Consider the following 1,153,433-nt stretch of genomic DNA (forward strand, 5'->3'; position numbering starts at 1 on the left):
TAAATTTCTAGAAGACTGACCCCGAGTGAGTTCAATAAACACCATTATACATGGATCATAAGCATCGCGACGAACTCTAGTAAATATTTTTATGAGGTAAATTTCTAGAAGAAAGAACCCTGGGTGAGTTCAAAATCTAGATAAATGTGGTGGGCTCAACAAACGTTTTAAAATGAACTGGGGAAGCCTACGTCTGTAAAACACACGACTGAGACGGTCACTTCGGAGGTCCCGGCTGAGCGCTGCGAGACAGCGGTCGCGGTCACGCGGGGTCGGCAGCCAGCGACGCCTCAGAGGCCGCCCCGGGGGCGGGCGCGCTGGGTCACGTGGGCGGCGGCGCCCCGCCCCGCCCCGTCACGCGGAGCGCCACGCGGCCACCGGTTTCCCTCACCGGCTCAGTATCCTCACGCGGGGGCGCTGCGGCCGGGTCTCGCGGAGGTGGGGCTGGGAGTCGGGGAAGGTAAGTTCTATTCCCGCCGCGGGGTTGGGCGGCCGCGCGCGGGGCGGGGCTCGCGAGACTCGCCGCTTCCGGCCGGGCGGCGGGCCCGGGGCTCGGGCTTCCGGCGGCGGCGGAGACCGGGAGTGGGTTCGCGGTTGCCCTGCTGACTCTCCTCCCGGCTCTTGTGAGCGCTGCGGCCCCGCCGCCCTAGACGCTGCTCTCCTTATCCGTGAACCCCCAGCGCAGGCTTCCGCCCGGGCGCTGTGAGCCCATCGAGCTCGTTCACCGTCAAGGCTGCTCCTCACTCCCGACCTGCAGCTTCCGTTCAGTTCAGTTCAGTTGCTCAGTCGTGTCCGACTCTGTGCGACTCCATGGACTGCAGCATGCCAGGCCTCCCTGTACATCACCAACTCCCAGAGTTTACTCAAACTCATGTCCACCGCTTTGGTGATGCCATCCAACCATCTCATCCTCTGGCATCCGCTTCGCCCGCCTTCAATCGTTCCAGCATCAGGGTCTTTTCAAATGAGTCAGTTCTTTGCATCAGGTGGCCAAAGTACTGGAGTTTCAGCTTCAGTATCACTCCTTCCAATGAATATTCAGGACTGATTTCCTTTAGGATGGACTGGTTGGATGTCCTTGCAGTCCAAGGGACTCTCAAGAGTCTTCTCCAACACCACAGTTCAAAAGCATCAATTCTGTGCTCAGCTTTCTTTATAGTTCAGCTCTGACATCCATACATGACTACAGGAAAAACCATAGCCTTGACTAGACGGACCTTTGTTGGCAAAGTAATATCTCTGCATTTTAACAGCTGCCTCCCTGGGCCGTTTTTTAACAAGTTTTCCTGGCATTGGGCTTCCCTCATAGCTCAGTTGGTAAAGAATCCGCCTGCAATGCAGGAGACCCTGGTTCCTATTCCTGGGTTGGGAAGATCCCCTGGAGAAGGGATAGGCTACCCACTCCAGTATTCTTGGGCTTCCCTGGTGGTTCAGTGGGTAACGAATCCGTCCACAATGCGGGAGACTTGGGTTCGATCCCTGGTTTGGGAAGATCCCCTGGAGAAGGGAAAGACTCCCACTCCAGTATTCTGGCCTGAAGAATTCCAAAATGTCGGACAGGACTGAGCGACTTTTACTCTTCTTAGCATTATTGCTTTGAAACGTATAAAACCTGCCCCATAGTTGCCACAGCCCCAGCTGTGGATAGCCGTCTTGGGTATCCGTCTCCTGAAGTCTGCAGGCAGAATGATCACCCACGTCTTGACAGCCATGTTCTGGTTGTCTCTGGTTCTTGAGCTTGGTGTTGACAACTGCAGGTTGTCTTGACTCAAACGTTTAACACAGCTTGAAGTCCTTGCTCACAAGCTATCAGAGCTGGGGGGACCCTTCAGAGAGGACCGCCACAATGAGTTTACCATGCCCAGGACCCACCCTGGACACTTGACTATCCTGAGACTTCTGTCCCTCACCACCACCCTCATGCAGGACTTTGTTATAGCCACACACACTGCAGCGCAGTGAAATTAGGTGACTTCTTACAAGTCACACAGAGCCGGGGTTCAAACCCAGGTGAGCACACTTGCTACTCTAAGGCCTATAATGTCACAGATGACAGTTGTGGATTCCAGGACTGGCTGCTCAACTTTTAAATTATTAGGGAAGATGGTGACTGCAGCCCTGAAATTAAAAGACTCTTGCTCCTTGGAAGAAAAGCTATGACCAACCTAGACAGCATATTAAAAAGCAGAGATATTACTTTGCCAACAAAGGTCCGTCTAGTCAAGGCTATTGGTTTTTTCAGTAGTCATGTATGGATGTGAGAATTGGACTATAAAGAAAGCTGAGCGCCAAAGAATTGATGATCTTGAACTGTGGTGTTGGAGAAGACTCTTGAGAGTCCTTTGGACTGCAAGGACATCCAACCAGTCCATCCTAAAGGAAATCAGTCCTGAATATTTATTGGAAGGAGTGATACTGAAGCTGAAACTCCAATACTTTGGCCACCTGATGCAAAGAACTGACTCATTTGAAAAGACCCTGATGCTGGGAAAGATTGAAGGCAGGAAGAGAAGGGGAGGACAGAGGATGAGATGGTTGGATGGCATCACCAAAGCGGTGGACATGAGTTTGAGTAAACTCCAGGAGTTGGTGATGGACAGGGAGGCCTGGCATGCTGCAGTCCATGGGGTTGCAGAGTTGGACATGACTGAGCGACTGAACTGAACTGATTCTGTTTTAAACATTCGTTGACACAAGTCTTGCGCATTGGCTTTCCTAAATTTAAAAAAATCAGGACCATCATCTAAGGATATGTATATGTGGTATATACACACAAATATCTTTGCTAAAAGGTTTTGTACCTTCAAGATAGTTTATATTCATGCCACCTATTTTGATAAATCCATGGATGCTACTTAGATAAAATGGTAAGATTTATATATCAGTGTTCACAAAGTTTAGACATAAGATCTCAGTTTGAATCTTCACTGTGATTTGGTGAGTTTGGGCAAGCTTTTGTTAAAGTCTTTTACCCTTAGTTTCCTCATCTGGAAAAGAGGCATTTTTTCTGAGGATTAATGAATTCATATATACAGATTTCAAGCAGTTGGCACTCACTGAAGGGTAGCTAGTTTTATCTATTGTTATTCTGCCAGACAAAGAAATCTAAAGCTATGGCATTTCTCATCTCTGAACCTAAAGCAAAGGTGTCACCTTGGAGCTTTGCATTCTGATAAGCATAGGCCAAGTCCCCAGACTCAGTAAAAGCAACTTTGTAATTTTGTGCTCAAGAATAAGAAGAAATTCCTTTAATTTCATGTTTCTTTTGTCCCCACCGTCTTATAGAAACTTAAGTTATGCTGAAAAGATTCCCTATGCTGGAAAGGTATCTAATAGAGACAGAGGATTCATTTAGCTAATTAGTAATTTTATGTGGTGTTAGCTCCTTTAGAAACCTAATTTTAGGTATAGTCCAAAAAATATTTCTTGAAGAGAACTGTGGAACAAAATGGCTCAACATTTCTTTAAGCAGTTTTCTTCTAGCTCCCATACTGAGAAATGCAGTTTAATTTTTCATTTTCTTATTTTAAGAGTCTACTATCTTAAAGTTGACTCAACACAGAGGAAATGTGTAGGAGTATATGAATAGTGCATCAAAGTAACAGTAATTAAGGTGAACACAGTGACTTGTATTGCTGTCTGAATGGACCGTGATATTCACATTATTTAATTAAGAATAATATGGGTGTTAATTATTGTCACCAGATATCATAAATAGTACCACCTATGATGCTTAGAGGGAATAATTATTTGAAGTATGAGATAATACTTTTCTAAGCAAAATGCAAAACTGATCATATTTCTCTGAAACCTTTATCATTTAGCCCCAGCTTTCTCTGCTCATTTCTTATCAGCCCATGCAAAGTTCCCTACAATTTTCCTTGGTTGGGGGGGGAAACCCTGCAAAGTCTCTAAGAGACTGAAATGAGAAAGGATAGTGTTTGGTTCTCATTTATTTGGAAGTTCAATAGAATTTAATTAACTACTGATGCTAATCCATATCTCATGTGTTTTGGTACTTGCTTGAGTTATGTATTTCTTTTCTATTTGTTGCCTGGAAAAAGAAAAGTAAGAGGACTGTAGGTTTATTTCTTCCTCTATGGCAAGTCTTGAAATAAGCTGTACAAAAATTTCAAATAGTCCATTCATGATCTGTTTACATCTACATTCTCTGAGGACAGAAAGTACCATTTTATCCCTTTTCTTGGATTTAGGATCATTTGTTACATAAAGTAGGATACCGCTTAAATTTGGGGGAAAAAATAATTTTAAATATGAGTAAATGTAATACATTGATAAACACTTAAAATTTGTGTTTATTATCCCCTTGCTTTTCTTTGTAAATTTTCCCTATGTACATTTATCCACGAATAATACATTGTTTTGTTTTGCCTCTTTTGACACTTTATAAAAATAGAACCATACTCTGAATTCTTAAAACCTTGTTTAAAGTTACATTTTTGAATAATCCAACTTGACATAGCCATACATTTTTCACTGCTACACAGCATCGTTGAATGAGTATAAAAATCATCCGGTCTACTGTTGATAGATTTGACTTGTTTCCTATCTTTTGTTGTTATAACCATTCTTGTGCATTTTTCCTGGTGTACCTGTGCACACTTCTATGGAATATATCTCAAGTGGGATTACTAGGTCATGAATGTGTTCAGCTTTGCTAGGTAATGCTAGATTGTTGTACCTCTAATTAATGTCATCACTAACTGTTGCTCCACATCCTTGCCAATACTTGTTACTTTTTGCCAGTCTGGTGGATGGAAAATAGTATCCTATTTTGACTTTGCTTTATATTTCTTTTACATTTTCCTACTAATTAGGTTGAGCATCTTTACATGTGATTTCTGGCTATTCAGACTTCTTCATCTGTGAAATGTTGAAATGTTTGTGTCTTTTGCCCATTTTTATAATGGTCATTTGCCTTTTCTTACTTGTTTATAGGAATACTTCATGTTTTAGGAATCAATCCTTTGTTAGTTATATGTGTTGCATATTCCATATTTTTCTTTTTCTTCAGCTTATTCCCCCCCCTTCTCTTTTCAATTCATCTGTCTGTCCCCATTTTTCTTATCATTATTGCCCTTCTGTTCTGTCACAAAATGTGATAATGACTGCACATGCAGCAGAGGTAAATGTTACCATCTGAGCAGTTTGTATACTTTGGGCACCTGCCAAAATCAAGTAAAACCAGAGAATTGTTTAGAAATGTTGCAATCCAGCCTCTGGTCAAGCATGGCTAATCCAGAAAGTCTAAATATTGGATGTTCTTCAGAAATCGTATTAGACGTCATTCCCTATTGACACTCCCACTCCAAGTGATTCTGTTGAATTCTGTAGTTTGAAAACTTCCAAATTTATCTCTGTAGTGAGTCTCAACGCATCTCATATATCTGACTTTTGACTTGATATCTCTTGAGTGCCTCAGACTCACTCTGTACAGAATTTAACTAGTTCCTGATTTTTCCTTTCTTTCAAAATATCATTCCTTTCTCAGTCTGCCCAATCACAATCACAAACCACATAGTTGCACAAACCTAAACAGGTACCTAGGAGCTAAATGGCAACCCACTCCAGTATTTTTGCCCTGAGAATCCCAAGGACGGAGGAACCTGGCGGGCTGCGGTCCATGGGGTCAAGAGTTGGAAATGACTGAAGTGACTTGGAACATCCTTCTTTATTTCTTTTCTGTAGCTCCTTCATTCCAGTTCATCAGCCCAAATTGAGTTTGTGCCTCACTCAATCTTCTTACTGGGGCGAGGCAGGAACTTTGAATTCAATGTATAAAGGAAAGCACTACCCTAATCGAGTTTAGGAAATTACAGAGATGTCAGATTTGTACCCTGAAGTTTGCATTGTTAACCGTTGCTCTTATTATTAGGAGATAAAGGAAACAAATATAGAAATTCTTGGCAAAGCAGGATATATAGTTTTACTTAGAAACTATCATAGAAAAAATAAAAATACCAACATAAGGGAGGCCCTCAGGAAAACCCTCTACATGCGGCCTGAACCCCTGACAATGATATATCTTGATGTTTCTTTCTTATATGAGATTAACAGACCATGGCTATGTTCTTGAAGTATACAGAGGTCCCTTTGAAAGGGTTGCTTTCAAAGAAATAGGCTGAATATCTGTGCTAAGAAAAAAAAAATTTAGAATAACTTACAGATTCTCTAAAATTTATATACTTCTATAAATTGAAGAGAAAGTCACTGCTTTGAATGCCCAAGACAGAAGAAAGTAATGACAATATGTGAATTAAGAAAATTAAAGGCATCCATTCACACTTCTCCGTTCTACTAGAATATGGTTATCTGATTGATCTGTACGAGCTGGCTGTCTACACCAGGCAAAACCAACTTAGCCACCTTTTAACCAAGAGGTTCAAGACTATTCAGACTGTCAAAGAATCCTGTTGTTCATTCGTTAAGTCGTGTCCGACTCTGTGACCAGGCATGCCAGGCTTCTCTGTCCACCACTATCTCCCAGAGTTTGTGCAACTCATGTCCATTGAGTCAGTGATAACATCCAACCATTTCATCCTCTGTCGCCCCCTTCTCCTTTTGCCCTCAATTTCCCCCAGTATCAGGGTCTTTACCAGTGAGTCAGCTCTTCGCATCAGGTGGCCAAAGTATTGGAGCTTCATCTTCAGCATCTGTCCTTCCAGTGAATATTCAGGGTATTTCCTTTAGGATTGACTGTTTTCCTTGCTGTCCAAGGGATTCTCAAGAGTCTTCTCCAGCATCACAGTTCAAAAGCATCAATTCTTTGGTGCTCAGCCTTCTTTATGGGCCAACTCTCACATTGATACAAGACTTCTGGAAAGACCATAGCTTTGACTATATGGACCTTTGTTAGCAAAGTGATGTCTCTGCTTTAAAACACTGTCTAGGCTTGACATAGCTTTTCTTCCAAGGAGCAAGTGTCTTTTCATTTTGTGGTTGCAGTCACCATCCACATTGATTTTGGAGCCCAAGAAAATGAAATCTGACACTGTTTCCACATTTTCCCCATCTATTTGCCATGAAGTGATAGGACCAGATACCACGATCTTAGTTTTTTGAATGTTGAGTTTTAAGCCAGCTTTTTTACTTTCCTATTTCACCTTCATCAAGAAGCTCTTTAGTTCCTCTTCACTTTCTGCCATTAAAGTGGTATCATCTGCCTATCTGAGGTTATTGTTATTTCTTGATTCCAGCTTGTGCTTCATCTAGCCCGGCATTTCACATGATGTACTGTGCATATACATCATGTATATGTATGCCCAGGGAAGGGGGACTCCCCCGGTGGCTCAGACGGTAAAAGCGTCTGTCTACAACGCAGAAGACCTGGGTTCGATCCCTGGGTCAGGAAGATCCCCTGGAGAAGGAAATGGCAGCCCACTCCAGGACTCTTGCCTGGAAAATCCCATGGACGGAGGAGTGTGGTAGGCTACAGTCCATGGAGTCGCAAAGAGTTGGACACAACTGAGCGACTTCACTTCACTTCACTCTGCATATGTTAAATAAGCAGGGTGACAATATACAGCCTTGACGTATCCCTTTCCCAATTTGTAACCAGTCCATTGTTCCATGTCTGGTTCTTACTGTTGCTTCTTGTCCTGCATACAGGTTCCTTAGGAGGCAGGTCAGGTGGTCTGATATTCCCACCTCTTTAAGAATATTCCACAGTTTGTTGTGATCCACACAGTCAAAGGCTTTAGCATAGTCAATGAAGCAGATGTTTTTTGGAATTCCCTAGCTTTTGATCTCTTGTTCCTCTGCCTTTTCTAAATCCATCTTGTACATCTGGAAATTCTCAGTTCATGTACTGCTAAAGCCTAGCTTGAAGGATTTTGACCAAAATCTTGCTGGCGTGGAAATGAGTGTCATTGTATGGTAATTTGAACATTCTTTGGCACTGCTTTTCTTTGGGATTAGAATGAAAACTGACCTTTTTCAGTTCTGTGGCCACTGCTGAGTTTTCCAAATTTGCTGGCATAATGAGTGCAGCACTTTAACAGCATTATGGTTTAAGATTTGAAGTAGCTTAGCTGGAATTTTGTCACCTCCACTAGCTTTGTTTGTAGTGATGCTTCCTAAGGCCCACTTGACTTCAGTGTTCAGAATGTCTGGCTCTAGGGGAGTGACCACATCATCGTGGTTATCTGGGTCATTAAGAGCTTTTTTGTACAGTTCTTTTGTATTCTTGCCACCTCTTCTTAATCTTTTCTGCTTCTGTTAGACCCTTGCTGAAGAATCCTACCTTCAACAAAAGCTAAAAACAACACTGGTAATATGCAGGTGTTGTTCACCATTGAATCTGAGAGGGAATACAAGGGTAGTGAGACTTTAGTGTCTGTCAGGAGTTCTGAAATGTCTACCTTAGGCAATGAAGTGAATCAAATACAAGTCCAGTCTAAAAGTGGTCTGCTGCTGCTGCTGCTAAGTCGCTTCAGTCGTGTCCGACTCTGTGCGACCCCATAGACGGCAGCCCACCAGGCTCCCCCGTCCCTGGGATTCTCCAGGCAAGAACACTGGAGTGGGTTGCCATTTCCTTCTCCAATGCGTGAAAGTGAAAAGTGAAAGTGAAGTCGCTCAGTCATGTCCGACTCTTAGTCCGCAACCTACCAGGCTCCTCCATCCATGGGATTTTCCAGGCAAGAGTACTGGAGTGGGGTGCCATTGCCTTCTCCGCTAAAAGTGGTCAGTCCTCCCTAATTTTGGCAAGCTTTAAGAATTCTAACTTACAATCATGACTGACTATAATCCATTATTTTTAAAAGTGCCTCCATCAGTCTCAGGGAAATCAAACTTCTCTTATGATTATCGCTATGAGTTAAGTGCAATGAAACTAGTGAAGACCACTTGCAATTTTTTTTCTTTCTTGTTTTTGTTTGTGGTTTTGTTGTTGTTCCACTAGCATGGATCCTGATGACTCTGAACAAGATCCTGAAACAAAGGTGCAATATGCTTCTGTCTATGTGGGTAGAGAAGAAGACATTAAAAGATCTGAAAGAATAACAGCTGTTGTCCATGACAGAGAAGTGGTCATTTTCTACCACAAAGGAGAATTTCATGCCATGGATATTCGCTGTTACCGTAAGATTTTATTTTTCATTTGTAAACCTTGTATTTACTTACTGTCCAGAAAGCTATTAAAAGTTCAGTTTTTGAGTGACCAGATGTATGTTCAATTTCTTTGCAGACTCAGGAGGACCTTTACATTTGGGAGAAATAGAGGTATGTAAATCTGTTTTCAACAAGTTCAGATGTTTCCTATTTATATTCCTACTATATTTACTGTCTCTATTCACAAATAATTTATATTTGGGTCTGAACTATATTTTCATGCTTTGAGTATAATTACCAATATTCTAGGAATTCACAACACTAACAACAAAAAGAAAACCATTTTACAGGTAAAGATGAGAAATATACATGTCTTCTGACCTAGCAAATATACTTTGAAAGATATACCCTGCATATTATTGTACAAAAGTATATATATATATGCTTACATATGTGCATATACTTCCTAAGTATATGCACATATGTAACTATATATACACTTAAACATTTGTTAAGTATATACTTAAGAAGTTCATTGTGGTATTATTCATTGTAATGGAAAAGTGAAGGAAATTTAAATGTGTAACAAGAGGAAACAGTTTAAATTAGGACTCCCCACGCTGTGGAATAGTGTGCTCGGTCATGTCCGACTGTTTGTGAGCCCATGGGCTGTAGCCCACCAGGCTCCTCTGTCCATGGGGATTCTCCAGGCACAAATACTGGAGTGGGCTACTATGCCCTCCTCCAGGGGATCTTCCCGACCCAAGGATTGAACCAGGCTCTCCCACATTGTAGGCAGATTCTTTACCGTCTGAGCCACCAGGGAAGCCTGTGGAATAGTATACAGCCAGTAAGTTAATGAGGCGTGAACGTCAACAGTATATTTTTGAGTGGAAAAAAGCAAGTCAAAGAATAATAGGTCTAAAGAGGTCCCATTTTTAAAAAAATTATATTTACTTTTTATAATTCTACATAATTTGAATTTTTCCAATGTGTATATATTACTTTTATGATATAATAAAAATATCCATATATATATTTTAAGAAAGAAAGAACACTTTGAAGGCTTAACTGAGGCAGGATGGGGGCACTGTTTTACTTCCTTGCATTCCCAAAAACTAGCTGCCTGATTTCTTTTCTATCTCATGAAACTGATCTCTCTCTCCCTTCCCTGTGTCTGTCTCTGACTAGCACAAAGTACATGCTTAAATTCAGTGTTCCACTCTCTATACAACTCATATCTACCTACTTCCACACCTGTCCTCATGTTAAAAGATGTGTGTTTAAATTATGAACATGAACTTATGAATCATGAAAATGTTTGCTGACAGTTCTGGCCGGGGAGGTGGTATAGAACAGCACTTCTGCACTTCTTGTGTGGAGATAAAAATGTCAGCATCTGGATGATAGAGTGGAAGAACTTCCCTCAGTTTCAGACCATCGTGAGAGCTATAAAACCTTGCTGCTCAAAGTGTGGTTCACAGACCAACAACATTGGTGACACCTGGGAGTGTCTTGGAAATGCAAATATTGCATCCTGTTCTGGGACTCCTGAACTTAAACAAGATCATGAGTAAAGCCCAGGTCCTTTAAAATTTTAGAAGCACTGCTTTAGGACAGCTAAAAGTTTGAAATGAACTACTTTGGATCATAAATTGCTCTTTAGTTAACATATACACTTATGCCTTTAGTAACCTCTCTTGAAATTATATCTGAGACTTACCATTCTTCCACCAGCTAGTGAAGATTCATTTAGAAGCACTTGAAGCCCTTGCCCCATTTCTGTCATGGAAGTAACATTAATATCTAACAGATAACAGCATCCTGGGGTCACATGGGATAGCTGCCTGGGCTGGTTATCTTCTGATAGAGCTCTAACACACTGGGTTTCTTATCAACTGCAGAAGAACTTGATGACTGCTAAGATTATGTTCTGCCTTATACTGAATAATTTGTAAATGGGAGGAAAAAAGAGAAGCCTGTTTTGCAGCCTGGTTCTTCTGCAGTAAATTCTGTTCTGAATCTGAGATTTATTGTCAACATTGGAAATGTCATATTATAAAATCAATTATTTCTTTCCCCAGGAATTTGATGGACGAGCATGTATAGTTTGCCCCTGGCATAAGTACAAAATTACTTTGGAAACAGGAGAAGGACTGTATCAGTCTATAAATCCTAAAGACCCATCAGCAAAACCCATGTGGTGCTCCAAAGGAATAAAGCAAAGGATTCACACAGTGACAGTGGACAATGGGAATATTTATGTGACTCTTTCTAATGAGCCTTTTAAGTGTGACTCTGACTTTTATGCCACTGGAATCTTCAAAGTAATTCCAAGTTCCTTCTGATAAAATTTCATGGCAATGAAAAATGTTGTGTATGTTTTGAAAGTATTTTTAGAATAACCTTGCTGAGTACCAAAGATGACTAACTTTTTCCAACACAAGCACATTTATCATCTTTAACAGTCATATTTATGAAAGGTTCAAAAGTACATGTACTTAGTATGATGTAAGGATCATTATCGGGATCTATAGAATACGTTTCAGCCAATCCTCTGGATTGATTGGAACCTTAAGGTTATAGGTTTGAAATGTGCATTTGAAGAAGGATAAAAATAATTTGGAGTAACCAGAGTGAAGAAAAGGTTAAAAAAAAAAAAGATTAGATCTACTAAGAAAAATTTAGGGGGAAAATCCCTACTTGATATAGTAGACTTTATCATGGAAAAATTTTAATGTATACGAAGTGAAGAGAATAATAAACTCCCAGCACCCACCTTCAACAGTTACCAGCATTCTTCTACTCTTGTTTCATTTCTGCATGAGTTCACCACCCCACCTATTGATGGTTATTACAATTTTTTTTAAGGTAAAATGTAAACACATTGAAATACTTAAGTTTTAACTATTCAGTTTTTCCAAATAGATAGCAGACCTTTTACACTTGAAAAATACTTCCCAGAATGGGATCAGTGTACATGCTGAATTTAAAAATAGGAAACAACTTGCCTGACATTGAAACCAATAAACTTTAGCTCAGTTTCTCTCAGGTCATGGTACACAGTTTGAAAGTAAGGAAGAGACAGTTGCTGCTAGCCATGAGAGATGTGACATCTGCTCAGTGAGCCAAAGGGCTCTGAATGCCAAATGAGATTTCTAAATAACATTTTTTAAGGAATTTTTATTTGTATAGAACTTTGCACATGTATGTACAACCAAGTGTCATATAAATGTCACAGAGAGAAGAGATACAGGGGTGTTCCTCAGAGTCTTTTCTTCTGAGTTCGTAGGCAGATGTTAAGTTAGTTCACCCTGCTTTTTCCATGCCAGTTATTTATGGCCATCACTTTTCTGGTTGCCTCGTGCCCACGCTGTACTATAAATCTCTGGGTACTGATCATCTAAAACTCAGTAGCACATAGTAGAATATAAGGATAAGTGGGACCAGAAAGAACTATGAGGAACAGACTATGAATTCAGAATGAAAAAAGCTTTTTGTCAACAGTGGAACTTAGTCTCAAACCACAGTAATCTTCTTAGTGACACAGGGCTGAATTAAGGCTTAGTATTCTAACAGTTGGATCCTTTCTCTTGGCTATTGTAAAAGTAGTAAGTGAATAAAATAGGTATCATTAAGGCTGTGCTTACAGAGCCTTTTGCTATATATTATATTTTTTCTGATATATTGCTCCATGCTACCCATATTCCAACACTTGCTTTCCTTAGACTACTACTGAGCCAGGCCTGTGTTTTTTATAAACACTGTTAACAGCAGCAGTTACCCACGAGGTACAGAAAATGTACCATCTCTGGAATGGGTGCCTCCCCGTCTATTATATCAGGCACTGATCCTCCAATGACTTAACACATGTCCAGAATTTAAAATGCATGGAAGAAACCAAAGTACCTCCAGCAGGCAAAAACCATGACCCTGGTCTGTGGGACCAATCACAGAAGCATTTTTTTCCTGAGGATCCAGTGGCAACAATGAGTAATGTGGACTTGGATTTTAATTTGTTCCTCTAGATGGGGAAATAAAAATGTCATGTCATTCTCAAATACAGACATCTCATCAGATTTGTAAACAATATAAATTTACATCTATGAATTTCAAGTTCTTCATAACTTTATAGATGAGTTTTAAAAATAACCAATAATAGGAAAACTCAAACTATGCAGCCTGTAGATAGAAAATATATATATCCTTTTATTATCTCTGAAACAGATATGTAGCATTTTAGTAGGGAGGGTTTTTTTCCCTCCCAGATAAATAATTGGAAGGATACTCTAAACAAGACTTTAATACAAACATAAATGTACTATAAACATGTCCATATTATAAACCAGCACATAGAGTCTAACTCACCAAAGGGTACATTTTCTTGTTCATTAAAAAATATCACAGTCAACATTGATTCATTTTATTTTCTCTACCATATACATACTTGAGAATGACATTTTAGCAATAGTCCGTCCCCCACCCCCATTTTGTTTCAAAGCAGAGCAGTCAGAACATAAAAACTAGTTTCCTAGTTATGTCATTAGATAATGCTTAAGCTCTGTTCAGTGATATTTAAGTTCAGATTTGTTCATTCATTCATTCCAGTTGATTGGTCAAACACAGAATGTAAAACCTGAATCTTATTACTCAACTTATTAGCAGGAAGTTTGGGGTGATCGGAAATACTGTCTGGCTTCTCTGGTAATGACCTATAAGGTTTTGCTTTGATTTCACCTTCGGGAAACAGAGGCTCAGAAAGCACAGGCTCCGAAAAGGCATTTCTAAAATTTTCACTCTCCTCTCTGTTTTGCCTTATGGATTCTTCTTCTTGGAAAATTTTCATTATCTTCTCCAGCACAGCATTAACACAGACTGTCTAATAATTTTAAAAAAGGTAAGGTTTCTTTATTATTGGAGTATAATTGCTTTATACTACTAAACTTAATAGATAAAATCCAATAATGCAATAAAACATTTAACATAAAATCATTGATCTGTATATTCTAACAAAGAGGTGCTTTCCTTCAGCTTCCTCTGGCACATGATAAACGTGAAGAGGCTGATTCCTAATTATAAATATACCATAATCTAGAAGGAAAATTAAAACATAGTATGCTTTAATAAAAATATGCTTCACATCTCTAATTCATGTTTTACATCTTTATTCTCTAATTAAATGAAACATTCCTTTATTCTCCTGACTTAATTAAACATTTTCTGAGAGATGGAATTTATCCTCAAACATGTTAATATCTCAAAGTAGGTTTTCTGTTTTTACTTTTTTCCCATATAGACTTTGCTTATACCAATTATCTTCCATTGGAAGGGCATAAATATTTTGGTAAGAATTTAGTAAATTAATGAATCAACAATTTCTAAACAAACTTGTGATCCACTTTCCCTCAAAAATGCCATTCGCTACTTTAAGAGTGTCAAAACACAGATTTAAAAATATAACTTCAAAAATTGAGAATCACCAAGAGCTGTATCTGTTAAACCTATAAGTTTACTGATGGAGATGATGATGCCAAGCATTTAAGGCAAGCAACAAGAATAATAAAATCTATAAATACAAGACCACCTAAACTAGCTTCTTTTACCAAAGCGATGATGCCTTCAAGGTGACATAACAGGCGACAAATGCTCAATGTTCCTAAAGAGAGGAACAGGAAGGAGGGCAGGCCTCGGCTTGAACAGCCCTTTCCTCCTGACCTCCTGCCTCCTCTTTTCTTTGCCTGTCTTCCACCTCAGAATGGGGACACCAGATGCTTCCCTTCACTTCCCGGCGTTACTGTCTGGCAATGTGACCCCTCTGGCCAACGTAATAAAATTTGTCTGCTGGGGAGGAAGATGGGAAGGATTTGGAGGAAAGTGTTTCCTCCTTTTTATATAGAAGAAAGACTCTGTCTTTTGCCTCTACTTTCTCCTCCTTGCTTTGGACACTGATACGGATGTAAGGTATGAGCATAAGGTAGCAAACCTAAGAACCAAAACCAACCAACAGGATAGTGGGAGAGAAAGATGGAGAGGCCCTGGGTTTGTGATGACACTCTAGATCCACTATACAAACCCAGGAACTGCCTGACTCTGGACTTCTAATTAAGTGAGATAGTTAAATATCTGTATTGATTAAGGTACTATCGGGTATCTTTTTTGTTACTTGTATCTGAGTACACCCAAGTCTAGAGTTATAAATCTTGAAGTCCATCACTTCCAGCTACAGACAGCTTTAACCATTTATCACAACTATGATCATTTTCTATGTACGCCATGCTACAAAAAGAAGGTTGGGAAGCCCTATCCTATTTGATGGATTTCTTCTTCCCTCACTTATAACATTTTATCTGTGCCCACCCTAACCAATTCTGTCCAAGTCTCAGAAAATGAAAGATCTTGATCAAGGTCAGTATTTCTCCATCTTTGCTTGTAACCTAACCCTACCTATCAATTTGTCTATCAATTATTGCCTGCCTCTTCAACCTCTCATTCTTGACTAGCTCCTCCCCTGCAACCTGTAACATACTAAAGTATCTTCTATCCTGAAATTTAAGAATTTAAAATCCCTGTGGCCCTGTTTCCCTCTTGACTACTACACACTCTTTTCTTGATCAAACCAGGACATACATCCATGGTTTCCATTTTATCATCTCCTTTTCACTCAGGAAAACTCAGAACCCAGGGCCTCTGCTAAAGTAGTTCTCAAGATGATTAATTCCAACATCTTTACTACTAGATCTAATGGACACTTTTCAGATCTTCATTTTACTTGAGTTTTTCTGCTTGTATGTGACTCTTAACCACTCACAACTTCCTGAGACTCTAATTCCTTGACAGCGTTTCTCCTGATTCTCTTCCTGCTTTTCTTATTATTGGTCCTCTGTCTCCTTCATGGATTTCTTCTTAGCTTATCTTAAACAGAAAGTGTTCTTCACATTTCTGCCAACGTTCTACTCTTTTCACTTGGCATGGTTCTACCCTCAGGGCATTAACTTCCAACATAGATGTTATTTGCTTTTAAAACCATAATTCTAGCCCTGACCTCTCCTAGGACTTGGATGAATGTATCACCAATTATCAGAGGTCACCAAAAAAATTGTTTCTTAGGTTATAGCATAAGTCATATAGGATGATTTCAAAAGCCTTTGAAAAATTCAAGTAATTGTGGTTTTAATCTAGTTTGTTTTAGTTTCACCATAGCCATTTCATCCCACTCATTTTCTGCAGTATATTTGCATCAATCTTGTATGAGATTCACATTTAAGATACTGAACATTTCTCAAAATTTTAAAACATTTGCAAAATATTTGATAAATTCAAAGTTTTTAAAAATTGTAAATATGTTTAAAATGAGTTCTTTTACACTTTTTTTTTCTAAGTTGTCTTGGCTATTCTTTACTTTTGGCATTTCCTTGTAAATTTTAGAATAAACTAGTCAATATACACATACACACCTGCTCAAATTTTAATTGGGATTGCACTGAATCTGTGGATTATTAGGAAAATTTAACCTTTATTCTTGTCTCTTTCAATATGATCAAAAAAATAAATAGGTAAACGACCTCTAACAAGCCATAAATTTATTAACAGAAAGAAGATCTAAATAAATAGAGAAATATACCACGTTCATAGATTGGAAGGAGAACCTATTTTACCAGTTATGAAGACTTAATGTAAAGTGCCAGTAAATAATACAGTGTTGAATTGGTGTAAGAATAGACAGATCAGTTGACTAGAATAAAGAGAATGTAAACAGACCTACATATATAAGGACATTTAATTTATCTTAGAAAAGGTGTTCTGGGGCAATAGGAAAGAGGTTTACTTTTTTCCCTGATAAATTGAGTTGGATCAGCTGGGCGTCCCTGATAGCTCAGTTGGTAAGGAATCCACCTGCAATGCAGGAGACCTGGGTTCAATCCCTGGGTTGGGAGGATACCCTGGAGGAGGGCATGGCAACCCACTCCAGAAATTCTTGCCTGGAGAATCCCTATGGACAGAGGAGCCTAGCGGGCTGCAGTCCATGAGGTTGCAGAGAGTCAGACACAACTGAGCAAGTAAGCACAGCACAGCACAATGAGATGCCCACAGAGGGAAAACCTGACCCTTGCCTCATACCAACTCCAGATGTGTTATAACTCTAAAAGTGAAAGGCAAAATAACAAAGCTCCTAGGATATATCAGAGGGAGTAGGTTCATGACTAGGCTGTAAGTCAAGATTCCCTAATTAAGACATAAAAAGCACTTAATATAAAGAAGATTAATAAATGAGACTGCATTAAAATTAAGAACTTCTGTTTTAACAGACACTCCTAAAAATGAAAGGCTAGTCACAGAGTAAAATAAATCTGCCCAGATTCAACTGAAAAAAGGGCTTGTTCCAAAAATACAGTTAAAAGTACAAATTGATAATAAACCAATGGACAACTCCAAGTAGGAAAATGAGAAGAGACTAACAGAAATTAACAAAAGAGGATATCCATTAATGTATAAAAATGGTATTCAGTCTTAATAATAAAATGCAAATTAAAAACAATATGATAGTACTACATACCCACAAAAATGGCTATAAAAGAAAAGATTGATAATACCAAATGTTAGTGATGATACAGAGCAACTGGGATTCATAATCTGCTAGAATGAACTGTTAAAACATTTTGGAAAACTTTGGCAATATTTACTAGAGACGAACATATGCAAAGTCTTACCGTCCAGACATTTCATCCAAACATATGTACAAGAACATTCACAGCAACCTATTCACAATAGCCAAAGTTCTAACTAATCTAAATATTCAACAATAGAATAGATAGTTGTATATTTAATCAATGGAATACTATATACAGCAGTGACCGTCAACAAGCTCCTGCTATAGGCAACAAATGAATCTCACAATGATAATGTTGAGCAATACAAGACCTACAAAAGAACATAGTATACGATTTCATTTATATACAAGTCAAAACTGACTATGCCATTAGAAGTCAAAATAGTGCTTGCCTTTACAGAAGAGGTTAGTGATCATAAGGAGGCAAGAAAGAGGCTTCTAGAATGATAGTATAATGTTTTGTTTCTTGATCCATATGATACATCAATTAATAGATTTTCTGATAATTCATCAAGCTGTGTACTTTTCTTTTTGTATGTTGTAATTTTTTTCAATTAAAGGTAAATGTAAATGGCAATGAATTAAAGGAAATAACTTTATAATTTATAAACGTCTGTATATTTTTGTCATACTTTTTAATGAACACTTTTGTAATTCAAAAAACAAAAGCTGAACTTTAACCAACCACAGCACAATGGCAGAAACAAAACACCTGTAACCTAATGAAAGCAAAACCAAAATGTTTTGACCAAAATAGTAATAAATTTTTTAAAAAGTAAAATAAGTTTTATTACTTAAGCAACTTAGTTTTTGGTGGATTGACCTGGCTCCTTAGAAATGTAATTTTTAATGTAAAATTATTTTGTGTAATAAGAGAATAATATCTTGGTTTAAGAACAGACTATACAGTATTTCTTTACATAAAATAATTATATTTCCAGATTCTAATTATTTTCTTAACTTACCAAATAAATGAGTGCCGTATATGAAGCGCACATTATGCTAGTTAAAGCAGTCTTTGCTGGGAAAGAAATGATTTCAAACAAAGATCCCTTTCTGACCTGAAAAAACAAATGAGTTTTCTTATTAAAAAATTTTCAATGTTACAATGTTAAATCTTATAATGTTATTGTAAAATGAGAATTCAAATATTGATAGTCATCTACTTTAGATCTGAGTTTTCTCACACCTTGAAAATATAATGTCTTCCTCCTTTACAAAAAGACACTTTCTTTTGCTAATTAAAACCTATGACAAATCTATTGAAAAAAAAAAAAAATCTCCCATTTCCAAAATCTGAGTTTTGGCTTTTGACATTTACCAAGTGTGCTCACTAGGGGGTGCTGCTGTGCTTATTAGAAAAACGGTCTTTGTTGAAATTCATGGAGTCATCCTTCACTAAATTATTCACCTCTTCAATTAAGCAAACAGCAATGAAAATACTGGGCATTTCCTGGAGATTAATGACCTGCCTGGAAATGTTAATCATGAGACTGCTGAAGGCCAGCATTAATCTTAGATGATCATTAAGCTTCAGCAAATACTTTGCGCTCATATCCAGCATGCTTTTTGAAATGTACATGTTTACACTAATAAAGAATTTGTCTCTCAGATTTTTCTTGCTTCTAGAATGTGTCCCTGCCTCACCACAATATATTCAGTTTAAGGGAACTGTAACTCTTATACTAGGCCACCTCTGTGGCTTTGAGCTATAAGGATATGAAATGATGACAGTAGGAAGAACATTCCCTTCCCCTTTAAAAGGGAAGGGGCAGTTAGTCATACTTCTCTGAAGAGCCAAGTCACTCAGAGGCTTCAAAAACTCTCAAAAGGTATAGGATGTAAATATAAAATCATGTAAATGCACAATGAAGTGAAGTGGCTCAGTCATGTTCAACTCTTTGCAACCCCATGAACTGTATGTAGCCTGCTAGGCTCCTCCGCCCATGGCATTTTCCAGGCAAGAATACCATAAAATTGCACACAAATGAGAATGGTATATATATATATATATATGATCATTAAAAGGTTCAGTTCAGTTCAGTCGCTCAGTCGTGTCTGACTCTTTGCGACCCCATGGACTGCAGCACGCCAGGCCTCCCTCTCCATCACCAACTCCTGGAGTTTACTCAAAGTCATGTCCATTGAGTCAGTGATGCCATCCAACCATCTCATCCTCTGTCGTCCCCTTCTCCTCCCGGCTTCAATCTTTCCCAGCATCAGGGTCTTTTCCAATGAGTTGGTTCTTCGCATCAGGTGGCCCAAGTATTGGAGTTTCAGCTTCAACATCAGTCCTTCCAATGAACATTCAGGACTGATCTCCTTTAGATGGACTGGTTGGATTAAAAGGTTACAACATTGAAAAACTGAAACAATGGTAGCAGAACGGCTAGGTGAATTATGGGTATCCACCCAGCAGTAACGCTGCAGCCTTTTAAATGGTGCCTCTGAAGAGCACGTGGCAGCATTTCATTGAGCGGACACTTTATGGCGCTGTATACCAGGTCCTGCTCTAAGTGCTTACTGTACTCAGGTTTGGCTCACTGCTGTCCTACGAAGGACAAAGGTGTCCATCACAATCTCCCTTCTCCTCTCAAGCGATGTATGGAAAGCTGAAGCCAATAATACTATCTAGCATAGTAGCTGAGAGATGGTGGAGTGAAGAGGGAAAAGGGAGGGGGGTTTTCCTTCTTACCCCCACCCTTCAGGCCGTACGAGCTCCTACACACGGTGGGCAGTTTTAGCCCACTCTCTCCATATGTCAGTCTGGAAAACTTCCCAGACTTCCTGGCTTCTGGGAAGCGCTGCCAGGAAATGAAGCTGCTGCTACTCTTTCACTCTTACTGAAAGACTCAGATTGATAGCATGCCTTTGAATCCCACTATCAGGCTAAAGGAGACAAACTCTGTAAGTAGGGAGCAGATGTCAGGAAGGAAATCAGATACACGTCAACAGAATGCCTCGTAGTAGAGTAAAATATTCATGAGTTTGTGAATATATGGATGTAATGGAAGGTCCAATAATTGGTAGGTCATATACAATAAAAATAAAAATGGGGTGTGCATGCAAGGAAAATTACTGTTTCTGTTTCACTGCATCTTTCTTTTTCAGATTTTTGTCCTTCACCTAAAAGTAATTAAAATGGATTAGTTTAGAAATAAATGTGTATTTGATATATGTTATGCTTCTGAATGATGAATCTATATATTGGCTGGGGGTAACTTTTTCACCATTTTAATGCTTTTAATAAATATTTGCTGTTACTATAATAAATCACCCCTGTAAAAATACATATCCTACAAAATTTATGTGGCTACTGGCTAAGTAGCCATTTTTCCATTTTATGACTCACTTGCAATACATGTTTTTCATATTATAAACCACACTGTTTCATTTTTGGTTTGCTATGGGCAGGAATAGTATACGGCAAAAACTGAGATAAACAAACTGGAGAAATTTGGGAAAAGGGAGGCTTTGTCTAGACTGTCTTGGCTGGTTTCAAAAATTTTATCTTAACCTTGTTACATGATTTTTATTTCATTTGCATTTAAAAGTATTGTGATATCACTATTATATCCATATATTTCCTTTTTGAATTTGGTAATATTAACATATAAGATACATGGATATTTCAACAAGTAAAAACATTTCAGTTTTAAATTTCTACCACATAATTTCCTGTTCTACTTCTCCCATATAATTTTGACTGCCTTGTCTCATGGAAGAAGTATCTATATTCATCTTATTTTCACGAACAATGAGATAAATCACACAAAAAAGCAGACTATAAGCAGCTTAGAAAATAGAGATATACTTACAGATAACCTGAAGGTTGGAGAATTACCAGGTCCAACTTAATCTATATTGTCCAAAACCATCTTGATAAAATATCAAAGGAGTTATAGGGGAAACTCTTTCTCAGTGATTCACAAATAAGGTTGGAAGAAATACTGCTTTTACAGGTCCAGAAAAAAATGTTTCCTTTTTAAGTTTGGAAAAGCTACTTGATCATGAATTTGCTTAGCAACCCACAATACTCATGAATGCAGGGAAGACTCCTAGCAATCCACAGGAAAGAAAGCTTTCTGACTTTGTTTATCCCAGTATTGGGGCTTCCCAGATAGCTCAGTGGTAAAGAATCCACCTGCAATGTAAGAGATGGAGTCAGTCTCTGGGTTAGGAAGATCCCCTGGAGAAGGAAATGGCAACCCACTCCAGTATTCTTGCCTGGAAAATCCCATGGACAGAGGAGACTGGTGGGCTACAGTCCATGGGGTTGTGAAAGAATGGAACACGACTTAATGATTAAACAACAGCGCGCCAGTATTAACAGCCTGTGGAGCATTACCCTTGAATGAGCTCTTAATTTGGGTGGTCCTATAAAAGCTCAAATGTCTCACCCTCTTGGCCAACCTGCCAAAGTATGTCTTCAAGATTCCAATACTTCTGCTTTCTAGGAATTGTCCTTTTCCCCCCGCCGAGTCTTGAATTACACCACCCAAGATAGACTCATGGCAAGCCCTTCAAGGAAGTAAAGAAGTTCTCGCTATTTGTGAGGTTTACAGACCCCAAACTGGAGTCTACCTTGGAGGGTTGAGGGCGAGGAAGAAACTTTACTTAGGTAAGCCTCTGTGATTCTTCATCTTGAAAACTCCCCTGGGGTCCACTTATGCCACAGGCACTCCTGAGGCTAAGAGTTTAGTTTACCCATCTCTTGACTACACCACTCCAGAGAATGTGTCCAAAGTAGAAGCAAACACCTCTAAAGTCACTATACAGAAGATTCTATCATAGACAGAGCTTCTGGTCCTGTGGCCCTGCGCTGGGATGCCAAAGTCAGCAACTGTGTCTGGGAGCTGCCGTGTCTTGGCTGAAGTCATCATCCAAGCTGACTATATAGGTCACTGCAGCCTAGAGCAGGCGCAGGCTTCACTCGGACAGGCAGCTTCCAAGGCTAAGCAGATACAGCGTTCTGTAAGTATTGCTGCTGGGGATACTGAAAATCCCCAAGAAATTCTCAGTTTTCCGTTCCTAAGGCCCCCTGTAGAAGAAGCAGGCATATCACTAACCTCAGCCCTGCACAACAGGGAACGGTTCGGGGACCCACAGAGCCAGGTGCCAAGGAAGTCTCTCAACAAGATGGCCAGCTGGACAGGCTGGACCCCAGCTCTCTACACTTCACTCCTTTTTATTTTCACACACCACAGAGTTCCATCTTGACACAGGCAGTCTGACCATTCTTGAAGGAATTCAGGCTGGAGTCCACTCTGGGTAAGCTGAACTCTGTGATATGCCATTGACCTCTCGGCACGGTCTGGTTCCATGGATACATTCCACTCACAGACCAACCCGCTGACCTCCACCACACCTCACACGTTACTCTGCTGCTCCTTGGATTCTCCAGGCCACTAAACTTCACTCCTCACGCTTCTACGTCTATCCTCACTGAGACTTTCAGATTTGATGTATGTTTTCTTCCTTGCTACAACTTCGGTTCCTTTCAGTGGCAATTCTGAATTTCCGCCCTAGCTAATACACATTACTCTAGAAAAGCTTCCTCCTCACTCCTAACCCTCAAGGACCCCAGCAGCTCTGACCTGGGACTGTTCCCACTTGTCTCACTTCAGCCATGTGGAACCACTTACAGTTCCTACGTAAGTCATGCGCTTGCCTCAGCTTCTTAATATACATTGTCCTCTTCCGCAAACGATTCTCCTACTTCTTCACTGGGATAATTTCCCTTCCTAGGCTCAGATCCAGTATCATCTTCTAGGGAGACTACACCGACTACTCTTAGGAATTATCTCCCCCTTGTTGTTGCTTCCATAGTCCACTTCGCACACTTTCATCATGCACTCAGTACACCCAGTAGTCACGGCTTACTTGCTCACCATCCCTATAGTCCACAGGACATTTATGAATCCATATTAAAAAGCAGAGACATTACTTTGCCAACAAAGGTCCGTCTAGTCAAGGCTATGGTTTTTCCAGTGGTCATGTATGGATGTGAGAGTTGGACTGTAAAGAAAGCTGAGTGCCAAAGAAATGATGCTTTTGAACTGTGGTGTTGGAGAAGACTCTTGAGAGTCCCTTGGACTGCAAGGAGATCCAACCAGTCCATCCTGAAGGGGATCAGTCCTGGGTGTTCATTGGAAGGACTGAGGTTGAAGCTAAAACTCCAATACTTTGGCCACCTCATGTGAAGAACTGACTCACTTGAAAAGACCCTGATGCTGGGAAAGATTGAGGGCAGGAGAAGAAGGGGATGACAGAGGATGAGATGGTTGGATGGCGTCACTGACTCAATGCACATGAGTTTGGGTAAACTCCAGGAGTTGGTGATGGACAGGGAGGCCTGGCATGCCACAGTCCATGGGGTCGCAGAGTCGGACACGGCTGAGCTACTGAACTGAACTGAACAGAACTGAGTACCCACACTCGTGATTTTACATGCCATGGTTTCAGTAAATTTGCATTAAGTGAGTGAAAAAGGGTAGAATTACATTTCACTTCCAAAAAGAAAGTTAACCATCTTATAATCTGTAAAAGATATTAAGAAGTAAACCTGAAGGACATCTGGTTCCAGCAATGTGGCAGACTGAGCCAGTGGGGAACCTCTCACCAAAAAACAAGAACAAAAACAAAAAACAAAACAAAACAAAAATCCTATAAATTCTATATAAATAAAAATCCAAAAATGTAATACCAGACTGAGTTTACAGAACATGGAAGAGGAGGAGGAAGGAAGGGATAAATCGTCCCATGTCAGGAACTAAAAGCCAAGCAGTAAGTGTGTGATCTTATGTCTCAGGAATGGGGATGTTACTGGATCCTGAAATAAGGACTGAGGGCTTGAGTTTTAATAAACAGAATGAAGATGAGACTTGGATGCACATGAGGTGAGGTCAGGCCTTTGTAGAGCTGCAATGGGGGACTAGAAAAACTGCACCCGCCAGACCAAAAAGGTGAGAAAGCAGGTCCCCACCAGGGACTGACCCCTCCAGAGCACAAGCAAAATTCTCTAGAGAAACTGTTGTATCCCCAAGGCCAGAAGGTATTTCTATTTTTAAAAAAGTCTTACTGAAGAAAAATTTTCAATTGAAACAAAATGATGAGTAGACACAACATAGATCACAATAGACAGAAAGATTAGCAATCCCCCTAAATCTCAAAGAATAATCTTTAAAAAGATCATAAATAATATGTTTAAATTAAAGTGGTTATTAAAAAGAAATCATTCTATAAAAGGATGCTTTTTAAAAAGTAGAAATTTGGGGGAGACACCAAATATTATAGAACTTCTAGAAATGATAAATATAATGTTTGAAACTTAAAAATACATTTAATAAGTAAAAGAGCATATTAGAGCTGGAGAGAGTTGGTTAACTGGAAGACAAATCAGAGGAAATTATTCAGATGTATCAAAAAGAGATAAAGGATAATACAAGAAAGGTAAATGGACATAAAGACTAACATGAGAAGATTCAAAAGTGTGTTTAGTAGGCGTTCTGGAATGAGATTAGAGAAAATGAGGCGGCAATATTTGAAGACATAATGGCTGAAAGTTTTCCAGAATTGAAGAAATTATCCTCAGATTAAAGAATCACAAAGGCTTCCAAGACTGTGTGGGCACGTGCTAAATTGCTTCAGTTGTGTCCGGCTCTTTGTGGCCCCGTGGACTGTAGCCCATCAGGCTCTTCTGTCCATGGGATTCTCCAGGCAAGAATACTGGAGGGGGTTGCCATGCTCTTCTCCAGGGGCTCTTCCCGACTAAGGGATCGAACGCATGTCTCCTACACTGGCAGGCGGGTTCTTTACCACTAGCGCCACCTGGGAAGCATTTTGATAACAGCTAATAAAACTGAAGCTGTTCATCCCTCATGACGCAGCAGTCCTGCAGAAACGTCTCAACGTACGGGCATGGACTCAGTTACAAGCGTGTTCACTGAAGCACTGTTGGCAATGTAAAATATTTGGAAACTAAATTGTCCATCTGTCCAGTAATAGATAAACTGTGGATTCTTTTTTCTTGTGATGGAATACCACAAACAGGTTAAAATAATAAGCCATAGTACCATAGCTGTGGGCTTCCTAGGTAGTTCTAGTGGTAGCACCTGCCAATGCAGGAGACGCAGGAGACGCAAGTTAAATTCCTAGGTGGGGAAGAGGAGGAAATGGCAACCTCCTCCAATATTCTTGCCTGAAAAACTCCATAGACAGAGGAGCCTGGCAGGCTACATACTGTCCACGGGGCTGTAAAGAGTCAGACATGACTGAGCGACCGAGCTCACACACACTCAGTTCTTTGGTCTCCCCAGGTGGCTCAGTGGCAAAGGATCCATTCCATATCGTTCTCTTTACTGGATAGAAGGAAACCTCAATTCCACTGGAAACAGAAATTATTTTTCTGTCATTGAATTCTCATGAGTATTGGGAGACAATTCTCCATGAATGTCTCTCATTCCTGTACAGATTGGGCCTTCTGGGCAAAGGATATGGTTGAATAGCAAACAACTTTGGCAGCTAGAGAAGGTATGTTCCTTTGGAAAGATCTAGAGATGTACTTCTCAAGACATGATGCAGGGCACTAAAGAGAAAGCCTTTTCCTTCTGCTCCAGAGACATATGCTTCTCTCTCTCTCTCTCTCTCTCTCTCTCTCAGCAGATGAGCCAGCATTCTTATAAAAAGATGAGTCTCTTGATTTCAAGGTTCCTCTCCATGATGGAGATATGGCATACTAACTCATTACCCAGTAAATAGAGTAAAATCTCAGCTTCTTCATAGTTTAACTTAGCAAAGAGGAGGAGAAAAGACTCTGAATAACAATAATGGACAGTGTCTTTAAACATTATTTCATAATAAATACAGAAATATTCTGCAAAGAACAGTTCTTATGTCAACTCTGTAGGAACTGTGGGTCTAGCAATGCAAGCAAAGAGCAAGGCAAAACATTAGATTCAGAAAGATATTTCAGTGGGAATTTAATACAGTTCAGCTATGTTTTTTTCCGAGGATCTAAAGACACAGGAATAAGCCTTATAGTGCTTAGAAATCTGATGGTTAACAAAACAGAAACCGTTTTTTACTTTCTCAAGCTTCTGATATTATAAAGGAGCCTTTTATAAATGCTGTTTCAGGCAATTCATAGTTGAAATATCTGATGCTTTCTGGAAATGTCAAAAATCTTTGATTGAAGAGATATTCCTATATAATATTTTGTTTATTTTAGCCATTCATCATCCATTTTCTCATCTCAAAACAACGCATTTTTGTTTGAGGGTTCATTCTTTCCCCATCCCTAAGTGGCATTGTCTGAATGGGGCTGCAACCCCTACTCTAGGAATGAAGCAGTAGTCAATTCCTAGACCAGTCAATGTACCCCATTTCCTTGGTTTAGAGGAAAGTCAATCTCCAAAAGTGCACCTCAGGACTTAGCCAGGAATGTTGGATCAAGGACTCTTATTCTTTTCTGCTGTAATTGAAGCTGGAAGGATGTAGTCCCTGAGAACAACTGCAAATCATCTTGTGACCATGACAAGAAAGTCAGTCTAAGAATGGAGTCAACATAGAGAGATCTGAACCAAGAGATGAGTCAAAGAAAGAAAGAGGATCCTGAAGGTATTGTGTACTATATCCAGCTATGCCTGAAAGCTTCTCAACTCTGGGTTGTTTGACTCCAAGAACTAATACATATCCTTTCTGGCTTAACTCGCATTTTAACAAAGGAATGTTCTGAATAATGCCCAGATTGAAAAACTCAGAGTTGTGTGCCATAAAGTTTAGAAAAAAAGAAGCTGGTCTAGAAAAACTTAGAGCTTTTTTGTCCTTAATATAATACTGCTGCTAAGTCACTTCAGTCGTGTCCGACTCTGTGCGACCCCATCCCTGGGATTCTCCAGGCAAGAACACTGGAGTGGGTTGCCATTTCCTTCTCCAATGCATAAAAGTGAAACGTGAAAGTGAAGTCGCTCAGTCATGTCTGACTCTTCGCGACCCCATGGACTGCAGCCTACCAGGCTCCTCCGTCCGTGGGATTTTTGAGGCAAGAGTACTGGAGTGGGGTGCCATTGCCTTCTCTGCCTTAATATAATAGAGCCTCAATAAAACAACACAGAACATGGAATTTGAAACAGACCTGAACATTGACACGTCTATCAAAATGAATTTATAGCTAAATATACTCATTATATCAAACCAAGATTATATTGGAGACATAATAAAGTTATAGGGACAAGGACACAAGGCACTGTCATTTTTAAGGCTTGTTGTAGAATTTCTTTTAGGTTTGACATAAGTGGTAATTTGCATGCTTATAGGGGACGACAGAGGATGAGATGGTTGGATGGCATCACTGACTCAATGGACATGCTGCTGCTGCTGCTACATCGCTTCAGTCGTGTCTGACTCTGTGCGACCCCATAGACAGCAGCCCACAATGGACATGAGTTTGGGTAAACTCCAGGAGTTGGTGATGGACAGGGAGGCCTGGTGTACTCTGGTCCATGGGGTCACAAAGAGTCGGACACGACCGAGCGACTGAAATGAACTGAACTGATTTAGGTTGAACCATTTGAAATCAAAAGTTTCATTTAGTTCAATCAAATAACAAGGGAGAAAAAAGTCTGCATTACTTCCTATTTCAGATTTATTTAAACCAGACAATATACCACACTGAAAAAAAGGCCCATACATTCATTTCTCTTAGCCAACTGTTTTACATCTAGGATAGTCAAATGTGCTACATTTTCATTTTTCATACTGTCCAATTTCAGGATATTTCCTACAAAAAGACCCACATCCTGAGCAAATGCAATGTTCACTTACCTGTATGTTATACAGGGGTTGTCTTGGTGCATTAACTTCCTTGAGCAAACGATGAGATACGGCCCTTAACTCTAAAAGTCGGCAAGCAAGCTGAGGTTGCAGAAGCTTGGCAACTGATTTGGAGGATCTGGAAATGCTGTTTAATCCTTGAATTAATGTTCCTCGGTTGATCTTGGCTAAAGCAATAGCCATTCTGATTTTGGATGGTTTTTGCATGGGTTCTCTTTTCTGGAAAAGAAGTCTTTGAAAAGTGACTGATGTGTGATTCTCCAGTAATTATTTATTCATTAAAAAAATGTTTAAATTTGAAATATAGTTGATGTACAATAGTATGGTAGTCTTGGGTGTGCTACATAATTTGACATTTGCAAACAGTATGAAACAAACACCACAGTAAGTCTAGTAACCATCTGTCCCCATACAAAGTTATTACAATATTATTGATCATATTCCTTGTGCTGTATATTGCATCCTCACTACTTATTGTATAACTGGAGATCTGTACCTCTTAATCACCTTCATTAATTTCACTAACACTGCTCCCTTCCTTCATTCCACCCCAAACCCCCCACAACCACCCACTTGTTTCCAGTACATTTTAAAAATCATCTTTAGGTAGAGACAAGTGCCATATAACTGTACATTGTGCCTGATACTAAGAGTCCAGTAATCATCTCCTACCCTCCATACAACTCATGGATCCCATCCATGTATTTAAATATTTTTATGGATATATGATTTTTTTCCTTAGGATGTGAAAGTGAAAGTAACTCAGTCATGTCCGATGTTGGGACCCCATGGACTGTAGCCCTCCAGGCTCCTCTGTCCATGGGATTCTCCAGGCAAGAATACTGGAGTGGGTTGCCATTTCCAGAATTAACTTATGAGCCTAAAGACAAAAACTTTTCATTTTGTCTCTGGATTTATCTGTTTTTGCATTTTTAAAAAAGAGCTCTTTCAAAAGTAAACAATTCTTATTCAAATATCATTCAATGTTTGAATTTTTCAAACAACCCTTATTCAAAACTCTTACAAATATTTTCCCAGCTTACTTTAAAATTTCAAATGATAAAATATAGCATATATACATAATGCACAATTTACTTGAAAAATTTTTTTTACTAGTTAAGGTGCAGAGCAAAGGAATGATGTTAATGAGCCCAGGTTCTTCCATCTTCCCATACACAGTAAAGCACTAAATTTGTTAACTTGAGATGTCTGGTTTTCTTTGTTTTTAAGTTAAATGAAAAGATCTTTAATTCTACAGTGATTTACAACTTATGGTATCATATAATCCCATAGTAACTCCTTTTCAATCTGTTAACCTTATGTTGCCCCTCCCCTTTCCTTCTCCCCACTGGTAACCACTAGTTTGCTCCCTATATCTGTGAATCTGGTTCTTTCTTGTTTTATCCACTAGTTTGTTATATTTTTTTAGATTTCACATATAAGTGATAAGAACAGTATTTGTCTCTGTCTGACTTATTTCACTTAGTCAAATGCCCTCCAAGTCCATCCCTATTACTGCAAATGGCAAAATTTCATTCTTTTTTAATGGCCAAATAGTATTCCATTGTGTAACACATCTCCTTTATCCATTCATCAATTGATGGACACTTAGGTTGCTTCCATATCTTGGCAATTGTAAATAATGCCGCTATCAACACTGAGGTACAGGCATCTTTTTGAATTAGTGTTTTTTACTTTTTGGATATATACTCAGGAGTTTAATTGCTGGGTCATATGGTAGTTCTATTTTTAGTTTTTGAGAAATTGCTATATTGTTTTCCACAATGGCTGCACCAGTTTACATTCCCAACAGTGTAGGAGGGTTCCTATTTCTCCACACCCTCAGCAACATTATTTGTGTTCTTTTTGATGACAGCCATCCTGACAGGTGTGAGGTGATATCTCATTGTTGTTTTAATTTGTATTTCCCTGATGATTAGTAACGATGAACATCTTTTCATGTGCCTGATAGCAATCTGCATTTCCTCTTTAGGAAAACGTCTGTTCAGTTCTTTGCCAATTTTTAAAATCAAATTGTTGACTTTTTAAATGTTAAATTTCATGAACTATTTATATATGTTGGATATTACCCCTTATCAGTCACATCATCTACAAGTATCTTTTCCCATTCAGTAGGTTGTCTTTTCCTTTTATCAATAGTTTCCTTTGCTGTGCAAAAGCTTTTAAGTTTACTTAGGTCCCATTTGTTTATTTTTGCTTTTGTTCCCTTTGCTTTAGGAGATGGATCCAAAAAACTATTGCTGTAAATTATGTCAGCATGTTCTGCCTATGTTTTCCTCTAGGAATTTTATAGTGCATAGATATCCAAAAGCACTCTTGCATTTGGGTATCTAATCCATTTTGAGTTTATTTTTATACATGGTGTTAGAGAACACTAATTTCATTCTTATATAAGTAGCTGTCCAGTTTTCCTAGCACTGCTTATTGAAGAGACTATCTTTTCTCCGCTGTATATTCTTGCCTCCTTTGTCATAGATTAGTTAACCTTAAGTGTGTGGGTTTATTTCTAGGCTCTCTATTCTGTTCCATTGACCTATGTGTCCCACTGACCTGTGTGTCCCACTGACCTACGTGTCCCACTGACCTATGAGTCCCATTGAACTATGTGTCCCACTGACCTATGTGTCCCACTGACCTATGTGTCCCATTGACCTGTGTGTCTGTTTTTGTGCCAGGACCATACAGTTTTGGCTATTATAGGTTTGTAGTCCAGTCTGAAGCCAGAGAGCATGATTCCTCCTGTTTGTTCTTCTTTCTCAGGAGTGTTGTGGCTATTTGGGGTCTTTTGTGTTTCCATGTGTTTTAAAATTATTTGTTCTAGTTCTGTGAAAAAAAAATTCCATTGGTATTTTGATAGGGATTATGTTGAATCTGTGTGTTGCCTTAGTAGTATGATCATTTTTAATAATATTAATTCTTCCAATCCAAGAATATGGTATATCTCTCCATTTGTCTGTGTGTTCAATTTCTTTCATTAGTGTCTTATAGTTTTCCAAGTACAGGTCTTTTACTTCCATAGGTAGGTTTATTCCTAGGTATTTTATTCTTTTTGATGCAATGGTAACTGGGATTGTTTCTTTAACTTCTGTTTCTGATGGTCTATTGTTAGTGTATGGAAATGCAGCAGATTTTTAAATATTAATTTTGTATCCTGCAGCTTTACTGAACTCATTGATGAGCTCGAGTAGTTTTCTGGTAGCATCTTTAGGATTCTCTGTGTATAATATCATGTCAACTGCAAACAGTGACAGCTTTACTTCTTCCTTTCCAATTTGGATTCCTTTAATTTTTTTTTTTTCTTCTTCTCTGATACCTGTGGCTAGAGTGGTGAGAGTCAATGGACATCCTTGTATATAATATACAGCATACATACATAATACAAAATGTATGATTTAAATTTTAATGTTAAAATATAGTACACATACACTATGCATTGTACAGTTAAAAAAAAAAAAAAAACAAAAGCCCTATGTACTAAACAAGCTCACAATACTTTCAGTTCTCTTCTGAAAACCTCAAATCTTCTATGAACATTCTGACAGAAAACACTTCTGGCATTTCTAAAACACATGACATGTAGCTCTCTGTTCTAGCAGAAAGTGAACCACAGGGAAAATACTTACAGTGTGGTTAGACTGCATTCCAGGCAACAGACAAGTATAATTTCCATTATTCATTTAAGTAATTTTATGAGCTATTCTGGCTTTTCAGTATATAACTTGGAGGAAAGAGTTGGTTAATAACAAAAAGAAGCAACTTTGAATCTCATTTATTTGTTGAGTCCAAATATCTAAGTTCAAAACATCTTTTGGATTTTTTGACCTACAATAAACATCATGTTTGTTTCAGGGCTAACATGATGTATCTTTATTTTAAATGCCTCAACTTTTATCCTGCAGTCATAATTTTATTGGTGCTGCTTTTGTCATCAAATTTCAGTACTTCTCTTACTCTTCAGCATTTGCCATTGGAGATAACCAGAAGCAGTTCTAGCCTGTTAATGAAGATGTATTTCTGCGACATCTGGTGTCCTACTGTGGCTTAGCCTATTAACTTTTCCGAAAAGTCCCATTAGCCCACCTGTGGTCTCAATCCTCCTAGTCAACAGAACAGTAGAGGATGGGCTAAGCTGTGGGCTGCTAGAGCTGCTATAATTCCAAGCCTCTTCAGAGCGCAGCAATCCTGACAAGCAGTTAGATGGTAGGGAGAACAAGCGCAACGAATACACAGGTGCAATCACTTGGTATTATCTAAGCTGGCTGCAAGCACACCTTGCACAGAAACCACATGGTCTGCAGCATTCAAAGTTCCTGCACAGATTCAATCTCTTGTGACCTTACGCTCTGCTGCACTGACTCTTCCTCCCAACTCCTCCTTGAGGCAGAGCAGCTGGAAAAAGTTTGGTTTTACTTCCAATTACAATTTACAGTTGTCCCTCGGCATCCCATGTGGACTAGTTAGTTCTAGGACCCCCAAGCATCTCAAAATCCGTGGATGCTTAAGTCCTTTATATAAAATGGCACAGTATTTGCATATAACCTAGGCACATCCTCCTTTATACTTTAAATCATCTCTAGATTACTTATAAAACCTCATGCAATGTGTTATGTAAATAGTTGTCTGCAATCAGCAAACTTAAGTTTTGCTTCTTGGAACTTACTGGAATTTTTTTTCCTGAATATTTTCAATCAGAGGTTTGTTGAATCCCTGGCACTGAGAGCTGACTGTACTGTTTTCTCTCTTTATAATTTATAATCAGAGGGTGAGGGCCATATTGCCAGGTCAAACAGAAATGGGACATGTGCAGTCCCACCATTACTGAAACCTTGTCTATGTGGTCATTAGTGTTTTAGGGACCTTCATTTTTTCAGCTGCAAAATATTAACATTCTGTAGTTTCCCTGTCCTTATTTTGTCAGTTCCTTTACAAAATCTTGGTGATCTGTATTGGCCTGGATTCACCGACTTTGCATGTGTATTTTGATTAACCAATCTTGATGCATTCTTCCAAACATTACACTAGATTGATCCATTCAACTTTCTCCTCTTTTACAAAATTGTCTAAGTTTTTATCTCTGTAGAAAAAGAAGCCTATTTGTAATTGATAATCTACTAATCAAAACTCTCCTGTAAGGTTCATAAAATTTGTGTTGACCAAAAATACAGCATTTATTACAAACAATATTTTTAAAAATTCAAGTGTGCATTATAGTAAAGCTTTATTGCACTTTTGGTTATCTTTCTCAGTTTAGTCTCCTCCTGAGTTCATGGCATTTTCCAATAGACCCAGTCTCTTCCCAATTAATATCATCTTTGTTTCCTTTAATGCTTAAATGGTTACAATTTGATGACTCCGCTTCCATTTTAAAATGCCTAAGGAAGGCATTTTGATACTTGCCTAGATAACTGAAAGAATTATTACTTTTAACAACAAAATGTTTCTGATCCCTTTTATTTTCCCTGCCACAAAACATGGAATCAATTAGTTCCCAAGAAGACCATCATTGCTTTTAAGAACAGTATTAGAAACCAAATCTGGGCACAGGAGTGCATGTTGAGTGGTTCTTCATGGCTCTGAGAATACAAAGTTGACAGAAGAGAAAAGGCTACTTATATTTCTTAAAATGCAGAAGGAGACATTCTTTAAAAAAAAAAAAGTCACCAGTTTATGCTGATGGTTCCAATTCACTCTTACTTTCAGTGAGTTACTTTTTAAATTAGCTCTAGCAGAAAATTTTAAATAAAAGGTCCTTCCTCATTGAAGTACCAACTTTTCCTTTTTGTTTGCTATCAAGGAAATGGCACCCCATTCCAGTACTCTTGCCTGGAAAATCCCATGGACAGAGGAGTCTGGTAGGCTACAGTCCATGGGGTCAAAAAGAGTCAGATATGACTGAACGACTTCACTTTCTTTTCACTTTTATGCTATGTAGGTTTTTTTTTTTACCAAACCACATGTGTAAATTTAAATGTTGAACCCAAATTAAGAAGTCCTCATTTCTGTTCTTTTCTTTTTAAAATTTTTTGACCCTCGGCCTAAACATCCTGGAATCTGTTGCAAAGTATGCACATTCAGATGATTCTTCTTGTCATCATCGTCTGAGCATACCACCAAATGTCAGAAAAGAAAGTCCAACTCCCAACCACCACCAACATCCTCAGAGATAAACAAAGGGACTTAAAGACCCTTTACCAAAGAAACTCAGCATCAGTTAGATTGATTTAAGAATCCTGCTCCAGATTGCACTTTTTGAGCTCCATTCTTTGAATACACATCCTGCTTTCCTCTTTTCTTTTTTCCAGAGTGGTGCCCATTTTTCTGTCATCAGCAGTTTTAATGCTGAACTCCAATTTTTAGTAACACCCGCTTTTTACTACCCTACATCTCTGAAACCAGTCTGTCAGCAAATCTTATTCAATTCTTTCTCTGAATAGTCCCAGAATTTGACCACTTCTCACCAGCCCCAGTACCAACAACTCATTCTATTAATGTTCACATGCCACTATCATCTTTTCTCCAGACTTGAAAATTAGCCTCCTCAATGGACTCCCTGCTTCCACCCTCACCTACTTTCTTTCTGTTCCTCAACACATCAGCCAGAGAGACACAATTAAAACTTACATCAGACCTGATCTTGCTTTTCTATCCAAGCATTTCAGTGGCCTGATACACTCAGTGCACGCGCCCAAGTACCTACAACGGTCTACAAAGACTGCCTTTCCTTCATCTCCCTGGCCTCATCATCTTTTTCTCTCCCTTGCCCTCTTTCATTACTTGTTGAACTTGTTAATGGCCCCCATCTCAGGGACTGTGAACTAACGATGCCATTCTACTCCTTAGGGACACCAAGGTTTGCTCCCTCACTTCCTTCAAGTCTCAATTCAAGAATCACTTTTTCACTAAGACCCCCTTGGTCACCCTACCTTACCCATCAACTGCTCTCCCATCCCACCCTTACACTTCATACCCCTTCTCGGCTATGCTTTCTTCTCCTTAAGATCTACTATTAACATAGTATGTAGTTTATTTTCCTTGTTTACGATTCTTATACTTGACTAGGATGTAAGTTTGGGGGTGTATTATTTTAGGATGTAAGTTTTATGGCAGCAGTGTTTTATATCCATTTGGCTCTCTGATCCTTTGCCAGTGCCTGGAATAGTGACTGTCAAACAGTAGATGCTCTGTAAATATATTTATTCAAATGAATGAATGAAAAATATAACATGTTAATGTTGAGAAACATTGGGAAAATAAAGCAAATATTAAGTAAGAAACCATCTAGGAATTTTTCAGTACACAATGTGCCTTGCAACTTTCCCAATAATGATAGTGCCCAACCCAAAAAAAAAAAAACTTCATCAAGTACAAAAATACAACTGAATTACAGACACTCTAGCTACAGTTCTACTCTCATTATACTTAGAAACCCCAATATATACCAATACAAGCAATTTCCAGACATCACTGGTATATCCCCAGAATAACTGTGCCCCACGGGGTTAAAAAGCCCACTCTGAAGATGTACCCCATAGGGTTGACAGAAACTGGTGACTAACAATTCCTGAGCTAGTCTTACAGAAGAGCAGGGAAGTACTTGTTTTTTGTTTTTTTTTTTAAAGACAAAACAAAACAAAACACCCTCTGCTTCATTGATCTGCCTTCACTGATCAAGCTTGCCTTAACTGTTTCTGCAAATTGTGTACCTTCCAAGTGTCACATGGCTTAGACAAATATATCACAAGACTCCTTTAACTGACCCCTAGAGATAACACCTCTGACATATGGCTTGCTAGTAATGACTGCTTCAGGAACATAGCTAATCTTTCCCAATTCAAACTAGTCAAGATCACATGGCCATTCAACTAGGCCTGCTCGGGTATTCAATGGGTAACTTTCTGACATCAGGCGGCCACAAGCTGCACCCTCAGATCAGGCTAACACCAATATTTTCTCAACAGGCATCCCGTGAAGAAGCATGTAACTCTGATATGCCTACAGAGAGCAGACATTACCTCACCTTTTTCCTGCCTCCAAACACCTTCACCTGCACCTCTGACTACCCTATACTCTTCACCATATACACCCCCTTGGCTTTGGGGAGATGGATCTGAGATGTGTTCTGTCTCCTCACTTGGCAGTCTTATGAATAAACCCCTTCTCTGCTGCAAATTTCAGCATCTCAGCATTAGGCTTGCTGCACAATGGGCAAAGAAAACTGGTTTGGTCACACCAGCACTTTTTACACCACATGTTTAAAAAAAAAAAAAGAAAGCATGGAGTTCAGAAAAATGTATCTACAGATGTAAAAATCCAGTTTTTGCATGGATTCTAATGTGCTCTGTCTGTGCTCTTTCTCAATTTTGTAGTACACAGTTAAGTGCAAGATAATCACAAAAAAGGTGGTTATGTAACTACTTTTCATAAGTAAATTTGACCTTATTTACCATAAAAAATTTATCCAAGTAAAGATTATTTGAACTAAAAAATTTTAATTCCCTAATTATAGCTGCATTTTTTATTTGTTCAAACTTAAAAGTTTAGTATTTTAAAGTCCTCATATAGAAATCACTTGCAATTTGCAAGTGTAAACCTTAAAAACTTACTTTTTACTAAAAGATGTGGATACTGAAGGTTTTGGGGTCTGGCCTAGTTGGAAGGGAGGGAGTGGACAATACAAGACCTCAGAGGCCAGAACCTCAAGCCAGAATTCTAAAATTAACTTTCCCCAGTCCTGGCCAGAGGAGGGTGGAAACAATGTCCTTAAAAATCTTTTGTCATGAAGGACTATTTAATAACCATTATTCTGGGTATATTCTTCTATAAAAACTCTACCATCACTTTCATCAAATCTTTTTTTTTTTTTTTTAACCCCAGGCCAGCAACATGACTTTTTCCTAAATAGGTGCCTAAAATTAAAAAAAAGAAAAAAAAATTTTAAATATTAATCACAAAACTTAGAGATTTAAAATACAATCCAATTACTAAAGCCCTCTAAGTAGTCCTAAAATCAGTCCTTTCAGGATGTTTGGGAACTATAGACAATGCTAGAAATAAAATCTGCAACACTTACAATCTGACTTTTAACAATAATCTAGTTAAGGACATAATATTAGCCTTGTTTCCTGGATAATTTATTTTTGAAGAGCAAATAACTTCAATGTGCTACAATATCCCCTAACTACTCAGGTAGTTAGGTAGAAAAAGAATAATGGTAGAAAAATGGTAAAAAGAAATGGTAGAAAAATGGTAAAAGAAAAATGGTGGAAAAAGAATAATGTGCTTTGAAAATCAGAAATAAAATACTTTAACTATGTTCATATTCTTCTTTGCAAAGGTGGGATGTGGTTCTTATAAGGAAATGGCTTCAGTGAGTTGGAAATAGGAACTTCGAGTTCTTTGGGGATCAGAATATCAATCTATTTCACCATAAAGCATATTTATGGCTCCAGTGATAATGAGGCTATGCAGAGTGTAGGAAGAAATGAAGGAAACTTTAAAGAAAATTGCAGCATTAATTAAATAAAACCCAGTTTCTCTAATGTTGGCAACTGTGGGAGAAGCACACTTTGGAAGGACAATAGGATTTTCCAGGCCTAGGCGTCCTTGACTTTACCTTGAAGTTTTCTCAATAATTACTGCCACTACTGTGCTGACCATAACCATTTTATCTCCTAGACCAAGCAGCTCTTTCCTCAATAATCCAGAGCATGGCCAAGAAAAGTCTCTCATGTTTCAAAATAATTTATACCAAGACTACGGGAATACAAATAAAAGGAAGCAATTTGTTACTAGGACTAAAATATAGAATTCCAAAGTCTGATTTGCCCACTAGAGCCTTAAGACTTATTCTACCCTACTTAGCCAACCACCATCTAGATGCTGTCTTACCACTGTGCATCCAGATAACTTATATTTCAGTATCACTCCTTCTAAAAGTTAAGACCTAAGGGTGATGCCATTTATTCAAATTTACTTGACATTCTGGAAATATGCTATAACATTTCATACTTTTTTGGCATGACAGTACTTCCATTGGGATATTTTCCCCTGTTCCTACGCACTTACCTTATCCCTTTCTTCACCTTGAAAACTCCTATTCATCCTTTGAGACCCAGTTTAAGCATCTTTCCTCCATGAAGTCTTCTCTGACTGCAGTATGAAGTCATTCCTTCCTCTAAATTGTATACACCTCGTACCATATATCATTGCAACTACTTGTTTATAATTCTGTATCCATTAGACTAAGCTCACTGACTGAAGGAATGCTGTCTTGTGTATCTCGGTATTCCTTCTTCCAGATCCAGGCAAAGTATTTATTAAATGTCTAATGCCAGCTGTCTGAATGAATGGTTAAATGTAGCTCTAACACCTCTCCTTTGGAATGAAATATACAGACTTTGTGATTACTTTGTTACTCAGTGCACTCTTTTGTTTACTTCCAGGAGTTACGTTCCTCATGTTGACATTGCCAAAAGCCTGATTTCTGGATAAGCAGGTTGTTACTGGACCATATAACTTTACAACATATTCTATTCTGACTGCGGCCAAATGACTGAAACCATTCATCCAGTAAGAGTTGTGTACTTTTGAGTAAATTAGGTTACATGTGTCCCCTAAACAAATGTTACCTTTTCCTGACCAAATGTCTTTATGATTCTCTACCTAGCTCCTTCCACTCCCATATCTTATCTTAAACCTTTTTTGGAACAGATGTTTAAAACATATGCATATATACTTTGTTGAAATTGATATCACTATTTTCTTGCCACATTAGAACACACACTCATGCCATAGTTACCTCTCCAGTGATATAATTTTTATCAGTCATATTTCTTTACTTACTTAATTACCACAGACTTTAGTCAAAGTATATCTAGGTATTTTTCTGATTTTTACATTAAGCAAATCTTAAGTAAACTAGGTTGCAACTGTAGCTATGAAAATGTTCTAGATTTCCAATCTAATGGTATAGTGATTGTCCTTAAACTTAATTCATCAACCTACCTCACTTCCTTACCCACAATCTTTCTGCTTTACATAGACTCCTTCCAATGAGTCAGAGTTGAAGTGGTGTTTTTCTGAGGTAAAAGGAATGTTTTTCTGAGTTTCAAATACTGATCTCATAATCGCAAATTCAATAACTGGTATGATACTAAAAATACAATATACATTTTACAGTTCTTTTCAAAGTTATAAAATCACATTACCTGATTAGACTGTGATAATCTGAGGATGGTAGGGAATTCATCTTTAAACTCATCTATAAGGTCCATGATTACTTTCTGGATCCCCTCAACTAAGACAAAAAGAAGTTAGGGGGTAAAAATATGCTTAACTAAAAATGTCCTAGACAAATTCAAAAGAACACGGAACGCTGGGTCCACCTTGGGGATTTAACTCCCAGTTTCCATACCCCCATCCCCTTCACAAGAATAGTGTGCATACTTCTTCCAGAAAAGTTCTTCAACACCTGCCCACATATCCACCCAACAGGTTTGATTGGCATGTTGAGTTCCTAGTTCATGGCAAGCTTGCAGGCCTGGGCACTGCCCGTCCTCCTCTACCATTTGTGAGGGGTGACAGTAACCTTTCCACTCAGGGAAGCAAGCGAGGGCAGAACCTGCAGTTCCAGAGAATTCTTTGTTACTGCACAATGGGTCTCTAGAAACTTGCTATAGAATCCTCTGATATCACTCTGGGCCTAAGAGGAGGAAGAGTGTGTTTGGAGCCACAAGGGGAGGAGAAATGAGATTAAAAAATGAAGCACACTAAGGAGTTCTGCAATAGGAATTGAATTTTGTCTCAACTTCTGTAGTGATACTTCAGTTATTGGATCATCTGAGACCCTTTGGAAAGAGTTGGCATACGCTTTAAAAGAAATGCTTTACCTTTGATGCCAAGCGGAAAAGAAACACCAGCAGTTAACTCAGAAAGAGACTTATGCACAAGCTGTTTTTCCTTCACCCAAATGAGGATCACTAGGTCAGGCCAAGGCAAAATCATGAAGTCTTTGGTTTGCCTTCTTTAAAATCTCACCTTTTTGTTTTCTTCATCCTTGTCCCTTGAGTACTTTCTCACTTCAGACGACCATTATTTTCCCCTTGTCAAAGCTGTGGAAAGAACTGCATGTCATGCTCACTTGATTATATTGTGGGCTTCCCAGAGGGAACCAGTGGTAAAGAACCTGCCTGCCACTGAAGGTCTACTTAAAGAGACACGGGTTTGATCCCTGAGTTGGGAAGATCCCCTGGAGGAGGGCATGGCGACCCACTCCAGGATTCTTGCCTGGAGAATCCCAGGGACAGAGAAACCTGGCAGGTTACAGTCCACAGGGTTGCAAAGAGGTTACATTTTAGTGTTAATAAGCTAGTTGGTCAACTCAAATCCATTTTAATTTGAAGCCTTTATATTTAACTGTAGCTAGATGGATTTCTTCAGCAAGCATAAAACTGGCTGCTGGAGGTCTGTGTAAGGGAACTACCAGGAAAAGAGAAATGATCATCATAGGATCCTTCTAGCTTGTGATGCCTGCCAGATCCCCAGGTTTCACCCAGTCCTCAGTCCTCACCTGCCTGAGAACACTCTCCATCACAGCGAAACCACCTCTCTGCCCTTGAACAGCACCTGTTTCCCTCCATCATAAAGCTGATGTAAAGAGAACTATACCCTTACCACTTGGAAAGTGAAATCTACTGCCAGAAAGAAAATATTATTAGACAGTGATAAACACACGAACTGGGAGTCTACACGAAAATGAAACCCTTTATTTGTACTACTAAGATACCTGGCTATCAGAGTTACCAGAGTAACACCCGTTAGGACCTCTCTTGGTCATCTGTGTTCTCCACGCCCATCAACTCCCAAATTCTTTTTTCCATCTACCATCCTCAATGTCCGAGCCCCCAATTGTTTCACCTAGTTTTCTTTTCATCCATTCTCCCCTCCTAGGCATCCTGTACAATTTTAAAAAATCTATAGGAAAACATATCATGTTAATATTTCCCATACTGCAGGCTTACCTGACTCTGTTGTTAGTTATGCTAATGAAATTCTTTTCATCTTTTCTCTCTTAATGGCCTTCTCCCTGCAAAGGAAGTGATGGAAAAAGACAGGGTGATAAGTTAAAAAAAAAAAAATCCCATCTTCCTTTGCTTACATTTGTGACCATACCTGATAATATTTATTATTTGGGGCTTTATTTAATATTTTATGCCTGTATCCTTACATATACTACATTATTATAGACAGTATTAGGTGAAATAATGTCAGTGGCTATGTTTAGTTATTTGTTGTTATTTACAACTCATGATTGAGTATTCCATACTTAAAAATTTGAATTACAATTTTGAGGTAGCTTGTATGTAAACAGGATGCTTGTAAATTGAATTATTTGAAATGTACTAAGGGAACTTTTAAAGTATAATAACTCACCCTAGATAAATCCTCCTGTAAGGTAAAGAATCATCTTTTTTTAGAGTGACTACAAATGTTTAACTTTTAGTCTAACAATATCCTCTTTTTTATTGGAATATAGTTGCTTTACACTGCTGTGTCAGTTTCTGCTATACAACAAATTGAATCAGCTATATGTATGTGTATATATCCCTTTTTTTGGATTTCCTTTCCATTTAGGTCACCACAGAACAACGAGTAGATTTCTCTGTGCTATACAGTGGGCTCTAATTAATTATTTTACACATAGTAGTATATATATGTCAATCTTGGTCTCCCAAATCATCCCATCACCACCCCCTTCCCTCATACAATGTCTGTGTCTTTATCTCTGTGTCTCTATTTCTGCTTTGCAAATAAGACCATCTATACCATTTTTCTAGATTCTACATGTATGTGTTAATATTATGATATCTGTTTTTATCTCTCTGACTTACTTCACTCTGTAAGACAGTCTCTAGGCCCATCCACATCTCTGAAAATGAGACAATTTCATTCCTTTTTATGGCTGAGTAATTTAATATGCCATTGTATATCTGTACCACATCTTCTTTATTGATTCCTCTGTCGATGGACATTTAGGTTGCGTCCATGTCCTGGCTATTATAAACAGTGCTGCAATAAACACTGGAACTCAGGTATTGTTTTGAATTATGGTTTTCTCTGGGTATATGCCAGTCGTGGGATTTCTGGATCACATGTAGTTCTAGTAGTTCTAGTTCTACTTTTTAAAGGAACTTCCATATTGTTCTCCATGTTGGCTATGTCACTGTCAGTTTACATCCCCACCAGTAACCATCTTTTTAACATGAAAAATAAATACCTGCTAATATCTTGTAAGTACAGATTTTCAAAGGTATTTCTCTCTCTCTCTCTCTCTCTACACACACACACACACACACACACATTTTGCTTCTCCTTTAAAATGGTTTAATAACTATATTCTACAACTCCAGTTGAGTACCATTAATATGAAGTAGACCTGGAGAGCCTGAAGGAAGTCTTCAGATAGTTATAGTAAAATGACAGACCACACAGAGGACAGAATTAGCAACAATAGTATTGCCATGCAGCTTAGGAACTTCTGAGGTTGGTTAGATGATAGGAAACTGGGAAGGCCAGATTTCCTGTTGTCTGTTTCCTACATCACAATATAAACTTCATGAGCTCAGGGTCTTTGGTTGGCTCAAGTTAATATTCCCAATACTTAGATAATGCTTTTACAGTTTTACACACATATGTCCTTAATGGGGCTTCTCTGATGGCTTAGCAGGTAAAGAATCCTCCTGCAATTTCTAACATGTCTTGGGCAGGATGAAAATTTTAATCATTAACAAAGTCTGTGTTAATGATTGATTGCGTGAGGGGGAGGTGGAATCTTCCAGAGGGACTGAGGGGCAGCGGCTTACTGTGAAGGACGCAGGCCATGGAGTTTGAGCCTTTTGGAAGACTGAAATCATGGGGTCCAGAAACTGATGCCTAGTTCCATTTCACTGGTGTCAAGAAATATTTCAACTCTTACACTCTCACAGGGAGAATGAATTGTGTGCTGGCCACATACAGAGGTATTGCTTTGATATTCTTAGACTTCAAGTTAAGCTCTAAAAAAACTCCAGCTGCAAAAGCAACATAAACAGATTGTGAACAGTCCATTATCTGTTAAGTTCCCACGCTTGAAGAAGCTAATGTGAACTCACCATGTGATACTCCATTTGTATAATAAATTATGAAACTGGAAAAAAAAAAGTCTGTGTGTGTCTGTGTGAGTCACTCAGTTGTGTCTGACTCTTTGCGACCCCAGGGACTATAATAGTCTGCAAGGCTCCTCTGCCCATGGAATTCTCCAGGCACATATACTGAGGTGGGTTGCCTTTCCCTTCTCCAGGGGATCTTCCCAATCCAGGGATTGAACCCAGGTCTCCTGCACTGCAGGTGGATTCCTTACCCTCTGAGCCACCAGGAAGCCCTACCAAAGTCTTCATAGAGTCAATTAACTGAAATGTCAATGCAAAACACTTAAGATACATTACGTACAAACAATAATGTTTATTAAACACCGTGGGAAGAAAATGTGTTTTCTCCATGTACAAAGTACTACATTTTAACTGAGTTTCCCTTGATAGTGACATAACCTAAATAATTAACTGAATTAATTCAAGATGAGCTCTATAAGGAAATAGGTACACTGAGATCACTTGTCTTTGATTTTCCTTTATACTTTTTTTTGCTAAATAATACTGAGTAGATTAACTGCAGTCTATTATTCTATATATATGAGAATAGAAAATAAAAGTGTACAAGTTCATGGATTTAGTACTGATAAATACATATGTAAGTGAAAACATACAATGCAGTAAAGATGGAAAGACTATATATGTAAGTTTTTTCAAATATTTACTTCTAAAAAGTAAGCCCCAACTAAAAATTGAAAACAAATTGGAAAAAATTAGTTGCATATCAGATTGGTTACAAGACCTACAGATGATTTCAGTGGCTTTATATTTTTAATTGAAGTAGAGTTGATTTTCAGTATTGCCGTTATAGAGCAAAGTGATTCATAAGTGTGTATGTGTGTGTCCATGTTCTTTTTTCAGATTATTTTCCATTATAGGCTGTTACAAGATATTGAATATAGCTCCCTGTGCTATACAGTAGACCCTTGTTTTTATTTATTGGGTTGACCAGAAAGGTCATACTGGTACAGAAAAGCCTGAACGAACTTTCTGACCAACTCCATATTTTATATATAGTAGTATGTATTTGTTAATCCTAAATTCCTAATTCATCCCTCCCCTTCCTTTCCTCTTTGGTAACCGTATGTTTGTTTTTTATGTCTGTGAATCTATTTCTAAATAAGTTCATTTGTATTAATATCATATTTTAAGATTCCATATATGTGTTATTGCAATATGTCTTTCTGTCTGATTTACTTCACTTAGTATGATAATCTCTAGGTCCCTCCATGTTGTTTCAAATGGCATCATTTCATTCTTTTTGATGGCTGAGAAATATCCCTTTTTTTTGCTTGTGGAAAGACTGTTTTCATATTGGAGTGGGCTGCCATTCCCTTCTCCAAGGGATCTTTCCAACCCAGGGATTGAACCTGAGTCTCTTGCCTCTGTTGCACTGCAGGTAGATTCTTTACCATCTGAGCCACCAGGGAAGCCCTTTTCATATATTATACTCTGATAAAGAACTTAAATGGACTTATATATAAGTTAATATAAAATGATACCTCTGGTATTGACAAGTTTGAACTTGTACTCCTTAGGAACAACCATAACCCTTGAAATGATTGCATTAATGACTTCCTGTCCTCAGTCCATTGGAAGCTTTTGTTTATAGGAATTCATAGGGCTCATTTTTGTTTTCTTGAAATGCCATGTAGTTATAAATTAGTTGTAGACATCAGGTGCTTCTGATGAACTGAAAATCTGACTTTTGGGAAACTTCACAGGTTTCTTTATCTATCATGTAGGTGATTATATATGGATACATTAAAAAAAATAAGACTGGGATTTTTTTTTCCTTTCAACTTGAAATATTATCCCTGTATATTGCATGAATGAGAGATTTCCCCATATTTCCATCAGAGTAATATACTTGCTTTAATTCTTAAGCATGAGTGAACATGATACAAAAATATATGCTGACTTACTTGTGAAGAATGCATTTAAAGCTATTTTAAATGTATTTTAATTTGTGAGACTTTACTTATTAGGAAATTGGTTATTATACTTAATGCTCTAATCTGATGGTAAAGGTATTCTTAAGAATTTGCAAGTAGTTTAGATTTTCAAAACAGAATGGGAGAGAACACTGTATAACCATCCTGCTGCTCCTTCAGTGCAGTACAGTAAAACTCTGAAATTTAAAAAAAAAAAAAAAAGGAACAGAATCGACAAGATCATCATAAACTCATGATTTTTAAAAATACCTTTTTTCTAGCAGTACAGTTAGAAACACTGCCCCTCAGTAGAAAAGAGCACATCTAACACCCAGATCCTAGGCTTTAAAATACCACCCCCCCTTCTACTAGGAACCAGGACTCCTTGAAGAAATAGCTGATAGCAGTCTGCAGCAGCAGAAATATACGATGAAGCAGGGAGATCTCAGGCCAGAAAGGAAGAAAGCTTTTTGAAGATTAATGGGGCCCTACGAGGAGGACACAGAAGCCAGCTTGAAGGAACTACGAAGGCCTCCGCCGTCATTACCTGGGCTTTACAGGGGAGGACTCGGGCCATGTGAACGCTCAGTACTGCACTAACTGTAATATCAAGAAATCGTGAACAACCCAAACATCCATCCTTCAACTACAAAATTAATAAGTAAATCATAGCAGTTACATTATGGTTACTCTATAGCAGTAAACCTGAATGAATTTAGTACATGCAACATCATGAATGAATGAATAGCAATAATGCAGTAATTTTGAATGAGAAAAGCAAGATCCAGAAAAAAAAAAAAAAGTCAAGCATGATTCCATTTATATGAAGTTCAAAACCACTCAAAACCAAGCAATGTATTAGGAGTACACATATGCATGGTAAAACTATAGAGAAAAGACCAAGGGAAGCATAAACATAAAATTCAGGATAGTGCTTACGACCTCTGAGGAGGGAATGAAGAGATGGGACTGCACAAGGACATACAAGGACTTTGAAGGTAATGAATGTATTTGTTCTAAAACTTAATCATGTGTGCAGGTATCAAAGTATTACAATCTTTATCTCTTGCAGCAATTTATAAATGTATCTTCTCAATATTTAATAAAAACAATGAAAGAAAATAACCTGATGAACAAATTGCTGTAACAACTTTGGTAAAAAATTATCATTAAGGTTATTCCAGTAACAATGGTAAGGGTATGTCTTTCAGTCATTAAATATTAAATAAACAACTATTATGTGATGGCACAGTGAATAAAATAGGTGAAAACAGTTGCTCTACTGGAACTCACATCCAGTGGAACAGAATCAAACAATTTGCTATTTTCTATGGACCAAAAAAAGCCATTTCTTTCATTAGTAACTTGCTCAGATTTTGAAGTGAATGTTTCACAACTGTATTCTATATAACACTTGAAAAAACTAACTACATATGAGATAAAATATTCTTCTGATTGAAAAGATCTTATTTTAACCTGAGAAAAGTTATGTTATAAATCTATGTTTTAGACTGAAATCTTTTCTTACAGCTCCCTCATCAAATCTGTAGACATAATTGCAAATAAGAGTTTTTGAGCAGCTATGCATCTTCTGATAGACATCTTCACCTTGGAAATAGGCAACCTAAAATTGAAACCTTTCAGGAAAAGCAATATTAAACACATTTGAGTATCCACAGTCCACATATTTTTACAGCCTTCGGTTAGAGTCTCAGATTCATCTACTTCATGTTGTAATGTCTGCCAGACATGACTAAAAATACAGATTTTGTATTTTGGCCCCTTTCCCTGTAGTCACAGAATGTACAGCTTAATTGCCTAGATGCTTAAGCAGATCTCCTTGGTCAAAGCAATAACATTCAAACAAGATAAAAAAGAAAAAAATGGTCATTCCATGTAATTCAACATAGGTATAAAAAAGAAAACTGTCCCGCGCTAAAAATTAAACACTAAAGGATGCATTCCACTCTTTCTTTGATCCAACACATCTACAGCAAGTTGATGACATTTGTTTAGAGCTGAGCCCAGACAAGATATAATTCACCATGTGCAAATTTATCTGAATTTGCTATGAGACAACACTGGTGTCCAGTCAGCACCAGCTAATCCTCTTAAGTAAGTTAAAAGTATAATAAATTGCCTATAATCCTAAACTATGAAGGCTATAGACAATAATTATAATAACAATACCCTTTATTTTAAAATGAAGTCCCCTCGACCAATGACTTAAATTGCATCTGCCCAGTTTGTAGTTGGTGGCTTCCCTGATAGCTCAGCTGATAAAGGATCTGCCTGCAATGCAGGAGACCCGGGTTTGATTCCTCAGTTGGGAAGATCCGCTGGAGAAGGGATAGGCTACCCACTCCAGTATTCTTGGCCTTTCCTTGTGGCTCAGCTGGGAAAAAAATCTGTCTGCAATGCGGGAGGCCTGGGTTTGATCCCTGGGTTGGGAAGATCCCCTGGAGAAGGAAATGGCAACCCATTGCGGTATTCTTGCCTGGAGAATCCCTTGGACAGAGGAGCCTGGTGGGCTACAGCCCATGGGGTCACAAGAGTCAGACGTGACTTAGTGACTAAACCATCACCATCAGTTTGTAGTTAGTACTCAATTTTCACACAAACAAGTTGATAAAACCCCAAACTAAACATATCTAAAATGCATTATCTAGGCAGTTAAAAGATTGGAAAAGCAAGCTTTGTTTTTCTTTTAAAGGATGTAGTAAAGCCAGATTATTTCTTCAGATTCTATTTAAAGATAGAAAACAGAATGATTTTGTGGGCCATGCATAAGTTCTACTATGTCTATCTGTGTGTGCGCTCAACTGCTCATTTGCATCAGACTCTTTGCGACCCCATATAATGTAACCCCATATAATGTCCATGGAATTTTTCAGGCAAGGACACTGGAGTGGGTTGCCATTTCCTACTCCAGGGAATCTTCCCAAGCCAAAATTGAACCTGCATCTCTGACATCTCCTGCATTTGGCAGGCGGATTCTGTAGCACCTTGATGAATCAAGCTCTGAGGAATTTAAAAAGTATCCCCACCAAGGAAGTGGCAGATCAAAGACCCTTGTCTAAATTCTGTTTTCAATATTTTGAATTCTCTCGTCCAACATATTGCCTCTCTTAGTTGGAGTGAGTGACTTTCAAGAGCAGAAAGAAAAAGGAGACAATAACAATAGGAGAAATACTCTAAGATGGTCTAAAGTGAAAAGTGAAAGTGAAGTCGCTCAATCATGTCCGACTCTTTGTGACCCCATGGACTGTAGCCTACCAGGTTCCTCTGTCCGTGGGATTTTCCAGGCAAGAATACTGGAGTGGGTTGCCATTTCCTTCTTCAGAGGATCTTCCCAACCCAGGGATCGAACCTGGGTCTCCCGCATTGCTGGCAGACGCTTTACCGTCTGAGCCACCAGGGAAGTCCAAGATGGTCTAAGAAGTTTAGAAGAAGATTCATATGATCGGAAATTCTATTATGGACAGCTTTCACCTTTTCAATCAAAATCTGAGTGCCCACTGTATACCAGGGACCTGGGACACAAAAATGAACATGAAAAGTCCTTGTTGCAGGTAATATAAAACAGTTTCAAAGACAATTACAATAAAATATTATAAAAGCAGTAACACAAAGTGCTCTATGAAAGCAAGAGAAAGGGTGTCAACTCTGAGAGGCCAAAGTCTGAAAACCTTTTGTTTGGTAAACACATCAGACGCTGTGCAAGAAACTGGGGGCAGTGCTAAGTAAAACAGGTGGGATCGCTGCTCTCACAGAGCTTGTATTACAGTAGGAGAAGACACAGCAAATGAATGTCATCCCATGTAGTAAGAATATACTATACTGTACTATAGCAAGTGAAACTGAACCATGTATAAACTGAGAAGACTAGGCCACTACTTTATGGAATGTCAAGGAAGCATGCCTGTGAGACAGTGAAGAACAACTAAGTCAAGGGCATATGCCCCTTCATATAGTTATTGCTTCATCTCTGGGGCAAAATCAGTAAGTTGTTTTTTATTTTTTTTAAACTCAGCACCTTTATTCTGTAGGGCTTCCCTGATAGCTCAGTTGGTAAAGAATCAGCCTGCAATGCAGGAGACCCCAGTTCAGTCTCTGGGCCTGGAAGATCCCCTGCAGAACGGATATGCTACCCACTCCAGTATTCTTGGGCTTCCCTGGTGGCTCAGCTGGGAAAGAATCTGCCTGCAATGCGGGAGACTTGGGTTCGATCCCTGGGTTGGGAAGATCCCCTGCAGCAGGGAAAGTCTACCCACTCCAGTATTCTGGCCTGGAGAATTCCATGGACTGTACAGTTCATGGGGTCGCAAAGAGTTGGACACGCCTGAGCAACTTTTTCACTTTAACCTTTATTCTGCAGAGAGTTTACCTTCAGGCTCACGGTGTAATTCTCCGTAACTCACACTGTCTTGGGTCAGTTTCCATCCTTGCCCAGTATGAGGAAGAAAGATCCCTTTCTCTCTTCATCATCGACATGACCGCTCTCGGCGAGTCGCGGGCCTGCGCCCACCGTGCTGAGCGCTGTCCTCACCTGGACCAGCTCTCCCGGAAGGGCAGGCTCCACATGGGGCTGCGTGGCTCCAGGTGCCCCTCGACCACCTGCAGGTCAGGTGCCCGGTGGAGGCCGCCCACCCACCTGGGCGTGCAGACACTACCGTGGCAGCCCTTTGGAGCCCTCATTGGCCTCCTGGCCACAGCCTTCGCTTCTACCACAGCCTGGCTGCAAAGGGGCAGCCCAATATCTGCCTGCACCCCCTTCCACACGTAAGTGATGGGAGACCTGAGGGCTGATTCCTGCAGCACGTGCCACAACGTGTGATGTCCACGCATTGGAGCAAAGCCAGGCCTGGGATGAGGAAACCTGGGACAGAGTCCAGTCGCCAGCCTCCAGGAGGTTCTAGAACCCCTGGAGTTGGGAGTTCCAGTCCTCAGGGCCTGTGCAAAGGTAGGCTGCCCACAGCCAGATATGGCACAGGCATCTAGCAGAGGTTGTCTTGGCCTCTCCTCCAAGACCTTATTCCTCCCCCAACTTTGCATGCCCTTGGAGGCATCCCAGAGGACTGCTCTTCTGCCTAAAATCCCAGACACTCAGGCCCAGGTAGGTGTTTGGACCTACCGGTCAAGAAGAGCAAATGGTGCTGAATGTGCTTGACTTCACTTGTGATGAAAACTGCAGGCCCAAGGGATAGGGGTCCTGCCAGACAGACATCATTTCAAAGAAAAGGGACGATGGTTTTTAGGGAGGAAGCCTAGCAACAGTATCAGAAGAAAGTTAATCCCCAAAGCTAACACCTTTTCAAATTTTGTCAACTCAGTAAAACCTTTATTTTTCAGATTTCTTTACCCTCAATCCATTCCCCCACCTAAAGTATCGAGTTTTTTGTTAAATCACACCAATAGCAACTTTGGAAAAATCACAAAAAATAATGTGCTATGATGTGGTGTGAAGATGGGAATCCTAAGATTAAAAGTCAAGAGACCCTGGGATATTAGTGTCAGGCCTGATCTGACCACCTGTAGGAACTACCGTCACTTAATCCCTCAGCTCAAATTTATTAATCAGCAAAGTGAGGGAGTTGAAATAGAGATCTTCAAAACTTTGTGACTGTCTGACCTTAGCAACTGTCCTACATTATCACTGATAGTCATTACATATTTTGGTAACTGTAATTGCCCCAGGATCAAAGCCAAAAATTAAGGCACTTGGTGAAGGGAAATCAGGCGTGCTGCAGTCCACAGGGTTGCAAAGAGTAGGACACGACTGAGCGACTGAACTGACTGAGACCTCCCCGTCCTTCGCTACTTCCCAGAGTTTGCTCAAACTCATGTCCATTGGGTCAGTGATGCCATCCAACCATCTCATCCTCCGTTGCCCCCTTCTCCTCCCACCTTCAATCTTTCCCAGCATCAGGGTCTTTTCCAGTGAGTCAGCTCTTGGTATCAAGTGGCCAAAGTATTGGAGCTTTAGCTTCAGTCCTTCCAATGAATATTCAGTGTTGATTTCCTTTAGGATGGACTGGTTTGATCTCCTTGCAGCCCATGGGACTCTCAAGAGTCTTCTCCAACACCACAGTTCAAAAGCATCAGTTCTCTGGTGCTTAGCTTTCTTTATAGTCCAACTCTCACATCCATACACGACTACTGGAAAAACCAGAGCTCTGACTGACTGTACTGACCTATGTCAGTAAAGTGATGTCTCTACTTTTTAACATGCTGTCCTACGTTTGTCATAGCTTTTCTTCCAAGGAGCAAGCGTCTTTGAATTTCATGGCTGTAGTCACCATCTGCAGTGATTCTGGAGCCCAAGAAAATAAAGTCTGTCACAGTTTCCATTGTTTCCCCATCAATTTGCCATGAAGTGATGGGATGCCACAATCTTAGGTTTTTGAATGTTGAGTTTTAAGCCAGCTTTTTCAATCTCCTCTTTCACCTTCATCAAGAGGCTCTTTAGTTCCTCTTTCCTTTCTGTCATAAGGGTGGTATCATCTGATCACCCTCCATAATATTGGTGAGCCTCATCCAATGAATCGAAGGCCTTAATAGAACAAAGACTGGCTTCCCCTAAGAAGGAAGTCTGCTGGCAAACGACCTTTAGACTTGATATACACTCTTCCCTAGGTCTCTAGTCTGCTGGCCTAACCTGCAGGTTTTGTATTTATCAAACCTCCACAATTACATGATCCAATTCCTTAAACCTCTCTTTTATATATAGTATTTTTTGTATGTACACACACACACTTACATATCCCATTGTCTCTCTTTCTCTGGCTAACCCCAGTGACTGAAACCAGCCCAGTGAGCCCTTGGAGAGATGCTGTAGGAGAAGCCAGGGAAGGAATATATCCTTTCTCATCCTACTACCTCTGATCTCCCCATTGACTATATGCAACTAAAAGGCAGAAAGGAAAAGGAACCTATGGATACAGTTTACACAAGCTAGGTTTCCAGCATACAGAGCAGGGTGGAGATGAGAGACAAGCAGGCCTTGGGCAAAGAAAGAGTTAAACTCATTTAAAAAAAAAAAGCTTAGAAAGCATTACCATAAAATTCAGAAAAGTAGTCACCTTCTGAAGCATGAGAAGGTAAGGATCCAGAAGGGATACATGGGTTGGGGGTATTTCCTTATTAGAATGTTGACTAAATGAGTGTTTGTCTTATAGTTATCCATTAAACTATACATCTATGCTTTGTACTTTTTATATATTTCATAATTTAAAAGTTTAAAGAAGAAAACAACATTTAGCCATAAGAACTTTTATAATATATGAATTCTAATAGTCACAGTCATTTTCCAGGTAAGCAAGTTCGTAGCACTTAAAACGAGTCTCTTTAAAATACCAGAAAATTTACTACAGACAGTATACAAGTCCTGACAAGTTAGAGAACTAAGTATCTCAGAACTCAAAACATTTTTTAAAAAGTTGCTTCCAGCCAGAGGGGGAGGAAAGAATAGTACCTGGAGACTTGGACATGTTTATTCACACGTGCTGAGAGTAAAGAACAGTAGAGAGGTAAATGGTGAAGACAGGAGAAGAAAGGGATGCAGAGACAGAGCAGCTCCCTGCAGGGTCAAAAGGGGAAGCCCATCGGGCACCACCAGAGCAACTAGCCTTGAGTAAGATGAAGGATATTTACTGCACTGGGACTGAAGGAAAAAGAAGAGGATGTATGTGGTTGCAAGTGAGTTTGTCAGCTTAGCAGTGGGAAGCTGAGACAGTTCCCCACCTGGTGCTTCCTTCTTCTCCCTGATGAAGAGGTGGTGGGCAGTGAGAAGGCTTGGATCACTTTGGAAAACAGCAGCATCAACTACGTTTGCGAGGCGGTACCGAATGCCGATTGAAGAATGCAGACCATGAATTGGTAGCACCATTAATCTGCAAAGTTTTGTGGTTTTCTATAGTAAAATTTAGCAACCCAGAGATAGCAACAGGAGAAAGAGAGAAGTGGGAGTTCAGTTTCTCTTGGGTCTCAGAGAACAGAAATTCTTCAGGAGGATGGAGAAGTAATGGTCTGGTTCTCCTCCTCCACTCAGACTGGAATTCCACAAGGTAAACCGAAAACTTTCAGTACAAAGCTAAGTATGGGCAAACCTAGATGATCGGGATAAGGTATAGTTGGGCCGGTAGTAAGAATATCAGGAAACGGGGCATGTTGGGTTAAACTGGCTATAAAGTTTTTAAGAAGAATTTGCCTGAGAAATGCCCTTCTATTGAGTAGTGGGTGGTGATGGGGTCCAGACTGGCTCTAGAAGACTCCATGTTTTTAGGTCACTCCTTGATGTGAGGATCTAGAAGTAGAAAATACAGGTGCATTATACACAGTTGTCTGCATACCTGTTTAGCAGGTTATCAAGTTCCTTTGAAGTATTTCTTAAGAAGCATACTTAGAAGGTGCCTGTGAATGTGGTGCCTTTGAGAAATCCATGATTCTCAAGAGCTGACTCACTGGAAAGACCTTGATGCTGGGAAAGATTGAAAGTAGGAGGAGAGGAGGGGGACACAGAATGAGATGGTCAGATGGCATCACCGACTCAGTGGACATGAAGTTGGGCAAACTCTGAGATGGTGAGGGACAGGGCAGCCTGGTGTGCTGCACCCACAGGGTCACAAAGAGTTGGACACGACTGAGCGACTGAACAACAACAAAATTGTGAATGGCTACTGGATAATCTTCGCAGCTAATCCCATCATGCAGACAGCTATCAGCCCTTCGGGCTTCCCTGGTGGCTCAGAAGGTAAAGAATCTGCCTGCAATGCAGGAGACCTGAATTCAACCCCTGGGTCGGGAAGATCCTGGAGGAGGGCATGGCAACCCACTCCAGAATTCTTGCCTGGAGAATCCCATGGACAGAGGAGCCTGGCAGGCTACAGTCCATGGGGTCACAGAGTCAGACATGACTGAGCAACTAACACTTTTACTTTCAAAGGGCTGAACCTGTCAATCAGAAGATAAAACTTTAGGGAACTGATCAAGGCATACATTCACTTACTGAAGTTTGCTCTGGAAAATAATGTCTCCATACACAATTTAATGCTGCCATAATTCTAATTAAAATGTAAACTCCTTGGAATCAAAAGGTCCTATACCTTAGGTGCTTTATCAATGTCTGTTGAACTGAGAAGGTGACGAAGGGCTTCCCTTGTAGACGTACCTAAAGGGAAAAGAAAATGCTGGCCACATATCCTAGATTTCCAGGCCCGTTGAGAGTTAACCTTGTGATTGTAAATGAATAAATAGTTTACACTGGCCTCTTGTGCACTGGGTTAGCACAACCTTCAGCCCTTGCGTATGATCAACTCTGGACACCCTGACAAAATAAAAGTTCTGGGCTTGCAAAAACCAAGGAATGAGCCCTGGAAAATGTGACTCGACTGAGGCAATGTCATCCTGAGACCAGCTTGAGCAGCCCAGCTGGCCTCTCCCTGTGACATTTCTAGCATGGTGGTTTAGAACAGTGACTCTATTTAAATCAATCTGTCCTCCTACCATAAAAAAATCTTTGAGATCATGGTGGAGTCATTAGCAAAATATTGTTGTAATCATCGTTAATGCAAGAGGACTGAGTAATTTATTAGAAATCACAGTGAGTTAATAAAAAGCACTGGCTGAAATATGCCTCCTAATTCTAGAGTCCAGCCCGGGGAGTTACGAATTGTGTACAGTTTGTGACTGTTCATGGGTAGCGACCTAGTAACAGACTGTTCCATTTCAAGGCTACAGCTAGTGAGTACTAAAACACCTGTAATGAAACAAAACAAACTCTGCTTTTGTGTCTGTTTTGTATTTTTTATATTATGTGATACTTCACTGCTTCTTGCATTATGCCAAGGTTGCACATTTCTGAGTGTCTCATTCTTTTTGTTCATAGAGCCATTAACCTTTCTCACAACTCTGAAGAGTTCAACATAATGACCCATAAAAACAAGATCTTTTCCAATGTGGTAAACATTCCAATTACAACTACTGATTATTCTTTTGTTTCTATTGACCCACAGAAATATAGTTTCTTAACTAATCAGTTCAAAAAAATTGAACTGCTTTCTAGATTTCACTAGAGTTTTCTTGCCCCTCAGAATTTCATAAATTCTCTTTAAATTTCATAAATTCTCCTTAAGTCATAATGTAAAAGGCCTATCCTTTCATTTTACCTGGTGCCAAGTAATTTAACTATTACCTTTATATTAAATCAACAACAATATACTATGGTTTAAGGACACCGTTTGAGAAGACAAAAAAAAAGCTTATGGTGGGCAACTTCTGCCGTTACCTGGGTGGCACGTTAGGCATTGGGAATGTTAGGGCTTTACTCTACCTCTCATTTCGGGGATATTCAGTGGAAAATTTGAGAGGCTCTGCTTGCCACTGGGATTCATCCAGAACTGACTTTGCTTTTAGCTTCCCCGATTTATCACTTCACGGAGGAGGGTTTGAATGCCATTTAATGTAGATTGAATTGCCTGGCCTCACTCTAGTCTTAACTGGGAAGGAGCCTATAACTAGAAGATCTTGAGGAAGCACATGAAACAAGCCCCTTCATTAGCAGAAACTGTATTTGCCCTGTAGGAGTTGGGCACTTATTGGTTGAAAAGGGGGTTGGATCTGGCTACAGCGGGGGTGGGGTGCGGGCCAAACTGGTACTACAGCTGGAGAGACGATAATAATCACCCAAGTCCAGACGCTTTACTTTAAAGGTGAGAGGAGACAATACCCATCGACAATAGTTCTCCAGTCCCAGATTTAGACTTTTTAAATGGAAAGGGCTCTAAAAAACGAGTGTGGAGAGCAATGCTAGTAAAAATGTGTCCACAGGGATCTCTGGAAAAAGTGACAGAAGCAGGACAAAAAGGAAGAGAAAATAACACCGTTCAGATAAGCTGAATGATCTGTTATAATGCCAAAAGGACTATTCCCCAAGAATACAAGTTGGTGACTTAATAGTTAATGGTATCAGTAGGGCTTGCCTCAGAAAAAAAAATCACTAAGAAAATTTCAATAGTTGTTCACTGTAAAAAGTGTTTAACTGTAGACAGGGTCACAGACGCAAAAGTGGAAAGTAAAAAGCAAGTTTCTAGAGAAAATAAGGATCAGCAGTACTGCATGAAGGTAGAAGTCATGTTAAGCAGCTTGTGATAGCTGTTGAATGAAATAGGAGAACACGTGAAAGCATGCTTGTGAAATGCTCCCATCAGGACGATGCCTAGTGGATGGCCTTGGCAGGGATGCAGGTACCTGAACAGGTCAAATAAAAGGCGTATAAGAGATGCGGAAGGCTTAGGGGTTTACCACTGGAAACTGCGTAACTTCTATTACAGTTAAAACTGGAAACAGATGATAGGAATATTGAAAACAATCTATTTTTTAAATATATTTCAGTTCTGCAAAAAGGAGGGCTAGCAACAAAATATTATACCATTCAAATTTAATATCCTATATTTCTGTAGGTCTACACATGGAAAACTTCACAAGATATTATGCATAAATTACACAATTAATATGCTTGATTATGATATTTACAAATATTTTTTCCCAGGGCCAAATAACAGCAGGCATAGTAAAGGCCAAAAACCCAGGTTTCTTTGAAGTTCAAACCTTTGAAAAGTGCTGGTAACAAAGAGGCAATCCTGATTCCAAGGAATCTATGTTCTGGCATTTTTAAAGCAACATTTTAACTGAAAAACAGAACAATTGTTTGAAAAACATGATTGGGCACAATAACACAGGTGAATAGATATGTTCAAACAAACACACAAATGAACATCTTAGACCTTTTCTGAAAGAGCTTACAGTAGTTGGCTCCGTACATGGTACAGATTCTCACTTCAGCTTCTGCAAACAGAATGAATGATATTGCAGCCGTGTAGTTTAGAAGAGATCCACAAATTTAGAAGAAAACTGCTGACTGTTTCTCTGAGAAGAGTTTCCCAGGTAATAAAAAGAGGAACATAAACTTTTCTCAAGACTGAGTGTATGGTTACTGACTCTGCTACCTGACTTTGCTTGCATTACTTATGTGAAGTACTGCAAGCTCTGGTGGTTTTAAAAAAAAAAAAAAGAAAAAGCTAATCTTGAATTCTGTGATTTTTCTGTAAATTTGCAAACGTTTATCTTTCATTAGATTAGTTAGTACAATACAAATACATTTTTCACTGGGCTGATTTCTAGGCAAGTAGGTCTGCGGTTTATCTGTGTTACCTTCTCCTATCTCCCCCTTACTTCCTCTCTCACAGCCGCCCTTGCAGCAGCAGCTAGCCCAGCGTCCTGTTCTGCTTCCTGGCAGACCAGGACTCCACTGTGATATTCTAAGCTTCCCCTCTAAGACACAGCCTCAGACGCCAGACCAGTAGTCTCCAAACTTTTTGACTGAGCACCCTATCGTAAGAATTTTGAGTACACCCCCAGTATCTTTATAAATGACAAGCATGTTACTGTTAATATATCGTGACCACAGTAAAACACATTGAAATAGAAAATTTTCAATAGATAACGATGAAGTAAATCACATAAAAAATCTTTTTAATGTATTACTAATAATACAAAATATACTTTTCTCTAGAATGTTACTGCCAACAAATCTTTTATGGAGAATAACAATTGAATATGCTTCATGAAAAAACTAAGATCATGACATCTGTTCCCATCACTTGATGGCAGCTGGAAGGGGAAAAAGTGACAGGTTATATTTTCTTGGGCTCCAAAATCACTGCGGATAGTGACTGCAGCCATGAAATTCAAAGATGCTTGCTCCTTGGAAGGAAAGCCATGACAAACCTAGACAGCATATTAAAAAGCAGAGACATCACTTTGCCAACAAAGGGCAGGGAAGTCAAAGCTCTGGTTTTTCTAGTAGTCATGTATGGATGTGAGAGTTGGACCATAAAGAAGGCTGAACACTGCAGAATTGATGCTTTGAACTGTGGTGTTGGAGAAGACTCTTGAGAGTCCTGTGGACTGCAAGGAGATCAAACCAGCCCATCCTAAAGGAAATCAACCCTGAATATTCATTGGAAGGACTGATGCTGAAGCTCCAATATTCTGGCCATCTGATGCAAAGACCCGATACATTGGAAAAGACCCTGATGCTGGGAAAGATTGAAAGCAAAAGGAAAAGAGACCAACAGAGGATGAGATGGTTAGATAGCATCACTGACTCAATGGACAAGAATTTGAGCAAACTCTGGGAATCAGAAGAGGACAGAGGAGCCTGGCATGCTGCAGTCCATGAGGTCAGTAACAGTCGGACACAACTTAGCGACTGAACATCATTATCTTTTAAATCTTGGTTCAACATTTTGTGATACAGCAACATAGATGTCTGCTTTTATGTTCAGTTTATTTAAAGGCTCTCTGAAAAGAGCTCAACAAGATATGGGAATTTAAATGGAAGAAGTGCTCCATTAGCTGGGTTGCTAAGTCATACTTATATACTCCAAGAGACAGTGAAGGACAGGGAAGCCTTGCGTGCTGTAGTTCATGGGGTCCAAAGAGTTGGACATGACTTAGCAATTGAACAACAACACCAATTTATTTTTCAGTCTTATCATTTATTATGCAAAGATTTTGGTTAAATCTGATGGATACATTTCCATCTTACCTAATGTTATTCAAATGGTTTTAAAAAACCTATAAGATGACCAGAGTTTTTATAGGTTACATGCATTTTCAATCACAAAACACATAGTGGGTGAGGGATTGCTAACTGGAGCTAGTTATCTAAGTTTGAATCACAGCTCCTGGATTCTCACTATTTTACTTGAGAGCCAAGTAAATTAGCCTCTCTAAGCTACAATTTTCTCTCCTGTAAATTAGGATAGTAATAGTAATAGAACCTACTCGATAGGGTTATTCAAAAATTTAAAAAGTCAGTATTTATAAAGCACTTAATATTATCTGGCATATGACGTGACATGTGTGTGTACTTAGTCATGTCCGACTCTTTGCAACCCAGTGGGCTGCAGCCCACCAGGCTCCTCTGTCCCTGGAATTTTTCAGGCAAGAATAACTGGAGTCGGTTGCTATTTCCTCCTCCAGGCAATCTTGCCTACCCAGGGATCGAACCCACATCTCCTGTATCTTCTGCATTGGCAGGTGAATCTTTTGCCACTGAGCCACCGGGGAAGCCCCCCTGTCTGGCATATCCTAAGTGTTACTTAAGCATATTAAGAAATACAGGGAGAATTCTCATGACCTGCAGCTGCTGCTAAGTCACTTCAATCGTGTCCGACTCTGTGCGACCCCATAGACGGCAGCCCACCAGGCTCCCCTGTCCCTGAGATTCTCCAGGCAAGAACACTGGAGTGGGTTGCCATTTCCTTCTCCAACGCATGAAAGTGAAAAGTGAAAGTGAAGTTGCTCAGTCGCGTCCGAGTCCTGGCGACCCCACAGACTGCAGCCCACCAGGCTCCTCCGTCCATGGGTGTGTAATACTAAAAACCACTTTTAAAATCAGTTGGGCACTATCTACCAAAATTAGACATACACTTACCCTGTGATCTAGCATATCCACCAAGATACTATATTTTAAAACAAGAGTAGTCTTTGCTGGCTTTGCTTGACAGTTCAGTTCAGTTCAGTCGCTCAGTCGTGTCTGACTCTTTGCAGCCCCACAAACTGCAGCACACCAGGCTTCCCTGTCCGTCACCAACTTCCGGAGTTTGCTCAAACTCATGTCCATCGAGTTGGTGATGCCATCTAACCATCTCATCCTCTGCCATTCCCTTCTCCTCCTGCCTTCAATCTTTCCCAGCACCAGGGTCTTTTCCAAGGAGTCAGTTCTTTGCATCAGGCTTTGATTGGAATAGGTCAAAACTAGAAATAACCCACACGTGCATCTAAAATGAAATGGATAGGTAAATAGTAATTTATATATCCACTGGATACTATTCAGCAATAAAAAGGAATAATAGGGACAAACCACAGCTACAACAACATAAATAAATCTTACAAATGAAGATGAGCAAAAGAACCAAGACACAAAAAAGTATATAAAGTGTATAGAGTGTATAGAATATATAGAGTGTATAGAGTATATAGAGTGTATATATAAGACTCAACTTATATAAAATTCATAGACAAGAAAAAACAGAATATCAGCTTAGGAATGCCCATATAGATAGTAAAACTGTAAGGAAAAATAAACAAATAGTCATCACAAAAATCAGGCTCACGATTCTAAGAAAAAGAACTGTAACTGAGTAGGGGCAGCTGTGAGTGGGGGGCAGTGTGTGTGTGTGGGTGCACCCTTGCATAACTGCTGATAACGCTCCATTTTCTGGACCGGGAGATTGCTCAGGAATGCTTACTTTATAATTATTTATTAACTACATGCATCAGTATTATGCACTTTTCTGTGTGTGTTATATTTCACAGTGAAGAAGTATTTTTAAAAACTGCTATACAAGTTTTGTTTTCACAAAATTAACCTTAGTTTCTGGCTCCAGCTTCTTTGCTGGGAAAACTGCTTATGAGAAATACCTCAAATGAATTCCATGTGGTTGCTCTCACTGTAAGCTTGGAATCCTTCCTTCCTTTAAACATTTTTTTTAAAGTCTAAGTAACTCATTCACTTACAGAAGTTGTGCATAAAATAAAGTTTGTTTTCTTAAAGTCAATTGTTGAAAATAACATCGTAAGTTGTATTAGAGAAAGAATATCTTCTCTACTGTAGCTTTCCTTTAGTGGCTCAGAGAATTGTCATTTTAAAATGTATTTCATTACTGAAATACAACCTAGTAAATACCACACTGAAACAGAATCTATTCAACACCATAACATGAGACATATTGAAAACATCTGTTCTTTTCGTTTAACACTATAGTAAACTTCCCACATTGCGTAACATGCTCCAATACTTGTGTCTTTAGGTCTTTAGCAATGTTTTATATTCATATTCTCAAGGTATTTGCTATCAAAGGAACGCAGTTTTTCCCCCCATTTGTGTTCCATGTGTTTCTGGGAATAACACTTATCTTCACAAGAAGAAAACTATTTTCCCAACGGTATGTTGCTTTTTGACTTTTTATTTTTAAGGAAGCTCAGAAAAGACTTCATAGCATTTATAATTGGTGAATTTTCTTTAAAGTATTGCTTGAATTGTTCATTCCTTAAACATTTTAGAAATATCATTCTTTATCTTCAAGTTTGAATGTTCAGTTTTTAAGTGATTAGCTAATTGTGATAGGGCTTCCCTGTTGGCTCAGCTGGCAAAGAATCCACCTGCAATGCAGGAGACCCCAGTTGGATTCCTGGGTCGGGAAGATCCGCTGGAGAAGGAATAGGCTACCCACTCCAGTATTCTTGGGCTTCCCTGGTGGATCAGGCAGTAAAGAATCCTACAACGGGGAAACCTGGGTGCGATCCTTGGGTTGGGAAGATCTCCTGAGAAGGGAATGGCTACCCACTCCAGTATTCTGGCCTGGAGAATTCCATGGACAGAGGACCCCATGGCTACAGTCCATGGGGTCACACAGAGTCAGACATGACTGAGTGACTTTCACTTTTACTCAGAACATTATCTATTAACTGTAATGCATCCTCCAGGTGAAGATGTTAGCCAAAGTAACTATAAATCCATACCTAAAACAGTTTTTTTAAAATTTACTTTTAATTGGAGAATAATTCCTCTATAGTGCTATGTTGGCTTCTGCTGTACAATGTGAATCAGCAAACATATGCCCCCTCCCTCCAACCCACCCCCAGGTTGTCAGAGCACCAGGCCGAGCTCCCTGTGATAAACAGCAGCTCCCCACTGCCTGTCTATTTCACACAGGATAGCGTATCTATGTCAAGGCTACTCTCTCAGTTCGTCTTACCCTCTTCCTCCTCTGCTGTGTCCACAAGTCCATTCTCTAAGTCTGTTAAAACAGTTGTTAACGATTACTGCCAACCGAATGTCAGTCTGACTAGTCATTAGTTTTTCACCTTGCAGTGTGACTCCCAAAGAGTGCCCGAAATGTCAGCTCAGTCCATTGTGTTTGCCTGTTCTTGCATTATTAACATTGCCTCCATTGATCCATGCTGTAATGGTTTACTTAAATATCATCTATAAATCCATTTAGTCAGATACAGAAACTGCAACATGTGGCAATATGTTCAACCTATACATATGTATATCTAGGGCTGATTCATATTGTTGTTTGGCAGAAACCAACACAGTTCTGTAAAGCATTTATCCTTCAACTAAAAAACAATTTTAAAAAAGTGAGGAAAGGAGAGGGTCCTCCCCTCTCACTGTGTGCTGTGATGCTCCCACCCTCTCCCCAGAACACCCGGAATGCCCGCCCACCTTGGGATCAAATCGGGGTGCCACCACCAATCCTGATTAAATATCAGCAGAGCTTACTTTCTTTCCTTTTTTTTGGGGGGGGAGAGTAAAAAATAAATGTCTGAAGATAAAAATTCAAATACCTTTTCAGGAATTTCAGGGGTTGATGTCGGCTGCCCACTTTGGAGATGCATCTTACATTCATATGCGGTTATATGTTATCTCAGGATAAGAACATCTATCTGAATGAATATGAAATGATGGCATGCCAGCCAGGAAACAAAAACATACTGTTAAGGCTGTAGATCCTTCCTTGTGTGTTATGCAGTGACCTTGAGGTTGGAGGACATAAGATAGTCCAATTTGTTACACCCTGGGAAAAGTAAAAACAAACAAACCCTTAATGCTACTAATGAGGGAAACTACAAATATATAAAACAAATAAAAATTGTACATAAAAGAGAAATGATTATTTAAAAGGTAGTCTTTAAGATAGTTATGAAAAAAAAATCTTTAAGATATCAGGAAATGGACCATTAGTGATATTGTGTGCCTAGCTCCTGTAATAATTGACCCCAAAATGTCTGGTTTAATTCAATAAAGGTCTGTCTTCTCACTCATATCAGTACACTGCATGCGGTGAGGAGGCTCTGCTGTAACTAATCATTCAGAGACGCAGGTTGCTTCCAAGCTGCAGATTAAGCACATTCAAACACATGGCTTCAAGGTTGACCTGGCTTCATCCAGTTGGTAGATGGCCAGATGAAAAAAAATGGAGATGGTACACTTCTTAACTGCTCAGGAGGGATCATATTCCTTCCACTAGTGAGAACTAATCTCATGGCCATATCTACATGCAAAAACTCTGGGAAATGTCCTTTATCTATGGGGCCTGGAAGAGAAAATGGGTTTGGTGAGCATCCAGCTAGTCTTTGTCAAATAAACAGAGTTGGTCTAGAGATTCCAAGGTTATAACTTGAGTATCACCAAGTCTGACTTTGGAAATCTCTTGGGAAGCCTCTACCACCCTCACTTCTGCCTGCTGTAATGAAGGCGTCAGAAGACCAGCACTAATTTTAGCTCTTGCTGTTCCCTGAATAAGCCATGATCATCCACATCTCTCCATCTTTGCATGTGATTTTCAAATAAGGTCTGTCCGTTGTTTCCAGTATTTCTTACCTCCCCTTCCTGCCAAGCTAGCAGGCTTCTCCTCCTCTTCTAAGACCTAAGACAGCGGTTACTTCCTCCATGCACTTCTCTCTGATGACAGAGAAGGTACAGGTCTCTTCTTAATGTTGACTGAACTTTATCCTTGTCCTTTGTTCCCACCTCTATTACTGAATGCATAAGCCTGCATGATAGTTTTTAATGAACAAGTACATTTTCAAAAGGATCAGATGCATCAATATTCACAACATAGTGACCATTAATAATAGATTTAGCTTCTCAAGGATAAGGACTGGGTCTTATGTATCTTAATATCTCCCGTGCGTACCAGTGCTGGCCTGGCTTACATACTCAATAACGGAGGAAAAACTGAACGCTGTCTGCCACTTCCCAGCAACTTCCCAGCTTCGCAACCCTTCCTGCCAGTTTCCAGCAACTCTAACTCTCTTTCTGTCTCGAGGTAAAATGCATTAAACACAACACTGACCATTGCCACCATTTAAAAATGCACAGTACTATGCACCTTGTTTGCAACAGTTCTTTTCACATTTTCATCTTACAAAACAGAAACTCTATATTCATTGAACTCCAAATTTTCCTCTCCCAAAAGCCCCTTTAAAACTAGCATTCTGCTTTCTAAGAGTCTGACTACCTGAGATATCTCATGTAAGTGGAATAATGCAGTCTTTGTCTTTCTATGACTAGCTTATTGCCCTCAAGATTCATTCATGTTGTAACATGTGACAGGATTTCCCTCTTTTCTTAGATAGAATATTTCTTTCTATGTATATACCACCTTTTCCATATCCATTCAACCATTCCAGTGTCTTTGTTTTGGACTTGGGGTTACTGGTGGTGATTGATGACCCATGAGAAAAGGTGATCTTGTACTCTTTTGGGGTGCTTCTAGAGACTAAAACAGAAACTACACTGGGTGCAAAGGGAAATAAGATTTTTAAACATCAGTGACTTACATAAAGAATGCCCCCCATTATACCCTATCTGAGCACGAGAAACTATTAAACTCCTTTCAGCTGAGCAACCGGGGCCCACAATAAAAAGCTGCTCACATTCCAAACGCCTCTCACCCTGGGGTTTTTTCACTACCCTACTCAGCACCGCCTGTTTCATAGCCTCAAAATAGCTCTGTTGAGAAAAGAAACAGCAACATTTTAAAGTAGGGCAAAATAAATAAAGGGATAAACAAGAACTCTTTCAACACGGAGCACTTGCAAGAATTTTCATGTTTATGGAGAGGCAGAGCCCCAGAGTAAACTCTAGCTCCTCTTCGAATCCAGTGGATTCCAGTGTTCACTTGCATCGAGGCGGTTTGAGGCCCTTTGGGGACACTCACAGCCTTTAGTTCAGGGCGTTATCATGAAAGAATCTAAAGTATCCTTGCATTAGCATGATCGTTATTTTTTCAGCTGGTCTGAGGAGCTATTATTAACCATGTAGCCATAACGCGTACCGAAAACCTCCCCACGTAAGCTCGCATTTGATCTGTAAACACGTTAAGCAACCTCACGCATAACGACTTCCTACAGTCATCACAATCAGAACCTAAACACTTAACAACAACAACAAAAATCCTCCGGCTTTTGGTCAAAAAAGATGCCAAATATAGCTTTAAGTAGTAAATAATCCTCCCGAGAAGCGACGTTCGCGAATTAATTGGTGCGTGAACAAAGAACCCTTTCTGCACCACGATGAATGTTGCCTTTCTTTTTTTTCTCCCAAGTATGATTGTAGAAAACAGCTGTACTACATGCTGACAAATGAACAAGCGGCAGACTTGGTAAAAACACTTTTGGTCAAGGCCAAGAAGGGGGGGAGAAAAAAAAAAAAAAATCGGGCTGCTGGAGCGGCCAGGGGGCTGGATTCCCTGGCTTCCCTTACCTTTTTTTCTTTTTTTTTTCCCCGAGTCTTTAGGGAGCAGGGGCCGCAACCGCCCCATCACCACCCCCCGCCCCTTTCCCCGGCTCGGCTCCGGTTACAGCCTTTCGAGTTGAGCAAACTTGCTGCAGGCGGATTGGTGACCGGGAGCTCTCGGGCCGGGGCGTCGTATTTATTAATTTATATTCCGCGGCGCCCCGCGCTGCCCGTTCCTTTGTATCCGGCCCGCCGCCGCCGCCGCCGCCGCCCGGGCTCGGGGGGGAGCCTCAGCGGGGAGCGAGGGCCCCGCGTCCGCCCGAGGACACCCCCCTCTCCAAGGCCGGCACGTGCGGCTGCCGCCCGGCCCGCAGAGGGGGCGGAGGCCCGGCTTCTCCCCCACCCGCCGCCGAGCCAGAAGCAGCAGGCGCGGCGGCGGGCCGCCTGGCCGGGGGAGCGCGGCGCCCGGCGAGTCTCCGCGGCGGCGGCGGCGGGGGCCCGGGAGCGGGAGCGGCGGGTCCCCCCCGCCCCGGGATGCGCCCCGCCACTTCCTGACTGGCTGGCGGCGCGCACGCGGCCCCCGGAGCTCGCTCGCCCGCCCGCTCTGCGTCGGCCGCGCGGCGCTGGAGGCGCGCGAGGAGGGGGAGACGCGGCCGGGGATGAGCTGATTGCTGGGGGGCGCGCGTGGTGGTGGTGGGAGGGCGGAGCCCACGCCGCCGCCTGGCCCCCCGGAGGCCGCGAAGAGCCGACCTTTCTCCGCGTCGCCGCCCGGCCCCGGGGGACTGGAGACCATGTACGTACGCGTCGCGGGCCCGCTCTGGTCTCCAGCCCCGGCGCGTGCCGTGCGCCCCACCCCGGGCCCGGGGGGCTCTCGCGCGCCCGTCCTCGCCGCGCGCTGCCCCCCGCGCCCACGAAGGCGCGCCCCGCGCTCACCACGCGCCTCTTCTCCCCCCCGGTCTCGGCCGCCTTAGGTCCATTCACATCGTGGCGCTGGGGAACGAGGGGGACGCGTTCCACCAGGACAGCCGGCCGTCGGGGCTCATCCGCGCCTACCTGGGGAGAAGCCCGCTGGTCTCCGGGGACGAGAGCAGCTTGTTGCTGAGCGCGAGCGGCGCGGCCGCGCGGCCCGTCTTCACCGAGTATCAGGCCAGCGCGTTTGGGAACGTCAAGCTGGTGGTCCACGACTGTCCCGTCTGGGTAAGGGGGCTGACGGAGCTTTCCTTTCCTTTTTCCCCCCGCCCCCCCCCCCCCCCCCCCACTTTCATGACTGTCAACGTCCAGGTCACCTGGGGAGAGTTTTCTTTTTTTAAAAAACATTTTGGGGAAAGTCTTTGATCCTTCGTTTCAGGGGGCAGGGGCCAGCCTAATCAAAGAACACTCTTAGAAGGCAAAAAAAAAAAAAAAAAAGCCCCAGTGAGGATGTGAAGCACTTAGGCGAGCGTTTCACGATTGTGGGTTGTCTCTTGTTTAAGACAGCTGACCCTTAAATGTCCCAACCCCAAGGGACAGGGGTCACTAAGTTTCACCAGCAGAGAGCAGTGTGTGTTTTTTTTTTTTTTTTTTTTTCATGCTTACCCTGTGTGGGTGATATAGTAATATGAGTGTTCTAAAAATAAAGATCTATGAAAGCTCGACAGAGCCAAGATACATTTCACTGGGGGCCAGCTCAGAAATAGGACCCCCTGGAAAGGAGGGGGAAAGTTAGAGACTGAGAATTAATTTTAAACGACTCGTTTATAGCACTTTGAAAAAAAATTTTTAATTAGTTTTTAATTTTAATAGTGCAGATGTTCTTGATATATTTAGCCATTTCTTTTTTATGACCCCTAAATCAGAAATATTGCTGATACTATCTTGGGACTTGAAAAAAGCTTTAAAATTTGCAATGATTAGAAGAAATTGTAATGAAGTTGATAAATGCTAGTCTAATTCTGGAGTGGTAAAATAAGAAAGAAATCTACACCCTGATGGTATATAAATGTTTTTGAGTACACAGTAGCATCAAGAATGTTTTCATGTAACCTTATTTCAAAGTTTCTGAGTCTTTACTAGTGTAGAATCGACATTGCAGCTAAGTGTTATATTTTATAACAAGAAAGTTTAAGGTCTGAAAAGAATACAAGTTATCTTTATGTGAGATATACATTTAAACCACAGTTTAAGAAAAGTGAACTGGGGACTATAAGCTACTGATACACCTTTCCAAAGAAATGTATAAAATGTCCGTAAAAACATTTCTTATGCGGATTTCCATGTTACAGAAAGAAAAGATCACTTGTCCAAATAAATTTTCAGCTAAAAAGTAAATTTATGTTAGTAGACTAAAATAAATGAAAAACAGGCTTTTTCAGTCTAACAGGGAGGCTATTAAACTCCTAATTACAACATTGATGATACTGATCATAAGAAGCATGGGCAGAGAACTGGCTGGAGTCCATGCAAGCGAATGAAACCCTTCTTCCCCTTTGATCATTTCATTGTGAAAAATCTTACAATCCAAAAACTTACTGAGTCTACACTCAGCTGAACAAATATTGAGTGAATAGAGTAAATAAATGTAGGGGAAATAAAATAAGCTGAATTAGGATGTTAGGATAACCTTTCCTGTTTATTTTTTGTTTTTTGAGCAGTTAACTCCTGTTGATGTTATTATTAATAATTTAACAAAAAGCAGTACTTGTGATCCCATGGATTGTAGTGAATGAAATCTTCCAAATCAGTTAAAATTAACCTTTGTCGTCTAGGTTTTTGATTATTATGTTTTATTATTCTGATCACTTTTGTTTGGTTAGACTCTGGCCCTTTTTAAGGCATTGAGTTTGTATGTAACCAGGCACAGTTTTCTGGGTTATAATGGTCTTCAGGCATTGTAGAATGTGTTTGTAGAGCTACTGTTTATAAGATGCTTTCCTTCTGTAGGTGGTAAGTAAAAGCCCATTGGAGGTATGATAGTTGATTGTATTCATCAGCTGGTATTTGACATGTACTGAATCAGAATATTAAACACAGCAAAGCAGATAGAGCACAAGTTTTGCTATCAAAAGGAGCTGGTTTCAGATCTGCACCTTGCTACTTAGTGGCTGTGTTCCTGGGTAAAGACACTCATCTTCTTTTGTCCTTATTTTCCCTGTGTGTAAAATAAACATAATAATCACCCCTCCACCGCCCCCCCCCCCCCAACACTGGGCCATGCCAAAGAGTAAATGAGAGAATAGTGTAAAGTTATTAGCATCCAGACTGGCATGTAGTAAATACTTAATAAGTGGTAGCTATGATAATAATAAAGTATCACGACTTTAATAGGCATGTATTGCTTACACTAAGCAAAAGTAAAGTTTTCCTACGTATCACTGGAGATTTACACACAAATACACACAGGCAGCCTGTTAGTCCTTAGCATTAATAGATGCTGTGTCGCAGCCCCACAACCAAGTAGAATGAAATTGTTGTTTCACTGTGAAAATTCAGATTCTTTTTAAAAGATGAGTTCCATTCCCCAAATGTGGCTCCAAGCCTCGTGTTGCATAACTACCCTGAGGAAATCCTGGAACTGATTTATTTATGTTAGTAGACTAGGAGAACTTGATTTCCTTCATATTTCTAGAAATCAGTGGGACATTTTCTCTTTGAGATAATTTGAAGAAATGTAGCGTTGTTTCCTTGGAGTTAGAATGGCATAGTTGTACTCCTCTTTCCTAGTTTTCTTCTGTAGGTCTACTGCGCTACTCTGGATCTTTGCCATTTATACTTGGCACTTTAAATAAATGAGCTTCAAATTCATTTTATGTAGCTTATTATTAATAATATGTCTCTCAAGTCCACATTTTTAAAACAATTTTATTATTTCATTTCTAGATCTTTTCCTGTTTACCAGGAATATTCCATAAAAAGCAATGAGGTAATATATGCACACATTTCTTGTGCAGGGTTTGAAGCTCTGATTTGTATTAAAAAATAAAATTAGTTATAGTCTTTATATCCTCAATACCACAGAGTTAATGAAGCCAAAACCCATTTCCTCATAATATTTTCCCTTAAATGTCTCCTTTTTCCTTCTACACCTCTCCAGCATTCTGGAGTTTGGAACCGTTTGGAATGCAAAGAGCAGTTACTTTTGATTTGTTCTCTCAGAGTTAAGTGGCTGCTTGATTTTGCTCCCACTTCTTTCGTTTGTTCGTCCTACTCATCTGACTTTGTCCTCTTTCTTTACTGTACTTACATACCCTGTTGTACTTAGACACTTTGAGCTTGAATACTATACCAGATACAGCTGGAACTGAAGGGGTTTTGTGGTTTGGGATTTGGAAATTAGCATAGAGATCTTCTGGGAAGCTTTCACATTTTCTTGATCTGTGTCCCATTCTGCTTTTCCCTCTTCTGACATCCTCCACTATGTTCAAAGTTTTGCCTTTGCTGTTTGTAGCCCCATAGTTGGCCTCTTTTTCTGTTTTGTTTTGTTTTTTCTTTTTTCTCTTTTCTTTTTTTTTCTTCTGTTTTGTTTTAAAATCTTCCTCTAAAAACGCTGTGTCCGTCCCACTTTGAGTAAGGTATTCATATCTAAAAATCCTGTCATTCGTATTACTCAGAGTATACTTTTGGAAATGGGCAGGTTGTGAGGGTGTAGGGAATTGGGAGAGGCTTGGCCAGGACATGGGGGTGTACTGGTTAGAAGAAACTCTGCAAAAGGGCATTGCCGTGACCCTTCTCCAGAATTTTCTAGCAGAATAAAAGCTCTGTCGCAATTGATTGAAACCCTGTTTTGAACACTCATACTTCGAAGTGCAAACTTTCATAGGCCAACAGTTTTTTGGACTTGTGAGCCACATCTAGCTATTTTCTTAATCTAGCTTTATTACATCCTAAGAATACATACCAAAGGCCACAGGAAAGGACAAATAATGATTAATAGTTAACCAGAATGGAAGAAGGAGGCCACTTATGCATATTTAGCAATGGTTTTAAGGTACATACAAGTATTTTTCTTATACCACTGTTCACGCAATAACTTTGAAAAATTATTTTTAAAATATCAGAGTGCAAAGTTTTATCCTTAAAAACTTTATAAATTACTTTTGACCTTTATTCTAAATATAAGTGTTATTAATGTGCATGCTCCATCCCTCAGTCTTTGGGACCCCATGGACTGAAGCCCACCAGGCTCTGTCCATCAGATTTCCCAGACAAGAATACTGGAGCAAGTTGCCATTTCCTCCCCCAGGGCATCTTTCCAACCCGGGAATCAAACTGATGTCTCCTGTGTTGTGCTGGTGGATTTCAAAACTGGAAAGGTTTAACCTGAATTTTTAATTGATAGGAGGAAAATATATGAATTGCAAGTATATTCCTTACCATGTTAACATCTTAAAATACACACCATTTTTTAAGAAAACATACCCTCTCCCTGCCCCATTCTCCTCCCTTAAACCACTATATATATGTAGAACGGTCCAAAGAATGGATTAAGTCGAGAGATATATATGAAATTTGCATATATATAAAAAATACATGGAGCTCCACGGCATTCACAGTAATTATAATCCAAAACACTGAACAATCCTGCACTAACTGGGTCACAGAAAATCCTCTGAATCTTCCTTATTCACACTGATGCGCTAGTATCTAAAATGCAGTGTTACATTTTTGAAACTATAGGTGATAAGGCTATGGCATAATTTTAAAACAAAGTGCTTATTTTTGAGTCCAGGTGTTGAAAGAGGTTTCTTATTTCATCAGAGTCTCAGGGATCCTCTAGGTTCTGTTTTACCACTACAAAGCTCTCCAGGCTAAATGAATATAAAAAAATTTGAAGAGTTGATTGACTTCAAACATTTTAAATTTCTTGTAGTTACTTTTTAAAAGATAAATTTTTATCTATCTTTCATTTTTGTTCTTTTTGTTGATAATTTTTTTTAATGAATTAAAAAAATAAAATGTAGCAAAAAAATTAAACTAATATATTACAGTTTATTTCATGATGAATTTGAAGATAGGCAGACTAAAGATTGCTCTTTACATTTTGGTTTAGGACATTTTTGACAGTGATTGGTATACCTCTCGAAATCTAATTGGAGGTGCGGACATCATTGTGATCAAATACAATGTAAACGACAAGTTTTCATTCCATGAAGTGAAGGATAATTATATTCCAGTGATAAAAAGAGCATTAAATTCAGTTCCAGTAATCATTGCTGCTGTTGGTACAAGACAAAATGGTAAGTAGTTTTCTTTTATCTGAGAGTGCAGGTACCATGATAGTTTTGAAAAGCATTACGTTTATTGACGATTGGTAATATTTTTTTTTTTTGAAAGCAAAATGATTGGGTTCAAATTGCCAGCTGTCATCTCTTCATCATTGGCTATGATTATGAGACGTCAAACATAAGTGTCACAAACTACTGTGATTCTCATGGGTACAAGGTTTTCTTTTAAACTGTTCTACAGAAGTGAAGTATCAGTATCAGTTCAGTCGCTCAGTCCTGTCCGACTCTGTGACCCCATGGACTGCAGCACGCCAGGCCTCCCTGTCCATCACCAACTCCTGGAGCTTGCTCAAACTCATGTCCATCGAGTCAGTGATACCATCCAACCATCTCATCCTCTGTCGTCCCCTTCTCCTCCTGCCCCCAATCCCTCCCAGCATCAGGGTCTTTTCCAATGAGTCAGTTCTTTGCATCAGGTGGCCAAAGTATTGGAGTTTCAGCTTCAGCATCAGTCCTTCCAGTGAACACCCAGGACTGATCTCTTTTAAGGTGGACTGGTTAGATCTCCTTGCAGTCCAAGGGACCCTCAAGAGTCTTCTCCAACACCACAGTTCAAAAGCATCAATTCTTCTGCACTCAGCTTTCTTTATAGTCCAACTCTCACCATGATACATGACTACTGGAAAAACCATAGCCTTGACTAGACAGACCTTTGTTGGCAAAGTAATGTCTCTGCTTTTTAATATGCTGTCTAGGTTGGTCATAGCTTTTCTTCCAAGGAGCAAGCGTCTTTTAATTTCATGGCTGCAGTCACCATCTACAGTGACTTTGGAGCCCCCCAAAAATAAAGACAGTCACTGTTTCCCCTGTTTCCCCATCTACTTGCTGTGAAGTGATGGGACCAGATGACATGATCTTAGTTTTCTGAAGTGAAGGAAGTCAGTCATTGTGTTCTTTTTTGATATGGGAGAGTTATTGGGCTGATGCTGAGCCCTGGAAAACTGTTTTTGACAATCTACGGGACTATCGGTTGGGAAAGATAAATTGTCCCCATAAGGATGTGGGGTTGAGAGCTGAGTTCTTAGGTAGGTGTGCAGTGAATGAGCTGAATGCTTTGACAGCCCCACCTCCAGAGTATCGTTGACTCCACAGCTGGTGGGTGGTTTTGGTTCAGTCGGTTTCAGTAGTTGCTGCTCTGCATACTGTTGTCAGATTATCTCAGGGTCAACTCAGAATTCTCTTTGAATTGATGGTGTTTTCTAGCTCGTAAGGATTATTTCCTCAGTAAAACTGTCTTTAAAATTCTGTTTTTATTCGTTTTTTCCTTCCTTTTTATTGAAGTATAGCAAAATAAAGGACATTAGACTTCACTAATTTTAGAGCACAGTTCAATACATTTTTACATGTGTGTGCCTCTATGCAGCCATCTCCTACAGATCAAGATATATAGAACTTCTCCTCATTCCAGAAGCCTCTCATGCCCCTACCCACTTAATAACACCCCTCTCCAGAGGTAGCTGCTATTCTGACTTCTAACATCATAAGTTAGTTTTACCTGTTCCTGACCCTCATACTAATGGAATTATGCAATATGCAGTGTCTTATGTTTGACTGATTTCAGTTAGTGTGATACTTTTGAGATTCATGCATGCAAAACTCATCTGTAATTTGTTCCTTTTATTGCTGTGTATTGTCCCATTGTATGAGTACACCAGGGTTTATCTCTGCATTCTTTTGATGATGCTTAGGTAGATGATGCTTAGCAGGATTTTGGGGTCACACGGTAGATGTTTGTTTAGCATTAGTAGATGTGAATAAAGCAGGCTTGACCCTTCTTTCACCCCATGTCCCCTCTACTTCCCTAACTTTCTTTTTATTGCTGGTCACGGTTCTTAAACGAGTCATCCACACTTCCTGAGTCTGCTTCCTGACTTCCCATTCATTCTTGAGTCCACTATAGTCTGACTTGACTTTTGCAATGATGCTGGGTTTGTTTTCACTCAGGGCTGCCAATTACATGCCTGTCGCCCAATTTAATTGGCGTTTTAATAACAATCTTCCCTTTGAAGTTATTCAAACACATCTCTCTCTCCACTCAGCAAAAGCTACTTTTTCTTTTCCTGGTTGTTGTAATTCTCTGTCTTATTTCCTGGCCCCCTGAGCCTCCCTCACACACATGCACCGAGTCAGTACATCCTGTAGCTGTTGCCCAGGGTCCCATCCTTTTTCTTCACCTCTTCTTGCTGTTTCCTCTGACCTGAACCTGCTAATCTGTTGTCCTCACTTCCCCTGCAGCAACACGGTGCTTACCCAGTCTCTTTCTCTGGCTCCAGTCTCTCTCCTGACCCATGTCTCCACAAATACCTTCCTCTTTCTACTGAGTTCCCCAATCTTTTTTTTTAATTTATTTTTTTAGTTGAAGGATAATTGCTTTACAGAATTTTTCTGTTCCCTGTCAAACCTCAACATGAATCAGCCATAGGGATACATATATCCCCTCCCTTTTGAACCTTCCTCCCCTCTCCCTCCCCACCCCACGCCTCTAGGTTGATACAGAGTCTCTGTTTGAGTTTCCTGAGACAGCAAATTCCCATTGGTTATCTATTTTACATATGGTAGTGTAAGTTCCCATGTTACTCTTTCCATACATCTCACCCTCTCCTCCCCTCTCCCCATGTCCATAAATCTATCCTCTATGTCTGTTTCTCCATTGTTGCCCTGTAAGTAAATTCTTCAGTACCATTTTGCTAGATTCCATATAAATGTGTTAGAATATGGTATTTATGTTTCTCTTTCTGACTCACTTCACTCTGTATAATAGGTTCCAGGTTCATCCACCTCATCAGAACTGACTCAGGTGTGTTCCTTTCTATGGCTGAGTAATATTCCATTGTGTATATGTACCACAACTTCTTTATCCATTCATCTGTTGATGGACATCTAGGTTGCTTCCATGTTCTAGCTATTGTAAAGAGTGCTGCAGTGAACAAAGGGATACCTGTGTGTTTTTCAATTTTGGTTTCCTCAGGGTATATGCCTAGGAGTGGGATTGCTGGGTCATATGGTGGTTTTATTCCTAGTTTTTTAAGGAATCTCCATACCATCTTCCATAGTGGCTGTATCAATTTACATTCCCACCAACAGTGCAAGAGCATTCCCTTTTATCCACACCCTCTGCAGCATTTATTGTTCGTAGACTTTGTTGGTGGCAGTTCTGACCGGTGTGAGATGATACCTCATTGTAGTTGTGATTTGCATTTCTCTAATAATGAGCAATGTTGAGCATCTTTTCATGTGTTTATTAGCCATCTGTATGTCTTCTTTGGAGAAATGTCTGTTTAGGTCTTTTCCCCACGTTTTGATTGGATTGTTTGTTTTTCTGGCATTGAGTCGTATGAGCTGCTTGTATATTTTGGAAATTAATCTTTTGTCAGTTGTTTCATTTGCTATTATTTTCCCCCATTCTGAGGATTGTCTTTTCACCTTGCTTATAGTTTCATTTGTTGTGCAAAAGATTTTAGGTTAAATCAGGTCCCACTTGTTTACTTTTGTTTTTATTTCCGTTACTCTAGGAGGTGAGTCATAGAGGATCTTGCTTTGATTTATGTCATCGAGTGTTCTGCCTATGTTTTCCTCTGAGAGTTTTATAGTTTCTGATCTTACATTTAGGTCTTTGATCCATTTTGAGTTTATCTTTGTGTTAAGATAAGTGTTAAGAAGTGTTCTAATTTCATTCTGAATTCCCCCAGTCTTGATAAATGATGCCAAACCTATCTGTTCACCCACACTAGAATCATCCAAGCAGTCTTTCTTTCCTGTTCTGCACATCCAGTTGACTCGGAAGCTGTTTTGATTTATATTTTAAATAAACCTCAAACTCATCATCTTTACTGAATTTCAGATCCTAGTGATTTAATTATCTGTCAGAGTGACTTTCTTTTTGGCCTAGACGGGCAGTTCCAAATTTTGTAGGATTTGAGATCTGTACAATTTTGTAGAGGTTCTTTGTAAGAAAGAAAAAAACTACAAAATAGCAGACATACATGTATACAAATGAATCTTTACTTAGAATGTGAAAAGAAAGCAAAATAAATTATAACTCCAAAAGAACTATCAAACACCCCAGACATTAAAAAAAAATTTGTTTAAAAACCTGACACTTCTCTAACTTTCCTTATATTTTTTTTGGCTGCAGATTCTTTGATCAAGTCTTCACATGATGGCCACTTTCTGAGATTTTCTGTAGAGCAAAAGGAATGATAATTGGGCTTTTTTTTTGATGTTGGCACAACAGTTTGTGTTGTGTTTGTCTCTCAGCTCTGCCTCTTTGTGTCCTGATGCTGGACTAGTCTGCACTGGGGGTGGAAGAAGCATTCCTGGAGGCCGTTCATGTACCGAGACAGCTCGCAAACACTTACAAGGAAGTGACTACAGACCGCAAATAGTATCTCACTAAACCTAAATTTAAATTCCTCTTTAGCGGCATCCTAAAAATGTCCACAGCTATTCCAAAGCTGCCTGATGCAAGGTGACGTGAGTTAGATTGCAAAGAGGCTGGTGTCTTCACCAGGCATAGTCAGACTGTCTCATTTTGCATATTTTACAAAAGTGTATGTCATGTGAAAGAACCCAAGGCCCAGGTTTCTTCCATGACTTTGGAAACAAGCCATAAGGAAGGGCTTTGAAGCTTAGGCTTGCTGGTTAATCAGCCTCTGGTCAATTTTTCCTGCTTGGCTTTTTTCTGAAATAGATTCTCTCAGAATAACCATCCTAGAATATGTCAGATCATAATACTCAACTCTTTCAATCTTCTAGAAACTTTCATCTTTTTTTTTTTCTATTTGCAAAATTTCAAACCTAAGAACTTGACAAGAATAGGACAGTAAGCTCCAGAAATTATAAACATATACTTTTTTTGTTTGTTTGAACCATTTGATGGTAAACTGTAAACATTATGGAATTTCTTCAATCCTGATTAATTTAGGATGTCTTATCTAAGAACAGAACCATTTTCCTATTAAGCACAGTACAATCATCACTCAAGAAACATGCTATTACTTGTTTACATTATTATTTAAAGTATAACCCATATTCACATTTTTCCATGTATTCTAAAGCTCTTTTTCTTTTTTTTTAAATTCAGTATGAAATTAAGGACTGTGTGTTGCATTTAGTTATGTCTCCCTGGTCTCTTAATTCAGAACAGTTCCCAGTTTCCTAGCTGTTTTTTTTGGAGGGGGGCGGGAGGGGTATCTTTCATGACACTGACATTATTAATAAGAATCCAAACCCATTATTTTGCAGGATCCCTTCAGTTGTGATCACTGGGGTTGCAAAATAGTGATTTCCTATCATTCCTTCTTCATTTATTAGTTGGCACGCTACTGTAAGTAGAGTGGGGCTTCCCTTGTGGCTCAGCTGGTAAAAAAAAAATCTGCCCGCAATGTGGGAGACCTGGGTCAATCGCTGGGTTGGGAAGATGCCCTGGAGAAGGGAAAGGCTACCTACACTCCAGTATTCTGGCCTGGAAAATTCCATGGACTGTATAGTCCACGCGGTCGCAAAGAGTCGAACACGAGTGAGTGGCTTTCACGATCATTATCACTACTGTGGGTGGAGCTCTCCCTTTTCTCTGCTTCTGCATCTTTCTTTGAAATCATTGTGAAAACTTCATGGGTTGGTTATTTAAATTCAATGTTTGAGAATCTGATCTTCTCATTATGCTTTCTGATACTCCAGGTACCCCACATTTGCATCTTCATGCTCACTGTGGTTTATTCTTGGGTCCTTCCTCCTCCTGGTATAGAAGGATGTGCAGGCTGATCTTGGATCTGACCTGCCCCAGGCCACTCGGGTGCCCTTGGGATGCTCCTCACTCCGCTTCCTGAAGCAGTGAGCACTTCCATGTCGCTGCAGGGTGTGAGGCGCCCCCATCCTTGGAGCCTCCAGGTTCCTCTTGGGTCCTGTGATTGCTACCTGCATCCTCTCAGGGACCCCTAGTTTATGTCCCTAAAAGAGTCTCTCCTCTAATTTTTCAGTGTTGCCATAGATTCACCTCCCTTCTTCTCTTCTCTCCCCACCCCCCTTCTTCCCTTCCATCCCACTCCCTATTTCATGATTTCTGTGGTTTGGCAGGAAGAAGAGATTGCAGTGTGGGCTTAGCTTGTCCTCTTGAAAGTGGAAGTGACGGGTTCCTTTTCTCACACTCAGGCCTCCGCATGCACCGTGTTGTACCCCATAGAGTACCCCTCTGCACAGCTCCTGTCTTGTCCGCATGCTGAATTTGTCCTTAGCCTGGAAATCGTTCCCTCTTCTTCAAGCCCCTCCGCGCCCCCCCTGCCCAGTCCTCCAGGCAGAGTTAATTTCTCCTCTGTTCCTATGGTGGCTTCATACACCTTTATTTCGGTACTTATTATAATGGTCTGCAGTTGTGTCTGCCTGGGCTCGGTTGACAATGAGGTTGAGTTATCTGTGTATCTTTATTACCCTGCTATTTGAGGGGTGGTGGCCAAAAAGCATTTGTTCAACACGTGAATGAACGGCGTTATGAATGATGTATACAGACGTGAAAAATCATTTTCACTAACAGGGTGAAATTAATTTGCCAAGTGAGATGCGATCGCAAGGTAATTGCAAAGCCAAATCTGGCTCTTCAGCTCAAGGACACAGATAGTTCCTCCTTCCTGGAATATTTCTCCCTCCTGTAATCCCTTGCAGTCCAGTGAAACTGCTGGGTGTTCTGTAACTCTCTCTCCAGCTGCTTTAAGAACAAGTTCAGCAAGCACAGTCAGTCTCATCTCTTTGCTTTGTTATACGTGTTTTGACAAGCTTGACTGTGTGTGTGTCTTCGTCGTACTTGGCTCTGAATAAATTTTTGGCTTTTATTAAATATTGAATTTGTCTTTAAAGTAGAAAATTTTTTTTCCAAACTTGGCAAAGGTGTATTCATAGCCTTAAGCTCCTGAAAGCAGGCATCCTGTCTTGTCTTTTTGAAGCTCTGACAGAGCCTAATACATTGCTAGGCTGGAATACCTAAAAGGATGTCTAATGCTCTCAAGCACTGACAACACTGTAAGCATCATCCTGCTGCTGCTGCTAAGTCGCGTCCGACTCTGTGCGACCCCATAGATGGCGGCCCAACAGGCTCCTCTGTCCCTGGGATTCTCCAGGCAAGAATACTGGAGTGGGTTGCCATTTCCTTCTCCAGGGCATGAAAGTGAAAAATGAAAGTGAAGTTGCTCAGTCATTTCCGACTCTTAGCGACCCCATGGACTGCAGCCTACCAGGTTCCTCCGTCCATGAGATTTTCCAGGCAAGAGCACTGGAGTGGGGTGCCATTGCCTTCTCCAAGCATCCCTATCGGTTCTCAGAGTGACTCTTTTGAAAGAGACGCCATTCATCTTAATTCCAGAGTTACATTGTGTTTACTTTGGAAAAAAATTAGACATTTTGTGATAATACCTTGAAAGATAATATATAAGGGGAGAAAAAAGACTACAGGGTTAACTGGAAATGTAACACAGATTCCCAGAGTTCTAGGACTCTTGAGGAAGGCTCAATAGGAGTGAGTCCTGAAGAAGGCACTGAAATTTAAAATTATTTGGGGTCTCCTGATTGTTGCTGATGAAATGCTAAATGTTGGTTTATTTAATTCATAAACATTCTGTGGATTCTCCTGCCTAATATGTAATGGTTAGACATTTTTTCCTTTTGGGTGCAAGTGAACAAAAAGCAATGTCTTCCCTGGCATAGAGGAGATGTAATGATTGGACATAAGGAGACACTTTCTAGATTAGTAAGATGCTTGTGGCTACACATGACGGAAAACCCCGCTCAACTGGGTTAGACCTGACACTAGCTGGATTTTTCCCTCAAACCAAGATTGTTTCCTTGCAATTATTTTACATTTTGCTTGCTAATTTTTCACTCAAAGTGGTACTGATTTTATTTTTGTCCCAAAATAATGTTTAATAAGATGATCTGCCTACTCACCCCATTCCATCAACATAAGGAGAGCTTTGTAGACATGAGAAGATCTCTGTCTTCAGAGTCAAAGGCCCTGTTTATGACAGCTTTGTAAAGAATGTGAAATGCCAGTGTGTTCTTTTTCAAGATAGGCTAACTTGTGTATGATAACTTTATTTGCTCTGAAGCTAATATGATCTTAGAAAAAAATAAATGCAAAAACTCAGACTAGACTTATTATTTATTGTGTACTTTAGCGAAATCAAGCTTCATTTTTAAATCATGGCATTTTTATGCAAACTAAATTTTTATCTTATCTTTTGATGGCTCTTTATCAGGTGTAGCAAGTAACAGTTTTATTATTGTTTCTCTATCTCTAAGACCCAAGGAGGCTTAGACATGTCATAACCTCTCTGAGCTTCAGTTTCCTCCTCTGCAAAATGAGGATGTGAATGCATGGTTTCTGAGCTCAGAATGCTTTCAGTGAATTGAAATTATCTAATTCTTAGGTGTATGTGTGCACATGGGTATTACATATGCACATGGCACTGAATATGCTTGGTATGCATGCCATGTGTTCATATAGATGCTCCGTCTCTGCGCGGTTCATCGGTAGGACTTTTGTTGAGTATGCTGTGGGGATGGGGGAGCAGCCTAAATGCCCTGACAGGGCCACTGTACTTTGAGTTACCAGGTCTTTTGGCCCCTGGGGGTCACAGCTGAGTCCCTTTCCAGGCATTACCCTCTGCTGATACAAGCTGCTTGCCCGAGGTTTTGCTTCCTCCACAGGGCAGCCCTCCTCTACTTACTGGCTGATTTAGGGGTACAGAAACCCAGGTTTGTGTGGGGAACCCCTCTCAAGGGCCGTCTAAGCTCCAGAGTCTCCTTTCCGGGAACTGAAGTGTCTGTTGCAACAACAGTGCAGTTCAAGTTCTTTCTCTCGGGGCGCAGCTTCTTGCTCCCCTGGGAAGATCTGCTTCCAAGATCACCCCCAGAGAGCCGCCTCCTCACAGACGGTCTGCATGTCAGAGTCTGTTTCCCGGGGAAGCCAGTCTACAACAACGTGATTTCCTGGAAATGGGCTTGGCTGCTTTTTGAACAATGATGTATCTGAAGTGTAGCGTGAAACAGAGCAAAGCTGGCCGGCAAATATGGGGTTGAATGTACACATTTAGCCTTATTAAGGCAGGGTCTTTACAGGCAGGTTGGTTTACCACCTTCCCAGCCATAGGTCTGTCTGTGATTCTTGGCGCAGTTCACATTGTGAGTAATTACTTTTTATGCTTTCAGTTTTTACTTTTTTGATCTTGGAGCAAAAGATGAAAAGTGATTGAATTTGGTCACTGCAGTTGAATAGAGTTCAGTCATTGAAATGTCTGGATTAATAGGAATGTACTTCATATGAAATTTGCCATGACTGACAATTTTGCAGCTTTGGAGATTGAGGTCAAATTGAGCATTCTGTTTAAGTAAAAGATGCATTCAAACTTAGTGAATATATTCAAAGTTTATTACAACAACAACAAAAAATGCCAGCCCATTGTTTTTCATGGTTGAAGTTGTGTAAGAGGAAGCAGGCCTGGCATTTTAGTTACTGTAATAGCCTTGGTAGTATTCATTCACTTATTAAAAATTCATCTATTTTATTAGATCTTATTCATTGTTCTTCCATTTAAAGCTTATTTATTTTAGGGACCTTGCTGTTACCATTGACACTTCTCATTCAGAGTCTAGTGGATAGTGGCTATATGAAGTGGCCCCTAACTGTGATTCTGGTGTGAGCTCTTAATGTGGTGTTTAATGTCCAGGTTGTCTGTGCACATTTTTGTGTGTCTGTTTATTCAAAACCCCGTGTTCGTCATGTTCGTTTTCTCAGAAGAATTACCCTGCACATGCCCCCTGTGCACCTCAGACAGAGGGAGCTGCGTCAGTACGACGGAAGGGATCCAACTCGCTAAAGAGCTGGGGGCCACCTACCTTGAGCTGCACAGCCTCGATGACTTCTACATAGGAAAGTACTTCGGAGGAGTGGTAAGTGGGAATCCCAGTCACGGAAATCAGTCATCTGTCAGGTTGGTTCTTCAGCTGTTTCTTAGAACCACAATTAGAACTTGAGTTTTAAAATCAAGAATAGTTTTAATCTTGTGAAATGGTGGTGGTGGTTGTCCCTGCTTCCACTTTCCCCCCTTCTGTTTGCCGTGAAGTGGAAACAGTGACAGACTTTGTTTTCTTGGGCCCCAGAATCACTGTGGACAGTGACTGCAGCCACGAAATTCAAAGATGCTTGGTTCTTGGGTGGACTTCCTTGATAGCTCAGTTGGTAAAGAATCCACCTGCAATGCAGGAGACCCCAGTTCAATTCCTGGGTCGGGAAGATCCCCTGGAGAAGGGAAAGGCTACCCACTCCAGTACTGTTGGGCTTCCCTTGTGGCTCAGCTGGTAAAGAATCCACCTGCAATGCGAAGACCTGGATTCGACCCCTGAGTTGGGAAGATCCCCTGGAGAAGGGAAAGGCTACCCACTCTGGTATTCTGGCCTGGAGAATTCCATGGATTATAGTCCATGGGGTCACAAAGAGTTGGATGTGACTGAACAATTTTCACTTCACTTGGTTATTATAAGAAAAGCTATGACAAACCTAGGCAGTGTATTAAAAAATGGAGACATCACTTTGTCAACAAAGGTCTGTATAGTCAAAGCTGTGGCTTTTCCAGTAGTCATGTGTGGGTGTGAGACTTGGACCAAAAGAAGGCAGAGTGCTGAAGAATTGGTGCTTTCAAACTCTGGTGCTGGAGAAAACTCTTGAGAGTCCCTTGAACTGCAAGGCAATCAAATGAATCAATCCTGAAGGAAATCAACTCTGAATATTCATTGGAAGGACTGATGCTGAAGCTCCACCCCTTTGGCCACCTGATGTGAAGAGCCAACTCATTGGAGAAGACCCTAATGCTGGGAAAGGTTGAAGGCAAGAGGAGAAGGGTGTGGCAGAGGATGAGATGGTTGGATAGCATCACTGACTTAATGGACATGTGCTTGATCAAACTCTGGGGGATACTGGAGGACAAGGGAGCCTGGTGTGCCGCAGTCCATGGGTTTGCAAAGAGTCGGACATGACTGAGCGCCTAACTGAACTGAAAGGGAAAAGGATAGTTTGGCTTTTTTTGTTGGAGAAGATGGAGCGCTTGGCGTCTTTGGGCTCATGGTTCCCTTTCCAGGTTCCTGACCCTGAGATTTTCAGGATCACTCTTCCCATTTCCCAGCTCCCACATTCGCTTCTTTTCCCTCATTGTTTCTCTGTGTTCCTAACAGCTAGTGTTGGAGGCATGATGACAATCAAAGGAGTGGTCAGAGTCCGGAGAAAAGCTTTGTGGTTTCCTTTTGCCTTAACTCAAGACTCAATGAGAATATGAAAATAAGGTCAGAATGGTCTCCTTTAGACCCTTGAATAGTAAAATATAACAGGGACCTTGAGTGTAAGAAACAGTGGTATTTGCAAGATTATGGATGGAGTGTTAATGTCAGAGTGAAAGGTGCATTTCACTATTAATATCTTGTGTTTAGCAGTCAGGGAGGAAGAGCAGTGCAGTGGTACCCTCAGACCTGGCCAAGGGCAGCCTGTGCCCTTGAGCTCTGGAAAGCCTCCTCTGGTTGCACCCCTCCCCACAGGGCATGGGGAGGTGCCCACTGCAGCTCGTAGCTCCCCTCCTGACCTGCACCATCCGTGTGGTAGCCGCTAGGCACATGTGGCTATTTATATTTAAATTAATTTAGAAATAATGCAGGAGACTTCCAGTTCAAGATGGCGGAGTAGAAGGACATGCTGTCAACTCCTCTCATGAGAGCACTAGCTGCTGAACGACCATCGACAGGTGGACGCTGGAACCTACCAGAAAGTGATGCCCCACATCCAGAGACAAAGAAGAAGCCACAGCGAGATGGTAGGAGGGGCACAATCACCATGAAGTCAAATCCCATACCCGCTGGGTGGGTGACCCACAAACCGGAGAACAGTTAATACCAAAGAAGTTCTCCAACTGTTGTGAAGGTTTGGAACCCTGTGTTGGGCTTCTCAGCCTACGGACCTGACAAAGGGACTGGGAATCCCCAGGGAATCTGACCCTGAAGCCCAGTGGGATTGGATTACAAGGCTTCCACAGGGCTGGGGGAGATGGAGACTCCAGACTTGGAGGGCACAAACAAAACCTTGCATGCACCAATCAAGACTCAGAGGAAAGGAGCAGTGACTCCACAGGAAACTAAACCAAAATGACCTGCTAGTGTTGGAGGGTCTCCTATGGAGGCATGGGCCAGCAGGGGCTCATCATGGGGGTGGGGAGACTGGCAGCAGCTGTCTGGGAAGGCCCCCTTTGGTGTAAACACCCTTGGAGGTCACCATTAACCAGACCATGGAGTCTGTAGACTAGCCTGTAGTGCTGGGTTAGAAAGTGAAGTCGCTCAGTCATGTCCGACTCTTTGCGACCCCGTGGACTGTAGCCTACCAGGCTCCTCTGTCCATGGGATTTTCCAGGCAAGAATACTGGAGTGGGTTGCCGTTTCCTTCCCCAGGAGATCTTCCTGACCCAGGGATTTAACCCGGGTATCCCACATTGTAGGCAGACGCTTTACCATCTGAGCCACCAAGGAAGTCAGGGCCGGGTTGCCTCAGACCAAAAATCTACCAGGGAGGGAGCACAACCCCACCCGTCAGCAGATAATTGGATTAAAGCTTTTACTGAGCAAGGTCCTGCCCACCAGAGCAAGACCCAGTTTTTCCCATCACCAGTCCCTCCCATCAGAAAGCTTACACAAGCCTCATAGCCTCCTCCATCAAAAAGGGCAGACAGAAGAAGCAAGAAGAACCACAGTCTCCCATCGACTAATACAAAACCACATTACAGAAAATTATCAGCATGAAAAAGCAGAAAGTTATGTCCCAGATGAAGGGACAAGGTAAAACCCCAGAAAAACAACTAAATGAGGTAGAGATAGGCAACCTTCCAGAAAAAAGAATTCAGAATAAAGACAGTGAATTTGATTCAGGATCTTGGAAAAGGAATGGAGACAAAGATTGAGAAGATGCAAGAAATATTTCCTAAAGATCTATAAGAACTAAAGAACAAACAGAGATGAATAATACTCTAGAAGGAATCCAGAGCAGAATAACAGGCAGAAGCACAGATAAATTACCTGGAGGGCAGAATGGTGGAAATCACTGCCGCAGAACAGAGTATAGAAAAAAGAATGGAAGGAAATGAGGACAGTCTCAGACCTCTGGGACAGCATTAAACACACCAGTATTCACATTGTAGGGGTCCCAGAAGGAGAAGAGAGAGAGGACCTGGGAAAATGTTTGAAGAGATAATAACTGAAAACTTCCCTAACATGGGAAAGAAAATGGTCAGCCAAGTCCAGGAAGCACAGTGTGCCCCAAACAGGATGAACCCAAGGAAGAACACACTTGAGACATAGTAATCAAACTGACAAAAGTTAAAGATAAAAATTAAAAGCAACCAGGGAAGAATGACAAATAACATGCAACAGAACTCCCATCAGGCTATCAGCTGATTTCTCAACAGAAACTACAAGCCAGAAGGGAATGGCATGACATATTTAAAGTGATGAAAGGGAAGAACCTACAACCAAAAATACTCTACCCAGCAAGACTGTCCTTCAGATTTGATGGAGAAATCAAAAGCTTTCCAGATAAGCAAAAGTTAAAAGAATTCAGCACCGCCAAACCAGCTTTACAACAATTGCCAAGGGAACTTCTCTAAGCAGAAAACGAGAGAGGAAAAGCCCAGTGCTCTGCTGAGCCGCTCAGTCGTGTCCGACTCTTTGCAACCCCACGGACTGTGGCCCACTAGGCTTCTCTGTCCTTGGGGATTCTCTAGGCCAGAATACTGGAGTGGGTTGCCATGCCCTCCTGCAGGGAATCTTCCCACCCCAGGGATCAAACCCAGGTCTCCTGAGTTGCAGGCGGATTCTTAACTGTCTGAGCCACCAGGGAAGCCCAGGAAAATCTTTACCTATAGAAAATAAATCCAGAACAATTAAGAAAGCAGTAATAGAATCATAAATATTAATAATTAGCTTAAATGTAAATGGATTAACTGCATCAACCAAAAGACATAGACCAGCTGAGCAGATGAAACCTCGGGCATGTATGCACTTCCACTTACCACATCACTCTCCTTGACCCCCCAGGTTGTATGTAATTATTTGATATTGATAGTCTAATCATGCTCCCCATGGCGTGCAATTGTAATTGTCTTCTATTCTTTGTCTGGTTATTGATTGTGAAAACTGATAAACCAATTTTACTATTGTGATTGTGTAACTATTACTACATAGTTAACATAGAGCACTGCGTTCTGTGCTGTGACCATGCTCCAAAGCCCAGCATCCCGAGTCCTCTGGCCAGCTGGCGCTGAGTCTGTTTGCCCAGTCTGTTCCAGCCTCTTCCCTGGGTCCATCTACCTGAAGGTGGTTCACAGCTCTGATAATGCATACCCCGAGGCCTGAGAGGTGACCGAGGCGTGGCTGGATATTAGTAGGGGAGGGGAGAGTGGCTGGACCTCGGTTGTGTAGGTGTGGATGTCTGCCTGCATGCACCAGCGCCCGCAGGTAGGGGAGTGGGAGGTGGGCAGGCGGAGAGGAGAAGGGTGGTCTTGGGTCCCAGGAGTCAGGGGCCAGCTCTCTGTGCTGCAGGAAACTCTGAGGAGTCTCAGAATTTAAATCTGAACCAGGCCTTCCAGTTTAAATGATGACATACTAGGCAAAGCAGGAGGATAGAATATATTTTATGTAGCAGTTTATTTTCTTGATTTGCAGCATTTAAATATTTAGGTAGGTGGTATGTGGACCTCCTTTTGTACTTCTGCCCCAGGCATCACATGCCCAGAGCTGTGTAAGTGTGTGTGGTTAAGATTTTTAATTTATGAAATGATGGATGCATTTCAAAGTAATTTGTTCAGGAAAAAAAGTAGAGCACATGTGAACTTTCTGAATTGTTGTGAGCATATGTGACACAAAGCTAGAGATCTGTCTTGGTTTGAATTTTTCTAGTGTTGGTTGTTATAGTTGCCTGTGAGATGGTTATTGACAGTCACATGGATGTACTACTTGGCATTCTTGATTATTCAAGAGAAAGTGCAGTTTTTTCCTTGAATGATAGTTTATGTTTAGACAAGACACAGACTGTTCTACCTGATAGATTTTTTTAAAAAATAAAAAAAATTGAAAAGCACTGGCTAAGGCATACATGTAGATGGTACTGGCAGCTGTGATTTGGGGTCCAAATAATCATGTCAGATACATAATTCTGTCAGAGCTTTAATTAACATTTGATTCTTGTTTTAGTTGGAATATTTCATGATCCAAGCCTTAAATCAGAAGACAAGTGAAAAAATGAAGAGAAGGAAGATGAGCAACTCGTTTCATGGAATTAGACCACCTCAGCTTGAACAGCCAGGTGCATTTATTAGCCCGTGTCTAAACATTCCGTTGATATTTATTGTAAATCATTTCAAAAGCCTGGGGGCAATTGTTTTCACATTTGAGTGTGTCCAGGACTCACCTGGCATTCTGATTCAGTGAATCTGGGATGGAGTCTGAATCTGATTTTTAAATAAGCCTCCCAGATGATTCTGAAGCAGGTGGCACCTGGATCACATTTTGAGGACTATTGTCTTAAAAACTTGAACCTACAGATCCTTGTAAGAATGGTGTGTGTGGTAGAGAGCTGCTCTAAATTACAGTCCAGTGAGAAATAACCAGATATGATGCATGAACCTTGCATGGATCCGGGCTCCATAAAAACATCTAAAAGATGTTCTTGGGACAATTGGGTAAAATTTCATTATGGATGGGAAATTAGATGATACTATGGAATTACTGTTGATTTTCTTACATATGATAATAGTATTGTGTTTAGTAGAAGAAAGTCCTTGTTCTTAGGAGATAAATATGAATTATGAGTAAATATGAAAGTATTTAGAACTGAAGTATCCTGATGATTACAACTTACTTTTAAATGGTTTGTGAGTGAAGGAGAGAGGGAGAGAGAAAATTTAGAGATAAGACCAAGAAGGAAAGTGTTAATAATTAGAGAATTTAAGGGCAAGATATATGTGTGCTTATTGTATCATTCTTTGAACTTTTTAGCTGTTTGAAAATGTTCATGATATAGGGTTAGAAGAAAAAAATTAAAAATAAATTATATCAACTTACCAGAATTTATTGGATAATTTTGTAATAGCAGTGGTAAAATAGTACTCTGTTCAGATCAAGTAATTATGGATATTGTTTGTACTTGATAAGCATTTGGTGAATGAATGAATGACTGTACATGAACAAGCCAAGAGAGTGTAATTTTGTATGGGAAGTCAGTTCCAAAAATGTGGCAACACAGACTGTAAATTTGGCTTTGAGCTTTGTGATGTGCAGGGTGAAAGGGGTGAGGTGGTCTGTTATGTAGCAAACCCTGGGGCCTTAATTACTTCCTGGATGCAAAGATGAGTGGTGAATAGCCAAGTCAATGATACCATGCATAATTTCTTAGTTCTTGTTAACCAAGAAGAGAAAACATACCAGTTGCTCAGACAAGGCAAAATTCTTCAGGTCGTTTAGCACTACGACCTGCGGGTCTTCATTTGGGGCCACCAGGTGAGATGGTGGGCAGGTGCGCTCCTCCCATGGGAGAGCTGGGGCATACTGCTGATCGTAACTCAGGGTCCACACAAACCCGGTCGGCATGCACGTTTGTTCTGGTGCTGACTTCGGAAGACCGATCCCGGGCTTTGGGGCACACGGTTTCTATAAACTGTTCTCAGACTGTCCGGGTCTATAGGGTGCCTCTGGTGATGGAGAGAAGAGGATGGATAGGGTACAGGGCAGAAGGAGCCTGGCCCCCAGCTTCTTGTTGTCCAGTTTGTAGACTGGAGTTTTGCTTTAGAATAAAGAATTATTTTTATTCCTGAAGAAGGCTGAATTGTACTGAATTGTACTGAATTGAACTGTACAATTGGGTGATTGTATATCCTTCAGACAAACCTTCACAGGTCACGTTTTCCTGGGCATAGCTTTAGATGAAAATTAGCAGACCGTTCACATTTAGAGTCTATGATGAGGACCTGGGCTGTGGTTCTCTGGGCCGATGTTCTAAATTGATGGAGGCTACTCTAATTTTGTTAGTGATCAAGCTAGAGAATGGAAGGTTGCATCCCCTTGTGGAAATCATGGAGCCTGGCCAGCAATCCCCCTGACGTGTGCCGAGAGGAAGAAGCTGGTGGTGGGGCGGCATAGTGTTTTACTAGAAGGGAAAGACAAACTTTTAGCATCAGAATGAAATGGTCAAGATGGTTTTAAACCATCGAGTCCAAGACTGAACCCTGGCTTTTGAGAGGCTGCAGTTTTAACAATTCATTCCTCTTGTCTTCAGTCATTCCGGGAGGAAAACAACTTTAGATGTGAGGTTGGACTCTTCAGAACTCCCTTAGAAATTTCTTTGTGTTTTTTATCAGGTGAAGAATGATGACAGCCAACATACTTAAAATCCAGTATTTGGAGAAATGTTTCATGTGGGGGCGCACATAGCGAGAAATGCTCTTTGTGGCATTGGTACATGTTTCATTTGTACCATAAAAAGTAAATACAGTATTTCTGTGTATCTGTGTCATTTCTGGATAGTTTATAATGAGAGGAAGCTATAGAAAAGGTGCTGTTTATCTGGGTCCAAAAAAGCCAAATATTGGCAACTTCCTATGGTTCAACCTAATAATGTTAAAAGAAAAATTGTCTTGTTGTGTTTAAACCTGAAGGGATGGGGGTCTGTAGACCTAAAGAGCGGTTTGTTCTTATTTTCTGTCCTGAAACAGAGAAAATGCCCGTCCTGAAGGCTGAAGCGTCGCACTATAACGCCGACTTGAACAACCTGCTGCTCTGCTGCCAGTGTGTGGACGTGGTGTTTCACGGCCCAGACCTGGAGGCGGTGGCTGAGGCCCACAAGATCGTCCTCTGCGCCGTCAGCCATGTCTTCATGCTGCTCTTCAGCGTGAAGAGCCCCGCCGACATCCAGGATTCCAGCATCATCCAGACCACCCAGGATCTCTTCACTATAAACAGAGACCCTGCGTTTCCAGGTGCTAGCCAGGAGTCTCCGGGCAACCCACCCTTACGAGTCATCGTGAAAGACGCCTTCTTCTGTTCTTGCTTAGCGGACATCCTGCGCTTCATTTATTCAGGTACCTTGTCAGATGGTTCTGGTGCAGCCTCATACGCTTCTGAAATGAAGTATGCCCATGGTCTTCGTGTGTACCGGTTGGTTTTATCCTTCTCTTCTTCATACTATCTGAGGTGATGATTGTAAATGAAATAATATTTGCTTTATCCACAGGAATTGGTCCAAGCTTCCTCTCTCCTTACAAGTCTTGCCTTGGTTTTACATCTGCCTGTAGAGAGAATAACCTCTTTTCCTATTGAGCGAGTATGTTAGTATTTAAGTGTTAGTCACTCAGTTGTGTCCAACTCTTTGCGATCTCATGGACTGTAGCCCTCCAGGCTTCTCTGTCCATGGAATTCTCCAGGCAAGAATAATGGAGGGGGTAGCCATTCCCTTCTCCAGAGGATCTTCCTGACCTAGGGATTGAACCTGGGTCTTCTGCATTGATTCCTTACCGTCTGAGCCACTAGGGAAGCCGTTATATTTAAAAGAATATTCAAAATTCATTTTGAATATTCAGTATTCAAGAATTCATTGGTTCAACTTTAAAGAAATAAAAATCTTCAAATATATATGAAAATAAGTGTCTTTACTTATTCTTATTTGACTCAGATTTTGGAGGTAATTGAAGGGAGAAATTACCATGATCATTGCACTCAGTTTAGCATCTAGAAACAGTATCTAAAGTTAGTTCAGACTGATATCTAATTAACTTTGTGACTATTTCAAACTACTTTATTTACTTCTGTGCCCTTATCTTTATAAGATTCAGCTTATCAATTGCGTTTCTTCTTATCCTTTTAAAAGCTCAGTATAGCACATATATTCTAAAGATCAGACTTTTTAATTTGAGTTATTTTAACAGGGTGACTTCCTGAGTAACTCAACTGGTAAAGAATCCACCTGCAATGCAGGAGTCCTGGGTTCAATCCCTAGGTTGGGAAGATTCCCTGGAGGAGGGCATGGCCACCCACTCCAGTATTCTTGCCTGGAGAATCCCTATGGACAGAGGAGCCTGGGGGGCTACAGTCCATGGGGTCACAAATAATCAGACACGACTGAGTACCTGAGCACAGCATTTTAGCAGATAAATTGGATACTCACATTTAAGTGTCCTATTTAAGAACAGAAAAGAATGGATGTAAAGTGATTTTTAAAGTAAGCATCTAAGTACACATTTTCTGAAGATTTCTCTCTTCTTTAATTTTCTTTTTCTGCCTGGAACCATGTGCTGATGAATTATTAGGTTAAGATTGCTAATTCTCTGGAACGTGTCTGGAGAAACATTTATAATCTGTTTTTCGACTTTAGAATTGCAGACTGATGAAATGTTTGCAAGTAGAGAAAAAGTATGACTTAGCATCAGAGATTTGCGTAGCCTTCCGTTCAAATGATTGATGATAAGATTTTTCTTTTTCTCATTGGAGTTGTGTTTAGTTTTGCAAGTTAAGAAGTTAATGGTTGTGAAAAATACAGTTGTAGCATGCAGATTTAAGTGGATTGAAAATACATGTATTGGAGTTGAATGTGGTGATATAAATCTTAAATCCATTAAGTGAATATTTGCTTGGACTATTGCACCCCTACAGAGCATACCAGCATAGTCAGTGCCTTCGGTATGGCAGCCTGTCTGTAAGGGTAGGCTGAACTAATGAGTAGACTCTAGGAGCTGTGAATCATTATGTGAACAAATCAGATAAGCTAGAGACTTCATTTAGTACAACAGATTTTTATGTTTAAACTTAGAATCTCACAGCTCAGAATTAGGACTAATTTTGAAAAGCCAAAATGTTTACACGTTCGAAGAAAAAAAATGTCTTTAATGATATGTCAGAGAACCATGATGGAAGTGTTTGTTTTTTTTTTTTTTTTCAATGAGTCTGCTGTTGAAGTCATGAATTATTCAGCGTGTTTCCCACAGTATCCATTAAATACTTTCAAAAGCACATGAACACTTTGAGGTCAGTTCTGTCCTCTTTAATATGGTAGCAATAAAATAACTAAAAGTATGTCCAGTGACAGAACCTGCTTATTTTTCTCCTAGGGAGTAATTTTTTTTTAAACTGTAAAATTCATACATGCAGATGGAAAAAGGGGGGAGAGAAAAGAAGAAAGTTCTCACTCCCTAGTACCCTTCCCCAGAGTTGACTACCTATTATAAGTCGTTCATGTATTCACACTCTAATGCTTTCTGAGAGAAATGAATATGTTGAGAAACTTGCACTAATGCAAATGTAACCTTTGGTGACTGCTTTTTTCTGGGAACCACAGGTAGTGTCCATGGGTGGAGCATGGAGTGGGAGGTGATGGCTGGAAGGAGATGAGGCTGGCAGGGCCCGCGGTTCTGAGAAGCTGTTCTAGAGCTTTATGCATGATCAAACTGGGCTTTGGAAAGATCCTCTCTAGTGATGGTGGGAAGGTGGAAGAGCAGGCAAGACAGGAATGCAGTCAGGAGGCACTGTTATTCTGGAGCTCAGCCTAAGGACGGCCAACATTCTAAAAATAGGTGGTTGGTCTTGCAGCCTCTCTATCACCTGTATCAGTACTCTTCAAACCTTAAAGTACCTGCCAGTCACCTGGTGACCTTGTTAATACACAGATTCTGATTTGGTGGGCCCTGGTGGGGCATCAGTTCAGTTCAGTTGCTCAGTCACGTCCGACTCTTTGCGACCCCATGGATTGCAGCACACCAGGCCTCCCTGTCCATCACCAACTCCTGGACCTTGCTCAAACTCATGTCCATTGAGTCGATCATGCTGTCCAACTATCTCATCCTCTGTGGTCCCCTTCTCCTCCTGCCTTCAATCTTTCCCAGCACTGGGGTCTTTTCCAGTGAGTCACTTCTTCAAATCAGGTGCCCAAAGTATTAGAGCTTCAGCTTCAGCATCAGTCCTTCCAATGAACATTTAGAACTGATTTCTTTTAGGATTGACTGGTTTGATCTCCTTGCTGTCCAAGGGACTCTCAAGAGCCTTCTCCAACACCACAATTCAGAAGAATCAATTCTTTGGTGCTGAGCTTTCTTTATGGTCCAACTCTCACATCTGTATGTGACTACTGGGAAAACCACAGCTTTGACTAGACGGACCTTTGTCGGTAAAGTAATGTCTCTGCTTTTTAATATGCTGTCTAGGTTGGTCATAGCTTTTATTCCAGGGAGCAAGCTGAATTTCATGACTGCAGTAACCATCCACCGTGATTGTGGAGCCCAGGAAAATAAAGTCTGTCACTGTTTCCACTTTTTCCCCATCTATTTGCCATCTGGGACCAGATGCCATGATCTTAGTTTTTTGAATGTTGAGTTTTAGGCCAAGTTTTTCACTCTTCTCTTTCACTTTCATCCAGAGGCTCTTTAATTTTTCTTCACTTTCTGCCATCAGGGTGGTGTCATCTGCGTATCTGAGGTTATTGATATTTCTCCCTGCAGTCTTGCTTCTAGCTTGTGCTTCATCCAGTCCAGCGTTTCACATGATGTGCTCTACATATAAGTCAAATTAGCAGGGTGACAATATACAGCCTTGACATACTCCTTTCCCTATTTAGAACCAGTTTGCTGTTCCATGTCTGGTTCTAACTGTTTCTTCTTGACCTGCATAGAGATTTCTCAGGAGGCAGGTCAGGTGGTCTGGTATTTCCGTCTCTTTAAGAATTTTCCACAGATTGTTGTAATCCACACAGTCAAAGGCTTTAGTGTAGTCAGTGAAGCAGAAGTAGATGTTTTTCTGGAACTCTCTTGCTTTTTCGGTGATCCAACAGATGTTGGCAGTTTGATCTCTGGTACCTCTGCCTATTCTAAATCCAGCTTGAACATCTGGAAGTTCTTGGTTCATGTACTGTTGAAGTCTGGCTTGGAGAATTTTGAGCATTACTTTGCTAGCGTGTGAGATGAGTGCAATTGTGTGGTAATTTGAACATTCTTAGGCATTGCCTTTCTTTGGGATTGGAATGAAAAGTGACCTTTTCCAGTCCTGTGGCCACTGCTGAGTGTTCCAAATTTGCTGGCATATTGAGTGCAGCACTTTCACAGCATCATCTTTGAGGATTTGAAATAGCTCAACTGGAATTCCATCACCTCCACTAGCTCTGTTTGTAGTGATATTTCCTAAGGCCCACTTGAGTTTGCATTCCAGGATGTCTGGCTCTAGGTGAGTGATCACACCATCGTGGTTATCTGGTAAGACCTTTTTTGTATAGTTCTTCTGTGTGTTCTTGCCACCTCTTCTTAATATCTTCTGCTTCTGTTAGGTCCATACCATTTCTGTCCTTTATTGAGCCCATCTTTGCTGGAATGTTCTCTTGGTATGTCTAATTTTCTTGAAGAGATCTCTAGTCTTTCCCATTCTACTATTTTCCCTCTATTTCTTTGCACTGATCACTGAGGAAGGCTTTCTTATCTCTCCTTGCTGTTCTTTGGAACTCTGCGTTCAGGTGGGTGTATCTTTCCTTTTCTCCTTTGCCTTTCGCTTCTCTTCTTTTCTCAGCTTTTGTAAGGCCTCCTCAGACAGCCCTTTTGCCTTTTTTGCATTTCTTCTTCTCGGGGATGGTTTTGATCACCGCCTCCTGGACAGGGTGACAAGCGTCCGTCCGTCGTTCTTGGCGGGCGCTCTGTCTGTCAGCTCTGATCCCCTGAATGCATGAGGGTCTGCACTGCCGGTGGTCTCCAGGCAGTGCCGACGCTTTGTACCACAGGCTGCTGCAGCACCTGCTCTGGGAAGAAGTGGGACCACCAGCCACAGCCAGGGGCTGAGGGCCCGGAATTCCACCCCGAGGCCCTGAAGAGGAGCCCAGTGATTGGTGTGAGGGCACGGGATCAGAGTGGGACGCCTGCCAGGCTGACTGATACAGCACAGCGCTCTCTGGAGCGGGGGCTGTCCATGCGTTCTTGCACCCCCTGCCTGAAGTTGAGGAAAGTCCATGCTTCGTGGTTGGGTGGAAACCAAGTGAGCCTGGCAACGGTGACTAGAAGCCAGAGGTGCGTGATGACGGGGAGCTTGCTGAGCTGCAAACCCCCCACCAGTTCAGGGCCTGGACTTCCTAGTCTGACACTTAGCTGTTGCCTTTCTGCTCTGAACTTTGTTTGCATGTGACTCAGTCAAGAGGTAGAGCCAGGTACACACTGGCCACAGGCCACTGACCTGGGGCTGCAGGGAGACCTGGATGTGGGTTGAGGTAAAAGGAAAATAAATGCTGCAGCAGGTGCCTAATAATTATTCTTTAATTATTTACTCGGTATAACCTCAGACTCAGGCAAAAGTGATACTGTTCACTGTGTTTAAAAAGACTACCATCCCAGCAAAATACAATTAATTGAGAAGAAAAATCAACCAGATTCCCGATCTCAAATGTCTAAACGTTTTCTGATGTTTTGTTTTTGCCCTTTGATCTTTTCCTGGTGCATAGGTTGCTTATTTAAAAAAATATTTTTTAATTAAAGCAAACTAAAATTTGAAACCTAATTTTTTATTTTCCTCAGAAACTTAAAGAGGCTGGGCTTGTGTATTTTCTGTTTGTTTGTCTTATTGTTGTCAAACATCTAACAACTTTTGAACAGAGCACAAGTCTTAAGACCCAGTTTCGCACTGGTTTCCTCCTTGCAGCCCAGGCCTTGCTGCGGGTCGTGTTGGGAACCGTGGAAGACAGGAGCTGGTTGTGCTCACGTCATTTGGACCGGGAGGTAGAGGTAGAACCCGTGACAGGGTGTGCCCTGGAATGTTTGCCCTGAGCAAACATGGGCTGAAAAACCCTATTAAACCTGTCTCCTCCTTTAAAAAAAAAAAAAAAAAAAATGAACCAAATGACAGAAAATGTCTCCATTCTTTTTAAAATTAAAAAAAATTTTTTTTTATAATTTTCTTTTAACCTTTAGGAATTTGAAATGTTGTAGATATCGTGTCTACCATGGACATTTGAGTTGTGTATTTAGAAAGGGCCTTTTAATACTCTGGTTAACACTTTACCCCTGTAATGAAGGCCTCTGTTCATTTTCATATTCAAATTTCTGAGCAGACACAGTGAAAGTGCATATGTTAATCTCCTCTTGGATAGCTGCTAACATTGCATAATGTCTGAGTACTTCATGACCACCACTGATATTGCGTGTGCATGTTCAGTGGTGCCCGACTCTTTGCGACCCCATGAACTGGAGCCCGCCAGGCTCCTCTGTCCATGGGATTTTCCAGGCAAGAATACTGGAGTGGGCTGCCATTTCTTTCCCCAGGGGATCTTCCCTACCCAGGGATCAAACCCATGTCTCTTGGGTTTTCTTCATTGGCAGGTGGATTCTTTACCACTGAAAGAGGAATAATCTGAAAAGTGAGGCCAGCAGTTTCCTGGTCTTGAGGAGTAATCCTTAAATGGCATACAATTGTAACATTCTTACAATACTCTGTACAGCCTTTATGCTGGCAAATTCCTGAGTCACAGGATCTCAGATGGATAGCAATTGAAATCTTTGTAAGAGCATCAAGAATTTAACCTTGAGCTCTTCCTGCCACAGATGGCCCTTAGAATTTCACATCACTTATTGAAATGCTGCCAGGATAAATGAATATGTGGAAATGAGCGTAGTATTCTCCAGCTCTTGAAATTATTCTGTGATGTGCTCTTTTCTGCAATGCGTAAAAGAACAGTTGAATACACATAGGTAGATCATGCTCTCTCAGACTAAGTAAATAAGTGCTCTAAGAAGTTAAAGAAGATCACAGTCAGTTACGTAGGGTGACATCTAGAGCTCTGCTGGAACATACAGTACCATGCCTATTGTTAGCAGTAGTGTATTGAGCACTTAACAGTATGTTGAGAAAATGGAACACATGTTAAATGTTATTGGGGCTTCCCTGGTTGCTCAGACTGTAAAGAATCTGCCTGAATGCGGAAGACCTGGGTTTGATCTCTGGATCGGAAAGATCCTCTGGAGAAGGGAATGGCTACCCACTCCAGTATTCTTGCCTGGAGAATCCCATGGGCAGAGGAGACTGGTGGGCTTCAGTCCATGGGGTCACAAAAGAGTCAGACATAGCTTAGTGCCTAATACTAAATGTTATTACCACAAAAGAAGAAAAAAAATCTCAGTCTGATTATTGCTTTATGAGGACCTAAGTGTCAAAGATGATTTGATTAGCATTTCTAATTATGAAAAGAAGCCAGTCATTAGAGTGCCCTTATAACTTAAACTTGCTCTTCTTTTCAGTTATTGGATCTTTCTGTGTCTGTTCTCCAGCAGATTGATATCCTGTAGGGATTTACCTGTTGCTAATCTTAATACACTTAGATTTGATGCATGTTTTCTTTCTGATACTCTTCTGAATGGAGATACCATGTAGGTGTTCTTCAGTTAATGTAACTTTACTTTTAAGAAACAATCCCTGTGCTCTCCTTTAACATGCGTGAGTATCGGTCACAACTACTTCCATGTGCTGTTTGCTGCGTGTCACCGACCCTGGGTTTTGATAGTGGATGAAATACCTAAAGGAAGAGCAATAGTCATCAGTACTCAACGGACACTAGAATTTCCTGGAGGCTTTTAAAATTGATGTCTGGGCCCCATCTCTGTCTGGGGATGGGACCTTCTCCACTGGTATTTTATAAAAGATCTTCCAGGTAAATGTAATACATAGCTAGGGGTGAGAATCACTGGCATAGAGTGAATTTTCTTGAACTGAGGTCCCTTGGCTTCTAAGGGATCCTTCTCTTTTATGTAGACTTCAATGGCTATGCGTGCATGGGAAATTTTCTGGAGCAGTGATCCAGAGAAATCATCAGATTGTGAAAAGAGTACGTGACTTGGAGTTAAAAATCACTCGTTAAGGAAGAGGAAAACAAAAAGCATGGGCTTGTTCTAGACTGTACGCCTTGGGGAATTTGAGGAGGGAGAAGAGCTAACAGTGAAGTCAAAGAAAGAGTGATGAAAGGTAAGAAGAGGCAGGGGTGCCCTGGAGCTAGCTAGCGCTGACGTAAGAGAGACAGTGTGAGACGTGTGAGAGACAGTGGTATTTACCTATTCCTAGGGATGTGTTCCGGAGAAGGCAATGGCACCCCACTCCAGTACACTTGCCTGGAAAATCCCATGGACGGAGGAGCCTGGTAGGCTGCAGTCCATGGGGTCGCTAAGAGTCGGACATGACTGAGTGACTTCACTTTCCTGTTTCACTTTCATGCATTGGAGAAGGAAATGGCAACCCACTCCAGTGTTCTTGCCTGGAGAATCCCAGGGACGGGGGAGCCTGGTGGGCTGCCGTCTATGGGGTCACACAGAGTCAGACACGACTGAAGCGACTTCGCAGCGGCAGCAAGGGTGTGTTCTGTGTTGTTGTATTGAACTTGGCCATGTTGGGAGCATGTACCCCACAGAGTAGCAAATGCCTCCTTCCCCGACCCCTCTCCCAGGATACACTGTAGTAGTCATGAAGGGCAGGTAAGAAGAAGTTGAAGACAGGCAGGGATGCCAGGTGCTGCAGGGCTTAGCTGTAAAGAGGCCTGAGAGCAACTGGACTGCCAATCTGATTCTAAAAGATTAGTTTTGGATCTCCTTGGTACAGCCTGGCGGCAATTGCCTAATCTCACTGGTTCAGTAAATGTTCATTCTGTGCCCTGTCCACTCCCCAGTATTCATGAAGGCACCTGGCAAAGTTCTGGCTACCTGAAGGGAAATACCAGAAGAGAAAGATCAAGAGCAAACAGAAAAGGATCTCACGTTACCCAGAGAAATAAATCAGCTAAATTCATGCCAGTCGTTAATGGCGAAGATAGAACTGGAACCTGGGTCTCCCAGCTGTGCCTACCCACTCTGTATCTTTTTGAGTTGCATTTTTAGGATTTAGGACTGTCTATAACGGAGAAGGCAATGGCACCCCACTCCAGTACTCTTGCCTGGAAAATCCCATGGACGGAGGAGCCTGGTGGGCTGCAGTCCATGGGTCGCTAAGAGTTGGACACGACTGAGCGACTTCACTTTCACTTTTCACTTTGATGCATTGGAGAAGGAAATGGCAACCCACTCCAGTGTTCTTGCCTGGAGGATCCCAGGGCTGGGGGAGCCTGGTGGGCTGCCGTCTATAGGGTTGCATAGAGTTGGACACGACTGAATCGACTAAGCAGCATAAGGGATGGGATGGATGGGGGTAGTCTCTATAGAAATGTACTGTGGAAACTTAGCAGCATTGATAGTAAGATTCACTTGATGCAGAAAAGGCCAATAGGGAGTAGGAAGGCTGGGTAGGAGACTGCTGTAGGCTAAAGAGAGAAGTGTTTGGGGGAAGGGGAGACGTTTTGCTGATCCTGGAATGGGAGACTTGTAAGACACAGAGGAAAGGGGGCCGATAGGAGTGAAGTGAACCGAGGAAGAGATGGCTTAAAAGTGGGTTGGTGTGAAAAGGGAGAGAGGGACTGGATGGGGTGATTTTTTTTTTTTTTTTTTTTAAATGTCACAGTTGTGTAGTTCTCCGGAATATTATCCAGCTCTCGTCTTCCGGTTGGTTCTGTAAGCACTGGCTATGGAACATCCTCATCTGACCCTGAGAGTGCGTGAAATCTTCTGAATGCATTCTGTTCCTTTGCGGATGGTAGTCACTGCCCTTCATGACTGGCATCATGGAATCCAGCCTTAGAAGGGACCAAATCCGCCTCTTACTCAGAGCAAGTAAATAAGTCGAGTGTTGGACCTCTTGTGATGGGAACTCGTGTCCTAGCTGCTGCTGTTATCATTAGCTGATCACCTGTTATAAAGAGCTGGCAGCTGTTCAGAAAGAAGACTCTAGCTTTTGAGCAATAACTTAGGTGAAGGCAGACTTTTTTTTTTAATGTGAAGGCTGTTTAAATGTTTTAGTATAATTACAGGAATATATGTTTGATAAATAAAAAGTAAAAGAAAATTTTAAAAAAGGAACATTGATACCCAGTAAAATATTTATCTTTCTTCCTGCTTTAACAAAAAATTCAATATATATTGATTTGTTTACAGGTGCCTTCCAGTGGGAAGAGTTAGAAGAAGATATCAGGAAGAAATTGAAAGATTCTGGAGATGTTTCAAATGTAATAGAGAAAGTTAAATGCATTTTAAAAACACCAGGAAAGGTAAATTAGTTTATTGTAAGTTACTTTAACTTTCTCTGAGTTTTAACTGCTATACTGAAGTGAATATACTAGGGCGTCATGAGGAAAGTCGATAATGTATTTTTTTTCCTTAAGTATACTTTTTGCTGTTTAAATGTTTTAAATATAAACACATGATTTCTTGCTATCTCTGATTTTAATTCATGTAAGAATTCAAATATGTATGCGTCATGTCTTTAAAATGTTGGTTTGTGAATTCTGTTCCCTGAGACGTTCCCCTGGGACACTGGGAATATGCAGTCTATGTTAAGAATGAAGGCTGTTGAATTTGCCTGGTTATAGTCAGGCTTATTGGAGACAATGCTTTCTCACTGCTCGCAGTTTCATTCCAAACAGTTTTCAAGGGCATGGCAGTTTCAGTGTGCGTCTTTTTCAAGAGTTTGGAGAAATCTCCTTGACTAGGTGGACAGCTGAGGATTTGTTTCTCATCCAGTATAGAGTTAAATGCATATGTTAGGTTCAAAGATTATGGTCATAAACTACTGCACATGAAAACTCTAGTAACTGAGATTTTGCAGTCTATGAGAGCCTTAAGAGTAAATTTATTCACTTTCAAGATGACTACATTATACAATTTAGCCAGAATCTTATTTCAGATTCTGTGATAAGCAAATCGACTACATTAGATAAAAAGATAAGTTGTGTGCAGTGCTTAGCAGAATAGAGGTTTATGTTAAATGTAAGAAAAATGATTATTTCTTTAATTTTTTATACAGATGACTGCCAATGCTATAACCTAAGTTTATTAACATTTTAAGTTAATGTTTCAAAACTGCACTAAGTTTTTATAAAGATTCCCAACTATTCTTTAAATTAAAAAATGAATTCTTTTTAAACAAAATATGGGATTAAGAGATAAGGCCATCCTTATCTTGTTTTAATAGCACATTGAAGCAGGTATACAGAAGCTGGCCACTTGTGCCGGTGTATGGCAGGGTGGTAGCTCTTACAGTCTAATTCAGCTAAATAATGCTTTTGTAGAAATGTGCATTGTAGACTTGCACTCTGCTTTTCAAAAGTTCTCTAGATGAACTTGCTCACAGACCAATGAAAATACACATATTCTCTTCAAACTTCTGCCCTCGCATTTTTTTTTCCCCCAAATTCAAGGAATAGTTGGCTTGGTGGCCTAATAGTTAGAATTCTGGCCTTTCATTGCTGTGGCCTGAGTTCAATCCCTGGTCAGGGAATTAAGATCCTGTAAGCCATGTGGTATGGCCCAAAGGGGGGAAAAAAAATCAAGGCATAGGTGATAGGAAATCTGTTATACAGATTCATAATCTTTATCTATTGATACCTAGAATATGTCTACATGTATTCATGGTGTACAAATTCATAACCTTTACCTAAATGGTTAGGACAGAAGTGTTGCCTGTTGTTCTAAACCTGAGCTTTTCCTTGGGTTGGATTCTGAAGTTATTCCTTTGAGTGGCAAGAATAAAGCAACTTTTTCATTGGGAAGGGAAAGCTGGGTCCTGTGTTATTCTGTGGGATTGAACTGAACTCTTCCTTTGCATGGGAGGACACAAGAGTTCTATGCTTTCTTCATGAGCTTTCCTGGGGGTCTCTCTTCTTTGAGTATTGGGATTCAGGAAATAGCCATTTAAATTGTGTCTGCCGCAAATTACCTGTGGCTTTGAGTAAGTCTTCTCAGGGCTTTCTCTAAAATGAGGGATAAACTAGGCATCATTTAATCAGTTTATCAGGCGTAGTTTATAGGATTTACTGAATCCTAACCATTCGGCCACGAAGAACTTCCATCTATGCCTAGTTTATCTCTAGACTGATTTCTGAAGCCCTCAGATTCTGACGATGATTTTTGACTGGTCCTCTCCTTTATGTCCCCCAAGTCCTCACCCCTAGCTCCTTCAATGTGTATGAAAGTATATTGTTTATGAGAACTTAGATTATAGGAGCAGGGTTTGTATAATCCTATTTTGATCATCTGTTTTGCTCATGGATATTATCCTAGAGTGTATGTTGTTCTTTGAGAGGAAGGATAAATTTTTTTCCCTTCTCGCCAAACCTTTTAACTTCCCACCCTAGTAGATTAACTCAGAGTGGGGAGTAGGTGTCTTTTATTCTTATTGCTAACGTTGTACGCCTGGTTATATTTCTTGGAGATAAAGCTTTCTGAATTTCCTGTCTGACTGAGCAGAGGGTCAAGAGTTCTGACCTGGCCAGAGGTTCTGAGAGTCAGCCAGGGTACTGGGTGATGGAGGAAGGGAGAGGGGCTGGCCCTCATTTCCTGGGGTTCTTTCCTTTAGAAAGGGTTGTCTGAAGGATCACAGAAGGGATGCACAGAGCACCAGATCCTGAGTGGGGAGCAGAGAAAGGCTGGAGACCCCCAGCCTTCTTCACTGTTCACTGGAGGCTCCAGCTAGGAGTTCAGAGAGGACAGATTGGTGTGGTCATGGGACAGGGTTTCTAGAGCTCCAGATGAGAGATGCAGGCAGTCTTTGATAGATTCCAGCCATCACGACTGTGGGCAGGAGAGCTATTTAGGATTATAAGGTTGTAGATCAAGATGCATTAGTCCCTCACTCCCAGGTGTATTAACGTTGCATCTTGTGAGCAGTAGAACTTGATGTGACAGGTGAAAAATATGTGTTTTCTTAATTGCAAATTAAATTTTGTGTATATATTTTCTTAACTCGAGAATAGACAAGCAGGTTGCATACGAAAGCATGTTTTACTAGGCGTTCACATGAGGTTGCACTACTGTTGTCTGTTTCCCAGGTAACGAAGGTCCAGGGGGGTTCAGGACCCACAGCGTCTCAGTCGTAGAGTTTTCACTTAGCCGGATCCCTCACTGCTGTGAGCGCTGTGTAATGCAGTGTTGCTCATTGACAGGTAGCAGATGCAGTTCTCTAGGGTAGGTTTCCACGAAAGCTGTGACCGGAGATGCCATAGAGGAGGTAATCATTGCTCCTTTAGACAGCAGAGATTTCCGCGTTCTCTAGGCAAATTATCAAAACATATTGTATAATTTTTCCTCTCGTGTTTTTATTTCTCCTTATAGTTTAATTGCCTAAGGAACTGCAAAACCTATCAAGCCAGAAAACCTCTGTGGTTTTATAACACTTCCCTCAAGTTTTTCCTTAATAAACCAATGCTTGCTGATGTTGTCTTCGAAATACAAGGTATAGTTCAGTTTTTACAAAGTTCATCATTCATGTTAATTTCTTGTTTTAACTTTCTATTTCAGCTTCGAGTATTTTGGGTGAAACAATGACTATTCTCTATTGTAGGATGTAGATTAATAGTACTTGAATTTCTACAATTTCTACAAAATTTCATTTTCTAGGAAATGAAATATTTTATTAAAATAAGAAAATTTATATTTTCCTTAGTTTGTTGTTATTGTTGTTACCCAGTGCTTTGTTAACCTTTAGGGACTGGCAGGGGATAGAGTGATGTTACAAATCACCCACTTGTATATTTTGTTTGTGTATTTCTTTAAGATTGTAGTTTTTGAATCATCTGAAACTAGCCCCCTCAGCATTTTACATTACGTCTAGTTTATGTTTTCAGCTCTTTTCCTTTTTAATTGAGCAAAAGGAACTACTCTCGCTGAGGGTCATGCCTGGCTTACATCAGGCGTCTGTAGTTATCACTACATTTACTTCTTAATGACCCTCAGTGCTATTGCTGGTTTTTAGCTCTGTTGGAAAGTAACGCTACCTAATTTTAATAAAGATGAGCTCTTTTAATGCCCATTATTGTTATTCGCTTGGCTACTTTGTCACTTTAGTAGATTGAAAGCCTAGTCTTAGAAGTGAATTGTGAAATACCTTTAATTAGGCAAGAAGGATAGAAGGAGTTGTTTCAAATGAATGAAGTACACCTTTAAAGTGAGCTGTTACTAAAAGGAAGATTTAATTTAATTTTATGGTAGAAATAAAATTGGCAGCTAACAGTACCTTACTTTTTAAAAATGTTTACCAGAAAGATTTGTTTTGCTTTTTACTCTGGTCACTTGCCAAGACAAACAATGAATTGGGAACTTTCCAAGGTGCCTTTGGGTAAGCGGCTGTTAGTAGCTGCAGTGTGAGTGTGGGCTACTGAGAATGGGACAGTCAGTGACCTTGAAATTATGTAAAATGGGATTCAGAGAAAAGAAGGCCAACAGTTGACCAAATTTCCTTATAATTTGCATAGGAGGCACTGATACCAATTATTTTACACTATTACTTTGCAATATTATTTTAATAATATTATATATTACTTTGCAATATTATTTTAAAACAATATTTTTAAATATTAAATAATAGTGTAAAATATTATTTTAATATTTTACACTATTATTTTAGTGTAACCTGTTGAAAAGAGTTTCATGAGGAATATGCAATGCATGAAAATATATGTTACACTGAGAGAAAATGAGAGCAGGGATAGAGAACCCTCTCAGGCTCCTGTGCTCCCACCTACCTGCCGTTGGCAGGCACCTGCTTGCACCCCCACCGTGGCAGCGGCTGGACCTGCGAGAGCCCCCTGTAATGCCTGTGCGGATACCACGTGGCAGCTGCTCCAATGCCCTTTGTAGCCTCCTCGGCTCAGCACCCAAGGCCTCCACGGAGAGGAGCAGGAATGGGTGAAAGCAGGGTCCAGCAGCACCTCTGCTACCCGCTGGCCGAGAGGCCGCTTAGGTCTGAGGAGTGTGGGGCGGGCAGCTTCCAGAGCCACGGTCGCTGCTCTGGGGGAGGGTCTGCAGCCCCAGCTCCAGCCTTGGCTTTGCTTCCCAGCCAGTGTGTGTCCTTGGGCTGGTCCCCCACACGTCTGCCCGGAGTCTCCTCATTTGCAGAGTGAAGACCGTGAGTCACGTCGATTCTAAAAGGTCCTTTCTAGTGATAAGCTTGATGAGACGGTAGTGACAGACCAGGTCAGGGTTTTGCTTGGAAGCATTTTTACTATTTAATAGGTTTGGCTATGTTACTTTGCTTTTTCGGATCCTCTGTTTCCTCACCTGTAAAATGAGGATACTAGTTTCTACCTGGGAGAGGGCTGAGTGGTCATGAGGATGGAGATGATATATTCTATATATATATATTATTCTATATATATATATTATATTCTATATAATATAGAAAGGTATATTTAGAGGCCTGATGGGCAAACCACACTGCGTTTTTCTGTGCTGAATCCAGGGCTGCAGCAAATACTTTTTAAAAAATATTCAGATATCACTGACAACTGACTGGAGTTGACATAAGCTAAAAAACTACAATTGAAATAGTCATCAAATGTACACTTATACAAATATATAAATGTATACAATGTGTATATAAGTTTATATCTTTATCCATTAAATAAAACTAGTTATGGTAAACTTTTGGATCTGATGTAGAAAGATATGTTTTCTTTTGACATTTGAATCTGTGCCTTATGAAAAATAAGCTACATTCTGTCTTGTTTACTTAGTACATATTCTGAACCTCTCTTGAGCTAGACAAGTTTCCTGTTTTCAGAATAAAACAAAAGAATGATTCTAAAAATTTCATTTTCGAAACTTGGCAAGTAGTGTGAAGAACATATGAAAAATGTAGTATTTTAGTATGTAATGAAAGCAAGGATCCTTGATAATGTGTGCCAAGTTACTAGAAACTGGGCTTTCAAATATTGTTTCACTCTTAAAACTCTTTTCCTTAAAAAAAAAACAGTAACAACAATTTAATACTACAAAGGAAAGTTACTTTAGGTCTTGATGTTTTCAAAGGACATATTCATCTGTTAACTAGAAAACTGATTTTTTTTTTTTTTTTTTTTAGAAAACTGATTTTTTTCCCCCTAGTGATTCTTCAGCTCTATCCTCTTGCTGTTGTGTAAATAATCACTATGTTATTTTCATTTAGCATGTTTTATTCTTTGCTTATATATATGTGTGTGTATATATATATATATATACAGTGTTTAGAAATGTGGCTGAACTGAGGTATTGTGTTACAGTCTCACAGTAGAACAATTTATAACACCAGGACAGTAGTTTGAAAGGGTGAGAAACAAATGGGTATTTTCTTGATTGGAGGGGTTCTATTGAAGTAGGCCTTAAAAATGCTTGAAGGCACTGAATGTTCTGTTCTTGGTTTTGTAATTCCATTGTAATCACAGTATCAACAGGAAATTTCTGTTCAAGTTTCAAGGTTACCCATCAAGTTTCTTTCCCATCTACTACTATCTACTAGGTATTTTTTTTTTCCCCAATCTTAAATTCCTCTGCTTAACCCAAATTGTAGTTTGTTTAAGCCATACTCCTATTTTTTTTTTCTTTTTTCATGGTTCCTTATTTAAGATTTTAGAATCTTCAAGTTGGAAGTCAAATCGCATTGCCTATTTGAATTCGTTGTTAATTGCTGTGTACAAATACATCCAGCACACTTTGGTTGTGGAAGCTGGTCACCCCCCACCGATGAACACTGTAACATTGAGGGCAGGCGACCGAAAGGCAGAGAGGCAGAGAGGGGGTCAGGAAGGGAGGCTGCCTGCTGGTAGGTGTGAGGACCTGGCAGGAGAACTCCTGAGACTTCTCCCTGCACCCACAGGAGGTGGGTCTGTGTGGGTGACGGTGTCAGGCAGTGAGTGCAGAACTGAGGCTGGTGTACGTTGCGTGTGGATCCTGAGGGGTTACTGGCTTCGGAGAAAGTCACTAGGCTTATGTGAGACTTTTTTCCTCTTTTTTTCTGAGCCAGAAGATATTGTGCTTGGATATTAAAGAGCATGAAGAACCCAGTAATTGTAAATATTTTGGAGAAGAATATATGCCCCTGACAAGTATGAGATTTGGGGGCTGCCGGATGCAGACTTGTGGTCTGGCTCATAGAGTTACTTTCTGGAAGGGGAGAGGTTTGGCGTCTCCACACAGATGTAAAGAACAGACTTTTGGACTCTGTGGGAGAAGGCGAGGGTGGGATGATTTGAGAGAATAGTACTGAAATGTGTATATTATCATATGTGAAACAGATGACCAGTCCAAGTTCGATGCGTGAGACAGGGCCGGTGCACGGGGATGACCCAGAGGGATGGGATGGGGAGGGAGGTGGGAGAGGGGTTCAGGATGGGGGAAACATGTTCACCCATGGCTGATTCATGTCAATGCATGGCAAAAACCAGCACAATATTGTAAAGTAATCAGCCTCCAATTAAAATAAATTAATTAATTTAATCATGCAAACAACAAAAAAATAATAAAAGTGTGGCATCTCCAAAGCAAGGTAGCTCCGTGTTTCTCATCTTTGTACGTCCAATACCAAACGTGGTGGCTGTCCCGTGGCAGATGCTTGCTGGTGATCTGTTAATCTGATTTAGACTGAGCTGAAGGCTGGCTGTAGGAGGTGGGAATGGTGAGCCCCAGGCTACCTGAGTCCCATCTGCCACAGCCATGGTCCCTTGACGTGGTAGTTGGAGGGCTTAGCAAGTTCCACTGGAGAGTCTGATCAGTTTCATGTGCTTCAGTGAAAGTGAAGTTGCTCAGTTGGTGTCCGACTCTTTGCGACCTCATGGCCTGTAGCCTGCACCAGGCTTCTCCATCCATGGGATTTTCTAGCAAGAGTACCGGAGTGGGTTGCCATTTCCTTCTCCAGGGGATCTTCCTGACCCAGGAAGCAAACCTAGGTCTCCCACCTTGTAGGCAGACACTTTACCCTCTGAGCCACCAGGGAAGATATAGGCTGAGGGGCCTTTAAAATGTAAAGCAGCCCTGGCCCTCCCACAAGCAGGTATTATTCATCTGGGAAGGGGAGGTTCCCTGTGGAGGTACTGTGACAGGGAGGAAGCAGGGGACTAGGTCATCCATCGTCCTCTGAATTTTCCATGAAGTCTGAAATGTTGCCTTTGGCTCCACAAGAATTTCCCTTGCCATTCTTGCTATGATCTATGAACTGCTGAGGCTAAGCATGATTTATTTTCCTGTTTCTGATACACGGAAGCCTGGCCAAGACTGTACTGTGAGTAATGGCTGTGTTTCCTTGGGAGGGCACATGGGCAGGGGTGGGTAGTGGTATTTCAAGCCAATTGTAGAGGAATGGATGTTTCTTATAAAAACATGTAGCAAAATATTTCATTTCAGTGTTTCTAGCTTCAGGAAATAAAAACTAAGTACCAAATAATTGCCTGACTTGCAAATTGTTGGTTTCAAAGTCAACTTTTGAACTCTCTGAATTTTTCAATTTATTTAAAAAACTAAAAAGTCTCTGAACTTTAATGCTGGTTATCACCCCCAGATCTGGTTTCTGAATGTCAGCTTCGCTGTGCCTAATGAAGTACAATTCTGATTAGGAGGAAAATTGCTAGAAGAGTAACTCGGCAGGCTTATGTCTCTTAGCCTCGTCTCCCTGTTGAACCTCACAGGTACGACGGTGCCGGCCCACAGGGCCATCCTGGTGGCCCGGTGTGAAGTGATGGCAGCCATGTTTAACGGGAATTACATGGAAGCAAAGAGTGTTCTGATTCCAGTTTATGGTGTTTCCAAAGAGACTTTCTTGTCATTCTTGGAATATCTGTACACAGACTCCTGTTGCCCAGGTGAGCCATTGTATACATGTTAGATGATGATGTTGTTCAGTCGCTAGGTCATGTCCGACTCTTTGCGACTCCGTGGACTGTAGCACGCCAGGCTTCTCTGTCCTCTACTATCTCCGAGCCTTTGCTCAGATTCATGCCCACTGAGTCAATGATACTATTTAACCAACTCATCCTCTACCGCCCTTTTCTCCTTTTGCCTTCAGTCTTTCCCACCATCAGTGTTGGGCTTCCATCGTGGCCCAGTGGTAAATAATCTTCCTGACAATGCAGGAGACAGGGGTTCCATCCCTGGGTCGGGAAGATCCCCTGGAGAAGGAAATTGGCAACCCACTCTAGTATTCTTGCCTGGAGAATCCCATGGACAGAGGAGCCCGGGGGTTGGGGTGGGGGGCTACACTCCATGGGGTCGCAAAAGAGTCAGACGCAAGAACTAAACAACAAAAACATGTTAAATAGAATCTCATAATTCTTTCTTTCCTGATAATCCATTTTGAGACATTGCTTTCTATGAAACCTCTTTTCATTTAAGGTTTGTGGGAGCTGACATCGTGGAATGTGCCAAGTAGGTGGAGGTGATGTTGGGGCAACAGAGAATTTTTATAGTCAGTTCAAGTGGAAGAGTGGTGATTGGGTGCCTCTTGTGGGCCCTCAGACCCAGGAATAAGTTCACGTGTCTCTGCAGCACCAGCAGCACGCTGATCACTGCAGACCTCCTGAAGTGGAGGTGTCTCATAGTACTCAGGGGCCACTCCACTGCCGCAGGTTAGGGCGGAGAGCTCCCTAGAACACTGTCCTTTCATGAGGAAAATAGGGTTGGGCAGCCGCTTTTATGGCTCTGACTTCCAATTGAGGCCCTTTTAAGAAATTTCAATATTCTGAGATTCCTGTGGTTATCACTCTAGCCCAGAGGATGGCCTTTTTCCAACTTTTAATACTAAAAAGTCTGACTTTTTTCTGACTTCTAGAATCATACTCTCCTAAAGCTGACTTATCCACAAACTTTTCTTCAGTGGTTTAGAATGCCCAGTGGACTGTAGGATTTATTTCCCTCTTCACCGGCTGGTGACTGAGAACTGTCCGTGGCAGCTGCAGAGTGGACCAGATTTTGCAGGTTCCCTGGACCTGGAGGCACTTTGGAGAAACTGCAGAATCCTTGCCACAGCCCCGGAGCCTTGGGATGCAGGCATAGGAGCCCCTTTTAACTAGTTTTTATCCTTTGACCACCAGGTGGCTCCCACTGCAGATTCAACCAGAATAAGCCCCGGTGTGTAGTCCAGGAGCCTGAGACCTTGGTTACAAGGACCGGGCCAGGCACCCTTGCCAATATAAAAAGAAGATACACCTTTCAGACCATACCTCTCTTCAGGCTTACTGCTTTAATTTTACATTCGGAAGTGTTTATTATTGAAATGTCCTAAGTTTTAAATAAGTCATGAGCCCTCTAGTGAAAAGTTTTGAAATTCCAGGACAGAAAATTCTTTTTTTAATTGAATCAGTTCTGGTCTTGCAGCTGTCTATAGAATGTTTTGGAGCCAGTTACGGTTATTACTATTAGTGTTAGAGACTGGCTTATCATTGCTTTCTAGTAAAAATGAAAGCATTGATTCTCATCAAAATGTCTGTTACTGGGTATTTTATTATTTTGGTATTGGAAAAATTGTATATTAAATATTTGACTGGATTTGGAATAATAAGGAAATTTGTTTTCTCAGTCACCCTCTCACTAGAGTAATTGAAGCTTTGGATTTTAAGTTTTATCTTACTAATAAAAAAAAAATGTTCAGAAAAGCAGCAATAACTAAGACAAAATACTTTAAAAATGGTAAAAGGTGAAGTGTGGGGGACAAATGAGTCAAAATGAATAAACAGAAAGTTAACCTGGATACTGGAATATTTGCACTGGGAAACTGCAGAAAGAAAAGTAATCTATTTATTTTGATAAATATTTATCATACATACTATTCTTGGTTCCTTGCTACATTTAAAGAAGGACAAAAAAGAATTACATGAAAAAAATCATTCAACTTACAGAGAAGCGTTTTTTAAAAAAATAAAAAAACTAATAAAAAAACGTGGGTGACTGCCAGGGGTTTAGGGAAGGGGGAAATTTTAGTGCTTAATGGGTACAAAGTATCAGTTGAGGAAGAAGAAAGAAGTTTTGGAGAAGGGAAGTGGTGGTGGTTACTCACCAGTGTGAATATACTTCATGCCACTAAACTTTGCACTTAAAATTTAACGTTCTGTTTACACTTAAAACTTTTTGTTACGTTTATTTTACCACAATAAAACCCAAACAAACCTGGGGACTTAAGCCAGAAGAAAAATTGCAAGGATTTAGTACAGCTAACAGACAGAGTTACCCTGTAGCCCTGGAGTTGATTATTAAGGGCAACGGTAGAATCTCTTTCTCTGGAGAATTAAAAACAACAGAGTCACTTCTGGGTCTGAAGGCTTGAAAGAATTCCCTTTAAAATGGAGTCATCCTTTGGATTGCTGACTCGCCCTTCAAGGCTTTTTCTAGGCATTCTCTCCGACACTGGATGGTACCGTCAGCATTTTCTCGCTTTTGCTGTGGTTCTGGGGCTGGGTCGGAAAGGAGGCGGTGTCACTGCCCACTCTCTCTCCCTCCCTGGCCTCAGCTGGCATTTTCCAGGCCATGTGCCTCCTGATCTGCGCGGAGATGTACCAGGTGTCCCGACTGCAGCACATATGTGAGCTCTTCATCATCACCCAGCTGCAGAGCATGCCGAGCCGGGAGCTGGCGTCCATGAACCTCGACATAGTCGACCTGCTCAAAAAAGCCAAGGTAATTGGCCCCTACGTTTCTGGTTGGTTGATTTTTCAAAAAAAAAAAATTACAAAAATTATATTACTTTAAACATTTTTTTTTTGTTTGTTTCTCAAGAGTTGCACTACCCTTAAGAACTAATGAAAATTAATGAAAAAAAAAAAATTTGGAGAAGGAAATGGCAGCCCACTCCAGTACTCTCGCCTGGAAAATCCCATGGATGGAGGAGCCTGGTAGGCTACAGTCCATGGGGTTGCAAAGAGCCGGACACAACTGAGCAACTTCACTTTCACCTTTTCACTAATGAAAATTAGTTTGGAAATTTGGCTGCATGAGTTAAATGTGCCCTGACAACACATCTGCAGATAATTTTGGAGCATAGTGTTTTTTGAGCAATCCTTTTCTAAGGAGATAGTGGCCAATATGAAATTTTCCCGACTGAATGGTGGTCCTTGTTAGCGTCAGTCGTGTGTGATGTTGTATTGTTCCATATAGGCAGTAGAGAAAATAGAACTTACCTTGAATTTCCCTCAAATGATCCCATCTTAGGATTCCTGAGAGAAAAATGGAGTCGTCGTTTAGATTGCTGACTCACTCCTTCAAGGCTTTTTCTAGGCATTCTCTTTGACACTGGGTGATTCATGTATACTGAGAAGAGTCGTACATATTGATAAGAGATGGTTAGGCTGAACTCATTTATTTATTCGTTCGTTCATTCATTCTTTCATACAACCATTCACTTCATGAGCACGCTTTAAAGTTCTAGTTGTTTGTCGGTGGTGTTGATGAACTTCATTGGTTCCTTCAAACATCTTTTGTGAAATGTCTCAATGTATGAGGAGTTACTGTAGTATTCCATTGCCTGCCCTAAGACAGCCATCAGGGCACAGTGATTGATTCTGAACTCACATCAAGGTGAACCTTCTAAGTGTTTTTCTCACAAGAATGTATTTGGTCCATCATTACAGATGATCAGGACTTTGTGAAATGTTATCTGGCCTATAGCATATTGGTTGTCCCTATCATCTTTGACATCCAGAATTAGGAAAATATGACAAGTTTGTCTTCATCCAAGTTGCTAAGATAGAGCCACATAAGGGGGCAAAGGACTGACTCTGTGAGAGCTAAAAGCTTACCTCCATGCTCTGTGTCTTAGTCACTCAGTTGTGTCCAACTCTTTGTGACCCCATGGACCACAGTCCACCAGCCTCTTCTGTCTGGATTTCTCCAGGCAAGGACACTGGAGTGGGTTGCCATTCCTTCTCCAACCTCCATGCTGAGATGAATTCATTAATCCCTGTGTCCATTTCTGGGAATGGAAGGGAAATTCAGTTAAAGCATCTAGGTCTTCTATTATCTCCATAGCTATTTTTCATTTCTGTCATAATCAAGTCTTCAGATCAGATGTGTTTAATATTAGAGAAAAAAACAAATTTTAAAAAAGAGAGTAACCTTTATCTCTCTTTGAAATATAATTACATTGAGCTTGGGATTAATATCTGTTCTCTAGATTTCGGTTAAAAATTCTTTTTTATTCTTTCTAGCATTTTCACATTCATTTTTGATGTATCATTTTCATACATTCTAACAAGTTCTTCATACTTTTAAAAAAATGTGCATAAGCTTTGTTTTTCTTATCTTGTAGTACCCTTTTACATAGTTCATGCAAAAGAAAACTTTCTGCTTGGTTGCATTGATTTCTTTAAGTGCCACACACACACACACACACACACACACACACGGTTCCTTATGAGAATCATTTATGACTGTATTGTCAGAAATTCTTCCTGACCTGGTTTCCCTGAATGTGCAGTTTCTGACTGTGTAAGTAGTATCCTTATTTTTCCCCTTGAATTTTTAAAGTCTAAGACACCAGCTCTTCTTTAATTTTACTGTTTCTGAAGACTTTTCTGTTTGCTAGCATTAAGCCTGCATTTGCTCGTTTTCCTTTAGTCTGTTCCTGGCAGTCCCTAATTTGCCAATATGAATCTCAGAAACAGGATCAATTTTATTCCCAGTTCTCTTTGAAGTTCGTAGGTTGAAGTTCAGCTTTGCCAGCCAGTTCATCTGTTGGTCAGACTTTGGTTGACCTTTCCCTCATTGCTTCTTTGACTTCTGTCTTTTGGCACAATTAGACTTAGTGGCTCTCTGAATAATTGAAGTTTCCAATCCCTCTATCATCTCTGCTGGTTTTGTATTGTATATCAGGAAAGTGTCATTCACATTTAAAAAAAATTTTAATAGAGGAAGGGGTCACAAAGAGTTTTAGGCAGGAGATGATTACTTATTTTTAAAACGTATTTGTTTTTCTTGGCTGCATCTGGTCTCAGTTGTAGCTTGTGGGGTCTAGTTCTCTGACCAGGGATTGAATCCGGGCCCCATGTATTGGGAATGTGGAGTCTTAGCCACTGGACCACCAGGGAAGTCCCACATCATTCACAGTTTTGGTACAGATAAGAAGTTTTGGTATTCTCTCACTTCTGCTGGAACTTTCCTCTAACCTCTCTTAGCTCTTTACCATGATTCCTTTAGATTCATATATTTCCTTCAATTTGGAATCTTAACATGCAACAAAGTTTCCCCCCCCCAACCCTTAGTCAGATCAGTTCCTTTGGATCGAGGTAGAAATGCTCTATTCCTCCTCCCCTTTAACCCTTATCTTGACTGACTTTGGTGATTCCTATGAAGTCCTATTTACTCTCACATTAAAGTGTTAAGTTTAATTCTTACTTATGATCTGTGCATTGATATTTGACTTCTTCAAGCCACCAGTTTTGTTTCTGACAATTTCCTTGTATATTTGGGGTGGGGTGGGGGGGGGACTTTCTCCATCATTACTATTCTTCACAGGGCTGTTAAATGCTGTAGCATTTGCTTTATGGTATTTTTTTAAATGTCTTTAAAAATTCCATTATTTATTTCAGTTTAAACTGTCCTCTTGAGTCAGCACATATTCTTCCCCAAATGTAGTTTTTCCAGTGGGATGCATTTCATTTCTCGCCAAGAGCCCATAACTGTAAAATCTTAAATCTTATTCAAACATAAAATTCTGCCCTTGAACCATGTTTTTTATAGCCAGCTATTCATTTCTGTGATCTCCCTCTATCTTGAAGTCACAGCCTATAGACAGTGTTCTAATCAGCAAAAACATAAAGTGAAAAAAGATTGTTAAAATGTGATACAGTATTAGATGAACTATAAAGTCTCTTATAATTCAAAAATTCCAATTTTGTATAATTAAAATCAGGGCTTCCCTGGTGGCTCTGCAGTAAAGATTCCACCTGTCAATGCAGGAGACACGGATTCAATATCTGGGTCAGCAAGATCTCCTGGAGGAAAAAATGGCAACCCGTTCTTGCCCAGAAAATCCCATGGGTAGAGGAGCCTAGCAGGCTATAGTCCATGGGGTCGCAAAGAGTTGGACTCAACTTAGCAACTGAACAAAATAATTAAAATCAGAGGGACGTTTGAATTTACATGTTAAAATATTCCCACATTATGACTTAAAAAGAGCGATACTTGAGTTTCTTCCTTAAGATTTGAGATTACAAATCTGTTTTCTGTGTAATATTACTTATTGCTTACATGGGTTTCCCTGATGGCTCAGACTGTAAGGAGTCTGCCTGCAATGCAGGAGACCCAGGTTTGATCTCTGGGTTGGAAAGATCTCCTAGAAAAGAGAAGCTCCCTTCAGTTCAGTTCAGTTCAGTCTCTCAGTTGTGTCCAACTCTTTGCGACCCCATGAACCGCAGCACGCCAGGCCTCCCTGTCCATCACCAACTGTCTGAGTCTACCCAAACCCATGTCAGGACACTCAAAAATAGTATATAAACAGGAATACTGGAGTGGGTAGCCATTCTCTTCTCTTTAAGAAAGTTGGGGCTTCCCTGATAGCTCAGTTGGTAAAGAATTCACCTGCAATTCAGGATAAGCCCGGGTTGATTCCTGGCTTGGGAAGATCTGCTGGAGAAGGGATAGGCTACCCACTGCAGTATTCTTGGGCTTCCCTTGTGCCTCAGCTGGTAAAGAATCTGCCTGCAACGTGGGAGACCTGGGTTTGATCCCTGGGTTGGGAAGATCCCCTGGAGAAGGGAAAGGCTACCCACCCCAGTATTCTGGCCTGGAGAATTCCATGGACTATAGTCCATAGGGTCGCAAAGAGTCAGACACAACAGCAAATTTCACTTAAGAGAGCTATTAATATATTTTGCCCAAGTCAGTCAGTTCAGTCACTCAGTCACATCCAACTCTTTGTGACCCTACGGACTGCAGTACGCCAGGCCTCCCTGTCCATCACCAGCTCCTGGAGTTTACTCAAACTCATGCCCATTGAATCAGTGATGCCATCCAACCATCTCATCCTCTTTCGTCCCCTTCTCCGCCTGCCTTCAATCTTTGCCAGCATCAGGGTCTTTTCAAATGAGTCAGTTCTTTGCATCAGGTGGCCAAAGTATTGGAGTTTCAGTTTCAGCATCAGTCCTTCCAATGAACATTCAGGACTGATTTCCTTTAGGATGGACTGGCTGGATCTCCTTGCAAACTGAAGGAGTTTCTAGCCTAAAGGTAGAAACAACCTAAATGTTTATCAACAGGTAAGTGAATTAAGCAGATGTGATACGTGCAGTGAAATATTACTCAGCCTTAAAAAGGAGTGAGGTTTGTATATATTGTGACGTGTGTGTGTGTGTGTGTGTGTGTGTGCACACTCAGTCGCTCAGTCATGTCTGACTCTTTGCGATCTCATGGACGGTAGCCCACCAGGCTCCTCTGTCGATGGAATTTTCCAGGCAAGAATACTACAGTGGGTTGCCATTTCCTCCTCTAGGGGATCTTCCCAACCCAGGAATCAAACCTGGGTCTCTTGCATCTCCTATACTGACAGGCCAGTAGTGTCACCTGGGAAACCTGTGTGTGTGTGTGTGTGTGTATGTGTGTGTGTGTGTGAATTGGAGTATAGTTGCTTTGCAGTGATGTGCTAGCTTCTGCTATACGACAGTGTGAATCAGCTATATGTGTATATATCTCTCTTTGCCTCTTGAGCCTCCGTCCCACCCACACCTCACCCCACCTAGGTCATCACAGAGCACCGAGCTGAGCTTCCCGTGGTACATAGCAGCTTCCCACCAGCTATCTATTTTACACATGGTAGCGTGTCTGTGTGAGTCCTAATCTCCCAATTCATCTCAACCTCCTCTTCTCCCATGTGTCCATGTCTGTTCTCCACATCTTCAACTTTATTCCTTCCGTGCAAATAGCTTCATCAGTACCATTTTTCTAGATTCCATATATATGCATTAATGTATGATGTTTGATTTTTTTCTCTAACTTACTTCACTGTGTATGACAGACTAGATTCATCCATATCATTGCCAATGACCCAGTTTTGTTCCTTAAAAAGTAATGAAGTTTTAGCTCGGGCCTGGTGCACTGGGAAGATCCAGAGGAGTCGGGTGGAGAGGGAGCTGGGAGGGAGGATCAGGATGGGGAATACATGTAACTCCATGGCTGATTCGTGTCAATGTATGACAAGACCCACTGAAATGTTGTGAAGTGATTAGCCTCCAACTAATAAAAAATAATAATAATAATAATAATTTAAAAAAAAGTAATGAAGTTTTAATGCATGCTACAATGTGGATGAACCTCAGGGACCTTATGCTAAGTAGAATAAATCAGGCAGAAAAAAAGACAAACAGTACATAATTTTGTATAACCTATATGAGCTACCTGGAATAGCCAAACTCATAGAAAATAGAATAGTGATTACCAGAGACTAGGGGTAGGAGAAAAGGAGAGTTATTGTTTAACAAGTACAGAGTTTCCGTTTGGGATCAGAAAAAATTTCTGAAAATAGATAGTGGTGATGGTTGCACAGTGATGTGAATATATGTAATGCCAACAAATTGTACACTTAAAGGTGGTTAAAATGGTAAGTTTCATGTGACGTATATTTTACCACAGTGATACTGAAAGAACTAGACTCGTGTTCCAAAGTTGCCTGTCAGCAGGTTATACTGTAATCTGAATTGCATGATTGGACGGATTAGTCATGGGTTGGAGGTGTCAAGGTGATGATGTCATGGCCAAGTTTCTGAGTTTCCCTTTTATCAGCTGTTGGAACTCAGGATGATAAATGTGCTAGAAATCCTGCTTAGTGCAACGTACATGCAAGTTATAAGCAGCTATTCATCCATAACCTCACAGAAATACTTACATGTTGAAACCCATACCCTTAGATCAATGACATCTCCTCTTCAGAATATTCTTTGGTTTTCTCTGCAGGTAAATTTGTTGAGATATGGCCAAGTGTATGCCTTTGTTAACCCTAATCATCTCTCTGCTACACAGATATTAGTTCGTGAAGGCCTTGACCTTAGATGAAAAGCTTAAATGAAAATCCTCAAGAATCTCCAGTAGACTTTGTTACCCACAGATGTAGTCATGCATCTGCCTAAAAGCCTTTAAGCTCCTGTGGCCACCGTAACTGTTTCTTCGTTTGATCTGGTTTCTTCGTTGATGTGATTTTATTATGATTTGTTAATAAGGCTCCCTTTTCCTGCCTGCTGTCAGATGGGCTGAAGGCTGCATCGTGCACAGACACACTAAACGTGGAATCGGGCCCTCTGTGAGTCCTCCTCCATCATCATGTTGATGTCATTATGCACAGTGTTGTTTCACTTTGCATTCTTCTTGCAGTTTCACCACTCTGATTGTCTCTCAACCTGGCTGCTTCATTTCATCGCCACTAACTACCTCATCTTCAGTCAAAAGCCTGAATTTCAGGATCTTTCAGGTAGATCGCTAATTAATGTTTTTGGGGAAAAATGGTACTCTGTTTTCTTAGATTTGAGACATAATTTGTAGGAATAGCAGTTTTTAAAAAATAAGTCAGTGTGAGACATTCCTTTTAAGTATGCAGTGTGGTAATTGAGGATACTTACAGTAACCTGTGTTTCATAAGAAGCTAGACCTGTGTTGCATAAGACATTTTCTAATGCTGGTTTCATAGCTCCCATCCATTTTTAAGTGCTTTTTGTGTGTGTGTGAATTAGATAAAGTGGCCTCCCATGATATTTGCTTGTGATAAATGAGATTTGGTTTTAACCATTTAAGTCAGAAGCAACATTTAAATAGTTCGGCTTTTTAAGTTCTCTTCTTATAAAGAAAAATTCCTCCCAACTTGTACTGGTTATCTCCCATCTTTGTATTCATCCATCATATTATTTGGCAATAACAAGTTTTTACTGATCAAAGAGCGTTGCAGAATTTACTGAGCAAAGAGTATACTTAATGTGATCTTTTAAAGTCAATTATAGAGATGAAAAACAATCAAATGGTGAGCTTCTGAGTGCTGCATAAGAGCAAAGAAAATGAAAATAGAAGAGTCATCAAGGTAGTCAGTTTAGACACAGTGGTTCGCTCATGTTATTGCCTAAAAGAGAGTCAAGGAACAATCAAGTTATTGATAAAAAGGAGAAGGTAAAGATCTCCCAGTCAAGTAGTTTCAAAGGCTAAGCAGAGAAACCTCCCTAGCAGTGGCCAAAGGTCTTGGGAGGTGGGCGAGAGTGGGGTGGGCGGCAGAGGGGAGGGAGGGAGGGGGAGGGGCCAGAGCTTGTTGTTGAGCTCCTGCCAGCCACCTTCATCCAGAGTACTTCCCTTTTACCTGCGGAGATCTTAGAATTCTATGTAAAAGTTGGCTTGTAAGAGAGCATCTGATGCTAGCGGAGGTGGACCTCTCTTGTTTTCATTCGCCTATTCATTGCATAGTTAGGGAAACCAAGAAACACAGTCAGTTTTGGGCAGATGTCTTTAGCCAGTCAGCACACATTGGGTGCCTGTTGGGAGCCTCTTTCCATAGAATGTGCAAGAACCAGAATTCATTCTTGAACATGAGGCGTACATCCCCTTACTGTTAGTAGGGGGCATTCTTACACAGTTATTCTTTAATCAGGCGATTAAAAATGAAATAAATGGACATTTTGATTTTAGGGCCACCTTCATTATGCCACCTTAAGTCACCTTCATTCGTGAAAGACAAGATAATTTTCCGATTACTGTTCTGTGTAGATGTGTGATACGCGTGTGCTTCCTAGGTGGCGCTAGCAGTAAAGAACATGCCTGCCAAAGCAGGAGACTTAATAAGAGATGTGGGTTCAATCCCTGGGTCGGGAAGATCCCCTGGAGGAGGGCATGGCAACCCACTCCAGCATTCTTGGCTGGAGAATCCCATGGACAGAGGAGCCTGGTGGGCTACAGTCCATGGGTCACAAAGAGTTGGACACAACTGACTGACTGAGCATGCACGCACAGGATACCCATGGAGTACTGTTGCAACCTAGGGAGAAAGATGTTCTCTGAGTCCTTTGAGTTATTCATTTTTATTTCATTTTATTACTTATACAATTGCCTATTAAGCATGTTATGACCACCTGGCATAGTGAGAAGCAGGACTCTAGGGTGTAATTTGAGAAGGCAGGGTAAGAAAATGAGACTATGTCAGTGACTATCTCATGTTCCTTTGGTGGAAATAAAAATAGTATCCTGAGTGCTCTGATTCAGTGGTGCCTGTTCACATCCAGGACCTGTTGTGATATGTCCTCTTGGGCAGAGGAAAAAAAAAAGCCCCTGTGTATAAGGGAGAAGTTGATGGCTAATATCAGCAGTCACAAATTGACAAGTCTGTGGGTTGAATATAACTTGCCCAGGGATCTTATTTCGATCACATGGTATTATAAATTCTTTTAGTGTCAACATTTAAACATTGTAACGTGTCACATTTTTAAGAATTGAAATTTCTGGCTTCTTTTGAAAAGTTGGAAGATCTGGTGCTTCTGGGCCCATCTTCCGAGCTGGCAACACCCTGAAACGGAGCATTACCGCACATGTGCCCGACACAGTGCCACAGTCTCCTCTTCCCAGATGCCTGACTCTTGGCCTATTTCACGTGGGCCCTTGAGATTGAAAGGCTTCATGTCACAGTCCCTTTACAGCTTACTTAAAGAATGGCTCATTTTCAATTATCAGATTATTTTTGGAATTATAAGAAATGTTTTCCCTTAACTGGGGATTTTTCTTCATTAGAGGTGTTTAGAAATTGAAAAGTGAGACTGGAAAAGACCTTGTGTTAATGCTGCCGCCGACACATCATAACTCAGTGAAAGAGCTCATTAAATACTAGGTGTATTTTACATACCAGATTCATATGAAAGCAAACAGCAATGCACAGGAATATGTTGCTCTTGGCACTTATGGATTCATTATTCTGTTTAATTTATCTCAGTATTATGTTTTATATTGTAACAGGTTTTTTGGTCTTGTTTTGATTTTTGCTGGCTACCAGAGCTCATCTACAATAAATTTTTTCTCTCTTTTCTTTAATGTTAACTGGGGGAGCAGTCTTAAATGTACAATTGATTTCCCTGAGCAGCTAGGCCCCGCAGCCTGGATCAGGACCTTGCTAATCCAAATTACAATAGATGGGATCAAACAGTAGATGGAGAAGTGGAAACTGGCATAGCAGAAGGAAACCTCAATGCCCACAGAAGGGAATACTAATGAGAAACAAGCTGATCCAGCCAGCAGCATACTGTAAAGCCTTAAAAATTCGTGGGACCTGGTATTTCAGAAAGCAGAATGAGATTTGGGGCTGAAAGCCACAGAGCTAGTTGAATGCTTCTGCTGCACTCTGTCCCACCCAGGCAGGGAGCTGCTCCCTCTCCATCACAAGAATTGGGGGTGTATTCCTGGAAAAGTTAAGCCACAAAAGCTAGAGAATCATAAGCTCAGAGTATGGCTGAGATTGGGGCAAGGAGCTGGACTGAAAACACAGGGATGGTGTGAAAGTGCACATATTATGCAGGAAGCCTCCAGCCTCCTGCCCATCTCCAGCTTCTAGAGTTTTGGCAGCCAGGTGTTTGACTCCCACCTTGACTCTTCACCAGGCAGCAAGTCCTGCCCATGCCCCAAAGATTTCCAAACAGCTTTCTAGCATTTCACTTTTAAATATGAAGAGGTTAACTGAGGATCAATTGGTATTTGAGGCACTGTCCAATGGGAAAGATGAATACCAAAGCAAAATGAAGAAAAACGGAAGAGAAGGAATTTATAGGAACAAAGAGTAGAAGGAAATCTTAAAAAAAAAAAAAAAAAAAAACCCTGTAATTAATATCCGCAAAGAATAAGAGATACATGTTTGTAAAGATAGAATGTTATAAAAGGGAAACAGCATTCATAGAGACCGGGTGTAGAATAATGGTTGCTGAGATGTGGGGGAGAGGGGACAAGGCGATGATGTTTGATGGGTGTAGAGTTTTAGTTTTGCAGGATGAAGAGTTCTGGAGATTGGTTGACAACCATGTGAATGTACATAACACGACTGAACTGTACACTTTAAAATAGTTTAGATGGTAAATTTTATATTACATGTATTTTAGCATAAAATGATAAAAGAATAAGAAGTTGCTCTTGAAAATTAGGATAGCAAAAAAAAAACTGTAACAGAACAACCAAACAACTAAATAAATAAATGAGTAGAAAGATCAAGGTAAGGAAATCTCCTAGAAAGTAGGACAAAAAGAGGAAAAAAAGGTTTAAAAAAAAAAGTTGGAGGCTTAGTGCAGGAGTGCAGTATCTGAGTGATAGAAGTTAATACAGGAAGAAAGAAAAAAACACTGAGGAGGAAATTATCAAAGACATAATACAAGAAGTTACCCCATTACTGAAGGAACTGAATCAGCATATTAAAAGGCTCAGCTTAATGAATGAACAAGGTCCATCATTGGATATGCAGGAACACCTACTTATAAATAGGAAAATGTAAATATTTGTAGAATAAAAAAACCCCGCAGATGACTTATCAGCGACTGTGAATCTGAATGGTAGTAGGAAGCAATGGGGTACTGTCTTCAACATACTGAGGGACGATTTCATACCAGACCAGATGATCTGTTCAGTGTAAGATGCCTCATCACAAACAAGGTCTCAGAAATACTTCTTATGCTTGCCCCCCTTTCAGGAAGCTAATAAAAGTTGTGCTTCACCAAAACTAGAGAAAACAGAGTGAAAGACTTGAAGTCTAGGAGCAGAAGGGAAAAAGAATGGGAGGACTTTAGAGTTTGGAAGGCAGAGTTAGCGACAAAGAAAACTAATTAGATGAAAACCACAACGTCCTTTATCTCCGAGAAAAAGAAGTCTTACTTGGGGGAAAAAAAGAAAAAAGGATGTAATCAAATACTACTTGATGAAGCAGTGACATGATGTATATAATTGTAAGTGACAGGACAGCGTGAATCCTGATGAGTGATTGAGAGGAGGGGAGGAAGTATACAGCAGAGCTTGGGTCTCATCTGTTACACAGGAAACCAATACTTAATATTGAAAGTTGATCCCATATAAAATATATTCAATTAATACTCTTTTTCTAAAACTTTTAGTGGAAGAACGCAGTTTTGTTGAAAAGCACAGATGGCCATCGACTATGTACTTGAAGCAGCTTGCGGAATACAGGAAGTATATTCACTCCCGGAAGTGTCGTTGCTTAGTAATGTAACCTGGAGTTTCTATATCCATGCATTTTTTTTCTTGTAATTATGAAGAATGGGGTACTTCTGGGTTCCAGGAAAATTCTTGCGACCGAAACAAATATGGGAGTTTGAAAAGACCACCATTCAGCTTAACGTGCTTATTAGATCTTGTTGGAAAAAACTATCATTGTGATCTTACAAGGGAACAAAATATACTGTAGGTTAAAATGAAGACTTCACCCTAGCATATAAAGCTGTGTACAGCTACTTTTTCCTTTAAGATTCCTTATTGGTTTAGTGATATGAATATCCTTTCCATTTAAGAAATGTTCAAATTTTTTAAAAATCATGTAGTATTAATGCAGAAGTTTCATCATCTGATTAATTGCTCTGTTAAAATAAGGGCCATTTAAAGACCCAGTATGACTGTTTCTATAATGAGAAATCTAGAAGACTGATTAAACTGAGATCTTAGAAATTTTCCTGGGATTTTAAACATGAAATGCCACTTCATTCCAAATCAAGTGACAATGTTCGAACCATAATGAAAAAAAAAATCTGTTTTTTAATCTGAACAACCCACCTGATCCACCTTGCCTCTCCTCCATGGTTCTTATTAGCCAGGAAATCTGTATAGGGCTGGCTTTGTGGCCATGTAGCCTCTGTGCTCACACAGGGCCCCCTGCTTAGAAGGGCACCATGCTTGATCCACTGCCCTGCGATCACCGTCTTAAAATTCATGATGTTTGAAGGAGGGCCCTGCATTTTCACTCTCTACTGGGCCCCCCCAGATTATGCATATCTCCTTGCAGGGTATGTTGTCTTGCTCAGAATGTTATCTTCTCTGAAAGCAGAAAAGAGGCACTGACATCAAGCAAAAAGAAGGAAGCTTGCCGAGGAAAGAGATCGCGTGGGGTTTCTCCCACGAGGAAGTCTGTACCACCCAGGGCCTCGCTCCTCTGCCACCTCAACTGGCAAGTGAGAAATGCGTCGTGTTGGTTTCACTTTGAGACACTCAGAGTCCTGGCTTCACACAGATAAATACTTTCCTGATCACTCTGTAAGACCAGGATGTTGGTAAAAGTGACTGGCCGGTGTGACTTTAATATGCATTTATGAAAATGCTCGTAGGAAAAGATGCTTTCTAGAGAATCTGCAATCAAAGGCTCAAGAATTTTCTTTCTTTTAGTATATTTACTAACATTAAGATGTCAATGGCTTGAACTGTGTGAATTCTGTCTGTGAACTGAAAGGGTATTTAATGAAGAATAACATGAATCTTGTCCTTCAGGATTTTATCTAGTAAGTTCAAAGAAAGGATATAAATCAAGACTTGTTGCATGGAAAGAAAAAGGTGCTAAGAGGACAGAATTATAGTTTCTTTTGAATCACATGTCAGCAGGAACAATTACATCAGAAGCTTAGAAGCTGAGAGATGGAAAACCAGATTACTATTTATTGTTAGCATCCTTTTCATCTGTAATAAGGTATTGGAATATATTTTTATTTTAATTTCCAGTGACTTAAGAATATGCATAGTTTTTGCCCACCTATTCTAAGGTTTGTTTAAACAGTTTTATGCCATAGATTAGAAACAATACTATACAGTTAGTCCTTGAATGTTTGCCAACAACTGTCAGAATAAAACAGTAAAAATCCCCTACAAATATCTTACAAGAAGCCTTATTTTAATTGGATTGTGTTGATAAAGATTACTGGAATGCATTTTTAATTTTTGTATTTAATTCATTTGAATTAATCAACTCTCCCACTTGACAAGGATTAATTAGCATTGTAAAGAATAAATACTGAAGTAGATTTTTTAGTAATTCATTCACATTTAAGGCCTTTTGAAATGTAATGATAGCCTTTTGCTTTTCATAAGCATATCCTTACCCCTACATTAATTACAGCATTATGTCTAAGTAACTTTTAAGCTAGGACATTGAAAAATATAAGTGCTAAAGTAAAATATTTCCTTGAAAATACTATTGAACACTTCAGTAGACTGTAGATAGTTTCTAGGTTGTTGGCCCTAAGTGGAGGTTGGCTTTGGGAGCTGCAGCTCCGTTGGCATTGAGCATGTAGTTTTTATTATGAAAGTTCTTTGCCTCCTGCGAGTGAGTCAGACACACAGATGTCACAGCTCTCCTGTGCTAGTCAGAACAGCAATCAAGTTAGTGTTTAAACCTAGACTCTGCAACACCTTTGGATTAACTCGATTTAAAATAACAAGAGGTTTTTAAAAAAGCAAAAACAAAAAACGTACAAACTCTCTTGGAAAATGAGTGCTCTTTTAGAGTTTTTCTAATTGAAAGATTATTTCTAGGTGAATGTATGCTTTCTGCTGATCTCTGCTTCAATATATTTATCAGTCATTTTATTTAGAGAAGATACTGTATTGTATCAATAGAACTAAGGCCTTTTCTTTTGGGGCCAGATTCTCACCTTATATAACCCTTTATATACTTCTGACCACTCTGTGTTCACATTGTAGGAGAGTAGGCGTATAATGTAGAAGGTTTCGGTAACCTACCTGAAATTCACCCTGTCTAATCCAGCACGGTGGTTTCCTGTTGGGCCGAAGCAGAAAACTGAAGAACTAGGTAAATTTGACTTTCTGGACAGCTGAACTTCTCAACTGTAATTTTAAAAACTACACTACACTGATACAGCTAATCAGACAAAGATGTCCTCATGTATTTTATTTAATTTAAATAATCTGTTTAATTCTGTCTTGAATAATTTTGCAAAGAAGGGTATGTGTGTATTTTAATATAGCCTGACCTGAATTTATATGTTTTTAGTTTTAGTATTTAACACTTTTGTAACAAATAAACCTTTTTTTTAAAACAAGCTTCACACAGTGTTGTGTAGTTATTTTCACTTTGGATGTGAATTGCCGAAGTAAATTTGGGAATCCTGCCTTGTATTTCTCAAGCATAATTGTTTTTGAAAACCATTATGTGCAAAATATTTAGAATGTTGATATGTTAGCTGTGATGAGATAAAGAAATTTATATTATCTTTAACAACTGGTAGAATTTCTCTTAAGAATATCTTATTTCTTTTTAAAAAATGCTTTGATAATTATGTAGCATAGAAATGAGCACTTATGTGTTATTTTTGGGGGCAAGACTTTTGAGAAACAGAGGCAACTGCACATAATAGCAGGTTAAGAATTTGGGTCTTTCCAGCAAAATGAAAAGGCACCCTGCTGACTGGGAGAAAATATTTGCAAGTTCTATATCTGATAAAGGGTTAGCATCCAAAATATGTGAGGAACTCATATAACTCAATAGCAAAAAAAAAAAAAAACAACAACAAAACAAAATAAGCCAATTAAAAAGTATGCAGAGGATCTGAATAGACCTTTTTTCAAAGAAGACATACAGAAAGCAGGCAGGTACATGAAGAGATGCTCAGGATCATCAATTTTCAAAGAAATGCCAATCAGAATCACAATGAGGTATCACCTCACACCTGTCAGAATGGCTGTCATCAAAAGGACAGGAAATAACTGTCGGTGAGGATGTGGGGAAACATTGAGCACTGTTGGTAGAGATGTAAACTGACGCAGCTACTATGGGGAACAGTGTGGAGGCTTCACAAAAACTAAAAGTGAGCTACCATGCGATCCAGCATTTCCACTCCTGGGTGTTTATCTGAAGGAAATGAAAATACTAACACAAGAGGATTTCTGCATTCTCGTGTTCATCGCAGCATTGCAATATTCAGGATATGGGAATAACCTCAGTATCCATCAGTGGGTGAAGGGATAAAGAAAACATGCCATATATATGTGTGTGCACATACAATGGAACACGATTTGGCCATGAAATATAAAATCTTACTATTTGTGACAACATGAATGGACCTTGAGGACATTGTGCTGAGTGAAATAAGTCAGAGAAAGACAAATGCCATATGATCTCACATATGTATTGCTGTTGTTCAGTTGCTAAGCCGTGTTCTACTCTTTGTGACCCATGAACTACAGCACACCAGGCTTCCCGGTCCTTCACTATCCCCTAGAGTTTGCTTAAACTCATGCCCACTGAGTTGGTGATGCCATCCAGCCATCTCATCCTCTGTCGTCCCCTTCTCCTCCTGCCTTCAGTCTTTCCCAGCATCAGGGTCTTTTCTAACGAGTCAGCTCTTCGCATCAGGTGGCCAAAGTATTGGAGTTTCAGCTTCAGCATCAGTCCTTCCAATGAATATTCAGGGTTGATTTCCTTTAGAATCGACTGGTCTGATCTCCTTGCAGTCCAAGGAACTCTCAGGAGCCTTCTCCAGCACCACTGTTTGAAAGCATCAATTTTTCAGTTCTCAGCCTTTTCTATTGTCCAGCTCTCACATCCATACATGACTACTGGAAAAACCATAGCTTTGACTGTCCTGACATTTGTTGGCAAAGTGATGTCTGTGCTTTTTAATATGCTAAGTTTGTCATAGCTTTTCTTCCAAGAAGCAAGTGTGTTAACGGCTGTAGTCACTATCTGCAGGGATTTTAGAGCCCAAGAAAAGAAAATCTGTCAGCGTTTCCACTTTTTCCCCATCTATTTGCCATGAAGTGATGGGACCAGATGCCATGATCTTAGTTTTTTGAATGTTGAGTTTTAAGCCAGGCTTTTCACTCTCCTCTTTCACTTTCAGCAAGAAGCTCTTTAGTTCCTCTTCACTTTCTGCCATTAGAATGGTATCATCTGCATATCTGAGGTTATTGGTATTTCTCCTGTCAGTCTCGATTCCAGCTTGTGATTCATCCAGCCTGGCATTTCACATGATGTACTCTGTGTAAAATGTAAGTAAGCAGGGTGACCATATGCAGCCTTGATGTACTCCTTTCCCAATTTTGAACCAGTCTATTGTTCCATGTCTGGTTCTAACTGTTGCTTCTTGTCCTGAATACAGGTTTCTCAGGAGACAGGTAAGGTAGTCTGGTATTCCAGTCTCTTTAAGAATTTTCCATAATTTGTCGTGATCCACACAGTCAAAGGCTTTGGCGTAGTCAGTAAAGCAGAAATAAATGTTTTTTTTAATTCTCTAGCTTTTTCTATGTTCCAACAGATGTTGGAAATTTGATCTCTCATTTTTTCTGCTTTTTCTAAATCCAGCTTGTACATCTGAGAGTTCTGAGTTCACATGCTGTTGAAGTCTACCTTGAAGGGTTTTGAGTATTACCTTGCTTGCATGTGCAATGAGCGCAATTGTATATGTATATGAAATATTAAACTAAAAAGGCCTCAAAAACTGAGCATATAGATTTAGAGAATATATTGGTAGTTGCCAGAGGCAGGGGGTAAGGGAAGTGTGAAATGGGTGAAGAAGTCAAAAGTTATAAACTTCCAGTTATAAAATAGGTGGTGAGACTATAATGTACTGCATGGCATCTATAGTTAATAGTACCATGTTGTGTGTTTGAAAGTTGCTAAGAGAATAATACTAAAAGTTTTCATCACAGGGGAAAAAATTTGTAACTAAGTGGTGATGGATGTTAACTACTCATTGTGGTGATCAGTTTGCAATATATGCAAATATCAAATCATGATGTTGTATACCTAAAATGAATATAATGTTGTATGTCAATTATATCTCAGTTTTTAAAAATTGGAAGTTTCCAGGGTTGAGGAGCACAGGTAGGAGGAGGCAAGAGACCAGGTAGGAGGAGGCGAGAGACCAGGCAGCCACAACATGAGATGGAATGTGCACTATATATTACAGCCCCTCCCTAGAATGTTCCCAAGCTGCCAGTTAAGTCTCCTGAACCCATAAAGATCTCCCACAGTTCCATTAGAATTATATTCCTAACTCAAATCTAACCTGGGAACAAACCCTTCTAGAAGACTCCCAGTGCCTGTTGAAGAACCTCCACAATCCTCACCGCCAGCAGCGTCTTTCATGACCTAGCCCCAGCTTTTCTGCCTTGACAAGTAGAACTTCCATCCAGACTGTCTGTGTGCTTACTTGCACACCTCACACTCTCCCTTGGCTTGGGTTGGGTTACCATTTCCTGTCTACTTTGCAAGCTCCAGCGTATGGTGTAGTGGAGGTCATCATGCTCAGTCATGTCTGACTCTTTGCGACCCCATGGACCATAGCCCGTCAGGCTCCTATATCCATGGAATTTTCCAGGCAAGAATACTGCAGTGGGTTGCCTTTTCCTACACCAGGGGATCTTCCTGACCCAGGGATTGAAACTGTATCTCTTGCTTTTCCAGAATCAGAAGCCCCTATATCCTGTAGAGTCCCACGTAAATGATATCTCTCCCTTACTTTCCATGCCTCTTCCAGGAAGAAGTAATTCCATCTTCATGTATCTTTTCTTAGTTCTTTCTTTATGCCCTTCTTATGGCAGTTGAGCTTCCCTGATATCTCAGTTGGTAAAGAATCCACCTGCAATGCAGGAGACCCCAGTTCGATTCCTAGGTTGGGAAGATCTGTTGGAGAAGGGATATGCTACCCACTCCAGTATTCTGGCCTGGAGAATTCCATGGACTGTATAGTCCATGAGATCGCAAAGAGTTGGACACAAATGAGCAACTTTCACTCCACTTCACTCTGGCAGTTACTGCGTTTTAGGTGTTAACATCTTAGTGGTCTGCATTTGGCTACAGCTTGAGAGCTGGGACCATGTCTTGGTTTACGGGGAGGCGATGAACAGATAAAATGGAAGAGTGGTAAGGGATAGATCATTGAGGGGATACAGAACCTGTGCAAAGTGACCCTTGGAAACATCTCTGGGAGTCCCCACTGGAGGTTAGCAGTGAGTCGGGCTGTGGGGACAGAAAGGTTCCTATTGTGCATACTGAAGGAGAAACAGCTCCAGTGTTACACATAATGTTTGTCTGAAATGCTTCTTTAACTGCATGCAAATAATTTCCTGGCACGTGCTGACCATGTTCTAAAAGTCTTTGTTGTCCTGCTCTACTATTGCAGCTTACTGTTATGATCAGATTAGTATGAGAGTGTATGAAATCCTCTTACACGTTCAGAGCAAGGAGCTCTCTTATTTACTCCTTTTTAAGAAAATAGCATGCAATTTAGTGGACACAATATATTCCCTACTTTAAAAAAGTGAAAAGGAGATGGGAACTCAACCCCTCTTCCTCTGTGGAAATTTGGACTGGAAGATCAGCAGGAGACTTTTTTTTTTTTTAAAGAACAAAATTAATTTGTCTTTCAGTGTAGGAGGCTAGAAATCCAAATTTAAGGTGTCCACAAGGCTGTGTTCTCTCTGAAGACTCTAGGGAGGCTTCTTCCCTGCTCCTTCCTGATTTCGGGCAGCTGTTGGCAGTCGCGGGTATTCCTTGGCTTATTGATAGAATAGCATCAGACTGTTCCTCCAGCTTCACACACCCGTCTCCCTCCATGTGTGTCTTTGTCCAAGTATCTCTTGTAGAAGAACACCAAAGTCAGAGCCCACCCTAACAGGAGGACCTCATCTTAACTTGATTACATCTGTAAGACCCTATTTCCAAGTAAGATCACATTCTCAGGGAGAGGATTAAGACTTGCATATAGCTTCTTGGTGGGCATGACTCAACTTCAACACCTTCTCTAGCACAGTCAGTGCTTTTTGCCCTGATTTATCCTCGTCTGTATTGAGGGTGTAAACTTTTGCATATGTGTAAGCCAGTATGGTGTTACAATCGTTTTACTTTTAATCTTTCTGATTTAGATTTATCATGTATACTCAGCCCTGCTTGGCTTTTGCTTTGTAATAGAGACTGAGACTCTTCTCTTTCAATAAGTATATGCCATTTATATTAAAAATGTGTGATTCTAGCTTCACATTATGCTTTTTCTTATTGCTTTATTTTTTCTCTAAAGTTTTGTATACATATTTGTTTTATGTGGGTTGGGTAGCTGACTATATCTTGGAAGCTTTCTATGCTGTTTTGGAATATATTAGTGTTTTATTTTACACGTATAAGATTTTTAATGCTTGATATTTTATTTTGGAAACACTAGGGACAATGATGATTTAGCTCTGATTCCTTTTCTCCAACACCAGCTTAGTAGGTACTGGTGTAAGTATTATTTCTTCTAATGCTTACTTTACACCTTAAACTATATTCAGTCCCAACTGTTTGAATTATCAGAATATAAATGAGACTTTTAGAGTTCTGATCATAAAAGCTGAAATAACCAATATTCTTGCACAACCATCTAGCTCTTTTCCCAACTTTGATTAGTTTTATTGTTTCTTTGTTGTCATTGATTCATATTATAGACCAGAAATGTGATTCCAAGAGTTGTTTCTTCCATAGTTTTCAGGTTAAACCAATTTTAGACTCACTTCTCTCCTTCCATTACAGTGTCTCTGTTCAACTTGTGTGCAACTGAGGTTTATCTTTTAACAGTTTCTTCAAGGTGCATATATAGGAAATACATTTTTGTAATCCTTATATGGTCATAGGTACCCACTGTTGCCTTTCTGGGCTTCCCTGGTGGCTCAGCTGGTAAGGAATCCGCCTGCAATGCGGAGACCTGGGTTCGGTGCCTGAGTTGGGAAGATCCCCTGGAGAAGGGAATGGCTACCCACTCCAGTTTTCTGGCCTGGAGAATTCCGTGGACTGTATAGTCCATGGGGTCGCAAAGAGTCAGACACGACTGAGCGACTTTGACTTCATTGCCTTTCTAGTTCAACAATCTGTCTGGGTATAACATTTTGTTCACACTTTTATTTCCTGGAGGCTTTTGAATTTATCCCTCCACTGCTTTCTCAAGAGAGATATATATATTGTTGTGAACCTTAAAGCCAGCCTGATATTTCTCCCTTATAAGTTATTTGACCTTTTTGCTGAAATTCCTAAAGAATTATATTCTGTTTTTTTCAAGGTCCATGCTGTTCTTACTTTGCATGACATAAGCAGATAAGTTTTCTGCGTATTTTCTGGCACTGATAGTATGGAAGGTAAATAGGAACTAGCTGTATCTCTCAGCTCCATTCAGTAAGCTGAAATGACTTCTTTGATTTGAAAAGTTCGTTAATGAATTTTAGATCTGGAATCTTCTTTTAAAATTCTTTTTATTTTTAATTGGAGGATAATTGCTTTAGAGTGTTGTGTTGGTTTCTGCCACGCGTGCGTGCTAAGTCACTTCCGTCATGTCCGACTCTTTGCGGCTCCTCTGTCCTCATCTCCAGCTTTGCAGGCGGATTCTTTACCACTGAGCCACCAGGGAAGCCCCGGGTTTCTGCCGTACAAGAGTGCAAATCAGCTGTGAGTGTGCGTACGTCCTCTCCCTCATAAACCTTCCTCCCACCCCTGGAGCTTGTCACAGAGCACTGGCTGTGCTTCCTGTGTTACACAGCCGCTTCCTACTGGCTTTCTGTTTTACATTTGATGATATATATGTTTCAGCGATCTCAGTTCATCCTACCTGCTCCTTCCCCCATTGTGTCCACAAGTCCATTCTCCATGGCTGCATCTCTCTTCCTCCCCTGCAAATAGTTTCATCAGTACCATTTTTCTAGATTCCATATGTATGTGTTAATATATGAATTCATTTTTCTGACTTCACTCTGTTTAACAGGCCCTAGGTTCATCCACCTCACTAGCACTGACTCAAATTTGTTCCTTTTCTTGGCTCAGTAATATTCCATTGTATATATGTACCACAACTTCTTTATCCATCCGTCTGTCAACAGGCATCTAGGTTGCTTCTGTGTCCTAGCTGTTATAAATAGTGCTGCAAGGCACATTGGGTTTATTTATGTGAGTACAAACAAATGAAAATGCGTGTTCTCATTTTTCTCCCTGTGGTCAACAGAATAATGCTTCCCACCAACATCCACATCCTAATCCCCAAAACCTATGAATGTTACCTTTCATGGCAAAAGGGATTTTGCAGGTGTGATTGAGGTAAGGTTCTGGTTCAGGAAAGGTTATCCTGAGTGGTCCATTGTGATCCCAAGGACTCTTATAAGAGGGAGGCAGTACGGTAAGAGGAGAGGAGGCAATGTGGGGATGCTCTCATCCCTGTCTTCGGAGGGTAGCATTTCGGAGGAAGTAGCACCTGGAAGAGGGAATGGCAACCCACTCCAGTATTCTTGCCTGGAGAATCCCCCTGGACAGAGGAGCCTGGTGGGCTATAGTCTGTTGGGTCGCAAAGAGTCAGACACGACAGTGACTGACCACTCTTTGAAGACAGAGGGAAGGGGTCATTAGTCAAAGGAGAAGAACTGCCTCTAAAGCTGGAAAAAGCAAGGAACGGATGAAAACCCTACTTCTATGCATCGGCACTGAGTTAAATCTTGGAGACAGAGTTCTCATATTACTTTGCCAGCCAAAGGGGCACACAGCAGGCTATATCCTTGAATATGTGTGTCCCAACCTGAAAGTGTGGGTGTTGTGAAAGTGAAAAGTTTAAGTCGCTCAGTCATGTCTAACTCTTTGCGACCCCATGAACTATCCAGTCCATGGAATTCTCCAGGCCAGAATACTGGACTGGGTCGCCTTCCCTTCTCCAGGGGATCTTCCCAACCCTGGGATCGAACCCAGGTCTCCCACATTGCAGGCAGATTCTTTACCAGCTGAGCTACCAGGGAAGCCCAAGAATACTGGAGTGGGCAGCCTGTCCCTTCTCCAGGGGATCTTCCTGACCCAGGAATTCAACTGGGGTCTCCTGCATTGCAGGTGGATCGTTATCAACCAAGTCTTATAATCAAGGGCCGGGTTTCTTTTAAGGGTCAGGGTGCTTGCAGGGCCTACATTCCTTCAGTCCGGAGATCATCTGGCATCAGATGCTCTCTTGGTCTGTGGTTCTGGAGGTTATTGAACTGTGATCTTCCTCCTGGAATGAAGAATGCTTCATCTAGAAGTTAATGTCTTCCATATGTTGGGGGTTTTAGTTCTGCACTGGAGCTCAGATTGGTTCATGTATGTTCCTTGAGGGGGAACCAGGACCCTGCCCTGAAGCTGCACTGCTGTTTCTTGTCTGTTCCTCTCTGTCTCTTCACCCCCTCCCATTTGAACTTGCCCTTTAGAACTCAGGTAAGGTCTTGGCCTTGAAGCACAAGGTGAACTCAAGATTGCCAGGAGAAATATCAATAACCTCAGATAAGCAGATGACACCACCCTTATGGCAGAAAGTAAACAAGAAATAAAGAGCCTCTTGATGAAAGTAAAAAAGGAGAGTGAAAAAGTTGGCTTAAAGCTCAACATTCAGAAAACTAAGATCATGGCATCTGGTCCCATCCCTTCATGGCAAATAGATGGAGAAACAGTAGAAACAGTGGCAGACTTTATATTTTGGGGCTCCAAAATCACTCCACATGGTGACTGCAGCCATGAAATTAAAGGATGCTTACTCCTTGGAAGAAAAGTTATGACCAACCTAGATAGCATATTAAAAAGCAGAGACATTACTTTGCCAACAAAGGTCTGTCTAGTCAAGGCTATGGTTTTTCCAGTGGTCATGTATGGATGTGAGAGTTGGACTGTAGAGATTGCTGAGCACCGAAAAGTTAATGCTTTTGAATTGTGGTGTTGGAGAAGACTCTCAAGAGTCTCCTGGACTGCAAGGAGATCCAACCAGTCCATCCTAATGGAAATCAGTCCTGAATGTTCATTGGAAGGACTGATGTTGAAGCTGAAACTCCAGTATTTGGCCACCTGATTTGAAGAGCTGGCTCATTGGAAAAGACCCTGATGATGGGAAAGATTGAAGGCGGGAGGAGAAGGGGATGACAGAGGATGAGATGGTTGGATGGCATCACCGACTCAATGGACATGAGTTTGAGTAAACTCCAGGAGTTGGTGATGGACAGGGAGGCCTGGTATACTGCAGTCCATGGGGTTGCAAAGAGTCGGACACGACTGAGCAACTGAACTGAACTGAAGGTCTTGGAGGGGCTTCCCTGGTGGCTCAGTGGTAAAGAATCTGCCTCCCAATGTAGGAGACTGGAGTTTGATCCTTAGGTAGGGATGATCCCTTAGAGGAGGAAGTGGCAACCCACTTCAGTATTATTGCCTGAGAAATCTCATACCACTTAGTGACCGAGCCTGCGTGAAGGTCATGGAGGCTGAATGAAGCCTGTTTCCTGCAAACAAGAAATGGGGGACATAGATAGACTGTGCCCTGGAGCCCAACATGGTTCCTGCTTGGTTTCAGAGCCAGATTCTCCCTTCAGAGCCTACAGAATGAACCATCCCTGCTGACATCCTAACTTTAGCCCAGTCAGACTGATTTTAGACTTCTTACCCCAAACTGTAAGACAATAAATTTGTATTGTTTTAACACCATGAAGTTTATGATCATTTGTTAAAACAGTAAAAGGAAACAAATATACCCATTACTCATATAAAGATGACATGAATTATTATATATTCCTTACTCTCAATCCATTTAAGGAGGATTGAATGGGTCTTAATGCCTTTAATGTAGGAATTCATTAAACCAGTTGTTGTCAAGCTGTAGTTATCATCAAGTCACCTGAAAAGCTTTTCTTTTTTCAATTTTTTAAGAGTTAAAAAAAAGCTGGCCACACCCTGCAGCACGTGGGACCTTAGTTCACTGACCAGGGATCAAACCTACACCCCTTACATTGGAAGGTGGGGTCTTAAGCACTGGACTGCCAGGGATGTCCCCTAAAAGACTGTTGGAATTCTGGGCCCCAGTTCTGGAGTTCTGATCTTTTAGATTTTGTTTGGGCCTTGAGAATTTACATTTAAAACAAGTGCCTGGTTGATTCTGATGCTACTGATCCATAGAACAGGCTTTGAGAACCCACTGTAGAGTTCTGTATCTCTTGGGTCTGAAGCATCCAGCTTCTCCAGGGCTCCCCCTTCCCTCCTCCATTAGTTTGACTTGACTTCTAGACCCATGTCAGTCCTCTGTCTTCTTGAAAGTTCTTCTGGCTTTTCTGCCTTCCCTTTACTTTGATAGTTCTGCTTTACAAGTTCAGTTCAGTTCAGTCACTCAGTCGTGTCTGACTCTTTACGACCCCATGGACTGCAGCATGCCAGGCCTCCCTGTCCATCACCAACTCCTGGAATTTGCTCAAACTTATGTCCATTGAGTTCGTGATACCATCCAACCATCTCATCCTCTGTCATCCCCTTCTCCACCTGCCTTCAATCTTTCCCAGCATCAGGGTCTTTTCCGGTGAGTCAGTTCTTTGCATCAGGTGGCCAAAGTATTTCGAGCTTCAGCTTCAATATCAGTCCTTCCAATGAATATTCAGGACTGATTTCCTTTAGGATGGACTGGTTGGATCTCCTTGCAGTCCAGGGAACTCTCAAGAGTCTTCTCCAACACCACAGTTCAAAAGCATCCATTCTAAGGTGCTTAGCTTTCTTTATAGTCCGACTCTTACATCCATATATGACTACTGGAAAAACCATAGCTTTGACTAGATGGATTTTTGTTGGTAAAGTAACAAAATGTCTATGCTTTTTAATATGCGGTCTAGGTTGGTCATAGCATTTCTTCCAAGGAGCAAGCATCTTTTAATTTCTTGGCTGCAGCCACCATCTGCAGTGATTTTGGAGCCCAGAAAAATAAAGTCAGCCACTGTTTCCACTGTTTCCCCATCTATTTCCCATGAAGTAATGGGACCAGATGCCATGATCTCCGTTTTCTGCATGTTGAGTTTTAAGCCAACTTTTTCACTCTCCTCTTTGACTTTCATCAAGAGGCTTTTTAGTTCTTTGCCTTTCTGCCATAAGGGTGGTGTCATCTGCATATCTGAGGTTATTGATATTTTTCCTGGCAATCTTGATTCTAGCTTGTGCTTTATCCAGCCTGACATTTCTCATGACGTACTCTGCATATAAGTTAAATAAGCATGGTGACAATATGCAGCCTTGACGTACTCCTTTTCCTATTTGGATCCAGTCTGTTGTTCCATGTCCAGTTCTGACTGTTGCTTCTTGACCTGCATATAGATTTCTCAGGAGACAGGTCAGGTGGTCTGGTATTCCCATCTCTTTAAGAATTTTCCACAGTTTGCTGTGATCCACACAGTCAAAGGCTTTGGCATAGTCAGTAAAGCAGAGTAGATGTTTTTCTGGAACTCTCGTGCTTTTTCGATGATCCAACGGATGTTGGCAATTTGATCTCTGGCTTCACAAGAGTTTGACCAAAAGAGCAGAGTTCCCCCTGAGGCTTGGACCTGTCTCCCAGGATGATTCTGCTTGGGGGAGCGATGATGGGAGGAGAGGGTACAGGAGGTGTGGGCTGGACTCAGACAGTAAGCCTACAGTCCTCACCTTGCACGGCCATTGACCTTCCAATCTCCTGTCATGCTCAGGGTTTCTTTAGGTTTATCCTGCGTGTGTGCTGAGTTGCTCAGTCGTGTCTGACTCTTTGTGACCCCGTGGACTATAGCCCTCCAGGCTCCTCTGTCCATGGAATTTCCCAGGCAAGAATACTGGAGTGGGTTGCCATGCCCTCCTCCAGGGCATCTTCCTGACCAAGTGATTGAACCAAAGTCTCTGGCGGCTCCTGCATTGATATATGGATTCTTTACCACTCAGCCACCTGGGAGGCTGGCTTGTTCAGACGCTCAGTCGTGTCTGACTCTTGCGACCCCACGGACTACATAGCCTGCCAGACTTGTCTATCTGTGGAATTTCCCAGGCAAGAATGCTGGAGCGGTTTCCTCTTCCAGGGGATCTTCCCAGCCCAGGGATCGAACCCACATCTCTTACATCTTCATTGGCAGGCTTATCCTGAGTGCTGGTCATTTACCTTATTATCCAACAGATGACACAAGGCTGTGAATCCTCAATGAATTAATGTAAAATTCTGAAAGACTTAGAAAACAGCGTTATATGCACTTTTAAACAGAAAATCTGAGTTCATCAATCTTTTCTGTTAGTAATGACAGATTTTACTACTTTCTCAAAATATACTTTTTTTCCTGAAAATCTCCTACCTTTTTGTTTTCTTCTGATTTGAAAAAATTTATTCAGCTTCCCTATTAAAAACTGGAAACAATATTGGAACACATCGTAAGTAATCATTTTTAAACTGGAGACACTTGTAGGGCAAAGTTTGGTTAAACCAGTTTTGTGAGTCCAGAGCATTCCTTTTATAGGTAGCAGATAACCACTGTCTCCTTGCATAGGCTTGCTTCCAACTTCTGAGTGCTTTTCAGTCCTTTCCCCTGAAAGCAAGTATCTTGTTTTTGCCTGTAATTTTAGTAAGTTTCAGGCTATCAAAAAATAACTACGAATTCCTCAGTTGCGGTTTTCATAAAATTAGAGTTTATGTAGACTCTCTTTTCCTAGAAATCTCATGTCTGATTCTCTCCCCAGGGTCATCTGGGTTCCCAAATGCATCATTTTTCTTGGGTCTTATGTCCCCTGGGTTGGAAGAGGAGTAAGGTTGTTTTTCTGAATTGATAGTGACTTTCTCTGAGGAATGAATCGCCTCATATTAAATTAGGACATTTTGGTCTATGATAACTATGTGCCAAAATCCTCAAATGGCCATGGATAAAACCCCTGGTAATGGGGTAGCAAGGCAAAGTCCAATGTTGCAATGCTCAGGTAAGGTTTAAATGCTTTCCTTGACTAGATGGAAAGAAAATTCTGGGATAATTTCCTTGGCAAGACTCAGATTTAAAGAGATCACTTAAAGTAGGTACTATCGAGCATTGCCTGGGCATTTTCCAAAGCTGCACACTCATCCACTACCACCAACACTTTCTCTTATATTCCTCACTGTTTTTAATGGATATGGTCAGAAAGGCTGATCTAGTATAGGACATTAGTAGGCATCTGACTGCTTGTATCTTACTTCATATTTATGTGTCTTTTAGCACCATTTCCAAAACATGATGGTTGTTTCAGAAGTGTGTGTTGAATGTAATGGGACACAGTTGATGGAGAACCCAGCAGTTACTGGTCTCCAGGTTGACAGCATTGACTGCTATGGCCCATTTCTGCTTAGGGACCAGAGGTTTGACCCCAGTGGGGGACACAGAGGTCACTCAGAAAAGAAGAATGAGGCTCCAGCCTCAAGCAACTTGAAGCGCAGGGCCTCCAGGGAGGGGCAAGGGTAGAAGGATGGGAGACACCCCAGAAGTAACCTTGGAGACTTTGGGGCTCGTGTTCTGTGGGCAGAGGTATAATCGAGTGCAATTTCTGTTACCACTGTTTATGTGAACGCCGTAAGCTGGTGAGGCCTGGGGAAATTGAAGTGTTGTTATTTCATCATTACTGTTTATTGCCCTTTTGCTAAGTGCCAGGCATTTTGCATATGTCATTTCCTTTTAGAGGAGAAAATAATGTAGCCCGGAAAAGTCGTCTGGCGGGGTGACTACACATGAGGGACGGAGTCAGAGTGCCCAAGCAGGCCCGGATCGCAGCTCCACCTCCTGCTCTGTGACTTCGGACAGGTGAGCTGGGGGATTTCTCTGGATTTTGTCTGCTCATTTATAAAGTGGAGCTAAGGGATGTGGCGACCTCATGGTTTCATTGGGAGGAGCAAATGAGGTCACGCATGTATGGTGCGGAAACTGGAGTCTTGCGCGGGCTAGCACCCTCTAGTGATTAGCACTGTCACGCTGACCCAGATCCTGGGGGCCCAGTGCTGTCAGGATCTCCAGCTCTAACAGAAGCACAGCGAGGGATGGCCTAAGGCCACGCAGTTAATAAGTGACCAAACTGGCTGAACTCACACCTGACTGCAAAGCCTACATGCTCTACCAAGTAGCAAACAGCCTCCATAAGCATCCTAAGAAAAATGTCAAATCATCCAGCTAAGGCAGGAATTGGTGCTCCCTTTAAATAACACTGCTGGCTCTGTGTGATATGGGAAGGCAAATGGAGACTGTACATGTCCCCGGCTCCAAGGTCAAGGAGTCATCAAGGTCATCCCTCCTCCCCCACCTGCATCTCCACCCTCCTCCTAGGAAACTTTTCCAAGGTCTAATCTGATCATGATTCTTCAAAGGTTATGATGAATTAATACACCACACTTGTGGTTAATGTTTGAAGCAAAGAGTCTGCCTGCAATACAGTAGACCTGGGTTTGATCTCTGGGTCAGGAAGATCCCCTGGAGAAGGGCATGGCCACCCACTCCAGTATACTTGTCTGGAGAATCCCATGGACAGAGGAGCCCGGCGGGCTACAGTCCATGGGGTCACAGAAAGTCAGACACGACTGAGCAACTAATACTCACCCCCTGAGACGGATGACTGGAAAGCAAGCAGCATATCCTGATATGAGGTGTCAGAAAGAAAGGTAGCTGGTTTCAGGGTTCAGTCAGCCCCAATAGCTGGGGAATGAGATTTCTTTGATAGTTCTCTCTTTTTTTTAATCGATTTTAAATTAATTAGTTAATTTAGTTATTTTTAATTCTTATAGGAAGAACCCAAGCTGCAGAGCTTTGCTTAGCCACAGGCACACAGCTAGAAAATAGCCTAACCAGGATTTTAATTCCATCCTTGTGGCTTCTACACCAGGCAGATGTATACTTAGAGCGGCAAGTACCCGACTGGTCTTGGGCCAGTTCCTGTAGGAACTGAACAATCTCTTGTTAAATAGTACAACTCAAATGGGTGAATTACATAAGCTGTAAAGTATGCCTAAGTTATTTTTCAAAGAAAGAAGAAACAAGAGACCGGAAAAAGGAATAGAAGAAGGAAAGGATGGAGGGAAGGAGGAAGGAAAAAACATGAACAGCTGGCAAAATGTTTTCTACCTGGTTCAATAACCACTGTACACCAGTGACATGGGTTCAGTGAAAGTCAGCAGAACTGGATGAAAATGGGAAGTTTGTTTCTGAGTAAATGCGTCAGTTCAGTTCAGTTCAGTCACTCAGTCCTGTCCGACTCTTTGCAACCTTATGGACTGCAGCATGTCAGGCCTCCCTGTCCTTCACTTTCTCTCAGAGTTTGCTCAAACTCTTGTCCATTGAGTCGGTGATGCCATCCAACCATCTCATCCTCTGTCGTCCCCTTCTCCTGTCCTCAATCTTTCCCAGCATCAGGGTCTTTTCCAAGGAGTCAGCTCTTCTCATCATGTGGCCAAAGTATTGGAATTTCAGCATCAACATCAGTCCTTCCAATGAACACCCAGGACTGATTTCCTTTAGGATGGACTGGTTGGATCTCCTTGCAGTCCAAGAGACTCTCAAGAGTCTTCTCCAACACCACAGTTCAAAAGCATCCATTCTTCGGCACTCAGCTTTCTTCACAGTCCAACTCTCACATCCATGCATGACCACTAGAAAAACCATAGCCTTGACTAGACGGACCTTTGTTGACAAAGTAATGTCTCTGCTTTTTAATATGCTCTCTAGGTTGGTCATAGCTTTTTTTCCAAGGAGTAAGCGTCTTTTCAATTCCTGGCTGCAGGCACCATCTGCAGTGATTTTGGAGTCCCAAAATATAAAATCTGTCACTGTTTCCACTGTTTCCCCATCTATTTGCCATGAAGTGATGGGACCATGCTTGGCCCTCATGAACGTCTTGTGACCCATGTCCCCTGCTCCCTCCCCACCCCCACCGCCACTTATACCCACAGCCTAGCCCTATGACGATACGTGATGAACAAATATAAACACTTTTGTGTGTATGTTTGCTTTTGGTAAAGGCATGCTTGCTGCAGCCTACAAAGTTGTACAGTCGGAGGACTGTCTGAAAGAATGCTCTGTTAAGGATGCCATTCACACAGTTGCTGATGCCCAGGGCTGTGTAGTTTACTAACTAACACAACACAGATACTGCTCTAGCACCTCTGGAATGGCTAAAGAGTTAGACTGCGCCAGGGCCTGGTCACACTCACCTTCCCACCAGGTGTAACCAATTTCCCCATCATCCCTTAAAGCTGGAGGCGCCCCCTCCGGGAGGCTGTTTCCCTGCTATCCATCCTTTGTCTTCCTCTCCCTGTATCTGAGCAAAGGGAGAGACATGAAAGTTTGTGTGTGTGTGAGGTTTGGTGAGTTTAAGAGCAGAGTTGTTCTTGTTCTGATAGACTTTTCTTTAGAGTCGTGTTAGCTTCACAACAAAATTGAGAGGAAGGTACAGAGATTTCTCATATACCTGCTGCTTCCACACGTATGTAACCTCCCCCAATATTAACATCTATCGCCTCTACAGAATAATACACTGTTCATCATCAATTGATGAACCTACCTGGTTGCATCAGTCACCCAGAGTTGGCAGTTTACGCTAGGGGTCCCACTCTAGGGGTTTGGATAAATGTATAACGACATGTATCCTACAGAATAGTTTCACTTTCCTAAAAATCCTCTGTGCTCTGCCTGTTCATCCTGCCTATTCCTACCCTCTGGCAACCGCTGGTATTTCTACTGTCTCCGTAGTTTTCCTTTTTCTGGAATGTCAGAGCTGGAATCACACAGTATGTAGCCTTTTCAGATTGGCTTCTTGTACTTAGTATTATGTTTTGAAGGTGCCTCCATGTCTTCCAGGGCTTAATAGCTCATTTATTGTTTTTCTTCCCTCTGAAGAACTCTGAAGAACTGAAGATCAGTCCTGGGTGTTCCATTGATAGGACTGATGTTGAAGCTGAAACCCCAATACTTTGGCCACCTGATGTGAAGAGCTGACTCATTGGAAAAGACCCTGATGCTGGGAAAGATTGAGGGTGGGAGGAGAAGGGGACGACAGAGGATGAGATGGTTGGATGGAATCACCAACTCAATGGACATGGGTTTGGGTGGACTCCAGGAGTTGGTGATGGACAGGGAGGCCTGGCGTGCATGCTGTGGTTCATGGGGTCGCAAAGAGTCAGACACGACTGAGTGACTGAATTGAACTGAAGAACTTTTAACATTTCTTGCAAGTAGGTATGCTGACAACAAATTCCTTCGGTTTTAGTTTGCCCGAGAAAGTCATTTCTTCCTCACTTTTGAAGGGTAATTTCTCAGTGTACAGAATTCTAGCTTGGTGAGGATTTTCTCTCAACACTGTAACTATTTCAGTCTACTCACTTCTTACCGGCATGGTTTCTGAGGAGAAGTCCGATGTAATTTTTATTTTTGCTCTTCTATAAGTAGGGTATTTATTTTTTTCTGTAGCTCCATCAAGATTCTTTATCTTTTATTTTCTGTAATTTGAAAATGACTAGTCTAGGTGTGGGCACTTTCCAGGTGACACTAGAGATAAAGAACCCCCCGTTAATGCAGGAGATGTGAGATGTGGGTTTGATCCCTGGGTTAGAAAGATCCCCTGGAGGAGGGCATGGCAACCCACTCCAGTATTCTTGCCTGGAGAATCCCATGGACAGAGGAGTCTGGCAGGCGTCAGTCCACGGGGTCGCAAAGAGTTGGACATGACTGAGTAACTGAGCGTGCACACAGGTAGCTTATAAAAACAGATATCTATCTCCCATGGCATCTGGAACATTCAAGATCAAGATGTCGGCTTGGTTGCTTGAGGAGCCTCTTCCTGGTTCATCGCCAGCAGCTTCTCACTGTGTCCTCAACGTGATGGAAGGGAGTCCTGTGGGACCACTTTTATAGGAGCCTGACCCCCTAATTCACTAACTCACCCTCATGACATAATCACCTCTCACAGGCCCCGCCTTCTAACCCTGTCACGTTGGGTGTACGGATTCTAACGTGAATTTGTGGGGGACACAAACACCCAGACCACACATAGCCCATTGTCTCATAAACTCATGAGCCCGTCAGAGGCATTCTTCATTTCTGTCGCAGTGGTTTTGGTCTCTAGCACTTCTTTTTTGGTTCTTTTTAGAATTTCCATCTCTTCGCTTACATTGCCCATTTGTTCTTTCATGCAGTTTACTTTATCCGTAGGAGTCTTTAGCATGTTCCTCATGGCTGTTTTAAATTCCCAGTCCGATCCTTGCAACAGCCCTGCCTATTGCCTCTCTGTCTCATCCAGCTGTGGTGTTTGCCTTTTAATATACCTATATATTTTTTTCTTTTTTACAAGAAGATTTATTTATCTGTTTTTGGCCTCAATGGGTCTTCATGGCTGCGTGCAGGATCGCTCTGGTTGAGGTGCTCGGGCTCCTCATTGTGGGGGCTTCCCTTGTTGCGGAGCACAGGCTGTAGGCACGGGGGCTTCAGTAGCTGTGACTTGTGGCTCAGCTGTTGCAGCGCCAGGCTCTGGAGAGGTGCTATGGCCCAGGGGCTTCGTTGCTCCACGGCACGTGGGATGTTTCCTCTACCAGGGATCACACTGCTGTCCCTGGCATTGCAAGGCAGATTCTTAGCCCCTGGACCACCTGGGAAGCCCCAGTGTTTTCTTTCCCTTTGACCACGTTGCCTGGTGTACGGGATCTCAGTTTCTCTGACCAGGGATTGGACCTGTGCCCCTTGCATTGGGAACTCAGAGTGCTAACCACTGTACCCCCAGAGAAATCTCATTTGTCATTTTTTTTTCCTGATCGCCAGAGATGATGTACTGGATAACAGCTCTAAACAGGCAATTTAGTCACGTGGAGGTCAGATGTGTGGAGGGCCAGGAGCCTCTTGTATTCTTGCGATTAGGCCTCTTGTTAGTGAGCCTGTGGGTGTCACTTGTGCTTCCCGAGCCCACGCCCTCGGTGGGGGCCTGTCTAAGCAGAGTAGGATGGCGTGATGGAGTTGGGAATTTTCCTTTTCCTGTGGGAGGCCAGAGGGGTTTGGAGTTGGGGTTTTTCTCTTCCCCCGGGTCAGTTAGGCTCTGATAAAGCCCCAGCCTGTTAGGCCCTAGTTAGATAGTTAACTCTTGAGAACAGACCTTGTTAAGAAACACAGAATGCCCTGGTGTGTTTCCAAATAACTCCGTCTCCCCTCCTCCAATGTAAAGCATGGGGGTTTTTTCCTCCAGCATTCACTGTGAGAACCTGGTTAGAACTCCAGGTGGTAAAACTCACAAGTGTGGGCCCCTAATGACTGGGTCCCCCCGGAGTTTTTAGCTGTGAGCGTCATCCACGCGGAGCCTCAAGCCAGCCATTGAGCACGGCTCAGGCTCCCCGCCTGCAGCGCCAATTCTCATGTCAGTTGAGATTCTCTGTATGTGCCTGTCGGTCTCTCCAGTGTGGGGGCACCTTGCTTCTCTTACGGGTCTAAGAGGAGTTATTGATTTCTCAGTTATTTAATTTTCACTTTTTGATAGGATGGAGGAGCAACTTCCAAGCTTCTTAGATTCCAGATCAGGAACTGGCAGTCCTCAGGAGCATACATTTTAAAAGTCGATCAGATAAACGCCTGGGACTCTCAACACGAGTGCACTACCTGCAGGTCAGAACACTGTGTAGCCCAGCATTTGCCAAACGCATTTGACCATAAAGGCCCTTTCTTCATGTACCGTTTATCAGCCTGCCCTGGAACCAGTGTTCTGAGGAGCCTGCTTGGAGGAACACCGAGCTCAGATGCAGTCCTTGCTGGAGAAACAGCAAGCCGTTTCTCGAGGCTGTGGCTCAGTGCCCAGACCCCAGGGAGGCCCTCCCTCGGTCCTTCCATGAAACCAGGAAACAGTCCCCTTTGCAGCGAAAGGCACAGCCATGGGAGTGGGTCCCCCGATGCCTGCTGGGCTTGAGTCCTGGCTCTGCTGAGGGTCCCTGGGCAGCTTAGCTTCTCTGTGCTTTAGTTTTCCCGTCTGTAGGATGGAAGTGACGCTGATAATAGCTGGCTTATTGGGCTGCTCTGAGGCCCACGTGAATGAAAACACGCTCGAAACTCAGAAAGTGCTTGGCAGTATGTGTGCAGCCAGGTCTTTCCAAGCTCCTTCCATCAGTGTACCCCGCAGACTCCCACATTCACCTGTTTCAACCAATGGGGACACTACATGGCCTCTTTAAAAATGTCTAGGAATCGTGGGATAAAACCCATGCCTAGGTGTTAACCATTATGTGATACTACCTCTACACTGAAAGTTGTTTCTAAAAGTAGCTCAGTCAGTAAAGAATCTGCCTGCAATGCAGGAGACCTGGGTTCAATTCCTGGGTTGGGAAGACCCCCTGGGGGAGGGCACGGCAACCCACTCCAGTATTCTTGCCTGGAGAATCCCATGGACAGAGGAGCCTGGTGGCCTACAGTCCATGGGGTCGCAAGAGTCAGACACGACTGAGTGACTAAACCACCACCCACCACCACCTCTACACGAGCTATTCTCTACGTTTTGGTCTGTACAAATAGAAAGACAGAAGGGCCACTGTCAGCCCTCTCTTTGGTACAAGGAAGAAGTCTCCAACATTGCCAAACTTGTACCCCCTCTTTTTTTTGACATTAAAAACATGGGATGGGCCACAGCCTCTCCAGATGTAGTCAGATGTGGTCATTGTACTTTAACCATCGACTGAGACAACAGTAATAATCAAAAGCTGCTGTGAATGTTAGGGTGCTTTTTTTAAAATGTTTTGAATAGATAATTCTATATACATGCAGTGATTCTTCAAATGAATTTACATTTTATCCCTGCTGCTGCTGGCATCTGAGGAAATAGACCAGGAAAACCGTTGAACTGGGTAAATGCATTGTTCCTCTTTGTTAAAATATTAGAAAATATAGGTGTGGTGAAACACACCACGGCACCTCTTTATGTATCTCCACAGTAAATCAGAATATCTGTGTGTCTTCTCTGACCTTCTCAGTAACCCTGAGCTCCTGCCCCAGGCTCTGCAGGGTCCACTTTCCTGTAGTCAAAACACAGTCAGTGGAGAAAAGGTTCCTTTTACTAAAGACCGTCCTGTTAGTGAGAAACGCTTATCCCCCAGTCCCCAGATTCTTATAAAGGAGGTATGTTCTGTCTCCTGCCAGCTCCGGATGTGTAAGGGAGTGCTTCGCATCTGTTGACCCATCCCTCATTTGGACGACAGGAATTTCTCAGGTTAAGAACAGTTTTCAACCATGGGGCTGCACCTGAATGCAAGGGGTTTGGGGTAAATTGGCCTCAAAATTGGACCAAGAAGAGGGGTGAGAGAGGGACAGATTGGGAGCTAAAGAGTAACAGATGCACCCTGTATGTATATTGGGTGGATAAATAGCAAGGTCTGCTGTGTAATAGCACAGGGAACCCTATTCAATAATCCTGTGAAAAATCAGAATGGAAAAGAATATGAAAAAGAATATGTATATACATGTAAAAAAGGAATAGAATCAGACTATTAAAAAAAAAAAAACAACAGTGGCCTGAAACCACATTGCACATTGCTGCCTGCCTCGGGCTTCCTGGATGAAGAGGAGAAACAGGGCTCCTCTGGGACCACCCACGTTCCCCTCTTTCTGGAGGCAGCCTGAGATCCATCCTTTCCTCCCCTACCCGCTCTGGTGCTCCCCAGTCATCCAACGACTGTGTTTGTGATTGGGCTTTTCCAGGCAGTGAGCTCCGGGCGCTCAGAGTCAGCTTTACACCCACTCTTGCCACACGCGGGGGTTCGTTCTAGGTGTTGGGGGGCAGCCTCCAGCCTGGGCTTCAGCTGAGCTCTCCCGTTTGGTCTTCCCTGGAGTTGTAGGTCCTCCATTCCTAGAGTGGGTCTTCGGGTCCCCGTGGTCTGACCAGGGTTAGAACCCAGGGCAGATTGGAGTCGAGATCGTCCGGCCTCAGCCCTCAGGATGCCTTGGAAGAATCATCAGAAAAGGCAGTACAGAATCCACACCATCCCACCCTAAAGACAACTTGTAGTTTCGGTACCCATTATTACAAGTTTCACAGGCACGTGAGAGAAAAGTCAGAAGCAGCTACTCTGCTGTCTCCTGAGATAGCTCAGCTGCAGGGTCCAGAGGTTCCAGCCCAGCGGGTGGGAAGGAAGACCCCAAAGGAGCAGGAAGAACCACAAGGACTAAGACCCCAGGTGCAGCAGGTGAGGCTCCAGACGGATCACACAAAGTTCTGCTTTCACTGGCTCTCCTTTATGCCTTCAGCCCGCTGCCCCCTTCGACTCTGCACAGCTGGCCAGAAAAGTCACCTGGGGACAGGAACTACAAATGGTGTGTAAATATAGACCCATGTTTAAATATCACTGTGCTTAAAGGGACCAGGCCAGAATTCTCTTTCACGAATTAGTAAGATTAAATTCTGCCCCTTCAAATGTCCAATGTACTTAATAAAAAAAATCACTATTAATGTAACAAAAAGATTTGAATTAAAATATCTCATGAGCACCAAGTCTTTAAAATATTTCCCAGGACCCAGGAAAAACTGTTATGGTACAGTGATTTAGGGAGCGTGGCTTTCTCTTACAAACAAATGTCATGATGGTGGCCTAGTCATACCCACTGGGGATATAAATAGTGTGAGCTGGGCCACACCGATTCCCCCTGGCTGTTGTTTGTCCATCAGGACCGTCTTTGGACAACCCCGAATTGGGAAGAATGTCTGTTGGGTGTCCCAGCCCAGGGGCCAGGCTGGAAGGGGCAGGCTGAAGGCAGTTATTAAAGTGAGACACGTGTAGGAGATTGAATCACTTGATTTTCAAAGGAAACCAAAGTTGTAGAGCTTTGGCTGTGGATATTTTGCCTGGATACTCTTGTTTTCCCTGCCAACCTCTTGTGCCAACTTCTTGATGCTTTTTGGATGATAGTTCTTTCTCTTCCTGCGTATCACTCAGAATTACTCCGCAAGGAACAGACAGAAAATAGATGATTACATGAGAGTCTGCACACTGGTTGGGGGCTGCCAAATCCCTTTTCCCTGCTTGGCAGTGGGAACCTGGTGGCAAGGCCCACCCCCGAGCTGAGAAACTGGAGAAATTGAACAGCTGAAAAGAGAAACGTCCAGGAGCTGACCGTGGGGTCACCTGCATCTCATCAGTCACTCATTCATTCATTCAACCGCCTAACATACTCACCAAGTGCCTGCCACATGCGCACAGTCTTAGATGCTGTAGCTACAGCAGCGAATAATTAGACACAAGTAAGCGGCTTGCAGGTTAGCAGTAAAGACAGACAGTATGTAAAATAGCCAAATCATATGACATGTTAGGTGATGAATGCTATAGGAAAAAAAAAACAAAACAACACAGAAGTGGGATAGAGAATGCCAAGTGAAATTTTAAATAGGGTGATGGGGAGGACGTGCTGAGAAGGTGACATTTAAAAGGCTCTGTGGTGAAACCTACCAGATGACAAGCCCAGTTCCTGCAACAAATCTGCCAGCCTGGTTTTGGCCTCATACTTAAGTGTTTACACACAGCTCGGTCACAGATGTTCAATGCAGAACATTGGAAGGTCTTCCAGTGTCAGCAGAAACAGAACCCAGGAACTCATAGCAAATGCTGGAATTGGAAGACCACTTTTTAAAAGGCCCTAACTAGAATTAATATTCTATGCGAGAGAAAAGACTGCATCCAGAGAACAAGAATAAGAAAAACAGTTATAAAGGAAACAACTGAGAACAAGGAAAAAAATCTTCTCTTGTGAAATAAGGAAAAAATCACAGTTGGAAAAAAAATTCAGTGAAAGTATTTTTAGAACTCTCAATAAACTCAGCAAGTACCGGGCATTTACAAAGCAAAAAAAAAAAAAAAAAAAATTCTAGAAGGGAAAAAATGGAACACTCAGGCAATATTGAAGAGCTATTAAAAGTTAAAAGCATTATCAGAAATGAAAAATTTGGTAGGGAAATAAGGAGATAAAAATAAGTAAGTCCTTCAAAACAAAAAAGTAGAAAATAGGAGAGAATATATAGCAGAAATTAGACGACAAGTCTAGGAACGCCAGTATCCAGTTGCTAGGCATTCCAGAAAGGACACAAATAAAATGGATGGAAGGAAAGCATCCATAAAATAGCCCAATGATAGTTCCAAAGGCCCTTCAAACCTCCAAGAAGCCCTTAAAATGTATGAAAAGAGGCCCTCCCAAGACACATCACCATGATATTTCAAAGGGAGGATTTTGCAAGTTTCCAGAATGTAAAACAAGGAGACCAAACAGGTTAACCACAAAGGATCAAGGATCAGGATGGCTTCAGACTTCTTACCAGCATCACTGAAAGCAAAAGACCATGAGCAGTGTCTTTAGACTTCCAGAAGATGACTTCCAACCAGAAGCTCCATCCAGGTGAACTATTAGTCAGTGAAAGTGTTAGCTGCTATCGTGTCCGACTCTTTGCGACCCCTTGGACTGTAGCTCACCAGACTCCTCTGTCCATGGGATTCTCCAGGCAAGAACACTGGAGTGAGTTGCCTTTTCCTTCTCCAGCGGATCATCCTGATCCAGGGATTGAACCCGGGTCGTACTGGAGCTTCCCCGGTGGCTCAGACAGTAAAGCATCTGCCTGCAATGTGGGAAACCCGGGTTTGATCCCTGGGTCAGGAAGATCCCCTGGAGAAGGAAATGGCAACCCTCTCCAGTACCCTTGCCTGGAAAATCCCACGGACAGAGGAACCTGGTAGGCTACAGTCCATGGGGTCACAAAAGAGTCAGACACGACTGAGCAACTTCACTTTCCTTTTTTGCCTCCTACATTGTAGGCAGATTCTTTATCATCTGAGCCACCAGGGAATATCAATCAAATAAAAACACTTTCAGACAAGCAAGGTTTCAAAAAGTTTACTTCCCATCCTCTCTTTTTTAAGACCAAAGAAGGATATATGGTCCTCCAAAATGAAAAAGAATATTGATAGCTTACAGTGAATGATATTGGATTCGTGATCTCCAAAGAAGAAGCTTTAGCTTTGGGACCAGGAACCAGACTTGATCACTCAAGAGCTTTTGTGTAGCAGAGTTTTATTAAAGTGAAAAGGTGACAGAGAAAGTTTCTGACATGGACATCAGAAGGGGAATGGAGAGTGCCCCCCTTGCTAGTCTTAGAAAGGGAGTTATGTACTTTTTCAGTTGGTTATTACAGTAAATCAAAAGAATGTCTTAAGGTTGTAAAGGTCTTACCAGACCCTCTCCCATAATATATATTTTAAGGTGACAGGATTAGTCAGAAGGTTCTCAAGAAGGAAAAACTTGTCCTCAAGCAGGATACATTGTTACCATATAATCATTGGTACAGAGTTTAAGAGAAAATATATCCTTGAGCAAGAAGAGTTGTTTTGTTGTGCAGTCATCAGCTCTGGGCTTAAAGAAAAAAGGTTTGTCCTTTCCTCCTCCTTGAGAATTCCAGACCCCTATCTCCTCCTCGAGAGCCCCAGACCCTTCTCCTCCTTGGGAACCCCAGACTTCTTATCAAACTACCTAGGACTTGTCTCTCTCACTATGAAAAAGAGAAAGATACAATTCAGTAATTTCCCTTCATATTCATTCTCCCCCTTCTTTCATTTTTTTTTTTTTAGCGTTTATTTATTCAGAAAAACTTTTTTATCGGAGTTTAGTTGATTTATAGCATTGTATTAGTTTTAAGTGTACGGCAAAGTGATTCATTTATATACATACATATATATATATTCTTTTTCAGATTCTTTTCCATTCTAGGTTATTATAAGATATTGCATACAGATTCTTCTGCTATACAGTAGTTCCTTGTTGTTTATGTATTGTATGCATAGTAGAGTGTATCTGTTAAACTTAAACTCCTAATTTTGTTGGAGCGTAGACCTCCCTGAGTTTTAGTTGGGCGAGGGGCTTCCCAGTGGGGACACCATTGCCTCGCGTCACCCACAGCTAAGTGGGGCCAGAGACCAAGTGCCGGGTAATGGGATGTGAGAAAAGTGCTGCGTGCATGCCGGGTGGATCCTGACTTCACAGAGCAAAGCCACCTGCCTGCCTCTGAACTGTTAGGAGAGAAAAGAAGCTTCTGTTGGAACGTGATATCTTTGTTAGGCAGTTTAGCTGCGACAGATATCTGTGGGCTGCAGCAAACAGGAGCTCCAGCTCCGGGTGGAGAGCAGTGGAATCCCAGGATGACAGTGAAGGGGGATCCCAGGAGAGCTCTGTTTGGACTTGGATGGCAACCAGTCCGAACTGGAGCACTGGAAGTTCCCGTGTTGAGAGCTTCTGCTGTTGTCTTTTTTTTTTGAACTTGAGGACAGAGTGCTTAAATGAGCCTGAGTACATCCTTATCTGAAATTTGCCTTGTGCTGACATTTCTGTCCTCCAGGCCACACCCTGGTGGAGGGGGTGTGGGCTTGCCACACGCCTGTGGATGTGGTGAGCTCGAAACTGCTCCTGGAAGCTGGAGGTGGGCCCTGGAAGCAGAAGGTGCAGAACCCCCCATTTCCATGACAGATTTCTGGGGGATGCCCAGTACTGTACATAATCCCCGACCACCGGGTGCCTGGGGTTTCCAAGGACTCATTTGGGACCACCCCTCTGGCAAGCTCCCAGGAAACAGAAGCCAGCCTATGACTCAGAGCCTCTGTTCAGCTTATCTTCTCCTGGGGCCCTTCATCTGATACCCCGTTCCTTACCCAGCAAGGTTGGTGTTTGCTAACTGCTTTTCAAAACTTAAATGTGTTGCTGAGGGGTATTCTGCAGAGTACAACCATGACGCATCGGAATTGCTCTCAGAGAAGCAGAAGTGAGCAGTAGTTTGAAGTGAGATCTTAGTTCCCTGCCCAGGAATTGAACCTTAGGGAACCTAGATGAAAACCAGGAATTCTACCTGCTAGTCCACCGGGGGCTGGGGGCTAGAAGCAGAATTCCATGGCTCCTTGCCCACATTTCTCAGGAGGGCAAAAACTGTAAAAACAGATCCAGGGTTTATTATTAGAGTCATAGTACAGCCAAGTGGGAGGGCACATAGAGAAACAGCTTGTTTAGACAGAAGAAAGACAAAGACACCAGCCTGGAGAGAAAGAGTGTGAGCATCTCCCCAGTGAGGAGAAGCACAGTAAAGAGGCAGGTAAATCACCCATGTGGGGCAGTTCTTCTGGGTCTTTCTTTACTTCTGGCCCGTTGTCTGGTTTCTTTTTCCACGCCTGACCTGCTCTAGAACCCGCCCCCACATGCGTGTGCAGCTTTTTTCCAAGAGGGATCCCAGCCCAGAGGCCTATGGGAAGCCTTGACATCACCTCTTCTGGGTGATGCCCCCTCTTTCTTGACCCCCAAAGGTCCTTTCTGTGTGTGTTCATTGTCTCTCTTGTCCCAAGGGTAGGAAAAATATGACCTCTGGATCTTTTACTCAAACAGAGTTTAGCCCCTCTCTGTTCCTGCCATCACTGTTACCTTTAAGCGTCCTCAGGAGCCAAAGCTTGGCTATTTACCTTGTTTCTGTTGTTATTCCTATCTCAAAGTACAAACAGGAGGCTAGGTGTAAATATCTAACCTGGAGCCCACCTGTCTCCTATCTCAAGAGATGCAGATTGGAGTCTAGTTATAGGTGTCCAGCCTGAAGCCCGTCTTTTTCTCACCCCCCGACCCCAGAAGTGTCAGCTGGAGGCCAGTTGTAAATGCCTGGTCTGGGGCCCATCTGTCTCCTGGGTAGAATGACTACAACAAAAATGAACTAGAGGGGATTTCCCTGATGGTCCAGTGGCTGAGAATCTGCCTTGCAATGCAGGAGACGCATGTTCGATCCCTGGTCAGGGAACTAAGAGGCCACATGCCACGGAGCTACTGAGATGGGGAGCCACAAACAGTGACCCCCCCCCCCAGTTGTGGATAAAGAAGATAAACCAGGAAGAAGATGCCTCATGCCGCAACTAAGAGCCAGGGCAGCCAAATAAGTCTAAAAAAATAACTAGAGATCATCTCAGTGAGGGGAGGAAGGGGCCACTTTGGGAAGGGGCACATGGGTCTTGTAATTTATCAGTACCTTGGAAGCACGCTGTGATATAGGTGCTCTATTTCTTAACTTAGGAGGCAGACACATGGGTGTTTATTTACCTAGCGCTTCCCAGGTGGTGCAGTGGTAAAGAATCTGCCTGCCAGTGCAGAAGACACAGGAGATTTGAGTTTGATCCCTGGCTCGGGAAGACCCCCTGGAGGAGGAAATGGCAACCCACTCCAGTATTCTTGCCTGGAAAATCCCATGGACAGAGGAGCCTGGTGGGTGACGGTCAGTGGGGTCACAAAGAGTCGGATATGACTGCGCACACACACATGCATTGTATATATTCTTATATATCTAATACATTTTATGATATTTCTAAATAGCTTAAATACCTATGAAAACGAAAAATGTGTGCAGGACTGGGGCTTGGGAGGGGTGGAGTAGTGTTTTAGTGTTGTTTGACATTTTAAACCACATACGTGTGTTGTTTTGATAAAATAGACCCTCTGTGCTAGAGCCTGGGCATATGAAGATGTTTACGTAGAGGCTCTTGCCTTCGATTATTTCTGAATCTGGCGGGAGACCAATAGGGATGATTACAATGTAGCCTGATGAGAGTTGCAACATATGCAGGGCACTTTAGGATTACAGAAGGGGGCGCAGTGACTTTTTAAGTCACGAGGCAGTGAGGTGAGAGGGTAGGTCTAGAGGGGAGAGTGTAAACCGAGCCTTGAAGGCTGGGTCTGAAAGACAAGCAAAGGAGAAGGAAGGGAATCCCGGGAGGGACATGATGAGCAGGGGCACAGAGATGGGAAAGGAAGAGCAGGCAAGGGGTCGGGACGTGACCGGGGACTGAGTTTGCACACTGCTCTTTGCACGCTGCACAGCCTCGGGGGGTGCATTCATAGTGTGGTGTGTGACCTCCGGGTCATCCACAGCCGTCTGGTTGAAGGGAGGGGTTAGGGTCCCTAAGGGAAGGGAGAGGAAGCCCAAGGTGCAAGAGTATTAGGAGAGAAATGGGAAAATGGAATGTGGTATGAAAAAGACTATTATTGAATCCTAAACATTATTCAGTAGGCTCGTGTTAACATGAAAATCATGAAATTTACAAAAATCACACCAACAGTGTATACTCAGTGAAAGACAATAACATGTGCCTTTATTTATAATGGCAGGGGGGACGGATGTGAAAAAAAAAAAACACCTGAAATTGCTTTATTTTGCATTTATGACACTCCTTAAAGTCTTGAGAACAAAGAATTGGTCAAAAATCACTGTGTGATCCATGGGTACTTCTTTAATAGAGAAGAAATTAACCATTCATACTTGCATCTACAGAAAGAGATTAACTTAATATTGCAATTGTAGAATCCTTCACAATAAGGAAATCTTAAGTTCTTATGGAGGGGGAAAAGGGGGAGAAACAGAAAATCATCTAGAACAGTGTTTCCCAAATTTGGCTATTTTCACAGACATACTTTTTGGGGGAGGAGGATACAGGTTTTCTATGTAACATTTAAATGTTTGTTTTCCTTCTGTGTGTCATCTAAACAATACACACTTGTTCAGGATTCCCTGGACACCATCTGACCTAACAGTGTTGCCGTATGATCACCGCACCTACATTTAGACCTTTGATCCCTGTAGCAGAAAGCGAAGGCCAACCGTGCTTAACTTTTTACGTGGTTTCTCTCAGATTGAGAGACAGAACAGAGAGAACTGTCAAACATTTCCTGTGAGATCTGTGAGTTGTCAGGGTTCAGGGCAGAGGTTCACAGCAGTGACTCTCGAAGCCGGAAGGGGTGGGGTGGGTGGGGTGGAGATGGTGGCCTGGGAAGACACCTTTTGAAAAAGCACATTCAGAATGCCTGTTGATTTCATAATACAAATTCTAGAAAGTCAGACTCAAGAAAATAATTTTCAGGCAGTAGTAGAAAACCAACTCTAGCTTCATGCTTGGGTGCCTGAGATACACTTGGTTGAGAAACACTGGCGTTAGAGGTAGAGGCATCCCAGCTTGAAGAGAACACTTGGTAAGAACATGTGCCAAAGAGAAGGACCATCTTTTGGGTCAATGAGTGAATCCTAAGCATATCTTGTCATGGTCCCTGGGAACCCAAAGGGCCAATCCACAAGAAACCTGAGACATCCATCAGACTGCTCAGACCTGTTATTTTGGGCAAGTTGGTCCCTTTTTAATACTGAGTCAAAAGAAGCTGTTGACTTCCCTCCCCTTTTATTGAGGTTAACATATTTTAGAATTTTAAGTAAACAGGTGCTGTAACTGGGTACAGTCGCCCCAGGTCCATTCTCCAGGAACTGTCATTATCTGCAATGCCATCCTGTCCCCAAGGGGGATATCAGCCTGGGTCTGCTCTGCTAGGAAGAAAAAAATACAAAGATTTGGATCTCCTTAGAAACAGCAATTCCCCTCATTTCTCTTTCATTATTAGAACACTGACTCTTGCTATTTAAACACAATCGGTTACAGATGGTCTTGAAGTGCAAGTTGCCAGTGGAATACTAAGAGCATAATATGCTAAAGGACAATGCAGCTAAAGAGATCTGGCAAATATGGGGGACTCTAATACCCACCACAACCTACAGGTTGTGGGGGGATGGTATTTCCCACCTTCCCCAGAAAGGCACACGTTTTCTTTCATTCTTAATCTAAACCTGAACTGTTAAAAAGTGTATCAAATAGGAGACATTCGGCACCGCACAGGGTGAGGCCAGAAAGCTAACCCAGACAGACACAGTCTGTTTACTTGCTGGGATAAAGTTGTAGAACTGTAATTCAAGATTTGTAAAGCTGACTGTTTGCTTTGAAAGGGATTCGGTTGTGCTTTTCAGACCTTGTGTTTTCACTTCTGTGGCTATTCTGAGTAACCCCTGCAAATTCTGTACTCATTGCTCAGGGGTTAATTATTAATTAGTGGGCAATAAATACCCTTCAAAGAACATTTTAATTTGAACATCTGAAGTTTCTCCTTTGGCTTAAAAAACAGTCTTTCCACAGATGAGTCAGTGGAATTGGCCTGGTTCGAAGCCCTCTTGCTCCAACAAGAGCTGCAGGGAGGGGAACCTGTCAGATCCCAAAGGGATCTTGATTCCTTTCTGAAGAATCCATCACCCTGTGGTTTTCCATCCAGTCAAAGATCTCCTTTAGGTTACAACTTAAGAAAACTTAAAAACTTAAAACTTAAAAACTTAAAAAAAGTCATTTGGGAAGCCAATTGAATTGCATTGGCTTTGCAGGGTGAACACAGGTACAGCAAAAATTACCTTGGTTTCACATTGCACTTAGGCGGTTTCAGGCTGTTTCCCATGGCCTGTGAGCTCCGGCCGCTGCCCACATTTGCTACTGTTAATACCTTCCCTTCTCACTGCCCTTCACTCAGTCTGCTCTTGCTTGCTTTGGGTTCCTTGAATATTCCATACTTGTCACCTCAGGACCTTTCTACTTTCTATTCCTTCTGCCTGAAAAGCTCTTCTGCCTAGCATTATATGGTTGTCTCCTTCTTGTCAATCAGGTCTTGACTCAGCCAGCCCCTCGGAAAAAGGCCTTTCCTCCCCACGTTAGCTCAGGTTGCCCCCTACCCCCCTGCCATGTTCTATCAGATTATTCACTTGTTTCAGGCATTATTTAACTTGTTTTTGATCCGTCTCCCTCTCTAGAATATAAGTTCCATGTTATCTTTTGTTCACCTCTGTATTTCCAATGTCTGGTACAGTGTCTGGCCCATAGTAAATGCTAAATAAATATTTGTTAAACGAAGGTTGAGTGAAAAGCTTTCCTCCCATTGATGCACTTAATCTGTTTGTAAAAGGGAAACTGGTACATGAGATCACAGTTCCCCAAATCACCCCCAAATCACTCTTTGCCTATCTTGGGTGCCTTCCTAGATTGTAATAAAACGTGGTAGTAGAATTCCACCATCTCTCAGTGTCCTGGCCCAGAGTCTCACCTGTCACTCACCTCTAATTATTGCAGAGCTCCAATTTGCTTTAGCCGTGTCAACAGTTCCCCTGTCTCATGCATATTTACTAGGTCAGTGCATCCACCTATGCACTCTTGACCGATGAAGACGCGAGGTACCTAAGAAAGAAAACCAACCAGAACTCCCTTTAGGGAACTTCATCATTAGGTTAGACGCTTTTATCATTCTCTGAATATTCCCCATGGTCTGAAGCTTTTCAAATCACTTTACAACCTTCTCGTGTATACTCTTTCAAGTCAGAACTTTATGAGAAGCATAACATAATTCACTCAAGAAGGCTTTTAAACCAAGATGCTTTTCAAATGGAATGTTCTGTGTGTGTGAGATTGTCTAACTTGTCAAAGTGATTTAAAAATTTCACTCTGCAGGAACACCTTTCCAGGAACGGGTTTTGGTTGGCTGCAGCCAGACCACCCTGATTGAACTCTGGTTTCTCTGCAGCTGGGACCACACGTGCACCCTTAAACTGAACCATGGCAACCGGAAGGAGTTTGTTAAATGCAGCTGGACAAGTATTTCCATCAGTTCTGTCCCTGACTTTTAGGCTCAAAGTTTATCAGAGTCGTCTCTCTCTCGGGAGCTCTGCCCCCAGCTAGGGAAGAGATGATGGTGTCGGAATCGCCTTCTTTGAAATGCCTGGCCCATCATAGGCTGTTGAAGTGCCATAGCTCTGGGAGCAAAGGCATGCATCTGCTTTGGTTTTGTAGCTGGCATGGGTGGGTCACCCAGGGCCCGTCGGACTGACACAGTCACTCTTCCCGCTGAGTGCATTCATCTCCAGTCAAGCTCAGGCTCCCTCCCTGCTGCTAGGTAAGGTGCATTCCAGGATTCCAGGGGGGCTCTTGGAGTCCTTTCACTGTGGCTCCGACAAGTTCCAGGCCAAGGGTGTTGCAGAAAGGCTGACTGGCAGTGAAGAAACAAGCGCAGTACAGACTCCCTGAGGGGCCAGGAGCAAGCGAGTCCTCCCCCAGAACACTAGGAACATACTAGAAGGGGCAGGAGAGGTTAAGAATATTTTCAGAGCTTTTGCTTTTACTCTGAAGGCAGTTACTCAGGTACATTTTTTTATTGAGGTATAGTTGATGTCCAGTACAAGTTTCAGGTATACAATATGGTGATTCACAATTTTTATAGATTATATTCCACTTATAGTTACTATATAATACTGGCTATACTCTCTATATGGTAGAATATATCCCTGTAGCTTACTTTGTACATAATAGTTTAGACCTCTTAATCTCCTACCCATGCATTGCCTCTCCATCTCTCTCCTCATTAATAACCACTAATTTGTTCTCTGTATCTGTGAGTTTGTTTCTTTTTTGCTATATTCACTCATTTGTGGTGGTTTTATTAGATTCCACATATAAGTGATATCATGCAGTACTTGTCTGTCTCTGACTTGTTTCACTAGGCATAATGCCCTGAGTCCATCCACATTGTTGCGAAGGGCACACTTTCATTCTTTGTTATGACTGAGTGGTATTCCACTGGTATACACACACCCTGTCTTCTTTATCCATTCATCTGTTCATGGACACAGGTGACTTCCGTATCTTGGAAATGGTAAATAATGCTGCTATGAACATTGGGGTGCATGTTCAGATGATTTTTTTTTTTTTTTTTTTTAAGGAAGAGAGTTGAGAAAAAAGGGCTGAAATATTTCAGATAAGTCCTTACTATATTTCTATTAAAAAGGGGATCTGGGTGGAAGTAAGCTTTACAAATTAAGGCCCCCGGTTGAAAGAATCCTGCATTGCATTGCCATGGCTACTTCCTGTGTCCAGTGAGAAAGCCTGGCCGTCCACCCCCCGCCCCGCACGCCTGTGTGGGAGTTTTGCATGTGGAAGCACCATCAAGGCCACACTTTTTTTTTTTTTTTTTAAATCTTAACCAGCTGAAAGAATTTGCAGAAAGATGAGCTCAGAAACCTAAAGTTTTCCCCCTGGATCCTGGCCATTATTTTAGAGAAAATATAGCTCTTCCAGATTGTTGGGGGCCTTTTGGCTTCTGTCTCCCCAGGAACAGTTGGCTGTGGTCAGTTGCAATGGTAAAGAATCCTAATGGAATTCTAATATAATTATAACACAGGGCTCCTTCTGTGGAAAGCATTGCCTAGAGTAGTAAAACTCATCTGAGCTTCAAATAAGGAAGCTTTCATTCTTTTTTTAATTTTTTTAAGGGCTTTTTTTTTTTTTAATGTGAACCGTCTTTAAAGTCTTTTTTGAGTTTGTTACAATATTGCTTCTGTTTTATGTTTTGGTTTTTTGGAGAGGAAGCATGTGGGATCTAGGCACCTGAGATCTTAGCTACTCTACCAGGCATCGGACCCACACCCCCTGCATTGAAAGGCAAAGTCCCAACCATTGGACTGCCAGGGAAGTGCCATGGAAGGGATGTGTTCATTCTTGAACTTCTATTACTTTCAAAAAGAACTGAGTGATTGTCACTCCTGTTGGTTGCCCCATCTCCACCTTAGACCAGGGGGTCTGGGTTATGTTATTTGGAGAGAAGCCCCTGAGGAGGAAAGAGTCCTCCCCTTAGACAGCAGTTCTCAGACCTGAACCATGCATCAGAACCGTGGTGGGCTTGTTAAAACATAGAATTCTTACTCTTCCCCACCCCACATTTATGATACAGGAGATCTGGGCAGGGGCTCAAGAATGTGCATTCTGACAAGTTCCCAGGTGACTCTCAAGGAGCATGTTTGCAAACCACAGGTTGGCACAGAGTGGTTCCTTCCTCCTGGGGTAACTAACTGAGGCTTTGGAAACCCACAGCTGCAAAGGCAGGCCCTGAAACATCAGATCAGATCAGATCACCTGGGCTGTCCCCAGGGCGGAGTTCTCTGCCTGCCACCTGGCACACAAGCTGCGTGTGAGAGCTGAGAGCTGGAGGCCCCATTGCCCTTACACCCCCTCCTCTGGGCTGGGGAACAGTGAAGACCACAGCAAAGCCGATGAAAGGTCCAACAAAGGTCCGTCTAGTCAAGGCTATGGTTTTTCCAATGGTCATGTATGGATGTGAGAGTTTGACTATAAAGAACGCTTTTAAACTGTGGTGTTGGAGAAGACTCTTGAGAGTCCCTTGGACTGCAAGGAGATCCAACCAGTCCATCCTAAAGGAAATCAGTCCTGAATATTCATTGGAAGGACTGATGTTGAAGCTGAAACTCCAATACTTTGGCCACCTGATGTGAAAAACTGACTCATTTTAAAAGACCCTGATGCTGGAAAGATTGAAGGCGGGAGGAGAAGGGGATGACAGAGGGTGATATGGTTGGATGGCATCAACAACTCAATGGACATGAGTTTGAGTAAACTCCGGGAGTTGGTGATGGACAAGGAGGCCTGGCGTGCTGCAGTCCATGGGGTCACAAAGAGTCGGACATGACTGAGTGACTGAACTGAACTGAAAGCCCGTCGGTTACCAGCTCCCTCAAAGGAAGCTGAACTTGCAGGCTCCACTAGACAGTGTGGGCGGCTGTGGTGACAAAACAGGAAGCTGTTGATGCAGCTGAGAAGGAAGAGAAGGCTCGTGCTCTGTGCCCTCCCCTCCTGGCCCACCCCCTTCTGCGGAGGAACTTGAGTCTGTTACATTAAAGAAGTAGGGGACTGCCACCAGAAAAGTAAGCTTGGGAGTTCTGGGGCCCTCCTCCTCCGGGAGTTTTCTCCAGCCCCAGCCTCAGCTGACGTGGCATCTTCTGTTCTCTCTACTAAGTCGCTTCAGTCGTGTCTGACTCTGTGCGACCCCGTGGACTGTAGCCCGCCAGGCTCCGCTGTCCATGGGATTCTCCAGGCAAGAGTGCTGGAGTGGGTTGCCATTTCCTTCTCTAGGGGACCTTCCTGACCCAGGGCTCGAACTCGCGCCTCTTACGTGTCCTGCATTTGCAGGCGGGTTCTTGACCACTAGTGCCACCGTGTTGTTCAGAGGCTGCTACTCAGCTGATTGCCAGCCCTCTGCACCTCCTGGGCTGCTCCCGGGTATGGTTCCTTTCTCACCGGAACTGGTGCTGTAACCCCCAGAGGTCCCTAGCTTCGGTCCTCATCCTGGCCTTCCCACAGCCTCTCTCCCCGCAGCCACTGGACTGACCCTTTCAAAATCAAGTCAGGCAGGATTGCTCCTCTGCTCCAAACCCTTCAGCGGCATCTCATCTACATGCCTGGTCCGTGTGTGATGGCTTGAAAGGCCCTGCCTACCTATTCCTCATGATCTCAGAACACACCCGCTCCTAACTCACAATGTTCCACCCACTCAGGCCTCCTTGCCAGGCAGACTTCTACCCCAGGACCTTAGCACTTGCTGTTCCCACTGCCTGGAATGTCCTACACCTGCACTTCTGCATGCCTTGCTCCCTCAGTCCCTTTAGAGACCTCTGCAAAACCAGTGAGACCCTGCGGGCTCCATTTAAAACTGTACCTTGCTCCCTACTGCCTACCTCCGTTTCCTACCTGGCTTCTCCATACCATGCATCACTTACCACCTTCTAACATACTCCTTTATCTATGGCATTTACTAGAATGTAAGTTCCACAAAGGCAGGAACTTACATTTTTTGTTTGCTCTGTTCATGGCAGTATTTCCAGTGTTCAGAAAAGTGCCTAGAACAGTAGGTGCTTAAAAATATTTGTTGTATTCAGCAAAAGTATCCTTCAAAAGCAAAGGTGAAAAACGTTCGCACACAAAAATGAAGCAAATTTGTTGCCCAAAGTTCTGCCTTGTGAGGAATGTTCAAAGGCATCCTTCAGAGAGAAGGAAAATGGCAGAGGTCAGGAAACTTGGATTTATATAAAGAAAGAACGTATTTTGGGAAGAATAAGTGAAAGCACTGATCTGGGAACTGTGGCTGCAGTGAAACCAAAATCAGTGTCTCCAAGTTGGTGGCCTGATTGAAGTCCTGTGTTTCTGCCATCAATCAAGTCCCCCTGGGCTGCTGTTGTTTGCAGAGCACCTCAGGCACAGCAAGATAGCGACCCTTCTTAAGGTTTCCAGTCTCTGAATAGAAAGCCTTCACTGGTAAGGATGGTGAAGTTATATGTCTTTAAAAGATTTGTTCTCCCCTTGGAGGAATGTCAGGACTTGAGAACCTTTGAAAGGTATCTTGAAAAATTCAAAAACAAACTTTGAAAGATCACTAGAAGAAAAAGTGTTAGCTTTACAATGCATTGGGGGTGAAAAAAAAGTTGTTGAATGGTTGTGTGAAGAGGTTTGTTTTTCCTGCTAGAGGATAGGCGCTGCTGGTTGAAAGGTGTGGCTCCCAAACCTTGTTGCAAATTGGAGTTACCTTTTTGGTTTTTCGATGGGAGATACATTCTATTTTGACTTCCAGATATTTTGAGGTGTAACTGACAAATCTGTGTGTATTTAAGGTGTACAATGGCAGGGTCTGATACACAGATACACTGAAAAGATTATTGCAGTCAAGTTAATTTACATAGCCATCACCTCACAGCTACTATTTGCACGTGTGTGTGGTGAGAACACTTAAGTTGTAATCATAGCAAACTGCAAGCCTACATTTCACCCCCAGCACTTACTCCTCTTACAGCTCCACGTTTGTATTCATGTCCTAGGGATCTTTAAAACTACTGATGCCTGTCTGCCCCCTCTCCTGTGGGATTTAATTGGCATGGGGTCTGACTGGGGCATTGGGAGTTTTGTTTTTTTTTAAGTTCCCCAGGTGATTCTGACTTCCCTTGTAGCACACACAGTTGGTAAAGAATCTGCCTGCAATGCAGGAGACCTGGGTTTGATCCCTGGGACAGGAAGATCCCCTGGAGAAGGGAATGGCAACCCACTCCAGTATTCTGGCCTGGAGAATCCCATGGACAGAGGAGCCTGGCGGGCTACAGTCCATGGGGTCGCAGCAGTCTGACACGACTTAGCAACTGAACCACCACCACAGGTGATTCTAATGTGCAGCAGCACTTGGGAACTGCCGGCCCCACGGGGTCCCTCACAGCGGGGGCCAAAGCTGTGCCCACACTGCCCTTTCCCGCTTAGGACCCAGGCAGCCTGTGTAGCTGGTGGTCCAGCCAGGCAACAAGAGGCCCTCTCGTTCTCTGCTGTAGGATCTCCCTAAGACCAAGGGTCCTCAGCTCCCAGTGGGGGCCCTGGAAGCAGTAGGGTTTTGCCTCCCTCTGTACCAGAATGCTGATTTCTGATTGGAGCAGTGGGGATAAATGACCTCCCAGGCTTCCCCTTGAGAACCCAGGAAAAAACACCATCAAATTCAAACTAAACCTCAACTAGGACATGTGTGTCTGCAAACACTGTATCCTAGAATGTGCATCCCGAAAGGGAGCTGGTGGGACATGATCTGCCCCCACGCTCCCACCCCAGCACCTGCGCTGATCTGGTGGCCTGGCTGGCTGGCCATTGCACCAGAAGCCCTGGGCGCTAAGAAAGAGGAAGTCCTTTCACACAGAGGAGAGAGGGCGTTAGGGGTCCCCGCTGTCTACTCAAAGCAAAAGGGCTGTGGAGGTCACCTCCTCTGGTCTGGTGTTGCAGCCAAGGGGTATCCTGAGGGTCACAGGTGGGGTGACTTGCCAGGATCACACAGCAAGCCACTGTGAGAGCCTGTCCGGAACTCTGGCCTCTGACCTCCATAACTCGACAGGCCTGGAAATATCCCGTCATTTAGGTCAAGGAGCCACAAGGAGCCATTAGGTTTTTTTTTCCCCCAGTGGGAGGAATGAGATAAGATACGGAAGAAGGAGCAAATTTAAGGTTGAAGAGAGCCCAGAGGAAAAGACTGAAGCACAGCAAATGCCACTGGGCCCTGTGAACCCGGAGGAAAGAGTGCTGTGGGTTCTTGCACAACAGCAGACACGGAGGGCTCACCCGTGGCCCCTCCACCCGTCCTTCCACCGCCCAGCCCTGCACGCTCAGGCTGTCCGTGCTGAAAACAAAGACTGCAGAGAGATCCTCGGCGGCGGCGATTCCAGGACACAGCTGCCGGCCGGCCCGCCCGCCCTGACGCCCAGCACGGGTCAGCTGCGCGCCCGTGTCCCGTCCCGTGGGCCGAGGTCCGCTGCCCATTCAAGGAAGCGGTTCTTGTCTCAGGCGCCCTCCCCCACACCCGCTCAGAGCGACGGAGCCCTAGTGGTGTCCCCGAGGAAGGCACGGGCCACCCCAGTCACAGACAAAGGCATCTGGGAGCCTTCCCCTCCCCCCGCCCCCGGTCCCCCCAGCCTTTGAGCAGGAGAGCCCAGGCTTACCGTTCTGGCTCCGGTGAGCTGCTGCAAGTAATCCTGAATCTCACTGGTGTCACCGGCGGCTGTGATATCAACAAATTCCAAAAGCCCTTGTTTGAAGGGCAGTTGGCTGAGAAGCTCCTGAGTCTTTCTGCAGTAGGGGCAGGTGGGCTTGATGAACACGACCACCTTCCCAGGCTGGATCTTGCTGTCGACGAAAGCTTGAGCCATGCTGCCTCCCTCCGGGAGGGACACCTTAACTGCAGGTAGAGCTCGGGAGTAAAAGCCGTGGCCGACCAGCTGGCTCTCTTTTAAAGGAACCTCCCTGGAGGAGGAGTTTGCCCCCACGGCGTGCTCGATATTTAAAGGGCCAGCCCTGAAAGTCATTTCAGTTTGGAGCAATGCACCAGCTAGAGCTTTGGAGCATGAACTGCTACATCGCGGGGTGTCATTGTCCCCAGCTCTTTCAGGGGCGCCACTCTGGAGAAGAAAACAGAGCCAGCTCACTCTCTGGAGAGTTTGAAGCGTGCAGACCAGCTCCAGGGAGGGAGCCTGAGCAGGCAGGCAGGCAGGCACCTCTTAGAGTCAGTTCTTATTGTCTCTCAGGGCTTCCCTGTAGCTCAGTCGGTAAAGAAACCGCTTGCAATGTGGGAGACCTGGGTTCTATCCCTGGGTTGGTCCAGATACCCTGGAGAAGGGAAAAGTGAAGGGAAAGGCTACCCACTCTAGTATTCTGCCCTGGAGAATTCTATGGCCTGCATACTCTATGGGGTCACAAAGAGTCGGACAGGACTGAGCCACTTTCACTTCACTTATTGTCTCTCAGAGACACAGTTTCTAAAAATACACACAAACAGCATTATTCAAGAAGCAGAATACACTGAAATCTATTTAGAAGTGAAAATCAGATTATGACTTTGCATCTAGTCTTGCCTGCCCTGTTTGTTGGCACTGTTTGATGGAATTGCTCCCCCAGCTTCAAACATCTGGAGATTGCACAGAAGAATCTGGCCCTGCGGCCTCTCCCTGAAAAGTCAGGTCACCTTCAAGAGAGGCAGCAGCTGGAGCTGGGGCGAGGTTGTCCTTGGAGGGGGCAGAAGCTGGCTCCTGGCTGGCTCACGCTCTTCATCCATAAGCTTTTGAGTTTGTGATCCTCGAACAGCAGTTTGGCGTGGAAGTGAATTCTAGCACAAACCCTAATTTCAAACTGCAGATCCAGTGAGGGTCTTTTTCTCTGTTTGATCCCTTTGTTGTCACTGTTTGTGAGTCTGAGTGGTGTTCAGTTCAGTCGCTCAGTCATGTCCGACTCTTTGTGACCACATGGACTGCAGCACGCCAGGCCTCCCTGTCCATCACCAAGTCCCGGAGTTTACTCAAACTCATGTCCATCAAGTCAGTGATGCCATCCAACCATCTCATCCTCTGTCGTCCCCTTCTCCTCCTGCCTTCAATCTTTCCCAGCATCAGGGTCTTTTCCAATGAGTCAGCTCTTCGCATCAGGTGGCCAAAGTACTGAAGCTTCAGCTTCAACATCAGTCCTTCCAATGAACACCCAGGACTGATTTCCTTTAGGATGGACTGGTTGGATCTCCTTGCAGTCCAAGGGACTCTCAAGACTCTTCTCCAACACCACAGTTCAAAAGCATCCATTCTTTGGTGCTCAGCTTCTTTAGAGTCCAACTCTCACATCCATACATGAGTACTGGAAAAACCATAGCCTTGACTAGACGGACCTTTGTTGGCAAAGTAATGTCTCTGCTTTTTAATATGCTGTCTAAGTTGGTCATAACTTTTCTGCCAAGGAGGAAGTGTCTTTTAATTTCATGGCTGCAATCACCATCTGCAGTGATTTTGAAGCCCCCAAAAGTAAAGTCTGTCACTGTTTCCATTGTTTCCCCATCTACTTGCCATGAAGTGATGGGACCAGATGCCAGCTGTTGTCACTGCGATTCTGAGTGGTGTAATAACTCCCTTGTTTCACATTCACCTGAGGACCTGCTGCTCTGTCCTGTGGGGCCCACGCTCCTGAGTGGGGTGAGTAATGCCCTTTGTTCTAGGGCCAGTCCTGACCCCTCTGTGTGCGGTAAGTTAAATAAACAAAACAGGGACAACCACCTCCTCTAGAAGTGGACTCTCCTTTTCCCCCATGAAGTTTTACACGGAAACTCGGGCTGCAGGTCAGACCTGTACACTCAGTGATTGTCACGTAGCGTGACTGAGAGAAGGAAAGAAAACTGACTCCTGGAAGCAGCTCTCATTATTCCTAAAATTACGTGGCCAAACAGAAACCCAGACTCTGAGTCACAGAGAGGGACTCTAAGTGACGTCTCTGTCACTGGAAAGAATGTGCTACAGGCATGCGGGCTGAGGCGACTGGTTCTCGTCAGGCTTGGGACTTCCCAGCCCACAGCTTCGTTCTCTCTGGAGTAAGCTCCCAGCAGAGTCCTTGTCATCTGCCTCCATCTCCTTCTTTTCACTTGGACTCCTGCGGCCAGGCCCCTGGCTGAAGCCCAGGGTCTCCTCAGGGCTCACCTGCCCGAGGGTCCTCAGCTCACCTTGCACCCCATGTTTCCCTCAGACCCGCTCTCCTCTCCACGTCTGGGGTCACCTCTGTCTGTCCTGCTGGCTCCTTCTCCTCAGCACCCCGTGTTTCCCTCAGACCCGCTCTCCTCTGCGCGTCTGGGGTCACCTCTCTCTGTCCTGCTGGCTCCGTCTCCTCAGCCTGTGACTCTGGGCAAGTTGCTCCCTTGTTTCAAACCACCACCTTCTGTCTCTTTAAACCTTCCAGCCCTCTCCCCTAACAGCCAGCTATTGTAGTACTTGCTGTTATGTTTGCCATCTGGACTTCACCCACCTGCCACCCTCTCCTCTCCTCGATGCAATCTGACCTCCTTATCAACTGTTCTGCTGAAACGCCTTTGGCCAACATCGATCCTGACCGCCAAGTTGCTAAATCACCTTGTAGCCAGGTGTCCTGCCTGGGACCATCCCAGAAGTGTGGGTGTCGAGTTTTTTGGTAAACTGGTGGAGTGAAACTCCCAAAGGATCTGTTTGTGTAGGGTTCCTGGGGGTGTTGGGTCCCTGGGGCAGAAATCAGGGTGCAGGGAGGTGGTGGTGGGCCTGTGTTGTCTGCTCTAGAGCTCAGGCCCAGGACGGAGAGCCACAGGACACAGATGGAAAAGGCCTTTTCATGAGACGTGGAACACAGATGGCACAGAAGGGGCTTCTCCACTTGGCAGACAGTGCTGTGGCTTCGCCTCAGGGAGGAATTCAGAGCATAGCATACTCTATTGCCTTGTCATGAGAGTTTGTAGCTTTGGCACATGGGGAGATGGAATCCATGGATCTTGGGAACAGTTCAGGGCAGGGAGCCACCACGAGAGCTGCCATCCCCAAGTGCCGTGGACATCAAGATGGGGTGTGTGGGGAACAGACACGAGGACTCTCGGTGGGCTTGTGCGCGACATACCTAGGCACTCCCAGAAACGCTGCGAAGCTTGGACTTCTTTCAAGGGAGTGGAGATGCTGCTCTGCAGATAGTTGGCAGTGAGCTAGTGATACATGTGAAATATGAAATACGGGCTGCTACTATTAATGTGATCTCATTTGTACCGCAGGCTGACAAGGGTGGGGACAGTTTGGCCCACAAATGAGCGTTTCTCAGGCTCTTTTGCTTACTTGCCACTTTGCAGGATTTGACTCTGTAGATCACTCCCTGTCACGCCTGTCTCCCTTCCCCGCCAGCTCCCTTCTTCCTAATATCACATGCAACTTGATCTCTCTTTTCTTCCTGTATCCCTGGGTATTCTGTCTCAGCTTCTGCCTCAGGAATTTTGCCTACATGTGCGGTATATCCTGGGGCTTGCCCTGCTTTTCACTCTGTGTACACCCTCTGTGGAAGATTTCATCTGCATGCATGGCTCCAGCTATCACCTTTTTGTTGACAAGTTCCACGTTTACTTTTCTCATTGGGAACTCTTTCCTGATCCTCAGGAATGGATCGTTCATTGCCTGCCGAGAAGACCCACCTGGGGTTCCTCAGCATCTCAGCTTCAGTGTGACCAAGATGGAAGCCACCCTTCCCTCTTCCAAATACCTGCTCATCCTCCCGGGGTACCGTCATCTGCCTGCAGGGCAGAAACCTGGGAGGCGTCTTGACCATGGCTTCCTCACCTGCCCCCTGCTTTTGGTTTTGCAGAGTCACCAAACTCTAACAGCGAAGCCGGATCTGAGCCGTTGCCACGCTTCCACTGCTCGCACTTTCATTGCTTTGAACTTGCTCCTCTCTCGGTCCAGAGTGACCCTGACCTGTCTTTCTTTCTGCGTGGCCGACTTCTCTGGTCCAGCACTATCCAGATCATGTGTAGAGCCCTCTGGGAAGACCCCTGAACACAGCTGTCTTTTCCCCACTGGGTTGAGTGCCTTTCGGCTGAGTTCACACAACTTCCCATACCCTGACTCATGCCACTTCATTGTTCTTTTTTTTTTTACTCCTTTTCTGTCATCTACAGTGAGCTTCTTGAGATCAGGGAAGGGGCTTTCATCCCCATGTTACCAGAGCCCAGATGCACACTGGTCCTTATCCACCCACCAGGGCACCCACCCTGCTGTTGTTTAGTCGCTCAGTCGTGTCCGACTCTTTGCGACCCCATGGACTGCAGCACACCAGGCCTCCCTGTCCTTCACTATCTCTCAGAGTTTGTTCAAGCTCATGTCCATTGAGTCGGTGATGCCATCCAACCACCTCATCCTCTCTCGTCCCCTTCTCCTCCTGCCTTCAATCTTTCCCAGCATCAGGGTCTTTTCCAAGGAGTCAGCTCCTCGCATCAGGTGGCCAGAGTATTGAAGCTTCAGCTTCAACATCAGTCCTTCCAATAAATATTCAGAACTGATTTCCTTTAGGACGGACTGGTTGGATCTCCTTGCAGTCCAAGGGACTCTCAAGAGTCTTCTTCAACACCACAGTTCAAAAGCATCAATTCTTCGGTGCTCAGCCTTCTTTATGGTTCAACTCTTACATCCGTACGTGACTACTGGAAAAACCATAACTTTGACTGTCCTGACCTTTATCAGCAAAATTATGTCTCTACTTTTTAGTATGCTATCTAGGTTTGTCATAGCTTTTCTTCCAAGGAGCAAGCATGTTTTTATTTCATGCCTGCAATCACTGTCTGCAGTGATTTTGGAGCCTAGGAAAATAAAGTCTGTACTGTTTCCATTGTTTCCCCATCTATTTGCCATGAAATGATGGCACCGGATGCTGTAATCTTAGTTTTTTAAATGTTGAGTTTTAAACCAGCTTTTTCACTCTCCTACAAACATTTATTAATCAGCTACTCTGGGCCAGACACAAAGATCCCATGCAGCCCAAGCCCTTAGGACTTTTAGCCTTGTGGTGGAGGGGAGGGCAGGGGTACAGACATAGTAAATAAACCCAGTGTTAAGAGTATTCTACATGGTATAATAGAAGTCTGTATGGGCATCAGGGTAACCAAAAGAGAGTGGTTATTCTTGCCTGGAGGGTGCTTAGGGAAAGGTTGACGAAGATGAGTTAGGCTGAATCTCGAGAGAGATGCTTTTGAGTCTTCAGGGTAGGGACGTGCACTTCTGGCAGAGGGAACAGGAAATGCCAGGACGACACAGAGGGCTCTTGATGTTGAGTATAGTCATGTGTGGATAGAGCATTAGGGGTTTGAGGTGGGGAGTGGGGAGAGAGACAGCTGGAGAGCATGCGGATCGTTGGGTGTCTTTTACCAAGCTGAAGAGTGAGGACTTTACATAGAGGAGTGAGGAGCCTAACGGATGTATTTCAAGCAATGTAGATTTGCAGTTCAGTGTTCGATGAGATCAGCATATTGTGATATCTCTCTCGTAACACACTGAGTGGCGAAACTTTGACCACAGAAGGAGTGGTAGGGCTGCTTTGAAGCAGACAAACCTTTAGAATCCTTCAAGGCTCACCCTGGGATCCGTCCTGGCTTCCACAAGGCTTGGAGTTTGCAGGGGGGCAGCTCAGCAGGTGATGAGCTGTCAGTGTTCTGAGCTGCCCTCAAGACTTCCTAGACTCATCACGGCTGCACTTGGCCCTGTCTGTCTGTCTGTCTGCAGCTGTAAGGGTTCGGCTGAATGAGCCACGTTGCCAGCAGCGCTTTCCAACCTCAGACTTGTGAAGATCCCGGTTGGTGGCTGTGCCCATTTTCAGAGTCTGATCTTGTCTGATGCTCTTTCTCTCTCTGGATCTCTCAAGATCTGACCGCAGAGGACCAGTGTGACTCTCATTGTACACCCTTACTCCCATTTGACCACAGAGGATTCTGGCTGTCTCTTACTGTGGTCCTTTTCATACTGTTCATGGGGTTCTCAAGGCAAGGATACTGAAGTAGTTTGCCATTCCCTTCTCCAGTGGAGCACATTTTGTCAGAACTCTCCACCATGACCCGTCCATCTTGGGTGGCCCTACATGGCATGGCTCATAGTTTCACTGAGTTAGACAAGGCTGTGGTCCATGTGATCAGTTTGGTTAGTTTTCTGTGATTGTGGTTTTCATTCTGTCTGCCCTCTGATGGAGAAGGATAAGAAGCTTACAGAAGCTTCCTGATGGGAGAGACTGACCTAGGGGAAAACTAGGTCTTGTTCTGATGGGCGGGGCCATGTTCAGTAAACCTTTAATCCAATTTTCTGTTGATGGGCGAGGCGGGTTCCCTCCCTGTTGCTTGACCCGAGGCCAAATTATGGTGGAGGTAGTGAAGATGATGGTGACCTCCTTTGAAAGGTCCATGCAGTCTGTGCTACCCTCAGTGCCCCCGACCTTGCAGCAGGCCACTGTGGAAAGCCAGAGCTGGGGATGAGGAAGGGCAAATACTGCCCTCTTATCCACAATGTGAGCAGCTAAGAGACATTTGCCTTTCTTCCTTGTTGACCCTCCCAGTCCCCAGTCTTGAAAAAGGCGGGGGGGTGGGGGGGTGCGGAGATACCATTGAGCTGATCATAGTGCTGGGCTTGTGTGGTGGGCTTGGAGCTGATATGAGATTGGAATTATAAACTAGAGTAACTAAAGGTGAACAAAATCTGTTCATCTTCTTCCCACCCTGTAGAGAAGGGAGATTGGACAGAGCACCGTAATAACTCATAATCAGTGAAAAATAAAAACACTCCAGGTTAGCTTCCTGCAGCTTCGTATATTTAAATATATAGAGACTCTCTCTCAGTCATGTCTGACTCTTTGTGACCCCCATGGACTGTAGCCCACCAGGCTCCTCTGTCCATGGGGCTTTTCCAGGCCAGAATACTGGATTGGGTTGCCATTTCCTCCTCCAGACTATCTCTGGGCTTCTCAGGTAGCAGGATGGTAAAGAATCAGCCTGCTAATGAAGCAGATGCAGGAGATGTGGGTTCAATCCCTGGGACGGGAAGATTCCCCTAGAGAAAGAAATGGCAACCTACTCCAGTATTCTCAGCTGGAGAATCCCGTGGACAGAGGAGCCTGGTGGGCTGCAGTCCACAGGGTCACAGAGTCAGATGTGACTGAGCTGGCATGCGCAGGGTGTCTCTAGAGGGACGCACCAGAAATGGGGAGCAGAGACTGACTTTGGGGTGAAGTGGACTTGGGACTGAATGCGGGTCAGGGATGAGAGGAAACCTGCTTCCTATGTACCCTTTGCAGTGTTTTTTTTTTTTTTTGTCTGCTTGTTACTGTGTGAGTATATTACACAGAATTGGCAGAAGGCACGCCCAGAGCAGTCAGAGAAGAGTGGTGGAAGAAGTGGCAACGGGACCCTTAGATCTCAGAAAAGTTGGCCTGTTTCACCTCTTTAAGGGATCAGGTTCACAGAGGTGCAAACGCCAAATTCCTTTCTGCCCTAGCAGGGACAGGGTGCAGGGCTGGTGGAGGCTACTCTGCACCCAGCCTGTTCCTGAGAAGCAGAAGAGGCGAGGATGAGCCTGCATGCTCACCCACAAGCCACGTGCTGGAAGCCGGGGACAGAAGAGGGACTGCAGGGCTCAAGCCCTCCATCTGCGCGTCCTGCACCTGGAGCAATCTCTCACCCACACCCTGGATCATGAGGACATTCCCGAAGGCTTGGAACCTGACCTCGGTCTTCTACTTAAATGGATCTCCTGCAAGTGCTTGTCCAGAAAATCTCACCATGTGCAATGATGAGTCAACAAGAAGGAGCCAGCACGAGATCTGTGTACAGACAATGCAAGAGGAAAAGCCTGGAAGCCGGAAGAGAGGCAGTGTCCACACATTACAAAGAGTACGTATGAGGATTCTGCTCATGATATTGTTGGTGGAAGCATCAACCACCACCCTAAATCCTGAGAACAACCCAAACACTCATGAGCTGTTGTTGAGTTGCTAAGTCATCTCTGACTCATTGCAACCTCATGGACTGTATGTAGCCAGGCTCCTCTGCCCATGGGATGTCCCAGCAGGAATACTGGAAAGAAAGTGAAAGTGTTAGTCACTCAATCATGTGTGACTCTTTGTGACCCCCTAGACTGTAGCCCTCCAGAGTCCTCTGTGCATGGGATTCTCCAGGCAAGAATACTGGAGTTAAAAAAAAAAAAAAAAAGAATACTGGAATGGGTTTTGAATTTCCTTCTCCAGGGGATCTTCCCAACCTAGGGATCAAACCTGCATCTCCTGCATTGCAGGTGGATTCTTTACCACTGAGCCACCGGGAGAACTTGAGAATGACCCAAACACATAAATAAGGAAGTAATTACACAAATCATGATAATCTACATAGCTAACTTGAAAGCTTTAAAAATAGCAAGTTATATATGTGTTCCTAAAAAAGGTCTTCAAGATATATAATTTTAAGTGATTTAAATAGGCAATAAGACAACATGTTGCAAAATTCTAATAATACAGATTGGTGTTAGTATACAGTAAAAGAAGAGTTGTTCCTTCACCCTGATGTCCCAGCTGCTAAGATCCTCTCACCAGGAGCAGCCACTGTTCCCAGATACTTGTGCCTGGATATCTTAATGAACTTTTTAAAAAACTAAGGTCAGAACAGCATGTGATTCTATTTGCATAAAATTTTAAAGTATATATGTGTGTGTGTGTGTGTGTATATAAAATATATCATATATGTAATGTATAATATGTATATATATACATACACACTGGAGAAGGAAATGGCAACCCACTCCAGTATTCTTGCCTGGAGAATCCCATGGACAGAGGAGCCTGGTGGGCTACAGTCCATGAGGTCACAAAGAGTCAGGCACGACTAAGTGACTAACACACACACACACAATACAGTATAAAAGCAATATATATTGTTTTTCTGAAAAGCAACTCAGGGCCCTATTAATCAATCAATCAATTAATTTCTACAGTCATCTTTAGTGACATGACCAGCAGTCAGATGAGGGTTTGGTAACCTGATCAAGTCGGTAGTATTTTATTTTGAAAACATTTTAAATTATAAGACACATTCTCCCTGTAAGAGTTTCAAACAATATAAAATTATCTGAAGTCACAGTGATCACTATTCAGGTGGCCATTTGAGGCCGACCTGGCAGAAAAAGTAGGATGCCGGCCAAGAACCGGCAAGGACTGGTGGCACTCGAGGCCCCAGGCAGAAGTGCTGTGGTAAAGCCGCGGGAGGGGGTGTCTAAGTTGGCCCGGCGGCACGGGCCTCCTGGAGTGCAGTTCGGTCTCACGCTGCACGGGGCTGACCTCTATGAACAGGCTAGAGTGGGAATGATGGGCATGACTTCGGAGTTAGGACTTCCAGGACACTGCGCTTCTGCCTTGCTTTCTCCTGGATCCGTCGCTGTGCCTACAGCCTCGCTGTGAGCCCCACTCAGGTTCCACGTACCAGTCCGGGAGGCATAGACCTGGTGGTCCAGTTCGCAGCCATGGACTGAGCCGTCTCGGGGGGCGCGTCCTGCAGTCCAGCTTCAGGTAGCCGCGGCCTCAGCCAGCACCTCGGCTGCAGCCTCATGAAGGCCTGGGCCAGCCAACTGTCCGTGGACTCCTCACCCTCACATGCTGCCTGGGAATAATAAATGCCTGCGATTGCAGGCAGATACGTTTGGGGGCGATTTGCAGTGCTGCGATGGAGATCTGGTAAGCAGGCCGAGGCACCCGGGGCTCATCCCGCAGGCAGCAGGGGGACTTGATGGCTTCTCCGGCACTGTTTGAAGGTGGGGGTAGGCCTTCTGCTCACGGGCTCCCTCAGGGTCAACAGGGTCAACGTAGGGTGTGATCAGCTTTCAGCCTAAAGGTCTTCAGAGCTGACTTGTGGGAAGGGGCGGGATGGTTTGGGGCATGTATGTGTGTGTGTGTTTGTGTGTGTACAATATTCAGGTATGTTAATCAGCATTGACCCCGTATGCCTTCCACAAAGGAAAACAAGAGCCTGATGTCTATGCACTTTGCCCCCAGTGTGACTATGAATCCTACTTTAGTTATGAGATCTTTTCAGTTTTTTTTTTTTTCCTTAATAGATTTCTTTTTAAGAGTAGTTTTAAGTTTACCAAAAAAAATTGAGAGGAAAGTGCAGAGATTTACCATATAACCCCTGCTCCCGCACATACAGAGCCTCCTCCATTATCACCATGCCCCCCCCAAAGTTTGTTATGTTTGTTACAACCAATGAACCTACACTGACACATGATTATCACCCCAAAGCTCGTAGTTAACATTAGGGTTCTCTCTTGGTGTTGTGGGCTTCCCTGGGTAGCTCAGCTGGTAAAGAATCTGTCTGCAATGCGGGACCCCGGTTCCATTCCTGGGTCGGGAAGATCCTCTGGAGAAGAGACAGGCTACCTACCCTTGGGTTATACATTCTACAAGGTTGAACAAATGTAGAATGACATGTATCTATCCTTCAGAGTCGTCTCACTGCTCTCAGAATCCTCAGTGCTCTGCTTCTTCATTCCTCTCTCCCAAGTAGGAGCTTTTTATTCCATGTTATGCCTTCTTCCCTGAATCTTTACTCTCTGCATGTATCACTTCTGTTTCAGTTCAGTTCAGTTGCTCAGTTGTGCCTGACTCTGTGACCCCATGGACTGCAGCACGCCAGGCCTCCCTGCCCATCATCAACTCCCAGAGTTTACTCAAGCTCATGTCCATCGAGTCGGTGATGCCATCCAACCATCTCATCCTCTGTCATCCCCTTCTCCTCCTGCCTTCAATCTTTCCCAGCATCAGGGTCTTTTCCAATGAGTTAGCTCTTCGCATCAGGTGGCCAAAGTATTGGAGTTTCAGCTTCAGCAGCAGTCCTTCCAATGAACACTCAGGACTGATTTCCTTTAGGATGGACTGGTTGGATCTCCTTGCAGTCCAAGGGACTCTCAAGACTCTTCTCCAACACCACAGTTCAAAAGCATCCATTCTTCAGTGCTCAGCTTTCTTTAGAGTCCAACTCTCACATCCATATATGACTACTGGAAAAACCATAGCCTTGACAAGATGGACCTTTGATGGCAAAGTAATGTGTCTGCTTTTTAATATGCTGTCTAGGTTGGTCATAACTTTTCTTCCAAAGAGTAAGCATTTTTTAATTTCATGGCTGCAGTCACCATCTGCATAAAAGTTATGCATTTTTATGTTTAATTTGTTACTTATTTAAAGTAGTATTGGGCATTAAGGAGTGGAGAAAAGCAGTATAGAATAAGTTTAAAGAGCTTTGGCAGGACAGAGGGAAGTGAGGAAGACAGAGTAATAGCTTAAGGAAACAGCAGGGGAGAGAAAAAGTATCTTTAATGAGAAAAAGTATATTTTATGATGGAGCATTGAGTACTTTTTTTTTTTGAACAGTAAGTCGCCGATTGAAGGAGGAATATATAGTGAGAGAGCAGACAGAGCTGAGGGTAGGGGACAGAGAACCAGGGGGAAGGGCACATCTTTCGGGGAGTGCTGGTGCTGGGGGCCAAGTCTGGGGGGTGGTTCTGAGGCTGGGGGGCGGGAGCAAGACAGGGGGCAGCTGTGAGAAGCCCAAGGGAGACTCCAGGCTCCAGCCGACACATGGCTGGAACAGCAGACCGTGGGCTCCAGGCTGGAGAGGAGGCAAGTGACGCCAGGAGAAGATGGTGAAAGAACAGAGTGGGGAGGGGTTGATGTCAAAATGGAGATGAAAAACTGGTTCAGTGGCAGGGATCAAAAAACAGTAATTTTTTTTTTTTTTAAAGTTATGCTCAGTAACAGGAAAGTCAGGCTCATCAGCAAGTATTATGGATGCTTGACTGCATGACTAAATGGGAGCAGCAATGTCAGAAATACTGAACCGAGCTATAAAAGCTTTAAAAAAGCAGTTTCAAGCCTTTTCTTGGGAAACACAGCTTTCCTCTGGTTAACATCACACTACAGGTAACCTCGGTCTGTTTGGCCAAGGAGGCAGCACTAGAGGAAAACCATCAGAAGCCAATTAGCTGCCAATGCATCAACACATTCATCTCTTCAGATCACCAGGTGTGCGACGCCTGCCTCTCACAGAGGTGGGAGCTCAATTTATGCACAGCTGGCTCTGAGGAAAATTCCTTACATGTGAGCTGAGATGCTAAAGGAAATGAATCACTCAGGGACGTGGCACCTTGAATGGGAAAAGGCAGCTTGTCCCACCTGGAGACAGGCGCTGGGCACATGTATATGGACCTGTTAATTTGAAATGACTTGTCCAAAGTGCTTAAGGTAAGACTAAAAGAAGCTGAAACTGGAAGACAAAGACGTAAGCTGACAGAAACTATTGGACAGCATTCCCAGAGTGTCAGGAGATGAACTGTGAGATGCCAGCATCTTAGCCATTCCTCGTTCTGGAAGCTTCCTTTCCATTTCTTTCTATGCAGCCTCCTTTCATGATTCCTCCATAGGTATGGAGTTCCTTTCAAGATAGAAAAATGTTCTTCAATGGACTTCTGATTAATAAATTTCCATCCAAATGCTGGAAGAGGATGCCGTTGTTCATAATAAAATTATATCTGTCTACCCCTCTGTGCTAAGGTTTCTAGGGTCTAAAAATTAAAGTGCAAGAACTTCCCTGGTGCTCCAGTGGCTAAGACTCTGCCTTCCAACACATGGGGTGTGAGTTCAATCCTTGGTTGGAGAACAAAGATCCCACATGCCACACGATATGGCCAAAAATGAAAACAAATGAGTAAAACTTGTTAAAAATCAAAGTGCACAACCATGTCTACTAGGACAATCTCCTTTGTTTTTCTTTTCACCTGTGGTGCTGTGCTATGCTAACTCACCTCAGTCCTGTCTGACTCTTTGCGACCCCGTGGACTGTAGCCCACCAGGCTCCTCTGTCCATGGGATTCTCCAGGCAAGAATAGTGGAGTGGATTGCCATGCCTTCCTCCAGGGGATCTTCCTGACCCAGGGATCAAACCCAGATCTCCTGCATTGCAGGTGGATTCTTTACCGTCTGAGCCACCTGGGAAGCCCTTTTCCTGTGGTGGTTTTATTTATTATTATGTTTAAGCTAGTGATAACCTAGCCTGGCAGAAAGATTACCTCAGGAATGTGATATAATACAACTGTTTGCACTGAAGCCTTAGACCTTACTATTCCCTAAGCGGGTGGGAGTGTCCCCCCACCCCACCCCAAAGTATAACTATGATTCCTCTACTGCCTCTTACAGTAAATAGGAACATATTGCACTGCACTGAAGGTATATTTTATAATTATTGTTAGCATTACTGAGCTTTCCATAATGGTGGCTCTACAGATTTAAGTGCTTTAAAAACATGAGTAGATTTTTTTATGAAACCAAACATTAACACTAGCAAACTGACACCCAACTTTCGATTGATCTGTCCCACCTGTAAGACATGAATGAGATGTTTCATGTAGTGAATACATATGAACACATTATGCTGACCAAGAGGGATGTTTGCAGACAGCTCCAGTAGCCTCTGTGGCAGCAGTGGTTATATTTTCACGCGTGTGCAGGCACTGTTCTTAGGCACTGTGTCAGTTGTCCAGTCGTGCCCGACTCTGCGACCCCGTGGACTGTATAGCCTGCCAGGCTCCGCTGTCTGTGGAATTCTCCAGGCCAGAATATTGGAGTGCGTTGCCATTTCCTTCTCCAGGGTATGAAACCAAAGTTTTGCATCATTTCTACAGCTCTTTCAAAGGCATCAGTTTCAGCAGCATGCTTGGATGTCACTCAGACTTCCACAGTGATATCCGAAACCATGAGCCACTTACTCTGCCTTCCAAGGTTGTCAGCGGCAAGTCTCCTTTGTATGAAAATAAAAATGTAGGGTATGAGATTCTGCTATATGTGTGTATTTATATTATATATCTGCATATGAATGAGATAGATCTTTATATCCTAACACGAGTGATTTCCCAATGAAAAACACTTCAAATTTTAAAAGTTACAAAGTAATACCTAAATCTTAAATCTTAATATCTAAATCTAAGTCCACGTGTGCATGGACCCATATCCTGTTTGTGGTGTAACTATCCAGAAAGAAGCCTGGAAAACTACAGCAAGCTGTGGCTGGTGTGGCCTCTGAGCGGGAGAGTTGAGGGAACCGTGTTGGTTTTCAGCTTTGCTCTGTAGACTTCTGTATTGTTGGAAACTGGTACAGTAAGGATGTATTCATGTAAGAAGAAAAAAAAGAGGGACTTCCCTGGTGGTCCAGTGGCTGAGACTCCATGCTCCCAATGAGGGGGCCTGTCTGGGCTCCATTCCTGGTCAGGGAACTAGATCCCACATGCCACAACTGCGAGAGCCGGCATGACCAAATAAATAAACAAAAATAAATATATATTTTTTAAAAAACCAAAAAGGCCAACAATGAAAATGATGTCATCAACTCTTGATGCTCTGCTGGGAAATGAGAGAATCAGAGGGTGGTGACCCAGACGTGACACATCCCCGTGACCAAGCATAGCTTCGCTGGGAGCTGCCCGACAGATGGACATGAGAGACAGAGGGGACAGAGCCTGGCAGGCCCAGGCCCCCCACTTATGCAGGCCTGGGGGCCACCAGAGGGCTGAGGGCAGACTGAGCTTGAAGGTTCATCTCAAAGGGCATGACCTGTCAGCAGCTCCAGGGCGGCGGGAAGGTGAGAGGCCTTTTTAAGGTCGCTGGGGAGTAATCTCTCAACACTTCTCAGAAGATGCAATTGTACGGCTTCCCCTTTGGCCTTCGAGTTACTAAAACACGGAAGTGTCTGTGGAGAAGACGGACCATCCCCCTGCGACTGGCCACGTCTGGGTGCTCCGGCCGGAGGCGGCCCCATGACTGGGATGTGGGCCAACGCGTAGGGACAGGTGGTCTCCTTATGATGGAAACAGTGGGTGATCAAAAACCAAGGGGATTTTCTGAGAATGAAGCTGTCACCCTGAAGGAAGGCGCGTGGGAATCTCAGCTCAGGGACCCAGACTTCGAGGCCCTCCTTTTGCTCATGGGAGCATTGCCTGATGGTAACGGGATTCCTGAGACCCTCAGGCACCCAGCATGCTGAGAACGGGGGCACCTCACGAGGCACCTCATGGCACCTCAGTCATCTGAACCCCGCCCTCCCACCAGATTTCAGGGAAAAGGTGTTTTCCCCAGCACGAATGTTAGAAATAACTGATGCAGAAGATGCCCATTAAGGAGGCCAGAGAGGCACCTAACTTCAGGACCAAGCCTGTCCATTTACGATAGGAGTGACAGGGCCACCGTGAGTGATATCTCTGTTCTCAAGCGAGCTCACTCGCCTGGAGCCCTTGCTAGGGCTTCAGAGCTCTGGGAGTCACCTGCCCGTTGTCTTGGGGTCAGGAAAGTGGTGTTGAGCTCCCAGCTAGTGAGACGGGCGATGGAAGGGCAGAGAGATGAGGGGCTTGTCTCCGTCTGTGGATGAAGGATGTACATCCAGGCCCTGCCCACTAGGGATAGGAGCTTACAGCGAGGCCATGGAAACTCTGGACCCCTAACCTGCAGCTTCCCCAAAGCCTGCTGTGGCCTTGTTCTCCTGTATTGCCTCTGGTTACCTGGGCAAAGGGCCTCAGCGGTTACTGGTAGTGCCAGCTGACCCCCTCTCTAATGCCCAATGAAGGGTGACTGGGAGCTCTACCTCCAACATCCAGGATGCCACAAGGGAGACTCAGGAGGAGGAAGGCTGCCAACTCAAGAAGGGGGCCTTGGCATCTCTGTGTGTTGGTCGGGAGACTGTGTGGAGCATGAAGACTCCGACAACATACAGAGTGGTTCATCTGAGGACCCACGATGGAGAGATGGAGATTGGGGCTGGGAAACCATCTCATGGCCCTGGGGGTGGGGGATGTAAAGCCTGGGTTTGTATGTGATGAGTTTTCAACCTGTCTGCACAGGAGATGTACCTGGCAGCTTTAAAAATATATGTCTGAATTCCAGCCCCCAGACCTGCTGAATCAGAATCCCTGGGGTTCATGCTCCCACCAAAGACATTCCTTCCTTTGTCCTTTTTCTTGTGGAAGGTTGGAGGGATTTGGAGTTGGGTCCCCCCCCACCCCACCCCGGGAAAGGTAGGCTCTGATAAAACCCCAGCATGTTAGGCCCTAGATAGATAGTTAACTCTTGAGAACCGACCTTGTTAAGAAGAATGGAATGCCCTGGAGTCTTTCTGGGGAAGCTTACCTCTCCTGTGAGGGGCTATTCTACTGAAAAGTACTCTCCTATGACATTAAATCCATGAAACCGGGTCTCCGTTATGCTGGCTAAGAAGTGCCCTTGCCTCCCTTTGGAAATATTCCCATGTACACTTAGGAACTATTTTCCCTTAAAAAGCACAAAGATTGTGCTTACTTCAGCAATGCAAATGTACTAAAATTGGAACAAGACAGGGAAGATTAGCATAGCCCCTGCTCAAGGATGACAGGCAAATTTGTGAAGCATTAGGTATCTTTTTTAGCTTCTTTTGTAGCCCACTTTTCCTTCATGTTTTGCTCCAGAGAAGCCAAACCAAATAAAATATAATATCAAGGTCCTTTTTTGAAAAAGCTCAGAGATGTGTTGAGAGGAGGGTGTAGCAGACTTGCAGGTTGATGATTCCTGTGTGGCGTTTTCCCCTGCGCCCCTCTCGGGAACAACGCTCAGGCTGTTGTGTTCTGAGTCCCCAGACCCCCTTGCCTCGCATGGAGAAGTGGCCGGTGTCCAACTGGTTTCTGTTTTAGAATGCAGACATTAGCTTTGAAATAGAAGGAGGCATTGGAGAGAGGGACAGCTGGGACTGGGCTTTGAGGGCAGGAAGTGGGTGTGGCCTGGCCCCCTGGCCGGGTTGGGTGGGGCCTCGGTAGTAGGGACCCCTGTTGCCTCTGCCCTCAGCATCTCGAGCTGTGACACACCCCAGCTGAGTCGGGTGAAGGGGGCTGTGGACACCTGGGGGTGAGGACCTGGGGGCCCGGCTCCTGGCTTTTAAACTTTTTCTTTTATATTAGGGTTTAGCCGATTAACAGTGCGGTGATCGTTTCAGGTGAAGAGCAAAGGAACTCAGCTTATCCATGTACATGTATCCATGGACTCTTGAGAGTCCCTTGGACTGCCAGGAGATCCAACTAGTCCATCCTAAAGGAAATCAGTCCTGAATATTCATTGGAAGGACTGATGTGGAAACTCCAACACTTTGGCCACCTGATGCAAAGAACTGACTCATTGGAAAAGACCCTGATGCTGGGAAAGATTGAGGGCAGGAGAAGGGGATGACAGAGGATGAAATAGTTGGATGGCATCATCGACTCAATGGACATGAGTCTGAGTAAACTCTGGGAGTTGGTGATGGACCGGGAAACCTGGCGTGCTGCAGTCTGTGGGATTGCAAAGAGTCGGACACAACTGAGCAACTGAACTGAACTGAATTCTCGCCCAAACTTCCTTCCCATCCAGGCTGCCACATAACATTGAGCAGAGTCCCCTGGGCTATACAGAAGGCCCTTGTTGGTTATCCACGTTAGATATAGCAGTGTGCAGATTTGTGGGATCCTTGCGCTATAGGGTGATGGAGTGATTCCCACCACACACAGCTTTGTTGGTAGATCATTGAGGAAGGGTGTTTCACCCAGTGGCTTTAAAGGAGGGGGTAGGATTGACGTTTGGTGCATGGGTAAGGAAGAATGGTGCCTGAGCAGGTCCAGCAGAGCGGGAGGTGCGATGGGGAGGTCGGCAGAGGAGCACCCCGCAGCGAGTTAAAGAGGGACGTGGGGGCCGGAAACCTCTGCGGTTTGCTGTGGGGTGTGGATTCGGAGTCCTCCGCCGCCGCCTCCAGAACACCTTGAGTGAAGCCGCAGCTGATTCCTGATGCTTCTGGGAGGCTGACTTCTCCCCCTCCTTCCTCTTAGATGTGTTATTTATTTCTTTTGGCCCTGCTGGGTTTTCATTACTGCGTGGGCTTGTTCTCTAGTTTCGCAAAGCGGGGGTTGCTCTGTCGTTGCAGTGTGTGGGCTTGTCCTCGTGGTGGCTTCTCTTGCTGCAGCCAGCGGCCTGAGGTCTGCTGGGCGTCAGTGGTTGTGGCTCCCCGGCTCTCGAGAGCACAGGCTCAATAGCTTAGTTGCTCTGCAGCTTGTGGGATTCTTCCCTGACCAGGGATCAAACCGGTGTCTCCGGCGCTGGCAGGCAGATCCTTTACCACTGAGCCACCAGGGAAGCCCTTAGAAATGTTTTAAAGTAACTCTGGGTCACTGTTCCCGAAGGTCTTACAAAGAGACACTTCCTTTTGTTCCTGGCCTCAAGTTCCTCTCTCTGAATGCAGCCACAGTTCCCTGGTTCCCGGGTTCTAGTTGGTGGAGATGGTTGTGTATGTATTTTCTCTGAAACAGTAGCATATCTTCTCTGGAAGTTCTGCCCTTGCTGTGGTCACAGAACCATTTATCCAGAGTGTATGGAGCCTCAAGGCATCTTTATAATGCTACTTTGTATTCCATTTTATGAGTGGACTGTGATACATTTAACCAGTTTCCTGGGTTTGGGGTTTGGGGTTGGTTCAATCTAGCAGGACTGCTACAATGAGTCTTTGTCACATGAGTGCATTCTTTCAGAGAACTCAGGGCACTCAGAGTGATCCAGAGCCCACAGTGCTGCATAGACAGCCACAGGGGACTCAGAGGAGAGAAGTCAGAGGACCAAGAGAAATTAAGTGCCAGGGAATGTTAATATTGGAGAACCTCGGGGCTTCTCCCCGCTGGGAATTGGAGATTCAAGGGATCCGGGAATTCCCTGGTGACGCTAGTGGTAAAGAACGCACCCGCCAATGCAGAAGACATAAGAGATGTAGGTTCGATCCCTGGGTCAGGAAGATTCCCTGGAGGAGGGCACAGCAACCCATTCCAGTATTCTTGTCTGGAGAATCTCATGGACAAAGGAACTTGGTGGGCTACAGTCCCTAGGGTCACAAAGAGTCATATGACTGAGCAAGTTAGCACACACACCTACAAAGATCTGAGGGCTGATCATTCAGTTTCTCCCTTCTCTGAATCCCAGGGATCCCTTGACTGCCCTGCTCTATAACGTGCCTGCAGTGGGGTCTTGAGAAGGAAATCTCACCTTTACAGTCCCCCTACTACTTATTCATAGGCCCTCCAGAAAGTCTGATTTCATTGAATCTCTTATTATTATTGGGGAACAAAAGTATTACATCTCCTTCACTGTTGCTGTTTTTCTTCCCCTGAATCTTCCAGTGGAGAGCTGCAGTCCTGGCAGACACCTTCCATTTATTTCTGGGGATCAACAGAGGGTGTTTCACGTGCACTTAGTAATAAGCCCTTTCAGCAGCTGCTTGATGTCCCTGGTACTGTTCACCTTCCTCCTGACGCTGGCTCCATCTCTTTTGGGTCCCGCTGCTGTTTCGCTGGGCTGAGCAGGGTTCCATGCTTTGGACATCACTTCTGACATTACTTCTGCCAGCTCTGTGCTGTGAGCGTTGCTCATGGGCTGTGAGTCCCTGCCATGTCACCACGCTCCTACACAGGCAGGTGCAGGAATTGTTCACGTTTGGGTGCAGCCTCATCTTCCACAACTGGCTCCGTGTTCAAGGATTATGAAACCCGGTACCTCACCCCTTCATGACCTAAAAAAGCAAATGGAAATTCCCCTGGGAGGAAGAAGTAGGGGTGGCTGTTGTGTAGACACCTGCCGAGTCTCTTAATAGTTGAACATTAAGGGGAGCAGTCAGCTGACGCCACCTTAATGGACTTAATGGATGATGCAACTCAATGGGCTGGAAGGGCCTCAGTCTGACACAGTAATGCACCTAGCCATTGTTACTCATCCTTGATAATTCCATCCATTGTGCAGGGGAAAAAAATTAGTTAGGAAGAAAGGTTTACCTCAAAGAAAGGAGAAAGAGAATTATGCAATCTTTCCTTCTCACCCAGTGGAGTTCTGTGGCAAACCAGCAGAGACACCAGGACCCGGTTCGGTTGTGTCCTGCTGGAATTTTCCAGCATGCCATAAGGACCAGAAGGCACTCTGATTGGTCGGAGTTTGTGCCATCTGAGATGTTAAATATTTTAAATAGGTCTGGGCATGTATTCTGAAAACCCTATTCAATATTACACAATAATTTTATATATGAAAAATGAAAAAGGGAGGATTTCTTTTGTGAGTCAAACGACAGTAACTGACTTTTGGCAAGATCCTTTGGTGGGCAACATGGGAAAATGCAAAAGGTGGAACGGAGGGAAGGGACCAGCGGGGACCAAACCAGAACTTGGGGCAGTGGTCGTGAGAATTTTTTACTTGTCTGAAGAGCACATGGGTGAGGAAATGTTTGAGAAACATTCAACTTCATAAAAGAGAGGTGATGGAGGTAATTCGGGTTAGGTACCAGTTGGGGTAATGCATGAAGAAAATCTATTATAGCCTCCCCTGTATATGCTGGCTGCGAGCATGCATCGTTAGGCATCAAGCCTGAAGGCACTCAGGCCTGTGGTCATTGGAAGGCCAGTGGCTGCCTGTGTCCCTGTGGGGGCCTGAGTATTCTTCCAGCATGCCGCTGTTTGTTCTTGTCATTCTCTGCCTTGGGCCTCCAAGCTGGGAAAGGACTTCCTGAAGCAGAGGTCCACGGGGACCAGTGTGTAGAGGTTGAAAGCAGCGGTTCAGGGTCAGGACGACCTACTTCCAAATCTGTCAGCAGCCGCTGAGACCAGGTGGATTCAGGCAAGTGACTTCACGTCTGCAGCTCCAAGTTTCCTCTCTGCCGGATGGTGTTAGATGGGGTGGTGTTGGAATCACCCTCAGAAGGGAGATGAGGATCACATGAGATGTTTATCCCGCAGTATTTTCCACGGTGCCTGGCCCAGATAAGTGTTCTCATGGTAAGTGGTAGCTGCTACTGCTAATACACAGGAGCGGGAGAGGTACTACAAGTCTGACTTCAAGCCGGAAAGAGGAGGCAAGAAATGGCAGGAAGGCTCAGGAAAAGGGGATGACCTTTTGGAACCGGGAAAGGGTGGTGACCAGGAATAAAGACCGTAAGAAAACTGTCAGACTTCCGAATTTTGAAGTTTTCCCAGTCCTCAGTTCTAATGAAGAATAAAATCTTTTCCTGGTTTTCAAGAACGTCAGAGGTAGCTAGAAAGACAAGTCTGCCCTCTGTCCTAGGCTGGGCCAAACTTGGGAGCAGAGAAACTTTCAGGAAAAAGACAGGAAAATGAAAAGGCTGGTATCCCAGGGGCTGCAGGAATGCAGAAAAAATAGCTGATAACCAGACAAGACTCAAAATATGGCCCCAGGGGCTTGGCCAGACTCTGGTGCTTCCTGATACAGTGACTCCTAGAAGCCAGTTTACCCAGGAACACTCCCTGCCTGTGCTGGGTCCAAGTTTGTCGCTTACTCGAAATAAACATTTACTTCATGAACATATCAGTGAACAGGCAAGCTAGCTTTGTGAGCAGTCTCTGTTATTTAACTGCCCTCCAGCCCACCAGAAGCATCCTGTGTGCACTATCTGATGAACACAGACAGCGGCAGAGGAGAGCTGGGCCGATGAAGAGAGTACACAGCTGTGGTTTCTGCCAGAGCAACATCCCTTCTTCCAGCAAACATTCTGTCTTCTCCTTTTGGGGAACCACCCCACTCCCTACACTTGAATTGGGTTTCATCCTTTAAGACTCAGTTCTAGCAGGAGGTGACCTCTGCTAAATCCTTCATCCCAGTGCGGGATGGTCACGTGACACAACTAACCAATCAGAACCAAGCCATTACATTCAAGGAGGGACACATGATCCAATCCAAGACAAAGAGATGCAACTCCTGGTACCTGGTGTATTGGGACACAGGTTCTCTTTTCCTAGAAGGCTGTAAGTCTGTATGCCTGCAACTGTTGGCATTTTGCCTTCCCCCTGGGAGAGCCCAAGTGAAGATGGAGTTGGTCAGAATAAAGTGGGCCCTTTGCTGTCCTGAAACTATTATGTGTGGCGCATGCTCAGTTGCTCAAATGTGTCCGACTGTTTGGGACCCTGTGAACTGTAGCCCGCCAGGCTCCTCTGTTCATAGGATTTTCCAGGGGGTTGCCATTTCCTTTAACTGATGATTCAGTTACTTTGCTGGTTCTAGGGATGTGTTTTGGGGTTTAGTTGGTATTGTGCGTTGCATCTGAGGTTCCATGTCTTTGTTTCTGGAAAGAGAAAAAACTTATCTCCTACTTGATCCCGAGAGGCAAAATACAAACTGTCTTTAGTTTTCCGAGGTTTGACAAACGTGCTTTTCTAACCTGTGGGTCAGATGCGTTGCGGTCCTTTCTGGTTCCCGCACGGACACTCTGTCTTCCTTTCTGCAGTGTCTGGAGTGTCCCCCACCGCTTGTGGCTCTGGGAGGGTCCCCAGTGAGCTTCAGTCCCCTCACCTGTAGAATGAGCAGCTTGGACTAGATCAGTGGTTCCAAGCTAGAGAAAAAAGCAGGGGGTTGCTTTGTTCAAAGCTTGTACAGAACCCTACCAGCTGGAGCTGCTGGGGCTGGGGTGGGAGTGGGGTGCTGGGGCTCCTCCTTTCCTGGCCTCCGGGGTGGCTCTTGGGGTGCCTCCGCCAGCCCCTAGGGCTCTGAAAGAAAGTGGAAGTGAAGTCTCTCAATTGTGTCTGACTCACGACCCCATGGACTGTAGCCCACCAAGCTTCTCCGTCCATGGGATTCTCCAGGCAAGAATACTGGAGTGGGTTGCTATTTCCTTCTCCAGGGATCTTCCCAACCCAGGGATGAAACCCGGGTCTCCTGCATTGCAGGCAGATTCTTTACTGTCTGGGCCACCAGGGAAGCCCAGGACTCTAAGGGGCCAATAACATGCCCACGTGTCCACCAAGGCCCTGTATGCACTGTGCTTAGTTGCTCAGTCGTGTCTGACTCTTGCGACCCCGTGGATTTGCAGCCCACCAGGCTCCTCTGTCCACAGGAATTTTCCAGGCAAAAATACTGGAGTGGGTTGCCATGCCCTCCTCCTCACCAAGGCCTGATCCCTTGCAGACATTTCAGCTCTCTTCATTCCAAGTGCCACCTCTGTCATGAAACCTTTTCAGCACCCTGGCCCACACACATTGCTTCTTGTTTTGCAGCCCCGTCACATTTGTGGGTATATCACACACTCTGGCCTGTGTTTTTAAACTGGCCTAGGTATGGAGATCTTGTTTTCTTTTGAGGCTGGTGTGTCTCTGTCTTGCTTTTGGGAAGGGACTCAGTACTTACTTGGGAAGCTGAATGTCACTGAAGGAACTCCAGGACATGGGGACAGAAGCTTTGCTCCTAGACTGTGGCAGTCTGCCCTCATCACAGGGCGCATGCCTGGGCAGAGCAGAGCTTCAGCAGACCTAAGTCCCCCCCCCCCCCGCCCCCCCCCCCCCCCCCCCCCCCCCGCGCCCCAAGGGATTCCCTCATAGCTCAGTCGGTAAAAGCATCTGCCTGCAATGCAGGAGACCTGGGTTCGATCGCTGGGTCATGAAGTTCCCCTGGAGAAGGGAATGGCAACTCCACTCCAGAATCCTTGCCTGGAGAATCCCATGGATGGAGGAGCCTGGCGGACTATGGTCCACAGGGTTGCAAAGAGTCGGACACGACTGAGCGACAATGCACACACACGCACAAGGCCACATACGGGCCCTCCGTCTCTAGACCTCGCCCCAGTGCACGCATCGGCTGGCTGTGCTGGTCGGAAGGTCTAGAGGAGATCTGTGTGGGCTGGGTCGTGGCCGCACCCTTCAGCATCACTGGGCCCCTGAAGTAGGGCCATAAGTCACTTCCCACCCCCCACGCCCACCCCGTGTTGGCGTGGCCATTTCCTTATCACTGCTTTCCCAAATAGAGCGGTGGGCGGTTGTCAGCCTCACTCTGGGGTTCTCTGTAACCTGAGCAACATCCTTCATGCAATGTGACTTCATTTCCTATGGCCTTGCCCTGTATCTTGCCTAACCTGGGACAGGGCCGTTGAAACCGTTTCCGAGGCTCACAGAGACATTGTGGTTGGAGCACCACCTAGTGGCCGCAAAGCATAGTGCTTGTGAGGAGTCCTCGGAAAGAGTGGGTGGGGAGATTAAAGAGCACTCTATTTGATCTCCACAATTTCATTGAAAATATCCCTTAAGGCAAAATTATCCTGAATGTAATTTTTAGCCTTTTTAAAATGATTCCAAAGACATGTCTGCATCACCATAATGAATACTTATGTGAAAGTCGCTCAGTCGTGTCCGACTCTTTGCGACCCCATGGACTATACAGTCCATGGAATTCTCCGGGCCAGAATACTGGAGTGGGTAGCTGTTCCCTTCTCCAGAGTAATCTTCCCAACCCAGGGACTGGACCCAGGTTTCCCACACTGCAGGCGGATTCTTTACCAGCTGAACCACCAGGCACTAGTGGTACTTATTATTATGGGTTCTGTTCAGTTCAGTTCAGTTCAGTCACTCAGTCGTGTCTGGCTCTTTGCGACCCCATGAGTCGCAGCACGCCAGGCCTCCCTGTCCATCACCAACTCCCGGAGTTTACTCAAACCCATGTCCATCGAGTCGGAGATTTATAGGTAGAGTACTGTAAATATACAAGACTGGGAAAAATCTGTGTAAAGTTTAACATCCCATTTAAGTTCCTATTTAAAAATATTTGGTACATCCAGAAATAATATACCATGTAACGATTAAAAAAGTAGGTTGCTATATAGGAACTGGCTAAGAGATGTTATGCAGAGTACATCATGAGAAACACTGGGCTGGAAGAAGCACAAGCTGGAATCAAGATTGCTGAGAGAAATATCAGTAACCTCAGATATGCAGATGACACCACCCTTATGGCAGAGAGTGAAGAGGCTAAAAAGCCTCTTGATGAAAGTGAAAGAGGAGAGTGAAAAAGTTGGCTTAAAAGCTCAACATTCAGAAAACTAAGATCATGGCATCTGGTCCCATCACTTCATGGGAAATAGATGGGAAACAGTTGAAACAGTGTCAGACTTTTTTTTTTTTTTTTTGGCTCCAAAATCACTGCAGATGGTGATTGCATCCATGAAATTAAAAGACGCTTACTCCTTGGAAGGAAAGTTATGACCAACCTAGACAGCACATCAAAAAGCAGAGACATTACTTTGCCAACAATGTCCATCCAGTCAAGGCTATGGTTTTTCCAGTGGTCATGTATGGATGTGAGAGTTGGACTGTGAAGAAAGCTGAGTGCTGAAAAATTGATGCTTTTGAACTGTGGTGACTCTTGAGAGTCCCTTGGACTGCAAGGAGATCCAACCAGTCCATCCTAGAGGAGATCAGTCCTGGGTGTTCATTGGAAGGACTGATGCTGAAGCTGAAACTCCAATACTTTGGCCACCTCATGTGAAGAGTTGACTCATTGGAAAAGACCCTGATGCTGGGAGGGATTGGGGGCAGGAGGAGAAGGGGACAACAGAGGATGTGATGGCTGGATGGCATCACTGACTCGATGGACATGAGTTTGAGTAGACTCCGGGAGTTGGTGATGGACAGGGAGGCCTGGCATGCTGAGATTCATGGGGTCGCAAAGAGTCGGACATGACTGAGCGAATGAACTGAACTGAACTGAAGAGATATTAAAAGAAAGAGGTAGGTTATAGAACAGTATCAAAAGAATGCTGCAATTTTTCTGAGAAACACATTAGAAAATATGCATATAAACTTGGTCTGCACAGGACTTTTATTAGCAAAGGGAGAGACTGAATCATTCATCTCCATAGAGCAAGGGATACTTGCTTTTTCCAGCCACAAGATGTTCTCAGGTGACTTAGAACCTAGCAAAGTGTCTGAGGATCCATCCTTGTTAACGTGCAGGAGTCCTTTCGGGGACCCCACTGAAACCAGTAAGTAAATGCTGCTCTTCCAGGGACCCACAGCCTAAGGACCAATCTTAGTGCTATGAGAACCCATGGTGTTTTTAAGACTGTCGCAGAGAGACACCAAGGCATTAGAAGAGTCTAACTGACCCAACGGTGACCCAAGGGCAGCGCACATTCGCTCCATCACACTATCCTCTGAAAGTGGTCGAGATCAAATCTCATATCTGAGGTCAACCATTGTATTGATAATGGGAAACTTTTATGCCTCAAAGGCCAAGCAGCTCCTGGACGGACAGCCATCTGTGGGGACGGACAGCTGGCTTCAAGTACGTAATCGGGAATTAAAGGAAATCCTGCCCTGAAATGGCCACGATGGGGTTCTTTTGACCCCGCAAAGCTGACTTTTGTGTGCACAAAATCAGCTGAGAGCAATTTCTTATCGAGTCTGTCAGTCAGCCTCCTGGATCCCTGCCTGCAGGGTCTGCTGGAAGCAAGAGTGGTAAGAATTTTTCTCTTTTCTAAAATTAGATAAGCCAGAGAAAGTATTTGTAGAGCTTAGTTCCTTTGGATCCTTGGGCTTGAAAAGTCTTCTGTGCTCAGTCCCTCAGCCGTGTCCGACTCTTTCTGACCTTTTAGTCCACCAGACTCCTCTGTCCATGGGGTTCTCCAGGCAAGAATACTGGAGTGGGGTGCCATTCCCTTCTCCAGGGGATCTTCTCAACACAGGGATCAAACCTGCATCTCTTGCTGTCTCCTGCAGGTGGATAAAACTCTTGTCTTAAAATACTGTACCTATTTTAAGTGGAATGCAGAAGACCCTAAAGTCTTCAAAATTCCAAATTAGCCTTATCGAAAGATCTGTTCTAGAAGGCTAATGAAAGATTAATGATATGAAAAGTACCTAAAACAAACAAAAGCTTAAGACTGATGTACTGATCTCGGATGGCCTGCTTGAAGCAGGCTTTCAGTTCCCTGCCAGAGATTGAAGTCGGTCAGTGAGAGCATCAAATCTGAGCCGCTAGACCAGGGTGGGGTCAGGGACAAGGCCCTGGCCCTTTGGTTTTGCAGAAAACGAATTCCTACAAAGACGAAAGTAGTGAAACAGGTGAAGTGACTATTGGGAGGAAAAACTACAGTACGTGTGGGTAGAACACAAGCCAACTCAGAGAAAGACAGCTGTGCCCTCATGGTAGTTTAAATCACTTCTACGGGGCATTTCTTCCGGGTCTCCTTTGGCCTGTCATTTTGATTTGCCTGGTTCAGAGTCCGTATCTGGTATGTCTCCAGAGTCTCCCATGTGGGCATGCGTCCCTTCGTCAAGATGGGTTCTCCTGAAGAGGCTGTGGGTGGTTAGCATGCTGAGCATCACTCCCCTTTTGACCTCCAAGAAGCACCTGTAGTCAGGGAGATTTCCTGACTTTGAGAAGGAGAACTATGGAGTGGCTTATCTTCAGTCTGCGCAGGGCTCAGCCGCCCTGCTGTTTGCCCTGGGGCCCCATCTATCTCCTGCCTCATAACTATCTATCTATTCCTCTCTATCCTTCATTTGAGTGCTCATTCTAGTAATTCTCTGAGTTGCCTGTCCACCCTGGACAGATTATTAAATGATTGCTTTAGAAACGGGACCGCTTGAGGCTACAGGCAGAACCCTTCAGATCAAAGGCCAAGCTGAGGGCCATAATTAAAGAATTTTTTAAACCCAGGGAGGATCCTCAAAAGTTTTTGTAAATGGATTACCCAGATGAGAGGCTAACTGAACTCATAAATTTAGCTGATATTCTGAGTCTGATAGAAATTTTTTTTTTTTTTTTTGGCCTTCTCCTCCTGAGCTAAATGAGGAAAAGAAAAACATTCCAACATAGTTGAATTAGTATGTCAGTCCTTTGATATCATTAAGGTGGCCACCCAGTTTTTTGAGGAATGAAAAACAGCTGTCCTTGCTTTACAACTCTTGTCTTTTCAGAACTAGAAGTGTGACTGGAAAACAGTTGGAAGCCTACCAATCCTTTTACCACTCCCCAAACCTTCGCTGTTTATCTTAAAAGGCCTTTAAATATTGAGAAAGGTCAATAGAGTCATCAGCATTAAGTGTGACACTTGTTGTTGTTATTTTGTTGCTTTTTAGTTGCTAGGTTGTGTCTGATTCTTTGCAACCCTATGGATGGTAGCCCACCAGGCTCCTCTGTGGGGTTTTTCAGGCAAGAATACTGGAGTGGGTTGCCATGTCCATCCAGGGGCTCTTCCCGACCCAGGGATCAAACCTGTATCTCTTGGGTCTCCTGCATTGACAGGCAGGTTCTTTACCACTAGCACCAACTTTGGGTTTTGTCTGCAATATTAGTGGTTTTAATCTGTGTTTTACAGATATAAGGACACCTTTCTCCTCAAGCTCACTATGACTGACAGCAGGTTGGTAAATTATAACTTTGTAAGTAAAATGGAACCACTTCTCTTTTCTCTCTACTGGATCCTTCCAGAAATTGGAAACCCTTAGGTTTCCAGCAGTCTCATCAGGAAGGTAAATGAGAAAGGCTGCCTCCTAGCAGATGGAATTCAGTGAGACCTCAAGAAGAGAGGAATCCACCCTAAGCTAAGAGATACTGCAAGTGACTCTGATGGCAAGTCCTTGTTGTGGCCTTCCTGGCTTGAGAGGCATTTTATTTTATTTTATTTTATTTATTTATTTTTTTTGAGAGGCATTTTAAAAGTTCAGTTTGAGATTCTGTATAAAAAGTTCTAGCATAGCCAACTTCAAAGAGCCTGTATGATCAATTACGCTTATGTAAATGATCAGGCCAAGTTTATTGAAATCGGACTTATTTTGCAAATAAATTAGTCTTAACTTGGCTATATTTGTTAGAAATTAGCTTTATTCTAGAGGGGGAGATTATATTCAGTGGACATTAAGTTGCAGTGTTATTGTTTTTTGAGAGTTTTTTTTTTTTTTTTTTGGTGTGTGTGTTTACTGCCTTAGATTCATTTCTCAGACAGCTCCTTGTTGCTCTGTTACATTATTATAAAGTTTGTTTCTGAAGCTGAACACAATAATCCTATCTTTGGGGGATGATTAGATGCCCCGTGACTGCAACCAGAAGATTATGCGTGATCACAGCTATGCCCTGTTCCTCCTTGACTGCAGGGCACCGTTCACTTTCGAAGGGGCGAAGGTAACAGCCTCCAAAGGGTTTGAAGATACTGGAAAGGGCTCGATGGCGAACACTTCATTTCCATTTGGAAAATGTTCCTTGTGTGGAATTTTAAAGGGAGGAAGTAAGGCAAGGCTGAGGGCAGAAATGTAAAGGAAAGCTTTCTGGAACAGCGGCCCTTGCCTGGGAGAGATGACAACTGAGGATGTTTTCTCACTGTTGGCCCTGACCAGTTGAAGCTGATCAAGGACCATGAACTCGGGGAGACCCTGCCCCACCAGACTCTCACTGGTCCTAACTGAAGAGTCTTCCTTAGCAGTGAGGAATGAGGTTTGTTTCAGCCAACTGTGTTTATGTTTGTTTCCTTTTTTATTGCAGTCTAGCTGATTTACAATGTTGTGTTAATCACTTCTATTCAGCAACGGGATTCAGTTATACATACGTGTGTTGGTTTAGTCACCAAAGTCATGTCCAACTCTTGCGACCCCATGGACTGTAAACTCTCCAGGCTTCTCCGCCCATGGGATTTTCCAGGCAGGAATACTGGAGTGGGTTGCCATGTCCTTCTCCAGGGGATCCTCCTGACCCAGGGATTGGACCCTGGTCTCCTGCAATGTAGGCAGATTCTTTACCGACTTAGCTACCAGGGAAGCCCCTATACATACACATACATTCTTCTTACAATATATTCTTCTATATTATGATTTGTCACAGGATATTGAATGTAGTCCCCTGTGTTATACAGTAGGACTTTACCGTTTATCCGTTCTGTTTATAATGGTTTACATCTGCTAACCCCAACCTCCCACTCCAGCCCTCCCCGATTCCCTCCCCTTGGCAACTACAGTCTCTTCTCTTTGTCTCTCATTCTGTTTCAGATACATTTATGTCATGCTTTAGATTCCACAGATAAGGGATATCATATGATATTTATCTTTCTCTGTCTGACTTACATCAGTTAGTATAATCTCTAGTTGCATCCATGTTGCTGTAAATGGCATGATTTCGTTCTTTTTTTATGGCTGAGTAGTATTCCATTGTATACATGTCCCGTATCTTCTTTAGGCATTCCTCTGTCGATGGACATTTAGGTTGTTTCTGTGTCTTTAGCCAACTGTGTTTAGGCCTGTGGATTCATTCTGTCCTCTCCAGAGAGATCCAGAGTACTGGATCTCAATCCTTCGTTAGCAATAACCTCATGAAACCTGCTCCTGGCCAGCACTTTTCCCCTCTCAGTGAGCTACTTCCTTACCAGCTTGTGTTCCTTTGTTTGACAAGTCAGTAGACTTAGCTTTTTATTTTCATCTATTCATCTATCCACTCCTTCATGCATTTTCCATCCATCTCTTTGCTTATTATTTCTTTTTTAGCTCTGGTGGTCTTCATTTTATTTGCTGACAGGCATAAATAAATTAGTATATGTAAAGCACTGATAAGTGATAGCTATTATTATCTTTTTCACTCACTAGTATCTTGTGTATATAAGAACAGTGAGTCATTGAAACATTTTAGTTCTATGTCTTTGGAAGTATACATGAATGAGAGTCCTTGACCTCAGGTGACAGGAGGTTTCGAACCCAAGTTTGTAAGTGACCATATGGTGTTCAGGAATGCCTCATCTGGTGTCTAGAAAGAAGCCTGGGAATATTCTGAGCCTTTTCAGAGAGAGAGAGGCTGATAGATTCAGATCCAAATTCCGGGTCAAACACTGATGTTTGAAAGACTACTCACTGTGATTCTAACTTAAGGGACTTTCAAAAATTGTAACTCTGAACTCTTTAAGAAAACAGGTTAAAAGGTAGTATGTTGGTGTATGCATATCTGGAAGGCCTGTTTCTACAGCTCAGCCTGTGTGCACACATGCCCACATGCACACAGCCTTGATCTTACACCATAGACCCCAGCACAGGACACAAGGGTGGGCCCTTGGTACCAAGGAAATGACTGTGTGTCTCAGAGCAAAGAGATCTGAGAACACTCCTCAGTAAGTTGCAGAGAACAGGCCTGTTTTCCCTTGGACCTGCCGATCTGTGTCCCCAGAAGCTCTCTGTCCTGCCTCTGATGGCCTCGTCTGTCACTGCTGCAGTGGTAGCGGGCAGTCCAGGGCTTCCTGGTGAAGGCCAGCCCAGAGCTCACCCCGTTCTCCCTCCTGCTTGCCTGGGCTGTCGTGGCTCACATTTGAACTGGCCAGTGAAGGAAGGTCATGGGCAATTTTGAACCAGCTGCCAAGTGCTACAGAAAGTTTAACCACAGAAAAATGGGGGGTGGGAAACCTCTGAGGTCAGGACCCTAGATACCACTTCCCTGCTTCTGCAGGTGTGGTGGGGGGGGACCACTGGGGACAGAGTTGACAGTAGGGGCACTCGGACAGAGGCCGCAGTCCAAGCCATCACAAGCTGGGAACCAGCTCTGCTTCACGTGTGGGCTCCTCTTCCAATCATCCCTTTCACTGGAATGAATTATTCACTTGCAGTCTCTACTTGTGCCAGTTGTCCGGCTGGCGTAGCCGCAGCTCCTCTCCCCAGACCAACCCTGAAGAGCCCACAGAAGCAGGAAGGAAGCGTGGGTTCTAGGTGATAACAGCAGACCACTCTCCCCTGGTGTGCTGCTTCCGGAGAGCAGTGCCTCGAGCTCTCATGGTACCATCAAGAGGATGTTCGAGTGCCCTTTCCTTCCCGCCTGTGATGCCTCCAAGGGACCCCAAAGGCCCCTGGTCCACTTGCTTTCTGGTGAGCCCCATCCGTGCTGCTCTGGGGCCTTGTGGGTCATGCCAGGAGGTGCACACAGGCCCTGCCCGTGTTGTGGTGGTGGAGGCGTGGGGTGCACACTCTCCTGAGAGGGGCCCGTGACTGGTCCACCAGTAGCTGTTAGTGCTGTATGCGTGGGAGGGAAGGCCCTTCACCCCAGCCCATTCCTGGTGTCACAGCTTTTTCTTAACATCTCTTTGGTGCATACACACACAGACACACACACACACACACAGAGCCATTGCCCCCAAGGCATCCCCCTAGTTCAGGAAGGACTGGCTCTTCCTGGTTACAAAACCAGGTTGTATCAAACTCTTCTAATACTCTCAGATGTCAGAAGTCATTTATGGACTAGTTTGCCAAGAATTAGGAACTCAGCTAAAGAGTTTTCCTGGCATAACCATCTCCAATTCTCAAACCAACTCTAATGCTGCAACTTCTACATGGTAGAGTCAGTGCTTCTTGTTAAATTTCACAGCATCCTGGGATCTTGCTTTGTATCAGCACCCATCCCTCTCTGCTCATTGAAGGTATTTAATAGATGCTTCTCAAGATACCCACACAGGCTACTTAAGAAGAGATTTCAGTTTACCGTCACCCACCCAGTTATTCCTTGAAGGCTTGGATTCTTTTCTCTCATAGTTGTTGCTTTAATCTGCTGCCTTCTACTGAACCATGAGACAGCAAATATTCAGCCTACAAGGCTGAAAGAATCGAAGGCCTTATCTAAAGGTGCAAAATGGATTAAGTTTCTACTGGGAAAAGACAGCTACACAACAGACCATTTTGTGCAGACACAGTCTCTGCCTCAGAGAACAGTCACTCAGACAAGATTTTTAAACTGTACCTTTGTTTTACCTGATTGACAAAATGACGCATAAATACAGACAAAATGAGAATGTGGGAAATTTGAAAAGTAAGAACAGAAAAGCAGTTAGACATAATCTCATCATCCAAAGATAGTACTATTAACATTTTATTTCCTTCTGAGTATTTATTTTCACTTAACAAAAGCAACAGGTTTCATTTCTTAAAGGATAGTTTTCACAGCAAAATTGAGCAGGGACTTCCCTGCTGGTCCAGTGGTTTTGACATCACCTTTCAATGCAGAGGGTGCAGGTTCGATCCCTGGTGGGGAAGCTAAGATCCCACATGCCTCTTGGAAAAAAAAAAACAAAAAACCTGAAACATTAAAAAAAAAAAAAGGTAATATTGTAACAAATTCAATAAAGACTTTAAAAATGGGCCACATCCAAAAAAATCTTAAATAAATTGAGCTGATAGTAAAAATATTTTCCATATGTCCTCCTTTCATGCCCTCAACTCTCCCTGTTATTAACATCTGCATTAGTTGGCACAGTTGTTGCCACTGATGAAGCAATATTGTTATTAACTAAAGTCCAGCAGGTGCACTAAGGTTCACTCTCCTGAGTTCCAGCTCCATGGGTTTTGACGCGTGCCTGGATCACGCATCCGCCCAGACAGCCTACACCGATCAGGCTCCCCACTTCCCTCTATCTTGTCAGATCCAAGCAGCACGCGCTTTAGCAAGCAGCTGCTGTTCTCTGCTTTTTGTGTCGGAGTCTAACAAGACCCCTTGACCTTGTTTGCCCTCTGCCTCTCCTTGTCGATAAACTCATAGACACCGCAGGTTGCATCAGCCTATACTTAGCCAATCCCCTGCGTTCATATTGTGGATGGTTTTCGCCCTTATATGGAATATTTAAAAATCAGTTCGTGGCAACAGCTTTCCGTGATCGCGATAACGTCCAGGAACAGTTGAGGAAGACGCAGTGCCGTGTGGCGTCCCCCAGCACCTCCCTGGAAAAGGTGGGGTTTTCTTTTTTGGTCTGAGGGCTTGAGGCCGGTGCTGAGTGCTAGTCTCCGCGTGGCCACCTGCTCCGCAGCGGGGGATGGGCCTCCCTGGAGTCCGGGGGGAGGAGGGGGGACCCCCCCCCCCTCCCCGAGTCCCAGCTTCCTTGCTCCTCCAGGGAGGACCGCGCTTCAACATCACTGCCCTCTCACTCCCATCCATTCCCGCCCCTCGGAGCCTTTAGACGGAAACCCGGCACTGTTTTCTTTTGCTTTTCGGACTGGTTGGCCTCCTGGGGCAGTGAGCACTGGCCTTGGTGGAAGTGGACTAGGGCCGTGTGGATGGCTTTAAGGCACGCGTCACCCAGCTCACCCGGCCACGCCAGACTACCTTCCGGAAACGGCAAACTACGAGCGCTTTTGACGCTTTCTGACTGTGATGTTGGAGAAGACTCTTGAGAGTCCCTTGGACTGCAAGGAGATCCAACCAGTCCATCCTAAAGGAAATCAGTCCTGCATATTCATTGGAAAGACTGATGTTGAAGCTGACATTCCAATACTTTGGCCACCTGATGGGAAGAACTGACTCTTTGGAAAAGACCCTGATGCTGGGAAAGATTGAAGGCAGGAGGAGAAGGAGATGACAGAGGATGAGATGGTTGGATGGCATCACCAAAGCAATGGACATGAGTTTGAGTAAGCTCTGGGAGTTGGTGATGGACAGGGAGGCCTGGCATGCTGCAGTCCATGGGGTCACAAAGTCGGACACGACTGAGTGACTGAACTGAACTGAACTGATGGAACTCTGTCCAGAAAGTTTTCACCCGAAGGTGAAGACTGGCAACATCTCTTTGCCTGTTTGCATGTAAGTGCACATCAGAATTGACGAGAAGAATAGCACTTTGTTGTGGTGGTGGTGGTGGAATTGTTAGAACCGTAAAACTCTGCCTCTGCAGAGCCTGGCCTTCTGTACGGGTCGTGTTAGCTTGGAGCTCAGCGCAGCGGGGTCGCTGTGGCCACAACACAGGGCCGAGGGGGAATCTCTGAAGTCTTCAGAGCTGGCACTGCCAGAGGTGGTTCCTTGCGTCTGTTCCAGGTACCACAGCTGGTTTGTGGCAGAACCGGACGCTGCATCCAGGCCAGCAGTGTCCACATCCCCCATGCAGGTATGCTGAAGCCTCTTTAAGAACAGGCCAGGCAGCCCTTCAGCCCGAGTAGACCCCTTTCAGAGATGCCTCTGCGAGCCTGATCCCTTGTCTGGGGGTCACCTCATGGGAACCAAGAGCCCCACTGAGAGGCCTTGTCTGATTTTCCGCCCAGAGTCCAGTCTGTCCCCTGACCTCTGGCCCAGAACTATTTATTCCAACCATTCCTAGCCTGTTGCCCCTGCTCAAAACAAAGCAAACGAAAGGTTAGCTGAAGCCCTCAAGGCCTGCTCAGGGGGGTCAGAGAAAATGAGTGCTGTGGTCATGTGGTTGGTGAGTCATTTTTGCCCCTGAAACAAACACTAAAATAGACTCCAGTGCAGGGCCTAGGAGGGCTTTGAGAGCTGAGAGGCAGCAGATGTTAGAAATGTAGTCTTTGGGCCAGAGACACGTAGGTTTGAATCTGGTTTTGACTCCTCTGAGCTGTGTAAACTTAGGCAGACCCCTCAACCTCTCTGGGCCTTAGTTTGCTGTTTAGTTGCTGAGTCGTGCCTGACTCTTTTGTGACCCCATGGACTGTAGCCCGCCAGCCTCCTCTGTCCATGGGATTTTTCAGGCAAGGATACTGGAGTGAGTTGCCTTTTCCTCCTCCGGAGGATCTTCCCGACCCAGGGATCAAACCCGCGTCTCCTGCGTTGCAGGTGGATTCTTTACCACGGAGCCACCTGGGAAGTCCCAAACAGGGCTGATGACAGTGCATATCTTATACAGCGGTGGTGAGGATTACATGAAAACAAACAACAACAACAAACCCCACAAAGGTAAAGTACTTAGCTGCTGCCTGGCCTCAGTAAGCTCTTGTATGCATGCTAAGTCGTCTCAGTCACGTCCAGCTCTTTGCGATCCTATGGACTATATAGCCCGCCAGGCTTCTCTGTCCATGGGATTCTCCAGGCAAGAATACTGGAGAGGGTTGCTGTGCCCTCCTCCAGGGCATCTTCGCAACACAGGGATCAAACCTGCATCTCAGGCCACCACTAGTGCCACCTGGGAAGCCCAGGTAAACTCTTCAGTTCAGTTCAGTTTAGTTCAGTCGCTCAGTCGTGTCTGACTCTTTGCAACCCCATGGACTGCAGCACCCCAGGCCTCCCTGTCCATCACCAACTCCTGGAGTTTACTCAAACTCATGTCCATTGAGTCGGTGATGCCATCCAACCATCCTCTGTCATCCTCTTCTCCTCCTGCCCTCAACTTTCCCAGCATCAGGGTCTTTTCAAATGAGTCAGTTCTTCACATCAGGTGGCCAAGATATTGGAGTTTCAGCTTCAATATCAGTCCTTCCAATGAACATTCAGGACTGATTTCCTTTAGGATGGACTGGTTGGATCTCCTTGCAGTCCAAGGGACTCTCAAGAGTCTTCTCCAACACCACAGTTCAAAAGCATCAGTTCTTCAATACTCAGCTTTCTTTAGAGTCCAATTCTCACATCCATACATGAGTACTGGAAAAACCATAGCCTTGACTAGACGGACCTTTGTTGGCAAAGTAATGTCTCTGCTTTTTAATATTCTGTCTAGGTTGGTCATAACTTTTCTTCCAAGGAGTAAGTGTCTTTTTATATCAAGGCTGCAGTCACCATCTGCACCATCTTTTGAGCCCAAAAAAACAAAGGCTGTCACTGTTTCCACTGTTTTCCCATCTATTTCCCATGAAGTGATGGGACCAGATGCCATGATCTTAGTTTTCTGAATGTTGAGCTTTAAGCCAACTATTTCACTCTCCTCTTTCACTTTCATCATGAGGCTCTTTAGTTCTTCTTCACTTTCTGCCATAAGGGTGGTGTCATCTGCATATCTGAGGTTATTGATATTTCTCCCGGCAATCTTGATTCCAGCTTGTGCTTCCTCCAACCCAGCATTTCTCACGATGTACTCTGCATATAAGTTAAATAGGCAGGGTGACAATATACAGCCTTGACGTACTCCTTTTCCTATTTGGAACCAGTCTGTTGTTCCATGTCTAGTTCTAACTGTTGCTTCCTGACCTGCATACAGATTTCTTAACAGGCAGGTCAGGTGTTCTGGTATTTCCATCTCTTTCACAATTTCCCACAGTTTATTGTGATCCAAATAGTCAAAGGCTTTGGCATAGTCAGTAAAGCAGAAATAGATGTTTTTCTGGAACTCTCTTGCTTTTTCAATGATCCAATGGATGTTGGCAATTTGATCTCTGGTTCCTCTGCCTTTTCTAAAACCAGCTTGAACATCTGGAATTTCACGGTTCATGTATTGCTGAAGCCTGGCTTGGAGAATTTTGAGCATTATTTTACTAGCATGTGAGATGAGTGCAATTGTGCAGTAGTTTGAGCATTCTTTGGGATTGCTTTTCTTAGGGATTGGAATGAAAACTGACCTTTTCCAGTCCTGTGGCCACTGCTGAGTTTTCCAAATTTGTTGGCATATCGAGTGCAGCACTTTCACAGCATCATCTTTTGAATTTGAAATAGCTCAACTGGAATTCCCTCACTTCCACTAGCTTTGTTCATAGTGATGTTTCCTAAGGCCCACTTGACTTCACACTCCAGGATGTCTGGCTCTAGGTGAGTGATCACACCATCATGATTATCTGGGTCGTAAAGTTTTTTTTTGTACAGTTTTCTATGTATTCTTGCCACCTCTTCTTAATATCTTCTGCTTCTGTTAGGTCCATACCATTTCTGTCCTTTATTGAGCCCATCTTTGCATGGAATGTTCTCTTGGTATGTCTAATTTTCTTGAAGAGATCTCTAGTCTTTCCCATTCTATTGTTCTATTATTCTAAAGTAAGCTCTTAAGATACTGTAATTTTTATTATTCAATCACGAGGAAAATCCCGAAGCATCAGTATGTTGGGTCACTTGTGTCCCTTACACAGTCTGTGAACGCTGCTGCCAAAGCAGCAGCACCCTTCATCCGACATCTTTGCCTTGTTTTTCAGGCCTCCTGCTTCCACAAAACCTCCCCGGATTTAGTTCCGTAACCTCTTAGGCAAGAAAAGATTCCTATGAGTGTCACATATATGAGCAGAACCCCAAAGAGCCAGGAAGCTTCTGGCAAAACCCGGCACAGTCTGTAAGTTTCCTGTGAGTTTCCCAGCACCCGCCACCTGGAAGCCCCTGAGCTGTGACTGCAGACTGCTCCCTCCCGCAGCCGGCGGCGGTTGACTTCATCTCGCAGTCAGCCCTTGATCTGCTCCACGCTGACAGCCCGTCCTGACCCGCTTGGGGATTGGGACAAGCCTTTGTTTCCATGTGGGCGAAGTCTTTGGAAAAGGGGAAAGCTCCTTGGTGAGCCTTCATCCTCAGACGTGGTTAGGTTATGAGTAATTCTAGTAGCAGAGCCAGGGAGCTGGCAGTTCTTAGGTTGAGACTGTTACCAATTGTCCAGAGTAGTGGGAGAGGAACGGGGATACTTGATGCAAAAGCCTCTGTCAGCTGGGGAGCTGCTTACCAACCCAGCAAGGCATATGATGATGTCCACTCTGGGAGGTCAGTGCAGACACTCCTGAAGTTGCAGCCTCGCTGTATTCCTGCACACACGTGCACGTGTGCGCGCACACACACACACACACACACACACACACCAGCTGCATGCTATGGTGAGGAAAGGGGGGTGCGTGGCCTCAAGGATTGGTTTGGATAAAGGGTGCCCATTCCTGCTAGTGTTTCTTTTCTCTTTGCCGAGTGGACTGTAGCCCGCCAGGCTTCTCCGTCCATGGGATTCTCCAGGCAAGAATAACTGGACTTGGTGAGGAAAGGGTTGGGGGGGTGTCATGTGGCCTTGAGGATTGGTTTGGATAAAGGATGCATATTTCTGCTAATGTTTTTGTTCTTTTTGCAGAGTGGACTGGATCCCGCCAGGCTCCTCTGCCCATCGGATTCTCCAGGCAAGAATAACTGGAGTTGGTGAGGAAAGGGGGGGTTGTGTGGCCTTGAGGATTGGTTTGGATAAAGGATGCATATTTCTGCTAGTGTTTTTGTTCTTTTTGCAGAGTGGACTGGATCCCGCCAGGTTCCTCTGCCCATTGGATTCTCCAGGCAAGAATAACGAGTTGGTGAGGAAAGGGGGGGTCGTGTGGTCTTGAGCATGGTTTGGATAAAGGGTGCATATTTCCGTTTTTGTTCTCTTTTTTTGTTCTCTTTTCAGAATAGACCGTAGCCTGCCAGGCTCCTCCGTCCCTGGGACTCTCCCGGGAAGAACACTGGAGCGGGCTGCTGGGCCACCTCGGCGGTCCCCGGCAGGAGGCTCTGGGGGCCGCGGTCAACTCGAGCCCGCCGCGCCGTCGCCGGCGTCCGGCAGGGGGCGCTGCGCCCCGGCCCGCCGGCCCTCTCTCCCCCGCCGAGGCCGCCGCGACGCCGGCCAGTCGGGCCGCGGGTCCGCGCGCGCACGTCCTCGGGCGGCCGCCGTGGCCAACGCGCACGGTGACACGCCGGCTGGACGAGGCCCTTTGTCAGAAGCCGCGGGGACCTGGCGTTTCCGCACGACGGGAAAAACAAAGGGCTTCTGCCTGCCTGGCCGGGGTTGACGTTGGCTCACCCTCTAACCCCCGGGCGTTTGCAGGCAGAATGAGTTCGTGCGAGACCGCAGGACCTTGCCATGAGTCACTCACTTTCTGTAAATCCGAGTCAACAGCATACTTCCCCTCACTTTGGGCCATTGCTTGAAGTTTTAGGTCACCGGGTGCTGTTGGTGTTAACAAGAGACTCGAATATTTCGTAAGCCTTTTTTTTTTTAAAGGCAAAACCAACTTGGGGGCAGATTTGCAGTTGGAGAGTTTTGGTCGCTCTTAGCTCCCCAAATAGGTTGGCCTTATATGTTATTTACGTGTTTCAGAAGTGTGCCATGTAAAAATTCAAGGGAAAGTTGCAAAATGTTTTCTGGCAGGAGGCCCAGGAGAGGTTATTCAGGGAGATAAGGATGACTGGATCAGGCGTGGGAGCAAGACTCGTAGGTGAGGAAACCGGCCCAGAGCTGCTGCTGCTTTTTTTTTTTACACCTAGAAAAAAAAAATGTAGACACCTGGAGTTGATCTGTTCTGAGGATTATGGGCAAATTTTGATATTCTGGGAAACAGACAAGATGGGATTAAAAGTAAAGAGACAAGCAAGAGGCCTGGGAGGGTTCGGAAGGGTTTGAGCCAGTGGACAAGGAGCCTGAATAATACCTTGGAGCCTGAATAATACCATCAGGTGGAGCACCTGAAGAGGATTAACTTGGAAGGCGTTGGAGGCTCGGGGAAAGCTTTTCATTGGCCTCTGGCCTGGAATCCACTGTACATCAGGGAGCGTCCCTGGGCCGTGCAAACGTGTTTCCCTTGCCAGCCTCCTCTTTACCACATTTAGGGGGAAATACATCCCCAAGAGAGTATGAGGTGGCACTAGTGATTAAGAATCTGCTTGCCAATGCAGGAGATGTGGGTTCGATCCTTCGGTCCGGAAGATCCTCTGGAGGAGGAAATGGCAACCCACTCCGGTATTCTTGCCTGGATAATTCCACGGACAGGGGAGCCTGGCAGGCTACAGTCCATACGGCTGCAGAGAGTTGGATGTGACTAAGCACACATATCCCCAAGAAGTTCCCTGCACCCTCATTCCTAACTTTTAGCTAATTGCCACCCACCCCACCTCCCCCGACTTTTTTCTATTGATATCCAATCCCCTTTCTCACCTCGTGAAATCTCAAATCTGATTGTCTCCTGAGAGTTCTCCTACAGAAATCTCTGTGCCTGGTGAAATTTTTGTGCTTTTTTTTTTGTTTTTGTATGTATTATTATTATTTTTAAAATCCTTTTATGGTTTTATTGAGATAAAGGATCTTTGGGGACCAGAGAAGGTAGGAAACAGTTTGTGGTCTTTCCTAAGCTCCCTGTTCCTTCCAGGCCTCACGGTGGTGGGGTCTCCAGCTGCGCTGCTGACCTCTTGCTTTGGTGGGATTAGGGTCAGGGGCTGATGGGAGGGATGTGAGGACACACGCGGAGCATCTTTAGACACAAGGATCTGGACGTGTCTGGTAAGTGAGCAAACAAAGAAATAACCCCAGATAATTAGAAAACCAAGTCCAGCAGAGTTTAGCCTCAACCAACTAAACTCACCCCCAAACCCATCCCTCGAGGCACACGGGAAGAGTGATGCTCCTGTGTGTAATATATTCTCATGAATGTATGCAACCTTATGAGCAATTCTTGGCTTGTAATATGAATTCTACCCTTTTCTTCTTCGCTCAGAGAAGCATACCGGGATTGAAGAAAATGAAAGGATTTGCATTCTTTCTGAGTGTGTGTGTATGTGAATTTTATATATGTATTTTATGTGAGAGGGGGGGAAAAGTGCCCACTGACACTTGGCTAAGTAATAGGTTGTAATTGATCCCAGTACATCAGGGCAGTAGAGAACAGTAAGGCCACATACACATATGTACATGCACACACACAGGTTGTCTATTCTGAGTAATTTTGGAAATGGGGAAACGGAAATTCCTAGAGAACTTAAGTGAACCTCTCGAGACTGTAGTATGTCAGAGGTGCAACTGAGTCTTCCAGTTCGTGCCTTTAAACTTCTGTCTTTTGTCCTTTGTGAGGTGCCTGGGGATGACCAGGTGCCTGTCTGATTCGTGCCGCATTCCGTTTTCAGAGGAGCTGAGATCAGGTGCCCCCTACCAGTCCATCCTAAAGGAAATCAGTCCTGAATATTCACTGGAAGGACTGATGCTGAAGCTGAAGCTCCAATACTTTGGCCACCTGATGCGAATAACCGACTCATTTGAAAAGACCCTGATGCTGGGAAAGATTGAGGGCAGGAGGAGAAGGGAACGACAGAGGATGAGATGGTTGGAAGATGGCATCACCGACTCAATGGACATGAGTTTGAGTAAGCTCCAGGAGTTGGTGATGGACAGGGAGGCCTGGCAGTGCTGCAGTTCATGGGATCGCGAAGAGTCGGACATGACTGAGTGACTGAACTGAACTGAACTGAACTGACAATTCGAGAAGGCTTGCGAGGACCACCATTCCCCAGCGTGCTGGTGAGTATTCCTCTCAGGAAGATGGCGCCTGAGAAACCTGGCATTTGTGAAGTATGTGGGCCGGTGTATTGCTCAATCTTCTCAGGTTGACAGCTTTGGTTTTCTGTAATTTGAGAGGAGTGTAGCATGTCAGCTCGGCTTTTATCATGCACCCCTCTTCTCTTCCTGAGGGTTATTGGAGATTTCCTGGCGGTATTTTTAGTGTCTGAGCCGCTATGGTTGCTCAGGTGTCTGGGGCCATGGTTTAGCGACTTGCACAGATGCACCTGACAGAACTGATGACTGCTGAGTGGAAAGCCCAGGAACTGTCCGACAGCTCGCCCAAGTTTTCTGATAACTGACCTTCCAGAATTACAGGGTTTCATTAGCTACCCATCTTCAGGCTGAATCAGAAAAAAAAAAAAAAAAGGATATATTTTGGGGTAAAGCAAAGGGGATGGATGCAGCGAACATTCACACACCATTTTTTGCCGTGGTCCCCTCTCCCTGTCTTTTTTTTTTTTTTTTTCATGCTGGCTGGACTTCCCCAAGCCTTGCGTCTGTGGGCAAGGCTGCCTGGGGAAACAGCTGAGTCACAGCTTTGCTGCTTCTCTATAATTACAAATTTTATCACCTCATCTGACATAGAAAGGGTGTTGGTTGGAAATGAAATACACATTAGGAATAAGCTGTTTAGAAACAGCAGGAAAAAAAAAAAGCCTTTCATAATATGAAGGCTATTTTTTTAAGAGTCTGGAGCTAAGGTTATGATGAGACAGAGGAGTCATCTCCCTTTCCTATCCCTACAATCATGGCGCCCAGAACATTAAAATCAATAACACCGTACTTTTTCCATTCTACCAACTCATCTCCTGGTTATTTTGCTTCATGTCCTTAGCACATGGGTCCGGCTAACACACCATACCAGCCGCCACCCACCCACCATCTCTTCTCCCATCTTCTTTGCTGTCCTGTCACTCAAAACTCTTCAAGATCACCTTCACTATGAAATCTTCTTGTCCCCCCCCCCCCAAGTAGATACTCCTTCACACTGTATTATTTTGCTCTAGGAACTTAAAAAACACTGTCCTTGGGACACTTCTCTGAGTTCATCACATCTCCAAAAGGTTTGTCATTGTTGTTTAGTCTCTGAGTCGTGTTTGACTCTTTGTGACCCCATGGACTGTAGCCCCCAAGGCTCCTCTGTTCATGGGGATTGTCTAGGCAAGAATACTGGAGTGGGTTGCCTTGCCCTCCTCCAGGGGACCTTCCCAATCCAGGGATGGAACCTGTGTCTCTTGTATCTCCTGCACTGGAAGGCAGATTCTTTACCACTAGCGGCACCAGTGAAGTACCTTTTTATTCTCCTTGTGGTTCTTCCTTCCACGGGGTAGTCTTCAGTATGATCTGATCTCAGATCTCCCTCGTTTCCAACTTAGATCAACCAGGTGCCCTCCCAGCCAAGCTAAGAACAAGGCCCCCTTCCCACATGTGAACCATCCCCAGTATAGCCAGGGCCTGCCAACTAGTGACGTTTCCTCTTCCTGCTCTGCCCAAATGTGACCTTGCCGATACCATCTCCTATTAGACGACCGATCCGGATGTTTCTGTTGCCTGGTTGCTATTTTGCCACATGCTTCCTGGACAGGTTTCCAGGTAACCTTAATGGCTGTGCTTCTGGGGAAGGAGGAGTAGAAAATAACTCACCTCTCCAGTAAGTGGCTTTCAAAATATAACAGCATTTAAAAGCTTTTAAAGAGCAGCTCTCTCCTTCCGGCCGCCTGGGCCCTGTTTGCTATGTGATAGGAGCCCCTGTAAGGCTCTCTGCTTGGCAACCTCCGACTCGGACAGAAGGCAGATTTAAAGGCCGGGGGATTGATTTTTCTCTGGAGGGCTTTTCCATGAGGGGCGTGGGAGGGGAGTCTTTAGGGAAGCGGTGGTCAGTGATTTGCCTCTCCGTCTGCCGTGTGAGGCTGAACACACTCTTTGTGTCCACAAGCCAACCCCAAACCACAGAGAGGGGCAGTTTGTCCTGGAGAGGCTGAGACAACCGGGACCCGGAGGGTAAGAGGCTGGGGCCATCATCGCCGCTCCTCCCACTCGCATTTCCATCCAAAACTTGCAGGGGAGACGTCCCCGAAATGGCTTGGTGTTTTGCTTTGATGTGGCCACCATGTGGCCGTGCAGGCTTACTGTGGTGCGGCTGGTCCCGTGGCTCAAACATGGCCTGACTGTCCACTTTTGGAAACTGGGAGGCGTTTTGGCCTCTGCCGGGGCTTGAGTTTCCCGTCCCTGGAGCCTTGAGCAAGACTCTCATGTTTACCAAATCCTAGCCTCGTGGTTTCCTCCCATCAGGGCCAGGGGAGGAGAAGTAGGCACATCATATCAACTCGACTTGCAACTTCCGTCCCTTCCTCTCTGCCCAGCATGAAGTTACCAGGGGGAGGCTAGGTAGAGGTGGGGTGTCGGGGCTGAGGGGATGGATTGGTCGTGTGAGCTCTGAAAATACCATCTGGAAATCCTCACTGCAAATCACATCACTAGATTTTCTGTATGTAGTTTTTATTTTTTTTTCAAAAGTGAAAGAAAGGGAAAAATGAAAGTGAAGTCACTCAGTCGTGTCCGACTCTTTTCGACTCTATGGACTGTAGCCCACTAGCCTCCTCAGTCCATGCAATTCTCCAGGCAAGAATACTGGAGTGGGCTGCCATTTCCTTCTCCAGGGGATCTTCCCGACCCACAGATCAAACCCGGGTCTCCTGCATTGCAGGCAGACACTTTACTGTCTGAGCCATGGGGAAGCCCAAACTATTTTTTAATTCAAATTAAAAACCTACACTAGTTTTTAAGTGCTCCGGACAATGTAGTGGATTTTTTGTTGTTGTTTAGGAAGTGCTGTTCTGAGTCCTCTCAAAGAGGTACAGTCTCCACCTGGTTTATTTTCTGTGCAAACTTATATATTGACATACCATATCCAAGTGTTCTAAAATCAAATGCTCACAAGTATTTGACAATATCTAATAGCTGCTAAATCAAGCCCAAATCTCCAGATTTATTTCATCCTTTGGTGTTGCCTTGAGCAGAGAACTACTTAAGAACAGCAGCTGCTGCCCATCAAGTTCACGCTCATGGATACAGAGGTGGTGGGTTTTTCCACTTTGGTGTGTGAACTGCTTTTCAAGGTTTTGAGAGAGCTTGGTTACATAGCATCTCCTAGGTCTTAAAATTAAAAAGAAAAAATCAATGTCCATTTTATGTATTGGGTCTTGGGGGACCTAATTAAAATATGCCCATAAGTCTTTCAGGAGACAGGAGAGGTAAGAGTCATGTACTGTTTTACATGTGTGAAGAGATAGCCTGGTTTATGTTGGTGTTCATCAACTCCTTGAAAATAAATTGCAAACCACCACTGCTAAAATATCATTTGACTTTAAAGACTGAATGTACTGCAGTTTCCTTGGGTTGTTGGCATGGAAAGGTGGAACCAGAGGAGCTAAATAGTTCATCTTAAGGCAGATTGAGGCTCAACAAGTCCCTGTCTCCAGCAGGATCAACTCCCTGGGTCACATCAACTTTGGGTGGAAGATTCACTGGGGGGTGAAAACCAGTCTGTCAGACGTTAGAGAACAGGGCATGATGATGACTGTGGAGTTCCCACAAACCAAAGATATTAAGATTCATTCTCCCCTAGCATATATAATTCAAAGCAAAGCCTGTGCAAAGCTACAACATAAATATAAAAGAGTCTCCTATGGTAACTTCCTGATTGATTAAAATATTTTGAATTTTTACTTGCTCTTTGGATCGCTCCCATCCCAAGCACGTGTTCAGTCTTCCTGTTAAGCTACCTTGGCATACCTGGCAAGGTGGGAAGAGGCAGCTATGGAGATGGTCATTTGAGGGAACATAGGTGCGTGGAGAGAGCAGGGTCCCGGTCCAGTCCAGGGCAAACAGAGGAAAGAGAAGACCTGGCGTGGCTCTGGAGTGGGTGGGTTTCAAAATGTATAGATCAGGTCCTTGAAGATCCCGAGTCCTGGGAACTCGGTGTGTGATCTGCACACATTCATTTTCTGGCTGGGAGGCTGGAGGCAAACAGACAGCTCATTAGGAAAATAACCGCAGAGCTAAATATAATGGAGGAAGTAGGCAGCGGGTCCCAGACAGATGAGCATGGCTCACCGTCCTTCATGGCAGAGCAGAGACCAACGTGTCCGCCCCTCAAAGGTCAGTCGTCGAGGGCTTTGTCAGACCGGGAAGGGAAAGGAGTTTTTTCAAAGGGCCTTTTGTGGAACACACACAGCTCTGGCCCCTGAGAATCAAATAAAGATCTGGAAAGCTGTGTAGCAACCGCTTGTATGCACGATGCTTAGAAACCAGTCCAGGGCCTACCATCCTTCTTCATTCCCCAACCCCACCCTTTTCTTTTTCTGAGCACTAAGATCTTCCTGTCGTTGGGAAAGAGATCACACACACACACAAACAAACCAGATTAAAAATCACCCAAAGCTGAAGTTATTCCCTTAGTTTCGAATAAAATCAAAGACTGTCACAATATTTTTGTTAGCGCTTATTCAGAAAACTCTATAGGAAGTATATTTTACAAACTTGAGACATTATTATTATTTGTGTCATAAATCAGACTGTTTAGTGGGTAATGCGATATGTTTCAGCCTATATATTGAAATAAACCAAACCTAGGAATAGATTAGCAATAAACTTGTTAAAAAATTGAAATATAACAGAAAGTAGAGTCTCAATTGTTTTTGACCACTAGTTTCTTTTGTTAGATCCTATCTTCTATGTATATTACTGTTTCTTTCTTTTGCTTAGCGTGGTCAAGAATTCTTCTCTGTCCTTTTCTGTCTTCAAGGAGTGTTATAAACATTAGGAACCTTCTCTCTCAAGAAGATCTGATATTTGTGCCTCTATTTACAGTTTTACCCTCCTCCCCCACAGTATCATTTAGTTTTCATCCAGCACACAGTTCTTGTTTATTTTGTTTATTTAGTTTTCCTAGATCTGCACCCTCAAGGGCTCTGGGCTCTTCAGATTTTGTGTTACGAGAAGAAGCCCACGCCCCAAGGGCAGAAAGGTTAGGTTCCTCTGCTGGCTGGGGTCCTGCTTTCTAGTCTGGGGCCTATGGCTGATCCTTCAGATTTTCTGAGATTTATCTTTTGTAACTGTTTACAAAGTTGTTTTGGACATCGAACAAAATAATGACTACAAAAGCTCTACTCAGATGCAAATTATGTATTATTAGTAAAGTTTCTATTTTATTCCAAGACACAGGAACGGTGGTAGTCATTCATTTGGTATTTCTTTTATTCCTGTCCCTCATTTTACATGTTTTCCTCTTCTATTCCTGTCCCTGGTTCTCTTCAAATTTAATGAGCTAAAAATGATGTCATCATTATTGAGTCATGACGCTGAGTCAGGCGTTGAGAATATGAATCAGCTGAAATTAAGGGAAGAGTCATCTCAAGTCCAGTAGGACCTAACACTACAGAGTCAACTTCTGTTGAAGACAGAGAACTGTCTTTCATTGTTAAGTTCTAAGTGAAACCACAAGTCAGAGTAATAAGCTAGAGCTTCTAGGGCAAAGAACTGGGGAGCTCAATAGGCAATGAATAAAGAGTCAGAGGAATTGAAAAACTGCAGAGGGCAGTTTTGAACCTGTAGGCCTAGTAACCTATAATCATCCTTGAAGACAGGAATATCATCATCTCAGCAAGCTGAATAAAGGCGTCCAACCAGTGAATCAAGGCTGTAGTTATGCAATGGCTTGCCTTGCAGTTCCAAAGCTTGCTGACAATAGGTTCTTTTTCTCTCCACCCTTTCATTGAAGTTTCTTGACCCAAGAGGGCTGAACGCCTGGTAGGAGCCCATGCCTAAATCAGATTCCTTAAGCACTGGTTATTATCACCCACCATGTTCCAGTTATGATTGATGTATTTATAAGTCAGCAATTCAAGTTTGTCGAGTGCAAAACTCTAGTGCACAGGCTCAATCTTTGATTTTAAGCCAGAGCCCCTTTGGAAGTCTGGTAGGGCCTCTGGATCACTTCTCAGAATGATTCTTAAAAATATAAAACAGAATTCATAGGATCCTAAGGAAACTAATTATATTGAAGAAGTGATAAAGTAACACAGATGCTTAGTACATGAAGTAAGATGTATTGGTGAGTTTAGTAAGTGTTGTACTTTCAAAGTAGTGATGAACGTCAATGATATTTCAAGATATTGACAACAGTGGATGGTGACTGTAACTCTTATGGTTTGTTACTTATCTTCATAATTGAAAGAAATACTAAATTTCAGTGACAGGTTAGTGAAAATAAATGAGTCTTTTCCTGATCCAAATATATAGATCCCTGGAATAGCATATAGACGCCCCATTGGATGTCTGTGGACCCAAGGTAAGCACTCCCACTGGAGTGGCCTCTTTACCTCTGGCCCAAAGGACAGGCCCGTGGACTAAGATGAATAGCATTACTTGTATCTTCTTGGTGTATCTGTGTATAAACCCAGCTTTCACAGCTCTTCTCCAAATGGCATTCATCTGTTTAATGGCAAGAAGGAAGGGTAAAATGCATTTGGAAACGAGAGGCAAAGTGTACTTGCTTTGTGCTTTTGCTCAAGTGAGCAGGTATCCATACAACAGGTAGTCAGGATTTTAGCGTACGTGTCAAAATAAACTTCTGGAATCATCTTGACTTTAGGTGAGGGTTTCCAGGGCCTTCAGAGAATCCAAGAAGGCTCGTACAAAAGTGGGCTTAACAGCAAGATCAAGAAAAGCTCAGGCCCACACTGGTGTGACGTGAGTGGGAGCAGGAAGAGGCAAGGAGTGTTTGGGCTCGGATGTTGGAATAAGCCCAGGCTGGGCAGAGTTTAGTACAGTTTCAGGCCCGGGAGCTGGGGTAGCTGCAGAGTGTGGGCCAAACAAGGTGTTTTTTTACCAGTTTCACAGTGAACACATTTTTCAGTCACTCCCCAATTTGAGTAGAAACAGAAACAAAACCCACTATTTCAGTTTGGGGGGAACAAGTTTTATTTTAGAGGCTTAAAGAAGCAAAGAATGTACTAATGTCCACACCTATCTTGATATAGAATGTGCACTCCAGGAAGCAAGAGGATTAAAAGAGCTTAGAAGTAATATGCTTTAACCTTTCAGTGACATAGATTTTTATTTTGGCATTTTTTCTTTTTTTTTTAAAGGAGAGGCTGTTGCTACAGTGTTTTTCTTTTAATGTGTACAACGTTTGCAGTAAATTGTACTGGCATGAGCCAGATTTTATACACATACATGTGTTAGGTGTGTATGTGTGTTTGTATGTAGGTAAGTCTAGTTTTATTTTTGTACATGTTGTTGTCTGTTACCTGGATAAAGAAGCATTTTGAAAATAGAGGGAGAGTGAATCAAAGGGCCGATATTTTACCTGCATGCTCATTTACTTACTTCTTTGTTCCCGAGTCACAGGCACAGTATTTCCAAATAAATGTCCGAGGGAGCGATGCCTGCCCTGATAAAGGTTGCATCAAAACTGGATGAGGTAACTGCTACAAATAGGAAAAAGGGACTTCAAGCAGTATGTTCGATTAAGAAATGAAGACATGAGGCCATGACTCAGAGAACAGGCCACTCATGTCTCAGGCCACTCAGAGAACAACACATTGACTTATGACAATACCCACGTTTCTGAAGCGCATGTCGTCTGACCGGTGGACAGTCCTCAGGCTGACGGAGGAACTGCTGGTGTATCTGGCAGATGGGCAGATGGGTTGGCTGAAGGTGGAGATCTGGGAGCAGCTGCTGCTCCTTGTAAGCAGTGGGAACGCTGAGGGGGCAAGGGGCAGCTTTCCAGCCTAGCCTCACAGGTATCTGTTCCCTTTGCTCGGGGGCACATCCTTCACGGCAGCCTGAAGCTGCCCCGGTGCGTCCGCAGACTTCCTTTTGGTTTCTGTGTTTTCTGAGCAGCAGCGTCGTCTCCCTTCAGCCCCAGCTCAGAAATTCTCAGGCCACGCTAGTGCCGTTCTCTGCACTCGTGTGTGGTGACCTGGCCCACAGAGTCCTCTCCATTTTCCATCCCCTTTCCCAGAAGGATGATGGTGGAAGTCCCAGCCATGGTTCTATCCAGGGATGTGATCTCAGAATTTAACTATAGGAAAAATACCACCTTGAATTTTCCCCAGAACTCGTCTTTGCAGGGTTTTAAATGGAATTGTGAAACACTTGGGGGTCCTTTGTGCTCAAGAAAAAAAAAATGTGTTCCCTGCTTTTCTTTATAGAAGCCATTTCCTTCCCGGAATTTTTTTTTTTTTTTTAAACCAAAACAAAACATTGCACACCGCGTTCTGGGAGCTGCAGGAGGATTAAGAGTGACCTTTAGCTGAGGAACCAGGCAGCACAACTACAGAAGATTCTGACCTATTTTCTTTTTATGTGTATAATATTGCACCTCTGTGGAAAACACTGGCAAGGTTCTAAGCCAGCCTCAAGCAGATGCTAAATATTCTCAGAGAGATGACCTTGAAGTGGTAGAGAAATTGTCTAAGTACACACCAGGGTAAACCCAGTTCAAATCTGTTACAGGCATCTCCCTCTCAAAGGAGGGGTTAGGATTTCTGTTTAAAAGACAGGATATAAGATAAAGTGTACATTATGCTAATACCATTTCCTTATACCAGCTTTATATTACTTGACAGCTGGTGGCTCAGACCAGGTAAAGAATCTGCCTGAAATGCAGGAAATCCAGGTTGGATCCCTGGGGCAGGAAGATCCCCTGGAAAAGGGAATGGCTACCCACTCCAGTATTCTTGCCTGGAGAATTCCATAGACAGAGGAGCCTGGTGGGTTATAGTCCATTGGGTTGCAAAGAGTCAGACATGACTGAGTGACTAACACTTTTAGAGGTAAGGTTCATAGAGCAGTGATATAGTTGAGTTATACAATTACATAACAGCTGTAATAAACACAGGTTGATAAGGACACTTATCTTTTAAAAAAAAAATGTTCCTTTGTGTTAAATAGTTAATACAACAGAACAAATATGGCAATCAAAGGATGAAGCATGATAAACAAGTAGAGTTAATTCAGAAAGAAACATTTATGAAATAGCTACTACAAGCTGGGCACTGTGTAGGGACTTTGGCCTGCATTATTCCACTTGATTCTGACAACAGACCGGAAATATTAAGTATTTGAACAAACAGAATACAGATGGTCAGAGAGGAGTGATTTCATTGAGGGCATAAAGTAACTGTACCATTGGAGAGGTGAGCCCATATCTGTATTGAAGAGCCCACTGTCTTGTCATCCTAACCCCGTACCTCAGGTTACATAAGGATAAATGTGGTTCATCATTTCTTCTCTTTCCTTTTAACTTTTATCATGGCTTCAGAGGGCATGGTCACACTCTCCATAGTGCCTTTAAAAAAAAAAATTTCATCTATTTGGGTGCGCTGGGTCTTAGTTGTAGCACGCAGGAGTTTTTTAGTTGTGGTGTGCGAACTCTTAGTTGCGGCATGTGGGACCCGGTTCCCTGACCAAGGGTCAAACCCAGGCCCCCTGCACTGGGAGTGTGGAGTCTTAGCCACCGGACCATCAGGGAAGTCCCTCCGTAGTGGCTTTCATCATCATTATCACCATCATAATAATGGTGACCATTCACTGACCCCATTTAATGCCCTTAATTAATACTGTTGTTGCTTAGTGATATCTCATCTTACCCATGTTATACTATATGTTTCTTGAAAGTTGATCTGGAGTCTTGCTCATTTTTATATCTTAAGCAGCCTGTTACATACTGTTCTGCATCTTATATCTACTCAATAAAAATTTTTGAATGGAACTAATGCAAAATGCTCATAATCCTGGAAGACAAAGTTAAGAGTTTGAAAAAAATAATGTTCTAGCTAAAGAATGGTAAAGTTATATATTCTTTACCCTCTTCCATGAAACCTACAAAAGGGATGAAATGTAAAAGGATGAAATTTTGATTAAAAAAAGTCCATTTGCAATGAAACTGGGATATAGCCAAAATCTCAAACTCACATTATCTGCCAAAATTAGTGAGTCAGGACTGAGTCAAGGGAGGCTGTAGAGAGCGGAGACGCACCTTCTGGGCTCCAGTCAGGATTCAGATTCCTCTCAGAGCTGGAAGGGATCCAGGTGCTGCTCTTTTCCTCAGAGCAAGGACTGAAGGTGGGGTTGGGATACAAGAAAAATATACCCTTGGTGGGGGGGTGGGGTGGGGAGTTGTTCTTCATAGTACAGAAAAGAGGATGGTGAGGCAGATGGAAAGAGCTATTGGGCAAGACATATTTCTTTCCCCCTCAATAGAATTCCTATTTAGGAGGCGAAGAAAAGAGGATGAATCAGTGGTAATGTCAGCCAGTTTTGCAGTGGTTGATGAGAGTCCAGCAAGGAACTACAAATAGATGTAAACAACCAAACAAAAGATTCAAGGGCCACAGTCTCTCATGATCCTTCCTGACACTGGGCTTAGGTGACCCCCTTAGGAGGGAGGTCACAGAATATGGTGACTGTGGCCAAACTACTCTTGAGTCTGTTGAATCAGACCCAGTGTGAAACCTGCAGCTGCCCTAGGTAATCCACGACTCCTCTCCATATTCACCCTCCTCTCCAGGCTTGACAGAACAGCATTCCCTTCAGAGCAAAGTCCGTGTTTCCATGCAGACTGAGGCATACTAGTAAGACCAAGAGCGAATTTAAAAAGGAAGCAAAAAGGAGGAAAGAAACTCAACGATCAGAATGCAGATGAAGGCTGCTGTTCAAGAGAATTATCCCAGTGAACCACAGAATCTCAGATGCATATTTATCTCTACTCCAAAAGAAATAAAAGAAAAACACGTCTTTCAAAAACAATTTGAGAATAAAAAAGAGATCAAAGAAGAATAAGCAGAAGTAAGTTCAGAAAACTAAGATCATGGCCTCTGGTCCCATCACTTCATGGCAAATATATGGGGAAACAGTGGAAACAGTGACAGACTTTATTTTTGGGGGGCTCCAAAGTTACTGCAGATGGTGACTGCAACCATGAAATTAAAAGATGCTTGCTCCTTGGAAGAAAAGCTATGACCAACCTAGACAGCATATTAAAAAGCAGAGACATTACTTTGCCAACAAAGGTCCGTCTAGTCAAAGCTGTGGTTTTTCTAGTGGTCTTGTATGGAGTTGGACTATAAAGAAAGCTGAGCACCAAAGAATTGATGCTTTTGAACTGTGGTGTTGGAGAAGACTCTTGAGAGTCCCTTGGACATCAAGGAGATCCAACCAGTCCATCCTAAAGGAAATCAGTCCTGAATGTTCATTGGAAGGACTGATGCTGAAGCTAAAACTCCAATACTTTGGCCACCTGATGTGAAGAACTGATTCATTTGAAAAGACCCTGATGCTGGGAAAGATTGAAGGCAGGAGAAGAAAGGGATGACAGAGGATGAGATGGTTGGATGGCATCACTGACTCGATAGACATGAGTGTGAGTAAACTCCAGGAGTTGGTGATGGACAGGGAGGCCTGGTGTGCTGCAGTCCATGGGGTTGCAAAGAGTCAGACACAACTGAGCAACTAAACTGAATTGAAAGTAAGTTAAGAGTTATGAAAGAAATTGAAGATAATAAAAACATCCTAGAAATGAGAACCACATTAGAACAGATGTTGAAAACATTCAGCAGTGCAGAGGTCAGACTAGAGAGAATAAAATAGCTTTTACAGGATTAAAAAGAAAAACACCCAAATAAATGAAATTAAGTAGAAGGAAGATGGCAGTTATTAAAGATAGCCAACAGCCAGTCAGCATCTGGGGTAGTGGTATCCCTGAAGTAGAGAACAGAACAAATGCAGCAGGAAATAAAAATGCCAAAAATAAAGACAACTCCACTGATACAAAGTATGATCTGGTTCTGCCAATGAAGAGATTTCAGAGGGAAAAAAAGCTGACAACAAAATAATCAGCATAATGACAGAGTGAGTCAAGCTACTGAAATCTAAGGACAAGGTAAGAATTCCTAGGCATCTAGGCAGAAAAATCAAATTTCCTACAAGGAGGGAAAGAGTAGGCTGACCTCAGATTTATCGACAGAGATACTCAATGATAGAGAAAAGTGGACCACACAATCTGGTTAGCCACAAGATGGAATCAAAATTAAGTCTCAGGAAGGTGTAGTGTTAGAGGACTGAGATCGAGTCTTAAATCCATTTAGTAGAGCTAAACCAGATGCATGCAAAATTATGGTTGAAGAACAGAATTTAATAACTATTTTAAATGCTAAACATATAAAATAAACATACAATGCAGTATATTATATGATGTAATAGCCCAAAATTGTCAGTAGGGAAATTAGCATTTTTCTTCTCTCCTTATTCACAGCATCCAAGGTTGCTGAAATCGAGAAACAAAACACCCCTGATCATTTTTAGAAATTGATGCACAATATTTAAAAGTTTTACATTTGTAAATTATTTCTGAACATCTTGTAAACAGTCTTTGTACTTTATGGCTTTCTCATGCTTTAAGAGGATTTAGTGAAGGGGGCAAAGTCGAGTTTTGTCAGGAGGGATACTGACCAGTTGAAAAGAGAATTTACCTGGCTATTGTTGGTGATGGTTTTAGTTTTTCACTACCAGGAATATGAATCTCAACCAGGAGTGATTAAATTATAAAATTGTGATAAAACAGTGGAATACCATGCAACTGTTAAAAAGAATGAAAGACTTCAACAGGGACTAACTAACATGGAATGATGTTCAAGTTATGTTGTTAAGTGAAAAAAAAATTAAGTTGCAGGCCTACAGTTTGATATCCTATTTGAACATAAGGAAAAACTGTGCATGAATTTGCAGCTCCTTTCAGGGCTTAAAGTAGGGCAGGGAGAACAGGGGTCTTCTATTTTGTACTTTATTTACTAGGTGCTGTTTGAAATTTTTGCAAGAGTATAAATAACTTTTTTTTTTCTCAACAAAAGAAAAGATAAAGGACAAATTGATTTTTTGTTGAATGACCAATCATGGTCAGTGAGTTAGAAAGCTATCTGGTGAAACTGATTTGCTTGGAAGTGTCCCTTAAGATTGTGTTTCCACTTAGGTGGGCACTTGGTCTGATGGAGTGTACCTCCACCTCTGGGCAGAATACAGGTGGAGGGGATGGTTGAGACAGTGGAGGAAGCTGGGGGGCACCATCAGTGATTATGAAATGGCCTGAACTCAAGGGTGGTGTTAACAGAACAGAAGGCTGGGTTTCAGAGAGCAGACTGAGGCATTTGCCTGGTTGAAGGGGCCCAGGCAATGGAAAAATAGATGGCCAGAGCTCAGCTAGGGAAATGGATATCTTTTATGGCTTTCTCATGCTTTATGGCTTTCTCATGCTTTAAAAGGATTTAGTGAAGGGGGCAAAGTCGAGCTGGGGGGCACCATCAGTGATTATGGAATGGCCTGAACTCAAGGGTGGTGTTACTTCAGTACTCTTAGAGGAAAAACAATTCCAAGGAGACCTGGGGCTCCTGTGTCACCAGATCAATTTGGGGGGTCAGCACCAAGTCTGGGAGGGCAAGGAACACTGGCAGGAAGCAGGGGGCAGTAGGGGTGTCAGCTGGGAAAGGCAAGAGTTGAGTTCTTGTCCTAGACATGATGTCACCTGGCCCTCTGGCCTGTTCTTAGTGGGGTGTCCCACTTTATGCTTTAAAGGGTTTAAGGGGAGGACCCATCGAGGACACCTGCAAAAGATCCTGGACAAGACACAGAGCGTTGTCTGTTGCAAAGTGGGCTTTAAGCAAATAGCCCCCTCGCCTCCCAGCTTTACCTCATTTCATTTCCAGAAGTGCCTTTTTCAGCTTCCCTGACCTTTTGGGATCTCTCTCTCTCTCCACTCTTGTTTAGTACCCTGCTTGCCCACCAATTGCCTTGTTAGAGTCACACCACAGATGCTTTCCCTGACTGCTGACAACAGAGAGAATGGCCTGGCAGTTTTGGTAGTACGGATGTAATTTCTTCTTTTCCGCAGAGAAACTGCCTCTGGCTGATCGGGCTCTGTCATCATGCCCAAGACTTCTTGCCGTTACCCCAGAAGCCTCCCCCAGAGGCGGCACCTGCCAACCTTGGCTCCATGTATGCTTGTTCTGCACCAGCCTCCAGCCTCAGGGGAGACAGTGGGCTCCCCGATTCCTGGGAAAGGCGGTCACTGTTCCTTCCCAGCCCACACCTTCCCCTATGAAAGCTCATGGACCGGTTGGGGAGCCACTGGCCACTCAACCGATGTCTCTCAACTTTGGAAACTTTTCTCAGAACTTAGTAGAAGCAGGAGGAGGCCACCTCAGATGCCTCTGAGAGGCAATAACCTCCAGTGGCTGCACCTCAGGGGATAACCATGTCCAGGCCTCTCTGGGTGTCATCTGCCCAGAATCACTTAGCGCAGGCAAAGCTGCAATGGAGAGAACCAAGTTCAGCAACAGAAAGCTCAGTTCAGTTCAGTCGCTCAGCCGTGTCCGACTCTTTGTGACCCCATGGTCTGCAGCACACCAGGCTTCCCTGTCCACCACCAACTCCTGGAGCTTGCTCAAACTCATGTCCATTGAGTTGTTGATGCCATCCAGCCATCTCATCTTCTGTCATCCCCTTCTCCTCCTGCCTTCAATCTTTCCCAGCACCAGGGTCTTTTCAAATGAGTCAGGTCTTTGCATCAGGTGGCCAAAGTATTGGAGTTTCAGCTTCCATATCAGTCCTTCCAATGAACACCCAGGATTGATCTCCTTTAGGATGGACAGGTTGGATCTCCTTGCAGTCCAAGGGACTCTCAAGAGTCTTTTCCAACACCACAGTTCAAAAGCATCAATTCTTTGGCACTCAGCTTTCTTTATAGTCCAGCTCTCATATCTCATATCTATACGTGACTACTGGAAAAACCATAGCCTTGACTAGATGGACCTTTGTTGGCAAAATAATGCTCTGCTTTTTAATATGCTGTCTAGGTTGGTCATAGCTTTTCTTCCAAGGAGCAAGTCTTTTAATTTCATGGCTGCAGTCACCATCTGCAGTGATTTTGGAGCCCCCCAAAATAAAATCTGTCACTGTTTCCACTGTTTCCCCATCTATTTGCCATGAAGTGATGGGACCAGATGCCATGATCTTAGTTTTCTGAATGTTGAAATTTAAGCTAACATTCAGAAAATGTTGGCTTAAAACAAGAACTTTCAATAACCTCAGATATGCATATGACACCACCCTTATGGCAGAAAGTGAAGAACTGAAGAGCCTGTTGTTGAAAGTGAAAGAGGAGGGTGAAATAGTTGGCTTAAAACTCAACATTCAGCAGCAGGAAAGCAAGACCCTAAATGGCGGCGCTTGTTTATAAGAAGCAGTTTTCATGAACATGCAATCCAGGGCCTTTTGGATATGTTCTCTCTTCCTGGTACATTCTCTTCCTCATCCTTAACGCCAGTTCCCCAGAAGGCCTTGCCCCCTTCCCTCACTGCCCCATGTCCCCTTATTCCTCACTCTCAGAGATACCCTTTTATTTTGCAGCCTTTACCACAATTGGAATGAAATAATTTGTGTAGTTTGCATTTGTCCTGTTCAGTGGTAGCTTCCCACCGTGCCCAGGTGCACATAACTGTCTGTTGGATGAACGCATGAGTTCTGTGGTGGAGGAGCTCCTGTGTGTATATAATACGGTTTAACACAGGACTAGTTCTGACAGCGTGGGATGAAGTCACAAGATGATAGATGGCATCTAACCCCATGGCATAAAGCAAGGTGCTGGGCTTGCAGAGGAGGTTATCAGAAAACCCAGTTTTGTTCCCCATAGCTCCTGGCCCCTCACTGGCAGAAAGGGTTGATGCTGAGAAGTTGGTTGACATGGGAAATCAGAGGCTTTTTGTGAAGAGTTGAGAGTGTGCTTCCCCTCCCTACGGGCTGAGAGTGGCTTCGTGGAGACCACTTAGATGTTGGCAACGATACAGAGAAAAGGGAACCTGGTACACTGTTGGTGGGAATGCAAATTACTGTCGCCACTATGGAAAACAGTGTGGAAGTTCCTTAAAAAATTATGAATAGAACTACCATATGACCCAGCAACCCCACTTCTGGATGTTTGCCCAAAGGGATGGAAATTATTAAACAGTTCACCGAGATACCTGCACTCCCATGTTCATTGCAACACATTCGTGATAGCTGAGATAGGGAAACAACCTGAATGTTCACAGATGAATGAATGGGTAAGGAAAATGTGGTGTACACACACAGTGGAATATTAGTCGGCCTTAAAAAAGAAGTCTTTCCATTTGTGAGAATGTGAATGGACCTGGAAGACATGCTAAATGAAACCAGTCAGACAGAGGAAGACAGATCCTTTGTTTTCTCACTAGTATGTAGAATCTACGACAGTCAGACTCATAGAGGCAGAGCAGAATGGTGGTTGCCAGGGCCTGGGATGGGGGTGGAGGTGGAGAGGTGATGGTCAGAGGCAACATGGCTTTGGCAATGCAAGAAAAGTTCTGAGATCCAATACACAGCATAGTGCCTATTGCTAACGGTACTGTATTATATTCTTAAATTTTGCTAAGAGGGCAGATACCATGTTAGGTATTCCTATTCCATGCATGCACACACACAAATGACTATAATAAAGGGGGCAAGAGGAGACTTTGGGAGGTGATGGATGTGTTTGCGGCCTTGATGGCTTCACCAGTGTTTACACTTATCCTCAAACTTGCAGAGTTGTACACATTAAATATATACAGCTTTTTACATGTAATTGCACTCCAGTAAAGTTAAAAAGAAAACTTGATTTGTGACTCTGCAAGCCTAGGGCACACAGGGGGGTGGATGTATGTCTGAAAACCCCCCCGGACCTACAGCAGAGGGGAGCTATGCGTTTGGAAGTCCCTGCCCTTGTGAGGGTTGCAGGGCCCGAAGTGCTGATCTGTGTGTGTGGCTGGGCTGGGAGGGTGATGAGAGGCCAAACACCGCACCTCTAGGTGGCATGTCGGTGTGGCTCTTCCGAAAGGGGCTCTAAGCTGCTAACTTCCTGCCTGAAGGCGTGGGCAGGGGCTGTGCTCCTGGAGGGCTGGCGGAGGAGATGCTCCGAGAGCACCCGGCGAGGCTGGAGGGCCTTGCGGGGTGCTGTCCCAGGCCCCTGGGCCTGGCTCTGACAGTGCCTAGAACAAGCCAAGGACAAATAGGTTTTGCCCTTAGACCTCCTCCCTGCCCTCTGCTTCTTCAACCCTGGGCGAGGGGCGGGAACTGAGAGGTGGGAGGAGGGGGAAGGATGGCGAGAAGCATTTGGCTTCCCCCCTAAAGCAGGCATGAGCTAGCAGAGGGAGAAGCGTTCATGTTAAATGCATTGCAGAATTTTGGCTGTGATAGCAGACTGGACTTTCTAGTTACCAACATGAAACCCTCGCTGAAGGTGACCCCAGGGCGTCTCGTCTAAGATGCGCTGTGCTAGAGGACTTAGATCTGCCAGAGCTTTCATCTCTGGGGACGGAGAAACAACCGTGAAAGTGGGTACATGGGACCGGCCCACCAGTCCCTCTAGTTGGAGGCAACAATCTCTTACATCATCCTGAATACACCATGGTACATAACCTTATATAACCATCCTTACGTAACCATTTCAGCCTTACATAACCAGGGTAGCTAACCAAGGTAGATGCTGTCCTAACTCACCGGGGATGACGGAAGGAATATGCAGGACTGTAGGCGGGTTGCCCTGGGCGAGATGGGTAAATGTCAAGAACCAGGATTTGGCCCTGGCAGATAGGGACTCTACGTGCCACGCTGCTGTCTATACCACAAGGAACTTGAACTTCTGGAGTCTGTGCACCTTGCTCGTCGGTTTGGAACTTGTATCGGTAAGCCGAGACGTTCTTTCATCAAAGAGATAGGACGTGCAGGTTGGCAGAAAGGAGGAGCCACGCTAGATCACTGGGATGAGAGCAGTGAGTTAGGGAAGAGCAGGTGGGTGGTGATAATTGGCTGCGGCGGCATAAAGCCTGTCAACAGGGGCAGGAGGGGAAGGGAAAGTGGGGGGAGAGGGGAGGCGCTTTGCCAGCGGTCCCCAGTGGCCCCTTACTCTGTTCTCAGCTGCAGAGTCGGTAGCTCAGGTGGCTGAGAGAGCCCTGGAGACCCTCTTGGCAACCCCTTTGACAAGTCTGCCTTAAATTGAACTCTGTTCCTTGAGAGGGGAAGGGCAAGTCTGCAGGCCTGAGAGAGTCATTTTCGCAGGAGCCTTTTCCCCAAAGCCTCGTAACTGAAATGAACCATGTCAACCCCCTCTGGTAACTAGCTGATGAGAAGCACTTAGACTTGTACACAAGGCTCTTTTTAAAAACTCTCCCCGATGAAAACACGTGGAAAAGAAAATTAATAGAGAGGGTTAAAAGTGAAGCTTTAGTTTGGAATACATGCATCCGCACCGCATCTGAGTGACTGGTAGTCAGGATGTGAAGAGAAGCTAATGTGGTGCTTTGGAAAGGTTCACCGAGAAAGCTTATTTTGCAGGGCACTCAGGAGCAGAGACTTTGACATGCTCTAGGTTATGTTTCTCTACCACAGGGGCTTAGTCACTGTTACGCAAAAGTCTAAGAGGGTTTTCAGTTCTGGCTGGCTACTGGTTTGTCAGGCACATTGCTATAAGGCCCCACCCACCCACCCACCCCAGGTCGAAATAAAAGATGGAAAGAAATAATTAGAAAATAAGTGTTAGTCGCTTCAGTCATGTCTGACTCTTTGCGACCCCGTGGACTGTAGCCCGCCAGGCTTCTCTGCCCATGTCATTTTCCCAGCAAGAATACTGGACTGGGTTGCCACTCCCTTCTCCAGGGGATCTTCCTGACCCAGGGCTTGAACCCACGTCTCCTGCGTCTCCTGCATTGCCAGGCAGGTTCTTTACTGTCTGAGTCGCCAGGGAAGCAATTAGAAAATAAACAGCAAAGAAGAAAAAAAAAAATACAGAAAACTTATTAGCGGCTGAGCACAGCTCTAGATATAAGTCATCACAACCCTCTGAGGCAGGTACTGTTCCGCTCAGGGCGGGAAGCTGAGGCTGGCCGGCTTTGCAGGCTGGCCCGTGCTCTGCTGGACTCCAAGCCCTGGACGGCAGGTTCTGTGGGCTCTTGTTTGGCACTTTCCCCTCCTCCCTGTCTTCCCGTCACTTCCCAGCACGGGATGCTGGGCAGTTCTCGGCTCCTCCCCAGGAAGACTGTGAGCTCCCAGGGTCTCCTGCTCTGGCGGCTGCCAGTTAAAATCTTCATCATCTTCAAAATGAAGATGGTTGTTTGTTCTAGATGCTGTTGGCAGGCTCGGTTAGCTCTGTCCTTACAGGAATCCCAAAGTCCTTTCATGACCCTCAAAATGTCTACTGCTTGGAAAGTTATGTTAGTGCCAGGCATTAAAAAGGCCAATAAAAAGCACATGTCAAATTTCAGGAAACATCAGTCTAGAGATGCTCAGACTGCCGCCCTCTCCCTGAGGAGTGGGAGAAAAGCTATTGAAATTTGGAAGTGAAGCCAGAACCTGCCAGTTATGATAAACAGTAAAGGTAACTTTCTAAACCATTTCATTTTATGTTCCAAACCAGTATAGGCCATTGAGATGTTCTTATTCCAGAGATGACCAGAGGTATGAATGCAAGTGTTGGAAACAGCTCTACCCTTTGAAGGCGTCCAGTTCATTAATCATGGCAAAGGGGTTCCCAAACTAAAATCAGTCTGCTATCAGCAACTCATTCCTAAATCATGACTTTGGGACGATATAGTGGCAAGGCACACAAACCTGAATGATACAGCAGGCTTTTGCCGCAATCCAAGTCCCCTGGCCACATGAATTTTAAATGACATATATGAATAGCCTGCCTCATTCATTCTTGCAGTTAATTTCTGTTGAGGACCTTCTACATGCCAGGCACCAGGCTGGGAGCTGGAGACACACCCGTGAACAAGGCAGTCTCTACTCATGGAACTTGTTTAATTAATAACACAGTTCAGTTCAGCTCAGTTGCTCAGTCATGTCTATTTGTGACCCCATGGACTGCAGCATGCCAGGCCTCCCTGTCCATCACCAACTCCCAGAGCTTACTCAAAACTCTTGTCCATCACGTCGGTGATGCCATTCAACCGTCTCATCCTCTGTCGTCCCCTTCTCCTCCCACCTTCAATCTTTCGCAGCATCAGGGTCTTTTCCAATGAGTCAGCTCTTCACATCAGGTGGCCAAAGTATTGGTTTCAGCTTCAGCATCAGTCTTTCCAATGAATATTCAGGACTGATTTCCTTTAGGATGGACTGGCTGGATCTCCTTGCAGTCCAAAGGACTCTCAAGAGTCTTCTCCAACACCACAGTTCAAAAGCATCAATTCATCAGCGCTCAGCTTTCTTTATAGTTCAACTCTCCCATCCATATATGACCACTGGAAAAACTATAGCTTTCACTAGGCGGACCTTTGTTGGCAAAGTAATGTCTCTGCTTATTAATACGCTGTCTAGGTTGGTCACAGCTCTTCTTCCAAGGAGCAAGCATCTTTTAATTTCATGGCTGCAGTCACCATCTGCAGTGATTTTGGAGCCCCCCAAAATCAAGTCTCTGTTTCATAATTGTGATAAATGTTACAAAGGAGAAGTATAAGATGAAAGAGAACATATACCAGGGTGACCCAAGTTAGTCTGAGAAGTCAGAGAATGCATCCTGGGGGAAGTGATGTTTAAGGGGCGACCCATGGACAGAGGAGCCTGGCGGGCTGCAGTCCACGGGGTCTCGAAGAGTCGGACACGACGGAGCGACTGTGCGCGTGCACACACATGCACTTAAGGGTGAGGAGGACGTAGCTAAGTGAGGGAGCGGGGGTGGAGGTGGGAGTGCGTAATGGACCCCAAGTACTAAGTAAAGGCTCGGATGCGGGTGTCAGGGGTTCCTGGAGCACTGAAGGCAGGCCGGTGTGCCTGGCATAGAGCAGATGAGACTGCTAGGTCACGTGGCCTCTTTACACCACAGTGGATTCTTTCCTGGAGTCCATGAAGTATAGGAAAGTGGTCAGCCTTTTTTTTTTTTTTTTTTAAAGCCCCAACTTTCCAGTTCAAACCTGGTGACCAATTACGTGGGCTCAATCTTTAGCAAGAACTCTCCTTTATTTCACAGAACAGATAAGGAATTCTTACCGCTCATCTCCAGATGCCCAAATTGTCCCAAGTATCTAATTTACAGTAAGACAAACCAGCGTGGACGCTCCCATGGAATTAACTAGGCAAGAGGTGTCAATAATAACATCTCCCCCATCGCACGGCAGATTCACCTGACCCCAACTTGAGAATTAGGCAATCACAAAATATCAGAGCCACCTGGTGCCGCGGCCCACCTCCCGCCCCAGTCTCAGGAAGGTAAAACCAGTGGGGCAGGTCCATGGAGGTCGTCATTTACTAAAACCTCAAACGCTCCATCTTGAAACCTTAAGCGTCTCTCAACCTTTGTCCCCTTTGCAATCAGAACAGACTCATCTAGTCTAGAAAAATAATACTTAAACTCTCCCCTGTTGCATTCGGCAGACTGCTGGTTTTCAGAACTCCCAAGTGCTTTGCAAACAATAACTAAGCCTCTTCCATACCCTGGTAAGAAGGCATATTTTCACTCTATAGCTGAGGAAAGAAGTTGAACTCCAAGACAAGTACAATGTCCAATGTCCAGTGGGGAGGCAGGGCTGTTGAAGTAATTATAACAATGGGAACCTCATGCCTCCCTGAGGCTCCTCGTAAACCAACCAGAATCATAGCTGGCAGGGACCATTCTGGGTGTTTAACATTAGTGCTCAGTGGACGCTTGCTTGCCTTCCTCCTCCATCTCCTTCAGAAAACCTGTAGAAACTGCACGTTAAGGCTACAACTAGAAGGTTCTTATGTCTGATTCATCCTGGATTCCCCTTGGAGCTGGAGCCTGTTATGTCTCTGAGAGAGCCTTTTAATACGAAGAGAAAATGATGTGATTCTAAGATGGTAGCCCTGTTTGTTCCTTCTGCCTGCACTGCCCCCAGTCTCTTTCCGAGAGCCCACTGTGAAGATGGTTCACATCCGAAAATAAAGAAAACACATTTCCTCAAAAAGTATTTGGCCTTCTTTCAAATTTATCATTTCTGACAGAATTAACTCCCTGAGAATCACCCATTAGGTATCAATCCAACATGCACATTCTAGTCTCCTTTGAGTTAAGAGTCTAGCCTGGGGGTGTTGCTGGAATTGTCACTTTCTGACAGTGACCCTACCCTAACTAGGTATTGACATACAGGGGGCAGTATGGAAATATGGGTAAGAACACAGATTCTGGAGTCAGGCACCGTGGTTTACTAGCTGTGTCTCTCAAGACGCTTACAGGCAAGTGTCTTAATTTCTCTATAAGCCTCGGTTTGTTCTTGCTGCTTAGTTGCTAAGTCCTGTCTGACTCTTTTGCGACCCCATGGACCGTAGCCCGCCAGGCTCCTCTGTCCATGGGACTCTCCAGGCAAGAATACTGGAGTGGATTGCCATGTCCTCCTCCAGGGGATCTTCCCGACCCAGGGATGGAAGCCCGCTGTCTCCTGCATTGCAGGCGGATTCTTTACCACTGAGCCACCTGGGAAACCCAAAGCCTCGGTTTCCTTGCCTGTAAAATAGGGATAGCAGGATTGTGGGGAGGAGAACTGGGACAATACATACAAAGTGAATAAGCAACAGAAGATCCTCCATAAAAGGTAACTGTTAATATTGCCCTCCTAGTAGATGCTGCCTTTGGAGGGCATGTCCTCCACATGTAAAACAGGCGGCAGGGGCTCCTGAACCACATACCCTGTGTTCCCACTTCCTAGAGTCACCAACAAGTAATGCCTTTGTCCCAGGAAGATCAATTACCTTTTCTTTTTTATTTTTTTAAAGACAGAATTAAGAGCTTTGAAATGAGACAAAGGGAAAACGAGCACCAGAATTGCAAAGTTGACATTTTTATTGAACTGAAATTGGTGTAGAACAACAGGGGCCACCACAGCTGCTGAGCTCAGAACAACGGAAGAGTCCCTGTGACATCTTACCTTCCTAAAACGGTTTGGGTGGAACAACCGAAAACAGCGTAGATATATATGTATATATTTTTTAACACTTCAACATATTGAAATGAGCCTCATAGCCTTGTTCAGTTTTCAGGTTACAGAGGACACGGATAACATCTTCTGTTGCCTTCACTTAGTTGTGTCAGTTAATATCTTTTCCCAAGAGGTTCGTCTCAAAGCTGGCTGTTGATTTTTTCCCCATCAGGTCCACAAGAGAAGGATTTAGTAACACTTAGGCAAGGGATACACTCTAAGAGCCTTAAAAGTAGTAAAGGCAAAAACCACACATACGTGACTCACACTCACAGGGCCAGCAAGACCAGGAAACTGGCTGGAGAGTTTCAGTCAAGTTCCAGAAGCAAAGAACGCGCTAGTGGGAGGGGCAAGGCAACCAAGCAGAGGGTGGGAACTGATGGACCGTTTGTGTCTAAACCTCATTTCAACACCTTGTTTCAAACATGAAAATATGCACTTGTTTGACAGAGTAAGGTGAAATATTTTAAGGGAAAAGAAAACTCCTATAAAGGTTAAAAGATCAGTCAGAGACGAAGGAAGGTTAATACTGGATTTTTATAATCAATGCACGCAGCAATGATATCAACTGATGACACCAATTACTTCTGTGAGAGCAAGTTCTGAACATTCATCTCTACTGAGAGTTGAAAGTTAACCCCTCAAGTATTCCACGGGGAAATAAATAACCAACAAGGCAGGAAGTGAAATCCTCACATAAAACAAAAAAAAACACATCTAGTTGATGCTATTTTTGGTTTGTATTAAATCAGCTGCTCATTCATTCTGGAGTTAATTTATGGGTGTTGGTAAAAATCTTCAAGAGTGCTTCAAATTATTTTAGGTGAAATGTGATGAACAAATAATAACTCATTGTCTCATCTTGACAATGCTATTTTACACTTAACTATTTCTCTAAAAACAAAACAAAATTGAACCAAAACTAAACCTAAATAAATTCTACCAGAGTAACTACGTGGCCACCCATTCCTGCAGCAATTATTTGAGAGAATCTAAAAATCTTGCAGTAGGAGATGAAGGATGATTATAAATATAAATATTTTAATAGGCCCATGCCTATCTTTAAAAGAGATGCAGTCTCAGGTAACAGCAGATTCAGAGATTTACAACTCTCAAATTTGCAACAGACAGACAGATACACGTTTTGCAAGGATCTGCCCAATGTACACAACAAACATCTAAATTAAGGCTTTTATAGGTAGGTGGTCAAGTCTGTGGGCGTGCAATCCTGGATTTTCAGAAAGCATCTCCAGCTTCCATTGTTACCCAATTTGTAAACCAGAAGACGTGCTGATGGAGGTGGGTAGGAGCTCCAAGGGCCAACAATTAGCCAGCCAACCGGAAGGTTTGCCTTATTTGTAAACAAGTTCTAAAGTAAGAACTGGCAGTGAAACAATTGAGGGTGCCTCAAATGATGTTGAGAGGAAAAATGATTTGCACCTGCTGAGAGATGGGCTTTAAAAAAAAAAACAAACAGCTGAATTTCAGTTCAAGATCTTGAGATTTAGAGACCTAAATGTTTACAGTCGCTTCCAAGCCAAAGGTTCTCACACTTGAGCTTGCAGAAGTCACTTGGAGGATACTTATGAAAATGTGGCTATCTCCCCATCTTCGGAGATTCTAATTTGGGGGATGCAAGTGGCCCGAGCACCTTGCTTTTGAAAAACACCATTCATAGCAAGTAGCAGCACATGGTCTTTGATTAAAAGGCCACGGTGTCTAAGAAATGACTCCTATGAGGTCATTACCTATGGAAGAATCCCTCAGGAGACTCCACCACAATGATGTGAGGACCAAGTTTATCCCCAGTTAAGTTTCTTTTCCTATTTTTTTTTTTCCAACTGAAAGTTTGATATCAATGAACACAATGATTGTACCAATTCTGAGGTAAAAGGAAGAGCACCAGGGAACTCAATGCTTAAAAAAAAAAAAAAAAAAAAAAAAAAAAATCAAATTCCCTAGGAGGTCCATGCTATGTAGAAATCAAATTTCTGTGGTAATGTATTAGAGTTATAGTGCACAGGGCCTTGTTTTAGTCTTTGTATAGTGTACTTTTACCATATTATTTACTCTTTCCTGTTAATGTTTTGGAACTCCAAAGACAAAATTCCATCTACATGCTCTCTCAGGTTTTTTTGGATACCAGCATTTTCTGGTTTACAACGATACACAACGAAGTTATATATTTATTTTTTTGGATGCTGGAGACAAACATCTTTATTAAAGATACCACCAATATTTTGGCAAACATTTCAAAACATATTTGTAAACATAATGCTTCCCTTTTAAACTGGCAGCACTTTGAAAAACAATACGATAAGACAACACAACTTGTATCAACATTAGTTCAAAATCCTTATATTTTTGACCACATAACTTATGTTCCCACATGATAAAACAAATGATAGTTTAAATCAACGTCAACAGATAAACTCCATGAAATGAAAGTTTGTGCTGTTTGATGAATCACAGTATGTTATGGTTAAATATATCCGCTCTGTTTTATATTCCTGGCATCCAGGATGAAAAAAAAAAAAATCTTTAAATATACATTTCATGTAGGTAATAGCTTCTTTGCATATCTCTCTTCAAAAAATACTTTATAGCAGTATATAAATAGGTTACCTACACGTTTCATGTTATAATTTTGCCCCAAAACTATAGATCTGTTTCATTTTCATAACATCAATTTTGCCCAACATTAATAAAGCTGACAAACTGTTGAAATGGAAATGCTTTTTGTCTTCCATGATAGAAGTAGCGATTTGACAGAAAAAAAAAACCTACAGTAACACTCGTCAGTTGTTTCACCTGAGCGTTTGGCCTACTGAGGGTAGCAGCTTTTTCCTCCACGCACGCTCACATCCACACCACCTCTGCACGCACACAGGTCGAGCACACGCGTTCAGACGCTGGTAGGCCACAGTGTGCTTCCCACTGCTCTAATCAGATGGGAGGCAGTGTAGCTGATGAGTAACCACACTAGATACACAACTAGCAAACACCTTAAGGCAACCATTGCAATGGGGGGTTAACTTGCAGGGCGAATTTACTGCTCTAGATCAAGTCAGCCTGTATTACAAGTGTGTGTATAGATCTATACACGTACTCACACACCTTTCTATTTCTTAACCCTCCAAAACAATGTTTTAACTTTTTTTTTTGTATTTTGTGCAAATTTCTAAATGTTCTACCATTTAAGGCAAAGAGTTCGCATTAAGAAAGGTCAGAAAATAGGCTTATGTTTATCCAAAAGCATTTCACCTTGCATGTTACTGCTTTTTTTTTTTTTTTTTAACATACGTAACTTTGAAGTGTGGACACTGGATCCCCAATATCTTAAATAAAAAAAAAAAATCATTTCTAATGACAAACACAGTTTTTAAGGAAAAAAGTTTGATTTGAAGTACAGACACTGGATCCCCAATATCTAAAAAAAATTATTTCTATTGACAAACACAAGTCTTAAAGGGGAAGAAAGGACCAGAAAAAGCAGCTTCAAAAATGCAAGGAAGCAAAGTAAATGGGAAAACAAGAAAAAAAAAAAAAAGATAACTCAAGTTTACTAATACTGAAACTTTCAACAGGCAAAGTTTCATTTTTTAGAATTTTGAGAGCAACTCATTTGGAATTTTAAATAAATAAGCTTAAGTTTATTCACATCTTCTGGTCCAAGCAGAGCTCTAGTGCCATGACTCTGCTTGCTGTTGGTCAAATTCACCTATTAGTCTCTTGATGTGAGCTAGCTTGTTATGAAGATACTCGCATCTGTATTTTTCTTCGTGGTAATTGGGACTAGACTGTGGATGGAAAAAAAACAACACAGGAATAAGACTATGGAATTCATAACACTTTCTCAATGAGGTCAGAAAACTAAGTGATGATACCTACCTGCTTTATCTTCTGATATTCTTGTAAGACTTCTTCATGAACATTCTAGAAAATTAATAATTAGAAATCAGAAGAGAACTTTTTTATTTGTGGTATAAACAGATAACTCACAGTTGGCAAGGGTGTGGGAAATATTAATGATGGAAGGTAATTTGGTACAGTCTTAAAGGAAGGCAGTTTAGCAATTGCCATTAAGATTGCAAATGCAAAGCTGACTCAGTACTTATACTTCTTTGAGATTACTTGTACCTGAATGAAATGACACATGCTCAGTGCTACTTGCTGCAGTGCTGTTTGTAAAGCAGAAGAAAGCAAACACAGTCTAAACGTCCACTAGTCCACACAAAGGAATACTAAGAGGCCATTAAAAATGAGGTAAGTGCCGTATGCGCTTACAGAAAAACATTCTCTAAGATACATGTTGTTTAGTGAAAAGAGCAAAGTACGAACAGTTTTATGTAGTTTGGTATCAGTTGTTTATAACGGAGAAACATAATATTATATTCTGAGAATTTTTAATGAAATCAGATAATGGAATAAAATACCTCAACTTACTGGAACATAAGACAATGGTGCATCTTATCGATGATGACATCTTAGGTTCAATTAAACATGGTATATTTGTGAACTTACTTGTGTATATCTTACAATCACACAGCCTTCTGAAAGAATACACTGGGAACTGGTAACACTGATTTCCTCCAGGGAGGAGAACTGAGTTGCAAGGGAAGAGCTAACCCTTCTGTACCATATGACCTGATATACTATGGATCTGACCAGTTTCCAAATGCTTACGTTTGTTCTGCACAGCTCTAATCATCTCACTCTATGGATGGGATTTTGAGTATTTTCAGGCAAGTAAGTAACCTTCCCAAGGTCACACAAATAGAGTAGAGGTAGGAACCAAATGCAAGCCGCCTGGCTCTGGAGCTTGCTCCTAACAACTAAGCAATTCTTAGAATTACATTTTACTTTATATATAATTGTGGTACCCTAGTAAATAACTATAGAGGGAAAAAAAAACAACTCCTCCTAACCACTATATCACTAACTTCTTGCACTCCCAACCACCTACTCCTCTGGCAAAGTCTTCCATAACTTTAGGCAGCTTGTTTAAAAGATGAAGGCCCACTAATAGAAGACACAGTGAATCTCTAGGGCTTCCTTGGTGGCTCAGCTGGTAAAGAATTTGCCTGCGGGAGACCTGGGTTCGATCCCTGGGTTGGGAAGATCCCCTGAAGAAGGGAAAGGATACCCACTCCAGTATTCTGGCCTGGAGAATTCCATAGACTTTAGAGTCCACGGGGTTGCAAAGAGTTGGACACAACTGAGTGACTTTCGCTTTCAGGGCATAGATGCTTTTCCTCGTGTAGGTTCCTGCTGGAACAACAGTGGACTGCGATGGAGACACCACTTGTGGCCGTGAAATGTGACAAAGTTATCTATCCTATACAAGGAGGGGAACTCCCATTTACACCAGTGCTTTGGCTGAGAGCTCTAAGAACACTGTGGAGACAGGTCAGGCTTCTCCTGCCGTGTGTCAGCTGTAGTAACATACCACTTAAGGTAGACACATGAGAGCGGATTAACACCTGCTAACAGATGTCAGTAGCTGCAGTAGCTGGGAGCACCACGCTTTTCATCACTTAAACCCCAAACCAGAGTGGTCTTAGGCTCCCTTTAATATTCTATGCCAGGCTGAGGTTTAAAATAAATAAATTTACTCAAAATAGTAATTTTGGGAAATAGCATCAGATAAGAACTATAGTCTGAGTTGAGTAGGTAACGCAGTCAAATATTTTGATGAATCCCAAATCCAGCCTTTTGTTTTTTCCTATTTAGTCATCTGTATTTTTCTTAGTACACTACATGTTATGTCACAGGAAGTATATAAGTATATATTACACATTTTATACATATTATGTAAAAATAGTGATTTTTTTTTTTTACATTGGCGGAAATAGAGGCTCATCATGTTACTTATTTTTAAGAACTATTTCAAATATTTATTTTCTTAGCTAATTCTAAGTCAAGGCCAAAAGCTGCAGAGAGGTTGGTCTGTGAAAGGACCTGTTCTAAAGGCTAGTAGGATGTCTGGGGATGGGCAGGGTAGAGAGGAAGAAGGTAAAATATGAAAGTCAGTCCATCTAGGAGCACATGTGTTTACCTGATACTCTTTTGAGCCTGGAGAAAGGCGCTTTCGCTGTGCATCCAGTTTGATAAATCTTCTAGCCACAGTCTCCATCCTGGCATGCAAGGCCCTATATTCATCATACTCAGCGTTGAAGTCATCCTTATAATTCTGGCGTTGCTCGTAGGAGACGATGGCAATATATTTTCTAATAAGACAAAAGGTAAATGGAGAGGAGCTGTAGGACAAATATGATGCACAATATTTAAGCCAAATATTTGGAAACCACATCTGTGCGTTGTTCCCCTAGGTTGAGTCCCACTCTACCACTGCTTGCGGCCTGCCATTCCTTCAAAGACCTTCCAGGTGAAATTATCCCACAGCAGAGTTTTAAAACCTCGGTGAAGGAGAATAAATGTGGAGGCGGGGGGGAAAGAGGAAAACCATGGTGGCAATGGAATGAAAGTGCAACTAGAAGTCAACACTTACACAGACGTAGCTTACCCACCTTTCTGTACCTGAAATAACTGACTGCCACGTTAGCGGCAGGGGCCAGCCCGTCTGTTAAGAGTCACGCGGAGACAGGAGGGCTGGTGGGGCACTGTGAGACCAGGAGAATGTCACACAGTCACCAAGGGCTGAAGGCAGAGCTCTCTCTAGACCTGCTGCTTTATGAGAGGGAGTCTCTGTCTTTCGGCCTCTCACACCTGCTGCCAGCAAGGTGCCTCAGGCTGTTCCCCTGCCTCTCCTCCCATTTCTGACAAGGCAAACATAAAATACAAAAGGGGGATTGTTTTACCATTAAAAAAAATGAGAGACTAGGAAAGATAAAAAGGGGGGAAAAAGGAACAATTCTCTAGCTCTTTTCAAACATTCACTGTCATACTGTAACATAACAAACATTACTGTAACAGAAAGCCAGTTTTATACTGTTAGTTTATTTTCTTAATAGAAAGGCTACAAATGTTTTACCTCAGGGTGTGAGTATCTCTAGGGACCTAGACAGTGAAGGTCATCTTCCCAGTGTCAGTCTGTCAGTGGTGCTAAGTAAATCCAACAGAATTTTAATATTAAAGTTAATATCATTTGTGGATCTGGGTCTTTGCAATCTGTGCTCCTGTCATGGGATGCAAAATTCCCTTGATTTTTTGAGATAAAAACTGAGATTTTGAAGCAGTTTCAGGCAGGAGCTTCAGGGTGCCCTGGGGGTACACATCTATTCTTTATTGAAGAAGATTTTGGGAGTTCAGTCCTCTCCAGAATAGTTTTAGACAATCTTACCAGTTTTGTTGAAAATGCAAAATAGCACAGATGTCTATTTGCAAACATGAGAAAAGTGATGCAGTGAGCAACCTTAATGTCCTCATTAATATTTTTATTTATGCTGAGTTAGACCGTGTGGAGGTTTAATTTTCTAAGTGTAATTGACACAGTGGTAGTACGCTGATTTAAAGCTAGCCCTGCTAGTGTACTTGCTATAAAAGGAACCTCACAGCCAAGCAGGGAAGCTGTCCTCTCTAGAAAGGTTCCTGGGGATAAGCATTCACAAGCAAAATGGCTTAGCTGAATCTCAGGTTCCATTTGTTATATAAAACATTTATCCCACTTTCTTCAAAATCACACCTGAGGCCACACCCTCCTTATTTAATTACTCCCTCAGGGAAAAGAGTACCAAAGTGGCCAACAGTTGTGTTGCTATTATAGAAGATTATTTGGTTATACTGACATTTTAATGAAAAGTATTTTGATATTTTTAATAAATACTGTTATGATTCTGCAGTTGGTTCTTAATGTAGTGATGGAATAAAATGTTAAATACTTTGGATAAGTCACAGCCATAATCTTATTAAGAAATGTTCATATTATTAAAAAATTAGGACTGTTGTGGTTCAGTATGAATTATTCAGAGGCTGGTCATTAAAGGTTTTATAGGATGTCCTTTTGGTTTTCTTAAGAAACAGGTTTAAGTTCTATATTTTTAGTGATTTTTCTGAAATTTCATGCTTTATCACTATTTTAAGAAAATCTGCAATATTTATATAAGATAGCTTTTGTTAAAATAAACTGATTTTGCTTAACTAAATTAAGCAGTCATGGAGGTTATGTATTTTCATGATTTTTAAGAGCTAGAAAATGACAAACATACAGAAATGCATTGAGGCAGATGCAGCAACCATCTGTAGATCAGTAAATTAAAAACAAGTTATTAAGTACAGGATTAATTGTTAAGTTGACAAAACATAGCAACACTGAATACATGAGGGAAAGGTGAGAATTACTTTTGAGTCTCTCCGCATGATTTTGTCCTATGTAACAAATATTCGGCAGTATTACTATTATATAAGAGGAATTCAAAATCCATGGAAAGAGAATGAGAGCACAGGACTGCAGCTGTTATTTGAGGGGCCACCTTTTGGAGAGGTGACCCACATCAGTGGAACCAGGCACTGTCCCCCATCCATCCCTGACCTGGCTAACTCAGTGGCAGCAGCTTTCCCAGCCACCAGCACCACCAGCTCTTGCCAACACAGACTTTTAAGATGAGAGAGTACTCAGCATGGTTTCTTGGATTCCTTTTAGTTAAGAGATGATAACCGGCATTATCATTCCATGCTGTATCATTTCCAAATAAGTATAGCTTTCACCACTACTGTTAAGCAAAGTAACACATTTTTAGTGTAAAATGTTTTCTACTCTGGAAATGAACATTTCATGGGACACAGAGCACTAAACCGCATAGTTTAACTTTGTACACCATGAGATTGCTACTGATAAAGAAAAAATGTTCGTACAGCCCAGGTTCCATTTTCCAGTCTACATGTAAGCTATCTGTTAATTTTCTAAGCTACTGGTGGGTAAATCTGTGTGTCCTTTCACTCTCCATTTTTCTAGGCTCTTGCAACTTAATTATTTTCTTCTTACAAAAGCCTTTGAGTCTGTAAAAAAAAAAAAAAGCTAGAATTATGTGTCCAAGTTATAATTTCTGTGATGACCAGTTGTAAGAAAGTCACCAGCTTAGCATTTAGCAACTTGTTGTCACAACAAGAAAAATTTTACTGCTCTCTCCTCTTAATTTGATGGCATAGCTTTATTTAAATCAAAAGCCATCTATCTCTACTTTGTATTAACTGCAGAGGCTTAAGCACTTTATCAGTAATAAACTGTCCCTTTGGGGGGGTCCCAAATGAATGCCTGTGTACTGACAGACTGTCAGCTTTGAAGAGTGAGATCCCTGAAATCTTCCATAATCAAACGCTTGGCCTGGCCTCAGAACAAAGGACAGGCCTCTCTATACTTCAAGGCCACCGAGCAGAGCTCAGGGTAGGGGCAGGCACAACCTGTTGAAGCTGACAAGAGTGGACTGGGGACAAGCAGGCTTAAAGGCAGCCTTTCAGTTGCAGGGGTGGCTCCAGGACTCTATTTCTGGAACGCCTTACTTTTCTGATTTGCAAATTATGGGAAAAGAATTTGCATACTTTCTAAAATTAAACAGTTCTCCCCCATCGGCAGACATCTGAACTTACATCAAATAATCTGGGAGTTCAATTGTTGAAGAAGGCTCTGTGGAGGCAGTGCAATCCTCTTTAACTCCTGCAAAGAAAAAAATATATATATATATATATTTTTTCAAGCGTTCACCAAACAGTATGGTTACAAAATGCCTATAATTTTAAAATAGATCAGAAACATCTGGAACACTTTTCCTCAAATTCTATTCTTCCATCTCAATAAGCAACAGTGAGCAAGGAATACAATTGAGCACGAACAATAGAGGCCCTATGACCAGCGCCAGCAGAACCGACGCCAGGCATTGAAAGCACCCTGGCTACTGCAGTGTCTGCACAATAAAGGAATTCCATCTTAACCCAAGGTCAATCTTCTATTCTTTCAATAACAGTTGTGGCATCTGCCCAGCAATTCAAAGACTGTGGTGGCAGATGCAGCAAGACAATGGGAGATACAAACTTTATATCAACATCTATTTTTCGTAGGATTCAAACAAGGCAGATGAGATAATGAAGTCAGGTAGCAGACTGCTTCAATCACTGTATTTTTGCTGCTATTCTTTTTGTATGCAGACAGCACAATTGGGCAGGAAGTCTCCCCATCAGTTTTAAGTAATTTAAAATGTTATTAGTGAACAATTTACACTCCTCTAATCTCTAACCCTCATAGTCATACATTGCTTTTTTCTTAAAAGGCCAAAATAGATAGATAAATAAAGTGCCAGTCACTCAGAACTATGCTGTGAATCCCTCAGTATTCCATTTGTTTGAATGTACCACTTCCAGAGGGTATGTTTAGACTTTTTATTAGGTAATTTTTTTATCATTCAAAGTAGAATTAAACTAGTAACTCAAACCCAAGGCCTGCCTGCTGGCAAAACATACATGTTCAATATTAAACAAGAGTGAGTATTTAATAATTTCTTGGTTTAATATTTTAAAGGACAAAGCACACTAAACAAATTATGCAGACTTTGTGGACTTACTGTGTGTGCATATCTGATTCAGGCTTAGGTAAAAGCTTGTTTTTACAACAGCCTGAGTCTTAAAGGAAAAGGCATTGAGTGCTTGCCACCTGGCTTCTCCTTTGCCACAGACACCAGATAAATTCCAATGGGTGCAGAACATGTGGGTCTGAATCGGTCCTCAGTTTATGATAATCTGGCTAGGCCATCCTCAGTGAAGGATTTAGAGTCTGCTGCTCTTGGCTTCCAAGTGGGAAAATAGTCAAACCCTGCTGTAGGACTCAATGTTCTGGGATCCAGTCCTCCCAGCAGACGCCTCTGACTCAGGATTACCTTCTGATGGTGGAAGTATGGAGTGGAGCATACCCAGGAATCTGGCTGACTGAGCACAAAGTTTCACTATTCTCTCTTTTCTTGATCCAGCAAATTCAAGTATGATAGTGTTTGAGGGAAAAAGCTTACAGCTTACTCTTGGGCTGCTATATACTACCATGCTGATCTAAATATTTCAACAGCTATGCTTTGATGAGCAATATACTCAACCCACGTCAGTAAAGGCAATGAATCATACTATCCCCATAATCAAAGCTTTTCTCCTATTGTTAAAACTGTCAGTTAAATCTAAGTACCATATGCTTTCAGTATTATGGACGAATCACATAAAGATAAAATTCCTTAAAGTCTAATCACTGAAGGACATTTTCTTTTATTTATTTATTTATTTATTTTATTTTATTTTTTTTTGGGCACGCGCTCCCGCCGGAGAGCCCGCCCCGCGAAGGGCGCGCGCCTGAAGGACATTTTCTAAAGTTGTATTTTTCTGGGGAATTTTACCTTAGTTATGCTGGGTTTAAAACTAGTAGTAGTCCTAAATGATAAGCATGGATCTTTTCTATGCTGGTATGTGAGACATTACATTTTAAATATATGGAGTAAGAGAAATCTAATTGTGTCATTAGGTTTTAAAGATCGCTACACCTTAGATAAGCAGTCTTTCTACCGACTAGCTGTTCTTCAGAAATAAAGCATTAGGCTTCTTTGGTCTCTATATATTTGACTTTTAAAGCTTCCAGAAACTTGAAATGGTTAAATTTATTAATAACAACTGATGTTAGTTTACTCAAACAATATTCTCAAAATTAGGGTGGAAAAAAAAAAGAAAAAAAAAAACCCAAAACCCCCAAATCTATCAAGCTAGTCACCAACAGCCTTGCACAAGACAAACTGCTTTCACTCTGAATGAAGATGATGCTACAGATCTGCATATGTAATTTTACCTCATCTGTTTTATAAAGAATTTGACATTTCCCCTGTGCTATTATTAATTAAAGCAGGGTTGACCCTGTTTTTTGGCAAAGAAGGAAATGAGTATTTTTATTGCTAATTGTGTGTCTGGTTAAATCAGCTCAAGAATGGCATATACTAGGTCATGTTGAGGTTGCACAACACTGTGACAGCTCTGGAGAAGAGCGACAGCGTCCACCTCCTTCTCAAAGGGGGTCCCTGGAGGACCCAAGGCCATTTTCAGATGTCACCATCTTATTAACAAATACAGAACACCACGGTTAATAGTTGGCTAAGAAGAGACAGAAAATGACTGCTGTAAAATAGAAGAGAAAGAAACTTGCTCCAAAGGACAATACTAAGATTAATAACTAAACAGCAGGTCATTTGATAACAAAAGCATTACTAATTCTAAACAGCACCCTCTCACACTCAGCATAGCCCCCTCTTCCTGTTCATTTAACCCACTGAGTTGGGTTTTTACAAATGCAAAATACCTTCATTGGAATCCGGATTGGAGTCGTTCAGCTTGGCAATTTCCTCTTCTCTTTTAAGGTCCTCTTCCTTTTCCTCAATCATCTCAACGTCGTGATTTTTTATTTGGTCCTTTTCCTTGTGTTTTTTAGACTTCTTCTTGGACTTTTTGTGAGACGAATGGTTTTCTTCCATAGGCTTTGGACACTTTAGTAGAACTGAACCAGGGGGTAAGGTTTCCAGAGAAGTCCTAGAGGTATATTTGTCTTGCTGGTCCTCATAGATACTACCATCTTGACTAAAACTGTCAACAGGTAGGTCTTGAGTTCCCCGGCCTTCTGGAGTGCTAGGGGAATTGGAGTTAGAATTTACAGTCTGAGGTGGGTTGGAGACAGGCAGGTGGGTTGAAGGCAGCGGTGGAGGAGTAGGGATGGCAGCGGCTGCAGGGGGCGGCGGGAGGCCTGCAGCGGATTTTTCACTGGTGGGATTCAAATGGCCATTTAATGTTGGCGGCACTCTATTTGTCAGGTGAGATATTCGAGCCTTTTTATTCATTAAAGGATCAATGAAATCTGAATCCAAAAGCCGTTTCTAGTGGTGGTGGTGAGGGGGAACAGAGAAGAAAAAAAAGTAAATGAGCCAGTTTGCACTAAAATGTAATACATCTGTCACTCGTTACCATATGAACTGAGTAATTTTATTCATACTTAAATTTATAACCAATTTAAATTTATCACCAGCATCGTGTTAACTATTCTGAGCTTAAGCCACAACCTACAATAAGTTTTCATGTCTAGTGTAAAAAAACCAGAATCTGGAAAATATGGTTCTTTTTTTTTTTTTTTTAATATATTCATTTTTTTGGCTGCACTAGGTCTTAGTTGGGGCATGTGGGATCTAGTTCCCTGACTAGTGATCAAACCTGGACCCCTTGCATTGGGAGCATGGAGACTTAGCCACTGGAACACCAGGGAAGGCCCCCTAACATGTTTCTTGAAGAAATAAATCAGATTATACTTTCTGATCATGCAATCCCACCCTCAGTTCCTTGAGAGACTGCTGCTGCTGCTGCTGCTAAGTCGCTTCAGTCGTGTCCAACCCTATGCGACCCCATAGACGGCAGCCCACCAGACTCCTCTCTCCCTGGGATTCTCCAGGCAAGAATACTGGAGTGGATTGCCATTTCCTTCTCCAATGCATGAGAATGAAAAGTGAAAGTGAAGTTGCTCAGTCGTGTCCGACTCTTCGAGACCCCGTGGACTGTAGCCTACCAGGCTCCTCCGTCCTGGGATTTTCCAGGCAAGAGCACTGGAGTGGGTTGCCATTTCCTTCTCCACTTGAGAGACTAGGCCAATTTATGTGGGTTATATCACTCAGGAAGTGTATTAAATAGAGGTGGCCTCCTCCTCCTGCTGGCCATGGCTGACCTACTTATATTCAGTGAGAACCTCCTCTGAATATAACCAACCGTTATTGGTTGTCAGAATCAACAGGGGTAGGAACTGGGCAACAAGCCTACACTTACTTGATCTCTTTGAATGTGCTAAGATGCTCCAGTTATGAGTATTTTGGCTGTTACTTATTATTTCCCCTGTCTTAAGATGGGAACAACCAGCACCTTCAAAATAGTTTCTCTATAAATCTCTATCATTGCTGAAATACTATCCACTTCCTCCCCGGCCCCCCCTCTTAAACATATCTCTTCACTGGATTAGAAGACAAATCTTAACAACTGGTCCATAAAAATAATATGGAATTTCTGTTTCAAAAAATTACAAAAAAAAAAATTATGCTAATATCAGCCTAATCCAGCAACAACAATAACAGTATTTAAAATGAAAAGGGAAGTAGAGAGTTGATCAGCACATCTGTCCCATCTCCCTAAGCCTGGGGAGGGGGTCCAGGGACAGGAGCACTGTCTGCAGCACTGGGGGAGACAGGCTGGTCTCACCTCTAGTCCCAGAGACCTGAGTGGGTTCAAGGTGGTCTGAGAAGCAGGCGGGCTTGAACTCTTACGCTGCTCAGGATCTCCACACCTTCTTCCAACTGAATCTTTTGGGGGAAACTCTAAGCTGGAATGGAGTCTAACTGGAATAGTCTGATTGGGATCTAGTCAAAAAGTGCTTTAAGAAAACATATATGGAAATGGCAGAACTTTTTATTTGCTTGTTTTAAAAACATTTTTCCCTGGGAATAGTTTGCTAGAATATGCTTCAGATAAATTTAAATATATTCAATTTTCTCTATAATCTAAGACTGGGTATGGGACTGAATAAATATTGTCTTCTAGTTAGTGATTAAATGGAAAAGTAGATAATCTCAAAATGTAAACTTTAAGAACCAAATAGACATTAAGTACTTTGATGACAAGTAGTGCTATATAGTGGCGAAGAGTTCTGGGTTGGGAGCTGGGATCTGAATTCGAGAGTGAGCTCTGTCTGAGCTAGTCACAACTAGCTATGTGACTTTGGGTAGGGAGGCTATATAGCTTTTCTGGGTCTCATTTCTCTTACGTGTAAATCAGACAACCTGAAAAAAATGGTACCTAAAGTCCATTTCAGGGCTATGATTATATAAGTTTATGCAATACCTGAGGAGAAGATGCAGTGTCTCTACTAGAACATACAGGAGATTCTGAACGGCTGGTGCTGGCAGCATTCTGAGATGGGTTTAATTTTCTGTAAAGCACACACATGTCCCAGTTAGGGAGACAGTTTTCAAATGCTCATGATAGAAAGCTTACCCTTGCTTCTTTTTTTCCATCTCAACCCTAAACTAACAATGACTAAAATAATTACTTATTTGCATCATTTTTAAAGGCAGGAAAAAAAAAAAAAAGAACTTACCTTGAGAGCACTGACTCTAATGACCGTCTGTCTATTTCATTGTATCCAGGCCAGTCTCTTTGAAGCTCTTTAAAAACATAATCCTTTAAGGTGTATGAGAGGTCCTTAGGATTCAGATTGGCTACCTGGAACATGGTGTGAAAACAGAACATGAGATCTTTTTGCGATTTCCTAGCCTAAGGCAATCTTTTGGATTTATACTGAAAATAACTATACCAAATGGCTCCAAAGGGACTGCTAGCTTTGCATATACCAGATCTCAATAAATACTATTTGACTTCATTTGGGTAATTAAATAAAACTTTATATGCATATTTAAATTTTGTTTTTTTCCTGGATGGCTACTGTTTTTGTTAAATAGTAATTACACCATTATGCAAAAGTGGGAGGAAGGTTTTTTTTTTTAAATAATTTTTTTTTCCTAGTCAAAGGAATCCAAAACAGTTTTCTTAACAACTTCATTATTTACTTCTGGCTATAACTCCATTGGGGCTTTCCAGGTGGCTCAGTGGTAAAGAATCCACCTGCCAATGCAGGAGATGCAGTTTCATCCCTAGGTTGGAAAAATCCCCTGGAGAAGGGAATGGCAACCCACTCCAGAATTCTTGCCTGGAAATCCCATGGACAGAGGAGCCTGGCAGGCTATAGTCTGTGGGGTTGCAAAAGACTTAGGACTTAGCAACCATACAACATTATCTCCATTACTTTTGAGTCACCATACAAGTCCTTGACTACTTGTATTAAGTAGAAATCAAACAGTGCCCATATGCTGGTTTACAAAACTTTCCCTTCAGTAATCAACAGAAATTATCTTCATAAATAGTATCAGTTCTGATGATCTTGTGTGCCATCTTCTTGGCTTGCTAAGCTTGCTCCTTATAGCTGCCAGTTCTCCTGAAGAACCACTTTTTCAAAGTCCTTGAAATTCCCCAAAACCCAATAAATGGAAACAGAAACCAAAACAACCCCCAAATTACTGTTATTAGTCAGCCAGCTTATTTGCAAGCATAATCTCTTCTTATCCCTTAACTACAGTTCCTTGTGTGTCCAGGCCCAGGCTCCATTAACAACATAAAAGTATGGATTCAGGGGCTGAACCGAGTCATTTCCAAGGCTGGCAGAGAGGTATTCTTTCATTTTTCTATTGGAATGATCTTTTTTAATAACTTTACTTCTTTCTGTGTCTTTTACAAGTGCTATAAATTATAATAGATACTTTATGCTTTTCTCACAGCTCAGCTGAATACTAACAATGTTGATATACAGTAGAAAATAGGTTTCTCTTAAAATTTAAAAATAAATTAAAATGAGATACAACCAGATTTCTCAAAGTGAAATAAATACAACGATCTTACAATCTACATTCTGCTAGGTCCTAATTTATAACTCTAGCTTCAACTGCCCTCTGGCCCAGAACCTTACATGTAACTACCTACTGAATATCCATCTCCATTTGGGTATGTCTAACAGACATCTTCCAAAGAGAGGGCGTGTAAGACAGGATTCCTGATTCCTCTGCATACAGGTGTTCCTTTTCCTTCGCTCCCCATCTTAATCAGTGGCTCAATATCCATTCAGTTGCCCCATTTTGTTGCTCTGGGGCAAAGTCCAGGAACTGGCATTTTTAAAAAAGCTCCCTAAGGGATTCTAATCTGCAGCTAGGATGAGACTATGCTCTAGATTCTATCATAGTCAGCAGTAATGGCACTCATGTCTCACTTGCTCAGGAAGTACACCTACATTTAAAAATCATATCCATAAGCATGATCACAAGACCACTGACACACATCAATAGCAGCCTCTGTGTGAACTGCCTCTGCCATCTTTTTGCCCTCTCATCCTCTAACCTAGGAGGTAATTTACAACCTTTCTGTAGTTCAGTCACAAATTATTTGGTGACTTATAACATGAACCTCCCTCCTTCTCCAAATAAAAAACTGAACACACGTAACTATACCTTCATCCTCATTCATTCTTTCATTCTGTCTCTTGAGCTCTTAAAACTGCTATGTGACAGATGGACTTAAATTAAGTGTTTTCAAAAAGCACTCAAATGACTTAATAAGATGGTTGAGATTGCTCAATATATCTTGGGGACTGATTAACCCAGAACTGAAGACTATGATTTTACTCTTTCATGACATTTAGTATCATGACATGAATATAAGAGAAAATAGATGAAAAAAATAGACTTAAAAATGTTATTCCTTGAATAATAGATGGAAACCTGAGGGTTTATTTTTTAAAGATGAAATTTAAGAACTTTAAAAAATGTTACTGCTTTAGAAAAAAAGAAAGCAGACTGTGATTTATAGTGAATTTTGAATGCTAACCAACATTTGTGACCCAAAGTCATTCTGAAAAATACAGGAAGTTACAGCCTGAAGAACTGTTGTTACAGCCTGAAGTTACTGTTTAACAAAAGTAATGACCTACATTTATACGTAAGCTTGTTATTTTATGGTAACTGATCAGAGCTAATACTTAACACAGTCATATCCTTTAATGAAGATAGGTGACTGATTTCAGCATATCCAATGGTAGAAAAAGGCAGAGTATTACAGACAGAAAGAGCATGCAGGGTAGGACATTCAAAATTATTTAGAGGGTAAAAATATTCTAGCTTATACCAACCAAAGACCAATAAAACACACTGTATAACTTCATCTACAGAAACCAGTAAAAATTATGGCAACAGTTTAGTACATTCAGTACTAAAAGCAGACGGCAAAAACTTCTTTTTTTTTAATGGACTTTCAAGCAAAATTTGTTTAATCCAAATGAAGATAATGACTTGAAACTTTTTTAATCATTCAGAAGCCTCTAACTTATAAAACCTAGTGTAACTTTCCACATTTCAGTTAGTTTTTCATTAAATGTTTAAACCAAGATGAATTTAAGTTAATGTTCATATACCATTGACCAAAACGATCCTGAAATTTCTCTAACTCAGTAGCAATGATAACAACAATAACCAGCCTTCTTAAATGAACTCCCCAGCACGACGGCGGGCAGACCAAGCTCTCTCCAGCCCTCCCCACCTGCTGCAGAACGGCTCCGAGGGAGTTCTTGTCTTTCTGATTGACACCGTCTTTCTGCAGCCGGGCCAGCAGCTCAGGTTTCTTATAGGCCTTCAGTGCCAGCAAGTGAATCACCCTGTCCCGATACGGCCGTTGAGAGACACTGTTGCTGCCGTGTGTCTTGCGAATCGTATTTGCAGGGTTCATGGGTGTTGACCTTTTCCTCTCAGGCACTGCATCTGAAACAGCTTGAGGAGCTTTCCGAATTTGCACTCTTTTCCCTAAAGTCCAGCAGAAATGACATTGTTAACACATTTGCAGGTAGTAATATCATGAGCATCTCAATTTCCACAACTCTGATTTAGGTACCTTTTCATTTCTGGAAGACTTCATATTTCAGCCTTTGTTTTATAGAAAGATATGCAAACTGAAAGCATTCTGAATAAATGGCCTAAAATATGGACTTGGAATTTTCTGATAGAATCATTCACTGGAATAAATAAAACTTATAGAAACATTTTGGCCACTTAGCTACACATGGATAATAACTAGTGACACACTGGACATTTTAAGGCTGTAGGCATTTGATGTTAGGTGGAAATAATTTCCATGCTCACCTGTGCTACTTACAGAACTCAAACCTACATATTGTATGTTGTTTCTTTGACAGTTATGAATTCAATGAACATGTTAAATGTGGAAAATATCTGTCTCACTAACGACATACTCTCAACTGAGCTCAGTCATTAGCTTAATTTCACAGATTCAGAAGCCACGAAAAGGAGAGGCAGTCGTAATTTGGGGTCAACCTTCACCAGGGTATTCATGAGTGATATTGCTTTTCAACAGACCACAACAAACTCTGAGTCAAAAAACAAACAAAACCCACCAACCAACCCACCCAGTCTCAGCAGGCCAGACAATGAGATCCCTCCTCTGTGGTGCTGAGACTACCCAGGTGAGTTAGAGGAGTGGAAGCGTTAAGAGGAGGCCCTCACCCCAGGTCTGCACAGGCCAGGGCTATGCACACAATCAACTCACTGTTTGCTTAAACTTGACAGTGACAAGTGTTTGGCAAGCGGCTGCTTCTAGAAAATACTGTGGGCTATGTGGATTCTATGTGTGGGTGAAGCCATCAGGATGTGGCTGGTCACTGACAATAGCTGGTGACCATTCCTTGCAGAAGAAACAGAAATGAAAATGAAACTGGACTGACCCTCACTTTACGATTTCTGAGGTGAAATCTCAGAGTTCATTACAAAAGCTTCCGACTCTGTGCCCTTGGGTTAAGGAGAAGGAAGAACCGCTAACGACACAATGTGGGGCAACCGCACTAGGCACAGCACTAGCAGTCAGAAAGGCCGGGGAGTGAGGGCAGTCTCTGCTGTGCTGTGAGCTCTGCGGGCAGGCACGCCACTGAACCCGAGTCCTGTCCATGCTGCGTCCTCAAGGCCTGGCCAAAGGGGCTGTTTACTGGATGTAATCCTACCTAAGGGAGAAAGAACGATCTCATTGGCTCTTACATTTCTTTATAATCTGGACATAACCAATTGTAAATATCAGATCAAAATACTGACCAACAAAGGAACCGACATTAAAGGGGCACTGCCCAGTGATAAGGAGAAGGCAATGGCACCCCACTCCAGTGTTCTTGCCTGGAAAATCCCATGGACGGAGGAGCCTGGTGGGCTGCAGTCCATGGGGTTGGGAAGTCGGACACGACCGAAGCAACTTAGCAGCAGCAGCCCAGTGATAAGAGAAGCTATTAAATTAGGGTACAATTAGAGTTTTAGAGGTGGATTTAGATCTGTTTTCTGTATTTTTCTTCAGAGATTGTTAGATCAGTGTCAGATGTGAAGGGAACTAATATTTACCTTGCACCAATTACAGGACGAGGGTGGGGCACTGTGCTAAGACATACAGTGTCACAGTTAACCTGATGAGGTAGGCCTTGGTCCCATCTCACAGATGAGAGAAGTACAGTTTCAGTGGGATAAGCTCAAAGAGTACAGTGCTCATTTAGTATTTGGAAGTTTCTGTGATTAATACCCAAGGTTTCCTACTTGTACTTCTTTTATTGAAAAGGTTTTACGAACAAATGCCCAATGTCTGTTCTTGATTCATGTTGGGCTGCCAGCTGCCTGTAGACAAAGCTATGGCTGCTTTGTCAATCAGATTTTGATGGCTCACAAAGTGAACTGACCAGCAGAGTATCACAGTGAACGACAGCAAGAGAACAAGCAGATGGCAGAAGAGCAGAACCGAGGGGGCCTGTCCTGTGTTTTCCCACATGACCAGGCTGCCAGCGTCTGCAGATACATTGAAATATCTAATATGGCAACTGCAAACCTTCCAATCCACCACTTCTCAGTTGCAACAGTCTTAGCAAATAGCACTATTCCTTGAAATTTTAATAGGAATTTGTGGAAAGAAAGAATAAAGGTCATGAAAGTTTAGGAAATGATATAAATTCCACACTCCCCTCCCTCTTGAAACCTGCTGAACTTCCACTTCCCCAAACCAAGCTGACTGTGGATCCCTTTCCCACACTCTCTGGGGAGGGGGAGGGCAGAGAATGGTTTTTAGCTAACTCACACATACCATGACTGGTGATTTAGAATGAATTCAGGCCGGCAAGGAAGGTAAATACAAATTAAAACAAAAACAGGACTATCACTGTGTCACAGGCTGCCCGACCTCTTCTGTAGGTCTGACCAACCCCTGGTTCCCGGTCTCAGGAGAGCCCCCAAGGTCTCCTGAGTTCACCCCACCCTCCCTGGCGTGGACAGAGGGCAGCCAAATAAGGCAGGCTCACTCTGCCCTTAAGAGGGGTCTAAGTATGATGTCTGGCAAGAAATTAGGATCTGGTTAGGGATACGACTGCCTTGGAGTCTCAGCTGGGATGGGATGCTAGACTATCATAGTCCGTGAGTCTCCTATGCTTAGAACACCCACTTCACCTTTACCTCATTTTAAATAGCCAGTTGCAGGGTAACCCATTTCTTTCAAATGATGAAAGAAGAATGGAGCCACACTGGGCCATGGGTTTTACACAAAAATCACTGGTTCCCCGCCTCCCCATCAATTTGTGCCAATTCAACCAGGAAGAAGTCCTCTGATTTGAGGGAAGACAGGCTACAGATGAAGAAAACATCAGTATTGTATGTAAGCAGTTATAGAATTGAGATGCTAAAGTTAAAAAAGAAAAAAAAATAAAATAGAGCAGGAAAAGGTCAGGTTCAAAGTGGGCAGAAGAAAGGCTTTATTTTTATTTTCTTACATTTGCCTCAGAAAAGCCCTTTTAATAAAGCCCACGGGAGAAACTAATTCTCTTCCCAAACCCAACTGCTAATCAATTCCCTGGGCTCCTTATATAAACAGCAGCAGCAGGTCCGACAGAGTTGGGTAATCTGGGACTAAATCTGAACCATTTTGTTTCCTAACAAGGAGTCCACTTTGAGCTTCTCCATTTAATACGCTGGTGATAGTACTTATCCCTTTAATGACTTTGAGTAAACAATCTGAAAGGAAGGTGTTAAAACAGACCGCAGGAAGGAGAGCAGGGATGGCAGCTGTCTTCTGCAGTTGTTTTTCTGTTCTGTGGAACCTAACCAGAAACCCTGGCAACACTGACCTGAGGCTTTAATAAAAACACTGGCAGGACCTTGACAGTGGTGTGACACTGTCATGGTTAAATACATAATCTTCTGCTGTGGAAACCATTTCCACTACTTAGCATTTAGGATCACTTCTTCAAAAGGTTTACTATTAAAACATAAGTAAACATCAGTCACAGAATGCTGGAATGACAAAGGACCTTAAACGCTAACCTAAGTTCAAAACCCTTTACTTAGTATTTGAGAAAATTAAGGTCTCCATGTTAAATGATTTTGTCCAAGGTCAATCAAACAGGTACTAACATCAAAAACAAGGAGGATGGGGGCAGAAGTTGGAAAGACTGGAAAAAGGATCTTAGGAATTACATTGGTTGGGTTATTTAATATTCCTAAATAAACAGCATGCTTACAAATTTATGATTCAATAAATTTCCAGAATTTAGATAGGAGTCAGTGAGCCGACGTAAAATCCAGGTAAACGAGAGGTGATAAGTGTTTTGTTTTAAACAAAGGGGAAGGATCATAACAATACAACAGTGCTCATCATTGATATAAATGGCATGACTACAACTGGACATATTACTGATGACATGATAACCATGTTTTCTAGGTTAAAGCTTCTCCTGTTCCTTTCTAGGCAAATAGACTTTTCTTTTTTCTCTCCAACCCATTGGAGGGTCATAGAAGCTCACGTTCCTGGTTGCCGAGGCCAGCTGAACCCTAGGAACTCAGCCTTCCTTTCCTGAAGCTGGGCTTGTGCCCTAAGTCAACTGTCAGAGGCCTGGCATGATGCCATCACAACCCACAGTGACACCAGCGTTATTTCTATTTGTCTTCTACCCGGCTGACACTATTAAAACAAACCTTGTTCTACAGGGGCTTCTGAGCTGGCAGAGGTCAACTTCTGTTATCATCTCATAAGACAAATTCATTTATGAACTAAAGAGGTTATCTCCTATTGTCTTATGGAAAAAACCGCAACTCGTTAATGAGGCCAAACTCCTGGTTTTTGCTATTTGCTGATACCAACAGCTTCATGTGTGAAATGGAGAGGCAATGATTACCCACCTCATAGGGTGATTGTGAGCTTTAGATGACTACGTGTACAGTGCTAACCAGTCCCTTGTGCATCAGAAGCACTCATTAAGTGCTGAGTAATGTTAGTACTGAAGGGTGATGGACAAGCATTTTAAAGAGCTGAGTGAGTCAGTTTTGAGATACTGGAAAAAGCAGGAGGATACAAACCACGCTGCCTGGAAGGAAAGGCACATGCTAAGGGCCTGGTACTGGATAGAATTAAAAAGATGAAAACACGCCATAATAAAACAAATACAGCATAGCCAAGCTGGAGTCTTCTGCTCTACTATACAAAGAACTGATCAGTCATTTTTTCTGGATCAGTCTTTTCTTAAGGGTAGCGTGTGCAGTTTTGAGTTCTGAGGTGAAGGACTGGAGGCAGTCCAGAGGAGAGCAATAAGAATAATTAAAGGGTTGGGATGCAGGCCATATTAAGAAAAGTTAAAAGGAGCCGGGGTTATTTGACCCAGAGAATAAAGGGCTGAGAAGGTTAATGACAAGACTGAAGACCAGAGAAGACTGTGCTGTGATGGGGTAGCCCAGGGCGCTGAGGAGAAGGCTAACAGAGCACTGGGTTGGCAGAGATCACCGCCGGGGGCACGTATGTGTTCTCATCTTCACAGGGCAGAGATGAAATCCCGTTCAGAAGTTTAGATAACCTCAAATTCCATGTGGTCACTCTAAAAAATGTATATAAATTATTGGTAGTGCCAATAAGAAACCTGCAAGTTTCAAAAGTCCCATACCATTAGGGCAAGTATGGTCTGGGTGATTCGGGGTGTTGAAAAGTCTGTTGTGTAAGCTGTGAATGAACTGTACCAACCCTACAAAACAAACAAAAACACATGAACACAGGGTACACCCAAGGATCTTTCACTGGAAAAGTACAGTGATCACTGCCAATTTTCAAGTTTTAGAGTAAATCAAGGTGAAGGTTTTCAACTAGTTATACTGGGAAGAAAAAATAATCATTCTGATGGCTTCAGTCTTCTATTCCTTTGTTAAATACACCAGTTTACCTCATGTTTTATAAATTGGTAGTGTTGGACAGAGTTAAAAAACACTCTCAAAGCAATAGGGGCAGTAAATTCATAGCTTGCACTTAAATTTAAGTGTAGCAGATCCTGCACATTTTAGAAACAACAAGATTTAGCTTACTAAAGTTAATTAGGTTACTTGTGAGAAAAAAGAAAGGAGGTTGGAAGTTGTTACCTTATCAGGTAGGAAAGAGAAGATGAAAAATCTCATTGCTTGTAACTTACTGGGCAGGGAACTGGGCCCTGTGGGTACAAATACCTGGGGAAGCCATGAATTGTTGTTAAACCAAACTAAATGTATCTAAGCTAAGCACCAAGTCCCAGGAGCACTGGCTCTGTTCCAAAGAAATACTTATTACGGATACTAGTGGAGCTTCTCAAAGCTGAATGCATTCTAACTGGGGCAGCAATGGGCAAATACAGAAGTAGAATTATACCAAACCGTAGAAAGATGTTGATTAAGGGATTTGGTTATTCAAGAGACTTTTTGTGAGCATTTATGTTTTCAAATGATTATCCTTTCATCATTTACTATACAGTGACTTGTGTTATTAAACTAGCCAAGGCCTCGTAGAGCTTATCCTCACTCTGGGTAATTCTATTACTATTGTTAATAGTCTCGTAAAGGAGAGACTCATTTGGTTGGTCTGGTCTTCCCTTTGACCTGAGGGATACTTGAGTGAGCTGATGATAAAAATGATAGGAGTGGGGCAGTCTCTTAATTAATGAAGAGATGAGGATTCATAATTGAGATGATAATCACAACTGAGGTACCAAAGAAGTATTATACTAACTAATGCTTTATTATAAACACATTTTATACTTTTGTAATAAAAATTCCTGTGCAAAGATCCTTTGACTCTAATAGAAAACTCTAAGTTCTACTAATAGAATTTACTACAAAAAAATCACTCCACACAAGTGCAAAATAAGAACCATACTGTCCACCACTGAAATTACATCAGCCAGTGACAAACACAGTGGTACCACTATCACAATCTCACATAATAAAGTAACTTAACCAGATCCCCAGTATTGTAAAGCAATAATAAATAGCCAATAGAAGATTTGGGATTTATAAAAGAAGTAAAACTTCCATCTATTCCATCAGCAGTATGAAGAGGACAAATGACTTTTGACCATGTTTTTCAAAATATTCTCAGTACTAATTTCTGTGTTTTCATTAAGTTAATATTACCAATATTTACCTATAGTGATCTTGAATTATTCCAATCGATCAGCGAGAAGGAGAAATATATCTATACCAACCTACATACGGTCCACCGGGTTTGATAACTTTTGTGCTTCGGTTGCGGGACTCCTCCTCTGCCTGGGTCATTCTTTCTCGGGTCATCTGATACGAGTCATTTGTTGCACACACTGTAATTTTATCTTGTATAAATCCCAGGCAATTGAGCTGGGAGGCTCCAGAGCTGTCAGGTAAGATGGTGGCTTGTTAGAGATGTCCCACATTTTGCACAATAAAGGCAAGCAGGAATTGTATAATCCTATAATCAGCAGCTTTAATAATAACTTTAAAATTCAAAATAACTAATATTAATCATTTTAAAATGTAAAGCTTATTAAACTTTTAAGTTTCTTTTCTTCATTTCATATCATGTTTTTTTTTTTGGTTTTTTTTCTTTCCTGGATAGAATGGGTGACATGAACTTTCAGAGACTAAATCTATGAAATTTTGGAAAAAAACAAAATGAAACAAAACAGTATTTGGAGTGAAGACCAGGGTCCTGATGGGCACTAAAGTTCTACTTTCATTTGTGAAAGTATTATCTATTACTGATGTGAGCAATGTTAAAAGCTTACTTTTAATGGAACCATAATGTGTATGCTTCAGCACTGACTAGCTGAAACAGATCCACCATAATAATTCCTTTTATTTTTAATAAGATTAATTTCAAGGCAAGAATACTGCCAAATATCATAGTTTGTTACTATTCACCAAAATAACCTAAACATTTGTAACTTTGTATTTACATTTATTTTTTATGTTGTTAAATGTCTGTAAGATAATCTGTTGATATAGCAAATATGAAAAAAAAAAAAAAAAAAACCAGACAACAGATTTTTGCAGAAATACTTTAAAAAAAGAAACCTTTTGGTTAAACAATCACAAATACTAATGCTGGCCAGGAAGACAGCTCTGAATTCAAAGTATCATGCTGTATTAGGGGATCATGGTAACAGTTATGCTAGTATTTTAAAAAGAAATTACTATGGCCTTAGACTAGAATATAGAAATAATGAAAATGTCACTATAGCCCTGATATTCTATTTCTAAACTGGAAGTAGCTTTGTTATGATGCTACGAAATAAGGGTTGACAAAATTTTTGTAAATTGCTAATAACTGTCTATACAAATTCTATTTTTAAAAAATCAGTTCATTCATCTCATGAATATTTATTGGACAGAGACTGCATGCTAGGCAGTGTGTGAGGTACACAGGCTATGACCAAGACTGACAGAAGTGGTCCCTCCTTTGAGGAGTTCTCTAATGAGTGACAAGGATGAACACACTGGAAATTAGGAGGCAGAGTGACAAATGACAGGGGGCAGGGACCCCCAGGAAGGTACTTCACGTGGACTTGTGCACAAGGCGAAGGCTTCCTAAAGGAAGTGGTGCCCAAGCTGATCTAGAGGGATGACTAGAGAAAAGTGGGGACAGAAGTGTTCTAGAGGGATAACCAACGCGTGCCACCTCTCCTAGGGGGAGCTAGGAGAAGGTTTTCAGTTTGACCAAAGAGAGGTGGCAAGGATAATTAACGAGACGAGACTGAAAAAGGTACAAGAAGTACATGACACAGGGCTCTGGAGGTCACAGTATGGATTTTGGACTTTATCCCAATAGGAGACTGAAAACAAGGGAGAGAAAACATCTCATTTATACTGTAGAAAAGTCGATCAGGATGAACAACAGATTGAAAGGAAGGGGGCACTCTTGTGAAAGCTGGAAACCAGTCAGGAGGCTACTGAAGGATTACAGACAAGAAGAGATGGCTTGAGCCAGGGTAAGGGCAGTGTGAATGCAGAACAGTAAATAGATTTCAGAGAGGCAGGAGGCAGCATTGGCGGGATTTAGTCAGTGATTAGCCACGGGGGGTGGGTGGGGTGGAGTGGGGGTGTTCAAGAGTGTGCCCAGGTTACTGGGTGTTACTGGAATACTGGGAGAGAGAAAAATAAGTTCAGTGCGGGACATGGTGACTTGAAGTAAGGAGCAGTCTCAGGAGGGAATGGACTGTGAATAGCGCTAATATTTAAAATAATCAATAGGAAGACGAAAAGAAGACCACGAGAGACTGCAAAGGTACAGCCAGAGAGGTGGAGGGGCATCAGAAGAGCAGTGTGTCATGGAAGTCATGGGAATATGCTTGAAGAATCAGGGTGGTCCACAGGGTGAAATGCCGGCACCAAGTCCAGAATAATCAGTAAGCAGCCGCTGGGTTCATGGGGCAAGGAGGTAAAGGCTCTCTTTGGGGAGCATAATCCAGTGGAATGGTGGGGACTGAACTAGACTTTGGGCCCCAAAATGCAAGGAAGGTGGGTTTTTTGTTTTTATTTTCTTTTTTAATGAGGCCGACTTGAGCTGAAAAACCAATGAAAGAGGAGGGTAAGGAAGTGGGGAAAAGAGAGAGGATGAGTAGGAAGAAAAGATTGCAATAGAGAAGACTGCAGTATAAAGGTCTGGTGGCAGGAAGCTTGAATTTCAGCATCTCCCCTTATTAATTACTAAGCAATTTCCATAGTGAGAATAAGCTGAACCTATTGCCAATCATGATGAAATTACAGTTTACACCATCCAAGGTCAAGAAACAGATGTTTACATGAAAACAGAATAGGGCTGTCAACACTGTGGGCAAGAAGACATTCCCCACATTCTCTACTCATCCCTTTTGAACTCAGTTGCCTTAAAAGTTGAAATACTGTGACACATGTGTACAAATGTTCCTATAGTCTTTCTCTAGCCTAGCTTGCTGTTTTCCACACTTGAATATGCATTACTGATAGAGCTGTATTATATATTTTCACTAGGATGCTGAATGGGCAGAGTTAAGAAATTTTTAAAAGGTAATTTTTGACTGGGAGAGTTCTTGCATCTTACATATAAGAAAAGTGAGGCCCAAGGAGATTTTAAAAGAAAGATAAGAAAGGAGACTAGTTAATATGTATTCTTGGAAGATCTATTTGTGGAGTCAGCCAACCCTTTTAAGATGGGGAAATGGGTATAAGAGAACCCCTGCCCTTGAAGAACTTGCACAGCTATAGGAGAGACAAGATCCATGGAAAACCAAAATCAAATTGAATACAAAACGTGCAGCCAGATCATGCAAAGTTATCCTTGCCAGGCTGTGAACTGAAAGTTTGAGTGCTTGTTTTTATAATGGCAAATTTCAATGTATATTCTTACCACACTTGGATCATACTAATGGAGTTGTGACAATTTTCTCACAGTAACAGTTTCTTTTCTGTTTGGCCCATCATGGATAGTTTTGTAAAGTGACCTTAAATCCTTCTCCAAACAAGCAAGGTAGAAATAAACACACAGGGTATTTATGAGGTTAGGGAGAAACCATATTACCTATGATGACAGGCCTGGTTTTGAAGAGGGAATTAAGTTCCTCAGTAAAATTCTAATTTTGGACACAGTTCAATTTGATGTTGAAATGTTCTCTAGAAAAAAATAATTTGCTGAAGACAAGTATTAAAGGTGATGGCACAATTAGAAACTGGTGTGCCCTGTGGTCTGTAAAGAATGCTGGGGTGGGAGTTAGGAGAACTCAGTTCTCATTCAGCCCAGTCACTAACCAGCTATGTAACATGGATAAGTCACCTGTGAAGTGACAGGGTGGAAGTACACAGTCACCAAGGACCCTTTTACTTGGGGATGCTATAATCTAACACAGTCCTGATCCGCAGACCTTTCTGCAATTTCAAACGTCCTGTGTATGTGCTGTCCACCACGAGAGCCATGAGCCATGTGGTTATTTAGCCTGTAATATGTGGTTAGTATGAGTGAAGGACTAACTTTTATTTCACTTTTGTCATCTGAAATGTAAATAGCCACAGGTAGCCAGTGGCTACCACAGTAAAACAGTGCAGAAAAGTCTATATAACCTGGAACACAGGCGACTTATACCAAAAGGAGTAAGTTTGGGGGAAGGCAATTTTTAGAAAGCAAAATTAACATATACTCAGGGAAAATGGCAGGTTAAGATAAAGCAAAAAGTTATTTAGTCGCCTTAATTGGACGGAGAAACTCAGAGCGCTTTCAGTGCAGTGTCTTTTTTGTATCTCTGCCTCCTGAGCCCACTGGGAACACAGTTCTCTCTTCCCCTCTTCCCCACACAGCGCGCATGCACGGCTTCAAGTGCTACAGGGGAGATACAGGGATGGACAGCCCTGGGGAACCTTGGGCCAATGTCAGTATTTCTCAGGGGGCTGGGGGCTCTAAGGACTTGTCTTTATCCACAGCAGAACAAACTCTCCCTACTCAAGGGGCCCATTCTTTAATCAGAAACAACCACAGCAAAGAAGAGTGAAACAAGCAGCTCGTTGTTTACAGAGGACCTAAGCAGATAAGAGTTCCACGGGTACCCTGGGCTATGGGTGTGTGTTCTTGTCTTCCTCTCTCCTTTATTTTCCCCTTAAAATCAAAAGGGACTGTCTCCTGGGGTTAATTTCTAGTTTCCATTCTGCTGCAGAATAAAGATTTTTAAAAATCTATCTTACAACACGCCTTGCACAGGGAAGGAGGAAGGGCATATATAAGACACGTGTGTTTTCCTCTTTTATCCATGAGTGTGAGCCTTGAGGTTACCACCACGGTGGTCCCTAAGCTGTCTGGCACCAGGGACCAGTTTCGTGAAGTTTTCCCACAGACCGGGGGTGCGGGTTGGGAGTGGGTGTGGGGATGGCTTTGTGATGATTCAAGCACATTACACTTATTGTGCATTTTATTTCTAATCTAATGCCACTGGCTGATCTGACCAGAGGTACCCGGTCGTGGCCTGGAGGTTGGGGACCCCTGTAACTATAAAGTACTCTTACTTATATTCAGTGATTAAGAACTTAAAAACCCCTGAAACTTGTCTTTAATTTAAAATAAAATAAACCAGGTTTTATAGGTAAAAAATCTATACCTTAAAAATTCTTCGAAGGCAAGAATCTTAAATTTTTTGTGATTGCATCCCACAGTGACAAATATAATTTCTACCACATAGTATGTGCTCACTATTTCTCAAATAAATAAGCGAGCTCTGCAATTCAAGTCAATAAATATTTAAAGAATGACTACTATGTGTTTTATTGTTTAATTTAAGAAACAAAAAAAAACCCTCAAAGAAAAATTACTTTCCCTTCAGCATACCTTGAAACACACTTACCTGGAGAAAGTTTGCTGGATGCAGTCAAAGCTGCCCTGAGGGTTGTCTTTACCCACATTTGACAAATAGAAGTTAAAGGTATGCACTTCGTTGAGGGGATCATTTTTAGGGATTTTGACAAGCTAAAAGGGGGACAAAGAGAGAAACACCTCAAATTATAAATGTGCTATAGAATGATCTGATGACTGACCTTACTGTTTTTCAAATGACATTCATTTTTTACCCAAGCCCTCTTGAGCACTTACATTTATACCGTTTAAATTACTGAATCATTTAAGGAATCTGATAAGCACGCCTATAACTTACCACACTCTGATTTCAATTTTCTGCTCTAAAGTGTCAGTAATTATGTCAGCTCAGTAATTAGTCTATAAGAGGAACCCTCTTCTTTTCACAGTAGAAATTGCTTACATCTCACATGGAAGAGTTATCAGTGAACTTGCTGAAAAGCTCCTCCTCTTCTGAGACGCAAAGGTTCTGCCTGTGTCTTTGTGACCCCCTGCTAAATAGCTTCTAGATATTTAGATGGTCTCTGAGACAGAGTCTATATCTGAATCCTTTGCTGTCTTATTACATACACATTTCATTTTAATTCTTACTTCTTGGAGTACTACTTTTGAAGAGTAACTAGCAGCATAAATAAGGTGAATACCGTAATTACATTCACAGCACAACGCAGCTGGGTGTTTCTCCCTCCTCGTGTTTACAGAACAAGGTCAGCAGCCCACAGAGGTGACTCTGCAGGCCCCCCAAGGCCGAGCCCTAGGCAACACTCTGGAACAAGTGGATGTCTCCTATGCTCTTGGCTCAAGGCCTGGCTCCTTTCCTAGAGAGCGGTCCCAGAAGCAAAGGGACAGGACTGCTCTCGATTATTGAGCCCCTGTACCTGGCGTGTTTTCCTGGCACATAGTGAGGGCTTAATAAATACCTGTGAATACAGGAACTGGAGATTTCTGTCTTTCAACTATACCACTCTTCCCAGCTCCCAAGGCCTTTCTTCCCTTGGGTGTACAGGGGCCACCATGGTGTTAGGTGGTGCTTACAAATGGGTTTTGTTGGAAAGAATGTAAAATGTGACTTCCTGCTCTCCAAACTCCATATACCTACTCTTGGCAATTTAGTAGACAGGCAAGGAGGGAGAAAGTGTTTTCTAATTCTTTCTTCTCCCCCAAATCTTCCCTTTCCATCAAGGGAAGAATAAGACTCTGAGCTAACTGGCTGCTATGTATATATCCTCATTAAGGTCTAGGACAGCAGGTAGACAGGGAATGAAGGTGTGAACGCTTGAATGACATCCCTTCCTCAGCCATGACTCACTTAACTTCCACTCACCGTCCCCCTCAACCCTCCGTGCAGATCTGCAGAACCTGGTTGGGGAGATTTTCCACAGTGGTGGAGAACTGATTTCCAGGCCAGGTTCTGGCTTCAGTTTAGGCCTAAGGTCTTCCTTCCTATAGGGTTCTGGTCTGGGACTGCAGAAGTACTTTACCCATCAGAGTATGGAAGATTGTCCCTTTTGGGAGATTCTAAATTGCATTTTTAAAAAGCAGAATCATACAGTTTTTTTTTTTTCTATTTTGCAGGAGTGATTAGAGTTTGTACTCAAATTCTAGAGTTTGTACTCAAATTGTACAAATGTTCAGTATTCTTTCACAGAAAACTTTTAATTACTGGCGTCCTTAAGCTCATACATCTACTAAACAGAGCATGGCTTTTCCTTTCTTATCATCTTAACTGTGATTCTTCTTAAGTAACATTTATACTTCTTAAGGTGAAAAATTATCTTCCTATACATTTTCTTCCCCATTTTTAAGCACACATATACACAGAAAGTCTTTGTGTAAACTTGGAGGGTTTAATAACAGAAATACCTTGAATGAATTAATTGCTGTGCACACCACTCAAAGCATTAGGGTCTGGCCTGATGGTGGGCATAGAAAGCTTTCTTATTCTTTAAAAGAATATCAAATAGAAAAAAAAAAAAATAGCTATTGTCATTAAAAAAATATGATAATAGGAAAGGATCAGGTTTAAAAGAAACAAAGTTAAAAAAATACACAACCCATGTTATGAACCCATTAAAGTTTTTGGAAGCTTGTACGCCACAGGGATCAGGAGAGCAGTTTTTGCCAAGGGGCAGTTTCGCCACCGCCCCCCACCACCCCAGGGGGCACTAGGTGTGGGAGGTTGCTACTGGCATCTTTTCATGCCAGGGACATCGCCCAACACGTTACAGTGCGCAGGATGGCCCCCACAACAATGAATTACACAGTCTCTAATACGTTAGTAAGGCTGAAGTTGAGAAGTTATGGATCACAGACAGATGTAGGTTAGTCTCTTAGAAAAGAAAAGAATTCTTGACTTCATTGACTTTTGATAATTAATGAGGAATTAAAGGGGAAAATGGTATCTTTAAAGAAATAAAAGTACCCCTTTAAAAAAAAAAAGGAGGTAACACCATGGAGAATGACAGCAGGACTTCTCAAAGCTCCCTCCTACCTGCTGCCCCTGCCTATGGTGTGTACGGGAGCAGTGCGCACACGGGGGCAGAGGCAGGTGTCAGGGCAGATCATGTTTCTGATGGGCATCCTGGGTACATATCATGCTATTTTTCTCCAGCTGAGGAGCTGGGGTGGAGTTGGAGGTTAAGGAATGATGAGTACCACAGAGTTCCCACAACTGAGTTTCTACATCCCTTTTCCCTGGTGGCTTTCAGAGCAGAACAATGCAGATGGTACATGTGTGCTAAGTTGCTCAGTCATGTCTGACTCTGTGTGACCCCATGAACTGTAGTGTGCCAGGCTCCTCTGTCCATGGGATTCTCCAGGCAATCTGGAGAACCCTCTTCTCCAAGGGCATGGCAAGATGGCACAGCCTGACCTAATCTCAGGCTTTTCTTATAAAATATCTGAGAGCAAGATGCCAACCATGCAATCTTCTTATCTTTAAAATTTTCAAGTCTACACTGTACAGTCTATAGATTTAGTATATCTTATTTCCTGAAGGAGATGGTACAAATCAGATATAAATTTTCTGTGCATCAATATCTGAATATATTAGGAATGAAAGGTATGTACAAAGAGTACTTATGTTTATACCTGGTAAATGTGCCTAACAGTTTGGCTTCTTGGGCAAAGGCTTAATGGAAAGAGCAGGTTGTGTATGACAATTAGAGCAGGCAGGAGGGGCGACAGAGTGGGGCACGTCAGAACTAAACTATGGGGGCCTCAGAGTGGACCAGAGCCCGTGGGACTGGTCCAGCTAAAATGGGATCAGAGTCCTTGTCTGATCCAGGGCCATTTCAGAGACTAGACTTCAGAGGAACTTGGGGATACTCATCACTTCTGTCTCTAATATACGGAACCTACTCCATAGCTTGTCTAGATAGTGAAGAAGGAGTCGGTCTTTTCTTCCAGAATGATTATGAAGCATTTTCTTATAAACTGGCCTTTGGGTTACGGACTATGACTAGGGGGAGATGAAAATGACTGTTATTGTTGCGCCTAGGATTGGCTTTTGAAGACAGGGCTAATCACCATGGGAAAAGAAGAAATTCCAAGGTCTGTTTAGAAACAATTTTGGAAGAGCATCCCTTTGTATGATAGGGACTTCTCAATTTTAATTATATTATTTTGAGCTTTTCCTACAAGTCAGTGGGAAAACTTTTAGAACTTTAGGGACCCATGGTCTACTTGAAAATTTTTAGCTAATGCCTTAAGAGTGAAATGTTATTTTAAAAGTATCAAAGACTATGATTCCAAACAGTTTCTCATTCACAATGAAGAATATAAAAATACACTACCGTGTTCTGGGCAAGCTGAAAAGTAGATTTTAATTTTCATTCCAAATATGAGAGGCTGAAAATCAAAGGCTTAGGACCACAATCCACAACCCTCCTCCCAAACTTCAGGCTGTCTTTGATAAAAAGCTATGAAGACAAAGTTTTAGGAAACTTTCAGACATTTATAATTAACATAAACACTGTATACCAAGATGTGTAAGTCAAAGCTTCTAATTACTCTGAGACACAAGTTCAGGCATGTGGCACTGGAATACTGTCTGAAAGGTCATTTCAACATCAAGTCACAGACCTCCGTTTTACATAAGGATATAAGGGCAGAAGCTCAGTATGTGTACTGCTGCAAATTTCTCATACGGGCATGCTAGTATCTGCTTAAAAACCACTGGTACTTTTATTGCAGAGGTTTTTCTCTGGACTGAGGTACACACTAGATTAAAAATAGAACCAGCAAGGTGTTTTTTCCCCCCATTTATTTAATACAAATGCTTTGTTCTGTTGTGGGTATTACAAATTATTTAGGTTTACATAAGCTTTTATTTGGCAGCAGTTCTATAACTTTTATCAGCCTTTTCTACTAAGGTAGCTGCAAACGCTCAGAGAGATGTTCATGACCCAGCAATACCACAGCTTGATTATGACAACTCTTGGTCCTTAAAGCAGACCTGCTGGCAGGGCCTTGAAGATGATTTAGTTGAATGGCTTCATCTTACAGATCCGGAGCAGAGAGAAGCTAAGTGACTTGCTCAAGGTTACATCTCTATTTAAAATTGTAACCCCTGTACCCCTGACTGCCTGACCCTGGCTCGATGTTTGTCTAAAGTACTTAGTACCTGCACTACTTAATTTTGCTTATTGTCTTTCTCCCCTGGCTAGGCCTTCTAATCCTTAGAAGGTCACCGGCTTTTGTCTGGTTTGTTCCAGGTATTGCCAGCATCTTGAATAGTATGTAGCAAAAAGCAGTCACTCCATATGTATTTGCTAGATGAATAAAAATGGTGATTAAAGCCTCAGTCATGGCGAGAACTGAAGTATCTGCTTTCTTCCCACCAATATTATAAAGGATGTTGAAATTTCCTTATATTAAAAAGGTTCTATCCTGAAATAAATTTGGGAAATGCCAGCTTAAACAAAATCATTTACTTTAAACTAGGTCCTTTCACTCTGAATAGCTATTTCCCAGTTTTTATGACCTCAGAACCCACTTCCCTCCATCCCTATAGTATCTTAGGAGGTCAGCTTGTCTCTTAATATTATTGGGACTAAAATAGCTATTATTTTACTACATATAAACTATATATCTTAGTTTGGATACAAAAAATGCTACAAACATTTAAACATTAGAATTCTCTGTTGTTCTCAACTCCTTTCCTGACTTTTAATGATTCTGTAATTTCCTAATAATCTGGAAAATTCAGTTTAGCTAGAGAAATGTATTTGCATGGTACCAGTAAGGTTCCAGAGTTTAGGGGCAGAATAAACCTAGAATCAGAACAGAAAATAGAAACCTCAACCTGAAAGCCACAAAGTCCTATTTTTCAAACTAGAGCTGCAGTTATAACTTTAGGCCTAACATTATGCATTTAGGGAAGAAAAAAAGGCTTCTCAGATCAGTCCAGATGTAGAAACCAATGCTGAGGTGGGGGTGGGGGAGTAGGGAGGGGATCTTTCACTGGCAGTAGAAAAAGTTTAGGTATTAGAGAAATCAGTAAGAGATGAATGTTCCCACTGACAAGGAATGACAGGGAGTGGAGTGGATCCCACACATATTATAAACATCTGAAATGTCCACATGATTGAGGTTTTACTGAGAGTAGTACAAAATGCTAAATTTATCTGCACAAAGGGAAATGTTGGCAGTTATTCAAAAAAAACTCAGGCCATATACCAATTAATATGAATAATTCAGGACAAAGTAAGGCCATTTATTTCCTTGCATTCTTCCTCTGTAGCAAGATGTACAGTATTAAAGAAAAAGTAAAAGTATAATAGCCTTTTCTATTCTCCTTCATATAGTTCCTTAAATCCAGTATTAGGACTTAAAAAAATCTCGATGGAAGGGTACAGTAGGTCAGTACTAATTTTCTTAGTGCTATTACTTCCATGGAATATAGTCTTTAAATAAAAAAACCATTGCTTTGAAACTATATTCTCACCCCTAATATATTATTTTAAATTTATGGCTGTTTTTGGGGAAAACATCATTGATGACAACATATCAAAAATTAATTTCAATTGGTTACAAGTAAGCAATACCATCTACAAGAGTAAAGTGCTAATTTTTGACAGTCAAATACACCCACGTTGCTGTATCACTGAAACTGAAAAAAAACTACCTTGAGTAATTTTTAGCTCTCTTAATAAGGTTTCTCTTTAATATGAAACCAGCCTTCTAAATGTTGGTCTACCCAGTAAGATGACACTGACTGATTTGTTCATTTATTTCACTTATTCCACAAGTATTAACTGACGGCCTACTGTGTTAGGCACTACTCTAGGTTTCCGTGACATATTAATGAATAAAACCACAACCATCCCTGCCATTGTGGCACCTATGTACAGAAATTCAGAAGAGATAATGAGGACTTCGACTAGGAGATGGGGAGAAGTAGAGGGATTCAAGATATAATTTGTAGGTAGAGATGGCAGGATTCCTAGACATACCGTGAAGAAAGAAAGAAAGGAATATCAAGGTTGATGCCAAGGCATTTTCCCCTGGAAGAATAGAGTTGTTGGAGAGAATGTGTGTGTGTACACACATATACATATATACACGTATGTGTATATATACTCATATGTATATGTATATATTTATGCTTGTATATTTATTCTTGGATATGATGATGAGTACCTTAATGTAAATCAGCTAAGCACATGAAAATACAGTTGACCAATGCTGGTTTCACCAGCTAAAAAGGGGCTTCAAAATGGGTTTTGTTATGACTCATTTTGTAGCTTCATGGCCAAAAATTATTGAGAAAGGCCCAGGTGGTTGGGTGTAGTTGGTTGGTAGCTGGGTATTTCCAGGAAAAAGGGGGAAGGTCAGTTAGTGGCAGGGGTAAGATGCAAATAGCAGATATTAGAGAACCAGGGAAAAGGATACAGACTATGGGGTGTGAGGGAACAGAAAAGCTGTATTTAAAAATGACTGCAAAATTGCTAAATGCCATAATAGCTTTTAGAAGAAAAGTGACAGAACCACCAAGAGAATCTAAGTTTGTTCAAATTTCATAGCTGGGCTAATCCATATGTCTCTCTTTGGTGGCAAAAACTAAAACTTTGTGTTCAGTTCCATAATCATTATCCTAAAATTGCTTTTCATTTTATTAACCATTCCCTTCTGAAATTTAAATATATTCCACAGCATCAATGCTTTTTTAGAAAAGAATTCTCATCCTATTCCTAAGTCCGCCAACCCTGTCACATTATCTATCTCCTATTAATAAACTACCATTTATCTATTTTACTGAGGTTATTGGCATCTTGGGGAGTCAACTTTGACTCTTCTTTCTCCCATACCACCCTACATCCCTCAGCATCCAGATACACAAGGCTTACTGCTTTTACTTCCCAAATTCTCTCTCAAATGTATGTTCTTGTGTCCTTCCTCTGTTTTGGCTCAATATCACCTGCTTGGACATCTTGTGACGGGGCCTCCACTTTTTGTCTTCTCTTGATCCCATCCTCTAATGATTCGGCTGCCAAAATTAGTTTCATAAAATGCCAGCGTGACCATGTCAATCCTAAGCATCATAATTTCTGTATGGTTTCTACTACTGATCTATGTAGAATGTAAACTCCTGAACAGGAAGGACACTTGTGGTTCCTTCCCAACAGACCTGGGCCTCACTCTCCACCTTGTACTTGATGTCCCCATTTCTGTCTTGACCTGTGCTAACTTACCCTTTATTTAACCCTCAGCCCAGAAGCCTTTCCTTCCCCAGTGAAAACAGGTTCCCTTTTCTGTCCCCACAGCCTCTTGGGCTCACCTCTCCTTCTGCCCTCACTGTAGTGCGTGCTGAGCACTTCTTCATGTCTTCCTTCCTATTAGACCAAGAGTCTTTTGGGGGGCAAGGACCATGGTCTTACTTTCACACATACTGGAACATAATAGATACCTAATAAATATTTGTTGGATCCATCTGAAGAAACTTAGAACTAGATTAAATGCACTCTGAAGAAGACTTTTGCCAGGAATACTAAAAAATAAGATCTATATCTGAAATAGATGACTTAAAAGAGTCAGTGGAAAACCAGAGCAGGCAAAAATAAATAGCAGAATGAAAGGAAGAAACAAAACAGACAGCAAACAGCAGGCACTGTGTGGTACGAACGTCAGGATGAAAAAGTTTCTTACCTCTTTGTGTTATGTTTAGCCCCCAAGCTGAGGTCAAGTGGTTGCCTGAGTTTGTGGAACTTAAATTTATAATATACATTTTTCTTTTTTAAAAAAATTATCTCCATCTTTATTAAAATATTCACATGATACTCTGGCCTTATGAAATTCCATTTGAAAATATGATCTAGCATCTTTAAGGCCACTTTGCATTTTAAAGGACTTAGGGAAACCACACTAAATAATTCTAAACGTAGCAATTCTCCTGGTCAAGTAGGAAGCAGAATTGTGTTTTTAAAAAAAGTGGCTTGTTTCTCAGAAACAAAGGCCAAACCTGATTTCTACAAGGAAAAACAATCTTTGATATGAATGTCATTTTCCAAATTCATTGCTAATCTTCTCTCCTTGTTCTCCTGAAGTCTTGAAGAAAGCTTTCTGTAATATGCCAGGAGGCACTGCTGGTAAAACGTGGGTGAAACAGAAGTCATGTATGGCAGTCAGCAATGGTTGTGTAAATCTGGGGGGAGACGGGTACTTGACAGATGTGAACACCTGAGATTAAAACAAGTCGCTAAAAGTGGCCCAGGCTCTAGATTTTGCAAAACACATGATTTCTTTCCAGCTCACTCAATGTTGCTGTGAAAACTTATCAGTTCAATAACATAAGTGGTATTTAAGTCTGAAAAATATTTCCATATAGATTTTAAAAGAAATTCAATTCTTAATTTTCTGTTTTTCAACATCAACATATTTAAAAACAAATTTAAGCTACAGAATGCTTTTTTCAAAAGAAATCTTGTGAGGAAACCCACCATGTACTACAAATAGAGCCACTCTGATTGAGGAAAGGGTGACGATGAACTGGGACTGCTGAGGCAGCCACGTTGGTAATATCACAGAACCCGGGCGGGCTCTGGGGACCAAGGACACAAATCCAGGCTCTCTGCTAAGGGAAGAGAAACAGCAACAAGACGTGTAATACTTGGGGGATATTTTATTAATTACACTTTAGTCACATCTTAAATGACAGTTACAAAAGACTGTGTGCAAGTATGATCTCTTATATGATCTCTTATATTCCCATCCATTTCTCGATGGGAATTAGAAGCAAAGATTTGAAGGATACCAGAGGTAAGAAATAGTGTCCTTCTGCCTTATTCCCTTTCCTTTTTAAAATGCTTCTTTACTATTGGGTCTCTTTGTATTTCCAGTTCTAAGATGGATAAAATTCAATGGTTTGAGAAGAGGAAACCTGAGCACTTCTCCTTCACACACAGATGACAAGGGAACAGGGCAAGCAGACCACATCTAGTATGCTAGATTACATATGCTAGAATCTGGTGCAACGATGCCCAGTTTCCAATGTGCCTCTGGAATCTACCATCTGTGTTAACTTGGGCAAGCAACTTAACCTCATGAATTCTCAGTTTCCTCTGGGTAACGATATTATTCACCTCATAAGGCTGTTGGAGTTCAAAGAGATAACTTCATCTAAGGGGCTTGATAAAATGTCCAACACACAGCATATGCCCCAGAGTGTTCTGATGACGTAAAGACAGTATTGGAGAGCTCCCACTCTGATTTTGGCCTGTTCAATTCATGTGCACACACGTCTCCTTCAGCAACAGTGATGTGTTTGACTTTTAAAGTAATTAAAAAATGGTAATGGACTGATAACAGGTACCCTGTGGATAATCAAAAGTTGATAATACTTATTCTGAATTCTTGGTATTTGCAAAAGTAAGGGGCTAGAAACCTTCAGGGTCAAAATTTAAGTGTTAGCTTAAATAAAAGCCAAAGAAGCTATCTGGGAAAACAAACAACCCAAAAGACTAGCAATATTTCTAACTGTTCCAAACTCAACATACACAGAGATAAGGTATAAGAATGAATCAGCCACAACAGGTGTCCATGAAAGGCTGAAAAATTACAAATGCCTGCAATTACTCTAGAAGGGTATTATTCTAGAAGGGTAGCAAACACTGCTTCCCAAGTGCCCTATCCATTAAAACATAAAATAAAAAGCTGCCTTCAGAACCCCAGATACTAGCTACAGGGCACTGAAGAAACGAAACCGAATTAAGTGGGGTTTTTTTTGGGTGTGTCAAAACTATATAGGTAGTCCTAAAAAATGAATAAAATTTATTTTAATTTTTAAAGGTCTCTTTCTAAACATCTACCTTGAAAATATAGTCCTAAGGTACCGTCCATTTCATAAAATTTATTTCTATTCAGTTTTCATAAATCAAATTCACTTGCTAAAATTTCTTTCAAGCCTTCAAGAAGTAAAACTATTTCTGATTTTACATGTATAAAGCTACTGATATGCACAGTGCATCAAGAACTAAATTAAAAACTGCAATTCTGATTTCTGAGAGACTTGGCAGGTCATGTAAATATGAGGGCCTGTCAAGTCTCTTAGATCAATTGATTTATTATTATAAGAAATACAGGACTAAAATGATTCATTTCTAAGGATGGTATGCCTGGGCCATTGGTAAAGCCATCAAAGCTATCCCTTCAAATAGAGAAAGATATGTTGGCAAAGAAAGACCTAAGATATTTTACATATGGACAACTAAGGTAATTACTGTATTTTAGCAATTCATATCATAAAACTGTTGGTTATATTCTAGATGGTTATTTGATTCTGCTAGGAGGCAGACAACACAGGTCCCTCTACAATAAAGAAATTATATGAGGTAGCAAAACATTTTATCCTCTTGACAATAATTCACTGCATTGCCCCTTAGAAAAGATAACCATATCAGTAGGCTTCAGGAGACATTTGGCTTCTTATGACTCAATTGCCTTATACATTTTTGGAAAAAAATAGATTTTTTTTTTTAAACAGAATCTGAAATTGTAAAGTTTAAGACTTTATCCAAAATTAATCATGGATTCACAGTTATCTTATTTTTCAAATTCTCAAAGGAAGGAACAGAACACTATCTTCCTGAAAAAGTAAAACAAAACACCAAGCATCCTTGGTAGAAACTTCTCTTTACAGCCAAATACAAAACATTTAAACAGCTATGGAAATATGTCAGCATCATCCTATTGTTTGGTGGAAATGGAACACCTCAAGTTCTGTTCCTCCTTCCAAATCTGTGAAAACTGATTTTAATGAATTACCAATATAAATAGATTAAGAGAAAACTAAAAAAGCATTCTGGTTATTATTAAGGAAGAATTTCTTAGCGTTGATTAGTAGAGTACTACTACATTCATAAATATGGCTATACCTTATATTCTCACTCTTAAAATAACTTAGTGATTATTAGACACTGTAAACTTTTTAAGTTCTATAAAAGATTGCCCCTTTCCTATGGCTGCTTAATTAAGTTCTAACCCTTTAATATTGTGGGCCCAATTTAGTTACCTTTAATAGGTTCTCTATTGCATTCTGAGTTTTAGTGCCCGAAGTTCCCTAAGAATCTTATCTTTTGAAATTCAGCTGACTACTGCTTTTCATCCCCATAATCTATTCTTTCTAGAGTGGAGTCATTGCCAGGACTCTTCACAACACCACTGTTCCAAAATGTCTGCTGTTAATTCAGAAAGGAGAGTGGCCTCCGTCCCATGCTCTTGATAACACCAGCCACCCCCCCGCCTTTACCTTCCTTCCCCTGGGGAGAAAGATCACAGAAGGGAGAAAACTTTCTTTCTCAGCTGATAGATGACAAAGCAGCTTGTTAAGTAGTTGACTAGAAAGATATTTAGCTGGTGTCTAGGTACAGATAACTTCCAAACATGCTTTCTCTTTTCCTTGTCAACTTTTTTTTAAACCTTGAATATTCAGGCTTTCTCCTAGATTCCTGACATATTTAAGCTCAGCATCTCTAAACATTTATTTTATGCTTATAGAAAAATTAGGAAATATAGATAAACACATCTATCTCATTAGAAAAGCAATTAGTAAAGCAATGACATTTTGGTGTACAGCATTTCATATTTTTTGTAGCTTTATATTTGTGTTTGTATACTTTTTTTAAACCTTCCTAGGTGGCTGAGCAGTAAAGAATCTGCCTGCCAATGCAGAAGAGGCAGGAGACGCGGGTTCGATCCTTGGGTCAGGAAGATCCCCTGGAGAAGGGAATGGCAATCCACTCCATTATTCTTGCCTGGAGAATCCCATGGACAGAGGAGCCTGGTGGGCTATAGTCCAGAGGGTCACAAAGAGTGGGATAAAACTGAGCACACACATAGCACATTTATTTTTTAAGTTAGTATAATGATATATATGACATCTTATTATTAATTAGGAAGAAGAAATGATAACTTCAAAAGCTTCTAACCTAAATTCATGGACAGACAGCCTTGCCATTTATCAGTTATATATTCTCTTATACCCATCAGGAAAGTATTACAGCTCTTTAGATAGAATAACATGACTACATTTAACCTTTAACCTTTGCTACTTAATAATTTTTTCTTGCTACTGTTAACAAGATCATTTTTATACTGAAATTCCTAATTGTTAGTGCTTAGAGAGGCTAGTGATGTTTAAAAATTGTATTTATCACTTAGTGGGCATTTTCCATGTGCCAAAAACTTTGCTAAGTATGAACATTATAAGACTTTGACCTATGTGTTTTGACTTTAGTTTGGAGACATGGTTAAAGAAATGGTGTAACAAACAATAAGAATTTCAAAATCTGCACTCATATACATACCTTCCCACTAGCTATCATACATGAGCTTTCTTTGCTCCTATCTAAAACCAGTCTCTCCTCTGAGCAAGTAGACACTATCTCTCCAACTACTTAAGGGCACTGCTCCAGCAAGTCTTCCTCTTTTGTGTATCAACTTTTGCTTTCTATTGGGTGAGGCCCATCAGTTTACAAATGTTCCGCTATTTCTCCCATTTTAAAAGAAACTTCTCTTCATTCCACTCTACTACGTTTAAGCCAGTGGCTTTTAAAGTTATTTCTGAACTGACCATGTTACTAAAGGAAATCCTGTATAAGTTTTTATAGTTTTTCACTTGGTTTATCTGCAGATGCAAATTTGTTCCCTTTTATCTATTATCCATAGCTTTTAATTAAATAGTTAATTTTCTTTTCCATTATATTAATGAGCATTCTTCAAAATATATTAAGTTCTAGAGATGAGAGTGGCCATGTGTATTTTATTGTTGTTGTTCAGTAATGTGCTGGTTATTAGCTTGATAGTTTTCATCATGTTAAGAAAGAATTCTTCTATTACCACTTAAAGTTTTAATCTAGATTTAATATTGAATTCTTATCAAATGCCACCTTGGCATCTACTGAAATATGTTCTGGTTTTTCTCTTTTAATCCATGCAGATGACAAAATCAAAGATATGTATTTACATTACTATATTTAAAGTTAATGATAATGAGAACTTTATGTAACATTTGTTTCTACAGAATCAATACAGCTTGATAGTTATGAAGCTTGACGACACAATAAAACCCATGGATTCACTGCCCAACATAAGAGAACATTAGCAATAATGTATCTACCCATGTGTTCCTCTCCTATCCCTTCTGCCTGTTTTTCTCTATCAGAGGTAACAACTATTCTAACTTTCGTGATTACCATTCCTTTACTGTTTTTAATGATTTGATCACATGTGTACCTACACAATACAGTTTGATTTGCCTGTTATTAAACTCTATACATGTGGTGTCACACCACATGTAGTTCTTCTGCCCACTTAGAGAATGTTCTCGGCTGTACTGCACAGAGCTCTCAGCCACTGCTTCTCACTTGTATACTCTTCTATCATCAGCACGCCACGGTTTCTATTATCCTGTCATTGTTCGTAACTGGTGTGAACAAAATTTGGCAAAAGGAGCTTCAAATTTCATAAATGTTAAGAATTAAAAGTATCAACACTCGTAAGTGTTCATAACTAAATCAGTTTGCCTAACAATTGAAAAAAAAGTAACTCTTTTAATAGACCTTAATAACAGAATTCCACCTATTAATACATCTTTTTTTCCTTCTCACTACTGGACTGTCAAGTATAATTAAGCCCTATAAAAACATCTTTTGGAACTGTTTCTCTAAAAACCCGTTTCTTCCAAATCCCCCAATACCAATGTCTTCTGGACAAATCCATCTTGACAGAATGAGGTACAGAGTTATTATCTGAACACCTCATGGACAGCACGTCCTGAACCAAACACTCCATGACTCCTGCCTCAGTCTGTTCTTTCATCTATTTTAGATCTTGAATAATAGCCTCACCATTCAAACAAATGCTCATCATAAATATGACATCATCCTTGACACCTCCCTTTCCTTCCTTGCCATATATAAGCAATATACGTTAAGGTAGCTACTGGATAAACAAACTAAAATGCATATCTGATCACATGACTCCCTGGCTAAAATTTCTAAAATTAAAAAAAAAAAAGGAAATAATAATTTCTTGTAGTGTTTTTTAAACTATAGACCGTGACCCACTGGAAAGTTATGACATAATTTTAGTAAGCTGTGACCAGGATTCTTTTAAATTGAAATCGAATAGAACATGTCAGAATATATTGGTAAAGGATAAATAACGTTCTGTGAAACTTTTTTTAGCTGTTTGAATGTGTGCACCTATATTTGTAAAGGATCACAAAGCAAAATGTTTTTCCTTACTGTGACTTGTTACTAAATGTGCTGAAAGCATCTACTATAGTAGTTTTCTCCTATTGGGGAGATTGGTGGTCCCCTTCAGAAAATGATGAAAGTTATGAACCTTGTCCAAAAAAGAGAATGTACGCATACCTACGTATGTGCATATTCTTTTCCTATTCTTAATCACAGTGAACCTAGCTATTATAAGGAAATCTAGGGGGGGATATTTTTAAAAGCCAAATTTCCAGACCTCATCATTGACCCTTAGAGAGATTTTATAGATAAGAAGCACTGATATCCAAGGTGAAATTCAAGCTCCGTAAGACGGTGGGAATATTTGCCACACCTCCCTACCTCTCTGAGCCCTCCCTGACTCTCTTCCTGGTTGGGGAAGAGAAACAACAAATGTTTCTCTGAATGTGAGAGTAAAATGCTCACTGAACATTTATTATAGGCAGGCAAGGCAGTTTAGTGATGAAAACAGGCTCTGGAATCAGATGCTTAGACTGTGTGTAGGTTCCCTCACTCACTAATGGTGTGAGCTTTACCAAGCGGTTTAAATTTAGAGCCAGAGTTAACACACCTGCAGGATACGAGTATGTGCTTCACGGCATCCTAGCCGGGACGAAATGAAAATAACACGTGTAAAGTGCTTAGAATAGGGGTCTTAGCACATAATAAATATTCAATAAATTTTAGTTATAAAACTACTGAAAAAAAAAAACCCTGGAGTCTATAAGCAAAATAATGGATGACTATGCATTTATGCTAAATATACTACAAATTATAAGAGTAGTTAAGAGAAATTTTGAAAATTCCTAGTCTGGTAAGGGCAAATTCATTAGCCTCAAAGCATTTATATATGTCTTTAAATCAGTAAAATTCTTTTCTTCTAAACTTGTTCTCAAAGCAAATTACTTTTATAAGTTAAAAATTTTAGCCTAAAAATAAGTTTGAGAACATTTTAATTTCATACTCTTGTTCCTTCCAGTTTAAATCACAATTCAAGAATGGTTATAAATATTTACCTTTCCTATAAATTCTCCAGATTATCTAACATACGGAGCTAATAAGCAAACTTGTCAAGGGTGAGGTCAGGAAAGAAAACTTTCGAAAAGATTCTAGTTAGTTAAACCTTATTGCAGAATACAGCAACTCTCTAAATACTTCTACTGCATTGCTGCGGTTAATTGGATCTAAGATACCAGCCCAACTGGACGACTCTCCATGATTTTATGTACCCCTGCATAATATAAAATGCTGACAAATTAGGACACACCACTAAGATGCTGTTGATAATGAGATGCATTTTTTAATTCCAAAGATATTAAAGGTTAAGAACTGCCTTGCAATCAGTGATATATAGTAATTTTGTTGCTGTGTTAAACATTGTTTGAAATAAGATCTATGGCTTCCGCATATTCTGCTAAATTGTTTTTCCTGCTTTAATTTTGGCTTTTCTTTTTAATAGAGCGAGTTCTTATAAGGATAAGGCCTTGCACATAGTAAGAGGTCAAAAGAGATTTAAATACTGCTTGTGGTTCAAATTTAGGGGTGAATTAGCTATAAGAACTGTAGGTGTTATAGGATGGTTAAAGATGATTACTTTTCAAGCTTAAATAAGTGAGTGCTGTTAAAGTGACTATGTCTGTAACATAGACAACTGAATTTCACAAGTTTCAGTTTTTGGTGGGAAACGAAACAAAAAGGCAAAGCCATCAGTGGCAGATTTTATTGACAAACGGGGTGTCAGTAACAAGAGCTGGCACTTCAAGGTCCACACCGCCTAGCGTGGTGCCTGGTACACAGCAAATATTCACAAAAGCTTGCTGAATGAAGGCTGGAAGCTTAACTAACTGCTAAGAATGCCATTTATGGTATTGGTTGCAAGTTCAGATTTCAATCATAGTTCCAATAGATGCTTTCCAAAGTGACTTCAATTTGATGAAGGACAGAGCTGGGTGGCTTAGTTTTCAGCTCCTTTGTGATCTTTGATATATACCAAAGTGAATATTTCTTTCGAATTGGGCAATTTATTACTGTATTAACACCTTAGTAAATTAACATATGGTTGCAGTGTGTGTGCTCAGTCACGTCTGACTCTGCAACCCCAGGCTCCTCTGTCCATGGAATTTTCCAGGCAAGAATACTGGAGTGGGTTGCCATTTCCTACTCCAGTGGATCTTCCAGATCCAGGGATAGAACCCAAATTTCCTGTGTCTCTTGCATTAGGATTCTTTACCACTGAGCCACCCGGGAAGCCCAAAGTGTGGTTAATGAGGTATAATTCAATACAGACATCAAAATGTTATCTACACATTTAACCACTGTAATATTAAAAAAAAAAAATTAAACCAGAACTGCCATTACAAAAGGATTTAATTTTAATGTTAAAATCAAATCTTTGTAGTATTAATTACATTCAGAGCTGAATGTGTAAGGGTAAGCTGTTAGTCAGCAACCTTTGAGCAGACTGACTAAACACAACTGTTGGCAAAACCAGTGGAATAGCCAAACCAAAAACAGCAAGGGAAAGCAGACGGCAGGCATATCATCGAAGAAGGAATGGCAGTGCTGGGGATTTATTTTTATCTTTGCTGCTGTTTCAAGCAGATAGTTATCTTTGCTTCCCGGGTATCAAGTAGATTAGAGAAGGGTAGTCTGCGGGAAGTATTTGCAGGTGGGTTGAAACTGCCTACTAATTTCAAATACTGTATAATTTAGTTTTTCAAAACCAATCTTCTCTCCAGCCCCCCAAAAGGAAAACAAGTAATTAACAAAGTATTTCTGAATGCTTTGCTAAGTTTGGAAGAAAAAAAAAAAAAATCCAACTCTGTTCTTTAGAGTTAATGGCTCTACTGCAAAAATTCTAACACCATTCAAGCCTTTTAAATTAGCAGTTCAACGCAGATTTCAAAGGTCACTGTACCTTTTTGGAAGGCACACATTTAAAACCTGTTTGGCTGGCTTTTTGTTGCTCCTTCTTGATAAAGTGTGTGTGACTCAGTATTTTATAGGAAACATGACATGGTGGTACGTACAGAAAATATTTTTAAAATTTTCAGTCATCTTAAGGTTAATTTCTAAATTACACATGCAGCTTCTACTTTCTAAAGCCTCTGGGACTGCTGAGTCTGAAGCAAGCAATTAAATTAGAGAGAAGTTTGGAACAACATTCTCATAACAAATACTGAGTTAAAACTGAAGTCTGGAATCCTATTTACTGTGACAAAGTTAAACATTTTTCTCACCGCCCTGGGACAATCATTCCCTGCACAGGCGTCCCTGTGCCACACGCAAGCCCACTCTGCAAGGCTGCCTCAGGCCAGCAGATGTGGCCATTATTTGCTGTGGAAAACCTTACCATTTCAGATTCTATCTGAATTATAAACATACCTCTTTGTGTATGAGGGTGTACACAGATTTTAATAGACCTGGAATTTTACAAACCTATTTTCAGGGTACAGTATTTTGTTTTTTCTGAAACCTTTGCTTTAAGGTGCTGGTTCATACCAATCAGAAATACATAAGCCTTGTTCCTGAGAGTCCCTTGTTTCTACAGAGGTCTGAGAGGAGGTTCTGGATTAAGTCCTACATTATTAATTCTTTCCTGAGTATTAGTCTGTATGTGTTTGTCACGGGTTCCCTGAGGGCAAGGCCTGTGTCTTACCCATCCCTGTATCTCTGCACACTAAGCACTTAAGCAAAGTACTTGGCACCACTAAGGACTAAAAGAATGTGTGTGCAATGAGTAAGAGACAAATGGAACAATAAAGTTATTAGTACACCCACTGACTCGGCACCTGTTTATAGTTTATTGAATAATTATGTTAGTAGATAACTGCATCAGTAACAACTGCCATTACTTGAAAATACTGAGTTAACTTGCTTCCAGCACCTCTCCTTTGAGAGCTGTGCAATGTAGGGAGAATTCCCCCTGGCAGTGTAAAGACCTAGGCAGTACAGCTGTCTCCTTCAGCTGTGTGTCTTTAGATAAGAAATTTTTAACAAACATAAAAATACACAGTAATTAGTTTTTAAACTTTACTGGAACACACAGTTTTGGAAAATTTTCATCTACCACATTTTCAGTATCTAGTTAAAATATGAGATAGAACTACCTGATTTGGATAAAGCTTGCTCAACAATAAGGATGCAGCTTTTGGAAACTGTGTGCGTTATACCAATACACTCCTCTGAATGTCGCAACTTGAACACTTCAGTACTGTAGTGAATCTTACCAGCTTCTTTTTCCATCAATTAGAAAAGCTACCTTTTCTGTCTTTTCTACAAAAATGCATAATTCTATGCATTTACTAGGCAACAGTAAACCTTTAGTTATGATAATCCTAGGTATGGATTAGAACCGTGAGGATAATTGGTTGAGCCATACTCTTAAAAATCAACAAGGTATTTCAGGCTGATTTATTCAGCTCCTGATATTCATGAGTTTTAAAAACAGTCAACTGCTCCTAACAGTTATTTTGTCTCTTCAGAATTCATCAAATGCCTTCAATGACCATTCAATTTCCTGAGTACTCTCTTCCACAGAGGGGAAAGGGTGAGATGAAGTGTGAAAGACACAAGTTACATTTTTTATGCTGCCCAACTATGATGATAAAAATCCAGGTAATCAATGATTCTCAGAATTTTCCTCTTTAAGAGCATATTGCTATATTTTGTTTAATGGTCCAGTCTGCATTTTCTTTTTTTTTAGAAGAAAACTTCACTCTAAGAGAACATGTTCAGGCACAAAAGTAAATATGCTTAAAAGCAACCTGCCAAGACCCAAATTCTGACTTTCTAACAGAAGGCGGAAAATCCTATAATTAGTAACAAGAAAGGGCATAACCATGCAGTGCTTAGTATCAGGGAAAGAGGACATAATCTTGACACTAAATGTTCACTTTTAAAATGATGCATTGGCAACATTTCATTTCTATTTCAAATATGTCTACACAGGACACTGTCATCATAGTTAATTTACATTTTCAATCACATTTGATGTAAAGACTGTACATTTGTTAAATTTGCCCCATTCTTTCTAGGAAAACTTTCAAAGCGTCTGAAACCCTGTATTAGAAGACAACTAAAATTTTTCATTAAGAAAAACCCTTTTGTGGGCAATCCAAGTTAAAACCTTCTAATTTTGAGTCCTAAACATTTTCCACATAGGAAAACTCTCTAAGGATACTTTAGAGAGTTTTTAAAGCAATCAGCACCGGCAATGTTAAATTACCATGGCTCTCAAGAAAAACAGAGGAACGCTGTACAGAAGACCCTCACATTTGTGGCTCAGCATCCTCCCTGTGGGCTGTGCCAACCCACTCCCTCCCCTGCAATGACTCTTTGTTTTTACCCAGTCCCAAAGGGATGGGGAGGGCTCTGCAAAGAGAAGGGGGGAGGGGAGGCTGGAATGCAGCTGCAGGCTCTGAAACAATGCTGAGTCCATATATTTTGTTCCCAGTTAGAATAATAAAAAGGGGACTGCGGTGGGGGGTGGGGGACGGAGAAGACAGAGCCCAGAATGCCAAGGTAGGACCCAGTGTCCTCCAGCTCGCCTTCTGCGGCACTCCCTCTCCCCACGCTCCCAGCCTTCCAACTCCAACAACCATTCATTTGGTTAAAAGCTTATCTGTTAAAATTCAAATGCCCATTAAGATTTAAACCCATCAGTTATTTATACCTAAATTACTTTTATCAGTGAACTCCTCTCAGACAATAGGGTAGGAAGAGAGAAGGGAGCTTGCAAAGATAAACTGGGGAAGCCTAGAATACTAGGAAAGTTTGGGGGAGGTGGGTAGCAGATTTCAGAAAAGGAGGGCCGAAGTTTCAAATAGAAACTGCCTGCTTTGTAATGGTGCCTAGGGCCTGGAGGTAACAGGTATGCCATACAAGCCATATTCCTTCTGAGACTGCTAAAACCTACATTTCTGAATCAAGAGCTTGGAAGCCTGCACATATTGGTTCCTCATTATTCAGTTTAACCTAGTCCCTCCTAAGAAAATATCCTTCACTTGCATTTCCCTGGCCTCCACTTCCCAAGTGGGAGAATTATGGGAAGAGGGAAGAAGCAGACACCAAACAAGCTGTCAGCTGCTAGGGAGAGAAAGACCTCCTCTTCAAACCCTCCTCTTCTCCCCTGAGTACTGTCCTCTCTACCCAGGTAACCCTTCACTGAAATGGGCAGCCCGGGCGAGCTTAGGAATCCCTGCCTCTAGAACATCCACTCAGATGTTATTGATGCCACTGAAATTTGTAAGAAAATTCAAGAAGCCTTAAGTGAACAACCAAAACTAATACCTCAAGACAGAATCAGCATGCAGTAAAGATCATCTAAAAAGCTATAAAACAAAATTCAGAAGAACAATTGTTCCCATTAGGATCCCATTCATGAACACTCAGTTACTGGGGGAGAAAAAAAGAGGACTTCATTATAAAGCTGAAGCAAACCTCTAACATCCACACACAAACATCTCCTTCAAGTTAGCATTTCACAAGATTTAGAAGTACTCTTAGTTGGTGCTGAATGATACAATTAATCTCTTGATTCCTGAAGTGTTATCAAGTTATGAAGTTTAAAAAGATTGTACTTATACACATTGAATTTCTGCATTTTGTGACATAAAAATTCTCAAGCATATAGATTTATAATAAGCAGGAATAGGATCTTCCCCCCTCAGGTTGCCTTTTCACTACAGCTCTAAAATACATTTACAGATAGTCCAAATCTCCACACTATGGATAGTATTAGAGACAAATTTAGAAATGCATGTTAATTTAAGTGAAGGAATGATTGAGTCTACCATTTTATTAATATTAAATAGTAATAATAGTAATTATGAAATAATATTGACACTACTCCTGTGAAGTTTATCATCTATTACAAATACAAAATTCATAGGTCCATTTTATTAGGGGTTATCACTTATTACACTTTCAAGTGCAGCAATGGAACAGACAATACTTTGTTTATTCTGTGTACTGGAAAAACTCAATTTTCTATATATACATTTTATTTCTTAGTATGTACAATCAAAGAAATAAAGTCTATAGACAACAAAAGTTTGTTCATATTAACAATAATCACAGTCATAACTTGCCTAAAATTAATGATTCTTTTCAGTTGCTTAATTGTGGTAAATAAAATATAATCTCTTAACACTATGATGTATGTTACAGTTCAAAAAAAGGTTAAAAGATCAAATAGCTATGACTTGGAAATAACAACTCTCAACATCTGTATCTGAATTACTTTTGAAATAAATCAAGAAGATAACTCAAGTCTTAAAAGTATCATAAATTTTCATTTAGTCACAAAGTTCACAAAATATGATCAACATTAATATATTAAGAGGCACAGGTGAAAACAAATTTTAAGATTTAAATATAATACTGTGTAAGATTAGATTTTTTGCTAAATTAGAGTACTCACCCCTTGGAGCCCTTGGAATTGAATTGAAGGTCGAAAAGGAATTAAATTCTATTAAAAGAAACATAAGAAACAAACAGATCAAACTTGGTTACTGGACACATAACTAAACGTTTAAACTTTAAGTCTATGCACCTGATCAGTGCCATAGTCTGTGAAAATCCTTCCATTACATACTTGGGTTTATATGTCATTATATTAAGATGTCTTGATAAATGACACCGCACTACCATTGACAGCACAACTGAGGGATCTTCTGGCAGTGTAGCTCATCAGATCTTTGAAAATGACTAACATGATTTGGCAAAAAATGATTAGTGTACTAATTCAATTTTACATTAAAAAAAATATTCTTGCTTAGTTTCTTGATATATTTTTTTAAAGAGGTGGAGGAAAGCTAGAGATAATTAAAGGAACCTTGCAAAACCTTAACAGGATGCTAGTATAAAATTAAAACATTTGAGGATGAACTGTGGTTTCCATTTTCTCACATTTTTAAAAAATTAAATTTATTTAAAATTGAAGGATAATTGCTTTACAGTGTTGTGTTGGTTTCTGCCAGACACCGACTCGAATCAGCCATAGGCACACCTCTGCCCCCGCCCTCCCAGCTCCCTCCCCATCCCACCCTCTGGGCTGTTTGATACAGAGCTCTGGTTTGAGTTCATACAGCAAATTCCTATTGTCTACTTTCCACATGGTAATGTAGGTTTTCAGTTACTCTGTCCATGTATCCCACCCTCTCCTTCCTTCATTTTCTCACACTTTACCAGAGATGAGTGTTTAGTTGAGGGTCAAACAAGTAGCCAGTTCCATCATAAGCTTTTCATCAGGCGAATATAATTTCTAGAACAATGTTTTATTATGAGCTTTGTCCTCTTCCTAAATTTTTATATTTTCTCATAGAGCTATGTATTTAAAAGAAAAGCTGTAATTGTAAATATCTACCATAGTCTCAGGTATAATTTCCTGTACCCAAAATCACCAGTATGGGACTGGTTTACTACTATGGGAATGCTCTCCCAAACTGGTAACAGAAATTCATGGGGAAATCAGATTTGGATAACATTTTAATAGTAACACATCAGCTATTTTTCATACCCTCATATCCAAATTCAATGCACAAAAACAAAAGCAGTGGTTTCTGGTCTCAACTCTACCTTAAAGAAGAATACAGAGGCACCCATGTGCCCCTCCCTTGCCACTCCACATTAACCACTGCTATCAGTTACGTCCCCAAACTGCAGATTGAAGTTTAGTGATCAGTATCACAGTAAACCAGAGAGAAATAAGGAAAGGATAAGTACTTTAAAAGATAGATCATTGGAATATAAAATCAAGTGGTAGCATTAACCGTCCTGTTATTATTTATAAAAATAGATAAACATCTTGGAGAAAACATAGTAGACACTATTACCATTGTTCTACCACCATAAAGATAATTTAACTTTAGACTTATTAGCAGGATCAAAGTACTACTGGTTGACCAAGTTTATTTCTTGGTGTGGGAGATAATTTTTTGTAGTGATTCATTCTAATTCATGGCCTTTTATGAAAATATAAAATACAGATTAATGCTAATTTGAATTTCCTTAGAGGGAGAAAGCCTCACCCAAACGTACATTTCACAGCTAATCCTCTACCAGAAGTAATGGCAGCTTGCCTGCAGAAGCCCTGGGGAGGCTCCCTTCACCTGGGGAAGTAGGTGGTCCTCCAGTTTAGGCAACAGAGGTCCCGGTTCTAGATCTCAGAATACTTCAATCAGCCCCACCTCCTGCTCTCTCTTCAAATCCCAAACCCTAAACATTTCTTCTGAGGCTGAAGACACTTTCCTCCCTGACTCCTTGAAGGAAGGTTATCTTCAGCTCACCACTTGAATTTGAACTTCTTTATCAAGTTCATCAATTCTTCTTGGTCAAACAAATGCTAACTTTCCTCAGCTTTCAAACTGCTCACTTCTCCACTGGATATCACAGCTACCTTACACTTGGAGACGCCTGTCCTCCTAGCTCTCTGATCATGCCTTTTATTTCAAAAGCTAGGGCCCTCACTTACTTTCCTCTTGCTACATCTACTCTGTCCTGGAGGCTCACCCTGTCTGTCTGGTGATGACTCTGAATCTCTTCAGGATTCCTCAACTTGGCATTCCTCCAAAACTTGCAACTTAGCACTTGCCTAGGATATTTGCACCACAAACTCTCAGACAGTAAAACTGGCAAACACTAAACTGCCCCTATGGAGAAGGAAATGGCAGCCCACTCCAGTGTTCTTGCCTGGAGAATCCCAGGAACAGCAGAGCCTGGTGGGCTGCCGTCTAAGGGGTCGCACAGAGTCGGACACGACTGAAGTGACTTAGCAGCAGCAGCAGCAGCAAACTACCCCTAGGGCTTCCCTGGTGGCTCAGTGGTAAAGAATCTGCCTGCCAAGCCGTCCAGGAGATGCTGGTTGGGTCCCTGGGACGGGAAGATCCCCTGGAGGAGAAGATGGCAACCCACTCCAGTATTCTTGCCTGGGAAATCCAATGGACAGAGGAGCCTGGTGGGCTACAGTCTGCAAGGTTGCAAGAGAGTTGGACAGACTGAGCGACTAAACTACAACAAACTGCCGCTGCCCCTCACCAAACTGGCACCTCTTTCCTACTTTCCGGCCAGGGTGCTTCTTTGTGGTTCTCCAGACTCACAACCGTAAATTTAACCTAAGAGTCTCTTTTCCTTCTCCTCTCACCACATTTACTTAGGCATTCACACACTACTAGAATCCCAGAATTCCAAATCCAGAGATAATCCAGTTGCTACCCACCTACCTCCCGCTATATAACCACAATGGGCCATGTGTCCCATTAATAACTAAGCTGGGACCATAATCTAGGACTCAATCTTCCTGTTTTGCCATACTCCTTTTTTCCTACTATCTTGGGCTCCACACACATCTGCTATGGCAGATCCAAAAGTTTGGGGGCTTGCTCCTTTATGCATAGAATTCACTTTTTAGTTAAAGAACATTTGAAAATAATTAAATATTAGGTTAACTGCTGCTGGGAGGTGCAGTAAGGATTCTCAAAAAGGAGAAAAACACGGGTTAGAAGAGATACTAGAAAAGAGAAAAGGCTCATGGAAAAGATGGATCTTTTTTTTTTTTTTTTTTTTTTTAGCAATTCTGAAAAAACAAACTCCAAGGAAAAGGAGTGCCCTAAGCAAAAGAGCAAGGAGACAGGAATGGGTGGTGTGCGGATGGAGGGCAGGTCTCTGGGTGTGTGCAGCGTCCTTTCACATGTGAAACAGGACATAAGAACGAGAACTGGACCTAGTGATCCCTGGCTAATCTCTTCTTAACCTCAAAATGTGTCTTCAGTTTTAACTTCTATCCACTACTGCATAAATAGGACAGTAATTGAAATTTCCAACCTCAGAATTTCAAAAGGTTTATCACCCTGTGAACTAGCCCTACCCTAATTCCCTCCATTACTCCTTTAGGGATGGCCTTTAAGTCTTGCCTTTGACAGGATAAATGATTGGAGGCTCTTCTGATTTTTGGAATAAGAAAGTGAGTTCCTAAAAGAAATTGCTTCAGGGAAAGCAGCTCTTTCAGTCATGTGTAAGAAAGATAGACAGGGAGGAATCGCTAGGGAAAAGGATTAGATATCAGCTCCAGGGGATGTTTTATTTAGGAACACTCTGGTGATAAAGGCTTAAATTAGTATGACTTCATTTGGAGCCAACAGGAGATGGTGGAATGAGCAGACATTCCCGAGAAAGGATAAAATTGTGCTGAAGGTCTGAGTATCTCTCTCTCTCTCTCTCACACACACACACACACACACACACACACGAAGTAAAGGTGGCTCAGGGCTCTCAATCATCATTTGGGGCCAACCTGCCCCAGGCTCTGGAGGAGGAAATGACAGTCCAGTATTCTCACCTGAAGAATCCCATGGACAGAGGAACCTGGAAGGCAGCAGTCCATGGGGTGGCAAAGAGTCAGACACGGCTAAGCAACTGAGCATGCATACACACGCATGCCCCAGACACCCTCAAATTAAGCTCAGTTTCTACTTTGAAAGTTCCTAGGCTGCTTCCAGGCCCCTATTACCCAGCACCTAAACAAAGGCCTTCCTCCCCTCCAGTCAGTCGGTTCAGTCGTCAGTCGTGTCCGACTCTTTGCGACCCCATGCACTGCAGCACGCCAGGCCTCCCTGTCCATCACCAACTTCCAGAGTTTACTCAAATCCATGTACGAGTCAGTGATGCCATCCAACCATCTCATCCTCTGTCGTCCCCTTCTCCTCCTGTCTTCAATCTTTTCCAGCATCAGGGTCTTTTCCAATGAGTCAGTTCTTCCCATCAGGTGACCGAAGTGTTGGAGTTTCAGCTTCAGCATCAGTCCTTCCAATCAACATTCAGGACTGATTTCCTTTAGGATGGACTGGTTGGATCTCCTTGCAGTCCAAGGGACTCTCATGAGTCTTCTCCAACACCACAGTTCAAAAGCATCGATTCTTCCCTTCCTTCAGTTCCTTCCAAATGTTCCTCATTCAAATAGCTAGCAGAAGCTTTCTCAGATACCACTTTGCAGTGGGTTCTATCAAAGCAAAACAAACTCCTCACACAGAAAGCAGATGCTCCAACTACAGGACAAACCAGTCTCATCTTTCATTTCCCAAATGTGGCTCAGCACTGTTAACATTTTTCAGTCTCTTTGTTTTGTAAACAATTTCCTCTCTATTTCTACTTCCTAACTGTTCCTTCAACCTGGCATAACTCCCCTAACACTACTTTGCCAATCCACATTAATCACTTAACATTCAAGTTTAAGATTAATTTCCTCAGCTAGGCTTTCCTTTGCCTGAATCAGGAATCAAAGACTCAGGTAAGTGTGAAAGAGACAGGATGTAAAGCAACAAGGAGTGGTGAATACCTGGGGGATGAATGCCCAACTGAGAAAGGACTCACATTTTAAAATGTTAAACATTTCCTCACCAAACAAAATACTACTGCCACCATTTTACTCACGCTGAACTACACCCACTTTAACTACCACTAGCTATTGTTTCTCCAGATGCTTGTGTCTGTGGTACCATGACACTGAGGGGTATTTTTGCATAAGTTGTCTTACTCCTGGTTGTTATGTTACAGAAGAGTCTAACACATATTTAACTTACAAGTACTTATATGCATTATGCTAAAAAATGTATTATAACATCATGTTGGCTATGGTCTCTTTATATGTGCAGTATCCAACTATACACATCATTTACTTTACTACTTGGGGTTGTATAGCACAAACACCACCACTATGCTGGACATCAACTTTGAACTTTCAAGAGTAATTTTGACATTACCCAACCTTTTGCCTGATGACTTGCATTCAGAACCTTACCTCCTGATATGCTTAGAGTTCTAGCTGTATTACTTGAAGCCTCAACAAAAATGACAACTTGTTCTTGTTTACATACTTTTGTAATGTACAGAGCATTTTTATACCCATAGCCTCAACTGAGGCCTTCTAAAACCAGCTGTGGGCGGGAGGAAGGCATCATCACCTCCTGTTTCAGAGGGAGATAAGTGAGTCTCCAACAGGCAGAGTTCATTGCTTGAGATCACCCAGCCACTGGTTGGCAGAGCTGGACCTCAAATCCTGCTTTCTGAATCGCAAATACGGAACCCTTTCCTTCTCTTGCCTCTGTAATAGGTTCTCTCCCTGCCCTGAACATGTAAAGGCACTTAAATGCTCCTTCAGCTCTTCTGGCACTTTGTTTCCAAGGAAAATGAATTTCATAAAATCACTGCAATTTTCAAGGCTCCATTTCTAACTAAATAAAAACTTTAAAAAAATTAGTTTTTTCTTTTTTCTCCCTTGTAAGGACCATGCATAGTAAAGGAGCATATATAAATATTGTGTTAACATTTTTTATTGAAAAAATAAAACCCTCATCCATGGAGTAGTTGTGGGTGTTTATCTAAACATAATAAACTGGGATTACTGTTACTGATAAACTCTTTTAAGATATCTAACAAGCTAGAAGAGAAAAATATATGAGAGCCTTAAATCCATTATTAATTTTAATCCCAATTTTAGACAAGAAGATGTTAGGTACTATAGTTCTTGAATTTTTTCTTTTTTTTTTTTATAGCAACGAGAGACAGCTAGAATGCTATACCACTTTTTATGCATCTGACTACCGTGTTAATAGCAAAGGGACCAGGAATAAGTTCTAAAAGTCAATACCATTATATGTCTCAAGCACATTCCTTTTTCATCTAAATCTTTTTAGCCTAATTTTAACTACACAAACATAACCTCAACTCACTGTATATTTTAAAATGCAATCCAGTTTTAAAAGATAAAGTAATTACAGGTGGCCAAATATGATATGGCATGTTTTACAGTGATGTTTAACTTACTAAGTACATTTCCATTACAAATGGAATTTCAGCAGGACTTCAACTTTTGATTTTTAGCTTTAATTAAATATTTGCAGCAAGTAGCTCTTTTGAAAATCAAGTAACTCTATAGTTTAACTGAATAGTAGTTGAGTTATAAATAAGATAGTGATCTGGTCTCTTCGTCCAGCCAAGAAACACAATGCAGACTGGTACTGACTAGGGTAACCCCTTTTGATAAAAAAATGCTTCAACCACCTGATAAAGGTGATGCTTTGTAGTCAAAAGATTCTGTTCAACTCTTATTTGGTTCACTGCTTTTAGAGTTCCTTGAATTAACCCTCTTATTTATTTCTCAGGGAATGCAGGGCATTCTTAAGCTTAGAATAAAAGTGTAGACAATACTAAAATGCTCAAAAGTTTAGTTATGTTCTTGAAAACTGCCATTATAATAAGCCAACTACTGCAACAAAAACTGCTCTATGACTAAAGAAATCTATGTCCACTTATTCCCAGGGACTATTCCTCGCAATATATCAGGACTGTAAAAGTAATATGTAATTTACTAAGTAATTTTACTATGCAATCTTAATTGTACTGAGTAATTTTAATTTCTTCTTTAAAATTTTAATTTATTTTTGGCTGTGCTGGGTCTTTGTTGTCACATTCAGGTTGTGGTGAGTAGGGGCTCTTCTCTAGTTGTGGTGTAAGGCCCTAGTTCCTCTGGGCCTGTAGGATCTTCCCAGACCAGGGATTGAACCCATGTCCCCTGTATTGGCAGGTGGATCTTAATCAGTGGACCACCAGGGCAGTCCCAGTAATTTAAATTCCTGATAGGATTCTTTCAGAGAAGAAGAGAAGGGGCAAGGCTCTGGTTTCTTTGGGGATTAAATAAAAAGAGAGTAGGGAATCCCTGGTTGCTCAGTGGTAAAGAATCCACCTGAGATGCAGGAGACATGGGTTTGATCCCTGGGTCCAGAAGATCCCCTGGAGAAGAAAATGGCAACCTATCCCAGTATTTTTGCCTGGGAAATCCCAGGGACAGAGGAGCCTGGTGGGCTACAGTCCATGGAGTCGCAAGAGTCAGACCAACTTAGTGATTAAACCACCACCACAAGAAGAGAGTTATTCTATAAAAGTTGTTACAAACATCTCTTGATTGTTTACATATTGCTCATCCCTCAGGACAAATTAAATCTATGGTTACTTTTACTTTATCAACCACTTTTGGTTTTGTCAACATACAACCATAAGAAATAGACTTCTGGCCTAGAAAAGAGTGATTTCTCTAAGAAACACATTATAGAGGTCTAACTTTATTCTCTAAGGTTAGAGATATACTTGAAATACCTTCAGTTTCCCTTCTGCACCCATCATGGAGCTTTGACTCAAGTTACTTCTTGGATTATTTAAAATTAACCAATAGGTATTTATTAAATACTTTGCTTTTTATCTGAGTACCCAAGCCATATTGTAAGTCATGGTAGAGACAGTGCAAAAAGAAAAAATTCCAAAGTCAAATATAACTTTGGAACTTTGTCAAAACCAGAAAACTTTCTATAAACGGTTATGCACCAGGTGACTGCTTTAAGTGAGATTGTTTTAGGAAATGATTATAGCTACCTAGTTACTATTTATTGAATGCTTAAAATGTGTCAGGCCAGTGTAATCATTTTTACTATCACCTCTGGGAGTTCTCAGAATACCCTTGTTGGGTAGATACTATTATCTGCACTTCTCAAGAAAACCCTGTGAAATCGCATAAGGTTGCACAGCTTTAAAAAGTGACTTGGAGCTCAGACTCTGGCCTGTGTCACTTTAAGAACTGTGCTCTTGCCCACTGCTCTAGACAAGTTAGGTTCTCCAACTCCTCCTTAACAACAGTTACATAAAACGTGAAATATCTGAAAGCTAGAGAATTAAGAACTGATAGGAATAACTAGCTTTTGGGGGGAAGCACTGTTTTGGTTTTGCACTACAGCTTAAGGAAAATATCTGGTGGCACCTGAATTTGTTTTCACTTATGCAAGTAAATAGTAAAAAGTATTTATGACTTATCCTGGGATATGATTTGTTTAAGATACATCTTTCTTTCCTAAAGAGGTACTATACTATTTCAAGAACTTGCGGTAATAATCCTTTAATTTAAGAAGTCATTTAATTCTGCTCTTCAAATCGTCACCTGATAGAATAACCAAAGACTATTCAATAATTATAATTTTAACCGTGGTAATAAAAAAGAAAAATTCTAGGTAGGGAAAGAAGAGGAAGGGAAAAAAAAAAAAAAAAAAGATGGAGCTAAAGCAGAAAATCCCTGGAGAGGAAAATGGCAACCCACTCCAGTATTCTTGCCTGGAAAAGTTCCATGCACAGAGGAGGCTGGTAGGCTGCAGTACATGGGTGCAAAGAGTCAGACATGACTTAGTGGCTAACAAAAGCAGAATATAGCACAGGAAATCAGACAGTTAATCCTGAAATAAAATATATTCAGCTCTTGTCAAAGGTGGTAATATGTTTAGAATGATAGTATGAATGTGAAATTTCAGGATAATCCAAAGCTATCTTTTACTAAATGCCCCCACCACCACCCTGGACCCAAAGAGAAAGAGAGAATCAGAGTTTCACAAAAGCTGGTATTTTGCTTTCCCAGTCAACCCAACTTTACACATAGGAGAAACTCGTTCTCTGCAGTTTTGGAAGAACCGTATTAAAGAGCATATGGAATAAAGAATAATTTTTTTCTAGCCATTACAGCATGGAAAAGAATGAAACATAAAGGAGAGTATCAAAAGGGCAATGAGAAGTAAAAAACCCTGATCTATTTAACACAATCCTTGTTTTTAAAGAGTTTCTGGAAAACTGTAGCTCTCTGATGTAGGCCAAAGTGAAAAAAAAAATTGTCTAAAATGTTACTATTTCATACAACTATTTAAAGGAACATGGAAAGCAAAAATCCAAACTGAACAACTGCCTGAAGAGTTAGTTACTGTGAACCAGACCTTATAACAATATTTGAAGCATAATATCCCATCTTTTTTCAAAGAGAGAACTTAAGGTAGACTTTATAACTGTGTAAATAAACTTATACATCAAATCTGACTATAAATACAAATAAAGATTTGTTCCTTGTGATCCTGATCTCTAGTAAGGTATAAGGAGAAGCAGTAAAATAAACTTGTATTAGAAGATGGGTATTATTTTTAAAATACTAGAAATTTATAAAATGAAGCATCTACAACAAAGGGAGCTATTAGAAACCTTGAAACTTGGAGACGACATGATCACACTTAAGTGTTTTAAAAAGGTCACTCTGGCTGCTGCACAGTGAATGGACTCCTGGAGGAAGAGTGGAAGCTTGGAGGCTAGCTGGAAGTCCATGGCACTGGTCCTCAAGAGAGATGAGGTTGGCTGGGTGTAGACTGGTGGTGATGGATGAGGTTAGATTTCATTTGAAGAATGACAGAACTTACTGTAAGGATCAATTAAGTCAAGAAAAGAGGAGATAAATCAAGGTAAACCAGTCAATTACTAGGCAACTGGGAACAAGTGCTGCCATGTACTGAAATGGGGAACAGTCACAAAGATGTAGGTCTGAGGAATGAAATCGAGAACTGTGTCTGGGACTGTTCCGTTTGAGATAACCTCTTACAATTTGATAAAGAGACGAGATGTTGAAAATTGGTGCCTGGAAACAGAGGAAGGTTGGAGCTGGAGATAAACATTTGGAGGTCATTAACATACAGATGACATTTAAATCCTCAGGACTAGACAAGCTCCCCTAGGGAAGTGAAGAGAGGAAGGAACTAGGATCTCCAACTTCCACAGGCCAGTCCAGCAGAGGCTCGTCAGCAGAGGAGACTGAGAATGGGCAGGGCAGTGGGAGGAAAACCAGGAAAGTGTTTCTAACAGGAAAGAGCAGTCAACTGGATGGCGTGATACCCAGGTAAGACAGAAACGGAGAGATTTGACACTGGATTTGACAACAAAGGACCTAGTCAGGTGCAATCTCAGGGATGTGACAGACAAAACCCAAGTGGAGTGGGCTGGGCAGGGGATAGGAGATGAGAAAGGCAACACTACTTCTCAGATCCATTCACAACTAATCTTTCTCTCTTTAGGTGTCCCCTTGCACACAGACTTTATTGCACTTTTTAATTTAATTTTAATGTCTGCTTGTGACTACTAAGACATGAGTACTTTCTTAAGGCAGGGACCATCACTGACTTATCCAGTGCCTAGTTCTATGCCTGCACATGTCAGAAGATAAACATTGGCTAAATGAATATTTGATAGTTCTAGAAATAATTCCTACTCCTACCTCTTAGTCTTTTATTAAAGAAAAACATTTTTTTCAACTGAGTTTTAACCACATGGATGTGTTTTCTGGTTATCTGAGGCATCATAGTTTCAGCAATGAAAACCAAAAGCCATGATACTAAGTAAATGTCTTTTTAAAAAATATGCTAACACTTAAGTTTACAGGTAAGCATCCTGTAAGATCCTAAAGTATCTCAGAGAATCTTATTAGAAAATTCAAGCCTAGTTCCTTCCTTGTACCAGCTCTCTGTTCATGAGAAAAGTCTTCTAGCCAAGGTTATCTCTATGGACCATGAACCAAATGATCATAACTAGTGTATGACAATGTATATGTATAACAAAAGCTTCATGTACTCATGATTATTTTTTAGTTTGTTTTTCACAAACTGTCAAACAAAAAGAATCAAAAACATTGAAACAGAAATGAAAGTAATCTGGAAGTAAAAACACTGACCCTTTCAAGGCCTTTAGGAATCATTTTAAAATGATGTTTGAAATGTAAATCCAGGAACATTATAGAGTTACTTAATGTTTCAATAATTACTTGGGACAGAAACCACGGAAGGTCTGATCTTCATGTAAAAATCAAATTCAATTTTCATATTATCTGTACTCTATGACAGTCTTAAGTGAAATTTATAGAAGGTTATTGAATAAAGGGAGCCTACAAAAATACAAACAAAAATTTAAAATACCTGTTCAGAACCAAAATTTCTTCTACCCAGTAATTTCAACTTCCCCCAAAACATCACCAATCCCCAAAATTTCCACCCAAATGGAAAAGTTTGAAACGTGTAAATAGTATGGCATTGTTCTAGTCTAGACTTAGACCCAAATATACTTCTCAGATATAGAACAGCTAATCAAACCTAAGTCTCCTCATCACCAAACAAAGGACTGAGTGAAGAATATGGTACTTTCTCTCCCTCACCCTATCCTACCCTCCCACTGCTTCCAATTTCTCTACTAAGGGTACCCTCCTAGTGCTGATGGCTAGAAATTTCAATTCAACCCTGTTCTTATAAAACCTGGTGTTACATCCCATAGATTCTATTCCTCTATAGTATCTTGTCTCCCACTGTATTCCTAGTTTACATTCCACTCCTCTGATCTTGACCATGTACTTCTTCCTAACTTGTCTACTTCCTTCCAGATGCATCTTACATTGATCATGCACAGAGTCCAGAATAATCCTAAAGCATTAGCTCAATCACCTCAACTTTCTAATCAGTGTCTCCCCAGTTTTGACAGAGTAAACTCCAATCTGCTCCAGTCTCCCTTTCCTCTCTTAAATCCAGTTATATTTTCTGCCAAACATGAGGGTAAAGGACCAGGGTCTTCCTTGCAATTCTCAAAGCCTGATTTAGCTTTTCCACTTCTGCCCCTTCCTTGCCTGTCCTTCTGAAGATGTGATTCCCTCATCTAGTCTCTGCCTGTTAAAGCCCTTTAAGATCCAAAGCTGCTGTTTAGACCAATAACATATAGGAACCCCAACAAGAAAGAAACTTATGTTATCTGTCTAACAACCTAGTTATTAAACTAGTAGCCAAATGCTCTGACTACTGAGTTCCATTCAAGGTGCTAATTTGATTCATGAATCTTTAAGGAGCATATACATGTGTGCTAAGTTGCTTCAGTTGTGTCCAACTCTGTGCAACCCTATGGATTGTAGCCCACCAGGCTCCTCTGTCCATGGGATTCTCCAGGTAACAATCCTGGGGTGGACTGCCATGCCCTCCTCCAGGGGATCTTCCTGACCCAGGGATCGAACGCGCATCTATTATGTCTCCTGCATTGGCAGGTGGGTTCTTTATCACTAGCACGACCTAGGAAACCCTTAAGGGGCATACAGTCTAATTAATGAGATTCCCTCTTCTTATATCCTATATTAAACTGCTAGCTGTGAAATCCCAGGTTTGGCCTTTGCAGGCAAAGTATTAGTGGAGGCCCTTAAACCAGTTTTTCCTAAAGATTTAACACGGCCATCAAGAGCCATAAGGCCACAACCAAAATTGTAGATAGGCAGATAAACCGAAAGGAGGGGAGGGGAGAGAGGGAAAGAAAAGAAAGCAATTTTCATGGTAAATCTGACCTGATTTTTCTATGCCATGTTTTTTCAGCTTAAATTTAGCTGTAGAGACAGTCATTAATTTACTGTATCCTACTCCAGACCTGCTTTTCTAGATTTCTGCATTAACTCATGGGAAACATCCTATGGAGCTGAGATATGCAGGCAAGTCAAATGTGCTGCGAGCATACACATGCTGTCTTCTCTATTCTAAAACTCTACTCATCTTACACAAAGAAATGCCCATTTCATCACATTTTAGGGACATCTTCTTCAATACTCCAAATACATTTGACCCAAACTGGCAAATACTTGGCCTGAACTCTGATGCTAGGCTCCTGATCCTCTCTGTAGTCACTGCAAATTGTTAAAAATGACCCAGCACAGGTTCCATAGTTTTTTGGTTTTTTTTTTTTTTTTTCAAAAAACAAGTGCAAATAGAAAGGTTGGATCTGGTGATTGTCCTTGATAAGCTTTCCTGTAAATCATTCCAAGAATTTTACACCCCTTTCCTTTTAAATTCTCTTCTTGAACACATTCCAATCCTTCACATATGTTCTTTCTTTCTCAATTCTGGTGTCAAGGTTCCCTGTCTATCCCTTCAGGCAATCTGGCCACTGCTTTTCACTAGGAGGAGCACCCTTTTTTGCACTGAACACCTGATCATCTGAATAAACTTTTCACTTATTGCAAAATGGGGCACAGATTTGACTTTACTTGATACAAAGCTTTTTCAGATCAAGTTCAGCCTCAAGATGGGTTTAAGTTAAAGTCAGTAAGATTAACCTATTTAAATTAAAATTGGCTATATGAAAAAACTGCAACAGAAGGACTCTGCTAAGGCAAACCTCATTGTTTCACTTAGTAAACATGTCAGCACAGTGGCAGCTCTGTGCTGGCAGGTCTGGATGCTTGAGTGGTACCCTTAAGAACAGGTCCTTCTGTATTTATTAACAGCAGATTATTGAACACATACGTACACATCCAGAATTGTTTGAGGGCAGGCACAAAAAAGGAAGAGACAGGAAAAAGTAAGGCATGTGTCTTTTTGTGCCTTAAACCACGACGGATCAAACGCCAATACCTTTACTTGGTAAAAAGAAAGGAGGGGAGAGGATATCTCCTACCCCATGACCTGTGGGATGAGTGATTTCATAAGATCACGGAACACATTAAAGGGAACTATGATGAAGGACAGTAACTTCAGAGGTTTAAATAAGACTTTATGCTTTGATTAGAAATAACAGAATCTGATAATACTGAATGAGACTGAATTCCTCATACAAAACTAAATATAAGTGTATTTGTACACATTTTCAAAACACTATCATTTTCCTAGAAGACACTCATCAAAGCAGGAAAATTTATTTAAAGCCAATAACTGGATTTGACAAGAGAATGCATTAACAGAACCCTTAAAGCATCTCCTTTCTCATGCTCAGGCACAGAGAATGAATGGCTCCTGCCTAGAGATGCATCTATGCAAGACTTTTGTGTAACAGTTGGACAAACATGATAGTATTATTTGAGCCACCACCTTTGAAACTTTGAGTAAACATTAAAAAAAAAAAAAAAAAAAAAACAGGCTCAGCAATGGCAGATTCTGAAAACAATATTTTGATAAGGTTTTTGTTACTGCAAAATGACTTACTCAAATGTCAAAATAAAGCCAGCTACACATTACTGAAGGAATTGGCTAAAATAAGCTTTAGAATTTTAGGGTTTGATTTAAAACACTTTTAAGATATATCTGGGAGAAATATGTAATTATAGTAACATATAAAATGTATTTAAATGTATAGGGATTTAAATTAAATCATTTAAAATGTATAGGGATTATATAGACCATAAATTCAGACATGAATTAGAATGCCTATAAAGTTGTAATATGTGATTTTGTTTAGTAACTTGTAACTTCATTCAAAATAACTATGGGGGGAAAAAGTAGCTTTGCAATATATACTGAATATCTGTATCAGTATTTTGAGTTCATTCTGCAAACCATGAAAATAACTTTCCAATTAATACTTTTTTGTATATAATCAACTGGAAACTGTTTCTGTATGCAAACTGAGTGAAAAACAACTTCTAGGAGATATTTACTCCAACTATAACTCCCATTCCTGAACTCACAATGTCTCTATCCCCCACCCTAATCTCTGTTTAAAAGGTTCCCAAATAGCATTTTTCATTTCTTCTCTAAAAATAGAAAACTTGAGTAATGAAGGTCAATTAGGTTTGTTTGTCTTGAAACAGTGAGGAATTGTTTCCAATTAAAGATTCTGTTTCCATGGACTCTAATAATTTCAGATACTTGCCCAATTACATCTAGAGAACTTCTGTATTTAGCCTAAGTCATAGTTTCCTAAAATTCCTAAATGTACCTCCCTGAAGTCTTAGGTCAAGTAGGTTAATTTAGGAAAATCCAATGGACAAAATAATCTGGATAAAAATAACTCTGATGCTTAATTTAGGAAATTAACCTCTTGAAGTTTCTGGGTCTTAGAAAGTCATCACAAGAGGAGGAATAACAGTCATAACCTTGCATAGGTCAACACTTGGGAGGCCACTTGTCAAGCATCAAGCACCTTCCTATCAAGTACAGGAATGGTAGGGAAAGTTTCACATGAGAGGTTAAAGCTATCCTGCCCCTCCTCCCCAGGAGAGAACAGAATTCCAAATGCAGCTACAATTTAAAGTAAGGAGCCCTACTTTGATAAGGGTGGAAAGTGTAACAGACCAAGTATGTATCATTCTCCTGGAGGATAAAAGCTGGGCCATCTGCCTACTGCTGGCAACTTTACTGTGATGGGGGAGCCCCCGTCCGCCTGAGTCAGGAGGAGGGGCCCTGTGGGAGGTTTGGCTAAACACACCATTTTTCAGCTGTCAGAAGTTCCCAGTCTTACCCCGATTCCTGCTTTTCCAAGTCCCTTAAAGTGTTTCCGTGGCCAGAGTGACAGTGAGGCCTGGGGATGGAACTGGTTAAGTCAGAAACGAGGCTGGGACCAACCATAACCGTCAGATCAGCTTATTTCTTCCTCCTCTCCCTGCATATTACCACTTTTACTACCAGCCTTCCAGAAGAAAACGCACCCAAGGACTACACTCAGAAAGGTAGAAGGGCTTGGAAAAGTCTTCTCCGGTTCCCTTCTCTGCCTCTGTACAGACTGACCAGACCTCTTAATTTGCATACACAGAGATGGAAACAGACAGTAATGATATTCATAGGCAACAGAAGTAGTCAGGAGTAAGGAAAGCCATTGACTTTGGTACCTTTGCCTATAAAGTGAACATAAATAATCAAGAACTAAGCAGTGGGCTGGAAGAATTTTTGATCTGCTATTTCTTAAGACAAAGGCATATAAATGTGGGGGCTTTTGGACTCAAAGCATTCTAAACTTTAATCCCAAGCATGAAGCGCTAAGGTGTGGGAGGCATAAACCAGGGGAGGAAAACAAATAGCACTCTCTTCTTGGGTGCCAGCAGCCATGCAGGTCAGGGCTCGCTGGGGGCTCCTGTCGCCTCAGCCTCCCTGGGGAGCACCCCTTCCCTGGGTGGCCTCCTCACCCACCCGCTTCTTCCCTCTGATCCAGCGTCTGTCAGTCTTGCTGTAATCAGCTGTACGGTTTGCCAGTTGTCCTCCAAGATGGCTGGCTGAACCACTGCCCCCAGAGATGCCTCCCCACCCCTGTGTGTCAGTTATCTGCTCCCTGGGTCTGTTTCTGACTGCAGGTTGGCCTCCTCCGGCTGACTCCTTCCTCTCCGGTTTCTGAGCGTTTTCTCCTCTTTACATACCCTGACCTACCTTCTTCCCTCTTGTCATTCCTTCCACGCCCTCCCCTAGGAACAGAGACAGACTTATCTCTCCATCTTGCAGGGCTGAGTTTCTCTCCACTGTCTGCCCGCCTATCTGGCTTCCCGCACTCGGGGCCTCGCACTCCATGCTGGCGCTGCTCTCTCCCCTGCAGATGCACCTGTCTGCGAGTAGCTACTGACACAAGCAGTTTTTCTTTATTTCCTCCCCTTCCTACTGCTGAGTATACACCGACTTCCCAGTTATACCTGAGACCTTTTTCCCCCCCTGAGATTTCACAGGTGTGTGCAAGGCTTCTCCTTGTGCACGCCCTCCTCCCTCCACTCCCCGGTCTGAGGGTTTTTCACCTGTAGTCTCTGGTGGGTAACACACATGCCCTGGAATGTACATTCATGCGCCTACTCAATCTGTGAGTACCATCTGCAGGCATGTCCCTGAGTGTCTCCTGCTGTTTACACGTACACTGTTAGGGGAGTTCAGGCACTTCTCAAGCGGTGCACAGCCGCGTGCCTCCCACTGCGTGCAGCCTTAGGTATGGGGGCGCCTCTGAAGGTTAAGTCTCCCTTGGCCCAGGTTCACACCTCTCCTGCTGTTTCGCTTACGGCTCTGGGCCTTCCTTCGAAGCATTTAAAGTGCCTGGCACTAGTGGGAGCTCAACAAATGTTAATTCCTTTCTCCACTTTTATCTGAACAACTGTGTGTGTCCGGGTGTCCTCCCGGCCTCTGCGCCTGCTTTATGAGATCAGTTAATCGGTGCGCGTTTCCTTGGCATGGGCTCGGCTCTTCGTCGGGATGCCCTGCGGGTTCTCTCCTCCACGGATGTCTCTCTTCTCGGAGCGACTGTTAACCGGTCTCTCAGATGATCTATGCCTTCCCTTTCACGATGCGTCCACTCTGCCTCCCTCACCCACACACGGTACTGCATGGCCATAAACGGCGTCCCCAGGCACTCCGCTTGCTGCGTCCCTTGGCAGTGCCTTCCACCCTCTCTCTCACTTTTTTGTTTTAAAACCTGCAAACGCGTTCCTTGGTTTTTCCTCCAATCGCCGAATCTGTGAGCCTTCGCTGTGCTCGAGTTGTGTGTGTGTGTGTCTGTGTCCACGGGTCTCTCTCCGGAAGGCGGAGCGGGGTGCGACACCCGAGTCTGCCCAGAATGCAGTGTAACCACCTCCCCCAAGCCCCGCACCCCGATCCCGGTCTCTCTCTAGGTCAATGAGTCCGCCCCAGCCGCGAGCGACGCGTCTTTGGGGGATGAGGAGCCACAGAGAATCCTCCTCTCTCGGGGACCGAGGTCCTTGCTCCCGGGTGAGCTCTGTGTGTGTGTGTGTGTGTGTGTGCCTCCCCGGTTCTCTGGGAACGCGAAGCGACCCTGTGCCCGAGTCCCTCGAAGTGTAAGGTGTGCCCCCTTCCGCCCGCGGACGCGGAGCGCCCGTGTCAGCCTCTGCGAGTACACGGTGGGCACCCACCCCACCCACGCCTCCACGCCCCGTACGCGACCGCCCGTGTGCCCCCAAGTCCCTGCGGGTAAGTGTGTGTCCCACCTTCACACGCGGAGCGCCTGGGTGCCGGTCTCTCCGCGGCTCTACGGTTAGGACTCCCCCCCTCACCCCACCAAAAGCGGACGGCTAGTGCCAGCCGGTCCTCTCCGTTCTGTATCTGGACGCTGCCCTCCCCCCATCCACCCCCAAACGTCGTGGGGGCAGAGAAGCCATTTCACTCGTCTCTTCCCTGGTTGCCTCTCTCCCTCAGCGGGACCGAAAAGGCTAGAAAAGCCCCGCGGGCGCCGTCGGAAAGTCCCCGCGACTCAGGGGCTGCGGCGGCCTCGGCCCCGCCGCCAGGGGCCGCCCGCCCGCCCGCTCGCCTCCCCCGGCCACACGCCCCGGCGCCCGGCCGGCCCCGGACGGTGGCGGCCGTCAGCCACCCTCGCCCGGCCCTGCCCGGCCCCACCGCGGCGCGCGCGGACGGCAGCCGAGGCGAGTCACCGCTCCGCCGGCCCTGAGCCAGGTGCCGCCAGGTCGGACACGGGGCGGCGCGGCCGGGGACGCCCTCTCCCCTCTGTCCGAGCCCGGGCCGGCTCAGCCGCCCGGCCTCACCTTGTGGCTCTGGTAGGTCTCGAGCGCGCGGATCGCCGTCTCGGTGAGCTTCACATGCAGTACAGTGATGTGGTCCTGTCCCAGCCGCCCGCACGACAGCCCGTAACGCTGCTCCTCCCGCAGGCCCGCCGCCGCCGCCGCCGCCCCCCCCGCCGCCATCTTAAACTCCCCGGGGTGCCGCCGCCGACGCCGCTCGGGCTTCAGCCTCCACTGCGGCCGCGGCTGCTCGGGCGTCTGCAGCCGCCGCCACAGCTACGGCCATCCCGCTGCTGACGTACTGTCATATACTGCGCGCAGGCCAGACCTCCGGCGGCCACGGCCGCCGCCCGCCCCGCCCCCCGGCCTCGCGCCCCGCCCCGGGCTCGTCTCATTGGCCCCCGGGGCTCCTTAGGACCGCCCTTATTGGCCGCCTCCCACTCTCACGGGGGCGGAGCTCAAAGTCGCTGGAGTTAAGCTCCCGGGACGGGACGTCCGAGAGGTGAGAGGCTGACGTCGAGGTGACGCGCCAACTTAATCACACCTGACGTCACGCCTGGTGGGCTTGCCTCACTGGCGGCCATTGGCCAGGCTGGTTTGGGGGTGTTTGTGGGGGAGTCTCCTGCTAGTTTAGGGTGTCCAGGTTGCCTGGTCTATTCCCTGGAGTCCGAGCCCCGCCCCTTGAGGGGTACAGAGAGCTGGGAGTGTAGGGGGGGAGACTCTCTTCCTGTGCTGGTGGTCCTTGGAGAGGGAGATTCCCAACCCCAAATTGGTGGCCAAGTAAGGACTTCGTTCCCCGACGGCTGCTTTACCCTGTGGAGTAGGATGTGTGCGTATGAGGGAAGGTCGCAGTCACTTGTGGAGAGTCGCTCCTCAGAACTCGTCGCTTTGATGAGCGGCTGGAACTGGGGAGAAGGACGCTCTTCTTCATCATTTCGCCCGAAATTTGAAATTAGCGAATTGGCCCCCGGCTTTGAAGAATTCCGCTAGATTGTGTGAAGCCTCTTAACGAACGTGAAACTAGCTTAGGAACCGGTGCCTGACGCTTTGGTGCTGTGGGCACAGCAGAAAACGGAAATTGAAGGGTTTTCCCACGCCGTGCCGGGTTGCCATCCCGGAGAGAGAAATGTATTCCGTTCCTTTGGAGTTCTCCAAAATAGGCGCAGGGTTATGTATAAATTATGCATGCACGCATGGGACTTGGGGCGGCAGTTAGGGTTTTCCTTTCGAAGGGCAGTAGGAGAGTTTAAGTGGCCTTCACTTATATTAAGAGACACAGCGACATCATGCCCCGGTTTAGTCTGGGTTCTGTCCGTTTCATTTGACAGGGAGGTGTTTGAGCTGTTGCTGCTAAGTGGAGGAGACTGGCGTGTGAGGGGGTGAGGAGGCTGGGCGCACTTTCCGTTCCTCGCGACGCTCCGTGTGTGGGCGTGGCTAAGGGAAGACGCCTTATCCCGAGCGCTCTTCAGCGCTGCGTGTGGATCGACTGGACAGGCTTCCCGTCAGACGATGAGTTAACCGGGGATCAGCGACGCCAGATATTAAAAAAGCAAGCTAGTCAAAGGCTTGAAACTACTGCAAGGTCTTTTTTTTTTTTAATTACTTAAAAAAATTTTGAGGCCCTTTTTTGTTTCCCTCAGATTATAAAACTCCGTTGCGTTTGACAGGGATTTCCCCAGAAAAAAAAATGTATAGGCATTTAATCAGTGTTTCCCATACTTTAAAATTGGATAGTGCCATTATTTTTTTCCAGACAGGCCCAAGGGGGAGTTTTCCATGATTCACCTCCCGCTTTTAATCAATCCTCTACCGTTCATGCACACTACCTCTTGTTTCAGACCCTTGAGCCTTACAGATGACAGAACAGATTACAGATTCGTCCTGTAAACAAATTACTGAACGAATCCTTCTTCCATAGAATATGGGTTAAGTGGAAACGCCTGTATTAAGTGTTGTTACCAGGAAAGCATTTTTGAAATGGACTTAATTTCAATCCACTAGATTCTGCTAGCTGTTAAGACATGATTAACACTTGTTAATCTAGTTTACTAGTGTTTAACTATCTTAAATTCATTAAATAAGCCAGGCAATCACAAAATAATTTAAAAAGTAATTTCATACTTGAATTATTCTTTTCTCCTGTTGGCTTTACTTTAATAGGGAAGGACTGACCACATATCCAAAGCTTTAATTATTTGGGGGTGGGGGTGGGGGAGACTGACCAGAACAAGTAAAACCTGTATACCATTCCTTTTTTGGTGAAGGTGGGTAAATCCCCGCCCACATGGCATCTTAACTTGGCCTCCTCTTACTCAGAACTTCTGATGACATCCATAGGGTGGGGAAGGAGCTAGGGTGGTTTTCACTGTAGTTTTTAAATGTCTGACCTGCAGGCACTTAATAGAAATTGATTTTTTTTTTCTTAGTTGTGATAAGAAAAAATTTTTCATGCTGTATTTTAGTGAGTAACCTAATCTTTAAGCGAGTACTACAGTATATTATTGTAGTGAGTTAATGTTTGTATTTTCTCCCTTTGGAGCATTTCAACTGTGGAAGGAAGCAATGACCATGTGTTAATACAAAGTAATAGGGTAATCCAGTTATGTGTTTCTTCACTGCAAAGTACACATTATGCCTGCCTGAATCAGTTGGGCAAGTTGTGATGCTGATAAGGGTAATTCTTTCTCAGGGGGCTGATGAAAGTAGCTCTTTGGGAAGTTTGCCATTTAATAGTTATTCTCAGTTTTTAGTTATTACTCAGTTTCATTGACAAACAATTACTGAATGGTAAATAAATGTAAAATGCTGTGGAATATTTAAAAATTAAACAGGATAGTCTCTTATTTAAAGGGATTTTCTGTTTGAATATGGGGAAGGAACCAACAAACTCAAAGCAAAAAGATTAGAGAATTAGTAAGTGCTAAATTTGAGTGGTAGAGTTTATGAGCTTAAACTTCAAAGAAAGAGTCTGGAGAAGTTTTGTAGAGGTGTAGACCTTGAACATTTTTTGTGGTTTTAGTAGATTCTAGATAAGTAGAGCTGGTATAGATGGGGAGGGGCCAGTTAAAAGTGATCTTAATGATGATTCTAGCTAAACTCATTCATTTTATGAATGAGGAGGCTGAGACACCATTAATTTAAAAGCAAGCTGCCTAATCTATTACAACTAGGAGAGGCAGAGTCTGCATCAACTCTTTTAGTGTTGTTCTAGTCACTATTTACACTGAGGTAGCTATTGTTTAGACTTAATAACTGAGAAGAAACCTCTTATATGATAATTCACTGCAGAAAAAGGGTTAAAAGGAAGTGACCTGGTTCTGGACCTGCTCTATCTCTCATGTCTAGTGTGCATTGCAGGCAGAGGTTGTGTGAACATTAAGGCCACCACTGGCCTTCAAGTGCTGGGTCACCCCTCTTTCTGAGTTGCCATGTATTTAATGACAGTTTCTCACTTCTCCTTTGAAACTGAAGTCACCAATTCAGGTGCCTTCAGGGACCATTAGGTACCCAAATAAGCCAGACAGTATGCCATAGGTACTGAAGGTGCTGGACCGTGGTGAGTTATAGGTGATTAAAAGGCTCAGTGACTTTCTCGTCTAGCTGTTTGCTGCTAGGGGCCTGCAGGGGCCCAATGTTGTCTGATGTGGTAATTTTTCAAGAAAAACTGTAAATTAATCATTTTTACATGAGCTTTCTATTTATTGGCACCTAACATTTTGTGGACATTAAAGTCACTTGACCTGAGTTAGCTCACAGCTTTCTAGTTTTCAATCTCTGCTGTAATGCTTTTCAGTGCGGAAAGGCCTTTCTGTCTTGTATTGATACATGTCTTAGTACTTTTGAGAGTTATTTCTTAAAGCCACTTATAGAATAGTTCCTACTAATGTGTTAATCCAATTTGAAGACATTAGTAGGAACTATTCAAAAATGGGCTCCTAAGTCACTGCAGATGGTGACTGTAGCCATGAAATTAAAAGACGCTTGCTCTTTGGAAGAAAAGCTGTGATTAACCCAGATAGCGTATTAAAAAGCAGAGACATTGTTGACAAAGGTCGTCTAGTCAAAGCTATGATTTTTCCAGTAGTCCAGTATGGAGGTGAGAGTTGGACCATAAAGAAGGCTGAGGGCCAATGAATTGATGCTTTTGAGCTGTGGTGTTGGAGATAACTCTTGAGAGTCCCTTAGACTGCAAGGAGATCAAACCAGTCAATCCTAAAGGAAATTGGTCCTGAATATTCATTGGAAGGACTGATGCTGAAACTGAAGCTTCAATACTTTGGTCACCTGATATGAAGAGCCAGCTCATTAGAAACCTTGATGCTGGGAAAGATTGAAGGCAGGAGGAGAAGGGGACAATAGAGGATGAGATGGTTGGATGACATCACTGACTCAATGGACGTGAGTTTCAGCAAGCTCTGGGAGATGGTGAAGGACAGGGAAGCCTGGCATGCTGCAATCCTTGGGGTCTAAAAGAGTTGCACATGACTGAGCGACTGAACAACAACAGTATCTTAATACAAGGCAGTAATTTCTATTATGAAAAGAGAACACAGAACCTTACAGAGTTATAGCTGAGCTCTCTGGAGGACTATCCAGATGGGAATTCTTTCCCCTTGGAATTCTCTCTTCCTTATGCCTCTTTGCCTACCATTGGGTTTAATCCCAGATCATTGCACTGCTCTTCCTTCAAGACTTTACCCAGTCCTCTGCAAAAATCTCCTCCTTTCCTTGGACACAACTGAAGTAGTAGTTTTATGGTTGTACAGGAACTTCACCAAATGTTTGTAGCGAATAAGGGTGCAGTACCTACAGGAGGCACATAAATATTTTTTGCCTAAACACAGATTTTCTCTTACCTTGGATGTGGGGTATCTCTTTATGGCTGCTCCAGCAAAGCGCAAGGCAAATTTGGCCTTGGAGTACGGAATGAAGCAGGGCAAAGGCTAATAGAGTTTTGCCAAGAGAACGCATTGGTCATAGCAAACACCCTCTTCCAACAACACGAGAGAAAACTCTACACATGGACATCACCAGATGGTTAACACCGAAATCAGATTGATTATATTCTTTGCAGCCAAAGATGGAGAAGCTCTGTACAGTCAGCAAAAACAAGACCAGGAGCTGACTGTGGCTCAGATCATGAACTCCTTATTGCCAAATTCAGACTTAAACTGAAGAAAGTAGGGAAAACCACTAGACCATTCAGGTATGACCTAAATCAAATCCCTGATGACTATACAGTGGACGTGAGAAATAGATTTAAGGGACAGAGTGCCTGATGAACTGTGGACAGAGGTTCATGACATTGTACAGGAGACAGGGATCAAGATCATCCCCATGGAAAAGAAATGCAAAAAAGGCAAAATGGTTGTCTGAGGAGGACTTACAAATAGCTGTGAAAAGAAGAGAAGCGAAAAGCATAGGAGAAAGGGAAAGATATTCCCATTTGAATGCAGAGTTCCAAAGAATAGCAAGGAGAGATAAGAAAGCCTTCCTCAGCAATCAATGCAAAGAAATAGAAGAAAACAACAGAATGGGAAAGACTAGAGATCTCTTCAAGAAAATTAGAGATACCAAGGGAACATTTCATGCAAAGATGAGTTCGATAAAGGACAGAAATGGTATGGACCTAACAGAAGCAGAAGATATTAAGAAGAGGTGGCAAGAATACACAGAAGAACTATACGAAAAAGATCTTCACGACCCAGATAATCACGGTGGTGTGATTGCTCACCTAGAGCCAGACATCCTGGATTGTGAAGTCAAGTGGGCCTTAGAAAGCATCGCTACGAACAAAGCTCGTGGAGGTGATGGAATTCCAGTTGAGCTATTTCAAATCCTGAAAGATGATGCTGTGATAGTGCTGCACTCAATATGCCAGCAAATTTAGAAAACTCAGCAGTGGCCACAGGACTGGAAAAGGTCAGTTTTCATTCCAATCCCAAAGAGAGGCAATCCCAAAGAATGCTCAAACTACCACACAATTGCATTCATCTCACACACTAGTAAAGTAATGCTTAAAATTCTCCAAGACATGCTTCAGCAATACATGAACTGTGAACTTCCAGATGTTTAAGCTGGTTTTAGAAAAGGCAGAGGAACCAGAGATCAAATTGCCAACATCTGTTGGATCATCGAAAAAGCAAGAGAGTTCCAGAAAAACATCTATTTCTGCTTTATTGACTGTGCCAAAGCCTTTGACTGTGTGGATCACAATAAACTGTGGAAAATTCTGAAAGAGATGGGCATCCCAGACCACCTGACCTGCCTCTTGAGAAACCTATATGCAGGTCAGGAAGCAACAGTTAGAACTGGACATGGAACAACAGACTGGTTCCAAATAGGAAAAGCAGTACGTCAAGGCTGTATCTTGTCACCCTGCTTATTTAACTTATATGCAGAATACATCATGAGAAACACTGGGCTGGAAGAAGCACAAGCTGGAATCAAGATTTCTGGGAGAAATATCAATAACCTCAGATATGCAGATGACACCACCCTTATGGCAGAAAGTGAAGAGGAACTAAAAAGCCTCTTGATGAACATGAAAGAGGAGAGTGAAAAAGTTGGCTTAAAGCTCAACATTCAGAAAACTAAGATCATGGCATGTGGTCCCATCACTTCATGGGAAATAGATGGGAAACAGTGGAAACAGTGTCAGACTTCATTTCTTTGGGCTCCAAAATCACTGCAGATGGTGATTGCAGCCATGAAATTAAAAGACGCTTACTCCTTGGAAGGAAAGTTACGACCAACCTAGATAGCATATTAAAAAGCAGAGACATTACTTGGCCAACAAAGTCTGTCTAGTCAAGGCTATGGTTTTTCCAGTGGTCATGTATGGATGTGAGAGTTGGACTGTGAAGAAAGCTGAGTGCTGAAAAATTGATGCTTTTGAACTGTGGTGACTCTTGAGAGTCCCTTGGACTGCAAGGAGATCCAACCAGTCCATCCTAGAGGAGATCAGTCCTGGGTGTTCATTGGAAGGACTGATGCTAAAGCTGAAACTCCAATACTTTGGCCACCTCCTGCGAAGAGTTGACTCACTGGAAAAGACCCTGATGCTGGGAGGAATTGGGGGCAGGAGAAGAAGGGGACGACAGAGGATGAGATGGCTGGATGGCATCACCGACTTGATGGACATGAGTTTGAGTAAACTCTGGGAGTTGGTGATGGACAGGGAGGCCTGGCGTGCTGCGATTCATGGGGTCACAGAGTCAGACACGACTGAGCAACCGAACTGAACTGAAACACAGATTTTAAACTGAACAGTTGTTTGGTCGTGTGTGATTATTTTTTACTCCATCTCATTCAAGTGTACCTGGAGAAGGAAATGGCAACCCACTCCAGTATTATTGCCTAGAGAATTCCATGGACAGACGCTATAGTCCATGGGGTCACAAAGAGTTGGACTGAGCGACTAACACTTAGTCAAGTGTAAAAAATCTCACAAGGCATTATTTATCATCATCATCATTATTGCTAAATCTGGCTCTAAGCCCCCCTCCCCCCCCCATCTCACCATGTAATAGAACAATAAATCTACAGGTCTTATAAAGGTTCCAGAGTATATGGGGAGGGCTCTTTGGTCTATGTCCATTGATGCTTGTATAATCCATTAGAAGCTCAAGAATTTCCCTTTAGGATGGGTTTGAGTTTGGGTACAATCTGGATGGGAGGAACAAGGGGCTACAAATTAAAACTGGGTTTACATAGCAAGAATACTGTTTTTTCTTTAGATTGTGTGTTTATATGACTGTTTGCATTGAAGGTAGCATTGATAAGAAGCTATCCCAGCTCCGGGGCTTCCCTGATGGCTCAGCAGTGAAGAATCCACCTGCTAATGCAGAAGACATGGGTTCCATCCCTGGGTCAGAAAGAACCCTGGAGAAGGAAATGGCAATTCACTCCAGTATTCTTGATTGGAAAATTCCACGGACAGAGGAGCCTGGCAGATTATAGTCCATGGGGTCGCAAAAGACTCGGCAGGACTTAGAACTAAACAACAAAGCAAATTCCAGCTCTAGACTACTATCAATACAGTCTCTTAGTCTCCAGAATTCTTTCCTCCTCCTTGGACCCTCTGGTTCTTTTAAAAAATTGTAATCTGGGAGTAAGAAAAGTATACCCCTCTCCCCAACCCCTTCCAGCCTTCTTCCCTCCAGTTCAGATACTTTCTTCCTCTCAGTGGTGCTGTGTAGAAGGTGAGGTGGGTGGACACTCTCTCTCATTCTCTCAGGTACAAGGGAAACACTACTCTAGCTTCCTAAGACAGGGATACCAGTCCTGATGGACACCTTTCTGGGCTTCTCTCCCTCTTTGTCCCTTGCCATTCCTCACTTGAAGAGCAGTCTCTAGGAAGTTGTATGTACTTTGAAAGCAAAATGGTTTAATTCTCCTGCACACGAAGAAGACCATTTCCTTCTGTATTGACTGAAAGAAATGTGTTGTCCACAGAATTGCACAATATAGTGAGCAAAATTTCCCTTTCTCCCACATGATAGTTGGTTCTGTGGCTTTTTAGCATAGTGCAAAGTGCCCTGAAAGGTGTCAGATGAGCTTGAGAATGAGAAAGGTGGTTAAGATTGACCTCACAACTCTGTTTCCTTGCTATTTTGTACTGAAAGGGAGCACATGTATTTCTGAAGAAACAGGAAGACTAGAGGGGGCAAAATGCCAGTTCAGCTTTTCACTTTAAAACATGGTAATAGTGGACCAAATGCCATCAATATCAAGAACGGTATTGATAGTTAATAATAGCTGAATTCCTGATGGGACTTTGCATTTTAAAATCGGTTAAGTTCTATTATCTCTTTGAATTTTCTCTCTGTACTCTTTGAGGTAGTCATTGTTTTATATGCATTTTACCTTTAAGTGATACACAGAGAGGCTGTGTGTCACTCAATTGGTAAGTGATAGACCTTGGCCAGAACGTAAGATTTCCTTTTACAAATCTAGTACTTCTTTGAACATGCCTCTAATGTCTGAGGAATTATACTGAATGTGTCAGGTTTTCACAGTAATTTCACTAAAATGAAATGGTTCTACTTTGGGGGGCAGCTTGGGAGTTGGTTTTGTTGATCTTGAAAGAAAGACTTAAGTCATTTGAATTACCTGTTCCACACAAGCACCAAATAGTCTATTAAATAGTTAGAAGGTAAATAAAATGATCCACTCAGCTTTGGTTTATTATAGCTAGCATACTGACTTTAGTGAGATTTATGAAAGGTAGTAATAATTGTATTTTTTATGTATGGCATAATTTGTGATATATTAGAACTCTTGGTATATCAAATATGTGCCCAAGTGCCCATATGAAGGTGCTCATCTTGGGAGTTCCCTAGTGGTCCGGTTGTTAGGACTGTGGGCTTTCACTGCCAAGGGTGTAGGTTCAGTCCCTGGTCAGGGAACTAAGAAGATCCTGCAAGCTGTACAACAAGGCCAAAAAGGAAAAAAAAAGGAAAGAAGAAAATGCTCATCTCATACTTTTAATTTATAAGGATTTACAGTTGTCATATCTTTGCTTTTATTGCATGTTGTTCATATCCAACATGTAATAAATGATTTATTTGATAAGAGATTTATTTATTTATTTGATAAGTGATTTATTTGATCACGAGTCTCTGGTCAAAAGCACGATCCCCAAAGGCAAAATACCACTCTCTTTATAACATGGTTTTCAGAACATATTATGGCAAAAAGTAGAAAAAAATATGTATCACTCATATGAACATAGAAGCTTTTCTGTTTCTGCTTAGAGAATTAGAATTGTAATTGCCCTGATCCCATTTTTTTTTCAGTCATCAATTTATTCAAGTATCATGTTTATCATGTTTTGATCTGTTATGGCCTACTATTTGGGAGCTTTTGCTGTTGCTTTGGATTTTGGAAACTTAAGAACCAACGTGACCCTTACAGGATAGAATATTTATAGAATTAGAAACAGGGTAGTTTAGTAAGATGTAAGATAACGAGGATAAGGGATTTTAGATGAGAAGCACCATTCAGGCACTAATTCAGTGGTGTAGGAGTTGTAGATTGTTGGAACATATTCAGCTCAGGGTGTTGCGAAAAGCTTCATGGAAAAGTTAGCATTGAAACATCAAAGGCTTGGAGCTGTGATAATGGGCATATTGAAATATTCTAAACTTAGGTATCTTATAAGCAGCGGTTTGCTATCACAGTGTGTTTGGGGGAAAAGAGAGTAATCTGGTTTAACTGCTATAAGGGACACATGAAGATGCTTGTGACAGAGCCAAAAAGACGAGCTGGGGACAGATTATTAAGAGAGCTTTCAGTAATGGGTTAAGGAGTTTGGACTTTTATCTGTGAGCAATAGGGAACCTTTGGAGGCTTCTGACCAGGAAGTGGCATAATTAAATCACAAGTTAGGACTCTTCAGGTGATAGCAGTATGAGTAATGAATTGGAGTGAAGGGATACTGGAAAAAGGAAGTCGAATTAAGAGACAAAAATAATAAGCCTGGGGCAGCGGGGTGAATTGGGAGGTTGAGATTGACATATATACACTACTCTGTATAAATAGATAGCTAATGAGAACCTGCCATACAGCTCAGAGAGCCCCACTCAACGCTCTGTGGTGACCTAAATGGGAAGGAAGTCTAAGAAAGGGGGGATGTATGTATATGCATAACTGATGCACTTCTGCTGTACAGTGGAAACTAACAACCTTGTAAAGCATCTCTACTCTAATAAAAATTAATTAAAAATAAAAATGAGAGCCTGTGTCAGGGTATTGATAATGTGAATAGAGAAAAGGAGGAGGCTATGAAAGGCTCTGCAAGGTAGAGTTGACTGATTTGACAGTTTTATTTGGCTAAGAGAGGTAAGTAAGCATGAGGAGCCACAAATAACTACTAGCTTCAGGTTTGGCTTACTATATGATAGTATTGATATGAAAATAAATAAGAAAATCAGAAGAAGCTGGTTTAGGTTAGAAATAGTGGTAGGAGGTGTGTGTGTGAATGTTTGGCAGTAATTTGCAAATGTGGGTCTAAGGCCTCAGAGTCAATTCCGTTGAGATAATAGTAGAAGTCATGGGATTGGATGAGTTTTGTGAGAGAGATTATGAGGAAAGAGGAGAAAGGGAAGATCAGGAAATATTCGCAAACCATGCCCCACTGTAAGGGCTGCAAACCTCCTTCATTTAGAAGCATGGCAATGATGGGTCACACTATTGACAGGGGCATCTTATGTCTGAGGTGTGTGTGTGTGTGCGTCCTTCTGTATGTTTCCAAGATTTCCCAAAGAGTAACATCATGCTCAGTCACTTGCATACAAATATCTGTTTTGAAATGGAGAGAAAGGGTAGAATTAACAGCTGCCTCTTGGGCATTGCACTTATTCACTGTATACCTCATCCATTGGGTATGTTATGACAGAAAGCAGGTATTAAAGGCTATAATGCAGGAGCCTGTAGGCACTCTGATCAGAAGCAAAGAGGGAACAAGAGATTACTGGGGAGAAAGCGAGCAGGAAGCCCAAGGATCAGAGGAGGCTCTATGTGATATGGGAGTTCAGAATAGGGTACTGTCAGTGTCAGTGGAGGCCTCCCTGGTGGCTCTGTGGTAAAGAATCTGCCTGCTAACGCAGGAGACACAGGTTCGATCCCTGGGATTCTTGCCTGGGAAATCCCATGGACAGAGGAGCCCGGTGGGTTACAGTCCATGGGGTCTCAAAAGGGTCGAACACAACTAAGTGACTAAACAACTATCTGTGGCAATAATAAATACTGTGAAGCTTAAGTGATTATTTGTTAAAAAAAAAAAGTAAAAAGCATGTAAGAAGAAGAGGTTGTCGTACTACTAGTAGTCACATATTTATCGAATAAAGTTTCCCAGCTGTGCATTGATTATTGTCCATCCTGAATAGATCAAAATTTCAGTTCAATTGTAGGAAATAATGTACACAAGGAAAAGGAAAGGAATACATTTGTCTCCAAGGACTGATATTGTTGTACAGTACTTAAAGTGGTAATGCCCTCCTTAAATTGTTATAGCACATTAATTTTAACAGTGACTAATGAACAGAAATGTGTCTGTAATCTGTAGCCTGACTTTGGAGGCAGGGCCATCACTGAGAATAAGGAAACTTGCTGTCTGCTTCTGACTCTTTACCTCTTGATTCTTTTATCTTTGCCTTGAATAAATTACTTCTTGTGTAAAATTGTTTTAGGTAATTTAAATACTCCAGTTATTTCAATTGTGATAGTTCTCTTCCATATTTCTTGACTGAGCCAACATAAAAAATATTAAAAGCATAAAGTATGATTTGATTTACTTGCGAAAGAGTATTAGCCTCATATTGCAATATAAATGTATCAAAATCAATATGTTTTACACCTTAAGCTCACACAATTTTGTATATCATTTATATCTCAATTTAAAAAATTATTAGTTTCTAATAGGGATATTCACATTTCTCAACAACAACAACAATCCGGAATGTTAATGATCAATTGTAATTCTGGCCCATGGTGAAAAATTTGTCCTGGAGTCAGCAAATTGTATTAAAACTTCAGTAGTATCAAAAACCAAGCCGTATGATTTAGCTTTGAAAATGTTGGCATTTCTTGTATTCTGCATGGAGCAAGAGGTCTGTCCTATGTAGATTTTAATTGATGAGTATCTTTGCTTCATTTTTAGTTTATGGAATCTTAAAAAGAATATATGTTTCTGTCTTGTGGTTTTAAAAATAACCTATTTTTAACATACTAACTCTAAGCATATCAGTTTGAATAGATTAATTGAATTTTATTTTCGACTGTTTTCCAAAACAGAACATAACATTGGAAGTTTACTTTAAAAATAGAAAATTTGAAGGCATTTTTTTGGTTTGCAACCATGATTACAGAAGATTTACTGTAAACTATTAGTGTCAGCTCAAAACAAGCTCTTTAAAGTTGATTTTTAATTTACATACAGTAAAATTTACTTTTAGTTTTATACATTTGACAGACAGAATAGTTCTATCACTTCCAACAAACTCGCTCATGCTGTTCCTTTGTAGTCAGACTCTTTTCCCTTCCCTCTTAACCCCTGGCAACTGTTGGTTAGTTCTCTGTCCCTACAGTTTTGCTTTTTCAGAATGTCACATAAATGGAATCATGCAGTATGTTGCCTTTTTGGTCAGGCTTCTTTCACTTAGCATAATAATGCATTTGAGATTCATCCATGTTGTTGAATGTATCTATAGTTAGATCTTTTTTGTTGCTGAACAGTGTTTCATTATGGAAGCATCATAGTTTGGTTATCAGTTGAAGGATATTTGCATTCTAATTTTTGGTAATTCTGAAGAAAACTGCTATAAGCATTCATAAGTGGTATTTTTGTGAACATGAGTTTTATCTCTCTTTGACAAGTACCTAAGAGTGAGATTAACTGCATATAGTAAGTATATATTTATTAATAACTTTAAACTGTTAAACTAGTTTCCAAAGTAGCTATCTCATTTCCATTTCTCTTTTTTGAGAGTTTGGGTTTCTCTATGTACTTACCAACACCTTGTATTGTCAACTTTGTTTCTTGTTTTTCATTTTAGTCATTCTAGAGGATGAATAGTAGTGTCTTCTTATGGTTTTAATTTGAATTTCCTGAATGACTAATGATGTAGGGGGCCTTTTCATATTTGTTATTCTCATATATTCTTCTTTGAAGGATCTTTTCAGATCTTTTGTCAGTTTTTAAAATTGGATTATTTGTCTTCATATTGTTAAGGTTTGAAAATTCTTTGTGTAATCTGGATACAAGTTCTTTGTCAGGTATGTGATTTGCAAATATTTCCCCCTAGTCTCTAGCTTGTTTTTTAATTCTCTTATTAAAGTATCTTTTGCAGAGCAAAAAGCATCATTTTGTAGAGCAAAGAAGGTTTTTAATTTTGATGAGGTCCAATTTATCAGTTTTTAAAAAAGATATAGTGTTTTTGGTGTTAAATCTAATAACTCTGCCTATCTCAAAGTCACAAAAATTCTCCATATGTTTCCCCTACATTTAAGTCTGTGGCCCATTTTGACTTAATTTTTGTAAAAGATGTAAGATAAGTGTCTCGATTTATTTTTTTTCCACGTAATACACCATTTGTTAAAAAGATGGTCTTTTCTCCACTGCATTGCCTTTGCACCTATGTCAGAAATCAGTTGGCCACAGAATTTATGTGAGTCTATTTCTGGACTCTTTTCTTTACTGATCTATGTGTCTATCCTTTCACCAGTACCATATATTGTCATGATTATTGTAGATTTATAGAATTAACTTTAGACATCTCTGCTAGGAAGAAACAAATTATAGCATTCTGGTCAATTTCCTTTAAACTCTTATTATTAAGCAAATGAATTATTTCTCAACAATTTCAATGTCTTCTATCTTTATTCAGTTTATATATTGATATAAATTCAGAACGGGCTGTAGCCATACTTCTTATATCCCATACCTGGATAGAAAAAGGTCTCCATGGACTGTGGCATTTAACTCAAGTTTTCTCTGCATCACAATTGTTAATTGCTCAGTCATGTCTGACTCTTTGTGACCCCATGACCTATATCCTGCCAGGTTCCTCTGTCCATGGGATTCTCCAGGCAAGAATACTGGAGTGGGTTGCCATGCCTTCCTCCAGGGGATCTTCCCGACCCAGGGAGTCAAACCCCCCGTCTCCCATATTGCAGGCAGATTCTTTACCATCTGAGCCAAAAGGGAAGACCTCTGCATCACAGTCCAAATGCAAAAATTTGCAAAACAAGCTAACAAAAAAAACCCATTGCTAAGTTACTACTTACAAAAGTTCCCTAGATGGGCTTCCCCTCCTCTCACAGGCCCCCCCACCGCCCAGGCTGAGTTGCCTGGACAGTGACACCTGACCACCCCTTGAACCAGCTTCCTGTCTGGTGGAGTGGAAGCCAGCTGTTATGATTCATACCATTTAAGATTTCTGCCTTTTGCGAAGTGACGCTGATAGAGCCATGCTGAATGGTGTCTGATTGGGAGAATTTGCTTTATGAACGGGGCTTGATTTCCAGTGCCTAAGCAGTAGAACTTCTTTTTTTTTGGCCAGGTACATTTCAATTTCTAGTTTCTGTGTGAGCTCAGCTAGATAAATGTTTTCATCAAGTGTTTGTACTTGCTGTTATTTCTCCCTGAAAAACAAACAAACATGGAAACTTCTGTAAAAAAGGTTCTTTCCTGTTACTGAGTCTTTAATAGTTTTATTTTTCAGGTTTCTGATATTTTCCAAAAGGCAAAAAATTCTCTGCCTATGATAGACAGGATTACATTTTGGATTTGGTGAAATAATTCTCTTATGCCTGAGGGGATAGTGTCATGTATCTTGAAGGCACAGTCTTTCTTTTAGGCTCCTGAAGCCAATTTCTTCCTGAGTTTCTTGGTTCCTTTGTTGAAATTTTTGTCATTTTGTTAGCTCAGTTAGACTTATTAATGGGGCTTCCCAGGTGTGCGCTAGTGGTAAAGAACCCGCCTGACAGTGCAGGTCACATGTTAGACACGGCAGTTGGATCCCTGGGTCAGGAAGATCCCCTGGAGAAGGGAATGGCTACCCACTCCAGTATTCTTGCCTGGAGAATTCCATAGACCAAGGAGCCTGGTGGGCTACAGTTCATAGGGTCACACAGAGTTGGACATGACTTAGCAGCTTAGCACGGCAGCAGACATATTGCAGTTCAGTTCAGTTCAGTCGCTCAGTCCTGTCCGACTCTTTGTGACCCCATGGACTGCAGCACACCAGGCCTCCCTGTCCATCACCAACTCCTGGAGCTTACTCAGACTCATGTCCATCGAGTTGGTGATGCCATCCAACCATCTCATCCTCCATTGTTCCCTTCTCCTCCCACCTTCACTCTTTCCCAACAACAGGGTCTTTTCCAATGAGTCAGTTCTTTGCATCAGGTGGCCAAAGTATTGGAGCTTCAGCTTCAGCATCAGTTCTTCCAATGAATATTCAGGACTTATTGATATTATTCAAAAGCAGAATATTTGTTGGGAGGTCAAAGAGTTTTGCTACCATAGGGACAAACTTTTGTGCCATTCAGTCAGTGAATTCGGTGAAAAGAACAATACAATAAACAAACTAAAAATATCATCAAGGGAAAATTGCACAGGTTTTTATACGACAGCTCAAATTAACACGTCCTTACTTTAGAGAAATGGAGAGAGTGTGATGGTGAAGGAGAAAAACTGATGCAGTTTGGGTCATAGCAATCATGATACCAGTCTAGAGGTGGGGAGGGAGCCTGTTTGCAACAGCCTTTCACAGGATGGGCCAGATTTCTATAGCGATGCTGGTGGCATCTCAGCCACATGCTGAATCATGCCTCTAAATATGAGAAAGTCAAATTGTGACTGGAATTTTTCTAACACTAGGAATGCTGATTTCCTGTAGTTTATTAAAGCTGTGCTAAACCTTCAACATTTTATAACATACAGTAGTAACAAGTGATATTTTAGCTTTGGTTTGGTGATACCCAAACCAAGGCAGAAGTTCTCAAACTTTGAGGTATATAAGGATCCCCTGGGGAGCTTGTTAAAATATAGGTCCCTAGACTCCAGCCCTGAAGGGTTGAATTTAGTAGGCATGAGGAGTGGCCAAGAATCTGCATTTTAACCACAGCCTTACTTTGTTTGGCACCCTGAGTCATCTCTGAAGAAGTTACAAAATTCTCCTAACAAAAACAAAAGAAATAAAAGAAAAAGAAAAAAAAAAAAATTCTCCTAACAAAGACTACTGTCCCTCAACTGAATTTTTAAAATACTTTTTCACTTAGAACAGATAGGTGTTATGAAACCTAATGATTGAGCTTTAGAGTTCCAAAGCTGTTAACGATAACTAGTTTAGATTCCCTACATATGAACTAAGATATAACATGCCATGAGAAGCATACAGAAGCTTAAGTTAGATTTCTTTCAATTAGAAGTTATTAGTTACACAATTTCCATTTCTAGGTCATCTGTGCATCCATAAATGGTATTAGATAAGAGAGATAGACCAGGCATAGATACTTAGGGAATTTCACTAGGTTCTTTATAATCATTTATTGCCTACTGTGCCCTTAATGATGTTACTTAGGATCCCATTAAGTTAGCTGTGAATGTAGTAATTGGTCCCTGGACAATAGCCAGAGGGTGTTAAATCCACCCCATTCTGGTCATGTTGGAGACAAGATAGAAATTGTTGCCTATAATCCTTTCTGGGGACAGGGCTGCCTGTGCTTCACAGAAGATTTCTTAAAATGCACCAGGAGTCCCTAGAGAGTCTTCCTTTAAATGCAGGCTTATGACCTACTTTTAAAAGTAGTTTGAAAATCCAATCAAACACACACAATCAAAATTGAGATTCTCCACCAGGTATTCTGTAGACCTAGCACTGCCTCCTTTATCCATCTGCTTACACCAACAGCCTGAATATATTTTGTTTAGAGTTTTCCCCTCTCTTTTTTGACATTTAGGTAATGTGGAGAATTTCTAGTTTCTGGATTCAAAGCAACTGCGCAAATGAGTATGATGTGATGTAAATTGATTCTTCCCATATGTAACAAAGGGAAAGGAATCAGATTGGCTGACTCGGTGTTCAAATTCAGACAAAGTTCTGAATTAGAATTAGAACACCAAGCAAGAGGTTCTTTCTCCTTCCTTGGAAGCTATGTGCTTGTGGTTTATGTAGTATATTAAGAAATTTTTCTAACTTTGGCAAACAAAACTTTGATAAGGCAAACAGATGCATAGAATCTTCCAAATTTGAAAGATATTTTAGAGAATATCCAATCCCATCTCTAATCTTTGAATCTCATCTTGCTTCTACTTTAACTCTCCCACTTAACTGGCAGTTTCTTAAGGGAGAAGTTTCTATTTTGTTGTTCAGTTGCTCAGTCGTGTCCGACTGTTTGCGATCCCACAGACTGCAGCACACCAGGCTTCCCTGTCCTTTACCATCTCCCAGAGCTTGCTGAAACTCATGTCCATTGAGCTGGTGATGCCATCCAACCATCTTGTCCTCTGTCATCCCCTTCTCCTCCCTCTTGCCTTCAATCCTTCCCATCATCAGGGTCTTTACCAATGAGTTGGCTCTTTGCATGAGGTGGCCAGAGGATTAGAGCTTCAGCCTCAGAATCAGTCCTTCCAATGAATATTCAGGACTGATCTCCTTTAGGATTGACTGGTTTGATCTCCTTGCAGTCCAAGGGACTCTCAAGAGTCTTCTCCAACACCACAGTTCAAAAGCATCAATTCTTCAGCCCTCAGCCTTCTTTATGGTCCAACTCTCACATCCATACTGGACTACTGGAAAAACCATAGCTTTGACTAGACAGACCTTTGTCAACAAAGTAACCTCTCTGCTTTTTAATATGCTGTCTATGTTGGTCAGCTTTTCTTCCAAGGAGCAAGCATCTTTTAATTTCATGGCTGTAGTCATCATCTGCAGTGATTTTGGAGCCCAAGAAAAGAAAGTCTGTCACTGTTTCCATTGTTTCCTCATCTATTTGCCCTGAAGTGATGGCCCTGGATGCCATGATCTTAGTTTTTTATTCACTATGAGATTATATGAATAATCAAGTTTAGCTTCTTGAAGAAGGCTTCATTCGGCACAGTTGGCCTAAGTAAATATTTTTGAGTTTGATCACTGAGTTGGCCTCTTTTTCTCCTTCCCTGTTTTCCAGTTGCATAGATTTGACTGCTGCATTTCTTCAGTTCGGATCCCTGGCCTGTCACTTACTAGTTGTTTGATCCTGGGCAAGTTACTTAACCTCTCTCTGCTTTAGTTTTCCTTTCTCTACAATTGCATTCAATAAATGATAGCATTATCCTGGTCACCACCAGCCAGACTAGCTCCCTTAATTTTTACTGTTTTAGGGTGTCTTTTATGAGATTTCTGTCATCACCTTGATTTTACTGGTTCTTTTAGCTCTCCCTCAAATCAGTCTGCATTTTCCACACTTATTCATTTCTGACTGTATCTTCTGGGTATATATATTCTGGGTAAGAATGACATGGCAGTCCTCCAGTCTCTGGGAAGATAGCTTGAAGGGTTGTGAAACTGCATAGCATAAGGCAGGCTGTGGTGCAGTCTGCCAATGTCCTGGATGCTTACTTCAGTTTACCTCATTAAACCTCAATTCCTCAGAAGTAAAATGGAGATGATGAGAAATAGTACCTATGTTATGAGGTATAGTGTTAAATGATTATGTAAAAGCACTCAGAATGGTGATTAGTATATAGATCACTGTGGCTAAGCGCCACTCCAAGAGTATGATTTAATTGATCTGAGTTTAGATTCAGGTGTCTGTATATTTAAAAAAAAACTCTAGGTGACTCTAAATGAGTACTGAGAACCACCGAATTGGCTTTTTCTCAAAGTCTTCATTAGCAGTGTTACCACCTTAAATGCTTATGCTTCTCATCCTTCCATTTTATTAAGTCCTATCTAGAAAATACTGTGGAAAGACAGAAGTTATTTGAAAGCTGTTGAAAGTGGGACAAATTAATAGTTACAATGATTTAGTATGTACATACTGAATTGTGGTAGGTTCCCAATAATTCTAAGACAAGCAGTTTTTCAATTGAAAATATAATAAGGAGTTTTCAGGCTGCCTCAACTCACTCTCCTCCAATATAATATGGAAATCACTGGTTTAAAAAAACAAGCTTGATGATTTGGTTAACAAAGTCAGGATATGTATGCTCATGTAGAGTGGAGGAGTTAATTAATTGAGTGTTTGGAGTCTGATAAGTTGTAATGAATTGGGTTATCAGGTTGTGACTTAATTGGGCTGTTGAATGAATTAGCACCCCTTAAATGTGAGAAATTCACACTTAGCTTTATCACTCCTGTTAGTGAACTGGTGGCTGTATCCAAAAGACCAAAGTACCTCTCTGAAAAAAAAGAAGTCCAAGTTGGTCCTATCAAAGAATAATGAGTATCAGAGGCATTGGGGCCCTACCATGTAATGTTGCCAATGTCCCCTATAATATTCACTGCAGACAAACTGGGAAAATACAGAGGAAACAGTAAGAAGAAAACTAAAATCACCTGTTTTCCATACCCTAAAACAACATTTCTAAGAACTTGCTACGAGACAATGAAGAATAAATGTGTGTTATTTCTGAATATCACTTTTTTATTCATAAATATTAATAGAGTATGGGTAAGAGTTGAAAAAGGCGAGGACTTAAGTTTATTTTTAGTGAAAGCTCTGCTGGTCTGGGACAGGCATGCCTATCACACGCCTCGCCCTGAGATGTCTCAGGAGCTATGCAAGCCTTCCATCTGTGTTTGGACCCCTGCTGGGTCTGGAGGCCAGTAGCAATAGCTGGGGGAGTCCTGGGGGGGTCAGGGTGAGGGGTTCTGAAGTGCCAGGGCAGCTGAGAGCCCATCCCAGTGAGGCAGGGCAATGGGCTTGTTGGTAAGCTGAGGCTCCAAGCTCCTAGTGCGTGTGCTGTGGTCTCACAGGACTTCACTAACAAAAGACAAAGGCGAAGGTAAAATTATTAAGAATTTCAAGACAGAGTATTAAATCTCATGGGGTAGGAGGGTCTTCTGAGTCAGTACCCTATGTAACTAAACTGGCTGCACACCAGTGAAGCAGACCCAGGCCTCTGAAATAACCTATCTGACATTGAAAGGAAGAAACTTTTTTGAAAGAGTGAGAAATACTTGAATATTACTTTTGTTTCTTGTACGGCAGTGCTTTTAAACTTTAGTGTCCAAAGAAATCATCTGAGGTTCTTGTTAAAATGCAGATTCTAATTTAGTAGGTCTAGGGTAGGGCCTGAGATTCTGTATTTCTACCAAGATCCCAGCTGATGCCAAAGCTGGTCTGAGAACCACTCTTTCACCCTCCCCACCCCCACCATTAAAACATTTTATCTGAAAAGTACTATAGACTCACAAAAAGTTGCAAAAATCACTCATAGGCTCCTATGTAACTGTCACTCAACTTCTAATGATGACAGCTTGTAAGTGATACAATAGGTAATAAGATTGTAATACAATATCAAAACCAGGTAATTGATATTGTATAATAGTATTCACTATACTACAGACTTGGTTCCATTTTCATCATTTTTTACTGGCATACATTTGAGAGTGTGTGTGCATGTGTGTATGAGATGCAGTTTCATTCCATGCATATGTTTGTGTACCTGCCACTGTAATCAAGATATGGAACTGTTCTCACAAGAGAGAGAAACTTCTTCATGCTACCCCTTAAATCATGCCCCCAAAGATGTATACAATACATTGGAGATTCTCAATAACTCATATAATAATGATGCCTATTCTTTTCTTAAGGTGAGAATTGTCTCTAGAATGCAGCAGACCACGAGGTGGCAGTTCCAAGTGCACTGGAGCAATGAGGTAAGATGAAACTAAGGGTGAAAACATAACACTGGCCATTGGAGAGAAATACAGCATCCCTTGTGCTAGTGTTAATACCATCCACTCAGTCTGGACCAAAGTCAAATGCAAATTTGGGAGAATTGTTTTACTTAAAGGAGCCATGATGAAAATAAGAACCCGACACCCTGTAGAGCTCCAGGACTTAGTATAGAAGTTGAAGTATAGAAATTGACAAATATCAATTGATAATGATGAAGTAAGACATTTGTCATCATAATGTTCAGAGGACTTGCTAATTGCCTTATCTGTGCATCAGACAACTTCCAATTTTACACAAAAGATAAAGCTTGTCACCCAAGAAATACCCTGTAAAAAGGCAATATATGTCAGAACTTTGGTAAATATGACTCATAATTATCAGCCATCCCGAGAGACTATGCCTGCTTCTCTTTGTATGTTGGTGGTATAGGCTAGTGGCTAAGCATGTTACTCTTACCTGCTGTGTGACCTTGGCTAATTGACTTAACATTTCTGTGCCCCAGTTTCCTTATCTGTAAACTGAAGGTGATTGATTAGAGGGCCTAACTCAGGGTTTTTGCAAGGGTGAAGCCCTTAGAACAGTGCCTTACAGAGTGTAAATGCTCAGTTTCAATTAATATTTTATCATTATTAGGACTGGGCTAACCTTGAATGCCATCTCCCAGTAATTGCCCCTAAATTTTGCTTCTTTATATCAAAACTCTTAATATCAGTAACTTTTACATTGAACATACATAGATTTTTAAGGACAGATGTTCTTTTAAATAAAACCATTCACTGTGCAGACTAATGTTAAGCACATAGGCTCTGGGTTCAAGACCCAACCCTTACTAATTACAGACTAATTGTACAGCTTGGGCAAGGAAATTCCCTAAGTCATAGTTTCCTTAGCTGTAGTCAGGGGGTTAGTAAATAGTACATTAAACTTGTTGTAATGGTTAAATGAAATAATTCATGTGAGGTTCTTGACACATAATTAGCACTTTATTGCTATTACCTGATTTTGTCGTTGTTCAGTCACTCAGTCATGTCTGACTCTTTGTGACCCCTTGGACTGCAGCATGCCAGGCTTCCGTGTCCTTCACCATCTCCCAGAGCTTGCTCGAACTCATGTCCATTGAGTCGGTGATGCCATCCAACCATCTTGTCCTCTGTTGTCCTCTTCTCCTCCTGCCTTCAATTTTTCCCAGCATCAGGGTCTTTTCCAGTGAGTTGGCTGTTCGAATCGGGTGGCCAAAGGATTGGAACTTTAGCTTCAGCATCAGTCAGTAATAGCTCACGAAGTTCCAGGGGTACTTGGGAGAAGGGACATTGAACCAAGTATAAAAGAGCACTTCTCCAGCCCAGTGACCAGTCACATCTGAGGACAGAGGATTTGGAGCAAGCACCTAACGGTGTAGATTCCCAGGTGCTGCAGAAACTATGAATTGCCACCCCGCACATCTCCATCCTCTTCTTCCTGTTAGTAATTGAACCCTACCACTTGCCAGTGAAGAGGACACATGACCAGTAGAACCAAAGCCACGTATTCCCAGCATGCTTTGTAACTAGCCGTGGCCATATTTCTTCTGGCAATGGAATGTGCACCACTTGTGCACTTCCTGACAAATGGCTTTCCCTCTACTTGTCTTTCCCTTCCCTTTGCTGAAGATGTGATAGCCCATGGACATGGTCAGGGACCAGCTTCTGCCATGCCTCATAGACTAGCAGAGCAACAAGACAGCATTGATTTGTTTTGGAGTAGAGCTGCCTTCTCTATGTTGGCCAGCCCGTGCTGTTCTGAACTGTTAAATGAGAAGGAAGTAAATGCCTATCTTGTTGGTGCCACTATATTTTGTAGTCTTGGTTACAGTAGTTTAGACTGTATCCTAATTAATTTATCAAGACCATCTCCAAAGATGCTGAATGCTAGGAAATGTGCATTTTAATAAGATCCTCCAGTAACTGTGATACTAGCAATTTAGGACTATACTTTGAAAAACTCTATGCCAGTGTGCTCAAAAGATGTCTCTTTGCTTCTAAGCAAAATCTGTTTTGAGAGGCAATCTAGGATTTAGAAGATAGGATCATTCCTTGTTAAAATTTTATTGTATTGCAACTGAATTTGTTCAAGAATTCTGAAATAATTAACATGGCACTTCATTTCATTTTACATTAACAGTATGATTACTTTTTGAGTGAAAGTAATTGATTTATGAAAACGAATGCCCAAGATGCTCTTTATAATGTTATTCATAATGGCCAAAAAGAATGAAAATAATTTTATATTAGGCCATTTGTTCAATTCTATATCATGGAATTAAAAGGATGAAGTAATTCTCTATATATTGACTAAGATTCCCAAAATATATTAAGCTAAAAATAAATAAATATTGCAAATAAAAGAAGCAAGACAGAAAAGAATACATATGGTATGACTTCATTTGCTTAAAAATCAAAAAATAAAAGTTATAGTTCCTTAATGATGTGTGCTTGGGTGGTAAAATGAAAAAGAAAAGCAAGGAATTGATTACTGTACAAGTCTGGATAGTGGAAGGCTTTGAAATGGATGGTGAGAGAGGGTAGTGATTAGGAGTTGGTAAAGAGGGCTTCTAAGAAGCTGGCAATGTTTTACTTTTCAGTCTGGGTGGTAATCTCAAGGGGATTCCCTTTGTCATTTTGGATACTTATCTATATATATATATTGATTTCACAAATAAGTACCCTATTTTATATATATATATATATATATAAACACATTAAACATATATATATATATTCTATATATATTCATATGAATGTTGGGCATATGTATGTGTGTGTGGGTATATATGTATCTGTATTCTTGTGTAGTCATAGAAAATTTCACAGAGAGAGCACACACACAAAAAGTACTGAGGGCACATTTTATTACCTTTGGGTAGAGGGAATGTGGAATAGGGAAAATTTCACTTTGCATTTTATGGTTTGCTTTTTACCATAATTTTCATTTTCTCCAGAATCATGTGTTACTTTGTTTTAAGATCCTCCCTCAAATATTCTATGTGAATATGATTATTCTAGTTTTATATGCTTCTGTGTTATTTGAATTTTCCTCATAATCATGTGTTAATTTAAAATACTTTCTCAAAATTTGCAAATGTATATACATCTCTGTATACGTGTTTATATATGCTTGGAGAATTCTGGCATAAAATTCTGTAAGTGGTTACCTGTGAGTGGTCCACCTGGGAATAATGCATCAAGAGAGAGTAGAACTTTCATCTTTTACTTTCTATACTTCTGACTTGTTTGAATATCTTCTTTTACAATGGATATGTACTATTTTTAAATTTATAGCACACACTCAAAGTTGTAATATAGTGTATTTCAGCATATTTTGTTTTATAGGCAGAATAGACTTGGAGAGATAAGAAGGATTCTGTTTAAAAATGTGTCTGATTTGGGGGTGGGGTGGGAGTGGGGGAAGGCTTTTCAGTAGCAAAAGATACCCAGGAATACAAAATTATACCATTACCCCAATACGTAAATTCCAGAGCCTCTAATAATGGGTTACTCTGATGGAATCTTTGAAATTAAACCACCATGATAGGAATCCTCAAAACCAAGCACAGGTCCTGGCCTATGAAAGGTAATCAAGAGTTATTTGTTGAGTTTATTAAAAAACAGTACAATGATTAAGTGATATTTCACTTACTAAACTTTCATTGCTTGGTAATGCTATATGCTTTGTAATATGTTAAATTTTTTTTTTTTGTGTGTGAGCAGATTGAGAGGTGGAGAACATTATTGATAGGATACAAGTGAGTGATTTAATCTGCTTTTAAAAGCTTGGGATACTTTTCAAATGGTTAATTAACAATGATATTATATCCTAATCATTCTATGTAGCTCGGGATAAATGATCTAAAATTCAATAGGAATGACTCAGCGAGACAAGAAAAATTCACTTGAATGCTAGATGTGTTATAGGAAAACAGCACTGATATTAATCAAAACTCTGATACAGAAACTCTATGAGTAGTCTAAATAGATTCAGCACTTAGTTGTTGGTACTTAGATATTGCTAATAAATGATAATCAACAATAATGTTTTGTTGACAACAGAGTCAATCAAGTATAGAGATGCAGAAGTGAGCTACACACTGAAGTAGAGCTTTTCTTCAGATAATGTCTGGCACTGATACAAAACTTTGCTGCTTAAAACACTAGCAATTATTCACATGTGGCTCCTGAACACTTGAAATGTAGCTAATCTGAATGATTTTTTTTTATCAAATACACACTAGATTTTGAAGACTTAGTTTGAAAAATAGAATATAAACTATTACTGTTAAATTTTAATGTTTAATGTTGATTACAGGAAGCCTGGTGGCTCAGTGGTAAAGAATCCTCTTGCCAGTGCAAGACACCTGGGTTCAGTCCCTGGGTCTGGAAGATCACCTGGAGAAGGAAATGGCAACCCACTCCAGTTTTCTTGCCTGGAAAATCCCACGCACATAGGTGCCTGGCGAGCTAAAGTCCATGGCGTTGCAAAAGAGTGGGACATGACTTAGTGACTAAACAACAAACAACAACAAAACAAATGTTGATTGCATGTTGAGATGATAATATTTTGACTATGTTGGGATGAAAATATTATAATTGCCTTCACCTTCTTTTTTTATTTTCTAAATATGGTTATTAAAAAGTTTAAAATTATGAATGTGGCTCACATTTGTAGTTGTGTTTTTTTATTAGACAGCGCTAGTACAGGAAGATTTGAATTCAGAGTGAACCAAGAACCAGCATTCTCACCTTCCTTACTTTTCAGACAAGGAAAAACTTTGCTGAAAGGCACAAAAATGGTTGGAAGAAGTGAGCAGCAGGGCTTCCATCTTTTGATTCTCTGTCTCCTGTTTTCTAGCTTACACAACCAGCCCCTAATAGAAAATATGAGGCCAGGGAAGCAAAGTTATGCACACTGGACACAGTGTTTCTTTAACATTTTAAGAGCTAGACAATGATTTTTTAAAAAAATTTTAGGAATTTTTAATGCTTCTCTTGTGGCTCAGCTGGTAAAGAATCTGCCTGCATTGTGGAAGACCTGGGTTCAGTCTCTGAATTAGGAAGATCCACTGGAGAAGGGAAAGGCTACCCATTCCAGTATTCTGGTCTGGAGAATTCCATGGACTGTATATCCATGGGGTTGCAAAGAGTCACAACTGAGCGACTTTCACTTTCAGGGATTTTTAATAGGATTAAGAACAGAAAAAGGTTAGAAGATTTTAACATTTTATTTTATATACCTCTGTGTTCTTTTTAAGCCTTGGGCATATATTACTATTATAAGAAATGGCGGGGGGTTGTGGGGGAAGGCCTGGGGTGAGGACAGGGAGTGAAGTAGACAGATAAGATTAAAAAAAAACCTTGGCTTGTAATTACAGTCTGGAGATGTTTGAAATGACTTTTTCCTATCATTATCTTCCTTCACATCTCTAACATCCTTAGCTAATTCTTTCTGCTCTCTTTGGGGTGTTTTGCTTTTTACATTACTAAAGCAAAATCTACTGGTCCTAATTTTTGAATCTGCAGCTGTAGCTCAAAAAACCCTGTTTTCTTTATTTTTGTAAGCAGCAGGCCAAAAGAATGGTTGGTAATTTTGCTTCAAGAGAATTCAAGTCCTGCTTTCTAAAAGGCACTTGCCAACAGTCTAGATGTTTCTATTTGAAGCCATTTGCTACAATAATCCTTGAGATTTTTTGCTTCTGGCTTTCAGGGCTGTTACTTCTAAAGGCAGATTCTTAGAACACAAGTTCATTTAGCTGCAGAATATACCCAGCCTCCTTATTGGCGCAGCTGTGCTGAGTTCCTAAATAGAGAGATGATTTCCATAGTGCATTTTATAGCACATACCATTGCTGAGGATAATCTAAATCACAAATTATTTTTATTGGTATTTATTTATTGTAAGAGAGAGAGGCATACTTGGCTAGTCTGAAAGGTAATGTTGACAGCAGCATTTTCTAATTTTGTGGCAATTTCCTTCTCATTGTTGACTTTCTCTTCAACCCCCAGAGCTTGATTTAGTTAGTGGTCTCCCAACCTAGGATAAGGATAAATACAGGTTTCCAGTGCTTATCTGGACTCTTGGAATACATGAGTATGGTATAAATTCCTCTGCTTAACTTTTGGTCAGTATTCTCATTTTTTCTTCTTATTTTATCATATTCAAGCCTTTACAACTCCTGAAACAAAAAATACAAGCATACCTAAGAGATAGCACAGGTTTGTTTCCAGATGACAGCAATGAGAGGCTTCCCAGTAGCTCTAGTGGTGAAGAACTGGCCTGCCAATGCAGGAGAGATAAGAGTCATGAGTTTGATCCCTGGGTGGGGAAGATCCCCTGGGGGAGGGCATGGCTACCCACTCCAGTATTCTTGGCTGGAGAATCCCACAGACAGAGGAGCCTGGTGGGCTGCAGTCCATAGGGCTGCAAAGAGTTGGACATGACTCAAGTGACTTAGCATGCATGTATGACCACAATGCAATAGAGGGAGTCACATGAATTTTTTGGTTTCCCAGAGCATATAAACACTATGTTTACACTATATTGTAGGTTAAGTATACAGTAGCATTATATCTAAAAAAAAACAACAACAAGGTAGATACTTTAGTTTTAAAATTCTGTATCACTAAAAAAAAAAAAAATATTAGCTATCATCTGAGCCTTCAGCAAGTTGTAATCTTTTTGCTGGTGGAGGGTCTTGCCTTGAGATTGATTGTTGTTCACTCGCTTAATCATGTCCCGACTCTTTGAGACCCTATGGACTGTTGCCCGCCAGGGTCCTCTGTCCATGGGATTCTCCAGGCAAGAATACTGGAGTAGGTTGCCATTTCCTTCTCCAGGGGATCTTCCCAACCCAGGGATCAAACAAACAGGTCTCCTGCGTCTCCTTCATTGGCAGGCAGATTCTTTACCACTGAGCCATCTGGGAAGATGATGTCAGTCTTAAAATAAGACAGTGCTGAATTTTGCCACATTGATTGACTTCCTTTCACGAATGAGTTCTCGATAGCATGCAATGCTGTTTGATAGCTTTTTACCCACCACTTTACCTTTTGAAAAAGTACAACTTTTTCAGAATTGGAGTTAATCCTCTTTTTTTTTCCAGATAAAATATTATAGGTTTATTTAAAACTTAATTCTCACCTTGAGTATGCAAAATACAAACTCCACAAAATGTTCATTTTTTTACTTTGTAGTTTACAAATATACAAAATAGAAGTTTGCTCAAATTTATATTACATATTTATTAAGGCAAGGAGCTATATAGAAAAAAACATTTGTTCTGCTTAAGGCATACATGGGAATAAACCATTGTACAAATTATTGCACATCTGAAACCACAATACATAACAGACTATATAAAAGATTAAAGTAAACCAGGTGTATTTATCTGACTTAGGTCATAAATGTAGATCGGAAGACAAAAACAGATTTTCCTTGTCAAAGTAAGCAGCAGTTTGAGAACTTGGGGCCTCATTTGGTACCTTTCGAACCAAGACTTACCAAGAACCATCGTTTAGGCTATTAAACACCATTTTCTGTACCTGAATTTCTTCCTCTTCTTCTAAGATCGTCATAATGACTCTTAGAAGGCAAACAGAATACAATGCGATCTTTATGCTTATATTGCATCAGAACAATTGAAGGGGTTCTAGTCTTCCCTCCCCCCAACTTTCAGATCTAATTTATACCCTGATATCCACAACTTCCAGTCACCCCCTTGACGTTTTGTAAGTCCAGAAATATATATATACAAGTTGGATTTAGAATTGGAACGCTAGAAGATCCAGTCACAGACCCCATCTGTTTTTTTGTTTTGTTTTTTTGAGTTTGTCTTTTGGTTTCCTGTGTCCTGATTATCCATTCACAAGTTTACTCCTTGGGAACTTCACCATGACTGTAGTGCTTTCTAGCTGGGTTCCTCCCCTCACCAGGAAGACAGTGTGAAAGGCAAAAAAGACTGAATTCTCTTCTGGCAGTGCGGGTCACAGCCACTGTTTGGGGATTTAAAAGTGCCTCTTCGTGTGTAAGGGAGGTGGTCCAACCTGGAGAATGCCCGGTCGCGCTTCCGGCACTGCCCGGGGTGTCTGCCATAGTGCCTGGTCAGTTCATCTGAGCGGGCAAACTTCCACCCTCGGCCATCCCAGTCACAGTGGGAAGGTTTCGCACCTGTGTGCACCTGTGTGGGGTGCGCAGGTGTGCCTTGAGATGAGAACTCTCCCTGCAGGGTTAGCAGCAGCCTGCGTAATCACAGGCGTGAGAGGCCGTCCTTTTCCGGGCCACGACCTCCTCCTCCTCTTTGGCTTGGGCTCCTCCGGCCTGCACGAACCGGCCTGCACGAACCGGCTGGCACGAGCGCTTGGTCATGGCGCGGTGGGACGTGCGTCTGCATCTGGTCCGGCAGGCAGGCAGGGAGGGTGGTTGGGCCCAGGGTGGGGATGGAAGCCTGGGGGGAGCGGCAGGGCAGGATGACAGTCCCGGCTGCTCAGCAGTTCCTCGGGACCAGGGTCGGGGTAGCCCTGCTGGGGAGCTGCCGCCCCAGGGGAAAGTCGTGCGCAGGCAGCCGGTGGTCACTGCTGAGCGGAGGTCCAGTGCCCAAGCGGGGCTCGAGGGGCCGACCGACGGTGCACGAGGAGACAGCCTCCCGCTTGATCTTCGGGCACACGCGCGGCGGCCCGCCTCTGTAGGGCCCACCACCACCAAGTGGCTGCCGTCCGGGCCGCCTGTGCGAACACCGATGACCGACGGGCTGCCGTACTGGCTGCCAGGGGCACTCAGGCGCCTTCAACACGAACGTGCCCACCAGTCCACCACCTGGCGGTGGCGGAATGCACACCGGGTCCAATTCGGGCCACGGAAGCTCGGCCAGGAAGCCGCTGGAGGGGCTCACGTCACTGATGTCCTCCAGGTTGACGGGAGCCGTCGGAGGGGGTGCAAACTCCCGGCTGCTGAGGAAGCTGCCGCCCACGCCGCCTGGCACGGCTGCGCCCGGGTCGCCCCCGGCCCGGATGGGTCGCTGAGGCTGCAGGTGGAGGGTGCGCTGACGGGGCCGCTACTCCACCGGGAGAGCAAGGATGAGGCTGATGCCTACAAGGACGCCGTGGCGGTCACGGGCTCCTGATGCGACAGCGAGCTAGAGAGGATAAGGTCCAGGTCCAGGAGACCACTGAACTCCCCCGCCTCCCTCGGGGCAGGAGGGCCGAGCTGCGGCTGCAGACTCCACCACTCTCCAGGTCGGTGGTCGCGGCCGGGGTGGCCGGGAAGCACCGGGGAAGCTGCTTCATGTAGGGGAGCTCCTTCTGCCAGCGGTCATTCGGAGCACCTCGTCCTTCCCGCCGGGCCGGATGCGAACGTGGGGAGGAACGCGAGCGGTGCCTCGCTGGCGGCCACATCGGACTCGCCAGGTGGCTCATTAACGTGGGGGCCCAAAAGGTCTTTGGGAGTCCGACGCGGTAGGAATATCCGAACCCCAAAGTCAATGAAGAGGAAAAAATTTAGAAACGAAGCCAAAACCAAACCGCAAACTGCCCGAGATCCTTCTTCTTTAGATTAAATACAAAAGGGAGATGCCTTCCACATAAGGCCCCTCTTTTGGATGCTCACAGACTCTTAGATTGAAGGTTTTGGTTGACTTCCGTCTAAGTAGATCTCTCACACGTTCATTATAAATTTCTAAGTAGCTGACTTCAGTTCGAAAAGACGCCTCATCCCGTATGGTGGTTTCGTTTATCTGACTGAAGAGCCCTTCGCAAATCGGGGGTATTAAGCCAGAATTGCCAGAGTCTCCCATCATAGTGTATGACTTTCCTGATCTGGTTTGCCCGTATGCAAAGACACAAGCATTATAACCTTCGAATGCAGACTTCACGACATCTGTGCCAAGGGTTTTGAAAACCATTTCTTGAGAAACATAATCTGGACTTCTATATCAGCAGAATAAAAAGAAAAGTCATAGGTGAAGGTCTTGGTCCGTTCTCTTCCTGAGTCCCCAGTCCCTCCTTCTGGTATCTTTAAGTTTGTGATGGTCGTTTTGCTTTTCTCCATTTGAATAATGAATTTGGCTTCCAAGTCCTTTTCCCTGCAATTCATGGGCCGGACCCTCATGGCCACCTTGACCGAGGCCATTGCTCATGCCGGCCGGCCGCGTGTGCTCCTGGAGTTAATCCTCTTAAACCATGCCTGTTTTTTTATGAGCTAAGTTTAGGTAATATTCTAAATTCTTTGCTGTCCTTTCAACAGTTTTCTTGACATCTTCTGCTTACTTACTTCTTACTTACTTACTACTTACTTACTTAGTCCTTCTACTACAGGACTTACTTCTACCACAGAATCTACCTCTATCAGAGTAGAATACATCTCAAGAAGCCACTTTCTTGGGGAAGTTCCCTGGTGGCCTAGTGGTTAGGATTCAGTGCTTTAACTATAGAAGCCTCATTCCATCCCTGGTGGGGGAACCATCCCACGTGCTGCACAGTGTGGCCAAAGTAGAAAAAGAAGAGAGAGAGAAAGTAAGCACTTTCCTTGCTCATCCAGAAAAAGCAACTACTCATTTGTTCAAGTTTTTTCCTGAGATTGCAACAGTTCAGTCATATATTCAGTCTCCAATTGTAATCTTAATTTCTTACTGTTTTCACCACCTCTACAGTTACTTTCTTCTGGAGAAGGAAATGGCAACCCACTCCAGTACTCTTGCTTGGAAAATCCCATGGACGGAGGAGCCTGGTGGGCTGCAGTTGATGGGGTTGCGAAGAGTCGGACATGACTGAGCGACTTCACTTTCACTTTTCACTTTCAGGTATTGGAGAAGGAAATAGCAATCCATTCCAGTGTTCTTGCCTGGAGAATCCCAGGGACGGGGGAGCTTGGTGGGCTGCCGTCTATGGGGTCGCACAGAGTCGGACATGACTGAAGTGACTTGGCATAGCATACAGTTACTTTCTACATTGAAGTCTTGAACCCCTCAAAATCATTTATGGAGGTTGGAGTCAACTTCTTCCAAACTCCTGTTAAGTTGATATTTTGACTTTAGCTATGAGTTACAAATGTTCTTAATGGCATCTAGAATGTGAATCCATTAATGTTTTTAGCTAGTTTTTCTGGATAATTTGCTAGAGCATCTGCATTAGCACTTGCTGTTTCACCTTGCACTTTGATGTCATGGAGACGGCTTCTCTTCTTTTAAACCTCATGAACCAACCTCTCTAGCCTGAAAATTTTCTCCAACAGCTTCCTCACCTCTCACAGCCTTCACAGAATTAAAGAGAGTTGGGGCTTTGCTGTGGATTAGTTTGACTTAAGGGAATGTTGTGTCTGGCTTGATCTTCTATCCAGACCACTAAAGCTGTCTCCATATCAGCAATAAGTGTGTTTTGCTCTCTTATCACTTGTGTGTTCATTGGAGTAGCATTTTTAATTTCCTTCAAGAACTTTTCCTTTTCATTTACAACTTGGCTGACTGTTTTATGCAAGAGGCCTAACTTTCAGCCTATCACAGCTTTCAACATGCCTTCCTCCCTGAGCTTAATCATTTCTAGCTTTTGATTTAAAGTGAGAAATATTCATCTCTTCCTTTCCTTTGAACACTCAGAGGCCATTGTATGGTTATTAATCAGCCTCATTTCAATATTGTTGTGTCTCAGGAAGTTGAGAGGCTTGAGGACAGGGAGAGAGGTTGGGGAACTTTGGGTCAGTGGAGAAGTCAGAACACACACAGCATTATCAGTTAGGTTTGCCTTTTTGAATAGGCATGGTTTATGATGCCCCCAAACAATTACAGCAGTAACATCAAAGAGCACTGATCATAGGTCACCAAAACAATTGCAATAGTAGTGAAAAGGTTTGAAATATTGTGAGAATTACCAAAATGTGACAGAGACGTAGAGTGATTACATGATGTTGGGAAAATGTTTGCCAATATACTTGTGTGACAGTTACCACAAACCTCCGATTTCTAAAAAATACAGTTGCCTGCATACTACCATAAGAGGAGAAATGCCTGTAACCCTGCCCTGGAGACTGACGTCATCTTCTCCACCTACTTTTGTGAGTCACGTGTAAAGGTTCTGAAGGGACTTTTTAATTTCCTTTTTTAAAAAGTTATTTACCAAACACATATTCGGATATCTGAACCCATCCAGAAGCGGAGTAATCTGTCTCTTGAATTGCAAAGCCTGCTTCATTCATTTCATAGTCGTAATTTTAAGCACATACTATGGGCCAAAGGTAAAATTATGTCTGTTAAACATAACATTGACTTTCATCACATGGCGAGGAAAAAATTTTTGTAGCTATTAATATGTTTGGTGGTCATTTTGTAATATATGCAAATATTGAATCATGTTATAATGTTCTTTGTCAATTTTACCTCAAAACAACAACACAAAAAGTATCTGAGAGAGTGAAAAATACTGCATAGAAGCCCTTGGATCACTCCTGAGGACTTTGGATCAGTGGAAAGAGGGGATAAGAGAAGGTGACGCTGATGAATCTGGAAGAGCCAGACATTCCCACCACTAGAAATAGTCAAATGTCACACACTCCTAGCCTTTGCTGCCTTGGGCTTCTCAGTTGCTCCTTAGGATTTTAAATCCCTTAGTTGAGCTTTCCTGTCCTTTGCTTATTTGCTGTCCCCAGAGAACTATTTACATATAAACTCATACTTGGGTCCTTGTCTCAGCTCCATCAAAACACCAGCTATGTGACCTCACCCTAGCTCAGAGCAACTGCTCTTAGTCATTTACTTTGACCTGCAGAAGGAAGGAGTGGGACTCTTTTTAGCATTAAACTGTTGACCATGTTTAAGAGAAGAGATAGAGGTAGAATTTCATCGCAGCTTCCTTTTGGAAATGGTTGTCTCCTACTAGGAGGCCTTGGTCACACTGGTGGTGTTGCATAGTGGAAATTTCAGAGGTATGCATGTGCCTGAACACTGCCTCTAATTAAATAACAATTACTGCGTTATGGAACTTCAGTTCAGTCAGTTCAGTCGCTCAGTCGTGTCCAACTCTTTTAACCCCGTGGACTGCAGCATGCCAGGCTTCCCTGTCCATTACCAACTCCCGGAGCCTGCTCAAACTCATGTCCATCAAGTCGGTGATACCATCCAACCATCTCATCCTCTGTTGTCCCCTTCTCCTCCCACCTTCAATCTTTACCAGCATCAGGGTCTTTTTCAATAAGTCAGCTCTTCGCATCAGGTAGCCAAAGTATTAGAGCTTCAGCTTCAGCATCAGTCCTTCCAGTGAACACCAGGGCTGATTTCCTTTAGGATTGACTGGTTGGATCTCCTTGCAGTCCAAGGGACTCTCAAGCGTCTCCTCCAACACCACAATTCAGACGTATCAGTTCTTTAGTGCTCAGCTTTCTTTATGGTCCAACTCTCAAATCCATATGTGACCACTGGAAAAACCATAGCTTTGACTAGATGGACCTTTGTTGACAAAGTAATGTCTCTGCTTTTTAATGTGCTGTCTAGGTTGGTCATAGCTTTTCTTTCAAGGAGCAAGTGTCTTTTAATTTCATGGCTGCAGTCACCATCTGCTGTGATTTTGGAACCCAAGAAAAGAAATTCTCTCACTGTTTCCATTGTTTCCTCATCTACTTGCCATGAAGTGATGGGACCAGATGCCATGATCTTTGAATGTTGATCTCAGCTTTTTCACCGTCCTCTTTCACCTTCATCAAGAGGCTCCTCAGTTCCTCTTCGCTTTCTGCCATAAGGGTGCTGTCATGGAACTTGGGGGTGAGTATTTCTGAAAAGCACACCAGCTGATAGATAGCCAGTGTTGGGAACCATTGGTAGTGAAAGCATCAGGCATTGAGAGGGACAGACATGGGTATAAAATCCAGAATTTACCACTTACTAGTTGTAAAGCCATGAGCGAGTCATTTTTTTCTCTCTTAGCTTCAATTTCCTTTCTGAAAAATGGGGACAAAATTGGACCTCCCTCAATGTAGTTTTGTAGCACATAGTAGATACTCAGTGAATGGTAGTTACTGAGATGAGTCTAGAGCTATTCTGTCCAAATGATAGTCATTAGCTGTATGTGATGGTTTAAAATGAGAAAGTTAAAAAGTTTGTTCCCAAGTCGCAGTAGCCACATTTCAAGTGCTCAGCAGACACCTGTGGCTAGTGGTTGCTGTATCAGACTAGGATGTTTAATGTCCTGTCCTTCATCCCTGAAAGTCCCTTAGATGGAAGATGATAGCCTACAGGGTCTGCTTCACTAAGAGCTACGTTTACTTGAGAGAATTCATTTTTAATTCTGTTCTGGAAAACCCACTACATTTGTTTCTGTTGGGTAAGCAGCAGGCCTTTTGGCTTGAGCAGAGATGTGAGGGAAATCCATGAGCCAGCTCTTCTGTGAAGACTTTTTCTCTTATTCCTATATACCTGTATATGAGTTTACCTAGAAGTGAACAAACAAGTGGGAGAAGATCTAATCGATTGTCAAATAAGAATCTCTCTTTCCTCCCTACCCCAAAGGCTCTGAGGCCACATTTAGCATTTAGTCCATTTTTTGAATTAGAATATTACTTTTTCCTCCCCTATTTTTAAGCACCACGGATACTATTAGTGAAGCTGTGTGTGTGTGTGTGTGTGTGTGTGTGTGCGCATTCATACATGTGTGTTACGGAAGAGAAAGGGACCAAGGGGGAAGAGTTAGCACTGGTAAGAGATGTCACTAAATATCAGTCAGTGGGAAAAGAAAGGCCACAGATAGGATGTGTTTTATGATTTTATTATCAGTCATGTTTATTTCGGGCTTCCCTCGTGGCTCAGTGGTGAAGAATCTGCCTGCCAATTCAAGAGACACAGGTTGGATCCCTGGATCAGGAAGATCCCCTGGAGAATGATATGGCAACCCATTCCCGTATTGTTGCCTGGAAAATCCCACAGACAGAAGGAACCAGGAGGACTACAGTCCATGGTGCAGCAAGAGTCTGACCTGATTTAGCAACTAAAGAACAATAACAATGTTTCTTTCAGGTATTTTGTTATCTCTTCCATTCTAAAAATTCTGTGGTGTCATTTTGATTTGCCCACATGGATAACAGTCACAGACTCTGAAGGCAGACCTCATGAGTCCAAACCATGCTCCAGTATTTAACCATTGAATGACCTCAAATCTCGGTTTCTCCATTTACAAAATGAATATAAATTCATCTGCACGTCATAGGATTATTTCAAGGATTAAAGGAAAGAATACGTGTAAAATTCTTAGTATCCAGTGTCTAACACTGGATAGATGCTGCTGCTGCTGCTGCGTTGCTTCAGTCGTGTCCGACTCTGTGCGACCCCATAGACGGCAGCCCACCGGGCTCCGCCGGCCCTGGGATTCTCCAGGCAAGAACACTGGAGTGGGTTGCCATTGCCTTCTCCAGGATAGATGTTCAATGAATTAAAAAAATTATTTAGAGAAAAGAAGGATATTTTATTGTCAGTAAGCAAATGATATGATGCTTTTAACTTCAACGAGTTTAAAATGTATCTTTCTCAACAGGAGTTTTAAAAGGTGATGCTCTCAGCCCTTAGTCTTATCTTCTAGAATGAGTAGGCCTCTTTGTTTCTCAAAGAACATTTATAGTTTCTGTGTTACATAAATGTTCTACTTGTTCCACTGGCACAAAGACAGAAATATAGATCAATGGAACAGAATAGAAAGCCCAGAGATAAATCCACGAACCTATGGACACCTTATCTTCGACAAAGGAGGCAAGGATATACAATGGAAAAAAGACAACCTCTTTAACAAGTGGTGCTGGGAAAACTGGTCAACCACTTGTAAAAGAATGAAACTAGAACACTTTCTAACACCATACACTGTACTTGTTTAGTTAAGCACAGGCCTAGCAGCTTGGGGAGTGTCAAAGTCTGAAGAGCAAATGAGTTGTTGATTTGAGCTTCTGTGTGTTAAAAATTGCTAATAAAACCAAGCAGTCTTACAAACAAGTGAAGTAGTGGTTCTTGAAGAAAAAGGGACCACAATCTATCTCTTAAATTCACTTTGTATTTGTTTTGTCTTCCTGCAATGATGTTTTTGTTGGCAAAGTTACTTTATTATTTTTTTAAATCTGAAAACATGGCATGTCTTTTGGGTTTTTTATTACTTAGATATTTCACACTCTTTGGTTTTGTTATGCAGTGTGACATACTTTAAAAACTAACTCCCCAGGAAGTGGAAAGTGTTATCATTTATTTTTAGTAAGGAAGCTGTATTGGTTCTTATAGCTGCTTTCCCAGCTGAAATAATATTGCAGATTGGTGCTATTTGAATACTGTTAATTGCTTAAAGTTCTTAAACTAAGCTTGATTAGCTAGAATCCAAACAGTAAACCCAAGAGACCAGACTTTTGATAAGATGAACATGCTGCTAACCTTATATATTCCCTTTGGATTATCTTCCAATGGTATGAAATGTTACACTAAAAATGTTTTTTATATTGAGAAAGACTTTAGGAAAAATTATTTGGGGTATTTGAAACCAAGTTAAAGGTTGTTATATCCAAATTAATAGATAATTATTGGTAATTTTGGCCTTATATCATTTAGTTCATGAGAGTTTATTTTAACAGTAAAAGTGAACCAGTTCATAACAGAAAGTCCTCATTTATAAAATCACATTATGCCCTATCATTTCTATTAGGGCCACTACAAACAAACAGGAGTAACTTGAACAAGGGAATAATAAATAAAGCTTTTAATAAATAAAAAAATAAGGCTTTTAATAATAAATAAATAAAATAAATAAAAAATAAATAATAAATAAAATAAATAATAAATAAATACAATAATAAAGTTTTTAATAAATAAAATGTAGTGCATGCTCTTTTTTAGGCATCTTAAATCTCAAAACTAAAAAGCTTTTTAGGGTAAAACTCCACTTTTATTCAGCATTTAATATAATCATTGCAAAAAAAAAACCCACTAAAATTTCTTCCATTTCCCAGCTTCTAGGGCATCTATATTAAAATTAACCTTGCTTGAGGTGTTTTATATAATAACTTTTAAACTGTTTTATGTAAATATTGTTCATGTGAACTATGCCATTCCCTTAACCATAGAAATGGAGCCTGGGACACAACAAAAATGACCAGTATGTAGTATCATATCCAACGAGTCAGAATACAATCTGACTATACAATAGAGTGCTAACAACATACTTTGTGTACTTAGACAAATATTTTAACTCTCTGTGACATCTATTGATAAGGAAATTTTCTTATCAATGAAGTCCAGGAGGTCAGTTAGTTTTCTAAAGTTCTTTCCAGCCCAGAAATTTAATAATAAGGTAAATTTTTATAAAATTAAAATGGTTTTATTGTTTTCTTGCCTCACTATTAAACAATAGCAGGTAGGAAAATGAAGAAGTAAACAACTCTAGTCTCACTAGCCACCAATAAGATGATGGCATATTAACTTCTAGTCTTCTGTACTTAAAAAATAAAGTTGAACTCGTACATCATATACAAATACTTAATATTATAATTGGGCTTCCCAGGTGGCTCAGTGGTAAAGAATCCACCTGCCAACTTGGGAGACACAGGCAACATTGGGTTTGATTCTTGGGTGGGGAAGATCCCCTGGATAAGAAAATGGCAACCCACTCCAGTATTCATGCCTGGAAAATCCCATGGATGCAGGAACTTGGCAGACTACAGTCCATGGGGTTGAGAAGAGTCGGACACAACTTAGCGACTAAACAACCCCACCACCAACAGCAATATTATAATACTAAAAGCTTTTCATAAAATCATGTTTATTTATTTAATTAATATATTTATTTTTGAAGTATAGTTGATTTGTTGTTGTTGTTGTTGTTAGTTGCTAAGTCCTACTCTCCTGTGACCCCATGGACTGTAGCCTGTCAGAGTCCTCTGTCCATGGGATTTCCCAGGCGAGAATACTAGAATGGGTTACCATTTCCTTCTCCAAGGGATATTCTGGACCCAGGAATCGAACCCATGTCTTCTGCATTGCAGGTGGATTCTTTACTGCTGAACCACCAGGGAAGCCTGATAGTTGATTTACAATATTGTATTAATGTCAAGTGTATAGACTAGTGATTCAGTATTTTTAACACATTACACTCCATTAAATGTTATTACAAGATAATGGTTATCATTCCCTGTGCTATCTAATATATCCTGTTTTTTAATCTATTTTACACATATTACTTTTTATACTTTAATTCCATACCCCTAATTTGCACCAGCCCCTTTCTCTCTCTACTGTAGCCACTTATTTGTTCTCCATGCCTCTTACTCTGGTTTTGTTCTGCATATACATTGATTATCATTTAGATTCCACATAGAAGTTATACTATATACTATCTGTCTTTCTCTGTCTGACTTATTTTCTTAAGCATAGTGTTCTCTAGGTCAATCCACACTGAGACAAATGGCAAAATTTCATTCTTTTTTATGACTAATATTCCATTGTTTGTTTATGTACCACATCTTTTCTCTATTGTATATTTTTTCCTCCTTTGTTGTAGAATAATTGCATAAACATCTTTTTTAAATGGCTGTGTGAATAGAATTCTTTTCCTTTTGCACATTTAAGTAGTATTTTCTTTACATTATAAAAAAGTGCCATAGTAAAAATATTTGATTAAAGGGTAATTCTTCTCTCTGACTCTATTTAGCATTGTTTTCATTGGATAGAGTGTCAGAAGTGGAATTAATAGGTCAAGATAATAATTTTAATGCTCTTCGCTGGTGGCTCAGACTGTAAAGCGTCTGCCTACAGTACTGGAGATCCGGGTTCAATCCCTGGGTTGGGAAGATCTCCTGGAGAAGGAAATGGCAACCCACTCAAGTATTCTTGCCTGGAAAATCCCATGGGCGGAGGAGCCTTGTAGGCTACAGTCCATGCGGTCGCAAAGAGTCGGACATGACTGAGCAACTTCACTTTCACTTTCACTTGTGCATTTGTGTTCCAAAAGTGTTAACGGAATGTATTCTCATTTAAAATCTATTACTCTACAGACTTATGCCCATTTTGCCACAATGTGGACAACATTGAACAATTTTGTCAAGATTTGAATGTAATTCTCCCATGTTTGATCTTTTAGGATTTGAAATTTTAACCATATATAAAGTCATCAATTTCATGTAGTCAAATTCACTGACTCACAGAAAAAGTCTGTTTCCATTCAAACTGTGTATTCATTGTTGATGAATTTTAACATTGCAGGTTGGCTCAGCACAGATAGTAGTTATGATTCTATTTTAAGGGTATTTTAAGGATAATAATATAAATTTGTCTGTCTACTTTTCCCTGACCACCTTTAAAAGTATTGAGGCAGTATTAGGTTCTGTTTTCAGTAATGGCTGAGTTAGAACTTACTGAAGTGACGTTACCCAGATAACAACTGTACACTCTGAATGTGAGTACACAGCTTATGAGTGCACAATGAATACACGACTGTACACAACTGAACATGTGAATAATGATAATAACAATAATAATAATGTCACTCCTTGAAGGCACAGGGTAGTGAACTGAAATACATGCTTAGAGGAGGTGAGGGAAATTAAAGAAGACCTAAATAAGTAAAGAGATAAACAATGTTTATGGGTTGAAAAACTCCATGTTATTAACATCACAATTTTCCCCATATTGACATGTGGAATCATTGGAATCCCAATCAGTGTCAAACAGGCTTTTGAAAACAAACTTGACTTCAAGGTTAACATCATTAACGATGCTGTGTAGATAGTAGGTCTCCCCTGATATTATGTGATGAGAAGTGTGATGCCAGGCATTAGTCTGGCATGATCCCAGTCTAATTATGAGAAAAACATTAAATAACCAAATTTGGGGGACATTTTACAGAATACCTGACCAGTACTCCTCAAGACTGTTAAGATCATATGTGAAAAACAAAGAAAGTCTGGGAAGAGAGAGGGGAAACATGATGACTAAAAGCAATGTGGTATTCTAGATTGGATCCTGAGACAGAAAGAGGATATTCATTAAAAAACCAATGAAATTAAAGTCTTTAGTTAATAGCAATGTACCAGTGTTGGTTTTTTAGCTTTAACAGACGTACCGCAATCAACCCTGAATGTTCATTGGAAGGACTGATGCTGAAGCTCCAATAATTTGGTCACCTGATGTGAAGAGCCAACTCACTGGCAAAGACCCTGATTCTGGGAAAGATTGAGGGCAGGAGGAGAAGTGGGCAACAGAGGATGAGATAGTTGGATGGCATCATCGACTCAATGGACATGAGTTTGAGAAAGCTCTGGGAGGTGGTGAAGGACAAGGAAGCCTGGCATGCTGCAGTCCATGACGTGGCAAAGAGTCAGACATGACTGACTGAACAACAACATCTGGAAACAGAAACTGAGTGAGGGATAAATGGAAGCACTCCATAATATCCTTGCAACTTTTTGCAAATCTGTAATTATTCAAAAACAGAAAGTTTATTAAGGAAAAAAAGAAATGGACAAGCTTGTTCTAAGATGTGTGGAAAGGTAAAGGACCTAGCTGCAACAATTTTGAAAAAGAAGAATGAGGTAATTAGACTACCTAATTTCGTGATTTATTTTAAAACTACATACTCAAGACTGTGTGTTATTGGCATAAGGCTAGAAATATGGAAATGGAATGTAATAGAGAGCTCAGTAATAGATCTCCATTTATAAGATCAAATGAGTTTTGAATAATGTCCCAAAATAGTGCGATGGGGGTAAGGATAGTCTTTTTAACAAATGGTGCTAAAACAGTGGGGCTTCCCAGGTGGCAGCAATGATAAAGAGTCTGCCTGCCAGTGCAGGAGACGAAAGAGACAAAGGTTCAGTCTCTGGGTTGGGAAGATCTCCTGGAGGAGGAAGAAATGGCAACCCAATGGCTAGAACAATTGAATATCTGGAAAAAAGGAATTTTGATTCTTACATCAACCTTACACAGGAATTGACATGAATTGTAAACCTAAGTGTAGGAACTAAAGCTATAAGACTTCTAAAAAAAAAAATAGTTGTGACGTTGGGTTAAGCCAGTGGTTCTCAACCATGGGCAACTTGTCCTTCAAGGGACATTTGGCAAAGTCTAGAGACATTTTTGATTGTCACAATTGGTGGGGGATCCTGCTATTGGTATTTAATGAGAAGAGGTCAGACCAGTTAATAAATGTCCTACGGTGTACAAGACCACCTATGCAACAAAGAATTATCTGGTCCAAAATGTCAGTAGTACAGAGGTGGGAAAAGCTTGGATTAATCAAAGAGTTCTCAAATCACAAAAAAATCTGAATCATGAGAGGAAGCATTTTACAAAGTTGACTTTGTGAAAATTGAAGACTTTTGTTCCATGAATGACACAGTTAAGAAAATGAAAAGGCATCACAGACTGGTTGGAGGTATTTGCAAAATATATATCTGACAAAATGCTTGAGTTTAGAAGATATAAAAAATTCTTATAATCAATAATAAGAAAACAAGCAACTTATTATAGAAATAGGCAAAGAATTTGAATAGATACTTCAAAAAAGAATTTAAGAGTATGACCAATAAGCCCCTGAAAAGATACTCAGCATCACTGGTCAGCAGGGAAATGCATATTACTACAAACTTGGTGGAATGGCTAAAATTTAATAGCCTGCCAACATGAAGTGTTGATAAAGATGTGGAGTAACTAGAACTCTTTCATACATTGCTGGTGGGATTGCAAAATGGCTCACCTGCTTTGGAAAAGAACTTGACTTGTCTTATACAACGTGTGTGAACTTACCATAGGACTCAGCAGTGCTACCTCCTGAGTGTTTACCCATGAGAAATGAGAACACATATCCATACAAAAACTTGTATATGAGTGTTTGTCACCACGGTATTCGTGATAGTCTCAAATGAAACAATCCACTTGTCCATCAACTGGTTAATGGATAAACAAGTTGTGGTATAACCATACCATGAAATTCTATTTGGCAATTAAAAATGTAATGAAATATTGATACACAACAACATGAATGCATTTCAAAAATCTTATGCTAAGTAAAAGAAGTCACATAATTACCTTCTGTGTGATCCCACTCATTTGAAATTCTAGAAGGGATAAAAACTATAATGACAGAAAGTAGATCAGTAGTTGCCTGAGGGTTGGTGTCAAGGGAAGCGATCAGCTGCAGAGAGGAAATTTTTTAGAGTGCTGGAAATGAGACAGGCTGGGCTTGGGACCTGGGACTCCTTGCTGCACTGCTTGCACCTGGGTGGATGTCTGCTGGAACAACAAAGTACAAAGAAAGTATAAGGAACCTAAAAAAGAAAACAAACAAACAAAAAACAACAAAAAACAAAACAAAATGAAAACTGTGTGCATGCACAGTTGGGGCAAATTATGGACAGCAGGATACAAAAAGACCAAAACAATCCAAATGCCACTTCTGAAGAGTCGGTAGCAAAAACAGACTGTCAAGAGCAAAAACACATGCCGTCTGTGCTCAACGCCAGCAAAGGGATGGGTAAACCACCTAAGCCACCCCTCTAGCTAAGCACCCAGACACACTCCACATAAGGAATCAGCTTGCACGCACCTCAGGAAGCAAACAAGGGAAACTGTTACTTGTTTTCACTCCCCACTGCAACAGTAGGGGCCCCAATAAAGCCGTTCCTGAATTTCTTGTCTGGCCTCTTATCAATTTCTATTGATTGGGGAAGGCCAAGAACCCTGATCAGTATCAGAAATATTCTATAATTTGATTGTAGTGACAATCCATAACTGATTATATACAATTGTGAAAACTGATCAAACTGTACATTTAAAGGGACTGAACTTTAGATTAAATTTAACCTATGGAAATATAAATTGAAAAAAGATAACTTGAGACTTTAGACAATAACACTATTAAGAGACTATCAACCAAATAATAAAGGAAAAATTTAATTATATCAAAAAAACAGCTAATGGTAATTATTGCAGTTGAGCAGTAAATTTAGCTTCAAGGTTCCTGGTCGATAATAAAAAAATAAAAACTGCATGTGCTATATACTTTTCATTATATGTCATAAATGGAAGGGTACTTGCCTTCAGAAGACAACACATTTTTACAAGTAGGAGAGTAATTTTCTGTGAGAATCTTCACTTAAGAAGGTTAAGTACCACAATGGGTAATATTTTCTAAAGGATTTTAAAAAGTTAGAAATATTCTTCATGCGGTTGACTTTTATAATGACCATGAAGAAACCATTTTTTTTTTTTTCTTTCTTTTTCTGGAAACAGAAATAAAGTACATAGCTTCCCATTGTTCTACCCCTCGGACCACCTTTTTGGTTGTCAGTAACCTGACCGAGACAATTGAGATGAGCTCAAGAACAAAGGAGGTGTGGTTTAAGTGCATGGAGAAGGAGTGAGGTAGGAGCTAAAAATGAAGCCTTGTAGGTGTTGATGATTTTTTAAGAATAGAACACCCACCCCGGTGGAACTCATCCCATCCCACATAGGTTTTTATATGCTTAAATGTTTGGACAAGCATTGTGTTGAATTTTATATCACAAGCAGAAAAAAACAAGTTCCATTGATAAGTATCAGTAGTTACCAGCTGCTTCTATAGAACTGTAATATGAATCACGTACAATGTTTTAATTTGAGCTGATCTGCAGCCTGATCAGCCTACCAAGTTATCTTCAAGTTATAACCTCAGATAATTATATTAGTTGACCTGTTGAATGATTTGGTATTTTCCATCTGAATGCTGCTAAAATTTGTAAGTGGAATATGAATATCTGGGTCTTGGCATGCATATTGGATTATTAATTTCTGAAGTAACTGATCAACAGACTCAATTATGTCTTGTGATCTTAGACTGTTAACAGAGGGGAGGATTTTTGCATTACTTTTTACTGTGCCAGTTCAATTGGCTTAGGTATGATTAAGGGAGAAGGGGCTTTGGCAATAGCTATATTAAGTCCCTTTGGGGGCTAGAATATCTGCTATGAAGTGCTCATCCCTTCCTACTGCAAACACTTCTGCAATGGACTGAGTGTTTATGTCTCCAAAATTCATACATTGAAATGCTAATCCCCAAGGTGATAGTGTTGCCAGGTGAGGCTTGTGGCAGATGATGAGGGTGGAGTCCACTTGAGTGGGATTGTTGCCCTTATGACAGAGACCACAGAGAGATCACTCAGCTGTGTGAGGATGCAGGGAAAAGGCAATCTAGGAACCAAGAAGTGGGCCCTCACTAGATGCCAAATCTGCTGGGCTCTTCCTGTTGGGCATAGCATCCAGAGCTGTGAAAAATACAGTGTATCTGTTGTCAGTAAATCACCCAGTTTATATTTTCATTATAGCAATCAGAACAGATGAAGACCACCTCTTACATTCTATGCAGGACCCAGAACTGGACAATAAGAGTACAGCATACCCCTGGTGACAGTAAGAAACAGTATAGCAGAGTGGCTAAGACCTTAGGTTCTGGAGTTAGGCGTATGGTATTCAGAGCAGCTTAAAATCTCTTTACCATCCATTCACTCCATGATGATAGTTCCCTTCATCATGAATTTCACTTTCCCAAGGTAGCATAAAAACAAAACCATAAAGCTACATTTCATGTTCTCCCCTGTAGCTAGTGTCTAGATACATGGCTTGAAGGATACCAGTTTGCTGCATCCAGGAAGACCTTGACTCAGAAGTGAGCTAAAGGAGGATACAGGCTAGTTCCAAAGTATCTTTCTGCTGGTTCCAGAGTGAATGGCAGAAGCCAACTGTTTTTAGGATCAGCAGTGGCAACAACAGCTTGATTTATCCAATAAATAAATGTGTGTGATGCTTAGAAAATCACAACTCAGACAAAGCTTCAAAAGTGGCTGACCCAGCTTAAAGGTCTGGCTGTAAGACCTAACTCAGGTGTTTCCTCTATGATACTTTTCCTGACTCTGGTGGATCAATGTCATCCTCCTTTGTGTCCTCTTTTAACGGTGATCATTATTTTCATGATATTGATAATTTTATACTGGTTTTCTTTGGAGACTCTTTATTCTAGAAGCTTATATGTAAACCTTATCAGCATTGAGAATATTATATACAAGGGGACTCTGACACATAATTGGCAATAAATCTAATGGAGACGTCTTTTATTCTGCTATGTTGTATTTGTTTATGATGCAGATCTCTCTAGGAGCACAAACGTCAATGTAAGTAAAAATTCCCAGTAGAACTTGTTATAGTGTATATTCCTGGACCTTTCTCACAGAGATTCTGATTCATTTTGGCTGAGGAGGGCCCAGGAATCCGCATTTAAATAGCCCTTCAGGTTATTCTGAGTGCAAGTGGTCCACTGGCCATACTCTAATAAACACTGAACTATACTTGAACTTCTTACACATCTTTCATCCTTATTTATTTCACTCATCATTGTTAGCCCAGTTCAGTTCACTTCAGTCACTCAGTCGTGTCTGACTCTTTGCGACCCCATGAACCACAGCACGCCAGACCTCCCTGTCCAACACCAATAGCTGGAGTCTACCCAAACCCATGTCCATTGAGTTGGTGATGCCATCCAACCATCTCATCCTCGGTCATCCCCTTCTCCTCCTGCCCTCAATCTTTCCCAGCATCAGGGTCTTTTCCAATGAGTCAGCTCTTCGCATCAGGTAGCCAAAGTATTGGAGTTTCAGCTTCAACATCAGTCAGTGCCTGGTATATGGTATGTACTACATTTTCATTGTTCAGTTGCTAAGTTGTATCTGTCTCTTTATAACCCCACGGACTGACTACAGCACTCCAGGCTTCCCTGACCTTCACTGTCTCCTGGAGTTTGCTCAAATTCATGTGCCTTGAGTTGATGATGCAATCTAACCACCTCATCCTCTGCCAGCCTCTTCTCCTTTTGCCTTCGGTCTTTCCCATTATCATGGTCTTTTCCGATGAGTTGCCTCTTCGCATCAGGTGGCCAAAGTATTGGAGCTTCAGCTTTAGCATCAGTCCTTCCAATGAATATTCAGTGTTGACTTCCTTTAGGATTGACTGGTTTGATCTCCTTGCTGTCCAAGGGACTCTCGAGAACCTTCTCCAGCATCACAATTCAAAAGCATCAATTCTTTGGTGTTCGCCCTTCTTTATGGTCCAACTCTCACTTTCGTACATGACTACTGGAAAAATCATAGCTTTGACTACATGGACCTTTGTTGGCAAAGCAATGTCATTGCTTTTAAAGATACTGTCTAGGTTTGTCATAGTTTTCCTTCCAAGAAGCAAGCATCTTTAAATTTCATGGCTGCAGTCAATGTTCTCAGTGATTTTGGAGCCCAAGAAAATAAACTCTGTCACTGTTTCTACTTTTCCCCCCCTTTGCCATGAAATGATGGAACCAGATGCCATGACCTTAGTTTCTTGAATGTTGAGTTTTAAGTCAGCTTTTCACTCTCTTCTTTCACCTTCATCAAGAATCTCTTTAGTTCCTCTTCACTTTCTGCCATTAAAGTGGTATTATCTGCATATCTGAGGTTGTTAATATTTCTCCTGGCAATCTTGATTCCAGTTTGCGATTCACCCAGCCTGGCATTTTGCATGATGTACTCTGCATATAAGTTAAATAAGCAGGTTGACAATATACAGCTTTGATGTACTCCTTTCCCAGTTTTGAACTGGTCCATTTTTCCATGTAAGGTTCTAACTTGCTTCTTCACCTGCATACAGATTTCTCAGGAGACAAGTAAGATGGTTTGGTATTCCCATCTCTTTAAGAATTTTCCAGTTTGTTGTAATTCACACAGTCGAAGGCTTTTGTGTAGTCAATGGAGCAAAAGTAGATGTTTTTCTGGAATTCTCTTGCTTTCTTTATGACCCAACAAATGTTGGTGATTTGATCTCTGGTTCCTCTGCCTTTTCTATATCCAGCTTGTACGTCTGGAAGCTCTCAGTTCACATACTGCTGAAGCATAACTTGAAGGATTTTGAACATAACTACTAGTATGCAAAATGAGTGCAATTGTGTGGTAGTATCAACATTCTTTGGTGTTGCCCTTCTTTGGGATTGGAATGAAAACTGACTTTTTCCAGTCCTGTAGCCACTGCTGATTTTTCCAAATTTGCTGCCATATTCAGTGCAGCACTTTCACAGCATTATCTTTTAGGATTTGAAATAAATCAGCTAGAATTCCATCACCTCCACTAACTTTGTTTGTAGTAATACTTCCTAAGCCCCACTTGACTTCACATGCCAAGATGTCTGCTCTAAGTGAGTGACCACACCATCATGGTTATCTGGATCATTAAGACCTTATTTGTATAGTTCGGTGTATTCATGCCACCTCTTCTTAATCTCTTCTGCCTCTGTTAGGTCCATACCATTTCTATCCTTTATTGTGTCCATCTTTACATGAAATGTACCCTTGATATCTCCAACATCAAGGTACATATTATAAGTATGTACTATAAGTATTTGCTTAATGACTGAATTTGTTCATTGCATGATAAATGGTAAAGGACAGAAATATTAAAAACAGTGACACTTTAGCTATTTTCTTCAAAAAGCTGAGAATAATTTGGAACCAAGGAAGCAAATAATATTCTTCCATACTGTGATTCAGCAGCTTCTCTAAGGGTCAAACTTCTGTTTTGGTGGGTTTCCTATGAAAACTAGGATTCATTTTCCATGCATGATCAAACATAAGATACTACATACTGACTTTTGAATCACATTTATTGGGGGAAAGTGTACCCTTCTGGCCTGTTTATCACACTAACAAAGGTGTCTTTTTCCAGAGCATTAATGTTTGTCTTCTGGCAGGACTTCCCCTTCTAGCCCTCCCCTTTCTGACACCATGTCTTGGTGACAGGAGAGCTGAAGTTTGCGAAGAACATTATTTTTGAAATAGTACCTTCTAAGACACAATTATGTATTGAAGATGAGATAACAACCATAGGGCTCAAACGAAAGCCCAGTTATTTGCTTTTTGCCTGAGTTTGAGTAGTTAGTATGGAACAGAGCCAACAGCAAGTGAACATGGTTTGGCAAGAAAAGAGAAGGATCAGGAGCAAAGATCTGTTGTTCACAGCACTCAGAGGAAGTGTACTGAGCCACTGGGCTGGCCAAAGAGGGCTGGTACTGCTCACCTCCAGGTGTGGAAGTTCTGACTTCCATGCAGAGTCTTGTTATGATGACATCTCTTGCAGAAAGATTTTCTCAGTTTTCTCCCATCTGCATCCAGAAGGATCTTCCCATGCTCCGAACCTCTATCTCATGGTTGTTTGTGTGAATCCTGTTTTTTTTTTTCCTGTAGAACTGTTAGCATTCTGAGGGCCAGGAACCTGTACTGAATAAGGCTCTATAAAAATGTGAATGAGCCATTGGTAAAGGGTACTTGTTTCTCTGTGAGTTGAAGGACTGGGACAAGTGTGTTAAAATATAAGTGTGTTAACATGTATTAAGAGGTTTTGAGAGAGTTTTGGTGGGGCTTGGGGAAAGGTGAGAATCTTAAAGATCAGGAGAATAGAGAGCTTCTATAATTGGTGCTGTATCCATTTAATGGAATACTAAAGGACAATAAAGAGAAGAATCTTTCCAGTGGGTATAAATGGACCAGTGATCCAATCACTTGTATTTTTCAAAGACAACATAGTGAAATACATTTTATATATCATAAAATTTGTCCATTTCAAGTGTACAATTCAGTGATTATTAATAACTTTAGCAAATGGCATAACCATTGCAATAAATCTGTTTTAAAACTGTTTCATCCTTCCAACAAGATCCATTATGCTCATTTACAATTATCTCCATCCCTAGGCCCAGGCAACTACTAATCTGTTTTATGTCTACAAGGTTGATTTTTCCAGACATTTCATATCAATAGAATCCTACAACAATATATGATTTCTTGTATCTGGCTTCTTTCTCTCTGCCTAATGTTTTTGAGTTTCTCCGTAAGGTACCTTGTGTTGGTAGTTCCTTCGTTTATCATGTTGACTAGGATTCCATCATATGGATACACACATTTCGTATATCTAGTCACCTGTTGATTGACCTTCAGCTTGTTTTCAGTTTAGGGCTCCTATGAATAATTCTCCTGTGAGCTTTTCTCTGCTAGGCTTGGTATAGATATATTTTTGTTGTTGTTGTTGTTGTGTAGATATATAGGAGTAGAATTGCTTGTTCTTCTGCTTAGCTTTAACAGACTGCTAAACTGTTTTTTATAGTAGCTACCTGATTTTATATTCCCAGTAACAATGTATGAGGGGGGTCTCATTTTTCCACACCTCACCAACATTTGTTATTGTCTGCCTTATTTATTACAACTATTCTAGTGAGTGTGAAATGATATCTCATACTTGTTTTAATTTGCATTTCCCCAATGACTAAAGATGTCGAACTTCTTTTCATATCTTTATTAACCATTATCTATTTTCATATCTTCTTTCATGAAATATCAGCTCATGCATTTTGCAAATTTTTAAGGGGGTCATTTGTCTTTTTATTATTGAGTTGTAGGAATTCTTTATATATTTTGGGTGTAAATCCTTCATCATATATGTTTTCACAAGGATTTTCTCACAGTCTGTAGCTATTCTTTATATTTTCTTAATAATGTCTTTTGTAATGCAACACTTTTTAAGTTTGATGAGGTCCAATTTATCAGTGTTTTTGGTGCCTATCTGAAAAAAATCTTTGCATAATTTAATACCTCAGAGATTTTCTCCTATATATTTTTTTCCTATTTAGCTCTTATATTTGTCTATGATCCATCTGAGTTAATTTTTCATTTATGGTGTGAGGTGAGGGTCTAAGTTCATCACCTTTCATGTGATATTCAGTTGTTCTCACTTGTCTTGGAAACTGACATCTATGAATGCGTGGCTCTGGGGTAGGCACTGGTGATACAAAAATGAATGATACGATTTCCAACTTCAGGTATAGCCTTGAGAGGTATATCTCCGTAACCAAAGTACATAAAACAGAGGGGACACCAACTCAAGATTTGGTGACTTCAAGAATAATGACTCTGAGGTAAAATCAAGTGGGTGGTTTTGGTATCCTCAGGAAAAAGACGTATACATATTAGTTTAGTCTAGTGTAATGGTTTCAGCTTGTTAGGTGTCTTAACACGCTCGTTTGTCACCATGTGTTTTAAGGTATATCTATAAAATCTTATAATTAATAAAAATTCACATACTGATGTTTGCTAATGATCATTAAAACAAAACAAAACAAAGCACTTGACATGCTCAAGTCGGGGCTATAGTGATATCTTAGAATTGACCACACATCAGTCTATGCCCTGAGAACATCTCTCCTAGGTACACATTATTTAAAAATAGCTGAAAACTCTCCTTTAGTGGATGAACATTATGGATCTGGGGTTCCCATTATTGGCTTTGTGTTCTTGGAACGTTGCTTGACATCCCAGACCCTCAGTTCTTCTTCCATTATAAGACAGCAGCTCATTTCTAGCGCCTTTTCATTGGAATGCTCTACTTGTTCACTCAGCCAACACTTACTTAAGACACCCTGTGCTAGAGTCTGTGAGGCCATATCCCACAAAGGTAAGACAAAGATGTCAGATGGACAGGGATGTGAGAACAAGTCATTAAATGATTATATTGCACATTTATTGCTAGTTCTGTGATTCCCTGGGTCTAGAACTGCATACCTCTTTTGATTGAGGGATTAACTGAGGAGAATGAAGCAAGAGGGAAAATGACCCAAGGATCAGCTTACAGAATGCGCTCTGCAGGACAGAATTCACGCATCAGATAAGTGACAGGAATTCCTGCCTATACAGTTGCAACCAGACTTTGGATAATGACATTTTTTTTTTTCCCCACATTGCAAGAAAAAGACAGATTGTCTTTCAGATTCTGAGTCACATGCTCTAATACATTTTATGGGCTTTCTTTTTTAATGTGGCACTTTCAGACTTGAACCTAAATAACCTAATAGTCTTTCATGTAGCGTACAGACACCGAGTCTATGACTTCTGAAGCTTTTCAGACTGGGGGAGCCTGTCCTTCTTTGTTTTGAGTTCTCCGCCTGATTTCCCCCTCTTTATCTCCACACACTTCATTTTCTCTTCTTGAAAACAGACAGTGTGGGGCTGCTATATGTGAGTAGTAGAAGTCTTTGCAAGGTTATAAGAAAATTAAGCTAACATTACATTCATGTAACTTTATAATCTTTATTTGGCGGATGTACCATTTAGGAGCAAGTGTGTTCAACTAAAGTACTTATATATACTTTAGTTATGCACTGCATTTGGAAAAGGCCTTGCCTTGGTCTGTTAGTCAGGTTGCTTTGTTATGAGTGACAGAAATCCAACTCAAATGAACTCAAGCAAAAAGAGAATTCATTGCCTCTTTTAACCAGAAGGGGCTTCTCAGGTGGCGCTAATGATAAAGAACTCACTTGCCAATGCAGGAGACATAAGAGATGTGTGTTCAGTCCCTGGGTCGGGAAGATCCTGTGGAGGAGGAAATGGCAATCCACTCCAGTATTCTTGCCTGGAAGATTCCATGGACCAAGGAGCCTGGCGGGCTGCTCCGTGGGGCTGCAAAGAGTTGGACGTGACTGAGCGACTGAGCACTTTAACCAGAAAGTTCAGGTGTAGAACTGACCACAGCACAGCTCCGTGTAAGGCCTCAGCAGAATCCCCAGCATTAGTCTCAGACAGGTTCTGTGTGTGCGGTTGTTAAAGACGGCCATTGGCACTGCCAGACGTACTTGGTCTGTATAAGCTGAGATCAGAGGGAGAGACATCTCGTGTGCTGGGATTTCATCAGGGGACTCTGACTGCTCCTGTTTGAGTCTTATGTTCACCCTTTGCACCAATCTCTGCGAACAGCAGAAGATGGTTTAAAGATTTCCTGGCCCAGGAGCTGTCCCAGCTCATGAAGCCAGAGCCGAGTAAGACCCTCTGATAGACAAACTCTCCAGATCCACATGGGGTAAAAGAGGAGGAGCAAGTGCCTAATGGATGCCAGGCAGACACAAACAACAGATGTCCACGGCATTTGGTAAGGTGTTATTAAACACTTTTAAGTGAAAGGAGCACTGGGTTTTATTTGCTACAAAAATGCAAAGCTGCTATTAATAATGTTGCTCCATTTATTTACTTTTGAAAGCATCTCAGATATTCTAGGGATCTATTTAACTTATTCCTTCTTTATCTTTCTTATGGTAATGTAATACCTTTTCCCTGAATTAACATTCAGTGTCAATTCTCAATATCACTTTTTGAATTTTATCAAGTTTTTATAAATATTCTCATTATGATTGCTTGCACAGACTATTTATTTCACGATAAAAATGACAAGTGTCCTAGTTAAGAGAGATCATTTAAAAAGTAGTTCCTCTTTGATAACCTAAGTGTGTTGATGGTGTTTGTTTATGTAGAGTTATAATTTTTTTTATGAAATTTGTCTCAAATTCTTGCTGAAGACTAGAAGACAGTTTTTAAGTGATCACAGTTTTAAGCTTCAGGTAAACCATATTTTCCTTGTATAGAACATTTTAAATTCTCAGATCTTGGTCTTGATAGACTTTCTGATAGGGGAAAATTCCAAAACACATATGAAGAAGAGAATTACATTCAGGCGTTTTAAATAGCAAGTCCAAATACAGTAATTTTTTTTCATACTCGTAAATTAGGACAGCTCCAGCTTTTAAAATAGAGTAAGAAGAAAGGGTGGCATACGCACAGAACAAACCAGCATTTAAATATAGCACATTTAAAATTCTTTGCATATCAAAGACAAGTAATGAAATGTAAGTTGGTTTTGGCTTTAAAAAACATGATGGATGTTGGCTGGTTATGCCAAGTTGCTGTCTTCTAGAGCTTGGCATGGGGTCTGTGTCATAGGAAGAAAGAAGAGGTGAGATCATTACAAAAAGACCCTGCTATATTGTTATCATTAAATCTCGATGGACTATTTCCAGTGTAGATAGATTATATACAGGATTCCTATGCACGTGGTTAATTTTAGCAAGAACATATCTTGTTCCCTCAATCTACTGGTCATAAAATTAGAAGCATTATGTGATAGAGGGGCTTGTTCTTAGGAAATACATGCTAAAGTATTTAGTAGTGAAGGGCATGATGTCCCCAGCTTGCTCTCAAATGGTTTACAACAATAATAACATGATGTTCTACTAGCTAAATGTTTAATAATTTATTTAATCAGTCCTTGTTGTTGTTCAGTCTGTAAGTCATGTCTGACTCTTTGCATCCCCACAGACTGCAGCATGCCAGGCTTCGCTATTCTTCACTATCTCCCAGAGTTTGCTCAAACTCATGTCCATTGAATCAGTGATGCCACCTAACCTTCTCATCCTCTGTCGTCCCTTTCTCCTCCTGCCCTCAATGTTTCCCAGAATCCAGGTCTTTTTCAATGAGTCAGCTCTTCGCATCAAGTGGCCAAAGTTTTGGTGCTTCAGCTTTAGCATCACTCCCTCCAGTGAATATTCAGGACTGATTTCCTTAAAATTGACTGGTTTGGTCTCTTTGCTGTCCAAGGGACTCTCAAGAGTCTTCTCCAGCACCACAGTTTGAAAGCATCAATTTTTTGTTTCTCAGCCTTCTTTATGGTCCAACTCTCACTTCTGTACATGATTACTGGAAAAACCATAACTTTCTCTATACAGACCTTTGTCAGCAAAGTGATGTGTCTACTTTTTAATATGCTGTCTAGGTTTGTCATAGCTTTTCTTTCAAGGAGCAAGCATCTTTTAATTTTGTGGCTGCAGTCACCTTCCGCAGTGATTTTTGGAGCCCACGAAAGTAAAATCTGTCATTGTTTCCACGTTTTTCCCATTTATTTGCCCTGAAGTGATGGGATCAGATGCCATGATCTTATTTTCTTGCATGTTGAGTTTTAAACCAGCTTTTTCACTCTCCTCTTTCATCCTCATCAAGAGGCTCTTTATTTCCTCTTCACTCTCAGCCATTAGAGTGGTATCATCTGCATATCTGAGGTTATTGATATTTCTCCTGGCAATCTTGACTCCAGCTTGTAATTCATCCAGTCCAACATTTTTCATGATGTACTCTGCATAAAATTAAATAAGCACGGTGACAATATACAGCCTTGATATACTCCTTTCCCAATTTTGAACCAGTCCATTGTTCCATGTCCAGTTGTAACTGTTGCTTCTTAACCTGCATACAGGTTTCTCAGGAGACAGGTAAGGTGGCCTGATATTCCCATCTCTTTCAGAATTTTCCACAGTTTGTTGTGATTCACATAGTCAAAGGCTTTAGCCTAGTCAAGGAAGCAGAATTAGATGTTTTTCTGGAATTCCCTTGCTTTCTCTATGATGTTGGCAATTTGATCTCTGGTTCCTCTGCCTTTTCTCAGTCCAGCTTGTACATCTGGAAGGTCTCAGTTCACATACTGCTGAAGCCTAGCTTGAAGAATTTTGAGTATTACCTTGCTAGCATGTGAAACGAGTGCAATTGTGCAGTAGTTTGAACATTCTTTGGTATTGCTTTTCCTTGGGATTGGAATAAAAACTGACCTTTTCCTGTTCTGTGACCACTGCTGAGTTTTCCAAATTTGCTGGCATATTGAGTGCAACGCTTTAACAGCATTGTCTTTTAGGATTTGAAATAGATAAGCCAGAATTCCATCACCTCCACTAACTTTGTTTATGGTAATGGTTCCAAAGGCCCACTTGAGTTCACAGTCCTGGATGTTTGGCTCTCGGTGAATGACCACATCACTGTGGTTATCCCCATCATTAATACCTTATTAAATAGTTCTTCTGTGTATTCTTGCCACTGCTTCTTAATCTCTTCTGCTTCTGTTATGTCCTTGCTGTTTCTGTCCTTTATTTTACCCATTCTTGCATGAAATGTTCCCTTGTTTTCTCCAATTTTCTTGAAGAGATTTCTAGTCTTTCCCATTCTGTGGCTAATTACATGTGAAGGTGAATGAGAACGCTGGATAACTTCAGCTCCGGTGACTGGGTTTTCTTCAAATAGCTCTAATATTTGACTTGAAATACTATACATTCTGAAATTTTAGACCATATTCCAAAGACAATATACATGCTATTAGAGTGAATAATTGATTTGACTATGCACTTAAAATACTACCTCAAATGACTTCTGATAAAATATGGGGATGGTGTCATTAACAGAAAAGAGATTTCAACACAATTTTATAAGATAGAAAGCAGAGATCAAGATGCTGGAATATGAATCTTCCATTTCAACAGGTCCACTGGGTGCCTAGCACAGTGAATGAAAATAGTCCCTTATAAAGAAAGTCCTCATAAAATTTTAGCACCCTAGGATTGTCTTTTATATTTTGTCCTACCTCCTTTCGAAGACAATGGGCTGCTTTTCTGGGTGCCTGATGTCCTCTGCTAGTGATCAGAAGTTGTTTTGTGTAGTTTGCTCTGTGTTCAAATGTTCTTTCGATGAATTTGTGGGGGAGAAAGTGGTCTCCCCGTCCTATTCCTCCACCATCTGGGCTCCTCTCCCTAGCATCCTAGGATTAAAGAGAAAATGCTGGAAGACCACAGCATGTATTATATGAAATAAAATGGCATATTACATCTTAGCAAAAATTTTGGAAGATAGAAAACTTGTCACTAGAAGTCTGAGAAAAATTGGTTTTCACCTTAGAATTCTGTGCTCAGTTAAGCAATCAGTTGTGAGAGTAAAGACAATTTTGCTGCTGCTGCTGCTGCTAAGTCACTTCAGTCGTGTCCAACTCTGTGTGATCCCACAGATGGCAGCCCACCAGGCTCCCCGATCCCTGGGATTCTCCAGGCAAGAACACTGGAGTAGGTTGCCATTTCCTTCTCCAATGTGTGAAAGTGAAGTTGCTCAGTCGTGTCCGACTCTTAGTGACCCCATGGACTGCAGCCCACCAGGCTCCTCCATCCATGGGATTTTCCAGGCAAGAGTACTCGAGTAGGGTGCCATTGCCTTCTCTGAAAGACAATTTTAGATAAGTTAAAAAAAAAAAGAAAAGCTCCCTTGAGCCTTTTCTTAGGAAGATCTATTCCAGCAAAAATAAGGTCACAACCCAAGAAAGATAAAGTCTCAAGGTCCAAGGAACAGGGGATTCCTACACAGGAGACTGGTGAAGGAAGTCTCAACTCTGGCATCAGACCTAGAGTCACCAATTGCAGACTGGAGCAAGATGGTAGGAGTTCCTTAATGGAAATGGGGAAGAGATGAAATGGATGGATTATCTGGTAACCCTAGATTGCTCGGAAAATAATGTTGATAGGTCTGTGATAAATCTGATGAAGCATTTGGAAAAAAAAATCAGAATTTCTAATATTGATGAGCTAAGAAATTTTAGTATGAATAGGTTACTTAGAAGCTCAAAGGTTAAAAAACTAGAAGAAATAGCAATATAGATGAAAGTATTATTCATGGGGAAGAATAGAGTAAGTGCTGATAAATTTGATTATCTGCTTTTTAGTACCATTTGATTATGTTATCATGTATATCAGTTATATTGATTAAGGATCAAGTGGAAATAAAAGTAGTTCAAACTAAAATAAACCATTGAAAGATGTTAATAGTGGAAACTGGATGTGGGATATATGGGAACTCTGTCTTCACATTTTTTCTATCTCAATCTATTTTGAAAAATAAAGTCTCAATAAATTTAATTGGAGAAACAAGAAAGATGAAAGAAAGAAAAGAGTACAATATAATATGTACTATGTCACATATTATATATAGTATAATAAAATTAATGAGTATCCAGGTATACAGAAAATAAAATTAATTTTATGATTGATTTTTCAGAATAAACAATTGAGATAAAATATTGTGTTATTTTTAATAAATATTGCTTGTACATGAATGTCTTATATTTTGAGTTATCCAATATCACCAGTCTATTCTTCTACGTGGAAACATATATTTTAAATAATGAATGAATATCTGTGTTTAGACTAGCATTTTTACATCAGTGGATTGCTATAGATTTGGATTACAATTATTTAAGTTCACTTCTCTCCTATTTAATCATCCTAAGTCACTAAGAACAGACCACTTTGGAAGTTATGTAGGACTAGCTGAGGGTGGGGAGTGTAATGGAAATGGGGAAGACCACATCTTCCCCATTTCCCCATCTTCCCCATGAGCTAGACCACATCTTCAAAATATTGTGCTTTTGTTGAGCATTTTGCTCCCCTGTTCATTTCCATCTTTTTGGCTAAATGGTAGACTGATTCTATAGAAATTAATCAATTTATTTGCTGATCTATCGGTAGAATGGGGCTTAGAAATCAAGCCTTCTGATGCCAGGAGCAGGAGTGTCCCGGGGCAACAAAGATATGTGGTGTTCACTGTTGCTGTCATCAAGACAGGCACTAAACTTGGAGGCCTGAACTCTAGGACAGGGAGAGTGACTTTGAAGCAAAACCATGGTGAGCATGCAGTGCTGGGATTGGGCCTTCTAGCAAGTTTAAAGGCAGGTTTACTTTTTCTTTTTTATAATTTTCTATATTTTTAAAACCCCTTTCTATATGTTGAGAACTCGACATCGCAGGAAACTCCTCTCATACATTGTTTTCTCTCTGTAGATCTAGCAAATGAAAATGACAGCCCTGCAATAGCTAAATATCTAAGCTTTAAAAACATTTTAAAAGCCCTAATTGACATAATAACCTGTAATTTTCTTCTCTATTTTGGCATTACCCATTTTATATCTTGTACTTCCAGTTTCCCTCAATCACATAATTATCAGATATTCTTGTGGATTGTAAAAGGTGGTTTTGGTGTCATATTCTTCAATTAATTGACCAGTTTGCTTCCATTTTCTATAATATGTTGTTACTTCAGCTTCCTGCCTGTGGGACATAGTTTATTTAGTTAGTTCCCTTTCAGGCTTTTTTCTTTTGATTTGTTTACTTGTATACTAGTTCTTGGTCCAAGTGAGAAATCTTACAGGTGCTACAAAGAATGTTTTTCTCATTGTATATGCACATTAAGCTTCGTTAAGAATAATGCTATTTCTGGGTGCAAGACTGAATTGACTGTTCTGTTGATTTTTATTGTGTGACTAGTAACTATATTTCATCCTGTTGGTCATTCCTTGACTTTTGAACTTGTGATTTATTTCAGGCAGAGAGCAATGAAAGATAGGTCCAAGTATTTCTCTAAAATCACTGGGTCAGAGGTTAAAGTCCATACAGAGGAAAACAATGCTAAGAGGTAGGCAGAGGGAGAGCCCTCAGAGGGTAATTGTTTGTTTACTTGGAGCCATGTGTATCTGAATCTATGCTGGACTTTTTGATCATGTGAGCCAATACATTTCCTCTCTTGTCTTAGGTCTGTTTTAACTGGATCTTTATTAATTATGACTGAAAGAGTGCTAAGTAGCATGATTACTAAGTTCACAAACAGTAAGAACATGAAGAAATAGAGATAGAGAAATAGAGACAGAGATAGAGAATAGAGATAGATGACAGAGTCAAAATCCAGAAAGATCTTGGCTAAAAGGAAGAGTAGCAACTCATAAAACTAAAGTGTAATAGTGATAAATGTAAAGTCCCATACTTCAACTCATCAACTGGGCAAAACAAGGATGAGGCTGAACATGGATATAGTTACCTTTATAAAAAAAATTATTGATTTTAGGGAACTCTCAGGTCAGTCACAATTATTAATGTGATGAATCTGCCAAGAACACGTTGCCTTCTCTTCCATTAACCTGTTTATCTATCCTGTGTCCATGCCGTGCTGTACCATACTGTCTTGATTACTGTAGCTGTGTGGCGAGTCTCAAAAATCAGCTGTATCCCTCCCAACTTTGTTCTTCTAAATTGTTGGCTTTTCTATGTCCTTTGCATGCATGTGTGCATGCTCAGTCGCTTCAGTTGTATCTGACTCTTTGCGACCCTATGGACTGTAGTGACCCTGTGGATTGTAGCCCGCGAGGTTCCTCCGTCCATGGGATTCTTCAGGCAAAAATTCTGGAGTGAGTTGCCTTGCCCTCCTCTAGGGGATCCTCCCGACCTGGAGATCGAACCCATGTCTCCTGCATTGCGGGCAGATTCTTTACCCTCTGAGCCACCTGGGAAGCACATGTCTTTTGCATTTTGATATAAATGAAATATTGTGAGTTTCCTTAACTTAAAATGAATTTTGTAAGAGTTGCTTAAGTTTTAGAGCTGATGGGTCTTGGAGTTATGAATTGTTTTTTAAATGCCATTTGACACTTTAGTTGGTTAAAAAAAAATCTGTTATTTTTTAAGAGTACGATGGGAAAATAAGTATTGAAATAGTCCAGGTCTTTATAAACCTAGAATGCATGTTATATTTATGGAGTAACATAAGATACTGCTAACAGTGTTTTGCTCTGGTGCAGGGGGAGGGTAGAATTGGTGTCTGGTAAAAAAAAAAAGCATCTTTTGTATACCCTTGAAATCTTTTAAATTAAAAAAATCTAATAACAAATTTCAAAATAAATATATAATATACATTATTACTCATGTATGTTTGAGATTTATCTCTAAGTCAGAATTCCTTTGTATGCCTGGAGTCTGTCCATATTGTGACTGTGGATGCTGTGTGTAGTTATGTCCTTGGTGTTTGCCCTCTTTATTCCCTCAGTCAGCCAGTCATCTCAACTTTAAGGAAACTTAACTCAATCAACCTCTTATGCATCTTTGATGTACCTCCTAAACTTATTATGACTGTTCTTTATTCCCAATAAACAGTTATGCTTTAGGGCTTACAGGTCTTTTTAGGTACTTCCTGTTGCTGTTCAGCTTATCTTACAGTTTATTGCGTATTCCAACTTTTATTTATCCTGGCATCAGCTGCCTCATCCGTGAAAAGTGTTGGGTGAAGTGTGGTCCAAAGTTCCTTCTCTTCCTGTGAGTTCCTAAGTCTGCCTTCCGTTTCATTCCATTCCATTTGTGATCCAGATAGACAGCAATGACAGAATCTTCAAGACAAAATGTCACTAAATGTCACAGAGTTCAAGCTTGAGAGAAGTTAGGACACTCTTTGCTACTCCTTAGGCCTGTGTTTCACAGTTCTCGCTTTAGAATGATCAGGATGTTCCTAGTTCCCAGCAGGTGTGATGTATTGAACCATGGGCCCCTCCCTGCAGCCACACTCCTGTCATGACTTCGATGTGGCTGGAGGGCACGTCCTCAACACTTGGCTTGCTTGTCTGATGGCATGGGATCAGCAGCTGTGCCATTTTTCAGCGTTGGACTTAAGAGGTCTTACACACTTCCAGCAGTCATCTTATGCTTCTATTTCTGCTGGTTCAAGGAAAATGAGAGTCACGGGGGAGCAGACTCACCGGTCCGAGTGAGAAGCAGGGCTACCCTAGGCACTGAAGCCTGAAGAGGAATCTCTCAGTTGAGCCTAGGTTGGATCAGCTGAGTCCCAGCTGACCTGTAAATCTTCAAGAGTAAATAACTATTATGTCTTGGCATGATCTGTGATAGCATTTTTGTGACAACTGATACAACAGAGGCAACATTGAATTACTTCTATAAACATGTATTTTTTTTTTTTTTTTTAATTTATTTCTTTATTGAAGGATAATTGTTTTACAGAATTTTGTTGTTTTCTGTCAAACCTCTACATGAATCAGCCATAGGTATACATATATCCTTTATCCTTTGAAACTCCCTCCCACCTCCCCATCCCACTGCTCTAGGTTGATACAGAGCCTTTGTTTGAGTTTCCTGAGCCATACAGCAAATTTCCATTGGCTATCTAGTTTACATATGTGTCATTTCTGAAGAGGTGGATAACCTAAACATGTATTTTTATTTTATTTATTTTTAAAATTTGATTAATTAGTTTGTCTACTTTTAGCTGTGCTGGGTCTTCTGGGCCGGCTTTCTCTAGTTGCAGGAAGCGGGGACTACTCTGTAGTTGTGGTGGGCAGGCTTCTCATTGCAGTCGTTTCTCTTGTTGCGGAGCCCGAGCCCTAGGGCTCCAACGCCTCAGCAGTTGCAGCACACAGGCCTAGCTTCCCCATAGTGTATGGGATCTTCCCGGATCAGGGGTCACATTTGTGTCCCTTTGGCAGGTGGACTCCCAACCACTGGATCACGAGGGATGTTCCAAAATGTATTTTTAAAATAGGAAACACATCCACACAATTCAAAAGTAAAAATATAAAAAGGTATACAGTAAAATGTTTGCTCCAAGCCCTGTTCTTCACCCCCCTGGGTCCCATCAATGTCCTGTCACCACAAATTGCCCATTTTATTTGTTTCTTTTGTATCCTTCTAAAGTTTCTTTATCTAAATACCAATAGACATGAGTTTATAGTCTTGGCCCCCATCCTCATCTTTTTTACATTGTTTTATGCTTTTCTTTTTTCATTAATATACTTTCAATATATTTACATATCAATATACAGAGAGCTTCCATATTCCTTTTTATAGCTACATTGTACATATCTTGAGCATGCTGTATGTTTAATTCCAGAGCACTACAATAAATCAGATATTGCAATAAAGTGAATCACATGAACTTTTTGGTTCCCAGAGCATATAAAATTTCTGTTTACACTGTATTATAGTCTATTAACTGTTCCATGTCTAACAAAACAAGGCATATACCTTAATTTAAAAACACTATATTGCTAAAAAAAATGCTAACAAGCATCTGAGCCTTTAGTGAGTTATAATATTTTTGCTGGTGGAGTCTTCCACCAGTTATAATATTTTTGCTGGTGGAATCAATATTCCCAATATTGATTAATCATCATCAATATTGATGATTGCTGACTGATCAGGGTGGTAATTGCCAAAGGTTGGAGTGTCTGTGACAATTTCTTAAAATAAGACTATATAATAATAAGAGAAGATCATATATAATAAGAGAAGTTCACCACGTTGACTGATGCTGTTTCATGAGCAATTGCTGTTTGATAGCATTTTACCCACAGTAGAACTTTTTCCAAATTAGAGTCAGTCCTCTCAAACTCTGCTGCTCCTTTATCAACAAGATTCATGTAATATTCCAAAACCTTTGTTGTCATTGCAACAATTTTCACAACATCTTCTTCTACCAGGAGTAGAATCCATCTCAAGAAACCACTTTCTTTGCTCATTAATAAGAATCAACTCCTCATTTGTTTGTTTTTTTCATGAGATTGTCAGTCACATCATTAGGATCTACTCCTAATCCTAGTTTTTGTATTATTTTCACCACATCTGTAGTTACTTCCTCCACTGAAGTCTTGAGCCCCTCAAAATCATTCATGGAATCAATCAATCAATCTTCTCTTCCAGACTCCTATTAGTGTTCATGTTTTGACTTTTCCCATGAATTACAAGTTTTCTTAATGGCATCTAGAATGGTAAATGCTTTCCATAAGGGTTTCAGTTTACTTTGCCCAGATTCATCAGAGGAATCACTGTCTATGGTAACTGAAGCTTTATAAAATGCTCTTAAAAATAAGACTCGAAAGTCAAAATGACTTCTTGACCTATGGGCTACAGAATGGATGTTGTATTAGTAGGCATGAAGACAACATGAATTTCATTGTACATCTCTATCACAGTTCTTGAATGACCAGATGCCAATGAGCAGTGATATTTTGAAAGAGATTTTTTTTTCTGAGTAGTAGTTCTCATCAATAGGCATAAAATATTCAGTAAAACATGTTGTCAACAGATGTACTTTCATCCAAGCTCTATTGTTCCATTTATAGAAAGTAGATTTAGCATAATTCCTAAAGGCCCTAGAATTTTTGGAAAGGTCAGTGAATACTGGCTTCAACTTCAAGTCACCAGCTGCCTCAGCCCCTAACAAGAGAGTCCTCGGAAACCTTAAAGCCAGGCTTTGACTTTTCCTCTCTTTGAAAGTCCCATCAGACATCTTTTTCCAATAGAAGGGTGTTTTGTCTACACTGAAAATCTGTTGTGTAGTGTAGTCACCATCCTTAACATTCTTAGCTAAATATTCTGGATAACTTGCTGCAACTTCTACATCAGCATTTGCTACTTCACCTTGCACTTTGATGTTATGGAGAAAGCTTCTTTTTTTAAACCTCCTGAGCCAGCCCCTGCTAGCTTGAAACTTTTCTTCAGCAGCTTTCTCACCTCTTGCAGCCTTCATAGAATTGAAGTGAGTAAAGGCCTCACTTTGAATTATGGCTTGGCTTAAGTGAAGGTTGTGGCCGGTTTGATCTTCTGTCCCGACCACTAAAGCTTTTTCCATATCAGCAATAAGTCTGTTTTGCTCTCTTATCGTTTGTGTGTTCACTGAAGTAGCACTTGTCATTTCCTTCAAGACCTTTTCCTTTGCATTCACAGCTTAGTCCTTTGGTACAACAGGCCTAGATTTCAGCTTATCTCCGCTTTCAAAACGTGCTTTCTTTACTGAGCTTAATCATTTCTAGCTTTTGATTTAAAGTGAGACTCTAGTGTGACTCTTCCTTTCTCTTGAACACTTGGAGGCCGTTGTATGGTTATTAATTAGCCTAATTTCAGTATCATTGTGTCTCGGGGAATAAGGAGGCCAGAGGAGAGTGAGACCTGCCTGTTGGTGGAGCAATCAGAGCACACACATTTGTCCATTAAATTTGCTGTCTTATATGGGTGTGATCTGTGGCACCCCACTCCTCCCCCCAGTTTACGGAAGTAACATCAAAGATCACTGATCACAAATCACCATAAATAATAAAACAATAATTTAGAAGTTTGGAATATTGCAAAAATTACTAAAATGTGACACTGAAGCATGAATGAGCAAATGCTTGTTGGAAAAATGGTGCCAATAGACTTGCCTTACGCGAGGTTGCCACAAACCTTCAATTTTTAAAAAATATACCTGTGAAGCACAGTACAAAGAGGTGTGCCTTATTTATAGGATGGATAAACAAGAAGGTCCTACTGTATAACACAGGGAACTATATTCTGTATCTCGTGATAAACCGTAATGGAAAATAATATATATATATATATATATACATATAACTAAGTCACTTTGCTGCACTTAGAAATTAAATACAACATTGTAAATCAACTATACTTCAATAAAATAAAACAAGGGAGAGGTGTGCCTGTATACCATAGTAAAGAGAATCCTCTTGTTGGTCCCTTGCTTTGTTTTCTGTCTTTGACTGCAGTGCAAGTATATGTATATTATAAATTCTCGGGAAAAAAGATATATGCAAATGGAATTTTGACAGTTACTACCAATTGTCCTTCATAGTGGAACAAATAAAAATTTAATTTGTAAAAGATACTGTAAATAGATATCCATTTATGTAAATATATATCTATTTGTAAATAGATATCTAAAAAATAGCCTTTTTCTTTAACCTGGGGGAAGAATGTAATATTTCATACAGGAAACCAACCCGTTGACCTTCCAGGAGGACATTAAATGATCTTTTCAGAGAGCTGACACCAAATACCAGAAAGTTCTCAGCACTTTACAGGTATCAGTTTTTTAAATCCTCAAAACATCCTCTGAAGAGGTACTATTACTCCCCTCATCTTAAAGATGAGGAGATTTCTGTGGAAGGAAGCTGAGTGACCTGCTTGAGTTCACTCAGCTAGAAAGTAATAAAGCTGGGATTCTAACTTAAGTAGACTTACTCTAGGGTAAGACAGCTAAACCATAAATTCTCTAAAATTGCTTTTAAGACAAAAGCATAATTAAACTAATATCACTACTGTATCCTAAAATATTTTTTCTCACATGTCCTGTTTTAATAATAGCTTTCAAAAAGTGATCCATAAATTGTGTGTGTGTGTGTGAATTTGGATGTTATTTGACTGTTTCTATAGGACTCTGGGGGAAATTCCACTTGTAAAACTGAAGGTATATTAAGATATATTAGAAGCTGTTAAGAGCTGAACTCATTTTTAAAAGTCTGTGATTGTAATTATTGATACTAAAATGTTTTGGAAAATGAGTATAAGTTTCTACAATTTTCTAAGTAGCTAACTTGCCTTTGGCACAGTTTAAAAAAATCACCTGCTATATATTTGTTTAATATTCATATCACTTCTGTGAATTGTAGGTGTTAATATTCTGATTGTACAGATGAGAAAATTGAAGCTCAGAGACAAGGGTTGATTTGCCCAGTTAGTGAGACGCTACTGATGCTGGGTAATGTTTACTGAGTATTTACTCTGTGCCAATCATGTTACTAGGTCCAGTTTATAGGAGCTATTTAATCTTCACAACAATTTCAAGAGTAGTTATTCTTACTCCTTTCATTTTACAGATGATAAGATAAGGATTTAAAGAAATTTAGAAGCTTTCTCAAGGCCACATGGTGGCTAGGACGTGGTAGTTAGGCACTTAATCTAGGTTTGTTTTGATGGTCCTTTTAACGTGTCTGTTTAGCTGGGCTATGGTCCCCACAGTAATACTCAGTTAAACACTAGTCTAGGTGTTGCTATGAAGAGTAGAGGTGATTAAAGTCCATCATCATGTGACTTTAGGTAAGGGAGATCCCAGATAATCTGTGTGGGTCTGACTCAACCAGTTGAAAGGTCTAACAAGCAGAGCTGAAGCTTTCCCAAACAAGACATTCTGCCTGTGGACTGCAGCTTCAGCTGTCTGCGAGTCCAGACTGCCCCTCCTAATGGTTTGCCCTATGGACCTCAGACTTGCCTAGCCATTCCCCAGTTCTTTGCAATAAATCTCTTAATATAAGTCTCCTCCTGGATCTGTTTCTCTGGTTGAACCCTGACTGATCCATCTGTCCGGATCCAAAGCTCAAGCACTAACCAGAATGCTAGTGAACCCAGGTCTTGAGCTTGTGCTGCTGTGCGTCTGAACCACACATTACGCTTATCACACCCTACCTCAGACTGTTAGCTTTTATATTTTGTTCCCTCAGTCATGGGGTCTCTGGGGTCTTAAAGAGGTGGACACTACTGAGTGACTGAACAACACCAACATCCACAATCATCACAAGCATATTGAATGAAGGCAGACACTAGATTTTACTTATCTCCTTGCACATGAGACCCACAGCTCTGCTGTCAAAATGATTTCTGTCACATCTGCACACAGCCATTTGTCATTTGCCTTCTTGCTTTTGTCCACTCTCAAATTTGGAGGCCAGTGTTATTTTCCCTTTTCTATCTTTTCTTTCACTTTTCGCTTTTAATTTGTAGCTTATAAGCTTTTAGTCAATATTGCTGTGCCCTGTCTTATCAATTATTAGATAATATAAAACTTTAAGGGAGCAAGAGGTGATATTCTCTGAGTTGAGTGATGACTTGATTTAGCTGTTTAAACCTATGCTACACTTTCTCCTGGGCCAGACTTCTGACAAATATTGATAAGTCAAATTCAAAACTTTTCATTCCTTAATGAGTTTAGTTGGATGGGAGGAATATCTTCCTTACTATAGATAAGCACTGATTCCACGATCAAAATGTTATCAAAGAGCAGATCCTAAGGGTTGGTTAAGTGATAGATCCCAAAAGACAACACTTTTCTGTTTTTCTTCTTCTCTATTTGTATTTTATTTAAGTAACATGGAACTCTCGTCAATGTTATGTGGCAGCCTGGATGGGAGGGGAGTTTAGGGGGAGAATGGATACATGTAGATATACGACTGAGTCCTTTGGCTGTTCACCTGAAACTATCACAATATTGTGAATTGCCTATACCCCAGTACAAAATAAAAAGTTAAAAAAAAATCCTTCTTTAACATTTTCTCATCTCCTGTCAATTAGGCTCAAAGTAAAGCCTTTGCTAAGAGTATTAAGAGGTCTTCCTCAGACTTTCTTATAACTTAGCCAGCCCGTTTTCAGTGGTAATAAGTTCCTTAATTTTTATGTTTTATAGTCATATTTTTCATAGTTATTAAAGATATTTCTGATATTAAAATTGATAATTTGCAGTTACATACACTTGGTGTTATTATTATGAATCAATAAAGCTTTTCTTCAGGACTCTAGGTAAAAAGATCTGTATATTTGTTACTATTGTAAAGATTAAGAAAACAAAATATAAAAATAGTATGTAGCATTTGCTTCAGTCATAATAGAATTAAGACTAGAGCTTAAATTTTTGACTTTGACTAGAGACTGTATTAATTTTATTCATTTAGGTGGATAATAGGCTGAGCCACAAACTGTGGAATGTATCTCACTTTCCTAGGTGTACAGAAATTTATATTAAATTTTACTTAGGATACATTTCTATTTTAGATAGAAAGTAAAACCATATACATGTTGTTTTGAAAAATCTTGACATCAGTATAAAAACCAAGGTAATTATTTAAGTTTACTCCAGGTAAGTTAGTTGCTGGTATTGTGTGGCATTCCTTACTTTGCCCTATGGAAAAAGTAGGTATCTATGCACTTAGACCTCTTGCTAATCTTGCTTTTCTTCTGCAAGAATTTTGTAAGGAACATTACCCTGCATTGGAGTCATGCAGAAGATATGTAAACATCCAACACACTTCTACAAATCTGTGAACTATAAAGTTGGGAATGTTCCACTCCTCCCAGTAGAAGCTACCAAGGAAAACATGCAGAAAAAAAGTATTTTGAGATCTAAACCAATAAGATCCAATGCAAACTATCAAAAGAACCAAGAAGGAATCAAACCTCATTTGTTTATTTTCAAGTAATTTAGGGCTTCCCAGGTGGTGCAGTGGTAAAGAATCTACCTGCCAATTCAGAAGACTCAGGAGATGAGGGTTCAATCCCTGAGTTGGGAAGATCCCCTGGAGAAGGAAAAGGCAACCCATTCCAGTATTCTTGCTTGGAAAATTCCATGGAGAGAGGGGCCCGGTGGGCTATAGTCCATGGGGTCACAAATAGTTGGACACAACTGAGTGATAGAGCATGCACAAATTGCTTAATAAGGATGCTTGTTCAAGTTAAATAAGCATGATGGTGTGATCACTCACCTAGAGCCAGACATCCTGGAATGTGAAGTCAAGTGGACCTTAGAAAGCATCATTACGAACAAAGCTAGTGGAGGTGATGGAATTCCAGTTGAGCTATTTCAAATCCTCAAAGATGATGCTGTGAAAGTGCTGCACTCAATATGCCAGCAAATATGGAAAACTCAGCAGTGGCCACAGGACTGGAAAAGGTCAGTTTTCATTCCAATCCCAAAGAAAGGCAATGCCAAAGAATACTAAAACTACCGCACAATTGCACTCATCTCACACGCTAGTAAAGTAATGCTCAAAATTCTCCAAGCCAGGCTTCAGCAATACTTGAACTGTGAACTTCCAGATGTTCAAGTTGGTTTTAGAAAAGGCAGAGGAACCAGAGATCAAATTGCCAACATCCGCTGGATCATCGAAAAAGCAAGAGAGTTCCAGAAAAACATCTATTTATGCTTTATTGACTATGCCAAAGCCTTCGACTGTGTGGATCACAATAAACTGTGGGAAATTCTGAAGGGATGGGAATACCAGACCACCTGACCTGCCTCTTAAGAAATCTGTATGCAGGTCAGGAAGCAACAGTTAGAACTGGACATGGAACAACAGACTGGTTCCAAATAGGAAAAGGAGTACATCAAGGCTGTATCTTGTCACCCTGCTTATTTAACTTATATGCAGAGTACATCATGAGAAATGCTGGACTGGAAGAAGCACAAGCTGGAATCAAGATTGCCGGGAGAAATATCAATAACCTCAGATATGCAGATGACACCACCCTTATGGCAGAAAGTGAAGAGGAACTAAAAAGCCTCTTGATGAAAGAGGAGAGTGAAAAAGTTGGCTTAAAGCTCAACATTCAGAAAACTAAGATCATGGCATTTGGTCCCATCACTTCATGGGAAATAGATGGGGAAACAGTGGAAGCAGTATCAGAGTTTGTTTTTTGGGACTCCAAAATCACTGCAAATGGTGATTGCAGCCATGAAATCAAAAGATGCTTACTCCTTGGAAGGAAAGTTATGACCAACCTAGATAGCATATTAAAAAGCAGAGACATTACTTGGCCAACAAAGGTCCATCTAGTCAAGGCTATGGTTTTTCCAATGGTCATGTATGGATATGAGAGTTGGACTGTGAAGAAAGCTGAGTGCAGAAAAATTGATGCTTTTGAACTGTGGTGTTGGAGAAGACTCTTGAGAGTCCCTTGAACTGCACCGAGATCCAACCAGTCCATCCTAAAGGAGATCAGTCCTGGCTGTTCATTGGAAGGACTGCTGCTGAAGCTGAAACTCTAGTACTTTGGCCACCTCATGCAAAGAGTTGACTCGTTGGAAAAGACCCTGATGCTGGGAGTGATTGGGGGCAGAAGCAGAAGGGGATGACAGAAGATGAGATGGCTGGATGGCATCACCGACTCAATGGGCATGAGTTTGAGCAAACTTCAGGAGTTGGTGATAGACAGGGAGGCCTGGCGTGCTGCGATTCATGGGGTCGCAAAGAGTTGGACACGACTGAGTGACTGAACTGAATTGAACTGAAAAGAAATTAGGCTGAAGGAACTCACTTGTTGAGTATGTGTTACTGTAATTCCTTGCAGTGGCTCACTGATACTTTTTTTTTTAAAGAAAGAATCCTATCTAATCCTCTGCTACTATTGGGAAGGTTTCCACTTTACTGTAGTTGGGTAACTAAACAGAATCTAAATTGGATAGTGTTCACATTATATCAGGGGCTTCCCTGGTAGCTCAGCAGTAAAGAATCCGCCTGCAGTGCAGGAGCCATAAGAGACAGGGGTTCGATCCCTGGGTTGGGAAGATCCCCTGGAGGAGGGCATGGCAACACACTCCAGCCTGAAGAATCCCATGGACAGAGGAGACTGGCAGGCTATAGTCCATAGGGTTGCAAAGAATGGTTCATAACTGAAGCAACTTAGCATGCAAGCATGCATATACTACACCAGTTTCCCTATCTATCAGAGGTATGAGATCAGCATCACTAGAAGACCTCCAGTGTAAACAAATAAGCTTGAGTGTTTGTGGAGGTTCAAGGAACTGCCATTATTCCCTGCCTCTCAAGCCCATCCAAACTGAAAGTTATAACTGGAAGATAGTGCCACCATTCCTGCCACTTTTAGAAGCCAGGGTGGCAAGGACCAGTAAAGAGGAGCAAGGAGGGTGGGTACCTTCGTTATGGCAGAAAAAGAAGAGGAACTAAAGAGCCTCTTGATGAAGGTGAAAGAGGAGAGTGAAAAGGCTGGCTTTAGACACAACATTAAAAAAACTAAGATCATGGCCTCCAGTCCCATCACTTCATGGCAAATAGGTGGGGAGAAAAGTGGAAATAGTGACAGACTTTATTTTCTTAGGCCCAAAATGCTGAGGACGGTGACTGCAGCTATGAAATTAAAAGATGCTTGCTCCATGGAAGAAAACTTATGACCAACCTAGATAGCATATTAAAAAGCAGAGACATAACTTTGCTGACAAAGGTCCGTCTAGTAAAAGCTATGGTTTTTCCAGTAGTCATGTGTGGATGTGAGAGTTGGACTATAAAGAAAGGTGAGCACTGATGAATAGATGCTTTTGAACTGTAGTGTTGGAGAAGACTATGGAGAGTCCCTTGGACTGCAAGATCAAAACAGTCAATCCTAAAGGAAATCAGTCCTGAATATTCATTAGAAGGACTGATGCTGAAGCTGAAACTCCAATACTTGGGCCACCTGATGCGAAGAACTGACTCATTGGAAAAGACCCTGATGCTTGGAAAGACTGAAGGCGGGAGGAGAAGGGAGTGACAGAGGATGAGATGGTTGGATGGCATCACCAACTTGGTGAACATAAGTTTGAACAATCTCCGGGAGTTGGTGATGGACAGGGGAAGCCTTGTGTGCTGTAGTCCATGGGGTCGCAGAGTCAGACACCACTGAGCGACTGAACCGAACTGAACTAAGGGTGAGCAGATTTTCCCAGTGCACTGTTAATGAACGAGTGGAAATGGAAATCTATCATTACCCCTTCTGGGTGATAACAGCCTATTTGGGAGTATTGCACAGTCACCCAGAATCCTAAGTTTTCTACTATCATTGTTAGTGTATTGTGTATATTGAGCATTAAAGAAATTACATAGTTTCTGACCCTTATTTTCTATCTAATACATGTGATTATTGTGAATTATCAGGGCATATGATTTCTGAAAAACAGTAAAAGGCAGTACTTTTATTCATATAGGGCATTTGTTTTCTCATTTTCACCCCTTTCTCCTTTCTGTATAACAGCCCTGGGACTTTGTTTGTTGGGGAGAGAGCAAACATGACTGGAAGTTCTACTTTCCTTCAGCCAGTCTAGACTGCTTAGATGTTATCACTTGGAATTTGAAACGTGAGTGACAAAATGACTGAAGCAATTGGAATGGAATCAGCAAAATCCTGAAGAAGAAAAGGCAAGTCTCTCTAGAGCTCTAGAACTGCTTGATTCCTGATCTTTCCTATGGCTTCTGAGGGTATCACACCTTTCCAGGAGTTCATTTTCCATTTTAGTCCATTTCTGTTGCTTATAATAAGTTTTGTGTTTTATGTTTCACAGTGGTGATTAGCCTAAACAGACATTTATATGTTATTTGTTTTTGAAAATATATTGAACAAGAAGATCTATTTTCTTAGAATAGAAGTTTAATGACTTGGGGTAAAGACAATTTCTTAATTAGGAGGATATCTACCATTTATTGAGAATACAATATTTGCCAAAACTGTGCTTAATGCTTTATGTATATAATGGGTATATGTGTATAGTTGCTTGTTTTTAAATATATGTATAAAGCTTTATTTACCATTACGATGACTCAGTGAGTAGGATATTACTTTCCCCAGTTTACATATGAAGGAACTGAAGCCTGGAGAGGTTAATTTGGCAAAGTCACACAGCTGGAAAGTGATGGAGCTAGATCTCGTTGCCTTAACCACCATGATATATTGCCTCTGATATCAGAAATAGTGTGACTTTTTGGATTCAGTTATAAGTCAATAACTGCTCAGAAATTAGATATATCTTCTCTCTCTTTTTAAAACAGGGCTCTGAGAGCAAAGAAGACTAGATGCTAATAAAAAACGAGCAGCAGATTTATAACACATCTTAAAAGTTAAAATGGTTGTAGGTAGATCAGTCCTCTAGTCTTGTATGTTATTACATTTGCTTCTTAATTCAGTTACCCTAGATGATTCTAAGATTAGTCAGAACTTTATATTTAAAATTTTTTTTACATTTTAATTGAATTAGAATTTCACTTCCTATTTTGTTAGGGTCTGGTATTTTTTCCTGTTTCTTTATAAATGATTGCAAATTTAGAATGTGCATAATGCAATAGAAAGCAGGGAAGCAAGTGAGTTTGTTCAACTAAGAATCATTAATAACTTCAGTATCATGGAATCAGTGGAGAGAATTCTGTCAGAAAAAGTGATTACTTTCTGAAGTTCCTAAACATTTTATGATGGAAAATTAGCAGACATGACATTTTTCACACAAAAGAATAATTAAAGATTATAGCTGCCTCCATGTATTTAGAGTTCTAGAAGCATGCACAGAAAACCAGCTTTATGCATAAAAGTTCAATTTTTCAGTTTAAATCTAGTATTACTTAAAAGATCCCTGTTGATTAGTATTTTCTACTTTTACAATTCAGGTAGTTTTTCAAGCTTGTGCAAAATTTTCTAGGAAACGGCTTTGCATATTAAAGGAATGGCTAATTTTCAGTTAACTTTAATGATCCAATTCAATATAATTATACGAAATACACCTATACCCAAACACTATTAAAATGAAATATTTACATGCTAAAATATATGTCATACTGTCAAGAATTATGGGTTTATATAACAAAAATATCTAATTTGTGTTATAAATATTTGTCCAAATATTGAGGCATATTTATGAGACCTTGTCGGTAGTGCAAATACAATTACATATTTAAAGCAAGGCGAAAAAGGCATAGGAAAGGCATCTATCTAATGCAGTAGTGCTCCACATATACATAGTCAAATATGGGCTAAATCTGTGTTCTGGTTTCCCCCAGGAATCCTCCCAAGTATTAAGCATAGTTCTTAGAACTGTAGTTATCCAACCTGAATATGCTTTTCTGTTCATGACTCCTCTTAACTCACAGTATACAGCCCAATAAGGAAGGAGCAGGAATGAAATAAGGTTCTGTACCAGTCAGGGTTCTTCAGAGAAACAGAACCAATATGTCTGTTTTACACGTGGGTATGTGGTGGGCGAAAGGGCCTTCCCTGGTTGCTCAGTGATAAAGGATCCACCTGCAATGCAGGAGACTTGGGTTTGATCCCTGGGTCAGGAAGATCCCCTGGAGAAGGAAACAGCAACCCCCTCTAATATTCTTGCTTGGAAAATCCACAGGAAAGCCTGTGGGCTACAGTCCTTGAAATCTCAGAGTCAGACATGACTTAGTGACTGAGCGTGAACACAGTGTGTGTGTGTGTGTGTGTGTGTGTATTTATATATAGGCCAGTTGGAAACTGGGTCAGAAGTTGATAGTTCAGTCTTCTTTCTTCTGGAAACTTCAATTTTTGCTCTTAGGCTTTCCAACTCATTGACAAGACCCACTCACATTATTGAGGATAATCTCCTTTACTTAAAGTCAACTGATTGTAGATATTAACCAGATTTACAAAAATACTTTTACAGCAACACCTAGATTAGCATTTGATTAGATAACTTTGAGCTAACTATAGCATAGCTAGTTGACAGGTAGATCAACCATCACCAAGTCTCTATGTGGCAATCGTGATGGTGGAAGGAAGTCTCTGGAAATTTTTCAGATGTAGCCCAACCTGTTCAAGGGTAGCTGGGGAAAGTAGGGAGAACAGGTGTCATCTCTTGCCTATTCTTCCCTCCAGGCATTCCTCACACTACTTCCCTAGTGACTGTGTGGTCATGACAGTAAGCAAAGGGGAGGATGTGCTCTAGATATACTAGGAAATGATGTTTTAGTCACTTTTGTGAAACCTAGGTGTACTGGGTCAGTATCGAGATGATTTTATGATGGCTCTTGACAAATAGCTCTTGTGGGGTCAGGATGAAGGGCATTATTTTTTTGGTGAAAATTATGTCCTTGGTTTCATGTTACTGATGAGAGTCTAAATAAGTTTTTACCTTGAAATGCCACTTGTGGAAGCTGTTTGGGCCTCCCTTCTCACCCTGGCCCAGTAATAAATTAACCTGTTTTTCAGTCGCTAAGTCATGTCTAACTCTTTGCTACCCCATGAACTGCAGCATGCCATTCTCCTCTGTCCTCCACTATCTCCTGGAGTTTGCTTAAATTCATGTCCATTGAGTCGGTGATGTTATCTAACCATCTCATCCTCTGTTGCCCCCTTCTCCTTTTGCTTTCAATCTTTCTCAGCATTAGGGTCTTTTCCAGTGAGTCGGCTCTGCATCAGGTGGCCAAAGTATTGGAGCTTCAGCTTCAACATCAGTCCTTCCAATGAATATTCAGGGTTTATTTCCTTTAGGATTGACTGGTTTGATCTCTTTTCAGTCCAGGGGACTCTCAAAAGTCTTCTCCAGAACCATAATTTGAAAGCATCAATTTTTTGGCATTCAGCCTTTTTTATGGTCCAACTCTCACATACATACATGACTACTGGAAAAATCATAGCTATAACTATACAGACCGTTGTCAACAAAGTGATGTCTCACCTTTTTAATATGCTGTCTAGGTTTGTCATAGCTTTCCTTCCTAGCAGCAGGCATCTTTTAATTTTGTGGCTGCAGTCAGTCATCTTCCTTGGTGATTTTGGAGCTCAAGAAAATAAAGTCTGTCACTGCTTCTACTTTTCCCTTTTATTTGCCATGAAATGATGGGACTGGATGCTAAGATCTTAATTTTTATAATGTTGTATTTCAAGCCAGCTTTTTCACTCTCCTCTTTCAGCCTCTTCAAGAGACTCTTTCGTAACTCTTCACTTTCTGCCATTAGAGTGTTATCATCTGCATATCTGAGGTTAAGCTCAAGACTAGTGGGGTGATTTGAGGTTTCCAAATCTCTCTTGCTTTCAGAACCTCTGAAATGTGTTTTTTGCTTTGGGCTGATTTATGCTAAAAATCTGTGAACTGGGACACAGAAAATAGGAACAGTAATGGAAAGATTGGGTCCTGAATAAGCATGAAATTATTCTCTATTTAAAAGTCTTGAAGGTATAATCCAAAATATGGGTCATGGAAATTTTTAAGGACATAGCAATGTTATGAGACAATCTTACAACCCTATTATGTATAACAGGCCAGTTAAATAATGAAAGGTAGGAAGAAAAAATAAGACTTAAGCAACATGATAAGGAGAAGAAATTTTTCTTCCAACTTTATCTTCAGAAACATGAATATTTAATAAAATCCCTTGGAAGTTACTTTCCTGGCTCCCCCTAATAAAGCTGATCAATGAGAAAATGCAATGTATAACCTGCTAATGAAATAGTTACAAAATAAACACAGACTTTCCTTTATTTCAGGGTAATTTCAGCCAAGAAATGAAATAGCTAACAAAAAACACAGAATTATTATCACCCACTGGAGGCAAAGTATATACTAAAACCATAATCCCTAAAATTAACACTAACTGAAAATACTGCAGAAAGGTTGTCCAGTATTTGCCCCAAGTGACTTTTTTAGTAGTCTATACCTCTAGAATACAATCAATGTTTATTTTATTATTTTAAAGGAAAGGATTTCAATTTGCTATTCATATCAGAACCAGCACTTAACAAGTTCAGTCATTTCTTTATTTATTATGGTTAAAAAGTAACTGAAAAAAACAATACAAAGAAGGAGGTGGTGCAGAAAGGAAAGAAAAGCATACTTCCATGATGCTTTTGAAAAGGCAAAAAGTTAAGACATTCCAAAGAACTTGAAATGATTAAAACATTTTAATAATCTTTCACTTCCCAGGAAGTTGAAGCCAGGTGGGAAACAATATGGTAGTCCTATTTGGGATTCCTGGGGATTGGACAAGGCTTCAATAGGATGTGTTCCTTGGCTCATCTCAACCACAGAGAAGAGTGCTTTGTTTGATCTAAAGAGAACTTAGAATCTCAGGAGAAACATCTGCTGTTTTACAGCAGATGAAACTATTGAGGTGTGCCTCTTACAGCTAGAGGCAAGGCAATAGTCACTTACTAGTCCCTCTATTTCCATTGTACTACCTGATGAAAACAGATGAACTAGACTCTCTACTTCCAACATATTACTTGATTAAGGAAATGTTAATGCTATTTCTCATGAAGTAAAGACCTCAAAGCAATTTTGATCTTGTTTTTGTATGAGTAAAAAAAAAAAAAATGTAGATTTTCCCCCTTCTGTTTCTAAAGCCACACAGTTAGGGTGTGCAATGCATGCTTTCTCAGAACTTGATGGTACACTATTGTTGCCAGAATAAGTTCATTGATTACAAATGGAGGTCAGGCCTTCTGGCATGAGATATTTTTGCTAATTTATTTCTTAACACGTTTCTTTCCTCCTGAGTCTCATTCAGTAAAGCTTCTGATTGGGCCAACGAACCAGAGCTTGCTCATTTGAGTTTGAGCAGAGTCTGATGTTTTCCCATATTTCCATCAACTAAGTTTAATAAAATCCTTCTTTGCCCTTCAGCCCCTTTGGGTAGAAAGTTCAGTTGTTTGAGACAAACTGGTCTGTCCCCCCAGGCTACATGGACACTCAGTAACTCCTGAGAATGAGGTACCCCATTTGACTGGGTCCATCTTGACAGTTCCATTATGCCATTGCTTAAAATATGCCAAGACTTAAAATGAGAAAAAAAAAATCTATCTACTAAAAATCTTTCACTGCTGATTCAACTCAACAATGGTTATTTTGTGGATTGTGATGTCAGTGTTCAATTATTACAGTCCAATTTTGCTCTTTCTTTTTTTTTTTTTGTGCAAGGAAAATTGTGTAAAGAGACAGGGACCAAATGTCCTACAGACGTGTATCAGAAAGCAGAAGACATAGGAATCTATATTAAAGTTTGGTCTGTATTCACTAAATATTGGGAGTAGTGAGAAAATGGAGAAAGACACTTTACCATCATTTTTGGTTCATCTAATTTTTCAAGTTCTCAGCAGAACCAGGATGAAAGTCATTCTATAATAAACAAATGATTTCATGGTAATGAAGTTAAATTTTACAAAATATAAAAAAAAAGAGCCAAGTAAATTTCTGGAAATATTTGTTTGTGTTTCCCTGGCTGCTTGGTGTCCAGGTAAAAATGGAATGCTGAGGATAAATCCTAAGCTATCTAAAGAAATGTGATCATATTAGAAAATGTATTTTCTAGTTTCTATGTCAGTCAGTGTTCTAAATACTTGATTTAGGGAAAATATACCTATTGCTAAAATTAGCCATGCTCTGTGTCCAAACTTAAGATTTGCTAAACCAGTGAAAATATTCCGAAGATTATTGTAATGCAGTCTGCCCACCACAAAGCCAGTCTTTTTAGTGCAGTATTTTTTCACAGCTTTGGGGAGAGTTCACTGGAGCACAGGTGCTTAGGTGTAAACACATGATGTGAAATCATGTCGGGAGGCCAACTGGAGTTTACACTTTTTTTCCAACATAAAAAAAAAAAAAAAAAAACCATGGGTATTTGAAGTAGTTAGTGTGGGAAAGCTTTCCTGACTTCCTGACGTGATATTATTAAGCTGAGATCTAAAAGGCAAATAGATTTTTTTTTTTTAGCTGCATGATCTACCAACGTCTAAAGGCAAGAAAGAAAATGGAATGTAAGATACAGCTGAGTGGCTCCCAGTTAATTAAAGCTTGAGTGTCTTCTATGTGTGCAACGTGGGCTAAGCTCTGGGGAATGTGACAGTGTGCTAAGACACACTCAGACATGGTCCTTCTGTCAGTTCTCTATGGAGGAGACAAATGCTCACCAAGTCATGAAATTAATATAAAATCCTCGCTCTGTTAAATAGGACTAGATGCTAAGGGGGCACATCCAAAGTGGATTTGAACTAATTGGGGCTGCCAAGGAAGGCTTTTCCGTGGAAGTTACAACTGAGCTGAGATCTAAGTGAGTCTGACAAGGGGAGAGCGCAGTGTTTCAGACACGGGAACAGCATGTACAGAAGTGTGATGGCCCGTCCTCACTAGAGGGACTTATGCTCTTCTCACAAAGAACGTTGTAGAACTTGTGAGTCTGAAGAACTTGTTCAGCTCAAATTCTCAATACATCATGGAGTAGCCGAATGAGTAAATCAATAAATCAAGGCCTTAGCTGAGCTGAGGTGTGGGAGCCCTGATTTTGAGGTGCACTAAGGCAGTGGACTAAGAAAGGAGGAGAGGAAAGATGGAAAGATGAGCTCAGTATCCTACTTAGATCTGGGAAAACAAGGCTCTGGGCTCGGTGTGGCAGAGGACCCTCAAATCACAAATATAGATGATACTTAACAAGTTTTTAAGTGCCAGCAGGCTCTTCTGGCACCACACATTCATGCTTGCGACTGACACTCGTTAGCAATTGCATTCAAATGCTATGAAGTATTATTGGTTATGCTACCTGGCAACTAGATGGACGTTGAATGTGAGAGATGCAAACAGTTTTATTTTTGTAAAAATGTTTAATAAGATTAATTAAAATTTCAAACATTAAAATAAAAATTCCAGCATTATTTAATTTCATTTTATAATTTGATATTCATTACAGTTTGTATTTTACCTTTTAAGTTTAATGCTTGTATATATTTTAAAAGAAAAATAACTGTTAACACATGAAAAGTTTTAATTTTTGTGCATTTTAAATTTACTTTAAAAAAATTTTTGTTTTTAAAAAATATTTATTTATTTTTTACTGTACTGAGTCCTTGTTGCTGTGTGTGGGCTTTCTCTATTTGTGGCATGCAGGGGTTACTCTCTGGTTGTGGTGTGAGGGCTTCTCATTGCAGCAGCCTCTCTTGCTGCAGAAACAGGCTCTTGGGTGCTTGGATTTCAGTAGGTCTGGCACATGGGTTTGGTAGTTGTGGCACATGGGTTTGGTAGTTGTGGCACATAGGCTCAGCTGCCTCACGGCATGTGGAGTCTTCCTGGACTAGGGATAGAACCAGTGTCCTTGCATTGCAAGGCAGATCTTAACCTGGACCACCAGGGAAGCCCTACATTTTTGATTAAAGTAATCCAAATTTTATACCATTTAAATGTTAACATTTACTTTTAAATCTTTTAGATCCTTGAGAATGAGGGCAGGTAAAGAATAATTATGATAGAAATAAAGCTGGGGAGAAAAAAGAAGTAGAAAAATTTCAAAGAATCCTGGGAAGTGAAAGTGTTAGTCGCTCAGTCGCTCAGTTGTGTCTGACTCGTTGTGACCCCCTAGATTATAGCCTACTAGGCTCCTCTGTTCATAGAATTCTCCAGGCAAGAATACTGGAGTGGGTTGCCGTTCCCTTCTCCAGGGAATCTTCCTGACCCAGGAATCGAACCCTGGTTTTCTGCATTGCAGGCAGATTCTTCACTGTCTGAGCCAACAGGGAAGTCCAAGAAGAGTCTACTTAATTTAAAATAAAAATATTGGAACAATGGAAGTGAGCAGACTTCTGTTGAGTATGATCCTAACAGAATTTGCAAATAAGAGATTACAAGTTCTTATTTAATGAGGATTTAACTAATCAAAACAATGCAAATTAACATGAACATTATTCTCATCAAATCTACAACTTAAGTGGGTCAGATAAAAAAAAACCTTGCAATTTTATACACTCTATTAAATGAAGATTTAGTGACTAATTAAAACAATGAGAATGAAGAAGAATCAACTTTGTATCACTTTCATAACTCGGAAACAACAAATGTAGCTCCGGCCTATCCTTTAGAAGATGGAGAAACAAATCATCTTAAAATCAGCAAATACAGGAAGAAATCCAATTTGACTGGATGTTCTTGGAAATGGTGACACCATGTCCTTTTGACAGTTTGAATGTTGCTAATAAAACGCATTTAGTTTCAAATTAATGATTATGATTTTCCATTGCATGAACATAGCAGAATTTTTGTATTTCATTTTAGTCTAAATTTCTTTCAAATAGAAGGTGATTTTAGAAACTGGCTTTTATATTCTCTCTTTAGAAACTGTTTTGTTATCACTGTTAACATATTTCACAGTCAATCTTCATGATATATTTCAGCCAATGAATGTATTTGTAATAAAATGCACTTAAATTCTCAATTAAAATGCCACAAATGTCATTTGCACACAAAAAATACAGATGTAATGACTAGAATTGAAAAAGGAGACAAGCAAATAGCAGACTAATAATATTTCACAAATAAAAGTAAATGTCAACTAGTACCTGGGCATAATCTTCTTTAAAGAATAATTGTGTGTCTGACACTCAGCCAAGTTTAGTGATGCCTTTCATGGGAGAACAGCAAAATATTGATAGAATGTAATGGTAAGTGTTTAAGATTTGTAGAAATGGTTTTTAAATTTGATGAAAGAATGACTAAAAGCTTAAGATGAGTAAAAAATAATGAAACAAATGGTAATTCTCTAGTAAGGAGAAATAAAAATGAAATTATTAATTTAAGAGATATTAAAATGAGACAAAAAAATCATCTCCCAAATTTTAAAAAGGAAAGAGTATTCAGTTCAGCTTTGTTGTACCAGTATCCAAAGTCTAAGTGCCATGTGCTCAGTTACTAACTCATATCCAACTCTGTGACTCCGTGGACTATAGCCCCCCAGGCTCCTCTGTCATTGGGATTATCCTGGCAAGAATACTGGAGTGGGTTGCCATTTCCCACTCCAGGGGATCTTTCCAACCCCGGATCGAACCCATGTCTTCTGTGTCATCTGCATTGCAGGTGTATTCTTTACCTGCTGAGCCATTGGGAAACCCCAGAATCCAAAGTATTGCTACATAAGTAACATTTATTTATTTATACACTGGTGACCAGGAGAATAAAGGAAGGAAGTTTAAATGAATGAATCTCTCATTGGTTTCTAAACTGTTGTAAAAAGTACAAGTTTTTGACTGAGGGAAGAGTCAAAAAAACAACTTCAATTTTAGACTGTAATTTAAAAGATTGTTGAGAGCAAAACTGTGTTACTGATAGTAACATGGTAGATAACAACAAAGGTGATTTTGGTGAAAAGTCCAGAAGGACTCTTCATGCCATTTACACTGCATGGTTTGAATTTTCTACGAAGAGACATAGTCCCGATACCTCTGATATTGTTGTCATTCTTTGGAACAGTTAAAACATTATATATAGTATTTTCAGGGTCTGTCCAAAGGTGGAACATCTTGAGAAAAACATAGAATTTGACCTAATAAATAGTCAAAGATAAACAATGGGAATGCTGATCAAATGCTGCTAAAGCAGTTAGATTTAAACAAGATTCAAAATGTCTTAGGACAGTCAAGTAAAATAACAGAAAGTTTCTCAAATAGTAAATTGTGGTTTTTGGCAGAAAATGAAATTAATTTTGAGTATGTCTAGTCACATATTTATTTTCTATTAATAATATTAGCAAAAGCTTAGGGAAAAAAATCTAAATTTGGCTACTTTTAAAAGGATTGAAAAACTCTTAGAATTTAAAGTGGTTTTTATAAATAGAAAGAAACTACATGTGCAATAAGAAGCAAAAATGACAAACCAAAAAAGTTAGAAAATTTAAATGAAGAAATAAAAATGCTCATATGACTCCAAAGGAGCAAATTCACATACAAAAAAACAAACGCCCAAACTCACTTCTATAAAGGCTATTTTCTGACCATTAGAAACCAAAGAAAGATTTGAACAGATGAAGAGCACTGCAATTTTAAATTTTTTATAATATTCTGAAATTGAAAAATGTGAAAGCAGAAGAACTGAGAATTATTGTATGAATCTGAATATTGTCGTAAGAGATCCTGAAGAATCACACTGTGATAGCAACCTGTGTGATGAACTTAAAATACTTTATAATATTTTCTGAGATGATAATTTATCACATGCAAGCCCTTTACAGTGTTTGAGTCTGAAATGTGACATGAATGTTCACTTCTGAACTGAACATTGCTTTGAAAATTTTATTGACAGTTCCATTTGCTACTATCTCAGCAGAGCTAAGTTTTTCCAAAGGAAATTAATAAAAAAAACTCTGCAATAATTTCAATCCAAGAAAGGTCATCTATTTGGTATTTGCTGTCAGAATTCAAATTATGAGAAAAGTTTTTTTTTTTTTGGCTGTGCCACACAGCTAGCTTGAATCTTAGTTCCCAGACCAGGGATTGACCCTGGTCCCTCGGCAATGAAAGCGTGACGTCCTAACCAATGGACCATCAGGGAATTCCCTGAAAATCTTGATTTAACAACATAATTAATAACTTTGCTGAGCCAAAGGCAAGAAAAATGTATTTTATAGAATAAACATATACTTTATAAATTACAGATGTCTTTATTACTCATCCAAATATCACTCAGACAGGTGCAATTGTTCCCTTTAGTAGTTTTTGTTATTTTGCTGATTTTCAGTCATATAAAACCCAAAGCTTTTGCACATATTTGAAAAAAAATTTTGTTGTTATGAGAATGTCAAGATAGGACACTAAGACATTTTAGCTAACAATTTTGTTAGCCTGATTTTTAACTTTTAAATATGGACCTCCATTTGTGTTCCTGTTCCAGTCCTACAGATGTTAGAGGTAGACCTGGGTAAACTGCTTCTCTCGTGGGCCTGAGGTTGACTCGATAGAGGGCAATGGACCTGCCCCTTAGTGGTAACCTGGAGGCCCATGCTGGGTCAGCCTCATTTAGGTTAATGATTGGTAGGATGGCATTGTGGACAGATTGGGTTTAGGTCATAAGGATGTACAGCATGCAACAGTATTTGCAGTCCCTTGACAGATTTAGAGCAGGATGAAAAGATCTTAGGAATACCAGAGGCCTGGGGATGAGGGTATGGAGGAAGAGGTTACTTTTAAGTGGTTTGCTTCACCGCCTCTTCTCCCCTTCATCTCCTGCCCCCATTCTGGGACTTGCCATATGAAAGACAAGTGCCTACGAGCTAGATAACATTACCCAGGTTTAGTTCTCAATGTTTACAGAAACCACTTTTGTACTTATCTAGCCTATCTGAGTTCCCTCGTTTAGAAATTGTGAGTTAGAGTATTAACCTATTATACCATATTGCTTTGATGGGTAGTAGGTAAAAATAATGAAAAATGTACTTGGCAAAAAGAATGCCCGAATGAATGTGCTCTGGTAATATTGGTCTTCCTATAATATCATGTCGTTATGACCTGTTAGCTATACTTCCCTTAGGTATTCATTCCTTTCTTGGAAATATTTTTATATGGATGATTAAGAAATTATCACAGATTTAAATGAACTGTCTTTAGACCTAATTATAGGTTTCTTTTCCCAGAGCATGACTTAAAAAAAAAAAAAAAAAAAAACTCCACCTTGGACTGAGGAAAATTCAGTTCTGTTTATTTTTCTCTCTCTGGGTCTTCTGGTGGTAATTAACAGAATTACTTTGTTTTCTAGTTGACAAACCAATAAGCAAACATGTGCTTCAGCTTTAGCCTGAAGACATAGTTTGTCATCAGAGGCCATATGTCAGTTTGGCACAGCACTGAGTTGGGTTTACAAACCACTTCTCCTGCCCACTTGGTTATTTTATTTTTCATTCATACTGGTTCAAACATCAAGTGTAGATATTTACCCTCACTATTTAGTTGAAGTGACCTTGCTCTGCTGCTTTTGTTCTGTTTTCCATACCAGTCCTTGATAAAGCAAAACAAAAAGTTAACAGTGTTTGAAAAGTGTAACAAAAGTCTTTTAAAAATACTTCATTTATTTATTTATTTTCAGAAAAAAAAATCTTACTTTTTTTTTCTTATCTCAAGTGACTGTGGAATATATCAATGTAATAGAATCAAATGCTTACTGTGTTTTGCTCTTCAATTCATGTGTTAGAAACCTGTACTAGTTACATATTGTTGTATAATAAATTACTACAACAATTAGAGGCATAAAACCTTAAGTTTGTTATGATCTTACAGTTTCTATAAGTCAGGAATCTGGGAGAAGATTTGCTGGGGGGCTCTGACTCAGGGTGGCTTATGAAGCTGCAATTAGGAGATCAGCTGGGACTGCAGTCATCTGAAGACTTGACTGGTGCAGAAGGAACTGCTTCCAAGATGGTGCATTTCCAAGCCTGTTGGCACTCCCTACCTATGTGGGCCTCTCCATGAGACTGTTCAAGTGTCCTCACCTCATGGGAGCTAGATTCTCCCTAACCTACCTTGAAAGTTACATATCAGTGTGACTTCTGTATTTTCTTGTTTATATAGACCAATCCTGATATAATTTTGGAGAAGGAATACCAGAGCATGAACACCAAGAGGCAAGATCACTGGGGTCAGCTTGGAGACTAGTGACCACAAACAGAATTGTGTTCTGGCATCAGCAACTAGAGTTGAAGACAAAATACATCCAGGAGAGGCTGTGTCATTTGAGTTTTTCTTGAACATTCCCTAATCTTTGAGCTATGTATTAGTTACCATTTCAGGCAATGCTAAAAAAATTTTGGACATAGGAGCCAGAAATGTCAGTTCAAATTCTAGTCTTTGACTCAATCTCTGGAAGAGGTTTGATCTAAAACCGACTCTCTTAGTTTTTCTTTAAAATGGAGGAAGTAATACACATTTGTCTATTCTTAATAGATTGTAGGCAAGATAAAGCCTTAAAATACAGCACCACACATACAAGAGCTAAACAAATGCCACTTTCTTTTCTCCTTCTCCCCAAGGTACTCTAAAGCAAAATTTCCCAACCATTGCACTTTGAAATGCCACTTTTCACCTTGCCATCCTTCTAAAACTCCTTGATCTGTTGCTTTTGGCTGACAGTGGCCTCCTCCAGTGTGCCAAACAAGTATTAACTTTTAATATATTTATCATCATGAAAAACTTTGGGAAGCTCTTCTCTGAAAGATTCCTTTAAAATAGCCATTAGAGAAAAACACCTAATAAGATATTCAGAATCTAATTATAATGACTAGTCCCTTAGTGAATTGTTTCAACATAGGCATGAGAATGTATTTAGCATCTTAAAACATTTTTCCCTAAAAGCAAAGATTCAAATCTAGATAAGAATATCCAAGGGATGGAGGTGGGAATCCGAAGTTTTCACAAGATTCCTAAAATTCTTGAGTCTAGGAAACTGCTTCTGTTTAGTTGCTAAGTCATATCTGACTCTTTTGTGACTCCTTGGAGTGTAGGCCATTAGCTTCTCTGCCCTTTGGATTTCCCAGACAAGAACACTGGAATGGCTTGCCATCTAGGAAACACTACATCTGGTGAATTCACCTCTGGAAAGTGTAATGTGGAGAGCTGGCATAGAGGGGTTGGGTACTTAAAGAGAAGTGCTGAAATTTTCTTACTTAGGAATTCTAGCATGGTCACTGATTTAGTGTTTCCATGTCTGTGTGTGTATGTGTGTGTGTGTGTGTGTAAACAGGGGGAGTGGGGCAGCTAACACTCTGTGGATGCTGTATTTACCATCCATTAATTGCAACTCATGTGTAGGATGATGACTTCTGATGTTTAAGACATTTTACTATGTAATGACCTCCCCACCCCTGCTTAGCTACTCTCATGTGATAAATTGGGCAAAATAAGTCTCCTCTCCCACTCTGCCTTTGATAGTATTACTCTCACTGTAACTCAAATGGGCTTCCCAGGTGGCACTAGTGGTAAAGCACCTGCCTGCTAATACAGGAGAATAACAGATATGGGTTTGATCCCTGGGACTGGAAGATCCTCTGGAGGATGGTATGGCAACCGATTTTAGTATCCTTGTCTGTAGAATCCCATGGACAGAGGATCCTGGGAGGCCATGGTCCATAGAGTCATAAAGAGTTAGACACAACTGAAGCGACTTAGCAAGTACACTTAACTCATACCTACCATGGCTGGGAATGAAATGTGAATGAAATTGCCTAGTTTAGCATGATGGATAAAAAGATCTCTAAGTCTAAATTCAGTGAAAAAAGCAAGAAAAAAGCAACATGTATAAGTTTGTTGTTGTTCAGTTGCCAAGTCATGTCTGACTCTTTGTGACCTCATGGACTGCAGCACGCCAGGCCTCCCTGTCCCTCACCATCTCCCGGAGGTTTCCCAAGTTCACATCCATTGAATCGGTGATGCTATCCAACTATCTCATCCTCTGTCGCCCCCTTCTCCTCCTGCCTTCAATCTTTCCCAGCACCAGGATGTTTTCCAAGTAGTTAGCTCTTTGCATCAGGTGGCCAAAGTATTAGAGCTTCAGCTTCAGCATCAGTCCTTCCAATGAACATTCAGGACTGATTTTCTTTAGGATTGATTGGTTTGATCTCCTTGCTGTCCAAGGGACTCTCAAGAGTCTTTCGTCCAGCACCATAGTTTGAAAGCATCAATTCTTCGGTGCCCAGCTTTCTTTATGGTCAAACTCTCACATCCATACATGACTACTGGAAATACAGTAGCCTTGACTAGATGGACCTTTGTTGGCAAAATGATGTCTTTGCTTTCTAATACACTGTCTAGGGAATCTTCTTTCTCTAGACTCCAGTGGCCCTTCTTGGTGACTATTTAAAAAGAAGTATCTTTTTATTGTGTTGGCAACTTTAATTGATGTGTGTTGTTTTGCTGTTGTTTTGTCACTAAGTTGTGTCTGACTCTTTTGTCAGACCCCATGGACTGTAGCCCGCCAGGCTCCTCCGTCCGTGGAATTCTCCAGGCAAGAACACTGGAGTGGGTTGCCATTTCCTTCTCCAGGGCATCTTCCCGATCCAGGAATTGAATCTGCGTCTCCTACATTGGCAGGCGGATTCTTTACCACTGAGCCACCAGGGAAGCTTGCAGATTAGCAATATATATTTATAGACACAGTTAATATTTAAGACCCAAAATCTTGTGACCTTAACTATTTGAAACAAACTCTTCTTAGCCTTGTTTATTCTATTACTTTGTTAGACAAATACTTTGTTCATTATCTCAAGCTAAACTTAAACCCAAGTCAAGTCAAATTATTTCAAATTCAGATAAAATGAGTACATAGTAATGAAACTTAAGTATATTTGTAAATAAAATGAGAGCTAACTGCTCTCAACGAGAGATGGGAAATAAGAGTAAAGAGAGGAGGGGAAATGGGAATAAAATAGAAATCCAAATTATCTTCTCTTGAAGAAAAAAAAATAGATGTCACAGCTTTCTTGAATCTGGTAATCTAATCTGGACACTTATCTCTTCTGGAAGTGTATTTTGGCTTCTTTCCTCACTGTGTCCTCATCTCCCTCAGCCCCACCCCCTGTAACTCCCAGAAATGTATAGTTCAGTTAGAAAGGCAGCAGTTTCTGCCCTCTGGTAGAATGGAGACCTGCGTTCCCCACATCTCCGTAAAAGTGCCAGTAGAAGTTTAGATTGTCTCAAATGTAGAAATTTATTTCCCACCATGACACTAGGAAACATTTCAGGTTTCTGAATTCTTAAAGATTCTGCTGCCTGAAAATTCTACTCCAAAGTCTACTTTGCTATGACTCATTGTTAGGCAGGCAACAGAGTTATTCAAGACAAATACTGCTGGTTTTGAACTGAGACTATTATTTTGAGAAAGCTCACTGTCTCTATGGAGCAATGTTTCTGATCAAAATGTTACCTCAAGAGCCCCAGAAGTTAAATAACTTTATTGGAGAAGAAAAAGATTCATTAACAGTTTTGTCACATATGTCTAGATAAATGATTTCTTCTGAGTGATAAAACAAGAAAATCATTACCATATGCTGTTTACTAAAACTCATTCTAATTTGAGAGTTAATACTGCAGCTGGTAGATTTTTGCATCTGTTTCAGTTATCTTTTACTGCATCACACCCCCTGCCCCCAAATTTAGTGACTTAAAATAGCAGTTCATTGTTACCATAGATGGTTCTGTAGATTGCCTGGACTCTGCTGAACTTGGAATTCTTGCTTGGAGCCTCTCATATAGTTGCATTCAGATGGTGGCAGAACTAGAGTAATCTGAAGCCTTGAGTGGGTTAGACGTCTAAGATGGCTTCTTGATTCACATATTTGGCTCCTTAGCTAGAATGGCTGGAAGAGCTAGAAGGTGGTCTCTCTCTTTCTGTTAACACATGACCTCTTCATATGGCTAGTTTGGGATTCCTCACAGTATTACAGTCTCATTACAGTTAGAATTTTTACATGGTGGTTGTTTCTCCCAGAGTAAAAGTTCAAGAGACTCTTGCAGAAGCCACAAAGCTTTTGATAACAAAGCTTTGGAAGTCATATGGCATCATTTATTTTATTCAATTAGTAGAAAGATAGGGGCGTCCCCTGTGTTGCAATGGTAAAGAATCTCACTGCCAATGCAGGAGATGTGGGTTAGATCCCTGGGTTGGAATGATACCCTGGTGGAGGAAATGGTAACCCACTCCAGTATTCTTGCCTAGAAATTTCCATGGACAGAGGAGCCTGGCAGGCTATAGTCCGTGGGGTTGCAAAGAGTCAAATACAACGGAGCAACTTAGCATGCAAGTCATACACAGGTACCAACCAATAGCACTCCCAACAGCCAAAGCAAAAATGATTTGAGCAATAAAACAAATACATAATATTGGATTATCACCGAAGTATAAGATAGGGATCCAGTGGATCCATACTGATAGAAATAAATGATTAAATTAATAAATAAATGTGAGAGAAGAGACAAATCTCCCTTGAAGAAGAACTCCCGATAATGTATGTGTGTAGATGTTTCACTGCAAGAAGGGAAAGCATGAATCCTTGATTTGTTCATTCTGACTTCCTTCCAAATAGCACAGAATAGAACAGGGTAAAGAAAGAGTATCTCACCCTTATGATCAAGGTCAGTATCAACAATGATAATTCATGTTAACAATATTTATCCTTGATATGTTGTGATAAAAATGGCACTTCTGTGCTCTTCCTTCCAAAAGCCATGAAAATGAAAGTGTTAGTAGTCAGTCATGTCCAACTCTGTGCAACCCCACGGGCTGTCCAGGCAATAATACAGGAGTGAGTTGCCATTCCTTTCTCCAGGGGATCTTCTTGATCCAAGGATTGAACCTGCGTCTCTTACGTTTGCTGCATTGGCAGGTGGGTTCTTTACCACGAGTATCGCCAAAACCCATAACCCCAGTCTAATTATGAGAAAAACATCAGATAAGTTTCAATAGAAGGAAATCCCACAAAATAATTGATTTATATTCCTCAAAACTGTCAAGGTCATCAAAAACAAATTTTGAAAAACTGTTACAACCAAGATGAACCAAAGGAAATAATGACAAGTAAATGTAATGTGGTATTCTGGATTAGACCCTGGAGCAGAAAAACATGTTAGGTGGAAACTGAGGAACTCTGACCTGCCTCTTGAGAAACCTGTATGCAGGTTAGGAAGCAACAGTTAGAACTGGACATGGAACAACAGACTGGTGCCAAATAGGAAAAGGAGTACGTCAAGGCTGTATATTGTCACCCTGCTTATTTAACTTATATGCAGAATACATCATGAGAAACACTGGGCTGGATGAAGCACAAGCTGGAATCAAGATTGCCAGGAGAAATATTAATAACCTCAGATATGCAGATGACACCACCCTTATGGCAGAAAGTGAAGAAGAACTAAAGAGTCTCCTGATGAAAGTGAAAGAGGAGAGTGAAAAAGTTGGCTTAAACCTTAACATTCAGAAAACTAAGATCATGGCATCTGGTCCCATCACTTCATAGCAAATAGATAGGGAGACAATGGAAACAGAGAGACTTTATTTTGGGGGGCTCCAAAATCCCTGCAAATGGTGATTGCAGCCATGAAATTAAAAGACACTTACTCCTTGGAAGGAAAATTATGACCAACCTAGACAGCATATTAAAAAGCAGAGACATTACTTTGTCAACAAAGGTCCGTCTAGTCAAGGCTATGGTTATTCCAGTGGTCATGTATGGATGTGAGAATTGGACTATAAAGAAAGCTGAGCAGTGAAGAATTGATGTTTTTGAACTGTGGTGTTGGAGAAGACTCTTGAGAGTCCCTTGGACTTCAAGGAGATCCAACCAGTCCATCCTAAAGGAAATCAGTCCTGGGTGTTCATTGGAAGGACTGATGTTGAAGCTGAAACTCCGGTATTTTTGGCCACCTGATGCGAAGAACTGACTCGTTTGAAGAGACCCTGATGTTGGGAAAGATTGAAGGCAGGAGGAGAAGGGGACGACAGAGGATGAGACGGTTGGATGTTATCACGGATTCGATGGACATGAGTTTGAGCAAGCTCCGGGATTTGATGATGGACAGGGAGGCCTGGAGCACTGCAGCTCATGGGGTCACAAAGAGTCGGACATGACTGAGCGACTGAACTGAACTGAACTGAAGGAACCCTGGATAAAGTACTATGGACTTGAGTTAATAATAATGAGTTAACAAGTTTTCATTAATTATAACAAATATACCATGCAAATATAAGATGTTATTATTAATAGGAGAAATTCAGTGAGGGGGAATGTGAGAATTGTGTGCACTGTGGCCTTATTTTTCCGATAGATCTAAAACTTTTCTTAAAAATTGTTGTTGTTGCCATTCAGTCACCAAGTCATGTCCAATTCTTTGTAACTGCATGGACTGCAGCATACCAGGCCCCTCTGTCCTCCACTATCTCCCAGAATTTGCTCAAATTCATGTCCATTGAGTTGGTGATGTTATCCAACTATCTCACTCTCTTTTGCCCCTTTATCTCCTTCCCTTAATCTTTCCCAGGATCAGGATCTTTTCCAATGAGTTGGCTCTTCGCATCAGGTGTCCAAAGTATTGGAGCTTCAGCTTCAGCATCAGCCCTTCTAGTGAATATTCAGGGTTGATTTCCTTTAGGATTGACTGGTTTGATCTCCGTGCAGTCCGAGGGACTCTCAAGAGTATTCTCTAGTGCCACAATTTGAAAACATCAATTCTTTGGCTCTCAGTCTTCTTTATGGTCTAACTTTCACATCTGTACATGACTGCTGGAAAAATCATAGCTTTGACTATACAGACCTTTGTTGCCAAAGTGATGTCAGTGCTTTTTAATATGCTATCTAGGTTTGTCATAGCTTTTCTTCCAAGGAGCAAGTGTCTTTTAATTTCATGACTGCAGTCATCACTGGTAATGATTTTGGAGCCCACGAAAATAAAATGTTACTTCTACTTTTTCCCTTTTTATTTGCCTTGAAGTGATGGGACTGGATGCTGTGAACTTAGTTTTTTGAACGTTGAGTTTTAAGCCAGCTTTTTCTACTCTCCTCTCTCACCGTCATCAAGAAGCTCTTTAATCCCCCTTCATTATCTGCCATTAGAGTGGTATCATTTGCCTGTCTAAGATTGTTGATATTTTTCATGGCAGTTAACTCCAGCTTGTGATTCATCCAGCCCAGCATTTCACATGAAGTGCTCTGCATATAAGTTAAATAAGCAGGGTGACAATATACAATGGTCTGTTTATAAAAAAGCTAGCCGGTGGCCCCAGATTTGAAGGGAGGGGACTATAAAAGGTGTGAAAACAGGAGGTGTGGTTCACTGGCACTGGCATTCGTTTCACTGATTTTCTTCTGAGGACCCACCTCTCTACATCTAATTTCAGTTCATGTGGCTGAAGCCTCACTCTGGTGCTAAAGGTCGAGCCAGTGACTGTGGCCTAAGGCAACCAGTGAGTTTTATCTTCCTCACCAGAATCTCCTTACTGTGCTTAATCGCTCAGTTGTATCTGACTCTTTGAGACCCCATGGACTGTAGCCCACCAGGCTTCTCTGTCCATGGGATTCTCCAGGCAACAATACTGGAGTGGGTTTCTAGTTCCTTCTCCAAAAGGAATATTCCCAACCTAGGGATTGAGCCTGGGTCTCCCACATTGCAGGCAGATTCTTTACTGACTGAGTCACTGGGGAAGCCCAGTGTTCTATGAATCCACTTTAATATAAAATAGCTTTTAAAGAATAAGCCGATACTAATGTTTTAATTGTAATAGGACAATTTTGCTTGCAAGTAAGAAAATCTAACTAAAATAGTTTTTCTTTATCCAACAGGTCTGGAGGCAGGGTAGCTCCTGGCTTAGTGCTATAATGATTGACTCAGTGTTTTTTCATCTTTCAACCAGCTTCCTCCATGGTCAGGAGATGGCTGCAGCAGTTCCAGCTAACACAATCTCACACACGTGTCCAGGTAAGAAAAGAGTACATCTTCCTTGTGTGTCTTGGAAGACTTTAGTAAGAAAGCTTGTCAGAAGAAGCACCTTTCCACTGTTCCAGCCTGTACAGACTTCTCTTCAAGTCTCATTGGCCAGAACAGGGTCACAAGGGAAATAAAGTACCAGATTTGTTTGGGTGACCTAAGAGTCACCTCTGGGGTCTGGGGTTGGAGCACTTGCCCATGTAGATGAGCACAGTTAGTTGTTGGGATGGAAGAAGAGCAGAATGGGTGCCGAGCAAGCAAACAAAAACCTGCTACACTGACAAGCACCATTTCAAATAATCAGAAAAAATGATTCAATTGATGAAGACATAATACTAAAATATTATGCAGTAGTTAGAGGGAATAAGTGCAACGTATGTAAGTCTTAAAAGCATAGTATTCTTGAAAACAGTGGGAAAGAGAACACAATCTATTGAATAATACAGTTATTTATGTTGCTTAAAAATAAATGAACACTGGAGCTTTGACCTGCTGCTATAAGGAGTGTAAGCTGGTACAACCATTTGGGAAAACTTTTGGACAGAATCTATTAAAGCTAAACAAAAGCATGCCTTACTTCCCAATAAATTCATCTTCTAGGTATATATACATGCATGCTTATGTGCTCCAGACATGTCTGAGAGTTTTCAGAGCAACACCATTCATAATAGTCCCAAACTAGAAACCAGTCACCCAAGTGTCCATCAGCTAGAAGAATAGGTAAATAAATGATGGTGTAGTTCCATGCTGGAAGACTAACTGAATACAGTATTCACTGGAATACTATACAGTCATGAGAATGAATAAATGACTGCTTCATGTTGCAACTAATGAAAGAAGTCTGTTATAATAGAGTACTAACTATATGATTCTAATTACATAGATTTTTAAAATAGACAAAATTAATCTATAATGATAGGAGTCAAGATAGTGGCTTTGGGGAACGTCAGAGTTATTGGGACGGACTTCTGGTAAACTTCATATTTCATTTCTTAATAGGGCTGGTAGTTTCATGGATTTTATTGTGAAAATTCACTGAACTGTATATTTATGATGCTCATTTTCTGTTAATATATGCATGTTATATTTAAAATTTTTTCTTTAAAAAACTACATGCATGCAAAGTCAGTTCAGTTCAGTTCAGTTCAGCCACTCAGTCGTGTCCGACTCTTTGTGACCCCATGAATCGCAGCACGCCAGGCCACCCTGTCCATCACCAACTCCCGGAGTTTACCCAAACTCATGCCCATCGAGTCGGTGATGCCATCCAGCCATCTCATCCTCTGTCGCCCCCTTCTCCTCCTGCCCCCAATCCCTCCCAGCATCAGGTTCTTTTCCAATGAGTCAACTCTTTGCATGAGGTGACCAATGTACTGGAGTTTCAGCTTCAACATCAGTCCTTCCAACGAACACCCAGGACTGATCTCCTCTAGGATGGACTGGTTGGATCTCCTTGCAGTCCAAGGGACTCTCAAGAGTCTTCTCCAACACCACAGTTCAAAATCATCAATTTTTCTGCACTCAGCTTTCTTCACAGTCCAACTCTCACATCCATACATGACCACTGGGAAAACCATAGCCTTGACCAGACGGACCTTTGTTGGCAAAGTAATGTCTCTGCTTTTTAATATGCTATCTAGGTTGGTCATAACTTTCCTTCCAAGGAGTAAGCGTCTTTTAATTTCATGGCTGCAATCACCATCTGCAGTGATTTTGGAGCCCAAAAAAATAAAGTCTGACACTGTTTCCACTGTCTCCCCATCTATTTCCCATGAGGTGATGGGACCAGATGCCGTGATCTTAGTTTTCTGAATGTTGAGATTTAAGCCAACTTTTTCATTCTCCTCTTTCACTTTCATCAAGAGGCTTTTTAGTTCTTCTTCACTTTCTGCCATAAGGGTGCTGGTGTCATCTGCATATCTGAGGTTATTAATATTTCTCCTGGCAATCTTGATTCCAGCTTGTGCTTCTTCCAGCCCAGCGTTTCTCATGATGCATGCAAAGTAGCATTTATTTAATGAGTAAATGGGGATACAAAGAAAACTCAGTCCCTACCTTCATGATGCTTAATTCTAATAATAAAAGTAATAATAGCAGCAGCAAATAATACTTAAATAGTGTAGATTGTGTTCCAGGTCAGATTGTAAGCATATAAAATAGATACTATTATCATCCCCATTTTAGAGCTTAGGAAATTGAGACATAGGGCTGCCTACTGAAGATCACACTGTCAGTGGTAGAGTGAGAATGCAAGCCTTGTAACCCTGTCTCTACAGTCTGGCTTTCAACCAGGATGCCCTACTGCCACTCATGCTAGTAAAGGAGAAAGCCAAAAACAATGATGGGTACAAAAATATCTCAGTTCAGTTCAGTTCAGTTCAGTTCAGTCACTCAGTCGTCTCTGACTCTTTGCGACCCCATGAACTGCAGCACGCCAGGCCTCCCTGTCCATCACCAACTCCTGGAGCTTGCTCAAACTCATGTCCGTTGAGTTGGTGATGCCATCCAACCTTCTCATCCCCTGTCATCCCCTTCTCCTCCCGCCTCCAATCTTTCCTAGCATCAAATGAGGTCTTTTCAAATGAGTCAGCCCTTCTCGGGTGGCAATAACTGCAACTGAGTGAAAGCAAAGCACAGAGGTGGAAGGTGATAAGAAGGAATTGCTATTTAGAACAGGAGGGCTAGGGAAATTTTTCCCCCTCATGCTTGTCAAAAATAAAGCGATGTTTGGATGAAGACATGAAGGCAATGAGTGAGTCAAATGGACATGTGAGCAACGAGAGTGTCAGGCAGAAAAAAAACATCAAGACCAGATGCCCTGAGGCATGCACAGTAAGTTCAAGAACTGGCTAGGAGGCCAGAGTGGCTAAAGTCGGATGAGACAGGGGAGAGGAAAAGATAAAGCCAGAGCCAGCAGACACCAGATCGTGGGTTCCTTTTGGGCCAATGTTTGTATTTATAAGGGGAAGCATAGCCAATCATTTACATAGTAAACATGTTAGAGTCAGTGTGTACCTTTGGGAGAGGAGTGGCTGAAGGAATCTTGACCAAAAGAAATAGATACAAGGGAGGGACATAGCACCAGTCTATTAGACCAGAGTATCATGAGTATTATTAACTCAATTCTACACCTGAGTCGTAGGGCAGAGGTGTAGGTTGTTGTAGCTTTTAACCAGAAAGAACTCTATATTCCATCTCTGCATCACCATAAATTATCCAAAAATTAAAATGCTGGCACCAAACCTCTACTTCAGAGAAGAGAGATATGCCCTCGGTGTGTTAAGACTTTTCCATTTCTGATGATTCATTCCCATACAGGCGGCAATATTTATAATGGCCAATACTGCCTTTGGCCAGCAATGTGCAAAATACCACTTTTTCCTTTTGACAAAGCATCTTACCAAAAGAGTAATAAGACATAGTTTCTACAAACATATTAACATTAATCTTTTCAAAACTATATGATTTAGTGGCTTAATTTTTTCCTGGAAATGTCAGGTATATTGATAAACTACATGAATTGATGCCTAAAACATTGTGATTTCTTCAAAACAAACATCCTGCATGCACACCAGTAAACCCCAAGAAGGATCAAGACTCATTATTTATATTTAAACTTAAATAGGTTATTTTTGTCCAGAAAAAAAGTTTATACTTTTATTGGTAATATGAAAGATCTTGCTTTAGGTTAGAGAGATTTTTAATTAGGCATATTATTGCAAATTCTGCCTCCCTCTTTATTTTGGAGATCTCAAAACCCAGAAGAGTATCTTTTAAAAAAGGACAATTGTCCTGTAACTATTCTGATGAAATAATACTTAAAAACATTGCATCCTGGGAGTTCAAAAGTTGAAGTTTTGACTTTTTCAAGGACTTCCAAAGAAAAAAGGGTAGTCAAATCACACATCTTCTGTGATTTGACTCTCAAATGAGCTTCTAGATTTCTTAGCTATATTAAAATCTAATTGTAAAAGGGGTGGGGACTCTGCATGTTAATTTATAATATGTTTATTAATCTGTTCACTATTTATTGAATGTCTCCTGAATATCAAACAGTGTGCTAAGTACCTGGGTATATTGATGAGGGAAAACAGACACAGGGCTGCCTTCATAGTGCTAAAGGCTAGTAGGACAGCAGACGTTAGTTACACAAGCACATATAAAACTGCAAGTGAGACGCGCACCGTGCAGAGGAAGCTCATGATGCAATGAAAGCCTGTACAGAGGACTCTGAACTAGTCAGGGTGGTTAGGGAAGGCTGCTCTGCAGACATGATGGTTACCTTCTGATCTGAAGGGAGAGCGTAGGAATTTTAACCTGGAGATGGAGGAAAGGAAGAGAGGGAAAAACAGAGGGAAAACCCTAGTGATTAGAGGGAACAGAACTGAAAGTCAGTTCTGGAATTCTTAATTAGAGAAAGGGAGAGTATAGAAGGTTATATTCATTCATTCATTTAATTAAAATGTATAAAGTAACTGCTGTGTGCCACATCTTGTTCTATAGGTTGGAAATATTGAAGAGCTTTTAGCTTGTCATATAAAGAAAGACAAGACATTAAAAAGTAATCATGCAGGGATGGAGGCGAAGTGGTGACGTGATCATATTTGTGTTTTGCAAAGTAAACTAGCTCCAAAATGGAGAATGCATGAGAAGAGGCCAGAGAGTATTCTAAGAGGCTCTCCCAGAACCCCAGGGTAGCTTGCATGAGGAAAATGGTGCTGGAGATGACCGGCATCATTGGGTGTGGACAGTTTCGAAACATAGTTTAGGAAGCAAAATAGTGCATTGTGATAGACTGAGGCAGGCAGAAAGGGAAATGTCAAGGATATGTCTGCGGGTTCTACTGGTATAGCTAGATGGGTTGCATAAGATAGTGGCAATAACAATGATCAGCATTACTAACCTCTCTGATCTGAGTTTTGGGATGGTGAGGGGCTGTGGGTGAAAATTACTGAGGTGCAGTCTTTAGTCAAAGTGGAGTCCTCTCTCCAACTCACCATCAGTGACCAACAGCAATTGCCTCAAATTTCCACTTTCTTTTTTTCTGGATGGAGTAAATATGTTCTAAGTATGTTAGGACTTCACTGGTGATCCATATGAATAGTGGAATCTCGCATGAGCTGCGCTGCTTTGGCCATGCAGTGTTGCCAAGAGTCGTTTTCTCTTTAGACACAGCATCTTCTAAAAAGAGCAGTAAGATATGATCTCCCAAAAGCAAAGAAAGTATCCAATGGAGAGGTAAAGCAAGGAGTGGAGAAGAACCCCCCCTCCCCCCGATTCTCAGTTGGGAGCCAGGTCAGCTCAAAGCCCAGAGCGTGGAGACATGGTCTGTACAGCAGGAGCCTAGGTCGGGGCATGTGGCAGGAGATGAGCCAGAAGTGCAGGCGGAAGTGGCATCCTAGGAGACCCTCTGCACTTTACTGAGGTTTGACTTTACCCAAAGGGCAGTGGGGAGACTTTGAAAAGGTTAGGAAAATGTCAGGAGTACGATTAGATTTGCATTTTAGAAAGATGACTTAATAATAATTTAAGCTGTCCTTATTTTATCAACTTTTTTCTGATCGGGTGTTATTTTCACAATAAAAATGATTTTTAAGAAAGGAGAGCTGATTTTTGTCTGCTATATAGACTAGATTAGACTCGGAATGTGAGACAAGATAGAAAGAAGCCTGTTAGAAAGCTCTTGCAACAGGAGGTTGCTAAAGTGGAGCAGAGGCTGTGAACTCTGGAGCCAGGAAGACTTGCATTTGGATAGACCCTGCCTCTGCCACTTCTCCACTGTGTGAGCTTGGGCGGTTGGTTTTCTTCTCTGGGTCTCAGTTTTTTTCATCTGTAAAAATATTGGTAACAGTACATCTGTACCTTATTTTCCATTTTGCGAATTATGTATATTAAGTTCTCAGTATCTAGTATTCTCTGTAAACATAGTTCTTATTTTAATGATGAAAAGAGTCTGAATGAAGGCAGAAGCAATGGGAATGGAGACGGGGAGGAGAGATGACAATGGTGTTAGGGAGGTTGATTGTATAAGCCTCAGGGACTGATTGAATGAATGATGGGGAACTGCCATTATACTTCCCAGGGATCCCACTTGGGTAGAATTAGGCAAATGGTGATTCCAGTCTCTTTGAAAGAGAAATCAGGAGGGCCAGGTTATTGGTTTTGGTGGGAGTAGGTTGGGAATGAGGGGGATTATGAGCTCAGTGTGAGCCTTGGTACACTTGAGATGCCCTGACGACAGTTGGCTGTGTGGGTTTATTCCTCTATGAGGAGGTGGGGCTTCAGAATGGATATTAGGGAGGTGGAACTTTCTAAGGAAGATACGCTCAGAGTGATGAGTAGAAGGCCAAGGTTAGGGTCATAGGGAGCATGAGCATTTTAAGAGGATAGCAGCAGAACAGGAAGCAGAAAATAGGTGGATGAGAAAAGGCAAAATAGTCAGAGATATGAAGAGGAGGAGCAAGAATTATAAGTCAAAAGAGAAGAAAATTTCAGGAGGAAGGGAGTGGTTAATATTGCCAACTGCCGCAAATAGGTCAGCTAAGGTTTTCATGGAAAGGAAAAAAAAAAAGCATTTGATTTAGCAACTAGGGGGTGGAGTGTGAGGGTGGTGTTCCAGCTTTGCCAGAGCCCCTTGAGTAGAGTGTTAGGGTTGGAATCCAGATTGCAGTCTGTGGAAGAATAGACAGGAGGTAAGAAGTCGATCTGGGCTGGAATTGTCTTTTTGTGAGGAGAAAGAGAAAAATAGGGATGGTACAATTTTGTTGGTTGGTTTTAAGAATGAATACTGGGGTGTGCGGAGAAGTAGCTACGCTAGGGAGAGAAAGAATAAGGGTGATTCTGCACTATGTGGGAGGGGTGGACTTTGCCGGCACAGGTGAAGGAATTAGCCAGAAACCAGAAAAGGGAGATCACTTCCTCTGGAATGAGAGGAGAGCTGGCATGGCCGGATACAGATAAAAATAGATAAACGCGTGGGCTGGAGAGGTGTGAGATGTTGAGGAAGTTCATGCTGATGATCTCAGTAGTCTTTGTGAAGAGAATGGCATTGGCCACAGGGCAAAAAAGGGTAGGATCTTGGTTCTACTGAGCTGTTTGTGGGGCCATGAGCAGTTGGTTGCTCAGCGGTAAAGAATTAGCCTGCAATAGAGGAAATGCATGGAGAAGGAAATGGTAACCTACTCCAGTAATCTTGCCTGGAAAATCCCATGGACGGAGGAGCCTGGTGGGCTGCAGTCCATGGGGTCGAGAAGGGTCAGCCAGGACTGAGCGACTTCACTGTCACTTTTCACTTTCATACATTGGAGAAGGAAATGGCAACCCACTCCAGTGTTCTTGCCTGGGGAATCCCAGGGACGGGGAAGCTTGGTGGGCTACTGTCTGTGGGGTCGCACAGAGTCAGACATGACTGAAGCGACTTAGCAGCAGCAGCAGCAGCAGGGGAGATGCAGGAGATGTAGGTTCAATTCCTGGGTTAGAAAGATCCCTTGAAATAGGAAATGGCAACCCAGTCCAGTATTTTTGCCAGGAGAATCCCATGGACCGAGGAGCCTGGCAGGCTAGTCTCTTGGGGTCTGAAATAGTCAGATGGGACTGAGCAACCGAGCATAAACACTCTCCTGTCCGGCTCTGGCTCTGCGGGGCTCCACAGGCACCGTTGAGTGGCCCTGCAGTTCCTGCTGCCTGGGTGTCCTCTGCCAATGGTCCTCATCGCCGCCTTGCGGAAAGGGGTTTCAGAAACAAAGGGGCTGAGCGGGGATGGGAGCGCAAGGCTGAGTGCATACGAGAGCTGACTGGGAGGCAAGGTGGATGGATGCTCCTGGATCCAGAGAATGCGGTCCATGGTGGAGTGTGGTGAGGACTGGGGACTGTGTGTTTAGGAATTTGAGGCCATGGTTTTAGCAAAACACATGCCCTAAAGAATTAACACCTGAACAGAAGGGTATAGGATGGGGGGCCTGTGGTTATCTACATGGCTGGTTTTAGTTAGATGGTCCCTAGCTGGTGGTCCTATTTTTCTCTTTCCTGAGTGGAGGCAGCAACTTTAAAAAAAACCTAATTAAAAAGAAATGATTTCTGTAATTTGAGGTCTTTGAACAATGGTAAGAGCAGAAAAGATTGTCTCAAATACTGATGAGACCAAAGCAGTACTTACACAGGCATTACAAACAGCTTGCACTGTATTCTAAATTAAATTAAAAAAAAATCATTACATGACAATGCATTGGTTATTCTCTCTTATTTCCCTGAAAGTGAAGTCGCTCAGTCGGGTCCAACTCTTTGAGACCCTACGGACTATAGCCCACCAGGCTCCTCTGTCCATGGGGGTTCTCTAGGCAAGAATACTGGAGTGGGTTGCCATTTCCTTCTCCAGGGGATCTTCCCAACCCAGGGATTGAACCCAGGACACCCACATTCCAGGCAGACTCTTTACCCTCTGAGCCACCAGGGAAGCCCCTTTCTTTCAGGGAAAGAAAGCTCTTCTTTCTCTAAATTGCTTTAAATCTTTTATGTCATATCTTAGTGAGAGGAACTAAAATGGGTTACATGTAGCTACTGAAACTGGATTTTTTTATTCAGGCTACTGTGTGTGTATGTGTGTGTTTACCCATCAAGGAGTCCATTTGTGCATTGTTTGGGCACTCAATGGCAAATATTAGTGCTAAACAAGAATATCTATTGGAGTTAATATCAGTAGCTAAAACTCTCTTTGCAGTTGACTTTTTAAAATAATAGGAATAAAGTATTGAAATCACACTGTTCAGGAATTTATCTTTCAAATAAAAATATCTTTAAAATTCTGGCAGGTGGGCAAAGTAAGCAGCCAGCCTGAGGTTGGAGGTAGCAGAATAGTTCTGGAAGGGGCCAGTTATTGCAGTAAGTGTTTGCTGCCAAGAGCTGTCTTTTAAAAGGAGTGCTTTCCCCTCTCATGAGTTCCCTCCCTTGAACTGCTCTGGTTGCAGGAGGGAGTGGGGAGAGAAATTAAACCTTTTAGGGGAGCCCATCAGTGATTCTTGTGGGTGATGGGGTTAGTGTGATGGCAGTTACATTTCCTGCCAGAAGTCGACTCGGTGCTATAAGATATCAGGAAGAGGGTGCATAGTACCTCTGTTCTCAGCAGCCCAAAATGGAAACACGAAAATGCCGATGATAGGAGAATAGATAAATACATCATGATTAATACTCACAATGGAATAATTACTTGCCATGAAAGAAAGTACAGATAGATACGACACTCGGATGAATCTGTCACAAAATGTTGGTGAAAAAAGAAAATCCCAAAAAACTATTTCTAGTACAATACTACTTTTGTAACATTTAAAAACAAGCAAAGGACTAAATAAACAGAAAGCTCAGGATAGTGTTTACCCCTGAAGTGGTGAGGGTGGAGGACACATGGAGGATGGCATGGGGAGAGCACGCACATAGAAATTAGTTGTTGTTAGTATCACTGCGTTACATGGTGTATGCGTGTTTATACATTATCTAAAATAAATAAAAGAAAGAGAAACATGAGTGGATTGATGGAGGAAGTGCATCAGAAACCAAAGAATTGTATGTATCCAGCAGAATGTCATTGTGGGCAGCAAGTATGACCATAACTTGGGCCCTGCTGACAAGCCCAGCCCTTCTCACTGGCGAACAAGACTAAAGAGCCTCTGCCCACAGGGCTTTACCTTCTAGTATGAAGATAGTCTGCAAACAAAGAATTTGAGAAAGTAATAAGTTCTTTGAGAGAAAAGTAAAACCAAAAGCATAATAATATCTCTTTGTGTATGTGCGGTATATGCGGGTATGTGTGGGTATATCTCTAGGCTAGGCGCCCAGAAATGGATTAGTTGGATGGAAAGAGTCTGTACATTTAAATTTTTGATAAGTACTGCCAAATTGCGCTCCAAAAAAGGTTGTACTAATTTATATTTCTACAACCTTCTTTTCCCACATTCTTGCCAACACTGGTGATTATCAGTGATTATTAGTCTTTTGGTTTAGCCAACTGGCAAAATATGGCATCTTATTTTTGCTTCAAACAACCAATTTTTAGATGAGCTTTTGGCAGGAGAGTCATTAGTGAATTGAAGACTCTGCATATTCTTTTCCATTATTGGTGAAATAATGGCCATATTTGTCAGTCAGTTCAGTCAGTTGCTCAGTTGTGTCCGACTCTTTACGACCCCATGGACTGCAGCACGCCAGGTTTCCTTGTCCATCACCAATTCCTGAAGCCTACTCAAACTCATGTCCATTGAGTTGGGGATGCCATCCAACCATCTCACCTTTCCCAGCATCAGGGTCTTTTCAAATGGGTCAGCTCTTTGCATCAGGTGGCCAAAGTATTGGAGTTTCAGCTTCAGCATCAGTTCTTCCATAAATATTCAGGACTGATTTCCTTTAGGATGGACTGGTTGGACCTCCTTGCTGTCCAAGGGCTGTAGTTGTATTTGCCTAAAATTTTTTGGGGAACAGTTATGCCCTGTGTTTAGAGCTATTACTCTCTAATCCATTTGGTCAGAAGTAGTTCTTGCCTGGAGAATCCCAGAGACAGAGGAGCCTGGTGGGCTGCTGTCTCTGGGGTTGCACAGAGTTGGACACGACTAAAGTGACTTAGCAGCAGCAGCAGCAGTGTTTCCCTAAAACACTTGGAGGGATGGAAGGGGAGAGAAGAGAGATTTATTCAATGCTTTTATGTGGCATTTTTCTGTGGCATTAATGCTTTTAGGTACTTTCACATGTTCTCTCTTTTACTTTCTGCTTCATGGCAGCCCTTTGAGGAATTTGGGAGACTCAGAATTGAAGACTTGCCTTAGTCATGGAGTTAGGAAGTGTTTCAGCTAGCTCTCACTTCATTGCACATACTCCCCACTCCACCCCACCCCCTTAAACCTTACAGAAGGTAGCATTATTTTAAGGATTTAGTCTTTTAATGGTTCTATTCCAATTGTTTCCAACCTTGGCTATATATTGAAATCTCCTGGGGAACCTGAAAGAATATTCACACCTGTGTTTTACTCCCAAAGATTCTGATGTAATTCATCTGAGGTGTACCCTGGATATTACAATTAAAAAAAAAAAATTACTGTTCAGCCAAGGTTGAAAGCCATTGGTCTAATTCTATGATCTCTTTTTAGATTTGTATTCTTTACCTATAATGCAATTTTGTGATACTCTTGTGCCACCTTATCTCCTAAAAGTTTTTCAAGTTTTTTTTTTTTTTGGCTTGAGACTTTTGGAAAAATTCCATAATAGGCTTTGGAATAACTGCAGATATCCTGTTGTGAGATGGGTAGAAAGACTGCATTACTAAATTGGGGTTGGGAATTGCTGAACAAATTATTTCTCAGGTCTTTATTTTGCAGTTTTTAAAAATCAGCAAACCAACTGCAGCATGACATAAGCAGTCTCATCTTGAAGAAGAGTATCAGCAAAATATTAGTATCACAACTTTTCCATGAATACATTTTCATCTGTTACTGAAGATAAAATAGCACAGAACAGAGCTCAAGAAAGGAAATATGTCAACTACAATAAATGAAATCTCATTCAAATATTATTCAGTTTTACTGGGAATATTTACCCACTGCCCTATGAAAGTAACTGCTGCTGCTAAGTCACTTCAGTCATGTCCAACTCTGTGCGACCTCATGGACAGTAGCCCACCAGGCTCCCCTGTCCATGGGATTCTCTAGGCAAGAATACAGGCGTGGGTTGCCATTTCCTTCTCCATATGAAAGTAAAATACCTACTGATTGTCTACCCCATATATAATGAGCTTAGAAGTAAAATCATTTCTCCCATCTGTGACATCAAGATGCTCCCCCCACCTATAGTACATCTTTAGAAAAACTAGACATAATTATGGGAGAAGGCAATGGCACACCACTCCAGTACTCTTGCCTGGAAAATCCCATGGACAGAGGAGCCTGGTAGGTTGCAGCCCATGGGGTCGCTGAGAGTCAGACACGACTGAGTGACTTCACTTTCACTTTTCACTGTCATGCGTTGGAGAAGGAAATGGCAACCCACTCCAGTGTTCTTGCCTGGAGTATCCCAGGGACGGGAGAGCCTGGTGGGCTGCCGTCTATGGGGTTGGACAGAGTCGGACACGACTGAAGTGACTTAGCAGCAGCAGCAGCAGCAGCAGACATATTATTTTGGCAGCTTAAATGGGAATAGTCATGCTTCTTACCTATTCAGTTGTTGTGGTTTATTCTTAATATACGTTGATCTTTGATACTGATTTTCTTGGTGATGTGAGCTACAGTTATAGGAGGACTGTGTGGAAACTTTAGCAGAGACCTTGTTTTTTTCCTTTCCAAAGCACTTATTATGGTTGTTGCTGTTAATATATTAACTGTTAATATATTAATATATGCTGTTAATAGGTTTTTTCATGTAACTCTGATTTCTGCATGTCTTGTGATTTTTTTTTCCTTCTCCTCTGGTCTTCTTTTCTATAAGTCTCACTCATTATGGCCTTGTCTTGAGATCAACTTTGCAAAGAACACACACCAGGAAAAGGGACCCAGCATGGTAGCATAGGCCAAGCCAGACTTGGTGGACTTTACTTTTAGTTCCACATCAGTGATTTCCTACAGAACTTTAAGCTATGCTATGTCATAATTTCCTATATCTATAAAATGGAAATAACAGTTCCTGAGAAGTAAATAAGAGACTGTATGTGAAAGCACTTTATGAGATAGTTCAGTACTATTTATTTTTAAATAGTCCACTTTCCTTCTAGTATCTGTAAAATAAGCTGTTCTTGAAGCTGCTCTCTGGTGTGTGATGAGTGTGTAACATTGGAATTAAAAGACCTGGTGTGAATCAGGGCAAGTCATTTAGTCTCAGCCTTAGTTTCTGTCTTTAAGATGAGAACAGTAGATAGATGCTGTCTCAGGTGGTAGATGGATTAAATACTATCATCAGGATGAAAGTACTTTGTCAGGGGCAAAGCACTTCACAAGCATCAGCTAATTCCTCGTTTAAATTTGGGTGCATGACCCATCCTTCAAGTCATGTATCTTCTTCCTCTGCACCACGGCCCAGAATCTCAGTGCTACCTCCAGAATTCCCATCTCTCTCCCACCTCTGCTGCTTCACTAGGTCCTTGCATCAGGGCACCTCTACCTCTCGCCCTTTCCTTCTTTGACCTTTGTTACTCCCATCCCTCTCCCACGTTATATTGGCTTTTTCATTCCCTAGATTTCCCTTTCTTCATTACAAAATTACACTTCTTTTAATATAGATTAAGATTACACTTACTTTTTGACAGCTGATTTACTGCTGCTTGTGGCTAGTGTTTTAGATGACTAATCTGTTGATTATCCCAAAATAAACGCTACTAAATTGTGTTGTTCTTTCAGAGTGTATACTGTATTTTAGCAGTGACCAGAGTACCAGAACCCACAGTGTTGACAAATATAAATATTTCAGATCTGTGCTAGATCTGACTACATGTTTAGGAATGTGCCTTTTTGTTACCATCCAAGGTACTCCTTATAGTCAGCACTCTAACTAGAGTGCTGCTCCGAGATGGAAAAAAAAATCCAGCACCCCTCCTCCCCCCGCCTTTTTTTGGCCTCACTGAGCCGCTTGTGGAATCTTAGTTCCCCAACTAGGGATCAAACCCAGGTCTTAGGCAGTGAAAGTGCAGAGTCCTAACCACTGGATCTCCAGGGAATTGCCTTTTTTTCCTTTTTTGGATTCAGATGAAAAGTTATTTAATAATATCTTGATTATATTTTAAATAATTTTAACATCATATAATAATATATATTTTAATTCTTTTGTTGAACTTTGATTCAAATGGATGATAAACTTTTAAAATATACAAATCCCCTGAAACACATGTGTACCATAACATACCAATCCTTAAAAAAATGTTCCAGTCAGTTCTGTTCCTGTCTTAATAGTATTTGTATTTTACAATGTTTCCACCACCCCCAGAGTTTCCCAATGTCTCCTTTTTTGAAAAAAGTCATCATTTTTAGGTGGATTTTTTTTTAGCACAGAGTTCCTAAAGTCAGCTGACTTCCCCTAGTCATGTATACCTAACGCAGAGCAATTGGTTTTTGAAACTTATCTGTGAACTCACAGGAAAAGGTAAAAATGAGTAAAAACCAAGCCAAACACTCTGATTACTCTAGAGATTTTTCTTCTTGGGAGTTCTTTATCTTTTGCTTTCTTCTAGGTGTTTTACTAAGTCATAAATTTTAACAACAAATAAATCTTCTACAACTACTTTGTATAGCCACATAAACACACACACAAATTTGCTTCTAGATAACTAATAACTTTTAAGTCATTCTTGATAAAAGCAATGCCTCCTTCCCTTGGGCTGTGAGACTGCTTGGGCTGAAAGAGATTGAGCGCTTATTTAGCCCCGACTCTCATATTTATTACCAGAAGGGGAACTGGGCTCTAAGGAGGTGACAGTTTAATTGAGTTCATGTGATGACTTGCTTTATTGGGGAGTTCTCAAGAAAGAGCATGGATAGGCGTATCTGTATAAGAGATAAAAACATCTGAGTTGTATTGGTTTGCTCATGAGCTGTTGGCCATTTCATCTTTCAGATGTTATTTAGCCATTCTTCCGTTCTCTTGGTAAGGGGAATAACAGAAGCAGGCTTCCTGCCCTGTGGCTGAGCTTGGAAGTTATAGATAGGTAGGTATATAGATAAATAGCTGGTTAGATAGATGTTCAAGGAGGAGTGAAGGAGAGTTAGCCTCTTTTTTTGAAATTTACTTCTCTGGCCTTGTATGGTCTTTGTTAATTCCTGACCTTAGAAAAATGAGATTTAAGGGTATGTCTGGGGAGGAGGACCCCAGCATCCCTTAGAGGCCCCTTGGCTGAGGCACTTTCAGGGCAGGGCCATTCCGCCTCTGTTGTTGAACAGCTCTAATTGTTTGAAAATTTTTCATTATATTGTGTTGAAATAGTCCCTGTAATTTCTACCCACAAATCCTAGTCCTTCCTGGAAAAACTCAGACCCAATATATTCAGTTGACTTCCTTCCTCCTCATGGAGGCCTCTTGTCTCTGGAGGGACCACTCCCACACCCTTCAGCTTTTCCCCATAGGGCATTATTTTCAGACCTCTGATTGCTATTCTTAGGGCTCAGTCTGGTTTTGAATTGTGTCTTTTAAAATGTGAGGTTGAGAACTGAGTATCTCTCCAGATGTGGTTGTCTCTCCATTATGGAATGTATGGCAGAACCATAACATCTGCTAGCAACTACATTTCTATTAATAGAGACTAAATGCATTTGCTTTCTTGGTAGTTTCCTTTGTACTCTTGACACATATTAGGCTTGGAAACAATGAACTCCCTTGGATATTTTCTGCATGAAATGTTATCATATCAGTTCGTTCTAGTCTATGTTTGTGACGTTAATCTATGTTAGAGGTTATATTATGGTTTCATTGGAGCAAGAACATCTCAATTCTTGACCTTGTCCTTGATTTACATTATTTGTGTACTTTCTTTGTAGTAAAAGAATAGTTTTCAGTATTTTGAAGGGAGGGGTGCTTATTTTTCTTTGTGATACCTAGCAAAGGAAGCATTGTTACTTGACCTTAACATTAAAAAAAAAAAAAAAAAAAAGGTGTGTATGTATAGTATAGGGTTTATACTACATAGTGAAAACTATGGTGTGTTACCCAGACTTCCCCTTTAGAACCAAGTAACTAGTAACTGGGAAAGGGTCCTCTCTGGACGTTGCCCTCAGGCAAAGGTTTATCTCACATAAATCATGCCACCTTCCCAGGGGCTGCCTACATGCAGTGACTGATCAGGCAGGAGAATAAAGACTCAGTTTCTTTGCTTTGGGGAAGAGCCATCCCAGAGATTCCCAGTTTGACAGCTGAATCCTTTATTGTGAAGGTACTGAAATTCAACCCTTCCTCTGTTCACACCTACCTCTTTGACTTACTCAAAGGTGTGGGTCCCAAATATACTGCAATAGACAGCCCTGTTGTGTGGTCTTACTTAGTTGTGGACTGTAGCAGGCACTCATATGCCTTATTTTTTTAAAATTCTTTTATTTAATTTAACCCTGAGAGGTAGCTACATGTCATTCCCAAGTTACGTAGGACAAACTGACGCAAGAGAAAGTGAGGTGTGTTGTTGCATTCGTACAAGTATTAGCATTGACATTCGGATTGGCGGTTCATCATTCTGCCTCTTACTATACTATGCTGTCAGCAAGGCTTTCAGAACACAACATGTGCATGTTTTTCTGAAGGCTTCTAATCCACCCTTAGTTTGAACTGATTATGTAAGACTGTCGGTAAGGTCTCCCAAGCAGTACATCATCCATCCATAAGTGCACCTGTAGGAAAGGTAGTCTAGTGGTCCCTGTGGTTTGTTCTCTGATGGAGAGAAGGGAGTAATTAAACTTGGTAAGTTCTTCAGAGTGGATACCTAGATTTGTGTCTCCTATGGGCCGTGAGAATGAAAAAGAAAATGGCAGCCAAGGAACAATAGTTTTTTCTGCTTTGACCCCAGTGTTTGTTGATACCATTGACTAGATAGTAATTGGAAGCCAGGCTTGGTGTTTTGTTGCCATGAACAGCAGTAAATGTTGAGTAGAGATTATGTCAGAGAGTGCAGAAAGTTACAGACCCTCATAAACCCGGGGAGGATCTCAAGCTTGTATCTAAGTTTTTTTCTTATTCAAAGCTAAGTTTGGTTATATTATGTTGCAAATAAAGTTGGCGTTAGAGTGCTGCAGACAGCTGTTGAGTGGTGGGCCAGAGAATGTAATTTCAGCTCTTATAAAGATTTCAGTCTTGTACTTTCAGAGGTTGATAATGATTAAATTGAAAAACTGCTCCTTGGAAGAAAAGCTATGACCAACCTAAACAGCATACTAAAAAGCAGAGACATTACTTTGCCAACAAAGATCCGTCCAGTCAAAGCTATGGTTTTTCCAGTAGTCACATATGGATGTGAGAGTTGGACTGTAAAGAAAGCTAAGTGCCGAAGAATTGATGCTTTTGAACTGTGGTGTTGGAGAAGACTCTTGAGAGTCCCTTGGACTGCAAGGAGATCCAACCAGTCCATCCTAAAGAAAATCAGTCCTGAGTATTCATTGGAAGGACTGATGCTGAAGCTGAAAGTCCAATACTTTGCCCACCTCATGCAAAGAACTGACTCCTTGGAAAAGACCCTGATGCTGGGAAAGATTGAAGGCAGGAGGAGAAGGGGATGACAGAGGAAGAGATGGTTGGATGGCATCACCGACTCAATGGACATGAGTTTGACTAAACTCTGGGAGTTGGTGATGGACAGGGAGGCCTGGCGTACTGCTGTCCATGGGGTCGCAAAGAGTCATACATGACTGAGTGACTGAACTGAACTGAACTGAACCTTTACTAATTGCAGAATGTGCTTCAAACACTGACCTTGGGGGTAGATATTGTGGTGAAGTCTCTCTGTGCTGTCTGCCTATAGCTTATTGCATTTGTGAAACTTCTCTTCATTTTGCCCGATTTTTACCAGTGATATTTCTCAACTGTGGTTTGTGTTATGTGGCCTAGGGGGAAAAAACCACCTGTTTAACTATTTAAATAGTCATAAGTCTATAGTTTCCTGAAATAACCCAGTCTAACTTTCTTAGAAAGGTGTGAAATTCCCTTTTCTGGGAATTGTTTTTTGCTTCTGATTCTTGCCTTCAGTGACATCTATGCTGGTATTTTATTTCCATGCTAAGTAAGGTAAAGTTAAAGCATAAAAATTCACAAAAGACTCCACAAAAATATACCCAGGGGACTTCCCTGGAGGTCCAGTGGATGACTCTGTGTGCTTCCACTGCAGGGGGCACAGGTTCGATCCCTGATCAGGGAACTAAGATCCCTCATACTGGTCCCCCCCCCCCCCAAAAAAAAATATATATATATGTATATATATATATATGTAGCCAGACCAGATGACCCCTTGGCTCAGCACCCTTTGTCTTCTTTGCACTGACTGCACATGTTGGTAATGGCTGTATACTGGGGTATATTTCTGCCTTAAATTTTTTAAAGGCTAATAATTGTCTCCTGGTACTTGTTTTTCCTATTGTCAATATTTCTTAGATACGACATTTTTCTAAAAATGTATTTTCTAATCTCTAATGAGTGCATTCAAAAAGCTGGGGTTTGAAGTGAGGGATAGGACAATTTTTCCTGGTGTAAACCAGGAACACAATAATATTTTTGCTCTTTTCCATCACTGTTTCTTGGAACTTTGAAAGCACATCAGTGAATCAGCTTTCCCAAATGTCAGTGGATTGAGCATAGTTGAGTGTTATTGTTTCTAACTTTAATTTTTATTTAAAAAAAAAAAGTCAGTGGAATGAAGAAAAAAAAAAGAAACTGTTGAGAGGAGCACAGGAGAGTCTTTTGGGCTCAAAATGCTATATATCCTGACCCTGAGTGGTGGTTATATTCACTGAGCCGTGTGCATGAGAGCTAGGCTCTACCTTGTACATATATTATTCTTAAGTAAAGCAAACTGACATTTCCTATTTTTGAAGAGTCTTTTATTTGAAAGCATTTAAGACATGAAATAAAGTAAGGGAAAGAAGATTTTAAAGTATAAAACACTGTGGAACTAAAAAATACCATGTTCTAGAACTATAACTAGCAATGTTTGTTATGCAGAGTTGGTAGCCCTCTACTTTCCAGCCCTAGATCTTTGTATTTTTTGTTGAACGATAGTTGATTTACAACGTTGTGTAGTTTCAGGTGTACAACAAAGTGATACACATACATACACGCTGCCCTGATATCTCAGTGGTAAAGAATCCTCCTGCCAAAGCAGGAGACACGGGTTTAATCCCTGGGTCAGGAAGATCCCCTGTAGAAGGAAATGGCAACCCACCTCATATGCCTGGATAATCCCATGACCAGAGGAGCCTGGTGGACTACAGTCCACGGGGTCGCAAAAGAGTTGGACATGACCTAGTGACTAAACAGCAACAACAGATATATATACATATACACACACACACATACACTGTCCTGAAGTTTTTAGACTCTGTTTCAGCCCCTTGGCCTGGTGCCAGAGAGGAAGTTCTCTTTGTGCCAGATGGTTCTTATGTCTGCTCCTGCTGTGGGATTTAAAGGGTTAACTCTAGGGCAATTAATCTGCAGCTCTTTCTCAGTCTGTGATCTTACTACAATGTAATGAAAGAGCACATATTGTCCCTGGGATGGTCATGCACAAAGTTGCCAACAGTCGGAGGGGAATTCAGTGAAGTCAGGGGTGGCATTAAGGATATCTGTTATAAAGACAGGAAGCGTCATGAGTTGTAATGAGGATGAGAACAGGCTGGAGCACTTTCATTCCTATTAACACTTTATTAAGCATTTGTGGCAGAAAACTGCTAGTGCTGGCAGAATCAGGAAGAGAGAAGGAAAGCGGTTCTGTGAGTTCTAGGCTGGGTCCATCATTAGAAGAGGTTTGAATGTCACTGGGACACTGTGGAGTTTGTGCACCGTCTGAGCGTGAATCCTGTGGCGAGAAGGAGCCTCAGCAGCAGGGCCCGAGAGCCAGCCTGGTTGTGTTTGGCTGTTCTGGACCTTCTCTTAGGGTTTGGGACTTTGTTTCCCCCTATGACTCTATAGTGTTCTGTTACTTCCCATAGCTTACTATGTGATCATAGTTTCTCTCCTGACATCTGTTTCTCTTTTTACACTTCACTTTCTACCTTTTCCCTTCTGTTTTTGAGTCCCATCGTGGACATTTTTTAAAGCAACTTGGGTACAAATTCTTGGTTCAGCAGCCAGCTCAAGTTTCATCTCTCTCACCACTTCAGCTGCTATTGGTTTCCCTTTTCTTGTTTTGCTTACGATCTGTTTTTTTTTTTTTTTTTCACGTGGCACACTATAATTTCTGGCCTTATTTCACAAGTGGTTCATGTGACTTATGAAGAAGAATGACTTACTTCTTCAACTTCCTTGGAGGGAAAACATCACCTTTATTTTGTATCCACTTCAGGGGATAGCACATTACTTTAGCAGTATTAAGTAATTAAGATATATCTGTTGTCGTTCAGTTGCTGAGTCATGTCTGAGTCTTTGCAACCCATGGACTGCAGCATACCAGGCTTCCTTGTCCTTCACTATCTATTGGAGTTTGCTAAAATTCATGTCCATTGAATTGGTGATGTCATACAAACATCTCAACCCCTGTCACCCCCTTCTCCTCCTGCCCTCAATGTTTCCCAGCATCAGGGTCTTGGATTTCCAATGAGGTGGTGCTCTTTGCATCAGGTGGCCAGAGTATTGGATCTTCAGCTTGAGCATCAGTCCTTCCAGTGAATATTCAGGGTTGATTACCTTTAGGATTGACTGGTTTGATCTCCTTTCAGTCCAAGGGACTTTCAGGGGTCTTATCCAGCACCACATTTTGAAAACACCAGTTCTTTTGAACTCAGCCTTCTTTATGATCCAACTCTCACACCCTTACATGACTACTGGAAAAACCATAGCTTTGACTACACAGACCTTTGCCAGCGAAGTGATGTCTCTGCTTGTTAATATGCTGTCTAGGTTGGTCATAGCTTTTCTTCCAAGGAGCAAGTGTCTTTTAATTTCATGGCTGCAGTCACCATCTGCAGTGATTTTGGAGCCCAAAAAGATAAAGTCTGTCACTGTTTCCATTGTTTCCCCACCTTGAAGTGATGGAACCAGATGCCATGACCTTTGTATTTTTAAAGTTGAGTTTTAAGCCAGCTCTTTCAGTTTTCTCTTTCACCCTTATCAAGAGGCTTTTATTTACTCTTTGCTTTCTACTGTTAGAGCGGTGTCATCTGCATATCTGAGGTTATTGATATTTCTCCCAGAAATCTTGATTCCAGCTTGTGATCTACCCAGATCAACATTTCACATGATGTATTCTACACAAAAGTGAAATAAGCAGGATGACAGTATGCAGTTTGATGCACTCCTTTCCCAATTTTGAATCAATCCATTGTTCCATGTCTGTTTCTAATTGTTGCTTCTTGACCTGCATATAGGTTTTCCAGGAGGCAGGTCAGGTGGTCTGATATTCCCATTTCTTTATTTCCCAGTTTCTTGTGATCTACACAGTCACAGGCTTTAGTGTAGTTAATAAAGCAGAAGTTAATGTTTTTCTGGAATTTCCTTCCTTTTTCTGTGATCTGACGGATGTTGGCAATTTGATCTCTGGTTCCTCTGCCTTTCTCAATTCAGTTTCTACATCTGGAAGTTCTCAGTTCACATGCTGTTGAAGCCTAGCTTGGAGAATTTTGAGCATTACCTTCCTAGCATGTGAAACGAGTGCAATTGTATGGTAGTTTGAACATTCTTTGGCATTGTCCTTCTTTGGGACTGGAATGAAAACTGATCTCTTCCAGTCCTGTGGCCACTGCTGAGTTTTCTAAATTTTCTGGCCTATAGAGTACAACAGTTTAATAGCATCATCTTTTAGGATTTGAAGTAGCTCAGCTGGAATTTCATCACCTCCACTAGTTTTGTTTGTAGTAATGCTTCCTAAGGCCCACTTGACTTCACACTCCAGGAGTCTGGCTCTAGATGAGTGATCACACCATCATGGTTATCTGGGTCATTAAGACCTTTTTTGTATACTTCTTCTGTGTATTCTTGTCATCTCTTCTTGATCTCTTCTGCTTCTGTTAAGTCCTTGCTATTTGTGTATACTTTATTGTGCCCATCTTTGGATGAAATGTTCCCTTGGTATCTCTAATTTTCTTGAAGAGATCTCTAGTCTTTCCCATTCTATTGTTTTCCTCTATTTCTTTGCATTCACTTTCTTATCCTTCCTTACTATTCCCTGGAACCCTGCATTCAGTTGGGTATAGCTTTCCCTTTCTCCCATGCCTTTCATGTCTCTTCTCAACTTTTTGTAAGATCTTCTCAGACAACCACGTTGCCTTCTTGCATTTCTTTTTCTTAGGGATGATTTTGGTCACTGCCTCCTGTACAATGTCATGAACCTCCGTCCATAGTTATTTAGGCACTCTGTCTACCAGACCTAATCCCTTGAACCTATTTGTCACTTCCACTGTATAATCATAAAGGGTTTGATTTAGGTCATAGCTGAATGGTCTAGTGCTTTCCCATACTTTCTTCAAATTAAGCCTGAATTTTGCAATAAGGAACTGATGATCTGAGCCACAGTCAGCTCCAGGTCTTGCTTTTGCTGAAGATGGAGAACAGCTTCTCTATCTTTGACTGCAAAGAATATAATCAGTCTGATTTCGTTATTGACCATCTGGTGATGTCCATGTGTAGAGTCTTCTCTTGTGTTGTTGAAAGAGGGTATTTGCTATGACCAGTGCATTCTCTTGGCAAAACTGTTAGCCTTTGCCCTGCTTCATTTTGTATTCTAAGGCCAAATTTGGCTGCATGGAATGGTTTGACTTCAGCTTCTTCAGCATTTGTGGTTGGTGCATAAACTTGGATTACTGTGATGTTGAATGGTTTGCCTTAGAAACAAACCGAGATCATGCTGTTGTTTTTGAGATTGCACCCAAGTACTGTATTTTGGACTCTTTTGTTGACTATGAGGGCTACTCCATTTCTTCTAAGGGATTCTTGCCCACAGTAGTAGATACTAGTGGTCATTTGAATTAAATTCTCCTATTTCTGTTCATTTTAGTTCTGATTCCTAAAATGTCAGTGTTCATTCTTGCCATCTTCTGCTTGACCATGTCCAATTTATATATGTGGAATGGGCAAATAATGTATTCATAATTTCTGTAATATTAGGTACTCAATCTTTTGTTTAGTTAATGCTGTGTAAAAATGAGTCCATAAGGATATTATTTTGAATCTCAAGTAATCTCATTCTTAAGGTTGCATTCTTTATTTTCTTTTAATTTCCCTTTTGCAAATCAATCTGACAAGAGAGACTATTTGTGTGTGTAGGAAATCCTTTGCCAAATTTAGACTTCCAGTAAACACAAATTTTAAATAATGCAACATGGATATGGCTCATTTTAGTCTCTAAGTAATTACCTGGACCCTTCAGTAGGGAAATACTTTTCAGACAGATCATTAGAAGCACATTTGTGGTAGACTTTTAAGGCATTAATAATCATAAAGATTGTCTTAATTGCTTTTGGAGTGAAGGATTCTTTTATAAAATGAAGAAATACTTTCTCATTCATCTGTTTTGCTAGACTGGGTTTTCTTAAATTGGCTTGCTTTAAAATGGGCATGCTTAAGCTTAAAAAAGCTCCAGAGACCTTCCATCCATTTACAAATACAAAAATAGCAATAATGACTGACAGTCACCCCCCTTTTCGCCTGTCAGTTATGGGGACTATTTAAGGTTCTTTCTTTTTCATGCTCTAGAAGTAATGTGAGGTTTAGATTCGACTCCCTTTAATCTGAAACACTGACTGAGCTCCAAACCACTTAGCAGCCTGCCATTTTTCAATGGGAGGGGAAAACAGCGATATAATTTACTGTCCACATTTTATAGTTTTCCCTTTAAAAAAACCTGCTTACACAGTTCCTGTATTTGCAGAAACTAGAGAGTTAGATGACTTTTAAATGCAGCCCTGGCTGGGCTGTGCTGGAAACTCAAAGCAGCTGAAGGGCCACTCTAGCTGGTGCAAAGTGCTGAGAGATAAGGGGCTCTGGGAATAAAGTCAGGGAGAGCAAGAGGGGAGATGTAGGCATCATCAGCTGATGAGCCGAAAGGGGAAGCAGTGTTCGGGAAGGACAGAGGGTCATGGCTGGGCTCCACCTCTGAACTGAAATGCACACCGAGATAAGAGTCACGTCATTGTTTTCGTCAGGCAGCAGCATTTACTGGGCACTGGCTCACTGCTGGGGAGTTTCTTCTCTGTTACCCTGTCTGAACCCTGGTCTCTTAGAGATTCAGCCAAAAGAATCTCTGGCCTCGTGATGCTTTTATTATTGAGCAGGCGGTGTCTGCCCTGGGCCTTGTCTAGGAAAATTGGAGAAGAGATGGGATTTGTGAGGCCTCATCAGCAAGATGGTGTTCTACCCACCCGGGCTTTTCCCACTGTCCTTGTCCCCAGGCTCCGCTGCCTCACATTCTTTAGCAGTTTTCATTTTCTCCTGTCCACTCATCTGTTCACTTCCAGCTCACCTCTTCATGAAGCAATTGCTGAGTACATACCATGAGAAGACAGACACTGGAGAAATATTGTATTCACCAGGGTTCTCAGAGAAACAGAATTAACAGGATATCCTATGTATGATATAGCATTTAGATATAGATATAGGTAGATACATATCTCTGTGTGTGTGTGTATCCCTGTCAATCTATCTATCTATCCATCTGTCTCTATAGATGACTCTTGAACAACATGATGGGAGGAATGTTAGGAGCACAGACCCCTGCACATTTGAAAGTCCGTGTATAACTTTGCAGTTGGCGCTTCGTATCTAGGGTTCCACACTCAACCAACTGCAGATAGTGTAGTAGTGTAGTCTGGATTTATTGGAAAAAACTCCATGTATAAATGGATCTGCACAGTTCACACTTTGTTCACACAGTTCACAGTGCTGTTCAAGATCTCTCTCTCTCACACACACACACATTAATAGGATTGATCAATCTGTTTTTCCATCTGCTTATCTGACCATCATCAATTTAGATTTAAGAAATTGGATTATGGAGAATGGCAGGATCAAAGTATTCAGGGTAAGCTGACAGGCTGGAGACCCAGAAAAGAGTTGATATTGTAGCTCAAGTCTGAAAGCATTCCAGAGACTGCCTTTCCTCTTCATTGGGGAAAGTCAGTCTTTTTTTTTTGTTTTTTCCCTATCAACATTTTCAACTGATTAGATGAGATAGATCTAAATTGTGGAAAGTAATTTGCTTTTCTCAAAATTTGCTCATTTACAAAAATACTTTCACAGCAACATCTAGATTAATGTTTGATCAAATATGTGTGTACCATAGCCCAGACAAGTTGACACATAAAATTAACCATCATGAGTCCTATGTATCTTACAAAGGAAAGTAATATAGGCCCTTGTCTGCAATGAAAATATGTTTCATAAGAGAGATGCTCACATAAGTAAGTAAATAGCTATAAATCAAGCCATGATCTTTGTGATGAGTTCTCTGTCGGCTCTCAAAAAAGAACTTTGGGAATCTAGAGCAAAGGATAATCTATTTTGACTGGGGGTCATCAGAAAGGCTTTATAAAAGGGATGCAATTTGCGGTGGATGTTGAAAGCTAGGTAGGAGTTTGCTAAATGAAAAAAAGGTAAGGACAAGTGAGGGGAAAACAGTCTAAGTCCAGTAAAAACAGAATTTGTCCATGAATTCATATATTCTCTAAAAATTTATCAAGCACAATTTCCATGCCTTTTGTTTAGGTACTTATGGTATACAGCAAAGAAGAAGCATCTCTGCTCAGAATGAATAATGATAATGGTCACTATTTGTTGAATGCTTTGTTTATATGTATTATCTCAATTACTGTCCTGCCACCTGTGGGAATGGTTCTCGTGGTGAAGCTCAACTAGTAGAGTATGGTGTCTGTGGACTGGGAAGGGTCTACTGAATATACTCCTGGGACTAGGAGGACAAGGAGTTGCCAGCCTGGGAGGCTTGGGCTGAAAGGCATAGCCTTTTCATTGCCAGGCAGATCGCGAAACAGGCAAGTCTTAAGCCCAGCTTTACCTCACACCCTAGGTGACTCTACAGGTGTTCTAGAATAGCTGGAAGCTTGTGTGACAGTATCCAGGGGAATGGAACCTATTAAAAATCTTGTCTTTGATTCTCTGTGACTTTTGCTTCCTCTAAGGCTAGTTTTCACTCCAACTCCAAAGAAGGGCAATGCCAAAGAATGTTCAAACTACTGTACAATTGTGCTCATTTCACATGCTAGCAAGGTTATGCTCAAAAAAACTCCAAACTAGGCTTCAGCAGTATGTGAACCGAGAACTTCCAAGATCTGCAAGCTGGGTTTAGAAAAGGCAGAGGAACCAGAGATCAAATTGCCAACATTCACTGGATCATAGAGAAAACAAGAGAATTACAGAAAAATATCTACTTCTGCTTCCTTGACTACACTAAAGCCTTTGACTGTGTGGATCACAGCAAACTGTGGAAAATTCTTAAAGAGATGGGAATACCAGACCACCTTACCTGCCTCCTGCAAAACCTGTATGCAGGTTAAGAAGCAGCAGTTAGAACTGGACATAGAATAATGAACTGATTCCAAATTGGGGAAGGAGTACAACAGACTGTATATTATCACCCTGTTTATTTAACTTATACATAGAGTACATCATATGAAATGCTAGGCTGGATGAATCACAAGTTGGAGTCAAGGTTTCTAGGAGAAATACCATCAACCTCAGATATGCAGGTGATACCCCTCTAATTGCATAAAGTGAAGAGGAACTAAAGAGCCTCTTGATGAGTATGAAAGAGGAGAGTGAAAAAGTTGACTTAAAACTCAACATTCAAAGAACTAAGATCATATATCTGGTCCTATCACTTCATGGCAAATAGAAGGGGAAAAAGTGGAAACAGTGGCACATTTTCTTTTCTTGGGCTCCAAAATCACTGGGGACAGTAGCTGGAGCCACAAAATTAAAAGACACTTACTCCTTGGAAGGAAAGCTATGACAATGTAGGCAGTGTATTAAAAAGCAGAGACACCACCTTGCCATCAGAGGTTCATGTAGTCCAAGTTATAGTTTTTCCAGTAGCCATGTACAGATGTGAGAGCTGGACAACAAAAAAAGCTAAGCATGGAAGAGTTGATGCCTTCCAAACTGTGGTTCTGGAGAAGACTCTTGAGACTCCCTTGGACAGTGAGGACATCAAATCAGTGAATCTTAAAGTAAATCAATCCTGAATATTCACTGGAAGGGCTGATGCTGAAGCTCCAATACTTTGGCCACCTGATGAGAAGGGCCGACTCACTGGAAAAGGCCCTGATGCTGGGAAAGATTGAAGGCGGGAGGAGAAGGGGACGACGGAGGATGAGATGGTTAGATGGCATCACTGACTCAATGGACATGAATTTGAGTAAACTCTGGGAGATAGTGGAGGACAGAAGGGCCTGGTATGCTGTACTCCATTGGGTTGCAAAGAGTCACACATGTTTTAGTGACTGAATAGCAACAACAACAAAAGCGATCACTCTTGTTATGTAAGGAAACTGAACATTAGAGAGATTAAATGAATTTCTCAGAATTTCACAGCTAGTAAGTTGAGGTTCAGCCACTGACTGCCTGACATCAAAACCTGTGCTGTTTCCACTAAGCCATAATGCCTTAACACCCAGTCTAATGGGAAAAACAGTAATTGTTATAATCTGAATTTTTGTATTTCCCCACATCCAAATTCATATGATGAAATTCTAATGCCCAGTGTGACAATATTAGGAGGTGGGGCTGTGGGAGGTGATCAGGTTATGACAGTAGAACCTCTAAACGAGGTTAGTGCTCTGATAAAAGAGATCCATAGATCATGTGTGGATACAGTGAAAAGCCTGCAGCTCAGAAGAGGGCCCTCACCCAACCATGCTGGTCCCTTGATCTCAGACTAGAAGTCTCCACAACTAGGATGAATAAATGTCTATTGTTTGTAAGCTGTCCAATCTGCGGTATGTTTTTTAATAGCAACCTGATAGACCAGGACAAATGATTCAAACAAATGACTCCAAAGGAGTGGGGTCAGTGCTATCATGGAGGTATCTTTAAGGCTCAGATGATGGAGATGTGAACAAAAGTGCATATACATTGCAACGTGTGCTGAAGCGAGGGGGCCAGGAGTCTACACAGGTGATAAAGCCAGAACCAAGGTAGAGGCGCTGGGAAGAGGAAGGAGGGGCTTCACATTAGATTAGCATTCAGTAAGTCTAGGAGACTGGTTAGTAACTGATTTTGGGAAAGTGGAGCAACTTAGGTATTAGTTGCATGCAAAGGTATACCCTCAGCTAATTGAAGTAGAAAAAGAATTATGACGATATGGTTCCTAGGTCATGGGATTTCCAAGAGGTCCAGAGAGTCAGCATTGGGAGCCATACAGCCAGGAACCATGCTTGCACCACACCCCACTGAGCATGTGGGGTTGCTCCAGTGAAGAGTCCACTGTGTGTCACACCACAGATGACCGCTGATCCTGGGCACGGGATTCCAGAACCTCCACCGCCGCCTGCTCCAAACTGCACAGCTCTACCTTCAACCTCATGAAAGCAGACACTGTGCAGCTCTGGCTTCCTTCCTCACTGGTCAGAAGCTTGTATCCTGGTTACAAGGGAGACAGGGAAACGGGCATTCAGCCTTTTCTACTTTTGAGGATTTGAGGAGTTTCTCAAATTTGGAATGGATGATCAAAAGATGCTGGTGGTCACCAATGTGCCTACTCCAGGTGGAAAAGGAGAGGGAGGACTCAGAACTGATTCCAAGGTTTCTCACTTAGTGATTAGAGATACTGTGACTAAGATCAGGGGACTGGAAGGAGGAATATGTTTGGAGAGCTACAAAATTTAGTTTGTCTTCAAACAGATTGAATTTAAGATACGTGCAGCATAACAGTGTGATGACAGTTATACACAAAGCAGTTAGAAATTTGGGTCCCAGGCTCAAAATCATCAGTACAGCTAGAGATGTGTATCTGGGAACCAGTATACAGATGTGGGGGCACCTGTGAGTGCAGGAGATTCAAGGGATGTGGGGTCAGTCCCTGGGTCAGGAAGATCCCCTGGAGTAGGAAATGGCAACCCAGTCCAGCATTCTTGCTTGGGAAACTCCATGGACAGGGAAACCGAGGGTCGGGGGGCTATAGCCCCTGGGGTCAGAAATTCATACACAACTGAGCATGCACGTGAGCATACAGATGTGGGAATGGACAAGGTTGATTGGGAGGTGCATAACCCTGGTGAATGTTGCCTCTGAAGGGCAGATAAGGGAGAAGGAAGACCCAACTCAAAGATTTTGAGAGGTAGAATGAGAATCTAAAGACAGAAAATTACTGGGTCATAGAGCTCAAAGGTGCACAGGAAGAAGACGGTGCTCAAGAGAGTGAAATGCTTGATCAGAGAAATGAATAGAGTGAGGGTTAAGAGTCACTGGGTCTCTCAGTTAGGAATTCATTGGTGGTATGTAGAAGTTCTTTTACTTTGGGCCAAGACCATAATGAGTTTAAAGGCGAACACTCATATACCCTATACCTTTCTTTAGCTATCCAATATACAGCTTTCATCCCTTTGTCCCCATCTGGTCCTCAGATTTCCTTCTCTTAATCCTTCCAGTGTCCCCTTTCAAGACCAGCTAACCGTACTTTTCCTACTAACAGAACCTCCCCTCAACCAGGATCCCATTTTAATCTCAGCCCCCAGCTATGCCTTTCCCAGCCTCACTGTTCTGTCAGCTCCTACTTTGTTCCTCTGTGTCTCCAGTCTGTCCTGTTTCCCTTTAGTGTTTCTTCAATTGCAGGGTCACTCATCTAGCACCCCATATTGATCCCTAAGCCCGACCTGGTTCCCTAACTCACTCTGAGTGTGCTTCCCATCCACTGGTGGGACTCCCATTTGCCCCAGATTCTGCCAGCACTTCACGTACTGGAGCCTTCACCTACATGCACCATTTTCTTGGCACTGGAGTTGGTCTCAGTGTTTGGAGACTTTCCTGGCCAGCCTTTGCCCTACTTTTCTCTGCCTCTCTCTCTCATTTCTAGTCCCTTCTCTCACTTTGGATGCTATTTTTTTTTCCCTCCAGACTATGTACTTTTGTACTTTGTACCTGCCCTTTTCTCTGATCTGCTAATTTTAGAAAGAAGTATACCTAAAGAAGTTCCTTACCGTTCAGAGGCCAACACTGGTGTATTTATTGGTACAATGATATGATGACTGGAATTTGATTAAAAATATTTGGGATGGGGTTTGGTATAAATGGAGAAATGACTGGTTATGGAGTGACAATTGTTGAAACTGAAGAGTACCAAGGGGCTCCTTATGTTATTCTCTATTTTTGTATATGTTTGAAATTTTCCATTAAAATGCTTTAATGAAAAAAGCTTAAATGTTTATGAGTAAGAGTATGTAAGGAAATAAAATGAATTGATATAAAAAACACTGTTAATACTATTTATAGATATGGCAAAAATATGATTTGGCAAAAATTATGAAGGTGATATTTGATTGCCTGAAGTGAGGAAAACACTAAGATAACAGACAATGAGCTTAGAATGAGTGGGGATATAGAGCACTTGAGGAAAGAAATCTTAGCAATTGCATCGTTGGGGCTTGACCCTCTTGGTGAAGGGGTCCATACGCTCTCCAGGGAATGCAGGGGTGGGGAAGTTCATAAAACTTGAGTGAGAAATTTTGAGACAGCCTTTGCAGGGAAGTGAAAGGAGCCAGCTAGAGATACACTGCAGCTGAGGTTAGAGAATGTGCTTCTGCAAAGGGCCACTCACAAGTATCTTAGCAATCTAAAGTCTTTTTAGTGACTCTAGGGACCCTCACGGGTGCTTCACGAAGAGGAACTGAAGAACTTCTTGATGAGGGTGAAAGAGGAGAGTGAAAAAGCTGACTTAATTCAACATTCAAAAAACTAAGATCATGGCATCTGGTCCCATCACTTCATGGCAAATAGAAAGGGAAAAAGTGTAAAGAGTGAGAGATTTTATTTTCTTGGGCTCCAAAATCACTGTGGAAGGTGACTGCAGTCACGAAATTAAGACTCTTGCTTGACAAACCTAGACAGCATATTAAAAAGCAGAGACATTACTTTGCAAACAAAGGTCTGTATAGTCAAAGCTATGGTTTTTCCAGTAGTCATGTATGGATGTGAGAGTTGGACTATAAAGAAGTCTGAGTGCTGAAGAACTGATGCTTTCAAATTGTGGTGCTGGAGAAGACTCTTGAGAGTCCCTTGGACTGCAAGGAGATCCAACCAATCAATACTAAAGGAAATCAACCCTAAATATTCATTGGAAGGACTGATGCTGTCGTTGAAGCTCAAATACTTTGGCCACCTGATGTAAATAGCTGACTCATTGGAAGAGACCCTGATGCTGGGAAAGATTGAGGGCAGGAGGAGAAGGGGACAACAGAGGATGAGATGGTTGGATGGTATCGCCGACTCAATGGACACAGGTTTGAGCAAACTCCAGGAGATAGTGAAGGACAAGGAAGCCTGGTGTGCTGCAGTCCATGGGGTTGCAAAGAGTCAGACACCACTTAGTGACTGAACAACAACAACAGTGGCAAGAGAAGTCTTTTCTGTGAAGACGTAAACTGCCTGTAGAACCTATTTGTCTAGAAAATCTGTTTTACATACTGAGTTTCAGGGAAGACATTTATTGCAACAAGTTCCACTGCTAAATGTTGAAGTTAATAAGCATTGTCTCTGACATAAATGTTTACTTTCTGGTGTATTAGACACTTGTTGCTCCTTTTGTTGTAGATGTTAGTGGGATACATTGTAGGATCATGAATATTTGAGTCCATCTGAAAGGGAAGAAAAATTTTTTTTTATAATTTTTAATTAATTAATTTATATTGGTTTAAAATTTAAATTTCCAATTTTAAGTGATGTTTTATTAGAGTATAGTTGCTTTACAATGTTATGTTCATTTCTTGCTATACCACAGTCATACTTTTACATATATCCACTCTTTTAAGGGAAGAGAATTTGCAAGTGGCTGTTGCTCTTTGGAGTGGCTCATAGGGGTTTATTTGCTCTCTCTTTGATTAAAGCAGTGGTTTTCAACCTACCTGTATGCATGAACACATGCGGACACACACTCAATTTCGCATATAATTTCAAGAATTCAAAGATCAGAAATCCCAGTTAAAATCCTGGATCTGAGCCACTTGGCTGGAAGCTTTAGTAGGGAACATGTCTGTTGTGTTTAGCAAACAGAAGGCTCATTTTTGACTCAGAAATGATGAGCAATATTGTCACTGAGAATGTTTATTCTGCATGCCTCAGAGGTCAAAGCTTGACCTTCTTACCTTAATCCGAGATTTACCAAAAGTTATTCATTTAAGTCTGACTCAGCCTGTTATCCCTTTGATGTCACACAATTGGCTAATATGCAAAACACTTGCAACAGTGTAACATGTCCACATAGTACAAGTTGTATTTTATTTTGTAATTTAAAAAATAACCTGGCTTCCCAGGTGGCTCAGTGGCGAAGAATCTACCTGCCAAGCCAGAGACCCAAGTTTGATCCCTGGGTTGGGAAGATCTCCTGGAGAAGGAAATGGCAACTCACTCCAGTATCCTTGCCTGAAAAATGCCATGGACAGAGGAGTCTGGGGGGCTATAGTTCATGGGGTCACAACGAGTCGGACACAACTGAGTGATTAAGCAGCAGCAGCAACATGTGTGTACAGACTGAAACTGAATCAGCAGCTCTCCTGCCATGTTTAAGAATGAGAAGGAAGGGATCGAACATTTACTGAGGATTTGACACATTAGTTGCTCTGTGAATAACTTAGTCAACACAGTGTTGCCATTAGACAGATATTACTTTTTCCCTTTGCATGATGCAAAACCTGAGGTTTGGTATGTCTAATAAATTTGCCTAAAATGACCAGTTAATGAGCGAGCATTGAAACCCAGGTTTCTTGTAAGTCTTTACTTAACAGAGAGCACTGGATATTTGTTGCTCTTTGGCTACTTGTATTTATTTCTCTCTTTTCTGGAGAATTAGTTCTTCTCTTCCTTTCTGCTGCCCCAGTCTATTCTATGATGTGTCCTCATAAGTATTAATCAAGTTACCCTGCCTCAGGACTAAAGCTAGGATAATCACATCCTCTTTGATTTCTTTGAATCTTGCATGGAGAGACTTGAAGACTGAAAACTTTGTTAGAACTAATTCTTTCTGGTATTAACATCATGAATGAACAAACTGTTGACCCCTGTTGCCTACCCACCCTGAGCTACCTTGCTGGTTCTTTAGAATTGTTTTCGTTTCTGTGAGCTATCCAGTATCTTTTAATAAACTTATTTCTTCAGTAGGTTGTGTAGTTCTCTGGGCTGAATTGTGCTCCTCAAATTCGTATATTGATGCCCTGACCTCTGGTGTGATTGAGTTGGGAGGTGGGGCCTTTGGGAGATAATTAAGTTTCAGTAAAGTCATAAAAGGCTTCCTTGACAGCTCAGTGGTAAAGAATCCACCTGCAATGTAGGAGACATGGGTTCAATCCCTGGGTCGGGAAGATCCCCTGGAGGAGGAAATGGTAAGTCACTCCAGTATTATTATTTTTTTTTTTCAGTTAATTCATTTATTTTAATTGGAGGCTAATTACTTTACAATAATGTGGTGGTTTTTGCCATGGGTGCGCATGTGTCCTCCATCCTGAACCCCTCTCCCATCTCCTTCCTCACCCCATCTCTCTGGGTTGTCCCAGGGCACCAGCTTTGAGTGCCTGTTTCATGCATCAAATTCATGCATTGGTCATCTATTTCACATATGGTAATATATATGTTTCAATGCTATTCTCTCAAATCATCCCACCCTCACCTTCTCCCACATAGTCCAAAAGTCTGTTCTTTACATCTGTGTCTCTTTTGCTATCTTGCATATAGGGTCGTTGTTACCATCTTTCTAAATTCCATATATGTGCATTAATGTACTATATTGTTGTTCTCTTTCTGACTTACTTCACTCTGTATAATAGGCTCCAGTTTCATCCACCTCATTAGAACTGACTCAAATGCATTCTTTTTTTATAGGTGAATAATATTCCATTGTATATGTATATGTACCACAACTTCCTTATCCATTTATCTGCTGATGGACATCTAGGCTGCTTCCCTGTCCTAGCTATTGTAAACAGTGCTGCGATGAACATTGGGGTGCACGTGTCTCTTTCAATTCTGGTTTCCTCGGTGTGTATGCCCAGCAGTGGGATTGCTGGGCCATATAGCAGTTCTATTTCCAATTTTTTAAGGAAACACCACACTATTCTCCATAGTGGCTGTACTAGTTTGCATTCCCACCAACAGTGTAAGAGGGTTCCCTTTTCTCCACACCCTCTCCAGCATTTATTGTTTGTAGATTTTGATGGCAGCCATTCTGATGGGCGTGAGATGGTACCTCATTGTGGTTTTGATTTGCATTTCTCTGATAATGCTCACTCCAGTATTCTTGCTGGGGCAATCCTATGGACAGAGGAGCGTGGTGGGCTACAGCTGTGGGGTTGCAGAGAGTCAGACATGACTGAACACGCATGTATACATGCAAGATCATGCATAAAAACATCTGAAACTGCTCCTGGTACACGCTAAGAAAACACACATCATAAAGGCGAGACTTTCATGATGAGATTAGTGTCTTCATAAGAAGAAACACCAGAGAGCTTGCTTTCTTCTCTCCCTGCCCTGTGAGGACTTAGTGAGGTGGTGACTGTCTGCAGGCCGGGAAGAGAGCCTTCACCTAGGAAATGAAGATCTTGGACTTCTCAGACTCCAGACTCTGAAAAGTAAATTCCTATTGTTTAAGCCATCCGGTCCTGGTGCAGGAGACTTGGGTTCGATCCCTGAGTTGGGAAGATCCCCAGGAGAAGGAAATGGCAACCCACTCCAGTAGGAGCCTGGGCAATCCCATGGACAGAGGAGACTGGCAGGCTATAATCCATGGGGTTATGTATGAATATTTTCTGTTGCTTGCTACCAACGAATTGACGACTATATAAAATGGCCAGTGAGAGGACATAGGTTTAACTCTCAGTACCGTGTTTCTGAGATGAAAGAGAAAAAAGCACAGGGGTCACACCAGCAAATTTAATGACTTACTATTATTTCTAGGAGGAAAAGTTTTGTGAATAAGACGGGAGTTGAAACTGTTTAATAGTGTAGGATTTGGAAATTATTTCTGGATTATGCTATGCTTACTCTCACTTTATATCAGTTGCATATTCCTCAGTTCTAACTTGACTGTGATTTAGCCCTCCATGGCGATAAACCAGTGCAGAGTTAGAAAATAAATTGGCTTAGGGTAGTTTTTCCTTTAGGCTGCAGAATTGGGGAAATGAAAACTAATCCCTAAAAAGTGATCTGCCAGGAAGAAAAACTGCACTGAAACGGGCACCTGAATTTTTCCTTTCTGCTTGTTTGCTTTGGTCTTAAAGAATGTAAGAAATTCTTACTGCAGGAATTTCTTCACTGGCTCCTAGTCACCTCTTCCTAACATAAGTTAATCTTTTATTTTTAGAGCTTTGTTTGGATCTATATGTCTTTTAGGTCTGAGTAGTACCTTCCATGAGACAATTCAATTCTGAGAAATCAAGTCAGGAGAAGATGAAATGTAAGGTTTGCCTCACCTCTGCTATACTTTTTGTCTGCTTTTAAAGTTGACAAAATTTAAAGTTTTAAATTTCCTCCAGGATATCTTGGCATCATCTATATTTTTTCCTCTTAGTTACAGAACATTTTAAGTTTGATGGTATCCTAGCAATCATGCAATCCACCCTTCTTATCTTACAGAAGAGGAAATAAAAGCCTAAAGAAGTATTTGGCTTGTCAATAATTACATACTTAGTGACTGAATAGGGACTTGAACACAGTTTTTCAGATTTCCAGTTCTGCATGCATTCTACTTCCACGAGCAGCTAACTAATTGACCAAGCCAAGAGAATAAAAGCAATTACCATTCAACCTAAAGAAAAAAATATGGAAAAGAAGAAGAAATAAATTTTCAAAGTATCGAGTTTTTTTTTTTTTATTTTTTTTTTTATTTTTTTTATTATTATTATTATTTTTTTTTCCAGTGGGTTTTGTCATACATTGATATGTATCAGCCATGGATTTACATGTATTCCCAATCCCGATCCCCCCTCCCACCTCCCTCTCCACCCGATTCCTCTGGGTCTTCCCAGTGCACCAGGCCCTTTTACACTGTTGGTGGGAATGCAAACTAGTACAGCCGCTATGGAGAACAGTGTGGAGATTTCTTAAAAAACTGGACATAGAACTGCCATATGACCCAGCAATCCCACTTCTGGGCATACACACTGAGGAAACCAGATCTGAAAGAGACACGTGCACCCCAATGTTCATCGCAGCACTGTTTATAATAGCCAGGACATGGAAGCAACCTAGATGCCCATCAGCAGATGAATGGATAAGGAAGCTGTGGTACATATACACCATGGAATATTACTCAGCCATTAAAAAGAATTCATTTGAACCAGTCCTAATGAGATGGATGAAGCTGGAGCCCCTTATACAGAGTGAAGTAAGCCAGAAAGATAAAGAACATTACAGCATACTGACACATGTATATGGAATTTAGAAAGGTGATAACGATAACCCTATATGCAGAACAGAAAAAGAGACACAGAAATACAGAACAGACTTTTGAACTTTGTGGGAGAATGTGAGGGTGGGATATTTCAAAAGAACAGCATGTATACTATCTATGGTGAAACAGATCACCAGCCCAGGTGGGATGCACGAGACAAGTATCGAGTTTTACTAGGCAAAGGGGAAGATTTTGAGCCACGTGGAAGAGGCAGAGAGCTATTGGTTTTTGGAAGGATTGCTTTTAAACCCACTACCAGATTGCTTTATCCTCTGGGCAAGTGCCTGAATGTTTATTTCATGGGTTAAAGGATCCCTTCAAGGTGAGTGAATGAAACACTGTCTCATTTCTGTGTGAACAAAACTTTTAAAAAGAATTTTTTTTCCTCTTAGGAGTTTGTCACATTAAATCTGCTTGGTTTGAACATCTATGTTGAAAACAGGCTAAGAGGGACTGGAACTTCATCTTATTTCTCTCACTGGCTTCTTGCCTTCCTGTCTTGCAAGAAGTGACGCTGTCTGGGCGCCCTGTTCCTTCCCCAGCTCGAGACTGAACGTCCACTGTCCGCTGGGTAGCTCGTCTCTTTCTGGGGAACCACGCCCTAGGTCAGGATGGTTTGTTTTCACTATAGGGCCAGCTGTTCCAGGATTACTTTTTCAGAGTTGGAAACCACAAATTTGAACCCTGAGGCAAAAGGCTGAGAATAAAAATGTAAAGAAAAATGTCAAAGAAGTTTGTGTCAGACTGTCACCTTTCTGTTCAGAGCTGAGCCTGTCTTTAGTGTTATTCAGCATCCCTGCTATAAACATATTGCTCTAAAGATTGGATGATGAAAAGTCATAAGTATAAAGTGAAAACACACGTCCCTTTCCTTTCCCGTAGGCAACAAAAGCAAATATTAAGAAGGAGTAGAATGGTTGGAATTTATACTCTTCCTTCCGAATAAAAAGGCATTTCTTGATAAGACGAAGGGTTTGGGCTCTGGGGTTGGACCCTCAAGTCCTTCGTTGTGTAATTAAAAGACAGCGATCAAAGCCAACATTTTGGTGAGGAAAACAACTTTGGAGCCATCCTTACCATAATGGGTTGCTGAAGTTGAGTAATTAGTAGCTACAGAATTTAGAGCAGGGTTTTAGGAAGTCAGTCTCTGTGGTTGAAAGCATATGCCATGTCATGAGAATTTACTGTACCATAAAAATATTCAATGAATTCTTTAAGACAAAGGAAAAAGAAAGAAATAAATATCAAATTCAGTAATTGAAGCTTGTGTTTTGGAAAGTAGGCTGTTTTTTCCTTTGTATTTAGATTACACTTAGAAACTTTTGAATCATAAATCCCTGTGATTTTTAATAAAGGTCACCAATAATATAAACACACATTTAAAGACAATTCATAATCACATTTCCCCATTTAATGATACATATTTTTGCTTAATAGTTTCTATAGTTCTTTTCATAGGCCTATATGTTTTATATTTTCAACCACACTACTTTATATTATGCTTTTTAAATATAATATTCTGTCTCTCACTATTAAAATTTTGTATTTTTAATCATATTAACAGTTCCTATTTTAAATGATTGCATAATATTTCATATTATCTATCTTAATTTGCTAACTTTTACTGTTCTACCTTTAGATAGCTTATATTTTGGCAATTAGATGTGTGTTATAGATAACATTGCATTGAGAATCTTCTTGTTTGTAGGTATTTATTTTATTAGTGTTCAATTTTTTTCTCATAATTAAATTCCCACAAATGATTGCGATTATAAACATCTTTATGGTTCTTGCTGTGTAACATAACATGTTGTTTTCTGAATTGTTTATGTAACATGACTATATGACATCCTCGACAGTGTTACGTATATTGGATATTGTTATCATTTCTTTGTTTTAATTTGCATTTCTTTGATTATTACTGGAATGAACATTTTCCTTTGTGGATTTTCTTTTATAGTTTTTGCCTGTTATATTTATTTGAATGTGCACTGTCTATGACAGTTCAACAGCTTATTTTTTCCTGTTTAATACCTTCTCTAAGGAACAGTACACTTTGATCTCTGGACACTTGACTGTCTATTCTAAAGTGATCTTCAGGCCAGGAACATTAGAACACTTTTTTCTTAGGTGAGATTTATCTGAAACCATCGCCCTGCATGTTAACTGCAGTAACTGTTTGTACCATGAGAAACTATTTCACTTTCTCACTGTGTCCTCTGAGAGAGACAACTCTGGTGACTCTTCTTATACAGGCATTAATCCCATCACAGAGCTCCACCCTTATGACCTCATCCCACCCTAGTTACCTCCCACAGGCTCCATTTCCAGTATTACCACATCGAAGGTTATGGCTTCAATGCACGAATTTTGAGGGGATGTAAACGTTCAGTCCCTATACTCTCTTTCTCCCTCAGGTCACTCCAACCTCTACCCAAATACATATCCTCTTAACTAAGGGGAACTTGATGTGTGTTAAATACAGAGGTATTAATAAAATTTCGGGAACACTTGATTGAGCTTATAAAAATCTAATCAGTAGATACAGAACAAAATGAAATAAACAAGCAAAAGAACAGTGTGGGAGGAGATGGGGCATTTCATATCAGGGCCAGTCTTGAAGCATGATTTGCCTTGTGGGTATTGATGGCAGCATGTGGTTTTAAGAGTCCACTTAAGAAGAGCATTTTTATGTCTTGTAACTCGTGCATTCTGAAGTGTGAGTCTCAGTCATGAATGATAGGAACGGAGCTTCCTGATACAGACATCTCAACAGCACTAGGAATTACCCCTTGGGTGCTTCCACTCCTCCCCTCCCCTTCCCTTCATTCCATACCCACGTCCCTTGCCCTAAGCTCCCACATACCAACTGGCATCAGGCTAGTTACACGTCTGGCTATTTCTTTGTTTTCTTTTATGAGTCAGAAATGAATCGATATCCTGGCAAGGAGTTAAAAAGGCTAGTCTTTTCAAAGCGCTGTTTTGTGGATAAATACAAACACGATAATTTGAGTGTTTGAAAACTTAAACTTGAATAGTTATTTTAGGATTTAAGGAATCCCATTGATTATTAAAAAAAAATTCAATTAGCTTGTAGGATCTGAATAAATCTTATTTGTACATGGTAAAAATGCAAGCATTAGAAAAAGGTGTACAGTCAAAAACAAATTTCCTTCCCATTCTACAACCCTGGTTCCTTTGTCTCTCCTTTTCTCAGAAGCAACCATTACTAATTTCTTGCTTGTGCCCTACAGAAACACTCTCTATATAATCAAACTTAAATATTATTTGTATAGTTCCCCTTAAAAACCCAAATAGGAAATACTGTATACACCTTGTGTTTACTCTTATTTTTTTACTTTTAACGTAACTATATGTTTTGCTTCTTGGAAACTGCTGTGTGTCAGCACACATAGTTTTATCCCATTCTTTTTACTGGCTGTATGATGAGGCTGTGTTGTAATTTATTAAATTAACCCCCTACTAATAGGTGCTTAGGTTATTTCTAGTCTTTTAAAAAACAAACCCTAATGCATTGTAAAGACTTGTGTGTTTGTGCACGTATGTTTGTAAATATATTTGCATGCTGAATAATCACATGAAGATAAATGTGATATTGTAGTGATTAAAGCATGAATACTAGACTTTTACTATCCACTACCTGCCTACCACTTACTAACCTAGGGACAAGTTACTTAACTATCTGTACCTTAGTTTCCTCATCTGTAAAACTGGCGTAAATAAAGAGATATTGGAGATATACATGTTAAGGGTGCTAATACAAATACAGCATTCTGACATCAGCATAAAAAATGTTCTCTATAAATTTTCTTGTTGGGATCATTTCTTGGAAGCCAGAACCTTATCTTTTAGAACTGGAGAATACCTTTATTCCCCTCAACTTTGATAAAGAAGAACTCACTTCTAAGCTTGTCATAAGTATTGACATAATTGATGCTTAACTTTGGCTCAAAGAAGATGGTTGGGAAGGTAAATTGAGAGTAAGAGTTCCTGCTTACTCTCAGGTAGACGCAGGAGGTTGAATTTAGTCTCATTTGTTTTTGAACGTTGGGTTGAAAGTCATCATTTTGGGCCCCAGTGTCCTTGCCAGTTATATGCAGGGATTAGACAGATGATTCCTAAAGTAACTTCCAGCTCAAACAATTTTGTCTGTGCTTATTCCAGTCTTAAAATGAGATATGATTTATGTGACTTAGGCAATTATGAGATAGAAGTTTAAAACCTGACTCATAAACAGTGTCACTTTGCACATGTTGTTCCCTCTGTGTGGAATGGCCTTCCCCCATCTGACTATGTAGCTGAGCCCTGACTCACCCTCCTGGACTTAGCTCCGGCTGGGTTTTCACTGTGAAGCCCTCCCTGGGTGCCCCAGTTCGGTTAGGCTCTCTCTCCCTTTGAACTATCTTGGCCTCTGCATTATGTGGTGGGGTAAGGAGATCCAACCAGTTCATCCTAAAGGAAATCAGTCCTGAATATTCATTGGAAGGACTGATACTGAAGCTGAAACTCCAATACTTTGGCCACCTGATGTGAAGAACTGACTCATTGAAAAAGACCCTGATGCTGGGAAAGACTGAAGGCAGGAGGAGAAGGGGATGACAGAGGATGAGATGGTTGGATGGCATCCCTAACTCAATGGACATGAGTTTGAATAAGCTCCGGGAGTTGGTGATGGACAGGGAGGCCTGGTGTGCTGCAGTCCATGGGGTCGCAAAGAGTCAGACATGACTGAACTGAACTGAAGAGTTTTTAATTATTACCTGATAGCTTTTATTTGTCACCCCAGACTCAGCCTTGGTATTGCATCTTTGATGCATCAAGGATGAGATGACACAGTCTTTTCTTGGATTTTAAGTGTCAATCAAAAGTCTGGGCCCTTCAGAGAGTGAGAGGGTACGTGTACATGAATAAACCCACCACCAGGAGAACACATGCTGAGCACCTAAAGCACCCATGCTCCAGAAGGGAGAAAGCACTCTGGACAGGAGGATGCCAGGGGCGAGGACACACCGTGGCCTCCGACACAGGGGTGCAGCCCTCTGCCTGGCCCTCTCCCGGAGCTCAGCACGGACTAGGGAGACTGACAGAAGTGCCCCAGAGGCGTGAAGAATCTGAGCCCAGAGGGAAACCACGTTTCTTTCCCTCGAGAGTGCTCAGCGAGGTGGGAAGAACCCAGAGGGGACCTGGCCGTGCACAGGACCCAGGTGCCCAGGCCTGAGGGGGCTCGCGGAGGCTCAGCAGTGTGGCCAAGTGTGGGAGCGGAGGGTGGCACCCTGTGCTCCATCAGAGAGGGGCACAGGTGGGGAAGGGCTGAGCCTGGCTCTGCTGCAGCTCTTGGGGGCCCCGCGTGGTGTGGGAGCCACCGAATGGCCCTGTGTACTGTAAAGGGGCAAGGGGGTTAAACAGGGCTGGGCCCCAAGGTACTTTAGACCGGGAACATGGACAGAATCAACAGTTTGACCTACATGGCCCAACTCCTGAAGACCAGATGGAGAACAGTTCAGTAAATACCTGGACTTGTTGTTCACCCACTCCCAACCTGCCCCTGAGAAATGGCAGAATTCCAATTCAACTGAAATTCAGTTTCCACAACCTGGAGAAATAGGAACTCCATGGTAGAACTGAAGTTTGGTAGAAATTGATGCTTTTGAACTGTAGTGCTGGAGAAGACTATTGAGAGTCCCTTGGACAGCTAGGAGATCAAACCTGTCAACCCTAAAAGAAATCAACCCTGAATATTCATTGGAAGGACTGATGATGAAGCTGCAGTTCCAATACTTGGGCCACTTGATGCAAACAACTGACTCATTAGAAAAAACCCTGATGCTGGAAAAATATTGATGGCAGGAGGAGAAGGGGACGACAGAGGATGACCTGGTTGGATGGCATCACCGACTCGATGGACATGAGTTTGAGCAAGCTCCGGGAGTTGGTGATGGACAGGGAAGCCTGGCATGCTGTAGTCCATGGGGTCCCAAAGAGTCAGACACGACTGAGTGACTGAACTGAAGTGAGAAATTAAAAATGTTTGATAAAGATTCCAAGGATTTCTAATTCTTTCCTTTTGTCTCATAAATGTTTGATTCCTTATCTGCATTTCTGGATCATGAACTCTTTGAGGGAAGTCACTAAGTCTTTGGGCTTCCCAGGTGGTAAAGAATTGGCTTGCCAGTGCAGGAGATGCAAGAGACATGGGTTCAATCCCTGGGTCAGGAAGATCCCCTGGAGTAGGAAATGGCAACCCACTCCAGTATTCCTGCCTGGAAAATTCCATGGACAGGAGAGCCTGGGGTGGGGGGGCAGGGGGCTACAGTCCATGGGATCTCAAAGAGTTGAACAGGACTAAGCTCGAACACACCGTCTTTGTCCTCTATTTTACTTTTCCCTATTCTTTGCAAATGCTGACACAGAGAAGGCCTGTAGTAAGCTTTTGTTGAATGAGTAAATGGACCTGTAATGGATGGCTCTTCTGTGCTGCAACCTGTCCTAGGTGCCTTCAGAGCCCTGTGAACTAGACGTTATTATCTCCATTTCACAATTGAGAACACTAAGTGAGGCACAGGAAGTGATGTAACCATCCCTGGGCAGCTGGGAGGCAGATCTCTAGGCCCTCTGACATGCGACTGCTTTCCTAGGTGAAAAGGGATTCTTTTAGGGTCTGAATATACCTATGGAATTAGGATGAAAATTTTCACTTACTGTAGTAAATTTTTTTTACCTATTTCTCGATTACTTTGAAAGTAAATAGCAGGGTGTTCTGCTCATTTTACTTTTCTTATTGATTACACATTAGAAAAAAGTACCTATCACAGTATAACTGTGATACTATATGATACTATAAGCATAATAAAGGTATGTGTGCGCTTCGTCGCTCAGTCGTGTCTGACTCTTTGTGGCCGTAAGGACTGTAGCCTGTCAGGCCCCTCTGTCCATGGGATTCCCAGGCAAGGATACTGGAGTGGGTTGCCATTCCCTTTTCCAGGGGATCTTCCTGACCCAGAGATCGAACCTGGGTCTCCTGCATTGCAGGCTGATTCTTTACCGGCTAAGCCACTAAAGCTTAATATTCTTGCTAACACTGCTTTGTTTATTTATAAAAGAAATACATGTTTTCATAGATGATATGTAAAATTAGAAAAGTACAAGGAGTTAGAATTCACTTATGCTTTTACTTCCTACAGATACCCACTACTAACCTTTAGTTATATTTCACCCTGATTGAAGAAAAATTAAAAAAATTGATGCTGACACTTCATGTCATTATATCAAGAATGTTCTGCATAGCATGGAGTATTTAATGTTCATGGAACCAAATCTATTTGGACTATAGTGATCAGTGGGAGAAGTTATTAGTTATGGCTTCACAGGTAAATTGAAATATTCAATATACAAATTCTTGCTTTATATATGCTTCTGGAAAACTTAAAATTTCAAGGAAAGTAAAAAAATAAAAATATATATATATACATACATATGTATATATGTGAAAGTGAAAGTGAAGTCACTCAGTCGTGTCCGACTCTTTGAGACCCCATGGACTGTAGCCTGCACCAGGCTTCTCTATTCATGGGATTCTCCAGGCAACAATACCAGAGTGGGTTGCCATTTCCTTCTCTAGGGGATCTTCCCAACCCAGGGATTGAACCCAGGTCTCCTGCCTTGCAGGCAGACGCTTTACCCTCTGAGCCACCAGGGAAGATATATATATATATATATACATATATATATATATATATATATATTTATATATAATTCAATAAGACTGTCGTGCTTGTAATAAGCTTTAATTGCAATTTGATAACCAAGAAGATAAAAATCACCTACGTACCTGGTTTAAAAGTGGTTTAATAGTCCTGTGGGAGAGAGGAGGGGCCCCATGTCACAAGAGGACGCAAGCGTGATTGAACAAGTACAGTAACATCTCCCTCCACTCCAGAGCTGGTGAAACACTGGATTTCACCAGGGAGTAAAAGTTTAGCACTAGATTTACATTTCAGGCTTTCTGAAAAATTAACATGTCTGTTTCAGGCCAGTTAAAGAAGCAAGGTACCTTTTACTCAAGGCGTCAGAATTTTCTCAGTATGAATGGAAAATGCTATAGGATTGTTTTGGCTTGTGTCCATGGAGTTTAAGAAAGAAGGAGGCCTGGAGGGCAAGCTAAATTGACTTGATGTTTTTAGGTTTTTGACATGTGGGGACTAATCTTATTTCCATGTCAATGGACCCTGTCAGCTGCTGCAGATTAAAATATGATTAGCCCTTCCGTTTAATTGGCCATGTAATAGACTCATCATCCTCAAAGATGAGTGCTTGGTGGTTCAGAGCACAGACTTAGAACAGGGTTGGACTCCTAATTTTGCTCTTTATGGGCTTTGACACTTGGGGCAATCTGATAGAGACCTTTATGCCTCATCCTGTTTGTTCTTATCTCACAGGGGTGGTTTATAAGGATTAAATGAGTTAAAACACTTTGAAAAATGCCTGGAACAGAGTAAGAATTCTAAACTTGTTAAATAAGAAGTAATATAATCAGGCTCCCCCATTTGTGATTGCTGGTGAACCAACAAACTGGGAGTATGCTAATGACATATGGCTGACTTGGGAATCTCATAATAATGAAAAAGTGCCCATGTTTTTGTGGCAAAGTAGGTGGGTATTTAAGCAAGCACCTGGCAGGTTCAGGTTGGGTACTGCAGGGGTCTTCAAGCCGACTGGGTTGCTTCACTGAACATGGTATGTTGGGGCTGCCCTGGGGAGTAAATGGAAGAGCTGGGTTACTTTAGGAACAGGATGCATATTTGAAAGAAGGATTTGCATTTCTCAGATTATTTACCTGGACCGGGTGAGGTAGACTGAATCTGAGGATAGATTGGAGATATCCAGGGTTATTCTTTCTTGCTAGATTTTCGGGTAAATCAGATAGAATTTTAATCTTTGATTCACTGCTTCTGTCATTTACCATTTGTTGGCTGCTATCACGTAAGCAGAATTGAAGTAGAGAAGTAGCTTATTGCAAGCAGGGAAGCTCAAACAAGTAAGAGGAAAGTCAAGGCAAGAGGCTTAGAAGGGCCAGAAAATGTGGCCACTGGGGGTCTGGAAAGCAGGGGCTGCTGCTCTTGTCCCTCATTCATATTCTGGAGATGGGAATCTGATCAGCTTTGCTCCAACCAGGTACCCACCCTTGGCTGGAGGGCAGGGCGTCTAAAGTGGCAGTCACACTTGCTTGTATCTAAACAGTTCCTCCGAAGAAAAATCAGGATGGTATTTCCAGAAGAAGGAGGAAAGGCAGCAGTGTGGACAAAAACAGCAGATGTCTACCACATTACTCTGTATTGCTTCAAGCAGCTGATAAGGAAGACAAAAGTCATAAGGAAATAAGGAGGCACTGATTTTTCGTCTTTCTCACCTATTCCAGCTGCCTTCTCCTCTGACCTTGAAGCTTGTGTCCAAAGCCTGGACTTACACCAGAAGATAGTCTCTGATTCTGATGGAATTATCTCCTGATCCTACTGCAGTCTGATTGAAAGAAAACAGCTTAAAACATCATATGGACTTTTATCAAAGTGGTTTTAGTTGCTTTCCCATTAAGCACTTATTGGGTGTCTACTATCTATCAAAAAAGGCAAATAGCCCTGTCTCTTGCCTTTTAGAAATTTATAGTCAGGGAAACAAGACAGACAAATTACATGATTACAATGTGGTGTGGAGAATAGTATAACATAGAAACAAAAAACCACAGAGCCTAATCTGTCTAGGGGCTTCAGTAGAGGTGGTATTAGAACTTGGTCTTGAAAACTGAATGATCATTTATAATTTTAAATTGAGGCATTTAGTATAAAGACAAAATTATGACCCCAGATTGTAAACACTATTCACATTGCTGTCAATGTCACCAATTCCATCTACTGGCAGCAAAAATATTGTTCTCTGGTCTTCTAAGGTTAAGAAGTAAGCTCATCAAAAGAAAGTCAAAGACTGAGGAAAAAAATACGCTGTTGCATTCTTAAATTATAACAATTTTTAAACAAAGCCCTACTCCTAATCACCGTAGTTTCATGAACTTAACCAGACGTAAAACGTGCCAGGTCCCTCCAGGGCTTCTGGAAGCCCTCAGCAGCTGTCACTCTTTGCGCAACTTGAAGGTCAGAGCCCATCCTGCATGAGGCAGGGGCCTTGGGTCAGCTACTGACTTTTTAGTAGAGGAGCTACTTATGCATTTAACATTCATAACTTGGCTGGAACTCATCTAGAGTATGCTTTTGGGTTAGCGATGTGTCGGGGATTTCAAGCTTCTGTAGAAACTGAAATGACATTCAGGGATATAATGGTTAAAAAAACTGAAAATGCACATGGATAAGAAGAGTCTCATCACAAAAGAGAGTAATAAAGCCTCATAAACTAGCAGATTATTTTATTTTTTGCTTTTATATTTCCTTCTATTATGGTTTATCAGAGGACACTGAATATAGTTCTCTGTGCTATACAGTAGGACCTTGCTGTTTATCCATTCTATTTACAAAAGTTTACATCTGCTTACCCCAACCTCCCACTCCATCCCTCTCCCAACCCCAGAACAATTACAAGTCTGTCTCTATGTCTGTGAATCTGTTTCTGTTTCATAGATAGATCCATTTGTGTCATATTTTAGATTCCACATGTAGGTTATATCATATGGTATTTGTCTTTCTCTTTCTGACTTATTTCACTTAATATGATTACTATTATATGATATGATAATCTTCAGATGCATTCATGTTACTGCAAATGGCATTATTTAGTTCTTTTTTTGTGATTAAGTAGTATTCCACTGTATATATGCAACACATCTTTATCCATTTGTCTGTAGATGGACATTTAGGTTGTTTCTATGTCTTGGCTATTGTGAATAGCGCTAGCAGATTATTCTTAAATAGTAAAACTATTGTCAGAATTTCTTATAATGGAACTGTGTTTTCCTGTGCTAAATGAATATTCCTAAAGTGTTGGAAAATTTTTTTTCTGCTATACTGATGTGCATGCTTTACCTTGCTGCATCACAAGTGTCTCTATAAACTACCTCAGATCACTTTTCAGACCAAGGTGGGAGAATAAAGAGGAAATAAATGAATGTAGGAATAAATAAGCTCCAAAAATAAAGTCTATTAAAAATTGCATTAATTATCTAATGTGCGTTAATGAAAACTGTTCAGAGTCCTATAAAATGGTTCCTTTAGTCTCATTCATTTGCAAAAGGTTAACAAGAAGTTAGAATACCTGAGTTTTGTCTTGGTTCTATACCTACCTACCTGTGTGAGTTTAGGTGAAATACTAGGAGGACCCTGATGGATGAATTGACCTCCGGGGAAGTTTCTACATGAGATGGTTAGCCCTACCCTTTTGTAATCTCTTTAAGTCACTTATCAATTACCTCAAGTCTCACCACTACTTAAATCAACTGAATTCACATAATTTGTGTGGTTTAGTCCAGACGTATTTGATTGAAGTCTGCTTTCATTTTAGTAAACATTCCTACCATCCGTTTTGGTTAAAACCTCTCTGAGATAAAATTTAATTTAAAGGACATGCAGGCAAAAATAGCATCTCTAAAGGCTGTTGTTGGGCAGGGAAATCTTCTAGGTGACCTGTGGATTTCCCATTTGTAGGACAACTTGCTCAGCAGTTATATGCTTAGCTTTCATATAACTACTATAATTGATAGTTTTCTCTGAGTTTAGTGGGCAGAGATCCTTTAGCATAACATGTTGATAGATTCAATTTTGGTATTGAATTGCTTTATTATCAGAGGTTTTACTTACATTTTCCCAGAGTCGTCTCAAGGTATATCACATCAGAGAACTAAAAGTATATGTGCATTTAAAAAAAAGATGTATTCCACCTAAAACTTTGAAGACCAGTCTTCTTAGGTGAAATTTGATCTTCAACTTACTTATTTCCTTTGGTCAGGATTCTAAATTTTCTTCATCTTTCTATTTTTTCTTAGGTTCTTGCTCATTCTTGCTCATGGAAACTCTCTCTATATCAGAGGTACCTAATAGAGAAAAGGCTCAGCAGAATGGAGGAAGAGAGATAATCATAGAAACCCACATTGAGCTAAATGATCCCTGGAATGCAATTTGAAGATGAATGTTCCAAATTATTTTTTGTCTGTCTAGTTGACAGACTAATAAAGAAATCCATCAATCAGTCAATCAGGCTCAATCAATGAGAACAGAGTGAAGCTCATCTGAATAGTGATGGATGGTACTTGAAAGTGAATTAGTGACTGATTTGGAGGGATTTCAGAGGAGTACAGCTAACAGTGGCAAATCAGGTTAACTTATATCTATTGCTGACAGGATGTGGTCTGGGCAACAGAAAATTTTATCCAGCAGCCTCCAATTGCCTGTGAAGCTGACCTGGAGACTACTCCACATCCGATGAACTGAAACAGGTTCATCTGAAATAGTTTTTTTTCAGCCTTGTAATTTTTATAATAATATGTATCTAGCCTAGAAACCTACATTTAAGTATCTGAATACATCTGCAGGAGGCAAACAACTCCCAACAATGCCTCCATGACAATGTGCTGTTAATTGCTAAATGGGAAAAATCACAAATAACATTTAGAAGGCATTCATTGCTTGCTGGGGGGGTGTGTCGGGGGCGGCTCCTTCCCTCAATGATGAACATATTCAGCTGTATTGGGCAACCACCTGGTTTAAAAATCTTTGACAGGTGGTGTTAGCAATGCATATTTACTTGTTTGCGTCATATCTGTGCAAAAGCTCAAAAATCAAGACCAGCTTTGAACAATCATTAATATGACCACTCTTGGGACCTCATTACTTCCTCCAGAGATAAACTTCTTTCCATGTCAGTTCACCCTCAAAGATCTTCTAAGCCGCTGCGCTTCCTCTCTGTCCTCTGCAGGCCATGGTGCCATCAGGATCTTTTCCCCAGGTATTGATAATCAACACTTCAGCAAGGTGATTGCCGAGTAGCAGAGGAACATTTTGTAATGCATCCTGAAAGGATGTCAAACCCAGACTTTTAGCAGGTTCAAATAAGTAAAATGAAGACAAAGTGTGTGGCTCATATCCTCTCAGCCTTTGGAGCCCAGGGTTCTGGCCCAGATCCTATAGCTTGGATTGCATTGCCTCACTGGATGGAGAGATTAGTGTTGCAAATCCATTAGGGGTTTATACACTCTAGAAGATCTTTATATTGGAAAATAAACTATAGCCTGTTCATTTTCTACTTATATCCATTTCCCCCTCATTTCAATAGTTAGGAAGTTGTTCAGTACTGGCAGTGTCTCTTTAGTTTTAAGTTTCTGGTGTATTGTCCCTCCCTCATGCTCTTTTCCCCCAAGAAACAGAGGCTGAAAGTAGGTTTTGAGAGCTCCCGCTTGTGGCAGGCGTTCTCTTCCTGGCTGCCAGTTCACCTGGCCATTTTAGGTAGCAGGCTGGTGGGGTTACCTGGATACCCAGGGGTGATTTGTGTGGCTCTGACGGTCCCCTGGTGGATCGAGCTGATGAGTCACAGCCAATTGCTTATTTTCAGGGATGTTCCTACTTTGCCAGCATCATCTAGTTGAGGACCAGACGCTTTCAGTCAGCATCTTCTGCAGTTTAAGAATCTCAAAAAAAAAAAAAAAATCTGCCTTTACTCTGGGAATCTAATGCTACATAAGTTCTCTTGCATCATATCTAGGACTCCATCCTTAATGGGGCCTGGAGAAAAGGAGGCAGTGCTGGTGGGTCAGGTATTTCTAGCACCTTACTGCAGGCAAAAATCTTTCCTTTGCCTTTGTGTGAAGCAAGTCTTCTCCTCACAGGACACTGAACATTTTATGGCATACTACATTAAAACCAACCAAAAAAAAAAAGAGGAGAAGATACCATAAGGTAAATAAGCAAAACCCCTTCTCCACTTGTGTTATGATTCAAAACAGGTCTCCCATGAGGGCCTTAGGCTGGCGTTAGAGCAGGTGGGGCCATGGTCCCACTAAGCCTGAAGCATCCTCCCCAGGGCCCCCAGAGCTTTACGGTTCTTTGAGGCTGTGACCCTTAGAGGCTTCTCTTGGGTCCTCTTAGTTTGGCAGCTGCTCTGTCAGCCTAGGAGGACCAAACAGCCACTGAGCTATTCAGAGTCTTTTTTCCCTAGTCTCCTGGGGTCTTAACTTTCAGGAAGAGGTTTTGTGTTTTTTTTTTTTTTTCATTCTATTTATTTTTAGTTTTCAAACATGTTTAAAATATTATTTCTGTTTTGGTAGGAAGAAGAAGGTACTTTTTGAATAAACTACTCTCTGGGGGAACTGCTGTGGCAATGGAGTGTGTGTGTGTCTTTCAGAGATCAGCAGAGAATCTGAAGCAGGGGAAGTGTTTTGTGTTGGTCCTGCTGTGGCCTTGGTCTAGTTGTAGTTTACCACATCCTGGGTAGCTTTACACACACCAACTTCATATGCTGCTGAAGCCAGAGGCCGTGAATCCACAGAAAAAGACCTAGTTCTTTTGAGCTCTGGTGAGAGATCCGATCCCCAACCATTTATTCCAGCTTTTGGAATTTGTGCTGGTTGCAGGTTCAGAGGTATGTCTTGGTGAGGACGGCTATGTCTGTGAGTAGCAGAGGCCAGAGTATTTGCACCTGTCTCTGTTCCCACACATCGCATCAGTGTGGGGCTGGGGTGGAGTGTGCTGGCTTTGGAGGTAGATTGACCTGGGTTTGAAAGCCCAACTTGCTACTTCCTAGCTGGGTAGCTTTTGCTGTCTTAGTTCGTTTCAGCTGTTCTAATAGAATACCATAATCTGGGTGGCTTATAAACAACAGGAATTTTTCTTACAATTCTGAAGGCTGAGAAGCCCAAGATTCAGGCATTGGCAGATTTGCTGTGAGGGTCCATTTCCTCGTAGATTGTTCCTTCCTGCACGTAACCTCATATGGCAGAGAAGAAGTAAGGGGTTTCTCTGTGATCTTTTGTAAGGGGACTAATCGGATTCTAATCACAGGCCCTGCCTCCTAATACCATTGTAATGGAGGTTACCATTTCAACATATCAATATGTGGGGGGACAGAAATGTTCAGATCATAGCACTGGGGTAAGCAATGGAAACTCCCCAAGTCTTAGTCTCTTCATCCGTGTTGGAGGGATAATAATGGTAGCTGCCTCTTGGGGCCAGTGCGCTCAGCACAGTGAGCCTCAGTCAGATACAGAGCTGATGCAGACCCTGCTTGTCTTTCCACTTGATGATGCCACTCTCGGGGCAGACACTGTGTCTTTCCCTTTATTATATTCCAAGTGCCCAGCATATTACCTAAGCCCTCGATCTCTGAAGCTGAATCATACTATGACTGATTTTGTGACACATTTGCCAGTCTTACTTTACGAGCATCCACGGAAGAACTCCTTTAACTTCATTTCCTTCTTGACTACTCCTCTCCCCTTGGAAAACTCTCCTGCTTCTATGCATTTTTCTATAAATTATCTTTCACAGGTACCTTATGATAGTTTGTTTTCTCTTTATTTTGTCTTAAAAACTCTCATTTTCAAGATGAAAAGGAAAGAAAAAAGATCTCAAAGATTTATAGCAGATTTTGTCAGTATTTCTTAAAATATACAATTGGCTAGAATATAGGAGAAATATTTGTTTTTCAGGATTTTATGTAGGTCTACTCTGTGGCATTCAACATGTATCCTTAGAGTCTTTCCTCTCCAAACTTGAACTGGGTATCTGTTAAATTTTCATGTAACTTCCTGATGTAGCCTCATCATTACCCAAATTCAAGAGTCACCATTACTGAGTTGATTCAAGCTATACATTATAACTTTCAAATCGTGGAAACCAACCAGTTACCTGTTTTGTATTTGACCTGAAAATTCTTATACGACCTAATGGTGGTGGTGGTTTAGTCGCTAAGTCGTGTCTGACTCTTGCTACCCCATGGACTGTAGCCCACCAGGCTCCTCTGTCCATGGGGTTTCCCAGGCAAGAACACTGGAGTAGTTTGCCATTTCCTTCTCCAGAGGATCTTCCCAACCCAGGGATGGAACCTGCGTCTCCTAATTGCAGGCACTTTCCTACGCTGCAGGCAGATTCCTAACCACTGCGTCACCAGGGAAGCCCCATACTACCTAATGAATGGAAATAATTTGATATGAAATTTCCCCCACATGTTAATATTTTGATTATAAAGAGAAGGCACTGGAGTTTTTTCTATTTCCTGGAGAGAAACCTCTTTCCTTCTGCCTTTCGGACATGGCCAAATAGGGCTCTGAGACCTTGTTGGCAGCTTTATAATCACAGAAGGAAAGAGCTAGAAGAGATCATAGAGGTCACCCAGTGCAACCCCTTCATTTTACAAAAACGCTGTGGCTCAGCCAGGATCACAGAGCTGGGGACAGGGTGATGCCTAGAAGCCGGATCTCTTAACCCATTGTTCAGTGATTTTTTTCCTAATTCATGCAGTGCCTGTTCTCCTACACTCAAGATTTAGAAGCTCTAATAATTCATATTCTGATATTGTTGTTTTTAAGTTCAATAATTTGGGGACTGATGGCAGAAGATTGATTTCACTGAGGAAATTCCACAGATAGTGATGAGGGTGTGCCAAAATATTAAAATGGGAAAAGGCAAAGATGAGGGATCAAACAAAATGTGCTTGGGGTCATATTGGATATGAAGACCAGCATTTTGTGACCTAATTTATTATCTAATTATCGAGATGAGTCTAGTGCTCATGTAATAAGTGGTGAACAATAAGCAGATGGTTTGTGAGATGATAGATTATATGGTACAGAGAAGATGTTAAATGAGTATTGTAGGAGTGAAAGAAGGCCTCGTGGAGGATGTGAAACTAAACCCAAGTCCTGAAGAATGAGAGGGGTTAGGATTACGTAGTTGGAGAAGCAGGGCGTTTTACGCAAGAGCGAGCGGCATGTGTGTAGCAGTGGAAGGCACGATGTAGCAGTGTGGGTGTGTGGCCTGTGTTCATGGGAGATTGGTGAGGAAGCCAGTCTAACTGGAAAGTAAGGACAGGTTGGTAGGGTGGAGTCAGACTATAAAGGACTGCTTATCATGCAGAAGAGCTCAGACCTGTAGACCACAGAAAGCTCACCTTGCATTTTGTTCCAAAGTCTGACTATTATAGACCTGTTCAAAACGGTCACTTGGGCAGTTTGGTTTGGAGACTGAAACGCGAGTTACCAGGCACTTGAGTATAAAGGCAGGAGATGGTAAGATGGCAGAGACAAGTAGAAGTGGAAAATAAGAAGTAAATATATAGACTCTCAAAGGAGTAACCACTGGGGTATAGATTTGGTAGGTTGAGAGAAGAAATTGTTCAAAGTTGGGTTCAAGGGTTTTATCCTGGGTCACCAAGCTCAAAAAAATTTGTCTGTGTTCCTGAATTTCTTTTCTTGCCAAGATTAGAGTTTGAGCTGATTTGCTCTAACAGATCCTATTCCTATTGGCCAGTCTTTCTCTCCCCACATCTCTTTGCTTCTTGTTTCAGGTTACAGAACTGTTATGTTAAAGGTGTGTCTCATTTCCCTTAAGGAAAAATAATATTTGTAAAAAGGTTCTTGGTTCCTTGCACCTGCCCTCTGATTATTGTTGACTTTGCCACTTAGGTATCTCATGGTTAAATATATACAGAAAGATCCCTGGAGCCCATTAGTTCGCTGCAGGTGAGAATGTATTTAATCTATGGGAGAAAACAACATTACTTACCTGGAATGTTTGTTCTCTGACTAATAATTTAGTCACATTGATCCACCCTTTATGCCCAACGAGTTCCCAAAGGATTTGGTATTGGAGGGGGCATAAGAAATGGTTTAATTTACGTGTATAACTATGGAGTCAGTTGAGGGATCTTGGAAATACTCACTAGGAGACTGATGAAGTTAAAAGAAATATGTAGTGCACAGAGGCCTGAAGATCTTACATAACAGAGTGATACTTTTTTCCTGGTCCAAGAGACATCTCTTTCTATCACTGCCATATCTTCTTCATCCTGAGAGAGATTGAAAAGTAGGTGCAAAAGAAGAGGACAGTGCTGCAGGTTTTCCTAATGCCAGCAAACATTTACATAGTACACATATTTATTCTTACTATTACTTAATCCTCACTGTAGTTATCATTCTCATTTTACAGATAACGATACTGAGAAAGGCTGAGAAATGATACTGAGAGAACTAAAATGAGATGGGTGTTAAACCGGCTCTCTGACTTTAAATCCAAGATTTTTCACACTGCTGTGGAGAGCATGGGCAGGAAGTCAGGTTCACAGAAGCTGCCAGCTTGTTTACATGTTTTATTTTTCAATTATGTGACACTGGTTCTTTATGGATTGTTTGGACTTGTCTATTACAACAAGTAATTCAGAGGGTTGTATATTTCTTTCCACCAGCTATTAGCTCCTGGGAACTAATTATGCTACAAGAGTCATCCTTACAGCTGTCTAAATTATCCAACAAATTCAAAGTCTTGTTTTGCTTTTTTTGAGGTCCTGCTTGACTTGGGAAAAACTGGGTATTCCATTTCTCTCAGTATATTTAGCTGTCTGGAATGGTAAGTTCTACCTGCTCTTTGGGGGTCTGGCTCAAAGCCAAGGTGTTTGGGCATGGGAAGGGTGAAGTGGCTAGTTTAGGCTATATCTTGGGTCAGCCATTTTTACAAGGGCAGCATTCTGAGAAAAATGTCACCACATGGCTGAAGGAAATGCTGGTTTGGAAATATACTTGATGTGGTTTTCTATGATTTTACTCATTTTTTTTTTTTCTCACCTCATTAGGCTTATCTTGATCAGCTTGTCTTTTGGCCATGCATTACTCAAAAATAGAGTTCCATGAAAAGTGGCATGTCCTTTCCTTGAATATGTGCAAATCATCAATATCACTCCTTTTAAATTCCAAGAAGATATCCTAGGCACCAAGGAAAAATTAGCTTGGATTTTTTTCTGCATGTGATATAATCACTGCATTCCTTGACTGGAGGAGACCTTGAGAAGGCCAGTTTATGCTCATGCTTTCTACCTGGCCCCTATCTTCTTGACATGGATCCATTAAAAACATCTTTGGGGAAAGAATCACATTGTACTAAACCCCTAAAGAAAGTCCAACTTCTTTTTATTATTCATTCTACTGCTTAGCATTTAGACTGTGTTTAAATAACAGAAGAAAAGCAGACGATGACAAAGCTCACCGACTTTGTGGCCATCTTCCTGTTTGTTTTGGCCTCTACATAGCCAGTTGAGTTGATTATGTAAACAGCAGCTATTCACATAGAAAAAGATTGGCGTACGTGACACTCAGGTCACCAAGAAAGACCTAACCTTAGTGTCAGTAAATTCATCTTTTACCTTCTCTTAATTTGGGGGGGATGTTATTTAAATAAATCTCCTGTGAAGCTGCCCTAAATGGAGATGGGAATACCTTCCTAGAAAACCTCCATAGGTACTGGAAGATAAGATAAAGAAGCTTTTGCATTCTTAGAGTAAAATCATCAGAGACCTCTTTGTAGCTCAAGTCATCCTAGGAACCTAAAGTTGCTCATTAAATAAAATTGCTTATAAACCGGTTAGCACAAAGTCCAACAGTTTATAGGTTTGGCAAAAATTAGCTATCATTCTTTAAAGAAACCAGAGCTTAAAATGAGCCCTCCACACAGATGAGTACAAAGGAAGGTGACAGAACAAGTTGAAGGTGTTAGGAACAGAACCAAGCCATTGGCCTAATAATTTCCTCTGAACAAGTGTCATAACTTCAGGGAAGAGGCAGTCTCACTCACTGCCCAAACACGCCTCTGAGAAGCACTGTGGCGTTGCTTCCATTTCCTTTAACCACTTAGTAATCTGTTTCCTATTTATCCATGGTTGATCTTGTCATTCTCAAGTCCTCTTGTTTGAAGATTCTGGCCTTAAGACCCTATTCCATTACCATCTGCACCTATTCCATTTCATCTGAAGTGTCTGAAGCAAGATGGCCTGTCACCTGAGTGAAGGGCTGTTCCTGCTTCCGTCCAACCGATCCCTAAAGTACCTGATCAGGTAATATTGGATGAGAACCTCACACCCATGCTCTGAGCAGGACAGTGTCATGCACTTCTATCAGAGATGGCAGAAGGATGCAGCTCTTGGAGAATATTCCCATCAATGGACTCCTGTTGGCAGTGTTTTGCATGGGTTCATGTAGATGAGTCACACAGATCACCAAAATTATCCAAGACACTTAAGGAAACCACAGTTTCCTGTGCCCTACCACTTGACATTCTGATCCTTTAAGTTTGGGACAGGACCCAGGGGAAAATTCTAGAAGCTTTATAGACGATCCTAGGGGCCTTTGATCTAAGTAATTGAGTTTTTCCAAAGGGATGATTCATCCTGAATGAATGGGGAAGCTCTTTGAGCTTTTAACAATTCACTCACCTATCTACAAATATAATGTTTTATATTGGGGTGGGGGGGAGCTGTGCAGGGCTCTGCTTTAATTCTGTGATTAGCCCTTACTGAATTCGTTGTGCCTTCTACAAAGTTCATGGCATCACCAAGGTCTTCATTGGGATTTCAAGGTAGGACAGGCCCTTCTTAAGTCACCTTCAGTTTCTGAGGCATGGGCAGGTGGACTGCATGAGGGGTGGCAGTGTCTGGTCAGCCCATGTCCCCAGGCCCCCACTGCAGCATTACCCTCTTCGTTGTCACAGTCTTGCCCAGGGCTGGAAGTAGCCTTAGCCATAATTTCCTGGGCCTGGCTTGAATTCTACCACATGCACGTTGTATCTCATGTGCCAGATGTGAGTGCTGTGTGACCTCTCTGTTGGAACCTGTCCTTCCTCTAACATGCTGGCTTCTGCCTCAGTTTACCGGCCTAACTCTCCAGTTCTTCTGTGGGTCTTCAGCCTACCTTGAGCCTTATCCACTGGCCCAGTGCCCTACCTTACTGCCTAGCTCTTGCCTCTTCCCTCCTGTGGCCCGCTCTCCGGATTCCCTGCTGACTGATCCTACTGTGCACGGAGTGGAGTGTCCTGTGAGGCTGACTACATCTCCAGACTTAAACTACCTGCATTGGGAGCTTGGCTTGAGCACCTTCTAGCTGGAAGAGCTTGGGCAAGTCACCTAACCATTTAGTTTCTTCATCTTGGTCTCTTTATTTGTTAAGTGGAGAAATTATAGTATCTACCTCACAGAATCGTAAGAATTAAATAAGACAACGCACGTAAAATACTTTAAAAGTGCTCAAGTGTAAGCTGCTCTCATCTTCTTGTTATTGGCTTACTTGGAATCATAAAACCATTGCCTGCTCAATTACAGATTTTGTCTGCTCTATGAAGTTGAGTTCACCACATCCTTTGGCCATTGCTCTGCCCAGCACATGAGTTCCCAGCTGCTTATCCTCCTCCCCCATCCCCCAGCAATGTGAACTGGGTTTCAGGGGACCCTGCAAATATCTCGCCCAACCAGCCTCATTTATAGCAATTTGTTCTCTTCAGTTGTGCTCTTTTTCCTGACTGAACTGACCAAGTTCTTCCAACTTCATAGGTTTTAATTTCTGGTCACTCAATCATGCTTCTGCCTCTACTTCAACCTTTTCCAAATTCTTTTCTCATTTAGTTTCTTCAACCAAATGCCATTTTAAAAGGCTACACACTAGACGGAGGGCAACGGAAAGTCTATCTTGGGGTTTCTACTTACTTCGCCTGATTCTCCCTTCAGGAACATGCTAACACGATGAACCTCAGAATGCAGCTGCTTATGTGTTCTCACTCATAACCAAGAATTTTCTGTGTTTTGTTTCATTATTTTACAAAAATAAATAAGATCTCCTCTAGAAACTGCCCATGGGAGGCTTAGTGGTAGGATGCTGCCTTTTTCCCCCCCAGCCAGTGCTGAGGATAAGAAAATAGTGATGAGAGGAGAAAGAGTAGGACATAAGACACTGAACATTCTTCAAGAGATGGGAACACCAGGCCACCTGTCCTGCCTTCTGAGAAATCTGTATGTAGGTCAAAAACAACAGTTAGAACAGGACATGGAACAACAGGCTGGTTCCAAATTGGGAAAGGAGTACGTCAAGGCTGTATGTTGTCACCCTGATTATTTAACTTATATGCAGAGTATATCATGTGAAATTCCAGGCTGGATGAAGTGCAAGCTGGAAAAAGATTGCCAGGAGAAATATCAATAACCTCAGATACCCAGATAACACCACACTTATGGCAGAAAGCGAAGAAGAACTAAAGAGCCTCTTGATGAAAGTGAAAAAGGAGAGTGAAAAAGCTGGCTTAAAAAGACTCAAGTTTCAAAAAATGAAGATTATGGCATCTGGTCCCATCACTTCATGGCAAATAGGTGGGGAAACAATGGAAACAGTGACTTTATTTTTGGGGCTCCAAAATCACTGTAGATGGTGACTGCAGCCATGAAATTAAAAGATGCTTGCTCCTTGAAAGAAAAGCTATGACCCACAAAGGCAGCATATTAAAAGGCAGAGATATTACTTTGCCAACAAAGGTCTGTCTAGTCAAAGCTATGGTTTTTCCAGTAGTTATGTATGGATGTGAGAGTTGGACTATACAGAAAACTGAGTGCTGAAGAACTGATGCTTTTGAACTGTGGTGTTGGAGAAGACTCTTGAGAGTCCCTTAAACTGCAAGGAGATCTAACCAGCCAATCCTAAAGGAAATCAGTCCTGAATATTCATTGGAAGGACTGGTGCTGAAGCTGAAACTCCAATACTTTGGCCACCTGATGCGAAGAACTGACTCCTTGGAAAAGACCCTGATGGTTGGAACGATTGAAGGCAGGAGGAGAGGGGATGACAGAGGATGAGATGGTTGGATGGCATCACTGACTCGAAGGACATGAGTTTGAGCAAGCTTTGGGAGTTGGTGATGGACAGGGAAGCCTGGCGTGCTGCAGTCCATGGGGTCGCAAAGAGTTGAACACAACTGAGTGACTGAACTGAACTGAACTAAGGACATAGGAGACATAGGATCCAACTTTTAAAATATTTCCTTCCTAATTACCTAGGTAGAAACCCCATTTTCTCTCTCCTGTAATCCCCCAAAACTACCTTTTTTTTTTTTTTCATCAGCCTTCCCACCTGAAGAATCCTTGTTCTTCACAGTTGCCCTCTCTTAGGAAATATTTAATTAGTACCATTTTGTGCCAGGCATTGGTCTAGGAGCTTAGGAGGATATGAAAGCATAAAACAGACAAAGATCCATGTCATGGAAATTCACTCTCAAAAATGGACACAAAATAAATAATAGTGTTTTAATAGAAAATATAAAAATTTGGTGGATAGAAATATTTTAAGATGTTTTAAAGTTTAAACAGATCATCAGGGATTGGGGATTAAGATATTTTATAACATACTTGGCAAAATACAGATGCTAGTGATGTTTGAATTAGTAAACAATAAATATAATAAGTAGTAATTATGTAATTAGCTTGAGCTTTTTTTTTTTACATTTTCAAAAGTGAAACTGTATAATTAAAGGTACATAACTTTATTCTGGTGATCTGGAATCTTCTAGAAAATGTTGATAAGGCTCTAAGGTAAATTGTATGTGGTAAAATTTACAAATACTATTTGACAGTGGTCAGCCATCCTCTACGAGGGACTGCAAGTGTTTTGGACTTAAAAAATCAAATCTTTATTATGATTTTCTGAGTAGTAGCAAAGGTGGCAGCATTCTTATCTAAGAAGAGTTAAGGATGATGGCGGCAAGAGTCGGGGGAGGGCAGGTGTGAGAGCGGTTTAAAGATGATTTCTTCTCACATCTATGTTTTTAGGTTGTCTGGTGGATGTAGGGGTTATTTCAGGACACTCAGGGGGCAGCAAAACTGACAGAGGATACAGAAAAGAGAGAGTAGTCCCTTCCAGCCTTTAAAAATACAAATTGCTTGAAGGAAGAATCATATCTTAATTCTTTTTATACTAACATCTTAATGTTATAGGAAACAAAACCACATAAAACTGTGTTTTGAAATGGTTCTGATATTTTAGTATATTTACATATTAAAATATTAAATAGAAAAAAAAAGCACAGCTCTTAAAAGAAGTAGAGTGGAAATTTAGAAATTCAGAGCAAATTCAACAAACTGTTATTAAAAATTCAGCCTGTATCCAGCATTTTGCCAAGGCTCTGTGAATTCAAAAGTTGGCTAAGACACATCTCTGATTCTCAAAGAACTCATAGTATGGTTAAGGGTGAGGGTGATACAACACCAGATAAATACTATCCAATGTTGTAGATGGTCTAGATTGCCTCAAATTACAGTGGGATGGAGGATGGGCTGGTTCTGGGAGTCATAGTATCAAGATTTCTCTCTCTTTTTACTTTTTACTTTTTTTTTTTTTTAGTCTTATGGTTTGATTGTGTATGTGGCTTTTTGTGCAATTCATCTCAAGTTCTTTTAAGTAGGAAATGTCCTTTAACAGTCAATCAATAAAGATAATCCTTTGATAAAGTAAAATGTGAATACACAAATTATATTAATCTTAAGCTATTATATAAAAACACCCTTCAAACAAATAGGGTGTTCAGAAAGAATTGCAGAATGAATTACCTGGAGGATTTATCCAAGGTCATGGTTTTTCCTGATTTGAAGAGATTCTCACTAGGTAATTTCCTTGCATTCATATAATATCAGCCTCCTGTTCTTTTTACTATAGCTGAGGCACAATGAATCTGGCCAGAATTGGGAAGAGAGAGCAACCGTGAAGGAGGAGGATTCTTCAGGTGGGAAAGCTGATGGGGGGGAAAAGAAAGATAGTTTTGGGGGATGATAGGAGAGAGAAAATGGGGTTTCTATCTAGGTAATTAGGAAGAAGATGTTTAAAAACTTAGATCCTATCTATGTCTGATCTCAGAAAGCAGTTTGAGAAGTTAAGATTTCACTTAATATCCCCAAAGCACAATCAGATGTGCTTAGTCACTCAGTTGTGTCTGACTGTTTGGAAACCCCATGGGCTGTAGCCCGCCAGGCTCCTCTGTCCATGGGGATTCTCCAGGGAAGAATACTGGAGTGTGTTGCCATGCTCTCCTCCAGGGGATCTTCCGAACCCAGGGATCAAACCCAGGTCTTCTGCACTGGAGGTGTTTTCTTTACCATCTGAGCTGCCAGGGAAGCCCAATCAGATGAGTATAGCCTAAGTGTTTCCAATTCTAAAAATTAAGACAGGGAGAAATTTTGGGTGTGAGAGGCAACACTGCATTAAATTAAACAAGTAGTGACAGCAATCAAAGAGTCATGTAATGGAAGGTACCAACTTATTTGTGTGACCTTATTTTATGTAGTTTTAAGAATATTTTATATTGTTTATAATTAGCAGTGTTAGTGAGTAGCTTCTTATTTATGTTTTTAGTTTAGTGAAAGCTTCTTTTATACAAAAATTGACTCAGTTGTGTGCTAAATATTCTGAGAAACTTGTCTGAGGGAAAGCCAGCTGGAATACATGACATGATCAGACTCTATTGTCTCCCCTACTGTCAACAACACAAATTGAAGGCATAGGAATCCTGCCCAGGAAGAAGTATTAATACTAGCCTTGCAAATCCAAACCTACTAGTGACAGGAAACAGCAAATCATGGCAGGGCTTGATTGATGACCACTTTAAATCAAGAATGGAGCTTGCTACCTTGTCATTGTGTGTGTGCGCGCTCAATTGCCCAGTTGTGTCTGACTCTTTGGGACCCCATGGACTGTAACCTACCAGGCTCCTCTGTCCATGGGATTTTCCCAGCAAGAATACTGGAGTAGGTTGCCATTTCCTATTCAAGGGGATCTTCCTTAACCAGGGATCAAACCTGTGTCTCCTTCACAGGCGGGTGGATTCTTTACCAGTGAGCCAACTGAGAAGCCCATATTGCATTGTTGCTGCTGCTGCTAAGTCGCTTCAGTCGTGTCCGACTCTGTGCGACCCCACAGACGGCAGCCCACCAGGCTCCCCCGTCACTGGGATTCTCCAGGCAAGAACCCTGAAGTGGGTTGCCATTTCCTTCTCCAATCCATATTGCATTACTTTTCCCTGTATTTCCCATTGGGTGATAAGTTTTATGAGAGCAGGAACTGTATTTGATTTATTTAAAGTTACATCTCTAGAGCCTAACAGTATATGATGCACAGTTTGTATTTGAGAAAAGTTATTAAATAAATGAGACACTAGGATGAAGGGTAAGGAGAGAAGGAGAAAAAGGAGATAGGAAGGCCTCAATGCTGAACTATATTTATTTCCCGAATTTGCCTAGAATCCCCTTTGTCTTTTCCCATGAGCCTAGATGTTTAACTCCATCTAGAAGGGCTTGTCTAGTACTAAAAAGAGTCTTTATTTTAGTTTTCAAAGTATTGATTTGTCTCTACTGACAGCATGTTTTTTAATAACTGTGTTAGTAATTTGATTTCTAGTTTCTTTGTAGTCTTAGGACTAAGAATTCAGGGCAAAGATATGAGATTTCAGACCAAAACTTATTTTCCATACACCAAATTGAATAAGACAACTGTCTCCAGAGAATGCTCAGCATGCAGGCCTGTCTATTTTATAGGGAGCTGGTAATGTAGCACCTTTATGAAAGTGCCTATTTAATTCATCCAAATTAAGTGGGAACAACAAACAGGGGAGTTTTAACCACAGAGATACAGTAACCATCTGAGTTACAAAGCCAAGAGCCAGTCCAAGTTAATGCACACTAGGAAAGACAGGAGAGCCCATTAGAAGAGGCACTGCAAAAATACGAAGTGAGGTCTTACAAAGGATCTTCTCCATAAGGATTAAGGATTAGTGCTCTGAAAATATGATAACACATAGAAAAATAGCATTAGGAACTGAAAAAAGCCATTTTCTAAAACAGCTGTCTCACCCCGAGTGCAAAAGACGCCTTTCAGCCAGAGCGGCTTTTGCCACTGCTGGTGCCAGGGCACTGCAGCATTGGCAGGCAGCTTCACGCGGCTCCTTACCCACAGGAGTGCCAGGAAGGAGAGGCTTCCAGAGCATGTCTGCACAGGAGACCAGAGGGCTCAGGTTCCTGAAGGTCTGAATAAGGAGATTCATTCTGACTAAGATTCTTCCTGAGTCAATCCTTAATGACTGCGGAGACGGCAGCCCTTCATGTTTCATTATTTTATTTAAAAGAACATATGAAAAATGTTAATAGGACCCCATGACTATTGTACCTGCATTGTAACACAAGATAAGGTCAGTTTTCCACACCCTTTGTCATCATGAAATCTCTTTGATGTACTACAAGCTAGACTCCATAGGTCCTCCTAGAATGTCAGTGAACAATGTCTATGAACAGACATAGAAGAAACAATTTTTTTTAAAAATTAAAGGTACTGTTTTTCAGTAAATACCATATGAAAATAAAAACAGTTTGACTGTGACCTCTCGGCAAAGGTACACATTTTTAGACGGTCAATAAACAGAACGTTGTTTTAAGGTGCAGTAAACCTAGGCAAGGAAAAGTAGCCTGGAGATGAATGCAAGAGCAGGAGGGAGGGTGGAAAGGGAAGAGAAATCCCAACGGTAGTTCTACAATCCTGTGACTCCACCATGCTCTGGGGACCAGTGACATCTGCAACAACTGGCGGAGTCTTGGGGCCCCTTGTCGCCCCTCCAGTCACCTGAATGTTTCCCAGAAACATTTGTTTCCCAGAAGGATTCCCAGGTGATTTGCATGCACGTGCTGAAGTTTGAGAGCTTGGCTCTGGGAGAACTGAGAGGTTGGGTTCTGAGCAGTAAATCTACAGTTACTAGGTCTTCTCAAACTTTGGTATGCATGAGAAACACCTGGAGAAATTGTTAAACAGGCAAGTTCAGGGCCCAAACCAAACAGGTTCTGATTCCGTAGGCTTCTGTGGTACTTAGCAAAGCTGTATTTCTAATACGTTTCCCGGGGGGGTTGGCACAGATCGTCACTGGAACATACTTTAAGAAACCTTTGCCACTGATATCAAGATCTGGCAAAGTAAATGCTTACTAAGTCTATTGAAGCAGTGTGCGTCTTATTTGCTCAGTCGTGTCTGACTCTGTGAACCCCTGGACTCTAGCCCACCAGGCTACTCTGTCCCTGGAATTCTCCAGGCCAGAATACTGGAGTGGATTGCCAATTCCATCTCCAGGGGATCTTTCCGACCCAGGGGTTGAACCCCCATCTCCCACATTGCAGGCAGATTCTTTACCATCTGAGCCTTGCAAGTAGGCCCTGAAAACATCCTGTCTGGGAGTGGTAATGGATTTCCTTGTCTGAGACATGATAATCAGTTGCAGTCCCTCCAAGCGCTCGGCTTCCTTCTTTGATCCGTGTTCTCTGTGTCACAGAGAGCTCTTTGCTCTTTCCTAAGATTCTGTGAGCTTTGACACCTGAGTTTTTGCTGCAGTTTTTTTTTTTTTTTTTTCCCTCTCTGAGCAGGTTTCAGAGTCTAAAAGGCTGTGTTTGGATTTTAGCTTAAGGCATGTACTAGTTTGATAACCTTGGAGAAGTGATCATAATCTGTTTCCTCAAGTGTAAAATGGGTACTGTAGTATCTGGCTTATGGAGTTATTGCAACAATTACAAGAGAAATGGCCTGTGGTAGATTTACAGCACAGCGTGCAGCATTTAGCAGACCTCAGAGCTTGACCATGACTACTGTTTGTACTACTTTGTGGGGGGGGATATCTGGAGAACCCCCTTTTTTCTTCCAAAGCTTGCTGCTTGTAGCGGTCCTTCAAGAGCTTCCCTTCATTCCATCATGGATTTCTTACACATCCACATTCTCATAGTACTTAAAGATGTCTTTCTTTGTGTTCCTTTTTATTATATATTATTAATTTGTTCTCTGTCTTTTCACTGAACTGTGAACTCATCAAGACAAACAGCAACCGTGAAAACAAACTCTTTCTTACCCTTGTTGTAGTTTGAGCACCTTAAATATAATAATTATGAAGGCAGGGTGTTTGTTTATGTGCTCCATACTGTTCTAAGCACTTTTAATGGGTTAACTCATTTAATCCTCAGAACAAGCCTATGAGGTAGATGCTGCTATTATCTCCATTTTATAGATGAGGTACTGAAATACAGAGGGTTAAGTAACGTCCAAGGTCACGCTGCTAAGCCATAGACCTATAATTTGAACGTAGGCAGTATGGTTCCAGAATTCAAAACTTAGCAGACCCTAAACAAATGCTTGCTGAATTTCGTTATACTGTGAATACATTGACTTTAGGTAAGGTCTTACTCCTTCAGAAAATGATGTTCTGAAGATGAAAAATAAGCAAGTCAAATCATTGCTCAGTTTCTGATGTACTTTGTTATCTCAAAACAATATCAAAACAAGTCATAAACATGAAATGGCTAGTGAGTGCCTTCTGAAAGGAAACCTCAAATCTAAGTACTATGAATGTGATGATCAGTATTCAGATTGTTTCTAAGGACAAGATTTTGTCAAATAGCAGGAATAAATAAAGATTTCCTAACACTGAGGTTTCATTTTTTAGCTTTATTGGGATATAACTAACATATAATAAACTTGCTTATTTGAGTGTACAGTTGGATGAATTTTGGTAATTATGTGTAGTTGCAAAATCCTCACACTGTCAAGATATAGAAAAATTCCATCGTCCTAGAAAGGACCCTTGTGCCTCTTTGTAGCTGATCTTCTTCTCTGTCCCCTGGGTTCAGGCAACCATTGATCTATTTTCTGTTCTGTAGTTTTACCTCTTCCAGAATGTCATATTTGGGATCATATGATATGGTAGCCTGTTGTATCTGGATAGCTTTGCTTAGCCTAAAGCCTTTGAGAATTATCAGTGACTTTTCTTTCTTATTGATATGGAGTGCTTCATATTATAGATATACCATGCTTATGTATCCATTCAGTAGTTGATGAACATTTGTGTTGTTTCCAGTTTTGATTATGATGAATAGTACTGCTATGAATGTACAAGTGTACATCCACATGTACTTGTACATCCACATGTACAAGTCTTTGTGGAAATATGCTTTCATTTCTCTTGATTAAATATGTAGGAACAGGGGTGCTGGTCCGCATGGTAAGTCTGTGTTTACCTTTATACTATCCCGCCACACTGTTTTCCAAGTGGCTGTACTTGAATACTCTTTTGTATCCCCTGCATGTACTAGAGTTCTGGTTGATTCTGTCTTGACATGATTTCATATTATCAGTCTTATTAACTTTAGCTTGTTCTAGTGGCTATTTAATGGTAGCTCATTGTGGCTTTAATTTGCATTTTCTTGATGACTAGTGGTGTTGAACATCTTTTCTGAGTCTGTTGGCCATTTGAATATTTTCTGTGATTTTTCACATCTTTTGTTCATTTAAAAAATTTAGAGTATCTTTCTCTTATTGATTTATATATACATCTTTTCAAAAGAAAAAATACTGTTAATATAATCTCTTGTTAAATACACGGTTTGCAAATATTTTCTCATAATCTGTGGCTTGCATTTTCATTTTTCTAATTGTGCCCTTTGAAGAGCAAACATTTCACATTTTGATTCATATCATGTTATCCTTTTCTTTTTTTTTTTCTCTTTTGTACTTTTTTGTCTTGTTTTAAAAAATATCTTTCTAACTCAGTGACACAAGGATTTTCTTCAAGAAGGCTAATTTTTTTTGCACTTAGGTCTACTGTCATTTCATGTTAATCTTGAGTCTGACATAGAGATTGAAACCCTCTCAATAGAAATGTTTTCCCTGGGGCCCTCTTTTCTTTATTTTTTAATTAAAAAAATGTTATATATTTATTTGGCTGCGCTGGGTCTCCATTGCTGCACAGGCTACTCTCCAGTTGCGTCATGCAGGCTTCTCATTGCAGTGGCTTCTCTGCTTGGGCTCAAGAGCACAGTCTCAATAGCTTTCGTGCACAGGTTTAGTTGCTCCGTGGCATGTAGGATTTTCCTGGACTAGGGGTTTAACTTGTGTCTCCTGCATTGGCAGGCAGTTTCTTTACCACTGAGTAGTGTAGAAAAAATGAGAAGAAAATAGCTCACAGTAGATATGGTAGTTAAGTAATTTTTTAAAATCTTTAAACTTTGAGTGGGTAGATATGTTTAAATAAAAGTTAACTAGCTACAATAAGGATGGCTGTACTTAGGACTCCAAGATTTGTCGAATTTTCTAAATATTAGACCAAGTGATATTGTTTTGCTTGGTTTTTCCTTTTCTGCCCATTTCCAGGAAGCACAAAGTTTTTATTTGAAGAGAACAAACACTTTTCTTCTTGCTGCAAACCTATTTGAAACAGGGAAGGACCAGTCTCAGGAAAACTTTTCAGCTGATGTCTTTTTTCCTAGCCTGCCTTTTGCCCAAAACCACTCCCACACACTCTGTTCCTAAGATAGTCTGAAGTTTCAAAATGCCAACAAAAAATTCTCTGTGTTTAGGTTGTTTTGGATTGTTAATTATTGGTGGCAATGGAAGAGTGTTCAGCACCTTGGAACTTTTGCAAAAGAAACTTAATAAGGATACATTTGCTGTAGTTGGAAAAGTATTTGATGAACAGCTGACCTTTCAAATGTTTACATGAGTTGAATCTCTGAACTGCTAACGTTAGGAAGGTCCAAGTTCTAATTCAGACTCAGACACTGAATCTCTTTGTAGGGAAAGCTTTTAAATATCTTCAGTTTTCTCATTTGTTTTTTAAAAAAAGGCTGACTTCACTCACCCATTAATTGGTTAATGCTTGTGAATGTTTTGAGAGGATGAAAAGCACTTTCTCAGAGCAGTGCCCTATCGTTCCCTCTCATGATTGTGGTTTGTCATCCACCTGAAGTAAGTGGGTAAGTCATGTACCAAGTGTGCATTGTAGAAAGGAAATGATTCTACAGATCCTTAACCACGAGATGAAAAAAAATATGTTTCTTTCACATGGAGTTGGTGAATAAAGCTTCCACTGTTCTGAGAGAAAAATGCAAAAGGAAGTCTGTTTGTGTGGATTAAGTCACTTATGAATACTTTTTAAAATATTTACATAAATCTCTACTGACTAACCAATTCTCTGAGCACATTCCATAAAAGTTTCTTCTCAAGGAATTTCTGTTAGAAATTCACACATAAAAAAAAAAAAAAAGAAATTCACACATGTATATATTTTGTCCCTTGTGTCTTGCACGAGACCGTTTATGGTGCTCAATTGACTAAAGAAGCCAATGCATGCAGCTAAAAGACCTAGGGAGATGGGCTAAGGAAGAAGGTGGGGGTTGAGAAATTAGGAAGGGCCTCCTTTCTACTGTGGCCTTCCCCACAGCCCCACCCACCCACCCAGGTCCTATTTCAGCCTATTTTTTTCCTTAGGTTCAGTTGCTTCATTTCTCGAGTTCCTCTTTTAGATGACCTGTGTTTCTCTGCACGTGTCCCAGTCAACATGGCTACCTCACCCTGAAGCCCTTCAACAACACTCCCTTTGTGGTTCTGGACATTATCCAGGGAGCAGTGAGTTGGTGCTTCCAAATCTTCATCGAACATGTCATCCCAAAATTGTTCTAAACGCATTGATCATTTTGGTTGCAGCTGGAGTATGAAGGGAGTTCTTGGGGAATCCATGTCTTTGCCAAGTCCACATCTGGTTCCCATGAAGGGAAGAAAGGACTGTGGTTGTTAATTTTGGAAACAGAAAGAAAAGAAATGCAGGCATCTGCTCATCTCTGTTAAGATTTGACCATACCTTGATGCAATGAAGAACAGAGGTCACATTTAGGTTTTTATTTTACCTATGGAGTATTCAAAAACTGAAAAACAAACAAACAAAAAACCACAGTAACGACAGCAACAACAACAAAACCCAAACTAAAATTTCCAGCATTTAAAAATCTAGAGGTTTCATGTAAAAGTCTAGAATCTCAGCTTCTTTTGAAAAATCAGAAAGTCTGGCATCTCTGGATATGCATTCTGACATGGCAAGATTGACTAGATGGGAGCATCGGCTGCCCCCTTGGGATGTTTAAAGTTTCATATCACCAGCCTGTTCTCTGGAGACATGATCTGTAAGGTTTTACATATTCAGATCCAAACATGTTATTTTAAAGTCGTTCTTTTCAGTCTCTAGACAAGTTCTTTTCTTTTGAACAGGAAATAGACATGAGAAAGTAAGATAAGAGAATGAATGACGTTAGCATGTTTTCCCATGTCTGTTTCCTGTTCTAAGAGTAGGAGTTACCTGGAAAGAGTGAAAAGAATGATTTAAAATTATATATTTGGACCTTTATTCAGCTGTTTACAGTCAGCAATTCACAAGGTTACCCCATAATTCAAATTCAAATATACTGGTTTAAATATGCATCCTTTGATCCTTCTGAGAGAAAGCTACATATGTGTTATGTATTGTTCGGCTTAAAAAAATTAAATTTCTTTCAAAATTTTTTTATCTAGGACTTTTTAAGCAAAAGCCTTCATGTGACCACTTGACAGCTAAATAATCTCCACTGTAGTCTGTTGAGTATCAGGGTTATCTTTATATCTAGAAAGAGTAAAATGACAATTTTACTGAAAATACCTTTTTATTGAAAAGTATGTGTCAATTTATGAGACCACTTTTATTCTGAGCTATCTTTTGTCTGTAATTCTGCTTTTATCCATCAGACATAAATTGCCTTGTAGACTAGGTTTCCTGGTGTTCATTCTTCCTTCCTAATAGCACCCTGATTTCCTATCAGCCTATTGTCTCTCTCCTGTGTAATGCAGTCTTGGGAGTCTGGGTCTGATGGTGGTAAACAAAGCTTGGTTCTTAGTCTCTATTGCTGGGTATATGCCAATAAATGGGCATGTGACTAAAATTTGGAAAGCCGAAGTCGCCTGATTATTTGAATCTTGAGCAGAGTGGTACAAGGTCAGAAGCAACAGTTAAAGCTCACGTACTCCAGGAGTTTCTAGCTTTATACCTGTCCAGTTCCTAAGTCTGGTTCTCCCAGGCTCCGTGTCAGTTTCAGGAAATTCCCCAATATTCTGTTTCATTTTCTTTTCTTTCTCTCTGATTTTGGTTGCGTGTTTCTCTCTTGCATACAATTGGAGAGCTCTAACTGATGGACCCTGTCTCACCACTTCCCTGGCTATTGCCCTAGTCTGTTCCACATTCCATACCATCTCTTCTTGCCTGAAATGCTCAAGTAGCCCCTTCACCAGTTAAGGCAGATCTGCTTTATATGCATTTGCTTTATATGTATCTGCTTTATATGCATCTGCTAAAACATTTCTAAGTCAAATCAGGTCATTTCTCTACTCAGAACCTTCCACTTCACTCCAAGTTAAGGCCAAAATGCTTGATGGAATATAGGCTTCACAAAGGCACATAGCCTTCCATGTGCCATATAGAATAATCCTTGTCATATTAATTTGTTGAATAAATGATGTGCCCCTTGGGAAAGCAGTTATGTTTTATTTGACTTGAATACTTAGTATGTAGCATGGTGCATGGCACAGAATAGGCACGTAGTAAATATGTGTTTTTGTTGTTGAGCCTAGCTGTTTTAACTATTAGAAAGGACAGAGTCATCACAATCTAATCCTTTCATAATTTCACTCTTGTTGAAATTATTGGTTTGTAACAATCATGGGGACTAACTCCACCTAGTATTGAGCTTATATTCATTTTGGTGAAAAATAAAACAAAACATTAATGGCAACCTGATCAGGATGGAACTTGCTTAAAGAAAAGCTCAGATTAGTTTCAGCAAGTTGACATAGTCAGCATTGTGGAGGTGAAGCTCTAAGATTGAATCAAGCCAAGAAATACAATTGATCCTCCTAGTCTGCAAATTTCATTTGCAAGTTCACCTGAAGTGTAAGTAGAATGGGATCATGTCATTAGTTCTCTTAGAGGCACAGATTTCCAGGATTGGGAAATATGTGTGTGTGCTTGCCTGGTGAGGCAGGCATGGACTGTCAACACAGTGTTCCCAGCAACACTCCTTGGAGTGGCAGCAAGGACATAAGAAGGGACTATTCTTAGTCAGATGTTTGATCCCTCCATCCTCTTCACACGCCCCCTTCCCAGCACACACCAATTAGACCAAATGGTTTTAGTATTGTGACAAAAAGATAAATATAATTCTAATCTAAATTTAGTCTATTCTTTCAGTCAGAATATTTTCTTCCCTTTGCAATTAAGCATTCTAATTTTCTTTTCCTACTGCAGAATCGTGTCTTTTTAGGTTGTCAGGGCTTCAAATGGTTTTGATCATAATTTCTGAGTATTTATTTCAGTGATTGAAGAGAACTTCTATGATTATAGGATACTGCTGAATAATGGATTCTTTCAAAATCTCATTGGTCAGTTCAAGTTAGTTAGGAAAAAAAATCACAAAAGCAGAAGCATAAGTTTTGAGAAGCTACCCTTTTTAGTTTCGGACGACCACTAGACTGTGTTTTTCTTGTCAGAAGTAGAGGAAAGGTTTTGCTGCAAACTTGGGAGAATACTGCCTAATAACTTCCTTATAAGATGATGAGAACTTTTCCTTTCTGAGTTTCAGCAATTTTGAAATGCTGAGATACTTTCATTCTTCCTTTATAACTCAGCTCTGGAGTTCAGAGTTCTTCCTTAGACTGTGAATTCCCAGACCTCAAGAGCATTTTTAATTTCTAAATTTCTTTCTAATAAAATAATAAAATGGTCCTGGCAATATTTCAGTTAGGGTCAAGTCCACCTTGTTTGAAACTTGCTATTCAAATCAAAACCAGCTGGGGCCAGGGATGGCTCTGTTGTTCCTGCGTATCCAAGAAAATAAGCATGGAGCCCCATTAATGGAGGGTAGATAGTTGACTCTCAACCTTCATCTCCACATATCAGCTGAAGAAATAAGGCCACTGTACAAACCTTGAAGCAAGACTTTACTGGGTGTTTTTGGGTGGGGGAGGCAGAGAAAGGGGAACATTGTTTCCTTTTTTGTTTTAGTCAAGTTTACACATTTATGAAAGTGGAATTTGTTTTGCGGGTTTTTAATGGATGTTCAGATGCAGCATCAATTTTCCACTTTTATTTTGTGTCGGCTTCAGTAAATGTTCTTATACGTGTGAGGTCAAATAAAGTAACTATCCAGATGGTGTTATTTTTTCATTATTTATAAGATAATGTGCATTTGTAGTCAGTGGTGCAGTTGTAAGTTCCAGATTGCAGGGCCCATTCTTATTCATTTTTCCATCCTCAGAGCCTAGCATAATGCCCAGCACATAGTAGGTGCTCTATACCTGCTTACTATGAATTGACTGAACTAATGGAGTGGTTTGTTACTATAATCTTATCTTTTTGACCTATAGAAATGGCATCTATTATCTCGTTGATACTCTGTTCTCAATATGCCATTTGGAAGTTCTTAGGATACATATATTCGGAGAAGGCAATGGTACCCCACTCCAGTACCCTTGCCTGGAAAATCCCATGGACAGGCTACAGTCCATGGGGTCACTAAGAGTCGGACACGACTGAGTGACTTCCCTTTCACTTTTCACTTTCATGCATTGAAGAAGGAAATGGCAACCCACTCCAGTGTTCTTGCCTGGAGAATCCCAGGGACGGTGGAGCCTGGTGGGCTGCCGTCTATGGGGTCACACAGAGTCGGACACGACTGAAGCGACTTAGCAGCAGCAGCAGCAGGATACATATATTACGCTTATAGTAATAGATACTTGAATTCGAATAACTTTATGAGAAACACTTATTGATTATTTTAGCATGTTCTTACTGCATCTCTATGAAGTCAGGAGGCAGAGAAACCTGGAGATTAAGAGACTATTCATCATTCTTTATTCTGACCCTTAGGCCAGTTTTCCTATGTTTTACTAGCCATGTGGTGGGCATAATGAACACATTATTAACTTCTAATGAAAGCCTTCCTTTCTAAAAGCTTGTTGGTCTATACTGTTAAATCCTGATGCAGGGGGACTTCCCTGGTGCTCCAGTGGTTAAGAATCTGCCTTGCCACGCAGGGGATGTGGGTTTGATCCTCGGTCAGGAAACTAAGATCCCACATGTCATGGAGCAACCAAGCCACAATTCCGGAGCCTGCGTCACAGCTGGAGAGTTCATTTGCCGCAACAGAGGTCCCCCATGCTGTGACTAAGACCCCAGGTAGCCAAATTAGCTAGTTAATTAAAAAAAGCAATAGCTCTTAAAAAAATACTGATGGGGAATTCAGAAATCAAGCTTCTGACACCGTTACATTTTTGGCATGAATTTAAGGTTTTTTGTTTTTGTTTTTTTAAGTAGCTATTTTCCAAAATTGAAGTTCAGCATGATGGAAAAATCAACTGTGGGCTACCTTGAGAATTGTTTACTTAGTAGATTAGACAGTTGCTGGCTTATTCCAAGTTTGTATTCACACTGGGGGTCCCTGAAGGCTGATATGTGCTCCCAGATTACAAAGTAGTTTAAATAGAAAATTCAACATAATGGAAATGTCTTCTGATTATTAGGCTGATGTACCCATTTAACTCCCCAATAGGGGGAATTGAGAGGTGATTTTGTGAATCCTTGTACGTTAAAAATCTTATTTAAGGTTTGTAAACGTTAAAAAAAAATGGGCTGTTTCTTTCTTAAAATTGTTTGCTTAATTTCCACCCCCCCCCCCCCCCCACCACTTTACCTGTTTCAGGCTCTTTTTTATTCTCCTTTTGTCAGAGTATGAAGGCCTCTGGTTCTATTCAGCTGCCTCCTCTTTTGGTGAGTAATTTTTCTAGTTGGTACTTTCAATAATACAAGAAATATTTATTTGGTTGGTTGATTGATGTCTCAGAATCTTGTATCTGGAAAAGTATTATGTCTTCCCCCACAATGTACTCATCCTGATTAACAAGGTTGTCCTTATGTGTGTTCAGACCAAACTCTCCCCATTTCCTAAAATTTTTTATTAATATAAAGCTTATTATTGCCATAAAAACTTATTATTTTTTTTTAAAAGCTTATTATTAACTTAAAGGAGACCATAGGCTTTTGTTTTGCTCTAAATGACCTAATCCCAAATCTTTAAACATTTTTTATTCCTTTTCCTTTTTTATACTCTTTAATTTTAAATTTTCAAGTATATACCCAACTATAGGGCTGACTCAAATTTAACCTTAATTCATTATAACCTTCAAATTTTTTTCATCTAAATGTGTAAACCCTTTAAGGATAGAGACCATAGAGACGTTACTTGTCCCATATTCCACTTTACATTCTTTTCCTATAGGAAGTGCCCGGTACCTTTAGACAAGGAGCATCATGCATGGTTATTTGCTTAATGAGCAAACTGATAGTAGTTCATATTTGTATTTCTTAATATCAACAATAAGCCCTTTGAATGTTGATCTCATATCAATGTTAGACAAGTTATAAGAGTGGTAACAAAACAATGCAAATTGTTTCACAGAACTGACAGTTACGGCAGCTATTAATGCATGATTATATGTACTGAAGATATCGGTAAAGTTATCTCAGTCTCATTTTATTTTATATCCTATCCCCTTGCTTACCCTGCGCTTTGATGTTTGAATGGGACATCAACTGACTTTAGTGACTAGTCTTACATAGTTATGTTCTTCTCTCCCTTGATTAATTTGTAAAGGACTATCCCCATTCTTAGAACAAAATGCCACAAAGATGTGACAGTTTATGGGCATTGCAACTGTCCATATCTTACCAAATCAGGCTCTGATTCTATGTAGATTATTCTGAGACCGTTAGTTAACTAGGAAGATTTTGCAGCCTTTAAGATGATGTTTGGCTTTTGCTTAACATTTTACATGATATCTTAAGTGCCCTTAAATTTAAAGAATGGAGTTTTTAGTCGCTAGCCCAGTGATTAAAAGCTTTTTAAAATGTCATATTTTATGGATGGATATGAATAATTGCAGTTTCTTATTTACAGTGACCTCAATGATTTCCCTCAGTGGTGGGGCAGGCATGTAAAGGTTAGCTCTTTAAAGTTCAAAGCTAACTTAGATGGTGAGGTACTGGGTCACGTGTGTGAGTGGAGTTTTCATCTGATAGGAAGTTTTATGAGAGAGCTTTGGGGTTAGACTGACTAGTCTGGTGTTGACTCTTGGTTTTGCCATTTGCAAGCTGTGTGGAAGTGCTAGCAAAAGATTTGACTTTTGTGTCAAAAGCAGAAAGGTGGTAATAATAATAGTACTTCCTTCATAAGTTTGTTGGGTTTCCCTGGTGACTCAGATGGTAAAGAATCTGCCCGCAGTGCAGGAGATCCAGGTTCTATCCACGGATTGGGAAGATCCCCTGGAGAAGGGAATGGCAAACTGCTCCAGTATTCTTGCCTGGAGAATTCTATGGACAGAGGAGCCTGGTGGGCTACAGTCCATGGGGGTCGCAAAGAGTCAGACATGACTGAGTGACTAACACTTTCACTTTCACACTTTCATGAGGTTGTTATGAGCTGAAATGGTACACTTAGCTTAAAGTGCTCAATTAGCCCTCAGAAAGGTCAGATATTATTCTCTGTGTGTGAAGTAGCTCTACTTTGCTTTTCTTTTTACTTTGGCATTGGCATGCTTTTGGCCAGGAATTACCCGACCTTGAGGACTAACTATTTCAGTATCTACTCCTGAGGAGTCCCCCTTTCTTCCCCTTCTCTTCTTTCTTCCTTTCCAGACTGGCAGTGCTGGGGAAGGCAGTCTTCCTAATTGTTGCCCCTTTCTCTTTCAGAGTTTTGATATTACTTCCTAAGAGAAAGCAGAGTTTAACAACCATGGTGAAGTGATAAAGCTTAAATTCAACAGAGTTCTTACAACCATGACCCCTGGCATGATATTTACTTCCCTCACAGAGATATCTCCTCTCACTTGAACTATTTAATGGCAAAAGCACCTACTTTCTCCTTTCTCCATGAGTGCCCCCTCTTCCAGAAAGATGAGTACAGGGGGTGGTGGGCTTGTGTGTGAGGTGAGATTCATTACTCTGTTTTACGTAGGAATAGTGCTGTGGGGGAATTCTTTGCAAACCCAGCACAAAGTCTATTATGTAATTAATTTATCAAATTCAAAAAGTACTTCTGGTTGCTTAGTATGAGATTTCTGATTTTATTTTAAAAATGTGCCACTGAAGTTTGGTGGGGAGTCTGTACTGAGAACATCTGTGAAATTTATCTTTTATAAGGATATTGTTGAAGATGGTTTTCATTCTTTGTTGTCCTCTTTTGGAAGACTCTTGAAAAAAATTCCTGTTTTGTTTTAGTGTCAGCTAATTATTGATTTATTTTCCTAAGTCATTGTTTGATCTTAGGAATCATACTGTATAAAATTGATGAAGCTCATCTTTTCTGACATTTTGCCCCTTTAAAATTAATCTCATCTTTTTTACTCTTTCTTTTTGTGTTTACATTTTGATTTAGTGACTTTGTTTCAAATATCTTTGTAAGCGACCTTAAATGTTTCCTGAGACCAAGGTAGTATATAAATCTGTCATGTTTATAGGTATTCAAATTATGGTATTCTAAGCATCTTTCATCTCCTCAGAATTACAGTAATCATTTGTTCATCTCTTTGTGTCACAAATCGTGCAAAACACTTTGTAAATTATCTCTCTGAATCCCCAAGACAGCATTATGCAGAGGATTTTTTTTTCCTTTTTATAGGTGAGAAAACTAAAGTGTAGAGAGGTTAGGGTCATAAAATTAGTAAATTAAAAGGCCAGATTTTGAACTCAGTCAGACTGAAATTTGAACCCTAGTTTTTATTATTTTTAATTACCTGAAAAAGATGAGTTGGTCTTGCATGTTTTGAAGGCTTATTGATTTTTAGCTTTTTGCATGCTAGAAGACTCAATATGTTGGCTATTCAAAGTCTACATCGGCAATGACATTTGAACAATTCAATGTCCTGGGCCTTTAAAATATGTTGAAATAATTTAACAATGTTATCAAATATCAAATTACAAGTTAAAGAGGGCATAATAGACATTTTTGGACTTCCCAGGTGGCGCTAGTGGTAAAGAACCTGCCTACCAATGTAGGAGACTTAAGAGACATGAGTTCGATCCCTGGGTCAGGAAGATCCCCTGGAGAAGGAAATGGCAACTCATTCCAGTGTTCTTACTTGGGAAATCCCATGGACAGAGGAGCCTGGCGGGCTTCAGTCCATGGGGTCACAAAGAGTCAGACATGACTGAAGCGACTTAGCACTCACACAATAGACATTTTTATTTGTAGTCACGTCCAAGATTATTTTACTTGAGCTGCTTTAAAATTTGTAGAGGGTGGTAGGTCACTGGAGATTGTTAAATACATTACTACAGGTGATATTTTTTTATGAGACTGTGAAATTCAATAATTGCTCACATGAAGACAGGTACTCTTAGGGATCAACTTTCATTGTTGTTGTTTTAAAAGTAAACTGTAATATCATCTGAGAATGAGCTAATGTACTTGAGGTTGCCACTTGCAGTGCCTGAAAGCTGGAGTGATTTATCTCAGGCACACCTCTGGGTTGTACTGATGAATTGCAAAGAAGAGAAAGGAAGGGCTGTTTTCTTCAGCCCTTGATTGAGAAGTCCAAAGCTCTGTTTTCTTTATTTCAGAGTACCCTTTATGGTTCTACTCCAGAATATTAAATGACAAGAAGAAGCTTCCCTGCCCCCTCTCTTCTCAATTCCTTTTATTTATTTTTTTCCTAACAGTTTTGGAAAGCATCCTCCTTCCAGGCATTTAAAAGCTTTTTTGGCATCTTATGCTGCCAGTGTTAACACTGGCAGTTGGTACAATTTACAATAGTGCATTAAATATAAATCTCATTTTTACATCACTTGCTTAAAGTTGATTTGTGATATACCTTTACTGGTAATGATAGATATGTATGATGAGTTATTGCATGTTTAGTCCATGCACTTAAACTATATGGAGGTAAGCAATTACATGTTTATTTCAGAAGTATTAATGCATTTCTACAGCTTAATTTTTGTTATGCCTCTGTCAGCTTTGCAAAAGGCCATGATCAGTTTTTATGTCCTTGAGTTAGGTCATTTCCGTTCTGGGAAAGAGACACTGAGCAATTAGAATAAATGATTTTAAGCCCTTTTTAGAATTTTAAATTAACTTCTGACATAAACCTTTCTCATCTGGGTGACTTCTAGGCCTTGAGAGTTTTTGTAGCATGCCTTATTGTCTTTGTGATATTAGGACATTGTTTGTAGGATATGTGAGTGTGTAGCAGTTTATTTCAAATGTTTTGGGGCCCCTCAAGGAGGACAGAAAAGCATAATATTTTCTAAGCTTTTTCTGGTCTGTCTCTTTTTTTGAATGAGAGCATGTGTTTTGGTTTCAGCTGCACCCGTATTTGATTTTAGTCTAGCTGGTGTTTCTTCCACCCTGGCCTCTGCAGAGTTCTGTTTTCCTTAGAGCACTCACCTTCAGTGAGTCTAACTTTTCTCTTTGAATCCTTAGTTCTCTAGAGACTTTCTGGCTTCTGGCTTATTTGTTATTGTTGTTTTAGGGTCTCTGCCTTTACCAAATTTGATCTTTCCCCTGATTTGACCTTGCTTTTTAAAATAGAAGTTGAAAGTGATACTGTCCTCCAGTCTTTCTCAACTTGAGCTGACTTTGTGTGAGAGAACTAAGCTCTACTGAAATTGATTTGAGTGGTCATTTTTTCAAGTCTCCCAAGAGACTGAATGCATTGGAAAGGAATTCATTCATTTCATCCAATGTATGCCTTTGGACATAAGGACTTAGCTCCCTGCAGAACCCCAATTTAGAAGGACAGTAAGACTTGCTTTGAATGTACATCCAACAAAGGAAGGGGCAAGGTGACTGACAGTCCCTCAGTGGCTACATTGCCTTGGGGTAATGCATGGGGACCGTCAACGTATTATCTCATTAAATGTTAGAGTTTTCTTGAAGAGCTGTGAAATTAATCAGGGCCACTGATAGTTCTTCTATTAGACCTTTCCTTATTTCTTTTTAAGGCTTACAGAAGACCCAGGCTACACTGAGTATGTTTGGTTCCTCTTGGAGCAAAAATAATAAAACAAAGATCCAGAGGCTCTTGATCTGCCTGATAGTAGGAACTGTGTCCATTTGGGCTCTTCTCCATCCTTATCACCTGGAGCTTCTGGCCTATTACAGGTGTCCAGTAAAAACTTTTCAATAAAAATAAGATGTAATCTAGACCAGACATACTGCACACATTTATTCTTAATCTCCTCTAAGATAGTTCTACATGCTTTTATTTTACATTTGTAGAGGTTATGAGTCTGGTTATGGTCTCCTTGAACCCTTTCATCTTCACTGAAATATCAGTCTGTCAGTCACATCTGACTCTTTGCAGCCCCGTGAGCACTGGTCATGTATGAATGTGAGAGTTGGACTACAAAGAAAGCTGAGCACCAAAGAATTGATGCTTTTGAACTGTGGTGTTGGAGAAGACTCTTGAGAGTCCTGTGGACTGCAAGGAGATACAACCAGTCCATCCTAAAGGAGATCAGTCCTGGGTGCTCATTGGAAGGAGTGATGTTGAAGCTGAAACTCCAATAATTTGGCCACCTGGTGTGAAGAGCTGACTCATTTGAAAAGACCCTGATGCTGGGAAAGATTGAAGGCAGGAGGAGAAGGGGACGACAGAGGATGAGATGGTTGGATGGCATCACCAACTCAATGGACATGGGTTTGGGTGGACTCCGGGAGTTAGTGTTGGACAGGGAGGCCTGGTGTGCTGCAGTTCATGGGGTCGCAAAGAGTTGGACACGACTGAGCGACTGAACTGAACTGAACTAAACTGTAAGCCCACCAGGCTCCTCTGTCCATGGGATTGTCCAGGCAAGAATACCGGAGTGGGTTGCTATTCCTTTCTCCAAAGGATCTCCCCAACCCAGGGACTGAACTCAGGTCTCCTGCATTTTAGGCAGATCCTTTACCGTCTGAGCCACCTGGGAATAAACCCCTGATCTTTATCAGAGTGAATAAAGATTCAGAGAATGCTGAGTGTGAGTGGATTTGTTTTGTGAGCTTGTGGTTGAGAGAGGCAACTCTCAACAGAAGCACATATTTTTCACCAGAAGTCTATTGCGAGAAGCTGGGATATCCTCATTCCCAATCCTCTGGCTGATGCTGCACCAGCTGAGACAAAGCAGAGATTATAGCAGGACATGCTCCCCATTAGGGGCTGTCATGAATCACTGCTTTTATTGGGAAGAAATTGTTCATGGTAATATGAAGACCTTGACACAAGAGGTGACCATCCCTGGCACAGGAATACATGAAATAAAGATCTTGATACCATTTCTACACCCTTTTGAAAATAATTAGGTTTAGAATGACATCAGAGATGTTTTTCTACGTTATATGTACTAAAAACAATCTGACTTCAGTGACAGGGACTCTGGTGAAAACATGAAATCATTTATAAAATGTAGCAAGGCTTTGACAAGTATAAACCTTTAAACAAGTTCAGAAACTCTGAAGCTGTTTCTGAAAAGTAGTCATTGTTATAGTATTGTCTTGATTATGTCATTGTCTTTGTCTTTTTCCCCAGAGTGTGGCCTTGTAAGGTATTCCTTAGAATTATTTGTGCTTTGTTGAGTTCAGTATGCCAATCTTGTAACAGTAACACAGTGCTATTAGTTTGTACCAAATAAGGAAATAAACATCTATTTCAAAAATGAAAGGAGGAAAAAGTAAAATGGTTGAAGGATTGATAGAATTAGTGGAGGCAGGAGATTAGGACAGAAGAGTCAGTAACATAAGATAATGATGAAATCCTAAGCCTTTGAGAAAAAAAAAATAGAAATCTTGGAGAGATCTAGTTCTCCCCAGGTCATAGAACTGAGGGTTAAAGGATGTCATACCTAGATATCAAGAATTAGGGAACCTTTGCTTATGTATGGGTAACATTAGTCAGCCTCTTGTTATTCTCCCAATATTGCAGCAATGTCTCCCCACTCCCTATCCAAACCATCATCATACAGCCCACCACTTAATGCCAAAACCTAGGAGTTTAATGCCAAAACCTTGACTGCTTTTTCCTTACCTCCCACAACCAACTTATCAGCAAATTCTGAGGATCTATTTCCAAAATGAACTTTGAAACTATTTACTCGTCTCTGATTCCACTGCCAGTCCTGGTCCTAGAACACTATCATTTCTTTCCTGGATGACTGCCAGAGAATCCTGATCTCCATTCAAACTACTCTTTTCTCACTCTTGCTGTCCATGCTCCTTCCTTCTACAGCAGAGAGATATAAGAAACTAAAGAAAATCACTACAAACTGTGGAAAATTCTTCAAGAGATGGGGATACCAGATCACCTGACCTGCCTCCTGAGAAATCTGTATGCAGGTCAGGAAGCAACAGTTAGAATTGGACATGGAACAACAGGCTGGTTCCAAATCGGGAAAGGAGTATGTCAAGGCTATATATTGTATATATATATGTATACCCTGGGTATATATATATATATATATATATACCCTGCTTATTTAACTTACATGCAGAGTATATCATGAGAAACACTGGGCTGGATGAAGCACAAGCTGGTATCAAGACTGCTGGGAGAAATAACAGTAACTTCAGATATGTAGATGACACCAACCTGATGGCAGAAAGCAAAGAAGAACTAAAGAGCCTCTTGATGAAAGTGAAAGAGGATAGTGAAAAAGTTGGCTTAAAACTCAACACTCAGAAAACTAAGAACAAAGCATCTGGTCCCATCACTTCATGGCATATAGATGGAGAGTCAGTGGAAACAGTGGTAGACTTTATTTTTGGGGTCTCCAAAATCACTGCAGATGGTGACTGCAGCCATGAAATTAAAAGATGCTTGCTCCTTGGAAGAAAAGTTATGACCAACCTAGACAGCATATTAAAAAGTAGAAACATTACTTTGCCAACAAAGGTCCATCTAGTGAAAGCTATGGTTTTTCCAGTAGTCATGTATGGATGTCAGAGTTGAGCTATAAAGAAAGCTGAGTGCCAAAGAATTGATGCTTTTGAACTGTGGTGTTGGAGAAAACTCTTGAGAGTCCCTTGGACAGCAAGGAGATCCAACCAGTCCATCCTAAAGGAAATCAGTCCTGAATATTCATTGGAAGGATTGATGCTGAAGCTGAAACTACAATACTTTGGCCACCTGATGCAAAGAGCTGACTCATTGCAAAAGACCCTGATGCTGGGAAAGATTGAAGGCGGGAGAAGGGGATGACAGAGGATGAGATGGTTGGATGGCATCACCGACTCAATGGACATGAGTTTGGGTAAATTCTGGAAGTTGGTGATGGACAGGGAGGCCTGACATGCTGCAGTTCATGGGGTTTCAAAGAGTCGGACACGACTGAGTGAATGAACTGAACTGAACTGAACTGAAAGAAAATCAAAGTTGCCATTTGTTAAAAATGCACCAGTGGGTCCCCTTAACCCTGAGGATGATTCAAACCCCTGCAGTGCTGGGGGAAGCCGATCCCTCACCCTGTGCCACCCACTCTCCACAGGCTCCAGTCACACTACCTGCCTGTGTTTTGGGTCCCAAGCTTCCTCCTGCCTTAGGGCTTTTATTCTTCCCTCCTGCACACATCTTTCCCCTTCTTGTCCTGTCCCCAGTTTCTCATCCTTCTATATTGGTTCAAATATCCCTCCTTGGGGAGATTGTCCTGTTCCATTCTCCTGAAAATTGTCCCCATTTACTACATTGCTTTATTTCTTTCACAGCACTTGCTAAGATCTAGAATTTATGTTCTTGTTTCTCTTCCTACCAGAGGCAGGAACCTGTGGCTTTTTCACAACTGCTATATTCCCATTGCCATTGTTTAGTAAGCACTTCATAAATACTGGTTGAGTGAAAGAATTCTTTATTCAGATGCTCTCTTTCCGTATGACTAAGAGAGTCTTCGAGACTTGATATCTTGTATTTCGCCTTTCACACCCCTCTTTTCTGTTCCCCTCATCAAGCGAACCTCCTTCCAATCGATTCATTGCCCACTCCAGTGCGAGGTGGGCAGCAACCCTTCTGGTCATCAAAACGACCCAGCCATGGCTGAGTCCCACCCAGTAGGGGCACAGATTGGGCTGGAACTGGGCCTCACTTTAAAAAAAAATTATTTTATTGAAGTATAGTTAATTTACAATCTTATGTTAATTTCTACTGTACAGCAAAATGATTGCTTTATGTATGTATATATATATTCTTTTTCATATTATTTTCCATTATGGTTTGAACATAGATATTGAACATAGTTCTCTGTGCTGTAAAGTAGGACCTTGTTGTTTATTCATTCTATATTTAATAGTTTGCATCTGCTAATCCCAAAATCCCAATAAACCTTTATATTTCTGTAGTATCAGTTGTAATAGTTCCTCTTTCATTTTTAAAAAATTTTATTTATTGAGTTTTCTTTTTAGTTTTTTTTTTTTTTGTAAGTCTAGCTAAAGGTTTATCTATTTTGTTTATCTTTTAAGAAGTTAAGCATCACATAAGTCTTGATATGTTGTGTTTACATTTTCATTTTTCCCAAGATTTAAAAAAAAAAATCTCTCTTTTGATTTCTTTACCCACTGATTATTCAATAGCATATTGTTTAATCTTCATATATTTGTGAATTTTCTAGTTTTCTTTTTTGTGATTGATTTCTAGTTTCATACTAGTGTGATTGGAAAAGATGCTTCATATGATTTCAGTCACTTAAACTTATTAAAACTTGTTTATTAAGGCTTAACTAAATTTATTAATAAATTAATTTATTGAGGCCTAACATAGTACTTTGGCTACCTCATGCAAAGAGTTGACTCACTGGAAAAAACCCTGATGCTGGGAGGGACTGGGGGCAGGAAGAGAAGGGGACGACAGAGGATGAGATGGCTGGATGGCATCACTAACTTGATGGGCATGAGTTTGAGTAAACTCCTGGAGTTGGTGATGAACAGGGAGGCCTGGCGTGCTGCGATTCATGGGGTCGCAAAGAGTCAGACACGACTGAGTGACTGACCTAGCTAACATATGATGTCTCCTGGAGAACGTTTCATGTGCGCTTGAGAATAATGTTTTCTGCTGTTGTTGGATGGTATGTTCTGTAGATGAATGTTAGGTCCGTCTAGTCTAACATAGCGTTTAAAAACAGCGTTTGCTGGTTGATACTTCTGTCTATCCAGGATGTCTCTCCAATGTTGCAGTGAGTTACGGACGTCTCCTACTGTTGTTATATGGCTATCTGTTCCTCCTTTCAGATCTGTTAATATTTGCTTTGTGCGTTTAGATCACCCCCGTGGTGGCTAAAACGGTAACAAATTTGCCTGCGGTGCGGAACACCCAGATTCAATTCCTCGGCTGGGAAGATCCCCTGGAGAAGGCAGTGGCAATCCACTCCAGTAGTCGTGCCTGGGAAATTCCATGGACAGAGGAGCCTGGCAGATACAGTCTTTGGGGTTGCAAAGAGTTGGACACGACTGAGCGATGAACACTTTTGTATATTTAGGTGCTCCAATGTTAGATGCATAAATATATATGAATGCTTTATTCTTTTGATGAATAAATTATTTTATCATTACATAATGGCTTTTTTGTGTGTGTCTAGACTTTGACTTAAAGTCTAATTTTTCAATTATATCACTTTAAACTTGAAAGCTGAGATAGGTCTCTCGTAGACAGCAAATCACTGAATCTTGTATTTTTAGGCATTCAGTCATTCTTTTTGATTGGAAAATTTAGTTGATTTACATTTAAAATAGTTATTTTATAAGCATGAACTTACTCTTCCAATTTTGTTCATTTTTTTCTGCCTGTTTTGTAATTCTCTGTCTCTTACTCTTTTATTCTCTTCCTTTGTGATTTGATTATTTTTGTAGTGGTGTACTTTGATTCCTTTTTTCTTTTATGTATGTGCTATAGGTTTTTACTTTGTGGTTACCGTGAGGCTTATATTAAAAAAACATATTAATAACAGTTTGTTTGAAGCTAACAACAACCTAATTTCAAATGCACTCAGTAACTCTAAATTTTTATCCCCCCCTCATTTAATGATTTGCATTAACAAATACTGCAGTTGTAGATATTTTTAATACTTTTGTATTTTAACTTTATAGCAGAACTGTATTACCACAACCATTACAATATTAGACTATTCTGAGTTTAACGATATGCCTTTACCAGTGAGTTATATGTTTTCCTGTTTTCCTGTTACTAGTTAGCTAACTACTAGTTACTAGTTCCTGTTACCAGTAGTTTCTAATACAGCTTTGGTTTTATGTTTATTTATATTTTCATTTTGATGGCATTCTGAAAGAAATTTTACATGAGCATATTTTGAATGACCCAGAAATCTACTTTGTAGCAGTGGACTGTAGCAGCCTTGCAGTGCGCTCATTTGCATTTCTGTTTGTGATTAATCTATACCAAGTGAAGGCCAACTGATATTAGTTCCATTGAAGAAGAGAAGTTTTGCAATAGTTTGAATAGAGTTGTGTTCCTTGACCTTTGTTTCCAAATACGTATGCCTACATTACCCCTGTGTGATAAGCTGTCACAGAATGTTGATTTTCTCAGGGTTGCAGTGGCAGTCCTCAGGGACCCCTGGAAAAGCACAGTGGGGGAGTGGGGTGAGCAGGACTCTACTCTTTCTCCCCTGTATCCATCCCTCCTATCCCCCACATGCTTGCGTGCCTGCTCAGTCACTTCAGTCTTTGCGACCCCATGGGCTATAGCCGGCCAGGCTCCTCTGTCCATGGAATTTCCCAGACAAGAATACTGAAGTGGGTTGCCATTTCCTCCTCCAGGGGATCTTCCTGACCCAGGGATCAAGCCTGTGTCTCCTGTGCTGGCAGGTGGAATCTCCACCACTGAGTCACCTGGGAAGCCCTCCTATGCCCTTCTATCCCCCTCAGCAAAGTGGCTTTCTTTCTCTATTTCGTGTATCAGTCTTGTTTATGACAAGTCTGTTGACCAATGGTTTCATGCTCTCAAAACAAGTTTTTTTAAACCACTGGCCTAGACGATTGCAGCTTCAGGAGAGAATTTAAAATATTATAGGAATTTGTAATAAAAAAACAATTGGCTAAAATTTGACCATAACCTTATTTTCAGAAGCAAAATATGGGAAACTCAGAAGTATAAATGCAAGTAAGTTTCCATTTAAAACAAAACAGAATATTTCAGTAACATGAAGCATTGGAGTGGGATACTTCATGTCTCTCATGTTAAAGAGAATTTTGTAGACAACTTCAGGACCCCTCAGTGAATCAGAGGCAGAGCCAAGACTAGAACCAGACTAGTCCTGTTCTAGCATTTTTTCCATTATTCTGCCTCTTTCTCACACTCTTCTCTCTCAAAACTACTTCACTAAAAAGTTCTAGGGAAAATTAAGCTTTTCTCATGAGTGTCTTTAGGCATAAGGACTGAAAGTGTCCTTTGAACCAGAGTGAATACATTTGCAAATCTCTTAAGTTTCTGTCTGGTAACAGCTTGCTCTTTTCTATCCTCCCTTCTTTTTGCTGCAGCAAATGCCTTAGTACGTATAAGGCTTTGGACTGTAGCCCGCCAGGCTCCTCTGTCCATGAGATTCTCCAGGCAAGAATACTGGAGTGGGTAGCCATTCCCTTCTTCAGGGGATCTTCCCGACCCAGGGACTGAATCCAGGTCTCCTGCATTTCAGGCAGATTCTTTACCATCTAAGCTACCAGGGAAGCCCATTTAGGTATAAGTAAGGGTTTTTAGACATTTTCTGTTCATTTGTGAGATATGTTGGAGTGAAGATATATAGGCATGGTTGAAAAAGAAAGCACTATAGTTTTACTGTCCCTGGGGCCTGATTCTTGCCTGTCAACTTCTTAGTATCTTGGATGCTCTAATCTGAAATATACTGATATTCTTATTTGGTATGTAGACTGCTCTTTACCCTGCCCCTTGTAGCATGTCGTCTTTGGTCCACTTGTCTAGAAAACTGAAGTCCAATGGGTAGGCTTCAAGCTTACTCATAAAATTCACATTCTGGAAGTTTACTATGACTGGAACATGTTTTTCTTCTATTTGCCAGATTGGTGCTAGCCAAGTTGGCTATAAAACTGTGGTGTTATTTCTATTTGTTCTTTTAGTCTACAGAAACTCTAGAAGTTCCTTCTTTTAATGTTCATGTCTTCAAATTTCAGATTAGCTATTTTTCTATTGAACATTTACATTATTCTCCTTACTTATTGGGTAGCTCAGCTGGTAAAGAATCCACCTGCAATGTAGGAGACCCTGGTTCGATTCCTGGGGCGGGAAGTTCCCCTGGAGAAGGGATAGGCTACTCACTCCAGTATTCTTGGACGTCCCTAGTAGCTCAGATGGTAAAGAATCTGCCTGCAACACAGGAGACCTGGGTTCGATCCCTGGGTTGGGAAGAGGGCATGGCAACCCACTCCAGTATTCTTGCCTGGAGAATTCTCATGGACAGAGGAGCCTGGCAGGCTACAGTTCATCGGGTCGCAAAGAGTCAGACATGACTGAGTGACTAAGCACAGCATATTTTTCTATTGAACATTTTCATTATTCTCTTTACTTAATTCCTAAGTAATTTCCTTTCTCTTTCCCTCTCTTCTTCCCTCCCCTCCTTCCTTAAAACACAGTTGTTGACACTGCTTTGTATCAGAGAGTGTACGATTATAACGATAGCCAAAAGTTTAATAATTAGATTGAGCAGCTCCACATGCCATCTTTCATCTGTGTTGCTGAATGAAGTTTTGATTGTGTTGAGTATGGAGGACATGGAGCCATTGGTTCTCAAGCATTCTGCTAGCTTTTCTCTTTTCTGGTTTTTCCTCCCCTCTAGATCTACCCAGTTGTGTTTGTTTATTCACTATACCCCGTGACTCTTGCTGATTGGATTTCTGATTTCAAAGATTACCCATGTTTGTTGATGTCTCCTGAATTGAATTTATTGTTTTTGATTTTCTGCTGTGTGATTTCCTACTTTCATATACTAGGCTTCATTTTATTTTTGAAAATGCTGTTTCTCTGAATCTTCACAGCCAATCTGAACCCTATGTCAACTCCTAGTAACTTAACAATTGTACCCCAGTGAAGACTAATACCAGTTGACTGTGCTCCTTTCTCTCATGTAGGTCACTGATAAAAATTAATAATTTGGTGCTTTTTCTCTTGATGCAGGAAGTAGGTTACTGTGGGCCCATAGAAAACATCTTATTTTACTGTGTTACAATGTTGCTTGTGATCGTGTGAGTTGTTCTGGTATTCATTTACTTCTTTATATTCCCCAGTTAGAAGTAACATAAGACAGTCATGCTTGATGTTTTGTTTTATTTTACTTTATAATATGTGTATAAGAGTAAGGAGATTAAATCTGAAGCTCCATCTGACTCTTTTGTGGCAGCATGTTATCAGCTAGGTGTGTAGTTTGCCAAAAATATTTCAACATAAAGGCACATTCAGACGGTTTTTAAAAACAGTTTCACACCATGCATACTTTACTGTAGTTTTCTTTTACCACTTAAAGTAACATTATAGTATTTCTCCAGATTAATAGATATGCATTATACTTTCCCTATAGCTGCATAATATTCTATAATACAGATATACTATAATTTAAAGCCATTACCCTATTGATGGGCTTTCCTTGTAGCTCAGTTGGTAAAGATTATGCCTGCAGTGCAGGAGACCTGGGTTTGATCCCTGGGTTGGGAAGATCCCCTGGAGAAGGAAATGGCAACCTGCTCCAGTGTCCTTGCCTGGAAAATCTCATGGACAGAGGAACCTGGTGGGTTTCAGTCCATGGGGTCGCAAAGAGTTGGGCATGACTGAGCGACTAACACTTACCCTATTGATAGACATTAAGATTATTTCTAATTTTTTTGCCACACACTCAAAATATTGTGTAACAACATTAAAATGTTACAGTGATAACCCTTATGCATATATATGTTTTTATTATGATGCTTTTACTGCTATAGGAAAGAGTCCCCAAAGTATAGTTGGTAAGTCAAGGTATATATGTTTCTTACTGCAATAAATATTGCCACATTACTTTGCAAAAGGCTGTAGCGGTTCATGCTTCCATCAGCGATGTAGGAGTGTGTATTTTTCTGTATCTTTCTAAACACTGGATATTTTTACTCTCTTAAACATAGGCCAAAAACTGATGGTTTAGAAACAGTATCATGTTTTATTTTCTGTTTCCCATTGTCCACTGATAAGGTCAATGTTTTTTGTTTTTTTTGTTTGTTTGTTTTTGGTTTGTTTGTTTAAGTTTTATGGCCATTTGGCTTTCCTGTGAGTATCCTGTGCATAACCTTTGCTCAGTCTTATTTTGAGTTGTTTATTTTCTTCTTGTCAATTTGTAGTTCTTTATATTTCAGAACTAGTAATTTTATATTTGTAAGTTTTTAAAAATAAACTTTTAATTTTAGGACAGTGTTAGATTTGTAGAACAATTGTGAAGATAATCCAGAGTTTCTGTGTTTCCTTCATCCTCCCTGCCCCTAGTTCCCACATTAGTAACATCTTAACATTTCCCACAATTAATGAGCCTATGAAATACATATTAGTAACATCTTAATGCTTACCACAGTTAATGAACCCATAAAATACATCATTATTAAATAAAGATCATACTTTATTCAAGTTGTTGTTGTTCAGTCGCTAAGTCGTGTCTGACTCTTTGTGGCTCCATGAACTACAGCGCACCAGACTTCCTTGTCCTTCACTGTCTCCTAGAGTTTGCTCAAACTCATGTCCATAAAGTTGCTGATGCCATCCAACCATCTCATCCTCTTTTGCCCCCTTCTCCTCCTGCCCTCATTCTTTCGCATCAGGGTCTTTTCCAAGGAGTTCACTCTTTGATTCAAGTGGCCAAAGTATTGGAGCTTCAGCTTCAGCATCAGTCCTTCCAATGAATATTCAGGGTTGATTTCCTTTAGGATTGACTGGTTGGATCTCCTTACTGTCTGAGTAGCTTTAGTTATTTTCCCTAATATCCTTTTTCTGTTCTGGGATACCATCCGGGGGACCACATTACTTTAAATTGTCATATTTCTTTAGGTTTCTCTGTGCTGTGAAAGTTTCTCAAAATCTCCTAGTTTTTGATAACCTTCTCAGTTTTAGGGAGTACTATGCAGGTGTTTGTCAAATGCCTCCACAGTTGAGATTCGTGTCTGTTTTTCTCATGATTAGACTGAGTTTATGGGTATTTGGAAGCACAATCACAGAAGTAAAATGCCATTGACATTGAATCACATCAAGCTTACATTCCATTAACAGGAGTTATTTTTGTTGGTGATCACCTTGATTGCTTGGCTGATGTAGTGTCTGTTGTGTTTCCTCATCATCCAGTTATTCTTCCCTGGCCTCCCCACTTTCTGTACTAACTGCACTCTGGAGAGAAGTAACTATGTTCAGTCCAAACATCTAAGGAATGGGGAGTTATGATCAACCTGCTTTGAGGGTGCAGTATTTATGTAAATTATTTGTAATTCTGCAAGGGAGATTTGAATCTTTCTCCCTACTTTTTTTATTTGTTAATACTCCTATCATTGTTTGTTTGTTTTAGCCAGAGTACTTCCTTACAGTTTCTACAAGATGCTCCAGGTTCATCTACTATATTTCCTAGAATCAGCCATTTCTCCAAGGGACCATGATTCTTTTACTAGACAATATTAGAAAATAATCTGGCTATACCTAAGATGACAAATTCAGCAGACAAGGCAAGGAAATGTATGTGTATATGTTTCTATAGAAATCAGTATATCCATCTATATGTAACTTTCTCTATCTATATTACACCAATAAGTTCATACCGATCTCTCCAACTCTCATCCATTACCACTGGATCATTCTAGTCTCCTCCTCTCATTTATTTGTAACCTCCAAAAGAGATGGGAATACCAGACTACCTGACCTGCCTCTGGAGAAATCCATATGCAGGTCAGGAAGCAACAGTTAGAACTGGACATGGAACAACAGACTGGTTCCAAATAGGGAAAGGAGTGTCAAGGCTGTATATCGTCACCCTGCTTATTTAACTTACATGCAGAGTACATCATGAGAAACACTGGGTTGGAAGAAGCACAAGCTGGGATGAAATATTGATAACCTCAGATATGCAGATGGCCGGGAGAAATATCAATAACCTCAGATATGCAGATGACACCACCCTTATGGCAGAAAGCAAAGAAGAACTAAAGAGTCTCTTGATGAAAGTGAAAGAGGAGGGTGAAAAAGTTGGCTTGAAGCTCAACATTCTGAAACTAAGATTATGGCATCTGGTCCCATCACTTCATGGGAAATAGATGGGGAAACAGTGGAAGTAGTATCAGACTTTATTTTTTTGGGCTCCAAAATCACTGCAGATGGTGATTGCAGCCATGAAATTAAAAGACGCTTGCTCCTTGGAAGAAAAGTTATGACCAGCCTAGATAGCATATTAAAAAGCAGAGACATTCCTTTGCCAACAAAGGACCATCAAGTCAAAGCTATGATTTTTCCAGTAGTCATGTATGGATGTGAGAGTTGGACTATAAAGAAAGCTAGAGTGTTGAAGAATTGATACTTTTGAACTGTGGTATTGGAGAAGACTCTTGAGAGCCCCTTGGACTGCAAGGAGATCCAACCAGTCCATCCTAAAGGAAATCAGTCCTGAATATTCATTGGAAGGACTGATGCTGAAGCGGAAACTCCAATACTTTGGCCACCTGATGCGAAGAACTGACTTCTTGGAAAAGACCCTGATGCTGGGAAAGATTGAAGGCAGGAGGATAAGGGGATGACAGAGGATGAGATGGCTGGATGGCATCACTGACTCAATGGACATGAGTTTGAGTAAACTCTGGGAATTGGCGATGGACAGGGAGGCCTGACGTGCTGCAGTCTATGGGGTCACAAAGAGTCAGACAGGACTGAGCCACTGAAGTGACTGACTGAACAACAAGAAGCCTAGCCACCCCTTGCCCCACTCCCCAACTGACTCTCCATTTCCTTACTTGTACCACTGTGTGTAAGTTGTTAACCTACACTTATTTCTAGGGGGGAAGACTTTGTCAGCAAGAGTTCAGTCAAGTCAAGTTTTTTGCTTTTAGTCTTGTAGATTCTACTTGTTTCCATTTGTTTAGGTCCGCACCTTTTGCCTTGGTTCCCTTCTGTGGGGCTGTTTTAGGCATTTGTAATGCTGTTAGAATGTTTTTTCACGTTGTACATTCCTTCCTGAGGTTGCCTGACCTACTAAATTGTGTTTTTAAAATTTGTATGCATTAAGGTTCACTCTTTTTGCTGTAAAAGGCTATGGATTTTGGCAAATTCATAGTGTCATTTATCCATCTTTACTATAACATACAGAATAGATTCAGTGCCCAAACTATTCCTGGTGACTCACTTATTCACCTCTTTCTCCTTCCATAGCATTGATCTTTTTACCATTTCAGTAGGTTTGCAGTTTCTGGAATGTGATACAACTGGAATCACCACATAAAGTGCCCTTTCACACTGATTTCTTCCACTTAGCAATATATATTTAAGATTAGCATGTCTTTTCATATTTTTCTAGATTATACCTTTTTAAAATCACCAAAAAACTCCATTGTATCATATTTTACTTATCCATTCACTGTTTGGAGAATTCCTTGGTTGCTTCCAGTTTTGGGTTATTGTGAATACAGCTGCTGTAAACATTCACGTGCAGGTTTCTGTGTGGACATAAGTTTTTAGTTAGGTAAATGCCCAGGAAAGCAAAACTGGGTCATATGATAAAGCGATGTTTAATCGTGTAAGAAGTTGCCAAAGAGCCTTCCGAAGTAACTGTGAGTACCAGCGAGAGTGAGAGCTCCTGCTGATTTGCACTCTAGCTCTCAGCTGCTACTGTGTCAGGTTTAGGGATTTAAACATATATTCATAGGGTTTTATTCATGTGATTGCTTCCCGCAAGGTTTTTTGATTTTGTTTTTGTTTTTCCGCATGATACCTGTTTTAATAGGTATGTAGGGTGTATCTCATTTATGTTTTATTTGTAGTACCCTAGTGACAAATGATGTTGAGCATCTTTTCATATATTTATTTGCCGTCTTTGGTAATCTGTCACATCTTTTGTCGGTATTTTATTTGGGCTGTTTGTTTTCCTAGTGTTGATTTTTAAGTGTTTGTGTATTTTGGATGTAAGTCCTTCATCAGATGTGTGTTTTGCAACTATTTTCTCCTAGCCTGTAGCGTATCTTTTTGTACGCTTAACAATGTCTTTGCAGAGCAGAGTTTTTCACTTTAATGAACTTCCAACTTATCCATTTCTTCTTTAGTGAGTCGTGCTTTTGGTATTGTGAATAAAATTCACTGCTAAATCCAGGGACACAGTATTTGCTTATGCTTTCTTGTAACTTTTATAGATTTGAATTTTACATTTTGGTCTGTGATCTATTTTGAGCTTACTATTGTGAAGAGTGTAAAGTCTATGCCTAGGGTGTTTAATAATTTATTTTTCCACATATGAACATCTGCTTGTTCCATCATCATTTGTTGAAAACAATATCGTTTTTAAATTAAAATGTCTTTGCTCCTTCATCAAAGATTAGGTGGTTATATTTGTGGGGACCTATTTGTGCACTCTCTGTTCTGTCCACTGTCTATTATTTTTCTAATACCACACTATCTTGATTACTGTGGCTTTATAGTAACACTTGAAATTGGGTAGAGTGAGGGAGGTTATCCTTGTTCTGGATCTAAGGGAAAAAACAGCCAGTTTCTTTTCAGTAAGCATGGTGTTATTAGGTGGTGCAAAATAATTGTGGTTTTGGACCGTGAATTTTAAATCATTCTAACAAGCTTTATTAATGAGTCAAAATAGAAATCATTACAATCAACACATTTTTGTCAGCAAGAAGTAAGTTTGCTTATTCCCGTGGCATAAAAATCTGTGCTTCAGGATTCTACGAACTCTTGGAAAGCCTTTTCTGCATCCTGCTGGTTGTGGAAGCATTTTCTCTGCAAAAAGTTGTGAAGGTGCTTGAATAAAGGGCAGTCAATTGGTGAGAGATCAGGTGAATATGGCAAATGATGCAAAACTTCGTAGCCCGGTTGGTTCTTGTGTGATATGCGATCAGGCATTGTTGTGGGAAGGAATTGGGGCCTTTCTGTTGCCATTGCTGGCTGCAGGTGTTGCAGTTTTCTTTGGTGCCTCTGATCCATTTGCTGAGCATACTTCTTAGATGCAGTGGTCTCACTGGGATTCAGAAAGCTACAGTGGATCAGACTGGCAGCAGACCACCAAACAGTGACCAGGACCTTTTTTCTGGTGCAAGTGTGGCTTTGGGAAGTGCTCTGGAACTTCTTCTTGTTCCAGCTGCTAAGCTGGTTGTCGCCAGTTGTCATATAAAATCCACTTTTTGGCACACGTCAATCAAGTTGAGAAATGGTTCATTGATGTTGCATAGAATAAAAGAAGATGACACTCAAAATGATGGGTTTTTTTGATTTGCAGTCAGCTCACGAGGTACCCACTTATCCAGTTTTTTCGCCTTTCCAATTTGCTTCAAATGCCAAATGACCTAACATGGAATGGTTGATGTTGAGTTCTACAGCACCTTCTCATGTAATTGTAAGAGGATCAGTTCCAATGATGGCTCTCAGTTGGTCGTTGTCAACTTCCGAAGGCCAGCCACTGTACGCCTCATCTTCATGGCTCTCATCTCCTTTGCAAAATTTCTTGAACCACCACTGCGCTATATGCTCGTTAGCAGTTCCTGAGCCAAATGCGTTGTTGATGTTGTGAGTTCTTTCCTCTGCTCTTTGAACTCGAATAAGAAAATTGCTGGAATTCACTTTTTGTCTGACATCATTTCCCTAGTCTAAATTAAATATAATTAATTAGACTAAATAAACATAAATTAAATATAAATAAATATAAAATACACAGCAAGTAATAAATAATTTGCAAAAAGCATAAAGCGAGAAATGCACGTTAAAATGATGTATAACATAATCACATTTATTAAGAATGTATTCCAATATCAAATGGCAAATTTCAACAATGCAAAAACCGCAATTACATTTGCATCAACCTAATAGTTGTAGGTCTTTTGTGGATGTTCTTTATCAATTTGAGAATGTTCTCCTTAACTTCTTAGTTTGCTGTTTGTCAGAGATTTTGCAAATATTATCCCTAATCTATAATTTGTATTTATATTTTGTTCTATCTTTTGTTGTCATATATACATCTTACACTTGTTTCCCAAGATTATTATGTATAGTGAAAGTGAAAGTCACTCAGTCATGTCTGACTCTTGCGACCCCCCTGGACTGTAGCCTGCCAGGCTGCTCTGTCCATGGGATTCTCAAGGCAAGAATACTGGAGTGGGATGCCATTGCCTCCTTCAGAGGATCTTCCCAACCCAGGGATCAAAGCCAGGTCCCCTGCACTGCAGGTGAATTCTTCACTGTCTGAGCCACCAAAGAATTCCAGCTCTCAGATAAACTTTGAGCTTCTTTGGATCACTTTCATTCTTCCTTTATTTCTGTCTCTGGTGCCTAAGAGTTCTTAGTGGTCAAGCATATGGACACAGGGATCAGATTTTCCTTGGTTCAGTTCCTAGATTTCCCTGTACTACTTGTTGGACCTTGGGAAAAATTATTTTACCTCTCTGAGCCTTCATTTTCTCTGCTGAAAAAGTTGGTATATTACACCTTTCTCAAAGCATCTTTGTAACATAAGTGCTCAATAAGTGGCTGCTTTTATGGAGAAAGTAAATGTATTTTTTTTCATTCTGGAAAACATTAAGATTATCCAGTTGTATGATATTTCTAGGCAATGAAAATGACCAGATTAGAGTTGCATTTACGCAACTGTTTTCTTCTGTGAACAGAGAAATATCTTGGTCAAATTCTAGATCCATCCATGCTATGTATCACTATTATAAGTAAGTAATCTTCTTCTAATTACTAGCCTTAACTTGGGTAATAGAAATGGTAGTAAATTTTTGTTGTGGGGAAACTTGATGGGGACAGTCTTTCATGGATGTGTATAAAATGTGGTGGCTATAACCTGGAAAATTGATTGTTTAAATGCTTTATAGAAATTATAAATCAATGCAAAGAACAGTATTAACAAATTGCTAATACACAAAAGAGAATCCTTAGTAGACTATTACTTCATTATGGCCACTCAGATGGGATTTGTGGAACCTGTGCTCACAGTTGGGAGCAGGGATGAAGTTGGTGACGGCTGTATTTCTTTATCACAGTGCTGATTTTGTATTTCTCAGATTGACATCACTAATTAGGAACAACTTGACTAGAAATAGCTAAGGTTCTCCTGGGAAAAGGCTTTAATTAGGAATGTGCTCTTGGAATTTCTGGATTTGAAGAAGTATGATTGTTGAAAGCACACCAAGTGTTTGGAAAGTAATACTTGCCAACCGTCTAAAACCAGCATGAATCCTGGGCTAGAAATTAAGCCATTTGGGTGCTAGGAGCTCATTATTTGTCTCTCTTTAAATTACTTAACCTTTCTTGATTTCTCCAGATATAAAATAGTAATCATACTTTCCATTATTTAGCTCACAGAGTGTTATAAGAACAGAACAGGAATAAGATTCTTCATTTGTTTTCCATTTCTTATAGGCTGTAATCCAAATTCCTTAGCAATATCATAGTGGCTGAAAACACAGGTTTTGGAGTCCGATAGATATCATGAGCCCAGATTCTGACTGCCACACACAGTCATGTTCTTGGACACTTTACTTGACCTTTCTAAGCTTCAGCTTCCTCATCTATAAAATAGAGATAGTAATTATTTTTCCCCTCATAAGGGTTGGTGTGAGAATTAAATTGGGTATTGTCTGTGCAAGGGAAGCACAGTGTTTGGTACATTTTATGTATGCAGTAAATGGTGGCTGCTGATTTTCGCATCACCTTGTCATATGAAGTATTGCTGGCTGGTCTTTTGAACCTCATTTTCCATCACTGACTCCCTAAATTTACCCCATGTTTATGCTGAGCCTATTTTTCTGTTATAGCACACCCAACTTATCTCCTGACTTCCCTCTATCATTAGACAGTTTCTCTTTGATGTCAGAAATGTTAGCCTTGTCATAGTTGAATACTCATTAGTTAACATAAGATGGTAGCCAGTTTACTTAAGAAAACTGTGCAGAATTTGGCTAACACAGGGATAATCATAAATATATAATAATTGGTCAGATAAGTATATATTCAGTGCATTAACAATAAAGTGAATAAAAATCCCTGTGTATATGAGACATCTTAAACTAGTGGTCAATGGGCCAAACTCGCTATATGGGGTTGTTTTGTTTGGTCTCTTGTGATGTTAAGATAAATCAGAAGAATTGACAGCAAGAGCTTGAATTTCAGGCTTCTCTTGAAAAGATTGGAGATATAGAAATTGAACCTCCATTGCTGTGTAGAAATGGTTGGGGTTCTCCTGTTAGACTCACTCTTCACTCAGGTGATGAGCAGTATAGACACTTCGCAATAGACACTCTTTGTTTGACTATCAGTAGAGAGTTCATATTCTCCTCCAGAAAAAATACTTTGTTTAATGCAAAATAGGGACGAATACTGCTCCTTTTTCATTCCCAGATAAGTAGGGCATAACTGATCTACCTGAAGAAGCAACAGCAGCCACCCCACACCACATCCCAGTTTCAGTTCAGTTCAGGTCAGTCACTCAGTCGTGTCTGACTTTTTGTGACCCCGTGGACTGCAGCACACCAGGCTTCCCTGTCCATCACCAACTCCTGGAGCTTACTCAAACTCATGTCCATTTAGTCAGTGATGCCATCCAACCTCATCCTCTCATCCTCTGTCATCCCCTTCTCCTCCTGCCTTCAATCTTTCCCAGCATCAGGGTCTTTTCAAATGAGTCAGTTCTACACATCAGGTGGCGAAAATATTGGGGTTTCAGCTTCAGCATCAGTCCTTCCAGTGAATATTCAGGACTGATTTCCTTTGGGATGGACATCCCAGTTTGCCTAACTAAATATTCTTTAAAATGTTTGATCTTGGTAAAGCCCATATTTTTATATGTGTATAATTTTGCTGCTGATAATCCATTGAAATTGCTATTGTTGTTTCTTCTGAGAAGTCCTACAGTGTGTAAGGATGTTTGAGTTATTTATAGAGATGACTTGTTTTTGATGAACCCAGTTCTCCTGCAGTTCTATGACAGTGGCAGGTGGTGACAGGCTCCGGGGGTCCCATGCAGTTCTGTTAGGAGGCTGTGTAGAAGCATTTGACCTGGGCATTAGGCCAGTTTACAAGTTGAGGTTTTTGGGGGGGTATACCTTCAAATTTCTCCCGGCAATCTTGATTCCAGCTTGTGCTTCTTCCAGCCCAGTGTTTCTCATGATGTGCTCTGCATATAAGTTAAATAAGCAGGGTGACAATATACAGCCTTGACGTACTCCTTTTCCTATTTGGAACCAGTCTGTTGGTCCATGTCCAGTTCTAACTCTTGCTTCCTGACCTGCATGTAGGTTTCTTAAGAGGTGGGTCAGGTGGTCTGGTATTCCCATCTCTTTCAGAATTTTCCACAGTTTATTGTGATCCACACAGTCAAAGTCTTTGGCATAGTCAATAAAACAGAAATAGATGTTTTTCTGGAACTCTCTTGCTTTTTCGATGATTCAGTGGATGTTGGCAGTTTGATCTCTGGTTCCTCTGCCTTTTCTAAAACCAGCTTGAACATCTGGAAGTTTATGGTTCACGTATTGCTGAAGCCTTGCTGGGAGAAATATCAATAACCTCAGATATGCAGATGACACCACCCTTATGGCAGAAAGTTAAGAGGAACTAAAAAGCCTCTTGATGAACATGAAAGAGGAGAGTGAAAAAGTTGGCTTAAAGCTCAACATTCAGAAAACTAAGATCATGGCATCTGGTCCCATCACTTCATGGGAAATAGATGGGGAAACAGTGGAAGCAGTGTCAGACTTTATTTGTTTGGGCTCCAAAATCACTGCAGATGGTGACTGCAGCCATGAAATTAAAAGACGCTTACTCCTTGGAAGGAAAGTTATGACCAACCTAGATAGCATATTAAAAAACAGAGACATTACTTTGTCAACAAAGGTCCGTCTCGTCAAGGCTATGGTTTTTCCAGTGGTCATGTATGGATGTGAGAGCTGGACTGTGAAGAAAGCTGAGCACTGAAGAATTGATGCTTTTGAACTGTGATGTTGGAGGAGACTCTTGAGAGTCTCTTGGACTGCAAGGAGATCCAACCAGTCCATCCTAAAGGAGATCAGTCCTGGGTATTCATTGGAAGGACTGATGCTGAAGCTGACACTCCAATACTTTGGCCACCTCATGTGAAGAGTTGACTCATTGGAAAATACCCTGATGCTAGGAGGGATTGGGGGCAGGAGGAGAAGGGGACGACAGAGGATGAGATGGCTGGATACATCACCAACTCCATGGACATGAGTTTGAGTAAACTCTGGGAGTTGGTGATGGACAGGGAGGCCTGGCGTGCTGTGATTCATGGGGTCGCAAAGAGTCGGACATGACTGAGCGACTGAACTGAACTGAACCTTCAAATTTTGATCACTTGAATAATTAAATATCATATCTCATGGCTATAAGTACATCCCATAAATTCTCATGGTTAGTAGAATACCCACAAAGATCAAAGGGATATGATTTAGCAATAATCTAGTTAATTTAATGTAGGCATGCCAGTTGACTATATCATATTCTGTTTTGAAACTTGAATTGTGCACTTTTTTTACACTGACTAAATTGAGCATAAAATTTGCAGGTCACTTTACTCCATATTTTACAGATACAGCCTAAAGGCCCAGATTAAACAAAGAGATAGTATTTTTCTCTGAGCGGAGTGTGGGAATTTGAGTTTCTTATCAGACTTTGAAACCTGTGAATGTTAAATGATCCTCAGTTGGCACTTCCTGCTTTTACTTGTCATTGAATTTATTTTCTTCCTCTGAAGCCCAAAGCAAACTTTCAACCGTATATCCTTCGGTGCAGTGCTGTGGGAAGAGATGAGGTAGAGTTGCAGCTGGGAAAATATTTAAAAATTTAATCAAGAAAATTTAGTATTATTCAGCTCAAGTACAGGAACAAACATGACTTGTGTAAGATCTGGCAACCTCTCATTCCTCTTTCAGAAGGAAGCACATCCAGAACACCTTCACGAGGCACGTACTAATGGACTCTTGCTGCTTGCTGCTTATTGTGTTATCACCTAATCTTATCCATTCAGATGTCCAAAAGGAGGCCCATTTACAAGCGACAGTGTGATTCAGTGGGTTAAGTACAAGCCCTGAAGCTTAATACTCTGGTGCTGCTGACTTACTTGCCAGACTCTTAGGAATATGGGTCAACATTACAATATCTGAGTTTCCATAAGGAGCATAATGGTTTTCTTTCCCCACCTCCCGCATAAAGATATTATAATGAGTTCAAGGTAAATTGCCGTAAAAGAAAATAATGCAATTCGATGAATGTGATAAGAAATAATTATGTGTGTATAGACAATATGTATGTTAGGGGATATGATAACAGGGTAACTTAATTTTCATCCCCACATGACTCAACCACATGCACCATCTTTCTTATATAAGCAGTAGCTCTACACAAACACTTTTTACTTCTTGTCTGATCTGTGAAATGGGCTTGATAGGTTAACTTAAACTCCACTGAGATGGTGATAGTTTCCCTCAGGTATGCACTTTTGATATCTGGCTAAAATCTCCTTCTATAAGTCTTCTCCAAGTAATCTCCTCAATCTTAGCTCCTGACCCAGCTGGATTTGCTCTCTTATAGGTAATACCACTTTTTTTTTTTTACAGAAGTTGTGACCCAAAATTGCATCTTTCACTTTTGCTGGGGTCTGTTCCTAAAGAGAGTGCCTTGAGGGTGGGACCCAGCTTCTCCACCTTTGTATCCCCTAGGACAGGTAGAGTGTCTGGTCTCTAGCTGTCTGCTCAATGTATGATTATTGAACAGATGAATCTATCCATTAACAGTAGTGCTACAATAACCATTTACTCTAACAAGGTTAAGTTACTGCAACTCAGTAGACCTCAGACTTTTCTATCTGTGAAATGAAGATTTGGACTAGCTAGTAAAAAGAAGTTTCCTTACAGCTCCAAAATTTAACTCTGTGATTTTATGTATTGTATTGCATGGCAAATATACATAATCTAAAGTGTTTCTGAGGCCCTGGTATGAATGATGCAGGAAAACAGAAAGATTTTGAGTTTGATTTATTGAAGTATTACTGTTTAATTTTAATTCATTGGTTTATTTATGCTCGTTTGTATTTCCGAAAGCATTACAAAATAATTAGGTGACCAAATGTTTGGGGGACTCTTTGTTTATATACATATACTTAATGGATTAGCCATTAAAAATTGTAGTAAAAAATGAACAATGACTTAAATAATATACTTATAGACAGCAAATAGTGAAAATAAATTAAAACAATAAGACATAATTTAGTATCTTAATGGCCAGCAAACATCAACCATGACTGTTAGCATATGACTATTTAAAAATTGAATCAAGAAAATTTTGTATTATTCAGCTCAAGTACTTTTTCTAAGTGAAAATTTGTCCCATTTAGTGGATATCTTAATGTTTGAAAGTTTTTTCATTAAGAGTTTAGGTATATTAAAAATTCCCCGTAGAGGGAGGCTTCTATATATATGGAGTTGACTTTGACTTAAATCCAGGTGAACCTCTTATGACATGACTACCGATTACCTTTTCTTATAGATGTGAGGGACTAGCCAGGAGAGAGTGTGAGACCCTTCCTTTCTTTAGGTCCTTTTAAGGTGCTAAAAGTTTTTTCTCCTCTGTCCAGGCCTGACTTGCCTGGGGCAGCTCAAAGCTGCAGGGCCTGTTTAGCTGCTGCTGTTTCCCTGTGCTGAACAAGGTTTATATTCCGGTTGCTTAGGTTGAGAAAGCAGCTTTGAAAAAGTCAGTGATGCCTGTTCCAGGAGGGATTTTTAGTTGAAATTCTTGCTTGCTACTCTTTCCTCTTCATTTTGGTCTCTTTTTCTTTCTTCATCATGACTCTCCATTTTTTCACTCATAAGCTTATACTGGACACTTCCTATACCAAACACCTTGTTGGGTCATGAGAACAGAAAGCTAAAGATATGCAGATACGCTTCCCACCATCTAAGAGCTTATTGCACAGTATCGTTTTTTTTGGGTGCAACTTCTTTGCAAGATTGGTCCTTTGTTATTTATAACCATTGGGCATGTAGTTAAACTTTGAATGCTTAGCTTTTGATTCTTAGCTTTAAATAATTGATTCCTAAATTCTGTTAAGTATCTGTGAAAGTCAATCAGCCAAAACCGTCTTTAGCCATCAGTTAAAAAAATATATGGCCACCTAATATTAGTATTCTTTCATTTTGCACATGTCTCTTTTTCAGTGAGAATTTCAAAACCAGGATAACACTTTTTTTTTTTTTTAATATAGCTTTAAGCTTTCTGATAACTGGGTTCTAATCTTGCTGCTGCTGCTGCTGCTAAGTCAATTCAGTCGTGTCCAACTGTGCAACCCCATAGACGGCAGCTCACCAGGCTCCTCTGTCCCTGGGATTCTCCAGGCAAGAATACTGGGGTGGGTTGCCATTTCCTTCTCCAAGGTTCTAATCTTATTGGTTACTAAATTTGAGGGTGGATGTTGAAAGAAAATTTTTACTTAAGTTACAAAATCTGAATCCTCCATTACACTTTATTGAAAGCCTCTACTGAAGTTATAAACTTTCTGCTTCCAGTTTTTTTGTTCTTTCTCCTAACAGTTATGGATATAGGAGACAAAATGCTTGGATTTCTGTTTGAAACTTGTGAGGTAGTTAGTAGAAGAATTATTACAAGCTTCCAAATTTGAGGATGGAGAAACGACTTAAAGTTATTATTGTAGCTAAGCTGACGAAGAGGGAAATAATAGCAAAAGGCCATTATAAGAAACCATAGGAGTCAGTTTCTTTGAGCCAAAGAATGCTTTAATTCTTTATTGCTTCATAACTCTCTGCTTCCCCAAAACTTGGTGGCTTAAAACAACTGCCATTAATCCCCTAATTCTGTGGACTGACTGGGTTCAGTTGAGTGGTTCTTTCTGCTTCATGTGAAGTCATCTGGGGCTGCAGCTACTTTGGATCTCAACTGGATCAGAGCACCCAAGATGGCATACTTAGGTAATAGAGATGCTGTCCATCAGCTGGTAGCTCAGCTAGGACCGTCAGCTGAGGGTCTTGATTTTGCTCAAGACTTCCTGAGCGGGTCCTTATGACTGTTTAGGCTTCTGTGTAGCATGGTGGTTGGATTTCAAGAGGCAGAAAGTGGAGGCTGCCAGTCTTCTTAAAGGCTAGCCCTGAAGTGGCACAGCTTCCCTTCCCCTATATTCTATAGGTCAAAGCAATCACAGGCCCAACTTATATTCAAAGGGGTGAAGAAACAGACTTCACTTCTCATGGTGAGGGTGGGGAAATGACAAAGAAATAGCAGTTAACTTTAATCAACTATAGTAAATTTATGTGTAACTAACCAATATAAAAGCTAGTGTTTGAAAAAAAGAAAGGAGTATAAAAAAAGACTAGGTATCTCTGGAATGCAGGTGATATAAAGGGGGAACTTAGCTACTCATGATCACATTTGGTTGGATTTTAAAAAGTTTACTTTAGATCATTCATTCTCAAACTTGAGTGTTCAGAATTTCTAGAAGGGCATGTGAAAACACATACTGCTGGACTCCACCCCTAGAGTTTCTGATTAAGCAGCCTGGGGTGGAGCCTGGAAATTTGCATTTTTAACTAACCATCAAATGAATGCTGATGCTACTGGTCTTAGGAACCATGCTTTGGGAACCACTACCTTAGACACCTGGAGGGCCAGAAAAAGAAAACAAAAAAAGAGAAAAGAAGGAGATATATTCTTGTCCTCTAGCAGTATCTTTAAAAGCCAGGAGTATAAATTTAAGTTGCAGGCCACCATGAACACGTTAACATGGGGCCTTTATGTTTGTCATGGTCATTGATCCTAGGGCTGCACCATCAACCCCTGAAATCTCATTAGCTTAACACAACAAAGGCGTATCCTTACTCATGTTGAGTCCAGTGTGAGTCAGTAGTAGCTTTCCTCTGTGTGGCCCTACAGCATGTGGGACATGCAGCCCTCAGTATTGCTAAGGAGGGAAAGAGGAAAGAGAGATGGACAAGGCACATCGGCTCTGAAATGCCTCAACTTGGAAGTGACCCAAGTTACGTTCTCCCAGAGGTGATTGGCCAGAGCTAGTCACATGACCTCCACCTAAATGCAAAAGAAGCTGAGAGATGTTGGGAGCACATGGGTAATTAGCAGACCCTGACCATCTCTGCTAAAGTAGCTCTGCAACTAACTGTAATGTCCCGTATCCTGTGATTAGGCAGGTCTGGAAGTGGAAAGACTCCCTCTGGCCTTCAGAACCATACGTACACCTCTGCTTACAATTATTTAAAAATTATTATCATGACTTTAAGATACTTGTTCTCATCTATGGGTAATTTCTGGTTTTATTCCTAATTTTCTGTGTGGAAATAAACAGGAAGCCTAATGACATCCTTATCTCAAAAGAAAAATCTGTTGTAACAACTCCAGTATTACCAATAACTTGGTAAGCCTTTGTTCCAGGGCCATTTTAGTTATTCTGTTAAAGAGTAGTGAATGCTATCTCTTTTTTGTCACTGATTTTCCCAAGCACATGATTCTTGAGGTAATTATCGGGTGATTACTTTATGCTGCTGAAGCCTGGACAGCTTGTGCTGATTGGCAACAGGGCATTAGCAGGACTTTTAAAACCATCTTGTGGGCATTTTTGAAAACAAAGGAATGGAATTTATTTTTGTCCTATCCATACAAATCCCACTGTTAGCCAAGTATAAGATAATTTGGTACAGAGTGTTGTCAATGAGAAAAACAAAGCACAGATTGGGTTTAGTTTCTTCATCAGCTTCCCTTTTTACTGCCATTGCCTACCTTTTTTTTTTACGGTGCCTCCACAAAAATTGATATTGGTGATCAGGACTGCAGCCACACAGAGATTATTTGGTCACAGGAAAGCAGTTCCTATTTTCCTCTGCTGGTGGGAAGATTTTAATTGGCAGATAAGCTTGTTTAGTAATGTGCTACACAACCAGTCTCAGTAGCTTTGAGGCAAATTTCCATTTCAGTTTTGTCTCTTAAATTCTGCAGGCTTAATTAACACCTCTGGTATATTCAAACAGTATGATGATGAGATGATTTCTGTAGAAACATGCTCGACTGGTAGTCACCTGTCTTTGTTTGGTAAACTAAAATAATGTATATCACAATTGTTAGAAAGCATCTGAGTTATGTTCTTTGATGCTTTAGTTATATGGTCTCTATATACAGTTTATACTTAGAATCTTTATAGAGTTCCACCCCCCGCAATTATTTAGTAGCTACCAGATGGACAGCCTCTTTAAATTAATAAGTGACAGATCAGCATAACTCTTCTCACTGAACAGATGAAGAAACTGAGACAATTTCGTGACTAGCCCAAAGTATCCTGGTGAGTCAGGGGCAGATTTAGTATTAAACTTTAGTTCATGTGCTTAGGGCGAAGCATGTTGTGTAACTCTGATGTTAAATTTCTGGAGAAAAAGATACTCTCATTTTAATGTTTACTAGAACAACAAGCTTACTCCTTGGAAGGAAAGTTATGACCAACCTAGATAGCATATTAAAAAGCAGAGACATTACTTTGCCAACAAAGGTCCGTCTAGTCAAGGCTATGGTTTTTCCAGTGGTCATGTATGGATGTGAGAGCTGGACTGTGAAGAAAGCTGAGCACCGAAGAATTGATGCTTTTGAACTGTGGTATTTGAGAAGACTCTTGAGAGTCCCTTGGACTGCAAGGAGATCCAACCAGTCCATCCTAAAGGAGATCAGTCCTGGGTGTTTATCAGAAGGACTGATGCTGAAGCTGAAACTCCAATACTTTGGCCACCTCATGCGAAGAGTTGACTCATTGGAAAAGACCCTGATGTTAGGAGGGATTGGGGGCAGGACGACAGAGGATGAGACGGCTGGATAGCATCCCCGAGTCGATGGACATGAGTTTGAGTAAACTCCAGGAGTTGGTGATGGACAGGGAGGCCTGGAGTGCTGCGATTTATGGGGTCACAAAGAGTCGGACACGACTGAGCGACTGAAGACTGAACTGAACTGAACTGAGAACAATAAGATGATATGCAGTTAAAAAAAATTAAAGACTATTTAAATCAAGTTATGTGATTCATTTGAGAAGCATGGCTATATTTGCCTACCCCAATGGGCGAAGAAAGACTTAAGAACAGACAGAAGACTGCCTAATGTGGTGGAAAGAGTGAGGCACTACAGCTGGAAGAAGCATGTTCCAGTGAGAGCTGTGTGACCTTGGCCATGTCACCTGAGTTCCCAAGAACCTCAGTGTCTTCACTTGTAAAATGTGAGGCATCAGGGTAGATGTTCCCTAAGGTCTAAATTTCTATTGCAGATTTTCAAAACTCTTATGTTTGTGTTAGGAAGTATCCTCCACAGGTGAATCTTAATCCAACCAAAATTCCCCTTCTTTTAAAGATTTATTTTTAAGTGCAATTGCTATGAGAGAGAGTTTCCTTGGCTCTGGCTTGGCATCTGGAATCTTCTCTCTGTCATCAACTCTGCTGAAAAGCACAGAAGGGAATTGGGGAGTGAAGCTTGGCTCTATGGAGGCTGAGTGTGCAGAGCAAGCACAGACTTGTAAGGCCAGGCTCTCTTCACAGCCCTGCTTTCCATTCTTCCCAGAGTTGGAGGCTAAACTCTAAACCACCTCCTGCTACCCATGGTAACTAACCGATGGACAGAAGAAATCTTGGCATGGGGAGAGTGTTTGCCAGGTTATTTTGGTAGCAGCTCTGGTACCTCACCCCCTGTGCTTGGTTGGTTTGCCATGGCAAGAGCCTCGGGGAATTTGCTTTTTCACCTTTTTCCTCTTCTACCATCCTTGTGCCAAGTGAGAAGAAGAATGTGGTGTCAACCTCATTGCAATACAGTGGTACCTCCCTACTTCTCCATCTGCCCCTGTGGAAGGGAGCTTGGTGACCCTCATCAAGGGCAGAACATGGGGGTTGGAGTCCCTTTGAAGAGTATTCTCTACAGAGGTCCAGGCTTATTTCTGAATATCAATTCACCCAGAGGCCAGTTTCACATCCTGCAAAAAAGCTTCTGAGAGAATGTGTCAGCAGAACTGGCATTGCATGTCTAGACAAAGAATTGATATTAGCATCATCAGCCAGCATCCAATCTGTTAACTCTTGTGTAAGCATTTGCTGTCTGTGCCCCAGGCATTTTTTTTTTTTTTTTTGGCTTAAAATGAAAACTGTGATTCTAATATTTAGACTTAGGTCTTTCCAGAGGTTCTTTCAAGGGAAGGAATCACAAAGTACCTTATTTCAAGATCAGATATTTTATTGAGTAATATAGAAGTCTCCTCTTTGTGTTTTTTTCCTTCTTCAGTAAAATGATGCCTGTGACATCACTATCTTCATTGTATTATTGTTCATTATCTTAGAAAATATTTATTAAGCAATCTCTTGAAACCGATGCAGGACATTCTGCTAGGTTCTGCTCACACAGTGGTGAATAGATCAGCTAAAGTCCCTGTCTGTCTGGAGTTTGTAGCTTAACGCAGAATCTGAGCACGAACAAGAGTAACAGGATGTTTCTGTCTCAGTTTCGACTGAGGCACCAAAGAACAAAGCAATAGGTGTCGAGTTCCTTGGCTTTCTAATTTGAGGTGCTAGACTACCTCTGCAGGATTTGCAGAAAGGGTACCTCAGAACTGGTTCTGCCAGCCTGCCCCATTACCCACCTCCAGGGCACTGATGAGAAGGCTTAGTGTTCTTGGAGGTTCCAGCGCTGGTAGGAAGAGTGCCTTTGAAGAGAGCTGTCACTGTGTACTGTGGTGGTTTTCCTCACCTCGGGGAGGGGCTGTGTGTCCCCTCATTCAGACCTCTTTGGAAGAAAGAGTCGAGGGATCACTGAGAGTACTGTCCTATGTCCCCCGGCGTTTGGGAACGTGGTATCTAACATCTGCAGCATCTCTAGGCAGAGGCCAAAGTGGAGGAGGATGGAACCTGGTGATGGCGAGGGTCACAGCAGAGAAGAGGTGGCTGCATTGGGAATGCCAGCACTTTGGCAGTTGACTGGACAAGAACAGACTCTGAAGGAGGAACAGGTTGAGTCATCTTGAAAGTAACTCAACAAGGAGGACCATAGGGAGAGGCTAGGTGACTTTATAAAAAAGAAAAAAAAAGATGGGGCTTCCCTCATAGCTCAGTCAGTAAAGAATCTGCCTGCAATGCAGGAGACCCTGGTTTGATTCCTGGGTTGGGAAGATCGCCTGGAAAATGAAATGGCAATCCACTCTAGTATTCTTGCCTGGAAAGTCCCATGGACAGAGGAGCCTGGTGGGCTACCGTCCATGGGGTTGCAAGAGTTGGACACAACTTAGCGACTAAACCAACCAACTAGACTGGGGCAGCTGAGGGGGAATGAAGGGGAAATTTTTAATGGACCAATTGCAAAGGGCTTTGCCCGGCAAAGCTGCTGCAGATGAGACATTTGGCCTGATGGGAGTGGCTGGAACCCCACAAAGAATGGGCTTGAGAAGCTTGGTTGCCCACCAAGTTCAGCGGCACCAACCCCAGATTACAGCCATACCTGACAAGTGTGATCTATCTCCCCTACTCTAGTCTACCCCCTGCCCCAACCTGAAGGGCCTGAATCCACACAGCGAGGTGAGAGGCGGGAGTGTGAGAAGTTTGCCCCACTGAACAATCCTCCAAGCCTGAAGCAGTCTGAGCTGGCAGAGGGGAGAAACAACAGGTTAACTTAGGTTTGGGGTTTTGATATTAAAATGACTCCGGAAAAGGGACTGCTTGTTTACGATCAGAAAGTGACTAGAATGACTCTGGGACCAGTGGGAAATGTCCGTCTAAACCACAGGGAAGGACACACGGAGGGGGCAGACATGAAGTAGCAGAAGGAGGAGAGGGTAAATGGCTTCCAGCTCGCGCCATACTGATCCTGGTTCCTTTAACAACTGGGTAATGCTGTGAGTGAATAAAATATAGAGTTACAAATCTCTGTTCTTAAAGGATAGCAGGAAGGGGGATAGGGAGTGCTATGAAGCCCGTTTAGAGAGCTCGACACGGGTGACCTCTCAGGAAATGGTAGTACATGAGCAGGGGTCAGCTGTGCTGTGTGTGGTGTGAGCTGGCGGGGAAAGAGGTGCCCGTAAGGTCCAGACTGAGGAACAACGTTTGTTAACGTTCATGTGGAGTCATATGATTGGCATCCAGCAAACATTTAAGTGGCGTCAACCAAGGCCACGTTCATTCTTTGCACAGGGCACTGAGCTGAATGCCATGACTACAAACAGGATAAATACCTCCTTCTCGGAGGTTTAAAGCTTAACTGCTCAATACTGAGAACAAAACGAAAAACGAATTACGATAAAAGGTTGAGATCTAAAGGCTGTGAAGAGCAGAGAAGCTCTTGCCCTCTGCCCTGCAGCTCCTGATGGCCCCAGATAAGGTTCTTCTCTTTTCGGAGAACTGCCATCGTAAACAGCCTCTCCTAGCGCACTGGTGACCTTTTATGGTGTTGTAGGGGCACAGGGTGAAGAAGCACAGAGCTCCCTGGCAGTACCAGGAGGGAGGGAAAACCTCTGAACATGTTCTCGGGCTCTGTTTATGTGTGAGATTCAGAAAAGACTACTTGTTGTAAGCGTGCCATCCAAAATAACAGAGGTGAGATGTCAGCATTTCTGTCGGTTGGGTCAGATACAACTCGTCTCATTGACACAGTGATTGGAAAAGTGACTTGCCTTCTCTGGCGTAAGTTTGTTCACTTAGGGAATAAAAAGAACAGAAAGCTGAATTGGTGGCCTGGCCAAGGCCTGGGGAGAGTTTCTGTCAGAACGTGGACTCATCCACTTAAAGCTCAGATCCCGGGCAGACCTCAGACAGTGCGGGTATAGGTGGCACTTTCCCAGTCTCGCTGGGGTTCCAGCTGGCCCTCAGTCTCCACCCAGAGACGGAGCATCTCAGGGCAGGGAGGCTGGGGAGACAAGGACGGACATCCACGGCTTCCAAGGAATGCCCTGGTTGGGAGATAGAATGGCCATTCTCAACACATCTGGTGGGCACAGGTGCAGAGCCAACTCAAGGAGATGAAAAAAGAGGTGAAATGTACTTCCTGTGAATACAAGAAAAGACAGTCCAATCTCAGTGACCAGAGTCTTCCATGTCACTAGCTTTTGTCTGTTCACTTTCCTGATAACACATTCTCAACAGAGAAACGAGCAAGTGCATTCAGAGTGCAAAGTCAGTTATGTTCATTTTACAAGAATGTTTTGTAAATAGAGAAAACACTTCTGAATTTTGGAGGCGAGAGTTTGTGCTATGTCTGTCCTCTTTTCCCCATGGTGGGGAGAAGGAATCTGTCCCATGAGAACCTATGCCTTAGAGAGGAGTCAGTCTCCAAACAGGCTGCCTGGTTCTCAAAAAGTCCTCAACAGATATATTTAAAAATCAAAGTTGATGGATTTAGGGATCTAAGAATTTCAATTAAAATTCCTTTTGAATTAGAGTGCTTCATGGCTAGTCTGTCTTGTCAGTATTATACAAGAATATCAGACCCTAAGATGTGTTGATACTCTTTAATTTACAATACAGTGTATTTCAAACACCAGTTTTCAAGTTGATATTGCGGTCCTTGGGTGTACTTTTCTCTTGGCAAAACACAATAGGAGAGAAAGCACGTGAGCGTTTGAGTCAAGCAAACATGTGATTGAACATCAGCCTTCCAGCTCGTAGGTCTGGAGTCTGGGTCCCTGCTCCAGCCTCCCCCTTCGGAGGGTCCTCTCTGCCCCTGTGACAGTTGCAGTCCTTCTCACAGAGAGAGAAGGCCAAAGGGCTGAGCACACACACCTACCGGAACCCTCTGTCAGTGTGCATTCAGGACTTGAATTCCCTGGCCAGGCAACTGGGACAGGCTGGCTGGGCTATCCACCCTTTGGAGGATGGGGCCTGACCAGGGAGGGTGTGGGGTGAGGAAGAGGAGGATGGGGCGGTGGGCTGGGGACTTCCACTTGTCCTCTGTATTGAGTCCTGAAAGTGTCAGGGGTGGGGCCTTCGCATCCGAGCCTGGGTCACATTGCTTGCAAATGATTTGACCTTCCTGAAGCTCATTTTTCTCCTTTGAAAATGTGCATAAGAATTCCTATCTTACTGATGTTAGGGATCCAGTCAGATTATTAAATAAACGTAATTGTATGGAACATTGTAAACGATAAATTCTTATCACTGCTACCAATCATGGCGAGACTTTCAGGCTGAACTCAAAATGTCTGCTGAATCACATTATTACAACTGATACGCATTGCTAATTGTATTATTAGCACCAACAGTATTTCAGGTATATATGGTCTCTTATCTAAAACCTTTGGGGCCAGATATTTTCAGAATTCAGAAATTTTTGGATGTTAGAGCTATGTACGTAAATCATATATTACTTTGTGCTTGGAGTATTTGAGGCAGGTTCGTGTTATCAAATACATTTGTATTTTTATAGTGAAACCTATTGAGTGAATATGTGTGGTAAATAGACTACACATGGCCTTCTGTCAATTCAGGCTGGTTTGTTTTAAAAATAACTTTTAAAAATTTAGGACAGTTTCCTACTTATAGAAAGATTGTGAAGATGATGCAGAGAGTTCCCATATTCTGGTGTCCAGTTTTCCATATGGTTAGCAGCTTACTTTCCTGTGGTATATTTGTCACAACTAATGAACCAGTAGTGATATACTATTATGAACTAGAGTCCATACTTTATTCAAATGTCCTTTATTTTTATCCGATTTCCTTTTCTCTTCCTGGATTCCATCCAAGACACTCCATGACATTTCTAGTTGTTATGATTCCATAAACTCCTATTGGTTATGACAGTTGCTAAAACTTTTCTTGTTTTTCATTACCTTGGCAGTTTGAGGAGTACTGGTCAGATATTTTCTAGAATGTCCTTCAACTGAGATTTGTCCGACAGTTTTCTCATGATTAGACTGGCGTCACTGTTTTGGGCAGGAAGACTACAAAAATGCCATTCTCATCACATTTGTAGTGTACATACTATCAGCATGACTTATCACTGTTGATGTTAAGTCACAACCTTATCACCTGGTTGTGATAGTGTTCTGTCAGGTTTTCCCACTGAAAAGTTGCTCTTCTGTTTTTTCATGCCTTTTCATTCTGTACTTGTTGGAAGTCACTCTGCATGACCCATACTTCAGGGAATTAAGGCCCTCCTCCTAGAGGGGGCAGTATCTGTAGATTGTTCGGAATTCATCTGCGCGGGAGATTGGTCTCCTCTTTCCATAAATCAGATTTTGCTGCCAAATGGGTTAAGAAATCTTTTTTTTTTTCTTTCTTTAACATCTTTGGTATTGTGGATAAAGGATTATGGACCAGAACCAGTATTGTATCTAAATTGAGAAAGTCTTACAACATGCTTGCTCACTGTACCCCCTGGTTACAGAAGAGACTGATTTGTGGTTCCTTATCAGAAGAAAGAATGAAAGGGACTAGTAGGAAAGGATTGGTGGCCCGTTTCCAAGAGCATTGGATGGCCCCCTCCCATCACAGATGGCTTGGCTTTCCATTCTTAAATAAGAAGTACATTTGGTTGTTTCCATACCTTTTTAACAAATTTATCTTGAAGGGAAATACTGGGAGATATGATGATAACCGAGTTAAGAGTTTAAGTTTTTAAAAACAAGACAGATTTTCCTCTTTGTGTATTTGTTAGACCTTTTTAAATACGCATTTTCATAGAAACTCTTAAGTTGGAATAATTTTTTTTTTTTACTTTTACTTACTAGGAGAGGTGTGTATAGAAAGAAGTGTAAGCGGTTCTTGCTCTGTGTCTCAGAGTCACCTCACATAGTCTCACCAGGGACCCGCTCCACCCTCCTACGTCCCCACTTCCCGCTGAGATGCCCCATATGTGCCACATAGTCCCAGGCTAAGTCTTTTCTCCTCAACTCTTCTCACTTACCTTCCCTCCCAGCTAGATGAGACCCTGTTAGGATTTTTATCATCCAGTCCTAGCTCCCCTGTGGTCTCTGTGTGGCTTCTGAAGCTTCCTTCTCCCCAGGGATAGTATTCGAAATGTGTGACAACCTATGCCCTGGGGCTGCAGCTGTGTCGTTGTGTGCCGGGCACTATGTCTTTAGGTACAGAGGGTCCAGTGGGAGGGCGGTCACTGAAGAATGTGTAAAGGGACATGGCAATGGCTGAAAGCAGCTGCAACTTACCAACCTGAAGAGGAGTCTTGATATTTAATGTGCAGAGAAAGTAAATATTATTAAATACATTTTGTATCATATTGATCATAGGAGCCTTCCAGTATTAAGCTCTAGCCTCCACTTACTGATTACTAACATAATGCTTACACAGTCTCAAGGTTGTCTTTCTAGCTTTTGGAGTTGCTCACTGATGCCTCAAGAAGGCATCCATTGTAATCAGGGCCACAGTGTGACCTAATATTGACATGTTAACTGTCCAAACTTGCCTCTAAAGCCTAATAGCCAACATCATAATGATCTTAGGGCTAATTCCCTAGTTAGTATGAGGAGCAGAATTGTTTTAGATGGGATGACAGGAATATATCTTCAGTGAAGTTTTTCCTATTTCAGTCTTCAAAGGAGCGCAGGTCAGGAAATTTCTCTTCTATTAATTTCACTTAACCCATCTCCAACCTATGACTTCATTGCCCACATCTCTTCAGTATACTCTGGGTGATCCAATCTCTTCCACCTAATTTAGAGAAATAATGCAGATGTCTTGAAAATGGTCTGAACTTTTGAGGAAAAAGAAGTATAGATAATTTAGATGATGAATAATCTTCAAATAGTTGCCTGAATTCGAGCTCCAATTAGGGAGAAATAATTAAGCATGTTGGCATTGAAGAAATAAAATATTTCAAACCACTCTCTGATCTTGGTCATGTCTCTTTTTCAACGTCCAAAAATTAAACATAATGAAGGACTAGATAAATAAGTTTGTTATTCACCATCTGGTTATGCCGCTTGCTGAACTGGCTGGCGTTTCTCAGAGACCTTCTTTTCAAAGGCTTGCCTGGGGGCACAGTCCCCTCAAGCCTGCTTTCTGTGGTGTCTTTAAACCACATGTCATTGGGTTTAATTGTCTATAGCAAAAGTCTGTCAACTTTTTTGTCAAACCTTTATCCATAAAAATTATTTGACTTCTTAAGTCTTACAATACACTTTATATATTTACTACCAAAATAATACATTATATATTTCATAAAACTCTTTACGTAGTTCACTTGGAAATTTCTCGTGCACTGCTTTGTGAAAATCTTCTATTGTATCTTGAAGTATTTTTTAAATAGTCAGTCATGATCTACATTTTCATTGGTCTATGTTTTCTTTTTCTCTCATTAGATTTATAGAACTGAGGTCAAGAACTTTTTTTTTTTTAAGCTATTCTCTACAACGGAAACTTTGCTCAACTGGAGTCGTGTCTGGTTTTGCCCCATTCATGTGACAAGCAGCAAGACACTTTACTTGCACAGGCCCTGCTTATCTCATCTGTAAAGGAAGGGCTTGGACTAGATGATTTCTAACATCCCTCCAACTTTATAATTTGGATGATAGGATTTGATTTGGCAAATCTCCCAGATGTTCTCTGAGTTTGAGAAGGGTGTCCTAATTTGACCATGGATGTTACGAATTTAGAAAAACTTTTTGAGAAAACTCCCCAAAGACAAACGTTCTAGAGGCTTGGTGTCCTAAACCATCTTTCTGCTGCGTGGCTCAGATAGTAGTTTGAGGGGTGCCTCTGTGCAATGCCACGACTAAAGCATCACAGCAGCAGGAGGCTGGTTGCACATGTGATTCATGAAAACTGTCAGCAATGGCAATATTCATAAAGGGAACTTCAGCTGAGAGTGAGTTCAATAATTTTTAGCTGAACGTGCCAGCAGTTGGCCTCTTCACTTTTATTGGTTGTATTGTGTTGAAAATCCTTATTTTATTTTCTAATCCTTTGTGTGTGAGCTGTGGTGTTTAGAGAAATAGATGCATAAAAAATACAAATCAAAACGTCACATCCTGTAAACATATCTCAAGCTGATTATTTTAAATGTTTTCTTTACTCAAGCAGGTGGATTTAGGACATGACAGTAATAATAAACATTCATCTAAAGAGCAGATTTTGATCAAGGAAGTCTCCCACTGGTTATATATATAATCTTTATTCTGTTGGTTTTCCTAGGGCAAAACTTGCACAAAAGAAACAGACGACATCTCCTGCTATATAATACCAGTAAAATGAAACAAAAGAAAAAGCACACATGAAAACAAACAAAAACCCCCTCAAAGCAAACAGAACCTCAAGACAAAAACTGGCCTAACAATGCAAGCTCAAACTTAAATAAGATCCTGCCACACCTAGGCAGCCACCCATATGCAGTCTGTATCCTGGAAAGGCTTATGACTAAGCGAAGAGAGGAGAGGCCATGAAAAGAATCAGTCATGGATTTTTAATTTGTAAGCACAGACTGATCCAGGAAGACTTACAGCGAATTTTATTCCAATGCCTCTTACTGCGTTTTATCAAACAATCTGTGTCTGTCAGCAACAGCCTTTGATTGCTTCTTTAGCCAATCTGAAATGCTAGGAGGATCCTGGTTTAACCAGTTTTTAATAACTGCATCTCTATGCCACCCTCACCATCATTTTATTTGTTTTCAGGACCAGAGGTCTCTACTCACATTATATTTAAGGATCTGTTATAATATGATTAAGGAAGGTTGGCAGTAATTATACAGGAAATGAAAAATCAAGAATCTTAAATTTCTGTCCCAGGCAAGGACCATAAATTATAGTGTCACAGCAGTTCTCTTTTCCATGGGATTATTGTTATAACACTGATGATAACACATTTGACATTTTGTGTAAGAGATGCCTTTATTTTTGTCATATAGAAAATATGAATGTGCAGTTAGCATGGGCATCTAATTGTAAGCAGATGTAGATGCTGTGGTTAAACACAGGAGGAGATTTCCTATGAAAGTGGACAAACATGTTTTACATGAAAGTGATTGTCAGCAGTTTAAGTAGATACTCTGGCCTTTAGTGAGAAGAATGTAAAGGAAACGCTTGTTGTTTTTATTTCATGCTTAGGTTTTGTGTCTTAAAAGTCCAGTTAGTTCTCTGTGTATATGACTTAAATACTTGGATTGATTCAGTAGCATTAACAACTTTGAATTTTGTGACCTCAGTTGCTCAAGCCAACTGTTTTGCTCACCAGATGTGCTCAAACTGGGGAGAAAGGCAAAGTCTTTTAGTCAACTGAAGTCTGATATAAACTTTCCTTTAGATTTAAAAAGAAAAAATTTAAATCATGATATTCCATTGTGGTAAATATACTCTAGTGTAGTTTTTTCTTTTTTTTTTTTCAGATGCTACTGAAATCCCTACAGCATGTTCAGGGTTAAATAAGCAGAGAGGATGCAGACCATGCTTATATTTTATAGTTTGGATATTTGGGAGATTCTGAGTCAGCACCCTTTCTTTGTGCCTTCTGCCCTCCCTGCCTGGGAGGGCCAGTGTGGGTAGGGCTAGTCTTAACTGTGGGGATAGTCAGTAGGTGGCTCTCTTAAAATACTGTTTTCTTCCCTATTAATTTCTCCTTTTAATCTTTCTATGATATATATATATATATATATATGTGTGTGTGTGTGTGTGTGTGTGTGTATATATATATATATGTATAGACATATATGAATATATGTAATTTACTCACTTGATAAAATGCACTAAGTACATTTATGTACAAGATAAGTGGAATATAGAAGACAGGAAAACAATTATCAGTGAATCCTTTTGCTTCCAGAGATGTGTGGAAAATGAGACGTAGTCACCTATAAATATAAAGTAGAAAGTGTCAGGTACCATTAAGGGGAAGGAACTGAAGTGCTGTTTCCTTTGGGTTAAATGACGGTACATTCTGGGCGCAGTCTCATTATGGTTTCAGTCTAGATGACTTGTCTGGCTAGCCACTCATCTCGTAGAATCTGAAACAATAGAAGTCATGAGGAGTAAGATTTGCTAGAGGAGGCTTTGCAAAATCAGATCAGGAAGATGGTTGGCTGATTGTTAACCATCTATCTGTAAATCTTTACTGACTCTCCGCTTTGTACTGAACAATGAGGCAATGGAAGAGAACAAGACAGATGTGATCTCTGCCTTCCAACACTTTGGAGGTTGTTTTTGTGAAGAACACGGTCAACCAGAAAGCAGGAGATCGTGCAGAGAGAATAAACTGGAAAAAAAGTAACTTTACCTGTCACTGTTACGATTTGGGTTGGCCCAGAATGTGAATACATAAGTCTGGATCTAACATTTTCCTGTTTTTTCTCTTTACATTGAATCTGTCTGTGAATTAGGCAGAAGTACGAGGAGTTGTGGCGGCAATTAGATTCTGGAATGGTCCAGAACCTAGCATGAGGTAGGCCGAGGGAAGGGGAAGAAAATTGGTGGGCAGCCTTGGTAGTGTGGAGGGACACGAAGAATAGGAATTCTGGAAAGAGATGTATGCATGATTCTAGACTGAAGATGCTGCCATTTATGGTTATATTTATAAGTATTTTGATTTTGAGCAGATCATAAGTGGCTGAGGAGAAAGTGAGAGCTCTGAGAGGAATCAGGCAAATGGGTGATAGGCAAGGAGAAAGCCGCAGTGGAAGCCGACAACTCAGCAAATTCCTCCCTCTTTTTTCCTCATTAGCTAAAGAGATAGTGTCTGGGTTGGTGATGAGACAAGATGAATAGAGAAGGAAGACAGAGGAGAAACCTGAGCCACAGTTGGGCTGAGTGCCCTTCGCTGGGGAGGATATATATATGGAGAGGGGTAGAGGTTGACTGAGGACAGATTTTAAATCAAGAACGTTTATGTGAAAATGTATTAAAAACTTTAAAGAGTTGCATAATGTAAGAATCAGTTGTATTCACCGTTTTCATTTATGTCGTCAGTCTGCCTTCTCTTCCTGTTTCTCTCCCTTCCTTTCATTCCCTCCCCCCATCCTTTTTAAGTACTAATTGTTGTTGTTATTGTTGTTTAGTCATCAAGTAGTATCTGACTCTGCAACCCCATGGACTGCAGCACATGAGGCTTTCCTGTCCCACATCAGCTCCCAAAGTCTGCCCAAGTTCATGTCCATTGCATCGGTGAAGCCATCCACCCATTTCATCTTCTATCGGCCTCTTCTTCTGCTTTCAATCTTTCCCAGCATCAGTGTCTTTTCCAGTGAGTTGGCAGTTCACATTAGGTGACCAATGTATTAGGACATATAATTTCTTCTTTTTTCCCCTGGTGGGTGACTTCCCATATACCTAGTGGTATGCTAGTTAAAAAAAAAACAACCAAGTATATTTATGTACACACATTTATTATGCACTTTTTTGATATGAAGGATATATAGCACACAATTTTCACATAATGAAATATACAATACTCTTTATTGTAAATTTCATATAACCAACTGATTCTCACTGAGTGCTTTTACTGACTTTTTGCTGAATTCCTACATTCTTAGCCAACCTGTGGTTGCAACTGATTAAAGAGCATAGCTCTGACGTGAATGTCGGTTTCATTTTCATTTAAGTTAACAAGTAGAACAAAGGTAGATCAATGATGACAACTGTCAGAACTTCACTGGTTTGTCAATGTTATGATTACTTCTGAACCTGCTAACACCAGAAGAATAATTCCTGAAGAGCTTTTGATTGTTGGCTTTTGTTTTTGTTTTATTCATAAGTTGATAGCTACAAATAGGACAAACTTTTGAATTTAATCTGCGTTATTAACATTTTCTCACTTTCATTATTTATTATTAACATTTTCATCACTTTCTTAAATCTAAACAATTAACAAAACAATAAATCAATCCCTGATTGGTAGTTTTTGGCAGTTTCCATAGTGTAAATAACATGGTGTCAACGGAACATGCAGTTGGCAAGCAAAGAGCAGTGACATACCACAACATATGGCCCATTTCCTCCAGTTCAGATACAAAAGATATAAATCACCACAAGAGAACTGATAGCAGTAAATGTAGCAAAATAATTAGGAAATGATTAATTTTGTATATTTACGGCCTTTTAATACATTTTGAGAATTTATTAACTTAATTTTAATATAATAAATTTAGTTGTAAGTTTCTATAATTTAATTGTTAATGATGGTGGTGTTTAACAAATAGCTAAAAAATTCCTAAAACTAAAATGGTCAGCTCCCTTGGGCCAGAATGAGCTACCATTTCATTGATAGTTTAGGAACCTAAGTCTCAGAGAAGTAAAAAAATAAAATTTAAGTCCTGCACCTACTAGGTGATTCATTTTTAATGCAGACTTCTTTGTACTTCAAATCTTATGAAGATAGTCACTCCAGAGAATCTGGATAAAGGGCTCCCTATCAAATATGACACAGAGAAAGTCATGCGGAGAGATTTTGAGATACCCAGGGACCTCTTTGGGCTACATAAACTTAGCAATTTGCTCTCTTCTGGGCATTTGGTTCTATTCCACCAAAAAAAATTTCAGTTCTGCTTCTTTCTAGACCATACACCACGAGGTCAAGTTATTGCTCTGAAGGATATCCTCCAATTTGCATAGTCTGTTAAACAATCAATTCACAAGTGTTTGTTGAGAAGCTGTGAATAAGGTCTTGGGCTGGGTGCCACTCCTACACTTCCTACACTTCTGCCAGGTCACTCTTCCTCTCGCTTATGAGGGGGAAGTGAAAGAATGAAAGTGTTCATAGCTCAGTCGTGTCCCACTCTTTGCAACCCCGTGGACTATAGCCCGCCAGGCTCCTCTGTCGGTGGGGTTTCCCAGGTAAGAATACTGGAGTGGGTTGCCGTTCCTTTCTCCATTATGAGGGGAAGAAGAGCCGTGTCAGTCTCATCGTGTGGCAAGTCTACTACTCATTGGATTATAAAGGTTTAATGTTTGGACACAGGTTATAATTTTAGTGTAAACTAGAGAAGTTTCCCTCTCTAGTCAGAGTCAGTAGTTTAATATAGGTACACTTTTTGGGGGGCCTCTAATTTGTTAACGAGTTTTTAGAGGAAATGCGATTTCTCTCTCTCCCCGCCCTTCCCTCTTTTTCTTCTTCCTTCTCTCCCTCACTCCCTTCCTCTCTCTTCTTTTGTGTAGCCTCTAACTCGTGATTTGTACTCTTGTTAATCTTCTCTTTTCTGACCAGTAAAAATGAGTAGAATATTGATTCCATATTGTTGCCATAGAATTAATGGGATCTGACCATATATAATCCCTGTAACTCATCCCCCAGATTGGATATATGGTATCCTAACATTTCACCAAAGTATATATTTAATTTTTTTGGCTTTTAATGAGTTAAAAACTTTCCTCCTCAATCAGTTTTTTTCTATTAATTTCAGATTTATCTAGGCAAACTGAGATTAGTAGTTTGCAATCAAGTCAATAGGAAGATAACACATTTTGACTGGATATTTCAATGTATGTGAAAAAATACTTAGCCTCATATATATCTTTTTATGTATCAAAACAGAAGATCAACATAAACTTTTTAACTTTCTAAGACATAAATGTTTCTTACTTTTATATCCAACTGTAATACTCAGAAAATGTAGTGTAACCTAATTATGAAATATTACATTTGAGTGAGTGAAGGCAGTACAGTACACAACAGTGGTTTTTCATTGGTCAGGACTCAGTTGATAAGAAGAGCCTATTGGTACATATGAATGTTTGGTAATACTCAATGGGTGTCCAGTTCTTTTTTCTGGGCAATCAGTGCCACTGAAGCCATCCTAGTGGCCAAGAGGGAAATTACTTTAATCCTGAGATTTCTTGTTATACATTTATTTAAAAAAAAAAACAAAAAACAAACCATTGCACGTCTGCTGAGTGCCAAGCAATCGTCTAGGTTCTGGGAATGTAAAGCACTGAACTAGACATACAAGGTCTCTCTGCTCTTGTGGAGACTATCATCTGGAGGGGGAGAAGTAAAAATAAAGTAGTTAACACACAAATGATTGAGGCAGTCTCAAAGAGATAGACATTTAATGAAGGTACGAAGCAGAGCAGTGAGATAGAAAGGGATTGGGGTAACTTTACCCAGGGGTGGTCAGTGATGCCCTCTGAGGAGGTGACATTGTTGCTGAGACCATGGAGCAATCTGTTAGCATTCCATGCATCTGTCTTTCTTGTTTACCCTTTAAAGGTTAGACTGGGGGGGATGCACGCTTTGAGTGGGAGCAATAAGTTCAGAGATGTGTTAGCTCTCTCACACCTTTGTGACTTTCTTCTGATATATCCTAACTAATTTAAAAACTTTTATGCCAGTACCAAGAATATATAGCTAATTTCCTTTTGAGCTCCCAATTGAAGCCTAACTACTGAGTGGTAATTTTACAAATACCATTATGTTTCTAGTTACGTCACTGCTTTGCAGCAATGATAGTCCAAGTAGTGTTGCCACAGTGGAAATCACAGGGCGTTAGGAGCTTGTCTAGCTCCATTTTGGAGGCCAAGTAAAACTTTTTTGCAATAAGAGACCTCTAAACTGATACCTGAAGGAGAAAGAAGAGTTTCCCAGGCAAAGGAGTGGGGGAGTAGGAGAGAGAAGTCTTGCATACAAAGGAACAGGTGCAAAGGCCTCCAGGGAGAGAGAACGTGCTGCATTTAGGGAAAGACAAATAACCTGAATTTGACTGCAGGATACAGCTCAAGAGGAAAAGAGAGATGACACCAGCAGGAGTGAATTAAGAGAGACTGGAGAGTCCTGGTAAGAAAGTAAGACGTCCCCATGGGCTCAAAAAAAAAAAAAAAAAAAAAGAAAGTAAGACGTTAGGTGAAGAAAAGGACAATGCTCATTCAACACATTTTTATTAAGTGCTTCCTGTGTACCATGCACTGTCCTAACACAGAGAGTATATCAAGAAACAGACAGAAGCCCCCACCCTCATTCAGTCTATATTCTAGTGGCGGAGAAAGACTGATAGCAAACATAGAACATTTTTTAATCAAGTAGGATGCCAAGGTTTGGAAGATTTTTGAGCTTGATGCAATATGAAAACAACTTTTCATCTGAGAACACTCAAGAAATTTTAAGTCAACACCACAGAATATATATATTGTTGACAATGGCACTTGAGGTTTTGACATACTTTTCACTTTTCTGAGTGAAACTAAACTACCATTTCGCAGACACAAGGACCCCTTCTGATCAGGACTGCCCCGAAAGCCTGAATCTCTTGAATCCTCAGTAGTAACTATTAATTAAATAGAAAGAAATTGGTGGATAGACTGGTAGCAAGAGTACTATTGATATCTTAAAGTTATTTGGAGCTCACTGAAATTGTATTATTTCTCAGCGATTCTGTAGTAATGTGCCTTTAAGCCTACGGCTGCAGTGTTCAAGCTTCTCTGTTACAGAACTTTTCAAAAACTGTACTAAATTTGGAGGAATATGCTATTATAATACATACCAATTCAAGGGAACTTCTTATTTTCCAGTGCATTTGCTCTATCATAATTAAGAGTTGGTCACATATGTAAGTTGAATTTAAGAAGTGAAGTTTTGTGGTTAAAGCAAATTTTTGATTATTATTATTATTATGGAGACAGTGAAATTACATTTAGCTTAAAAAAAAAAAGAACAAAAAACTACACTTAACCAACAGAGTAGATTCCACTGTAGCACCAACCGATTGCTCTAAAGATAAGTTCCCAATTGCCATCAACTTCCTATTTTTGGAGAGCAGAAAGGAAACCAACTTTAAGCCCTGTCTCTTTAACACAAAATGCGAGGTGGTGAACTACGTGGCACTTTTGATTATATGTTGAAACTGCACTAAATCCCTGAAATCCAAAAGAATATTGCACTCTGGTCCTTTGTGCAGAATGCTCACATGAGTGCTCACAGGAACCAATCCAGAAGCAAATTGCTGCTGATAGTAACTGACAGCATGAATTACTGCACTCTCAGACACTCTGCCAGCATCAACCGTATGATCTCACTTTTGCTCATATGGCAAGCCGAATTTGTGCATGTGCTGGAACCAGCCTCCCAAGTTCAGAGAACAGCAGGGTTTCTCAGCTGTCTTTTAAAAATAGCCAGCACCTTTGAAGTGAATCACCTTGGCATCTCATCAGCTCCACTCTTATAAAACTGCAGAAGACTTTTTTTCCTTTGCTGAGTCTTTGCCCCTAATCACGTAGAGTCCCTTAGAAAAAGGAGAAACTGACTCATCTGTTTGTCATATGAAAACCAGACGAGTCAGTGAATGCGGAGGACAACATCAATTTCTCTTCCGCGAGAGGACTTGCCTCTGGGCCTGCCCCTTGCTGTGGTCCATTAGGAGACATTCTGCTGTTGGCAGTTGCTGTGTTGATTCATAACAACCCTCAGAAATCCTTCTCTAATTTGGAATGAATAAGAATATTGAAAGAAGAACTAATACTCTTCATTAGTAATGTTCAATTGAACTAAAAGATATATGATGAGAAACTCTAAAAATAAATTTATATTTGTATATGCCAGGACAACCAAGATCACTAAAATGTAATTTGAATTATGAGAGGGGCTCATCCCGTATATTATATATGTATATAACTGGATAAAAAGCAAGGACTATAATCAGGAACTGTAATAGAAACATTTTTCCAAATGATAAAATCATAGACCCAATATCCACAACCTAAGATGAGTCTTCAGATTTCTTCTCTTATTTCAGTTGATTACAAAACTCACCTAAATAGTATCAAAATTATAGGGGGGAACCCCTTATGGTTTAATGCCTTCACCCATCATTAGCAATATAATCTACCATTTCTGGGAAAACGTAGGCCTTCTGAGGTCTTGAACTCTATTCTTGGCAGGTAAGAAACCTTCCAGGTCATCTTTAAAGGCATGTTTATTTTTAATTCTTAAGTCTGCACATGTTTTCTGTTAACAAGTTGGAATCTTAAACAAGATTGTTATTCATATTCACTCTATTTACCTTAGAAAGTATTCAGTTCTTCTGAAACAATGGTCTCTTTGAAAATGGGTGATATTAAAATAAAGGCAAAATAGCATTTCTCTTTTCTCAGTCCATGTTTCTGCTCTCTCTAGAAGGGGTGATGAACTTCAGCCCTTGTAGGATATTTCTTCCAAGTTAGCAAAGCTCTGATGAGAGACAGAGTATGAGATTGTTGGATGGCATCACCGACTCAATGGACATGAGTTTGAGTCAACTCCAGGACTTGGTGATGGATGGGGAGGCCTGGCGTGCTGTGGTCCACGGGGTCGCAGAGAGTCAGACATGACTGAGCGACTGAACTGAATCGAATGAGAGACGGGAAAAATGAGAGAGCCTTGTTTGTCTTGGGCTAGTTGAGGGCACCTTGAAGGGGAGGTTTTGGGATTGAATGGTCCTTCCTGTCTGGAGGAAGTCAGAGGTAGAAGACAGACAAGCCCAACAATGGAAACACGAGGTAATGCAACAGGGTGGTAAGCATGATCACTGACCTCTCATTGTATGTGTCCCACAGGTCTCTCCTATTTACACAGATTCAGAACTCAACCTGTCACCTCTTCCTCCTCCTCCTGAGTTCCTGATCTCAGTGAGAGTCTCATGTCCACTTTGGCAAGAAGGCAGAGAAGCCTGGGTTTCCCTCTTGTCTTTCTGTGCCTTGTGCACCACGGCCCATCCATGACTAAGTCCTTTCCCTTCTCATTCATTCATCTCTCTCAAATTCTCTCCCATGTTAATTCCCATACTAAGCACACATGTTATTTTCTTTACAAATAAGTCTCCTAACTGCCCCGGTCTCATACTATCTAATCTCCACCCTTTCTAAAAAAATACATCTGATCATCTCATTCTTCTGCTTAAAAGGATCCTCATTGCCTTCTAGGAAAAAAAAGTAAAATTGAAACTCCCTTGAAGGACATATTGACCTCTCAGTCAGCATTCTTTCTCTCCTCCCTTGCTTCCTCCTAGTTTCTTTCTTGAATGCCCACCCCTCATCCTTTCTTCTCTTGGATAATTCTTGCCCAGCTTTCAAATTTTGATTCAGCTATTACCTCCTCCAGGAAACCTTTCCCTGACCCTCTTCCCGGCCCCATCACAAAATGTTCCCACCTTGCCTCTTTTGACCGCTGTGCATCACACATCATGAGGGCAAGTGTACTGTTTTCGTGTTACTTACTCAGCATCTAGCATAGTACCTGGCAGGTTGCAGGCAAATGAACACAAGCAGTAATCAGAGAAAGTCACAGAGAAGGTGGAGCTGAACTGACTCATTTTTTTTTTTAATTTTCCTTTTGTTTATTTTAGGCAATAGATAATATTAGGATTTGGTTTGCCATAAACAGGGTACATGCATTTGAAAAGTAGTGTTGTTTTTAATGAAAACTTTTAAAATTAAAGTAATAACAGTGGGAATGTTTTACATCATTTCAATGACTAATTCCTAATCAAAATTAATTTCTCCAAAGTTCTGCATAATATATTCATAAGACTCATCAGTGTTTGTTTATTAAAGTCATGAACTGACTCACTCTTGAGGGAGAAATAAGGCAACGTGTTTGAGGCAGACAGGATCACATGTGCAGGTACAAGTGAGAACTTGTCATGTTTAGAGAAACTACAAATGGTTTAGAGCTTCTAAAGAATCAAAGGTGACATAGAGAATTCTGTGGCATGAGCCATACTCATAGTTACGACACATTTGTCATCATCTGTGTCCAGCTTCTCTCAAGGGTTGGAAATGCTTCCTGTTGCTTTTCTTGAAGCTCTAAGTACAGTTAAAACTGAAGCAGTGTCTGAACAGCATTATACAAGGTAATATTATTATATACTTACATTTCACAAATTAGCCCTTTTGACGTAGTATAATACAGTTTAATGTTATTATTAATGAAAAGTAATTGGATACATATATGAGAAATATAGTACATAAATATGTATATAGCACACACACACATATATATATATGTGAATGACTTTTTTTTGTGTAGACTATAAGAGGTGTGATCAGGTAATGGACTACAGATTAAAATTGGTGAGATAAATGTCTCTTGTTACTATTGTTGCATGTCTCTAGGGCTGTAAGTAGAGCCTCTTTGGGAGGTTATAACAAAAGTCTAACTTTGAAAATTTGATCTGGGTGCCAAATAGTCCTTCATAACTCTCAGTCTCTTATCCCCTTCCTGTGGATCCTGTCTATGAAATGCTTCATGGAAAAGTTAGGTTGAATGCATTTACTCCTGGGAGCTTTCTCAGTTTATTTCCATTTTTTCCTGCTTTTGACTGCTTAGAAAGTGGCAAAAGGAAAAAAAAAAGTTACAATGAGAAAAGGAAACATTTGGAAAATGAGAATAGAAAAGGAAAGACACATTACTGAAAATGTTTAGGAAAAAATGATTAAAATTTGAGGTAGATAAGTAATAAAAATAGAAAAAATAAAGCCATATTTATTTAGAAAAATAAAACAAATTCACAATTTCAAGTAAAATAGGTTGCCAACTCAGTAGAAATATTTAATTACTGTCATTGAAGAAAATGGGCCAAGTGTAATTTCTTCATGCAAACAGTGGATACAGGAACAAGTAAATCCAGCTTGGATCAAGCTAGTGAGCCGACAGACCTCCCTGACCTGGCCAGCAGGTTCAGCTGTCCATCCTCCAAAGTTCTGGGAAAGTGTGAACTGCATCTAGAACCAAGCTGCCAAGCAAATCTGTTTATTAAAGATAATTGTTCTGTATGCAGTTGTGTGTGGCTCAGAGAGAAAGAACCTGCCTGCAACGCAGGAACCACAGGAGACTCAGGTTCAGTCCCTGGGTTGAGAAGGTCTCCTGTAGGTTGGCATGGCAACCCACTCCAGTATTCTTGCCTGGAGAATCCCACGGACAGAAGAGCCTGGCAGGCTACAGTCCACAGTCCACAGGGTTGCAAAGAGTTGGACATGACTGAAGTGACTCAGCACACACATGCAAAGTTTTTGCATATAAACACACAATAGCATATGGAATCCTATTTTTTCTTTTTCTTTTTTACACTGTTAACGTACCTATTTTCTCTTCTTGCCATCAGACAAAGAATGCATGGGCATCTCTGAGAATATTCACAACAGGAAACATACTTACATTGTTTAAATGATGAAGCTGTTATGTCTTCATTCTCCCACAGAATTTCTTGAACTCTTCATCTGGGGTGAAAATTTCCAGATTACTTTTAGTACCTGATGCAGCTTCATTAGAAAAACTCAAAATTTATACATCAAGATTTTTCTCCCTCTGGAGTCGGTGCAAAAATTTTCTTCAAATGAAAATGTGGGCAAATCCTGATGAGTTTCTAGATTCTGTGTATCAGGGTCTGCTTTTGTCCTTTGCCTCCTTCCTAGGGCTGCTGTTACCTTCTGAGGTGGACTTGGGACATCGGGCATCATATGGTCTTGAGGATCCACAATTAACCTCCCAAGAGGGTTGGCAAGACTTGCAAGCCACCATTTGCTATTTTTTCTCATTTCTCCTATGATGTAACTGTGACTCTGGTCTTTGTTTCTTGGAAGGAGAAAAGTGAGGTGCAGACAGTTGGAGTATCACTGGTGATGCAGTAGTAGAAGCTAGTTTAGGAAGAATTGTTGCTGTTATTTAGTTGCTCAGTTGTATCCAACTCATTGCAAACCCACAGATGGTAGCCTAAGTTCCTCTGTCTATGGGATTTTCCAGACAAGAATACTGGAGTGGGTTTCCATTTCCTTCTCCACGAGATCGTCTCGACCCAATTTCAAAGCCATGGCTCCTGACATGTCTCCTGTGTTGCAGGCAAATTTTTTTTACCGCTTAACCACCAGCTTCCCTAATTCTGGCATAATACCTTGTGGCTAAGTGGTAAAGAATCTGCCTACAGTGCAGGAGACCCAGGTTTGATCTCTCAGTTGGGAAGATTCCCCTGGAGAAGAAGATCCCCTGGAGAAGGGAATGGCTACTCACTCCAGTATTGTTGCTCGGAGAATTCTATGGACAGAGGAGCCTGGTGGGCTACAGTCCATGGAGTCACAAAGAGTCAAACATGACTGAGTGATTAAACCTTTCACACTTTCACTTTCCCTAACTCTTGCTCCTGTGTTTTGACTTTTATTTTTCTCAGTATTTCTCAGTGATTTTTCTTTACTAGAGGAGTAGGGGAAATATGGTTTAATACTTAAATGACTTTGTGTATAGGTAACTGGAAAAAGAGTCAAACTTGCAATATTTCATTTGTAGTTAATTGCATAAGTACACAGACATTAAAATAGGAAAATCAGAGGCTATAACATTCATTTTTGCTATATAAAACTTTCAAAGCAAGATTAGAAATGGCAGTGTTATGTTTTTTAAATTTTTTATTGGATTGTAGTTGATTTACAATGTTGTATTAGTTTAGGTGTACAGCAAAGTGAGTCAGTTATACATATACTCACTCTGTTTTTAGATTCTTTTCCTAAAGAGGTCATTACTGAGTATTGAGTAGAGTTCCTTGTGCTATACAAGGTCCTTATTAGTTATTTTATATACAGTAGTATGTGTATGTCAATACTAGCCTCCCAATATATCCTTTCCCCTGCCCCTGTTTTTTTTTTTAAGCAATTGGAAAACCTCAGTGACAAAATGCAACATTTTTCTCATTTCTATAAAATAGAAGAGGAAGATAATAATAGGAAGTGTTAACTTCTTATATAAATGCATAACACTTAAATAAAGTCCTTGTGATTTAAAAAAGCCTTTCGTATTTAGTTTCCATCTTTAACTTCCTCAGTAAGTTTCTTCAGTCAGTTCGGTTGCTCAGTCATGTTCAACACTTTGCAACCCCATGAACAAATAGCACAGCTATTTGTAAGGCCTCCTCAGAGAGCCATTTTGCTTTTTTTGCATTTCTTTTTCTTGGGGATGGTCTTGATTCCTGTCTCCTGTACAATGTCACGAACCTCCATCTATAGTTCATCAGGCACTCTGTCTATCAGATCTAGTCCCTTAAATCTATTTCTCACTTCCACTGTATAGTCATAAGGGATTTGATTTAGGTCATACCTGAATGGTCTAGTGGTTTTCCCTACTTTCTTCAACTTAAGTCTGAATTTGGCAATAAGGAGTTCATAATCGGAGCCACAGTCACCTCCCGGTCTTGTTTTTGCTGAATGTGTAGAGATTCTCCATCTTTGGCTGCAAAGAATATAATCAATCTGATTTTGGTGTTGACCATCTGGTGATGTCCATGTGCAGAGTCTTCTCTTGTGTTGTTGGGAGAGGGTGTTTGCTATGACCAGTGCGTTCTCCTGGCAGAACTCTATTAGCCTTTGCCCTGCTTCATTCTGTACTCCAAGGCCAAATTTGCCTGTTACTCAAGGTATTTCTTGACTTCCTACTTTTGTATTCCAGGCAAGTATAATGAAAAGGACATCTTTTTTTGGTGCTAGTTCTTAAAAGGTCTTGTAGGTCTTCATAGACCCGTTCAACTTCAGCTTCCTCAGCATTACTGGTCGGGGTATAGACTTGGATTACTGTGATATTGAATGATTTGCCTTGGAAATGAACAGAGATCATTCTGTCATTTTTGAGATTGCATCCAAGTACTGCATTTTGGTCTCTTTTATTGACTATGATGGCTATTCCATTCCTTCTAAGGGATTCCTGCCCACTGTAGTAGATATAATGGTCATCTGAGTTAAATTCACCCATTCCAGTCTGTTTTAGTTCACTGATTCCTAAAATGTTGATGTTTACTCTTGGCATCTCCTGTTTGACCACTTCAAATTTGCATTGATACATGGACCTAACATTACAGGTTCCTATGCAGTTGCTATGATAGATGCTGGTAGATGATAGTCATAAGCAGATACAGCACAGACTCTGTTCTAATACAGTCTATTTTTAAAATACAATGTCTTTAGATATAAATATTAAGTAAATATTGAGTTATTGTTGCTGTTCAGTTGCTAAGTCATGTCTGACACTTTGCAGCCCCATGGACTTCAGCTCATTAGGCTTCCCGTCCTTCACTATCTCCTGGAATTTGCTCAAATTCATATCCATTGAGTTGGTGATGCCATCCAATTATCTCCTGGAATTTGCTCAAACCATCCAACCATCTCATCCTGTCACCCCCTTCTCCTCCTGCCCTCAATCTTTCCCAGCATCAGGGTCTTTTCCAATGAGTTGGCTCTGAGATATTGAGAGTATCTATTTATTATTGAGAGTACTTATTTAAAATATTGAGAGTACCTATTTTAAAATATTTCCTGTTTTAGCTTTTAGAAAGCAAAAATTTTTATATATGTGGATGTTTAGCTGATTACCATTTCCCTGGCTACTTTAACAGAATAAAAATTTATGCTTTTAATAATTATTTAAAAATTAATTAAAATAGTTTGAAAAGAAATATTTTGTATTTTGGTAACCAGTATGTGTTTATTTTGTCCAAATAGAAAAACATATTAAGAAATATGGATCCCTTAAAAGCTTTTTGAAATTTATTTCAGAAACACTGATGTTTCTACATCTATTGCCAATGACTTAATTAAGCATTACTTTAATTTCTTTATTATGTTTGACTTTTTTCCCCTAACTTCTCATTTTCTTTTCAGTATGGTATCCAGGAAAAAGAGCTTCCAGACCTGCACTTGAAAACTTGCTTTAAGTCCAGGCTTTCTCTTTGTGGTTGCATAACCTTGGAAAGTCACATTTATTGTATCTTGGCCTAGTTTCTTCATTTGTAAAATGATAGGATTATGTTGAATAATAGTCGAGGTCCTTTCCAATTTTAATGGTCTCTGGTTCTTCAATCTTCGGGACTTGAGAGGACAATGGAGACACGTGGCCACAAACACATGTTGAGATACAGCATTCAAAATGGAAACTACCCAGAATTTGGATTTAGTTGGAGTTACGAGTGACTTCTGGTTTGCTTATACCACAGCACAGACTTCTCTGTGCTAGATTTATACTTTACCAATTCGTACTTTCCAAGGAAAATGCATGTATGTGGGTAAGTGAGGCATTTGAAATGAATGTACCACTTAATCATAGAAATTCAGAGCACCCCAAAGTGGAGATCCCAACATTGTCCTTGACCAGGGCAGGTACAGCTCAGATAATATAATGCTTTATATTTTATATTATATTTATAATAATATAATGCTTTCAGATTATATTCCAAGTCACAGCGGCATCATGGCACTAGCCTGCAGGCATCCTGTTGACTGAAGGCCCAGGGTCCCACCTCACTTCTGACTTAGTCTTTCCTGATCCCTTTCTAAGCTGGAAACACTTTCTTCCTCTTTATGCTCCAATCCACTTGCATACAATCTTGTATTAAAATTAGCTGCATTCAATTCTGTCTTGCTCAGTGTCTCCTAAGCTCCCTGAGAGAACATATCTGTTTTGTTTATCTGTGTGTTTCCAATGGTGCCTTGTGCAAAGTAGGCACTCAGTCAGTTTTGTTGAATAGTTCAACCCAGCTGCTGAGATTACTGAAGTTAAAACCAACTACAAAAGTCTTGTGTTTTATCTCTTTTAAATTCTAGAGCAAAGTTAGAGCTTACTCGAAGTACTGAAACTTGGGCTTGATAGTGACAGAATGATGTCCAGTAACGAGCATCATCTTACTAAGGTATGGGAATCTTGGCAGCTCAGTCAAGATGCAAACAAATTCTTGCCTGGCCTGGGGTTTTGGAAGGAGACTCAGATGCCTTTGTAGTCACCCATGGAATGACTGGCTCACTTTGGTTAGCCAGTCACTGGTCCACCCTCCCATCTGGGGCTGTCTGCATTCTCCTATAGAGTCTGGCTGTAGAACATACTACTATTTCCTTACATGTTCATTACATGCTAACTCTATAGGCCTGAACGTTTATGTTGCACCAAAAACGTACTAGCCTGAACAGAGACTGAGATGCCAAGTAAAAAAATTATCTAGTGTAGAAAGATTTAGTAATAAAATATACTACTGTCTGTCCTTTTTGGAGATTGCATTCTTCTCAGTTAAAATCACTCCTAACTTTTTCAATAGTTTCTTCCATAAATATGGTAGTATATTTATAGCTATTTCTTGATCAAATAAACTTTAACTATTGACCTTTTCCTGCTCTATATCCTGTGGATTTAACTTCTTGAAGAACTACTCGAATTTTCTTTCATTTTTTCTTCTAGTGTTTGGTATTATATTATTAATTTTTGGTTTTCTGTTGTTACTTGTCCATGCCTGCAATAATATGAATAGTATGTTTCATTTTTTGTTCCCTCAGCTTTAGATGTACTTCTTGAATCAGTACTAAGTTAGATGGTAATAATATTCATAAGTATTTAATTATGATGCTGTATCTTTCTATATTGTTTTCATTTTTTGAAAAACTTTACTTTTCTCTGCTCTCTCTCTTCTTTTTCTGGAACCCCAGTTGGTTGAACATTGAAATTTGTATGTTGATATTTTATGACTTTTATCATCTCTTGATTTGTTTCATATTTTAATTTTTCCATTCTATGTTCTGATATATTTTTATTGATATCTTACTACCCTTTTATGAATTTTTGAATTTTGCATTTAAAAAATTGAGGAATTAGTTCTTACTGTGATCTACCCCATTTTTTGTAGATCTTGTTTTTAAGGTTATAATATCATTTAAAAACTCATTAGGCATCTAATTAGAATTTAAGAAAAAAATTTCTTCTGTTCCTTGCATTTCCGTTATGTTCTCCTGGAACTATGGCTCTCATTTGATCTTGATCTCTCTTTTTTATGCTGTTAATCTTCCTCATATGCTGGTAGTCCTTGATCATCAGTTCCTATTTTAGACTAAATGTTTAGGTTGATTATTCCAGGCTGGGGTGCAGGCTTCCTTGACTACTCTGTAGGTCCTTTCTTTCTCCAGGATGCCTCTTCCCCTGAAGGGAAGGCTCTTTCTAGGTAGGTAGGGCTTATTATCTGCAGAATTTTCACAAGGGTGAGTGGATGAGAGACTGAGAAACCAGGGCAGAAATCATACTAGCCACCTGTGCTTTCCCCCTGCAACTTGCTCAATTCCTTTAGGTGCTTGCACTATTTTTCTCTCATAGAAGTGAACACTGATCTGCCTTTTACAGGCAGAGATCCTGAGTGTGTTAGATGTGTGTGTGTGTGTCTGTGTGTATGAGTGAACCAGTGCACCTGTTTTATTGACGGACATTTGTTGACCCCCCGTTTTCACTGCCACACTCTGCTCAACGGGGCTGCGAGTCTCTCCAGAGTTCTCCTGGGGATGAAGCCCCACCCTTCGCTGTGGCCTCTTCTGCCGTCCTGCGCTGCCGGTTCCTATGCTCCATTTCCTGCAACCATAGAGTTCCTTTTGTTTTCTGTTCCTCAGAATTTACTGATTCATCTTTCGTGTTGCCTTTGCTGTGAAGGCTTCATTCTCTTGTCAGTTTCTTTATTATCTTTTTCATGGTCTCAGAAAAAAGATAAGACTGGAACTCCTTTCTGATACGCTTGCTATAGGTGCTAGTTCCCAGTTTGATGCATACTTAAGCAATCTTTTAAGGGAATTATTTTAAAGAAGAGTACTACTCTATAAGATTGTGAGAAATTATGACTTCTGTATCCAGCAGAAGGAGAAATACCATGTCTGAGGCACTTTAACTGTTCAACCCAATAATAACAGGCACATAGAGCCACTTATGTGACAGGCAGTCTTCCAGGCACTTTATGTATGTTATTGAATTCTTACAGTAACAGTATAGGGAAATACTGTAATTGTCCCCATTTTATAGATGAGAAAACTGAGGCACAGAAAGGTTGACTCACTTGTTTAAGGTCACACAACTCGCGAGTAAAACAAACCAAGATTCAGATTTCATCTCCTGAGACTGAGCTCTTAACCTTTACGCCATATTGCCTCTCATAATCACATCACTTAAAAAAAAAAAAAAAAAAGCCATGAAGATAGAATATGGGTGGAGTTGTGAATAATAATTGATAAAATATTTTCTTTAAAAAATACAGTCACTTTCAAAAAGAGATAAAAGATCAATATAATTCTGTGGTGATAAGGAATACTGGAGTGGGTTGCCATTTCATTTCCAAGGGATCTTCCCAACCCAGAGATTGAACCCAGGTCTTCCACATTGCAGGCAGATTCTTTACTATCTGAGCCATCAGGGAAGCTCCCAGGTAATACTGAATTATGGAATTCTGGCTACACAATTAAACATACCCTCAGTGGAAAGAAAATGGGAGGCCTGAAGAGAAGCTGGCATATTTGCACGGAAAACTGGTAAGGCTGGAAGATACCTGTGTAACGTGTGGCTAGGAGAATACATAACTAAGGAGAATACAAAAGAATGGGACAAGGATTTCAAGAGAGTTAAAGCCAAGGATTAGCTGAGGCTCACAAAAACCACTAAAGACAGCAGCAGCAATTTTTAGAGCTATTTTCAGAACAATAGATAGATCAAAATTATAGGTCCATTGCTTGAGAATGAGGGTATCATGTTAAAAGAAAACACAGTACTTCCGTTTTTTGGGTTTTTTTTTCTGTCTATACTGAGAAAGATGACCTTTAAGCTGGCAACACTGAGAAATCATTGTGTTTAGAGGTCATTGACATCCAGGGTAAGAGAAACTTTTGACAACTTAAATATTTTAGATGAGCTCAAATTCCAGGCCCAGACCAATTACATTTTAGGCAATAAACAATCTTATTGCTATGATCATAATACTGTCATATTGTTTGAGGAATTTTGGAAAAGAGGGACTAGAATTCAAAAGATTAGAGGAAGGTATGTAAGACCCCAATTTCAAATAAGGAGAGATGATCAGTTATATTGTGTGTTTTAAATATTTACTCCCCTTTCCTGCAAGAACCTTTCATTTAGGCCCTTTTGTGTAGAGTCTACTTCCCACCCCATCAACGTCAGACTTCACCATGTATCTTGCTATGGCCAGTGGAATGTGAAAAGCGACATTAGCTACTTTCAAGCAAAATCTTTAAGAATCTCTGTGTTTTCTGCTATCCCTGTTAAAATATATGTTGTCAATTATTTGAATGACTGTATAGAAATTGTATTTCTCAAGTTTATTTAACATTAGACCATTTGCATAAGATAATTCTCTGGAGAAGAGATTCAATCTGTTGGATGGAAAAGTTAGCATTGAAAATGCTATAATCTGTTGAAAAGATACTGAAAATATGTGATAGATTTTAAAACTTGAAGTTATAAATAACTTCATGTGTAACTTGAATAAATGTGTAACTTGAAGTTGTATTTGTAAACATCAGTTATATTGGATGAAGGAAAACTGCTTGTTGAAATTCAAGTAAAGCCAAATAGTATGGATTGGTCCAGACCTCAGATAGCATCAGTTTGCTGGTGCCTCTATAAAAATGAAGGTGATCTGAAGCTATATTAATAGTAGATATTTAACATCCAGTTTATTAAGGGGTGATTATGGACTGCAAGGAGATCCAACCAGTCCATCCTAAAGGAGATCAGTCCTGGGTGTTCATTGGAAGGACTGATGCTGAAGCTGAAACTCCAGTACTTTGGCCACCAGATGCGAAGAGTTGACTCACTGGAAAAGACCCTGATGCTGGGACGGATTGTGGGCAGGAGGAGAAGGGGACAACAGAGGATGAGATGGTTGGATGGCATCACTGACTCGATGGACATGGGTTTGAGTAAACTCTGGGAGTTGGTGATGGACAGGGAGGCCTGGCATGCTGCGATTCATGGGGTCGCAAAGAGTCAGACACGACTGAGCGACTGAACTGAACTGATGTATTAATATTATGTCTTGTTTGAGTATTATCCTTTAATAGGAATATTGATAAAACCCAAGCATGTTGAGGTCAGTTTATTGGGTAGAATTGGACAGATAGAGCAAGTGTGTCTAAATCTGAAGAGAGAACACTTGGTCTGTTAAGAGAAGGCTAGAGGACGAGGAAAGGATACCAATTGCAGATATGTCCATATCTAAGGGAGGAAGCTGACTATGCATTCATGTATCAAGACCTGCTTGGCTGTATTAACACTTGGTCAGACTCCTGCTTTCCTAATCAACTCCACTCCCTGGTGATACTAAACTATAAATACATAGAAGAGAGTCATGGAATATATGTGTATCATTTATGATAAAAAGCCAAAGGTATGGTTTTTTCAGTGCTTTCTAATTCTGGATGAACATCAGGATCTTTGGGGAGCTTTTAAAAATGCAGACACCAAGCCTCACGTCAGACCTACTGAACCATAATTTCTGGTGGAGGGCCCTGGGGGGAATCTGTATTTTCGTAAAACTCCACTGATTCTAATGAGCTAATGATTTGTGAGCCACCGTGTCTTGTTAGGTGATAGGTGTTCCAGAGGCAAGAGCTGGATTAGAGAACAGTGGTACATCACCACAAGAGGCAAGTCCAGGGCAGTGGTTCCTAGAGTTTGATCTTTATGGACCATTACAGCTCTTCAAGAAATGGAATTCATCAACATAGGATGGCTAACTTTCTAGTAAAATCAACCAGCCAACCAGGCAAACTAGTATCTTTCTAGTTTATTTAAAACAAAAATTTCAGAAGGACCTGGGCAGATCACGATATAGGAAGAAAGTGCTAGAATCTTTTAGATGGAATGAACTTAGGCGTTTTTCTCCTTTCACCATTTTTCCTCAGCTTGTGGCATCATTTGGCATGTCAGCCTTTGAGAGGCAACAGTGTAGGGTGTGTACAGTTCCATATGATCTCCCAACATGCTGCTCCACTGCTGGACATGGTCAAAAGGCTCATAGCTGGGTTAGGGACTCTACTTCTGACTGGTGGAGGAGAGGCTCTGAAAAGGGAATGTGGTTGGTGCGGTAGGGTGCAGAGATACCTTGGGTGATACAGGATCTGTGAGCAGTTGTTTGGGAAACTGGCTCTCCAGCTATAGCAGAAAAGCTTGTGGGTCCCCGAATACTGCATTGAAATGCATGAGCAGCGTTTATATACAATAACCCTTGTTGTGCCAGAGGGCAGACCTGTGGGAGGAAGCCACCAGCAAATCGATTTCAGTTTAAAGTAAACAAAAGTTTTCTGACAATCAGACCTTTCCAGTAGATGTTAACAAACTACATGAAGATGGGATTATCTCTGCTAGAAGAGCTCAGAACACATCTGAGTAACAATTTGTTAGAAATGTGATAAATTAGGAGTTTCAGATTAACATATACACATTACTATATATAAAATAGGTAAACAACAAGGACCTACTCTGTAGCACAGTGGTATTATAAGATAGTATCTTATAATAACCTATAATGGAGATCAATCTGAAAAAGAATGTATTATATATATATATGCATATACTTGAATAATTTTCTATACACTTGAAACTAACACTTATAAATTAACTATACTTCAAATAAAAAAAAAATGTGAATAAAAGTGTTCTGGTCTAAGTTGGATGAAAATCACTGTTTGTGAAGCCTGGAAGGCCTTAGTAACAACTTGGGAAGCCTTTTAAACAAATAGAGACTTCTGGATCTCTGCTTAAATCCATAAAAACAGAAACTCTCTGAATGGGACTAAGGAATCTGTATGTTTAATAGGTACTCCAGGAGACTGTAAGTTAAATTGCCTGTTGCTGTGGAAAACAATTATATGAAGTGAACTCCCAATATCTTGAAGCATCTGTGATGAAAGATTCTACAAAATTCATAAAAAGAACATTTTTTAATGGCATTAACATTTGAATATTGACTTAATATCACATTTTATTATTAGTTATTTAGAAGTTATATCTGAAACAACTGATCATCTGAACATCAACACAAAATAAAAGCACTGAACTGTTTTTAAAACATGGTTTGATTTGGGCTTGAAAGAGGAATTAGCTTCACATGAGGAAAGAGAGTTATGGACCCGATTATGAAATATGGATATGTAAAAATGTCAAACAGATAACATGTTTGTGCCAAAATTTTTAATGTATGGGGATTAGTGATTCATTCTTTCCAATTTCAAATAACCTATTAGTTTAAAATGGTAGTAAATATATGTTTATTTTTGGGGAAGGGGACTTTAATTGGGACTTTTATTATTGTGAAATAATTTTTCCTTTTTGTGAGTATTTCACTTTATTATAGCTTGAGTGACTGTCTCAGTAATAACATTATGAAGGCAGATTGGGAGAGTAGCCCAAAGGTCCTCTGACTAGTTTTTAGAGTCTAGTCTGATCTGGACTTTTATCTCTTTTGAGGGTTTTTTTTTTCTATTGAGTTTCTATTCCAGTCTTCTCTGTATAGATGATCTAAAAGGCTTTCAACTGTTGACAAGAGGCTAGGCCTTAAATTACAGGTATAAGAAGCTAGACTACAAAGCCACAGTCATCAAGACAGTATGGTACTGGCACAAAGACAGAAATATAGATCAATGGAACAGAATTGAAAGCCCAGAGATAAATCCACGAACCTATGGACACCTTATCTTCGACAAAGGAGGCAAGGATATACAATGGAAAAAAGACAACCTCTTTAACAAGTGGTGCTGGGAAAACTGGTCAACCACTTGTAAAAGAATGAAACTAGAACACTCTCTAACAGCATACACAAAAATAAACTTAAAATGGATTAAAGATCTAAATCTAAGACCAGAAACTATAAAACTCCTAGAAGAGAACATAGGCAAAACCCTCTCCAACATAAATCACAGCAGGATCCTCTATGACCTACCTCCCAGAATATTGGAAATAAAAGCAAAAATAAACAAATGGGACCTAATGAAACTTAAAAGCTTTTGTACAACAAAGGAAACTATAAGCAAGGTGAAAAGACAGCCCTCGGATTGGGAGAAAATAATAGCAAACGAAGCAACAGACAAAGGACTAATCTCAAAAATATACAAGCAACTCCTGCAGCTCAATTCCAGAAAAATAAATGATCCAATCAAAAAATGGGCCAAAGAACTAAACAGACATTTCTCCAAAGAAGACATACAGATGGCTAACAAACACATGAAAAGATGCTCAACATCACTCATCATCAGAGAAATGCAAATCAAAACCACAATGAGGTACCATTACACGCCAGTCAGGATGGCTGCTATCCAAAAGTCTACAAGCAATAAATGCTGGAGAGGGTGTGGAGAAAAGGGAACCCTCTTACACTGTTGGGGGGAATGCAAACTAGTACAGCCGCTATGGAGAACAGTGTGGAGATTCCTTAAAAAACTGGAAATAGAACTGCCATATGACCCAGCAATCCCACTTCTGGGCATACACACCGAGGAAACCAGATCTGAAAGAGACACGTGCACCTCAATGTTCATCGCAGCACTGTTTATAATAGCCAGGACATGGAAGCAACCTAGATGCCCATCAGCAGATGAATGGATAAGGAAGCTGTGGTACATATACACCATGGAATATTACTCAGCCATTAAAAAGAATTCATTTGAACCAGTTCTAATGAGATGGATGAAAATGGAGCCTATTATACAGAGTGAAGTAAGCCAGAAAGATAAAGAACATTACAGCATACTAACGCATATATATGGAATTTAGAAAGATGGTAATGATAACCCTATATGCAAAACAGAAAGAGAGACACAGATGTACAGAACAGACTTTTGGACTCTGTGGGAGAAGGCGAGGGTGGGATGTTTCGAGAGAACAGCATCGAAACATGTATATTATCTATAGTGAAACAGATCACCAGCCCAGGTTGGATGCATGAGACAAGTGCTCGGGCCTGGTGCACTGGGAAGACTCAGAGGAATCGGGTGGAGAGGGAGGTGGGAGATGGGATCGGGTTGGGGAATACATGTAAATCCATGGCTGATTCATGTCAATGTATGGCAAAAACCACTACAATACTGTAAAGTAATTAGCCTCCAACTAATAAAAATAAATGAAAAAAAAAAAGAAACTAGACAGATGCTATCAATCAATTGAATATATAAACATTGCTCAAATTTTTTTGAAAGTCTAACCCTTGAGAAAAATTTTTCTAATATCTTTTGAGCTGTTCAATGCCTTAGAAATGTTTGTCATAAACATATTTTTCTTCTCTTAGCATCTAGAGTCTACTTGAATATTATTCATTTACATATTCAGCAGAAACCTAGTGGAAGCTAACTTTATGTCAGGCACAAGGCTAAGTATTGGGTAAACAAGACCCCTGCTCTTAGGAAGCTATGTTCTGATAAAAGGAAAGAGATAATAAGCTTGTGGATAAATATGTAAAAATTTCAGCTAGTGACAAATGTTATAAGGCAAATCAAATGGATCAGAGAACTGTTGGGGGACTCTTCTTTAGATGAAGTGGTTTAGAAAAGGAGGTGATATTTGAGCCAAGACCTGAGCAGTTGTGAGAGAAAAGCTTCTAGGAGAGACTATATCCAGTTCAAAGGTCTTGAGGTCAGAGTAAGTTGAAGAATCAAGAGGTTAGTGTAGTACCATTGTAATGAAAACTTTGGGGGGATGGGACAAAAGGAAGTTAAAAAAAAAGAAGGCAAGGGCTAGATAATGCAGAATCCCACAGGCCATGATAGGAGTTTGAATATATTCTAAACGTGATGGGTTCTAATTAGGCAGTGGTGTTGTTGTTGCTTTGTTGTTCAGTTGCTCAGTTGTGTCTGACTCATTGCAATCTTATGTAAGACTACAGCATGCCTGTCCTTCACTATCTCCCGGAGCCTGCTCAAACTCATGTCTGTTGAGTCGGCAATGCCATCGAACCATCTCATCCTCTGTTGTCCCCTTCTCCTCCTGCCTTCCATCTTTCCCGGTATCAGGGTTTTTTTTACTTTTGTATTTACAGAGGTAACTCCAGCTCTGTGTAGAGAAGGGACCACAGTCAGTTAAGAGTGGAATGAAGACCAGCTTGAAGGCTATTGCATTAGTTCAGTTTAGAGATGATGCCTGCTTGTTGGAATAAAGCTTTTGACTGAGGGAATGTGTGTGAAAATTATATATATGCCCCTTTCAATAGACATTCTCAATCAATAAGGCCACCTACGTGACTCATACAACTTGATTCTTGAATTTGCATTTTTCAGCCTTGGTGTTCACATGTCTAGCAAATATCATTGGTTCATTTCTCCCTGCTCTTAGCTTACTACTGCCTTCAGTTGAGAATCACTGGGTTAGATGACTGAACAAGAAAACTTGGTCTTTATAGGCCAAATATGTGTATCCCAGTTAAAATCCAGAGACCAACACTCAATTTTTTCTGCCATTTCCCTTTCTCTCCCCACAGGCTCCTTCCCCTTAGTTTCTACCTCTTAATTTCTGTCCCCAGAGGATCACAGCTGCCCAGCTGCTCCCCTTCTCATCTGCCTACTCTAAAAGACACATGGATCTTAATTTCGGTTCTGTCATTTTGAGGGATTTACTTTTTATATATGGAGGAACACAGAGATGAATAGAAATAAAAATGCAGGAAACACCTTAATTTATTCCACTAGTGGAAGGGAGGATGAACAAGTTACCTTTCCTTTTCATTAAACCATAGGTAGAGCTGAAGGGGGTGGGGACACGTTTTTAACACTTTTTTTTTTTAAACAAAAGAAAAGTAATATGTTGATGTGACAGTTGATAACAATATAGTAAAATCTAGTGTTTATTGAGTGATTGTTATGTGGCAACCATTGTTGCCCAGGGTTTCTTGGATTGATTCTCTTATTGTTAGCCCTCTTCACAGATGAGGAAACTGAGGTTCAGAACTGTTAAGTGATTGGTTCAAGGCCCCATAGAGCAGCAGTCACCAACCTTTTTGGCATCAGGGACCAGTTTTGTGGAAGACAATTTTTCCTGACTGGGGTAGGGGAATGGTTTGGGGATGATTCAAGGACATTACATTTCTTTATTTATTCTGTTATTCCATCAGCTCCACCTCAGATCATCAGGCATTAGATCCTGGAGGTTGGGAACCCGGCCTCAGACTGAGGGGCCACCCAGGATTTTCTCTTCTCTAGGCTATGCTGCCTCTCCAGGGGAGAGGACTTGGGGATCTGCAGAGAAAGGAGCCTTTGCAGGTGTGGTGCTGAAGACCCATTTACCAGGTAGGTGTCCCATCTGCCTGACTTCCAGTGTGGCCCTGTCTCCTCAGTCTCTATGCGGTCACCTCTGGGCCTTGTTTCAGCCTCACTTTGCCTCTACCTATCCTTCCTTTGGGTCTTTATTGATAAGTATCTCTTTCATCATCTGGCTGCCAAAATGAAAAGAAACATTCCCCTTCTCCTTATCACTGAATTTCCGACTCAGATGTTCCAATACTCATTTGCTTTTACCAGCTGCCGTCTGCTTCCCAGTGGGTGCTCTCATTATGTCTGAAGCGGGGAGCAGGAGAGCAGAGCGCCCTGAACTGTGGGGACACAACGTTTCCTCTCTGTGGTTTGTCCCCTTGGGTGTTGGGACATTCATGTATCAGCTTGTCACTCTCACAGGTATACTCCTGCTCACAGCAGGCTCCGGGAGATTACTTGTCTCACTACTGAATTTTCTTTATATGTTTTTTTTAAGTATGTATAAAATTATAGTCTTGAGCTTTCCTTTTTCATACACAAACTAATCATTATGAAACCCAATAATGATCCCTGAGGGAAAAACCACATGGAGCAAAAGGGCTCAGACGTGGAGTGAGGGTGTTGGACAACAGACATCATTCTGGGACCGTGGACACAATTCTTTCCGGGGGGTCGGTGCACTGCATTTTTATGACTTGAAGCTATTTTTCAGGGCATTACGCCATAGTTTCCACAGAGCACAATTGTGTGCTGTAATGTCCGTTTTGCATGCTCTATATCAGTCGTGAGTCTGAAATTGCAAGGCTTGAGCATCATGTATTATTGATCCGATGTTTTGACTTTAACACAGGAGAGGGGAAAGCTTAAAAGACCAGAAAATTCAGAAACACTTCATGAGATAAAGGGACTGATTTTCTGTAATCTCTTTGACAAAAGTGCTTTAACAGTTTATTCTTATAGGCGATGTGACTACAGGACAAATTAACTTGATTATTTGCTTTTGAATATAAGAAAGGAGTGTGAGGGAGAAGTTTCTTTTAAATTTGAGATATAAGTATGATTTCCATTCCATGAAATAGAAGATGGGTGTACCTCAATATTTTACTTTTGAGAGAGAGATTTTGTCATTTTAGTCTTAAAGGCAGAGCATCCCTGTTCTTGGGCCAAAATCAGAACAAGGAACGTTCTGGCTCCTCTGCCTCTAAGAAAAGAGGAAGAAAGTCTCACTTTTTATCTTCTAGCAAAATCTGTTCTTAAGAAAGCCTCAAGTACTTGTTTATACTAAAGTGAAAATGATGAACACTGCTTAAAACACCATCTCTCTCTCCCGAAGAATGATATAGTTTCACAAGGATCAAATATTTAGGTGAAAGAGTGGGAAATCCTCCCAATTATTAATTTATGTATTTGTCTGTTTACTTCTTTCTAAAAATTTATTTTGTACTTTGTTCTAAAAGGGAGATTTAAGACCATGCCTCATATGATTAAAAACATTAAAAAAAATTGAGAATATTAGGATGACTCTAATATTGAGAATTTGGTGCTTTAGGGAGACATGGAAAGGACATTTTGTTTTATTAGAGTTGTTGAGTGTTAGTTACTTGGTCATGTCCGACTCTTTGCGACCCCATGGACTACAATCAGCTAGGTTCCTCTGTCCATGGAATTCTCCAGGCAAGAATACTGGAGTGGGTTGCCATTTCCTTCTCCAAGAATTGTTAGAAATTCTTATTTTATCTTGAAATCTTACTGGGGCAGGGAGTGGGGTGAATTTATTAACTCCCTTATAACAGATCAGCTTTTCAGCACGTTTAGGATAATTTTTGGTGAAAAGTTAGTGTTTCTTAAACTCTTAGCTTGCTTGGGGCATTTAGTATGGTTTACTATTCTAAGGTCAGTTCTTTGATAATCTTCTCATTGGTTATTGTTTAACTTCCCTTTAAACAACTTAATCTTCCAAGGAAGGTACAAAGTTCAGTTAATGTTTCTATTGTTCCTAATTATGATAGCATATAAGACCACTGTATAACTAAAAATGCCTCCTAAAACAAAAAATTCATACGTCAAACAATTAGCCTGACTCTGGATATCAGCATTAGGCAGGGTAATCCTGCACTCACAGGAAAATGCTACCATGTCAATGAAATGTTGATATAGATAAATCGTCTGTGTTCCGTACTGTCTGTGTGCTTCAATCCTAACTCCCACCGCCTCCTCCTGCCGCTGTGCGCGCCTTACAAGGACAGGATGTCAAAGGAGATCAAACACTCCCCTAGAGGGATCCAGAAAGAAGAAAGTGGTAGATCTCCTCCTTTCTAGAGGTATATCTATTTTGCAATTCATCGAGGAGGAGGATTGCTTAGGGTCCAGAATTGAAACTCAATACAGGGGTTTAGTTTTTTCCTCCCTTTTTAAAAGTAGAGGAAAACAGAGCCCTAGGAAACTTGAGTTAAAAGTGCTGCCTGTACCAAGCAGAAAGAGATTGTGGTTCCCTTGCCATTCCTCCCAGAACCTAGAACAGTGCCTGCCTATGTATATGTTCAGTAGGTACTTGAGAATGTGTAATGAAATCTTCCTTCTGAAACCTTGTTTCTGAATGTCAATGTAATAGGAGCACTGAGGTACTTTCCAGGTATGAGAAATCCTTCAATTCCTACCCTGCTGATCGGCTGAAGATGAGCCAGCACTGACTCATTATACTGTATAGGTCAAGGGTGCTCAGCTCTGAAATCAAGTTACTTGGATTCAACTGGTACCTTCACCACTGTCTAGCTGTGTAAATATGGGGAAATTGCAGAGCTACTTTAGAACTGAATTTCCTCAGCTACAAAAGGGGTGGTTAGGAGAGGGAATAAGGATGTATTAAGTACACAGCACTAGATACCCACTGTGCTTAGGTGCTCAGTCGTGTCCAACTCTTTGTGACCCCACCGACTGCAGTCCACCAGGCTCCTCTGTCCATGGGGATTCTCCAGGCAAGAACACTGGAGTGGGTTGCCATGCCTTCCTCTGGGGATCTTCCCAACCCATGTCTCCCGCACTGCAGATGGATTCTTTACTGACTGAGCCACCAGCGAAGCCCAGACCCCCACTGCCTGATAAATATTGGCCAGCAGCCTACAGTATAGTAGCCCTAGGCCCAGGAGAGCTCAAGCCCTATGGCCTAAAAGGAAAACTCTTTTTGACTAGAAATAATAGGAGCTCCCAGGGGTTTAAAGACAGATTGACAGCTACCATGACTTTTCAAGGTAGATAATAATTAAAAGATCATTGTAAAGGATTGCTTTCAAGATAGAAGTAGGCTGCTATCAAAAGGTTTTGAGTCAGGAATAAATATTGGTGGATTTCTTTCTTCAAAGAGATTTTTAGAATTATTTCCAATAAAATAAAGAGAGTTTATGGGTCTAAAAAGATAACATTTAAAAACCTTAAAGATGAGATCTTGTTTAGAAGTTACTTTTCGTTAACAAATATGTCATTCATTCAGCAAATACTTACTAAACAACTACTGTATCTCAAGCATTGTATTAGGTGTTAGTGAGAAAAAAGTAAAAAAAAAAAAAAAAAAAAGTATGGTGCTTGTTCTTAATAAGTTTAGAGAAATATTCATATAATCAATGCCCTTCCAAGTCATTATCCTGAGATCCTATACATTTGTTCCAATATTGCTGCTGTTGCTCTCAACACCTTCAAACAACTTTTGGGCAAGGCCCAAGTTCCACAAAAACAGCAGTGGTCTCTGCTTTTGGAAGGACCAATATTCAACTGACATTAAAATATCCCAAATCTCCTTTGTTGGTTGGTTATTGCCACAGTTCAGAAATCCCCAGGTGCCCATTCATCCCCACCACTACAGTTTCCCCTATTGGACCCTCTAGAAGGACTCACAGTTCCGCCACTAAAGAGTTAGTATTTGGATCTTGGTCAAAGTCCTCCAGTACCTTGCTTAGTGATATCTGTTCTGATTGATATGTGCCCTGCCATACCTGTTGCTGAGTATCTAATATATCACCCCTAATTTAGTGTCACATTAAAAGTGGAAGTGGTAGTCACTCAGCTGTGTCTGACTCTTTGCAACCCCATGGACTGCAGCCTGCCAGTCTCCTCTGTCCATGGAATTCCCCAGGCAAGACTACTGGAGTGGGTAGTCATTTCCTTCTCCAGGGGATCCTCCCGACCCAGGGATTGAACCCAGATCTCCCCCATTACAGGTGGATTCTTCACCATTTGAGCTACCCAGGAAGCCCTTAGTGTCACGTTACATTTAGGGTCACATTGCATTCCCCCTAATCCAGGTGCTCAGTGGGTAAAGAATCTGCCTGCAATGCAGGGGCCACATGAGACACCGGTTTGATCCCTGGGTTGGGAAGATCTGTTGGAGGAGGGCATGGCAACTCACTCCATTTTTCCTGGCTGGAGAATCCCATGGACAGAGGAGCCTGGTGGGCTACAGTCCATAGGGTCGCAGAGAGTCATAAATGACTGAAGCAACTGAGCATGCATGCAGTCCTGTCACATTCACTGTTTTTATGTTTTTAACCTGGTGCACCTGGGACTCCATCTCCTACTCTAGCTTACCTTTACCTGACTTTAAAGGGCAACGCTAGGCCATCTTTAAAGACATTTGTTTTTTTAAAAAGGATCAGAGTAAAATCAAGTCCAAAAGAGAGGTCCTAAGATTGTTCTGAACAAAGGTGAACCTCATCAAGGTTTGTCTGAGGTTTCCCAAGGTGACTGCTTAGAGGAGATGACATGCATTTCCTATGTAAAGTCTGGTGCTTTTATGAACAAAAAGAATTATATATGGCCAGTTCCTTAAAGTCACATCTTGCATAAAAGATGAATGTCTCCTTTTAGAAAAGTTGTATTTAAAAGTCATAAACCTCACTTAGGAGCATTATTAAAACCTAGCATATTTTTTTCCAGCTAACAAAATGTTAGCATAAAGGGATATGATATGCATTTTGGAATTCCTAATACCCAGATATAAAAATAAAATAACAGTGAATTTTTTTCCAATGACAATGAAATCCAGAATCAATCAAAATTGCATGGTGTGGCACAATCATAGAGAAAGGAAAAACTTTTGTTTCCAGGAATGTGAATTTAGAAACATGTATTGTTATAAAATGTGCTGATTTTTAAGAGGAGAGTTGATATGAGAGGATCCAAATTTATATTTACTTTGTTAAATGACACTCAAAAGACAAAGGTGCCAATCTGCAAAACAAAATAAAACAAAAAGGACTTTGTGAAGATAAAAATTATTTAATGATTGGTGGGACACAGTTTTGAAAGGGATGAGTATGATAGTTGTGCCAATGGCAATTTACTTTAGGTCTCATAGCCTATAAAGTTGATCAATAGTGCTTAATGAACACTTCTACTAGTTTGGCTGCCAAATCATTGTGTGAAAATCAGTAGATTTTTTTCCCATAATGATGGCAGATTTTATAGATAGCATTAATTCATTCTATAATGTTGACCATTGAGGTTTATTTGTTGAATGAATATACAGAGAACTGATCAGAGGTAAGAATAGTATATCTTTATGGATATTTTCTTAGGACTTTTATTTAAAAATAATATTTTTTTAAAATTTTCTTGCAAAAATGATTACAAATGTGTAGAAACTTTTTACAAATGAGATAAAAAGGTGGTTATCTACAGTTTCCACCAACTGTAAGCAACCACCATTAGCGTTTTTGTGTGTCTTGATACACATTTTCTGTACATGTGTACTATAAATATGTATATATGTGTATGTATGTGTGATTTACAAAAAAATGATCATATGCACTTTTTTCTTTTAGACAATATATTGTGATATCTATCCATGTAACCCATTAGTGTTCTATAGAATTTTGTTTAGTGACTGCATAATATTCTGCTGTCTGTATATATCATAATTCATTTCAGTAATCTGCTACTGGACATTTAGGTTGCTTTTAATCTTTTAATTAGGTTGCTTTTAACTGTTATGTTATAGACACTTGTGGCCATTCCAAGAATTTAAAATCATTTTTTGTGCTATTATTACCTTGGACAGTTTAGTTAAACCTGTGAATCCCTTCTCAGAATAATTTTTTTTTGCATAAAAATATAGAATAAAAGAAGAAACCAATTATATTGAAAGGATTATCAAAATATTTTTTAAAATTTGTGATTTAAAAATGTGCCTCTTATTAAGTAACAAGATCTAGTGGCACATCTAATAATGACAATAATTTTAACTAATGATAAACGTAAACGGATTTTGAGATACCTAAAGCAATTAGAGTAATAGTAGCTGCTATGTCCCATTTACTTCATTGTAATCTGTTGCTTATCTTAGTGATAGAAGGAAACACTCAATTTCAGTGAGAGGTTAATAAAAATAAAGATGTGAAATCTGTCCCTTCCAGACTCACAGATAGCTTGAATTTTACATCTGAAATTTCACAGCCACAGGCCTCAGATTAAGAACCTTACTGAACTTATTAGATTAACCTGAAAGCATTGAAACTAGTAGTCAGGGAGAAGTATTGTATGTTCCCCAAAGATTAGCCAAATGGACTTAAAATAACAAAATGGTACTAAACTTGGTGAAACCAATGGAGGTTGAGAATCATAATCTGTAACACAAATAGACCAGGATGATGAGTAATGGTGGAAGAAACCTAGGAGAGTTGTGGGAAGCTAATTATGAGTAGGGTTTCAAAGGAATGGAAGAGCAGAGAAAAACCCTGCTATTTAAGGCTTCTAATGAAAAGACAACGGGTTATTGAAAAGGGGAGAGTGAACTTTTCTCTTAGCTTCGAGAAACCAAATGTCCCTGCTTCAACAACCAATATTTCATAGTCAAGAAATATTATCTTAAGTGAAGTGAAAGTCACGCAGTCGTGTCTGACTCTTTGCGACCCCATGGAATTCTCCAGGCCAGAATACTGGAGTAGGTAGCCTTTTCCTTCTCCAGGGGATCTTCCCAACCCAGGGATTGAACCCAGGTCTCCTGCATTGCAGGCAGATTCTTTACCAGCTGAACCACAAGGGAAGCCCAAGAATACTGGAGTGGGTAGCCTGTTCCTTCTCCAGCGGATCTTCCCTACCCAGGAATCGAGCCGGGGTGTCTTGTGTTGCAGGCGGATTCTTTACCAACTGAGCTATAAGGGAAGCCTTATGAAATATTATCTTATTTCCTCTAAATACCGAGGTGATACAAGCTCCAGTCTCACAGACCAGCCTGCCTGCCTGAAATTGGCCCCTCCCACAAGGTTTCCTCTAAGTTTCCTTCCCTTCCCCAAGGATGCTGTCCTGAGGATGCTCAGGATAGAGCAGATCCTTGCATTTTTCCAGCTGGGCTTTCTGCAGAGCCACCTTGCATTGCCTCTGTTTCAGTCACCCTTATGAGGCTGATGCAAAGATGTCCGTTCTACCTCTTGGACTTGGTGTGGGGGGCAAGTATGCAGGAGTCTTCTCTGTGCCCTTAGCTACTCAGTTCCAAGCACAGACCAGTTCTCCTAATTCCACACAGCCGAGACCAGGCTGCAAGTTCCCACAAAACTTCACCCATTGTGGGATGCGGGCCAGGTAATGTTGGGAAGTACTGCCCAGAGTATAACAACTTACATCCAGGACCAGCCTTCCTCAGGGCGGCTAAAGGGATTTCTCACTCTCTGGCTCAGTTTGGGAGTGTTGTTAAATACTCCCCAAAAGTCCCCAGACAGAAGAGAATTTCTCTCCTCTCAGTGAAAGCCCTGCTCCTCATAGTCTACATTCTTGACCCTTCCTGGGAGCGACCGTGAAAATACCGTATGGGGAAGACCTGAGCTATACCCACAGAGATCAGCCTGTAATTTATTAGTTCATCATCTGTATATTCTGGATTATTTAGTACAAAATAACTTCTTGAGTAGAAATGCCAAAGTCTAGTCTATTTCTTTTTTCAGTTTCTCTTCTAACATTCAGCGAAGTTCATACCTGCATGTATTTTTTATGTCTTTAAGTCTTCTGGCAACAACTGCTGTGACAAACACATCTTCATGTCTTTTGCCCATTTTCTAATTGGATGATTTGTTTTTTTACGGTTTGGCCTTGAAAGTTCCTATGCAACAGGCTTTTGTCGAATATGTGGTTTGCAAATATTTTCTTCCAGTCTGTTTTTTTTTTTTTCTTTTTTTTTTTTGGTCTTTTGCAGAGTTTTCCTTTTGATGAAAGGACAGTTTATTGATTTTCCTTTTTATGGGTTGTGTCAAGTCTAAGAACTTTTTGCTTGGATCTCAAACCCAAAGATTTTCTCCTGTTTTTTTCCTACTAGTTAGAAGGTAATATTGTTTAACATTTTACATTTAAGGTCATGATCCATTTTGTGTTAATTTTTGTATAAGACATTTAGGTTGAGGTTTCTACCTATTTATTTTCTTTCTCCCTGCCCCGTCCTTTCCTCCCTTCCTTCTTTCCTTATCCGATTGTTCCAGAACCACTGGTCGAAAAGTCTATTCTTCCTACATTATATTTCTTTTGCACCTTTGTCAAAAGTCAGTCAGGTGTGGGTGTATTTCTAGGTTTTCTATTCTGTTCCATTGATCTGTATGTCTGTCCTCCCATCACCCCACAATTTTGATTACTGTAGATATACAATTGGCTAGACTGATCTCTCCTCCATTATTCTCCTAAAAATTTTTTAAAAACTATTCTAATTCTTTTGCCTTTCCACATAAATTTTAGAAAGATTAACTTTGCCTATATCTTTGGAAAGACTGATGCTGAAGCTGAAGCTCCAATACTCCGGCCACCTGATACAAAGAGCTGACTCATTAGAAAAGACCCTGATGCTGGGAAAGATTGAGGGAAGGAGAAGAGAGCAACAGAGGGTGAGATGGTTGGATGACGCTACCGACTGAATAGACATGAACTTGGGCAAATACCAGGGGATGGTGAAGGACAGGGAAGCCTGGTGTACTGCAGTTCATGGGGTCATGAAGAGTTAAACATGACTTGGCAACTGAACAAGAGCAACGTATCTACAAGATTTCTGGTTAGAGTTTTGATGAGAGCTGAATTAAGTCTATATATTCATTTAAGGAGAACTAACATCATTACTATGTTGACTCTTCCTGTCCAGAGACATGGTGAGTTCAGTTCGGTTCAGTTGCTCAGACGTATCAGACTGTGCAACCCCATGGACTGCAGCATGCCAGGCTTTCCTATCTTCCACTGTCTCCCAGAGTTTGCTCAAACTCATGTCCACTGAGTTTCATTTTTTCCCCATCTATTAGCCATGAAGTCATGGGGCCAGATGCCATAATCTTAGTTTTTTTGAACATTGAGTTTTAAGCCAACTTTTTCACTCTCCTCTTTCACCCTTATCTAGAGGCTCTTAAGGTTCCTCTTTGCTTTCTGCCATTAGGGTGGTATTATCTGCATATCTGAGGTTATTGATATTTTTCCTGGTAATCTTGATTCCAACTTGTGCTTCATCCAGCCCAGCATTTTGCATGTTGTCCTCTGCATATAAGTTAAGTAAGCAGGGTGACAATATGAAGGCTTGACAAGACACAGTATGTCTCCACATTTATTTCAGTCTTTTTTATTTTTATTTCTTTTATTAGCATTTTGTAGTAGTCAGCATATACAAATCTTGTTAGATTTACACCTAAGTATTTGGGTTTTCTTTAATGATTATAATTAGTATTATATTTTTATATTTTGATATTTACTTCTAGTATATAGAAGTGGAATTGAGTTTTGTATAATCAGTTTATTTGGTATCTTATGCCCTTGCTAACTGACATAGTATTACTAGAAGCTTTCTTGTAGATTCCTTGGGATTTTCTATGTAGACAGTCATGTCATCTGTAAGTTGGTAGTCCTATTTCTTTCTTTCTGATCAGTATGCCTTTTATTTCCTTCCCTTGCTTTACTGTATTATCTAGAACTTCCAGTAGTATGTTGAATAACAGTGTGGGTGTCTTTGCCTTGTTTCTGATCTTGGGGAAAAACATTTTGTCTTTCATTATTAACTATAATATTAGCCTTATCAAGTTGAGGAAGTTCCCCTCTATTTCTAGTTTTCTGAGAGCTTTTATTATGAATGGGTATGGGATTTTGTCAAATGTTTTTTTTTGTATCAAGTGATATTATCATGATATTTTTATTAGCCTGTAGGAAATCAGTCCTGAATATTCACTGAAGGACTGATGCTGAATCTCCAATACTTTGGCCACCTGATGTGAAGAACTGACTCTTTAGAAAAGACCATGATGCTGGGAAAGACTGAAGGCAGGAGGAGAGGGGGACGACAGAGGATGAGATGGTTGGATGGCATCCCTGACTCGACGGACACGAGTTTGAGCAAGCTCCAAGAGTTGGTGATAGACAGGGAGGCCTGGTGTGCTGAAGTCCATGGGGTTGCAAAGAGTCAGACATGACTGAGCGACTGAACTGAACTGAATTGTTGGTATATTACATTGTTGTTTTTCAGTCACTAAGTCATGTCCACTGCTTTGTGACCCCATGGACTGCAGCACACCAGGCTTCCCTGTCCTTCACTACCTCCTAAAGTCTGCTCAGATTCATGTCCACTGTGTCAGTGATGCCCTCCAACCATCTCCTCTGCTGCCCCCTTCTCCTCCTGCCCTCAATCTTTCCCAGCATCAGGGCTTTTTCCAATGAGTCAGCTCTTTGCATCAGGTGGCCAAAGTATTGGAGCTTTAACATCAGTCCTTCCACTGAATATTTAGGGTTGATTTCCTTTAGGTTTGACTGGTTTGATCTCCTTGCAGTCCAAGGGACTCTCAAGAGTCTTATCCAGCACCGCAGTTCAAAGGCATCAGTTCTTTAGTGCTCAGCCTTCTTTATGGTCCAACTCTCACATCTGTACATGACTACTGGAAAAACCATGGCTTTGCCTATACAGACTTTTGTCCACAAAGGGATGTCTTTGTTTTTTAATATGCTGTCTAGGTTTATCATAGCTTTCCTTCCGAGGAGCAAGCGTCTTTTAATTTCATGGCTGCAGTCACCTTCCACAGTGATTTTGGAGCCCAAGAAAATAAAATCTGTCACTGCTTCTGCTTTTTCCCCTTCTAGATCACACTGAGTGATTTTCAAATATTGAGCTTTCTTTGTGTGGAGTAAACTGTATTTGTTTGTGGTATATAATTTCTTTTATTTATTGCTGGATTTTATGTAGTGTTTCCTTTATGGATTTTTACAAGAGTGATGTTGGCCTGTAGTTTTCTTTTCTTGCATTCACTTTGTCTGGTGTCAGGGTAATACTAGCTTCATAAAATGAATTGCAAGTGTTCTCTCCTCTTTTATTTCGGGAAGAGATTGTGTACAATTGATGCTAATTTTTCTGTAAATATTTGGAAGAATTCTCCAGTGAAATCATCTGGACCTGGAGATTTCTTTTTTTATTTTAAATTGTTAATTTAATTTCCTTTATAGTTGTTGGACTATACAAATTATTTATTTAATACTATATTTCTTGTGGTACTTTGTGCTTTTCAGAGTTGGTCATTTCATTTAAGTTGACTTAAGTGTATAAAATTTTTCACAGTACTCCTGTATTACCCATGGCCTATTGTGATATCCCTTGTTTAATTCCTAATTTTGCTAATTTGTGGATTCTCTTTTTTTTTTCTTGTTCATCTTTATTATTAATTTTGGATATACTTTTTTCTAGGTTTTTCTGGTAGGAGCTTAGATTATTGATTTGAGACTTTTCTTATTTTCTAATGTAAACATTTAGTTCTATAAATTTCCCTGTCAGCATTGCTTTATTTGTGACTCCCAAGTTTTTATATGTTCTACTTGCATTTTCATTAGGTTCAGTGTTATTTTTAATTTCTGTTGAGACTTCCCCTTTGACTCATGGATTATTTAGAAATGTATTGTTCTTGTTTCTGTTATTGATTTCTATTTTACTTCCACTCTGGTCAGAAAACAAACTGTATGATTTAAATTTTTTTAATTTGTTGGGGTTTGTTTTATAGCCTGTGATGTGGTTTACCTGGGTACATGTTCCATAGTTTTGTAAAAGAATGTGAGTTCTGCTGCTGTTGAGGAGACTGTTCCATAAATGTTGATTCAATTCTGTTGGTTGATGGTGTTTTGAATTATTTTTATATTCTTGCTGATTTTCCATGTAGTTGTTCTACCGGTCTTCGAAAGAGGGATGTTGAAGTCTCAATTATAGTTGTAGATTTTTCTGTTTCGTCTTTCAATTTCACTGGTTTTTGCTCAGATATTTTGTAGCTTTGTTGTTTACATACCCAGGATTGCCATGTCTTACTGGTGGTTTGACTCTTTTATCATTTTGTCATGTCACTCTCTGTCTCTGCTAAATCTTTGCTCCTTAATTTATCTGATATTAACACTCGCTTTCTTCTTCTTTTTTTTTTTTTAAAGATTTTATTTATTTATTTTTGGCTGTGCTGGGTCTTTGCTGCTGAGCAGGCGTTTCCTTGTGGGGAGAGGCGAGGACCATTCAGTGCAGTGTGTGTGCTTCTCATTGGCTGCAGAGCGCAGTCTGTAGGCGTGAGCGCTCAGTAGCTGCAATTCCCAGGCTCCGGAGCACAGGCCCAATAGTTGTGGTGCAGGGGCTTAGTTGCTCTGTGGCATGTGAGATCTTCCCGGACCAGGAACTGAACCTGCGTCTTCTGCCTTGGCAGGCGGATTCTTTACCTCTGAGCCACCAGGGAAGCCGTATTCCCGCTTTCTTTTGAATAATGTTTGTATGATTAATTTCTTCTATCTTTCTACTTTCATCTTATATATATTTGAAGTGAGATTCTTATAGGCAGCATATAGTTGGGTCATGTTTTTTAAATCCCACTGCTAATAGTCTGTCTTTGATTGGTGCATATAAACAAACTTTTATGTATGAAATTTATTTTCTAAACCTTAAATAAGTAATACACACAGTGTACAAAATTCAAAAGATATCAAAGAGAACATATTAAAAATCAGGCTCCTTCTGCTCTTTCTCCCAGTCTTCTCCTCTAAGCAACTATCTTCTTCAGCCTTCTATCATCCTTCAGAGCCTTTCTGCTGCTGCTGCTGCTAAGTCACTTCAGTCGTGTCCGACTCTGTGCGACCCCATAGACGGCAGCCCACCAGGCTCCCCCGTCCCTGGGATTCTCCAGGCAAGAATCCTGGAGTGTGTTGCCATTTTCTTCTCCAAGTCAGAGCCAATCTACATACATGTAAATATTTGTAGGACTGTATATCTTTTCTTTAAAAAGAAAATACAAACAAGACCAAAGTCTATATACTGTCCTATGTCTGTCTGTATGTGTGTGTGAGTGCTAAGTTGCTTCAGTCATGTCTAACTCTTTGTGACGCTATGGACTGTAGCCTGCCACGCTCCTCTGTCCGTGGAGTTCTCCAGACAAGAATATTGGAATCGGTTGCCGTGCCCTCCTCCAGGGGATCTTCCCAACCCAGGGATCAAACCCAGATCTCCTGCATTACAGATGGATCCTTCACTGCTGAGTCACTGGAGAAGCCTTCTTTCCATATACTTAATACCATATCTTAGAGATCTTTCTATGTTGGTACATATAGAGCATGCTGGTAACATGTAAACAAAAGTATTTTCTTCTAGCTTCAAAAGTCTTAAAAGCCAGTCTCAGGGGGCACTCTCCATCCCCCTTCGGATGTCTGATCAGAAGCCTTCTATGTCCCTTTTCTTACTTTAATAAAACTCTGCTACACACACACAGAAAAAAAAAAAAGCCAGTTTTGGAAAGTGTGCTGTTCTACACAAAAAGATTAAATCTGAAAATCTACATGAATTGAAGACATTTAAGGAACAGAATGGAGAATATAATTTATCATGGAATATGTAAATTGCTAAATGTATATAGCTTGAATAAGAAATAATTTATAAGAAACATTATGGGAATCTATTTATAAGTCATAAATTTCCAGGGAGTTGTGAAGTTATTCAGCATCAATATATACATGGCTAAGAATAATGGAAAGAAACCAAGAAAAGGAAAGGCTATATTGTAAGTCAAAATATAGCTCCTGGAAACTTTGTAGAATCCTTTATGCTCTTATTTCTTACATAGATAGGAAAAGCCTAATATCCCATGAACTAAAAGACAATTTTAGATCTTGGAATTTTCATTTGCCTTTTATGAATTGCAAAATAAACAGATTTATGAAGAGGAGATGTTTAGTCTATTAAACAAAAATATATTAGGTACCTACTGCATCCCTGACACAGTTCCAGTCAATAAACAAGACATACAAGGTTTCTGCAGTCTTAGAGCTCATATTCTGGGGAAGGTAGTGAGAAAGAATGAAAGTAAAGGAATAAAAATCAAGGGAAAAAAAAACAGGTAGTGTTCGGCATTTTGGGGAGAACAAAATGGGAGTTATGTGTTACAGAGACACAGGGAGAATGTTTTCAAGTTGGTGTTAGGAGATGCTGTTAAACGGAGAAGCCCAGGAAATCATATCCATAATCCAAGAAAAAGTCTTGTGCTTACATTGCTCTAGTTTGCTCTGTCCTCCTCTGACCTCTTTCTGGCCAAATCCTTAAGCCACAGCACAGTCCCACATTCTTGGTAAAGCTTTCTGGGATATTCCTGCCAGGAGGAAGAAAGTGCACCTGATGTAACAGCCACTGTAAGGACTGAACTGTAGGATGATCTGATTGGCCCAGTGCAGGAAGGGTTGGAGGGCAGAAGAAACCACAAGCAGAAAGGCCAGATGAGGAAATTAAGCTAAATATATACTATCTCAAGGATATTCCCAGAAGTTACTGTTAAAATTAAATCCTTGCTCACAATGAAATACTGTACAGCAAAGTTTCTCAAACTGTTTGGTCTGAGGACCTTTATGCCCTTAAATATTACTGAGGACTCTAAAGAGCTTTTGACTATGTAGATTATAGCTATTCATGTTTACTGTATTCTTATACAAAACTGAGAAATATAAAAAATATTTGAACATTAAAAAATAATGCTAAACTCATTGCATGCTAGTGCAAATAGCATATTTTTATTTAAAAATCTATTTTCCCCAAACAAAAAATTATTGAGAATTGTTTTACATTTTGTGATCTCTTTGACTGTTGGTTATGAGAAAGTAGCTGGCTTATCACCTCTGCTTCTCCAGTGATCTATTGATATATGTCTTATTTAAAGCATGTGAAGAAATCCCAGCCTCATATAGGTAAATTCGTTGTTTCTTTTTTAGATAAATGAGGATATTCTTTGACACTACATTGAAACTTGGCAGGTGGTAGTATTTTAAAGGTTAGTTGTAATGTGGATTCTGAACTCACAGCAATAACTTTTTATATTTTGTTAAAAATCCATTGGTCTATCATGAACTTTGAGTGGATCTTTTACTCGTGCATGATTTTGTATCATGCATTACTTATTTGAAAAATATTGGTACACTTAGTTACACAGATCCTTCAAATGTTTATATATTTCCTCATATAGTTTTTTAAAAAAGATCATGTAAAGTCATTAAATATTGGGAAGATGTCAAGTATATGGTGGTAGACATGTTTTCCAAAATTCAAATTTTGGTTTGAAAGCTCAAATTTTGTCATTGTCATCAAATACTGCTTGTCATTTTCCTCGAAGTTACAGGCTCATTTCCTTTACTTTTGAGAAAATGTTTGCCAAGTCCAGTTCTTAATAACCACAGTTTTCCTGGCAATAATTCTTTTAAGTATTAATAGTGTTCTGTGACAAAAGTGACTAGTTTAGTTTGCACCTCAAAAAAATTGCTTTGCCTCATGAGCTCTTTGGGGCTTCTCAGAATCTACCTGCCAAGACAGGCTGCGTGGGTTTGATCTCAGGGTCAGGAAGATCCTCTGGAGAAGGAAATGGCAACCTGCTCCAGTATTCTTGCTTAGAAAATTCCATGAACTGAGGAGTCCGGCAGGCTACTGTTCATGGGATCACAAAGAGTTGGACACGACTGAGCACACATGCATGAGTTCTTGTCATTGATTGTACATTGGGATGCAGTAGAGGTCCTCTATGCATACTTAATATCACACAGAATATTAAAAGCAGTACTCATGGGTTTAAGTGACCATGTCCCCAGATGCCTTTCTTGAGGAATCTCATCAGGGAAAGGTCTTCTCAGTATATTCCTGAGAGACTGGAGCTAGGAATCATGGTGTATACTCTGCCAAGCCATTAACAACCTACTCTTAAGGGTTGTTTGCCCACAGCTCCTTGCCATGCAGTATGTAGTTAGGAAATGAAGAGAAAGTGAGACAGAGTATATGTAATTAATATAAATTAATTATGTTAAGGGATTTCTAAGAAAGAGGAGTAGAGGGGAAAGTAACATTTATCGCGGATCTACTGTATTTCAGGCAATATTTAGGCACTTTACATGTATTCTCTCACTTAATCCTCAGAATATACCTCTGACATATTATACCTATTTTATAGATGAGGAAACTGAGCCCTGTAAGGATTCTAAGTAATTAATCCAAGGTCATAAAGCTAATAAATGATATTATATAGGCCATGCCAAAGTTGTTGGCATGACTGACAAAACTGATATCCCAGAAACTCTTCTCTCTCATTGAATCCACTGAAGACCCTGCTCTATCTCTTGCTAGGAGGCTGTCAGAGTCTGTTAAGGTTCTAAAGTCACTTTCTTTGGGGGCCTCTGACTGGCCCTCTTTGCTGCCTAATAAACAATTTTCTCTCCCCTTTCTTCCTTGTTGTCTGTCATGGTAGAGGCAGAAAATGCTAAATACTGGTTTTCTCTTCCTCCTTCGTTATTATGGGGTGGGCCTGTGACTCAGTCCTGGCTAATGGAACCTGAGGAGAAGTTTGCTTAGAGACTTCTGAGAAAGGTTTACCTCTTATTACAAAGATACATAAGAAGACTCTCTACCTCTCCTATCCTTCCTGCTTTGGACATTGATTTGTGAAGATGTGATGTTTGGAGCTGTAGCAGCCATTTTGTGACCATAAAATTTCCTTATACTTTTTTTCCTGCCATGCTGTATGGTTTGTGGGATCTTAGTTCCATGACCAGGGACTGAACTCAGGCATTTGGCTGTGAAAACCCAGAATTCTAACCACTAGACTGCCAAAGAATTTCTTCCTCATGTTTTTTATTTTCACATGGTAAAATATACTGTCAGACACACTGGAACTTAACTATAATTAATCTCTTTTATTGATCTGTGAAGCACAAGCTATGTAAATAAAGTGACTATAGTAAAAAATATAATTTTATGCAAATATTTTTGAGGAGAAAGAGATATTTGAGATTATCTTGATTATCAACTCTTCATTTTACTGAGAAAAGAAACCCAGAGCAATTAACAGCCATTCCCAAAGTTACAGACCTGGCTAGATTCTGTACTAAAACATGGGTCTTCTGACTATATTCAGTGTTAGTTCCAGAAGACATTCCTTGATGAATAAGACATCACTCACATGTAGCTATGCCATTGAAAATATTTGTGACTAGTAAGTTGACTATCTGAAATGATTCAGCTTGTTTGGTTCACTTTTGTTTCTAAATAGTTATGAACTTAGTTGGCTATTTAGTGATATTATCTGACATTCTTTTCTTATGACAGTCTCCCTTGAGTTTAATCAGTTATTTGAAATTAAAGTACCATGATTTCACTTATTCTGCAGAAAATAGACCTAATATATTTTCTCTGATGACCTTGCCTAGTGTCATTTATCAGAGAAAGAAAAGCTCTATCACTTTCTGGTACCATTATACATAAAGTTTATACTTTACTGAAGGAAATTATAGTTAATTTCATTTACAGGATATATTTTCAGTGCTAAATTAAGCGGTGTCAGGTCATTATGAATGACCTGAAGGTCACTTTGTCCTCTGTAGCCTATTCTGGGTTCATTTGTGTCCCCTAAGAAGATATGCTGATGTGCTAACATCTGATGCTTGTGAATATAGCCTTATTTGGAAATAGGATCTTCATAGATATGATGAAGTGAAATGAAAATGAGGTTCTACTTGATTCGGGTATGCCCCAAATCCAATGACTGATGTTCTTATGAGGAAACAGGGATTTGGACACAGACACAGAGGAGGCACTAGAAGAGTCCCTAGGAGGCTGAGGTGGTACTAACGTGTCTACATGCCAAGGAACACCAAAGATGGCTGGCAACTGCCAGCAGCTAGGAAGAGGCAAAGAAAGGTCTTTCCTGGAGTCTTCAGAAGGAGCATGGCCCGGAGGATACTTCAGTTTTGAACTTCATACTTACACCCTCCAGAACTGTGAGAAAATAAGTATTTGTTGTTTTAAGATACCAAATTTGTGGTAATTTGTTATGACAGCCACAGAATACTAATTCATCTTCTCAGATGACGCATGGTGGCAAGTTGTTTGTCAGAGCTCTCCTCAGGGTTCAAGTCAGTTGAAAAAGACAGCATTTGTTGTTAATGGCTTCCACACAAGTAGGAGAATTCACTTTGAGGTGGCCAACTTGGGTCACCTGCCCACCCCTGAATCAATTGGTAATTAGCTGTTCTGTTTGGCCGCATCTGAGTCATGTACTCAGCTCCCTGTGTTCAAGGGTGAAGGCCCACCCATCCACGTGCACTGATTTCTCAAAGGAAGTTTACCAACTAGCTCCGAGCCAACAAGTATCTACCACATGACCCCTACCAGAATTCCTTCATGTCTTGATGCTATCCTCTTCCCAGTCCTTATTAGTTTGCTTTAAGGATCATTTAAAGTACTACACTATGGTTTGTTTTGTATTTATCTGGCTTCTCTTCTTTTTAAGGAGAAACATTCCTGTAAATTCCTGGAGGTTAGTGAAATGTTTATTTTTAGTTGGTGGCCCAAATTGTACATAATATTTTCTTGTTGGTGTTGTTGAATTTAATATTAAAGGGATACTTAACAGTAAATTTAGTGTTATAGTGCTAAATGTCTTACTGTAATAGAAAAATTAGCCAGGAATACATCTAGAATACATTCAGATTAATTTGGTACAGTGTGACTTCAATTCTATAATATCTTATCTGTTATTAAGATATATTATATGTTATTAAGATATACCAACTCAGTATACATGTCTTTTCTTTTACTTTTTCCATCAAATTACCTTTTTATTTACCCACCACACATCATTTTTAATGATGTAAACATAATCAATGTTTTATTTCATCAGTATAGCAAAGTCTACAATGTCCAATATATAATCATGTCATTAAAATATATTTCATATATATGGAAGTTTTGTTTGTCAAGAAATTCATGTTGATCAGCAGGTAGGGCTTTGAGGCAATCACTAGATCAAGTGTTGTAAGAGCAACTTTGAAGACTGAAGGAGCAGATATACCTGCTTTTTTAAAGGGTCTCTGTCATTTGCTTGCTCTTTTCAGATTTCATTCGGCCAGGGCATCAGTAGCTTCTGTTCTTCATGCCATGAAATTTATCATTTTTAAACAATAGTGGCAAACAGACATGTATGGTCCTTAATGCTTTGTTTTTGGCCTTTAATGTTTGTGTTATGAGTGCCTCAAGAAACAGAAATGTTATGTTTCCGCATTTCTGAGGCAATAGTATATGTGCCACCTAGCATTTGCCTGGAAAATCCCATGGACGGAGGAGCCTGGTGGGCTGCAGTCCATGGGGTCGCGAAGAGTCGGACACGACTGAGTGACTTCACTTTCACTTTTTACTTTTATGCATTGGAGAAAGAAATGGCAACCCACTCCAGTGTTCTTGCCTGGAGAATCCCAGGGATGGGGTCGCACAGAGTCGGACACGACTAAAGTGACTTAGCAGTAGCAGTAGCATTTAAATGACAACATATTCTGTCCTCAGTGAGGACAGAAGGAAAGATTGTTACTGTCTTCTTCTCCTTAGGTGTATGAACTTGGTATTTATCTATACTGTTGGCTGGTAATCAGGACATGCATTTTCATAAGGGATGCCTCAGATCTGTGAAGTAGACCAACACCAGATGAATCCAAATGACTTAGGAAGAATAAAAAAATCATTAGTAACCCAGTGAAGAAATGAAAAATCAAGTTTCAGATCTATTTGAATTATATTCTTTCATCCATTGTAATACAGAATGTAAAAGGTGAATTTTCTTTCACACATTCAAGTAATCAATACTGGTAATAGTCTTATATTTTAAAATAGTTGTTTAAAAAAAATGAAAGGGAGGATAAAGGGATGTAACAATATAAGTAATAAAATTACATGCAACTTATACTGTAAAACACGCAAGGAACCTACTAAATAGTAAACAGTTAATGGGAGTCCAAAAATAAAGGGTGGAAGAAGCTCATTCATGTTTCTGTAGAAGAGGGGAGAGTATTGAGTTTACTTGAAAGCAGTGAAAGTAAAACTATATTATATGTTGGAAGTTTTCTGGAAAAATGTTGCTTACAAACTATTTTTACCTCCTTAAGAATGTAGATAGCTATTTATCTCTCTTGGGTGTTTTTTTGTTGTGATTTTTTAATATTTGTAGATCTAACAGAAAGAGTAATAAAGACAAATTATTGCTTAAAGATAAGTGCAAAGATAACTTAAAGAAAGTTAGTTGCTGTCATGTCTGACTTGTTGTGGTCCCATGGACTGTAGCCTTCCCGGCTCCTCTTGTTCCTTCCTCCATGGAATTCTCCAAGCAAGAGTACTGGAGTGGGTTGCCATGTCCTTCTCGAGGGGATCTTCCTGACCCAAGGATCAAAGCTGGGTCTCCTTCATTGCAAGCAGATTCTTCACCAACTGAGCCACTATGACTGATAAATATTATTAATGGGAAGTAAGTTGGCTAAACCAGGAACTTTATACTTAGAACTGTTCTATAACATGAATCTATTGAGGAAGAAAAACCAATTTAGTTATTAATAACTCTCCTTCATCCTCCCATCTCTTCCCCTTTCTATGTTTTTGAATGTCTACAGCTCTTCAATTACTAAACTACCTAACTTAGCATCCCTCTGAGTAAGGTCAAACTCCTAATATGGCATTAACTATAACTATAGTTATACAATAACTATCGTTATTTCCTGAACAGCCTCTATCTTTACCTGTTTTCACCTTGTACTTCTCAGATAGGGCGAGAATAAGAACTAGTACAAGCATGGGCCTTTCTGAACCTGCAGAAATTCTTACCAAAAGACCTCAACTTCCCATTGGCTGTAGCAGCTGGGAAATAAGGACAAGAAGGACTCATTTCTTGTCTCTGTACAAACTGGATGTCTTTCTTTAGTCATTTATCAACCAGGCAATTGATCCAAAGGTGACGGCAGATTTTATAACCATTGGGACAAAGAGCAGTAGGGACTCTTTAAGCATAAACAACCTTCTGGGTGATGACAATTACAGGGAAACAAAATCAACTTTATTTTGGATTATAAGAATTATTTTATTGCAAAAAGTAGGTAGTATTTTCACCTTTTCCAGTTTCTTGTTGTCTAAGTTTAACTCCCCCCGCCCCCCACGCCCCCGATTCTGCTCAACAGCCATCTTGGCAACTACACCACGAATCATTTCCTGTCATGACATTTTTAGAAACCAAAATAACAGCATTTACAATGTAACAGCTAAATATTCTCATAGGGTACCTGGGTAAAACAAGCATTTTTGCGCGGTAGTTTTGAGTACACCATTGGGTGTGTATTTAGGCGGAATCTCGTCTGGGTGTCCACAGTTTCTAACTAACCAACAGGCTGATTGGAGCATTGCTTGCTGTCACTTTAAATCATACCTCATGTACACAGCTGGTGATATTCTAGCTTCCAAGCTTTTCCCATTTAGTTCCTTGTTTTAATTTTAGTGTGAACGTATATTTGGTATTGGGATGCTTTTAATGAGAAAAGGTCGCTGTGTAATTTTCTGTAAAAAAAAAAAATGAAGTAGTGGTACATTGTAATATTTCATGGGTGTATGAGATACCATAAATGGAATGTCAGTTGGACAAATTCAATACATTTTGAATTCTTTGGATTTTTTTAAAGAAAAAGATTACTTGTGTTTTTCCAATAGAATTATTTACTCAACCTTTTACATCATCAATTTTCCATTTCAAATTTAGTGCAGGGTAAACTCAGAGAGGTGCTGGGAAAATCATCTGAAGTATCTGTAGACAGTCAGTGCTCTTAAACTGTGATGGCAAGACCTCAAAAATAGATGTAGCCCCATCAAAGTTAAATTGAATGACTCAGTGTCTGGACCACTCAGAAGCTTTTTTTTTTTTCCTCCCTAGTTAGGAAAGGGGAAACACTTTTCACTTTAGAACCTCACATTCATGGAGGGAGGAAGTTTGTTTGGTTTTGTTTTTAGATGGAGGAAAAGTTCCATCACAGGAAGCTTGAAATAAAAACTGAAGCCTCTTAAAAACATATAAAGTAAAAGTCAGATCACTTGTTTTTCATTCATTAGTCTAGAGCTATGCCTGAGAGATCAGTTGATCCAACTCCCACATTTTTTAGACAGAGCCATGAGGCCCCCTTCTTCCTCGTCTGTCACCTTCTTTAAGAGAACGGATAAGCCAGATCCTCACTTTGCCAGACTCTCTTGTATATAGAGGTGGCCATGTGACCAACTTTTGGCCAACAGTATAAAAGGAACAATCTGCTGGATTGTTTCGGGGGAAAAACAATCTTTTCATTGTTAAGAGGAAGTAGCTAGATGGAAGATAAAAATCTTTCTCAGCCTCCCTGGCTTTATGTTTTTGAATAGGAGTGTAATACTCAGAGGTCGGCAGCCATCTGGGGACTGTGAGGTGGCAAGACTAGGGTGGGGTGACCACGGAGCAGAAGGATGGAAAGCTTGGATCTTTGGTGACTGCAGCGAGCCCCTGCACCACATCTGGAATGTCTTATCTCTGGGTCTTCTTTGTGAGACAATTAAATGTCTTTCCTTCTTAAGCCACTTTTCATCAGTTTTTCTATTACTCATATCTCTGCATATTTCTAATGAATACATCTTGAGAAACTAATCTGCTCAAGTTCATAAGAGAACATGGTAACATAGTCTTGATTGGACTATTTGATTAGCCTTCTAATTTCTTGTTTCATATGCTTTCCTCACTTCTTCTACCCTGTTGCATTACTAGATTATTCTTTGCGTGAATAAATGGATTGTTGTCTTGATTAAACCTGCTTTTAAGTGTGGGACTCCAGCCTTCTAATTTCTTATTTCATATGTTTTCCTCACTTCTTCTACCCTGTTCCATCACTGGATTATTCTTTACATGAATGAATGAATTGTTGTCTTGATTAAACCAGTTTTTAAGTGTGGGACTCCAGTAAATTTTATTTGTCCTGTAGATTAGTGTCTGCATTTGCAATCCATTTATCCAAAGAAACTTATGTAAAGTTTATAATCTATCTCTGCACAGAAAGCCTTGACAAAGTAAGCTCTGGATTATTGCATGATTCATTTACATATTGAAAGCCTTGATTTGAAAAGAAGATATAACTATTCTGAGTCACAGTAATACTCTGAGAGAATTTAATGTGTCAGCATGCTTGCAAAGTTGATTGTATTTCAAAACCTTGAATTTCTATCCTGGAGATTGTTTTAAGGAACAAGTAGATGACATTATACAAAAATAGAAAACTATGAGTAAATATTTTATGAAAAATTTGAAAGTAAGAATAAAATATGTAAGAGACAATATCTCAAAATATAGGGAATTTTAGATGAAAATTACCTGAATATTAAGTTCTGTTCCTGTAGCTATCCTTTTTGTGTAAATACAAAAAAAAAAAACAAAAAAAGAACCTTGCCTGCTTGGTTTGCTGTCTCTTTAAAGAAACCATTTTGTGACTCCACAGAATCCTAGGGTTGGAAAGACTGAAAAATTCAGGTTATCCACTATGCAACTTTAAGAGAGAACCCATCAAACCATTCCACTTAGGTGAGGATAGATTCTCTTCTAAATGCTATTTCTCTACAGAATAGAAAGTGATCCTATGTTATGAAGATGTATCAAATCATGTGTTGAGTACTTCTATATTATTATATGAAGGATGCCAGACAGACAACACTTTGCTCTTTTCCCTATCAGGTCCTTAGAAGACATTTTGCTTTCCACCAGGCTGGCAAATGACCTTTCACATTTCACCATTGTGCTGTGATTGGGTTTGTTTTTCACAAATGATGCTTCTAGAAGGCCTTCAGGGTATAGTGACTTAGTTGTATCAAATAGTTCACAGTGAACCTTATGTTCCTTTTGTGTTTTGAAGGGAAGGAACAAGGTTTCTACACAGTGTGTGCTGTTTTTCACTCCTGTGATCCATTCATTGAATTAGGAGACATTTACTCTTCACATAGTACTGGAAACGTGAAGGGGAAACTAGATTCAAAATGCCCATGATACTCATTTCTTTGATGAAGTTATTTTGACAGGCCATCAGTAAATTCTTGTCTTATCCTCACCTGTGTTCCTTCTGTTATAAAATAATAGTATCTTCCTGGTTCTTCTTCCCATATGGACCAAGGAGAACAGTTGACCAGTGACTCTTGGTAGTTGGCTGTTGGACCTAAAAGGTAGCATCTATGGATGGATGGTGACCCTGGTGTGATCCACGATGACATCCTTGGTGTCACCATCCAGGGATGGTGACAAAGCTGATACTTTCTTGTGCTCAGATATACCTCTTAACCAGTTGAAGAAAGAAACCTCTCATTCTCATGGTGACAAATGACTGACCAAGCCTGTATGGTATCAAGCCTGAACTTGGTTGAATAGCCTGGAAGTGAGTCCATGCCCTCTAGCTGATATCCTACAGTGTGAGGGCAGGAGTTAGGGTTCCTGACTTCTTTATGAATGGCGGCCATCAGAACTGCTTTGGAGTGTCCCCCAGAGGTGCCCTGGGCATAGAGACAAAGTCCTCTGATTTCTCACCAATCCAGGTTCCTACCTATTCCTTAAGTGTTTTTAGGTTCACTATGACTTTGCAGTTCTCTCTTTATTGATACTTCTTCTATCAACTTATCTGTAGTTGGAGTTAATGCCCAGGAACTATCCCATAATCCTAGTAATTATTATCTGTAAAATTAAGTAATTGAAATATTCTCCCTGGATAGTTCTTTGATTATACCACTTTAAATTTCACTTCCCATTCATTCACATCTATAAAAGTAGTCATGGTAATAAAAATCGTGGAAGAAAACACAGAAGTAACTCTTCATCTTGGATTAGGCAATGATTTCTTAAACACAACAGCAAAAGCATAAGCAATAGAAGAGAAGGCTGTTAACTTGGACTTCATTAAATTAACAACTTTTGTGCTTTAAAGGACATGATCAGGAAGAAAAAAGACAGTCTATGGACCGAGGGAAAATATTTGCAAATCATATATTTAAACATATATCCATACTAGATAAAGAACTCTTACAACTCCATAAGAAAATGACAATATATTTTTTAAATATGTAAAGGATAAGAATAGACATTTCTCCAAAAAATATATATACAAATTACCAACCAGCATATGAAAAGATGCTCAACATCATTAGCCATTAGGGAAATGCAAATAATAGTCACAATGAAATACTACTTCACATTCACTAGCATAGTTTAATAAAAAAGACAGTGTATAATAGCAAGTACTGTCAAGGATGCGGAGAAATTGCAACTCTCATACCTTGCTGATGGGAATGTAAAATGATACAGTCACTCTGCAAAACAGTTTGGCAGCTCATCAAAATATTAAACACAGAGTTACTGTGATACAGAAATTCTGCTACTAGGTATATACCTATGAGAATTGAAAACAGCGTCTAAATAATAACTTGTACATGAACACATATAACAGTATTATTCATAATAGCCAAGCAGTGGAAACATTCTAAACGTCCATCAACAGATGAATGGATAGACAAAATGTTATATTGTCATACAATGGAATATTATTTGACCATGAAAAGAAATGAAATAATGATATGTGCTACAACATGGATGAACCACAAAAACATTACTCCAAGTGAAAGAAGCCAGTCATAAAAGACCACATATTGTGTGATTCCATTTGTATGAAGAACACAGAAGAAGCAAATCTGTAACAACAGAAAGTAGATTAATGGTTGACCGGAGTTAGTGGGAAAGAGAGAGGAAAGGATAAGAAGTGACTGGGGCTTTTTGGAACAATGACAGTGTTTTAAAATTAGAATAAAGTAACAGTTTCACAATTCTGTAAATATTTTAAATACCATTGAATTATATACTTACATGTACTTAAACCGGTGAAATTTATGGTATAAATTATATCCTAATAAAGCTGTTAAAAATAGTTATGGTAAATAATATGAAAACAATGACAATACTTTATGATTTATTGTTTTCATTGTGGGGCAAAATGATTAGACTGTAAATCAAAACATTAAAAAAGAAAGGCAAAAACATGCATATTGAATTTTGGCAGTGACCTAGGTATTTCGATGCTATTCAGTAAAGCACTGCATGTCAGAGCAGAAGAGATAGCCAGAAGGTTATGTAAAATGAGAACTTGGTGGTGGTTTAGTCGCTAAGTCATGTCCGACTCTAGGGATCCCATGGTCTGTAGCCCTCCAGGCTCCTCTGTCCATGGGATTTTCCAGGCAGGAATACTGGAGTGGTTTGCCATTTCCTTCTCCAGGGGGTCTTCTCGACACAGGGACTGAAGCCGGGTCTCCTGCACCGCAGGCAGCTTCTTTACTGACTGAGCCACCAGGGAAGCCCCAAGACCTTAGTGCAGGGTGCAAACCTCAATTAAGTGGATGCTTAACCTAGTTTTTTTACTAATCAGGATTGAATGGGGAGAGTTGCGATGCCAATAAGGCCATTGTGCTTTAAAGAATATGGTATATGTTGATGGTAAAAGGACTAGAAATCAGAGATTTGGTATAGACCACAGCTGTGGGTATATACTTTATCTACACAAGTGTTTCTCTCTGAATTGGGGTCAATTCCCATCAGTATTTTGACAGAGAATACTTATCAAAAATGAAAATTTATCAATCCCACCCTAGACCTATGAGTCAATATCTTTGCAGGGTAGGGTGATAAAAAAATTGAAAGAATTTTAATCATGTTGCTAGTTGATTCTTTTTTATTTCCATCTTTATTGAGTTATTATAACTCAGTGGACAAATAAACAGTGTACATATTTAAAGAGAATGACCTGGACTTGATATTTTGGTATACATAAACACTGTGGAATAATTGCCACAACAAGCCAATTAACATATCCATCACCTCACATAGTTAACTAGGTAATTCTTATGCAACTAAGTTTGAGAACACTGATATGAAGCAGGAAGGTCCCATTGATTGGATTTATGATTTCTGTTCTACAAAGTCCCAGAATGTAACAAAGCTTGATTTGAAGCATCTGTGGTGGCTCAGATGGTAAAGAATCCATCTGCAATGCAGGAGACCTAGGTTCAATCCCTGTGTCAGAAAGATCCCCTGGAGAAGGGAATGGTAACCCACTCCAGTATTCTTGCCTGGAGAATCCCATGGACAGAGGTACAGTCCATGAGGTTGAAAAGGGTTGGATGCAATTGAGCAAGTAACACTGGGCTAGGTAAGCCTGAGAATCTTAGAGTCTTGAATCAAGGCTTTTATTGTAATTCTAAATGAAAATAGATAGTTTTACAGTTTAAGTTGAAAGATCTGATTTAAGGAAGACAAACTGTTGTCACTCAAGGTCATTCACCTTTCTTTTTTAATTTTTTTTTTGGTCATTCACCTTTCCTTCCCAACAAATGCATAACTCCTTATGCATTTGATGAAGATCTTAAAAGTGAACTTCTTATAAATTACCATTATAGAAGTATAAGTGATGGCTTGGTGTAGTTGAAAGAGCATATTTTGTACTTGTTTCTGGTGTATCATGGAATAAATAGATTTTTATGAGTCAGTGTGAGAATTTAACTATTTTTAATGTTTCCATTAGAAAATACTTTGCATGTGCATGATAATCTGCTTAACTAATTAATTTTAAGATTATTTGCTCCCCACAAGTAGATTATCTTTTGGGGAAAGAGCAGTCAAGAAGTTGCCCCCATCTTTAGCAAAAACGGCCCCAAACAGATTAGACAAGCCAGTAATAACAGTAAAGTAGGATATTACCATGTTTTGCATTTTTATCCTCTATTTTTTTAAATTGAAGTATAGTTGATTTACAATATTGTGCTACACAGAAATTACACACATATTTATATTCTTTTCCATTGTGGTTTATCCTAGGAGACTGAATATAGTTCCTGGTGATATAGAGTAGGACCTTGCTGTTTATTCATTCTAGATGGAATGGTTTGCAGCTGCTAACCCGAAACGTCCAGTCCATCCCTCTCCGTCCCTTCCGCCCTCCCCATCCTATCGCCCCCTTGTCAGCCACAAGTCTGATCTCCATGTCTGTGAGTCTGTTCCTGCTTTCATTTGTGACATATTTTACACTCCACATATAAGTGATATCATGTGGTACTTACCTTTTTCTTTCTTTCTTCACTTTTAATATGATAATCTCTAGTTGCATCCATGTTGCTGCAAATGGCATTATTTCATTCTTATTTATGGCCGAGTAGTGTCCCATTGTATATATGCACTACATCTTCGTTTTCCATTCATCTGTCAAGAGATGTTTAGGTTGTTTCCATGTCTTGGCTGTTGTGAACAGTGCTGCTATGAACATAAGGGTGCATGTATCTTTTTGAATTATACTTTTGTCCTGGTATTCCTAGGAGTGGGATTGCTGGATCATATGGTAGTTCTAATTTTAGTTTTCTGAGGAACCTTCATACTGTTTTCCATAGTGGCTTCACCAACTTAATCTTCCTACCAACCTGGACTTTTAAAAAGTTGCTTTAAGTGTTTAGAGTTAATTTTGATTATTTGCCTGTGTCCTATCAAAAGAGTTAATTGTATCAATAGATGGAAGGTATTAATTATGTGTTTCATCAAGTGAGATGACTTTAAAAATTCCTGTTAATATTTGAAGTTCATTTTTAAACTATTTAGTTCTCAAAGTTCCCCAGACTTTTTGAAGGAATTTTGGACTGGGGCTTCAAGATATGACCTGATGTATAGAAAAATTGTTACCCATGTTTATTTAGAACAATCAGATTTAAAGAAATTTTTCATTATGGTCATCTGTTATCTGTTTATCTAAACACCCTATTTCTGGACATTGATATTGAAACTTGGAAACTGTTATAAAATGACCCACTGATTAATGATAGTAATTGATAACAAACTAGGATCATTTGACCTAGAATCATTAGATGTATTTTTTAAAGGCAAAAAGAAGACAGAGAAAAAAAAAAAAAAGAAGACAGAGATGCTTTTTATTTTCAAACTTTTATTCTATATGATACTGTAAGTTCTAGCTAACAATTAAGATAGGAAAGATAATGTGCGATGATTGAAAAGAAGTGACAGCATTCAGTTCAGTTCAATTCAGTCGCTCAGTCGTGTCCCACTCTCTGCATCCACAAATAATGTGTTTCTGAAAGAAAACCCATGGGAATCTGCAGACAAAGCTTTTGGAAAATCCAGAAACATCCCGAGGTAGATAAAAGAATCTTTAGAATTTATAGTGTTCACCAAGTTTGCTGAATACAGAATTAACAACAGAAATTCAATGTAAAAAAAAAAAGCAACTCAGTAGAGTATGTGTATAACAGCACAACCTTGTAAGAATGCAATATGAAAAATGGTAAAGTGTAACTCAAAAATGCAATAAATTAAAAAAGCATGGGGAACAATGTGGAAAGAGAAAATATACATTATCTAGGGGAAAAAAATCGCACAGAAACTTTTCCTTTCTTTATGCATGAAATTATGAAACTTTATTTACAGACATAAAGTAGATTATCTTAGAATTTTCAGAGACATACCATATTCACAGATAAGTATATTCCTAAAAATATTAAGTATCCTTAAATTTATCTAAAAATTGAATGCCATTCCAATAAAAATTCCTATAGGGCTTTTGGTAAAAGTGCACAGAAGTGCACAGCAATTCTACTTTAAAATACAGTCACATATTTTAGTGAAACACTTACATACATGTACACAAATATTCTTTTTTAAAGCATTGCTGGGTATAGTAAAAAATGAAGAACAGCCTAACTCTCCACTAATCAGGGAATGGATAAGTTAACTGTAGATTATTACTAGCTAACAGTTAAAGTACTTGCATCAATCTTCCTATATCAGTATGAATAGACTTACAGAACAAAATACATGCAAGTTAAATTTAAAAACAAAAATAATAATATATATTAATTCCTGCATATGCATGTGGTAAAATTATATAGTCTTGCATGGAATTGATTCCCCCTAAATTTAGGACACCTCTGGAGAAAGAAGAGAGAGAAAGCCTGGGGTGGGATTAGCGCTTTAGCTGTATCTGGAATACTTTATTTAAAGAGCAAATAAATAAAATCAATATACAAAAATTGATTTCTGGAGTTTTCAGTACTGATCAAGTCTTTGAAATGAGCTGACACAAAGCCCTATACTTAGTTAAAATCCTCTCATCAATATTTGCCATACCTGAAGGCTGCACAGATGGCAAATATAATAATATTTCTCTTTGACAGATGGGTGAACTGGGAGGTTTAATTAGTTTCTCCTAGTTACATAATAAGTAGCTCTGGAAACGAAATATTTTGGTCAATAATTTGTGGGTTTGGCCACCACACAGAATGTTAGATCACAGTGCTAAGCCTTTATAGTTTCTACTATGAGACCACATAACATATTTACTTATATGTTCTGTTACATATATAAAACTTTATATCTTTGTGTATAATCAGATATGGTAGAATAGGAAAAATATTCTTAAAAGTTTGATTTTTCTCATGACCACTGTTGTAAATGAGCTTTTCCATTCTAACATTCCAAATACATAACTTATTAATCATTTTTTAAAGGTGATAGTCTTTCATATTAAAAAAAAAGCCAAGAGTAAATCAGGTCCCTTACCAGAGCATTTGATTTTCCTACTCCAGAAATGGGTATTTAAGGCAAAAGCATCTGGCTTATATTTAGAAGACAAATTTTCTTCTCATCTTCCACTGGCCACTGTGATCGACATAAATTCTTTGAGTCTTCCAAGGCCTGTAAATGATTATGGAAGACAGACATATCAGGTTAGGAAAACAGCATTAATCTTAAAATACATTGTTTATTTGGAATAAGGGAAAGAGTCTGCTGGGGTTGGAAGGACGTGTTTATGAAAGGCCATAGGAGGAGATAAGACTAGGGAAGCTTGGATCTTAAAACTGAAGATTTTTTGAGGAATGTGCAGCGTTCTCTTCTTTATGCTTTGCTTGGAATACTGTCACTCAGCAATTGCAAGCAGCATCCGAAGAAACCATGCAATGTCAGGTCAACCAAATAGAGATTTATTTTTCTCACAAAGCAAGAAATCAGAAGGTAGACAGGCCAAGGCAGGTGCAGCCTCTCCAGATAGTTACCAGGGACTAGTGATCAGGTTCCTTGTAGCTTCCTGTTTCACTAGCCTTAGCTTGAGGCTTCTGTCCTTATTCTCTCAGGACAGCTGTTTCACCTCTAGACAGGAAGAAAAGGCAAACTCAAAGGCAAAAGTTCATCCATCTGAGCCATCAGGGAAGCAATATGTAGACAGCAAAAGCTCTGCTATTGTCAGGGGCTGTGGTCAATTCATGATTCCATTTAGTTTTGCAGACACATTTTCTAATCCACACTGAGGACCTCACTGTAGAGCAGAGGAAGGCCCTGTTATTAAAATGATTGAGTGGAATTTTGTGTTATTAATATTCAAACTGAACAGTATCACGATAGCTTTAATGGAAGCCCCATCTAGTAGACTTATGTACACTGAGGAAATCTTCACGATAGTTAAGCTACCAAACATTTCTCATAGGTGAATGAATAGATCAAAGTTCTTTTAGCAAGGGAAAAATAAGATACTTGAGAGGTCACCAGCAGTATCTGCCACAATGTTTTGCTTCATAGATTCTCCTCAGGGTGCCCTGCCAAGTGGTTTTCCCAGTTGGTAGAAAACCTTGGTGGACCCCAGGAGAGTTTGGGGGCAGACAGCCAGGGCAAAAGCTTACTTTGCGATAGCTTCTGGCCTGTGTGCCTTGCCTGGCAGTATGGCACAGGGGCGAGTGTGGTTCTGAGCATCAGACTAGGGTTCAAATCCTAGCTCCTTCCACTAACTCGCTGTGTGGCTTTGAATGATTCAGTTCAATGAATATTTATTAAGTACCAGCTATGTGCCAGGCACACTGCCATTCCTTGGGCACATGCAGTGAAAAGGGCAGACACAGTCCGTCCCTTCATAGAGTGTACTTTCGGGTGGCGACTGAGCCTTTTCTATAAACAGGAGTTGTGGTAAGGGTAAATTTAGTTCTTATAGCATGGAAATGCTAGTTAAAATGGTAATTGTTCAGAAGCTGTCCTAGATTTGGTTTCATCCTACCAAAACTAGTACTTACAGTTTGGGAGCTTGGATCTCTCCAGTAGACGTTCTGCTTACTTCTGGATTAATCCCAGGAGTCCTGGGCTTTTTTGGTAGCTAATTAAGGCCAACTATCTTCTCTCTCTCTCTCCACTGTGACCCTAAACCTCATTGGGTTAAGAGCACATGACCTAGTTTCTTCCCTCTGGGGGAAGAACGTTCTCAAATATCTTCTTGGAATCTCAGAAATTCCCTGCTTCTGAAAATTCTTCTATTTTGAAGTCGCTCAGGGACTGGAACGCATTTCCCCACCCCTCCCTGCTCTGTGGGTAACTCTGGTTTCCTCTCCTAACAGCAGGAACCTGAGAACACTCCGAGCACTCTGGAGACATTGGATGCCTAGGGATGTTGGAATGGGCCGTAGATGATGGCCCTTTGACTCTGGACCACATGATTCCTGAGTTCTCTCAGTAATCTAAGGAAATACCGAGAAGAGCAACAGTTGTCACTTTCCTTGTCATTTCTTTTGCCTTTGGTTACATTTAGAACATACTGGAATATTATCGTGATTACCTCTTACTAAGTAACTTCTATGAGCTAGGTGTGTGTGTATATGTGTGTGTGCTGAATCACTTCAGTCGTGTCTCTTTGCGACCCCATGGACTGTAGCCCACCAGGCTCCTCTGTCCATGGGATTCTCCAGGCAAGAGTGCTGGAGTGGGTAGCCAGTCCCTTCTCCAAGGGATCTTCCTGGCCTAGGGATTGAACCCACAAACTTCTGTGTTGCAGGTGGATTCTTTACCCACTGAGCCACTTGGGAAGCCCATGATCTAGGTACCTTTTAAAATATTATCTCATTTAATAACCTTGTGATTTTTCCCATTTTACAGAAAGGAAACTGAGTCTGCAGAGATGACTTACACTCTGTCCAAGGTCACTTGACTCACAGTGGGTGGGGTTGGGATTAACACCCAGCTCTGACTTCAGACCCCATTTTTTAAACCACTATGCTGTAATGTGGTTGTTTTTGGAATTACCTATTCTTGTGAAATATTTATCACAGATGTCTTTGGACACAGTTTTGTGGAAATCCCAAATACCATAATGGTTAGCTCTCTTTCCCTTTTAAAACTCACAATTCAGCGATATGTCCAGGAAAAGTGACTGTCGTTGCCAAGCTCCGGGGTTCTCTGCCTTCAGCCTGGCTCTTTGCTCATGGTCCCAGCCCAGTGGGCAGTTGCCAGTTCTGAGAGTTTGGTGCACAGTGTCCTGGTGGTGACCGGAGCTGGACTCACTACACACGTGCTTCTCCAGGACTGCCTTCTGAAGGTACTCTGGACTCCTTCCCTTTTCTTAGCCCAGAGTTACGTGCTTGGATGGTACTTCCAGTGTCTCTCTCTGAATTGTTGTGAGTTGAGGGCTAAGGAATGGAGGAAAGGCAAAACAAAATCATGCTCTGAATGTCCAAAGAGCAAGTCAAAGGCATTCCTGCTGAACTTTCTGGTATCCCATTCCTAGCTCTGTGGTGGTTTCTACCCAAGGTTGCATGTGTTGGACATACTTATACTAAAAACTGGGCTTCCCCAGTGGCTCAGCAGTAAAGAAGCTGCCTGTAATGCCAGAGCAGCAAGAGATGTGGGTTTCATCCCTGGGTGGGGAAGACCCCCTGAAGGAGGGCATGGTACCCCACTCCATTATTCTTGCCTAGAGGATCCCATGGACAGAGGAGCCTGGCAGACTACAGTCCATAGGGTCTCAAAGAGTTAAACACAACTGAAACGACTTACCGTGCACATGCTAAAAATTATCTCCTTATCTGAAATTCAAATTTAACTGAGTGGCATGTATCTCATCTGGCGGTCCTACGTTGGATAATATCTTGTGATTGGCAGGACCTGGGTTCTTTTTCTTCCTTGACTGTTATGTTCCTCCCCATGTGTGATAATGCAAACATGTCCGAACTCTATCTTTGAAATACCAACTCAGATGCCACCATCTCTTTCCTGATTCCTCATCCTTCCAATCAGAAGTAAATCTTCTTCCACTGAATCCTTTAGCCCACCTCTAGTTTTCTTTGTGTGTTTAACATATAGTGATGGAAGCATTTCTCAGAGAGAAGCTGAGACCCAGGTGCTTCTAGTCATTGAATTCAGTTCTCTGGCCTTCTAGCAATTCAAATTCATTGATGCGCAACAGGAACTAACACTGTGTGAGGTCTGTCCACACTGAATCCACACCATGGGCTGTGGTGACTCTCAAGAGGTTCGTTCTGCAGGGAGGAAAAAATACAGTCCTGAGAAGAGGGCTGGCATAATGAGCCACCTCAGAACCTTCCTACAGGGGTGAGTATCCTTGGTTTGTCTCTGCTAGAATTTTATTGATATGAATCTTTTTCAAATAAGTATTTAAAAATTTTTTTGGTATATCTGTTTTCTAATTTTGCCTAATGTAGGAGTTAGGGGTAAACTGGTTTCTTAAAATGTTGTCCAGATGTTTTATATTCTTTTTCAGCCTGTGGAAGCAATCACTGGTAGTTTGAAAAATCATCAATTCCTTGGACATTTTCTATAATTTGTACATAAAAATAAAAGGGACTGGGAACCACATTCTGGAAATGATCTTTGACAAAGTCTTAAATTCTTTTCATAATCATTGATCTGTTGAGGTTGCCTCTATCTTCTTGATTGAATTTTGGAAGTTGGTATGTTTTTCTTTAAGCATATCATTTTTATTCACACTTCAAGTTTATTTTTCATAAAATTGCATGTACATATTTTAGCAATGGGAAAAAAAAAATCTCCCTGTATCTGTTGATTTGTCTCCTTACTCATTCTTAACTTTTCCTAAAGCTTATTTTTATCCAAAGGATTTGTTCATGGATTTGTTTTTTATTTTATTTTTCCATTTTTGAATTTATTAAGATATATTTTTACCTTTATACTTTTTTGTTCTTTTCAAAAAATATTCTATTTATTTTGGCTGCACTGGATCTTAATGAGGCATACGGGATCGTTAGTTGCAGCATTCAGGCTTCTTAGTTGCAGCGTGTAGACTCTTGGTTGCAGCATGCATGCAGAAGGGATCTAGTTTCCTCATTGGGGATGGAACTGTGCCACCTGCATTAGGAGTGTGGAGTCTTACCCACTGGACCACCAGGGAAGTCCCTCTTTTTGTTCTTTAGGTTTGCTTTACCTTCTAACTTATTGAAATTGTATACTTAATTCTTTCATTTTCATTATTTCTTGGTTTAATAATGGAAGATCATCTAAGTATAACCAAAAAGTTTAAACCATCTCACCTAACTAAGAAGAAATTAAATACAATGTTACTTTTTTCAAATCATTTTGAGAAAAGTGAAAACAAGAAAAAAATGTGTAATCTGTATAACCTGGTTTAACAAATGCTAAGCTTTGGGGGGCATATCATTTTGGATTGTTTTCTTTCCTCTGCTCTCGTTTTCTCTGTACATATTTTTCAATGGCATCATATTATATACAGTTTTACTTTCTTCAATTTTTAGATAAGTTTTAATGTCATAAAATTAAAATGTATCCATCATTTTTGATAGTTGCATAGTTTTCCACAGTTTGGATATAGTATAATTTATTTAAACTATCCACCACTGAAGTTGTTTCCTGTTTCCTATGTTAATAGGGTCACTATTTAATAAGGGTTAAAAAAGTAATAAGGGAGGAACCAATAAAAATACTGCATTAAAACTGATCATACATACCTCTTTGTGTGGCTACCTTATTATTTCTAATTTTATTTTCTGCAGTGTCAACATAGGTTAAAGTTACAATATTATATCTTTTGTTCTCCTTATGATATTACCTCCCCCTTTTCTTTTTGCTGCCTTTTAACCAAGTAAACTTCCATCTAATTTATAATCTAACCCCATTTCACCTTTTATAGTTCATGTATTCTTAATCTTACTGGGGACATGAAGGTCATGTTTTCTAACATTTACTTGTATTTCCCTCTATAGTAGGTATTTAAGTTTGATTTTTAAAAAATCTTGAATGTTGTCTTCAATTCATTATGCCATAGAATGTCTTTATAAACCAATCATAGTATTTTTCTCTCCCTGTTTCTCATTTTTCTGTGAGCAGTGGGCTATTCATGTTTGTTGTCTCTCCACATGCCAGTAGGTTAGATTTTAGCTTTCTTAAGCTTGATATTAGTTATTTTGTTAATTAGCAGATTCCTCTCCTATAGACTGCAGAGAGAAGGAAGGGAGAGGGACACCTGTGCAGTCCAGTAGAGGAGGGTTGATTGGGTAGTGTTTTCTCTCCATATTTGGTGAAGGTGCTTTGCAGGTGTCAGATTTCTGGGTCCAGGCTTCTTGACTGCCTGTGTCTTAGCCAGCTTGCCTCATGCTTTATGTAAGCTGCAGCTATGCCCAGCTGCAAACTTACAACTTGATACGGCCACTGTAATAATTTGAAGGCTTCAAATGGTGCTTATTCAAATTTTTGAGATACCAATTGAAGGGATGTGTTTTTACTCTCTGCTGTCTTAGAACACCCAGCTATTAGATCTTATCCTTACAAATAAGTGACTAGGTGCTGGAGAATTTGAGAGTTATTCCTTGACTGTTCTTATTTGCTTTATATCTTATCTACTTTATATATAGCTGAAACTCCTCTAAGTTTCTGCTTTGTGGATGATTATTGCCATGGTTTCTAATTTGAAAGTGACTTTCTCATCTTTGATAACCCTTTGAACATCAGTGGAAATCTAAGAATAGGGGATGTGAGGCACTTACGCTTTGATTCACATATCTAGTTCTTTAGTTCTTTTAACATTATCTTATTGACTTGAATGTCACAGGCTTTCATAGAGCATGTAATGACTAAACAAAGAAGGAATATCATCTTGAACTTAAAGGATACTAATTATCATTGTACAACTTTTGTATTATTCTTCATATGTTGAAAACTTTAAGGTTTCTTCATGTTTCTAAGATTCTTCAAATGGTAGTAATGATAATCAGGTTCTGATTAGAAACAAATGGGGACTACTCTTGAAATGAATTCAACTGTTTATTCTTTTCACTTATAACATAACTTTTGATTTTGTTCCTACTCTCCTGCAGGAACCTCACATATAGTTTATCGGCAGCAACTGCTTTTTTCCCTCCTTTTTCAGGTCAAACATCAGAACTGATTTTTCAAAATGTAAGTTCTCGGGATAATAGAATGTCTTTTTTTTCTCTGGCAATGGGAGTCTCGTTTATTTGAGTAACTCAGTGAAGGGATTGTTTTACCAGGGGCTTACAAGAGATTGGGAGAATGTTTATCTCGCTAATCCTGGGGTAATGGAGAGAGAATTTTCTTCTCTCTTCTATGGTTCTTAGACCCAATGAAGTCAGGAATGCTAAACTTGACTGAATCTACAGTTTCTTTTTGTTGTTGTTAAATACATATTTTTAAAAATTTTATTAATCACTGGAATCAGTGTGCAATCATATACTCATTTTGAGTATTTCTGTATTTCTATCCACATATACAATAGAAGACAAAACATAACTTCCACTTCTGGAAATAGGCATTTTATTTTTGAACTTTCCAAATGCTCGTCAGTGCATATCACTAATAGAAAATATTTTGCCAACTAGAAATAGAGACATAGAATCTTTCAGAGCCAGGCATATGGGTTCTATCAAATGTAGTAGATATTTGTGGATTTTATCTGCCTGGCCTCACTTAACCCTTCTTTTGCTAAAATTACCATGGCGTTGGCTATTCCATCTCACCTTGGTGAGACTATCAGGTAAGATACGTCCTTACCCGATGCATGACTCAACTACATGATGAACATGACTCAAGCTACACTGATGAGACTTTGCTTTTTTCCTGAGAATTACCCTGTCTCATAAATCCTCATTAAGTGAGGATTGACTTAATGCATGCATAGTACTTAAAAGCATTATTGGCACAGGGTAAGCAGTATACAAGTGTGAACTTTATTACTAAGCAGAGTGACAGAAGATTAGAAAGTGGTTAGAGTTGGAACAATCCGCCTGGCTGCCCTAAAGCACACTCCTAGCTCCTCTACCCTGATCTCCAGAATGACCTCGCTCTGTCAGTTCCTCCAAGGCCAGATTATAAAGCATTTCCTCCAATTCTGTGAACTACCCTGTATCCTTCTGATAAATTCATTTTGACTCAACTTTCTCTTCTCGCAATCCAAAAATCCTGATGGATAAAGAAAAACTCTCAGTACAGTTCCAAACACTGGAATTCAGTAATATTCTAAGATTTAAGAATTATTTATATTTACTTTGGAGTGTGTTTTCTTATTTCTTCTGAATATGCTACTCTACTGTTCTGGGAAATTATGTCAAACAAAATAAAATATTAGTAGGATTACCTGGCATAGAAAAAGTTGGGACATGCAAAATGATGGAAATAATGTGCTCTTAGTATTATTTTTTAAGGAAAAACTCATTGTCATCGTCATTAAAATGATATATGCAGACACTGTGCTTAGAGATATCCAGATATTATTTCTAATCTTTCTAGAAACTCTGCAAATAGTATTAACTCATTTGACAGATGGGAAAGCTGAATGTTTGAGGCTTGTACATTAGTTAGCCTCTACCGAGACTTCTAACCCAGTTCTTATCACTGCAAAACCTGCACTCTCTCCTACAATGACACAAGGTAGTTTCCTTAAATTGTAAAAATCTTTCTGTTTCGATACTTGAGATGTGCAGTTGAGTTTTTTAAATGGTGTGTATTCATTCCTTGATTAAATATGTTCTGAGTGACTGTGTGGGTAAGGCCTCTATGAATGTAGTAAATATAGCCTCAGAGGATATGTTTTAGGAAGTGGGGATGGCAATATGTAGAAGAAGGAACTTTGTAGATTATTTAGAATAAATGTAAAATATATCTACTAATCAAGGGAAAGGATAACAGCTGATTTTCATTTTTGTTCAGATAATCCACTCAAGATTTATTTCAGTTGACTCCAGAGAAATATTTTTCATTGTTCCCCTGAGCCCAACCTAGCCTACTCATCAAACGTATATTCATATAGTAGTGTGTTTAGAAGCCATACTAAGGTCTAGAGAATTTTAGTTCACTTAATTTCAGGGTATTTCTATGCAGTAATGATGTAAAGAGTGTTATTTAATGAAGAGAGCTGGAAACTTCTAGAAACTGGATAGAATCCCAAATTTACCAATCCTGCTGTTACAGTTTTAAACACATCAGAGATGAAAAGCCACCATCCCAGCCTCCAAGGAGCTAGAATCTAATGATTGTGCAGAAACTTTCATAGCATCTCTGGACAAATCAAGCAAGCACTTTATTCTTGCCTTTTCTAGCACTCATCATGAGGATCTTGCAGAAAGGTACAGAATACTGTAAACTTTAATCTTTTCCTTCCCTTCAGTCTCACACTACGTAGTATACCTGTTTAGCAATAGAAGGGAAGAGGTTAAACAAGCTGCCCTCATTGACAGTAAAGTTTACTTAGTTTGTGCAGAAGAAATTTTCTGTGTGCTCAGAGATATCAATGTTTGCTTTCTATGTAATGGAAAAAGACCATAAAGGTAATGAGTATGGCTGAAATGCCAAAGAAGCATAGCCAGGCTTTGGTTCTATCCATTCTGGAAGGCTTTGTATGTATATTCAAATTCATTACTACTGCTTCATTTTATTTTAAAGACTTGGTCTATGTGTGATTGTATTTGAAAAATCTGTGCAGTTGGGGAGATTGTAATATTTCTGTGGAGAAATTAAATTGATAAAATAAAATGAAAGAGATTCATTAAAGAATGAAGCCAAATAGAGAGTACAAACACCTGAATAAATGATTGAGGGATAAACAGGCTAAGCAGTACCTAAGTGTGAGCTTTTATTCTTATTAAACAGATTGCTGGAAGGCTACAAAGTGGTTAGAATTGGAACATTCTGATCACCAGTGTCAGTTTCCTGAAGAAACTTAAAAAAAAAAACCCAAAGCTGTATTTTTCTTATAACTGCTTTTGATACAGTAAAATATTCAATCTCCTTTTAATTTTTTTTCAGATATTTTTCATTGGTGGTGGAGGGTGGGGATCAATTACCTTATAATAATAATGAAAAAAACCAGCTGTGGCTAGTTTTATGTTCCTTATTCTGTCTTAATCTGAGGGTGCTAGCTCGGAGTCTCACTGGGCTCTCCTGGGAGACAGTGGGCTCTGTGTGTTCACATGGGAGGCAGGCTGAACAGAGTGTGCCCCCGAGGCAGCACTGCGTGCCTTTTGGGTCAGCGATTCCTCAGGTGGGAGGCGCAGAACTGAGAGGTTCAGGCACTCAGAGTCCCTCCCCAGACCGCAGCATCCCAGGTCAGTGGGACCAAGCTTGGCCAAGGTTTAAAAGATGCAGACTCCAGGGATCCAGACAGACGTTCCACACTAGCATATCCAAGAGTGGATCCTGGAAATCTGCCTTCCTAACCTGGAGATCAGCTAGAATTCCATGCTACTATTTCAGCTCTTTGTGTAGAAGGAATGACCCTCCCTCTTTGCTCCACTTGCGTGGTCGCGGCCATGTAGGCACATGAATAACCACCACCATGCTCTGGAAGAGTGAGACTTGTCTTCAGGGCAAGCTTCTCAGTACATCCGCCTCTTTTAAGCCTCCACCCACCTCTCTCACATGGGCAGCTTTGCTACGTGGTAATCTGAATTTGATATTTTCATCCAGTTTTCCCTTTTTCTGGCTTGGCTTTGCCCTGACTGGTTATTAGGTGGCTAATAACTATGTACCTTAAAGATAAATACTGGTGTATAATCATTTCAGTAAAATTACTTGGGAGTTCCAGAAAATGGAACTTTACCTATTGAAGTGCCATAACTTTTTAAAAAAAAAATGTTAAAACTCCTCAGCTTTCACCAAGTATTGAACCTTTGTATGTTTCCTGATGATTGAGAATTGCCGTTAAAATATGACTTATTTTACTGTGCTATGCAGTGTATTACGGAAGTCATTGAAGCAGATAATTTTCTCCTGCATTTTTGTCTTATGTTGTTACTGGTTTTGGTTTGCTTGTGTGCTGCTGCTAGCTCTGCCTTTTCCTTGAAAGCCGGCTGCCTCTGTCCCACCATCAGGACGTTTGCCTGGGCAGTGCACATGCTTTCATTTCTCTGTTTCAGATCTCTGTGGGCTGTAGTACCGCATAGCCAAGCTGCTGAGAACTAGGCCTTAATTAGAATGAGCTGGATTCTGGGCAAAGCTCTGGCAATCTTTCCTGAGAGACACTGTCCAGCTCTGGAAGAGGAATATTGTGACTTGTATTCTGGCTGCCCAGAAGGTTTTGTTTACTTGCTTGCTTTGATTGCATGATTGCATCTTGGAGGACCCTGTGTTGTTGCAGTGGTTAGTTCTGAATCGCCGAGGAGTTATTGTTTATAATGTGGAACTTGGAACGAGCATTTGTCCACGTGTGTCAGCATGTTCCTGTCTCACACACTCAGGATGGAGAGAAAGGATGCAATGTCCAGCTGGCATGCAGAGCAGACACAGTTTGATCAGTGATTTTTCTTTCCCTCTTGGGATGGCAGCCATGCTGGGTCCTGGGCTGCAGCAGGAAGGAGACCTGACTTCTCTCCTTCCTATTATTTTGCCCCCAGAAAAACTGCTTGTCAACTATCATAACTTCACAGCCCCTTGCATGCTTGGTCGTTTAGGAAAATGCAACTCCTTTAAATATGCTGATAGTCTAAGCAAAGAACAGCACCTGCAGGGTTATCTTATGAGAGCAAAGGGCCAAGGTGCAATGTGCAGAGAAAACTACCACTACCCTGGCTGTTCTGAGCAAGGCGATTGTGCCCTCAGAGCGGCCAAGTGAGACACACGGCTGGGGGACGGGAGGAAGGACGTTCCTAACTTACAGGCTCAGTCACAGTAGACCCCTTGGTGGTGACAGGTAGGGCCACTGCTTATAGGAGACATAGTTACCAAAGTCAGTAATTGATGCATGTATCTTTGAGGTCAGTGATGACTTCCTCCTGGCTTTCTGCTCTTTGCCATTAACACCATAAATCCACCTGCCAAAAAATGAGAACCATCACCAAACTTTCTTGGCTTCACCTTGGTTTATTTTTTTTTTTATCTCTACAAATCTTACTTCCTCTCTTTCTCTCTCTTTCTTCCTGCCTCTCTCTTCTTTGCTCCTTATTCCTTTTGGACCTAATCCCAAAGTATATTTTATTTAACTACTTGATGCACATTGAATGTAAAGAGTGGGAAAATCGTATTTATGACCATCGGGGTCTCCGTGTCTGTAATCAGGATGGCACAGGCTGCCCTAAATGGGATGGTCTCCATGGTGAGGCAGGGCAGAATGTGCCAGGCTTTTGTGAGATGAAACGCACGGCATATGTCTGGACATATTTGAAGTCCGCCGTTTCAGAGTTCTGATCCTGAGTTTATCTTGACTGATCAGCATGCAAGGCAGAATCAGAGTGTATCCGAACAAGTGGCAAAATGGGATAGAGCTTCAAAACGACTTGAAAATAAAACCAGAAAAAAATAGGTTAGAATAAAATTAATAAAGTGATGTTTAATTCTTTCAGCTGTAATATCAGTGGCTATTTTTTAAAAAAACAACTAAGCAGTTACTTCAGCTTTTAAGGGACAGGTTTTAAGTCCTAACAAGGATTCATGATGAAATACTGTGCCAGCTCATACACATTCTTATTCTTGTGTTAACGATGCTGTGAGAGAAAAGTTTAGGCCCTTTGCAAAAGAGGTGTTTTGTTTTTCAAATATTGAGTTAATTTCAAATATTGGCTTTTAAATTTTGTTGTCAGATTTGTTGTGAAAAATTAGTGTGTTTTTATACTTTCAAGGTTTTTTAATCTGTGGGCTTCCACTCAGTCATTGATGGGAGAAGATTCCGATTGGAGCTGCTTTGGCTTACAAAGGTAAGTGTAGCTGTTTGTGGAGAAAGGCTGACCTTATAACCCCTCACCAATTTATCCAGAGACTAAGTATTGCCCTTTGTCATATAGCTGCCATATGCCTTTTTAATGTGCATTATTTCAGATTTGTTTTTTACCAGGTGATATTTAGAGACAAGGATAAAGTCACATTGAATGTAAAAGAAGAAAGTATAGGTAAAGAAATATTCAAGGAGGTGTGTTCAAGTGGAAGGGGACAAGGATAAACCTGTGACTGATTCATGTTGATGTTTGGTAGTTCTAACCCTGGTTCAGTATCCCAACATAATACTGTAAAGCAATTATCCTTCAATTAAAAATAAATAAATTTACAAAAATAAATACTAAAAAAACAAAGTGTATTTGACTTCATACTTTGATTTTATGGTCCCTGTAATTCACTTTTGGTTTTACTATGATCCTTAGATGTACATATGTCTTTTTGAAGCCAGATATAGAATAGGTGTCCGGAGTATGGGATTCTAGAGTCTGATAGCCAAGTTCTATTCTGGCGTCACCCTTAGTTATGTGATCTTGAAAAATTATTTAAACTCCCTGGGTCTTATTTTTCTCCTTTAAAAATGGAAGCAATGAAACCGTTTTCCTCATAGGATTGTTGTGAAATTATAGGTCATGAATCTGAAGCACATGGCTCAGTGCTTGGCGTGCAGTTAAGATGCAACGAATGTCTAACTTCTGCTTAGTCCATTCTAGCTGCAAATGAATTTCTTTTCAAATTCTGACAAGCAAAAGACACTTCCAAAATTAGGAGAAAAGGCAGTTGTCCTTGAAAGAGGCCTACGGATGGCATACGTTAGGTGAATTAAACACAATAAACAGAGGAAAGCAATAAAATCCCCTTCACAGGCATTCAGAAAATTTTTTGTTATATTAGAGAGAATTGATGACTAGGTATTAGGAACTCACAGATTTATAGACTCTCTGGATTGAGTGTGGAAATGTAAGTAAATATCACCCTTCCCAACTACCCCATTTAGTGTTTTCTTCTCCTTACTGTATTCCCGTGGAATAGACATTCATCCTAATACTTGAACCCTTCCACTGATGGAACCCCATCCATGATCTTATTATGTGAAAAATCTTTTACTTTGGGCTGAAGTCTGCTCCTCTTGTTCTCACTCATCCTTTCTAATTTGGCTTCTGTGGCTCTTCATACATCAGTGACTCACAACTTTGAATATACTTATTTTCTATATTTTCCACTTCCTTCTTTCCAGATGTAAATCCCCAGTTCCTTCAGTTCAGTTCAGTTCAGTCACTCAGTCGTGTCCGACTCTTTGCGACCCCACGAACCGCAGCACGCCAGGCCTCCCTGTCCATCACCAATTCCCGGAGTCCACCCAAACCCATGTCCATCGAGTCGATGATGCCATCCAACCATCTCATCCTCTGTCATCCCCTTCTCCTCCTGCCTTCAGTCTTTCCCAGCATCAGGGTCATTTCAAATGAGTCAGCTCTTCCCATCAGGTGGCCAAAGTATTGGAGTTTCAGCTTCAACATCAGTCCTTCCAATGAACACCCAGGACTGATCTCCTTTAGGATGGACTGGTTGGGTCTCCTTGTAGTCCAAGGGACTCTCAAGAGTCTTCTCCAACATCACAGTTCAAAAGCATCAATTCGTCGGTGCTCAGCTTTCTTCATAGTCCAACTGTCACATCCATTCCATGACCACCGGTTCCTTCAACCTTTCTCAAATGACATGATTTCAAGTCCTCTTATGTTATGATTGATAAACTTTGGAACTGGACTTATTTCAGTCAGAAATTATATTTTGCTATGAACCAATAGGAACCACCAAACTAAAGGCTTAAAACAGAAAGGTGTTTATTTTTCTCTCACATAGAAGAGACCCTGCAGTAGACAGCTCGGTGGTGACTCAGCGGATTCATCAGGGACCCAGGACCTTCCAGGTGTCTCCTCTGCCTGAAGGCGTGATCCTCATTTTCAGGTTCTGGAGGTGGCCACTGTGGCTACAGCCACCAGTGTTCCCACTGCAGGCATGAAAAATGGGAAAAGCCAAAAGGAACAAGAGTGCAAGCCTCCTGAGTCTGCCTCCCCTTTTAAGGAGCTCTTTAGGACACATTAATAGCAACTTCTATTTCTCACTGGCCAAATGGTATCACGTGCTCAATTCTAATGCAAGAGAGGCAAAGAAATGTAGTTTTTAAGCAAGGTTTTGTTGCTACCCTGGATAAAAGCAGGGCTCTTTTGGTAAAAAATAATAATAATAATAAAAGAGTAGGTTAAATATAAGATAGGTAGTGGCTAGTCTGCATCAGGATGTCCTCTTAAAATGTCCTCTTCTGAATTATGGCTCCCCTGCTTCAACAACAGTGTAGATATGGGATGACCCTGAGGAGAAGAATGGGACTATGTCTGTCTTTGGAAACCCAACTTCTAGAATATGGTACTGATTAATGGAAGATCAGAGAAAAACTGCAGAGCAGTCCTTCCTTACTTGGGTGGATCTTTGTTTATCCAACTGATCTGAGCTCAGAGCCAGTAATCTAACTGCTTACTAAGGCTTCCTACCTGTTGAAAGTTGAACACCTGCTCTTTGTTGGACTGTTTTCTGCTCTACACTATCATCAGTGCACAAATAGAGCAGGACCATAAACCAGTTTCCAGTTGTGCTAATTTCTTCCTAAAGGCATAACTTATTAAAAGCTTATCAATAAATGGCATAATTGTAAAGTCATTTTAGAAAGGTGTGTAAGTTACTTAATAAAGTTCTTTATGGCATATGTGTTAGTACCAATGATATTTTAATAAATTACTCCAAATTACAGTCCTGTTGGGATGGATGGCACCTAGAAAATTCATCCAGTCACATTTTTGATAGCTTTTTTTCTGTCCAAGAATCCCAGATTCACTGGAAGGGGGATGAGAAGGAGGAAGCATAGTAGTAACCTTTCAGAAACACTCTAAATAAAACTAAAGAAAATGCATACTTACTATACAAGGAGTCTTGGAAACTTATTCCTGGTCTCTGAAAGTAAAAGATGAGATAAGATGAATTGGTGTGTCACTGACATCAACCAGTCATCATTCTCTCTAGAGAGAAACCCAGACCTAGCTAGCTCAACTATGGTTCAGAGGTAAGTGGATGTGGTATAATAATCAAGGGTCTTCCTCTTGCCTAAGTCTAATGAATATAAGTATGTGATGAGTAACTTCATTCCAAAAGAACCTGAAAAATGCCTCAGTTGGTTTGTTCTCTGGCTCATTAGACAAAGATTGATTTCAGCACTAAGAACGCTGGCATTTAATATCACTTATGAGGCCAAGTTGAAGAGTATACTCTTTTTCATGTTGTTTTCTACTTCATTTCTGTGTTAGAGATAGGAGTGGAATGTAAGCTTACAGTCCAAGAATAGGTGGATGAATGCAGATTGTGTCTGGTCTCCATACACTCTTACTTGATTCTGGGGGAATTTTATCTGACATTCACTGAAAGCTTCTCTTCAGCAGTTTTTCCATTAGTTCATAGGAAAAAGTGGCAAAAAAAAAAAAAGGTTAAATATATGGTTACTGATTTCATAAAGGCAATGGTAGCTTTTGTGGTAGAGGGAAAAAAGCCCAAGAGTGCATTTTACTTATAATCATTAGCCTGTGTTTTCTGTGAGTTCCAGTACTATCATATATTTTACAGTGCTTCCCAGCAGGCACTTGTGATAAAGAACCTGTTTCCAATGCAGGAGATGTAAGAGACACGAGTTCTACCCCTGGTTCAGGAAGATCTCCTGGAGGAGAGCATGGCAACCCACTGAAGTATTCTTGCCTGGAGAATTCCAAGGACAGAGGAGCCTGGTAAGCTACAGTCCATAGGGTCACAAGGAGTCGGATGCCACTGAAGCGAGTCAGAAGGCACACATTCATTTATTTAATGAATATTACTCATTTACTTTGTACCTACTATATGCTTGGTATTGTGCTAGGTTTGGAGCATGCAGAAACCTGTGAGAAATTGTTTCTGCCCTCATAAAACTTACGATTAAGTGGCTACTGACAGCTTACCAGAAAGTTAGTAGCAGAGAATGTTAATTGTTAATTCTTCTAAGTTTCACCTTTTAATGGAAAGAGTTATTTTATATGTGAAATTTTCCTGTAAGAACCTTAGGTGACGTTGGATGTCTGTTTTTAACCTCTTACAGTAATAATAATGTTCTGACCTAGATTCCTGAAATATAGGTATTGCATCCAGGTTGACTCACATGTTGCAGATCTGTACAATTGATAAAATGTCATGAAAAGAAATAGCAATTGAATTTGTTGGTTGTTGAGCCTACTTTGTAGTCAAAATTCTAGTGGTCTCAGAATGACTGGAGTCTGCCGGTTAAGGTTTGACTCTTATCATATGGCAGCTGCGGTAAACTTGATAAAGACACAGAGGCAGTTAAGAAGTATGTAGTTCAAAGTGAATCATATTTAAAGGATTACTTAAGAAAATGGAATCATGTCTCCTGTATCCCAAAGAAATCAGATAGCATGTATTTTTTTTTCTTTTTAAATCACCAAAAACAGACTTTCCCCCCTTGAACCTTCTTTCCACACAACTTTCGTTTCTTATTTCAGAGTAGATTTTGTGATGGTTTCTCTCTCCCTTAATGTAGCCTACTGTGAGAAAGTTTAATCTTTCCAGGATGGAAACCACAGAAAATACGGACATGGTCAGCAAATGTTATTACTTCTTTGTACAGGAGGCAGAGAGTGTCTGAACCAGTGATTCTCAAGCCTGGCACATACCAGGGCCAGCTGGGGTGCTTGTAAAATGACTGCTGCCTAGGTCCTAGTTTACCCAGAACCACACAATCTCTGGGGGTGGGGCCCAGGCATTTGCATTATTTTCAGATATTTGTGGATGATTCTAAGCATGCAGCCAGGGTTGAGAATAGCTAGAAGCTCCCATTTCTGTTGAAAAGGAAAGAAATCAAATCAAGCTAGTTTATACTAAAGAGCAAACAGCTTTTAGTGTCATTTGAATTTCTGAAATCAGTATCTAGTGGATATTTTGGTCAGTGTGATGAACTGTAATGACAATATCCAGGCAAGGGCAGAAAATGTTTCAAGCAGGAGACCCTTTTGTACGTTTTGAATTTCACCAGTGCAGTGGTTAGACAAGTGCTTTCCCTGTGTAGCCCTGGCTTTGAATTTAGCTTTCGCTTCCTAAAACCAAATGTGTTAAAACACTTATCTGATGCCCAGATTTGAGTAGATTTTTCTTAAAACTGAAATTATAGGAAGAACTCCATGGATAGGGGAGCCTGTCAGACTATAGTTCATACAGTCACTAACTGTTGGACACGACTGGAGCGACTTAGCACACATGCACATAAATAGGTTGAATGCCCAGATCCTTGTTGTCCACCTGCTTTATCCCTTTATCATTACAGCTCCATCTGTATAGGGAAAGTAAAATGGACACCCTGAAATAGTCAGTGGGATAGAAGTGTATTTGAAATCTCATTTGCTTTTTTTTTTTAAAAAAAGGTATTTTAGTCAATAAGGACGGGTGTGGGATTCAAATTATCGAAGCATTTCTCAGATCTTATAGTCACCTAAAGTGTATTCACCTATTTATTACATTTTCCTGTGCATTAACCTTAGCTTAGCATTTATACATTCAGATTAGAATGCTTATACTCTTCTTTTATGGGCAGGTGGTAATACCTATTACTTTTGTAAAATTCTTCAGTATAAGGGTATGGGCAGTGGGGTATGACAGAGCAGAATTTACATCCTGGTTTAGCTTTCTTGTGGATAAAGCTGTGTGAACTTAGGCAAATTAGCGATCTCTCCAAGCCTCAGTTTCCTTATCTGTAAAATGGGAATGATAAAAGTTCCTGTCTCTTGAACTTGTCATGGAGTTTAAAAAAGATAATGCATGTAAAGCACATAGCACTATGCCTAATACATAGGAGCTAAAAATTATCATTATTGCTTCTAGTGTAATTCAATTATTTGGAAAAAAAGGTTGAGGGAAAATGAATAATTGCTTTGGATTAAGGATTTTTCAAAGACTTCCCTGGTGGCTCAGACGGTAAAGCGTCTGCCTACAATGCGGGAGACCCGGGTTCGATCCCTGGGTGGGGAAGATCTTCTGGAGAAGGAAATGGCAACCCACTCCAGTACTCTTGCCTGGAAAATCCCATGGGAGAAGCCTGGAAGGCTACAGTCCATGGGGTCACAAAGAGTCGGACACGACTGAGCGACTTTACTTAAGGATTTTTCAATGGAAAAGATTGCATTTGTCCCCTTGCAAGTATTTGAACTGTAATAATTTGAATGTCTAAAATCTAAAATCAGGCTTTGACAATGTATTTCAAAGGAATGCTGTAAAATTTCATTTTTTTGGTATAAACTTTATCAAAGTCATTTTGCCTACCTCTAACATTTTATGGGAGTGGCTAGGAAATATGCACCTGTTAGAAAGAAGGAGAGAAATGCAGTTTACTTCTGGCAAGTCACAGGAATTCCTTGGGATTGGGATGGGACGGGGTGGGGTGGGATGTGATCAAATCAGGAAAGTGCTGCTATAAATTCTAATTTTTTTTTAAAAAAACACAGCTTCCAGTCTTATTTGAATGCTAATAGATTGATTTATCTCTGAACTAATTCTGGGTGAGAGACAAAACTTTGGGAACAGAATGTAAAATTAGTCACTGGTCTTCCAGTCACTTTACACAGATGTGTTCACTGACCCTTCTGGTCACCTTCTCCAGAGCACAAAACTACTGTATATTTTCCTCCTCTTTCAGTATGTTTTAAGTGATATTATTTAAGTGACTTTATGTTATCAATCATTTCAGAAACAAAATACAAACAGACACAACAAGGGGCTTAATCTAAAGATGAAAGCAATTCACAAAGAGCCAGATGGAAACTAAATTCCCCACATTTTTTCCGTTGTCTTTGAATTTTCTTTCCCTTGGGGTATCTTTTCTTTCTCTCTTGTCACTGATACTAATAGGTTATTGCAACTTGTGCCTATCTTTACTGTGTTCCTCTCTTAGCAGTTTCCAAATTCGAGAATCATTACTTCTGTAGCTCTTAAGGGTAAAAGCCAACCATGTTTCCATGTATAGATCTGTGGTTGGAATCTTACTCAGTTATTCTGATAGTTACAAAAGTAGGCATTGATTGATGTGTGATGGGAGAAGAGTGTCTAATTTCAGGAATATTTTATTTTGGGAGCAGGTGAAAATTAAGGTTTTTCTTTTGTTTTTGTTTTAATTACTTTTTGCTTTTGTTTTACATCTCGATAAATTCACCATCAAATCACTAGTATATATCTTTATGGGGCTTCCCTGGTGGCTCAGTGGTATAGAATCTGCCTGCAGTGCAGGAGCCACAGGTGACGTGGGTTCAATCCCTGGGTCAGGAAGAGCCCCTGCAGGAGGGCACGGCAACCCACTCCAGTATTCTTGCCTGGAGAATCCCATGGACAGAGGCGCCTGGCATGCTACAGTTCATAGGGTTGCAAAGAATCAGACACAACTGAATTGACTTAGCACATACCTACATATATCTTTACAGACTATGATTTTTCTATTCCTATAACTATTGGAGTTTATTCTAACCTTTCCTCTTCTATATTAGGCATGTTTAGTTTGGGACTTCCCTCGTGGTCCAGGGGTTAAGACCCTGGCGTAGGTTCGATCCCTGGCCGGGGAGTTCCACATGCCTCTAGCGTGGTGCGGCCAAAAAGGAAAAAAAAAAAAAAAGTATACATTAGGTGTGTTTGCTCATTGCTAAACCTTTTCAGTTATTCATGATTCTAATTCAAATTTTTAGGTGAAATAAAATGCATTTCCTTTTAGATTATGTTGCGGACATCAAACGACTTAAAACAACAACAACAGCAACAGCGAAGTATTCTACCATGAGCTTAATGAGTCATGCTCTGGGACAAAGTGGGGATTGGCAGGAGGGAGGAGTGAAGTGAGGAAAAGTATAAACCAAAAGCAGGCATGTATCAGGAAAAACTCCAGCCAGGGCTGATGGGCTGAGCGTTATTGATGCTGCTTTATGATATGTGTCAAAATAAATGCAGGAAACAGCTTTTGCTTCAAAGTTTGGAATGCTGCGGTAACTGATATTTAAGTCAAGGAATGTTACAATTGGAAGAACTGACCTAAAACTCTTTCCAAAACCATCAATTTTGTTTATTAAACTTACTGACGAAAAGAGAAGTGACAAGAAAAGACATAGATCATTTATTTATTTGACAAGGTACTCAGAGTTCTTTTCCTTGGTAGAGCAGCAATTAAGATGGGTTTTGTTATGCTCAGCATGTGCATTGCCCTGGTTTAAAATTGTTTACATATTTACTGGCAAGGCACTAATGAAAATAAATCAGCCCAAAGGACTTTTATCTCCCTGTCTGTGGAACACTGTGAAAGTTGCATTTTTAATGGATGATGACCACAGTTGTTTTTAGGATTCCTGAATGAAGTCATGAAGTCTTCAGAATTTTGGAACCCAAAATTTTGACTCATGTTACAATTTGAGTAACTGCTTTATAGAAAAGGGCCTGGTCTAATTTTGATCCCGTGTCTTCATTATCTTAAGTTGGAGGCTCATTTGCTGAGAATGATGATTCTAAGTCCCATAATTAAGGCAAATTTTTACTTCAAGTTATTTAAGTTGTGAGAAAGAGATACACAGAGGTCGCTATTTCTCAAATCAGGTGTCCTGTGCTACACTTTGGAAGTTATGTGTGCCTCAAAATAGAGTGTAGGTCCCTCTGCGAAAAAGGCTTTTTTTTTTTTTTTTCTGGAGCAAGATTTCTAAGAGACTTTAACATGCAAATGGACATTGCGAATAATCAGGAAAAGACATGGCATTTGGCATTTCCCAGACTGTTATCAAGAAGTATCTATTCTCATCTCTTAGAACTCTGTTTCTCAGAACATAGTTAGGGGAAATCTGCCAGGAGCGATAGGGTTCCTTGTAAGTACATAGCTGGCAATGAGCCACTCTGGGTCGTTGTCTTTCAGATGGTCACTGGCACGCCTGATTCAAGAGCAGGGCTTGGGAGTCTCTTCTCTGTGCTACTTGTATTTGTCCTTTCTGAGAGAGCGCATCCAGTGGAGTCTACTGGCCACTATCCAATATGTGCGTGCTAAGTTGCTTCAGTCCTGTCCGACTCTGTGCGACCCTATGGACTGCAGCCCGCCAGGCTCCTCTGTCTATGGGATTCTCCAGGCAAGAACACTGGAGTGGGTTGCCATGCCCTCCTCCAGGGGATCTTCCCAACCCAGGAATCAAACTCACATCTCTTATATCTCCTGTATTGACAGGCAGATTCTTTACCACTAGCATCACCTGGGAAATCATCATTCTTTATGGTGCATTCCTTTTGATCTGTCTTTAACCATGGTGCCCCAGAGTACTTTGGCCTTTATACATAGTCTTTTGGCCTTAGCATGAATTTGTGGACCAGCTAGCAGTGCTCAAGCTAGTAATATAAAAAGACCCAAACCACAGAATTTTGGCACTGTTCTTCCTTAGATGGAGACGGTTGGATGGCATCACTGACTCAGTGGACATGAGTCTGAGTAAACTCTGGGAGTTGGTGATGGACAGGGAGACCTGGCGTGCTGCAGTCTATCGGGTTGCAAAGAGTCAGACATGACTGAGCGACTGGACTGAACTGAGGACAGGTAGCATTAAGGTATAAGCATTAAGGACTGTTCTGTTCAGGTAACATCCATCTTCATGTAAGATATTCATTCAATCATTCTTTCAGTACTATAAGATACCTATTATGTATTGGATACCACGTTAGGCTATGGGGAGGCAAATATGAATAAGACAGCTTCCTGGTTCTCAAGCAATATATGGGTGATTTAAGCCATTGATATAACGGTTGGTCTTGCTTGCTTCTTAAGATCTTATTTGGATATACAATTGGCCACTTCATTTTTGAAAGTCAGTATAGATGATTGAAATATATACACATGATTTTCCCATGACTGTTAAATTTGGTCTGAAAAGGAAGAAAGAAAGTGAAGTCGCTCAGTTGTGTCTGACTCTTTGCAACCCCATGGACTGTAGCCTACCAGGCTCCTCCATCCATGGGATTTTCCAGGCGAGAATACTGGAGTGGATTGCCATTTCCTTCTCCAGGGGATCTTCCCAACCCGGGTCTCCCGCATTGTAGGCAGACGCTTTACCGTCTGAGCCACCGGGAACTCCATCGGCAGGTCGGTATAAACCCCCCACAGGATTTCTGCCATAAGCCATATGAGGTCACTGCTGAACCTCAGAGCAGGGCTCCTCACTTGCTTCGCACAGGGCATGTCATTCTTTCACACAAGCACACAGTAGAGTTAGTAAAGTACAGCGGAAAACATGTTCACTAGAAGAGCAAAGAACTAGAGCTCCAAGCATCCTTACCTTGTCCTGAAGAATCCCGGTCCAGCCCCCAAGATGACAGGTTGCTGCTGAACCATGAAAGACGCCGGGATTCCTGGCCTCCAGAGGACAAGAATTTAATCCGGGGCCAGAGGTGAGGCTTGATCGCTCAGAGCTTTTGTCTAATAAAGTTTTATTAAAGTATAAGAGAGACAGAGGAAGCTGCTGACATACGCATCAGGAGAGGGCAGACTGATGTGGAGTCTAAATTTTCTGCAGCATTCCCCTACAGAGACCAGCTCCAGGCAGTGCCAGCCCAGGTAAGGGTGACCAGGAATGCACTACTTGGTGGGTGTTTAATTGATAACGAAGGTGTATTATGTTCTCTTCCCCCTGCAAGAGACGTGGTGAAATCTGTATGATGCCATCTTTTTTCCCCTGTGCATTCTCAGGCCAGGCAGCCCAGACGGCACCTGACTGTAGGACCAGAAAGGAACAGGGCAGTAGCACCCACAGCACAGCCAGAAGAAACCTTTTGATAGCAGTTGTGTGGATCTTTGCTGCCTGGGCGCTCTTCATCCCTGTGCTTCAGTGCAGGCCTTGATGAGGAACAGAAGTCCAGGGCAAGAGAAAAATTAATTTGTTCTCTTATCTGAGTTTAGAAGGATCCTGTGCTCAAGGCTTCTTGGGCTTCAGATTCAAACACTGCAGTGTAGAGGGATCCCTGCACCGTTGCGCTCTGATTAAATATGTTGTAAATTACATGCCAGAGCATCAGCAGGTTAAAGGTCTATTTGGGTTTAAAAAAGGAAAGATTTCCACCTGAGAAGTTTATATATATATATATATATATATATATATATATATATATATGAATATACTTCACAGTTAAAGAAAAAGTTGGGATATCTTGGGATAGAAAGGTAACAAGGCAAAAATGACTGAATTTACTATTGATGTTGACACCAGTTGCTAAAAAGATTGTTTTGGATTACTTTTCATTCATAGCCTGAGAGATAGTGAATGGGAAAGGTACTCTTCCTGGGCCTTCTCCTCAGAACCCCATCACTCACCCTTCTTTTTGAATATTCTGTATAGCAAAGCAGCAATCTCAGGCTTTATTCTTTATGGGTTCATTGGGGCTTCCCCTGTGACTCAGCTGGTAAAGAATACAACCGCGATGCAGGAGACCTGGGTCCGATCCCTGCGTTGGGAAGATACCCTGGAGAACGGAAAGGCTACCCGCTCCAGTATTCTGGCCTGGAGAATTCCATGGACTGTTTGGTCCATGGGGTTGCAAAGAGACTGAGTGACTTTCACTTTCACTTTCTCACTTAGGTAGCTACTGACCACAGAACTAAGTTTTTCCTTCAATAGTTCTTTGCACATGTGTTTTTCACAGTCCTCTGAGGGCTTTCTCACCATGCAGCAGATACTTGTGCAAGGCCCTTGGGAAAATACAGCAGTGCACAAGACAAACTCCCTACCTACACACACGCGCAGGCAGATTCTAGCCACTGATGGAGGGTGTGGACTAGTGGTGTGAATATGCTGCTCAAACTACCGCACAATTGCACTCATCTCACGCACTAGTAATGTAATACTCAAAATTCTACAAGCCAGGCTTCAGCAATACATGAACCGTGAACTTCCAGATGTTCAAGCTGGTTTTAGAAAAGGCGGAGGAACCAGAGATCAAACTGCCAACATCCATTGGATCACAGAAAAAGCAAGAGTTCCAGAAAAACATCTATTTCTGCCTTATTGACTGTGCCAAAGCCTTTGACTCTGTGGATCACAATAAACTGTGGAAAATTCTGAAAGAGATGGGCATACCAGACCACCTGACCTGCCTCTTGATAAATCTGTATGCAGGTCAGGAAGCAACAGTTAGAACTGGACATGGACCAACAGACTGGTTCCAAATAGGAAAAGGAGTACGTCAAGGCTGTATATTGTCACCCCGCTTATTTAACTTATATGCAGAGTACATCATGAGAAATGCTGGGCTGAAAGAAGCACAAGCTGGAATCAAGATTGCCAGGAGAAATATCAATAACTTCAGATATGCAGATGACACCACCCTTATGGCAGAAAGTAAAGAAGAACTAAAGAGCCTCTTGATGAAAGGGAAAGAGGAGAGTGAAAAAGTTGGCTTAAAGTTCAACATTCAGAAAACTAAGATCATGGCATCTGGTCCCATCACTTCATGGCAAGAGATAGGGAAACAGTGGAAACAGTGGCTGATTTTATTTTTGGGGGGCTCCAAAATCACTGCAGATGGTGACTGCAGCCATGAAATTAAAAGACACTTACTCCTTGGAAGGAAAGTTATGACCAACCTAGACAGCATATTAAAAAACAGACATTACTTTGTCAACAAAGGTCCGTCTAGTCAAGTCTATGGTTTTTCCAATGGTCATGTATGGATGTGAGAGTTGGGCTATGAAGAAAGCTGAGTGCCAAAGAATTGATGCTTTTGAACTGTGGTGTTGGAGAAGACTCTTAAGAGTCCCTTGGACTGTATGGAGATCCAACCAGTCCATCCTAAAGGGGATCAGTCCTGGGTGTTCATTGGAAGGACTGATGTTGAAGCTGAAACTCTAATACTTTGGCCACCTGATGGGAAGAGCTGACTCATTTGAAATGACCCTGATGCTGGGAAAGACTGAAGGCAGGAGGAGAAGGGGATGACAGAGGATGAGATGGTTGGATGGCATCACTGACTCAATGGACATGAGTTTGGGTGGACTGCAGGAGTTGGTGATGGACAGGGAGGCCTGGCGTGCTGCGGTTCCTGGGGTTGCAAAGAGTTAGACATGACTGAGTGACTGACTGAACTGACCTGATGCTGCTTAAGGACTCCAAGCGACAAAACAGCAACCTCCTCTTGTATAAACATGGAATTCATGTTCTTATGTTCTTTCAGAACTACCTTTTGCGGCTTCTGTGCACTCCTGAAGCAATGGGACACCATAGCTCTTGTTCCTTTTGGACGCATTCACCTTCTGGGAACATAAGTGCATACTTGGTATATTGTAGGCTGTCACCAGCCTCCAGCATGGCTGATGGTCTTGTCTGGTGCTCATTGTTTCAGGAGCAAGTCTATGATACATCTTTCTTTAACATAGATTGTTCTCTGATTTGTGATAATATTTATTGAAGGTGCTTTCTAACTTTTATTACATGTTGCCTCATTTAAAAGATCATATTTAATTACCATATATCATTGATATTAAAACCACATTTTTTTGGTATTTTAACAGTTTTTAACAGGATGTGGTTTATAACCAACGGCATGCCTTCATCTAGCTACCAATATTCCTCCCTATTCATTAAAAATCTTCTTTCAAGACACATGTCTCAACTAGGGACACATTGGAGGCCCTTCACCCTGCCTATGTTTCTGGTATCTGACATACTAAAGGAATTTAGGCATTCATGCTGCTTGGGTCCAACAGTTGTAAGAAAACCAGGGCTCCTTATCTTATGTCCTGACATATTATTGTGTCTCCCTTTTGGGAGAGGGAACAATGACATATTTAGATATGGGATAAAATTGATTCATGAATTTAGACTATCTCACAGGCTTCCCTGGTAGCTCAGTGGTAAGGAACCCACTGCCAATGCAAGTTCAATTTCTGGGTCGGGAAGATACCCTGGTAAAGGAAATGGCAAACCACTCCAGCATTCTTTCCTGGGAAATCCCATAGACAGAGGAGCCTGACTACAGGCTACAGTCCATGGAGTCACAAAGAGTTGAGCACAACTCAGCGACTATTAATAAAAACAACAAACAGCATAGAGACTGCATCTAACCTTCAGTGAATGCTGCAAAGTATATATTTTTCTATGATACACACGGACATATTTGAAAAATATAACAGGTGGAAAAGGCACTCCCATATGATAAGCTAAATGATTATGGAGAGGTGTAGGAATACAGTATATGGATAAAACCAAATGAAGGATCAGTTAATCAATATAAATCCTGAGCAGGAAGAGGCTATTTTGGGGTTGGGAACAGTTAATGGAAGATATTAGAAGTAAACTGGCTTTTGAAAGCAGTAAAGGATTTGGATAAGAAGAAATGGGGGTGAGGGAAAATATGTTCTTTTCCCTAAATTTTTTTACACATGTATCTCCAGTAGAGGAATTCAAAGTGAATGCATATTTTTAGGCTCTGATCATGCACTTGAAAATATAGCATACATTTATGAAATTGACTGTTTTACTAAGAACCAATTAGAATACTTCTGCTTTTCTGGGAATTTTGAATATTTTTTACTAACTCCGGGTGGCAGAGGAAGACAGCAAAGCACTGACTCATCTCTGAGATAGTGCAGAAAGGATTAGCTGGGCAGACTTAATTCCAGAGAGGTTTCAAGGGGGCCTGGCTATCTTAGACCTGAATGTGAAATGAGTATAACCCATGACTCACAGAAAACTCTTGAAATGGGTAAAATGACTAAGCCATTCTCATCTGAAACGAGCTGGACTAGGCCACACTTGGATTATTTAGCAGGAAATCGCAAGGTCTTCTCAATAAACAAGCCGCAATTTGGGAAGATAGTGTCGGCTTCCCTTGTGGTTATGCCACTTATCTTTCATTTCATCACCGTGAGCCCCTTCTTCCTGCCCTCAAACTGTGAAATGCCACGTTACCTTCTGGGCTTAGCTGAGGGCTTATTTCTATTATTAAATGGGTCCGACTTCCCCCTTCCCTTTTCAGTCATTTCCTTCCTTCCTTGCTTCTTTTAAACTTTAAAGCTCAGTTTGAGCACTCCAGAACAGTTTTATCGATAAAGTTTGATGTTACGTGTTTATATTTTTAGTATAATTCTAAACTTTAAAAACAAATGAGGAAGACCCATTCTGCTCTCGTAAATACCAGATCATGTTGCTTAACATTTTTGTTTACCTTTGGGTCTAGTGATTAAAAGGCCCACGCAACACATTTTACAAGTTTGCTTCCATTTTGACAATTTTTCCCCAGACTTGGGACATCAGGTTCCTCTTCTATCCATCTGTCTGTCCCATTCTTTCTATCTGCTGGAGGAGCAGTTATCCACCATGCTGGACTCTAGATACTTTTATAAAATACTGGTCTCCAGGCCCTATCCAGAGTGATTTTAATTTATTGGTCCAAGATGTGGTTCAGAATCAGAATTCTTTAAATTGAGGTATACATAATATATAACGTTATGGTGGTTTCAGATGAATAACGTAATGATCTGATATTTATATACATTGTGAAGTGTTCACCACAATGAGTCTAGTTAACATCTGTCATCACACATAGTTACACATTTTGTGTGTGTGATGAGATCTTTTAAGATTTACTCTGTGACGCTGTGCTGTCCTTACTCGCTCAGTCGCGTCCAGCTCTTTGCGACCCCATGGACTTGTAGTCCTCCAGGCCCCTCTGTCCATGGGATTCCCCAGGCCAGAATACTGGAGTGGGTTGCCATGCCCTCCTCCAGGGGAAATGCCGACCCAGAAATGGAACTGAGGTCTCCTGCATTGTAGGTGGATTCTTTACCAGCTAAGCTACCTGGGAAGCCCAGGATTTACCTTTAGCAGCTTTTAAATATACAATATGGCATTATAAACTATAGTCACCATGCTGTGCATTACACTTTCATGATTTATTTATTTTACAACTGGAAGTTTGTATCTTTTGACCACCTTATCCTTTTTTTGCCCACTCCTCACCATCTGCCACTGGAAACTACCAATCTACTTTCTTTATCTAAAGGATTCTTTAAAACTCCTCAAGGAATTGTAGAACCAGATTTGCGAAACACTGTGTTAGTCTTGAAACCTGGTCAGAACCAGTGAAAGCCTCTAGATCTGAGGTCAAGGCTGGTCCAGTTTAGTAAGTCATGAGGCAGAATTTCTCTGGCAGCTATTGAAATAAAGAATTGCTGTGGATATCCAGAACATTCTTGGGCCCTAATGCTGAATTATCACTAAATTAAGGATTCTGAGTTATTTGTTTCTGGCCACTAGCTATAGAGTGGCCCATGCAGTCAACCTTGCAGCTAACATATACAGTACCTTTAAGAAGACAGAAAAAGCTACTCCTTATTTAAGGCACTTTGCTGTTTTCTGAAACTGTTGGAGTAAGTATACAAATTTGTGATGACTTTGTAAATGGTACCCCATGGAGTTGTGCAGTGCATAGCCTGTACAACCACACCCTGTGACCCATCACATTCTTGTGTTTTTGTTTAAACAAGTCATGACCAGAACTAGTGACTTGGGGATGCAGACAATTGTTGGCATAGCAACTAAGATAAAAGGCAAATTTAAAGTCTGAGATAATGGGTTAAGATGTTCTTGAAAGGCTCCCTGCCTCATGGCTCTGTCATATTGCTTAATTTAGCCCAGGTTGCTAGGGAAATGAATTCAAAATTGACCAAGGCAGTGTCTAGAAGCTGTGTGTGAAAAATAAGTAAAATTCATGGTAAATATACCCTCTGCTTGACAACCTTGGATGGATTTATTTGCTTACCCAGAGTTGAACACTAAGATAACCTGCCCAGCCTTGGCAAAATTGCTGAGTAAGGCATACTTCTTTTCAGGTTCCTCAGCATCTTCTTTTTTACTTAATTTTTTTTTAGCATGCTGATACTTTTAGTTTAATTAATTAATTTTTATTCAATTTATTTAAATTGAAAAAACAAATCAAAAACAGTTCACCCATTTCTCCCACTCCCCACCACCCCACCTCTGGCAACTACCAATCTAGTCTCTGTATCAGCTATGCTATGAAAGGAATAGCTTCCCTCTAAGCTCAGTTGGTAAAGAATCTGCCTGCAATGCAGGAGACCCCAATTCGATCCCTGGGTTGGGAAGATCCCCTGGAGAAGGGGAAGACTACCCACTCCAATATTCTGGCCTGGAGAATTCCATGGACTATATAATCCATGGGGTTGCAAAGAGTCAGACACAACTGAGCAACTTTCATAACACACAATGAATAGAATATTCTGACAGAAGGATTTAGCTATGAACCTCACTGCTGGCCAGTGGGTTCCATGGATGGTCCCTGCCTTCACTGTAGTTGCAGTTAGGCAGGCCTGATGGTATAACTGTGCTGTCCACTAGAACTTTCTGTGGTGACAGAGATGATCTGTAATCTGTGCTATCCAGTAAAATATGGATGTATATGTGTATGTATGTGTGTGTACATCATTAACTCTGTGTGGCTATAGAGCACTTGAAATGTGACTAGAGAAACTAGGAATTGAACTTCTAATTTTAAATGCTTTTAATTAATTTCATTTAAAATTTAAACAGCTACAGGTGGCTAGTGGCAACCATACTGGACAATGAAGGTCTGAGAGAGAGATCTTCTCTAGACAGCGAGAAAACTCATGCTTACTATGCACCTTCCCATTGTCAGCAATGGTTTTTTTTTTTTTTTTTTTTTTTTTTATGATCTTCTTTAATCCTCAGGAAACCTTGCAAGGTAGGTATTGTCTCCATCTCATAGATTGAAAATAACTGCAGCTCAGGGAAGCAATGGTCCATGTTGTAAGACTGATAAATGATCAAATCAGCATTCAAACTTTGGTCTCTTTGGTTCTAAAGCTTGTGCTTGAAGTTTACCTGGGGAGGGGGTCTTCCCTGTGAAGAGTTATTATAGAATCTAAGTTTAAAATTAAAGCAGTAATGGCCACCATCAAAACACTCCCTTCAGTTGTCACTGTGTGATAAAAAGAATTGTCCAGAGAGAGTGAGAAGGGAGTGTGTGCCATGGACACAGACACACAGACACAACAGACACACAGACACAACACGTGCAGTGGACAGGAGGTGGTGTTGGAGCCGGGCAATGCCAGGAAGAGAAGGGGCCAAAGGCACTGTGCCGCTGGAAGATCTCCTCAGCACGGCCTCCTCGATTTGTCATACGCAGAATCACATACTCCGTCCCTACTCTTCCCTTTCTCCATCAGATTAAAATCGGGCTTTAGTGCTCCAAATAGAACTGTCAGAGGCTGACTGGTTGGCAGCTGCTTAGGACTGAGTAGAAGTGGATCTGGGAGTTGCCAGCTTCTTTTCACTGGAGCCTAAACCCTGCCAAGGGCAGGACCTCAGTTCTCTCCTCACTCCCACTTCCTTTCTGTGTTTCTTAAGATGTCCAGAGTCCATTATTTACTGTCCTGTGTGTCCTGCTTCATTCACAGCTGTTCCCCACATCTAGGGAATATGCATTTATCCTCAAGGCTGTGGTTCTCAAGACCTGGCTACAACAGAAAAAAACTGTTGCACTTTAAAAAGTCCAGCTGCCAGGGATCTGCCCAAACAAAGTTTGAATTTCTAGGAGTGGAGTCCCATCATCAGTATGTTCTGCTAGTTTCCTGAGTGACTCCGATGTGAAGGCAAGGCTGAGAAGCATAGTCCTTGCCTATGAGCCATCTGCGTGTCTCCCGGAGTTGCACTGCTCTCAAATGTTTTGAACCTAGGGCACTTGGTAGGTGAAGGCTGTGGGTGGAAAGGGTGAGTGTTGCAGGTGGTAAGAAACAAGTGGTTGAAAAGTGCCTCTGAAGGACCCTGCAGGTGAGGAAGACAAGAAAAGAGATGTGGAGGGGTCCTTCAGGGTGCTTCTGTCACAAATCATTAGATGGGTGGAAAGCAGGAATCCCTGATAAAAAAGAGAGCTTCAGGATGATTTATCCATAGTGACGTTTCTTCCATTTGACATCATTTGTTGAGAATATTCTGTACCAGCTCCTGCTGTAGGGGCACAGAGATCGATCAGAAGGGCCCTTTCATGGAGAAGGTCGTCAGGTCTGGAATCAACAAAAAGAAGAGAAAAATTAGGGAAAAACAAAAAAACCCTCCTTTGACCAAGTAAGAATAACCTTTGTTTAACTCTGTTTGTGTACATTTGCCATGTATTCCCAACAAACCAGCTCCCAGACACATCATGTGTCAGATTCTCTTTGCTGTAGTTGTGTTCAGTTGCAGCAGTATCCTCTTGTTTATATCTTCTTAGCCTTCATGTGGTCTGTTTGTGCACAGTTTAACCAAACTGAAAGGAACCTTAGTGCCTTGTCCACCTGCAGCTTCTCCTAAAAGGATTGTGTGTGAAGTAAAAGTCTATAATGGTTTTTGGAAATGCATTAAATAAGTCCACTCCTCTTCTTTGACACCCCCTTGCCAACTCATTCCCTCTACCACATCACGATGAACAAATTTCCACTTCTAACCAGAGCCTAAATCAAAGTATTTTATGTGCTTTGATGGGGCTGTACATTGGAGAATTAAAGAAAAAGTTTCCTGTTGGTCTCAGGAGTCTGTGTTTGGACGAGCAGCACAATGTCCTCGTCTGCCCTGGAGGCTACATCAAGCATGCCTCTGTGGCTCTGTGCCTGCTTGCCATGTGCTTCAGCGTCAGTATTCACTTGAAAAGCTGTCTTCATTTTATCATGAGTGTAGTGCTCAGGGTGAGGGCCCTGCACAGGAGAAGGCGGGATCTTGGAAGCTGATGAGTCCTCCTATCCTCTGGGCACTTGTCTTCCTCCCTCTTTGCACCTTCATAAACACAAACAAGGCATCAGTTAGTTTCATCTGTCTTTGTATTTTATGTAAATGGGATCATGCATTATGTACCCTTTTGTGTCTGGCTTCTTTCGTTTAACTCTGCTTGTGATGTTGGTGTGTGTGGTTGTAGATCATTTACCATCATCGTGGTAGAGTTTTCCACTTTGTGAATATTTATCCACTCACCCGCTGATGTGTATTTGGGGTTGTTTTCAATTTGAGGTTATTGCAATTGCTGCTATGAACAATCTGGTAAAAGTAATCCAGTGAATGTATATACAAATTTCAGTTGGGAGTATACCTAAAATTGGAGTTGTCAGGCAATAGGGAATGTGTATATTCAGTTTAAATGGGTACTGCCAAACAAATTTCCAAACTGGCTGTACTAATTTTCCTGTCCACCAGCAGTGTATGAGAACTCTGATACTTCCACTTGGCCTTTCCTATCTTTTCATTTTAGGCATACTGGTGTGTGTGTAGGATCACACTGTGATTTTAATTTTCAATTTCTTGGTGACTATTGAAGTTGATTGTCTGTCATGTTTATTGGGGGCTTTCCATGTGTCCCAGTGGTAAAAAATCTGCAATGCAAGAGATGCAAGAGACATGAGTTTGATCCCTGGGTTGGAAAGATCTCCTGGAGTAGGAAATGGCAACTCACTCCAATATTCTAGCCCAGAAAATTCCATGGATAGAGGAGCCTGGTGGGCTACAGTCCAGGTGGTCACAAAGAGTCAGATACAACTAAGCAACTGAGCATGCGCACACGTGTTTATAAATATGTAAATAATTTCTATAATTTCCATCTATAAATAATTTCTGTTGTTTTATTATGGTTATTTTAATAACACAGAGACAAATTGTGTATCCTACTTTTTCACTAGCAGTTTTCGTAACATTTTTGCTGCTTAATATCATGGAGAAATCAAATTCCTTTTTCTTAGGCTAACCTAATACAATCGTTTTCTTAAATTGTTCAGTTGCCTGGTCATAAAAGGAACAACTCAAAGTAAAGAGGATTTCACTGAAATTGAATGACTTAATATATAATAAATGTGAACAGATTGAAGGAAAATTACGCAGTTATTTTCGACTGTATGATTGATATGTCTTTAGATGTTTTGCATCATTTATATCTTCCTCAAAAGACGGTCAACCTTGGTGCTGAGAGAAAGAACAAGCTAGAGAGACCTTATTCTGATGAAGTTTGCTTTCTGAATGAAATTATTGTTCGAGAGTTGATATGCCATTAGTAAAATTTGATTCAAATCAAATGAGCTATTGTTTTAGAGGCCTTTTCTGTTACTGGAAATCAAGGCTGCCAAGCTATTCTGTGAAGTGCAGTGATGGAACTTCAGAGAAGGCTTCCACAGTTAGGTGAGTTGGATAAACTCATTAAGCCAACAGATTCGATCATTTGGGGCTTTACTGAAGACCACATGGGCAGTGTGGCGGTCTAGAATAGAAAAGCTGGAGGATAGCAAGAGTCACAGAAATCTAACAAGCAAGATTATCTGGCCCTATCTTCATTTTTCTGTTCTAAGAAAATGCCAGATGGATTTATTGCCTGCCAGTTAGTGACAACAGAATATAGGAAGGACTGGCTCTACTTGTGGGAGAAAAACATCTTAGTTAGTCATATATTGCTGACTGAACCACTTTATCATTTGAAGCATCAGTGGGATTTAAAATGATCCTAAATCTTTCCAAATGGCTTGTTGGGGCATTTTTCTAGACAGGGAACATTCTTAAGAAAATGTCTAAATCAAGGACAGCCTTCTCCTAACTTTGATCCCTTTGACCTCTACTCCCTGGGGAAGAGTACACACAGCGCAGATCTCTCTCTTCACATGTTGGTTCTTGCTCCTGTGTGTTCAGGACTGGATGAGCAGTAAATGAATCAGTGCTGTCCTGAGAGGGCCCTGAGGCCCGGCCATCGACCCTCTCATCCTTGTCCCTGTCATTCTAGAAGTGCTGTCCTCCTTTGAGTTTTGGAGGCTTTGGGGTTTTGGAAAGAACTTTTAAAATACATGTAAACTTGAGAGAGGACCCTCTTGAAATAGTTCTCATTTGACATCTTAGTAAGATTTTGCTAAAATAAATCCTGCAGAGGAAAAAGGAGGAGATGAGAGGGAAGGTATGAGAGAGTAAATGGATGAGAGAGCCAGTTTTACAGTCCAGTCGTGACTATGTCCACAAAATTTACCAAAAAATAACACTTCTAAAAGTATACATACATACAGTTCTCATCCAAGAAGCATCACAGATTTGGGGGTAGAATCTATTTTGGGATGGACATCAAGAAATGTGATCAAATATAGTTTCTACCATTATTAAATTGGCCCTCAGGTCAAACATAGGTTTTTTTTTGTGTGTGTGTGTGTCTCCATTTTTTTTTTTTCCATTTCCCTCCTAGAGATAATGGGTTTGACAACAAATTCGAAGGGAGGCAATTAATTATTTCTCTTTGTTACTGGCCTTTGCTTCTAAAATTTCTTCTGGCTCGTCAAACTGGCAAATTCCCTGTGCCTCTAAACACCTCATGTTTAAAAAATATTTTGAGAGCATTGTTTCAAGGCTTTTTCCATTCTGTCTTGAAGGTCCCTGGTTATATGTTCTAGAGAAATTTGATACAAATAATAAACAAGAAAAAAGAGTCCGCCAAAAAGACCACCTTATAGAGCTCACCTTGAGCTCAGATTGGCTCTCTGACACCCCTTTTTCTCCTTCCTTTCTGGAAATGCCTGAATTATACCTTTATGGATGGTAAACTGTTTGTGTTTCAAGGAGGGAAAGACTAGGATATGCTTGACTTTTGCTGAAGGGTGATAGCAGATGTTATTTCCTGGAAGATATATTGACATTTGGTTTGAAAGAAATCAGGGCTTTCATTTCAGATAATCTTGTCTTAGATAATTCATAGCTGATCCAGGGCCTTTGGCTCTTTCATTGACAGTAAGCCATATTTTAACTCATCCCTAGATATACAAGGTCTATTTGACTCAGTGAGTCACTAATTGTCTTTAAGGTTTCATTAAAAGCATAGACATCACTGAAGAGCTTGTATTAGTCACAGTTTGATCCAGGTTCACTTAGACATTTGAGGGAAGAATGGACAATGTAACCAGTGTCAAAAAAGAGAGGCTAGTGCAGTTGTTGGATTCTCAACTCTACATGTCCAACAAGCATGGAAAATGTGAAGGACCTGTTGGAATGGCATCTGGTTGGCCAGGGTGACGGCTGTGGGGGGAGGGATGTTACATTACTGAAGATGATAATTTGTGTAAACTCTCGTGTTGGCCATTTCAGCCTCCTCTCCTTGTCTTCACTTCTACTACAACATTCTTTGCTGTCATTCCATCCAGGTAAACAGCTTAAGACAGAGTTTCTTTTGAAGGACACAGCTCATTCAAAAGATATTTGTGTTCAGATATTACTTAACTATTTTAAATAGCCCAGCCATGATGAAATACTAGCATAGCAGAATCTAAAGTAGTTTGGGCCAGCTTATTAAGTTGTTATGATGCACATTACAGGCTCATTTGCTGTAATTAATTAGTGGAGCAAGGATAGAGCCTCAGCATTAATTGCTTCTATCTAACAAATATTTTCGAAGAGAGTTAATTTATTAAGAAGAGAACAACTGGAAAGAGTACATATGCAAGATGCTCCTTATATTCTCCCTTCACTTTGCATTCTTTTCCAATGTCATCTAGAACTAACGCCAAAGAAAAGGTGTCCTTTTTGTCGTAGGGGACTGGAATACGAAAGTAGGAAATCAAGAGATACCTGGAGTAACAGGCAAGTTTGGCCTTGGAGTACAAAATGAAGCAGGGAAAAGGCTAACAGAGTTTTGCCAAGAGAATGCACTGGTCATAGCATACCACCTCTTCTAACAACACAAGAGACAACTCTACACATGGACATCACCAGATGGTGAACACCGAAATCAGACTGAGTGTATTCTTCGCAGGTGAAGGTGGAGAAGCTCTATACAGTCAGCAAGACAAGTTGGGGAGCTGACTGTGGCTCAGATCATGAACTCCTTATTGCCAAATTCAGACTTAAATTGAAGAAAGTAGGGAAATCCATTAGACCATTCAGGTATGACCTAAATCAAACCTCTTATAATTATATAGTGGAAGTGACAAATAGATTCAAGGAATTAGATCTGATAGACAGAGTGCCTGAAGAACTAAGGTTGGAGGTTTATGATATTGTATAGGAGGCAGTGATCAAGACCATCCCAAGAAAAAGAAGTGAAAAAAGGCAAAATGGTTGTCTGAGGAGGCCTTACAAGTAGCTGGGAAAAGAAAAGAAGCTAAAGGCAAAGGAGAAAAGGAAAGATAGAGCTATCTGAATACAGAGTTCCAAAGAATAGCAAGGAGAGAATAGAAAGCCTTCCTCAGTAATCAATGCAAAGAAATAGAGGAAAACAACAGAATGGGAAAGACTAGAGATCTCTTCAAGAAAATTAGAGATACCAAGGGAACATTTCATGCAAAGATGGGCACAATAAAGGACAGAAACAGCAACAACCTAACAGAAGAAGAAGATATTAAGAAGAGGTGGCAAGAATACACAAGAACTATACAAAACAGATCTTAATGACCCAGATAACCACAATGGTGTGATCATCCAACTAGAGGAAGACATCCTGGAGTCTGAAGTCAAGTGGACCTTAGGAAGCATCATTATGAACAAAGCTGGTAGAGGTGATAGAATTCCAGTTGAGTTATTTCAAGTCTTAAAAGATGATGCTGTTAAAGTACTGCCTTCAATATGCCAGCAAATTTGGAAAACTTAGCAGTGGCCACAGGACTGGAAAAGGTTGGTTTTCATTTCAATCCCAAAGAAAGGTAATGCCAAAGAATGTTCAAACTACCGCACAATTGCACTCATCTCACACACTAGCAAAGTAACACTCAAAATTCTCCAAGCAAGGCTTCAACATTAAGTGATTCGAGAACTTCCAGATGGTCAAGCTGGATTAGGAAAGGCATAGGAACCAGAGATCATATTACCAACACCCACTGGATCATAGAAAGAGAGTTACAGGAAAATATCGACTTCTGCTGTATTGACTATGTCAAAGCCTTTGACTATGTGGATCACAATAAACTGTGGAAAATTCTTCAAGAGATTCGAATACCAGACCACCTGACCTGCTTCTCGAGAAATCTGTATGCAGGTCAAGAAGCAACAGTTAGAGCCAGACATGGAACAATGGACTGCTTCCAAATTGGGAAAGGAGTATGTACAGGTTGTATACTGTCATACTACTTATTTAACTTCTATGCAGAGTACATAATGCAAAATGCCAGGCTGGATGAAGCAGAAGCTGGAATCATGATTGCCAGGAGAAATATCAATAACCTCAGATATGCAGATGACACCACTTTTACGGCATAAAGCGAAAAGGAACTGAAGAGCCGCTTGATGAAAGTGAAAGAGGAGAGTGAAGCAGTTGGCCTAAAAGTCAACATTCAGGAAACTAAGATCATAGCATCTGGTCCCATCACTTCATGGCAAATAGATACAGAAATAATAGAAACAGTGTGAGTCTTTATTTTTTGGGGCTCCAAAATCACTGCAGATAGTGACAGCAGCCATGAAATTAAAAGATGCTTGCTACTTGGAAGAAAAGCTATGACCAACCTATACAGCGTATTAAAAAGCAGAGACATTACTTTGCTGACAAATATCCATCTAGTCAAAGCTATGGTTTTTCTAGTTGTGATGTATGGATGTGAGAGTTGGAGTATAAAGAAAGCTGAGTGCAGAAGAATTGGTGCTTTTTAACTGTGGTGTTGGAGAAGACTCTTGAGAGTCCCTTGGACTGCAAAGAGATCAATCCTAAAAGAAATCAGTTCTGAATAGTCATTGGAAGGACTGATTCTGAAGCTGAAGCTCCAATACTTTGGTTACATGATGCAAAGCAATATGCCAGCAAATTTGGAAAACTTAGCAGTGGCCACAGGACTGGAAAAGGTTGGTTTTCATTTCAATCCCAAAGAAAGGTAATGCCAAAGAATGTTCAAACTACCGCACAATTGCGGTCTTTTCATTTGAAAAGACCCTGATGCTGGCAAGATTGAGGCAGGAGAAGAAGGGGATGACAGAGGATGAGATGGTTGGATGGCATCACTGACTCAATGGACATGAGTTTGAGTAAACTCCAGGAGTTGGTGATGGAGAAGGAGGCCTGGTGTGCTCTAGTCCATGGGGTTGCAAAGAGTCAGACATGACTGAATGACTGAACTGAACTGATTATTTTAAAAAATATTTTTTAAAGTTCCAAATATAAACAAGCATTGTGTTCCTTTGCCAGTAGCCTTTTTGACTAAACTGACATATCCTAAATCACTATCTTTACATGTTTTGTTTTTTTTTTCTCCCAGTGGTTCCTGGCTGACTTTTGTGCTTTAAAATCTTTCAAATCCTTAGAGTGTTTAGGGGACAGAGATGGAAGAAGGATGGGACTCAATTTTCTCCCCACCCCCCTTGTCAAGCCTCCAGAGTAGGATGAGATGACTAGTATAATTTTGCAGTCAAAATAGCAGTACAAAATCCATAGTTAAAATATATACAGTATGTTGATATTAGTTTCCCAATCTAGTGTTAGTATTTTTTATGGATATCTGGTTTTTTTTACATGTCAACACACAAACAGTAACAATTATTTAATTATTTAGCTCTTAATAGTTTTCAAAGGGGCTATTTTTTTTTTTTTCATTTAGTCATCTCTCAAACACTGAAATAGACTAGGCAAAATGCTATTTCCTTCCATTTACTAATAAAGGAACTGAGATGAAAAGATGCTAAGGGATTTGGCTAAAAGCATAAAACTGCCTTTAGAGGAAACCAGAAACAGGACTGGATAGCTGATGGTTAGATGGTGCATACTCTTCTACTCAACTGCTAAAATTTTTAAACATACAGAAAACTATTGTTTCAGATACCCATGTTTCTACTTCCATAGGTTCAACAAATGTTAGCCTTCTGTTTGTTTGCTTCAGGTCATTTTTGTTTGGGGGTTTGTAACCGAGACAGCATATTAAAAAGCAGAGACATTACTTTGTCAAAAAAGGACCATCTAGTCAAGGCTAAGGTTTTTCCAGTAGTCATGTATGGATGTGAGAGTTGGACTATAAAGAAAGCTGAGCGCTGAATAATTGATGCTTTTGAACTGTCGTGTTGGAGAAGACACTTGAGAGTTCCTGGGACCGCAAGGAGATCCAACCAGTCCATCCTAAAGGAGATCAGTCCTGGGTGTTCACTGGAAGGACTGATGCTGACGCTGAAACTCCAATACTTTGGCCACCTGATGTGAAGAGCAGACTCACTGGAAAAGACCCTGATGCTGGGAAAGATTGAGGGCAGGAGGAGGAGGGGATGACAGAGAATGAGATGGTTGGATGGCATCACTGACTCAGTGGACATGGGTTTGGGTGGACTCTGGGAGTTGGTGATGGACAGGGACGCCTGGAGTGATGCAGTTCATGGGGTCGCAAAGAGTAGGACACGACTGAGTGACTGAACTGCACTGAACTGAACCAAGCATTGCCAATACACCTAATATCCTTTCTCCATCTTTTTTCTATCCCTCTTACCCTCCCTTTTTGTTGTTGTTCAGTTGCTCAGCCATGTTCAACTCTTTGTGACCGCATGGACTGCAGCATGCCAAGCTTCCCTGTCCTTCAGTATCTCTTGGAATTTGCTCAAACTCACATTCATTGAATCAATGATGCCATCCAACCATCTCGTCCTCTGTCATCTCCTTCTTCTCCTTCCTTCAATCTTTTCCAATGAGTAGGCTCTTTGCATCAGTGGCCAAAGTATTGGAGCTTCAGCTTCAGCACCAGTCCTTCCAATGAATAAGAAGGGCTGATATTTCCTTTAGGATTGACTGGTTTGATCTTACTGATGTCCAAGGGACTCTCAAGAGTCTTCTCCAGCACCACAGTTTGAAAGCATCAGTTCTTCGGTACTCAGTCTTCTTTATGGTCCAACTCTCACATCTGTACATAACTACTGGAGAAACCATAGCTTTGACTCTACAGACCTTTGTTGGCAAAGTGATGTCTCTGCTTTTTCATTCACTGTCTAAGTTTGTCATAGCTTTTCTTCCATGGAGAAAACATCTTTTAATTTCATAGCTGCAGTCACCATCTGCAGTATTTGGGGCCTAAGAAAATAAAGTCCATCTCTGTTTCCTTCTTTTCCCCATCTATTTGCCACAAAGTGATGGGACTAGATGCCATGATCTTAGTGTTTTGAATGTTGGGTCTTAAGCCAGCATTTTCACTCTCCTTTTTCACCTTTATCAAGAGGCTTTTTAGTTCTTCTTTACTTTCTGTCATAACGATGGTGTCTTTAGATGCTTTTCTGAAATTCCCTGCATATCTGAAGATATTGATATTTCTCCCAGCAGTCTTAATTCTAGCTTGTGATTCATCCAACTCAGCATTTTTCATGATGTATTCTGCATGCAAGTTAAAACAGCAGGGTGACAGTATACAGCCTTGATGTACTCCTTTCTTAATTTTGTACCAGTTTGTTGTTCCATGTCTAGTTCTAATTGTTGCTTCTTGTCCTGCATACAGGTTTCTCAGGAGGCAGGTCAGGTGGTCCAGTATTCCCATGTCTTGAAGAATCTTCCACAGTTTGTTGTGATCCACACAGTCAAAGGTTTCAGCACAGTCAATGAAGCAGAAGTAGATGTTTTTCTGAAATTCCTTTGCTTTTTCTATGATGCAGCATGTGTTGGCAGTTTGATCTCTGGTTCCTGTGCCTTTTCTAAATCCAGCTTGTACATCTGGAAGTTCTCCGTTCATGTACTATTGATGCTTAGCTTGAAGGATTTTGCACACTACCTTGCTTACATATGAGATGAGTGCAATTGTGCGGTATTTTGAACATCCTTTGTCATTGCCCTCCTTTGGGTTTGGAATGAAAACTGACCTTTTCCAGTCCTTTGGCAACTGCTCAGTTTTCCAAATTTTCTGGCATATTGAGTGCAGCACTTTCACAGCATCATTTCTTGGATTTGAAATAGCTCAGCTGGAATTTCATCACCTCCACTGGTTTTGTTTGTAGTAATGCTTTCTAAAGCCCACTTGACTTCGGACTCAGGATGTCTGGCTCTAGATGAGTGACCACGCCTTTCTGGTTATCTTGGTCATTAAGACCTTTTTTGTATACTTCTTCCATGTATTCTTGCCACCTATTAATCTCTTCTGCTTCTGTTAGGTTGTTGCTGTTTCTGTCCTTTATTGGGCACATCTTTACATGGAATGTTCCCTTGGTATCTCTAATTTTCTTGAAGAGATCTCTAGTCTTTCCCATTCTATTGTTTTCCTCTATTTCTTTGCACTGATCACTGAGGAAGGCTTTCTTATCTCTCCTTGCTATTCTTTGGAACTCTGCATTCAGATCACTCTATCTTTCTTTTCATCCTTTGCCTTTAGCATTTCTTCTTTTCTCAGCTGTTTCTTATTCCTCCTCAACCAACCATTTTTGCTTTTTACATTTCTTTTTCTTGGGAATGGTTTTGATCACTGCCTCCTGTGCAATATTACAAACCTCCATCCATAATTCTTCAGGCACTCTGCCTATCACATCTAATCCCTTGAATCCCTTTGTTATTTCCACTGTATAATCATAAGGGATTTGATTTAGGTCATACCTGAATGGTCTAGTGGTTTTCCCTACTTTCTTCAATTTGAGTCTGAGTTTTGCAATAAGAAGCTCATGATCTGAGCCACTGTCAGATCCCAGTCTTGTTTTTGCTGACTGTATTGAGCTTCTCCATCTTTGGCTGCAAATAGTGCAATCAATCTGATTTTGGTATTGACCATCTGGCTATGTCCATGTGTAGAATCATCTTTTGTGTTGTTTGAAGAGGTTGTTTGCTATGACCAGTGCATTCTCTTGGCAAAACTGTTAGCCTTTTCCCTGCTTCATGTTGTACTCCAGGGTCAAACTTGCCTGTTGCTCCTGGTTGGGAAGTGTTCCCATAAATATTTTGAGAGTATTACTCTATATATCTATGTCTATGAACATAAATAGAATTGTTGTTTTTTTAAATTTCACATATGTAGAATTATGTGTACCATTTCCAGTTTCACATTGGTCCTGTCTCTTTGGTAACATTTCTGAAATTTTCCCATGTACCTCCAATTCATTCTTTTCAGCAGTTGCACAGTATTCCATTCTATGAATAAGCCACTGTCTATTTCATCTAGTTCTTATTTATGGACATTTAGATTATTGTCCATTTTTCCCTGTTTCAAACAATGCAAGAAAAAACATCTTTGTATAGTTCTCCTTGGCCACAAGTATGGTAATTTCTCTAGGTCTGAAGGTTATACCTAGATGTTTAATTAATGTCTTGTGTACATTTTCAGCTTTTCTAGGTATTATCATAATTTTTCTCCAAGTTAATTGTACCAATATTTTCTCTCATAAGCAATACATAAATTCTCTTTTTCCACAAACTTTCCAACTATTGGTATTATCAACTTTTGTATTGTTCTTCTCCATATCCTACACCACTGGTGTGTAATGATTTCTCCTTGTTTTAGTTTAATCCTGGTAAGTTTGCTTATCTTTTCTGGTATTTATTGATCATTGAGATATCTTCTTCCACAAATTAACTGATTATATTGTTTGCTTGATTTGTTTTTTCTATTAAACTTTTTTGCATTTTTCTTATTGTTTATAGGAATTCCATATATACTATAGATACTTTAGCAATTGTATACTTTGCAAATATCTTCTCCCATAATGTCTCTTGCCTCAGCCTTGCTTATGGTGACATTTTTGATACAGAAGATTTTGATTGTAATGTGCAAGATGATTTGTCAGTATTTTCCCTTACATTTTATAGTGATCTGCCTTTTAAGAATTCTGCCCTAGACTGATATCATAAATATATTCACCCATATGTTTTTCTAAAAACTTAAAGCTTTGCATTTCACAGACAGCTCTTACATTCATTTGAACTTACTTTTGTGGATGATGAGAAATATAGAGATTTATTTTTATCTTTTCCTTATGGAAACCAGTTTTCCCAGTGCCACCTACAAAATAATCCATATTTAAACCTTTGATTTTTAAGAATTTGCTTTTTATTTTCTATCAAATTTGTATATGTACAAAGTATAGGTATTCAAGAAATCTACAGTCTTTTTAAAAAATGAAAGTTCCTTGCTATTACACTTCTTACCATTTCCCTGCCCTTAGATACAAACACTATTTTACTCTTTATAAAATTAACAAAACCCATTTTATCTCTTAATAATATGCTTGTGTTTTCAATTCCTAATTTTTCATTTTGGAAATTAATTTTTTAATTTTGGAAGATGAGGGTTCTTCCCTGTTTCTATTCTTCTAAAATAGTGTAATTGTAATTGTATTATTGTTCTATTCCAGATTTAAATTATTTTAACATGTAAACTCTGTGTATAAATGAACTATGTACTGCAAGAATTACTTTTCCTTTTCTGCATATTTTTGGTATGTTTTTCCTGGAATTAGTGTCTTATTCATATTTTTTCCTACGTTCTTATCATAATTATACTCAACTTTTCTCTAATTTATATAAATCTCCTCTCATGTTTAAACACTTACATTTTCTGACAGTATCATCTTAAATTTTTTTATTGAGATATAATTCACATTACATTTTATTAGTTTCAAATATAACATGCTAACTTTATATTTGTATGTATTACTAAATGGTCACCACAATAAGGCCAGTATACATCTGTTGCAACACATAGTTGCAATTTTTTTTCTTGTTTGCTAATGGAGTATTTATTAAACCAAAATTACAATAATACTATGTCAGGAGAGTAGAAACAGAAAGGCACCCTCATCTTCCAAAGCTTGAAGCTAAAGAATAATGCCTGAACACAAGAATTTTATTAAGAGATAAATTTGTTCTTAAGTTTATAGAGAGTGAAAGAGTATTTGGAAGCACCTGATGTGTGTTTGCCATCTTTTTCTTGCCTGGGAGAGCTGGGCTGGAGGCACTCAGAAGGCATTAGTGAGGAGAGAGGTCAGTAAGTGGGAGGAGCTGATAATTCGGAAGACCAAGGATAGACACATTTCCTGTGAACTGAGTGAAAGTAGCCAGGCTTGCATTGCCTTCCAGGCAGACTTTCTCAGGAGCTTCCTTCTAGGCAAGGAGCCCCCAGTGATAGGAGAGGATGGGTGTGCTTTGAGGGTCAAGATATGGGAGGTATACAAGAGATCAACTGTAAAGTGAATTTTTGCCATGTGGAGGCTCCAAGGTAGCCGGCGGCCCCTCAGATGACTCTGATGCTTACTTGTGAGTACCCACCACCCACAAGACATCCATGGTCAGATTTCAACAACACCATGGAGGGTCCAGTGGAGATGTTCACAGTCATAACAAGTTTGCCACACAAAGAACCACTTTGTAAATACTCCTGGAGGAAATACTCAAATAAGACAAAAAAAACAAATAACAAAAAACTCTAGGAGATACAGCCAAAGATATAAGAAATAAAAATGAGTAAATAGATGTTCTAAATTTTATTTGTCCAAAAATTTATCAGGAGGTGAAAGGGAAGAAAACAAAACAAGAAAGCTTTCTAACATTCTAGAACTAAAATTCTAGATATTATTAGGATAGAGAAGAGAAATAAAGATGAAAGGGATGTAAATGTGCCTTAATATAGCCTCAAAACCTGCAGAGCATCATGACTAAGTAAGGCTTTTTTTGTTTAACCACCAGAAGTATATTTTAATATCAGAAAATTTCAGTGAATTACTGGTAATATTAAAAATAAAAACCATATATTTACATCAAGAGATGTAGGAAAAGTATTTGATAATAGCAGTCAGTGAGTGGAGTGAGTATAGTGGTGAGCTGCAAATGTAGTAACAAAGTACCCACTTCTCTGATGGTTGATGGCCTTCCTATAGACAACTCTCGAGTGAGCGGTAGAGAATCATCACTTTAAATGAACGTAGAGATTCTTTGTTTTGTCTTAGATCACGTTCTCTAGAAGCAGAAACTGAGTGTAGGGTTCAGGGGCAAACAACCTTTCGAGGAATGCTCTTCAGAAGAAGTCAGTAAGTTTAAGGATAAGGAAGGTGGAAAAGCAGAACAAGGATGTGATTTCGGGTAAAAGTCTAGCCTTAGTGCGATATATGAGGGAGACGTCTGCCATGTAACCTGTAATCCTCTCTCAGAGGCTCCTGAGAATATTCTGGGAGCCATTCATCGACCACCTGCACAACAGCTGAGAGACGGATGTGCAAGTCCAGTAAATGAGATGGAACAGGGTTGGGGGCAACACCTAACTTCTGCCACACTGATTTATATCTCAGATTAGAAATTCTAGTTTCTGAATCATGATCCTATTTTACAGCTTCAAGTGATTGTAATATTTTTCTGTATCCTAAGTGTGCTCAGAAAAGGCGTGAGATTGTCTGCGTTTCCATCTGGAGCAGAGGAAGATGTCCCCAGACTCAAAAGGACAGAGGAGTACAGAATACAGAAGCAAAATGAATTTTTATGACTATACTTCATGAGTCCTACATGCTCAATAGGCCACATGTGTGTATACACACATGTATCATGCATATATGCATATGTTTACATATTTTATCATATTTCATATCATACATACAACACATATGCACACCTATATATTTCACCTACTATCTCTTGTTTTATAGCTCAGAGAAGAATATTACATTCTTTCGAAGATCTTGAAAGTAGCCACTGTTAACATCACTATTGTACAACACTAAAATATATGTGGCTATTATTTCTATAGCAATAGTACAGATGATACTCATATTTTCTTGTCAGCATTCTACTTCTTCGAAACAGAGAAAGTTGAAAAGAGGGCATTTCTTTTTCTGCCAAAGATCTGGAAACACTTTGTCCCTGGAGCAGACTTCCAGCCAAATGAGGATCTCCATAGGAATGGAAGAAATCACACGCTCTGCTCCAGGATCCTGTGTTTGCCAGGTCACATTGCTTTACTTTGGATTTCTACCATCTGAGCGAGGGTCAGTCCAAAGGCCCGGGACCCACCGTGGTGCAGCCAACTGCTATGTGTTGCCAGGGCAGCGTGTCCTCTTGTGTCTTGGCCAGGTAAGGATCTGAAGATGAGATGTTTGCATCCCTGGCGCCTCCCATTGTGTGCCAAACCAGGACTGCGCTGCAAGAGATCTCCTTGCCAATTTTCCTTTATTAAAAAGATACTCCTTTCCATGCCCAAGAATAACATTATGGAAAAGGATAACCATTTAACTATGTTTGACCATGGTCCTGAGGAATTCGGCAGGATCCCACAGAGTTCCAAAGTATGCATTTTTTCAATTCACAGGCAAAGGATGAACGATATATCAATGACATGAGAATAGAAAATGTATAATTCTTTAGAAGGCTTAACAATGTCACCATAGTGCCAAGCGTCCATGTTTTGAGCGTTGTCATTCACCATGTCCGTATACATATGTGTATGTAAGTGTGCTTGCGTTACGTTTTGAGTGGTGATAGAATATACTTCTTTGGAAGCTGTAAAAGCTGGGCTGCCATTCAGAATTTGGCATTTCATTTTGCTATATGGAAAGACATTTAGCACGTGGTTTGACACCCAGCATTTGGGAGTTCATCCAAGTTCAGTGGTCCTAGACGGTTAACATCGTCTTACAGAGTTTAGATATCCCTGCTAGCATTCAGAATCTCCAGCCACACACTGCACCATTATGTTAAAGCACATCTTTTAGTGCCAGACAACAGGCAAATACTAGTGAAGTTCCAGGTAGAGGCATGTTTATTTGTTTTCTGTGGTTCAGAAACCATTTCCTTTTGCTTGAATAAGACAGTGTCTAAAAGCAATTTCCTTTCTCTTTCCATGGCTCCTTGAAACCGGTGAATTATTAAAATGATCAGGCTGCTGGTATGATAGTGAATGAGAGGTGATCTAACATTGGAGGAGGTACTGAGCACAGGGAAAATTTGAAAAAGTAATGTAAATCCCTTTTAAGAGACCCAAAGGTGAGATTTTTTTGTTGCTGGTGGCTCCTCTGTTATCCGTGATCCACACACACACACTCCTTGGTTCCAATCCTGCAGAGAAAAGATGGTGCATCTCAGGATGACATTCTGTCTTTTAGCCGATGTCACTGTTCAGAAGAGGGCATGAATATGAAACACTTTTGGCTTGAGCTGAGACATCCACGTTTTCTGCTTTTGAAGAAACATTTCTGGTCTGTAGGCCTTTGGACTCAGACTGAATTACACCACTAGCATTCTGAGTTCTCCCGTTTGCAGATGGCAGACTATGGACCTGTTCAGCCTTCACAATCATATGAGACAATTCCTATACTAAATCTCCATGTATACATCCTATTGGCTCTGTTTCTCTGGAGAATATTGCCTAATACAAGGAGGATGTCTAATATCATAGAAAAGAAGAAGGGGTTCTGGATGGATATGAAGAGCAGATGTTCACCTTAGCTTCTCTGTCTCTAACATCAGCACCAGAATATTTTTATTCTTTGTCAGCTGAGAAGCAAAACACATTTTCTACACTGAGAGAGAAAAATCTCCTGTACTATAAGTTCTGTAAAATATAGTCAGGGTAACATTTTGTGATGTATGTCTAAATATGACAGAAGTCTGAATATTAAGCTACACTCCTATTTCCCCAGTGAGATGCAAATGTATGAATGTAACCCCTTGGAGTTGTGCAGTGTATAACTTGAACAGCCTTATCAGGCATCCCTAGATGCTATCAATGGAAATTTTACCCCAAGTACCAATCAACCATTGCTGTAATACTAGGAAGAGTTTTAATTTTCTGTGACTCTTGTAGGTGAATATTCACAGTCATTGCAACCTAACCATACATTGTATTTTTTAAAATTCTTTTTAAATAGCCACCCATCAATGCTTAAGTGAAACCCAACACTTGTCACTGTGAGGTTATCATGACCTTAGGAATATTTGCTAAATCTGTTCTTTTAAGAACCACTGATTTTACCAGATTAGTGCTTTCCAACCTTGGCTGTTGCCCCTTAGAATCACCTGAAGGATCTTAAAGAAGAAAAAGGATTCCAAGGTCTCCTTGTCTATTGATTTATCAGACTATCTAAGAAGTAGGGCTTGATCTCTGTCCTTTTTTAAAAAAATGTAAGTTTCATCAGATTGACCTCTGCAAGCAATTAAAATTAGCATTGATTAAGGTCTTTGTTGGCTAATTGAGCTTCTATTTAAAAAATAGTCAAACACAGAGTGTGAGAAATTTCATAAAGACTCAAATATGAAGTGGTGTGTTTTTTTGCGTTATATACAGGTACACATAAGACAGGTTTTCTCAGTTATCTTTGTTGTCTGAAAATGCAAAACTCTGTGCATCTCCTTAGTCATGGATACTTGGCCACACTCCCAAGAGGAGCCCAAGCTCCCTGTCCTTCCCACCTCCCTGACATTTTAGCTGGCAGGACTTAGGCTTCTGTTTGAATCCTGCGGTTCATCTTTGCTGCGGAACAGTCTTAGTGTCATGTTCATCTTGTCCAGACTTCAGCTTACACTGTTTAACAATTGAATGAAATCTCCTGAGCTCAGCCCTGTCCTAGGACACTCCATGGATGCTGCCAGTCTTAAATGTGGAGAATTAGCCTTCTCCCAAGCAAGTGTATCTTGCTTGTCCAGTGTCATAAACCCACAGTGAACCTGTGTCAATTTAACTCAGTTCCTGTCTCAAATAACTTCACAAATGGTCAGTTGCATAGTTTATTTTCATGGTCAGATCAGCGGTTTCAGTGACAGAAACCTGATTGTCAAAATATGTGTGTCCCCCAGCCCTTCTCTTCAGCCATTGTTTAGGAGGTGCCGTTTTTCCTCTAATGAGATGTGATGCACCAGTTTAGAGGTAGAATTTCACTGACTGTGGGGAGGGATATGAGTTGTGAAGGGTCACTTTCTGCAGCTGATCACTACTAGTTCTAAAAGGCATGAACTAAGTGTCTCACTAAGAAGAAAAGGAGAGAACGAGCAGGGGGTGGAAATAAAGGAAAGCACAGTATTCTTACAGAATTGTTTTGGTGTAGTGGATGAAGGGAAGAAAGATAAAGTTAATCCACTCATTACCCCCAGGGACTGTGTCTTCCCAGAGTGATTATTGCCTGGATCATTACCTCCCTTCTCATTCTAATCCTAAATTGAATCCTCAGGGATATTCAAGCACCCCAAGCCTTTTACAAACTCTAAGGTGCTAATAGTCAGGTCTCTGCGTGCATGTGTGCTTAGGTGCCTCAGTCGTGTCCAACTCTGTGAGACCCCATGGACTGTAGCCCACCAGGCTCCTCTATCCATGGAAGTCTCCAGGCAAGGATACTGGAGTGGGTTGCCATGCCCTCCCTCCTCCAGGGGAACGTACCGACCCAGGGATCGAACCCTCATCTCTTACATCTCCTGCATTGGCACGTGGGTTCTTTACCACTAGCACCACCTGGGAAGCCCATTCAGGTCTCTTGTTGCCCACATAGCACTCCTACAACACCACACTCCTACATGTATCCATGCATGCATTCTAAGTTGTTTCCATCATATCTGACTCTTTGCGACCCTATGGACTGTAGCCCACCAGGCTCCTCTGTCTGTGGGATTCTCCAGGCAAGAATACTGGAGTGGGTTGCCATGCCCTCGTCCAGGGGATCTTCCCAAACCAGGGATCAAACCCACATCTCCTCTGTCTCCTGCATTTGGCCGGCAGGTTCTTCACCATGGCGCCACCTGAGTTAATCTTTTGCTGACTTCCCCTGTTGAGGGGGCAGGTGGCTCTGTCCTGGGGCTCCCAAGGATTGCTTCCGAGAAGCCAAGCCTTTCATGGGAGGCAGTGTGGTAGAGTGGAAAGAAGCCAGGCTTGGAAGCTTGATAGATCTGCAGCTTCCTGGTTGTGAGTGGACAAAGTAGTAGAATTAAAATTAATTTAATACTCATTGCATTAAGCTGGGCTACTTTAAAATGGAACTCTCTATGTTAACATTCAGTAGTAACAGCTCATTCTTTCTTGTTCTAAGATGCTTTAAAAACTCTCTAGATAGTTTTTAGTTACCACGGGAAGTTGGCCTACAGAAATATTTTCTAGGCCTTTTAAGCAATGACAAGATAGTAGCTTTGTCTCAAAGGTCAGGAAGGGTCAATGGATGGATGCTGTGGATAACTCCTATAGAGTAATCTTCCTTCACTTCCCCTCTGGACTCAAAGAACAAATATTAAAAGAATCAATAGAGTATTTTATAGAAGAATGAGCCCCTAAAGTTACAGGCAGGATATGGACTGTGTTGTGACTTTGAAAACGCCATGTTTCGCCCTGGTAACCAATATCGTTAGCTTTACAGTCCTCAGAGCGTAAATCCAGGGATTTTTCCTAAGTTTGTTTCTCTGAAAATTTCTGATTTGTCTAAAGTGGGAAAGGCTCTTGCATTTTTGAAAAATATTTATTTATTTGGATGTGCCGGGTCTTAGCTGTGGCATGTGGTGTCTTTTAGTCACTATGTGGGATATTTTAGTTGTTGTGTGTGAGCTCTTAGTTGCCGGATATGGCTCTAATTCCCTGCTGCTGCTGCTAAGTCGCTTTAGTCATGCCCAACTCTGTGCGACCCCATAGACGGCAGCCCACCAGGCTCCTCTGTCCATGGGATTTTCCAGGCAAGGGTACTGGAGTGGGTTGCCATTTCCTTCTCCAGGGGATCTTCCCGACCCAGGAATTGAACCCAGGTCTCCTGCATTGCAGGCAGATGCTTTACCATCTGAGCCACTAGAGAAGTCCCAGAAGTGGGAGCTTGCTGGCAGAAGAGTGGGGAATTCTCTCAGACACACTCTTTTTCTATTTCCCACCATCTTGACCAGATCTTCTGTCTGTCCATATTCCAATCTCATAATTTGAAAAGAAAAAAGAGAATGTTGTTCCAGTTCATTCTGGCTTGGAATAGGCCCAGTATTTACAAAGAGTCATTTCTATGGCAGTATCAAAGTACTCAATTTCCATTCCTTATTATAAACAGGAAAATCTCTCCTTCGAGTGACCCTTTAGACCTGTATTTATCCAAGGTGTGAGATCGATGTGAAATGAACCCATGAAGAAAGTGGTTGGGAAGAACCAAAAAGCAGGCCCTGGAGTTCTTTCCTGGGTGTTAAGGGATTCCATGTAACCTAAGCTATATTTGTTGAATATAGGAATTATAGAAAGCAATTTAGATAAGGAAATTGAAACTTTATATACTTCTGTTCTAGATTCTAATGAAAGCTCAGACACATCTAATAAAATAAAAACACATTTTTTGTATAGACAGTGGCACTTTTCTAAGAAATTTTAAAAATTCAGAAAACTAGGGAATTTGCTAGATTCGTATTTAAAGAGCAATAATTTGTGTTGTCTCCTTAAAATTCATTCTATTTCTGCATTGTTTTATAATCTTAAAATATTTTTTAAAATATTTTCTATAGTGCTAGAAGCAGAAGACCTTTTTTATGGTGGGGTTTTTGAGTAATAATTCTGGTTTTAATACTTTTCAAAATACTGAAGATAATAAAATGAAAAATAAATATATTAAACTTAAAATTTTTTCTCTTTTTAAAAAGCTGTTTTGAGTTTCAGATGGGATTTCAGTCTTTCCTATTTTGTGGGAAAGGTTTTGGCTTTTAAATTGCACAGCATATCTGTCAAGGGCAAGCAAATCTTGGAAGCATGTTGTCCTAATGCTATAAATTTTCTTATATATCTTCAAATATTTTGGAGAAATCTACAGGAGACAAAGGATTGTTTTTTTTTTTTTTTCCTCTTCCCTTTTTGGGAAGTAAAAAGTACTGTTGAACACGGAGTTTCATAATAATTGCATAATTATTTTTGTTTTCTTACCAATGCCAGCGTGCTACTGGTAAAGTACAACAGTACTTAAAAGAGTTCATCTGAGAACTGAATTCTGACCACTTAAAAAATATTTCCTGCAGCCTTCTCTCTGCTTTGAAAAAGCTATTTCAAAATTTTCTGAGTAGCGACACAGCTGCACAGAATGATCTGGTAAAATAGTAACTATATATTTATAACTCCAAAGTCAATGTAATAAAATAATAAACTTCTGCATTGTTTTAGAACCTTAAAATATTTTTTTGTGTGTGTGTGTGTGTGAGCTGCCTTGTTTTCCAAAAACCTGGGAAACTTTGGGTATATGACTAAAGGACAAGTAAAGTCCTATAAGTACCTGGAGTCATGAAGGAAAATTCTTTGGCAAATTCCATTTGTGTGGCTTAGGAAGAGTTGGATTCCCGTGCCTTGGTTTCTCTATTAAAAACACGGATAAAGAGGTGATTGGCTGTTAAGGACCAACATTCAAAGTTCTCAGAGTTGAGCTTTCCTTCTGAATTTGCAACTCAATGGGAATGAGGAAGTCTGGGAGGTAAGGAGTACAGTGTAGGGTGAAGGCTGCTGAGGTTTTCTTTAGGGTGACCTGGCTGATGAGCAGACCGTTTCCCTCACATGTGGTCCCAGCGGTTTTGCAGTCCGTACCTGGGACTGCAAAGCCCATGTGTGGTAAGGAATTTTTCATTTCAAGTGTCATGTTCTTATTCATTTATTTTTATTTATTTGCTGTGTCAGGTCAGATCTTAGTTGCAGCAAGCAGGCTCTTCACGGCAGCCTGAGGGCTTCTCTCTAGCCGTGGCAGGAGCTGCAGCATGTGGCCAAGTGTCACGTTCTATTCTTGCTGCTGCCATGCCTCGTTGCTTAATTCTGGAGATCTATAGTATTTCATGTATTTATATTTATATACAAATGCATGTAAATAAATACATAAATAATATCTTAAGCTTAGAGTATGTCGGGCCTAGTGGGTACTAGTTAGGATTGATAATGATTTTTTTCCCCTTCTGTGTTGTACATATGATATTTTCATGGTGTTTCTGTGGTAAATATTTTCCTCAGTGTATTTGAAGTTTGCTTCTGTTCAGAGAAGGAGGCCACTGTACCAGAGACAGTATGCTTAGTGGAATGAAAATAGGTTTTAGAGTCAGGAATTCCAACCTGGCTTTAATAAATATCCTTGGATAAGTAATTTAAACTTCCTGACTCTCAGATTTCTCATCTGAAAATTGGAAATAAAAATGCAAAATTCTCAGTTTTGTCGGGAGACAAATGAGATGAAAAAAGATGCCTAATGTGGCTCTTGGCATACAAATGATTTATAATTTCTGTTTTTAATAGAGGCAAAACTCTGCTATCTCCTTTCATTTAAAACTTTCTTTGAAGATTTTTTGAAAAATTGACTTGACTAAATGGCATGATCAAAATGGGTTAAGCTACCCATTTTTTTTTTGTTTGTTTAATGTAGATAGCATTAGGGATTTTTTTCACCTCTCAAGCATTGGTTTCATTTTTATCAGAATACTTGGTATTTTAGACATGTGTGAAAGAAATATAACCTACATTTTTTTCTGCAACTTAATTTTAGCTATGCCTTCATTGTGGTGTTTGTGCTTCTGCCCACCTTTCCAGGGTTACATACAGGCCTGGGGGGCTTATACAATACCAGGGCACAGGGATGGGGGTGGACAGATTCTCCCTTAGTTTTTAGTACACACCAGTCACTACTGGAAATTCTTGGACAAAGATCGGGAAAAACGCCCTTCTCCTTGCCAAGTCCTTAGTTAGTTGGATGTTTTCATAGAGCAATAAGTGAAAGTTTCAGGGTTTTAAGAAACAGACATTAATCTGAAGGGTTTTTATAGCAATGCCCCTTTTATTTTCCATTCAAAATAATATTAAATAAAAATCAGATATTATCCATGCCGGTTTCTCATTGCTTTACTCATGTGGTTTCATTTTTATTTCTTTGGTCTCAGCCACAAAGGTGAAGCTTCCCATATGCACCTGATGCCTTCTATTTGGAAGACAGACCAGAAGAAGTTTATTCAGAGTCCAGTTCAAAGAGTGCAACATAACTCATTGTTTGTTTTTGAAAATGAAGTGAACTGCCTACCTTTTTTTTTAATATCTGAGCTGACTGACAGGGATGACATTTAATTAGAATGTTTTCTTTTTCATTTGAGGCAAGCCTCTTTTATTCCCTAGTGGAAATATTACAAAGTAGCAAGCTGTAGTAGCCAGCCTCCAAGATGGTTCCTAATGAGCCATGTCCTAATATTTTTCAGCTTGGATAATCCTCTGCTGCAATCAGTAGGCTTGACCTGTGTGACCAATGGAATCCTAGAGTAAATGACAAGTGTGCAACTTCTGAAGCTTGGTCGTAAAAGCCACATCGTGGTTTCTACCTTGCCTTCTCTCAGGTCTCTCTCTTGAGGGAAGCCAGTTTCCTCACTTTGGAAGAATCCTCAAGCAACTCTGTGGGGACTAGTTAGGCCCTCCTGCTAAGAGCCAAGGTGACCTTGCTAGTCTTGTGAGTGAGCTGTTTGGAAGTAGATCTTTCAGACTCAGTTCAGCTGTCAGATGAAGTTGCAGCTGACATTTTGATTCAGGAGAGAGCCTGAGCCAAAAATGACACAGTTGAGTCACTCTCAAATTTGTGACCAACAGAAGCTGTATGAGATAGTACAGAGTCATTGTAATTCAAGCCATTAAGTTTTGGAGTAATTTGTTACTCAGCGATGGACAACAAATACACACAGCGTGTTAGTATACTGACATACTTTGTATCTGAGTGGATACGAAGACTTTGTTGATAGTCCCTGAATTCTTTCCTGTCCCTTTATAAAATATATACATTATCTTTTGCAAATGAATGGCTCAAGTTTTGTGGTTCTGCACTCTCCAAACAGTAGTCCATATTTATCAAGTCCTTTTTTTTTTTCCCCCAGAAGAGAGCGCATGGCAAATGACTAAAAGTTTTAGTCAGCTGAAGCAAGATAGTCCAAAATTATCATGTTGGTATCCACATGTCTCTCTCAATTCCTCCAAGTACCACTTTTGGTGGAAGTGGGGAAGTGGGACTCAGGAGAATTTTAACTGTTACTGTGTGGGGCTGGGAATAAGTATGGGAGATTCTGAACTTTCTATGTTCTTGTCGACTTAGGTCCACCAAGAGTCATGTGATAGTGTCATCCTTATAGGACCTTCCAAAATCTCTACTATTATCATCACCTAGGGGACTCATTTCTGTTTTTATCTGTGTGTGTATTTATGTGTGTGTGTGTGGTGGGGGTGAATGGAGGTGATAAGTGTTACATCTTCCTGTTTCTTTCAAATTTTTTTCTCTATCCCAAATGTTTTCTATTTAAATTTTTAAACATTTGAAAAGTCAGAAAGACTCTTAGATTTTTTTCTGCTTTTTGCCTTTATTTCACTACCCCTCTTAGGCATCCTCTTTCTTTGAATGAAGTGAAGGAAAGACGGGAACACTGGGAGAAAAAAAGAAACATCTTAACATTTCAAAAATATCCCAACATATTTAAAATAAAGCAGGAGTTTCAAGTTTGCTCTGGATATTACCCTAAAATTATATGTGAATAAAAGTTATCTGAAGGTGGGAATAGACATTAAGAGTGAACTTTAAGGAAAGCTTAGAGAGTTCTGAGGGTCTTAGGTGTTTTTGAAAACTTGAAATATCTATTCTAAGGACTCTTCAAATAAAAATTTTACAATAGTATAATTTAGATACATTTTTAATATCACAATAACTATTGAATTCTTTTAAACATTCCACAACTTCAGGCAAGTTAGTTCTCAGTGCTGTTTGTTGACTATACAGGCTAGTGATCTTACTCAGAAGTATCATCTAGAGAGCTGCTAAAAATGCTCAAGCTCCACCCCAGTGATTCTGATTCAGACTAAATTGCCTCCATTTCACTTAAGGGTGTGGTCATTTTTGTTCTTCAAGGTACTTATTTACATATTGACTAATAGGTTAATGTTCTCACAAGATGATTGTGTTGAGTTTAGAATTAATAACAAAGGTAGGAGAAAATGATGACTATTAACTGGGAGAAGTTTACCTTTTAGTAGTTTGTCTCAGTTCAGTTTAGTTCAGTCACTCAGTCGTGTCTAACTCTTTGCGACCCCATGAACGGTAGCATGCCAGGCCTCCCTGTCCATCACCAACTCCCGGAGTCCACCCAAACCCATGTCCATTGAGTCAGTGATGCCATTCAACCATCTCATCTTCTGTTGTCCCCTTCTCCTCCTGCCCTCAACCTTTCTCAGAATCAGGTTCTTTTCGAATGAGTCAGCTCTTCGCATCAGGTGGCCAAAGTATTGGAGTTTCAGCTTCAACCTCAGTCTTTCCAAAGAACACTCAGGACTAATTTCCTTTAGGATGGACTGACTGGATCTCCTTGCAGTCCAAGGGACTCTCAAGAGTCTTCTCCAACACCACAGTTCAAAAGCATCAATTCTTCGGCACTCAGCTTTCTTTATAGTCCAACTCTCACATCCATACATGACCACTGGAAAAACCATAGCCTTGACTAGACAGACCTTTGTTGACAAAGTAATGTCTCTGCTTTTTAATATGCTGTCTAGGTTGGTCATAATCTTCCTTCCAAGGAGTAAGCATCTTTTAATTTCATGGCTGCAATCACCATCTGCAGTGATTTTGGAGCCCAGAAAAATAAAGTCAGCCACTGTTTCCACTGTTTCTACTGTTTCCCCATCTATTTGCCATGAAGTGATGGGACCGGATACCATGATCTTAGTTTTCTGAATGTTGAACTTTAAGCCAACTTTTTCACTCTCCTCTTTCCCTTTCATCAAAACGCTGTTTAGTTCTTCTTTACTTTCTGCCATAAGGGTGGTGTCATCTGCATATCTGAGGTTATTGATATTTCTCCCAGCAATCTTGATTCCAGCTTGTGCCTCTTCCAGCCCAGTATTTCTCATGATGTGCTCTGCATATAAGTTAAATAAGCAGGGTGACAATATACAGCCTTGATGTACTCCTTTTCCTATTTGGAACCAGTCTGTTGGTCCATGTCCAGTTCTAACTCTTGCTTCCTGACCTGCATATAGGTTTCTCAAGAGGCAGATCAGGTGATCTGGTATTCCCATCTTCTTCAGAATTTTCCACAGTTTACTGTGATCCACACAGTCGAAGGCTTTGGCATAGTCAATAAAGCAGAAATAGATGTTTTTCTGGAACTCTCTTGCTTTTTCAATGATCCAGTGGATGTTGGCAATTTGATTTCTGGTTCCTCTGCCTTTTCTAAAACCAGCTTGAACATCTGGAAGTTCATGGTTCATGTATTGCTGAAGCCTGGCTTGGAGAATTTTAAGCATTACTTTACTAGCATGTGAGATGAGTGCAATTGTGCAGTAGTTTGAGCATTCTTTGGCATTGCCTTTCTTTGGGATTGGAATGAAAACTGACCTTTTCCAGTCCTGTGGCCACTGCTGAGTTTTCCAAATTTGCTGGTATATTGAGTGCAGCACTTTCACAGCATCATCTTTCAGGATTTGAAATAGCTCAACTGGAATTCCATCACCTCCACTAGCTTTATTCATAGTGATGCTTTCTAAGGCCCACTTGCCTTCACATTCCAGGATGTCTGGCTCTAGATGAGTGATCACACCATTGTGATTATCTGGGTCATGGAGATCTTCCTTGTACAGTCCTTCTGTGTATTCTTGTCACCTCTTCTTAATATCTTCTGCTTCTGTTAGGTCTCTACCATTTGTGTCCTTTATTGAGCCCATCTTTGCATAGCACTAAATAATTCACAAAGTACTGTCATAAGTCAACACAGAGGAAGCAAAGTCAAGGGGTGGGAGGCACACAGGATTCTGAGGACACAAGCAGTTCACCCAAAGCCAGTGTACTCCTGGGCTGTCCATCACAGGAAAAGGTGAGTTTCTTTTTTTGACTAAGCCAGTTTGAGTCAGGTAGTCTGACATCTCTTACTGAGAATTGATGGATACAATTCTGTACAAATGGTTGTTGAATTAATGCTGTAGTGAAAGATTCAAGTGTGCATGGAGGGAAGCGAGCAAACAGTAGCCAACTCCTCCTGACTTTTTCCTTTGTCTGGGAGACATCTCTGCCATGCTGCCCAGTCCCAGTGGCCACCGGCCACGTGGACTGTATAGGCATGCCATCTCAATTTATTATTCTTCCCTTTATTGCACTTCACAGATACCATGCTTCTTGCAAACTCAAGGTTTGTGGCAAGGCTGCATTGTCAGTTGATGGTTAGCAATTTTTTTTTTTAAGCAATAAAGTTGTAGTGCCAGTGCAAGAGACACAAGAGATGTGGATTCAATCCCTAGGTTGGGAAGATCCTCTGGAGGAGGAAATGGCAATCCATTTCAATATTCTTGCTTGGAAAATCTCATAGAGGAACTTGGCAGGTTATAGTCCATGGGGTCGCCAGAAGTCAGACATCTGAGCTCACACACATGTTATTTAAATTAAGGTGTGCATGTTTTTTAAAAGATATAATGCTGTTGCACACTTAATAGACTGAAGTACAGTGTAAACATAACTTTTATATGCATCGGGACACCCCAAAATATTCATGTGACTTGCTTTATGGCAATATTCATTTTACTGCAGTGGTCTGGAATCGAACCTCTTCAAGGTATGCCTGTTACATGAATGTTGCTCCCCAGAGGTGGGCAGAAAAGTAGCCTTGAGGGAAGGTGACTGTGGGATAGGAGAGAGCATCTGTGGTTCTTAGTTCTTAAACATGTAGTCCCTGTGGTCACATTTTCCCAAAATGAGCAGGCCCAGTTCTATAGATTCCTCTTCAGTGATTCCATTCAGTTGTTTCTTCTTCTTCCAGAAAACTCCAGAAGCATATAATTTGGCTATGCTGTTATGACCAACCTAGATAGCATATTAAAAAGCAGAGACATTACTTTGCCAACAAAGGTCTGTCTAATCAAAGCTATGGTTTTTCCAGTAGTCATGTATGGATGTGAGAGTGGGATTATAAAGAAAGCTGAACGCCAAAGAATTGATGTTTTTGGGCTGTGGTGTTGGAGAAGACTCTTGGGAGTTCCTTGGACTGCAAGGAGATCCAGCTAGTCCATCCTAAAGGAAATCAGTCCTGAATATTCATTGGAAGGACTGATGCTGAAGCTGAAAGTCCAATATTTTGACCACCTGATGTGAAGAGCTGACTCCTTAGAAAAGACCCTGAAGCTGGGGAAGATTGAAGTTGGGAGGAGAAGGGGATGACAGAGGATGAGATGGTTGGATGGGGTCACTGACTCAATGGATATGAGTTTGAGTAAACTCTGGGAGTTGGTGGTGGACAGGGAGGCCTGGTGTGCTGCAGGCCATGGGGTTGAAAGAGTTGGACACGACTGAGCAACTGAACTGAAATAGTATTTAGAATATGTGTATTTCTTAAGCTTAGGCATCATTACCACCTACTTGATGCAAAATTTAAGTAAATGTCAGATTATTTTTATTTTAAGTTTCATTCTATTAAAATACTTTTTACTGAATCAATTCATAGTGACTCAGGATTCATACTGTACTGTTTCCTGAAATGTTCAACTGGCTACAACTTAAAAAAATTAGGGAATTCTTGCTTTGTATCCATGCTTGACTTGGGTTAAGTCTTTTCTATTTTGGAGGGGTTGTTCGGTTTTGTTTCATTTCTGTATCTTGCTCCTTTGTGTACTTACTGAGTGGTTTGAAGAGACACAGGGAAGAAATCTGAGAGAAGAAAACTGGCCTCTTATTACAGTTTTAAAATTTAGCAGTATTCTTCCTCAACATAACTCACTTCAGAAGTTTTCTGGAATTCTGCAAACCCTATTACTTTTGGTTTTAAAGTGAATGCTTTTGTTTGACTGGTATTGATCCAGTTGAACCAGTTCTCATCCCAGTGCCCAGGAAGTTGAAAAAGATGATTTCTTTTTCCCTATTTACAGAGAATGAGCACATATTGCTATGCACAAGAGGAAATTGCCAGTCTGAAAATTTCCCTTTGTGGTGTCTAATGGAGTAATCCAGGTAAGCAATTTTTGTGGGGTCTGAAAATACTTCATCTTGTAATACTTTTGCAAGTGGCCTGTATAAGCAATATGTTCTGTACATTTTACAACGAAAAATCTAAGTCATCAGCCAAGATTGTTAGCTTTTCATTGAACATTTCTAGTCACCAAGTTTTGTAAAGGTCATTCTACTCTACATGGTAGAGGAAGGTACCCACTTCTGCCTTGTGGCCAGCATAGATACCATCTCTCCTGGACTTAATCTTCATTGAAATGCTCCATCTCCTTAACATTGCCTTAAGTTTCCAGAAACAGGAGACCCAGGCATAAAATATTTGTCTGCTCATGACATTTTGCCAAAGGCTGTTGGACACATGAGCATCTCTAGAGAAAAGCTTCATCAGTTAATAGGGAAACATTCATCAATGCTACCTTTTTTAATTTGTGAAACACTCACTACAAAATGATAAGGTAGTTCTCTAAGTATGTTTCTATGGTGAATACTGAAGTAAGCAAGCTATAGATAGAACTTTCGAATAAGAGACTCAACTGCACAAATGGATAGAACTTCCTTTTCAGGAAGAAAAAGAATTGTCATCTTGAATAGCCCGATTGAACATAGTGGTGCTTTTTTTTTTCTTTTTCTTTTTTTAATATTATTTCAATGCTTTTTTTTTTTTTTTTTTAGTTGGAGGCTAATTACTTCACAACATTTCAGTGGGTTTTGTCATACATTGATATGAATCAGCCTCTCTCTTTTGAGTTGTATGCCCCCTACCACCCATGGTACTGTAGTGAAACTGAACTACTGCTTTTGTGTGTGAGCAGGATAGCTGGTTTTGGAAGGGGTATGCTGGACTTTAGTCTATGTCAGAATACTTAGGGAGCAATGGAATAGTGGCCCAGTGCAGCATTTTGAATCAGTGGGCTCACTGGGGACTTTATGCCCTTGGTGTGATTCAGCTCATTCATATGAGATTTGATAAGGACATTGACAATGGGAAAGAAAATTATCTTCTCATTAATTTAAAGACAAGACTTCTAGCTTCCAAAGTGAAACAGGAACACTATAGAAGCCCAGAAGAAATTTGGAACAAGTAATAAAGGGTTAGTCCTTTGTTGCTCCTCAGATCAGGATGTATTAACTATTTCAGTTTAGTTTAGTCACTCAGTCATGTCTGACCCTGCGACCCCATGGACTGCAGCACACCAGGCCTCCCTGTCCACCATCAACTCCTGGAGTTTATTCAAACTCATGTCCATCGAGTCGGTGATGCCATCCAACCATCTATAAAAATTTATTTCTGAATATCTTAGTCTTGGAAACCAAAATGTGCCAATATGAAGATAAGCGATTAATTCAGCTAAGGGTTATTACTTTCAGACTATAAAACTAGGGATTTTATTTTGTAATTGCTCTTACTTGCCAAACATAATGGGAATTGGGGGAAAAAAAAGCCATTAATGAAATCAGACCAACAGAAAAAGTCCTATAAAGCAGATGTTAGTTTTAAAATATTGAAAGTGGAAAAATATACAACAATATGTGCAGTGAGATATCCAATTTTATGTTATCATAAGACATATTACTGAGACACATACACAGTAAAATTATGGAAAGGCTGTAAGCGTTAACAGTGTGTGCATGCTCAGTCGTGTCTGACTCTTTGTGACCCCATGGACTGTAGCCCACCAGGCTCTCTGTCCATGGAATTTTCCAGGCAAGAATAACTGGAGTGGGTTGCCATTGCCTTCTCCGGGGGATCTTCCTGACCCAGGGATCAAACCCATGTCTCCTGCATTGGCAGGTGAATTCTTTACCATGGAGCCACCTGGGAAGCCCTAACAGTGCTTATGTCTAAATAATGACATTATGGAGGATTTTAAACCTCTTTTTTGTATAGGATTTTCTGCCATGAGTAGTTGTTACTTTTACAACTAGAGGGAAAGTAAATGCTATAAAATAGCTAAAATTTTATACAAATTTTTTAAATAGTATTTTTTACATAAGAACTATATTGTTTTAAGGGTATAATCACCCAACATAGAAAACTCAAGTTGGATTACAGATTCTTCACTACACTATTTCCTTCTATAGGGTTTGCTACATTTTCTGGTTTGGGTAAATCCTCTTTTATTGCTCCACACCCAAGTTTTCCACTAGAAAAAAATAGAGTATCTTTGCTTTTGCTGGTGCTTTCCACTCTTCTCTCTGAAAATTTCTGTCTTTGAGTCCCTTTAAAATGTGTCCAAAAACTCCCTTCCTTTAGCAGTTCTTTTCGGATTCAACCTGTCTCGGTTTGATTGCTTTTTTATGCAAATCTTTGGCTCTTGTGTGTTTAATTTTAAAGGTAACTTCATGGTTGTTGTTTTATAATTCTTTATCCTCTTTATTTATTGCTGTATCATCTTTTCATATGATTTTCTACTGAAGTGTCATTCTGTATCTGGCGGATAATTTCTCAGAGTACATAGGCCAGGGTTTCGTCATTTTTGTTTCCTACTAAGCAACTGGAAGAGTGAATTCATACTAATTAAAGTGGCTGAAAATATGTAGTAACAGATGAACTGAGAATCCTGTGAGAAATACTGAGCAAAGGTATTTTGGTCAGCTTCTAAACTCTCGGCTGTTGGATGAATCAAGTCTTTCCTGCGAATGTCTCCTCAGTTGTGTTGATTACATCCAAACTACTGCAATACTGTGGGTTTGGAGGATGTGATATATTGGCTATCTGCTTCTCATTTTTCATCACAGACTGACTGGTTTGCAGAGAGAGGAACCTAGAACACTGGCCCAACTTCAGATTTCATAATGGCTTGCTGACCACCTTCTTAGGGTTCTCACACCCTAATTAATAATTTTCTATTGCTCCTCTATATTAGATAGTATTTTGTGATTGGATATTGTGCTCTTTTGAATTATTTTTATGTCTTTCCATGTCGATTGTAGACTCAGAGTCATAGGGTTAGAGGATATTTTCACTGTGAACAATGACTTATGGTCTCTTAGAAAGGCTTTGTAATGCATAGGTTGGAAGTTAGTTCTTTCTTTTTTTACTAATATTTAAGAAGTTCTCTCTTTTTAATAGATCCTTTACTCACTGAAATGTGGCATTTGCAAAGGGTCAGCGTCAGCCAGAGAGTTTTCAGCAGTGAGTTAATATGGGTGCTGGGTGCTTGTCCTCTCCCGGGATGTTAGTTTTGAAAGAGAAATTCAGGTAGCAGTTGCTCTATACAAAAGAATAATCTGAGGGGGAACAATGGGGGTTAGGGAGGGAAGTTACCTAGTAGATAATTTCTTATTTCTACCCTGATTAAGGTTTTTCTCCGCTTCAACCCAGATGTATGCATGTTCGTGTCTCATGGGTGTGGTGCCCCCATGGCATTCTGCTGGTGGTCAGGGAGCTCCAGTGTAATGCCTGCGTGTCCCTGACCCAGCGGAGGCATTTGACGTGAAACACGGTTCTTGGGGTGGCAGTTTGCAGGAGCTGAATCAGCTGGCGAAGAATTTCTTACCATCTCTTCACATCCTGCAGTTGACTAAGCAGGAAGATAATCTGGAGCAGTGGGAATTGGAAAGGTATGCTTTGCTTATGACAGAGGAGCCAAGGATGGACCAGGCTTAGGTGGTCTGAAATAGCTGTCTTGTTTCTGTTTCGTTTTATTCTGTCTTCCCTTTTTCCTGGGTATTGATACGGCCATGCCTGTCTGCCAAGGTCTCAAAGTCCTAGTAGCCACAGGAAGACGTTTCTTCTCAGCTCACTGTATCTCTCATGTCATTGACAGCACTGGGAAGTTTTCAAATATAAAACTCACGAGCAAGTTAGCAATGCCTAGAGCTTATCACCTATGGTCCTTTCTACAGCGAGTGTGCTTGTGCCCTCAGAGAACAGAAAGATGTAGAGGCATCTGACTCACGTACATCTTACTCCAGCAGACTCCTGTCTGACCACAACATGCAGCTGTCATGCTGGCCCGTGCTATCTACTGGACAGGCAATGGAAACCTGACTACACTTTAGAATTACATTTGCTGGCTGACCCTAGGCCTGTTGAAATCTTTTTACACTTCTTTAGATATTTTTGGAAGCAGGATTCTCTGTATTATCCTTGACATAAAACCTGCAAGTGACATTTGCGAAGAAAGGATGGAAGCAATCCGCAGTGTTGGGGCCTGGCCTCAGAGTGATGCCTTTCTCTTCTTTGGCTCTAAATCCAGTCCATCTACTTGCTGCTTGCTGAGAACTGATTGCATCAAAGTAATGCAGGCTCTTCTTTCCAGGCACTTCAGTCCATTCGTCTTTGTTTCAAATTGCTATTTGGCAGCTTTTGTTTCTCATTGTCTAACATGGAATAAGTGTAACTTTTCACCTAGATGGCAGAGACACATTTATGCACAAGGATGTGTGACTTCCATTCCCATCCCATCCCAAAGTAATTGTACCAACTTCAGTGGACTGTTGTGAAGACCACAGAAGTTAGTATAAGTCAGTGCTTAGGACAGAGTCTGACACGTGGTTAGCTATTATTATTAATTAATTTTATAATTTAGGAATATTAATGTCACTTTCCAGTATCTGAGGACAAATCCAAACAGACTTCTGGAAACTACTGGCTATGAATTGAATGATGAGGGTCTTTAGTCTATAAATAAATGTTTAGGACTTGAAAAATTAAAATTAATACAAAAGTTATAATGCCAAAGTTTTAAATAATGGGTCCAGATATTAACTTCTTTAAGCAGTTTCAGTAAGGGGAAAGATTGATGAAAACTGCAAAACTCTCAGGACCTTAAGTGAGGTGCATGCATGTGTGTGTGTGTCAAAGATTAAGATAGAGCAGAGGAATTCTCTTTTTATAGGAAGGGCTATTCATTTGTCAATTGATTCAGTACCTGGGATCAAAATCAGCAGGGCACCAAAAGAGAAGGCAGGGTAAAAAGACTGAAATATTCTAGCAAATTCACTTTGAGATGGTGGCTTCCATTAGCTAATTGAAATGGTTGGGAGAGCAAATCACAGTGCTAGGAGACATCAAAATGTTCTACGCTTTGGTAAAGTTGTGTTCCATGCCTCACGTTGGCTGTGACCCCCTTGCCTGCTCCACCACACACTGCCTTCTGCTCTGTTGGAGCTTGCACAACTCCTAAGAGCCCTGCTGCCAGAGTCACTGGGTGGAAAAAGAAAGTGAAAGTGAAGTCTCTCAGTCCTATCCGACTCTTTGCCGCCCCATGGACTATAGCCCGCCAGGCTCCTCTGTCCATGGGATTTCCCAGGCAAGAATACTGGAGTGGGTTGCCATTTCCTTCTCCAGAGGATCTTCCTGACCCAGGGATCGAACCAGGGTCTCCCACATTGCAGGCAGACACTTTACCGTCTGAGCCACCAGGAAAGTCGCTGGGTAGCAGACCAGTATAATATAAATGATAAATGATGCAAAGCAATATTTATAACCAGCGGCTCACAAACACATCCACAGCACCACAAGTCAAAATTTTGCCTCAGTAAGATTCTGCTTTATAACTTCCGTGCTACCTGGATTTTAAGGTTACTTTTCTCCCTGCCTCTCATTTGATGAGTACGTGGTTGTAAACCTACTGCCAGATGCCTCCTGACCTGCCTCAGATGTTGCCGGAGGAAATTAGTCTAAAGGTTACTCCTTCGTTGTATTTGTCAAGACTGATTAGTTTTTTTCTGCTCCTTTGATGAGCATTTTATGGGTTTAGATTAGCTATTCATAAAAGAAGCACGGCCCAGTCCAGTGGAGGAACACCCCAGGAATTGTACATTCCCCCACCAGCACTAGCAAAACAAAGGAGATAAGAAACCTGTTTTGGAAAGGCAAGATTGGCTGCCCTGGTGAATTAGTTTTGGTTTTGTGCTTTGAGACTTGTTTTCGTCAATGTTCTTACTAAGAAAGCAAAAGGACTGGTGCAGAGAAAAAGTAGTAAGATGATTCTTTCCATGTTTCCCCTCTATGGTACTCAGAATTACTTCATGAAATGAAGACGTGCTTAAAATACATGACTTACTTGGGCTACCACTGTATGAATATCCCCAAGTAGTCTCTGTTTTGCTGCTATAATCTCTCTAAGTTATAGGTTCAGTTGGAGTTCCTCCTCTTAACCATAAAACAGAAAATGATGTGAATGACTATATCCTCAATCCCTTCAAAGATGCATTGGAGAGAAGTTTGTTCATTATATACAGTGGGTACCATAGCCAGTAGGGCTTAATTCTCTCAAAATTGTCTAAATATCACTAAGAGACATTCAAGTCTACTTGAATGTTGGATAAGAACTATAGGGTACAAGTTACGGTCAATAAAAGACTAAAGATCAAAAGCCTTCAGAGCTGGAAATAGTCAAACAAAAATTCAAGATAATGCCTCCGTCAACTCTCAGAGGTTTTTTTTTTGTTATTTGTTTGTTTTAGTTATACAAGTTAATTTGGTTGCTGTTTATTACAGATGGTAAAATTCACATTTTTTTAGGTGTAAAGTTTGAGGAATTTTGACAAAGTTATGCACTCATGTGCATGCTTAGTTGCTGAGCTGTGTTTGACGCTTTGCAACCCCATGATCTGTAGCCCGCCAGCTCCTCTGTCCATGGAATTCTCTAAGCAAGAACACTGTAGTGGGTTGCTACTTCCTTCTCCAGGGGATCTTCCCAACCCAGAGATAGAATCTGTGTCTCCCGCACTGCAGGCAGATTCTTTACCACTGAGCCACCAGGAAAGCCGGTTGCAATCATGTAACTACCACCAAAATCAAGATAAAGGATAATTCTTCATAATCCTTTATAGTAAATTCCCTTCCCTCACCTCCAGCTATCAGCAACCACTGGTCTGATTTTTTTCTAGTTTTTTCCTTTTCTATAATGTCACATAAATTGAATCATTCACTGTGTACTTTCTTTTTTATTTTTATTTTTTAAAGATTATTTAAATTGGCTGTGCTAGATCTTTGTCACTTTGTGTGGGTTTTCTCTAGAGTCTTTCCTGGTGGCTCAGATGGTAAAGTGTCTGCCTGCAATGAGGGAGACCTGGCTTCAATCCCTGGGTTGGGAAGATCCCCTGGAGAAGGAAATGGCAACCCCCTCCAGTACTCTTGCCTGGAAAATTCCATGGACTGAGGAGCCTGGTAGGCTACAGTCCATGGGGTCGCAGAGAGTCGGACATGACTGAGCGACTTCACTTTCACTTTCACTTTCTCTCTGGTTGCAGTGAACCGGCCCTCTGTCCATTGCAGTGCACAGGCTTCTCACTTAAGTGGCTCCCTTGTTGCAGAGCGCAGGCTGTAGGCACGTGAACTTCAGTGGTTGCAGCTCACAGGCTCAGTAGTTGTGGGACTCAGGCTTTAGTTGCTACGCGACATGAGGAATCTTCCTGGACCAGGGATTGAACCCATGTCCCCAGGTTTGGCAGGCATTCTTTTCCACTGAATCACCATGGAAGTCCCATATGTAGTTACCTGAGTCTGACTTTTTTTGCTCTTAGCATAATGCTTTTGAGACTCATCCATATTGTTTTGTATATCTTTAGATCTTTTTTAAAAATTGCTATGTATCAACTGATAACATACTTTATCTACTTATCAGTTGATGGACATTTGGTTTGTTTTAGCTTTTAGTACTTAATTAAGTTACTATGAACACTCATATGCAGATTTGTGTGTGGATATAGATTTTCATGTCTTTAGGAAAAATACCTACCTTTAAGTTTAACTTTTAAAGAAACTGCCAAGTTTTTTTCCAAAGTAGAATTCCCACCAGCAAAATTTAAATGTTCTAGCTACTTTTCATCCTTATCAGCATTTTTTAATTTGAGCCACTGTAATAGGTGTGCAATGGTATCTCATTGTGTCTTTCAAGTTTTCATAGTTAAGTTTATAAGATAGGTTTTGAATTACAGACTAAGTAATTGAAGGCATGTCAGACATCAGAAAGACAGATTCTGTTAGCCTTGGACACTGGCTGTTCACCATCTTCTTCAACCAGTGCTGCAACCTCTGGGCTATCACTAATTATAAATTATAGCTATTCAGTACCCAAGCATACATATTAATAGATTCAGCAGGCACAGTGTCTTTACTTTCTAGGCAGTTTGGGATCCTTGTATCAGAGGATTTATAACAGAATCACCAGAAGCTTTTTGCTCCTTTTTTTTTTTCCACATAGTGTATCAGGGAAATGCCTACCAGGGGAATATTTCTGCTCATCATCTCCAAAACGGAAAAGCAGCCAATTCTTTTCTGCAGCTCTTCAAGCTAGCCTCACATAGAAAATTGGCTCTTGCCACAGTGAGAGGGGAATGAAATAAAAGTTGCTGGAGTTACCATAGCACTTTACTGTTCATTCTTGTAGGAGTTGTGCGTCTTTCCTCTGGTCTTTATTTTGGTTCTTTGTTTGGCCCTGTGTTCACTTGCTCTTATTTCTCTTCCTCCAACTGATACTAAGCTTTGACTTGGATAGAGGTCCCCTCTCACCCTTCCTGTGTACTTGTGATATGAGTGAGATGGAGTGAATAGAACTCTGGTCCTTTCTTTCCAGATTTGACTAGATCAGAACCTTCTCTGTTACATAAGCATGACGGGTCCTTTGCTTCCCCTCCACCCCTTGTCCACACACACCTACACACTGTTTAAAATGTTTTTGTTCTCCTTCTCTGCCTGCAAAATCCTACTTGTCTTTCAAGATCAGATAAAATGTCACCTCCTCTATGATGCCAAATCCCCTGAGTCCTGTTAGCCGCATCCACTGAACTTTGAGCTTGTTTTGTTTGAAGACTTATCACATTGCCTTGTGATTATTTGTTAACATTTCTGTATCTCTCCTAGACTCTGAACTCCTTTCAGGCAAGAGCCACGTGTTAATTGTCGTGGGCTTAACGCATAATACACACTCAATAAATAATTTTTGACAAATGCAGAGATTTCTTCATCATAGAAAAGGAATGATAGAAGCATCTGCTTAATAGATATTTTTGTTGAGTAAAAGCCATTCATATATATCAATAATTTGGCAAAATGGTAGTTCTAAGATTCAATTGATTTCAGTTAGAACTAGATTCCTTTCACAGTCATCTAATAGATGTAGTTATAAACCTCTTCTAATAGGAAAGAAAAATCAAAGCATTAAAAGAATTCTTTGATTCCTATCTCCATTATCAGATTACGATATGTATATAATTGCTTTAGCCATGTCAGCAAAATGTTAGGCCTTGGGACTAAACAAACAATTGTTTAGTATGAGTATATCCCATGCAATATTTGGAGCATACTTATACTGAAAAACAGTTTCCTGTTTATCTGAAATTTAAATTTAATTAGGTGTCCTGTATACTATCTGACAACCCTAGCCAACACAAATCTCTTTACACAGTGTAATGAATAGTAGGAAATAGTGCTCTTGGAAGTTAGTTCTGAAATATATAGTGGACAATACTATTATTGACCCAGGTTTGCCAGTAAAGAAAACTTAATTGGATTGATCATCCTAGCCAGTATAGGATGCAAGACCAGAAAGAAAACTGAGATCAGAAATCAGTGAAGTCACTGACCCTATGGCCCTTCGGGTCATGCAAAGGTCTGTATCTATAGTAGATGAGAGAAGTCACATATTCCATGCTGCTTTTCTCATTGAGAGGCGAGGCCTATTGCCTTCCTTTTGAAGGTAGGCGGCTTTAACTAATAGGATAATAGAAATAACGCTGTTTCAGTTTCTGAGCTTAGAATCCTACTTGTCTCTTGGTTTCTCCTTCCTGTCTCTTAGAATCCTCTTCTGGGAGCTGAGAGTCTTTATACAAGAAGTCCATCTTCTCTGACACTGCCATCCTAGAGAGGCCTTGAGTGGAAACTTTTGTTGACAGATCCTGCTAAGCTCACCCTTTTTGCCATCCCTATCAAGTAACATGAGTGAGCTGTTGCGGACCCTCCAGACCTTGAGAGTTGAGTGTCACCAAGCAAATCCTTCAATGGCACTTGGAACAAAAGAATCACCCAGTTGAACCTTGTCTGAATTTCTGACCCATGACATCTGGAGATTTGACAATAGGGTGTCTTTTTAAGCTGCTGCATCTTAGAAGCTTTTGTAACCCAGCTGTAGATAATCAGAACAGTGAACATAAATAGTAAGTTTCCTGACCCGGGAGTGACGTAGTTAAGAAAGGAGTGCCTTTGATCACCGAGTATTCAAACCTCTCTGTTTGCTTGTTTGCCAAGGAAATCATACTTGCAGTAGAATCTTAACCAATAGCATTACATGTGCTAGAGCTCAAAACTGAGTCATAGCTAGGAGTCCAGAGTGATATCTTCTCTGTCCTTCTCTTGTTCCCAACTCCCCAGAGGCCCCGAGACCTTCTGCAGTCCAGCTGAGAATATGTTTCCAGCTAACATATGTCTGAGAGCTAACCCAAGAGTCAGGTTAATGACAAGAAAATGTACAAACCTGGGATGAGACGCAGAGAAGAGCAGGCAGGGGAGCAGAACTGTCAGTGAGAGAGAAAGCGAAGCATCAGTGTGCAGTGGGTAACAAGACTCCAGCAGAAATCACCGACAGCTGCACTTGCTGTCTCCAGGAGACTTTCTGCAGGTAGAGGGGAAGGCTGAGAAAATGCAGAGAGTCTGAGAACTCCCCACGGGAGGTGCAGTGGGAATCCCAAAGGTGAATGATGCAAGAAGGGAACTGATGCTCTGATCCAAGCCACCCAGGGCTGGAAGACTTTACTAGTTCCTTAGTGAGGAGAGCGGAAATAAGACCACACCTGGGTTATAGATGCTGTAATATGTATGTGATATGCATCTAATGGAATTGTCAAGTAAATCTGTTTCTAGTTTTACTAAGGCTCTTTTTAAGTAAGGTTGTTTGTTTACTATTACACATAAGGTCTCTGTTTTAGATATGGTTGAATGAGTACACAAACTTGGGTGGTCTCAAAAGATTACCTAGTTATGTTCTTGGTACCAAGGGAAAGACTACGTTTGAATCATTAAGGGCCCTGAATAACAGACGCCTACGGAGAGGCTTTGGAGAAGGCAATGGCACTCCACTCCAGTACCCTTCCCTGGAAAATCCCATGGACAGAGGAGCCTAGCAGGCTACAGTCCATGGGGTTGCTAAGAGTGGCTAAGACACGACTGAGCGACTTCACTTTCACTTTTCACTTTCATGCATTGGAGAAGGAAATGGCAAGCCACTCCAGTATTCTTGCCTGGAGAATCCCAGGGACGGGGGAGCCTGGTGGGCTGCCGTCTGTGGGGTCGCACAGAATCGGACATGACTGAAGTGATTTAGCAGCAGCAGCAGCAGGAGAGGCTTGGGGCTTCCCAGGTGGGGCTGGTGGTAAAGAACTCGTCTCCAATGCAGGATATGTAACAGATGGGGGTTTGATCCCTGGGTTGGGAAGATCCCCTGGAGGAGTATTCTTGCCTGGAGAATTCCATGGACAGAGGAGCCTGGCGGGTTACAGTCCAAGGGGTCGCACAGAGTCAGACACGACTGAAGTGACTGAGCATGCACACACACACACACATGCACGGACACACACACACGGAGAGTTGGGCATTGCCAGGTAAACTTTTCACACATTCAGCTGTTCAGAAAAACCACTGGTTTGTTTTAACTGAGGAGCACAGCATTAGAATTTTACAATTAAAATCTAGCATACTTTATTCTGTATGTACTTGAAAAAAAATAATCTTATTTAATGAGTATGTATGATGATGATTATAATAATTATTTAGTCCTATTACATGAAACCCTCTTCCAAGGAAGTGCAAAGCCTTTTAAATAAGCCACTTCTAAAAACCATCACATCCCATCGCTCTATTGCATGCAGCAGCACTCGGGAAGCTCTGACTGCGCAGGTTGCTATATTAACTTAATAGGTGGAGTGAATTCCTGGGTCAGCTGAGGTGGGCCCCTTGCGGGGGCGGAGAGTCGCCTTAAAGAGTTTTGTCAGGGAACAAAGAGCACATAGAAAGCATGTCCAGAGGTTTGGTGACATCTGTACCCTGGCATCATTCATGATATACGTTTACAGCCTGCAGAGCTAATGCTTCCTTCAGAGCCAGTCATGCTGCGTGTTGGAAGGCAGATCAGCAGTCGCTCAAATTTATTCTGAATCTATAATGCTGACTGCATAACAACAGAAAAGCAGTCCTGAAATGCTGTCATGGCATGCTCAGTTATCATCGCAATAGCTCAGTGGCTTGACATTTTCAGCAGTAAAATATCCAGGCATCTTAACTACCCCCCTCAAAAAAAAAAAAAAAAAAATCACAGCAATCTTTAGTCATAGCAGCAAAAACATTAGTAACCATAAGATGATTCATTTTTTTTTGTTTGCCTGTTAGCCTTCCTGCCAAAGCGTTTGTTCCCCTGGCTGGCTTGTTTGATGATGAAGTGATCAATTTCAGGACATCTAGCAAGTCACTGTGTCTTTGAAACTCTCCAGGGCAGGAGTGGGCAATTACTCTGACTTAAAACATACTTAGTGTGTTTGGCTGAACTGAAAGAACTCCCTGTGGGGGGTGAGCCCTTCTTTGCTCATGTCAGAACACACGTATCCCAGCTCACAGTGGTAATAGCTTGATGAGTTTACAGGGAGCTGTGCTTCTGGACTGATGGACTCTCCTCCTCCTCCTACTGGGCTTGGTTGCAGAGGGCTGTGCCCTTCTGCTACCTCAGTCCTTCAAGACACTCAGCTCTGTTCACAGTGAGAGGGGACCAGCTGCTGTGTGGTCCACATCTTTTCACTTTCATCGCTTGTTCTCTCCCACATGCTGTGATACCCACGGGTTACAGGGTGAGGTGGAAAGATGCTAGAACTGGAGTCAAGAGGCCTGGATTCCATATCCTTGTGTGATGAAAGACTGACATATCATTCAGCACCTCCTTTCCCGGTGTCTTCATTGAGCCGCAGTGAAATGACTGCAAACCCTGGACTCAGATCACTTGGGTTACTGTGCTTCGGTCACTTCATCTGGAAAATGATGGTAGCAACAGCTAACACTACAGTGCTTACTTTGTCCCAGGCCATTCCCGAAGAGCTTTACGTGTTTATCAACTCATTTAATTCTGATGACAACTCTGAGGTAGAGTATGATACTACTATTCTTATTTTTCAAATATGGAAATTTGAGGCACAGGGAAATAAAGTGATTTGTGCAAGCTTATACAGCTGATGAGTCAATGTGAGGGTTTAAACCCAGGCAGTCTGGCTCCAGAGCCCATGCCCCACTACCTGCCCTACAGGGTGTTACAGGGATCACAGTTTGGCTAGTCTATCTGTGAAATGGGTGTAATAAGACCACACCTACTGTCTTCACAGGATGTTCTGTATATCACAGTCCCAACAGATGTGATGACAACATGAGAGATGCTTAAAGTGCTTTAAAAAAAATAGTACAGTGTTACCATACATGCAGTGTTGTTAGTAAACAGCCGTCACCTTTGGGTTCCAGAACTTATCAGATGATGTACATGCTAGAAAGGTGAATCACTGCATCAGTATTAAGTCACTCAAGAAAGTAAACATTAGGTGCTCCAAAGTGCAAATATCTGGTATATGAGTGAAGCCAGAGAAGGCCAGATGAAGATTCCCTCACATGCTGTGAAATGCCTGTGGCCAGCCTGGTGGGTTTTGATTTGTGATACAGATGAAGAGCCTTCTCAGGTATGAAGGGGTGTCCACACCTTTCTTCTGTACTAGATGTGTCAGAGATCCTTTGGGGCTCATCCAGCTGAAAAAGCTTCTGGAATCTCCAGGTTTCAAGTCCTGGTGAAGCAGGAAGTGTTAGCCTGTACCTCTCCTCCTGAGCAAGCCAGAGAATCTGTGAACCTGAGGCCCAGGATCACTCAGTAAAGGGCATGGCCAGGTTTGGGAAGGCTTTTGCCTCATCATCTGATCTCCTGAGCTTGGTGCTCCCGGGTTGAATAGGACTTGAAGAAAGAGCAAACCAAATGTGCATCAAAACCAAGCCAAACCTGACTGTGGGCTGAGTTCAAGATAGAGCATTCCGTTGCAGCTCCCCGTCATTTGCTGTGTGTTTCTCCTAGTTATGCAATTAGATCGTTTCCTGCCCCACTCCTCAACTTCTAGCTAAACTGATCTTGTAGTGTTGTACAACGGCTCAGGTGGCTGCATTTCTTTTGAACACTTTTTCTTTAAGGCTAAGGGAATGCTGGAAGTTAGTTTTTGCCATGTAAGACGAAAGAAAAAGCAAAGTCTCTCAGTTGTGTCCGACTCTTTGTGACCCCATGGACTGTAGCCTACCAGGCTCCTCAGTCCATGGAATTTTCCAGTCAAGAGTACTGGAGTGGGTTGCCATTTCCTTCTCCAGGGGCTCTTCCTGACCCAGGGATCAAACCTGGGTCTCCTCACTGCAGGCAGATACTTTACCATCTGAGCCACCAGGGAAGTCCTGTGAGATGAGGGAGTGGCAAACTAGCAGCCTGCAGCCTGAATCTGATCTCCCCTTGCCCCCTGCCTAGGGAAGTTTGGTATTTTCAGTTCAGTTCAGTTCAGTCACTCAGTCGTGTCTGACGCTTTGCAACCCCATGGACCACAGCATGCCAGGCCTTCCTGTCTGTCACCAACTCCCAGGGTTTACTCAAGCTCATGTCCACTGAGTCGGTGATGCCATCCAACCATCTCATCCTCTGTCGTCCTCTTCTCCTCCCGCCTTCCATCTTTCTCAGCATCAGGGTCTTTTCCAATGAGTTAGTTCTTCACATCAGGTGGCCGAAGTATTGGAGTTTCAGCTTTAGTATCAGTCCTTCCAATGAATATTTAAGACTGACTCCTTTAGGATTGACTGGTTGGATCTCTTTGCAGTCCAAGGGACTCCCAAGAGTCCTCTCCAACACCACAGTTCAAAAGCATCAATTCTTTGGCACTCAGCTTTCTTTATGGTCCAACTCTCACATCCATACATGACTACTAGAAAAACCATAGCTTTGACTAGGCTGACCTTTGTTGGCAAAGTAGCATCTCTGGTTTTTAACATGCTGTCTAGGTTGGTCATAGCTTTTCTTCCAAGGAGCAAGCGTCTTTTAATTTCATGGCTGCAGTCACCATCCGCAGTGATTTTGGAGCCCTGGTATTTTGGAGTTCTGGTATTTTGAAAGAACTGGCAATTAGTCATTGCCAGTGTTGAAAACCAGATGAGTTCAGTAAAAGTCTAGATTTATGACGTTGGAGGAATTGGAAGGCTTGACAATAGGAGGCCCTCATCCCCACATGGCTACAACCTGGACGAGGTGAGAGGTCACAGCCTGCCTCTCCCGGTTACCTCCCAGTCTCCCAGCTCAGCTACCTGCTCCAAATTGTACACGCAGAGCCCCACCTCAGTATTCGTGCATTTGGGGCCAGATCATCCTTTTTTGGGGTGGGGGTTGTCCTGTCAGCAGCATCCCCCATCCCTCACCACTCAGCTCACCCCAGAGGAGACCATCAAAAATGTCCCCAGACATTGTCCAATGCCTATGGCTTCAGTAGATAGCAGCCAACGACGTTAGCTTCTGCAAGCTAATGAAACAGTATTGTAAGTTCTTACACATTAGCCTTGTTCCTTTCTTATGCTCAAAATGTCACACTGGGGAGTAATTTGCAGAGACTGCCCAGACTGTGTGCTTGTTTTGAAATTCCTGACCAGGCTGGGACATCCAGCCCTCCAGCCCTCTTAAAATCACAGTCCAATATTATTGGACCATTAATTGACACTAGAAGGAATTTTAAAGATCACAATGTCCTCACTTTACAGGTAAGAAAAGTGAGTCCCAAGGAGATGAACTGCCCCGCTCGTACAACTGGCTAATGGCTTGAACACAATCTAGATCCAAACCCCAGCTTAACTATTCTCTCCACAACATCAAACACTTGAGCCATAAAGAAAAAATCTACGCATGAGATAGAGATGTCCTGCTGACTGAATTTAGCTACATTTGCTTTTCTCAGTGACTTCAGGTCGATTATAATTATTTCTGTGTGCTGCTGTGACATGCTGTCTCACCTCTCCAAATAAACTGCCAAAGTGACCTTTTCATTGCTTGGGGACCTGAAAGAATAGGCTCCCCTTTGGAGTGCAGGCCCCTTAGAAGGAAGTCAGAGGGGGACTTTTCTGCCCTGTTTTATTTGGGTGTCTGCTCTTGGAATGTACATCACCACACAAAGCATGCCCCCGTGCTCTGCTTGGAAAAGAAAGATGCAAGTAGGACTTTGGAGTTGGGTTAGGATTCTTCAGTGGCATCTTTGAGAAGCCCCCGTTTGACCTCTAGGGTGCTACAGAGGCAGGCAGGCTGTGCGGTTAGTCTGGGAGAGGAGGCAGCCTTGACAGATGGTACCCGAAACTCCCACGGTCATTTGCATGGGTGTGAACAGTCAGCTTTCCCCCACCTCACAGCCTGTCCCTCATCCCTCTCAACCCTAACCTGGGCCCTTCTTTGCATACACGTGCTTTGCAAGGTGCCTGGTGCCATCTGCAAAGTGACTCATTTCCCCTAAGAAAACTGGCCTTGCTACTCATCCTTACCAAGTTCTACTGGTGCCTGGGTGCTTTCCGAGAAGAGAAAACATGCCATTGGTGACCCTGGGGAAGGGTCTGGCATTGAGGCGTTTCATTTCTTCTCATCTCCCCAAATGTGCAGCAGCCTCCAGCCTGGGGGATAACAAGGGACTTAGCATGCATGCACAGGAGATATACTGAGGTCCAGGCAGACAGGCAGCTGTCTGCTTTCTTGCTTCCTCTGAATCCAAGAGATGTTTTATATCCATCTTCAAAGAAGTGTTCACTTAACCAAGGAGTATCTGGTTAGCAAAGACTCTGTAGTTGAATAAGTTTCTGGATTTTTAAACTTTGGTTTCCAGAGAACCTTGTCACAGAGTGGGTTGAACTTTGAGGGGAGTGCTTTATGTTATTTTTTATAACAAGGGGCATTTCGTTTATAGCTAGATGCCTTACAGCAGTAAATCATCTGCTTACAAGTTTCAGAAGTTGCAAAGAGAAATAAACCACAGCCCCACACTTTTATTTCTCATGCTTATTTTCAAACACGTGACTTAAGAACATGGGACTATTTCTTTTGTATTTTTCAAATTTTTTCCTTTTTCTTTAAAATCTGGGTCTTCAGTACCTCTTGGTGCCTATTCAACACCTTCAGCCAACAATTACCACCCCAGGCTCTGGCCTGAGTGTTCATATTTCAACTTTTGGTGGTTGTCATTGTTAAGGAGCTGTGTTTATAATTCAGATTTCAGAGCTGCAAGAAATTGTCGAGGTCACAGAGTTCAGTCACCCTGTTTGGCTAATGAAGAAGTGGAGACCTGAACGTGAAGTATTTTGTTTCAGATTGTGCAACTAATCTCTAGAGATGAAAGTAGAACCCAGACCCTCACTCTAGACCAGGTGCTATTTTCATGTAGGACATTGTGACCCCCTTTCCTTCTCCTTATTTCTGGGCCCCTTTCTTTGGGCTCTCTAGAATGTAAAATTATTGGACATAAAATTATAAGCCATAAAATTCCAAGAAGCCCTGTTTAATCTGAGTTTTATTTTTTTAAGCAGATGGCAGCAGATACTAACCCCAGCTGCCTTAAACAATAGCCCATATCTTATTGATGGAAATTCTCCATGCCAATCTTTATTTAATTCACTGTTTCCTAGGATCTTCATTCTTTCCAGCTGGTTATTAATTATCAGGCAATATCCTCTTGAGTTGTCTCTACTTCTTAATTACCTTATTAATTGTATTCACATAAATTGATCTCTCTGACATTCTAACTCTGACTCACTGAGGAAATAAGTCTAATATTCACAAGAGACTCCAACAATCTCATGACCTTAACTTATTATTTCCATTATGCAGACTGATATCACTAGAAGCCAGATGAGACTGCTTTGCTGAACGGGCCTTTATCCTAATCATAATTAGAATGTCCTTTAACATTTCTCTCTTGCACACCTTTCTTGCTCATTCAGATATACATGAGACTTATCAGTTCATTTCCACCCTACCTGCACTCTTAAATCTTTAACAAAGAAGGAATTTCCTCTCTCATATTACCTTGCAGTAATCCTTTATTTGCAATTCAAGGCAATTATAGGAGAATAAACATGAATGTGTTTTAGCTCTTGGGTTTTTACTGTAACACTGCACCCTAAAGGCCTGATGCCAATTAAACATTTAAAAACAATTTTTAAGTCAAGTTTTTATATATAAAGATAGTCTCTTAATGTGTGCTACTTGAGAACTCATTTTTTTTCTTCGTGATCGGGTACATTACTGTTAACCCCACCCTTTGGCCCTGGTGCCATTTAACTTCTATGAAGTGATAAGAGTAAACAGGTCCTTATGTAAAAGTTGGTCATTATTCCATACAGTTCCTTGGGTATTTGTATTAGAAATGCTTGACTGGCAGGAATTTAGAACTGAACACGAGAATCTCCATGAAAAAAACAAACCGATGGAAAGGAGTTAGAGAATTCCTGTGCATGTTTATTTGCAGTTGTGGGAAAAGTCAGCTCCAAAATCTTAGAAGGAAGGATAATATAAATTTAAAATGCCAGTATTTTTCATGGTGAGAAAAATGGGTCACCTGGATGCCATAAATGGACAGATTTTATTTTGGCTGGGGATTCAAGGATCCAATTGAATGGTCTACATGAGTGAGTCTCTCCATGTATCTACACACTGCAGAACATTCACCAGAGATTCTCTCAGTTCAGCCGCTCAGTCGTGTCTGACTATTTGTGACCCAGTGGACTGCAGCACACCAGGCCTCCCTGTCCATCACCAACTCCTGGAGTTTACTCAAACTCATGTCCATCGAGTCGGTGATGCCATCCAACCATCTCATCCTCTGTTGCCCCCTTTTCCTTCTGCCTTCAACCTTTCCCAGCATCAGGATCTTTTCAAATGAGTCAGTTCTCCACATCAGGTGGCCAAAGTGTTGGAGCTTCAGCTTCAGCATCAGTCCTTCCAACGAATATTTAGGACTGATTTCCTTTAGGATTGACCGGTTTGCTCTCCTTGCTGTCCAAGGGACTCTCAAGAATCTTCTCTAACACCACAGTTCAAAAGCATAAATTCTTCAGCACTCAGCTTTCTTTATGGTCCAACTCTCACATCCATACATGACAGCTGGAAAAACCATAGCTTTGAATATATGGACCTTTGTCAGCAAAGTAATGTCTTAACTTTTTAATATGCTGTCTAGGTTTGTCATAGCTTTTCTTCCAAGGAGCAAGCATCTTTTAATTTCATGGCTACAATAACAATCTGCAGTGGTTTGGGGGCCCAAGAAAATAAAGTCTGTCACTATTTTCATTGTTCCCCATGAAGTGATGGGACTGGATGCCACAATCTTTGTTTTTTTTTTCTTTCCTATGAAAAGCCCCCAAGATGTTTTTAATTTATAGACAAGCACATGTTAAAACTTATATAGAAAACCAAAAGAAAAATGGACATGTGAAGCTAAATCAATTTTAAAAAATATTAAGAAAATAGAAGTACTTTATCCAATTTTGAGATTTAATGATAGCTACAGTATTCAAGATAATGTGGTATTAGCAGAGGCTTAAATACACAGATCAATAGGATAACATAAAGAACTCAGAACCAGACCAAAAATTAATATGCCCAGCAGATTTTTTTGTTTTTAACTAAGTTCAGTTTAGTAGAGGCAGGATAGTCTTTTCAATTATTCAATTGGTGCCAGAACAACTGAACATCCTTAGGCAAAAAAAAAAAAAAAACCCACTACCTAAACTGCACGTGGTTAGTACAAAAAGTAACTCAACATGTATCAGAGATTTAAGAACCCAGAGCTTGCTGAAGACTTCTTAGACAAGACGTGAAAAAACATGAAGAGGGGCCTTCACAATAATGCCATCAATTAACACAACAGAAACGACATGGCCTACAATGGCCATACAAAAACTAGACACGTAGTCATTTGAAAGGCCCTGAAAAGGGTTCAGAGTGAATACATGATTATTTTTATGTCTTTCTGTACAGTATATTTCTTAACGTGAGGTAATACTATCACATGTTGCTTAAAAAAATAAAAGGAAGGAATCTCAAAATACCCGGGCAAATGATATTAGTCATTAGTCCTTATACTGGAACTAAGCCAATGGCGACACTTTTGGAACTTACCTGTACCCTTACTGACACACGCTTATTTCAGCCGTTAAAATTCTAGTCACTTTACTTGACAGGGAATCGTCATGCAATCTTTTGTAAGATTAAAAATGAGATTCCTTCTCTGAAGGTATTGTTATCATTTAGCTTAATTTAGCTGTGTGTTTTGTTTTGTTGTGGCTGCAATTCAACCTTGAGAAAATCTCTGATGTGTTCCGGAAGCCTCTCTAAGGAGGAATCAGAGGGAAGAACTGGGATTCATCTGGGAAGGTTGCACAGTTACACTGTCCTCCTCACCTGACAGACAAATAAAAAAGTAAGTAGATTAAGTATGAGTGTTGGCTGGTTAAAGACACATGACACATGATGTTTCAAAAATAACTGTTATTTCAGTAAAATGGGTTCATTCATACATTTATATCTTTGTCTCCTTATATGTGAAAGTGTATCGTAAGTCAAGCCTTCATATTTCTCATAAAGACACGTGCTACTCATGGGTACACAGTGCTATGAAACAAAGGTGTGTGTATTAGTCGCTCGGTAATGTCCGACTCTTTGCGACCCCATGGACTGTAGCCCGCCAGGCTCCTCTGTTCATGAAATTCTCCAGGCAGGAATACTGGAGTGGGTTGCCAGTTTCTGCTCCCTATCTTCTTTCTTTGGATGTTTAAAGCCACCTTTTTCACCCTCCTCTTTCACTTTCATCAAGAGACTCTTGAGTTCCTTTTCACTTTCTGCAATAAGGGTGGTATCATCTGCATATCTGAGATTATTGATATTTCTCCTGGCAATCTTGATTCCAGCTTGTGCTTCATCCAGCCCAACATTTCTCATGATGTATTCTACATGTAAGTTAAATAAGCAGGGTGACAATATACAGGCTTGATGTACAACTTTCCCAATTTGGAACCAGTCCGTTGTTCCATGTCCGGTTCTAACTGTTGCTTCTTGACCTGCATACAGATTTCTAGGAGGCAGCCTTGTCTAACTCAGTGAAACTGTGAGCCATGTTGTGTAGGGCCACCCAAGATGGACATGGTCATGGTGGAGAGTTCTTATAAAATGTGGTCCATTGGAGAAGAGAATGGTTGCCTTGAGAACCCCATGAACAGTGTGAAAAGGCAAAAAGATAGGACACTGAAAGTGATTCTATGGATACCATTATCTCAAATTACTCACCATTGAATTCCTCACCTTTTTCCTGCCTTACCCATTCATTAATCCAACTCAAATGCAGAACCTGAGTGTCTTCCTTCTGATCCTTCCCCTCTCCCTATCACCTGCCAAACCCTTTCTTCTGATCAGTCATTAAGTTCAGCTCTGTTGATTTGTCTTCCTTATTACTTTTCTTCCTTAACTGGTTTCTTCTGGTCCTGCTGCCTCTGCCTAGCCCCTCATCCTCTCTTTCCCGATTTATTGCAATAGTCTCTCTTCCAGCATCTCACTCCCACTGGGTGACTTGCTTACAAAGCTTTCAGTGACAAGCCTCCCTAGTCTTCTATTTCTACACCAACACTTTAGCCATGTTGAACTATTCGCATGTCCCCCAAACTCTAGTGTGATTTTTATATCCCATCCCTTTGAATCTTTTCTTTCTCTTATCTTAGAATATCATTCCCACAAAGTTTTATCTGTCAGACTTATACTCATACTTCAAGACCCAGTTCAAGCATCCAGACTGGGACTGGGGCCCCAAACAGAGTGGATCATTCTCATCCTTGAGCGCCCTCTTTAATTTGTACATACTTATTAGCTATATGGCAACCATTTGTGTGCCTGTATTTCCTTTTAGAATATAAGTTCTCAAAGGCAGGAGGGATGACTTTTCTTTTTTCCATCTTCAGCTTCTAGTGCATTATGGAGCACATGGTAGATTCCCAGTGAATATTATTGGAATGAATGAGTCTCTAATTTCTTGAGATTCCTTCAAGTTCCACTCTTATATTATTCATGACTTTGTACTTATTTTTGGTTTCAACATTGATTCAGATGTCAGGGCCCAACTTGTTGCCCAGCCGTTTGTTTTTGTTAGCTTGCTTGCAAGTCTGTTCTTTCTCTGAAACGGTTGAGGGTGGGTGGGAGGAGAAGCAGACAAGTCATGCAATGAGAACGGAAGAATGTACCTTCCGATGCAGGGTGGTGTACGGGGCCAGGGGATGGCTTTGGAGTAAAATTGATCTCAGCTTAAATTTCATTTCTGCCCCTTGTTCCATGTGTAACTTTGGAGAAGGTTAATTGCCTGCTCTGAGCTTCAAATTTGTTATCTGTAAGATGGTAATAACACCTGCTTCCCAATTTTCTTCTGAAGATGAAATAAGATATGTGGATGGCATGTGTGCTAGTCCTTGGCGTGTAGTAAATTCTTAGTAAATGACAGTTGTTATTGTTCCCATCACCTTTACTATAAAAGACTCTATAGCACATAGGCAGGTCGAAGTGCAGTACTTCCTTCTGGTCGCCTAGGGGTTCCTTTTCAAAAATAAGTGTACTGCCAGGATCCTCATCCAATCCATGGAACAACAGGAATAGTTGAGAAGCAGTTTTGTCAGCTCTCCTAAGGATGACCAGTGCCATTCTTTGCACAGGGGAGATGTTAGTTAATCCATTATGTATAAAGAGTGCCTTTAGGTGTTAATTCTATCCCCTTTAAAAAAGGCAGGGTGACCCCCACAAACTGGCCTAAACTTGGCAGGATATTAAGCTTGCTGTTATTGTTGTTTAGTTGCTCAGTCGTGTCGACTGAGTCGTCGACTCTTTGCGACCCCATGGGCTGCAGCACGCCAGGCTTCCCTGTCCATCACCATCTCCTGGAGTTTGCTCAAACTCATGTCCGTTGAGTCGGTGGTGCCGTCAAACCATCTCATCCTCTGTCGTCCCCTTCTCCTCCTGCCTTCAATCTTTCCCAGCATCAGGGTCTTTTCTAATGACCTGGCTATTAGGCTGGGAATATGTTTTTTAGAATCAGTAATAAAGTCTTCAAGACACTTAAGAACATCTTTGATTAAGCAAAATAAAAGACAAAATTCTCTTTATATTCATTCTTTTGCTATTTTGTGCCTCTAAGGTAGAGGAAAACAATTCTGTAGTCAAAGAAACCATTGGACTAGAAGTTGGAAGACCAGGTTAATGAATAACTCTGGGAATAGCTTAGGATGGTTACCTACACAGGCACTGGGAGTGTCCCTATCTCTAGAATGGGGATAAGAACCATCCCGTTGACCTCGCCAGTTCTGGGGAGTTTTAAATCACATCATGTGTCTTGAAAGTGTTTGACAATTTATAAGTGACATACAGATCCTAGTTGTTTTGATGATGGTTTTTCTGCTCTACTGCGATCCTACTTCCTTCACCAGATGGCACTCCTCAGCCCAGATGTCTACCAGCAGTGCAGCTGGTTCAGAAATGAGGAACTGAGTGGCTCTGGTTAGAATTGTCCAACACTTATCTGTTCTCTTTCTGTCTTCTGTTCTTGTGCTTTGGGGTTTCCCAAGGTCTTTTCATTAACTGCTGAAGATTTATTCATGTGATCCCAGTTACTATTTCTAAGAGCTTTTCTGAAAAATATTAAAAACTCAAAGCATCTGTCCACTCTGCCAGAGCAGTACCAAGCTACAAGACCAAAGGGGATACCCCAGGAGGCCCAGATGAGTCTTTTAAATGTGCTGAATGGAGCTATCTTTTCCTTTCTCTTTGCAGGTTAGAAACATGAGTGAACTTAGTATTATTTCCTTTTGTGGATGTGAGCTGAACTGCTTTACAAAACTGAGTATTTGGTACTAACCCATTGCTGGGACAAAAGTTGTATTGCCTGTAAGTATTTCAAACTCTGACTTATGACTTAAGAGTATTTCAAACTCTAGTATTTCAACTAGAGTTGCTGCTGCTGCTAAGTCGCTTCAGTCGTGTCCGACTCTGTGCGACCCCATAGGCGGCAGCCCACCAGGCTTAGGTCTTACCTACTCTCAGAAAAAATCTGGCCCTTTATTCCAGCCAAACTATTCTATACTCACCAACTTCCAGAGATGTCATTTCCTGCTTTTTTATTTTTGCTTGTCTTGGCTCTCCACTTGGTAACCTCTACATTTCCTCTCTCACCATGGAAAAATGAAAGTCAATGTGAAGCCAACGATTAATGTTCTACCTCATCAGTGCTTCTTGACTCCTCCAGCCCCCATCTGAATTTCTCTTCCCCCTATACTGTTCATTGGCCCTGTTATACACTTCAGGAATTATTGCTCTAAGTCCCATCAATAGCTCATCTGGTAACTTTTAAAATAATTTTATGAGTTCTTTTTCTCTAACTTACATGGCAAGAGTCATATCTTAAATTTTATTTCTCAGTATAGAATTCTAGCTGGTCTTGTATTATTATGGTAGTTTATTATAAAATAATTAATACTGTATACTATTACTATCATTATTATCAATACTTGTGGATTCACTGTTACTGAGGATCTAGTGAAGACTCTATATATGGATATGGATATATGTATATGCATATGCATGTGTATATGTATACATACACACATATGTATATGTGGGGCTGCAGTCGGCTTCACTATTGCATTAAGGAAAGAAATGTTTGGAAAACAATGTGACAATGTGTGTACTTTTAAATCAGTATAAGTTGTGAATTTAAAAATTGTATGCATGTCAGCATATTATCTGTTTTAATGTTTTGACTCAACCACCAAGCTTGCTCTTATTAGAGAGTTTAACATATGAAACTGTCAAACTCTCTAATAAGCTGTCCCTTTCTGGCTCCCTCAGGATAATGCTGAACAAACAAATGGGCCTTCCTTGGAGAAGAGCCCTGCCCCTGCTGGCAGAGGTTGTAAATTTTACTGGTGACCCCTCTAGAATATAGGCTCCACTGCCCAGTTCCCCTATGTTCCTATATTTAGAAATAATAAAGTCGAAGTCTGTCTTTGTTACCTGTCTTTGGGATTCCCGATAACCAGTAACACTAGCACAGTAAGTTCAGGTCTACTCTCCATGCTCCTAAAATTTTCTCCTCCTAACATGGCCTTAATGGTTACTGTCATGATCTAACCATGTCAGCCACACTACACTAAAAAGTTTCTGTGCAGCAGTAGAAACCATCAACAAAATGAAAAGGCAACCCACAGCACGGGAGAAAATATGTGCAACTTTTATATCTGATAAGGGGTTAACATCTAAAATATATTAATACATATAAAAGATATATGAATAGACAAGGAACTCATCCAACTTGGTAACAACAAAAAACCCCCACACTCCAATTTAAAAAGTGGGCAGAAAAACTGAATAGACAGTTTTTCAAAAAAAGACACACGGATGACTAGCAGGCAAATGAAAAGGTACTAATCGTTAGGAAAATGCAAATCAAGACCACAGTGAGGTATCACCTCACACTTGGAGGACATTAGGCTGAATGAAATAAGTCAGAGAAAGACAAATACTCTATGATCTCACTTATATGTATAATCTAAAATATCAAACTTATGAATACAAAGAGTAGATTGCTGGTTGCCAGAGGCAGGGAGTAGTGGCTGAGGGAAGTGGATGAAGGTGATGAAAAGGTACAAACATCTAGTTGTAAGATGAAGAAGTTCTGCAAATATAATATACAGCATAGTGACTGTAATTAACAGTAATATATTGTGTATTTGAAAGGTGCTAAGGGAAGTAGATCTTAAAAGTTCTCATACAGGAAAAAAGTTATACCTATATGAGGTTATGGATTTTTTAATATATATGTAAAATCATTATGTTGTATGCCATACACTTATACAATGCTATGAGTCAGTTATATGTATCAGTAAAACTGGCAAAACAGACATACCCAATGCTTTAAATTAGCTGTTAGAAAAATGACCTTTTTATTTATTTTACTTTATTTACTTTTGGGTCTCTTGAATTATTTGGTTCTTGCTGTTAGTAAAATATCAGCTCATAGTACATTAATTGAGTACCTGTTAAATGCAAGATATTTCGTTGAAAGAATATTAGATTTGAAGTCAGAGACAAATTACTTAGAGCTGCCACACTAAAAGTTTTGGTTTTTTGAGAAACTCCATTCATATTGTTTGTTTCCTCATCTATATAATGTACCTAGTATTAATTCTTAACCCTGTTATCAACACTGTTGAAAATAATTATATCAAAACATTGTATGTACTCAGTCGTGTCTGACTCTTTGCAACCCCATGGACTGTAGTCTAACAGGTCATTGGTAAAACATAAATTGCTGATTAGGTTGCTAGCTTATTCAAGGTAAATTCAAATTACAAGTATGGCATACTGGAACCTCCATTATCTAATACTTAAAAATATGTTAAATACCATCCTTACCCAAATTCCTGTCTCTACCTGTTACTCTAGTTATAACCAATTGCTTTCAGTGGCTTCAATATGCTTACATTTTGTTTTAATTTTTCTTTTTTATTCTAATGAATTTTTTCTTTGGTGTATGGTTGATTTACAATGTTGTGTTTGCTTCTGCTGTAGAGCAGAGTGAGTCAGTAATACATACACATTATCCACTCTTTTCTAGACTCTGTTCCCATATAGGTCATCACAGCATGTTGAATAGGGTTCCCTGTGATAGTCAGTAGGTTCTTATAGGGGAAATGATCTTTTAAATTGGTATGTTCTCTAGGAAAAGCCTGGGAACTTTGAATTGAAAAATAATTTAAATAAAAATGTTATAAAGCTGGTGAAATCAGAGTTTCTCTTGGGTTTGTGGGGATAAGGACCATCCTTAGTCTCACAGTCTTGGTTGAAATTCAGTTGAGAGGAACCACTAGACTCTGTCCTTGTGAGAGGCTGAGCAGCTGACCTGAATGCTTCTTCCTTCCACTCCTAAACTCATAGGAAATTTTAAACTTTAACATTTAAACTCCAGTGGTTGTCAAACTTCCTTGACATAAAATAGCCTTTGCCAAACTGTACTATTTTTAATATACAAGAGTATTATTTACAGAAAAATTAATAATATAAAAAGATTAGAAATAACTTAAATATCCAGCAATTGGGAATTGGTTAAATTATGATATTAATATATCCAGACTGATGACTATTGTGCTTACGTGCACAAAAGATTACTTTTTAAAAAATCTAATAATGTTGAAGATGATGGTGATAATCCAGAAACCTTTTTTTGTTAGCAAATAATTCCTGAGGTATTAGCTCTTCCCCGTTCATGGAAGGGTTTCTTTCTCCTTTCCTCTAAGATTAATCCCAAGTGGTTATATAGCCAGCAGCCTGTGCTTTGTACGGTAGGTTCTGTACAGAGGCTTGTTCAGTTGAATACTACAAGACACATAACTATTTCTGAGTTGGCTTCAGAGATGTTTTGGTGTTTGAACATTTCTTTTTACACTTTGTTATGATCATTGAGGATGGACCGACTTGATTTCACAGTGAGTTAACCATCTCTTGTCTTTTTCTCCAGAGTCTCAATTATTTTTGCCAATGAAAGATGAGTCAGGAGCACCTTGCTAATGCCAAATTGGCTAGAATGTCCTCTTTGGAGGTATTCTGCATACTAGTTGAGCCATATGATATTGCCAATATTTGACCAGCGTTTATTTACAAAAATAGTAGTTTATATGGTTCACCCTAGGATATCCTTTCCCTCTGTGTCTGGTGAGTGTTAGCTGGCCCCTCAGAGGTGGACACAAAAGAGACGCTTCCGCTGGCTTCCTCCCAATTATGTCTCTGTGCCAATAGGAAGTTGGGGGGGGGTGATGCCAGCTAGCTTTCTCATTAGCTTATTAAGGACAGAGTGACTGTGGTAGTGTCTCCAAGAGGCTTCATTTTTTAGACAATTGTGCCAGTTTGGGGTTTTTAATTACGGTATCTTTTCGACAGCTCATTATTTTATTATTGCTTCTTCCCACCCCTGTCCGCCTCAATTCCTATTCAGATTAACAACCTCTGCAGTTTGAGATGGTGATCAAAACGGTTTGCAAGAAGCCTCAACCATCAGCATTGTGGCTTGAGTCATTCTGAAGTTTGACTTGAAGCTGTCATGAGGATTTTCTTTTCTGTCAAAGCTAATGAAAATAATGTGTGTTAGGAATTGTGCAAATCTAGTTTGTGAAGGTCCAAGAATTCTTTTATGAATTATTGACATAAAACTAGTACACCTTGTATTCTGCACTCAAGATTCCTTTCTTTTGAGGAGATAGCCCATGACTTGTGGATATGTAGACCCTGGAGTGACTTTAGGGAAAGGTGAACAAGCCTTAGGTGCTCAGTATTGGTGGTAGAAGAAGGAAAACAATAACTTCTCTGCCTTCTGTGTTTTCTGTCATTCTGACCCATGGCTGTTTACTGCTTCCTCTGATTCTCTGCCTATGGCAGTAATAAGATACAAGATCAGAAAGTAACCATATAAATCATCTAGGACAGTGGTTGTTAACAGTTTGTTTTTTTTTTTTTAGACAAAAACTATGGATTCTTCTCTACCCACAAAAATTAAATTATATATTCACTATATTTTGAACTTGTTTTAAGAACATTTATGTCGCTCTTATAGAATCTGTGAATTCTAGATTAAGAATCTGTGACGAAGGAAGCCTACTACTTTATTTACGTGTGGGAAAGCCGAGCGCCCAGCAGACACAGGAGCTTTCCCTAGAGTAGAAAACTTTCGGTCATACATTGGAGAGAGGCTCAAGCTCTGTTCTGTCTTCTCCACCTCTGTTTCTCTTCTTTTTCCTTGAGTGTCAGGTTATATGTCTCGTTCTCCTTCCCTTGGGTTTCCCAGGTGGCTCAGTGGTAAAGAATCCACCTGCCAATGCAGGAAATGTGGATTTGACCCCTGGGTCGGGAAGATCCCCTGGAGAAGGGCATGACAACCCACTCCAGTATTCTTGCCCGGAGAATCCCCATGGACAGAGGAGCCTGGTGGGCTACAGTTCATGGGGTCACACAGACTCAGACACGACAGCAACTAAAACCACAACAACTCCTTCCTTTCCTTACAGGCAGAGCCTGATAAAACCAAACTGGAGGGGGAGGGAGGAAAAACTGACAAACGGGGAGTTTTGTGGGATCTTCCACATCCAAACTAGGAGATGCAGGCAGAGTCTACACCAAAAGCGGTAAAGAACTTGGTCAATTTGTTGAAAAAAATTCAGTTCTTTTAGCCAAAATATCAAATTATTCATGTTTTTTTCTCAGCTGGATCAACCAACTTGTGCTCTATTGTAGCCGCTTTTCCTTATTTCTGCATATTCATCAGCACTAATATGGTTCTAGCTCTTCTTGCTTTTATTTATCTTCTCTTGGAAGAAACCAGCTGAAACAGAGGTCAGAGTTTAAGGAAATTATTTCCTTGACAACATTCAACATTTACTACATTTCAATGTTATCCCAGCACTGAACCGAGTTACTAACTCTGCCTGGTGGGTATGTAGACTTAAATGTCACTGATTTGGAAGGCTTTACGATGCGGAGGTTACTAGAGACCAATCCTTGTCTAACTGGTTTTGCTTTTCCATCCTTAAATGATGAAGAGATGGCAAGGAAAGGCGGGGGTATAACCATTCATGGGCCAATGTTTGTCTTATGTCACATATGAAAATTAACGTGGCCTCCCCGTTTGGCATTCAGCATGTCATTGGAAGAAGATGGAGAAGTTAATCCTCATACTTGGCTATTCCTCTTGAAAGAAGGAGGCCTTTGGAATCAGAAGCCCTTCATGGCTCTTCTATAATTGGTTCTGTTAAGTGATTTGGGATGAAGGAGGCTCCAGAGCCCCCCCCCCCCCCCCCCCCCCCGCCCCGCACTGTAATATGGGAAAATAAAATGTTGCTATCTGGAAAGTTAAACAAGAGATCAATAAAGAGCCCCCCACAAGCACACACAACAAAAACGAACCTCCGGGGTGTCCACGCCGAGTGGGAGAATTCACGCCACATGTTATTTTATGCTATTTCAAACCTTGCGTTTCTCTGGCACTCTTCCACAGCAGACTGTAGCTAACGCTGGTCCCTGCTTGGGAAGATCCTGGGCAGTGTTTCCCAGATTCAGGGCTGTTGTATATTACCTTCATTTCTTTTTGTCAGAATAATGCTGTCTTCGTTGCCTCAGAGTTTTTTTCTTTTGAGTAACTTTCCCCCTGATAAAGAGAAAATTTAGTATTGATCGTCATAATTAATGGACTGCAAGGAGATCCAACCAGTCCATCCTAAAGGAGACCAGTCCTGAATATTCATTGGAAGGACTACTGCTGAAGCTGAAACTCCAATACTCTGGCCACCTGATGTGAAGAACTGACTCAGTGGAAAAGACCCTGATGCTGGGAAAGATTGAAGGCGGGAGGAGAAGGGGATGACAGAGGATGAGATGGTTGGATAGCATCACCGACTTGATGGACATGAGTTTGAGCAAGCTCTGGGAGTTGGTGATGGACAGGGAGGCCTGGTGTGCTGCAGTCCATGGGGTCGCAAAGAGTCAGACACGACTGAGCAACTGAACTGAACTGAACTGATAGACATGTAACTATTAAAATGAAAATCGTTGTGTACCCTTAAGATCGTTTTGCATATAGAGCATGTTGACCCTCCCATGAGATACCCTGGTCATGGAGATCCTAGAAACTGAGGTGTAGGTCCCACCTGGGGATGGAGCAATGGCAGGGAATCTCTAGGAATGACTGCACTGGAGTGGTTTTATTTCTAGCTGCCAATCAGGGAGAGGATAATAAAAAAAAAAAAAAAAACAAGCTGTCTTGCCTCACACAGCAAACTGACATGAGTCCATGCCAGCCCTGCCCAGCCTTTCTCCCTTCCCACCCAGCTCAGTCTCCAGGTTTGGGCCCCATCTATGCCTTGAGCTTCACTGCTGGGTTTCCTTTTGGCCACCAGCACTCAGAGTGTAGATTTCTGCTTTGGTCCTTGCTGTTTGGCCTTTCTCTCCTGAAGGACCCAGGGCTTGGGGTGCTCGTTTTATAGGGGAAGCCCTAGTCTTTTTATAGCTTCTTTCCTTGCCGTTCCTTGATTCCATTCATATGCCAGCAGCTGAGCAAAGAAGGCCGCTTTCCCCAGTCCTCTCTCAGCGTGGAGCGTGACCCAGTTAACTGGAGGCCCTGCTAGCTCTCCCAGGACTCAGCATGGGCCTGAGTTAGGGTGACCTGGAGAGTGTGTTCTCGGTGGGGAGTTTCACCCGGGGCGGCTTCTGCTGTCCTCTGCACAGTCTGTTGAGGAGCTGCGTGTTTGGAAAAGAAGCTTGGAAAGAGAAAAGCCGGAATGAGCGGACTTTTCCTGTTGATTTAAGGCTCCCTAGGTGTGTGGGCAAGCCCTGGCGCTGCTCAGAGGCCTCCGTTGCCTCTGGTGTGAAGTGAAAGCCCCGGGAGGCCGAGGACTCAGCCTGGCACTGCGGTGGTCGCCTTGCTTCCTTTCCTCAGCATCATCCTTCCTCAGCATGCAGCTGAGACTGGCGGGGGCTGCCCCGGGCTGTCGGGCGGGGCCAGAAACCAGGTCCAAAGCTGGGATGGCTTTGTCCTGCGGCTGGAGGGCAGCTGTGGGAAGGCAGCCGGACAGCCCAAGCTGGTGTCACTTTGCGTGGTGAGCCCTGAGGTCAGGGCACCCTTGTTCAGGGGGACCGTGGTGGGTGAAGGGTTGCATGCTGGTGCCAGCAGGCGGGTACTGGAAGGGGCGGCTTCTCTGAGGATAGACTGGATGAGACTAAACCGCCTGAAGCGCTGTGATGCTGGGTGGCCTTAGATAGACTCCTTAGCCTCTCTGAACTCTATTCTCATTGGTAAAATATTATGTCTTCAAGAGACGCAGCAGAACCTAGACTGAGTTCAGCAGATCTCTTCCAATATCAGCGTTCTTTGATCCCATGAGTCTAAAGACTCTATATTTAAAAACTGATTTTATGTGACTCAGACCCTTCATTCAACATCCATTCCATGTTCTCCTCACTTTGAGCAAACTTTCTGTCTGCTTTGTCAAGAAAATAGCGATGTGTTGGGAATGAAGTTTCTCCATGATGCTCAGGTGCAAGAATGGTCATATTGCAATTTTTTTTTTAATTGAAGTTACAAATTGTCCCTCAAGAGTGGTGATGCTCAGTAGGAGTCATTAACGGAGCGCCTTCTCTTTAGGGACAGTCAGGCCTCCCTGGAGGATGGTTCAGCCCAGGAAATTCAGAGAGAGAGTATGTCCTCCTCCAGCTTATCAGGGTCACTTACTGCTGTTCATTTATTATCTGGGCAGAATGGTCCCTGGTAAGGCTGGAGGCTTCGTTCCCCAAGCCTACTCCCATACTCCACTCCTGCTCAATGCAGGCAAGGTGGCCAGGTTCTCATGGCTGGGGAACTCAGGACCGCTCACAGCTACCCACCACCTCTCTAGAGAGCCTGCCGTCTTCAAGGAACTGCTTCAGGGAACTGCGTGGCTTTCAACCTCTTGCACAACTTGCTACCTCTTCTGGCCCCTTTCTTCATTCCAGGGAAGCCACCCCCAGGGTCTCACACTTACCTTCTTCAACTGTAGTATACCAACTCTCTCCTCTGACCTCAGCTGTGAGCCCAGTCACACCATAGGGTTCTTCACTCCTAATGATCATTTGGAGAAGCCCAATCTATTTTTTCCAGTAGTCACGTATGGATGTGAGTGTTGGACTATAAAGAAAGCTGAGCACCAAAGAATTGATGCTTTTGAACTGTGGTGTTGGAGAAGACTCTTGAGAGTCCCTTGGGCAGCAAGGAGATCCAACCAGTCCATCCTAAAGGAGACCAGTCCTGAATATTCATTGGAAGGACTGCTGCTGAAGCTGCAACTCCAATACTCTGGCCACCTGATGCGAAGAACTGACTCAGTGGAAAAGACCCTGATGCTGGGAAAGATTGAAGGCAGGAGGAGAAGGGGATGACAGAGGATGAGATGATTGAATGGCATCACCGACTTGATGGACATGAATATGAGCAAGCTCCAGGAGTTGGTGATGGACAGGGAGGCCTAGCGTGCTGCAGTCCATGGGGTCACAAAGAGTTGGACACGACTGAGCGACTGAACTGAATTAAATCAACACTTAATAGGAAAGGCTGGGAGGGAGTTGCCACCCTGGTATCCCAGAGACTCGCTTACAGCCCCAGAAGCACAAAAGTCATCCCAGTGCTTCGAGGCGGGACCAGGAAACACAACACAAAGGCTGACTTGTTCATTCACTAGAGATTACTACAGTAACGTGAGCAATATCCAAAGTGATATCTCAATGGATTTCCCTGCCACAGAAGCAGTGGGGCATGAATTCCCTCAATCTCTCGCCTCCTCCAGACCCGGACATGGAGCTGCACTAACAGCTCTCAGACTCTTCCTCCAGTTTCCTAAGAGGGGTTGCCCCCTTTCATTCTGGGCCCAGCCGGTCAGACTTGCCAGGATCAGGCTCCAAAGCCATTCTCTGTCTTGAAACTCCATCTTTGCCTCTTGTAGGTGTGTGTTCCCTTCAGACGGTAAGCTTATTCGTTTCCCTGCCATTCATTAAAAGGGAAATCTATCTGTGACCTCATGTTCCCTGGAAAATATCCCCTGTCCCCTTCTCCCTTATCCAAACTTCTTAGAGGAGTAACTGTACATACTCAGTGTGACCACTCGAGGTGCCATTCATTCACTCTGCATCCCCTGCAATCTGGCTTGTGCCCTTGTTAAGGCCCCCAGTATTCTTCTAATAGCAAAATTCAATGGATGTTTTCCAATCTTTGTTTTGCGATACATTTCTGGGGCATTTGGCAACATGGGTTATGTGCACTGCTGCTCCCCCAAGGTAACGGTATCTTTCCCAGTTTGTCTCATTCATTTCTGTTTCTTCTTAACCACAGACTCCTCTCTCTGCACCCACCACTCACATGCTTATGTTCCCTAGGTGTCTGTTTCCAGCTCACTGCTTCTCATTATAGCTACTCTTCTTGGTGAATTTATCTCCTCTCTGGAGTTCAACTACCACCTGTATGCTAATGACTCTCTAATTCGATCTCCTACTCAGATTCCTTCCCCAAGCTTCAGACTCACCAATTCCATTACCTGTCAGGTACCTTCCCTGGGGATTCATCAGACACTTCAGATTGGATTTTTCAAAAACCAAGGAGCATGTCCCTCCAAACTCAGTCTCTCTCTGTTGTATCACCTCCACTTTACCCGGTGATCCAAGTTATAAAATAATAGCCTTAAGGTTTCTCTTCCTCACTCTCTTCATCCAACTGATCATTACATTCTGCTGGTTTCCCCTCCCATGGATTCCTTAAAATCCATCCTCCCATCTGTCACTGTTCCTATTATCAAATGTGCCTTCTCTTCCTGGACTGGCCCAGCCACCTAAACTGGCTTCCTGGTTTCTAGACTTGCTGCCCTCAATTCTGCTCAGTTCAGAGCTACCTCAATGATCCACATGAAACACAGCTCTGACCCCATCCTTCTCTGCTAAGCTGTTCCACTGCTTCCTGGAATCTACATGAGCAAGTTCAGCTTCCCTTCCGGGCACACATGGCCCGCTGTGGCTGTCTCTTGCCTAATTCTCCGCCCTCGGCTCCTACCACTTGGATTCCAGCAACACTCAGTTGGTGGTAGTTCCTTGTACACATCTCATTTTCCCTCTGTTCTTTGCTTCTGCTTTTAAAATTAAGTGTCAGGCTGGTATTATAAGGGAAGTTTCAAGTTCATCTGCTATTAACTATTAGAAGCTCTGTGCTTGGGAAGGAGGAAAGAGAAAAGGCTCACAGTTACACTCTCATTTCAGCCCCCTTTCTCCCCCAGACGAAAAGTATACTGGGCTTGATAGATTTGTGGGTTCTCCTTATTTAAAGCTATTAATAAGTGTTTCAAACACCGCTCGGTTTTCACTCCAGGCTGTTATTCCAAACCGAGGAGACTCTTGTTTGTTACGAGGGGTGTGCTACCCTCTAGAGGTGGCTTTCGGAGACAAAAGATATCCACACAACCAACACATTCTGCAGTTTGTCCTGTGAAAGGACTTCATAGTAAGACCTGACTATTATTGCTATCTGTCCAAAATATGCTTTCCCCTTGCATCATTTTGATTCACAGAATTTTTATGTGCTTCCATAATAGGGTTTGGGGATAAAGCACACAGTGTACCTCCAGGGGAACTCAATATGGACTTAGAGAACTCAAGTTCCAGTTCAAGTTGTTTGGCTAAAGTCTCCGAACTTAGATCTCTGACCTGTTAAACAAGGAGTTCAAGACCCCATCCAGAAAACTGTGAATCATCTGAAATTATATTTTGGCAGTAAAACTGGGAACAGATTTACCAATAAATACTTGTCATACACTAAGCATATATACAAGGCACTAGGCTAAGAGCTGTTTTGCAGAGGTGATATATTTACATTTAGACAGTTAAATGAAAAATATTTGAACAGAATCTGGAAGACATTCAAGGTTTCAATTTAAATGGATGAGTTTAACCCTGACATTGAAAATGAAACAGAACGACAACAAATTAAAACTTACTCTGAGGTTTACAAGAGTCTATTACAATATGAAAGCAGAAGTTAATCATACAACCACACACACATGCAGAAACACACGCATACACACTTTAATTTGTCAGTAAGCTCTGGTATAAACCACCTTTAGCCTGATCTTCCCTCTTCTGTTTTCAACCGAAAGAAGATAAAGGAAGTCTTTCATTGAATGACTGAGCCAACTGTGATTTCTCTGTATCTGTGTAATGATGACTGATGATAGGTAAAATATACTTATTACCTTACAATGGCAGTGAACTCCTGAGAATTTCTTTGAATTTTCCCTGAGAAAGGGAAAAATGATTAAAATACCATTTGTGTTCATAGTCAGATTGGAAGGAAGAAGCCACAAAGCCCAGAACACAGTAGCTGGGAGACGAGAGGTCTGTGTTCTTGTGAGTCCGCTGGGGGTTTGGGGACACCAGGGAAATCTTCTGTATTGCAGGGGGCCACATCTATATGCTGTGCTTACAATGCTGCTTCTGTGTTGTGTAATGCTAATGCTCCCTTTGGCATCTGCCTCTTTAGATGGAAGATGCTGCCAAGGTCAAGGCTGGCCTGCTGTGCCAGGAGACCGGTTCGGCAGACTGACTGGGTGGAATCTTCTTCTCAGTTACGTGTCTAGGCATCTTTGGACATGATTTCTCACATCAAGCCCATCATTTTACCTCTCTTCATCAGTTTCACTCTCTGTAAACTGCCAAAGTCCTGGGGACAGTATTGGAGAGATGTACCTAAGAGAGTATCCCAAACATTTTGAACACATACAAGGCACGGTTACTTAAAATTATCTCTTACGATTCCGTAGCTAAGGAATTTAAAAATTTAAAAATCTTTTGGGGGCCTTGACCTACTCTACTCAGAATTCCTTGCTGGAGGCACAACTGGGAAGTAGGTCTTGGAATGAGAAGTGAAGAGAGTGAATAGACTTGACTAATGGTGCCTATATTTTCCTTCCAGAAAATCGTGGCACAACAGTTGGCTAGACCACGGTCATTGAGAAGTGCTCCGTGTCATCTTCCACGTGTCAGGCTGAAAACACCAAAACAAAGAAACAGATACCAAAATACAAGAACTGAATTTTATCCTGCTCTCATATTTCAAATGCATTTCAAAGTTCGGTTCCAAATAACTGTGAAGGTAAGAGTCTTTGCTTGCTGTTTCATCGTTCTGATTTCTGACAATCACCGTAGGCCATTACCTCCGCCCTTGTCATGTTTTGTGCTACTTATTATCCTCCTCTTTCCTTTCTTTTTTCTTTGTAGTGCTGATTTACCCTATTAATAGAAGTTTAAGTTTGGTGGAGTGAGGTCACAGTATAGGTAGCTTGTAAGACCTAACAGTATATTTAGATACTGGATAATATGGAATGCTAAGTCTGGAGGAGGAAAAGTTATTTATATCACTTCTCCCACAAAAACATACTTCTCTGAGATTCAGTCTATATTTCTGGTGGTGGTAGGGGTGGGGGGAGTCACTTCACATGTGCAGCATGTGGAATCCTAGATCCCCGATCACAGATCGAACCCACGCTCCCTGTGTTGGAAGGGCAGAGTCTTACCCACCAGACCACCAGGGCAATCCCATAACATCCAGTCTAAAGAGACTGTATCTCCAATGTCAGGACCCTGGTCTGGTGGATGGTCTCGCAGCTCTTCCAAGGGAGATCCCATTTCTTTTCCTGGCAGAGGGGGCGTGTGGTGAGCAGGAAATGGACACCGTGCCCAGAGGCCAGGGTAATGGGAAATGCAGGAGAACATCCTGTTCCTGGGAGACCTTCCACCTGGTTGTTTGTGCTCTGGAGACTTGGCTTCTGGTGTTTTTCTGCGCAGACCTTTGGACCTTGGCAAGGCCACCTGTGTTTCTGTCTCGATGCGTGTGCTAGCCTGGCTCTGGTTATGTGCATGGTGTGGCAGCGGAGACGGCTTGGACTCTCTCTGCTGTTTCCGAAGTAGCAACAGAACCTGCACTTGACTCAGAAATAGAAACTGTTACTTGAGCAAAAAAGTAACAAAGCTCCTTTCCTAATTCTTGCCTGAAGAACAGGGGATAGGTTTCCAGCTTTAACGGCGATTTTTAAAGTTTCTGCCTATTGTCAGATACTGACGTGGAATACTTTTAGCTGTGTAACTTGAATAATATATACCAGGAAAGCACCATCAGAGGCTTTTGATAACATAGTGCCAAGTGAGGATAATAGCTTAATGATCCCAAGAAAAGTCTTTCCAACAGCTTGGTGCTTGGTATTTGTATCAGTAAAATGGAACTAAAATGTAAAAGCAGTATGAATAACAAAACCTTCCTCACTAGGACTTTGGGAAGGATGCCAGGTAGTCCTCATGAATTATTTTAAGTCTCCTGGAAGGAGGGCCCATTTTAAACTCAAGTTATTGCTGTCACTCATTCTTTGTCATGACATTGCACACTTTAAATGGGAAATGAAAGAGTGGATGAGTTAAGTGATGAAGCTAAAGCCACACAATGAGCTGGGGAAAACCCCTAAAAGCAAAGAGGTATATTTGTTTCATCAAGAAACACAGCTGTATCTGGGCAAAGCCCCGGAGTTTAAAGTGACAAGGACCCTTAACGTAGACCCTGAATTCACAGACATGTAGACAAATAGTATAGTTACACTGGTGCAATGCACATGGAATCCCCACGGTCCTTTTCTTCGGAGGAGACGGGAGGTGGGACTTGCTCAGGATGAGACTTTTCCATGATTGATTTGTGGGTGCAGGGAGCAGGTGACCTTGGGGAACTCCCCCCAGGTTCCTGATGGAGACTGGGGGGAGAGGCTGCAGGTAGAAAGGGACAGATACCTTGAGCTTTGCATGGTGGGATCCTAAACTTCATCCCCCCAGACACTTGAAGTCTGGCTTGAACTTAAAGCCTTTCAACCAGAAAAGAATTACAGAAAGACCTTTTGACAGCAGGTTGTGGAACGGAAAAGATGGCTGGTCAAGACTTTGTGAGCCTTCAGTATAAAGAGAAAGAAGGAAATTCAGCGAAGTCTTATCTTCACTGTTTGCCCCAAGGTTATTTTTTGCAACACATAATGACAACAATTAAACAAGGACACAATATTATCTAATTTGTGCTGCTGTCTCCCAGGACCCGGAACACGTCCTGCAGGAGCCCACTTTTATCTCGAGGGCCCTCTGGCTCACAGTTCCCTTTCAACCCAGGTCTCTTTGTGGAAGGAGCGTGATGCCGAAAACCACTGGTTCCTTTTGCCCTCACCTCCCCCTGGTGGTTACCTTGTTTTTCATCTTTGTTCCAAGTTATACCAGTCTGGTTCAATTTTTATTTCTGTTAATTTTTAATGGCTTAGTAACTCAGTGATCCTGGCTCTGAATCTCTTGAATGTGGATTGTCAGTAAGGACTGAATCAGCCTGCTGGCTCCTAATAGACTCTGAAATCCAGTAACAGTCATGATGTGTTTATTTACTCAGGTGGCTACTGGATCCCAGAAGGAGAAATGGCCAAAGAGTAGAATCCAGTCAAAGCATCTTTGGTTGCCAAGAGAGTTCTGGTTGCATAAGCTCTGCCCTCATGGAAGCATTCTCCCTTCCAAGGAGGATGCGACTGTCCTCTTTTCTTATCACTTACTTTATTTTACAGGAAACTGTCATATCCTCCCAACCAGTAACCATACCAGATTTGGTTCCAAGCTCTACAAAGAAAATGCTATGATGATTTTCTGATTAGAAATTAACTTATATTACTGCTATAACTCTATATGCTGAGCCTTATGCAGAATAATGGAAATTAACTGAGTAGTCAGTAATTTATACCTAAGCGTTACCATCACCACGTATGCTGAGGGAAGCATTAGTGAGTGTACCTGAGATGTATTAAAATGGAAAAAATCAAAACAGTGTAGTAGAGAAATTCTGGCCCTAGGATTAACAAAACCCTATTTTGTTAAACCCAACTGCCTAAACGATTACTTGCAAAAGGATAATTTGTTCATAGCATGTAAATAATCATGATTCTCTGTGAGAATTATTTGCATTTTAATTGTCACTAGGAATGAAGAGTTTGTATTTTATTTGTCCCCTTGTCATTAAAAAGGATACATTACCATAATTCACATTTTTATCATAAAAATATTATCCTAAAAATTTTGGTTACAATCTCCTTTTGTAGAATGACTTTTTGTCTGACTCTGTTTTGTTTTGTTTGTTTGTTTGTTTAAATCAACTGTCGTAACAGTTGATTAAGCTCAACGTAGCTTCTCTGTAAGCCAGCCTGAAGGTTGAATTAGGGATAACAACTTGCACTTTGAGGAGAGGAGCTGAATTTGAGTTCTCATTAGCGTAAGCGCCAGAATAACAACCCACAGTCTTCCTTAATATAGTGGTTCCATTTACATACCGTATCCTCAGACTACCTCTACTATAACTTTCTTAATGTTGTTCTTTAAAATGATGCATCTCTCACTTAAATAAACTTTCCTTAAGTGGAACTTTTAGATAATGACCTCAGATGAAAAACCAGAATTCCCTGCCACAATAGAAGGTAATGGTGAAAATGTTTAATGGTGAAAACAAGAAAATATTATTGAGTTCCAGCTAGAAACAGGAGCCTACCAAGGCACTTGAGCTAAGGATTTCTATCTTTTGGTCTCTCTCTTTTTTGTAGAGAGTTAAAGACACTAAATGCAGACTTTCTTTAGATGTAATGAAGAGTACAGAACAACTGAAAAGAGTGTAGGAAAACATTCTCACAATGTGCTTGAGTGGTGCTAATGCTGAAGCTCCAATACTTTGGCCACCTGGTGGGAATAGCAGACTCATTGGAAAAGACCCCGATGCCGGGAAAGATTGAAGGCAGGAGGAGAAGGGGGCTGCAGAGGATGAGATGGTTGGATGGCATCACTGACTCAATGGACATGTGTTTGAGCAAACCCTGGGAGATCAGGAAGGACAGGGAAGCCTGGTGTGCTGCAGTCCATGGGGTCACAAAGTCGGACACACGACTGAGCGATGGTGGAACAACAACAATACCTTCCCCTAGCCCCAAGTCACCTTCAGCTTAGAAAACAATACCTCGTTAAAATGAATTAAACCCGTTCCATATTTTTGCTGTACCCTTCAAGGATTTAAACTTCTTGAAAATAAATAAAAGTGTGGATTTGAAAAAAAAAAATGAAATAAACCCTATTAAAACCACTATGTTTAAAAACTAGGGGTTCAGTTCAGTTCTGTCGCTCAGTCGTGTTTGACTCTTCGTGACCCCATGTACCACAGCACGCCAGGCCTCCCTGTCCATCACCAACTCCTGGAGTTTACTCAAATTCATGTCCATTGAGTCGGTGATGCCATCCAACCATCTCATCCTCTGTCGTCCCCTTCTCCTCCCACGTTCAGTCTTTCCCAGCATTGATGGTGTACAACTCTCCAAGTGAGAGCACATTGAACCTATGGCTCTTGTTCTCCAGAAGTCTCCTTCCTCTTGGGGATTCTCACTGCTGCTGCCCTTGCCACGAGGGGCATGGGATGTGTCCCCTGGACATCTTGGCTCAAGTAGGAACAGAGTCCTCCGCCTTCACTCCTCTGGGGACATCTCAGAAGAGACTGGACATTTACATAAAACTATAAACCCACGGGATAACAGAAAGGAAATAAGTAGGATAACTACCTTTGCCTTTTTATCTTTGGAGTTCCCCCGAGGCAGTGGTTCTCAAACTTTCATTTGCATGGAAATCACCTGGAGGGCTTGTTGAACCAACAGCGTGTGGGGCCCATCCCAACATCTTCTGATTCAGTAGGTCTGTGCTGGGACATGAGACGCCCACCAGAGCCCGAGGCTGCAGGTCTGGCGATCACACAGGGATGAACCCCTGTCCAGAGGAGAGGAGCGGTGTCTGCCTGCCTTCAGCCCAGGTGCCTGTTGGAGGTTATGTGGGCGTGGATCCTAGCTCCAAAGTGGAGAGGCAGCCTATCTCATAAATGAGTTTCAATTTAATTCTCTGTCTTAAGCTAGAACAGCTCTTCCCTCGTGGCTACCTGGATGGCTCCCTTGCACTGAGGTCAGGCCGCCGTTTTTCTCAATCCTAAGGTGCGCATTTCCCTCATTTTTGCATTTCTGAAACTGATGTGTATTTCACAGGCGTTGTCGGTCATAGTGCAAATCCAGTCTTAGTTGTTCAAGTTATTTGCACGTCTTTTGGTACTGCCCGAGTGGATTTCACTGTGGCTTAAAATGTTTTTAAAATGATGGTCCTGTGACTGAGCACCTAAACAAAAAGTGATTGTGTATGAAGAAAAGCGTGGGAACAGGACACTGGGTCTTACAGTTAGTATTGAAGCAAATATTTTGTCACAAGAAGAGTGATAGCAATTTTGTACTTCTAAAAAGCTATGACATTAAGATACTTTTAACTTAAAATAGTAACATTTATAACACAGCCATTTAAATGATGGTGAAAATGTTACTTTCAAAAATAAGGCATACATACATAGAAATTTAAAAATTCCTTTAGGGGAATACATAAGCAAAAAAATTGAAGACCTCAGTTCTACATTGCAGTTCTCCAAATGGTCCTCACAGAACTGCCATCTGGCCAAAATGAATTCTTGATCCATGGAAAAATGTGAAAGTAAGAAGAGTTTCTTTCTTTTTTTTTTTTAATGAATAAACTTTTCAGTTAAAAGTTCTGAATTCTGAATCAGGTCCTTTCTACATTTTTTGGATTAGAGAGAGTTAAAATATTCTTTAGTTTCAAAATAATGATGTTAATACAGAACAGCTCCCCCCTTTTCCGTATTTCCTTTTAAAGCAACAACCATGGGCTTCATAGAGCCTATATGAAGAGACTATATGAATAAAACAAGATTTCATTTTGCTACTGTGATACGCAAGTATGACCATAACCTGAAAAGTGTTGCAGTTGAAAGCAGAAAAAATTGCGAGATCCCTGAGAATACATGGGATAAATGTCAGCGTCACTAGATGATTGTTTTAGGCATTGCAGCACAGTTCAACTGACATTACCTTTCTCAGTGGTTCAGTAGTGGTGTGGCATACAGGTGATGATGCTTTAGGTTTGATCAGTCATCCCAGCACCTGGATGAACCCAGGTTCAATACATATGTGCTGAATGAATTGATCGCTGAAGAACTTGGATTAAAACTCCTACATGGATTATCATTTTATATTTACCCTTGTGAACTTGATAGAACTAATATTGTTCAGTCACCCTTTCCTTCTCCAGGGGCTCTTCCCAACCCAGGGATCGAACCCACATCTCCTGCATTGGCAGGTGGATTCTTTACCACTTGAGGCACCTGGGAAGCTCCTCTTCTTGTATAGCCTGGTATATAGTTAGTGCTAAAATATGAGCAATATGGAACAGTTGAAAATTTCTCCCAATATGAATTTTTTTCTCATTAGCTAATAGTTAGCTTTGTTGAGTATTAATCTCATTATTCATCCAGGGCCAAACATGAGTATCAACCAAACGGTGTGAGAAGGAAATCACTTATTAACTACAAAAGTAAGCAGTTACTCATATGCCATGAAGAGAATTCAGATTAGAATGAATGAGAATCAGGTAGACAGAATTAATATTCTGACAATTGGACCATGATCTAATGAGAAATTAAACATAATCTCCTTTTCCTTTATGTCCTCATTTATTTTTGTTGGGGTTTGTGGGGATATGTGGCTTAATTTGCTTTTGTTGAGTGTATTTTTCTTGGGACTGGAATAAGTGACTAATACCTGGAAAGTGGATGGCAGGCACGCTGAAGTGAGAGGTAGAGCAGACATAATTTCTGTGTCAAGCACCGTTTCTCAGGCTGGATTATATTTGAGATTTGTTTGCACTGGTTCTTTCATTTTCTCTTAACACAAACCTCTGAAAAACCACATCAAGTGGTTAAGCGTGGAATCACAGGCTGAAACATCTCTTCGACACAAGAGGCCAGCATTTCAACACAGATGAATGGGGTGAGGGTTTGCCTTCAGTTCTGCTGCTTTTCATGGGCTTGTTGTGCTTATGTGTGCGAGGGTGTAATTTGTATTTTGCACACCACTTTCATTTCCAGTTTAGAATGTAGACGGCTCCCTTTTAGACTTAATCAGTCTGCTAGTGCTGTGGGAAATGGTGTCTAACAGTGAGTCTTCCCAGTATTACTGACCCCTGCCCCTGCCATGGTTTCAGAAAGCTTCAGTCACCTCTTGATTTATATTAATTTTCCTTTCCCTAAAAGAGGTTCTTAAACTGAGAAGTCTTTAATCTGTGCTTGCTTAATAAATGTCTTGGATGATTTCCTAGACTGCGCTATTTTATTGATGCCAATTTGCCAAGAAAAAGGGCCGTGGGATGAATGAGACTGTATATTGATTCTGGGTTTATTTCAGACTTTTGACTTAGCATTGGGTTTCATGATCATGGCTCTTTTTTATAGTTGAAGTATAGTTGGTTTACAGCATTGTGTTTCAAGTGTACTGCAAAATAATTAAGTTATAAATGTGTGTGTATTTACTTTTTCAGATTCTTTTTCATTACAGGTTATTATTAGATATTAAATATAGTTCCTTGTGCTATACAGTAGATCCCTATTGATTATATATTTTATATATAGTAGTGTATATCTGTTAATGTTAAACTCCTAATTTATCCCTCTTGGCCTTTCCCCTTTGGTAACCATGTTTGTTTTCTATGTCTATAAGTCTATTACTGCTTTGCAAATAAGTTCATTTGTATCATTTTTTAAGATTCCACTTATAGGTGATACCATATGACATCTGTTGTTGTTCCAGTTACTTCACTTAGTATGATAATCTCTAGGTCCATCCATGTTGCTGCAAATGGCACTATTGCATTCTTTTTATGGCTGAATAATATTCCATTGTGGGCTTCCCAGGTAACTTGGTAGTAAAGAATCCACCTTTCAAGCAGCAGACTTGAGTTCAATCCCTGGGTCAGGAAGATCCCCTGGAGGAGGAAATGGAACCCACTCTTGTATTCTTGCCTGGGAAATCCTGTGAACAGAGGAGCCTGGCAGGAAGGGGCTGCAAAGAGTTGACACAACTTAGTGACTAAGTAGCAGCAGCAGCAGCAATATTCCATTTTGCGTATGTGTGTGTGTGTCTGTGCATGTGTGTGTGTGTGCGTGCATGTGTGTGCGTGCACGTGTGTGTGTGCACGCTTCCCGGGTAGCTCAGCTGGTGAAGAATCCTCCTGCAATGCAGGAGACGCTGGTTCGATTCCTGGGTCAGGAAGTTCCCCTGGAGACGGGAACAGCTACCCACTCCAGTATTCTGATCTAGAGAATTCCATGGACAGAGAAGCCTGGCAGGCTGCAGTCTATACAACTGAGCAACTTTCACATATATATGTGTGTATGTACACCGCATCTTCTTTGTCCATTCACCTGTTGATGGACAGTTAGGTTGCTTTTCTGTCTTGGCTATTATAGATAGTGCTGCTGTGAATGTTGGGGTGCATGTATCTTTTCAAATTAGAGTTTTCATTTTTTTCTATATATATGCCCAGGAGTGGGATTGCTGGATCTTGTGATAACTCTATTTTTAGTTTTTAAAGAAACTTTCAGACTGTTGTCCACAGTGGATGCACCAATTTACATTCCCACCAATGGTGTAGGATTGTAGGGGATGTATGGTGTAGGGGATTTCTCCATACCCTCTCTAACATTTATTATTTGTAGACTTTTTTATGATGACCGTTCTGATGAGATGAAGTGATACCTCATTGTAGTTTTGATTTGCATTTTTTAAATAGCAATTTGAGCATCTTTTCATGTTCCTGAAAGGGCATCTGTATGTCTTCTTTGGAAAAATGTCTATTTAGGGCTTTTGTCCATTTTTTTTTGGACTGGGTTCTTTGTTTTTTAATATAGAGCTGTATGACTTGCTTATAGATTTTGGAAATTAATCCCTTTTTGGTCACACCATTTGCAAATATTTTCTCCCATTCCTCAGATTGTCTTTAATTTTGTTTATGATTTCCTTTATGCAAAAGCTTTCAAGTTTAACCAGATCCCATTTGTTTTTATTTCCATTACTCTAGGAGATGTATTCAAAAATATTGCTGCAATTTATGTTAAAGAGTATTTGCCTATGTTTTCCTCTAGGAGTTTTATAGTATCCAGGCTTACATTTAGGACTTTGATCCCATTTGAGTTTATTTTTGTGTATAGTTTTAGAGTGTTCTAATTTCTTTCTTTTACATGTGGTGTCCAGTTTTCCCAACACCATTTTATTGAAAAGATGGTCTCTTCTCTCTTGTATATTCTAGCCTCCTTGGTTGTAGATCAGTTGTAGATCTAGCCTCCTTGGTTGTAAACTCACAAAGGTGTGAGTTTATTTCCAGGCTTTCTATCCTGTTTCATTGGTCTATGTATCTGGTTTTGTGTGTGTGTGTGTGTGTGCCAGGACCATAATGTTTGATTACTATATGGTAATCAAGTCAAACTTTGTAATCCGTTATGAAGTCATGGAGTATGATTCCTCCAGCCCTGTTCTTTTTCAAGATTGTTTGGCTATTTGAGGTGTTCTGTGGTTCCATACAAATTTTAAAATTATTCTAGTTATGTGAAAAATAGTGTTGATAGTTTGACAGACATTGCATTGAATCTGTAGATTGCCTTGGGGTAGCATAGTCATTTTAACAACATTGATTCTTCCAGTCCAAGGACGTGGTATATCTTTCCATCTCTTTATGTTATCTTCAGTTTCTTTCATCATTGTCTTCATAGTTTTCAGAGTACAGCTCTTTTGTCTCTTTAGATGGGCTTGTTCCTTGGATGGTCATTGCTTTTGGATCTGCCCTGTCACTGCCATTCCTAACTCAGTGCAAGTGCATGCTACAGTATGTCTTGGGACATGCTGTATGTTCCTCATAATTAAAAAAAAAATACAGTAGAATTCACTCTGTTTGGTGAAAATTTCTATTAATTTTGACAAGTAAATAGTCATGTAAAACCACCACAGTGAGGGCAAATTCTGTCACCCTGAAACGTGTTTTTTTGCTTCACCTTTGTAGTCAACCTCTGCTTCCATCTGGATCCTTGTCAGCTACTGCTCTGTTCACTATCCTCATAATTTTGCCTCTTGCAGACATTATTTAAATAGAATTACATGATATACACAACCTTTGAGTCTATATTCTTTCATTTAACACAATGCATTTGAGACTTATCCATGTTGCATGCACCGATAATTTTGTTGTTTTATTGTTATAATTGCTTGCTAGTATTCCATCATGTGGTTGTACCATAGTCTATCGATTTACCAGTTGAAGGGCACTTGGGTGGTTTCTGGTTTTTGGTGACTGTGAGTAAAACTATTATAAACATTTACATACAGGTTTTTCAGTGAATGTAAGTTTTCATTTCTCGAGAGTGGAGTAATGAGTTAAAATATCTTTTAGTTTCAAAATAATAAGGTTAATATGTTAACAGATTTTTTTTCCCCTCTTCTACACTTGCTTTTTAAAAGCCATGTGGTTTATGGGGACTGCACAGGAGGTTCCCCATGAGTACAGGAAGCTGTTTTATTTTGTTACTGAGATACACACACGAGGTGGTCTATAACTTGCTAAGCATTGCTGTTGGAAGTACCTAGGAGTGGAGGTATTGGGTCAAGGATACTGTATTTGCAATTGCTTAATGATTCTCCTGAGAATTGAATACACATACAGAATCTAGATTCTTGTGTTCTGAGAATGTTCATGTTTTGTAAAGTTTAGAATGAAACAGTAATAGCATTTTTAAGCCACAAGAGATCTTAGGCGACATTCAGAGTTGTTTTACAAACAAGTAATTGTATACAATAGAAAGAAAGGAATTTTAGGCTGCTTAGCTAACCAGCCACACCTGGGTCTCTGGTCATTTGGTAATCATTTCAATTCAAATTTCTTACAGTTTGGTAAGTAATTATATTGACCCCCAAATTGAAGTAAGAAAAATAATTATTAACAATGTAAGCTTTTATAATGCTTTTAATTCATTAAAAGAATTTTTACTTTTGTCATAACCTGTCTCTCCCTAGACTTTCCCGTCTTGGTTACCAATACCACTATTCATCTGGTTACTCAGGCAAGAAACTTAATTATCGTCTCTGTTCTCAGCTTAGAAAATTTCCCGTCACAGAGCAGACATTCAATAAACATTTGTGGAGAGAAAGAGCACTTGGACAAACATATGCACTTGAATGTCTAAACTCTGATTTATTCTCACTGCTTTCACATCATAGGTTGTAAAGGCTTTCGCGTGAACAATCAATCTCAGACATTTGGCATGTGAAGCACAGGATGCTTTTTGGTGTGCTTCCTCATGTGTAAGGTGGTTTGAAATAATCGACCATATTTTGTCATGCTGTAAGATGATATATTTTTCTCAATTTGTTTGTCCGTGGCTTCCCTTCATGATTAATCGATTTATGAGGTTGTTGCCGTGTACCAGAGCTTGTGTGATCCCTGGTGATGAAGATGTGAACCAGGGAGTTATCTTCTCTGCCCTCAGGGCGTTTGCAGTTTGGCAGGAGAGGCAGACAGAATAAATAATGACAAATGTCCCTTGTCATGTTAGTGTGATGTGTTATGGGAATGTGTCACGGGCAACGCTCGACTTAGCCTGAGATGGACTCAGTAAAGCCTTCTGGGGGAGGCGACGTCTGAGGCAATCTGAGAGCAGGGTGGCAGTGAGCAGGCGGAGAACAGGGGGTGCGTGTTTCAGACGGAGGGAACAGTGTACAGAAGAGAGGAAGAAACATTGCTTGTTAAAGACAAAACAGCGACAACCCCAACAATCTGGAAGAAGGCCTGAGGGGTTGGATCAGGGTGAGTGGATGGGAAAATGGATGTGAAATGAGACAAAAAAACAAACAAACAAACAAAAAAAAATGGCTAGAGCCAGATCGCAGGGGCCTCAAAGAGCAGAGTAAAGACTTTTGGCCTTAATCCCAACAGCAATAGGCAATTTGAAAGTTTATATATTTTTTTTTAATAAAGAAAGCAACACAATTGTAGTTTTCACTTGTAAAGTGAGACTTCAGCTTCAGTGGGGAGATTGATTAGAGAAGGTAAGAATGAATGCATAGGTGGAGATCAGTAAGGTGACTGTGTTCAACCTGTTGAAAGTCACTCAGTTGTGTCAGACTCTTTGCAACCCCATGGACTATACAGTCCATGGAATTCTCCAGGCCAGAATACTGGAGTGGGTAGCCTTTCCCTTCTCCAGGGGATCTTCCCAACCCAGGCATCGAACCCAGGTCTCTGGCATTGCAGGCAGATTCTTTACCAGTTGAGCCACAAGGGAAGCCCAAGAATACTGGAGTGGGTAGCATATCCCATCTCCAGAGGATCTTCCCAACCCAGGAATCGAACCAGGGTCTCCTGCATTGTAGGCGGATTCTTTACCAGCTGAGCTACTGTTGCTGCATCACGAATCCCTCCAAAGCTTAGCAGCTTACAGCAAACACCCTCATAGTTCGTGGGTCAGGATCCTGGCCCAGCTTGCCTAGAGACACTGGTTCAGGCCTCGCAGGGCTACAGCCCAGGTGTGTGCCAGGACGATGTCACATCTCAGGCCCACGGGAGGAGGACCCCTCATCCACGCTCACTCATGTGGCTGTTGACCAGAATCAGTTCCTCTGGGACTATTGGACTGGGGGCCTCTGGTCCTTGTATGATTGCTGTTGTTGGAGGCTTCTGTTCAGTTCTGTGCCATCTGGGTCTCCACGGGGTGGCTCTCAGCACAGCAGCAGCTGGATTCCTTCCGAACCAGCAAGGGAGAGAATGAGAAGGAGATGAAAGCTCGAGTAATCTTGTCACCCTCTCAGCGGTGGCATCCCATCATGTCGCTGCGTTCTATTAGAGGCGGAGGGCGAGAGGGCCAGGCCACAGTGTGAACACCAGAGGGAGGGAGTCCCTGGGGACCGTCGTAGAGGCTGCCACCATGTGGCTGTTCCGGGGATCTGACTCAGAAATGATGCAGTTTGACCTTGGGGGGTAGAAGGCAGAATTGGCAAAACTTGATAGTTGCTTTGGATATGGTGGATAAAGAAACGAGAGATTTTAAAGACTGCAGATTTCAGGCTTGAGCACCTGAGCTGACGCCAGCACTGTTCACTTACAGTGACATGCTGCAGGAACGGAGAGGTAAGTTCAGTTCTGGACATGTTAGGTTTCAGGTGACTCTGCAGTATCTAATTTGAAAATCAGACAGGTGGTCCTCTGTTCAGATTTGGAGCTCATAAGAAAGCTATGGGTCAGATGATTGTTGTTTAGTTGCTCAGTCGTGTCCAACTCTTTGTGACCCCACAGACTACAGCACACCAGGCTTCCCTGTCCTTCACTGTCTCCTGGAGTTTACTCAAACTCATGTCCATTGAGTTACTGATGCCATCCAGCCATCTCATCCTCTGTCATCCCCTTCTCCTCCTGTCTGCAGCCTTTCCCAGCATCACGGTCTTTTTCAGTGAGTCAGCTCTTCACATCAGGTGGCCAAAGTATTGGAACTTCAGTTTTAGCACCAGTCCTTCCAGTGAATATTCAGGGTTGATTACCTTTAGGATTGACTGGTTTGATCTCCTTGCAGTCCAAGGGCCTCTCAAGAGTCTTCTCCAACACCACAGTGTGAAAGCATCAATTCTTCAGGGCTTAGCCTTCTTTGTAGTCCAACTCTCACATCCATACATGACTACTGGAAAGATCATAGCTGTGACTATATGGACCTTTATCAGCAAAATGATGTCTCTGCTTTTTAATATGCTGTCTACGTTTGTCATAGCTTTCTTCCAAGGAGGAAGTGTCTTTTAATTTCATAGCTTCAGTCACCATCCACAGTGATTGGAGCCTAAGAAAATAAAATCTGTCATTGTTTCCACCTTTTCCCCATCTATTTGCCATGAAGTGATAGGACTGAATGCCATGAATTTTTGAATGTTGAGTTTTAAGCCAATGTTTTCACTCTCCTCTTTCACCCTCATCAAGAGGCTCTTTGGTTCCTCTTCTCTTTCTACCATTACGGTGGTATCCTCTGCATTTTTGAGGTTGTTGATATTTCTCCCAGCAACCTTGATTCAGATGATAGAGCTTGCATTTGTCAGCATGGGGATGGTAATTAAAGTCTGTCTGGGTCCCTGGAAGTGCACATTTCCCAAGAGAGAAGAGGTCACTGGGAATGGGGTGAGTACAGTCTAATTCTACCCTGGTTCCTGAATTCATCCATTTTACATATTGGAGACAGAATAACACATAATGAATATTGGCATAAGGTACATGTTACCTCCTGAAAGCAACACCCTGACCTCACTGGGTGTCATCTCCAGGCTGTAATCTTAGTTGTCCCTTCATGAAGCTATTCCAGCCTGCTTCAGGACAGCAATGTCTGGGTTATGCAGTATGTGAGAGACGAGCAGACATCTGTGTTTAGTTTGTACCAAGCTGACCCACCTATGACCCAGACCTAGCTACTTTCTTCCTCCATCATTAGATGGGTTCTCGGGTATTACATAACAGGGCCATTCCAAAATGCCCACATCTTGGGGCCTTCAGGTCTTCTCTTTGGAACTCTAATGAGACTGTCCTGGTAGCTTCACCTCATTTAACATATGAAGCAGTGTCTTTGACACTTATGTCCTAAGAGTCAGCTCAGAAATGCATTAGAACCAGCTCCAAAGCTGGAAGGAAACTGGACGTGCCACTGAAAGATAAAAGACCCCAAACCAAGGGAGAGGCACACAGGCTGGTCAAAGCGATTTGAGGGGACCAGCAGATCCCCCATGATGTCTACTGCAGGGTCATAGGGGCGGATGATGTGAGGAGACTGCAGACAGAGAAGAGCAAGGATTTCAGATAAAGCCCTCCTAACATGACCCCAACAGTCAATGGTTAAGGAGAAGAGACTGCCAACAAATGAGACAAGAATAAAGTTGCATAAGAGATGATGCTCAGGTGGGGAAAAAAGGGATTATTCCATTGGATTGGCAGGTGCTAAGTCTGGCTGGATGGCATCACTGACTCGATGGACATGGGTTTGAGTAAACTCTGGGAGCTGGTGATGGACAGGGAGGCCTGGTGTGCTGCAATTCATAGGGTCGCAAAGAGTCGGACACAACTGAGCGACTGAACTGAACTGAAGTCGTTAAGTTAGCTGAGATCTCAGACATCTTCAATGGATGTAGTGTCAAGCGATGACCTTGGTGAGAGCAATGTCAGTGGGATAGTGAGCCCAGGAACCAGATTTAAAATGAAGAGGGGAAGAGAAGAAAATGAAGCCAAATTAAAAAAAAAAAAAATTAACACCAGAAGGAAGGAAATAGGGTGGTGGGTGGAAAGACTATGGGGTTATCTAGGGTTTTATTTTGTATTTGATTTTTAAAGAAAAAAGTTTGCAGAGACATGAGCATGGCTAAAAGCTAGTGGGAAGGAGCTAGGAGACACAGAGTCGGGGATGGCAGGGTAGGGGGGAGAGAGAGAGGCAAACTGAGATTCTTTTGTGCATAATTTTGGAGAAGAAAAGTCTAGAGGAGAAGAATTTAAGCCTGGATGGATGGTTTGATTTTGACGGGAAGAGGCAACCTCTGCTTTGAAACAGGAGCGGGGAGGATGGGATAGTTTAGGGATTTGGTGTGAGAAGCTGAAATTATATAATTTCAATCTGATGGCTTATTCTCCTTGAGTAGGAGTTAAGGCCATTTGAGAAGAGTCTAAGGGTCAGGGGAAGTAGGAGGTGTGAGGATGGTGGACAGTGTCTGAAAGGAAGCTCAGCTGGTGTGCAGAAGGTGGGCAGATGACACCAGCAATGAGGGTTAGAGAGTGGTCATGCCAGGTAACACGCAGCTCAGCAGGTCCAGGGTTGGCAGAGGGTAGACAATACTTGTCTGAAGCATGGACATGCTGCCAACCCTGGAGTACTTGGGAAACTAGAAAATATGCAACTTTTATTAGAAAGGAAGTGGTATTAGGTTTAGTTAGAGGAAGATTAGGGGTTAGGTTAGAAGAAGCTGGGTTTAGTTATTGCAGAAAGTAGAAGAGCACTAAGTTTGATGTTGTGGAGTTGTTTGTCATAGAGCTGGGCCTCCTAGAGGGAAAACCCAAAGGGAGCAAAGATTAGAGCACATATAAGGTGAGGGGGAAGGCTTCCCTGGTGGCTCATAAGGTAAAGAATCTCCCTGCAATGCAGGAGACCCCGGTTCGATCCCTGGGTCAGAAAGATCCCCTGGAGAAGGGAATAGCAATCCACTCCAGTATTCTTGCCTAGAAAATCCCATGGACAGAAGAGCCTGGTGGGCTATAGTCCATGGGGTCACAGAGAGTCAGACACGACTGAGCCACTAATACCCAAGAACAGAGAGAAGAAAACAGAGCATTATACAAATAAGCTAACAAACAAAAACACTCTAAAATTTTTTTCTGGTCTCTTTTAACCAGTGAAGACACCATTGTTTTCTACTCAACAGTATAAACTGTTCGTTAGCCAGTGTAGCCCATTGGGATTATTTGAAAAATTGAATTAAAATAAATCTTACCAGGAACTGAAGTTTATTAGTTGCTCAGGTCTAAACTAAGCTATTGGTTTTAAGGCTACATTCATGTTTGGGTATTAAAATATACCATTTTTGCTGTGATGATAACTAAATATGATCACTTCTTTTTTTCTCTCCTTGACTTGACTCTGATATGACTGTTTTGCTATAATTTTTAAGTGATCTACTTTTTATTTTTAAATGCAACATATATAACTGTTCATCAAAAACTGGCTGCAGATATTCCATTTCTGTCTGGAGGCCTGTTATCAATAAGTCTTTCAAAGACCATTTGGGTCAGTGAAAAGTGAAAGTCACTCAGTTGAGTCTGACTCTTTGTGATCCTCTGGGCTGCAGCCTGCCAGGTTCCTCTGTCCATGGAGTTCTCCAGGCAAGAATACTGGAGTGTGTTGCCTTTCCTTCTTCAGGGGATCTTCTCAACCCTGGATTGAACCCAGAGAGACATACAAGTTTATGCAGAAGAGCAGCTATACCTTTATCTTTCAAATTCAGGGAATGTTTGCAGCTGAGAAGCGTTCACTATTGTCAATTTCATACTGCATGAAACCTGAGTGTTTTGAAAAATAAAGAATGAAAAGTAGATTGGATTGGAATTGTTGATAGAATGTTGTGCTTAGGGTCTCTGTAAATAGCTCTGTGTTGCATTCTGTAAGCAAAAAGGTGCCGCTAAACTCCTTGCTGATGGTGACTTTCACCATCAGAACTGAACTTCAGTAGGATAACTCTTGGCTGCTTTGTGGAAGTTGGAGTGAAAAGGGAAAGACAGAGAAACTCGAGGCAAAAGAAAAGTGACATAGTCTAGGTAAGAAATATCGAATTGAGTCTATATAAATGACCACTGTACAAAGATGGGTGGCAGGCGAGTTTTTCACCACTAGTGCCACCTGGAAAGATACCATACAAAGATGGTAAAAGAACAAAATGCTTTTGTTTCTCCTCTACTTTAAACATTTCTGACACCAAGTGTCTACTTTTCTTTTCCCACACCAATTTTCCAACTTCCTGGACACCGATTAGGTAGGTGCCCTACAATTCAGTTATAACACTGTCTGGAGTCAGCTTAGACCCCACAAGTTAAGAGCTCAGTCCCCAAAGGCTGCCCCGCCCCCCCCAGAGCGTCAGACATCAGTCACAGCTCCATGCCGTCATCTGTGCTCTGGCTGACCAGCTATGAATCAGAGGCTTCTGTGATCCCCGCTCCCCTTCAGTTTGACAATTTGCTGGGATGGCTCACAGAACAGGCCTCAGAAACAACAATTTACTTACTATATATCTATATGTATATCTACTATATACTATATATACTGTTTATTCACTATGTATTAATATATAATATTATTATTAATTGTTACTTATATATTTATATACTATATATTTACTATATCCTTTTATTATAAAAGGATAAAACTCAGATGCAAGAAGGCACAAGGCAAGGTCTGGGGGAAAGGAGGGGAGCTTCCATGTCCTCTCCAGGGGCACAGCCTTCCAAGTACCTCCATGCATTCACCAGCCAGGAAGTTCTCTGAGCCCCTTTAGTTGTTAGGATTTTCACGCAGGCTGTGTTACATTGGCACGATTGATCAGATCATTGGTCACTGGTGATTAACTCAACTTCCAGCCAGCTCAAGGGGAAGGACTGAAAATTTCAACCCTCTCAAGGTTGAGCCCTCTTGCGCCCAGCCCAGCCATCCAGGAGTCACCACATTAGCATCAACACAGGTATGGTTGAAAGGGGCCTCTCATGAACAACAAAAGCTGCCCCTCTTACCCCTGCCACTTAAGAAATTTCAAGGGTTTTAGGAGTGCTGTGCCAGGAACTGGAGACAAGAGCAAAATATTTCTTACCGTATCACAATATCACAGATGAGGATGGAGTAAGCTGTGGATGTACAACCCACACTTGATTGGCAACTGGGTAAACTGCCTGATTTGTCAAATTATACTAGAAAGGTCATGATTCCTGAACTTCACTGCTCCCACTTCAATTAAATCCTTCTCCACATGTGCCCAAATATCTCCCTGGGCCATGTAGACTCTGTGTCAGAAAGAACAGCATGTTTCCTGACACCCATAACATTAGGGAGAAGGGAGGGAAAACAGTTGCATAATTACTGTTGCACAGTTGCAATTGGAAAGGATTCTGCCAGCCTGAAATTGGCTCCTGGTCTCCCCTGCTGACATTTCAGACCTTCATTATAAGTGAAGAACCTTGGTAACCGTGTCACACATTTTCCTGTGGTCTGAAACATACTCATTTAATGAGATGATGACCTTTATTTATCTACAGAATGTGACACCATTAGACAAACACACAGAGTGTGTTAGCCAAACACACAGAGTGAGGTTGAGATGATGATTTGAAACTCAGAATTTAGATGTTTTTCTGAAAAACATCTGGGCAAAAATGAACAGAAATGTCCTCTATTACTAGGGATTGTGATTTAAGATCAGATGCACTGTAACTCGGGTGTAGGGTGTGAATAATAGGGTGTATAACTCTTTACTCACATTCAGTGCCCCTTTTGCAAAAACGTTAATGCTTATCTGACCCTTTGAAATGAGGTTTGGTCACATGGCTTGCTTTGTTCGAAGAAATGTGATAGCAGTGATGTGCATGTCCTTTCCAAGTGGACGTTTAAGAATCAGTGCATTTTTTCAGGGCTGCCCTTCTCTTCTGCCTTGGCAACTGACAGTTGTATCGTCTCCGGCTGGATCACTGGGTGAGGACACCCAGTGTCCTCATAAATGTATTATGAGCGAGAGAGAAACCTCTGCTGCTTTAAGCCACTGGGATTTGGAGTTGTTTGTTACCACAACGTAGTCAACCTATCTTGACTGATAAAAGGTGTATATTTCTACTGCTCACCTCTATTATATATATGGAGTAATTTTTATAAGAAAGAAACATTGGGGGGGTAGGCAGTGTGGGTGTAACAGGAAAATTTGGTAGAAAATAGTCTTTAAATTGTCACTAGAAATTGGTGAAAATAGCCTACTTGTTCTTTCATGTTTAACTATATACTGCTATAAAAATGATCAAATATTTTGTTTCAAGTGCTTAGGGGTAGAGAAGGAGGTGGAGGAGTTGGAACTTGAAAATAATAAATGAACAAAGAAATGGAAAGTTCTCTGGATTTTCTAAAAGGATCAAAGAAGTGTGAACTAATAGAGATGTCTGTAACTGCAGAGAGCCAAAAAAAAAACTGTTGGCTGGGTGTTTTTCTGACTCCTCATCTAGAATTAGCCTGTGAATGTCAACCCACTTTACTTGGCTCATCTTAGAGGATCATTCCAATGCTTGAAATAATGAAGGGATCTATCAGATCTGCCCCTAACACATGAGGTAGTTCAGGTATGACAGCCAAAAACTAGTTAGAACTCAAGAAAAGTCTTCAAAGAGCCTTTCTGTAATTGCTTAAGACCTTATCAGGTCAACATGTTTTCTTGGTTCAAAAGGATTTCTTTATGTCTCTTAGAGTGTTCCTCAGAGTGAAATGTGAGTTGAAAAGTCAGATGAGATGTGTTGAGGTATTACAGTATTACAGCCCATCATAGCAGGGCTTCCCTCATAGCTCAGTTGGTAAAGAATCTGCCTGCAATGCAGGAGACCCCACTTCAATTCCTGGGTTGGGAAGATCCACTGGAGAAGGGATAGGCTACCCACTCCAGTATTCTAGCCTAGAGAATTCCATGGACTATATATACCCAAGGGGTTGCAAAGAGTCAGACATGACTGAGCGACTTTCACTCACCACCATAGCATTAGCTAAGACTTCTATTATATCATGTAGTTTTCTTGTGTGTGTGGTAAACAAAATAAAATATGGAGAACAGTTAAGGTATTATCTCTTAGCAATTCTGAAGTTTATGGTATAGTATTGTTGACTGTAATCATATATGAATGTATCAAATCAATATGTTGCACATGTCAATTATAGCTCAAAAAAGGTCTGAAAAGGTAAAAGCAGGACCTGACTATAGTGATCTTTGGAGACAGTAACCTTGAGTTGCTTCATCTGACTTGAATGTAGTTATCTTTAATTGCTTTACAGGGTGTGTATGTGTGTGTGTGGAGGGAGTGCCAAGAAATTAGACATGATGTTATTGACCAGTCAGCTGTTTGCAAGAGCTTCCAGTGGGTTAATTAAGAGATGTGGCATCCATCATTCAATGTAGTAAGAAGACCTGGTTTTAGATTTTTCTCTAAGCAGGAAGTATTCACTTTCACAAACAGGGTTTACAGCATCCCTTTAAATACAATACCTAGAGTAGAATGATTCTGCCTAAAAGAACCAAAGTCTAAGTGAAACATGCTTATGTTTACTGGACAAGTATGCTGTCTTACTTGGCCACAATGTACATTTGCTGACGATGTTTGGCTGCGGCGGCAGCGTGCAAGTACGGCCGAGAGGAGCTACCTCACTCCCAAGGTCAGGGGAAGTGGCTGTGCTTTGCTGGAGCAGCAGTGAAGAGATACCCCAGGTCCAAGGTAAGAGAAACCCAAGTAAGATGGTAGGCGTTGAGAGAGGGCATCAGGACAGACAGACTGAAACCGCAATTACAGACAACTAGCCAGTTGATCACACAGACCACAGCCCTGTCTAACTCAATGAAACTAAACCATGCTGTGTGGGGCCACCCAAGATGGACAGGCCATGGTGGAGAGGTTTTAGAGAATGTGGTCCACTGGAGAAGGGAATGGCAAACCACTTCAGTATTCTTTCCTTGAGAATCCCATGAACAGCATGAAAAAGAAATAGATAGGACACTGAAAGATGAACTCCCCAGGTCAGTACGTGCCCCATATGCTACTAGAGATCAGTGGAGAAATAACTCCAGAAAGAATGAAGGGATGGAGCGAAAGCAAAAAAAATACCCAATTGTGGATGGGACTGGTGATAGAAGCAAGATTTGAAGCTGTAAAGAGCAATATTGCGTAGGAATCTGGAATGTTAGGTCCATGAATCAAGGCAAATTGGAAGTGGTCAAAAAGGAGATGACAAGAGTGAACATCAGCATTCTAAGAATCAGCGAACTAAGATGGACTGAAATGGGTGAATTCAACTCAGATGACCATTATATCTACTACTGTGGGCAGGAATCCCTTAGAAGAAATGGAGTAGCCATCATAGTCAACAAAAGAGTCTGAAATGTAGTACTTGGATGCAATCTCAAAAATGACAGAATGATCTCTGTTCATTTCCAAGGCAAACCATTCAGTGTAATGGTAATCCAAGTCTATGCCCCGACCAGTAATGCTGAAGAAGCTGAACAGTTCTGTGAAGACCTACAAGACCTTCTAGAACTAACACCCAAAAAAGATGTCCTTTTCATTATAGGGGACTGGAATGCAAAAGTAGGAAGTCAAGAAACACATGGAGTAATAGGCAAATTTGGCCTTGAAGTACAGAATGAAGTAGGGCAAAGGCTAATAGAGTTCTGCCAAGAGAGCACATTGGTCATAGCAAACAGCCTCTTCCAACAACGCAAGAGAAGATTCTACATATGGACATCACCAGATAGTCCACACTGAAATCAGATTAATTATATTCTTTGCAGCCAAAGATGGAGAAGCTCTACACAGTCAGCAAAAACAAGACTGGGAGCTGACTATGGCTCAGATCATGAACTCCTTATTGCCAAAATCAGACTGAAATTGAAGAAAGTGGAAAAATTCACTAGACCATTCATATTTGATTTAGGCCATACATGACTATACAGTGGAAGTGAGAAACAGATTTAAGGGACTAGATCTGATAGACAGAGTGCCTGATGAACTATGGATGGAGGTTTGTGACATTGTACAGGAGACAGGAATAAAACCATCCCCAAGAAAAAGAAATGCAAAAAAGCAAAAATGGCTGTCTGAGGAGGTCTTACAAATAGCTGTGAAAAGAAGGGAAGTGAAAAGCAAAGGAGAAAAGGAAAGATATACCCACTTGAATGCAGTGTTCCAAAGAATAGCAAGGAGAGATAAGAAAGCCTTTTCCAGTGATCAGTGCAAAGAAATAGAGGAAAACAATAGAATGGGAAAGACTCTTCAAGAAAATTAGAGATACCAAGGGAACATTTCATGCAAAGATGGGCTCAATAAAGGACAGAAATGGTAGGGACCTAACAGAAATCGAAGATATTAAGAAGAGGTGACAAGAATACACAGAAGCACTGTACAAAATAGATCTTCATGACCCAGATAATCACGATGGTGTGATCACTCACCTAGAGCCAGACATCCTGGAATGTGAAGTCAAGTGGGCCTTAGAAAGCATCACTACGAACAAAGCTAGTGGAGGTGATGGAATTCCAGTTGAGCTATTTCAAATCCTAAAAGATGATGCTGTGAAACTGCTATACTCAATATGCCAGCAAATTTGGAAAACTCAGCAGTGGCCACAGGACTGGAAAAGGTCAGTTTTCATTCCAGTCCCTAAGAAAGGCAATGCCAAAGAATGTTCAAACTACTGCACAATTGCACTTATCTCACATGCTAGGAAAGTAATGCTCAAAATTCTCCAAGCCAGGCTTCAGCAATACATGAACCGTGAACTTCCAGATGTTCAAGCTGGTTTTCAAAAGGCAGAGGAACCAGAGATCAAATTGCCAACATCCGCTGGATCATCGAAAAAGCAAGAGAGTTCCAGAAAAACATCTATTTCTGCTTTATTGACTATTCCAGAACCTTTGACTGTGTGGATCACAATAAACTGTGGGAAATTCTGAAAGACATAGGAATACCAGACCACCTGATCTGCCTCTTGAGAAACCTATATGCAGGTCAGGAAGCAACAGTTAGAACTGGACATGGACCAACAAACTGGTTCCAAATAGGAAAAGGAGTACGTCAAGACTGTATATTGTCACCCTGCCTATTTAACTTATATGCAGAGTACATCATGAGAAACACTGGGCTGGAAGAAGCACAAGCTGGAATCAAGATTGCTGGGAGAAACATCAGTAAACTCAGATATGCAGGTAACACCACCCTTATGGCAGAAAGTGAAGAACTAAAGAGCCTCTTGATGAAAGGGAAAGAGGAGAGTAAGAAAGTTGGCTCAAAATCCAACATTCAGAAAACTAAGATCATGGTATTTGGTCCCATCACTTCATGGCAAATAAATGGGGAAACAGTGTCAGACTTTATTTTTCTGGGCTCCAAAATCACTGCAGATGGTGATTGAAGCCATGAAAATAAAAGACATTTACTCCTTGGAAGGAAATTTATGACCAACACCAACCTAGACAGCATATTAAAAAGCAGAGACATTACTTTGTCAACAAAGGTCCGTCTCATCAAGGCTATGGTTTTTCTAGTGGTCATGTATGGATGTGAGAGTTGGACTATAAGCAAAGCTGAGCACCGAAGAATTGATGCTTTTGAACTGTGGTGTTGGAGAAGACTCTTGAGAGTCCCTTGGACTGCAAGGAGATCCAGCCAGTCCATCCTAGGGGAGATTAGTCCTGGGTGTTCTTTGGAAGGACTGAGGTTGAAGCTGAAACTCCAGTACTTTGGCCATCTGATGCGAAGAGCTGACTCATTTGAAAAGACCCTGATGCTGGGAAAGATTGAGGGCAGGAGGAGAAGGGGACAACACAGGATGAGATGGTTGGATGGCATCACCGACTCGATGGACATGAGCTTGAGTAAACTCTGGGAGTTGGTGATGGACAGGGAGGCCTGGCGTGCTGTGGTTCATGGGGTTGCAAAGAGTTGGGTATGACTGAGCAACTGAACTGAACCAGTTGATAAAAAAGAAAACTACTTTTGTTTGAGTATGTGCTCAAACAAAAACTAAGGCTTACTTTATTACTATCTATAAAAGCAAGCAAAAAATTACCATCCTGTTAAAGTGGGGTTGTAGGAACATGAAGAAACAAGGCCAAACTTGACCTTCAGTGTAGCTAGAACAGAGCTCCGGATTTAGGCAGTCTTCCTGTCAGCCACGTCCGCTTGGGCATCTAATGGGATCCTGACGTCCATGTCCTGCCTGCACTCCTGATGTTTTCCTCCTTTAACCTGCTTTCCCTGCAGACTTTCCATTGCCGGAAACTGAAACTTCATTTTTCTGACTGCTCAGGCCGAACACTTTGGGGTTAGTTACTTTTGACTCTCCTCTTTCACGCTGAATGCATGGGAAGATTTGAGCAGCTTTATTTTAAATATATATCCTGTATCTGGTCACTTATCACCACCTCCATTGTTCTCAGTCTAGTCCAAGCCATCCCCAGTCCCATTCTGAACTGAGAACAAGTTCCTACTCATCTCCTTCTTCCCAGTCTTGTCCTCTTAGGGACACTTCTCCACAAGGCAGTTGAAGGAATTTTTTTAAACATATGTCTTTTAAAATAATGTATGAAAAAAGTGAAAGTGTTTTTTCCTTCAGTCCTATCTGACTCTTTGTTACCCCGTGGACTGTGGCCTGCCAGGCTCCTCTGTCCATGTGATTCTCTGGGCAAGAATGCTGGAGTGGTTTGCCATTTCCTTCTCCAGGGAATCTTCTTGCCACAGGGATTGAACCCAGGTCTCCTGCACTGCAGGCAGATTCTTTACCATCTGAGCCAACAGAGAAAATAATGTATGCCTGGACATAATTTAAAGAGTCCATTTCAAAAGTGTGTTACTTAAACAGTAGTCCCTTTCATCCTCCCTCCCAATTACTGCTTCCCAGAGGCAGGCAGCCCGCCTTTGTCTGATTCCTTTAATATTGGCCACATTTCATTCAGTCACTAATGCCTATGATTATATGATACTATAAAAGCTGCCAGTTACACCGTGTTACACCATGGGTTGAGACATATCCTGATTATGGACATGTTGAAATTCAAAAAAGTTGTCTCAGAGTTGAAGAAATATGGTACCTTTATTTCTTTGAATAATATGGGGGTATATAAATATATTTCATTTCTTCTAAAGTTCATTTCTTCTTCAGTCATATCCAACTCTTTGCGACCCCATGTAGTATACAGTCCATGGAATTCTCCAGGCCAGAATACTGGAGTGGGTAGCCTTTTCCTTCTGCAGGGGATCTTCCCAACCCAGGGATAGAACCCAGGTCTCCAGCACTGCAGGCAGATTCTTTACCAGCTGAGCCACAAGGAAAGCTGCAGAATACTGGAGTGGGCAGCCTGTCCATTCTCCATGGGATTTTCCCAACCAGTCAAACTGGGGTCTCCTGCATTTCAGGTGAATTCTTTACCAACTGAGCTATTATATTTACTTATATTTCTGTGTAATTATGCTCAAACTCACTCTCCTGTGTATAAATCTCAGGCATATCCAGGTCTTCATCCTAGAGTCTTCTGAGTTCTCTAGCCAGGTTGCAGAGTTGTGAGCTTGGCATTTCTTTTCACCATCTCCCTGGGATTCTTGTTCCCTCTGTCAACAAGCTCCTGTTCCTTGGATCCTTTGTAATCTTTCTTGTTTTGCTCCTTTGTATGGAGCGTCTATTGTATTACTTTTCTGAGTAAGTTTTAAAGTAATGTTTTGAAACCTTGCATGTCTAAAAATTATTTTATTCGACTCCTGCGTTTAATTGCCTGGGTAAGAAATTTCAAGCTGGAAAGAATTTCTCCCAGTCTGGAGAAAGTATTGTTTCATTTCCTCCAGTATAGTCCAGGAAACCTGTTGTGTGAAACCTGTCTTCTCCTCTTTCTGAAAACGCTCCTTTCTTTGTGCCCAGAGTTCTGAAACTTCACAATGATTTCGGTTACTCCTTGAATTATTTAACTGAAAATTTCATTCCCTCCTCCCCAATATTCTCTTCTATTTTAAACCTTTCATTATTTGAATATTGACCTTGTGGATGATTGTCTTTTTTTAACATATATTTTTTTTCTATTTTTGATTTTTCATCTTTGGTTACATTCCTCTATTTTCCATAATTTTTAGTTATTTTCTAGGAGATTTGCAACCATCTCACTGAGTTTTTTCCTTCATCTCCAGTATAGATTTGTTTATTTCTTAGAATTATTTTATTTTCCAAATTTTTCTTTAAACAGTTAAGTATCCATTTCTTCTCTCCACTCTCTGAAGACATCAAAGAACTTTGACCTTTCCTTTTTGTGAAGTTTTATTTCCTCTAGGTTACTGTTCATTGGCTTTGTCTCCTGACCTTAAGATGAGCAGCTATCCTCAAACACCTGTCAGTCCTGGATGCCTGTTTATATTTAAGAGTTGTTCGGTCACTCAGTCGTGTCTGACTCTTTGTAACCCTGTGTATTGCAGCATGCCAGGCTTCCCTGTCCCTCACCATCTCCCGAAGTTTGCCCAAGTTCATGTCTTTTGCATCACTGATGCCATCCAGCCATCTCATCTTCTGTCGTCCCCTTCTTCTCCGCCCTCAATCTTTCCCAGAGTCAGGGTCTTTTCCAATGAGTCAGCTGTTCACATCAGGTGACCAAAATACTGGAGTTTCAGCTATAGCATCAGTCCTTCCAATGAGTATTCAGGGTTGATTTCCTTTAAGATTTACTGGTTTGATTTCCTTGCTGTCCAAGGGACTCTCAGGAGTCTTCTCCAGCACCACAGTTCAAAGGCATCAATTCTTTGGTGCTCTGCCTTCTTTACGGTCCAGCTATCCAAACCATATGTGACCACTGGGAAGACCATAGTCTTGACTGTATGGACCTTTGTCAGCAGAGTAATGTCTCTGCTTTTCAACACACTGTCTAGGTTTGTCATAGCTTTCCTGCCAAGAAGCAATCATCTTCTGATTTCATGGCTGCAGTCACTATCTGCAGTGATTTTAGAGCTCAAGAAAAGGAACTTTGTCACTACTTCTACATTTTCTCCTTCTGTTTGCCATGAAATAATGGGACTGGATGCCATGATCTTAGTTTTTTCAGTATTTAGTTTTAAGCCAGCTTTTTCACTCTCTTCCTTCACCCTCATCAAGAGATTCTTTAGTTCCTCTTCACTTTCTGCCATTAGAGTGGTATCCACATGTCCGAGGTTGTTGGCATTTCTCCCATCTATCCTGATTCCAGCTTGTAACTTATCCAGCTCAGCATTTCTGATGGTGTGTTCAGCATATAGGTTAAATAGACAGAGTGAGAACAGACAGACCTGCCATACTACTTTCTCAATCCTAAACAAACCAGTTGTTCCATACAGGGTTCTAACTGTTGCTTCTTGACTCAGATACAGGTTTCTCAGGAGACAGGTAAGATGGTCTGGTATTCCCATCTCTTTAAGAGCTTTCCACAGTTTGTTATGATCCACACAGTCAAAGGCTTTAGTGTAGTTTATGAAACAGAAGTAGATGTTTACCTGGAATTCCCTTGCTTTCTCTATGATCTAGAGAATGTCAGCAATTTGATCTCTGGTTCCTCTGCCTTTTTTAAACCCAGCTTGGATGTCTGGCAGTTCTTGGTTCCATAATGCTGAAGCCTAGCATGCAAGATTTTAAGCATGACCTTACTAGCATGGGAGATGAGTGCAATTGTCCTGTGGTTTGAACATACTTTAGCATTACCCTTCTTGTGAAGGGTTGAGGATTGACCTTTTCCAGTCCTGTGGACACTGCTGGGTCTTCCAGATTTGCTGACATATTGAGTGCAACACTTGGATAGCATCATCTTTTAGGGTTTTGAATAGCTATACTAGAATTCCATTGCATCCACTAGCTTTATTGACAGTAGTGCTTCCTGAGGCCCACTTGACTTCACTCTTCATGGATCACTGCCTTGTCATAGTCAAGGGGCTTGCATGACTCAATGAAGCTATGAACCATGCTGCATCAGGCCACCTAAGATGGGTGGGTCATAGTGGAGAGTTCTGACAAAATGTGATTCACTGGAGGAGGGGATGGCCAACCACCCCAGTATACTTGCTGTGAGAACCTCATGAACTGCATTTAAAAAAGACATATGTAAGTATTAGACACCAAAAAAAACTCTTTTGGAAGCTGTGTACTGGGCGTCACTTTAACATGATTTGGGTCAGCCACTTTGTTAACAAACATTAGCCACTTTGATAACAAATATTAACATCCAACATTAGTGTCTTTAGATCTTTTCTCTTGGGATAATCATATTGCTCAGAGAACAGTATCCTAATAGTTGCTTTTCTGATATCTGTCACCTTCCTGCCAGAAATCTGGATCACAGTAAGGAAAGATGCTGAGGTTCTTCACATTCAGTAGGTAAATTTCTCTCAGTCTCTCCAGTTTCAGTATGTACCCATGCTCTTCAGTAATTCTCTGCCTCTTTATCCTGCTTTGTTTTCCTTCTTGGTGCCCTTCGCTGCATGACTCATGATATATTCATTTGTTTGTTTATTCTTTGTCTTCTCCAAGTAGAATGTAAGGCCAGTGTCTCTTTTTGTTCATTACTGAATACCCAATATCTGGCAACAAAAGGTTGTATGTAGGAGGTGCTCAATAAAAATGCATGTAATGAGATAGGTTAAATCATATGAAATTTCTGCTATTCAGCTGTTTTTGACCTTCAACATGCAACTTCATATAGTTCAAATGAAATAAAAGAGCATCCTCATGGCTAAGAGTTCTTAGTGACTGGGAAGTAATTATAGGAGATATTGAATATCTTTTATAGTGTATTGTATGAAAGTAATTAGTAAATAGTAAATGAGGAAACTCAAGCCCAGAAAAGTTAAATGACTGGCTCTAGACCAGGTTGTATTAGGCAGTGTGGAACCAAGACCAGAGTCTTCTATGTACCAGGCCGTGTTGGAGGCTCTGGGGACAAGCCCCTGCCTGAAGTAAGACACGGGCCCTGCTGGGTGTTTCTGGGAGTGAGAGATGCAAATACCAACCACACGAGCATACGAGGACATTGAGTGGAATTGTTCTCAGTATCTTGCAGTTTCAGCTAAAGGCCTCAGACAGTAGGCCATGTGAGCCCTCATAAACTAATGAGAGCAATGTGGAGCTGTCAGATGCCCCTCCATGGTCAGACTGGTCCTTCAGCGCTCACCCTGACAGCCGCAACCAGCCTGGGCACTCAGACTACAGAAGTTCACAGGGAGAGGGCCCCGGATCACGGTAAAGGATAGTTCTCAGAATCAAAAGCACTGTGGCCTTATCCGCACTCTCTCTCTCTATTCAGACTGGGGATATGGTTCAAGGAGTTTGGATTGTAAGTGCCCATCCTGAATGCTTCTACAACTTGGTGCAATTATGACTCCAGAGAGATTTAATGTGGTGAAATTATGAGTGTACATAAATACTAAATGTTCAAGCAAAATGACAGAATAAAGTACGTAACATTCCTATTTCTCCCACAGAAGATCAATGGGAAATTTTGAGGTGCTAAGTTAAAGACTCCCCTGTTCACGACGTAAATCGAGTAGGAGGGCTCTCCAAACACCTGGGCCTAAAAGAAGCAAGGGTTGATGCCCATCACACTTCCAATTCTTGGTATCTGTCTTCATGTTGGGGAAATGAAAAACATTCAGTGAGCAGATGGCAGTCTGCATCAGGGCCTGTGAAGTATACCTGTGTGTCACAGGCCACAGTTACAATGGAAACAGCTGTTGACCTGGGCCACCGTGTGTTAGTTTTCCATTAGCTCACCTTGTCAGCCGGGCCATTTGTAGCTCAGAGCGAAGTAAATGGAGTCATATTGCCATGATCGTCTTATTGCCATAGGTCATTATATAGGAAAACTGATAAAGCATGATTGCTTCAGAGGAGGGTAAAAACCTGCTCAGAGATTCTGGCAGAGTTTCCAGGAAGGTCGTCATTAACAAGGCTATTCAATAAACTCCCCACCACCTGGAGGTACTTTACTAATCCCATGGCAGCCAGTGGGGGAGGGGAAGTCTGCTTGGACTGCTGTCAAATGTCAGTGAAGTACGGGCCAGGAGCTTAGCACATCCATGTTTATGTTATTTTTCGATGGTGCACTTCCTCCTCTCTCTCCCTTCCTTTTCCCTTCCTTCTTTCAGGAACATTCTTGCCAGTGATGTGGGGATGAAGTGTTTTATAAGGTAAATGGACTCTCAAGGGGTGAGATAGCACTTTTCTTCACTTATCTTACAATAGGTATCTCTGTGTCTCTTTTACCTGTTGAAATATACTTTCCAGGAAGGAAGGAACCATTCTGAGGATCGGATCCTCATTGCCTGCTGTAGTGTCTAACACAGAGTAGGTGCTCAATAATACCCACTGGCTGGAAGTATGGATGAACTGTGTACGTACACTGGGAGGAATTTTGGTCATGAGCCTAGATGGTCAATCTGTAGAAGTCTTTAAATAGCACACTAGACATATAGATATAGGCTGAAAATGGAATAAAAAATAAAGACAAGCAGGAAAAACCCCTAAACACAACAGGATTTGTAGTTAATATAGAGGTAAATGGTACTTGATAATCTAATACTTAGGAAATATATCTGGCTGCCTTTGTTATCACTGATAGAAATTCCCTAACTCACTTTCTGGTTTTCCTTCTAATAAACTGCCTTCTATTAAGATTCTTTTCTTGAAATTCACATTTATTAATTATAGATACTCTGCCAAGATGCTTCATCTTTGTTTTCCCCTGTAAATTACAGGAAGCAGAATCCATCACTATTTTGGAGATAAAGAAATTGAGGCTCTGAGAGTTTAAGTAATTCTTCCCATAGGTAGTAAATAGAATGGCTAAGATTTGAACCCACGCTTGGTTGACTGCTATATCTCACTGTCTCTTAAACATCAGAAGACCCCTTTCGTGCTCCCTAGACATACCTCATCCTCTTGAATTCTACGTAGGATAGAATTTCCTGAGAGCTTTGTTCTTCAGTCTTGCATTTTTTTTTCTTTGGCCCATGAATTTGATGATCCTGAAGTTGCACCCATGACCTTTAGAATTTGACCCGACCTGGGGTAGAGTTGGATCTTACAGCCAGTGAGCACTGTCATAGCTGCCCTTCAGAAGCCATGAGAAACCAGCCCTTGGGGAAGATTAACTCCACTTGCTCAAAGACACACCAGGGAGCGTGGCGTTGGTCACAAATGTGGATATGATGGGCTTGGGTAGATGAGCCAGTCAGATGCCAAGGTGAAGGGTTAACCAGGAGGTCTTATTTCCAGATTTAAATGTTGTTGTCTCTACAAAAGCAACACACTCTGCTGGGGCTTCCTTCACACCATCCTGGGTGAGGTCTGCCATCTCTCTGCCTTTCCCTGGGCTGCTCTTTGGGAACCACGCTCCCATTCCCTCTCTCTGCTGGGGTCTTTCTCCCTTGCTTCATGGATGCCCTCAGCCCCGGGCCCCATCAGGGCACGCTGAAGAGAGCACCTTCATTGTCTTAGAAGGTTAGCTCCTAGATGCCATTTTCATCCATTTATACTCTAGCCCAAAGAAACAGAGTTTCACTGACTTCCTGACAGTCTATCTCTGCCCAGCTTTTGGAACAGGAATGGAGCCACAGCAATGTTTCTGGAAGGCAGGGTTGCTTTCTGTTCCTCACATCACTGACACCTTGCTTTCAGCCTATCCCCCTCTTTGTTCTTCCTGATGGGGCTCCCAAGCTGGATTGCAGCAGTTCTTTTCTCATTGGCTTTGGAATTTTTTTAGAGCAGAAGTTGTTTGCGAATTAGGACATGCAGCCCCCTTTCTTCTGAGAGAGGTCCTCCATTTTCTTTGCTTTCTTCCTATGAGAGAATCCATAGCATCTGCTTGAATGCAGGCAGGCCTATCTTTCCACTGTGATGCTTGCTCTCCATTTGACAGGCAGGACTGTCTTACAAGGCAGAGCTGAACTCTCCAACAGCTGATAATGTTAGATGCCTTTAAAATTTTGTTCCTTAAAGAGCATTGGATGACAGTGATGATGACCTATGGAAAGCAATTAAGGCTTCAGGATCATTTCTACCTGTGAGCTGGGAATGAGATGGCAGAGAGCGCCAAGGGACTCTTCATAATGAGTAATAACTTCTCTGGGTAAGGTAGCTTCTGTAACAGAGAGTTGTTTTTTTCTGCTAAAGTAGGTGGACAAATGCACCTGAACTCTCAGATGCTGGCAGATCAACTTAATCTTCTCTATGTTGCCAAAATATTCTACAGAGAGTGTAGCCACTTCCCCGCTGCTACCAGGAACACCAAGTTTTCCTCTCTTACTAAGGTGTAGGGCTTTCAGAAAATTGCTTATTATCCCAGAAGATTTACAGCCTTGTAGAAGCTTCCCTAGGGAATAAAAGCAGTCACTGCTTTGAAGACTTGTGAATAGCTTCACATCTAAGAGTGGAACTGTAATGTTCAAAGGCACAGCGTGAGCAGTTTTGTCATTGGTGAGGCTGGCTTTTCTGGATATGGAGCATGTGATTTCCTGCTGGTAGAACCTGAGTTGTTGGAGCAATGGAAAGTCTTGTCATTCTTTGAGTCACTGGCAGAAGCACCTTGACAAATTATTGACCGATTTGAGTGGTAGGAAGAAACCTGATTGAGATTTTTCAGCCTCCCAGGATTCCAAAAATCTCTGGGTTTCCCTGGTGGCTCAGACAGTAAAGAATCTGCCTGCAATGCAGGAGACCAGGGTTCGATCCCTGGGTTGGGAAGATCCCCTGGGCGGAGGAGCATAGCAACCCACTCCAGTGTTCTTGCATGGAGAATCCCATGGACAGAGGATAGCTTTGCATACTATCTTAAACTGGTTGTTTTTACTGAAAAGAGTTGACATTTTGCCTATTATGAATGTGGGCAGTAGGACTTGCTGTTCATTTAGCATATGATGTTGATATAAAACATGTGTAAAAACATTAAGATTGGGTACCTTGTGTAGAGAACCTCTTTTGCACCACTGAAAATTGGATAATTGCTGGCTATTTAGATACACTTGGTGGAGAACAGATGTTTCCATGGCACCGAAGCAATGTCTGTCTGAACCATATGTTTTCCAATACAAATACAAGGTGTTTTTTTTTTTTTTTAATTCAGAATGTTCTCATTCTTTATTGGAATTTTGCTGTTATGACAAAGTAGAAGACAGCAGGAAATGTTTAGGACCACATAACACAGATCCATTTCCAGAAAACAGGTCAGTCCTTTAGGAAAGGACATTCTAGAAAAAAATCCTTTGTATGCCCATAGTAAGTTTCAGAATAGATTAAATACTTTGGACATAGAGAAGGTGTAATAGAAAACATTGTAGACTGAAATAATTTGATTTCCATTCTCTAGGCTCAGGTTGTGGGGGCTGGGAATGCTAGACAATGCGAATACCATCCCGAGTCTTCTTTGTGGCTCAGCATATTATCAGTTTCAATCTGGATAATTATGTGTCTGTGGCTACAGTAGGCACCTATGGCTGTTTAACGTGTTTTGAAAACTCTGTCGTTTGTCTTGATCATGTCCCCGTTTTTTTTGTTCTGCCTGTTGAGACATAATGCAGACGTCTGCACCAGAATCCCTTGCTGCCTAAGGTACAAAAAGAACTCATGACCTAGATTTCCTCATTTGGACACACCTGCACCGGAGACGGATGAGGAAGGAACAAGGCTGGGATGTGCTCCCACGTGGGTTCATTTCCTGGCAAGCGTGGTGGCAGATGGGCTCTTGTTCATCTGACGCCCGGTCCCGGCTCGCTCAGTGTGAGCCCTGGGTGGCTGCAGCAGTGCTATTTTCATCAGGATGCTTCCCCATCGGTGGATGGCTATTGTCCTTGAGCACTTGATTACTCACTGATTCTCCTTTTAAGACTAATTCTCTGCTTCTCCTTGAGGTTCTGGACACAAAACATGGTAACGGAGATGTAGTTTCACTTCAGCAGAAATAGATTAGAAGTGCTTCTGAAAAGGAAGAGTCAAAGTGTCCATAGAATTAAAAAACCTGATAGATTTCATCTGCCTTCAAATTTGAAGGTTCTTTTCTTAATTAAATGTGAGATTCTCCCCTTTAACTTTTCCCATAGCTGTACAAGAAAAGGCACTAGGGGAAAAAAGTCTTGAGTATTTTCAAGGGCTTGTAAAATAATATGAAGGAAATAAAAATTGTCTAAATTCATCATTTGGGATAATTTATTAGCTTTTTTTATGCTCCAGGTTTATTGAGATATAGTTGACTTATAATGTTGTATAAGTTTAAAGCGAACAGCATCATGATCTGACACATGTATGTATTATGAAATGATTCCCACAATACAGTTAGTTAACATATCCATCACTTCATAGGTATCTTTTGTGTGTGTGTGTGTGTGTGTGTGTGTGTGTGTGTGTACAGTGAGAACTTTTAAGATCTACCGTCTTAGCAACTTTCACATATAAAAATACAGTATTGCTAATTGTAGTTGCCATGTTGTACATTAGATCCTCAGAACTTATTCATCTTATAAGTGGAAATTTGTGCTATTTGACCACTTTTATCCATTCCCTGCTGCCCTCCCCCTGCCTCTAACTTATTTCAGTTAACACAGTGCTCTCAAAGTTCATTCATATTGTCACAAATGGCAGAATTTCCTTTTTTATGGGTGAATAATATTCTGTCTTATATCTATATTATCTATTTATCTCACCTTTTCTCTATTCATTTGTCAGTGGACACTCAGGTAACTTCTTCTTGGTTATTATAAATAATCCTGCAGTGAATGTGAGGATACAGATGTCTTTTTGAGACAGTGTTTTCATTTCCTTCAGATATATACCCAGAAGTAGAAATACCAGATTATATTATAGTTCTATTCTTAATTTTTTTAGGGACCGCCATACTGTTTTCCATAGTGCCTATACCAATTTACATTTGCACCAACAATGCACAAGTGTTTCCTTTTCTCCACATCCTCAACAGCACTTGTTACTATTTGTCTTTCTGATAATAACCACTGCCATTTTAATAGGAATGAGGTGATATCTAACAGTGGCATTGATTTGCAATTCCCTGAGATTAGTGATGTTGAGCACCTTATCATGGACCTGTTGGCCATTTGTATATCTTTGGAAAAATGTCGATTCAGTTTCTTTGTCCATTTCTTAACTGGATTATTTGTTTTTTGTTTGTTTGTTTTTGCTATTGAGTTGTGTGAGTTTCTTACATATTTTGGATATGGACCTCTTACCAGGTACAGGATTTGTAAATGTTTTCTCCCATTCCATAGTTTGCCTTTTCATTTTGTTGGTCATTTCTTTTCCGATGCAGAAGCTTTTTAGTTTGACATAGTCTCACTGGACAATTTTTTTTTTTTTTACTTTTGTTGCTTATGTTTTGGTGTCATACCCAATAATTTATTGCGAAGACCAATAACAAGGAGATTTTTCCCCCATGTTTTCTTGGGAATTTTATAGCTTCAAGTCTTACATTTTAAGTCTTGAATCCATTTTTTTTTTTTTAATGTTTGTGAGTGGTACACGATAGGATTCCAGTTTCATTCTGTTGCATGTCAACATTCCATTTCCAGCATCATGTTTTGAAGAGGCAGTCTTTTCTGCATGGAGTATTCTTGGTCTTCTTGTCAAATATTAGTTGACTGTATATGTGTGGATTTATTTCTGAGCTCTCAATTCTGTTCTGTTGGTCTGTGTAAATGTTTTGATGCCAGTATCATACTGTTTTGTATATTATAGTTTTGAGTATAGTTTGAAATCAGAAAGTATGATATTGCCAGTTTTGTAGTATAGTTTGAACTCAGGAAGTGTGATACTGCAGAATTTCAGTAAAATACTAACAAGCTAAATTCAACAGTGCATTAAAATGATCATACACTCTGATCAAGTGGAATTCATTCCTGGGAATCCAAGGGTGGTTAAACATATGCAAATCAATAAATATATGAAGCATCACATTAATAGATGGACAATCAAAGATCAAAATTATATGATCATCTCAGTACATGCAGAAAAAGCATTTGATAAAATCAACATCCTTTCATGATAAAAGCTTTCAACAAATTTGGTGTAGAGGGCAATGTGTTTCAACATCATAAAGACTGTATATGACAAGTCCACATTTAACATGATACTCAGTGGTGAAAGTTTTAAAGCTTTTCCTCTAAGGTCAGGTTCTCACTCTCATAGCACCTATTTGTCATAGTGCTGGAAGGCCTAGAGGTCTTTTCAAAGTATAGTCCACAGATCTTTGGAGGTTCCCAAACCCTTGAAACCCTATAAGGGTGTCTACAAAGACAAAACCATTTTCCTAATAATCTTAACATTGTTTGCCTCTTTTCCTTTAACATTTGCACTAATGGTGCAAAAGCAATGAATAATAATTGCTTATTATTGCTAAATAATTCAGTTTATTTAGGCTATACTCATCTGGACAGCCCTGCTTCAAACTGTGAGTTGACTAGATTTGGTTCCAAAATGTGAATCTTCTCCGTATACATTTGTTTTGGAAACAGGCTGAAGGGGCTATAGCTCCCAGGAGCATACTCTTCTCATGGCACTGACATACTGACAAGCAAGAGCCAAGCCAAACTGTGGGGAAAGATTTAAGACCTTGATTGTGTCATGTCTACTGATAGACCAAAGCAGATCAAGCTTAGCATCCATAGGCCATGAAAGTACACTGTCCACTGAGGCAGAGAGAGCAGCATGAATAATAATGATCATCAGTGGCACCAACTACATCACTAGTCATTATGTTCTTCACCATCATGAACTCATGGTTAAGAATACCCCCTAAATCCCATGACACTTAAGAACACCCTTGGTGGATCACTTTGATATCTACCTAATGATCATGGTTTCTTGAGGAAGAGCATTTGTGTAGTTGTTTGAGTTGCATGTTGAATGAGCTGTTTGTTTGTTTTTCATGACATACCATCTTTACTTACAAAAGAGTGACTGGAAGACAAGCTAGTTATTCTGAATTGGATATTTGGCAGAGATTTATTGAAAATGAATAAAGGGAGCCTGTTACTTCATGGCAAACACCTGGCAGTATTTGTGGCAAATGATACAATTTTAGCTCTTTGGTGAAATTAAAATTTTGGAAAATTTGTATCTACCATCATGAGCTTGACAACTTCTTAATACTTAAAGAATTTTATGAGATTGTAATCATAATAGCTAATGTGCTTTTAAAAAATATTGTATGATAAAAATGTGTCAACAGCTGGAATGTGTATATGACTCACTGAATCAGTATTTTCCAAATAACAGTGCATAGTGTTAGAAAAGTATGTGTGGGTGAAAATTCTATTTAAAGTTTAATATAGACCAATGGATTTTAGTCTTAGAGAATGCAAAAAGTTTGATACAGTTTCAGAGTCTACTTGCTTTTACTCCAAGAAGCTGCTTGTTGAGTTTTGATGCATCATCAAAGAAGAATATCCATAAGTATACTTCTTCCTTTCTTCCTTTTTCATGTATATTTTTGTTAGACTACATTTTCTTTATATACTTCAACCAAAACATAATTTTGTAGCAGGCAGAACGCTGAAGTAGGTAACAGAATCCAACCTTCTTCTACTAAGACAGACAGTAAAGAGATTTGCAAAAGTATAAAACAATGGCATTCTTCTCACTAACTTTTTGTTTTGGAAATATTTATTATTTTTAAAAATTATGTCATTTATGTTAGTATACAATGATTTTATTATTGTAATTCTGGAATTAATAGCTTAAACATTTTTTAATTTAAAAAAGTTTCAGTGGATATAACCTACATTAACAAAAGCTCTTTGAGGTCCTTAGTAATACTGAGTATAAAACAGACTTGGTTCCAAAAGAATTTTTAAATGCTACCTTAATAAATCATTTTTGGGGAATTTTGCATTTCACTATTATGAGGCTATACCAAGCAAGTTATATAGTCAGCAGTAGATTAGAATAACCTCCCAATTTGGATTTGAAACTGGGAAGAACGATCAGTGTCAGTCACATAAGTAATTAAGTCCAAAAGAAAAACAAAGCTTTAAAAAGCCTGACACTTTGTTCACGTGCACTAAAGACCGATGAGCTTGGTTACTTACACGAGATGGTAAATGCAGCTCTTGGTCTCCTAGGGAAGCTCTTTGCTTTGCCACGTCACATACATGCTCCTTTGATCTCCGATACTGGTCTTCTGTCTGCTTTCCTTGTGTTAGTACCTCCGACATACGGCTTGTTTCTCTGTCTAGCTTTTATAATGTCATTTCACTGGGAGCTTTGAGACTAGTATGTGGAATAATCAGCAGACTACAGTTCTGTTTTAAGTGGGTTTCCTTATCAAAAATACATAGCATTATATGACATTCTTAGGATTCAGTGCTTTTACTGATGGCATATAATACAGAGTTGAGTAAAACTATACAGTTCGACATAGTCAAGTGTATTATTACCTGATATAGAGCATAAAAACAGAAGAGGGAAAGCAGCTGGGTGAAAATAGCCAGAGAAAGAAAAGTGAGATGTTTTCCTGCTGCTTTTCTGATGTCAGCACTTCTTTTTCTGAGCTTTGAATGTATCTCTTCATTTCCTCTCTCCCTGGGACTCTGGCTTCTCAGCCAGAGTTTGATATAACTTAAAGCGTGCCGTCGGTACAGTGAAGTCACCTGTGCTCAAATGCGTCCTTGCTGCTTATTAGCTATGTGACCTTGATCAAGCAGCTTCACCTGTCTGTGCTCTAGTTCCCTTTCTCTATGCTGGAGATAATAATGAGTGAGTCTACATCACTGAATGAAGATTTAGTGAAACAATCCATGTACCACGCTTAGCATCCTGCCTGCTACCAGTGAGTCCTCCATGGATATCAGCCATGACTCTTGTGCCCTGCTTTTCCTCGTTGGTGCTTTTATCTCAACTGTACTTTAAATGAGTAGGAAAAACAAAGAACTATGTTAGATACTTCCACAAGTGCATATTAAATTAATATATACCAGGCATTGTGCTCGAGTTAGGAGATTCAAGATGAATGAAAACAGTGTCCAGAAGGGCAGATGTCTTGTCCAGGTAGCATATTATTTTATTCCTAGCCTCTATCCAGGTGTCTGACATAGAGTGGATATTTTAAAAATGTGTGCCGAAATCAAATAATCAGGTGAGGTAACTATAATTACTCTTACCATTTTTCAGGTAAACTAAAAGGTAGGAAGACTTATTTATTCCGTGTCACCTAGCTAGTAAGTGACAATCAGAATTGAAACCACCTCAGCTTGACTCAGCTTGGAGTTGGTATGCTGTGTCTCTAGGAAGGCTAACACTGGCTGTCATGATGCTTGAGAGGTATGCATTGGGATCCTTAATTTCTAGTTTCTAAAGAGTGTCATCACACTGCAGGTAATCCAGCTGTTTCACAAAACATGTCCTAAGTATGTACTGAGTATTCCTTTGTGAATAGGACACTGTACTAATGTTTGCAGATGTATCAGTTGACATGAGAGATGTTATTGAAACTTAACACCCCATCCAGGGGGACAGCCGCTAATTAAATTAATGTGATTTGCCTTTGTGATGAATGCTGTATGCAAACATTTATCAGAAGTTCTAACTTAATCTGATCGAGTGGTCAGAAAGTCTATCCCAGTGACGGGATTTTTAAATTGAGCTCTGAAGGGCAAATAGAAAATAATTAACTAGACAATAAATTGAGAATCTTTCTGATAGAATAGTTGTACCCACCACGGACTCGGGACACTGCAGTAAAAGGAAGCAAGCCAGTGTACTATAGCCAGTGGGTGAGAAAGGCAGTAAGGTGCATGAAGCTATAGAGACAGGATAGGGCCAGGTTATCCGAACTTCAGAACCAGGTTAAACATTTTGGTCTTCCCCTAACTCCAGTAGGGTTTACAGAAAAGAGCATTGTGATAAGATACATGGTTTAGAAAAATCACAGTGTGAAAGGACACACAGGCGTACTCTGCTGAAAGATGGCAGTGTAGACCAGGATAATGAATTGGAGGTGGAGAAAATTGGGTAGATTTGAAAGCTATACCTGTGGGATAGACTTTATAGACTCGGTAACATAGATCAAGTAGATGAGCAGGAGGCCGATCCTATTTTGTGGGACCTGAAGCTTATGGAACTGGGAAGCTCCTCCAGAAATTGATTTTCTGTGTAAAGGAAGGCCCCGAGATCTTGCATGCAAATCTCAATGAGGTCGAAATGATTAAGAGAAGGGGCTTCTTTTCCTGCAGCTCATTTTATTGAAGGACAACCCTTTCCCCAGAATCTTTTGCAGCATTTCTCTCAAGTGTAGGAGGTTGGATAGAAAAATAGATGATCCATTTCAATTTTAAGACTTCTCTGACTGTGGCGGGTAGAAAACAATTTAGGCAGGTACATTATCTGTGAGACAAGAAGGCAACCCACACCCATGCTCTGGTAGCAAAATAAAATTATTTAACAAGATACTTTTGAAAGAATAATTTATGCTTGGACAACAGAGATGAACTGAGTGGTACTCAACAAACTGGGACGACAACCACTCTGTCTATTATGGACATGAGTGACTGGGTGGGTACCCTCTTTTCTCTTACTTCTCAGTTGTCGCCCCTCATGAAGATGAGTTCCAGCTCTTCCTGGGATCACTGTGGGTGGACTCTGACTCATCCCCTCATTGGTAACGGTTGGCACCTGTTTTCTGTCAGCTAATGTGTGCTGCAGCATTTTGTTCTGAGGCAAGGAGGAGGCCAGAGCTGTACATGCTCAGAAATAATCAGGCATGTGGTGGTTGTAAGCCTTACTTGTGATAGAACCCAGAATCATGCTGGGAAAGTATGAACTGGAGATGGTTTGCTGGAAGATCACGTCTCCCCAAGTGAGCTGAGAGAACCGTAATCGTGGAAGATGGTCCAGGAAACAAGGATTATGTCTGGAGAAATGAATATCCCTCTTGAAGAGTTAGGATGCAAAGCATTGTTTTGAGAGGATTTCTTAGAACTCCTATACAGTAAAGGAATACAAAAACTCACTTTTTCATTCACTTTTTCACTGCTGCACATGACCAGGGAGTCCCTTTTTAAGACACCCCCCCACACACACACCACAGATTAAGAATACTTTGGGGGATAAAAAGATACATTAGTACCAAGGCAGGAAGGGCAAGGAATGGGAGAGAAATAAAATGGCCCACCATAGTAGAAAACTCCTAGAGTTCATGTCCAGACTAGCAACATCCTGGTTTTCAATATGTTTTGGTAGCTCTTGGGCTGGACTACACATAAATTCACGTGGAGCTGATTCTTGATCCAAAGGATACCTGAGCTAGTGGGTTGGTCTCTTGGTCCTTTAAGAAAAGGGCTTTGGTTCATTTCAGAATAGGTCAAAGTAATTATTGACAAGGACAACTGCTTCTCTCACTTTTCAGTATATTGAGATTTGAAATTGTGAGTAAAGAAGCAGCATAAATCTAGTTGTTCCTGGAAGTATAAGATTGTCTATTAAGGCATCAGTTTGAAAAATTTTGAGCTACAACTGAAAAGTCAAAGAGGATGACGTAGTGAAGAGTTAGGGTCAGATAGACCAGTCTCAAAATTCTGGCTTGGCTCTGTGATGTTGGGCCAGTGACCTCACTTCTCTGAATCTCATTTTTAGTATCTGTAAAAACACTTCCCTTGTAGCATAATGCAAGCATTAGAAATGATACATCCATTCTCATGAATTATCTCATTATTGACAAAATATAAAACCCATATGCTTAATATGCAGTAAATGTTCACTTAATAAAAAGCTATTTCTATTCATTCTAATAGCAGAAAAGAACTGATAGTATATGACACACAGTATTCATTTGATCCCCATGCTATAAATATTTTCTAAAATGCATGTCCTCTTTTTGCCCTGCTAATTTAAGGCAGTAGCCTAAAATTTCTGCCAGGTTAAAAATCTCATTTCTACTGCTTGTTGTCTATGTGACCTTGAACAAACCACAGCACCTCTCTCTGCCTCAATTCTCTAATCTAAAAATAGGGACACATATTATTTATCTCCTATTTCTTTTGCAATTCCTGGGTGCCTTCAGCTAAGCAATGCACTGTGCTGCTGATACAATTAAGGACTCATTGTTTTTAACGTCAACATTTCTCAATATTTTATAAAATGCTTGCGTTTGAAAATTCCCAACTCATTGCACACACGACAAGTGATTGGCTATGAGACAAATTTAGCTCATGATTTCCTTTTTTCTTCATCTCCTTTCTTTTCAGTTGTCACCTCTAGCTTTCCTTGGCTTTGGGTAGCTGTTCTTTGACACTCCCTTCTCATTGTGGTCCAGTCTTCATTGGCTACAATCAAATGGTTTCCAGTGTGACCCTAGGAGAAATTTCTCATTGGAATGACAATTCCCAAGGCACCATCACCTTGATCAGCAATAATTTATGGTATTCTCATCTACTTTATTGATTCTATTTTTTTTCCCTTTCTTAAATATGTAGATAAGAGCTGCAAATTCACATCTATTTGACTCTCATGTCCATTTTCTTTTCACAGCGCCACAATAATAATAAGAGCAGTAGATTCACTAATAATAAAAACTAACATTTATTGAATATTTATTAGGCATAGGAAACGTACTAAATAATTTATCTGCATTATCTTATTTAATCCTAATAGCAAACCTATGAGTGGTAGACTTCATTGTCATAAATGAAGAAGCAGGACTCAGAAAGGTGAAGTAGCCTTCTCAAGGGCACACAGCTAGAATACGGTAGAGCTGGAATTCACATTCACTTGCGGCTGATGGAAGAACCTACACCTTTAGCCGCTTTGTGTTGCTGTTGCATTTTCAGACTTTCTTTTTTTTTCCCTTTAATAATAATGATGCAAGAAGTTACTGTCAAGGATATAAGGCAGGACCAGGCAGAGAGGCTACTCTCCTCACATCAAAACATCATCTAGATTTATAAGTCATCTGCTGCTGGGGCTGCAAGAGACGGAGCTAACGGTAGACGGGAACAGTCATGACAGCCTTGGAGAAACAGATCTGAAATGGTTTCCCCTACCTTCTCCTATGAACAAGAACCCTTTCTGAGCCTGTGGGCCCGTCCCCAGGTAGGTGAATGTTCAATGAAGATACCTACAACATGGGCTTCTATGGAGGTGGAGGGTGTATGGCTGTGGATGAGAGTGAAAGTGCTTTGTGGAGTTCCAGGCAAACTGTTTGGAATACAGTGGAGGCCCGTTTTAGAAACCAGGAAGTGATTTTTTCCTCCTTTGCACATGCCCTGGGAATGGTGGACACATAATGGCCATAGTCACCTCTTTGTCACGAACTGGTGATAAGAGTGTATGTGTTAGTCACTCAGTTGTGTCTGACTCTTGGTGATCCCGTGGACTGTAGACCGCCAGGCTCCTCCGTCCATGGGATTTCCCAGGCAGGAATACTGGAGTGGATTGCCATTTCCTGCTCCAGGGGATCTTCCTGATCCAGGGGTGGAACCCAGGTCTCCTGCATCGTGGACAGGTTCTTTACTATCGGAGCCCCTAGGGAAGCCGTGAGTAGGGCTCACCTAATGTCTCTGTGTAGCAATATACAAGCAGTACAAATTATACAAATGTGCAAACTGCAGGCTAAAATGGAAGTGAGCAAAGGCGTCTTCATTATTTTGTAACAGAACTTTATTTCTGTTAAAAGTTGCTTTTCTAATAAGTGGTATGAACCTGATCTCAGCCAATCACATTTTCTTCCCTTACCCTGGGGTTTCATCTAGCTTCTGAGAGAGGCTGGTGGACTGTGACAGTGTTGGATGAGGGAGAGAGAGGGGAGCATAGATGTCTGCTCTGAGCTACCTTCTACTGAAGCCATTGTCAGCTGAAACATCCATTCTAGTCTTTGGGCAGTCTCGTGTTGGTCAGTGTGGCTCCGTTGTGTTACTCCATTGTGTTACTCCTTGCAGATATGTGAGAGTCATTTTTTCTCTCTGCTTTTATTTACCTACTAAATAAACTACCTGTACCCAGTCATTCATTGTCTGAAGCTCTCCTTTTAGTAGGAGCTGAACTAAGATCTTTAAAGATGAAAATTTCAGAGCTTGGGCAGAGTCTTTGTTTATCCTTGGGATCAGTATTAACAGGTTTATGGCTTAATACTGGCTCTCTTTTTGTACTCTAGGCTCAGGAAGGCACAGTGCGAAAGGGATAGAATTGGTAGTGGAATGAACATATGGAACTCTTTCTTTCATTATTTTTGCGATACAGTAAGGCTGTGTAACCAACTACTCGAAGACTCAGTTGTCAAGGTGACAAGTTCAGTTTATTTAGGCTGCATTCATCTGGACAGCTCTGCTTCAGGCTGTGAGTTGCCTGGATTTAGTTCTAGAATGTGAATCTTTCTCGTACACATTTGTTCTGGAAACAGGCTGAAGGGGCTGTAGCTCCCAGAAACATGCTCTTCTCATAGCACTGGCGCACTGGAAAGCAAGAGCCAAACCAAAGTGTGGGAGCTGATTTAAGATCCCTGATCGCCTCCTGTCTGCTAATATTTCACTGACCAAAGCAGATCAAGCTTAGCATCCATAGGCCAGACAAGTACACTGTCCACCAGGGCAGAGAGAGTATCATGAATAATAATCACCATCATGTGTATTAGTGGTATTATTTTACCACTAAATGGTTTTTAATATAATTTACTATGCCTTTTAAAATTCTGTTTGATAAAAGCATTTGGTATTATTTTACCACCAAAATAATAATGGTATTATTTTGCCTTGCAAAATTATGAGGCAGTTAGGAAAACATTACTCTTCCTTCTTCTGGGTTTAAATTTATATTTAGGAATTAATGCCCGTCCTTGGGACATGTGTGTGTATTTGTGTTTATACTTGCAGCCTACACTTGGTTTTTCCAGGACTTACTAAGTGGACATTCCAAAGAAATCAAACTATCTTTAATCCCCCTGGTGGGAAGACTTTGAAGATGGCTAGATGTGGAGAACAAAAACCAGTTGAACAGTCCTTCTAGAATTCTTGAGAAATCGTTTTGGTTTTACTGAGTATTTATGACTTAGGAAGGGGGAATGGAGTTTGGGGGGAAACCAACCTCTGTGTAGGAAGGCGTCAGATTCTGAAATGGTGGGTGGAAAATCCTGGAATAAGAGTTTGGAGCAGGAGAGAAAATGGGCTGAAAATAGGAGGTCAGAATTAGAAATTGGGGTGCTTCTGATGAGGGGCCCCCTGGGAAGAATTTAATGCTGAGTTGCTGTAATCTGGCTGGTAAACAAAGTCACAATTATTAAACTGTTGCAAATGACTGCTTTCACATGCTGTCCCTGTAGTTTTTGGGTTTTTTTTTTCCTCAGCATTTCAGTTAATGCTCAGTCATACAACTTAGTACACTGTCAGAAAAAAAAAAAAAAAGTGAAAGACTGGGCTATAAAGCAAGATGAAATATACCTATTAGATTCTTAAATTGCTTTTAAGAAAGCCCATTGAACTTAATGTAAATCTTCACCTTTTAGTTTTTACAATTCATTTAGGAAATATAATAAGAGAAGGAGATTCTGTTTTTGTTGGAAACATAAGCTTCTATTTTCTTTTTAACTTAGTGAGAAACCATTTATTCTTCAGATTTATAAGCATATTGTACATATTCTGGTTAATACATCAAGCGTATAATGTGGGAGTTCCTTTAAAAATGCTAAGACCACACATGTTAAACTCAGCTACACATTATATTAGGTTATGAGACAAATGTCACTTTTAATACCACAACATATACATATTACACTTTTTTTTCTCACTGACAGAGGAACATGCCTTTCAAAAATATTTTATTGGATGAAATGTTCTTACTCTCAGGAAAATTTTGGTTTTTAATATAATTTATTATGCCTTTTAAAATTCTGTTTGATAAAAGCATTTGGTAAAGCATTACAAATACCTGTAAAGAAAATATAGTTTAAAATTCTGAGGGAAATATATAAGTGTCCTCTTTTTACATTTTCACAAAAATCCACACAGGCACTAAGAAAGACTGACAAAAATATTTCAAGTCTGAACAATATGGTCCAGGTTGGAAACATTCAAACATGACTTTGTTTAACTATTAAAGCTTCTCTTGATTGAACCTTGGTCTACGGTCCAATGGTTGGTGGGGGTTTTAACCAGAAAAAGATACTGTTAGAAGGATGAAAAAGAAAGCTTCATACAAATTAGCATTAGTTTGGGAATGGGGTCAGGAGAAGTTTTCATCTGTTATTTTTTATTGGCCTCTCTGGGACTTAGCTTTATTTTTTCATTGATTTATTTTTAACTCATTGAAAACTTATTTTTTTCATAATAACTCTGGTACTTTTCAGCTTTATGTAATACTTTTTGATGTGCTGCAATTTTCCAAAATTCTGTTTAACACTGTGAATCATGCAACATGTGATACTTCCATGATAGAGAGATACTGCAATTCTTTCAGGGGGATATCCTTAATACATCCTGCGTTTTGCTCTAGAAATACCCTCATTCTGCACAATCAGGGGTGAACGTCTGTCTTACCAAATTCACTTTAAAGCAAGTGACAGACTTGGGTTCTCCTGATCTAGTTCAGTGGAGTTCTCTTCTGGGTCCAGTGGCCTAATGAAGTTCAAACCTCATGGAAGAATCGCAAACAGCGGACTGAGGGGGAGAATGCCAGTGTTGTCAGTGACTGGAGCCTTTGTGAGAGCGGGGACCTAGGGGCTTGGCAATTCATGAGTAAGAATAAGTGAGCATCTGGGTGAGGTGAGATGGAACACGTAAGTCAAACAAGATTTCAGAGGTATTTTCAAGAGTCTAAAATACCTTTTCTTTTTTTTGGCCAATAAATTAGATCATGACAAATTCTTGTAATTATTGATTATCATATAGTTCCTACCTGAAAGAAGTTGGGGATTTTTTTTTCCTAATGCCTTTACACTGTGCATGTTCGTTTAGTGCAGGAATAGGCAAAATCAAATGCCTGTTGAATGCAGACCAGTCAGGTGGCTGTGATAAGCAGCAAGGGTGAACAGGGTACCATGGGGACGTGTATCCAAGTCTGTAACTTCTAGGCAGCTGCTACTCAGCTCCGGTCAGCCCCTGCTATGAGGGAAGATGCATCTGACAGTCAGACTTTATGTGAAATCTCATAGTTTCAATAATCGCTCCCATTTTTAAAACATTTAACGTGCCAAACAAAATATAGCTGAGGGTCAGACGCTGCCTGTGGGCGGCCAGCTTGTGTCCTCTGAGTTGAAGCTTGGAAACAATTTGAGAATTTGGAGACTATCATCCGTAAGACTGGAGAAGCGCCTTCGGTATCAAGGAATGAAAACTCAAAGATCCAGAAAAATCTGCTCTAATGAATGTAATTTAAAACACAACAAAACCTTCCATTGGCTCTCCCTATGATGAACATTTTCCTGTTATTACATTGCTTTTCCATGTTATGAGCGGTGGTTTCCTGTTATGACTATTTAAAAAAAGAAAATTATGACTAGGAATTGGCCAAGTCCCTAATACAAATTTGTATTTAGTTTGTGGCTGAGAAAGGAGAAGGTGAGGGGGAGGAGAGGAAGGCGGGTGCTCACAGCCTGAGTCGTGATCACCTTCAGATCCATGGAGGCCTCTCCATGGTACATCAAGCAAAGAATATTCTGAAACTGCTCACACCAGCCAGTGCAGGGTTTGAGGCCTTTTTCTGGATCTAAGTAACCCAGCCTTTCCCCAAAATGACCTAACGGCCTCTTCCTGAATGAGCAGCACTTTGGAGCAGAAAAGCCCGGTATATGAATCTAATTAAGAGCTCCTTCATGAGAAACTTTCCAAGCCCTTCTTTGGCATCAAAATTTGAAGAACCATATGACAAAGACAGGGGACAAGCTATTAGAACCTGTCTTCCTTCCTTTCATTTTTTGGCAGGTTGCTTTGTCAAAGTAATCTATTGCCCTGTGTACCTTCTATTTTGAGACATGAAATGGGAGGCCCGAGAAGGCGTTCTCGTGTGGTACGAGGGCCAGGTGTGAACTGTGGCCCCAGAAAGAACAAAACATTTGACTTGTGCAAGCAGGGAAGACGTGCTTAGTGTAATCAATTCAGGAAGTTGGATTTACTGCTTGAGCTCCTAGCTTTCAAATATCCAGTTTAGGGAGAAAAAGAAAAAGTACCGCAAAGGATGTTAGAAGCAGAAGAATCAATGACAAAACACCCACTTCAGACACAGGCAAAATCTAAGAGGGAAGGAAGAAGCGTGACTATCTCCAGCTTCAGACCGGCACACATTTTAATTTTCCTCCCTCAGAAGGTCCACCAGAGCTTGGAGCAGCCGGTCGTCCCTGTGCTTGTAAGGTTTCATGTTGTAGAAGCCATCGACATAGTCGTTATACAGACTGTCCTCAGAGTCTTTAAGCTGGGAGGGTTTGTTCAGCCTTTCCAGGGCTTCGTAGAAATTTTCGTAGGGGATGTTGAGCTTCGCACTTGGGGACTTCTTTGGTGATTGCTTTGAGGGTGAGTTTTTGCTGAAAGCGCTTTGCAGGAGTCTCAGCATGGCCTCAGAAGGGGCGCCCTCTGCCAACTCATCCCTTCTGCCCCCGACTGCACCGGTGCTGCTGGGGCTTTGGGATGCCTGAGCGTACCCATTCAGGTCCTCTTGTGTAGGCTGCTCCTGAAAGACAGAAAGCCACCAGCCAAGGGGAGAAAGCTCGTTATTTAGGAGCCAGCAAGGCAGCTACAGCACACACCCACTGCCTGTCCCTCGCGAGGCCGTCTGGGGAGCAGAGAGAGCGCAAAGCTTGCACTCACACTAACTGGGGTTTCCGCCTGCATTTTCCCATTCACTAGTGCATCTTTGAAGTGAAGGGAAGTGGAAGTCGCTCAGTCGTGTCCGACTCTTTGCGACCCCATGGACTATCCAGTGTATGGAATTCTCCAGCCCAGAATACTGGAGTGGGGACCCTTTCCCTTCTCCAGGGGATTTGGCACCTTTTTAATCTCCCTGGACTTCTCCCATCATATGGCAGTAAGAGTTCCTCTGTTTCTTGTAGGTTTTGAAGCCTGAATGGGATGATGTAGGTGAGTGTGCATACCTGTCGGTTTCCTTCGCTTGTCAGCCTGCTATAGTAGACTGCATGTTAGGGGGTTTAATAACATTGAATTCATTCATTTTAATGTCTTAAGTTCTGGATGGAAAAGTTAATTGTAAAAGATAGTATGGTCTTATCCCATGGAAAATCAACAGTGTACCACTCCCTTTCCTCCCATCCATGTTTTGGGAAGGAGCTACTGCTAAGACAGGCAGGAACTCCTGCAGAGGCACCAGTAGCGCTGTCGTGTGGCAGCTCTCTGGAGGCCTCTTGCTCTGTTTGGAGCTGACCTTTCAGCCACTGAGTTGTCAGAAAGGGTCTGGGAAGAGACTCGGGCAGTGGTCCAGGAAAGGGGGGACACTGGAGAGATCAGAGAAGCATCTCTTTGTCACCTGTTGTGGAAGCATTTCACTATTTTAACACTCAAAAGAAAAGTGAAAGTGAAGTCACTCAGTCGTGTCCAACACTGTAATCTATCAAGTTCTTCAGTCCGTGGGATTTTCCAGGCAAGAATACTGGAGTGGGTTGCCATTTCCTTCTCCAGGAGATCTTCCCGACCCAGGGATTGAACCCCGGTCTCCTGCATTGTCGGCAGACTCTTTACCATCTGAGCCACCAGGAAAGTCCTTAACAATCAAAGGGTTCTGTTAATACCCCTTAGGGAATCTTGGAGGAAGAAGTTCCCCCACGGTGCCCCCTGCCTCCAGGACTGTGACGAGGAGGCCTCCGGGATAGGGCCCCAGCGGAAGCTGTTTTGCAGAATGTAAACGGGGCCAAAATGTGAGCTGAGGCCTTCACACAGCTAGTTTATACATTTCTTGAATAAAGAATGTCTCTGTATCTTCCAAAACACCCGTCACAGAGCCAGTCCTGTTCAGGGAAGGTTGTCCTGGAAATTCTGATAACCTACCTGCTACGATCTGAGGCACAGTGCTAGAGGCCTGGGGGATACACAGATAAAGAAAATGTGTTTTCTGCCCCCCATCTGATAAGGGAGAAGCCAGCAGCTTCTGGCTGAGACCCGGGAGTGTAACTGACTGACTTCAGCTTTCCTCAGCGATTTTCTGAGAAAGACTGTGATTCTGTAGCTCCCCTTGGAATTGCCAAGAAGCATCAGTTTAAGGAATTAGTAAAGAAAAGCGTGCATGATTTGGTCACTTGACCCTTGGTCTTCTTTCTGTAAAATGGACATACTGAGATCTACCCTTTTTAGGTTACAAGGGTTTTAAGTTAAATGAGACAGTGTAGAAAATCCTTCAAAACCAGGTGCAACACAAACATTAGGTATATGTGAGCATACAAAAAGATAGCTTTCTTTAAAATTTGATACTGGTATAAATGGAGAAAATTCATGTTTGAGAATTGAATAATACTGAATTCATTCATTTTAGTTTCTAAATTTTGGATAAAAGAATAAGTGAAACAATTTCCTATCAAAAATAAAGTTCACTTCTACTCCCTTTCCTCCCAACCCATGTTTTAACTCACTTACTGCCTCAAAGTTAGGGGTAGGTTCACCCACTCTTGATTGTGTGTGCGTGCTAAGTCGCTTCAGTCATGTCCAAGTCTTTGTGACCCTATGGACCGTAGCCCACCAGGCTTCTCTGTCCATGTGATTCTCCAGGCAAGAATCCTGGAGTGGGTTGCCATGCCCTCCTCCAGGGGATCTTCCTGATCGAGGGATTGAACCCACATATCTTATGTCTCCCGCATTGGCAGGCAGGTTCTTTACCACTAGCACCACCTGGGAAGCCCAGTTCCGAAAAGAACATGCCAGGAAGAACAGAGCCACACAGACCTCCCTGGAATCCACCATCTTCTCCACCCCTCTTCGGTCGTTCTGAACAGTGTTGTAGGATGTGTACACCCGGGGCTGTTTCATATGCTCTGGCTGGGAAGAGGTCCCGTGCAGGATCAGCTTCCAGTTCACGATTCTTCCTTCATTTTGCATTCTTCCAGACTAATGAATAAGCATACATAATGTTAGTGTGTGTTCTGAGCAGTATAAAACAAAGGGCTTCAAAATAGCTGAGTGATTTTATAGTGAAAACCTAATTTTCAAATTCTGTGCATTCCATGTGTAGGGCTCTGCGTGCAAAGATGTAAGTCACTAGACTTACTCTTGCTATGAAAACGAATAGCTGACAGGTTCAGAGGTTTACAAACTGGTTGTTTTTAATTTAAAAAGGAGAACTCCCTGCATGAACCTTTTTTTCTATATTGGCTGTGTTCTTGGAAAGTTGACAGTCCCTTATATAATGGTAATTATATTTACCAATTATCAACTTGTAGAAACATTCCATTGGAATGAAAGTCTGGAGTATTTTAAATAGCCTTCAACACTGAGCAGTCCTTAAGAACTGTATATTTGTGGGAATAAGAATTTTTACAGGCTCGACAATTATGTTAAAAATAATGTGCTAAAATCTAAAATATCTAAAAAAAACCAACAAACTCTAAAATTGTAGTCAGATTTTGCAAACTTGATATAAAACAGTCTCATCTTGGTAAACAGATTTTCTTAGTTTCCTTGTGGTGACATTGAGTTAAAGAATGGAGGCCAAGTTCAGGAACAGAACTATCAACTAAAAACGTTTTCTTGTTCCCCTTATGAGAGCAGAAATTTTTACCACTTCCATGGCTAAATCACAATTTTAACAGTCTTTAGGTGAAAGCTATTCTCAGAGAAAAAAGTAACAATGACTGTAGAATTTGTATTAATTTAATTGACATCTTCAGAGATTTAAAATCATTTATTTTTGAAAAGTTATTTAGACATTCAATCTGGTGCTACTGATACTTATAACACTGCTAGCTCTGGAGAACTTGAACCCAAAACACCATTCATTTATATGCTCGCCTATAGGAAATGCTGGAGAGATGATATAAAAATAAATGACTCAACTTGAATTTGAATTTTGCTCTGACACTATTTTTAGGGACTGTGTTACAATTATAGAAGAATATCAGAGTGTTCGCAAACAAAGAAAACAGAAATGCTTGTTTCATAACTGAAATTTTAGAAAAAGTCATATTAAATAAAATATCTTGTCTAACAAGTCAACTACTTCTAAATAGCCACTATGGTAAATATCATTAAAGAGTTCCTTCATATGACCCCAGAAAATGTTAGCTGCTTAGTCATGTCCAACTCTTTGCAGCCTCATGACCTGTAGCCTGCCAGGCTCCTCTGTCCATGGGATTTTCCAGGCAAGAATACTGGAGTGGGTTGCCACTTCCTCCTCCAGGGGATGCTCCTGACCCAGGGATTGAACCCCCATCTCTTGCATCTCCTGCATTGCTAGGCAGATTCTTTACCAGTAGCACCACCTGGGAAGCCTTGCCCCCTGCAGACTGTCATAGTAAAGCCATGCTTGTGAATACAGCTGATTCTGGCATCTGAGGAGCTCTTGTGGCTGGCTGTGTTCTGACATGGAAACTTTTGTCTCACAGACTGTCACGATGTGTATAAAAATATTTTTTCTTCCTTATTAGATGGCTGGTGCCTAATTTTTTAAAAAAATATTATCTTTATAGCCAAGCGGGCAGAGCTTAAAATATATATTCCTTCTCTTTGGCCTCTCTAAAGAGTGATCAAAGTTCCTTTGGGTCCTTACTGATGCACTAACTTTAAAAGTGCTTTGGAGTGTTTAAAAGTGAGCTTGTGGTTCAGTATCCTTTCATTCATGCTTACCATGTCTGTAATTTGCAAAGTCCAGGTGCCTATGGGATTCTCTCCCCATGTGTGAACAGACATGAAGTCCCAGTTCTTAAAGCCATTGGGAGATGTGTCCCGCTCTCTTTCAGCCAACAGTACAGTGCTGGTTCCTGTTTTCATGCAAGAAACACAAGTTAATGAGTGTACTGACAGAATTGATAGTAGGACACACTCCAGCATTTGATAACTAAAAATGAAAGTGGGAGAGATAAGCCTTCTTAATTTTCCCTTTGAATATAATGCCAGGATGGCAACATTCCCAAGGGAAAAAAAGTTTATTCACAGTACTTAGTGCATTGCCTGGCATATAATAAGTTCTCAGTAAATATCCTAGAAAAATAAATAATGGATGGGTATATTGAGTAAGGTTTATTTGAATAAGGAGAACTCAGAGAACTATGTTTATAAACTACATTAAAGAAGAGAGTCAGAGCCCTAACGTACATATTAATGGAACTATCATTTTGAGGTTTAAGATAAAAATTTTAAAATTTAATAGGTTCCTGGGTCTATAATGTAGCATAGACATAATAAAACCATGTACAATTTACTAATCTCTTTTGATATAAAAATTCCTAGTAAGAGTTACTGTAAATTTTCACATCCAAGTTCTCTATAGATCAGTAAATAATATTTTCAAGAGAAAATGTCTATGAAAAAGCATTCTACCAATATTTGGGGCCAGTTCCCAGATATTAAGAAAGCATATTTCCAAAATTAACAGAGCCAGCTCCAAACCTCTAGTAAGTTCATATTCTAGAAGGATGTTATAGAGATAGCTCATCTTTTTCATACATCACTTAAGTAATTGAATTTAGTCAGTTGAATCCTGCTGAAGTATAAAAAAGGATTGGGATAGCTTCTCCTGGTTGGATTGTAGCTTATATTTCACAAACTCTTTACCACCCATGATCTTGTTTGATTTAGTAATCTTTCAGGCAAAGACAAATGTCAATATATCATATCATATGCCCTTAATTATGTAATTGTGGAAGATTCTTTAGTCTTCTCAACTCTTGTAGATCAGAATTCTCAGTTGTTTAATTAATTTCTTGGATGTGTCTGATGTATCTGTCAGTTTAATTATTACACTAACTTTCACTAATGAGAGAAATGAATGATATAGATCAGGGACTTGGGAAAATGCACACAGTTTGAAAATGCATAACTCAGAGGGTTTATAAATTGGTATTATTTGAGTAAACATCATTCTTTTCTTATGTAAGGATCAGTTGAAATGAACAGGGTAGAGTTCTGATGCCAAAAAACACAAAGCATATTTTTTAAGACCTGAAAGTATCTATTGAAAGACTTAGGCCTATATATAAGCAAAAATCAATCATTGATTTGAAATCATTTTATATATGCTTAAAAATTTAAACACATAGTTTAGAATAAATTGAATTTTTTTTTTTAAACTTACCAGCGGCTGAAGTGAGGGTGACATGAAGGTCTCCTCTGCGGGAATATTCAATTGTTGCTTCAAACTGCACATGTTCCAGTGACTTGATAGCATTTTCTTGACCTTCACAAGCTCTTGTTGGAATTTCTATGATGACTTCTCCATTAGCTTTCAGGGCTCTAAATACATTAAAGAATCATCAGTGAACAAAGTTGTATCTCTTCCTTACATTTTATGGAAATGTATACACAGCACTCTAAAGTAGATACTCAGCTAGGCTTGTTATCTCTGTTATGAGTAGAACCCCATGAAGATAGACAGATAAATCGCTGGAGGAGGAAATGACAACCCATTCCAGTAATATTGCCTGGAAAATTCCAAGGACAGAGGAGCCTGGCAAACTACAGTCCATAGGGTCTCAAAGAGTCAGGACTGAGCATGGAAGCATGCATACATACAGATGAATAGAACAGAGTAGAAATCCCAGAAATAAACCCACCAATTAGACCTGAAACTGTAAAACTTCTAGAAGAAAACATAGGGAAAAAGTTTCATGACATTGGTCTTGGCAGTGATTTAATGGATCCGACAATAAAAGCACAGGCAGCAAAAGATAAATAAAAATAAACAAGTAGGACCACATCAAACTAAAAACCTCTGCACAGTAAAGGAAACAAACTGAAAAGGCAACTTAAGAACAGTAGACAATATGTGATAAATGATTATTCTCTGAAATACATAAGAACTCCTGTAACTTAATAGCAAAATCCTAACAATCTGATTCAAAACAATGAGCTGAGGACCTAAATAGACATTTCTCCAAAGAAGACATACAAATGGTCAATAGATATGTGGGGGGTGGGGGGCAAAGTTCACCATAATTAATCATCAGGGAAATTCAAATCAAGACCCAAATCAAGATACCCATCAAGATCAGGACGACTATTACTTAAAAAAATAAATAAACAAGAAAAGACAAGTGTTGGTGAGATTGTGGAGAAATTGGAGCTCTTGCATAGTTGGTGGGAATGCAAAATGGTGCAGCCAGTATGTAAAACACTATAAAACTTCCTTGAAAAAGAAAACTACCATATGATCCAGCCAATCTCACTTCTGGATATTTATTCAAAAGAATTGAAATCAGGGTCTCAAAGAGTTACTAGCATTCCCATGTTCATTGCGGTATTATTCTTAATAGCCAAGATGTGGGGACAACCTAGATATTCCTCAATAGATGAATGGATAAAGAAAATATGACATTTATATACAATGGCACATTAGCTTTAAAAAAAGGAAATTCTGCTATATGTGACAGTATGGATACAACGTGAGGACATTATGCTGAGTGAATGAACCAGTCACAGGTAGATAAATATTGCGTAATTCTATTCATATGAGATGTCTAAAATAGTTGAATTCGTAGAATCAGAGAGTGGAATGTTGGTTACCTTGGGTTTGTTGGGGTGAGGGATGGAGAGTTACTAATCAGTGGGCATCAAGTTTCAGTTAAGCAAGATGAGTAAGTTCTAAAGATCAGCTGTGCATTATACCGATAGTTAACAGTTATGTATTGTACACTTAACAATTTAAGGGGGTAGATCTCATGTTGAGTTCTGAACATAAGAGAAGAAAAGTAAATGGTAAGGAACACAAACACAGATACTTGAATGCAATAAACTATTTGTTATGGCATCAAATTCAAGCAGGTTTGTCTTATATTAATCCAAAAATGGTCCATTACTGAAACATACCTTTTTCAGAAATGATTTTACCCCCCTAATGCATGCCCTCCAAGCCTCCCACCCTTGGGTATTTTGTATGAGTGTACCTTCAGTGTAACTGTGGTTGTCTTGATACCAGATTCTGCTTCTGCACCTAGATGTATATTCTAAATGAAATATAGACAAGTATATTCTAAACTAAAGCCTTGGGGCATAAAGCCAGGTTCTTTTGGAAGTAGGTTTTGGGTAACACTGGTTGGCAATTACTGCATCTCGTCAATTCTAAGATGCACTAAAAAAAAAACCACATTTTAACATCTTTGAATTGGGGATGAATTTTAATAAATTGATGATTTGTAATAGTTTAATTGGCAATGATTTTTCTTAGTGGTCTATAGGACAGTGCAGCACGTTCAGTTCAGTCACTCAGTCATGTCTGACTCTTTGCGACCCCATGGACTGCAGCACGCCAGGCTTCCTTGTCCATCACCAACTCCTGGAGCTTGCTCAAACTCATATCCACCGAGCCGGTACACATTAGCTTACTGCTATATTGTTGGAGGTGGGCTATGAAAGGAAAATACAACTGTGTTAACATGATTTGCACATCTTTGGTCTCTGTGACCTCTCATGGAGCCACAGGAAACGCTGGCAAATGCCATCCCCATCTACTTCAGAAGTGTAGGTGAAAAAAATTAGGCAGAGTGACAAGCATCATAGCAACAGTGCTATGGCACACAATTGTTTAAAATTCCTGGAGACACTTACCTGGGCTCAAAGTCATTGTCCTTGACAACACATTCCTTCTTCTCAGGCACACTGCTCCAGGTCCTGGGATCAGCCAGATCCACCAGAGCTTTAGCATTTAGCAGCCCGAATCCAAATCTACTGTTCACCATCAAGCCTGCTCCGTTCTTTTTCCACCCAGGGTTATTGGCCAATGGGTCATACTCAGAGGTCCATACAACCAAGTGCTGCATATCTCGCCAGGTGAGATTTGGACTGGAGGAGGAGTGACCGAAAGAATGTTCAGGGACAAAAAGGAGTTTCTTTGCAAATGCAAGTGTTAAAAACAAGCATCTCCATTCGGATGGTAAGGTGTCCTTTGCAACTGTACCTCTGTAATTTTAGTCTGTATCACTATTGGTATATCTTTCATTCAGAATTAAAAATACAGTCTTAGAAATTATTAAATTTTGGTTTTCAGTACTGTAGAAATGTAGGACCAAGTTCTAATGACTTACACGTGACTGGAGCAAAAATTAAAAATGATGACACTTCCTTTGTGTCCTCCAGTCTTATCCTGTCTGTTAACAACCTTAGAATTTTCAACATTATGAACCCACAGTCGAGGTCTTGACTTCCTTCTTAGGAAGACTCAGATTTAGACATAGACTGGTTACCCACTCCTAAATATTTTTTTGTCTCTCTCTTTTTTTAATATGGCAAAAGTGTCAAGAAGCTCTTAGCGACTTGAGATCATTCTTACAAGGCACCATGCTGAACGCAGCAGGAATATGCAAGGAAGTAGTTCATGTCTTTAAGAAGCTTCAGTCAGTTCAGTCGCTCAGTCATGCCTGACTTTTTGTGAACCCATGGACTGCAGGATGCCAGGCTTCTAATCCAGTAAAAGAATTAAGTCTTTTTAGTAACTATATCTACTGAATCCTGTATTCATAGCATAATGCATTGTTGGACTTTGAAGGAGAAATAATTCTTTGGGGATGGAAGGGTTCTAGCAAGGCTCTTCTAGGAGGAAATATTTTGAGATGAACTTTAAAGGATGGGTAGAATGTTAAGAGTCGGAGAAGGCAATGGCAGCCCACTCCAGTACTCTTGCCTGGAAAATCCCATGGACGGAGGAGCCTGGTAGGCTACAGTCCATGGGGTTGCTGAGAGTCGGACACGACTGAGCAACTTCACTTTCATTTTTCACTTTCATGCATTGGGGAAGGAAATGGCAACCCACTCCAGTGTTCTTGCCTGGAGAATCCCAGGGACGGGGGAGCCTGGTGGGCTGCCATCTGTGGGGTCGCACAGAGTCGGACATGACTGAAGTGACTTAGCAGCAGCAGAACGTTAAGAAGTGGAGAGAGATGAGGCAATGGAACAAAACCTCTGAGCAGGGGATGTATAGGATATGCCCAGAGTACAGTAACAGTCTGGTTTACTGGAGCAGGGAAGAGGTGAGGAGGATCACTGAGCCATGTGGTGAGGACCTTGAATGCCAGGAAAAGGAGCTTATACTTTATCCTTTGGGCAAGGGGGCGCCATCGAGGATTTTTGTGCAATGAAATGGTATAATCAGAAGTCTTGGTAAAATTAATTTAATAGCAACATAAGGATAAATCAGAGGTGCATGGGAGTGTTGGGCCTGTTAATAATGAAGACGAAGCCTTCCCTGATCACCTTATTTAAGATTTCAACTCCCCCCAAATACTCCTATGCTCTCTTATCTTGCTGTACTTTTTTTTTCTTTTATAGTGCTTATCATCTTCTAACATACTGAGCAACTCATTTGTTTTGTGTGTTATTAGCGTCTGTCTCCCCTTCTAGAATCAGCAATGAAAAGGGCTGAGATTTTTATCCTTCTTGTTCTCTGACATGCACCAACCAGTCAGAAGAATGCCAGGCACAGGGTATGTGCTGGGTAAATATTAGCTGGTTGTATGGTTGAACGTGTCTAAGTGTTAACTAGCCTTAAATACAATTTTAAAACTTACTGCCACTAGTCATTAGAAATCTTTCATGATCTCAGGCCTTCCCTTAGCTTTGAGACCTGCAAGCCTTATTTAGATAAATAAATGCCTAAGCGTTGAGTCCTCCAGGGTTCTGTCTTACCACTAGGTTGTGAAACAGCCAACAGGGGAATCTGGCTCAATTTGCTGTTTTCTCCCCAGAGCTGGTCATGGACTGGTTTAACAATCCGCTGGGGACAACAGGGGGCAGTGCACATTCCAGGGAGGAGTCTGCTCCTGGTTAAAAGCCCAATCCTCACAACAAGCTCTACAAAGTCTGCATCTGGTGGCCTCGGGGGCACGCTGCCCTCTGCATTCCAGCCTGGGTGCCAAGACCACGCATCACCCTCTCTGAAGGGAGCTGTACTCAAGGCCTCTGGTCCTCCTCTCCCAGCAAGCTCTTAGCATATTTACATTCCTGGGCCTTCTTATCTGAGGTCTTGGGCACCTCGGCCAAGGCCTCCTGATGGGCGACAGAGGGGGAAACCTTGAAAACTCCTCTCCCCACTCTGACTCAGTGCCCAGGACTTCTCCACTTCCAGCCTTCCCCCTCACCCCCACCCTATCCCAGAGTCCATAAAACCAGAGGCTTGCGTTGGCTCCCTCAACAGTGAGACAACAAGCCCCCATGTCCAAACTTTTAACCTGACCTTCAGCTGGTGCCCTTTCCATGGGAGAGGGTGGGGGGCAATGGAACAGGGAAAGTTGGTGTTTTCTCTGGTTTTAGACTCTGGCTTATACCTTCACGGTAAGTGACTGAAGGCTTAACTCTTTCATTTTTGGTGTGTTACTTTAAAGCTGCTCTGACACCTAGCAGCTTAATATTCCCTCTCTCTGCTCAGCTGAGCTCCTGACAAAAGTAATGCTTCAACCCAGGGAGTGACTGATAGAGCCCTTGGAAAGACCCTAGTTCAGTGATTCTCCAAGGTTCGAGGCTGCTTGCATCATAATCACCTGGTACACTTGTAAGTAATGAAAATTCTTGAGTCCCACCCTGAACCTACTGAGCCAAAATGTCTGAGGGTAGGGAGTGATTTTATATTGGAAAAAGCTGTCTAGCCAGTTCTGCGTTACAGCTACAATAATAGGAGTTGAAAGAAAGAATACAAGTATGTGTCTAATTAAGGTAATTAGAAGTCATTGGGGTCAGAATCATGGCATCAGAATGGGGAGTAGTAAAAAGCACATTAAATTATATTCTGTTACTAAGGACCTGTGTGACCTTAAGCAAGCCACTTCATCTCCCTGGGCCTGAGTGGACTTACTTCTAAGATAAGAGGTCAAGTATGACAGTATGACCTCCAATCTGCCCAATATCACATATATTATACTTCATTGTAGATCTCATATCTACATTGGCCATCCCACATTGAGGAATAATTAACTAGCTGAGCAGAAATGGCTGTTTTCTCCATGTGGAAACTAATTCTGACCTATGTAGCATGTTACTGAAATTCTTGCTTCCTTCTAGTTCTTTAAAAGGAGTTTTAGGTAAAAGCCTCTTACCAAAGGTAGTCTCATCAAGGTTGTCTATGGGCCACATGCCAGTTTACCCCTTGGACTCTCAGTGGGTGTGGGATGTGTGTGTGTGTGTGTGTGTCTGTGTGTGTGCGTGTGTGTTGGGATGAGGATAGGTACTTAGGAGGTATAAGTCATGGTCTTAGCATGATAATCATGCTAATCAAACACGAAGCAGATTTCTATAGTTAGGGCATTGGTTTTCTTTCAGTTGCAGGTTTTGTTTTATTTTTGATTATTTTCTTTTACCTATTCTTTGCAAAATATCCAAAGAGGCTTCATTGTCAGGCAGTTAGGAAAATTAAGGCTATTTCTCTAACAGAGTTATTTTTCATTTGAGTGATTGCATTTCATAATGTGAAAAGGACCTTCTAACAGTAGTGCATCTCATTCCTGACAGCCTTCCTCTGTTAATTAGCATCTCGTTCATCAATGGCATCCACAATAATTAAATTTTTTAAAATCTGCATTGGTTTGCTAATCAAGGATATGTTTACAGAAAATAAGGGCTTTGCAATTAAACACTGAAATTAAGCATTGCTTCTAATTAGGAGTGTAGGTAAAGTAATCTGGAGACAAAATTCTAAGATGAAAAAGTCTGAGTCTACCTGGTTTAGCCTGTAATCACAACTAGGTAAGCCTGGACATTAAAGATTTTAGTCATTTCTTGGTTACATTTCCCAACCTCTCTAAGTCTCAGTTTCATCCTTAATAAAATGCAACTAATAATTTATATGTCACAAGGATGTTGTAAGAATTAGAGTTAGCATTGTATATAAAGAGATTAGCACAGGTTATGGCCCATAGTAGTAGCCTGATAAATGCTGAATGCTGTTATTCATGGTAAATTTAGCTCAGAGTTGTTTTTCATCCTCCATGGTTGTTACTTAAGGAAGAACACATGGTTAAATGATTCTCCCAATCATGTTTGTCTACAGACTCTTCTAGAAATTCTGGCATTCAGATTTTCTGAAATAATCATCTTGGTATAGACAACTGAATAGAGCAAAGCAAACTGTCCATCTGAGAACAGACATCTCAATAATTTGTATGTACTTTGGAAGGAAGTTTATAAATGTTAAGATAGATTATGTCCATTTTACTGATGACTGAATCAAAATGAAAGGAATTAAATTCTTATTATGTGCACCAGGGAGATCATAGACTCTTAATGTCTCTTAAATCATGAGCAGCATAAGAATCTGATGGAACCGCAAACCATTCTCCCCAAAATGCCAGACATACACTCTTAAACATTTCTGCATCTAGTTGCAAAGAAGTTCATGGATCCCGTATGTTTTCTAACAATCCGTGGAGCCCCTGCTTTATAAAGTAATCCATTAGGAATTGACTGAGATTAATGAGGCTAGATCATCCTTAGATAATTTTCTCTTTATACTGAAAGAAGTTTGAAATTTTAGAAATCAGAGATGAAAATTTTAAAATTTCAGTTCTTAGTCAAAATAACATTACATCTGTTCAGTTAGATGAATGTTTCTACTATTCTGGTCACTAGACAAGATGGTTAGGTCTGGCTGCTTATATTTGCATGCATCTGATAGGTGTTGGATAGGGAAGACAAGATTTTTAAGGATAGTTTTCTTCTAAAAGCTCCCTGGAGCTAAAGCTTATATCCTAAAATCATAAATAACATGCTCTTTTTTCACCACCTGTGTAACTATTTGCCTTCATAGGACCTTACTTCTTCCACTCTGTACCTCTTCCCATCAATCTCAGCCATTCATGTGAGATGATCTATATAAGCTGACACCTTCAATTTCAAATTGGAGGATCCTATCTTGTGTTAAGGTATATATTCTATTTGTATGCAATTCTTAAAACTAAGTATTTGGTTGGAAGGGTAACTCATCGTGATTGAACCAACTGAATGCCTGTCCTATATAATGTAAAATATTCCTTCCTTGTTATCTTGTGTTAAGGTATATATTCTATGTATGCAATTCTTAAAACTAAGTATTTGGTTGGAAGGGTAACTCATCGTGATTGAACCAACTGAATGCCTGTCCTATATAATGTAAAATATTCCTTCCTTGTTATCTTGTGTTAAGGTATATATTCTATTTGTATGCAATTCTTAAAACTAAGTATTTGGTTGGAAGGGTAACTCATCGTGATTGAACCAACTGAATGCCTGTCCTATATAATGTAAAATATTCCTTCCTTGTTATCTTGTGTTAAGGTATATATTCTATTTGTATGCAATTCTTAAAACTAAGTATTTGGTTGGAAGGGTAACTCATCGTGATTGAACCAACTGAATGCCTGTCCTATATAATGTAAAATATTCCTTCCTTGTTATCTTGTGTTAAGGTATATATTCTATTTGTATGCAATTCTCAAATTGGAGGATCCTTTTAAAAGGAAAAGGCTAGAAAAAAAAAGATCTGATCTGACCCCTATAGATGATTTATAGATGATAAATTGAGCACTCAGTTGGAGATTAATTTGCCTAAGGTCACATAGCTAATGGTATGCCTGGGACTTGAAGCCAGGTGTTCCTTGCCCTTTTCACTGCTTAGATTATCTTTCCTTAAATTTGGTTTGGGACTGCCAATGCTAGTCTTACTTTGGGCCTGTAGACTTCACTCTGTCCATCTGTTAAAACTGCTTTCTGTCCACCTGTTAAAACTGAACTCAGATTCTGAGCACGGCTTTTCTGCTGGACCCAAGAGCTTCAGATTTGCTTGTTTCTGATTGAGCATCTGGATTTGCTCTTCCCTAATCAGATATCTTTCCAACTCCTCCAAGTAGGTAGGCTTTGGTACGAGCCTCACTCGGCCTGTCTTGCTTAGCTGCCGTGGCCATCATAACTGAGATACCAGAGACTAAACCACAACTCCACAGGTGGCCACAGGGATCCTGGAGTGATGCTGGGCTCTCTAGCCACTGCACATCTTTTCCAGCTATGGCCCAGGCCAAGGTGCTCTGTTCTTCCTCTACCGTGAAACTTATCTACTGAACATGACATGAGGGGACTGCTTTGTCTTCTCTGTAGAGAATATGGATGATGTTCTAGGATAACCTTCCTAATAGGAAGGATAATAGTAATCTATAAGTTTAAACACTTCCTCTATCACTCAACCATAGCGCCTGACTTAACATTTAAAGATTTCTCACCACACACATCAGAAAGCAGAAATAAGGATGAATAAAAAGGTGTGGACATAAAGTGTGAGACAGAATTTCTTCCCCCTCCGTATTAAGTATTAGACTATTGAATAACTATTTTGAAGGGGAAATGTTGCTAGATCCCTTTTTGGTAGCATACACTAAAATAAATTCCAGGGGGATTTAGAAAATAAATATCATAAAGAAACATTAATAAAAGATACATAAATGTATATTTATATAATTTGGGGTTGCAAGGATTTTCCTGAGCATAAAAAAAGGGGAAAAAAAAGAACTTAGAGACTGATAAAGGTAACTGTATACATAGTAACTTCATTAAATTAAAAATTACATGTAAATAAAATTAAGAGGTAAATGTCAACTAACCAAGCATTAGTAGCTTTTCTAACTAAGACCATAAAATAAAATCAAGGTCATAAACAGCAATCATAGATGATAAATGGCAAAAGAATATAAAATATTGATGTTCATTAGTAATGAAATAAAAGCATGTAAAGATGAGATGCCATTTTCACCTATCAAAGTAGCAAACATTTTAAAAGATAATAAATACAGGTTTGATAAGGGTTTAGGAAGCTGGCACTTTCACACATATATTGCTGATGGGAATATAAAATGGTACAGTCTTTCTAGACTAACTTGACAATATGTATCAAGATCACTAAAGCATGCATTCCCTTTGATGCCAAAATTTCAGTTGTAATTGTCTATCTCAAGGAAATTATCAGAAACAGTAACTGATATGGACAAGGGTGTTTAAGCATGAATGGCTTTAGTAAGATTTGCATTTATATAATGGTATACTACAAAAAAGATAAAAGTCCTGTTTTTAATTCTTATGTCCCCTGATGTGTTATGTCAGCTCTAGGACTGGGCTTATACAACCTATAAAGAAAAAGGATATTTTTAAAAACATGTTATTCCTAATACTACCCATAGGAAACTATCTGGACAAAGTCTGTCTCGGTGGGAATAACCAGAAGTGAGAAGGCCTTAGAGCTGAGTGGGAGGAAGGCATGGGTTTTTAAAGGTCAGGGAAGATTGATTTGGATGTGAGAAAGTACTCTTAATATAGACAGACTAAAAAATTTACAGAATAGTATGTGAATTAAGATCCCAATTTTGCAAGACAAGAGTGTGCATGAAACCTACCTCAAGATGTTAACTGGAAGAGAACTTACTGTTTTTGGTAGTTTTCTACTATAGCCATATATTCAGAAAAGAATGTATGCTATTTAAAAAGAAGGAGAAGCAGCTTTTTACAGGTGATTAGATGCTTTCTGGGCCTTACTTTGCTTCCAGGGCCAGAGCGAAGATGCCGGCGGCCAGGGGTGCAGAGGCCGAGGTGCCCGTGTGGGTCTCCGTGCAGTCATTGTGCAGGTCAGCGCTCGTCTAGGGGGCATCAGGAGAGGAAGAAACGTGGGAGAACATGTGAGGTGTGTGATCCTGTCCCCGGGGGCTAACCCTACGGAGGGCTGCATCCGCTCTGATCAGGAAGCCCAGCTGATTCGATTCCCTACTTCCTCGCTGAACCACAGGCGGATGTTTGCCATCTGCTGATATTTTAGCTCCCTCTCCTCTATATGCAACTTGTCTATAATTCTGGCATCAGAATGCCTTTTCTGGGGATGAAGTCCTCCCACTGTGAATTTTTTTTTTTTTTTCTCTACTGAGATTCCCAAATGAAATGCTGTCTGTAAAAAAGGGACTGTTTCAGAATCACTGTGAATCATGCTGGCCCATTAATCATCAGGTCCATTGTGTTTGGCCTGACATATTTAGAAATTTTGCCTCACGCCCAATTCCCCATTGCCTTCAGATTGACATTTGACTGCCTCTTCAGCAAAAGGAAGATGTGCTGATTTTGGCCACTTGGACTACTTGCGCAAAACGTGTTGAGTGTGTTTCGCTTGCACGCACTGTTGATGTCTTCTGATGGCCAGGAGTTAGTGTCATATTGGTACTTTGAAAATGGTGAGTTTTTCAAATGCAAGTGTGCTAGACACAGATCTGGGCTCAAATTCTAAACCTGCCACTCAGTAGATGCATCCCATGGGCAAGTCACTTGGTTTTCTGTCTGTCAGGTGAGGTTGATATTTCTTGACTCAGATTTCTGAAACTGAAATGAGATCCTGTCTGTGAAAGCAAATTTTCACACAGTGGTATTACACGTAAGGAATTACCCAGGCTAATTTTAGCTTATTGAAGAGATTGCTGAAACGAAGGGAAAAAACCAAAAAGACTTCCAATTAGTCTTCCTTAAGGACCTCAGTGTTGTTGTTTGAACCAGAAGCTGGGCCAAAGGATTGCTAGCAAGACAGCCACCCAGGCTCTTGCACTGTGATTTTTAGCTAGAGATTTCAATGTGTGGGAGGGAAGTGTAAAAAAATAATTTGTTCCATTATCACCTCCTTTGGCTTCCCGCTTGGAGTCGCTGAATATCTCAAGTGATAGTGGCTCTGTTCCTCCGAGGCCTGCGGAAGCAAGTTTGCCCTTTTTACCTGTTGACGCAAGTAAGCCCCCAGAGATGACTGTGCTGAGGAAGAGGTTTGCGTAAGATAAAGGCTGTGTTACTGCAACTGTCTCAAATAGAAGCCACCAGCTGTCTCTTCTATGGCTGGTGTACCTAAAGAGGGATCTTTACAAAGATGCAAATTCTTCCTCCTGCTTCAGAGCAGAGTGGCTCAGATGAGGGTCTGTCTATGAAATGGTGACTCTGAAATGGACAACAGGCCATTTTTTTTTTTTTTTTTTTTGAAAAGCTACTCTGGACGTCCACGGGATCATTAAGAGCCAGAGGCTGTGTATGCAAGCAGGGCACATGTCTCATAGGCTCCTTTCAAAGGCTCTACATTATCTCTGCTGTCAAGAGCCCCTGGGTAGAATGTCACCGTCTCTGAGTAATTGAAAATACCAGAATGAGAGGCAGGCCAGGGCTTCCGATTGAGACCCCAGTTTTATTTTCTTAACTAGAGTAGGTTGCAGAGACAGAGTTCTAGCGGAGGGATCCTGCATGAAGATCTCAGTTCTGACAACTGTGTTGAGATGCCATTAATATGAATTTTACACACATTCCAAAGGCCAATTATTAGGGGGTTGACCCACAATCTAATTGGATCTTGACCTATTATTTTGATATTAAGATCTGCATGCTTTAGCTAGTTGGTTCTTCTCTGTGTCAGCAGTTAAGTTTGAGGCTTTACATTTTTAAATTAAAAGTGCCTCTCTTTGTTCTCAAAGCCCCCGAATGGCCCTTCATCATCATGCCCTTGAAGGGAAATCCAATAATTGCCCTTGGCAGTCTGACTCACGGAAGAGAAGGCACAGCCAAGCGTGGGCTGGAGATGCTCTCTGAGCATATAACCTTCCTAAAGCTGCTTATTCGGATGCTGAGAAGTTCACCTCAGGGGAAACTTAGGCTGTTATTTTCCTGTAGGTTGTCCATTCTTAGGAGACATAGCTGGTGCATGCTCTGTACTTTTATCATCTGCTAAAGGGCAAGTCAGACATTCTCCCTGCTATTACAGGATCAACAAGTACCAGGGTGATAAAGCCCCCACATCTCTGAAATCTCCTTTAAGGCCGTTTTCAGAGAGGCATCGCACAAGCCGAAGAGACATTTGGAGTCTTGGTCGTTGAATGACAAGTTGGTGGTTTCTCAGGGCTGAGTTTAGACATGACCGAGAGGCAAGAGCACCTTGGCAGATGTATCGCTATCCCTGAGAGAGAAGCCTTCCCAATACATACCCACCCTTCAGATCAGTAACGTGCAAGTCTCCCCAACTGAGACAGGAAGCTTAAGCAAATCCATCTGACCCAAGGATCCTTTGGAAGGCGAACCGCGCTCTCCTACCTAAGCAGAGAGAGGCAGACAGAAGCAGCTTACGATTCGCTGGTCGGTGTAGTCGCCGCTGCTGTAAGAGGTGGCCAGCGTGGAGGAGCACTTCTCTGCGTACCAGGGGGAGAGGCCTTGCTGCGAGGCACTGCTGATGGAGATGGTGTAAATGCTGTCCGTGTAGCCGTCGCAGTCACAGTTGTCGCCCTGACGCCCCCCGTTCCCGGAGGCCCAGACGAAGATAGAACCCTTTCCTTGTCTCCCCTAAAGGAAAAGCCAAAATTTACCACATCTGTTATCATCTGCTGAGGTCGCTGTCATCTCCCAATAAAACCCCCGACAAGAATATAAATGCATGCATGAAGTTCTCAGAGACAGGAATTTGATCAGTTTCATCTCCAGGTCCTCCAGTAGGAGGACTCTCCCCAGACTGTGTGTTACAAGCCCCTGGTGGGCTCTGGCCTGCTGGTCCTCCTCCATCCTTCTCTCTGGGATGGCACAGAGTGAGGACTTTTCTTTTCTTTTTTTTTTTCCTTTATTATGTGGATTCTGGCCTTTAGCACTCACTCATTTTTTTTGGCCACTCCCTTGGCTTATGTCACTCCATTTGAGTCTTTGAACTTCCTCTCTTCCTTTCTGCTTGAATCTTCTGGCTGGCTGATAGCGTGACAAAATCAGGCATTATTCAGATCTGCTTTGCAGCTGCGTTAAAAGGGACTCATCAATTGAATGGAACTCGTCAAGGCTACTCTTTCTATGGTTTTTCAATTTGTGCTCTCCAAAGTTTCTACTTTTGTTTCATCCTGTGCAGAACTGGGCCTTAGAATCTTGGCAAGGATGCCGTCAACCCCAGTGTCAGAGCAACACAATCAAGGCAAAAGTGTCCGCCCTGCACGTGCGGAGAGGGAGGCGGCACATTGCTGAATTGAAGGGTGCCTTTTCAGAGTATCTGAAAGAAGTCCGGGGAGTACTGTACCTAGTGTAGACATTCAGAAGCAGCAGGAAAATGAGGAAGGACCTATCCAGACTATTTTTTTTAAAGTAAATATTCTAAGAGGAATGAATATCTGTTGAACGTCAGGCCCAAATGGGGAAAACATTAACTTCCATCCCTCTGAAGAGTGATTTGGCTCTCTAAATGCAGTTCAAATCATTAACAGCAACGAGAAATTCACAACCATTTCTTTGCACATAAGCCAAGTGTTCTTCCCTTCTCTTCTTATTCCAGTGGTCAGGTTTCATTTCAACTGGGTCTGCGTTAAGCATCTCACCTGTTTGACACCATATTCAAAAGCCTTCTGGGCCAGTCGGCCAGGCCCCTCCACAGTTTTCCCGTCATCGTTGGGGCCCCAGCTCGCACTGTAAATGTCCACATGCCCAGGATTAAATCCAATTGAGCTGGCTTCAATAGCATCGGTCACAATGCCATCTAGCATTCTTATGCCTGAACAGCAAAACAGACAAATACAAAATATGTTGATGTCAGTGTGTGCATGCAGGATGGCACAAGGCTCTTAATATTTTATTCTTCAAAGGACTCTCCAAAGAGTCAAAGAGAGCATAACCATTGTATGTCCCAAATGCCTGTGACCCAGCTGCTAACAGCGCCATGGGAAGATCCCAGTCACTGCCTCCAGAAGCCTTCTTCATCTGCCCTTGAGGTAACTATTTGTGCTATGCAGTGGGCACCGTTGTTGTCGATTATAAAAATGTCATGGGCGTGCAGACACTGCTGTATTTAAAATGGGTAACCAACAAGGACCTCCTGTGTAGCACAGGGAACTCTGCCCAGTATTGTGTGGCAGTCTGGATGGGAGTGGGGTTTGGGGGAGAACGGATACATGTGTGTGTATGGCTGAGTCCCTTCGCTGTTCATCTGAAATGATCACAACATTGTTTGTTAATTGGCTATACCCCAATACAAAATGAAAACTTTTATAAAAAGCTAAAATATAATCAGTAAGAATAAAGGCTTATTTTTCCACTGGAAGAAAATGTCTCCCCTTCCCCCTGCTGACCTAATAACCTGAAAATGACGGGACAGTTTTCAGAAAGAGGCATCAAACAACCCTGTGTCAACATGCCTGCTCATGACTGTACCATGAACGTCTGTGGCCCAGCCAGAGCTTTACAAAGGGCTCCGGTGAGAAACCGTGCAGCTTGAGAAGACCTACCTACAAAAGGAGACTAACAAATAGGGAAAGAACTCCTGTTTCTAAGCACTGATTAAAAATAACCCAGAGGCCCTTCTTTTATGTGTTTGCTAAGAAACACTTGCAAAGGAACATGCTTCCTTTTCTCCTAAATAACATCAAGGATGAAATCATTGCCATGGATTTCACTCCTGAGGGGGAATCATTTTTCATCAGGAGAAGGCAGATGCAGTGGCTCATTGTGCTTCCCAACAGGCTGTCACCCATCATCAGACTCATGGACGCAAGAGCCAGGAAGGCAAAAGCAGTTTAGACATATCGGCAGCTACCTGGTTATTGCTGGCTTCGGGCTAATGATGCGATGGAGCGCATAGCCTTAGGTTTTCACACTACTGTTTACCATGGAGCGTGGGTAAAGGAACGTGAAGCTGACCTGACTAGTAGAAGTCATATTTATTTTTTTTAAGAAAATTGTTTAAAATGCATTTGGGGGAAAAAAAAAATCCCAGCTTTACTATTTGCTAGCTCTGTGATCTTGAGCAAGCCACTTCTCTGTGCCTCAGTTTTTTCAACTGTAAAATGGGTTTGATCACAGCTCAGGTGCATTGAGGATATACCGTATGCAGCTGCCATTACACAGGCCTTAAATGTGTGAACTTATCTATCCATATGACAACCATTTGAGGTGGATGCTGTAATTTTTCCCAGGGAGATAGACTGAGGTCAGAGAGGGACAGGGACTTGCCCAAGGCCACATGGCTTGCAACTGGGAAGCTGGGACTTGAAGCCCAGAAATCTGGCACTCAGATCCATCCTGTTAACTTCCAGGATGTGGGTCCTGTCTTGGGAGTTAGATGATGGACACGCAGTAGGTGTGTTTTAGTTTCCTTGAGGATCTTGCTTCTGATTCCTCCTCTGTAAAATGAAAGGGTGAGATGATTCTCTCACAGACTCTAGCTACTTTGTTCATCTTTCCTTAGAGCATGCTTTCTTTTTCTAGGTGATTATGTAATTTGTGCTCCTGCCTTCATTTTCTGTAGATTAACGCATCTCTGACAACACTGGCATCAAAGGAATGAGGAATGACCCCTAAAACCTAGGAGTATGTGCTGTGTTAGTGAGAGATGCATTCTGTATGCCAGGATGTGTATTTATCTGATTTCTGAAAAGGATTACAAAACCACATTCAAGGTATGCTCATGTAGAGCTTGAAGGAGTCTCACTGACATGGCCATGTTCTACAACGAATCTTTTTTGTTGTGGTTTTAGGAAATAAATTAAATGCAAAACTAATAGTGTAACCACGAGCTCCTGAGGACCGGCTAGTGTGAAGAGGAGAGGCAAGTGCTTTATTCTCTCTGATCCCCTGCAGATCCACAGGACCGTGGATGGCAGCAGTGGGTTCTCTCATCTTTGCGTTGGTGTCAGCCGACTGACACAGTGGCAGGAGGTTTTGGGGTGAGGGGAGAGTGAAATGCTCATTTCAGGATCCTCCCTGCCTCGAAGCAGCTCTGCTATTGTACTCCCGGCCCCAGCTCTTGTCCTGGGGCTGTCTCGTGTGGCCACAGCTTTCTCTTCCCAGTTTCCATGACTACTTCCTCCCCTTGCTCCACTAGGTCTGAAGGTGGAAACATCTGCTTACAACAGTCACTTGTTGGTTCCCTTGAACTCTTGTAAATAGTTCTTTTATCAAATTGTGCTGATGGAACTTGCCATATGCTTACCCATAAAAACATTGAAACAACCAGAGTTTCTAAATTCTTGCTACTACAGATAACCTTTGTCTTCTTTCTGTAATTCATATGCATTCTTTTTATTTATTTTTTGACTGTTCTTCATTGTGAACTGAAGGACTATAGAACTGAGAGGCAGGGAAAATCTTTGCCTAAATTTACCTTTTCCTTCTGTTCTCTTAGCGAGCACTCAATAACAAGCCCTTCTAAATCAGAACACAGAGAAAATTAGATTTGCTTTGAAATCTATTCAACATTTCCATCCCTGCCGCCCCCCCCCCCCCCCGACAGAGATGTATGGGCTTTATTCAGGTATCATTATCTGAGAACCCAGATCCATTGATTTGCACATTTCAAATCACACTCAAGTTCTGTAGCAAATTTTGCATGGGGTTCACTTCTTCCTCTGGTTGTTGAAAAGTTTCCCTCAGCCCACCCCATTTCCACCAGTTAACACAAGACTCAAAGCGCGAACAACCCTCTGCTTTACCTCCAACTTTGGAATTGTATGCAACTCCGACCCCACACTTGTGATTATTTGCTTGCATTGCAATTTCTCCTGCACATCTGGTCCCATGTCTGAGGATGAGAAAATAGAATTTGTAAAATGTAAATGAGGGCAAACATTGGTTTTGCATACAAATCGACGGTCCATGGATATACTAACTAACTTCTTGTCAGCCTCGTTGCCAGTTTTTATCCCATCAGTGTTAGGTGATGTGTAGATAAGTGAAGGGAACAAGTACCAGAGCCCAAGTATATGAGTTTAAATTCTAGCTTCTGCCACTAACTAGTGATATGACCTTGGATAAGTGACTGGTCCTCCAAAAGCTGTGGCATCCCATGAAACACTAAGTATGCAGAACACTTAGAACAGTGGCTGGGATACAGAAAGAACCAGGAAGTGTTAGCTATTAATACTTGCTATGAGCATCTCTGACACTTTCAGAAACCACCTGGAAGAAATGGTTTTGATCCCATGCTTTTTGGTGTTGAAGTGACCCCTTCCCTTTCCCCTCACTTGTGGCTTCCTTGGATTAGGTTAATCTGGACCAGTCTTAGGGGGATATGTAGAACAGAGTCCCCTCTCAAGCTCTCCTCTCCTCCTCTAACCATATACCAGACTAAAACATCCGAAGGTTTCCTGGTCCCAAGAGGATTTCGAAACTTTTAACAAGGCACTCCAAGGCTATTTGGGATGCCAGGGTGCTCCTGCAACTCTAATTGGGACCAGAAGCCTGAACAAGACTAGTCTTGCAACCAGACAATGAGGGTAATTTACGACTTCAGAGCATTTGGGGGGAAAAGAAAATCCATCTCTTAAACAGACCAAAGTCTACTGTTAAAGTGTCATTTCTGAAATTCTAGCGAGAGTGATTATCTTTTCCTGTCACCTTCCTGACCTCAGGAAGGTAAATAAGTTGAGGGCACTTTAATGTGAACTTGGTTGCTTCATGACTTTATTCCATTGTGAAAACTCCCAGGAGCAGCATGAAGGCTGTGGACGCCTTTGGAGGAGCTGCTGACCACATATGCTGACACAGAGGGAAAAAGAGCAAGGGTTAGGTCTGAGCAAATGTAAGTCAGCTCCTTCTGATTACTGCTCTACTGGACATCTATTAATTTAGGCCAGATGAAATATAAAAATTCTTAATTGACTGGTCTTTTAAAATAAACCTATTTCACTTTTCTTTTTTTACCTAAAATACCAAAGATGATTTCCTTGTCTCCTTCCACTGAATGATGGCCTCCTTTATGTTAATACTGGATAGGAGTCCTAAGTCAGAACAATGCAATTCACAGTCTTCCCTGATGTAGTAGGCACTGACTTCTTTTTGGTCTTCTAGCATTTTCCCATTTGGAGAAGTAACCCTTGGCCACTCCTTGTGAGTCTCTATCATGAGACTCCCAGACAGCTTTCAAAAACTGATGCTTTAAGTTCCATGTGAGCCTTATGGATCTTGCTATGAGGCGTTCTCTGTTGAGAATGAAGCTAAGTGGAGGTGAGCAGCGCTAGGAGATGGAGATAGAGTAATTGCTGTCCGAAGGCATATTATTTGAGTTTCTGGATCTTACCATGCCTGCAGCTGATCATCTCTTGGGTAAAAAAATGTTTTTAAAATCTCCATTTTACTTAATTTTCAAGTTAGGATTCTCTCACTTGCAACTGAAGCTGTTCCGACCAATACATCCATTCTCTGCAAAATTCGTGCATATTGAACATGAAGAAGGCATCTTATGCTTCTTTGGGGGCTTAGCACTCTCTGCCTTTGTAGAAGGGAAAATTCAGTTGCCATCCTCTGAGAAATATGCTACCAGAAGTCACCACCACCTGAATTTCTGTTCATACAAAATGGAAGACTGGGCCCAAGATAGCAAAGTCTCCAGGTGGATAGATAGAGCTTACGGAATCAACCTGTGAGCAGACATCTCCAGCACTATACCTCTGTCCTAAAAATGATGCCCTGTGACACTACCTATTATTTATCTCTGTTTACATATTAAGGACTATTTTCTTTAAAAAACGTAGGATCATGTACAAATAGGAATTGATATCTTTTCCTCCTCTTATCCTCACTTCTCACCTCTGTACCTTGAGAAAAAGAAGACTTTATCAAAGTGCTTCAATGTCATTCTTTTTAGACCTATGGCTTTCTTCCCTTAAATCAGCCTCTGGGGTAAAAGCACCCTCTGTTATCTTAGAATAATGGCTGTAACTGGCATTTAAACAAATTGATTTTTTTTTTAATTATTTCAGAAGATAATTTAAAGACTACCATGGCACTTGTTAAAATATCCTTGCCATACATGTTATATAGCTAGAAAAATAGTCTGAAATTTTTGTTGAAATATTGATTACAAATTCATGCTAGATTACTAGTAAGAGTTACCTGCACTTTGAAGATTTTGTTATTTAGTGATGCCTCTCTTGATTTGCAGAGGAGAATTCAAATGCAGCTTTTATTAACTTCATTTACATAGTAATAAAGAACAGCAGCAACACAGATAATTTGGAGAGATAAAGCCCCTGGAACTGGGAGATAATAGGTCTCTAACTGCTACGAAGGCCAAGACAAAATGGGGCAATTCATTTTCTAAACCTAGGGGATTTATTTCTGACACTATGCTGGAAGGGTAACTAACTCTTATTTTTTATTATGCCTTTTGATAAATGATGGGGATGTTAGTTTTTTGGTTGATAATCAAAAGGACCCTGAGAGATAGTTGCTTTTTGTGTAATTTTCAAATAGCAAATTCTGAATTGGCTCAGAAAATTGACTTGTCTCTGCTTCTGCTCTTATCAGATGATATTATTCTTGTCATGCTTTTTTTCTCACTGAAAGGAGTTCTACCTTAGTTGCTAAATGAGAAGCCTTAATCATCATTATCATAGTACATGCTTAACTTGTTCTATGTACCAGACACTATCCAAGTCAATTATGTATATAAACCTATTTAATCCCCAATGAAATAGGTACCATCATTATCTCTTTGGTTGTTGTTCGGTCGCTCAGTGGTGTCTGACTCTTTGAGACCCCATGGGCTGCAGCACCCCAGGCTCCCCTGTCCTTTACCATCCCCCAGAGTTTGCTCAAACGCAAGTCCGTTGAGTCGATGATGCCATACAACCATCTCGTCCTCTGTCATCCCCTTCTCCTCCTGCCTTTAGTCTTTCCCAGCATCAGGGTCTTTTCTAATGTGTCAGCTCTTCGCATCCGGTGGCCCAAAGTATTGGAGCTTTAGCATCAGTCCTTCTAGTGAATATTAAGGATTGATTTCCTTTAGGAGTGAGTGGTTTGATCTCCTTGCAGTCCAAGGGACTCTCAAGAGTCTTCTCCAACATGACAGTTCAAAAGCATCAGTTCTTTGGTGTGGCCTTCTCTATGATCCAACTCTCACATCCATACAGGACCACTGGAAAAACCATGGTTTTGACTATACAGACCTTTGTCAGCAAAGTAGTGTCCCTGCCTTTTAATATGCTGCATAGGTTGGTCATAACTTTTCTTCCAAGGAGTGAGTGTCTTTTACTATCATGGCTGAAGTCACCACCTGCAGTGATTGTGGAGCCCAAGAAAATAAAATTCTGTCACAGTAGATGATAAAACTAGTCACAAAGAAGTTAAATAATTTGCTCACGGTCACTCAGCTATTAAGTGAAAGGTCTAAGATTTGATCTAAATCTAACTGCAAAGTATGCTCCCAAGTGTTTGGCTATGCTACCCAAATCCTATACTATGTGCATGATCCATGGTCTGCTATGCTCTGGAAGCTCACAGTTTTCAGGCACAAATTAAATAAAATTGTATAGGCTGCTACCTTGGGGCCTTTGAAACTCTGCGAATTGGCTATCATCAGTACCATGAGTGGCAAGTCCCTTTTGTTTGGCAGGGGGAAAGGAGGATTCCTGAGTTCCCCTTATCACAAGTACAAAACTCCAAGAATATCATTTCACCAGGTATTCACCTATCATGCGTCTGCCACAAAATCATCACCCACATTGGATCCTGGACCAGAGCCAAGGCACACTGCCTAGGAAGGAGGCTGGGCTGACACCTCCAGTTAACAGTCTCCTCAGCTGAACCCATGTAGGTGGGAGCAAATTTCCCTCTTAGTCTTGACCAAGGGAAAGGAATGAGAGTTGTCACTTCTAGCTCATTCTAGAAAGAGTGCCCTTTTCTTCTTAGCACTTATTGCCCATTTCCTTAGGTAGTTTATCTTAGGAGTGTAGGTAAACAGGGACCTTGTCACCTTTTTTGGGGACAAAATAAAAAAAAAAAAATAGAGACAGAGTGAGGTGAGTGACTTCCTCAAAGCCAGCCTCCTTTCTGGTAATGGGCAAAGCTCTCACTACCGGCCAGGCTAACATTGCAAGGTCCTGCTGTAAAAGGATGGATGTTCCCCCTGGTCCCACACTGCCCTCGCTCAGAAATATGGCTGAATATTTGTCTGGGGGAGTCCTGCTCTAAGTTTCTGAGACATCCCACTTTCCTCCAAAGGGGCCCCCCTCATGGTTCCTATTGTGTTGTTACTGGAATATTCTACCTCTAGGGCTGCTTGTGGTTGACCCCTTTAAAAGATAAATGCTCGAAGAAATAAGTGGTACTGAAGGAAAGTAAATGGTACCTCCTCAAGCCTCCCCTTCCCCGCCGAGGGAAGAAATATACACCCAGAAGTTGAAGCCAAGTCCTTGAGCTCCAGACTCCCTTCCTGGGGTTTGTTGGCCTTCTGGAGGAGAACAATCCAATGTAACTGCTTTAGGTCAACATTACCGCACCAGCCACATGGGAATTCTGAGATAATAAGGGAGAAACTGGGAGGGAAGGTGAAAGCGAGAACGAGAGAGAACTGATGGACCCAAGTTGGATACTAATCTGAGAGGGAGGAAGAAAGGAACGGGAAGTACATTATATGACAGCCACAGGAGCTTTTCCCTGATTGATCTTTCCATCCCCTCTTGTAGCAGTGCTCATTTTGCCTTGACTTTCTTCTCTTTTGGTGTAAGTTTCTTTTGGGTGAAGCAAATGAAGAGGAAAGAGTGAAATATCTCCTTCAAGTCTGAGAGAGGCTGTGTGCCTAGAAGGTAAAGTTCCTTTGGAGCTAACAAAAAGGTTAAAATGTCTCTTGCCTTTGGGTCTTCATTTGCTTTGTTGCTTTGCCAAGTCTGGTTCTTAGCCTCTCTCATCACCCTGTGGATACTATGGGGAGTTAGCTTAGGAGTCAGAAGATGTCCTTTGCCTCTTCCTTTTAGAGTTCAAATACCCAGAAGAAAACTGGAACAGGCTAATTAGCCCAATGCCCTGGAGACTGTGTTGGATTTGAGGGCCAAACCTTATGGTATATTTCTCTTTTCTGGTGTCTTGCCATGTTCTTCTGAGGGAAGTAGTGAGCATGGTTGTGGCTACTGTAGGAAGTCATAGGGATTTGTTATTTTGGCCATCTGTATTTCTCTTCATGGCTAGCAACAAGCATGTTGCTAATAGTGAAAGATTCATAGAGGAACTAGGTGCAGTGGTGATGGAGTGAAGATTTTTATTCTTTAATGCTTTGGACTGCAAGCAAATCAAACCAATCAGTCCTAAAGGAAAACAGCCCTGAGTATTCATTGGAAGAACTGTTGCTGAAGCTGAGGCTTTAATAAATACTTTGCCACCTGTTGGACAGCTGACTTGTTGGAAAAGACCCTGATGCTGATAAAGACTGAAGGCAAAAGGAGAAAGGGGCAGCAGAGGATGAGATGGTTAGATAGCATCATCAACTCAATGGATGTGAGTCTTAGCAAGCTCTGGGAGACAGTGAAAGACAGGGGAGCCTGGTGTGCTGCTGTCCATGGGATCTCAAAGAGTCAAACACAATTTAGTGACTGAACAACAGCAACAAATGTCCCAAAGATTTCTTCTAAAGTCATAGCTATTCAGTAACATTTGGAGGGGTACATTTCATAGTATAAGAAGAAAGTTTAATTGAAATATAGTCCCGTAAGCCAAAAGGAATATAAAAATAGAAGCTTCTGTTTCCTGTTTTAAAAGCAACAAAATGTTGTTGTATGGATGGTGTACATGAGCATTTTCTGAGAGCAAAAATGTGGATCATATTTATAGTGTAATTTTCTCAAATAAGATGAAAGCATTTTAAAGCACTTACCCCCACTCCCAAATCCACATTTACTTACTTGTTCTCATTTGTGGGATCATATCGGGGAAATGGATCATGGTCATTATCATTAAAATCATAGCTGGCCTCTGGATCCTAAAGAGAAAGCAAAAATAACACTGTAGCATCAAAAAAAAAAAAAAAAAAAAAAGCAGTGCTTTCCAAATCTTCTTCAGTTCAGTTCAGTTCAGTCGCTCAGTCATGTCTGACTCTTTGTGACCCCAGGAACTGCAGCACGCCAGGCCTCCCTGTCCATCACCAACTCCTGGAGTCCACCCAAACCCACGTCCATTGAGTCGGTGATGCCATCCAACCATTTCATCCTCTGTCATCCCCTTCTCCTCCTGCCTTCAATCTTTCCCAGCATCAGGGTCTTTTCCAATGAGTCAGCTCTTTGCATCAGGTGGCCAACATATTGGAGTTTCAGCTTCAACATCAGTCCTTCTACCCCTGTCCTATTCCCATCCTGGCTGCTGGCTTGAGAGCCTGCAGTTTAGAGTTTCTGGCCCCGTTGCTGATCATTCATCAGAGCCGGAAACCAGGCAGAGATGACATGCACAGAGAAGTGAGCCAACAATTCTCAGTGAAGGTTTCCAAACCTACAGAATCTCATAGGCTGTTAGAACAGGAAGGGTCAGAGTTTACTTAGTTCAACCTTGTCATTTTCCAAATGAGAAAATTGAGGTCCAGAGAAGTGGAATGGTTTGACTGGGCTGTAGAGCTAGTTAGTAACACTTTGACACTCATCTTTCCTAAGGATACAGGTGCAAAGAGCTGGCAGTGGGGTGGGGCTCAGGTCTACAGTGAGCTCCTTCAGCCACCCCAGTTACACTAAATAGACTTCAAACAGACTGCTCTTCTCTGTATTTCTCTGCCGCCGATGCTTAGTCACTCAGTCGTGTCCGACTCTTTGTGACCCCATGGACTGTAGCCTGCCAGGCTCCTCTCTCCATGGGATTCTCCAGGCAAGGATACTGGAGTGGATTGCCATTCCCTCCTCCAATAAAGAAGGCTGAGTGCCGAAGAATTGATGCTCTTGAATTGTGGTGCTGGAGAAGACTCCTAAGAGTCCCTTGGACTGCAAGGAGATCCAACCACCTTTTAATAATTGTGTCACCACTCCTGCTGTTCTTTATGTTTCTCTGTCTTAATAATTGCCAATCTTTTTCATCTCTTCTTTTCCACCCCATTTTCTTTGCTCTTTAGCTTTGGAATGTTGGTTGAGTAGAAAGGCTGGGATAAAGACAGGGGGTAGTATTCAAGATAAAACACGGATCTTCAAATCAAGACCTGAAACATTTTAAATTTATTAGTTTGCCTGTGCTGGGTCTTAGGTGTGGCTCATTGGATCTTTGATCTCTGTTGCGGCATGTAAGATCTTTTAACTGTGGCCTGTGGAATATTCAGTTGTAGCATGCGAGCTCTTAGTTGTGGCATGTGGGATCTATTAATAGTTCCTTGGCTAGGGATCCAACCCAGGACCCCTGCTTTGGGTGCATGGAGTCTTATCCACTGGACCATCAGGGGAGTCCCCTAAAGACCTAAAATATTATGGAGAACTTCATAAACAAGTAAGTAATTTACTTACTTCCCATTTTTGGTAAACTTTTCTCAGTTTGTCACTTTTGCACTATGAAGTACATGCTTTGATTTGCATGGATGGAGTCACATTCATATAACTTCACAATGTGAGAGCTATTGACCCAGAGGGAATGTGAGGAGGATGACTATGAAAATGATCTCAGATGTGAGGCTTGATCTGATTGCTTTCATGTCCCCCAGTATTGAGTGGCATAGAATTTGAATGGCTTTTTAATAATCTAGCCGGTGTAAGTGCCTCCTCCAACCCCAACACACATAACTTTTGTACAGTCCTCAGCTTCAATGAATTCTTTCAATGTCTAGTGATACAAAAAAAAAGAAAGAAAGAAAGTAAGAAATTTATGTGCACTGGCAGAGGGGTGAGGGAAGTAGCCAAAGCTTGGCTCATCAACCCCAGGGCTCACTCAGAGCACCTCCTGCTTGAGGGAAGTAAAGCCCTAACTGTATGTCTGTATAGACAGCACCCTAAGCTGCAGGAATAGGAGGGCTTAGACTCACATAGTTGGCATAGATGTCTGTGTGATTCCACTCCAAGCCATCATCCAGTACAGTGATAACAACACCTTTGCCTGTGATGCCTTTTTGCCAAACAGGTATCACATGGAGATCCAACTTGGGCAGGGTTGCAGTCATCCTTGTATCTTGCTGGTAAAAAAGAACAAAGAAGCATTGGTAAAATCATAATTTGCTTGCTGCACAATGAGAACTGAAGCTCCAGTCTTGAGACCCATCTTTCTTTTTCCTAGGGTCATTCTATTCTTTAGAAGCAGGCAATTAAGTGAAATAAAAGACAAAGTTGAGGGGAGGACCAAGTGAATCATCATAGTTCTGCTCTTTTTCCAGTTGTTCCAATGAAAAATCACTCGAAAAGATGAATCACCCTGTGCCCCTTGTCTTTGAGCTGTGTGGCTTTGAAGAAGTTTATCCCTAAGTTGCTTTCATTTATAATTCCATGCTCAAGCTTTTCATCTACCGAAGCTTTATTTGCTGTCCCAAGTTTCCATCTCCCCCAAATCCTAAACCTCTACTGCCACACTGAATGAACTTTATTTTGTCTGGTTCAGTTACTCGTGGATATTTTTTTAAATAACTTTTCTAAAAGAAAAATCAGAACTTGGATACCCACAAGGCTGTGGTATTACCAGGACTTGGAATTGAACTGCTTGTTTCCAAGTATGAGTGATTTAGAGAGTCAGTATCTGTGAGAGGTGATTTAGGATTTTTTTTTTTTCAGGTAACTTTTCTGAGAGTTACAGTACGTAGGGCTGCAGGGAAGAGAAATTGGACAGCAAAGGAATACAGATATGAGCACATCCCCAAGCATTCAAGAGAGATGCGTGAGAAGAGAGCCAGGTTTTTAGCTGAACGGATCAACAGGAATCTTAAAAATGACAACAATCAAAAGTATCAGTGAATGCATTGCCCCCTGGCTGATGCCCATCAGAAAGAGGAGGAGCAAAAGCAGAATTTTCTAGGCCAACATGAAGCTGAGTCCCAGGAGGCTGGAACTGCACACAGATTGTTGGCCAAAGCCAGAGAAGGACTCTATGTCAGTGAGAGGAACAATCGGAGTCTGGCTGTTAAGAGTATGGCCTCTGGAGATATGAACTATGGCCCCACCACAAGAATCATGTGATTCTTGCCAATATCTCTGTTTCTTCATCTGTTAAAAGGGAATACTTATTATATGAACAACACAATGTTGCGTGAGAACTAAATGAGTTACTTCATGTCAAACAGTTAGGATGGTATTAATATTTGGCACATGGTAGATGCACAAGTGTTAATAAGTATCTTCTGCAATGAGCAAGTATCACTTAGCTTAGAAGAGTTTCAAGAATTGATCTTTCCCATCCGTTCTGCAATAAGGATATCTAGGCCTCAGCTTATGGTTATGAAATTTTATCTTTTACAATATTCTCAACAATAAGCACGTCTATTCACCTGTGTTACTACAGTAGAGGCTTAATGTGAAAACAGAAGGGGGAACACTCTGCAGGCAGGCAGAGCATGTATAGTTTCTCCACTCACAGCCCACATTCCAGTAAGGATTTGGTAACTGTTTTAAAGGTAGACTAAGTGTGTGTTAGTTGTTCAGTCATGTCCAACTCTCTGTGACCCCATGGACTGCAGCTTGCCAGGCCCCTCTGTCCATGGGATTCTCCAGGCAAGAATACTGGAGTGGGTTGCCATTTCCTCCTCCAGGGGATCTTCCCGACCTAGGGATCATTGCAGGCAGATTCTTTACTGTCTGAGCCATCAGGGAAGCCCCTTAAAGGTAGAACTGGTTTGCAAGTCTAGACATTCACAGATGGATGCCTTTTGTCTTTCCTCATGTTCCTTCCTTTAGCCTAGTTCAGAGATTCGCACCTGGGAGCATGTAAGACTTGTCATTCAGAGCTGTATATACTGAATCACGTTCACTGTCCTCTTTGGGTGATTTAAAGAGTTCTCAGAAGTAACTTTGAGCAGGTCTGATTTTTGCCATGAATATTGTTTTTGCAACCCTACCTTGCAAGACTCAATTCTTCTGTACTTATTCCAGATAAACGTAAGGAGACTTCCTCTTGTAGAAGCTAAAGATCTGTGTTTTCAGATGTTCTCACACAGCCAAACAGAAGATCCAGATCATGGAAGGTCTCATTCACCCTGATCTCTGGGTAACACAGCCCCATGCTGAATTATCTGTTACTTAAAAATATCTATTGTTCAGAGACAACAAGTAAGCCAGGGCCTACACAGTCCTCATGCAGGCACTTACCAAGTACCACTGCTGATTCCACATCGGATCGTTGAAGAGATCCAGAGCTGAGTCTCTTGGAACGGAGCGTTTACTCCTTTCTTTTTCATACTGTTGTTCCGCCCATATCACCTACCAGGGGTTTTATGGCAAGAAAATCAACAGTTAAACAGCCACCTCTGGTGTAATCATCTTCCCTCTAACTAGCTCTAGGATTCTCTCCATCAGTGTTTTCACTTGACTGCAGATCACACTGGCAGCTCAGTGAGAATAAGGGGTTACCCGCTGGGGAGATGACCATTTCCTCTGTTACAGTAAAGTGTGCCTTTACGAGGAGGAGAAGTAGTCAGTGAAGTGATGGTTCCCTCAAATTATTGACACCGTGATTCCTGTGGAAGTAGAAGTTCAGCCTGCTTTCATCAGCAAATGGACCATAATACCCATTTTTATATCGAGGTTCCAAGGTTCCGTAGCTGAAAATTTGTCCATTTGCACGGAATGAGTCAACAGGCTAAGAGATCTCAGAGACTGCTGTTATGTTGCTCATACACCTTAATTTCTCTTTCTTTATTCACAAAAATAGAAATTGCAGATGTGATAAAAGATGGAAAAGGTGCTGCGTCTTTGCAGATTCAAAATTCTGGCTCCCCTGTGCTTCAACCTTCTGCTTAAGAATATTTAATATGAGAAACAGATCTGGGATGATGGATGAGCCCTACTGACCATGCACACTTATCATTAATTTCGTTTCATGTATTATGCAAGGAGATCTGACAATACAAAAATTACCTTTCCAACATTTATAGCGTAATCCTATTATACTTGAGGCCCCAAGAGGTGAGGGGCTGCCTGTGGTTATATTCATTATGAGATACTACCGTGCTCTGATTCTGCTGAGCGACATGACTGTTTCCTACCCAAAACATATCCTCTCTTTCGTATACATGATGATAGTCCAGTGTGTGATAGGATATTGCTAATGTGAGAACACTAATGAGTCAGATCCAAAAATAAAAACTGAAAAATAATTTGCAACTAAAGGATAAAACCATCTAGCAAGACCATCCTGAATTTCCAATTAGAAAACATACTGCAAACCTATTATAAACATTGGGAGGGACTTGAGTGTTGAAAATTAGTCACTATAATTTATTTTTAAAGTGCCTGTATTTTCAAGCTTAATTGTTTTGGCTTAAAATACCTCAATGCTTTGAATATACTGCCTGCCATCTGAATTGGTCTTTGGAAGCTGGCTGCTAGGGAACAAGTACTAATCTTTGAGGGAGAGAGTCACTTACAGATTTCATTAACAGACTTACAGATAGCGTATTGGTGCACTTCAGAGTGCTAATTTGGAAGAATATTATCCCTATCAAAAAAAAGAGCAATAAAATGAAAATCAAGAGCATTTTTTAAAAACGTGGAATCAAAGAAGAGGCACTCTGGCATCTGATCAGGTAAACAATCAATTGGTGGAAACAGAGTTATGATTAATGTCATTAACTCTGAATCCTATATTAGTCTCTGTAAGAGCAGACCAAATGGAAGAGAGCAAATTGGTAGCATCCTTCTATTGTATATATAGTAAGTACCATGTACTTAATGGTAAATAATCCTTTTGGGATTTAATGCCCTTTGAAAAGGGCATTAAAAAAGCATCTAGTCCAACCTTCCACTTCAAGCTTCAATGGGTTCTAGAATTTTTCCTGAAATTAAATTATTCTGGGGATAACTTTCATAGGATTATATAGACTCTTTTCTAATGAAGTTATGCTGGAGAGTAAATTCTTAGCTCTTCTTCACTATGTTTTGAGATTTCTCCCCGAAGTCAATTACTAAGGAATTACAAATCAATTATCTAAAGAATAGAACTGGGCCATCTGTTCATTTTAGTGAGATACTTTGAATAACAACAGTTAGATCTGCTTTACTCTATCCAGTTTTCTCCTGTGAAGATGAGAAGGGAGGTCAGTGTGACTTCCTTGTACATTAATGTCAGGCATGCATTTAGCAGACAAGGAAATATTTCTCTTGTTTTTTTGTGCAAAGACTAAGCCTAGCTAGAGTACTGGAAGTTGTCCTACTTTCAGAGCCCATATACAATTAGCCATCTGCCTTGGAACAGTGAAAGGAAGATTTTATTGGACAAGAAACTTTTAAAATGATGTTAAGGGCCTCTGCTTAGGTCTGTCACTTCTAGCCATTTACTTGAAAAAAAGCCAGCAATGGATGTTTATGAGCTGTGGGTTGCTGTCCATGGTCCTGATGGAACGTCTTGGTCTGGGTTTGGTTGCTGCTTTCATGTTAGAATACTGGTAACCCAGGCCGAGTCATTTCCTACTCTCATAATTTGTCTTCTTTTTCTTCTTCTTTTAAAAATTCTATCACATGCATAACAAAGTAGCAAATTATTTTACAGCGATTGTGATTCCCACGAACTTTCAACAATTTTAGCCCTGTTCTGTCATTTTTACTTTTCGTTATGGGAAGTTGAAAGTGTATGTTTTATCTCTCACAAAACTTTCATAATTCTTGGGAATGTCCTAGACAACAGAAATCAAATATGCAGATATCAGGCTCCCCAGGATAAATTTTCATCAGTATGGCACATTCTTGAGAAAAGGCAACACTGTGTATATAACAATACTTCAAATTTTTATTTCATATCAGCATTTCTATTGATGTTTATGACCTCAAAAACAGACTTCAAAAAGACCCTGAGGGATGGGATGGGGAGGGAGGTGGGAGGGGGGTTCTGGATGGGGAATACATGTACACCCATGGCTGATTCATGTCAATGTAAGGCAAAAACCACTACAATATTGTAATTAGCCTCCCATTCAAATAAATAAATTAATTTAAAAAAATCAAAAGGTACATTAGATATACATGAAATTGGCCCTACACTTTACCTATATTCATTCTAGACTTTTCCTGCTGGTACCTAATCATTGACTATGTATACAAACCAGAATAAAAGGAGATCAAATACTCTGGGTCAGATAATACAATACTTATGGAAACATTTACCTCCTGAAGACATGGATTTAAAACTCTCTCAGAAACACTAGTTCCCTATATAACCAAACCAGATAGAAACAGCAGAATGTATTTTCAGATTACACTGAAATGTTATTAAGAGCAGAGTTTCTGTATTATATTTGTTTGGCATCATTACACTGGATATCAAAATGCTTGGTACATAGATAGGCATATAACAAAAGGCTATTGATTGATTGTATTGTCAAACAGTTCATTAGTGCTGCCACTTGATTCTCAGTATTCATTTTCATGCTCTTAGACTGAATTTGTGAACTGGTATTATATAGTTCATGTGTGTGTGTGTGTGTGTGTATACACACATATAATGTAGTCAACCAATTAGATTCAGTTATTGTTATGTGCATTTATAACCCTATGGAAATGATAAGAAACACAACAGATAAATAATTGTGAAAACAAGAAAAAAGAATAATATTTGCTTTTGTTCTTGTTAGCAAGCACAAAGAAAAAGCAGATAAGTCAGGTTACTGGTTTAAAAAGACAAATGCACAACACTTACACGATCATCATCGGATAATCTCTTAGTGATGTGAAAGGCACTCCTTCGAGACCTCCGAGGATGGTTTCTGTGTTTGAATAAGTAGTGATTTTCAAGTGATCCAATCTATAAAAGAAAAAATTAAAATAAAAATCCTCTTTCCAAAATAAGTGTGTATGGGTCAGATTGAAACCCAGCTAACTTGCAAACAGGCAATTTTTATTAAGTGCATTTCTTGTACTTGAAGGTTACCTTTTTCTTGATGAGGAAGGCACTGTTAGAAGCCTTCCTTTGCTTCTTAGTCTGTTCAGTGAGATGAGCTTCCCAATATTATCCCTTGGGGTCACAGCATTCTTAAAGGCTGATGATGCTTCTGTCTTTTATATTTCAGAGAAACCGCATTTTCTTTTCTAGGTGACGTTATTGTGTAGCTAGACATTTCTAAAAAATACATTCACTCTATAAAATGTATCGTGTCAGAATGATAATGTGTAGAAAGCAGGCAGACTCCCTGGTACTATGCTTGTGTAGTGCCACACTCAGCTAGAACAATTTGTTGTTATAAAATATAGTGATTGAATCCATAGTGATGATTGTTATAAGCTACTAGGAATGACTACTTGACTTTCCAGTAGTTCAAAGCTTTGAGGAAGAAGCCAGCATGCTACATTTAGGACAGGTATTCTACCTTAGAGTGTGTAAATTTCTCTAGATGACTATCAATACATTTGGTATCGATACAAATGGTCCCTTTAGAGCTAAGTTCATTATTCTTTTAAGATAATTTCCCTTTATTCCAAATAGTACTTAATTTGAACCTACTAAATTCTGTAGATGCCCTGTATTTTTTTTTTTTTAATTGAGACCAGCAATTGACAATGGGTTATTTCAGAAGAATTGCTTTCTTTAAAGTGATGTTTCTCATCACCTAGAGGGTTGTTTTTTTTTGTTTTTTTTTTTTTTTTCATAGAGATGCTTAGGTCCTGCTCCAAGCCTGAACCTCTGGGAGTGAATCTGCTCTAAGCTTTATGTGGAGTTGGGGAGAGAGAATAGCAGCCTTGAGAAAAGATCACCAGCGCTTAGCTCTGTTTCTGCTGTCAGTGGTTTTGCCTCTTGTCACCCTCTCCCTATCCTAGCTTTATCTTGAGGCCTTAAGAAGTTCAAGATGGTGATGCATCTAAGTGTAAACAAAGAAAGAAAAGAAACAGAACCAGGAAAGCACCATCGGTCTCTTATAAGGAATTATTATTTTAAAAACATTTATTAGTAATGTCATTTAACTGGAAATATGTATATGCAAGTCATATGCAACTCTAGGTAGGTTTTCCCCACTCTTTGCTAAACTTTCTTGTGACTATGCCTTCCTTGAAGATCCTATCAACAGTACTGATTTACTGTTATTTATTTGTTTATTGGGACTTGTGATTTTATTTTATTTTATTTTATTTTTTTGGGGGGGGGGGAACTTGTGATTTTTAAAAGCAGTTCCCACAATGAATGGTCTGGGTTTGGGTGAATGTCTGAGGCTAATAGGTGAGAGAAGGAAGAGGGAGTTATTTTTTGCTCTCTCCTCCAGTCTCCTTCCACCCAGTTACCAATGCTATTTAGCCTCAGTCCAAAGGATTAAGTTCCCAGATTTTTTTTTCCCCTTCACAGGACTCACAAGATGTCCATGGTGCCCACAGTACCCACCAGTACAATTCTACCCACTACTCACTCTCTTTTTAGACTCCAAGAATTCCTTGCAATTTCCTGACTTCTAAGTAAGCCACTTTCTTTCTATCTCCCTGTTTCCCCACAAGCCATTTCCTATGCCTTGGGTGCCTTCCCCAGTCTCATCGTGTTGCCACCTTTGACTCTTCTTACTAAACCCTGTGCAAATGTTTCCTCCTTGGATTGTCTTCTTTTCACCCTTCCCAATTCCCTTCCATCCTCAATCTTTCAATCAACAAGTATTGAGACTGCAGCAACAGTTTCTGTTGCTATACCAATTACTTGCAATTGCAATCATTTATTTTAAAACCAGTCTCTAGACTCTTGGTTTCTTGAAGGTTTCTTTTCCTCCTGTTATTTCTTAGCCCCCAACACGGAGCCTAGCACACAACAAGGACTTGGCAAAAGCAAAACTATTGGTCTGCTACTGGTACACAGAGAAGAGAAGTCAATATGGGCATTGACTTTCGTGCTGGGCATTTCAGGCAGTTTGGCTCATAAAGTTGGAGCATGAAGCCTCTGGCAAGGAAAGGCACATTCTCCAGAGGATTTCAATCTATGGAATCTCAACGCCCACACGGATTACTCATCCCTGACTTCAACCGCATCTCTACCACCACCTCTAGAAAAAACGCGCCAAAATGTTTTACAACTCCCTCCTCCCCCATTTCGACGAACAAGTTACAAGGCAAGAAATAAGGGCTTGATTCTGAGCCAAGGGAAAGGAAAGCTTCCATGAGAACTCACAGCCCCCTACATAATGGCTCTACGCCCGTACCCCCCAGCTATCTATTAACCCAGTCCTCACTTGAACGGGCAACAGTTTCTCCCCGCCATCCCCACCCGCAGCCCCCACACAAATGGAAACCCCTGGGAAGCTAAAACACATCTGGCTGAGGAACAAGAAAGAAATCCTTTCCCCACCGTCACTTCGGCAGCCTGACCCTTCCGGGGAACTGACCGAGCGAAGTTGTGAAGCTCGGACTTTGCAAGTTTCCGGTGAGAGTCCGGAGCTCGCAGTAGAGGGCTGGAGAGTTGGTCCCATGCCTCTCACCCGCCTCATCTACCACTCCGCAGCCCCCAGCCCCGGGTTGTGAATCGAGGCCACTGGCACTCTCCAGAGAGAGCCGAGCCGTGAGCGTATCTGAGAAGGCTGCAGCGAACATCTCCAAGCCTACTTGGCCCCTTGCAGCAGGACTTGGATCTGATGCTGCCATATTGAAAAGAAGCAAACAGCCGGCTCCTGACGCAGACCTGCTGAGACCCAGGGGGACAGCGCGCACTGCCTCTCACCTGCCCTGGCGCCGGTTGGGACGAGCCTGCCTGCATCTCAAGTTGCGTGAACGACAGTGGAGGGATTTTTGTTCCAAACGGCGCGGGAAACGGATTTCAATTCCAGAACGGACGACAGCCAAGACTAAGCTGTACCCAGCTGCAGCGGCTGGGTTCTGCCTGGCTGCGCCCAGCCCAAACAATAAATAATGCAAGGCTTCTCCAAGCGCGCAAGGGGCGAGAGCCGGAAAAGCTCCTGCGCTTTGCCTCTGGGCTCCGGAGAGTGCAACGTGGGACTCCCACTTGGGAGATGGCGCTCCAGTCCCTCCAGTCCCCTCGGGCCCCAGAAAGTTTCTTGAAAGCGCAAACTCTTACCTGGCCCAAAAGGTCATAGCCTAGCTCCTGGGCTATCGCCGAGGCTGCCTCAGGTCCCCCGGGGATCTCCGCAGCCCATTCATTCACAAACTGCCTCTTCGCTTTGACACTGTTCATTGCACACCAAGCGCAAAAGAGAGCGAAAGCAGTGCACTGCAGACTCCAGGCTCTCCGCTCCATCGCTCTCACCGGCTCGCACCCAGGTGGGGAGGGAGGGGAGCGGGGAGCACGCCAGAGAAGCCAGAAACGAGCACCCCTTCCACTGCGGGGCTCGGGGCCACTTTCGCTCCGGCTTGCTCTGCGATGAGATAAGAGACGCGCAGGAGACGCTGGGCGGTGGCGAGCGCTCAGTGCAGCGTTTCGGTCTCCCTGCCGAGTGGAGCCCCAGCCCTTCCGAGGAGGAATGGAAATGAGTGTTTACACGTCAAATCTACGAAAGCCATCTCTTGACGTCAGATCTACCTGGACTGAGATCTGGATGGTATTCCCGGCGGGGTGGAGAAGCTGCTAAAATAAGCAGCGAGGGATTAAGAAAAGGAAGAAACACTTGCTGGTATTGGTTAAGTCGACTCCCTTTCTAACTGTAAATTTTGCAGCCGCGAGAAACACCTTCACTTCTCTTTGAGAAGTGCCCCCCATTTAAATATAACTACCAAGAATCAAAGACCTGGAGCGCAGCACACTTTCCTTCCCTTTTGTCCCTTTTGTCCATTTTCTTGATCTTTGCTTGATTATCTCCTGTGTGGGGGAAGGGAGAGAGGAGGATTTTTATAACGACACCTGCTGTGAAGAACAGGGCCTTTCTGTCTTTCAAATGGGACAGAGGCTGGGGAGACAGAGCCCAGAAGGGAAGCTTCTGACCTAATTTGCCTAGGAGAATGAGCACCTCTGGGAAGACAATGTTAAAGCAACATTTTAAAGAACATATTTTTAGCCATTCAAACCACCTTAGTTAACAAGTTTACATCCTTTTCTCCTCTGTTTCTTAGCCTGAGTAAAACAATATCTAAAATTCTGTCTCAGATATTGCAGGGCCCAGTACCACCCACTTTACAGTCTTTATCAGAAAAAAAATGATTAATAACATTATTTTAAATTTTTATTTATTTTTATCATACAATTAAGAAACAGTTTCCTTTATTTATTAACAAGGAAGTGTATCCAAGTTGAATTGTGTTGATTCAGAGAGAGAAAGAGGAGGTTTCATTAATTCTGAAATTTCCATTCTTCTTTCAGGAGACCATTTCACTTTGGTGTTGAACTGAAACTGTGCCATTACTTTCCCGTAAGAGGCACGGTTTCTTTTGGTGGAAGAGTGTTTTCTTATGGAAATAGAATAAGATGTCTAAATGGTCCTCTATCCCAGAAAAGGGAAATGGGTACAGTGTACTGTGGCTGGAGCTTTTCTGATTCCGAGACTTTGAGCCTGGTGGTAAACGCTAGGGTCTCTCTGCATTCAGCACCAAGGAGTGGACAGCGCCACCAGCACGGGTTGCCAGCGCGAGCTCCGCTTCTGAGTTCCAAGAATCGCAGTGCCCCCAAGAATCAAACTATTTCCTTTTGACTGGTGCCATCCCCCTCTTTAAAAAGGGGAAAAAAAAAAAAAAAAAACAGGAACTTGACCACAAAGGAGAAGTATGGTTAGGTCATGATCGTGACTAATTGCATTGGAATTCTCGGGAACACAATGCACTCAGCCCCAAAATAAAATTGCAGGGGATTCAAAGTCTTGCCCGATAAAGGTTTTTTTCTTTCTTGTTTTTCTTTTTAAAGCTCCCAACCGCTGGGGGGCGCAGCCTATTGTAGAGAAAAGAGAAAAGGGATGAGTGGGAGAAAGCATATGCGCTTGTGGAGAAAGGAAGCAAGAGATTACCTCTTGAATGGAGGCTTGGTGGAAGATAAGGCTACGACTGATTTTTCTTCTGCCTGCATGTTTGCAGAAATGTGGAGGAGATCAATAATTTCTTTAAACATAAAGCTTCTTAATGAGAACAAATGCCAATGTTAGTAAACCATGTGATGCAGTTAAGTCTATTACAATAATGTAACTCTCACATGAGGTGCTGTAGAATGGACAGAATGATAGTTTTTCTGTTGGCACTGTAAATTTACATGTGTGAGTATTGATGGCTAGGTGAGCTGTCTTTTCGTATCTCAGCTGAGCTGTGACTCAAGCTCTCTAGGGTATTTCATTCTTACAGCAGACAGATGCTAACTGTGTGCTAGCAAAACAAGAGAAACTTGTTGCAAATGTTTAATAATGGTAGGAATGGTTAGAGCAGGAACGTGTTTGCCCTTATTGTTCTTCAAGTAAATCAGTTCACAGTTCAAGTAAATCATTGAGGCCAGTGTCTCATTAATGAATCATTTATCTTAAATGGAGCACCCTAAACACCTGGAATAAATATTTGGTTGATATACTTAAAAGGGCAAACTAAATTCTCACAGTAGAAAGATAATATCCCCATCCAAAAATATATATATCAGTAATTTATTTTGAAATTCTCTCAATTTTATCTGTTGGACCTTAATTGCCACAGTTTCTGGGATGCAGGAGGGATGAATGTTTGCCAAGGCTAGAGGTGCAAATATACATGTAGGAGTCATCTTAAATTTGTCATATCAAGAGCTAACCCTGTCCTGCTATGTAGATCATAGTAATAACCTCCAGGCCCATCACTGTCAGATTTTGTATTATGAATTAGAAATCCCAATTATCACCCTTAAGTTGGTTTTAATAGCATTTGATTCATCTGATTAATTTATGTAGGAAACAGGATAATTCAGAAACTGCAAAGTACTGTTTCTATTATGAATTATCAAGTAAGTCTCATGCCTTTCATGACTTCTCCCAACTGCCCAGTGATACAGTTAATCATTTATTAGGTTTTCTTGGAGGCTAGTGAGGCATTATGAACAGGAGGTAAAGGATGTTCAGAGATCTGTAGATCACCATATCTCTTTAGTATTGGAAAATAAAAACTTCAAACCTTTTCTTACAGTGAAATAAAGTAGGTATACTAAAGTGTATAAAACCATGTACCCAATGATTTATCACAAAGTGAACACCATATAACCATTCAGGTCAAGAAACAGAGTATTGCCAGCCCTTCAGAGTAATTTTTCAGTTTTTTTTTTTTTTTTTTTTTCCAAGAGGCATAGGGGAAGGAGTGAGGAAATAAATTAGGTCTAACATTTTCCAATTGTTATGTAGACTTCATGTTTTCTTTGGGTAATAGTAGCTATATACTAAGACAAGTATATGATTAATTAGTCTGTAATTATACTATAGATATTTGGTAACAGAACATATTATAGAGGGAAATCTACCTATAGCAGTATTTTTTTTACCAAATAGAAAATTATAATATTTGCATGACACACAGGGTAAGCTGGAAGACATTTGGGAATATCTGTACAGCACTTACTAAAGCTATTTTTTGCATTTTAAAAAATGTGATACAGTTTTGACAAGAAAATAAAATATAATATTTGGAACAATATATTAAAATTGAATATAGATAACATTAAGAACTGTAAATATACTTCCACCAACGTAGCTGTTTAATCTCAGATTTTATGCTTGAAAGCCTAGATCATTTCTAATCAAAACATTACAGTGTCGATCTTTTTGAATTGTTTATGGCCACTGTCAATGAAAAAAAAATTTTGTAGAAGAGAATAAAAACTTTGAAACAACTTTTACAATCATTAAAAATCTGTAACATTTGATCTTAAATATAGCAAGTCTTCCTTTTAGCTCCTTGCTAAATTTACCTTTGGAATTTCATAAGAAGTTGCTGTAAATTTAGAATTAACCTAAATTGTATAAAGTATTAACAAAATCATTTTTCTAAATTGAAAAATACATGTGCCTTTCAGAAATGTTACCATGAGCCTATTTTGCCACAAATGGATAAAGGTATTTAATGCATGGAAAGACTGACATTGGTGCCGTTCCCTAAAGATACACCTGCCAAAAGCTTCTTGTTGTCTAACCTCCCGTGGCCAAATTTTGGTGGGGCTGCTATGCTAATTAAGCACTTAGGACATGAACTTCTCCAACAGATCCATAGTTCCTTCTTCTAAGATAAAAACAGACATGCTTGCAGCAAGTTGCTGAAGGTGATAGCAAGATAGACACCCAGCTTGGCTGAGCTCACTCCCTTGAGGCCAAACCAAAGAGTGCTAGGTGTCACTCACTAATCATGATTGACTAATTGCCGATCTGGTTGTGTCTTCTCCCCAGGAGCCCTCCCAAAGGGTGAAAAGACCAGATATCTTGAGACACATCTATAATCCTACAGGCTAGGAAGTTCTAATCTACAGGAATGAAGGTAAGAGGATAATGAAGCAAAGTCTGTACACCGAAAGGCTCCAGAGTGGATGAGTAATTATAAAGGACTTAGTGAGTGAACTGGACAAACAGAATATTGAATTTAATACAAAGTTGAATTATTAAAATTGAAGAAATGAGTGCTATTAATTCCCATTATTGAACATGACTTGTCACTTCTAGTGAAAGTAGATAATTAAATGTAGTCATATACAAATATTCATTGACATTTCTTTTTTTACTTTAGAATGGGTTCCTTAAAAATTTACATTTACTGAGAAAGTTTTGAAATATGGTTTCTTCTGTTTCCAGGCAATGCTCCTGCTTCCTCTGTGCTCTCAAACACCACCATTTTCATATGGAAAATACATAATATAATTGCTTTTGCTGTTCCTGAAGTGTATTTTTTTTTTTTTTAGTGAAAATTATAGACTGTCAGTATCAAAAAGTAACCTTAACAGTTATCTGGTTCCTTGCTTCTCAGAGTGTGGTTCACATACTACATGATAGGCATCACTTTGGAGCTTTTTAGAGATTTATTTGGTCTATCAGCCCCCACCCCAACACTACTAAATCAGAACTGGTTTTTCTAATGGGTCCATGTTGATTCATATACAATTAAAGTTTGAGAAGCATTGATCTAGTTAACACGTCTTAAATATATGAAACTCCTAAGGAATATTCCTTTTCACCATTGAGAACGGCATTAACTATGGGCTTGTCATATATGACCTTTTTTGTGTTGGGATAAGTTTCCTCTGTTCTCACTTTCTGGAGAGCTTTTTATTATGAATGGGTGTTGAATTTTGTCAAAAGCTTTTCGTGCATCTGTTGAGATGATCGTATGGTTTTCATTCTTCAGTTTGTTAATGTGGTGTTTCACATTGATTGATTCATGGATATTAAAGAATTCTTGCATCCCTGAGATAAATCCCACTCAATTGTGGTATATGATCCTTTTAGTGTATTGTTGGATTCGGTTTTGTTGAGTATTTTTGCATCTATGTTCATCAGTGATATTGGCCTATAATTTTCTTCTTTGTGTGTTTTCTTTGGTTTTGGTATCAAGGTAATGGTGGCCTCATAGAATGAGCTTGAGTATTCCTTCCTCTGTGATTTTTGGAAGAGTTTCAGGATAGGTGTTAACTTTTCTCTAAATGTTTAATAGAATTCACCTGTGAAGCTATCTTATCCTAGACTTTTGTTTGTTGGAAGTTTTTAAATCACTGTTTCAATTTCAGTACTTGGGCTTGGTCTGTTCATATTTTCTATTTCTTCCTGGTTCAGTCCTGGAAGGTTTTAAATTTCTGTAGTGTCAGCTGTGACTTCAAATTTTACTGATTTGAGTGGATAAAAAATACATGGTGCAAATAAACAATGAACTATTACTTACCTATAAAAAACAAAATAACACCATCAGTCTAGAGATTACCATAACAAGTGAAGTAACTCAGACAGAGAAAGGTATGCATGTGATATCACTCATGTGTGGAATCTAATACACAAATAAAGATAAAAATGGACTTATTTACAGAACGGAAGCATACTTACAGATAGCAAGAAAAAACTTACGGTTACCAAAGTGGAAATGGAGGGGGTAAGTCAGGAGCTTGGGATGAATGCACACACATGACTATGTGTAAGCCAGACAACCAGCAAGGACCTGCAGTGTAGCACAGGGAACTCTACTTAATACTCTGTGATAACCTATGTGAGAAAAGAATCTCAGGAAATAAATAAATGTGTATGTATAACTGAGTCATGTTGCTGTATATCTGAAACTAACACAACATTGTAAATCAACTACATGCCAATAAAATTAGAAAGTTTTAGAAAGGAATATTTCTATCAAATACGTAATTCAGGGTCTCTCCCAAAACAGCCTGTTTTTTGGTTTGGGTTAGCTCAAATGGTTACAAAACCTTTCCTTATAATGACACAAATTTTTGCTCATTGTTTTCCTCCAGTCATGCTATTTTTTCCCTACTGCACCACACTGGTAGGTATAAAGCTGTTTTTTGTGTGTGACAGCTTTTCTGATTTGGAAGACAGATTTATTATGTCTTGTCTAAGTTCTCTTACTTTAGGTTAAACATTCTCAATCTGTTTTCATGATTTTGCATTCTGGTTACTCTTGTCTGAACAGGATCTTTTAAACATACTTTTAAAAATATGGTACCAAGAATTAAATATAATATAGTTGGCCAAAGCTGTGTTCATTAGAGCAAGCATTTCACCTGTTTATGGAAACTATCCCTCTGCCACGATAGCATAAAACTGAGTTGAGCTTTACTTTTTCCTTGTTGAACAAATAGCTTACAATAATCTCTATTTATAGGCACATGTGCTGCTATTAAGCCACATTTCCACCCTGATTTGCACAGTTTTGGGGTTCTTGTTATCTGTGTATATGGATGCAGGATGTTGGGAATCTTGATTTTATCATTCATTGATTTGCTCTGAGCTTTATGCTATATACAGATGAAGTTAGCTTTCTATTAGTAGCTTTGTTCAGGTTATTAATAAAAGATTTAGTTAATTTATTGAAAGAGAAAAGATAGAACTACTAGAAACTTCCTTACAAGTTAATTTAATAATAGTATGCTTTAGAAGCAGTTTCAACTCTCCCTCACCAGTGACTGTTCAAGAGGGTAGCAGAAGACCTTGTTACATGTTATGTGGAAGTCTAGATATACAGTTGCTATAGGATTGACTCTCTCCATGTCATGCTGGGTGTCAGTGATCAAAATTTATTTTGTGAGTAATTCAAACCAAAACTTTAATAATTTGATCTGAAACTGATGATCGTCCACTGATCTAGTTCATAAAACCTACTTTCTTTTCATTCTTGGAACTGAGAATTTTTGACCAGCTCATCTTTCAGCACTGATCTTTATTCTGCCTTCTAATATTCTTCAGTAATATTTGACACTGGTTCAGGTGTTTCCCTTTTATAATGAATTTATTCTTCATTGATATTTACCCATATTATCTGTCCCCTCCCCTTAAATTAGTCCCAGGTAGTAGAGGTATACAACAAAAGTCATCATGGATGAATCAAACTTATTTTGGTTTCAAAAGACAAAGAGCTGTGTCCTAACTAAAACTAGCTTAAGCAGGAAAAGGGAAATATATTGGGTTATGTTATTAAAGCATGAAAAAAATGAAATATAGAACTGGCCCAAGAGACTAGAATCAGAGACTTAAATAGCTTTTATCAAGTGCCCTCCTCATCCCCTCTCTCATTTCTCAGCTTCTACATCTTCATAGTTCTCATTTCTCAGGCTTTTCCACAGGGTGACATATGTGACCATTGCCGCTTCTGAGATCACAGCTTTTGAGTCCATAGTATAAGGGGGAAAAGAGGACTTCCTTTCAGTCCTCAGCGTGAAAGTCCCAAAGCAAAACTATGGGTGCGAGGCTTGACTGATACTGATACCTTCTCCCTGGGCCAGTCAGTGTGTTCTGACTGGCTAGATGTAGACCATGTGACCAACACTGTATTTGAACGTGTAAGGAGGGTATTAGCTTTAGTATGACTTTAGTTACATCATTATTTCAGCGTTTTCAGTAAGGAAAGAGCAATCCTCCAAAGAAAGGGTGAAGTGGAGGTTTGTATAATAAAGAAAGGAAAAGTGTTTAGAAACAAAAGGAAGTTCCCATAATAAAAGAAGAAAAAAATGTCTAGAAGCATAAACAATCACCATGCCCTTCAGCAGACAGAAAGTAAGTAAAAAATAGTCATTGACAATCCCTATTTTCCCATTCTGTGGTATTATCTCTCCTGTGGTTCATGCATTGAAGCATCATTCAACATTTAAAAGTAAATACCGATGTTGTTAGTTAATTTAGGCAATATAAATACAGACTGTAGTAGATTTAAATCCTTTTAAATTGTTTTAAAAAGACTTAGGGGTGAGGTTATAAACACAAGATCTTTTCTAGCTTTTCATCTTGAAGTAATTTTAGATTTACAAAAAGTTGTAAAAACAGTATATAGGGCTCATTTATCTTTCACTCAGTTTTCCCATATTATGTATCTATAGTACTAGTTAGCTAAACCAAGACATTACCATTGATATACTATTATTAGCTATTCTAAAGAGCTTCTTCAAGTTTCTCATGATTAGATTATAATTATGCATTTTTTTTTTAGTAGGAAGTGATGTTATGTCATTTTCACTGCTGGTATCAAGAGGTACAGATATCCACATGTCTAAATTACTAGAGATGCTATCTCTAATCACTTGAATAAAGTGGCATTATCCATTCTCCACTACAAAATTACTGTTTGAGAAAGAATATTTCAGTGCAAAAATAATTGTTGAAGCCGTGATGAAAAGAAGCAAAGTATATTAATAATATCCAATTTGAGAAAATGGAAATAATTTCACTTCCATGGGCCCTTGTACCTTGTGATCCTCATTATTTATTATTCCACATGCCAGGAGATGGCTTTTCAGTCTTACTGAATGTATTTCTTACTTGTCATATCTGGGATCAGGGTTGGTCCACTCTTAGAACCACAGTTAGAAACAATTGTTTGAGGCCTGCTTTTCCTTGCCTGTTTACAACAGCTTCAGTGCAGTCCTTCAAGGATTACGTTTATTTAAACAACAGGCAGATTAATCCCAGCATTCACTGGAAGGAGATGAGAAGCAAAGGAAAAGTTAGGTTCAATCTATTATTGTCGTTTATCCCTCAGTGGCTCTGCTAGAAAGATAACCTGAAGATAACCAATCCTACAACTGATGCTGGGGGATCTTAGATTGCGTCCCACCCTAGCACAGATGTCTCAGTCCTCAGCTGCCTTCCCAGGCCTCTTTGAGCACCACTGACTGACTGCAAAGAGAAAACAAGTCTGTGAAAGTAGAATCGGTCCACAGCACATTACTCTAAAATTCTGAGCTGATTTCTAACACTTAAAGTTGGAAGTTGTCTAATGCAAATCTGGCTTCTTAAAAAAGACATAAAAAAAAAAAAAGACTAAGAAATACGGGTCTGAATTCCTACCATTATCAGACACTGAGACAAAGTGTATATTTCTGCAATTATGTTTACCTCCACTTTTTTTTCCTTATGATAAAGTTTAGGTATCCTTGATACTCTGTCAAAAGTAGGAAAACAAAGCGTAGCAGAAGGAATCAGAGATTGAAGAAAACTTTGTCTTACGCTTGACTTACTCGATCAGTTGTTGTATCTGCCTGCCTCTGCTGAGCATTTGTGTCTGTACCCTTTTCCCTGAAGCCTCCGGCAGACTCTTTCCCGCATTGTCCAAACCCGGCCACACTGCAGCCACAGCTCTTTACTCAACAAGAAAGAGGACAACAGGTCCAATATCTTAAGCACACGTGTGTTGGCCAGGTCTGGGTTGTTACATCCCAGGAAGAAAGTTACATCCCAGGAAGTGATGTTCTGTCACTTTCATTGCTGGTATCAGGAGGTACAGATATCCACTTCTCAATTACTAGAGAGGCGATCTCTGATCACTTGAGTTAAGTGGCATTGTCCAGATTATTCTCCACTACAAAATTACTATTTGAGAAAGAATATTTCGGTGCAAAAATACTTGTGGCAAGAGTTCCTTCCCAGCCCACAAATTTGAGAAAGAGATGGACTTGTGTGTGTGTGTATGTGTGTGTGGGGGAGGGTGGGTGGGTGCGTGGGTGTTGGTAGGGGAGATGGAACAGATGTTAGCAAGGTGAAGGAGTCAATTTAGGCTCTTCATGTTCTTTTGACTCTTCGGGTTGATCAGGATTCTGGGGTGGGGCCACACCCACACTTGGGGAAATACACGGCCTTGTCACTGGGAAAGCTTGGGAAAAATAGCTTTGAGAAAGTGGTCTGTGGAGGGCAGTGGCTGGTGATCCAGTTTCTTCTTTCCTGGTGCTTTATCACTAGAAAAAGCAGAAGCAGTGCCTTTAATTTTATTTGCAAGGTGAATTGAGAGTTGACTGGAAAACTGACAGCATTTGACAAACGGATCCCAAACTCGACGTGGACACTCTTGAAAAGCAGTAAGTGCAGAGGCAAGAGCAGGCTCTGGGGCCAGACTGTCTGGGGTAGAATCCCAGTTCAGCCACTTTTATTCCCTTGGGATGTTTGGTCATGGCTTTGACCCTTGTGTGCTTTCTTTTTCACATGTAAAAAGGGCTGTAATGGTAACTTACCTGATGCAGTTATATGATATACCTAGTGCAAGTTAATGAGTTACTCTTATTGATAAAATAGCACCCTAGTTATGCCACAGTTTGCTATCAGAACGTTTTCCCAGTGGGGAGGACGTGGTACGGTTGTGGAAGCACATGGATTGTGTGATTTCTGAGCTTAAACCTTCCTGGCTCTGGCACCCGATTCACCCATCATTCACTTCTCTTTTCCTACTCCAACATGCTCCCCTCCTCTTATTTCTTTCGATCATAGTCTTGCATATTCTCAGTAGATTTTTCCCGTAATCCTGCTTAGAGAAACAAGACAGATTTGATGGGCTCCAGCAAGCTGAAATGCAGAAGAGTGAAGTGAGTTAACTTTTTATTTAACTTATATGCAGAGTACATCATGAGAAACGCTGGGCTGGAAGAAGCACAAGCTGGAATCAAGATTGCCAGGAGAAATATCAATAACCTCAGATATGCAGATGATACCACCCTTATGGCAGAGAGTGAAGAAGAACTAAAGAGCCTCTTGATGAAAGTGAAAGAGGAGAGTGAAAAAGTTGGCTTAAAGCTCAATATTCAGAAAACTAAGATCATGGCATCCGGTCCCATCACCTCATGGGAAATAGATGGGGAAACAGTGGAAACACTGGCTGACTTTATTTTTTGGGGCTCCAAAATCACTGCAGATGGTGACTGCAGCCATGAAATTAAAAGATGCTTACTCCTTGGAAGTAAAGTTATGACCAACCTAGATGGCATATTAAAAAGCAGAGACATTATTTTGCCAACAAAGGTCCGTCTGGTCAAGGCTATGGTTTTTCCAGTGGTCATGTATGGATGTGAGACTTGGACTGTGAGGAAAGCTGAGCACCGAAAAACTGATGCTTTTGAACTGTGGTGTTGGAGAAGACTCTTGAGAGTCCCTTGGACTGCAAGGAGATCCAACCAGTCCATCCTAAAGGAGATCAATCCTGGGTGTTCATTGGAAGGACTGATGCTGAAGCTGAAACTCCAATACTTTGGCCACCTGATGCGGAGAGCTGACTCATTGGAAAAGACCCTGATGCTGGGAGGGATTGGAGGCAGGAGGAGAGGGGGACGACAGAGGATGAGATGGCTGGATGGCATCACCAACTCGATGGGCATGAGTTTGAGTAAGCTCCGGGAGTTGGTGACGGACAGGGAGGCCTGGAGTGCTGTGATTCATGGGGTCGCAGAGTTGGACACGACTGAGCGACTGAACTGAACTGAACTGAAGTGAGTTACCTGTGACTCATGCAGCTGGCGTGACCAGGGTACCCGCCCCTTCCTCTTTGAGCTCTTGGCATTTGATTTCATGGTGGAAAATAATCGCTGAGTTTAGGCTAATGGGAAGAACTAGAAAGACTAGAAAGTTGCTCCTCCAAACACAGTCTCTAAAAATGGCACTTTAAAAAAATTAGGTACTATATTGACTTGATATGTGAAATGTGATGGCAATGTATTGTGAAAGCTTGAGCCCAGTGGATCCTACAGTCAGTATCAAGAGTGACAGGCAGACCTTGAGGCATGCATAGACAACAGTCAAAAGAGCACCTTTTAGAAAACTTGACTTCACCCCTCCATTTTGCCCTCCTGCTATTAGAACCTGCCTGTGATTCTACCTGTGTGATTGAACAATAACACAGTCATTTCATTTCTATTTCTTTACTTCATCTGGGAAGGTTTAGATCTGGCCCATATGCACCATGATTACCGGAATATAATGATAACTGGCATTTATATAGTACTGTATGCTCTTCATAAAGAGTTAACATTTACTAGCTTCTCACTACACCAGTGTCACCAATTCCATTTTACAGACTTGTAACCTAAGTCATAGGCTGAGTCCACTAGAGTTTGCCTAATTGATCTGATAGAGCTAAAAGGAGAACTCAGGCTTGCAGTACTTCTATCTTCATTTGCATGGAATATTTTGATGTTTAGTAGTTTGAGTACTCTTTCCTGGAAAATCCCACGGACAGAGGAACCTGGTGGGCTGCAGTCCATGGGGTCTCGAAGAGTTGGACACGGCTGAGCGACTTCACTTTCACTTTTCACTTTCATGCATTGGAGAAGGCAATGGCACCCCACTCCAGTGCTCTTGCCTGGAAAATCCCATGGACAGAGGAGCCTGGTAGGCTACAGTCCATGGGGTCTCGAAGAGTCGGACACGACTGAGTGACTTCACTTTCACTTTTCACTTTCATGCATTGGAGAAGGAAATGGCAACCCACTCCAGTGTTCTTGCCTGGAGAATCCCAGGGATGGGGGGAGCCTGATGGGCTGCCGTCTACGGGGTCTCAGAGTCAGACACGACTGAAGCGACTTAGCAGCAGTTTGAGCAGTTGAGGGTATGAGTCCCTCTGCCCCTTACTGGCACTGTTGTTTAGCAGTTTCCTTAACCTGAAACTTCAGCTTCCTTATCTGTGCCCCAGGGGAAATAATACTGGCTACTCTTCATAAGAGCTGGAGGTGACTCAGTCATGTAAATCTTTTAGAAGAGGGTCAGTGCTCAGTAAAGGCTAACTATTATGATTACCTCTTTGTCTTCTCTGGTCATTTTCTTAGTGTTGCAGCAAAGAGAACTGCCCATGGTTTGAGATTAATCCTAGAAACACTATGTTCCTGGGTTTATATTACCTGAAAAAATGATTACCCTTTGTTGCTCTGGAAAGACTGGGAGCTCAAAAAATAAATTGATTAAATTGAACAGCATCCCTGACCATTGGTACCAGGCATATCTTACGCCAGTAATTTTCAAACAGTTTACTTTGCATAAAGCTCATCTCGGCTGCTTGTCTAAAATGCCGATTGCTAGGTGTCCCCCTTCCCACTCTGATTCTTGGATAACATGGGGCCCAGGAATCTGCAAACTTTAACCAATACCCTTGGAGGACATAGGAAACTCTGAAAGACCCTCAACTAGTGTTGGCTCCTGTCCTGCTGTTGCTTCTCCTACTCCCTTTCCTTCTGTTCCTCTTTTTTTGTTTTTGCCATCATGACCATTGTCTTCTTCATCACCTTATCTTCTCTATCTTCTCATTGCTTGCTTCTCCACCCCCAACCCCCACCTTTCAAATAGACTGCCTGAGGTTATTTTCCACTATTACACTAACTCTATTATTATCTCTCTAGAGAAAATGCCACTGAACCTGGGGGAAAAATACAGAGTAATTACTCAAAGGAAAAAATTATATGTGTGTGTGTATATATATATATATATATATATATATATAAAACTTCCCTGGATCCAATTAGGAAGACAGTCATTAAGTCGAAGTGATCATTTTGCTCTCACATCACTGTAAGACTCTGGCCCTCTCACAAAGAGTAAAATAGCACATGTTTGTTTCCTGAGCTTATCAATGTTAGACCCCAATTTAATGCCCTGACAGTAAATTTTAAAGTCTTTCCCATTATGATGCGACTAAGCACACCCACACAGGTATAGGATTGTTATCCAAACAATCCAATAGAAATCTTACTTATTTTGCTATTTTGCTTTGAATCATTCAGGCATCCCAAGAAAGATATTCTGGGTTCCTCTCTCCCCATTCCAACCCTCGGCTTATTACACCTTATTGCTGAGAAACTAGAGAATAGAACCAGGTGCTAGCTATGAAACCACTTTAACAAAGTATGGTCACCTATTTGGACACTATATCTAGATAGCTTCAGAGTAAGTAGATATTTAGCAATTACCAGCTTTGAAAGAAATATAAATAGCTGATCCAAAGCATGAGTTTCAAAGTGTTTTTAGCCCAAATTATAGATGTGATTGTCAGTGGTTTTCAGTTCTTTCTGTCCGTTAGGGTCATTTAAGTAGCTTTTAGACAGCATTAATGCCGTGGCCTTACACCTGGAGATTGTGATTGAATTATGTGTCACAGAGCGTGCTACTGACGCTGCTGTTGTTCAGTTGCTAAGTCATGTCTGACTGTCGGAGGCCTCATGGACTAAAGCATACCAGGCTCCTCTGTCCTCCGTTATCTCCCAGAGTCTGCTCAAATTCATGTTCATTGACTCCGTGATGCTATCATCTAACCATCTCATCCTCTGTTGTCCCCTTCTCCTCCTGCCCTCAATCTTTCCCAGCATCAGGGTCTTTTCCAGTGAGCCAGCTCTTCGGATCAGGTGGCCAGAGTATTGAACTTTCAGCTTCAGCATCAGTCCTTTCAGTGAATATTCAGGGTTGATTTCCTTTAGGATTGCCTGGTTGGATCTCCTTGCAGTCCAAGGGACTCTGAAGAGTGTTCTCCAGCACTACAGTTTGAAAACATCATTTCTTTGGTGCTCAGCCTTCTTTATAGTCCAGCTTTTACATTCATACATGACTATTGGAAAAACCATACCTTTCATTATATGCATCTTTGTTGGTAAAGTGATACCTCTGCTTTATAATATGCTGTCTAGGTTTGTCATAGCTTTCGTTCCAAGGAGCAAGCATCTTTGAATTTCATGGCTACAGTCACTGTCTGCAGTGATATTGGAGCCTGATAAAATAAAATCTGTCACTGCTTCCACTTTTCTCCCTTCCATTTGCCATGAAGTGATGGGACTGGGTGCTATGATCTTATGAGCATGGCATGGCTCATAGCTTCATTGAATTGTGCAAGCCTCTTCGTCATGGCAAGGTCTGTGAAGAGGATGCCAGTGATAGGGACAGAGTAAAGGGACAAAGTAAGTGGTTAAATAGTTAATCTGACTAGGGGATAGTAAATAAAAAGAAAATATGGGAAGCCCCTGTAAGTTAATGATTACTCAAAATAAAAAGCAGGTTTGCTTAACTGAAAACCAAGAAGGCTTACTTAGCAACAAAACAGTTTAATGGAAATATAACAAACACCCTTAAATAATAAAACAGTGCTGGTATGAGACCCACATCCTACCCAGTGAGCTTAATAAGTTAATGATTCCGAGGACATGCTCCTTTGTGTGCACTAAAAACAAAAATATAAGCAAAAGGCGACAGTGTACTAAAACCTGAGCTGATTTACCATCTATAGCATGTGTGATGGCTTTTTGGCTCATAATGGCACCCACTCCAGTGTTCTTGCCTGGAAAATCCCATGGACGGAGGAGCCTGGTAGACTACAGCCCATGGGGTCGCAAAGAGTCAGACACGACTGAGTGACTTCACCTCCACTTTCCATTACACCATGACAGTCCCAACTTGATCATGTAAGGACAAGAAAACCCCCCTGCCCAATGTGGAAGAGGAACTGATGATGGAAGCATGATGTCCACTGAAAAATGAGGAAGAAGATGGCCTTTTCCCCCCTCCCCATTTTTCCTTTGATTATAAAACTGTGGCCCCCTAAGTTCTTAGGGCAAGGGACCCTCTCATATGCCTGCTTGTAAACCTCACAAGAATCCTAATCTATCTAGTAAATCACTTCTTATCTATCACTTTGCCTCTTGCTGAATTCTTTCTGCACTGAAACATAACAACAAAAACAACAACAACAAACCAGAGCTCCTTGGAGCCCCCCACCCCACCAAATACCACCTAGCAGTTTCACTAAGAATTCTCCTGAGTATCAAGGGGTAGTTATTAATATACCTGTGTCAGATTTACTTGACAGTTGCAGCTTTCTGCCTCCCTCTGCAAGGCTGAGGCACAGATTAAGATTAGAAATAAACTAAAGCAGATAATTTTAGAACATTTTACCCTCAATTCCTGTATATTTTAGGGAAAGTTAAATACTTGGTCTAGGATTTCTTCTTAATTGCCACAATTTTCCGTTTCATTTTGCTAGGGTATACTTGATCTTGTCAAAATACTCTGAGCACTGAACAGTATGTGGAACCGCAAGCACATTCCATGTGAATCTTACCAATACAAAGAATAAAGGTAAAAGGCAAGTTGCATCTGCTGGTCAGTAATTTCTCATGGCTGAATCCAAGTAGTCCTAGAAGCAGCCATAGGAGCTGAGAGTTCGTTTACTCCACCTCACCCTTTCTGGAGCTTGTGAAGATTAGCTGGAAAGATTTACATAAAGAGGCTGTTCTTTGCCCTGGTCTTCATTTTTGGCTTAGGCCTTTTAAGTTCTCATTGAAAATAGGTGCCTTGAAATCATGATTTGCCAATGTGCCTCATGTAAAAGATTTTTAACTTTGCAGGTGCTAGGCATCAAATTTACTTAATTTAGAAAGATCACTAATTGAGTTCCAGTACTTGCTGTCTACCTAGATGTTCTGGTACTTGAGAATAAACTTTTCCTGTTTTCTGTATTTTAAAGGGACAAAACCTTTTGGGAATTGAATTCTTTTTTGCTTGTATCCAATACTATGAAATCTGTTGGCTTATATAGTTTAAAATCTTTCTTTCAAATATTTCCACCAAATAATTTTCTGAAATAGATTAAAAAAAAAACTTTCTCATTTACAATCTTTTTTTTTTTTTTTTTTTACTACTAGTTCTGGAATTTTTTCTTATATTCCAGCTCTTCCACTGAGTTCTTCATTTTCATTTTTGCCATCATGTTGTTAATTTCCAAGAGATACTTTTTGTTTTATGAATTTTCCTTTTTATTTGTCAAGGAAAGGATGGTTGGAAGTTGTGGTCCTTGTGGAGGGAACTGGCAATCATGACCTTTGCCATCGGATGGCCTAGCAGATAGTTGAGGTGAGAAACCTCTGATGCCAGGTCTTTAAGTCTTTCCTCTTGGGTTATTCAGGTGCCACAGAGAAGATTCTAACCTCCAACCTTCAGAGTGGAGGGAGCAGGGCTGGCAGCAGAGGGAAAAGAATCCTGAGGAACTTAGCATCCGTTTGCCTCACGCAGTTCCATATGAAAACCCCACCTTTAGTTGTGCTGTGTCCTGGTGAATTCCTGTGTTACTCTCTCTAGGGAAGAATCCTTCAGTCTTTGGCCAAGGTAGCAAATGAGTGGTTTTCTGAGAGTGACGAAGGGATCTGAGTATGGTTGCTTCTGAAACAGACTTTCAAGTAATCCGTTTTGTTTTTGCATCTCTTTTCGTCTCAGCTTCCATAGCTATTTGGTGCCACCGATTCCCAAGCTTTAGGGGAATTCTGAGATGTAGAAAGGTTTAGTTCTTAGCTTTCCCTTCTGCTGACTTAAGACTCCATTTTCTTGGGTGTGCTTAATTATTTATTTTTCTGCTTCCATAATTCTATTGTTAGTGCTTCCACTCCTGTTCTCATTCCAATGAGTTTGTGCCTTTAAAAAAATCCCTTCCCTGTAGTTTTTGAGAGGTTTGGGGAGAGAGTGCATATAGATACATATATTTAATCAGCTAACTTTACCTAAAAGGATAATAGACAACACAGTCTCAATAACCCCCAATATTTGACTAGTTAAATAAACCATGCGCATGTGCATGCTCAGTCACTTTAGTTGTGGTCAACTCTTTGCAACCTAATGAACTATAGCCCACCAGGCCCCTCTGTCCAAGGGGGGCTCTCATAAAATGGAAGACCATTCAGCCATTAAAGGATTATGCCACTGAATAGTTAATTGACATAGTAACATACCAAATTCCATGTGAAAAATGACAGGTTAATAGTATTAGTAATAGTACCTAACAAAGCACTTTCTCTGGCCTCACGCTTTGCTAAGTTCCCATAATTTATAAGGATGCTATCTTTATTATCCATTTCATAGATGAAATTGAGGCTTGGGGAGATGAAGCAATCTGCCCCACATCACAGGGTCTTTGGCCCAGATTTGAGAAGACTGGGTTCAAAAATGACAGAAATACACATGGGCGCGGCAGGAAAAGGAGAGGCTGGGCCAGGCTGAGAGAGTAGCACTCACGTATATACATTGGTGGTGGTGGTTTAGTCACTCAGTCGTGTCCGACTCTTTGCGACCCCATGGACTGTAGCCCGCCAGGCTCCTCTGTCCATGGGATTCTCCGAGTGGGCTGCTACTTCCTTCTCCAAGGGATCTTCTGGACCCAGGAATTGCACCAGGGTCTCTGGCATTGCAGGCGGATTCTTTACCGACTGAGCTATGCGGGAAGCCCAATAGATCGCTAGCGGGAAGCTGCTGTTAGCACAAGGAGCCCAGCTTCGTGCTCTCTGTTAGCACAAGGAGCCCAGCTCCGTACTCTGTGCTGGGCTGGAGGGCGGATGCAGAGGGCGGAGGGAGGCCGGAGGGAGGGGTCACGTGTTCCACACTGAGCCCACTCACACCGTTGTGCTGCAGAAGCTAGCACCGCATTGCAAAGCAATTATACTCCAGGTTTTGTTTTGTTTTTTTTTTTACAAAAATGACAGAGAACTCACAGGCACCACTGAGTTCTATTCACAGCTGTATCCAGCATCAAAAGGGTATGAGAACCGTGTTGACTAGGATACCTCTGACCAAGCAGAGCCTCTAGTGTTCCTCTTCTTCCTCCAGGGAGAAGCCAGTGGTTTGCAGCTTGAGCAGGTGAGAAATCTGACAAGCCTGAGAGGCCCAGGACAAAGAGTGGTCCGGCTTGTTTGCTTTTATGCTTCCAGGTCATTTCATCGCCCAGAGACAACTTGTTCTACTCTGTAAGGTATTTAGCAGTCCTACCACCTGGCTATGTCCAGGTTCTAGTTTCAGAGATGCTTACGATGACACACCTTTGTGATCTGCTTGATCACAAAAGTGATCTTATGTGTATTTATGTGTCTTTAAGTGGTCTTCCACTTATGTGTATTTAGTGGTTCTCCATAGATAGGTCTAGTCACAGCCTGTTTTATAAATTAATAAGCAGAATGTGTAGTATATGATTCAGTTTTCATAAAATGAAAAGAAGCATCCTGGGTTCTAAGAAAAACTGAACCGAAGTCTCATTATTGTGTGTGATATCAGGGTATGGTGTAAAGGGTACTGGGATTCTATTTGGAATTGCAAAATAATTTTGTGTCTGAAAAAGCATCAGATTCCCTCCCTGCCGGAACCCTTCATTGAGTCTGTATAAGAAAGCCATCCTTCTGTTGTTACCCTGACTCTTTACTGTGGTGCAGGAACCATTTACTCATGACCCTGAGTCACATTATAAACTTCTCTACTGTTAACAGGACTTTGAAGGGTACCGTGGTCCATTGCTTCTCTCTGATTTCTTGGCCTTCTTATGTATTTGGAAAAAAAAAAAAAAAGGACTGGATAGGCCCATCACTCTTATTGGTGTGGCAAGATCAAATTTTGAGATATTAGCCAGGGTCCAGCCTCCTCTCTGGGGCTTCCCTGGTGCCTCAGACAGTAAAGAATCTGGCTGCAATGCAGGAGACCCAGGTTCGATCCTTGAGTTGGGAAAATCCCCTGGAGAAGGGAATGACTACCCACTCCAGTAGTCTTGTCTGGAGAATTCCATGGACAGAGGAGACTGGAGGGCTACAGTCCACGGGGTCACAAAGAGTCGGACACAGCTGAGCAAGTAACTACTGGTGACTTCCTCTCCTATGCAGTCAGTAGCAAGCATTGCTTCAGAGAACATGTGGGGTTTTATACCAAGAATACAAAAAGAGAATAAGCAGTCAGTGCTTCATTTTGAATCTCTAAAAATAAAATCTCACCCTCACTACAAAGAAAATAATCTATATAGACAAGGGTATTGATATTCAAGTTTCCTTTGAGCTGCAAGAGGCCAAGCCCCAAAGGAATTTGGACATAGGGTTTGTGCTGTAGACAATAGAATGGAAAGAAATTGGGGAACAAGTCACGGTGCCCTACCCTAGGGACTAGATAAAGGTTATCTAGGCTAGGGGAAATAGTTACCTTGAAGAAAAAGCAACAGCAGAATACAGACATGAGACTTCAGCTCCAGTCCCAACATCTAGGAGAGAAAGGAGGTGACTGAGCTTCCTGTTGTTTCAGAGATTTGAGAGTATAGTCATCATTCTAGGTGTTTAACAATGAGAATAGCACAAAGATTGGCCAAGTAGAAGAGATAGCCAATCAGAGCAACCAATCATTCTGGAGTGTGTGTTGGCTAAATAACAGATTGGACAGAATGCAGTGATGCCTGATTTCCATTCGAGAATTCATGGTGGCAGAAGCCTTGTGTATGCATTTCACTGGACAGTGTCAAGAGAGGAATAAAATAAATGAGCTAAGGCATGAGAAGGCATAAGATACCTCTTTGAGTTTCTCTCAGGCTTCCAGCCATATGGTGACAGCTGGAAGTGTGCAGCCCCAAGGGGGCTTGGAAGTGGCTGAGAGGCCCAATGAACTCTAAGAAGCTTGAACCCATGTTAGGAGCTCAGGCAGTAGCAGAAGTCATGGGCATAACGTCCAATTTCCAAAGGGTAGGCAAGACAATTTAAATAGCAGCTGATGCCAGCAGAGAATAGAGAATGCCTATTGACCACACACCCGCACACCCTGTCAAACCCTCTCTGAAATTTCTGCGTCATTCAGGGGAGAAAATAGAGAAAGGCAGAGCCTTATAATTGCCCAAGTTTGGACTTAAAATAGCTGAGCAATAGTTTTACTATGTTCTTGGGAACAAGTACAAATTACTTGTATTTGATCAGGTTTTGTTCATTTAGACAGCATTGTGGATTTGTGATACACAGTACATTTATGTACTGATAAATAAGGATGTACTTTACCCACTGGGTGCCTAATCAGGTGTGCGTGTGCGCTGGTACTTATGCACTTGTTTATAAAACCCAGGTGTCAGCTGAGGGGCCCACATCTCTTTGCAGCTCTAATTAAATCTGCTCCCTTGCTGTCCACTGTGCGGTGAGACTGCATTTCTGTTCCAGCCTCTCCAGAAAATACACAAGAAGTAGGACGCCGCTCTGCTAGAGCAGCACTTTTCTGCATCAGTGGTTTCAGACATTGGAAGTGGTAGAGATGTCCTGTGGGATGGAACTCTCATGTGTAAAAAATGGTGAAAGCAGGGTCACCCTGACTAAGCAGAGAAGAGGGACCAGGAAGCAACTCGGGGCATCTGTCTGGAGTATCTTCATGGAATAAGAACATAAAGAATGTAAAGAACATAATTTTGAAAACCATTGCTCTATCCGTGCCACTGGATATGTTACAGAGAGTGTATTAATGGGTGGGGGCGCTATCAATCTTAAAGGCCTAGGTTTAATTCCAAATGGAATGGGAAATTTGTGCATAGAATGTTTCTAATTATGTCCCTTGGGCTTATAACTTCACCTGAGTCCTTCCCTTGCTGGATTTAAAGGAGAAGTGAAAGTTTTACTCTGGCATATGCAGACCATCCTGTCAGCTCTCTCAGAAGAACTTGCCATATTTCACTCATTCATGTATTCATGTACTCATTCACTCATGCAACATATGATTATGCTTTCACCAAGTACCAGGCATAGTGCTTAGAAACAGTTTCCCGGCTCTCTTGACCATGACATCCTTACATGAATCCTTGGGACTATAAGTGCTTTTGCCTTTTCAAGAGCAGAACAAGCTGAGAATGTTTGGGTATGTTTCTGTTGTTCAGTTGCTAAGTCATGTCCGACTCTTTGCGATCCCATGGGCTGCAACATGCCAGGCTGCTCTGTCCTTCTCTGTCACCCAGAGTTTTCTTAAATTCATGTCCATTGAGTCAGTGATGCATGCAAAGAGGCTTGTGTAAATCAGTGAAGCTATGAGCCATGCTTTGCAGGGCCACCGGAGAAAGATGGGTCATAGTGGAGAGTTCTGACAAAACGTGGTCGACTGGAGAAGGGAATGGCAAACCGCTCTAGTATTCTTGCTGCAAGAACCACATAACAGTATGAAAGGGCGAAAAGTGGATGTGCTTCTAACAGTGTTTAAATTCTTGAAGCTCTTAGAGCATTTAGTCCCTTTTGGAAAGATAAACCGGGAAACTCAGAATATCTAGAGCTTGTGTAGGTTATCATGTTCACATAAAGAAGGATTCTGGTCTAAAAACACAGGGACACAAGGATTATATCACTGATCAAAACAGGTAGGCCAGCAGAGACCCTCAAAAGCATTTCTCTTTGCTGATTAATTGGATCATATGCTATTTAAAAATGCAACCATGCCCTAGACCTAGACTCCTGGGTAAATTGTGATGAATTGTGCATAAGTATCTTTAAAAATATCTGGCACTTTATGTGTATCAAGTTATACACATAATTAGATTGACTATTTTCTGCTGGGTTCATTATGAAATGAGGAGTCTGTCCCGTCTCCACCTTCTTATCTTTCAGTATTTGGGCTTCATTTTATTTCCATATCTTTAAATCACCTTATTTTCCTTTTTGTTGATTTTTCACTTTATGCATTATCCAGCCTAAAAGCCTCTAATTTTCTTTAACCACCGTTGCACTCCAGCCATGTACAGTAATTTCTGTTTCTCTATACAATTATATCACAACCCTACTTAAACACCTATTCAGTGTTTACATGATTCGATCATGTAAAGTCTTTTCACCTCTGAGGCATATTGTTTACTATGATTTACTTTCCCCTTCTTCTGCACTCTGTCATGTGTGTTCTCTGCTTACTTTTCTATATGTTTATCACCAGTTCATCTCAAAATTCTCCGTGATTTATCTAAATCTCCTCTCCTCTGGTTATGTTCAAATGCATCAACACATCTGTCTGTCTCATCTTCCTGGGGATGTTCTTCCAGAGCCCTCCTGGTCTGTCCTCTTGGGACAGGACTCTTTTTGTACCTGGTGCATCTGGGAAACCTTCATCATCAGAAGTTCTCTTCACCATCATCTTAAGTTGGAGCCTGTTTCCTGGATTCTATCTCTTCTCCCTTCTTGTTATTTTCCCTTGTGTTTATAGAGTACTGTTTAAAATATAGTCCTGAAAAAGGGCACATATCTGAAAATACCTTAGATCTACCCTCACATTTCAGTAAGAATTTAGTTGGATGTGTAATTTCACATTGGAAAAAATAATTTTCCTTGGAAAACTGTAAACATTGCTCTAATGTGATACTACTGGTAAAAGTTTTGTTGATGAGTTCAGAGTTATTTATGATTCCTGTTGTTTGTTATTTTTTCTTTCTGGAGGTCTTACATTTTCTTTTGAGAATTATCCCCAGTATCCTGAAATTTCACAGTGAAGAACTTTGGTGTCCATTGTACTGGGCATTACATATATCTTTCAATCTGAAAACTCATGCCCATCAGGAAATCTGAAGGACAGTCTAGAAACTCATTTCCTTCCCATCAATATTTCTTGTTCTCTCTTTGTAGGACTTCTGTCTATTATTTGGATGCTAGACCTCCTGGACTGGTCATTTTTATGCTCTGGGCTTATTTCCCATTCATGATTTTATCTCTCAGAGTCCCAAGTATCTTATCCTTAGTAGTTGCTCTGCAAATGATGGCTCAGTCAGACAAAACTGAAGGAGTCCATATTAAGAAAATTCTCTCCTGCTGGGATGCCCTCCTCTACTTCTGTATTGTATTTTTTGACATTCTGACACTCTGCCTTTCCTCCACGATCTGAGCTGTGTCCTCTCCTGATTCTTCTACTATTTCCCCACGGTACTTCAGTGCATCTATTATTTACCTATGTGTTATATGTTTTAGTGCTTATATGGATTCTATATGAGCTTAGATTGCAAACTCCTGAAAGGCAGGGACCTAGTCATATATCTTTGTGTACCACCTACTACCCACATATTACCTCAAAAATCTAACTCAGTGCTTACCACTGCCTAGTTCTTAATAAATGTCTGTTGAGTGAATACATAAATGAAAGAAAGTGATGAAATGATGTATTTTATAAATCAGGTCACAGAAATTCCAGGTAGCTAAGGAATGACTTCAGCCAGTGAACAACCATGACCCCCAACGGCTATAGATTAAAAAGAAAAACTGTTTAATTTCAACCAAGAAAGAATGCAGAAAAAATAGGCCTATAAAATATGATGAAAGATAGGGCCTCAAAGTTATTATTTCTGAGTTTCAAAACATAGCAGAAGCAGTTATTTTAAAAAGCCAGTTGAAAGCTTAACTAAGAAGGTGAAAGATCTGTACTGTGAAAACTATAAAACACTGATGAAGAAAATTGAAGATGACGCAAATAAATGAAAAGATATCTCATGATCCTGGATTGGAAGAATAAGTATTGTTAAAATATCCATACGACCCAAAAAAATCTATAGATTTAATTCAATCTCTATCAAAATACCCATTACATTTTTCACAGAACTAGAATAAATAGTCCTAAATTTACATGATGGTGGTGGTTTAGTCACTAAGTCGTGTCCAACTCTTGGGACCCCGTGGACTGTAGCCCACCAGGCTCCTCTGTCCATTGCTATTTCCTTCTCCAGGGGATCTTCCCAACCCAGGAATTGAACCCAGGTCTCCTGCACTGCAGGCAGATTCTTTACTGACTGAGCTACGAGGGAAGCCCCAGAAAACCCTGAATAGCTGAAGCAGTCTTAAGAAAAAGGAATGTAGCTGGAGGTAAGTTGCTCCCTGACTTTAGACTAAACTACAAAGCCACAGTAATTAAAGCAGTTTGGAAGGACAAGTTACTGAATGAAAGAAAGTATTTGCAAATGATATGACCAGTAAGAGGTTAATATCCAAAATATATATATATATATATAAGTTTATACAACTCATATCTAAAAAAACTCAATTGAAAAATGAGCAGAGGACCCAAACAGATATTTTTCCAATGAGGACATTCAAATGGCTAACAGGCACATGGAAAGATGCTCAATATTGTTGATTATTAGAGAAACGCAAAGTAAAACCACAATGAGATATCACCTCACACCTGCCAAACATCAGAAAGCCTACAAATAACAAATGTTGGAAAGAATGTGGAGAAAAGGGAACCTTTGTACGCTGTTGGTGGGAATGTAAATTGGTACATCCACAATGGAAAGCGTTATAGAGATTCCTCAAAAAAACAACATAGAACTACCATACGATTCAATAATTCTACTTCTGGGTTAATAGACCAAAAAAAAAAAAAATCTAAAAACACTTGTTTTGAAAATATATAGGGACCCCAATGTTCAAAGCTGCATGTCGAGATATAAAAGCAACCCAGTGTCCATCAACAGATGACTGGATAAAGAAGACGTGGTATATATACACAACGGAATACTATTCAACCATGAAAGAGAATGAAATTCTGTGATTTGCAACAAAATGATGGACCTGGAGGTCCATGTGAGATATGCCTGGTGAAATAAGTTAGGCAGATAAGGACAAATACTCTAGGTTATCACTTATGTCAGATCTAAAAAAAATAGCATAAATGAATATATATGACAAAACATAAACAGAGTCACAGATATAGAGAACAAACCACTGGTTACCAGAGAGGAGAGGGAAGGCATGGGGGGCAAGATAAGGGTATGGGATTAAGAGATACAATTACCATATATAAAACAAATAACTACCACATATAAAATAAATAAGCAACAAGATCATATTGTGCAGCATATGGAAGTATAGTTATTGTTTTATAATAACATTAAGTGGAATATAATCTGTAAAAATTTTGAATCACTATGCTATACACCTGAAACTAATATCACACTGTGAATCAACTGTATTTCAATTAAAACAATGTTAAATGCCAGTTGAATAATTATTTTTCCCCATCATGTATATACATAAATCTAATTTTAATCCTATTTGGCATTGATTCAGGCAGAGTTATTCATTGTATTTGAGGGGAATATATAATCAGTAAGGTTATATATATATATATATATAAAATCTCGCCTGGAAAATCCCATGGACGGAGGAGCCTGGTAGGCTGCAGTCCATGGGGTCACTCAGAGTCGGACACAACTGAGCGACTTCACTTTCACTTTTCCCTTTCATGCATTGGAGAAGGAAATGGCACCCCACTCCAGTGTTCTTGCCTGGAGAGTCCCAGGGACTGGGGAGCCTGGTGGGCTGCCGTCTATGGGGTCGCACAGAGTCAGACACGACTGAAGTGACTTAGCAGCAGCAGCATGTGTGGTAAACCTTAACAGAGTTCTAGAGAGGACTGTAAGTAAACTGTGAATTTTAATTTTATTTAAGGGAATAGAATTGCTTTATGAAATAAAGGATGGAACAGTGTGAAAAAGAAAATGGCTATCCTGGCTCTGTCACAGTACTGTGTCAGTGTAGCTACAAGAGATATTTTGGGCATCAACATAAAGCACTGTTGCGGGAGATCCAAGTGTGATTTTTCTGCTGACAGTGACAGGCTTCCCTAGTAGCTCAGACAGTAAAGAATCTGCCTGCAGTGTGGGAGAACTGAGTTCGATCCCTGGGTTGGGAAGATCCCCTGGAGAAGGAAATGGCAACCCACTCCAGTACCCTTGCCTGGAAAATGCCATGGATGGAGGAGCCTGGTAGGCTACAGTCCATGGAATTGCAAAGAGTTGGACATGACTGATCAACTTCACTTTATGACAGTGTGAGCTGAGGTCTGAATGTGTAATTGTTTCCAGAGTGTACATGGGGTGTGATTCATTGACCTTTCAGCTAAGTAGACGCAATCAAAAGTGGTATATTGATTTAATCAGAAGAAAGACTTTGTCAGCAAGTAAAAGCCTTAAACCTAAAAATAATTCTTAAGTATGCAAAAACATCCCTAAAACACAAATGGGCAGAGCACTGCATCTGTTGGCTCACACCAGAACTGTGTCTGTGCTGCCAAAGGGAGAATTCAGGAAATCATCAAGGTGAAGCCAGACAGTAAAAAAAAAAAATCAAAATGCAAACTGGCTTTCCTTAGGTTCTGCTGAGCAGGACTTCTTATCTGAAATGCCTACATAATTTCTTCAAGATTTATCTCTAATTTGTATCCATGGAAATGCTTTTTTGACTTTGTCTAATTCTTCAGATATAATTTTTTCTTGCTCAGCTATTATATAAGGCTTTGGAGCCTTTGAAGCCTATCCATCTGGTATCCTAAAAATAGCTCCATATTGTTGCAACCCTACTATGTGACAACCATCATATATGTATACCTCATTAGTCCTGATAACATCTCTAAGAGAAAGATTTTATCAGACCCATATTACAGACAAGGAAACCCAAGCCAGAGAGATTAAATAATCTGGCCAAGGTCATGAAACCAGTGAGTTTCTAAGTAAATATTGGAACATGGGTCCAAAGTTAATTCCCTTTAAAATGCTATATTGCTACATTCATGTCATTATAATATAAAAGAGGTGTTGGTTATTGGTTCACCATCAACAGATGCATCACTGTGATTTTATTATCCAGGAGATCAGCCATTTTACTGTGCCCAAATTTTTGCAACCAAAAGATGCAATGTTGTGGATGTCTGGCAGAGGCAGGGATACAACTGTAGTTGTCAAGTTGGTAGTTATGGGGTTTATGACCAATTCCCTGTGTGTTGGGCCTAGTGGGACACACAGAATACTGAAACATCCAGCCCTCTTCCTTGGTAAGCTAAACAGACATTGTTTCTTTGAAAAATTCCCTCGTTCCCCAAGCATTTCACCAGTGGCAGCTGAAATGACTTTAGGTGGGCCACTGACCCCTAAATTAAATAATATTGAATCTCAAAGAGAGATGTATTCCCTTTTCTGTCTTTCCAGGGACCATCAAGAAGAATGGCTCAGCTTGATGCTAGCATGCTTTTTAAAACTCCTGCTAATCTCTTTTGCCAATAAAGTGAAAGCAGGTATTTGATTCAGAGGCTTTGGCAAGCAATAGAGCATTTATTTTATTAGTAGCTTCTATTTATAACAGTTGATGTTGTGACAGTGATATAAATTGTCCATTCTAAATGAATTCAGGCTAAAAAGTGAGTCAAATGAAGTAATGATATTTTATAAAATAATAATACAGACACATGGTGATAATACATGTTAAAAAAAATAGTACAGTTATATGGCAAAATAGCCAACCCAGAACCTGAGTGACTGAAATACAACCTGAAGAGAATAGGCAGGGTCTCAGACAGCCCATCCTGCAGCAGGTCCTGAATTAGACTCTGCTCCAGCTCAGCTGCAGGGCAAAGATGTCCCCAACTTCTTCTACAAAGGTGAACAAGTAGGAAGTTCTTTTTTACAGAAGAGAAATTGTGCATTAAAAAAAAAATTAATCGTGTAAGCCTTGCTCGCGATAATTAGGTGCTGTCATAAATAGAGTGACCAATCAGTGACTTTTGTTCTAGGTAAACTATAAATAACCTCTGGAAATGAGATGAAGTTGTTTATAAAAAGATAACAGATAATGAACCTTGACTTCAAAGTTCTACTAATTAAGAGCTTCATTTGAAGGGATGAAACCAGAATATGAAGGTAATACATGTCACAAGAAGCAGCCTGCCAATGCAGGAGGTGCAGGTTTGATCCTTAAGTTGGGAAGATCCCCTGGAGCAGGAAATAGCTATTCACTCCAGTACTCTTGCCTGGAAAATTCCATGGACAGAGGAGTCTGGGAGGCTACAGTTCATGGGGTTGCAAAGAGTCAGACATGACTGACCACGCACACAACTAAGCAACTGAGGATGTTGTAACTAAAGAACTAAAGACCTTCTTTAATACAAATTCTCTCCTTAGGATGCAAATACGGGGAACTTAATGATGGTCCTCCTACCCAGCATTAGCTGAGAATGTACATGCCATGGAAAGCAAACATCCTAGATCCAAACTTGGTGGTTTGATCCTGTCATCTGGCTTTAAACACCTTCTCCATGCTGATGCTCCTGTGTCAGCTCCATTAGGGTGAGATTCTGTCTCTCTGCAGTGAGACCGTATGGTAAACAGTCCTGAATATGTGCTGACTGAACCAATGCAGGCTGCCACTTAAGCTCCTGATTTCCTATAATCATCCCAGGAAGAAATTGTCCCACAGTGTTTTTGCACTCTCCCCCAGTCTCTAAAATAGACTCTCCAGAGCACAACATGACGTTACCTCCATGTATCAGGGTTGTCACTAGGAGAATTGAATAACTAAGGCATAGCAACACAAACACTGGCCTCCTCAGGTGCTGTGAGCCTCAGGAAGTTGATTCCCTCACCAGCCCATGTGGATAAACCTTCCAGACTTTTGCCACTGCCTTTTAATATTTTTCTTTCTCTACCATTAATGGCAGATAGATGGGGAAACAGTGGCTGACTTTATTTTTCTGGGCTCCAAAATCACTGCAGATGGTGACTGCAGCCATGAAGTTAAAAGAGGCTTACTCCTTGGAAGAAAAGTTATGACCAACCTAGACAGCATATTAAAAAGCAGAGACATTACTTTGCCAACAAAGGTCCATCTAGTCAAGGCTATGGTTTTTCCAGTGGTCATGTATGGATGTGAGAGTTGGACTATAAAGAAAGCTGAGCGCCGAAGAATTGATGCTTTTGAATTGTGGTGTTGGAGAAGACTCTTAAGAGTCCCTTGGACTGCAAGGAGATCCAACCAGTCCACTCTAAAGGAGATCAGTCCTGGGTGTTCATTGGAGGGACTGATGTAGAGGCTGAAACTCCAGTACTTTGGCCACCTGATGCGAAGAGTTGACTCATTGGAAAAGACCCTGATGCTGGGAAAGATTGAGGGCAGGAGGAGAAGGGGATGACAGAGGATGAGATGGTTGGATGACATCACTGACTCGATGGACATGGGTTTGGGTGGACTCTGGGAATTAGCGATGGAGAGGGAGGCCTGGCGTGCTGTGATTCATGGAGTCGCAAAGAGTCAGACATGACTGAGCGACTGAACTGAACCATTATTATATGACTGTTAGGTATCATTATTTTTCACTGTCAAAGTACCTGACTTCAGCAGCTTTCTTTAAAACTTCTAGAATGGCTGCTTCTAGATAACTAAGCTTATTAGAACTCTGGGATATGTAACTATTCAATATAAATAAGTAAAACAATGATCACAGCCATGAAATTAGAAAAGACACTTGCTCCTTGGGAACAAAGCTATAACAAACCTGAAAGTGAAAGTCACTCAGTCGTGTCTGACTCTTTGCGACCCCATGGACTGTACAGTCCATGGAATTGTCCAGACCAGAATACTGGAGTGGGTAGCCTTTCCCTTCTCCAGGGGATCTTCCCAACCCAGGGCTCGAACCCAGGTCTCTCTCATTGCAGGCAGATTCTTTACCGACTGAGCTATGAGGGAAGCCTATAACAAACCTAGACAGCATATTAAAAAGAAGAGAAATCCTTTGGCCAAGAAAGGTCCATATAGTCAAAACTATGGTTTTACCAGTAGTCCTGTATTGATGTGAGTTGGATGAAAAAGGCTGAGCACTGAAGAATTGCTGCTTTTGAACTTTTGTGTTGGAGAAGACTCTTGAGAGTCCCTTGGACTGCCAGGAGATCAAACCAGTCAATCCTAAAGGAAATCCACCCTATATTCATTGGAAGGACTGATGCTGAAACTCCAGTACTTTGGCCACCTGATGCGAGGAGCTGACTCATTAGAAAAGACCCTGATGCTTGGAAAGATTGAGGGCAGGAGGAGAAGGGGACGACAGAGGATGAGATGGTTGGATGGCATCACTGACTTAACAGACATGAGTTTGAGCAAGCTATCGAAGACGGTGAAGGCAGCGAAGCCTGGTGTGCTGCCGTCCATGGGGTCCCAAGGGGTTGGACACAACTTAGCAACTGAACAACAATAATATGTATATGAGCACACACATATGCACACATACATACATATATATTTCTTCTGGTTGGACCGCAGTGCTCTGGAGAAGCAGGGGAAAGCTTTTTCATGACATGATTAGGAGAGTGTGGCATGAACTTAATATGTGGGCCTTGTGACATTTGTTTTAGCTGCTGAGAACCATTTTCTTTTCTTCTTCATTCCCTGTTGTGATCAGTCTAGTTGGAGTTTCCAGATAAATAACTGCTGAACAAGTAGGGTGCTGGTACAAACATTAAATAAGTACAGCCTAATAATATTTTGAAGCTCATTCATTTGTTTACAGCTTGAATTTAAGCATGTGCCAAGTGATTTCCCAAGGTGAAAAGTGAAAGTGTTAACCGCTCAGTCATATCCAACTCTTTGCCACCCCATGGACTGTAGCCTATCAGGCTTCACTGTCCATGGGATTCTCCAGGCAAGAATACTGGAGTGGGTTTCCATGCCCTTCTCCAGGGGATCTTCCTGACACAGGGATCAAACCCAAGTCTCCTGCACTGCAGACAGATTTCCCAAGGTCGAATCTGTTTTACCCAAGTGCATCCTTTCAGAGGTAACAACGTCTTCACATTCCAGTCTCCATGAGCTCTGCTGATTCATTTCAATGTGCCACAGATAATTTATTCTATCAATTAAAAGTTTGGTTTGCTATTAAAATATAAATACACCTCCACCAAGAAAGGTAACGTTAACTCCCACTAGTGAGTATAGTTTAACACGAAAACATTCCATATCCCTTCTTGAAAGCAACTTTTGATGATGATGATGGACTTGCCAAGTGGGCCTCAGGGCTTTTGACCTTATTCTCCCTACCTGGCATAGTCTTCTCCTGGATGTTCACATGAGTTGTTCCCTCACCTTTCTTCTGGTTTCTGCTCAGATGTCACTTTGTCAGTGAGGCCTGCCCTAAACACTTCACAGGAGCAGCACGCAGCCCCCTTATCCTACTCTATTTTTTCCCATAACATTTGTCACTGTCTCCCTACTTATTTGTTTATTAACTTAATATCTGTCACCCTGTACTAGAATTTAAACTCCAAGGGAATTGAGACTTAATTTTGGAAACTTTTATATTGCCAGTGCCCAGAATAGTACTTGGCACTGTAAGTTCTCATTAAATGTCTGTGAATGGATGAATGATAGGAAGATACAGGATGCTCTAGAAATATCTCACCCGGACTTGGAACATCATGGAAGGCTTCTTGGAAGAGGCCATATTTAATGTTAGCTCTGAAGGATAACTAAGAGATGTTGGGCTGTAGAGGAATGATGAGTGTGTGTGTGTGTGTGTGTGTGTGTGTAAACACCTAGAGGCAAATGAAAGCATGATAGCTCCAAGGATCTGAGAGAAGTTTCTATATGGTTGTACTAAAAAATGAATGAAATGAGACAGAAATGAGTCAGTAAGAACTGGAACTGTGGGATACTGGGTTATTCGTACTGTTATAAGATCATAGGAATGTTGGGCTAGTATTGGCAGATCTTCTAATTTTTCAAGAGAAACCGGATTTTGAAAGATTGCCTCAAATTTATAAAATGCTATAGAGACTAAGTAAAACATCCATATATCAGGTATAGCTCCTGACTATTCCTTTTACCCTCTGCCCTCCACAGTAACATACATATTTCTAGCCCTCCTTAAACTCTCCTCCAACCACGCTTGCAAATGTATATTTAATTCTTCCTGAACCCAAATCCCAGCCTATGACTTATGCATTGTCTTTCAAACTCAACATGTGTTCCTACCCACACAACTTTGTACAAGTGGGTCCCTTAGAATTCCTGACCCTCCTATCTTTCACGTTTCCTTTCCGGGACCAGAAGGTTCCTTGCTCCCCTGAACTCAGAGTGGACCAGTTACTGTCTTCCATTTGGAAGCCACCCCTCCCAGCAAAGCTATTCTGCTGAGACGTGCACCTGATGAAGGCCACCTAGGCAGGAAGGAGGGCTTCTTTGTGCTGGGTTTACATCTCATTGGTGCAGCTTTCATTTGGGCTTTGAAACTTTATGCATTTTGTCTTTCTTATATTGCTGACTTTGCCCTGGGAAATAGATTTAAAATCATATATATATATTTACATGAAAGGAGATTGTCAAGTCATGTTCCCTGTTTTCATGAACTAACAGCTTGTCCAGTCTCCTGTCACAGAATTATGGACCAAGGGCTGAATCTGTCCAGCCACCTATTCATATACAGTCTGAAAGCTAAGGATGGTCACTGCATTTTTAAATAGTTGAAACATCAAAAGAATAATAGTATTTTGTGGTGCATGAAAAGTTTATGAAATTCACATTTGTGACCATTAACAAGCAGCTACACTTACTTGATTAGGTGTTGTCTGGGATTACTTTTACACTACAGTAACAGAGTTGAGTAATTGCAAAAGACTGCAAGGAGATCCAGCCAGTCCCTCCTAAAGGAGATCAGTCCTGGCTGTTCATTGGAAGGACTGATGCTGAAGCTGAAACTCCAATACTTTGGCCACCTCCTGCGAAGCACTGACTCATTGGAAAAGACCCTGATGCTGGGAAGGATTGAGGGCAGGAGGAGCAGGGAAGGACAGAGAATGAGTTGGTTGGATGGCATCACCGACTCAATGGACGTGAGTTTGAGTAAACTCCGGGAGTTGGTGATGGACAGGGAGGCCTGGCGTGCTGCAGTCCATGGGGTCTCAAACAGTTGGACGTGACTGAACAATTGAACTGAATTGCAAAAGATACCATATGGCCTACAAAAGCTAAAATATTTACTATTTAGCCCTTTACAGAAGTTTAAATCTAGAGAAATAATTACTAGACTTTGGGATTTCCTGGGTCAGTAAAATTAAATAGGAGAGGAGAGGAAGCAAACACAGGGCCTGCCAACATTTAGTTTCTTACCAAGTGAAGACAGACAAATGCTGCTCTTATCACCAGAATTTAACAAAAGGAAGTGTATTATAGCACAAAGAAATGAGAATGAACATACTCATAGAATAAAGATAATATTGTGCATTTCAGAGCATGGGGCCTTGGAATTAAACCTAACTGGCTTGAGTCCAAGGTCCAGTTTCCTTTGAGTCCAAGGTCCAGTTTCCTATATCTGTGGAAAATAGGTCTCATTACTTAGCCCTTTTAATCTTTAATTTCCTTAATTTAAAGGATGTCATAAAAATTTCAAGACTTAATCTTTTTAGTGTTATCTCAATAAAATGAAAGGTTTCTAGGTTATCATGTCATTTTCACCCAGCTCACATCCTCTGATCTTACCATACTGAGCATGCCCGTAGCATGGGGATATGTCCCATGTTTTGGCATTTAGTTTTCATCACCTTTATTTGTACATTCCAGTAACAAATTAGTCTTAATATCCTCAAAGGCAGAGACTACAATTTGTCATTTTTGCACCATTCTGGTGCCTAATATGATACCAAAAATACAGTTAGTGCTCCTATACATGTACAGTTAGTCCCCTTGATGCAGCAGACTCCTGGCTCTCAACGTCTCTTCTGCATTATCCAAAGAAAATACTGAGGTTGAGAAACAAATGTAGTCATAAGTCTTTTCTACTTAGTAGAAATAGATGACTGTTCTCCAGGGCTGCTTAGCATGGTCCAGTGTTAGCAACACAAACATGGCAGAATACCTCCTTTTACTTCTTTTTATATAATTCATTTCTCCTATTGTCAGATAACTGAGCAGTTCCAGACATTCAAGCTGGATTTAGGAAAGGCAGAGAAACCAGAGATCAAATTGCCAACCTCTGTTGGATCATCGAAGAATGAAGAGAATTCCAGAAAAACATGTACTTTCACTTTATTGACTACACCAAAGCCTTTGCCTGTGTGGGTCACAAAAAACTGTGGGAAATTCTTAAAGAGGTGGAAATATCAGACCACCTGACCTGCCTCCTGAGAAATCTGTATGCAGGTCAAGAAGCTACAGTTAGTACTAGACATGGAACAATGGACAGTTTCCAAATTGGGAAAGGATTTGTCAAGGCTGTATATTGTCACCCTGCTTATTTAACTTATATGCAGAGTACATCATACAAAATGCCTGACTGGAAGAAGCACAAGCTGGAATCAAGATTGCAGGGAGAAATATCAATAACCACAGATATGCAGACAGCACCACCCTTATGGCAGAAAGTGAAGAGGAACTAAAGATCCTCTTGATGAAAGTGAAAGAGGAGAGTAAAAATGCTGGCTTAAAACTCAACATTCAAAAAACTAAGATCATGGCATCCAGTTCCATCACTTCATGGCATATATATGGGGAAACAGTGGAAACAGTGACAAACTTTATTTTCTTGGGCTCCAAAATCACTGCAGATGATGAGTGCAGCCAAGAAATTACAAGACACTTGCTCCTTGGAGGAAAAGCTATGACTAACCTAGATAGCATATTAAAAAGCAGAGACATTACTTTATCAACAAAGGTCCATATAGTCAAAGCTATGGTTTTTCCAGTAGTCATGTATGGATACAAGAACTGGACCATAAAGAAAACTGATAGCCAAAGAATTGATGCTTTTGAACTGTGGTGTTGGAGAAGATGCTTGAGAGTCCCTAGGACTGCAAGGAGATCCAACCAGTCCATCCTAAAGGAAATCAATCCTGAATATCCATTGGAAGGACTGATGCTGAAGCTCCAATACTTTGGCCACCTGATGTGAAGAACGGACTCATTGGAAAAAACCCTGATGCTGGGAAAGATTGAAGGCAGGAGGTGGAGGGGACGGCAAAGGGTGAGATGGTTGAATGGCATCACCGACTTGATGGACATGAGTTTGAGGAAGCTCCAGGAGTTGGTGATGGACAGGGAGGCCTGGCGTGCTGCAGTCCATGGGGTTGCAAAGAGTTGGACACGACTGAGTGACTGAACTGAAACTGAATGGTCAGATGCTATAATATAGATCACAAGTTAAGGGACACTGCATATTAACCCATGTTTATGGCACAAATTGAGGTTCCTATCAAAATGGGTAACTGAGTTAATAAAGCCTGTGATTATTGAGAGGAAAATTAATATAGTAGTTGAAATATATAATTTCTCGCTTGGGAAAAATTGGCCATGTGGCTCTTTAAAAAAAAATGAACTAATTACAGGATTCAGCTGCTTAAGCTTTAATTCGGCAGTAGACCAAAGAGCCCTCAGACTCCCGTGGAGCTTTCTCTCTCCATCTCTGCTGGAGCTAACTCTTCGACGTAATTAAGAAATAATTTCAGAGTAGCCACACATGTAGGCAATCAGACCCAATATAAGAAACACCTGTTTTTACTTCAATTCTGGCCCGCTTACTAATAGGGCATATTTGTCTTGGGACATTGTGTTTGCTTGTGTAATTGTGCATAGCACATTTTCAGATTTGACCACAGAGGAGTTCTGGAAGCAGCTCTGAGTGAGTGTATCTGAGTAAGCAAGGCACAAAAAGCTTCCCTCATCTTCTGTACACACAGACGTAAGCATAAGGGGGCCGTGTGCTACCCTCTGCCCACATCATGCAGGGCAAACAGGAAGCTGTCCGTGAACTGCTTTGGTCTCTCCAGACTTAGCAACCAGCCTCCTTTTGTTTGGTTAACAATTCCAGACCCATTCAAGCAAAAGGGGTGGAAAATACACAGCAACAGTTAAACACTGAGAGTGCTGACAATGGCCCGGATGTCAGACCAGTGGAAGAGGCTCTCTGATCCAGTGGGAGGACTCATTTCAAGTGTTTGGAGTTTCAATATGGTGCACTTTAACTACACTCTGACAGGTGTTCTCATGACCTAGCTTGGAAGAAGGATGTTCTGAGAGTCACAGAAGGGGAAGAGTTGCTTGAGGACATGGAGAACACAGAGGTGGTAGAATTGCAAGAAGGATATGATCAGAGAAGAAATAAAACTCAGGTCCAAAGAGCCAGAGCAGAATGAAAAGTGGTGTCCAGTCGCCTTGTTTATGCCAGTGAATGGAAATGAAGTGGAGAACAAAGGCAATGAGATGGAAAAAGGCATGCTTGCAAAAAGTAGCTGCATGTTCATGGTAAAAAGTATTTTTAGGCTTGAATTGTCTCACATTTTCCTCAATTTTATACTTTGTTTTGTGGGTAGAAATATGTAAAAATATAAGCTATTTTCAGGACTTTTGTATAAACTGTATGTTGTTAGACATAATTTTTTAGAAGTTTTATAGAGGTATAATTTATACTGTAAAATTTATCCTTTGAAAGTATACAGTTCAGTGGGGCTTTTTCATATATTCTCAGAGCTGTACAACTCTCACCACTACCTAATTTTAGAACATTTCATCCCTCATCCCCCCAAATCCCATGTCAGTAGGAGTCACTCTCCATTTCTGCCCCCAGCCTCTTCAGCCACTAACCTGATTTCTGTCTCTGTGGATTTGCCTGTTGTAGACATTTAATAGAGATGGAATCATACAATGTGTAACCTTTTGTGTCTAGCTTCTTTGACCCATTATGATGTTTTCAAGATTCCTCCGTGTTGTAGCATAAATCATTACTTTGGGCCTAAATAATATTCCAGCATATGAATATCTCATATTTTATTTCTCTGTTCATCAGTTGATGAATGTTTGGATTGTTTCCATTTTTTTGGCTATTGTGAATAGTACTACTTTGAGCATCCATGTGCAAGCTTTTGTGTGGATATACATTTTCAGTTATCTTGGGTACAAAGAAGTGGAATTATTTGATCATGTGGTAACTATATGTTTAACTCTTTGAGAAACTACCCACTCTCTGAGATACCAATTTCTTAATAAAAATTTAAGAAGTCTGAACGAGCATCTTCCTAACATGCTTCCCAGTGCCAATATTCTGACAGTATGTTTGTTAGCATGATAACCCCTACCCATTGTGGTTCTGAATATTTCATTTCTGAGGAGGATGGTATGGTTGACACATGTATGTAGGAGCTTGATAACAATGAAAGCACCCAGTTTCATTCATGAAGACAAAATTCCATTTGACAACTGATATTTTTCTCTAAATTCATTTGTGATTTGAAACTCACCTTTATTTTCCTTTTGTATGTTGATGATACACAGTGAAATACTAGAATGAGCTGAGAAAAGTTTAAGAAAATGTCAAGTGTCCTTTCTGGTGAAATCAAAATCCTGTGGGTTGGTCACTTTTTGATTTAGGAAAGGTTATTATCATCGATTTTATCAGAGTCCCAAAGTGACTTTCAGAACACATTGTTCCTTGGGGGAACCACGTGGTAGGGTGAATACCAGCCCTTTCTGAGCCCCTGTTCTTACCCAAGAGAGAAATCCAGTATTAATTTCTGCTCTTCTGGAAGTATTTCCTTGAAAATAACAAACCTCCACTTAGAGAAAAGCTGTTACTCTGATTCTGTTCATTCATACTGATACTGGTTTATGTTAAAGGGGCATCCATATGGCTTCGTCAGTCATAAATGCATTAGTGGAACATAGATAATAGTGCCTCAATTGAGCCTCATAGGTAAATTTCACTCCCGCAATCTTTGTGTTTCTCCTTCCTCTTTCACCTCCTCTATCCAAAGCAGACCTTTCCATCTCACTTCTCTTTTATTTTTCTTTATTTAACCTTCTATGATCACTTGACTTTTGTTTCACCTCCATCTCTTATTCTCTTTCAAACCTTTTGACTCTTTAACCATTCTGTTTTAACATGAGGACTCAGAAAATGATAGTGAGAAAAGGGAGGAAAAAGTAGAAGAATGAGAAGGAAAATCTGGAGGAGGATGTAGAAGCAAAGATAACTGTGATTGGGGAGCATAAGGTGAAAGGACAAGCTACTCAGTAAGAGAAACATTTGCTAATGTGTTATCATATAAAAACATGATACATCTTCTGGGAAGGCAAGACTAGAGTGTTTAAAGAAAAAGTACCCAAGCTAGGCATCAGCACACTTTTCCCAGCTTTGCAAAAGAACTGCAGAAACATGCTATCTGACTTTTTAGTAAGCTCACTTCCTCTTTGAAATAGAACACTATAAACAAAGTATTTTCCTGGGTTATTTCTCTCCCATTGTTACTTGGGAACTCTTTTTGTTCAGCTGAAAATGACAGTATATACATACTGTCTCTGATGTATTTGTAGGTTTCATGTAAGGAGTAGTTATTTAATTGAATTCAAGTACCAGGCTTTCTAGGACCCACTTGCCAGTGCAGGAGACATAAGAGACACAGGTTCAATCCCTGGGTCAGGAAGATCCCCTGGAGGAGGAGATGAAAACCCACTCCAGTATTTTTGCTTGGAGAATCCCATGAACAGAGGAACTTGGCGGACTACAGTCCATAGAGTCACAAAGAGCCGGACACCAGGTCCCATACCTGGTGTGTGTGTGTCTTTTGGTAAAAGTCCTAGGTTTTACATAGTCTTTTATTACATGTTAATGTAAGTATACTTGAGATTTCCATAGCTTATTCCATGTAGGTCAAAGAGCATATAATCAAAATACCATTGAGCGAGTCACATATTACATTGCTTTGAGCCATTTGTAGTCCAAATACTTAATACCCACTAATTAATTTTTTTAAATTTTTATTTGTTTAAAATTTTAATTGGAGGCTAATTACTTTACAATATTGTGGTGGTTTTTGCCATACATCCACATGAATCAGCCATGGGTGTACATGTGTTCCCCATCCTGAGCCCCCCTCCCACCTCCCTCCCCATCCCATCTCTCAGGGTCATCCCAGTGCACCAGCCCTGAGCCCACTAATTAATTTTGATTGTAATGACAGAAAGAGAAAAAAAACCTTAAAAAAAACGTATTTCTTTGTCAACTAACCCTTTTATTGTGAAATATAGCACAATAGAAGTCTATTCCACAATAAAGTGAGTAAACCTAAATGTATAGCTTAATCTATATTGTAAATACTTGAATGGTCATGACATAGGTCAAGAAGTATAACATCGCCAACTCTAGCTTTACAGGAATCTGGACATCTGCTCTGGTCTGAATGTTTGTGTCTCCGTCCCAGATTCATACCCTAGCCCCAAAGGTGATGGTGTTGGTCGGTGGGGCTTTGGGAAGGTCATTAGGTCATGAGACTGGAGCTCTCGTGAATGGATTAATGGTCCTACCCTTCTGCCATGTAAGGGGACCCTCACCTGACCATGCTGGAACCCTGGTCTCAGACTTCCAGCTTCCAGAACTGTAAGGACAGTCATTCTCTTTTTTATAAGCTCTCCTGAGGTATTTTGTTAAACAGCTGCCCAAATGGACTAAGATAACATACAACAAAGCAAGTCCTCCCAACTTGTCCTTCTGATGTGGCTTCCTTCTTCACCATTTGTTGTTCTGTTTACATTTTAGACATAGCTTTTCAAGTTCTAACAAAATTCCTGCTGGGGCTTTCATTAGAACTGCATTGGATTTATAGATTGATATGGAGAACAGAGTATATTTATTATTTATTTAAGCCTTTTTCCTATAATTTTACAATGATCTCTATAGAAGTCTGGCATATGTTTTAGAAGATTTATTTCAAAGTATTTGATCTTACAAAAATTATGTCAAAATTTTACAGTTTTATGCACAGAAATCTTGGACACTAATAAGATTTTTCCCCTAGACATTTGATGTTTTATAGTACTGTACATACTATCTCTATTTATCTCTCTTTTATATTTTGTCATTTAGAAAGAAAATAGATTTTTGTGTATTGATTTTTTTATCCTGCTGCTTGCTCAGCTATAGATTCCTTCAGATTTTTAATGTATAAAACCATTCATCAATAATAATTATTGATCTTCATTTTTAATCCTTATACATTTTCTTTTCTTACCTTACAACACCAACTAGGACTTCCAGCATAAAATGAAATACAAGTGTTATTCCTATCTGGAAAGAGAGACTTCCAGTTTTCTTATCATTAAGCATAATGTATGTGATGGGTGTTTATAGATAATCTTTGTCCAATAAGGACTTTTGGGTATTTTTTTCCCTTCATTTGATATGGGATTTAGTATTTAAATCATGATGGATATTGATTTTTGTTAAGATCTAGGTGTGAAGGTTCTCACTCTTAACTAGAGTCTCATTGCTTCTAAACCATTTTAGTGAAAAGAGCTGGACAATACAGGTATGGGTAGATGCACTCACATGTATATATGAATATATATACGTATATATATCCATCTGTGTGTGTGAGAGACATGTGTGTATCTGAGAAAGAGTGTGTATGTGTGGGTTTGTGTACCTTTGAGTTCATAACTGATACATCTAATTCCAATCCATACACAGGGTTAATTCTAGGCTTTCTCTTTGCCTTATTTGTAATTTTTTCTTCAGGAAAAACCTGGATCTCATTATCCACAATATACTTATCTTTTCAATCCTAGAATATAAAGTAATTTTAGATTTTCTAACCCATAACCCTTAAAAAAAAAAAAGCAAAAACAAATTTACTAATTAGAGTACTCTATTTGCATATAGTTCCTTTTGTCCTTAGCCTTGGAATTACTGTGAAAATATTGTTTAAAGAATTGCTTAGGTTCCTCTTCTTTTCCCTCAACCCTCTTCACTGTAATTTTATTGTTGTTGTTGACTTGCTTTATAGTTAGGTGCATTTGGTTACTCTTTTTATTCTGTTTAGAGTTGCTTTCATGTGTCAATTAATTTAAAAATTTTGACACAAAATGATTAAATTAATGGTTGTGAAACATTACATGGTTCTAAAAGCCAGAACTGTATGAAAAGGTACATTCAGAGCAGTGTCACTCAGATCATTCCTCTTTTCTGTTTTATTCCCCCATTCTTTCCAACCCATTCCCACTCACCCTTTGTAGATAACCTATCTCATTTTCTCTTTAATCCTTTCTGTATTTGTTTGCACAGTTCAGTTCAGTCGCTCAGTCTGACTCTTTGCGACCCCATGAACCACAGCATGCCAGGCCTCCCTGTCCATCACCAACTCCCAGAGTCCACCCAAAACCATGTCCATTGAGTCAGTGATGCCATCAAACCATCTCATCCTCTGTCGTCCCCTTCTCCTCCTGCCCTCACTCTTTCCCAGCATCAGGGTCTTTTCAAATGAGTCAGCTCTTTGCATCAGGTGGCCAAAGTATTGGAGTTTCAGCTTCAACATCAGTCCTTCCAATGAACACCAAGGGCTGATCTCCTTTAGGATGGACTGGTTGGATCTCCTTGCAGTCCAAGGGACTCTCAAGAGTCTTCTCCAACACCACAGTTCAAAAGCATCAATTCTTTGACTCTCAGCTTTCTTTATAGTCCAGCTCTCACATCCATACATGACCACTGGAAAAACCGTAGCCTTGACTAGATGGACCTTTATTGACAAGGTAATATCTCTGCTTTTTCATCTGCTGTCTAGGTTGGTCATAACTTTTCTTCCAAGGAGTAAGCGTCTTTTAATTTCATGGCTGCAATCACCACCTGCAGTGATTTTGGAGCCCAGAAAAATAAAGTCAGCCACTGTTTATACTGTTTCCCTATCTATTTGCCATGAAGTGATGGGACCAGATACCATGATCTTAGTTTTCTGAATGTTGAGCTTTAAGCCAACTTTTTCACTCTCCTCTTTCACTTTCATCAAGAGGCTCTTTAGTTCTTCACTTTCTGCCATAAGGGTGGTGTCATCTGCATGTCTGAGGTTATTGTTTGCACAAATGAGCAAACAGTTTCCCTTACAAGAAATCTTATCATGCTGCTGCTACTCCTAAGTCACTTCAGTCGTGTCCGACTCTGTGTGACCCCATAGACGGCAGCCCACCAGGCTCCCCCGTCCCTGCGATTCTCCAGGCAAGAACATTGGAGTGGATTGCCAGTTCCTTCTCCAATGCGTGAAAGTGAAAAACTGAAAGTGACATTGCTCAGTCATGTCCGACTCTTATTGACCCCATGGGCCGCAGCCTACCATGTTCCTCCATCCGTGGGATTTTCCAGGCAAGAGTACTGGAGTGGGGTGCCATTGCCTTCTCCAAATCTTATCATAGGTACTCTTAAACTTTGCTTTTGTATATTTATCCTGGAAGTCACACTATATCAGTTCATAAATCTCTTCGTCGTTCTTGTGATTACTGCTGCATAGTACTCCATAATTTATTCAGCTACTCTATGAGAAGCTTACAGTATCCCCAATATTTTGCAGTACCAACAGTACAAAAATAAATAACCTCATATGCATATATTTTTGTATTGTTGGGAATGTAAGTTCCTAAAAGTGGAATCACTTGGTCAACAGGTAAATGCATACATAGATTGATTAGAAATTGCCAAATTCTAGAATGGTTGTGCTAGTTAATGTTTGCTCCAGCGGTGTCCCTTATAGCCTTGCCTAACGAGTGCATGGCCATACATTTAAATAGCTGTTGATTGTATAAGTGAAAAATGTTATCTTAGTGTTTTAATTTTTATTTATCTAATTATTAGTAGTTTTGAACATCTTTTCAGATGCTGAAGGGCTGTTTATATTATTTTTTCTGTTAACTGTCTTTCATGTCTTTTCCCCATTTTCCTATTTGCTTTCCATTTTTGTCCCTTAAATTTTAAGAATATTTTTTACATTAGGGATGTTTGTCCTTGGTCTGTGATATAGGTTGAAAATATTTTCTCTGAGTTCACTTCTCTTATGATTATCAGTTCTTCTTTGTTATGGTGTGTGTGTGTGTGTGGCCATGTAAAAATTCTTATTGTTGTCATCAGATTCAGTAGTCACTTCTTTTATTCCATCTGTATTTTAAGACATAGTTAGAAAAACTTTTCCTACCGTGAGATTAAAGAGAAATTCACTCATGTTTTTCTTTTAATATTTATATGGCTTTATTTTTGCATGTATGTGTTATACTATTTTTAGTATTTGTCCCTAATCTTCTTGGAGTTCATTCTTGTATGTGGACCTACCTTTATATGTTTCCAAATGGCTACTCAGTTTTCTCAGCACCGTTTATTTAGAAGCCCATCTTTCTAAAAGCAGTGTTCTACCCTGGATTGGATCCTATAACAGAAAAGAGCATTAATATCTGAGACTCTGTGTTCTCTTGAGTAAATTGTTGATAATCTCTCTCTCAAAATACTGGTGTGAAACTTAAATGATGTAACCTATACACTACACTGGCCACTTAATAAATGCTAATTTCCTTCTTATTAAACAGTTACTGTCTGTCGGCTCAGTGTATCTAGATGAAACACTGTCTAGAGCAGTGGTTCTCAAATACTCGTGTTCATGAAACTCTCCTGGCGTGCTGCTTACAAGGCAGATTCCTTGGCCCTGTCCTTTAGATATTCTAGCTGAGTGGGTCTGGTGTGGTTCAGGAACCTGCCTTGTACTCAAACCCATGTGTTATTTTGAAGCCAAACCCCAGGAAGCATGAGCCTAAGGGGAATGCCTATCTCATCCATCTCATGAGGAACGCCTATCTCATCCATCCCATGGGGAATGCCTATCTCATCCATCCCATGATAATGACTACAAACATGCAGAAACAAACCAGCTAGGATCATAAGTCACTATATTCATAAAGCTATTTTACATGAGTTACAGGCCAACATGTGATAAAATACTAAAGATGTAAAAGCTAAAAGTGCAATTAAAATTGAAGTGCCGTTGCGATGAAAGTACAAATAGAGTTTATTTGAAACAGGTAATTTTTGAGAGAGATTACAAAGAACAGTAGGAATGAGGGTGTAAAGGGAGCTGTTGTTTGTATGTTTAGTAACTTTTGGGTACATTAGTACACTGCCCACACCAAAAGGTATCAAATGGAGGAAATATGTCAAATATGTCAAATGGAGGAGAATACATCAAATAGAAGAGAAAGACAGAAAATGCATTGTTCTTTGGCATTCCAAAACTAACTAGAGAAAGCAGAAATAAAGGGGATCTCTTCTAGAACAGATTTTTTAAAAATTCCAGGTAAGCTAAAAATCCACCTGCAATGCGGGAGACCTGGGATCAATCCCTGGGTTGGGAAGATCCCCTGGAGAAGGGAAAGGCAATCCACTCCAGTATTCTGGCCTGGAGAATTCCATGGACTGTATAGTCCATGGGGTCATAAAGAGTAAGAGATGACTGAGCAACTTTCACTTCACTTAAACTAAAAATAATATGTGCTTGACTTATCCAGGAATTTAAATTTTATGCCAGAAAATGTCTCCCCCGCTTTTGACTTCAATTCGTAGATTGATGCTAAAAGCGCACTTACTGTTCAGAACCCCTTACAAAAGAATTCTGTCTCTGTGTCTGTTACTCCACTGCTGATCAGGCAGGAGGTGAAAGGGAGACCATAGCTATGATTCATTCACGAGTATTGTGTCTAAAAGTAATTTTTGTGGCAGCTCAACCACCCAGTGATTTCAAATTTCTAAATAGGTGGTAAAGTACATCAGCGTGATTAAATGCACTCCCACAGGAGCAAGTGTTTGTTCTCAGTATCATCATGTAGCCTGTACAACTCTAATTTGAGAGTCTAGATGTTCAAAAACACCTGTCACAATACATTGAAGATAATTATGTTTTCTGTGGTGAGATGGTGTTATGCCAGTCAGGCTCTGGACTAAAAAGTAAAATATGAAGTGACCTCCTTCTTCCAAAGAGAATTAAACTGCCAAGGTTAATTTTTTTTCTTTTATCTAGGAATTTCTAAAGATTAGAAACCAACTTTGCATATTTAGAAAACTTGGTCATTTTATTCCAATTGGGTGATTTCTCAGCTAGGTGACTTTGAGGAATCAAATACAAGTTGAGATTAAACCACCTCTTGTCTCATTCTAATGGAGGCAATAGAATGCTTTGGAAATAACTGTCAAGGTCCTATACAAATAATATACCCTACATGTATACATGTATCCATATGATTTACATCAGACACTGTTTTCTAGTTTGATGATGATTTGCAGTCTTTTGAAAAAATTGTATCTCTGTAAAGAAGCATCCTTCACAAATAGAACGGGAGAAAGGGGCAAATAGATGTGTATTTTGTGTTTATAGAAAGTTTCCAAAAACTTTAAAATTGTTAAAAACATGGTGTGATTACAAACATAAAACATGAGTATCAGCTTTTCATAAATCTGTTATCTCTACCTTGTTCTATTATATTGCACCCAAGTCTGTGTTGTTATATCTCAGACTTCTCCAGTGTGGCTTTCTTTGGCAAGACCCAAGATCCTCGACACCCCAGCCACCCCACCCATGTCCCACTTCGCAAAGGGAGAAAGAATGAGGTGAAGAGAAGGAAGTATCACTGTATAAGCAAACACATACTGGGAGAGAAAAACAGAGAAAGAGAAGGCATTCTGATTTTAGAAATGGTAGAATGGATGATTCATACCAAAACCACATAACATAGATGCATAAAATCTAGTCATTATAGAAATCATGGGTCATAGGCCAAAAATATTATTTATGCATATATGTATCACCATGCATTATAGGATTAACCAAGCTACCACAATAAATAAACATAATAGTGGAGCTAAAATAATGATAAATTAGAATGGAAAGGCAAAAAAGAACAGCATCTAAAATGACATCTATTTTAAGCCAACACTGGTGCTGCAGCAATACTGGAATTAAATTGTGTATATGCATGAAATATTCAAACTCTGCCACATTTGATAACATAGCATGGTCTTCAGAGTAGAATACTGAATTTAAGTCCTTGATATGCCCAGTTAATGTGTTAATTTATTTTGCAAATATTAGATTTAAATAACTCTAATAGCTCACCCATTAATTTAGCCATAAACAGCCTTAAGTCCTATGTGAAAATAAAAGTCTATGGTTTTGTGTATCCCTTGCACGTGAGAACTGGGAAGGGATGTGTGTTTGATACTAGTAATTCACTTACAGCCTTGGAGCTTACTTTAAGAGTCATTGGTTACGTGGCCAAAAGGAAAGTGCATATTTTTTAAAGCACCCAGAAATTAGTGTCTGCAGATGTCACATGTCATTTGGTCTGAGATTTTCACACTGTTAAGAGCTTAATGAAATTCAGTGCTCAGTTGTCATTGGTTAAGCTGACCTCAGGGCCTCTTAGCACAAAAACACATTACAAAATTGAAAAGGGCCTTGAGGCTATGGGGAGAGGACATTCCTCCCAATAGCTCTGCAGCCAGATTAGACAGACGTGGTGGTCTTTGTAATTGTGTTAGGACCTGAGGGTTACAGCAGTTATAAGTGACTTGACTGAGGTCACAAGCCAGATTAAAGACAGGTCAAATTTGTGCAGTTCCATAATTTCTGAACATTGACTCAGTAACTCCCAGAGTCATATTCCACAGATATCAGCTGACAGAGAATAGAATGCTTTCCAGAATATTTAACAGAAAGTTCAAGCCATATTTCACCTTGATCTGTTACCAGGACCTTTCCAGATTCCTGAATAGCAATATTATAGAAGTGAATACAGCTGCCACAAGACTCTTAGCAAGCAAAGCTTTTTTTATTAAAAGAGCTTGTGCATAAGGAAGAAGGTGGGGGCAAAAAATGCCAGCTCCCCAAGTAGAAGGGATGGGTTGCTTTTATGTCAAAAAGAAGGGTTGTCTTTTGATCACTGATAATTTCCAGAAATGATCAAACTTCTTTGATTAGTAGTAGGCATCTCCATGGTGGCAGTCAGGAATAGGGAGCACTTCTTTGAGAGGAAAGAAATGCATGAGACTTTTCTGCAAGAAAGCACAGGGGCAAATAAGGTAGAAATTTATAGCTGAGCTTCTTGTGTTGTGGCAACTGTGTTGTTGTTGTTGTTTGGTCGCTAGGTCATGACTGACTGTTTGTGAGCACCACACCACGCTTCCCTGTCCTTCCACCATCTCCTAGAGTTTGCTCCAATTCATGTCTGTTAAGCCAGTGATGCTATCTAACCATCTCATCCTCTGTCGCCCCCTTCTCTTTTTGCCTTTAATCTTTCCCAGCATCGGGGTCTTTTCCAATGAGTCGGCTCTTCACATCAGGTGGTCAGAATATTGGAACTTCAGCTTCAGCAACAGTCCTTCCAATGAGTATTCAGGGTTGATTTCCTTTAGTATTGACTGGTTAGATCTCCTTGCTGTCCAAGGGACTCTCGAGAGTCTTCTCCAGCACCACAGTTTGAAAGCATCAGTTCTTCAGTGCTCAGCTTTCTTCATGGCCCAACTCTCACTAGGTATGAGTTCTGTGTGTTAACTTACTGCAGTCATGTCTGACTTTTGCGACCCCATGGACTGTAACCTGCGAGGCTCCTCTGTCCATGGGATTCTCCAGGCAAGAATACCAGAGCAGATTGCCATACCCTCCTCCAGGGTATCTTCCTGACCCAGGGATCAAACCCATATCTCCTGCAGCTCCTGCGTTGCAGGCAGATTCTTTACCTCTGAGCCACTGGGGAGGTCCCTCTCTAGGAATACTCATGGCAATTAGGTATACTCATCAGTATAACAGGAATAAAGTTCATCTTTTATCCCTGCAAGCCTAGTTTTTTTCCTCTGGGAGTCAGGCCCCCAAGGTCTTTGTTCTTTAGCTTGCAGGGTCTGTATTGGTCAAGGCCAGTCCCCATTCCTTTTCCAGAATGGGTGTACTCTTGTCTTCCTGTGTCAGAACCAAAGTGTCCCCCTGAGACTACCATAATATCCTCATATTTCCTCAGCCTCCAGCCAAAATTATGTTCCATTTCCTCTTTTCACAAGCAAATTATAATGAAAAAAAAAATTACTTTGCTTCAAATACTGTAAAAAGGCCTTAGGTACAGCCAAGAGGAGGTGATATATCATGTATTGAGGTGTCTGGCATGATGATATAAAAATTCTCCACACAGACTGAAGAATTTATGACTTACAGACAGTAATATTCTATTAACCTGAAAAATAGATATGTTTACAGAGCATCTGTTTCCATTTGATTCCTGGCTCTCATCAAATTTTAAAGCCAACTTGATTGAGATCAAGAGAACACCTTAAGTTCAGTTCAGTTCAGTCACTCAGTTGTGTCCGACTCTTTGCGACCCCATGGACTGTAGCACACCAGGCCTCCCTGTCCATCACCAACTCCCAGAGTTTACCCAAACTCATGTCCATTGAGTCAGTGATGCCATCCAACTATCTCATCCTCTGTTGTCCCTTTCTTCTCCTGCCTTCAATCTTTCCCAGCATCAGGGTCTTTACAAATGATTGAGTTCTTCACATCAGGTGACCAAAGTATTGGAGCTTCAGCTTCAGCATCAGTCCTTCCAATGAGTGTTCAGGGTTTATTTCCTTTAGTATTGACTGGTTGGATCTCCTTGCAGTCCAAGGGACTCTCAAGAGTCTTCTCCAACATCACAGTTCAAAAGCATCAATTCTTTGCTGCTCAGCTTTCTTTATAGTTATCTTTTCAAATTGAATATATGGTGTATGTGTATATGTGAATTTTGCATTTGCAAATTGAACCAATTAAGTCTTTAAATTTAGCTTGCATTTTTTCCTATTATTTCTCAGAAGTTCAACTAAAGACATGGTCAACCTCCTACCAGGCTTGTTCTGGACAGCTCTCCACAGCTGTTATTTTAAAGTTATCTACATACCTTCCGACTAGCTTTTACTCTCTGATGGAAAATTAAATTCTTTGCTTCACTGAGGTACACTCTGAATTTCTTGAGATTGTGATTTAGGCAAGAGAATGTCTTTAAATTCTTCTCCTGGGTTCTAGCAATCTGTCCGATGTGGCACCAAGCATTGAACCCCTCCTCATTAAACTGAGGTCTTCCATTCTGGTGCTCTTTAAACATTAAAATAAGAAAGAGCTGCAATCTGACCTAATTGAAGTGAACTGTTTAAATGAGATTCAAAGAAGAGATACAGACAATTGTGAAATTGCCTGAAAATCCAATGCTAAGGGTTTGGAAGGATGGTAGGTGGAAGGTAATCTGTCTCAATTCTTGCCTCCCATGTTTATGGAAGACATCTTTACTTAGTCAGGACACTCTTTCCAGTATCAGCTCTATGGAGACAAGGACTGATAGATTGGCTGATTTCTTTCTTTTGTGTGTTTTGCATTCCCAAGACATTTCCTGGTGTATTCACATAGTAGGCATTCTGTAAACAACCGTTGAATAAAGTGACTCAAATGCAGCCTCAGAATCCAATGCAACACATTGTACCGCAGTGTGGTACAATGCAATCCTAGGTACCGCATTGCCTATGCAATACTCTAGGCAATCAAAGTGAAGACCCGTTTGCCATCCTTGAATTGTAGTTTCTTAGATGCTGACTTCGTTGTGAGGATGCCAGGCCATAGCATACAGAATTAGCCAATTGTTGGCTCACAAAGCAGGCCCAGTGTCTCCTCTGGCTCTGATCCACGCGCATTATGACCTGCTCTCAGAGAAGTACTAGCATTGGTGACTCTAACATAAGGTGATGTGGTGCAAATCTGAACAATGCAGGCATGGGCACCATGTTAGATTCCTGGCACTGCTGTTAACAATTTACCAACTATTCTGTGGCTTAAAACAATAGACGCTTATATTATCTCATTTCCAGGCACTAGAAATTGAAAACTGACATGTCCACAGTGCCACACTCCCTCTGCAGGCTCTAGGAGGAAGGCTTCTTGTCCCTTCCAGCTTCTAGAGGCTCCGGGTGTTCCTTGGCTTGTGGCAGCTTAACCCCAGTCTCTGCTTCCATCATCACCTGCCCTGCTCCCCTGTATGTGTCTTTGTAGCCAAGCCTTCCTCTTTGTTCTCTTGCACAGACCCCAGTCACTGCATTTAGGACTCTAAGCCAGTGAGATTCCGCTTAACTTGATTACATCTACACAGATCCTATTTCCAAGTGAAAGTCGCTCAGTCGTTTCCGATTCTTTGCGACCCGCATGGACTGTATCCAGGGAATTCTCCAGGCCAGAATACTGGAGTGGATAGCCTTTCCCTTCTCCAGGGGATCTTCCCAACCCAGGGATTGAACCCAGGTCTCCTGCATTGCAGGTGGATTCTTTACCAGCTGAGCTACAAATAAGATCCCAATTCACTGGTGCTGGAGGTTAGGATTAGAATATAACTTTGAGGGAACACAACTCAACCCACTCTAGTCATTGTCCTCATGGAGCTTACCATTGAAAGTGAAGATACAGATAAGTAAATAGGAAATCCATAGGGGGAATAAAGGATGCTATGAAAACAACTCAAAAGAGTACCTAGTCAGAGTGCCTGAGGGACTCAGAGTTGCTCCGAAGTCTGACAACAGTGGCCTAACGAGAGATTTATTTGTATTACTTAACAGGAAATTGGAGGTAGGCAGTCCACATCTGGTGCAACCATGCCAGGAAACCACTTCCTTCTCCTCCACTGTGGTTCTTACGGCCTCAAAATATTTCAAAGCTGGACATCAGGTCTGCATTACAAGTGAAAGGGGAAGGAACAGGGAAAGGGCATCTGTGGACTGGGTCTGACCCTTCATGTCCTGGAGACCCCACCTGACCAGCTTCTATTTGGAGCTCATTGACAAGGACTGAGTCACATAGCCGTTCATAGTTTCAGAGAGGCTAAGGAGGTGACCATCACTAAGTGGGCCCACACCAGTCTGCACAAGATCACGGTTCTGTTAACGACATAGAGGGAGGAGGGGAACTAGCAGATTCTGCTATAGAAGCTGTCCCCGTGATGGTGGTGCCAAAGCGGAGACTCAGAGGATAAGTAAGTGCAGAGGGCACAGAGGGGGTTTCCAGGTGGAAGGAAGGAAGAGTGTTTCTATAGATCTGGAAGTAAGAAAGAGCTAGCAGGATGAGACACTCTATGTTTAAATTGCAGCATATGTGGTGGGAAGTCACACCACGAGATGAATCTAGGCAGGAAAGTAGTGGCTGAATCATAAAAGGTCCAGTAAGCTGTAGGTCTGGAGAAGGAAATGGCAACCCACCCCAGTGTTCTTGTCTGGGAAATCCCACGGACAGAGGAGCCTGGCAGGTTACAGTCCGTGGTGTTGCAAAAGAGTTGGACACGACTTAGTGACTAAACAACAAAGTTGTTAATATATATATGTATGTGCACACACACACACACACACACACACACATATATATATATATATATATAATTTGGGGCTTGGGGATATAATCAGAAACCAACTTTGGCTGTTTTAAGCAGAAAAGGAAAGTATTCAAATGTTCTGAGCAAACTCACAGACTTTTCCAGACCTAAAGAACCACATAGGGCTGCATTGTTGGGAAGAAGGTCCTAATCAGGATGCAGAACTGACGAGTGAGGCAGCCACTGCCACCGCTGCTGAGCCCTGACCCCACCAGGCACCAGAAGCCACCCCGTAAGCCATGCTTCTGGGGGCCTGGGGAGGTTCCCCTGCTGAACTTCCTTGCTAGTTACAACTTGCGTCACCTCCCAACTCAAAGTCTGGGCAAGAGGTCTTGATGTCTTGGGGCCCCTGTCATGGGCCTGAATTCGAGCTTGCAAGGAAGCCTGCATAACTGGCTTTGTTTTGTTTTGTTTCTTAAACTTCTGACATGAGAAGAGGCTGTTATTCTTACCAAGAAACTCCCCCAAACATAGGAAGAAGCTTCAGATGCTGGGCAACCAGAATGGCCAAGGGACTCTGAGATCACAGAAAGGATGTCCAGGAAGTACCTGAGAGAAGGGAAAAGGACTGTGGTCAGGAAGTGGCGGGGGCGGGCTTGAATTTAAGAAGACGAACCACCCTGGTGTCTGGTTAGGGTCTTGTTCTCAGGAAATGCCTTCCCACGAGGAGATAGTGCAGACACTGAGACCAGACATGGGTCTTCTGGATGATGCCAAACTGCCTTGTGGAATGAGACGACTGTGATATTTCGCCCTTCTGGGCCTGTTTTAAAAACGATAGCAACAAGAAGAACTGTGCTGTTGCACAAGAAGACGAGAAGTGGAGACAAGGCCTTGCCTGTCCTCTGTCTCTTGGCTGGTGCTCTAGGTCAAAGACATCAGACGTTCACTCCTCATGCGGGGGACATGGTCAGGAGCCCACCTCTGCCCCTGCCCCCAGAGGAAGCCCTAAATACAGCTTTGATTCCCTGAGAACAGACCCCACTGGTAGTTCCTCCTTTTGTTGTTGTTCAGTTGTTAAGTTGTGTCCGTGTCTTTGCCACCCTGTGGACTGTAGTTTGCCAGGCTCCTCTGTCCTCCATTCTTCCGGAGTTTGCTCAGATTCATAACCATTGTGTCGGTGATGCCATCCAACCATCTCATCCTCCATTGCCCTCTTCTGCTCCTGCCCTCAGTCTTTCCCAGCATCAGGATCTTTTCTAATAAGTTGGCTCTTCACATCAGGTGATCAAAGCATTGAAGCTTCAGCAGCAGTCCTTCCAATAAATATTCAGAGATGATTTCATTCAGGATTGGCTGGTTTGATCTTCTTGCAGTCCAAGGGACTCTCAAGAGTCTTATCCAACACCATGATTTGAAGGCATCGATTCTTCAGCATTCAGCCTTCTTTATTGCCCAACTCTCACATCCATACCAATGTTTATGTGTGTGTGTGTGTGTGTATGTTAGTCACTCAGTCGTGTCTGACTCTTTGTGACCCCACAGACTGTAGCCCACCAGGCTTCTCTGTCCATGGAATTCTCCAGGCATGGATACTGGAGTGGATTGCCATTCCCTTCTCCAGAGGAACTTCCAAACCCAGGGATTGAACCCTGGCCTCCTGCATGGCAGGCAGATTCTTTACCGTTTGAGCTATAGGGAAGACTGTATCCATACCTGACTACCAGAAAAAACCATAGCTTTGTCAAGAAAGTGATGTCTCTGCTTTTTAATATGCTGTCTAAGATTTGTCGTAGGTTTCCTTCCAAGGAGCAAGAGTCTTTGAATTTCATGGCTACAGTAATCATCCACAGTGGTTTTGGAGCCCAAGAAAATAAAATCTGTCACTGTTTCCACTTCTTCCCCTTTTGCCATTAAGTGATGGGGCTGGATGCGATGATCTTAGTTTTTTGAATGTTGGGTTTTAAGCCAGCTTTTTTCACTCCCCTCTTTCACCCTTATCAAGAGGCTCTTTAGTTCCTCTTAACTTTCTGCCATTAGAGTGGCATCATCAGTATATCTGAGGTTGTTGATATTTCTCCTGGCAGTCTTGATTCCAGTTTGTAATCCATGTAGCCCAACATTTTGCATGATGTACTCTGTGTATAAGTTAAATAAGCAGGATGAAAATATACAGCCTTGATGTACTCTTTTCCCAACTTTGAACTGGTCCATTGTTCCATGTCTGGTTCTAACTGTTGCTTCTTGACCTGCATACAGGTTTCTCAGGAGGCAGGTAAAGTGGTCTGGTGTTCCCATCTCTTTAAGAATTTTACACAGTTTGTTGTGATCCCCACAGTCAAAAGCTTTTGCATAGTCAATGAAGCAGAAGTAGATGTTTTTCTGGAATTCCTTTGCTTTCTCTATGATCCAATGAATGTTGGCAATTTTATCTCTGGTCCCTCTGCCTTTTCTAAATCCAAGTTGTACATGTGGAAGTTCTTGATTCTAGTACTATTGAAGCCTAGCTTGAAGGATTTTGAGCATAATGGTGCTAGCATGTGAAATGAGTGCCATTGTGCGGTAGTTGTACAATCTTTGGCATTGCCCTTCTTTGTGACTGGAATGAAAACTGACCTTTTCCAGTCTTGTGACCACTGCTGAGTTTTCCAAATCTGTGGACATACTGAGTGTAGTGCTTTAACAGCATCATCTTTTAGGATTTTAAAGAGCTCAGGTCATCTTCCAGTGTCATATCTTTTTTCCTTTTCATACTATTCATGGGGTTCTCATGGCAAGAATACTGGAGTGGTTTGCTGTTCCCTTCTCTGGTGGACCATGTTTTGATAGAACTCTCCACTCTGACCCATCCGTGTGGGGTGGCCCTGCACAGCATGACTCATAACTTCCTTTGAGTTCTGCAGGCCCCTTTGCTGTGATAGGCTGTGATCCACGAGAGGGATTCGTCCTTTGAACTGCCTTTCAAACACTGCACTGCCCTCCTCTTCCTGACTACAGTCTTCTTTCACTTGGGACTGCCTGTACATCTGTACACCCTTTCTGTTATCTCCCAGAGCCCCTTGGTCATTCTGATTGCCCAGAATCTGATGTTTCTTCCTGGCCAGTGGTGGGTCTGCCAGAGTAAACCCTCATCCCAGCCTTTGGGGAAATGAAGACTAGGGTGAGTAGCTGAGGACAGGGTCTGGGACTACACCTCCCCATCTTTACCCCTCACAGTAGCATCTTCATCTGAAATGAATTCAAAAGTATTTGTCACCATGCTACTTTTCTCCTGCTGCCCCTGAGGAGCCGAAATCTCTAAATCCCACTAAGATTAAGCCCCAGCTCTTGTTGCAGGAAGTCATAAATAATGAAAATCTTTGGATATTCTTCTTTCCATCTCACACCAATGCATAAGAAAGGAACCTGGATACTAACTTTAGCAGACCCAGCTGCTTTTCTTGTTAAATAATGAGCAAACACTGCAAAGCCGATCAGAGTGGCTGAGTGCCCTGGGTTTTGTGAGTGAGCAAGGAGCGGCAGTAGTGGGTCAGGGGGTTCCCTATTGACCACACAGATTACTGGACAAATTACTGGGTCTGTAAGTGGCAAGGAGGGATCCTGAAAGTCCCCATGCCCTCAAGTGAGGGGATGTGGATGGGCCAAGGATTGGGGGTGAAATAAGAGGTTACTGCTAAAAAGATTGTGAAACAGGGGAGGTTTCTAGGACTACAACTCCCAAGAGTAGGGGGCAGCTCATCTTCTCGAATGACCAGATGGAACCAGTTGCAGCTTAAATGTCAGCAGTGCAGGAAGAGAACAGAACAGTAGGGAGAGCTGAGGATCCAGCGTACAGTCAGTGGGTCTAAGAGTCCAGCTACCCCTGCCATAGGGTCACGGTTCATTTCCCTTCATATACCAGAATTTCATTGCTTTATTTTGGTCAGGAAAAGGTAGTCTCCAGAAGAGGCAATTTCAGCCCTTCTTTACTTGTGATTGGACATTTAGAAGAAAGTAAAATACTATATTATTGGCAAGTCTTCTCCCTGCTGGTGGGAACCTCATAAGGAAAATCACTTCTACCATAGAAAATAAGAAAGCTGGTCCTTTAGGTACACATTTAGGGTTAGAGTGAGTAAATTTAACATGCAACTACATTTTGCATTAAAATTTATTTTTGTTGATCTTTTTCATGCCAAGGGTTTTTGTTTTTATTTTCAGATAGCACTAAACTCATTTTTCTCCATGTTCATGCTTGCTTGCATCACTTGTTTATTTTTTAACAATTGTTCACTTGAAAGAATGTCATGGTTATCTGATGCCAAGTTGACCACTCACCATCATCTCAGCAACACTTCTGAAGTGATGCTAGGAATTATCCAAAAAGATGTTTTAGCTAGAGCTATGCTCAGAAATTTTTAAAGCCAGGGCAGAGCAGTATCACTCTACCTCTTTATTTCTTGTTTTTTTTTTTTTTTTAATTTTTCCAAACACTTGGAACATTTTAAATGGAAGCGCCAAGAAAGTTATAAATGCATTTCAAAGACATCACTTCCTTGGCTAGCCCATTCTCTATGCTTAACCTGAAAGGCTATCCACATGAGTATCCTGTGGGACAGTCCTGATATTCACTGCAAATTAGTCCAACTTCCAATCAGTAGGAAGATAGTTGTGCAATATAATACATTTCTTTCCTCTTTCATTCAAGCACACATGCACACTCTATTAACACATCCTCTTGCACATACACTTCACAGTTGTCTAATAATAAGTGGACAGATCTTAGTGTAGAAAGAAGCCATATCAATACCAGTCATGATGTAGACAGCTAAAAAGAAAGTCTATTCTTAGCGCTCTTTTAATTAAGTCCAAAGATCCCAGCTAGACATCAATCTCTATTTCCTTTACAGCTGTTGATCTGGTAACTGGTAGATCAATAAGTGAGAAAAAAAAAAAAACAAAAATGGAAGTTTCACAGAATTAGCAAATTCAAAAGACTGCTTTTTATGTTTCATAAGGCAAACATGTACAAAGTCTGCTGAAAATTTGCAAGATCGCCATAATCTAGGCAGGATATTTGTCCTTCCAGTTTAATCAGATTTTTGATAATTTACATCAGGGAGTAAATACATAGATATATGGGGAGAGAGTGCTAGAGATATAGGCACACATACACACAGTATGAGGCTCTCTAGACTGGCTCTGTCTATATGTGGCCCATTCATTTCTTCTTTTTATTTTCCAAATGGAACCATCAACCTAGGTTAAGTTGTGCCTTTGTGATGCCTTCTTACAAAATAGTTACTTCTTGGGAAAATTTGACAACCACCTCGACAATTTGCTTTCACTCACATTATCAGCAATTATTTTGACAATAGTCACCACTGTATTTTTGACCCGTAGTGCTGCAACATCCAGCGATGGTGCCCAGTGTCCCTAGGCTGATGGTACAGGCTATACATGCTCTCAGTGCCACTGCTGGGCTATTTTAAGAGATGCTGATACAAAAATCTGCATGTCTTCTCTTCCTAGTCCTTTGCAGGTGAGAATATTCATTTTCTGTCCCCAATGTGATTCAATTATCCAGGTTGCAAATGCCAAATTTGAACATATAATCAAGGGTTCTAAAATGAGGATAAAGAGCATCAGAGAGGATGAGAAAGTGGGAGGATAGGAGGGCTTGTAGATTTTCCTCATCACACAAACCATGTAAGAAGGCACCTTCAGGCTCAGAGGCTGGAGATGATAACTAGACTCTAAGGCAGTGGGACGAGAGAGCTCATGCTACCCAGAGACACAAATGTTCACACACTCATTTTTATGCCCCTGATTCATGCTGCTAATTGAAGCATTTCTTTTTAAGCAGTGATATATTTTCCAGATAATTGATGACTCTAGGCGAATATCTCGCTTTTCTTTGTAAGAAACTTAAATCGTTTGTATCTTCTAAAAGTTCACCATTTTATAACTTATTGCAATTTGCTTTATCAAAATAAAGTATGAATCCCCTTCTCATGCTCTTATGTCTAAGTAAGTTAATATATTATCTATCCTAACAAGGTCCCAGTAGAAACCATTTCTGTTGTTACTGTTCAGTGGCTATGTCCGACTCTTTGTGACCCCATGGACTGCAGCATGCCAGGTTTCCCTCTCCTTTACCATCTCCTGGAGTTTACTCAAATTCATGTCCATTGAGTTGGTGATGCCATACAACCATCTCATCCCCCTTCACCTCCTGCCTTCAGTCTTTCCCAGCATCAGGGTCTTTTCCAATGAGTCAGCTTTTTGCATCAGGTGGCCAAAGTATTGGAGCTTCAGCTTCAGCATCAGTCCTTCCAGTGAATATTCAGGATTGATTTCCTTTAGGATTGACTGGTTTGATCTCCTTGCTGTCCAAGGGACTCTCAAGAGTCTTCTCCAGCACCACAGTTCAAAAGCATCAGTTCTTCGGCACTCAGCCTTCTTTATGGTCTAATTCTCAACATCCATGTATGACTACTGGAAAACCAATAGTATCACTAATAAATGAAATATTTATGTAATTCTTCTCTAAGAAAAACTAATAGAATAAAAACTGAGTGCATTTTATGCCTCATTTTACCCCACATCAAATTTATACATCTTAAATATTATACATCAGTTGAAGTGAAGCACATTTGATACAAATGTACATTGGTAAAATTATAGGATTTAACTGCAAAGTGAAAATTGTCCCATTGTTTCTAATCATCTTGTCACAATCTGTCCTTGGTTTTCTGGAAGGTCTTTGGGCCTTACTCTATTGGTCAAGATGAGCCTTCATACCATTTCTGTCTTTGCTGTTTCATCTGGTTAATTATTTGGGTGTGATTTTGCTTAATATACATATATATAGTCATTAAGAAACTACACTTAAACAGATTAACATAAAGTAGAAAAGAACACTCTTTCTTGTTTCTAACATTCTAATTTATTTACTGACATTTATCCAATAAGCAGTTACTGAGTACTTACTTTATGTCCTGCGCATGACTGGTGACAAAGATGTATTAAGAAGACTCTCTTCTCTCTGGAAAGCATAAAATGAGTTGGAGTGAGAACCCAGCTCGGCCAATGCATAGCTTTATGATCACAAGCTTCAGTCTCTTCCTTATCAAATCAGGGGTAATGACTAGTTCTCACAGCATCCTTGATAGAACCAGTTGAACACATGAAGTGGTACACAAGGCTTGGCTGGTGATAGAGATAAAGGAGATGAAAAGGGAACTGTGATGTCAGTTGGATGTAACTGAGGCAACTGAACCATAGCAGAAATTGAAGAAGTGAGAAGTGTGCACTGGCAGGATGCACAGAGCAGGGTACCTGTCTACAGAACCCGGGTCAGGTCCCCAGGTCACCTGGGAGGAGGCTGCATTTGGGAGCCTGGAGCCTGACATCCGCCTGGTGGAGTCTCTTCCCAGGTAACTTGGAGACCTCATGTAGATGGTGCATTGAAAACTCAGCATTGCTAGAAGGACTCATATCATTAGTGGCTGCTTCTGGATTTGATTGTCTATTTAATTAAACTACCAGACAATCAACTTAGCAACACTAATTCAACAGATCTTTTTTGAAAGTAAGTGTGCATAGTGAAAATATTTGAGGGAAAGGTTGCTGTGAAGTTAGCCTTTGAAATTTATTCAATCATTGATATAAGATATACTGAGTAACTACCATGAGCCAAACACTCTTAGATATTTTGGAGCGGGGAGGGAAATTACAAGAAATTATAAGAGGGCAAATACAGCTGAGGTCTAAAGGGAGAAAACCCACTTACTAGGTGAAGAGGAAGGCAGGAACAGTCCAGGCATTGGGGGCAGCTAGCCCTAGATAAGGACCAGCCAAGCTCTGCGGGAGAACTTTTTGGAGGGGGTGGATGCTGGGTTTATCAGAAGGGGCTAGAGAATTAAGAAGCCAGAGGAACAACCAGGCAAGTGTAGGTCATGTTACACAGCTGCATTTGATCTTAAGACCTTTAGAAAGACATTGATGGTTTTAAGTGAGAAAAAAAACCCACCATCAGATATGCAGAGAAGTAAGTTGACTCTGGCTGCAGTGTGGAGAATGGTTTGCAGAGAATTAGGGCAGGAGTTAGAAAAATTAGGAAAGTCACTGGGGAGTCCAGGCAGGGAAATTTGGTGGCCTGGACTGAGGTAGTTCAATGGAAATGGGGAGAAGGGAATTGAATATAGAAATGAGGTACAGAGGAATCCAGGTTTATCCCAGTAAACTGCTGTACATCATGATGGATAAAGAACACCATGTGTTGAAATGGTTGGGATTGAAAGGGACAAGATGAATCCTATTCTGGGCAGGTTGACTTTTTAGTGCCTACAAATATATCTAAGTTGATCCGACTTGTAGGCCATCGCATCAGTGGATTGAGTAACTCCAGCAGTAGGCTGAAGTGAAGTTAGAGATCTGGAAATATTGACATTTACAGTCATAGGAGGTGCAGTTAGGCAATTGGATAAGATCATCCAGAGAAAGTGAGAAGACAGCCTGGGAATGAACTCTGAGCCATTCCGTACAAGACATGGGCAGAGGACAGAACTTCATAAAGGCCCAGGAAGTGCTTAAAGACGCAGGAAGAAAAGCGGGTGTTTGGTGCCATGGAAACCAAGAGAAGAGCATCTAGTAGGAAGAACAAGGGGTCTCCATGGTCATGGTTCACGGAGATGCAACCAGTGACCCTTGGAAAGCAGTTTCAGCGAAATGGAACAGGAATGAGCCAAATTAGAAGACAGCTGATTAAAGGGTGGCGAGCACATGCAGACAGTGGGAACAACTCTATCAAGTGCTGTGGGCATCAAGGGGAAGAAGCAATGAGGATGGCAGTTAAAGGGGGGCCAGATTTAGACCACAAATAGCCTTCTAGAGAACAAGACAGTCACTGGAGCTGAATTCATTGGCACTAATGGATACCCCTCATAGTCGTTGCCAGAGGGAGGCCTACAGCTGAACTGGCACGTGGAGAGAGAGCTCTCAACCAGAAAAAAGAATGTGTACGAAGGAGGCAGTGAAGGGATGTTGGGATCCTTCTCACTATCTTTAATAAGTAGAAAAAGGCAAATAGATTTACATTTTGATTCATGCTATCTTTTCCCCTGCCCCCCTTTCTAGTCCTCTCCTGAATGTGCTGTGTATTCCATTTAAGAAGACTCTCTAGTCTGGAGAAAAAGGAACTCCTCATGAGAAGGAATAATCACCAAGAGTCACTAACCGTAGCACTGTCTTGTTTTCACGCAGTCAATATCCAATTCTTGTTTGTCATATTCTGCTCAACGGCTTCTCTCTTTGCTCACAAAATCAAACTTACTGTGAATCTGCAAAAGCCAAATGACAGGTGATTCTAATTCAGATCAGAGCCTACTTTTACATCCATTAAACGTGGTTTTGAGAATATCTTCTGGCATTTTGAGTAAATATGCTGATACCCAATTTGTAACCCAAGGAAACCAATGTAAAAATTCTTTATTGCCCACTCTGTCTAAAAGGCAGTTTGAGCTGAATCGTCTATGGAGCTGGGTTATGGTCTGCTTGGGGTCCAATAAGAAGCAGATGTATCATAAGTGAGAATGTTTGTATTTATTTACAAAGCAGCAATATTTCAACCCCCTCATAGCCATAACATTTCGGGAACAGTCTTTAACATTCTCTTTGGTATTTGATTTCAAGATGAACTCAAACAATTTTCCCATCTGCAGAATACATGAAAAGGTAAATAAGTGGAAAAATACTTTTGAAAGGATTTAAATTAGTGGCCTTCAGTGACTAAAGATAAAATCCTACTGGTTAAAAATTGCCTACTCATGTCTGAAGGGGAAGTAATAAAATATCATACCAATAAAAAGTAATAATCACAGTCACTGTGGATCTGCAAAACCTTATTAAATATCCCTTGACAACAATTTTGAAGAAAACTCTAAGTAATTATTGAGCCTCATTTTAAATTAAAACCTGGCCCTGGTGCCCACGTCATTCTTACGCACTCATGCTAACGAAGGAGACTTATGATGGCTTTGTGTATATTGCTGTAGAGTTAGCTGACTGGCCACCCTCATGATATAATCTCTCTCTACTGCAATTTAATTAAAACAGAAAGATCTGACCTTTGCTGGAGATTTTCTTATCCATAGTGCTAAAAATACCCCCTGGAAGCAATCTGTCAATATGATCTGTCAAACACAATCCTGCTAGTACTAGAGAGGAAGAGAAGGAAATGAGAAAAACTAGGACTCATAAAGGTTAGCACAGGCTAGCACATGGTTAGTTGTCATTGAACCAGAGTTGCAAGGTTGTCTATAAGGAGGATAAGAAATTCATTTAAGCCACCAAATTACATGAAGCAATGGATGAAAGCCCTCCATTCAGTGCCCATGTATAATAAGGGCCTTATATAATAGAATAGGGTGATGAGAATTGCCTGTCATTCCCTCACCCCTCTTCTAGAATTGTGCTTCAATCTGTTTTGGTTTGGATGACCCTTAGAGGGTTCAGAGCCATGATTTATAGATAGTCACAATATTTTCTGGTCCTAAAGCCCCAAGAATTCTGTGCAGCCTGTAACAAGATTTTGCAATGAAGAAAGAACTCTTCTCTTGATGGTGACAAGAGTTCACTACCCACTCTCTTCTGATGATTGAGATGTTCCTGTCTGGTCACAGGACAGATGTTATTTATCTTTATAGCTATGATGAGAGACAAAATTTTCTCCTTTTCACCATGTGAATGTGGGCTTCTAATTTTGAGTACAATCTCATGGATGAGAAATGAAAGTGTTAGAGAGAAGAATAGATCAGGAAGAAACAGGGCCCATGCTAGTAAAGAAGTTCTGCTAATCATGGTAATGGTAGAGAATGGTAAAAAAAGGTCCAGATTTGAGGTTAGACAGACAGACCCAGAGTCAACTTCTTTAGTACTTAGTAGTCATCACACCTTAGGAAATTTATCCATCACTTCTGAGTCTTCGGCTCAGCCTATTAAGTGTCTATTAAAACAGTTTTGTCAGCTTCACAGATTTGTCAAGATAATAAGGATGACTTTAGTATATCATCTGGTATTTGATGTTTAATAAGTACATATTTGATGTTTAATAATAAATAGAAAAGGACTTCCCTGTAGCTCAAATGGTAAGGAATCTGCCTGCAATGCAGGAGACATGGGTTCGATTCCTGGCCAGGAAGATCCCCTGGAGAAGGGAATGGCAATCTGCTCCAGTATTCTTGCCTGGAGAATTCCATGGACAGAGGACCCTGGCGAGCTACAGTCTATAGGGTTGCAAAGAGTCAGACACAAATGAGCGACTTACACACACATAACACACACAATAAGTAGAAACTATTATAAACAGTCAAGAAAATGAAAACATCTCTAAAGAAACTGTGGGTCAAGATAAGAAGCCACAGATTCCCCAATAAAATACAAACTTAGATTTGTTTGTAAAATACAAAGTTAGATTCAAATGGCCAAACTCCTGTTGTCAGCCAATGAATCAGTTAGCACATTGGTCAAACCTAACTAGCACTTCAACTATCTATACTTTAAGTAGTGCTGTGTACCAACTGTGCATTTGGAAAACTGAGATGACCTAAGATGTGGACAAAGGCTAAGAGGGACTATGTTTTGTCCATATTTGTATTCAGAGCATATCCTCAAAATCAGCACGGAACAAGCATCAGCTGTAAGGATGTGTGCTGACTGCCGACAAGTGAGGTAGCTGCGACAGTGTTTACAGCATGATTATCAGTCTTACCTCCTCTGTAATGTCTAGCACTGAACTTTATATGTAGTAAATGCTCATTAATATTGATTGAATTAAACTCTTACTGTATGTTAACTTGGTTATTTTTGCAAAGGTGAGGTTAATTAGGAAGAAAAAAGTTGAATTAAAAATGATCAATTTGAGGATTTATAAAATAATTATTCTGACTTCTTCCCCATGAAAATTTTTCTGTTTTTGCATCTGTTGTTTGATTTAAATTTGATCTTCACTATTTTTTCTTTTGATTAAATAACATTTTAGTTATTTTTAAAATTATATTTCTTTTTACTGATAGCAAAATCCTTTTGTATCTGACTTGTTCTAAAAGATATGAAACAACTCTGTCTTGATTTGTAGTTTACAAACAGCTGTCGGGATTCTTGTGACAACACTTGCAAATTGAGAAAACAAGTTTAGAGAGGTCAAGTAACTTGCCAAAATCAGACAACTGGTAAAGTGCAGAGTCAAAACTCACACCCACATCACGTGGACTCAAGTCCAGTGCTATGTTCTATTTACACCACGCAACTTCTTGACTGCTGGTATGAAGTCAATGCCAGACTTTATTTGGGGCAGACTGTAAGCTTACTGACAATTCTCTTAGTGCTGTGTCCATCTTCTTATGCTCCAAGCTTCAAAGAATCTGCATAAATGCATGTTTAATAAGCCTGTTACATGCGTTTGAGGACTCTTGTCTATCTTTTTACATTACCAGGATTCTCTGTGTCTCATACGGGGCTAGAATTTCTTTGAGCATATTCATCTCATATGCCTGTGGTTACCATTACCAATAGCTTTGCTCATATTCACAACTGTTAAGTTTCCCCAACACATGTCTATTGTTACTCTTAAAGACACTTTCAGTCCAGCTAATGATTTTGTATGAGCAGATTAGAGTTGTCTGAAAAGTGAAGCCATCAGAATTTCAGTTGTAGTGAAACATATATACTCTGCCCTTCTACATCTGCTTTTAAATCAAGTACAAGCTTTCATAATTATGCTCAGCAGAGGCATCTGGAAGATGTGTTGATACTTGTTGGCGGTAGACACCAGATGGGTTACTCAGTCTGGAACAGATGGTAAATTGATATTAAATAATGATAAGCCTGGACTTCTCCACCATTCATGATTCTCATTTTTTTATTGATAGGTTTACCATTTGAGTTTAACTGAGTTTTCTAAGTTTCTTTTTCTAACACATATGATTTAAGGAGAAAAAGAGAATAAATTTTCTTCTTGATTGGAGAATATTTCTGGCCCTCAAGATACTCGGGGCTTGAAAAATGAATCTGATGAGCCTGTGATATTAAGGTAGGGCTAAGAGACTCATCAGTCTCTTATCAGACTCATCAGTTAGTCTCTCCCATCAGGAAGCTTCCATAAGCCTAGTATCCTTCTCCATCAGAAGGAGGACAGAACTGAAAACCATAATCACAGGAAACTAACCAATCTGATCACATGGACCACAGCCTTGTCTAACTCAGTGAAACTATGAGCCATACCCTGTGTGGCCACCCAAGATGGACAGCTCATGGTGGAGAGTTCTAACAAATTGTGGTCCACTGGAGAAGGGAATGAAAAACCACTTCAGTATTCTTGCCTTGAGAACCCATGAACAGTATGAAAAGGCAAAAAGATATGACACTGAAAGATAAATACCCCAGGTCAGTAGTTGCCCAATATGCTATTGGAGATCAGTGGAGAAATAACTCCAGAAAGAATGAAGAGACGGAGCCAAAGCAAAAACAACACCCAGTTGTGGATGTGACTGGTGATGGAAGTAAAGTCCGATGCTGTAAAGAGCAATATTGCATAGGAACCTGGAATGTTAGGTCCATGAATCAAGGCAAATTGGAAGTGGTCAAACAGGAGATGGCAAGAGTGAACATTGACATTTTAGGAATCCACAAACTAAAATGGACTGGAATGGGTGAATTTAACTCAGATTACCATTATATCTACTACTGTGGGCAAGAATTCCTTAGAAGAAATGGAGTAGCCATATAGTCAACAAAAGAGTCTGAAGTACAGTTCTTGGATGCAATCTCAAAAGTGACAGAATGATCTCTGTTCATTTCCAAGGCAAACCATTCAATATCACAGTAATCCAAGTCTTTGCCCCAACCAGCAATGCTGAAGAAGCTGAAGTTGAACAGTTCTATGAAGACCTACAAGACCTTCTAGAACTAACACCCCAAAGAGATATCCTTTTCACCATCGGGGACTGGAATATAAAAGTAGGAAGTCAAGTGATACCTGGACTAACAGACAAATTTGGCCTTGGAGTACAGAATGAAGCAGGGCAAAGGCTAACAGAGTTTTTCCAAGAGAATGCATTGGTCATAGCAAACACCCTCTTCCAACAACACAAGAGACAACTCTACACATGGACATCACGAGATGGTCAATACCAAAATCAGATTGATTATATTCTTTGCAGCCAAAGATGGAGTAGCTCTATACAGTCAGCATAAACAAGACTGAGAGCTGACTATGGCTCAGATCATGAACTCCTTATTACCAAATTCAGACTTAAATTGAAGAAAGTAGGGAAAACCACTAGACCATTCAGGTATGATCTAAATCAAATCCCTTACAATTATACAGTGGAAGTGACAAATACACTCAAGGGATTAGATCTGATAGACAGAGTGCCTGAAGAACTGTGGATGAAGGTTCGTGACATTGTACAGGAGGCAGGGATCAAGACCATCCCCAAGAAAAAGAAATGCAAAAAGGCAAAATAATTGTCTGAGGAGGCCTTATGAATAGCTGTGAATAGAAGAGAAGCAAAATGCAAAAGAGAAAAGGAGAGATATAACCTTTGGAATGCAAAGTTTCAAAGAATAGCAAGGAGAGATAAGAAAGCCTTCCTCCGGGATCAATGAAAAAAAGAGAGGAAAACAATAGAATGGGAAAGTCTAGAGATCTCGTCAAGAAAACTGGAGATACCAAGGGAACGTTTCATGCAAAGATGGGCTCAGTAAAAGACAGAAATGGTATGGACCTAATGGAAGCAGAAGATATTAAGAAGAGATGGCAAGAATACACAGAAGAACTGTACAAAAAAGATCTTCATGACCCAGATAATCACGATGGTGTGATCACCAAACTAGAGCCAGACATTCTGGAATGCAAAGTCAACTGGGCCTTAGGAAAATCACTACGAACAAAGCTAGTGGAGGTGATGGAATTCCAGTTGAGCTATTTCAAATCCTGAAAGATGACTCTGTGAAAGTGCTGCACTCAAATTTGCTGCCAGCAAATTTGGAAAACTCAGCAGTGGCCACAGGATTGGAAAAGGTTAGTTTTCATTCCAATCCCAAAGAAAGACAATGCCAAAGATTGCTCAAACTACTGTACAATTGCACTCATCTTACATGCTAGCAAATAATGCTCAAAATTCTCCAAGCTAGGCTTCAACAGTATGTGAACTGTGAACTTCCAGATGTTCAAGCTGGATTTAGAAAAGGCAGAGGAACCAGAGATAAAATTGCCAACATCTGTTGGATTATAGAAAAAGAAAGAGAGTTCCAGAAAAACATCTATTTCTGCCTTATTGACTATGCCAAAGACTTTGATTGTGTGGACCACAACAAACTCTGGAAAATTCTTAAAGAGATGGGAATACCAGCTCACCTAACCTGCCTCTTGAGAAATCTGTATGCAGCTCAAGAAGCAACAGTTAGAACTGGACATGGAACAAAAGACTGGTTCCAAATTGGGAAAGGAGTATATCAAGGCTGTGTATTGTCACCTTGCTTATTTAACTTAAATGTAGAGTACATCATACAAAATGCCAGACTTGATGAAGCACAAGCTGGAGTCAAGATTGCAGAAAGAAATATCAATAACCTCAGATATGCAGATGGTACCACCCTTATGGCAGAAAGCGAAGAGGAACTACAGATCCTCTTGATGAAAGTGAAAGAGGAGAGTGAAAAAGTTGGCTTAAAGCTCAATATTCAGAAAACTAAGATCATGGCATCCGGTCCCATCACCTCATGGGAAATAGATGGGGAAACAGTGGAAACACTGGCTGACTTTATTTTTTTGGGCTCCAAAATCACTGCAGATGGTGACTGCAGCCATGAAATTAAAAGATGCTTACTCCTTGGAAGTAAAGTTATGACCAACCTAGATGGCATATTAAAAAGCAGAGACATTATTTTGCCAACAAAGGTCCGTCTGGTCAAGGCTATGGTTTTTCCAGTGGTCATGTATGGATGTGAGACTTGGACTGTGAGGAAAGCTGAGCACCGAAAAACTGATGCTTTTGAACTGTGGTGTTGGAGAAGACTCTTGAGAGTCCCTTGGACTGCAAAGAGATCCAACTCGTCCATCCTAAAGGAGATCAATCCTGGGTGTTCATTGGAAGGACTGATGCTGAAGCTGAAACTCCAATACTTTGGCCACCTGATGCGGAGAGCTGACTCATTTGAAAAGACCCTGATGCTGGGAAAGATTGAAGGCAGGAGAAGACAGGGATGACAGAGGATGAACTGGTTGGATCACTGACTCAATGGACGTGAGTTTGAGTAAACCCTAGGAGTTGGTGATGGACAGGGAGGCCTGGTGTGCTGCAGTCCATGGGGTTGCAAAGACTCAGACATGACTGAACAACTGAACTGAACTGAAGTAAAGAGACTCATCATTGTTTTTATGGCCACAGACCAAGGATTTTCCTGCTTCTGCTCTGCCAATTAGTGCAACCCATTTCTCACAATCTTCCTACCCCTATTCTGTACTGTCAATAAAATTCCCAGTTCAGTTCAGCCACTCAATCGTGTCCGACTCTTTGCGACCAGAATTTTTCAGACTGTGTTCCTCAGGGCCCTAGGGGTTCATGCAATTATCCTGTGAACTGCCTCAAGGAGTGCCAGGGAAGTTGAACAAGCAGAACCTCCCCTCTACCCCATCACCATTTCCACCAGAGTAGCTCACTTTCGTCTGTAGATTACACTGCAGTTCCATGTAGGATCTATTGGAGACAGTTTCTGCACCTAAAAAATTTACAGAACTTGACTGCTTTGATAAAGTCAACTTGGATCCTCCCCCAGGACTCTTCCGCGGTCCCCAGGTGGCCTCCAATTGAAGTACGTTGGTATCTTATATTATCTATGATGTGGGCCTCTGAGAGACTCTCTAAGAAAAGAGAAGCACAGGTCGTATAATCTCAGAAAAAAAGCCAATCAAAAAGTGGGCATACCATGCACAAGGTGGAGATTTTTAAGTTCTTGATTCTTTCCATTAAACTTGTGGATCTCAGCTAGAGTTGAGGCAGGGAAAGTGGAACCCTGAAAGTATCTGAGACTACTTTTGGCTGCTATAATGATTGGGGAACATCACTGAGATCTCATTAGGGGCCAGGAATGCTAAACATCTGTAATATGCTAGACAGTTCTGTAAAATGAGATTGGGCCTCTCTACCAGAAGGCTAATACTATACTTTAAAACTACTATATAACAATGGTCTATTCTCTTAACATAGTAAATCATGGGGAATACTCCTAAAATTCTCCCTAGAGGTTAGAGAATGCAGATTTGTTTATATAAATTAGTACATCATATCATCATAGCATCTTAACATTAATGTTGCTGTTTAGTCACTAAGTTGTGTCCGACTCACTGTGGCCGCATGGACTGTAGTAGGCCCAGGCTCCTCTGTCTTCCACTGTTTCCCGGAGTTTGCTCAGATTCATGTCTGAGTCAGTGATGCTATCTAACCATCTTATCCTCTGCCGCCCCTTTATTTTCCCTTCAATCTTCCCCAGTATCAGGGTCTTTTCCATTAAGTTGGCTCTTTACATCAGGTTGCCAAAGTATTAGAGCTTCAGCAACAGTCCTTCCAATGATTAATCAGGATTAATTTCCTTTAGGATTGACTGATTTGATCTCCTTGCAGTCCAAGGGACTCGCAAGAGTCTTCTCCAGCACCACAGTTTGAAAGCATCAATTCTTCAGTGCTCAGCCTTCTTTATGGTTCAGTTCTCACATCCATACATGACTACTGGAAAAACTATAGCTTTGACTATATGGACCTTTGTTGGCAAAGTAATCTCTTTGCTTTTTAATATGTTGTCTAGGGTTGTCATAGTTTTCCTTCCAAGGAGCAAGTGTCTTTTAGTTTCATGGCTACAGTCACTGTCTGCAGTGATTTTGGGGCCCCCCAAAATAAAATCTGTCATTGCTTCCACTTTTTCTCCTTCTATTTGCCATGCAGTGATGGGACCAGATGCCATGATCGTCATTGTTTGAATGTTGAATTTTAAGCCAGCTTTTTCACTCTTCTCTTTCACTTTCATCAAGAGGCTCTTTAGTTCCTCTTCCCTTCCTTCCATTAGAGTAGTTATCATCTGCATATCCGAGGATGTTGATATTTCTTCTGGCAATCTTGATTCCAGTTTGTGATTCATCCAGCCCGGCATTTCACTCTGCATGATCTACTCAGTGTAGAAGTTAAATAAGCAGGGTGACAATATAGAGCTTTGTCATACTCCTTTCCCAATTATGAATCAGTCCATTGTTCCATGTACGGTTCTAACTGTTGTTTCTTGACCTGCATACAGGTTTCTCAGGAGACAGGTAAGGTGGTCTGGTATTCCCATGTCTTGAAGAATTTTACACAGTTTTTTGTGATCCACACAGTCAAAGGCTTTGGTGTAGTCAATAAAGCAGGGGTAGATGTTTTTCTGAAACTCCTTGCTTTTTGTATGATCCAGCAGGTGTTGGCAATTTGATCTCTGGTTCCTCTGCCTTTTCTAAATCCAGCTTGAACATCTGGACATTTTCAGTTCACGTACTCTGGAAGCATAGCTCAAAGGATTTTGAGTATTACCTTGCTAGCATATGAAATGAGTGCAATTGTACAATAGTTTGAAGATTCCTTGGCATTGCCTTTCTTTGGGATTGGAATGAAAACTGACCTTTTCCAGTCCTGTGGCCACTGCTGAGTTTTCCAAATGTGCAGGCATAATGAGTGCAGCACTTTCACAGCATCTAGAATTTTAAACAGCTTAGCTGGAATTTCATCAGCTCCACTAGTTCTGTTTATAGTAATGCTTCCTAAGGCCTTCTTGACTTCACACACAAGGAAGTCATTAAACATAGAATTAAATCACTATTTCCTAATTCCGTGCTTTCTGAGCATCATTTAGAGGCTCATATGTATCTGCTGCTGACTGTTTCATACCCTACATCAATTGTAGTCTCATTGTAAATTAATATATTAGCTAACAGGTTCTTAGCCATTAGTATCTCAACAGTTTGGGTCATTGTGAGTTGGTCTGTGAGACAGATCTATTTTTAGACACTGAATCAGGCTTCAGATCTTGTAGAACAAAGGACTCCTAAATCAAAGATCTACTTGATCCAGGGATTGAACCTACGTCTCCTTCATTGCAGGCAGATTCTTTACCACTGAGCCACCTGGGAAACAAATCTAGAATAAACCACAAAGTTTAAGCTACTTTTAGAAGGCTCTGGATGGCCTCTGACCTTTCCTTGTATATCACTGCCTTAACCTGAACCTTATTCCAAACTATAACACAAACATTCCTCCTGTAGAAAGTACTTGGCCAAGAGCAGATTAAAGATTTAATTTTGGAGTATGGCTTCTGAAAGCGTGTGAATGAAACTTAATTTATATTCTGCCATCACTATGAATCTGGATGGCATCTGGAAATGGCACTGAACACATCGTGTTGAATAGAAGATTAAGGTATATGGCATGATACATTAGGAACAAAAAATGCAAACCCCTTTAAAATAGTTTTTATTTATTGTATTTCTGGCTGCACTGGGTCTTTGTTGCTTTGTGTGGGCTTTCCCTAGTTGCAGTGAGTGGGGGCTACTCTTAGTTGTGGTGCTTGGGCTGCTCATGGCAGTGGCTTCTCTTATTGCAAAGCATGAGCTCTAGGGCACATGGGCTTCAGTAGTTGCAACTCACAGGCTCAGTAGCTGCAGCTCAGAAGCTCTAGAGTGCTGGATAAGTAGTTGTGGTGCGTCAGCTTAGATTCTCTAAGGCATGTGGAATCTTCCTAGACGAGGAATCAAACCTGTGTCCCCTGCATTGGCACACAGATTCTTATCCATTGCACCATGAGGGAAGTCCTGCAAACACTTTTATGCAAGATTTTTCTCTAGCATTCCACTCATTGTTAATAACTTCTTCCTTTTTGTTTTTATGTAACTTTACTTATGAGAATCTTATAGGGTATGACTAACTCATAAAATTTTAATACAGTTGGACACATGACTAAAAATATCACCTGTTACTGTAATTAATCATCAACTTTATGCTTCAGAAAAGAACCAAGTAGAGTTAGGAAAAATAATTCCTTTGAGAAAACTGTTTGCTAATTCAATGTGTTATGGGAAGGACTGCCTTTGATTCAATAGTCTAACCCAGGGTTGAAGTGATTAATCTTCGAGGATTCCCTGGTGTCTCAGCTGGTAAAGAATCTACCTGCAATGCAGGAGATCCCAGTTCGATTCCTGGATTGGGAAGATCCCCCGGAGAAGGGAGCTATAACCCACTTCAGTATTCTGGCCTGGAGAATTCCATAGACTGTATAGTCTATGGGGTCACAAAGAGTCGGACATGACTGAGCGACTTTCACTTTTCTGTGAATTCAGTATTCTATTACAGACAGATATTTCTTCCTGAGTGATGAGAAGTCATGAGTACAACAGGATCTAATAATATCCAGAATAAAAAAGCAGCAGTCAAAAAACTGAGTATTTGCAAGGAACATTGATGAACCATTTTCTTATTTTTGTTAACATCCAACAATGTATTTTCAATGTGGAAAAATACAAGACCTCAATATAATAACAGCCTAATAGTGACTGCCATTTTTTTGAGGACTGGATATGAACAAGGCACTTTGTCAAGTGATTTACATAATTTAGAGTGCTCAGTGAGATGTAGTGTTTCTTTTAATCTAGAGAAGTCATCAGATAGTTGTTTCTAGATGAAGATAGCATGTTCCTTAAAATAGATCTTTGTTGGAAAAAGCTTCATTTATTAGAGTTATTTGGAGTTATTATTCAAATACAAGAAGTAAGTGGTAACTGTTATCTTGGAGGAAGGATGTAGCAGAACCTTCTGTGAGCTGACAAAGATTTCTCCCTGCCACTAGAAAAAGTTTAATAAATTTACCTAGAGTATAATGTCCTTTTGGAGAGAAGCAAGGCAAGTCCCCTCTGTCTCCTTTTGAGGCTCAACTCTACTGAAGCTTCTACAATGTTTGGGCATGGCACAAACTGAGATTTTCAGGCAGAAAAAAAAACAAGGATACCAAAGAGAAGTTTGGCATGAGGGAAGGGGGGCATATAATGGTGAATAGGATCAATATCAGACCCACCACTTCTGTACAGAGTTCACCTTGGAAGAATTTAACTCAGCCCAATAATTGGGTTCACAAAATTCCTGGAAGCCCCCTTTAGTTTATATAACACATGCCCAGCTATCCAAAGCTCTCTGGACAAATTGAGTAAAGGAATGTGAGGTTTTGAGAGTATAACTACAAATACTTGTCCTGCCCTTGCAAACATAAATCTAGGTTTCCACAGAGACTCACAGGCGTAACAATTTCTAGTTTGCTTTTTAAGCCAGGTTGAGGCAGACCTGATGGTGACTAGGGAGTACCAAGGGTTAGGTTTTTCTAAGGTCAAGCCCCTCTTCTTCCATGGATAAAGAAACTCATGGGATATGACGGCTGCCATTTTTAAATGTGCAAGTTGGGTAATAAACAACCACAGGGAATCCCCTGCTCGTTTAATACAAAGGGAGTGGTTCTCCTGATAATGCAGATTGTGACTAGTTCACAACATTTCTAAAATTATGTTATGTTTAATATATACTATAATATATAGTAAATAATATGCACTCAGTACACAAATCCATAGTAAAAAGAGAGCCATACTCCTGGGTCACTGAGGTGCATCGTGTGTTAGAGCAACATGATCGTGCGGAAGTCTTGGCTGGGTGGGATGTCAGACACAAGATTCTGGCTGTGTGCTATCCTTCTCCCTTCCTGCCCTTCCCAGCCTCGCCCCCTCTTCCATCCCAAGACTGTCAGTAACAACATGTAGGCCCTCCTGTTTGCTGACAGGCTGTGACAGCACGTAGATAATGGCCCTCAGCCTCTAGGAGATGCCACGCTCTCTCCACACAGCTGGGCTTAGAGGCGAGACTCCTGTCACACAGACACAGGCAATTAAACTGACCACAGCTTATTAGTGCCACTTAGTTCAGGAACAGTGAATCTGAGGCTAAGGGAATAAGAAAGAATCTACTCCTTTGAGATGGGCTTGATGACCTCTGGAGGTCACTTCCATGTCATTTTAGACAGTAATGAAAAGGAAATGCAGCTGAAGACAAGACTTCGTAAGAGTTGACATTTGGATGTATGTGCTTCAGACGTCCACAGGGCAGAACTGCCTCCTTACCAAGCCTACCACTGGAGAAGGCCTGATAAGGATCACCAGTGATTATCAGATCACCTGGAGGTGGATTTTCATTGCTCTGGGAACAAAGCTCAAAATACCTAACATGATCTATTTCACCTTCCTTACCTGGACCGGGGAACCTTACAGCCTTCTCTCTTCTGACTCTCCCACATGCTATGTATAGAGAAGACAACAGGCCACTACCCACGTGATCCAAATATTCAACAAATTTCAACCAAAATTTCAACAGAGGGATATGTGTGTGCGTGTAAACTGTCATTTTGGCTTGCTGATCCAAAATGCATGTGAAATGCAAAGAGCCAGGGATAGCAGCTCAGAGTCAGTCTTGAAGAAGAGTAAAGCTGGAGGAGATTCAATGTGCACTCTCAAGGCATGTTATGAAGTGATAATAACAGTGTGGTGTAGGCATAATCACATACAAATAGGCTAATGGAACATAAATAGTCCAGAAACAGACTCACACATGTGCATATAAATGATGACAAAAATCATGTTGCAGGACAGGAGGGCAAAGGTCATCATTACGCAAATGCTGCTGAATTAATTGCACATCCCTAAAAGAAAAGAAATGAACCTCGACCTCCATCTTTTACTATATGCAAAAACCAATTTGAAATGTTATAGATCTACATATGAAGTGAGAAACCATAAAACTTTTAGAGGAAAACATGGGAGATTATTTTGGGATAAACAAAACAATTTTAAATAGGATATGAAAAGTACTAGCTATTAAAAAAAAATGAACCTGTTCATCAAAGAACAGCAGTAATATAGTAAAAGGGCAAGCCACTTGTAAAATGTTTGCAATTTAAATGGTCTGACAGAAGATCCAGATGTATCAAAAATAGGTAACCCCTCTATTTCGATAAGAAAAAGGTGCACAAACTGATACAGCAAATGGGTAAGGGAATTTAACAAGATGTTTTACATAAGAGAGGATAGAAACCATGAAAAGTTATTCAACCTTATTAGTCATCGGAGATATGTAAAAATAATATGATATCTCTGCACACTCATCAGAATGACTGAAATTTAAAAGCTTGACAATACTGAATCCTGTTGAGGATTGACACAATTTGAACTTTTATATACTGCAGGTGGAAGCATAAATAGAAACAACCCGGTTGGAAAGTCTTTGGCAGTATTTTTTAAAACTGATTATAAGCAAAACCCTTGACACTGCAATTCCATTCCTAGGTATCGACATATATAGGAAATGTACATAAGAATATTCATAGTAGCAGCATTTATAATAACCCCAAATTGAAAACAACCCAAATGTCTATCAACAGTTGAGTGGATAAATATATCGTGATGTGTTCAGACAGTGGAACACTGTAAGTAATGAAGATGAATAAACTATAAAACTACACAAAGTGTATGAATCTCACAATGTTGAAAAAAAGCGAAACCCAAAGTAGTACATACTACACAATTCAGCCATCTATATAATGTTCTAAAACAGGCAAAACTAACGTACTGGGATAGAGTCCATGTAATACTCATCTCCAGAGGGGCAGTAGTGAAGGAAGCATGGGGTGGGGGTGTTCTGGGGTGCTGGTTATATTCTGTGTCTTGACCTAGGTGTGTTGGTTATGCAGGTGTGCCCAGCTTATAAAAATCATCAAGCTATACAGCTGATTTGTGCACTTTACATATGCAACATTTGAATAAGATAATTCACTTTTAATGAAAGTATTTGGGGAAGGAATATGTAATGTTGCCACTTACTCTTGTTTGAGGGAGGGCCTGATTCTCTTCAAACTTAGCCAAGGGAAGCTGCTGGGGACACTGTTTAGAAGGAAAAGGAGATCTCTGGAGAGTAATAACTGTTTCCATTGGACCATGGGTAGCATGTGATTTCATTATGTTATTCTTTCTAACTTTGTATTTGTCTTTAATCTTCCATAATAAAACAATTCTTTTTCTAAAAATCTATAGACTATAAAACCTGATTTGTACCAAAGCAAATCAGCAGCCAGTGTAGTCTCTTTCTACTCTGTCTAGTATGTTAGCCCCCTAAGGAAACATCTTTGATGCTTTTGAACTGTGGTGTTGGAAAAGACTCTTGAGAGTCCCTTGGACTGCAAGGAGATCCAACCATCCAACCAGTCCATCCTAAAGGAAGTCAGTCCTGAATATTCATTGGAAGGACTGATGTTGAACCTGAAACTCCAATACTTTGGCCACCTAATGTGAAGAGCTGACTCACTTGAAAAGACCTTGATGCTGAGAAAGATTGAAGACAGATGGAGAAGGGAATGACAGAGGATGAGATGGTTGGATGGCATCACCGACTCGATGGACATGAGTTTGAGTAAGCTCCGGGAGTTGGTGATGGACAGAGAAGCCTGGCGTGCTGCAGTCCACGGGGTCGCAAAGAGTCAGGCACGACTGAGCGACTGAACTGAACTGAAAGGAAACATCATCATCAGAGCTCTTTGCTTACATTGGAAAGCTCCCTTTCCAGTGACTTGAATCTTTGGAGTACGTCCTTATGTATTCTGTTTTTCTCTCCTTGCAACTAAAGATGTTCACTTTTTCCTCTCACACCAAACTCCCACCAGCCAATTATATCCTCTTCCATCCCAGTGCCAGAGCCTAAGGAATGACCGAATGATGAATACAAACTTCAGTGAAGAACATGTAAGGCAGTAGATAAAACTGAAGAACATGAGCTGGGAATAGACTAAATGTCAAGCTAATGCGAGGTCCCATGCCGAATCACCAAAAAGGAAGTGATTAATTATGGGAGTGGAGCAATAGAGATGCATGCAAACATTTCAGTGAGGTGCAGTGACGCAGGTGAAAATCCAAAACAACAGGCCAATTGATTTTGGAGTGGGAAAATATTTTTTTAATTCATATTTCGCTTAAAGTTGACCCTATTTTTACCACAAAAAATAATCAAGAGATGCTTTAAAAGATCAATAAAGTAAAACTGCAGATAAAAGCTACATGTAATTTTATTCTCTATATACCAAGATATTCTTCCTGAATTAACAGAAGCAACGCTTTGTAAAACTGATTTATTTTGTAAAAACAAGGAGAAAACAGTTGCCATTCAAGAAGTCATATAACCCTCTGTAAAAATACCCTAACACTGATTTAGTTTTACTTTGAAATTATTGTTTTTATGTACCTTTTCATAACATTTTTATACTGTTCTCACTTCAGGTTTAAACATTTGTTCATTTTTCTCCTCTTCAGTCGGGGTAAGGTACTCGGCTCTCCCAGGAATGGAGCAAAGTGAAATTTCCCTTTGTCCTCACAATCTAATTCTACCCCTGTCTTGCCTCTTCACCAGAGAGAGATTAAAGGGAAGTGGGTTCAATTTCCTCACCAACTAAATTACAGTCTCCAGTTAGAAGTTGGGCAAGCTGCAAAAATAAACCTCAAATGTAGTTCAGTCCCTTGGAAATTCTAAACCAGTACGTACTCCCAGCAACCCCGAGCCCCGTGCTGTGCATACTAAGAGACAGTGGGCTTCAGACACGGCAGGGAGGAGGTTTAATGATGTTCCGCGGAATAACAGAGGATCCATGTTTCTTTGCAGTGAGGAAATTCACTGAAATTTACCGAGAAAAGAGCTAAATACAAAACATTTTGATTTTTTTAACTCTTCATCGGTGTCTGTACTTCTGCTAAGCACAAGGCATAGAGGTGGAGAATGGGATGGGATCAGAGACAGTCCGAGAGCAGCAAGGCCAAGCAAACAGGCTGACCCATTTCTATGAGATTAAGAACAGAGCCTCAGGTTTCTTTGAGGATACTCAGCTCCCTTGTAGAAGCACAATACAAGGGTAATGGTAGCTCGTGCCGGGTAGTTTTCAGCAGGTATTGAGGACGCATCCTTATCCATACTTAGAAAATGTCTAGAATTTAAAATGAAATACAAGTAATCACATGAGTTGGGGCTGAGATTTGTCTTTATCTGCAAATTAGACTCCCAACATAAGGACATAATGGCATGGAGAGCATGGAACAGCAAGAAGAAAAGAATGAAACCATAAACAGTCTTCTTAAGCTATACTTGCTAAACCTTTCTAACTAGTAATAGTTTTTTAGGATGGAAAATTAGTGTGAGTGAAATTAGTATCAAAAGAAACATCCAGTTCCTTATTGATATTATGGTTTTCTTCGTATAATTACTTTGGGGGCTTCCCTGGTGATTCAGACAGTAAAGCGTCTGCCTGCAATACGGGAGACCTGGGTTCGATTCCTGTGTTGGAAGGATCCCCTGGAGAAGGAAATGGCAACCCACTCCAGCACTCTTGCCTGGAAAATTCTGTTGGAGAAGGCTGGTAGGCTACAGTCCATGGGGTCGCAAAGAGTCGGACATGACTGGGTCACTTCACTGGTATATAATTAAAGTTAACTGTATAGTAAATATGTTTACAAATAGATTCAACCAATAGTGAGAGCTCTCACAGTCTAAGCTATTTTGTTTTTGTGCTGTAGCCAGAAGACTTGCCTATAATTGGCAGAAACTGTCCAACATGGATGTAGCTGGTTCCAGGACCGATTTTATCCATAACCCAGACTCTTTCTACCTTTCTGCTCTCATCTTGAGCATATTGATTTTCTTCTTGAAGCTTGTCTCCTTATGGTCACAGGATGGTGATTTCAGTTTCAGGCATCCCTTCTATATGCAATTACACCCCAAGACAGAAAAGCCCATTTCTCCTCAAGTGTCTTTTTTTCTTAGAAATTTTTCTGAGAATCTTTCAGCAATCCTGCTGTATCTCATTGGTCAGAACAAAGTCAAATGCCTAAAGGAAAAATTAATCCCTGATGAGAATAGACCATTCCTGATCTAGACTCATCATGATTTGTCCCCTGGGGCTGGGTGGCCTTCCTTATGTGCCATGGTTCTTAATACCTAGACAAAATAGGGATTCTCTTAACATGAGAGAAGGGAATATTGCCTGTTGAAATGGCAACAGATTCCATGTGCCACAGGTACTTTCATAAAGTTCTGAATTAAGGGGTCTACCAGGTATTATTACAGGTAGATATTGGAACTAGGTACATAAATATTAAGTATGACAATGACAGTCCTGTTCCCACAGTGGGACAACCAATTCATAGTAGTGTGTAAGGAAACCTTCTTTGAGTAACTACTCTGTTCTTGTTACCTGCGTTATGATAAGATACAATTATGAAGACATCAGTGACAACCCTCAAGGATCTCACAATCTAATATAGTTTTGAGGTATGATCAAGATTCTGGTGAGTAAGAAATCAAGGTGATAAGAAAAGAAAAACTAAAAAGATGGACAAGATGGAATTCCCTACGGTGAAAGATTATAATCTAGGTTAGGGAATAGAACTAACGCTAGAAAATCAATTAGAGAGTAATTAGATAAAGCTGAAACAGTAGATTAGGAATTCTACAAAGGGCAGATTTAAGTTGTTTGGAGAGCAACAGAAAGTTTTTGAGTGCAGTAGTGAGTGATATGACCAGATCGTGATAATGGAAGATGAACATGATGGCTGTGAGACATAAGGAGAAAATACTGTGTCTAGCAGGGCCACTGTAGTTGCTATTAAATGCATAACTAGGAAGCACTAGGAACCTAAACTCAGGTTGGGGTCGTGGTTATGGAAATAGGGGGTGGAATAAAGATAGATTTTAAAGGAACAATGGTCAGAGTTTTGTGGACTGCAGAAGACAGAAATGAAGGTAAACCCAATAATTAGAGCCTGGGTGACAAGAATGCCTAATAGCTCCTCCCAGAGAAGCAGTAGCCCCAGGTATTGGATCTAATCTGCCTCCTGAGGTCCCAGGGCAGTATGGAGTGGGGTGCAGTGGGCTGCAGGTTGTGGTACCAAGTGTAAGTAGAAGCAAGTTAAGAAAGACGTAACTAAAAGTTAGGTAGTGTAAGCCTAATTGAGGTGTCAACCTGAAAATTTAGGCCGAGAGGCTTGATCCAGATAAAGGACAAAGTTCAGACGCCAGAGGCACCAAACCCAGAAAGAAGTTATTAAATGTGAAACCTTGGGGCAAATATACAAACAAGGTAATATGGTACAAACAAGCATCAGTATGTCAGTAAACACGATAAATGTACATGAACTAACGTTGTTTTCAGTTAAAAGACAAAGATTAGAAATATGAATTTTTAAAAATGTTATCTATAAACAGTTAACCAGACACATACATGAAAGGCAGGTATGAAGAGGCATAAACTTGTCATCCCAGTTTAATACCATTCAAAAGAACATGTGTAACAATATCAATATCTGACAAAATTTATTTTAAGTATTTAAGGGTTACTAAGAATAAAAACAGTAATCACATAATTCATAATAGGTTTAAATTGACAGAAAGATATAAAAATACTGAATTTATAATAGTCATAAAAATGCCAAAACTTAACCAGAAGAAAGTTTTGTTTTGTTTCTATATATGTCAGATGATTACCAGTTAATGTTTGTTGTGCAAGGTGTAAAGGTCAACAAAGCAATTAACTGACCCTTGTATCTACCACTCAATTTACATAATAGAAAGAAAGGAACAAATTCACCGTCAGAGTAGGAAATGTTAATATACCTCTTTTAGTAATTTTTAAAGATAAAACCGTCAGTAATGGTTTGGAAGATTTGAAAAAACACAGTCAGCAAGATCAATCTAATAATCCCACCATGTATATTCAACTTTTTTCTTCCCACACCACCCATAACACAAATCCTATACTTGAAGATCTTGGCTCTGTTGTTCCCCCAAGAAAATACAAAGTTCTACCCTCTTGCCTTGGCCCACATAGCTCTCCAGCCTCCAAAGGGACAGAGTATCTTGACATGTATGGTCATTTATTTTTCTGTTTTTTTTTTTTTTTCTCTTTTTTCATATTTTTGGAGTAGTTTAGTAAATTGATGGCAGAAATACAGTTTAAAATTTAGTAGGGCCTCAGCAAAGACCCTACTAAAATTAAAGCAAATTAAAGATTGACTAGGCCTTGCCTGGTAGCTCAGATGGTAAACAATCTGCTTGCAATGCAGGAGACCGCAGTTCAATTCCTGCGTTGGGAAGATCCATTGGAGAAGGGATAGGCTACCCACTCCAGTATTCTTGGGCTTCCCTGGTGGCTCAGATGGTAAAGAATCCACATGCAATGCGGGAGACCTGGGTTCAATCCCTGGGTTGGGAAGATCCCCTGGAGGAGGGCATGACAACCCACTCCATTGTTCTTGCCTGGAGAATTCCCATGGACAAAGGAATCTGGCTGGCTATTGTCCATGGGGTCACAAAGAGTCAGACATGATTGAGGGACTAAGCACAGAGATTAACTAAACAAATTTCCTTGTTTTAATTAAAAAGTAATGCATGTTCATTGTTACAAGTGAGCAGTCCAAAGATGTATGAAAAAAATGTAGCTTTCTGTCTCCCCCTCCCTTTCAAGGTGGTCCAGATGACCTAATTATATCTATCTATATACCAATTTATCTGTCCAAAATTATTCATATTGTTTGAGGGGAAGTAAAGGATTTTTTCTACTGAATATTAGATATACTATATTACATTAATTAGAAGTGTTTCTGTATTGAACAGATCATGAAAATTTTTCCCAGATTAATATATATGAATCCAACTCATTCCTTTTATTGTCTGCATGACACTTTATAATATAGATGCCTCATAATTCTTCATCCCTTTTCGATTGATTCTTTGAGGTTTCCAGTTTTTCTGCCTCCTAACATGGTGCCTTTTCTTCTCTGTAGGACCAGTTAACAAGAGGGGAATTTGGGAGTCCTTTTTTAACTTTAAAAATTAGTTCTGTTCTCTATGTCTGTTTCTCCATTGCTGCCCTGAAAATAAATTCATCAGTGCCATCTTTTTAGATTCCGTATACATGTGTCCATATATGATATTTATATTTCTCTTTCTGACTTACTTCACTCTGTAGAATAGACTCTAGTTTCATCTACCTCATTAGAACAGATTCAAATGTGTTCCTTTTTATGGCTGAGTAGTATTCCCATTGTGTATATGTACCACAACTTCCATATCCATTCATCTGTCGATGGGCATCTAGGTTGCTTCCATGTTCTAGCTATGGAGGTGGTGGGAGGAGAGGAGGGAGAAGGGGAGATGTTTGGAGGGAGTAACATAGAAATTTGAAATACCATATGTAAAGCAGATCGCCAGCGGGAATTTTCTGTGTGACTCAGGGGACTCAAACAGAGGCTCCGCGACAGACCGAAGCACAGGCTGGGGAGGGGATGGGAGGGAGGCCCAGGAGGAGGGCACGCGGGTGTACCTATGGCTGATTCTTGTTGATGTGTGACAGAAAACCACAAAATTCTGTAAAGCAGTTATCCTTCAATTAAAAAAAAAATTTTTTTTAATGTTATTTGTTGTCTTACCGAAAGCCTGTTGTAGTTCACATCCCTACAGGCAACATTTTGAAGGGCCTGCTTCCTACCTTCTGTGTACTATTGTACCTTTTAATTTTTGTCACTCTGAAATGTGAAGACCAGTATCTCATTGCTCCTTTAGTTTGCATATCCCTAATTACCAGGGGCAATAAGCCTTTTCATATATTAGCTGTAATTTACATAATTTTGTCCGTGAGCTGTCTGTCTATATTCTTTGCCCATTTTTCTCCTTTTTTGTCTTAGAAATACTTGTTCACTGTATATTCTTTTATGTGAGATGGAAGTGATGGAGGAGGTGGGGTGGCCAAGACAGTCCTCTTTGACCTGAGTTTTTATGGCTTTGCCTCAAACCTCCCTTTCACTTTGGCTGTAAAGAGATGGTTCCATCTCTCTGGGAAGTTGAATGCTTCCATTTAAAAATTTTTTTTAAAAAAAGGAAAGAGAAGAAAGGGGGAGAAAAGCACTTCCCCAGAGCACATAATCCTCTTTGCTATCCATGAAACCTGCCGCTGCTGCACACTTCATGGGGGATTTATATTCTGGCAACCAAAGAACACAGCATAAAACCCACCTGCAGAGACCCTGCAGTCTGGAGTGCCAATGTTCAGGAACCGTCCGCTTAATGTCGTGCTGGTCTATTGAAAGACGTGGACTCCTCCCGATAGTCTCACTTGAGGGAATATAAGCCCCGAGCGTCACAGCCGAAACGACAGGGCCCCTGCCCTCCCTGACCGCCCTTTGATTCCACCTTTTCACACATGTCCGCATCTGTCTTTTCTTCCCCTGCCTTGCACCCCACTTTTCCTGTTTCACAAGTGTCTCACTCACTTTCCTAATCTTAATGAGCTTCAAGCTGGTTTTTTAAAAAGTGGGGAAAAAAAATAGGCAAAGAAACCTCATCTTGCAGCCAATATGCCTCCAGCAGGCTTTCCCACAGAGAGAGAAGAGTGAGTCTCGAGGCTGTGGGGAGGCTGACCCGCAGGCAGGAGGCAGCTGTCTGCTTTTATTAAAATGCCACCTGGGCCAGAGTCTGATTTCTTTGAGGACCAGTTGACTATCATTCACATGCAGGATTTATGACACATGCTTCTGCGGCTTTTGTCCCTAAGCCCTCTTCACAGGTCAGTTGTAGGGAGGAGATTAAAGCCCTGCCGCCAGCTGGACGCAGCGGTAAAGAATCCGCCTACTATGCAGAAGACACAAGAGATGTGGGTTTGATTCCTGGGTTGGGAAGATCCCCTGGAGGAGGGCATGGCAACCCACTCCTGTATTCTTGCTTGGAGAATCCCACGGACGGAGGAGCCTGGCGGGTTACGGTTCACGGGGTCGCAGAGAGTCGGACATGGCTGAGCACACACACACAGCCCCGCGCCCAGCCCCTCAGTCTCCTCCCCTCCCACCTCCCCACTCGGTCTGGCCCCATCAGCTGCTCTAGAAGTGGACCAGCATGTCCAGTTCAGCACAGTTCCTGTTTGTCTCTTTCCTCATTTCCTGTGTGTGGTGGCAGTTTATTCTCTGATCCTGTCAGGAAGTCCTCCAGAGAATTCCAAGAACAGGGTAACATGAAGGCGCTTGCATATTTCAGCCCACACAGAGACCAGCTTGAAATGTCAGATGATAGCTGCGTTTGAGCAAATATTAATCCTTGAGCAGATTTTAAAATTAAACCATATTCCAAGAGTAGAGTTTGCATTTAGGATACTCCTTTTTTCTTAGTCTAATATTTTTTTGTTTTAATTCTTAAAGGAAGACCATGCCTAAACAGTTTCTGTCCCTTCCCTCTTTGAAGAGCTGTATTGAGGTGTCAGGTATCCATAAAAACTCACCCATTCTAAGTGTGCAGTTTGTAAACTTTTGGTAACTAATTGTTACAGTGAACTTTGGTAAGTAAGTGTGCAGTCATCCCCACAATCCAGTTGTAAAACAGCTCCATCACCTCCAAACTTCCCCCTTGATAATCAGAGTTGATACTTGCTCCTACTTCCAACCCAGGCAACAGCTGATCTGCTTTCTGTCTCTGTAGGTTTGCCTTTTTCTAGAAGTTTCATATAAGTGAAATCTCACAGTACACAGTCCTCTGTGTCTAGCGTCTTGCAGTTAGCGTTATGCTTTTGAGGTTCATCCATACTGTTGCCTGTGTTGGCGTTTCGTCCTTTATGACAGCAGCATAGTATTCCATTGCATGGCTATACCACATTCCATTGATTCATTCACCTCCTCACGGACACTGGGGTTGTGTCATGCTTTTGACTATGGCACCTCTACTGTGAACATTTGCATGTAAGTCTTTGTGTGGACGTGTTTTCATTTCTCTTGGATAAATTCCAAGTAGCAGAGTTGCAAGATCATGTGGGAAGTGTATGTTTAACTCTCTCAAAAACTGTCAAACAGATTCTGAAGACATTTGTTAATAATTCTCATCTTTTTAAGGTCGCATTTTGTCATGAAATTACCCAGTCTAAAGGAACTAAATAAAAAATTCTGAGCAGCATTTTGCAGTTTTTAGGATTGGAATTATGGGCAGTCATAGTAACAGAACTAAGGGAAGGGAGCAGTCTTGTTTCCTTCCATTCTTTCTCAGTCTTCATCCAAGAGCTCCTTAGAATTCTACTGCCAAGGAAAAGTACACAGTCACCAGCGGCTCTCAGTCCTTTGGTCCCCACTTTCCTTGTCCTGCCTCTGTGGGCCACCACTGAAGGCGCCCATTTCAGATTTCTTTGGCTAAGAAGACTCCAGTGAGCCTTCCTAGGGGGCAGGAATGGAGGATTCTGGGTGCACACGCCTTGTTGGTCCTATGGACACCAGCAAAGTGGACGCTGCTACAGTAATCGGGTGATGACTGTAGATTGTGGACTCCTGAGATCAGGAGAGAAGTTAGTCCTTAGCCAGGGGGTTTGGGAAGACAAGGCTATAGCCACAAAGGAAAACGATTTTTCAACTGCAGTTCTGCTACTTACAATTTTAGGACCTTAAGCAAATTTTTAACCTTTATAATTTTCAGTTTTTACCTGACAGGCTTACTGTGAGGATTAACTGGGATAATGATAGAATGCATATAATGTAAGGTCTTTGATGGCAGGAAATCTTTGTGTGAATCTCAGGAGCCTAGAACAGTGCTAGGCACCTAGGAGGTGTTTAGCAAATACTTACAGAAAAGTACTTAACGTAATATGTGATACCTATAGAGATTATTCATTCATTCACTCATTGAATCTTTTGTTTAATATTTATTGAGTACCTCCTGTATGTTTGTTGAGAGCTGAATTGAGCCACCAACATATGAGTAGCTGATTAAGACAAGTCAAAATGAAACGGCCTAGCCTTTAACCACTTACTGTGATAATGTTAGCGTGAGGTTATAGTAGAGAAAGCACAGATTCCCCCACCATTCCACTTTCCCCAGAGAAGGACACTGGTGAGGGTTAGACAGGTCAGCCCAGACATGGGGAACTGTCTCAGTATCAAGAGTCCTGGTGGAAAGACTCCTGCAGTTCAGGACCCCAGAGCCATGGGGTGGGAGAGTGATAAAGGCGGAGAGGGAATAGCCAGAAGAGAAGAATCACTGGGTACTGAGCAGAGTGGAGAAAATGTCTTCAGATTTTCTTTTCCCCAGCATCTACCCCACCTCCCGCCACCTGCAACCCCACTCCCAGCTCTCAAAGGCACCTAACAAGGCCTCTACTTAAGGGTCTTTATAAAGAGACCTCCAAGTAAAGATCGCTTGGCTGCAAATATAAATACCTGTAAGAGCTTGACCAGCCAGGGGAAGGGGGCAGGAAAGCTGGGTCTGTGACTGATGATGTGAGTCTGATATGGGGAAGGCAGACTTTCTCCATCAGCCTTTCAGGCAGAGCCTTGGTAAAGGCCTGTGGTTGGGCTTGAAAAAAAAAAAAAAAAAAAAAAAATCACAACATAGGCTTCTGGCCAGGAGCCAAACTCCTGAATGCTGCTGTAAGTGTGGATGTGGCCTCTGCCTTCACAAAAACCTGCAAGCTATTTGTTCTGAGTAGGCAGAACATAGACAAACAAAAAAATCCCTCACTGCAAATTGTGATGAGGGCCCTGAAAGTGTCAGGTGGATGCGGGGCAGAGTCTGGGGCGGGAGGACAGCAGATGCTCCTCCACTGGCCTGAGTGCCTCAGCTGGCGCCCTGAGGGGAGGCCTGAGCTGAGGACAGAGAGGAGCCCCCCCGGAATAAGGGCAGGGGGGAGGGGTGGGGGGAGGTGGAGCACACAACAAGCTAGATAAATGTTCATTCGTCCCCCGCTCTGTTCCATCAGGCTTTAACTAATTATAGATGCTACGCTTGAGGGGCAATGTGACTTCTGCGGTGGCTCATCCGAATCTGTGTAATAATCCTCCGCTCGGTAGCAATTATTTCTTTGATGTATGAACTGGCGCATCCAGTCGAATCTTATCTGTAGTTATGCAGATCTCAAACACACATGAGTCAGATGTTCCTAGGATCCAAATAATCTTTTATAAATCTGAACAAACCTCTGTCGTGTAGCTATATGGGAGGGCCAGAAGAATCGATTTAGCTAAAACTCCTTGGTGTTCTCCATCTCTCTTTGAATATTAGAGCCTGGAGATGCTACGGAAAACAGTGGTTAAACTGACTTTAGGGAGGAAGGGAGGGGATCTGTGGTTATTTGCCTCTGAGAGGGTTCTGGAAGATGCCCTGTACCCCTCAGCCTGTCTTCTGTAAGCCTCTGACACGAAGTTTATTGTCAGGAATAACTGACAGTTCTGCTCCTTCAGTTAATTGTGGGAAAAAGAAAAAAAAAAACATGTACACACAGAACAAAGCAACTAGAAGGTATTGTAAATCTTGTTTTTGCTCAAGATTATTTATCTTTCTAAAAAAATCTGCTCCCTTTCATGTCCATTGCTAACAGTCAGGTCAAAGGAGACAGTCCCTTACCCAAAGCCCCTAACATGACGCACCTAAATTTTAAAAACTTTGTTTTGGACAACGTTAGACTGAGGTACTCAACTATTTATGTCCCTGATTTATTATCTGCTAAATTAATAGGCTCCCCGTTGGGCACTGCAGGGTGGAAGTGGGGGCCCTATCCTGGAGGAGGTGTGTGGGCGTTGGAGGGTCCCACAAAAGCACAAGCATACAGTTTGCCTGTGTTCCTCCTGAGCGGGACGCCACCTTACGGCTTTTCTGTAACTCAGTTCGAGAGATGAGCTTGTGAAAAGGAATTCTGGCCAAGTTGTGAGGATGTAGACATCAAGTGAACTGTTGGGAGCAAATTCTCCCTAAAGTTTTCCTATGACCTGGGCCAAGTTACTTACTCAATCTGCGTCTCACCGACCATGTTTATTAAAAAAAAAAAAAAAAAAGAAGAAGAAGAAGAAAAGGATTTGAGATGAATATTGTCTACCTTAGAAAGTTGTTCTGAGAATTTAGTTCACAGATAATGCTTCAAGTCGCTCTTACCTCTTACTGCATTGGTCTCCGATTCCCTTTCAAAGTCAACTCCAAAATCTCCTTCCCCACTGTAGTTTTCAAAGTTTCTAAATATGAAATTTAAAGGAAAAAAAAAAAAAAACATCTTTAGGAGTCTCTGTCATGTCTCACGCAAATGAGAATTAGCAGTTCTGTTTGCAATTAACAGAGTCAGTAAGTAGCTGAGAGCGCTGCTGTCCTGGGAAGAAAGCTCTTCCAGTGGCCAGGAGGTTGAGCCACACCTCCCAGAGCCCAACCAGGGAGGCGGCAGGGTTAATTATGTACTATAAACCACCTAGTGGTTTCAATCCAATTTAAAATGGTCTGGGTGTGTATAAAGCCTTATTTTTAATTTGGCTTTGACAAAGTGCTATCTCAATTTTAACAATCCCCTTGAGCTCTGTGACTCATATCATCAGAGATCTGACCTTTCAACAGAAGGGGAAAAAAATCTTAAGTTGTTACCTTGACAACACAAGGTAAGCAGGATGCTTTGAGCTCTGGTGTTTCTGCTATAAATAATCTGTCTTTGACCAGACACTGGCCAGAGAAATATTAACATGAACACAGAGAGGAATGAGCTGGGTTGGCGATGGGGAGCATCTGCATTTCAGGAGATTGTTTTAATCACCATTTTTAGGAATTATTCCCAGAGGCACTTTTGAAGCAATTAACCAATAAACCGATAAGAGGGAATGGCTTCAATTTCTAAAAATGGGAATTCACACAAATGAAGACTGGTAATACTTGCTTGTGTGAGGGTTTCTCTATACTTATGTGTACCATCATCTAAATTCTGTTTTCCTTCCAAGTATTTATTCTCTGGTTTCCCAACAACCTATAAAACCAAACAGAGAGAAGCTAACAATGAACTTTGGCCCTTCAGCCATAACATTTGATGTTACCCTGCACAGTAGCAGGAAAGGAACATCAATAAAACTGGGTGGCTTTTAAGACATTATGGATTATTAAAGAAAGAAAAAACAAAGCCTTTTGGATGAAAGTAACAAAATACTACGGAATTTTTTTTAACCAGCTGTACTCTTGGATCGGTTTAAGATTTATGGCTGTGATTATCCTTTTGCTTGCTGACGTAAATTAGTCTTCTGGGAAGTCCAGGTTATTTCTCAATAAGCTTTAATAGTCTGTGAGTCAGAGTAGGTGCTGCTAATAATGAGTATTGTAGGATTTACAGGATGGCAAGGAAGAAATTGAGGAAGCATGTTCATCCAGTGGCCTTTGTAATAGTGCAGAAAAATATTTTCTGAATAAGAGCCTTTGCTCCAGTACATTCTTGCTGCTTTTTAACATAACTTACCCAGGAAGATTTCCTAAAGGTACCTTCCAGTTGCCTGAGATTCTACATGACTATTAATGCTTCTTCTTGTTGTGGGGTCAAAATACACACCCTCAGATTCATGTGAGCAAAATAGGATAATGATTTGTTTTTTCCAATTGATCTTGTTTTCTTAAATTCTTTCTCTGATGATTTCAAGGTAGCTGCTCTAAATTAAGAGACACTTAAAGAGACGTAACAACCAAACATAACATGTCACCTATGATTAAATCCCAATTCAAACAAGCCAACAGAAAAAGGCAATTTGAAACAATTGGAGGCGTTTAAAATGGACTGCATATTAGATAATTCATAAAATACTTGTTAATAGCCTAAGTATGATGATAACATTGAGGTAATGTTAGAAATTGTATTTCTCGATATGCCTCCTGAAGTCCATAGAAGCAAAATGGCATGGGGATTTGCTGTAAAATATTTTTTTTTAAAAAAAGAATTGAGTTGTTAAGGAAACAAGAATGACAAAAACTATAATATGAATAATAGATATATGGAATTTATTATACTATTCTATTTTTCAAGTTTCAAAATATTCATAATCTAAAAAAAATCCTTTCTAACCCAAAGCAGTCTCTCTCTCCTCTTTTTCAAGATAGTGCCTTGTAAATATGGCTAGTGTCTCCTCTTGGAATAGAGGATGGTACAAAGTCTGACCCTCAGGGCATTCTCTTCTCTAGGTCCCCTGCCTTTGAGAGGACTGTGACTTTCGGAATTGAGTCAGGTTAGCATGTCGTGGCTGAACCCTGATGGTTTCCTCCTTGCCTCTCTTTTCTTTGCTTTTGGTTGCACTGCTGATTCTTGGAGGCCTGGCTCTGAAGGCCAGTAGATTTGGGGCTTGGAGGACCCAAGCTGTGGCTCCCAGCTCCAGAGCCATAGTTCCTGTCCGCAGCGACCCCTCCTGGCCAGTGAGTTCACCAGCTCATCAGTTCAGTTCAGTTCCCTGGCTCAGTAGTGTCTGACTCTTCTTGACCCCGTGGACCGCAGCACACCAGGCCTCCCTATCCATCACCAACTCCTGGAGCTTGCTCAAATTCGTGTCCATCGAGTCGGTGATGCCACCTACTCGGCATCACTGACTCACCAGCTTATATGTTCAGTTATTTCCACATGCCACCCCCTCGCCCCAGACACAGAAATGTCTAGATCCCTAACACTCCAGGAGAAAGCCATGGAGAATCAATGGAGCAGAGAGGATATTCCATACAATCTTTTAAGCACGTTTCTCAGCCGATTTTAGTCTCTGCCCCCTACCTGTTGGATGTAGTGAATAGTTTTAACTCCTGGGCTTCTCTGGGAAGCACACAGTCTTTTCAGATGGAATTCTGCGTTGTCAAAGGGCAACAAGTATTTACTTAAATCTCAGTGGAGATTTCTCTGCCTATTTACTATTTACTATTTAGATTACTCTGCCTATTTCTCATCCTATTTACTATTGCTACCCCACACTCTATTCTCTGCTTTGTATTTCTTTCTTTCTATACATCTAACTATCTGAGCTTATTTACTTTTTATGGTCGATTTTCAGTAGAACATAAGTTCCCCAGAGGAAGATATTTGTCATTTTTGTTCACTGTGGCAGCCCCAGTGCCTAGAGAAGTGTCTTGTTGTGAATAAAGAAACTATGGAATGTGAAAGCTATAATAAATCCCAAACATTAACTAACTCGATCTTAACGTTTTAATTCTCAAGGAAACTAACCAGGCCGAGAGAGGACATGATTTGAGGGAATTCTCCAGGCCAGAATCCTGGAGTGGGTAGCCTTTCCCTTCTCCAGGGGATCTTCCCAACCCAGGGATCAAACCCTGGTCTCCCGCATTGCAGGTGGATTCTTTACCAGCTGAGCCACTAGGGAAGCTTTATCGAGTAGGTACCTTATCTAGTTTTAGTCATTGGAGAGATCTGGCACATGGCAAGACCTCATTACATTTTTCCTGAATGAATGAATGATTGACATATAGTTGTGAACACATACCAGCTCTTTGTGATGTGATATTCTCTTTTCAACAACCAGACTGAACTTCCTTAGAAAGATTAGATGGGTTAATTACTGAAAAACCATCACTTGAGTTTACGGCATATTGTGTTTCAACCTGGTGGATGGAAATGTAGTTTTGTTTTTTTTTTTTAACTACCTCTTTAATAAGACAGAACATAGCTATCAAGAAATCAGCTGGGTTCTCTTCTGAGGCTGAAATCAAAATGGTATTTACTAAGCTATGACAATTAAATCTTTACTATGAATAATCATAAAGAAGCAGTAAATCTGTCACCTTTTCAGATATCAGAAATGTGATTAATATTTTTTCAGTTTTGTTCTGAAAACACTTAGCAGATAAATAGTTAGATGGAATACATTAAAGCTATCATTTCTCTATTACCATTTTGATGGTAAAATTAAAATTCTTAACTCTTAAAATTCAAATACTATGATTACATCACTAGAGAGGCAGCCTGGAACCACAGAATGATCACTGGCCCTGGGGGCAGAAAAACCTCAGTCCTAATCCTGACTCACTTGACTGCTAATTGGCTATATGACCTTTCTCATATGTCAAGTCCATCAGATAAGGCTGTGACCAAAAGCACAGAATAAAGCTGGAGACAGTGGGGTACAAGTGCAAATTCCTATTAAGAGCTGTGGAAAATAAACCAGACAGTTAATATAACTGGAGAATACAGTGGTTTCTCAGCTCCAGCACTCACCCATGTGAGATTTGGGTCAGTGTTGCCAGATCTGCTGTCTTCCAAGAGAAATAAAAAATCTGATTTTTTAAAATTGATTTGCAATATTGTGTTAGTTTTAGGTGCACAGCAAGGTGATTTGGTTATATATATATATATATATGTTCTTTTTTGAGAATTCTTTTCCATGGGTTGGAAAGCACACATGTGATTCTTCTGTCCCTCATATAAGGACACCACTGCTCATATTGAACTGTGGTGTTGGAGAAGACGCTTGAGAGTCCCTTAGACTGCAAAGAGATTCAACCAGTCCATCCTAAAGGAGATCAGTCCTGAATATCCATTGGAAGGACTGATGCTAAAGCTGAAGCTCCAGTACTTTGGCCACCTGATGGGAAGAACTGACTAACTGGAAAAGACCCTGATACTGGGAAAGATTGAAGGCAGGAGGAAAAGGGGATGACAGAAGATGAGATGGTTGGATGGCATCACTGACTCAAATGAAATGAGTCTGAGTAAACTCCGGGAGCTGGTGATGGACAGGGAGGCCTGGTGTGCTGCAGTCCCTGGGGTCGCAAAGGGTTGGACACGACTGAGCAACGGAACTGAACTGGTTATATTGAATTAAAGGGCCATCCTACCAGTTGACCTCATTTTAACTAATCACATCTGCAGTGACCCTCTTTTCAGATAGAGTCACATTCTAAGGTATTGAGGATTTGAACTTCAATGTATATTTTGCAGGGAAGACAAAATTTAGCTCATAATAGCTATCAATTAGTATGCATTTAAAAAATAGTGCCTTAGTTAACACTCTGGAAGAAATAAATCATATAGGTGACTCACAGCTTATTCACTTAGGAACTTTAGGCCAAACATTAAGAAGCCTACAGAAAGGACTGTAAGCTTGATTAGATAGACATGGCTCTCTCTGTTTGTCTCTGAGACCCATAGCGCAGTGCCTGCCGAGTATTTGCTGAAGTAATGAGTAGATGAATGAATGGTGATATTTCTTTTATGTACCAGATAATCTAGAATACTATTCTATTAGCACAGAAAGAATCTATCTTTACTTGCAGCTGATCTTTACTTGCAGTCGATCAAGACTGTACTCAACGTTCAATACTCTCTGCAGGTTTCTACTCAAATTTGGACAGAGCTGTATAGACTAGTAACCCCGCTCCTAACCTGGCACGCCCCTCCTCCTTCCTCTGCCTTGGATTTCTGTGGATCGTGAGACTTGGGCCTGTGTCTGAGACACTGCCCTGAGATGCTGCCCAACCACCCTGTTCTATTTTTCACTCGATCTTAAATGCCAGTCTTTCTTTTTCTGTGACAGAGATTGCCTGTGATTTACCTAATATCCCTTAAAGGCAGAATGTGAGGGCAATTTGCCTAGCTGAAAAACAACACTTTCAAGCCTTGTTCACCAGCAAGAATAGCTAAATAGATGTAAGTGGCAATCTTGGGGCATGGCTTCTGGAAAGCTCTTTATGTCCTATTCAACCATCCTGTTTCATGCTAGAAGGTGAATGTGACAACCGGAGCAGCAGCAGTCATTTGGGACCGTAAAGGGGTATTAACAATGAAAGCTACACATGGAGGGTGGTGGCAAAAGAGAAGTAGTCTGGCTTCCTGCTAATATCTTGGAGTCACCATATTAACATCGGACAACTTACATCCATACTTCCTTCATGTGAAAGGAAAAGTGCAGTCTCTGGTTTGTTTCAACCCCAGTGCAAATCATATTTCTATCTTCTTCCCTTTTTGTGCTAAGTCGCTTTAGTCATGTCCAACTCTTTGCGACCCTATGGACTATAGCCCACCAGACTCCCCTATCCACAGAGATTCTCCAGGCCAGAATACTGGAGTGGGCTGCCATGCCCTCCTCAGGGGATCTTCCCGACCCAGGGATGGAACCTGCGTCTCTTACGTCTCCTTCATGGGTAGGCAGGTTCTTTACCACTACGGGCACCTGGGAAGTTCTGCTGTCTATTTCAGGGAAAGACATTTCCCAGGCTCTCTTGCCTTCTGCTTTCCAGAGAGAGTCAGCTAACAGGAAGAGCTGGTTGAATCCGGGAGGGCCGGAGGAGGGGAAAAGCCAGAGTCTGTCTTCTCCTTTCTCTCTGCTGCAGGAGAGGCAGTGGATATAGGGCTAACTCACTCCAGACTAGCTTCTCCCCACAAGGAAAGCTCCACCTCTGTCCTGTGGTCCCTGCTCCTGGGACCCAGCATCACCATCCCGCTCATCTCTGCATCTGGCGGTCGGAGGGCCTTCCTCCAGTTGCTAATCAGTAGGTTTCTCACTGAATCCCACTTAGCTTCTCAGCTCGTTCATCATCTGTGTAACAAATGCCTGTATAAAATGCCCTTTTTGACTGTCTGTTTTCTGACTGGACCCAGAATGATCCAGCACCAAGGTCTGCAGGAGAGAGGAAATCCCAGCCGAGCACAAAGCCTGCCTCTTATATCTCCCATCAGAGTTTGTGGAAGCAGCAGAGAAGAAGCCTCTAAGACCTAAAGCCTGTCAATGCCGCAGTTAAACCCACAGATCCTGGCCACTGGTGGCTTCCGCCTGCCAGATCGGAGCCTTTCCTGAACCTTCTGAACCAATTTGAGAGAGCAAACTGGAAGGTCTCATCTCTCCTGGGTGGTGCTGGGTGTTTGCTGTCGGCAATCACATCGCTGTCACAGACTCTCCTTGGAGCCGGCAGACAGTCCCGTGTGCACCCTGCTTCTCTGCTTTTGCCCCTGGGACCAGGTAGAGAGTGGGATCCTGGGGTCTCACCATGATCTTCCTGCATTATCTGCTCTTTGAGACAGTCTGTTTCCTAGAGTATTTCCTAAATGTGTGCAAGCAGTGGTTTATACTCCTCCCTTTGGCATTCAATCCACAGTCTCCACAAACACCTTGCTTTCCCACTTTCTGTTCCACCGTCCTGGCGGGTGTGAGGCTGGGAGGCCAGATTTGATGGTCACAGGCCTTCCCACCAACTCCAGCATTCCACTTGTATCCTTCCTGTCCTGCCAAGAACTAATTCCACCTTCTTTAAAATCTACATTGGCCGCTGTGAGACTCCATATTTCCCACTCTGCCAGCGTCTTCTGTAGGAAATATTCTGTGGAATCACACTGATGAGCCTTCACATCAGAGCACAGTTCTAGATTTCTGCTAAGCCCTTATCCACACAGCAGATTTCAGTGCTTGACGTTCCTCATCATGGAAGGATACCCTGATGCACCAGCAGCTCAGGCTGAATCTGCCCATCACTTGTCTACCATAGCAGAGCGGTCCTGGCTTATTTCACCAGACGTGGCCAGTCCCTGTTCTACAGTTCTGCAAGGCCACCCGCTTCCACGTTCATAAGGTATAATTCAAGAATGAACTCAAATGTATTCATAGGTGATCACACACATGCAAAGGATTTGGAGGATGGTTCAAGTATTCAATTCTCATTCCCACAAAGATTGCCCTTCAAACCGTACAGAATTCACTGGCTGTTGACACTAGGAAGTTCTTTTTCCCTTTGGATTCTCTCCGCTGCCTGCAATCTTCCCTGCCCCTTGTGATCATGGCCAGCAAAACCTGTCCCTATTTCCAGCCCAAGGAGACAAAACTGGAGCATTAAACCCTTTAGTGAGCTGCACTGATATAAGCAAACAAAACTCTTTTTGCTAATATTGATCAATTCTCATCACGCAGCTTCAGTGTCTGCACGTCCTTGTCCTCTCCCTTCAAGGGCAAGAGTGAGGAGAAATAAAAAAGTTGGTGACAGCAGACCCCATCCTGCTGCAGAAGAGAATAAGCAACAGATTAATTTTATACTAATGAGGAAAAAATCAGTAAAATTAATTTTAGAAAGTTTTAGGGGACATAGAATTGGAATAAACAGAGATGGATAAGTCCAAAGGATTTCTAAGATAGAAGCTTATAACTAAAAAGTCCTTTTTCCTTTAATATTTCTCTATGTAACTGTTGTTTTATAAAGAACATTCTTCAAGATAGACATCTAGAGACTGACAGATAAACCTGCTAGGCAACCCAGCCTATCAATTATGAAACTGCTGGTGAGCAAGTCTTCACATCAGAGTCACCAAGTTGCAAAAGAATTATCTGTGAAGAAAGAAGCCTCTCCTAACATGGTAAACATGCATTTCAGGGGAATGAAAAAATCTTGCTAATAGTCCTTCTACAAAAACAACAATTTTTCTTCACGTAAAAATGGTTGCAAGGGACATACAATGCTGTGAACTGAAATGGAAGCATACCAATACATCATTTCTGTTCAAAACATCTCTGCTTGACTCACCCATCTCCACAGTCTGGAATAACATGGTGAACCTTCCAGGTGTGGGAAAATAAAAGAGATTGGTTCTGAATTATTTCTATTTTTTACATAATGTGTTCTCTCTTGCTGTGAAGCAAAGAGGTATACTGACCTAGCACCTTTTAACATCCATTCTTATTTCTCAGGCTGAGTCTGCACACCAGTGACTTTCTTACTGGTGGTTGGAGGTATTTTGCAATGGCAGGCTATGTACCCTAAAAAACACAGTTGCTTTGAAAAATAAATGTTACTCGCTCTTAATCCCCAAAACAGATTTTCCTTATTTGGTGAAAATGTTAGGGGACAAGCCCAAGTGAGAAGAATGTGTATGATTTAAGGCAGTTTGCTATAGTTTACAACTTAACTAGTTGCTTGACCTCTGTTGTACCTAAGCACACAGCTCTAAGAGAACTGTACTTTTCACTTCTAATATGCATTTATAATTGGGAAATAAAGTGTGATCTACCGCACTCACAGTGAACTTGGGTGGTCCTGGGGGAAAAGTAGCCAGCTCTCTTTTGTACAATCACAAAACACTCAGCCTGGAAGGAACCACAGCACTGGTTCTCTCCAGCACCCCCATAACAGTGAAGGAAATGAGGACACTTAGAGTTGGCCTGATTTTAGCAGGAAAGTCTCCTGTGCTGGGAAGCCCCCTTGATCCTGGAATGGTTGGTCAGTTTAAGGTTAGGTCTCAGTTTCGGGTCCTCTGATTACTGACTCGGTGATGTTTGTCCCACCCATCTTTGTTTTTTACTGAGATTATAGTTGTCCTACCACTGAAGACAATTTGTAAATAATTGTAAGTGCTAATTATGCATTCTCTGTCTATTTAAAGGATGAAATAAAATTTAGAGTTTTGGTTTCCCCATATGCTCTTTAGAGGATTATTCCCATATGAGACATGCCCTAAATATTATTTTACTTTATTCTCTCCCTTTTTATTCCTAGAAAGGCATAAATTTGTGTTGTTATATATGGCTTAGGCTGATAACAATCAGTAGATGGTTCAGATAAACAAAATGAATTGGAGAGGTTATGAGTTATTTGCAAGTGTCACCGTGGAGACCAGAGAATGGATTGTCACCATGGAGACTTGCATAAACACTCTGCCTGTAATGATCTCCTTGTGAAATCAGATGTAGAAGAGATTTGGGGAGGAGGGTGTATAAAAGGAGCTATATGACTGGAGTGAGTTGTGTAAGGTTAGGGATGTCAAAGTAAGTTGACAGATTCTGCATTCACCATTGCTCCACCGCCAGTGAGCAAGAAAAAGAACTTGAGGGAAAGCCTCAAAGTTCAGAGGGTGAGAAAAGTGTGCTTACTCATGTCCTAAGATACTGCAGGATCTGAGTTGTTTCCCATTCATGTACAACTCCTTTTTTGACACTGCCTATTCATCACTGTCGTTATAGCAAGTTCTCTGGAGTTAGCATGTAATAATAAGAATTATGAGAATTGTTGTTGTTCAGTCGCTCAGTTGTGTCCGGCTCTTTGCAACCCCATGGACTGTAGCACGCCAGGCTTCCCTGTCCTTTACCAACTCCTGGAGCTTGCTCAAACTCGTGTCCATTGAGTTGGTGATGCCGTCCAACCATCTCATCTTCTGTCACCCATTTCTCATCCTGCCCTCAATCTTCCCCAGCATCAGGGTCTTTTTCAATGGGTCAGTTCTTCACATCAGGTAGCCAAAGTACTGGAGTTTCAGCTTCAGCATCAGTCATTCCAATGAATATTCAGGACTGATTTACTTTAGGATGAACTGGTTGGATCTCCTTGCAGTCCAAGAGACTCTCAAGAGTCTTCTCCAACACCACAGTTCAAAAGCATCAATTCTTCAGCACTCAGCTTTCTTTATGGTCCATCTGTCACATCCATACATGACTACTGGAAAATCATAGCTTTGACTGTATGGACGTCTATTGGCAAAGTAATGTCTCTGCTTTTTAACATGCCATCTAGGTTTGTCATAGCTTTTTTCCCAAGGAGAAAGTATTTTTTAATTTCATGGCTGCAGTCACCATCTGCAGTGATTTTGGAGCCCAAGAAAATAAAGTCTGTCAGTGCTTGCATTGTTTCCCAGCTATTTGCCATGAAGTGATGGGACTGGATGCCGTGATCTTAGTTTTTTGAATGTTGAGTTTTAAGCCAGCTTTGTCACTCTCCCCTTTGACCTTAATCAAGAGGCTCTTTAGTTCCTCTTTGCTTTCTGCCATAAGGGTGGTGTCATCTGTATATCTGAGGTTATTGATATTTCTCCTGGCAATCCTGATACAAGATAAAAATCAAGATAATAAGGATAGCAGTCTTTATTCAGTCTTATAACATTGCCAAGATGGTGACAAGCTCTTTATGATTATTATCACTTTGAACGTTTTACCAATGAAGAAACTGAGGTGCAGAGAAGTTAAATATCCTGTCCAAGGTCACACAGCTGGAAAATGATAAAGCCAGGATTCCTATCAGGCAGTCTGGTGGCAGAGCTCATGTTCTTAAATACTAAACTCTCATGAGAAGATGTCCTTGTCTTTGAGGCAATTCAAATATAACTAAGGAAATGAAGTAATGAAGAGAGACACCAGGGAACTAGCACCTATACACATTTCACCTGGCATTTAATTATAGCTTCAATGTACAACATGAATCTTATTCCTTTAACTCTTTCTCCTCTACAGATAGAACACTGGAGTTGGTAGCCATTTCCTTCTCTAGGGCATCTTCCCAACCCAGGGATTGAACCTGGGGGGTCTCCTGCATTGCAGGGAGACTCTTTACCATCTGAGCCACCAGAGAAGCCCTTAGTGTACAATGTGAATCTTATTCCTTTCCCTCTTTCTCCTCTACAGATAGATATATATCAACTATTGGAGTTCTTCATTGCAGAGGACAGAATCCACATTAGGTAGCTGAAAGAAAGGAATATACTAAAGGGAATCAGTTTAGTCATAGGCTATCTGGGAGGATCAGAGAATCATCCTTGAAAGCTACAGAACCCCAGTTATACTGCCTGCTGTTTCAGTGTACATCTGGGCTGTTAATAGGCATTTACATCAGATTTACCTTAAAAATGTACATTTACGCTTTCATGTGGATTGACTCAAGGGTTGGACTCAGTTGGAAAAACACTTGACTTTTCCCCATAAATTCAAATACCTCACAGAACACTTGTGGACAGCATCCCATGGGCATGCTGTTCTGTTACAAAACTGTGGATAAGGCATTCCTGGTGATCTAGGAGGAAGCTTTGTGTTGGGTCAAGCAACCCTCTCTGAGAAGGAATAGTATTGCGCTTTGCCTGACAGCAAGGATTAATAGAATGTATTGTAATCTTAAAAGATGGCTGCAAGTATCAATCATCTTGGATTAAGTCCTTTGATTCACATCTCGTGGAAGATTCCTTCACAAATTATCGATACATACCATGGGAATCAACCTGCATTTTGTACTAAGGACCCAGCAGACAGCAAAGTACACGGGAGCTTCTTCTTCCTGAAGGAAAGCAAAGGACGATGGAAAGCCCACAGGATCTTGACTAAGAACAGTTGTTTGAATACCAAATTGGAGAATATGGGGGTAGTGTCTGGCACCAGGCAGGCATGTTTTAACTGATAGTTCATTTCTTCCACTGCATCTAACCCCTTGGCTCCTCTCTGAATGTGAACAGATTCCAGGCTGAACTTGTGGAAATCAAATTAAAAGCAGCTAATATGTGTTTAACCCTTTGGTTGCTGGTAGCTATGTAAAGAGATTCTGTTTTCCTTTTCTCATTGAATGAAAATTTATAGCCTAATTTGTGACACACTCTCTCTAGCAAGTGTGTGGGATTTCATAGCATGACTTTTAATATACTACACACCTTATTTCATCTTTGTAATCTATTTTCTCTTTAAAAAAAAATATTTGTAGCTCATCTCATCATTTTATATGCACTTTTTTGTGCTTATATCCAGTTTTGGAAAAAAGTGGTAACCCCACCCACTTGGGCACTCCTGTGATACCCCAACCTCTCTTCTGTTGTTTCAAAAGCACCCCTGGTCCCTAGATTTGTTCTGGCTGTGCTCAAGGCTCCCTCAAAACCAATTCTACTTTTGCCTGAGTTTTAGGCCAGCTGGGATTTTCATCTTCAATCAATCCATCTGCTTCCATCTCTCAAAGATTCCTCATGATTTCTAATGCCTAAGAGTGTCCCATCATACCTCCCAGCACTGATTTGAGTTTGTTTTACTCTCTCGTCTCTTCTGCTGTTTCTAGAAGTGAGTCAGGAAGACTGGTGAATGTGTTCATGTGTCATCTTCCCAAGGTAGCCCCTCCTCCCTTCTTCAGTTCAGATCTGTATTGCCAACAGTCCTCTGAACACACACACTCAGACGTGCTACAGGAGCCTCAACATACAACATCTGAAATAAACACCTCACCCCCACCAAATGTGTTGTGTGTATACATGTGTGCATGTGTGTATACGTGTGTGTGTGCATATGTGTGTGTGTGTGTGTGTTCCTTGTATAACCAAGGAAGATGGAAGATTGTGTTCCGACTGCTCTCACTCTCTCAGCTCTCTCCCCTAATAAATATCCAAGCTTTTAGGTGTTCCACCTCCTAAATATCCAGATTTATCCCTTCCTTGTCATCCTTTTATTGCTATTGCAGAACAGAATACAGTTTTATCCCTTCAGCCCATTCTCCAAGCTGTTTTCAAAGTGAGATGTCTAAAAGATACCACCTTTCTAGAAATCCTTCTGGCTTCCAGGCGTCTACATGGTGAACATCTGCCCTTTAGCAGAGTACCTCGTTTAGCCACCGAACTCCTTGTTGGCCTTGATATGCACTCCTCCTCGATACTCCAACTTTGTTGTCAGCTATGCCCCCTCTGTTCTTTCATGCATCCATGCTTTTGTGCATATTGTTCCTTCTACTTAAAATGCTTTTCCTCACCTCGGCCCACCCTTGCTTCCTGCCTGCCTTCATTTCTCAACAGATACCTGTGTTGTACCTGCTCTATGCAGGCTTTGTTCCAGACATGGACCAGGGCAGATAAGTCTTTGCTCTCAATTTAAGAATGTATTGAATGTTACTTGGACTGTGTGCCAGGGGCACTTCCTCCAGTCCAAGAGACTCCTTTCTAGTTGGAGATGCACACCAGCCAGATGAGTTCTCCGAGGCTCAGCGTGGATCCTCCTGAACCTCTTCTGCGTATCCCAGGCTGGCTGAGCCCAGCACATCCTGTGACTGCGACCCCAGGATGTCTGTGTTGTCGCCGCAGCCGTGGAACCGTAGGATCCGTGAGCTGCGTTCTTCCTTTTATCCACCTAACAGTGTAGGGCACCTAAGAAAAACTCAGTAAGTGTTGACTGAACAGCTACTAACCTAAGCCAATTTGATCATGCCCTTCTGCTACTTAAAATCCTTTGCTGACTCACCACTATTAAAGATTTTAAGTCCAAGCTCCTTAGATGGACACACAGTGTCCTTCAGGCTGGCCCTGTCTTCTCCTGGTTTCTCCTTCCCCAGGTCCCAGTCATTTCCTTTTGCTCCAGCCACACCATACTGTGTCTCCTGCTCCCCAGATAATCTTCTCTAGGATTTCTCAAGGCCTACTAGTAAATGCTCTATGCAATGAGTCTGCCTTTAATACAACCTTGTTTGTTGTTCATAACCAACTCAAAGACCACACACCCTCATATGTTACATGTTCAGTCCTGTACCCACAGAGTCACTTGGATTCATTTACGACCTTATATTGTAACCATCTATTTCTGTGTGTCTGTCTCTCCCCCTCCTTATTCCATGTGCTTTGAGGTTTTCAAGGACAGGAATTCTATCTTATTAATCTTTAACTTGCCTCTAATTTCATATGGTATATATCTCAGCTCTTAGAATATAGCATTTGATCAGGTAATTTTTGATTTAATGAATAGATTTTTATAACTCTTCGTTGTACTACGTAGGATGACAAAAGAAGGGTTAAACCTTAGTTTACTCAATGTTTTTGCAAAAGATACAATTCAAGGTCTTATTCTCAAACCAAATTAGAAGATTTATTTTTAAGTGTTGACCACCTGCTCTTCATTTCTGCTGCTTTTCTAATGTAAAAGATGAAATAATCTGTCCTTGCAGTGTTTTACTTTCCCATTTCTAGCAGAATAGTATGTCAGTCTTGTCACCCACTTATTGCCTCCTACATGCTGCATACATGAGACAATATTAGTTTCTTGAAGGCAAGTCTCTCTTACCCAATTTAAAATGCCTTTAGGTAGTTGCTGGAAAGGATCATTTAAGCCTGTCTCAAACTCATCTATCAGTGAACTGAATGTGGCACAGTGAAAAAAATCACAGGAGTCAGCATAAAGAGCCTTTAAAAAAAATGTAACCTATGTTTTACCCAGGCCACAAGAGCCTCAGGGTAAAATGAGGCAACATTAATAGTAATAAACAGTGTTTCTCTGCTCTGACCCCCTGCTTAATGTCATAGGATCTCAGACTCTTTGCAAAACCTTCTCTTCAATCCTCAGATAAGTTTGAGGGGCCCTAAGTGAAGTGATGAAAATGTGTCAAAACAGTTAGCTGTTCTCAGCCTCCACGTGGCCCCCACCGTGTTTCTCCTGGCCTCTCTTCTCATTTCCAGGGTACCTACTGCTGCAGGTGCCTGGCTCCTGCCGTCCAGGTTGTCTGACGGCTCCTGCTGTCACAGAGCAGCTCTGCCACGTTCCATGGCTCCCAGCACCACTGGAGACTTGTAATCTTTTTTTATATATAATTAATTTACTTATTTTAATTGGAGGCTAATTACTTTACAATATTGTGGTGGCTTTTGCCATACATTGACATGAATCAGCCATGGGTGAACATGTGTTCCCCATCCTGATCCCCCCTCCCACCTCCCTCCCCATCCCATCCCTCTGGGTCATCCCAGTGCACCAGCCCCGAGCACCCTGTCTCATGCATCCAACCTGGACTGGCAATCTGCTTCACATATGATAATATACAGGTTTCAATGCTATTCTCTCAGATCATCCCACCCTCGCCTCCTCCCACAGAGTCCAAAGGCCTGTTCTTTACATCTGTGTCTCTTTTGCTGTCTCACATATAGGGGCATCGTTACCATCTTTCTAAATTCCATATATATGCGTTAGTATACTGGATTGATGTTTATCTTTCTGACTTACTTCACTCTGTATAATAGGCTCCAGTTTCAATCACCTCATTAGAACTGATTCAAATGCGTTCTTTTTAATAGTAATATTCCATTGTGTATATGTACCACAGCTTTCTTATCCATTCGTCTGCCGATGGACATCTAGGCTGCTTCTGTGTTCTGGCTATTGTAAACAGTGCTGCGATGAACACTGGGGTGCACGTGTCTCTTTCAATTCTGGTTTCCTCGGTGTGTATGCCCAGCAGTGGGATTGCTGGGTCTTATGAGAGTTCTATTTCCAGTTTTTTAAGGAATCGCCACACTGTTCTCCATAGTGGCTGCACTGGTGTGCATTCCCACCAACTGTGTTAAAGGGTCCGTTTTCTGCGCAGACTTGTAATCTGTAGCAGCGCGTCTTGCCGCCGTTGGAGCCGTGCTCTTCCTTGGGTTACCGATGCGCGAGCTGACGCCTCGCCCGCTTGCACCCCGCACCGCTGCTGCTCCAGTGCGGCTGCCCCGTCACCGCCGCCCGTCCTGCCGCCACCATCCGCCTCCTGCCGCCACCAGCATCGCCTCCCCCTGATGCCCGTAGTTAGACCATGCGGGCCCCCAAACGCAACTCCCAGTCACACCAAATATTTTAAGGAACATAGGTATTTTCGTTTCAGATGCTTCTCACCTTGTGGCCTGAGTACAACCCAAGCATGTGCAGACACGAGCTGAGTGTTATCTTTGGAGCATCCTGAAACTCTCCCTCCAGTCCAGGGACCACACCCAGCTTGTGGACCTGACTTGTTCCTTGCTTAGGATGGGCTCAGGCCCAGAGGTTCCACAGCCACTCAAATACACGCGCCTCTTGGATCAGCCTAAAAATTCATTGTAGACACTCAAGCTAGCTTTCTTTCTGCACACTTCAGGAACATGTGCACACATGGGTACATGTCCTTATTGAAATTGTCAGAGAGAATGCAAAACTCACATGTTTGTGAATTTAGTCTATTTCCCCCTGGTACTGTGAAATTGCTGGTATTGTGGAATTCTTCTGAGAATCTAAAACCTGGTGTTATCTCATTTACCTTGAGGAATATCAGCTGGGATATCTCCAAATAGCTAGGCTTGTCAAGATAGGCGGTTGTTTCTCTGTAGGGTGGAGGAAGTCTGAAGCTAGGCCAGTCCAGGCCTGGTGGTGAAGCTCTGTGAGGTCACCAGGGCCTGAACCAAAGCCTTCTTTCTGGTCCTCCGCCCTCAACACGCGGTGTCCACTGCAAGAACCCAGGTTGCTGCTGGAGCATCGGGAGCTGCATCCCAGTCAGCAGGAAAGAGGAAGGACCTAGAAAGACATGCCCCTTCTCTTTAAGGACACTACACTCACAGAATTTACATGCTGGGTTTCCACTTACCTCTGATGGGTCAGAGCTTGGCTGCAATGCCACATTTAGCTGCGAAAGAGGCTGGGAAATGAACCCTTTACTATGTGTGTCCAGGTTTCCAGCCACATCAGCAGTTCTGCTCCCAGGAAGGAGGCCAAGAATACATAATCAAAGAGATCAGGGAGTCTCTGCAAAACAGAGAAGATTTTTTTCCCTCCCCTTTTATAGATTTCAACCTGGCACATTGAATTGCTTGTGCCATCCACACCAGTGTATGTGAGAGGATCACCTATTGATAATTTAATTCATACTTCCGTCTCGCTGCTGTTGATACGTTTCCCTTCCCTGTCGTGAAAAGGTAGCTCAGCTGTTGTCCCCATGTCTAACAGGCTCTTGTGTTGTGGGATCAAGAGCCAACATTGACAGGTACTTAGCAGGTAAACCCAGCCTCAACTTTTGCTTTCATGGCATGAACTCATGGAAACAATGATAGCAAAGTCCCTGTAACGAGAGAGGAGCTCCAAAGTTTGGGGAAAGCAGAAGTGGATTGGAGAGAGGTGTTGAAGCTTCCTTGAGGCAGAAGGGGTCAGGGTTTGGGCTGTCTAGCAGCTAGTAGGGACCAGAGCTGTGCATTGCCGTCAGAGCACATCCTAAGAGCAGCGGCCATGTGTGTAGCTCAGGAAGCCCAGATGTGAGTCATAAAGTACCTCCCAATGTTGGAAATGTTTTCTCTGCTCAAGAACCCATTTTCCAGAGAGATGACCAGGGTGATCCAGACAGTAGGGTGAAAGTGAAGTCGCTCAGTCGTGTCCGACTCTTTGTGATCCTATGGACTGTAGCCTACCAGGCTCCTCCATCCATGGAATTTTCCAGACAAGAGTACTGGAGTGGGTTGCCATTTCCTTCTCCAGGAAAATGTATATTATGGGAGTGGGTCTGGTGAAAGTGAAAGTGAGACAGTAGGGTGTCCCCTCTCTATTCTGGTCTTACAAGTGAACTGAGACTATCCTATAACCCTGGAGAAGTAGAGGCAGTGCCCAAAATGAGATCAAGGGTGAATTTTCCTCCATGAGCAGGTGGGAACTTAGGGAGAATTTTTTTTTTCCAACAGAGTATTAATATTTTTTAAACCACATATTGTCAGTTAATATTTATTCCTGCTGTGAGGATAGGGCTAAAAATAGAACTCAGGCCTCCTGAGTAATAACCTTGCAATCTGCTGTTGCAGCTTTGCTGTCTCTGAAGGCCAAGGTTAGAAGTGGGAACCATATTGATCACTGAAGAGTGATTCATCCTAACTCCTCAGCCTGCTGCCTTGGCTCATCATTTTTTGTTTTCCCACATTGATTTAATCCTCCATAGTCACTTTTTAGGCTATCAACTCCTGGAAGGCAGGTACTCGGTCTAGACTATATGACATGGTCCAAGGCATGTTATGTTGCTCACACAGTCTGTTGTTCCATTGACCCTTCCTCACGTCTTCATCGTGGTGAAATTCGTTAGGCACTCACCATGTTTCCCCTAATCTGGGGCTTGTTATAGAATTATACGTTAGAGCCAAGTCTCCAAGGGAAACCCAAGGTGTTATAACCAGTGATATTGATGATTTAATAGATGAAACCAGTGGGTTATGAGGATTCATCCCTCAGCTGAGTCACAAAGACAAGTTTCTGCCCTCTTGCAGTTAAAAATTCATGAAGCATTTTCAAAAGGCTGTTGATAATCAGGCTCAGTTACATTCTTGCCCTTTCTCACTTAAATATTGTCTCTATGACTCACTGCCTTTGGAGGTCTTCACTTTTGCCTATGAGTTGTAATATGGTGTTTCCACTGAGTCAAGAATCTGGTTATCATTTAGTTAAGCTAAAGAAAAATATAAGCATTACAGGGAATCAAGCAATAAAACAAAATATAAACATCAGTTCATTTCACTGTGCTTTGCTACAAAGCTTGGCAAGCTTTGAAAATTAGCTTGCTGGGGTTGTCTCCCCAAGGTGGATGAACCAACAGCTAAAATGAGGCTAGAGACATTTGTCAGTGACTGCTTTTCCTGCCCCATGATAGTTCTCTCGATCAGAGGGACCTTTGGTTTCCAACCGGAAAGGAGAAAGTGAGAGGCAATTGATCCCCTGACAATGAGAGCTGATCTGTGTCTCATAATTGGCCCACATGCCACAGATTGCTGATGCCTACATTTGTACTACATTACTGGGTTTCAGATAGCAAGTTTTGCAACTGCAATATTCCCTGAGATGCCTTTGCTTTTGCTACTATGGCATCAGATTATTTCCCCATTTTGTGGCCAAGTTATTGGAAGGAAGGCAAGGACCTTGGAGAACTTGCTTTTTCAGGATTGTTAATATCATATAACTTCCTGCTATCTTGCTGTTAATTATTCATAAAGCAATGTTTTTCTTTTTAAGTGTAGTTAATTTAAAATTTGTGTTAATGAAGTAATTAAGTTATATATATATATATAAATACACACACACATATATATATATTCCTTTTCAAATTCTTTTCCATTATAGGTTATTATAAGATGTTGATTATTGTTTTATGTGTTATACAGTAGGTCCTTGTCCTTTACCTATTTACACAAATACCAGTGTGTTTATGTTAAGCCCATATTCCTAATTTATCTCTCCTCACTCCCCTCAAGAAATTCATGAAGCATTTTCAGAAGCCTCTTGACATATAACATGGGGCCCCAAGTTGCACAACACCTTGGCTGCCATCTGTTTTGCCAAAAGTTTTACTTTTGTTTTAGGTTCAAAGGAACTCATTAACAAAAAAAACTACATGTCACACACAATAAACAATTTCAATATTTAATAGAGGATTATTTAACTTAATTTCAATGTACAGTCATTGAAAGAAGAGCAACAGAAATAACAGAGAAAAGTAACAGCACATACATCACCAAATTGGGCTGACCAACATCCAAACTTAAACACCTCTGGGAAGTCCCTCGTTAACCGCAATCTGGGGTCCCAATTGGGAAAGGGTCCCAGGCGGTGCATCCACCCCATGAGTGAGACTTCAGATTGCAGTTTTGGGGGCTCCTGCATATAACCCCAGGCCACGAACTGGTGGTATCATCAGTTTGTGAGCAAAAAGGCGGCTGGCTTTCCTTTAACTTTTCAATGCTGTTTGTTTCAGCTTACGAGTCATAAGATTTTCTGAACCCAGGGGTCTAGCCAGGCCTCCAGGAGCTCAAGAAAACCCAAGACCCGCTCCCTCTTTTACCTAAAGTGCCACTTGACCTGCTGGTAGTGACTGGTGTGTTTGCAGGCAGGCACGCAGTTTAGGCAGGATCAGAAGTCAGTCAGAGGCCCACTGTCCTACTTCTGAAGCATGAACAAGGTTAGTTCCATTTTAATTTCCTTAACATGATCTCAGTGTCTGACATGTGAGGATTCTTGTGGAGGTTCTAACCTTGTCTCTGTCCCTATGCTCAGTGGCGAAGTTTAGTAAATTCCTTGAATCCACTTTTGTGTCCAACTTGACTCCTCCCTCTACAGCAGGTTGGTGAAGACAAAGGTCAAGTCCCTCCAGAAAACCTAGAATTGTCATCTGCAATAATAATAATAAAAGAAATAGAGCTAATAGTGATGATGCCACATCCCTCGGAAACTTCTCTTGGAAAAGCGAGACTTTCTTTCTCAAGATTCCCCAGCAATCATCTCAAGTCACACTGGACCAAAGTAGATCACACACCCACCCTAGGACCAAGAACCATGGCCAGGAGGTGGGGATTGTGTCACTTAAGGCCTGAGCCAGGAATATTGAGCTAAGACCCAAATGCAAAGATCTTATAGTGTTGGTCATGCAAACCCAAACAAGAATGGGATAGTTTCCAGGAGATGGAGAATGAATGATGGAAAGATAGCAGCAATGCTCACAGCAATTAACAATATGTATTTAGCACTTGATTTATATTTTCACAGTTCTGAGAACTTTTTCACTTAATACTCACACACACAAAAAAAAGAAACACAGAGAGAGGTTCTGATTTGATGCACATGTTCAGATTAAAAAAAATTGAAACTCAGGGAAGTTGAGTTTACTTGATAATGTTACCCAGCCAAAAAGTGGTTTAAACAAAGAAAGTGAAGTTGCTCAGTCATGTCTGACTCTTTGAGACCCCATGGACTGTATGTAGCCTACCAGGCTCCTCAGTCCTTGGAATTTTCCAGGCAAGAGTACTAGAGTGGGTTGTCATTTCCTTCTTCAGGGGATCTTCCTGACACAGGGATCAAACCCAGGTCTCTCACATTGCAGGCAGATGCTTTACTGTCTGAGCCATGAGGGAAGCCCTAAAAGTGGTTTAACTGGTATTCAAATCTGAGTGGTCTGACTTTAAAAGCTGAATTTATTTGGTCTCCTCCTAAGGAAGTATCTCTGAGCTTAGCCAGAGCACACTGAGGAAGCCAAGTATCCTGGGCTCGGGAGACAATGATGTAGACACAAATCCAGTTAATTAGCACAACTTCCTCCCCATCACGGTTCTGTCAATAGCCACCTCTCCAAGCAATCATCCAGCCCTCCACCAGCCCCTCCCGATTTCCTTTATAGCTTCCCTGAGACCAGAGGAAGGCCTTACAAGGTGAATGATTTTCTCTGAAGCTCATTCCCACAGGATAGGAGCTGCCTGCCGGAGACTAGGGCACATGTTTCAGGGGTCTTACAGGATAAGAGGAGCAGAAAGAGAATCTCCCTAGCAGTTGGTTTTCTTCGGATGTGATAAGACAAGCTCTTATTACTACACAAAACAGCTCTTATTGCTATATCAAATATGTACCTTAAAAACTGAATTAAAGAATAGTTTCCAAGAATTTGTTTCCCATTAAAATCAAGAATTACAGCATAAAAGGTATTCTTTTCCTTTGACAGCTAGTAGCATTCATAACCTTAGTCCAAGTGATTCTTTCTAGTGCCAAGAGATAATAAAAGGATCTTGTGGTGATGACTGGTCTGGCCAAAATACATATTCAGAGCCATTAATAATATCTTACTCTGTCAGTTCCCAGGGCTTAGTTCTCTGTGTAAGCAGCTTTGTGTTTCCGTGTCTTCCCTGAAGAAGTAGGTGTCAGGAATCAAGCCAAGGATCTGTAGCAGGACAATTGACATATATCTGATGAATATGGCTCTTTGTGACAGCGAGATCCTCTAGATCTATCTGATCTATTTCATGACATTTTATTTGGCAGAATTAAAGGAGTGAAATATAGAGAGCTGTCTGGCTTTAGCGGAAAAGTCTTGCTGCTTTTTTATTCCTGTGTTCTCAGGTGGTGTCATGATTCATAATCCATTTTGAACTTAACATTCATGGCCCTAATCAAGCAAGCCATATCAATTTCATAAAGTTGGGTCAAGTAAGGACAAAAGGAAAAAGCTGAGAGAAAATTCGCTTGGGGTTCTCACCCTGTAGATGGCAAAAAGATGGCATATATCAAAAAAGATGACATATATCACTTCAAGAAGTGATACATGCCTTAAAAGTCACCCACATTGTTCTCTGGACTAAACTGTATTCACAAGTATTATAGTATTCTGTCTTTTTAATTAATTTTTACTGAAATATAGTTGCTTTGCAATGTTGAATTAATTACTTCCCTACAGCAAAGCGACTCAGTCGTATGTATACCTACATCCCCTCTTTTCCGGATTCCCTTCCATTTAAATCACCACAGGGCATTAAGTAGAATTCCCTGTGCCATACGGTAATTTCTCTTTAGTTATTTTATACATGGTAGTGTATATATGTCAATCCCAATCTCCCGATTCACCTCATTCTCCCTTCCCTCCTGCCCCCATATCATATAAGTGATATTCTGCTGCTGCTGCTGCTAAGTCGCTTCAGTTGAGTCTGACTCTGTGCGACCCCATAGACGGCAGCCCACCAGGCTCTTCCATTGTTTTTCTCTTTCTGATTTACCTACTTCACTCTGTATGATGGTCTCTAGGTCTGCCCATGTCTCTGCAAATGATACTTTTTTTTCTTTTTTTTTTACTTTTTATGGCTAATATCCCACTGTATATATATATATACACCACATCTCTATCCATTCCTCTGGTGCTGGACATTTTGGTTGCTTCCATATCCTGTCTATTGGAAATAGTGCTGCAATGAACACTGGGGTGCAAGTATCTTTTTGGATTATGATTTTCTCTGGGTATATGCCCAGGAGTGGGATTGCTGGGTCAAACGGTAGTTTCTAGTTTTCTAAGGAACCCCCATACTCTTCTCCATCATGGCTTTATCAATACAGTATTCTGCTTTAAATGAATTATATCTTCAGGTTGCAAGTAAAAATTTTAAAAATTAAGTGATGGGATGAGTTGTTAGAATATTTTTGAGGCCCTTTAAGGCAGTTTTCAGATGATTATAAATAAGAAAACATTTGAGATCTCAGCATTCGTTTTAAGCTGTATCTAATGATTTTACAGTATTTGTTAAATTCTTTCTACATGTCAAGCACTATGGTAGTGCTAGAAGAGCAGTGACAAATATAACAGCACAGTCCCTACCTGTAGTGGGCCTTACCATTTAATAAGAAAGGGAGAAGATAAGCATAATATTAATAAATAATTTCAAGTTTAAAAAGTTCTATGAAGATTGATAGCAGGCTGCCAAGAGACAAAATACCAGTGTGGGAAGGAGGGAGAAACTTTGTATAGTTAGGGAAGTTTTGCCTAACGATGAGAAGAAAGTAGCCATGCAGGTAGAGAAGAGAGCAGCATTCCTGGAAGAGGAAACAAGAGTGGAAATCTCTGCAGAGGGAAAGGGCCCTTCACTGAGACAGGGGCAAGCTGGAGAGGGGAATGTTGGAAACTAGCCTTGGAAGGATCTGAAATGCTCACGATTTCAAATAGGCAGTTGGATAAAGAGCCTGGAGTCCAGAAGTCATGTCAGGGAGGGAGGTGCAGATGAGGAACAACGAGCATATAGATAAACATTTAAAAATGACCCAGTGGATAAGACTGTCTTGGAAGAGAGTATGGAGAAAAGAGAAACTCCTACAAGAAGCCATCAATATGGAAGAGCAAACCAGTAAAAGAGTGAGCCCAGTGGAACTGGGAGAGCAGAGGTCATAGGAATCAAAAGAAGAGAGTTACTGATTAAGGATGGTGGGGTGATGAGCACATCTCCCACTCCCCTTTCTATCCCAAGACCTAGGAAACGATCTTAGTAACACGGTTTTAGAAAAGACATAAATGTGACTGCAGTAAAGACATGGGTAAGAACCGTCAGTAGCCACATGTCCGGTGATTTCCGGAGGATGGAAAGGAGATGGAAGAGTGACTGAGTGTGACCCAGGAAGACACAGCGCAGAGACACGTGCAAGAGATGGGGTTACAGGAAGACCCGACCTGCCCTGCAGAATCCTAGAGGAGTGTACCACAGAGAACAGAAGTGAGGCTAAGGGTTGAACACAGAGGAATGCATTGAAAGGAAGAATATACATAACTGTTGCTCTTCGACCACATTCACCCCTGCATTCTGAATCTCTAGCTAGAAAAAACAAACAAAACCTCCTATCTGTAAGTTGAAGGCCTATACTCTACAGTTCCTAGAAGTTACCTCCTTTAAATAAAGTCTACCTTCCTACTAAGCATGTTAGTTCATTTCAGTCACTCAGTCGTGTCTGACTCTTTGCAGCCCCATGAACCACAGCATGCCAGGCCTCCCTGTCCATCACCAACTCCCAGAGTTTACTCAAACTCATGTCCTTCGAGTCGGTAGTGCCATCCAACCATCTCATTCTCTGCCGTCCCCTTCTCCTCCTGCCCTCAATCTTTCCCAGCATCAGGATCTTTTCTTTTTTTTCATTTATTTTTATTAGTTAGAGGCTAATTACTTTACAGTATTATAGTGGTTTTTGTCATACATTGACATGAATCAGCCATGGATTTACATGTATTCCCCATCCCAATCCCCCCTCCCACCTCCCTCTCTACCCGATCCCTCTGGGTCTTCCCAGTGCACCAGGCCTGAGCACTTGTCTCATGCATCCAACCTGGGCTGGTGATCTGTTTCACACTTGATAATATACATGTTTCAATGCTATTCTCTCAGATCATCCCACCCTCGCCTTCTCCCACAGAGTCCAAAAGTCTGTTCTGTACATCTGTGTCTCTCTTTCTGTTTTGCATATAGGGTTATTGTTACCATCTTTCTAAATTCCATATATATGTGTTAGTATACTGTAATGGTCTTTATCTTTCTGGTTTACTTCACTCTGTATAATGGGCTCCAGTTTCATCCATCTCATTAGAACTGATTCAAATGAATTCTTTTTAATGGCTGAGTAATATTCCATGGTGTATATGTACCACAGCTTCCTTATCCATTCGTCTGCTGATGGGCATCTAGGTTGCTTCCATGTCCTGGCTATTATAAACAGTGCTGCGATGAACATCGGGGTGCACGTGTCTCTTTCAGATCTAGTTTCCTCGGATCTTTTCCAATGAGTCAGCTCTTTGCATCAGGTAGCCAAAGTATTAGAGCTTCAGCTTCAGCATCAGTCCTTCCAATGAACACCCAGGACTGATCTCCTTTAGGATGGACTGGTTGGATCTCCTTGCAGTCTAAGGGACTCTCAAGAGCCTTCTCCAACATCACAGTTCAAAAGCATCAATTCTTCGGCACTCAGCTTTCTCTATAATCCAACTCTCACAACCATATATGACTACTGGAAAAACCATAGCTTTGACTAGACAGATTTTTGTTGGCAAAGTAATGTCTCTGCTTTTTAATCTGCTGTCTAGGTTGGTCATAGCTTTTCTTCCAAGGAGCAAGCGTCTTTTAATTTAATGGCTGCAGTCACCATTTGCAGTGATTTTGGAGCCTGGAGCCTGGAGAATGGAGCCTGACGCATGGAGAATTAACATGCTTTAATAAAGCATGTTAACCTTGATCTAAATCTGTGAGATGACAGGGTCTTCCATGTACCCAGAGCACCCAGTTAACTTTTTATTGCCTCACTCTTAAATATGAATAGATAGTTAAAGATCACTAGATTTTAAGAAAGTGTCCAACACAAAGAGATAATGATAAATAATAGGTAAATATGACACTGGAGGAAGTGAAATATTAATATATGGAACAGAAAAATCTTCAAAAAGATTGCAGCAAAAAAAAGGAATAATCAAAACAAAAGAAAGATGTTTTGAATAATAAAATATGACTGCCAAAGTACAACATTCAATAGAAGCATTACAAATCAAAATGGAAATATCAGAAAGTAGAAGAAAAAGTCAGAGACAGAAAATACTATTTACAAATAAAAATAAGCAACATAGAAAGAAAACTAAAGAACATGAAAGAAAGAAATAATAAAGAAAGAAAAACTACAGACTCAGAAAACTTTGCCTCCCATATGACTTTTTCCTGTGGTAATAAATCAAGGGGTAAATAACAATAAAAAGATGACATGGGATACAAAAACTGACTAATGGAAGTGCTGGAAAGAGAAAACAAGTAATAAACTATCAAAGAAATAATGCAGGGATATTTCAGAGAGACAGATTTAAAAGTCTACGGGTTTTACAGGATTTGAAGTCCTACATGGATGAAAGAAATAAAAGACCCACACCTAGGCACATCTCGTTGAAATGTAGAAACACCAAGGATATAAACATGATCTGAAATGCTTTCTCAATGGGATATGGAGGAAACAACTTATAAAGAAATAAGAATCACCCTCTCATCAGACTTTGCAATTAGCAAGACCAAGGGCTGGAAGACAGTAGAACAATGCAAAGTTTCAAAGGAAGATGATTTTCAAGCTGTAATTCCATACCCAGCTAAACCATCATGTGTGAAGATAGAATAAAGATACTTTATGTATACAAGGACTCAGAAAACTTTGCCTCCCTTATGCCTTTTTCCTGTGGTAATAAATCAAGGGGTAAATAACAACAAAAAGACTACGTGGGATCCAAATAACAGAATTGCTAACTCACGCCTGTGAAGGGAAGTCTGGGGATTTTGCTCAAAGAGAAGGAAGTTAAAGGGTGCTGAGAGGGAGGTCTCCAGACCCAGAATGGATTTCAAACTGGGCTCCACAGATTCCTAGGAAACACAGAGACATCTTCAGGGACTCTGTGAGATGGAGATCTGAGATCGACACTCTTCATAATACTGCTAAGATATGCCTTTTGCATGTCTTTGAAATTTGCATAAGCCAAGATGGTTAAAACTGCTTACTAGCATAAATGAATTGGTGCTACCAAGCAGTACTAACAGGCACTGAATTCTCTGCCATGCACTCTGATGAAAACAACCAAAAATAAAAACAAACAAACAAACAAAAAAAACCCCACCACCCTTTATTTTAAGATGTCATAGACAAAGCAGCAAAAATTGTTAGTTTTATTCATCTTGACTCTTGAGCATGTCTTTTTAAATATTCTTCGCATCAAAACAAACGTGCAGAACCCTCCATCAATGGCAGCATGAAGGTGTTCTTGGGGACAAGCACTTGTGCAGCTGTTTGTGAGCTAAATTAGATGCTTTTGCTATGAAGCACTATTTTTACTTGAGTTAACAATTGATAGACAAACTCTGATTATTCAAACTTGGAATTTTGGCAGACATTTCCTAAAATGAATGAAATGAGCCCATCGCTTCAAAGAAAAGAACTGACAGTATTTATTGCCACTGATAAAATGCAAACTGTCAAGCAGAAATGACAATCTTGGAAAACTTGTATCCGCTACCACAAACCTGACAGATTCTCGATACTTAAAGACCTTCCTGATGAGATCAGTGGTAGTATTAACAAATGTTATTTTTTTGATATTGTAAAATATTGATATTGTCAACATTTGGAAGATATGCATAATTCACTGAATCAACATTGTCTAAATAACCAGTGCATGGTATTACATCACACACAAGCAAAAGAGCTCCCAAAAGTATGAGATCAATAGATTTTAATGTAACAGAGTATGAAAACTGCATTGGTAGGGTGTCAAAATAATGTAAGCACTTTATTGACTTGTAGTTTTTAGAATCAAAATATAAGCCTAGTTCCTGTTGTAGAACCAATGGTAAATACCATCAATCTTGCTTTATCCATAGAATGAGTACAGAAGACAGAAAGTAGGAGGTGGAAGTGGAAAGAAGAGATAAACAATAGGGCAGCAGCACTAATTCCCTCACATTACAAAAAGTCAGAAGACCTGTAGTTGATGGAATAAGAATTTGAAGCTGTTGGTATTTTAGAAAGCTTGTTAAGGAAACAGCAATTAACATAGCAAGTATGATTCTATTGCAAAAAAGTGGGGAAAGGAGAAAGGGAATCATGCAAGGGAACTAAATCCTCATTCATCATCACAGAAGCAAACGGATAAAGTAAAAAATCAGGAGGTTTTAAAATATTTAGAAATAAGGAGCTCATTCCCAGAAGAAACTGCTTTTTAAAAATTAAAATTCACTGCTTCTGGAGAGTTGGATAAGGCATGGGATATGGTTGCATGAGTTGCCAGAAAAAATACAAAATACCTCAGTTAAGTTTGAATTTCAGATAAACAACAAATACTTTTTTTTTTAGCATAATATACCTCTTATATTAAATGGGATATACTTATATTTTAAAAAAGCATTGTTTATCTGAAATTCAAGTTTAACTGGGTATCCTGTATTTTTATTTTTTAAATCAAAAACTGCATGGACTTTTCTTTTTTTTAATGATGGGCCCTTTTGCACATTTAAATTATATAGCCACAGATAACTAATGAGACCCTGCTGTGTAGCAGAGGAATCCACTCAGTGCTTTGTGGTGAACTAAATAGGAAGGCAATCCAAAAAAGAGGGGATGTATGTACAGATATAGCTTATTCACTTTGCTGTACAGTACCAACTCACACTACATTGTAAGGCAGCTATACTCCAATAAAACACTTTGAAAAAGAATATGCATAGTATGACTCTAAGTATAAATAAATCACAACAGAGAAAACCAAATATATTTATAAAACCACATGTTAATCAACATGTGTAAAATATTTAAGATTTTTTTTTTTTTAAAAGAGGAGGATGCTGGGCCAATAATATCTAGCTCCAGTAGAGTTTCAATAAATGAGGTTGGCAGATTTGTCTATTGCATTTTGCCACATGGAGCTCAATGGTGTCTTTGACAAGAACAGTTTTAATGGAGCAATGAATCTGCAGCCTGGATTTCAGTAGATTCACAAGTGAGCAAAAAGTGAGGAAGGAGAGGTAATTACAGAATCAGAGAAGAGGAAGGTAAGGCATAGATACGAGATTTGAAGAAGGCATAGGTATGAGATTTGAAGAAAATCTGTTGGTTATAGGATTGCTGATACATTTTTCTTTCTGTATAGCCATCACATACCTTAGAGTAATCCATTTCTGAGATGTCATCTCAAATCTGTGCCACATTATAAAGGAAATTCTAACAATGATTTGGGATCATGCCACAGGAAGTGACCCCTCCTGCCCCCAAATAGCTTAGTAAGCAAGGGTCCGACTTTTAGGGGGAGGAATGTTTGTAACAATGTGAACGTTCTTTATAGAAAGGAAGAAGTGAGTAAAAATTAAATATAGTGATTTGCCACATATTTGTCACAGGTGAGCCTGGGATGGGAGTTTACAATCCCATTCTCACTGACAAAAGTTACCAAACCAGACTGTCTTCTTCCAAGAGAACCTGGAAGTCTAGCTCTCACATTTAAATCTACCCAGTGCTTGAATTTGTAAAGTCTTAGGGAAATACAAATTTGACTGAGACATAGAGCCTGCTTCCAAGGAAGAAAAACTTCACTTTAGTAGCTAGTCAGATTTCCCCTGACTATTGACCAGCTTATAGGCTTCAGGCCAGATTGAAGCCTACCCTTGCTGACCTCTGTCCCCTGTACCCCTAACTCAGCTCAGTCACTGTGCTTCACTTCCCCCAAAGCCTTATCTCAGAATTGAATTTGAACTGGCTTCTTCACCAAAAAAATATAAAAGCAACTTACCTCTTCTCAGCAGATTTTGTAAAAATGTCTGAACACATTTTTCTCTCGTTGGAACAACATGCAAGCCATCTTGCCCCCATTTAGGCTTTCCAAGCACTCTCTCTTCCCCTTGAGTTGTGCTACGGTTTAAAAAAGCCCTCTACTTTGTTCTACTGCGGTCACATCGGTGTATGATTAGCCACTGAAATGAGAACTTATTAAAACACTTCAGTTATTCTGTTTCTGTGAGCAACACAGGAAGAATTTTTTTAAAAAATCCTTATCTAGTCAACTCTCATGGCAAATGACTCATCATTTCCTCTCCAAAGAGGTTAAGCTCATCTCATTTCTCCATAAACTCTCATTTCTCTTTTCTTCACCTATAAACTCTGGCATCTTGAAAGCAGCAGAGAAATGAAAGAGCAGCCATAAAAAGTGGACAACTTTCTTTTCCTTTGCTTTGGAGGTGCTGCTTCCAGGAGTAATCTGATTGTCACTCAGCCCCTCAGGCCATGCTTCTTTCTCCCTGAGTCCAGTCTTAGCATGCATCCCCAAATAAAACTAGAGATGTCTAATACATATGTAGGAGAGACCCTTGAGAGTCCCTTGGACTGCAAGGAGATCCAACCAGTCCATCCTAAAGGAGATCAGTCCTGGGTGTTCATCGGAAGGACTGATGTTGAAGCTGAAAACCCCCATACTGTGGCTACCTGATGCAAAGAGCTGACTCATTTGAAAAGACCCTGATGCTGGGAAAGATTGAAGGCAGGAGGAGAAGGGGATAACAGAGGATGAGATGGTTGGATGGCATCACCGACTCAATGGACATGAATTTGGGTGAATTCCAGGAGTTGGTGATAGACAGGAAGGCCTGGCATGCTGTGGCAAAGAATCTGACATGACTGAGTGACTGAACTGAACTGAATATATATGTTTGCTAGTTTGTTTTTGAGGGGCATGAAGGGATTGTTTGCACATCATACACCAAAAGCATCCTTTATGTCCGTAGATCATCCCAGCTCTTCCCCTAAAATATCTTCCTGTAGTAGCTTCCACTCTTCCAGCCCTGTCTCCCATTGATCTCTCACTCCTCTGCCTCTTCTCTCCCTCAGCCCCCTGAAAACCCTGTTCAGTTCATGTGATATACACACAAGGCAAGCACAACAGCTTGCAAAAGAAAAATGCTTCATTAGACAAACCAGGGTAACGTGGTATCCTTTAGGCCCTCCAATGAATAGCTTCCTTTCAACCACAGAGGTTATCGAGAGCTGTTATCAGGTTCTAGGGCTAAATTTACAATCACTAGTTAATTTGAAGTTATTTAGGAAAGTAGGTCAGTTAATGGTGATTGATATAGATATAAAATTATATAAGGATATGTGGATGTGAACCTTACATCATGTTTATTAGTAGAAGGGAAATTCCTCTTCTGTATTCATTTGTTAGGATAGAAAATGGTTGAGAGGTCCTTTGGAAACCAGTGAGGTTTGGAAAACATTTAAGAGTATGTAAATGAATAATAAACACTGGACCAGCAAAGCCATGACCAATGACCTTCAAAATCTTGGAAAATATTATTAAATTTTGTAACATCTCTTGAATTTCTGAATTGTCAGTAGAATCAGTAGGCAAACCAGGAAATGTTCAAATAGCTAGAAATAGGTCCAAGACTAACCTCAGTCTTAAACGTTTTGTAATGTGAGTCTTTTGAAATCAAAAGGAACAATAAGTGTAATATTGAATTATTATGTCATCAGTCACTTGTAAGACTTCTCAGACCTCCCTCAGATGTACAGTCTTCTGGCCAGAAATGGAGTGACCTTTGGGATATCATCTCTGTTTCACACCATTGGATAGAAATATCATGTTACTGCACTCTGGCTGTGTAAGACTTTAAAAAATCCTCAGGAAGTGAAGATTAAAAAAAAAATCAATGTCAAATGACTCACAGAGGCATTATTTTTAACAGTTCTGCTGCTGTCATGTCACCCTAAGAGGAAGCTCTTCATATTCAGTCAATATGGTGACACCACACCATTCTGAATTTTATGTGAAAAATACCACAGAACTTTCATTATAATAATCCTTGATTCGTCCCATCAACAACTAACATTTGAAGTTAAAGTAAAGGCAGACTCTGTTCTCCCTTATTTGTATTTTCTCATAAAATATGTATGAAGACAATCACAGCAAATGTCAGAATATCACCCTTTTAAAAATTCATCAGCATTGACTCATACTGTTCAAAATTGAATAATATATTGAATGGCTGAGAAAACCAGCAAAACTTGATAGTCAAAGTCTTGAGACAATACACTTAGTTCTGTTCGAATGGACCATACAATCCTTATATCTTGCCAACTTTTTGAAAGTGAAAAAGTGGAATAATGAGAATTTATATTCTGTAATTAGGTTCTTAAATATTTAAAATTTAATATAGTGTGCATTAATTGACACTTTTATCATCACAGTATAATGGCCTTTGTCCTGAGTAATATTCTTTGCTCTGAAATCTACCTTTATATTAATATAGTCATTTCACTTTTCTTTCATTTGGTGTTAATGTGTTCCATTCATTTATTTTTAACTTGTTCATGTCTTTATATTAAAAGTTTGGTCTTCCTTTTTTAAGCTATCTAACAATCTCCACCTTTAATTGGTGTTTTTATACCATTTATATTTAATGTGAATATTGATATCATTGGGTTTAAATCTATCACCTTGATTTTTTAATTTGACCCATCTATCTTTGTTCATTTTTTCCTTTTCCTTTTCTCTGCCTTGTCATAGCTTAATTGAATATATTTATTATTTAATTTTATCTTTTTCTTTGGCTTATTAGACATAACTTTGTTATTTTAATGGTTGTTTTAGGATATAGTGTGTATCTTTATCTTATTACAGTGTACCTTTAATATTTATAGAGTTAAAATCTTTTAACAATTTAGTCCTGTTTCTCCCTTCTTTGCCTTTATCCTCAAGCTGGCATAAAATTTATACAGATATTATAAACTCTGCAGTATATCATTTTTGTCTTTGTTTAAAAGAGTTTCCTATTTTTAAATGAAATTTAAATAATAAGAAAAAACTCTACCCACATAAGTTACCATTTCTGGTGCTTTTTATTCCTTTGTACAGGCCTGGGTTTCCATCTGGTATCATTGTACCTCCGCTTAAAGGATCTTCTCTAACATTTCTTGTGCTGCATATCTGCTGCTGATGGATTTTTTCAGGTTTTGTAAGTCTAAAAAAACATTTATTCCATCTTTATATTTTTCTCTCAATATTTTTTATCAATAGACTTTACTTTTAGAACCGTTTAAGATTTATAGAAAAACAAACCAAGTAATACAGAAAGTTCTCATATATCTCTCTATACACAGTTTCCCCTATTATTTATATCTTAGATTAGTGTGGTACATTTGTTACACTAATAAAACAATATTGGTATGCCATTATTAACTAAAATCCATGGTTTATTCATAGTTCCTTGGTTTTTACCTAATGTCCTTATTCTATTTTAGGATCCCATCCAAGATACCATATACTTATAGTTCTCAGGTTTCCTCCAACTCAGTTTCTTAGACTGTCCTTGTTTTCGATGACCTTGACAATTTCTAAGAAGAATAGTAGGATGCTCCTGCATGTGAAATTGTCTGATGTTTTCCCTCATTATTAGACTGAGGTTAGGATCTTAGGGATTCCAATCCCTAAGAAAGGCAATCCCAAAGAATGCTCAAACTGCCACACAATTGCACTCATCTCACACGCTAGTAAAGTAATGCTCAAAGTTCTCCAAGTCAGGCTTCAGCAACCGTGAACTTCCAGATGTTCAAGCTGGCTTTAGAAAAGGCAGAGGAACCAGAGATCAAATTGCCAACATCCGATGGATCACCAAAAAAGGAAGAGAGTTCCAGAAAAACATCTATTTCTGCTTTATTGACTATGCCAAAGCCTTCAACTATGTGTATCACATTAAACTGTGGAAAATTCTGAAAGAGATGGGAATACCAGACCACCTGATCTGCCTCTTGAGAAACCTGTATGCAGGTCAGGAAGCAATAGTTAGAACTGGACATGGAACAACAGCCTGGTTCCAAATAGGAAAAGGAGTACATCAAGGTTGTATATTGTCACCCTGCTTCTTTAACTTACATGCAGAGTACATCATGAAAAATGCTGGGCTGGAAGAAGCACAAGCTGGAATCAAGATTGCCAGGAGAAATATCAATAACCTCAGATATGCAGATGACACCAGCCTTATGGCAGAAAGTGAGGAGGAACTAAAAAGCCTCTTGATGAAAGTAAAAGAGGAGAGTGGAAAAAGTTGGCTTAAAGCTTAACATTCAGAAAACTAAATCATGACATCTGGTTCCACCACCTCATGGGAAGTAGATGGGGAGACAGTGAAACAGTGTCAGACTTTATTTTTTTGGGCTCCAAAATCACTGCAGATGGTGACTGCAGCCATGAAATTAAAAGACACTTACTCCTTGGAAGGAAAGATACGACCAACCTAGACAGCATATTAAAAAACAGAGACATTACTTTGCCAACAAAGGTCCATCTGGTTAAGACTATGTTTTTTTCAGTGGTGATGTATGGATGTGAGAGTTGGACTATGAAAAAAGCTGAGTGCTGAAAAATTGATGCTTTTGAACTGTGGTGTTGGAGAAGCCTCTTGAGAGTCCCTTGGACTGCAAGAAGATCCAACCAGTCCATCCTAAAGGAGATCAGTCCTGGGTGTTCATTGGACAGACTGATGCTGAAGCTGAAACTCCAGTATTTTGGCCAACTCATGCGATGAGTTGACTCACTGGAAAAGACGCTGATGCTAGGAGGGATTGGGGGCAGGAGGAGAAGGGGACGACAGAGGATGAGATGGCTGGATGGCATCACCGACTCGATGGGCATGAGTTTGAGTAAACTCCAAAAGTTTGTGATGGAGAGGGAGGCCTGGCGTGCTGCGATTCATGGGGTCGCAGAGAGTTGGACACAACTGAGCAACTGAACTGAACTGAACTGATGGATTTTAGGGGGCTTCCCCGGTGGTTCAGCAGTAAAGAATCCACCTGCAATGCAGAAGACCCAGGAGATGTGGGTTCGATCCCTGGGTTGGGAAGATGCCCTGGTGGAGGGCATGGCAACCCACTCCAGTATTCTTGCCTGGAGAATCCCCGTGGACAGAGGAGCCTGCCAGGCTACAGACCATAGGGTCACAAAGAGTCAGACACGACATAAGCGACTTAGCACGCACACATGGATTTTAGGATTTTAAGGAGAAAGAGCAGAGGTAAATTAATATTTTAGTTACGTGATATCAAGGGCATATACTATTGATATGGTTTATCACTGACAATACTGCCCTTGATCACTGGCTGAAGTAGAGTTTGTCAGGGTTCTCCAATGTAAGATTCCTCTTCCTTCTGTCTTTCCATACTGTATTCTTTGAGAATAGATCATAAGGCTCAGGGGTAGGGTTTATGCTCTGTTCCCTTTAAGATGGAGTATCTATGTAATTTACTTGGAATTCTCCTGTATGAGATGTTTGTCTCTCCTTCCTTATTAAGAATACACCTAAGGGGTGGCATTTTACTCTGTCCCCTTTAGGAATAGCAGTGTGATTTACTTGGAATTCTTCTATATGAGACATTTGTCTCTCCTTCCTTATTTATTTATTTTTCAGTCATTTGTATCAGCATGTGCTCATGAATGTCCATTTTATATTTTGGATTATAATCCAATACTACTTTGTCGTTTGAAGTGTTCCAGCTTCGGCTGGCAGGAGCTCTTTCCTCTGGCTCCTGTGCCCCTTTGCCATTCATCAGTGTCTTCCTTTATCTGTTTTTGAGCACTTATTTATTTCTGGCACTTCAGGCTGACAAGCCACTCTAAGCTCATCTTGTGTTTTTCCTGCCCAAGTCCTAAAGACAGGCATCTCTTCAAAGAGCCCTGTTTCCTTTTCTTGGGGGATGGATTAGAAACCCAGATCTGGGTGCTATATGCTGATGCTAAAGGGGTGTCATTCTGTTTAGATCCTCTCAGCTGACAAAGCAATATGAGTGTGTGTACTGACGTGTATCTACATGTGCTGTCTACACATGTCTGTATACATTTCTAAATGTAATCACCAGTACCTATTGCAAATTAAATTGAGTACTTACTGATGTCTTTATTACCAAATGGACCATGCTAGCCCACTCTTTTTGCTGATCTGTATATTTCCCCTCAAACAGTGAAAAGCCTAGATCCCACCATCTGCCATCTGTTTACTTAAGTTTTAGTTCCAGTATATGCATAAAGCAGAGTCAAAATTGTTAATACATACACCCATGACGGGGGAGAAAAAGCTGTATCAACTAGAGTCAGGACTTCTGTGCAATTCTTTTGGCCTTTAGTCTTAAAAAAACAAAAACAACTCCATTTCCACAGTTATTTAGGTCAGCACTTTTTCCTTCACCCCTTTCTTTGAGGTTGTTTCATACATTTGTAATACACTTAGGTTCTCTTGTAATAAACTGCATTTTTCCCTGGGATTCCCTGAACCAGGGGAATAAATGATCTTTAATGTGTATACATTAAGTTTTGCTCTTTGTATTTTAAGATTCTGTAGGTTTAACAAACACATGTCAATGTACCCACTCTAACAGCATCATAAAGAACAGTTTCATCTATGTTTCACTTCTTCCATGTTTTACCTTTTCAATTTTCTCTTCTCCAAACTCCTAACCAGTGATTTTTTTAAATTGTCTCTATAGTTCTGCTTTTTCCAGAATGTCATCTAATTTGAATCAGTACATAACAGTATATAGCCATCTCAAACTTATTTCCCTTACTTAGCAATATTATTTAAGGTTCTTCTGTGACGTTTTAATGGCTTAATAGGTCAATTCTGAATCATATGGTTGAATAATATCCCATTGTGTGAATGTACCAGTTTATCTGTTTATCTACTGAAGACCATCTTGGTTGCTTCAAGGTTTTGGCAATGATTATACAATTGCCATAACCTTCATGTGTGGACATGCTTTAAGCTCAATTAGGTAAATACCTAGGTGTGAACCTTGAACTTCCAGATGTTCAAGCTGGTTTTAGAAAAGGCAGAAGAACCAGAGATCAAATTGCCAACATCTGCTGGATCATCAAAAAAGCAAGAGAGTTCCAGAAAAACATCTATTTCTGCTTTATTGACTATGTCAAAGCCTTCGACTGTGTGTATCACAATAAACTGTGGAAAATTCTGAAAGAGATGGGAATACCAAACCACCTGACCTGCCTCTTGAGAAACCTGTATGCAGGTCAGGAAGCAATAGTTAGAACTGGACATGGAACAACAGCCTGGTTCCAAATAGGAAAAGGAGTACATCAAGGTTGTATATTGTCACCCTGCTTCTTTAACTTATATGCAGAGTACATCATGAGGAACGCTGGGCTGGAAGAAGCACAAGCTGGAATCAAGATTCCTGGGAGAAATATCAATAACCTCAGACATGCAGATGACACCACCCTTATGGCAGAAAGTGAAGAGGAACTAAAGAGCCTCTCAGTGAAAGTGAAAGAGGAGAGTGGGAAAAGTTGGCTTAAAGCTTAACATTCAGAAAACTAAGATCATGGCATCCGGTCCCATCACTTCATGGGAAATAGATGGGGAAACAGTGCAAACAGTGTCAGACTTTATTTTTTTGGGCTCCAAAATCACAGCAGATGGTGATTGCAGCCATGAAATTAAGACACTTACTCCTTGGAAGGAAAGTTATGACCAACCTAGATAGCCTATTAAAAAGCAGAGACATTACTTTGCCAACAGTCTGTCTAGTCAAGGCTATGGTTTTTCCAGTGGTCATGTATGGATGTGAGAGTTGGACTATAAAGAAAGCTGAGCACCGGAGAATTGATGCTTTTGAACTGTGGTGTTGGAGAAGACTCTTGAGAGTCCCTTGGACTGCAAGAAGATCCAACCAGTCCATCCTAAAGGAGATCAGTCCGGGGTGTTCATTGGAAGGACAGATGTTGATGCCGAAACTCCAATACTTTGGCCACCTGATGCGAGGAACTGACTCATTTGAAAAGACCCTGATGGGAAAGATTGAAGGCAGGAGGAGAAGGGGATGACAGAGGATGAGATGGTTGGATGGCATCACCGACTTAATGGCCATGAGTTTGAGTAAACTCCGGGAGTTGGTGATGGACAGGGAGGCCTGGTGTGCTGCAGCCCATGGGGTCGCAAAGAGTCGGACACAACTGAGCGACTGAACTGAACTGAACTGTAACTCCTGGATAATATGTTAAGACAAAACTGTGTTTAGTTTTGTAAGAAACTGTCAAACTCTCTTCCAGAGTGGGCTGCATTTTGCATTCCCACCAGCAATGAATGAGAGTTCCTGTTGATGCATCACCACCTTTGAGATTGTCGGCTTCTGGATTTTAACATTCTAAAAGGTGTGCGGTGGTATGTGACTGCTCTTTTAATTTGCAGTTGTGACAAATGAAGTTGAGCATCTTTTCATATGCTCACTTGCCAAATGTGTGTCACACACATCACAACAGTCCGCAGCAGTTAGCCAGCTCCGTCTTAGTAAGAGGAAGTCCATGTTGTTGAGCCCATGTAAGGTTTCATCCATGCCACCATGCCACTTATCTGATGCCACTTATCTCAAAGGCCTACTGAGCAGGCATTGGGGGAAAGAGGCTGACTGACATGCAAAACGTGTCCTTTTCTTCATCTGACTAAGATCCTCCTCTGGAGTGAAGGCCCTTTGATGACCTTTTACTTGGTTCACAAATGTCTTCACTGTTTGTGACTGTTCACCATCTTTAGTCCAGCCACATGTTTCTTCCTCAGGTTTCTTTGTCATTAAACTCTCACCCTTGTTTCTTCTAAGTTACTGACAATCCAGCCAAACCGTTAGCCACCACCTATGAATATATCTGTTTTTCTGGCTGTCTCTTACTGGCAAAATATACAGCTAAATATACTGCTTATAGTTCTGACCACTACGACTGATTTTCCTTCACTACTGCCCTACAAGGTTATTTCTGAGAATAATACTGTAGCTCTCCTCTTTGGGGTCATATTAATATAATCGGTGGACCCCATTTGTAAATCAGAATTTTTTTCTTTATTTTTCAGATAGTTGGTTATTAGAAACATCCCAGGTGACCAAAGCCATGGACTGATAGATAGGGGATGATGCAATAGTGGCTAAGTGTTCCACATCTGGGCCTCCTGTTCCGCTACCTTGGATCTCCCCAAGCTTGGTCTCTTATATTCCATTTCCAACTGACGATGTATTATTTCTGAGCACAGTAAACCTTGTGGCTAGGTGGGTCAGAAACAGCTAGTTTCATGATGGCAAGCTCAGGCCACATGGTAATCTGATGACACATGATCAGGGATTCAAGCTCTTTACCAGTGCTTATTAGAAGGTCAAAAGTTGTTTCACAAAATTAAAAAAAAAAAATTCAGAAAGGTATTTGCTCCCAAATCCTAGGCTTCACTGTGATTCTCTATTGGTGCTTGCCAGAGATCCATATGCCATCTCTCATTTGCCTCACACCACGAGTATTAGTGGATCTCAGGTCATGGAGCAGATTGCCTTCTCTTAGACTCCAGGTGGATCAAAGCGGCAGATTCAGATGCGGCATATATTGCCTCCAAAATCCAAAAAGTCCATCAAACATCACACCTCTTTTTAGTGGCAGGGATATAAGGGGCAGAAACTGGTCTTTCATCTTGGAGTAGGTATTTCAACACTCCCAGGACCACTGAGCTCTCAGAAATGTCACTGAAGTGCGGGGCTCCTGAATCGTCTTGGGGTTATCGCCTACTCTCTTCCTAAGTTCTCAGAGGTCTTCCTAAGTCATCTGAAGTGCTTGCTATTTTCTGCACATCAGTTCCAAGTAGCACATGTCATCAGTGTAATGGAACAATGTGTTCCATTACACTGACATTGTGGAATGTCAAGGTAATCAAGGTCTTTCTAAACTGTATTACAGCAAGAAGCAGGAGGACCGACACAGCCCAAGGGCAAGGCTGTGAAACTGACCCATGACACACCGGATAAAAGCAAGCTGCTCCACGTGGTCTTTACAAATTCCTATGGAGAGAAAGGAATTTGTGAAGCTGGAAATCAAGTGCCAGAGACCGTACTGATTTGATCTAGTAGAGATACTACCCCTGGGACAGGAACTGAAATTGGAAGTCATTCCCTGATTAAGTTTATGATAGTACATAGTCTTTCTCCAAGATCCATCCTACTTTTGAACAAGTTCAACAGGTAAATTAAATGGGGCAATGATAGTTCATGACCCCTGCTTCTTTGAAGTCTTTGATGGTGTTAATATCAGCAGTTTCCCTGAGGATGCCATGTTTTGGTTCACTACTTTGGTAGGAAGTAGAAGAAATTCCAGGGTCTGAAATCCAATGTAGGGATTCCATCCATTGCTAAGCATGTCTGTCCCCATTATACATCAAGTACTGGAGAAATGAACACAAGGTGAGTCCTTGGGCCTACATGGTCACTGTTAGATGTAAGATGTCATCTGTTACCTACAGTCGTATCCTCCATGCTGGTTGGTGGGTCACAATGGCATCTGGGACTCAGTCAGTTCAGAGCAATGGGTGGTAATCCCCCTAATATCTGGGTACTTTTCTCCAAGTCCTTTGGAGAAGCCTTAGAGAAAGATTTACATCATGTACCTCTTCAACAAGACAAGACCCAAATTACCCTCCAACCAAGGAATTCAGGGTCTATCAATTGACTTCAGTCTGTCATTGAAGCTGTTGATTCTCCACTATGATGAGGCTAGTCATCTTTTTAACAACCATAGCTAGAGTTTTCTGTCATACAGACCAACTAATACTCCAGTAGACATCCCCTCTAGAGCACGAGACACCCCAAAGATCTGTGGGATCCTGTGCAGGAATCCCCTTTGACCATACCCTGCATAGGGAGCAACTATAACATTTTCAAGGGTGCAGTACTTCGCTCTCTGATTTGTTTCTCAGTGCTTCAGTGAAGTGAGTATGTATTATGAGTAGGATTGCCAGATTTAGAAGAAAAAAAAAAAAAGAGAGAGAGAGATATCTAGTTGAATTTGAATTTCAGATAAATAACAAAAAATGTAGCATGAATATGTCCCTGTTCTGTCCCAGAGTTCTCCCCGGGCCAGAGCTAGTTCACAGCTGGCAGACAGACTCTTTGGCAGGGCAAGGAACTGAAGGCAGGAAATCACGCCACCAGGACTAGCTCGCTAAGACTGCTGGACAGGGAGCACACACCAGGCCAGACAAGCTTGAAGGTAAGCATCATTGTCACAGGAGCAAGCCAAGAAAATCAGGAAAAGATGCTCCTTCCTCCTGCACTGACCCTCCAGCACCCTCTCCTGGCAAGGGAGAAATACTTACTGGAACCAGCTCCCACATCACCAGCAGGGCAATAAAGGATAGACTGAATCCCCTTCTGGGCCACTGGTGAATAGGGACTGATGAATGGAAAGAGTTGAGTTAGACCAGTAAGCCCGTTGCAATGCAGGAGACCTGGGTTCGACCCCTCCATCAGGAAGATCCCCTGGAGAAGGGCATGGCAACCCACTCCAGTATTCTTGCCTGGAGAATCCCATGGACAGAGGAGCCTGGCGGGCAACAGTCTATGGGGTCACAAAGAGTCGGACATGACTGAGTGACTGACACTTTCACTTAAAACTGCCTCTAATAACTGACAGAGATACAAATGATAAAACTCTGCACTATTAGCATGTGAATAACACACAAGTCAGTGGAACGGACCCCAAACACCAAACAGATTTCTGGCATTTGGCATATGAAAAATTAAGCATTTAAGTAAGCAGGGAATAATGAATTATTCAAAACTGGTGTTCAAAATTATTAAAATTACACATACACACACTTTCCCTCAGCACTTTGCACTTCTACAAATTTTATGGTTGATGTACTCATGGCACTATTTTTTATGATAGTGAAAGATCGAAAATGACCTTCAATGTCTTCTATGGCTTGAATGCCATAAAATTCATACATTGAATCCTACCCTTGAGGATGATGGTATTAGGAGGTGGGGGCTTTGGAGCTGCTGAGGTCATGAGGATGGAGCCCTCATGAAATGGATTATTTTCTAATAAAATAGAGAGATCCTTCACCCCTCACCCCTCACCCCTTCCATCATGTGAGGATACAGTAAGAAAGTACAGGCTATGTACCCAAAAGAGAGCCCTCATTTGACCATGCTGGCATCCTGACCTTGGACTTGCAGCATCTAGAATTTGACAAATAAATTTCTGCTGTCTATCACCTGCCCATTCTGTGATATTTTGTTAAAACAGCCCAAATGGGCTAAGACAATATCCATTAAGATGGGGTTGGTTAAATTCTTATATGTCCATTCAGTGGAATATGATGTGGCTCATTAAAAAAAATAAAAAAAGGAAGCAGCTCATTTGGAATGTGGAATGATGTCCAGAAATATTTTTAAGTGAAAAAAAAATCATAGTGCAGAAAGTTTGCATAATATTATACTACTTCATAAATATTTATATGTATCTACAAGCATGAGATCCCTGGAAACAGGAAACTAGTAATCGCAGTTCTCTCCAAGGAAGTAAAATGTTGAACTGTCAGGAATGGAACAAGGCATGCTTGAACTGTGTCCACATTTAGATGCTTTTTGAATTTTGTACCATATGGCATATATTACCTATGCAAAAATATAAGTGACTTTTGTAAATTATTTTTTAATGCTTGCAATATACCAGTGATGCTTGCTGCTGCAGTTGCTGGACTCTATTGTTAATTGGATTTTAAGGAGCACAGTTTGGCAAGGACCATCCTCACCATCCCAGGTCTGCCCACCCTGTTCATGGCAGAGGATGCGGGCGAGGCCTCTTGATCTTGCACAGACCTGTGTCCTGATCTGTTCTGCAGACACAATGACGCACGCTTCTTGCCTTTCTCTGAACATGTTGGCAATACTCTTTGCTATAGGCAGGCTGTTGAGAGCATTCATCTTAGAAGGTGCTGCTTGAATATCTGAGCTACATAGTGATACAGGCTCAGTAGGAAAGGACTTTTCCAGTCCATGGTAAATAACGTTGGTTCCGTCAAGAGGCCCTGGTCCACAATACATTTCATGAAGAACACTGTCTTCTATGCAATGGCTTCATTAGGCTGTTGCCTCCACTTCTGAACAATGATTGATATGCAGGAGAAAGAGATGCTTTTATTTATCCCACAGGGTCCCCAAATGCTGAATTTTGTAGAAAATAGGTGCAAAGAAGGATCCTTTTATAGCCGGCCAGCTCTAAGAACCATAGAACTCTTTTGTTCAGTATCATTTTCTTTGTTGTTCAGTCTTTATTTTCTTTGTTTGCTTCAGAGATATAATCGAAGCCTTCATGATATATCAATTCCAGGGAAAAGGTTAACTGACAACAAGATCTTCGCATCCGTTGACTCTCTCACTTGGGTGTACTTTGATTCCAGAGACTATTGTCTGAAGCTGGCTTTGCTTTCCAGAGTCTTTCCTTTTTAAAACAGACACTCATCCTGGTAGCCAGCAGATACTTTTGGATTCAAGAGAATTCATATACTTTTAAAGAACAAGCTAACTTTCAACCAGGCAACACTGTCACCAGAGTCCTTCAGGCTCGTCTCAGCTCTGAATCAGTGAGATGTTCAACTGGAGAACACATTCGCTAAGACTCCAACTTAAATATCACCTCCTTTCCGAAGTATCTGCCCACTGACTTCCAGGCAGAGTTACTGTCTCCTTCTTCCTTTGAAAACGTTCCCAGACCTCAACTAAAACATGTGTCATATGGTATGATAAGCGTTTATTTACACTCTTGCTTCCTTCCCTGGCCTGCCCTCTAGCTATTGTGAGTACTAGACCCCAAACTATTTAACATGATGCTTGGTCCATCGTAATTGTTGTCGTTTAGTTGCTCAGTCATTCTGGACTCTTTTGCAACCCCTTGGACTGTAGCCCACCAGGCTTCTCTGTCCATGTGATTTCCCAGGTAAGAATGCTGGAGTGGGTTGCTATTCCCTTCTCCAAGGGATCGTCCCAACCCAGGGATCAAACCTATGTCTCCTGCATTGACAGGCAGATTCTCTACCACTGAGCTACCAGGGAAGCCCCCATTATAATTACTCTGAAGTTAATAAATAAATGAGGGAATAAATAAGTGAAGTGAAATTGAGCACACTCAGAAGGCAGCTTTTAAATGGGTGGAGCCTTGGGTGAGTCAGGGAGCATGGAAAATAGATTGCCTAATTTTTCCGGGGCCTGTCAGCCAGTTTAGAGAAAGTGCAGAATGAGTACATGAGAGCACTCGCTTCAGCAGTACATATACTAAAAATGAGTACATGAGCGGTCTGCAGTCTCCCCACGAGACAGGGCAGAAGGGAATACCTTCCCTCCTACAGGATAATTGGTGCTCAAATAAAACCTAGAAATCCTATATTCACTCTCCCTTTTAGTGGGAAGGCTCTCTACCTGGCTAGAATTTCAACAGACATATTTCCAACTGGCTCCATTATCATGACCCAAATATAAATATCATGGCTGGAGCCCATGAGGTGGGAGCACAATTTATCCTAACTGAAAATAGAGGCGGAAAAGCATCAGCCCTAGTATCCTTGATACTAGAGTGGGGTTGCCATAGCAACCAGCTGAGTCACTAATGAAAACAGAACAGTTGCACTATGACTAGGCTGACATTCTGTGACATTCTCTTATTTTACTGTAGCTCTAATGATGTCTTCAGTAGGAAAGACGGAGAGAAAAGGGTCTGACCTCTCTATTAAACCTGCAACTAGCTTGACACGCTCTGCCTTTAGCTAAATGAATGTGAATTTCTGTGTGCAAATTCTGCCTCGGAGAAAAGCACTTTAGGAATTTGTCTGATTCATACATCAGACTTGTTGATTCCATTGTTCCCTTAATGCAATCCCTTCTCTTCCAAATTAAGATCGCAATGAAGCAGATGAGTCCCAAAAGCCAAACAGGAAGAGAAAAAATGAGTGAGAAGTTGTGACAGGGTGATGCAAATCCATCACTGATGACATGAAATTGGAGAAAACAACCAGAAGCAATATCTGCCCCTTCTTCAAACAGGATGAACCACAGGCAGTTAAGCAAGAAAGCTAGAAACCTCTGCAAAGACAGAGGGAACCTGTTGGAAATATGAGCTGAGAGCATCACAGTCCAGATGTTCATGTGCTGGTCACTCTTCTCAGAGCACTGAGCCAGGCACAAAGGGGGTATAACAAAGAAAGAATAGCTCAAGTCATCTAAAGTCTAGAGCTGACAGAGGGAAGGAAAGTTGTTAGCAACCTAAAAACTACATACAAACCATACATGACCTCTGCCCCTGCCAGGACAGGCGTGGAGACCAATGCATTTACAATTGGAAGGTTTAGAAAATTGAAGTTGATAAAAAAAATTTTTTTAAAGCTGCCACAACTTTAATTGAATATACAAACAGAGTTTAAAAGTAGACACTGTCATTGAGTTTGTGAAATAGTAAGAATGCTTTATTTATGTTTTTCCCCCCCTACATGGACTTGTTTGCAAACATGTGAATTTGTTTTAAACCCAACACTGGGTTGCTTTCATCTGCACAAGAAGGGCCACAAGAATGGGTGTCAGCATTTGCTACAAATTACGTGGGCGTTTCTGAAGCTGAGTGTAGGCAGATACAGCTCTCTCTCAGCAGGAAAGAAGGGAACTCATTCATTCCTAACGCAGGCTTCTAGCCTCCGTCTTTCGTCAGCATAACACCGCTAGACTCATTTTCTAGTCTATGACTCGAATCACATTATTCCTCTCCTCAAGATCTTCATTTACCACTTTTATCATGTCACTCTCCTAGTTAAGGCTAGATGATGGCTCCCCACCAAATCACAGCTAGTTCTCCCCAATTGGTAACGCCCTCCACAGTTTGGCTGCAGCACATCTGTCCATCCTGAGCTCCTGTTTCTCTCAATGCTAACCCTTCCTTCCTTCCAGACCATATCCTCTCCTCCCTAACCACAAAACGGCATCCAGTTCTCTCACCTCCACACCTTCCCTCTGCCTACCCAATCCTCACTCATCCTTTGGGAAACTGAAACTCCCCTACCTCCATGGGGTGTCCTCTGGCCGTTGATTTTGGAAATGGGACTGGGGGGCGTCCGCTCTCGACTGTTCACTGTTTTCCTTACATGCTCTTGGTGTGTCTCTTGACTAAAGTGTCCCCTGAGCACAGGCTCTGGCTCATATCGTCTTTTCATGTATATGCTCCCCTAGCATATTAATTCAACAAATACTGGCTGACCGTGGTGGGAGAGATGGGTGAGCAAGGTCAGAGGGGGGAACTGAAGACCTGTCGGGATCTCCGAGTTTGATGTGCAATTTTGCAGTATCTGGAAGGTGGGGAGGGCCTGATATACATGGGCAAGGTAATTTGGAATCAGATGATACAGATGTTTCAGAGTCACCTAAGGATCTGGACATTTCATTAAACCCTGCTTTAGCAGAGCTTCTGAGTCCCATGGAAGGGGAGGGGATAGAAGAGGAGACAGGTGACATGCCTTTTCCTGATTTAACCTGGGCAGGTTTACTTTTATTGACTCTACAGATTTAGACTTCTTGGACTTTGGGGCAAAATTTCTTTTGAAGAAACAGCACTTTTTGACTGCACCTGATTTGGGACCTCTGTTTCTGGGTAGGAAAATATATAATGTTTTTATTATATATTTATTTATATTAATTTTAATATTAAATTAAAATTTAATGTTTGTGAGTGGGTAGGGACGGGCAGGTGTCTAGCTCTGAGTCAAGGATGAATCCACACCAGAACGCTGGTGGATGGCCTAGCCCTCCAGAGACTCTCACACCACCATACACCTCGGACAGATGCTGTTTTCACTTTTCGCTTGCCATTAAGAGGCCAAAAGTAGAGGTGGTTGGTTTATCCCTCTGATACCGAGCAGGGTGGGGAGTGTTCCGGCATTACGGTTTGCCTTCAGGTACCTAGAAGTGAGGTGCTTCCTCCTTCCTTTTCCTTTCTGTGCATATTTCTTTCGTTTTCATGGGGATGTTTCCTTCCTGTGTGTGCTGCACAAGGGAATATTTCAAAGGGCTGGTAAAAGGCAACTAAAATGACTGGATGTCTGCCAACACGTATCATAACTCAGTCTGTACTTACGTAGAATACTGTGAGCAGTATTCTGTGTAGCAATGTTCTAGGTGAGCATAAAAGCCAAACAGAAGGGACATTGAAAATTGTATGGAAAGGGAATAATAATACACGTGTGAGAAACCAGCACAGAAGCAGCCTTTGTTGTTCTGTCAGAGCCCAGAATAGAAGAGGCCCTGGCACGGCGCAGCGGCGACACCCTGTACAGACAGACCAGCTCTCCTCTGGACCCGCCACCCCCGGGACACAAGCCTAAGGTGCCTCCTCGTCAGCTGTTGCTCTTACACGTTTTAGGGTAATGAGTGGAGGAAACTCCCTGAGGGTTTCTTGATGCCAAACCAAGAGAAATAAAACTGCATTTTACGGAATGCCTATTTGCTGAAATAGGCATTTAAAAAACACTCCCAACGTTCTAGCCCTTGAAAGAACAGATGCAGTGAGAGACCTCCTCACTCAGAGTTCTGTCTCTGTCACAAAAATGTGGCCTGTATGGCAGTCATGTCAGAGTGGGAAAGTATGCATGCTTGGGGGTCAGACGGAGCTGAGTTCAAATTCTGGTTCAGCCACTTGATGATAAAGTGAAAGTGAAAGTCGCTCAATCCTGTCCAACTCTTTGCGACCCCATGGACTATACAGTCCACGGAATTCTCCAGGCCAGAATACTGGAGTGGGTAGCCTTTCCCTTCTCCAGAAGATCTTCCCAACCCAGATCTCCCGCATTGCAGGCGGATTCTTTACCAGCTGAGCCAGAAGGGAAGCCCAAGAATACTGGAATGGGTAGCCTGTCCCTTCTCCAGCAGATCTTCCCAACCCAGGAATTGAAACGGGGTCTCCTGCATTGCAGGCAGATTCTTTACCAACTGACCTGTCAGGGAAGCCCCACTTGATGATAAATGAACAATAGGAACAGCTATTATTTTGCTCCCTGTGACTCATGCATGTGAAGGAAAACCCCCTGGGAGACCCACAAGCACCATGTTTCTGAGACCCAGAGGCCGGCCCCCTCTGGCTGTCCTTGTCCGTCACATCTCCTTGCTTCTGCCACCCTGGCCCAGACCTACCAGCCTCTCCACAGTCGCTCTCCCTGAGGTCCACATGGATCTTCAATTTCCCGTTTTGTGATTCTGTTTGCTTTGTTTCACTGCTAACTTAGGAATACTCAGATTTGGGCAGGTGTCTCCTTTGAAGGGACTAGAAGTCTCAAAACAGTCATAAACAAGTCATCAATAGTGAAAAGGTAATGACCGCTCCAGTCGAATATCTCAAACTGGCTATAGAAGCACCCCCAGTTATTGCATCTTTTCTTTGTACCCGCCTCAATGCTGTTTCACTGTTTGAAGAGAGCAGTTCCCTCCTGCCTACCCTCTTACCTGTGCACAAAGTGCATTGTTTACATTTAGTTATTTTTAATTGGAGGATAATTGCTTCCCAATATTATGTTGTTCCTGCCATATCCACATGAATCAGCTGTAGGTATACATATGTCCCCTCCCTTAGGAGCCTCCCTCCCACCCCGCACCCCGTCCCACCCCTCTAGGTTGTCCCAGAGCACTGGGTTGAGCTCTCTGCGTCAGACAGAAAATCCCCACTGGCTGTCTGCTTTCCCCAAGGTAATGCATATGTTTCCATGCTGCTCTGTCAACTCATCCCACTCTCTGCTTCCCCCAGTGTGTCCACAATCTGTTCTCTACATCTGCATCTCCATTGTTGCCCTGTAAATAGGTTCATGAGTACATCTTTCTAGATTCCGTGTATATATATATATATATATACACATTAATATATGATATTTTTCCTCTCTCTGACTTGCTTCACTCTGTGTAATAGGCAGAGTGCATTTCTGCTTGGAATCAGTAAACGAGACATCTGATTATCGCTCCTGTTTGACATTATGCCTCACCTATTTCAGTCGCCTAGAGCAGGTGGCACCTTTCTCTCAATCACATCTCTCAGTCTAAGACCTTCTCAGTCTAATTCCATCTGACTGACATCACAGTGACGGGTTGCATCCTCAGCTATAACAAAAATAAATTTATAGCTTGATCTAAAATCGGTAGCTCGTTTGTGAATGTTGAACAGCAGTGCGGTTGAGAACCACATTTATAGACCTGTTTGTCTGCCTCCCCAGACTGTGAGAGCCTGGGGATCGTAAGATCCTTGGGGAAAAAAAATGCTTGTGACTTGTTTACCGTGGTGAACAGGTATCCAACAGAGGAGGCCCTCAAAAATATTTATGAAATGACTTTTGAGACCAATAAAAATATAGCATTTATCTATTCACAACTTTTTCCCATCATGCTAGCTGGGAAAGAAGGAACTTTTCTTCACCGATTGTGGAGCTGTGGCCTAGATTACTTCGCAGAGATCAGGGAAATGAGAACAGTGGTTGAATTGGAAGGATTGGGGGAAAGCCAAGTTAGTTCACATTAGAATGGATCTGAAACTCACATAAGGACAATTGAGTATAAAGATGAAAAAGAAGGAGAATGAAGGAGAATGAATGAAGGAGAAAAGCTAAAAAAGATAGAGCTGGAGAAGGGATAGAAAATAGATAGATAGATAGATAAAAGATAGATATATAGATATCAGGGGAGACCCTTCTGTAATGAATATTCTGTACTGTTGCAGTGAAAATACAAGGAAGGTAAAGAGGATCCTTAGGGCATGTGCAGGGTACCCTCCAAAGAGTTACCGCTTCAGCATTTCTTTAAGCAACTTCAGGAAAGGTTTACATCCTTTTTCACAACTTTGAGGAGAATGTTAAACTGGTATTTCTTTTGAATGCCATACAATGCTGAAACTGACTGCACGATGATCCGAGTTGATCCGATTTGTAGACAGAATAACTTGGTTAAGTGGAGGGGTGAACTTAGATGATCCTCAGGCCAACACTGTCAGGGACCAAAAAATTCAGTGTCGATGGCTCCCAACTTTTGGTTAGCAGGATCTGGTAATCCCCAGAACTCTGAACGGTGTTATGAATTTAGGGCCTTTCTGTGCAACGATGCCATACTGGGTGAGTCCATACTGTGTGAGGGAGAAGCAGAGGTTAGCTAGCAGAGATTAATTCTGTCAAACTGCCGGAGTGTCTTAGCCTCCGATTTTGAATGGTAAGCCCTGAGGAGTGGTCTCAGATGCCAGAGCTGTCCTTTGTAACGGGTCCAAGTTCAGAGCTATAGATAAAATGTTAAAAGCTGGACTTCATTCTGGCTCCATGTTTTTCAGGGCTCAATACTGAAGCTGGGGGGCAGGGGAGGGCTGCAGAGAGGACATGTAAAGAAGCTACTCTGTCATTTGTGACTTAAAAACATCTCAGGAGGCTTAGCTCCCTTTCTCATTAATGCCTTTCCACTTTGATCAGAAAAAGGGTGGAAACTGATTTCTTCACACAGGTAGTCTCTGGTCATCTTTTCGTTGTTGTTGATTTATTTGACATATCAATGTTATGAATTTTGAGACTATTCCGTATAGTTATTGATGGGGCTTATAGGAGAATGAAGTTGATAAAGAAACGTGTTGAGTTTTGATCTAGGTTGATTCACCCAGGAATGGTTATAGTTGCCTGAACAGACCGTTGAATGGAGTCAGTATGCTTGATAAGTCTCCTGATATCAATAACCATTCCAGGGGGAAAGGAGTCACAGATTTTCAGTTCATTGCTCCTTCATGCCAGTCTGCCTTCTCTTCCACGTGATCTCCACAGAGGGGGATTTTGGTCAGAAATAGCATCCTATGCCACTTTCTATACCCCTAACCTGCTTTACTTTCCTTAATTGCTCTTATATTACATGCTTATTATAGTACGTCCTTATTTACTTACTTGTTCATTGCCTATCTCTCCAAATGGAATATAATTCCTTGAGGGCAGGAGCTTTGCTGTGTTCACTGATGTATCCTAAAATGGTGCCTAGCAAATACGAGGTGCTGTTTTTATTGAATATACAAATATAGGATTAATTAGTGAATGAATTGTTGAATGGAATTAGTGAATTAGTTCATAAATGAATGGACATCTACCACATTCCAGCAATGATAGCTTTATAAATATTAAACACTTAAATCCGATCCCAACCCTGTCACCTAAGTGTTGCTTTCTAGAGTTGACAGGTATGGAAACTGAGGCTCAGAGGAGTTAAAGAATTTGCCCCAGAAATATGTACACAGTAAGTTACAGATAAAGAATTTAAAGCTGATTCTTTCTGATTATATAACTTGTGCTATTTCTATGACACGTTACTTTGTAGAAAAGCTGTAAGTCAGGTAGTTTAATATGCTTCAAAGCTGCAACCCTGGAGAGGGTTTTTTTAGAGAAACCATTCAGTAATACCTTCGTTATTGAACCTTGGGATCTCTTGGTCTCCCTTTCCCGATCCCCTCTAACTACATCTGACTTGGACATGAAAACAAGACTTGCGTAGTTCCCTTGCCTGAAAATAAAGCCTGCTTGCTGCTGGTCTCTGCACCTTGGACAGGCTTCCTCTTGCCTCAGTTATTTGCCAGCCAGCAGAGCAGCTGTGAGCCTGCCGGAGCTGAAGGGAGTCTGTATTTGTCTCTACCAGCTGCCTGCAGCCCTGGAGGATATGGCTCAAAGCATTATGCACAGCCTGGCGGGACCTGGTAAAACAGCAGGGAGAAAGGTCAAATGAATAACAAGTGTGTTCAGGATGCAATAGAAATAAGCCAGGCAGGCTACTGAGTGGTCACAGGAACAGGTTACTTGATGACTAACTGGGGAGAAGGACAGGAAGAGTGATATTGAAGGACAAAGATGTAGGTGACTGCTGAGGTTGCTGAGTCTATCCCATTACAGATAGTTTTTTGTTTGTTTTTTTTTTTTTTGTCTTTTATGGTTTATGCCCTTGGACTGTACACTGGGTGTGATGACTCAACTGGGTAAGAGCCAGATGGTTTTCTATCAGATCTTTATGGGAGTCCCCGGAAGATAAGAAAATTAAACTTCAAGGCATCTTCAGTAACCTTAAGATTGTTTTTTCTTCTTTTTATTTTGTCTTTTTGTGCTTTTTAATGAAGTAAATTTATATGAAATGTCAAGCACAAATCATAAATGTACAGTCTGATGAATACCGACAGATGTGCATACCCATGTAACCTACACTGCAAGCAAGATAGAAAACAGTGACAGTAGTTTAGGAAATTCGTTTGTGCCCCTTCACAGGTAATCCCCCCCGACTGCTCCCTCAGACAGCCACTTCCGAGTCCACGGAATAGATTAGTTCTGTCTGTTCTAGAGTAAAACCATGTGTTCTTTTCTCTTGATCACTATGATGCTTTTGAGATTTTCCTATGATATATGCCTTAGTATTTCATTAAATGTAAGTTGACTGCTGAATGATATTCCATTATAAATAACTCATTATCTAAACCTTCCTATATTTTCCCATTTTCTTTTTTTTTTTTGGAGACGAAATGGTTTTATTTATTTATTTTTTTTATATTGTAGTGGTTTTTGCCATACATTGACATGAATCAGCCATAGATTTACATGTGTTCCCCATCCCGATCCCCCCTCCTGCCTCCCTCCCCATCCCATCCCTCTGGGTCTTCCCAGTGCACCAGCCCTGAGCACTTGTCTCATGCATCCAACCTGAGCTGGTGGTCTGTTTCACCCTTGATAGTATACTTGTTTCAATGCTGTTCTCTCAGAACATCCCACTTCCCATTTTCTAATTGGATTCATTGGTTTTGTTCTGTTGGTAATGCTTAATATATTTTAGGTACTAGTCATACATTAAATACGTGGTTTGCAAATATTTTCTTCTGTTGTATAGCTTCTCTTTTCATCTTTTTAAGAAGGGTTTTCGCATAGCAATAGTTTTCATTTCAATGTGGTCCATTGTATCAAATTTTCCTTTTACAGATTGTACTTTCTGTGTCAAGTCTAAGAACTCTTTGCTTAGCCCTAGATTCCAAAAATTTTCTCCTTTTTGTTTTTCTAATGGTTTTCTTACATTTCTGTCAATGACCCATTTCTGGTTAATTTTTATGTAAGGTATGGAGTTTAGATCAAGATTCATGCTTTTGCCTACAGATCAGTTGCTCTGGCTGGCATCACTTGTTCAAAAGGCTAGTTTGCTCCATAAATTTATTTTTGCACCTTTGTCAAAAACTCGGTCAGCATATTTGTGTGGGTCTCTCTCTAGGTTCTCTGTTATGTTCTACTGATTTATGTGTCTCTCTGCCTGTGCTTTTCAAATAAATGGCAGAATAAGTTTGTCTATGTCATAAACAAATAAATAATTTTGCTTGGGTCTTGATAGGAATTAAATTAAACCTATAGACTACTTTGGGGACAATTGCAATCTTCCCTTTGTTGAGTCTTCCAAATGAAGGGTATATCCCCTCATTTATTTGAGTCTTTCTTTATTTCTTTCATCAGCATTTATTAATTTTCAGCATACAGATGCTACATGTGTTTTGTTAAGTGTATACTTAAGTATTTTGAACTTAATTTCAGTTTCACAGATTATTATTAGGATATAAAAATGAGATTGATCTCTGTGTGTTGATCTTGTACGCTATGACTTTGTTGAACTCACTGATTCTAGGATTGTTTTTGATTCATTTCTTAGGAGTTTGTATGTAGACAGTCATATCATCTGCAAACAGAAATTTTTTCATTTTGTCCTTTTGAGTCTGTAAACGTCTTTAATTCTTTTCTTTAACTTACTTTAGTGGCTAGAAGTTCCAGTATTATGTTGAATAGAGTGCTAAGAGTAGATGTCCTTTCCTTGTTCCTCGTTTTAGAGGAAAAGCACTCAGTTCTGCACCATTAAGTATGATGTCAGTTGTAGGATTTTCTGTTTATCAAGGTGAGATAATTCCTTAACTTACTGAAAGGTTTTATCATGAATGGGTGGTAGATTTTATTAAGTGCTTTTCTGTGTCAACTGACACAACTATATGATTTTTCTTGATTTTTAAACAACTTTGTTGATATGATGAATTACACTGATTGATTTTGGAATGATGAATCAGTCTTGCTTACCTGAAATAAATCTACTTGATCGTAGTGTATAATTCTTTTAAATCATGTTCATACTTGATTTGCTAGAGGATTTCTTTTTTTAAAAACTAAATTCATGAGAAATATTGATCTGTAGTTTCTTCTGTGTACTATATCTGCCTGGTTGTTATCAAGGTAATAATGGACTAATAAAATGACTTGGAGAGTATTCCTTCTTCTATTTTCTGAAAAAAAGTTTGTGTAAAATTGGTGTTAATTCTTCTGTAAGTGTTTGGTAGAATTTTTCAGTTAAACCATCTGAGTCTGGAGATTTATTTTTCATAAACTTTTCTTTATGAATTTAATTTTAAAAATTATTATGAGGACTATTTGGATCATCTTCTTCATCTTGTTGACTTTTGGTACTTTGAGGTTTTGCAAGTAATTGATTAATTTCTTCCTAGTTATCAAACTTATGATCATAGATCATAAAGTATCATAGTTCAGTTCAGTCACTCAGTCATGTCCGACTCTTTGCAACCCCATGGACTGCAGCACTCCAGGCTTCCCTGTCCATCACCAACTCCTGGAGCCTACTCAAACTCACGTCCATCGCATCAGTGATGCCATCCAACCATCTCATCCTCTGTCGTCCCCTTCTCCTCCTGCCTTCAATCTTTTCCGGTGTCAGGGTCTTTTCCAATGAGTCAGTTTTTCACATCAGGGGGCCTAAGTATTGGAGTTTCAGCTTCAGCATCAGTTCTTCCAATGAATATTCAGGACTGATTTCCTTTAGTATTGACTAGTTGGATCTCTTTGCTGAGACTCTCAAGAGTCTTCTCCAATACCACAGTTCAAAAGCATCAATTCTTCAGTGCTCAGCTTTCTTTATAGTCCAACTCTCACTTCCATACATGACTACTGGAAAAACCATAGTTTTAACTGGACAGACCTTTGTTGGTAAAGAAATGTCTCTGCTTTTTAATATGCTGTCTATGTTGGTCATAGCTTTTCTTCCAAGGAACAAGTGTCTTTTAATTTCACGGCTGCAGTCACCATCTACAGTGATTTTGGAGGCCAAAATAATAAAGTCTATCACTGTTTTCATTGTTTACCCATCTATTTGCTATGAAATGATGGAACCAGATGCTATGATCTTAGTTTTTTGATTGCTGAGTTTTAAGGCACCTTCTTCACTCTCCTCTTTCATTTTCATCAGGAGGCTCTTTTGTTCTTCTTCACTTTCTGCCATAAGGATGGTGTCATCTGCGTATCTGAGGTTATTGGTATTTCTCCTGGCAATCTTGATTCCAGCTTGTGCTTCTTCCAGCCCAGAATTTCTCATGATGTACTCTGCATATAAGTTAAATAAACAGGGTGACGATATATAGCCTTGATGTACTCCTTTCCCAATTTGGAACCAGTCTCTTGTTCCATGTCCAGTTCTAACTGTTGCTTCTTGACCTGCATACAAATTTCTCAGGTGGCAGGTCAGGTGGTCTGGTATTCCCATCTCTTTGAAGAATTTTCCACAGTTTGTTGTGATCCACACAGTCAAAGGCTTTGGCATAGTCAATAAAGCAGAAGTAGACGTTTTTCTGGAACTCTCTTGCTTTTTCGATGATCCAATGAATGTTGGCAATTTGATCTCTGGTTCCTCTGCCTTTTCTAAATCCAGTTTGAACATCTAGAAGTTCATGGTTCATGTACTGTTGAAGCCTGGCTTAGAGAATTTTGAGTATTACTTTGCTAGTGTGTAATATGAGTGCAATTGTGCGGTAGTTTGAGCATTCTTTGGGATTGCCTTTCTTTGAGATTGGAATGAAAACTGACTTTTTCCAGTCCTGTCGCTACTGCTGAGTTTTCCAGATTTGGTGACATATTGAGTGCAGCACTTTCACAGCATCATCTTTTAGGATTTGAAATGCTCAACAGGAATTCCATCACCTCCACTAGCTTTGTTCATAGTGATGCTTCCTAAGGCCCACTTGACTTCACATTCCAGGATGTCTGGCTCTAGGTGAGTGATTACACCATCTTGGTTATCTGGGTCATGAAGATCTTTTTTGTACAGTTCTTCTGTATATTCTTGCCACCTCTTCTTAATATCTTCTGCTTCTGTTAGGCCCATACCATTTCTGTCCTTTATTGAGCCCGTCTTTGCAAGAAATGTTCTCTTGGTATCTCTAATTTTCTTGAATATATCTCTAGTCTTTCCCATTCTATTGTTTTCCTCTACTTCTTTGCACTGATCACTGAGGAAGGCTTTCTCATCTCTTCTTGCTATTCTTTGGAACTCTGCATTCAAATGTGTATGTCTTTCCTTTTCTCCTTTGCTTTTTCTTTCTCTTCTTTTCACAGCTATTTGTAAGGCCTCCTCAGACAACCATTTTGCCTTTTTGCATTTCTTTTTCATAGGGATGGTCTTGATCCCTGTCTCCTGTACAATGTCACAAACCTCCGTCCATAGTTCTTTGAGCACTCTGTCTATCAGATCTTATCCCTTGAATCTATTTGTCACTTCTACTGTATAATTGTAAGGGATTTGATTTAGACCATTATCATCTTTTTGACACTTGCAGGATTTGTAGTGATATCTGCTATTTCATTCCTGATTTTGATAATTGTCCCAGTGCAGAAGGGGAGTCTCTTTCAAGAGGAAGCAGAGAGGCATCTTAATCAGGCACTTGTTGTGGTAGTGTCCCCTTCATGGTACCCCCCCACCCCACCCCAGCTCCATGATTACACTGGGCAGAGTATATGGGATCAGAGAGGCTTTGCAGCCAAGTCACATGTTGTGACGGGTCCCTTTTGCCTGTTTCTGCCACTAGCTTTGGTACTTGGGGGGAGCGGAAGGGTAGTCCCCAGACTGACAGCAAATGAGAGAACTTCTTGGCCATGTATTATTCAGAGGGTCTCTAGTTCTGTTCCCCTTGCCCAACGTGTCAGACTGACTTCAGAAGGATGTTTTCAGAGGAACTCCCTTTCAACCCAGAGGATGAATGAGTCAACTTGGGCTGCCATCTATTGCTAGGTTGGGGGCCAGGGAAATGCCAAGTTTGAATCACCTTCTTCTGTTGGGTAGGACCTGCAAAATGCCTTGCCGTTGGGTTGTTTCATCTGTCTGGGGTCCCAACAAGTTTCCTTTCTTCTTATCACCCATCAGGGTCTCTTCTGGCTGTCTCTTGAGTTTTTTCCAGTGCAATTTATATTTAGGGGGATGAGCAAGGAGAAAGAGGTCTCCACCACTCTGTTCAGACCAGAGGTTGTGTATATTTTTAAAAGAGGAGTTGTCATTTGTTCTCAAATGTCTCCTATCTGTGTTTAGAAACTTCATCATTCCAGGGACCAGAGTCATTTTTGCACTTATGATTCCCAGCCATTGCTGCTTTGAAGCAGCCACAGGATCCCCAAGTTTTTTTTGTGACTTGGTGCCTGGATCTGTCATAGAAGCAGCTGGTCAGGATGAGTGGCCAACAGGTGATTGCTTGGGGAAAAACAAATAACAAAGTCAGTCAAGTCCCACCACATGGATAACTATCTTCAGTTAAATGTTTATATTATGAACATGGCCTTCCTTCTCTTTTCCCTTAAGCCTTGTCTTAAAATTCACCTTAACTGGATCTAATGTGTCCATAAGACAAAGAAATGGACTTCACTGGTAACTCAGTTAGTAAAGAATCCGCCTGCAATGCGGGAGACCTGGGTTCGATCCCTGGAGTAGGGAATGGCTACCCCCTCCAGTATTCTAGCCTGGAGAATTCCATGGACTGTATAGACCATGGGTTCGCAAACAGGCGGACATGACTGAGCCACTTTCACTTTCACTAAGACAAAGGAAAACATAAAGGGACTTATCTGGAGTCTTACCACAAACCTATTTACTAAAGGTTTTAGATTAATTTCCCCCAAAACTGAATAATGAGAGCCTCTATATTAAAATGCTGGTTCAGTGTTCAACTAATGTATCATAAATCAGAATTATGATTTGACATGAATATAATAAAACTTAATGAGAATAAAGGTAAAATCATATATTTAGGTACAAAATATTACTAAGTGAATACAGGCCAGGAAGCAATTTATCAACAGTTTTATTTGATAACCAGAATAAAAGACTTAGCTTCTGTGACCTAAAAAGCTATGATAATTTTAATACAAATTTTGGAACTGGGGAAAAATTTTGGAACTGGAACTTCATGCTCTATCACAGTGTTTCTCAAATTTTTATGTGTATGCAGATTACTTGGATATCCTGTACAGAAGATTCTGATTTTGTAGACACTGCATAAGGCTTGAGATTCTGTGGTCTAAAAATCTCCAGATGATGCTGGTTCTGTTGATCAGGGAACCACACTTTGAGGAGCAAAGCCCTCTACCATATAGATCACTTCTAGGGTAAGATATTCATTTATGAGCAAGCAACACATCTTAAGAGAATCTTTGAGAAATGAATTTGTTCAGAGAAGATAAGGCTGGATAGAAGTTAGACACTAAAAAAGAAAGTAGATCAAATTGGAAATGATGATCATCTCTGATTGGCGTGATTCTAAAGGAGATTTATTTTCTTTCCTTGTATATGTTTAATAAAAATATTTCAATGACAGAAAAAGAAGTTAGACACTAAGTTCCATGAGTATCTGTAGAAAGATCAACCTTTGATCAAGTAAGAGCTCTTTCAAATTGATAATATAAACCATCCAAAGACAAACTGATGAACAATTCTACAATGACAATAAAAAAAAAAAAATCACAGAAGACCAAACACAGATAATAATAAAAACTCAGTTGGTGGACAGGCAAAAGTTTAAAAACTTGATAAAATCCAATGGGAAAATAGGCATTTTTGGGTAGAACATGAATTACCACAATCTTTTTGAAAAGTAATCCAGCATTATCTGTTAAAATAAAATGTGCACATATACTTTGTCTCATCAATTCCAATTGTGACAGTCTTCACTAATGAAATAAACCTAGAATTTGGAATATACTCACCAATACGTTTACTGTAACATTTTTGTGAAAAGAGCTTGGAAACAACTTGAATGTCCGTCAACTAGTGATTGGCTAAACAGTGGCATATGCAATCAAAGGGAGAACTTTATATAAATACTTGCCTTGCAAGGGTAGAATAATGAGGTAGTAAGCTCCTTGTACTAGAATGTTCCATCAAAGGCTGTCAGAAATGCTTTCTGGGGAATTCTTTTAGAGAATTCTAAACATATTAGTCTGTGTGATTTCTGAGTTTCCTTCTGACTCAGAAATTCTATAATTCTATAAATTCAGCACAGTGGCCTCAGTGAGAGAAAGGAAGGAAGGCAAGTTTTCTACCCTATTTTTATCTCCTCTCCTTATTTTAGAATTGGGACTTTGGGAGCAGTCGTAAGGGGTGAAATATTTTCATTAGCATGTATGCAGGCCACAAACTGAAGCTATTTCATTTAGATATATAATAAATGAAGAACAAATGGTTATTGGTTCTCTATGCCTAATTGTTGAAATAAGATCCATATTTCAAAAAATGCCTCTTTTATATTCATAGTCACTAGCAGAAAGTGACTAATTTGTGACTGCGCAGGGACACAGCATTAAACACCCTGAGCATATGGATAAGTGACTCTGTGTCTAAGATGGATTGAGCCTGACGCCTGCTCCTTTGCCAGGAGCGTGGGCCAGCATAAATGTACTCAGGAAGCAGAGAAAGCCATCTCCTTATGTACTGGATGGGGGTGAGCAGCCGGACGCCTGCATTTCCCCCCATCAGTGATTTGCAATCTGTGATACTTCCTCAGAGGTGCTTCGGGGGCCCAGCAAGCATTCGTTGCAAGTGTTTGAAATATGTTCAAATAGTTATTTTTAAGACTGTAATTAAAAACTAGCTAGCAAACACATTGAAATGTGATACATATCCAATTTTAACACACTGGAAACCATCAAAATATGAATATACATTCTCACTGATTGGCTGTTTAACAAGTAAGTATCATGAATGTCAAAGCATGAAATAAGGTTGTGTATTAAAATTCTATTTTTTGTTTTATGATTCAGTATCATTTGCAAGATAGGAAATTTCACTGCTAAGGCTCTTGATAACCCCTGCTCCAAATCACAAGTAAGGGAAAACAGAAAAGTAAAGGTAGGATGAGTGAAGCTCAAAACATTTCTGTTAGAATGGTTTCTTCACATAATTCCCAAATCTTTCATTTTCTTTTTTTTCATTTATTTTTATTAGTTGGAGGCTAATTACTTTACAATATTGTAGTGGTTTTTGCCATACATTGACATGAATCAGCCATGGATTTACATGTATTCCCCATCCTGATCCCCCCTCCCACCTCCCTCCCCATCCCATCCCTCTGGGTCTTCCCAGTGCACCAGCCCTGAGCACTTGTCTCATGCATCCAACCTGGGCTGGCGATCTGTTTCACACTTGATAATATACATGTTTCAATGCTATTCTCTCAGATCATCCCACCCTTGCCTTCTCCCACAGAGTCCAAAAGTCTGTTCTATGCATCTGTGTCTCTTTTTCTGTCCTGCATATAGGGTTATCATTATCATCTTTTTAAATTCCATATATATGCATTAGTATACTGTATTGGTGTTTATCTTTCTGGTTTACTTCACTCTGTATAATGGGCTCCAGTTTCATCCATCTCATTAGGACTGATTCAAATGTATTCTTTTTAATGGCTGAGTAATATTCCATGGTGTATATGTACCATAGCTTCCTTATCCATTCATCTGCTGATGGGCATCTAGGTTGCTTCCATGTCCTGGCTATTAAAAACAGTGCTGCAATGAACATTGGGGTGCACGTGTCTCTTTCAGATCTGGTTTCCTTGGTGTGTATGCCCAGGAGTGGGATTGCTGGGTCATATGGCAGTTCTATTTCCAGTTTTTTAAGGAATCTCCACACTGTTTTCCATAGCGGCTGTACTAGTTTGCATTCCCCCCAACAGTGTAAGAGGGTTCCCTTTTCTCCACACCCTCTCCAGCATTTATTGCTTGTAGACTTTTGGATAGCAGCCATTCTGACTGGCGTGTAGTGGTACCTCACTGTGGTTTTGATTTGCATTTCTTTGATAATGAGTGATGTTGAGCATCTTTTCAAACCTTTCATTTTCTTATTTATTTATCCATTTGGCTGCATTGGGTTTTGGCTGCAGCCCATAGGACCTTCATTGTGTCATGCAGGATCGTCCGTTGCAGTGCACAGACTCTCTAGTTGTAATGCACAGGCTCTGGGTGCAAGGATTTCAGTACTTATGGCACAAGGGCTCTGGAGTTGCAGGCTCAGCAACTGCAGCTGACTTAGCTGCTCTGCAGCATGTGAGATCTCAGCTCCCGTCCCAGGGATGGAACCCATGGCCCCTGCATTACAAGGCAGATTCTTAACCACTGGACCACCAGGGAAGTCCTTAGTGCTCAAATCTTTAAATGGTCCTTACTTCCTTCAGAACGGCCCACCTTAAAACATAAAAGCTCTTTATCCCACTTGAGAACATCTGTTTTGTTCTTTTCAGTATCTGATCATTCTTCTCTCATTCTTATTTTACACTGTCATTTAGGGGGGAAAGGGGAGTTGTTACTGGGAGTTGGAGTTAAGTTAAATGTTGGTGAATGACTTGCACAACAGTTTCTATTTGAAAGAAAGGCGTTCCTCTTGAAACAGTTCTTTTTCTATTGCAAACATATTTTGAGAAATTAAGTGAGCTAGGAAACTTCCCAACACAGATCTAGAGTGTGAGTGTTTTGGTTCAAATTCTGGTTCCACCATCTTTAAGGTGAAACGTAACATGGGCACCTTTTCTAAGTGCTGCTGTTTCCCTTCCAGCAATTTGAGGATAATATTAGTACCGTCACCACAGGGTTCTTGTGTAAGGAGACAATATCCAGAAAGTATTTAGCATGGTATCTAGCATGTGATAAGCATTCCACAAATATTAATGCCACTATTGTTTTACACATTTTTTGCCCAAATTTAAATACTATGAGAACAATGGATACCAAGAAGAAAAATAAAGGGGAAGGCTAAGAGGCATGCTGTGTGCAATCATTTATGCTATAGAATTGTCATAAGACTTTTGCATTTATTATTTTATTCCTCAATAAAACTTTGTGAGTAGGAACCAAGGTTCTGAGAAGACACCAAACAGCAAGTGATGAAGGTAGAAGAGAACAGATAGAAATGAGGTTTTTTAACGTAAATCTCAGAGAAGGCAATGGCACCCCACTCCAGTGCTCTTGCCTGGAAAATCCCATGGACGGAGAAGCCTGGTAGGCTGCAGTCCATGGGGTCGCGAAGAGTCAGACACGACTGAGCAACTTCACTTTCACTTTTCACTTTCATGCATTGGAGAAGGAAATGGCAACCCACTTCAGTGTTCTTGCCTGGAGAATCCCAGGGACAGTGGAGCCTGGTGGGCTGCTGTCTATGGGTCACACAGAGTCGGACACGACTGAAGCGACTTAGCAGCAGCAGCAGCAGCAATGGAAATCTAGTGCTCTTTCATACTGTCCATGGAGTTATCCCAGGCAAGAATACTGGAGTGGGTTGCCATTTCCTTCTCCAGTGGACTATACTTTGTCAGAATTCTTCACTATGACCTGTCCATCTTGGGTCGCCTGCATGGCATGGCTCACAGCTTCACTGAGTTACACAAGCTCCTTCGCCAGGACAAGGCTGTGATCCGTGAAGGGGGTGACCAAACTTGGGAAGATAGTGGAGGACGGAGGAGCCTGGTGTGTTGCGGCACATGGGGTCGCATAGCCTTGGACACGACTTAGTCACTGAACAGCGGTACTCTTTCTAAGGTGGTGTGCCTTCTGTCATAGTTGCAAGACAGAGCTGGGAAAGTTAATGATAGGTTGCTGGGGTTTTTCTGCTCATTATTTCTCATAGGTATGGAATTCTGATGCCCCCTAGATGATAACTAATGCTGGCCATTCTTCACTCCTCCGATACTAATTTTTGTGTAAATATAAGATAGTTGATAATCCCTTCACTGCATGACGCAGAGGAGGAAAGAATTTCACAAAAGGAAGATGTTACTTCAGTTGGGAAAACAAAATAACCTCAGTTACCTTAACAGACAAAATGTTATATAGGAAATTGGTTGAAAGGCACTGGAGGACTGAAAAGGCAAATGGGGACACACGGAGTTAAGACAGAGAAAGTCAGTGTAGGAAGCAGATTTCACTGCTAGGACCGGGAGAAACACAGAGCAGAATCTGGAATCATTAACCGGGAAGTTTGGAGGAGGAGGCGGGATCCCTCCTCCCTTATCAAGCCTTGTTATTTCTCTCGAGCGCCCTCTATTGGCAGAGCCTTTATAGCAACCGGATGACAAAGCAGAAAAGGGCAGAGTCCCCAGCTCCAGCCTCACAGGCTTGTTTGGAGCTGAGAGGCAGTCGCTTAATAACCAGCACCGATGTACGCATGCAATGTCATGGTTAGCGCGATTAATATATAAGACCTGTGTTACAGGATGAATTGTGTCCCTCCTAACTGATATGTTGAAACCCCAACTTCTAGTACCTTAGAATATAACTGTATGAGGAGATAAGCCTTTAAAGAGGTAATTAAGGTTAGGGGGCGGTTGGGGTCGGCCCGAGTCCTTCATGACTGGTGTCCTTACAAGAGATCAGGACGCAGACAACACAGATGGGACAGCTATGGAAGGACACAGCAAAAGAGGTAGCCATATGCAAGCCAAGGATAGCAGCCTGAGAGTGAAGCTAAGCCGATTGATACCTTGCTGTTGGACCTCTAACCTCTAGAATGGTAAGGTAATAAATTGGTGGTGTCTAATCCACTCTGTTGGTAGTATTTTGCTACAGTAGCCCTAGCCCACTAATACCGTGTGCTACAGAAGAAGCAATTATTTTATACTGGATGTCTTCTAGACTCCATTATATCCAACTGTTTTTATTGCTATTTACATTATATATTATCTCAACTCTTCAGCCCCTATCTGTCTTCATTTCCACTGCATTAGGTTCTTATGTCCCATTTGGATTATTCCCAGTTGATTTCCCTACCACTGGTTTTCCTACCTTCGGATCATCCTGACTGCAAACACAGAATAACCCCGATTACTCCACAGCTTAAGCCTCTTAATTCACTTCCTATAACCTGTAGAATAATGCCCAAATTCCTGTGTGTAAATTCCAAGCTGCTTCTCCTCTTTCTGTCTTGCCAGATCTCATCTGCTGAAATTGATCAGAGCCCTTGTCTTAATATCAAACATAGCAAGGTGGTTGAGGGGTGAGGGCTTAGAGTTTGGAGCTATAGAAAAGCAAAATGTGTATAAAATGGAAGAATTACCACAATCCATCAGTTCTATGATGAATTCCACTCAGCATTCTGTTTCTGATAGAGGATCTAAAAGTTAAAAGACAATTAGGACATTGAGAGAACTGGCCCATCTTCCAAGTGTCCCATAAAAATCTGCAGAGGGACTAGAAGCATGCCTACCTACTAGGAATTAATCTGGGATTAGTTCAGAAAGGGAAGAGGAGAAGAGGAATAATAAGAACTCTAATTGGCCAGGCACCTACGGTGTTAGCCAGTCACTGTGTTAAGCCCTCTCTATATGCTATGTATACCATGTAAGTCTCAAACAAAACACCCTAAGGTATTTTTATCTCCATATTACACAACACGCTCAAGATCACTGAGGTAGAAATCTCCCTTCAAGCCCAGATTTATTAGAGTTTAAAGCCTATGATCTTTTCACTGTGTCAAGCTGCCTCAGCTATTACTGAACATGGAGTGTTATTTGTTTCTATAATTGCTCTGGTTATTTAAGCAATAGAGTTTTGCTTTCAGAAAATAAGACCCTCATTTTCAATTCACCACATCAGCTAGTAAAGCAGCTCTTTGTATAGAAAGCAAAATTAACCTATATTTAATAGCAACCTGTTATAGCTGCCTGGGCCATTGTCTCTGTAGCACAGAAGGTCTATTGCAGGTGCCTAGAGTAGCAACAACATAATAATGCATTTTGTCTTTCAAAGGGTAAAGACCTAGGATTGAAAGTGGTTGACTGGGGAGACCAATGAAGACTTCTGGCTAGTGAAAAGATAGTCATGCTGGTAAATATAAGAAGAAACCATTGGAAATATTATTTCTGGATTGGCTGCTACACATATAAGTTGGTAAATATTTTGAGTGTCCTCTTTGTGAGTAAAGAATAGTTTGGGCACAGAACAAAATGGCTGTTGCTTTGACTTGTTAAATGTATCTGTATCTTGAGCAGAAAAGTGGGTAGAAAATGAGTAATAAGAATGTTGAGCTTAATGAATCATGATGCATGGTAAATCTACTGACAATTTCAGCTCTATGGACATATTCAAAGAAATTATATCTTCAAGAAATAGATCGTGATCAATCAGGAGGAAACTGTTGATGGATGAACACTGAAGATCAATTCCTGATACCACTAAGATGAGGGTATTCTTTGTTTCTAATAACATATGGTATTTAAATGAGGAGTATTCTGGAAGATTTGCTTAGCTGTCTTGGAAAAGCTCCAGTTCTCGTGGAAAGTAGTCTTTCTTACATATAATCTTTCTTGTGGTATTATATGTAGAATACAGAGTGCAGTGCTTGTCACAGGTGTAGTTCAGCTTTCTTCTCCTTATTGAAACTCTAGCTGTTCAGACTTTTGTTCCACGATCCAGCCACTTACCTAAACTGTAATCACTTCAAAGGAAACAATAGCTTCTAGAATGCTGTTATTTCTTTTATTAACCAAAACTTATACATACAATTAAATTAGATGTTCTAACCCATGTTAAATTTATATTTTCTTCATTAAAATAAGATAGCAGTTCAGGAGGTTTTTCCATTTGATACCTGTAGTGGTCTAAGTCTAATAATTTCAATGCAGATAAGAAAAAAGGTGCTTTTACCAACTGGATGAAATTCAGTAAAATGACCAGAAAAATTATTTATATTCAGATCCCAAGAGAGTAATCCATTTACACTCAGAAGCATGAAATCTGATTGCCCTTTTCTCTAATGTGAAACACCATGTACTACAATTTATTGACTATAAAACTACTCATCCATAGTCAAAGTATTTTGTGCCATGATTTCTTAATGCAATTTTCTGAGAAAGGATTGGTGTGAAATTGATCAACTAGTTACTCCATATGGAGAAAACCCCACCCCCATTTTTTAGCTCTGCATAGAAGGAAGACCTCCATAAAAATGGTAAGAGAATTCTGCATTTCACTTTCATAATTTATTTGAAAATGAAAACAGTAATTTTTTAAGGGCTCCAGAATCACTAAGTTGTCTTCCCACATATTCTTTTTTCTTCCCTGTTTATTATAAAGATAGAAGTTTTCTTTTCCAGCTTTTCCAGCTTATTACTTCAACTACCCTTCCTCCCAATGACCTTTTCATTCAAGAAACAGTGAGTTCAGTTACAATACTTTAAAGATAGTATATTTCTAAGTAATGTTAAATTCACTCCCTGTGAATCAATTTAGATTCATCTAATGCTCTTATTACAAAAATTGATGTACTAAATTGCCAAATGTTCCATAAACTTTTCAAAGAGGTTGAAGTAAAGTGTTTGGGTCTTATATAAATAAACACTTTTGTAAAAATTCCCAATTTTCCACAATTTGAATTTGAATAGAGGTATATTTCACTTTCAGTCTCATAGCGTGTCAGTGCTTTTTATTATTTGAAAACTGGTATGTGTAAAAATAGGAGGTTTAAGTTTTCATTTTCAAAATGTTTTGAGTCTTGGGAATTCATTTCCTCTTTCAAGAAATTATAAAGCCATTGAGTTTATATTAAATGCCACTTTTCACTTTGTCTGAAAGTCATTTTTACATTTGCCATTAAATTTATTTCCACTTGGAAATAGAACATTTCATCTGAGTCTGCATTTGTTGACAGTTGGGAAGAAACAGGAACAGCTTCTAGAGCAAACGTTTTAGTCACTATCTTAGGAGGAAAGGATATTTTGTTTTAGGTCAAGGGATTCTTTTAATGGCAGAACTTCTCTGCATCAAGGACCGTGACAATATAATAATTTTTAACATAATTATGAGTTTCTTTGAGTATGTTCAATCTAGTACAAGAGTCTTGCTAAATAACCAGCTCTCACCTCTCTTTGACAAGAATCTTCCTTTGATTACAAGAAAGCCAAATTTAGTCCTCTGCACTCCAGACAAGTGTTCTGTATAATAGGAGCTGTCAGTTATAATCACCTTACATAGGTTTTAAAAGAGTGTTACCAAGAACAATAATTTGAAGTTTCTAATTAGATGTGTATAACAGAACCAAGGCAGGTTTAGCCAAGTAAGAGTGTTGGACTTTACCTACACTTTGAAAGAAGCTGTTTTATACTATTTCTGGCATTCTGGTAACTAATTTAGTAGCTAATATTAAAATCAAGAAATTTTATAATTTTTCAAGGCTTCCCTGGTGGCTCAGAGGGTAAAGAACCTGCCTGGAACTCAGGAGACCCCAGTTTGATCCCCAGATTGGAAAGATCTTCTGGAGAAGGGCTTGGCAACCCACTCCAGTATTCTTGCCTCAAAAATTCCATGGACAGAGGAGCTTTGTGGACTACAGTCCACAGGATCGCAAAGAAGCGGACATGACTGAGCGACTAACACACACACATAATTTTTCAAAATATCATTATTTTTCCAGAGCAAGCTGAGTTAATGAGCTATCTAGCTCCTTGCTACACAGGGTGTGGTCCAGGAACCCACCTGGTGTCCTCTGGGAGTCTGTAGGAAATGCAGTCTCAGACCTGTGGGATGCTCTTCTTTAATGAGTCTCCCAGGTGTTGCATAAGCATATTAACGTTTGAGAAGCAGCATACTAGAGAACGTGGGTACTCGGAAGGGCTAACGAATGTTTATTGCAGAGAGTGTCCCAGTTTATGTGCTGAGGCAGGCTGCGGTGCAGCAAATAGTTTGCAGGTGCACGGAAGTAACAACCACCTGAGGGTGGGGAGTGGTGCAGCCGGGACCCCCGAGGGCAGCCCTACAGATGCAGGTGACCTTGCCCATTAACCCCCGTGTGTCAGACAGATATCATCGTTAGCTGTGGGCGCTGTTACATGGAAAGCTAACAGAATGCAGCTCAGATGAATTAGATTTAACGGGGGGATATTTTCCTGAGAAGGATTAGAGACAGAAAGTGTAGAGAAGCAGTAAACCACTGCTCTTAGAAAGAAAGTGAAAGTGAAGTCACTCAATCGTGTCCGACTCTTTGCGACCCCATGGACTGTAGCCTGCCAGGCTCCTCCGTCCATGAGATTTTCCAGGCAAGAATACTGGGGGTAGATTGCCGTTTCCTTCTCCAGGGGATCTTCCCCACCTAGGGATCGAACTTGGGTCTCTCGCATTGCAGGCAGACTCTTTACTATCTGAGCCACAAGGGAAACCGATGCTCCTGGGCACAGATAAATCAGAAGTGAGGAAGCCAGGGTGAGACAAGGTTTGCTTTAGTTCTCCAACTCCTCACATAGTGAAATAAGCAGAACTTAAACAATAATCACGTGTTGTTGGAACAATAGCTCCTGCCTGGCGGATTTGTCCTTCATAGCTCTTAAGATAAAGTAGCAGAGCCAAAAACATGCATACATTTTTTCAGCAGTAAATCCTTGACAATGACAATGTGGGGATCACTGAATAATATGATATAGACCAAATCAGAAAAAGCATTTCTCTAAGCTGTATTTGTCAAAGTATTTGTCCTGTGCTTTGAAGAGAGCAGCTTTGATGGTGATATAACAACCCAACTCCGTCGCGATTGTTATTGCTGTAAATGGCCTTGTGCTTTTGTAAATTTTTTGGTTAATATTTTAACTCTTATTCCTTAGTATGGGTCGGCCATTTTCAATTAATACGTGTATCTTTTAATTTTAAAGGGACAAAACTAAAGAATTCCACAGTCTTGGCCTCCCAGAGCACAGCCATGGCCTCCTATTGACTTCTCTAGCTTCAGTTGCCCTCTTTCCAACACCATCACCCACATAACCATCGGAGAGAAAATTTGCAAATACAAATCCTTTAATGCCACCTTTCTGTGTATACTTCTCCGGTGATATTGCCTCGCTTTACGGAGAGTTGAAACTCCTTCATGTGATGCTCATGGTATTTCTTAAGTCTCAGCTTCCTTTACGATCTCACGCCCGCCAGCGTTCCAGCCACATCGTCCAGCTGTAGTTCCCCACACGTGCAGAACTTTACGATGCCTCATGCCTTCTTTGCATCTGCCATCTCTTCAGCTATAATGCTATTCTCCTTTGTTCACTTGGGTAAACCTTTCTCATCCTTGAGGCTTCAGCCCCAGTGCCAATCCCTCTCAGAAAGTTCTCTTCTTTTCTTCCTTTCTCCTGAGTTGTTCCTCTGGAGCCCTGTATATGTCTTGATCATGGATTTCTCACAGGATTTTGTCATTCAGACCAGCCCTGTGAGCGTGCAAGCTGTGTAGTTACACAGAACCCTGCTCCCTGAAGGGCCCTGTACTTTACCTAACGCTCTGGTAGCACCCCTTTGAAATTCCTGATAATTTCGTCTTTAAATTTGTGTTTTGAAATGAGGTCCCGTGGGACAATGGAACGTACCCCTGAGCAGAGGACACCCATGCAGTGTGTGTATCAGCCATTCTTTAAACGGCCCCGTTCACCTAAACATTGGTAATGCTGGGACTCCCTAGGTGGCTCAGTGGTAAAGAATCTGCCTGCTGTTGCAGGAGGTGTCAGAGACATGGGTTCGATCCCTGGGTCGGGAAGTTCCCCTGGAAAAGGAAATGGCAACCCTTTCTGGTATTCTTGCCTGGAAGATCCCATGGACAGAGGAGCCTGGTGGGCTACAGGCCATGGGGTCACTAGACATGACTCAGCGACTGAGCGTGTACATCTACTCCTGAGTAAGCAGTGGTGTTTACAAACCCAAGAGAACATGCTTTCTTTTCCAGCTAGAACTTGCTTTGAAGACAGGAAGAAGCCAGTGATGTTCTAAGAAGGAAGAATGAGCTAGGAATCCTATCTTCCTTCCTACTCTTCTCAACATCCCTGTGTTAGCAACCACTCACACCAGAAATGAGAGCGTAGGAGATAAAAGGGAAAGGTAGGCAGCCCACAGTCCCTCTATTTCCAGCCCTTCCTGATTCACCAGGAAACTAAAGGCAGAGAGTACACGCGGGGCAAGAAGCTTTACAGTTTAGTGTTAATGGGAACTTTTATTCTGACTTTTTAATAAGAGGCATCACACTTTCATTCTGCAGTTGACCCTGCCGTTTATGTCTCTGACCCAATCATAATCTCTGCTTTCCTTGTCTGTGTGCCATATTAGATTAGAGGTTTCCTGAAGGGGGGACAGTGTTTTTCACCTGAGTATCCCTAGTGCTTTCATGAAGTGAACTCTCAAATGATGAATTTTAAAAGGCAATTGTGGCTAATTTTAATGTTTCCAGAAAAGGGGTAACAAAATAAACAACTCTCTTGCCAGAAAAGAAAGTGAAGTCGCTCAGTCGTGTCTGACTCTTTGCGACCCCATGGACTGTAGCCTACCAGGCTCCTCCGTCCATGGGATTTTCCAGGCAAGAGTACCAGAGTGGGTTACCATATCCTTCTCCAGGGGATCTTCCTGACCCAGGGATTGAACCCAGGTCTCCTGTATTGCAGGCAGACGCTTTACGCTCTGAGCCACCAGGGAAGCCCTGAAGGAGTGCCTAACAAAGTACACTTTGTCTTCAGGGTGCCAATATGGGGTAGGGAGGAGAAAACCAAATCTGCAGGCAGTTGGTGCTAGTTTTGAACACCAACCTGCTGTCTCTGTGTTAGGTGTGAAAGAGTCACATTATATCTAGGAGTCCATCATGAGGTCTGGCTGCTTCCTGCCAGAAACAGGATAAATGGTGAGGGTTTAACGCTCATAGGAGATATGTATATAAACGCAGCATCACAGGAACCAGGGGCCAGGAAACCTGCCTAAGATACCAAAGTGGGTGTCTATGTACACAGAGAAAAGCATGATTCCTGCATGGGCAACTCAGTGAGGTGGAAGGGTCCTGGTAAATGGGCTGGGCTCAGCCTCAAGGCCAGGCTGTATCCCAAGCCCCTAGATTCCTATCAAGCAGGTATTGTCTGGAGTGTTTGTGTGCATGGACCTGGGGCCTGGTCACCAGGGAGATAGAGACTCAACAGCAGAACTGCAGGTCCCAGGAAGGACAACCCAAAGGATCCGGACCCCAGCCTTGGAAGCCAGTGGAGTCAAGGAAGGTTCAACAATTCAGGAAGGTTCTCAGAACAGGATCTCAGACAGGACCAGAGCAGGAGACCGACCCACAACCCAAAGCCGAGGATGTGATACGGGGAACGAACAAGCAGGGACCATGGGGCATTCGGGTACTTAGTTGGGGGTGACACAGAACCTATGGGCATTGGTGAGTCCAGCTGGAAAGGCGACCTAGAGGCTAAGGAAATTGTTTAAGGAATGGAGGGGAAGAAAGCAGGGGAGATGCACAAAACTTAGGAAACTTACAGTTTAGTTGCAGAAATAAGGCAAACACATGCAGAATAAAATAGGATTGAACTCAGCATAACACATTAGAGCCAAATCACAAAGTTCACGTTATAAGTAGTTTGGATGTCAAAGTGGATTGGAGGAGTGAGTGAAGGCTTCCTGGAGGAGGTGGCACGAGACCTGAATATTCAGGTTACAGAGACTGAGTCCAGGCAGGAGGGCTGTAATGAACCCACAGGAAGCTGATCTCCATGGCAATGATCTCCATAAAGGATCTCTGCCTGGGAGTACAGAACCCAGTGGAGGTCAGTGTGTAGGCTGACACTCCTCCGTACATGGCCAGGTCCTAGAACCTGCGAACGTTAGCTCACATGGCAAGAAGAACAGAAGATGAGATCTGATTATGAGGTAGGGTGATTATCTGTGTGAGCTCAGAGCAATTCACAGTGGCCCTTAGAAGACAGATGCCAGCCAGGTCAGAGGAGAGGGAAGCAGAGATTGGAGTGACGTGCTTTGAAGATGGAGGAAGCAACGTCAAACCAAGGAACGCAGGCAGCTACCAAAAGCCCAAAAAGCAAGGAAACAGATTACCCCTCAGACCCTCCAGGGGGAACCCCTGTGACCACCTTGACATTAGCAGTCAGACTGAGTTTTTACTTTCTGACCTTTGAAACCGTAAGAGAATAAATCTGTGTCGTGTTAAGCCACTGGAGTGTGGCAATCTGTTACAGCAGCAACGGGAAGCTCACAAAGGTGCTAAGGAACATGGACTAAGGTACAGAGCCCTTTGCAATCACGGCGGCTATGCCAGTAAAACCAGATGCAACCAAGTGCGTGATAGAACTTGCTGAGACCCCCTCCCCTCCTCGGTGCTCCACACGGATCACAGCGGGGGCTTCGACCTCACCCCAGTCAGCCCACAGCCCAGTGTCCCGAGCCCTCAGGTGCCAGCAGGTCTGGGATAGGTCAGAGTGCTGGGAGTTTGGTTTGGGGCAAGGTCTCTCTTCCTGGCTTGCCAAAAGTTGCCCTGCCACCGTGACCCCACAGAGCTTTTCCTCTTTGTGCGTATGGAGAGAGATGTCCCTTGTGTCTCTTCTTACAAACCCCAGTCCTGTCAGACCCACCCTTATGATCTCACTGGGCTTTAATCCTCCTTGAAGAGCCTGTCTCCAAATACAGTTACATTGGGGGTTCAGTTCAGTTCAGTAGCTCAGTCGTGTCCGACTCTTTGCGACCCCATGAACTGCAGCACGCCAGGCCTCCCTGTCCATCACCAACTCCCGGAGCTTACTCAAACTCATGTCCATTGAGTCGGTGATGCCATCCAACCATCTCATCCTCCGTTGTCCTCTTCTCCTCCTGCCTTCAATCTTTCCCAGCATCAGGGTCTTTTCAAATGAGTCAGTTTATTGCATCAGGTGGCCAAAGTATTGGTGTTACAGCTTCAGCATCAGTCCTTCCAATGAATATTCAGGACTGATCTCCTTTAGGATGGACTGGTTGGATCTCCTTGCAGTACAAGGGACTCTCAAGAGTCTTCTTTAATGCCACAGTTCAAAAGCATCAATTCTTCGGTGCTCAGCTGTCTTTATAGTCCACCTCTCACATCCATACATGACCACTGGAAAAACCATAGCTTTTAGCACTCCAGAATATGAATGGGGGTTGGCAAGGGGGGCACAACTCAGTCCGCTCAGATGTTGACAGTCAGGATAGCACCATCTTTTACTTCTAGGGTCCATGACCTCATAGTTATTATTGTGATGAAGACCATATCAGGGAACAATATGAAAAATACTTTCAGAACACGTTTTAATATTCATGCATTCTTAAGACTTTCTAATGCCACAGTCTGCCCAAGAATTCACTCATCTGCCCTAAGAGAGAGAAGGGGACCCCATTGCATCCTGTCACCTTTTCCTCATCACCTTTGTGAAAGGTTAATTACAGAGAGTACAATAGAAGAGATGCTTGCTATCTTTTTGTAAAAACCATAAAGCCGAGGGCCGGCTGTCAGGAGGTAATTATACAAACAGGAGTTGGTCTCAAGCAGGACATGAAGGTTTACCATCCCAGCTACGTAAAATGCCTAGGGAGCGCCACTAATTAACACCGGCTGGAGATGTCACCTTCTCTCTCTTTCAAATAACGTCAGCAGCAGCAGTGACAAGCCTGCAACTTCCAACATCACCTTCCTTCATTAGTTTGCCCTGACTCACCCTCCTCTCATCCTGCCACCCGATAAACCTTCCATCAAGTGATTTATCTTTCTATGTGCTGGGTAGCACTTAAACTACTGCCTTTTCTTGTCGTTATTTCCTACCGAATAATTATCCAGTGTCCGCTCTGTGCAAGGACATTCATATGTGCTATTTTATTCAGCCTCATTGTAATCCGAGTGAGTAGACATCATCCCTCTACAAATGAATAAAGTGAGGCGCAGGGCAGTGATGTGGCTCCACACTAGCATTGAGTCATCCCAGCGGGCATCCGGAGGCATGGAAGGGGCAGGGAACAGGAGAGAAGGCTGGAGGAAGGAGGCGGCAAAGCTGCAGGTGGGGGAAGCCGCGGTGCAGCCAGCTGAGCTCATCTCTGCCATCCCTGAGTCAGTATCGTCCTTCACATTCCCCAGAGATGCTCAGCCCAGAGAGTGATTTTATGGGAATCCATTGTAACAGGAACTTGTGCAACTGGCTTGACGAGAATTGGTTAGGCTAGCTGTCCAGACACGGCGAAACTCTGTTCTATAAATAAGCTCTGTCTTCTATGCCTAAGGAGAGCTTACAGTCAGCCTACAGGAAAATATGCTCTATTTTTGCTGTAGATTTCCTTGTCCCAAGTGAAATGACAAAAGACCCCCCCTTTTTTTTCCTTTTTTTTTTTTTTTTTTTTGCCTTTGTCCCATGTATTTCTCCCCACCCAAGTTGAGAAAGGGCCCTAAATCTGCGCACGGGCCAGCCAGTTCCCTGCACTCCGCCTCCATCATGTTCAGGACCGAAAAGGATGGTCACGTCCCAGCCGTGCCACCACTGGGAGAAACAAATGGGAAACCAGCTTCCCTCCCAGCTGCGCTTTCTCTAGGACAACAGCCTTGATCTTTGGGAAGGCAGGCCATGGCTTGGTTCTACTTACTATCCCTCTCTCTCAGCTGGACCACATCGGCTGGGTGCCACAGAGCAAGCCAATAAATACTGTCTTGCTCCTATTTTTCTATATGAAAAAGTGATGATGGTCACTATTATGAACTGAATGTTTGTGTCTTTCTGAAACTCATATGTTGAAAGCCTACCAAAGGGTCTTCTCTCATTTCATTTGGGACAAGGAAATCTACAGCAAACTACCACCATGTGGTGGTCTTAGGAGGTGATGGTATTAGGAGGTAGCTTTGGGAGGTAATGAGGGTGGAACCCTCGTGAATGCTATTAGTGCTCAGGTGCTCAGTCCTGTCCGACTCTTTGTGACCCCATAGACTGTAGCCCGCCAGACTCTTCTGTCCATGGGATTTTTCTAGGCAAGAATACTGGAGTGGGTTGCCATTTCCTCCTCCAGGGGATCTTCCTGATCCAGGGATCGAACCCGCATCTCCTGCATTGGTAGGTGGATTCTTTATCACTGCGCCACCTGGGAAGCCCTGTGAATGAGATTAGAGACCTTATAAGAATCATGAGAGAGGTGCTTCCTTTTCTGCTCTGGGATGTGAGAGGATACAAGGGTGAGTTGACTATCTGCATCCCAGAAGAGGGCTCTCACCAGAACCTGAGCATGTTGGCACCCTGGTCTTGGACTTCTGGCCTGTAGTACAGTGGGAAATAAATTTCTGGTGTTTCAGTTCAGTTCAGTCAGTCGTGTCCAACTCTTTGCGACCCCATGGACTGCAGTACACCAGGCCTCCCTGTCCACCACTAACTCCCAAAGCATGCATAAACTCATATCCATCGAGTCAGTGATGCCAGCCAACCATCTCATCCTCCGTTGTCCCCTTCTCCTCCTGCCTTCAATCTCTCCCAGCATCAGACTCTTTTCAAATGAGTCAGCTCTTCGCATGAGGTGGCCAAAGTATTGGAGTTTCAGCTTCAACATCAGTCCTTCCAATGAATATTCAGGACTGATTTCCTTTAGGATGGACTGGTTGGATCTCCTTGCAGTCCAAGGGACTCTCAAGAGTCTTCTGGTGTTTACAAGCTACCTAATCTAGGGCGTGTTTGCTGTAGCATCCCGAGAAGACCAAGGAATCACTGATACAGAACTTTTGTGAGACTTCTAGAGGTATGGTTGTATTTATAGAAAAATCTTAAGTCACCAAACAAATAGGTAAAAAATCATGGTTTGACCAAGGCCTATCTTAATTTAGGACATTGAAGAGCAGTATCCCAATCTGTTCCCCACGCTTACAAATGTTCAAGTGGTGTAATTTTCAGTCTCTAAACTCAGAGATTCAAGATTATCTCTATTGGTTTATTTTCTATAAATCAAATGATTATATATAAATTTAAGCAAACATCTTCCCGAGCTGTCAGGGAATTCACCTCGGGTAATATTGGAACTGGCTTCCTATTTAGGTCTGATGAGAACCTGGCAGGCTACAGTAGCCTGTAACATCTGTTTTCTATCTGCCTTTCTGGGGTCTTCATCCCTCATGCCATCAAGGACGCCACGACATCTGCATTGCTTAAACCCGTACTGGTCTGTCAGAGTCCCCACACTTGAAGTCAGCCTCATGGGAGGTACAGAAGTGTTTGCAGAGGCTGGAAATCCCCCTCCCAAGGGGTCCCACCGTCATCTCTGAAATATTGCCACCCCCTTGGGTACAGGTGTGGGCGCAGTTAGGTCCACAGACCGCCCTCCCTCTCTCACCAGAGGGAGATCTCTTTTCTTTCCCACCTCTTTCTCTCAAAGAGCTTATTCCCTTCCTGTATTTCTCCCTTTCCCTCTACTCAAAACATTCTGCATTTTTGCTTCATTGGGTTTAGGTTTCAAAAACACTCAAAGGTCATTGGCTTCAGACCGCAGGTTTGAAGTTATTCATGTTATATCTGCTGAATGTAGTGGCTAAACTTGGCCCTGGGTTTGTGAGGTTTAATCAGGTTTAGTACAATGTGGGCATTACTGAAGCCGAATCTGCCCCCCAACCCCCACTTAAAAAAAAATTATATTCCTGATGGGCAAGTGTGGAATGCACTGGTCCTACCAACCAATGGGCCTTTTGGTTTTATTCCTTCCCATTCTGGATTCCTGCCATATCCACTCCATAATACAGAAAGGTCTCTCACATACATGTTGTACCTCCTAGTCCTTCTACCCTGGTGAGAGTTACTTGAACCACGTGTGAACACCTAACCCAAGGCCCGCCATTCTCTGAAATGGCCTCAAGAAAGAGTTCTGCCCCTAAGGGCACCCTAAGTGGGTGGTGATGACCACGCCTGGATCCTCTGCCTTACCCAGTTTGAGTCCAGAGACAGAGAGAAAATGGTGGATAATGGGGAGAATTGCAGATGCAGAGCTGAAAAGTGAAGTGACAGGAGTGGAGAAGAACCCAAGAAAGGACAGGAGATCTGTGCTGCTGACCCAGGAACAGGACATGTGGTGGCTCGAACAGTGAAAGTGAAAGGCGCTCAGTCATGTCCGATTCTTTGCGACCCCATGGACTATATAGTCCCTGGAATTCTCCAGGCCAGAATACTAGAGTGGGTAGCCTATCACTTCTCCAGCAGCTCTGCCCGACCCAGGAATCAAACCGGGGTCTCCTGCATTGCAGGCGGATTCTTTACCAATTGAGCTGTCAGAGTGTTCTCACCTAAAAGATCCTCCAGATCCGATTTTTGTCTGAAGTGCCTTGCTACACGTGGTTCCTGTTTTCCTTCCATCTCTGCAGATCCCTTCCACACTCTCTAATCCCCTGACTCAACCCGAGCCTCGCTCTGGTCCTTGCAACCTAGGAGAGGCTCATTCACATCTGTCTGAAGCGAGATCCCAAGGCTCAAGTATTAGGGTAGCCAAAGAACTGTAAACAATGATTCATGATTAATAAACATCTCAAAGGGCAGCAAATAACAGGTGATTCTTTTTTTCTCTTTCTGAAGTTTGAAGGTTAAGAAGCTCTGGAGAAATAGGCGCCGATGAAAACATCTTGAAAACTATTAGACATCTCCCCTGCTCCTCCTCCTCTGGATTTTTCCTCCTCCTCTCTGTGTTCCTCTGCTTCCCTTATAGTTTTCTGTTCCTGCTCCCCGCCCCCCCCTACGATTTATCTTTCCCTGTGTGACTCTCCTCTCTCTCTGCCTCTCCCCATTCCGTCTCCCTTCGGTCTCTCCCTTCTGCGTCAATGTCCCCCCACCCCAGCTCCCTTCTGCACCTCTCATTCTCTCACTCTTTCACCCTCTTTCTTCCCTGGCTGCCTCACCTCCCATCTCTTTCCTCACTGCCATTCTTTAAAGACCGCACACGAAAAGGAAAGATATGCATTGGGATTTCTTGTGCTTATTGTATTTTGTGTTCTGTTTTCTTAATTTAATAGCAGGCGATCTGAGCATTTTATTTGTGATTAATTAAAAGAAATACCAATGCAATCCACTTTTGCATGTATCCCTCTGATTGTTTTCTACCGTGCGCTGTGGCCTTGGCAGAAAATAAAGGCTCTCCAAGCCCAGGACTGTGCATAGAAGGTTACCAGGGAAACAATGGATTCTCTGATCAGTTTCTATTTGAAAGACTTTAAAAAAAAAAAGAAAGAAAGAAAGAAACACTCCCTGGTGTTTAAGTAGAAAAGAGAACAGAAAGAGAAAGATGTGATCAATTATTTTCTAAATTAGATTATTAATTCGAAAGGTACAGAATTCTTATTACTGTGCAATTAGCAATTTTAGCCTTACTATATAGACATTAGCTCTCTCTGTGGTCCCCTGTAGCTGATATAAATCTTTCTGCTAGATTAGTCTTTTAATTTTTCCATACTGCACATTTCCTTCATGGATCTGAAAGTAAAAAGTTTCAGAATATATCCTACCCTTCATAGGCTCAGGCCACGGCCCCAGTCATAATTCTTACGATCCTGTCAAATGATTATAATTCCTGGTAACATTAATGTCACTGGAGAAAGTTATCCATGGTTTGTTAAGCATTATAATGCTAATTGCTCTTTTGTCTCCAAGAGCATAGTCATCTGCCACCTAGTGTCTTAATTAAAAAACTGCAGTAAGTGATGCCTGCAGCCAGGTTCCCTCTGAACTCCCAGTCGGACGCTCTGGGTTTAGTTCAGACTCTTCTGGGCAGCAGACAGGTCCCTTTATGAGAGGCTGCCAGGCCCAGCCTCTCCTGTGAGCAGCAGAATCCCACCTGTGACGTCAGGTGGGGTCCCGGGGTCTGCACGTGAGAGGAGTGAGCCTCACATCCTCTCCGGAGCTTCACATCCGGAGGAGTGAGCCGACTCAGAACTTCACGGGGAGCCGGGGGCGCTGAGAATGGGCAAAACGTACATGGCATGAGAAGTGTTCAGAACGCATGCAGCCTATGTGACAGGTTACCTCAGCAATAATTATATGCAGTGAGTGAAACTGTGTTTTCACTTAACATTTCAGAAATGTTTATGTGTTGACTACAGGCTGGGCATGAGGAATGAGACAGGCAGTGTCAGACAAGGGTCCCACCCTTGGAAAGTTGAAGTGAGGAAGATAGGTAACAAACAAGAGAAGTTCATATTAGGATGTATATATAAAGGAAGTAAACAGGGTTGGCAGGTAAACTTTCTTGACAGCTTTGTTTAAGGTGGCCAGGGAAAACCTCCGCCAGAAACTGGCATTTGAATGAGACTCACATACTGAGAACATGCCAAGTGGAAAAGTAGCTGGGGAGGGCCCTTCTAGGCAGAGGAAACAGCAAGTGCAAAGATCTGGAGAAAGAAAGGAGCCTGGCATGTCCAAGGGCCAGAGAAAAGGACAGTGTGTCAACATCTGAAGTGGGCTGAAGGGGACAGAGTGGTGTTTGTTCTTGAAATTTTGCCAATTTGGGACAGGAGAAGGCGTAAAACTGTCCTCTGAGACTTAAATTTTGAGATTAGTACATGATGGATTATATATTTATCAGGACTCTTTTCGGTTCTAAGAGACAGAAATCTAAATCAAACCAAATTAAGAGAAAACAAAGTTGCTAGGGGAGGCTTTTATTGGACGATTTTTCATGGAATCAGAAAGAATACTGTCTGGGGCTGCTGGAGCCGGGGGTCCTATGTCACCGGCTCTCTTTCTCTGCTTCTGTGTGCATGGCGGAGTCAGTCCATCCTAGCGCTAGGCTCGAACCATAGATACTGGTAGCTCTGAGCTTCATACAGCATCCTAATCAAGCAAGAAACAAGGGGTTTTTCCTCCCAACCCAGTTTGAAAAACAGAGGGATGGACTCTGATTACCTTGACTTTGTCTTACTCCTCGAGCCGATGGTTGTGGTCCGGGAAGTGAGGAATTATGGCCCAGAAAGCCTTTGTCCTGTGCCCACCCCCATGGCCAGGCAAATGCAAAGGAATTATGTGGGAATGGGAACATGGCCACTCGGATATCAATATCACTCTGATTTGTCTATCAGAAATGAGAAAAGAAATATGCCACATCATACGAAGGCTAGCATGTCAGTAAGATGTCTCTTCAGATTAAAAAGAGAAAAGAAAGACAAGGAGGGATTGAGTGATATTAATACTACCCAAAGAAAGAACATTTTTTTTCTGAATCTTGTTCAGCCATTAAAATACAGAAAGGAAAAAAAATCCTGGAAATGAAACCTGGTGATTCTCCCCTAAATGATATCTGGGGGCAGGGAGTCTTGGCTAATGTCCCCTCTGGTGAGATATACTGATGAGCCATCGACTCTCTCTGAGCTGGTCCCCCTGTCCCCCTATCCCCTTTTCATTCAGCATGACCACTGAGTTTCTGATATTAATTTGAAGTGTATGCTCATTGAAGAATTTAAAAGGTTCTGTTAGCTTGAACATAGCTAGGGATAGTCTTAGTTCTTTTCCCAACAAGATTCTTTCTTCTTTCTTGACCCAGGTTCTGTTGATATGCTTCTATGTCCTGAACTGGTTCACTTGAGATTTTACTCTCTTGTGATATCATTAACAAGCATATCTGAGTCTCTGCATCAACTGTTTCTGTTAGCTCACATAGAATTTGGCATCCTTTGCGCTAAGAAGACTTTACTTCCGTCTAAAGCGTCCTACAAAATGCTCTCCTGCTAGTTAACTTGTGATAGGAAAATACCTTCTCCTTCAATATTTATGACACTGCAGTTCAGTTGTGTGTGTGTGTGTATGTGTGTCCCTCTGGCTAGCCGCCTTGTCTTCAGCATGGTCAGCATCCACTTTTGGGAGAAAGTTCTATATTCCATTGCTTTTGACATAAAAACGAATATTTAACTACTGAATCTGGGTTCAATCTTGGGCAAAATTATGAATGACAATGACGATTGAATGCAAAATATTAAATACCATTCTAGACTGCATAGAGTTCCTCTTTATTTTCCCTATGTATTCACTCATCAACATGACTAGTGTTTATTGTACTGGGAATACGAGGGGAAGACAGGACCTCAGTCCTCATTGTGGTCAAAACGTACTGCAATCACTTGATTCTCAATAATATCTGGATTCCACCATGTCTGAAAAGGGGATGAATGGGACTTGGGTCCTGACCTTAAGACCTTTTAAATTTGGGACTGGGACAGATAAATGTGTCCAGATAATGATGATGCTAGGGCTGCATGGTGAATTTTAAACAATGCGGCAGAGATGTATTCAGGAGGAAGCAATTCACAGTGATTACAGATCAGTGGGAGGCGGGCCCTGAGGTCATGGTGGTGGAACCGCCTTCGTAGGACTTGAACAGCCTTGAATAGGTGAAGGAGGGACAGAAATTCCAGGTACAGGGGACAGGGCAGGTAAAGAGACCTCCGTCCATGGGATTTTCCAGGCAAGGATACTGCAGTGGGCTGCCATTTCCTTCTCCAGGGGATCTTCCCGACCCAGGGACTGAACCCAGGTCTCCCGCACTGCAGACAGACTCTACTGTCTGAGCCACCAGAGAAGCCCATTAAAGGACTGAAGAGGCGTGCTGAAGAATCAGTGCAAGGAACGTCGACTCATCTTGTAGGAATGAATCGTTGAGTCCATTAGGATGGTAGTGGGGCAAAGAATTGGGGATTGATGGAAAATTAGGCTTAAAGTCCTAGAAGGCAGAATGTAGACCACTCAGTGTCCATGCAGAGGGCCTAGAATTTGTTCTGTAGCCATGGCAATCCATCAAAGAGGTGTGATCAAAACAATGTCTTTGTCAGCAGCTCATAGAATGAGCTCACTGGACAAGAGGCCAAGAAGGCTGGCGGACAAAGTATCCCTTAGCTGTCGGCTGGCCATTTGTGCAGGCAGAAAATAAAAATCTGACTTCTGTTGGTGCCTGTGAAAACAAAAGAGAGATGGTTTGGGGAGACCTCCGAGATGAAGAGAAGAGGGGTGAAAAGGGGAAAGAGGCACGGAGGTTGACTCCAAGGACTCTCACCATCTAGGGGGTCAAGGGATGGTGAGGCCACACACTGAGGTAGAAAACTGAGAAAAGAGTAAATTTAAGTTTCTGACACATCAGGGGTGAGACCTCAGGGAAATGTTCAGTGGGGCCGTGCAGCTGAGAGCTGTCTCCAGCACTTTATGGAACATGCTGATAGCTGCCTTTCATTCACTGCCTGCCATGTGCTGGTAAGTTTTATAACAACTGAAGCAGATATCAGGAGCCACATTCTTCAGATTAAAAAAAAGAGAGTGAGAGCTCAGACACTCAAATTTCCCACATTCACACAGCTAATGGGGGCCAAAACCAGAATCTGAATCTGGTTTTGCCTGATTCTAAAATCTGCATGGTTTTTCATATTTTGCTTTCTCCTGCACTTACATTTTGCTCCTTATTTCTTGAGGGACACTTCAGCGTAAGTGTTTAAATAGGTGTATAAAATAATAGCTTGAAAAGAGAAGTTTTAGGTTATTCACTTCATTGTTGTTCAGGGAAAAAGAAAAAAATAACCAGAATATTTCATATATTTCATGCTCAAAGGCTTATAACTGAATTCTTCTAGGGGAGCGGTGAGCAAACAGAACAAACAGAACCCAGTTTTTTGCATTCTGCTTTTTAGGCTGTAGAAACAACTATACCATCCCACAGGTGAAGTAGATATTGTGCTAATAAGAAACCATAATTTTAGAACAGTGAATAACCATCATTATTAGTTTTATGTTAAACAGCACACACTATATAGAGAGATTGGGGCTCTATGTCTGCTGTTGAATCTAGTTACTGTGTTGTAAAAATTTAGTCTTTCAATGTCATAATGTCCCCACCTAGTAAAACAGCTTGTGACAACATGTTTTCAAGAAGCTTTTGGATATCTTAGACAAAACTGCTCCTGCTGGTGAGATTTGAAATTATCCCTTAAATATACAGATATGGGAGCATTCTACCATTTCTATTCCTTTGGGTCACTGTCAAAGGGGCAGTATCACTTTAAAATCTATATGTATATATGTGTATGTGTATTCGAATATATCTGTAATGATCTGTAATGGAGTCAAACAGATACCCATAAAGCAGCTGTTCTCAATCCTGACAGCACATTTGAATCACTTGTGGAGTTTTTTAAAAAAATAACACCCTTGGTCCCAGCTTTGAGATTCTGATTTAATGGATCTGGGGTGGGGACCTGGCATTAGTAGACCCTGATAGTTAACCAGCATGAACAAGCACTGCCCTGAGGAGAGTGCTTTGCAGGTATATAAACCTGAATTTTCTTCCAAGGAGCAAACATCATTTAATTTCATGGCCGCAGTCACCATTTGCAGTGATCTTGGAACCCAAGAAAATAAAGTCTGACACTGTTTCTGCTGTTTCCCTGTCTATTTGCCATGAGGTGATGGGACCGGATGCCATGATCTTCATTTTCTGAATATTGAGATTTAAGCCAACTTTTTCACTCTCCTCTTTCACTTTCATCATGAGGTTCTTTAGTTCTTCTTCACATTCTCCCATAAGGGTGGTGTCATCTGCATATCTGAGGTTTTTGATGTTTCTCCCGGCAATCTTGATTCCAACTTGTGCTTCATCCAGCCCAGCATTTCTCATGATGTACTCTGCATATAAGTTAAATAAGCAGGGTGACAATATACAGCCTTGATGTACTCCTTTCCTGATTTGGAAAAAGTCTGTTGTTCCACGTCCAGTTCTAACTGTTGCTTCTTGACCTGCATACAGATTTCTCAGGAGGCACATGGTCTGGTATTCCCATCCACAGTTTGTTGTGATCCACACAGTCAAAGACTTTGGCATAGTCAATAAAGCAGAAGTAGATGTTTTTCTGGAACTCTCTTGCTTTTTCAATGATCCAACAGATGTTGGCAATTTGATCTCTGGTTCCTCTGCCTTTTCTAAATCCAGTTTGAACATCTGGAAGTTCATGGTTCATGTACTATTGAAGCCTGGCTTGGAGAATTTTGAGCATTACTTTGCTAGCATGTGAGATGAGTGCAATTGTGAGGTAGTTTGAACATTCTTTGGCATTGCCTTTCTTTGAGATTAGAATGAAAACTGACCTTTTCCAGTCCTGTGGCCACTGCTGAGTTTTCCAGATTTGGTAGCATACTGAGTGAGTGCTTTCACAGCGTCACCTTTTAGGGTTTGAAATAGCTCAACTGGAATTCCATCACCGCCAGTAGCTTTGTTCATAGTGATGCTTCCTAAGGTCCACTTGACTTTGCATTCCAGGATATCTGGCTCTAGATGAGTGATCACACCATCGTGGTTATCTGGGTCATGCAGATCTTTTTTGTATAGTTCTTCTGCATTTTCTTGCCACCTGTTAATATCTTCTGCTTCTGTTAGGTCCATACCATTTCTGTCCTTTATTGTGCCCATCTTTGCATGAAATGTTCCCTTGGTATCTCTAGTCTTCTTGAAGAGATCTCTAGTCTTTCCCATTCTATTATTTTCCTCTATTTCTGAGGGGGGAAAAAAGTCACTGAGGAAGGCTTTCTTATCTCTCCTTGCTATTCTTTGGAACTCTGCATTCAAGTGGGTTTATTTTTCCTTTTCTCCTTTGCTCCTTGGAAGAAAAGCTATGACCAACCTAGACAGCATATTAAACAGCAGAGACATTACTTTGACAACAAAGGTCCATCTAGTCAAGGCTATGGCTTTTCCAGTAGTCATGTATGGATGTGAGAGTTGGACTATAAAGAAAGCTGAGCACCAAAGAATTGATGCTTTCGAACTATGGTTTTGGAGAAGACTCTTGAGAGTCTGTTGGACTGCAAGGAGATCCAACCAGTCTATCCTAAAGGAACTCAGTCCTGAATTTCTTTGGAAGGACTGATGCTGAAGCTGAAACTCCAATAGTTAGGCTACCTGTTGGGAAGAACTGACTCATTGGAAAAGACCCTGATTCTGGGAAAGATTGAAGACAGGAGGAGAAGGGGACGACAGAGGATGAGATGGTTGGATGGCATCACCAACTCGATGGACATGAGTTAGAGTAAACTCCGGGAGTTGGTGATGGACAGGGAGGCCTGGCGTGCTGCAGTCCATGGGGTCACACAGAGTCAGACATGACTGAGCCACTAAACTGAAACCTGAATTTGAACTCTACTTCACTATCTATTGGCTTTGTCATTTTTGGCAATTATTTAACTTCTCTGGGTCTCAGCGTTTCATCTGTGCAAGAAGTGAGATAGCTATTTTGTGGAGTAACCCTGAGGATTAGGGATACAGAGAGCCCAGTTCCCCATGCAGACCATGCTGATGGAATGACTGAGAGCCTGGCTGAGGGGCTAAGACAGAGGAAGGGGCTGGAGGAGCAGAGAGGAGAGGTGGGAAAGGGCGGGACAAAGCCAACTGAGGCTGCCTCCACCTTTTAAAGCCGTGTGTCCTGCTCCTCATGTTTGTTTTGGAATCCAGTTCAAAGCAAGAGTTTGGCTCAGAAAGAATGAGCCATTTCCCCCAACGAAGCCCTGCAGTGTGGAACACCAGGGTGCTCCGTCACCTTTCTCTCTTTTTTTTTTTTTGACCTGGGGAGGTTTACAGTACCTGTGCACAACCTGAAACCTCGGTCTTGGGTTTGACACTTCCTCTGGAACGTCATCCCATCCCAGTGGTCCTCAAGACGTCCCCAGCCCAGCAGCACCAGTATCGTGTGGAAATCTATTAGAAATGTGACACTGTGGGACCCCTCCCCTCTAACCTACTGAGTCAGAGATTGGGGAAGGGGCCCAGTGAACTCTTTTACAAGAGTTTGATTTTGATGCTAAAGTTTGAGACCCATTGTACTGAAGTCTTAGAGCAAGTGCCCTCAGCAGTAAAAACAGTTACAATAAGTCAAAGCCACAGAAATTTGTATTTCATTCACTAGTGTATCCTAAATCTTGTCTTCTTGGCTCAATGAATTTTACAAATGGGGGAATATCCCAGTTAATTTTCCTTCAGAAAGAAACAGGAAATCGTCTTTTAGACCTCAGTTGCTAAAGCTCTCAGACTTAAAGTTACAAATTACCATATTTCCCTGTGTATGAATGTGTGTCCTTTCATATGCTTAAATATATATTTAATTATTGATTCATCTTTGCAAAGATTTCCTTTCACAACCACCTCTCTAGGTGTTGTAGGTTACTGTGCTGCGCTTCCCAATTAGGCGTGTTTTTCCAGTCAGGTTGGTCTGTTCCTAGTGAGCCTAATTTCCACTCACAGTGTCTTTCGTACCAGGAGAGACCACCAGTGCAGGGTGTAAAAGCTTAGATTCTAGAATCAGCCACCATGGGCTTCATTATATATACATGTATGTATGTATATATATTATGAGAGACATTAAACTTGTATTTGGGGGTGAGTTACTCTCTGAGTAATAATCTCAGTAGTAATCTCTGAGACCCTTATTTCCTTATCTATTGAAATGAGATTAATAATTAATACCTGTGCCTACCTTATGGGATTTTTGCACAACACGTTAAATAATCAATAAATTCTACCTGTTGTTGGTATTGTGACTTCCAGAAGTCTCTCAATGAGATATAAAACACGTGTCAGTTTTTGAAATAAGAAGACGTAAGTGAATAATAGGGTTTTTGTAGGATTTCTAATGAAGTATCCAGAACAGTGCTTTTTAAACCTCAGCATGTATACAGATCCCCCGAGGTTCTGGTTAAAAGGCAGACATGGGTCGATCTGGTATGTCTGAGATGGGGTCTGACATCCTGCGTTTCCAACAAGCTCCCCAGGGACACCTGTGCTGCTTGTCCCAGTTAAAAGCACGGGGCTTATGTCCTGGGATGTGTTAAATACTCAGTAAACATTAGCTTTCGGTATTGGGACTTCCAGAAGTCTTGTGCTTTTAATAACAATCTGAAATTTGCTTCAAAACTCAGAATTTTTAATCAGGTAGACATTATATAAAATCTGTGTCTTTCAAAGCTAGGGGATGTTTACAAGATCTGGCTATTCTTAACTGCTTTGTTTGTGTTTAAAAAAATGGGAGAAAAAGAGTATTTTTCCTCTTTGTAAGGAGCTGCTTCCCAACCATCGAAGGTGCTGACCCAAGTGCTTCATCATATCTTCCACCTGAAACGCCCTCCCTTCCCTTTTTCAGCCATGCAAATCCTAACCCAACTTCAACATCCAGCTCTTTAAGGAGAAATCTTGCTCAGCACATGAGTGACTTACCACACCAGTTTGCACGGTGTGATTCTAAAATAACAATATCACGTTTTAAGTAAAACCACAAGGACCGATACACTTGGTAATCTGTGTTGTCCTTTATACCCTTTGAAGAGACTTATGGATTTACGGAGCTTCCCAGGTGGTGCTAGTGGTAAAGAACCCTGCTGCAAATTCAGGAGTCATAGAAGACACAGGTCGATCCCTGGGTTGGGAAGATCCCCTGGAGAAAGGAACTGGCTACGTGCTCCAGTATTCTTGCCTGGAGAATCCCCATGGACAGAGGAGCCTGGTGGGCTCCAGTCCATGGGGTCACAAAGAGTTGGACGTGACTGAGCGACTGAGCTTGCATGCGTGTATGTATGGGTTTATGATGTTGCTGCCACTGCCTCAAACAGGTTTGGAGCTTGTTTTACCTTTTTTGGAGTTGTCTCTCTATCAGCACATATTAGGCTGTGTCACACGACAGAAAATATTTTTAATACCTCATTGACTGAATGCTATACAAGTTTATTTCTCAGTGGCATCCTGGCCTAAAGGCAGGTCTGGGGTGTTTCCTGAAGGCCCTTCTCCAAATACTGACTCAGGAGGTAAGGGTCCTTCCCGTGTGTGTTTCTGGCGTGTTGGAACACTGGGCTGCCGGCTAAGGAGTCCAGGGGAGCATGGACAGTGGTGCGGGAGCACTATGATCGGGACCGGAATGACTGCACACAGGATCCTGCAAATCTCTGCACCCAGATAAGGAAATGGTGCTGGTGAGTGCTTGCCAGGCTCTGCCAAAGAGTCATTTCACAGGATGTGTTACAATGAGCTTCCCAGCCAGTGCAAGGCCAAGCGCAGTGCTTGGTGCTAGGTGAGTGGAGACACCGTGTCCTTCCCCCTTGGGGTGGGCCAGCAGAGATTGTGGCATCAGAGGAACCTCTCCAGGTTACCACGTTTGCTCATAAACAGCCTCATCCATTGTATCTAGTGTGCCGTGCAAATATCATTTTGTGGTTTGGGGATGGGGTGGGGAGCAGGGAAGGCACTTGTATTTGGTCATACCTAGCTATGACCAACCTAGACAGCAGATTAAAAAGCAGAGACATTACTTTGACAACAAAGGTCCATCTAGTCAAGGCTATGGATTTTCCAGTAGTCATGTATGGATGTGAGAGGTGGACTATAAAGAAAGCTGAGTGCCAAAGAATTGATGCTTTTGAATTGTGGTGTTGAAGAAGACTCTTGAGAGTCCCCTGGACAGCAAGGAGATCCAACCAGTCCATCCTAAAGGAGATCAGTCCTGAGTGTTCATTGGAGGGACTGATGCTGAAGCTGAAACTCCAATACTTTGGCCACCTGATGCGAGGAACTGACTCATTGGAAAAGACCCTGATGCTGGGAAAGACTGAAGGCAGGAGGAGAAGGGATGACAGAGGATGAGGTGGTTGGATGGCATCACCGACTCAATGGACGTGAGTTTGAGTAAACTCTGGGAATTAGTGATGGACAGGAAAGTGGTGTGCTGCAGTTCATGTGGTTGCAAAGAGTCAGACATGGCTGAAAGACTGAACTGAGCTGAGCTATTGACCAGAAGCCATTTTATCTGACTTGGCCACTCTTCTTGACTCTTCCCCAAATCAAATGTATCTCCCAGTTATCTTCCCCATTAGAGAAACTGAAGTTCGAGTAGTATATATTCTGAACATAATTATATAAAGAGTTCCAGAAATGCCTTATTAGTGAAATCATTAGGATAAATGTCTCATGTCACGAGGGGCTGCACTGACTTCGTTTTTATCTGTGAAATAGTCTGCTTGTTAAAATAGCCATGTGCAAGTTGACTCCATCCTGCCTGGGATATTTTCCCTCCTCTTCCTCCCCTTTCCTTCCCTCCTCTCCTCCTTTCATCTCCGCTTCACCTCCTCTCTCTCCTGTCCCTCCTCCCCCTTCCCTTTCGTTCTTTTCTTTTTCTCTTCTTTATTTCAGATATGTTACAGGCTGGCTGTTCTTTCCCTTGTAGCCTCCCCATAGTGAGTAGCTTGCTACTAGACCCCTGACAGGTGCCCAGAAAAAAAGTTATTTGTTGATTAGTATGCTCTGTAAACATGTTCATAAAGCAAAATAGGTTTAAGGTGGATCTTTTAAGGTGAAATTTAAAAACTTCCTTCCCAGATATGATTACAGCTGTATTTTAATATGTGTCATTAATTTTATGTATTGTCTTTCTTTCTATATATGTATGTATATGTTAGTCGCTCAGTCGTGGCTGAATCTTTGTGATCCCATGGATCACATGGAATTCTCCAGGTGAGAATACTGAAGTGGGTTGCCATTCCCTTCTCCAGGGGATCTTCCCGATCCAGGAATCAAACCCTGATCTCCTCCATTGCAGGCAGATAGCTTACCACCTGAGCTACCAGGGATCCCTACAAACATAAAAATTCTAGAAAATATTGTTTTAAAGTATCTATCACTGACCTTAAATTATTAAATGATACAGATCTTACTGAATTATTCAGCGTTGCAGATCATTTCCCAGTAAGGAGACCTCTCCCTCTCCAAAAGCGGCATTGTTGCTGTGATTCAGTCATCAAGTTGTGTCCGACTCTTTGTGACCCCATGGGTTGCAGCATGCAGGCCTCCCTGTCCCTTTCTATCTCCCAGAGTTTGAAGATATCTCCCAGATATGAACTCTCCAAGTTCACGTCCACTGAATCAGTGATGCCATCCAAACATCTCATCCTCTATCGCCCTCTTCCCCTTCTGCCTTCAGTCTTTCCCAGCATCAGGATCTTTTCCAATGAGCTGGCTCTTTGCATCAGGGGGCCAAAGTATTGGATCAACATCATCATCAGTCCTTCCAAGGAACATTCAGGACTGACCTCCTTTAGAATGGACTGGTTGGATCTCTGTGCAGTCCAAGAGACTCTCAAGAGTCTTCTCCAACACCACAGTTCCAAAACATCAATTCTTCGGTGCTCTGCCTTCTTTATGGTCCAGCTCTCACATCATCAAGAGGCTCTTTAGTTCCTCTTCACTTTCCAGAAGCCACTACCATCATAAATTTGGTGATTATTATTCATATGCCTATATTACTTCTTAGTGCATATGTATAGACACAGAAATACTTCAATAATATTTTGCAGGTTAGAAATTTTGCAAATGATATTTTATTCCTATATCTTTGACAATTGCCTTTTTTCCCCCAATGTTATTCTTCTGAGGTATGTGTTGTTATATGCATCTCTAATCCATTTTTTTTAACTGCTGTATAGTAGTCAATACTGCAAGAAAATGTATTCATCTATTCTGCTATGTTAGTATGCTTCTAGGTTCTTCCCAATATTTTTGTTTTTACAAGAAAAGAGTTTCTATAAAATCCTTGTAAATGCCTCATTGGGAGCGTGTGCTAAAGTGTTTCCAGAACAGACCCACAGGAGTGGGAATGATGGCTTTATAAGGTCTTGCTGTTAACTTTACAAGGTCATGCCAAATTGATTTATAACGCCACCACTGTCATATACCAAATCCTCAAATATGTGCAGAACTGTTTCTGAACTCTATTCGTGTTCCACTGGTCACTGTATCCACCACTGTGTCACACCACACTGCCTTAATTATTTTTATATTAATAGTTGTGTAGCAAGTTTTTGTACCTGGTAGAGTGACTCTCCCATCTGGTCTTCTCTTTCAAAGTTGTTTAAGCTATTCCCAGCCCTTTTATTTTACATAAACTTTGGAATGAGCTTGTAAAAGTTCAACAGAAGGCCCAGTTAAAGTTGTCATTTGAACTTTGTTAGAAGAGATGAACTTGAAGAAGACTGACAGCTTTACAATATTTGGTCTTCCTATCCTTGAGCCTGGTTTCCTCTCTCACATTATTTTAAGTCTTTTCTTTAATGTCTTTCAAAGAAATTTTGTACTTTCTTTTCTTTTTTACAGTTGAACATCTTTTGTTAGTTTTAATGTAGGCACTGTCTATTTTTCTTATGTTACACTTTTGGGCTTCCCTGGTTGCTCAACTGGTAAAAAAATCCGCCTGCAATTCAGGGGACCTGGGTTCAATCCCTGGGTTGGAAGGATCCCCTGGAGAAAGGAAAGGTTACCCACTCCAGTATTCTGGCCTGGAGAATTCTGTGGACGAATCCATGGGGTCACAAAGAGTCGGATACGACTGAGCGACTTTCACTTCACTCACATTTTAAATTTCCACAATGCTATGAGTTAGATATTTTCTTGTCTATTTTATAACTAAGGAAAGTAAGGTTCAAAAAGATTAAATAACTCATCATATGTCATTGGTGGCAAGTGACAGGGATGGGGTGCAAAGTAAGTGCTATCTGACTCCCCAATCCAGGGCTCTTCACCTTCAGTCCATTCTCTGTATTGTGATGAGTTTCTTCAGTGACAGCATTTTCAAATTAAACAACTTTGTGTTTAAAAGTGCAAAGGAAGAAGAAGAAGAAGAAGAAACATCTATCTCTCTGGGGAAAACATCAAGAAGAGTACTTCTCACACCTTAATGTTTATATAAATGACCTGGAGACCTTGTTAAGTGTTCCTCTTGATCTAGTAGGTCTATAGTCTGAGGTTCTTTTTTGAGAAGCTCTTTTAGGTAGGTATCCACAAGTATCTTTCAGTGAAATGTTATACCTGTTTTCATAATTACCAGTTTTTTGTTAGGTTTAGTGCTAGGCTCCTTAACATCTTTTTTTATCCCTGCTTGTATTATCTATGTTTTCTGTTTAAATCCTCATTAATGCTGTGAGTTAGACATTTATAACTAAGGAAACTAAGATTGAAAAGATTAAGTTACTCGCCAGTTGCGTAGGTAGTAAGTAAAGGACCAGGTAATGCCCGTACTGCTGGTCCAAGGAGCTCACTTGGACAAGCACGGCTCTTTAGTTTTCCTCTGAAAGGGACACTTTAATTAACAGCGATTAAAGGGGAGAACTCCGCCAGATGGCAGCAGAAGCTCATTATATTACCTGGACTGTTGGACTATAAAGAAAGCTGAGCGCCGAAAATTGATGCTTTTGAACTATGGAGACTGTGGAACTCCAACTGTGGTGTTGGAGAAGACTCTTGAGAGTCCCCTGGACTGGAAGGAGATCCAACCAGTCCATCCTAAAAGAGATCAGTCCTGGGTGTTCATTGGAAGGACTGATGCTGAAGATGAAACTCCAATACTTTGGCCACCTGATGCGGAGAGCTGACTCATTGGAAAAGACCCTGATGCTGGGAAAGATTGAGGGCAGGAGGAGAAGGGGACGACAGAGGATGAGATGGTTGGACGGCATCCCCGACTCAGTGGACATGAGTTTGAGTAAACTCTGGGAGTTGGTGATGGACAGGGAGGCCTGGCGTGTTGTGGTTCATGGGGTTACAAACGGTCGGACACGACTGAGCGACTGAACTGACTTATTGGACTGACTCCAATTCCCTGCTGATTGCTCCTGGCAGATGTCTGACTTAGATTACTTCAAGGAGAGGAATCCTGCTCTCTTCTCCCTGTGTTTCTGTGATCCCCTCCCTACCACAGGGCTTCACTGTGGACAACGGGTTGTTAGCAAGAGCATCCAGCTAGGCACAGGGTATCACGCCCACAGCTCCTCTCAGAAAGCTTATTTCAAGAGACTTGTAAATGAGAGTGAAAAATTGTTTCCTACCCTTTACTGTTTCATCATAGTAAGGTCAATTTAGGCACTTAACCAAGAATTGGAGGCATGATTTGAAATGTTTGGCAGGATATGAGAGGAGGAAATGATTCATTCGTTACGGGGCGGGGGTGGGGGGAGGGAAAACTGTTCAGACAGATAGACCTGCAGTAGAGTCCAAAGATTCAGAGAGAATTAAGGAATATATGGGCAGACCAGTAGCTTCAGGTAGGAGCCCAGACCCAGCTTTGCCAAGGGTCCTCAGACCGTCCCTCTTACTCTGTTCTTCTTTTCTTCTTCTTCTTCTTTTTTTTTTTTTTTTTTTTAATTCTTCTGAACCTGACTTCCCTGGGGGCTCAGACGGTAAAGCGTCTGCCTACAATGCAGGAGACCCAGGTTTGATCCCTGGGTCAGGAAGATCCCTGCAGAAGGAAATGGCAACCCACTCCAGTACTCTTGCCTGGAGAATCCCATAGATGGAGGAACCTGGTGGGCTACAGTTCGCGGTGTTGCAAAGAGTCGGACATGACTGAGCGACTTCACTTTCACTTTCTGAACCTGAAGAAGATTAATTATGGAGAGGAATTCTCATGTTCCCGTCCTGAGCTTGGGAAGGTGAAAGCAGAAGAGTGACAGACTCCTGACTTTGACTCACAAGCCTGAGCCTGGGCCCTGGGGAGGCCCCAGAGTACCCTGAGAAGGCTCGAGCACTGAGGTGTTGCTCAGTCCCTGGGGATGACCTCCTCGTGGTCCTCATTCCGCAGTAACCATCGCCCCCACACGTGTAGTCAGCACGCATCTCTCCAAGCACTCTGCCCGCATCTCTCAGATGGCTTCATCAGTGGGCACATGAGCTCATGCAGAATGAAGCAAACCGAAAAGTGTTGTTTGAGGCTCTGCTTGGCTGAGACGAGCCCTGAAGGAGGATATAACCCAGTCTGCTGCTCCAGAAACCAGGCAGGCCAGGGAGCCCAAGAGGGCTGGCTGGAGGATCATGGCGGTGAGGCTCTCACTGGCCCTTTTAGTTAAGGACCACCGCTTCAAGCCTTTGCTGGGAAGGAGGGCTCAGGGGACTGCTTTCATGCCAGTGAGGCCCAGAAAGTTGAAGTTCAGAGAGGTCAGGGCCACCGCTCCAAATCCTATGGCTGCAAAGTATAGCCTGAGCTGTGAACACAGGACTCCAATGTGTGAGTTCTCAGACGCTGGGCTACAGCCCCCAATAGTTGTTTTACTGAATTCATTTATTTTGCAACACACACACACAGAACACCAGAAATAAGAAACCAATCATCTAGAGACAGGTGAGTGGCAACAAGACTTAGAAGATCTTGGACAATCAGCTCTGAGCCCCACGGCTTTCTTCTGGGTCTGAGGATTCTGGCTCTGTCTCCATGAGGCGTGGTGCCCTGGCCTCTGGAACTTTCAGCCACATTTCCCTGCTGTGGCTTTGACCATCCCTTCCTTATGGCTTTATACCTTCTTCCTTTGATATATGTCAAGACCATAGCCTGAGTCACAGGTTTATACACTGGGATTAGTTGCTACTGTGAATCATTTCAGAAAACAAAGACATCTTTTGTAAAAAAAAATAAAAATTCTCCTCAGTTAATTCTTGTTATCTCACCAGTGGTTCTCAACTCTGTTTTGGTCACAGATTCTCCTGAGAATGTAGTAAAAAGCTACAGACCTCCTACCCTGTAAAACACACACACACATACATACACACACACACACACGCGCGGACACACACAGACACACAACTTCAGGAAGGCTCATATGCCCTCTGAATTCTATCCTGAAACCTCAAGCTGGGAACCCCTGCCTTAGATGGCCATTAGTTGGGATATTTAAATTGAGGCACACTCACAAAATGCCACTGGCACCCTTTAGTAAGAATAAGGTAGAATAGGAAGGGACAGAATTTGGAGGTTATCTTGAATTCATACATTTTACACCTTCCAGTTCAGTTCAGTTCAGTCGCTCAGTCGTGTCCGACTCTCTGCGATACCATGAATCACAGCACGCCAGGCCTCCTTATCCATCACCAACTCCTGGAGTTTACTCAAACTCATGCCCATTGAGTTGGTGATGCCATCCAGCCATCTCATCCTCTGTCGTCCCCTTCTCCTCCTGCCCCCAATCCCTCCCAGCATCAGGGTCTTTTCCAATGAGTCAACTCTTCGCATGAGCTGGCCTAGGTGAGCATAAATAACAGTGCTTTAAAATCTCTAGAAGAAGCATTTTCATAGGAAAATGTTAAAGGTAATTTCATTGTCTGAAGTGGTTGCATCAGGTGAAAAATGAGGGAGAAGGATTTGGAGGACAATTCACTGTGGGGCAAGGACCCGGGCTCTGCCCCACAGAACACATGGACCTGCTCCCTGGACAGGATAGGGCTCTCCCTGGCTGTCAGCTCCTGGGCATGTAGAGTTGGGGGGTCCTAGCCTGGGCTGGGGGGACAGACCAGGGGACAGACCAGGGGAGACTTTGATTCCATCACACAGTACTGCTAGGGCTACTCCAGAGTCCACCTCTTGAGAGGGGAGCGGATTCCCGAGTCCAAGGCCAAGTTGAGCATCTCAGGAGGCTAGAGTCAGCTCTTGAGGTGCTCTATCTGGGCTCTGTGCTCCTTGGGGTTTAAAGATGGTATAACAGAGCTTTGCCATGACTCTGCTAGAGTGACAAACCATCTTGGTTTGCCTGATGCTCTCCTGAAAGTCTCACATGTCAGGAAACCCTAGTCTCGGGCAAACCAAATTAGTTGGTCACCCAACTTGAGCCCTGGACAGTGACCTTCGGAAGATCTTTACTCTCTCTGAGCATCAGCTTGTGCATCTGTAAACTAAGGCTATCAACCCTGTGTTTCAGAGTTTATGAAGGTTAGATTGGTGATAACGCATGCCCAGGGCTTCCCAGATGGCTCAGAGGTAAAGAATCCACCTACCAATGCAGGAGACACAGGTTTGATCCCTGGGTCAGGAAGATGTCCTGGAGGAGGGCATGGCAACCCACTCCAGTATTCTTGCCTGAAGAATCCCATGGAAGGAGAAGCCTGACAGGCTACAGTTCATAGGGTCACAAACAGTTAGATATGACTGAGCACACGCACACAAATGCATGTACAGGCCTTTCTCAGTTTACAATGGTGCTCCTCCTCACTCCAATACTGTGGCCTGGAGAATTCCATGGACCATATCGTCATGGGGTCGCGAAGAGTCAGACACAACTGAGTGACTTTCACTTTTTATCCCAATAAATCCATCATAAGTTGAAAGTATCATAAGTAGAAAAAGCATTTAATACCCCTAACCTACTTAACAGTATTCTTAGCCAAAGACCGTGATGTTGGGAAGGATTGAAGGCAGGAGGAGAAGGGGATGACAGAGGATGAGATGGTTGGATGGCATCACCGACTCGATGGACATGAGTTTGAGCAAGCTCTGGGAGTTGGTGATGGACAGAGAAGCCTGGCATGCTGCAGTCCATGGGGTCACAAAGTGTCAGACATGACTGAGTGACTGAACTACTAGAGGCTACTAGAATTCCTACAGTTCCCTCCTCCAAGTCTCCCAGGGCCTCTTGGGCAGGTAATGAAGCCCAGCATCCATCTGGAGTAAGGAGGACAAGCCCAAGATTAAACTGTGATAGCAGCTAAATCAAGCTTTAACTCCCTTTCTAAACTCTTTTCTCTTCCTTCTTAGAACTCTTGAAATTTCCCACAGGAACCTCAGATTCTCTGCCTTTCCCTTCAAAAATCTGCCCTCAGGAAAGGAGTTGCTAGCAGACATCTGTACTTTAAGTGACTCAAAAGAAACTCCTAAAAGGGCTGGCATTTTAAATGTCTTGTAACATACAAGGCCTTGTCTCCCTGTAAAAGGAAATTCCAAGGCTTCCCTGATGGCTCAACAGGTAAAGAATCTGCCTGCAGTGCAGGAGACACAGGTTCGATCCCTGGGTCAGAAAAATCCCCTGGAGAGGGAAACGGCAACCCACTCCGGTATTCTTGCCTGGAGAATCCAGTGGACAGAGGAGCCCAGCAGGCTATAGTCTGTGGGGGTCACAGAGTCACATACACGCAAAAGAAATTCCCACACTGGGAAGTCTGACTCTTTGATGGCTATATTAGTTCCATGAAATTCAGCTGCTCTTAAAAGCAAACAGTTAAGATTGCAGCAGTTAAGCGAGGTGGAGGTTCATTTCCACTCCTTCCTGCAAGGCCAGGTTTGGCAGTTCTACGGCTGTCATAGACCAAAGCACTGTCAGTCTTTCCCTCCCTTCTGCTCAGAGCTGGCTTTCATCCTAAAGGTCACTTCCTAGTCCCCATAGCTGCTGGAGCTCCATTGTTACAGACCATTTAAGGCATGAGAAAGAGGAAAGGTAAAGAGCTCAGAGTCAGACTGCTGAGTCAGTCCCATTTGAGCAGCCTTCCCTTACGTTCACACTTAACGTTCACATCTCATTGGCCGGAGCTTAATTACATGATTACCACCAGTTGCAAAAGATATTGGGAAATAGACTTCTTTCTGGGTAGATTTCAGCCTTACCTAAAATCAGGGCTCACATACTAAGGAAGAAAGGGGAGCATGCACCTGGAAAATGTACCAAATGGGGAACCTACTCTTAGTGAAAGCTTTTGTCATTTTCCCTGGAGGCCGGTTGACTAGAATCACTATAGCTTCAGGTCTCTCTGTCTCCTTGTTCTGGTGATCAGCCCAAATTTAATCACTCTACAATGATCATTAAAAGAAAGAATGAAGGGAATTAAGCTACTGCAAGAGTTTGCTTCAGTCACTAATCATTGGGTCAGATTTCCAAAGGATGTTTGATCTCAGGACTTTAAAAACCTACAGTATAGGCTTTTCATTTATCTGTGGGTTTAAGGATTATTGTCTTCTCTTAGGTTCTATATATAGCTTCTGATTGTTCCTCATCTCTGTAATGAAATTAAATTCTGAAAGCAGCCAGGAACTCTTAAGAACAGAAGCTATTTCTTCTCTAACATTTATTGATCGTGACTCACATAGGAAATATAAAATGACCAATGAGCCTTCAGCTCATGACTTAGAATTGGTAATATAGCGGTGGCTGATTGCTGTGGAGAAATAAATCTTATGAGACAATTTCTAGCTTGTCCCAGAAGGAGCAAATCATTTCAGCTCAGTTGCTATGCGAAAGCTGGAGCTAACATTACCAAAGACGTCAGCTGGGTGCAATGCACATAGTATTGGGCCTGATGCTAAAGAAATTCTTCTGATTCTTTTTCTATGGACACATGGTTTTCTCTAACATTAAGGTTTAATCTCAGAAATAAAGTCCATGAACTAAATCAATCTTTAAGCTAGAAATAGTAATAAGTAAATGCTAGAGTTGGCTTCACAAATATCATGGCTCTGACCCAGGGTGAAAACACCACTAGATATGTGAGTTTGATTGACTAGAAAGAGAGTTTAGGAATCATTAAGTGCTCTAGTTAAAGAAAGCATTGAGAACAAACTAAACTAGGAGGTATCTTCATTTTAGACTGAAAAGCAAGGCCTTTTTCTCAAGGAAGAAAAAGCAAAATTTGCATTGTGCAGGCAGTTGCCATTTGCTGACTCATCTTTTGTGGAACCCTCTAGAAGGAGATGATATACTGCAGGGAGAAGCACTAGCAGCTAGAGTACATTAGCCCTGATGGAGAAGGAGCATGTAGTGCTGTTTCCTGAATTCCAAGCAGTCATTGTCCAATTGTGTCTCTTTGTGAAATGCCTCATTACGCGGGAGATATAAATTGGTTTTCCTCCACAAAGAGATTGTATTTCTGGTATTTCACAAATTGCATCATATGCAGTGTACCTCAGTAATTTTTATAACCTGATGCTCTTAACTGTCTGCTTCTGTGCTTGTGTCTAGCTGACAGGTCACAGAATCTAAAATGTAGTAATGGCGGTTGTTTTCAGAAATTCCATAGCAGCCAGTAAAGAGAACATTAAAGCTAACTGACAATGCTAAATTCATAGGATAGTAAAATACATGGGGTTGAGCATGGGGCCCTTGGGTTGATTCTTTCCAAAGTCAGTAATGGTAAAAATAGCAGCTAAGTGAGGCACCCATTTGACAAATAGCTTTACACTCATAGTCACATTTAATTCTCCCAGCAATGCTCCAAGGAGTATTTATGCCCCCCATCTTTCAGAATAGGAAAGAAAGTCTCAAGGTCCTATTGAGGTAAAATGGCATTGCTATTATTTAAATCTGGACCTGTCTCAATCCAAATCCATGCTACTTTCTCCTACATTTGATTGCCTCATGAAGGTTCAGATTCCTTTCTCCTCTCATATTATTTTAACATGACTTTTTGGAAGAAAAGAAGAGAGATGTTAGGGTTTTGTTTTGTTTTGTTTTTCCCAGAACACAATAATTTTGTTAATTTTTCAGAGAAATGTAAGCAACATTATTTTAGCCAGATCTAAGTTGCTCCCAAGCATTCTGTACATTTTCTAGATTATTATTGGACCTTTTATCCATGTGCTATACTAGGGCTTGCCACAAATATTTATAGGTGTAATGAGGAGATAACCACTGCTGCTTCAAAGGGTAGTGTTCTGATACCAGCCTGTGTGTGTGTGTCTGTGTGTTTTCTCGGCACACCTTTCTGTGGGAAAGAGGCAACTTCTCTTAGTCAGACCGTGGAGTCTTTCTACTCACTGACTAAGTGTCTATCATTGAACAAGTTTCAAACAGTCTGGGAAAATAGTTTAGTGAGATTCCAATCTTGTCAATACACAAGTCTAGTTTGTCTTTTACACACGTAATCTGGAAAGAATTATGTGAGAATTATAACAATAGTTACCATTGACTAGTAGGATTCCAAGTGTTTTTTTTTCTCTTTGGTGTTGTCCAAATTTCCTAAAATAAATGGGTATCACTAATATAATGTATTCCAAAGTGATATTTTTAATGGACATGAAAATTCCCAAAGCATAGAATGAGTGGCCGGAGGCACAGATATATAGCATGAAGCCTGTTAGTATTACACCGTCTCTTGTTTATGAATGTGATCACTAATAATAAAGATCTTTGATATCATCTTTGCCACTTTTTAGAGGCTGAAAAAATCAACTGATCTCAAAAAAAGAAAAAAAATGGCAAAGTTGAGAGAGTTTTCCGTGGAGTTAATCGCTATGAACCAGTATCATTTAGCGAGCAAATATTATCCCTTCATATGGCTTTGTGTTTGTATTCCCTTTTTGTACAAGGATTGCTTCTAGAGATAAGAAATCGTGGCATCATTTTGGTTATCTATTTCCATGGCAACACTTGAATTCAGGGAAGAGCTCTTGGTGCCTTTGCTACGTATCGTGTGCAATTTTCATGGACACAGGGCCTTTCTAAGTTAGTGAGATTAATTTCCTCTTATTTGTTGTAAATATTTGAAGCAGAAGTGAGATACAATTTTGACTTTCAGAACTTCTGTTTATGTCAGCAATTCCGCGAACAGCAACAAAGAGCACCGACTAGCGCTGTGAAAAATAACTCGTTTTTTATGAAAGCTCTCTCTTAAAAAGATTTCACAACAAAATTCTCTTTAGGATTACTACTTACAGTGTGACAATGAGGGTGTTTTCAGTTTTCTAGTTAAGTTTCTATATTTCTCTCTCTCTCTCGTACATACATATACACTTTATAAAATAGGATATGAATTCTCCTTTAACCTCTACTGAAATAGGAGAGACCAAAATTTTGTCCAAAATTCTCTCCTTATAGTGTTTTCCTGGTAAATGCTTGAAACTATCGACAAAATTGTACAGAGAGTTAGGAGGCAGAATTATTTTGCCACAGCCTCTGTTATCTTGGGCAGTTTTCCTCATCTGTCTGTCCTTCCAATTCCTCATCAGTAAAATCATCTAAGCTAATAAAAGTAAGGAAAATCAGTTTGAAAGAAGAGTGTTAAATAGAAAATAGAAAAGTAAGATTGCCTCTATGCCCACTCCAACACAACTTCTGTTCCCATTTCTGCCACATATGCAGGGTTCATAGAAGGAAAGAAAGAATGAAAGAGGTCACCTCATTGCTGGCCAAGTACACATATGATCCCCCAAACAATTTTCAGGTTATTGTTCACTTCAGGTTCAAACAATGTATTTACAGCCCTCACACATCCATACAACTTGGGTGATATAAGCTGGTTTATCTAATGGCCCATTAAATTTATACCCACCAAATTGCATTACTTTGCCAACAAAGGTCTGTCTAGTCAAAACTATGGTTTTTCCAGCAGTCATGTATGGATATGAGAGTTGCACTATAAAGAAAGCTGAGAAAAAAAAAAAAGAAAGCTGAGTGCTGAAGAATTGATGCTTTTGTACTGTGGTGTTGGAGGAGACTCTTGAGAGCCCCTTGGACTGCAGGGAGATCCAACCAGTCCATCCTAAAGGAAATCAGTCCTGAACATTCCTTGGAAGGACTGATGCTAAAGCTGAAACTCTAATACTTTGACCACCTGATGTAAAGAACTGACTCCTTGAAAAAGACCCTGACACTGGGAAAGATTGAAGGCGGGAGGAGAAGGGGACAACAGAGGATGAAATGGTTGGATGGCATCACCGACTCAATGGACATGAGTTTGAGTATACTCCTGGAGTTGGTGATGGACGGGGAGGCCTGGCGTGCTGCAGTCCATGGGGTCGCCAAGAGTCGGACACAACTGAGCGACTGAACTGAACTGAACTGAACTGAAATTTATCTTGACATTCAGGGATGTGGGTCTAGTTTCAGAGTAAACAACAACCCCTCTCTTCTTTTTTTTTTTTTTTTTTTTGTTCTCCCTAATATTTTTTAGGAGGAAAGGGAATTTGTTACAGGGTACTAGAGAGTTCATAGGCTTTCCAAGAGGGCCAGACTCTGAAGAGCAGTGTATTTTTTCTGGGGACTGCAAAATCGGGGGGAATATCAGGCACAGGTGGCATTCTGCTGGTTCAGCCAACTAGACCCTGGCTGTCATCTGGGAAATCCAGGAAAGACACAGACTGACCCGGCCTTGGGAGGTCACTCTAACCTGCAGGTGAGTCAAGAACAGGCACCTGAAGCAGTGAAACTTAACCTGCCCTTTGACCCTCCAGTAAAACTCAGGGGCCTCTGGGCAATCTGATTGCAGTCTCTCATCTAGGGCTCTCTGGTGTTACTAGAATGTCCCCAAGCTCTCCCAGCTGGTGAGCGTCAGCGAAACCCAGCATTCCAGCCCAGGGTCTGTGCTCTGACGCCCGAAGTGTGGTTTGAACGAGCCGTATCCGCATCACTAGGCTTGTTACCTCACCTTCTGGCCCACGTTTCGTGACAGGTAAGAGGAGAGTAATACCCCCTTCGCCTACTTTAGAGGCTGGTTGTGAAAGTCTTTGACGAAATTTTTAACTGCTCTGCGGAAGAGTGAGACTCTTCAGGGTAGAATTGTGAATCTACCAAGAAGTCCATCTTAGGGCTTCAAGGACTCTTTATATGAATGACCTCCCTGCACCTTTGCTGTGATCAGGAGCTTCTTTCATGAGTGATGGTGATTGTAGAGAGTAACATTTTTTCTCTCTTAAATTTTTTTTTTTTGACAAAATGCCAAGTTGGGAACTCTGTTGATACTTTTCTTTTTTTGTAATTTTTGTTAGTCTATGAAATCAAAGTCTGCAATCCACCATGTGAAAATGGTTGGAAAACTATAAAAGTATATATAAAAAAATGAGGTGTTAGTATTTTCTTAAGCAGAAAATACTTCCTGAGAAAACTCCTGTTTGAAGGGGAAAAGGTTATGCTTATTGGCCAGAAATGTAAATATCTTTACTGTCTCCTGTATTAATGGCAATTGTGGGGTTGTTGGGAAGGAAGAGAAGGATTCAAGGAGACCATTAGTTCCTTGTGCCCCATGAGGTACTACCAGAATGCGTCAGGACCCTCTTCAGGTCCCATTCCTCAGGCACTCTGAACTTCCTGGTTATAAAGCAAATCCTGAAGGTGAAATTTTGGGCTTCCCTGGTGGCTCAGATAGCGGGGAAAGAATCTGCCTGCAGTGTGGGAGACCTGGGTTCCATCCCTGGGTTGGGAAGATCCCCTGGAGAAGGGAAAGGCTACCCACTCTGGTATTCTTGCCTGGAGAATCCCATGGACAGAGGAGCCTGGCAGGCTACAGTCCATGGGTCACAAAGAAGGTGAAATTTACCTTTATGTCATTCTTCCCTTTCTGCTGGGCAAGTGCCTTATCCTACAAGGTGAAGAGGAAAGATTTCTTTCCTCCATTGATTGCTTTTGGCGATTCTATTGTAGGAGAATACCTGTTTTAAGTGAAAATAGATGTTACCATTTCTTATACAGACATTGAGAAAGAAGATAAGGCCTTTTAAGCATTGTTGATTTTTAAAGCATCCTTTTAAAATGACCATCTCAGTGCACAAAAACTTTTCTCCACTGAAAAGTATCTATTTATTTTTCACCACAGTAAAGGCCCCATTTGTAATAATATGCACTAAATAGTTTTGGCAATTTTGTTTGCAATTGCTCTATAGAAAAGAAAGTTAATAAATAAGTTACTTGAGCAGATCCAAAATTCCCCCATGGCTGTAATGTTTGAAGTTTGAAAGGGTGTCACTCAATAACTTGCTGCTCAGAATTTGTTGTTGTTAGTCACTGAGTCAAGTCCAACTCTTTCGTGGCCCCATGGACTGTAGCTCTGCCAGGCTCTTCTGTCTGTGGGATTTCCCAGGCAAGAATACTGGAGTGGGCTGCCGTTTCCTTCTCCAGGGGATCTTCCTGACCCAGGGATCTAACCAGTATCTCCTGCTTGGCAGGCAGATTCTTCACCATTGAACCACAAAGAAAGCCCACTGCTTAGAACAGATGCCCTCAAAAATGAGAATCAGTTTTAACCCTTCTATAAATCCCATAGCGTAAAAACTGTGCCTATGGACTGAATCAAGTTTCTATTTCTTTGCAATAAGTATGCCCTGACAACATACGGAACATTAACAATGGAAGGAAATAACAGGAATCAGCCAGTCAGCCTCCTCATTTTAAGAATCTAAGACACTGCCTGATGTAGTTGAAAGTATGTCGGTTTTAAAGCCAAGCAGACAGATCTGCCCAGGCTGGGCTCAGCCATTTGGCAGCCGTGACGCCTCAGGACGTCATTTGTCACTCACACCCCAGCTTTCTTATCTGTGAAGTGAGGATAATAATATCCTGAGATAACCCAAGTCCCAGAAAGCTGGGAAGCTAAGCGGCTTTCACAATTAGTTTAACCTTCAGAGTCCAGATTAGAAAGCAAGGATAGGATGCTGTTTCCCTGCACGATGAGAACATGACCAGTTAACAAAGATCTTGTCGCTGAAGGAACAGGTCATGTGATCACACAACTGCTTTTTTTCTGTGTTCTGGCCCTTCTTGGTTTCTAGTGAACTGGGAGTCTGCACCTCTCATACGGAAGTCCTGAGAAGTGTTTAGCATCTGTAACAAATGACGCCTTTACTTCACAGGCATTCGAGGCAGGGAACACCTTGGTTCCTCATACTCAGTGACCTATCCGTGAAAGAATTCCTCCTAATTAAATGACACCTAATATGGAAAGTTCGCCTCTGAGAACCTGACACTGGAATTTCAATGAACTTCATTTCCTCCCTGCCTTTCATTCTCTCTCTCTCTCTCGAGGATGGTAACATGAAAGGCAGAAAGCTCAAGCAGCTTGGGCTTGCTTATTTCCTGTCTTTCAATCCACTGTCCTGCTGCCTTACAGAAAGGACCTCCCTACCCCTTTCCGCCCAACCCCGACTTACCCAGGCTGGACCATGTGTCACAGCCCTTATTTGGTGTTGACTTTGGCAGAGGTGAACTTCTTTGCACTCAAGTGCTATAAATTTTGCAAACAGTGTTAAGTGACAGCCATACCCTCGACCAGCAAAGCCTGGGATGTTGTGGAGGAGCCTCGACAAGATCAGTCTCAGAAGAAGGCAGTGCCAGGCCGCTGGGCACCTCATCCTGGAGGAGCCTGGGTCTCCTGATCACAGCTCTCTGCCTTCGCAGTTAGGCATCCATTCAACTCATCTGTGTGGAGCCCGGTCCCGGGCACCTGGCATGTGTCACTGGCCCAAACAGTTATGTTCCCTGACTTCAGCGCTTTCTATCAGATTAGAAATGAGAACCCAGTAAGCTGCAAATCAACATAAGTGCCTGTGCAGGATAAAGGTAGCTTTCGTAAATAGTGTGAGGAAGAAACACGTGGTTCATTCTTTTACATTTGGTTATTCCATTGGAGAAGGGAATGGCAGCCCACTTCAGTATTCTTGCCTGGAGAATCCCCATGGACAGAGGACCTTGGTGGGCTACAGTCCATGGGGTCGCAAGGAGTCGGACACGACTGAGTGGCTAACACTATTACACTACACTATTCCATACCATTCGTAAAAAAAGACTGTCTTCCCCCCATTTAATGTTCTTGATATTCATAAAAATCAGTTCACCATAAACGTATGAGTATATTCCTGGATTTTCAGTTCTCTTCCAGTGGCCTGTATTACCATGTCTATGCCAGTACCACATTCTCTTGATCACTTAGACTTGTAGTTAGCTTTGAAATCAGGAAGGGGATGTCCTCCAACTTTGCTCTTCTTTGTCAAGATCGTTTCGGCTATTCTGCATCCCTTGCAATTGAAAATTTAATAGGGATTGTGTTTCATCTTAAACAATTAATCTTAAAAAAGATTAAAATTAATCTTAAAGATTAATGTTCATGGTATTACCATACTGACAATAGTAAGTCTTAACAATCGATTTATTCAGATCCTCTTTAATCTTTTTAAACAATGTTTTGTAGTTTTCTGTGTATATACAGTCGTTCATTTAAGTGTTTTTTTTTTCTCTTTTGATGCTATTGTAAATGGAATTTTTTTCTTGGTTTTCACATTAAGTGTCTTCTCTTATGTAAAACTTTCCCTGACCTTTACTCCCCCAAGTGAGAGCAAATAATTCTCCACTCAATGCTCCCTGTCTACCCACCATATATCCATATTATAATACCCACTGTAATACACAAAATGGCCCACATCTGTGAAATGTCAATTTCCCTTACCTGTAGGAAGAGATCATGTTCTATTCACCCTTTCTTGTTCAGTTTAGTTCAGTTCAGTTGCTCAGTCATATCCGACTCTTTGTGACCCCATGGACTGCAGCTCGCCCAGGCTTCCCTGATCATCACCAACTCCCAGAGCTTGCTCAAACTCGTGCCATCTGACCATCTCATACTCTGTCATCCCCTTCTCCTCCTGCCCTCAATCTTTCCCAGCATCAGGGTCTTTTCAAAGGAGTCATTTCTTTGCATCAGGTGGCCAAAGTATTGGTAGTTTCAGCTTCAGCATCAGTCCCTCCAGTGAATATTTGGGACTGGTTTCCTTTAGGATCTGGAGAAGGGAATGACAAACCACTTCAGTTTTCTTGCCTTGAGAACCCCTGAGTACTTACTTAGGGGCAGTCATACAATAGCAACCCAATAAATGTTTATAGAAAATATCAAAGAGGAAATAATTTCCACCACTGAGGCTTTTAAATGAGACTGGGCAGATCAGTTAGGAGTGCTGGGGAGAGGGAAGATTGGGGAGTGAGTCTGGAGATGAAGGTGACAGAGGCTGGAGCTGGTCTCCCACTATCCACACAAAGCCAGCAGCAAGGTAAGGATGATTCTGCCAGTGTTTGAAGATGATTGATAGGTTGTTTATATCAGGGGGATGTCAACCTGGAGAGTTCCTTCCGGGAACTTGCTTACATATGGTTACATATGGTTACATATGGGAGGTGAGTCTGGTGTGTGTTAATGTGTGTAGAAATAGGGAAGAATGTGAGAAGTGTTGGGAATTCAGAATTTTTGAGATGTAGTAGCTGGTTAAATCTGAAGAAGAGGAGGAGATCAATGGTTATAAAGTTTTGATTATGAGAGGCCAAGAAGATGGAGAGAAATGGCCTAGTTTTGGGATGAAGCTCGGGATGAAAGTTTGATGGTCTTGGCAATTTTAGCAAAAGGCTTCCCTTCACTCAGAAACACAGTCTCCACTGATCATTCTGGGAGATAGCGTCTTGAGTCATCACTTTCATAAGCTCTATTCCTCTCTGTTAAATCACAGCTAGTGTATATCTCGTCTCTTAATTTTCCAACCATTTAGAACAACTCATGACTCATCCTGATTCCCCCAGTCTGAAAATGGAGAGGAATTATTTCTTTATTCCCTTAATGTGTTTCTGAGTTCAGGCTAGCCTGGTAGTGTAAATTCCTTGAGCATGCCAAACAGTATAATGTATATACTATGTTTGTGTTGTCTGACTACATAATGAACTTATCTTCTGTAAGGACACAAAGCAGTGTTTTGATGTTGAAAGAATGTGCTGATTTTTTTTTTTTTAGCAGAGTAGGCATGTTCCATTTAGCTCTTTACTGTACTTTTTAAATCAATTTAACCTTTATAATAGAATCAGAATGAATAAAAGGGCTTCAGGTCTTGGTTCTTTTATTCATTGACCTATGCACATTATCTAGGTTTCATGAAAGTCAATTTCTACAGTGTAGGGTTGTTGTAAAGATTATGTGAAATTATGCATGAATATATCAAGTCCCTTACAGAGAGATGCTTACACACATATTTTCAAAATATGTGTATTAAGTTCTTCTTCCATTCCTTCTTTTTCCAAATATGGCATGCTTTCCACCCTTAAACTTCAGATAAACCGAGTCAAGTGGAATGGACTTTTACCTTGAAATAGGGAACCAGAGAGCTGGGGTTGGAGAGGATAGAAGCAGTCTCATTTCCTGAACATTAAGGGCCTTTCCATTCTGAATCCTCCTAGTAAAAAAAAATCAGTAGTGCTCCCTCTGAAGTGAAATATATTGTACCCAACATAGTTTACATTTTTGACCAATTTCTGGTATATCCTACCAGGGCTATAATTTTTTTGTCTTTTTGAGCTTTTATGTTCATTAAACCTCAAGGGTGAGACCTACAAAACTATGTGTGATTAAAAACAAACATTTGCATTCTGACTGCTCAGCAATTTAGAGGATTCAGAAGAGCATTGGGCAAGATGTCTTTACTTAAAAAACTCACTGTCTATTTGGAAGGATAAAACTTGTGTAATGACAACGAATCACAGTAATTTAGCACTAAATGTTGTGATTCAGACTTTAGGTATCATAGAAATTCTGACAAGAGGATTATTTTCAGAGGCTTTATGGCTAGAAGGAGACCTTAAACTCTAGGTAGAATATGACACATTAGGTGGGTGGATTTCCTTTGAGAAAGAGCGCCTGAAGCATGGAAAAGCGTGATAGCAGAGTCACTGTACCTGGTAGGAGATTTAAAACATCTTGACCAAAGGGAAGCTTTTGTGATGGGAGTTATGGGGAAATGATAGGAGCTAGAATCAATTCATACAGACTTTGCTATTTTCTTTGTTTCCAAATCTAAACTACCTGTTTGTTTTGTTTTTGAGGGGGAGAGATGAGAATGTCTAGAAGGAACAAATATTACTAGCACCCATTGACAGAAGACTTAGCTACAACCAATCTCTGAGTTGATTGGGAACTGAGGACTCTTTACGAGATCAAGAAGACTATTTATAAAATCACATTTGTTTCTGTCCTAGTGGGTCTCAGGGACAGATGTCCACCGCCAATTCCACTAGCTACTCCAAGACCGGGCTGCTGTCATTCTCTTGCCTCTTTGAAATAGTAAATGATTTTTATTTGTGCTTAGTGAAAAAATTGCTTCTGCTTCAGGCTGAAGATTCTTTAACTTGGCCCATAAGAGATAAACTTGGACAGCTTAATTTCCCCCTACTTTTTACATCAACTCATCCTCCCTCCTGCTTCCTAAGACCCTGGTCAATAACTAATATTTAATCTTGGCAATGTCAAACTCTGCTTGGTACAAGTACACAGCCACATGTCAGGAGCAGGGTTTTGAAAGCCAAAAACACTTAAATGCCTGACTTGACCTCTCTATGACTCAAGTTTCCTTATCTGCAAAAGGATTATAATAATAGTACTAGCAATGTCACTTCTTAACTAATATCTTAAACTTGCAAGAAATTGAGATTTTTTTTTCATTATTTCATCAAGGTCTATGTTAAAACTGCCACCAAAATGGGAAAAGGAAGGATCATCTCTTGACCAGTGAGATATACTTTTGCTTCTCCTGCATTGGCAAGCGAATTCTTTACCACTCTGCCACCCAGGAACCCTCTTCCTGTTCTTCCTCTAATAGACAATTAATATGAGTGGTTTCCTTTGTGTCTTCCGTAGATTTTGTCACGCCCAACTCTTGGTAACCCCATGGAGTGTAGGCCACTAGGCTCCTCTGTCCGTGGGATTTCCCAGGCAAGAATGCTCTAGTGGATTGCCATTTCCTTCTCCAGGGGATCTTCCTGACCCAGAAATCGGACCCGTGTCTCCTGCTAGGCAGGTGGATTCTTTCCCACTGAGCCAGCTGGGAAGCCCATAGATATTAATACTTTTATATAGTGCTAATACTTTTTATTAGTATTAAGTATTCATATAATACTCATACTTTTTCTTTTTTCTCTCCTTTTAGCCAAAGAGCTGCCTCTTTCTTCATATTGCTGTGAACTCTGCATTTTATACTTTGGAGAACATTCCATAGTAGTACAAGAAGAACTTCCCCATTGTTTTTGATAGTTATATGGTCCATAATTTATTTAACAAATGCCATATTGATAGAAATTTAGGTTGCCTCCAAAATATTCTCATTAGATGCGATACTTCTTTTTTTTTCATTTATTTTTATTAGTTGGAGGCTAATTACTTTACAATATTGTAGTGGTTTTTGTCATACATTGACATGAATCAGCCATGGATTTACATGTATTCCCCATCCCGATCCCCCCTCCCACCTCACTCTCTACCCGATCCCTCTGGGTCTTCCCAGTGCACCAGGCCTGAGCACTTGTCTCATGGGATGTGATACTTCTATTAAAAACTCAGAGATCATTTTGCATATATGCAAATATGTCTATAATATATAATTCTAAAAATTATGTGAGTCAAAAGTTAGATGCTCTTGTAATTTTGATAGCTATTGATGTAAAAACAGGATAATAGCACAGTTTAATGATGTAAATAAATATCTTTTCTCTATGAGCATCTTCCCTATTCAGATAACACAGTTTTACAGGAGTGAACAAAGCGTAATCTTTAAGAGAAGCTGAGCAGTTGGCCGATGATGTCTTGGGTTGTCCCAACATCAGTGGTACTAATGCTAGTGTAATTTTACTACTATGTTCACAATGTGCTGAGTGTGATCCTAAACACTTGGCATTTCTTTTCTCAGTTAATTTTTGTAGCAACCATATTAGATAAGTTCCATTTCACAAATGAGAAAGGAAGGCCCCCAGAGGCCAGGTAGCTTGCCCAAGTCTACTCAGCCAGAACATTCAGCTACTCAGAAAGGGTTTCATGTAACCCCAAATTTCTGAAATGTGGCTTTCCAGCCCTCCATTGTTCCATTTGAAATAATCCCAATCCAGGAGTAAATAAATGCAGCTTCTTAGGACACATCTTTCGAGTAACTTCCCCTGGTGAGCTGTTGTAGGATCAGTAACCAAAGGAATTTCAAGACCATAAAGTAACATTAATCACATAAAGACTGGCCCAGCTTTATGAACCTTGAAGAATTATGGTAACAATATCTCCCCAAAAGAATAACCCCAAAATATACACAATCAAAGAGCTTATTTTTCTCATCTAAATAAAAATTTTTATTTTTTATTAATAACTAGTTGATGTTATTTTTGATAAAGCTATCTTACAAGATAAATAAGATTTACTATTTAAGCAAAATATGATAATGTAGTATTCTGTCTGCATGAGTAAATTTAAAAACTTAAAAGTTAAACTTATGTACAGGGTTCCTAGTGTGAAGAAACGTGTGAATGGCCCTTACAGAGAGATGACCGGCCCTCTGGGTCACCAATGTGTTTTATAAAGCCTTGATGCAGACCTGAGACAGCTCTGGGTGGCCCGAATGGACCACCACCTTCCCTGAGTGGATGGAGTGTCGGGCAGAGTGCAGGGCTTGGCCATGGAGAGTTCAAGCCCCTTACTGGTGTTTCATGAGATGCACAGCAGTAAGTAATGCCTTACCAGGTCCTACACCTCAATTGCTTCTCTTCCTTTGATTTAAAAAAAAAATCCTTACATCCTTCAGAAGTTCCCTAAGCCTGCCCCAGAGACCTTGGGTATTTTGTACCAGACATTGTCAGGTGGGAGGTACACAAGGCAACTCCTTTATTTTTGGATCAGTAGGTTCAACCCCTCTATTCGGGTGTAGCCAGAAAGAACATTACACACAGCCCAACTTGTCCATCTCCCAGCAGTGAACCCATTCATGGCCATTGTCAATACCAAGGCAACTTTCAACTTCCATGAGACTCATGGGTCTCAGTACTTTATATCTGCTCCATCTAGTTTCAAGAGTTTCTTCTGCACAAAGCATACATATGTTGTAGAGGAACCTCTCACCACCATGCATTTCTCTGTCTCTCTCAGTTTCCTCTCCTTCTCTCTCCTACAGCCCCCAGGGAGATGATGAGCAAAAGGGCCCAGCCTGCCACTGAGGACTTCTCCCCTTCTCTAGACACGCTGGGCCCGGCATATGACTCCTGTCTTCTTCTTGAGAACTTTTTTCTACCTTTCGCTTTTCAGTCCACGTGTTGCCTCTTGGTCCTGCCCCCCGTTCAGTATCAATAAGCATCCAACAACATTAGATAACTCTCACGTTCAGACCTGTTCATCCTCTGCATCTGGGAAAGATGAAATCGCTCTCAGCCAGTGAGAGGGTATAAAAGGAGAGACAGTCCCCAGGAAGCTCACGTAGACTGAACCACAGGGACCCACATTTGTGATCAAGGGGGTTGAGGACTACAACCTGTGCCTAGAGTTATGGAAGCCACAGTGAGCTCTTTGTTCTGTGGAACAGAAAAGTCAAATCTCAGCCAAACACTCATCTGTGCTTTTAAGGACATACGAAACCATGTTTGAGAAACAGGTAAGTTGGCTTTTCTTGGGGTTCCCTCTGTAGTCTGTTTCTTTGAGCTGGTGGATTGTCCTCAGTTGTGGGCAGGCATGTACTTTAGGAGCCAAAATGTTTACAGAGGAATGCTACACCTGCTGCCTGACATTCGGGTATTTATAGCTAGGGATTTCTTTTGAACCAACAAAGCAGGATAGTTGCCCTTATAGCATTCACTACAGAGATCAGCCTTGATATAATTGCTATTCAGGTCCTATTAATAGAGGGCAGTTTCATATCTGGACAACTTAAAGAATGTAAGTTCTCCTTTACAGGAAGTTAGATCACCAGACAGAAATGTGTTAGAAGTATTTTTATTGTTATTCAATTGCTTAGTTGTGTCCAATTCTTTGCAACCCCATGGACTGCAGCAGGCCAGGCTTCCCTGTCCTTCACCATCTCCCAGAGCTTGCTCAAACTCATGTCCTTTGAGTTGGTGATGTCATCCAACCATCTCATCCTCTGTCGTCCCCTTCTCCTCCTGCCTTCAGTCTTTCCCAGCATCAGGATCTTTTCCAATGAGTCAGCTCTTCGCATCAGGTGGCCAAAGTGTTGGAGCTTCAGCATCAGTCCTTCCAATGAATATTCAGGGTTGATTTCCTTTAGGATGGACTGGTTTGATCTTCTTTGCTGTCCAAGGTACTCTCAGAAGTCTTCTCCAACACCACAGTTCAAGAGCATCAAAGTATTTTAGATCCACTTAGATGTATTGGAATTATTTTCTATACCCTTGGCTTTTATTAAGGTTCAGTTTATGAATATGTTATGGCATCATCTCTAAATCTTCTGCAGGACCACTGTTGACTACATTGCTCCTTTGATAACTTACATGAACACAGAGATATACATATATGGAGGGAGCTAATACAGAAAGATAAGCATATAAAATAGAGATAGAGGAAGAAAGAGGGACAGCACCAAGATATTAACAGTGGTTAATATAAGATTATGGAATATCCTTTAAACTTTGCTCTACTTTTCAAACATTCAACAATAAAACTATATATGGTTTTCATAACAAGAAAATAATTTGTAGGTGACTTTGGACATGTATTAACTACAGATTAAGGGAATTTCATATTATTTCTGTACTGTAGATAATAAAGCTCTTCCTTATAGGGGTAAAGGTCAAGAATTCTGAAACTACTGTACTTAAAACCTGGGAATGAACAAGTAGGTAAGTAGTGGCAGATGATGAGATACAGTTTACTCACTTTTGCAGTTGAAAGTTCCAGATAAGCCTTCTCTTTAGAAGGTTAGAATGGACCGTATGGAATGGATCAGAATTGGATATATCAGTATAAACTCATGTTAAGCTTAATATAGAAACAGTAATAATTATAGATGTGTATATAAACATGTATTAGTATACATACACATATTTCCTAGCTCTGTCCTGGAAGTTATGATACTCCAGTAGCAATGATCACACCCAACCCCCAGATCTTGGTTTCTAATAGTTTTCCAATAAAAGGGATCAAGACTCCTTGAAGAAATGGCTAATGCTAGTGCTGCAACAGGGAATGTAGAAGATGAGACTGAAGCATCTTGTAGTGGCAGAAAGTAAGGGAGTGTTCAAAAGTAAAACCATGAGGGTATGTCAACGAGAAACCTGAGCTGAACTGAAAGAGGCCCCAGTGGCCAAAGCTGTGACAATTTGAGCAACAAAAGAAACAGTGTAATATTAGATGAAACCCAAAGTACAGAGTAAATATCTATGAGTCCACATTGATAAAAATAAATGGTTGAATAAATAAGTAGGGGAAAAGAGACAAAATATCCCATACAGGAGAACTCCAGCTTCCTTCTGTAGATACTCCGCCCTCAAGGAGGTGGGATGTAACTCTCCACCCCTTGAGTATGGGCTGTGTCTAGTGGCTTTCTTCCAAAGAGTATAGAGAAGTGTAGAAAAGTAACTTTATAGTGGAGGAACCTGACAGACACCATGACAGCTAAGTGATCGAGATCAACACATGGTTTAGTCGCTAAGTCATGCCCAACTCTTGCGACCTCATGGACTGTAGCCCACCAGGCTCGTCTGTCCATGGGATTTCCCAACAAGAATACTGGAGTGGGTTGCCATTTCCTTCTCCAGGGGATCTTCCCGACCCTGGGATTGAACCCAGGTCTCCTGCATTGCAGGTGAATTCTTTATCTACTGAGCCACCAGGGAAAATAAGTCATGTTGATAGTGAGTATTTGTTAGAATGACCCTTCACTTCTATGGAACCTACTCTCCAAATTCATAATCCCAGACAAAAGAAAAAAAAATCATCAGACAAATCCAAAGTGAGGGACGTTCTTTAAATACCTAAGCGGTATTCCTCTGAAGTGTCAAGTTCATCAGAACACAAGGGAAGTCTGAGAAGCTTTTATAGTACAGGAGCCTAATGAGACATTTTGACTAAATCTAACGTGATATCTTAGATGGGATTCTGGAGGAGAAAAAGGACATCAGGGGAAAACAAAGGAAATTAGAATGAAGTATGGAGTTTAGTTCATCGTAACGTGTTCGTTGGATATGAGAAATGTACTGTGTACACGCAGTGCTAACAATAGGGAAACTGGATGCTGGCTGTATGGGAATTTGGTGTATTGTCTCTGCAGCCTTTTCATGCTTCTGAAATTATTTAATATAAAAATATTTTTAATAGGAATAGATTTTCTGATTCAAATATATATTTGAATCAGAATTCCTATGGAGACATAAAGGGCAGAGTAAAGCAAACCGCAAAGTGAACATCAGTTCCCTTTGCCTAAGGCCGTCGTATTTTGGCAAGACAGCACAATGGATGAAACATAAGTGCTTTAGGCAGCACACGGTGGTGTTCAAATCCCAGCTTGGCCATTTACCGACTGTATAACCTTGAGCAAGTTACATAATCACTCTGAACCTCAGTTCCCTTATCTGTTACCTGTGGAGGATAAAACTGAATACCTGCTTCCTAGGATTATCCTGATAACTGAGTGAGGTGGTGCATAAAAGCACTTGACTTAGTGTCTTCCGTCTTATAATCGTGCAATAAATGCCCGTTGCGATTAGTACAAAGCGTCTGTCATCATTATTGATTGAAAATTTTTAAGCCATGGAGTATCCCCTTGACAGAGACAAACCAGTTTTGGCTGGATCCCAAGTCAGAAGCAGCTTCTTGCCTAGCCGTGTAATGTTATAGATCTGTCCCCACTCAGCCAGCATTCCAGACGTTCCCTGGACCACAGAAGGATCCAGAGGCCAGCAGTACTCTAGGAAGGTGCTCCTCCAGACCCGCACATCTGACTGAGCTAGCAGGCAGAACTCACCCTGATGTGTTCATCCCCAATAATGGTACTTTTTCCATTTCCTCAGGAAATATAAACTTGATGGAGATACTTGTTTCATTTGTGTGTGTGCTAACAGAATGGCTGGTTATCTGAAATGACTCTAGCATTTGCTAGGCAACCAGGAAACAAGTTTGGGCCAATGTGTTCATGGTAATGGATACACTAAACACTAAGTCCCCATCCTGTGGTAGGGACAGGTTCATTATGATTCCTCAGGCCTGGAGGCAACACAGGAAACAGTCACGCAATGAACTATTCTGGCTGGGAAGTGGCTCTCTGGAAATTGAGTTCTAGAAACCTGGCTCCTTCCCTCTAACTTCCATTCTTCTTCCACTCACAAACACTGTTTTTTATTGATTTAATTTTCTAGGTAGAAATTTTAGCGGTCCAGTTCTCTCAACAGCAAATAACGGCTTGCTTCAGATTCTTAACAAATCTAGATTAACTCTTCAATGTGTTGTTTCTGTCTGGAATTTACCAAGACAAAGTAGTTCATAGGAATCAACTTTTATTTAAAAGAGTTATTATATTCTTGAGATACAGAAGTTTTCAAATGATTTTCTTATCCTTTCTATATGTCTTATTCTATCACTCCAAAAAATAGTCATCTAAATTTTCCTTAGGCCTGGCGCTCATTTCCTCTCTCAGCATGTCTTTTCCCCATTAAACACTGTTTCTTGAAGCACATCCAGAAGGTCTTTAGACTGGCTGATACACTGAGCAAATCATATTTCTTCACCACAGAGAAAAAGAAACCACAATTGGTCATCAACGTGACTCACTCAGGCTTCCACCACCACACCCAAACCACACAACACTGCAGATTCTTTGGTTAGGTTTAGTCAAGAAATTAAAGCTGTTGTGCAGGGCAAGCTTTTGTGTAGCCTTGTGTACTTACTGTCACCTCTCTCTAGAGTTTATAATAGTCTTGTTCTTTCTTGTTGCAGATCACTTTACATGACATAGTTAATGAGGATTTTTATTACCTGCCCCCCGACATTTCTGTTGTTTCAAGAGCAAGGAGATCTAACCTGTCCATCCTAAAGGAAATCAGTCCTGGATATCCACTGGAAGGACTGATGCTGAAGCTGAAACTCCAATACTTCAGCCAACTGATACAAAGAGCTGACTCATTTGAAAAGACCCTGAAGCTGGGAAAGATTGAGGGCAGGAGGAGAAGGGGACGACAAAGGATGAGATGGTTGGATGGCATCACCGACTTGATGGACATGAGTTTGAGTAAACTCTGGGAGTTGGTGATAGACAGGGAGGTCTGGCGTGCTGCAGTCCATGGGGTCGCAAAGAGCTGGACACAACTGAGCAACTGAACTGAACCAATTGTCACATGTGGACAATGAGCCCATTCTAAGAGGTTTTCCTTTGGCCTGTAAGCTCATCACTGGTCCAGGTTTCCTTTTGCTGAGAGAATGTATATCTTTGGTTATAATACTCGAAGTCATTTTGGGCATTCACAAAAACTTGATTTTTTTTAACCCAATACATGAAAGATCCCCCACTTTCTGGAGCGGAGAGTTGACAGCATGCACCAGGAACCCTTTGTGGCATCCTTCCAGCCAGATCCAGTTCCTCCTTCTCTGGGGTGGGATCCCAGAGCCCATTAGATTTCATCACTCTACCCCATTCCTTCCAACTCACAGTTGATGGGACCAGGGGTGGGCCTGATTTACACTGACCCAAATGCGATTGCTCCCCTCATTGGGAGTTAGGGACAGGATGAAGAAATGAAGGAGACAGAGAAAAACTAAGTAGCAAAAATTATGACATGAAGCGTATGTACCTGAGATTTATTGTGGGAACTGATAGTTCTGCAAGCCAGCCTGCAGAGAAAGGGCATGGCAGGTCCGCCAGGGGAGCAGAGCAGAACCTTGGCAACAGAGGAGGCAAGTGTCCTTGCAGCCTCCAAGCTATGCACTCCAGTCCCAAAGGAGGCCTTGTTGTTTTAGTTCTGCCTGCATGCATTAGTTGCTCAGTCGTGTCCAACTCTTTGCCTGACTTTCACCCGCCAGGCTCCTCTATCCATTTTTCAGGATTTTTCAGGCAAGAATACTGCAGTGGGTTGCCATTTCTTCCTCCAGAGTCTTTAGTTCTGGAGGCCCTTAAGTCCTCAATCGTGTCCAACTCTTTCCGATCCTGTGGACTGTAGCCCACCAGGCTCCTCTATCCATGGGATTCTCCAGGCAAGAATACTGGAGTGGGTTGCCATTCCCTTCTCCACGGGATCTTCCTGACCCAGGGATTGAACCCAGGTCTCCTGCATCACAGGCAGATTCTTTACCATCTGATCCACCAGGGAAGTCCTCTTTAGTTCTGGGGCCCTTAAATCCATGGAATAAAACTGCCTTTCATCTTGTTGAGTAAAGTTTCTTTTTTCTGTTACTTAACAACGAAGGTCTTAACAACTTCAGAGCATCACTTGAAAAATCCCTCCTCTCACTCCTGCTTATCACACTCACAATTCTCTTTCTGGGCTGCCATTCAAACCCATTCCTGAGCCCTCCTAAGAAGAGTTGTCCCAAGCCCTCCCTCTGCCTGGGTCCCTGCTTCTCCCTGCGGTCCTCCCCCTTCTCCGCAGGAAGTCAGCTGCCTCCTGCTGGGAGGTCTCCTCCCTGGACCAGGAGTCATGCTGCTTCCCCTTCCCTGCAGTTTTCCATGTTGCTGTTCTGCCTGGAGAGTCCCACCCCTGTGATTGCCTAAATCCTGCATGTCCTTCAGGGCCCAGCAGAAGCCCACCCGCCATGAGATCCGACCAGTCACTGCCCCACATTTTGTCCTTTTCTGACCTTGAAGATTCTGCCACGTATTTATTATCACTGTAAAGCATTCAGGATCGTGTGTTAGATGAAGAATGCATTTCACCATGTAAATTATGGTGTTATAAAGAGAAACCTATGTGTCAGCAAATTAACTGTGTGATGAGATGTGAGGGTAGTTTTCATTATATTTTCCCAGTTTATGCTTTCTTAGTTATTTCTACATTAAACACATAAGGTACAATAAAAATAATAAAATGAACTTTTTTTCTTTGACTTTTAAGGACTTCCATAATTCACATTGTCTCAAAATGTAGAACAAACCTACATGGTCTTGAATTGTTTTCCTTTCATTTATTCAGGATAGCTTTCACTTCCAAGTGCATTGTAGCATTCAGATCATACATCCTTGTTTTTTCTTAATCTTCATCTTTCTCTTCTGCTCATTTTGATATGATCCATTGATTGATTAGCTTGTTCTTGATAATATGTGAGTGAAATCATATAAAAGTTTATACTATGTATGAGTGTGTGTGCTCCCTCTGAAGGATGAGATAATCAGGCTTTCATTGTTGGGATCCCTGTGACCATCATTTCTGTCACCAACATTTTTGGGGGAAGACTTCAAGTAGCACTTCTTACCTTTTGCACTGCATTGTTCTAATACAGACAAGATGATCACATATCCAAATACATATGTCAAGTGTGAATTTTAAAAAATAAACAAATGGTATACAAGTCATTCCTTGAGTGGGTTTGGCCAAATGCTCTATGTCAGGAGGCTCTAAGACATAGGGTGTTTAAGCAGAGGTGTCACAGAGGAGTCACCTAAACATATGTCTTCCTCTCTGTGTGTGGCAATGAGCTGATTGTATCTGTAGCTAAATGTATAATTAAGTACTGTGGATTACTCAGTGACCTTTTCTGCTTTTTCCCCCTTCCTTAGGGTTTTAATTGAACACTATTTAGTGCTTCAGCTAAAATAATATAAATCACTTGTCTTTCCTTAAAAAGATCCCTGTGACCCACTTGCTTTGATTATCAAAAAAGCAAAGGCAAATATTATGGCCAGAGTTGGAATAGACCCTAAGGTTGTCTAGACCTTGCATTACCTGAATGGTGTCTTCTTAGGACCATCCTTGACCATGGTCATCTGGTCTCTGCCCAGATGACTACTGTAGGTAGGATTCTTCACTGGCCTGGGCTTTGGACTCAGTTAAATATAGGTCTGAGTCACGACTCTGGTGCTTAGCTATGAGCTCTTAGGCAATTTACTGAATCTCTCTGAGACTCAGTACCTTTATCTGTAAAACAAGCCTACTATTCCATATCTTACAGGGCTATTATTTTTTAAAACAGGTTACAGGGAACTTCTGACCGAATACACAGATTGAGCATGTCTCTTGATTCCTTCTCTCTTCTGAAGCTCCACTGAAAGGAGAGTAAGGGAATTTAAAACAAATAGGAAAATTATAAGCCCACCAAGGTAGAGAGAATAGAACAGGAGACAATTACAGACATGCCTGGAAAATGGGCAGCGAGAATGGAATATGGAAACTGACTTAGAGACTGGAGGAAGTGGCAGCTCAACCACCAGAAGCGACTGCCAGAAGTGAGCCAGGCTGAATGCCAGGGTGAAGTTTGGAATTTAGAGGTGGGGCATGGGCTGAATGCAGGGAAATGGCTGAGTATCTCCAGACTGCGGTTAGCCCCTCAGGCCCTTTCTTCCATCCCACACAGCAAGATAACTACCCCTTTCCAACCTCAGATAATACGAGAGACTCACCAAGAAAAGAACCAGACCAGGGAGAAGATAAGGAAATTAGAGGATCAAATCCAGACGTGCAATAGAGGGGAGGATATAATCAAATAGTGACATTAAAAAAAATAATAAAACAGAGAAACTGACCAATAGTCATTTACATACACACAAGAATCAGGTAGATGGGGAACAGGTAAACGAATAGGTACATGGAAAAAATATCTTAGGTTGATGGGTGGAGAAAGTAGAGGAGAGAACTTTGCAAATAAATTGACTTTGCAAATGAAGTTTTTGAGAAAGAAGCCTGTTGAAGGAGGATTGTCTGATTATTACCTTTGAATGTCTTTCTACGTGCTAAGGAGAAATACTACTAACACATTTGCTTCAGGAAGCAGCAGTTTATTAGGATAGGATAGACTGCAATGCAGTAACCACCAAATCGGAAACGTCAGTGGCTGGTCAAATAGAATATTTCTTTCTTAATGCAAAGTTTACTGCAGGTCCATTGGCTCCCCAAGGCAGCTGACTTTCAAGCTTTCCATGCTGTCTTTTACCTATAATGTCATCATTTCAACCTAAGACCTAGGCAGGGGAATGCAGAAGTGTGGAAAGCTCATAACCACTCTTTTTTTTTAAACACTGAAGTATAGTAGTTGATTTATAATGCTGTGTTGGTTTCTGGTGCACAACAAAGTGATTCGGTTATTCATATGTGTGTATGTGTATATATATATTCTTTTTCATTATGGTTTATTACAGGATGTTGAATATAATTCTGTCTGCTATATAGTAGGTCCTGGTGGTTTATTTGTTTTGCATATAGCAGTGTGTATATGTTAATCCCCAACTCTTAATTTATTCTTCTCCCACCCCCTTGTCTCCTTTGGTAAATTTAAGTTTGTTTTTTAGGTCTGTGAGTCTGCTTTTGTTTCATAAGTAAGTTCATTTGTGTCATATTTTAGACTCCACATATAAGTAATATCGTATGATATTTGTCTTTCTCTTTCTGACTTAGTTCATTTGGTGTGATAATCTCTAGTTCCACCCATGTTCCTGCAAATGGCATTATTTCATTCTTTTTTTTTTTTTGGCTGAGTAATAGTCCATTGTGTATATGTACCACATCTTCTTTATCCATCTTAGGTTGATGGATATTTAGGTGGCTTCCATGTCTTACCTACCGCCAATAAATAGTGCTGCTATTTACCTCAAGGTGTATGTATCTTTTCAACTTTTAGTTTTCCCTGGATATATGCACGGGAGAGAATGGCTGGATCATGTGGTAGATCTAGGGCTTCCCAGTTGGCACTAGTGGTAAAGTACCCACCTGCCAACTCAGGAGATGTGATAGACACGGGTTTGATCCCTGGGTCAGGAAAATCCCCTGGAGGAGGGCATGGCAAGCCACTCCAGTATTCTTGCCTGGAGGATCCCATAGACAGAGGATCCTGGTGGGCTACAGTCCATGGGGTCGCAAAGAGTTGGACGTGACTGAATGACCTGGCACACACCTGGTAGATTTATTTCTAGTTTTTTAAGGAGCCTTCCTACTGTTCTCTATAGTGGCTGCACCAGCTTACATTCCCACCAACAGTGTAGGAGGTATAATCACTCTTTTATGTTCCAACCTGAAATAACCCACATGATCACTGCACTTCTAGGCAAGTAGTCAGATCTACCCACAAAGCCAGCATAATTACAAGGGAGTCTGGGAAATGAGGGGGTTCACGTGGATATTTGGTGAGCATTAAATGTCTCTACCACAGCCTGAAAGTGTGGATATAGTGCCTGGCTCTGCCGTGTATTGTGTAATTTACTTAACCTCACTATAGCTCAGTTTCTACAACTGTAAGATATAATGACGTCTAATTTATGGTATTGTTTGTTATAAGGATTATATAAGAATATTCAAGTAAAGCATCTAGAGCAGTGGCTGTCACAAAGTTCTCAGTGATTATTATCGATAGCTATCATATTCTCATCCGTAGTAACTACCTTGCTATGTTCACCAGAGTTTGGCTGATCTTCATTGCCTGTAATAATCTGAAGTTTCGGCACAATGCTAAGGAAACACATTACACATGCACAGCATTTTATGGTTTAAATACCCATAATAAATCTGTAAAGCATGCATGATGAATGTAATTCCCATGTAATTAATAAAGAAAGATAAGAAACTGCTCAGGTGGGTCAAGGTCCCACTGCTAGCTCTGGGAGGAAGACTAGAATCCATTTCTCATGAGTCTTTGGTCCCACATTGTCTTATCAAGGTGGAAACCAAGATGGCAAAGGTTGCTGTCTTATCAAGGTGGAAACCAAGATGGCAAAGGTTGCTGAATCTGGGCCACAGAGCAAGTCAATGGAGGAGAAAGAGTTAGAGATCTGGTCCCTTGACGTCCAGTATTTAAGAGAAAGTGGTCATCAGTGGATCCTGGGAGAAGCAGCGTTCCCAGTCTCAGGCACCAGTGATGCTTCATGGCAGCAGAACTTTAACCATGCCTATTGAAACAAAATGTCTAGATGTGAGACAGCCACATCTAGTCAGGAACACACACTAACAGAAATACAACAATGGACTCTCCTCATCAGAAACCAGGGGTGCAGTGGGAATCACAGCTCATGGATATGGCAGGAATGTTTTTTTAATTAATTAATTTTTTAATTGAATAATTGCTTTACAGAATTTTGCTGTTTTATGTCAAACCTCAACATGAATCAGCCATAGGTATACATATATCCCAAATCAAGCAGCTGGACCTTCTTTCAGCTTAAATCCTTTTCACAATTGAACAAGCCGTCCATGCTAAAGGAAATCAGTCCTGAATATTCATTGGAAGGACTGATGCTGAGACTGAAACTCCAATACTTTGGCCACCTGATGTGAAGAACTGACTCATTTGAAAAGACCCTCATGCTGGGAAAGATTGAAGGCAGGAGGAGAAGGGGATGGCAGAGGATGAGATGGTTGGATGGCATCACCAACTCAATGGGCATGAGTTTGAGTAAACTCCAGGAGTTGGTGAGGGACAGGGAGGCCTGGTATGCTGCAGTCCATGGGATCGCAGAGAGTCGGACACGCTGAGTGACTGAACTGAAATTGTATGAAATGGTCATCTCAAACATTTTGAATGTGAGCAATTTTACAGTTTCATAATTGGGGTAGAGAGGTTTCCTCCCCTGTGATACCTCTTTCGTGCAGCATAGCCATACCCACACAAAGCCACAAACACCTCCTGTAACAAAAATGTGACTCGTGCATCTCCCTTGTGCTGACACTCTTCTGGGCCCTGAGGAAAGACCAGTGAGCAAGACAGACAAAGTTGCCATTAGTCAGACTTGGCTTAACAGGTCAGCTTTACTGTGTGTGATTCCCAGAGTCAGAGCTTCAGAGTGGGCCTAACCTGTCGTGATTCCTGGCTCCATGTGACCATGAACCAGTGTTTATGTATCTCTCTATAGAGACACTATATATGTGTATATACATATATATTATACACTATATATATGATATATATATATATACCATATATTATATACACTCTATATATAATATTATATATACCATATATTATATATACTATATATATAATACTATATATTATACTACTATATATAATGTATAATACTATATATTATATATACTATATATGTATATAAATATGTATATTTATCACATCCAATCTATGGTGATTCCTGGTTCTGTGTGATCAGGAAAAAGCATTTATATATCTCTATATACAGACACTACATATGTGTATATATGTATATATTATATACACTATATATATGATATATTATATATGTATCAGTTATGTCCGACCCTTTGTGACCCCACGGACTGTATATAGTTCATGGTATCTCCAGGCCAGAATATTGGAGCGGATAGCAGTTCCCTTCTCCAGGGAATCTTCCCAACCCAGGGGTCAAACCCAGGTCTCCCACATTGCAGGCGGATTCATTACCAGCTGAGCTATCAGGGAAGCCCATACATTTTTATGTGTTTGTATATATATATGTATATTTATTTATTTATCACATCCGATCTCTAGTGATTCCTGGCTCTGTGTAATCATGAAGACGTGTGTATATAGAAGTTCACAGTACAGACATTCTGAATAAAACACTCCATAAATCATAACCATTACATTTATGAGCATTTGTTGAAAGAACCCTTTCTTCAAAGATGTTGCCATTTAAAGGAGAGCGGTATCCCCCAAATGCTAATTTAAGTGCTGAAATTTCAACCCCGAGAGAGAGAGAATTGGACGGGTTTGTGAGCACAGGGGTGTCGCTGAGTGGCCCTGTTCTGAAAGGGCGAGACCCGTGAGGAAGTGCGCTGCAGACAGGTTGCGAAAGGGAGTGTTGAAAGAGTGGGAGAGGAAGACTTGAGCAAGGAGATCCAAAGCCTCATAAAGACAACCTAAAAGGTGGGCTCAACCACACAAGAGAAGGGACGTCACAGCCCTTCTTCCTAAGAATGTTGTGGAAGCACAGCCTGAGTAAAGGTGGTTAACTCTTTCTAGCCTAAATGCTCAAATCAGAGCTCAGATTTGCAAGAGGCATTTCCTGGTACAAGAAGAAACCAGACAAGGTCTGAATCATTTTTGAGCTGGGTCTTTACTGTGTCCAGCCTTCTTCCTCCTGAGTGTATTGGTCGGCTAAGGCTGCTGTAACAACAGCTAGGCTGGCTTAGAACAACCGAAATGCATTCTGTCTTAGTTCTGGAGGCTGAAGCCCAAAAGCAGCTTGTCGGCAGGGTCTCAGTTCTTTTGGAGATGCCTGTCTCAGGTCTCTCTCCGGATTCTGCTAGTTTCTCAGCTTTTAGCAGCATAACCCCAGTGTGCACACGGTGTCCTCCCTGGGTGCGCATCGGCACCCCGATTTCTTTATATGACGTCCATCATCCTGGGTTAGGGCCCAGCTAATGCTCCCTTTACTATTTCTGTAAAACCCTATCTCCAAATAAGGTCAAATTCTGTTGTATGGGGTTAAGATTCCAACATACCTTTTTTGGAGGGACATAGTTAAACTCATAACACAGAAAAAGGAAACAGACCTCATCATTAAAGTACTATTGGCTTGAATTGTACAAAGTGAAGTGAAGTCACTCAGTCGTGTCTGACTCTCTGCGACTCCACAGACTGTAGCCTATCAAGCTCCTCCATCCATGGGATTTTCCAGGCAAGAGTTCTGAAGTGGACTGCCATTTCCTTCTCCAGGGGATCTTCCCAACCCCCTGATCGAACCCGGGTCTCCTGCATTGCAGACAAACGTTTTACCATCTGAGCCACCAGGGAAGCCCCAATAGTACAAAGTGACATCAAAATTCGTATCAAGTAAAAATCCTGTAGAAGCAGAAGAGTTTTACAAAGCAATGAAACTTCTTTGCAAGCAGGCTGTTTTTACCACAGAACTATGCTGTGTTGGTTTGAATCACAAGCCATGCTTAAAGCAAGAACTTCTGTTATCCATGCTTTTAGAGTCTGAACTGGATCTAATTAACAAGCAGTATTATGACACCAAAAGGGTACTTTTGACCCTGCGGATACAGAGAACTGGGCTGTTAGCAGAGTACTTTTTCTTTATGGTTCTCTGGGTGTCACTAGGCAGCAACAAACCACCCAGCCACCCTCCACCTAACCCCATTATAGACAGGACAAGCTGTACCAGCGGGAAAGTCAGGTCACTTTACAGAGACGAAAATAACCCGAGTCTCCAAATTATTCCAGAAAGAGATGGCAGGACACAGGGCAAACATATATCCCCTGTGCTGCCGTCGTTTTTCTGGAATTCCTTTTCAATATTCAATAAACTTTCCGACTGCTGCTTCGTTCATAGCTGGGTCTCAGTTAAACTTCACCCTCCCAATTATCATCACCTTTGTAAGTTTTATAAAATAGTTCAAAAAATAAGAATAATGTTTTTATATTTAAAAATAATTTGAGTGTGAGCTGGACTTAATGACTTGCTTCCAAAGAATAGAGTATAAGAAGGGAGAACTCTTCAGTGGAGAAACCCAGCAAACACCACCTTACTCATGTCGCTAGTGACACATGGATATCATTGTACCTTCAAGAGGACATGATGAGAAGCCACTTACCACTGTAGTGTTCTTCCCCCAGACCCGCAGCCCCAGCTTACTCACCAGGAAAACATCAGATAACCTCAAATTGAGGGACATTCTACAAAACACCTGACCAACACTCCTCAAAACTGTCAAAGTCATGGAAAGACTGAAGAGCTGTCAGAGTCCACAGAGGAGTCTGAGAAGATCTGACAACAGTGTGATATCCTGGATTAGAACCTCAAACAGAAAGAGGACATTAATGAGATAACTGGTGAAATAAAGTCTGGGCTTTGGTGAACAGTTATCATACTAACTAATGTTGGTTTCTTAGTTTTGACGAATGTGTCACGTAAGATGGTGATATTAGGGCAACTGAAACTGGGAACTTTATACTACCCTTGCAGCTTTTCTCTAAGTCTAAAATTATTACAAAATAAAATTTTACTAGAAAAATGAATTCCTATTTTAACAAGAATTTTCTGAGAATAAACACCCCTAAAAATTTGAAATAAACTTTTATTTGTAATCATCATGTTTAAAGGTTTAAAGATAATCTTCCAGTAGCACACTTATTGCTTGAAGGAGCTAACCAACATACTACCTGAATCTGCCAGGTAACAAAAGCACTCCTATAGTGAGTATCTTTTCCAAAACCCTTGGAGGAGCAGAAAATGTAGGTGGGTAAACAGAAGTTTAAGTGGAAGACCTGTACTCCAGAAGGATCCTAAAGTGTTCTTTTGAAATTCATAGATACCATCGTGATGAAGACAGATTTGTAAGGAAGTATTTAAAAAAAAAAAACAGCTTAATCGAAATATCATTCACATACTACACAATTAACTCTATATAACTATGCAATTCAGTGGTTTTTAGTATATTCACAAACATGTAAAGCACCAGTCAATTCTAGGATATTTTTTTATCACCTCGAAAAGAAACCCCAAACCCTTTAGCTATCACCATCCTGTCATAGGGCTTCCCTGGTAGCTCAGCTGGTAAAGAATCCACCTGCAATGCAGGAGACCCTGATTCAATTCCTGGGTTGGGAAGATCCTCTGGAGAAGGGATAGACTACCCAACTCCAGTATTCTTGAGCTTTCCTGGTGGCTCACCTGGTAAAAAATCCACTTGCAATGTGGGAGTGGAAGACCTGGGTTCAATCCCTGGGTCGGGAAGATCCTCTGGAGAAAGGAACAGCTACCTACTCCAGTATGCTGGCCTGGAGAATTCCATGGACTGTATAGTCCATGGGGTCACAAAGAGTCTTTCACTTTCTCCTGTCCTGACAACCTTCTCACCCCACCAGGCAACCCAGAACAGCTGCTAATCAACTTTCTGTCTCTATAGATTTGCATATTCTGAGCATTTCATATAAAAGGAATCATATAATATATGACCTTTGATGACTGGCTAGATGTATTATTTTTATAATCTCCAGATGTACTCTGAAGAACAGGTAAAGGTACCTTGGAAAATTCACTGTTATCGTTACAGATATTGAATCACCCACCTTGAAATATAATCTCAATCCCCAACCCACAAAATGCATGTAGCCCATCCACATTGCACTCCCCAGGCCACTATCAGTGTTCGTACGTAGCAAAGAATAACCTTAGTCTAGTGGTTAGGCACACACACCAGAGCGTGAGACCTCCAGATTCAAATGCTCAGGCTTAGCAGCTCTGCAACCCAGGGCAAATTATTCAGCTTCTCTGGGCCTTGGTCTCCTCATCTGTAACATGGGGGAAGTAACGGTCCCTACGTCATAAGGGTGAAACAAGCGAATATTACCGAGTGTGGAGAGCCATTCGATACAAGTAGTACCACCAAGTGTTTAGACAGCTCTGCTGACCTCCTGATCTTATGTGATCAGAGACTGTTTCAGTTATAAGTGTCTTTTTAAATCACCCAGTCTACTCCTTTCATCTTTTGAAGACGGAAGTTTAGCCTGGAAAGACTCAACAATGTGTTCCTACTCATTCCATAAATATTTTTTGAAGACATAGTCTGTGCCAGGGAGAGTCTCAAGTGTTGTGAATAAGATTGAAATGGTCCTTTTCATCACGGAGTCTAGTGGAGGATATGGATAAACAGGCAAGAGGTGAATCAGAGATCATTAATATTCACAATGATTTTACCTCCATTGGACCCTTTAGGAGGACCCTTTGTGTCAGGGCAGAAGGAAACAAGGAGGATTAGAACAAGAGAACATCTGGCTGATTTCTGAAGTGTTTATGGAAGAAGTTTCTGAGCCGGGGGTTGGGGGAAGGTAGTTAAAGTAAGATACAGAGAGAAAGGATTTTAAAGATGTTTTGCTGAGTGTTCAGATTCTGTGCCCACTCAGGCACCTTCAACTGCAGTGAAGATTAAAATACTTTTAGTTCCTTTTGGAGCACTCAGCCACTATTTCTTTAAATATAAGCCAAATTTAAGATTGAGCTGTGTCCTGGGCTTTCTATGGGCTCAGACTATTACAGTGTAATGCGGTGCTGGGGAAGGTTAGAGCCTTGGGGATGGGAAGGCAGGAGTATTTCAGAAGGAAAGTGAGTGAAGGCCGGGACTGGGAAGAGCAGGTGTCCTCCAGGACCTGAAGGCAGGAAGGCACGGCTGGAGCACCGTGGCCTGAAGGCACAAGGTTGCAGATAGGGCTTCCCGGGACAGGACCATCCTGCAGGTCCTGGGAGGCCATGTGAAGGGATCAAACATCGCCCTGTTGGCACCGTGGAACCACCAGGGACCGTAAACAAGAGGGATGACTCACACATTGAAAGTTAGTTGTTGGCCAGCGAGCATAGCACACTAACTGTGCAAACTGAGCTCCTTTTAGGAACCCATACTCTCAGGAAGGAAAGTTGCAAACTTACTTTTTGGGGAAACTAGCAAGGAAACTTTGGGGAATTAGCAAGGAAGGCAGAAGAAGCTGAAGGCTTAGGGCTTCCGGGCAAGCAGAAGGTGTGTCTTCTACCCACCTCCTCACCTGCTGCTGGACCTACAGAGCATTCTTTTTGTTTGTTTGCTTGTTTGAATACTATGAGACAAAGCTGGGGGAAAAAAGCTTATTTTCTCTTAATTTCTCCCCATTCTTGTAAAATTGTTTCCATGTATCCAGATAGTAGGATTAAAAGCATGGCTGCTCTGTGAAACAAGGTGTTCTTCACTTTTGCCTTCTTGAAGACAAACTCAACTGTAAAAGGAGGAAACTTTTAATTAAACTGGTTATGTTTTCAAGCCTAATATTTTGTTATATAGCAGTTTGACAGCACGTATTTGCAACATTTATTCTCTCCTGCATTCTTTTTGCAAAGTTCTATGGTGTTACATAGCCTTGAGGGGTGTAGCAGATGTGATGAACTACCTGAAACCTGCCCAGGGATGAAAGAGCCCTACCCAGGTTCCTACCCCAGCTCCGTGGAGTGCCACCAGCTGGTAACCCTCATCAGCCCTCTTAGGGGTTCCCACCACTTAAGAGAGACACCCCTCCTTCCTTAAAGTCACATTCCCTCCCCCTTCAAGGCTCAGCTCTCTCTTGCCAACCCTGGACATCTCTAAAGGGCATCGCATCTTCGTCATTCCCTGCGGGATTATGTGAGACTTCTGCCGGGTCTGCGCTCCAGCTCAACTTCTTTCTTTGCCCATCTTTCCTCTCCTTAACCAGGTATTGAGCCCAAGAGGACTCCCTAATATCACCCTGGAAACAGCCCTCTGTGTTCCACCCAGATAAGAAGCAGAAAATTGTGTCCAGCTGAAGAGCAAGGCCTGAAGGTATATGCGGGTGTCTTACTCCCTTCAGTTCAGTTCAGTCGCTAAGTTGTGTCCAATTCTTTGCAACCCCATGGACTGCAGCACGCCAGGCCTCCCTGTCCATCACCAACTCCCGGAGCTTGCTCAAACTCATGTCCACTGAGTCAGTGATGCCATCTAACCATCTCATTCTCTGTCAACCCCTTCTCCTGCCTTCAATTATTCCCAGCATCAGGATCTTTTCAAATGAGTCAGCTCTTCAAGTCGGAGGGCCAAAGTATTGGAGTATTGGCTTCAGCATCACTTTCCAATGAACACCCAGGACTGATCTCCTTTAGGATGGACTGGTTGGATCTCCTTGCAGTCCAAGGGACTCTCAAGAGTCTTCTCCAACACCACAATTGAAAAGCATCAATTCTCTGGTGCTCAGCTTTCTTTATAGTCCAACTCTCACATCCATACATGACTACTGGAAAAACCATAGCCTTGACGAGACAGACCTTTGTTGGCAAAGTAATGTCTTACTCCCTGGAGGGACGTAAAGGCTAAGAAGTAAAACCCGAGGTCCCCTGTATAGGTGTGTGTATGACTCAAATTCTTGTTTGGTAGTGGTGAAAACTAAAAGCTATTTCATTTGCTCTTGATTCTCTTTTCTGTCTTCTTCCTCTGACCCTCCAATCTTCCATCTTATGGAAACAGTCTTCCATTATTTCTCCCTTCCCCTCCTCATCTGCCATCCACGCACAAGCCCAGGGTGAGCTGAGAAGCAAGGTGTCTTAGTCCATTCAGGCAACTATAACAAAACACCACAGACTGCAGGGTTTAGGAACAACAGAAATGTTTTCCTCAAAGTTCTGGAGGCCAGAAGTCTGAAATCAGGGTGCCATCATGGTTGGGTGAGGGCCTCTTCCAAGTGGCAGACTTCTTGTATTCTCATAACGTGGAAAGGGCAAGGGAGCTCTCATAGGGGTGTTGCATAAGGGCATTAATTTCATTCACTGGGGCTCTGCCCTCAGTACCTAACACTTCGGAAGGTCTCACCTACTAATCCCACCAGCTTGGGTATTGGCATCCCAACTTAGGAATTTGAGGGGACACAGACATTCAGTCAATGGCAAGGCTCCTGTGGTCTAAACACCATCTCCTACAGGCTGGCAATCCATTTCCTTTATGCACAGATCTTCAGGGCTTCCCTGATGGCTCAGCTGGTAAAGAATTTGCCTGCAATGCGGAAGACCTAGGTTTGATCCCTGGGTTGGGATGATCCCCTGGAGAAGGGAAAGGCTACCCACTCCAGTATTCTGGCCTGGAGAATTCCATGGACTGTGTAGTCCATGAGATCGCAAAGAGTCAGACATGACTGAGCAGCTTTCACTTTTCACTTTTTCACCCCTGATGGCATTCTTCTAAATAATTCAAGTCAGAAGCATGAAGCTCCTACTCAGATACATGTTTGTTAAAAGGGAAAGGAAACTCTGAGAGCCTTTGAATATTTCACTACTCAGTCTTTGCTGGTTTGCTAGATTGTTTATTTTCTGGTTTACTTAGGCAAACATTACTATGGAATGGAACAAACTTGGCTGAGAATGTTGAAATGGCCAACAGGACCGGCACATTTCAGTGGCATCAGAGGACACTTCGATGTCAGCCAGAAGATCCAGGTTTTCGGGGGTAAATTCCCCTCTGGGGGTGTAGAAAGAAATACCATCCAAAGTGAAGGGCACTGTCCAGACTGTGGATCCCTTAGAAAAATGCTCTCCTTCCTTTTCAGTTTTTACCCACTAGCTGCGTCCCCAAAAACCTCTCACCTGTCAGAGCCAATGGACACTCCCTGCCTTGTCTGACTCAGCGTTTGAGTGAGGCTTTATGCCGTGGGTCAGGGCTTCCCTGACAGCTTAATTGGTAAAGAATCCACCTGCAATGCAGGAGACCCCAGTTTGATTCCTGGGTCAGGAAGATGCCCTGGAGAAGGGATAGGCAACCCACTCCAGTATTCTTGGGCTTCCCTGGTGGCTCAGCTGGTAAAGAATCCACCTGCAATGTGGGAGACCTGGGTTCAATCCCTGGGTTGGGAAGATCCCCTGGAGGAGGGCATGGCAGCCCACTCCAGTATTCTGGCCTGGAGAATTCCCTGGACTGTACAGTCCATACGGTCACAGAGTTGGGCATGACCGAGCGACTTTCACTTCCCTTCACTTCACTTACACCGGGGATCAGCCTTCCCTTTCAGAAGGCCCTCCTCCCTGACCCTTAGGGCTCACTTCTCCACCATCTTCCTTCTGCTCCTTGCCAGCACCTTCTCAGGCTGCCTTGGCTTCTTCTCTGGACATCATCCTGCCTTTCTTTTTCTCCTTCACACGTTTCCTGATGAAAAGTCATGAGTTCCTGCACAGCGGCAGTGGTAACGGGCAGTGGAGGAGAGGGTGGTGAGGCTGGGGAGGAGATACAGTGTGGAGACTGTTCAGAGGAGGTTTCAACTCAAATCAGAGATGAGGGGAGGATGCAGCCCTGAGCTCCCCCCAGTCCCCAGCCCACCCGTCCCTCAGTCAGAATGAGAAGCCCCTCCAGGGATCCAACAGGGCTCTTAGGCTGTCTCTGCTGGCGGCTGCCCTCATCGCATGGTCATCGTGGGTTCATTCGTCTGTCTTCCCTACTAGACTGTGAGGTCCTTGAGCTCCTGTTGCCTCCGCAGAGCCTGACATAGAGCAGGCATCCTGTTGCAGACTAAATAAAGGAATAAAACAGAGCCATGCTTCCAGGCGTTATTGCAGCCTTTCTTTACTGTGCATTAAGGGCTTCCCTGGTTAGCTTTCCCAGTCTTTCAATCTGGGAAAGATTGAGGGCGGGAGGAGAAGGAAACGACAGAGGATGAGATGTTTGGATGGCATCACGGACTCAATGGACATGAGTTTGAGTAAACTCCGGGAGTTGGTGATGGACAGGAAGGCCTGGTGTGCTGCAGTCCATGGGGTTGCAAAGAGTTGGACACGACTGAGCGACTGCACTGAACTGAACTGGTTAGCTCAGATGGTAAGGAATCTGCCTGCAGTGTAGGAGACCCAGGTTCGATCCCTGGGTTGGGAAGATCCCGTGGAAAAGGGAATGGCAACCCACTCTAGTACTCTTGCCTGGGGATCTTTGTGAAAAGAGGCTACAGACCATGGGATCACAAACAGTTGGACATGACTGAGCAACGAACACACTCTACTGTGCATTACAAAATCCTTGTTTTTTACAAATTGAAGGTTTGTGGCAACCTTCCATGGATCAAGTCTATCAGTGCTATTTTTCTAGAGGCATTTGCACATTTCATATCTCATATTTTTGCAAATTGGCCAATATTTCAAACTTTTTCATTATTATTATACTTACGGTGATCTATGATCATTGATCTTGGATGTTAACATGGTAATTTATTTTGGTTTACATTTTAAGATTAATATATCTACATTACTTTTTTAGACATGCTGTTTATTGCACACTTAATGGATACAGTGTAAACATAACTTTTATTTTCCATTCATGTCAGTTCAGTTACTCAGTCATGTCTGACTCTTTGTGACCCCATGTACTGTAGCACATCAGGCCTCCCTGTCCATCACCAACTCCCGGAGTTTACCCAAACTCATGTCCATTGAGTCAGTGATACCATCCAACCACTTGATCCTCTGTCATCCCCTTCTCCCGCCTTCAATCTTTCCCAGCATCAGGGTCTTTTCCAATGAGTCAGTTCTTCCCATCAGTTGGCCAAAGTGTTGCAGTTTCAGCTTCGGCATCAGTCTTTCCAATGAATATTCAGGACTGATTTCCTTTAGGATGGACTGGTTGGATCTCCTTGCAGTCCAAGGGACTCTCAAGAATCTTCTCCAATACCAGTTCAAAAACATCAGTTCTTTCTTTTTTTTTTTCCCATTTATTTTTATTAGTTGGAGGCTAATTACTTTACAATATTGTAGTGGTTTTTGCCATACATTGACATGAATCAGCCATGGATTTACATGCGTTCTGCATCCCAAACCCCCCTCCCACCTCCCTCCCCATCCCATCCCTCTGGGTCATCCCAGTGCACCAGCCCTGAGCACTTGTCTCATGCATCCAACCTGTTTGGGGATCTGTTTCACACTTGATAATATACATGTTTCGATGCTGTTCTCTCAGATCATCCCACCCTTGCCTTCTCCCATAGAGTCCAAAATTCTGTTCTGTACATCTGTGTCTCTTTTTCTGTCTTGCATATAGGGTCATCGCAGCACTGTTTATAATAACCAGGACATGGAAGCAACCTAGATGCCCATCAGCAGACAAATGGATAAGAAAGCTGTGGTACATATACACAATGGAATATTACTCAGACATTAAAAAGAATACATTTGAATCAGTTCTAATGAGATGGATAAAAACATCAGTTCTTCAAAAGCATCAATTAGTTCTGGATGTGACTTGTGATGGAAGTAAAGTCCTATGCTGTAAAGAGCAATATTGCATAGGAACCTGGAATGTTAGGTCCATGAATGTTAGGTCCAGCTTTCTTTATAGTCCAACTCTCACATCCATACATGACTACTGGAAAAAACATAGCTAGATGGACCTTTGTTGGCAAAGTAATGTCTTTGCTTTTTAATATGCTGTCTAGCGTGGTCACAGCTTTTCTTCCAAGGAGCAAGTGTCTTTTAATTTCATGGCTGCAGTCACCATGTGCAGTGATTTGGGAGCCCCCCAAAATAAAGTCTGTCACTGTTTCCATTGTTTCCCCATCCACTGGCCATGAAGTGATGGGACTGGATGCCATGATCTTAGTTTTCTGAATGTTGAGTTTTAAGCCAACATTTTCATTCTCCTCTTTCACTTTCACCAAGAAGCTCTTTAGTTCTTCTTTCTGCCATAAGGGTAGTGTCATTTGCATATCTAAGGTTATTGATATTTCTCCCAGCAATCTTGATTCCAGCTTGTGCTTCATCCAGCCTGGCATTTCTCATGATGTACTCTGCATATAAGTTAAATAAGCAGGGTGACAATATACAGCCTTGACTGACTCATTTCCCAATTTGGAACCAGTCTGTTGTTCCATGTCCAGTTCTAACTGTTGCTTCCTGACCTGCATACAGGTTTCTCGAGAGGCAGGTCAGGTGGTTTGGTATTCCCATCTCTTTCAGAATTTTCCACAGTTTATTGTGATCCACAGAGTCAAAGGCTTTGGCATAATCAATAAAGCAGAAGTAGATGTTTTTCTGGAACTTTCTTGCTTTTTCAATGATCCAACGAATGTTGGCAATTTGATCTCTGGTTCCTCTGTCTTTTCTAAATCCAGCTTGAACATCTGAAAGTTCACTGTTTATGCACTGTTGAAGCCTGGCTTGGAGGATTTTGAGCATTACTGTGCTAGAGTGTGAGATGAGTGCAATTGTGTGGTAGTTTGAGCATTCTTTGGCATTGCCTTTCTTTGGGATTGCTATGGAAACTGACCTTTTCCAGTCCTGTGTCCACTGCTGAGTTTTCCAAATTTGCTGGCATATTGAATGTAGCAGTTTCAGAGCATCATCTTTTAGGGTTTGAAATAGCTCAGCTGGAATTCCATCACCTCCACTAGCTTTGTTTGTAGAGATGCTTCCTAAGGCCCACTTGACTTCACATTCCAGGATGTCTGGCTCTAGGTGAGTGGTCACACCATGGTGGTTATCTGGGTTATGAAGATATTTTTTGTACAGTTCCCCTGTATATTCTTGCCACCCCTTCTTAATGTCTTCTGCTTCTGTTAGGTCCATACCATTTCTGTCCTTTATTGTGCCCATCTTTGCATGAAATGTTCCCTTTGTATCTCTACTTTTCTTGATGAGATCTCTAGTCTTTCCCATTCTATTGTTTTCCTCTATTTCTTTGCACTGATCACTAAGGAAGTCTTTCTTATCTCTCCTTGCTATTCTTCGGAACTCTGCATTCAAATGGGTACATCTTTCCTTTTCTCCTTTGCCTTTAGCTTCTCTTCTTTTCTCAGCTATTTGTAAGCCCTCCTCCAACAACCATTTTGCCTTGTTGCATTTCTTTTTCTTGGGGATGGTCTTGATCACTGCCTCCTGTACAATGTCATGAACCTTCATCCATACTTGTTTTGGCACTCTGTCTATCAGATCTAACCCCTTGACTCCATTCCTTACTTCCACTGTATAATCATTAGGGATTTGATTTAGGTCATACCTGAATGGTCTAGTGGTTTTCCCAGTTTCTTCAATTTAAGTCTGAATTTGACAATAAGGAGTTCATGATCTGAGCCACAGTCAGCTCCCAGTCTTGTTTTGCTGACTGTATAGAGCTTCTCCATCTTTGGCTGCGAAAACTATAATCAATATGATTTCAGTATTGGCCATCTGGTGATGTCCATGTGTAGAGTCTTCTCTTGTGTTGGAAGAGGGTATTTGCTGTGACCAGTGCGTTCTCTTCGCAAAACTCTGTTAGCCTTTGCTCTGCTTCATTCTGTACTCCAAGGCCAAATTTCCCTGTTACTCCAGGTATCTCTTGACTTCTTTCTTTTGCATTCCAGTCCCCTGTGATGAAATGGACAGCTTTTTTGGGTGTTAGTTCCTCAAGGTCTTGTTGGTCTTCATAGAACTGTTCAACTTCAGCTTCTTCAGAATTACTGGTTGGAGCATAGACTTGGATTACCATGATATTGAATGGCTTGCCTTGGAAACGAACAGACATCATTCTTGGAAACGAATAGAATTGTTTTTGAGATTGCACCCAAGTACTGCCTTTTGAACTCTTGTTGACTGTGAGGGCTACTCCATTTCTTCTGAGGGATTCTTGCCCACACTAGTAGATATAATAGTCATCTGAGTTAAAATCACCCATTCCAGTCCATTTTAGTTCACTTACTCCTAAAATGTCGATGTTCACTCTTGCCATCTCCTGTTTGACCACTTCTAATTTACCTTGATTCATGGACCTAACATTCTAGGTTCCTATGCAATATTGCTGTTTACAGTACCAGAGTTAACCTCCATCACCAGTCACATCCACAACTGATTGATGCTTTTGAAGAATTGATGCTTTTGAACTGTGGTGTTGGAGAAGACTCTTGAGAATCCCTTGGACTGTAAGGAGATCAAGCCAATCAATCCTAAAGGAAATCAGCCCTGAATATTCATTGGAAGGACTGATGCTGAAGCTGAAACTCCAATACTTTGGTCATCTGATGGGAAGAAATGACTCATTGGAAAAGACCCTGACACTGGAAAAGATTGAAGGCGGGAGGAGAAGGGGATAACAGAGGATGAGATGGTTGGATGGCATCACCGACTCAATGGACATGAATCTGAGTAAACTCTTGGAGTTGGCGATGGACAGAGAAGCCTGGCGTGCTGCAGTCCATGGGTTTACAAATAGTTGGACATGAGTGAGTGACTGAACTGAACTGATCCCTGCTTTCTTCTGACCACCTCCCACCAGCCAGTCTGCCGGCTCAAGCCTACTTTCCCTTCCTATAGACCCTCATACCCACAGAATCCCAAATTCCCAAAGTACGTTTGTATTTATTCACCGACTGTGTGTCTTTCAATGCCACCCAAATGATCACATGTTACAAATGCTATATGACTTCAGCTAAACTCTTAAGTCCCTGGAGGGCAGGAAATATGTATTTTAACCTCCCTCTACAGTCCTTTTCATCGTGCTTTACATGGAAGGCTTTCACATATGGAACTAGCCAGTTTAAGTTCAGTTTTATTTTTGGTTTTGCTGGGTCTTCGTTGCTGCACATGGGCTCTCTCTAGTAGCAACGAGGGGCTCTACTCTTCATTGGGGTGCATAGGCTTCTCATCGCTGAGGCTTCTCTTGCTGTGAAGCAGACTCTAGGGGCATGGGCTTCAGTAGTTGCAGCCCGTGGGCTCAGTAGTCATGGCACATGGGCTTAGTTGCCCCGTGTAGCGTGTGAAGTCTTCCTGGACTAGGGATCAAACCTGTGTCCCCTGCATTGACAGGCAGATTGTTATCCACTGTACCACCAGAGAAGTCCTAAGCTCAATTTCAATACTCCATTAAAAAACAACTCAAACTTTAATGGGAACTGTTCTTCCAGAGTCAGAATAATGTACTTGGGGATACTGAATCTAGGCCCTTTAGGATCCTGGGAGAGGTGGTTCCAATTCCTGGGCCTGGAGGTGGGGCCATTATATCACCCTTTTTGTTTTAGATTTGCTTAAATTACTGTAGGTGTTTGATCACAATCATAAAAGCATTTTTCAGGTTTATGACATATTTTCCATAATTATGAATGTAACTGATGCCATCAATCAGTTTTTATTGAATGGGCAATCGTAAACCCCTTATCCAAGTTGATTCAAGTATGTATAAATTGTCTTAGGTTCACCCTAAACAGCACTTCCTGGTTTGGGGCTGTGAATTATAACAAGCCTGAAGTGAAATGTTACAGGCCAGACTAGAAAAGGTTCCTCTGCAGTGATTGCCTGCCTGTGGTTGCTGCTGGTTTGTGACAATCCGACAGAAGTAAACCTGTTAATGCTGTTTTTTGGAAATATCAGATACATAGATATTTCCTTTGAGGAAATGCATTGAAATCATCCCTCCCTGCCCACTGTCCCCCCCCCCCACCCCCACCCCATGAAGAATGAAGGAACAGGTCCCTCGAATAAAAGGAAGTCAGAATGCCCAAAATGAGAACAGAGAAGGAAACAAGGATTCCATTCTGCCAAGGTCCATTCAGCATGACTAGTCTTTCTTTATAACCTGCATCCCCTCTCCCCAACTGTCTGAAACAGCGCTGCAGACAGCAGTGACCCCAAGGCCACATTGTCAATGCCATGGCAGGGTTAACAGGTTTTCTTCTGTCAGATCTTCACAAACCGGCAGCAACCACAGGCAGGCAATCACTGCAGAGGAGCCTTTTCTAGTCTGGCCTGTAACATTTCACTTCAGGCTTGTTATAATTCACAGCCCCAAACCAGGAAGTGCTGTTTAAGATGAACCAAATACAAAAGCAATCCCGCCTCCTCCTTGCAAACAAAATTCAACAGCCTCCTGAAAGGCTATGGGGTTTAAACTTGGGATTGTTCTTAGATTTTGATTGGAACCTAAGACTTCTTCCACATAAAACATCATTGCGCTTTCAAAACTACCCCCATCCCAACCCAAAGTAAAGTGGCATAAAACATACAGAGGCCCGCGTGTGTACACACACACACACACACTCACACACTCACAACACACGGAATCACACATAGACCAATTTGTTTCTGCAATCCGCTTCCTTATCCAGAGGGTCCAGGCCCTGGGCCATCTGAGTTGGTAAGTTCTTCTCCTAGTTAACCCAGAGCAGATTGCAGAAAAACTAATTCTTGAGATTCTTAGGGAGGGGGGCTTGAGGTGTAGACGGGGCCACGCCCCGGTTCCGCTCTCCTTGCACAATTGCAAGTCAAGTCTAGGCAAGTCAGAGGAGGAACCCCGCCATCTCCAGCCCCTCCTCTCTGCGACCCACTGGGGCACCCAAGGAGACCTCGGGTGGGTTGGGATGGGGTGGGGTGGGGTGTCCCTGGGAGAAGATACGGGACCCAGAGTGTGAGCTGCAGACAGGGAGCCCGGGGCCGCTGCTGCCCGGGCGCAGCCAGCTACAGGCAGGAAGAGGAGGGCCCTGCCCGGCGAGGGGGAGCCCCCGCGGGTCGGGGCTGGGTCGGAAAAGCTGCCTCACAGGCGCGCCCGCCAGCCCCTCCGCGCCCTAGCTCCCTCCCAGCGCTCCCCGGCTCGGGCCTCCCTTCCAGGCTCCGCCGCGCCTGCCAGAGGCAGCGCTCGCACCGGTCTCGCCATGTCCCAGCCGGGCCCGAAGCCTGCCGCCTCCCCGCGGCCTCGGCGTTCTCCCCGCCACACCCAGGAGGTGAGTGGCGCTCCTACCGCCGGGCTTGAGCGCGGGGAGGATCTCGGGCCCCCCGAAGCCTTGGGTCCACCTCCAGAGGAGGGTTAGCCTGGCTGGCCTGCTGCCCCCGGGCACCACTCCTCCCGGGCCCGGAGAAGCATCTGGGGAGGGGAGGGTGTGGACTCAGAACCTGCCTCTGAGCAGGTGACTGGAGGGGCCCGCGGATGGCCCCAGGTCCCAGCCAATTGCACTGGGCGCGGCCCAAGCCACATTGGAGTGGGCTTCCCTGGCGGCTCTGCCTGCAATGCGGGAGCCCTGGGTTCGATCCCTGGCTTGGGAAGATCCCCTGGAGAAGGGAACTGGCTGCCCACTCCGGTATCCCGGCCTGGAGAATTCCCTGCACTGGATAGTCCATGGGGTGGCAAAGAGTCAGGACACGACTGAGCGACTTTTGCTCACTTCTCACTCATGCGTTGGGAAAAGTTGGTGGATAAGACAGGGGTGGGTGAGAAGCGGATGAGGGTAAAAGGAGAATGAAGTTGATTTGGGACCCCCCGGCATTCCGGAGTCTGTAGGACAGTTCAGCAGAAAAGTCGGGTCTTCCGCGTCCAGTCCAGGCTGCAGGGCGTGGCTGCCTGGAGCAATAACACTTCTTCCCTTAGCAGCTTTGAGCCAAACCGGCGGGGCGGGGCGCGGCGGGGCGGGGTCAGACAGAGGGGCGGGGTCAGACGGAGGGGCGGGGTCGCGGTAGGCCCCGCCCAGCTGCCTTGCCCACCCGCTGACAGTCTTGGGGTTTGCAGAGCCAGCCCCAGCCAGGTCTGCGGCAGGTGGAGTGCGAGCCGGCGGCCCCTTGCTGCGCTGCACCCGTGTCCTTGCCGGGTCCCTCGCTGCGCCACTCGGAGCACATCCATCGTCGCCATGGCATTTGCAAGCTGGTGGTACAAGACGGTAAATGGGAGCGATCGTCCCTTGGCAGGACTGGGAAGGGAATGTGCCCTGCCTTCCTGGGCTGCAGGCGAGGTCACTGTTCAGGATTTTGCCGGCGAGGGTTGGGGAGCAGGTTGTGACCTCCTCTCAGACCTTCAGGGGAGGCTCCGGGAGAGGCTGAGACCCACCCTGCTGTGGTATGTGGGAGCCAGCTCGGACGTGCACGTGCTGGTCGGCGTGAGTTCAGGCTCACAAGTTGAATGGCACAGGGATTGTTGCCGGAGGAATTCTGCCCTCGGACGCGGATTCCTGGATAAACGCGGACTCAGAAAGAGCTCAGCTCTAGAGTTTTTTGTTGTTTTGTTTTTTTTAACTCATAAGTAAAGTGCAAAACTTTCAGAGGCGTGTTGTTGGGCCTGCATTTTCCAACGCAAAGTAGAGAGGCAACCAAGATAGTGGGGTGGGGCAAGGAGAAAAATCCCAAAACTCCAAGGAACATAAACAACTGAGATCAAGACCCTTGTTGAGAATGAGAGAGAGAGGGAGGGCGAGGGAGATTCTATACTTTATTGCTTGGATCAGGGGCAAAGATGTTCCATTTATTTAATGCGCTGATGCTTGTCTGGCCATGTAAGTGTGATATCAAGTCAAGCTGGTACTTGTAATGTTTTGAACCAGGAAGCATGCTTTAATATAATATTAGGATGCTTTCCAAAATAATAACAATACACACAAGTCTTGCTGACAGAAAGGATAGAAATATTTATATCCCATTGATTTATGATGAGAATTGGAAAAAAATAGTTAAGTACACCCTTCTCTCTCATCATGTGGTATTGGGAACAGCAAGAGTGTTGTAATCAGGCACTCTTTAGAGAGAAACCTTGTATTGGAATCAGTAATATGTCCCTTTCCAGCCAGTGGCCATTCACTGAGCATCTACTATGTGTCAGACTCAATATTAGCCTCGAGGTGGAAAATGAGACAGAATTCTTGTTCTCTTTTTTTCAACCGGTTTCCACATCTATAAAACGTGGGTGATAATAGGTACCACATAAGGGTTGCTGAAGACTTAATTCCTGAATAAAAGTACCATGCCCATACATTGTTAATGATTGGAAATTTCCATTTCCCTTGAGATGTTTCTTCATGAATGCTTCCTTGTACATTTTCTGGGTTTTTTAAATGTAGCATCTTATTGATGTGCTAAGAGCAAAAGTTTACTTTGAGTCATTATTGTTCTAAGGTTCTTATCAAAATGCACTACATGAATTACCTGCAAATATCAATAACAGTGGTTCAGAGCTAACATCACTCTTCTTCCAAATTCATGATTCTTTTAAAGGAAATTATGCGGGAATATTGGGATGAAAATAGTTTAAAGGTATGTTTTTAACCCTATTATGTATAAGCACAGTCTGACATCTTTGCCAAAACCTCTCTTATAATCCAGTGTTGGAACTATTCTAAATTTTCTTTTTCTGCTAGTAGCAACCTCCTAGAATCAGCAACCTGCCTGTGATGAAGCTCTAACTTTTCCCTAACCAGAGCTGTTCAAATATAGTGTGAGCCACATATGTGATTTTAAATTTTCTAGTAGTCACCTTAGCTGACAGAGGAAATTAATACTAACAACATATTTTAATTAGCCCACTATATCCTAAGTGGTATTATTTCAACATGGAATCAATGTGTAAATCATTGGGATATTGTAAATTTTCTTTTTCATTTTCTTCAAATTCCGGTGTGTATTTATACTTAGAGCACATCTCAGTTAACATGACATATTTCAAGTGCTTAATAGGCATGAGTGGCTAATGGCTACTGTATTGGACAGTATAGCTCTAGACATTGGTTTCTAACCACTCTGGTGGCTGTGAGGGGATGCCCACAGCCATGTTGAGAATTAAACGAAAGTTGTGGACCACTTTCCCACAACAAAATATACGCACACACAGAAGACCATCTATAATCCCTTAAAGATCTATGGAGCCAACTTATATACATATATATGATTTATATTACATGCTATTAAATATAGCATTTATGCAGTTTATTAATACAAAAATTTTATACAAAAACACTATATAATGCATATCTGCACATATGTATATCATGCTTCAGTAAGTCCTATAATTAAAATGTCTTTACTGAGATCCTTCAATTACTGAAAAAGATTGTGAATGAGCTAACTTTAAAAATGTAGGCAGAATAAGATAAAATAATTGAAGGGTGTATCTATGATGTGTTTTGTTTAAGGGATTGCCACCTATGAAACCAATCAATGAAACACTTCAATGTATATTTTCCCAGTGAATACCATGAGTATTATGGATCTATCTTTTGAAGAACTCTGTGGTTTTAGTAAAAAAAAAACAAGCAAACAAAAAATTTACAAAGCTAGATTTGAAGAACATCTGATGACCTTCATAATGATGAAGCATGAAGAAGAGTACATTTGGTTGGCTAACACCAGTAATCATATTCCTAAGTTGACTCTATTAGACCATGTTAATTAAAGATGTTTCTTAGCCTAATTAGACCTATTGGGCCAATGGCAGAGTCATCTAGGAGCTCAGTCATTTGGGAGGCCCTGTCATTGTGACCAGCCTGGAAAGAGTGTCACAAACCTTCCCTGGCAGGACAGACCACTTGGCTGCAGTGACTTTTAAGAGTAAGGAATGTAAATTATAGATTCTGCAAAAAGGGCACAGCACCGCCGCCTTCTGCCCCACCCCCAACCCGCCCCCGCCGCGGTCTCTGAATTGGTTTGCTTCACATTGCAGATAAGAGTACACCTGATGATACTATTCTTTAATCCATTTTGATACTTCCCAGAAATTTAATTGTATTCTATAAATACTTTTTAAAGAATGATGTAGCTTGCTGGTGGTGGAAACAGTGGGTGGCCCCTTGAGGTTCCAAGGTGATCTAGTGGGTAATTAGTTCTGAGTAGACTGTCTCAATGGAGTATAAAACCGCTAAGCAATCCGTCTTTGTTTTGTTTTTTTCCCGAGGTTTTAAAAAAAAATTTTATTGTGGTAACATACAGAAAATTTACCATCTTTACCATTTATAGCTGTAAAGTTCAGTGGAATTAAATATTCATAATTCTTGTGCGACCATCACTACCATCTAGCTTCAGAACAATTTTTATCTTGCAGAACTGGGGCTCTATACCCATTAAACAATACATTCTCATTCAATTTTCATATTTACATTTGAACGCATGGTACTATATTCCAGTATCTGTATTCCTTATCATTTTTATTGTATTATGAAAACATTTAACCTGAAATGGACCCTCTTAACAAATTTTAAGTATACAGTGCATTAGTGTTCACGGTAGGTACAATACTGTACAGCAGATCTCTAGAGCTTATTCATCTTCCTTGACCGAAACTTTATGCCTGTTGATCAGTAACTCTGCATTCTCCTCTGCATCCACCTCAGTCCCTGCCAGCCATCATGCTACTTTCTGTCTCTATGATTTTGACTCTCCTAGGCACCTCAGATCAGTGGAGTTTTATAGTATTTGCCTTTTTGTGACTGGCTTATTTCATTGGACTTCCCTGGCGGCTCAGACAGTAAAGCGTCTGCCTGCAATGTGGGAGACCAGGGTTTGATTCCTGGGCCAGGAAGATCTCCTGGAGAAGGCAGTGGCAACCCACTCCAGTACTATTGCCTGAAAAATCCCGTGGACGGAGGAGCCTGGTAGGCTACAGTCCATGGGGCCACAAAGAGTCAAACACAACTGAGAGACTTCACTAATCCCCTCAAGGTTCATCCATGTTAAAGCATACATCAAAATTTTCTTCCTTTTAAGGCTGAAATACATTCACACACACACACACACACACACACACACACACACACACACACACAGCATTTTGCTTATCCATACAACTACTGTGGAAAACAGTAAGGTGGTTCCTCAAAAAACGTCCGTACATGGAAGCAACCCAAGCATACTTGACGATGTCGCCCAGGTCCCGTAGGCTCTATTTGTTATGTGTTGGTCGCTCAGTCATGTCCGACTCTCTGCGACCCCGTGGACTGTAGCCTGTCGGGCTCCTCGGTCCATGGGATTCTCCAGGCAAGAATCCTGGAGTGGGTTGCCACATCCTCCTCCAGGGGATCTTCTCGCCCAGGGATCAAACCTCGATCTCCTGCATTGCAGGCAGATTCTTTACTATCTGAGCCATCAGGGACACTATGTAGGCTGTATTTGCTTTAATCATTTTTCTTTCTGTTCCTCAGACCCTATAATTTCAGTTACCCTATTTTTGATTGCCATGATTCTTTCTTCAACCTCCTCAAGTCTGCCTTTGAATCCCTCTAGTGAGTTTTTCATTTCAGTTATTATATGTCTCCACTCTAGAATTTCTTTTTGGTTTCTTTTTAGATTATCTATTTTTTCTTGGTATCTCCGTTCTGTTTATGCATTGTTTTCTTGACTGTCTCCACACTTGCTTTAGTTCTTTGAGCATCTTTAAGGCAGTTGTTTTAAAATTTTTGTCTAGTGTATCTACCATCAGCTCTTTCTCAGGGACAGTTTCTGTTGTTTATTTGTTTTCCCCCTTGATTGGGCAATACATCTCTGTTTCTTTGCATGCTTTGTGATTTTTTTTGTTGTTGTTGTTGAAAACTGGACGTTTGAATCATTGAAAGCTTTGGAAATCAAATTCTCCTCTTTCCCTAGGGTTTGCTGTCTTGTTTTTGATAATGATGGGCTCTTTTTGTGCCAAGGTTCAGCCAAAAGTGTACACTTAAGAGCTTCTCAGGTCTTTTCTGATTCTGTACCTTTCCCTGGGCGTGAGCAGTCCGTGATCAGAATACAGCCCCACAGTGTTTGGAGGGCAGAGTCCTTTCCGCATGCTCCAGTGCGTACTTACTTGCCTGCTGTGAGTTTTGTGTGCTCAGGCACTCAGTCCTGTCTGACTCTTTGCGACCCCAGGACTGTGGCCTGCCCACCTCCTCTCACAGTTGGATATTTCCGGGCCAGAATACTGGAGTGGGTTGCCATTTCCTCCTCCAGGGATCTTCCCAACCCAGGGATCAAACCCACGTCTCCTGAGTCTTCTTTACCCCTGAGCCACCTGAGCTGTGAATTGGGGATGAGGAATGGGCAGCAGCTGCTGAGCTGAGCTGAAATGGATGCAAATTAACCAAAACTTACCATTTAAATGTTCCCCTGGAAGTTGCAAGTCTTTGATAGACTCCAGAACTTCACAGTAGTTACATCAGACAGATTCTGCCAGGGAGATTTTCTTCCAGGTCGGGGGATGGATTCCTGGCACCTCTTACTTCATCTTCCCAGAATCCTCCCTTTAAACTGTTTTAAGGATTGAAATCCTGTTAATGTGATTTTAAACCTCTGTTCTTCAAGTTGTTTCATTTTCTTTTCATAAAGAATGACCCAGAAAGCTTTGCAGCGACCATAAAGAAAAAATATCCAGTGTCTTTCACTTAAGAGAAGTGTGAAATTACTTGATCCAATGAGTACCATCTATGTAAGTTGCTTCCTCAGATGGGAGAGTCATTTAACTCCAGAAGAAAAAGGGTCTATTGTTAGGTTTCCTAAAATGTATGGAATTCCTTCTGACACTGGAGAACTTATAGAACATAAAAATGCTTTGGTAAAGGCCAAAGATGTTCACAGTTGCTTATTGCCCACCTGCCATGTGTCATGTTTTGAGCAGGGTGCTCTGGACACAAAAATTGTGCTGATGGTCCATGCCTGGTCTTCGCTTGCATTTCTCAAAAATCACAAGCACAGCCTAAAGACTAGTACAAAAGAGGCAGAGTAGCTATTGAAATTCTCATGGTGTCATCTTTGACTCAGAGGAAATTCAAAAAGCCTTACTACAGTGGAACCCCTAAGCTAAACACGGCAGAAAGGCAGTCAATGTTACTTCTGAAAACTGGGCTAAAAGAAGGTGTGCCCTTAAACTGCCACCTGGGCATGTCTACCAGAATGTGAAAATGTTGGAGAAAAGCAAACAGAATTCAGGGAAACATGAGGATTTCAGAATTATACATATGCAGTTAAACCTTAATTTGTGTCTTCTTTTCTATGAGAACCCCAAAGAAGGTTATCCTGTATTTCTATAGTTTGATAACAAATGGTTTTAGAGAAGCAGAAAGATAGCATGCATCACACCTTTCATTTACTTTCTTTAAATAATTATTCCCCCTATGAAACCTAGCACACAGCGGCTGCTCACTGATTATTTCTTTAGTAAATGAATTCTTCCCCTCATACTAGCCTTCTCCATTATTTTGGGGTTTTCGGTATTAAAAGCAAGTAAAAATGGCTAGGATATTCCCTTTGTGTGACTCCGTTGTTGTTCAGTTGCTAAGTTGTGTCCGACTCTTTTGCAGCCCCATGGATTGCAGCCTGCCAGGCTTCTCTCTCCGTGGGATTTCCCAGGCAGGAATCCTGGAGTGGGTTGCCATTTCCTTCTCCAGGAGATCATCCCTTTCCAGGGATTGAACCCATGTCTCCTGCATTGGCAGGTGGATTCTTTACTACTGAGCCTCCAGTGGAAACCCTTTGTGTAACTTTAGGGAGATACTAGCTCTTAAGAAAATTCAAATAATTTTAAAAGGTTTTTTTTAGCACAGAGGCAGAGAGAATAATGTAACACCCTCCCCTTGTCCCCATCACCTTCTATAATTATCAACATTGTGACATTGTGCCTATCCTGCCTTATCTATCTTACTAGAAGCCCCACCAGCACACACACCCCCCACACCCTTGAAGTATTTTATAGCATGGGGATTGCACAATAAGTGTTATCCCTGTGACCAGGCTGGTGTTTGTTGTTTGAAAAAAATGAGTTCTCTGTTCCCTGTGAACTTTGTTTCCTCATTTGTAATATGGAAATGTGAAACTAATAAACTTATCAGATGAATCTTGTTCCTTTGTACTTATGGCAAGTTAAAACCTAAATTCCCTGCTGTATTATTTATAGCCTTAGAAAATGAGAGCTTAAACCTTTGTTTCTTCTCATATTCATTTTATTGTCTCATAATTCACCATGCCAATGAAAAAGAAGGGAGTGAAATGACCTTTATTGTGTTCTTAAAATGAACGAGCCAGTGGACCAGGCTCCTCATTAACATCAGTTGTTTCATACATGAGCCAGCCCCTGGGGTAGGCATCATGACCTGCATTTTACAAGGAGAAAACAGAAAGTTTAAATTATTGGCTCAAAGTCTCATAGCATTTCAGGCCCACATTCCTCCTGTCTTACCCGATTTTGGGGAATGGAATGGAATGCAGGGAGCTGGTTGCCAGGTAACAGAAGAGTCTGGGAAGCCGACTGGGGTGGATGAGGCAACACGGGTTAGTAATCTAGGAAGCTGCTACCAGTCCTAGACTGGAGGGGAAGCAGGATCACCCTGCAGAAGCTGAAACCACTGGGGGCCCGTCCTGCAGCAGGCCCCCACGGAGGCAGCCATCACACATTCCTGCTACACCAATTGACCGGGGTCAGGGCAGGGAGTCCACCCTAGGGCAAGCAGGTCCACATCAGTCTGCACCAGGGAGCCTGTTGTAAAGCAAAACCAGCTTTCCATCTTGAGCCTTATGTTTGTTTGCTGAACAGTCTTGTTTTAGAAAGCAGAATATATGCAAAAATTGATTTTTAAGGGACTTTGCAGGAAGTCCAATTTGCATGTCGTCTCTTAATTTTTCAAGCTATTTTTTTCAGCTTTAAAAAAAGTCTTTTACCTAGTCTGCTAACCTGAAAAGAGCAAAAGTACTTCTCAAGGAATGTTTAGAGGTTTGTTGGAAATGCAGTCATCAGTCAAGAATTGTTTGTCGAACCACTACCATAGGACTAGGAAAAAAAGAATTTAAACTACCGTCTGGTTGAGCAGGCAAAATATACATTTATGAAGTAATCAGTAAGCAGGAGCATATATAATAAAGTGCTGATTCGTTTGCTTTACTAAGAAAATAGAGACTTACATGCAACATGAAGATCTGATGTGCCATTAGCAGGACAAGGCTCAGAACTAGTCAGAAAATGCTGGGTTGAACACAGGGCACTGGGTTCCTGCCTTGAAAGTCAGTTTACCCAGGAGGCCCTGAGCTGCCCTGGCCTGTCTGACTTGGGGAAGCTCCTATGGGTGCTGACTCATGGGGGTGATTGGAGGAGTAGAAACCTCTACTTCCTGTCCTGGTGCCCACAGAGCTCCTCTCCAGGCAGTGGTTTTGGTCCTAGCTGGGTGTTAGTTTCAGCTGGGGAAGGATGAACATCTGTGCCCAGCATCACCACTGGATAAGCTAAATCTGAATCCCTGGATTCTAGCTTAAGCGTTTCCAAAAGTGCTTGGGTGCTTGAGACCTGCACTGAAAGATGAGTTATCGTTCAGTCGCCAAGTCTTTTCTGACTCTTTTCGACACTATGGACTGCCACCCACCAGGCTTCCCAGTCCTTCACCATCTCCCTGAGTTTGTTCAAGCCCATGCCCATTGAGTCATTGATGCCATCTAACTGTCTCATCCTCTGTTGCCCACTTCTTCTCCTGAGCTGTCTTTCCCAGCATCAGGGTCTTTTCCAATGAGTTGGCCAAAGTACTGGAGCTTCAGCTTTAGCATCAACCCTTTCCAATGAATATTCAGGGTCGGTTTCCTCTAGGACTGACTGGTTTGATTTCCTTGCTGTCCAAGGGACTCTCAAGAGTCTTCTCCAGCACCACAGTTTGAAGGCATCTATTCTTCAGTGCTCAGCCTTTTTAATGGTCCAACTCTCACACCGTACATGACTACTGGAAAAACTGTTGCTTTGACTATACAGACCTTTGTCAGAAAAGTAATGTCTCTGCTTTTTAATATGCTGTCTAGGTTGGTCATAGCTTTTCTTTCAAGGAGCAAGTGTCTTTTAATTTCATGACTGCACTCACCATCTGCAGTGATTTTGGAGCCCAAAAAAATAAAATCTGTCACTGTTACCATTTTTTCCCCATCTATTTGCCATGAAGTGATGGAACCAGATGCCAGAATTTTAGTTTTTTGAATGTTGAATTTTAAGCCAACTTTTTCACTCTCCTCTTTCACCTTCATCAAGAGGCTCTTTAGTTCTTCACTTTCTGCCATTAGTGCTGTCATCTGCATATCTGAGGTTATTGGTATTTCTCCCTGCAATCTTGATTTCAGCTTCTGATTCATCCAGCGTGGTATTTCACATGATATACTCTGCAACTAAGTTAAATAAGCAGGATGACCATATACAGCCTTGATCTACTCCTTCCCCAAATGTGAACCAGTCCATTGCTCCATGTCCAGCTTTAACCATTGCTGCTTTTCCTGCATGCATGTTTCTCGGAGGGCAGGTGAGCTGGTCTGGTATTCCCATCGCTTCGATGTGCTGTCTAGGTTTGTCATAGCTTTTCTTCCATGGAGCAACCCACAGCTAAATGAAGGCTTTCTGATCCTTAGGGAGCACGCCCACCCCACCCTCCCCAGCAAGCCTTTGTCTCCGTCTGCAGCAGTGGTGCAGGGAGGGAGCTGAGCGGGGTGCACCAGGCTCCAGAGGGCCCTGGGGTTACGGTTGATCACTTCTTGATTTTGCCACAGCTCTCAATGGACATACAAACATTCATCTCCATCAGCATTCCCCAAACTGCAGAAGGAAAATCTTCCAGCTGTTTTCACATAATCTTTATTATTTTCCTAAACAGTTTTATTTGGATGTAATTCATAATTTGCCCTTTAAAACATACTATTCAGTATTTTTAATATTTTATTATTTTATTATTGAAAGTGAAAGTGAAAGCCGCTCAGTCATGTCCCACTCTTTGCGACCCCATGTGCTATACAGCCCATGGGATTCTCCAGGCCAGAACACTGGAGTGCGTAGCCCTTCCCTTCTCCAGGGGATCTTCCCCACCCAAGGATCGAACCCAGGTCTCCTGTGTTGCTGGAGGATTCTTTACCAGCTGAGTCACAAGGGAAGCCCCATTTTATTATTAACTCAGTATTATTATTTTATTAGTACTGAGTACAGAGTTGTCCAAGCATCACTTTAAGGTCATTTTACAATGTTTTGTCATCCCCTAAAGGAAACTCAGTTCCTTTTTTTTTGGTTTTAAATCTAACAGAGGCGTTTCAGAAGCACACTAGCTTTTGATGCTCTTTCACAGCTGAGCTTAGACTTGCAGAAGCTCAATTTTTGTCTGTCTTCCTTCTCTTTTAATATGTGTAGAAGTTTGAGCTTCATCTCATCCTGTGACATATGCCCTTATCTCTGAGTGTGTCAGGGTGTATCTGGGTAGCACTGGGAGGCGGCCCCAAATGCTGCAGAGTCAAAGCCTGGCGCTACCGTGCGTCCTTAGCTGGGTGGGAGCACAGTGCCAAGCTTCATGGCTCCTTGCTCCTGTTGATTTCCTGACACATTTGTGAGATTGCTAGGGCAGAAAACTGTATGCATATTAATGCTGTCTTCTAGAATGAGGACAAAGGACAGCTATGCTTACCAAATATATAGCGATGCCAGGAGACAGGAAACAGTTTGGAAAATTCTTTTTGAAGCAAGACCAAAAAGCCCTTTATCTGATATTTTATCTGCCTCTGAACTCCTGTCACTCTTGTTCTTTCATGTGTTTTCATCTTAGCTGCTGGCTTCCGGGGCCTTATCCTCCTAATGAAATGTCTCCTGCTTTAGGGCTGGGATCCTGCACTTCCTGTCTTTGCTCCTGTCCAGCTCCTAAAACATCCTAAAACAGGATGACACTTTGCTGTTGTGTGTCTGATTAATTTCATAAAAAAAAAAAAAAAGAACAGTTTTAGAATAGGAAGGTTTTATCTGGGTTTTGTTGTTTTTTTGCTTTGTTTTGCTTTTAGAGCATTGGATTAATACTTTCTTGATGGGCATCAGAAGTTTTCAGCTAGCTGTTAACTAACCCAACCTCTGGCCTCCAGACTGTAACCCACACATGTAGCTGACATGTAGTGTGACTGAGGAGGACCTCACGTTTCACATCCTATTTCTTTATCAATAAAATGAGCTGTCAGTTGTGTCCCTAGAGTTTTTTACTGAGATGGCAGTCAAGGAGACCACAGAGAGGAAATGCCCAGTGCTGGGCTCACAAAGGAGATGCTTGGAACGTGTGAGTTTCTTTCCACTCTTACAGAAAAGTCCTTCCTGGATATTTCAGGTTTGTGGTTCAGTTCCTGACTCCTTCCCTTTTCCATGTTTCTCTCAGCTCATCCCAACCCATCAACTACATGTAGTGATAATAGACAAAGATTTCTTTCTTCACTCTTTGAGATGCTTGCTGCGGGTTCCTAAGCTGGATCACATCTGAATTGTATAATGTCCAAACATTTATTTCACCAGTGGAATGGAAAGTATATGGAAAGTACACAGGTATTCCATGAATTTAGAAATCATGCCCTTTGAGTCTCTCTCCATGAAAAGACTTAACTGATTTTATATCATTAGTAAGCTACTGAATGGACTTCCCTGGTGGCTCAGACGGTAAAGAATCCGCCTGCAGTGTGGGAGACCTGGGTGCGATCCCTGGGTTGGAAAGATCCAGATCCCCTGGAGGAAGGCATGGCAACCCACTCCCGTATTCTCGCCTGGAGAACCCCATGGACAGAGGGGCCTGACGGGCTACAGTCCCTGGGCTCGCACGGAGTCGGACACAACTGAGTGATTAAGCACAGCCCAGCACAAGCTACTGAATGTTGAATAAGCTCCAAGAAATGCAAGGCAGCACTTCATTTATGAAGTTGTTATTTACTGGAAATTGAATGGCATTAGGTCATTCTTATTAATTCTCTTAGAGTTTTGTTAGAGTGAGGATGTATTGTAGTTACAGAAGGAAAAGTCCTCAATTTAAGGACATGCTTGATAAAATGTTTAGGAGTAGTCTCAGGATATCTACAATTTATGTTCAAATGCTGGTACATATACAAATATATGTAGATTATGTATCTGTCCATTATATGGTAACAATAGTTAATAGTTGTTGACTCTAAGTGGTGGGACTATGGATATTCATTGTATTTTTTTTTCAACTTTTCTATATGTTAGAAAATTTTTATAATAAAAAGCCAGGTTAAAAAAACTGGAAAAATAATCCTTATAGTTCCTAAAAAATGTGATTTTCATTTATATTATTATACTTAATTTATTGAGAGCAAATATTTCTTTTGAAGTTAAAAAACACCAATTCTTATAGTACATAATTTTTATAATATGTCATTGCAAGTCAACATTTAAAAAAAAGTATTTGCTTTTTTAAAACCTCATTTTGTAAAACTTATTTATAATAGACACTTTAAGCAAAAAAAAGCATTTGCTATATATATATATATATATATATATATATATATATATGTATGTATACATACACACACACATATACATCTACATCTCCCTCTCAAACTATTATTTGGAAACTACATAATTGTTAGGGATTTTGAGCATTTCAGTGGAAGCAAATAACTGATGATGTTGGTTAATCTGGGGGACTGCAATTTTGAAACAGCAGGGAATCAACTTCATAAACATTTTATAGTGAGATATCTATCTACCTTTGTTTTAAAGAGAAAAGGCTGTCTGCATGTTTACCATAGGGTAAATCATAATATATGTTTGCCACCCGAGCGTGAAGCAAAGCGGGACCTTGCGGAGAGCATGGAGCCTTGCCCAAGACAAGAGCGAGTTGCTGTCTGTATTCTCATTTCTAAAATGGGACTTCACAGGTGGTGCTAGTGGCTAAGAACCCGCCTGCCAATGCAGAAGACTCAAGAGACATGGGTTCAGTCCCCGGGTCGGGAAGATCCCCTGGAGGAGGAAATGGCAACCCACTCCAGTATTCTTGCCTGAAGAATCCCATGGCGAGAGGAGCCTGGTGGGCTACAGTCCCTGCGGTCACAAAGAGTCGGACACTACTGAGCGAATAAGCACATTTCTTATGTGGAGTAATCGTACTTCCTAAAAGTAAATGAGGCAGTATGTTCAGTGTGTTTAAACAGTGGATATTGTTGGTACTAGATATTACCTACTGGTGATAAGAAATGAATGTGATGTCATGGTTCTAAATTTACCAGTTCTGAAAGGAGACAGTTTGAATACATTTGTGTCATGTAGACCCATCCCTCTCAAATTCTGTCTCCAAACATTGAATAATGCTTCCCTTTTGCTCACCAGTTATTCTTAAAACTTATCAATTGCCATCTAGCTCTGACATATATATGTAGGCTTTTAAATGGCTCTTGTTTTTTCAAGATTCATTAATTACTCAATACCTACTGCTCTCAAGTATGGACAAACTCTTTTTTTTTTTTCTTTTACACACATCCCATCTTCTTTATTCATCATCTGTTGATGGATACAGGTTGCTTCTGTGTCTTGGCAATTGTAAATAATGCTGTAAATGTAAACATGAACATTGTTGTTGTTGCTAGGCTGTGTTCAACTCTTTTGTGACCCCTTGGACTATAGCCCGCCATGCTCCTCTGTCTGTGCTTCCCTCATAGCTCAGTCGGTAAAGAATCTGCCTGCAATGCAGGAGACCCGGGTTCAAGTCCTGGGTCAGGAAGACCCCCTGGAGAAGGAAATGGCAACCTGCTCCAGGATTGCCTGGAGAATCCCATGGACAGAGGAGCCTGGTGGGCTATAGTCCATGGGGTCGCATGAGCAGGACACAGCTTAGTGACTAAACCACCACCACCTCCTCTGTCCATGAAGTTTCCCAGGCAGGAATACTGGAGTGGGTTGCCATTTCCTTCTCCAGGGGTGGACAAGCTCTTGACTAGGTCATCTGGGTGAAAGAAACCCTGTAGAGAACTTCATTTACCAAGATACTGCTGTCTGCCTACTTTTCCGTGGGCAGAAATTCATGAGAGGTTTCTGTTTGGGGAAAAGTTTTCCATTCGTGAAAGTGATTTCTTTCTAGTTTTTATACAAAGAACTACTGAAAGATTTCACCCACATGTCTAATATTGCTTAGCCTTTTTATTTTACAAAAATATCTGTTGATATGATTTAAAGAAATATTATCTTGTTTCATTTTATCATAGTATGTGTGGTGTAGTTACTAAGTCATGTCTGACTCTTGTGATCCCATGGAGTGTAGCCCACCAGGATTCTCTGTCCATGGGATTTTCCAAGCAAGGATACTGAAGTGGGTTGCCATTTCTTTCTCCAGGGGATCTTTCCAACCCAGGGATCAAACCCAGGTCTCCGGCATTGCAGGCAGATTCTTTACAGACTGAGCCATGGGGGAAGCTCTTATCATAGCATAGAGACAATAGATTTACAGTCAGAAAACCAGCTTTGCAAGCTTTTCTCATTTACTAGGTGTATGTCTTTGTGAAAAGCACATCACATGACTTTTATTCTTAATTATTTTAATCCATGAAATCACGTGAGTGTCTTTTATTGTATCAGATAAAAATGTATATGAAAGTGCCTTGTAAGTAATAAAAAATGGTAAACATTATTATTATTTTTGTTATTATTGTCATTCTTTTTCATTTGAATAACTTAAGTGACCTGCATATCCAGGTTTGATTCCACTGTACTGAACATGATGGGGTTTTATGTTTCAATTTAACTAAAGATTATTGGGCTAAGACCCAATAGTGAGCTTTTCATTTTCTTATATTTAGGTTCCTTTTCCCACTTTCTTGCATATCCCACTTGTACAAGAAATAAAGCAATTCTTTGTCCCTAATTTTCATGAACATAAAATATTTTCATTTCTCAAAAAAAATTCAAGAATGCGAACTCCCCCGTTGGTCCAGTGGTTGGGAGTCTGCCTTCCAGTGCGGGGGGTGGGAGTTTGATCCCTGATGGGAGAATTAAGATCCCATATGCAACTAAGCCCCACCCCAGCTTAGTTGGGGCTAGAGAGGCCACACACCTCACCTGAGACCCAATGCCACCAAAAATAAATAAAATAAATATTTTTTTGAAAAATTCAATAATCTGCATGGCTTCTTTTATCTTATCAAACCAAATAGCATGTAAACTATTTGAAGCTTTTATGTACCACATAAAAATACTTCCTTGCCAATGCAGGAGATATCAGAGAAAGATGTGAATTTGCTCCCTGGGTTGGGAAGATCCCCTGGAGGAGGGCATGGCAACCCACTCTAGTGTACTTGCCTGGAGAATTCCATGAACAGAGGAGCCTGGTGGGCTGCAGTCCATGGGGTTGCAAAGAGTCAGACAGGACTGAAGCAACGTGACATGCATGCAAAAATACTTCCATTCATCACCAGTGTCCTCGTGAGAAAAACAATTCTGATTCAGGACATAATGAAATTCTAAAGCCACAGGTAATGAGTGGTGCAGGTATGGTCTTTCCAATGCACGCTTTATCTTTCTGTGTTGGTAAATAGACAGACAGAACTCCAGAGAATTTCCTCCCTTGAGTTCATGCTGAACTGAGGCTTAAGTAATGGCTTTGGCTCAACATGGTCCTCAGACATCTCATCTCCATGAGGAACCAGATGTCGCCTATGCTGGCAATTTGGGCTTTGAAATTCCAGGAGGCATTTTGTAGGAGACAAGATGCTGCCTTGGCACCACCATCAGATCTATGTCTGGTTAATTAGAGACTTACTTTCTGCATCCCAAATAAGTGTCTGTAGCTTCCCTTTATTTTTGAAGGTCACCTATGTCAATGGAGAATTATTAACAGGTCTCAGGAGGAAGATTAAAGGTGTCCTTGTTTTTATAGTCTGTATATTTAGCCCTTTGGGATTAAAGTCACTATTATATTATCTTGTATCACCTCCCTCTATTAAACATTATCTCTTTTAATATTTTTACAGCATGTCAGTGGAAAAACCAGTGGATCGTCTTCCAAGTCAGGAGAAAAGAAAGGATCAGATGAGGTAATTTCTACAATACTGAATTTTCATTTTCTCTTGTTTTTAAATTGTGAATTCTATCATGAAATAAATAATGAGGTCGCCAATATCTCCTACTAGAATGTTGGCAAATTTAGTTTTAACTAAGAGCTGCTTCAATGCTGCAAGTGGAAATCATTAAAAATAAATAAAGTGTTCCTCAGAGAGGAACTATTTCCTCTAGAAATAGTTTTCATTTAGACATAGAACTCAGTTATTTAGGGTGTTGTCTTTATAGGAATTGGTGAATCTTAATTGTTTTTTTTGTTTTTTGTTTTTTGGTAAGCGAAAACATACAGAAGGGAAACCAAATGCTATTGTTGAAAAGGAAATCTTTTTTTATGAGAGTCATCGTGAAAGGAGAACAGTGATAACCTAGATGAAACCAGTCATTCAGGTTCATAAACAAAAGGGAGAGAAAAGGACTATTTTTATTTGGTTCCATCCTGTGGAAATACTAGTGAAAGCAAGCCTCACTTTGAGATGGGTTGTCTCTGAGTCCGTGAATTTCTCCTTTCACTGAACGATATCCCATTATGTTTAGTATCAGCATCCTCTGGTCTCCATGGAAGGGTCGTGTGAAAGTGCTAGCCTCTGAGAGGGTCCTAGGCTTGCTTCCTTTTGCTGCTTTTTACATTTGAAATCTCAATGGAATATTCATCTTCATTCAGTAGAAATAATTATCATCATTCACCCCAGTTTGTAAAAGAGCCAGGTCCTGAAAGATACCTGGAAATTTAAAAAGCATAAAGTAACCATTTTATTTTTCTCTCTTATTAACATGCTTCCAGAAATCTAGCTTCTCTTTCTGCTTATTTTCTGCTGTTTTGAAATATTCCATATATTTCAGTATATTCAGTATGATGGAAGCCATTATGACTAGAACTTACTATGAATTCTACACTAAGGTTTAGTCCTCAGCTGTCTACTATTGTTTCCATTACCAACACCCAAGTCAGTATAATTTAGATTATTTCTTACCATGCAAATCTGCAGTGAACATTTTTGTATCCATGGAAGGAAGATTTCTTTACAAAGTAAAAATAAACTTTTATTAAGGTTTTACCCTGGTTCTAGGTTAAATTATTTAAACTTTTTTTACACGGGAACAAACCAACTTTTACTAGCACAGAGATCTATGTACATAGTATCACTCAGTTCCCCTATCAATACTACTCTTTAAATATATTCCCAGATAAGTTATCTATCAAATAGGTTTCCTGTTGAATAAAGAGACAACTATAGTGTCTCTTTATTGTCCAGATCAGGAGATAATGTTTTTAGATGTTATTCTTTATGTTAATATTAATCAAGTTTAAAATATTTGCACAAGAAAGGAAATCTTCCAGTTCAATCAAGTGGATAGTGACCTAGTTCTAAGAATCCTAGTTCTTAGAGGATTATTCTCAAAAATTACATTTTTATGTGGAAGCTTAAATATTATGTCTTGAATGTACAGATATCATTGGCTAAGGCAACAGCTGCTCACCCAGTATTAGATCTCTTCTAATATCTGGACTATAAAATGCCTCATTTTCGTTTTTATTAAGGGCTTGGGAAAATTGATAAGGAGTCCTGTTATCAGTACAACTAGAGGAGAATTCGAAACTTCTGTGTCTGTGTGATGACTGTGCTTGCAGTTCTTTGAAACTGAAAGGCTGAGCTTCCATCTTAGGAGAAGAAAGATTTTTTTTCTTTTTATCAGCAGTTCAAACAAGTCTGACTTTGTTTCATAACACGTCTGAGAAATTTAGATTCACAGCTCTTGCATTTGTGCCAGAACCTGGTCATCTGGGTCTGTTCTGCTCCACCCCAGCTGGCTGACAGAGAGGAGAGCCGGGCTTTGCCCTGCTCCCGTGACATAAATCACTGCAGAGATTCAGATAGCCTGAGACTGAAGACTGCTTATTATCTCGCCAAATTCTGCCCATATCTGTTTGATAGGGTGGACGGATGTGAGGGTGGAGTCATCTAGTGGTCCAGTTATATTTCCAATATGGTCTGTCTCCAAGGAGTCTCTCATTCTTTATGTCATGGATGACATATTATGGCCCTGGAGACAATTCAAGGAAATCGTCCATTAGTTATTATCTTTACTCTATGTTCGTGATTATAAAACCATGTGCACTCCGGACTTGTCTGCCCTCCTACCACCCACAGCCAGTTACTATCCTCTTCAATTACTAGAGAAAGATTTCCTAAAACTGCTTCTTTCTCACAAATGCTTTCTTATCTACTGTTCTGTTGAACAAGAAGATTAAGAACCTTAGTCGCCGGGGGGCGGGGGCGGGGGGGGGCGGGGGATGGGCGGGGGTTGGTTATCCATTTTCCAACTAGCATTTACCTCCAAAGGGTAAACAGCTTGTTGTCCCCAAGCATATGCAAACACTGGTTAAGCTTCCAAGGACTAACCCAGGCTTTTGAAACAAAGTCAGTTTGAAAATGTACTTTCTCTGCTCAGGGGCCCTTCAGTGCCTTTCATTTGGAGGTGCAAGAAAAAGGGTACAGAAAAGGCTTCGGGAAGATTTAACCAGGAGTAAAAATGATTAGGATTAGGCAAGAACCATTATAATATTGTCATAGGTAAAAATACCTGGGGATGAATGCAGCTGTGTGAATTTCAGAGTTCTTTCTCTTCTGCTACCATAAATGGTTTGTACTTATCTTGAATATGACCCCTATACACCCACTAAGTGATCCTAGGATGTCTGCAGTTATTTTAATAGACTCTTGCAACTAAAACATCATTTTTCATGTTGCATCTGCAATATAAATGCTTGAGGATGGAGTTGAGTAAGTTTCTTTGAAAATGTATGTTTTGTTTTTTTGTGACAATCGTTAAGAACTTAAGTCCTTCTCGGGTAGCGGCACTGTAAGACGAAAAGTTGAATGGACTAAAAAAGCCAAAGATAAAATGACTACAGAGTAGGAAAAAGAAAAATGAAAACATTTAGCAGCACCTTTAAATACAGTGGAACAAAGTAGCCTTTCCAAACCTGCAATCAAATCTATTTAAAGTGTTTGACTGACACATCTGACCACCCTGGGGGAGTGAGCATCTTAGCAGCATATTTCCATGACGTCCTGAGGAATAGAATTTAAGACATGTGATGCACACGATCTCACAGAGCCTGTTTTAAGGACTTCAGATTTAATAATGGATATATTTTTATGGGCAAAGAAAGGGAGATGTATAGAGTTGAAATTGTGCCCTAAAGATATTTGATAAATTCTCTTTATCATAATGGAGAAGGCAATGGCAACCCACTTCAGTACTCTTGCCTGGAAAATCCTACAGACAGAGGAGCCTGGTGGGCTGCAGTTCATGGGGTTGCTAAGAGTTGGACTCAACTGAGCGACTTCACTTTCACTTTTCACTTCCATGAGTTGGAGAAGGAAATGGCGACCCACTCCATTATTCTTGCCTGGAAAATCCCAGGGACGGGGGAGCCTGGTGGGCTACCGTCTATGGGGTCGCACAGAGTCAGACACGACTGAAGTGACTTAGCAGCAGCAGCAGCTTTACCATAACAGCTTTGGTGGTATTCTTCCCCTAAGTGTGTTTACCTCTCCTCCTTCTAAAGTCCATGAATTACCCCAACATTTTAAAATTTCTTTTTAACATACTCTTTCTCTTGATGAGATTAGTCTTTTTTAGTCACAAAAGTAATATGTACTTGTGAAAAGCAAAAGTATTACCCAGTCTTACCACTTAAATTATAATTGCTACCACAAAATTTTGTGTGTACTCTCAAATCGTGATAATATTATATGTTCATAGTTATTATATATACTGATTTTTGTAGCTTTATAATAATGATGTAGCTCTTATCTATCATTATTGAAACATATTTCAATATGTTTCTTCTAAAGAAAATTTAGAAGGTATCAAAAATTTTACAGAAAAAAACACTGTCATCTAGAATTCCAGCCCCTAGAGAGATGGCCACTATTTCCATCTTTGAGTATCTTCCTTCATCTTTTTTTCTATGTGTATTAGTGTTAGTCGCTTAGTCTTGTCCTACTCTTTGCGATCCCATGGACCACAGTCCACCAGGTTCCTCTGTCCATGGAATTCTCCAGGCAGGAATACCAGGATGGGTAACCATTCCCTTCCCCAGGGGATCTTCCCAACCCAAGGATCTAACCTGGGTCTCTTGTATTGCAGGCAGATTCTTTACCATCTGGGGCACCAGGGAAGCCATATTTTATGTTTAAGCTGAGATAACAAAGAAACATTCCTAGACTAAAAGGGCCTACACTAAAGATGATAAACAAGGTGCTTTGTGATAGATAAATATTTTCCAGTTGAAAGGAGTCATCCTTGTGTGTGGCTTTTAAATACATGGGGTTTTCCGGGTGGCGCTAGTGGTAAAGAACCTGCCGGCCAAAGCAGGAGATGTAAGAGATTCTGGTCCCACCCCTGGGTCGGGAAATCCCCTGGAGAAGGGAATGGCAACCCACTTCAGTGTTCTTGCCTGGAGAATTCCATGGATACAGAGCCCAAAGAAGGGCCTGGTGGGCTACAACCCATGAGGTCACAGAGTCAGACACGATTGAGCGACTAACGCTTCCACTTTTAAATACATAGAAAATCGTATTTAAGCACCTTGGCATTTCATATAGTATTTAATCTGGTTATTATTTTGTGCTGTGTGTTTGAGAGAGGAAAACATGTTTCTTGTTAACAAGTTTTCTGGGACAGTGTTCCCGCCAGCAAGTGATAAAGCCGTCCTTAGCAAATTCTGGAAGAGTGCCACAGCAAATGTTATTTTAAGGGGTGTTAAGTCATTACAATCTCTTGTCCATTTTAACTGTGGGGACTTGACTGTGCTGGACAAGTTCATGTCCCAGTGCCAAGAAGGAGGCCGCACTGAAAAGGTGCCCCAAGGGCAGTCCCCGTCTGTCTTACCTGGAGATCCAGACTCTGTTGGGTGTCCGACTGGGAAGGCTAAACTCACTAAAGGAAGTTCTAAAATCCTTTTCAATGGCAGTTTCCAATTTTTTTTTTTAATTCTAAATTTTGATTTTTTTTCCCATTAACTAGAATATTTTTAAGATAATTTATTTTTCAGTGAAGGCACATGGGTGGCGATTTTCTGCGTCTGTGTGGATCCTAAGCATGTTTTTCTGCTGGCCTCACTCAAGATGCTACTACAAAATTGCACATTTTGGGGTAACAGTTCTGTTCCCTTAAAATTTTGTACCTGTTGCTCCATAGTTTTCTGACATTTTGTGCTATAAAAAAGATGTCTGAGGGAGCCTAATTGTTATTTATTCTTAGAGAACTTGTTTTTTCTGCTTTGGTCTATTGGTGATTTCTTTTTCTTTTATTCTTACAATTTTAAAAAATTGCCAGGATGTGCCTACATGCGTGTTTTTCTATTAATTTTTCCTAGAATGTCTATTATTTAATTATTGCTCTTATTTCAGTTTCTCTTTAAACATGCATGTAATTCTGAGACCAGACATTCATTAGTCGCCTGCCTCAGTGTTCTCTTTGACCTTTACCTTTGTATTCTGTGACAGTTTCTGAAGTTTATCCCCCATATTTTTATTTCTGTCATCTAAATTCTGCTCCATGAAACTTCCAATACAGGTTTAAATTTTGCCTTTTTCCCCTGTTGCATCGCAGCCCTCTCTAATCCAATCTTCCCACATCTCTGTCTATGTTTCACTCTGTTATTTTCCCATCTCTGTTTTCTCTGAGTCTGCGGCTCTCTACCCGGGTTTCACGGAGGCAATGCCATCTTGTTTGCTACTAAGGATGCAGACAGTCTTCGTTTCTGAAATTTTCTCCTTGTAGTGTATCATTTTATAAGATTTACTATCTCAGCCTTCAGGAAAACGGCGTCTTTCTTGCCTGTTTTCCTTTGGTTTTTCATTTTCTCACTTATCTGATTAAATGTCTTTTTTTGGAACTCAGGCAAGGCCTGGGAGGCCAAAGTTTTTCTGCAAACCAGAGGCCGGTGGAGGAGGTGGTGATGGGGTGGGAGGTGGTCCTTCCCGGGAAGCCTGCACAGGGTCCTGCTCAGTTACTGTCAGGGTGGGGATTTTACCTCAGTTTTGGCAGTTCCCTGACTTCCTTTGTTGTTGAGTCAAATTGCAGCCTCTTCTGTGAGAAGATGAGTAGAACCTGCTGTCGAGATTATTTTGTAGCAGGAATTCCCGGGGTGGTCTCCTAATGGGTCTCTTTTGCGTCTTGAATCTAGTCTCCCCTTTGCGTCTTGAATCCAGTCTCCCCTTTTCTAGCCTCCTTCAAGTATAACCTGTGAAGTAGGCTTTTATTGCAGATTCTGTCTGTCTGTTAACTGTGTGTAGTTCCTCATGAGTTTCAACAGAAGGGCTTAAGGTTTAGGAATTCGGAACGTCGGTTTAGGAATGTCTCCTCTTTTCTGGAATTTCTCGGAGTGGTTTCCGGGGCGGTTGCCTCTGTGTGTATGTCATCATGACATACTTTAGGTATTGCTTGCCTTTCAGCGACTGATACTTGTTTACTTAGGTAACAGAATCTGTATTTTCTTATGTGGAGCCTGCCATATGGGTCTTCACGAGCCATCTATGGATTTAAGTTCAAAACCTACGGTTAGAATACCAGCCATTATGTAGCCATTCAAACAGCCTGTTTATCTGAAGACATGTTTTCAGGTTGAATTCTGAGAAAAACGCAGGGAGTTTCTCAAATTCAGGATAAAAGCTCTTTGCCATCTTGAGACCACGGTGAAAGCATCTTCTTTCTCAAGTGCCATGGGAGCGTTGAAAAGCCACACTGCCAGCCCAGTGAGCCCGCCCCCAGTCCGCGGGGCCCACGGAGGCAGCATGCTGTAACTCCTGAGAGCAGGCCCCGGACTAGCTGGGTGTTCTTAGGCGGATTACTTTGCCTTCCTAAGGGCACCTTTCTCATGTGTCACATGCAGACAGTGACAGGTTCTACATGAGGTAATGTGAAGATCAATGAGACCAAGCAAATGAAGTGTCTAGAACAGTGCCTGGGACATGCGAAGGTGTTAGCTGCTATTATTATTATTATTACTACTGTTATTATTCTTACTAGGCAATGAGGAGAACTTGCTTGGCAATAAAGATAAGCCCCTTATTGCTTTAGAGCCAGGACTCAAATTCCTTTGTTGGCTATATATTGCCAAGCCTTTCCCATTAAAAAAAGGAAGGAAGTTTGGTAGTTCATTAAGCTTAGTAGTCTTTTTTGTTCCAAAACAACTCTGTAACACCCAGAAATATATGCCAGTTGCTAGAAAATACAGTCCCTCTGTAACCAAGAGCATGAAACTAATTTTGCATTAAATTAAGAATCTGTGATATACAAAATGTTATATAAGTAGTAGGGAGTGACTAATAAAAATAGCTATTATTATTAGTGCACTTCAGAGTAATGAGCCTAACTGCCTAAGATCTTAGGTCCTACCAAAATTGTCTCTGAAGACTGTACCTTATAGCATAGGAAATTAGAATTAAAGTTAAAAAAATCAAAGAAATTGAAGTTAAATTCCTTGACTTTAGATCTTAAGTCCTGAAAACCTGAGGGACAAATCAATTAAATATTAATCCTGAAATATCCTGTTTTAACATTTATATTTTTTTCAGTCTTCTCTCTAGACTTTATTAGCTTCTAAAAGATAATGGAATGACTGATTCAAAAGGGAGGATGACCTAAAATTGTGCCCATAGCACAATTTATCATTTAAGGACTGAATATGTATGATTCTTGTCATAAAGTCAGTAATATTTTATCATATACCAATGTACATAGTACCTTGTTAAGACCTTCCAAAAATAGTTCATTGTGAAGTCAAAACCTCTTAGCAAGGTGACATCATAAATTAGTCTTTTATATTTCAATCAGCATTATTACGGAACGCTTAGTAAATGTGTAGAGCACTGTTCAGTTCAGTTCAGTTCAGTTGTTCAGTCGTGTCTGGCTCTTTGCAACCCCATGGACTGCAGCATGCCAGGCCTCCCTGTCCATCACCAGCTCTCGGAGTTTACTCAAACTCATGTCCATTGAGTTGGTGATACTATCCAACCATCTCATCCTCTGTCGTCCCCTTCTTCTCCTGCCTTCAATCTTTCCCAGCATCAGGGTCTTTTCAAATGAGTCAGCTCTTCACATCAGGTGGCCAAAGTATTGGAGTTTCAGCTTCAGCATCAGTCCTTCCAATGAATATTCAGGACTGATCTCCTTTAGGATGGACTGGTTGGATCTCCTTGCAGTCCAAGGGACTCTCAAGAGCCTTCTTCAATACCACAGGTCAAAAGCATCATTTTGTTGGTATCGTAAAAATTTATTTTAAACTTTGTTCCTCTTCTCCTAGGACATTATGTGAAATTATGCAGCATTTCTCAAGTTTAAGCATGCCTATGAATCACCTGGAGATAGTATGAAAATTTCAGACTCCTGGGCCCAGATCAGGGTGTAAATCAGGCTTTCAGTATTTTTATCAGTCATCTCAGGTGACTCTTCTGACAGTGGTCTTCTGAGCACATTTCGAGTAACACAGATAATTCTTACAGAGGACATAATGCAGTTCCTGAAAAATATGAGCTTTTCTTCCTTTTTTTTTCCCCTCATTTCCTTTTCTTTTTAAAACGCCTGCCCACCCCACCCCATCCCTCAGCCATCTCCTGTCTCCATGTCCTGGGGACAGCATGGCTCTGAAGCACATTGAGGGTACTGTGGTTCCAAGGAGTCATTGGACCACACGGGAGGCTTTGGTTGCAGGGAGAAATGCAGAAATGCAAACCCTATTTCTTCCTGCTTCTCCTAGGACCTCGCTCCTTAACTCTTCCCTCATTCCTTTTGTTGTTGAGTCACTAAGTCGCGTCCCATTCTTTTTTTCCTTTTTACTCCTTATTTAATGACTCCTCTTTAGATGACGTTTCAGTTTAGTCTTCCTCATCATGAACTATTTAAAAATATTTCTTTTGAAGCTGCTCAAGCTCCCATTCCATCTTCCCTTTTAACCCTCACTGCTAAAATTCTTGGTTGAAATAATTGAAGAAGAGAGTGGGGAGAAAGAAGAGAGAAACTAAAAGCAAATGTTAATCAATGGCTGCCTGAAGGAGGTGGGAAGGAGAAACCAGTGACCGAGTCAAAGAAGCAGCAACAGAAGGGGTGGGGAGCCTGGATGTGGCCAGGTCGCAGGTGGGAAGGCCGGAAGGAGCATCTCGGCTGGTGATAGACCCGCGACTGGGGCCTGAGGGAGCTTTCTTGTTTGGAGACTGGGATATTGTCAGTTCACTTGAGAGCTGTTTCTGTTATGAGCCAGAGGCTGCTGAGTCAGTGGAGATTCTTCACTGATGACTCTTCTTCCAGTGTACGTGCATTTATATAGTGAGCATCAGACAAAACAAAATGAAACAAAAGGTTAAATCAGTGTTTATTTTCACAGAAAGAGGTAAGTATTGTCAAGATCTATCACATGATACAGATTTCTTGGATTGCTTGCCAGGTGTTTATAGCTGAATGGATTCTTTTATCAATTGACCAGTATCAAATAAGAAAGACTTTATTTGGGAAGAGCTCAGGAGTGACTTCTACACATATGTTTATCTTAATCATTAAGACTGTGGACTTTGTGGTTGGTTTTTCACATTAAGGTGGGCACCCCTGTTCTCTTTCTTTTTCAAATCAAGTCTCTGATTCCTAAGCAGTCTAATTTGAGCTCAAGGTACGTAATGTTTGGACTTCAGTACCTTCCAGAAATATATCACTCTGAAGTCTGCAAAACACAGTTCAAAGAAAACACTTTTCTTACAGGAAACGGAGAGCTAAAGTGATCTCATGTTCACATTCCAATTTTGGTTTCACTTAGTGTTTGGGGTAAAAATTACTTCTCTGATGCAATTTTGTTACTTTTTTTTTTTTCCTGCTTACCTTCTTAAAACACTGAGTTTACTTAGTAAAGTCTGAAACCATGCATCTATTTCCCTGAAAAATGAAAGCTGAGTATAAAGTTGAATGACTAATTTTTAAAATAATGCATTTAAAAAATAATGAGGGTTCCTTCTACCAGTTATATGGTGAGAGGTTGCTGAACTATTTGTTAGATAGGAGCTGGTGATAACTTTAAAAATAGGATTCAGGGGACACCCAGTGGTTAAAAGGAGGAAATTCCTCCTGAGGTGCAGTGTCCAGTTGGAATAAGTATTTCTTGTCTCAGCAGTCAAAATATTGACACCTTGCTGATTTTGACTTTCTGAATGAGCCTATGTTAGCTGTATGTGTGTGCTTTAAGAAGAAAGGGCCTTGTTTTTGACATTTATATGAATTTTCTTCAAGTATTTGAAAACTTACAAATTATAATGCTAGAAATACTAGAAATATGATTAAACTTTTCTTTTAATGAAGACATACTAATATTAAGAAATGAGAAATAAGCAACCCAGAGTCATAAATAAGAAAAACAATTAAAATTTTTTGACCCAGAAATTCCACTTCTAGAACTTTGTTTCAAATATGTAGTCAGAGGTGTACTTGATGCCTATGTACCAAGATATTCACCATAGCTTTATTTATTGTAATAACAAACTAGAGAAACAAACATACAGCTTTAATGAATTGGTGAAGTTAACAGCACAAAAATAGTGAGTAAGTCATCTTTAACACCAGGCTTTGAAGAACATTTAACAATGGAGGAAAATGTTTATGATAGGTAAAAAACGATGATGAGAGGCCAATAATTCCATGTATTTAGCAAATTGTGCATATTTTGCATTTGCATAAAAATAGAAAAATAACTGAATGTAGTTGTCTTGATTGGCAAGATTTCGAGTAATCTATATCCTCTTCTTTATACTTTTCTCTTTATTCTAAACTTATTTTTTTTTCATTAGAGGGAGAAGAATAATAAACAGCATAGATAATAAAAGGATAATGGAAGAAAGTGTTTTAACAATGATCAAAGCTAAATCTGTGCATCTATCTGCTTAGACCTTAAAGGGAGAAATGTTTTATGTGCCTTTTTCTTTTGGAATCTTCAAGAGATGTTTCCAGAGTAAAGCTGCTGCTGCCACCCTTTGTGTGTGTGTGTGTGTGCGTGTGCGTGTGCGTGTGTGTACACACATGTGTTTGGCTAGAAGGGCATCTCTTATATATGGGCAGAGAATCATGATTTAAGCACTAAGGCAGCATGGACGGCAAGGATTATTAATTATTTTTAGTTTATGGTCCTTTCAAAATCCGACGAAGACTAATTGTTTTCTCTGAAAATAACACATGTATATGAATACAAGAATCAAAAAAAAAAGTGACACACACCTTACATAGGTTCAGAGATACACACCATCCCTACCTGGGACAAGGGGAGGAATCTTACTGAGTAGCTATGTTTAGGAGGTATCATCTAGTATTTTCCCGGTTGGATTATTGTTGATGTCTGAAATTCCACCACTAGCAACTTCCTTAACCTCTGAATTAAGGATTGCCTTCCTGTGCATTCTCTTTTAAATTGTAGATATTCGTAGGAGGGATAATATATTAATTACTAGCACCTCGGTGAGAAGTAGTTTAATAAGAGAGAAAGCAAATTATGTAAGCACTATCTTTATAGATTTGATAAAGGTAGTAGAGAACTAGTGATCATTTGATATTGAACATATGTAGGGGTTACACACACAAACACATACACACACATACCTTACAACAACCCCCATTCTCCTGATGAGAAAATTGAGGCACAACTTAATTAAATAACCTGTCCAAGGTCACACAGTTATATAATAGTGGAGCCCAGGATGGAACTCATTTTCCAGAGTCTATACTCTTAACTAGTATCCAAAACTGTTGATAAAGTTATCTATTTTAAAAATTCTACCCAATGCCAACTCCATAGGCTTCCGTAAGGCTGTTTTCAGTTTTTGTAACTCACTTCCCTGACTCTTCGTTGCCTTCTTTCTTCCTCATGCCCTCTTTTTACTCGAAAGATCTTTAAGCAAGGTTAAATCATTCCATTCCCTTGGCTCTAAAATGTAAGGGAGTGTAAGGACAGCTCCTCCCTCCTGGTGGATGGGAAGCGGGGCCCCAGGGAAACAGTCCCAGCCCAACTAGAGTGGGAGAAGAGAGTGTCCTCCCAACCCCGTCAGTGCGGCCACCTCAGACTAGAAAGACCTCAGCTAGACCACCCCGGGGCCTTCTGCCTGGAGACCATGAACGGCACTGAGTAATCAGGAAAAAAACTCCATGGCCATCATAACGTGAGTTACTAAGACTGCTGTGGATGGGATGATTCATTCACTGAGTGAGTTTCTGTGTAATAGGTTATGAGTTAATCTTAGGACTTATCATTGTGACCTATTTAGCAGTGTTTCACACAGGACTAACATAGCCTATTTACTAAACTGCGTGTGGGGTAACACTATTTATACGTGTTTCCTTAGTGAAAACAACTTGTATTTGTTCGTAGACTACTTACAACCATGGTGTAAAAGAACATTTGCGTATAAAAGTCACAGCTTTATAATTGCTAGTATTGGGGAATCTGTCTCTCCTTGGAAAGAATCTTTTTCCAGATACTATTTTCCAATAAAGCATCTGTTTTCATGTGGAAACACAATATTTGCTTTTCATTTTACGGGGTGACTTAACTAATGGAACTGACTTGTCAACAAATATGTCAAAACATATATTTTAATGAGAGTCCTTATCCTGAAAAATACTACATTTCATCATGCCTAAGACACCACCGATCTAAAAATGCACTGATCAGAAAATGCTAAGAAAGAAAGATAACTATCAACTAATCTCTGACCAAAGCTTTATGTTGATTTTAAGAGGCATCAGTACGCAATAGGAAAGAAAATGGTGACTTAAAATCAATAAAACAAAATTCAGTAGTAACTTGAAAACTTTTGTAATTAAGATGTCCATTGTTCAAATAATTCTGAAACCAATTTCACTTTTGCATTCAGGACACAAAACTGTTTCATATCCCCCTTCAATATTTTTTTCATTAAAATCACTATTTTTCATTTTGATAGCCTTCCCATATTTATCAGATATGAATCTGATTAACTTCCGGTAGTTTCAAACACTTAAATTGACATTCAGAGGGTAAATATTTGTTTTGCTTTTAAGGATAATCAGATAATGTGTTGCAGACCATTCAACATACAGGATTTTTAAAACAGCTTAAGCAATTATTTGAGTATTCCAGCTACCAAGCGGCTTCCCTGGTGGCTCAGTGATAAAAAAAAAATCTGCCTGCCAATGCAGGAGATGCAAGTTTGATCCTTGGATCAGGAAGATCCCCTGGAGAAGGAAATGGCAACCTACCCCAGTATTCTTGCCTGGGAAATCCCACGGACAGAGGAGCCTGGCGGGCTACATTCTATGGGGTTGCAAAGACTCAGACACAACTTAGCAACTGAGCAGGCAGACGCACCAGCTACCAAGTTAAACCTTTGAGGGCTTTCAGTGTTCATTTAATGCAAAAGGTTTTGGGTAATTGTGTGCTCACAAACTCCATCAAATGTAGCATCTGATCTGTTACTTAAGAGACTGTTGCAAGCTGGAGAATCCCTAGTCAGCTTCCTCTTGAGGGCTGTAAGGTCCCTGGAAAGGTAGACAAGGCCCTTCCCACCCTTTGGGGTGGAGAGGAGAATCACTGGAACTCTGTGACACCCTCACAGCAGTGGAAGGCACCATGACTTAGCTGGGGCAGAAGAAAAGCTCTCACCCATGGCTTGGCTCCATTATCTCTTGAGTCTTTGGGGGATGGGAGTCTGAAACTCAGGTTGCTCCTTCATACCCAACTCGTCACTCTTTGTAGGTATTTGTTGAGCTTCTTGTGAGTTTATATTTTCATGCAGTTTGAAAATGTTTGACCATCATTTCTTCAAGTATTTTGGTTTGTCTCCTCATCTCTCCCTTCTTGGAGGCTATGGTTATGCATGTGTTAGCAGCGTGGGATTGCCCCATAACTCAGTGATGGTCTGTTGACTGTCCTCTGACCCTTCACTCTCTGTTTCATTTTGGGTGGTTTCTGTTGCTGTGTCTCCAAGTTCACTAATCATTTCTTCTGCAATGTCCTATCAGTTCTTAATCACAGTGTATTTTTCATCTCAGACTTTTTTTTTTTTTTTTTGGCCATGTGAAATCTTAGTTCTCTGACCAGGAATCAAGCCCATGTCCCCTGCAATGGAAGTGCAGGGTCTTAACTACTGAATCGCTAGGGAAGTCCCTGGGTGGTTTTATTAAGATATTTGCTATTTTTCTCCTTAAACATACTTTTAGAAAGCTTTTTATTTTGAAATAATTATAGATTGCCAGAAAGTTGCAAAGATAATATGGCTGGTGCAACATACCAGTTCACCCCATTTCCCCACTGCTTACACTGCCTACGACTATAATATGATATCAAGAGTAGGAAACTTATATATAGTCCGTGCCATTTTATTACCTGTAGATTCACATAGCCAGCCCTGCAATCAAGATACTATGCTTCTTGCACATTATAGTTTTCTTGTGAATGGAAAAACCCAAAGTTGCATTTTTTCAGCTTCTATGCATGCCATGTAATTTTTTATTAGATGACAAACAGATGTGATTTTTATATTCTGCCAGTGGTTTTTGTTACTGTTGCTTTAAGTTTTCTGGAGCTTGGTTCTGAAACATAGTTAAGTTACTGGAGACACTTTGATCCTTTGGCCTTTGCTTTTAACCTTTGTTTGGCTGGACCAGAGCACCTTTTAGAGGAGGAGCCTTTTTCTCCTTCATTCCCTACAGTGGTTCTGACTGCTGGAACACGTCCTGGTCCTGGTCCCTGGGAACGCCTTTGATTATGTCTCTGCTCCTTCCTTCTGGGTATTCTTTCCCAACATTTGGGCTCTCCTCACATGCACATCTCTGGAGCTAACTTTTGCAGCTCTCCTCCCTGGTGCCCTCCCCTTGACCTTCGAACTCCCAACTTCATCTCCTCGGCCCAGACAGACAGACAGCCATCGCGCTGTCCAATAGCTGGAAACTGCGGGCAGTAGACGGTGGTGATCACAAGGCATCCCTGGTCTGTTGCCCTCACTGGGGGACACCGGCCTTGCTGACCGGTATCCAGCATCTGGAAACTGCTGTAGCATATAGTGGTCTGGGGTTTTCTTTAGTTATTTAAGGCAGAAACACTCCTTCCTTTTTAATCTCAATTTGCTTACATAAGACTGTCTTTAGTGTAAAAGGGAAATAAACCTGTGTTTGCCAGGAGGCTGTGGCCCAGATTGCAAACCGAAGTTCCTTCTTTTACTGTGAAGGGATTTGAATGGTGACATTTTTCTCATTTGTACGCCTGGTCACTGACTTGCTTCTTTGTTCATTTAGCAATGAGCTTACGTGTTCTGCGGGTATTTTACTAATACTGAAATGTGCCACAAAGGCTGTTGAAATCGCCTATCCCATATGCTGTCCTGACAACCTGTAGTACCTTGGAAGGAGCCTTGCCACTCCCAGAAACACTGAGGTCATGTTTATTCCTGCGGATCTTGATGACCCTGGATCACCCTCCCACACACACACTCAAACTCACACACCGTGTGACACTGTCAGCACCTGGGAGACCAAAGACAGTGAGGTCCAGAGGGGCTGTCATCTTTGACAGCTGATGCATGAACACTGACTCTGGAAGGCCACACTCATTAGGAGGCCTTTCAGCATTAACTCCAGAAGTGGTTCCAGGTTACCCTCAGCTAGCAGTTATCGGGCTTCCCAGGTGGCGCTAGTGGTAAAGAACCCGCCTACAATGCAGGAGACTTCAGAGACACGAGTTCAGTCCCTGGGTCAGGAAGATCCCCTGGAGAAGGGCATGGCAACCCACTCCAGTATTCTTGCCTGGGAAATCCCATGGACAGAGGAGCCTGGTGGGCCACAGTCCACAGGGTTGCCAAGAGTTGGACACGACTGATCACACACAGCAGATATTGAGCAATCATAGTATCTTTGAGTGTGGGCTTAGATGCATTGCATATATAATTTCATATCATCTCCAGAGTTCCTGTAAGACCAGTCACAGGACATGTTCTCACCAGTCAGAATCACTGGGTTCAGTACTCACAGTATTGAAAAAAAATTAGTTCTGCTCTGAAGACTGCTCTTGTCCAACCTAACAAAGCTTAAAAGCAAACCTCAAAAGGATCAAATTGTTTCCAGGTAATAGAATCACGACCAGTCCTAAAAAAAAAAAAAAAAAAAAAAAAAAAAAATCGCTTTCTTTCCAATGAGAAAACAATTGCTTTTCTATTATATAAATGGACTTCCCTGGTGGGTCAGATGGTAGAAAATCCGCCTGCAATGCGGGAGACCTGGGTTCGATCCCTGGGGTGGGAAGATTCCTTGAAGGAGAGCATGGCAACCCACTCCAGTATTCTTGCCTGGAGAATTCCCATGGGCAGAGGAGCCTGGCGGGCTACAGCCCATGGGGTTGCAGAGTCGGACACAACTGAGTGACTAGGCACACACATTATATAAATAACAAAGCTCAAAAAAAATTTCAGCAGCCACTAAGACCCATCATGAGTTCAAATTAGATGCACAGGGGTTGCCCTGGGTTGATGAGTCTGTCCCACGGCCACGGGTTCAAGGCCTTGGGCCTCTCCCTTCCCCAGAGCAGGGATTTCTAACCTGTGAGCCACAGACTTCAGGCCACACTTCATCTCATACAGTCCTCTCAGTTGCTCTCTGAGATACAGGTAGGGTTATTTTCATTGCTCAGGTGAGAAAGTGAGTGTTTAGAAGTGCTCATAAACCTGACCAAGGCCTCACAGCTGGCATTTGGTCGCAGCCAGGATTTTCCTGCCGCATGTATCAGACAGCAAGACCATTATTCTAGAGGATTTGGCACTTTTCTATGTAGAGTCTTCAGGTCTCAGGCTGGCATGAGGCCTCACTTAAGGGGCCTTTCCTGGGATTTTAGAAGACAGTGACGCAGCAGCTTTGCCTGGCTCTCGGAATTTCATTGTTACTTTAAAAACTTGAATTCTGACTTTGAGACTTGAGTTGCGATTCATTCAATAAAAACTTTTGTTATGAACCACAACCAACATCCAAGAAAGGCATGCCATTAATTCCTTTCATGTCCTCCTGCAACAGCGGATAGGATGGATGTAATCTGTGCATACTTTATCCATCTTGTCTGCTCAAGATGAGGTGCCTGTTTTATGGGTCTCCTGGCCGGCAGACTCCGTGCTTCTTTCGAGATGGGAGAGGCAGCTTCTAGCAGAAGGCGTGGATTCATGGTCCGTGGAAACAGGACCTGTGTCTTCTCAGGAGTCTGCACCTGAGCAGGAAAAAAATCACACAAATTCCCTATAAATGGACTGAACCTGAGGTCCTGGAGTCAGAGTCCAGTAGAGGCAGATTTGGTGTGGATGGTTACACTTCTGACCCTGTCAACTGTTTTTAAGACTGAGGCCCTGTGACAGACTGGCCTGCCAGGAAGAGTGACTCAGCCACAGACACAGACTGTTCCTGACCATTTCCTTTCTATAAAACTTAAGTTAAACAGAGACGTGCTCGTATATGTTAGAAGGAATGTGGTTGAATGGCAAGGGAAAATCTGTTCAGTGGCCTCGAAGAAAAATTAGTTGAACTCAAACTTTGAATTATCCTAGTACTGGCGTTCTCATGTAATAGCTTAACCTTTTAGAGACCAGAGCGTGTCTGTGTGTTAAGACAAAGGCAGAATCCTATGGGAGGGAGCTTGTTTTGAGTTTTCGCTTCCTGTGAGTAAATGAATTCCATTCTTCCGAAGGTAGACCCAGCCCTGTCAGAGCTGTGAATGTGCAGACCTAGCTGGGTGAGATACGTGTCCAGGCCAGAGTGGAATTTCTAAGGACTGATGCTGATGGTGAGGGCGGAGAGGGGGTGAGGAAGACTTCACAGCTTAAGTTCATGGGGATGTGAAGCCAAAGGACTTTGAGAACTTTTCCCACGGAGACAAGAAAGACTCCCAAGGACTAGATGGTAGGTACCCAGAGAAGGCAGGAAGCAAGCCAAGGCTGGAAGAAACTGGTGATCCCAGCCCACCTGACTGTGGGCCCATAATGAACCCACATCACTTCGGACTAAGCATCTTGATTCAGCATCCGGCATCACCTTGTTCCATGTATGCCTGTGCCCCCCTTGCTTCCGCGGCAGCAACTTCTTTCTGTTCCTCCAGCTTGCTAAGCCCATCCCACCCCAGGACCCTTACCCATGCCACCCTCTCCACCTCGAATGCCTCCCTTCCCCCGTGCCACACTTATATGCTTATTTATAGTCAGATCTCAGTCAAATGTCACTTCTTTATCCTGTCTGAAGGAACCCTCAGCCAGCCACTCTCTGTTACATGATCCTGTTTTATTATCTTTATAGCACTCTTCACTCTCGGAAATCATCTTGGTTTTTGTTGACTTATTTTGAGTCTGAGTCCTCCCACTGGAATGTAAGCAGTACAGGAGTAAGACCTGTTTTTGTTCAATTGGTCATTATGTCGCCACTGCCTAGAATAGGACCAGGCTTCTAGCCAGGGTTCAGTAACTGTCCAGTGATTAAAGGGATGGTGGTGGTGGTGGTTTAGTCGCTAAGTTGTACCCAACTCTTGCGACCCCATGAACCATATAGCCCGCCAGGCTCCTCCGTCCATGGGATTCTCCAGGCAAGAATACTGGAGTGGGTTGCCATTTCCTTCTCCAGGGGGGTCTTCCTGATCCAGAAATTGAACCCGGGTCTCCCGCATTGCAGACAGATTCTTTACCGAATGAGCTAGGAGGGAAGCCCTGAGTAAACGGATGCGTGAAGTCAAATACAACTGAAAAGAGAAGCATGTCATATATCAGCCAAAACAATGTGTAAGGTTACTAATCTGAGAATAAGGGGTCTGTGTGTATATGTGTGCATATCTGAGTTTTTGTGGTGTGTTTCAAGTGCCTGACATTATTAAGAGCTCCATAAATATTAGATAATGGATGATCATGTTTTACAAATTCTACTCCTGTTTCAGCTAAACTAAATTGGTCCTTTGTAAACTAGGTAATTCAGATGACTCAAAGAGCAAAGCAAGGTCATACCCACAGGAAAGCTGAGATATCTATCCTCAGCTGAGTTAAAAGATACTGAAATTAATAATAATTTTTAAATTACCTTTTAAAGTAAACCTTAAGTTTATACACAGGTAAAATGAAAATCATTATGTATGTTAAATTTATTTTAAAAAACAGCATGTGTATGAAGTTATTTTTAACTTAACAGTTTCATAACTCAGCCAAAAGTTTTTAATTTTTGTGGGCAAATCTTAGCTAACAGGGTGAAGTAGAATTCATTTACAAATGAAACTGGGTCTGGTATGTGCATTCTGATGTGAGAATTGAAACTGCAGTTAGTGCAGGACTACAGTGTGACTTTCCCTGATTACAGCTGAGACCACAAGTTAATAATTGGAGCAGAGGACTTTTCTGGGCTTCAGTCTCCTCACTGGAAATGAGGAGGTTGAAATGGAAAATGAAATTATAATGAATAACCCCAATGCTATATGCTTGTCTTCATTTCTTATACCCAACCCCTTACATGGAATCCATGTTATGCACTATGGTTATCAGAAGCTGTTTGTTAAGATACCTTATATTTTGAAAAGAGACTTGTGATATGGATAAAATTTAGGCCATCCCCTCCTTTTACCATCTCCCATGTCACACCCAAAGTACTAATGTTTCAGTGAAAATGTTAGTCGCTCAATCGTTTCCGAACATTTGCAACTCCATGGACTGTAGCCCTCTAGGCTTCTCTGTCCATGGTATTCTCCAGGCAAAAATACTGGAGTTGGGTGGCCATTCCCTTCTCCAGGGGATCTTCTCCACCCAGGGATCAAACCCAGGTCTCCTGCATTGCAGGCAGATTCTTTACCATCTGAGCCACCAGGGAAGCCCTCTTTAATTTCTATCACATTTATCTAGGATTTTTTTCTTCCTCTGGTTGATGGTAGTGCATGAATGCTTGGGAGAGCCTATTTAGTCTACAGGTGATACTTTGGAGCCTGGGGCCCCTGCAGAGGCCTCTGAAGGCCCGCAGACACCCACTAAAACATGCCCACTGTTGACTCAGTGGGCACCCTGTAGGCTCTGAGAGTGGTCAGCCAGTGGACACATAACCATTGGACTTTGAGGACAGCAAGCTGAGTTTCATCTTTTCTTCTTGCTAAGACAGTATTTGCCCTGAAGGGAAACAAGGCTTCAGCTCAAACTTCAGCTCAAATTGTGGCAGACAGTTTCACAAAATTAAGCAATATAAATTTTGCTGAATATCTTCTAAATGTTAAAAAATTCAACCAAATTGTTCTCAATTATATATTTTTCAAAAAGTGTCCAAAGTTGTGTGTAAGTGGTAACGTAACTCTTTATGGTATTATATATCACCTAATCAGCACGATCACCCCTCCTATGTACTCAATGCTTATAGTACATTCTTCATGTTTTGTAGATGTTGGATCATAATCTCGCCATGTTGTATTATAAGCTTTATATGCTTCTTCTCTGAAACACAGATATTCATAAATAAAAGATACAAGATATCAAGTCCTTGTGGAGAAAGCAACTGTATATTTTATCTTCCCCCCTTGTTTATTATCCTTTTGTCACTTAAGTAGTTATATCAGCCCAGTTCAGTCACTCAGTCATATCCGACTCTCTGCGACCCGATAAATCACAGCACGCCAGGCCTCCCTGTCCATCACCAACTCCTGGAGTCCACCCAAACCCATGTCCATTGAGTCGGTGATGCCATCCAACCATCTCATCCTCTGTCGTCCCCTTCTCCTCCTGCCCCCAATCCCTCCCAGCATCAGGGTCTTTTCCAATGAGTCAGCTTTTCGCATGAGGTGGCCAAAGTATTGGAGTTTCAGCTTCAGTCCTTCCAATGAACACCCAGGACTTATCTCCTTTAGGATGGACTGGTTGGATCTCCTTGCAGTCCAAGGGACTCTCAAGAGTCTTCTCCAACACCACAGTTCAAAAGCATCAATTTTTTGGCACTCAGTTTTCCTCACAGTCCAACTCTCACATCCATACATGACCACTGGAAAAACCATAGCCTTGACTAGACAGACCTTTGTTGGCAAAGTAATGTCTCTGATTTTTAATATGCTGTCTAGGTTGGTCATCACTTTCCTTCCAAGGAGTAAGTGTCTTTTAATTTCATGGCTGCAATCACCATCTGCAGTGATTTTGGAGCCCAAAAAAATAAAGTCTGACACTGTTTCCACTGTTTCCCCATCTATTTCCCACGAAGTGATGGGACCAGATGCCTTGATGTTAGTTTTCTGAATGTTGAGCTTTAAGCCAACTTTTTCACTCTCCTCTTTCATGTTCATCAAGAGGCTTTTTAGTTCCTCTTCACTTTCTGCCATAAGGGTGGTGTCATCTGCATATCTAAGGTTATTGATATTTCTCCCAGCAATCTTGATTCCAGCTTATGCTTCTTCCAGCCTAGCGTTTCTCATGATGTACTCTGCGTATAAGTTAAATAAGCAGGGTGACAATATACAGCCTTGACGTACTCCTTTTGCTATTTGGAACCAGTCTGTTGTTCCATATCCAGTTCTAACTAGTTATATAAGTAGTTATATAAGAAAATACAAAAAAAAAAAAAAAAGCACAAGGAAGCACTCTTAACCCCACTATCAGAAAATAACCCCATATGAACTTCAGAGATCATACTACACATGTTACTTTATAATGTGGCTTTTCTTTATGTAAAATATAAGTAAAATATTTTCATTTAATGCAGTGTTCTTCTAAACATGATCTTTAAACAACCACATGACATTTCATCCTGTAGCTGTTCGTAGCAAGACCCCTTATGTGGGAGGCAGTGTAGGTAGGTGAGAGAATAAGGTCTGAAATGGATCTTGCTTTTTATGAACTGTGACCACAGCCAAGTTATACACTCACCCCTTTCCTCCACCTCCTTACCCCTAAAATGAGGATAACGATAGTAACAGCTTTATACTGTGTGATTTTAAGATTAAATAACTTGTTACACATGATACATGTTACATGTTGCACACAATCTTATACATGTTATATGATATACATGTTACACATGATGATGCTTAGAGCACTTGCAATAGTACTGTAATATGTTGTATTATTAGAGCATTTCTATAATTTTATTCTGATAGAACAATTACCTGATACATGGTAAGAACGCAATGTGCAGTGAAAGTGAAGTGAAAGTTGCTCCGTTGTGTCGGGCTCTTTGTGACCCCATGGACTATACAGTCCATGGAATTCTCCAGGCCAGAATACTGGAGTGGGTAGCCTTTCCCTTCTGCAGGGGATCTTCCCAACCCAGGAATCGAACCCAGGTCTCCCGCATTGCATGTGGATTCTTTACCAGCTGAGCCATAAGGGAAGCCCAAGAATACTGGAGTGGGTAGCCTATCCCTTCTCCAATGGATCTTCCCGACCCAGGAATCGAACTGCGGTCTCCTGCATTGCAGGCGGATCCGTTACCAACTGAGCTATCAGGGAAGACCAAGAACTCAGTAAACATTCATTATTATTCATCACAGTATTCTAACTTCAAAAAGCAAAAAACAATACAGATAATAAAGAACTCAATAAACATTCATTATTATAAGCTATATTGTTTTTTTGCTTTTTGAAGTTAGAACACTGTGATGAGTATCTGTGAAGAAAAAAAGGCTTTTGCACTTGTAATATTATTTCCCTAAGGTAAGTTTCTTGGACATGGAATTACATCTTTGATACTTGCTGCTGAGTCACCCTCTGGGCAGGCTGTACGGACACCTGCTCTGCAGCACTCAGGGTAAGAGAGAAAGCATGTACCTTGTCCCAGAGAGCGATGCTGTTCTGGGAATGCATGGCAGCAGAAAATGGCACCTGCACATGTGAGGATTTTTGCAGTTTTCTGAAACCATTGAATATCAAACAATTGCAATTTATTCAATGCACTCTTTCTTTTTAATATCTACATAGTCTTCAGGCTAAGATATAAAAAGTTAAAAACTTGTTTCATTTTTTTGTGTGCTCAGCATTGAGTATATTAGTCTGAATTTTGCTTGAAAAGAGATTTGTATTGATAGGAAAATTTGTGCTTGACCACATTGTTAAGGTATCTTCTCCCATCGAAACTAATATTTTCTTTTTTTCAGAAAAAAGCAACAAGCCCCGGGAGCAGTCAGCCCTCCAGAACTCAGTCTGGTGAAAGAGCCCCAGTCACCAAGGTCAGTCATTTCCTGGACATGAAAAGACACCTACTTTACAGATGTATCATTAGTGGGTGGGACTTGTAAGGAAAGCAAACATGTCAAGTATGTCACTGAAAATTGAACTAAGTATCATTTCTGTGCTGGTGGAGAAGGTGCAAAGAAACACGCATGACATTTCTTAATGTCTTCTAATGACATTTCTTGATGATTTAAGACCTAATAAAGACATTTGTGTTATTATTCTTACTGTCATCTAATAGTAAGTGTCCAAAAATATTAATTATTATTTTAAATATTTACAAATAATATTTTATTTTTGCATATACCATGAATAGAAATATAGTCTTTCCACTTCTTCAGAAAATAATTCAAGTTATCTTTATGAGTATTAACCATAGCAGGCTCTTGCTAAATGTGCTATATAATTATCTTATGTAATCCGCTAACAACCTTATAATTATTATTCCTTTGTACCTGAGGAAACGTGGGCTCAGAGAGGTTAAGTAACCTCAACAAGATCACAAAGCCAGTAAGATGGAGGTAGGGTTCAAACCTAGGCTTCCGGTTCACAAAAAATCCTGGACCTTTTAAACTCTGACTGAGCCTTCTTTGGTAATATAACACTACAAACTTTTGCAAAGTATAAAAATCATTGGAATTTCATCTTTCAAGATAAGCTGTAACTACAATTTTAGCTAGTAGTTTTCAATATATAAAATAGCTATCCTCCTTCCACTTCAGCTGGTGATCTTCCAGTATGTCCAAGATTATCCAAACCTTAACCTGTTTCAGTATTGCCTATACGACTATTGAAAATAAGCATTTTCCATTGAAACTGGTAGCTCTCCTATGGAGGGCTGTGGACTTCCTCATTCATGTATGTTACTTGCTTGCTGAAGAGTTCATATTTTAGAGCCTCCTGGAGCCTTAGCCTCTGTCCAAGCCCCTTATAAGTACCCAAACTAAAACTCAGCTGACACATGAGGAGAGGCTGGGCAAGGTTATCTCCGCTGCCATTGCCCTTGTTAGTCCTCATACTCTCTTGTTTGGAGGTCTCCAGCTAAAATATATTTTCTAGACATGTCCTATCTTTTATAATACTATGACTTTTATTTAACTTGCACTTAAATTATGCCTCTAAAAATTAGAAGCTTCATTAGTTCAGTCACTCAGTCATGTCTGACTCTTTGAGACCCCATGAACTGCAGCACGCCAGGCCTCCCTGTCCTTCACCAACTCCTGGAGTTTACTCAAACTCATGTCCATCAAGTCGGTGATGCCACCCAACCATCTAATCCTCTGTCGTCCCCTTCTCCTCCGGCCTTCAATCTTTCCCAGCATCAGGGTCTTTTCCAGTGAAAAGACCGGATCTTCGCATCAGGTGCCCAAAGCTTCATTAGCTAGACCTCAATCTTGATAGATTTTTAGTGAATCATTTGTAAATGGTTTCTAGAATTGTCATTACCTAAACTCTTGGAGTTTCAGTACATTGTCCAGATCTCCTGCCTAGGAAGGGCTTTATTCATTTCATTCATTCAAACTCTTGGAGGGTCAGTACATTGTGGAAAATCACACTTAGGTATTTTTGTTTTGTTTCCTTTACTCCCCCCACCCCCCCCCCCTCCCCGACCCCCGCACCTTGAATTTAGTGGTAAGAAGCAGTCCCTTTTACATCTTTTTTCTACACAGGAGTATCATCCACTCATTGCTAGGTGGAATTCTTGTAAAGAATTTGGCCATTCTCCTCAAACCCTGCCCTGCCTCAGGAAGCTGTGGGAGGGTGCCGTAGCTGGGAGGTGGAGACATTTAGCCACACAGTGACTGTTTTAGATTTACTGGCAAACTTGTAATTCCCTCCTTGGCTTCTCCCATCCCATTCTTCTATTGTTCTTCATCACTGTGGTTTCCTGACTGGAGTTCCTTCACAAATTTCCTGAATATTGGTTTTTCCAGGATTTAATTCTTCATTCCTTCCTTTTTATATCTTTAACTCTTACAGAGCATTAGAAATATATATATGTGTGTGTGTGTGTGTGTGTGTATATATATATATATATATATAAAACCTTATACCTATATATGTGCATACATATACTTTCTTGGTTTTTTAACTTTGTCTTTTGATACCAGATTGAAAGGCCTCAGTATCATCATCAGTTAAAAAGGATCATTCCCATGCATCATTTAATAGCATTTGTGACCCCTTGAAGCCTTTTATTACACAATAAATTATCACAACACACAGGCAAATGATATTTTCTCAACACATGACATGACAATAGTATATATAATTGGCAGTGAGAATTAGTTCCGGTTTTCTTGATACTGGACACATTCAACTCAAAAGTTAACGTAAGTGACAATTTCACAATTATTAAGAAAAACTTAGTCTGTATTAAAAATTCAGTATTTAAGCTTATGTAAGCACGACTGAAGTGACTTAGCAGCAGCAGCAGCAGCAGCAGCAGCAAGCTGTATATAGCTGTATATTATAGACTGGTTACCAGGTATTGCAGAAATGTTTTATGAGAATTCTTACAAAATCAGTAACTATGTATATAAATAATATCACTTCTGCCATGTAGTCCTGGGTTTGGAGGATCCAAAACACTTAAGTGGCATAGACATTTCTAATTCAAAATCATTACTTTAAAGGTGTTTAGTACTTAAAATTGAATTTTTACAAATTAATAATGAAGACTAATGAGGCTATAGAAATTAGACTCTTACGAAATAAATAGCTGGGATCCATAATCAGTCGTGCTGTTGTATTTTACTCAAAGAGTCTCAGGCAACTTCTATTGTAACCACCAACTAACTCTGGTGAGGAAAGAGAGGTTGAACTTGCATTAAGAACGTCTCTGCAGAAGACTGTGGCTATAAGAAGATGTGCGGGGTAAAGTTATCCCACTTTACCCACTGGAATCCACTCTGACGACTTCACGATAAAAAGGAATTCTTAAGGGCTAGCCGGTAGCTCCTAGAGAAATCCAGAAGGCTCCAGCAGAAACAATCTATTTCACAGCCGGGAACAACGCCCTGGCTCCCTGTGGCAGCCCCTCCTCGCCGCCACTGCAGCTCAGCACCCATCACACTTAGGCCTGGATGCGGGGAACTCAGACGCTGCCAAGCTGAAGGCTGGAAGCGCTTCTCCTAACTCAGACCTACCAGTGGGCGGTGCCTCCACTCGGCTCATTTCCGGGCTCACTCGTGTGAGGCACAGCTGATTGGCCAGTGCGGGTCACGTGCCTTAACCAGGCTGCAGGGGAACCTGGGGCGGGGACGGCTTGCACTGTATAGACTGGGCTTCCCTGGTGCCTCAGCTGGTAAAGAATCTGCCTGCAATGCAGGAGACCTGGGTTTGATCCCTAGGTTGGGAAGATTCCCTTGGAGAAGGGAAAGGCTACCCACTCCAGTATTCCTAGGTTTCCCTTTTGGCTCCAGCTGGTAAAGAATCTGCCTGCAATGCAGGAGACCTGGCTTCAATCACTGGGTTGGGAAGATCCCCTGGAGAAGGGAAAGGCTACCCATTCCAGTATTCTGGCCTGGAGAATTCCATGGACTGTATAGTCCATAGGGTCACAAAGAGTCCGACACGACTGAGCAGTTTTCAATAATGAGGATTTTCAAATGTATTGCCAGCTATTTACTCTGGAAAGGAAAATAGGAGAACTGTCTAATTGAACTGGAGGAAAAATCACTGGTTACCACTCCAGTATTCTTGCCAGGAAAAATCCCATGGACAGAGGAGCTGGTTGGGTGGGCCACTGTCCATGGGGTCACAGAAGAGTCAGACACGACTGAGTGCCTAAACAACAACAAACAACAGGTTATTTAGCAACATTAGATCTTTTAAACAGAAGACGGCCCATACAGCTTTGCTCCCAGTTGGAGGGGAGAAGATCTGTGCAGGAATAAGCACCCACCAGAGAATTCCTTCTGTGCTTTTGGTCCTGGTTCTGCCATAAATACTTGTTAACCTTGGCAGCATGGCCCTACTCTTCTCGTGCATAATGTGAGTAAGGGGGAGCCAGGGGGAATAAAGTCAGCATACTGTGGGAGGCATCCCGGCGTTCAGTGTCAGCCTCACCCACAGAACCTTTGGACCACATGTGGTGGGTGAGATGATTCTGTATGTTGCTAAGTAAGCAAGCATTTTTATTTCAATAGTTCTGCACATGTTTTCGTGTGCTAGAAAAAGTAAAGTAGAACTTCCAAACTCATGATCTCTTGGATAGTCTTGCTTAAAACAAGGCTAAGTGAAGTCGCTTGGTCGTGTCTCACTCTGCGACCCCCACGGACTGTAACCTACCAGGCTCCTCCATCCATGGGATTTTCCAGGCAAGAATAGTGGAGTGGGTTGCCATTCCTTCTCCCAGGCATCTTCCCGACCCAGGGATCGAACCAGGGTCTCCCGCATTGCAGGTAGACTCTTTACCATCTGAGCCACCAGGGAAGCCAAGGCTAGACATGGTTAAAACGTAAATCTGTTTTTAAAATATTAAGTAAATATAGTTATGCCAGATTAAAAAAACAGTGGCTTAGATGGTAGAGAATCTGCCTGCAATGCAGGAGACCCAGGTTCAATCCCTGGGTTGGGAAGATCCCTTGGAGAAGGGAATGGCAACCCACTCCAGTATTCCTGCTTGGAAAACTCCATGGACAGAGGAAACTGGTGGGCTACAGTTGGTAGGGTTGCAATGAGTTGGACATGACTGAACCACGGTAACACACATACACAAATAACCAAGGTTTGGGAAACAAGATTCAGAGCAGTAAGTATCATTTTAATGTGCATATTCAGTCAGTGAGGTTTTTATTAAAATGCAGATTCTGACTCAGGAAGTCTGTGGTGAGACTGAGATTCTTTCTGCTTTTCTAACAAGCTCCCAGTTGCTGCTGGGGGTTTGGCTACTGCATTTTGAGCTGCAGAGATGCTGAATTGTGCTGAATGTGGGTAATTTAGATTACTTGTATCTTAGATTACCTAAACTGATCAGGGAATCAGATTATCTAACAGATTAGATAATCTGGTTAAAATGCAGATTCTCAGGTTCCAAGCCACAAAAATCCGATTCCTCATAAGGGGCTAAGGCCCAGGGTTTTCTTTATTTGATAAATACCCTCCAGTTTTTCAGATGTGGGTGATGTGGGGGCCACGCTGGGAGAAAGGATGAACCTCAGGGACAAGAATAGACACGGCATATCTGGGAGCAATACTGTCCCTCTTCATCTCCAAGGAGAGGAGTCCCTTTCTACCTGTCCTGCAGGATAAGCATCTTTGGAAGTTTTATTTCACAACCATGTAATTACTAATCTGTACCCTTGAAGGGCTCAGACATACTCACCCTCATTGAGAGAGATATGCTGCCTAACCGTGGAGCTGTGAGACTCAGGGCTCATCCCTCTTGAGAAGTGGCCCAAGTAAGTCATGTTGGTTGTTTGAAATGTCACTGATAAGCTGAGGTTAAGAAACAAAAAAGCAGAGAAAATACTGACCATGAACCAAAAAGTAATTTAAGCTACATTTTCATCTAGAAGAATTCTGAGGACGGGGTCTTCTTCTCAGGGAATTATAGAATATTAGAGTTGGAAGGGCTTTTCTTTCACCACCTTTATGTAACAGAAGTAAATGAAAAATGATAATAAATAAGGTGGCTGTGTGGAACACCTTGCCGGAGAAGTCAGTGGGACCCCGCCTGCTTTGGTTGCTGGGTGGATGTGGGTACCAGCCTGCCCAGATGAGCACGCTTCTGAATGCCAGCTGGCCATCACCTCTGCCTTGGCTGGACACGGAGTGAGTCACCGCTCAGCTGTCACTAGCGAGGCCTGAATTTCTGGTCTCCAACTGCCCACTGTCACCCCCTCCTCCACTCACACCCCCAGCTCCCTGTCTAGAGCCTTTGTTGTAACTGATTTATGGCCTTGGGGAAAACTGGCTTCCCACATTTCTTTAAAATCTTATAAGTGTTTTCCCTAACCCCAATCACTTATTTTTTATTTATTAGTTAGCATTCTTCTATTGACTTCCCTGGTGGCTCAGACGGTAAAGCGTCTGCCCCCAGTGTGGGAGACCCAGGTTCGATCCCTGGGTTGGGAAGATCCTCTGGAGAAGGCAATGGCAATCCGCTCCAGTACTCTTGCCTGGAAAATCCCATGGACGGAGGAGCATGGTAGGCTACAGTCCATGGGGTCACAGAGTCGGACCTGACTTAGCGACTTCAAGTGTAAGAGTGTTCTTCTATAAGGAAAAGCATTGCCTTATCTCTCCTCAGTATCTAAAGGGTATTTATTGCTGGGAATGCGGTGGGGAGGGATTGCTACCTGTGTAAGATTAAAACAGAATAGTGACATTTAGCAAAATCATAACAGAAGAAGGGGTAGGTGGCCAGTGTTGTCTGTGTTTCAGTTCGCATGCTTTGAGAGAAGATTCTCAGGGCAAGAGGAATTTATTAGTGGTCAGTTAAGTTTCCTGATTGTCCATGAATTGGCTGAGCATATGTATATATATAAACAAGTTTATTTATGGCAGTATGAATTCATGCATTCTTATTTTATTCAGTGGCTTAAAATCCATTCTTATTTTGAAATGTTTAATCATAATGTATAATGTACAGTAATTCAGTAGAATTTTGGTTCTGTTAAACCACTCTTTAGAAAGCAAAATCTGTTACGGGATGTAAAATGTTAATTTACTGGGTAGTTTAAAAAGCCACGTTTGCGGGCGTGTGTTTGCACAGAGACAGCCTTGGAGCGGTGGACCGCTGCCATCAGCGGGTGACCTGCATCGCCTTGTTCTGTTAGGCAGCCCCGGGGATGCCAGCCCCGCCGTGAGAGCGGGCATCGCCCCCTCCACGAACCGCGCGGGGGCTGCGGGGGCGGTGCTGCCCCGGGCGGGCGGAGGAGGGCGGGGAGCGGCCTGCGTCGCGCGTCCCGGGACCGCCCCGCCGCGTCCCTCTCCGCGCGCTCTGCTGCGGCTGCAAACTGAAACCGCGGGGGCCGAGCGCCACCGGGAATGCAGACGTCCCCCAAGCCCGGCTGAAGTCTCCGGGGCTCCGAAGCCGGACGCAGAGTGAGTACTGATTTCGGCCGCTTGCCCCGAGGCTGCGGCGGCTTCCGGGCCGGCGGGCTCCCAGCGCCTGGACGTGCGCCCTGACCAGTCTCTCGACCTTTAAGACCCATCGCCTTCCAGTGGGTTCTAAGCTCCCTTGGGTTACCTGCCGACCCCTCCTCCGTCGGTGCCGCTGTGGCCGGCTGCTGGACTGGGAACGAATCTGCTACAGGGTAGGGTTCCAAAACCAGGGATTTGTGTGACCTGGAAAAAATGCTGAAAGACAAAAAAAAAAAAAAAAAAGAGCGAGCAGCCGCTCCGTGGATTCGGTTTGGCCCTGTGATCTGGAGGGTTAGACCCCGTCCGCTCCCCGCGCCCTGCCCGCTCCGCCGTGGTGACCTCCGTTTTAGAGAATGACCTCACTGTGTGTAACCTCTCCGTGTACCTGATAACGTGCTGGGTGTGGCGTGGCCGATGTTGTGACTTGTTTTGGTTCTGTTTCCTTGAACTCAACCTGAGGCTGTGGTCGGATGACATCACTGAACGGTGCTCTGTACCTGTCTTTCAAGAATGCAAAATGTTTTCGTGGGGATTTGACAGTCTCTTCGGCGCTGTCAGGGTGGTCCCGTGCCTCAGTTACAAACGCGTACGGGGCTGGTTCTTTATTCCCATTTTACAGCTTGAGAGAAGAAGGCTGAGAGTTTAAGAAGCGTCCTCCAAGGGTGGGACCTTGGGGCCTCTGACTAGTCCCCTAGGGAATCCACCTGTACCTACATCAGAGGAATGGGACTGCTTAATTGGCAGTTCTGGAAAGTTCCTGCTATATGAGATGTTTTCGAGAGGGAAAACCTCTGCATTGCAGGGAGGGCCGATAAGGAGTGGCACCTGCTATTTACAGCCGGCAAGTTTATTTTCTAATGAAGAGTGCCTCTTCCTGACATGTTTGTGGGAACTGAATTTAACTTTTGCACGCTGATTTTTCAGTATCTAAAGGGTATTTATTGCTGGGAATGCGGTGGGGAGGAGATTGCTGCCTGTGTAAGATTAAAACAGAATAGTGACATTTGGCAAAATCATGCTAGATTAGCCAAGGCTACATCTGCCTGCTGATGCAGAAGGGGTAGCTGGCCAATAGCAGTGAGGAAGGAGCGCGAATCCTGGTACAGGCAGCAAGAACCCTTGATGACTGTTTAAAAAAAAAAGTGAACTTTGCAGACTGCCTGATGTGTTTACGAAACAGTGCCTTCGATTGTAAACATTGTCTGTTACAGTTCTCATGCTTTGAGAGAAGATTCTCAGTGGGGAGAGGAGTTTATTAATGGTAGGTTAGGTTTCTTGATTGTCCATGAATTGGCTGAGTATAATTCTTCTCTCAGCAATGAAGATTTAAAAGAGAACAAGTAAACTGATCATTTGAAAAAGATTTAGGAAAACATGGGAAGTTAATTTGAACTGAGCTCGTAAAGTCAGCCAAATATTTGTGTTCCTATTTATTGTTTATAATAACAGCTATCTGTAATGCATCACTACTTCTTAGCTGGAAGTATTTACTTTTCCCACAATATGAACCACTTAATGGTTCAGTCCTATTTAAATAAAAAGCCCACAACCTATGTTCTCTTGTGTACATAGATATCTTTGTCTCTTCTCTTTACCTCATAGTGCCCTCATTTTGGAGACTGTTTGAATCTGGGATATGTGTTTTAGCATCAGTGTGCCTGGCCTCATAAGAAAGAGCTATTTTATCCTGTAGTTTTTTAATATATTGAATTAATAATCTGCATACTGAGAAAGTACAATGGGTCTTCACAAACAGTTGTGTTTTATTTTTTGCTCTGTGAATAGCTTTTAACTGAAAAATGTCAGTCACCCAGTGTTTCTCAACAGAGTACTAATGGCATTTGGGTTGACAGTTCTTAACTGGGCGGGGCTGTGTTGTTCCCACTAAATGCCAGAGCGTGACAAAAACGCTCTCGTGCACACATTTTAAAATACCCCTTCATTGGGTGCTGCTTCCCCTGGTTAAGACCAGTTGATACATTATTTTTATGGAGAGCCAGAAATGTAATTACTCAGTCCCATTGTCTCCAATCTTTAAGGGTCCGTTACAGCATCTCTTAAGACAGGTTGACTTCTGAGCAAGTCCATACATACATCTGAACCTTGGAGATTTGGGTGGTGGCTATGTGTAATCCTATTGCTAAAGTGACATTGTTAGCCGTGTGCCCTCCTGTCCACATTCGGCAAGAATAATAAATTATTAGCAAGTGACTTTAATAGGTTTCAGAAAAAGAACAGATCAACACAATCTGTATTAAATCAGCGTATTGGCTCAGGGGTTAAGATTCCGCCTGCCAAGCAGAAGACGTGGGTTCTATCTCGGGGTTGGAAAGATCCCCTGGAGAAGGAAATGGCAATCCACTCCAGTTTTCTTGCCTGGAGAATCCCATGGATGGAGGAGCCTGGCAGGCTACAGTCCATGGGGTCACAAAAGAGCCAGACACGACTTAGTGACTGAACAGCAAAAAAAAAAAATCAGCATTAATAGTTATAACTACACTTACTGATAATTATTGTGTTCTAGGCATGTGTCGAGCACTTTACATGATCTGATGATGAGAAAGGGAGGAGGTAGATACCCTTATCATGCCCACTTTACAGATCAAGAGAGTAAGAGCCTGATCTTTTAACTACTGCCCTGTGTTATTTCTCAGGACATGTTTAACAGCTCTCCATAAAATACTTCCTAAAAAAGTGAGTTTTAGTGGGTGAAGTTAATACACACTAAAGTCTCATTTGACTATATCATCTCATTTGGCTGTGGTTACTTCTGTTCTTAGAATACCAGATTTTTACTCTACTGTGAGCGCTTTGAAGACAAGAGCCACATCTTTGGACCACCATTGCATCTTCCATGGTGCCTTCTGCATAGTAATTGCTCAATAAATGTTTGTTGAATTGAAAAAGAGATGATTTTTTTTCTCAATATGAACAGAGCCCTAAGATACTGTTGGGCGAGTATAGAGATTTATCCTAGGTAGGCAGAAAAGGGAAAACAATATTTGTGTTTGTTCTCTAAGCTTTATGAGCATTTACAGCTTAACATCTGTTTGTCCATTAGCTAAAGATTGGGTAATCGAAAAAGATCCATAATGAACTCTTTTTGTTTAACTTCTACAATGGTCCCCACGTGGTGCTGAGGATACAGATGTGAAGTATGGCCCATATAACAAATATAAAAACACAGTGTAAAAAGTGCTAAAAAGCATTGCTATCAAGGTGCTGTGAAGCAGTGCAAGTTTGAGGGAAGGGGGATGAGGTTAAGCTTGGGCCTGTTTTTCTGGGAATAAACATTAGTAAAATGAGTCCCTTAAAGGAGATCTGTAACCAGTCAGTTCAAGACTGGCCTCTTCAGAGATCGGAATACATCCAACTTCCCAAGCATTGGCTCGCCTCATTCATTATTTTCTTGATCCCATCTTTCCAGACTTGCCCCTAACTACCAGTGGAGTTACTCTGATCTCCCCCTCTGCACACTTTTCCGTATGCTGTTATGTGGGACTGAGAGTTTTGATTCATTTTAGGGCTCTCTCGTGAGACTTTCTTGACAACTGTCCCCTGCAGACAGGATTCCCATCAGGTGTCAATGATAACCTGAGATTTCCATTTGTCCTGCGCAGTGCACAGATTAACTGGAGACTCCATAGCTGCCTGAGTCTGTGCTGTCTGTCTTCCAAACCAGCTTTGAGGGTGACAGGTCATCGTGTTCATCTTCCCGTTGCTTCACAACCCAAGCTGAGATGCAGGGAGGGCAGACAAGCTCATCAACAGGGTAACCTGCCCCTGCATTCCAGACACTTACCTCTCAGGGCACATTGTCTGCATTTCGTTTCTTGTTGAATATTTTGGGTTTGTCAGCTGCCACATGGTGGATACATATCCTTAGAAAAACGAGGAAGAAGCTCAGATGCTCATCTGCTCACCCTTTATCATTTTTATTGATTCCTTCGCTAGCAATAATTGGCACACCTTAGTTACACAGGTGCCTCTTGGTCTCTTTTGTTGATAGTGTTTGTTTATTTTCCCTTAGAGGCCTTTGCAACTCCTACAAAATTGTAACAGTTTTATTTGGGAGGATTTTTTATATGTTGGAAAGAAGCTTTGGGTCTGCTTTTACTGATTAATCAAGTGAACTTTGGTAAACAGGTTTCTTTTACATATTGCCAATGCACTTATAATTATCCTCAGTTCTCTAGGTCCCATGGTACATACTGATCATAATGGCCAAGACGTGGGTGAGTGGTGATGACTCTGTGGCTCATCATCATCCGAGTTCTGGAACGTGAGGAGTTTCCCAGGAAATAATTGTAATACTAAGCAACAGGGAAGCTGAGTATAACTGAAGCAGGGCTTCCTTAATTGCACAGAGCTGTGTTTTAGCAGCGGGGTCTCCTCAGAGGAGAGAAGTTTCTTGGTTCTCAAATAGAAAACGCAGTCCAGTGGGATAATCCCAGGCTAATCCATGGGCCTGGGACTCTGCTGACCCGTGTTCTGGGCTTGTACTTCCTCCTCCCCCTTGGAATGCTCGAATACAGTGCTTCATGATACGAAGTCTGGGAAGCATCTGTGTGAATTTCACCTGGGATCCTTAATTAAAAATGGAGATTGCCCAGGTCGCACCTCAGACCTACCCAGTCAGCATCGCTGGAATCTATGGCCCAGTAAGCTTTCAAAGTAAATCCTTAAACCTGTAAAAGTGGAATGCGCGCTGCTTTAAGAAGGGAGTTGGCTCACCAGAGTCTGTCTGTGAGCAGCAGTGCGGTGCCGTCTTGCTGAGAGCTGTGGCTCTTCTACTCACAGAAGCTGAGACTTCTGAGCCATCCTGAGGGGCCTCCATAAACCGACCTCACTGATGTTCGTGGCCCTCTGTTGGTGCCTAAGAAAGGGCCCGAACCACTCCTCTTTCAAAGCTATTATAAGAGAAGGCACCCGGGTGAGTGTGCAGGCGTACTCTTTGCACTCTGTCATGGATTGAGCTCCTCAGTATAAATACCTTGATGAGCCCTCGATCCCTCCAGAGTTGTCTAGAATAGAGTTGCTGGGGCAGAAAGTTGCTCCTACAGAGAAACCAGAGACTCAGTCTCCTGCATATTATTTCTTCATTAGCTGTACTAAGGGTGGCCACAGTAGCAGAGAGTAGAATTATTTGTATGCTTTTCAGTTGTCTGAGTCTTTTCTGTTTCCTTCTTATTGTGGAATGGGAAATTCTGTTTATATCTAACAAGGCAAATAAAATCATCTAATATAATGCCAGTACCATGTCTTGTCATCATCAGAGTCCTGGGATATATGCTTTTAGACATGCTTCTTTTCATAATATTTTGTTTGCAGAGATGCATGAGGTTCAGAGGGCTTGGTCTACAGCAGGGAACTGAAACTTGTGGCCAGAATTTTCATCTTCCAGAATTCTCAACTTCTCTTTTAAACTCACCATCTCTTGACTTAGCTCTTTATTTAATTAATGTTTTAATGTTAAATTTTATACAGTATTTCTATGTGTCTAGAACAGAAAGGGACTCTTGAATCAGAATTCAGATTAATTTTATTAAGCCTGAGCAATGTTTTTAAACCATTTGAAAGCCTTTAGATAAAACTGCATGTTCTATTTTGTCATTGAAGCCTCCTACCCCCTCTTCATTCTGGCCTGATAACACTCATTCACATCCCCCAACGTATATTTTCATTTGAGTATTAGACTCCTGATCTACAGAGATAGGCAAATATTATTTTTCTGAAAAATTTTCAGAAAAAAATTTCACTTTTTCTCATAAATCCTTGGAACTGAGCTATATACTAGATGTGTGGATATGTGTAGCATTAAGAGTTCCACTAGTGGGCCAGAATATCTGCCTATAAGATGACAACACTGTTGAGCTTGGCGAAGTCTGTATTCTATATTTTTCTAGTGTAAGAAGGATTTACACTACAGGCATAATCCCAGTTATCAATTGTCCTCAGAGTTTACGGTCATGAGATTGGAGAAGACAGATACTCTTGGGGTATTGCAGGACTGTTTTTTGAGGGAGCATCTATGCTGTTTAGTAGTCTGGACTGGCCATGTCAGCAGCATAAATCTTCCTTTCAAAACCAGCTGGAAAGTACTTTTGAAAAGTAATTTTGTGAATCTAACTTATTATCTAAGGAATTCTGGTACCTTTCTCTTGACCAAATGAAAGCATGAAGAGACTTAAGTTTGTTATGGGAAGAAAAGTGCCCATGGATAATAACAGATGGTTTTAATAGAAAATGGTGGTCATTCCACCAACCCCCTATAAAGCCATCTCCTTTAAAACTACCTAAAGCAGTCATTCTCAATGTCTAAGAGTTTCAGAATCCCCTGGGGGGCTCACAGCTTTTTAGGCTGTAACCCTTCCTCTCTCTTCCTCCTGCCTTATGCTTTTGGACAAACTCCTTTGCAAGTTTCTAAGTATTCATTGTTGCCCTTCCCCTCCCCACACAGTGCCCATGAGTGCTTCTGCTCCTGGGCCAAAAAACACTGAAAAGTGAAAGTCGCTCAGTCGTGTCTGACTCTTCGCAACCCCATGGACTCCCTGTAGCCCACCAGGCTCCTTTGTCCATGGCCTTCTTTCTCCAGATAAGAGTACTGGAGTGGGTAGCCATTCTGTTCTCCAGGGGATCTTCCGGCCCAGGGATCGAACTCAGATCTCCTGCGTTGCAGGCAGATTCTTTACCGCCTGAGCCACCAGGGAAGCCCCCAAACCACTGAGCTAGGTGTTAATCGGCTGTGACCGCCAATTCTGAGACCCTCCCTGAAGCAGACAGATAGAACCCTGGTCCCCAGAACTTCTCGTTAAAAATGCCAGAGATAAAAGCCCAGAACTGTTGCTCCTTGATGAACCATGTGAAGAACACGGCCGAATTAGCAAGCCTGTCCCTCAACAAGCTGGCGAGCCTGCTGGGGAACACTTCAAGTGCCAGGCAGCTCTGTGATTTCTTTCACAGCTCCTATGCAAAGGTCCTGTCCAGAGGGGAATTGAAAAACTAAGCAAGTGCTGCCTGTTCTCTTAGCCTGTGATTGTGCTTCTCAGCTGCTCTTTGCCTGCCCTCCACAGGTCTTTATTAATTATTAGCCCATAGTAAAGAATCCGCCTGCCAGTGCAGGAGACATGGGCTCAGTCCCTAGGTCAGGAAGATCCCCTGGAGAAGGAAATGGCAACCGACTCCAGTATTCTTCCCTGGAGAATCCCGTGGACAGAGGAGCCTGGGGAGCAAGAGTCAGACACGACTCAGTGACTAAATGAACAACAAAGGTGTTAATGCTTGACCTGGCACAGTCCAATAGCTTGATAGAACATTCATTGCCAGCAATCTTTATGTATAATTTTAGTATAAAAAATTTAAATATGTATGGATTCCTGCATATTTCACATAGTTTCACTGATTAAAATTAGTGATCATTCTTCCCTAGCAATATTATAAAATTATATCATCTTTTCTGTGATGTCCTACTGTAACTTGAGTTTTAAGTCTGTCGGTTCATTAGCTAATTATTGTTAGAAATTTTAGCCATAAAGTGTCCACACATTTTAGAGATCATAAAGGAAAGGCTCCCCTCTTTTGGCTTTCGAGTTTGAGTTCTTCCTTGGTTCAAGAACTTTTTTCAATTATTACAGTAATGGGTGCTGAATTAGTCTCAAATAGTGTTCTTGTGGTAGGATTCCTAGCCTGGCAAATTATAACTGTCTCATTCTCTAGTCCTCTGACAATCATATTCTTACACCTCTTCATGAATTTCCAAAGATTGAATGTGATGAACACTGATCTACATATCTGCAGTTAAAATCTTGGCAAAATACCCCAGTTGATTTCCAGTTGAACTAGTGATAAACCGTAACTTTTCTCTGTGTGTATAACCTCTCCACATTCTTCTACTAACCAATGAACTGAAGATTTGGTTACTATTTAGAATGGAGAGACAACCGATAGGAAAAAAACGATTAACAAAGGACATTCTGATAATCTGTAGATAATTCTGGAATGCTATGGGAGAGGGGTTAGGTCCAGCAGTATGTATGTAGTTTGGAGAAGTTCTCCATGATCTAGATAAATAGAAAATAAATGAAAAGAAGAAAAGCCAACTGTTTATTAATTTGTTAAACAACTACTGTGCTAAGTGATTTATAGATTTCATTTAATCCTCTTAAGAGTTGCATATTTTGCAACTAGATAAATGGGTATTAGGACAGTTTTTAAAATGAGAAGACTAAGGCTTAGATTAAATAACTTACCCTGGGTCACATAGATAGCAAGGTTCTATTTGATTCCAATGCCTTTTTCAGTAGACCAGTCTTATAAAATCCTAGATTCAGTCATTCATATTCAGGCAGTTTAAATAACTGAGAGAGGAATTTGTATCTAAATTCAGAAAAGCACTAGAAATTGATATTATGCCCTCAATATTATGCTCAATATCTTAATGCTGTGGAAATTCTGATTGATTAAATTTCCTGCTTCTGTGAAAGAGTATATTATACACTGATTGGAATTAGCAAATAAGAGTTTTGTTGAGAGTTTCTTCAGATGTCTTAATGGGCAGTAAAGAAGGAGTAAATTACACATCTGAATATAGTGAAATTTAAAAAAAAAACAGGTAAAATACATAGTGAAAAACACCCTTCTAGTGTCGGAATGCAGAACTTTTGCTCAGACTTAAGGATAAGCAGCACTGTTCATATTTTTACAAATTTTTTACATATTTAAAATGAAACCTATTTAAAAATCAATTCTCCTATTCTATTGAATTTTTTTTTTGTTTTAGGGGAAAGTGGGATGAAATGTGGAAGGTATTGATTATTCCCACTGTACAGATGAGGAAACTGAGGCACAAAGCAGTTAGGGAATTTGAGCAAGGTCATACAGCTGGTAGCAGAGCTGGAATTCAGACTCCAGTGGTCAGGCTCCACAGCTGTTCTCCTGACTAAATAACATTACCTCTTTAATATTTGCGAAGATTAAGCTTGCTGTTAGTGTACATTTGTGAATTTGTTTTTCTTACCTGGTTTCTAGAACAATGCTTTATTTCACCCTGCATTTTCATTTTCATTATTTGGAAATCAGCTTGGAGAAGGGAACTTTGTACTAATTCCTGTCATTTAAGTCTTCTTATTAAGAACATGCTTCCCTGAGAAGCCAGCTACAAGAATGGCCACGGGACAGGCTCATCTCTCAGGCACCACGCAACTGGCTCCATCTCCCTGTTTCCTTACAGGTACCTTCTCAGTTTCCTTAAGAGACACTTTGAGCCCGTCATCCCTGTAGAGATTGGGATGGGCCGTTGGTTTTATTACACAGCAATCCATAAAAAGTTCTCATTTCTTTCACACTCTGTTAGGCTTGTGCCTAAGGAATGAATTTGAAAGCCCTCGGAAAACCAAGCTGAAAGGCTCTGAAGCAGCTGTTCCCCAGAGCTCAGAATTTTTCATTCTTGTACGATAATCATATCACCAGTAACCATATATGCTTCAGATGACCTCATAATCTTTTAGGATAAATAAGCAATGCATTTCAGCCCAAAGAAACTTTGGTCATGTAAAATAATATTGCCCTTTCTCTGTTTATATATGAGTGTGTAACTTCTCTAAAGCAGTGGTCACCACTGAAGTGCTTCACCATTCTGAGACTGAGATCTTTTGAAAGTGGAAATCGCTTAGTCGTGTCTGATTCTTTGCGACCCCCCTGGACTATAGTCCATGGAATTCTCCAGGCCAGAATACTGGAGTGGGTAGCCTTTCCCGTCTCCAGGGGATCTTCCCAATCCAGGGATCGAACCCAGGTCTCCTACATTGCAGGCAGATTCTTTAGCAACTGAGCTATCAGGGAAGCCCAGGCAATTGATACTTGTAAAATGATACAAATTACTTTTGTTTACTAATTTATGATGTGCCAGGCCTTATGAACACACCCTCATTAATTCCTCACTACCATCTTATGAGGTAGATGTCACCTTTATACCATTTAACAAATAAAAAAACGCAATCTTGGAAAGCTTAGAACTTCCCTGTAGCTCAGATGGTGAAGAATCTGCGTGCAACATAGGAGACCTGAGTTTGATCCCTTGATTGGGAAGATCCTCTGGAGAAAGGACTGGCAACCCACTCCAGTATTCTTGCCTGGAGAATCCCATGGACAGAAGACCCTGGCAGACTACAGTCCGTGGGGTCACAGAGTCAGACACAAAAATTCAAGCAACTTGTCTGAAGTTACAGATAGTGTGATTCCCCAGGTCCGTGGAACTCCAGAAGCTAAACTCCTGTGTTTCCCATTTGAACATCTATGATTGGGTACATAAGCTTTATGTGTTTATAGCGTATCATATTAGAGTTGCAGAACTGTGGAGTTCTCAAGCCTGACAGTTTACAAATGAGGAAACTGTGTTCTAGAGAGGTGAAGACTTAAGTTCAAAGAACTTGTCATGGGCTGTCTTCCTCATTGTTCATTGTGTCGCTTCTAATCTGCTTAAATTGCGTGACTCACAAGCTTAAGAATGTCCTAGCCAAGCAAACCTTTTCTAGGGGAGGGACCACAAGAAGAAAGTAGGATGTCTTTTCTGGGTCTAACTTCTCTAGCTTGTTTGGGGCAGCCAAAGTAAGACACAGTTGGAATTATTCATGCATCAAGTAAAATAACCGGGCTCTCTAAGGCATGAACACAACTTTAAAAAGAAAAAAAAGCTGCATTGCTCCTCTTTGATGACGAATCCAGGCTGTGTGGCTTGCTCTCTTCCTCGCCTACAACATAATCAGCCCTGGGGGGTAGGGAAGGGGAACACTGGAAAAGTGGGGCTCACAAAGCAATGAAAATGAAACAGTTGTCTTAGGATACCGAACTTCATGCCTTTTGTGGCCTTTTTCCTAAGCGTTTGAGGTGCTCCTGTGTCGCAGCTCATAATCAGACACTCACAGGGTGTGGCCAAATGTTCTAAGGTCTCTCGGGCTTGGATTTTGATCACAGATCAGCTGTGGCTACTGTTCCGGTTGCCAGGCAACATGTGGATGTTTATTTTGAGGTCTGCCCACAGGGTTGCATCAGAGGCCAAGGATGCATGTGCTCTCCACTTCCCAGAGCAAGCAGAGCTCAGGCTTTCTATTTTTATCTTAAGGCTGTGCAGTCCCTTTTAATATATTTCATGAGTGTATAGCATCCTCAGCCTGGATAGAATCACTTTCTGTTTTCCCCAGGCAGTGTTCAGGTCGCCTCGTTTTGCCATGCTCTACTTTATCCAGCCGGTCCGACTCCAGACTGATGATCTCTGGCACTTCCCCGCCTCTGAGTCTTGCTCAAGCTGCTTTGCTCATCTGGAATGACTACCCTGTCCTTGGCTCCATCTCTTTGTTTTGTAAAACTAAAATTTTTCATCTTACTTTTCGAAAGTAGGAGAGTAAACTTGTTATAGCAAAAAGCTTATGGACCTTATTGTCAGTGTCTGTGTTCAAATCTAAGTTCTATAGCTTCTGAACTGTGAGATCTTAGGTAAGTGACCTAACTTCTCTGAGCCTCAGTTTTCTTCTTTGTAAAATGCAGATGATAATGAGTGGGTCCTAGGATTTTATAAAGATACACTAAAATCGGATGCCTAAAGCACCTGCACATTGAAGGTTCTATAGTCCTTACCTCCCGATCACAACTGCCATTAATACTAAGTAAATTGTTCCCACCTCCTCTGTGAAGTTTTCCCTAGCCGTCTTCAAACCTGCATCTCAGAAATACAGTCTCCCTCTTCTGATCTCTTATAAGTTGGTGTTGTCCTTAGGGTCCTCTCACAGTTGACCTGGTCTCATATTGCACACGTGCGGAGGTGGAAGTTGGTACCCTAACTAGGTCTGCTGGCACAAAGCCATGTTCTCCCTGAAAGAGGTGGCTCAGCTTCATTCATAAATGACCCATTTCATGGGAATCAGGGTTTTTGTTAGGATTAAATATTATGCTTTGTTAGGTAACTGAACTGTGGTTCTCTTGAGAAGCATCATTATTATGGTAAATAATTAAAAGCATCTTGAGACAAGATGGCCTGTCATGGTGTGACTGCAGGGCAAACAATAGACAGTTAAACATCTGAATATTCATTTCCTAAAGTGAACAGTCCATCCCCATAAACGTGTTCTCACTCGGTCCATGAATGGTGTCTCTGCAGAACAGCAGTGCTTTCTTTAGAAAGCCCCTCATGGGCCATCTATTATTTGTTCCAGGTGTCTCACAGAAGCCGCTAGGGTTTTTTTGTGTGCCTCTGAGTTTTTTTTTTTTTTTTAAGTTACACAACTGCTGGGTAATGCCAGTAAGGATATAGAAGACTAGATGTTTGTTTTCCCAGCTTGTTTTCTGACCTGTGCTTTAAACAAAATTTCTGGTGATTGAATAAAACTAATAAAATGTTGCTTTTGAGCCATCACATAATACTCATGTTTATTCATGTACAAATTCATACATTAATTTATTTAACAAATACTTATTAAGCACCTGTTGTGTGCAACATTTGGGTATGCGCTGCTGCTGAGACAGGCATGGTCCCTGGCCTCGTGGAGTTCAAGTTTGGGTCTCTGGCAGAAACTATAAAAAAGAAGTTTTTAAAGAAAATCTATTATTTTTTCTTTCATATTTTTTAGATGCATCATTAAAATAAGAATCTCATTATGGTTCAGAAACAAATTATACATTTCTCTCATGCATCTAGCAGACCTAACTCAAACTTAGTTACTGATTTGTCAGAACGTCTTAGTTTTAAAATTTTTTAATATTTGTTTTGTGCTTTGCTCAAATTTCCCTAGTATTTGGTATCTGACTCTCTCACAGTAACCCTGTGGGGTATATGGTATTCCCATGTGGGAAATAAACGCTCTTTGGGTTTAACTGACTTGCTCATGGACTCATGGCCATAAGAAGCAATCAGATTGAACCTTTCTTCTGGTTTATTAATTATTTTCTTGATTTTAGTTTTCTTTTTTAAAAAAGCAAGGTATTAAAATCATACTTCATTCTTTATTTAAATGAAACTTTGACAATTAGCAAATGGAAGCAAAGATTGGACTCAACAGTGGGTTTTGAGCTCCTCTCTTCTACTGAACACTATGGTGGGCACCTTGGGGAGTGGAGATGATCTGTCTCTTGGTCAGTTTACAGCTTTGTTGATAAGACATGACTGATACCTAGAAGAGATGCAGTAACCCTCAGCAGCATATATGATTAAGTGTTCAAGGAAGAAGTACAAGCCTATAAGAGAGTTGAGAAGATAGGATGAGCTGAAGCAGATATAGGTGTTGTATCTTGAGCTAAGTCTTTCGAGGGAAGGGTAGGAGGAATCTGAGCAGAGAAAGGCTTCTTCGGCCGTGGGGATGGCAAGATGTGAGGCTGAGAGGTGGATGGGAGCATGGTGGTGATGCTAACACTGACTAGCCTTTGTCCAGCATTTGTCACTTCCCATGCATTGTTATAATGGGTTCGTGTACATCAGCTAAGTCTTAAAACAACCCTGTAAGAGAAGAACTTACTCTTCTCATTTTACAGATGAGGACACTGAGGCATAGAGAGGTTAAGGAACCTCTTGAACTTGCACATGAATTCAGTGTTGGCCGAAATTCCTCCAGTCTTGAGTCCAAAGTCCACTCTCGCTGTCTTAGCCAGTGAGTGATGCTGTCTGATGAAGTTCTCCTAAAACAGGAAGGACAGCATCTTGGGGGAGTGGGGAGAGTGATAGGGAGACATGATACGGAACATAGCAAGAGACGCAATGGAATCAGCAGATGAGGTCGAATACGAAGTCTGAAGTTCAGGTGGAAGACATTGGACCTCATCTAGGATGGTGGGAAACCCCCAAGAGCATAGTGTTTCATCAGAGTGGGAACCTGGTATTTATTTCAGATAAATTAGGCAATGATAGAAAGGACTGGGAGCTAGAGGTTGGGGTGGGGTTGGGGCTGGAAGAGATCAAGGCATGAAAGCTATTAGCAAGGACTTGATGTTATGCAGGTGTGGGAGATACCTGATGAGACCAGGAGTGTGGGCAGGAAACCAAAACAGAAGGATGAAATGGTGCTGAGCACTGGAGGCAGCCCTGTGCCGGACCCCAGGTGATTGAGAAGTGAGTTTCCCCCATTACGTCATTGGCCGACTCCAGAGGCAGGTAGTATTACTTTTGTTTTGCAGGTTAGGGCGACGGCTTCTGGGAGAATAATTAAGTGCCGGAGCAGGCATTTGAGCCTGCCTCTTTCTCGATTTCCTCCGTTTAAGGTAAAAATAATGTTTGGTAATAAAGCAAGGCTGCTGTTAAAATGTCGAGAACTGTTCACAGAGGAGACAAAAAAGTCATGGGGATTCCTGCATCTCCAAGGACGCAGGAATATGAGAGAGAAGGCAGAGGGTTGGTGACTACATACTAAAGAACGCAGAGCAGAATGGAGCCAAGTGGAAGAGGCTTCCAGAAGGAAACAGGTCAGAGGGCTGGGCATTGGCCCTGCAGCTCTCCAGGTCACAGTACCCCTGGGGGAGAGGACGGTCAGTGATTCAGAGTGAAACTGCAGATGGACTGTCCAGTGGGGAAGGCTGGCACAGACTTGGGCCGGCGATCTTCATCACCTCCCCAAACAAAGGCAGCTCGGGTGGGAAGGGTGACTGGGCACGCTGGCAGTGAGGGGTGGGGAGAGGAAGCCAGGTCTGGGGTGAGGCGTGGCCTTTGACTCATCTGCTGGCATCCTCTGGGTGCACTCTCTGAACTGAGCTGAGGGCAGGGAGGGCGATCGTGGGGAGGCGGAGAGAGCCGGGGGGAGAGACTGAGGGTCCCCGTGAACCCGCTGACAGTGTCCAGAAAGAAGCTGATAGGAGCCCAAGCAAGTGAAAATACTGTGCCATGGGAGACGGAGAAGTAGAGGGCCAAGGGATTGACGTTTTCATCAGCCGCCCTTCCTGGCAGAAGAGTGAATGAGTCAACCACCTAGGACACCGCCCCTCCTGAAGAAGCCCTTGCTCTCTCAGCTGGGACCTGTAGGTGAGGCCACTGACACCTAGCATTGCAGGATGGCTGGCTTGATCCCACGTCTTGCTTCTTTTCCTGCAGCCTCACGAGGCACCCTGCAGAATCTAGGGAAAGCCTTGGACAGAGACCTGCCTTGAGTAAGAGTAGGGTCAGTAGATGAGTATACCCAGTGCTGATCTTTTAAACGGACCCCAAGGTGGTGGAGGAGACACCTCCAGATGCAATTATGTCATTATCTGTTCGTATAAGGGACTATGTACAAACAAAGCTAGTGGAGCTGATGGAATTCCAGCTGAGCTATTTAAAATCTGAAAAGATGATGCTGTGAAAGTGTTGCAGTCAATATGTTAGCAAATTTGGAAAACCCAGCAGTGGCCACAGGATTGGGAAAGGTCAGTTTTCATTCCAATCCCAAGGAAAGGCAATGCCAAACAATGTTCAAACTACTGTAATTGGGCTCATTTCACACGCTACTAAGGTAATGCTCAAAATCCTTCAAGTTAGGCTTCAGCAGAATGTGAACAGAGAACCTCCAAATGTACAAGCTGGGTTTAGAAAAGGCAGAGGAACCAGAGATCAAATTGCCAACATTTATTGGATCATGGAGAAGGCAAGGGAGTTCCAGAAAATTATCTACTCTAGTTCATTGACTATGCTAAAGGTTTTGACTGTGTAGATCACAACAAACTGTGGGAAACTGTTGAAGAGATGGGAGTACCAGACCACCTTTCCTGTCTCCTCAGAAACCTGTAAGTGGGTCAAGAAGCAACAGTTAGAACTGGACATGGAACAACTGACTGGTTCAAAATTGGAAAAAGAATATGTCAAGGCTGTATGTAGATTGTCACCCTTCTCATTTAACATATGCAGAGTATATTATGTGAAATGCCAGGCTGAATGAATCACAAGCTGGAATCAAGATTGCCAGAAGAAGTATCAACCTCAGATATGCAGATGATACCACCCTTATGGCAGAAAGTAAAGAAAACTAAAGAACCTCTTGATAAGGATGAAAGAGGACAGTGAAAACGTTGGCTTGAACCTGAACATTCAAAAAACTAAGATCATGGCATCTGGTCCCATCACTTCATGGCAAATAGAAGGGGAAAAGTGGAAACAGTGACAGATTCTATTTTCTTGGGCTCCAAAATCAATGTGGATGGTGACTGCAGCCATGGAATTAGAAGATGCTCCTTGGAAGAAAAGCTATGACAAACCCACACAACATATTAAAAAGCAGAGACATCACTTTGCCAACAAAAGTCCACATAGTCAAAGCTATGGTTTTTCAAGAAGTCATGTATGAATGTGCAAGCTGGACCATAGAGAAGGCTGAGCACCAAAGAATTGGTGCTGAGCTCTCGAACTGTGATGCTAGAGAGGACTCTTGAGAGTCCCTTGGACTGCAGGGAGATCAAACCAGTCAATTCTAAAGGAAATCAACCCTAAATAGTCATTGGAAGGACCGGTGCTGAAGCTGAAGCTCCAATACTTTGGCCAGTTGATGCAAAGAGTCGATTCATTGGGAAAGACCCTGATGCTGGGAAAGATTGAGGGCAGGAGGAGAAGGGGATGACAGAGGATGAGATGGTTGGATGGCATCACTGACTCAGTGGACGTGAGTTTGAGCAAGCTCCGGGAGATAATGAAAGACAGGGAAGCCTGATATGCTAGAATCCGTGGGGTCACAAAGATTTAGCCACAACTTAGCTACTCAACAACAAACAGCAGCAGTACGGTACTTTGAGTAAGCAAGTGGGGATTAACAAAGATGGATGGAAGCCCACTTTGGATTGCAGTGGTTTGGATGTTACAGTGTCAGGGCTGATGCTAGTGAGGTGTACCTGAAAGAAAGGCATATAGGATTTGGGTATTTGGGGAAGAGAAGCATCCCAACCAGTTGCACTTTTGTGAAGAAAAAATGTAAAAGGGAGAGATGAGTGAGGTGTGCTCTGAGAAAGGGATGGGCTGGCTGCCTGGAGATGTTCTGTGCTGGGAGATGGTTGGGATTGGAGACTGGGGGCCTTTAAAGGCAAGAGAAAGGCTTTCTTTGTGATACAGTGGTTTACAGGAGTCATGGCCCCTGCATCTACTTTAGAGGGAGGCATGAGAGTGACACGTGGAAAGAGTCACGTGGCCACAATGGGTGAGAGAGCCAAACGGCTGGAGTCGGGGAGACCTTTGCCAAATATATGTGAACAAGAAAATCGGTTTCTGTTTCTGAAGGATCTGAAAAGTATACCATCTCCCCTTCATATCTCTCATCATTTCCAGCAGTAAACTTCCAAAATTCTTACTGTAGCAGGTGAGCAAATCTAAAGAGGTTTTGTTGAATAATGCCAGAACATAAGATGCCGAACTGGATAAGTGCAGGAGTAAACGTTATTTTTATGGCTGCAGTTACTTTCGTTTATCAATAATTGCTCGTTTTAATGGTGTTGGATAACCCAGTAAGATTATTTCAGGTGGGCCTACAACTGACATAGAACCAAAACATTTGTCTGGTGCCATAGGATTTTCTCCATACCTGTTAGAGCATTTAAGCTGTAACTAAATCTGCTAGATGCCTGTTGCACAGACTGCTTACTGTCTGTTTATTATGAACTTTTTCAAAGCTGTGATGGTGATTTATTCGTTGTGTAGCCTCGGCCCCAGGCTCATTGCTCTTTAAACAGTTTCTGAGTGGGTAGTTGGAAAATAATTACTTTTCCTCTGCTGTTACTTTGATTTATACATTAATTTAAGATTATATATAGTAATACTCTGTATGTATGTCAAGAGATTTACATGGGTCATTTAGGAGGGAGAGCACGGTTAAGGCTGCAGTTGAGTCTGATACACAGTCCTGCTCCCGCAGAGAGATTTTGGTATTTGTGCACTGGTATGGCTTTAAATCTGGCTGTCTCCTGGTGTTAGGAGCCACTGGGTGGTAGACCCTGCAGCAGGGGCAGTGGTTTAGAAATCAGACCACTCAGACGGGCCTCCCCACCTCTTGTCTGGGTGATGCCCGCTTATCCTTCAGTCTCCACGTCAGGTGTTACGTCCTCAGCCTCACCTGTCCTGACTGTCTCCTCAACTGGATCTGTTTGCCTTAGTCTGTGTTCTCATTGGACCCTGTGATTTTCCTTTATAGCACTTACCACAAGTAGTTACTAAAGTGATGATTCTTTTTTTAAATTTGTTTTATCGAAGTATAGTTGATTTACAATGTGTTAATTTCTGCTGTATAGCAAGTTTGTTCAGTTATACATGTGTGTACATGTGACAAACCTAGACAGCATATTGAAAAGCAGAGACATCACTTTGCCTACAAAGGTCCATCTAGTCGAAGCTATGGTTTCTCCAGTAGTCCTGTATAGATGTGAGAGTTGGACCAGAAAGAAGGCTGAGTGCTGAAGAATCGATGCTTCTGACCTGTGATGTTGGAAAAGACTCTTGAGAGTCCCTTGGACTGCAAGGAGATCCAATTAGTCCATCCTAAAGGAAATCAATCCTGAATATTCGTTGGAAGGACTGATGCTAAAACTGAAGCTCCAATCCTTTGGCCACCTGATGGGAAGAACTGACTCATTGGGAAAGACCTTGATTCTGGGGAAAATGGAGGGCAAAAGGAAAACGGGACGATAGAGGATGAGATGGGTTGGATGGCATTATTGACTCAATCGACATGAGTTTGAGCAAGCTCTGGGAGTTAGTGAAGGACAGGGAAGCCTGGCGTGCTGTAGTTCTTGGGGTCACAAAGAGTCGGGCATGACTGAACGACTGAACAACAACAGCAGTACATATTCTTTTCCATTATGGTTTATAACAGGATGTTGAATATAGTTACCTGTGCTATACAGAAGAGTGTTAGTTGCTCTGTGGTGTCCGACTCTTTGCAAACCCATGTAGCCTATAAGGCTACTCTGTGTGTAGAATTCTCCAGGCAAGAATATTGGAGTGGGTTGCCATTTCCTTCTCCAGAGGATCTTCCCAACCCAGGGATCTAACCTAGGTCTCCTGCATCGCAGGCAGATTCTTTACGGTCTGAGCCACCAGGGAAGGACCTTGTTGTTTATGCATTCTGTATATAGTATGTGCATCAGATGGTCCCCACCCCTCACCCTGTAGGTGACCACAGGAGTGTTCTCTATGTGAGTCTGTTTCTGTTTCATTGATGCGTTCATTTGTGCCATATTTTAGATTCCACACATAAGTGGTATCATACAGTGTTCGTCTTTCTCTTTCTGACTTACTTCACTTAGTATGGTAATCTCTGGGTCCATCCATGTTGCTGCAAATATCATTATTTCATTCTTTTTTATGGCCAAGTAATATTCCATTCTCTCTATATGTATATATACATATACACGGAGACAACCTAATGTCCATTGAAAAGAATGGATAGAGAAGATGTGGGGTGTATATGTTGTTTCCATGTCTGCCTATTATAAATGGTGCTGCTGTGAACACAGGGGCTCATGTTTCTTTTTAAATATAATTTAATCCAGATGCATACCCAGAAGTGGGATTGAAGTTGTTGTTCTATTAGTATCATCTCTGACCAGGCTGTAACTTTCACAAGGTCAGGGACATGTCTGACAGTTTCCCATCATTTCGCACATACTTAACACAAACTATGTTCTGAATAAATGTTTATCGAGCCAGTGAACTCTTACTTAATCTTTATGAGATCCCATTTTCCTCATCTGTTTAAAACCTCCATATTCAAAGTTTTTCTCTAAGGTTCTTGAAAGAATTATGGATTAACTCTTCAAAATTTTTGAATTTTAAGTTATTCACACCTATGATCGGAAATTCAAACCATATAAAGGATTTAAATTGAAAGTGTATATAATCCCTCAGTGGAGGTAACAGATAGTAAACGTTTCTTGTCTTACAAATAGAATAAAAATTAAACACTCCACAGTTAGCCAGAGTTGAACCAGCCCTTAACAGGATGGGATTATTTTCATTTCCAGCCCCCATGAATTGGTTTTCCTCTTTTAGTTTCAAAATATTTAATGCCCTAGGGGTGGGATAAAACTCTAAGGGAGGAATCTATGCTGAAAACAGGTGCAGCCAAGGCTGCAGTTCAGTTCCCATTACAGTCTGCTCCACGCTTATTTATAGGCATTCCACGGAGATTTTACTGTTCTTGGTGAACCTTTGAAGGTCTTCTCCTTTCTAGGATTTAAGGATCCCTTCCAGCTATTGCTTAATAAAGCAGTAAGGCAGACTAGAAAATGCAAGGCTATGGAATTGCAAGAATGTTTTAATAAATTTGGATGTTTATAATAAGCGACTGTCCACCCAAAGATCTGCAGCTTAAAAAGTGCTTCCGTGTGGAGTGTTTGGTCTTGGGTGGTTTTAGATGGCTGAGAGAAATCATTGAAGGAGTGGGACATAGTTAAGTGGAGCTTGAGTTTGAATAGAGATTTGTACAACCAATTCTACCTGTGGAAGGACAGTCATTAATATATAGATAGTGAAAGTGAAACTCTTAGTTGCTCAGTCGTGTCTGACTCTTTGCAACCCCATGGACTGTAGCCCACCAGGCCCCTCTGTCCATGGGATTCTCCTGGAAAGAATACTGGAGTGAGTAGCCATTTCCTTTTCCAGGGGATCTTTGTGACCCAGGGATCAAACCCTTGTCTTCTGCATTGGCAGGCGGATTCTTTACCACTGAGCCTCTGGGGAAGCCAAAAGGATGTGTTAATTCCCACATATTAAAAAAAGTTCTCATGGAAAACTAAATATTCACATATTTATTTGCTAGTTTGATGGGGGAAAATCTGCTTTGATACATCCTTCAGTTCCTTATCCTGAAGGGAAGGTAAGAGATGCAGTGTGTGCCTGCCACAGGGACCAGGTATATCTGTGTGTGTGTGTGTGTGTGTGCGCTTTGGAGTGGGGGTGCCCAATTGGTGCCTGAGGGTGCTCAGGAATAATTAAGTTTATATAACTGTGTTTGAAAAATCAGTACAATAAAGCTTTGGGCTTTGATCTGTCAATTGTGGCAATTTAACTGTAAGTACCATGCTGTCCGACATGAAGTGAGGTCAGTATGAGAAGTGATCGTGTTCACATACCGTGGGTTACTGGGGGTTCATGCAGTCACCTTGAGAGTGGTGTGTCGGAGCTAGGGGAGCTGGGGACCAGTAGGCATGGGCGCATCCTGCCTGGGGACTCAGCCTTGGACGTGGCTCCAGGCCAGCCCTCAGGCCCGGGGCTCCGGGTGCTGTTGGTAGAGAACTGGTTGGTAGAAAGACAACCAGTTACTTAAGAAGGCAGCTGTGCCAGATGGAACCCCTGGACTCTAAAACCCAGTGGACTCACATGTTAAGGAGGTTTACGTGAGCCTGAGTTGGAATTCTCAAAGATAGTAATTGTGTGTTTAATATTAGCCAAGGTAATACAAGTTAAGTCTAGAGTACATAGTTCTCAGTACCATGCACGTTGTCCTGCTCACGTGATTAGTTTGCAGGGACTGACACCACACCACTAGGAACTGGGTTTCTTGAATACTTCAGTTACCATTTATCACTTTTGCCCGCCAGGGAGGAGTCTGTTTTGCCCTCCAGTTCTGATCTACCTGAGTCTGTTTCCCAGAGCTGTGCCTACTCTGCTGTCTTGTATAATACCTTAGGACTAAGGCACCAGCAATTTTCTGAGCACCTACAGTGCCAGGCATTTTACCCACAGTATCTCAAATATGTGCAACCCTGCAAAATAGGTACTATAGGCCCCATTTTATATATTTGGAAAAGTTAAGACCCAAAATCACAGAGCTAGTAATGGGGAAAGCTGACATTTGAACAAAATTCTGTAAGTTTCCAAGTCTGTGTTCTTTCTGAAAATAACAAAAATTAGAATGATATTTTGTTGTTGTTCAGTTGCTCAGTCGTGTCTGACTCTTTGCGACCCCATGGACTGCAGCACGCCAGGCTTCCCTGTCCATCACCCATTCCAGGAGCTTACTCAAACTCATGTCCATTGAGTCAGTAATGCCATCCAACCATCTCATCCTCTGTTGTCCCCTTCTCCTCCCGCCTCCAATCTTTCCCAGCATCAGGGTCTTTTCCAGTGAGTCAGCTTTTCACATCAGGTGGCCAAAGGATTGGAGCTTCAGTTTTAGCATCAGTCCTTCCAATGAATATTCAGGACTGCTTTCCTTTAGGGTGGACTGGTTCGATCTCCTTGCAGTCCAAGGGACTCTCAAGAGTCTTCTCCAACACCACAGTTCAAAAGCAGCAATTCTTTGGCGCTCAACCTTCTTTCTGGTCCAACTCTCACATCCATACATGACCACTGGAAAAACCATAGCTTTGACTAGATGGACCTTTGTCAGCAACGTAATATCTCTGCTCTTTAATATGCTGTCTAGGTTTGTCATAGCTCTTCTTCCAAGGAGCAAGTGTCTTTCAATTTCATGGCTGCAATCACCATCTGCAGTGATTTTGGAGCCCGAGAAAATAGTCTGTCACTGTTCCCATTGTTTCCCCAACTATTTGCCATGAAGTGATGGAACTGGATGCCTTGATCTTAGTTTTCTGAATGTTGAGTTTTAAGCCAACTTTTTCACTCTCCTCTTTTGCCTTCATCAAGAGGCTCTTTGGTTCCGCTTCACTTTCTGCCATAAGGATGGTATCATCTGCATGTCTGAGGCTATTGAGCACTTAATTACCAGGCAGCAATAAACTTAGAAGGTCTTTATTTCCTATGGAAGAAAAATTAAGGGGAAACTAAAGATCAGACAGTTTAAGTAGCTTGCCCAAGGTTATTTAGTAAGTAGCACACCCCGAATTTGAACCCATTTGGAGTGATTACAAAGGCTTTTACCCACGGGACAACACCACATACTGAACTTTTATGGGAGTGGGACTCTAGGTGAGGTAAAACCAAGGTGAAGAGTTAAAAGTAAATGTGGTTAAAGGGACTTCCACCATGACTCATTCGGTAAAGAATCTGCCTGCAATGCAAGAGACCCGCGTTCCATCCCTGGGTCAGGAAGATCCTCCGGAGAAGGGAATGGCAACTTATTCCAGTATTCTTGCCTGGAGAATTACATGGACAGAGAAGCCTGGCAGGCTACAGTTCATGAGGCTGCATAGAGTCAGACACAGTTGAGTGACTAACACAACTACACTGCTACGGATAAAAGGAGCTGGAGGACAAAGCAGGTTGTAGGTTAACTAGAATCAAACTCCTGTTTGTTTTCTTTCTAGGTGGCTGCTTCCTCTGCCTCCGCCAGCAAGTCTTCCAGTATGAATCCCACAGAAGCCAAGGTGTGGAGCGTCTTCAAGGGTCAACTTGGGTGAACGCCCTTCCATTTGTAAAGCAAAATGAATAGGGACTTTGACAGATAGGTTGTGTGTCCTAGGAAACTTATGTTATGGAAGTAAACATTTTCTTCCTAATGAAGGTCTTTGAAAACTCAGCTTTCCTTTCAATATTTGCATCAAACACCATCCATATACTTACACATCATTTTAGAATATCTACAAAAGTGTAGTCAGTGAGAGTTCTTTTGGTCCTAGACTTGAGTTTTTTAAAATTGTAAGATAATTTCTCTAAGTACATTTCTCAGAATCTAGACAGAAATATAAATTCTTAATTTCTTACTGAAACGGTTTTATTATCCTAACCATTTAAAACTAAATCCAAGAATGAGAAAGTCTACACTAGATGAACATAGAAAGAAGTGACACAGATTCTGGTTACTTCAGGCGCTTTCTGAAGTTTTTTTCTGACATTTGAGTCTTGTGGGTCACCATCTTATTGATAAACTGTTGTTGAGTTCTTGGGGTATTCTGATAATTTCTTGGAATTTCAGAATTAAAAATAAAAGAATGACCTACAGTTGGATTGCTCCATAAAATAATAAGCCTATTTCTAAAGAGTTGGCTGAGCGGCCTCAACCCTGTCACCTACTTACCATGACTCGAACTGAGTTTCTCGGGAATGTTCTAGGATGGAAGATTAAAGAGGAAGCATTTTTCAAGATGCTCTCAACTATTTCTCATGAGCTAATATTCTTCAATGTCTTTTTAAGAGCTACCCCAGCTCCATTATTATCAAATTTCCCTTGTTTAAAATTACCAACATTTCCCTTGTGTTTTCCTTGTTACTTTACTGTCCCAAGTAGGATCCTATGCCGTAATTTAATCCTGTTAATAATAATTTAGTACTGTTTAGTAATCCTGTGGCATCATCTTGAACTGTGTTTAAAGGAGATTGCAAATATCCTGAAACACACTGTCAAACTCTAAGCCCTTAGTCAATGTCATTTAGCACTCATTTTTATTTTTAAATGTAAAGTTATGTTTTTATTTAGTAGTTAATTTCTTAATTTTTTTCAAAATATGTGTTATCTGATTCATGATTAACCACCTGTTAGGTGTCACTGCTTCTTTATACCAAGCTTAATCTTAAAAAGTACCAGAAAATCTGATCTTTAAAATGATCTTAAGACTGTAGAAAAAACATTTACCCCCTGCCCCCCAAAAATTCTCATTGAACTTAGAGTCTGTGAAAATTAAAGTAAGGAGATAAAAAGGAGAGCCAGAAATATGGGATTTCCTTTTTTTTTTTGCTTTGCTTTTTTTTAATTATTATTTTGGTTCACATTTGACACAATGCCTCATTATAATTCATCCCTGCTGACTCTCAGTTTAAGGGCCGATACTTATTTCAAGTGTGTCCTGTTTTCCAGAGCAAATGTCAGCAAATGCTTCAGCCATTGCTGAGCGTGAATCATGAGAATTCTTGGCACTCCTACAGAGGTGGACTGAGGGAAGAGAGAGAGGGAAGAGAGGGAGGAACAAAAATAAGATGCACCAGTGGATGACTCAGAACCACTTTTGGCCTTAATTTTCTGTCCTTGGTGAATTTCAGTCACACTGTTCTCATTAATCATCTTATCTTCATTGCTTCTTTCTTTAATTTTTTAAAATTTTAATTAGTTTTTGTTTTTATTTTACATTGTAGTAGGCTTCCCAGGTGACTCAGTGATAGAGAATCTGCCTGCCAATGCAGGAGCTTGATCCCTGGGTCAGGAAGATGCTCTGGAGGAGGAAATGGCAACCCACTCCAGTATTCTTGCCTGGAGAATCCCATAAGGAAGGATAATCCCACAGAGGAGCCTGGTGGGCTGCAGCCCATGGGGTCGCAAAGAGTCAGACACGACTGAGCGACTGAGCACCCACACCCACAGTTGATTTATAGTGTTAGTTTCCGGTGTACATGCTTTTTCCATTTATTGCAGAATATTGAGTAGAGTTCCCTGTACGATCCAGAAGATCCTTGTTGGTTGTACATTTTAAATACTAGTGTGTATATGTCAAACCCAAACTCCCAGTTTATCGCCCCCCCTTCCCCCTTTAATAACCATAAACTTCTTTTCTGTTCCTGTTTTGTAAACAAGTTCTTTTGTATCATTTTTTAAAGATTCCCCATGTGAGAGATATCATGATATTTGTCTTTCTGTGTCTGAATTAGTTCACTTAGCCCAATAATCTCCAGGTCTATCCATGCTGCCACAAATGGCATTATCTCATTCTTTTTAATGGCTGAGTAATATTCCTTTATATATATATATCTTTTTATCCTTTCATCTGTTGATAGACATATAGATTGCTTCCATGTGTTGGCTATTGTAAACAGTGCTTCAGTGAACATTGGAATACACGTATCCTTTTAAACGATGGTTTTCTCTGGACATATCCCCAGGAGTGGGATTACTGGATTTTATGGTAGCTCTTTGTTTAGTTTTCTAAGGACCCTCCATACTGTTCTCCATGGTGGCTGTACTGATTTCCATTCCCACCAACAGTATGGGAGGGTTCCCTTTCTCACACCTTCTCTAGCATTTCTTGTTGGTAGACTTTTTGATGACGGCCATGTTGACTGGTGTAAGGTGATATCTCATTTTAATTTTCATTTGCGTTTCTCTAATAACTAGTGATGCTGCACACCTTTTGATGTTCCTCTTGGCCCATTTGTGTGTCTTCTTTAGAGATATGGTTATTTAGGTCTTCTTCCCATTTTTTTAACTTTTTTTTTTTTATTTTAATATTGAGTTGCATGAGCTGTTTGTAAACTTTGGATATTAATCCCTTGTCAGTCACATCGTTAGCAAACATTTTCTCCCATTCTGTAGATTGTCTTTTTATTTTGTTTGTGCTTTTCTTTAATGTAAGAAAGCTTTTAATTAGGCCCCATTTGTTTATTTTTGTTTTTAGTCCTATTATTCTGGGGGATGGATCCAAAAAGATATCACTATGATTTATGTCAAAATGTGTTTTACCTATGTTTTCCTCTGAGAGTTTTATATAAGTATCTGGTCTTGTATTTGTGTCTTCAGCCCATTTTGAGTTAATTTTGTGCATGGTATTATGGAATTTTCTAACTTCATTCTTTTGCATGTAGTTGTCCAGTTTTCCTGGCACCACTTTTTGAGGAGACTATCTTTTCTCCATGGTATAGTCCTGCCTCCTTTGTTGTAGATTAATTGACCATAGGTGTGTGAGTTTATTTCCAGAATTTCTGTCCTACTCCATTGATCTGCACTTCTCTTTTCATGTATTTCTGTTTTTATAGTTGTTTGATGACTATAGCTTTGATGTAGAGACTGAAGTCTGGGAGCCCGATTCTTCCAGCTCCAGTTTTCTTTTTCAAGCTTGCTTTGGCTGTTTGGGGTCTTCTGTTTCTCTGTACAGGTTTTAAAATTTTTTGTTCTAGGTCTGTGGAAAATGCCATTATTTTGTAGATTGCATTGAGTCTGTTGATTATCTTGGGTAGTATAGTCATTTTGACAATATTGATTCTTCCTGTCCAAGAACGTGGTATATCTTCCCATTTGTTTATGTCATCTTCACTTTCTTTCATCAGTGTCTTACGGTTTTCGGAGTACAGGTCTTTTGCCTCATGAAGTAGGTTTATTCCTAGGTGTTTTATTCTGTTTGTTGTGATGATAAATGGGATCATTTGCTTAATTTCTCCTGATCTTTTATTGTTGGTGTATAGTAATGCAACAGCTTTCTCTGTGCTAATTTTGTATCCTGCAACTTTACCAGATTCCTTGCTGAGCTCTAGTAGTTTTCTGGAAGCATCTTTTGGATTTTCTGCATATAGTATCATGTCACCTGCAAACAAGGGCATTTTTAGTTCTTCTTTTCCAATTTGTATTCTTTTTATTTCTTTTTCTTCTCCGATTGCCATGTCTTAGACTTCCAAAAGTATGTTTAATAAAAGTGGTAAGAGTGGACATCTTTGTGGTGTTCCTCATGTTAGAAGAATTGCTTTCAGCTTTTCACTGTTGAGTGTGTCGTTAGCTGTAGGTTTGTCATATATGGCCTTTATTATTTTGGGGTATGTTCCCTCTATGCCCACTTATGTTGTTTTTCCCTTGATGCTTTTAATATTTTCTCCTTATTTTTAATTTTTGCCAGTTTGATTGCTGTATATGGTTAGTTTTTTGTGGTTGCTGTTGTTTGTTTTTATTGATGGCTGTTCAGCAGTTACTTGATTTTAGTGTGTTCGTGAGAGCTCATGTCCTCCCACTCCACCACCTTGCCTCCACCTCCCTTCATATGCTTCTGATATATGGCTTATAACATTTATACTAGCCTCCTCATGGAGATTTTTGCACACTTTATGAGCATATTTCTCTAAATATCTCTAGCTTTTAGAGAAAAGGTGTTACTGCAAGGTAAAGCCTGTATCAAATCTTGGTCATGTTCGGCACCTTTCAAATGAAAGTCAGTCCAGCTCTGAGGCAGTACGTCTAGGTCTAAGTTCTCTCTCTTGTCGCTCACACTCGTTAGTCACACTGCGGTGTGCAGGGTGAAAGATCAGATCATGGTTAATCAGGGGAGATCCCTTAGAGAGTCTGTGGAGTGGACACTGGAGCCCGACAGCTTGGCTTTTATTCCTGGTTCCATGCTGGCTATGATACTGGGAAACTCCTCCTCACTTAATTATAAACTTAATTAAACTTAGTTTTTATTTTATGTTAGCATATAGTTGATTGATGGTGTTGTGTTAGTTTCAGATGTACAGCAAAGTGATTCTTTGTGTCATGAAATGGGGATGCTGGTGGTGACGATGATAATGGTACTCACCATACCTTTCTTATAGGAATATTATGAGGACTCAGAGAGTTCAGAACAGTCCCTTGTACTGAGGGGCTGTCTATAAGCGTCAGTTATTATTGTCATCGTTGTGATGTCCATCAGCCTCACCGCCACCAAAAATAAACTTAAGAGATGTGTTAGTGATTACTGATTAAAACGTATATTTCATTAGAAGCTGCTTGATTCTGTGATTATACATTCTTAATTGTAGAGTTCTTCCATGCAAAATATTGCCATAGTGCCAAATTACAAATTAGAAGCTATTGATAGACTCAAACCACTACAATACCAGCTGGCTTATTTTCCTTGTTAACCATTTAATAGATTGCATATGTATAAACTAAAAAAAGCAGTGCTGCCAGTATAGAAACTCATTAACAAGGATCCAGTTTGAAAGGATACAAAATTTTAAATTTTAAAAACATTTCTTTGTTCATGAACTTTGTTTTCTTTCCAAATCAATAAGTGTGCCGGCGTGAAAGGGTTTGTTATGTGAAGAGCACAGGTACCTTCATTACTGAAGCATAAGACCTGATCAATTAAGAAGAGTTTTGGCATCAGTGTCTTCAGATAATATAGTAATAAGATATAGGAGTTTGTGCTGATACCACCAAGCACATAAAAAGGAAAGAAATAGCAGGAAACATCAGGCTTCATTTTTAATCTCTTCTTTGGAGAAGTTCATAAACTGTTTCATCAAGTTTTATTCTTGTTTTCATTTCCTCCCTATATGGAGAAGGGATGTGTGCACTTAAGGAATTGTCTTTTTTGACACAGGTAACTTTTGGTTGGGTGAAATTGTCAAATACTCCACTAAAGACCCTGAATCATAACCAGTTCTTCAGAAGCATTCCTCAAGCTTTAGATTTGATCACTAGATTTTTATTGTGCAACAAAGAATCTATGCACTTTTTGATCAAACCCTTGTAATATTGTGCAGACGAAATTCAGGAAACTTTTGATAAAAACCTTTAGCTCTATTAATTCGTGTTGCTTACTTGACTGTCAGATAAAATAAAGTCACACTTGGGGTTGTGCTCTTACATTAGGCTATTCCAGGCAGCAAACAGCTGGAAGGACCGCATTCTCCTCACAAGAAAAGACACAAAAAGCAGGTGATGTGGTTCATTGCACCAGGGGACACCTGTGTTTACTAATGGTCACTTCAGCTGCTTAGCACGAGCTAATAATTTCAGTTCACCATCTTCTGTAACGCTTTGGCCCATCACGGACTTCTAGTAGGCTTAGTTACCCATCACTTACATTCTGGCACTAAAAATAAACTTCACTGCTGCCTATGTTCTCAACACTGTCAGCATCCCATTCTTTTACCTCATCAGCTGAAACCTGTGCTGAATATTCCACTCCTAAAGAGGTCAGTCATGTTAGTGGCTTTGAGGGATGAGGGTGTTTTTTTGTTTGTTTGTTATGTGTCAGTTACAATGTTCGTGGTAATAAATCTCTACATATCTGTAATACACGCAGAAGTAAGATGCAGATTGCCATCTCAGTCATAAGAGCAGACTGCAGACTGTTAATTGGTGTACTTCAGTATTTATCTAAAGAGTTACAATTCCGGGAATTCCCTGGCAGTCCAGTGGTTAGGACTCTCTGCTTCCCCTGGAGGGGACACAGATTTGACCCCTGGTTGGGGAACCAGGATCTCACAAGCCATGTGGAATGGCCACATAAGTAGCAGAGTTACAATTCCAAGAAAAGCATAATAATCTTAACTCACACCACTTTTATTTATAAATACAGAAAACTTATCTTTTAGCTCCCTTAGTTGAAGAAAATATATGATAAACTTTATAAACTCTGTTTATTTTTCCTTCCCTTCTTTTTCTTTCTTCTGCATTTAGCCTGTAAAAACAGAGCCTGAGAAGAAGCCACAATCATCTAAGGTAAATGATTTAAGTCAACTAAAGAATTATTGGGAATCTCTGAAATAATAATGAATAACTAATTTTCTACATTGGTTACTGAATGGTTAAAAAAAAATTGTCAGCTAGCTAATTTTGGATTACCCTTTTGAACATGATTATATAGAGTGGATATAAAATAATAATGTTAACTATATATATATATATATATAAAGATGAATAATATAAATGAAAACAGTTTACTTCAGAAAGCATTTTGTTCAAATCTAAGTATTTATAGCTGAAGTAATTAAAAAGGAAAAAAAAAAAAACAGGAACAAAGGACAAGGGATAAAGGGTAACGAGTATCTGATTGATGATGAGACATGGAGAATCAAGGTGTCTAGCACCTTGAACCCAGCACCCAGGTGACTTAAAGATGACAGCCTCTCCTCAGAGGCCCGGGTTTACCGTGGTGATCTCACCTCGGTTGGTGGATAGTTGTCAGTTGCTCAGGATACAGCTCTGACTTGCCCTTGGGAACAGCTTCCCTTTCCCAACGCGTGGCTGTCTAGACCGAAAGCCGATTCCCGTCTGTGTGGAGACGGACCCAGAATGTCAGCGGGTGGGCCAAGTGTCTCTCTTCAGTAAGGTGCTTCGTTACTTCTCTCAAGCTTACTTGAGCAGTTGCTCAGATACGATGGCAAGGTTTCCTGTGGGAAAGCACAAAGGTGGTTGGTTTGGGCTGGAGTACTTTAAGTGCAGGCAGGGGTGGGGGTGTCAGGGTCATCTGGGTAAAAGATGAAGCTTATGTGATTCTGGGTAAGACCTCTTGGTGGCCCCTGAGGATGCTAATTTCATAGTCACCTATAGAAGTATAATTCAGCAGCTGGTGGAAGTTGTCTTCTAGCCCAAATTTAAATGTTTTTGGTTACCCAGTCTCAAGAGAATTGGGTTTCTGGTGTTACCTGTCTTCTCTACTTGTAACACAGAAGAGATTATGTAAATCATTTAACTGAAAAAAATTTAGTGTTCATCTCCTATGAAAGGAGTTTTTTTTTTTCTTAATTAATTTTAATTTCTAGAGTAGGATCCTTCTATAAACAGACTCAGTGTTCAGAGTGATCTTTTTGATGTTTCTGTTGATGGACTTGGCAGTTACCAAATGATCTACATGAATTGTGAAAAACAGCGTATAATTTAGATACATACCTATGTGAAAAATCATTCCAGATGAAATACTACATTTTCCATGATGTTTTTTTATAATTATCGTTATCAGACTGTTGGTAGGATTATTATCAACTAGACGTCAATATCCACTTCTCTCACTGGGCCTTTCCCAAGAGAGGCAGAATGGTCTAATTGGGATCTTTGTTTCTGAGCTTATTTGCAAAATACAAAAACAATGGGCTAGAATGTAATTGCAATTTTATCTTTTGAAATTGATAGCCATCTGCGGTTCACGAGAAAAAAGCCCAAGAAGTAAAGCCAAAGGAACACACAGAGGTAAGTGATCATTATTAGGACTTGATATCATAAGATGAAGCCTTTTTTTTTCCTTCCCTTATTTGTGTGAAGAATAAAATTCTGAACTCTCATCTTTCAACACTTAAGTCCTACCTAAGATGGCAGTTATTTGTTTTCCTGTTAAAATAGCACCACTGTGTGGCATCCGAAGGCATTGCAGTTTGCTCCTGTGATTCTAGCTGAATTTGGGAGGAAGGAATTGCATTGTTTCAAATTTTGTACCCAAAGTGAAATTTGTCACAGGTATATCATACTAATTTAAATTCTCATAATTGACTACATAAAACACAACTGTTATGAATTGCTTTCTACTCCTCAGAGAAAAGTAGTAATATGTGTCATATTGTTAACCCAGTGGGGGGTGTGTGTGTGTTTTCAGCCAAAAAGCCCACCCAAGCACTCCTCAGATACCGGGAGCAAGCATGCTCCTAAGGAAAAAGCCGTTTCCAAACCAAGCGAGCAGCCACCATCAGAGAAATCAACAAAACCAAAGGTAAATAAAGCAGACAGACAGATGAAAGCAAGAAAGAAAGTGAAGTCTCTCAATCGTGCCCAACTCTTTGAGACCCCATGGACTGTAACCTACCAGGTTCTTCCGTCCATGGGATTTTCCAGACAAGAGTCCTGGAGTGGGTTGCCATTTCCTTCTCCAGGGGATCTTCCTGACCCAGGGCTTGAACCCAGGTCTCCCGCATGGCAGGCAGATTCTTTACCAGGTGGATAGATGGGAAAACACTAATGTCAGCTAGGGAATAAGATACAGATCCTCTGCCTACACTGATGTGTGTAGGCGACTCTAGAGGGCTATGCCAAATATATCTAGTATAGTCCAGATTTTGTGCTGTCACTTTACTGGTGTTACAAATAACCTTGGGGAGACTTGGGACTCCATGAGGCCTGAGGAGAACATCAGACGGGTCTGGGGGATGTTCCATCATGCCCTCTCACTGCCCAGCAGAGACCAGTTGTGACCTTGAGGGAGCAGGCTCTGGTGTCTTACAGAGAGGAAGCCGGGAGTTGAGGCTGCCTCCTGCCCCCCCCTCCCCCCCCCCCCCCGCCCCATGACGGTTTAGTTGCCAAGTCGTGTCTGACCTTTGCGACCCCGTGGACTGTAGCCCGCCAGGCTCCTCTGTCCATGGGGGTTCTCCAGGCCAGAATACTGGAGTGGGTTGCCATTTCCTTCTTCAGAGGATCTTCCCGACCCAGGAATCGAACCCGGGTCTCCCACATTGCAGGCAGATGATTTACCGACTGAGCTATAAGGGAAGCCCTCTCCTTATGGGCTGTGGGAATTCAGATGCCCTGCATGATCTGCTCCTTACCTGGAGGTCTTAGAGTTTTGAGGCATTTACGGGAGACATCAACTTACAGAGCCAAAAAATCAGAAATATATTTTGTATTTCCAGAACTAACAGGAGTTATATATAAGAAGAATAAGCATCTATGAGAAGAACTTTTTCATTGTGAGCTCTTGGAAGACCACATATCTTGTATACAACAATATATCCTGATTACAACAGTCTATCTTGTATCGGGATTGCCATGTGGCCCACCGACTGCAGCCTCTTGTGTATTTTACTTGGCTTACCGTAATCAAAACGAATTTTAATTAGCTGGTAACAATTATAATCAGCATAGTTCACCTAAAATGACAGTTTCTAGCTTCTCTTGAAAAACTGGAATCGCTGGCCGCAGTGGGCTCCCATGGCATCACTTGACTGAGTCCCTACAGCCTGGTGTGAGCCTTCCTGGCCCACTTCACCTGTGTGTGTTACCCGCACGGCCTCCGTAAGCTCTGGAGACCAGCTCTACGTGCGCCGCCTTGCATCATGACCAGGAGAAACTAGTGACCATTTCTCTACAAGATGTCCACGAGGGGAAGCAGGCTCTGTGTTACTCAGACATAACGGTTGAAATGTGTGATCTTGAAAATGGTCATTCACCGTTAACTGAGTTCTGTCGATCTTTTAGACCAAGTCCCAGGACAAGATTTCCGGTGGTGGCAAGAGCACCGTTCCTGCTGGTGTGGCCGCAGCCTCTGCCGAACCAGATGACAAGGTGAGCACACGTGAAAGGCACGGTGTGCGCATGGGCCCTGACGCTTGTCAGGTCTGTTTATGAGAAACACATGCTCAGCGGAGACCTGTTCTCCCCGGGTCAGCCTCTGTGTAACCATTCGGAGCTCCAGTGCTGTCATCCCCAAATAACCCGTCATTCGGTAAAACTGAACACGTCGTGTGTGACGTTTTATGAAGAGGAGCGTGCATCTAAAGAAGAGAGCAAGACACCAAAAATGAATTTAAAACTCCTGTGTTCAATACAGTTACCGAGCACCTGCCATGTGTAAGGCCTCATGTCAATACCAAGGAAATTAAAATGTAGGTGGACTCAGACCCTGCCAGCAGGATTTATAGGTTTGGAATGAAGCACATAAAACTCCCATGAGTCCTTGAATTAGCATTACTCTCAACTTTTCATATGAACACTACCCTCTTGAAGCAAGTAAATCATGTGTGGTCACGGCACCTACATGAATTGATAGGGGAGGTCTTCGAGGGGGTCTCACAAGCCTTCTCAGGAGTATATGTGCCCTGCTGGAAAATTATGGGCAGCTCCCCTAGATCCTTTGAAGGGACTAGCCCGAGCATGTAAGACAAGAAATGGTCTGCTGTTTCTACTCAGAGCAATACAGAGTTAGCAGTGAGTTAGTAATCAGTTTGGAAGCCATATTATCCCAGAATTTTTAGTACTTATTTCTCTTAAAGCTGCAGGTAACTAATTGCAGCAACGATAAGATGGAAATGAAAGGAAAAAAAAAATGTTTATTTTCCTGCTTCTCAAAATGGGAACTGTTATCCCCCTGCAGGCTAGATGGTAAGGAAAGTCATAGGATGGCCCAAAAGTATGGCCCATCTTCCTGAAACATCCATTTTTCTTAGATTTTGGAAAAGAAAAGGCATGCTTATTTTTCTCCAAACTAATGCAGGTATCAGGTGGCATGATGGCAAAATTTACATGAACTTTAAATGAAAACACTCAAATTTTAAACTGTTTTGTTTTTCCCAGCAGACCCCCTTATGTACCTTGAGACCCCCCCGCCCCATCCACGGGTACACTTCACTCTCTTGTGTTGATGAGAGATACTTAGATGCCACAGATTGAAAAGTGAATAGATTGAAGGCGGAGGATTGGATATCTTGGAATAGATTTAAAATGCACTCAGAATTTGAAAATGTATGCCACACATGATTTAGCCAGGGTTATCTATAAGATCAAACAGTAAAGTCAGGCAAGGTTTATATGGGACTCTGGTGTGCATTGGCTTGTGATGGGGCTTGGGGCAAATTATTTCATTTTTCTTTACCTCTAATTTATCTCCTAGAAAATGAGATTGATGAGACCTGCGTTTTCCTTTTCAGTCCACACCGTGTGTAAAGCACTGTGGACTCTGGTCTGACTCTGCAGGACACAGCTGCAGGCTGGCCTCTCTTTTTCTGGATGCGCTGTGCTCAGTCGTGTCCGCCTCTTTGTGACCCCGTGGACTGTAGCCCACCAGGCTCCTCTGTCCTTGGGGATTCTCCAGGCAAGAATACTGGAGTGGGCTGCCATTTCCTCCTCCACGCTTCTTCCCGACCCAGGAATCAAGCCCGAGTCTCTGGTAGCTCCCGCATTGGCGGGCGGGTTCTTTACCTCTGAGCCCCCTGGGTATCCCTGGCCCCTCTAGCGTGCCTGGGGCTGCATTCAGGCAGATTGAAACAGGCCCCCGCAGGGAGCTGTTTGTGGAGACAGGGATTCTGTCTGATTTGGAGAACCCGGGAGGACTTTGAGTGGATACAGTCTGAGTAAATCATGAAAGGAAAGCTGGGATTGCAGGCTTACAAACATAACAAGAGAGAAAAAAGTGTGATCTGTGTGCAAAGTGCATTCCAATGTGGGTGAAGCACAGGAGACGTGAGTGGGATTGTAAGACCAGAAAGACAGGTCGAGGCGCTGCCGCGGAGCACGCTGAGATGCGTTAATCCCCCTGGCAGTGGTACAGCAGGCAGCAGGTAAACACAGGGGATCAGAGAACAGATGGAGCGATGCGATGGGATTAAAACCAGGCTGCAGGAGGATTAAGTGATCACAATGGCTATGATGAGACAGAATAGAGATTGGAAGGAGGGAGGCTGGTCAGGGGCTGTTCTGGGGAGTCCGAAGTCAGCCTGAATTAGAGCTAGGATATAATCAGTGAGTGGGGAGCAATGCAGGAGGCCTGGCAGAGGTGCAAGCTTCAGGTTTTAGCAAATGATGGGCGGCAGTAAAATCTCAGACAACCTGGGGCCTCAGCGTCTGAGTGGACTAGGTTGGCAACCCTAAGGTGAGACAAGAGAGCCGGGCATCACTGCTAGGTTTGTGCCAGTGCAGAGTCAGCGCCCGTGAGGCGAGCATCTTCTTAAGCGGTGAGCCCGGCCCTGGTTATCACTGACGGGTGCACAGAGGTCAGAAGGAGGGGAATTGGTGGAGGTGGAAACTGGATGCCTGCCTTTGGACAGGCTGAATTAAAGTTTCTGAGGTGTCCCGAGAGAGGCGATTCAAACATCGCTTTGGAGGCCAGGTGACGATGGAGAAGGAGAAGAGGGTTGGGGGGAGAGAGTGACTCTGAGTGAACACTTGCGCGAGGCTGTGGATGAACCGAGGAACTGAATTCAGTTGCCAGGACTTGGGTTCACCCTGGTGCCTCCACAGTATCCTAAATACAATGATCACAGCAGTTGCTTATGTAGTACTTCGGTAGAGCTTAGCATGTGCCCAACCACGGGCTTTCACACTGTGATCGAACAGTTAGTTTAACCCTCACAGCCCTCTGCAGTAGGTGCGGTGACTACCCTGGTTTTCACACACACGAGGATACAGAGGTTCAGATGTGACCTGCCTGCAGCCGCTTGTAGCCAGTGTGTGTGTGGGATGGTGTGCAAACCCAGACCGTCTGAGCCTGTATGCTCTGCTTCCAAGATCTGCTGTGCAGATTTCAGAGACCTTCAAATAAGACAGTTTCCCATTTTCTTCAACCCGACGACCTTGCCATTTAGTTCCTGCCTGGCCCCGAAAGCATCTGGCCCCTGACCCTAGAGAATGATTGCCTGGGCCCAGCAGCCCAGCTGAAACACGCAGAGTGTGTGTGGCGAGGGGCAAAGCAGAAGGTCTGCCAGAGCGGGCAGAGGGCACAGATGCCAGCATAGAACCAGGATGGTGCTGCGAGAGGTGAGAGTCAGGAGACGGGTGTCTGGCAGAGGAACGGAGGGAAGATTCTGTCCGGGTAAAGGCATGGAAATCGCAGGTTAGAACGTTGCTGGCAATTACGGACGGAGCAACTGAAGCAGTGGTGGGAAGGGCATTCATTTCACGGAAATGAAGAAAAGAGTGTGTGATGATTTGACAAAGCAAGGGGTGTGGAGGTCTTGATGTGTGGGTACAAAGACCAAGAAAACCCTAGAAACAGTGGCTGCCTTGTGATAAGAAAAAATTCATGAGCGTTGCAAAGACTAGCTACAGGTCCTGGGAGAGGCAGCCAGGAGCCATGAAGGAAGAGATTGGTAGACCGGGATTCAGATCCTAGTGCTGTCCTTTACTGAGTGACCTGAGAAGTTACTCAGCCTCTCTGAGCCTTGTTACGTCACTAAATGAGATTAATATTATTATTATTATTACTTATGATGTTCTGAAAAGTATATAGCACATGTAGTGTCTGGCAGAGAGCAGATGTCCAGTGTATGATCAATATTATTTGTGTTACAATGTTTTCATTTTAAAGTATGTAATATTATTGAACTTGATGACCGTGTCTGAGGAGTTTTTATCTCTTTCTCAATCCCCACCAGAATAAAGAAAATAAATTGTTAATATCAGCCGTACCAGCTGAATCCAAACCGAGTAAACCATCTGGAAAGGTATGAAGACAACAGTGCATTTTTGCATAGGTATTTATTCATAGTTTCTGTGCTTGTCGTGATCTGATTTCTCAAGGGCAGACATTATGAGGTGAGGGTAACTTAAAAGACCTTTTTAATGAATTGTTGTTTGAAGCTAATGGAACTGGGTTGGAAGTGTGATTTTTTTCATGTATGTTTGTAACATTTTATATTGTAACCCTCTGTTCTGAAAACTCCAGTTATATATCAAGGAGTTTACATTTCAGTTTCTCTCCTGCAAATGTACTTTCTTTAAACAGAGGATTAAGTAAATCTAAAGAATGCCAGGCACTTCTTTATTCTGAAATTTCCAATTGAATCAGCCCAAAGCTAACAGGCCCCAGATTCTATTACACAGTCTGGTGAGTTCCTGAAGTTGTAGTAGATACATGGTTGTTGGCGGGGGGGTGGGGGGTGGGGGGGGGGGAGCGATCCTTTTTAAGCTGAATTAAACAGTAAAGGGTCTTTCCTCAACTTGTTATTGTTCCCTTTAAAAGCAGCTTAGTCTTCACAATGAATCTTTTTTTTTTAAGTAACAAGTTGTTTTATTTATTTGGCCACACTGTGAGATATGTGGAACTTCCCCCACCAGGAATGGAACCCTTGCCTTATAATGCCCCCTGCAGTGGAAGCCCAGAATCTTAACCACTGGACTACAGGGGAAGTCCCACAATGTGTCATTATTAACCTCAAAAGTAGGATGGAGGCACTGTTTGTTTCATTTTACCATTTTAAGCCCATATCAACAGAATAAGCTGTCACTTCTTATAAATTTAACATCCCTTTCAGGAAATTTCTATTTGTAAACATCTTCAGATGAGCAAGTGAACAAAAATCCGCAAATGAGTAAAAGAGCACAGGGCAGTCCATTTTTGAGACACATTTTATTTGGGAGAGGTGGAAACAATTGATAAACAATACCAGGCATTTTCTCTCTTTCATATAGCAACATGATCATCATTCTTTGTATTTTGTTTTCTTTTTTCTTTTGACTATTGGTATAGTGGTCTGACAGCCATAATTAACCATACGCTTGTTCACCTAGTTAATGCCTTTAGACTTACTGAAATTGTGATTCTTACTTGAATGTGGCTTTCTATCTTGCCAAGCTAGAGTCTGAACTCTGGGACTTTAATAAGTTCTATTACAGACCAGATTTTAACCATTTTGATAGCTGAAGAGCTTTTAGTGTTTGGTATTTTTCTACATAGAATTTCTTTTGGTAGTTAAAAAGTCAAAGTGAAGGGTGTGTAGCTAGTAGCATTTACATATCTGCTCTGTTTTCCAGTCAGACATGGATACTGCTCTGGATGACTTAATAGACACTTTAGGAGAACCTGAAGAGACGAAAGAAGATAAGCCAGCATATACTGGACCGGAAGTTTCGGTATGTGATCTTGATGTTTCTAAAGATCCATACCTAGTGAGTTGGAGGGCTAATAGGTCATGGTCCTGGTACACGCAGGGATGCACAGTGTTCCGTCACTTGAAGAGAAACAGAATGCTGTCAGTGTCCGTGATAGCAACTGACCATGAGTGTTGTGGTTGGAAACTGTCCCAGGGAGCTATGCAAGTTATGTTGATCAGCAAACACTGATTGCTTGTTTCTTCTGAGACTACAGCTGGGATGTACTCTGTTGAGTCACAAAGACTTATGTTCTGTCTTTGAGGTTTCTGTTATTATGGTTTCCAGATATTTCCATCCTGTGACTTGAACTTATTCTGATTTCTAGATATTTTCTACCCTCAGTTCTTCTCTATTCCTGATTCATAAAAAGCAATTATATATTCTTTGGTATTAAGAAAGACATTCCATAGATTGGAAGAAAATATTGCAACAGACACAACAAACGACTTGTTTGTAGAGTTTATGAAGAATTTTTGAAAGTGAGAAAAAAACAACCCATTATAAAATTAGGAGAAAATTTGGCCAGTAGACACATGAAAGTCTCCCTAGTAATTAGAAAAAATGATTCTAAAACACAGAGGGATAGTACTTCACACTTACCTGATTGGCAGAAGTGTAAAAGTCTGACCTGTGGCCCGGAGTCTGTGGATGTCACATGAATATATGCATACCCTCTAACCAGCAGTTCCACGTCTAGACAGATTCCCTGGAGAGGGCCTTGCCCAGTGTGTAAGGAGTTATAAGAACAGGTGAAACATTTGGAAATGATTTCATTCAACAGGAAACAAGCTGATGACAAGTGGAATGCTTTATAGTGGTTAAAATGGTTTGTTCATATATCAATATGGTTTCATTACAAAAGCATAATTTTGAATAAAAAATAGTACATTGCAGAATGATATGTAGAATTTGATCTGATACCATTTATGTAACACTTGAAAATAAGCAAAGTAATGGTGTATATTTTTTATGGATACCTACATGTGGAATAATTGTTTTAAAATATACTCAGCTTTATACTGATGGATGTGATAAAGTTTGGGATGGTGGCTATTTCTGGAAAACAAGGAAGAAAAATTGGATTGGAGAGTGCAGAAAAAGAGACATCGCTCTGACTTTTTTTTATTACATAAATAACTAGATCTGTTGAGTTATATAGAAATTCACTGTTATTAACTGCTCTTTTGTAGGTATAGAAATATTAGATAATGCAAAATATTTTAAAATAAAATGTATTTTATATAGGAATCAAATTTAATATATTGGTTTGAATATTTTATAGCATTATTTATGGGTTAAGCCAATTAAATATGGGCAAATATCTGTAGAAACATAAAATTTCAGAGTTGCATAAAATGCTGGCTTCTTAATGATTTGTATTTAATCTCAATAGTTCTGTAACTTAATAATGCAATAGTACTTTGGTTTAAGAATTATGTATACATTATGTATGTATGTATTATATTAAGAAATATGTATGGTTTTAGAATTATACAGCTAATATCCCTATACGTACTTTTTTTCCCTAGGATCCAATGAGTTCTACCTACATAGAAGAACTGGGTAAAAGAGAAGTCACACAGCCTCCAAAATATAGGGAACTTTTGAATGTAAGTTAAACAGTTACGTATTTACAACTTATTGTTTTCTCTTTGGAATTATCATTTTTATCACATTAATATATCCAGTTATTTTAACTTAGATAAAATAACGGGCTTGTGAAATTGTCATTACTCTGAAGCTTACCATATTAGTTTGATGGGGCTGCCATGTCAGAGTATTACAGATTGGATGGCTTAAACAACAGAAACTTACTGTCTCGCAATTCTGGGGGCTCGAAGACTGGAATCAAGATGTGGGCAGAGTTGGTTCTGTTTCAGGCCCCTCTGCTTGGTCTCCACATGTAGATACCTCCGTGTGGAATAATTCCATGTCTTCTTTCCGTGTGTACATATCTGCATGTCGTCTTTTCTCTCTGTGGATCTCTGGGTCACTTCCCCCTTTTATAGGAACACTGGTCATATTGAAATAAGACCCATCCTAATGTTGTCATTTCACTTTAATTACCTCTGTAATTAAATTAAATACCTCTGTAATTACCTCTGTAAAGGCCCCATCTTCAAATAGAGTCCCATTCTGAGGTTTTGGGGGATGGGACTTCAGCATGTGAGTTTTGGGAGGACGCAGTTCAGCCCATTGCACTCACTGAGGGATGCATTTTGCTGACTGTAAGGATTAATCTTGCCTTCTCAGCATCATCAAACTAATATTTGTTTCAGAAAAAAGACGGGATCGCAGCCCCTCCTCCAGACTCCTTGGTGAGTTTACATAAATGTCTTCCAAGATCAGATTTAACATTTTTCATATCTTTGGTTGGGGGAATAGAGTTATCAATTCTGTATTTTTGGATTATGACTATAGTGATCTCTAAATCAGATGAAGTTTCCATCTATTCAGAGGAAGAGGGAGGGGATAGGGCTCATTTCAGTGCTTGTTTATTTCCTAATTAGTTTTTTCTTTTCTTTTTGAGGGAAAGAAGAATGGGGCAAGAAGTTTTAGGACAAAATAAATATTATTAAAAATAGGATGAGAATATCCTACTAACGTAGTAACAAGTATGTTGAGAGTAACAGAAAAATAATATTCATTGAGCATCCAATTTCCTCCCAAGCATAGGCTTTCATCTGAGTTATTTTGTTAAGTATCTCCTTTGGTAGTCAAAGAATTGCACAAGTGCATTCATCATTTGCTGGGTTTATAATCTGTTCTGTCACTTGAATGATTCCCATGTGTGACCCGTCATGCTGCCTGTTTCTTTAGAAACCCCTGGGGCCCAATGATGCCATCGATGCCTTGTCATCAGACTTCACCTGCAGTTCCCCTGCAGCTGATGGAAAGAAAACTGAGAAAGAGGTATTGTTTTTAATGCAATTAGGGAAACTTGTTAGAAACTACCTCCCACTTTTAAGACAACAGCTTTTTTTTTAAACTATTTTCTACCACACTGTCTTCATTGCTGCGTTGGGGCTTCCTCTAGCTGGGGCAAGTGAAGGCTGCTCTCTAGTTGTGATGTGCAGGCTTCTGCAGGGGGCTTCTCTGTTGCAGAGCAGGGACTCTAGGTGCACGGGCTTCAGTCGTCATGGCTCGAGGGCTCTAGAGCACAGGCTCGGTGGTCGTGGCTCACGGGCTTAGTTACTCCACGGCATGTGGGATCCTCTCTGGCCAGGGATCAGACCCGTGTCCCCTGCATTGCAAGGCGGCCTCTTAACCATTGGCCACTGGGGAAGCCCCAAGATGCCAACGTTTTACTTCTGGTTCTTACTGTTTGGTTAATCCATTTCCTTCATCTACCAGTCAAACCTTCTTTTGTCTTTTATTTTTCAGAAATCTACAGAAGAGGCTTTAAAAGCTCAGTCAGCGGGGGTAATCAGAAGTGCTGCTCCACCCCAAGAGAAAAAAAGGAAAGTAGAAGAGGTATCAATAATTACTTCTTTGAACCTCAGCATGGTCCCCCTGGTGGGTGGATGGCGGGGTAGGGGCACGGCGGGAATCTCAATAGTGCGTTGTACCCGTAGACCACCTTTGTTCCCCTCGGGCCTGCGTGGCATAGTGAAAGTAGTCAGGCTTATATTGGTCAGGCAGGCCTTCTCTGTTTCTACAAATGCTTATGGGTGATTTTGGCATATGTGCCTTGGTTGTGGGAGAGGATTGTCTCACCATTACTCTACACAGAAGGGCAGGACCCCAGAGACAGCACTCTCTGGGGACATCAGATCTTTGACTTGATTTTCTAAAGGCCTTGACTTCCTGTGACCCTCACGGGGAGCGTTGCTGCAGTTACTCTGTCCACCTTGACCACAGTCAGCTATAACCTGATTCTTAGGAATCCTGAAAGGCAGCCCTGCAGCTCTGGGCTGGATGAGAAGACCTGCCCTGTCTGCGGATCGCCCAGATACTGCAGGGAGGAGTTTTCTGTGGGTGCTGCTCTGCCTCTGGCTCGTGGAGTGGCCGGTTTATTTTTTATCTGGAGGAGCAGAGGGCACCACACCCCTGAGAGTGGGAATTCCTACATTTATGAGCCACTTCAGGACCCCCTGCTTCCTGGGCTCTGCTGGGCTAAAGGACATGGGTTGTCAGAGTCATTTTAAGGGACCTGTGTTCAGAAAAAGAAAAACAGTACTTTGATATTGACAGGAGTATTTTATAATTATTACTGTACTTGCACCTCTCGCTTGCTAAGAGGTGAAGTGTACCCCCAGGAGCTCCGTTAATGTACAAACGGGTCCCATCCCATGTTTCCTCTCACCGGTAAGTTCTTATTTCTTTCTCTTTTTTTTTTCTGCTGGGTTTCAAGTAAAACTGCCTACCTAGAGTCCTTCCTCAAGCCACAGTTCCTTCTTAAGAGATTTACTAACAAAATGTGAATGTCTCAAAGGAGTAGGTGGCTTGTCTCGGCTGAGGAGGGCGTCTCCTTTTTAACGTACAGAATTCTTTGCTTCTCCGCAGGACGCCATGACTGAGCAGGCCCTGGAGGCCCTGTCAGCCTCCCTGGGCACCCGGAAGCCGGAGCCGGAGCTCGACCCCAGCTCTATTAAGGAGGTCGATGAGGTACTGACCTGGGGGCTCACATGCAAAGCCTGTTAGTCTGCAGCTTACAAGGTTACGGAACTAATGCCCAGCACATGTGTGGAACTTTTGCACCACTTTTGTTTTTCATAGGGATCTCAAATGAGCTGAGCTTTGTTCTGCCTTACTTCCAGGGTCTGGCTAATTCAGATATTTTATTGCTGGGGAGTTAGCAACCAGGAAGGATATTTGAGTGTTTATCTTATAAACCATCTAGAATTTTAATACTTCAAATGAACGACTAATCTCCTTTGCCAATTCTTAAGTGACACCTGGCTAAACAAGATAATGTACAGGCGGTGGCCTGGTAAGAAACAGGTTTGTCTGCTCGTATGGAAATTGGAAATCTGTCTTTTCAGAAGGGTTCTAGGTGCTTCTCTTTATAAAAAAGAGGGGAGATGGCTGCAGATGGGGGTGGGAGATCCTTTATGTAACTCTGGGGAAAAGTGTTGAAACCTTGTCGCCAATTAGAATAAAATCAAGCAATAATTGCTTTATAGCTAGAACAAAAGCATGTTTAGAGTGTGGAGCTTGGGAGTTGCTCATGTTTGGTAGAAGAGAGTTTTCATGTTAAATTTCAGTTTTTAAAGGATTGTTGAGTCCTCTGGGGGAAAACAGAAGGAGAAGCAGAGGGCCCTCCTGGGAGCACCCGGGGCCAGGCAGTGGTGGGGGGCCCTCCTGGGGGCACCCTGTGCCAGGCAGTGGTGGGGGGCCCTCCTGGGGGCACCCCGGGCCAGGCAGTGGTGGGGGGCCCTCCTGGGGGCACCCTGGGCCAGGCAGTGGTGTGGGGCCCTCCTGAAGGCACCCTTGGCCAGGCAGTGGTGGGGGGCCCTCCTGGGGGCACCCTTGGCCAGGCAGTGGTGGGGGGCCCTCCTGGGGGCACCCTTGGCCAGGCAGTGGTGGGGGGCCCTCCTGGGGGCACCCTTGGCCAGGCAGTGGTGGGGGGCCCTCCTGGGGGCACCCTTGGCCAGGCAGTGGTGGGGGGCCCTCCTGGGGGCACCCTTGGCCAGGCAGTGGTGGGGGGCCCTCCTGGGGGCACCCTTGGCCAGGCAGTGGTGGGGGGCCCTCCTGGGGGCACCCCGAGCCAGGCAGTGGTGGGGGGCCCTCCTGGGGGCACCCCGAGCCAGGCAGTGGTGGGGGGCCCTCCTGGGGGCACCCTTGGCCAGGCAGTGGTGTGGGGCCCTCCTGGGGGCACCCCGGGCCAGGCAGTGGTGGGGGGCCCTCCTGGGGGCACCCTTGGCCAGGCAGTGGTGGGGGGCCCTCCTGGGGGCACCCTTGGCCAGGCAGTGGTGGGGGGCCCTCCTGGGGGCACCCTGTGCCAGGCAGTGGTGGGGGGCCCTCCTGGGGGCACCCTTGGCCAGGCAGTGGTGGGGGGCCCTCCTGGGGGCACCCCGAGCCAGGCAGTGGTGGGGGGCCCTCCTGGGGGCACCCCGAGCCAGGCAGTGGTGGGGGGCCCTCCTGGGGGCACCCCAAGCCAGGCAGTGGTGGGGGGCCCTCCTGGGGGCACCCCGTGCCAGGCAGTGGTGGGGGGCCCTCCTGGGGGCACCCCGGGCCAGGCAGTGGTGGGGGGCCCTCCTGGGGGCACCCCGAGCCAGGCAGTGGTGGGGGCCCTCCGGAGCACCCGCCTCCCAGCGCAGGTGGCAGCTGGTGGCCGTCGCTGTCACAATGCTGCAGCCTCCCCTGTCACTTCCTGTTCCGGGTCTCCGGGGGGAAGGTGGGTCTCGGCCACTCCCAGCAGCTCCCCCGGAGTCTGGGACCGCCCGGTCCCCAATGGGCCAGTTTCTATCGTCGACCCTCTTTGAGGACTCGCCGGGCGCCAAATGGCATGAAAGGCTTTACGAAGGCAAAGGCAAGGGAGCGGGAGAAGCCACCCTTGTCCTCCAGGACCAAGTAATGTACTGGGGGGAAGCGGAACTTGGATTGCAACAGGGTGCGAGGAGGCACGGCGTCTCGAGGAAAGGGTGGTCCCGACAGGACCCTGGGGGTCCACCACCAAGGGCTCCGGGGCAGCTCGCCAAGGGCACTTCTGCCTCGGGACTGTTTGATTAGGGTGGTTTAAGAAGATGGTAATTTGGAGAGGGAAAGTATAAACATAAATCCCAGGATGAAAAGACTCTTAAAGTGACTAAAATCAGATGAGTAGATGTAAAACAAGTTATGTCAAAATAAATTTTAAACAGTTTGGGTTTAGGGATGTAGAGGAATTAAAGTGTTAGTCACTCCGTTGTGTCTGACGCTTTGCGACCCCATAGACTGTAGCCTGCCAGGTTCCTCTGTCCCTGGACTTCTCCAGGCAAGGATACTGGAGTGGGTCGTCATTCCCTTCTCCAGGGGATCTTCCCAACCCAGGGATCGAATTCAGGTCTTCCACATTGCAGACAAATTCTTTAGCCTATGAGGCACCAGTTCAGTTCAGTTCAGTTGCTCGGTCGTGTCCGACTCTGCAACCCCATGGACTGCAGCATGTCAGGCCTCCCTGTCCATCACTAACTCCCAGAGTTTACTCAAACTCATGTCCGTTGAGTCAGTGATGCCATCCAACCATCTCATCCTCTGTCGTCCCCTTCTCCTCCCGCCTTCAATCTTTCCCAGCCTCAGGGTCTTTTCAAATGAGTCAGTTCTTCACATCAGGTGGCCAAAGTATAGGAGTTTCAGCTTCAGCATCAGTCCTTCCAGTGAATATTCAGGACTGATTTCCTTTAGGATAGACTGGTTGGATCTTTTTGCAGTCGAATGGACTCTCAAGAGTCTTCTCCAATACCACAGTTCTAAAGCATTAATTCTTCGCCGCTCAGCTTTCTTTATGGTCCAGTTCTTACATCCATACATGACTACTGGAAAAACCATAGCTTTGACTAGATGGACCTTTGTTGGCAAAGTAATGTCTCTGCTTTTTAATACCAGGGAATGTATTAAATTTCTTCTAGAAAACTAGCAAACTCCTAAAATTTGAACAAAAAGAACAGTTCATTTTCACTCTTTCCACTAGTTTTCCTTTTTAATTATATGTAAAGTATGAAGATTTTCTAACCCTCTGGATCCTTATGTTGAGTTTTAGTACCTGATGGTGAATTCACTACTTTGGTTAGTCTGCTATGATAACCCCATAAAGGTTGATATGGCATAGGAGTCCATGGCCACTCCAGCACATTCTATGCCAGGTGATGCTTCAGAGAGGAGGTCCATGCCTGCTTGCCATTATTATAAATAATGTACCATGGCATATTTATTCTGTAGTGATACCTCATTATTAATCTCCCCTGATTAGGGCTTCACTGGTAGCTCAGTTGGTAAAGAATCTGCTTGCAGTGCAGGAAACCAGGTCTCTATCCTTGGGTCTGGAAGATCCCCTGGAGAAGAGAATGGCAACTCACTCCAGTACTCTTGCCTGGACAATCCCAGGACAGAGGAGCCTGGCGGGCTGTAGTCCATGGGAGTCGCAAAAGAGTCAGACATGACTTAGCGATGAAACCACTACCATTTCTAGTGCAGTTATCTAGTCTGCAACTGTGTCAATTCAGGGGATGTTTATTTTCATCGCCTGTTGAATACAAACCACAGTGCAGGCATTTAAGAAATATAAAGATCAAAGAGGAATAGAAAGGTATCTAGCTGTGCATATGACTCACTGTTCACAAGCCCAATTGGGGGCACAGTCCTATATGGGTGACCCTTTCATGAGGACTGTTTTATAGCTAGAGACCTCACAGATCCCTGAACTGGGGAGAACTTCTGTGTAGTAGGACTTCCTCTATATCCTGAAGTAGAATATAACCAGAAATATTTTTTAAAAATCCTTTCATCCCTTAATGACAGTTATTATTCTATAGAACAATAAAACTATGATCCCAAAGCCTAGAAAAAGTACCTGGCTTATTAAAAGTGCTCATTAAATATTTTAAAATTAATCAACTAACTAAGCATTCGATGGAGAACCACCGTCTTAGGCTGAGGTGTACATGGGAGCAATAAGGTGAGCTAGAATCAGCTAAATACCACCCCCCCACACACACACACATATACACACACACTTTTGTGCCCAGTAGCTCCTTGGCTTGTGATTTAAATCCGTATCTTCATACTGATACAAATTATTATGTATCATGAAACTTCACATTACCCACCAGTAACTTACAATGCAGATGTTCCATCCTGAAAGCCACTGGTGTGCTATGGAAGTGCACTTTTTTGGACTTGCATTCGGTTGCTCATGGTTCAGTAATCCAGTCAATCTTGGTGTTACTGAAGGGAGTTCTTTGGAAAAAGTAAAACCAGTTATCCATGGATCAGCCAGATTTGTGATGGGATGTCTCTCCCATTTCTCATCTGTTTCACACTGAACAGGTTTAACACTCCTGAGCGTTGTTTTTTTTTTTTTTTTTCTCCCCCTTAGGTAAGTACCTCATTGAGTATGACAGATGAAGGCTGTAAAATAATTGCAACTAACTTGTACCCTCTTCCTAACTTCCTTCAAAGAATATTTGTTTCATTTTCTCTGCTGGTGTTTACAAATCAAGAGAGCTAGGTAAGGGTTCTTAAAGACGTAGCCCCATTTTACAGCTGAAGAAACAGGCAAAGAAAGTCTAGGTGGCTTCCCAGTGTCACGGAGATAGGGCAAGGACACCTCCCCAGGATTCCTGGCTGGCTTGTTTTTCCTCTGCCTCTAGTATCCCTATTCTGCCTTTCTCCTGGCTGCTTACTAGGCCCTTTAATCTGATTTGGTCTTCTCCTCGACACCCATGGGGTCCATAGAGTGATGTCTTATTATACCTATATGATCCAAATGTTTTTTTTTTCCCCCCTCCACTTTCTTCAGGCAAAAGCCAAAGAAGAGAAAATAAAGAAATGTGGTGAAGATGAGGAAACAGTCCCGTCGGACTATAGATTAAAACCGGCCACGGTAGGTTGCTCACCTCATTGCATGCCGGCGGCTCGCCGCTCCTGCCCGTGTGTCCCGCTTTGCCCTGTCTGTCCCCAGGAGGCTTCAGGGCATGTCTGTCCTGGTTCAGATAACAACTCTGGAAACCCTGAAACTTTTATTTTCTGTCCTGAACAGTTGGACCCTTTAAAAGAGGGTTTCCTAAGTAGTGACCGTGTGTGGTCACTAAAATTTCCACAAATTCAAGTGTTTGCTATTAACCATTCTTGACACAGATCCTTAACCTTAAAGTGGAAGGAATAATTGTGAGTTTATATTTTCTCTAACTGCCGATGGATAAAAGCACATAGACCTTGTAAGTGGTAGAGAAACATATGATGATTTACCAATGTCTTTAGTGAAAGTGGTTTTGGTTTGGCGTGAGGAGACTGGACTTATCCCTGTAATTATATTGGCATTTATCTTTGAAATAATACACATAAATGTCTGATGGGAAATAGTTGCAATGCTTATATATGGAAAGTATAAAGTATTTTAAGAAATATTCTAGAATGTGAATGTCCAAACAATTAAAACAGTTTTATAGGAATGAGATCTACCTCTTCACCATGGTTGGAGAATCAAAACCTTTTTTTCAGCCTTTCTTTGATGAAGCTGCATCTTTCTTGCCAAAGAACCTTTTAAAAAATTCTACTTCTTTATCCAAAGATGGAAATTATTTTTCAGTAACTTTAAAAAAAAAGTACTTGCATTGTACTTTATAGCATTTGGTCTTGATTTTTATAACTCAGTTCCTTATTCTGATACTTTATTTAAAAAATTAATTTGAAATACAAATTCACTCCAACATATTGGCAAAAGAGTCTCTTCTCTCATACCCTGGAATTTCAGAAACAAACTTAATGGGATAAGAAAGCAAAATTTATTGTTTCATTTTAAATGAATTTTCAATTTCATTCACAGGATAAAGATGGAAAACCACTCTTGCCAGAAGCTGAAGAAAAACCCAAGGTGAGGAAATAAGTTATTTTCTGATACTTAAAAAAAATACAATAGAACTGTAAGATATAAACATAATTTTCATAGACAAGATCTCACTGTGGACACTCGTATGCCAGCCTAGTATTAAGGAGAAAGGAACTTTTGACAGCAACACTCGGCCATTTCACACATTTTAATGATTATTTACCTCATGAATTATTACCTATTACAAGTTTATAGGTGACGTTCATTGAATATAGGAGCCAATATCAAGAGGGCCCTCAAATTAGGTCATTAGCATTTACTTTGATCCTAATCTCATCATCAAATGCTCTGATTCTGTACTACCTTTACTTAATTTGGTGTTAACCAGCAAAGTTACCTGTCAGGAAGACACTAAGCAGCTACATCTATTAGTCACTTACTGTGTGCCTGACACTACACCAAATGGTGTTTGTGTGTTATCATTTTGAGTCCTCACTGAATGAGGAAGGCACTATTATTATCCCCATTTTACAGGAAATTGAGACATAGAAGGATCCTGTAATTAGCCCAAAGTCAAATGGCTAGGAAGTAGCAAGGTCTGGGCTCGAAACTCAGTCTTTCCATCTCTGGGCTGAGCTTCTGAATTACATGCCATGTGGTGATGGAGAAGACTCTTGAGAGTCCCTTGGACTGCAAGGAGATCCAGCCAGTCTATCCTAAAGGAGATCGGTCCTGGGTATTCATTGGAAGGACTGATGTTGAAGCTGAAACTCCAATACTTTGGCCACCTGATGCAAAGAGCTGACTCATTGGAAAAGACGCTGATGCTGGGAAAGATTGAGGGCAGGAGGAGAAGGGGACGACAGAGGATGAGATGGTTGGATGGCATCACCGACTCAATGGACATGGGATTTGGTGGACTCTGGGAGTTGGTGATGGACAGGGAAGCCTGGCGTCTGCGGTTCATGGGGTCACAAAGAGTTGGACATGACTGAGTGACTGAACTAAACTGTCTGTCTTAGATTAGGGCATGTGGAGATTTTGACCAATTACAGTAAATAAGTAATACCACTTCACCGGAAGGAACTAGGGATAACAGAACTTTCCTGCCAAAACCCCACGTTCTCACAGAAAGAGACTATATGATCTATGTTTCCTCTGACTTATTTATGACGGAAGTCAAGAGGAAGTATAAAAAACAATCACATAAAGAAAAACAATGCAGCTCTTCACTGGAAATGGGCAATTTTATTTGAACAAAATTACTTAGAAATTGAAGTATCAGGAAAACTTTTAGCTGAATAAACCTTTAATATTTTTTGTGGTACTTGGGTGCTCAGTATTCATTATTTGTTGCATGACATTTATCTCATATTGATAAATGAAATGTATGCCCTGTATAAATTAGCTTTGGGTTTTAGATCCTAAAATGCAACCTAATATGTTAACTAGAAAAACGTTTTCTCTATGGAAGCTTTTTTCTTCTATCAAAGTAAAAAAAAAAAAAATAATTCTTTTCATACTATATAATATTCCTTATATTACAGCCCGTGAGTGAATCAGAACTCATTGATGAACTTTCAGAAGATTTTGACCGGTCAAAGTGTAAAGAAAAACAATCTAAGCCAACTGAAAAAACAGAGGTATGTTTCTAAAATTTAAAATCTCCAGTTTTGGTTGCTTTTCAGTGTCTTTCTATGATCTTGAAAATGCTGAGACCAAAACTATTTTAACAGGAAGCAGCTGATGAAAAGGCCCGTTTTGCCATATTTTTTCACATGCCGTGTTCATCTTGCCTGTTCATGGATGTGCTTTGTTTTCTCAAGCTGACCCTGATCTTGCAGTTTAGGTCCTGTAACCAATTATTCCCTTCAGGAGAGCCTTCTCGCCAATGCTTTTCTTTCCATTCCTGCTTCTGTAACTGACCTACTTAAAGTTGTCATCACTCATCACCTCAAGACTGCCATGGCCTCTGTCTTTGGTCTCCTTCCAGCCCGCCCCACGTGTCCACTGGCATTATTCCTTTCTCAGGCATGTCTTTTCTCAGGAACAGGTGGAACAACACCCACCTGTTCCAACTCCAGGAGCTTCCCAAAAAAGTTCCTGCTTATTTATTTGAGTCTGGAGAAGGAAATGGCAACCCACTCCAGTGTTCTTGCCTGGAGAATCCCACAGACAGAGCAGCCTGACGGGGCCACAAGAGTCAGACACGATTGAGTGACTAAACCATACCACCACCACCAGCTTCCTTTCCTACCAAGATGTGTCCCCTGTCACTAAACTCTGATGGTAGGCACTTATGTGCCATCAAGCTTTTCTCGTGTGGTTCCTTCTGCTTGAAATAACCTCTCCAAATTCTGTATCAGCTAAAATTGTAGTCAGCCCTAAAGGGCTCTGCTAAAATATGGCCTTTGTCTCCTGCATGTCCCTCCCCAAACCTTACCACCCTTCCAACTCTTAAGAAGCAGAATACGACACACCAGGGAAGTCTGTCATGCTTTCTTTTTATATCCCTGTTGGGACGTTTGTTGCAAATAAGGTTTTAGCTTTTCTGGTCTTTACTTCTCACATGTGTACATATTTTTACATAGTAAATTTCTTAAAAGAAGAGATCATACACTATTAATGATCATCTGGTAAGCACCTTGCATATAGGATTTGCTTCCATAAATGTCTGGAATAAAAGCAACCTGTTTGAAATTTTACTCTTGTGACAAAATGATAGTGACTCTCAAACTTCAGTGTGCATCAAGATGACTGGGAGGGTTTATCAAAGCACAGATTACTGAGCCCCATCCCCAGAATTCTTGATTTAGTATGTTAAGGTGGGGCATAAGAATTTGCATTTCTAACAAGTTCCCTAGCAGTGCTGAGGTTGGTGGTCGCAGGACCTCATTTTGAGAACTCCTGGGATAGTCTTACTACCTTGCATTTGTACCTAGCTATTTACAACTCACAGGGTGCTGTTAGATATATAAACATGATGTATTTAAATATTGCATAACTGCAATATATATATATATTACAGCTACATAATATTATATGTTATATATATATATGTATGTGTTTATATATATATATATGTTATATATATATATATATGTTATATATAATATTATATAACATTATGTATTATATGATGGCAGATCATCTAAATAATAGGCACAGTGGCTGACTTTATTTTTCTGGGCTTCAGAATCACTGCAGATAGTGATTGCAGCCATGAAATTAAAAGACGCTTGCTCCTTGGAAGGAAAGTTATAACCAACCTAGACATCATATTATAAAGCGGAGACATTACTTTGGCAACAAAGGTCTGTCTAGTCAAGGCTATGGTTTTTCCAGTGGTCACGTATGGATGTGAGAGTTGGACTATAAAGAAGGCTGAGCACCGAAGAATTGATGCTTTTGAACTGTGGTGTTGGAGAAGACTCTTGAGAGTCCCTTGGACTGCAAGGAGATCCAACCAGTCCATCCTAAAGGAGATCAGTCCTGGGTGTTCATTGGAAGGACTGATGCTGAAGCTGAAACTCCAATACTTTGGCCACCTCATGCGAAGAGCTGACTCATTGGAAAAGACCCTGAGGCTGGGAAAGATTGAAGGCGGGAGGAGAAGGGGACGACAGAGGATGAGATGGTTGGATGGCATCATCGACTCAATGGACATGGGTTTGGGTGGACTCCAGGAGTTGGTGATGGACAGGGAGGCCTGGCGTGCTGCGATTCATGGGGTCGCAAAGAGTCGGACACGACTGAGCGACTGAACTGAACTGATAACAGTCTTTGAGCTTACTGTGCTATGCAGTAAGAGCACTTAGCATGTTTTGTCTCGTTAAAGGCCTTGAGATGTAGGTACTGTCATCGTTCTCACTTTGCAGATGTGGAAACTGCATCTCAGAGAGGTGAAGTAACCTACCTAAGGTGAGAGGTAAAACCAAGTTGAAGTAGTGTAGCTGGAGAGGTTTAGCGTGCCTTGACTTATTCACTGCTCAGAATCCTTAGGCATTCAAGGAAATCATCCTCACCACAGGTAGGGTAGCAGACTATTGTTGGTTCATTGTTGCTCCATTTTAATAACTGGGTATTTCAGAAATCCTCCGTTGTGCCTGCTTCTTCCTTCAGGCGTCTCCGGCCGCCACCCCCGTGCCCGTGGCAGAGGACGTGCCTCGGACTTCCATGTGTTCCGTGCAGTCGGCTCCGCCCGCAGCAGCTCCAGTGGTGAGTGACCCTCTGGGCGCTGAGAAATGTCTTGAGAAAGCACTGTTCTTCCTCCCCTGACCTTGCTGCTGTGTATTACCATTGTATTACCTTGTTCTAACAAGATAAAAATTAAATCTTAGATAGCTGTATTATCCTTCGCCTTGGGCTCCAGGGAGGAGCTGGAAACTCAGGCTAATTTAAATGTTTACACTATTTCAGGTGGTTTTGTTTTTAACCTCTTGACATGCATTCTAGCTCCTCAGCTACTGTCGATAATCATGCTTCTTCACTTTCCTGTGTCTTTCAAGCTGATTTGGAGTCCCACCAACAGCCAGAAGTACTTTTTATTAACTGTCCTGATGGAAAAGTCTGCACCTTTATCATGAGTTCAGTTCAGTCTCTCCGTTGTGTCTGACTCTTGGCGACCCCACAGACTGCAGCATGCCAGGTCTCCCTGTCCATCACCAGCTCCCAGAGTTGATTCAAACTCCTGTCCATCGAGTCAGTGATGCCATCCAACCATCTCATCCTCTGTCATCCCCTTCTCCTCCTGCCCCCAATCCCTCCCAGCATCACGGTCTTTTCCAATGAGTCAGTTCTTTGCATCAGGTGGCCAAAGTATTGGAGTTTCAGCTTCAACATCCAATGAACATCCAGTGTTCCAATGAACACTCAGGACTGATCTCCTTTAGGATGGACTGGTTGGATCTCCTTGCAGTCCAAGGGACTCTCAAGAGTCTTCTCCAACACCACAGTTCAAAAGCATCAATCCTTTGGCGCTCAGCTTTCTTTGTAGTCCAACTCTCAGATCCCTACCCGACTGCTGGAAAAACCATAGCTTTGACTGGATGGACTTTTGTCTACAAAGTAATGTCTCTGCTTTTTAATATGCTGTCAAGGTTTGTCATAGCTTTTCTTCCAAGGAGCAAGCGTCCTTGGTTGCATGGCTGCAGTCACCATCTGCAGTGATTTTGGAGTCCAAAAAAATAAAGTCTCTCACTGTTTCATTGTTTCCCCATCTATTTGCCATGAAGTGATGGGACTGGATGCCATAATCTTAGTTTTCTGAATGTTGAGTTTTAAGCCAACTTTTTCACTCTCCTCTTTCACATTCATCAAGAGGCTCTGAAGTTCTTCACTTTCTGCCATAAGGGTGGTATCATCTGCTATTGATATTTCTACCGGCAATGTTGATTCCATTTTGTACTTCATCTAGCCTGACATTTTGCATGATGTACTTTGAATTTAAGTTAAATAAGCAGGGTGACAGTATACAGCCTTGATGTACTCCTTTCCCAATCTGGAACCAGTTCATTGTTCCATGTCCAGTTCTAACTGTTGCTTCTTGACCTGCATACAGATTTCTCAGGAGGCAGGTCAGGTGGTCTGGTATTCCCATCTCTTTAAGAATTTTGCACAGTTTGTTGTGATCCACATAGTCAAAGGCTTTGGTGTAGTCAATATAGCAGAAGTAAGTAGATGTTTTTCTGGAACTCCCTTGCTTTTTCTCTGATCCAGCGGATGTTGGCAGTTTGATCTCTGGTTCCTCTGCCTTTTCTAAATCCAGCTTGAACATCTGGAAGTTCACAATGCACGTACTGTTGAAGCCTGGCATGGAGAATTTTGAGCATTACTTTACTAGCGTGTGAGATGAGTGCAATTGTGTGGTAGTTTGAACATTCTTTGGCATTACCTTTCTTTGGGATTGGAATGAAAACTGACCTTTTCCAGTCCTGTGGCCACTGCTGAGTTTTCCAGATTACCTGGCATATTGAGTGCAGCACTTTCACAGCATCATCTTTTAGGATGTGAAATAGCTCAGCTGGAATTCCATCACCTCCTCTAGCTTTGTTCGTAGTGATACTTCCTATGTCCCACTTGACTTCGCACTCCAGGATGTCTGGCTTAGGTGAGTGATCACACCATCATGGTTATCTGGGTCCTGAAGATCTTTTTTGTATAATTGTTCTGTGTATACACAGAATTCTTTGTATATACAGAAAAACACAGAAGAACCTTTATCATCATGACTCCTTTTCTCTCCCAACTGAATGGCGACAGATGGACTCACTTCCTTTCCCTTTCTTCTTTTGTGTCTCTGATGTTCTGACTTTTGCATGAAGGGTGCTATTTAACTGGTTGAATCTGTGTTCTTCTGAATTCAGCAAGTTTTGTTTTCATTAGCAGATAGATTCTGACTCCGAGGATACCAGCTGATGGAACTATGCTTCCTTACTACAGACTTAGTGAATCTACAGGCTAAATAACTAACTTCTTCTAGGTGCTTTGCAGTATCTTCTCATTACATTTTCATGAGGACACTGTGAAGTCTGTTCTGATCATGTCTCTCATTAATGAGAAAAATGAACTTTGAATGGACCTTGAGCAATTCACTTCACCCTTCAGAACCTCAGCTAGGTTTAAGATGGGGTGCCTGCACTCAGTCCCCTTCAAGTCTAGTGTGGATATGGGCCAGGTCTGACGCTCACAGTTCAGTTTGATCTTTCTCTTATGGAAAAAGGAAAGTGGGTGAAGCAACTCCTTTCCCGGAGGAACTAGGAAAGGCTTGCATGTGGAGGACAGGATCCTGCTGAGAAGTGGGAGCAGCACTGTTTCCTGGGGAGACCAGTGAGCCCAGGACAGGCCAGCACAGAGATGTGGAGCCCTTGGGATACTGGAGTCTGTGCATTTAGTTGTTTGAGAGAAGAGGGCCTTGAGGAAGGTATGGGACGTGTGACCTGGGTATCCCACGTGGCTGCTTCCTGGCAGGGAATCCTGGGTGCCATCGGCAAATCCCGTCACAGTCTCCCTCCTGCCTTGGACAGGGCGTGACCTCCTTTTTTGCATGGGATATTCTCAGGGTACCCTCCAAAAACTGTGACATCGTGGGAGTCAGGTCACAGGCCAGAGTGGTAAAGAACAGAAGTGGCAGAGAGAATCTTGGCAGAGACTGTGAAGGAGGTAGGCACAGAGGCTGTGGTTGGAGTCATAAAGACAGTGGCCAACATTCCGGTGCAGAACTCTGGTACCTACACATACGGCAGCTCCCTGTCCTGTCAACTGTGACTGCCAGGGCTTAAGAGCCAGTTAGCGCCTTTCCAGCTTTACCTTGACTGTAGAGAGAGAGTCAAGCATTGGAAAGGGGGGAGAAATAGAGCCCTGGATTTTCCATTCTCTTACCCCGCTCCTGGGCCTCTACTCCACCAACTCTGGTTCCCACGGTTGCGGAGTTTATCACCGCTGAGGTCACTTGGCATTTCTGGGGTTGTGATGCCCATGGGAGCCAAAAAGAATAGGCGCAGAATGTGATAAAGGTCAGAGAACTCCAGAGAGGCTGGGGAATGAGTGAGCAAGAGCAGACAGTAAGCCGGGAAGGCAGGGATGAGTGTCTGCCATCTGCATTCTTGTGGTAGAAAAAGAAAGTTTATTGAGCACATCTGGAGACTTGAGTTCTAGTTCTGAACTTGACCATGGAGATAGAAGCTTTCCTCCGTAGTCCTGTTTCTAGATCTGTTAGTTATTAAGACTGCTGCTTCTCCTAGCTTTTCTAACTCCATTTCACTTATTTCTGGAGTCAGAGGACACAGACGAAGGCAGCGTTGGTTTCCAAAGATTCTGCAGCAAAGACTAGAAAACAAAAGTGTGAGCGAGTGACTGGGATCAGGTAACAATGAGATTGCCTGGCTAAGACTTGGGGACCCCAGCAACTCTTGGTTACAATTGCAAGCAGGTTGAATACCTCAGGGATGTTTGTTGTCCCTGGGAAAAAAATATCTATGGAGTTTCCAACCACTCAGTTCAGTTCAGTACAGTTCAGTTGCTCAGTTGTGTCCGACTCTTTGCGACCCCAGGGACTGCAGCACGCCAGGCCTGCCTGTCCATCACCAACTCCCGGAGTTTACTCAAACTCATGTCCATCATGTCGGTGACGCCATCCAACCATCTCATCCTCTGTCATCCCCTTCTCCTCCCACCTTCAGTCTTTCCCAGCATCAGGGTCTTTTCAAATGAGTCAGCTCTTTGCATCAGGTGGCCGAAGTATTGGAGTTTCAGCTTCAGCATCAGTCCTTTTCCAATGAGTATTCTAACCACTAGATGGTGATAAATCCCTTCCCACTTGACTGCCCTTTATTCCCTGGTGATCTTTTGTGGTGCAGCTTAGCAGCAGAACCCTTACTAGGAGGGTAGCTAAGCTATAGAAAACAGAAAGACACTTTTACTCTAATATGTACTCCATGTGAGGTCATGTATCTTTTATGATAAGAATAATCTTTGAGACTGTTTAATTCTGGAGCTTTCACACTTTGGATCAAGACCAACTGTGAGGAATTCATCAATTCTGCAACCCACACAGTAGCAACAATAGTTTAGTCAGTGGTACTTATCCTTGATATGCATGACGCGTTCAGTTTTATATTCTTCATTAAAAATAGGCCTGACCACCACCTGCTAAACTGATTTAAGCGCTGCTCACGTATGGGTTGTGACCTGTGGTTTGAAAAAAGCCAGCTCTAGTCCTATCTTTTAGCCCAAACATAATTTATTCTTTATTTTCCCTTTATGCCATTTACATTCTATGTTCATCCAGTTGTTGTTTTTTTTAATAACACCATGTCCAGTGTTACTACTGTATCATAGGGAGCACATTTCATTTTCATCAGCTGGACCACAGGCAGACTGCCCTCACTGTATCACTCAGGTTAGTAGGTCACACAGACGGTCATCTGAACTGGCCTGAGTCCACTCTGACCAGTAGAAGTCACACAGGGAACACAGGCTTCTGTGCCTACAGGCTCAGCCGGAGCCCTCGCCTCCAGGGCAGGCCTGGCTGTTTCATTGGGAAGAAGGTCCTCTTGAGGGCTTTCGTGAACCTCTGTCCTGTGCCATCTTGAAGACAGTCGCCTGAAGATCACGTCCTCCTCTTCTTTCCTGGCTTTCGGCTTCTCTGTGGTCCTCCGCACCCAGTGAGCTTCCTTTTTTCTGAACCAGAATGCTGGTGAGATCTTAAAAGTTTCTCGGTGCCGGCTTATAAATTGCACACTCTTAATGTTTAATGTAAGAAACTTGCCCTCATTTTTAACACGTCAGGCTTTTTAAACCTAGGTTCTAATTCTGTAGATTTTCCAAATTATGAAAAGATGACACATGCTTCTTATCTAGGCATGAAAGAAGGATATGCTCATCTGAGTTGTTCATTGAGTCTCTTTTAAAAGGCGTAGTTAACCACCTATTTAGTATACCCACTGCTGTGCTTTCAGAAGGGCATGGTGCCAGATGATGCTGTCGAAGCCTTGGCTGGAAGCCTGGGCAAAAAGGAAGCAGATCCAGAAGACGGAAAGCCTGTGGAGGATAAAGTCAAGGTAATGGCAGCTCAGAAACTCCTAGGAAGGAGCTATCATTGGTCATCCCAACTCCCCAAATAAGGCAGTCAGTTTAAAAAAAAAAAATTCGTGCAACACTTGGCCAGCTGGCTTCCTCTGTTACGGTGCATGTCCTGTTTAATAAGCGAAACCAGAGTGAGCAGCAGTGTTTGGCTGCAGCAGGGGACGGCTGGTGTGCAGAGATCGGAGTTCTGAGTCTCACCTTGTCCACCCGGTTTCCACCACCAAGGACTAAGGCGGGAAGTGGTACTGCTGCTGCTGCTCACAGCTGCCCCTTAACCCGGCAGGCTGAAAACAGTGGTGTCTGAGCCTGCTCACCCAGGAGGATACTGCGACAAAGATACAGTTGCTGCGGGAACCTCACAATGGATTCACTGACCTCGGATTCAGTCACTCAGGCATCCACTTTATCAGAGAACGATGTATTAACAATGAAAACGGTTTAATTTTCATTCAGGAGAAAGCCAAAGAAGAGGATCGTGAAAAACTTGGTGAAAAAGAAGAAACAATTCCTCCTGATTACAGATTAGAAGAGGCCAAGGTAAACAGGCTGGGATCTTTTTTTCCCAACTTATTTTCATTCATATTGAATTTCATGTACATGAAGAAGGGACATGGGAACAGACCTGGGATATAAAAGTCGTGTTTCTTAGTATTTCAAACATCAAGTGGTATTCGTTAACCAACATCCTGTTAGCACACCCGCTGTAAAGCCAAAATATTCCTCAGTGGCCTGTCACTCCTTCCTTAGGTGAAAGAAGTCTAAGATTTTCATGTCTGATAACATGGTTTGTTACAATACCAGAAATAAAGAAAACTCAGGAAGTCTTTATACAGATAGATAGGAAAACCAAACAAAAGAGAAGTTGCTCAGTCATGTCCAACTCTTTGTGACCCCATGGACTGTAGCCCACCAGGCTCCTTTGTCCATGGGATTTTCCAGACAAGGATACTGGAGTGGGTTGCCATTTCCTTCTCCAGGGGATCTTCCCGACCCAGGGATCAAACCCAGGTCTCCCTCATTGCAGGCAGATGCTTTACCATCTGAGAACCAATCACTTCCTGAGGAAGAATTTACAAAACTTAGATATAAGTTGAAAAATAGCCTATTTGACATTGAATATAATGAGTGAGATGGCCTTCCCTGGTGGCTCAGTTGGCAAAGAATCTGCTGGCAATGCAGGAGACCCAGGTTCAATTCCTGGGTCGGGAAGACCCCCTGGAGGAGGAAATGGCCTCCCACTCCATGATTCCTGCCTGGAGAATTCCCATGGACAGAGGAGCCTGGCGGGCTGCAGTCTATAGGGTCACAAAGAGTCAGACATGACTGAGCAACTCAATATAGCCAGTGATAAAATTGACGCATTTCCTTTATTTTGAATATACAGATTGTACAGAATAAGTGATATGGGAGAGACCACTACTTAACAGAATATTCTACCAGACTTCATGAATAATGCAGGAAAATCAAATTGATACTCTTTGTGTTCATCGATTTGCACTAGTCCATTTTTGTGGCAAAGATAGGAACTATACTGAGCTCTCCCTGATTGAAAGTTTATGATGCTGGGTCCCTTTAGTCTGCTGCTTTTCTGCATTTCACAATCAGTCAAAACCATGGCATTTCTATCTGTTTGGGCTTGTTTGTTTATAAGATCCTTAGACCATGTGGCCCGTAAGTAGCTGTCACATTCAGTAAAGCTGGTCAAGTGGCCGTAACTCTCTTTAGAGTAGGAGTTTGGAGGTTGGTTACTTTCTCTCTCCCTTTGCTGGATTTTCATCGCAGTTTCTAAGAATATAGCTGATTAGCTTTCCTGACCACTTTTATTCTGTGGTTGTTTCATCCTCAACTGTGGATCTCACCCATTGTGAGTTACCTATTGCTTCATAACATGTCCAGGTGCTGGCTTGATCTCGGGGTTAGATCTTGTGGTGTTCTTCAACTGCTCCCATCAGGCCTGCTCAGGAGAGTCAGCTCCCCGAGGTAGACTGCAGGTTTCCCCTTCCTGTCTCGGGGCGATCTCAGTGTGAGTGTGGAACAGATGTGCCCCCATCCCCGCTCCTATGTGTCCCTTGGCAGATTTGCTGCCTTGGCAGCTAAGGGGTAGCAGAGAGCGAGCCCCGGACTCTGTTCCCCTCCTAACTGGACAGTGATCAGGAGGTCCGTGAGGACACAGAGGACATGGAAATGGGGGGAAAGCGCTTTGTCAAAAGGGAAGCTGGTGATACCCTTGACCTCTGCATCTCCTCGAATGTTCACAGAGCAAATGAAAACCACCTTGACCAGTGTATCAGGGGAACTGTGCAGTTGACCCTGGAGTGACACGGATTTGAATTGCCTGGGTCCCCTTCTGTTCGGGCTTTTTTCACTAGTAAACAGTACAGCATTGCACCTTCTGTGGTTGATTGAATCCACGGATGCGGAATTGAGGATACCGAGGGCCAGGTGTAAATTACACATGGACTTTTTCAACTGCTTGGGACGTCCGTGCCCCAACCCCTGCAGTTTTCCAAGGGTTAATTGTGTATACAAACAGAGAACCTTGTGCTTACACATTTTTGCATGTTTATATAAATGGGATTTTACCGTTTATTTATAAATCGCCTTTTACTAAAGAGCCCCAAATGCTTTATTGATTCTGTCCCGTTACTCAGAAGTGGCACTTAGGGTCATTTGAAGGTTGGCATCATCTGAACTGTAAGTTTTGAGCATTATACCCCTAGGGTGAATTTTCCCAGGGCTTGGTATAGGTGCTTGGCACAGAGTCCGTGCATACTGGTTGGAGGCATTGCCTCTAAAGTTAACCAGCTTTTCCCAGGCAACTTGAGCAAAGCCCACTCCCCAGGCCAGCGAGGGTCTCATCCCCATGTCCCCTCAGTGTCCCGTGCACGCTGTGCCACACACCACAGTAGCTGTTGTCCGTGGGCTTCTGGAGTTGGCAAGCCCCATTAGCAGCCCCCATGCCTAGGGGATGTCAGCCAGCTGTTTCTTGACACGAGCTGATCAGAGCATGTTTCCTGGTGAGAGGATCTGTTTCCTGGAATGAGGAATCGACTTCCTAATGTACATCATCAGATATAACCTGTCAACCTCTTATGCTGTTTGCAGAGTGCACACTTAGGATACATGTGAAATGACTCAATGCCATGTTTTTCTCCGCCTGCATAGGATAAAGACGGAAAACCACTGCTGCCAAAAGAGGTCAAGGAACCGCTCCCAGTAAGCAAGCCAGTTTTTCTCTGAGTATATCTTTCTCCTTTGGTCCTGATAGTTAATTCAGGAAGGGCAGAGCGTTCTGTGTAATGAGCTGATCAGCATATACACATAGTAGTTTGACGAGGACGTAGTTTGCTGACACGTCTCCTGGTTCTCTGCAGCCCGTGAGTGACGACTTCCTTCTGGATGCTCTGTCCGAGGACTTCACTGTCCCCGCAGACACGTCATCACCTGTAAGTCTCCTGAGAGCCCTGGTTTTCGTGCCTCACTTTTTAGGGTAGCAGAAATAAGTGGAAACTTGTGACTTAGAATCTGACATGAGAGATGAGGACACAGTCATGAAATTAGTGGCCCTCAACCCACTGTGGCCACTAAAGATGTATTCCATCAGGAAATATTGGTGCAACTCAGTGGGTGTTTTCAACAGTGTGACTAATAGAACCAATGAACATGCATTCTATCAAGTATACATATGAAAAGAGAATTTAAAATTGAGCTGTATTATATTTGAAAAATAAATGCATAAAAATATGAAAAAATACTGAAAAGCATTTTTTTTTTTTAGTATTTTTAGGGAAGATTAATCCAACTAAGTGCCAGGATTTATTATACAGTAATGTTAAAAAGTAAAGTTCTGATTCAGAAAGCAAAGCCAAACGCCAATGGGAAAAAAACCCATCAATTACAGATTTAGTATATCTTTAAAGTGAGAAACATCATTATTTCAGAAAGATTATAGAATAATACACTACTTAACATTAAGAAAAAATGATACAACTGAAACCTCATCCTGCATGCCAAATATTAAAGCAATAGTAGCACTTATATTTTATACCTGATATATGAACAGAATTAAAAATAGGAGAAGCGTCTAATTTAGGCAAGCAAGGCTATGGGAGACAGGCATACCCATTCATTGCCTTTAGCTGCATGATCTTCTAGCAGCTTTTGAGAGGGTATTTGGTACAATATAGCTAGCACCATAAAGAGAGTCAGTTCTAGAACTTACTCAGAGCAACTCATTACAAAGAACAAAGCTAAAACCCTGCCATCAACCTAAATGTGCAACAAGAAATGTATAAGCCATAAAACTCCGAAATAATTAGCTTATTGACTATTTAGGATAATAAGCAGGAAGAGAAAATAGGAAACTGTATAAAATAATGCTTGGAGTAGGAAATAGAATAAAATGGCTCTTAAGCTGCTGTGTTGCCATTTAAATCAAGAGAACAATCATGATAAAGCTGTCCCAAGGGTTTTATTTAAGTGGTGGCATTGTGGGCATAATATGCTACAACACATTATGGGTCAAATCATTTTTTTGTTATTGTTTTCTTACAAAAGCAATTTGAAGATGCTAAACTTTCAGCTGTTGTCTCTGAAGTGGTTTCCCAAACCCCAGCCCCAACCACCCAGGCGGCCGGTCCACCCCCCGACACTGCGGTAAGTGGCATGGCTTATAAGTACCTGTTTTTTTGAACAGCAGTTAGAAAGTCAACAAAATTGTTGCCACAGTCACCTTCTGTTTCAGAAGAGGTAAGACTGGAGAGATAGGGAGATGACAGACTATCTAAAATGATTAAATAAAACAATACCTGTGAAAGTATTTCACACACAATGAAAGAGCTTAACATATTGTTGCTTTATTAGAATTGAAGTGCAATAATGCCCAATGTGTATATATTAAGATTTTTTAAATTGTTTAGTGTTCTTGATAATGTTTCCTTCCTTTGTATTTTTCCTGATACATGCTGTGAGTACTACTCATTATTTAACCTCAGGTTTACTTTAAGGAATTGCTCAGTGTTTGAGCTTCTCTCTGCCCACCAAATCACAGACTCCTGGTAGAAAAGCATTGTTTTCCTCCCAGTCATACCAGTAAAAACTTGTCATTTTCATGCTAGTAATGGAAAACCTCAGTGTCAATATCATTTTAATTATTTACACGTTCTGAGGCAAGACTGTGGGACCAAAGCTTTTCCAGACTTCCTTGATTAATTTTCTTTACGGTACCAAATTATACATGATCCAGGAGACCACGGCACATCAAAAGATAGAGAGATTGCCCTAAACCAGACCCCCAGCCCCTTGGGTTGAGATAGAAGTGCTTCATGAGCTAGCTGGAGATGAAGTAGCTTGAGTGAAGTCAGCTAGGCTCCCTTTCCTTTTGAGGTAGCATCAAAGCTTGCTTCCTGCTACACTCTGAGATTCTGAGTGAATTTTCCTCCTGTTGGGTCAGTCGTGGGATCATCTGAAAATATCCAGAGGTACAAATGACAAAGCCCAGATCTAGCTGTGGGCAGCGCCACCCTTAGCTGCTATAATCCTGGGCTCTCCTGAAGCACTTAAAACCAGTAAAATGCCCTTTCTCCTTGTGTCTGTGTGTATGTCTGTACACACACCCACAGTGTCAAAAGTCCCTGTGCAACAGAAGGAAGACTCATTAATAACCAGGCTGCCGTTTACACTTCAGTTCCTAGTACTCGGACTTTAGGAGCCCCTAGAATAGTGGTTGAGGCTGTTAAGAAACATCCACAATCAAAAGCCTTTTTGCCTTCCACAGTATGTTTTAGAATACCTTTCCCATCACTTCCCCCATCAGAGTTTTTAGTTTTAGTTAATATTTTATTTGAAGCCATCATTAAAACTAGGCATAAAGCTTCATTTACAGCAATCCACTTGGGAATCAAAGAGTAAACTTGGTGACTTTGCGGGGAACGTAATATTACATGTATTGAAGGCATCATAAGACTTCTAGAAAATCAGGCCAAGAACCCCATCTTTTTAGGAAGGGACCTATTTTCCAGGAAGAGAAAGGCTTCTCGGGGTGGGGCAGGGTAGACAGGTACAGAGAGGTGCTGAGTGAAAAGTGAGGGACGAAGAGCCCCCCACAGGGAAGGAAGACCCAGCGCCTCTGCCCACCTGCGCCTCCCTGGGGAAAACCCACGGGCTTACGGACGTCTTAGAGGCACTGTTGGCGCTGGAGGTGACCTGATGTGGCTAACCAGTGACTAATTCGGATGTCTTGTTTAGCAGCGTGACAACAAAGAACTTGACGATGCCCTGGATCAACTTTCAGACAGTCTCGGGCAAAGACAGCCTGATCCAGATGAGAATAAACCCGTAGAAGATAAAGTCAAGGTACAAGAAAAAAGTCATTTAAAGTTTTTATGGCCCTGACTTGCCTGGAGTCAGCCTTCCCTGGTGGCTCTGCTGGTAAAGAATCTGCCTGCAATGCGGGAGACCTGGGTTCGGTCCCTGGGCTGGGAAGATCCCCTGGAGAAGGGAAAGGCTGCCCACTCCAGTATTCTGGCCTGGAGAATTCCATGGGCTGTACAGTCCATGGGGCTGCAGAGTCAGACACGACTCAGCCGCTTTCACTTTCACTGCCTGGAGTCAGTGAACAGTTGGATAACTACAGTCTAAGTTTTTTCTACACTGTGGTCTACGTGGTGTCTCCGTTTCCTCTCTCAGGACTGTGTTATAGCACAGATTTGGGCAAACATCATGTTTGTGAGATGAGAGTTTGTGATGATGGAAAAGCACGGCCTTGCTCTGTTAATTTTATTCTCTTCTCACATTGACTTTTTTTGGTTTTATCTGGCAGTAAAACCAGATATATCTTGTCATATATCTGGTACAGATATGTGTATTTTAGGTAGACAACTTGTGTGTATGTAGTGACAGAGGCTTCCCTAGCAGTCTTCCCTGCCATCGTAACTACGTGCAAACTCCTACACGAAGGAAGCGTTGGACCAGTTCACTGCAGAAGTGTCTACAAGACACAGACTCTTAACACTGCATGTCTTGTACAACATGTACAAGTACGTATTTATACTGAATAATATACTAACAGTCCGTCAAGCTTGGAACTACCAGAAAGGTAACAGACCACCCAAATCTTTGTCTCCAAGATGGGGTGTTTCAAAGAATCCTTAGGTCTTGATTCTACTCTTGTTACAGGAATGTCGAGATGAACTTAACCTGTATTTGAAAAATGAAATTATAATGATGCAGAAAAATAAAATCTAATCCCCACCCCTTGCGGGGGGGAGGGGGGCAGGGCTTTCCCTGAATCCAGGGACCAAGAGGCCAGCGTCACCGGGGATGCTGGAGGCAGGCGCTGCTTACTCAGCAGCGGGTGTTTGCTCACCTGCAACATAGCAGGCAGCACGTCCCTTCACAGTGGCTCCTGGTAAAGAGTCAGAGTTGTGAATAGTGCCTCTAAGTGCCAAGGCACAGCACCTTGACGTTTTACTTTAGAAAGTGACACTCACATTAAAAGAAACTTTATCCTCTTGGGTTTTATCTCCTTCCATAGTTTCTGAGGGCTTCCCTGGTGGCTCAGATGGTAAAGAATCTGCCTGCAATGCAGGAGACCTGGGTTCGATCCCTGGGTTGGAAAGATCCCCTGGAGAAGGGAATGTTAACCCACTCTAGTATTCTTACCTGGAGAATTCATCACCAACTTGATGGACATGAGTTTGGGTAAACTCCGGTAGTTGGTGATGGACAGGGAGCCCTGGCGTGCTGCAGTCCATGGGGTCGCAAAGAGTTGGACACGACTGAGCGACTGAACTGACTGATAGTTCTGAGAATAATTACTTAAAAGCTTATTTCAATTTAAAATACAAGTAGAAAATTCATGGGTGTGGAATGACAAACAGAAGCACTGGGTTTACTTTTTTCCATCAACTGGAAATATGTTGACATTGTTGCTCTGTTGCTTATAAAACTTAAAGGGACTATGTTTTGCCTCAGAAATAGCCAAAAAATGCTGAATGCTGCATTTTCAAATGTGCTTTTTTTGAAGGTAGAACTGAATAGTAATTATGTATGTTCATTGTTTACAGGAAAAAGCCAAAGCTGAACACAGAGACAAGCTGGGAGAAAGAGATGACACCATCCCACCTGCATACCAGCATCTTTTGGATGATGACAAGGAGGTAAATGAGGGTGGTGTCCAGGTTGGATCTATACTCCAAAGCTTTGAGATTCAAACCTCACTTGAAATGAACAGAAAGTACACTGTAACAATAGCATAAAAATGTGACATGACTGGCACTTTTAATCTGTCCCAACTGAGCAGACTGTCTAGAATTCTGTTTAATATTTATTTGAGCCAGTATCATTGGGTGTTTACTGTGCCGGGCACTGTGGCGTAAAGAGAATTGAAGAATGTTCCGTCACTCACTGATGCTTAACAGTGATTCCCAGGCAGGTACACAGATGAATTCTCTGCAAGAAAAGTCTGTAATAACAATGAATGATATTTGTAATCTTACCTGAAGCAGAGTCTCTCTGTTGAAGAACAGAAAAAGAGCTAGGATGGAAATAATTCATGGGGCAAATACCACCCAAGGCCTGCTGTCTCTCTTTCTTCTCCTACACCACCACCCCAGTGCTGTTGAGAATGAAGACAGGCAAAACCATATTCCCAATCGAAAGCTCTGTTGCTAACAGTATCGTCAAGAAGTTTATCTGTCTTTGTCTCTCTCCTGGTCAACCTGCTCTGTTCCCTGCCCCTTCCTGTTTGGCTTCTAGAGGTTAAATAACCCTTTCCCGATCTGTTCATCAGATAAAAACAAGGAAGTCCAAATGACAGCTTCTCTTTCTGCACTGATGCATGTGAGGGGTTTGACTGTATAGAGTATGACCAGCTTCACTGTCTTCTGTTACAGAAATCAGTTCCCCTCACTTGCATTCAGTATTCATGACAGTGCTTGTGCACCCTGCTAGAATGCCCCCTGCTTTGACGGTCCCATCTGACCCCGTTGTGTTCTTTGGGAAATGTATTATTTAGTGTCCTGGCCTTTGCAGATGGGAAAAATCCCTGATGAGTTGTCCTTGTAATCCTCACTGAAAAAAAATCACCTATAGACCATTTCAGTGCCTCAAATCCTTTTGAAGTGTAATAAGCTATGGTAGATACGTATATAGTAAAATAGCAAACAAGACATAAAAACACAAGTTACTTTTTGTGATGTTTTAACTAGAGTTAAGCAGTGACAGAGTTGCTAAAATAGTATTTCTTTCACTTCCAGGAACAGACTCATCCTTGTGTTTTCCCCAAGGCTATTGAAATAGTTATGAGGTAGTCATTAACCAAAGCTGGTGAAGAGATAATATGGACCCAGGTTTATCAGTTATGCAAAGTATACAGTTGTCCCTTGGTATCTAGGCGGGGTTAGTTCCAAGACACCCAGAGACCAAAATCTGAGGATACTTTAGATCATCTCTGCGTTACTCAGAATGCCTAATACAGTGTAAGTGCTACGTAAGTAGTTGCTGGCATGTGGCAAATTCAAGATTTTCTTTTTGGAACTTCCTAGAATTCTGTTTCCCCAAATAGTTTCAATCTGCTGGTTGGTTGAATCTGCCAATGCAGAAGCCACAGATGCAGGGGGCTGACTGAACTCCACTGGATAAAAGATCATGTAAATACTGACTTATGCCTAAGTGAAACCTTTACAAAAGTTTGTTTAACCAATAGTCTGCTTTGTTTCTAAGGGCACACCCGGGAAGCCAAAGGCATCAAAGAAACCCAAGGCATCAGAGGTAAATACCATAGCTGTGTGTTTCCAGAAAAGATTTTTTTTAACCTCTAGCTGCAGCTTTCACATTTTAGAAATCTAAAATGCAGTGAATGCCTTCCTTGTGCTTGGTCTGATGCCAAGGCATGCATATAAGAGTATATTATTTCTGTCTTCCCAAGAGCCACTCAACATAGGCAGTTCCATTTTCCAGATTAGAACGTCATAGCTCAGAGAATACTAAGCACCTTGTATAACAGAGTGGAGGAAAGTAGAGCTGTCAAGATTTTCCTGTTTTAATCTCTCTTTTATAATAGTTTGTTAGGAAAAAAATGTCAGCAAGGCTTTGCTTTGAACACACACATTTTCAGAGATGCGGGGAAATGGCCCACAAACATCTTTCCCTTGCTTTTCCAAAAAGCAAATCTTGATGGTCATCTCTCTTGATCTCAGCAGCCTGCAGGTGCCCAGGACCCCATTGACGCCCTCTCCGGGGACTTTGACAGCTGTCCCTCAACTACAGAAACCTCGACAAACACAGCAAAGGTGCGGGGCTTTTTCCTCTTGGCTTTTTTTTTTTTTTTTAATGTATCTCTGTACAAATAACACACACACACACAATTTTATACCATAGAATAAACTGATTAATGCCCTAGAAAACTTGAAAAAAATTCTGCTCCCCTCCCCTCCAACACCATTATTTGGTGTTATTTCTTGTCTTTTCCCATATGTAGGTTTTACATAATTATACGTAGATTCTATATATAATACATTTCTTAAGAGTGTATCATAAATGTTTTCCATGTTGCTTTATAAGCTCCATAGCTACCATTTTTGATTGCCATGCTATATTGGTGTGTAGCAGTAATGCTCTATCTGTGGTCATTAAAAAGGAGAGCAGTCCTTCACTCTGTACACCATGCCGCTTGCCCTCTGGGCTTCCTCCCCTTTTCTGCCCTGAGCAGCACTCCTCCTTGCCCCTCAGGGACCATTCAAGCATCAGCTGCTCCAGGAAGCTCTCCCTGTCTGCTTCTCCCATCCCAGGTCAGGGGCTTGTCCTCTGCCGTCCCTGCGCTGTGAGTTACCTGTCCTGGGTCTCACCCCACTGGGCTGTGGGCTTCAGACAGTGGTCATGTGTCTGGTAGCTCTGTGGTCAGCATCAGCAAAATGCCCGGTGCATAGCAGGAGATCAAATGCCAGTGGAAAAAAAAAGAAAAGTGTAATCCATCAAATAGAAGGAAGAGTGAAATGAGTGTCCTGCATTGTTATTTTCAGAAGAATTAAAATGCACATGGTTTCAGCAGGTGTTAACGGTAGTTCCCAGTCACTGAATTGCCAGTCTTCCCTCTCTTGGGTGATTTAATTTCTAGATCACATCAGCATCCTATTTCTCAACTCCTGGAACCTCATAAATAATGCCTTTTTGGTGAATGGACTTCACTTTTGTATGTGACTGGCCCTAGCTGGCTCTGGTTGCTTCCACTGTTAGATTATTCTTCCATCACTCTGAAAGCAGTGTCCTCTTGGCACATAGAAACCAGTCCTGATAGAACCGGGCTCTATTTTGATGAGCAAAATACAGTCTGAGTGCATCATGAAAATTGGCAGGACGTCAACATCAGTCACCTTTTCCTCATTTTCTTTCCTTCTTACCTCCCACCGTGAACACCTCTGTGTACGTTCACTGTGGTTCAAAAAGTCATGACTGTGAAATACCCAATTTTTCATTATTTAGTTAAACTGGAGAGTCCAGGCTCCTAAAAAGAAGAGCCTGGATTGATTTGCTTGCAGCAGCAGTTAATTGCTAGATGGAGTGTTGACCGCAGCAGCCTCATTACATTTCCTCTGCTCTAGGACAAAGACAAGAAGCCTGCTGCCAGTGCCAAAGCCCCCAGGAACGGCGGGAAAGCCAAGGACTCCACACAAGTAAGTTCAAAGCCCAGTCGTGTCCGACTCTTTGTGACCCCCATGGACTGTAGCCCGCCAGGCTCCTCTGTCCATGGGGTTTTCCAGGCAAGAGTACTGGAGTGGGTTGCCATTTCCTTCTCCAGGGCATCTTCCTGACACAGGGATGGAACCCAGGTCTCCCGCACTGCAGGAAGACTCTTTACCATCTGAGCCCCCAGGGAAGCCCCCACCAGTGCAGTAAACAGATGATAAGTGAGCTTGGCGATTACAGGGAGCAGTGCCTTCTTAGTCATTTAGTTTCTGCTTGGGGTCTATTTAGAAAAGAACCATTTTTAAGCACTATCTATACCCTAGCACGTCTTGCCAAAGAAACTGAAGTTTTAAAGGTGTTTATTTTTTTTAATCATTTATTTTAATCGGAGGCTAATTCCATTACAATATTGTAGTGGTTTTTGCCATACATTGACATGAATCAGCCATAATATATATTATTTTTTAAAGTAATCGATATTTAAGTATCAATATTACTTATCAATAATCAATATTCAGTAAGTATCAACTTACTGAAGGAATGAAGGTTCGGAACACAATTGAAGTGCCCTGTGTTGCCAGCCCTTGTCAGACAGAGTCCCAGCGTCAGCTGAGCTAGTCTGGGGTGAGTGGAGGCCCTCTCCCTTCATCAGCCCCAAACACCTTGCACTCCCTTGTTGCTACTCTCCCCAACCATGTGCAGAAAGCCTTGCCTTTTACTTAAAGAGAAAACTGAGGGTGCCTTGCAGGAAATAACCAAGACCCCCTTCCTGTCCACCTCCTAACAAACACACTCTCCCCTCCTTGCCTGCAGCCCCTTCTCTCTCTCTCAAGGGGTCACTAAGTCTCTCCATGCTCCCTGTGTGGCTCAGCTGGTGAAGAATCCACCTGCAATGTGGGAGACCAGGGTTTGATCCCCGTGTTGGGAAGATCCCCTGGAGAAAGGAAAGGCTACCCACTCCAGTATTCTGGCCTGGAGAATTCCATGAACTGAATAGTCCATGGGGTCCCAAAGAGTTGGTCCTAAATATTCATTGGAAGGACTAATGCTAAAGCTGAAATTCCAATACTTTGGTCACCTGATACGAAGAACCGACTCATTGGAAAAGACCCTGATGCTGGGAAAGATTGAGGGCAGGAGGAGAAGGGGACAACAGAGGATGAGACGGTTGGATGGCATCACCGACTCAATGGACATGAGTTTGAGTAGGCTCCAGGAGTTGGTGATGGACAGGGAGGCCTGGCGTGCTGTGATTCATGGGGTCGCAGAGTCGGACACAACTGAGCAACTGAACTGAACTCTGTCCAGTATCTTTGTCGCAATTCGTTTCCTTTGTAGTACAAACATATTCAAGCTCTTTAACAACTCAAAAGCCCTTTTCCCTCCATCACTTCACCTCCTTGGAAGATTTGTCTCTGTGACCCTGCTCCCCCTTCTTGAGCTCTCCCTGAGAGCCGCAGTGATCTGCTGGCTGCTATATTGTTTCCTTATCAGTCCTTAGTTTACATGTTCTCTCGGGATGTGCTTTGGGGCATTAGATTTGATGCTGCAAAGACTGAGACTTCGGGATGGGTGAATATTTTATAGCTTCGCCTCCCGAAAGACCCAGGCTAACACTTCCTACCTCAGGTTTCCATTTGGATAAACACTGACAGTACAGATCCATATACTATATTTCATCAAGTCTAAATTGCCACCAATTATTAAGAAAAAAGTCAACAGTTTGATTACAATGTTAGTCATCATAACAGAAAATTAAGACATGTTAAAATATGCATGCCTGGCAAGGGAGATGACACCACCAGAGAATGTAGTGTCTATAAATCTTGGAACAGGAAAGTAGTACAGAGAACTAGAGAAGCTCTGTTTCTGAGACCCAATACACTCACAGTAAATACTAGTAGTCCTTCCTCCCAGGTGGTATCTCATTTTTCACGTTCTTATAGAAAGCAGAACTGAGACTAATGAGTGGATCTGGTTTCTCAGAGCTGGGCATTAATGCAGCATGGCACTTTGAAGCTTCCTATTATTAAAATGATGCAAACTGTGGTTAGGAAAGGAATGGAAGTTGGATTGGATAGACAACTTCTGGGTCTCCTCCAGTTCTAAAACCATAGTATTCAAATGGTTATGACTGTTAATTCCAATTATAATGAGAAATAAAAGATACAGGTCCAGAAACAGTAATCCAGCTGCATCCAAACTCTTAAAAAGCAAGATAGTGAGTTCTGGTTCAGGGTGGTGATGTAGACAAGATCAGCTCGCCTCGTACCATGGAAACACCAGATCCACAGCTGCGTATGCAACAATTTCCTCTAGGAAAAAACTCCTACAGTGATCTGAATGACTCCTATCCATCAGGCCAATAAAAGAAGGCCGGCATCAAAGAAGGTAGAAGAAGACATACTCTCAGCACAAATCCAGTCCCAACACAGTTAACTCACCATCAGAAGGAAATTCAAAACTCAGAGCTTCTCCTGAGGAGCAAACTAGGTTGAACCCCCATGGCAGCACCCCAACCTTTAAAGACCACCTGAGAAATGAGCACACTAAACCTCTAGCTTTGGGAAGCCAATGGAGCGTGTGTCCAGACGGCCATAGCAAACTGACGAAAGGTTCTTCAAGGGCTCATGAGCTCAGACTCACCCACTCCCCCCACAAAGCAATCAGAGCTACAGTTCTTAGCCGGCCACCATCCCCAGAATGCTGCACAAACCTCAGACCAAAACACACCCCAGCTTTCTGTGTAAGAGGCCTCCATGCTTATCCTGCAGCTTCGGTGTGAGGAGCAGGCTTCCGATTTGGCAGAAGATGCCCAGATGTGCTCTTAGGAGACATAAGCTGGGTGCTCACCACCATTGAGCTATTGCCCCATCTCGCTCCAGGTCACCAGCATCTCCCAGAAAGGGGGCTCTGGCACTTACCTAGAGGCCAACTTTTTGTAACTTGCCCCCAGGGGGGCACTTCCTGATCACCTGCTGTGGCCCTTCAAGACTATTATGTTTGTATGTTGAACCAATGAAAATAAAATAGGCTGCTTGAACACTTACAGTGTTTTGAGAGATGGTCGAGTCAGGACAGGGTTTCACAGTTATCTCCTACACGAGGCCACTCCTTCAAGACTGGAAGAGGTGACTGTTCTGTCTAATCCACAGAAACCAACAGAGAGTCAAGGAAAAGGAGGAAATGGAAGAATATGTTCCAGACGATTAAAACCTCAGGATAGAAACCTTAATGAAGAGGTTTACCTGATGAGCTCAAAGTAACAGTCATACAGATGCTCACCAAACTTGGGAGAAGAACGGATGAACACAGTGAGAACTTCGGCAAAGATACAGGAAAAATACAAGAACGTAACAAGTAGTCACAGAGCTGAAGAATACAATAACTGAACTGAAAAACACTCTAGAGGGGTGCAACAGCAGACTACAAGCAGAAGTAAGGACCCAGGAACTCAAGGACAGAGCAACGGGACTCACCCAGTCAAAGCAGCAAAAAAAAAAAAAAAATAGTAAAGATAGCCGAAAAGACTTATCAGACAGTATCACACAGACCAACACGGATGAACATTTGCATTAAAGGGGTCCCAAAAGGAGAAGCAAGGGAGAAAGGGGCAAAGAACTTATTGACATAAATAATGGCTAAAACCTTCCCTAACCTGGGGAAGGAAACAGACATTCAAAAGCCCAGATGCTTTCAGATAAGAAGAACCCAAAGACACCCACACCAAAGACACATTAAAATGTCAAAAGTTAAAGACATGGAGAGAAATTTGAGCATCCCAAAAGAAAAACAACTTCTTACATACAAGGGGCCTCCGTTAAGACTCTCAGCAGGTTTTCAACAGAAATTTTGTAGGCCAGAAAAGGAGTATCATGATATATTTTCAAAGTGCTGAAAGAATAAAACACCAAGAATATTCTCTTCTTAGAAAAACTGTCATTCAGTATTGAAGGGAAGAGAGAGTTTTCCTGATAAGCAAAAGCTAAAGGAGTTTATCACTATTAAACCAGTCTTACAAGTAACGTTAAAAAGACTTCTTTAAGCTGAAAAGGGTGCTAATTAGTAATGGGAAAACAATCAAAGTACAAATCTCACTGGTAAAGGTTAATATACAGCAAAATTCAGAATAATTTAATGTTGTAAAGGTGGTGTATTAATCACTGAAAAAGCTAGTATGACATGTAAGACAAAAGTAGTTAAAAAATAGCTAACTATAATAATTAAGGGATACACAAAATTAAAAAGATATGAAATGGACATCAAAAACATAAAACATGAGGGTGACGAGTAAAACTGTATAGCTTTGGGATGGGTTCAAACCTAAGTAGTTGTCAGCTTAAGACATAAATGTAAGCTGTTGTATGTACGCCTTATGGTAACCAGAGTAGATACACGAAAACCTATGGTAGATACACAAAGGAGAAAGGAACCTAGCTTACTACTGTAGGAAATCATCAAATCAGAAAAAGGAAGAGAGCCAGAGAGGGAACAAAGAAACTACAGAAGAGTCAGAAAACAGTTCATAGAATGGCAATACATACATACTTATTAATAAATACTTTGAAAATAATGAGCTCAACTCCCCAGACTACAGAGAGGCAGAATGGATTAAAAAAAAAAAATGGCACGTCTATACATACTGCCTATAAGAAACTCACTTCAAATTTAAGGACAGACTGAAAGTGAAGAGATGGAAAAAATAGGCCTTGCAAGTGGAAACCAATTATGTTGGCCTTCAGAAAAAAAAAGCCAAAACAGCCTAGAGTAAAACATTTAGAATCACTTAAGGTTATTTTTAGTTTATAAACTTCAAGGGGAAGAATTCAGTGTTTGGGCTAAATAAGGCACTTTAAAAGGACTATCCTATTTTGCCCTGCCAACTGCCATCTTTTACCTTTTTAAGCCTGAAAAGCATTTTTCCTCATAAAGCTCATCTGGTTGATCAGTTTTGGGTACTCAATCCAGAAAATAAAAGAACTCACTGATGGTTTTTGCTTGTCCTTTTAGGCAAAGGAGGAAACTTCCAAGCCAAAAGCTGATGGAAAAAGTACAAGTTAAAGTTCATACTATTTGGTAAGGTGGGTGTTTGTCACAAATGAAGACCACTGTACATTCTAACTAGCTTGTGTGTTATAGGTGAGAAAAGCTAAGTCCATTTCTTGAGTGTTTCATGTTCTCTTTATGCTATTGGCATAAAATGCACACTGCAAAATCTGTAGAGTAATTCCCTGAAAAGCAATAAATGGTGCTTCCAGGATGTTTAAACACATTAACCTTATAATTAAAAGCTCTCCAAAATACTAGGCCAGGCTCTTAAACAAAATGACCAACTAAGTCTAGTTGACTCTTTGAAACCCAGATGCTCATGACTGCAGATTACTGTGGCAAAGCAAAATTGACAAGTTACATCTTATAGTGAAATGGTCTTATGGTCTAGATATCACCCAAAACACATGTGGGGTGAGGAGTGCACGCCTACGGTCTCATGGTAATTACGGGGTTTTGAGAACAGTACAAAGGGAAAGACTGATAACTTTGGTTCATCTTCGTTTTAGAAAGTAAAACCCTGTGTTTGATTCTACTTTATGGCGACTGAAGAGCTGGTATGGATGAGGGAGACTCTGACATCTGTCTTGAGAGCTAGGCCCTTATTAATGTCAAAGAGAAGAGGTCTTATTCTAAATGACAAAAGCATATAACCACTTCTTGCAAAAAATCTAAAAGAAATAACAACGTAGATTAAATTGGATTGGGCTCTCTCACCATGATTCACTTTTATGTCCTGTAGAGGAAAGTATACTGATTAGAACTGCTCCAAAGATTGTCCCCAAAATTAAAAAAAGTTTCTCTTCTAATTTTCTACTCTAATATCTGCTTACAGTAAATGCCTCCTTAGATTTATTATGCCTGTAATAAGAAAATAACATATCAAATGGTTCACTGCATTTTCTTCTTTGACTTTTTCAAGGTATCTGCATATAAAATCTTCAGCGGATAGATGGTGACTTCTAAAGAACAAAAGGCTTTGACAACAGAAACAATTTCTGGGTGGCTTCTAGACAGTGGTTTTGTTGATTCTTTTGACATCCTAAACATTGTCTGTTATTCTTTTCCTGAAAAGAAACTGAATTTGTCTGGTTCACCTGTGTTATTCTACTGAGTATTGATAAACTTTGAATTTTTAAAAATTGTCTTCAGTTGGGAGAGAAACGAACTTTATATTTCTAAGAGGTATATTTGATAGTTTCTTAAAGCAGCACACATAAAAGGAAAAACCTTTGCAAACTTTTGCACATTCTCCCCACAGTGCCTGTAAATCTCATTAGTATTTTCAATTTGCACTTAATTATTTTTGTTGTTAGCATTTGGAAAACGATGCCTCACGTATTCTTCAGTGTTCTGATTTCTCATGACCCCTTTCCTCTTGGACTTTTGAACTGTATTTGATGTTTCTTTGGGTTGATAAGTCAGACATAAAATACTGTGCATTGGGCACATGTCTCCTCTTGAGCTGCTAATTGTAGAGACCCTGGACAGACCAGGAAGCACCGACCCCCCTAACCTCTCTGCCAGAGGTTAGGACGTCTGCATCTTGTCCACACAGACCCACCGGGACTTGACTCAAGTCAGAAGAGCAAAATGCAGACTATGTCACTGCATAGCTAGTTTCAAGAATAACAAAGTCTAATTCTTAGAACACTCACATGGCTTGATCTCTGCCGCAATACTGCCTTAAGCTCCACTTGCCATCGTCCCTCTGTGAAACCTAAGCAGCACCTATTAGCAAAGAGCCGTTGCCACGTGAGTCTTGCACTGTACAGCATGTGGCTTAATGGGAGTTGGGTTTATTACCAGATACAAAAACAAACTTCTGCTTAAAAATAAAGAAAAAAGATCTTTTTAACATTAAAAAAAAAAATCTGTTTTTTTCTTCCCCCATAGCAAATTAAGAACTAGGGAGGGTCTGATATCCCACAACTTGAAATGGTTTCTCATATCTTTCTGAATGGTTGATGGACATAACACTGATATTGCTGATGAAATTAAATTATCAAAACCCCATCTTTATTTTCTGATAGTGAACGCAGGAAAAGATATCAGGTACATATCATAAAACTGATTTGGAATTCCTGGTTTCAGAGAGCACAGCCTTCCTTCGCATCTGTTTAAACTATTTCTTAGGACTTAGCAATTTCACTAAAAATAAGTATCACTGATACTATCTAATGGGGTAGGAGGCAAGCTAAATAACAATACTGCTTATAATGGGTATCCAAGTCTATTAATACAGTCTAAAAATTCTCTCTAAAAATCATGCATATGCCTGAGATTGCAAACTTCATCCACTTCAAATGCTGTCTTTATTTCATGAGAGATAAAGGCATTATTAGTCTAAAATGGGATATATAAGCCAGGATTATGGTAACTTAAACAGACCTTTTCAAGGCACTAACAAGAAAATAAACACTTTTCCTGAGGGATTTTAACTATGTGTCTATAGGTAGTACAAAGCTGTTTTGTTTTAAAAAAAAAAAAAAAAAGTGAAACCTTTGACATTGACAGATGTGTTTGCAAAGATCTGACTCCAGTATTACTAATTTACACGCATATATAATGTTTTTTAAATTACATACCAAATCCAGAGATTTAAGAAATACCTGTGAAAGTAAACATTTATTTAAGGTTCTCTGAATATGCCTTCTTGTTTATTCAAAATGTCTTCAAGACTTGGGTGTCTTGTCTGCTGGTAATTAATGATGAACTGAGTAAGCTACAGGATCTAAATTAGTCATTTTTACCCATCTAATTTGCAGTAAATAATTGCAAATATTTGCTTAGAGGTAAATAACATTTTTTATTACCAAAAAGGGTTTTGCACATTGTTGTGGTGATGCGTGTCTCTTTAGAAAATGGACTTCTCCAAAAGCAAATGAACATAGGTTCCTCAGGTGACCAAAACCGAAAACCACTATTTCCATGTTTCATTACTCAAGATACAAGATGCAATTAAAGGAAAGTATTTTACATTAAAATCTTGGCTTTGTATGTTTTTTAGAAGGAACACACCTGGGGGGTAGAAATTACCAGTGATTTCTGTTTTTTAGTTCTTAAACCATTAAGGTCAGGCAGTATGTATGAAAATGGAATTATAAACACATTTATGTCCAGAAAAGACCTTCTATTCCGTAGTGTATTAGAACACATTGACATTTTTATATCCTCTTAAGTTTTGCAATATATTAAACTCATAAAAGATTTCAATTCCAACACCATACCTGGTCTTCGCTTAGGCTGATATAAGCAAGTAGTTTCCATTTCACAGTAGCTTACATTTAGTAGAGTATACAGTGCCTGAGGGCAGTAAGCGCCAAAAAGTTATTTAGGGATTATAAGCCAGACCATCTCATCTCTATCGGCCCCTTCTCCTCCCACCTTCAGTCTTTCCCAGCATCAGGATCTTTTCAAATGAGTCAGTTCTTCAACAGTTGGATGGCATCACCGACTCAATGGACATGAGTTTGAGTAAACTCCAGGACCTGGTGATGGGCAGAGAGGCCTGGCGTGCTGCAGTCCATGGGGTCACAAAGAGTCGGACACGACTGAGCAACTGAACTGAAACCAGACCAAATAAGAAACAGGGAAGGGAAGCATCACCTACCGAAGGATCAATAGCGCTCAGGTTCAACTTGCAATGACAGGTTTCTCTTCTAGACTTGAAAGCTGTCTGCTCTTTCAGGAGGGCCACTGCTGGTCAGTAGCCTTGAGGAAATAGATGGCACCCTCTAATTAGGATTATCTCAGGAGGGCTCTACGGAAGGTGTTTGTGGGGGTTTTGTTTTGTTTTTAAACAAGAATATGAGCAGGCTGTATGAAAACCACGAGTCCAGACAGGACTAACGAAAGCCAGGCTTCCGCTTCCCCCTGCAGAGTTGAGAGGAGGAAGCATCTCACTAGCCCAGAGATGCAGAAGGCTGGCGGGAAAGAGGGCCACCGCCCTGGAGCCGAGCCCTTCTGCTGGAGGCCAGCCTGAGGCTACCTGCAAGGAAGCCAGGGGAATAAAGACCCTCACCTGCTCTCTCCCCAACCCCAGCTCTGATCTGCCCTCCTGGGAGTTCAGCCGAAGCTGGAGGACGACGGGGAAGCCTCATGATGTGGCCGGACAGGTCAGCCCCTGGGCAAGCGGCAAGTGGGAGAAAGGTGGGATGGAAAGGGGGGATTCATGGTTCAGTCAGCACCCCAGGGGTTCATGGTTCAGTCGTCATCACTGTTGAGAGCCTTCCCAGGAGACTGACGCAGCAGCATATGAATGACAGACGCGTGGGGAGCAGGGGTGTGTAGACCACGGGGCTTCAGTATACAATATAAGAAGAATCAGGAACTTCTCCACAGTAGGGAATCCCCCACCTGGGTGTACATTTCGGGGTCACACCTATAATGGAACACGTAGTGGCAGCAACTCCCTGAGGAAAACGTGAAGCAACCGGTCTTCACGAGAAGGAAGGGGTGAAATGAATTGAAGGGGCGAGAGGCATCTTCAGTGGGTCCCAAGCTGGCCCATCTCCACTTTGAAAATATTCACATTCAACAAAAGTTTGGAGATTACACATCACAGGAACCGGCCAAGAGCCGAACGTTACAGCAGGTTAAGCTTCTCACTTTGCAGCCACGCTTTGATCTTATCAAAATTCTTGTCCATCCAGCGTATGTTTTCCTCGATGGTTTCGATGGTTTGCTGAACACAACGGAGCTGAGACCCATTTTCCTTCAAAGAGCTGAAGAATTCTTTTACCTTGTGGGGGAAAAATCGGGCTTTTAAAATTTTGTTTTCAAGTTACACAAATGTAAGTTCAGGCTAGTTCAAACTGAAGCCAGAATTCCAGCATTTGTCAAAATTCTACAGAGAAGGCAGGGCCAGGTGTCTGGATACGATTATGTACATAAACTTGAGCTCTGAAATGAGCTCATGCCTCATGATGTCAAGTGTTGTGTTTTTTTTTTTTCTTTCTCTGCAGCTTTTAAAAATTTATTCACAGTTGCCAGATTCTAAAAGACTTCGGCGTTTACCATTTTATAATTAAGTTTTAATCTTGTGTATCTATTTTATGTGTCGTCTGTGACATAGGCACTGATGCAAACTCAACATTTTTAAACGTGTCTGAAAAAAGCAGAATGTGCAGAATCTTTTCTTTGCCAAGCCAAACAGCTTCAGCCACATAAAGTGTGGTCTTTCTCTATGGCCCTGGCCACATATGTTATTATAGAAACACTGCAAGGAGCGGGGTTCTTAGCAAGTTATGGTGGTAATACCCCAAACCTTGCCAATTTTTTTTTCTCCTAATCCACAGTTGATGTATTGTTCCCTCAAGATAAAATCCACACAACACTCCCCACGGTTTTAGAGAGATAAGAGTCGTTTGGCTATCTCCTCGAAAATATCTGCTGTTGTTTCTCTGCTGGGTGTTTTATCCCCTTTAAGCTCACAGGAGGAATAGGTTGGCTTGGCAACAGCATTGACCATTGTGCTACACTCTCTCACCGTCAGGGGTTCTTAACCTTTTCCCATAAATTTTCACAGCATTAATCCATCAATTTTTTATTTTGTAGACAGGAAGCAAGTCTCAGCCAAGATGTATTATTTATTCAGCATGGATTCCAGACAGTTAATTCCTTAAAAATCCATGTCATAATATCATAAGTTTGGGGACAGGAGGTAGGGAAGAATAGGCTTTTGAAAGATCAAATTCCAATTTTAAATGATTCAGGGTTGTTTTAAAATTAAACCTCAGTAGAACTTTTCAGTGAGCTGAAGGCATGTCCTCCCACTATAACAACCTAGAGAACACCCTACTTCACTGTCCTGCCTTAAAACTGTAGCTCAACCTACTGTTTTTCTATCAGAATTCAAGATTAATTAATATGCTATTTAAAAAATCACTCTGGGCAAAATCCTGCGATAAACCATCAAGGAAAAGAATATGAAAAAAAAAAAGTGTGTGGCTGAGTTACTTTGCTATGCAACAAAAATTAACATTGTAAATCAACTATACTTAATAAAATATAAAAAATTAAAAAATCACTCTGGGCACTCTTCAGTTGAACCACATCAATGGTTTTACTAATTGGTCAAATTAATTAGTCCTAAAGAAGCTTAACACGATAGTACTAAAAAAGACCTACAAGAGCTCTAACAAAGCCCGTAGTTAACCCCTGCCCTTCAACTTTTCTGGACCCAGATTTTTCACTCCTATCTTCATCTGCCTTGGGAAATCCAGCATCTCAGCTGAAGACATAGATGAATCACACTTGCCTCCTTGAGAACATTTTCTGTGCCATGAGCAGCCTGATATATGGGTAGAGTAAATGATTTAACTTCTCCGGGACTCGGATTCCTCGTCTGTAACACTGCAGAGCATTGGTGAGGACGCTGTTGTGTAATGTGGGTGAAGTGCAGAACCTAAAGCCCAGAGGGTCTAGGGACCTAAAGCCCAGGGACTCACCGGCATCCATTTCTTCATGAATATTGACTCTGGTACTTACTCATCCCTCTGGCTTAGTTACTGTGCAAGACACTGAGGATGAGGCCATGAGTCAGGCAAGCACCCTGTCCTCATGGAGCTTACAGTCTGCCAGAGGAGACAAGAAGTGAACTAGGGTGACTCTGCACTGCGGTGGAGAAAATAAGCCCAGGGACAATCACAACTGGGGAGGGGGTGGCCTGCCTTTGACAAAGTGGTCTGCAAAGGTGATGACACTTGAGCTTGGGGAATTTATGCAGAATAAAATGAACCTTTCCAGTCTAAAGCTGGGGACCGAGCAAGCCAGGAAGAAGAAGGAATAAGCGTGGAGGCTTCGAGCTGGGAGGAACACCCGGTGGGGCCCAGAGGCAGGAGGAGACTGAGTGGCTGAGACGGTGAGCGCAGAAGTGTGCGGGAATGAGCCGGAGGGGTGGGCAGGGGCCGGGTCATCGTGGACTCATCCACATGGGAAGGAGAGGTTTGAGATGTCAAGAGCAACGGGCAAGAGTTCCAAGAAAGGGTCAGTCTGCCATGGGTGGGTTTTCAGTTTTCAGGATGCAAAACAGTTTGGCGCTGGTCAAATGGCAGAAGGAAGGCCAATCAGGAGGTTACCACCGTAGACCCAGGCAAGAGAAAGCAGAGAGGTGCACTAAGAGCAGAGAGGTGCGCAGAGGATGGACAGGCTGGAAGCAGGGCCAACAGGACTCAGGAGGGGCTGGAGGCGAGGGGACAGATGGGCTCGGGATGGTGCCTGCATTTTAAATGTCAGCAGGACACGTTCCACCTGACAACATGTCAGGCGCTTTCATTTACATGTCCTGGTGCAGGGGTTTTGTACCTGATGCTTCCTCTGCACACAACACTCTCCTCCTAGACGCCTCCATTTCCGTCTGCACCTGCTCACACGTCCACTCATCATTCCACAGAACACAGCATCATCCCTTACCCAGTCACTCACTCTCCTTGCCCTGCCTTATTCATCTTCAGGGCATATAACTACCTGGCATAGGCTGATGTGTCCCTGGCTGTCTGATTCTCCCGGTAGAATATAAGCTCTGTGAGGGTAGGGACTTTGTATATCCTGTTTCATCACTGTAGCCCTGACCTAAAACCATAACTGCTAGAGAGTAAGAATGAAGTATGTCTTGAGTGAATTATTGAGAAAATAAATGATCAATCAATAAATGAAATCTTTTGTTACTGCACATCTGGTTACAGCCCCTGGCTGGTCCTGCAGTCATCACACAAAGTATCTCTGCCGTAGACCTCACTAGAAGGTCAAGCTTGAATTATTGTGTGCAAGTTAATTTTACAAGCCTGGGTGAGACTGCCGAAAAACTGGAGAAATAAGGATTGTCACATTTCTTTTTCATTTTCAAAGCAGTCTCTATCAAACTAGATCATGGAACTACATAATTGAACCATTCCTAAGAAAGTTTATATTAGGCTCCCGGCTTTTATCTAAATGCAACATTTTTAAAGCCATGTAAAATGTGTTCTACAACTTTACTATAGAGAACACTGTTAAAGAAGAGCCAGACTTCCCAGGTGGCTCAGTGGGTAAAGAATCTGCCTGCAATGCAGGAGTTGCAGGAGCTGAGGGTTTGATCCCTAGGTTGGGAAGATCCCCTGGAGAACAGCATGGCAACCCACTCCAGTATTCTTGCCTGGAGAATCCCATGGACAGAGGAGCCTACAGTCCATAGGGTTGCAAAGAGTCGGACACAATTGAAGTGACTGAGCACACACGTGCACCTCAACAAAATGACCCATTAAGACTGAAAAGTTTGCTTTTGTGGAAAACTTGCATGTTCCATGGGTCTCTCTTGCCTGACAATAACTCATACTGTTTTCTCATCTTTGCTTGGCTGCTAGGAAGCTGTGATAAATTTAGGGTACAATTGCAATAAATTGTCCTCAGCATAAATCCCTCATACGTTACCTCTTTCTGAACATTATGCAGCTTTTTTGGTTAACATTATTTTATATATAGACCTTACAAGTGGCCTAAAATTCTTTCTGAAAGTAGATAGTACATAAAGTAAGTAATGGGAAACCACGAGCTTGAATAGTGGAGAACCTAGTTTCCAGACCAGCCTCTTTCAAAATAACTAGATGATCACTTCAGTCACTTATTCCTCCAATAATCACTTTTAACATCCTAAACAGGGATTAGATGTCTAAAGTAATTTTTTAAGCCCTAAAATTTCCAATGGCAGATAAGACTTCTAAACATGTTTGGGGAGAGGCACAGCTTTCAATTATTTGTAACTTATTTTTTGCTAAAATCAAAACCACCATACTGAACACAGCACACATCCAGAAATAACATGCACTCAGTGACAAAATTCATTTCTAACTCAGCAGGCCCTTCAAGTATTTTGCTGACCCCCTATTTATTAGATAACGTATTAGCTAACCGTCACTTAGGTTTAAAAAGAAAGCTTTTTATTTTATTTTTTTACCTCTTCAAGCCGTGCTCTTGTTGAGAACTGATTTGTTGTTCCCGTTACCATGTAGGCTATGGAATTTGAGCCAAGATCAAACCTAGAAATAGAAATTGTCAAAATGTATTATGAAGTATTTGCTCATTCCATATGTATTTTTAAGTGCCTCAACATATGTTATAGCAATCAACCAGAAACTAGTTAGGCATGAAAAAGATAAGACATGATCCTTAGCTCCAAGGGGCTAAGATCTAGTTGTAAAAAATACACACACCAGCCACTGAATAAAAAATAAAGCACCCAAAAGAAAATGACACAAGTAACAAGTGCTACTTACAAGGGCAGATGCAGTGAGCAGAAGTACTAAATAGAAGACTTGGCTTGAACTGTGCAGAAGAAGGCTTCATATAGGGCCCAGGGTACAGGAAGAGATTATTCCACGTGGCATGAAAAACTTAACCACCCAGATCTACTAGTTAGCACTGAATTAGAGTTTCGTATTTTCTAAGGATATTTTGGGTACCTCTACCTCCTATCTTCAGTCAAAAGAATCCCTCTAGATAACCCCTATTATTTGACAGACTCGGCTAAAACACAGCGAGTTTCAGGAATTCTTCCCAGTCACAGCACAGTTTTTGGCACGACTTACTTTTGCACAAGTTTGTTCCAGTTTTCCCTCAGAAACTGCCAGGCCAACGGATATCCCACTGGGTTTCTGCCAATAGCTCTAAGAATATCTGGAAACTCTTGAGTTTTTATTACATCTCCCTTAAAACTTTGATCTAGTAGCCTAGAATGATTAAGAGACGTGTTAGCAATGAAGAGGCCCTGAAAAAGTTCTGAACTTTTTAATGCAATGATTTGTGAAAGAAAAAAAAGGATGATCTAAGTTATAAAAGAGCCCTGAGAAACTCACTATAGCTATATAATAATAAAAACTAACATTTATATTTACAACACCCCTTCTCACATATTCTTTTTGCTCACAAGTGGCTAAATAAGTATACGAAGTATATATTTCTAAATGTGTTAAAGATACACAAATACATACTCCTCAAAATATTTTTCCTGACACCCGCTGCTCCCTAATTATTTACCACACACATTAGATGTGCGCCCTCCTGCATAAATGTTCCCAGCAGAAAACACGGTTCCTGGCCAAGAGAACAAAAATAGATGCCAGAAGATCTGCTCTCATTTAATTCCTTTTGGCTACATGAACATGAATGAAATACTCACCATTGAAGCTTTTCTTTATTTTGGCTGATACAGAGAGCAAATTCAATTTGGTTTTTCTCGGTACTGGACAATGATGACTGGTATTTACTATAAAGAAAATCCCATCCTTCGAGGGTCTGGGCCCCCACAGCAAACACTGCCAAGGTCACATCTTTGGGCAAGCTGTGGAAAAGAACATACCAAGGGTGAGTCAGGGATGAAGAAAGTGTGTTTTCAGGCAGGAGGCTTACTTATTACAAAATGATAAACCAGCTCCACAATCAAGAGACCTGTGCTCAGAAACGTAAACAAAAATAACCTCTTTCCTTCAGCAACATTTTATAAAGAGGCAAGAAAGAGTAACTGAAATTAAGTTTTAAGTAGCTTTCTCAAAAATATACTGTGAAATGCCACTTCTTTATTTTTTTATGCCACTTCTTTAAATACATCTGTTTCTAACATACTTGAATGATGCCAAGTGACTCAATAGGTAGTCACTTTCCAAGACAAAAGAAAAAAAATTCAAACTAGACTTAAGATGAAGTCCATGAACAAAAGTCAGGAACCCAATAGGACCACTGTTTGTAGGCACTTCTTTAAATGCAAGTACGTATATTGTTAGCTTAGTATTTCCTGCATGGGATTTAAGCCACAAATATAAAAGGACTTGACCCCTGCCCCATACCCCTGTGTCCCCTCCCCACCTGTCAGGAGCTTGAGAGGCCTGAAAAAGCTACAACGAGAGAGGCACTGCCTCTGTCCTGTCTAGCATAGCTGTCTCTTTTCTAATAAGGTTTTGTATCCTTGTGTGCATGTGTGCACTCAGTCATGTCTGACTTTGCTAGGCTCCTCTGTCTGTGGGATTATCCTGGCAAGAATACTGTAATAGGTTGCCATTTTCTACTCCAGGGGATCTTCCCAACCCCGGGATCGAACCTGTGTCTCTTGCGTCTCCTGCATTGGCAGGCAGGTTCTTTACCACTAGAGACACCTGAGTAAGCCACCTTTGTATCCTTGAAGTGAAGTGAACTGAAAGTTGCTCAGTCGTGTCCGACTCTTTGCCACCCCATGGACTATACAGTCCATGGAATTCTCCAGGTCAGAATACTGGAGTGGGTAGCCTTTCCCTTCTCAGGGGATCTTCCCAACCCAGGGATCGAACCCAGTCTCCCACATTGCAGGCGGATTCTTTACCAGCTGAGCCACAAGGGAAGCCCTTTTGTATCCTTGGCTATACCAAAAAAACCCAGTAAATATTCTAATCCCATTCTAACTGTTCAGATATTTGACTTTTGTGCATAGAGGTTTCCTCTTAGCATTTCTTCAAGCAGAAAGTTGAGAGGGGCGTAGATAAATCTAAAAGGAAAAAAAAATTTATTTTCCCCAAATAACACCAGAACAGTCTTATCTATACTTGTTTCTTTTTTGCCCCCAACATTGAGTCATGATGATGGAACACAGAAAAGATACCCCTTACATGAACAAACTGCTGCTGCTGATGCTAAGTCGCTTCAGTCCTGTCCGACTCTGTGCAACCCCATAGACGGCAGCCCACCAGGCTCCCCTGTCCCTGGGATTCTCCAGGCAAGAACACTGGAGTGGGTTGCCATTTCCTTCACCAATGCATGAAAGGGAAAAGTGAAAGTGAAGTCGCTCAGTAGTGTCGACTCTTAGCGACCCCATGGACTGCAGCCCACCAGGCTCCTCTATCCATGGGATTTTCCAGGCAAGAGTACTGGAGTGGGGTGCCATTGCCTTCTCCAATGAACAAACTAGTTGCTCAATAAAAACAGACCTCAGGTTTCCATCGGCTTCCTGCCACTGTCTGAAATAGGCTTCTGCCTTCTGCACGCAGGGCTGGTACTTGCGCACGCAGGCGAGGAGGAGCAGCTGACTCCGCAGCATTCGCTCGGAGACGGAGCCCTCGTCCGTCCACGTCTGCTTGTCAATGAGGTCCCTCAGCAGCCTGATGAGGAAGGCCTGTGGGAAAGCCACACCTGTCACCAGTCATCTCGTGGTTTATAGAGTTCAGTACACCCTCGGGTGATGGGGATTGTTTCTCAAAGCTCAGTCCAACTCAGATTTTCAAAACCATGCGGTTCGGTTTCTATTTAATTATAAAAGGGGTCAAAAGCAAGAAATGATGAATGATTCGAGTATTTCCCTAACCATCTTATAGACATATACTTAGTCTACTTAAAAATCAGGATGAGCTGCCACTTTCAAAACACACTAAAAGAGACAGTCGATGCGACATTTTGAGAGCAAATTATACAATGAGACTTCATGACATTTTGCCAAAAGTAACAACTGCGTGCCTCCTGCTTGAGTACCTGAGTCCCAGAAAATCTTAAGAGCAACCATCACAATACAGAAGTAAAATGACATAAAGAATCAGCCACATGAGGGAATGACAAGCCCCTGAAACTTAAGAACAGGATCTAACAGTGCCAGGCCTGTTTTTAGTGCCAAAATAAAACCAAAATCTTCACGGGTCAACTCAGGTATGAAGATAATTGCGATTTTCTTTAAAATATATCCAGACATGTATATAAAATACACACCACGGTAAGAAATCTTTTCCACACCCACACCAAAGCAAACTGGTTATCTAAAAACTATTTGGTTTATTCCAGCCTTTTACCTTGAATTGAGTTTCCACTTCATTCATATCTCTCTTCTCCATTAACTTATACATCGGTATCAGCTCATTCAAACCTTGAAACACGGGCATGATTTCAGTTTCATGCTTCAGGTACAAGGTTAAATCCAAGGCTTTTTCAATCGACAGCTTTCCAATGCTGTTCAGGAGACACCGGGGTTAGCAGTTGGAAAGAAAAATCCAGGAAATCAACTGTTTGCTTCTAAAGTTATTTTGACAAGCTTCCAGAAAAATATTCAGTCAGATATAGACACCTCCTTACAGATAATGACCTCCACACTAACAACTTTCCTGTCACATATAACACAACATGTGATATGTTTGCCCTGTGAAGGAACTTTCTCGAATGGTAACGCTAACCACATACAATATATAATATATATAATATAATGTAATATAATATATTATATAACCACATATAATAGTAGAGCTCTACTGGTTGTGGTTAAAATGCAATGGCAGCAGGTCAGCATCTGTCCCTCTAGGAAACATCGAACCTCGCTGAACTGCCAGAGTGAAATGGGAACTGTGATCAAAGATCCCTCAGGAAGCTTCACCAGAGAGGCTGCCACTCAGTCACCAGAATGAGTCCCTGGAGTTAACACATCCTCATCTCCGTTTCAAAAAGAAACTGAATAAAAGAACAGACTTTAGACTCTGTGGGAGAAGGCGAGGGTGGGATGACGTGAGAGAACAGCATTGAAACATGTATATTATCATACGTGAAATAGATGACCAGTCCAGGTTCGATGCATGAGACAGGGTGCTCAGGGCTGGTGCACTGGGATGACCCTGAGGGATGGGATGGGGAGGGAAGTGGGAGGGGGGTTTGGGATGGGGGACACATGTACACCCGTGGTGGATTCATGTCAACGTATGGCAAAAACCACCACAATATTGTAAAGTAATTAGCCTCCAATTAAAATTTAAAAAATTTTTTTTAATTTTTACAAATTAAAAAAAAGCAATAACAAAACAAAAAGAAACTGAATATAGATCTAAAAAATTCGTCATTATAATGAGAGTTGGTCTTAAAAGCCTCAGTGGTAGGGTACCTGTGCGCACGTAAGTAAACACAGTGATTTAAGCAGCAGTGCGCTGTGGAGGGGAATATATATATTCAGGCAGGCAGAAACGGCTTCATAAGCAACCCCTATCTTTATCCCCCACTGCTTTCTGTCACCTCAAGAAGCCCCCCAAAAAGGAAGAACTCAACATTTTAGAGCCGAGAGACATGGAGGCTGAGAATCATAGTATTCTCTCCCACGTGGGGGATTCCTCTTAGACCTCACTTCTACCTAAAGAGTGAAGAAGTTTGAGTTTTAGGCAAGGGGGAAGATTTCCTGAAAAGCCAATGCTAGGGGCAAAAAAAAAGTGGATATTATCCTCACCCACTCAAAGATCATTTGGCAGGACCATGTTCTATGAGCGACATGCCATAAAGATGCTTCTGACGTCCAGGCATCCAGTTGGGGTGTTGTGGGGATGGGACAGGGGAACTGCTCTCCTTTAGTCCAAGAGATGTAATGACGACATCTTGGGCCTGGGCGACCTTAGTCTTCTAAGAAGGCTTCACCCAGCAGGGAGAAACCTGATCTGTTACATACAGCAAGGCCAGGAAAAGCTGCAGGGCTAGGCTTTAAAGGCCAGGCAAGGGGCTTCTCTGGGATGTCAGTCTCCCGGTTTTCTACACTTCTGCCTTCATCTGATCCAAGTTGTTAATGAAAAAGATTAAAATACAGATTCCTTTCTTTACCTCGGTCCTCAGCAGACACAGATAGGAGGTAATCCTGAGGCTAAAAGCAACCCTGAATCGTTAGGAAAACTTGGGAGAAAACATCCTTCAACTTATTAGCAATCAGTCATTTTCATCTTTAGAAATCAAAGATTTGAATGCTAATAGCAGCTTTCAGGCATAAACCACGACTGTGAGGGGGGCTTGCATTACCTGACAAGCTGAAATGCATTGTTAATGAGACTGGCCCGATCGTTACTGCTGATTGCCGTGTGTGTCCCTTTTAAAAGGCCAGTCAGAGAGTCCCATCCATCATCCTCATAATGCACAATGTAATAGCCATTCATCCCGACATTAAATTTGATCCATTCCACCTCTTCTGGGAGGATGAGCACATCTAGAGCAAATAAAGTAAATCACAGCTCGGTTTTCTCTCTTGACTGGTAAAAGCTTTTCTGATCACAGACTGGACAAGGAAACTAAAGGCAGGTTTAATACTCAACAACTTTAATACTGAAATGAGTTTCATACTGAACACACTGCTTTTAGAAGCCAGAAAACAGCATCCCGATAGACAAAAGCCAATACTAGTTTAAGACACGAATTTTGTCAGATTTATAGATTTGTGAGAACATTGCCGTGTTTCAGGCCACATGTATGATACAGCCCATCAGTGTTAAAGTCAGGGGTGATTATTCGAAGTGTCTCTCCCCCTCAGCGTTATATAACTCAACAGTTTTATTCCTTATCTGGCAAGATATTGGCCTTCTTTTTTGCAACCGGACAGTATTTTCAAACCTATATTCTTTACTAGAAATTGAAAGTCAGGGATCTGCTGAAGATGAAGTCTGACCCAATCATTTTTGTTTTAACCAAGATAAATACCCAGGAAAACTGATTATCTAAATCCTATACATTTAAACAGTTCCTTCTTGAAGTAAGCTAGTTAGGTCCGCAATAAATTACCTGTTCTTGTCTTCAGCAAAAAGCGCTGGACTGCGTCTGATTTGCTGGTAATGTATGTCAGTGGGATATGCCACAGGAACCTAAGAAAAAGGAAGACAGGCAGGTCACTTGCTGATTCAATGCAAGCAGTTCCTGAATCACCTACCATGTGCCAGGCACTGGCTTGTTCAAAGAAAGGTGGTACCCCAAACAGCTAGAGTTAAGAGCTCAAAACATCCCCAGCCCATTTCCAGCTTTGTGGGAGCTGCCAGTTCGGGTTCGATTCATTCTTCTTGGACTCCTTGAATAAATAGAGCTAGGAATCTGGGTGCAAGGGAGCCCTGATAGTCTCATAGGGATCGCAGGGGGCGTGACTTTAAAAGTGAGACCACCAGAAGTAGAGGAGTTGACAGCATGTGCCTTCTACTAAATCCTATACTCAGGAGACCACAGCATCACTTCTGTGGAATTTCTGCCAAGGATGCACAAGCTGAATCTGATTGTGAAAAAAAAACAGCAGAAAACCCAAATTAAAGGACATTCTTTAAAATAGCTATCCTTGACTCTTCAAAAATATCAAGGTCAAGAAAGACAGACTGAGGAACTGGTTCAAAAATCAAAGAACTAAAGAGATGTGACAAGAGATACAATCTGATCCTATATTAAATTCTGAAGCAGGTTTTTTTTTTTTTTCTTTTGCTATAAAGACAAGATTAGGACCACTGAGTAAAGTTGAATAAGGTTGATACATTTGATAATAGTATTGTATCAAGTTCATTTCATAATTTTGATAAAGGTTCTGTGATTATATAAATCAATTTTCTTCTTTTTAGAAAATACTACTTATGACAAATAGATGGGGAAATAGTGGAAACAGTGACCGATTTTATTTTCTTGGGCTGCAGATAGTAACTGCAGCCAGGAAATTAAAAGACGTTTGCTCCTTGGAAGAAAAGCTATGACAAACCTAGACAGCATATTAAAAAGCAGAGACATTACTTTGCCAACAAAGATCCATATAGTGAAAGCTATGATTTTTCCAGTAGTCATATACGGATGTGAGAGTTGAACCACAAAGAAGGCTGAGTGCCGAAGAATTGATGCTTTTGAACTGTGGTGTTGGAGAAGACTCTTGAGAGTCCCTTGGACAGCAAGGGGATCCAACCAGTCCATCCTAAAGGAAATCAACCCTGAATATTCATTGGAAAGACTGATGTTGAAGCTGGAGCTCCAATAATTTGGCCACCTGATGCGAAGAGCCGATTCACTGGAAAATACCCTGATGCTGGGAAAGATTGAAGGCAAAAGGAGAAGGGGACAGCAGAGGATGAGATGGTTGGATGGCATCACTGACTCAATGGACATGAGTTTAGCAAACTCCAGTTGACAGTGAGGGCCAGGGAAGCCTGGCGTGCTGCAGTTTATGGGGTCACAGGGTTGGACACGACTAAACAATTGAACAACACACTGAAGCATTTCATAATGAAGAGGAATCATGTCTCCAGCTTACTCTCAAACAGTTAAAAATATATGTTTGCCATATATACAGAGAGAAATAAAGATCATATTTTTTGGAATCGTTTGATATTTTAGGTTATATGTAGACATATAAATGTGGTGAAGAGTTAACACACATCTGGGCCAAGAATATACGGGAATTCTTTGCTCTCCTTATAACTTCTCCAGAGGTCTGAAATCATTAAAAAAAAAAATTTTTTTAAATAGTGTCCATCCAGCATCAGTCAAGCTGCAGTGTCTCATTTCCAGCGATGCCCTCTGCAGTGTTAAGCTGACAAACAGGTTTGGGGATCCAAAACAGACTGGCAAAGAAGAGAATCAAGTCTCTTGCATTTCCCGGAAATCACCTAAATGTTTACGTCCTGAGATCCAACCCTACTGACAGGCACTGCTGTAATCTAGTGACAAATGCTCAGAGCTGACTTCAATCCAGTAACTGAAAATTACCATCATGTCTAACTACAAACCATGAGAATGTTAAAGTAATTATGTACCATCTTTATCCTTTTGAAAAGATGGTGGGGTGTAAGTCAACTTCACAGGGCATTTAGATTTGATTAACGTGTTTTGCAACAAAGGTAAGGGCACTAGTTCAAAAATAAGGGTTTATCCTACCAGGCAGATGTCATTACGGAGGCAACAGATGAGTTCCCCCTGTGAACATTACCCGGTTTCGGGGGCACCGGCCACGCCCTTCACATAGTACTCTTGCTTCATGTGCACGTTCCTGCCTCTCATGGTGATGGTTATCAGTGGAAAACCCTTCTGCAGCGTCCAGGTGTTCATCATGGTTTTCACATCAAGGCCTTCCCATAGCCAGTGCTGGTTTATGAGAAAAAGGCAGATACATGAACTACTTGGACCCACCTCTAAGAAGAGAGTCCAAGCTTGAGCTTGCACGGGCTGCAGCCAGTGAAGCTCTTCTCTGCCCCTTCCTCTGCTCCCAGCCCCCAGCCCGCTCCCTTCCCCTGCTGGCTCCAGCCATAGCATATCCACCAGAGCACCCACTATTCGCTTTTCATTCTCTCCCTTTCTTCTGTCTTAAAAACAGGTACCACACCGGGTTCTCCTGGGCAGACTTTGGGTTTGGCATTGGGCACAAGAGCAGGCATGTGTATGAAGGCAGGGAGAGAAAGGACAGAAAGTGGCCAGGTGTGCACCACCTACGCAAGGATGCTGTCTATCCACCAAGCAAGGTGGGGGGGAAAGTGCTCCATCGAGAGCCCATACTTCCCAAGTGATGAAACCAATGTGGCCTGCAACCCAACAGCCAGCCATTAACTCAAACGAGGATTTATTCTTCAATACTAAAAAAGCTTTCAAATAATATTTAAGAGCTAATGAAAGGATAAAACATTCCACGGGACACATCTAGAAACTACAGAATAAATCTGTCTCTGAAAGCAAAACAGCCAAGAAAATAAAAATCGAGTGGATACAATTCTGTTGAATCTCTAGGCTCACATTGAGTTACCTGTGAAAATATTCCACAAGGCCAGATAAACAGAGACTCAGGCTGCTTTGTGATTCAGGTGTTATGAATTCTTTATAGCTTAGCAGTTAAAGACATGAGTTAGATCTCAATTCAAATCCCCGCTCTGCAATTTACTAATCATATGCCTTTGGATTTCATTTCCCCAGCTGTAAAAATAGGGGTAATAGCATTTGCTCATAGGCTTATTGTTAAGAATAAAGCAGATTATACACGTAAGTGCTTCACACGTGCCTGACACATCGTAAGTGCCTGAGAATGCTCACACCATCTATGTTTTTTTTTTCCACAAATGAAGGGCCATGGAAACAATCGACACAGCCTGATGGATATAGCCGTAATCTACCACAGAAGCACGTCATAAATCTACGGCTTTACAGAGAGTGAAGCTGAAGAAATTAATATCAGTGAGATAATGTTACCAAAGAAGGCTGGACAACTTCCTTGTATAGAGAGACTTAAGAAAAACTGTAAAAGGCTGTCAGTCTGGTATAGTTTAAATGCAGCCTTATCTACAGAGAGACTGATACGATCCAGGGTCTCAGAAAGCTTGGCACAGAGCTATCCTGCAAAGAAAATGGAGTAAAAGCATGGGCTTTGGGGTAACACACACAGATGTGAAAACTTACTGCAGATGAAGACGAATGTTCATCTCTAGAACAAAATCCATCCATGTGTTGTGTGTCATCTGTAGGGCAAATCTAAAAACCAGAAATAAACACATCACTCAGTCCTTTCAAAGAAAGACACCACTCGTGATTCTTCTCAGAAGAATTAATGTGGTACAGAACAGAAACAAAATAAGGCAATGAGCCTGTCAACCCCAAACACAGAGATACATGAAAACATACTCACGCTTGCCATACTATTCCACAGGTCCTCATTTTTCGTGTTTTTATAGCTATACTTCTGCAGATACTTGATGATGCCACTTTTAAATGCGTCGGCACCAAGATAGTCCCTTAGCATATTCAGAATACAAGCTCCCTGAAAAGACCATATAAATAATTGTTAGCTGGAGTCCACCTCCGTCTCATCTACCATCACTATGTTGGAGCCATTCATTAAGATGCAGATGCCATAACATTTTTAGTGTCTGATCACTTGTGGAACAATTGGAAAAAGTGGGTTACACCTGGATCGATTCAGGCAGGGGATCAATACGACTCTTCATGCTTTAGTCACCGGGACTGCTATTTTTTGTCAGTATTCAAGCTTCCCTATCATCTGCCGGCTCCCATGATTCACAGGCGATGATGCAGAATAAACACGGGACTTTGGACCACCACGTGGCTCTCCCGCTGCCTCTCTGAGGCAGGAGTGGGGAGAGATGAAATCAAAGGTGAGAACAGGTGAGAAATGGCAGAGCCCATTTGGCAAGAACTGGCAGCCTTGAGCACAGAGAACTGTCCCAGCAAGAGCAACATGAGAAAGGGGGCATAAGAACTCCTAGACGCTGCACTCCTGTGATAAGAGCTTTTCCCCTCCTCGCCCATTCTCCTAGACCACGGGTCACAAACTCAAATACCTCCAGTGGTCAGACAGGTGACAAATGAGGGACAGAAGTCCAAGGATAAGAAAAATGCTCGCACATTCTTTGTCTCCCCCTGAACTTTTCATACGACTAACCACCAAGAATGTTTCCTCCTTCCCTCTTGCTCAAAACACCACCCAGAGTTTTCTAGGAAATCATGATTCCCCCTTCCTAGGAAACCCTTCCTACTTCACTTCCTGTAAAGCCTCAATTCATCTGTAATACATAACTCAAAATCTCCTTTTCCAAGAGAATGTCTTAGGTCCCCTCAAGGTAGAGACAGTCTCTCTCTCTCTGGTTCTAGGAGATGGTAGAGTCACTAGATGGGCAGAGCCTGGGTCCCTGAAGGTCTGCATTGAGTGCATATCCCTGCCAACAGGATGAGGATTTGTGAGATGTAATTTATGGAGGTATAATTAATATACAACATTAGTTTCAGGTATACAATACCTGCATATACTGCACAAGGATCACCGTAGTACACCTTGTTAACACCCATCACGACACAGTTACAATTTTTTTCTTGTGAGCAGGACTTCTAAGATTTCCTCTTAGCAACTTTCAAACACACAATTCAATGCTATTAACTACAGCTCCATGCTGTATGTTATATCCCTATGATGTATTTTATAACTGGAAGTTTTTACCTTTTGACATCTTCACCTGTCCCTAAGCCCCTGGCAACCACCAATCTATGAACTCACTCTTCATGTGTTTTTGCTTTTAGATTTAACATCTAAGTGAGATCATACAGGATCTGTCTGACTTAATTCATTTAGGATAATGCCCTCAAGATTCATCCATGTAGTTACAAGCACCAAGCTTTCCTTTTTCTATGGCTGAATATTCCACCATGGAATGGACACTCATGGAAACATCTATCTGGCCTACTGTAAATAAGGTTGCCAGAAACACGGGGTGCATGTCTCTCTTTTAGCTACTGTTTTTGTTTTCTTTGAATACCTCAAAGTAGAATTGCTGGATATGATATCTCTATTTTGTAATATCTTGTTTTCTATCCTGTTTTCCATGGTGACCAGACCCATTTACATTCCCACCACAGTGCACATGGGTTACCTTTCTCCACATCTTCTCAACACTTGTTATTCATCTTTTTGAGACTAACCATTCTAACAGGTGTGGGGGGATGTCTCATTGTGTTTTGACTTGCATTTCCCCAATGATTAGTGATGTTGAGCACTTTATAATGCACCTATTGGTCATATGTTTGTCTTTGGAAAAGTTTCTATTTGGTTCTTCTGCTTTTAAAATCAGATTGTTTTTACTCAGCCATTACAAAGAATGAAATAATGCCATTTGTAGCAACATGGATGGACCTGGAAATTATATCATACTAACTGAAGTAAATCAAGACAGAGAAAGACAAATGTCATATGATATTGCTTATATGTGGAATTAAAACAAATGATACAAATGAACATATTAATAGACTCACAGAGAACAAACTTATGGTTATCAGGAGGGAAGGGTGGTGGGGAGGGAGAGATTGGGAGTTTGGGATTGACAGGTACACAATGCTATATTTAAAATGCCTTTCCATGAAAAGAATTTAAATTAAAAAGTAAAATGTAAAAAAAAAATAAAATCAGATTGTTTTCTTTAGTAATCAAGTTGTATGAGTTCTTTATATATTGTGGATATTAATCCGTTGTCAGACGTATGGTTTCCCGATATTTTCTCCCGTTCAGTAGGGAGAAAATAAAATACAGAGTGCAAACTTTTCACTTTGTTTTTGTTATGCACATGGTTTTTAATCTCATGTAATTCCACTTGTGGATTTTTGCCTTTGTTGCTTATGCACTTATGCTTTGGGTGTCACATATAAAAAAACAAAAATCACTGCAAAGACACATGTCAAGAAACTTTTTCTATTTTCCATTTAGGAGTTTTATGGTTTCTGATCCTAACATTTAAGTCTTTAATTTATTTCAGGTTAGTTTTTGTGAGTCATTTAAGACAGTGGTGCAGTTTTATTCCCTTTGTATATGGTGTCAGAAGAACTAAATGATCATTTATTTAAGAGACTCCATTTACCATTGTGTATTCTTGGGTCCTTTTTCATAAGTGAACCTTATATTCATGAGTTGATTTCTGGGCTCCGTTCTATTCCATTGATCTATGTGTGTGTTTATATGTCTGTTTTATGTCTGCTTTTACCTACTCTGCACTATTGATGGGAACATGCAAACATGAAATACTTTTCTCTTTGTTACACATAAAGCAGCCAAGCTTTACGATAAATGACACGTTCTCTGCCTCGGTGAGGATAATGGAAATGGTTGATAATGGAAGGGAAAGCGGAAAAGCAGAATCCTGATCTCATTAAGGAGCCATGACTTATCTCCAGTCCATATTGCTAAGGGAAATAGAAGCCTGGTATGACAGAAATTCTTTCTCCTTCAAGGAGAAGCCAGAAATATGGATTTTTATATAAAATCTCCCAACTATTACACGTTGGCAACAATTTCCAGTTCTTTTATTAAACACATTTTGCATGACAACTGTTTCTGAAGGCACCCAAAGCTACAAAGGGGCAGGTGCTTTTGCCTGGTACAAGGCTAAAGCCCAATCAAGACCTATTTGTTGAAGGATAAATTAAAAGTTTCTGTAGACTGTGAATATTCACTTACGACAGTAAATGAAGAAGAGACAACAGTATAATCTTCAGGATTTTAAGCCACACTTAAAGTTAGGCGTTAAAGCAGTTGACGCTGGGCAGCCTGAGTGAGAAGAGAAAGCCTTCGATCCAGGTCGGTCCTTATGAAGGGAAAGTCACCCCACAGCCCCAGCTATCGCCTCTCCACTCCAATAAGTTCAGTGTGCATACTGTATCCTTATCATACATTTTTACCTTGTCATAAGAAACTTCATCAAACATCTCCCGAATCTGAGCAGGATTCTCCACGGGTGTGGACACAGGGTGTGAGGAGTTTAATGCATCCACTTCCATTGCATTGAAACACTTACCAAAGAAATAATCTTTCTATTAAGATAGAAAAACAACATCACCAATGATTCACATTTAGATAAAAAAATATGAAATGAGGCTGGCTTGATATGGGATAATAGGTTTATACTCCAAATTTCTGATGTGACCTATTATATATCTAAAGAATTTACAAAATTAAATAGAATTATCTTCTAAGGAACAGACAAGAAACAATGATTTTAGATCAATATTGAAAATTTGTTTAAATACTTCTCACCTTAGAATAAAGAACATTCTTATTAAAAATAAAAACATTATGCCTACAGTCCAATAGTACCCAAATATGAAACTAAAATATATAATGATTTCAGTATCTCCAGTCTTCATCTATACTATTTTTTGTAAATTAATTAATTAATTTTAATTGGAGGCTAATTACTTTACAATACTGTAGTGGTTTTAAAGCAAAGAAATTTAGCTTTAACCATGTAGTGAAAGAAAAAGCAATGGAGAACAAATTCCAACTATAATCTAATTAGGGCATATTACACAATCAAACAATAAGCATACATAATCATCTTTATTCTTAAAGACTATATGGAAACAGGAAAACACTTATTATGATCCACTATACTGTAATCAACCCACTCCAGTACTCTTGCCTGGAAAATCCCATGGATGGAGGAGCCTGGTAAGCTACAGTCCACGGGGTCACAAAGAGGCAGACGCGACTGAGCAACTTCCCTTTCACTTTCTTTTCACATATAAGTTATGTATATAGGAAGATGAAAATGGGAATATGAATATGTACAAATGAAAATTAAAATATGGTAAAGGACTATTTTTACATAATGTTTCTTTTTAATTATACTGCATTTGATTTTCACAAGTTAAACACATGACTTCTGAAATCATCATGTAGAGATTCCAAAGCATTAAGTTTGTGATTAATGAGTCTAGGTTCTTACACAATCAAATGGACAATTATCTTAAAACCCATTTGATTTGGCAAGTAGGACTCTATTGAAATAACATCAATCTGTACTTAATACTTCTTCAGTGAGCAGCCTGAAGGTGGGAAAGTGATACAGAGCAGACAAGTTGTCATTATTTCTATTTCTTTGACATTCAGGGAGGATAATTTAGTACTAACTTCATAACTCATAGATTTGGAAATAAGCAACTGAGTTTGGAAATAAGTCTTTGTGAGATATCTTTAAAGTACACTAGCATTTTGGAAACCTGATTCATATTTAAACTCCCAGGGAGGTTATCAATCTTTCTATAAATTCCATAATCAAGCATTGGTAAATATAATATTTTCCAGCAACAGATTAACCTAAAATGTAAAAAAAAAAAAAAAAGTAAGTAAATACAACTTACAACTTTCAGTTCTGGATGAGTCACACTGACTGACACGAACTCCATAAACTTGGCAAATCCCTCGTTTAGCCAAAGATCATTCCACCATTCCATAGTGACGAGGTTCCCAAACCACTGAAAGGAAAATATTACTCAGGTTATTCATAGATTTCTATGGCAACTGGATTATCTACATGGCCATAAACATCAAACATTCAGAAGGAAATATATTCTACATGTGTAATGTTAGTATATGAATGTTAACATATTTATTAAGCTAATATTTTTTTCAATGTAAAAAGAAAAACTTTTCAATATGTATTTTAAAAACATGGTACCTAATGTTTTAAAGACATAAATTTTCCTCTGGGAGAAAAAGACAAAAGTAAAAATGAATCCATAGAATTCATATGTCGATATGAATAGCCTACGTCCCAGAAGAGCAATAAAAACATAATTTATACTTTTGGGAAAAGTGTGATTGAGCTCATATACCTGGTGGGCGAGTTCGTGAGACACAACCATCGTGATGCCGAGCTTACTTGAGGCGGAAGACTTCTCAGCATCAAACAGTAGAGAAGATTCCCTGTATGTTGTTAGCCCCCAGTTTTCCATTGCACCAGACTGAAAGTCAGGAATCGCAGCGAGATCTTAGGAAGGAAACAAAAAACATCTTATCAATCTTAACCTACACATGGCCCAAACACACTAACTCTCAGAATGGATGGATGCAGGGATCAAAGAAAAACTAAGTGAACAGAATCTTGGATTCTGGACTGAAGAACCTTTCACAGTGAAGTTAAAGGGCTCAGTGGCTCACTCAGAGTTACTCTGCTGCTGCATGACAAAGTCACGCTTGGGTTTCAGACCTCCTGACTTCATTTCTAATTCTCTGACAAGCGGTTTGGGGACTGGACAATCTTAAAAATTGTCTCAATAATGCACTCTAGCTTGGATGCCCAAGACTTCCACACACCTAAAAACTCAAACACATAATAGTTTCAAGAGCTCATGTAAGAAAGAAAAAACGCAGATTTTATTATGCTGTATCAAGGAATTCATTGAAAAAATGTGAGTACTCTACATTCCTACCAAATGCATGCCAATCATGGAAAAAAATGTAGCCTTTGTCCTTTGCTATCTGCCCACTGATAGAGTCATGTTTGTCTTTAAAATCAGAAGGCAAAAGTATCCCCATGCCACATGCCTCAAAAACCTGCTGGGGTTTTAATGACTTGAGAGAGTGCTGAGCTGATGGGGGAAGATGCCAGTTAGGAAGATATAATCTACTGCTGGGGTCATTAAATGCCAGTTTGTAACATCTGTGCAAAATCTATACCTTGTTTGGGTAATGGATATGGGATGCTGAAATAATCCTCATAAAATTCTAGAAGAGTCACCGCAGCATCCAGTGCATAATCTGCCTGATTTATCTTGTCTGGAACAGCATATACAGAAACCTGAAGAGGAAGACACAAGGAAGTTATCCAAATTCCATCGTGGCTTTTCTAGAAGCCTTACATTAACAGCTTCCTAGTGTGAGATATGGTTCCAGTATTAAAGATGACAATTGCAGGCTGCTATTTCTTATATTAATGCTGATTGTTCTCGATCAATCCCCCTACTGAAAACAACAGATGATGGGTAACAAATATAAAACTGTCTTCCTAAATGTTTACACAAGACAGTGAAAAGGTAAAGACAACTTAGCTTCCCAAACTGAAGTGACAGCAGGACCCTGGGAAGTCAGCAGAGGGTCACTGCAGCCAGCTTTTGCCCTGAGGACACCAGCCCACTACAGATGGACTTGAGCTGAGGTCTTCATGGCACTGGAGAGCTCAATAGGGAAAGGAGACAAAATTCAGAACCTGCTCAAGCTGGGTAGGAGATGTCCCCCACATAAAGCTAGATCCCAAAGGACTAAGCCCTTACTGGAAGTCTAAACTAGAATCACCAAATTTCTCCAGGAAACTGTAAGGGGGAAAAAATGCCTTATTCAAACCCTGGTGATGTATGAGGAATAGTGAGAGAATCTCCTCAGAGAATTTATGGCTAAAAGCTAAACTTCATGCCGTCGAACAGCTGAACTCACAATAAAACCAGGTGGTCCAAAAACCTGAAGCCATTAATGTAACGTGATTCCCAAGGCTGCAAAGTCTCCAGGTCACTTGACAGGAGCAAAATACAACTTTTCTCTGGAAAAATTCGCCTTCAACTCAGGTAAGAAAAGCTCACAGACACAATTCACAGTACACAGCATAAAGGAACAAGACGCCATGAATGACTGCCAGCAGAAACAACAAATCACAGAACCAGCCTTCATATATGGACCAGAACAAGACTTCATATATGACAACATCTAGACATGATATAAAGGGTGAGTTTAATGTGTTAAAGAAAGAAAATGACTAAAATTATTGGCACACAAAAGGGGTCTGGGGACCCAATTCCAATGTAGATATATGTGAGAGGGGGCGGTTCCCTCACACCTCCAAGGAACATTCCAACACCAGCTGGGTATCCCACAATTCAGTTCCATGCTGACACTCCTGGCGTGAGAGCATCATTCTACAGGATTCGGTCTTACAAGCCTGCTCCCTAACCTGATTTCAGATGCCAATCAAAAGTGCAAGTTATCACCCATGCTTCTGACTTAGCAGCTATTGGGTGGAGGTTCCCAACCCCCTTCTTGAGTTTAATTTACTAGAGCAGCTCACAGAACTCAAGAGTAACATTTTACTCTACTAGATTCACAGTCCATTATAAACAAACATAACTCAGGAATGAAGAGCCACCGTGGGAGAGGTGCCTTAGGACGAGGTACGGAAAAAGGGAGTGTAACGACCATGGCCTCTCCTACCAAACAACATTCCCTACACCTCCACTGGTTCACCAACCCGGAAGCTCCCAGGAGCCACCGTTTGAGTTTTCATGGAGTTTTCACAACACAGGCATAAATAATTGACCCTTGGTGACGAAACTCAGTCTCCAGTCTCAACTCTCCCATCACATGGTTGGTTCCCAGTCAACCAGCCTTAGTTAGGTTACCTAGGAAATTTTTATTAACAAAACAAGAGGTAATACTTATGGTTCTCAACACATAGGACATTCTCAGAGTTTTAGTGGCTCTGAGCTTAATCAAGGCTGAAGACCAAATACATATTTCTTATTATGAATTACAGTATCACAGTATGAAAGACACATAGAAATAACCATTCAAAAAGGACTCATTGAAGTAGGCAAGTCAGTGAGTGGGTGTTTTTGCTATTAATTTCACTGCTGAACTTAGACTGCTTCCCACAGCCAAACCTCAAGCATGATCTTCAGATCCCCAGGTAAGCAGAGATATCTCCACAAGGATAAGAAGACCCTTTAGTTAGGACCTTATTCAGGCCCTACAGAAGACAAGACAATTCAGGAGAGAAACCCTAACTATCCCAGGCCTTGGTTAAAACTAGCACAAATAAATGAGGTCATTTTAAATAAAATGTCCCCTGCCTCCTCTTTGAAAATCTTATTTGCATTTAGAACTGCAGTGTACAGTTGTGTAGGCTGTTCACTATACAGTGATACCCACCCAGTGGCAAGAACTCCTTGAAACAAGACCTCTTCCCCTGATACTCCAGTATTCCCTGGCCCAAATGCTCTCCCCAGAGCCATTTAATACTCCAAGCTGTCTTCTCTTACTTCCTTCCCATGGCTAGAAATCCCGGGCGTGGACAGTCAGTGACATTCACTTCCAAACTGCGGAAAGTTATAGGCAAAAGAAGCAACTGCTATAGGATCTAACCCCACTTACACATTGTACAGAATGTAAGCTCATCTCCAAAGGTAGCAGAAAGCCAGTTAATGGTGGAGCCAGCACCATGACCCCCAGGCCATGTCTCCCCACGTGGTTCTGCTAGTAGAACCCCGCTGTAAACACAAGCATCTGTGACAACGGGATGGCCCACCAACTGGTTTGTCCAAGAACAAGGGGCGTTACCAGATGTGGGACTTCCAGTTATAAAACCAGGACAGTTCCAGGCAGACCAGGCAAGCAGGTCACCTATGTGACAATCACAGGTTCACCTTGACTCCGCTCTTGGTCATCTTGCTGACAGACTTAAAATCCGAAACAATGAAGGCCACCAGGTACGTGCTCATCTTCACGGTGACATCAAAGTGGTCTTCTAGGAGTCCTTCAGCCACAGTCACAGATTTAACCTAAAATCAGAATAACTGAGATCATCAAATAATCCAACTACCCAAGACACTGAAAACATTTTATAAAGAGATATAGTCCTGAGTCTCAGACATACTGAAAGTATATGACATGACATGTGTATAGTTATTTAAGAATATCTCTTTCAGAGACTTCCCTGGTGGACCAGTGGTTGGGACTCTGCCTTTCAGTACAGGGAATGTGAGTTTAATCCCTGGTTGGGAAGGTAAGATCCCACAAGTCTCACAACCAAGAACCAAAACATAAAACGGGAGCAATATTGTAACAAAATCAATAAAGACTTTTCAAAAAAGATATCTCTTTCTTAAGTAATTTAGATAGGAAAGCCAAACCATTCTTCTCCATTTTTTTATTGAGATATAATTCATATACCATAAAATTCACTTTTAAAGTATACAATTCAGTGGGTTTTTTTTTTTTATTATATTCACAGTTATATAACCATCACCATTTAAATCTCTTCTAAATAAGTTAGACGATTAAAAACTGACTCATATTGGCACATGAGGATTGGTAATGTGGCTGGGAAAAAGCAAAACTGAGACTGCTGATTTTGCCAAGATGTAGCCCACGTAATACAAGGTGCGAGAATAATCTGGAAATGCAGTGTCTAACTGGGTGCATGTGTCACCATGGATAACCCAAAAGAGCCTCTACTTTCTTAAACAATTCAAAGAAACCCATGCCTGGGCCTGACCCGGCAAAGTCTCCTCCAGACTCTGATCTGCTTCACTGAAGTCAGGTTTTGCAGCATAATCAGGGAACAGCCTTGCAGAGTGGGGTTGGGGTGGCACAGATCCAGTCTAAGTGGTCAGCTTCCCAAGAAGAAAGCCTCAGCCAACAGAAAGCAGTGTGCAGGATCTTGGAGGAAAGACCAGTTGAAACTAGTCTGAGAACATCCACATTAACGATGTATTTTTCCTGTAATCCCATTTCCACCTCTGTTTCTGTACCCTTGTCCTTTGTGATACCCAACCAGCCACAAGTTATGGTTGCCTGCTGGTCAGCCGTTGGGCGTTCACACCCTGACTCCAACAGTCAACCTAGGTTTATTCTTGAAGGACCCAAAATTAGCTTTCTTTTTAAAATGTCTTCAGCTTACCCCTGACAAAAATTTCTGTTCTTGAAATTGCGCTCATTACTAGGAAAGTAAGCTAATTAAATGAATTCAATTTTAGATATGATTAACTCCAAAGATATATTTTTCTTCTCTAGCCTCTGAAAAGATCCTTTTGAGATCCTGCTGTCCTTCCCCTCAACCCCATGTCTGCAGCTTAAGTTCAGGCGCATCTGTTAGATTTCTGCCAAGAGGAGGGATGGCCCATCCAAGAGCAAGATTACATTAGAGATTTTCTGATCCTCAGCAAGAGGGTCTCAGACATTCATGGATTTGGATACCAGCATCTTTGTGGAGCCTCTGGGCTTTGGCCTTCCCCCTGCAAACCTATGAAATCTCTACCAGTCTTGTTTAGTGGGTCAGTCTGTCCCTCACCTCCAAACCAACCCTGTCCCTTTATTTGAATTTCTTAAGCTGAGATTCTCTGATTAGAGAAGTCACTCCCACCCCAGGCAGTAGTACCATAATATTTGGGGAGGGAACTATAATTTAAAAAAGCATTTTCTCTATCTCAAATTTATATTAAGAAAACAGCATAACTGTTTCTTATCCTTCTATATACAAGTGTGTTGGGGAAAGAGACAAAAGTTCTTGGCTGGTAAGGATTCACAAAGGTCTGCCTTTTATATAGGCTTCTGGTGCGGAATGTCAGAATCTCTTTTAGGGGGTCCTTAAGGGATTTGGTGAGCAATATAGAGTTCTAAAGGTTGGGAAATACTAGAGGTTGGTTCATGGCTCTTTGAGTCCCTTCATGTGAAGATACTACCTCCCCTGGCCAGCATAGGGATGCAGTATGACACCCTTCCAGACTCTGGGCAAAGCCTATTCCAGCCTGAGTCTCATCCACAGTGAGCTTCTCTGAACAGAGGATGTATGAGCTTCAGCAGTTGGTAGGTATCAATGGTAGACTGACAGCTCAGCTTCTGTTTTTCCAGTGCTACCAGAATCATAGGGTAATGGACCTCACTGAGTAACTTTATTCATTTGGCAAGGTCATCTTCTCCTTTCCGCTTTTAAAAATCAGAGGGGCTTCAGCCTAACAGATGCAAACTATTATATTTGGAATAGATAAACAACAAGGTCCTATTTTATAGCACAGGGAACTATATTCAATATCCTGTAATAAACCATAATGGAAAACAAAAAAGTAGAATCAAAAAAATAAAACTCAGAGGGAACACTGTCCACATCTGCTCTGGAACTGGAAAATAATGACTTCTTTAAAAGCAACTTGAGGTAGCTACCTTCACTACCATTATATTCTTAAAAGATTACTTTTTTATTTTCCATATGCTCAACTTCATGCCAGTTACTTTTAATACAAATTGTATAGTTAATATTAGTAATATAGCATACAGAAATTATAGGAAATAACTAAATCATAGGAATATGACCTTATTTGACAGAGCATTTCCTTTAAAAATCCTTTTAAAAGAGGATATGAGAAAAGTGTAAGTGCTTTATGAAAGGTACTCACTTGAACCTGACCTGAATTTCCTATACGGTTTCTCTCTTGTCAACATAGATGACCTGCAGCATCACTCTTACCTAAACTTTGCATGCTTTTAGGGACAATTTTTTTTTTCTTTAACCTTAAATAACTTGCTGCTTGAACAAAAAGCATAGGTTGGAAGTGAAAAAGAAAAGTTAGCTATCTGTCAGGCAATAAAACAAACAATATAGGTAGCCTGAATGTTAACTGTCAATGGGGTGATACAAACCACAGGGAATGAATGGACTTCTCATCAGCAGATATGCAATTTAGACTCACCAATGGCATATTGGAGATGGCGAGGTGTCTTGGTTCCCTTCTGATCTTGATTAAAAAACTCGCCTTGAAAGCAGGTTCATCAAAGCAGGGAAACGCCATTCTGGCTGCAGTCGGTTCGAACTGTGTTGATGCAAGTACCCTAAAGTTCCGGCAAGGGAAACAAAAATGCAGCATGAAGCACCAGGGACTGTAAGTTAGGTGTATGATCATGTCTTAATTCCTAAAGTTATCACAATCCTGATGAATTTCACTACCAAAAAATCTCTTATATGACAAAAGCTATCATAAACTAAAAGACAAATAAAAAGAACAGGGAAAATTGATCAAAAGGTATTTAACAAATAATGAGCAAATTATTATTTGCTGAACAAATAATGAGCTCTTAAAAATAAGTAAGAATTCACCCAGCAACCAAGCTGAATAGCAGGCAGAGGTCATAAACAGGCAACTCACAAAAGAAGAACCTACAAATAGTCAATAAACACATCAAAAGCTGCACAGCTTCATTAATAATCAATGTAACAAATTAAAGGGAGAAATCTGTTGGAATTTTGGCTCTAAAAGGATTGCCACTACACAGTATTAGTGAGAAATATGGCAAGGCATATCAAAAGTTTGTTGACCCTCTGATTTAGCAATTTTACTTCTAGGCATTTATTCTAAAGAAATGATTTAGAAGTATTGCTTGTCCAAGTATTGCTAATGCTAAAAAGTTGGAAACAACCTAATTTCCATCCATAGGGGGATTAGTTAAATAAATGAACACAGAAACATGCATTTTAATAAAGTTGTGTAAATGTAAATGATGTAAAGTGACAGTCATCATGTAAAATACATGTCAACATATATTTTTAATAAAAAAGCTCCCTCATGAAACATAAAACACAGCATAATTCCATTTACATAAAATGACATGTATGTATATCCAGAAAAAAGTCTAAAGAATGTTCCTCTAAAACAGAAGCAGTAGTTATCTCTAGAGGTTATAATGGGGATACATTTTATCTTTTCAAAAATTCTTTTCTGTAGTACTGGACTTTTTTAACCTCAAAAAATAATATGGAATCAGAGAAGTAAGTATAAGCTACTAACAAAATTTGATTTTAAAATTTAGCATAAAATCTGCCAAAAATATATTGTGTTTTTATAAACAGAACTAAAACAAGGCAGGAGAGGATCCCTAAAAAGGTTTTAACTGAGACAAAAATATTTCCTCTAATAGGCCGTTACAGGTTGAATTGAGTCTTTCCAAAAGATATTTTGAAGTCTTATTACCTAATATCAGTGAGACTTTATTTAGAAATAGGGTCTTTACAGATGTAGCCAAGTTCAGACAAGGCCATCAGGTCAAGCCCTAGTCCAATATAACTGGTGTCCTTAAAACAAGAGGGAAATTTGGAGAATGGCCATGTGACAGGCAGGCAGAGACCAGACTGATGTAGCTGCAGGTCAAGGAATGTCAAAGATTGATGGCACCACAAGCTAGGAAGAGGCAAAGAACAAGGCTATTCAGAGACCTAGAGAGCGCAGGCCTCCTGACACCTTGATCTCAGACTTCTAGCCTCCAGAACTGTGAGATATTAAATTTCTACTGTTTTAAGTCATGCAGTTTATGTACTTTGATAAAGCAGCTTTTGGAAACTGGTCCCTAGGCCAACAGAATTTAAAATATTTATTCTATCCCAGAAGTCTAATTAAATAAACAAATAGGTATTTACTCTGATAGAGCTGGAGGAAAGAAAATTGGTTCAAACAGAATGAAAAATGAGATTAAAAAAGGAAAAGACTATAAGCCATTTTTAAATATGCAAAGACATACAAAACAAAACCAAAGAAAGAATTCAACCATCAAGGGAGTTTTAAAGGACAAGCCACCTGAAATAATAAATTTAGTGTGGGTAGCACTTGAATCTTAAAAAAAAAAGACAAAAATTACCTCACTTCCCCTTCCTTGGTTCTGTAGGTACTTTTATAAAATCCATGGAAACTCTCAGAAAGATTGCCAGCGTACTCGATGACAATAGTGTATGGGAGGCCGACAACCAGCGGCTCAGAAGCCAGAAGTGCAATTTGCTCCTGAGGTGGGTTTTCCAGGACTCTCAGCAGCTCTTCAGCCTGCCTCTGGCCACCTCCCTTCCTCAGGGTGGCCTTGGATATTTGCAGGTGGTGACTGTGCAGGATGATGGTACTGGTGGGCTTGCTGGCTGTGATTTCTATCTGTGTGGTTCCCCCAAAAGTCAGAGTGGTGAGGTTTGCATGAATCATGAGATCGTAGTGAGCTGGGATGATGTGCTCTGGAAGTCGCATTTTATTCCAAGGAAACGGTGCCCTGTTGCTAGCTTTTGAAGATGTCGGTTCCCTGCTCTGACATGAGGATGGAGTTGCCACCGTTAAGAGAATCAACAATGACAAAAGCAGTAAGGGCCTGGTTGCAAATGGCCATTTGGCGGATGGAGCTATCATCTTGCTTGAAATGGCTAGAGGAACAAATGTACAAAAGAAAAAAAAAATCACTAAAATATTATCGAGAGAGCATAATTTCAGAATGCATCCACCCAGAATTAACAGATATAGATACAAACTTAAAAAAATACTGGGTCTTTCCCTGAAAGTAAAATTATCTTTCCTATGTTAATGAGTCACAAGAAGAAAGATGTTTATGGTTAGCAACAATTATTAACATCTACTAAAAAGCATCATTTAACTTTCAAAGTTCAAATTAACTCTGTCAGTCAGGATCCTCCGTTGAAAGCAAGAACAAGCTCTGGCTGAAGATCCTTAAATGGATCACAGAGTTGACGGGTCATTTGGGAAACCAGGCTCATAAAACAAGCAAAGATGGGCAACTAGAACTATATCAGACAAATATGTGATTAGATGACCACTCCCTGCCCACACCAGACCTTAGAGGAAGCCACCCCAATGTGCAGAGATCAGATGCTGACACCTATGCAATCATCAAAGGAGGAGGTCTCTACCACCCTGCAACTTTTTGTTGTTTTAGCAAAAGTGAGGTGTCCGCACCAGGCAGGGAGGTACACAAAGCAGGAATCTGGCCTTACTGCTGCATGGTGGGAGAAAGGCCTTGCACCCCACTAAGCTGACAAAGCAGAGAGTTCTTAAAACACAAGAAGTAAAGGACGGACATATATGCTCAGTAGCAAGGGGGAGGGGGAAGGCAAGTATTTGCAACAGTAAGCCTTCATAATATAATCAATCTGATTTCGGTATTGATTATCTGGTGATGTCCATGTGTAGAGTCGTCTCCTGTGTTGCTGGAAGAGGGTGTTCGCTATGACCAGTGCATTTTCTTGGCAAAACTCTGTTAGCCTTTGACCTGCTTTGTTTGGTACTCCAAGACCAAATCTGCCTGTTGCTCCAGGTATCTCTTTACTTCCTACTTTTGCATTCCAGCCCCCTATAATGAAAAGGACATCTTTTTCGGGTGTTAGTTCTAGAAGGTCTTGTAGGTCTTCGTAGAAGTGTTCAACTTCAGCTTCTTCAGTGTTACTGGTTGGGGCATAGACTTGGATTACTGTGATATGGAATGGTTTGCCTTGGAAATGAACAGAGATCATTCTGTCATTTTTAAGATTGCATCCAAGTGCTGCATTTCAGACTCTTTTGTTGACTATGAGGGCTACTCCATTTCTTCTAAGGGATTCCTGCCCACAGTAGTAGATATAATGGTCATCTGAGTTAAATTCACCCATTCCAGTCCGTTTTAGTTCACTGATTCCTAAAATGTCAGTGTTCACTCTTGCCATCTCCTGTTTGACCACTTCCAATTTATCTTGATTCATGGACCTAATGTTCCAAGTTCCTATGCAATATTGCTCTTTACAGCATTGGACCTTACTTTCATCACCAGTCACATTCACAACTGGATGTTGTTTTTGCTTTGACTCCGTCTCTTCAATCTTTCTGGAGTTATTTCTCTACCAATCTCCAGTAGCATATTGGGCACCTACCAACCTGGGGAGTTCATCTTTTAGTGTCCTATCTTTTTGCCTTTTCATACTGTTCATGGGGTTCTCAAGGCAAGAATACTCAAGTGGTTTGCCATTCCCTTCTCCAGTGGACCACGTTTTGTTAGAATTCTCCAGCATGATCCATCTGTCTTGGGTGGCCCCACACTGCACGGCTCATAGTTTCATTGAGTTAGACAAGGCTGTGGTCCATGTGGTCAGATTGATTAGTTTTCTGTGATTGTGGTTTTCAGTCTGTCTGCCCTCTGATGGAGAAGGATAAGAGGCTTATGGAACTTTCCTGAGAGGAGAGACTGACTGAGGGGAAACTGGGTCTTGTTCTTATGGGTGGGGTCATGCTCACTAAATCTTTAATCCAATTTTCTGTTAATGGATGGGGAAGCTCTATACAGTCAACAAAAACAAGACTTGGAATGTGAAGTCAAGTGAGCCTTAGGAAGTATCACTATGAACAAAGCTGGTGGAGGGGATGGAATTCCAGCTTAGCTATTTCAAATCCTAAAAGATGATGCTGTGAAAGTGCCACACTCAATATGCCAGCAAATTTGGAAAACTCAGCAGTGGCCACAGAACTGGAAAAGGTCAGTTTTCATTCCAATCCCAAAGAAAGGCAATGCCAAAGAATGTTCAAACTACCACACAACTGCACTCATCCCACACACTAGCAAAGTAATGCTCAAATTCTCCAAGCTAGGCTTCAACAGTACATGAACCATGAACTTCCAGATGTTCAAGCTGGATTTAGAAAAGGCAGAGGAACCAGAGATCAAATTGCCAACATCCGCTGGATCATAGAAAAAGCAAGAGAGTTCCAGAAAAACATCTACTTACTTCTGCTTTATTGACTACACCAAAGCCTTTGACTGTGTGAATCACAACAGACTGTGGAAAATTCTTCAAGAGATGGGAATACCAGACCAACATACCTGCCTCCTGAGAAATCTGTATGCAGGTCAAGAAGCAACAGTTAGAACTGGACATGGAACAATGAACTGGTTCCAAATTGGGAAAGGAGTATATCAAGGCTGTATACTGTCACCCTGCTTATTTAACTTAAATGCAGAGTACATCATGAGAAATGCTGGGCTGGAAGAAGCACAAGCTGGAATCAAGATTGCTGGGAGAAATATCAATAACCTCAGATATGCAGATGATGCCTCCCTTATGGCAGAAAGTGAAGAACTAAAGAGCCTCTTGATGAAAGTGAAAGAGGAGAGTGAAAAAGTTGGCTTAAAGCTCAACATTCTGAAAACTAAGATCATGGCATCCAGTCCCATCACTTCATGGCAAATAGATGGGGAAACAGTGGAAACCATGGCTGACTTTATTTTTTTGGGTTCCAAAATCACTGCAGATGTTGATTGCAGCCATGAAATTAAAAGACACTTGCTCGTTGGAAGAAAAGTTACGACCAACTTAGACAGCATATTAAAAAGCAGAGATATTACTTTGCCAACAAAGTTCTGTCTAGTCAAAGCTATGGTTTTTCCAGTAGTCAGGTATGAATGTGAGAGTTGGACTATAAAGAATGCTGAGCACTGAAGAATTGACGCTTTTGAACTGTGGTGTTGGAGAAGACCCTTGAGAGTCTCTTGGGCTGCAAGAAGGTCCAACCAGTACATCCTAAAGGAGATCAATCCTGAATGTTCATTGGAAGGACTGATGCTGAAGCTGAAACTCCAATACTTTGGCCACCTGATGTGAAGAACTGACTCACTAGAAACGACCCTGATGCTGGGAAAGATTGAGGGTGGGAGGAGAAGGGGACAACATAGGATAACATGGTTGGATGGCATCACTGACTTGAGTTTGAGTAAACTCTGAGAGTTGATGATGGACAGGGAGGCCTGGTGTGCTGCAGTCCATGGGGTCACCAAGAGTCGAACACAACTGAGTGACTGAACTGAACTGAAACCTTAATAATACTGGCGTCTTTGTCCAATCATCCTGCCACAAGCTGATTTTATATCTACTTAGCCAGGAATGACTTAAAGAAGTTTAGAGTGACTTTCATGAGAGTTTGTTACAATCAATCTCCTGGATTCTCCCTTACCACCTATCCAACAAATAAGTGAGGCACGCTTGCACCTATAATGCCATGTGCCAAGTACTGTGTGCTATATAAGAATACACAAGACACAAATCCCATAATCAGGAACTTCAAAGTCTGAAGGGCAGAAAAGTTTTCTACCAAAGAATAAGACACAACAGAGAATGTGTGGAGTGCTTTAAGAAACACAATAAAAGGGAGTGCCGAGGGAGAATGGAACATTTCAAAACGGAGAGAGTGACTCTGGCTGCAGAGTGATGCTGAGATGCCTTCTAGCAACAGCAGCACTGAGGGTGATTTGGAAGGACAGGTGGGATTTGGAAGTGAAGGAAAGGGGTCAGAAGCACTGTAGAAGGAGCAAAAGCCAGAGCACCACAGGAGAAAGGAAAGGGTTGTCCGGGCAGTCGGTGTAGACAGAAGGAAACCCCAGAACTGGCTGGAGAATGATTACCCACTAGACAAGGAATTGAGGGACTCCAAGATTACACTTAAAGCATGCCTGGAGTCATGCTACAGAGCATATTTTGCACTGTCAAGTCCAAGGGACATAAAAGGAATGAGACTTTTAAGGGAGTTGGCAAATCATGTCCAGAGAACCAAGCAGACCAGTCTCTCTTAGACAAGGTTGCCTGACAGCAGTTTGCCAGGAGGAGCCCCAGTCAGGCGAACTCAGGTTACTGAAATGATGGTGGTACACTGGGTGCTTCCTCTATGTCAGTGGTTCCCATCTTTAGCTGCCTGTTAATGTCATAGGCAGCTCTTAAATGTTCTAGAAGCTCTTAAAATAATGACAAGCCTAGATCCCTAGGTCAGTTCAGTTCAGTCGCTCAGTCGTGTCCGACTCTTTGCGACCCCATGGACTGCAGCACGCCAGGTCTCCCTGTCCATCACCAACTCCCAGAGCTCACTCGAACTCATGTCCACTGTGTTGGTGATGCCATCCAACCATCTCATCCTCTGTCGTCCCCTTCTCCTCCTGCTTTCAATCTTTCCCAGCATCAGGGTCTTTTCCAATGAGTCAGTTCTTCGCATCAGGTGACCAAAGTGTTGGAGCTTCAGTTTCAGCATCAGTCCTTCCAATGAATATTCAGGACTGATTTCCTTTAGGATGGACTGGTTGGACCTCCTTTAGTCCAAGAGATTCTCAAGGGTCTTCTCCAACACCATAGTTCAAAAGTACCTAGGTCACAGCATCATAATTGTTTCAAACTTCCCAGAAATTCTACTGAAGGGTCAGATTGAGGAAACTCCTAGATAATCCTGGCCAAACAATAATCTTATCCCTGGATCCTTACGTGGGAGACACTACTTCAAGGGCATAACGATGTGATATTTCCGCCCCTCACTCCCCATCCTGATTCCTTCCCAAACACACAGCTACTCATAGTGACCGCCTGCTTCCCCCACGGAGCAGACCTGCAGGCTAAACAGAAAGAATGCCAATACTGTACAGAGTCAACCATGGAGGCACCGAAATCGCAATTCAAAAGGCACCACCCAGATGAGCCAGGAAAGAAACGTGAACAGGAAGAACAGGTTCTTTTTGTTTTTGTGTTTCTTGGCTTTTTCATTTGTTCGCTGTTGTCTGGGGACCAAGCAAAGGATGCTTCCAGCCATGGAGGATTGGCGCAATTTGGAAGAGGAGAATAAAACTTGAACACTAAGACAGCAGAGCATTCCTGCCCCACATTCTCAGGCAGAATCCCAGGGCAGGGGAAGAATGATGGATCTCCCTTGAAGTTGCAGGGGCCAGAGGTAAAGGGAACTCATGTGATGCTTCCATTTGGAAGCTCTGATGGCAGCAGCTCAGTGGATGTGGCCCCTTCCCCAAGATGGTAGAGAGCACAACAAAGGTGGCAGGTTCAGGCATGAGGGGACTCTGGGAGGCCCTGCGGGATCTCCAACAGCCCAGCAAGAGATCTAAAAATTCCAACCGGTCCTGAGCTAACAGCAGCTTCTAATAGGTTTCTGACTTTGGTAGAACTTCAAAAGCAGACCCAGGATTGATCCCTGGGTCAGGGAGATCCCCTAGAGAAGGAAGGGGCAACCCACTCCAAGATTCTTGCCTGGAGAATCCCATGGACAGAGGAGCCTGATGGGCTACAGCCTGTGGGGTCACTAAAGGTGTAGACTCAACTTTGTGACTAAACCACCATCTGAGCTGACAGCAAGGCCCCCAGGCTGCTGACAGGGTTGGCAGCAAAGGCCTTGTAGCTTTGGGTCCCAGGGGGAGGGGGCCAGAGAGATCATGGCTAGGTCTCAGGAAGGATGCAGTTTCAGGAAACTAAAATGGGACGTGAGATAAAGACAGCATAAATGTTGCAATTCATATGTATGTATATAAGTATTGCCATATTAACTATGTACATACACACATATAATTATACATATGCATATATGTAGCTATTTATACACACACACACACACACACACATATATGTATGTATGCATGTATATATATAAGGTTAACAGTCAGAAGAGAAAATCTGGCTTTGAGTTCTTGCTCTGCCACTTACTCTGACCTTGGATATGCTCTTTAATTTCAGCTTCATTTTCTTCATGGATAAAATGAGATAACACCCCCCTCACAGGATTGTAGTAAAAATAAGAAAGGTAAAATATTTTCGATCACTCATTTCACAGATATTTATTGGGGGCCTATTACATGCAAATATGCAGATGATGCCACCCTTATGGCAGAAAGTGAAGAAGAACTAAAGAGCCTCTTGATGAACGTGAAAGAGGAGAGTGAAAAAGTTGGCTTAAAGCTCAACATTCAGAAAACTAAGATCATGGCATCCAGTCCCATCACTTCACAGCAAATAGATGGGGAAACAGTGGAAATAGTGGCAGATTTTATTTTGGGAGGCTCCAAAATCACTGCAGATGGTGATTGCAAGCATGAAATGAAAAGACGCTTACTCCTTGGAAGGAAACTTATGACCAACCTAGACAGCGTATTAAAAAGCAGAGACCAAAAAAAAAAAAAAAAAAAAAAAGCAGAGACATTACTTTGCCAACAAAGGTCCATCTGGTCAAGGCTATGGTTTTTCCAGTGGCCATGTATGAATGTGAGAGCTGGACTATAAAGAAAGCTGAGTGCCAAAGAATTGATGCTTTTGAACTGTGGTGTTGGAGAAGACTCTTGAGAGTCCCTTGGACTGCAAGGAGATCCAACCAGTCCATCCTAAAGGAGATCAGTCCTGGGTGTCCATTGGAAGGACTGATGCTGAAGCTAAAGCTCCAATATGTTGGCCACCTGATGCAAAGAGCAGACTCATTGGAAAAGACCCTGATGCTGGGAAAGATAGAGGGTGGGAGGAGAAGGGGATGAGAGGATGAGATGGTTGGATGGCATCACCGACTCAATGGACATGGGTTTGGGTGGACTCCGGGAGTTGGTGATGGACAGGGAGGCCTGGTGTGCTGTGGTTCATGGGGTCACAAAGGGTCGGACATGACTGAGCGACTGAACTGATTCTGTGCAATGACTTTGCCAGGCAAGGCAAGAGAGCACAGGTCCCTGGCCTCAAAGAACATATAGTGGGGGTGGGGTGGACTTTTTAAAAACTTACACAAATAGATACACACCTAGACACATATTTGTGAGCTCAGGGGCAGTAAAGAGTGTTAGTTATTTGTCAGATCAGTCAACCTGAAGCCCAGAATATGGTAGAAAGATGTGCCTGGAGAGGTGGGCAGGAGAAAGACCACCACCCAGCTTTCTAGGCATTTAAGGATTTTCGGACCCTGTCCTAAGGGCAATGAGAAACCACCTAAGAGATCTTAGGATCCAGGTCACACCCTAAGAAGGTCACCCGGTTGCTGAGTAGAGAGTGGAGGACTCGGAAGAAGTAAGAGTGAAGGCCAGGAGACCAGTTAGAAAGTAGCCGAGAGCGTAAGACAGTGGTTCTTACTAGGATGATGTCAACAGAAAGGGGTGGGAGGGAGTCAGAGAGAGGGGCCGACTCAACATCTATATTTTGGACTCCCCTGGTGGCTCAGATGGTAAAGCATCTGTCTACAATGTGGGAGACCCAGGTTCGATCCTGGGTCGGGAAGAACCCCTGGAGAAGGAAATGGCAGCCCACTCCAGGACTCTTGTCTGGAAAATCCTATGGGTGGAGGAGCCTGGTAGGCTACAGTCCATGGGGTCGCAAAGAGTCAGACACGACTGAGTGACTCCACCACCAGAAGTAGGGAGTAAGGGAAAGGGCAGGATGTATCAGGATGGCTGTCAGGTTGCTAGAATGAACACCTGGGTAGTTGTAGGTGTCCTTTATCGAAATGGAGAAGGCCAGAGGTGGAAGAGATTTAAGAGGGAGGAGAGGGAACCAAGGCTTCAGTTTTTAAATATGTTTAATTTGTGATGTCTATGCCTGATGAACTATGGATGGAGGTTCGTGACACTGTACAGGAGACAGGGATCAAGACCATCCCCATGGAAAAGAAACGCAAAAAGGAAAAATGGCTGTCTGAGGAGTCCTTACAAATAGCTGTGAAATGAAGAGAAATGAAAAGCAAAGGAGAAAAGGAAAGATATTCAAATGCAGAGTTCCAAAGAATAGCAAGGAGAGATAAGAAAGCCTTCCTCAGCGATCAATGCAAAGAAATAGAGAAAAACAATAGAATGGGAAAGACTACAGATCTCTTCAAGAAAATTAGAGATATCAAGAGAACATTTCAGGCAAAGATGGGTTCGATAAAGGACAGAAATGGTATGGACCTAACAGAAGCAGAAGATATTAAGAAGAGGTGGCAAGAATATACAGAAGGACTGTACAAAAAAGATCTTCATGACCCAGATAATCACAATGGTGTGATCACTCACCTAGAGCCAGACATCCTGGAATGTGAAGTCAAGTGGGCCTTAGAAAGCATCATTATGAACAAAGCTAGTGGAGGTGATGGAATTCCAGTTGAGCTATTTCAAATCCTGAAAGATGATGCTGTGAAAGTGCTGCACTCAATATGCCAGCAAATTTGGAAAACTCAGCAGTGGCCACAGGACTGGAAAAGGTCAGTTTTCATTCCAATCCCAAATAAAGGCAATGCTAAAGAATGCTCAAACAACGGTACAATTGCACTCATCTCACACGCTAGTAAAGTAATGTTCAAAATTCTCCAAGCCAGGCTTCAGCAATACGTGAACTGTGAAATTCCAGATGTTCAAGCTGGTTTTAGAAAAGGCAGAGGAACCAGAGATCAAATTGCCAACATCTGCTGGATCATAGAAAAAGCAAGAGAGTTCCAGAAAAACATCTATTTCTGCTTTATTGACTATGCCAAAGCCTTTGACTGTGTGGGTCACAATAAACTGTGGAAAATTCTTAAAGAGATGGGAATACCAGACCACCTGACCTGCCTCTTGAGAAACCTGTATGCAGGTCAGGAAACAACAGTTAGAACTGGACATGGAACAACAGACTGGTTCCAAATAAGAAAAGGAGTACATCAAGGCTGTATATTGTCACCCAGCTTGTTTAACTTATATGCAGAGTACATCATGAGAAACGCTGGGCTGGAAGAAGCACAAGCTGGAATCAAGACTGCCGGGAGAAATATCAATAACCTCAGACATGCAGATGACACCACCCTTATGGCAGAAAGTGAAGAGGAACTAAAAAGCCTCTTGATGAACGTGAAAGAGGAGAGTGAAAAAGTTGGCTTAAAGCTCAACATTCAGAAAACTAAGATCATGGCATCTGGTCCCTTCACCTCATGGGAAATAGATGGGGAAACAGTGGCAGACTTTATTTTGGGGGCTCCAGAATCACTGGAGATGGTGATTGCAGCCATGAAATTAAAAGACACTTACTCCTTGGAAGGAAAGTTATGACCAACCTAGATAGCATATTAAAAAGCAGAGACATTACTTTGCCAACAAAGGTTCGTCTAGTCAAGGGTATGGTTTTTCCAGTGGTCATGTATAGATGTGAGAGTTGGACTGTGAAGCTGAGAGCCAAAAAACTGATGCTTTTGAACTGTGGTGTTGGAGAAGATTCTTGAGAGTCCCTTGGACTGCAAGGAGATCCAACCAGTCCATCCTAGAGGAGATCAGTCCTGAGTGTTCATTGGAGGGACTGATGCTGAAGCTGAAACTCCAGTACTTTGGCCACCTCATGTGAAGAGTTGACCAACTGGAAAAGACCCTGATGCTGGGAGGGATTGGGCAGGAGGAGAAAGGGACGATGGAGGATGAGATGGCTGGATGGCATCACCAACTCGATGGACATGAGTTTGAGTAAACTCCGGGAGTTTGTGATGGACAGGGAGGCCTGGCGTGCTGCGATTCATGGGGTTGCAAAGAGTCGGATACGACTGAGCGACTGAACTGAACTGAACTGGTGAGATATCCAAGCGTAAATATCAAGAAGGCAGTTAAATACACACAGACCGAGAGCACAGAGATGAGGGCTTAAAAGGAATTTCCTGTTCTTGACTGTACTTCTTTAAAGTTTTAAAAACTACCTTCCTTTGACATCTGATCTTACTAAATCTTCTTTTGCAATCAGTGTTGCAGCTTAAAGGGCCACAGTAACAGAGTTCCTAACTTACTTTCACGGCCAGAAACAGTTCAAGATACTCTAGGAGCCTAACTGCCTTTGGTGATTCTGACTTCTCCCACGCACACTGAAAGTCAGGGCAACTGGTCCTGGGCTGTCTCCTCCTTCCCTTTTCAGGACATCATGGAATGTCAAATCCATCATCAAGAGGTAACAGGCCTTCTTCCAAAGGCTCTGAGCAATGAAGTGAACCAGCATTGATGACAGTTAGTTACTGCTGGTAAATAAAAAAAAAAAAAAATGTTGATTCAATTTTTTAATGTAGTAGAACTTTTCTACTTAGGCCCACCTGAAAATGTGCTGCCTATCACTACAACTGCAACTCCGTGCAAAAAGAGAAAATCTGGCCAATTTTCCAGCCTTTTTTTTTTTTTTTTAAGTTGTTGACCCCCATCCTGAGTTGAGAGCAAATACTTTGGGGATTTAGTAGAAACCAGAGCACTTCTTCCTGAACCTGGCCTCACAAAGAACCTCCATGAAGACGGTAAGGAAGTGTCGGTGTTTTCTTCTTCCTCCTGAAATTAACTTGCAGGCCCACCAGGCTAATAAGACACCGAGAGGGAATTTTAACTTGCTCCAACAGCACAGCCTTTAAACTCAATAAACTCCCGGCTGAGCCACAGCGAAGGGAGGACAGACAACTATTGGCAAGAAGTGCAGAAGAAGGGACAGACTTGAATTGATCTTGAGGACGCTTAACTTATTGCCACAACATCCCTGCGCCTGCAACTCACGGAACTCACGTTTGTTTCCCCAACTGCTATTGGCCAGGCCCTCTTTGGCCAAACACCAACCTCTCTCCCCCACCACCCACTCACCACCTCAGGTGGCCCTCCTTTGGAGCCCAGAGGACGAGGCTGGCAGGAACCCAGCCTCAAAGAGAAGCGCAGAGGACGGCTCCCGCCTGCCTGCCGGGACGTGACTGGGCTTAGGGGAGGTCTGCGCCCCTGGCCAGCTCCCGACGCAGAAAGAGAGGCAACGACACTGTTAAGCCTGCGCCAACCCCACCACCCTCCCCGCGGACACGATCCCCAGCCTCGCGACTCCCCCCGGCTCCCGGACCCCACTTCACCGCCGCCCGCTGACTGCCTTCCTCCCCGGGTCCCTGGACCGCCACACCTCTCGGCACAGAAAGGCTGCCCTGGCCTCGCTCTTCCCCCAAACACCCAGATTCCCCCCCAGCGGGGTGTACTGGGGACTGTCTCACTCAGTACCTGGGACTCACGGACCACGTCGCTGTCGCCTGCCTCGGCCACCCCGGACCGGGACCAAAAGTGAAAGCGAAAGTGAAGCCGGAGCGGCAAGGCGCTGGGCCGAGCCCTGCAGGCGCAGGGGAGCCCCCGCCGAGGGGGTGGGGAGCTGGGGCCGGAGAAACCCGGCAGGACGAGCAGACCCCATGTTCCCAGGACAGTTCAGTTCAGTCGCTCAGTCATGTCAGACTCTTTGCGACCCCAGGGACCGCAGCACGCCAGGCCTCCCTGTCCATCACCAACTCCCGGAGTTTACCCAAACTCATGTCCATCGAGTTAGTGATGCCATCCCAAGACAGGAACTCACAAACAATAAGGCGTTTGGTGCAGGGGGAACCAGCGGGGAGAAGCACTCCTTTAGGGATGCAAATTATTTTCCCTGCACTTGTCTGGAGATTGGGGGGATGGGGGGGGGGTCCCTGGGGGGGGGGTTCCCCCACGGATTAGTCTTTGGGGCAGCGGGGGTTTGGGGGCAAAAGGAGAGAGCTGGCACTCTTTGAGGGCACTTGGGTGGAGCCGAGCTCCCCTCTATACCCTCTTCCCCGGCCTGAACCAGCTCAAAGCCCCGTTGGACTCAAGGCATGTCCATCATCTCACCTCCGCAAATGCGTCGAGAGCTCTGGGCCCGCCTCAGAACGAGGCAGGAACCCAGAACTGCTCTGCAAAATGCTGGCTGGTCTGGGGTTTCCGCTGTAGAGAGGTTGAGCTGAAGACGCGGAAGAGGAAGAAGGGGGAAACAGAGGCGCAAAACTGCCCCAGCGATACCACGGGGCCCTTGGGCGCCGGAGATGCTCCTCCCACTTTACAACTTTCTCCCTGGGCTTCCACGTGGCTCCGTGGTGAAGCATCTGCCTGCTGGTGCAGGAGACACGTGTGCAAGCCTTTATCTCAGAAGATCCCACACACCTCAGAGCAGCTGAGACTGTGGGCCCCAGCTACTGAGCCTGTGCTCTAGAGCCCAGGTGCAACTCCCAGGCCCAGGCACCACGGCTGCTGAAGCCATTGCGCCCTAGAGCCCCGGCCTTGCTCTGCAGCCAAGGAAGTCTGTGCATTGCAACTAGAGAGTAGCTCCCACTTGCTGCAACTGGAGGAAAGCTCATGCAGGAACCAAGAGTCAACCCAGCCAGTAAAATAAATCTTAATAAAGAACTTACTAAGGTTCTTTAAAAACAAAGAACTTAATAAAAGTTCTCTCTACTTCTTCAAATCGAATGACCATTTCTGTGCTCCCCTTGGAACTGTAAGACTGGATGAAATGTCCCAAGAAGCCCACCTTTAAACAGTTGAGGGTAAATGGGGTAAGAGGCCAGGAAGACACAAATGTTCCTCCTCACCAAATGCTGCCCTGGCCTCTCTGAGATCTTTTTCTCAGTACACACAGGCTTCCTCCTCTCTTCCTTCTCTGCTACCTCGCCTTTGAGACCCTGGGATTCCAAGTTACTCGAAGAGTATTTCTCAACTTCTTTTCCCCTCAATCTTATGCCTCCTTTTAAAAAGTACAATTTTTTTCTTTTGCATAGTCTCTCCAATCAAGGTTATTTTGTAATATAAAATTAACACCCTGTCCCCGAGCCCAACCAGAGAGGGACCAAGGGAAGTATTTTCACTAAAATTCAACAGTAAAACCAACTCTGGGATCAGGTAATTTCTGCCTGTTTGCCAGAATGTCAGTGTATAGCTATAGGTCCCAGGCCTCTGAGTGTCAGGGAGTGATCCCAGTTTGCTCAGATGAGAGCTACTGGTCCAGTAAACTCTTGCATTTCTCTGTTTTCACATTTGTATTTTGGGATTTGCTGTTTCCCTTCAGTTTCTAATAAGCTTAGTTTCTTTGAAAATATTTCCTGATGGTCAGGATGGAAGGAAGTAAAGGCACCAAACAGACTGAAAAGAAAGTGAGAGTCACTCAGTCATGTCCGATTCTTTGTAACCCCATGAACCATGGAATTCTCCAGGCCAGAATACTGGAGTGGGTAGCCTTTCCCTTTTCCAGGGGATCTTCCCAGCCCAGGGATGGAACCCAAGTCTCCTGCATAGCAGGCGAATTCTTTACTGTGAAATGTGAAAACCCTCCCGAGGAGAGAAAACATAGCACCGCCATTTTGAGTAAAACCCCCTCCCGAGGAGAGAAAAGGAAACTTTAAGGCAAAGAAACTCAACGAGCCAATCAGGGGAAGACAGGAAGTCCCTCACCCCCCCCCCCTTACTCTAACCCACCAATCAGTAGCTAACAAGACACCCTTAGTTGAAGAATTAACCAATCCCCTTAAGCTTCCCGTCCCGCTTCCCCTGCTGCTCAGTATGAATTAACCAATCCCTTTAAGCTTCCCTTTCCGCTTCCCCTGCTATACAGTATAAAAAAGATTCACCGCTTTCACGGGGGGCTCCTTCCCCATTGTGTGAAGAGAGTCCCTGCTCAGCTTGTAATAAAGTTCCTCACTGTTTTTGCATCAATCCGCGGCTCCTGTGGTGTTTGGTGGGATTCTGCAGGCCGGGTACATTACCAGCTGAGCCACCGGGGAAGCCCAGAGGCTACTATAAATGACCAGTTAAGACAGGGAGAGGGGAATGCTTTTATCCATACTGGGCAGAAGGGAGCTGAAAGCTGGCCACCAGACTTCTTTCTCACAGCCCCTCCCTCGCCCAGACTTTAGACTCCGTTCAGTGTTAAGATTCCCTCTTCAGAATCCAAGGACACTACAAATAAAGCAATTAAGACAAGGATTTGGCAGCATTCCATTCCCGTTTCAAAGCTCCAGCAAGGATCTGTGGGATGCAGACCTTGGAGTGAGGACTTTAAACTTGAAGGAGTCCCACTTGTAGAGTCCGTGAGATCAAAAGTTAACAGCTGCCAAGCTCTGAAATGGTCTTAGAGGGAAGTGGCCAGAAAGAAGGGGCATCTAGGTTTATTGATTACTTACCAACGGTTAGATATTGTGCTAAATGGATTTGTGTGTATGTATGTATAATTTAATCTTTTTCAGCAATCATGTAGGTATTATGCTTTACAAATTTAGAAAAGTAAGAGAGATTGGCAACTTGCTCAAAAAGAAAATAAAAAGTAAAACCTAAATTTGAACCCTAGGTGGGTCAGTTTGAGTCCAAAGTACATGTTTTTTCCAGTGACTCACACCGCTTCCTCAGCTAGCTGTTATTTACTCCCCACCTGCTTCACCTGGCCACCGCTTCACTTGGCAATTCTAGCTTTGCTGTCTTTCAGGCAGCCCCTGGGAATCCCCACCTTGAAAAACCTTCCTAGAGCCTCCCCATTTCCTCCTGGTGGATATTCAGTTAGGCTGCTCTAACCACTACATCAGTAGCTGAAGACCCCAAAGCTTTATTCCTCACTCATGGCGCACTGTCCGTGGGCAGGGTCCTCTGCCCCGCACAGCCACCTGTGCTCAGCGTGTTGGAGGACCATCACCTTGTTGGTATATCCATCTGAAGCTTTTGGCCTTCTTGATCACCGCGGCAAGAAAGAGTAAGTCCAAAGAATTAGGCATCAGCTTTTTCCCACCTCAATGCTGAATAATATATATATCCCTTCCACTCACATGTCATTGACCAGAACTAGCTACATGGTCTTCGGCAAATACAGGGAGAGGTTGACAAAACACTAATGTTGTCCTCCGCACAGTGTAACCGGGTCAGCTGAGTCTTACCTTTCAAAAGTTCCGTGTCCTCAGTCTCAGAAGGGACCTGGGAGGAAGAGGAAGTCCATCTCAGGCTTTAGTCATTGCAACACATGCAACCGTGGCTTCAGTTCAGTTGCTCAGTCATGTCTGACTCTTTGCGACCCCATGGACTGCAGCATGCTAGGCCTCCCTATCCATCACCAACTCCTGGA

The 1,153,433-nt window shown here is 41.3% G+C and overlaps 8 protein-coding genes, 2 long non-coding RNA genes, 2 other non-coding genes and 2 pseudogenes across 31 annotated transcripts; 8 read left to right on the plus strand and 6 right to left on the minus strand.

Annotated features, from left to right (window-relative positions):
• Positions 1-335: 335 nt before the first annotated feature.
• RFESD (Rieske Fe-S domain containing) lies at positions 336-13,130 on the plus strand. Its single transcript, XM_061152044.1, has 4 exons — positions 336-460; positions 8,921-9,099; positions 9,206-9,240; positions 11,154-13,130. Exons 2-4 carry the CDS (start codon positions 8,922-8,924, stop codon positions 11,415-11,417), a joined length of 477 nt encoding a protein of 158 aa, XP_061008027.1. The 5' UTR covers positions 336-460; position 8,921; the 3' UTR covers positions 11,418-13,130.
• Positions 13,131-13,476: 346 nt separating this feature from the next.
• Positions 13,477-65,865, minus strand: SPATA9 (spermatogenesis associated 9). 5 transcript variants are annotated; one of them, XM_061152039.1, is made up of 9 exons: positions 64,108-65,865; positions 63,072-63,301; positions 60,151-60,496; positions 41,551-41,615; positions 40,568-40,641; positions 39,739-39,827; positions 28,502-28,729; positions 18,643-18,738; positions 13,477-13,948 (listed from the first exon to the last, which is right to left on the minus strand). In XM_061152039.1, the coding sequence occupies exons 6-9, from the start codon at positions 39,802-39,804 to the stop codon at positions 13,661-13,663; spliced, it is 678 nt and encodes a 225-aa protein (XP_061008022.1). In that variant the 5' UTR covers positions 39,805-39,827; positions 40,568-40,641; positions 41,551-41,615; positions 60,151-60,496; positions 63,072-63,301; positions 64,108-65,865; the 3' UTR covers positions 13,477-13,660. The 5 variants fall into 5 exon arrangements, with proteins under 5 accessions (XP_061008022.1, XP_061008020.1, XP_061008023.1 ...); XM_061152037.1 differs by having other exon boundaries at positions 57,453-60,496; XM_061152040.1 differs by lacking the exon at positions 60,151-60,496 and having other exon boundaries at positions 63,220-63,301.
• Positions 43,410-43,680, plus strand: LOC133062916 (ATP synthase membrane subunit K, mitochondrial-like; annotated as a pseudogene).
• Positions 65,866-66,612: 747 nt separating the features above from the next.
• Positions 66,613-126,144, plus strand: RHOBTB3 (Rho related BTB domain containing 3). Its single transcript, XM_061152045.1, has 12 exons — positions 66,613-66,760; positions 66,939-67,164; positions 71,993-72,179; positions 82,009-82,163; positions 87,492-87,603; positions 90,008-90,373; positions 100,310-100,422; positions 103,484-103,604; positions 108,805-108,978; positions 111,618-111,784; positions 118,463-118,559; positions 123,199-126,144. Coding segments are annotated over exons 1-12 (1,836 nt in total). The 5' UTR covers positions 66,613-66,758; the 3' UTR covers positions 123,315-126,144.
• Positions 126,145-154,956: 28,812 nt separating this feature from the next.
• GLRX (glutaredoxin) lies at positions 154,957-165,318 on the minus strand. Of its 2 annotated transcripts, none has more exons than XM_061152047.1 (3): positions 165,045-165,318; positions 157,804-157,923; positions 154,957-156,203 (listed from the first exon to the last, which is right to left on the minus strand). In XM_061152047.1, the coding sequence occupies exons 1-2, from the start codon at positions 165,249-165,251 to the stop codon at positions 157,810-157,812; spliced, it is 321 nt and encodes a 106-aa protein (XP_061008030.1). In that variant the 5' UTR covers positions 165,252-165,318; the 3' UTR covers positions 154,957-156,203; positions 157,804-157,809. The 2 variants fall into 2 exon arrangements, with proteins under 2 accessions (XP_061008030.1, XP_061008029.1); XM_061152046.1 differs by having other exon boundaries at positions 154,957-156,200; positions 165,045-165,316.
• Positions 165,319-181,757: 16,439 nt separating this feature from the next.
• Positions 181,758-181,868, plus strand: LOC133062983 (U6 spliceosomal RNA). The gene has a single exon (XR_009694301.1). It is a non-coding gene; the product is annotated as a U6 spliceosomal RNA (small nuclear RNA).
• A 48,198-nt stretch (positions 181,869-230,066) lies between these two features.
• Positions 230,067-301,575, minus strand: ELL2 (elongation factor for RNA polymerase II 2). 2 transcript variants are annotated; one of them, XM_061152049.1, is made up of 13 exons: positions 301,303-301,575; positions 282,634-282,681; positions 260,468-260,589; positions 255,338-255,501; positions 253,778-253,855; positions 248,359-248,618; positions 245,318-245,442; positions 245,062-245,149; positions 242,495-243,062; positions 239,767-239,833; positions 236,279-236,450; positions 234,112-234,156; positions 230,067-234,020 (listed from the first exon to the last, which is right to left on the minus strand). In XM_061152049.1, the coding sequence occupies exons 1-13, from the start codon at positions 301,459-301,461 to the stop codon at positions 233,904-233,906; spliced, it is 2,013 nt and encodes a 670-aa protein (XP_061008032.1). In that variant the 5' UTR covers positions 301,462-301,575; the 3' UTR covers positions 230,067-233,903. The 2 variants fall into 2 exon arrangements, with proteins under 2 accessions (XP_061008032.1, XP_061008033.1); XM_061152050.1 differs by lacking the exon at positions 253,778-253,855 and having other exon boundaries at positions 301,303-301,572.
• Positions 300,373-640,531, plus strand: LOC133062698 (uncharacterized). The gene is made up of 8 exons (XR_009694238.1): positions 300,373-300,514; positions 322,587-322,652; positions 394,639-394,703; positions 468,567-468,608; positions 580,189-580,263; positions 583,998-584,109; positions 628,101-628,182; positions 637,932-640,531. It is a non-coding gene; the product is annotated as an uncharacterized LOC133062698 (long non-coding RNA).
• Positions 330,708-332,494, minus strand: LOC133061542 (Krueppel-like factor 4; annotated as a pseudogene).
• On the plus strand, positions 586,322-586,393 carry TRNAC-ACA (transfer RNA cysteine (anticodon ACA)). The gene has a single exon. It is a non-coding gene; the product is annotated as a tRNA-Cys (tRNA).
• A 1,315-nt stretch (positions 640,532-641,846) lies between the features above and the next one.
• On the plus strand, positions 641,847-952,099 carry LOC133062697 (uncharacterized). Of its 4 annotated transcripts, XR_009694237.1 has the most exons (8): positions 641,847-648,618; positions 651,999-652,112; positions 664,747-664,926; positions 721,906-722,070; positions 758,251-758,338; positions 875,024-875,123; positions 907,071-907,211; positions 951,508-952,099. It is a non-coding gene; the product is annotated as an uncharacterized LOC133062697 (long non-coding RNA). The 4 variants fall into 4 exon arrangements; XR_009694234.1 differs by lacking the exon at positions 721,906-722,070; XR_009694235.1 differs by lacking the exons at positions 721,906-722,070; positions 875,024-875,123; positions 907,071-907,211; positions 951,508-952,099 and adding an exon at positions 758,650-758,735.
• PCSK1 (proprotein convertase subtilisin/kexin type 1) lies at positions 710,697-754,405 on the minus strand. Its single transcript, XM_061152048.1, has 14 exons — positions 754,002-754,405; positions 750,663-750,767; positions 747,122-747,232; positions 744,859-745,005; positions 742,778-742,854; positions 736,595-736,683; positions 733,490-733,662; positions 732,270-732,482; positions 729,675-729,775; positions 721,746-721,979; positions 719,278-719,435; positions 717,831-717,964; positions 715,935-716,096; positions 710,697-713,718 (listed from the first exon to the last, which is right to left on the minus strand). The coding sequence occupies exons 1-14, from the start codon at positions 754,179-754,181 to the stop codon at positions 713,338-713,340; spliced, it is 2,265 nt and encodes a 754-aa protein (XP_061008031.1). The 5' UTR covers positions 754,182-754,405; the 3' UTR covers positions 710,697-713,337.
• A 29,234-nt stretch (positions 952,100-981,333) lies between the features above and the next one.
• Positions 981,334-1,105,439, plus strand: CAST (calpastatin). Of its 9 annotated transcripts, none has more exons than XM_061152058.1 (32): positions 981,334-981,545; positions 998,260-998,322; positions 1,021,482-1,021,553; positions 1,051,840-1,051,899; positions 1,057,797-1,057,862; positions 1,058,610-1,058,651; positions 1,060,062-1,060,118; positions 1,060,519-1,060,632; positions 1,062,111-1,062,197; positions 1,066,001-1,066,069; positions 1,067,379-1,067,477; positions 1,069,028-1,069,108; positions 1,069,778-1,069,816; positions 1,070,319-1,070,411; positions 1,070,883-1,070,972; positions 1,072,005-1,072,106; positions 1,076,941-1,077,024; positions 1,077,967-1,078,014; positions 1,079,517-1,079,612; positions 1,082,092-1,082,187; positions 1,087,428-1,087,529; positions 1,088,008-1,088,091; positions 1,090,720-1,090,770; positions 1,090,929-1,091,000; positions 1,092,112-1,092,210; positions 1,093,801-1,093,908; positions 1,095,621-1,095,713; positions 1,097,278-1,097,325; positions 1,097,757-1,097,846; positions 1,099,155-1,099,226; positions 1,104,250-1,104,320; positions 1,105,211-1,105,439. In XM_061152058.1, exons 1-31 carry the CDS (start codon positions 981,477-981,479, stop codon positions 1,104,298-1,104,300), a joined length of 2,397 nt encoding a protein of 798 aa, XP_061008041.1. In that variant the 5' UTR covers positions 981,334-981,476; the 3' UTR covers positions 1,104,301-1,104,320; positions 1,105,211-1,105,439. The 9 variants fall into 9 exon arrangements, with proteins under 9 accessions (XP_061008041.1, XP_061008040.1, XP_061008038.1 ...); XM_061152057.1 differs by having other exon boundaries at positions 981,336-981,545; positions 1,093,804-1,093,908; positions 1,097,754-1,097,846; XM_061152055.1 differs by having other exon boundaries at positions 981,337-981,545; positions 1,097,754-1,097,846.
• A 2,517-nt stretch (positions 1,105,440-1,107,956) lies between these two features.
• Positions 1,107,957-1,152,106, minus strand: ERAP1 (endoplasmic reticulum aminopeptidase 1). 3 transcript variants are annotated; one of them, XM_061152054.1, is made up of 19 exons: positions 1,151,956-1,152,106; positions 1,137,671-1,138,211; positions 1,135,735-1,135,873; positions 1,132,693-1,132,827; positions 1,129,961-1,130,081; positions 1,129,117-1,129,271; positions 1,128,643-1,128,756; positions 1,127,182-1,127,313; positions 1,123,631-1,123,762; positions 1,123,405-1,123,476; positions 1,121,951-1,122,105; positions 1,119,787-1,119,866; positions 1,119,034-1,119,217; positions 1,117,068-1,117,224; positions 1,116,219-1,116,403; positions 1,114,445-1,114,606; positions 1,113,855-1,113,995; positions 1,113,224-1,113,305; positions 1,107,957-1,109,032 (listed from the first exon to the last, which is right to left on the minus strand). In XM_061152054.1, the coding sequence occupies exons 2-19, from the start codon at positions 1,138,195-1,138,197 to the stop codon at positions 1,108,877-1,108,879; spliced, it is 2,829 nt and encodes a 942-aa protein (XP_061008037.1). In that variant the 5' UTR covers positions 1,138,198-1,138,211; positions 1,151,956-1,152,106; the 3' UTR covers positions 1,107,957-1,108,876. The 3 variants fall into 3 exon arrangements, with proteins under 3 accessions (XP_061008037.1, XP_061008036.1, XP_061008035.1); XM_061152053.1 differs by lacking the exon at positions 1,151,956-1,152,106 and adding an exon at positions 1,150,187-1,150,339; XM_061152052.1 differs by lacking the exon at positions 1,151,956-1,152,106 and adding an exon at positions 1,149,554-1,149,690.
• Between the last annotated feature and the right edge of the window lie 1,327 nt (positions 1,152,107-1,153,433).

This window comes from Dama dama, chromosome 9 (genome assembly GCF_033118175.1).
Source record: "Dama dama isolate Ldn47 chromosome 9, ASM3311817v1, whole genome shotgun sequence".
Lineage (NCBI taxonomy): Eukaryota > Metazoa > Chordata > Mammalia > Artiodactyla > Cervidae > Dama > Dama dama.

What these genes read in the sequence shown, in the direction of transcription:
- RFESD (XM_061152044.1), top strand. Translation starts at nt 8,922, where the DNA reads ATGGATCCTGATGACTCTGAACAAGATCCTGAAACAAAGGTGCAATAT. An exon ending in CATGGATATTCGCTGTTACC is followed by an intron (nt 9,100 to 9,205) that starts GTAAGATTTTAT and finishes ATTTCTTTGCAG; the next exon opens with ACTCAGGAGGACCTTTACAT. An exon ending in TACATTTGGGAGAAATAGAG is followed by an intron (nt 9,241 to 11,153) that starts GTATGTAAATCT and finishes TTCTTTCCCCAG; the next exon opens with GAATTTGATGGACGAGCATG.
- SPATA9 (XM_061152042.1), bottom strand. Translation starts at nt 40,037, where the DNA reads ATGCCAATCAAACCTGTTGGGTGGATATGTGGGCAGGTGTTGAAGAAC. An exon ending in AACCCCTGTATAACATACAG is followed by an intron (nt 18,739 to 28,501) that starts GTAAGTGAACAT and finishes TTGTTTTTTCAG; the next exon opens with GTCAGAAAGGGATCTTTGTT. An exon ending in ATACGGCACTCATTTATTTG is followed by an intron (nt 13,949 to 18,642) that starts GTAAGTTAAGAA and finishes TAAAATTATTAG; the next exon opens with ACAGTCTGTGTTAATGCTGT.
- RHOBTB3 (XM_061152045.1), top strand. An exon ending in GAAAGTACTTCGGAGGAGTG is followed by an intron (nt 82,164 to 87,491) that starts GTAAGTGGGAAT and finishes TTCTTGTTTTAG; the next exon opens with TTGGAATATTTCATGATCCA. An exon ending in ACCTGCTCAAAAAAGCCAAG is followed by an intron (nt 111,785 to 118,462) that starts GTAATTGGCCCC and finishes TTCTTCTTGCAG; the next exon opens with TTTCACCACTCTGATTGTCT.
- GLRX (XM_061152047.1), bottom strand. Translation starts at nt 165,251, where the DNA reads ATGGCTCAAGCTTTCGTCGACAGCAAGATCCAGCCTGGGAAGGTGGTC. An exon ending in AGCTCACCGGAGCCAGAACG is followed by an intron (nt 157,924 to 165,044) that starts GTAAGCCTGGGC and finishes TTTCTTTCTTAG; the next exon opens with GTACCTCGCGTCTTCATCGG.
- ELL2 (XM_061152049.1), bottom strand. Translation starts at nt 301,461, where the DNA reads ATGGCGGCGGGGGGGGCGGCGGCGGCGGCGGCGGGCCTGCGGGAGGAG. An exon ending in AGACCTACCAGAGCCACAAG is followed by an intron (nt 282,682 to 301,302) that starts GTGAGGCCGGGC and finishes TTCTTTTAATAG; the next exon opens with AATTTAATTCCTTTTCGACC. An exon ending in ACACTGCATCTTCTCCTCAG is followed by an intron (nt 243,063 to 245,061) that starts GTATTGCATAAA and finishes CACCACCACTAG; the next exon opens with AAACGGCTTTTGGATTCAGA.
- PCSK1 (XM_061152048.1), bottom strand. Translation starts at nt 754,181, where the DNA reads ATGGAGCGGAGAGCCTGGAGTCTGCAGTGCACTGCTTTCGCTCTCTTT. An exon ending in GCTCTGGCCCTGGAAGCAAA is followed by an intron (nt 721,980 to 729,674) that starts GTAAGGCCCAGA and finishes CTCCTCCTCCAG; the next exon opens with TCCAAATCTCACCTGGCGAG. An exon ending in AGATGGTGGATTCCAGGGAG is followed by an intron (nt 713,719 to 715,934) that starts GTCTGTGTGGCT and finishes TCTGTCTTTCAG; the next exon opens with GAGCAGCCTACACAAGAGGA.
- CAST (XM_061152055.1), top strand. Translation starts at nt 981,477, where the DNA reads ATGTCCCAGCCGGGCCCGAAGCCTGCCGCCTCCCCGCGGCCTCGGCGT. An exon ending in AAAAGAAAGGATCAGATGAG is followed by an intron (nt 998,323 to 1,021,481) that starts GTAATTTCTACA and finishes TCTTTTTTTCAG; the next exon opens with AAAAAAGCAACAAGCCCCGG. An exon ending in GAAAGAAAACTGAGAAAGAG is followed by an intron (nt 1,070,412 to 1,070,882) that starts GTATTGTTTTTA and finishes TTTATTTTTCAG; the next exon opens with AAATCTACAGAAGAGGCTTT.
- ERAP1 (XM_061152054.1), bottom strand. Translation starts at nt 1,138,197, where the DNA reads ATGATAGCTCCATCCGCCAAATGGCCATTTGCAACCAGGCCCTTACTG. An exon ending in GCCGGTGCCCCCGAAACCGG is followed by an intron (nt 1,119,867 to 1,121,950) that starts GTAATGTTCACA and finishes CCTTTTTCTTAG; the next exon opens with GTTCCTGTGGCATATCCCAC. An exon ending in AAGTGGAAACTCAATTCAAG is followed by an intron (nt 1,116,404 to 1,117,067) that starts GTAAAAGGCTGG and finishes GCTTTCCCACAG; the next exon opens with GCCTTCCTCATCAGGCTGCT.